The 869,844-nt window shown below is 43.8% G+C and overlaps 7 protein-coding genes across 12 annotated transcripts; 3 read left to right on the top strand and 4 right to left on the bottom strand.

Moving 5' to 3' along the window:
- Positions 1-22,231: 22,231 nt before the first annotated feature.
- On the bottom strand, positions 22,232-418,685 carry KCNH1 (potassium voltage-gated channel subfamily H member 1). Its single transcript, XM_060247256.1, has 11 exons — positions 418,419-418,685; positions 382,531-382,654; positions 381,146-381,252; positions 364,803-364,931; positions 353,477-353,595; positions 341,439-341,831; positions 318,377-318,806; positions 251,025-251,224; positions 244,064-244,316; positions 208,980-209,176; positions 22,232-23,255 (listed from the first exon to the last, which is right to left on the bottom strand). The coding sequence occupies exons 1-11, from the start codon at positions 418,489-418,491 to the stop codon at positions 22,416-22,418; spliced, it is 2,865 nt and encodes a 954-aa protein (XP_060103239.1). The 5' UTR covers positions 418,492-418,685; the 3' UTR covers positions 22,232-22,415.
- Positions 418,686-438,845: 20,160 nt separating this feature from the next.
- RCOR3 (REST corepressor 3) lies at positions 438,846-474,842 on the top strand. 2 transcript variants are annotated; one of them, XM_060247243.1, is made up of 12 exons: positions 438,846-439,143; positions 440,041-440,097; positions 448,526-448,603; positions 452,815-452,867; positions 454,251-454,412; positions 456,545-456,669; positions 457,953-458,031; positions 462,642-462,860; positions 467,709-467,786; positions 468,677-468,734; positions 471,486-471,724; positions 472,194-474,842. In XM_060247243.1, the coding sequence occupies exons 1-12, from the start codon at positions 438,975-438,977 to the stop codon at positions 472,536-472,538; spliced, it is 1,662 nt and encodes a 553-aa protein (XP_060103226.1). In that variant the 5' UTR covers positions 438,846-438,974; the 3' UTR covers positions 472,539-474,842. The 2 variants fall into 2 exon arrangements, with proteins under 2 accessions (XP_060103226.1, XP_060103232.1); XM_060247249.1 differs by lacking the exon at positions 471,486-471,724.
- A 3,177-nt stretch (positions 474,843-478,019) lies between these two features.
- Positions 478,020-523,680, top strand: TRAF5 (TNF receptor associated factor 5). Of its 2 annotated transcripts, none has more exons than XM_060247229.1 (11): positions 478,020-478,725; positions 504,896-505,123; positions 506,943-507,000; positions 508,286-508,387; positions 510,284-510,448; positions 511,221-511,298; positions 511,599-511,673; positions 511,886-511,978; positions 518,192-518,332; positions 521,159-521,327; positions 522,518-523,680. In XM_060247229.1, the coding sequence occupies exons 2-11, from the start codon at positions 504,906-504,908 to the stop codon at positions 523,093-523,095; spliced, it is 1,677 nt and encodes a 558-aa protein (XP_060103212.1). In that variant the 5' UTR covers positions 478,020-478,725; positions 504,896-504,905; the 3' UTR covers positions 523,096-523,680. The 2 variants fall into 2 exon arrangements, with proteins under 2 accessions (XP_060103212.1, XP_060103204.1); XM_060247221.1 differs by having other exon boundaries at positions 478,145-478,263.
- Positions 523,681-550,193: 26,513 nt separating this feature from the next.
- LOC132577414 (corepressor interacting with RBPJ 1-like) lies at positions 550,194-564,323 on the top strand. 3 transcript variants are annotated; one of them, XM_060247205.1, is made up of 7 exons: positions 550,194-550,560; positions 551,763-551,834; positions 552,364-552,507; positions 554,215-554,267; positions 558,246-558,326; positions 560,903-560,995; positions 563,755-564,323. In XM_060247205.1, the coding sequence occupies exons 2-7, from the start codon at positions 551,765-551,767 to the stop codon at positions 563,803-563,805; spliced, it is 492 nt and encodes a 163-aa protein (XP_060103188.1). In that variant the 5' UTR covers positions 550,194-550,560; positions 551,763-551,764; the 3' UTR covers positions 563,806-564,323. The 3 variants fall into 3 exon arrangements, with proteins under 3 accessions (XP_060103188.1, XP_060103180.1, XP_060103196.1); XM_060247197.1 differs by having other exon boundaries at positions 550,407-550,456; XM_060247213.1 differs by lacking the exon at positions 550,194-550,560 and adding an exon at positions 550,807-551,030.
- A 5,526-nt stretch (positions 564,324-569,849) lies between these two features.
- Positions 569,850-608,027, bottom strand: RD3 (RD3 regulator of GUCY2D). Of its 2 annotated transcripts, XM_060259551.1 has the most exons (4): positions 607,939-608,027; positions 605,897-606,000; positions 577,103-577,403; positions 569,850-572,741 (listed from the first exon to the last, which is right to left on the bottom strand). In XM_060259551.1, the coding sequence occupies exons 2-4, from the start codon at positions 605,925-605,927 to the stop codon at positions 572,444-572,446; spliced, it is 630 nt and encodes a 209-aa protein (XP_060115534.1). In that variant the 5' UTR covers positions 605,928-606,000; positions 607,939-608,027; the 3' UTR covers positions 569,850-572,443. The 2 variants fall into 2 exon arrangements, with proteins under 2 accessions (XP_060115534.1, XP_060115543.1); XM_060259560.1 differs by lacking the exons at positions 605,897-606,000; positions 607,939-608,027 and adding an exon at positions 599,319-599,573.
- A 113,770-nt stretch (positions 608,028-721,797) lies between these two features.
- SLC30A1 (solute carrier family 30 member 1) lies at positions 721,798-732,108 on the bottom strand. Its single transcript, XM_060247159.1, has 2 exons — positions 731,471-732,108; positions 721,798-726,698 (listed from the first exon to the last, which is right to left on the bottom strand). The coding sequence occupies exons 1-2, from the start codon at positions 732,075-732,077 to the stop codon at positions 725,782-725,784; spliced, it is 1,524 nt and encodes a 507-aa protein (XP_060103142.1). The 5' UTR covers positions 732,078-732,108; the 3' UTR covers positions 721,798-725,781.
- A 71,458-nt stretch (positions 732,109-803,566) lies between these two features.
- NEK2 (NIMA related kinase 2) lies at positions 803,567-816,639 on the bottom strand. Its single transcript, XM_060247138.1, has 9 exons — positions 816,452-816,639; positions 813,780-813,997; positions 811,782-812,022; positions 810,969-811,051; positions 810,674-810,800; positions 810,075-810,303; positions 808,295-808,349; positions 808,161-808,222; positions 803,567-804,254 (listed from the first exon to the last, which is right to left on the bottom strand). The coding sequence occupies exons 1-9, from the start codon at positions 816,545-816,547 to the stop codon at positions 804,025-804,027; spliced, it is 1,341 nt and encodes a 446-aa protein (XP_060103121.1). The 5' UTR covers positions 816,548-816,639; the 3' UTR covers positions 803,567-804,024.
- Between the last annotated feature and the right edge of the window lie 53,205 nt (positions 816,640-869,844).

Below are 869,844 nucleotides of genomic sequence, written 5' to 3'. Positions count from 1 at the left end.
TGAATGCTACAGCCATAGAAACAGACAAACAACTTCCTCGCCTGGAGATGATTAACTGTGTAGTGCCAAGAACAGATTAGCAGCAAAGTTGTTCAAGAATGTGAAATAAGTTAAAATAACGATTCCTGGGAAGATGAGGAACTTTTGGCTCATTTGTCTATCTTGCTGGAACAAGAGGGGATGTGAACAAAGGCAGGGCTCTTAAGAGTTTTCCTTTATGGACATATACAATCTTGTTATTCATTGACCCATATGAACACAGCATGTAGAAGAGGGTCTAATGCCATTAGTGGCATGGGGCCCAAGATCAAAGCCCAACTTTCTATCTGTTGGAACACACTGGCTCTCCTAAAGAGAAAGTGGATTATTACAACTTGTCAGCATGAAGTGCCATTTTTATAGCAATCACATTACTACAAGTACACTAATTGAGGTGTTCTTTAATTCTGCCTTGATTACATACAGTACCCAAGGTTTGCTCCCGTATTTGTTTCACATCAGAGAATTAAAAGCTGCATAATTTAACTAATCTGTTTAAAACAGGTCAAAGGGAATAAAAGCTTAACTTTTAAAAAAATCTGCAACCGAGTCAGTATAACAATAGTCTAATATCATTCCCATTTTTTACCCAGCATACCATCCTTTTCAATGTGTACTTTTCCTATTTGTTTTGCCCTGTAGGCTTCTTGATTTTTTTCATGTATTTAAATTCATTCCGCAAAAGTTTGTACAAGAAAGGAAAATGGCTGTGCATAGTCCCACATTCCTTTTTTCTTTACTTAAATGCCCATTTGTCAGATAGGAAATGTAGGAACATCAGGGAGGCTTCGTCTAAACATCTGGTTCATGTTTACCAGGTTCATCCTTCATATTTCACTTCAGAGAAGGTCAATTAAATTGACGAAGACAACAGTCCATTGTTGAAAAATCTTATCTGCCAACTTGTTATTCAGCACTTCGTTTTAAATTTCCGTAAGAATATAAGTAGTGCCAAATATAAGTAGAACCAAGAATATACATAGAACCAAAGGCCCATCTAGTCCAACATTCTGTTCACTCTGTGGCCAGCCAGCTATCTCTAGGAAGCCCACAAACAGGAAGACTGCAACAGCATCATGCTCCCTGTGCTCCCTATCAATTGATCGAAAGAGGTATACTACCTTTGGTACTAAAGGCAGTAGATACCCATCATGATTAGTAGCCACTGATAGCCCAGTCATCTATCAATCTGTCCACTCCTTCTTTAAAACCTTCCAAGTTGGTGGCCATGACCACATCCTATGGCAATGAGTTCCACAAATTAACAATATTCTGTGTGAAGAAATACTTCCTTTTGTCTGTCCTGAATCTCCCACCCTTTGGCTTCATTGGCTTCAATATTAGAACCTGTGTTCTAATATTATGGGAAAGAGGAAAATGTCTCCATGTCCACCCTCTCCATCATAATTTTATAAACCCTTATCTGGTCTCCCCTTGCTCATCTTTTTTCTAGGCTTAACAGCCCTAAGTGTTTTAACTAGTCCTCATGGGGCAGCTGCTATAGACCCCTGGTTATTTTGGTTTGCTGTTTCTTGCACTTGACCAGAACTGTACACAATATTCCAAGTGTGGTCTCATAGATTTGTACAAGGGCAATATGATAGCAAGAGCCCTGTGGTGCAGAGTGGTAAGCAGCAGTATTGGAGTCCAAACTCTGCTCATTACCTGTGCTCGATCCCAGCAGAAGCTGACTTCAGGTAGCCAGATCAAGGTTGACTCAGCCTTCCATCCTTCTGAGGCAGTAAAATGAGTACCCAGCTTGCTGGGGTAAAGTGTAGATGACTGGGGAAGGCAATGGCAAACCACCCCATAAAAAGTCTGCCATGAAAACATTGTGATGCAATGATCCCCCCAGAGTCAGAAATGACTGGTGCTTGCACAGGGGACTACCTTTACCTTTTTAATATGATTGCAGCGGTTTTATCCTCTATTCCTGTTCTAATTATGGCCAGCATGGAACTTGCCTTTTTCACAGCAGCTGCAGACTAGTTGACTTTTTATCGAGTTAACCACTATCACCCCAAGGTCCCTTTCTTGGTTTGTTGCTGGCAGCTCAGATCCCATCAGTATACGAAGGTGGGACTACTTGTCGCAATATGCATCGCTTTATACTTGCTCACATTAAATCTCATTTGTCATTTTAATGCCCATTCCTCCAGTTTGGAGATCCTTTGGAAGCTTTTTGCGATCCATTTTTGCCTTAACCACTCTAAATAATGTGGTGTTATTTGCAAACTTGGTCACCTCCTACTCACCCTTAGCTCTAACTCATTTATGAATAAGTTGAAAAGCACTGCCCCCAGTACAGATTCCTGAGTGACCCTGCTGCTCACATCCCTCCTTATTCCTGCATTCTGCTTCCTATTTTGTAGCCAGTTTCCAATCCATAGAGGGATGTCCTTCTGTCTCATGACTCTGAAGTTTTCTCAGCAGTCTTTGGTGAGGGACTTTGTCAAAAGCCTTCTGGAAGTCCAAATAAACATTGTTTACTGACAGATTCCTGTCAATGTATTTAGTAACCCTTTCAAAGAACTCTAAGAGACAGGGTTTGCCTTTGCAGAAGCCATCTTGCTTTTTATTCAAAAGCGATTGGCCTTTCAGATGCTTGACAATTTTATCTTGAATAATGTTTTCCATCAATGTACCTGGGACAGATGTTAAGCTAACCAGCCAGTAATCTCCCATATCCGCCCTGGATCCTTTTTTTTTTTTTAAGGGGAGCTACATTGGCTGTTCTTCAGTCCTCTGGTATAGTTAGGGACATGTTGCATATCTCAGTGAAGTTCTTTAGGAACTCTAGGATGGATGCCATCTGGACCTGGTGATTTGTTAGCTTGCAATTTGTCTATAAGCTCTAGATCTTCCTCCTTTGTCACCACTATTTGCCTAAAAAATTCTACATCCTCCCCTCCTGAAAAATCCATTCATGAAGAGGTATTTGCCTTATATCTTCAGCAGTGAAGTCAGATTAAAAGAATTAATTCGCTTCTCAGCAGTCACCATATCGTCTTTTAGTATTCCTTTGGTTCCATTGTCATCCAATGGTCCTACTAATGTAGTTAAAGAATTATTTATAGTTAGTTTTTATGCTTTTGGCAATGCATTCCTCAAAATCCTTTTTTGTGTTCCTGATTGCCTATTTGCATTTCCTTTGTGCAGGGCGAGCAAGGGAAATCCAAGGGACTGTGAGATATTTGCATTACACTCAAAGAAAAAGAGGCCCCAGAGCTCATTAGCACAACTCATTTGCATATGTTGTACACCCCTGACATCACTGGAAGGTGTACTAAATCAGTGGTCCCCAACCTTTTTGGTACCAGAGACTGGTTTTGTAGAAGACAGTTTTTCCAAGGACGGGGGCGGGGGGCGGTGATGGTTTCAGAATGATACAATTGTGCACTTTATTTCTATTATTACATTTTAATATATAATGAAATAATTGTACAATTCACCATAATGCAGAATCAGTGGGAGCTCTGAGGTTGTTTTCCTGCAACTAGAGGGTCCCATCTGGGGATGATTCTTGCAGGCTACATCTGATGCTGCTGTCAGGGGAGGGGGGAGATATGTGGGGGAGGATCAAAGGGAAACCCATGTCCCTCCAGCTGGCTCCGTTAACCCTTGCAGCAAAAGTATGAGAGGGGAGTATGATGAATCAAAAAACAGCTTTGGAAAGGAGCATGGGGTGGGGGGAGAGGAGGAAAGCAGCAGGGACCATGCCAGGGTAATTTTAGACGCCACCTGGAACAAAAACACAACTCCAAGAGAGGAAGGAGACAAATGCTTGCAATTCTCTCTCTCTCACACACACACACACACACAGAGAACGCTATTTGACTCACTCCCGGAACTTCCCCTCCCCCCAAGAACACAACACAATCTACCCTCAAGCTGGGCTCTTCATTCCCAGCTCCCTTCACTCACAGAGCAAAGTTTGCAAAAGGAGGCAGGCAAACAGGCACCTGGAGAAAGCTCTCACAGGAGGCAGCTTCTTGGGACAGGAAACAGCCAGCCTGCCTCCTCCTCAGCTAGGGTAGCCCCCACTGTGCAGCCAGCTGGCCAGACGACAGCTCTCCTCCCCCCTCACAGTTGCAGAGATCTTCCCAACCCTGCCTCCTCCTGCTTGTCAGTGCATGCAGGGCTTGTGGAGGGGTGCAAAGCCTTGCTAATCCGCTGCCACCATTTCCTGGCGCTTGGCCATCATCCCCCGCAACCAACTTACATGGTTGCCACTTCTCCCCCCTTTGACTTTGCAGCCAGCCTTCATGCCATTTGACCCATGCATGCATAGTTACTTTTCTAGTGCCTCCTCCCTTCCTTGCAGAGCTGCCCCTGCCACTGAAGTGAACTTGGGGCCTCACCCACTGAGCTTGCCAGGTTTTCACTAAAGCCTTTTCTCACCAGATCTGCAAAGCCTCTCCTCCCCCGGCTCCAAGGCAGCCTCCTTGCACAACTTCCTTCCCCCCCCTCCTGCCCAACCAACTCGCTCTGTAGCGGGGCGCCTTTCTCAGCCCATGGCAGCATGTTGCTGGTGCTGCTTAGTGCCTACCCATCCATGTAGCATCAAATAGGGCTGGGGGCAGCAGCAGGGGCACCCTCAGTTGACTCAATCCCACTGTTGGATGGAGGAGGAAAAAGCAGCCAACGAGTGGCAATAGCCGGTGCAACAGCACGTGCTGCTCTGCTCCTCCTTGCTGCAACCCGTGCTGAGCATGCACACACCTGGGGGTGGGGCAAGCAACCAGACAGCAGAGGGAGGTGCAGCGTGGAAGCCAAGCTGAGCGGGGGGAGGAGGGAGTCGAGCTGAGGAGGAGGGAGCCGAACAGAGCCAAACTGAGCCAAACGGGGTGGGGAGGAGGGAACCAAGCCAAGTGGGGAAGGGAGCCGAGCGGGGTGGAGGGAGCCGAGTGGAGCCAAACTGAGCTGAGTGGGCGGGGGGAGGGAGCCGAGCGGGGGGGGGGGGAGGGAAGGAGCCGAACTGAGTGGGGGGGGCAGGGAAGGAGCCAAGCCCAGAGAGGGAGGAGGGAACCGAGCCCAGCAGGGGGGAGGGAGGGAGCGGCAGGGAGACTCTGCGCGGCCCAGTAATTAAGAGGCCACAGCCCAGTTTTGGCCCGTGGCCAGGGGGTTGGGGACCCTTGTACTAAATTATATCAACTCAGCAACTATCTTAAAATGCTTCTTGAATTATCATTGTCATAATAAAACCTTATTCCCATCACATTTTTAAAATTACTTTCTCTATGTGGCCACAGTGGCATGATGAAGATTTCCATCTGTCTGCTTTATTTATATGTTTTGGTTATTTTCCCTTTTTTTCAGTGGGAAAAATATTAGAAAGTTTGTCAAACCTTAGAGTTCAGCAAAATTCTCACAGGGGGTTTGAACAATGGAGCCCAGAAGCAATTATTGGAAGCGGGGTAAGAAAGAAAGAGCACAATAAATTTAGAGGTTCCAGAGCTCCGCTCCTGTGAGCTCCTGCCCAAAACGAGGCCCGATTACACTAAATATTTATGCTGTAAGGAACAAGCAACAGAGTTCCAGTGGTTTGTGTCTGTGTGAAGCAATATAATACACATTACTGGCCTAATAATGCTGGCATTCTTTTATATTTTTAGTGTGGAAAAAATACCACTGATAGGTGGGCTGTGTTAGCTTCCCAGAAGCCTTTGCCCATGGATTGTGTTAGTAGGGACAGGATGCAGTCAGTCCATTTGACAAGCTAAGTTGCCAGCTGAACACAGGGGTGAGTCACCTACAAGTGAAGCTTATTACTGGAGCATTCTCATAACTGGTATGCTCCCTGCCTTGAGGCAGACCATGACAGCTTCAAGCATGTGAGCTTCTCAAGTGTGTCACTTTGAGCTCCAGAGACCCAGGAGAAGAGAAGAAAGAAAAGAAATGGCACTTCCCAGCAACTCTGATTTGTATAGGTAGCTGTACTTTCACATTGCCTGTAGCCTTATATTTCCCACTTTGTCAACATTAGATGTATTATGCTACTTATCATTTATACAGCACTTTTTTAAAATCTGCAAAAAGACTTGGCAGTCCTCAGTATGTCTGCTCTTGAAATGAGGTCAGGCATCATTGATTCCTGTTCTTTTTTAACAGATAAGAAAATGAGGTGGAGATATACTTGCTGAAGACCTTGCTGTCATCTGGAGCTGGCAGAGGGTACATTAGGGTTGCCAAGTCCAATTCAAGAAATATCTGGGGACTTTGGGGTGGAGCCAGGAGACTTTGGGGGTGGAGCCAGGAGCAAGGGTGTGACAAGCGTAATTGAATTCCAAGGGAGTTCTGGCCATCACATTTAAAGGGACAGCACACCTTTTTAAATGCCTTCCTTCCATAGGAAATAATGAAGGATAGGGGCACCTTCTTTTGGGGCTCATAGAATTGGACACCCCTGGTCCAATCATTTTGAAACTTGGGGGGTATTTTGGGGAGAGGCACTAGATGCTATAATGAAAATTTGGTTTGTCTACCTAAAAAAACAGCCCCCTCAGAGCCCCCAATACTTGCAGATCAATTCCCCGTTATACCCTATGAGAATCGATCTCCACATAGGAAATAATGAAGTGCCCAGCAGACATTCCCCTCCCCGCCCCCTGCTTCTGGCAACTCTGAAGCGAGGGATTGGCATCTCTACTCATGAGTTGCTGCCAACTTCTTCAAAGTAACACAGACACATTGTCCCAAGAGGAAGTCTTTCTGATCAGGGACTGAAACCTCCAGAGGTGGAAAGTCACATGGTGGCTGTGGCGGCAGGGCTTCCCCCCGCTGGCCAGCTGACTGGGGGCGGGAAGGAGCCTGGGAAAGTGGAAGAAACCTCTCTGGGACCTGGGGATTGGCAAGCCTAGGGTATATGAGCATTGATACAGGCTTCCATGCACATATCCAGGGCAGGATGCAAGTCCAAGCACAAATGGGTACTATGCTATATATACAAGTCAGCAGGCAGAAAGCAGAATACAGGTCTCTGAATCATCCACTTTTATTCCACTGAACTGAAAATGACCCTGGAAATCTTGAGGTTTCTTTCTTTCCTTCCTTCTTTGTTTCTGCCATCGTCACAGCTATGAGCCCCCCAAAAAGTTGCCCCTATCCTTCATTATTTCCTATGGAAGGAAGGCATTTAAAAAGGTGTGCTGTCCCTTTAAATGTGATGGCGAGAACTCCCTTGGTGGCATTGCAAATTCCTTGCTGGTCTCCTATCCAAATACTAGCCAGGGCCAACGCTGCTTAGCTTCCAAATCTGATGAGATCAGGCTAGCCTGGGCTACCCAGGTCATAGCTTGAGGTTTCTTAGAAGTCCTCCATGGAGGCCTAGCTTCTCTGAAGGGCAGCTTTCCTGTTATACAAAGCTTTTCTACACTGGACACCACTGGATGTATTAGTCATGCTCAGTCCTAATGACATCATGATGAGACCTAAAAAGCCTAGAGTGGTGCTCTCCAGAGGTGAGTATATGCCCTAAAACATACCCCAAAATTCTCTGCAATGCATAGAAGTTCTGTGCAATCAAGTCAGCACAGAAAGTGGAAAGCCTGAAAATCACTACTCTAGTGGATAAAAAACTACCTTAGGAAAAGACCCAGATCCTGATGATAAAGTCAATTAAGGAGCCTGATCTCAGCTGATTTAATTGTTTGTGAAATGAGCGCCTGAAGTTAGTGAAACGCCTTTCTTTCATTGCACAATGGTGCATGAAATATCTGCATTTCCCTTTATTTGGCAACTAGGGACTACAAGTGGGGAACCTGCAAAAGACTTGTGGGGGCACCTAATTTTCCCTCCTCCACTATTTCCTAGAGTTGCCAACTATTGGTTGGGAAATTCCTGAAAAATTGGGGGATGGAGTCTTAGAAGAGACCCCATTGAGTTATAATGGCATACAGTCCCAAAGCAGAGAAATCTCTGTTGACTGGAAATCGGTTGTAATTTTGAGAGATCCCAGGCCCCACCTGGAGGTTGGCAACCTTACTATTTCCCTTTCCTAAAAGCCTCATATTCTCTTCTTGCTTTTTTCTCTCCTTCCGTTCACCAGCCAACCCACTTTTATCTGTCCTGTCCCTCCCCCACCCCATCTTCAGGTCTCTCTCCTTCTTGGACAGCCAGTTTGGTGTAATGGTTAAGTGCGCAGACTCTAATCTGGGAGAACCGGGTTTGATTCCCCACTCCTTCACATGCACCTGCTGGTATGACTTTGGGTCAGCCATAACTCTTTCAAACTTGTTCTTCTCAAGAGCAGTTCTCAAAAGAGTTCTCTCAGCCCCACCTGCCACACGGGATGTCTGTTGTGGAAAGCGGAAGGGAAAGGAGATTATGAACCACTCTGAGTGAAGGCAGGGTATAAATCCAATCTCTTTTTCTTGTTTTCCCCAGCAACTGCTATCCTGGGAAAAACGATGGCCCAATTGCACAGTGCTGTCAAGTTGCACTGTGGGGAACATACAAGGACTTGTGAAGGGCACCTCATGCCTGTAGCTTCCTTCCCACACTGCTGCTTCTTTTCCTCTTCCTAGCAACTCCTCATCTTTCTCTGTGTTCTTCTGTCCTTCCCACCCATCATCCACCAAACTACCTTTTATGTGAACCCCATCTTCAGCTATATTTATATGCTTCATTTATACCCTGCCTTTCTCCACAATGTGAGGCAGTCTGAGAATCTGTGACTGGCCCAAACTCACTAAGTATGGCAAGTGCGGACTTGATCCTGAATCTTCCAGATTCCAGTCTGAAACTGTAGCCACTACAACACCCTGACTTGCCCATAAGATACACTCGGTATCTTACTTGAGTACTGCCCTTCAAGAAGAGCTTGTACTTTAGCAAGGGTGAATACTCTTTCTTCAGCAGTCTTGTAGGACAGATATAAAAAAGCACCACATACAGGCTGGGTCCAGACCAGCACTTTAAGCCAGCACAAGGACGGCTTGTAGATGGATCAAAAAATCAAATTGAAACACGCACATCTGCCGCCTGCCTCACTCCTGTACTTACCCCATCCTTAGGCATCTCTGTTGTGGTCAAAAAGCTACCACTTTTCTGAAGTGGTAGCAAATTTTTGAGCCTCATGTCATCCACATCAGTGGGTGTCTGAACGCCGGTGTGTGCATGGAAGGTGCATTGGCGGTGTAAATCTGCCATGTGATGAACCTGTGATGGAGCAGGCACCTGTCCACAGGCCTTGCACCTGTGCAGCTGTCTGTGGCTTGCAAGTCCCGCTGCCACCCTACCCCACCCCCTGGTGGGTGTAACCTTTCCTCGGTTCACTGCCACCACTCACTGAATTATCACTGCCATCTTAGAGGGGCAGTGAGACCCCTCTGGCTGGATCTCCCTGTTTGGAGGTGAAATCTCCAATCTTTGGGGTGGCCCTGGAGAGTTGACAACTCAAAACAGGCCTCTCCTTTCTCTTCCCAGGGTTCCCTTTTTTATTTTGGTAATGTGCAGAGCGAGGGAGACTAAATGGGCAGAGCACAACTCCAAAAAATAAGGATTTATTCAAACAATTTACACTATAAACAGGGAACACATATATTACTTGGATAAGGCACACTACAAGGGAAACTTATACTGGGGGGGCCAACAGGGCACAAATAAAGCAGAAGAAAAATGCAGTCCTCTCTCCCTACACACTTCCCTGACTTCTCTTCCTGGGAAGCTGCAGAGCAGGACAGGGTCTTTTCTCCAACAGACCTTCAGCTCTCCACCTCTCCCTCTCTCTCTATAGAGAGGGCAGAGAAACTTCCACTCTACCCTAGACTGATTGCAGCTGAATCCCTTGGGTTTCCAATTCTGATTTGCAGGGTTCTCCACCTCTGTCGCCTGGTCGCCCTGCACAGCCCTTCCGCAGGAACCCTTTTCACTCTATAGTAGAACAAAGACTGCCTGCTTCCTCCTTGGATAGGACTCTTTACAAATTAAAAACTAAACATGAAATATCATAAGCGTAGATGCATGCTCCCCTCAAAACAATTTTTCACAGATGCCAAAACACCATTCTTTTTTAGCCCTCAAAAACAAACAAGCAGGGTAAATACGTGTCAGCAGTTAACATATTCAGGAATTATATACATATGCCCCATTCTACCAAAGTTTGGACCTGGAAGGCCCAAGGTAGCCCAGTTTTATCAGATCTCAGGAGCTAAGCAGGGTCAGCCCTGGTTAGTATCTGGATGGGAGAGCTCCAAGGGTTGCTACACAGAGGCAAATCGGAATGTCTCTTGTCTTGAAAACTCTATCGGATCACCATAAATTGGTTGTGACTTGAGCGCACTTTCCACCACCAATCCACCAAAGGGCTACTGAAACACTGTTGCCTTGTGTAGCTTTCAAATTTATACAGAGAAGAAGAACTCAACTTCTCTGGCAAATTATTTCACAAATGGGGGCCACCACAAAGAAAGCTGTTAATCTAGTGTACATCTTGGAACTGCAACATGTGCTGGGAAAATCTCAGGGTGCAGGTTGTACTGGAAAAGGCAGTCCTTCAAGTATCTGTGAGTAACCCAGACTTTCAACCTGTTTTGACAAAAGTTTGGATTCACTGTTGCATTTCTGCAGACAGCCTACTGCGTGGAATTTTCTTCCCATTGCTTTTGGCAGCCCCAAATGCTGTCTCTAGAGACTCCTTGTTCTGTAAGAAGAGCATTTTGAGGGACATTCTGAATTGCAGTGAGAGGGAAGAATGGAGAATGTTGCTGTCTGCAGGCAGAAATCCAGCCACAGAAAATGCTCTAGTGGATCCAAGCCAGAAGCGCTCGAGGATATCTGTCTTTTCAATTACATTTCCATCTTCTCAAGCTTCGGTTTCAACTTGTTCAGCCTCATCCAGTTCATCATAATCTCCAGATGCTGAGCATAGTTCAGTGATATTTCTTGGAAACTATATTTCCCAGAGGTCCTAGCTGATAGGACATTGCTGCAACATAGTTCCTGGGCACAACAGATGTGCCAGTACCAACTGGCTCCATCAGTGCCACTGCCAGTCAAGTCTACGTTAGAAAAGAGTAACAGGTTCTTAGCCAATTAAAGTTACTTTCAAACTTTGAATGGCCTCATGTATGGCTCATTCAAGAATTTCAAAATATGAGTATGTGTGTTCATTTCTGAATCTGTACAATTCCAAAATTTGGCAATATGGCTGCTTATAAATCTCATAGTCTGCAGTAGCAATATTGCATCTAAAATAGCATGAAAGACTATTTCAAAGATGGTGGAACAATTAGGTATTTTGCTTCCCCCTCAGAAATAATCCAAGCCACTATTTGTTCCAGTTGGAAAACGTACACCACAGAGGCAAGACATGGTAATGTATAAAATAGTTTATTACTATAATAAATAAAATTAAATTTGTCTTTACAAATATTATTTGTGCTTGTTTAAAAATGTCAGCAAGGGAGTATCTATTCATGTCAGTGACTGCAACTTTATCAGACCATTCCAAAACAAGAGATATACACTCTCTACTGGCAGCTTATTAGCTGACCACAAAAATAGTATATACTCATTCTTTTTTTGTTGTTTTATTCATGCTTGACAAAGTGACAAATGCAAAGAAATAATTAAAAAAGAGATAATATTTGGTGATTTCTGAAAAGGGTGGAAACAAGTGGCATACATTTTTAAAAGTGCCCAAATGACTGCATTATTTTATATCAGTAAATTGTCCATGCAGTGGTGGTGGCTGAAGATTTCAACATGTTCCCAGCAGGTGGAAAAACACTGAGTGTATGAAGGTACAATAATATAACACATTCATTATGAAAAGTCATATTACTTCATATAATTCATCCTGATACAAGATTATTGAAACTTTCTACTAGTAATCAAATGATTCCTTTCATACATTAGAAGTCATCAATTGAGTCGAACCAAAGAGGGAGGGGAATCATTGCTCTGATAAAATTTTCATTTAAAAAATCACCAACAATGGATGCTCTAAATCCTGTTATAATAACATTTGGGGATATTTCACATTGGATAGGTTTATACGACACTTAAGAGGCATGTGGAAACAGACTACAGTGATTGGGAAACACACCATCTTGATCAAGGGGTAGGAAACAAAGAGGTGGAAGGGTGAGTCTTTGATCAGTTCACAAAACACTTTTAACAGCATGAGGCATAAACTCCCTGATATACAAAAGTGTGTTTGACAATAACAAAGCTTCTAAGCTCGGTGAAGTGGAAAGAACTATAGCAATACTAGAAGAATAATCGTCAGAAGGCAATATGTGGAGAAATAAATTTAATTACTTATGAGTATTTTCCATTAGACTTAAGAAATCTCATCAAAGTGCATTATATCTTGAGGCAACACTGTAGCAAGTACTATATAGAACATTCTAAGGAAAGTCCACAGTGGCATCACAGTTGAATTCTATCGTTTATGGAAAGGGTCTTAAGGCTAAATGTTAAATATCTTATTGCAGGATGCATTATTCTTGCTAAGCTTGAGTCAATCATTGCCACACTAATGTGGTTTGAAAAAAACAAAATCAAACATCCTGTGATGACAGCATTTGTTATGTAACTCTCATTGAATTCCTGGAACTTTCCCAGTGCGGATCTCTTTCTCGGCAATGCTTATTCTGATTTGAAGTACTGATGATTGGTTATTGCCTGCCTGGCTGCCCCTGCAGGTTGACTTCCACTCTGGATTCCACTAAGTCAACAACTACTGTGGCAAAATGGGGAAGACAAAATGCCATGGTGATGGCAGGAGGGTGGGGGAGGACTTCTCAACAACACCCAAAGAAATTGTTCCATTTTGTGAAAAGGGTAATATTAATAAGCATCTTGAGATGACCTTCAATAACAGATGGAAACCACTCTGTCCTAGTTGATAAAGATCCATTTTGTTTATGAGCCAATATTACTCTACAGAAATACAATGCATAATAACAGTCTGCCACTCCATGTTAGACTAACAGAACCTAAGGATGAACCATTAAATAAATGAAAAATACCATTATTCTGCAACACATACACTTCTGATAAATCAAAGCTGGCATTTTCACCCATGAGACTGCAAAGTGGTCCTTGCATCCATTGGTTTGTGATGCAGACAGAAAACTGCATTTCTTTCTGCCAACTGTCAGACACTGAAATACGTAAAAGACGAGACATAGATTCAAATCATAAGCATTATGATGGCTGCCAGCAAATTTAAGAACCAGGAAGGTATCTCAATGTCCATGGGGCTCTGGCATAGTCCAGCCTCCTGACATGTACTTTTTGTCTAGCCCAGCTTCTATGCCCCAAAATGGCTTGCAAAACACAGCCCCTAAAGCTCCTGTTTGCTCTTGGGCATGCTTCAGAGTGGGATGCTGGAGAGAAATAAAGTGTAGTTATATAACAAGCCCCAGATTATCCTTCTCACAAGGAATAAGAGGCAGGCACCAGGTCCTCTACATCCTTCAGTCATCTGTTTCTCTTTCACTTACCCTGTGAAACTTTAACATCATCAATGGCAGTTGATAATTTGAGCTGCCCAAGATAAGTATTTTAACTGCACGCTGAAAGAGCATTCAGTCTCCTATGGCATTCAGGCATTGCACACACCAGCACTGCCCCTTTGCTGCCACACCAATGAACATTAAGCAGCAAAGGTTACAGAAAGAAGCAGGAAATAACTAGGCTTCTACTCTTACAGGAGGCATCTGCAGCATTAGGAGAGTGTGCATGAACACACATCACCACAATCCTTTGAAGCTTTCAATTCTGCATGCCTGTTGTCTGACCAATCACTGAATTAGGGAGTCCAGTACTGGAGATATCAAAACCGCCAGTTCTGTTACTCTGTCTTTGCAAAAACAAGCAACCTAAGATGACTGTGGATGCAAGCAGCCACATGTCCCAGCTCACAGCACAGCAAGCCCTTGCCTCTGCTTGTATAAGTCCTTTACCCTGTTGTATGTGCATGTTCAAACACACACACACACACACACACACAGAGTGCTTTGCTCCTTCAGTCCTTGGTATAAGACTTGTAATGGCCAGCCAGAAGAATCTTTCACATACAGATGTCAAAAGGGAGAAGCCTAAGCATAGTAAAATCAACAGCCCCGATCCAGCTGTAGTCCCCTGCAAACAGTGGTCCCTGATGAGCATGCACTAAAAAGTGCATCCAGCTAATTCAATGGGAACCAGGTGAGTAGCAGAATGCAGATAAGGATGTGCCTCCATAAGCCTGTTCTCACATGTGGGTCTTTGCTAGGATTGGAATATTGGTGTGGCCAGAAGAAAAAAGATGCTGTCTGGCCCTGTGGGGGCACAATTGTGTCATACACTAGCATTTAAACTATACAGAGCCCACTGTCTTGACCTTATGTGGATCTATTTGTATTCTTCAATGGCTAAATATGAACTATTTATACTAAATGATTTATAATATGTCTCTATGATATTTGTGTATGATATTTCATTCCAATATTTGTTATCCTAGCTGTGCAGCTACAACCCAATCAAAGTTTACAATAGAAATAGTAAGCATGACCAAAAATAAAAATGGACCAACTTAATACAACTGGGGAAGTCTCCTACTATTATTATTTGTGATATTTTGATCACCAAGTGAAAGATATGCTATTAATCATTCAATACACCAATTATAGACTGAACTAAGACGTACATATGTTTATGTGTTGTGTGGCTGCACAATCACATATAGTCATTTGTCAATAAATAGACAAAAACCATATTTAAAATGATTCTACACAAACATCAATGCTGAGTTAAAACAGAAACAAAAATCACCAAAATGTTCACAGCAAATAGCTCTTTCGATTCATTACAGTGAAGAACTGTAGAAGTAGAACATCACCTTCTTGGCTGTTAAACTGGATGTTCTCTGGAAAATCAGGACAGCGCTGTAAATGAAATTTAAAGTGAGAAGGGTGTTTATTGCACATGTAATCTCAGACTGAAATATATGTATCTGAATGGGGAGTTAAATTGTGCAAGTTTAAGAAGAATTTACATCAGTTATGTAACTTGCAGTTTTAAACAGTTTGAATTTACTTTGTCTGAAAACCTCCATGATCAGTTAAAAAGCTAATTTACTGATTCACAGTAAATATCAACAGCTGAGTGTCTTTCCACTAAGATTATTCTTGAAGCTGTCAAATTGCCACAATGGGTCCAGTGCTATTAAGTATTTACAAATGGCTTGTTCATGAAAAGAGCAGAATTCTTTACAGAGCTTATATCAAACGGTGCATTTAGACATAAAATGCTTTCCTGAGACTTCCTCTAGCTTCTGTTCTTTCACTGTATTACTGATAGCTTCCTTTACAGTCAGTTTTTTTTAATACCCATAGTCATTCAATTCATCCGGGTCACTTTGGGCAGTCTATTTTTGCATTCTATGCAAATCTATTTCTAATGCAAATTATGCATTGTTGCATGGTCTATCAGTTGTTTTGATTCTGTTCCTGGGGACTTTCAGAAGAAGCTGACGGAGAATTAAAGAAAGCATCCCTTTCCCTAACCATTTGCTCATGTTTCCTTCTCAAACAACAGCAAAGGTAGAGATGAAGTAAGTATGTCAGTTACAGTTGTGACTCTCTCATTGGCTAGAATAATGAAAGGCAGGAACAGAGATGTTCCTAACTAGATGATTGGGCAAAATGCTGCTTGCACATTTTGCTTCATATCACTACAGGAGGAGGAGGAGGAAGAAGAAGAAGAAGGTTAATATGAATACTAGGTATCTGGGCCAATGGATTACATCCTTTACATACTTATGAGGTGCTTTCTGGTTCCCTGAGTAGATGGCTTGGTGTTATTTAGATGACACAATCAAGTGGAAGCACAAACAGCATTAGACTATAGACAAAAGAACAGGAAAAAATTGAACACCTCTCAAATGGTCCTCAGGTTTAATGAGATGTTATCTACCAGCACCTCTGTGCCACAGACACCTTCAACTGTCCCTTATCAAAGATGAAGCCTCTGTTAAAGGGACAGGACATTTTCCCCTCTCTAGTTTGTTGACTAACAGCAGCTCAAGGGGTGAAAAGGAGAGGTGACCTAGAGTTAAACCATTCCCTCAGCACTACAATCCCAGTCTAAATTAGGGTTTCCTATGGCTCTTTTCAAAAAGCTAAGCATCATGGATCTCCCACATAACATGTAGTCTGGCTAACAAAAATAGTCTTCAAAGCTGTCATCTGAAACAATGCACTAACCCTGGGGTTCTGTCTCATAAGGGACACTTTTAAGCCATGTGGGATGCAGCAGGACATTTTGTCCCAATTTAGCACTTGGTGCTCCCTGACAAAACTGTTGCTTCACATTTACCCTGAAAGTCTTTATACAAAACATCTTTCTCATAATCTGTATTGCCTGATCAGTACTGGAAAATAGATTTCACATTTTCTTCCAGTTTGTTCAGACCTGTACTGTAAGACCTGTACTGTACGGTGGCATACCAAGATCTTTACAAATATCCTGATGAAGTGAACACAGGCCACAATATATACTGGTGCCTGATGCAGCATGTTTGGCCAGCTGGGCTTCAAGTTGTGGAGTCAGCATGAATGCTACCGTGTTTGTTCCAATTACAAATTTGAATCCACCATCAAGCTCAGAACCTGGAAGTCAGTTCCCACCTTAATGGTAGATACACAAAACAGACACAACCACCTTTGAGAATCCTTGTCCACAAATAACACCAAAGTCTGTACACTAACCACCACATTATGCTTCTGCTAGTGAGAGGATCCTTCCTGAAGACAGGAAGTTTCATACAACACATTCCAAGCAAATAAGCGTGAGTCACTAGAACAAAGTTGGAGTCCAGAAAGACCTTTAAGGCCAACAAAGTTTTATTGAAAATGTAAGCTTTCATGTTGGTCTTAAAGGTGCTACAGGACTCCAACTTTGTCCTATTGCTTCAACTCAGCTGTCCACCTAGATCTAAACTCAAGTCAAGATAAACTTCCATTGACAAAGATTTAGTCAGTCCTCTACCTACCCCTAATAACCAGTTATCTAGCTGCTGTTTACTTTTTCTGTGCCAATATTTTAGAATTTATGAATATAGCTTTTCTCTTTTAAGGTCATCTGTTATGTATTTTAGAAAATTTGGATTGACTTGGATGGCAATACATATCTCCAAATAAGTTTTTAATTTACCAAAAGATGTTCTGCCTTTTAGGCAGAAAAAGAACACAGAATCAAAAATTCTGATGACTCAAATATGAATACAATCAATTACTTCAAGTGATGGTGACAAAGGGTAAATGATCTAGTCTGGGACAAAAGGCTCTCTTGGTATCTTTGGAATTTTAAACCAGACAGATAAACTGATAGTTTAATTATGTGAAAAACTTATTTAAAAATCTAAATATAACTCAATAGTCTGACACTCTGCATCTTGAGTTCCTTCTTTGCAACACCCCTCCTACCTTCTGACTGGGATATAAGAACTCACAGATCTCCATTCCAATTTGTATAATGGGAGTTTTGACACCCAGAATCTTGTTGCTCTCTAAGGTGCTTTTGCACTCCAATCTAGCTGGCACTGCAACAAATGCTATAATATTTTGCCCTTATAAAATAGGAGTGCTTATAGATCACTTCCTTATATGATTTTCTGTCCACTTTTGGGGCATTCAGATCACTAGCACTTGAATGCCTCTGATGCATTAGCAATCTCTCATTCTTTGCCTTTTGTTTTCTGTTCTGTAAGTGTGCAGTTTGCCACTGTGACATAAACAGATTACTGATGCACACTACTACATATGTACACTTTAAATCACTACATGAAGAGGAATGTTGTTATGACTTTTTTCTATTTAATCTTCACCAGAGTCGCAAATTTGTCCATATGTCAAATCTGAAATCAATTCCACAAATTCTCCAAGTCACATTGGAAATCAGGTACAATGCAGTGCCAGTCATACGGAACTCTTGAAACAATAATGCAGAGGGAAGGCAGATATCTGCTCATCACCGCTAGAGTTTCTTATTTTTGTTGCTGTTTTTAGATGGATGGAAGCCAAAAACCAGTCCATAGATTACACCACTATGATGAATACACTTGGACATTTTTAAAAAATAATTGTATCTATTTTAATTCTATTTCTAAATATATTCCTATAATACATAATATAGCATCAAAGTCTCACATCAATTCACATAGCCACAAATTGCATATAAAAATCTGCCAAGAAGTATTAACAGCTACCAAGAGAATTTATTTATAAAACTGAAACACTGACCAAAGCTTTAATTGCCTTTGGTATCATTTGCAGCTGAGTTTCTTCGATTAAGGTGTATTAGTGCATTTGTATTTGGGTGATTATTATTGATGTTTTTATTTAAAATACAGTGAGTACAGCAGTCATATCTGAAGAGGTGTTCTATCAAAATGGGGAAATTGTTGAATTCCCATATTTATATGCTAACTCAAATATAGTTGATATTTTCTCTTGGTAATTTCTAACAGCCATTGGCAGATTTTATATGTAACTTACGTCAATGTGAACTGATGTGAGCTCTCACTGTGAATAAAACTTTGATCCTGTATCTCAGGGGAAGGAAAGAATGGATGTTTAGCAGCTGCACTACCTCACTGAGGTTTGCTTCCTGCTCCCTTCCTATTCAGTTAGCTATAAAGCTTGTGCATGACCAGAGGTGCAAGTGCTTGGGAGTGGGTTGAAGGATAATAGTCAAAGCCTGTGGCTTGCAGCCACATATGAGCCCAGGAGCAGCCCAAGATAGGGTTCACTGTTGTGCTGCTGTTTTGTGGTTTATTTGTTTATGCACATCATAGAATCATAGAGTTGGAAGGGACCTCCAGGGTCATCTAGTCCAACCCACTGCACAAGGCAGGAAATTCACAAATACCTCCCCCCCCCCATACACTCCAGAGACACCTTTCCAGAAGACAGCAAAACAAACAAAAAACAAAAACCCTCCAGGATCCCTGGCAAAACTGGCCTGTTTTGTTATAAGCTGCTTTGGGTTCCTTCAAGGAGCAAAGTGGGATAGAAATACTAATATAAATAAAGAAGTAGTAAATGTTAAAGGATTTTATTTGGAAATGGTATTTTAAAAGAAAGAATATAATATCCAAGTGTACTTCATTTTATTGCTGCATTTTAAGCACCAGTGAATTTTGAGATTTGTAGCTGCTGTTCCTTATATTTTGTGATGCATGAAGTCCAGACATACAAATAAAATGGTGCTCTGGTTGTTCAGATAAACTTCCTACAGCATGACCAGTACCTGATGACCAGGTTAATTTATTAGGTGGAATGCCGAACTGGATATATCTTAGTCAATTATTCATATTTGTCTTAACCAATTAGTCAGCTGATTAAGCCTGCAAATATTTACAAATAAATAAGGAACACTTTTCTTGTGGGGAGGGAGCTTCAAAATGTGTTGTGTCAAGCTCTGCGGGTGAAAGAAGAATGTCTGTTCAAAGATCAGACCTTCAATCTCTTCTTTAAAGTAGGTATTAAAAATAATTGGTTTTTTTAAACAAAGAAACAAACTGCTGCTTAATTAACTGGAAGCACTTTTGTAATTGGTTGAAATTTTTAAAAATCAGTCAGATTAACCAACTAACAATATGATCAAATGCAAAGTTACTCCTGTTTCAGCCTACTGAAATCAATTAGACTGGTCTAATTCTGCATAGAGTTGCCCTAGAAATGTAGCAGCCCTGGAATGTATGCATTAGCACAAACTATAAATTCCAGGCAAAATAAATAAAGCTAAATGGCATTGCTATCCATGCAAGATTGCTTTTATGGAGCACATATTTTTCAAAGCTGCTTCCCAGGACTGCTGCAGAGTTACAAACTGCTGAGCTTTATGTGCTGTATATTATTGGAAGCACTTTCTATTTTTGTTCCTAATAATTATGAAGGTGAGAGCAAAATCAGAGGTGACTCTTTCTGCCTCCCTGCGGTTTAATGGCAATCAAAGCCTTATGCAAAGATCACTAGACAGGAGTCAAAGAGCTCCAGGAGGGCTCTGCACTGTCATCCCCCAGAAGCAACTCCTTACTTTACCCTGGCAGATGTTTGTGAAGCCTCCATGGGCTTGACAGCATGGTGAGTGGCACAGAGAGCACTACTTTCAGAAAGAGGGGGGTCCAGAACACTTGGCACTAAGTGCATAGTTCTTGAGATCAGGTCCACATCTTTTGGAAATATTAATCTATACTGTCAACGTGTAAATGGTGAACAGCTCTGCCCCGGCCTCAAAGCAGGAGCAGTCAAAAGTATTCAACATATTAATTTGTTCCAACTCTTTGTAGTATTTTATTCAAACAGGAGAACATGGAGTAATTTCCCATGTGTAAGATCTAGTGTTGAGCTGCTGGGTCAGCATATACTACAGTTTGCAAATTGGAACCCAGCTTTTTGAACACCACTCCCCCCACCTCATCCTCTCCAATGTGAATTCCTCACATTTCTGTTTGTATTTAACCATGGTTTAGAATTATATTTGTACCAATGCTAATCATGGTAAAGAGAAGCTGGGCAAAATGGAAACAGAATTCGAATTAGGTTTGCAGACTCTGGTCTAATGTAAAAATTAAGAGTATGTCCACAATATTGTACAATTGGTCCTGAAAGCCTCACTAGTAGTTTACAGTTTTATGGCAAAGTAGGTTGGCACAATATGCTGAGTACATATTTAAAGCAAACCGGAGAATCATTCGTTCCAGCAAGCTCTGTTACTACCAGATGTTGGCCATGGTATATTTCTTAAAGAGGATTTCTCTAGAAATGGGCCTGTACCACCAACTACTGTGGGATGGACTCCAAATGTGCACCATTTCAACTCTTTGGTGTCTTTCACCTGAACACTGACTCTGTTCCTAATGTAGTGATAACAGCTGTCTGTAATGCAAACTGCATGTTTTGATCCATGCATGTGATGCATAGTATTGCTGTGGCTCAATGCAAATGTTAAAGCTCAGTTATCCATCCCTTGTACAACTAACCCAACTGTTTTACTATTTTTATGTATTCAAAATCTAGCTGGACAAAATCAAGCTGAGTTTCAAGTTACATAAGGAACATCTTGGGAGAATCTGGGGTCACTAAGCAACAACAATAAGATGTAACAATATTATGGGGTGTTCTTAATAGAATGGTGACACATTTTACAATATAGAATATGGACTGAATGATGCCAGAATACATTGTCATGAGGTACTGGGGTCCATTAAAATCGGGGGCGGGGGGGATACCACTGGAATGGCTTGTGTGCCATAAGGCCTAATTAATTTCAGTGTATAACATCCTTTGGTGTTTATATTGTTCAAGGAAACTCAAAGGCAAAGTGAACATTTTTTAAAGGTACAAACACAAAATATTACTACCTAGTTGAGGTGAGTTGACAGTGATAGGGGAACGTGGAAGACCTCTGTTCCTAGAAATTCTAATATTTTGAGTAACTGAGCAGTTCTACTCAATTACTTAATTACTTTGCATTTAATTACAACCAGATATTATCAGCAAGACTGATGCCCCCATCCCCAGTACTAGTAGTTACACCCTCTATGAATGATATGTGAAAAACAGTGTATAATGATATGAAAATTCCATAAACTCTGGCTACCCTTCCCAAACTTCTCATTATAACTAGTGTGTTAAGAAATTGTTACATTCTACATGATAAATAAAGGCTAATAAGACAGGAAAGTGATGCAGTTTGCCAGACAATGTTGCATATGTAAAGACACAGGGTAAAATCCATAATCTGTGAAGAACTTACTAGAATCAATTGAAGCATTACCTGAGCCGTGTATCCTCTTTTTCTAGTGGACACACTGACCCCAACATATAAGGCAATATCAGGCATAAGGGTGGTTCATGCAAGGGCCCAATCCATACAGTTCTTCCACCCGTTAAAAAAGGGGACAGGAAGATTTCACAATGTGGTTCCTTATTTGATTAGCCCAGTTTGTGGAGCCCTCACATCAGATGCTGCCTTATATGCAAGGAGATACATTCATTAGCTGCAGTTTCTCAAAAAAGCATTTCTGTGGATAAGGATATGGACCTGGCCTTACATGTGAGTGTCATCTCTCTATAAGGGTTTAAAAAAACAACAAGCAATTGTTTTTAGTGGGAAAGGTTGCTCTAATGAAGAAGTAGGAAAAACATTATAAACTGTACCCTTGCTGTCAAAAAGACTTCAGAATCAGCTGCCATCTTGACATGAGGTTGCAATTCCTGTGACTGTACTGTTTAGAGACAGAGGGACATGCTTAACAGGCTGGCCCCTTAGTGGTTGTCATCAAGAAAAGACTAAATGTTTTGTTTTTAAAAATTGTTAAGTGGTGTTTGTATTTGTGGGGGATATTCAATTTGTTCTTGTTTTAAAGAAACTCCTCAGCTTGCTCCGAAAATGTCTTTTTCTGATTCTGGAGACTGGGGCCTTGATATTTCATACAACTCCTGTGGTGACTGAGAGCTTCTCCTAGAGGCTAATATCCTTAGTATCTCAGCAAGCTGTTTTTCTATATTGGTCATTTTTGTGTTTAAAGCTTTGATATCTTCTTTCAGCTCATGCTTCACTTCCAGCATAGTTGCCTGAAGAGTCTGTTCAGGAATGGGGTAGAACGTGTGTTTGACCTCTGCTAGAACAGGACTTCGGTCCTGAGGACTCCGTGTTTCCCCAACATTGTCCAAACGCAGGTCACTTTTTGTGATGCCACTGTCACAGGAGTCTGTCTTCTTCAGAGTGGCTTCTCCTGCTGCTCTTGTTCTCTCTGGCAAAGTTTCCATGGATTCTGCTTTGGAGACCTTGTTCCAGTCTTCTCCCTTTCCACAGGCATCTTTGAATTTGGTCCAGCCTTTGCGCTTCGGAAGATCCCCTGTCACTTTGGTACCTGCATAGTCTGAGGGAGGGGCTTGTAGTTTGGCTTGGTCAGACACGCCAGATGTAGAAGCAGACTGATAAGTGATGGGTGTTGCAGGACTCTCCCTGACAGTTACAATGCTAGCTTTTACAATGGTGCGTGAAGAATGATCTCCCAAAACGTTGCCTTTTTCCACATCTAGATCATCTCTGCCTCTTTCTGCTGCTAACCGGGCCTCCTTCTGCTGTCTAAATCTTTGAAAAAGCCGACGGACAGGGTGGTCAGGTGGTAGAACTAAAGGTGCCTCATTCTTCCTTTTCATCCGTTCTTCTTCTTCTCGTTTGACATCACTGATCTTCCGGAATACAATCTGTAAAGAAGAAACATCACACTAAAGATTAGCAAATTGCAAATCTGAGTCATCACTGGAGGTGAAATCCTTTGTGCTCCATAGTTTCTGATCATATGACTGCTATAGCTCAGTTGGCTGAATTTTGATTCAAAGCGGATTTTAAAACTGCTTGGAAGAGAAGAATGTTCAATATAGCTTCAAAACAATGTAATAATAACCACTATTGCAAAACTAGAGTCTTGACTTGGGAAACTAGCTGTTCATCAACTCTGCCTCCTATGTGGACTCATGGTCAATACCAAGGCTGTGGGAAGAAACTAACATTTGTAAACCTGCATTCAACTAAAAATCTGCTCACCACCAGCCAATCATGATGTTCCAGTGGGAGCATACAGCTATCAGAAGGTTCTCAGAAAGCAACTGAGCTCCTGCTAGCTTCCCTGAACACAATCCACAGCAAGAAGAAGCCCTTGTATACTTCCCAAATGAGTCAGAATAGGTTGGGGGACTTAACTGGTTCTGTGCCAACTTTCCAAGCACCAGTACACTACTAATAGGTTTGCACAGAGAAAGTAGGGTGTGTGTGGTGGGGGCAGGTGGTGGAATGTTCACATGGGGTTATGATGGAAATCTTTATAATACTGTTTTACTCATTTTTTAAAAGAGCAAGTAAGCCACCAGGTACATTCTGATTTGCATTTGAATGGACTTAATGGAAACATTAGTTTGAGGTTCTGATATAATCAATGCTACTGTATTCTAAAGAACTCTGAGGCACTGGGCATAAGGCCATGCCTGTTATTGTTAAACAAAATTGTTGTTTTTACATTTTCCCCCCATTTTACAATGCTTTGACTATTTAATAAATAGAAAAGTGATGCATGTGTTAAGCAGAAATAACTCTGTCCAAAGTCTTGTCAGACTGACTCTTTTCAACAATCCACCTCTCACAGAGTTATTGATTTACTCAATCCCATCATACCTCTGAGCCCAGACTCTTAGGTCAGATTAATCTACCATCAGAGTGCATAGCTGCTGTCAAATAATTATTTTACTTCTTTTACACCACACCTTTCTCCTCAAAAGGGGCCTGAAGTGGCTTACATTCTTCTCCTCACCTCCATTTTATACTCAAAACAACTCTGTGAGGCAGGTTATGTTGAGAGTATGAGATTGGCCTAAAGTTACCCAGCAAGTACCCATGGTAGAGTGAGGAGATGAAACCAGATCTCTCAGATTCTAGTCTTACTGCTACATCACCCTAGCTCTCATTTTCACTTCAGATGGCAACGATATTTGATAAAGTGGATCACCAGGGCTGTTTCCCACTCACATACCATCTCTCCAGGGTGACAACTAGCATTGGCATGGGAAGGATTTAGGTGGCATTTGTAATGAACTCTTGGATTGTCATTAGGCTTGCCAGTCCCCAAGTCGCAACAGGTGATCTCCCAGTTTCACAGGCTCCTCCTGCCACCAGCCAGCTGGCCGATGGGGAGAAAGCCTCGCCCCAACAGACACAATGTGCCTTTAAATCTTGGCAGGTTTAGGAGATGCTTGCAACTGTTTGTGTGTGCCTTTAAATCTCAGTAGCAGGAAAGCAGAGGATGGAGTGAGCAGGCAGAGCCATCAGTGTGTGAAGCTGTGAGAAAGGCAGAGAGCAGAGTCTCTGACTCATTTCTCACTAGGCTTGTTCTGATTTTGGAGCCCTCCCCCCCGCCCAGCACTTCTGTCTGATTTCCTGCAGCAAGCAAGATTCTCTGAAAACCAGTTTCTGCTTGCCACAAGAAAGAGGCAGAGCAAGTCGCAGCCCTGCAGCAGCTTGTGTGAAATTGGACAGAAGTGCCAGGTGGGAAAGGGCTCCAAGACTGGAACAAGCCTAGTGAGAAATCGGTCTCTCTTGTTTGAATTCCCTTCAGGAGTTGTTTTTATAGTAAAATGGATATGGAAGATTAGCTAGAACCTGATTATGGGATGGAGGAAAACTCCACCCCCTAGGCTGCTCTCTTTTCCTGTTCCTGTATGAAGAAGCTGGTTGAAATACAGCAGATTATTACATTCACCATCTCCCATGAGTAAATTGCCCCAGTGAGATCACAAAAGTGTGGACTTGCAAACTCTGTTTATTTTGGCTGCAATGTGGGTGTGTGTACATATCTCTTTAAAAAGCTTCCAAAACCTGACAAGGGAACTTGTGGGGATATGACAAATTTCACTCTCATTTAGTGGAACTGCAGCTGCCAGAGTAGGCAAAAAAAGTAGATGAGGAAATGAAGACTGTATTCAGGGAAACTGTACTGCTTCATATTTATTTATTTATTTAGGGAATGGGAAAGTCTCTTGGCTCCACCCCAAAGTCTCCAGATATTTCCTGAGTTGGACCTGGCAACCCTAAAGCTGTTTGTATGGTTCAAGTCTCTGCTAATGCACCAGACATTCTTCACTGATGCTGTTCTTATTTATTCCTCCTTCTGATGTTTCTCAGAACTCTATCCTGTCATCTGGCTGTAAAAAGTGTCTCTGTTCCCTCACCAGACCCTGCTATTTCATCAGAGCAGAGGGGGTAGGGAAAGAACCATAATGGACTGAGATGAAGAAGTTCCTCAGATTTGTTGTTCTTTTAGAGAACAGTCCTAAAACTACTCAGATATACTCAGAAATCAGTCCCATCTTACTCCTGAGAAACAAGACTGCAGCCCTAGACAGCCAGTCTTTCTTCTAGAGTGCTGTTCAAGATGGTCAACTAGAAACAGCAACAGCTGGTACTGTTTTAGTACCTATATGACTCTGCCCTGAAGAAGACCCAGCAGGGTTATGATAACCAGTTTACAATAATGTCATTTAACAAAATATTAGTGATGTAGTAATACCCTTCATTAGTGAGGTAGGAAATACCCTTCATTTTATAAAACAATTCATTTTAAAAAACAATTGGCTGAGAAAACAAATGAATACCCACCCAGATGTCAAAGAAATATCAATATTAAGATAGCTCTAACAGGAACACAAAATGATAAGACTTTATGCTTCCCTTGCTGATGCTAAATCTACTTAATATTCTGCTCATTGTTGGGCAGGCGCACAAACAAATAGCTTTGTTAATGTCTGCTCTTTAGAGAAGTAGGGGAAGTTGGCAGTAAGAGAATAATTCAAGAGCCGACAAATGGGAAATTAGTTTTTAAAAGGGGGGGGGGGGGAGAGAGATTTTATTCTCACATACCTTTGCACTTCAAGAGGAATACCAGACATAAACTAACAAGGACATTAAAAACAAGAGCATTAAAAAGCATGTTTCTTAACATGCTTACAGATTTATATATAGACATGCAAGACTAAGTAGAATTCCATGTTGCCCACATGCAAAAAGAATAAAATGCACACTACTCTTTGGTTAGGGCCTTTGCAGGCAATAGCCCCAGTCCCTAGTAAACCAGTCAGAAATGTTCCACCAAAGCCAATGGAACCCTTTTGTTATGACAAACTCTGGATGAATTGCAATCCCCATCACTGTCCCATTAAGATTTTGCCATTTAGTGGAATGCTTTTTATCAATACTCAAACCAATAACGAGAAAAGATAGTAAAGAATATGCCATCTGTTTCATAACCTCCAGTATGGGGTGATGTCCATAAAAAGGTTCCTGATATCACATCATAATATTTGGTTAACTTGCTTACTTTATTTATAGCCCTCTCCTTTCTTGCTGAGACTCAGGGTTATGGAATAAAAAACAATGCACTCATACAGCAGAAGACATCCAATGAGAAAATGCAGTTGGACTGAGGCTACAGAATTAGTAGCATGTGAACCACAACTGTCTAGGTGAGAATCATAGAATCATAGAGTTGGAAGGGACCTCCAGGGTCATCTAGTCCAACCTTCTGCACAATGCAGGAAACTCATAAATACCTCCCCCCTAAATTCACAGGATCTTCATTGCTGTCAGATGGCCATCTAGCCTCTGTTTAAAAACCTCCAAGGAAGGAGAGCCCACCACCTCCTGAGGAAGTCTGTTCCACTGAGGAACCGCTCTAATGATCAGGAAGTTCTTCCTAATGTTGAGCTGGAAACTCTTGAGGTATAGTGGAATTACAAAGGTAAAAGACAATGCAGTGAAAGTAAGATGATACGTAGAATAATCATTGCAATAGACTCATTGCAGTAGACTACAATCCTATTCCAGAATAACTATGCTGTGCTGGACTGTTCCATTCTACTACACTTCTAATTGTTTTACAGAAATTGAACACCACAAGATCTAAGGTACCTGGTATGAGAATATTTCACTATAGTTGCCTATATCAAACATCCATCATTTTAAATACTATCATGCTGCAATACTTGCTTACAAGAATGAGCTTTATTACATCACACCACTCAATGGAGCACACTAGAGCATGGCTGAACAGTGATATTCTTCTGGAAAACCAAGACAGTGAAATAAGTCACAAAGCAGAAAGAAAACAGGATCAATACCAACACCTTGAATTGAACCTAGAAGCAAGTTGGAAGCCAGTGTAGGTGGAACATGATTGAAATGATATAGCCCCTATGACTCACTCCAGGAACATTTTGGCCACAGCATCCTATACCAATTGCAGCTTTTGGACAGTCTTCAAAGGGCAGCCCCATGTAGAATGCTTTACATATAGATGAGGTCAAAGGAGTTAAATCAGTCTTTAAAATGTGTTTTTAAGGAAGAACCAGAGGGAGTACTGTGTAGGCATTCTAAAAGGGAGCTCAAGGTATAAGGGGCATCAAAGGGGAAGGGATAGAGGGAATAACTTCAGCTCACTGATTGTGATGGAGGTTTTTAAAAACTGGTTGCTAATTAGAGAGTTTATAGCTGTTCATTCTGGATTACAGGTTTTCTTCCCACCACCACCCCATGTTTGTATTTTTAAAAGAAGTAATTTGAGTGTTTGCTAAGAAAGAGAGATGCAAATTGCTGTTTTGGATGAGCTGTTTTTCTGATCCTGGAAAGCGAAAGTGGGTACAAACACATTTGGTAGGAATCAGTAGGATCTGAGCAAAGAAGTAATTTTCACTTCAACTCTTTGAATTAAAATTTATCATTAGATATTTGATACAAGACAAACTATCTTCGGTTTAGCACTACATGGCCCTGTTCAGGGGCAGCAGTAAATAAGAGATCAGAAATATTTTAGGCATACGAGCAGCCAGTTTTTTGTGATATATCTTTCTACACTAGACCTTTAATCCTGGTTCAGCCCTATCCCCAGACTGATTTTCTACGCTAGAATTATAGAATCATAGACTCATAAAGTTGGTTTCTATGATTCTATTATTCTAGCATAGAATGTCAGTTTGGGGATATGGCTGAACCGGGATTAAATATCTAGTGCGGAATTAGCCTTTGTCTCAGTCTCTGTTTCTGGATGGAATTTGGATTTCCCTACACAGCACTTTAAAGAGCCACCATGTGCATTAGAGTTGGCATCAAAATTTTGCCTAAAACAAAGCTCAAAACAATGTGAACATTGGTGTTCATACAAAATATCTGGAGATTTATAACGAAAGCCAAGAGAGAGTTATAAAATTAATGAAATATCTCAGTGGGATCTTACACATCTCTGATAAATATTATTTTGTTAATGAGAGCAAATAATTGTACTGTTTTATAAAGGCATGGATAGTTTGAAACTTCAGCCGACCAGCTTTTTACACAATCTGCAAGGGCCCTTTAATTGATTTTAAAGAGTAATGGACTGTAATTATAATCCACTGCCATGAAGTGTAGTGATTATCAAATATGTATGCGTGTTTAAAAGATTAGGCAAATTCAGAGGAAATATCTATTTGCCATGAGAGTTGATCAGAACATTCAAATGCAGATGCAAATTCTGAATATGGTTTGCAGGGAAAGAAGCAGGGAAGGACTCTGGACTAACTGACCCACTGCTGTGATCCATGTTCTTAGTCTCCTCATGTTCTTCATACTTCAGACACGAAGGGCCTTTTCACACTTACCGGTGGAAACCGGAAGGGAGTCAGTATTGTGCTGCCTTGCAGTAATCCGAGACAGGGATGGGAGTTTTCAGACACATGGTTTTTTTCCCAGTAGGGTTCCATGACTGAAGCAAGCCATTTCACACTGTTCCGCTTTTATCTCGCTTCCACCAGCGCCAGCCATTTTCGTCTGCCGGTGCGTGATCTCTGGCTTTTTTTTCGGAATGTCAGGCAAAGGTAGAGATGCCTGGGTTCCATTAAGATGCCAGAGATCGCTGCCGCTGAAACTTGGTAACTTATCTCAATGGAGCCTAGCCATCTCTATGGTGGTGCTGTTGTGATATGTCGCTATACCGATCTTAGCCCGACGTTCCAAAAAACAAAAAACAAAACCGGAGATCGCATGCCGGCGGGCGAAAAAGGGCGTGAAAACTGCTGCCGGATTAGATACTGGACATTTCACACAGCACCCCTTACTGATTTCAACCCGGAAGGAGGTGTTGAAAACTGGAAGAAGCTGCTCTTTGTTAGTAACGACTCAGGCATGCCTCACTACCGGGACAGCCGCGGGACTGTGTGAAAAGGTGACAGTATTCTGGTAGCAGCCAGTTACTGAGTTGGGTCTGTCTGAAATGCCATCAGAAACCCGTTAGTGTTCAGTAACTGACCAGCTTCCATACCGGAATACATAGGCTGTGTGAAAAAGTTCTAAATTAATCCCCAAAATCTCAGGATCCACATGGGAGTAAGGAGGTTGCAGTGGGAAGGGGGCAAAATTGTTCTCCTTGTCTTCGTCTCCTTGTCCTTGTCCTTCACACCAAAGGCAGGAGGAAGCAATTTCACTCCCTTTCCAATGTAGCCTCTCTTTCCCAGGAATAAACTTTCTTGGAATCAGAAATGGCCACTAGAAGGAAAGCTGGGAAGATCAGCAACCATTAACTCATTCCACTTATGGATCAGGAGAGTCCATCCATAGTCTCTTTTCTAAACTGAAACAAAATGACATTTTAGTCTTTCCTCTTAGGGAAGGCACTTTTTGATAATATTGGCTTTTTAAGTACAGTTCGTGACTCTAAGATATCTTTTTGTAGATCCACTCTGGTCTCTAGTCTCTTTTATATACCAAGAAATCTCTCTCTCTCTTTCGGCTTGACTTCGCGAACAAAGATTTAAGAAGGGTGCAGTAGTCCACGTCTGCTGCAGGCTCGCTGGTGGCTGACAAGACCAATGCGGGACAGGCAGATCCGGCCACAGTGGCTGCAGGGAAAAGTCTGATTTGGGGTTGGTGCTGCAGCAGTGCGATTCTTCCTCAATCTCCTTTTGTCCTCAAGACCAGCTATGCGTGTGTTCTCAAAGGAAGAGACAGCCTGGTGGATGGTGTGCCTCCATGCTTTGCGATCTGAGGCTAGGTCAGACCACTGGTGATGGTTGATGCGACAGGTGCCAAGGGATTTCTTCAAGGAGTCCTTGTACCTCTTCTTTGGTGCCCCTCTATTTCGATGGCCGGTGGAAAGTTCGCCATACAGAGCAATCTTGGGAAGGCGGTGGTTTTCCATCCTAGAAATATGCCCTGCCCAGCGCAGCTGCGTCTTCAACAGCAGTGCTTCGATGCTTGTAACCTCCGCCCTCTTGAGGACTTCAGTGTTGGTCACAAAGTCACTCCAGTGGATGTTGAGGATGGAGCGAAGGCAGCACTGATGAAAGCGCTCAAGGAGTCGCAGGTGATGACGGTATAAAACCAAGAAATATGTGCTTTTAAACAGCAGAACATGACGATGAATAGTATATTCATTGCATTCTAAAGTGCTTTCCTTCTTCTAGCCGCCTGAATGACAGCATTACCAGAACAATTATGACATATCCCAAACATCATTAACCCAGTTTTCATAAACCACCATGGCAGTTACTCATTTGCATTTTTTCCTGTCTAAATAAGAATGGGGAAAAATAATAAAAAATATTAAGCAAAAAGCAAATTATCAGGAGATTTATGTTGACTACATTTATCTCCTACATCTTGTTCTCATATAGAACCTCTTTCCAGGTGGTCTCCCTTCAAGGCACCAAGAACCAGACCTGCTTGGCTTCAGATGTGAACTTTGAGACCGATTTCGCACTCACCTTACTCCGCCCTCATGTCCATCTTCATGCAGCATCCTCCCGATTTCCCACTATTTGTGCTAGGGCTGCAGCAAACATTGCAGTTTTCACGCAGCAAATGGAATCACCTAAAAACCAGTTTCCATTTGCTGTGCAAAAACCGCAATGTTTGCAGCAGCCCTGATGCAAATAAGTGGGAAATCGGGAGGACGCCAAGCAGAGAAGATGGATGTGAGGGCGGAGTAAGGTGAGTGCAAAATTGGCCTGTGACTAAGAATTAAAACCATCATTGATGCAATACTATTCACACAAATGGGGAGAAACAGAATCACTGATCCACACGTGTCTCCTTCGGTTTCCTTTGTGCCAGGGCTGTATCACATTACAGCAAGACAGCAGGAACTCATTTACATATTAGGCCACACCCCCTGACACCAAGCCAGCCAGAACTGCATTCCTGTGTGTTCTTGCTCAAAAAAAGCCCTGGTCCTGGGAAGCGAGGATATGGATCCTGCTTCCCATTGTCTAAGTGTCCCCAAGCTCAGTCCTAAAGGCTCCAATGAGCCAGGCACGAATTAACACAAGTAATTGCGCATACGTAACAGTAAAAGGAATTAATGTTCACTCCGCCCCCCGTCTCTGCCTATTTTGATCTATTATCTTTATTAGATAGCATGTTCCATCTCCCTTGCCTCTTCCCTGTTCCAAATCTACAAAAAAATTCCCATTCACTAATTCTGTGGCTTTAATAATGTTTGTTGCCCCTGGTAGGAATGTTCAATACACTAGAGTTGATACATGTACTCAACACAAGTAATATTTTGGTATTCAACTGCTTTGCCTTCATAATGAGCAGTTAATTGGTACTTCTGACACAGAGACATCCTTGTAGCGTACCAAGTTTCCTCTAATTAAAACATTACACACTAATATTGCGGATGAGTGTCAACACATTAGCAATGTCACATATCTGAAGTGGAGTTTTTCCTTAGTGTTGCCATTTCCCCTCCACTACGAAGGTCAGAAGTGAACTTATAGTGAGATTCTAGGCAAGCTACCTGGTGTCTAAATGAAGTGTTAATTGTTGAGATTTCTAGTTCCCATTTTTATAAGGGAAAATAAATCACTTGCAGTTTCAAAAATATAAGTGACAACATGCATGTCATATTCTGTCCAGTTGCTCAGTTACAAATAAACCTTCCATTGTTCTGACCATTTGAGTGGGAAATCATTGTTACTGTGGTTAAAGGTACCATTAGTAATCTTGCTTAATTTCCCTCCATTGCCTGCGCTGACCAATGACGACTCCCCTCCTTGTCAATTATAGCAATGGTTTTCTCTTGTAATTAGCCAGAATCTTAAGTGGGAGGAAACAGCGGGATTCACTGGAGCAGTGCATTGCATTCTGTGACCCTGTTATGTTATGTTAGCAGAAGCATTTATAAGAAGAAACCAACCTTTTTACTGTTCCCTCCTACTGTTACTGTACCTGTTGTTGTAATCTGCTTTACAGACCTGGCAAGGGGACGATATTGACAGAGTCATAGAATCATAGTGTTTGAGGGGATCTCTAGGGTCATCTAGTCCAACCCCCTGCACAATGCAGGAAGCTCACAAACACCTCCCCCCTAAATTCACAGGATCTTTATTGCTGTCAGATGGCCATCTAGCCTCTGTTTAAAAACCTCCAAGGAAGGAAAGCCCACCACCTCCTGAGGAAACCTGTTCCACTGAAGAATCGCTCTAACTGTCAGGAAGACCTTTCTGATGTTGAGCTGGAAATTCTTTTGATTTAATTTCAATCCATTGGTTCCGGTCCTACCTTCCGGGGCCACAGAAAACAATTCCATGCCATCCTCTATATGACAGCCTTTCAAGTACTTGAAGATGGTGATCATATCACCTCTCAGCCGTCTCCTCTCCAGGCTAAACATCCCCAGCTGCTTCAACCTTTCCTCATAGGACTTGGTCTCCAGACCCCTCACCATCTTCGTCGCCCTCCTCTGGACTCGTTCTAGCTTGTCTATATCCTTCTTAAAATATGGTGCCCAAAACTGAACACAGTACTTCAGGTGAAGTCTTACCAGAGCAGAGTAAAGCGATACCATCACATCACGTGATTTGGACACTATATTTCTGTTGATACAGCCCAAAATTGCATTTGCCTTTTTAGCCACCACATCACACTGTTGACTCATGTTCAGCGTATGATCCACTAAGACCCCTAGATCCTTTTCACACATACTATTGCTAAAACAAGTCTCCCCCATCCTATAACCATACATGGGATTCTTCCTACCTAAATGCAGAACTTTACATTTATCCCCGTTAAAATTCATTTTATTGATTTTAGCGCAGTTTTCAAGCCTGTCAAGGTCATCCTGTATCCTGTTTCTGTCTTCTACTGTATTTGCAGCCCCTCCCAATTTAGTATCATCTGCAAATTTAATAAGCATTCCCTCTAATCCTTCATCCAAATCGTTTATAAAGATGTTGAACAAAACAGGTCCCAGGACAGATCCCTGAGGCAATCCACTTGTCACTCCTCTCCAGGAGGATGAGGAACCAGTTACAGATCCTCCTAACAGTAACAGGATCCAAACCACATTTTGCCAACTTGTCAACAAGGATAGTATGTGGAACCTTATCAAAAACCTTACTGAAATCAAGATAAAAAATGAGCGTTTTCGCACTGACCTTACTCGGGAGCGACGTCCCTTTTCACCGCGCAGCATCTGCATGGATTTCGCACTAATTGCTCCGCAGAACCCAGAAGAGCCGCAAAGTCCCGCGGCTTTTGCGTTGCAAATGTAAACTTGCCAAAAACCAGTTTACATTTGCGACGCAAAAGCCGCGGGACTTTGTGGCTCTTCCGGGTTCTGCGGAGCAATTAGTGCGAAATCCGCGCAGATGGTGCGCGGTGAAGAGGGATGTCGCTCCCGAGTAATGTCAGTGGGAAAACGCCCAATGTCTACAGCATTCCCCTGATCCAGCAAGGTAGTCACTTTCTCAAAAAAAGAGATCAGGTTAGTTTGACATGACTTGTTCTTGAGAAACCCATGCTGGCTCTTATTAATCACATCCATTCTTTCTAAATGTTCCAGGACTGACTGTTTGATTATTTGTTCTGAAACTTTTCCACGTATAGACGTCAAGCTGACGGGTCGGTAGTTACCCGGATCCTCCTTTTCCCCCTTCTTGAAGATGGGGACAACATTCGCCCACTTCCAGTCTCACAGGGTTCTTCTGAGGATAAAATGGAGGAGAGGAAAATGATGTAAGCTGGTTTGGGTCCTCATTGGGAAGAAAGGCTAGGTATAAATGACTTAAATAAAATACTGTTTGAAGCTTGAAGAACAGATATAGATGCAGAATGAAATCCACGGTGTTGATCAGTGGAATGAAATCCACGGTGTTGATCAGTGATTGCCTTGGTTTTCTTTTAGGAAAGATTATAAACTCCCTTTTTGTTTTAGTTTTCTATCCCCCCACCTGTGTTTTTTCTAACTGCTTGTTAGTTTTTAAATGAAGCTTTTGTTGCTTGTTTGAAGGATTGTTTTATTGTGTTTGTTATATGCCATGGCTTCTGTTTCTTTGTTGTCTTCTTTTTGGAAAAGTGGCATATAAATGTGTTAAATATAATGTATGGATGGGCTGATGTTATTGGGGGTTGGACTCCTTCCTCTTTTTGCCTCCTGTTCTGTAACAGATAAAGAGGCTAATAGAGACCATGCTTTGATCCCCTGGAACTTTGACATGATCAGAGCTTGGCACCTATTCCCCTTTTTTTTCTGTGGAAGGTAAGATTATTGCTTGCAAATTTAAAAGAAGCTGCTGCAGTATGACTATCAGCTTTAGTCAGGATAGCAGCGACTGAGGTGTTCCTCTCTCCTTATGTACCCTGTTTAGGAAGGGCAGCAGCAAATGTGGTGCTGGAGTTTTGCTTATCTGCAATTTTTTACAAAGTCTGCTGCTTCAATTAATTTGAGTTATGTTCAAAGTGCTCCAGTATTGCTGGATATTTCTGTTATCCTCCTCCCGTATTAAAACTGTTAAGTGGTGCACCTATTAATATTGGTGCCCTGAAACATTTTGATCTTGCCTTCTGCATATTGCCTGGGACTGGGCACATCATTTGGTTTCTTCATTTCATGTGCCAAAATATCCTAAGTTGTTTCATGACTGCTTAAAAATCACCTGGCATAGACTGACACACCATGTGTTAAGATGAAACACCAATGATATCAGAAAAGTCTAATGCCCTGCAATTGCAGCCAGACCTTCAATTAGGCATTTCCCTAGGGCACTGAATTGGGCACTCCCCCCTCCCCCAGTGCCCTAGGCAAATGCTCTGCCTGGTTGAGCAGGGCCCGGTTAGCTTCACTTCACCTCTCTTCTGATCAGAAAGGAGATGAAGAAAAGCCAACCGGCCACTGCACACCCACTGGGTTTGCTCTACTTCCCTTCTGAGAAGGGAGGTGGAGCCAAGCCAGCAGTTGCACACCGACTGGCTGGAAAGGAGACAAAGCAAAGCCAGCCAGCTGGTGTGCAACTGCTGGCTTTGCCCCACTTCCCTTCCAATCAGAAGGGAAGCAGAGTGAAGTCAGCAGTTGCGCTCCATCTCCCTTCTGATTGCTCTCCCTGCCCTACCTCACCGTGTGGAGAGGGGTAGCGGGCAGCGAGTCTGCCTGCAACATACTTATAAAATACTCGGACTTATGGTTTGTATGCTGTTAAATTACAAGGAAAGGAAAGAGCATCTCTGGTGCCAGAATAAAATGTACCTAGGGTTGATGCTGGGAAAGACAGAAGGCAAAAGAAGAAGGGGACGGCAAAAGATGAGATGGCTGGACAGCATTACTGAGATAACTAACATGAATTTGAGCAGACTTTGGAGGATGGTAGAAGACAGGAGGGCCTGGCGTGACTTTGCCCATGGGGTCGAGTCAGACTCGACTGTGCAACTGAACAACAACAAAAAGGGGTTGCCAGGTCCTACCTCGCTGCCAGCAGGAGGATCCTGGACCCGGTCTGGAAGTTGGGGCTGGATCTGAAATAAATGTCACTCTGTGTGCCATTAATTGTAATGAGGTACCAGATATATAAACTTTATGAAGATGATTTCAAATGCTGAATAGCAATAGCAGACTTGATTGAATTAGGTGTGATATGCAAAGCTGTAGAAGACATGGAGATATCAGTATTGGTAATGAGACAGGAAACCTAGGTCTCAGTTTGGTACAGGAGGGGTGATAACAGATGGGCCGTTTAAGCGCCCTGTGGATGGGAGGCAGGCAGAAAAAAGTGCATCCACATGTGCACATCTGCCTCCCGTCCCCATCCTGATTGCAGCCCTCCTGGGGCCGGATTGAAGCCATCTCAGAAAATTCCAAGGTGGCTTTGAGGCGCTTTCCCAGCCATCTGGACAGCTGGGAAGCACCTGGGGAGCGGCCGGGAGGCACACGAGTGCTCTGGAAGCTCCTCTGGGGCACAAACAGTCCATCCTTGTTCTGGGGGCGGGCCGCGGGCTGTCTGGAGGCTTCTGGCCACTCTGTTTCCAGCCGGCTCTCTTTGGGGTGGCTTCATGCTGCCCCAAGCCGGCTGTCTGTTGTCGGCCCATGATTCGGTCCAGGAAGATGCAAAGAATAAATGGAAATAAGTCTGAAGAAGTGAGGAGTGACTCAAGAAAGCTCATATCCTACCACAATTTTTGTTAGTCTTTAAGGTGCTACTGGACTCTTACTTTTTATACAGCTATTAGAAACCACAACATTCAAAAACCAGTGGGGGAACATTTTAACCTTTGAGGACATTCAGTTGCTGACCTAACAATAGCAGTTCTCTTGCAAAGAAATTTCAAAGGGAGATTAGAAAGAAAGACTGTTGAATTGCAACTGATTATGAAGCTCAAGACAATGAATCCTCCTGGACTGAATTAAGACCTAGGTTTCTTCTCTTCTTACCCATGCCTGTTATTGTTATTTGGCATCTGAAATCACTTCACTCTCCAAGATATAAAGACTGATGGGCTCACATTCTAGCTGTATCTGAAGCAGTGACTCATGAAAGTTCATGCCCTATCACAAATTTTGTTAGTTGTTAAGGTGTTACTGGACTCTTTCTCCCTTCCACTAATAAAGATTGCAAGCTGTTCAGTTTCTTTTCCATCTGTTAGAACTGGAAAAGGTCTCCTCTCTCTCTCCTTTTCTGGCTCTTTCACTCACTCTCCCTCCCTCCCTCCATCTGAAGAAGTATGCTTGCACATGAAATAAAACTTTGGAATAAAACTTTGTCAGTCTTAAATGTGCCACAAGACTCTCTCTCTCTCTGACCCATTTCCTCCCCCTCCCTTCCTTCCCAAAGAAGGAGGAAGAGGGGAACACTCAGTCAATCGCTTCCATCCTAGACCCTTGCCAGTCCGGCTTTCGCCCGGGCTATGGGACGGAGACAGTACTGGTAGTCGCCCTGGTAGATGATCTCCAACGGCATCTGGACCGGGGTGGTGTGGCAGTGCTGATGTTGTTAGACCTGTCAGCTGCGTTCGACACGGTCGACCATCGGCTACTGACCCGCCGCCTCGCCGATATAGGCGTGAGGGGGTCTGCCTTACAATGGCTCTCCTCCTTCCTCGAGGATCGGGGACAAAGGGTGGCAATTGGTGGCGAGCAGTCCCGGAGGCGCACACTGGATTGTGGAGTGCCTCAGGGGGCAGTTCTCTCACCAATGTTATTCAATATCTATATGCGCCCCCTTGCCCAGATTGCCAGGAGATACGGACTTGGGTGCCATCAATATGCAGATGACACCCAACTCTATCTGCTGATGGACAGCCGGCCTGACTGCGTCCCTGAGAATTTAGACCGGGCCTTGCAGGATATGGCAATGTGGTTGAGGAGGAGCGGGCTGAAGTTGAATCCAGCGAAGACAGAAGTCCTTTGTCTGGGTCGGGGCGCCCGGGAAGGGGAAATACCTCTTCCGGTCTTCGACGGGGCGCCGCTGAAAGCGGCGCACCGGGTTAGGAGTCTGGGAGTTCTACTGGAGCCTTCATTATCAATGGAGGCCCAGATTGCAGCCACTGCCAAGTCAGCCTTTTTCCACCTGAGGCGGGCAAGGCAGTTGGCTCCCTTCCTAGAGCGCCAAGATCTGGCAACGGTACTTCACGCAACGGTCACCTCGAGACTGGATTACTGTAATGCCCTCTACATGGGGCTGCCTCTGTACCGAACCCGGAAACTGCAGCTGGTGCAGAACGCAGCGGCCAGGCTACTGTTGGGGCTCCCTAAATGGGAGCACATACAGCCTGGACTGCGCGAGCTGCACTGGCTACCAGTTATATACCGGGTTCGTTACAAAGTGCTGGTCATTACCTTTAAAGCCCTATATGGTCGAGGACCTGTCTACCTTAGGGACCGTCTCTCCCCATATGAGCCCCAGAGAGCACTGTGGTCAGCTGGAAAAAACTTGTTGACCACCCCCGGACCAAGAGAGGTGAAGCTGCAATCCACCCGAAATCGGGCCTTCTCCTCTGTAGCCCCGAACTTATGGAACCAACTTCCAGAGGAAATGCGGGCCCTGCGGGACCTTGAACAATTCCGCAGGGCCTGCAAGACTTTCCTCTACCGACTGGCTTTCGCTGACGAGGAAAGTAATTGTTAATGAGACCGCCATCATAATAAAGTACAAATAGCAATAGCATTAACACTTTTATTAAATTAATTAATTTTAAACCTATTAGAATTTTTAATGTTGAATGTAACTCTGTCTTTGTATAATGGAATGTTACTGTTAGCCGCCCTGAGCCTGCCCCGGCGGGGAGGGCGGGATATAAATAAAATTATCTAATCTAATCTAATCTCAATCAAGGGAAGGGATTTGGGTTTCTTTCTCTCCTCTGTGAAGCAGGAAGCAAGAGAGGAAAGAGCTGAGCAAAGGTGAGCTGTGGTGCAGGAAGCAGATGAGAGCCAGTTGCTCGCAGGCTGGATAGGAGCCCTGCAGGGGCTAGTTCCATCCTGCAGGCCATATGTTTGACACCCCTGCTCTACAATTTAACATAACTGATAATCCATAAAGTTTTTCCCACTCAAATGGTTGTTGTGAGCTCTTTACTATGAAAGTGCTCACACAAGGTCTCACAATAAGGAATGCTGGATTCAGTCTTGAATTACTGGCACCTGTTCACTCTTATCAGTTCCTTTTCTGTAAAGTATCTCTAAAAAGCCATTTATAGTTAATTGTACACCATCAAGTTGCAATTGACTCATAGCAACCTCAGGGCCAAGGGGTTTTCAAGGCAACAGATGAACAGAGGCATTTTCGTCCTCTGCATAGCAATTCCAGTCTTCCTTGGTGATCTTCCATCCAAGTACTAACTGTGGCCTGCTCTGCTTAGATTCCAAGCTCTGACAAAATTGGGTTAGTCAGGCTGCTGAGAAGGTCTTTAGTCCCACAAAAATCATTTCCTGCTATTTCCTTGATTTACTGGTTATTGCAGCATCCCACCTACCCCTCCAATAAACCTTAACTTAAAGATTTCATTTTCCTTTTAAAGAGTCATTTTGGGTCAACTGGGGTGTATAGCCATAGTTTGCAGACCCCTGATCTGGACTAATCACTTCCATTTTCTTATCGAGTCTGATTTCAGCTGCGTATTTCAGCTGTAAACAAAGTCATGGTTTATAGCCATAAAATTAAAATGTATTTGGGAAGGAAGTGCAAAGACATTTAGGTTCAGACTGCATTAGCTCCTCCCTGTCACAAAACATTTATTTCTCCAAGGGGATATTGTTTCACTTGCATCCACTCACTGACACAATCTGCTGGCACGAGCAGCACATTGTAGACAAAGACTGAAGCCATTATAAGGTCAGAAATAGCTACACCATATGTATTATTTATACCTTTCACTTTAAAGTATGTATTATGCACTGCTCTGACCCAGCAACCCCTCCACCAGTAAGCACATAATGGATTGTGGGAGAGGTAGCCCAGAGCAGCAGCTATTTAACTCTTAGAGCTTGCTTAGACATCCTTGGCCCCAGAGAATGAAACAGATAAGGAAGTGCAAAAGAGAGGTTTCCTGCTGCATTCAAGACTAGTCTATCTCACAAATGCTGCACTTATATTATTCAGACTGGTTTTTTTTAAAGCTGATGGGCTATGTTTTGTTTATCTTTTTCCAGTTTAAGAAAATATTCCACCTTTTTTGACATAAGTAAATGGTTTCCCTATGTTCTAGGGAAGCCTGGATTTCTTGGAAGCTTGGAAGTTTTGTTTTCTCATGTACATGCTCGGTTCACAAACAGCAACTGTAAGGCCCATCCTAGCCAGTTCTCCAAATAAGCTAGGCATCCCCTCCATTTTTTGCAATGCACAGTGGGTTGAAGACAAGAATTTAGGGGGGGGGGGGGGGCTGGTAAACAAGTCAATGTGGAAAACCATTCCCTGAATGCAAAAAGCTTGAAAAGTACTAGGTAAAGCCAACAAACATCAAAATTAACATATAATAAATCAAGGGCCGATTCACACACACTATTTCATAGGATAAGATGTAGGGTTGCCATATGCCCTCTGAGGGCAAGAGAACTCACACCCCCAGAGGACTTGCAAGTTCTGCAAGATTTGCAAGACAGTATTATTCCAGCTAGCCTTCAACTGAATTCCTGCCATTGTAATACAAAGAGTACTGAACGCCATCAGAAATTAATAATTTTAGCACCAAACTGTTTTAACTGCTATATTATTGAATATTGTATTATTTTAAATGAATATTTATTGTTATTTTATTCTTGTGAGCCACCCTGAGCCTGCTTCGTCAGGGAGGGCGGGATATAAATCTAATAAATCAAATCAGGCACCAGCTGATGGGAGAAAATGGGGGGGGGGGATGGGGGATGGACAACAGCATGCTGACATCACTTCCAGCACGAGCAATGCTGTAGCAATTAGTTGAAATGGTTAAACCACAGAATCTCCTGCTGGTTGCCAGCCTAATGCTGACTACCCTAATGAGATGTGCCATTCCAGGCACTGAATCTGCAAAGCAGAGCTAAGATACATAAGGAGCTGCTTTGTACTGAATTGAGATGTTGGTTCATTTAGCCCTCTGGACTTATAAAACAAAGTGCTGGGATACAGCCTCTTTTCAAAAGCAGCTTCATTTTCCTGGTCCATTTCAGTTCAGCTCTTGTTCATACTCTTGATGCACCTCTAAGTTATCTGTTAGTGTGGTCTCCTCTCCACTATACATAATACTGCCTATTCTTTTCTAACTATGATTGGCAAAAGGACCTAGAGAGAAATATCCTGTCCCTCTAAATAGAGGCTTAATGTATAGAAATGGTAGAGTTGCTGGTTCAGAATGGGGTATCTGGCTTGTCCAGGAAATGGGGAGTTGAAATTCTTCATGACACAGTAAATCAGCTGTTAAGTTATATATTAAGGCATGATCATCTTGCTCTGGATAGATAGCATCAGTCACTGCTCAAATTCTGGTAAGAACAAGGCAGATCTTGTCTGACACAATGGATCGTGTCCTTTTACTACTCAGTATTGCTCCAGTGAGAAATCAGAGCCCACTCTCTCTTTATTCAAGGTGGACAGTGTTAGGAAACTTCAGTTGGTGCAGATTGCAGAATACTGCAGTCAGCAATTTGAGTGGAATGGGTTTGTTCAAGTCCCGGCCCATCTACACTGGCTCCCAATTTACTTCTTCTGTGCCCAAGCCAAGGTGCTGTTACCGCCCTTTACAACTCTAAGGGTACAAACCTACTCGGCCTTTACAGTCATTGAGTATTTGTGAATTTCCTGCATTGTGCAGGGTGTTGGACTAGATGACCTGGAGGTACCTTCCAACTCTATGAGTCTATGATCTTCCAAGACCCTGCTTTAGATGTCCCCACCTTCTGAGATTAGGCAGATAGTAACTCAGAACAGACCACCTCACATGTCACCTCACAAGATCATGGCATCCGGCCCTATCACTCCTTGGCAAATAGAAGGGGAAGACATGGAAGTAGTGACAGACTTCACATTCCTGGGATCCAAGATTACTGCAAATGGTGACTGTAGCCATGAAATTAAAAGACGTTTGCTCCTTGCGAGGACAGCTATGGCAAACCTAGTATAATAAACCTAGTATAATAAAAAGTAGAGACATCACTGCCAACAAAAGTCCATATAGTCAAAGCTGTAGTATGCCCAGTAGTAATGTATGGCTGTGAGAGTTGGACCATAAGGAAGGCCTAGCGCAGAAGAATAGATGCTTTTGAGCTATGGTGCTGGAGAAGAATCCTGAGAGTCCCTTGGACTCAAAGTTGAACTTGTGGATCTTCTAACAAAAATCTGTAATCTTTCATTGAAATCTGCCTCCGTTCCTGAGGACTGGAAGGTAGCAAATGTCACCCCCATCTTTAAAAAGGGTTCCAGAGGAGATCCGGGAAATTACAGGCCAGTCAGTCTGACTTCAATACCGGGTAAGTTGGTAGAAACCATTATCAAGGACAGAATGAGTAGGCACATTGATGAACACGGGTTATTGAGGAAGACTCAGCATGGGTTCTGTAAGGGAAGATCTTGCCTCACTAACCTGTTACATTTCTTTGAGGGGGTGAACAAACATGTGGACAAAGGAGACCCGATAGAAGTTGTTTACCTTGACTTCCAGAAAGCTTTTGATAAAGTTCCTCATCAAAGGCTCCTTAGAAAGCTTGAGAGTCATGGAGTAAAAGGACAGGTCCTCTTGTGGATCAAAAACTGGCTGAGTAATAGGAAGCAGAGAGTGAGTATAAATGGGCAGTCTTCGCTGTGGAGGACGGTAAGCAGTGGGGTGCCGCAGGGCTCAGTACTGGGTCCCATGCTCTTTAACTTGTTCATAAATGATTTAGAGTTGGGAGTGAGCAGTGAAGTGGCCAAGTTTGCGGATGACACTAAATTGTTCAGGGTGGTGAGAACCAGAGAGGATTGTGAGGCACTCCAAAGGGATCTGTTGAGGCTGGGTGAGTGGGTGTCAACATGACAAAGCGACTAGAACAACTTATAGGAAGTTTATGAGGTCCTATGAGATGGCAATCAAGGCTGCAAAGAAAACATACTTTGCGGCTAAGATTGCATCTGAAAATTCGCGCCCGGCACAATTGTTTAGGATAATTTGTAATTTTACTACATTGCCACAGGGCAATCCAAACGTTAAGGAATTGGAGATAGGCTGCGAGGCTTTTGTGAAATTTTTTGCAGACAAGATCCAGTCGCTCCACCACGACTGCCCTGCCAATTTAGATACAGTAAGTGAACTTGAGGCCCAATGCGTGTCTTCTGGTTTGATCTTGGACCGCTTTGACCCGCTCAGCTTGGAGGAAGTCGACAGAATCCTTGTGACTGCACGCCCAACAACTTGTGATCTGGACCCATGCCCCTCCTGGCTAATTAAGGCCTGCCAGGAGGAGCTAAGATGTCCGATACGGGACATCATAAATAGATCTCTTTCAGAGGGTTCCTTTCCAACACCCCTGAAGGAGGCAGTGGTCCGCCCTCTCCTGAAAAAGGCTACATCAGACCCGGCCGAATTGGCCCATTACCGGCCAGTCTCAAACTTGCCCTTTTTGGGCAAAATTATAGAGAGGGCTGTGGCGTTGCAGTTACAGGATTTTCTGGATGACGCTTCCACCTTAGATCCGTGCCAGTCCGGCTTCCACCCGGGCCATGGGACGGAGACAGTTCTGGTCGCCCTCATGGATGACCTCCGGCGACACCTGGATCGAGGCAGCTCGTCAGTGTTGCTGTTGTTAGACCTATCGGCTGCGTTCGATATGGTCGACCACCGGCTGCTGACCCGCCGCCTCGCCGATGCAGGAATTTTGGGGCTAGCCTTACAGTGGCTCTCCTCCTTCCGTGAAGGTCAGGGACAAAGGGTGGCGATTGGAGGGGAGCTGTCCCAGAGACACCCACTTAATTGTGGGGTGCCTCAGGGGGCGGTTTCCTCTCCGATGTTGTTTAACATCTACATGCGCCCCCTTGCCCAGATTGCCTGGGGGTATGGGCTGGGTTGCCACCAGTATGCTGATGACACCCAGCTCTATCTATTGAGGGACGGCCGAACTGATGATGTCCCTATAAATCTGGTCCGGGCGCTGCAAGCCATGGCAGGTTGGCTCAGGCTGAGTGGGCTGAAGCTGAATCCAGCGAAGACTGGGGTCCTTTGCGTAGGTCGCAGCGGGCCAGGAGGGGAGATCTCCCTACCAACCTTTGACGGTGCGTCACTGATACCATTGCGCAGGGTCAAGAGTTTGGGAGTGCTACTGGAGCCTTCCTTGACAATGGAAGCCCAGATAGCTGCCACTGCTAAATCCGCCTTTTTCCACCTTAGGAGGGCGAGGCAGTTGGCCCCCTTCCTGGAACGTAACGACCTGGCAACTGTGATCCATGCAATGGTCACCTCGAGGCTATACTACTGTAATGCCCTCTACATGGGGCTGCCCTTGTACCAAACCCGGAAGTTGCAGCTAGTGCAGAATGCGGCAGCCAGAAGAAGAAGAAGAAGATATTGGATTTCTATCCCGCCCTCCACTCCGAAGAGTCTCAGAGCGGCTCACAATCTCCTTTACCTTCCTCCCCCACAACAGACACCCTGTGAGGTGGATGGGGCTGGAGAGGGCTCTCACAGCAGCTGCCCTTTCAAGGACAACCTCTGCCAGAGCTATGGCTAACCCAAGGCCATTCCAGCAGGTGCAAGTGGAGGAGTGGAGAATCAAACCCGGTTCTCCCAGATAAGAGTCCGCACACTTAACCATTACACCAAACTGGCTGTTAGTGGGACTACCTCGGTGGGAACACGTACAGCCTCGGCTGCGGGAACTGCACTGGCTGCCAATTGTGTTCCGAGTTCGTTACAAGGTGCTGGTTATTACCTTTAAAGCCCTATATGGCCGAGGACCTGCCTACCTTAGGGACCGCCTCTCTCCATATGTTCCTCAGAGAGCACTGAGATCTAGCTCTCAAAACCTTTTAAAAATCCCTGGACCAAGGGAGGCTAGATTGAAAACAACAAGGGAGCAAGCCTTCTCAACAATGGCTCCCCAATGGTGGAATCAACTACCGGAGGAGGTGCGAGCCCTGCGAGACCTAAATCAGTTTCGCAGGGTTTGCAAAACCCTGGCAGAGAACTGGCAGAGACAGACCAAGAGAGAGATCTTGGGGTCATGGTAGATAATTCACTGAAAATGTCAAGACAGTGTGCGTTTGCAATAAAAAAGGCCAACGCCATGCTGGGAATTATTAGGAAGGGAATTGAAAACAAATCAGCCAGTATCATAATGCCTCTGTATAAATCGATGGTGCGGTCTCATTTGGAGTACTGTGTGCAGTTCTGGTCGCCGCACCTCAAAAAGGATATTATAGCATTGGAGAAAGTTCAGAAAAGGGCAACTAAAATGATTAAAGGGCTGGAACACCTTCCCTATGAAGAAAGGTTGAAACGCTTAGGGCTCTTTAGCTTGGAGAAACGTCGACTGAGGGGTGACATGATAGAAGTTTACAAGATAATGCATGGGATGGAGAAAGTAGAGAAAGAAGTACTTTTCTCCCTTTCTCACAATACAAGAACTCGTGGGTATTCGATGAAATTGCTGAGCAGACAGGTTAAAACGGATAAAAGGAAGTACTTCTTCACCCAAAGGGTGATTAACATGTGGAATTCACTGCCACAGGAGGTGGTGGCGTCCACAAGCATAGCCACCTTCAAGAAGGGGTTAGATAAAAATATGGAGCAGAGGTCCATCAGTGGCTATTAGCCACAGTGTGTGTGTGTGTGTGACACAGAATGTTGGACTGGATGGGACATTGGCCTGATCTAACATGGCTTCTCTTATGTTCTTATGTTCTTAACCGCCCTCTTCCAGCTCACTTTTAAGATGAAACCCGGGATATGACAGCCAGCCATCCTATACATAATCTGAATTGTAGCACCTTAATTGATAAATTATAATGGTTTACTGTTATATTTAATTTTTAGCTTAATCTATGAATGTAATTTAATCTATTTTAACTGTTTTATAGTAATGATTGTATTTTATTGTAACCATGGTACTTACCATGCCTTGTTAGTGGCCCTGAGCCTGCCTTTGGCGGGGGAGGGCGGGATACAAAAATACATTTATTATTATTATTATTATTATTATTATTATTATTATTATTATTATTATTATTATTATCATGGCAGATGTGGTTCAATGTGGCCAAGTGCAAAGTAATGCACATTGGGGCCAAGAATCCCAGCTACAAATACAAGTTGATGGGGTGTGAACTGGCAGAGACTGACCAAGAGAGAGATCTTGGGGTCATGGTAGATAACTCACTGAAAATGTCAAGACAGTATGCGTTTGCAATAAAAAAGGCCAACGCCATGCTGGGAATTATTAGGAAGGGAAATGAAAACAAATCAGCCAGTATCATAATGCCCATGTATAAATCGATAGTGCGGTCTCATTTGGAGTACTGTGTGCAGTTCTGGTTGCCGCACCTCAAAAAGGATATTATAGCATTGGAGAAAGTCCAGAAAAGGGCAACTAGAATGATTAAAGGGCAGGAACACTTTCCCTATGAAGAAAGGTTGAAACGCTTGGGACTCTTTAGCTTGGAGAAACGTCGACTGCGGGGTGACATGATAGAGGTTTACAAGATAATGCATGGGATGGAGAAAGTAGAGAAAGAAGTACTTTTCTCCCTTTCTCACAATACAAGAACTCGTGGGCATTCGATGAAATTGCTGAGCAGACAGGTTAAAACAGATAAAAGGAAGTACTTCTTCACCCAAAGGGTGATTAACATGTGGAATTCACTGCCACAGGAGGTGGTGGCGGCCACAAGCATAGCCACCTTCAAGAGGGGTTTAGATAAAAATATGGAGCAGAGGTCCATCAGTGGCTATTAGCCACAGTGTGTGTGTGTGTGTGTAAATTTTTTGCCACTGTGTGACACAGAGTGTTGGACTGGATGGGCCATTGGCCTGATCTAACATGGCTTTTCTTATGTTCTTATGGACTGCAAGACTGCAAGAAGATCAAATCAGTTAGTCCTAAGGGAAATCAACCCTGACTGTTCCCTGGAAGGTCAGATGCTGAAGCTGAAGCTCAAATATTTTGGCCACCAAATGGGAAGGGAGCACTCACTGAAGAGGATCCTGATCCTGGGAAGACAGAAGGCAAAAGAAGGGGACGGCAAAAGATGAGATGGCTGGACAGCATTACTGATGTAACTAACACAAATTTGAGCAGACTTCTGGCCACTCTGGTGGAAGACAGGAGGGCCTGGCATGATTTTGTCCGTGGGGTCGCAAAGAGTTAGACTTGGCTGCAACTGAACAACAACAACAACAATCTTGGAACAGGACCCTCTCAGTTGTGGCACTAGAACTCTGGAACTCTCACCCCAGGGAGACTGATATCTGATACCTTCTTTTGCTGTTTTTTACTGGCAGGTGAAGACTTTTTTGTTTCCTCTGGTGTTCCATCAGCAATACTTCCTTCCTGCCCTATGTTTTAATTGTTGTTTTTGTATGTGTATTTTAGTTTGTGTTTAATTATTGCAATTATGTACTTTTGTTTGGTTTGAACAGTTTTAAAGAAATGTTTTATTATATATTTTAAACTGTTAGCCACTTTGATTGCCCTGATAAGGGCACAAAGGTGTGGTATAAATTTTGTAAATAAATACAATAAATCAAGGGTACAGGATATTTTCCTCCAGACTGGTTTTCAATCTGGTCTCTAATTGCAGCAGTTAAGACCAGGGCCTCAGACACACGATCTGCTTCCTTCAATGTTCTAACTGGAACCTTCATGAGAAATATGTGTTCTGTGGGTGATTTTTGGCCACTCAAATATCATCTGAGGAAGAAAAGTTATTGCAAGATTATGTTTTCTTCCCTCAAGTTTTGACTATCTGTAGTTTCAAAGTGGAACAGAATGCCATTCCACTTCTCTTTGGGGAAATGATAACTGCCCCACTTTTTGCCTCACAATTCAAGCACTGACATTTTAAATGCTAAATAACTATATTGCCTCCTGAAATACCCTTGAAACATGAGGTGAGCAAAGGCAGATGATTTCACTGTTTGTATGAAACGTGTCAGAGGAAACAGAAATGCATTGTGGCCACCCCTTTAAAAACCTTGCTCTGTAGCCATTTCATCATCTCCGTGCTGCTTCTCTCAGTGCAGATCCGGTGAATCACCACACCTCTGCAACATTCTCAAAAGTGGGTTAAGAGTACTTTGGTGAGTCATGGCTTGCATGACAGCACAATCAAGCAACTGCTTTAAGACGGATTTCGATTAAACTCCATTTAGACATGACAGAAGTTCTGAACACACTGACCTTGAATGTCTAGCTGGGGTTTTATAAGACTATATATAATGAGTTCAACATTCACATTTTAATTTACATTTTTATAAATATGCTCGAAAATAAAACATTAACAAAGACTGCAATGTCTATGTGGCAACATGTTTCACATAATTTCCCATACATACCTCTTGCCATCAAAATAGACCTAAGGAAATATTCTTATATTTTATTTCTATAATCAGTGTATTTATTCATATTCCAAAATAAACTAGCATATGTTTCTTTTGAGACACAATCTTCAATTGAAAAGGATAAACAGAAGTGTGTGTGGGGGGGAGGATTTAGGATAACTATAAAACTAAGAGACCAGCTGGGAGTCCATACGAGATTGGTCAGAAGAATACAGTTTCTGCTGGTATGGTTTTTTGAACACTGATGTGCTTACTATGGATGAATACTTACAGTGATCAAAGCTGCTAATCATCTGGTAGTGATGACAGTGATTAAGAACTGTCTCCATATAGCCCCCTTCTGATGCACAGACTACATTTCTATCAATGAATATAAGTGTATTAGTATTACCTACTTCAGATCTCAGGATGAATTCCACACTTGAATGATGAATTCTGAACTTTGCCATGAGTATGTAGGTAAATTTGTCAAGCTTATTCAAATCAGGGTCAAACCACTTAATTATGCCCATACAGTAGGTTACAGCTGGGGCTGACAAGGTTTTAATTTAATTTTCAGAATTTTTAGCAGTAATCTTGGGTATCAGTATTTTAATGCTTTTCTGTCTATAGAGCTATTTATAAGAGGTTTTAAATCATGAGGGTAATAGCTGATTATTTCAATGGATTCCCAAGCACTTTTAAGTAGAACTTTTGTTACATAGGCAAAGTAGTATTATTACCAAATATTCTTGACTTCAGCTTCTCATTTAATAATGTGAAGAATTTGTTGAGGCATTTGTTCCTTCCACGGAAGGCAGTGGTAGTGGAAGTGGTGGCGGTGGTAGTAGTAGTAGTATTCATGGGACTGGATACTAAGCAGAGCAAGTCAAGTTTCACCAAAGGAAGGCAATTTCCCTTCCTGCTCCCTTCTCAGTAGCCTTTTGTGCTGCCTGAACTTGTACTTCTGCAGGTCACTGGTCCTCCAGAAACCGTCTGCTGGGCAGAGGCAATCTGTGATTCTGACGAGGAGGAAGAGTTCACCATCCCTCTCCTCCACAGATAGAAAAGCCATTCTGTCACAGGAATTGCTCCTGCTGCACAGATGGAAGGGCATCTTAAAATCTGATTCATTATAGGTACATCTTTCACTTCCTTTAACAAGTGTAGAAAGGCTTACATGAGACTCCCAGTGGTCTTCCACCCAGGCACTTGATAGATCATATCTCCTTAGCTTCAACTCTTCTATATCAGCCTTGGGCTGATATGAAAAGGTGAGATATATTTATTTTAAAATGGGGTTGATGATCTGTCCCTGATCTGTTATGGGACTAAGAATTCATCAAAAAAAGATTCTATCATTTGTGAGTGTGTGTATGAATACACTGCTTACATGACTTACCATCTCCAAATAAGTAAAAAGAATTGTATTCACACTGCTCCTATAAATGTAAAAAGTACAGTTTAAGAATACATGTTCTAAAGTTTCTATCTCTGGACATGCACAAGTGCACAGTCTGTTAGCAAAGGGAGTTTTATAGAATCTTCCAAGAAGTATCGCAGATGGTAGCACATTGAACCTAGCTTGCAAATAGGCTCTGCGTTGCCAAGGGGCTATTAGCAGGCGAATTATTCAGCCCTATACCCAGGAGGTAAAAACCCCAAACTCAAGGGTGAACATCTGCCTTTAGCAAGGCTTTTGAGAACCTGCAATTCAATATCTACCAATCTTTGTCTAATCAAAAAGAAAGCTGATTTTTCGGTATATAGAATTAGATCTCCAATATTAATCCTGATTGAATTGATTTTGTCCTCTATGTGGCACAACCATGCAGAGGACTAAGACTCTATTAACAAGTGAGCAATAAGACTACCATTGTCTAGTCTAAAAAGCATGCACAACCAAAATTTAATGGCCATAGTCCATGCTCTCATTTCAAGAGTCTTTGATTGGTTTCTAGGCAGATGGCACACATATGGGAAGGCCCAATATCTTCCATAGGAAACTTGATTGAATTCTTTCCACATCCTTATTGAAGGCCATAATCCAAATGGGAGCAATCCTGCAGTGATTTTATGGTTAAATACTTTGATTGCTGCAGGAACATCAGTGATAAGGTTATTGTTACATGCCCATATTCCTTTCATGCATCCCTTCTGCTTCCACATAAATCTGCTGTTGCTTTTCAGTTGATGGCATATTCTGATTACTTAAGGCAGTAGTTTTGTGTAAGGTTAGCAAGCAGGTGGATGGTGTGGTCTATAGGAATCACTAGACTTAAGGAGCAGATATGCTAAGAGTGAACAACTGGAGACTCAAGAGGGATGCCATCTGTCCTGTGTGTTGCCAATTCAGAGGTCAAAAAGCATGTGTATGGGTTTGAGGTATATAAAGGGAATATAAACTGTGATGCCATCTTGGCTGAGCTCCTCCTGTTGCCTGCTCACAGTAGTTCAATGGCAAAAACAGCCACTGTCCAAGAATATATGTGATATCATGACTTGGATTTAATATTCTTACTACAATATGGATTTTTACACATTCTGACTGCAGATGACCCTTTAGATGACAAAGTGCTTTCTCCACACAGAAAGCCAGCTGCTTTGGCAAAGCATTCCAGCATTATCTTCTCCTTGATATTGAGCTTTCTTTGTGCAGGGAATTTTGTTTTTTGGAGAACCATTAAGTCATGTGAGTTCTCTGCTGGAGTGGTATAACCCAAACACCAATTCAACATTCATGACAATAATACTAGAGAAAGTTTGTTAAAAGCGTTGAATGTTGAAGAGTGTGATCAAAGAAAACCAAGTTTTTATGCATTCTTTAAAACCATTTGTACTAATAATTGAGCATTTAACAAAGTCCAGAAGTTTTCCAGTGTTGTGTCTTTCTAATACGTGCTCCATTTTATTCATTTGATTATATCTTCAATGCTTCCATCATTGGAACTGGTGCTTCCTGTAGCTACGTATATGAAACTGCATTCATCTTCATTATGTTAGCAGCCATTTAGCCCAGATGTGCTTCCACAATTTGGATTTCTTTCCTTCATAGTTATTATAGTGGTATCCCTGTTCCACATTTGTGTGGAATTGCTTTTTGTTAATATTCTATAAATAAGTTTGCAACTTATCACATTTGGATGTCTACAGATATATGAAAAGTGTGTTTCACAAGCTTCCATTTTTTGTTTCAGTATATTAAGGTAATCTATCAGTAATGCCATAAATTACTGTTTCTTGGATGAGATTTAAAACTGGTGTAGATGGCATATTTGGAAGAATGAATACATGGGGGAAGGAGAGAGTATCTTGCCCTTGGGCCCCCCTGTTAGCATCTATGCATTTGTCTGATCTTTTATACGGGGTCTATACATGTAGGCTTTGTAAATGTAGTCAGAAAAATGAGTGTGGAGGTTGGGAGTAGGACAAGTACATATAATCCTGTCCCTCAGCTCTACATATTCTGACATGTTATCTGCACAGGGCTTACTCCTTTTTCAGTTTTTTAAATGCTTCACTGTAAAATCATGAAAGCCTTCATTTTCCAATCTCAGCATGAATGTCAATTATTGATGTGATTGGATTCAAACTAGTCTCAGTCTTGTACAGTGGGAAAGGCTGGTGTTCAAGAAATAGCCTTCTTTGGGTTGTGTTGAGTCTTATTATGTTGTTGGTATATTATTTGGGGGGAAAAACCTTATACAAACACTGTGTAACAATGTATGTATGTGTTTTATACAATTTGCTTAATAAAGTTTCATAATCAAAAGGGGATCATTCAAACGGCTGCATCCCACTTCTTGTTTTTAGGTCACTTCCCATTTTATTGGAAGTGATCCAAAATGTCTTTTGTGAGTGGAACATCCCTACCCACCCTCAAAACACCTCCCCCCCCCCAAAAAAAGGTCCCCCACCAACAAGGTAAGGGAACTGGCAACCCTATGTGTATTCATAGATTATAAAACTTTATAGCGCAAACTGGAGTATAAAACACATACATACACTGTTACATAGTGTTTGTATAAGGTTTTATCTGACATATCCACAAAGTGGTTCCCTTTGTAGTATATTTGATATTATTATGTGTATAGTAATTATTGACTAGGTTTATATAATCTCTGAGGTTATAGCATGCTACAATTATATTATGACTTTGCATTCCATTTTTATGTTTTCTCCAGTCTCTGCTAATGTTCTGTTTATGATTAATGAAAATGCTAGGCAGAATGTAGCAGTATGGTAACACAAAACCTTTTACCAATTTTCTTTTTAAAGTGTAAAAGAATCATGCCTTCTGTCATTTCCTTCCTCAGGGCCTTCCTACCCCATTTGTGTCTCCATAGTATAGTGTTAACAGAAAATTGTAACTACAAGAGAAAAGCAAAACAGTTTGTGAACTAAATAGGTCTTTGGAAACGGGAGGTGCAATTCAACCAGAAGTATTTATACACACACACCAACTCCCTCCTCCTTTTCATTTGTATTATGGATAATAACACAGAACAAATGATCAGTAGAGGCAAAAGTAAAATAAAAGCAATAAGGGAATCATTCACATCTAAATGTTGCATGCACGCATACACAAAAATAGAAATGAAGCTGCCTAAGGTGGTGGGAAATGTAAGATTTATGAAGCTTTGAGCAAATTCTTGCAGTTAAATATTGCAAAATTACAGAAAAAATGCCTCAACGAGCATGAAATCTTATATCCTTCATGAGTTCAACACTCATGTAAATTATTCCCAAAGTCATTATGAATCCATGAGTTGTTTCTTTGTTGCATTTTGCATTGCAAGCACAATGACAATGGCAGCTGTTTTACATAAGCTGCAGATAGGAAGTGATAAAAAGGAAAACACTATGCAGCTATTGGATAACAAAACAAATCCAACAGCCAACAGCAAGACATGCCCTAAAGAGGGTGCCTGACTGTCCCAAGTGATGTTCTCACAATGCCAAATCTGATTGTCTGATGGCATTGAGACTATGGGTGTGCATTTGGTTTGGCTGAGCCAAATAAAACCCCAAATACAGTTGATTCAGATGTATTCAGCCCTGAATACAGCCAAATCAAATTATCTAATGTTATTCGGGGGCTGAATACAATTGACCAAATACTGCCGAATCACTATTCAGCGGTATTTGGCTCCATTATTCGGTTCCAGAAAGATTGCACCAGGGGTTCCTGTCCCAGGGGTACCCAAAGAGGGTTGTTGTTCCCCATGGTGGGAAAAACTACCCCAGGCAGCAGTCAGATTTTCCTAGAGAATCTCTGCAGTGCAAAGTCAACTGTGGTAAGGGTGTTTGTTTACAGTGAGAGTAACAGTGCTATGTGCCCAGCAGAACAAGTGCCATTGTGGCAGTGGCAGTGCGATACATAGGATCTTAGTTCAAATTAGAGAATCTCTCTGATTCACAAATCGGGGTGGGGGCTTTCTGCAGGGACTGTAGCACAGAACCAGTGCACTGAATGCACTAGTGCCAAGCAGCAGAAATGGGGGATGGATTTTTTGCATGGAAAGCAGTTGCACAGCCCTACAGAACAAACATCTATGGGTAATCCTTTAACACTGATCTTGTTCTGCTTGGCACACAGCACTGTTATGGACCTTGCAAGCAAGCACCCCCTTTGGGGTCCCTTTGAGAGGAACTCCTGGTCCAAATTTTCTGGAACATGGGGGTTTTGGTGGGGAGAGGCACCTGAAGCTGCCTTGCAAATTTAGCACCTCTCCCTCAAACCCTCCTTCCCCCGGAGTCATTGTTCCCACAATGATTACAGTGGGAAAGGTGACAGATTGTTTTTTTCCACCACCACAGTGGAAAGGCTCATGTTGGGTGCCCCCCAGAACTGAGCCCCATGTTCCAATCATGTTTGGAGTTCTGTTGGGGAGAGGCCCCTACAGCTGCCCTGCAATTTTGGGGTCTCTCCCTCAAATCCCCTCCTCCCCAGAGTCACTTTTCCCACTGTTATTACAGTGGGGAAAGGTGACTGACCACTTTTTTCCCCATCATGGAAAAAAGGGCGCATTTTGGATGCCCCCAGAACTGAGCCCATGTTCCAATCATGTTGGAACTTTGGGTTCTGTCGGGGAGAGTCACCAGAAGCAGCCATGAAAATTTGGGTCCTCTCCCTCAACCCCTCTGCTCCCCAGAGTCACTTTTCCCACTGTAATTACAGTGTGGAAAGTGGCTGTTTTTTTTTCCACCATAGGGGAAAAGGGCCAATATTGGATGGCCCTAGAATTGGATCCCCTGGTCCAATCTTTTTTAATCTTGGGAGTCCTGTGGAAAGAGGCTTCTGCACCTCCCCTGCAAATTTGGGGCCTCTCCCTCAAACCCCCTGCCCGCCCATCTGCCATTCATTATACCCTATTTTGCCATTGACTTCAATGGCCCATAGGGAATAATGGTTGGATGGGGCACCCTGCTGGAGGAGAAGATTCGGGGACTGGAGGCATGATTGTCCACACTGCAGTGTATAAAGGAAGGTGAAGATTTTCTTGACAGAACGCATGAGGCACTCTTGAAAGGACAAGAGGAGGGAGAGGAAGTGATATCTCAGAAATTAGAAGAGAATCCAACACAGGGAGGGTTCCTGGAAAAATGTAACCTAAAGGAGAAAGAAAATCAGATGTTCTGAGCCTCTGCTGCTCAGCAATAGGTTCCAGAATCTCCCCACAGTAACTGATTCCGAACCATTGGAACTAGGGCTACTTCCCCAGACTACACAAAGCTTGAAGAAAATTTCTCAGGATCCTGTGGATAAGAAGCCTGGAGCTTCTGCTCCCCAATATAAGAAGAGGAAGGTGGTGGTGATTGGAGACTCCTTGCTCAGAGGGGTGCAGCCCAAAGTGTGCCGACCGGACTTGTCATCCTGAGAGGTCTGCTGTCTGCCGGGTGAATGCATCCAGCATGTGACAGAAAGGATTGGAAGATTTATCAAGCCCACGGATTACTATCCTTTCTTGCTGATCCATGTGGGAACAAACGATACTGCCAGTCATAGCCCTGAATATATTAGAAAAGACTATGTGGCTTTGGGTCAAAAGGTGAAGGAGCTGGGCACACAGGTTGTGCTCTCATCAGTTCTTCCTGTTGAAGGCCATGGCTTAGGATGAGAAAGAAGAATACTTCAAACAAACGATTGGCTATGTCGATGGTGTCATCGGGAAAGATTTGGATTTCTGGACCATGGCTTATGCTTTCGAGATGGTGGTCTTCTATCAGGAGATGGTTTGCACCTTATGGTGGTAGGGAAAAAGGTGTTTGGTAACAGCCTTGCTAACTTAATAAGGAGGGCTTTAAACTAAATTGTATGGGGGAGTGAGGCAATAATTCAAAGCCTTGTATGATGCCAGAAACTGGGCATAAGAACATTAAAGATTTGCAAAGAGTGGTGCACACGCTAGGTAATGTTAACTTGCAGGTATGTATGGAAACTAAACCGTCGGGATGCACAAAACGTGGATTCCGATGTCTCTACACCAATGCACAGAGTATGCAAAACAAACAGGAGGAACTGGAAGTCCTAATACGGAAAGGAGACTATGACATAATAGGCCTTACTGAAACTTGGTGGGATGACACTCACAACTGGAATATTAGGATTCAGGGGTACAACTTATTTAAAAGGGACAGGCAAATGAGAAAGGGTGGAGGCGTAGCAGTATATGTGAAGGAAGTATATACTTGTGAGGAAATATGTGAATCTGGACATGACAGCTCAGGTAAGCGTCTCTGGGTAAAAATAAAAGGAGAAAGAAAAAACAGTGATATTATTGTGGGGGTCTGCTATAGACCACCAAGTCAGGCAGAGGACTTGGATGAGATACTTCTACAGCAGATTGCAAAGTTCTCCAAGAGAAGGGATACAGTGATCATGGGAGATTTCAATTACCCGAACATCTGTTGGAAGTCCAACTCTGCTAAAAATAAAAAGTCAAATAGATTACTGACTTGTCTTGCTGACAACTTCCTTTTCCAGAAAGTGAGGAAGGAAACGAGGGGATCTGCTATCTTGGATTTGATTCTCACCAACAAGGAAGAATTGATTGAAGAAGTGGAAATAGTGGGCACCCTGGGCAGCAGTGACCATGTGATTTTGGAATTTACAGGGAAGGAAAAGGCTACATGTAGTCAGACTTATAAGTTGGACTTCAGAAAGGCAAACTTCAATCAACTTAGAAATATGCTGGGCAAAATCCCATGGTCAGAAATACTTAGGAGGAAGGGGATTCAGGAGGGGTGGGAGTTTCTTAAAAGTGAAATACTGAAAGTGCAATCACAGACGATTCCTATGAGAAGAAAAAATGGAAAAAGCCTAAAGAAGCCGAAGTGGCTCCATAAACAGCTCTCTAAAGACTTGAGAAATAAAAAAGACTCCTTTAGGAATTGGAAGGAGGGCCTTATAACCAAGGATGAATATAAACAAATCACCAGTGCTTGTAGAGAAAAAGTTAGGAAAACTAAAGCTCAAAAACAACAAAACAAAACAACAACAAAAGGGTTCTAAAAACAACAAAAAAGGGTTCTTTTCTTATGTTCAGAGTAAGAAAAAGAGCAAGGACATGGTAGGCCCATTGCAAGGGCAGGAAAGTGAAATTGTAACGGGTAATGAAGAGAGGGCGGAACTGCTCAATTCCTACTTTTCCTCAGTCTTCTCTTCTGAGGGAAACGGTGCTCAACATGGCAAAAACAGAACATATAAGAAGGGTATGAAGTTCCAACCTAGGAGCAGCATAGGGGTAGTGCATAAACACCTAGTTTCTTTAAATGAAACTAAGTCCTCAGGGCCAGATGAACTGCATCCAAGGGTTCTAAAAGAGCTTGCGGATGTAATTTCTGAGCCTCTGGTTATTATTTTTGAGAATTCTTGGAGAACAGGAGAGGTGCTGGAAGATTGGAGGCGATGGGTGCAATGAAGATCCTGTGGATTTGGGGTATGTATTTGTGGGTTTCCTGCATTCATGGGCTTGGACTAGATGACCCTGGAGGGATTCCAACTCAGTGGCCGTTTTCGCACTTAGCGTTTGCTCCCCTTTTTCCGCGGCGCAATTATGTCCGGATCATTTTTCTCGTTTTCCCACTAGTGACTCTTTGCGGAGTCGCCTTCCCTGAAGCCCCGGCTCAAATCGTTTTCCCACTGGCATCGGCTTGAGTTTGATGCCCTGTCAATCATTTTTTTTTTAAGCGCAAGTCTGGTTGCGTAATGACGTACTAACGTAACATCGAGCTGATCCCTCCCCTTCTTTTTGTGGACAAACCGCATCACGTGTGCTGCTGCTGCTTATGGATTGGCTGCAGCTGTAGAATCCTCCACAGCCCTTCATGTATTAACAGAAGCATTCACAGTGGAGAATCCTAGCACTAGATTCCCCCCCCCAAATTCTGAAGCACTAGATTCCCCCCAAAAATTTCCTCCGCTCTCTTTCCCCTCCCCGGCTGGCGCTTGCAACGGGGACCTGACTGATTCCTGCTGCCAGAGCTCCCCCCCCCCCGCCCCATTCTCTCCTTCCCCTTCTGTGGCGTGTGTGAAGAGCGAGCTCCCGTCTATTTTCTAACCGAGCGGAATGTAGCCAGGGAGAAGAATGCAGGACTCCAACTTCCCATTTTATACATGGCGATTTTGTGCAGGTCCAGAAATCCTAGTGGCACAGCTGAGGGAGGCATTCCCCTTTTAAAACACACAGACATGAACGCTTTGGCCCGCACCGGCACTAGATTCCCCCCCCCCAAACAATGTTCGCTTTCGCATTATCGAGATAACGCAACAGCGAAATAACGCAACTAAAGTCAATAAAAAAAATTCTAACGAAACCAATTGAAGTGGCAATTGAGGCTATTCCAGGAGGGTTTTTTTTTTTTCTATTTGTTAATTTCGAAATATCGCTATTACGCAAAACTGTGAAGTTTAAAAAAAAAATGGCTGTGCCGGCACTTTGGGGAAGCGCCGCGAAAGGCTGATGATTGGCCAAGCGGGTGGATGGGGTGGGAGGACGGAAAGGGAGAGGGTGACGCCCACAAAGCAGTCGATCCGGCGTGGATGGATTTCCCACAGCAAACTCCGCTGAGTGGATCCGGAGTGGATCCGGAGGTTTTCGGAAACTCCGGCAGCATGCTGAAAAACATACTCCGGCATAAAATCCCTGAAGCGCCAGAGCAAACTGCAGCGCCGGAGCAACATGTGCGAAATCCAAGAGAAGATCCGGAGGTAAATGGGGCGCTACGCTGGAGCAAACGCTAGTGCGAAAACGGCCTATGATTCTAAGCTGCTGATAGGAACACTTGGAAGCATTTTTGTGATCTTTCAATGATTCAATGAACATTTCCGGGCCATCAAAGCTCCATTTTCCAAATCAAGAAAGTTCTCTGAGATGCTTCAGCCCAGTCCTATTAAAGATTCAGCAATCTTATTCTGAAGCCATATGATTTACTAATTTATGAAAGGAGAGGAAAACTCTAGAATTTAAAATTTGATTACCTCTGAATTTTGTGCATACATTTTAATTCATGGGTCCAACATTTTATTCACCACTTCAGAAAGCTGTACCATGACCTCTTTTCATGCAATTGATTACAGGGTATGTTTTCACAGGTGAGACTTAAGTTTTTTTCCCCTGTCATCACATGGGAAAAGTTTTCTTCCCCTATCATCATATTCTCAACATGACCTCTGATCATCCAGAATCACATAGGCAGGAAATCCAATGGTATTGATGCAGCTGCCCAAAGGGGCAAAATGCAGGGAGATGGAAGATAGGCTCTTGTGACTCCAGTTAATCAATGTGTCTTTTCAGATTAACAGCACATGATGACAGAAACGACTTTAATCCTTGTGTGTCTGAAAATGTCCAGAGTTACACCCATCACATACCTGTCGCAGAATTTTGGGTTGTGTCTCTTATGTTATAGGCATTAAGCTCTTCAAACACCATAAGTTTCTATATTTATTTTTAATATAGAACATTTTATTTTTAATATAGAACAACTTATTTTTGAGTTGGCCCTCACAATTATTTTGGCTGCAGTTATGGAATTTGGCCACTAGAAGTCTCAGTATTTCAGCATCATAAAGCATCTATATTAGGGCGAAATTAGGTTAGTGGGTGAGGGGTCAAGCTGCTTGTCCATCTTTGGGATGACAGGAAGCAAGATGGAGGAAGCCTGCTAACTGGGTGAAAGGCCACAGTGAGCTGAGGACAAGCTGGGCTTACATTGGCTGTAAAATTGTTTACAGTAAGTGACCCAGTAGATCTGATATGAGATCGTTGGAGCCTTTATAAGCTGTGAATTTTTGGGCCCAGAGCACATCACCTTTGTGTCAGATCATGTCAAGCTAATTGGAACTTAGACTCTTGGGTTGCTCTGCAGAGACAGTTTCTCTGCTGGACAACCAAAGAGAGAAAACAGCCTTTGTTGATTTTAAATCATCTTCTGTTTGAGGTCTCAAACAATAGCTTACTGCTCAACCTTAGATTCCAGGGCATGGCTCTGGAATAAACTGGACTTAGGTTTTCATTGAATTAACTCTTTTTAACAGGTATTAGACAAGGGTAAGCATAGCTGTGAGAACATGAGTAGAGTTCATTTGATAATTAAAATGCATAATCTTCTATTCTATCCGGAACTAAACTACTGATATTTTATGTTTTGCCTTTTGAATGTCCTTAAGCCTTCTGTCTGGAGTCAAGTGGCATTGTTTGTCTGTCGCTGTTTGGGTTATTGGGAACCAGGGAAAGTATAATTCCCATTTCAGTACCCTTTGAGAACCTGTTGGAGGCTATGGAGAACAAAGTCATCCTTTTGTGGCCATAGAGCATTACAGTAAACATGTCAATAAAATCTAGCACAAATTTAATGGCACTGGAAGTACTGTTTTGTGAGAAACAATTCTGCAAACTATAAATACTGCAAAACATGTATCATTTATCTATAGCCTCTCCACAACCAAAATAATTCTATTCCCTTAACTTATCTTAAACGCCACACACACTGGCTATGTTGACTTTCCCTCAGCTCATGACATTTGATAAAAGTGTGGGTTTTTTTAAAAAAAAAATCAAAACACACCCAGAAAGGGAATAATTGTATAGTGTGACTACTTAAAAAAGACTCCAGTGCACCAGAGGCAGGGGGAGAGATTGCTCTATGCACCACACATTCACTAACAAGGTGTAAAAGCATCAAGGGGGTTTTCTTTCTACCCAGAATCAACCATATCCAACTAACGACTTCATTAGATGTGGATTCCTTTAAAAATTTAAAAATCATGATCATTACATGCCTCACACTCTCTCTGAAAACAGGATTTAGCAGAGATGTTGGTATTATTGTGCACTTCTTCTTTAAAAGACTGTAAAAATAAAAATAATGAACTGGACTGATAAAGATGTGTTGGTTACTGCAACTGTGTTTATACTTTATTACTGGAGGTGAAATTAATGCCACCCCACATCATTGATTAAGGACGCCAAGGAAAAGCTTCCAACTTGAAGGGGGGGGGATGCCCTTACTAATTTGAAATTACCTACCATGTCATCTTTTAGAGTAAATGTTCATTGGTTGCCAGATATAGAATGATGTTCAGCATATGAAGAAAATAATGTAACTTGACATGTGGCCTTGCTTCTCAAGGAGCATGGTCTATGAAGAGAGCTGTGGGTTTGGTAAGAAGCCATGGCTTAGTGGCAGAATGCCTGTTTTGCATGCGGAAAGTTCCAGTATCAATCAGTTGTACCTCTAGTGAAAGGGTTTCAGATAGCAGGTGCTACACTTGATCCTAGCCAAAAGGCCAAGATTGACTGAGATATTGGAGACCCACTGCCAGATAAGCAAACAGTAGTTCCAGTATCAATCAGTTGTACCTCTAACCTGACATGTGGCCTTGCTTCTCAAGGAGCATGGTCTATGAAGAGAGCTGTGGGTTTGGTAAGAAGCCATGGCTTAGTGGCAGAACGCCTGTTTTGCATGAGGAAAGTTCCAGTATCAATCAGTTGTACCTCTAGTGAAAGGGTTTCAGATAGTAGGTGCTACACTTGATCCTAGCCAAAAGGCTAAGATTGACTGAGATATTGGAGACCCACTGCCAGATAAGCAAACAGTAGTAAGGATCAGTGGTCTAATCAATTAAAAAGCCAATGTGTTGCAGTGGTTAAGAGTGCTAGACTAGGATCTGGAGGACCCAGGTTTGAATCCCCACTTGTGCCATGGAAGCTTGCTGGGTGACCTTGGGCCAGTCAAACATGCTTAGCTTATACTACCTCGCAGGCCTGTTGTGAAGAGAGGATGGAGGAGAGAAAAATGATGTAAACTGGGTCCCAACTGGGAAGAAAGGCAGAGTGTAAATGAAGCAAATAAATAAATAAAATGCATAATCTAAAAAAGATATGGTATACAAGACTTTGGCTCAGTTTATTTCCTGGCTCTAATGATACTAGTTGTTCTTTTTTTTAATTTGAAGTTTATTGGAATTTTTCTTTTTATAATTAACCACATAGGATATTACAGGAGAGAAAAATGAGTTCAATTAACTGATTTCCTAGGAGATGAAATTTTACCATTCCAAATTGGTAGGAGCAAAGGAGGAGCACAGAATGCTCTCAGATGATCATTTCTGGAGACAAGCCACAGAGAGTTGCTGTTTTCCTTCAATTTCTTTTTTCTGGGGGTGGAGCCTTCCCCCCTGAAATAAAATACCTGGGGTAACCTTATCCAGGGGCTTACAGAATTGTACCCCTTGGTCTAATTCACTTGAAACATGGACTGTCTTTAGTGGATAGGAAGGAATCCCTACCCTTCCATTTTGGTGTCATTTGGTTGAAAAACAATCACTCCAGCACCCCTGGAAAAGTCCCCCATAAGGAATAATAGTATAACTGCCATTGCAGTTTGCTCATTGTTATGACAGTGGGGCAGGGAAGTGGAGACTTTCCCCCTCTGAAAGTAGAAAGCCTGGGTCAACCTTGCTCAATGGCATGTAGGATTGGAACCCTTTTTCCAATTTGCTTGAAATGTGGGTGGTTTTTAGTGGACAGGCAGCAGTCACTCCCCTGCAATTTTGGTGCCATTTGATTGAAAGCAACCACTCCAACCCCCCCCCCTCCCCAAGAAGAAGAAATACAACATACTGGCAGAACAGTCACTGCAGTGATAAATACCATAGAGATTGGGTTAATTCCTACTATGTCACTAACATTGTGACATCACTTCCACCCATACAAGGGTTGCCAGGTCCTACCTCACAGCTGGCAGTGGAGATCTTGGACCTGCTCCTGGTGTCTTGATGGCACTTGGAAGTGACACCATTATGTTGCTGACATCACTATAGGTTCAGGCAAAAATTCTATGTTTTTTTTTTTGTTTTGATCCTCTGGCTCACACAACTGAAAGTGACATCACAGTGTCACACTGATGCCCCCTCCATTTTTCCCTCCCACTTCTCCACAAAATCTGGAGTTTAAGGGCAAGAGTTTGCCACCATGGAAGCCTAATCTCTTCCCTTTCTTGTTTTGTTTCTTTTTATCTTTGTATTGTTAGCCAACTTTGGTCCCCCTCACCAGGACAAAAGCAGAATATAAAAAATATTAAATAAATATGTGCCCATTAGCATATGTTGCAGTGTATCATTAGAAATGTGATAACCAGAATCTCTTCACTTCCTGTTTTATATGAGAAAATTGTTTAAAATGTGAAAATGCTGTGATCATGTTGTGGCTATGCGTGTGAGAACAGAAAAAAAACCTTTGCCTGGGCATTGGGATTTGGCCATTAGAAGAAATCAGTTCCCAGGTTATTTAAGGTTGGAAGTGATCTTTGGAACATTTGGTTTGTTGCTAATCTAGAGCTGCTGCTGGCTGGCTTTTTGGTTTATTACTACCTGGCTCTATCAGCAAAAACAAGTGGATTCTTGCTTATGAAACTGTGTTTGCTGCACAGTAGCATCTAATCTAATTCAGATTTTTGTTGTATTAAAGAATTGTATCCAAATCAAATGATGTAGCACATGTGTATCTGTCATCTTTGTATTTCTCACTAGCTTTGTGGCTTAGTATGTCTGTTAATTTATAGTACTTGCTAAACTAGTGACTTTTGGTACACCTTTCTTTGTTCCTCTTTCTCTCTTTCACTACAGTTCCCCCCCCACACACACACATCTACTTTATAAGAGCCCTTATATAAAAATATGAAATCTGCTTTAGAAGTTAATGACAGTATGATTGATCCAAATTTAATTTAGAAAAGTTGATTCCAGTTGTACTGTTCTCAACTTAGAAACAATCCAAACAGCCACATAATTTTCAAAATGATGCCAAATTAGACATGAACTGTGCACAGAATTGATCAGTTAAAATTATCTAAAAGGGTTAAAGCTGTGTGTAAATTAAATGACTTTCATTAAAATAGGCTTCGAATCAAATTACTGAGGAAAAGAGTCATTGATATAAGCTTGTTATATGTTGTAGTATGGCAATCTTACCCTCTTCCCTCCCTCACACATAGGATTTCCTCTTCTATTTTTTTTTTCTGCTGAGAGGCCCATTCTCTATTTTCTTCTTATTTGTTTGTCTGTGGCTGTCTCACCCTGTGGATGCTGGCCCAGCCTAGGGAACTGAGGGAAGAGACAATATCATTTTCTTATATTCTGCTTTTGAACTGGCACATGAGAGGCTTTAGAAAGTTCAGAATAAACAAAATGTTTGATTTAACTTGGAGGAGAAAAGCTCAGGTGGAATCAGGTGTAGGGTGTATGAGGTGAACAGATTATTTGTATCCACACAAACAACAGATAATTTGTTGTCAACAAGTGTTTCCACTATTCAACAAGGTCTTTAAAACTTTGTGGAGAGAGGCTGTTTTTTCAGTTTCTGCTTAAACACTCAAGAATAGGTTTCTGAGGTTCACCAACACTAAAGTTTAGAAGGCAGGAACTTGCAATCAAGTTCCCCAAATTCTTCTTTATTCACAGACCATGGATCACTCCTCTTTTCTAGAAGTTATTTCCCATCTTAACTGGGCAGGGATCACTACTCTTTATTGGAAGCTATTTCCCTTTTTTGGCTTGAATGAGGATCCTCCTTGATACGCTCGCTCTCTTAGCCTCCTTCCCAGTCCACAGTCATTGCTTAACTGTCTCTTCTTCAATTGTCAGTTCCGAACTACCTTTCCTTAACTAACTCTCTCAACAGAGTTCCATTCAAACAACCTGTCACTCAAAGGTACTCAGACTCTGTTAGATATTGACCCTTGACAGTCTGTCACATGTAAACAATACTTTTACTATCTTTGATATAAGTTCTTCTCTAAAGAACTAGAAGCACGCTACTCACAGTTCACTCAACAGTTACTGGACACAAAGTCCTCTCTGTTTCCTAGGTGTACTTCAATGTTTCCTCTAAGCTGAGTTAGTGTGAGCTAGCTCGCAGGGGGATTTATAGCCTCCAGCTCACACATTTTTGTCTTAGCTCAGGAAAAATGACCCCAGAGCAAGTTAATTTATGCAGTAGCTCACAACTTTAATGCCAGTAGCTTACAAAGTAGAATTTTTGCTCACATGACTCCAGTATTTAGAGGGAGTATTGGTACTGACCCTTCTTGACTTTGGTAAAAGCAACATTTAGTTTAGGGTGAGGATGGAGGAGCCATGACACCGTTATGAGTGATTTGGCTGCTCTGTACTACTGCATTCTGCCTTTAGGATATAAAAAGAAAGTTATATTTCTTTTCAGCTGTACTGAACAGAGTCACCTAGTGGCATTACCATATCCCTGTCTGCCCTGAAAACAGGTTCTTTCACTCTACATATACATGAACTAGGGCTGCTTTTCATTATTTATCAGAGATAAGAGTAAAATCAGAGAAAATGCAACACATAATAGGAAACGTTATTAATTCCAATTAAACCTAGATAGTCTTTATAAATTATACATTTATAATTGCATTTAACAGGTAGCAGATTACAACAATAGAGATGTTAAAAATGGTGACATTCCTCACCATTAAGAGCATTTATAAGAGCACCACCATAAACAGCACTTGATATAACAGCTTTTATATACACCAGTGTTTTTACAAATTAAAGTGGTGCTTTGTTTATAATGTTAATGATAAAGATTTGGCAGTGAATAGTACAACCTTTAATATTGATTTTTTATTTGCTTCATTTATAGACCACCTTTTCTTTCTAAGACTCAATGTATCATACAATATAAAAACAATTGAATCAGACAGAATAATAATAATAATAATAATAATAATAATAATAATAATAATAATAATAATAATAAGTTTTTATTTATACCCCGCCCTCCCCGCCAAGGCAGGCTCAGGGCAGCTTACAAAGCAGGATATAATATCATGGTATAACAATAAATAGATAATAAAATCAATCAACAACGGTATAAATCACTATAGAGCCAACGATAGAGTTCTAAAGAGCTGGCAACTTTGGTGAATGGAATTTTCTAATAGTTTCCTGCAAAATATGTCCCAGTAGCTACCGGTGTTGCAATTCAACTACTTGAAAAATTAACAGCTGCCTCAGATTAAACCTAATGCTGCAGTGATCTAATTAGATGAGCAAACTTGCAGCTCACTCTCCAAAACACACTTTCACAAACCATCTTTTAAAACCAAAGTAATTCCAAAAGCACTTTTGCATACTTTTGCTCCATGAAGTGGAACACCGTGGTGCTGAATAAATTATGCAAATATGTGACAGAACAGATGTTTAAAGGACTGAAAATGATGAATTAATCCTCACAGCATCCTCTGCCTATTATATTGACAAACAGCATTAATACACTGTTAAGAAAACTGCAAAGCATAGAGAGGGTTTTCAGGGGAACGTGTCATTCTCTAACAGATCTCAGTAGTGGAAAGAAGGCATTACACTTGCTCATTTCACAGTGTAATCCTAAACAGAGTTACACTTTTCTCTTCCCCCTTACTTCAATGTATTTAGAATTATATTTTCCAAGTTCCAACTTTGATGCTTTTTTCAGCTCCTCAGTCTTTTATTTTTCTTTTAAACTTCTATGTTTAGTATTTTATCACTATTTTTAGCAGGGCTTTTTTTGTAGCAGGAACTCCTTTGCATATGAGGCCACACACCCCTGATGTAGCCAGTCTGCCTGGGGCTTACAGTAGGCCAGGGCTTACTAAGAGCCCTGTAAGTTCTTGGAGAATTGGCTACCTCAGGGGTGTGCGACCTAATATGCAAAGGAGTTCCTGCTACAAAAAAGCCCTGATTTTTAGACTTATTATCTTCATAAGCCTTTTATTGGCAACGAACTGAGTTGAGTGAAGATGCATGTTTTATCTTTGGAGTTGGAAGGCAGCATTTCCTCCCACAGACACTGTCCAGAATGGTGAAATAACAGAGCTTTTATCAGCCTGGACTGTCTATCTCTGATGAGTCCAGGTGGGCAGCCGTGTTGGTCTGAAGCAAGAGAACAAAGTAGGGGTCCAGTGGTCTTAAAGGTGTCTGACTCTGAGTTTGTTATATTTTCTACTTGCAGCAGTTTTGCCTCCTTCGGACACATTGGTCTTCTCGGATTCTAAGAGTGTGGATAGCCCTTGATGTTCTCTTTTAATTATGAAAACATTTAAATGGAGGAGAGAGGAAGAGGCCCCCTTCCCACCTGATTCTAAACATTTTTTATCCATCACAAGTCCCTATTACTAATAGATTCATATTTAGAATCACATAGACTGATCCAATTTTGATTGGAAGGCAATATAACAACATAAGGAAAGCCCTGCCGGATCAGACCAGTGGTCCATCTAATTGGCATCCAATTTCGCACAATAGCCAACCAATTGCATTCACATGCACATGTACACTTATTTATTTATTTATTTATATTAAGATTTATACCCCGCCCTTCTCACCTAAGTGTCTCAGGGCGGCTTACAACATGATAAATTAGACAACTTCAGATTGAAACATTTAAAATACAATTAAACTATAGGTTAATAAAAAGCAGGATAAAATAGGATAATTAAAACCGGCGGCCTATAAATACATTTTGTTCCATCCAGGATGTTTTCATTGTCAGTTAATGTCATAGGCCTGCCGGAAGAGGACTGTCTTACAGGCCCTGCGGAATTGCCCTAGATCCCGCAGGGCCCGTACCTCTTCCGGCAGCTGGTTCCACCAGTAAGGTGCCGTTGTTGAGAAGGCCCGGTCCCTGGTGGATTTTAGACGGGCCTCCTTTGGCCCGGGGACTACCAACAGGTTTTGTGAGCCTGAGCGTAGTACTCTCTGGGGAACGTGTGGGGAGAGACGGTCCCTAAGGTAGGCAGGTCCTTACAAAGCCTAAGGCCTACTCTTATCAGTGTGGGCACTGCCTCATCCCTCTGTGACTCATATCTGAATTATGAGTTTCCTGAATTGAAGATTATTCCTGATTAAGGCCAGGTGAACTGTTATGGGATTCCACTATTTGATCTGAGAGGCCTGCCTCATAAATGCAATCTATCACTACCACAAGGAAGTTGGTTATGAGCACAGGATATAAATATTTAAATAAAAATGCTTAATAACATGATCTTTGAGTGATGAAAAGGCATGGGTGAACTCAGCCTATGAAGTCACTCTCGAGACCTCATGTTCAACTTTAATGGCACACAGCGCCTCTGCACTCCCTGTCAATTAACCTGCACTATTTAGATAACTGTTATATACCAGGTTGAACAGAAATAGGTTTTTCTTGTTTCTGAAACTTGATTTTGAAGAGACAAGAAAATGCTGGTGGTTATCAAAGGCTGAAACACATAAACATTTCAGCTCCAACAACAATGCCAGATGTCCCATACATTTAGATGGAAAACATTTGGCTCACAAGCTTTCCTGCTTGATAAATCAGCTGTAACTCTTTTTGTTTCCCATAGTGTTATCTACCTACCCAGTGCCAAAGCCTATTTTACTGAAAGCGATGGGAGCACTATGTAATCTCTCCAAATCCTGCTTTTGCTACTCAGTGATACTGACTTGTGGAAACATTAATTAAAAGAGTCTGCAACTGACAGAACTTGATGGGATCAAATGCTTATCCTCCAACCATTTCTGACATTGTGGTAGCTCACTTCACCTAAACGTATAAATTAGCAAAGCAAGCTTTGAGTTTGATGCCAAATTCATCGTCATGCCCATAAATCTCTTCCAGTTAGCCAACAAGCAAATGACACTATTGTTGTGGATCAGTCAGATGCAGCCAGCCCCAAAGAGGCAGAGGTCTCTGAGGAAGAACAGACAGGCAAAGAAGGTCCCAGTTCACAGTTAGTTGAAGATGATCTGCTGCAGAAGCTACTGCAACATTGCCAAGCAGTGACTCACAGTCTGACAGTGGCTTCTCAGCTATTCAAGCCATGGCCCAGAACCAGAGAGTGCCTCACCTCCCACCTTCATATCGTAGAATCACAGAGATGGAAGGGACCTCCAGGGTCATTTCGTCTAACCCTCTGCACAATGCAGGAAACTCATAATATCTCCTCCTAAATTCACGGGATCATTGCTGTCAGATAGCCATCTAGCCTCTGTTTAAACACCTCCAAGGAAGGAGAGCCCACCACCTTTCCTCTCTTGCCTCCAGAGCCATTAGAGTATAGATGAAAGAGGGTCTTTCATGATATGCAGGAAAGAAGACAGGGTGCGCAATTAGCAGCCCAGAGACACTGGGTCTACGTAGTAAGGAGGAGAGTGCACACACCTGCACACTGCAACCCAGCTGCAGGATGGGTGTCAGTCCTATAAAGGGCAGAGAGAGGGAGAGGTGGGCTGTAGATGCTGGGAAAGACCTTTTTTCTGCCTGAGATCCTGGAGAAAGTGTTTTTATTATTTATTAATTAAAGTATGTATATCCCTCTTTTCCACAATACCCAAGGAAGTTTAGAAAAGATAAGCATATACAGTTAAACACATACCTGAAACACATCACGCAAGCAAGTTAATACTGCAACTCCTGCAACAAGTATCACTAACAGCTGCCAATCAGAGGTGTTTATTTATTTATTTAGAAGAGAAGAGCAAGAAGTGTCTATCATTTCCTTTAGTATAAGGCAGCTTCCTATGTACTGCCCATCAATTTCATTGGGTAACCCTAGGGAGAGGACAAAAAATGTTTTCTGTCTACACTATGAATAACTTTACAAAGCTATTGTTTTTCTCCCAGTATGTTTTTCTAAATGAACTCACCTCCCCTAAAAGCTAAAACACTTCCCTGTGCATCTTCATTAAGTTGCCCTTTTCTCTTCTCTTCCCGACTTTATTATATCCTCTTTTGAAATTTTATATATATATATATATATATATATATATATATATATATATATATATATATATATATATATATATATAAATATTCTAAACAAGGCCCTAAACATTTATTGTTACTGAGAGGCGCTGCCTGATATAAAAGGAGTACCCCAGCGTAAAAAGAGAAAGAGGGTCTCCTATTTCTGGTAAACAAAATGGAGTCTGACCAAATACAGGTCAAGACAACACTCCATTTAAAAGGGGGAATGGAGCCAGTAGAGAGCCTGGTTTGGTTGGCGCCTGCAGTCTGTATCTCAGCACAATCTCATCCATTTTCCCTTCCAGCGTCCCTGCCCAAATGGGATGCATAATAGCAAGGGAACTGCAATTAAGTACTACTCTCAGTCTGATCTTCTGGAACGTGCTAGTTGTCTCTTCCTTCAGTCTATCACCTTTACCTTGCTAAATCCAATCAAATGCATAATTTGATTGATCCTACCTTTAAAGTCTTTTGATCCCTTTTCCGAGTGTCAGACAAAACCTGGTAACAAATTATGCAGTTCCTCCAAGCTTATCATCGTAGCGAAATGTGCGGTTTCCCAACATAGCAATTCAAGATAGCCATCAATGGAACATCAAAGCCCCTTTGGTAACTACCGACCCCATCCTTGTACCCATATAAAGTGTGCGTCAAAAACCCACCTCAGTGTGCATTTGCGGTCTGTACCACCTGTTACTCCTGTAATTGGGTCTATAGGGCATGTTACTCTGGTCGTTCGTGTTCCTTTCCATGCATTTTTCCTTTGAACGGACGTCTCTTCTTCTGGATCAGGTGAATATTACCAGCTTCAATGACCCCTGAATTCCTCTATCGATAACCTCTATTTTTCCTGGACTCTTGTTTGCTTGTACATATATATGTGTGTGTGTGTATAAATCCTCTTGGTACATAGCTTAAGTAAACACTATCAAATCACTATCGCTTGGTCTATTTTTGGCTGAAAACCTGAACTCCGCATTATTGAAAGCAAAGATCTTCGCTCCTGAATTCGCTCTACCAAGTCTCTTAGCTAATTTCCCCATTAAAATAAGAGACTTAAAGGAGACTTCCGGGGTTGGATCATGGTGAGTTAAGACACTTCTCTAAGAGGAGTGGACCGGAGCCTTTGTTTTTGGGCAGAAAAGGTTATTTCAACGCCAACTGCCTACTATTCTCAGACAGGGAAAAGGCCAAGACATGCCTTGGAAATTCTGAGGGGATTTTCTTTGGCTGACGAGTAGTTCCAGCGGGGCTTCTCCGAGGCTTTGAAGGATCCCCAGTGAAGGATTGCATTCCAGCTTCTGCAGAGGTTTCCGTGGTCATTAAATTGACTTAAACCCATCATGATTCAAGCCTTCTTTGGACTATTTTAGTATCTATTCATTTATCGTCAGCAAGGACGGTGTTAAAGAGGATATATTTGATCCCAAGGTAAGAAGATCATTATCTATCACTCTGAGACTAATACAAGCTATTTGGGAAATAAGGACTAAAATTTGGAACTAACTACAACTTTCTAAAGTTAAGAAGAAGGGAAGGGGGTAATTTTGGGACTATTAGGATCTGAGAAGTCAAGTTAAAAGTAAAAAACAACTTATGTTTGGAATACTTACGGTTTCTGTAAAAAACCCCATCGTCACAGAGTTGCTGCACTGGAAGACGTCACAGGAAGTGGCATAAACATCACAAGAATACCTGATCATTGAGAACGGGACTTCGTGGCAAGAAAAGCAGGAAGTAAAACAGGAAGAAAAGCAGGAGGGAGCCATTGAAAGAAGGTCAAGTTGTCAACTTCCTGGATCCTCTAGGACTAATCAGCCATAGAAAAACTTCAGCGGCCATTAAAGGAAGGTAAAAAACTGATTTTTTTTTTTTTTAAAGAATGGGACTTTAAAACTTGGTGGAGCTGGCAGATGTTGTTATAATAAGGTGAAACACATTGGGCTATATAATTAGAATTAATTTTGATGGGCCCAAAGAGAAAATGATTTTTTTTAAAAAAAGGAGCCAGAAAAAAATCACGGATGCCATTTTGAATAAATTAAAACTTTAAAAATTAATATCTGGAGTTAGGAAGCTCCTAGAATGGTGATTTTGGGCTCATTGGAAAAGGCATGTTTCAGCCTATCAGAATTTGACCAACTTTGGAGCCTATATTTATAATGGGAGGACAGTAATGTCTGAACATAAGGGGGGGACTGAAGCTTCGTCTGAGGGCCAGGTCTTTGGAGGAGATAAAGATGGCCAAAGTTAATGAACAACTTGAAGCCATGGAGGTCAGATTGGTCAAAGTGATGAAAGAATTAATAACTGAAAATATTAAAGAATTAAGAAAAGACATTAAATCAAGTGCAGAAGCGGTGAAGACAGAAATTAAAAAAGAAATTGAGGATCTCCGAAAAGACTCACAAGCAACATTAAATAAAGTGCATGTAGTTGAAAATAAAGTAAAAGATCAAGATTCCATGATTACTAAGTTGCAAGAGAAAGTAGTTCTACAAGACTGTAAGATAATGGAGAACCAGGTACGTCTGAAACTGAAACTGAGAGGAGTTCCTGAAAATGAAGAATTTGAGCTGAAGACATGTATAATAGGTATAATTGCTGAATTTTTGAAGATGGACCCTGATCAATCTAGCTATGCCTATGACTATATATATAGGGTCAATTCAATGTATGCCAAAAAAAAAAAAAAAAGCTATGAAGAGATGTGGTAGTAAGATTTGTATCAAGAGACATGGTTGGAAAACTTTTAAGTAAACAATTTGAAAAAGCAATGGAGGTAGAAGGAAGCAGAGTACGAATTATGAAAGAGCTGCCAAGAAAGGTCATAAATGACAGAAGACTGTACAAGAAATTAACTGATAAACTACGTGACAAACGTTTGGGATACAGATGGATATTACCAGAAGGTCTAAGCTTTGAATTGGAACGAAAGAGGATTACATTCAACAATGTCCAAGACCAGAGGAGATTTTTTGAGGAACATAGGGATTTTGGGGATACAGAATAAGTGAAGAGTCATTATGGATCACAAATTATTATCTTGTAATGTAAATGGACTAAATTCACCTTAAAAAAGAAAGGCTACATTTCATTGGATTAAAAAGCAAAAATGTAATATAATTTGTTTACAAGAAGTGCATATTAAACAAATGGATTACAAATTTTTATGGAACAAGCAATTGGGAACAGAATTTTTTTCATTGGCTAAAGAAAAAAAGGGGAGTGATTTTTTACATAAAACAGGAACTTAACCCAAAATTGATTTTTAAAGATGATAATGGAAGATATGTAGCAGTGAAAGTATCATTAAATGACAAAAAGACATTGTTAGTGGGATTGTGTGCCCCAAATGGGGCAAAGGACTCTTTCTTTAAAGAAATTGTACAGCAATTGGACCAAGTGGTATATGAACAAATAATGGTGATGGGAGATTTTAATGGAACAGTTAAAAATATTTTAGACAGATCTGGAAAAAGAAATAAAGGAAAATTACCAAAGTCTTTTTTTGACTTAATGAATCAAGAAAGTTTGGAAGATGTTTGGAGGAAATTTAATCCTATGGTGCGTGATTACACCTTTTTTTCAGCAAGACATAATTATTTCTCAAGGATTTATATATTATGGGCTACAAAAGATCTTGGACATGATGAAAAAAATAGAGATTCTTCCTAAAGTGGGGGCAGATAATAACCCAATAATGTGCTCAGCAAAGTATGCCAAAAAGACTTCGGTAATAAAGGTGGAGGATAAATGAAGATTTACTACAGAAAGTAGATATAGTGGTGTCTCTAGAAAAAGAAACTAAAGCTTTCTTTCAAATAAATGAAAAAGAGGACATACAATTTCAAACGGTATGGGATGTGTATAAAGCTGTAATAAGAGGCATTTTAATTACATTGAACAATAAAGACAAAAGAGCAAAAGAGGAACAAATGTTGGATATCCAAAAAAAGATTGCTAATAAGGAAAAGGAACTTAGAAAGCGACCAGGGAAAAAGAAAATTATAAGGGAGATCACAATATTACAGAACCAGCTAAGACATCTGCTAAATAAAGAAATAGAATGGAATCTCAAAAGATTGCAACAGAAATCTTTTGAAGGAGCAAATAAACCTGGAAAATACCTGGCTTGGCAAATGAAAAAAAGAGAGAGTGTAAATTTATTAACTAAATTGTATTAGATGGCAAAGATATTGTGGACCAAGCAGGAATTAAAAGGGAATTTTATAAATATTATGCTAAGTTGTTCTGATGTCAAAAGGTGGAGCAGAGTAAAATAAATGTTTATTTACAAAAAATACAAGTAAATCCCTAGACAGAAAACATACAAAAGGTCTTAAATGAACCAATTGGAAAAAGAGAAGTTGAAGCAGCAATAAATTCAATGAAATTGGGAAAAGCACCGGGTCCAGATGGCTTTACAGCAAAATTTTATAAAGTCCTCGCAGAGACATTAGTACCAAAACTGCAAAAACTGATGAATATAATAAGAACTGACAGGAAAGTGCTAAATACATGGAAGGAAGCAGTAATTTCATTGATACTGAAAGAAGATAGAGACACCACAAGTGTAAAAAATTATAGACCAATTTCATTACTCAATAATGATTATAAAATATATGCTACGATACTAGCAGAAAGACTCAAACAGCATTTGAATAATTTCATTAAAGACGAACAAGCAGGATTTCTTCCCAGGAGACAAATTATAGACAATATCAAAATGGTTATAGACGTTGTTGAATATTATGAGAAGCACCCTGAAAAGGAAATGGCATTATTCTTTGCTGATGCAGAGAAGGCCTTTGATAATGTGAATTGGGACTTTATGTTTGCAGTGATGGAGAAATTGGGACTAGGGGAAAATTTTATAAGAATGGTCAAGGCAATATATACTGAACAACAAGCAAGACATTGTATAAATATAGACTTGACGGAAAAAATGATAATCAGCAAAGGTACGAGACAAGGTTGCCCTCTATCTCCATTGATATTTATAATGACTTTAGATTTTGCTTATGCAAATAAGAGAAGATAACAAAATAGAGGGACTGAAATAGAAAGGTTTTTCTTATAAATATAGAGCATTTGCTGATGATGTAATGTTTATCAATGAAAATCCTATTTGTGTAATACCAGTGCTGCTTCATAAGATACAAGAATATGGAGAGCTGGCAGGTTTTTATATAAACAAAGAAAAATCAAAAATTTTGTGTAAAAATATGACAAAGAATCAACAGGAAGAATTACAACGTGTAGCTGAGTGTGAAGTTGTTTCAAAAGCAAAGTATCTGGGTGTGGAAATTACTATGAAAAATATAGATTTGTATAAAAACAACTACGATAAGCTTTGGTGCAAGATTGATGGAGATTGGTTAAAACGGAATAAATTGTCTTTACTGGGCAGAATTTCTGCAATCAAAATAAATGTTCTACCAAGAATTATGTTTTTATTTCAGACAATACCAATTGTGAAGGATTACAAACAATTTAGTAAATGGCAAGGGAAGATCTCAGAATTTGGTGTCATGGGAACACTTGTGGAAGAACTCTATGAAGATATCTACATGTTATAACATTAAAGAGAGCTGTTTTAAAATGTTATATAGATGGTATATGACACCTAAGAAATTGGCAAAAATGAGCAATCAGATGTCAGACAGATGTTGGAAATGTAAAAAACATGAAGGTTCTTTTTATCACATGTGGTGGACATGTGAAAAGGCAAGACAATATTGGCAAACTATTCAGAAAGAAATATCAAAAATTTTAGGTTATGATGTTAAGAGATCTCCAGACGTATTTTTGTTGGGATTACAAATGGAAAGTTTTCCGAAATCAGATAGAACTGCAGTATCTACTTTCAGCTGCAAGGATATTATATGCGCAGCTATGGAATCAAGATAAAATACCAGAAAAATGGGACTGGATTTTGAAAGTTATGTCTTGGAGTGAAATGGACAAACTTACAAGAATCTTAAAGGACTATGGTTTGGAGAATAAGACGGATTGGGAGAAATTTCAAATATATATTGAAAAACATTGGAAAGTAAAGGGACATTTAGGGATGTTTGAAAACAGAATGGTTATAAAGAAAAGAAGAAATGTAGGTTTTTTTACTGGATTAATAGTATCTTTTTCTTTTGATAAAAGTTAAGAGATTAGAGTATAAGGTTTTTAAAGAGTTATTACCTTGTATTTTTAGCAATTTAAGTAAACACCAGCGGGAGTCAGAAAAAGTGGGATGGAAGGGGTGAAAAGTGATGTATTGGTATTATTCTTGTATTAGTGCTTTCTTAGATGTTTTTTCTTTTTATATATATATATATATATATATATATATATATATATATATATATATATATATATAATTACAATACATTGCAATAATAAAAGTGATTTTGACAGAAAAAATAAGAGACTTAAAGCATTGCCTGTAACAATTGGTGTTGGAACGCGGGCATTTCCTTAACACCTGGAAGGTTTTCAACGGAATGCTCCAGAATTTAGCCGTAAAGACTGATATTATAACAGTGTGAATGCGTGTGAGTGGCTCTAGTCGAGTAGATCTTTTGTGGGTTGGCTTCCCCTCTCACCCCTTGCAAGGATCTTTAGCAAGACGCCCCGACTATTCCACAAGGATTGCAGTTCGCCCCAATCTGTGAGTATAGTTCGAACACAAGTGGCTAAAGATCCCCAAGTTCCTGGTCGCTCCCGAGGCCTTCTAAACACAGCTATTTTTGTGAGAGGAAACAGGCTAGGATCTCTGGTTAAGGAAAACTTACACCAACACATGTAGGCATATATAAAAGATTATAAAAGAAGCACTCTAGCCCTTCCCTTTCCCTACCCACTGTTCTAAAAGGAAAAAGAGAAAAAGAAAAATTTTGCAAGAAGTATAGCATTAAGTCCTCCTAGGGTCGCTCCCACAGAGGCAGGAGGCCAGAGTGAGCAGCTCACCCTCTTTTTGCTGTGTTAGGGTTAGACATTTTTCCCTGGACTGCGGAGATTGGTACTCCTCCCAGCTGAAAAACCTTCCAAGCTCTCTGAGAAGTGTTTAGAAAATTGCATAACATGCACCTGAGCTGGCGCGCAAGTCGGAACGGTGTGATTGCGGTTGAATACGAAGTTAGATTGTTGCTAGATTGCAAGAGTGCCCACCAGGAGAACGGAAAACTTCCTGTCGTTCCATATGACATCCATCCCAGCCATGGAGCGGAGGAGACTGCGCCGCCAGGAGCTATCCAGGCGAATGGTTTTGAAGCGCTGACCATGGAATCCACCATGGAGGGCTAAAACCACACGCAGCTATCTTCCTACAACGCTTGACTCCATTCCAGCGAAGCGGACGGCTCACGTACACACCAGATGTCACCCGTGCCTGCAAGCAACCTACCCACCCCAGGAGTGGTTAATTGACCAACCGCCACTTCTTTGTTTGATGGAACTCAAGACAAAGACTGGTGCCAAGGAGAAGACAGAAGAAGAGGAAGACCATCTTCAGTCAGAGCCAAGTTCCTTTGTACAAACTGGGTGTTACCTAGGCCATGATTTGACTCTCTATTGTCACCCTTTTAGATAAGTCTAATAGTCCTAAGTATCTCCCCACCCAAGTAATCTCTCTATTCTTTTTCACCAATTGTCATTTTGGAGCCTCCCCTTGGTCCATTTCAACCTGAAAGTTCACTCAGGTATCCAGGATCCAAGCCAGTCCATTGGTTAAGAGCAAGCACCCAATTAGGTGCCACCAATGAACTTTCTATTGGTTGTCGCAGTAGTCCAGCCCTTATGGTCACTGTGAAACCTCCCCTTTTCATGAAGTCATGCATCAGCTGACCACTTTCCTCCTCCCTCGTACCACCCATCCCCTAAGGGCTCAAGAGAGTCCTTATAATCTGTGAACTAGCTACCCACAGGTGTGCTTCTATCAGTATCCCAATTCCGCTGCATAGATCCATTCCTGATCAGTTTCGGGTCCCTTCTCCCACTTCCTCGCTCGTCGCCATTGGAGCCCTGTTTGTCTACCCATGTGTTCCCTAATCTCTCTATTTTTCTTAGGACTGTGTGTATGATTTTATGAGTATTTTATCTTGTATGGAAGACTATATTTTTCTTAATAAATTTTAATGGTTTTACTTAATTAGAGTCTCTAATACTTTTAAGCATAACTTTCTGGACGCGGAATCCTGTATACACAGGTAAAAGATCCTGAGTGAGCCAGGTGCCCACCTGACAATTCCCCAACCTCGTTTTGAGGGCATTTTGGCTTACAAAAGGCAGCCGCTTATGCAGACCTGGATACAGAGGTAATGGAAGAATTCTTCCTGGTTTGTGCAGTTACCACTAGGAGGCAAGCTTCCTGATTTTTCCCGTACTTGGACCTGGCCATTCTTCAGGATGGAGACCCCATGATAACATAGCTAGCGGAGGCAGGGAAGAATCCCACTGGCCGGTATGTGATAGAGAAAAAGGGGGGGCGTGGCATGCTCAGCTGAGAGGAAGACGTGTTTTGTTTGAGCTCCCGGTAGAATGCTAAAGGGAATTAAGTATTCCTTCTTCTGGTGATAAAAATAACAAAGCCTTGAAGACTTTAAAATAAGTCGGTGATAGTTGTGAAGTGGGAGTCTGGAAGTTGGCCAGAGGCTAAAGTCAAAACTAATTGGTGCTGAGAGAAACGGCAATGGCGACTTCGGACTCAGAAGTTGAAAGTGAAGATAAGGTAATGAAACCAAAAGACTTTCAATTAGAAGTTAAGAGAGCTGTGGAAGCTGCCAAACATAGCATTATTAAGGCAGTATCAAAGATTGTGGATGAAAAAATAACTAATTTAGCTGAGGCCGTTGAAGCCATGGCAGAGACTGTGAATAGTGCATGGGAAATGGCGCAGCTAAATGAGAAGAAAATTAACTTGTTGCAAAAACAGTCCAGACAGTTGGAAAAGCAAAATAAATACCTTAAAGATAAACTGATGGACTTGGAAAATCGGGCCAGAAGGTCAAATTTGCGGTTGAAAAATATTCCAGAAACGGAGGACATGGATAATGTGATTAAATGGATGGCTGAAATGCTCCCAGACTTAGGAATTTCAAGGGAAGATTTGGATCGTATTCATCGAGTTGGGAAGCAGATAGCTGAGTGGAGGTGGCCGAGAGATGTGATAATGTGTTTTGGAAAATATACATTAAAGGAGCAGGTGGTTAAAGGCATGAAGGCCTTGGATAGGCAAGATAAGTTACTGTATAATGATAAAAAAGTGTTGGCTTTTGAAGATTTATCACAGGAAACAATCAACAGGAAGAAAAAGTTAAGAGTGTTTACCAAGGTGCTGCAGGATAAAGGAATGAAATACAGCTGGAGAATGGCACCCTTTGCTCTGAAAATGGTGCATGAAGGAGTAGAGCTGTTTGCAGAAGATCAGAAGCAGATGGAGGAGCTATTTAAACGTGTGGGACTGCAGCTGCCTAAGGATTACAAGCATTCCCCTGACTGGGACTCAGAAGGGGAAAATAGTTTGGAAGAGCAAATGGGGAACACTCAGAAACAGAAGAAGAAGAAAAAGGAGGAAAAAAAGACTTGGGACTTCAGGGAAAGGACTAAGACTAAGAAATGATTGAGGGAAGATGGATTAAGGAAGAAGGAAAGAAGATAGAAGGACCGGAATAGCTCAACATGAACAGTTTTTTTGGGTTTTTTTTTAATTGTTGCTGTTGCTCTTTTTGAGTTTACAGTGTGGGAGAGATGTCTTTTTTCTCCCCCCCCCCAATATGGATGTTAGTGGTAGCTGGATGTCTGATGTGTTTAGTGGTAGGATTGGGAAGAAGATGTGTAGATGGTGGCTGATTGGGATGATGTTGGTATGTTTGGATGGTGTGATTGGGGTATGGATGGATAATTGGGACCTAAGGGGTGAATGGGTGGATTATGAATGGAGTAAGAAGGTGAGTGAATGCATATTGGGTAGAATTCTTTATACAAGAGATATGCCACGAGCATTGGCATATTGCATTTTTCTTGGATGGGTAGAATTGGTAATGGAGGGTAGGTGGAGGGTAGATAAGCAACATCAGGTGGGGTTGGTTAAGGGTGATTGGGGTTTAGAATTCCAGGCTGGTAGAGAACAGGAGAGATATGGGGAAGAGCTATGGTTAGGTATAATATGATAAAAAATGTTAATGTTATATGTACAACTCTTAATGTTAGAGGGCTAGGAAATCCAGTGAAACGGGCAAGAGTTGGGAGATATATTCAAGAGTTAAAAGCAGATGTGCTGTTCTTGCAGGAGGTATATAATGGGGGGGAAAGAGAGATGAATTTCCCTGGATTTGGGAAAGGTAAGAAATTTATTGCTCCAGGCTCCTCAAAGAGCAGAGGGGTGGGAATAGTATTTAATTCTAAAATAGATTTTGTTGCAGATAAAGTAATGAGAGATAAGGATGGAAGGTTTATTTTTGTACAGGGTCATTTGGAGGGAGAGCCGGTGGCTTTAGCTTCTTTGTATCTCCCTAATGTGCATCAGTTGAATGTATAGATTTTTGCAGAAGTTTGAAAAATTTTCACCCTATACTAAAATAATAGGGGGGGATTTTAATATTAACTTGCAGGGGAAAGGTAATGTTAAAAAAAGGAAGGCGGAGAAATTTAAAAGAGTGTGCGGGAAATTTGGTCTGCTAGAATCATGGATGGAAATGTTTCCTAATGATGATGTATATTCTTTTTACTCTGCCGTGCATGGAACTTACTCAAGATTAGATGGAATCTTAGTCTCTCAAGAAATGAGGAATTGGGTAAAAGATATGGAGATCGGGATGATTAAGATTACTGATCATGCCCCTGTTTCAGCCTTTTTGCAAATAGGTCATTGTAATAGATCGTATAATTGGAAGTTTAATCCATGGTTAGTGGCAGATGAAGAAACATGAAGTGTAACATTAAAAATGCAATGGAAAGATATTTTGAAGAGAATAGGAAATCAGATACTTCATTAACAATAGTATGGGAAGCAATGAAAGCCACTATTAGAGGTGTGTGTATACAGAATTTGGTGAGATTGAAGAAGGGTAAAGATAGGAAAATTAAAGAAGTAGAAGAAGAAGTTAGAGTATTGGAGGAGAAATTTAGGAAATCTAAGAAGAAGGAGGATAAAGAACAAGTAATTAGGAAAAGGGAAGAGTTGAATGTATTGGATGTTAATAGGACTACGTTAAAATTATGGTATAACAGACAGAAGTATTATGAGTTTGAAGGGAAAGGAGGAAGAATTTTAGCAAATAAAATTAAGAATTTTCAGGTTAGGAAAAATATTAAGGCAATCAGGAACGATATAGGGTTTTTGGAAACTGAACCTAAAATGATACTGGAGAATTTTATAGAATTCTATAACAAATTGTATGCAAACAAAGGGATTAAAAAGGAAGATATAGAAAAATTCTGTGAGGGGTTGGAATTTTTAGAATTAAGTGAAGATAGTAGGAAAGAATTAGATAAGGATATAACGGAAGAAGAAGTTAAGATGGCTATAGATTCTATGAACATGCAATCTGCACCCGGACTGGATGGTTTTAATGCGGTATTTTATAAGCATTTTAAGGATATATTGGTGCCTCATGTGACTGAATTGTTTCAAGGAATTTTGGATGGATCTCCTACACCGCCTACATGGTTGGAGTCGAGATTGGTGTTAATTCCGAAACCTGGGAAAGATCAGACTTTAAGGGATTCATATAGGCCAATTTCAATCACCAATATGGATTATCGAATATTTGCAAAGGTTATGGCAATGAGACTCAAAAAATGTATTGCACAATTGATAGGGAAAGAGCAATTTGGGTTTATGCCTCAAAAATATTTAGTAGAGGCAGTTAGGAAGGTGATGGGTATGGTTTATTTAGCTAAAAATAAGGATTTGCCGCTTACGCTTTTGGCGTTGGATATTTATAAGGCCTTTGATTCTGTGGATTGGACATACATGAAGACTATATTTCAAAAATATAGGTTTGGGGAGAAATTTCAAAATATGATTGAGGCAATATATTTTAAATCTAAGGCGTTGATAGGAGTTGGTGGTTCAGTAGAGGGATATGTTCAGGTATTGAGTGGTACGAAGCAGGGATGCCCTTTATCCCCTATGTTATTTATTTTAGCATTGGAACCGTTAGTGAATAAATTAAAAAAGGATAAAAGAATTATAGGCTTTGAAGTTCCAGGGAAAGGGAAAATAGATGGGAATCTCTTAACAATGTATGCAGATGACATGATGGTAACAATTAAGGATGTGGAGCCCGCAGTGGCACCTTTAAAAAAGATACTACAGGAATTTGAGGAAGTGTCAGGGTTAAAAGTGAATTTTTCAAAATCTTCAATGATGTGTGTTAATGTAAAACCAGGGTTACAATTAGCAGCTTCAAAAATTTTGGGTATTCCCATAGCAAATAAAATGGTGAAATATTTAGGGGTTAATATTCCTAGGAATATTAAAAAAATATTTGAGTATAATTATAAAAAAATCTGGAGTGGAATTCAAGTTAAAATGAGAGACTGGAGGAAGAGGAAGGAGTCAATTAGTACAAGGAATGCCAAGGTTAAAATGTTTCTAGTTCCTAGGTTGACTTATTTATTTTATGTATTGCCTTGGCATATACCAGAATACGTACTGAAGAGATGGCAAGGAGATATAGATAGATTTGTTTTTGCATCAAAGAAACCAAGGACAGCCAATAGGTATAGATATTATGGTATTAAAGATGGGGGATGGGGGATTCCCAATATAATTTACTATTATGATGCATATCAATTAAGGCACTTAATGATTTGGTTGGAGGGAGAGTTAGGAGAAGAGCTGAACGGGATAGAAAAGGAAAATTTAGAGGTAGTAGGAGGAAAGGAAAGTTTATTTGATAGAACGAAAAGGAGGAAGAAGATAAATGATAAATTATCAACCTTTATAGGGCCCAGTAGGGTATGGGAGAAGTGGAAGAAAGAACTCACTCCGGAGATATCATCTATTATTAAAATGTGGTACTATGATAAATTTGCTCCATTAAGGGGATCACTGTCAAAGGAAGTAGGAGATAAACTGAAGAGGATTACGATTCAAGAATTGAAAGAGGTTTGGGGTACTGATGGGGTGAAGAAAGAGGAGTATAATATTTTGAATAATATTAATTGGTTGTTAAAAAGTCAAATCTCCTCATTGCTGAAGGAGGAAGAACTTAAAAATATTGGTAAAAGAATTAATACTCCCTTTGAAAAATTGGTGAAAGAGTATAGAGAAGATAAGTCAAAAATAGTTTCAAAATTGTATAAGATTTTATTAGGTACAGGGAAATCCCCGAGAGAATTTTTGAAGGAACATTGGGAAACAGATATTGGAGATAAAATTTTAGATGAAGATTGGGAGAGGATGTTTAGATTACCTCCCTTTGTTACAACATCTAGGTTAGTGCAGGAGCAGGGATTGAAGATGATACAGAAATGGTATTATACACCCATTAAGATGTATTATATTTCTAAATCAGGGAGTAAAAATTGTTGGAGGAAATGTGGAGAAATTGGATCTTTCAGTCACATGTGGTGGGATTGTCCCTTAGTGAAAAAATTCTGGATGCAGGTTGGCATAGAGATGACAAAGATTATGGGATGGAAAATAAGTATATCCAAAGCAATGGCAATTATTAATTTGGATGGTGTGGGATTAAGATCAAAAGAGGATAGTAAATGGATTAATTTGATGTTAGTAGCAGCAAGACAAGTGATAGCAAGGAATTGGAAAGAAGCTGAGGAATTGACAATTAATCACTGGAGGGATAGAATGAATAATATAATTATTTTGGAGTATTTAACGATGAAGATACGAAGAATGAACGGATTAAAGGTTAGGGAACAGGAGGAGGGGTGGTTTAGGAAGATGGTGAGATATTTGGAAAAGTTTAAACAATTTAAGACGATTGGTTGGTTAATAAGAAAATGAATGGATAAGATGTTTAAATAGAGTGACGGAGTTGTATTTGGACGAAATGTTAATAGTTATAAATTTATGGAATATTATAATGTATCTATGGCCTGGGACTCTCACAGAGGTGGATTGGTGGTGGAATACATAACAATAAAATTTTTTATAAAAAAAAAAAAAGAGAGAAAAAGGAAGGAGTGTACTGGGCCATAGACAGCGAAGGGAATCCTCATTGGGTAGTCCCTACTGAAACGCAGGGAAATTTGATTCAATTTGTCCATGAACAAGGACACAAAGGCAAAGATGCCACCTTAGAAAGAGTAAGAGAAACTAGATGGTGGCGGCTGGGCATGCGCAAGGACGTAGAACAATGGGTTAATAATTGCCTCTCCTGTGCTATGGTATGTGCAGACGCAGCTGGAACAAAAGTCCCTATTCAGTTTCAAAGGATCAAAGGGCCATGGGCTCGGATCCAAATTGATTTCATTGACCCCCATCCTAGCACTCCATGAGGATACAAATACTGCCTGACTGTAATAGATCCATTTAGCAAATGGGTTGAGGCATTTCCCTGCCGCAACAATACGGCAGCACCCACGGCCAAAATTTTGTTCAACAACATTTTTAACAGATTCGGCATCACATGTGTAATTGACTCAGATTTGGGCTCACACTTCGTGGGAAAGTTACCAGAGAACTGTGTAAAGCTCCGGGAATAAAACAGAGATTTCACATTGCCGCACACCCGCAGTCATCCAGAGCCATGGAGAGAACAAATCGCGCCTTAAAAGAAGCTCTCAGGAAAATGGTGTGATCCACTGGGAAAGACTGGGACAAGAAGTTGCCCATCATCCTCATGGTCCTTAGAGGAACAAAGGCAGTACATGGTTTCTCCCCACACATGGTTATGACAGGGCAGAAAATGCTGCTGCCAGAAGCATTCCGGATAAACACCCAAATCCCTTCTGAACTAGAGCCTGCCTTGGTCACTGATCAATGGGTGAGAACATTGATCAGTGAGCTAAGCAAGGTCCATGTCAAGTAGCTTGCCGGCTAGGAGTTGACCAACAGAGATTGGATAATAGATTGGGTTGGGTTCGAAGTCCCCAGCAATGGGAAGTGGGGCAACTGGTGATGTATCGCAAACTGTTCCAACAAGAGCACTCTCTGGCTGCAAAATGGCAGGGGCTAGTAAAAATCACTCAGAGGGTAAGCCCTGCCATCTATCAAGTAGCCATCCCTAGAGGGGGAGCAGAGCCGAGACTCAAGTATTTCCATTGTTCTCAGTTGAAGGAGTGGAAAGGGAAGCCTCCAGAGGCAACCGCTCCTAGCGATCCTGCTGCGCCTATAGCCACAAGGAAATCCATGTCTGAGCTAAATGTAAAACAGGTCTCCTTAAGCACACAAGCGCAGCCCAATCAAGTTTGCTTAGCTGATACTTTTATGATCCTTTCAGAAGACGCCCCCACCCTCCCAAGCCAGCAAAGGGGGGGAGGATGCTGTCACATAGATAAGGCTGTGGGAAGAATGAGTCTGGAAAAACATAAAATTTCTATTGCAGGTTGTGCCCCAGTTGAATAGACCGCTGAAAATGATGGTGAGTATTGCGTGCTGTTTGCTGTAGGGATAGATGCACCCTTAGCACAAACAGAGCAATTTGGGACACAGCTGCAAATTTGGGACTGTTATTGCCGCTTAGAATCTCCAGGAAATCCCCCATGCTCTGTAACTAAGCACGGAAAGTTCACTAAGATGATGCACTCGAGGAGAACCCGGGAATAAAAGTTTCAGGACAATGCCAATATGACTCCACGAACAAGTTCTAGTCAGCTTTTGTGTATGAGTCCGCTTGCAGAGAGGGCGGGATATAAGTCAAACGTAATAAATAAATAAATAAATATGTGGGACAAGTGTGCATATGCCTGAGGATGAGTTGTGATTATGCTCTCATAAATTTTCTTTATGTGCAGTTCATGCTCCCTAAAATCAATCGATGTTTTTGCAATATTTCCACCATACACGGCTGCGACTTTAATTTCTCCACCCCAATATGGACAAAACAGGAAATGTCTTTGTCCCCTGCATTGTATCAGTCTATTTCTCCTGTCTCCCTTGGTTTTGGTTTAGAACTCATTCACGGCCTGCTCACTTATCCCCTCTTGAGTAAAGCATTACATGAGGTCAAAGAAGCGGGGGAAGAGGCTGCACCCACTGTTTTGCATAATGGAGCCCGAACAGCAAAAATCCCGCCGACATCATTTCTGATGCAAAACATTCCTGGTGGGAGGTATATCTTGGATGGAGCCCCACGGCCGGGGGCATTCTTAATGTTATACTACACTCCATTGTTGTAATCTTAATTTTCCAGATCATGGTATTAGTAGCATTCATAGCCGTAGTCTGCTGGGTTCATAAGCAGATCAAACACATTGAAAGCTTCTCATACTCCCCACCCCTGGAAGTGCTGCCAACAAGGAAATGATATTGTGGGGAAAGATAGCTCACCAGTTTCAACCCCCCCCCTTTCCTTTTGTTTTATGTTTGAGGTCTTTTCTTTACTATACTGGGCAGTTGGGATCTCAACCTGAAGACTGTGTCTTCGACAAAAATTGGGGTCATTGTGATAGACCCAGTGCAGTTTCCATATTGTAGTGGCTCCACATTTTTTTTGTTATTTATACTTTATTAAGTTTTTCATAAAGCATATCGCAGACATTCATTCCGTCGAACGAACAGAGGCACTCATCCTACACCTTGTGCACCGCCACCATATATTCTCCTAGTCTGAACTGCCTGAACTTAATCAAGTTAATTAGATGCCGGCATGCCATTGCAGTGGCTCCACATTATAGAGACTGTCATCTCTGACCTTCAAGCGGTCTATGCAAAAAACTTAGACTGCTCATATGCATGGCCACACACAGAAAAGGCCACCGGTTCAACAGGCACTCCTGCTTTCCTGTCGGGCAAGCCTGGGTCAGGATAGACTCACTGGAGGCCATGGCCCCAGATACTGAAACATCGCTTGACACTCAGAGCCTACCTTGCAGGGACCTACTTTCATAATGACATGTTAATGAAAGTGCAGGCTTGCATTGCCAAGATTCAGCCTTATAGCGTGAAGTCCCTTTTGGTTCATAATTAATATGGGTATGTTGCACCAGTACCAGAAGAAGGTTGGGGGAACCGAGAGAACCTTGTAATATTGGGTTTAGGAATTGTGTCTTTCACTGAATAAGCTAGAAATAAAATTCTTGTGCCCTTCCAACAATGAACCCATCATGCTCTAGTCCAGTTTAGCATATTAGGGGTCTGTCACCCTATCAGAGTTTTCTCCCACGTCTGTGTAGTGTTGCTGAGCAAGACTCCGTGCTGTTTGGGAAGGAATGCAGCCCAGCTTTGCTGACAAGCCCTGCAGCTGTAAGACTGGGTTTCCCCTAAACGCTATGTTTTATCAAAAAATGAACTAATGTTTGAGTTTGTTTATGTCTCCAAGTGCCTTTGTACAGGGTTGTGGTTGTTCTCCCAGAAGCCCTGGGATCTGCATGTGCTCACTCCCCATGAGGCCTTAATATTATTTAAAGAGAAAACAATCAGTCACCGGGGCAACTGCTCCAAATCCCGGGGACTGAGCCTCTCACCCCGGTGCAAAGACAATGTATTATGAGAACAAGAAGGATGTCACTGTGCCAACAGACATGATGGAGTGTGTAAATAATGAAAACCGCAGTTATAGATAGAAAACTATGTTAGATAGACGAGTGTTGTTTTTGCCGCACCTCAAAAAGGATATTATAGCATTGGAGAAAGTCCAGAAAAGGGCAACTAGAATGATTAAAGGGCTGGAACACTTTCCCTATGAAGAAAGGTTGAAAGGCTTGGGGCTATTTAGCTTGGAGAAACATCGACTGTGGGGTGACATGATAGAGGTTTACAAGATAATGCATGGGATGGAGAAAGTAGAGAAAGAAGTACTTTTCTCCCTTTCTCACAATTCAAGAACTCGTGGGCATTCGATGAAATTGCTGAGCAGTCGGGTTAAAATGGATAAAAGGAAGTACTTGGCTAGTCCAAGTATATCTAACTTTGCTTCAGCATGGGAATGTTTCCAGTGGCATTTATCCAGATATTCTGTTTTTTAAATGACCAACAAATTCAAAGCCCTTCACAAGATCTCTATCTTATTAGTTAGAACACACTACAGCACAAGGGACTGATGAACCAGATGGCTGGAGGGCTCCAATCCTGAATGAGAATGAATGTGACTTGACCCCTCATATCTTTAACAAACTACAATTGTACTCCTGAAACAGGTCTATTAGGCTAAGAAATCAAAGGCAGTCTGATGTGAAAATATTAGTCATGCACTTTGGCGATCCAGCATTATGCCTTTTTTAAAAAAATCACAGTATAGCACAAACTGTGTCAATGTTCTATTTACGCTTAACATTGGTTTCCCTTCAAGCCAAACACATTTAGAAAGTACATTTTTTTCATGTTAATTCTCTACACTCAAACTATTTTCATTATGTTGCCAGAGGAGAGATAGCAGCCTAAGACATCTGTATAAAGGCACACAAAAATATAAGCAATAACTACTCTTCTAATTTTAAAAAATGCTTAAAATTTTTTTGACAGCAGCAAATTCAACACTACTGCCTGCTGTCTGTTACCTCCCACATTCCACTCACAGCCCTGAAATCCTGCTGAGCTGACTAATGGTGTACTTCTGATGGATTGTAATGTTCTAGGATTGGATATTATTCCAGCATAAGTTTTTGTGGCCTAGAGCATGCTTTTACAGACAAAATGAGTGGCTCCTCTCTAGGGTTACTCCATTAACCACCACAACAGTCCTGTGAGATAGATCAGACTGTGATATGATTGTTAGTGATACACAGTGATCTTGGAATTTGATCCCAGATCTCTTGGTCCAGCTCCAACACCTAATCAACTCTATCACACACAGACTCACTTTTATCTAGCAGTTTGTAACACACAGCAGGAATTCAGACACAGGGGACTGCATCGTATGTGTTGTTTTCACTCACACTTTTCTTTTCTGGTTGCAGAGACAGTCCTCTGTGAAGCACTTTTCTCTGATGCTAGGCACTTTTCGGTTTCTGAGGAGAAGTGCCTACGATTGAATGAACACACTCCAACAGCAGAGGACTGCCTCTGCAATCAACAAAGAGACATGCAAGAGAAAACAAGATCTAGGAATGAAGCCAATATTTTAAGAGAAATTGGATGGTTCTTCATTTGGTGTGAGCCTGGCTTCTTCCCAGTTATAAAATTTGCTTGAGAGATATATGCTCTATCAAGCTGGATGCAGGGACATTAGTCTTGCTCATCCCACATTATTCCAATACCTGCTTAGATGTTCATCCCTCGCCTAATTTTCCCTTACAGAAACCTGTTGCAGAACTGCTCCAGAGATTCTGCAGAGATACTTTGGTACCAGTCATGGTTGGCTTTTGCTCCCCCCTCCCTTACAGAGGAACATGGAATGGAAAAAAAATTACATAATTTAATTGAATGCAGCACAGGCACTTACAAGACCTGCCTCGTCTTCACCTATGATGCCTGAAGTTCTTTCTAAGTATATGAATCTGGACTGGAATTATGATAAAGGAGCAGGAAATGTACTGCGTGCCTGTCATGATTTTTGCAAGTTCGCTCTTGGTGAGCCCTGAACTCTGGACAGATAAAATGAAGCTTTAGGCAGGGGATTACAAAAACCACAGGCTTCTCAGAGGGAAGGACAGGAAGAATCCACCACTTTGATTTAATATTCTGTTGCATCCTGTTACATCTAATTAACTCACCAAATTCATCTTGAAGCAGGTACATGCATCACAGCAGGTTTGATGTGACAGCATTCAAGATGACAAGACGCCTCCTTTGAAATGATGGAATGCTTTTAGACCAAAAAGCTGGGAACTGCAAATGGCTTTAATGACCTGTGAAAAAGGCAGGATCTGGAATGTGCTTTTATTTTATATATTTTAGGCCCAGGACTAGGAGACTGGGGAGGTCTTGGCACTGTCTGTTAACCAAATTCATCTACATTTGCTTTGCCTAATCAGTTCCTTTAGTGCCATCTGACATCTTTGGGTTGTGTCCATATGTTAGCCACTCAGACAACAATTTCTCAAAATCAGCTGGAGAGCCAAAGACAGCATTAAGCTTACCTCTGCATATACACATCCAATGTATTTACACATTCTTTTGCAAAATGCATTTTCTCCAGGAGCCCAGATTACATTCAAGAACTGTTCAAGGACAAGGCTACTGCAAGCAATTACTAAAAGTAAGCAACCTGTGAGGGAAGGACAAATGTTGCCACCTTTCCTCTGGTGCTCTACAAAACGGTTGTTTATAATGTCAATACAGTAGGCTGTCCTATTAGGACTGTTTTCAGAAACTCCTCTTGCAAGTGTTTTATAAATATGATGGGCAGCTGGGTGAGAAAATTGAATGTCAACTATCTCACCCACTTAATGCAGCAATTCGTGGGCTAGTTAGATTACCAGGGATGTGACAAGACTGCACTCTGGTTTTCCAGCATAATCCTTTTGGCCTCAGTGAAATAGGAGCCTCTACTGGCAGAGCCAGCCTGTTCCCCTTCAGGTTACTGTGGGAGACTGCTAATGTCTTCTGCTGTACAGATTATGATGATAACCTGTACAGATTATGATGATAACCTTTAAGGGGTGTCAGGGAACAACTCACCCTTTTTAAAACAGGCTGCATAAAATAGGTTTTGGCCTAGTGATTTTAATGAAGATTGAGGAATTGTTTTTCCTTGATCTCTTTTATATGTTTGCAATCTTGTTTTCTTTGCTTTTATCTTATCAGCTCAGCCAAGATACTTTTAGCTCAGAAAGTATTCAACACCTCAAAATTTGTTAAAGTACCAACACACAAAGTAGAAAAGAGCAACTGTCCAGTAGCACCTTAAAGACTAACACATTTTGATTGATAATTTGAGGCAGGGTATAAGCTTTTGTAAGTCCCTGCTCACTCCTTCAGATACATAACTCATACATAAAGTGGAGAAAATAACCCAAACTGGAAGGCAGAGAGCTCCTGATATGCAAAGTTGGTAGCTACTGAGAACTAGTGATACATTAAAGGAAAAGTGTAGTGTATTGTGCTTTAGTAAAGCACTGCGCGGCCATGCAGCAGAGGCGACCAGGGGGAATCCCCTGGTCACTCGGCACAGCACGCGAAAGGACTCCGCCAATCAAGATCTCTGGCGGGAAGTTTGACTGGCCAGGATTGGACTGGGCCAGCTGGGGGGCCGTTCTGGGCTGAGTGTATATAAAGCGGGTTCCGGCCCGCGTTGCCCCGTTCTGTGATGTACCATCCAATAAAGCATGTTGCCTTCAGCACGTCTCGTCTCTGAGTACATTACACTGGCGACGAGGATGGGATCTGGCTAGGAAGGCTTTCCCAAGGGAAAACAGCTGACCTGGCTGGAGACGAGGAAGGTGCAGGACCGCAAGAAACTGTGACGCCCGCCACCGCAATGGCGAACTCGAGTGTAACGACGGGCCATCTTGCTGAATTCAACCCAGACCACCCTGAGAGGTGGGAGACCTATACCGAACGGGTCGAATGCTACCTGCGGGCCAACATGAACACGGACAACAACCGAATGAGGGACGTGCTGTTGAGCGTCTGTGGAGAGGCAACCTTCGAGATCGCACGAGGTCTCTCTGCCCCAGCGAAGCTCACCAAGAGGACATACAGGGAGGTCGTCAGACTCCTCACAGGGCATTTCTCGCACCAACCGTCCATCGTCGCCCGCAGATTCCTCTTCCACAAGAGGGATCAGAAGCCCGGGGAAACAGCTGCAGTCTACCTAGCCACTCTCCACCAGATCGCAGGGAACTGCAGTTTTGACAAGCGGGAGGAGGCCCTGTGAGACCGATTTGTCTGGGGCCCCTGAGACAAAAGGCTGCAGCAGAAGCTCTTCACCAAGGAAGAGCTCACCCTCCAACAAGCCTTCAACGAGGCGACGGCCTTCGAGAGGGCCACCAAAGCATACAGCCACCCACGGGGAGAGGCAGTCCACCATGAAGAGATGGCACCAGGCGACCGGGAGGACAAAGAGGCTTTCCAGCTCCGGCGGCCACAAGGAGCGGACCTAAGAGCCCCCACAAGACAATGAGCGACGGAGAGACCCTCCACCATCAAATGCGCCAGCTGCAGCGACCCCGATGAGAGGAGGAACTGTCCATACTGCAACATGGACTGCCGAAGTTGTGGAAAGATGGGCCACATTGCTCGGGCTTGCCGGGCCAAGAACAGCCGACGACGACCGACAGCGCATCACGACTCCACCGAGGCTCACACGACAGCGTCAACCAGCCTGCAGGTATTGAACTTGCCCCTCTCCGCACCCGACAAGGTCAAAATGACGGTCCTCATCGAGGGCGCCCCATGCCTCAAGGAGGTGGACTCAGGTTCCTCCATCTCCATAATTTCGGAGGAAACCCTAAAGAATCTGTGCCCCCGCCTCCAACTGAGGCCGGCTGACTTTGTTCTGAGGGACTTCCAAAAAAACCCGGTACACATTGTGGACTGGGCCCGGGTATGGGTGGAGAGAGGGAAATTCAGGGGACCGCTGGACATTCTGGTGGTCAAGTGCCAGCTCACCACCTTACTGGGGCTGGCCTGGTTCCAACCACTAGGGATCCAGTTAGTGGGGGTAGAGCAAGTACAGGCGAGTAGCTTTGAGGACGTCTGCCGGGAGTTCCCAGCAGTTTTCGATGGGTCCCTGGGGAGTTACAAAGGGCCGCCCATCACCCTGCCCCACGACCCCCTTGTCAGATCGATCCGACTCAAGGCGAGGTGGGTTCCGTTCACCTTAAAGCCAAAGATAGAGGCGGAACTGGACTGCCTCACAGCCCAAGGAGTCTTAGAACCAGTGTCCTATGCGGCCTGGGAAACCCCCATAGTCACGCCAGTGAAGCCAAATGGGGACATGAGAATCTGCACTGACTACAAGTGCACGATCAACAAGGCGCTCCAGGACAACCCCTACCCCGTCCCGGTGGTCAGCCACGTACTGGCGGCTTTAGTGGGGTCTAAAATTTTTGGGAAGCTGGACTTGGCACAAGCGTACCAGCAACTACCGGTCGACGCCAAGACAGCCGAAGCACAGACCATCGTGACTCACCGGGGAGCCTTTAAGGTGCGGAGGCTGCATTTTGGGGTTAGGGTAGCTCCGGGGATCTTTCAGAGTATAATGGACTCTCTTCTTAAAGGGATCCCCGGAGTGCAGCCATTTTTTGATGACGATCTAATCGCCGCCCCTGACGCCGAGGAGTTCAGCAGCCACCTGAGAGAGGTACTCCGCCGCTTGCAAGCGGTGGGGCTAAAAGTCAAAAAAGAAAAATGCTTGCTTGGGGTACTGTGGGTGGAGTTCCTGGGGTTCGCAGTGGACGCAGCGGGGATCCACCCGACGGAGGACAAGACCAAGGCTATAGTCCAAGCCCCAGCCCCTATGTGCAAGGCGGAGCTGCAAAGTTTCCTGGGGTTGTTAAACTTTTATCATTTGTTCTTGCCCCACAAGGCGGCCATAGCGGAACCACTCCACTGGCTGCTCGATAAACAAGCCCCGTGGGTTTGGGGAAAGCGCCAAGCCACAGCTTTTCAGGCTGTCAAAGACCTCCTTGTCTCCAACGCCGTGCTCCACCACTTCGAAGAAGCCCTGCCGCTAGGGTGGCCAGACCGTCCCTGTCTCCCGGGAAAGTCCCGGTTCTGGCCCCCAATTCCCGGCTCCCGGGCTGGCTATACCGGGACCATTAGAGGTCCCGGTTTAGCCAGCCAGAGAGCCGGGGGCCGCGGGCGGGGAAGGCAGCGAGTGAGGGAGGGAGCGTCCCTGCGCGTGCGCAGGGCGATCATGGCGGGTTCTGTGCATGCGTGGGGACGCTCCCTCCCTCACTCGCCGCCTTCCCCGCCTGCGCGTGGGGCCCAGCGGCGGTGGCAGAGGCCGGGGAAGCGGCGGAGAGGCCAGCGCTGGTCGCTGGAGGGCCTCCAGCGACCAGCGCCGGCCTCTCCGCCGCTTCCCCGGCCTCCGCCACCACCGCAGTGCCCCGCGCACGGGCCTCCAGTGCAGGCGGAGGCCGGGAAGGGCGTCGGAGAGGCCGGCGCTGGTCTCTGGAGGCCCTCCAGCGACCAGCGCCAGCCTCTCCGACACTTCCCCAGCCTCCGCGACCGCCACAGGGCCCCGCGTGCGGGCCTCCAGTGCAGGCGGAGGCCGGGATGGGCGTCGGAGAGGCCGGCGCTGGTCGCTGGAGGGCCTCCAGCGACCAGCGCCGGCCTCTCCGATGCTTCCCCGGCCTCCACGACCGCCACAGGGCCCCGCGTGCGGGCCTCCAGTGCAGGCGGAGGCCGGGAAGGGCGTCGTAGAGGTCGCTGGTCGCTGGAGGGCCTCCAGCGACCAGCGCCGGCCTCTCCGACGCTTCCCTGGCCTCCGCGACCGCCGCAGGGCCCCACGCGCGAGCCTCCAGTGCAGGCGGAGGCCGGGGAGGGCGTCGGAGAGGCCGGCGCTGGTCGCTGGCCTCTCCGACGCCTCCACGGCCTCTCCGCCGCAGCCGCCAGCCTCTTCGTTGCCGCCACTGGCCTCTCCGCCGCCCTGGAAGCAGGTAAGCAGGGCAGGCAGGGAGGGAGGGGGCCAAAAGCGGGGGGGCGGCGGCTGGCGGGAGGGGGCGGCCTTCCTTCCTTCCTTTCTTCCTTCCCTCCCTCCTCCCTTCCTAACTTCCTCCCTCCTTCCTTCATTCCTTCCTCCCTCCCTCCTTCCTTTCTTCCTTCCCTCCTTCCCTCCCTCCCTCCTCCCTTCCTTCCCTCCCTCCCTCCTTCCTTCCTTTCTTCCTTTCTTCCTTCCTTCCCTCCTTCCCTCCCTCCCTCCTCCCTTCCTTCCCTGCCTCCCTCCTTCCTTCCTTTCTTCCTTCCCTCCTTTCCTCCCTCCCTCCTTCCTTTCTTCCTTCCTTCCCTCCTTCTCTCCCTCCCTCCTCCCTTCCTTCCTTTCTTCCTTCCCTCCCTTCCCTCCCTCCTTCCTCCCTCCCTCCCTCCTTCCTTCCTTTCTTCCTTCCCTCCCTTCCTTCCCTCCCTCCTTCCTTCCTTTCTTCCTTCCCTCCTTCCCTCCTCCCTTCCTTCCTTCCCTCCCTCCTTCCTCCCTCCCTCCTTCCTCCCTCCCTCCTTCCCTCCTTCCTTCCCTCCCTCCCTCCTTCCTTCCTTTCTTCCTTCCCTCCCTCCCTTCCTTCCCTCCCTCCCTCCCTCCCTCCTTCCTTCCTTCCTTCCCTCCTTCCCTCCCTCCTCCCTTCCTTCCCTCCCTCCTTCCCTCCCTCCTCCCTCCCTCCCTCCCTCCCTCCTTCCTTCCCTCCCTCCCTCTGGCCACCCTTGGAGTAGACAATACTGACTTTGGTGGACCCAAGCACTGATTCAGTGTAAGGGAGCTTTGTGTTTGTGACTGGACTAGACAATACTGACTTTGGTGGACCCAAGCACTGATTCAGTGTAAGGGAGCTTTGTGTTTGTGTCTTCTGGTGCAATTTTGTTCTCAGATCCTGTATTTACTTCATCAGTATATGGGATAAGGCACTTTCTCAACTGTGCTGCATAATGCAGCCTATTTATTTTGTCCTGTTTGCTCTGTTGGCTCTATCTGCGCCACCTTCATCACTTTCGGGGTGTGGATCCCCCAGTGGGGTGGTCTCCCGACTCCCTCCGCCGGCTGTTTCTGATAGCCCTGCACCCCCTCTTTCATTTGATATGTGTCCCGTGCGGGTGCCACCCTCCCGCCGGGAGATGCCGCAAAATGAGCCCCCTTGAGGCTTATGGCGGCAGGGCTCGGGGGAAGCGAGCTAGACTGCTGTTCTTTTGAGGGGTTATAGAGTGTTTCGAGCCCGTCCCTGTGGCATCGGTCCCATCGTTGTGGGGCCCAGGGGCTGGTGCAGCGGCACGCTGAAGCAGCCTGTCGGTCACTTCCGGGTTCCTGTCCTGCATCTCGACCTGTGTTATTAGTGACAGGCTGCTTCGGCGTGCCGCTGCGCCGGCCCCCTGGGTCTCACAATGATGGGACTGATGCCACAGGGACGGGCTCGAAACACTCTATAACCCCTCAAAAGAACAGCAGTCTAGCTCGCTTCCCCCGAGCCCTGCCGCCATAAGTCTCAAGGGGGCTCATTTTGCGAATAATGTAGTAAAATCCTGTAGTTGCAGTCTGGCAGATGGAAAGCTAGTATTTCAGAATGTAGGTGATGGATACAGTTTCTGAATTCTCTACCTTGTAAAAAAATAAAAGACTCCCTTCAAATTAAAACAAAAAACAAAATAAACCCTATTGTACAAAGGAAAGGAAAGGAACTAGCAATATGGCTACAGCTACCAACCTCAAAGTGGGATCTAGAATTCTCTGAGAATTATAGCTGATTGCCAGTCTACAGAGATCCGTTTCCCTGGGGCAAATGGCAGTTTAGGAGGACAAACCCAATAGCATCATATCCTGAGAAACTCCCTCCCTTCCCCTCCTTAAACTCCATCATCTCTAATCACCATTCCCAAATCTCCAGTAATTTCCTAAACTGGAGTTGCAAAATGCAAATTGTTTTGTTGTTGTAATTCTCAGAGAGCTAGTTTGGTGTCGTGGTTAAGTGCACAGACTTTATGGCTCTTTCGAAAGCCGTTGCCTCGTTGAAGGCTTGTTGGAGGTTGAGCTCTTCCTTGGCGAAGAGCTTCTGCTGCAACCTTTCGTCTCGTAGGCCCCAGATGAAATGGTCCCTCAGGGCTTCCTCCCACTTGCCGAAATTGCAGTTCCCTGCAATCTGCCGGAGAGCGGCCAGGTATATGGCTGCCGTCTCCCCGGGCTTCTGGTCCCTCTTATGGAAGAGGAATCTGCGGGCTACAATGGAGGGTTGGGGTGAGAAATGCCCCGTGAGGAGTCGGGCGACCTCCCCATACGTCCTCTCGGTGAGCTTTGAGGGGGGCTGAGAGTCCTTGTGCGATCTCCAAGGTCGCCTCCCCGCAGACGCTCAGCAGGACGTCCCTCATGCGGTTGTCATCGGTTATCATGTTGGCCCGTAGATAGCATTCGACCCGTTCAGTGTAGGTCTCCCATCTTTCGGGGTGGTCTGGGTTGAATTCGGCAAGATGACCCGTCGTTACGCTAGAGTTCGCCATGGTGGCGGCGGGCTTCTCCGATCTTGCAGTGCTACGCCTTCCTCGTCTCCAGCCAGGTCAGGTTCCCCTCGGGGATGCCTTCCTAGCTAGATCCCATCCTCGTCGCCAGTGTAATGTACTCAGAGACGAGACGTGTTGAAGGCAATGTACTTTATTGGCTTGTACATCACAGGAACAGGGGAACACGCGGCCGGGTCCGCTTTATATACATGCACCCCCGGAACAACCCTCCTGCTGGCCAGCCCAATCCTGGCCAGTCGAACTTCCCGCCACAGATCTTGATTGGCGGAGGCTTTCCCACGCTGCACAGGGCGACCCGGGAACGCCCTCTGGTCGCCGCCATTGCCTGACCGCGCGGTGCTTACCAACCCCCCCCCCCCCCCAAGACACTACACAGCCTAAGACTAATATGGATATTAACATGGATATTACAAGACACTACACAGCCTAAGACTAACATGAAATAATACATTATTATTTCAATAAATATGGAGAAATGTAGTAATCAATGGAATTCTAACTTTATAACAATTATAATCACCTCGTAAGTAATCTTTATGGTTGCCTAAGGCAGCTCACACTGGTAAAGTTGCTTCAGCGGCTGAAAAGTTTAATTTTAACAACGATCATCAACAGATCAATAGCAAGCCAGCAAATAGGCTGAGAGAATGTACAGCCATCATACCAACGTATCTTTACCAACCTGACATCATACCAACATATCTTTATCTGCTCCCCTGTCTTTAGCTTGCTCTCCTGAACCTGGCAGTTTCTAACCAGGACAGGCCCAGTTGTGCAATGAGGAACTCTCAAGGACTTGCTGGGGGTACCTCATTTTCCCCATATTCCATTCCCTATATTATTTCCTCTTTCATTGCTCCTGGTAACCCGCATATCCTCACCTTTCCCTGCTTCTTTCTCTCCTTCCAATCCAACAACCAACATACCTTTTATCAGGCCCCCCACCCCCCCAATCTTCAGCTGTCTTATCTGTCCATGGCTCCAGTTTCTAGATTTAAGTATCCATAGATGGAGCCATGTGGAAGATTAGATATATTGATGATGGCCTTATGTTAGGTACTTGTTGTGTATTGGTTGTTTTGACTGCTGGTTTGTTATGTCTATTAATTGACCCTGAAGCATACATTGCCCTCCAGGATCCTGATGCCTGCATTCCGATTGACTATTCTTTTAGAACCAGCCAATCGGGGCACAAGGCATTTATCTCAGGAAATACTCAGGGTGGCTCACAAGACATGGAATGTACCATGATTATAATAAATACATTATACAGTAAAATACAATTAAAATACATTTAAGATAAATTAATTAAAACCACTACAAATTAAGGTGCTACAGTACAACACAGTATATATGTATATGTCAAGATGGCTAGATGCCACTTCAGGAGTCCATCTTATAGGCCATTTGAAAAAGGACAGTTTTACAGGCCCTGCGGAACTGATTATAGTCCCGCAGGGCTCGCACCTTTTCTGGTAGTTGATTCCACCAATGGGGAGCCATTATTGAGAAGGCCTGCTCCCGTGTTGCTTTCAGTTTGGCCTCCCTTGGTCCAGGGATTTTTAGAAGATTTTGAGAACTAGATCTCAGTGCTCTCTGGGGGATGTATGGAGAGAGGCGGTCCCTAAGTTAGGCAGGTCCTCGGCCATATAGGGCTTTAAAGGTAATAACCAGCACCTTGTAACGAACTCGGAACACAATTGGCAGCCAGTGCAGCTCCCGCAACCTAGGCTGCATGTGTTCCCACCGAGGTAGTCCCACTAACAGCCTGGCCGCCACATTCTGCACTAGCTGCAGTTTCTGAGTTCGATACAGGGGCAGCCCCATGTAGAGGGCATTACAGTAGTCCAACCTCAAGATGACCATTGCATGGATCACTGTTGCTAGGTCGCCGCGTTCCAGGAAGGGAGCCAACTGCTTCGCTCTCCTAAGGTGGAAAAAGGCGGCCGTGGCTGCTATCTGTGCCTCCATTGTCAAGGAAGGCTTTAGATAGATAGATAGATAGATAGATAGATAGATAGATAGATAGATAGATAGATAGATAGATAGATAGATGAATTTATTGTCATTGTTCTCAACAAAAAGAGAGCAACGAAATGAGGTGCTCTTCCACAAACATACCAACACATCAAACACACATATTCATAAACCATTTAAATACATCTAAAACCATTAAACCATTTAAATACATCTAAAACGGATAAACATTCATAAAACCATTTAAACCATTAAATAAACATTCATAAAACCATTAAACATTCATAAAACCATTAAAACCATTTAAACCATTAAATACATCTAAAACAGATAATCCTTCATAACCCTGCACTCCCAAGCTCCTGACCCTGCGCACTGGTATCAGCGATGCACTGTCAAAGGCTGGTAGGGAGATCTCCTCTCCTAGCCCGCCACGACCCATGCAAAGGACCTCTGTCTTTGCTGGATTCAACTTCAGCCCACTCAACTTGATCCACCCTGCCACGGCTTGCAGCGCTTGGTCCAGATTTACAGGGACGTCGCCAGTCTGGCCGCCCATCAATAAATAGAGCTGGGTGTCATCAGCGTACTGGTCACAACCCAGTTCGTACCTTCGGGCAATCTGGGCAAGGGGGCACATGAGGATGTTAAACAACATCGGGGAGAGAACTGCCCCCTGAGGCACCCCACAATTAAGTAAGCGCCTCTGGGACAGCTCTCCTCCAATTGCCACCCTTTGTCCCTGACCCTCAAGGAAGGAGGAAAGCCACTGTAAGGCTAGCCCCCGAATTCCTTCGTTGGTGAGGTGGCGGGTCAGCAGCTGATGGTCGACCATATCGAACGCAGCCGATAGGTCTAACAACAGCAGTACTGCCGAGCTGCCTCGATCCAGATGTCGCCAGAGGTCATCCATGAGGGCAACCAACACTGTCTCCGTCCCATGGCCTGGGCAGAAGCTGGACTGGTATGGATCTAAGGTGGAAGCGTCATCCAAGAAGCGCCGTAACTGCAACGCCACAGCCCTCTCAATGATTTTGCCCAAAAAGGGCAAATTTGAGACCAGCCGATAGTGAGCCAATTCGGCCAGATCAGATGTAACCTTTTTCAAGAGAGGGCGGACCACTGCCTCCTTCAGGGGCGTTGGAAAAGAGCCCTCCAAAAGAGATCTATTTATGATGTCCCGTATAGGACATCTTAGCTCCTCCCGGCAGGCCTTAATTAGCCAGGAGGGGCATGGGTCCAGATCATAAGTACTTGGGAATGCAGTGACAAGGATTCTGTTGACTTCATCCAAGCTGAGCGGGTCGAAGTGGTCCAGGATCAAACCCGAAGACACGCATGGGGCCTCGAGTTCACTTACTGTATCTAATATGGCAGGACAGTCGTGGCAGAGCGACTGGACCTTGTCTGCAAAAAATTTCGCAAAAGCCTCACAGCCTATCTCCAATTCCTTAACATTTGGTTTGCCTTGTGGCAATGTGGTAAAGTTCCGAATTATCTTAAATAATTGTGCCGGGCGCGAATTTGCAGACGCAATCTTAGCCGCAAAATATATTTTCTTTGTGGCCTTGACTGCCATCTCATAGGACCTCATAAACTCCCTATAAGATGTTCTAGCCGCTTCGTCACGGGTACGCTGCCATTGCCTCTGTAGCCGTCTAAGACCTTGTTTCAGCTGGCGTAACTCCGGGGTGTACCACGGAGCCAGCCTAATCCGAGGTCGTAGAGGGTGTCGAGGTACGATCTCATCAATGGCCCTAGAGAGCCGGCTATTCCAGGTCTCAACCAGGCCATCAAGGGGATCGCCAGAGGGCCAGGGATCTCGCAGAGCCGTTTGGAACCGTTCTGGGTCCATCTGGCTCCGCGGGCGAACCATAATAGGCTCATCGCCTAAACAGGTTTGGGGTGGCGTATCTACACGAGCCTTAAGGGCAAGGTGTAGATACCATGGCACCACTTCGGTGGCTATATCGTCCACCGTAACCCCGGCCTCAAAGATCAAGTCTAACATGTGCCCGGCCTGGTAAGTGGGAGCTGTAACAAATTGAGAGAGTCCTAGTGTCTCCATGAATGACACTAGGTCCGCCGCCTGACTAGAGGCCGGGTCATCAGCATGGATGTTGAAGTCACCCAGGATTATCAGCCTTAGGTGCTCCAACGCCCAGCCTGTCGCCGCCTCGAGTAGGGATGGTGCGTTAGTGGAGGGATATTCTAAATACACAGTGGGACTTGATTCTTATTAAACAAAATGGCTACAGTGATTAATGCACCTAAATGGAACTTCTATTGAAGTCATCAAATCTTCCCATATGAATCTTATCAGACACTCTATTACTGTAGACCAGTGATTTCCTACCAGGGTTCTGTGGTACCCTGGGGTACTGCGAACACTTCCTAGGGGTACCACAATGCCAGACAATCCCCTCCCATCTGCCACCTCCCTCCAACCAGGCTGGCCAGGTGCACGGTGACTCCAAAAAAATGCACGCACATGAGGTTGGCAGTGCCGCTGTATGCATGCACAAGGAGGCGCTGCCTGCTTCCACCTCCTCAGTGTCCTCCTTTTTGCGTGCGCTGTGGTGATCAGTAGTAGGTAGTGAACAGAGCAGCAGGTGTCACTGCTGCTACTGCTGCTGATGTCTGAGGCCTCTGCCCCTTTTTTGCCACTCCGGCTGCTTTCCTCCTCCATCCCTCAGACTGACAGATGGGCACCACTGCCTGCCCTAGTATTGAGTTGACAGCAGACTGATAAGCAGAAAGTTCAGCAACATGCCATGCCACAAGGAAGGTGTGTAAGGGAAAGTTAGCTGGGCAGGCTTCGGGGGGCCAGAGTTCTTGAGACTGCTGAGCGCAATTCCACTTGCACAGAGGGAGCGAGAGGAAGCGAGGCAAGGCAAGTGCACAGAGCCAGGACTACTGGGAGATAAGTGAGTTGAGGGGACAAGGAGGTGAGGCAGAGAGTGGGTGCCGTGCAGGCAGTCTCATTGGTGATGGCAAGAGCTCGCCCCTCTTCTCTAAGGCACCTAAAATGGCGGGTGCTGAACTGGTGCAAAATGGACCCCCTCCCTCATGAGTGTGGGGAGAGATTCTCCCACGAGTCGCACTAAGTTGCAGCACAACTCTCCCAGGCAGGTCACCTTCTCAGCTCCCATTTACTTTTAATGATCTGAAGGAATAGCACAGAGTATTTAGACACGTTTTCTAATTAGGTTTATTTTGGAGCAGCCACTCTTGGATGAATGACTGCAAAGTTGTAGTGCACCCAAACAAAGGCCTAACCATACTGTGTTAAGCAGAGTCACACCTTAAACTTAACAGCAATAAATGATTATGTCTCTCATGTAACTAGAAAGTAAATCATTTTTTAAAAAATAGGTGTTTCCCTCAAGGGTACTGTGAGATATGAAGAGCATGGTCAAGGGTACCGCTACATCGAAAAGATTGGGAAATACTGCTGTAGACATGCAAGGAGCTCTCACGAGTCCTTCAGCACCACCTGTCATTGTTACAAGTAACAATAAAAAACGTGTTTTCTTATCCTTTTACATAAATGTGTTGGATGACTGCAAAATGAAGACAGATACTGCCAGGTTGGGGTTTCTTCATTGGCTCAATATGTATTCTTTTTATGTATGTGGAAGCAACTGATACCACCAACTGCAGAACTGGAGTTTGTTTTTAGACTGTTATATTGCTTTTAGATTGTATATTGTTTTATTATATTTATCTGATTTTAACCTTGTATTATTGACAGTTGTTACTCAATCAGAGTCCATTTGGGAAAGGGCGGGCTATAAATTGAAATAAATAAATAAATAAATAATAAAATATTTTAAAAGCATAATTTTTAAAAATCATCGTTAAGCATTGACTCTACCTGAAATGCTACAGAGGTACTATCACAGTTTTTCTTAACCTCACCCCCTGACATCTGTGTTTGGCCATGCCTTCTGTGGCAGCCGTTTTATGATTGCATCAATGGTCTACTATCAGATTTCCAAAGGTGCCCACAAGCTCAAACAGGATGAGGACCTCTTTGCTATGCCATATTAGCACTATACCATGTTGCTCACAAGACATATATCACACTGAGCCACAGCTCTGTGGAGCACTGCAAATCCCTGTTGTAAAGGGTTTGTTTTATTGGCAAAGAAAAAAAATTAAATGTTTTATTAGCGTTTTAATTAAGGCATTTCCCATTGGTAAAGATGATTTCTATTGATGGGAGGCCAGTCCAGCTGTGCCCTGGAAGATCTTTGATCCGGCATTGCAAGCCGTGCTGAAATGGCTCAGGTAGAGTCGACTGAAATTGAATCCAGCAAAGACAGAGGTCCTGTGCCTAAGTTGCAGCGGCCTAAGTAGGGAGATCCTTCTGCCGGCTTTTGGTGGGATGCCATTGGTGCCAACTTCAAAGGTCAAAAGCTTAGGGGTGCTCCTGGAGCCTTCGCTGACAATGGAGGCCCAGGTAGCAGCCACTGCCAAATATGCATTTTACCATCTCAGGCAGATAAGGCAGTTGGTTCCATACCCGGAGCACAACAACTTGGCAACAGAGATCCATGCAACGGTCACCTTGAGAATAGACTACTGTACCGCCTTCTACATAGGGCTACCCCTGACTCAAATTCAGAGGCTGAAGCTGGTGCAAAACGAGTCAGCCAGGTTATTAATGGAGCTACCTGTACAGGAGCACATTCAATCTGTGCTGGAAATGTTACACTGGCTCCCTGTGGTGTCTCGGATTCGTTTCAAGGTGCTGGTTATAACCTTTAAAGCCCTATATGGCCTGGGACCTGTCTATCTTCGGGACCGCCTTTCTCCATATGTACCCCAGAGAGCACTACATTCGGGATCCCAAAATCTTCTTAAGATCGCTGGACCAAAAGAAGCTTGATTATCCACCATGAGAGCCAGAGCATTCTCGGTAATAGCCTCTGCTCTGTGGAATGTCTTCCCCGAAAACATCGGGGCCCTGTGGGACCTGCCACAGTTCTGCAGGGCCTATAAGACCAAATTGTTTAAATTTGCTTTCAATGGTTAAGGGGAGGTGGCTATTATTCCACAGCACCAGCAATCTCACTTGCCAGAAAGAACTGAAACTAGAAACATTGGAATAATCACAATATCAATTTGCATCTTGGACTTAATGACTGTAAAATGAATGGAAATGATTTTATTGTATATCCTGTTTTCAAATTTTATGTTTGTTTTCAACCGTTGTGAGCCGCCCTGAGTCCGTTAGGGGAAGGTGAGATATAAATTTGATAAAATAATAATAAATAGTACTAAAAATAAATAATTTCACAACTTATAGAGAGGTCTGGACAGGTATAACTTATGCCAGAGTGCCAGAGGCATCAGATCATTCATGTTCTTTCAAAGCATATCTTATCTGCACAGCTAACATTTTGTTCTGGGAAAAACAGGTACTGTTTTTTATTAAACCACAGCACCAGCAAGTGAACAAGAATTTTTACCTGCTTCAGATGAAAGTGCCATACTTTAATTCTAAACCTGATTTTAACCCATCAATAGGCTTTTCCCATAGGCATAAAGTTGCTAGACTACCTGATAATGCTGAAGAGTATATTCTGATTCATACTGCCATCTTTTCCCTGACACACCAGCTTTCCATGTGCAAGTAGTTTTTAACTCCTGAATTGGCTGTTAGCTAAACTTTGATTAAATCTTCAGCTCTAGAGCATGTTCAGCAAATTGAACATTCTTGTCTTACATCAGACTGTTTCCTTCTACATATTTTCCAGGTAAAAACTTTTGAAATATACCACTTGCATGCCTAAAATACAATTAAGGAGATCACAGTTGTAAGGTACACCGCACAGTAAAACTGCAGGCACACAACTAGACACAATGGTGTCTCTGGATTGGACTTAGGGATGCTGCCACCATTTAGTGTCCAATAGGGGTGGTTTAAAATAAGAGAACACAAGAGAAGCCATGTTGGATCAGGCCAATGGCCCATCCAGTCCAACACTCTGTCACACAGTGGCCAAAAAACCCAGGTGCCATCAGGAGGTCCACCAGTGGGACCAGGACTGCTGCAAGAGAAGTGTAGGAGGACCAGGTACTCTTGCCCTCCCCAGGGCATTTTCAAGAGCCAAATGGCCACTGGAGTCACTGCTTCAACACTTAAAAAGACAGAGGGTGTTTTCGCACTCACCTTCAGCCGGCGCCGCGACCCTCTTGACGACGGAGGATCTGTGCTGATTTCCCACACGAAGCGCTGGAGCAACCAGAAGAGCCGCCAATTTCCGGCGCGAAGCCCGCTCAAGCGTTTTCCTGCTTCCTGGCGATTTACGTTTGAGCGGGCTTCGCGCCGGAAATTGGCGGCTCTTCTGGTTGCTCCAGCGCTTCGTGTGGGAAATCAGCACAGATCCTCCGTCGTCAAGAGGGTCGCGGCGCCGGCTGAAGGTGAGTGCGAAAACACCCAGAGGGAACACTGCCTGGTCCCACTACACTGCAGACATTAAAATAACTCATTAGGCACTAAATTAGAAGTAGCATCCCCAGGTCTGATTTAGGGATACCATAATGTTTCATTGTGCCTGCTACAGCTCATTATATAATATCAGAATTGTTCACTCCCATCTATCTTAGTGCTAGAATGGTATGCATTCTTCCCTGAGTACACCTATGCATTCTATTTATTAGACTATTTTAAAAAGGTATTCTAGCTTTAAAAAAACCTTTTAAACATTCCTTTAAATGTCTGTGTTCCACATTTTATAAATATGTGCATGCATAGTATAACATAAGGGTTAAAAGCATGGCCTATAATCAGAAGTCCACAATTCAAATCTCAGTTCAGCAGTAAACTCACTAGCAGCTGTGGGCAAGTGGCTAGGCACAGTAACTAAACGGCTCTTTCACATTCAGAGGGAGTCAGTCTATGAATACCCATTCTAGGAGGCAACATCAGGGGAAATCCTTGGAGTCTAAGCACTGTTTGCCAGGCCCTCCAGTGCAACTGATTAGCTGCTATATGAGACAAAGTGCTGTACTAGATGGACCACTGACCTGATCCCCCTCTTCATTTCTGCAACACTGACCTGTCTTATAAGGTTATCAGTTTAGCATATATGAACCATCTTGAGCACATCTTAAATATTATTATGGTGATTCTTTAGGAACATCTGAATGTGACATGTACTTCACAACTTATGAAAGCACCAAGTCCCCTTCTAATGGATAACCAGGTCTAAAAGAGTGGAAGTGATATCCAAGTGGTTTTACATTCAAATAGGCTTGCAGGTATTTGTTGGCACATGTTCTGAAGTTCAACAATGAGGATATTTGCAGTTCATAAACCTGTTTGACACAAAAAGGAACGTTATAGGTAGTAAAAGGGCAACACAGATAGCTGAACAGAAAATTATTTTCTTCTGTCAACATTCAGAGTAGCTCAAACTTCTGTCTATGCATATATTAATATGCCCAGGCCAATAAAGGAAATCAAATCTCCAGGAGAAATTAGACTAAAAGGTCAAATCACTATCACTTCTGGTTGGCAACTGCTATAGATTTTGGACTGAAAGATGACAGCAGTGAACACAAAATATATCTAACAACTCACAAGAACACCAGAAACATCATTACAGAGGTTAACTGCAGTTGGCATACAAGAGGTCTGGCAACATGAATGTTCTCTTCCTTGCATATTATGAGAGCAGTAGCATGCAAACACAGTCTGACAATACAGTGCAGCTTCTCTTGCTTATAGCTGCTGCTGTTCAGCCACCCTCATACTGCCTCACTTTTCATCCACTCCGCTCAACCCATGAGAAATGCTGATTCATTGAACTATGCCTAGGTGTCAGAACTTGGATGAACTTCAGTCGAGTCCGATACTTGTTACAAGTTAGGATCTTTATTGAAGAACTACAGTGCTAGAGTAACGAAATAACAGTAATGGCGACTCTTGGCAGTTGGTTACATTTTATGCCAGCAGCAAAGCACAATAAAACAATTATTCACACGGTCTCAAACAGTTGTCTCATCTTCCCAGCTTTCGTTATCAGAAGGGAGGATGCTCCCCTGTTGTGAAGGCCAAACGGCATGTCTTCAAAGGGCACCTGTGGATGCTAAGCAGAGACTATCTGCCGCCTGCCCCACTGCCCTAAATATTTGGCATAGCAGAGGGGCCAGGGTTAATGACCGTTGTCAGGCACTCTAAATTACAGCATGGAGTCAGTTTGGTCAAAGCAAGCAAAGTAAAAGTTACAAGTTCTGACATACTGCCCCCCCTAAGCTCTTCGCCTTGGGCTTGTGTGGGTACAGTAGGTGAAACTTTTTAAGCAGTTGCGGGGCAGATACATCGATAGCTTTCACCCATTCATCACAGCTAGGGGGAAAGTATTTCCACCTGATTAGGTAGTACAGCACCCCCCTCTGGACTTTAGAGTCCAGGATTTCCAGCACCTCATGGTGACTCTGACCCTTCACTAGTGTCGGAGGCGGTTCCGGGGGGGCGAGGATGGAATTGCGTAGCTCCAGGGTCCTTGCGAAGAAGGCTGCAATGAAAAACAGGGTGGATCTTACTCAAGGATTTGGGCAACTCTAGCTCCACAGTCACTTTGTTGATAACCTTTTTTGAACGGACCCAGATATTTTAACGCAAGCTTGCGGCACCCCTGCGGGAGAGGCAGGTTTTTGGTGGACAGGAACACTGTCTCTCCCTCTTTCAGTTCCCACTGGAGGGCATGCTTTTTGTCAAAGTGCCGTTTGTATTCTTTTTTCGCCTCCTCCAGATTTTCTTGAATCACCTTCCACCCCTCCCTTAGTCCCTCCCACCATTGTTGGCATGAAGTGGGCTCCTGGGATCCGGATGGTAAGGAGAGGTTGGGGAAGGGCTTCCCTTCGTACCCATTGACTATTTGGAACGGGGAGGTTTTGGTGGAGCTATGGAGGCTGTTATTGTATCCATATTCTGCGAAGGGGAGGAGCTCCACCCAATTCGTTTGTTGGTAGTTGATATAGCACCTCAAATACTGCTCGAGAAGCCCGTTCACCCTCTCCGTCTGTCCGTCCGTTTGCGGGTGGTACGCGGAGCTAAGCCCCTGCTCGATGCCTGCTAGTTTGCAAAACTCCCGCCAGAAGTTGGCAACGAACTGTGGCCCGCGGTCGCTAATGACCTTTTCTGGGAATGAGTGTAGTCGGACCACGTGATTAAAGAATAATTGGGCCAACTTCTTGGCTGTGGGGAGTTTTTTGCAGGGGATGAAATGGGCTTGTTTGGAAAAGGTGTCAACCACCACCAGTATCACTGTCTTCCCTTGGGAAGGAGGGAGTTCTACTATAAAGTCCATTGACACCACTGCCCATGGGCGACTGGCTGTGGGGAGGGGAACGAGATGGCCCGGGGGCTTCCCTCCCCGCCGTTTGGACATAATGCAAGTGGGGCATGCGAGCACGAACTCAGAGACATCCTTCTTTAGTTTGGGCCACCAGAATTGTCGGGTAATTAAATTGAGGGTTTTCACATACCCGAAGTGGCCCGCCAGGCGGTTAGAGTGGCTCTGTTCCAAGACCTCCTGTCTCAAAGACTTAGGCACGTAGACTTTCCCCTTGTGAAGCCAAATTCCCCCCTCGCCCTTCTCGAGCCCTTCCGGGCGTTCGCCTCCCTCTAATTCTGCTTCTGTGGCGAAGCACCCCTTTTGTGGTAACTCAGGAGCCCCGGTTTGTTTCCCCGAATGGGTGGTGACCCCTCCCGCGACTGCTGAGGGGGGAATAAGGGAATCGACTACCTCCTCTCTCTGGCTTTCGTGCTGAGGCAGACGTGATAGCACATCGGCCAAAAAGTTCTTGGTGCCGGGGATATATTTTAGCACAAAGTCAAATTTAGCAAAGAACCCCGCCCATCGGATTTGCTTGGCAGTCAGTTTGCGGCAGCCGGTGAGGGCCTCCAGATTCTTATGATTGGTCCAAATCTCGAAGGGGACTCAGGCTCCCTCCAACCAGGATCTCCATGTTTTTAGGGCAAACATTACTGCGAACGCCTCCTTGTCCCAGACCGACCAGTTTCTTTGCTCGTTTGAAAATTTGTGAGAGATATATGCGCAGGGACGTAGTTCCCCCTCTTCGTTCCTCTGCATCAATATGGCTCCTAAGGCGACGTCGGAAGCGTCGCATTGCACCACAAAGGGTTTTAATTCATTGGGGTGAGCTAATATTGGTTCAGAGGTGAAGAGTTGTTTGAGCTCTTTGAAGGCTCGGTGGCACTCCGGCGTCCGTGTTAGGCGCGCGCCGGGCTTTTTCGCCTCATCCCCTTTTCCCTTCGTCTTGAGAAGCTCTGTAAGGGGGAGCATCACCCGGGCGAACCCCTTAATGAATCCGCGGTAAAAATTTGTGAACCCGAGAAAAGATTGTAGCTGCCGTCGGGTTCGGGGAGGTTCCCAATCTAGAACCGCTTGAATTTTGGCGGGGTCCATGGCTAGTCCCTCCCCCGACACTCGGAATCCCAGGTAGTCTAGTTCCGTTTTGTGGAACTCACATTTAGACAATTTAGCATAAAGTTTGTTCTTGCACAAGGTAGTCAACACTTTCCTCACCAAGGGTACATGCGATTCGAGATCTTTCGAATAGATAATGATGTCATCAAGGTACACCACCACCCCCTTATACAGAAATTCTCTCAACACTTCATTAATAAAGTTCATGAAAACCCCTGGCACCCCTTGAAGCCCGAAGGGCATCACTAAGTATTCAAACTGTCCCATGGGTGTGTTGAATGCTGTTTTTCACTCGTCTCCCTCTTTAATCCGCACGCGGAAGTACGCGTCTCGGAGATCGAGTTTAGTGAAGATTTTTCCCTCGGCCACGGTGTTCAATAGGTCTCTTATCAGCGGGATCGGATAAGCATTGGACATGGAAATCCCGTTTATCCCGTGAAAATCTGTGTAAAGTCTAAGCCCCCCATCCTTTTTCTTGCGGAATAGGACCGGGGCTGCATGGGGGGCCGTGGCCGGCCGGATGAAACCCCGCTTCAAATTTTTGTCAATGAATTTTCTCAGTTTGGCTTTCTCTGCCCACCCCATTGAGTACAGTTTTGCCTTCGGTAGTGTCTGCCCTGGGATCAGTTCAATAGCACAGTCCGTAGGGCGGTGCGGGGGGAGCTCGTCTGCCTCCCGTTCGCTAAAGGCTTTCCTCAAGTCCCTGTACTCTTTGGGGATCGACCCTATTTCCTCAAGGGTGAGGCAGAGTCTCTCGTTCTGGGGAGGTGCTTTCGGGCCCCACTCGGTCTTCCAGTGGTGGTGCTCACACCTCCAGTCCGGGAATCGCACAATTTGTTCGGCCCATCGAATGTCCGGTTGGTGTCCGGCCAGCCACCCTGCCCCCACCACTACGTCGAATGAGGAGGATGGGGCTATAACAAAAGTTTCTATTCCCCAGTGCTCCTCCGTCCCCATAGGGGTAGCCTGGATCTCTAGGATGCAAGGTTCCCCCCTCATAGTCGACCCATCCATCTGTTTGAATTGGATGGGGTGGGGAAGGGGGGACGTGGCTAGCCCCAGCGCTTCCACCAGGCGCGGGGTGATAATGTCTCGGGTGCACCCTGAATCGATCAGCGCCCGGGTGTGCATGAATCTTTTAAGATTGGGGTTCAGGAGGGTGACTGCCATAAACAATAACCCCCCGGTAATTCTCACCGTTAGTAGTGCCGGCGTTTTGTTGACCTGCTTTGTGGCACTGATTAAAGCAGGTCGCTGTCGTTTCCCGCCGACTCCTGCTCCCAGGACTCCTCACTGGATTCTTCTTTGGTGGTAACATCCTCGTCAATCACCAAGGAGGTGGCGACGGCGCCCCGACTGGGCTCCTTTGAACGGCTGCCTTTCTTTTTCTGTGCGGTGGACGCCGGTTTGGGCGGCGTCGGTGTCGGCGTTGGTTTCACCGGGCAGTTGGCGGCCAAGTGGTTGGGGTCCCCACATCTGAAGCACTTCCGAGCCGCGGTCGAGGGGGTCGAAGTCGCGGGGCCTCGTTTCCCGTCCGCTTTACTTGGGGAGGGGCTCGGCTTCCCTCCCTTCTTGCCTTGTTGCTGGCGCCGCATCCCGACATGCTGGAGGTCGGTTTCCACCTCTCCCACCAGTTGAATCCAACCCACCAGGGTGTCCGGCCTTCCCTGGTGGTAACACCGATCTAGGATGTTCGCGTTCAGGCCGTTCTTGAACGCGGTGTATTTCATTACTTCGTTCCAACCCCTGGCTGCCGCGCAGTAGCCCATGAATTCAGTAGCGTACTCGCGGGTGGTGCGGTTGCCCTGTTCTATTCTTTGCAGGGCCGCGATGGCTTTCTCTTCTCATAGGGGATCTCCATACTGTCGGAGCATCGCCTGTAGGAAATTGGCCACCGTGGCTAACTCGGGCTTTCTTCCCGTGTAGAGCCCCACGTACCATTTCCGAGCCGGCCCTCGTAGCTTGGAGGTGATGTGGTCGACTCGGCTCGCTTCTGTGGGGTAGCCCGCTCCCCAGTGCGTGAAGAACGTGTTGCACTGGATCGTGAAGTACTCCACCTCATCTCCGTCTCCATCTAACGTGATTTTTAGTTCTCTGGTCCCCCCCCCGTCGCCCCCGGCCGGGGCGACAGGGGCCGGTATCACCGGAGCAACCGGTCCGCCGGGTGGCAGGGCCAGAGGGCCCACCGGGGGGCCGGCGGGTGGACCTACGGGCGGTCCGGCCGGGGGGCCTGCTGGGGGGCCGGCTGGAGGACCCGCTGGAGGGCCCGCTGGAGGCCCCGCTGGAGGGCCCGCCGGACCTCCTCTGCCCGGGATCTGGCCCACGGGTACTGCACCCTGTAGCGCGCTTATTTGGTCGCGTATCGCCCCCAGGTTCTGTTGCATCTCCTCTGCCATCAAGGTTCGAGATGCGTGGACCTCATTGTGGATCTCCTTCACCCAATCGAACAACTCGTTGCGCAGTGTTCGGATCGGGTCCCCTCCGCCGTAGGTGCCGAGCCCCTCGTCTCTGGGTTCATCCCCTTCTTCCTCCCCGCCGCCCGTGGTGAGGATCCGGTAGCGTTGCTCCGCGGCCTCCATAGCGGCCGTAGACTTCCTCGGGCTCCAGGTTCGGGGGGGGAAGGCGTCAACGGAAAACAGCGCGGGGACCTTAAGCTTCCTCCTCGCTCCGGTTACCTTCGGGTCGAGGGGTTCCTCGTCGGGTGGGATGTTGGGCTCTCCGTTGTCTGGAGCCTTTGCCGCCATCGGGCCAGGTTGCCAGTACAGATAAGTCCCAAATAGGGATTACTGTTATAATGTCAGAACTTGGATGAACTTCAGTCGAGTCCGATACTTGTTACAAGTTAGGATCTTTATTGAAGAACTACAGTGCTAGAGTAACGAAATAACAGTAATGGCGACTCTTGGCAGTTGGTTACATTTTATGCCAGCAGCAAAGCACAATAAAACAATTATTCACACGGTCTCAAACAGTTGTCTCATCTTCCCAGCTTTCGTTATCAGAAGGGAGGATGCTCCCCTGTTGTGAAGGCCAAACTGCATGTCTTCAAAGGGCACCTGTGGATGCTAAGCAGAGACTATCTGCCGCCTGCCCCACTGCCCTAAATATTTGGCATAGCAGAGGGGCCAGGGTTAATGACCGTTGTCAGGCACTCTAAATTACAGCATGGAGTCAGTTTGGTCAAAGCAAGCAAAGTAAAAGTTACAAGTTCTGACACCTAGGTAGTTTCTCTATGGCATGTGTCCAAAGGGTTTTCAAATATGTGAATATTTTCAATAGTTTATACTAGAAAATCATGATTGCATTTTGCTTGATACTATTTTTTCCTGAAGCAAATACCCCACCAATTAAGATTCTTTTCCCAGGCATTGCCTGCAGAGGTGAGGCAGGTGGCAACCAGAGACAGTGGTTTTTCAGTGGTGGCACCTCGTCTTTGGAGTGCTCTTTTCCTTGAGGCTTCCTTTATTGTCCTTTAGGCACCAGGCCAAAAACATTTCTTTGCAGATAAACTTTTAACTGAAGGGGTATTACAGTTTGCTTTTAAACTGTGCACTGTTTTTATTGGTATTATTTTTGGCTGTTGTCTTGTGTTCCAGTATAAACATTTAAAATTAAAGACAGAATCTGCAGAGCTAAAGCAACAGCTGAGACAAGAACAATCAACCATCCCCGCAAGGTGCAGCCACCCCTGTGTTGAGAGGGCACATAGCACCTCAGGCAGGCTTCCTGCCCCCACCCCCCACTGGCCCTTGCAGCACCACAATGTGCCAACAAACTCCATTCCCCCGCACCGCCATGGCCCTCCCTTTGCTGCCCACCTTTCCTCCCTCCCCGGTGCTGCAATGCAGTGCTGCGCTGCATCGTCCCCCCTTCAGAGTGAGCCACGCTGTACTGAGGTTGGGCTCTACCAGCTTCGATGTGGCCAGCGCACCATCTAATGCTTTGAAGCCCGAGCAGGAGAAGGCTTCTTCCCCCTCCTTCCTGGAACTGGAAGTGAGGAGGAGGGAAGCCTTCTCCTGCACGGACTTCAAAGCATTAGATGGTGCGCCAGCTGCATCAAAGCCGGTAGGGCCCAGCCTTGGTGGGGAGGGGAGGCCACAGAGCACAACGCTGCATTGCAGCACTGGGGAGAGAGGGAAGGCAGGTGGCGGGGGGGGCACAGTGGTGGTGGGGAGGCAGGCAAACTAGGCAGTTATCATGGGCACCAGGGGGAGCCCAATTTGGCATCCCCCTCCTCCCGTCACTCTTGGCAACCGCCTAGTTTGTCTAGTGGGCGAGCCAGCCCTGGTGGAGAGTGTCAGCATGGTTGCTTGTCCCTCCATCCAACCTCTTAACTCAGGTACATAGCAGTCCAGGACATTACCAGGAACAAGAGGCATAAATGTGCCTCCTGTATCCCACCCATCCCTCCCTCTGACTTAAATGTAGTTTAGTTTAGTTTAGTTTATTCGATTTGTATCCCGTCCTCCCCGCTGAAGCAAGCTCAGGGCAGCTCACAACACACAGTGACGTCACAATAAAACAGTTAAATCAAACATCAATTAAAACAGTTAAAACAATATAAACAATTTAAGCAATTCGGTGCTAATTGCCATTTCATTACGGGCGGCATTCAGTATTCTTAGGCATCCTTTAGAGCCTATATTTTGGCAATTTAGATTGAAAGCTAACTGAAATAATATTGTCTTGCAGGCCTTGCAGAACTGGGCAAGGTCCCACAAGGCTCTGACCTCCTCAGGCAGTTGGTTCCACCAATGGGGGGCAGTGATTGAGAAGGCTCTTTCCCTAATTGTTTTTAGTCTTGTCACCCTCAGATCAGGGATCAATAGTAAATTTTGCTTGAATTCCCTTTGTAATTGATGTACTTGAATTCTCTATGTGAGGAGGAGGAGAACAGAATTCTACAGAATCTTGTGTCAGTCTCTCTGTGCATCACTGGTTGCAGTTACAAAGAGATGTTCTACCTATGTATTTACTCATAATCCTTTATAACCCAAAACTCAAGATAGCTACCAATGGATAATAAAAATCAAAATAATTTTAAGAAAACCAATAACAATTAAAAGAATATAATAAAAACAAGCACTAACAGACTTTTAGCACCCAAAGCTATGCTAATAAATAGGGCTACCACACTTCAGAAGGCACCTGGAGATCTCCCACTATTATAATTTATCTCCAGACAACCAAGATCAGTTCCCCTGGAGAAAATGGCCACTTTGGAAGGGGGACTCCATTGCATTACATCCCTCTAAAGTTCATCCCCTTTGCAAACCCTGCCCTTCCACCAAAATCTCTAGGTATCTCCCAACACAGAGCTGGTAACCCAAGCTATACAGGATAAATGAAATCGCTATTCCACAGAAGGGAATCAAAGCAGAGGGTCTGCAATCCCACCCCCTAATAAAGAATACTGAACCACCTCCTCAAGCCAACATCCTCTGCATTTGGGGGAGGCTAGACTTACAAGAACAATTCCTAGGTAGTTGTTACCTCTTGTAACATATGCTGGTATTGGTATCTTGCTGTGGCAGACAGAAGTTTTTCCGTCTCTTACAGCATAAGGAAATACTTCATGCATCAATTACTTTATAGAATCCACTGCTATAAAATGTAGTGATAACTTTGGCTTATTATTATTATTATTATATTATTATTATTATTATTATTATTTATTAAACTTGATGAATCACCCCATCCTGGCTAGTGCCAGGTTCTGGGCGATGTACAATACTAAAATGAAATACATATATTCAGGGGTCATTTTGTAGAAAAATAGGTGGTGGAGCTCATCCAGGGATTGTTATGCAGCTGCACCTACTATTCAATGGACAAGGTATGTAGGTGGGGAGGAGCAGGGAGAACCCTCAGAAAGGTTCAGGAGCTGTGCTCTGTGAGCTCCTGCTGAATTCAAGGCCTGCATATATTAATATCTATAAAACCAGTTACATTAAAAATAGATTACAAACCCTGATGGAGTCTCATTTAAAGTGCTATTGTTCAATCATTATATCAGGGGTGGGGGATCCCCCCCAAGAGGGGGTGGAGAGAAGAAGGTGTCAGCATGGCAACCGTCACTGTCCTTATGCAAAGGCTTGGCCCTTAGATGGCTTAAAAAGTGAACTAAACAAATGCATGGAAGATGAGACTATTAATAGTAGGGATGGACACAAACTGAACCATGAAACAATTTTTTTCATGAATTTTGCCCTGCACAGGGTTCACAAACCGAAGTTTGTGACAAGTCTACCATCATGAACTTTCACTAACTTTTAAAGCAGTTCATGACAGTTCATTGATAGACAGTTCATTGATAGACAGTTCATTGATAAATCAGGGGCTTAAAGATATTCTAGTACCCTTTAAACCCTTGCTTTCTGTTCCTCACAAAAGCCTCAAAAACAACGGAGCAGTGGGGAGCAGGCTGCTCCCCACTGCTCAGCGGTTTTTCAGGCTTTCTGAAAACCCTGTTGAAAGGAACTGCAGTCCCTTTCAATGGGTTTGCAAGACCATGAAATGTGAACCAGTTTGGTTCATGAACATACTTCCCAGTTTGGTTTGTGGTCCAGTTTGTGGTTCAGCCACAAACTGGACCACAATCCAAACTGGGAGGTTCAGCCACAAACTGACACAAAATGCATTTTTCTGGCTTATGACCATCCCTAAAGTTATTAGATACGGTGGCTAAATGAAATCTCCATGTTCACATGATGAAGGTCTTGCTGGAGCCATCTGGCTGGTTAGTGTGGGAACAGGATTCTGGAAGTGATAAACTCAGTCTGATCTGTTAAGGCTCCTTTTGTGCCCTTGTGGACTTAAATAAAATAAGTGTTGTTGGGTTTTGTAGGGTTCCCAACCTGTAGAAAACCTTAAAAGCCGCTTTCAACATATCCAAGGACATGTGCTTCTCTCTTTTGAGCATCAGACCTCCATGTCATATCACACAATGCTTTTGCAGACCCTTTTGTTTCAACAGCTCAAAACAGCACTGGCATAGTGGGTACAAAACCCCAAAGGTCCTAGGGCATAGAAAATACATTCTATGGTTTGTTTTGTAGAAAAAGCCCAGCAGGGACTCATTTGTATATTAGGCCACACACCCCGATGACACTATTGTTTTGCACAGGGCTTTTCTGTAAGCCCCCCAGCAGAGACTCATTTGCATATTAGGCCACATCCCTGAGACCAGGCCAGCCAGAACTGTGTTCCTGTGAGTTCCTGCTAAAAAAAAAGCCCTGTCCTGAACCATAATAGGTTGTAGGACTCTAGGTTGTATTAGAGACAAAGGCTGCAATGGGTAATGAAAGCCTGCAGGCAAGTCCAGCTCATTGCTGTAGGATTTACATATGTGTAGATTTGCTGATAAAAACTTTAACATCTTCAGAAACCTTTCACCAGCTTGGCAGTTTCAGTGAACCAAGCTTGCTACAACCCTGCATAATCAATAGAAAGCTCTGCTTCAATTATGCCAAGTTAGAGGCTGGTGACTTTCCCTTTCAGGAATAGCTTCTTGAATCCTGACCAGCTACAAAAGTAATTAGGAATTCCACAGTGACTACCTGCCTAGCAAAGCAAACCTTTGATGCACAAATACAAGGGCACAGTCTAACATTAACACAATGAAAAATGGTGATAATTGGATAACAGCCTATAATTTCTTGGATCAAGAGGAAGGACTGGCAATTAGTAATACCAATATTTTGTTTTTTAAAAATGCAGATATTATTATTTAAGATGAGACATACAGTTCAGAAAGTTCCTTGGGGTACAGCAATGTGCCCTTTAAGAAGTTTGCCTAGAGACATATCGTACAAGGCATCAAGATTTGAAATAAGGCAAGTTTTCACATAGCTGCCTTTTCTTGGAAGTCCCATGCCTGCGGCTCATTTTCTGTTGCTGTTCACTGAAGTAGAACATAGTGATGTCTAACCCTTTTTACCATTTCTAACCTTCAGGAGGCAGATTGGAATGCAGTCAGCATCTGACACAAAGCACACAGGCTGCCTGACTGGTGACAATTCTCAACGGGGTAGGTACTAATCTCTGGCCAAACTGAAACATCCATGAAGAAAATGGACACTAGGTGTTATGCATGTACTGTGAGTCACTGTATTGATTAATGTTCTAGAAAATATGCTTTGGACATATTCCATCCATTCATGAGCAAATGCCACCATAACATATATACTTAATATCTGATTCTAAATATGAAGAATTCATATTGATAGATAGATAGATAGATAGATAGATAGATAGATAGATAGATAGATAGATAGATAGATAGATAGATAGATAGATAGATAGATAGATAGATAGATAGATAGATAGATAATTTTATTTGTATCCCGCCCTCCCCGCCGGAGCAGGCTCAGGGCGGCTAACAGCATTATATAAAAACAAAGTTACATCCAACATTTAAAAATTCTAATGAGTTTAAAATTAATCAATTAATTAAATTAAATTAATAAAAGTGCTATTGCTATTCGTTCTTTTGTGATGGCGGTTATCCTTAGCAGCTTCTCTCTTCAGCGAAGGCCAGTCTGAAGAGGAAGGTCTTGCAGGCCCTGCGGAATTGTTCAAGGTCCCGCAGGGCCTGCATTTCCTCTGGGAGTTGGTTCCATAGGCTCGGGGCTACAGAGGAGAAGGCCCGATTGCGGGTGCATTGCAGCTTCACCTCTCTTGGTCCGGGGGTGGTCAGCAAGTTTTTTCCAGCTGACCTCAGTGCTCTCTGGGGTTCATATGGGGAGAGACGGTCCCTAAGGTAGACAGGTCCTCGACCATATAGGGCTTTAAAGGTAATGACCAGCACTTTGTAACGAACCCGGTATATAACTGGCAGCCAGTGCAGCTCGCGCAGCCCAGGCTGTATGTGCTCCCATGATAAAATTATGTTGTAAATCCATCAATATCCTGTGGGCAAAGGAGCTTCAGTGTGTTCAAAGGGCCCTTCTGATATGCACAGTGACCTCCTAGGCTTCCCAATCCCCAGGTCCCAGCGGGGGATCCCCTGGTTTTATAGGCTTCCCCCCACCCCCAGCCAGCTGGCCAGTGGGGGAAGCCCCGCCACCACAGCCACCATGAAGTTCTAGATTTTCCGCAGGTTTAGAAACCTGCAAACAGGTCCGTTTCAAAATGTGCAAGTGTCTCTGTGCCTTTAAAGTTGAGGAGGAAGTACTTCATGGGAAGGGTCAGCAACACAGTCCCTCAGTTTGTTTTGCTTTCGATTCAGAGCAACTAAGTGTGTGTGTGTGAGAGAGAGAGAGAGAGAGAGAGAGAGCGAGAGAGAGCAGCTGTACTCCCTGTTCTTTTCAGATGTCTTTGTGGAGGAACCAGACCCAGTAAGTGTGTGTGTGTGTGTGTGTGTGTGTGTGTGTGTGAGAGAGAGGGTTGCCAATCCCCAGGTTTGGAGGCCCTCCCCCCGCCCCCCCACTTTAGGGCCATCAGAAAGTGTTGGGGCGGGGGGGGAATGTCTACTGGGCAATTATTCCCTATGGAGAATGGTTCCCATAGGGAATAATGGGAAATTGATCTGCGGGTATCGGAGGCTCTGGGGGGGCTGTTTTCTGTGGTAGAGGCACCAGGGTTTCAGTATAGCATCTAGTGCCTCTCCCCAAAATACCCCCCAAGTTTAAAAATGATTGGACCAGGGGGTCCAATTCTATGAGCCCCAAAAGAAGGTGCCCCTATCCTTCATTATTTCCTATGGAAGGAAGGCATTTAAAAAGGTGTGCTGTCCCTTTAAATGTGATGGCCAGAACTCCCTTGAAGTTCAATTATGCCTGTCACACCCTTGCTCCTGGCTCCGCTCCAATGTCTCCTGGCTCCACCCCCAAAGTTCCCAGATATTTCTTGAATTGGACATGGCAACTCTATGACCTCCCCACCTGAAAAAGTTGCCCTATTTGCAAAGGAGCTCGGGGCATATGAAGCTATTCCAGTAAAGTGGAATTGCATATACATAGGGGTCTATATTTGTGGGAATACACAAGTGGCTCCAGATCAGAGGCCTGGTACACACCTAATATTTCCAGTCTAGGAGCCCTTTCCCCTTCCTTCAAAGATATCAAGGCACCTTACATAATTCTCCATGCTTCCATATTATCTTCTGTAATATAAGACAGGTTAAGACAGAAAGGTCCAAAATCACCTTGTGAGCTTCATGACTCAGGGCTAACTTATATGTTATATCTTTCACAAGGTATCAAGGTTCTCAAACTCAGACCGATTTTGCACTCAGCTTACCCCGCGGTCACCTTCCTCTTCTCTGCGCAGATTTCCCACTATCTGCACCGGAGTTACAGGAAGCGTCGCAGCTCTTGCGTAGCAAACGGAAACTGCTAAAAACTAGTTTCTGTTCGCTGCGTGAAAGCCACGACACTTCCTGTAACTCCGGTGCAGATAGTGGGAAATCTGACGGATGCTGCGCAGTGAAGAGGAACGTGACCGCGGGGTAAGCTGAGTGTGAAATCAGTCTCACTTTCCCTACAGGATTCTCAAACTCACTTGACTGGCCTCAGGATGAAGGCATAGGGAGAAGATGGGCTGCTGCCTTCCCCTCCAGGCCATTGTCCTGCACTAAAATGGTTGGGGGGGAGTAATTTGCCCATCCTTAGAGTTGTAGTGGAGTACTGTGTGCTCATGCAACTCCAAAGATGGGCAAACTACTCCCCCCCCAACCACTTCAGCTCAGAAAAACAGCAAAGAGGGCAGGAACCCCTTCTCTCCCTGCACTGTCTTCCCGAGTCCAGTCAGTGACTTTAAAAATGCCTTTCCACATAGGTGCTGTGTGATTGTGTGGAAAGTGAGCGGGGTCCAGAGAACTCAACTTATTAAAACAATGTCATGTATTGTTTAGCCCTGACTGGGAATTTATACCTGGGTTTACATTAGACCTTACTAGCCTAACTCTTTTTAGGATTGCACTGTAAATTATGTATTTATTTTGCACATTTTTATGCCACCTCTCCAAGGAACCTTCCTGAGGTGGCTTACAAAATAAAGCATTATAAAACCATATTACATTACAAGTTGTTGTTTAAAATCCAGCATTAAATCCCACCCAAAACATAATTCCCCAAGCAGTTGAACATGAGTTTACCAATTTGGGGGGCTAAAAACATACTATACAAACTATGTTAAAAATTAATCCTTTAATTAAAAGCACAGGTAAACAGAAATATTTTTGTTTGGCACCTAAAAGGTATTATGTGCCAACAAGGAGACCTGGGTCTCCAGACACAATGTCCCACTGCCCCCTGGTGGGGCCAAAACCACATACTGTATATCATCATTTGCAATGACCACCATTTGTGGCAAATACTCATTAGACATCACATCACAAGGCAGGAAAGTGGTACGCTGCGTTACTTGTAGACAGGGGCCATTTTGTAGAAAAACAGGTGGTGGAGCTCATCCAGGGATTGTTATGCAGCAGCACCTACTATTCAATGAACAAGATAGGTAGGTGGGGAGGAAGAGGGAGAACCCTCAGAAAGGTTCAGGGGATGCGCTTCTGTGAGCTCCTGCTGAATTCAAGGCCTGCTTGTAGACCAGACCCGAGTTCCATGAAAACCAATGAATCCTCACTGAAATCAATTTGAGGTAAGGGTGCACAGACAGCAATATAAGTCTTACTTCAGCAGACTATGGACTTTCCTTTTTTCCTAAATAAGGCTAAATGCAATAAGCAAAGGCATGTGCTTTAGTACTTAACCATCATGGGTTCAAGATAAACAGGAACCTCCTCCTCTATGAGAATTTTTACTTGTACATTAATTAAGCAGATGAAAAAACATGTTCTGCTGGAGCACTAAAACCACAGGGCATAACATGTTGCCCTATCTTTCTTGCTTCCAAACAAGTGTTGCTGTCATCTCAGAATGGCACCTGAGCAAAATCCTCACAGGAGCAAAGAGTCAGATAAAGATATCCTTTCCCAACGTTTTTAGTGGTAGCTAACCAGTTAGCTTGCTTGATTTTTGCATAATTAGCAAACAAATTTGGGAAACTTAAATATGGCGTGCCTAAGCAAAATGTGGTTCCATGAAGACTAAGTAATTTATCATAGTATAAAGTTTCATGAACTAGAGGTAGATATAAAGCTACACCAAGATTAACAGTAAAAAATGAGGGGGTTAGATTAATGGTTAAGAGATCTGGAAGTGTTACTTCTGCACTGGACGATAATGAATGGTTTTTACTACACTGTTTCAAAACTAGAAGAGCCCCATGGCACAGTGTGTTAAAGCTGCTGTACTACAGTCCTAAGCTCTGCTCACGACCTGAGTTTGATCCCTGGTGGAAGCTGGGTTTTTAGGTAGCCAATCTGAGGTTGTTTCAGCCTTCCATCCTTCCGAGGTTGGTAAAATGAGTACCCAGCTTGCTGGGGGGAAAGTGTAGATGACTGGGGAAGGCAATGGCAAACAACCCCGTAAAAAGTCTGCCATGAAAACATTGTGAAAGCAACATCACCCCAGATTCGGAAATGACTGGTGCTTGCACAGGGGACCTTTCCTTTCCATCAAAACATACTGTGCAAATACTACAGATAAGTCATATACTTTTCCTGGAGATAGTATACTCCAACTATATCCTGAGCAAGCCCACATTTATACAGTTTGAGAAGATACTGCCTAAATATTTGTTTGCATCCTCTTAAAAAACCCTTGACACCGAATTCAACATGAAGCATTCATGGTTTCAATAAAAGTTCACTAAAATTAACAAGAGCAGCTCTAACAGTATTTGCATGATTAATAGAAATGTAAATATATTCTTTCCAATTCTCTTGGATGAAAAACTGAATATCTCAAACAATAGTGATCATGTCACTTTGCTGCTCTAAATCCATGCACTAAATACTGCAGATAATTTCTTCCTCTGCTAACCTTCAAAGCAATTCACAAGCCAGATCCTGATCTCATACTTCTTCTCACCACATTGACCTTTCTCCCAAATCAAAACTGCTGTGCTGAATCAAACACTCTGCCCCTCAACCAAGAGTCCCCCCATACCTCCCAACATCTTTTTTTACAATGGTATCTCCCCCTCCCCAATGTATCATGGGAAGAGTACAAAAAAAGTGAGAGACAGAGTGCAATCAGATGGGAGTTTTGCCCCACCAAAGCCATCCCCATCTCTGGACTTTACAGATGTGTTCACACACACACTTTTATCCCCAGAGACGCATGCCTCCCTACCTTGTTTTCTGATAGCTCAACACTGTGTTAAATAGCCCCCAGTACTTCCCAGTGGCAAACACTTTCATGGTGCATCTCCGGGTCATCTGAAATGCTGGGGTGTGCCATACACACGCCATGTACATGCAGGAGCAGTCTGAATGCTCATCTAAGTGCTTATGCAGTCCGTGCCTGTGTCAGGTACAGTCTGATTGCTATGGCACATCTCTTTCTGGGGTGGCTTTTTTTAAGCCAAGAGACAGTTGCAGCAAATTCCTAGTGTGATCCCACCCATGGCAACAGGAATAAACTATCCATGTAAAAGAATGGAGAGCAGGGCAGAGTGTACTCAGGAAACTGATTCCACTGCAAATCCTTTTATTCTTCATCAGATTTTTACTTATTTTGTTTAGGGTCCTTCTGGTCTAAGAGGCATTCAGTCATATTCCCACAGATGGTAGCTTCACTTCAGAGGTTCCTCAGCCAAGCTTATATATCCAAATATCCATGTAGGATTAATGTACCACCATTATGCCACATCTTCAGTAGGATAAAATGAACTGGTCTAATTACACCTGGGGTGGGAAAAGAGGTTGGCCTCAAACCGCATGTGGTGCTAGTAGACCTGTGTCTCCAATGGCAGGCCTGGTCCAATAGCATTTAAAAGACTGAGGATGCAACTTCAAATGCCAACAAGATGCATAAGTGGTAGTTATTAAGCCCTCTACCAGGTATGCTGCTTTTATACCTATCTGTAGCCTGTATGTACCTGAGGGTACTAAGCAGTAGTAAAATGCTAGTAAAATGGTCAAATTGCCAAGTGAGCCTCACTGGAAGACATAAAACCAGTCACTCCCTCTCAGATGAACTACCTCTCACAGGATTTTTATGAAGGTAACAGAGGAGAGGAGAGCCAAGTATGCCATCCTGGCTGTTCTGCCATGCACATACAGATTAGATTTTAGATTAGATTAGATTAGATAATTTTATTTGTATCCCGCCCTCCCCGCCGAAGCAGGCTCAGGGCGGCTAACAATATCATACAAATTTCAATTATACAAAGAAAGCAAAAAACACAAAATTACATTTAAGCATTAAAATTCTGATTAGGTTTAAAAATTAGTTAATTAAGTTAATAAAAGTGCTAATACTGTTCTTTTAGGATGGCGGTTATCATTAGCAATTTCTTTCTTCGTCAGCGAAAGCCAGTCGGAAGAGCCATGTCCATGCTGCAGCACCTCTTGCACTATGCAGGATTCTTATTGCGACAGAGTGCGTTCACACTACACTGAATAATGCATTCTGCAACTGGATTTTTGTTATTCTTACACAGTAAAAATCCAGTTGGAAAAACACATTTAGTGTAGTGTGAATGCACCCATAGAGTAAAACTGACCTCTGCTCAAAATGAAGCAGAGACATTGGATACTATCAAAATTTTCTGATTGTGTTTAAATAACTGTGCTGTGGTTCATAAATCTGCTTGGGCACTCCAATCTTCATGTCAGGGAGAAGTAAGCTATGCTCCTTCCCCCTGCCTCAAATTTAACATTCAGCGTGAACTGAGCACTCCATGCAAATATTTAACTACTTGGAAGCCCAGTACACATTATTTTTCCCTCTCACATATAAGTTTGTGTACATGTGTGGGATTCCACACACCTGTCCTCAGCATGATCACAGATTTGCATGGGGCAAAGCAGAGGGGTAGACTTGGTCCTCTACTAGTGAGCAAGATGTTGCCTTGGCAATCATATGAATTGGGGCTATAATTGTCATCTCAGTACTAGTAATACATTAATCATTTGGCTCAAAGCCTTTGTGGCATCAAGATATCTCAGCTGCCTCCACCTGTCAGCAGAAATGCTCTCCTGCACTTCTCACATAATATTTTTAGTGTCTGAGAAATTAATGCTAATGACTGATGTTTGGTAGAAAATGCATTTTGCATAGGGTATAATTTTCATGGCTACACTTCACTGCATAACCTCAAGTAAAGCATCAGTGCTTTTCTTCAGACTCCTGGACCCCTCTTTAAAATGGATTAAAATGTGAATAACTGCACTGCAAATTGCAGCCCATACTATAAATTCACTTCTCTTCGAATTCATTTTAAGATGCTATTTAGTGTAGGGGCTCTGCCACCGTTCCCTGAAAGATCTTTTTCTTTCTCTCCTTGCCATATCCAGCCTGATGCAGACTTCTGGGAAATCAGGACTAATAAGATGGAGGATTTGGAGATGGAGCCACCTGAGACTGCAGGATGTGGAATCTAATTCTCAGTACCCCTCCACAGCAAATACTCCTTGCAAACAGAAAATTAGCTCTGCAGGCAAAAAGGTTTTATTCCAGTTCTTTTGCCTGCTGTGCTGATTTGCAAGCAGTTTAATGTATGGGACCATTCCAAAATGATCACTTGCTGAGCAGTTTGCAGTGGCACAGTCTCTTCTATTATCATAGTCCTCTACCACTCATTACGATGCATGTTAGACAAGGTCTGAGAATATTTCAATAGTAAATCAACAATGGACATAGAGGGTTGTTTAGTTCTGCTTAAGATGACACTGGTCGTTTTCGCACTTAGCGTTTGCTCCCCTTATTCCGCGGCGCAATTATGTCCGGATCATTTTTCTCGTTTTCCCACTAGTGACTCTTTGCAGAGTCGCCTTCCCTGAAGCCCCGGCTCAAATCGTTTTCCCACTGGCATCGACTTGAGTTCGATGCCCTGTCAATCATTTTTTTTTTAAGCGCAAGTCTGGTTGCGTAATGACGTACTAACGTAACATCGAGCTGTTCCCTCCCCTTCTTTTCGTGGACAAACTGCATCACGTGTGCTGCTGCTGCTTATGGATTGGCTGCAGCTGTAGAATCCTCCACAGCCCTTTATGTATTAACAGAAGCATTCACAGTGGAGAATCCTAGCACTAGATTCCCCCCCCAAATTCTGAAGCACTAGATTCCCCCCCCAAATTTCCTCCGCTCTCTTTCCCCTCCCCGGCTGGCGCTTGCAAGGGGGACCTGACTGATTCCTGCTGCCAGAGCTCCCCCCCCCGCCCCATTCTCTCCTTCCCCTTCTGTGGCGCGTGTGAAGAGCGAGCTCGCGTCTATTTTCTAACCGAGCGGAATGTAGCCAGGGAGAAGAATGCAGGACTCCAACTTCCCATTTTATACATGGCGATTTTGTGCAGGTCCAGAAATCCTGGTGGCACAGCTGAGGGAGGCATTCCCTTTTTAAAACACACACACATGAACGCTTTGGCCCGCACCGGCACTAGATTCCCCCCCCCAACAATGGTCGTTTTCGCATTATCGAGATAACGCAACAGCGAAATAACGCAACTAAAGTCAATAATAATAAAAAAAATTCTAACGAAACCAATTGAAGTGGCAATTGAGGCTATTCCAGGAGGGTTTTTTTTTTCCTATTTGTAATTTCGAAATATCGCTATTACGCAATAAATATGAAGCTTAAAAAAAAATGGCTGCGCGGGCACTTTTGGGAAGCGCCGCGAACGGCTGATGATTGGCCAAGGGGGTGGATGGGGTGGGAGGACGGAAAGGGAGAGGGTGCCGCCCACAAAGCAGTCGATCCGGCGTGGATGGATTTACCACTGCAAAGTCCGCGGAGTGGATCCGGTGTGGATCCGGAGGTTTTCAAAAACTCCGGCAGCATGCTGAAAAACATACTCCGGTGTGAAACCCCTGAAGCGCCGGAGCAAAGCGCAGCGCCGGAGCAACAGGTGCGAAATCCAGGAAAAGATCCGGAGGTAAATGGGGCGCTACGCTGGAGCAAACGCTAGTGCGAAAACGGCCACTGTGAAAAACTGACTAAAGCTGCAATCTTAAGGATATCTGACTCACAGTAAGCCCCTACATCTGAGTAGTCCTCCTTAAGACTACTCCCTAAGAGTATTTGAAGTTGATAGCCAATGTGATGGCAAATAAAATTTATCTGCTTCCCTTTTGAAGTATGTGTTTGACACGTGCCTCTTTGGGCAGAATTATAGTCCAAATTTATTTTCTATTGTGGCGTAACACGTCTGTACTGTGTGACAGCTTATGATATAGACAGATAAATCAACAAAGTGATAATGCTGTTCTATTTCCATTGTCCAGGGCAGAGATCTCATCTGCAAAGGTAATGTCTCAGTCACACTATCATTTTGATGATTCACACAAACCCTGTTATTGCATAATAAGACAAAAAAGGATGTAGCGCCTTTCAGCTCAAATTGATTATTATTTGTGAAAGCAATTACAACTCTTAGCAGAATAAGGCAATTTGTAAATGGGCTGTGGGTAATAATTCAGGGGAGATGGAGGACAAACACAGGAAGGGCATCTTACTGCACAAGTTACAGTCTTGGCTCAAGAGCTAATGCTTGAATCTGATCATAGTACGGAGAGAAATGAAAAGCTGAACTTCCCCAGTGCCTTTATAGAAATAGCTCAAGAAGCTTTGTGTGTTTTGCTTCAGGACTGCAAAAGCCCTATCACTAACTGAAACTCTTAACAGAACCTTCCCCAAATAGACTGGGTAGAGACAATATGCTAGCATGGTTGTTGCAAATACCAGTGCTTTTATAATACCAAAATGAAAACCACGTTTTCATTGGTTTGGGTTAACATCCAAAATAGCAAGACGCTTGCAAAGACTGTATGGTAATACCCACTAGAAAAAAGCAACAGATTAAATTATCACATTTTTGTGTAATTAATCCAGTTATGTTCTGACTTGATACAAATGAATAGAGTGTCTGTACACTGTATGGAGCAGTGGAGAAGGCTGCAGCTAGGAGAATCATGCATGATACAATGGCTGGATAATGTTAACCAAAACTATCATAAGAAGTCATTGTCTTCAACCAGAGTAGGCCTATATGAACTAAAAAAGAACAGAGGCTCCAGTAAACACTGGCTATATCAGTAGCATTCCTGATTGCTACCGAATACCCCAACATATGACTGAAACCTCACCATATGCAACACAGAGGCAGGCTCAAAAAAGTGTTCTGATTTCTGCAGTTGAACAGAGGGGGAGAGATTCTTAGGGATTTTACTGGGAGGAAGGCAGAAGACAGTCTGCTTTGGAGAGCTTGTGACAGATTATATATCTTTAAAATCAGATGTAATCATGAAAAATATTGACAGAGGGTATGATGTCCTTGATCTTACCTCTTTCTGACAAGGAGCATAAAAATTGCTAGGTTTGCCATCTAGGAAAGGCACCCAACTGGCATTTAGATTTCTCCATATGACTTAATCTAGTGCAGAAAGATTCTGTATTTCCCTCAGAAACTGCTGGTGAGCTGCTGTGTGCTTTGGTGCAATTGCTCCTATTTTTGTTGTTATAGCTGCTTATTGACTTCTAACCTTCAAGAGGTTTTGTTTTGCTACTACAATACATTTACCATGCCTACTAACTGAGGACTGCCTGATATATTTGCCCAAGTTAATATAACCATATAAAAAACAACGTAATTCAAGAAGCCTTTGAAGGTAGATGCTGAGCTGATATAATTTAGTATATCTTCCAGTGATGTCAAGGGTGTGTGGCATATGCCACATAGGGAGGGATGGTGGCTCAGTGGTAGAGCATCTGCTTGGTAAGCAGAAGATCCCAGGTTCAATCCCCAGCATCTCCAACTAAAAAGGGTCCAGGCAAGTAGGCATGAAAAACCTCAGCTTGAGACCCTGGAGAGCCGCTGTCAGTCTGAGTGGACAGTACTAACTTTGATGGACCAAGGGTCTGATTCAGTATAAGGCAGCTTCATATGTTCATATGTTCAAATGAGTTATGCAAATAACTTGTCCTAATGAGTTCCAGCACTTCTTTTTCTACAAAATGGCCCCTGTGCCTATGTCACTTTTGGGTCATGTTGAAAGTCACATGGTCACATTGCTGAAACATCAGATGAGACTCCCTGCTTCCAGTAAGCTCACGTTCCCATCCCTTGCCATCTGCTCATAAGGACCTGGCAACTCTACTAACAAGACCTTGGCAACACAAGGAAGAATACAAGGAGTATCAGCCAAGACAAAAATATCTGTTTTCTTGGCAAATAACTTGTTAGTAGCTGGCAAAAGGCCAAGGCAAAGGGCTACTCTGACATAAAACACAGCATAACAAACACTTAAATGAAAGCCAAAGAGTGAATAGCTTTTCATTTCCTTTTACTGGTTTCTTAGATCACAGTTTCCCTTCTTCTCCTTATCTAGAACTGATTCTTGGTGAAGTGAAAGTTTCAGCTGGCAGACTATGAGAGACAGCAACCTCTGCCAAAAAACCCTTCCTTGCCCTTCTCACCATCACTATGGGCGTTTTCGCACTCACCTTCAGCCGGCGCGACCCCCCTCTTCACCGTGCAGGATCTGTGCGGATTTCGCACTAAATGCCGCGGAGCAGCTGGAAGAGCCGGAAACTCCCGTCGCAAAAGGAAACTGCTTTTTGGCGGTTTACGTTTGAGCGGCTTTTGCGCCAGGAGTTTCCCCTACCACCAGCTGGAACCAGTGTAGCTCATGCTGCTTCCCTCCTGATTCCCACAATTATCTTTAAACATGCCCAATAGAGCTTCCTAAGCTCTTGCAAGAAGAGGCAGGGAGGCAGGAATGGAGAGAAGAAGCAACTAGCTACTCCATGTGGAAGCAGCAGGCAGAGGAAGTGAGACGTGGAGGGAAGGAGTGGGGGGGCCTTAAAGCAGCACCCTTTGTGGGGCTACCACTGCCATTTCCTAACTCGTTCCCAGTCCTCCCATCTCGCATCCACTTTCTCCTCACACTGCCCACTCTCTGCCTGATTAGATTTTAAGAAAATTGTTCTAGATCTGCCATGACCCATACCATTCTAATGACTGTGGCAGACTCACTGATTTTGCAGTAAATACTTCTATATGATGTTGGCATCTTCTAGACAGCCTTAATGTTCCAGTTTTATTTCCCTTTGTTACCATTTTTTCTTCCTTGTTTCCACATAGCTTCATTAGCAATCCCTTGCTGTTCTTATTCTTCTACTTATTTTCCTTTACTCTTTTCTGGAACCTGTTATCCCCTGATATATTTTTTTTCTGAAAAGGCTTGATGTTAGTTTTTCGGCACTATGAAAAGCCTGTGCCATTTCACAATGCCTGGGTTTTGGCAATGATTCCCTTTTTAAATTTATTATATGCCAGCATTCCAGTGATCCTGTGTTAGACCACACATGCATATTGAGGAGGGGCTGTGGCTTAGCTGAAGAGCATCTGCTTGGCATGCAGCAAGGTGCCGGGTTCAATCCTCAGCATATCTATTTAAAAGAATAAACTGTCAGCGCCAATTAGAAGGCCCAAAACAAGCAGACAATCATCGCCTTGCTTCCTCATGGTACATTTCATATAACATATTTGAACACTGTGCCTGGGGGCCATTTTCAAATACTGTGTGTGGTGCAGGTAGGTGAGCCAGGCCAGCAGTAAGAGAGCCAGCAGCCTAACAAGCCCCTTACAGGCAGGTGAGCCAATGCTAGGGTTGCCAGGTGGGCTCCTGCCTGCCAACAGCAAGCTGGCCAATGGGGGAAGCCCCACCCCCAACAGCCACAACCTGATGCAGCATCCCCAGTGCAATAACATCATGTGGAACTGATATCATCACACCAAGGAAATTGAGCAGCAACGCTCTGGTATTTTGGGTAGAATTTGCTCAAAATTCCAGAGCATCATCACACACTGTCCCTAGCATGATGACCTTACTACTGTGTGACATCATCATGTTGAGGACATCATGCATTGTGATGTAGCCCACTCCCTCACTCCTGGAAAGCTCCTTCTCACACACACCTCCAATGACAAGAGATGATGACTTGGAAACCCTTAGCCAAGGCAGCAGTGAGGGAGTCAGCAGCATGACAAGCCCTTGTGGCTGGGTGCAACCTCAGTCTTTGCTGGCCAAAAGAAGTTCCTGTATGGAATATGTTTCCCCCACACACAAACACTTTCTGTGAATAAACATTTGTGCATGGAAATAATGAATGGGGCATAAATACAGCAAAATTCTTTATTGATGAATAGAACACGACCAGTCTAAGTGTGTTTTGAAGAACCTCAACAACAGCCTTCCAAAGCAATATTAGTTTAGCCCTGCAATCAGCCATAATTGTAGCTATCAGTGTTCCCTCTAAACTGAATTAGCATGACCTACCTCAAAGATTTTTAGCCTCCAGCTCACACATTTTTGTCTTAGCTCAGGAAGGATGACCCCAGAGCACACCAATTCATGCAGTAGCTCACAACCTTCATGCCAGCAGCTCACAAAGTAGAATTTTTGCTCACAAGACTCTGCAGCTTAGAGGGAACATTGGTAGCTATGCTGAATTTTTTAGCTACTGTCCAGAATTCAAAAAGGGAAGGAAGGGCAGCACAGCCAATAAAATCAGCCAATTTAACATGGGAAAGCAGTTAACCAATCAAAAGGACAGACACGTAGGCAAGGTATAATTTGCCCATGGGCTTAGAGGGCTGTAGCTGCATAAATCAACGGGAACCAGCGGCGTTATTACATTCCCCCATTGCTCCAGTTCAAGTTACAGGGGGGAAGCTGAAAGCTGAACACTCTGTTATGGCAACCTAGCCCTGCTCCTTCTCTCAGATGCAGGATTTTCCCTCCCTTTTCTCTTACTTACTGGCTGAGCAACCCCTTTTCTATTTTCTTCTTTCCTGAAGATCTATGGCTGTTTAAACCTGTTTAAACTTGTCACATTGCATTTTTATGCTGGCTTAGCCCAGGAACTTGGCCTAATATGTAAATGAGTTCCTGCTGGACTTTGTCTACAGAAAAAGCTCTGTGCTTTACTATTATGAAGTTCTTTCTTATGACAATCCCATGTGAACTGTTGATGCCCAGTGTTTTCTGTCAATATTAACTGCAATGGTGATTTCATTCTATCATTTCTAGTGCCACCTGAACTGTCTGTAAGCCAAGAATCCCTTGAAGAAAGCTAGTAATTATAAAGTAGCTCAGACAAAAAAGAGAGAGAGAAGGTTATGAGTGCCTGTTATGTCACAAATTAATCACATGTCTGAAATATTTGGCATCAACTAGAAAAATCTGGTCCTTGAAGCTAAGCAGGGTTGACCCTCGCTAGTATTTGGATGGGCAACCTCCAAGGAGGCAGGCATTAGCAAACCACCTCTGAACATCTCTTGCCTTGAAACCCTACACAGGGGTGTCAAACATGTGACCCGGGGCTGAATCAGGCCCCCGGAGGGCTCCTATCAGGTCCCTGAGCAACTGCTGTCATCTGCTTCCTTCTTCCTATCTCTTGCTTCCTTCTGCATAACAGCTTGCTTTGCAAGGCTTGCTCAATCGCACAGAAGCTACAGAGCAAAGTCTCTATTTTCTCCATTGGCTGAGGCTCTTCCCTTGGGGAGGAAGGGGGAGGGAGAGCTAACTTTGTCAGTCTCTCTTAATCATACAGCAGAGCTACTGAGCCAAGCCTCTCTTCCTTCTATTGGCTGAGGCTCCCCCCCCCAGTCCTCTGGGGAAGGAAGGAAAGAGCCAGAGCTTCCTTTGCCCTGTTCCCTGGATCCCTTGGAAGAAATACAAAGAAAGCACCTTTAAGACCGATTGCTAACGTTTTAAGCTTTGTTTTTAAATTGTGTTTGTGTCCTTTATAAAGTTTATATCTCTGCTACCTAATCTTAAATAGGTACACACATGGCCTGACCCAACACGGCCCAGCCCAACAAGGTATCATTTATGTCAGATCCAGCCCTCATAACAAATTAGTTCGATACCCCTGCCCTACAGAGTCACCATAAGCCAGCTGTGACTTGACAGCAAGCAACAACAACAAAGGAAAAAGACCCACATTATATTAAAGGTTCTTCTTCATTTTACCACTGCAGCTCTGCCCTTTCCTGTGCCATTTCATAATATTGGAAGTGTAGTGTATCAGTAACAACTTGCGCCCGCGCAGAGGCTACTGGGCCGTCCCAGAAGCCTCCAGCGCAGGGCACGGAATCACCCGCCAATCAACAGCTGCGGCGGGTAGTTCAACAGGTCAGGATTGGCCTGACCGACCTAGTAGGCTGTACTGGGAATTGTATATAAGCGGGGCCCGGCCCGCGTGCTCGCTCTCTTGCAACGTGCTCCTAATAAACTATGTTGCCCTACTCTCGTCTCCGCTTCGAGTACGTTACACTGGCGACGAAGATGGGATCATAGCCTCAGCGGCTAACACGGAGATCTAGGGCAACCACAAGTCCTGACCGCCGCCGCCATGGCCACACAGAACGGAACCACCGGCTACATCAAGACATTCGACCCCGCCAATCCCGAGGGCTGGGAGTCCTACGCGGAGCGGGTCGAGTTCTACCTCAGGGCCAACAAGGTCACCGACGCAGGCACAAAGAGGGACGTTCTCCTGAGCGTCTGCGGGCCAGCCACGTTCGAGATCGCCAAGGGTCTCTCGGCTCCCGCCCGCCTCACGGAGAAGTCCTACGAGGAGATCATCAGACTCCTCACCGGCCATTTCTCGCCACAGCCTTCACGGGTGGCCCGTCGGTTCCTGTTCCACAGAAGGGACCAGGCCGTGGGGGAATCGGCCGCCGACTACCTGGCGGCTCTCCGCAAGATCGCCGGGAACTGCAACTTCCCCCAGCTGGAAGACACCCTGGCCGACTGATTCACGTGGGGCCTCCGCGACGAGAGGCTCCAGCAGAAGCTCTTCGCCAAAGAAGAGCTCACCCTCCAGAGCGCCTTCAGCGAGGCGGTGGCGTTCGAGAGGACCTCCAGGACCTTCCCCAAGGCCCGGACAGAAGCCGCCCACCACGAGGAGCTGGACCACGACTGCCCAGAGGAGGAAGAAGCCCACCAGCTGCGCCGCCCAGCCGGGCCACCCAGCAGAGCCGCCCAACGCCCCCGAGCGGCCGAACGACCCCCAGCGACGGAGAGGGTCCCGGCCACCAAGTGCGCCAGCTGCGGCGACCCCCACGACAGGCGGGACTGCCGATACCGGACCTGGGACTGCCGGAGCTGCGGAAAAACGGGCCACATTGCGAGGGCTTGCCGAGCCAAGCCCAACCGCCGGAGGCCGACCACGCATCACGAGTCGGCGGAGTTCCACTCCACGGACTCCACGTCCCTGCAGGTACTGAACTTGCCCCTCTCCACCCCCGATAAAATCAAAATGGCGGTCCTCATCGAGGGGAACCCCTGCCAAATGGAAGTGGACTCTGGTTCCTCCATCTCCATTATAGCGGAGGAAACCCTGAGGAAGCTGTGCCCCCCCCAGCGGCTGCAACTAAGGCCGGCGAACTTCATACTCCGGGACTTTCAGAAGAATCCGGTGCAAATCGCGGGGTGGGCGCGGGTGCAGGTCGAGCGGGGGTCCTTCTACAGCCCGCTGGACATCCTGGTGGTAAAGCGCCAGCTTGCCACCCTGCTGGGACTGGCGTGGTTCAAACCCTTGGGGATCCGGGTGGAAGGGGTGGGGCAAACCCTAACACCCAGGGGGTTCGGGGAGATATGCCAAGAGTTCCCTGATGTGTTCGATGGTTCTCTAGGGAGCTACAAAGGGCCGGCCATCTCCCTACCGCTAAACCCCACGGTCCGGCCGATTCGGCTTAAGGCGAGGAGGGTCCCGTTCGCTTTAAAGCCAAAAATAGAGGCCGAACTAGACCGCCTCACAGCCCAGGGAGTCCTGGAGCCTGTGGACTACGCCACCTGGGAGACCCCCATCGTAACCCCCATCAAGCCAAACGGGGAGGTGCGGATCTGTGCAGACTATAAATGCCCGATAAACAAGGCACTGCAGGATAACCCCTACCCAGTGCCGGTGGTAAGCCACGTTCTGGCTGCCCTAGCGGGGTCCAAGATCTTCGGGAAGCTGGACCTGGCACAGGCCTACCAACAGCTCCCGGTAGATGCTAAGACGGCGGAAGCCCAAACGATAGTGACACACAGGGGGGCCTTCCGGGTGAGGAGGCTCCAATTCGGGGTTAGCGTCGCTCCCGGGATCTTCCAGAGTATAATGGACGCTCTCCTGAAAGGGATCCCGGGAGTCCAGCCGTTTTTTGATGACGTGCTAGTCGCCGCCCCGGACCCCGAAGAATTCGGCAACCGCCTAAGAGAGGTACTCCGCCGGTTCCAGGCAGCGGGGCTCAAAGTCAAGAGGGAGAAATGCCTGTTGGGGGTCCCACGGGTGGAGTTCCTGGGACTCGCCGTAGACGCAGCGGGAATCCACCCAACGGAAGAGAAGACCCGAGCCATTGTGAAAGCGCCAGCCCCCACCTGCAAGGCGGAGCTACAAAGCTTCTTGGGGGTGCTTAACTTTTACCATTCATTTCTCCCCCACAAGGCGGCCCTAGCAGAGCCCCTGCACCGCCTGCTGGACAAAAAAGCCCCTTGGGTTTGGGGCAAACGCCAAGCAGCCGCGTTTCAGGCAGTCAAGGATGTGTTGGTGTCTAATGCGGTGCTCCACCATTTTGACGAGGGCCTCCCCGTCATCCTGGCATGCGATGCGTCGCCATACGGGGTGGGAGCAGTCCTGGGGCACCAACTACACGACGGGAGGGAGGTACCGGTCGCATACTACTCCCGCACACTGACACCAGCCGAGCGCAACTACGCCCAAATAGACAAGGAGGCTCTGGCAATCGTGGCGGGGGTCCGCAAGTTCCATGAATACCTGTATGGGCGGAGGTTCACCATAGCTACGGACCACAAGCCCCTCTTAGGTCTGCTGGCCCCCGACCGTCAAACCCCCCAAATACTGTCGCAGCGCGTGTTGAGGTGGAACCAATTCCTCAACTCCTACACTTACACACTGGTACACAGGGCCGGCAAGGCTATGGGTCACGCGGATGCACTCAGCCGCTTGCCGCTTCCGGAAACGGGTCCAGACCCCGCCCCCGCACACCAGGTCATGCTAATGGAGAGCCTCCCGGAGCCGCCCCTACACGCAGCGGAGGTCGCCAAGGCCACCCAGAAACACAAGACACTAGCACGGGTGCTCGACTGGGTGGTGAGGGGCTGGCCGGAGGGGAACATGGGGGAAGAATTCAAGCCGTATAAGACCAGGAGGGAGGAACTAGCAGCCCACAAGGGGTGCCTGTTATGGGGAAGTAGAGTGGTGATTCCGCCCCCGCTGCAAAAGCGTGTCCTAGAATCTTTACATGAGACCCACCCCGGCATAATCCGAATGAAGGCCTTGGCCAGAAGCTACGTCTGGTGGCCGGGGATGGACGGGGAGATAGAGGGCTGGGTCCGACGGTGCCAAACGTGTCAAGAGTCGCGGCCCGAGCCTCCCAGCGCCCCCGCCACTAGGTGGGAGTCAACCCGGAAACCATGGTCGAGACTCCACCTCGATTTCGCGGGGCCATTCCAGGGGCAGATCTTCATGATAATAGTGGACGCCTACACCAAGTGGTTGGAGGTCATCCCCGTAGGGTCCACCTCATCCGCCGCCGCAATCCGAGCGCTGCGCAGGGTCTTATGCACACACGGGATCCCGGACACCATAGTCTCAGACAACGGGACCGCGTTCACGTCTGCAGACTTCCAGGCGTTCCTCCATAGATACCTGATTAGGCACATAAGATCTGCCCCCTTCCACCCAGCCACCAACGGCCAGGCGGAGCGGATGGTCCGCACCACGAAAGAAGCCCTGGGCCGAATTGTGCAGGGAGACTGGGACCACCGATTAGCGGCATTCCTTTTCGACAATAGGGTCACCCCCAACCCAGTCACAGGGGTGAGCCCGGCAGAGCTCCTAATGGGATGCAAGCTGACAACCCGACTGGACAGACTACACCCGAGGTTCGGGACGCAGTCAGGGGGTTCTTTGCGGGCGACCCAGTCTACGCCCGGAACTACGCAAGGGGGCCTGAGTGGGTGGCGGGCCGAGTGCTACGAGTGACGGGGTCCCGCCACTATGACATATCAACCGAGGGGGGCCAGGTATTACGGCGGCACATAGACCAGTTGCGCCGCCGCACGCTACCGGAGGAGCTGGCGGGCACAGAAGAGGCCTGGTCCGGGGAGGGGCCAACCGAGAGCCGACCTGAGGACGAGGCCCCAACGCCCATCACGCCGACGCAGGGAACACCAGAACGGTCCGAGCCCGAAAGACCCGCTGAGCCGGCCCCGCCGCCTCCGGCCACACCACGGGCCGCCGAAGCACCAACCGCGGAAGCAGCGCCTCCCCCACCAGACCTCCCTAGACGGTCCACCCGGGAGCGCCGACCTCCCGCGTATCTCAAGGACTATGTCCCTTAACTAGGGGGGAAGGGGTGTAGTGTATCAGTAACAACTTGCGCCCGCGCAGAGGCTACTGGGCCGTCCAAGAAGCCTCCAGCGCAGGGCGCGGAATCACCCGCCAATCAACAGCTGCGGCGGGTAGTTCAACAGGTCAGGATTGGCCTGACCGACCTAGTAGGCTGTACCGGGAATTGTATATAAGCGGGGCCCGGCCCGCGTGCTCGCTCTCTTGCAACGTGCTCCTAATAAACTATGTTGCCCTACTCTCGTCTCCGCTTCGAGTACGTTACAGGAAGTCACTGATTATAAAGCTGTAAAGGAATCACAGTGAACATCCACCAATTGCCAATGAGCAGCCCACCCACTAGGCAGTACTAGTCCTAGAATGTCAAAGAGACTAGCCACCTTTCCCAGCTCCCTGCCAGGCCACACCCCACTCAAGCTTCAAGGAGCTGCCATGGGTCCCAGAGGCTGGTTGGCTGCTGGAACCCTGCTCCCTCTCCCTGCAGGGCATGAATGCACTGGCTGCCAAGGAAGAGGAGGATGGGTAGCATGTTCCTGCCTCCACAGAGCAGATAAAGGCAAGGAGAACAGCCAGCATTTTCCCGCCTCCCCCACCTCCCCATGGGATGGAGGGAGGTGAGGAGAGTTGATAGTGTTTTCCCACCTTCCACCACCTTCCCATGGTAGGCAACCTTTTCCAACCTCCCCATTACATGAGAGTGGGGTATGAAGTATGGCAGGCAGCCTTTTCCTACTTCCCCTCCACCCCTGCTACAGGGGAGGTGAGGAAGGCAGGCAGTATTTTCCCACCTGCCACAGCATGGGGGGGGAGGAGGTGAGGAGAGTGAGCACCAACTTGCTGCCTTACAGAGGGAGCAGCTTGGGTACCCTGGTCATCCTTCCCTAGAACTCTCAAAATTGCTGGCTGAACCTTCCAATGAAATTTGTACAGATACATTCCACAGCAGTGACTTTGCTAGTGAGAGCCAGAATGTTGCACTTCAAGCAGGAATACCTTGGTTCATAGCCCCATTCAACCATGGTGGCCTGGTGCCAGTTGTGCAAGTATAACCTCAACTCACAGGATTGCTGCGCATAGGATGGAAAGAGCCGTGTCTGTTTTTCTGGAGGGAAAGGTGGGATAAAAAGATAAAATACGTATTTGCCTTTTTCTCAAAATATTAAGCTAGGCCAGAGAAAGTGAAGAGCAGTAGAAATGCATTGTTGATGGATGATGTATTAACTGCACAATAAATTACTAACAAAGGCTCATTTATAGTATAAGAAGATTAATGTGCATAAAATGAGTAACATCTCCCATTTCCTTAAAGGACTTAATATTTGGACCTGGATGTTTAGAAATATTTATTTATTTATTTTATTTGTATCCTGCCCTCCTCACCTAGGCGGGCTCAGGGCGGCTCACATAGACATGCATGTGCATGAGTAAACACATTAATACATTAAAACCATAAACCATAGAATATAAGAACATAAAAAACATAAAATATTTCGGCTCTATTCATTCATTCATTCATTCATTGTGTTTATGCCCCACCTTTCTCTCCAATGAGAACCCAAAGCAGCTTACAGTATTTTCTTCTCCTCCATTTTATTCTCACAACAACCCTGTGAGGGAGTTTAGGCTGAAAGAGTAACTGGCCCAAGGATACCCACCAAGCTTTCATGTCAAAGTGGGGATTCCAACTTGAATCTTCCAGATCCTAGTTTGACACTCTAACCCGGGGTGTCGAACTAATTTGTTATGAGGGCCAGATCTGACATTATTGTGACTTTGTAGGGCCGGGCTATGTGTTTCACGAAATGTAATGACAGGACAGGTAAAAGAGATATAAAGTTTGTAATGCACAAAAACAAAGATTTTTTTAAAACATAAAATTAAAAATGCTTGGAACATTAGCACTCGTTGGTCTTAAATGTACTTTCTTTGTATATCTCCTGTGCAATCCAGGGTACTGGACAAAGGAAGCTCTGGCTCTTTCCTTCCTTCCCCCAGGAGACCAGGAGGGGGAGGAGTCTCAGCCAATAGAAGGAAGAGATAGTTAAACTGGCAACTTGGCTTCCCATTCTAGAAAAGCTTGACACCGATCCATTTTATGCTAACTCTTATTCTAAAAATAAAATGTATAAGGATTTCCTTTTGCTATAAAATTTTTTAACAAGTTAATGTCAAGTTATTTAAAGTGTATTATATCTTCCTTTTTCCTTTCCCTGATCTTATTTTATTTTTAAATACTGTGTTATAATAACTATAATTATTATTGCCTTCAGTTTGTATTTTGTCTATTTTGTTTTTAAATGTTGTTTTTGCTCTGTATTCTGTCTATTAAGCTTACGATGTTATCTCTGTTAATCTTCACGGTAAACTTCTTGCATTATGGATGGTAAGCTACTTTTATGCCTCAATAAAATGTTTAAATGTTTAAAAAAAAAATAGAAGGAAGAGAAGCTTTGCACAATAGCTGTGCTGTGCAACTGAGAGAGCCTGGCAAAGCAAGCTATCCCTCCCCCATCCTTCCCAAGGGAGGAGCCTCAGGCAATGGAGAAAATAGAGGCTTGGCTCTATAACTCCTGTGCGATTGAGCAAGCCTGGCAAAGCAAGCTATTATGCAGAAGGAAAAAAGAGAGGGCGAAGGAAGCAGATGACAACCAGTTGCTCAGGGGCCTGATAGGAGCCCCCAGGATGCATGTTTGACACCCCTACTCTAACCATTACACTACACTAGCTCAATATCCAAACTATCCAAGCTGGTTCCAGCATTGTTTGACAGTTTGATTTAATTCCACTTATTACTTGCTTGCTTTCTGCCAAGGGTTAAGAAAAATGCACACACCATAACTTTTTTTTTTGCTGTCAAGTCACAGCTGATTTATGGCAATCCTGTGGAGTTTTCAAGGCAAGAGATATGTTTGCCATTGCCTGCCTCCCTGTCATGACCCTCGACTTCCCTGGTGGTCTCTCATTCAAATACTAGCCAGAGCCAACCCTGTTTAGCTTCCAAGATCTGATTAGCCTGAGCTACCCAGATCAGGGCCTCCAGATAATTGCACTTAGCTAATACATGGAGAACAAGATTTTGCAAAGAACATTTCTGCTGTGAAAAATGAAGGTTTTTCATTAAGTGCCTGAACTGCACTTTACTGCCTTTGCAATTTGTATCCCCTCCCCCCTTAATTAAAAGCAGTGCCTCTAGTGATGACAGTTAGGAAGCATAATAAACACCATGAGATAGAGGGTTCCACTGCACCAAAAGGAAGGCCAGATGATGAAAGATGAGATTTATTTATTTATTTTTCATATTTATATCCCGCCCTCCCCACCGAAGCAGGCTCAGGGCAGCTAACAACATTGTAATATCAGTAATAAAATAATAAAAACAATTCAATAATAAATCAATTAAGAAGTTAAAGCAGTTTACAATTTAGAATTAGTAATACAATTTTAAAAACAACAGTTACAACAGATTCATGTAGGATGAGCTGCTTGCTCAGATATACCAAGCTTGGTAAAAGTACAGTATTTTTATTCAATACTGTTGTTGATCAGGTTTAATTAAATGCCAGTACCAGTATTTATCATCAAAAACACAGTCATATACACCAGAAGCACTCGATCAATAACCATGAAAATACATCAATTGCCTTTGTTATGAGTGTGTTACTTAGTGGAAAGTGAATTGAACATGACTTCTATTATCTAACATTAGAGTGAAACATATACACTGGACACTCTTAAAAAGTCTGGCTGCTCATTTCCATCTCTGTGGCATAACCACTCCACAATCCTCTGTTTTTGTACTAATTTCTTTTTAAAGATTTCTGATGGGGAAAACTCTGCCAGCATAATGGGCAAGCTGTGCAAGAACAAACACAAATAGCCATTAGAGTTCAATCTAATAGTAATATATGCAAGGTCATCAAATTGTTTCATGACTGCAACTGTACATGAAGACCTACTGATAGAGGAAGTGCTTCAGACAAATTGGAGTTCAATGGCAGAACAGCTGCTCTCATTATTCCATGTAAAGCAGCTTCCTGGTCTGTCAGGATCAGAAACACAGCACTTTGAAATAGGATGATAAATAGCACAACCAAACCTCTCAAATGTAGCGGAATAAGGCTGCTAACCTCCAGGTGAAGCACAGAGATCTCTAGCAAAGACCACCAATCACCAGGTGAGAGAGATCAGTTCTCTAGAGAAAATGGCTGCTTTGGAAGGTAGAGGTACCCTTCTGAGGTCCATTCCCTCACCAAAAACCTGCCCTCCCCAGGCTCTACCTCCCAAATCTCCAGGAATTTCCCAACGTGGAGTTGGCAACCCTAGCAATAAAAGAGTAGAAAAGCCACTATGCTAATCCTTGCTTTATAAAGAGAAGGCTAAATCTTCTTCTGGCTTACCTTCCTTTAGCTCCAGCCCTGCCATATCCAGAATTTCTCTCTTTCCAATAATTACAATCACATCAATCTTCTTCAAGCACATAAAATAACTACTCTACCTTTTTAAACACTCCACCCCTCTTCTCTTGACCATGCACTGATTTACCCATACATGCACAATCCTTGAAGCCTGCCATCTATAAAGGCCTCTTCTAGACACACAGCCTACAACATAGAAAAATCAATTATTCCCCTGTAGATAACTCTGCCATCCTAAGAAGAGTTACACCCCAAACATATTGGTTGCAATGGATTGAAGACCAAACTACAAGTTCTGGTTATTAATACTTTGGGTCCTGGTTTCCTGGACCAAATTCAGGTTCCTCACAGCTACACATAGGGTTACCAATCCCCAGGTGGGGGCAGGGGATCCCCCAGTTTGGAAGCCCTCTCCCCGCTTCAGGGTCATCAGAAAGCGGGGGGAGGGGAGAGAAATGGCTTCTGAAAACTCAATTATTCCCTATGGAGACTTATTCCCATAGGAAATAATGGAGAATTGATCCACAGATATCTGGGGCTCTAGGGAGGCTTTTTTTGAGGTAGAGGCACCAAAGTTTCAGCAAAGCATACAGTACTTCTTCCCAAAATACCATCCAAGTTTCAAAAAGTTTGGACCAGGGGGTCCAATTCTATGAGCCCCAAAAGTAGGTGCCCCTATCCTTTATTATTTTCTATGGAAGAAAGGCATTTAAAAAGGTGTGCGGTTCCTTTAAATGTGTTGGCCAGAACTCCCTTGGAGTTCAATTATGCTTGTCACACTCTTGCTCCTGGCTCCACGTCCAAAGTCTCCTGGCTACACCCCCAAAGTCCCCAGATATTTCCTGAATTGGATTTGGCAACCCTAGCTACACAGCAGCTTCACTGAATAGCTTGGGTGTGGCCTATATTTAGGCATACGCGCCAGGTACATTTATTCTTTGCTCGAGGGATGTATGGGGTTCTCCAGTTTTAAAATCAGTAATATGTTGTTATCAGATTCCAATCCTCAATTCACATTTAAGTGTGTCAAATTCATGGAGGCAGCCAGGAGAATGTGAGGATTATGTAAAGAAGGGGTCTTGAAACCGCCTGTTTTTTAATTATTTCCGAATATTTTCAACCTTGTATTTTACCCTTTCCTAAATCCCTGAGTACTTTGTATATCACCAAAATGTCACTCCAACTGCTACAAACTCAGAGACCATGCATAAGGTTGCCTAATTTTGTTTACATGCAATTAAATTGCATTCTATGGTTCCCACAAGCCAATGTTGAGGCAATTAGTTAGAAGATGTTAGACCAATACTGTTTTAATTGTTATTTTTCATTATTTGTTTTAATGTTCAATATCTTATCTATATATTTATATTTTATATATCCTATGTCTTATTTATTTAGGTCCTTCTTGATTTATACAATTTTTCTGTGGTTGTTGTTGGTCTGCATTGTGCTGTCTATTTGGTCATGGACCGTAATAAAACTTGATTTGATTTGATTTGAATAGCTTTTAAAAAATAAAGGAGATCCAAAATGGGCTCAGAATACTACTTTGGGTGGGGGAGCTCCTGCCTTTCCTTCACCAAGTTCCTCAACTCTAGAAAGAATATTCACAAGCATAAAATGGTATTCCTAAAATTCCCTCAGTATAGTAGGCTTACTAGCTTCAGGTTGGGAAATACCTGGAGACATTTGGAATGTAGCCCAGGGAGGGTGAGGTTGGACGGGGTGGGAATGAACCTCAGAGGGGTATATAATACCATAAAACCCACCGCCCAAAGCAGCCATTTTCTCCAAGAGAACTTTGTTTTCTGGAGACCAGTTGTAATTCTGGGAGATTTCCAGCCACCACCTGGAATTTAAACAACACAGTGAGTAGCATGGTATAGCAGAAAAAGAAGAAGCCAATAGACTCTGTGTAGACACAATCTCAAACCACACAGAATTTTAAAAAATTCACATTTTACAAGTTATGTGAGAAGTCCATCAAGCACAGCTACTACAAAGTGTCCATAAATCTTTCCAATCACAACAGATACATGCAAACAAACAAAGAATACATGCAAAGGAAACAAAGAATCTACACACATCCAACATGTAAGTCTATATATGATATGTGAACCCACTCACAGTAACTCCATGCAATCAGGAAATCTTCTGTTCCACATATTATACATATCAAGAGATTATCAGAAATCATCATCCAAATAGTTTATAGGCAGAACAGGCATACAAGGTCTCATTTTGCTGTTTGCCTCATCCAAGCTTACTAACAATTAGACAATCCATTCCAAATGGGAACACTCGCAATACTGTTGCCATCCATACAAATTTGTAACTATGTGGATGGCAACACTAATAACTGAATTAGTGTGAGCTAGTTCATCATTTTTTAGCCCCCAGCTAACACATTTTTGTCTTAGCTCAGGGAAAATGGCTCCAGAGCAAACTAATTTATGCTGTAGCTCACAACTTTAATACCAGTAGCTCACAAAGTAGAATTTTTGCTCACAAGAATCCACAGCTTAGAGGGACCATAAATGTCAAAGACCTTTCTAGGGGGTCCATAACGGGACCCCAGAAATGTAATCTGCCCTCAACTTGAAGAGGTTGTAGAGGACACAGTCCTAACATCCAATATGGAAACAACCCTAGATGCACAAATATTACCTAGGAATACACTTCAAATAGTCCTTGTGCATTATTTCAGTGTATGAATGTATGTCAACACTTCAATCCATGACTTGGTTGGGCAAGACACTGTACAGTCTTTATTTATTATGGAAGAGAGTTTGCATCATTAATCACTTCAAATGGAAACCTCAGATTGCCACTGATCTGGTGGGGCTGGGGTACTTGCTAGGCTATCATGGGGTAACTTTGGGGAACCCAACAGAAGTCTTGCCATGTCTGTCCTTCCAAATCTGCCTTTGGAGAATTGTGGGTGGTGCAGTAATGTTTCCTGTGCAGAGAAGAATAGCATGGTGTTTCAGCCCTTGCGGGGGGCTGTGAAAATTGTGGGCACTGGGCATACTTCTCTTCCTTGTTTTGTGGAGCTGGGATGCCCGCCAAGCAGTCATGGGTTCACTTTGCAGAGCCCAGTCCCATAGTTAGGGGGCACAGGCAAAGGGGGTCATGAGGGGCACAGGGGGAGGGAGATGTGGGCTGACAGCAGAAAGCAGAAGAGGTTGAGGACTGCCCCTCTCCCTCCCCCCTCCAGCATGATTTAAATTGCAAGTGATCTTCGATTCCCCTTCTCCTGCTTTTCCTGGAGCTCAGCCTGTGGTGATCAATTTCCAACTCTGAGAGTTCAAAAGATGGCCAATTTGTCTCTCTCTTGGTGCTCCCCCTCCCATTTCTCCACTCTCCTGTGCCCTTCCCCTGCCAATGGGTCTGCAGCCCCTTTCACTGCATGGGTCACAGGAATCCTTTCTAATCAGCTTGTGAGGAAGAATGTGACAGAAAGTTTTTTTGGGGGGGAATTAAAGCCATCTGAAGTGTGCATGTGAGGGGAAAGGAATGGGACTGGGTGCCTCAGTGGTACACAAGGCTTGACAAAGTATGTGTGGGGGATCCAGCACTGATGAGAGAGGGAACTTAGAAAAGCACCAACTGCATCATAGTCCTGATGCTCCTCCCGCATGATTTAAATCATGCAGGAGGGGAGAGGCCCATCGATGGGAGGTAAAGGGTCCATAACTTAAAAGAACCCTGGTTAGCTATGGGCCTGGCAGAGCTCCTGTTGGAATTATCTTGTCCTGTCTGCCTTTCTGTCCTTCAGAACTTGCCTTTGGAGACTTGGAGGGGGCTGCAAGCATAGGAAGAATACTTGCCTTGCTTCCAGTGTTGGGAATGGTGGTCTGTCCAGATGAAATTTTCTTGGGTGTTTGGTGTCACTGACTTGTTTCTGAGTCATTCCATAGACTCCTATAACTGCAGCTGTCTTTTCCAGAGAAAGCACTAGGGAGACCTTTTTGGGGACCCATAGCTGGGACCCCAGAAATGCAATCTGCCTCCAACTTGGAGAGATTGTAGAGGAGTGGGTGGCAGGGTGAGGTTCCCTGTGCATTTGGTGTGTGTCTAGCTTGCAGGGAGTCCATTCTATTTACTTCAGAACAAGTGCCTGACATTTCCCTCAGAGGCACTTTCTTGGCTTGTCCTTTGTTCTGTTGGGTTTGCAGTGCTATGGTGGCACTGGTTCTGCTGGGCACATTGCACTGGTTCTGCTGGGCTTGCAAAAATGCCCCCCTTCAATTTGTACTGCAGAGATTATCAGGGAATTTGATTCTGTTCTGCTGGGCTTCTATTGCCCATGCTTTCTTTTCTTTTTTCTTTTTTCTGCTGTTTTTTTTCCCCACTATTGGAAACAATGGAAGATGCAGGCACCTTTTTTGGGGGCCCATAACTTGGAACCTGTAAATTCAAACTTCACCAAACTTAGAGGGCAGGTTGAGAAGAGTCAGCCAGAGACCCTCTGCAAATTTGATATCTGTAGTCTGCAGGGGGGCAGTCTACCATGCCACAAACCTCACAAGCCAAACTGGTTCATCTAATGTCAAAAAGTTCAAAAATGTCAAAAAGTTCATGATGGTCAGTAGATCACAAACTGTGCATGCCATAAACCATGGGCCAAACTGCATTTTCCTGGTCCGTGCCAATTCCTAGTAAAAAATACCTAGAAGAGCTTCAGCTGCTTACCAAATCAGATCAGAAATGAAGTAGTAAAGGACAATTAATATTACAAATATCTAGGTTACCAAGCTATGAACTCTATCACTGCAGCATTTGCCCTTCTGTAACAAACAATGACGATGACAACTAAAAAGCCAGTAGAAGTAATTGAGGCCACAATACAATAGATCCAGACATATTTGCATTAACTAGTGATAGTGTTATTGCAGAAATTCAGTTCTTGCAACAACTGGGAACTTTAATACATTGGTTCTCTTTGCAGTCCTAATCTGTGTAACAACATTCCATGAGACAATGGCACATCTCACAGTTGGTGCTATGAAAGCAATGCTTATTTGCTTACTGGACAGCAAATCAGAGTCACCAAAATGGGTTCTTCCTTTCTGTCAGTCCATCCTCCCACCCCACAGCAATGTGGATTTCATTGGCAGCAGATGATGAGTAGCAGAGAGAAGAGGAATGAGAAGCTTTCTAACAAGCCTAATGACAATATTTCACAATGGAAAAGGTCAGCTCCTAAACCCGTCCTGATGCTGAACCAGAAGCAAGTGGCAGCTTTGAAACCTCTAGCTGCTCTCTGTAAAAAGGAGACAGGTGGCAAGGACTGCAAGCAGAACACCTGCTGCTCCTTTGCTACAACACCAGTTTGTGCCAAGGCCTTGGCTCTCAGTGGTGATAGATGTCAGCCTTTGTTTATAATGAGGCCAAATTCTGTATGATTGACAGCAACACACAAAGAGAAGTTCCTGTACTCATAATTGTTGCTAATATAAAGGCCTCAGCAGGCAGAAGATTAAATAGTTTCATTTCCAAGGCCCCAGTTAACTTTATCCAGGATGCAAAATGTGGACATTGATTATTCCTGGAATTAGTTGAGTTTTCAACCTCCAAGTGGTCACTGGAGATCTCCTGGGATTACAACTGATCTCCAAGTGACAGAGCTCAGTTCCCCTGAAGAAAACGGCCTCTTTGGAAGGTGAACTCTTAAGGTATTATACCTCTCCCCAAACCCTGCCCTCCTCAGGCTCCACCACCAAAATCTCTAGGTATTTCCCAACCCTAGGTATTAGGGAATTTACAACAGAAGATCCCCTCCCCACCAAACAATCTCAATTGTATTTAACACTACATGATATCAGGGGATGAAAAGGAGCACAGATTGTTGAATTTTTGAATCTTATTTTGTATGACTGTTTCAATGACTCTGGGGAAATCTGTGGATTCAGCTGAAGGGCCTCCGGCAGTCTACATGCACAATCATGCTATTCATCACTGAACCCTAGCCTGAAACTCTTCATTGAAAATCCCAGAATTCACTATTGATTGCTGACCAAGCATAAAGACACACAAACACACATCTGACAAACAAGGCCAGTCTCACACAGTGTTCCCTCTAAGCTGAGCTAGTGTGAGCTAGTTCACAGTTTTTTAGCCTCTGGCTCACACATTTTGGTGTTAGCTCAGGAAAAATGGCTCCAGAGCAAATTAATTTATGCAGTAGCTCACAACTTTAACACCAGTAACTCATGGAGTAGAATTTTTGCTCACAAGATTCCACAGCTTAGAGGGAGTATTGGTCTCACAACTGTTTTGGGAAACCAGAAATGATTTATCACAACCCCGTAGGGCTTTTAAGTGAGAGATGTTCAGAGGTAGTTTGCCATTGTTTACCTCTGTGTAGCAACCTTGGTATTCTTTGGTTGTCTCCCATCCAATACCAACCAGGGCCAACCTGCTTAGCTTCCAAGATCTGATGAAATCAGGCTAGCCTGGACTATCCAGGTCAGGACATAATTAAGTTAGCACATATTGACTAGCATAGACTTCTGGGACATAGTGTACTAGTGCCTTTCAATAAACTGCCTAATTTGTATCAGTAACACTCTGCAGTCTGCATCTCCCTACTGAGAGCTGTATACCCACTGGGGTGATAAGAACCTGTAGGAAAAGAGGCCTCCTGATTAAGGGGACCAAATTAATGCGTGGTACAGAGACATTGTTGTATTTCAGAAAAATCTCCAGTGTCACCTGTACCTCACAGTCCTGCAGATTAGAGTGTGTTTTTTTAAATCTAAAACAGATTGGATTAATTGAAATTTGTGTAATGAGAACACTTTTCTCAGGAGGGATTGATTTATAGATATTAAATAATCCTCCAATCCATACTGATATTTGAACACAGTGTAGCAGAAGTAATCTTGGCTCAAGTCAGAAATGATAAATGTCACTGCATAAAAATATCTTTTAACCTGTTTTTAAATTCAGCCTTGGCAGCCATACAGTCCTGACTTCTAAACATCCTTTGCAGAAAAATACAGCCTGTTGAATCATCACTGCTCTCTCCTGCAATCAAGTGTCAAGAGTATGACCCATTAAATTGTATTGGTTCCAATACTCAGTTGTTTAACCTAGCATACTCATCAATTTAACCCAAAGATACAGCTGAACTCTCATAATTGCTAAAACGTGATAGTTTCTGTTTTAAGTAAAGCTGAGGGTGTTAACTTAAGCACGCTCTATATTGTTCTCAGAACTTCAGGTTGGACACAACTGGCATTTGATGTTCTGTAATTACTCTAGATTAACTTCGTTTTCTCTACTATAAAAAGATGTGTGAACACAGATCCACAAAAAAGGATGGATCTAGTGGAAGGAATGTTCATCAGCAGAATAAGATTTTCTCTCCTTCCCATCTCACTGCAGCCCAAAGTGCTCTCCAAAATGATGTTCCTGGGAGACAGGAACAGCATGACAGATGAATTTGCAATGAAAGGAGGGATTCAGAAAAAAAATACATCAGTGGAAATCTACTGCTGAATTCTACCAAGTACCTCCAAGTAGTGATAGGAAGTCACTTGATCAATGAGGTATGTGTGCAGTCTCTACTTCTTTATATCCAGTGTTTGTTTTGTTATAACTAATAGCCCAAGAATCTCAGCTCTTATTTGAAGTTGGGAGATGGTCACAGTGAGTGCAACTCTGTTGATTCACCTGGACCTTTAAACAGCCTTTGATACCATTGATCTTGATATCTTTATGGACTGCCTTTTTGGGGTGAGACTGGGTGGCATCATTTGCCATTCTGAGGAACTCCTGCTCATCCATTTGGCCTCTGATCTGTGGGGCTCCACAAGGCTACATCTTGTCCCCTGTGCTTTTCAACTTCTACATGAAACTGGCAGATAGATCATCTGGATATCTGGCCTAGGATGTCACCAATGCACAGAAGATACTCTGCCCTGTCTCACACTTCCAACCAGTCCCAGGGAGGTTGTAAAAATCCTGAGGTGGTGTTTGGATGCAGTTTGGGAATGGATGCAGGCACATAAACCGAAGCTTAACAATGACAAGATGGAAGTGCTACTGGTGAGCAGAAGGTCTGACCCAGGATTTAAAATGTCACCCATTATGCATGGGGTTGGAGTCCCCTTGAAGGAACAGGGGCCTTCCTTCCCTATGTTTTAAATGTTGTTTTAATGTTTTTGTACATGTATTTCAGCTTGGTTTTAATCATTTTAATAATGTGTTCTTCTTTCATTTGAATGGTTATTAAGATATATTTTTATTGTGTATATTTTTAATGTCTGCCACTTTGGTGGCCCTTTTGAGTGCAGAAAGTCAGGTTATAAGTTTTTAAATAAATAAATAAGCTACAGTAGGAAGCTGGCAATAGATGGCATAACCTCACTTAAGTATGGCAAAAGATGTTATATAAATATATATACAGTAGAACTGAAAGCTTCTTATCCTGTTAGGGAGACCCTTTCAGGCTACAGGGTTGGATAACCAAGCTGGTTCAAGTCTCAGTATCTCTCATCTTAAAAATTAAACACTGCTTACATATGCAGACTTTTTGGGCTTGATTTGTTCTAAAGCTGAGCCCTGAACTTTGTTTTCAAGGCTAAGCCCTGAAATATATATAATAATGAAACAGAAAAATGCACAGTATGTTTCCTTCCTCCTTCCGATTATGTATGTATATGCTGTCAAATTGCAACTGACCTACAGCAACCACAGCAAGCAGCTTTCAAGACAAGTGAGAGGCAGAGGTGGTTTGCCATTGCTTTCCTCTGCAGGGCCTCCTTGGTGGTCCCCCATCCAACTATTGACCCTGCTTAGATTCCAGGATCTGACTGAGACTAGGCTATACCATACCATTCCACATCCCTGCCTCCAATTAACCACAGGCTATTTCCAAATATTAGCATCAGGAAGCTGGGTTTTCCAGGTAAGATGGCATGCTTCTCAGGCAGGTTTTCTTTCTGGAAATTAAGCACTGTGAACAAAACACAGTTAATTCCCCTCTTTAAGAAAAGCCTACATACTCCATATAATGTTGGCAGGTTGCAAAGAGGTTCATAAATACACACAGTGTAACAACTCCCTTCCCACTTAATTTCCCACCCATTGGTGAGGACAATAAGGGGGCATTCTGCTCTCCCATTTATAGATGTACAAAATTGTCACTACTTTCAATTCATTGCATCGTGTTGTATCCTCTGCATACTAGGAGGGAAACAAAAATGTATGTGTAATTAGCATTATAGTGGAATTACAGCACGTTATGATATACTGGCTTCACAAGAAAGAAGAAACTGTACCACTTCACGCATCTACAGTAGGAATAGGCAATGTCTGGTGTACAGAGAAGACCCTATAAGAAGATGATATTGGATTTATATCCCGCCCTCCACTCCGAAGAGTCTCAGAGCGGCTCACAATCTCCTTTATCTCCCTCCCCCACAACAGACACCCTGTGAGGTGGGTGGGGCTGGAGAGGGCTCTCACAGCAGCTGCCCTTTAAAGGACAACCTCTGCCAGAGCTATGGCTGACCCAAGGCCATGCTAGCAGGTGCAAGTGGAGGAGTGGGGAATCAAACCCAGTTCTCCCAGAAAAGAGTCCACACACTTAACCACTACACCAAACTGGCTCTCCATTATACCCTGTTATACCTTATACCTGTTATACATTATACCTTATATATAAGGGGCGAAAGAAGACAAATAGATAGAATAGTGAAGTCAGCACCTATCTCCTGTTAAGTGTCATTCTACCTCTGTCTCCAGATAACGATTCTTAGGGCAATATCCTGCTTCTTCTTAGAAGCACCACACTTAGTCTGACCCTCTCTCTTAGCTAGAGGTATAGATATAATCCTCTCTCTGTCTCTCCTCTTTCCTATTGTCAAGTCCCTGTCTCTCCTGGTCTTTGCTGTTTTATTTATTTATTTATTTAGAATTTATATCCCGCCCTTCCCACGAGTGGCGCAGGGCGGCTTCCAATAATAGATCCGACATAAAAATTAAACAATATTTAAACATGTAAAGGATTAAACATTTAAAACAGATAAAACAGATAAAACCTTAAAGATTAATAAATATTCTAAATATATATAAAAGAGATCTGGCAAGTGCATTAAATTCTCAAGCTAGGTATAGGCTAGCCGGAAGAGGGTCGTCTTACAGGCCCTGCGGAACTGGACAAGGTCCCGCAGGGCCCTCACCTCTTCCGGCAGCTGATTCCACCATGTAGGGGCCATAACAGAGAAAGCCCTTTCTCTGGTGGATTTCAAGCGGGCTTCTTTCGGCCCAGGGACAGTAAGGAGATTTTGTGTTCCTGACCTCAGTACTCTCTGGGGAACATGAGGGGAAAGACAGGTCCCAAGCCATATAGGTAGACAGGTCCCAAGCCATATAGGGCTTTAAAGGTGATAACCAGCACCTTGTACCGGACTCGGTACATCACTGGAAGCCAGTGCAGGGTCCGAAGGCCCGGCTGAATGTGTCCCCACTTTGGGAGACCCAATAACAGCCGGTCCGCGGCATTCTGCACCAGCTGCAATTTCCAAGTTCGGGACAGAGGCAGCCCCATGTAGAGGGCATTACAGTAGTCCAACCTCGAGGTGACCGTAGCATGGGTCCTGGCTTCCTCTCCCATCCTGGATGTATCGTGGGCTGGCTCTGCTTGGCTGTGGCATTGGGCCCATCAATGAATGTGTCTCCAGCACTACCACTTCCTGGTCCCATGCCAGAGCCCACAACGCCATCAGTGGTAAATGGGGGTCCTGGAACTGCAGGGACAGGGGGCTGCCCATCTGAGGTGGCTGCAATAGGGTTGCCAAACCCCAGGTGGGAGCAGGGGATCCCCCGCTTTGGAGGCCCTCCCCCTGTTTCAAGGTCATCAGAAGCGGGGGGGGGGAGGAATACTTGCTGGGCACTCCATTATTCCCTATGGGGACCGATTCCCACAGGGTATAATGGAGAATTGATTCAAGGGTACCTGGAGCTCTGGGTGTGCGTGTGTGTATTTTTGAGGTAGAGGCACCATATTTGCAGCATAACATCTAGTGCCTCTTCTCAAAACACCCTTAAAAAAAAAGAGAGATTGGACCAGGGGATCCAATTTTATGAGCCCCAAAAGAAGGTGCCCCTAATCTTCATTATTTCCATTGGAGGTAAGGCATTTAAAAGGTGTGTGGTCCCTTTAAATGTGATGGCCAGAACTTTCTCTGGAGTTCAATTATGCTTGTAGCAAACTTGCTCCTGGCTTTACCCCCATTGTCACCTGGTTCCACCCCCAAAGTCTCCTGGCTCCACCCCCAAAGTCCCCAGATATTTCTTGAAGTGGACCTGGCAACCCTAGGCTGCAAGGTTGGGGGTTGTGCCCCCCCCCACTTGTGTCGAAAAGGCGAGTCCTGGCCCTTCTGAGCAGGCACAACTATCAAGTATATTAGTTCCTAAATAAACCTTTATCTACACTTTAATCAGGTTGGGCACTGTTGCTGTGTTAATTACTCTGCTAACATCAACTGGGCCCAGGAAATAATCTGAAATTAAATGGTACCTTTCTGCTAGCTATGGTACCTTTTTGCTTATCTTGTAAGCTGCTTGGATGAGAGGATTCCTGTGAACCATATCTAAACTGCTCTGAGTTCTTGGCAGGAAAAGCAGGCCTACTAGTGTGATCTCTAACTTGGAATACCTTATGAGTGACCATATACTTTCCCTTTGCTTGGAAGCTTGTGCAGATCTGCTCTTAGTAACCTGCCTTTTGCTGGTGAATTCATTCTGTATCCGAACACAATGGGAAGACAGGTAATTGCCATATCTTATGTGTGCTGCTGAACATGCATTTCCTCTCCCAGAGACCATCTGTTGGCTCTGACAGATGAAGTAGCCAGTGATAAAATCTTATGGAGTAGCAAAATAAAAGCTTCCTTTTGTTGCACCAAAATGCCTATCATTACAGAAAAGAGGGAAAATATTCATTTAATTTAAAAATGCCATCAATCATTGCTACAGTGTGCCCACTCACCAATTAGCCACAGCCATGATGCTGTTATAATTAAACTGGAGAAAAGGAAGACTGTGTAGATTAGCTCTGCAACATAATTAGCAAGCTAGAAAAATCATCTGCCTCTCCCACCACTGAAAGATCTCTAAGATAACATGGTGAATTGACATTATGTGTTCTGTCTAGCTAGGAATTTGCTTTATTTTTGTTTTGAAGCTCATAGTTAAAAATAAAAGTTGTAATTCCAGAGATCACCGTGGGTTGCAAAATCAATTAACTGCCTTCCAACTAATGCACAGATTTATATGATTCTCCTGTTGCTTAATTACGTCTGCCTAAGTAGTCATTTTGTATTGCAATCCCAAGCAGAGTCATACCTGTCTCAGTCCATTGATTTCAATGGACTTAAATGGGTGCAAGTTATTTTAGGATTGCTCTATCATTCACTTGCAGAGGTATGAGAGAGAACTTTCTTCAGCAATTATGCATTTTCTAAACATCAAAATACAGACTATTGAAGCTGGAAGCAGCTATGACAAGACAGCGGCACTTCGAAAGACCTTTATTCCAAAGGTAACTCTTCATCTCATCAGAATGATGCTCCTGATGTTCTATGGCTGCTATTCATCATGATGAAATCAAATTTTGTTGGGAGTGGTGGTGGCTTATTTTCAGTGGTGGGATTCAGCCAGTTTGCACCGGTTCTACAGAACCGATACCTAATTTGCTATCGGTTCGGCAGAACCGTTTGTTGGCCGGGTGCCTGCTGCTAATTTTTAAAACAAACTCTTTTAATCTGCTAATCAACATGGCGGCGCGGTGAGGAGCCTGAATGCTGAGGCTCCGAGGAAAAATAACAAAAACACCGCAAAACACCAAAACTACCTAAACGTAGAGTCTGTTGAATTTACTTATCAACTGAGAAGCGTGTCTGGAGGAGCACTGGCGGCGGGGCACAGGGAGGCGGCTAGAGAGAGGCGCTGGAAGCTGGCTGAGTGAGGCGTGCGGGAAGCGCCGGAGGCTGGGGCCGCCGCAACCGCAGTCCGGACTGAACGGTTGGCCGGGCGACTGGGATGGAGAGCCAGGAAGTGTGACCTGTGCGGAGTGGAGGTCGCTGGTGGGGTGGTGAGGCACACGGAGTCAGCTGGAGGGGGGTCTTGGAAGCCGGCTGGGTGGAGCGTGCGGCGAAAAACACTACTTTGTGATTGAATGGGAGGTTGCTGGAGGCTGTGGCCGTTGTAGCCGCAGACTAAGGTGAGCGGCTCGGTCGGGCAGCTGAGACGGAGAGTCGGGGAGGCGAGGGAGGAACCGTGCAGAGAGCTGCCGCGGCTGGAGCTTGAGCAGGACTGGCGTTGTGCTCGGGGCTCGAACCGTGGGAGAGAGAACGAGGAAGGTGCGTATTTTCATGGTGTGGCTGGAGGTTGTGACAGACGGAGGCCGAGGAACGGAGTATTGTGAGTGGGTGAGGTGGCGGACTGCCCCCAGGGCGTCAGCCTCGGTAGGCACCCCCAACTTTCGCCCCCCCCCCCCACTCTCCACCTTCCCACCCTGCGGACACTACCTGGGCATGGCTGGGTGGGCAACCGGGAACTCCCCGACTGGGAAGCCCTGTACAGGGCTCAGGTGATACGGGGAGTCCTGGGGTGTGTGCCGAGCTGTGAAAGATCAGAGAAGAGGTGGTGCCTACAGGGCTGTGCTCTTCCCTGTAGGGGCTCAGCTGAGCAGCTGGGAGGACACGGGGGAGGTCTCACCCCCACTCCAGGTCGCCAAGCTGTGAGTACTACCAGGCCCCAAGAAAGCCACTTCCATGCGAACTGTACTCTGATAACAACGCACTGGCACTTTAAGAACAGCACTCAACTTGACTTAATAATTGGACTTCCATCCCACTGACTATAAGATTTTACTGACCACTAGTTGAAATTTATTATTAATTAATTAATCAGGGTTTTTTTAGTCAATTGATTGGTAAATGTAATTATTATTATATATTTATATATTGGAATATATATCTATATTTATATTTTTAGCTTATTAATTGGGAAGATTGATGGGGGATTATTTATTAATAATGCTAGGAATGAATTTATTAATTTTCGACTAATCAATTAGAGGGAGTATTAGGGTGGGTTTTCAAATTAATTAATCTTGAGTAAATAAGTAGTGAGTCAGACAATTGAGGGACCGAAGTGGCTGGTGGGGTGCAAACCTAAGTGCAAGTGGAGATAACCTAGGTGGGACTAGGTTAATATCGGCAATACTCTGGGCATAGAACCTGTTGTTAATTTATTTGAATCCCACCACTGCTTATTTTGTATTACCAAGGGAGCTTGGTCATAAAACTGCTGATATATTCAGAAGGAGCACCTGCTGACATCTTGAGTGGCATATTGGTTCTAAGCAAAACATGGAACAATTTGAGAAATAACACAACAGAAAGTAAGCTGAAAATAACAGCACAGATAAAATGAAAAGTTGAACTGACCATTGATTGAAAATGTTTATCGGTTTTAAAGATATAATAATCTCCTTTTAAACTGCTACTAATAAATTTAAACTGAAACACAACGTTGTGTTTTACAAGGCAGAAGACCTTTTCATATATTACAGGGAATGTGTGTACATCTTGCATGCAAATGCACCTATTGGTAAGAAACAGATAAACACAGATACTTCAAAAATAAAACTGGGAACCATTATCAGGAAAAACACTGTGGTTTAAATGAGCTGTGCATGCATTGAATCTAACATAAGAATTAATGCATGTACAAAGAAAAATTAACTGTACACATATTATCAAAGATTTCAGGTTTTCACGGCTGGTAACATCATTAGGGTTTGTACACATATTGTACACAAATTCACAAATGAAACACATGAACAGGATTAGGTTAACACGTCATCCTTGTTGCCTTGCCAGATGACTAGTCAGTGCAGATTTACTAACCACAGGTACAACTTTCCTATCACCATGTGTCAACCCAAACAGGTTATCCCATGTTCAGCAATCAAGAATTGAGAGACCATGTGATGCTTGTCATAGACTTCTAGAGTCAGAAGGGGTTAGGAATCTGCTGCAAGAATTTCCCAAGATCCCTGCAATAAACCCAACCTGGAGGTCTTCTTTATGATTCTGTGCAGTCTGAATGCAGATGTCCTAGTTTAATCCTCATCTTAACCTGGCCTGATCCTCTCCCAGGCTATAGAGAGAAAGCAACAATACCAGCATTTGTCAAGGCAAATCTGGATTTGAATAGTCATCTGTGTGGCACAGGGGCAGCAGTGGAGGCCAGAGGAGGTCTCACCTATTCAGCCTCAAGACAGCAGCTGCTCCAGGACAGGGAAGGGCACCTTCAGAGATGGCAGCAGCAACCTGATGGTCTCAGCAGGAGAAGGAGTGCACTACCTGCAGGACAGTCTCCCTCCCACCAGGCAGCAGCTAAGCATAGCAGCAAGAGTAGTAGGTTTTCCAGCCCAGGCCACTGGGAACAGCAAAGGCCCCTGGCTAACCCTGTGTAAATCCAGCTGGGACAGGGCAATGCAAGGAAGGGGTTAAGAAAGGAACAAGGCTCAGAGAGGGGAGTGGCAGAGCCCCAGGAATAAAAGAGTTGTCAGGAGAGTCAGGGGAGGTGAAGATGGTAAACTGGCTAAGAGGGTGCAAAAGAAGGGAGGAAGAAGAACCTAAAGGAGGTGCTGGGGAGCAGCAGGCACAGCTTTGCCCCCTGAGGTTTTCAAGGGGCAGAAATGGGTGGTTGAAGGGAACTGTGCTCATGAGAAACCTGTTGATTTATTAATCCAATAAAGAGGCAATTAAGGAATGCCACTGCATTTGGTGAGTCTCTGCTGCCTATGAAAGTCAGTTGCAATGTCCATTCCCCATGAGGGGAGCACAGTCTACAAACCAAATCCTGTTTTCATAAGTTAACCATAGTTTGAATTAGGGTTGCCAAGTCCAACCCCAGAAATATCTATCTATCTATCTATCTATCTATCTATCTATCTATCTATCTATCTATCTATCTATCTATCTATCTATCTATCTATCTATCTATCTATCTATCTATTTATATTTAGACTTATATCCCGCCCTTCCCACCGAAGTGCATGCCTCGCTTCCCGCTGATTCTGGGCCTTTCCTGGCTGCAGCTGCACAACCCCATCGTGGACTGGGCCCAGCAGGAACTATATCTGGGGACTTTGGGGGTGGAGCCAGGAGAATTTGGGGGTGGAGCTAGGGGGGAGAGGGGGGAAACGGCGCCGGGGAGTGTGGCGAGCCGCCCCGTCTCGGAGTGGGCGACGCCGCTGCGCAGCTGCTGCCTCTTCTCCGCTTGCCATGGCTGCTCCTCCGAGATGGGCTCAGCCTGAGCCCATCTCGGAGGAGCAGCCATGGTGAGCGGAGAAGAGGTGCCAGCAGCGCGGCGGCCTCACCCGCTCCGCCTCTGGGGTGGAATCGGGGGGGGGAGGCGGGCCAGGGGCGTGGCGAGCCGTGAGTCCGGGTCCTAGAAGGGCCCAGATTCGCAGCTCGCCATGCTCCTGGCCTGCCTCCGCCCTCCCCTGCGCTGATACCACCTCTTGGCTGCTCCTCCGAGATGGGCTCAGCCTGGGCCCATCTCGGAGGAGCAGCTGCGGTGGGCGGGGAGGGGGCGGCAGCGGCGCGGCGGCCTCGCCCGCTCTGGGATGGGGTGGCTCGCCATGCTCCCCGGCGCCGCTTCCCCCCTCCCCCCGCTTCCGTTTTTTTGGGGAGCGCGGGAAGAGGGTGGAAATCCTGGGGTCCCCCGCCAGGGCGGGAGGGTTGGGAAGCCTAGTTTGAATCATTATTTTGCATGATAACCTTCACTAAGCCCAAGAGTACTGCTTATACTGAATTTTGGCATAGGGTTTAATATCAGCAGTTCCTCTAAAATTAGAAAACACAAGTGATGAAGACAGACATACCAAATAAGTAGAAGCTAGATAATTGCTCAGGCATATTTAACTCTAGAAAAGGACTCCCCAGCTGAGAAAATCATGTTCCATTTACCCAGGTTAGCAACTGCTTATATTAATTTCATAGGAGTGTGAGAGAATACTCATAAGCTATTTAATAGGAATCACTTGAGAGAAAGAAACATTGCTTCATCAAGGAAAGCAGCAGAGAGTTACTTCCATGGGAAAACATGACTAATTAAGATTAAAGTAATAATGGGAGGAGGGGTAAAACTGCTGTTAGAATTCAGAGGAATACAACAGAGGTTTTATTTACAGTGCAACCATAAGCTCAGTTATACCTTACCTATTGAAATTAGTAGGAAAAACTCTGAGTAAAAGGGCAGAACAATGTTTAGGAGTGCTCTGTAAATGGTTTAAAACAAATGTATTGTTTTTCGTTACAGTCTGTCAAATTATAAATGGTAGAATTCAATTGAGTTTTTGCAATAAACATCACAACCTGGTATTCCTTTGAGGTCTCCCTTCCAAATACTGATCAGGGCTGACCCTGCTTAGCTTATGAGATCTGATGAAATGGGCTATCCAGGTCTGGGTTCGTTGTCAGACAATTTTGTTGTCAGAGGTCTATTTCACCAGGTGCAGCCACTAGTGCAGAATGAGAGGCCCCCTCCACAATGGTGACTCCTTAACTCCTTTGGGAGTGGGCCCCAGTGAAAACCTTGGGCCTTCAGGTCCACTTGGAGGCCCCTTCCTTCTCCCAACTGAGTGTCTCCTGACTGATCCCCTCTGGAGCCAGTGTCAATCACCCTCATTGCCAAGCAGTGGCTTGGGGAACTGGGTAAAAACTCCCTTTCTCTTGCTACCAAGTCCTACTCCTACTGCAAAAGCAGCCCAAATGAGTCCAGGGCTGTTGCTTCTTTGACTTGGATATACAGAGAAGAACTCAGAGCTGTTTTTTCCCGCAAGAACTTTATTAACGCTTGAAAAAATATAGCAACAAATGAAGAAGATTTTGATATTGTTGACATTGACAATTATGAGGCATAGAAACTGACATGGTCTTAACTTGTAAGTATGATTAATCAGATGTGTCAATATACATGAGCATGCATGGTTGACTTGTGACTTTGCTTTCATGAAGACAGGAGAGAGGCACAAATGTCCTAGCATCCCAGATGGCATCTAGAGATTTTATGAAGAAGAAACAGCATGATCCAGAAAGGGGATCTTCATGTGGGTGGTAAAATGGTCTAAAATTAGCACTGAAACTGTTGAGTATGTACCCCTGAGGTTTTAATGAAACAATTATGTCTGTTTTGCCTAGACAAAGGCCCAACCAGGGGCCTGTCATTTGTGAATCATCTAAAGTTGAACATTTGCAAAATAAGAAAGAAAAAAAACCTATGGTCAGCTACATTAAAAGGGCAAAGGGCTGGCTTGTGAGAAAAAAACTACTTGAGAAGCTTCCAGGAAATACCATAACATCAAAGTTAAGTCACCGCTTTGATACCAACAGGCCAAGAACATTGGCAACAGTCAACCACCAGGATTTGAAGAATTGGGAAGCCCTGATTTTTTTCATGGCCTTCTCTCCTACCACCGCTGATGAGGAAAGCTGCCAGCTCACTGCCATACAGCCTCCCTCCTCCCCACAGCTGCCCCAAGGTGATCCCTTTTCACCCCTCTTCCAGCAGCTCTAGTAGGGAGTCACTCAGAGGTTTAGATACGTGCCGCACTGTCTCCTGCCCTTACTTGTACTATGATCCAGCTAGGCAAGCCTGGCGGGACAAGGGGTGGTGGTGGAAGGCACCACCAAGTTGCAACTGACTTCTGGGACTACAAGACCTCCAATTCTGATTTCTTCCTGTCGGAGGGCAAGCCAAGGCTGCCCAAGCGCAGCTTCCACCCTTGCTCGGGTGGCCAGCGAGACCAGGCCAGAAAATCCCTGCAGACGAAAATCACCTCTCCACTGATCCCCAGCCCCGGACTGCAGCCGGGACCTTCACTTGTGTGCGCCAGCCTACCCTACCCTGCCCTGCCTGCAATGGAGCCATCCGCCCCCTACCACTGCTGCCCCACCTGAGGGCCAAAACGGCCTCTTCTTGCAGGCGCCCTCTAGCCCAACGTCAGCCCAATGTGGAACTTAAGTTTCAGTCCTGGGCTCCGAAAGTGCCCCGTTGTTTCTGCTTGCTGAGGGGTCAGAGAATTCTTCAAGTCCCTAAGCAAGCAGAAGCAACGGTGTATGACAACGGCAGAATGGAGATGGATGCAGCCAAGGCACTGGAGGCTGGTTAGGGGCCCCAAGTCATGGGGCCCTGCCTAGCAGTCAAGGGGCTGTGCCCCCACAGGCCCCCTCGTAGCTATGGGCCTGCCACCAGGACTCTTAAGAACATAAGAACATAAGAGAAGCCATGTTAGATCAGGCCAATGGCCCATCCAGTCCAACATTCTGTGTCACACAGCGGCCAAATATATATATATATATACACACACACACACACTGTGGCTAATAGCCACTGATGGACCTCTGCTCCATATTTTTATCTAACCCCTTCTTGAAGGTGGCTATGCTTGTGGACGCCACCACCTCCTGTGGCAGTGAATTCCACATGTTAATCACCCTTTGGGTGAAGAAGTACTTCCTTTTATCCGTTTTAACCTGTCTGCTTTGACTGACAAAGACAAAGACCATCAGCTCATTGGTAGACTGCCCATCTAACCATGCATGTTTGTGCAAGTGCAACTGGGAACTTAGTTCTATTGTGCTTGAAAGGTTATATAACTATTGATTTAAATACATTTTTTAAAAAATCAGTAAAGTGCTGTGGTATCTAGGTTCATTCTCTAAGGATCAACTTGCTATCAAGCAGCAGACTCAACATCCACTGGGCTAAGCAGTTCTAAATCAATAACCTCTATTTGAGCAGATTTGTATCAAATTTCATATTTTTAAAAAATAAATAAATCTTTATTAAAAACAAAAATCTTTGACTTACAAATGCATATGAAGAGCATAAAATTTATCATTCAATAACATTGCAAAAAATAGTCCGAAGAAATACTGCATAAAATAGCATGAACAGAGAAATAATAACTAAATACGAGCCAACCAAATAAACCCAGAAATGTGCCTCTCAGATCAAATTTCATATTTGAAGTCCAGCCAATAAGGGTTTTGGCAGCCATTCTAAAATGAACTTAGAACCAACATACTTCCACAGCCATTGTCTATATTATCTTTAGAACATAATTTAAAAATTACAAAAGAAGAGGAGGAGGATACTGGATTTCACTCAGAGTGGTTTACAATCTCCTTTCCCTTCCCTCCACACAACAGACATCCTGAGGTAGGTGGGGCTGAGAAAGCTCTGACAAACTACTCTTCAGAGAACAGCTCTGAGAGAGCTTATGGCTGACTCAAGGTCACACCAGCAGGTGCATGTGAAGGAGTGGGGAATCAAACCTGAATCTCCCAGATTAGAGTCCATGCTCTTAACCACTACACCAGACTGGCTCTAGAGTTAATAGGGCACACTTGCAGCATCTATATGTTCAACACTGATTTGATTTTCTTTTAATTTTGTTAAAATAAGGTATAAAAATATTGCTACAACCATGTACATAAATGGACAGGAATTGTTGTTCTGATTGCACATGCTTATATTTATAGTTTCCTCATAAATGCTATGTTTCAGTGGGAGTTTTTGTCCCTAACATCAGTGGAATTTGTCTGCAACACTAGACCATTATCAAATTGTGCACAAAAAAATAAGGTATTTCATAAATTCCACTTTTCAATACAATAATATGGCAAGTTAACTGGAAATAAGTCTTAGTGAAAAAATAGAATGGGAGTTACAACTAACTTAAAACTCATTTATTTATTGTTAGTCTTTAAGGTGCCACATTATTATTTTTTCAGTGGGAGTTATTATTATTATTATTTGTTTTGATGCAAGGGACTAACATGGCTACCCTTCTGAAATTAAATTCCATTGATTGTGATGGAACTTATACTGCAGTTCTATAGATGCATACTTGGAAGTCCATCCCACTAATTTCTGAATTATCTGTAGCTATTACAAAACAATACAATTACAATAGCTGACCATTTTAACAGAACTCAAATGGAGTACCTATAATTTATAATCATACAACTTGTTATTAGTCTGTGGTATAGTCTATGAGCTTTCAGTAATGGATTTTAATGGAATGGAACACCAAGAACTGCAAGGGGCAGAACTTTACTGGAGTGGGATGGCCCTTACTTTAGCTTAGACTGCTTGCGTAACTCTGGTTGGCTGATAACAGACGGCCAGTTCAGGGCGACCTGCAGCCGCCCCGAAGAAAGCCGCCCAGAAGAAGAGCGCCCAGAGCTTCTAGATGGCGATGCAGGAAGGGGTGGGCCTTGGGCGGCCGGGGAGCATGTGGAAAGCTCCCGCATCCCGCTCGCGGCTCCCTGGGCACTTGTAAGGTGCTCTCTGGGCTTCTGGAGAGCCGGGCACCACCTAAGAGCCAATGCAGCAAAAAGGGACCACTTTCCAAGTGGTTCCTTTTTGAGGCAGTTGCAGCGTCTCTCAGAACAGGGTAAGTGTGGGACGGAAGCAGGCAGCAGATGTTGCCATCTGGTCAGTTTTTTGGGGTCAACTTCAGAGGCATCTCTGAGTCGACCCAAAATGTCGGTCTGTAATCAACCGTTGAGTCACCTTGGCAGGAAAAATGAACAAGCTCGGTGAAAGGTGGTTTAGTGAGAAAACTTCTATAGTCTTCATTAATTAACATCATTTTAAGGTCATGAAACACCAGAACAGATTTAAGGCTTGTATAATTGTTTCGTTGGGGATGAAGGCTGCTGTGGTTACTTTCCCAGGGATAAAACCATCAGGAACAATGGCTAACTGAAACTGTCATTTTTAGCTATTGCTTAAGATATTTTTGTAGGCATTAAAGGATGAAAACACAGCACAAGATGAAAGAGGAGATCAAAGGGACCTGAGGTAACTTTGACACTGGAATTGTGTAATGTGAGGCAACAATTATGTCTAAACCAGATATATTCAATCACCCCAATGTTAAGGTGGGGGGGAGTTTAAATTTCTTTGTCAACAAATTCTCAGTCTGACACGGCAGCCTATTATATATTGTGCAAAGGAAGTACACACACACAGGGCAATCATTGTCACAAATGGCCTCCAGAATTATAACTGACAAGAAAAGAGATGCATCCCATAGTTCACACATCCATGAATGCTTGTGAAGTGTTCAATAACTGAAACTTTGCAGGGTCAAGACCCAGCAACTAACAAGGTTATGGCCTGAAGTTATCTGAGGCACAGAGTACATAGCCAAGATGGAATGCCATATACAAGGACCTGGATCACCTGATGGAGAGCTAAGCAGGATATGGGTAAAGGAATTGCTCAAGAAAATGTGGGGAACAGGCAGCAAGGAGGAAGATACAGTACAGAAATGCAACGGGGAAGTCTGAGAACTTGAACATACAAAGCTGCCTAATAGTGAATCAGACTTTTGGTCCATCAAAGTCAGTATGGTTTATCTGACAGATAGAAGCTCTCCAAGGTCTTAGGCAGAGGTCTTTCACATCACATACTACATGATCTTTTTACCTAGAGATGCTGAGGATTGAACCTGAGACCTTCTGCATGCCAAGCAGATGCTCTACCCCTGAGTCACAGCCCCTCCCCTACTTTTCCCAGTAGTGATTTGCCCAAATTAAAGAAGCTATATAGTAAATAATGGAGTGGCTGTCCTTGATAATCTGACTCTCAAGGTCAGAAAGGTATGTATTACCTGGCCAGAAATGTCTGCAGTTCTTGGCACAGAGGGCAATCAAACTGGTACTATCTTTGAGAGCCAATCCAGCTAAAAACTAGGGTATGGCTATGAGAAAGAGAAGAAAAAGGAAATGAAAACCCAAAGAAAACATTCATCTCCATTTAAAAAGGTCCCTAGGGCCATTTTTGTATCTGACAAAAGAGAAAGGAAAAGAGGATAATGGTTTTCCATGATCAGGCCCAATGGTATATGGAGAAATACTAATGCATAAATAGACTTAACAAAATTCCATCAAGGTCTTCATGCATTCCTTTTTGTGAGCTAAGTATTTGGCTTTTGTGGTTCAGTTATGTGCTTTTAAGAGAAGGAATGTGTGCTAATGGAAAGGTGTGGTAATCTAATGGATCTGGACTTTCTGAGCTATTTGTCAGAGTTGCAGGTATTTATTCCACACTTAAGTTACAGAGAAGGACTTGAGTTGAGCATGACAAACCCATTTTCAGAAAACTGCACCATGCTCAATTACTTCAAAATTAGGTACATAACGATTACTGACAAAGAAGGTGTAGGAAAAATGTTACAGTCAATTTGCTCCAATATCTTTCTTTCATCCAATGGAGATCTAGGAAACTAAAGAGAGCTTCTCTAATTTGAGTTTTATGTGCTAGGCTGCTAAATAGGCTGTGCAACAATGCATAATGCCTCCATCACTTAGAAATACCTCCAAAATTGACTTGCAGTTAAGAATGTGTGGGTTGTGATATCCTCAACTTTTGACAAAGTTCCTTATCAATGACTCCTCAGTAAACTTAGCAATCATAGTGTACAATGACCCCTCAAATGGCACTAAACCACAAGAAGTCAAGTCTTCTCATAACTCAGGAACTGATAAATAATAAGAAACAAAAAGTAAGTACAAAGAGAAATGTTTTCACAATAAAAAAACACTTTTTTTAGATTTTTGGTTGGGATTGATGCTATTAATATAGAGCCAAACAAAAAGTTTCATGCACACACTATCCCAACAGCATTAGTTTTGAAGTCTAGAACAGCTTTGTGATGTTCTAGTATTGCCAGTAGGGAAGGAAGGTAAACAGATAAATGAATAAATAGTTATATCTGTCTATACCAGATGTTCAGGACAAACAACAGGCCATGGTCAAGGACAGTTACTGATGTGCCCTCTGTGCCATCTGGATGGCTGTTGTTGGAGATGGAATGCAAGTCAGCTCATATGAACACTCAGTATTTCTGGGAATCCATAACCTAGACAAAGAAAGTTTGTTCAGAAGAACAATAAGAGAAAATAAATGACACACTTTCTCTCTCCTCCCCCTTGTTATGATTTGCTTGTTGGATTACATTTGCTTATCGGGGGAGGGAGGGATAAGAGGCAAAGCTACTATGAAAGACTGACCTGAGTTTTCATTCAATGTTATGCACCACTTGCAAGGTGAATACCCAACTGGTGGAATGTATTGTTAAGTAGCAGCAAACCTATGGCTGTGTTTTGAAATCAAAAGACAAACAGAAGTGGTGTACTATTGCTTGGTTCTGCATAGCAACCCTGGACTCTTGGTGGTCTCCCATCCAAACACTAACCGGAGCTGACTTGGCTTAGCTTCCAAGAGCTGACAAGATCAGGCTAGCCCGAGCCACCCAGGTCAGTGCAACTGATATCCAGTGACATAATATGTACTAGTAGTGACTAGGAGAGTGAGTTTTAGAGTTACCAACTTCCAGGTGGGGGTTGGAGATCACCTTTTAGATGACCAAGATTGCCTCCCCTGGAAAAAAAATGGCTGCTTTGGAGGGTGAAGTCTATGACATCATACCCTGCTGAGGTTGCTTCCCTCCCCAACCCTCACCTCCCAAGGCTCCATCCCCAAATCTCCAGGAATTTCCCAACCTGGAGCTGGTAACCCTAGCTATAGAGAGAGCTCTCTGTGGTGCGGTAAGATCATTTGAGACTCTGAATTTCATGGTCTTATAGGAGCTCCTGCCGTTTAAAAACTTCAAATGCAAAGCTGCCATTAAAGCCAAAATCCAGCCCTGAGAGCATCACAGAGAATTCAGTTTCACAGTCCAGCTGGAATATGTGAAATCTACCTTTTTAGAGGACATTGTTCTGTTTCTATACTGACTGAATTGGTAACAAACTGTTCTAATTCAGGGCAAAACGGGAGGGGGGGGAGGTGTGTGCCAGTGCAGCCAAGTAGAACACCAACCTGAGCAACATAGCTGAAAGTCACAGTCCAGAGATCGTGTACATAAGAGGGTTCAACTAACATCTGCAGAATCTGTCTGAAAAGCCAAATCATGGGGTCCAAAGGCCATTCAAGTATCATGGTCCAAGAGACATGGTCATTAAGCAGGTCCAAGGGTTGTGGTCCAGAATGATGCAGTCCAGGAGTCTCAGTCTGGAGCAGTGGTCACATTGAATGGTAGTGTAACATGTTGTTTCACATCTGACTCATCTGCCACTTCACCTTTTATGCTAGGCTCACATCTCACTGGGCTTCTGAGTGAGCTGTCAGCCTGGCTAGTTAGTCCCAGGTGCCATTGAGCTGCTAGGCACACACTCCACCTCCTTTTGAGGAGTTCCAACCACACCTTCTGGCACCAGTGCTCAAATGGTTCTGAGGATCAGGGTGGTAATGCCACCCATGATGTCTCATTTGGATCCTGGGTTGTTGAGGCACTGCCTTCCAGGGGTGACCCCTTAGCAGATCCAGTGCTAATGGGATTTGAGGGCATTCTATCAACATCCAACTGTGTGCTGTGACTTGCTTTTGCTGTTTCTGTTATTAACAGCACTGTAAGTCTCATCAGGACTGGCCAGCTCAGGATGACCCACAACACAAACCTAGTAGAGCACAGTGGACATCAAGCCAGTGCTAATCTTTAGATAATTCGTATATTTGTGGAAAGCTGTATGGTTCACAGACAAAAAACCCTCACCAAAATACAATTATTCTAAGCGAATGAATCCACAGTGAGTCTGGTTGCTCTTGCGTAAGAATAAATGAGAAAACAGACCTAAATGATCAGGATGGCTGTTAAGGATTCATAACATGCCAGTCACACAGCAAAGTCCATTCCTGACCATTGCATTACAGACAGTTCAGGAAACCTGTTTAAGCAATTTGATCTCGTGGTGAGCCTTTGCTCAAATAGTCTATTTTAGCTTTGAAAGGCAGGCTGCCTAATAGAAAGCAATAAGAATGATAATGTGTCTCTGTGATTAAAGTTACAATCACAGATCAAGGAAAAAGAGGCATTTCAGTGAGAAATGGCAAAGTGAAGACTTCAAAGAATTTCCCTCCAGTTTCTAACATTATTAATAGGGTTGATACCAGAAAAAAAGTACACAGAGAAAAAAATACAAATGAAGGAGAGTGAGGATTAGAGAATGGTGTGAAGTTAAATTATGGGTTTAAAAAGTACCTTTTGAAGAGTATATTATGCAATTAATAAAACGTGCCAAGTACTAAGTTTGCTCAAAGTAGTAGAGGTATACCAGCATCCCTGAATGAAAGGATAAAATGAAACTATACGGAAAGATGATAGAAAAAGAAATCTATCTGTTCCGCTGTTCTTATTTTCTTTACCAGTAGGTGTCAGACTAGTCAATGCTATTGTTGTACGTTGAATTTTGTGAACAGCTGAACTTCACGTCCACAGTTTACACATTAAAAAGTTCACAGACAGCAACCAAATTGGAGAGATATATGTCATCCATATGGCTTTTATGTAATAGCTTTGAAGTGTCCTTGAAATGCACAGAACAAACAGTTTGCCAAACATAATTTCACAGGCATTCACTCAGGTCTGAACTCCATCTCAGTGCAGTTAACAATTCAGAAACAGAGGAAAAGGAGAACGGAGAGGGAAGTCACGTATTACCCACCCCCTGATTTAAACAGGCACTTAATCAGTATCCAGAGCTCTAGCATGTATTAATTAGTTTTTGCATTGTGATATAGTGTTAAGAAAAGTTGAAAGCTTTTTCCAGGCTTGGGAAATGTTTTCACAGTGTGGTACATGAAAATAATGTGTTCACAGTATGGTACTTGAGAAACAGGGAATAGTTATGTAGCAAAATGATTTTAATTTCTTGAAAAGCATGCTACTTGGTCATCCAGGGAGCTATTTGCCAATAGCTACTGAAATAAGATAAAAAATATGGCAGAATTCCTAAGCCTCAAGCAACAAAGACTGTTTCACACATTATATTTTTAGAGACATGCTTAGGAGGCTTTTGGTGTGCACCTAAGGAAATAAGGATGTGAGAGCAGGGAGGGAAGAAAGTGGAGCAAGGTGATGCAGGGCTTTGAATGTAAAACTGAGGAGTTTGTGTTGGAACTGGAAACACAAAGGAAGACTATGAAGGGATTTAAGGAGAGCCATCACATAGTCAGGTGACTTTGGCACCACAGTACCGGAAAGATGGGGGGGGGCGGTTCAAGACAGGACAGAAGAAGCCAAGAAAAGAGGAAGTTGCACTGTCAAAGCAAGAAAAGACTACAATATACACCAGAGGTTTTATCAATTGGAGCAGAGGTGAAGAGCAATGTTTTTGCCATGGTGTAAAGTGAAAGATCTGGCAACAGCCTGAGTATGAGAAACAAATGAGAGAGAAGAGGAAAAATTAAAGCCAAGATTTCATCCTGATTCTAAAGAGTGGATGATGATGTTGTCAATGGAGATTAACAAGCAGCAGAAGCCATACGTGTAAGGAAGAAATGGGAAATTCAGTTCTGGGGACAAGATACCCAAGAATATATATCAAACGGGTAACTGGAAAGCAGATGGAGGAAGATAATGTGAAACTTACTTACAAATAGGATTGCTCTGTTTAGGATTGCTCCCTATGGAATGGAATGGTCTTGCCCATTCCCACCACCATACAAAGTGTGAGTAGGAGTTTCATTGGCATGGCAGTATGGAGAAGATATAAGCAGTGTGACATCAGCCAATGGACATAAGAAGCACAAGTACACTGGGGCATCTCTCCCCCTCATGTGTGAAGCTTGCCTTAGTTAACTGTCCCCAGCATGAAGAGTGTGATTGTATCTAGAATAACAGTTTGAAATAATCTGCTAGGTAGGGTTTCCAATCCCCACTTGGAGGCAGGGGATTCCCCAGTCTGGAGGCCCTCCCCTCCACTTCAAGGTTATCAGAAGGTGGCAGGGGGAGGGACGGAATGTCTGTTGGGCATTCCATTATTCCCTATGGATCAATTCCCATAGGGTATAATAAGAACATAAGAGAAGCCATGTTGGATCAGGCCAATGGCCCATCCAGTCCAACACTCTGAGTCACACAGTGGCCAAAAAAAAATTTATATATATACACACACATACACACACACACAAACACTGTGGCTAATACCACTGATGGACCTCTGCTGCATATTTTTATCCAATCCCATCTTGAAGCTGGCTATGCTTGTAGCCGCCGCCACCTCCTGTGGCAGTGAATTCCACATGTTAATCACCCTTTGGGTGAAGAAGTACTTCCTTTTATCCGTTTTAACATGACTGCTCAGCAATTTCATCGAATGCCCACGAGTTCTTGTATTGTGAGAAAGCGAGAAAAGTACTTCTTTCTCTACTTTCTCCATCCCATGCATTATCTTGTAAAACTCTATCATGTTACCCCGCAGGCGACTCTATCATGTTACCCCGCAGGCGACTTTTCTCCAAGCTAAAGAGCCCCAAGCATTTCTACCTTTCTTCATAGGGAAAGTGTTCCAACCCTTTAATCATTCTAGTTGCCCTTTTCTGGACTTTCTACAATGCTATAATATCCTTTTTGAGGTGCGGCGACCAGAACTGCACACAGTATTCCAAATGAGACCGCACCATCGCTTTATACAGGGGCATTATGATATTGGCTGATTTGTTATCAATTCCCTTCCTAATAATTCCCAGCATGGCGTTGGCCTTTTTTATTGCAATCGCACACTGTCTTGACATTTTCAGTGAGTTATCTACCACGACCCCAAGATCTCTCTCTTGGTCAGTCTCTGCCAGTTCACACCCCATCAACTTGTATTTGTAGCTGGGATTCTTGGCCCCAATGTATATTCTAGTTGCCCTTTTTGCACTTGGCCACATAATGAATAATGAATTAATCCATGGGTATCTGGGGCTCTGGGAGATTGTTTTTTGATGTAGAGGCCCCAAATTTTCATCATAGCATCTGGTGCCTCTCCTCAAAACACCCCCCAAGTTTCAAAAATATTGGACCCCCCAAGAAGGTGCCCCCATCCTCCATTATTTCAAAATGGAGGGGAGGCATTTAAAAGGAGCATGATCCCTTTAAATGTGATGGTCAGAACTCCCTTTTGAGTTCAGCTGTGCTTGTCATACCCTTGCTCCTGGCTCCCCCTCAAAGTTCCCTGGCTCCACCCCCAAAGTCCCAAATATTTGTTGAGTTGAACCTGACAACCCTACACCTAGGTCCTGAACGCACCCCAAATTTACAAAATCACTTTGTTGAATATTCTAGTTAAGCCCTTCAAAGTTTAGCAAGCCTACACATGAAGCTAAAAGCATTTTCTACATTTTCTGGGTCTGCAAGGCAAAATAAAAGCAAATTGTCTGGAATGTACAACTTATTTTAAAATAGCCTTCTTGCCCTTCCTGCCTTGAATTAACAATGCTCACACATGCACATCAACAGCAAATAAATGGCACATATAGTGTCATTTGTGAAAATGCCCACATCGCATGGAAAATCAGATGATCTACATTTCAGTTTTACATACTCTGTGAGTGTTTTAATTCCTAGACTGCCTGGACATCCCCAGTGCTACAGGCTTATGTTACATTTATATTTTCTAGAAGATTTTTTTATGAATAAAATTTCTTGCCCAACCTATACTTATAAAAAAATGTTCTTCACTGTAAAGAGATTAAACAGGGCTAAGAATTTATACACCATTGATCTTAATCTAAGCAAAGAGTGGACTGATTGTAAAATATTCTGGTGTACTCCCACTTCTGTAATGCTAGAATAAACTTAAGAAATGGCTTGGCAGACAAAGGACTGTAAGCAGCACTTTCAGAGGTGCCCACACCAACAGTCTTGTAACATATTTCCCTTTTATCTTTCACTGTCCATGAGTTAATTTTTGAATGTTTCCAAGCATAATTCTTTCTTCTTTTGGAATTGCAGGCTCTTTTTTAATAAACGCTGAATTTGCTAAATCACAGCCATTCACCTACCATACATTACACAATAAATTTGGTGTTGCATTTAAATTGACCAGGGGGAGAGGGGGGACATGAAACTTGACATAAATCATGACATAGCCAGGTTCCTATAAATTACACAACTTTAGCTTCTCTTGGCTAATAGATTAAATTATCTACTGAATAGCTACAATAGCACACATTCATGTGGGCTTTTTAAAGAAAAAGACTTTGATAATGAGGGGAGAAATGATACAAAGATTGGGAAGAGGGACAGAGTAATACTTTCTTCCAGATGAATCATAGGATCACTTATATCTCTCTGAGATTTTGAATTTTTGCCCAAGAAAAGCAGGAACATGAAAAGGAACAAGGGATAACAGATGGTCTACTATATACCACCCAACCTGCTTGCGATGATTTCCTACAGTAGATCACAGGAAACTACCAGTGAATACACTCTAAGGGAGTGCCAAAAGATCACTTTCTTTACTCCTACTAGGCTAAAATGCCTAAAAAAGTGGAGAAAAGGTGCTTTGAAATATCTAGGTTAGTGCTATGCCCAGTCAAAGCAGCTGACAGTGGCTTTCAGGATGCAAAAAAAAAAATTATAGAAAACTCAGAGCTTTCCATGGTGTCATGCTCACTCATCAAAAGATTCACTTTACTGAGGTGGTCTTATATAAAATGAAATAGATTACTACAAATATATGTCCTTGGTTACTTTTTGCTCCTACTGTGAACCTGCAACCAAGTAAAGGCAGATGTACTTAGAAACAAACAGTCTAAAAGCATCAAGTTTCTGAATAAAGAAAGCCTGGAGTGAGACTTTAGAAGTCAGTTGTTTCAACATGACAGCATGCATCAGTTTCAAAACAAGTCTTCATTTTTTTTTAAAGTGTCCATTGCACTAAGTGATTTTTGTTGTATTCTGGAAACTGGGATAATTTCACAAAGAATATTTTCAAACACTGGACAATAATATCTTCTTTTTTTGCTGCAGTACTATATTATGTTAGGGCTGTTTAAAATAGCATATTGTTGTTCATAGAGAGCTCTTTAAATTCTTTCCAGGGCTGGATCTGGGGGGGGGGGAGGGCAGAGGGGGGTTCTTGCCCCAGGCACTGATGGAGAGGGGCGGCAAACTAGGTATGGAGTCCATTGTATTCTCTGGGACCATAAGATAGAATGGCCCATAAAGGGGCATCATTTTTTAATTTTGCACCTCTCAAAAAAATGTAGATCCAGTCCTGATTCTTTCTACTAGATTTATTCTCTAATAACATTAAAAGTGTAAGAACATAAGAGAAGCCATGTTGGATCAGGCCAATGGCCCATCCAGTCCAACACTCTGTGTCACACAGCGGCCCCACTGCCTCCCTGGCTGGTTTCCTGCTTCTAATATATTTGAAGAAATTTTTATTGTTGGTCTTTATGTTTTCTGCAATATGCTCTTCATAGTCCCTTTTTGCCTGCCTGATCACAGTCTTGCATTTTATTTGCCACAGCCTGTGTTCTCTTTTATTAATCTCACTTGGACCAGCTTTCCACTGCTTAAAGGAGTCCTTCTTACCTTTTGCAGCTTCCATTACTTTGTTTGTTAACCATGCAGGCCTTTTCTTATACCTGTTTGTGCCTTTCCTAACTTGTGGTATATATTTTATCTGAGCTTCTAGGATTGTAGTTTTAAATAGGTTCAAGCTTCCCCAAGGGTTTTGACCGTATTTACCTTTCCTTTCTGTTTCCTCTTCACATGCCTCCTCATCTCAGAGAATTTACCCCTTTTAAAGTTAAACGTGGTTGTGCTGGTCTTTTGGGGCAACTCCCTATTTATACAAATGGTGACATCAATAACGTTATGGTCACTGCTCCCAAGCAGTGCAATCACTTTTACATCTCTCACCAAGTCTTGGGCGTTACTTAGGACCAAATCCAGGATCGCCCCACCCCTGGTAGGTTCTGTGACCATCTGCTCCATAGCACAGTCATTGATAGCATCTAGAAACTCAATCTCTTTCTCTCGACCTGAACACATATTGACCCAATCAATCTGCAGGTAGTTAAAATCACCTATTACGACACAGTTTTTACGTTTAGCCGCTATCTTTAATCCTTCCATCATATTATAATCGTCCTCTATCTTTTGATTTGGTGGGTGATAACAAACTCCCATAGTTAAATTTTCTTTTGGGCCCTCTATTTCGACCCAAAGCATTTCTAGAAGGGAATCTAATTCTTTGACCTCAGTCTTACTGGACTGTATACCCTCTCTGACATACAGAGCCACCCCACCTCCAACCCTTCCCTCCCTATCCTTCCGATATAACATATCCAGGAATCGCCGTGTCCCACTGATTCTCCTCATTCCATCAAGTTTCTGAAATTCCCACAGTGTCTATGTTTTCTCCCAACACTAAACATTCCAATTCCCCAATTTTACTTCAAACACTCCTAGCATTTGTATACAAACATCTATAATTTCCTCTTGCTGCCTTGAGACTTTGGCAGACAGTCCATACTATTTGTCACTGTGACGGAACCGGCCCGATTCTGCCTTCAGACCCGGTCCTGTCAACTCCCTATTGAGTCGCCAACTCCTGGAGGGAGCTATTTCTCCTCCAGCCACTTGGGCTCTCTGCCACCACCTGCTCAGTCTAGGGGTTCAGATTGAGAGGAACAGGACTCCCAATCCCCCTCTCCAGCTCTGAGACCAGACCTCAAGGTCCTCTGCCACCCTGTACTTGGGTATCACAGAGACCACAGCACTTCTTTGGGGAACCCCTGGAGGATTGGCACCTTATCCAACTGCATGCCTTCCCCCTTCCCCAGGGCACCCTTCATAAAGCAGCGTGGTCTAACGTGGTTGGGGATCTATGTAGTACAGAGTTTGACTGCCAGCATTCAAAACAGTAAAAAAATGTTTAATAAGAAGAGAAAGAAAAATAAAAACAAAAACAGTTACATGTAAAAGTTTAGTACAGCACCTGATCAGCAACAAGAAGGGCAAATAAAAGGTGGATTTAAACGCATCCTCTCGTCCCTGGTGTAAACTTGGTCTACCTTGTGAATTATTTACTCGGTCTGACTGCCTGGGGTCCTCCTCCTCTTGAGTAGGCCTCTCCCACAGTCAGGAGCCCACAGACTCACAATCTCTCTCTTTGAGGGCCAGCTGCGAACTGGCCTTTTCCCGCCTAATTCAAATAAAAAAAACAAAAGAACTTCCTGCCCCTCTAGGAGGCTTTCCCCCTAGAGTTGCTGGTTTATTTCCAGAAGGGAGGAAGGAATGAGGGGAAGGCTAAAGAACTTCCTGCCCTTCTAGGAGGCTTTCCCCCCTAGAGTTGATGGTTTAACTCCGGAAGGGAGGGGGGGAGTGAAGGGAAGGCTAGGCCACACAGCCTGCCTAGTAGTTTCATGTTCCCCTCCCACCAAGCACCAACATTAACCAAGATGGCGTTTCTCCACAGTCACCATCTCAGTGGACAACTCTGATCCATTACCCACTCGCTCCTCCCCAGCACTATCAGCCTATCTACAACACGCATAATGTCCGCTGCCTTCGCACCAGGCAGGCAAGTCACCACACGGTCAGTACACGGTTTTGCCACCCAGCTGTCTACTTGCCTAAGGATCGAATCACCAACTTCCAAGACTCCCCTTCTCTCTCTGCCCAGGGATGGTTCCTTGGTGCGAAAGGATGCCCCCTCACCAGCTGAAGAAGAGGTCCCTTCTGAGGGCGCATTCCCCTTATCCTCAGCATGGTGCCCTGTTCCCTCTCGACTCTCATGCTCCCTGCTGGACAGACCACTGATCTCGTAGGGTTGCCAGCCTCCACGTGGGGCCTGGAGATCTCCCACTTTTACAACTGATCTCCAGTTGGCAGAGATCAGTTCTTCTGGAGAAAATAGCTGCTTGGAAGGGTGGACTCAATGGCATTGTATGATGCTGAGGCCCCTCCCCTCCCCAAACCCCATCCTCTCCTGGATCCACCCCCAAATTCTCCAGGTATTTTCCGACACAGACCTGGCAACTCTAGTCTAGTCTAGCATACGGTTTCCCAAGATACTCACATCAGGGACATAGGCCAAAGCCTTCTCAGCTGTCATCCCATCACAAGGATTACCAGCGCTGGTGCAAGGCTTTTTGGCAACCTATTTGTGCCCCCCAAAAAACAATTTTTTAAAAAGTCCTCCTCTTTCAAGAAGAAATCCCCTTCTTTTTCTTCTTTCAAGATAGAAGGATCTTATTATTTTTTAAAATGCTCCCCTTCAGTTCCCTTGTGCACATTGATGAGTGGACTGAGTGCTTGTCTCTGTGAATGGGTCGATCCAGGTCAGAGAGGTTGTGTGGGGCAACCTTAATCTTTCTGCTGCAAGAGCCAGTGGTCCCTTCTAGGAGAGCAACAGCCAGGCACCAGTGAGAACCTCAGGCTTGAAGAGACAGCTGGTTTGGCAGGAAGTCTCCTCTGACTCCAAAGGGCTTCAGTTCTGCATGGATGAATGATCCCTAGGCAGCAGGTGAGGGCTGAAGAAGGGAGACCAGATCAGTGGCCAAAGCAGTGCTCCCCACTCCAAGGAGCCTCCCAGGGCCCCTGGCACCTGCCAGAGAGAGGCCTCAGGCTCCAAAGAGGGGCTCTCAGTGTGGCCCAGGGTCACAGCTGTGAAGGGCCAGCTCCTGGAGAGTAGAGACTTCATGCCCGCTAGTTTGGCCCACAAAACTGCCCTTCCAACCATCCCCAAGAGTATGCCACCGGGCTCCTGTTGTGGGCACTGCTTTTCCTGGGCAGCTGGAAGCACACAGTGCAGCACATCCCAGAGGGGAAGCTCTTGGTGGCCGGGCAGTGTGTCAGCCACTCCATTGTTATCCTCCCCTGGAGGGGGAAGGATGCCAGCTCACCAGCCAGCCAGGGAGCAAGAGTGTGGAGGCAGCATGACAGGCGGGCTTGCCCAATGGAAGCTTGGAGGCTTGGCTGGTGGCAGCAGCAGTGGCAGCAGCACTGGGGCAAGGGGAACAATGCCATACCTAACAGAAGAGCCGAGCAGCAGCAGCGGAGCTGGCCATGTAGGTGGTAGTGAGGAGTGTGGGGGCAGCAGAGCAGCCCAGAGTGGCATGGTGCAGCAGAGGCAGCTGCCACTGCCGCCTCCTCTGCCCAGGCAGCCGGGCAGGGAGGTGGCAGCAAGGAGCGTGGCGGTGGCAGCACAGCCCAGAGTGGAGTGATGCAGTGAAGATGGCAGGGGTGCATGCGCCCACGCTGCAGGGCACCCTTGTGGCCAGATGCCGCTCTAGAATTATACCTAGTGATGCATTTTTCTTCCATGAACATGCATAAACTCCTTTTAAGTCAGTCTAAGCATGTGGCCACAACTACACAGCAACTTTCACAAATTGATTAAATACCATGCAAAGAAGTTTCCTGATCTATGTTTTCTGATCATGACAGATGTAAATCTTATTGTTTTCCCCAGCTCCAGAGGTTTGAAGTTGAAGGCAGACAACTTCAAGTATAATCATAACTGGTCCCAGCATATCCTTGAGGCTTCAATGCTTGTGATGACCAGCTGTGTGGAGAAGCTAGTTGCTGGTGACCTGTTTGGGATAGATGGACTCATGATCCCAGCATACAGAAGTAGCAAACTATCTCACCATGACTTCCTGCTTATAAACTAATCTAGTAGCTGCAGTTTTTAAAAAAGATAGCTCTGTATTTTGCTTTGTTAAGAAAAGTCATTCTGTAATGGTTTCATGTCAACAACATAAACCATCAGCAATTCGGCTACATTTCATTGGGACATATTTTTTGGCCCAGATTTTATGAGGATGCCAGCTGTATCTTGTCCAGTCTGTTGATGACAACAGAGAAACTAAAACTGAATGAGGACCCAAATAGAAAGGAGCAAGGAAGGCTCAGCCAAGCCTGAAATATGCTGTGATATTACTGTGTGAATTTAGTAACCAGGGTTTTTTTTTTTAAAGAAAAATCCCAGCAGGAACTCATTTGCATATTAGGCCACACACCCCTGATGTCACCATTGTTTCATACAGGACTTTTTTTGTAGAAAAATCCCAGCAGGAACTCATTTGACACTCCCTGACACCAAGCCAGTCAGAACTGTGTTCTTGTGCGTTCCTGCTCAAAAAAAGCCCTGTTAGTAACACAACCTCAGGGTCCACAGTGAGCATTCATCAGACTACAGCAAGTTACTAGCCCAACCTCCATCTGCAAAGAACAAAGTGGAGACATATAGAGGTTTATAAAATTATGCACTTGGTGCAGAGAGCTGACAAAGAGAATTTTTTCTCCATCTCCTAAAATGCTAGAACTTGACAGCATCCACTGAAGCTGATAGGCAATAGATTCAGGACAGACAAAAGGAAATACTTTTTACACAGCAAGTTATTAATATGTGGAATTCCCTGCCAGAGGTATAGACAGATTAGACAGCTTCATGGAGGATGGGTCTATCATTGACTACTAGCCATGGTGATTAAAGGGAACCTACATGTTCAGAAGCAGTAAACCTCTGAATTCCAGTGATAGGAGGCAACATCAGGGGAAAACCTTTGCTTCTATGTCCTGTTGTTGACCCTCCAAAAGAACTGGTTGGCCACTCTGTGAGATAGAATACTGGACTAGATGGGTCACTGGTCTGATCCAGCAGGGCTCTTCTTATGTTCTTTATTTTCTTTTCCCATACAATATTAAGAACAATATATATATATATATATATATATATATATATATATATATATATATATATATATATATATATATATATATATATATATATATATATATATATATATATATATATATACAGATGTAACTGTACATACTATATGGAGATTCACCATACATTTGTGACCATGTTCCAATGGACTGTGGGACAGCAGAATCTGAGCTGACTCAAAAGAACTTTCTCAATATTGTCCAAGAACAGGCCCACCCCATTGCCAGAGATGCCCCTGGTCTTACCAAGGAGTTGCAGGTTAGTCACTTAGGAACCTATGGCACTAGTGATGGGGAAGCCCACCAGGACAGCAACAAGACAATAAGGGCCGTTTAAAACCCCATTTAACAACTAACAGCTGCCAAGCTGGCCAGATGACAGCAGCAACTGGGGGAGGGGTTGCTGCAACAGCAATAACACATTATTATTATTAATTATTTTAGTATATTTCTATTCTGTCCATTCCCCATAGGGCTCTGGGCGGAATATGATAAAACAATAAAATGCAATATGATAAAACAATAAAATGCAATAAAAACATTCTATAAACAGACAACTCAACAGCACTCAGATTACCATGTCATCACATATTGCCCAGCCTAGCCATCTCTCATCATGATATCTCATAGAGATGGCAGTTTTTATTCCATTTTATACCACAGATGACAGTGCTGGCCGGGGAGGCCGACTAGATCAAGAATAGACACTCGCAGTCTTAGCTAAAAGCCTGGTGGAACCGCTCCATTTTACAGGCCCTACGGAAGGCTAATAAGCTGGGTAGGGCCCAGATCTCAATAGGGAGCTGATTCTACCAGGTTGGGGCCAGGACTGAAAAAGCCCTGGCCCTAGTTGAGGCAAGGTGGACATCTCTTGGGCTGGGGATTGCCAACAGATGTTGGGAGGCTGAACATAATGACTTCTTAGGCATATATGGAAGGAGACAGTCCCGCAGGTATGTTGGTTCCAGGCCGCGTAAGGCTTCAAATGTTAGGACTAAAACCTTGAAGCGGATCCAGTACTCAATAAGCAGCCAATGCAGACTGCGGAGTGCCGGCCGAATGTCCACCCATAAAGGTGGTGCAGTCAACAGGTGAGCTGCCGCATTCTGCACCCGCTGTAGTTTCCAGATCAGTCTCAAGGGTAAGCCAGCGTAGAGTGAGTTATAGTAGTCTAGGCTGGAAGTGACCATTGCATGGATCACTGTATCCAGGTCCTGGGGGGGATAGATATGGTGCTAGCTGCCTGATCTGCCAAAGATAACAAAAGGCAGACCTGGCAACCATCGTGATCTGGGCCTACATGGAAAGGGAGGCATCCAAGGTCACTCCTAAGCTCTTCACCTGATGGGCTGTCACCAATGTGGCACCATCCAAAGCTGAGAACTCGATGCCTATACCCACCTGTGTGGTTCAAGGTTTTGCCCTGAGCCCCTTCCAAGCCAACAAAGTCCAGTTTGCTTTAACTACAAGGGGTGGCTTCTTCAGAAAGTGCACCCCTTCTAATTTGGGGTTCGATTCCATGGGCAAAAGGCACTTGCAAATAATGCTGTTCCACACTTCAGTCTTCAGTAAAAGTCCAACAAAGATTTATTACAAAACAGGATTCAGATTAAAACAAAAACACAACTTTCATTGCAATGGACTGTAAGTCCTATAAGCAAATAGTCAAGTGATTAAAATTCCATAAAGGCTTGGTTATCAGGGAGGAGGAACGTTCATTAAGCATCAAAGTCTTTTCTCAAGTGAGGTTGCAGGACAACGCCCCCGGGACAAACAGAAGCAATAAAAGGAGCGTGCACACTCACTAAATTCAAACAGTCAAATGTCCAAGGAGTGAAGCTATTTCTTCTTGCTCCCCCGCTGCCCCCGCTGACAGCCTTCACGAAAAAGAAGAGAGAAACTTCCTTCAGCTTTCCGTTTCTTTGCTGCTTTGCTGTTAGTTAAGAGTTTATTACTCACAGCTGTGGCTATTTAAAGGGTACGTACCAAATTTCCAGCTTGCTCTAAAAATCTGGGTTAACAACATTTCCATACACCACACCACCCCAACTCAGGTACAGGACCTCCATCTTAGCTGGATTCAGCTTCAGCCAGCTCTGTTGCAACCACCCAGCCACAGCTTCCAATGCCTCAGACAACTGGTCAGGGGTGGCGACTGGCTGGCCACTAATCAATAGATAGAGCTGGGTGTCATCAGCATACTGGTGGCAACCCAGCCCAAAACTTCAGGCAATCCGGGCAAGGCGGCGCATATAGATGTTAAATAATATTGCCAAGAGAATGGCTCCCTGCAGCACTCCACAGATGAGTGGATGCCGCAAGGAAGTCAGCTCGCCAAGCACCACCCTTTGTCCTCGTCCCCGGAAAAAGGAGGAAAACCATTGTAAAGCCACCCCCCGAACTCCGGCAATGGCGAGGCAGTGGGTCATAAGGTTGTAATTGACAGTGTCAAATGCTGCTGACAGATCGAGAAGTATCAGCAGTGATTGATCCACCTGCCTTGATCCACGTGCCGTCTTAGGTCATCTGTGAGAGCGATTAGGACAGTCGTACTGGAATGGGTCCAGGGAGGACTAGAATGGGTCCAAGGCGGATGTCTCATCCAGGAAAACCTGTAACTGCTCCACCACCACTTTCTCAACTACCTTACCCAGAAATGGTAAATTCGAAACTGGGTGGTAGTTGGCCAAGACCCCAGGGTCTAATGATGTTTTTTTCAAAAGCGGATGAACCGCTGCCTCCTTCAATTTCTCTGGGAAGGTCCCTGTTGAAAGGGACAAGTTGACAATATCACCCAGAGAGTCCCTGATACCATCCTGGCTGGCTTTCACCAGCCAGGATAGACAGGGATCCAGAGGGCAAGTCATAGACTTCACTGCAGCCAGGATCCTGTCCACATCCTCCGATAAGAGCCCGCTGAAGCAGTCCAATATAAAACCAGAAGACAGCCAAAGGGCTTCCAGCTCATGCACTGTATCAATCGTTGTGGGTAGGTCCTGGCAGACAATCAGGATTTTATCTGCAAAATATGTCACAAAATGCCAGAGAGCCAATATCCAATTCTCTACCATTTTGATTGCCCGAGGGCAAAACTGTTAATGACTGAATTACTCTAAAAAGTTGGGCTGGGCGTGACTTTGCAGATGCTATGGAGGTCGCACAGAACTCTTTCTTAGTGGACTTCACAGCCCCTTCACAGACCTTCATCAACGTTCTATAAGAGGTTCTTGACTCTTCATCACGAGCATGTCGCCACACTTGCTCTAGCTGTCTAGGTTGCCGTTTCACCCTCAGCAGTTCCATGTTATATCAAGGGGCAGCTTTGGTGCAACAACCAAGAGGGCGCCAGGGAGCGATGTCATCAATGGCAGTGGAGAACCGGGAGTACCATTCCTCCACTAACTCATTCAATGACCCACCAGGGAGCATCGGATCCCACAGGGCCTCCTGAAACCGCTCCGGGTTCATTTGGCTCCGTGGCCAAGCATAAATCCGCTCACCGCCTAAACAGGAGGAAAGTTTCAGGTCTAACCGGGCTTTCAGGGCATAATGATGGAAAGGCCCCATTTCTATCACTGACAAAAGCTGCTGGCAGTTCAGCCTTCCCAGGGCACTGGGAGGGGGAAAGGCTTCAGGGGAAATGAGGGAGCATGTGCAGCCTGGTTTCATAAGAAACTTAGAAGCAGGCCAGTGGTGAAGTGGCTGGACTCTTTCTCCAGGCTGTAGAGGAAGAACCTAGTGAAGCTGAGGAAGAACCTGGTGCTGCAAACCCCCACTACAGTTCTGAGGTTCTGTAAGCCCAAACAGGATGGGAAGGGGCTAGATGGATAAGGGAGCCATTGAGAGCAGGGGCATGCCACTGAACCCCACAGAGACATTGCTTAAAGTGGGGAGGAGAAGATTGTGACAATTGTATTTGGGAGGGGAACAAGGGGAGAGGTGAAGGACCAGAAACAATCAAGACTGTATCAACATGTAGAGGTTTGTTAAGCCTTTCTCTGTTGCCATTGTACATGGTTTCAGTTTGTTGATCAATCAGATCTGTGGTTCAGTTATTTTGTTTTTCAGAGAATATGGAATTCTGAGAATTTTCTGTTATTCAAGCCTTCAGTGAAACCTGCTCTTATCTGGTCCAATTCAGAAGTTCAGGGGCCCTTTTTTGACCTTACTCTATCTTCCTTCATATTCTATTAATATAACTGTTGATATAAGCAATACAGATATAAGATCATCAGCTCCAGGAAAGAGCATTTAGAAAATTGAATTCTGTATTAATAATGATAGAAGCAATCACATACTTGCCTTCAGGCATCAACAAGACAATAGCTCTTCCAAGATTAAACCACATATTAAACTTAATACCTTTCTCCTCAGATAGTCACATTTTAAAATACCCTAATACAAATAATAGCCATCAGAATAACAATAGATCTTCTTTTCCTCTTACATTGGGCTAGATCCAAAGCTTCAGTGAATGGAGTAAGTTGGTTGGGGCAGGGGAGCCCCTGAACAGTAGGCCATGCAGCATGGAATGCTACAGCAGAAAGGAAAAATTAGTTGAACCTGCCTCCCCTTTTATTTGCATATATCCTCTATTGCAACTAGCACAGCCATCATAAGCAGCATTACACCCTTTTAAGTACACTGAAGTCAAGAGGCTTAGAATATGATTTCTAACCTCCATGTGGGGCCTGGAGATCTGCTGGAATCACAACTAATCTCCAGATGACAGAAATCAATTTCCCTGTGAAAATGGCTGCTTTGGAGGGTGGACACTATGTGGGTCCATAGCCATGGTGGAGCATTTTGTGGCCATGGCCCCTGAATTTACAGCCAGGCCCCACAACTTTCTATGGTTAGCATAATATTTACCTGAGTTTTATTTAATTTGTACTGTGCCGCAGCCCAGTCATTCCCCAAACCTAGTCATCGCTTGAGATTCACCTTAAGCCAAGCTGCTGGGTTGGGGACCTCACTCACTCCCCAAAGCCCTCATGATAGATCGCTGGGATTCATGAGGCAGAGCCTGGTCACCCTGAGAATAAATAGCCCTTAGAGCATGGACACCAGATTGACACAGCCGGAGAGAGAGAGAGGTCCCAGCTCCAGGGTGACAGCATGGAGCACTGAGTGCTGCCTCTGCTGAGCCTCCTCAGCCATCTTGACCCTACACAACTGGGGATAAAGTTGAAACCAGCTCTGAGTGCCCCCTTCTTCATTCATGAAGAGGAGTGCCGAGCCAAGGATGGGAATGGGCTAAGCTACAGAGAGACAGCCCATCCTCCTCTGGCCACTGCTAAGTCCAGGAAGGAGTCAGGGTACCTTTTTCACACTTGATGGGGGTTTGGGGTGAAGAATAGCTAACATAAGTCCCATTTGTGGCAATAGCTAGTCTGAGGAGGTGTTGGGGTGAAGAGCTAAAACTACTGTTGTTTTAATTGATGGTGCTGGGTCAAAACAGGGAGGGTGTAGCTGCAATTCATGATTTTTAAAATAATGTCTTTATTATTACTTATAGCCCCGTGGCGCAAAGTGATACGCTGCAGCATTGCAGTCCAAGCTCTGCTCACAACCTGAGTTTGATACCAGTGGAAGCAGGGTTCAGGTAGCCGGCTCAAGGTTGACTCAGCCTTCCATCCTTCTGAAGTTGGTAAAATGAGTACCCAGCTTGCTGAAGGTAAAGTGTAGATGACTGGGGAAGGCAATGGCAAACTGCCCCATAAAAAGTCTGCCAAGAAAATGTTGTGATGCGACATCACCCCAGAGTCAGAAACAACTGGTGCTCACACAGGGGACTACCTTTACCTTTGTAAGTATGCTTAATAAGACACATAATGGCTGCCCAACAAGTCAAAAAGTCCTGGTTATAGCCCTGACACTACGGAAATCTGCAGGTATTTCCCAACCCAGAGTTGGCAGCCCTAGTTAGAAGGATATAAGTCTGTTTAGGATTTTACTGTAAGACAATGTAACTGAACTTAGGCTTCCCAACCCCCCCGCCCTGGCGGGGGACCTCCGAATTTGCAGCCCCCTCCGCCGCTCTCTAAAAATACGGACGCGGGAGGGTGGGGGTGGGGGGAACTGCTGCCCGTGCCACCGCCGAGTCAGCTGACCAGAGGGGGAAGCCCCACCCCCAGAGGATCATGGGCAGCTGAGGAAGGCACAATGGGCAGCTGGTCCCCTGCTCCATTGCTGCTGGCCGCACTCGCCACCTTGGCGCCCGCAGCCACTCCGCAGGCGACGACGGCTCCAGCCGCATCACCACCCCCCGCACCCTCACTTCCTACCAGGGGCCGCAGCAGAGCCACTTCGGGAAACCCCCGGCGGAGCGAGCGCTTTTGGAGCTTCAGCTCCCCTTCAGGTAAGGGAGGAGCCTCCCACCCCGGGGGAGGGGGGAGGTACACGACACGACCCCCGGACCCCCTCGGCTCCCTCGTTCAGAGCTGGGCTCTGATATTAGTTTGGCTGGATGCCGGGTTCCTATCGGCCGGCCGCTTGGGACAGAAGATCGCACGCGGGTGGCGGGACTCGGCGGGACAGGCTCTTCTGACTGCCTTGACTTGAGGGAGGGCAGGTGAACTCGCGGTGGCGAACTGGTGTGGGTGGGCAGGCAGGCAGCCCGGTGGGCAGCTTCTGTTGCTGGGGAGGGGAATGCCCTTAATCAATGGGCGGGCGGGAGCGGCAGTGTCGGAAAAGAAGGTGCCGGGATTGCCTTGGTCGCTTGAAGCTGGGGGACAGACAGTCGCCTGGCCATAGTGGGGGAAGGCAGGGACTGCTGGGAAGGGCGAGCGAGAGCCAGAAGGGCAGCCGCCTTGGCCAGGACAGGGATCCCGAGCCATTTGAAAGACTATCCCGAGGCAGCATTCCAGCTGAAGCTTTCACGAAGCCTGTTTACCTTCTTCTCGGACATGCTGCGTTGGGCTTCTTCACCCGGTTCTGAGGAAGAGCTCCTCAGAATGCCCCTCAGGGCGCTGCCTGCCGCCTTCCCTCCCTACGGTCACTTCTCTTCTTCCAAGGTAGCAGCAGGGCACAAATCCATCCCTAAGGGCAGCAGCAGCAGGGCTTTATGGGGTGTTGCAACCCCCCCCGCACCTCCCCCCCCTCCCGCAGCCTTTGGGTAAAGAGCTGCCAATAGGAAAGGGTTGGTCATCAAAGACTTTGGGATTTCAGCCAGATGCAGGACCATGGCGGAGTGCAGATTTGCATTGGGGAGTGGATCCACATGTCACTTGAGGACTTATCACCAGCTTTAAGAGAGGATTGGATAAAAATATGGAGCAGAGGTCCATCAGTGGCATAATTGTCCATCTTGGAGTTCAATTATGCTTGTCATACCCTTGTTCCTGGCTCCGCCCCAATGTCTCCTGGCTCCACCCCCAAAGTCCCCAGATATTTCTTGAATTGGACTTGGCAACCCTAACTGAACTGCATATTCCATTTGTTCCCACATCTGTTTCCCTCTCCTCCTTTATGTTAAACTTCAGATTGGAAGTCCTTCATGGTAGGGACTTGTCTTTCTGAACTCTGTAATAACCCTTCTGAGAGGCCCAGTTCACTTCTAACTTTAATAAGCAAAAAATGGCAACACACATAAAACAAGTTACAGAACTTCTCAAACTTCTCGGCGGGGAGGGCGGGGTATAAATAAAAATTTATTATTATTATTATTATTATTAATGCCAAGGAAGTTAGTATGTGTTTAAATTTGAGGGAGCCCCTTGAGTTCAAGGCCCACGCCCAATGACCCTCCTGCTACCTGTTCTAATTGGCTCTGACTGTGCGCACTGGCAGCACCATATATATACAATCCTAAGGAACTTTCTTAGCCATTTTAGCATTATTTTAATTTGATGACACGTTCTGTATTCTCATCACTTCCTGAATTTTTTTTTTATTTCCTTGAGTTTCTAGCCCTCCCTCCCTTGGGCAGCAGGCTCAGGGTGGATTACAACAGTATTAAAAACATACAAATTATATATCTTAATTTTTTTAGACTCCCTACAAAGGTGTCTAAGAATCTTGTGCCCTTTCCACAGTAACTTGTTTGGGTATAGATACCATAAGTTGCTATGTAGTGTGGAAAACAGTATAACAAAGATTTACAAACTTCCTGCACTGAGAAGGAGGTTGGACTAGATGGCCTGTATGGCTCCTTCCAATTCTGTGATTCTATCACTTTCAAAATGTCATGTTAGTAATAGCATTTATATATACATCTAATTCACTGTATCATCTGCCAACCTGAGATGGGAAACAGCATATCCAAAAATACTGTGAGATAAATGGATTGTGTTAAAAGCCATAGATGTGGCTCCTTCTTTCTGAAATGCAAAATTGGTACATAATTCACTAGCATTTCGCTTTAGCTTTCCATGCAACAATGACATGGTAAAAGTAGGTCTTGAGATGATATAAGAAGGTCGTTTTGAAGTCATGTCATGATTGCCAAAATAAAATTACAGCACTGAATGCTACTGAGAGGAAAACATCACAAAGCTTTCTATATTGTCTAGATAGAATGATGTCCAAATGCTATCCGAAATACAAGCTTCCCATGACTACATCGCCGTACACCAATTTCATTCTATTACATGAAATTAAGCTCTTTATAACTCACATGAAGGCAGTCATGCTGGAAACTAATCAACTGCTTGATCCAATCTTTTCTCTTTGGCAGTATGGCTACCACAATTTATAAAGAAGTAGGTGGTGGAAATCACAACTGAAAAGGCAACTTTCACCTGTTTCATGGGCTCTAATACAACTAGCTGCAGCCATTCAACCTGGGAGTCCTGCAGCGTTTCCCCCTGTAACTGATCAATCAAGGGACATTAGCAGCACGGTCACCATTTCTCTTCCTGAGTTCAGGCCATTTGTACTAACATGGGGTAGAACACAAGAGTGATTTCACATTCTTTAATCAAGAAAGCAACTCAGCATAAACGATATCTAGTTTGCTCCTGCTGAGTGCCAGTAAAACCTTGAACAACACTTAATGGATTGTGTATACAGAAACAGTTCTGTGCTACACTTCCATTTGCAGGCTCTCTAGAACAGGCTGATGCTGTCAGGTATTAAATTTCTGCATAGCAATAAAAGACCTTGAGAAACAGAAGACTTCTTCCTTGGATGTAGAAGTCTCTTAACTGTCAAACTGTGCAAGCCTTTGAATTGCACTGGCTCTCCAGACAAAAATAGCCCTTAATTGTGTTTTCTCCAGTCTTGCAGTGTTTTACAAAAACTATGTGATCTATAATTTTAACCTATTTATGCTACTCTTTCTCTGTTGCAGACATTGGTAGAATGCAATAAAGTTATCTGTAATGCTGGCTGTTGCTTTCATCTTTATTTATTTTGGAAAAGACCTATCTTCACCATGTTTTACAGCCAGATGAGGTAAACTTCACCTTAAAAGGAAACAAATTGTGAATATTGATTGCAAAGGCTGGGTTTATGCCATTTATCCAAATTGACCAGTTATTTTTCTTCAATCGTATTTATATGGGCAAAAAAAATAATAATCAAAAAGCTATATTTTAGACTAACAGGAAGAAGACTGCTATTAGTCAGACAGAAAAGAGTTTGAAAGCCTGATATGATATAAATGACATGTTTTTATTTAGATCTTCCTTTCAAATCCATAGCAATTTCCAATTATTTATATGAATAGACCACAAGATGTGCAAAAGAACTGCAGTTCCTTTAGAAATTGCTCTTTCTGGCACAGAGAACAGACTGGACACTTTACAAAGCCCCAAATACAACCCATTTACTTTATTTCCCCCTGGGAAATATGACTCAATTAGACTCAGGTCTGCAATCTTTATTGATGCTTTATAATTTTGTTTCCCTTCACAGATGCTTACCTAAGTCCTACTCAGCACGAATGAGGTTGCAATTAAATGCCCTAAACTGAAATATGATGCCAAGTAAGCTTCACATCTATTCTGCCATCAGGCACCAGCAGATTGAGGCCTGATTCATGCATTCAGACAATTGACATGGTGACTGAAATACAGTTTATTTAGTTTATTAAACTATTTATACCCAACTTCATCAGCGCAATATTCCTGGAACAGCTCGCTATAATTTAAAATCAATTCTGTGGTGCCTTTTCCATGTGATTAGCTGTTTGTCTGAATCAGTTTTCATTAAGTTCTGGCATTTATTATTCCACTTCAGTTTATTATGGTGAAGTAACCTCCCCACCAAAATCTACGTGCAGAAGTGATCTAGGGTTGCAAGTGGAGCCTGGGGTTCTCCTGGAATTACAGTTCATTTCCAGACTACAGATATTTGTTCCCCTGAAAAATGGCAGCTTCAGTGGGCAGACTCTGTAGTTTACCATGGGAGAAACAGAAGTCCTACAGTAACATCACCTCACCATGGAACTCCCATTCCACTCCCCAAACCACCTACTCTAGCATAAATGCCAGACTCCAGTAATTTCCCAAGCCAGAGTTTGCAACGTAGTCTGGTCCCTACTTAAGTTCCCACTAGGCTATTGGTGACCATGATTAAGCAGAGCCAAGCAGTCCCTGAGGGGCTTGCAACCCAGCAGAGATCATTTGACTCAGACCCTTGTTGGAACACTGATTGCTATGGTTGTGGTGTCCTGGGTCCAAGCTGAGTAGCTGCTGTGGCATGTTAAAACACTTATCTGCCTCATGGCAAATCTTCCTCAACAAAAGACCCCAGGTAGAATAGCCTACATGCAGCTGCCTCTCAAGCAGCCAAGCCCTATTCTGTACACGTTAACTGGGTCACAAAACTTGTATAGCAGGCATGAATTTATTTCTGTCAGAATCTTTTTAAAGCATTTGTGAATTTCTAGTTTATACCTTCGTATAGCATGTTTACTAGGTTGTAAGTCCAACTGAATGCCTTAGGGCTTCTTGCCAAGTAAGTGCCAGTGCTACCCATTTGATGTAATCCTATATAAGTGTCTACTTAGAAATAGGTTTTTATTCACTTATATGCCCATGGCACTGCAGGCTTAATCATTCATTTCCCCAGAACTGAACATGTTATACAAGCAAACCTAGATTTGCTACTAAACATATACTCTGCAGAGAACTGTTTCTCCCAGGCTAATTCACTGAGAAGGACACATGTGATTCTGGCATTCACATTTTTGATTTCACATTTTTAGCTGAACATTTAGGAGATTACATATAAAAAATCATTTTGCAGAAGCTCTGATATCCTTTCAAAAACCAAACCATCCCTGTTCAATATTTACTGTAAGGGCTACTCATTCCATATATTGTCATCTACACTTTCTTTTTCAGTCCAATATTTCCAAAGAGAACTCTGCCGTCCTAGAGAAAAAATGCAGCTGCCTTCCTGTCTAAACTCCCTCATAATGACATGCTAAAGCATTCCACCTGTGAACCATGCCTTTCTGTAGAATTCAAAGCCAATTGTTTAATCTTCTCTCATACAAGGTAAAAGGCCTAATGTTTAAATGGCAGAATAAAATATTCAAAGCATGGAGAACACTAGAAACCTGCACGCAGGCATTTCAAGTAAGCAAGGTTTCTTTGGTAGGGCATGAGCAATAACCCTATCCAATCATGTCCACTGTGGCTGCATTTGGGCAAGGTAAAACAAATACATCTGTCCCCAGTTGAGTGGAAGTATATTAAGAGCAACTGAGAGCAAGACATGAATGCAAAAACCAAAGCAAATATTTGCTGAAACAGTGAAGAACAGGAAACACTCTGCCAACCATCCAATTAGGGGCATTCTACTGATGGGTATTAGAAAGGCCAGAAACACAAATGTTCAAAGCACAAGAAACAAACAAAAATGGTTAATAAACCAGTGGTAGTTGTCAGAAATCATGCCATTCTCCACCACCTCACCCCCTTTAAATCTATCCTTCAAAGAGGTCTCCTGGTGGAAATGTGGGCTATAGCCTATAGTAGGGTTGCCAAGTTCTCTCCATCCCCCGGCGGGGGACATTTGCGTGTGTGATGCGTGCGCACACAATGAAATGATGTCACCCAGAAGTGGCATCATCAAAATGGCAGCGCCCATGTGGGGCCGCTCTAGGCGTTTCCGGTTTTCCCGGATGCTCTAGCCATTTGGGAGGTAAAATGCTATGGGACAATAGGTACCATAAAGTTTTAACCTCCCAAATGGCTAGAGCATCTGGGAAAACCATAAAGTTTTCCCAGAAACACCTAGAGCGGCCCTGCACGGATGCCACCATTTTGATGATGTCACTTCTGGGTGACATCATTGCACCAGCGACGCAGGGGGAAGTTCCCCACGCCGGCCCAATGTGGAGATTCCCCACCCGGACCGGGGGCTTAGCAGCCCTAATCTATAGGCTAAAGTCCTCATTAGAATTTCAGAGTTCAGAGAGGTAAAAATGCCTCACAATCCTGAATTCATTCCATACATCCTCATATTCCGTTTTAAATTGGGAGCATAGCTGTTTTGGGGTCCATGATCTTTCTGACTGTTTCTAAAACACATATTTCATACCCTTCTCAATTATGTAAGCATTTTTCTGTTGGAATGAACCACACAACATGCGTGTTGAGGAGAAAATGCGTCTGCCTTGCCTCTCTGAGCAAGGGTTTATTTATCTCTGCATCAGTTGCGCCAGAAATAAACCAGTTTACAGCATCGAACAGACAAAAGCACTAACCGGAAGACATACCCCCTTTTACCATGAGGTCGTGTCTGTGTAGTCTACAGAAACTAATACCAGCTCAGCAGTTGTCAAGAATACATGTGTCAGCAAAAGGAAGCGTGAATATGACTGTAAGATGTCTGTGCCCTTTTAGCCTTTCAGACACAGCGTGGGCGGCTCAGGCTGATATGCCAAATGCGTGATTCACCCACATTTCTGTCTTCAGGCTTTGTGGGGTCTGGGGGCTCAAGCGCGTGAGCCCCACATTCCACTCTTTTCTTTTTTATATGGCTGCTTGCAAAGGGCAGCAAAATAAAAAATTGATCTTGACATTCCCAGGAAGGAATGAAATAACAATGAGTTAATAAAAAAGATGTACTAATAAGATGGGGTAATAGATAAGCCACAGGTGGGAAACAAACAATGATGGGTTTGGCATTCACACTGGCACATCTTAGTATTTAATTTTTGTCTGTCCAGAAAAGATGCACGTATAGGGGGAGAAGGGTTATTCAGAGGCATATTTTGGCTAGGCAGTCCAGCCTTCCATTACAGAGCTGTACAGGTCTCCATCATGGGGCTGGGTATGCAGGCTAGCGTGAGAGGGCCCACCATGTCTTTTGAGGCTAGGCTACCCCCTCTAACGTGAGAGGGCCCACCAGGTCTCTTTGGAACTAGGCTATCCTCTTTATACAATAGCACCCTGGTATCAGTTCTCCCCCTTCCTGCATTGTACAGTTCCTGGAGAGTGTAGGCCAAATTGCATGATGTGCTCTCATTTAGGTTTCAAACAAGTTAAAAACACAATTGAGACAAAAGGGGGATGGGAATGTCAATTACCAAAAAGTAAGCTCTATATGTATGAGGGAAAGCTATGTGTCTTGGTATTGACAACTCTTTATCAATAAACATTACTAGTTATGATGCAAGAATACACGATGAATATCTTAACTTTTAGGCACATAAGCAATACTGAGGGACATATGCAAGTGACATTCTATAAATTAAATCAATTCATGTGCCTTTATGGCAAGCAACATACTGTAGCCTAGGTGATCAAGATACACACATTCAGACATAGGTGAGAGCATGGCCAGAGATGGGCAGTCCATACTGGCCATATTAACATAGGTGAAAGCAGTGCCAGAAATGGGCAATCCATACTGGCTATATTAAAAATAGAAAAACCATTTTACTGTTCATTTCTTGTTCCCCTCCTCCCTTAGTCTAACAAAAGGTCTTCCTTCTTGAGTTCATGAAGAGTTTGCGTGCTTTATGCATGACAATCTTTTCACAGGGAAATGTGTTTCTATTACAGCCAAAAGGAATTCTTTTTATTTGGAAGTACAACTTGGAAGTGGCAGTGGGGTTGCTTATTGTGATCTCGCTGGGGCCTCTAGCCTTTTGCTAGGCAGAGGAATTTCCCTGGAAATAAGTGGTCTCCATAACTCAGTTTGGATGGGGTTTTGGGGGAGGCCTTCCTCCCAACATCAATGAGGCATGACCAGGCAAAGTTCAGGACATCTGGGTAGATATGGAAGAGCTTGGAAAACATACTTGGAGAAACAAACAAACAAAACAACAATAATAGATTTTTTTCTTTTCTTTTAAAGCTTTTCTTGGCTGTCCACAAATTGCCATAACTAAATTACCACACTTGTTTTGGACTGGAGACTTCCTTCTCATCACATGGAGTCTTAGTTTGACAATGTCTCTGCCCTTCCAATGTTAAAGGGCAAATTTTATACACCATACATTATGCAGAATACAAATTCACAATATAAACCTATGCATCACTTCTTATGATTCAGGCTAGTGTACATCAATGCACCTAGAGATTCATGAAAGGCTCTTTACTTTGTTGCAACAGATATGCATTTTAAAAAAGAAAATATGAAATTGTGCACAAGATTGGAGCTCCAGAAAGAGATTACCAGAGTTGAAATTACCCCTGGATTATAAAATTGGTCACAAAAAGGGAAGAAATTTTTTTTGCTATAGCTTTGGAACATATGAAATTGTCAAAAATAAGAAAAAACAAAAAAATAAAATAAAACTGAGGCCTCAATAGAACAATGCCAGCTTTAACATACATGTATATGAAGGATCAGACTCGAAATGATTAGAGAACGGGATCAGAGAATTTAAACCACTGGAAATCAGTGGGGTGATCAGGTTCCACTGAACCCCATTTTTCTCTGTGCCAACTCATCCCAATCTGTTCTGTGGGTCTCACATAGGTGTGCGAGTGGGTTTTAACAAACTTTAACAACAAAATCCTAAAAGAAAATAATAATCTTTAAACAAACAATTCTTAACAGACATACCAGCAATTCTTAAAACTATCATAATGAACATGCATTTAAACTTGACTTGCAGGTCCAGATTTCCTGCACAGGATATTGAAAGAAAAGATGAGCAAACTTAATAAAACAATGAAAAATCCTAGAAATCAAATTATGGTTAATACCTGGTCAAAAACACAAAACAATTCTTAAATCTATTTATAATAAGCATGCAATATATATGTAAACTTAGGAGAAAACCTAGTAAGGAGCTTGCACAGCCAAGGAGATGTGTGGGGCAGTGCAAAGATAGAATTTAGAACTGATGCATAAAGCAGGGTGCTAAAACATGCACCTTGGTGAAGAAGGTTGAAATAATGGAGAGGCTGAAACTTAAAACAAGCAAATGGAAATGTGTTATCCAGTAGCAAGCCTGGCCAGGACTGTAGACTGGATTGAAACACAAAATCAAGCAGAACTGGAGACCTACCATGGTAAGAACATGAAATATAAAAAGGATTTTCTAAACAAAAAACTCAGAAAAGGTCAAACTCTTAACAAGATACTCTAGAGGCATAAAATAAAATTGATAAGCATGTAGATGCCTCTTTCCACAGATAAGAGGTTCACCAAATAGCTAAATAGGAAGATTGATATATACAGTTCATAGATGGAAATAACTATAAATGACATTAAGAGAGCAAATGAAGATATACATTTGAGGAATGCAGAACATTATTAAAGTCTAGATTTCTAATGAAGACCAAGAGTTTTCAGGAATTCTGCCTAGTGAATCACCAACAGATCTAGAAAAGATATTTCTATGAGAAACATGACACTGAGAGTAATTGGGTCACTGATAAGACAAGGTATTAGTTTTTCAAGACTTAAAAGAGAAGTTGCACAGTGAGAGGGTAGTTTTATCCAAGGAAGGGTACAGATGTTCTTCTATAACACATGCTATAACTTCAAATGTAAAGAGGTCTTGTAGGAACCAAAATTTGTGAGGTAGAATTTTAAAACACTGCTCTTTTCAGTAAATAAAAATTCAGAGCCAACAACAAAAAGAATTTTCAAATTTAAATGAATAAAAATTGTGAAGCAATTCAAAATAAGATGAAAAATTGTGATAAATGTAAAACTAATAGCCTTAACAGGAGACAAAATACATAAATACAAACAATAGAGACTAGTCATGGATTTCATTGTGAGCTGCAAAAATAGCAGCCACCAAATTCTCTGGAGAAGGCTCTTGCCCAGCCTCTTCCAGCGTCTGAGGCTGAGATTGAAATTGGGAATCAGATTTGGGAGACCCTGATACCATGCCATCTTTAGCCGGGTGAATACAACGTGCCAGAACCCACAAAAGACCTGCAAGAGAAAACACAGCAGCATGCCTGCACCCCCAGGTAAGGGGGAAACTGGACCATGCCAAGTTATTAAGCCCAAATTCAATTTGAACCTACATTTGGATAAGAACCTTCATTTTCACTCCTTTTAATTGTTTTTAAAGAGTGGTTTTCAATGTCTGATTAGCATGTTCCACAATAGCTTGACCTGTGGAATTACATGAAATGCCATGCTGGAATTAAATGTTCCATTGTGTACAAAAATCAACAAATTCAGGAAAACAGGTAAAGCAAAATGGAATTCAGCAAAAGAAATACAAAAATATAGATAAAGGCCTTGTCTAGCATGTACAAAACTAACAGGCACATAGTAAAATCTGTTATCACCCCCCCCCCTTGTGTTCTTGCAACAGGGAGGATGTATGTCTGGAACCATCGTTTGTTACTGCTGTTTCCAGAGGGGACAGGTTTTCAGATGCACGCTTGTTTGGGCAATGTTAAGTCAACAGGACCATTTTTACTGCTGGTGTGTGTGCATGTGAGACCATATCTTAATTCTGGAAAATATTAGAACACACTTGAGATTAAATCAAGAGAAAAACAAAATTAAATCTATATCACATGGCTGATCAAGAATGTTTTTTTGTTTTTTTGTTCATAAAAAGAAAAGCTAGGGTTAAAAATGAGGTTGCCCTTTGCTTTTCAGAGCAATAAAGGGTTACATGCCTTAACTCCATGCAAAAAAAGCACTAAGCTATTTATTGTGCAGTGAAATTCTGCTCATTTCCACTTTCCTCTCTAAACGCAGAGAGAGAGAAAAAAATGGCTGGAAGCACATGTCGCTATGCCGTTCTGGCATTTTGTACTGGTAATTATTCAGTTTTTCTTTTTCAAATTGAGTCAGTCTTGCCCCCCACAAAAAGGTGGCTTGCAGGGCTGTTTTTTTTCTTTTTTTCCCCTTTGTTTGTTTTAATTTAAAAAATTCTTCTATGGGGGAAGGAGCAACTTTTGTAAAAAAAATCTGGCTGGGGTTTTTAAAGTAATGCTATCTGTCTGTCTGCCACTCCTCTATTGGCAGTAAGACTTTGTGGGCTGTTTTTCTGTCTTCATTGCACAAGCCTTTGTACTTGGCCCGCCTTGCAGGGCTGGTGTGCAAGTTCAGAGCAGAGTTGTTATCAATGAGGAAAAAAATGGGTAAGTGTGCCAATTGCTTTTGGTTTCTACTAAGCATTCAATGAAATTGAAAGAACTCCAGTTTTCTGGGTTACACCTCTGAGGATGCCAGTCACAGTTGCTGGTGAAATGTCAGGTCTCACAATGCCAAGACCACAGCCACACAGCCCGGAAAATCTACAACAACCAATGGACTCCAGCCGTAAAAGCCTTCGACAACATTCTAACACCATTGGTTTCAATAGACTAACAAATATAATTCTGCTTAGGATTGCACTGCTGATCTTGATCCAGCCCAGTGACTGTTACATCTAGCACTTTTTCAGTGGCAGCTGAAATATAAAATAGCCTTCCTAAATTTGTTAGGAAGCCTTCTATTAAGATTCTAGAAATAATGGAAGGAAGGCTCAGGGGGGCTCTTGGCACTGCCACCTAATTTTAAATTATATGTTTGTTATTTTTATGCATTTTAATTGTAGAGGTCCATCAGTGGCTATTAGCCACAGTGTGTGTGTGTATATGCGTGTGTGTGTGTGTGTGTGTGTATAAAAATTTTGGCCACTGTGTGACACAGAGTGTTGGACTGGATGGGCCATTGGCCTGATCCAACATGGCTTCTCTTATGTTCTTATGTATATTCTTTATATTTTCAGTGTATTCTGTCTTGAGTCCAGATGTGAAAAAGGTAGGATCATAAGTTTTTTTGACAAATAAACTAAAAGCGTCAATGAACAGAAAGGTTTCTACCAAAACTGGATTCCCACTTCTTACAGGGTAATGAGTTAGCGCTCTACTTTTAAAAAAAATCAGATTTCTGAAGTGTTCCCATCTGGTATATTTGATCCATATTATCAATAGAAAGTTTGTTATCTTCTGCAGCCTGAAAACATTGTACTGGGTGGCTCAGGATAACTGACTGCAATTTGCAATCAGCTTCTTACGAGTAAAAAATAAAAATACAGCTCACTTACTTAATACCAATCAAATCTGGCACCCTCATCATCACTCAGCATCAGTTTATCACTGACTGCAATCCAATTAAAATACCATTATCTCCATAATCTGATGGAAATTGCTACCAAGGAATAAGATTTCTGTAATAAATGTTTCACAGGAGAACATAAAATGGGGAGAGCTGAGTTCCTTTGGTTAGAAGTGCCTTCCCAGATCAGCAAGTATGCATCTTTTAAGCCTTACGTCAAATTCTAAGGGCACATGGTCTGTACCCATCTCTGCTACCAATTTGTAGTAATGGTGGGAAACAGACAAACACACACACACACAAACACATACATATGGCTCTGTAACAAACCTTGTGGCAAGTATACAGCATAATACCTTTTCATGCCTTGCATTAAAACACTCAGATTCAAGGGTCCCATAGATAGTTATAATTACAGACGACTTACTCTTTAAGAGGTATGTATGCTAAGTGACATTTTTATATTTTAAGACTGTTATAGTGTGTGTATAAAATGCCTTCAAGTTGTAGTAGGCTTGCCAATCCCCAGGTCCCAGCGGGGGTTCTTCAGCTTTCCCAGGCTCCTTCCCGCCTCCAGTCAGCTGGCCAGTGGGGGGAAGCCGTGCCCCCAGAGGACCATGTGACTTTCTACCTCCAGAGGCTTCAGTCTCCGATTGAAAGGCTTCCTCTTGGGATGGTGTGTCTGTGTTACTTTGGAGAAGTTGGCAGCAACTCATGAGTGGAGAGGCCAATCCCTTGCTTCAGAGTCTCCAGAAACAGGGTGGGGGGGAGGGAAACATCTACTGAGCACTTCATTATTCCCTATGTGGAGATCGATTCTCATAGGGTATAATGGGGAATTGATCTGGAGGTTTCAGGGGCTCTGAGGGAGCTGTTTTTTGAGATAGAGACACTAAATTTTCAGTATAGTATTTAGTGCCTCTTCCCAAAGTACCCCCCAAGTTTCAAAACGATTGGACCAGGGGGTCCAATTCTATGAGCCCCAAAAGAAGCTGCCCCTATCCTTCATTATTTCCTATGGAAGGAAGACATTTAAAAAGGTGTGCTGTCCCTTTAAATGTGATGGCAAGAACCCCCTTGGAGTTCAATTATGCTTGTCACACCCTTGTTCCTGGCTCTGCCCCCAATTTCTCCTGGCTCCACCCCCAAAGTCTCCTTGCTCCACCCCCAAAGTCCCCAGATATTTCTTGAATTGGACTTGGCAACCCTACTTGAATTAAACTTTGTTGGTCTTAAAGGTGCCACTGGGTTCAAAGTTTTAGCAAGGTTTTAAAAATTAAGACAAATTTCTTCAGATTGTTCCAGCCACCCGGGCCAGCATATACCAAAGTTAAGCTGAATATGGCATAGCCAAAGGTAATAAAAGCAGAGGAGGCAATAAATCAGATAAGACTGAATGAAAAATTAAACAGTCTCCACAAGAACACAAGGCTGGGACTGTGCTTAGCCCAGTCCGGCTGAGAAGCACATAAAACGAAAACTTAAGCACTCTAAACCGATACCTTAAATCATTTAAAATCAAACACTGTACAAAGAACCTTAGTCGCAGAGCAAAACAGGGTCAGGAGACTACTCCTTGCCTGCACACACGCCCACTGACACTTAAAGGCAAAGCAACCCCAAATGTTCTCAATAAGTATTCTACTGCAAAGTTCTGCAGAAGTTGCTGCTGACAGGTTGAGTGCAAGGCAGTTTATCAGTTCATGCATCATTCAAAATCTCATCAAGAACACCGCATGCCTTTCTGTTCTGCAGTGAAGGCACAGGGCAGGTTTGTGTGACGAGAAAATGTTTGCTAGATCTCCAGTATGATCTCCCTTCTCTCTGTGCCTGGAAGGAATGTTTATTTACACACCAACGACCATTTGAGCAAAGAGATCTACAAATCGTGCAGGCTCCACAAATCTCCCTTACTAACAGGACAGGACACCCCCTCCCTTCCCTTCTTTTTCAGCTCTTGCTTCCTCACACAGGCACTCACCAAGGCTAACCTAGGCTAACCACCACCACCCTGCTTCTTCCTAGCATGCCTGGGTGATGACTGGACTCCAGTGCCGGGCCTTTGGCGGGTGCAGGGGCTCAGGCAGGCTCTCTCTCTCATTCATAGGGACATAAACGGAGGCACTTTCTCCCTCTATCTTTCATATAGACATGCATGTTCTTTTCTCTCACTGGCCAGCAGGCTCTCTTTCACACAGCCACAAGAAGAGGCGCTCTCTCTCACAAACACACACATGTGCATGAATGCCCGCAGGCATACAAACTTTTCTCCCCCCTCCCCCTCAGGCAGGCTCTTTCTCTGCAGGCAAAGAGAAAATGAAAGGAGAAGATAGCAGTACAGCAGCAGTCCTCCACACAGTGATGCTCTAGCCTCCACTCTACCATAGAGTACCATAGAGAAAAATTGCTAGAGCATCAAATGACGGTATCTCCCGCTGCCGATACTTTTAAAAGCGGGGGAGGAGTTGTCAAAGTGGAAGAACCCCCGCTCCCAGTGGGAGGTTGGCAAGCCTAAATTCAAGGTATATTTTTCATGTGCAAGCATACTTCTTCAACTCATTTCCAGATTACAGAAGTCATTTTCACTTGAGAAAATGGGTGTTAAAACTTTCCTAGTTTTATTTGCTAGCATTGTTTAACTGAGTTAATTATCCTGCTCTCCTTCCCCCCCCCCCTTAAGATATAGCAGCTTTTTATCACAACAAACACACCAAACAAACCAATCCTATAACAACTAGGGGGAGGGATTTTCCAGGTAAAGATCAGATAGTTTGACAGGAATTGTATTTTTTGTGAAAAGGAGCAATATAGTTTATTGCATTATGAATATGTTGGTTCTAGATGACATTTAAACATATTTCTGAGCAATGTTTCCTCTAAGCTGAGTTAGTGTGAGCTAGTTCACAGTTTTTAGTCTCCAGCTCACACATTTTTGTCTTAGCTCAGGAAAAATGCCCCCACGTGAAACTAATTTATGCAGGAGATCATGACTTCAATGCCAGTAGCTCACAAAGTAGAATGTTTGCTCACATGAGCCCACAGTTTAGAGGGCACATCGCTTTTGAGTCTCAGGTGTTCTAAATGCAGTACTGCAGATATTGCTTTGATATTGTGTTCTTTTCTAATCCCACTAAATGGAAAGATGAATAACTGATACTTGAAAGTATTTCCTGGAATTATCTCCAGATTACAAAGTCAATTTCTACTGGAGAAAATGGATGCTTTGGAGGGTGGATTTTGGGAACATTGTAATCCACTGAGTTCCATGTCCTCCCCGGGCTCCACCTCCAAGTCTCCAGGAATACCCCAACCTGGAGCTGGCAAACCTACTCCTGCCTCTGATCAGTGACAGGCCCTGGCAACCCTAGAGCTATTCTATTACATTATGGTAACCAGAGCTGCTTATTGGGATTTTTGGTAGGGGTGATATATGCAAACCTCCACTCCCAATTGCTAGACATAGAGGAGGACATAATATGCTCTAGTGTGCATATAAGAATTTTCTCTGGTGTGAATTATCTTAAGCTTCCAAATTGCCAAGTTCCTGAAGCATAAAGAGCTGCAAATTCTTTTTTGTGGCGAAGCGAATGCAACTGAGAAATACCTGGCCACAGAATTACCAGAGGTATGATAGAGCTACTTAGGCTTGTAATTGTGTTTGACCTGAGAAGACAGCAGTAACTAAGTCTTACTAAAATGGGAATGGCTTCCAATGTTTAAGGGGGAAGCCCATATCTGTTTGGACATTATTTAGCAAACTTTCATCCAGATTTGTCAATTAGAATCTTATCATTTGAATTGAGTCTAGCACTAAAGTCTCTCTCTCCCCCACCCCCTTTAGAATCAGGTGTGCTGGAGTATCTAATAAAAGGTCTTCAATAACAAATTCAGATTCATTACAGCACCTTGCTATATCTGATCATTTTTGAGGGGAGGGATATATACATTTAGTATTAGAAGAGACCCCATTTTGAAGTGTAGGAGGACAGCCATTGCCCATGGGTTTGAATTTTTTAGATGGACACATTCAATTTAAGTGATGTAGAGATTAGGATTCCTAAACTCCCATGAAGGGGTTTAGAGGTGGGGTTTGATGCAGTGTGCTGGAAGTGATATAGAGGGGTGAAGCTCAGGAATTGACATCATTTGACCTTTGACTTGGAAGTGATGTCACTTCCTTGCTCCTGGCTCCACCCCCAAAGTCTCCTGACTCCACCCCCAAAGTCCCCAGGTATTTCCTGAGTCAGACTTGGCAACCCGACTCTAGGGTCATCTAGTCCAACTCCTGGCACAATTCAGGAGCTCCACAAATACCTTCCTCACAAACATACATCCCCAGTGGCCCCTGCTCCATGCCCAGAAGATGGCAAAAACCTCCAGGATCTTGCCAAACTAGCCTGAGAAAAAACTGCTGACGGACCCCAAAGTGGCAATCAGTATTTCTCTGGGTGCATAAGAAAGGGCCACAAGAGCTAAACACTGATGGAACCCTCCTGCCCTCCTTCTCATGATCTGCCTAATTCACACAATAAGCATTGCTGTCAGATGGCCATCTAGCCTCTGCTTAAAAACCTCCAAGGAAGGAGAGCCCACCATCTCCAGAGGAAGCCTGTTCCACTGAGGAACCACTCTGTCAGGAAGTTCTTCCTAATGTTGAACCAGAAACTCTTTTAATTTAATTTCAAAAATGATTGGTTCTGATCTGACTTTCTGGGGTGACAGAAAACAATTCTGCATCATCACTTCACGTGATCTGGACACTATACTTCTGTTGATAGAGCCCAAAACTGAATTTGTCTTTTTAGCCACCACATCACATTCCTGACTCATGTTCAATGTACGGTCCGCTAAGACACATTAGATCCTTTTCACACATGCTACTGCCAAGACAAGTCTCCCCCATCCTATAATTATGCGTTGGATTTTTCCTGCCTAAATGCAGAACTTTACATTTATCCCCATTAAAATTCATTTTATTTGTTTTAGCCCAGTTTCCCAGCCTGTCAGGATCATCCTGTATCCTGTCTCTGTCTTCTACTGCATTTGTGACCCCTCCCAATTTAGTATCATCTGCAAATTTCATAAGCATTCCCTCTATTCATCCAAATCATTTATAAAGATGTTGAACAAAATAGGCCTCAGCCTGAAGTATTTCCCTTTGAAACCAGTGAAAATTAAAATGAGCACAATACTGAAAACAAATGTGTAATAATTAATATAATGAAATAATGAGGTTTTTGAAATGAAAATGGATAAGAAAACAAAAAAATGCCCATTCCTACATTTTACCAAGGAGGCATGTGTTATGGTCAATGAATGTTGGTCATAAAATGCCATCTGGGCCTTACTCTCAAGGAATTATTTACCTTGTGTTAACTCCAATCAGCCTTCTTTAAAACTGTATTAAAATCTCAACTGCAGTTGCTTGTATCCAATTTAGTACTCTTCTCCTTTCAACAGGGCATAATGAAATGATTAACTATGTTTACAGCCAACCTAATAAAAACCCATTGTGATATTTTTCATTCGCTGGAATTAAAAATAGTAAATTATGCTATGATGATTTCCATTAGTCTCAGTCAAAGTTTACAAACAAACAGGTTAATTAATTAGCCAAATAATTCCACGCTATATTTGAAGCTATAATACGGAAATGTCTTGACAAAACAGGTCATGCTTATTGCATGCTGCTAATTACAGCTGCAAAGTTATACCCTTGTAAAGACTTTCCTGGCTTTTATCAAATTTTATGGGTTTTTCTATCTTTTCTGAATTTGAAAAAGATTAGTTCCAACATTGTTTTGAAGTTTTAACATAGAAAGCAACCTTTGTTGTTTTATTGGTGTTGCAGAAACAGTGCGCAACGAGAACAAAGATACACAACAAATTTAAAATTGTATTTGATTCCCCCCCTTCATGACACTATTTTAAAATTGTTAGTAAAATACAACCAAAATAATCAAATCCACAATCACTAGTCATAGAACTGCCTGAATTCAGATATGGATACACAACTACCCACTGTACACATCTCCCACCAGGTATAAAGGATGCATGCATATATTTTTCTTTAAAATATCTGTTCCTGTGGTCCTCATTAGGATGATAGCAATTGTCCACATTTTAACTTTGTAAGAAGTGCTTTTCTTTCAGGTAGCTGAACTATTTCCCAAAATAACCAAAAATAACTCCATATTATTTAAAAATCCTAGGATCTTTTGAAAAACATTGGGCAATTAAATCCTTGCAAATAATACAAGCAGTGTCTATCTTTAAGAAATAGGCATCCTCAGTAGCTATTAAAGTAAAGGTAGTCCCCTGTGCAAGCACCAGTCTAGGTAACTAAAACATTATTGCCGGTCTTGGGTGTTGTTCTTTGAGCATATGAAGCTGCCTTATACTGAATCAGACCCTTGGTCCATCACAGTCAGTATTGTCTACTCAGGCTGGCAGCGGCTCTCCAGGGTCTCAAGCTGAGGTTTTTCACACCTATTTGCCTGGATCCTTTTTTGAAGATGCCAGGGATTGAACCTGGGACCTTCTGCTTACCAAGCAGATGCTCTACCACTGAGCCACTGTCCCTCCCCAAAAATTGGTTTTTTACTTGATGGAAGTTTCCACCATGGCCAGTTCAGGATGATGACAGGCTCTTTCTTTGAACATATGAAGCTGCCTTATACTGAATCAGACCCTTGGTCCATCAAAGTCAGTATTGTCTTCTCAGACTGGCAGCGGCTCTCCAGGGTCTCAAGCTGAGGTTTTTCACACCTATTTGCCTGGACCCTTTTTTTGGAGATTCCAGGGATTGAACCTGGGACCTTCTGCTTCCCAAGCAGATGCTCTACCTCTGAGCCACCGTCCCTCCCCACCGTCCCTTTGTATTAGGTGGGGGGAGAGCGGAGAGCCAGGGTCATTTCCAGGTCTATTTTGTCAATTGATGAAGGACTCATAGGAGTCAGGCCTGGTAACAGCCACCAGGAGACTCGCATGATATGCACAGGCCTGGCTACTGGCTCCTGCTCAACATCAGCCACCCCACAAAAGTCAATATGGTACAGTGTTTAGAATTTCAGACTAGGTTTTGTGAGACCCAGGTTTGAATCACCACACTACTATGGAAGATCACTAAATGACCTTGGCCCAGTTATACACTTTCAGCCTAACCTACTTCACAAGGTTGTTGTGGAGCTATAACAGAAGAGAGGGGAATTATGTAGGCTGCTTTGAGTCACCATTGGGAAAGGTTAAGTATAAATACAGAAAATAAATAATAAATATAGGCAGGGTTTGGAAAGAGTGAATAGGGTTGCCAAGTCTAAATGAGAAAATACCTGGGGAAGTTGGAGTGGAGCCAGGAGACTTTCCCTAAAATAAATAAATAAAAATACAGCAGTGCAGTTCCCCTGAATACAGTCTTCATTCCCTCATCTCCCAGCAGCTGGCTTCCACTCTCTCTCTCTCTCTCTCTCTCTCACACACACACCCCAGCCAAAATAAACACAGTTTGAAAACACACACTTTACTATCCATGGGAGTTGCTGAATGCTGTACACTCAATTCAGATCATCAGAATAACACAGGGAAACCAGAGACTCTTATTTTATTGTGCAAATGAGTTCTGAATGGGCTGTAAAACAAATGGAGTGAACTTCCTCCCAACAGCCACATTGTTCTTCAGGGTCACCCCGCCCCTATTCAGCCTAGCTCCAAAATTTTAAAGGCACACACACCTTTTTAAAAAACACCCAAGCCCTTCCCAAGTCTTCTAAGTCTTCCCAGGGTTGAAGGCACATGGAGTCTGTGGGGGTGGGGCTTCTCCCACAGGCCAGCTGACTAGGGGTGGGAAGGAGCCTGGAAAAGCGGGGGAACTGGGGATTAGCAAGACTAAGAGTGAAAGAAGTAAGGAAATATGCAAACTGCTAGGATGAAAGAAAGAGGAAATTGTGTGGGGAAGGGGATACAAGGTGCCTTCTTCATATCCTTGTGGGTGCCCCATCATGCAACCAGGTTTGACCTGGTGGTCAACTTACCCAGAGTTTTCCCAAGGACAGGCTGCCAGCTAGAGGAAAGGAGGGACAGGTGGTGTCATAATTCTCACCAACCAAAATCAGTGATTCAAACTCAGAGTCCTCAGAGGAGGAGCCCAAGGAGCCAAAGCCATGGGTTGAGGAGGACCTGTGGGAACAGGGAGGGCCTAACATGCTAGAGATGCAAGCTGACAATATACCAGCAATACCAGAGGTCACCTTGTTGGAGCCTGCAAATGAATCTTCAATGCTAGCCCCTGAGACAAGCAACAGACTTCCACTGAACAAGTCTCAAATCCAGGCCCCTAGCCCCCTCCCCGTGACGTGTTCCCACTTTGAAGGAACAGCAGCAGCAGAAGGCCTGAGCTGAGGTTGCCCAAAGGAGGCGAAGTGCCAGACTGGCTAAGCACAACCATATCCCAGAGCCATGCAGTGAGAAAGATACTTCTTTCCAGCCTCCTGGCCAAAGCACAGCACAGGAGCTTTGACACCTGCCAACAGTAAAGCTGAGCCTGATTATCTGCCAGCCCATTTAGGCTGAGGCTTGGCAAGGCTGACTTGTTGGATCAGTAGGACCCTAGTTGGAAGCCCTGTGTGCAGCTCCAGTCTTTGTTCTCAAGCCTCACTATCAAGGCCTGCAGGTGCTACTACAAAGGAGACTTGACCAGGTCTGCCTGCATTACACAGGACAGATAAAAATAGGCTAGCTAGTGGATGGAAAGATGAAATAGTGGGGGAAGAGAAAATGTGATGCTCCCACAATTCCTTGCTGGTCCCCTGCTTGTTAATATATTTAATTTGCAACATGACTTCACCTGTGGGTATTCAAATCTGGTGACTGGAGCCATGAACAAACAAGACAGATCTTTCCACAAACTTCAAGAAAGACCCAGGTTAGCAGAAAAATCTGTCATCTAATAAAAAAGGAAAATCTGTAACTTTAAGAAACCAGTGCCCTCATAATGGCCAAAGGTTGCCAGGTCTGTGTTGGAAAATACCTGGACACTTTGAGGGTGGGAGGAGAGAATGGGAGGAGAGGGGCCTCAGCATGGTATAGTGCCATACAGTCCATCCTTCAAAGCAGCCATTTTCTCCAGTGGAGCTGATCTCTGCCATCTGAAGATAAATTGTAAAAGTGGGAGATCTCCAGGAGGCTGGCAACCCTGCAATGGCCATTTTTGGGGTTCCTGGGCAACCCCAACAATATTACATGCCTTAAAGCCTTGGTTTCTTTCAGTAAAGAGCATTGGACCTAGACCTAGGAGTAACTGCTAGGCCTGGATAAATAGGCTTGTATTGGTTGAACTCTTTGAAAGACTGCTTGCTGAAGGATCTGGAAGCAAATGGGAATTGCATGCATTCTTACCATATTTTTGAAAATGTCTTTGTAAAGTTCGAAGAAGTGGAAGTGAAATGGGGGAACAAGTATGACCTTGTTGCATCTGAATATTATGCTTGCTGCATTCTAAAGGATTGCTGTTAGAAGTTAAAGACTCCAGAGACTTTCATTCACTTCTCATACTACCACTTGCACCTTTTTTGAAGAAGCACTGCATTAATTTGTGTTAAAAATTTAAGGACTTTGGATGTGGTAAACTGGATGTTCTAGTATTTTGTATGATTTAGAGGTTTTGATAATTTAAGAATTAATATATTTAAATTCTATACAATACATTTAATTGTAATCAATGTTGAGGCTGGTAATTGCGGAAGCCTTGTGACTTGGATCTGTTTCTATTTTACGTGATTCTCTGTTTGGTTGCATAGGACTGGTTCAACAGCAGCCTCTCCCCCCGCCCCCGAAGCAAGTGTGTTGTAGTGGTTAAAGTTTTAGACTTGGTTCTGAAAGAGCCATGGAAGTTCTGTGGGTGATCTTGGTCCAGTCTATCTCTCTCAGCCTCCTAACCTAATTCACTGAGTTTTGAGGGTAACATGGAAGAAGAGAATGATGTAAGCTGGTTTGGTTCCCCATGGTGGAGAAAACTGATGTATAAACTTAATATATAATACAAATAGCTACAGATTGGGGGGGGCAGATAAATAGTAAGCTGATTGGCGGAGTTGCTAAGAGGAGGGGCTATTAAGAGGAGGGAAATAGTGTTGGGAGGTGCTACAAGGAAAAGTGAGGTGCTCCTCCCTGCAAATTCCTGTGTGTTCCCAATCTTTGCATCTGGGTCCCAACCCAGCCTGGTGGTGGCCAGTGTGCAACTGCATTCAGTTTGGCCCAGTCTGGAGGTGGTGACTACACAAGTAAGCCAGAGTTTTCCTGAGGATAGGTTGCCAGAGGAGGATAGGAGGGAAAGCTGAAGACAGGGGGGATAGCTCAAGGGAGGTTGTCTGGGTGGGAAGGAAAGAAGAAAGCAAGAAAGGAGGAGAAGAAGTTATGGGGACTTTCATGGAAAGGAAAGAGGAAACAATGTGGGGGAAGAAAATGAGATTCTGCCTCCTGGAGGTACTTGCAAGTCCGCCAAATTTATTACAATATCCATATTTAAGTGTTTAAAAAAAGTCCACCAAGAGTGTTAAAACAGGAACATTGCCCAGAATTTCAAACTCTTACAGCTATATTTGTTTTACCTCCAAGGAAATCAAGTATAGGTATATATGTGGATTGTCTATAGAATAAAACTACTGAATTTCAGGTCTGTTTACATATTCAAAAAGTAAATCAGAGGTTGAACTTGAAACAGAGTCAATAATCTATTGACAGATCAGGCGCTCTAAGCACACTACTCTTTCATACTGGGATAAATGACCATGTCAACAAATTTTCTATAGTAAATGAAGATCAAAGTTACATAGATAAACACAGTGAACTATGAATGGCCAGTGTTAGCAGGGATATGCAATTTTTTTAAAAAAAATGATGGGCCAGAGGGTCCCATCTTAAGATCTCAGAATCTTGGATCTGGGAATATGTTCAGGTTTGATCTCATGTCTCTGTGGCTCTACTGATTCAATGGCAGAAAAGCAGTAAAGACCACAGTGATTCTCCCACTCACACTGGGCAGGTTTCTGAAACTGAAATTGTTGTATAGTTGGACACATAGTGAGGAACATTCTATCCCTAATCTACCACTCCAACAAAAGTACTAAATTGGAGGGAGGCTCCTTCCTTGGAGGAAGGTTGAATTGACAGCATTAGGAATAAGATGCTGCATACCAATTTTGGGTCTTGAATTTGAATTCCTGGTAGTAAGGACTAGTTGGAACATCAGAGAAATTTCAAGCATTGTTCACCATCATCACCTTTTGTCTGAATTCTGGCTTCAGAAAGGTTGGCAGGGAACCCAATTGTATTTGTCTTCAGGTGTACAGATATATACCATTGAAATACTAGTTGTCCATATAGATTTAATGGCCTGTTTGCTTGTCTCCCTTTTCTTGACTATGGAAAAAGTTCAAAGGAACACAATATAAACAATCTTTTTATATTAAAAAAAAAGACTGCCCAAAGTCATATTCTTATTCATTGTTACACTTCAGTCCTATCATCTAAAAAATTCTACATGGGGTCACCCTTGAAAACATTCAGAATCTGTAACTGGTGTAAAATACAGCAGGGGTGAGTTGCAGAATCATGTTACACCTTATTTTGCAATCTATAACTAAGAATAGCCATGTCCAGGGCTTTTTTGGAGCAGGAACGCACAGGAGCACAGTTCCGGCTGGCTTGGTGTCAGAGGGTGTGGCCTAAAATGCAAATAAGTCCCTGCTGGGCTTTTTCTGCAAAAAGCCCTATGCGCAACAATGGTTATGTCAGGGGGTGTGACCTAATATGCAAATGAGTTCCTGCTGGCCTTTTTCTACCAAAAAAGCCCTGGCCTTGTCCAATTCAAACTGCAGACACTTACCTTTAAAATCCTTCATGAACTGCAGCCAACATAATGGGAAGGACTGTCTCACTCTCCATGAGCCCATGTGGCAGGCTGGAAATCCCTTTTCCAAACTATGAGGGTACATTTGGCTGCCAACCACTTGCGGGGGTTTTCTGTAGCTTCCCACATGCTATGAAATACTGTCCCTGATACCATTAGAACATCTTCATCTCTCAACAGATTCTTTCAGTTGTATCAGTAGCCACTAGTCCCCAAGAGATCAATTTTGGGGGACAGCAGCAGGCTGCAACAGGAAGGCATATGTAGTTTCAAAGGCAATACTTGCTGAATGCTACTATTTTGACTGCTGCTGACTGTTGGGTTTCCACTCAGTACAAGAAACAGAACAAGGTAATATTATATTTGAAGGAACAAGTGATATGGAAAAATGCAGGTTTTACCCTACTTTTCACAAATACAGAATTCCTTACCCTTTTCCGCAGGTTATAGGTCAATATGAGGTTCCTTGAGAAAGAGTGTGAAAAGGCTGTGTAGAACTCCAGGACTTTCTGTAAGGCATCCCTTTTGATCACATGAAGGTCACAGTAAGTCAAAGCCCTTACGTTAGCACAAGACTGGGCAAGAGTTGTTTCTTTCCAGAAGACATCACCAAATACATCTCCTTTGCCTAGAGCAAACATCAGATCAATAACCAAATGATTACTGCAGTATCAAGATTCAAACAGCAGCCACAAGAGGCAAATATTTCCCCCTTCCCAAAGCCCATTTTATTAAAAGTACATTTCCAACCAAACTTCCTCCTGTGCAGCACAGAGCTGTATAGATCCCTGATGGAAGGGCATTTTCCAACACCGTTTAAAGAGGCGGTGGTCCGTCCCCTCTTGAAAAAAACATCATTAGACCCGGCCCAATTGGCACATTATCGGCCGGTCTCAAATTTGCGCTTTTTGGGCAAACTTATCGAGAGGGCAGTGGCAGGGCAGCTACAGACTTTCCTGGATGATGCTTCCGTCCTCGATCCCCTTCAGTCCGGCTTTTGCCCGGGCCATGGGACGGAGACGGTGTTGGTTGCCCTGGCAGATGACCTGCAACGGCATCTGGATCGGGGCGGCTCGGTGGTGCTGATGTTGTTGGATCTATCGGCAGCGTTTGATACGGTCGACCATCGGCTACTGGCCCGCCGCCTCGCCAACGCGGGGATTCAGGGGTTGGCCTTGCAATGGCTTTCCTCTTTCCTCGAAGGTCGGGGACAGAGGGTCGCTATTGGGGATGAGCTGTCCCGGAGGCACACGCTTGACTGCGGGGTGCCTCAGGGAGCGGTTCTGTCTCCAATGTTATTTAACATCTATATGCGTCCCCTCGCCCAGATTGCCCAAAGGTATGGGCTGGGTTGTCATCAGTATGCTGATGACACCCAGCTCTATCTGCTTATGGACGACCGGCCGGTCTGCGCCCCAGAAAATTTAGACCGGGCATTACAGGCCGTGGCTGGGTGGCTCAGGCAGAGCGGGCTGAGGCTAAATCCTGCGAAGACAGAGGTCCTTTGCTTGGGCCGTCGGGGTCCGGGAGGGGAAATCCCCCTGCCAGCTTTTGACAGTGCGCCGCTGACTGTGACGCATAGGGTCAAGAGCTTGGGGGTACTACTGGAGCCTTCCTTAATGATGGAGGCCCAGATAGCAGCCACTGCCAAGTCCGCATTTTTTCATCTTAGGCGGGCAAGGCAGTTGGCTCCCTTCCTGGAGCGTGATGACCTAGCAACAGTGATCCATGCAACGGTCACCTCGAGGTTGGACTACTGCAATGCCCTCTACATGGGGCTGCCCCTGTGCCGAACCCGGAAGTTGCAGTTGGTGCAGAACGCCGCCGCCTGGTTGTTATTGGGGCTCCCAAGACGGGAGCACATTCAGCCGGGACTTCGGGCTCTGCACTGGCTGCCAATACTTTATCGAGTTCGGTACAAGGTGCTGGTCATTACCTTTAAAGCCCTATATGGCCTAGGACCTGCCTACCTGAGGGACCGTCTCTCCCCACATGTTCCCCAGAGAGTACTGAGATCGGGAACTCAAAACCTCCTTGTTGTCCCCAGGCCAAAGGAAGCCCGTTTGAAATCTACGAGGGATAGGGCCTTCTCCACAATGGCCCCTTTCTGGTGGAACCAGCTGCCAGAAGAGGTAAGGGCCCTGCGGGATCTTACTCAATTCCGCAGGGCCTGTAAGACAACCCTCTTCCGGCAGGCTTACAACTAACCGGCACTGAAATTTTGAAATCGAGCGTAGTTTTATAAGACTGTAGAATGTTTTAATATTTTTATTATATAAAGTGTTTGAATTATTTAATTTTAACTATGCAAATTGTATGAAATGTTTAAACTTTTATGTCTCATGTTAGATTTTATATGCTGTAAGTCGCCCTGAGCCACTTGGTGGGAAGGGCGGGATATAAATTACAAATAAATAAATAAATAAAATATACAAAGTGCTGCTCTTGAGTACCTTCCCTAGTTAGCAACATCAAGCCTGATTTAAACATGATACTGGGCATGTAAGGGCGGGTGGAATCTGTCTGACACTCTGTGCTGCCGGATTTACACAACAGCTGTGCTCTTTGTTGCTATACATTTTTTGTTAGTTTATCAGTGCAGTGCCTGCCTGGTCCATGGATCTCTGGAAAGCAGAAGTAAGATAACCTGCTTTGAATGTGATCCTGGCCAACTGCAGCACCATGAAAGTAGAAGCACTTTCTTACATCTGGTATCACATTTAAATCAGGCCTCAGTTATGTTTAGTTAAAGGCAATACTTGGAATCTGCCCTCATACCTCAAAATGATACATAGTCTTAATACATACATAGTCTTTAATAGTCTTAACTATTTTCTGCCAGTAATGTGGTGTCATCTGCGTATCTCAAATTATTAATGCTCCTTTTACCAATTTTCACTCTTCCATCTAAATCAGCAGGCAATTACAACCCAGGTCTAAATTCTCCCAAATTTGTATTTATTTTTCTTTTTCATCTCCTCCTGCTTTCTCAAAACTGTTGCACAGAGCTCTTCCAACCTCTTCCCTATCCCTTGCACATTTTTCAGGTAGAAGTAAGAAAACATAAAAGGGATCCAAAAGCTCTTCACAGAGGTAATGATGGAATGTGATGAAGCAGTGGAAAGAGCCCAACTGGAAAGATAAAGAAACTGTTTTTCTCCATCTCTGTGCCAAACTCTGACCCTGAGTTTATAAGGTAAAATAGCTATGAAAAATCAGAAGACTATCACAGCAGGCATTCCTTGCCTGCTTTCCTTCTTCCCTGCTTCATTCCAAATCATACTGCCAGTTCCTTAGATTTTACTTCCAGTGCTATATTGTTAAATAATATAATGGTCTTAGATGTTGATGGTGGATGGGTTGTCTACTTGTTCTGCTCCATAGGAAATCAAATAACATGTAAAAATTCAAAGCATTCTAGAAAGGAAATCCAGAAAGGTGATACTGTGTGAGTTTTTATATTTATTTTCTCCAAGTGAATCCCCAGTAAATCTGTACAGAGTTACAAGCTAAATGATAATAATTGTCTAAAAGGAAGTTTTGTACCAAACAACTGTGACAAGGACCGAACCAAAGGATGTTTTTAAACATGGTCCTGCCCTATCACATGAAAGTGCAAGAATGACAGTGCAAGAATGCATGAAAGTGCAAAAATGACATGTGCAAGTACAAGAATGATATGGTGTATTGTGGATCTGTGATTGGATCTTACCATTGTTACATCCAGGGCTTTTTTTGTAGCAAGAACTCCTTTGCATATGAGGCCACACACCCCTGATGTAGCAAATTCTCCTGGAGCTTACAGTAGGTCCTGTACTAAGAGCCCTGTAAGCTCTTGCAGAATTGGTTACATCAGGGGTGTGTGGCCTAATATGCAAAAGAGTTCCTGCTACAAAAAAAGCCCTGGTTACATCATTCTTCTCTCCTCCATTTTACTATCACAACAAGCCTATTAGTAGGGTTGCCAAGTCCAATTAAAGAAAAATCTGGGGACTTTGGGGGTGGAGCCAGGAACAAGGGTGTGACAAGCATAATTGAACTCCAAGGGAGTTCTGGCCATCACATTTAAAGGGACAGCACACCTTTTTAAATACCTTTCTTCCATAGAAAATAATTAAGGATAGGGGCACCATCTTTTGGGGCTCATAGAATTGGACCCTCTGGTCCAATCGTTTTGAAACTTGGGGGGTATTTTGGGGAGAGGCACTAGATGCTATACTAAAAATGTGGTGCCTCTACCTCAAAATAGCCCCCCCCCAGAGCCCCCAATACCCACGGATCAATTCCCTATTATTCTCTATGGGAATCGTTCTCCATAGGGAATAATAGAGTGCCCAGTAGACATTTCCCTCCTCCCCACGCTTTCTAAAGGGGGGGAGGGCCTCAAAACCAGGGAATCCCCTGCCCCCACCGTCTCTCTCACACACAAATGCTTACTAGATCTTCTTCCTGCAGAACTTTACTTGCTGTGAAAATGAAAGCAAAAGAAAGGGAAGGGCTGTTCTTCATGGAAACTATTACTGACCCTTTCCAATGAAGCCCTTCTTGTTTCCTGTTTCCTGCGCAGCCTTAAAGGCACACATTTTACAAACGGATCAGCTGGCTGGGGGCGGGGAGAAGCCTGTAAAAACGGGGGATCCCCGGCTGGGACCTGGGGATTGGGAAGCCTACATGCATGTTCTTTTCTCTCACTGGCCCAAAGCGAGTGGCACCAAAATTTGCACCATTTCTCTCCCCCCCCCACTCCCCGCTTCTGGATTTTTGGAGAGCGGGGGAGGAGGCTGCAAATTCAAGGGTCCCCTGCCAGGGCAGGGTGGGGGGGTGGGAAACCTACCTATTAGGCAGCTAGGCTGAGAATGTGTGACCAGCCCAAGGCCACTCAGCAAGTTTCCATGGCACAGCAAGAATTCAAACCTGGGGCTCCCAGATGCTAGCCCAGCACTGTAACCACTACATCACCCTGGCTCTCTTAAAATATAATAGATGCCATTGAAAAATCCAGTTAATGCTTATTCACATGTATTAACTCAGATTTTCCTTGCATTTATCTGATCCTTCAAATGTTCCCGATTTTCTGAGAGTTCATGCATTACTATAAAAATAAGTTTTCATCATAAGAATTTGCAGGTCCAAAGCAAAAGCCATAACAAAAGCTACACTGCTCCTTTTACTAGCACCAAACAAAATGACACAAACACAACCAAGCTTTCAAGTTCTACAGACTTCATGTTTAAACTGCAACAAGGAAAGGGGGCAGATTCTCACACTATGATCTTGTCAGCATCCCATGCAGATTTAAAATGGTACTGGTATCATGTTGCATCCCATTAATTTGTTTTAATAAAAAGTTAAAAAGAATAACAACAGTTGATCTAATCTCTTTCAAATCCCAGACAAGGCACACAGATCCCAGCAGGATGTGAGCACAGGAAGAACATGGTAGTTTTTATATTAACAATGCTGTAGATTAGTTTTAGTTAGTGTGCAAGTTAAAAAACCAAAGGAAGTCATATTGGATCATATTTTCTTGTGCTGGGAGTAAAACTTGTGAGTGCACTCTCTTTCCATGTTCATTTTCCTCCAGTTGCTAAATTTGATTTACCCACTGGTGGGTTTGATATCTTGCTAGGTTTCTAGTTTTTTTACTGTGGACAGAAACCTTGGATATTGTTCATGGTTTGAAAAGGCAATTTCTAGATGTTGTGGAGGCAACATCAATGTTTGTCCACTGAAGCGTGCAGTATTTTATAGAGAAAACTACTGTAGTTATTAAAGAGCCAGAACTCCTTGCTCAGGCAATCCTCTGGCTGTTGATAGTATACAATATCCAAAGAGCAATAAACTTAATAAGCTCTCTATATCCTTAAAACTTAATTTACTAGTAGATTAATGCAAATCTACCTTATCAGAAATGGATTCAGAATTATCCCACTTGGAAACTGTTTGCTTAACTAACTATAATTTGGATTAATCAATTTGTTTTAAAATGCAGGTTGCTGTCAATAATCTATGTAGATTCAATCAAAGGGTATGTAGAAGAATATATCACTTCCCTGTGTTGTTCAGAAGAAGAAAACTTACCTTTATTACACTTTTTTCAAAGCATTTATAGGGTTTAGGCACCAATTTAATTCCCTAATCAATTTATTGCTGTACTTGATTTCAAGTAATATAGCTATTTGGATAAACACATTAGCCTAATGTTGAATGGTAAAAAAACAGCATCAAACTTAATAGCATTCAGCCTCTTTTTGTACTTTTACTGTTTTTATTTGGCTTGTCAGGCTAGTTGGCAAAGTGGATGAAAGTCACCCTGAGATGCACTTTCCTCATTCATCTGAATTCAAGTGGTGCAGCCCGATCTACACCAGTATGAGGTCAGACTTGTGTGTGTGTTTGTGTTTTTGAAAGGGTATTGTCGTCTTCCTTCATACCTATTTATTTAAACACTTTCTCTTCCACTTTCACATGAAGGATATTGGATCTGTATAGATATTTTAATGCAAAAGGTCTGATCAACATAAATGCTTTTCCCACAGAATCCAAAATTGCACCTTTATTCTAACAAGATCACTTCCTACGATAGGGCAGCAGAACAAAGGCTGAGTCTAATGGCACTTATAAGAACAACAAAGTTTTGTTCTTTGTTTAAGATTTCATCTGCATACACACTTCTTCAGATACTATTATGATAATTATGCATGCACACTATTATGTATGCACACAAAAGCTTATACTCAGAACAGACCTTTGTTGTAGGGTTGCCAAGTCCAATTAAAGAAAAATCTGGGGACTTTGGGGGTGGAGCCAGGAGACTTTGGGGGTGGAGCCAGGAACAAGGATGTGACAAGCATAATTGAACTCCAAGGGAGTTCTGGCCATCACATTTAAAGGGACAGCACGCCTTTTTAAATGCCTTTCTTCCATAGGAAATAATGAAGGATAGGGGCACCATCTTTTGGGGCTCATAGAATTGGACCCTCTGGTCCAATATTTTTTAAACTTGGGGGGTATTTTGGGGAGAGGCACTAGCTGCTATTTAACCTGCAATACTATACTACTTAACCTGCCTTCGAGAACATATAACTTGCAATAATTGTTACTAGCTAGGAATATCCATAACCTTCCAACCCAAAAAGGACATTTTCATCAGGTTTTTTTTAAAGAGCCCAAAAAGAGGACAGACACACAGAAGAGGCAACCATTTCATATCACAACAAATATGCAGCAAAGATGGTCAAAGAACCTTTTTTAAAATGTTTACAAAAGTGCTTTTTTAACATTAGGAATTACTTGCTGAATCATTATGGGTGCGTTTCTGACCTAAAATCTCACTACTTCAAGAAACGCAACCCATCCACTCAGCGTCCCCCTGCATTTCAGAGACCTCCGACTGAAGCGGGGACCTCTTCCCACCCCAGTCTCACAGCCCTCAAAAAGGATCCTCCATTTCAGACCACGGTTTCGTCTCCCCCCAACCCCAGAGGAAGCTACTCTAGCCGGCTCTCCTCCGCACCATTTGATAAGGCGGTTCCGGGTCTCCCGGCTTTCCAAGGAGGGAAAGCTTTTTTGAGGGAGCCCCTCGCCCCTGCCTTTTCTCCCTCCCTCCCTCAAATTGCGGGCCTCGATGGGGTGGACGGGCATGGCGACGCAGGCAAGGAGGAGGAGGAGGCGTGCCTGGTTGGGTGGCATGCGGCACTGGGGAGGTGGGCTCCAGAACCCTCAACAGCTGGCAGTGTGCCTGGCCCAGTCCTGGCAAGCTGCATGGTGGTGGCAGTGCTGCAAGGGCCTCCTCCTCCCCTCCCTGCACGTTCCTGCCTCCCTGGCTCCACCTCTCCAAGCGAGGCAGCTTCCAGCAGTGCCACATGCCTCCATGGTGGTGTGAAAGGGCATTTAGGGTGGAGAGGGTCGTCAAGTTGCAGAGGACTCCCCCCCAGTTGGGTTTTCAAGGCAAGAGACAAGAAGGAGCAGCAGGGAAGCCACAGTGGCTTCTAATGTCCGAGTGTTTCTTGCAGTGCCCCCCCCCCCTTGGTGATCCCCTCACCCAAATTTTTATCGTTTGAGCCCCTCCATCCAAGATTTTCTGGCTACGGCCCTGGTGGACTCTGTGGCACTGTACTGTGATGAGGTCTCTCCTCTCACCAAACCCTGCCACAGGTCCACCCAAAACCTCCTGGAATTTCCTAACCCAGAGTTGGCAACCCTGATGCCAGGTGATGCAACAAAAGTTTCAAAAAACCTTCTTTCAAGCCATATAACAAACTTCTATAAGAGGAAGCAAAATCAATAACGAGACTATAAAGTTTATTATTCCTCCCCCCTTCAGGTTGAACATATGAAGCTGCCATATACTTAGCCAGATACCTGTAATAACAAGCTCAGTATTGTCTGCCAGCAGTGACTCTCCAAGTTCTGAGGCAGATGCTTTGCCTAGGCTTGATCCTGACGAATTTTTTTAGTGGCGATGTCAAGGGTTGAAAAGTGGAAAGGCAAATAATACACTGATATTTTCTACCTTTAGAGATATTCTACAGCACAACGAACAAGCCCACCCTGGAAGTCCCAACCCATCAGCCTTACACTCAGAGACACATTGCACTGGATCCAGCCTTAAGTTCTGTGGTACAAAATGTCTCCTCCTTCATTTTTGAGAACTTGTCAGAGCTGGAACCTGCAGTAGGTCTCAAATGGTCTAACTGAGAAATCCAAACTGGGTATTCAGCCTATGTACCTGCATCTAACTGTGGCCAAAGAAGGAGGACCAGTCAAAAGAGCCTCCTCATATCCCAAGGTGCCTGCATTTCAGTCGAAAGTTCCTATGATACAATGGAGAAACTTTCTGACCAAGGGGTCAGAACATTGCTTCTATGACATCTCTTGCATCCCAGGGCTTGCCAGTGGAAGCATTTCCCCAGTGTATCCCAAGGGCTTCAATCTGCTGAAGTGCTTGTCCTGTCTCATGGCCCGTGTCACTCTGTGATTTGTGCTCTCCCCACTATAAATGAACAAGGAAGTCCAGGGTCCCTACACATAGGCAGGCAATGGCAAACCACCTCTGAACATCTCAAAAATCCATGGGGTTGCCATAAGCTGGCTGTGACATGATGGCAGTTTTCACCACCATCACTATAAATCAGGGGTGGCCAATGGTAGCTCTCCAGATGTTTTTTGCCTACAACTCCCATCAGCCCCAGTCAGCATGGCCAATGGGAGTTGTAGGCAAAAAATATCTGGAGAGCTACCATTGGTCACCCCTGCTATAAATGAATGCACTTTAATTCTCTATGTAAACAACCTGGGTGGGAAATTTGTAATAATAAATTATGTACCTGTTTGTAATTTATTATCAACAATTTTTATTATTCCATCACAACGCCATATTTGCTTTGCCTAATTTTGAGGGGCAAAAACGCTTGATTGTGGAGTGCCTCAGGGGGCAGTGCTTTCCCCGATGTTGTTTAACATCTACATGCGCCCCATTGCCCAGATTGCCCGAAGGTATGGGTTGGGCTGTCATCAGTACGCTGAAGACACCCAGCTCTATCTACTTATGGACAGCCAGCCTGCCTGCGCCCCAGAAAATCTGGGCGTTACAGGCCGTTACAGGCCGTGGCTAGGTGGCTCAGGCTGAGTGGATTGAAGCTGAATCCAGTGAAGACAGAGGTCCTTTGCTTGGGTCGTCGTGGCCTGGGAGGGGAAATCCCCCTGCCAGTTTTTGACGGGGTGCCACTGACAGCGGCGCATAAGGTCAAGAGCTTGGGGGTACTATTGGAGCCTTCCCTAACAATGGAGGCTCAGATAGCAGCCACTGCCAAGTCCGCTTTTTTTCATCTTAGGCGGGCGAGGCAGCTGGCCCCTTTCCTTGAGCAACGGTGATTCATGCCACAGTCACCTCGAGGTTGGACTACTTTAATGCCCTCTACATGGGGTTGCCCCTGTGCCGAACCCAGAAGTTGCAGCTAGTGCAGAATGCTGCTGCCCGGCTGTTATTAGGGCTCCCAAGATGGGAGCACATTCGGCCGGGGCTCCAGGATCTGCACTGGCTGCCAATAATATACCGAGTCCGGTACAAGGTGCTGGTTATTACCTTTAAAGCCCTATATGGCCTAGGACCTGCCTACCTTAGGGTCCGTCTCTCCCCACATGTTCCCCAGAGAGTACTGAGATCGAGCTCTCAAAACCTGCTTGTAATCCCCGGGCCAAAGGAGGCCCGTCGGAAATCCACCAGGGACAGGGCCTTTTCGGTAATGGCTTCTTGCTGGTGGAACCAGCTGCCGGAAGAGGTGAGGGCCCTGCGGGACCTTGGGCAGTTCCGTAGGGCCTGTAAGACAGCCCTCTTCCAGCTGGCTTACAACTAACCGACAGTGGAAATTTTATGGAAGGTCGTAGTGTAGCATTTTGGCAGATCGTTTGTTCTATATGTTTTCTATTTTACTGTTTTAAATTGTTGCAAATGATGTATTTTTAAAACCAAACTCTATGTTAGATTTTATATGTTGTGAGCCACCCTGAGCCGCTTCGGTGGGAAGGGCGGGATATAAATTGAAATTGAAATAAACTGAAAATCTTTGGGAAAGTATTATTCACAACTTTCAAAAGAAATAAACTTTAATCTTACTTTCTTTTTAAAAAGGACCTTCTACTTTTTAAATCTGTAAATGTTCATACTACAAAGAAGAAAAGAATGCCCATGGCAGACTATGACCTCTCCTTCATATTCTGCAGTTTACAGGACCAAGAACATATACAAAAGAGTAAAAGAAACAACAGACATTTAACCAATTCCCCTTTAGCTCATATCTTGAAAGTAATAGCTACTGGGTACATGTTCAGATACATTTGCCTGACATTTGCTGCTTGTATGCATAGAAAAGATTCTGAAATTTTACACTATACAGAAATAAAAAAAACTTATTACATTAGGGACATTACAGCAACTGAACTGACCACTAAACTAAAAGTGCTTTTCTTCCATGTTAGGAAAGTACAAAGAAGAAATACCTTATTACAAATGACAGAGCAAGAATTGGTTTGGATTGAGAACTCTGTTCAGGGTCTGTCTCTGCTTTATGCGCACCTTCAGCAAGGTGAATTTCCAAACAACCACACATGGATTTCTGCCTATTATCCATGTTCCAGACACTACCAGTACTTGCAGGACTCTTCTTTATCCTGTGGCAAAGCAACAGAAAAGCAAGTTGCATGCTCCTTGCTGTCTCTATGTAGAAGCTTTTCACAATTTAAAAAAAAATTAATGATAGTGCTGTGGTCTGCTATGAAGAATGCAGCCTCCTCAATATGAATGATATCAAAAAAAGGGAACTGGGAGACCCTACAGCTTTTTGTCCTCTGATATGATTGCTTGAAGGATCAAAGGTGTAACATACAGAATTTTTAAAACCCTGTATAAAAAACCTGAATAAAAACCCTGTATACAGAATAAAAAACCCTGTGCTTACAGAGGACATAAGGAACAAATAAAATACTATTACATGCACCATACAATTAACATTATGTTTTTTCTTGTGAGCCCTGGGGAGGAGATTCTTATTGGGAAATGACATACGGGGGGGGGGGGGAATTGCCCCCCACTACATCTTTGTCCTAATCTGACTACAAGCTACTCCTATCTCAAACAACATAGGTGATTCATTCACAGATCTCTTGTTGCCATGTATATTTTATCCCCCAGTTTCTAGCACCTTGCCCATTTTAGGAATTTATGGTAATTAAAGGCCCCATATTTCATTTCTCCTTATTCATTCTGTGTCAAAAGCAAAAAGCAAATGAGCTACCTGATCCGGGCTAGAACTTTTTCCCTGTATTGTCACAAAGTTTGGAAGTTTGGGGGCAGGAATGACACCCTGTCTGGAGTATGCATCAAACAAAGCAAATCTATATCATTTTTCACCACTTGGGTAGTGGAAAGTAGTTTTTAATGGTATTATGGTGATGGCAGCTTGACATTTTAAAATTCAATGCCATGAAAGTCTGAAAAGAAATAATCATTGAAACCTCCAATGTACAAAAATGCCTTTAATGTCTCCATCTAATTAATACCTAATACCTCATCTTTGATGAGAAGAAGAAAGACAAAGAAAAGGAGGAGGAGGAAAAAGAGGAAGAGGAGGAGAAGATTGGATTTCTATCCTGATCTTCACTTGGAGTCTCAGAGAAGTTTACAATCTCCTTTCCCTTCCCCTCCCCACAACGAACATTGTGAGGTAGGTGGGGCTGAGAGAGCTCTCCAAGAACTGCTCTTGAGCAGAACAGCTCTGAGTGAATTGTGATTGACCCAAGGTCACTCAGCAGGTGCATGTGGAGGAGTGGGGAATCAAACCTGGTTCTCCCAGATAAGAGTCCATGCACTTAACCACTACACCAGACTGGCTGTCTGAAATTCCAGCTCTGTCTGCAAATCTGCAGTTATAGATCAAATTAATTCATCTTCAATCAGTGATCAACAGTCAGTCATTCAAGAATAGAATGCCCAGTTTCTGTACCAAAATATTAAACTCAGCTATTGATAAAGTGTAAAGAGAAATATAAAAAATAAGGTACAAAAAAGGAAGGTTGGAAAGAAATAATTAGTGTGTTTGTGTATGAGAGAGTATAGGAGAAGCCATACTGTTATGATTAAACCCACAGAGTACCCCTCCATGTTGTAAAGCAATCAGAACTGGGACAAGGATTTCCTGGAGGTTGAGCTTTGATAAATTAGTTAGGTTAGTCAATTCTATAAGATCATTTGGCTCTCTGGATTCCAGAATTCTCTAGGACAGGCATGTCCAACTTCGAACAGGTCATTTGCATATTAGGACACACAACATGATGTCACCATTGTTTCACATGGTTTTTTTAGAAAAAGACTAGCAGAAACTCATTTGCATATTAGGACACTCACCCTGATGTCACCATTGTTTCACACAGGGTTTTTAAAGAAAAATCCCAGCAGGAACTCATTTGCATATTAGGACACACCCCCTAGTGCCAAGCCAGCTGGAAATGTGTCCCTGCTCAAAAAAAGCCCTGTTCACATTGAAGAATGCTTGGTAAGCATCCAGTAAACGCCAGGGTTTCCAGAGAGCCAGTTTGGTGTAGTGGTTAAGCGTGTGGACTCTTACCTGGGAGAACCGGGTTTGATTTCCCACTCCTCCATTTGCAGCTGCTGGAATGGGCTTGGGTTAGCCATAGCTATCACAGGAGTTGTCCTTGAAAGGGCAGCTGCTGTGAGAGCCCTCTCAGCCCCACCCACCTCACAGAGTGTCTGTTGTGGGTGGAGAAGGAGATTGTAAGACACTCCGAGTCTCTGATTCAGAGAGAAGGGCAGGTTATAAATCTGCATTCTTCTTCTTCTTTCCATGAACACAGTCTGCAAGCACTGTCGTAGACTGAGTTCATCCTCCTGGCTTTATGAGTATCTATCACTTGTACAATAAAGCCACAAAGAGGTCATACTTCATGTCAAATCCTTCCACTGAGACTCATTAAAATCCAAGCATTTTTTGTAAGATCAGTTGTCTTTACCTGTTGAAGGTGTGTACCACATTTCCTAATTTGGGCATTTACCCCCTCATCATTTGGGGTAAAGTTTACACATGATTGTGCTATTTTGTGAATCTATCCTGCTGAGATGAGACTCTCATTCCTAGCACTTCTATGTTAATGATGTCCTTATGGGCAAAGAAATAAACCCAAAGCTATTTCAGAGAAACTTTATAACAATTATGTTTGCATACGTTAAGATTGCAATTAGATAAAATTAAACCAGCAAGAATTTCTCTCCCAAAGCAAATGGGCCATTTAATGTCCTTCTTATACAGAACAAAAAGATACACCAAGCTCTCTGTAGAACTTCCTTCTTTTTTAAAAAAAACCCTCTTCCCTCTGGGGTTATGACTTTGTAAATAATAAGTTCATCTGAAGCAATGAGGACAAACAAACTGTGCCTTCCTTCTCTGCAACATGTTATCTTAAACAGATAACAGAGTAAACAGATGAAACCACCCCTTCTCTTAAGATTTGTGATCCAGGTTTGCATCACATATGTATGCTTTCCACAGCCAATCACACCACAACCATATGTTAATTTATTTTTCGTTGTTTTTTTATGCCAGAATTCACTAGCAAAAAAATCACCGCTACAAAGAACAAATAATGCTTATCAGGGCTTTTTTTGTAGAAAAAGCCCAGCAGGAACACATTTCCATATTAGACCACACCCCCTGATGTCACCATTGTTTCACACAGGGCTTTTTTTGTAGAAAAAGCCCAGCAGGAACTCATTTCCATATTAAGCCATACCCCCTGGCCCAAGCCAGCCGGAATTGTGTTCCTGTGCATTCCTGCTCAAAAAAATCCCTGATGCTTATTAATAAAGATGGCACCTGCATGCCCACAGTTTCAGTGCACAAATTCTATCAGAGACTACTATTTTATTGTGCTGGATTCCTCATCTGATGAAGTGTACTTAAGAGCACATGAAAGCTTATGTTCTAAATAAAAATTGGTTGGTCTTAAAGGTGCAACTTGACTCCTGCTTTGTTCAACTGCTTCAGACCAACACGGCTGCCTGCTTGGACCTATTCTACTCATAGTGATCTACCACAATTTCCTTATTCAAGGTAACAATTCTATAGTTATTTTACAGTGTTAGCAACAGTCTCATTTACAGCGGATGTGCTTTTATAACTTCCTCATACATGTGAAGAAAAAATGGTTTCCCTGTCATCTATTGGATGCTCTGGATTTATCTGCAAGATGCTACCACTTTGCCCTACCTGCGCACATTTCCAATCCATCACAGGCTTCCTAGGGACTTCTGCCATCAGCTGTTTCAATATAAAAACATTCCCATCTCTAGAGGTTGCTTTCATGTCCAGCTTTCTTCTTTTCTCCAGCCTTCTTCTCTTCTTTATATATGATCAAGTATCTGCAAAAATACTTTTTTGTTCTGCTCCTCTCCCTTCCAGATTATCCAACTCTGGTGCTATTTGGATGTTACTTTCCACCTATCTCAGTTTATAGCAACACTGGGAGGGTGCTTCAATGTTTTATCAATCTAAACTAATTACAACTTTGTGTGATAACTAGATAACCCCCCACCAAAAAAACCCTGATTCTCCAGTTGTGCTTTTTGCATGCACTTTGGCGTTTGCCCTTTATGTCCCTTCCACCTGCCCCAAGTTTATATCACAACACCAAAGTTCATCTTTCCACAATTGAGATAATGCATTAGAACATGCCCTTTTCTTAGGTACTGGGGAAAGCTGATTTATTATAATGTTATGCAAGAGAACATGGTGCATTCCATCAGCCAACAGCACTAACTTCATTCAGAGATTAACAAAATTTGTGTCAGAGTTACAAGCTTTCACGAGTCACTACTCACATCTTCACGTGTAGTATCTGAAGAAGTGAGCAATGATTCATGAAAGCTCATACCCTGATATAAATTTTGTTAGTCTTTAAGGTGCTACTGAACTCTTACTCTTTTCTACTGCTACAGACCCTAAACAGACTGACATAGCTACTCGATTTTCATCCAGAGAAATATTGTTCTAGAAAGCACAATTTTTATCAATAAAGCTATCTGTAAAGGCATTTACAGATATTGCCTGTAAAGTCACCCAGATCTTTAAGTGGGTAGTTTGCTTCAAGTTACATGCATCATTCAGCCACAGAATAATAAAAATGCAGTTTATTTTGCAGCTGCACAAGAGATAAGAGGATAATTCCTGAGAGAAAAGCATATTAAATTAAGAAGAAACTGAAGGGGAGATAATAGTCTAGCTGAATCCTTTCCCCTCCTTTTATTTCATTTTCTGCAAGGATTGATATTAACATCATGGCATGCTACCAAATATGTCAAATTCAAATTTACACCACCATAGACATATTAATACTGGTCCATTGGCCCATTATGTCTAATGAATAGATTAGCATTAGATGTGAAAAATTTTAGAACATAATTTTGTCTGTTGCAGCACAAACAAAATGGAGACTTGTGGCACCTTCACAAATTTATTGTAGCAGAAATTTTATGGATCAGAGCCAAATCATCCCCAAGGGTGAGATCTACAAACCAGGGGTAAGATTGTAGGAAACTTCTTCTCCCTCACTTGCAATAGCTTTTGACTGCCAACAGAAGAGAGGTATTTTACATGCCTCACCAACTCTGAGGATAAAATCCTAGATTTCTCTGTCAGGCCCTTTAAAAAGTGGTCAATGACGAGTAAAAAATCCACAGTGGAACAGCATAGCCTCCAATCTTAAACAGTGCACTGCAGAAAACTTTCAAAACAGGATGCATGTTTTGAAAGTTTCTGCACCCTTTAAAAAGTGGGGCACAACAAACAGAAATCAAACCTAACATTAAGAAACTGATGACCATCAAGATTCTCCTGGGCCCCCCCCCATCCTCCCCCCCCCCAACCTCCCTGCCTCCCCGCCCCCCTTCCACAGAGACTGTGTGCTGGCAGTCTTCCCCGTCTGCTTTCTGATGTATGCATATATTATAAAACAATATAATATGTATTGTTTTATAATATATGTATGCATATATTATAAAACAAGAAAGCCAGTGTGGTGTCATGGTTAGAGAGCCAGCGCGGTGTAGTGGTTAAGAGAGGTGATTGCCAGATTTCTCTAATCTGGAGAACTGGGTTCAATTCCACACTCCTCCACCTCAAGCCATCTGGGTGACCTTGGGTCAGTCAGAGCTTTCAGAGTTTTCTCAGCCCCCCTCCCCCAAAATAAGTCTAGCTTACCACCTAGTGGTGCATAATGCTAAAAGGAGCTATTACTTAAGCCAGTCAGACAATCTTTGGATCTCCTGGCTATACCACATACAACGCCATACAATAATTATTAATTATGATTATTATAAAACATATTACAAAACTGCTTTGCCTGATGTGCCATTTTTATGTCACTTTTTAAAAACATTGTTGCTTTATGGAACTGAAAACTTGGTTGGCTGTAGGCAATTAAACGTTAAGAAACCTTATAGAAAAGCCAAGGGATTTTTTGAGCAGAAATGCACAGAAACGCAGTTCCGTCTAGCTTGGTGCCAGGGGGTGTGGCTTAATAGTCAAATGAGGTCATCCTGAGCTTTTTCTACAAAAAACCCTATGTGAAACAGTGGTGATGTCAGGGTGTGTGGCCTAATATGTAAATGAATTCCTGCTGGGCTTTTTCTACAAAGAAAGCCCTGGAAAAGCCTGTCAAAATTTTACAGGTGTGCAGGCTAGATTTTCTACTACTTACCTTTTCTGTCCCTTCCGTTATGTCTGTGAATTCATGTTTACTGCAATTAGCCTGTCATCCTGGATCCAACCCATATATGAATACTGTGTTTATTTTGGTATGAGCTTGTGTTCCCTGTTTGAATTTATAGATCAGTAGCAGCATCACCAGATTAAAGAAAAGTTAATTCATCATGTGAGATTTAATGGGTTTATAAAATTATACTCAGTTTGCAGACAACAGTGGATAAATTAACACATTTGAAGAAAAAACACTTCCAGGGTAGGAAAATGCCGAGCTGAGCTGCTTCTCATAAAGGGAGCAGGCTGAAACTGCTGTTTGGGGTAGTAGAAGGCAAATTAATGCCTACTGCCTACTTTTCTCAGTCAGAGATTAATCCAAGATATGCACAGAAAATTTTGAGGAGATTTCCCTTGGCTAAAAGGGAGTCCCGGGGGGGGGGGGGGGTCTCCTTTGAGGTTTTGAGGGGTCTCCGGAGAAGAGTTGCATTTTCATCATCTGCAGAAGTTTCCAGAGTCATTTATTTGACATAAGCTCGACAGAATCCTAACCTTCTTGGACATTACTAAACATCTAAAGCTACACAAAACGGGTGTGGATCTGGATAATTTGCAGAAAAGATACAGATTACTATCTTTCATTTTGGGACTATTTAAAGTTAAACAGAATAAATTCAAAAGGTGGGAAATGGAAATCTAGAAAGCTTGGAAGAAGAAGGGATGAAGAGGTGAAATTTGGACTTTTTAAATTTAAGGAATTTATTGGTTGGTCTACTTGCCGTTTTGAAAAAAGAGCACCATTGTCACAGATCTGCAGCATACACAGTCAACACAGGAAGTACGTCAAGTATCGTGAGATCTCTCTACCAGCAAAAACGGGATTTGGTGGCAAGTAAAGCAAGAAGCATTAGAAGAAAAGCCTACTCTAGGACTATAATACCATAGAAAAACATCGGTGGCCATTGCAAGGAGGTCAAAATTAAAATGTTTATAAATGAAAATCCGACTCAAGTAACACCCTTGCTGTTAGCTAAGATACAAGAATATGGAGAACTGGCGGGATTTTATATAAATAAAGAAAAGTCTAAAATTTTATTCAAGAATATGCAAGTAGGTAAACAAAAGGAGTTACAAAAGCTAACGGGTTGTGAAGTTACCTCGAAAGTAAAATATTTGGGTGTGGAGATAACAATGAAGAATATTGATTTGTTTAAAAATAATTATGAGAAGCTATGGCGTAAAATGGATGAAGACATGATAAAATGGAATAAACTTAATTTATCATTGCTGGGAAGAATAGCTGCAATTAAAATGGACATTTTACCAAGAATAATGTATTTATTTCAAACTATTCCGATTGTGAAGGACAGCAAACAGTTTAACAGATGGCAGAGGAAGATCTCAGAATTTGTGTGGGCTGGGAAGAAACCAAGGATCAAAATGAAAATTTTAACAGATGCAAAAGAGAGAGGAGGATTCCAATTACCAGATTTAAAACTATATCATGAGGCAGTCTGCTTAGTGTGGATAAAAGAATGGGTGATGCTACTAAACAGAAAACTTTTGGCGTTGGAAGGTCATGGAAAAAAATTCGGCTGGCACACTTATATGTACTATGGACAAAAAAGATGGATGGTTTTTTCTCTCCCCATACATAAGAAATAATTTGTTGAATATGTGGATGAAATATAAGAAATATGGTGATGAGAGGAAACCATTATGGATAGTGCCAGCAGAAGTGATAAAAATAACAGCTGAAGTGGGTGAAGAAAAGTGGTTGTCATATAATCAGCTATTAAAAATACAAGGCGGTAAAATAGAGCTGAAAACTGTGAAAGAGTTAAACAATAAATATGACTGGTTTCAAATGCAACAAATAAAGAGTTTGGTAGAAAAAGACATTAAAACTGAAGGAATAAGAAAAGAACAAACAGAAATGGAAATAGTTCTGCTTGGAGATAATGAAAAATTAATTTCAAAACTATATAAACTGCTTTTGGAATGGTCTACAGAAGATGAAGTAGTGAAATCTCAAATGATTAAGTGGGCAATTAATGTAAATAAAGAAATACAGATGGAAATTTGGGAATATCTTTGTCGTTTTAGCCGCCCTGTGTCGTGTTAGCCGCCCTGAGCCTGCCTTTGGTGGGGGAGGGCGGGATATAAAAATAAATTTATTATTATTATTATTATTAAGTTTTCAACATGTCGTAGTATTAAAGAGAACTATTTTAAAATGATGTATAGATGGTATATAACTCCTAAAAAGTTGGCAAAGATGAACAATAAGATGCCAGATAGATGTTGGAAGTCTAAAAAAAATGAAGGTTCTTTTTACCATATGTGGTGGACTTGTGAAAGAGCAAAAAAGTATTGGCAGATGATTCAACAAGGAATATCTAGGATCTTGGGATATGAAACCAAGAAACTTGCAGAGACTTTTCTGTTGGGATTATATATGGAAAAATTTCCAAAAGAAGATAGAACTATAATTTGGTACTTGCTCTCAGCTGCTAGGACATTGTATGCGCAGTTGTGGAAGCAAGAAAGAATACCAGAGGAATGGAATTGGATTATAAAAGTTATAACATGGAGTGAAATGGACAAATTGACAATAATTTTAAGAGACTATGATCTAGAAACTTTTAAGTTGGAGTGGAAGAAGTTTAGAAGTTATATAGAAAAAGAGTGGAAAATAAAAGGACATTGGACAATTTTTGATAATGATTAAGTCTTAAAAGAAAGAAAAACAGAATTTTTTGTTTTATTAGTTAAGGGTACCTTTAAATATTAGTATTTTAAGTATATAACACCGGCGGGGGTCAAGTAACGGGAGGAGGAGGGGTTAGGAAAGTAATATATGGAATAGATAAAAAGAAGTAATAAATAATGTAAGAATTGATTGTTATCATATGTTACTGGAATAAAATTGTTTTAAAACAAAGAAGAAACACAGATGCTTTATTTTTGGAACATCAAAAAGCATAGTAAAAAGGACTATTATTTGGATCTATTTTAGAACAGACAATGCAAAATGTCTTTCCACAGATCAACTCTATAGCCATCATGGCTAACATGTATCTGATCCAGGTAGTTTTATGCCCGACTCCTGAAAAATTATATATCCTGGATCTGATTTTCTGTACCAAGCAGGCAACTAGTAGTCTGGTTAGGGGGCTATCTATTCAGCCCATGCCATGGTCTAGTTACACTATTATTCCCAGTGTTCTTTTCCATTCAATCAACATCACCCAACTGTTACCCAAAGTCAACTATTCGCTTTTAAAGGTCGATTGCACCTTTAAGACCAACTTAGTTTTATTCAGAACGTAAGCTTTCATGTTCTGCTTTTGTTCTGAATAAAACTAAATTGGTCTTAAAGGTGCAATCAACTCCTATTTTGATCTACTACTTCAGACCAACACGGCTGCCTACTTGGATCTATTCCCTTTTAAATTGGTCTCAGTTATTTGAGAGTTTTCCTCCTGGAATGACCTTAGTATTTATAGATTAAAAAATCTCTCTGTACCCTCTTTGCCAGCCTTGTCTCTTATTAATTCCCCATCCAATCAAGACAGGTGATCAGGGTAACAGGAAGTGAGGCTGGGTGTGAATGAAGTTAATCCAAGGTCAGGCAATCTGTCCTGGGAGACCATTGTCCTAAATTATGCATCTCTTTAGGGTGGGGAGGAGGTTGTTAGCTGGCCAGCTGCTGTTTTCTACACTTTTAAACTATATGTCCAGACTTGTCACTAGCTGGCATCCATTTTTTGCTATTTTAGGCCAGGCAGTGCATTGCAGCTTGTGATATCTGAGCATATATATATATATATATATATATATATATATATATATATATATATATATATATATATATATATATATATATATATATATATATAATATATATATATATATATAATTTTTTTTCTAGCTATAAACTGTTCATAGTTTTTCTAGCTATAAACTGCACCCCGTGAGAGGAGGGTCCTAACTGCTAATATAACCCCACAGTTTATGTGGAACTGACTGAAGTAAAGATGGCTAGAGCACTGCTGGCAGAATTTTCAGGATGAATCTGGCAGAGTTCATTTGAAAAACTCAGTTTACCTGAAAACTGAGGTGGTAAAAAAATAACACTTTTCCACTACCATTGTTCAGCGCAATTATTTTGCCTGTTTGGGTATTTAATTACTCCATAAACAGAGCCTTAAAATCAGATGGAAACTGGTGATTCAGTATGATGTTTATGCACATTTCTTTGCTGATAAAATCTTTCAAATCTGCCCCAGCTTGGATGCTAGTATAATAGCAGATCAAGTAGCAGAGCTTTGGGTGGTCACCCTGAGCAACAGTGATAGGATTTGGAGGATTAAGAAGGCTACCACTTGTAAACTCAGTTCTTGTTCATTCTTGCTGATTAAAGCATGCTGGGAGATGGCACAAGAGCTTCAGATGGACATCATTAACCATTTTTTAAAGTCAGGGACTTTGACAGAGGTGATTTATTTTCTATTTGCTGAAGAAAAGCACCTTAAATGAGAATGATGTAGCAAATTGTGGGGTTTCTAATTTGTCTCTCTGAGGGTCAGTGACCAAGAGAGTGGTTGCAGAGCTGCTCTGTGGTTACCTGGATAACATCTGCTTTTCATTCCTTTCAGATGGGATTTCATTGACTGCTTATGAAATGGAAACAATTCTTGTCACATGGTTGATTATCTCTAGTTAAATATGGCAAAGGGATGTGCTTTATTGCTGTATTTAGATTTATCAGTGACTTTCAACATTATTCAACATTAGTGAAAGGCTTGGAGTTTGAAAATACCATTGTACTGGTTTTAATCTTTTCTTGTTGATCATGTATGGAAGGTCATAGCGAGGAAACAGCATCAGCAAGCTGGAATCTTTCTTGTATTCTACAAGAGTCAGTGCTACCCCTAGTCCTGACCTGAATAGTCCAGGCAAATCCAATCTCATTAGATCTGGGAAGCTAAGCAGGGTTGACTCTGGCAAGTACTTGGATGGGAGACTTCCTTGGAACACCAAAGCTGGGAGGTGGGGACATGCTTTATTCAGTCACCTCTCTGAAGATCCTCCAGGCCCCCAGTAGGGGTCAGTCACCAGAGGTCACTATGACTTCCAGATGCACACACACACAAACATAAATACAAAAAATACCCCCCCCCCAAAAAAAAGAGTCAGTGCCACTCCTAATACTAACATATATGTAAAGATTCTGGTCAAGATTATTCAGTTTTGAATCCTCCTATATGTATTAATTAGGATAAGTATTAATTAATCATCAGTGATTTCAGTGGATGTAACTCTGTTCAGGATTGCACTGTAGATAATGCCCACCTGCTTTTACCTAATTTTTCTATGAACTGGGCTGCTGCTGCTGGGCTGCTGTTGCATTCGGTTCGGCCGAACCGTATATACAGCCGAATCACCATTGATTCGGCTGTATACGGAATCGGCTGTAGCCGATTCCCATTGAGGCCAATTATGCGGCAGCCAAATACAGCTCGCCGTATACTGCCGAATAGCTATTCGGAAGTATACGGCTGTCAATGGAAAAGGCGGGAAAGTAGCTTCTGCAGCCTCAGGGGAGCTGCTTGCCTACTTTCCCGCCTTTAGTAGCCTCTTCCCGCCTCTCCCATAGCCTCCCTGGGATCAGGGAGGGGGGAGGGGGAAGAGGAGCCCCAGCAGCCAATCCAAAGCATGCATTTGCAAAATGCATTGCAAATGCATGCTTTGCAGGGCTGTTGTGTAGCTACATTGTTGTTATTTTAATCTTTTGCTTACTTGGGTATCCAAGTAAGCACTTGTCTGAACAATCAGAGAGCAGTGCTATTTTTTGAAATTGCTCTCTGTAGGGCCAGAGAACCTTTTTAAGGAGTCTTCCTGGCTGGACTCCTCCATTGCTGCTGTGTTGGTGTATGTGGGTTGGTGTGAGAGACTGTGCTGCTGCTGGCTGGCCCTTGGCTTCAGCTGCTGCCTGCTGCTCTCTCACTCAGCCTTACCAGACTTCCCTGGAGTAGAGAAGACAAGGTAAGACAGTTTTGGGGTTCTTGTTTTAGTTTTTGTTGGTAAAAGGACTAGAGTCCCTTTACTTGTCCAGATTTGGGTGGGTGAGTACTGGGTGGGTAGCCTATTTGGGGTTGGGGTTAGGTTCTGCTGGGGGTGGGGGCCTGGGGTGGGGGTTGCTAATTCGCCCATATCTTAATTTAGTGAGAGGACTTTTAAAAGTGCAGTGTCCTTTTACTTCTCCTGATTTGGGTGGCTTGGATTTCTTGGGGTTAGGGTGAAGGTTTTTTTTGGGGGGGGGGGGCAAAGTTCCTGTATTGTTAAAAGTTGAGTTTTTTACTGTTTTAAAAGTATTCAGTGTTTGATTTGTTGCTGCTGTGTTGTGCTGCTGCTGTTACTTTTTTCTTCAGGTTATTGGGGGTGGTGGTGGTGCTGTTTGGCCTAATTTTCATTGTTTAAAAGGCCACTTTTGTCCCCTTTTTCCTGGATCTGGTTTTAGGGGTGGGGGTGTTGTTGTTGACTGATTTGGCCTGAGTTTTCTTATTGATGAAAGGCCACTTTTTAAACACTTGAGTTGCTTGGCCTTTTTTCCTGTTGTCACTTTTCCTGGTTTGGGGGTGGGGTGTTGTTGACTGATTTGGCCTGAGTTTTCTTATTAGTGAAAGGCCACTTTTTAAACACTTGAGTTGCTTGGCCTTTTTTCCTGTTGTCACTTTTCCTGGTTTGGGGGTGGGGGACTGGGGTGGGGGTGTTGTTGACTGATTTGGCCTGAGTTTTCTTATTGGTGAAAGGCCACTTTTTGAACACTTGAGTTGCTTGGCCTTTTGTGATTCTGCTGGTTTTGTTTTGGTTTTTTTTAAATTACCTCTGGTTGGTGTGGGGGTTGGCGAGGGTGTGTGGGGGCTGGGTCACTTTCTTGTTGTTATAGAGTGATTTTTGGAATCTGAGTGTGCTCTCAGTTTGGCTAGGGCCACTAAATAGGCTGCCCCACTAATAAGGGTGTTTTTAGGGATTGTGTTTTTTTGAAATTTAAAACAAAATTAATCCAGTTTAGGGCTTTATCTCCTTTCACAATTCAAGTAGGCCAGATAGGGGTGCTTTAAAAAGATTTTAGGTTTCTCATAAAAGGCAGCGTGACTACTAGGCCACATCAGGCTCCCTTTTAAAGAGACTAGGGTTGCAGCAGCGGTGCATCTGGCTTTCAGCCACTGAAAGCCGGTGCATCCTTAGATTTCCATAGGGTAAACCACAGCTTCTCTCACGTTATAGGGGACACCTGATTTCTAGTTTGCAAGGAAATCAGGTTTGTCCCAGTATCTAGTTAGGAGAAGTTTAACTAGGAGGATATAACAAGGATTGCCTTCATCTCAAGGTAGCCTTTTAAAAACTGTAGCCAGGTAGAGGCAGGATCACCTAGTCTCCACCTAGTCTCCTAAACTTTAGGAGTTTAGGCCTATGGAACCAACTTCCAGAGGAAATGCGGGCCCTGCGGGACCTTGAACAGTTCCACAGGGCCTGCAAGACGACCCTCTTCCGATTGGCCTTCACTGATTGAGAGGGAAACTGGTAAAGAACTCGCCATCATAAACGTAAACGTAATTATAGCACTAGTATATTTTATTAATTTTATTAATTTTAGAATTTTAATCAGAATCAGAATTTTAATTAAACTGTCAATGTAGTTTTATGTAATATTGTATGACCAATGTATGAAATAATGCTGTTAGCCACCCTGAGCCTGCTCCGGTGGGGAGGGCGGGATACAAATAAAAATTGTTGTTGTTGTTTACCAGACTACTATCCCAACCCAAAGAACGACAGGTTAGGGACCAAAAAACAAATAAACAAGTTTGGTGGGAGGGTTTTTAAAAGAAGTCAGGGCACCTGTTGGTTCAGGGTACAGTACAGTGAGTTAGGTTTGTAAAAAAACCCACTCTCAGTTCAGGTTGTGTGAGACTGGTCAAGGGTGACATGAGTGACAGGCAGCAGAAGAGGGGGCCTGGGGGCAAGGCCAAGGAGAAGACTAGAGGGGTGGAGGGAAGGGGGAGGACCCAGGTCTCCCCCCCACCTGTGCGTAGGGCCACTCCACAGCCACCTACCAGCACTCCGACCTCTGGCCAGAGTGTGATGAAGAAGGCCCGCCTTGGGCCCTTCATCGAGGCTGCTGCTGGAGCGCCCCCAGCAGAGGTGCCATTAGGTGCTAGCACTGCGCAGGGGTCTGCTGCTCAGGCAGTCTCTCCTCCAGCTGATGTCGCTCGGCCTCAGTAGCCGGAGGAGGAGCAGCAAGAGCAGCCCTCCTTGGAGATGAGCTTTGGGGACAGTTTTCTGTCCAAAACGATCACCCAAGGAGGGTGCAGAGTGTTGTGCAGGAGCTGGAGGAAAAGCTGGTTGAGGAGGACCAGCCCCCTTCTTCGGTTCCTTCGAGCAACAGCAGTCCTTCAGGGGATGGCCAGGAGGGGAGGCCGCATGGGGTGAAGGGGGATGAGATGGAGACACACGAGGTGCCTCCATCTCCGCCCACTTCCCCCCGGCGGCCAGCCCCTCCTACCACCCCGAGACACGATGTGTCTGCCCCGAGCACCTCAAAGGAGGTGGCTCCAGACACCCAACCTGCCAGTCAGTTTGGGCATCCGTTCACCTCTGAAGTATGGAAGCATTTCCAACTTATGGAGGATCCATGTTATGCGCAGTGCAAGCTGTGCAGGGCCCGGATCAGTCGTGGGCAGGACCCTGCCCACCTGACTCTGGGGGGGGGGGTGCGGAATCACCTGCGGAAGCACCACCCAGGGGTGCTTCTTAAGGGGGAGAAGCAGGCTGGTGCTGGGTTGTCCAAGCGGCCAACACCACCACCCAGCCAGGAGGTCTGTCCCATCGCGACTACCTCCACTCTCCAGGAGCGTTCCGTGGGAGAACAGGGATGCCAGACATCTCTGCCTGAGATGTTTGGTAGGGGCACCTCTGTGCCAAGAGGGGGAATCAGGCACGGCAAAAGGGTGATCGCCTGGAACCTTGCCAGGTCGGTCGCCCATGGGCTTCCATTTTCAGTCGCCGAGAATCCTGGGGTGCGGGGGTTGCTGGAGTACCTGGCACCCTGGTACAAAATTCCTGCTAGAACCACCCTTAGCAGGACCATTGTGCCAGCTGTTTTCAGGGCAACCAGATCTGTGGTGAAGGAGCATTTGTCCCATGCTGCCCGGGGGGACTGTTCATTTCACCTCAGATATCTGGACCTCCCAACATGCGTTCGAGGGGTATCTCTCCCTGACTGCGCATTGGTGGCAACCCAGAGAGCTGGGTGGGGGTGGCAGTAGTGACAGGCAGGGTCAGGGCCGCCTGGCCGGCTATCGCTGGGCCTTGCTGCACGCCGAAGCAGTCGACGTGCCACACACTGTGGACACTCTCAGAGCCATCCTCTCATGACAGTTAGAGGGCTGGGTAGGCAGCAGGGATGTCGCCATGGGCTTCGTGGTGACTGATGGTGGCTCAAACATCAAGGCGGCTGTCCAGCGTCAGGGCCTAAAACGCCTTCCTTGTGTGGCCCACCTTCTCCACCTTGTGGTTAAGGATGCATTGGGACAGACGAAAAGCCAGGATCGTCTGTATCTAGCCGCAACCCATGAGTACCGACTTCTGCTCCGGAAATGTCGGCACATCACGGGTCACTTCTCACGCAGCAATACGGACTCGTATCGGCTGCGTGAGAAACAGACACTGACAGGCGTGCCAGGGCACCGCCTGATCGGTGACATCAGCACACACTGGAACTCCACCTGCGCCATGCTGGAGCGCATGGTGGAGCAGAGAGCAGCCCTGGATGCCTTTGTCTCTGAGACGAGGGTCTTTCGGGATGAGAACCGTCTCACCCAAGAGGATTGGGTGGTCATTTCTCAGACTGTGGAGGTTCTTGGGCCCTTCAAGACCTACACAGAAATGCTCTCGTCTGACACGGCGAGCATCGCACTGGTCGTCCCCATGGTCCAGATGGCCCGTGAGGACCTGGCCTCATTTCTAGTGCCAGCTCAAGGCCGTGCAGACGTTCGTCCAGTGGTGCGCGCCCTGGTTGTTAGGCTGCAGGAAGGGCTTGAGGCCCGCTTTCAGACTTTCACCCAGGATAAGGTCTACATGATGGCGACCATGTTAGACTCGCGCCTTAAGGGCACAGTCGCCGAGCGGGCCAACGAGCTCGATCGCTGGCGAGACAAGCTCTCCCAGAAGGTCGAGCGTTCCAGAGTCGGGGGGGCCCAGTGCCGGTAGTTGAAGAGGAGGGGGGTGGAAGCAGCTCATCTGAGACTTCTGCTGCTGTTGTTCATCCTCAGCCTCCCCAGCTAGGCAATGTTTTTCCCCCAGACTCACACCACGAAGAGTGCTGAGGTGACATTCATCGGGCGGGTCGTTGGCCCCTCTAGGAGCGGTAGGGCACCGAGAGTGAAAACGGGTGCTGCGATGATGAGGGACTATCTTTTTGAGCCCCTCGAGCTGCAGGAAGCATCTCCTTTGGACTACTGGGTCACGAAGGAGGGGGTCTGGCCAGCCCTCTCCTCCGTGGCCAAGGCGTTTCTCTCCTGCCCACCGATGAGCGTGCAGAGCGAGCGCGTCTTTTCACATACGGGCGACATTGTCTGCCCACATCGCAATCGCCTGCAACCCTGGACAGTTGAGCAGTTGGTCTTCCTGAAGGTCAACTTGCCAATGTTCAGCTCCCTGAACATGGACTTTGAGAGTGAATGAAGTGAGCACCAACTTGTGCCTGCATTCTCTCTTGGCCCACGCTTGGAAGGTGGTTGTAAAACGCTCCTCCAATAAAAATTGACTAGAGTCCAAAGACAGCCCAAAAACTCACTCACAAATTGATTGGCAGTGCACCCCCCCCCCTCATCCCTCCCCAAACCAAAAGTGAATGCTGGTTTAAAAACTGCAAAGCGATCCAAATTTCTCCAGTCCTCCATCCACACATGCCTAATAATACTGAAAGGGCCATTGCAGCCACTGTAACCGACAGCACCCACAGGCTCAGCCAGGATAACCCACCCAGTTTTTTTTCAGGGGCAGGAGGAAGAAAGAGGGAAGTGCCAGTGATGATGACAGGCAGCCAGCAGCCATACCAATGCTGAGGTCCCTGTAATGGGACAGTGATGCTGGTGTGTTACTGCTAAGCTGAGAGAGAAGGAATGGTTGCCTTCCTCTCACATAATCTGAGGCCCTCCCAGTGATCTTCCTTATTTGGGGTGCAATTCTGGCTCGCCTCCTCGTGGTGCACCCTGGGTAACGCAAAAGAGCCTGGACCAGCCAACCATCCATCACTCAAGGTAAGTCAAAATGCTTCTTGCTTTGTGTCAGATACAGAATGATATGGAGCTAGGTGTGGTGGTCCACCACTTCTCTTGTTTGAGAGTTGTGTTGTTTGGGGCAGGGCTGGAGAGCTGGCATCTGTAGACTGTGTGTTCTGTGGCAGGGAAGCTGGCACCTGGGTGAGAGACCCAGAGCCAGCAGGCTTGTTGTGGTTGGCCAGCTCTCCCCGTGTTGTTTGGGGCAGGGCTGGAGAGCTGGCATCTGTAGACTGTGTGTTCTGTGGCAGGGAAGCTGGCACCTGGGTGAGAGACCCAGAACCAGCAGGCTTGTTGTGGTTGGTCAGCTCTCCCCGTGTTGTTTGGGGCAGGGCTGCAGAGCTGGCATCTGTAGACTGTGTGTTCTGTGGCAGGGAAGCTGGCACCTGGGTGAGAGACGCAGAGCCAGCAGGCTTGTTGTGGATGGCCAGCTCTCCCCGTGTTGTTTGGGGCAGGGCTGCAGAGCTGGCATCTGTAGACTGTGTGTTCTGTGGCAGGGAAGCTGGCACCTGGGTGAGAGACCCGGAACCAGCAGGCTTGTTGTGGTTGGCCAGCTCTCCCCATGTTGTTTGGGGCAGGGCTGGAGAGCTGGCATCTGTAGACTGTGTGTTCTGTGGCAGGGAAGCTGGCACCTGGGTGAGAGACCCAGAACCAGCAGGCTTGTTTTGGTTGGCCAGCTCTCCCCGTGTTATTTGGGGCAGGGCTGGAGAGCTGGCATCTGGGTTTGCTGCAGCCAGGTCTCTACAGAGCAGACCTTGAGCAGATTGTGTTTTGTTTGGCAGTGACGCTGGCAACTGGGTTTACATTGGTTCCAGGCCTGCAGGGTTCATAGAGTAGATAGAGGGATGTAGTGTGCATTTGGGTCCTATAGAGATTCTCTGGTGTGAAGTTAGGTTTGGCTTTGGGTGCCCCAGGAATTGGACCCCCTGGTCCAATTTTTTTTTTGGCCTTGTGGGTTTTGTGTGGGACAGTGCCCTGAAGCTGCCCAGCAGTTTGGGGGCTCTCCTCAAAACCTCCTGCTCCTCAGAGCCACTTTTCCCACGACAATTACAGTGAGGAAGTGGCTCTAATTGTTTTTTTCTCACCATTAGGAGCAGTGTTCCTTTTGGGGTGCCCACAGATGGGTGCCGTCTTTTTGGGACAGGGGGGTTGCATGCTGGGGAGTCCCCTGAAGCTGCCCTGCAGTTTTGGGGCCTCTCCCTCAAACCCCCTGTCCCCCAGTAGCCTCTAATTATGCCCTATGTTGCCATTGATTTCAATGGCCCATAGGGTATAATGATGGAATAGGGGCACCCTCTTTGGGTGCCCCTGGAATGGGATCCCCTGGCCCAATCTTTTTGGGGCTTGGGGGGTTGGAGGGGAGAGTCCCCTGCAAATTTGGGGGCTCTCTCTCAAACCCCCCCTCCAGGTTGCTTCAAATATACCCTATTTGCCATTGATTTCAATGGCCCATAGGGTATAATAGGGCCGTATATTTGGAAATGGCCGCGCATCTACCGTATATGCGGCTGTTCCGAATGCGGTATTCAGGAGTATACGGGGATTCTGAATTCCCCCCCCCCCCCCCCGTATACTTCCGAATCCTTGTAATACCGAATTTTTTTTTGCACATCCCTAGTTTCTACCACAGCCAGCTACTTAACAGAAAACTGGGAGGATCTCTCCTCCCACCATTCCTGATCCCTCAGATGCTTTTTCTGATGAAAGTGAAACACTTCAGGTACCCTGGGGACATCAGAGAGGGCATCACCTAGAGAAGAGAGTTCTAGTCAAGGCTGAGGGAGACCAACTGCTGAGCCTCACCCTCCCCTGTGGCTGAGGAACTGAAATAACTTTTGCTCCACGGACAGGGCTGTAACCAGCTCCACTCAGACATATTACATTAGTGCTCTTTTACTGAATGGTTAGTGATCATTTTATCATAAGCTACTGGGTCCTGTTCAGGGGCATGCATTCAGTTCACAAAATACAAACCTGAATAACAGCTGATTCAGCTGTATTCAGTGCTGTATTCAGCCAAATTAAATGCTCTGATCTGATTCAGCTGCTGAATACAGCAGTCCCAAATACTGCCAAATCTATTTGGCAGCTATTTGGCTCCTTTATACCCTATTAGCCATTAAAATCAATGTATAATGTATGGGGCCTGGGGGTGGGGGTTTGACGGAGAGCCATCAAATTTTCAGGGCACTTGCAGGAGCCTTTCTCCCACAGGACCTCCAAGTTTCAAAAAGATTGGACCAGGGGGTCCAATTCTAGGGTCACCCAAAGAGGGTTTCTACATTCCACCATTGTTCCCTATGGGCCACTGAAGTAAATTGCTAAACATAGGATATAATTTATGGGGGCTGGTGGGAAGGGGTTGGAAGGAGAGGCTCTAAATTTGTTGTGTAGCTGCAAGAGCCTCTCCCCCAAAGAACCCCCATGTTTCAAAAAGATTGGACTGTGGGTTCTCATTCTATGGGACCCCAAAGTGGTTACCCCCTAATCCTCATTATTTCCTATGATGTGAAAACCTGTAAACACAGGCAGCAGTCAGATTCTCCTAGAGAATCTTTGCAGTGGAAAGTCAACTGTGGTGAGGATGCTTGTGTGCAAGGAGCATAACACTGCTATGTGCCCAGCTGAACAAGTGCCACAGTGGCAGTGCCAATGCCACACATAGGACCCTAGTTCAAATCTGAGAATCTGTCTGAATTACAATCCTGGTTGGGGGGTGTTTGCTTTCTGCAATGACCACAGCACAGAAACAGTGCACTGAATGCACTGGTGCTAAGCAGCAGAGCCCTGGGCCAACCTAATAGTGACCAGCCCAGTGGCACAACCCTACCAATTACTGCCCAGCAGCTGAACTCACTACCCTTGTGGCCTGGGTATACCAAAAGATGAATGGACACAAATCTGAAATCAAGATTCACAAAGCTGAGCAACCTGTTTTACTGCAGCATCATTTCAGAAACAGACTGGAACAAGTGATTGCTGAATTACAATCTTTATATTCATTTTAAAAACTCAGGGAACGAAACCCCTTCAATCTCCTTTTCCAGTCTGTTTCTGAAATGATATTTTTGAAACTTGGAGGTTCTGTGAGAGAGAGACTCCTTCAGATGTTCTGCAAATTTGGTGCCTCTCCAGCCTCCATACATTATATCCTATGTTTTGCCATTGACATCAATGGCCCATAGGGTATAATGGAGCCCTACATTCAAGAATAGCTGAATATCTCCCAAATCAGATTCTGATATTCAGAGATATTCAGCCCCTCAAAATATTGTTGCCCCAAATACCGTGAATCTGAATTTTACTGGATTTTTTGTCCACATCCATAGTTCTGTCTACAAGAAAAAGACACAGTAGAAATATTTGAGAATTAATTAATTGATGAATCTCCCCCCACCCCCGAAAACAACAAAGTGCAGCATTTAGAACTCACTGGAATTGGAAATACTATTTCAGAGGGAAAGACATAGAGATAGGTCCCCCACTGAGTTTTTTTTTTCATGGGCAGGAGTATTTCCACTCACAGACTGCAACTTTCTCCCCCTTTTATTGCAGCTTGAAATGCCCCCTGAATTCTTATTCCTGGGGGACAGATAATTCCTGGGAATAAGATTTCAGAAGGTGTTTCAGGCTGCCACAAGTCCAGGAAGCTGTACTCAGCAAGTGGGAATTCTTATGCCCATGGGGGAAATCTCTGTGGGATCTAAGCCATTATCTCCTGTGTTTGTTTTTAAAGTTAGAAGTATGTAAGAGGAGGCCTCAAGCAAATCCACACTGCAGCCTTAGAGAAAGGATCTTATGACCCTTTTTCTTGAACAGTGTTCAAGTCATCTCCAGAAATTACTCACTCCATAAGGGAAAAAATATATTTTGCCATGTAAGGGCAGAAAGGTGGGATATAACTTTTGTTAAGAAAATACAAATATCATCTATCATCTGTTTATCTGTCTATCGTCTCTCTGATATCTGAAGCACTGAGGGCTATTAGTCTTAGATACAAACTATTCAAAATGGAAAAGTCACGCACATTATTTTAAAAATGTAAAGAAATAAAATGTGTGTGGGAGGAGGTGGGTTATAGGCGTCTCTCATTCCCAACTGCACATTTTCTTTTATGTGATAGCTACATTTGTCCTCAAAGATCAAGACCGTTTTCGCACACAGCTTATCACGGGGTCACGTTCCTGTTCTCTCCGCAGCAGCCGTCGGATTTCCCACTATCTGCACTAAAGTTACAGGAAGTGCCGCGGCTTTTGCGTAGCAAACGTAAACCACTAAAACTTGGACCGTTTTCACACACAGCTTACCACGTGGTCACGTTCCTGTTCTCTCTGCAGCGTCTGTCAGATTTCCCATTACCTGCGCCAGAGTTACAGGAAGTGCGTAGCAAACATAAACTAGGGGCATTTTCGCACTTACCTTAAGCCAGAGCGATGTCCCTCTTCACCGCGCAGCGTCTGCACGGTTTTTGCACTAATTGCTGCGGAGCACCTGGAAGAGCCGCAAAGTCCCGTGGCTTTTGTGGCGCAAATGTAAACCGCCAAAAACCGGTTTACATTTGCACCGCAAAAGCCGCGGGACTTTGCGGCTCTTCCAGGTGCTCTGCAGCAATTAGTGCAAAAACCGTGCAGACGCTGCGCGGTGAAGAGGGACGTCGCTCCGGCTTAAGGTAAGTGTGAAAACGCCCTGGGTTTTAGCGGTTTACGTTTGCTACGCAAAAGCCACAGCACTTCCTGTAACTTTGGCGCAGATAGTGGGAAATCCGACGGACGCTGCAGAGAGAACAGGGACGTGACCGCATGGTAAGCTGTGTGCGAAAACGGTCCAAAATTGTTGGGTTACTGGCTTTTGTGCAAAGCTAATGTGAGTGACAGATAAACTACTAACTGCTGTATTGCCCTCCAAATTGGAAACCAGAAGGAACAGATAATGGGGAAGGAGAATTAGCTTTTTCCCTTAACCAGTCTACTTGTCAGGGTTGTTTGAGCTCAACATCTGAACATTCACAAAATGTAGATTCAGCATTCACAAAGCAAAGTGTAAAATTCTTACACAGATATTTGGGTGAAATGTGATTTCATCACAGAGAACACCCCTACAAACCATCCTGAAAGGAAATAGCCACTAGTGATGCAGAAGCAGAAAGCAGTCAACAGATGTTTATGGGATCCAGGATGCCAGAGATGATGCACCTTCAACTGCAAAACATCTTTACTAAAAACAAAATCAGGCAAGATTGTGCATAAGAATTTCTCCTAAGTACAGAGCATTTGACTGTCTATATAACAACCTGCTGCCTAGGAATTCAATTTGATTAATTGCCTACAGACCCTTCTGTCGCAGACCTGTTCAACAATTTTTTTGCTCTGTGAAAGAGCAGCCTTCCAGCTTCTCTCAGATCTCACCCTGTCAGCATTCTTTTTTTGAGAGGACAAGAGAAAGAGGGGAAATGGTATATTTTCCCTGCCAAATATTCACTCTGTATCATGATCATGTTCGCTTGTTTCTATTTCTGAAAAGAATTTCTTCTAAGAGTAGTATCCTTCCAATATTTTAAGACCTCAGTCCTAAAAACACACAGCCACTTGGTATGGCCATTCCATTCTGGAGGGTGGGGTGCGGTTAGCTACCTCCATGCCAAATTGCATGTTCCTTTTCCATGCTCCTGTTACATCATGGAAGACTTTACTGACCAGAGCTACATGATTCACTTTAGTCCTGGACTCCACCTTTCACTCACTCCACCTTTCACAAAGTTTTTCCTCTTGCTCAGATCCTCCAGCCCTTACCCCCACACACACACCTCAGTCATATTCTTTCACCCCCACCCCTTACGCCTAGAACCCAAAGGTCATGCTTACAGTGCCTGCCCAAACATAAATGCTCACTTTACCTATAGTGAACACACTTTCTGATATTTTTCAAAAATTGAACAAAACAGCAAGAGTTTTCCATGAATGTATGAAAACCTGAAGGAGAGCTAAAGTTGATTTTTTAAACATTTTGGGCCACTTGAAAGATGAGTATGATGGATTTGAGGACTATGTTAAAATAATAACTGCTACCCTGACTGTAGTGATAATTCCATACAAATAGGTAGGGGCCGTCCTGACAGTGCCTCTGTGAATTGGCAACCCACCACTTTCCTGCCAAATTTTCAGGAAGACTGAAATGCAGGGGACTCTCCCATCACATCACAGCTTCCCCCTCAGGAAAAGGAGAGTGCTGCAGATGGAGAAGGAGAGCTGCCACCTTCCCCTCAAGAAAATGATTCACCTCTTCTAGAGGACACTTCAAATGCAGAGCTCTCTATAGAAGGTGCCATGCTTCCTCTCAAGAAAAATGGGAATATGATGGAGGCTGTGGCCTTTCCACAGCTTCCAGAGTTATACGTGCCCTGAAAAAGACCGTTTCAAAGATACACCTCAGTGATGATTATGGAAGAATTTTATTTTGTTAGTTCAGATCATGTAAGTTCATTCCCTCAAGCTATTGCCTCTACCTTGAAAAGAACTCAAGAGGTTCTGGATGAATTTAATGTCTGCTTATAAGAGGTGGATATGTACTGTTGTACTTAATGGGTCTAGGCTTAGAAAATGCTCTGCATTCATTTAAGGAAAACAGTTAAACAGTGGAGAATTCTTGTAGCATGTTAGCACCTTGCCTCAGAGCAACAGAGAGAATCTTAGAAATGCCATATTAAGTTTAGAGTTAACTACTGTGAAGGCCCCTTGAGGCACATTCCTGCACTCAGTCACAATTATCATGAATAGGATACTGGAATAATCTATTAGGCTGAGTATTTTAAGTCTCCTCCTCCTCCTTGTCATCCAGTACATAAAACATGCATATAAATGTGTAATGGGAGGGGGAGGGAAAAGTAGTATGGAATCCTACCCAGAATTGCAACAACTTCATCATCCTGGATTACTTCCAAGGACCCCGAAACCACAAAGCAAAGGTTGTCCACACTTTCTCCAGCATGGTAAATTAGATCCCCAGGAGCACAGTGAACAGTCTGAAATTCCATTGCAAGAGCTCGCAGACATCCATCACTAGCCAATCTGAATGCAGGGTGCTCCTTAAAAACTTTACGATTCAGATGAACACAGATGTCCGCTCGCATATCCTTAGGGCAAATCTGCAAAACCTAGAAGAACATTTCAGGAATTATTCCTGTGTGCAAAAGATCTTAATGTGTAACATTCTCTATACACTTCCATTCATTCTTTTAAACCAGGGGTGTCAAACTCATTTGTTATAAGGGCAAGAGATGACATAAATGAGACCTTGTTGGGGCAAGCCATGGTGGGCCAGGTCGGGTGTGTACCTATTTAAGATTAGGTAGCAGAGATATAAACTTTATAAAGGATACAGACAAACACAATTAAAGATTTTTTTAAAACAAAATAAAACATGCTTAAAACATTAGCAGTCATTAGTCTTAAAGGTGCTTTCTTTGTATCTCTCCCATGGGATCCAGGGAACTGGGAAAAGAAAGCTCTGGCTCTTGCCTTCCTTCCCCAAGGGACCAGGAGGGGGAGGAGCCTCAGCCAATAGAAGGAAGAGAGGCTTGGCTCAGTAGCTCTGCTGTGCGATTGAGAGAGCCTGACAAAGCAAGCTCTCCCTTCCCCCTTCCTCCCCAAGGGAGGAGCCTCAGGCAATGGAGAAAACAGAGTCTTTGTTTTATAGCTCCTGTGCAAGCTGTTATGCAGAAGGAAGCAAGAGAGAGGGAGAAGGAAGCAGATGACAGCCAGTTGCTCAAGGGCCTGATAGGAGCCCTCCGAGGGCCTGATTTGGCTTCCGGGCTGCATGTTTGACAACCCTGTTTTAAACTTTGTAAGATATAAGAACGAATGTGCCCATCTTGTAATTAATATATTTCTTATATCTATGATTAATCTGTGATTTATATATTACTTAGATATTAATAGATATATTATATTGCTTATATTGGCCATGATAGTTATGATTTGGCCAGTATGACATTATTGTTTTCCATATTGAAAGGGGAAAACTCCATTTTGGAAGACAGCCAAAAACCAGACATTTTAAATAGTTACATGTATTTCCTTGTCTACTGCTCAGATTAACAAAATCTTTTACTTATAGTGGCCTGTGATGGATGGCCTCTAGGTCTCTGATGGACAGCCCCTGTGATGGGGGGCCTTGGGGGGTGGAGGAGAAGACAGTTAAATGAAGGGAAAGTCTGTCATTGCCTCAAATGGGATGTGAGGAAGAAAAAGAGAAATAGGGAAAACAGCAGGAGACTAGTTGGGTAGTTAGGCTTCTCCCCATGAAAAATTCAGAAATCTATAGTATAGGCAAGTAGGACTCAAGGGGCAATAAAAAGGCAGGAATAGAGTCAGTATCCTATGTGACCATAGGGAAATAGTAGGTTAGGGACTTGTGAGAGGACCAAAATATTCCAAGAGACAAGCTAACCCTGTTTGAATAGGCTGAGATTCTTGAGTTTAAGAAAGAGTTCCAAATAAAACCATTATTTCTTTCTTTCTTACAGATTTCTATTCTACCTCCCCAGGCTTCCTCTATAATAGCATAAAATCCAGCACAATGATTTGTTAACATTGCCTTACTTACCACTTGCAACCCATGCCATAACTAAAATCAGCTTGGTCACCGCTACTAGAAAGTGTGATGGAGTGGATGGGGAGTTGAGAAAGCACCTGGCCATCATGTTTTATGCACCCTTTAAAGTTCTTAAATCCTCTAGGACAACTTTGCAATTCCTGGCCAGAGTAGCCCAGAAAGGTGAGAGGCCTTCCCAGATTGACTTTTCTCAAGTTAGGGTTGCCAGGTCCAACTCAGGAAATATCTGAGAACTTTGGGGGTGGAGCCCAGAACAAGGTTCAGACAAGCATGATTGAACTCCAAAGGGAGTTCTAGCCATCACATTTAAAGGGCTGCATTCTTTTTAAATGCTTTCCTTTAATTGAAAATAATGGAAGATGGGGGCACCTCATTTCCTGGGATATCTGATTTCCTTTCAGTTTGAACAAACTTTTGCTATGGGGAAAATTTCTGTTTCAGTTTCTTAGCAATCTTGACAAAAACAATTGTAATAATGGATGCCAGTTATTTGTCTCTGAACTTCTAGATTAGGGGTGTCAAACTCATTTGTTATGAGGGCCAGATCTGACATAAATGAGACCTTGTCAGGCTGGGCAATGTGTGTCATAAAATGGAACACCAGGTAGCAGAGATAGAAACTTAGTAAGGACACAACCACAATTAAAGATTTTTTTAAGTAAAACATGCTTAAAAGATTAGCACTCTTGAAATATTTTGTTTATTTAACAGTCTCTGATAACTGACACCTCTTGCTCTGAATTATTGCATCAAAACTGCAATGATTTATGTTGGGACCCACCCTGAGCCCACTTCAGTGGGGAAGGCAGGATAGAAACTGAATAAACAAATAAATAATAAATAAATCTGAAGACAATGTCTGTGCTGTAGCAATCTTTTTCATGCATTGACATTCATTACAGAAATCTCATCGTCAATGCTTTGAGCCTAAGACCCAGAGGAAAACATGAAATGGCTGGATGTTGCAAGTTTTGCTCTGCTCAGTAGCTCCTGTGCGATGGGGCAAGCCTGGCAAAGCAAGCTGTGATGCAGAAGGGAGCAAGAGAGAGGGAGAATGAAGAAGGATGGCTCGCGGGCCTGATAGGAGCCCTCTGGGGATCTGACCCATCCCTCAGGCCACACATCTGACACTCCTGTTCTAGATGTACTTTGGAAACAAATTTTAAATGTTGTAATTCTGTACCTAAAGCAAATATGTACCCTAGCCCCTCTGGGGATAAATAGCTTTCAGCAATACCTTTATTTCTTGTTTTGAATACCAATTAATTTGAATTTCCTAATATTAGATACCACGATGAAGAGATATTTTAATTTTATAAAATAAATGAATGTGTCTTCAAATACATATCTAGAAGAAATAAAATTATTGATAATAGAAATATAAATTAAGAGGTATAAGTTTGAGGTTATGAACTATGACTACAAGTATTTTTATGTTTTTGTTCATTTTAAATAAGGATCTGCCAAAGCATGTAAGTTTATGAGACAAAAATCCCTGTTTGACTCTTGCATTCAGCACCATCCCATCTTAAACATGAAACTTAAAAGCTCTCCAGCATTAAGACAGACCTTAGATTTAAAAGAAGGGAAACAATTATTTAGGCCAATGATATTCTCTGCTGGATATTGAATTATAATGCTAATATTCCAAGGTTTTTAGCACAGTAAAATCAATAGAAAAGAAATCTATCTCGAAATATGCATACTCTTTGAAAAAGAGTGCACCAATTAAGTGCAAACATTAGATATGTTGATTATACTGTCCAAATTTCCTTTAAGCTTTTCAATCAGAAAATTAATTAACCTATAATAGGGAATAATCACACGCTATGGAACAGCAAATAAACTAACCTATTTGCATCTCAAGTCCATGCATACAAAGACTGGCCAGCAACCTATATCACTTAGTTTTAGCCCCCCAAACCTATGTATGAAACAGGATTCAACACAGTGTAGCATATGCTTAATACTGCTATCCTGAATAGTTATACCCTTCTCAACCCATGACTTATAAGGATGTACATACATATATATATATATACACACACACACACTTTGGCTAATAGCCACTGATGGACCTCTGCTCCATATTTTTATCTAACCCCCTCTTGAAGCTGGCTATGCAGCAGAGGGAGCCCTGCCCCTGAAGAGCTCCATCAGCACCTGATGTGCCCAGGAAGATTATGTCACTCAGAAGTGATGTAATCACACCAGGCATGCCACACAGGGATGCTCTAGCATTTTAGTAAAAAAACCCTCTATGGTGCCATAAGAGTTTTTTACCAAAATACGAGAGCATCCTCAAACAACATGCACGATGCGATTACATCACTTCTGAGTGACATCATCACACTGCATGTGCAAAGCACGTGTGAGGGAAGTTCCCCCACCAACAGCCAAGTACAACCTAGCAACCCTAATTGAAGTCAGTCAGAAAAGAATAGTGTAACTCTGCTTAGCATTGCACTTATGTATATTTTCAAGCTTTTTTGTGAATCATGGCAGCTATGAGAGAACTATACTAATCATCTTTATAAGAAACTCTCTTTTATTTAATATGCTTTAAAATGCCTTTGCCTAATGATGAGCCCCTAACCAGAAGGTCAAATAGAATAAAGGGCTTCCAGCCCTGTATTTTCCTTGATAATACAAATACAGGGGTAGGGTGGTATACAGAAAATCAGTTTGTGGGGGAAAGCCATTTCCCCCCATCCACCAGTTCTCCTCTGCAAACCTTTACCCTTTAACTTATATTTTTCCCAGCCAGACTCAAAAGGGAAAATAAGCCTGGCAGAGGAGGGAAATTGCAAGGGAAGCATTTGGAGGGCAGAGCAGAGGACATAAAAGCTGCTAAACACTGCATTACCTACCTGCCCCTATATTCTTATTATTTTAGCAAGTTAAGGTTTGCTAAGATGTCTAGCACAGTTCATCCCTAAGTAAATGGGTTTTCACATCTATTTTTATGTAAGTGGAATCTCAAGACATGGACTATAAACAATGTAAAAAAAATGAAATGAAATTTACCACCCTTTCATATATATCTTAATCTAGGTAGCAAGGATTACCATGGTTAGTTTTTTTTTTATTAATGATTATGCTTGTTTGAGTTATTAAGAATAACATTGTCAAGGTTTACATATCAAAAGAAAATGCTTAATAGCTTCCACTATTTTAGTTTCTCTATATACACTCTGCACCACATCAAACAGGTAACATAATTAAAATGGCGATAGATTCTGGAGATAACAGTCACATTCAATATACTTGCTTAGAGTGTATACTAAATCAAACAGCAGAGATGTAGAAGACATAATGATTTATTCATTTTGTGATATTCTTAAAGTTGTGCCTAATGTAAAGTCAGTGGCGCTTGAGGATTGGACTTGGAAGATTTATGGACCAGTCATCAATATTACTCATTGTCATATTGGTTGGTTCATGCTGTAGTCATTGAAACATTTTTGTTTTTATTAATGATGTCTTAAGATATGGATACACTAGTTACTGAACTTTAGCACAATTCATTTGTTTCAAAAGTACATTGAATATAATTTAATATTTCTCAAGCTATTAATTTTTTAATAAACCACACAGAAACCTGTGTAACACAAATTATTTAATGAAATATTAGGATTCTTTTATCTTGAAAACTATACTAGACATGCAGAACTATATAAGATGATGAATCTCTTTCTTTCCATCTCTTTTTGGCTGTTTCTTTTTTGCTCTTGTAATCACCAGGAGATGTGTGAAAGCCAGGTAGGGGCTGAAGTGCCAATCCAAGCAGCACTTTCAAAATTCTGCATTCATGTTTGATACAAATTCTGCGAGGTCTCTTAGAGCAGAGGTGTTGAACTCATTAGTTATGAGGGCCAGATCTGACAGAAATGTCACTTTGTTGGGCTGGGCCATGTGTGCCATGTGGGCCATGTGTGCCAGATATAAACTTTATAGAGGACACAGGCAAACTCTATTAATAATTCTAGTTTTTACTCAAATAAAAATATGCTTAAAACATTAACACTCCTTACAGTATCTTCCTGATGCCCACCCTCCCACTTCCACCACCTGTTATGCATTAGCGCTAGGACAATAGGGACAGTATACAGGGACATAATGCACAGCCTCTGTCATCTGGCAATAAAGGTAATGACCAATTGCTCATGGACCAGATGATCCACAGACTTTATGTTTGACACCCATGTCTTAGAAGTAATTCTTGGAGGTCTCTTAGAGATTTTGATGATGGAAAGCCAGTTTTGTCTACTACAGGTATCTATAGCATTCAAAGCAATGCATTGAATCTAGTGACCCATCACTGGAAGGCCTTTTATCTTTCACCTTTTATCTTTCGCTGGACTGGCAAGCTGAACTGCTCTCCTGCTGGGCCTAGCTGGGCTCTGGCTAGACAGCAAAAAAACCCTGCCTCACTGAAAGCTGCAGAAAGCTGCTGTGGAGAAAGATAAATCATGGTGGGGTGGGGAGAGGAACTCCCAACAGCTTTGTGAAAGTAAGAGAGAAGCCCAGATTTCTGTCCTCTGATAGCCCTTTCCAGCCCTGGAAAAGTTTATTTTGGGATCTCAGGACCCACTGGGACTTGTCTGAATAACCATATGGGTCAAGAAACTGCAAAAGGAAGAGGAAAAAAGGGGCAATTTCACCCACTCCCAGAGTCTTCTGGTCTATATGGCTCCTTGTCCACGGCCCAGGCAATAAACTTTCCCAGTGCTGAAATGCACTGCTGGGGGAAGGGAACATGGGGTAGAACCACAATCCTTTTGTCCACAGATTGCTGGAACTAACACTCATTAAAGTGTTAATTAAAGACTGCTTCAAAACAGGAAAATTAATTGAAATACATTTTTGCTTTAATCTTTACTTCAGCTGAGTTAGTTTTTTTTCCTACTATCTGACCAACGTTCCCATATCACAAGCCTAGTTGCAAAGTACCTTTTGGCTGCCATAACAATCAGGGAGCAAAAGACTATATCCCTTTCTTTATGTTTGACTGGTTTTTATAGCTGAAACTCCATGTAAATTTGCTATGCTGCACTTTTTATTTCTATGCCAATAAAGGTATTTGTAATTTGTAAAAAACTTCAGCTGAAAGATCATTGTTTTCCTTGCTTTATGTAATTACAGAAACTCAGGTTTGCAGTAACCAAACTCAAGTTTGCAGTAAGCCACTGGTAAACAAGAAGATACATTTATTTGAAAGCAAGATTCCAAAGCCATGACATCTCACCTTTTCAGTATCTATTCCCCTGGACATTGACCAAGTAGAAACGATATAGTCCATCACACGTTCACTCAAGCCTTTGGGCACTTGATAGAGTTTCAGGAAATCCCGGACACTGTTCAGCATCTCATGGTATCTATTTGTGTTAGCATACATTTGCTGGAAGATAGTTGTCACATTACCAAAAATGGTTGCATATAGCAAAGCTGCAAATAGAATAAAGGATAAGGTAAATATATTTCTGAAATCCAAAGAATCTGCAAGCTGGAGAGCTACTGTGACATGTCACTTCTGCAGTACAAACAGCCATCAGTTCATGAAACACTGCCTTTATTAGTCAAACTGACACGGTAATGTTACTTACTGGGCTGGAGCCAGCGATCTGTGCACACCAGGACTGCAGATCTTTGTCTTTTGTTCCCCACATCCACCCAACAGCCCATTCTTCTGACCCCCAGGAAATTTATGTCATTTATATCCTTCCTTTCTTCCCAGAAGAGACTCAAAGTGAGGTTTCATTTTCCTGTCCTCTATTTTATCCTCCCAACATCCCTGTGAGGTAGAATAGACTAAGAGTATGCTGCTAGCAAATTATAGGCAAATCCTTCCTGATTGACAATCAATTACAACCATGAACCTGTAATGATAGAAATAGCCTAGTAATTGCTTTATATTATACTAGGAATAAGGCCCATTGAAGAGAAAAATACAACGGGGTCTAGAAAGAGGCTCTGGGCAAGTGCTCCCCACCTTCGCTGTCTTCCCACCCACCCAAGTGAAGGCATTCATTGCCCACACACACACCTCAAGGGGAGCTAATCTCTGTTATCTGGAGAGCAGCTGTAATTTGGAGTGATCTCCAGCCCTCACCTAGAGATTGGTAACAGTGGCTCCCAAGGAGGAAATGGCTGGTTTGGGGAGTGCAGCGTATGGCATTGTACCCATCTGAGGTCCCACCCTTCTTCAAACCCCACTCTCTCCAGTCTCAACCCACAACATTTCCAAGAATTTCCTAACCTGGAGTTGGCAACCCTATCTCCTTCCCTTTATCTGCCCCTCTGGCTTCAGTTTTCCATTGCCTCGCCCCTCTCTGCAGCCTCCACCTAGGGAAAGGACAGTCTCTCTCCACAGTGGTAGGGACCAAAGCAGCTTACATCATTCTCCTTCCCCCTCCACTTTGATCTGAACAACAACCCTGTGAGGCAGGTTAGGCTGAAATCTGTGACTGGTCTGAAACCACCCAATCAGCTTCCACAGCAAGAACCTGGGTCTAGCAGACCCCACTTTGAAGGCCTTACTCCTATGCCTTCCTCAAACTCCACCACAGAATCTCCAGGAATTTCCCAGGAATAATACAAATATGAATTTGCACATGGCAGGACAGCTTTAGCATCAATTTGCAAGTCTACTTACTGCTCTGCTTTTTTAAAAATAGAATTAACAATGTTCTAAAACAATGTTCTAAAACAATGTTTCATCACACCCCCTCCAGCCTAGAAATAGCAGCTCTCCAGCAGCCCTGGCCCCACTCAATGCACAGCAGCCAAGAAGGTCTGAGCGCCTGCTCCGGCTGCAACGCCACTGAGGATGTTCTCCGCAGCTGAGAACGAAACGTCTGGAAGGAAAACTTTCTCCAGTAGAACACGGCACTTGATCCTGAAAGATTCTACAAACCCTAATGATGTTACCAGTCGTGAAAACCTGAAATCTTTGATAATGTTCTAAAACTCACTGCCTGTTTTGAACACACCTACAAGCATCAGGACTATAAAATCATATAGGATCCTTTTAAAAAAGCACTCATAATCCAATATGGAATTGTGTACTTAAACCCATTGGTTTTAATAAGCATAAGCACATTAAACTATGTGTTTGGTTGTGGCTAGTATCTCCAAGTGATAATTCAGTAACATAATGTTTAATGCCCCCCGCAGTCAGCTCTAATGCTTCATTTTGATTAGTACAATTCTAACACTAATTTTGATTAACTGCAAACTCTTCATTCTACATTATAATTACCTATGCAAAAAAATTTTATTTCTGCATATATGAATATCTTATTAACATTCTCAAAACTTTACACAGTAGGTTGTTAGCTAGCTTCTCTTGTGCTCCCCTGCCAGAGATCAGAGAAGACCTGGCAACCCTATGCTTCAGCAGCACATATACTAAAAATAGGGATATACAATAACAGTGAGGAAGGTTCATCAGCACATTGAAGCAATGATTTGACCAACAAGGTTTCTGAGTAAAGTTGTTAATTCTGTGCCTTCATTGCTATAGAATTTCAATGAGACCAGAAAATTCTTAAAATGATATCTGAATCAAGTACTTGCCTTCAAAAGTGCAGTGATGTGGAATGGGCTTGCTTTGAGGGGGCCCAGGCAGAGAGCTCCCAGGGTCCCCCTCTCCTCTTCTATCCACCAGCAGGTCTCCCATGCTCTCCTTCCTTTCCCACTGTGAGGACCCCACCCCATCCTCCAGGTGAAACCTCCTTGGTGAGTGGAGACCCAATCTTATTATGAACTTTGTTGTTTTAATAGGCTCCTCCTTTTTCAGCTTAAGTGCCAAGAGGATCTGAAACTTGGGGGGTCTCATAAAGGCACCTTTATGAGGTACAGCCATGACTTTGGGAAATCTCAGGGATGGAGAGGAAGGGTGTTCAAGTATTACAGACTGATTAAGTGCAATCTCCCCTTGCTCAGCATTCTCAGTTACAATAAGACTTCTCAATAAGACATCATTTCATTCTCACTAACAAAAGACTTTTCAGCACTGGAATATCTTAACATACCCCAGAGGCATCTGCCCACCCCAAGAAAGTTGTTATTACATTAGCCAATGCCCGGTTCCTCTTTCAGTCAAACAAGGGCATTCAAATTCATTAATTCATGCTCCATCCATTTCAAGAGCTATCTCTCAAGTCACCCAAACTTCTGTGCCAATGTAGATCTGGCTCCCCCACTCTTGGACACAGTCCTTAATATGGTGAGGGGGGTTGTGTGTGTCAGCAAAGCTGAGAGCAATACCATAAGAGGTCTAAACTCTTAGCAGTCACTCAAGGTGTGATGGTCACAGCTGAGACACCAGACTAAATTCCATCCAGTCCCTTCAGGGATCAATGGCCACATCAGCAGAACAGAACAGTTCCAATTGTGATGGGGGCAGAGAAATCTTTGGAGGGTAGCTACTGGGTGGAAGCAGTTGTGGAAGGTGACACTGGAGGCGGATCTTTTGTAGACAATGGTACAACTAAACCTGATTAGTACTGCATAGAAGATGGCAATGAAAAACCACTTCTGAACAACTCTTACATCAAAAGCCCTATGATGAGACAATCCAAAATAAAAAAACAAAGTTTTGAGTCCAGTGGTACCTTTAAGACTAACAAAGTTTAATTCTTGATATAAGTGTTCATGAGCATGCATACTTCATCAGTGTCTGATGACGCTTAACATTGATTACTTCCATTTCAGGCAAACAGCAGGCCTGAGTCATGGCGGTCTGGGCAGGGAAATCCCCTTAACAGCATTTGACGATGCACCACTAACAATGGCGCACAAGTTCAGAAACTTGGGGGTGCTTCTGGAGCCTGCCTTGACAATGAAGGCCCAGATAGCAGCCACTGCTAAATCCGCATTTTTCCATCTTAGGCGGGTGAGGCAGCTGATCCCCTTCCTTGAATGCGACGACCTGGCAACAGTGATTAATGCAATGATCACCTCAAGATTGGACCACTGTAATGCCCTCTACTTGGGGCTTCCCTGTCTCGAATCTGGAAACTACAGCTAGTGCAGAATGCGGCGGCCAGGCTGCTATTGGGGCTTCCCAGGTGGGAGCACATACAGCCGGAACTGCAGGAACTGCACTGGCTGCCAATAGTATACCGGATTTGCTACAAGGTGCTGGTTATCACCTTTAAAGCCCTGTATAGCCTAGGACAGTGTTTCCCATTTGCAGGGTCGTGACCCGGTACCAGGCCACGGAAGCATCACTACCGGGTCACAAGAAAAGCCAAAGCTAGCCCCGCCCCAGCAAAGCTAGCCCTGCCCCCAGCAAAGCATGACCTCTGCTCTGCTTCCTTCCTTCCCCCGTCTCTCTGTTGTGCAGATAAAAGCTAGCCTTGAAGACTGACACAGGCTGCAAAGTCTGAGCTCCATTTGGCTTCCTTCCCCCATCTCTCTGTTGTGCAGAGAAAAGCTAGGCTTGAAGACTGGCACAGGCTGCAAAGACTGAGCTCTGTTTGGCTTCCTTCTTTCCACATCTCTGTGTTGTGCAGAGAGGAGCTGGGCTGCCTCTCCTTCTTTCTCCCCCCCTCCCAGTGTTTAAGAGAAAAGCTGGCGTCCACTGGAACTTTAGACCCATGAAGTGTTCTTCAGGGTATGAGTTTTCCTGTGCCTTGCAGTATGTTCTTTTGGGGAGATTTCCCTGGGAGGCCTGGGCGGCAAAGAAGGGTGTATGTGTTTTTTTTCAGCCGGGTGGGGAGTGTGCATTCCTGTAGCTATTTTTTTTTACCAAACAACCCTTGGACAGAATTGTTGCTGGCTGAGGTTATCTGATGATGAGAAAGGCTTTTTTTTTCTTTGCCCCCCACCCACTTCTTTCTTTTTTTCCCTGCAAGTGATGCCCTGTCTGTATTCTTGGTGCTGAGAGGGAGTGGGAAGCAACAGTGGGAGGGCTTCTGGTGCCCTGCCCCCACTGGTGGACATTCTGGAAGTGACATCACAGGAAAAGGTGGAGTTTTGGTTCAGTGTGCCCCAGAAGTGACATCACTTGGCCCTTGACACCACAGGAAATGACATAATTCCTGTCTCCCGGCTCTACCCCCAAAATCTCCTGGCTCCACCCCCAAATTTTAGTGGGTCACGAAGGAAAAGTGTAAAAATAACCGGGCCAGAGGAAAGAAAAGTTTGGGAAACCCTGGCCTAGGACCTGCCTACCTTAGAGACCGTCTCTCCCCACACGTTCCCCAGAGGGTACTTAGATCTGGATTTCAAAATCTATTAGCAATCCCTGGGGCAAAGGAGGCCAAATTAAAGACCACTAGAGAGAGGGCCTTCTTGATTGCAGCCCCCTACTGGTGGAATCAACTACCAGAGGAAGTAGGGTCTTGCGGGACCTTGCCCAGTTCCGCAAGGCCTGTAAGACCACTCTCTTCCAGTTGACTTTCAACTGACGCTGAGTCTTGTATCATTGGGAAATTGCAGAAATACTGTCGCCATTGAAATTATATATCAAAGAGACTAGCACCAAATTATTCTGACTGTTTTAATTACTGAATCTGTAATTTTATAATATGTATGAATTTTGTTTGTTGTGGTTTTATACTGTGAGCCGCCCTGAGCCTGCTTCAGTGGGGAGGGCAGGATATAAATCAAATCAAATATAAATTGAATCAAATCAAATTAACATTGATTCATTCCTTTCCAGGGGGACAGTAGGAGTCTATTTGGATCTGTGGACATGCCATCGCAAATCAGTGGGCACAGCACTGTGCATCATTTGAGCATCTGAGTGGGATAAGGTGAGAATCAACTGGCTGGGTGAGTGGGGTATGAAATGGGACACACACCATTTTTACCCATGGTGTGATCACATTTGGAAAATCATGTGTATCCCAGCATGTTGGTGATACAACTTGGTAGGAATAATTTGGAGGTCTGTTCTGGCAATGATTTGGTGCACCAGGCCGCAGTGGACCTGTGCACACTGAGGGAGGAACTCCAGGCTACAATCATTATCTGGTCCAATCGCCAGCAGTGCCACTTGAGGCAGTAGTCTTGTTATTTTGATTGGGTTGAAGTAGCAAAGAGGAAGGTGACCAAGATGCTGGGCAGGACCATGGAGACCATGGCAGGGCTGCTGGATTCATGATCTGGACACTTCACTATGACCAGAAGTCTCATTTTGGCCTGACAGGGTTCACTTGGATATATGCGTGCAGAGGCCCTGTTCAGCTTGATGAAGCTCACTTGTCTCACTGCTTTCACTGCAGAATAGACATTTGGCTGCATGGTATTAGAGATAGCCTACATGCTTGGCTACAGCTGTAGGAGCATTTGCAGGAGCCGGGTGAGAGAAGACCCAGCTCTTGTGACAGTATCAGCATAAGGTCAGATCCATTCTCAAGAAAAGCTGGCCTGCATGCCCATTTTCCTATGGGAATCCCCTTATGGGATCTTGGTGTGAGGGTCAAGAGGAACACTCAGCCCAGAGGCATGACTAGAATCACCCTCATGCTCAGGTGGCAGGGAAGACCACTTTGGGGTGGGCACCCTTGTGGGATCCAGCAACCTGTCATCCCAAGGTTTTTCCACAACCCCAGCCAGCAGGCTGGAGCAGCCAAGTGATCTTTGACTGGCAGGCAGGTCAGTTGATGAACAGGATCTGGTACTCCCGTGCTGTGTCAAAGCTCATTACAGCTGTAACCAACAAAGTTGTGGCCAATTTTATTCCACTTTTCCCAAAAAGCACTGTGTGAGAGAGCGTTATTTTAATTTAACTGTTAAGGGTGCGAGAGAACCCTTACCTTCAGTGCCCTCCTTGCTCCTCCCCTTGGTGCTGGGGTTGCAAGCAGAAGATGGAGAAGCTCTATTCTCTCTGCTAAAACAAGACCTTTGCTCCGACCTCGGTGCTTTGTTTCCCCCGGGGCAGATGTTGGTTTCCACATCTCTTGACCCGGAGAGGCAGTTTGACCCGCCTCTAAAGCGGTGTCACCCCGCATCTAGGAGATCGTCATTTTGCGAGAAGTTTATTTTTGATGCGATTTCGGGGCTCGAAATTTATGTGCGGAACTCATGCCAATTCGCTGTCAAACTTCTTACATCAGTAGAACACACCTACGTAACTCCACGCCCATGAGTCCGCACAGTTATTTCGTCATACTTCCTTAATTTTACTCCCTTTGAAAATTATTTTCCTGAAATAAAGTAATTTTTTAAATAAATCACGTTTCGCGTTACAACGTGAAAAATATATAACGATGTAACATGATTTTCTTTTACTGAATACATCCTTTGCTTCCACCCACCCCCATTCTTTATGGTATTCCACGTGATTTTGATAATGTGTAATTGCATTGTGATTACTTTCTTCCCCCCTCCAATTAAAATCACTTCTATTATATATTTTTTTTCAAATAAGTTCGTTACAACGCAACTAAATAAATAGTGATGTTACACGAACTACTTTAAAGATGCGCTATTGCCACCTTTATCGATTCCCCTCCTTCCCCCCCCCCCCCGGTATGGCCTCAAATGGGAATGGGAATTTGATTATGTTTATAGGTTTATATTTTTGATAGGTTGAGGAAACTTTCTCCCTTAACCCCTCTGCATAAATCTTCCCCCCCCCCCCCCACACACACACACCTTCATGCATCTGTTTGTAATTTGTTATGGCTTTTAATGGAAAACTGTGTGCTTAACATTCAGTGTGTGTGGATAAAAATGGTGGATCGCCGACTCATATTTCCCGGGGCTTAGATAACCTGCCAATGGCAGGGTGAAAGGAAAACACGTGACTTTGCCAGTATTATGCCTCTGGCATTACATAGTAACGCAAACAAAGACGATTGCATTGTAACGCGAACACGCATGAGGGAGGGGAAAATTGCTACGATTGTGGGGGAAACTCTGGGAGCAGCAGTAATGCGGAATCAGAACACACGGAACAGATTGGGAATTGAATCCGGGAGAAATCCTCTAGTGCGGAATCGGGAAATCATACCCACATGGAACAACCCCGGAGCGAAAGGGAGGCAAACGCCTAATGCGGAATCAGCCCAGGTGGTGACTGTGGTACAGATAATGAATTGTTAATATCAGAAGTTAGAATAAAGCTGAAGAAAAACACCAAAGCAGTCATAATGCCAAAATACAATCTGAGCAACATTCTTGGCCCAAGGACACCCAACAAGCCTCCATGGCATGAATGAGGATTTGAACCTGGATTTCCCAGATCCTAGTCTTTTATCTTGCTGCAACACTCTAACTACTGCTTTGCAAGATCTGGCTGACCTGGGTGTAAGGTCAATTAATACAAGGCCTAAGAATATTAGTGAGGCCTCAGAGAGTATTGCCTTGTGTCATGGTCAGGTATATATGTCCTGAATAATTTTACTATTATAAGCCTCCTTACTTTGGTCCAGAAGATACAATCAAATCAGAGCCAATATACCAATGACTGCACAACATTGTGTCAATTAATTGTAACTATAAAATTCCTTTTTAGTCCTATGCTGATTTATTTATTGTTTTATTATTGTATCAATGAGCCTATATGTATGATTATTGCTTGACCATTGTTCAAATCAGTTCATTTATTGTAATTAGCCACTGGTTGTTACAAATCTACAAAAATCTCAAGAAAAAGGAAAGTAAACTAGAAGTTAAAACATACGAAGTATCATGTAAGGTATAACAAAGGTATAACAACAGATGCAATACTATAGCAATAATAATAAAGATGTAGACATAAATCTAAAAGTTATCCCTTCACATTGCCACCTTGACATGTATTTTCTTTGCTGCAAGGACAAAGATTGAAACTTTCTGGGAGATATAAGCATCATTATCAGATAAAAGAAATACTATTTTTTCCTCAACTGAATAAGCACTTAACCACTGAAGAAGGCCAGTTTGGCTGAAACACATCTGGTTGCAATAGTCCCCACTTGTGTATATTGTACACTTTTATTCTGTATTGAGGCAGGAGCACATTCCGGCCCCTTGCACAGCTGTAGAACTGAACTGTCCCATTTCTATACTGAGACAACAATATTTTTTAGCAGGGGTGTGTACTTAGATGGCAGGCTAGATTTCGTGGGCCATCAGTAGAGAGCACTGATGGTTGCCAATCTTTCTTGCTTCCCACCACCCTTGTCTCTCAATATAGGCATTTTGGGCTGTAGCAAGAGGTGAGGAGGTCTTATTCCATGGACATAAATTTTTCTGCCAGTCAAAATTAGGGTTGCTAAATCTTAGCTTGGCTTCAGTGGGAGGATAATTCTTGCACATGCAGTGTGATGACATCAACCAGAAGTGACATCATCATGCTGGGCACATTGCGCCAGGGATGCTCTAGGATTCGAGTAAAAAAAAAATCTATGGTACCATAGAGTTTTTACCCAAAGGCCAGAGCATCCCCAGCATGACGTGCCCAGCGTGATGACATCACTTCCAAGTGGCATTATCATGCCAGAGATGTCACACAATGACAGAGCTCTTTGGGGGTGGGGATCCCCCTGGCAGCCTGCTCTGTGCAGGCAGGGTGGGGTCCCCAAACCGGGGGATCACCTGCCCCCAGCAGGAGCTTGGTAGCTCTAGTTAAAATGCTCCTTTGGATCCAAGCCATAATTTTTCTCAAAGCTTGACACAAGTACAATTGAACTCTGTTCTGAGTTTCATAACTCCTAACACTGAGGGTGTGTTTTTTACAGTCAGTTATATAGAACAATATTCACAATGTGGTATGTTCTCTTCTTTCTTTAGTGGTTATTGATTCTTATAAATGCCCCTCCTTGGCAGCACTGTTGGGACCAGTCAAGTGAAATATACAATGTTGTATTGTAAAAGCCTGAACTTTAATTACACCTATGGCAAATATATTGATGAACAGCAAAAGAATGACAAGAAAGTCAGTAAACGGTGATGTTTCCCTTTCAGAGTTTACTGCACAACTCATCGTTATTCTCATGCTTTTGTCTACAGTGAAACTTTTCAGTTTGCCCTATTGCCAACCAAATGCAAGGAGAGAAAACCTTGTGACTAAATACCTACAAGTTCCATTCACTCTTTCATTGTATTCTTTAGCACCACTGGCCACAACACCAGCTTTGAAATAAATCAAATGTCATTTAATGTTTTTTTTTAAAAACCACAACTTTTCAGGCAGTACTGAATGGCCTCGTATTATTCTCTCTCACAATTATGCTCCCTTCCTTCAAAGTTAAAGTAGATCATATTGTCCTCAGCAATGTATTGTTCTCACTAACAATACAGTCTGTGCGGCCACCTCATTTAAACTAGTGTTTTAATAACACCAAAGAAAAAAGCGCCTTAATTGCCACTGCCACTTACTCCTTCAAGTGAATTGGGAAGACTGCAGTCATGTTGCAAAGGTTACCCAACAGTTTGCTACTTTTAACAGTATGAAAAAGAGGGGGGGGGGGGGGCGTTTAAATAAATATAGTGACTCAAGTACTATGAGGTTTTTTCCTAAGAATTTTTAAAGCATGCCTGGAGTATTTGCAATACTCTCAAGCGTTCTTATTGGTGCTCTAAGTGTCATACGATGTCTCATGTTCCCACTGTAAATAATCACATTTAATTGGACTTATTTAAAGTGTTTGTGTCTTAAAATGAGATGAGCATTTACACTATATTCAGCTCCCAGTGATGAAGTCTCTGGTAGAGATTGGGTGAGCTGGCATGGTGGCACTGAATCTTTAGTTGCTCCAACAACTACCAAGTGAGCAAGCCAACTTCTGGGAGGGAAGGGGAAATTACAGACAGTTTTCCTCCTGACCAAGCTGACAAGGGAGGCAAGTTAGGGTTGATAGTTCTGGGTTGGGAAATTCCTAGATATTTGGGGGGTTGAGCTTGGGGAGGGTAGAATTGGGGAGGGGGTAATGCCACTTTCCAAAGCATTTTCTCAAAGGGAATTGATCTCTGTAACTTGGACACCAAGTGTAATTCCAGGAGATCTCCAGCCATCACCTGGAGGTTATACACAATAGAGATTCACGGTAGAAATATGTTAGCCAAAACCAAATGCCATGAACATAAGTAACTAATGAACTATAATATTCAAAAAATCATTAAGTAACAATTTCAACCCTGATTTAATCAACAGCACAGAACTATATGATTAAAGTGCAATGCTGTATAAGTCCTTATAAGTGTAGTAAATTAATCCAATTTCCAGATTTTAAACAAAATAAGTCTTTGCAAATAAATTCTTCCAGTTTCCAATCTCCAGATGGAGAAGGTACAAAAATGCTTGTGTTGATCTTAAAAGTTCCAATAAAGTGCTTCAAAACATCTCTTTGTCAGTTTTTCTTATCATATTCCAAAGAATTGTTTCCTAGGTGGAATGGACATACGCAAGCCTCTAACGAATACCATTGACTTTTGGACTCGTTCCTTAATGCTTCTTCTTCAGAGGGGCATAATATCAATCCATATCTATAACAATACATAAATAAGTCCAAATCCAACTATATAATACATACATCCTTTCAAATTGCAAGAATACTCATCATTCACAAACAAGCAGCAAAATCCCAAGAACCAAATTTTCTGGAGAAAATCTCTCAATGAGATAAAGCACATTGCAGAATTACACGCAGACAATCAAGAACACCTGTGCCAGTTCTTAAAGTCATAAAGCACATTCTGGCCCTGTACACACAGCGTGTTGAGTCTGTGTTAAACTGACCCGGTTCTGTCCCAAATCTCTTTGTTCTGGATATTATCGCTCAGACTGCCATACTGCAATTCGAATCACTCTGCAGTGAAACTGTCTTCTGCCATCCACACAATGGCACCATGCAGTTCTTTTTTTGTTTTCCCCATTATTATGTGCATGCACATCATGCACATGCGCACATTATGTGCATGCACATAGGTCAGAAAACATTATGTGCTTATGCAGTTATGTGCATATCGCTAAGTAGTAAAAAAAATGGCAACCGTAAACCAGATGTCTGAGGCTCCTTTTGCTCTGGGACAGCCTTCAGACATCCAGATGTTGGTTAATATTGCAGCTGAACTATCCAGACGGAGAAAACAACAAGGTGAAACTGGACAACACAAAAAACACCACAGAGGAGCAGGTAACAAAATAATCTGGTTCTGAGAAGGATTGGGGGGGCGGGCTCCCACGACTGACTACTGGGAGGCAGATGTTGCTGTCTGATCAGCCACTTTTAATCCGGTAGGAAACAGCAGCGACATCTGATTATACTGTCCACCTGAACAAGACCTCTATGTGTATATGGTAAGACATGCTAGCAAGCAAATACATAGTAATTTCTATTGAGTATAGAATTTATAAATAACAAGCATAGTCAATGGTAGAATTTAGTCCTGCAGGTGCCATAGGGTTGAGTCCAGACTAATGGGTAGACTGAGAAAGGAGAACCTAAAAGAATAGCAGTTTAAAGAAAAGGGCAGAGGAAATAGAAAACTGAGGCAACAAGGTGCAAAGGTAAGGGAGGGACAGAAGTGTTCCTGGTCAGCTGACTTAGAGACAAGGTAGCTAAAGAAAGTAGTTCCTGAATTTGGAATCTAGACTCCCAACAGCCAATTGCAGTTTCTACTGTCACTGCACCTTTGTGATCTGAAAATTGGCCATGCTGGCTGGGGCTAATGGGAGTTGTAGGCAAAAAACATCTGGAGAGCTACTGTTGGCCACCCCTGATGTAAACATCAGAGAGCCAGTTTGGTGTAGTGATTAAGTGTGTGGACTCTTATCTGGGAGAACCAGGTTTGATTCCCCACTCCTCCATTGGCACCTTCTGGAATGGCCTTGGGTTAGCCATAGCTCTTGCAGAGGTTGTACTTGAAAGGGCAGCTGCTGTGAGAGCCCTCTAAGCCCTACCCACCTCACAGGGTGTCTGTTGCAGGGGGAGAAGATATTATTATTATTGTTGTTGTTGTTGTTGTTGTTATTGTTATTAGTTTATTTCTATTCTGCCCCTTCCCCCTTTTGGGGAACTCAGAGTGGAGTACAACAATTTAAATCAAGATCACATTAAAATCAACTTCAGCAATCAGTAAAGTGCAATAGGTTAGTTCAGCATGATTATATGAAGCAAGATAGTATAGCACTATAATACAGTGATGCAGCAGGCCAGAAGGGCGAAGGGGGAGGCCAACCGATCTAATAGGTGGATAGATGCCCACTGCCTCATCCAAAGGCCTGGTGGAACAGCTCCATTTTACAAAAGGCCAACAAGCCAGGTAGTGCCCGGATCTCCAAAGGGAGCTGATTCCACCAGGTCAGAGCCAGGACCGAAAAAGCCCTGACCCTGGTAGAGGCAAAACGGGCATCCCTTGGGCCATGAACTAGCAGAAGATCTTGGGAGGCCGAACGAAGCGACCTCCGGACCGTATATGGAAGGAGACGGTCCTGTAGATATGTTGGTCCCAGGCCATGTAAGGCTTTAAAAGTCAAAACTAACACCTTGAAAAGGATCCGGTACTCTATAGGCAGCCAGTGCAGGTCACGGAGCGCTGGCCATATGCTCAGCAGTCAGGTGATGCAGTCAGCAGGTGAGCTTCCGCATTCTGCACCTGCTGCTGTTTCCAAATCAGTTTCAGGGGTAAGCCAGTGTAGAGCAAGTTACAGTAGTCCAGCCTGGAAGTGACCATCGCATGGATCACTGTAGCCAGATCTTGGGAGGATAGGTATGGTGCTAGCTGCCTGATCTGCCGTAGATGAAAGAAGGCAGACCGTGCAGCTGTTGTGACTTAGACCTCCATGGAGAGGGAGGCATCCAGAATCACTCCCAGACTCTTCACCTGCTGGGCCGGTACCAAAGCGGCATCGCCCAGCGCTGGGAGCTGGATGCACGAACCCACCCCCCCTCGATTCAGGTACAGGACCTCCATCTTAGTTGGATTTAACTTCAGTTGACTCTGCTGTAGCCACCCAGTCACGGCTTCTAACACCTCCAACAGCTGTTCAGGGGCGGAAGACAGTCAGCTGTCCATCAACAGGTAAAGCTGGGTGTCATCAGCATACTGCTGATAACCCAGTCCAAAACCTCAGGCAATCTGGGCAAGGGGGCGCATATAGATGTTAAATAATGTAGGCGAGAGAATAGCTCCTTGCGGTGCTCCACATATAAGATATAAGAGATTGTAAGCCGCTCTGAGTCTCTGATTCAGGGAGAAGGGCGGGGTATAAATCTGCAATTCTTCTTCTTCTTCAAATAAAAATTTGGTGTGTGGTCCTTCATGGCACAGGAAAAAAGGTTCAATCACATTAAAATCAGTTAACAACATGCTAAATATACAATTTTAGAATTGTCATTTTTAATTCCATTACTACATATTAATAGAAAGCTTGATTGACAAGTCTCAAAAATCACTTTCAATCTGTAGTTCTATTTTGGTAGCAGTATCACTACCACAGAAATAACATACATATAACACCAAGTAGCTAGAATGATTTGATGCAACAGTGATCTGATATTCCTATGATTATAACTTTCAGGGTGTAATTACAGTTATACAGCTCCAAATTTTCTTCTCTACCTAATCCATCTTAAATATATTTATACATTGAAAAATTTAGTTCAGCTTAATAGATTTGTTAAAATTACTCAGCAAATACATTACAAAAATCACATTAGGAATGGAACTAAAGCTACTTTATCTTCTACATTTGCAGAAGCTGGCAATAATGGGCATGATCAAGTCAATGTTAAATGCTCATTTCTGAAGACAATTTAAAAGTCTAGCACTTAAACCAGTGAGACCTAGATAGTCTGTGCCGACTATTTTTATCTGACAAGCAAGGGACCCCCAAGGACTTACATCTCATTAGCCACTCCCCCACTATTTCCTCTTTCTGTTCCCTGACATCAGCCTCCATAGCCCCTCTCAGTACTTTTTTGCTTTAAAAAAACCCACAACAGCCCCAAAACCAAAAAAAGACAAAACCATGCAGGCACTCATAGATAGAGGACGTGGAATAGTAGTACAGGCCAAACTCATCAGTCAGCCACCAGGGGCTTTGCCATGCCCCCAGCAGCCCTCACTAACCCCTGGAGAAACCCGTGCTGCCGTTTCTCCACTTCTTATGTGATTTTGGGTGGCAGGTGACCTTTTGACTGAGGGGGGTGGCCCAGGAGAACCCCAGGCAAGCGAGGGCTGCTTGGGTTGGCTGGATTTCTAGCCAGCCCAAGCAGGCCTCACTCGCCCGCGTCAGGTTGCTTTTGGCTGGGGAGGGAGCATATGCTAATGAGTTATGCTCATGAGTTCCAACACCTATTTTCTACAAAACGACCCCTGGTTAAATGGATATATAGGGTTATCTAGAACCTGATTATGGGATGGAGAAAAACTCCACTCCTTACGCCTCTCTCTCCCATATTTTCATTTTCTGTGTTAGTCTGAAGAAATTGGTTGAAATACAGCAGATTGTTGCATTCAGCAACTGCTGTGAGTAAAGCAATTACACCAGTGAGATCACAAAAGTGTGAGCTTGCAAACTGTTTATTTAGGATGCTTTGTGAGTGTGTTTTCACTTTCATTTAGTGGAAGTGCAGCTGCTGGGGGATCAGGAAATGAAGACTGTATTCAGCGGAACTACACGGCTGTATTTTTATTTATTTATTTTAGGGAATGAGGAAGTCTCCTGGTTCCACCCCCAAAGTCTCCAGGCTTCACCTCCAAAGTCCCCAGATATTTTCTGAGTTGGATCTGGCAACCCTGCCCCCTACTCCTGAGTATTTATTTAAATTTCAGATTCTTCTGCAAACCTAATTTTTTCCCTCAGGTTCATAGAAAGATCTGTCTGGTCTGTTTATGGCTCCAATCTCCTGACTTAAGAATTTCACCACATTGCAAATTAGATACATTGAGAAATGGGGGAACTGCAAGACCTTACAGGGGCATTTCCTTTTCCCTTCCCCAATATTTCCTCTTCCCCTTCCCTCAAAGCCCTGAGGCTTCTCCCCTTTTTCCGATTCCTTCTTTTCTTCCCCTCTACCAGTCAAAGTACTTTTGTAACCCTCTCCTTCCCTTCCCCTAGCAGCCACTCCCCAGGAACAGTCTGGCCAAATTGTGTGGTACTAGCTGTCAGGCTGTTCCCAGCTGCACAGTTCTGGCTGGGCCTGGTCCAGTAACCCACAAGAGAATTCCCTCCTTTCTCTCCTCCTGGTAGCCCCCATAACTTTTCCTGCTTCCTTCTATCCTTTCCACCCAGCAACTATCCTGCCTTTTATATGCCCCCTATCTTCAACGGGCTGAAAATAGACCTAAAAAGAGCCCTTCCTTCTCCTCTTGCCTTCTATGGCAAAGTGGAAATTGGAGTCTGATTCCCCCAGATCCCAGTCTGAAACTCTAACCACTACACCATACAGGCTTTTGTAGGCTGGCTGCTGTTGAGCTGTAGCAAGTTGTCATGCATGGGTGCATCATGCAAGTTGAGTAGTAGCAAGTATCCTGGTGGTTGCTGGTAGGCCTGGCCCTGAGGAGTCAGGAGAGCCAGTTTGGTATAGTGGTTAGGTATGCGGACTCTTATCTGGGAGAACCGGGTTTGATTCCCCACTCCACTTACAGCTGCTGGAATGGCCTTGGGTTAGCCATAGCTCTCACAGAGGTTGTTCTTGAAAGAGAAACTGCTATGAGATCCCTCTCAGCCCCACCCACCTCACAGGGTGTCTGTTGTGGGGGGAGAAAATATAGGAGATTATAAACCGCTCTGAGTCTCTGATTCAGAGAGAAGGGCGGGGTATAAATCTGCAGTCATCTTCTTCTCAAAGGGAGTTCTGCCCCTTCCCCCTGTCTTTTATTGATGGAAACCAAGGCTGGCAATAAAGTTGTGGTTGCCTAGGTACTGCTTCCATTATTTTGTTAACCCAATTTATCTGTTTTTAGATTTCAGATTTTTCTGCAAACCTGGAGCTTTTCTGGGTTTGTAGAAAGATACGTTTTGCCTGTTCATGGCTCCAGATTTTGCCGCAATGATAGTTATATATATTGATTATGACAAGATACACATGGACACAATTTCTTCTTCAAGAGCTCTCACAATTGAAGAACGGAGAAGCTGAACAACTTTGAGATGCAGCTGCTACCTCAACAACTGGGGTTGCCAGGTGAGGATGGTAAACCAGCAGGGGACTTACCAGGAGACTCTGGGAGAGAGGGTACAGGTGAGGGGAGGAAAGAAGTGCAATTAAGTGAGTTCCATGTTCCTTTTAAATGCCTTCTCTCCATTGGAAATAATGAAAGATAGGGGCACCTTCTTTGGGGACTCATATAATTGGACTCCCTGATCCCATCTTTTTTGAAACATGGGGGGGTTGAGGGGAGGCACCAGTGGCTATTCTGATGATTTGGTTCCTATATCTCAAAAAACAGCCCCCTCTCAGAGCCTCAGAAACCCACAGATCAATTCTCCATTATACCCTATGGGGACTGGTCTCCTAGGGTTGCCAGGTCTGACTCAACAAATAGCTGGGGACTTTGGAGGTGGAGCCAGGAGAGTTTGGGGGTGGAGCCAGGAACAAGGGTGTGACAAGCATGATAGAACTCCAAAGGGAATTCTGACAATCACATTTAAAGGAACCACACACCTTTTAAATGCTTTCCCTCCATTGGAAATAATGAAGGTCAGGGGCACCTTCTTTGGGGGCTCATAGAATTGTACCCCCGGTCCAATCTTTTTGAAACTTGGGGAATGTGTTGAGGAGGGGCAACAGATGCTATGCTGAAAATTTGGTGCCTCTATCTAAAAAAACAGCCCCCCCAAGCCTCAGATACCCACAGATCAATTCTCCATTATATCATATGAGAATCGGTCTGCATAGAATATAATGGAGAGCCCAGCAGACATCTCCCTTCTCCCCAACCCCTGACTCTGAAGCAGGGGGAGGGCCTCCAAACTGGTCCATCTGAGAATTAGCAACCCTATGTCTCCATAGGGTATAACAAAGCACCCAGCAGCCATCCCCCCCTCTCACTTTCTGACAGCCCTAAAGCAGGGGAGGGGCTCCAAACCAGGGAATCCCCTACCCCCAAATGTGGAATTGCAATTCTATCAGTGGGGTCTCAGACAATTTACAATCCCAGTGTTGGCTCAGCTCTGTACTGGTTATCAGTTCATTTCCAGGGCCAATTCAAGATACCGGTGACTTATAGACTTGAAAGCCCAGCATATCTTAAGGAATGTTTCCACTCATTCATTCCTCTTCAAATTCCTCACTGTAAGGATTATATTTTGCTGTATTGTCATTCAGAGATACTGAATCTACTGACATCCTTAGCAGCCTTGCTCACATAGTATACCAGCCTCCCAAGTATGACTTGTCAATCTCCAACTCTGCTGTCTTTCCCCCCAGCAAGCTGGGTACTCATTTTACCAACCTTGGAAGGCTGAGTCAACCTTGAGCCAGCTACCTGAACCCAGCTTCCTCCAGGATCGAACTCAGGTCGTGAGCAGAGCTTTGGACTGCAGTACTGCAGCTTACCACTCTGCGTCATGGGGCTAGTTTTGATTTCTATAGATATACCCTAATCTGTTGTGATATTTTAATAAGGGCTATTTCATCGTTTTTATTGAATTTTTAAATTTGAGATTTTGTTACTGTATTCTTATATTTAATCTTTGTGGCCAGTCACCTTGAGAATGTTATGGAACAGTGATGAATAAATATAATATGCAAGCAAATATATAAATGCTACTCCATATGCATCCATGTTCCTTTTGAAATAATATTCTGAAGATCTTTGTCTCTTACTGTTCAGTTCATTCTGGCCTGAAGCCAAACTAGCAATTATGCTTGTCCTCAACACTGAGTTAATTAACATAGAGGGTCTTACACTATCATATTCTGGAACAAATAAGAACGCAGTGAAAATCAGAGCTAAATCCAACTCAGTATATTTGATAGATACAATTTTTTCATAGACAAAACAATCACATGATTTCTTGAAATTTTGTACAATTTGTAAAGAAATAATAGTGTTGAGCTGTTTTGCAGAATTTTATCTACAACAAATTAAACAGTCTTGAAAATTAAAATGAATTTCCATTTCATTTCACAGTGCTAATGAACAGGTCACTTAAATGAAAACAGTCATTTAAGGGTATCATTTTCCTTCTTCAATTTATAGAGAGTAATGCATGGACCATTTTCAATTACATAGCCGAAATTAAATCTCCAGTTACAGTTGCTGTTTTATTTGTGCCAAACAGTCTGGCTTTTGCATTGAGGTTTCCCCAAATTCCTGAATTAAAGGGGCAATGTGAGATAAAAATTCTTCCCCCAACACACACATTTTAGAATCTAATGCTGTCTTTGAGCCAATCTGTATTCTATCTGAGGGCAAAGGCAAAGGGTTATTTGCCCCATGTTCAATACTGTTTGGAAGCATAAGTTTTACAGTCAGGCACCTCAAGCAGCTTCCTTGGCTTTTCTCCCATCCTTCTTAATTTGCTTTGCTCCTTACTTTTGGGAAAGATAGCAGCAAAGCCTGAGTGGCTGCCGTTTGGATGGCTAGCACCGTATTTCCTCTCCCAAGTGTGGAGTGTTTTTCTTTTCTTTTTAAATTCTTTTTAAATACAGTTTTATACCAAAATAAGCATCAGATCCTCTTAATTCCCAGCTTGATTGCTTTCTTTTTAGCCTCTTCCTTGCAGAGATATATGGGGGAAAGTATATCTCCACAACAAAATAGTCTATATATGTTTTTTTCTAATGAAAGCTGGGAACTCAGAGACTGGGATGCCTATTCCAGCATACCAGTATATCAGTATAATGTTATTAAATCACTGACAAAAATCTCTCAGTCCCACCTACCTCACAGGGTGTCTGTTGTAGGAGAGGGAAAGGGAAAGGAGATCATAAACTGCTCTGAGACTCCTTTGAATAGTGAACTGCGGGGTATCAATCCAATCTCCTCTTCCTCCTCCTCTTCTATACATGCTGCCTTCCCTTCCATTCTTAACTTTGGTAAAGAACTATTATACATATAAACATATCTGCCCACAGAATCCTATTAAAATCAACAGTTGCAATTAACTTGGACTTAACCATAAATAACTTTAATTTGATTGAAGCCATAGATATGTATTAATACTAGAAATCAAATGAGCAATGAGGCAGTCATCCAGATGCATAACAAAACAATCAGCAAAACATAAAAACTCCAAACAACCATTACTAAAACTCTCTTGTTAAACATCACTCTCAAGAACTGCCTTTCAATGCCAAGCTGATTCAGAAACGTTTATTTTTCTGCTAAAGATCTAATATAACAGTTTAATTATTTTTTTAAAAAAATCAAAGTTATTCAGAAAAAAATCATGGCAGTCCATCTAGTCTTCAGTGGGTATAAATAACATTATACTGATATACTGTGTAATAGTCATCCACCTTTCCACTTCTCAAGATTTAAACATCACATGATCCATAAGGTCCAAGAATCAAGTGAGACATTTATGGGTATAAAGGGGAAGGAATGAGCCACTTATCCCACTGTGGCAACCTGAGGGGCTGGGAGCTGACAGGTCAGGCCTCAGTGGCAAGGTGGAGGGAACTCGAGGGCAGATCTGGTGCCACAGTATGTAGGCACCAAGCTGGGAGGGTATGGGATGCTCACAGTTAACAGTTGGCTGATAACACACCACAAGTGCAGAGAGGAGAAGTCCCTTAGGGGCTGAGGGCATTTGGGACCAGCAGCCTGAGGGGCAGAGAGTAAGGGACAAAGGGCAGTGCACCACAGTTGGGGGTTGGCCAAGGTAGTAGTAGTAGGGTTGGATTTTATCACACTCTTCACTTGGAGTGTCAGAGTGGCTTACCTTCTCTTCCTCTCCCTAGAACAGAGGCCTTTTAAGGTAGGTGGGGTTGTTGAGAGCTCTGAGAGATCTGTGACTGACAAAAGGTCATCCATCTGGCTGCATGTTTGGTGTAGTGGTTAAGTGCATGGACTCTTATCTGGGAGAACTAGGTTTGATCCCCACTCCTCCACATGCAACTACTGGTTCAGTCATAAGCTGTTCTGGAGAGAAGTTGTCTCTGTCAGAGCTCTCAGCCCTACCCACCTAATAGGGTGTCTGTTGTGGGGTGGGGAGGGGAAGGGAAGGGAAGGGAAAGGAAAGGAAAGGAGACTGTAAGCTGCATTGAGACTCCTTCAGTTAGTGAAGGATGGGGTATAAATCCAATCTCTTCTTCTTCTGCAAGTGGAAGAGTGGGGAATCACTCCTCCACTTGAACCTGCTGGAATGGCCTTGGGTTAGCCATAGCTCTGGCAGAGGTTGTCCTTGAAAGGGCAGCTGCTGTGAGAGTCCTTTCAGCCCCACCCACCTCACAGGGTGTCTGTTGTGGGGGGGAGAAGATATAGGAGATTGTAAGCCGCTCTGAGTCTCTGATTCAGAGAGAAGGGTGGGGTATAAATATGCAATTCTTCTTCTTCAAATCCAATAAAGGCAATAATAATCTTTGAAGACTACAACTAGTATTTGAAATGAAGGCTCCAACCCAGTCCAGCCAGCTGTGGGCCTCCTTGCTGCAGGCACTATGCCTGTCCACGCCCTCCTAAAAGCCCATGGCCCCCATTAAGAGACAGAAACAGAGATTAATCTTCTCTACAGAAAGCTTGCTTAACATAAGCAAACATACCCAGCACAAGAGTAGATATTTCTCAGGAAAGGAACATTGCAAGTATGATTTCGAAAGCAAAAAGTTCTGTTTTATCAAGTCCTAGAATAAGCATGGCTATTTTGTTGTGGAGATATACTTTTCCACCACAGAAGTAGAACTTTCTGTGACAGACCTGAAAGCTTGTCAGCAACTCATAGGGTTGCTGAAATAGGAGACCACAAACACACAAGGTTGTCAGTCTCTGGGTGGGGCCTGGAATTCCCCAAACCTACAGTCGAACCCCAGAGAACACATAGGGTTGCCACTTGCCAGCTCAGGTTTGGGAAATACTTGGAAATTTAGGGAGTGAGCCTGGGGAAAGTGGGGATTGTGGAGGGTTAGGATTTTTTGTTCTCCCCTCTAAAAAAACCCCTCATTTTCAATTGCAGAAGTGCTGTTCAGTCTATTGCTTTCTAAGAGTAACACTGGATCTTTATCATGCCTTGAATCCCTCATTCCCCTGTAATTAGGGAAATGTCTAAGATTACTGGTTGTGGCTATCAAGCCTCTCAGTTTTCCTTTAGTTCTAAAATCCTGTATTGGGGCTACTTACTGCCTTTGCTATCCCTGTGCCATCACATAATCTCTACCATACAATATTAGACTATTGCTCTTGATGTCTCACAGACACTAAGAGCAATGTCAACAACGGATGCAGAAAAAACAATCATCACAACACCGTGAGTCAGACATAAAAAAAATCTAGTAAATATATTTTCTGTCATTTCCCTGACTTTGAAGTTATCAAATTATAAAGTAATAAAGGGCAGAAGTACTCTAGCACATAGTTCTTGGGAATAAGCATATTTATTCACAGTTCAAGAGTGAAAGAGGTTATAAAGCTTTACAGATCATGCATTTTAAATTTGGCTATTAATTTTTTCACTTTCAAAAAGAAGTTGACAGAGAGAGAATTCCAGTCTACTGCTACAACATTTTTACGTCTAATTAATGTTTGTTGCCAGAAAATAATGAGCCTAGATAGCATATTTAGTGTTAATCTGCTAGTGTAATCAAATGGCAGGCAGGCACAGAGTTATTAAAAATATTTTCCTGCCATGCTCCCTTGTTATTCCTGTGGATATTTCCTACTTAACACATATCTTGTTCAGTTCTATCAAAAATCTGCAAGCCTTCAGTGAACCAGCAGGAGCTTTCTAGAGAAAAACCTGTATCCTTTCTAGAGAAAAAATGTATCCTAGAATAGTTCCCTTAAATACATTTTCTGTCAGCAATACATGTTGGTTTTAGCTGTTATTTGAGGAAGGCTATATAAAATAGGGTTGCCAGACCCCCTCAGGCCACCAGTGGGGGTGGGGGGCAGGGTGGCCAGGAGTTGGCAAACTGCTGGAGATTTGGAGTTGGAGCCTGGGGATAACAGGGACCTCAGTGAGGTACAAAGCCATAGAGCTGACTCCTCCAAAGGATCCATTTTCTCCAGAGTAACTGATCTCTGTAGTCTGGAGATGGATTATAGTTTCTGGGAATCCCCAGGTCCCACCTGGAGCCTGGCATCCCTACCTTTCAGCTATCCCATATGTGTACTCTGCTACTCATTCTGACCTTGTTAACTGCCTGTGCTGCCATTTGAGTGCAGAACCCTCATGTACCTCACTGAGGTCCCTGTTATCCCCAGGCTCCATCCCAAAATCTCTAGCAGGTTTGCTGCACTGCTATATCCCGTTTTTGTAGCTGACTTCAATGGCTGGTTATTTGTATTGCATTGTTTATAATGTCATTGGTAATTTTATTGTAGGCTTCCCAACCCCCCTGCCCTGGCGGGGGACCCCCAGATTTGCAGCCTCCTCCCCCGCTCTCCAAAAATCCAGAGGCGGGGGGGGGACATGCGTGTAGGCATCATGTAGTTGTAGAGCTCCTGATCCGTTTGTAAAATGTGTGCCTTTAAGGCTGCGCAGGAAACAGGAAGGGCTTCATTGGAAAGGGTCAGTAATAGTTTCCATGGAGAACAGCCCCTCCCTTTCTTTTGCTTTCGTTTTCACAGCAAGTAGAGTTCTGCAGGAAGAAGATCTAGTAAGTATTTGTGTGTGAGAGAGAGGGAGGGGGCAGGAGATTCCCTGGTTTGGAGGCCCTCCCCCCCCCCTTTAGAAAGTGTGGGGCAAGGGAAATGTCTACTTGGCACTCTATTATTCCCTATGGAGAACGATTCCCATAGGGAATAATAAGGAATTGATCCGTGGGTATTGGGGGCTCTGGGGGGCTATTTTTTGAAGTAGAGGCACCAAATTTTTAGTATAGCATCTAGTGCCTCTCCCCAAAATACCCCCCAAGTTTCAAAATGATTAGACCAGAGGGTCCAATTCTATGAGCCCCAAAAGATGGTGCCCCTATCCTTAATTATTTCCTATGGAAGAAAGGCATTTAAAAAGGTGTGCTGTCCCTTTAAATGTGATGGCCAGAACTCCCTTGGAGTTCAATTATGCTTGTCACACCCTTGTTCCTGGCTCCACCCCCAAAGTCTCCTGGTTCCACCCCCAAAGTCCCCAGATTTTTCTTTAATTGGACTTGGCAACCCTATTTTATTGTGAACCTTCCTGGCTGTCTTACCTGGATTTATCGTTAGCCACCTTGATTTTGTCTAAGGTATAACAAGGCATATACACTGTAAATTACAAAAACATGTTTTCTTAAAATTGTGACATTCACTTGGTAAATAGTACATTCAGAACAGAGATCCATGATTTCCTCCATCACATCTGTACTGACATTCTTCTGCATTTCATCGTATCCCACCCATTCTTTCTCTTTCAAAATTTCATTTTTTCATGCTAAAATTCCTGGTTCCACATTTGTTTTGGGTCTTGAAGGAACTGAACTGCAAGAGTCTCTATAAATTGTTAGATAATTACTGAATCAGCACAGCAGCAGGAAAGATACTGAATCAACTTAAGCATGATAGGAACTTGACTGTTTCAAGGAAAATCCATTTAGGTAGGTATTGGAGATGCCTAGATTATCCAGTGAATGACTGACTAAACAACATTTTTGAAAACCAATTAGTATAAGTGGCTACACTAGCACAAAATGGGTTTATCAGTCCAAGTGAAGCAAGTGCAGTTACTTCCTGCAGCCAGGACTAGTTGCTGAGAATACACTTCAGCATGGGTGGCAAATGTGGGATATTTGATAGTTCCTAGCTTCAAGTCCAAAAACACCTTAAAGACCAACAACATTTCCAGGGCATAAGGTTTTGAGAGCCAAAGCTCCCTTAGCCAGATAAATCTTGTGCTTTTCAAGGTGCTACTGGACTTGAATCTAGCTCTGCTACTGCAGACCAATATGGCTATGAAGAGGGACCCCTAAATAATTAATGAATACCCCTATAATAATGAATGAAAATGTGGTTTTTTTGCCTTCAGAAAAGAATATTTGATGCAACGTTTAAGGTAACTGTTAGCCACACAGCCCAAATGGGTGTGGATAGAAGGTTGCAAAAAGTAGATAAAAGAGGCCCCTCTGAGAAGCATCTTGCTAAACTGATAACACAGAGGGACAAGGAATGGAAAAATACTAGAAATTACAGGAAGGAGGGGCATGTGGAGTAGATAAGGCTGCAGGCTTGGCTGCTTGTTTTGGGGTTGAATAAAAATGGTCTGTGGGAGAAGAACTTTAACTTAGTCATTTTGAAGGCTTATGCCGGCTAAGTTCTGCTTTGATGTCAGAGTAAAATCATTTCATACCAAGCAATGTGTGGGGCTCCGTTATTTTCCTGCTACAGCTACCTACCTGAAATTAACTTGTTGGTTCCTAATTTGTGAAGAATTTGGCCTTAAACTAGGCAGTAATTCAGCTTACTGTTTCCCATCCTTGTCTCACTGAGTTTAGAGAAGGACTCTGAAACTCAAGCTGCAATTCACCCTATTTTCTTGGGTGTTTTTTATCCTATCCAAGAAAGCAAAATGTTGAAACAAATAACAGCTCCATTGACAGAAGAAAGTGGGAAATCATCCTTGTTTCTCTAGATGATTATCACTTTCACTTTCCCTGGGATAAATAAATCGTACTAAATAGTTATTCTGTGAAGGAATTGTCTCCATTGGAAAAATTTAATTATTCACTAAAATAATCCAGACACGAAACCAGAACTAAACTGTGTATTGCTAAAGATCTTTACTATAAGCTATCCCCAAGATACACATCACCATTCAAAACTATACTTAGTATGTACTTTGTCCCACTTCCAGTTATGTGGGTCAAAACACAGTAAATAATAACACTGCACTGGTTCCACTTAAAAGAACACTGTCCCCTACATTGACAGATAAACAAGCTGCCTCCAGTGATTATCTCCTAGGTCAAAGAAAGATTTACATGGTCATGTCTTTGATGAATCAATTCCGTGAAATTGATTGCATTCTGTACTCCATTATCTTGGTAAAATCAGCAGGGTAATTGGCCTAGTGCAGGGGAATGAAACTGTTTGGGAATGAATATAATATTTTGGCAAGCCTTGACCTTACATTTCATGCACCAATGGTCATATGTGCAGACTTAAAAATAAAATCAGCTGAGATAGGTTATTGTACTGTATGTAGTCTAGTCTGCAACCAGCACACATACCCACCAGTGTTTCACAAATGCAAATAAGGGCATTCTTTTATACTTGGTACCATTATCACATTAAGATTAACTGCTACAAAGGATTACTGCATCTCTCTACTGTTACCAAAACACCATTTTGAGAGAAAATTCCTTTACTCACTCTCCCTCCACACCTTTGTACTGGCTCATATTCATCAGAAAAATCTTAATTATTTCTTGGCTTTACACAACATATTACTGCCCCCCAAAACCTCATCATACAAAACAAAAAACTGAAAACACAATTAAGGAGGACCAGTTGTCTCTCTAGCATGTTTTGTGGTAGAGAATCAGAATAAGACAGGAGAATGTCTTATTGATTCACATTACTAAACGTAACCCTACTTCAGGGTTGTGAGAATAAAAGAGTGGCAGGAAGAATCCAGTGTATTATTCTCCCCTGGAGAAAATGGCTGCTTTGGAAGGTGGACTGTACGACATAATACCCTGTTAAGGTCCCTCCCCTTCCCTGTTTTTGTATCATTGCCTCTGTGTGACTACTGGATTAAGAACCCTTGTCAGGACCCAAGTGTTTCACTGTCATTTGCAATCTTTGCAGAGACAGCATTTTCAATAAGGTTGCCAGGTAAATAGTATTGACCTGGACAGTCTGGTATTTTCACTGACTGGAGATTTTAGGAGTAGAGCCTGAGGAGGGTCTTCCATGGGGAATAAGGCCATAAAGTCCACCTTTTCTCCAGGTGAACTGATCTCTTTTGCCTGGAGATCAGTTGTAATTCTGGGAGATCTCCAGCAACCACCTGGAGGTTGATAACCCTAGCTCAAACTGACTGGAGCCATTTCCCTAATTTCACCTGCTACTAGAATTAAAATAGTATCTAAAAGTGGAAATAACATGAGTTACAAACATACATTGGCATGCATGTTGCTTCTGCTGACTCAAAAGGGCATTTGAAGCTGAAACATAAAAACAATTTAAAAACAAATCGTATCTACCTAAAGATTAGGTTCCTCCCCACATGCACCAATGGGGGAGCGGCTGCCTTACATCCAGAGGGTTTCTTGAAGAGCCAAAGTTGAGAGAAAATAGGAACTGGAATATACCAGGAACAGGTACCAAAAAAACTGGCACTGACCTCAATGAAATGCATCTTGGGAAATCTTTTCCCCCTTTCTTCATTGTAATACTTTGTATTTTCATTTAATATACTAAGGCAGGCTTTAAACACTAGTTGTGCACTGTACATGCAGAAGGTCATTAAGGAAAGTGTCAAGCATGAGATTTCGAAATAACCAGTCCTTGGATTTTGAAACAAAGTTAGGTTTATTGACAATCCATGTGGCTCATTCGAGCTGGAGATTGGAACGGATACTTTGTAACACTAGAATACATGCTTTAAAATGGCACATCAAAGTTTCTATAAACAATTCTACATTCACGTGTGAAATTCAAAAGCTGGGCTCCTTATCTATATTGCGACTAGCACATCCTGGGTTCAGGCCTGGCTGAGCCTGAGAACAAGTCCCAGGAGGTCTTATCTTCAAAGAGGACATTCCTGCCTCTGTTAGTAAAAGCGAAAGAAGAAAGGCGGGGGTTGCTACTTTGATGTGCCCATATTTAATTCTGGGTTAGCAACAATTCTAAAATCTGGATTCTATAATATAAAATGAGTATACAATGCTTGACATACTGCCCCCCCCCCCAAACTGTGTTGTAATAGGTGATTTTAACTACCCGCAGATTGATTGGGTCAATATGTGTTCTGGTCGAGAGAAAGAGATTGAGTTTCTTGATGCTCTCAATGACTGTGCTATGGAGCAGATGGTCTCAGAACCTACCAGGGGTGGGGCGATCCTGGATTTGGTCCTAAGTAATGCCCAAGACTTGGTGAGAGATGTAAAAGTGATTGCGCCGCTTGGGAGCAGTGACCATAATGTTATTGATTTCACCGTTTGTATAAATAGGGAGTTGTCCAAAAAGACCACCACAACCACGTTTAACTTTAAAAGGGGTAAATACACTGAGATGAGGAGGCATGTGAGGAAGAAACTGAAAGGAAAGGTACATACGGTCAAAACCCTTGAGAAAGCTTGGACGCTATTTAAAACTATAATCCTAGAAGCTCAGATAAAATACATACCACAAGTTAGGAAAGGCACAAACAGGCATAAGAAAAGGCCTGCGTGGTTAACAAATAAAGTAATGGAAGCTGTAAAAGGTAAGAAGGACTCCTTTAAGCGGTGGAAAACCAGTCCAAGTGAGATTAGTAAAAGGGAACACAGGCTGTGGCAAATCAAATGCAAGACTGTGATCAGGCAGGCAAAAAGGGACTATGAGGAGCATATTGCAAAAAACATAAAGACCAACAATAAAACTTTCTTCAAATATATTAGAAGTAGGAAACCAGCCAGGGAGGCAGTGGGGCCCTTGGATGACCATGGGGTAAAAGGATTACTGAAGGAGGATAGGGAAATGGCTGAAAAGCTAAATGAATTTTTTGCCTCCGTCTTCACTGTAGAAGACGAGAACTTTTTGCCCGCCCCAGAACCACTAATTTTGGAAGGGGTGTTGAAAGACCTGAGTCAGATTGAGGTGACAAATGAGGAGGTCCTACAACTGATAGACAAATTAAAAACTAATAAGTCACCGGGTCCGGATGGCATACATCCGAGAGTTCTGAAGGAACTCAAAGTTGAACTTGTGGATCTTCTAACAAAAATCTGTAATCTTTCATTGAAATCTGCCTCCATTCCTGAGGACTGGAAGGTAGCAAATGTCACCCCCATCTTTAAAAAAGGTTCCAGAGGAGATCCGGGAAACTACAGGCCAGTCAGTCTGACTTCAATACCGGGAAAGTTGGTAGAAACCATTATCAAGGACAGAATGAGTAGGCACATTGATGAACACGGGTTATTGAGGAAGACTCAGCATGGGTTCTGCAAGGGAAGATCTTGCCTCACTAACCTGTTGCATTTCTTTGAGGGGGTGAACAAACATGTGGACAAAGGAGACCCGATAGATGTTGTTTACCTTGACTTCCAGAAAGCTTTTGATAAAGTTCCTCATCAAAGGCTCCTTAGAAAGCTTGAGAATCATGGAGTAAAAGGACAGGTCCTCTTGTGGATCAAAAACTGGCTGAGTAATAGGAAGCAGAGAGTGAGTATAAATGGGCAGCCTTCGCAGTGGAGGACGGTAAGCAGTGGGGTGCCGCAGGGCTCGGTACTGGGTCCCATGCTTTTTAACTTGTTCATAAATGATTTAGAGTTCGGAGTGAGCAGTGAAGTGGCCAAGTTTGCGGATGACACTAAATTGTTCAGGGTGGTGAGAACCAGAGAGGATTGTGAGGAACTCCAAAGGGATCTGTTGAGGCTGGGTGAGTGGGCGTCAACGTGGCAGATGCGGTTCAATGTGGCCAAGTGCAAAGTAATGCACATTGGGGCTAAGAATCCCAGCTACAAATACAAGTTGATGGGGTGTGAACTGGCAGAGACTGATCAAGAGAGAGATCTTGGGGTCATGATAGATAACTCACTGAAAGTGTCAAGACAGTGTGCGTTTGCAATAAAAAAGGCCAATGCCATGCTGGGAATTATTAGGAAGGGAATTGAAAACAAATCAGCCAGTATCATAATGCCCCTGTATAAATCGATGGTGCGGTCTCATTTGGAGTACTGTGTGCAGTTCTGGTCGCCGCACCTCAAAAAGGATATTATAGCTTTAGAGAAGGTGCAGAGAAGGGCAACTAGAATGATTAAAGGGCTGGAGCACTTTCCCTATGAAGAAAGGTTGAAACACTTGGGACTCTTTAGCTTGGAGAAACGTCGACTGCGGGGTGACATGATAGAGGTTTACAAGATAATGCATGGAATGGAGAAAGTAGAGAAAGAAGTACTTTTCTCCCTTTCTCACAATACAAGAACTCGTGGGCATTCGATGAAATTGCTGAGCAGACAGGTTAAGACGGATAAAAGGAAGTACTTCTTCACCCAAAGGGTGATTAACATGTGGAATTCACTGCCACAGGAGGTGGTGGCGGCCACAAGTATAGCCACCTTCAAGAGGGGTTTAGATAAAAATATGGAGCACAGGTCCATCAGTGGCTATTAGCCACAGTGTATGGAGCACAGGTCCATCAGTGGCTATTAGCCACAGTGTATGTGTGTATATAACATTTTTTGCCACTGTGTGACACAGAGTGTTGGACTTGATGGGCCGTTGGCCTGATCCAACATGGCTTCTCTTATGTTCTTATGTTCTTAAGCTCTTGCTCAGGGTTTGCCTGGGTGCAATAGGTAAAATCTTTTGAGGAGCGGGGCCCGGAGGTCATTCATCACAACTGGGGGGAAAAATACTTCCATCGCACTAGGAAGTGCAACACCCCTCTTTTCTCTCTTGAATCCAATATCTCCTGCACCTGATGATGACTCTGACCCTTCACTTGAATATGTTTGGGCTCCGGCGGGCGGGGGTGCCAACTCGTAGCCCCCGGATCTCGCCAAAGAAGGCTGCAATGGAAAACATAAAGTTCATAAACACTCCTGGAGCCCCCTGTAATCCAAAAGGCATCATGAGATACTCAAACTGCCCCATTGAAGTGTTGAAGGCTGTCTTCCATTCATCCCCCTCTTTGATCCACACTCTAAAGTACGCGTCCCTCAGGTCCAGTTTTGTGAAAATGGATCCCTCGGACACTGTACTCAGGAGATCTTTGATCAAGGGGATGGGATACACGTTGGACATCGAGATCCCATTTATCCCACAAAAATCAGTGCAAAGTCTAAGGCTCCCGTCCTTCTTTTTCTGGAAAAGCACCGGTGCGGCATGCGGGGCAGTGGCCGGCCGGATAAAGCCTCTTTTGAGGTTTTTGTCTATGAACTTTCTTAGTTCTGCCTTCTCAGCCCACCCCATGGAGTATAGTTTGGCTTTAGGCAGCTCCTGGCCAGGGATTAGTTTGATCACGCAATCGGTGCTTCGATGTGGGGGAAGCTCATTCGCCTCCTCCTCGCTGAACACTCTACGCAAGTCTCTGTACTCTCTGGGGATGGATTGAACCTCTTCCACCAACACGCACATTCCGTTCCTGGGGGGGATTAGGCCCCCAGCTCCCCAACCAATTATGGTATTTGCATCTTCTGTCGGTGAAATCTATCGTTTGGTCTCCCCATTGTATATCCGGTTGGTGCTTAGCTAGCCACCTGACTCCCAATACTACATCAAAGGAGGATGAGGGGGCGATCACGAACATTTCTATGAAACTGAAACTATGTCCCAATGGTCTTCTATCCCTACTGGTACCCCCCCCCCCCGAGCCTCTCCTACACAAGGCTCCCCCCTCATTATGGACCTGTCCTTTGCTCGAATTGGATCGGGTGGGGTAGAGGCTTCCACACCAGTCCTAAAACATCCACTAATTTTTGGGTGATAATCTCCCTCGTGCACCCTGAATCAATTAGGGCTCGGGCATGGATAAAGTATTTAAGCTTTTGATTCAGCAATGTCAATGGTACAAAAAATAAGGATCCAGTTACTCTCACCCACAATGGTGCCGTTAGATCCACGACCTGCCTCCCAGCACCCCTCAGTGCAGGTCGCTCTTGTTTTCTGCTGGCTCTGTTCCCCAAGACTCCTCACTGGAGGTGTCAACAATTATAGTATCCTCGTCTAGCACCGCCGACATTGCGGTGCTCCCCTGAACAGACTCTTTGGGTCTGGTCGAAGTCTTCTTTGGTCCCGCCGCCATTGGCTTCGGAGTAAGGGGGGGGCTTGAGGTTTCTCTGGGCAGTTGGCCGCCAAGTGATTTGGATCACCACATCGAAATCACTTGCGCCCTGGGGGAGTTTTGGGTGCCCCCCGTGGGCCATGTTTTTCTTCCTGTCTGACTTGGCCCCCGACCAAGCCTCACACACACCCCTTCCCCCCTTGCTGCAATTGGCATTGGAGGGCCACCCGTTTCATGTTAGTTTCCACCTCGCCTGCCAGCTGTACCCATCCCACTAGGGTAGTAGGGTGGGCTTGCTGCAGGGCTCACTCCAGCAGACTCGTGTTTAGCCCTCTCTGGAACTCCTCAATCTTCATCATCTCACTCCACCCTCATACTTTGGCCGAGTGGGCCCTGAAATCGGCCACGTACTCACACATTGATTTCGCCCCTTGCTGCATCTCGCGCAGGGCCGTGATGGCCCGGGTCTCATGGAGGGGGTCTTTGTACTGAGTCAACAGTGCCTGCAGAAACCCAGCCACGGTGTCAAGCTCGGGGCCTTTCTTCTCGTACAGGCTTACATACCACCTTCTTGCTGCTCCCTTCAGTTTTGACCCAAGGTAATCCACTCGGCTGAACTCGTCAGGGAACGTGTTCCCCCAATAGTGCATGTAACTATTGGCTTGAATGATGAAATACTCTATTTCTTTGGGGTCGCCGTCGAAGGTGGCATCCAGTTCTCGGCCCCTTCCGTAGTCTCAAGGGGCCAGGGGTCCCGGCAGTGGCATGGGGCTTCCTGGTTGCCCAGGTACCACTGGGGGCACCTGGGGTGCCAGCACGTTTGGGGGTACTGGTGGTGCTGGTGCTGGTGCTGGCGCAACTGGTGGAGCCAACGGGGCCCTCCCTGGGTCACGTCTCAGCAGCCGATCAATCTGTCTCTGCATCTCTTGTGCCATGAAGGTTGCGTTGGCTTGGATTTCGTTCCGTAGCTCCCTCGCCATGGCAGTCATTTCCCCTCTCACAGTCTCCAGGATGTATGGCTCTTTCGGGTTCCCCCATCTTCCTCCTCCGACTCGGACCCAGCTGGACGGCCGTCCTCTGGTCAGGGTCCACCCCGCTCATTCTCATCTCTTATGGGGCAATCCTCCTGTCTTTCCCCGGGGTTTCCGCCACCTTTGCCCCCTCGCACCGGCCTTGATAGGATGATTTCATGGCATTCTGGCGCTTCGTCCATTAGTGCTGTGGAGGTGTGCGGCTCCCACTTCTGAGGGGTGATGAACAATTGTTTACATGTAGAGGGGATCCGCACCCCCCGACTCTCCGAGTCCCAACGATGTGCCGGGGGGGGGGGGGTGTCCGCACCTCTACTCCTTCTAATGGATCAGTAGGTTCTCTGTTGTCTGGTGCTCTTTCAGCCATCCGTCTTAAAAGTTGCCAGGTCAGATGAACTCTTAATAAAGGATCAGTTCCAAAATGTCACGCATGAGATTTCAAAATAACCAGTCCTTGGATTTTGAAACAAAGTTAGGTTTATTGACAATCCATGTGGCTCATTCGAGCTGGAGATTGGAACTGATACTTTGTAACACTAGAATACATGCTTTAAAATGGCACATCAAAGGTTCTATAAACAATTCTACATTCACGTGTGATATTCACACGCTGGGCTCCTTATCTATATTGCGACTAGCACATCCTGGGTTCAGGCCTGGCTGAGCCTGAGAACAAGTCCCAGGAGGTCTTATCTTCAAAGAGGCCATTCCTGCATCTGTTAGTAAAAGCGAAAGAAGAAAGGTGGGGGTTGCTACTTTGATGTGCCCATATTTAATTCTGGGTTAGTAACAATTCTAAATCTGGATTCTATAATATAAAATGAGTATACAATGCTTGACAGAAAGTCCTGCTAAAAATGCTCAAGGCAAACAGTATTCAACTTTGTTCTGCTATAGTCATCATCCTCAGCCACAAGGGATTGGTTGCCTGTCTGAAAAAAAAAGGGCTTCTAGAGGCTCATACTCTTCAGCATTTTAGAAACCTGCTAATAATAGAGGCATCATCAATTTGAAATGCATTTCATATTTGAAAGAATTCAAATTTTACTTAGACGCTTGCTCCACAGACTATTCAACAAGCTGCAATAAAATCCCCCAACCCCCTCTAAAATCATAGTGGCACTTGGAGCATATTTTCAGATTGGCCTCTCAGATATGAACCAAACTGTGAACAATTTCAGTTGTATTGACACACAGGCCATGCTTATTAATTTTCAAATTCTGCTGCTGTTGTAAGTGATGAGACTTCTATTAGGAATATTAAACTAAAACGAATGCCTAAAAATTTAGTAAAATTCTCCAGATGAAATTATAACCCAACTACAATTGGCAGGACATTTTAATAAATTTCTTCTGTTAGTAAAAATGTGCAAGCACTACCTTTACAAGCATCAGATGAAGAGGCAAACATGTTTGTGGACTACATTATTACAGTTGAAGGGTTGTGATTCCCATGGTTAAATTTTCTTTCATTAAAAAACATCCTGCATCACCAAACTGACTCCTGTCTCCAGAAATTTCCCAACACAGAGTTGGCAAGCCTAATTCTCTATCATATGATGGCCACACAAGGCTTATATCTTATTGAAACAAAAGGAACATGTTAGTCATATTTATCTTAAGTCTCACTGCTTTCATTTTTTGCCTCAAAAACCTATTATGCAGGATTACAGCTGAACATCAAGAAGAAAAAGTAAATTGACTGCTGGGGAATTACACAACTTTAAGATAGATAATGAAGGAATTGAAATTGTTCAAGATTTTCTATTCCTTGGGTCCATCATCAGCCAAAAGGGAGACTGCAACCAACAAATCAGAAGGAGATTGAAAATGGAAAGGGCAAGCATGAAGGAGCTAGAAAAGATTCTTAAGTGTAAGGTTATGTCACTGGTTACCAAATTCAAGATAATCCATGCTATAGTATTCCCCATTACTGTGTATGGGTATGAAAGTTTATTTATTTATTAATTACTTTAAATTTCTAGAGTTGGACCATGAAGACATGCAAAAGGAAGAAAGTATAGTCATTTGAAATGTCATGCTGGAGGAGAGTTTTACAGATACCATGACCACCAAAAGGACAAATTAGATTCTAGATCAAATCAAGCCTGAATTCTCCCTAGAAGCTAAAATGACCAAACTGAGGCTGTTGTACTTTGGTCACTTTATGAGAAGAGTCACTGGAAAACACAATAATGCTGGGAAAAGTTGAAGGCAGCAGGAAAAGACAAAGACCCAACATGAGATGGATTGACTCAATCAAGGAAGCCACCAGTTACAAGACCTGAGCAAGGCTGTCAATGATAGGATGTTTTAGAGGTTATTTATTTATTTATTTTATTTGTTCGATTTATATCTCGCCCTACCCCACCAAAGCGGGCTCAGGGCGGCTTACAACACAGAATGCTAACAGTAAATCAGTTTAAAATACATTAATGATTATACAATAAAATACATAAAAATACATAAAACATAAAACATAATTCATAGGTTCACCATAAGTTGGAAACAACTTAACATATGCCCTGGTTTAGGGAGAACAAAGAGATACCAGGTCACAGGCACCTAAAGAATCACACCTAAAATACAGAGTTTAAATGACCAAAGGGTAGAGAGTATTCCTTGAGCAGGAAAAGAAAGATGACCCACAAGGGAGTGGGCAAGAAGAGATTATATGTTCCCTGACCATGAGCAAGAAGCAGTTAGTTGCTGTTAGCCACTTTGTCTTCAGCCATGAAGGACTACGTGATTTTTGCTTACCCTTGGACTCCAGCTTGAGCACATGGTACTGAGGATTGCAGTGAGGGAAGACCTCACACACAAAGGAAGTAAGGTAATGAATGACTTCTCACTACTTGCAACTCCAAGAATAAATAGCTTCCCTTAAGTTACCATTCTATAGAATATGTACAGAGTTTAGAGAAAGAGGATATGCAGTTTTATCACTTTTCTTTTGCTTTTTGTTCAATTTAATGTGAAAGAATACCTGCACTTTTCTTTTCTGTTAATAAATTCCTTTGAATATTGTAGTTTGAACTTTGTGATTGACAATTTGCCCCAATAGATCATGTTGATGGGGGGGGGGGGGGGGAGGGACACACCAGTTAACCCTCTCAGCCCTCCAGTATGAAAGACAAGGCACCCTGGGGTCACCAAGGTGAGGAGTCAAGAGATGTGCTCAACCAAAGTTGCTAAAGGCAACAGAATTAGAAGCCTGAGATGAGACCACTCAGGAGGGGATTTTCTTTGATTATGGTCTGTGGTGAAAGTGGCTATTCAGAGACATGGATTTAGGGGAATGGAGAAGGGGGATCTGGGCTGAGCAGAGATCCAGTTGGCTGAGCAGTTTTCTCTCCCCACATGAGGGAACAGATCTTGCAAAGGCCAGTTCTCATTTGTAATTTTTACCTTCCTATATTCATGCACAAGAAATTCTGTGAAGTGCCATCCCCAAGAAGATTTCCAAACAAGATACAGCTATTCAGTCATTCAGGGGCAATCTGGAAAAGAGCATGCACAAAACTACTAAGCAATTTTTTCCTCTTTCCTTGCCAACCCACACATTGAGAATGACTACACCCAAGTGCAAAGGGAGACAATTATGTGTTTATTGATGCTCTGGAAAAGTCCTTTGGATTTTCTTCTTTTATTTTTTGTAACATTCCTATGATTACTTTAGAAAAAATGAAAGTGAGATTCTCTAGTCTGTGACAAGTCCCACAGTATCTCCCCATCCCCATAGCTGGGCAGGTACTTCCAACGAACCATCTGTGAGTTTTCTATTTGCGTCTTTCAAAGGAAATCAGACTACTGAAAGTTTAAACTAATCAATAAAAATAAGCAGTCTACTGACTCAGAAAAACCTCCTTCTCTAAAATATTTTGTTTCAGATTTCGATACCAGTTCTGTTTCCATGGTAATTATTATTTATGAGATATTTCTTTGAAACTAAATCTCCAGAGAAATTACTTGCACAAATTGCAATATATATATAAATATATAAAAAGCATAGTTTATGGAGCTTGTGATGCAAAAAAAAAAAAAATCTGTGGAGCATTTAAGACTGCATTAACAAAATCTCCCTTCCACAACTTCTTCAACAGGACTAGGGTTTTAGTACATGAAATCTGTGATATTCACAGGAAATTACTTGGGAGATTATAATACATTCCAGTATTTTTACAGGTTTACTTTTTGAGCTTCATGTAGCAAAACAATAATTTCTGCTCACTGTGTATAAGCATCCCACAATCATCCACGCAACATCCAAAACAAGAGAGCTTTGCCACAGTTATCTTGTTTCTGTTGTGTGATCCTAGTCCTATTGTTGGATGTCTCATGCTATTTGACTGCATCCCCTTACCCTGTGTAATATATTTTGAGTCTCAACAAGAAAGGCAGGCTATAAATGAAGTAAATAGATAAAATAACCCCTAAGCATGTATACTTGGAAGCCATTTCCATGGAGCTCTATGGTGCTTACTGCCTAATAACTGAGTTTAGACCTGCAGTTTCTTATTTGTTGGGAGCAAAGTCCATGGGTTATTGCCATTTTTTTTAGCATTGAAAGCATTTCACATAAATTGTCTCAGTAAAATTATTTAATGACCTTGTGCTATTATCCATACAAAGGAGATCAGAAGCCAAACCTGTCAAAGTCTATTCATTGTCAAAGACTACGCATTGAGTCTGTGGCAAAAATGATATTTGAACAATGAAGTTCCCTATTCATAGTTTTCACTGCAACACCACACCAACTCATGCTAACAATATATGCAATGGTGGCCCACAAATTACAAAGTGCAGCATCTTCACAATCAAAAGCAGTTCCACTGAACTTTCAGTAGAAAGTTTGAAATACTAACTGATAAAAAGCCTGCACTGTTGGTGGTGCTTTTTCCAGCCTAACTGTATGACACATCAACGGCTCCTGTCCTCCCACTCTGCCTCAAAACCCAGCAGGTTTCTGAATGACCCCCACCAAAGGACAGCCCAACAGCAAAAAGGGATTACCCGGCAACTGTCCTAGACAAGGGTTTAATTAGATGTAATTCAAACCTTAATGAGGTTAATTGCAGCATGCCAGCATCACCAATTAACTCAGAACTGCCAGCCCCATGCATCTAGCAAGCACAGTGCCTGCAATTAACAGCACACTGCATTCTCCACTGTGACTCACATTGTAGCCGGGGCATAAAAGGACCAAGTACTCTTTCCCAGTAATTAAATATGGTTGGCAAGGCAGAGGAAGCATGGAATTTGAAAAGTCAATAATAATCATAAGCTGTTCAAAAACAGAATGTACTTTTCTAGCTAATGTAGATAGGACATTCAACTGCATATGGAAAAAGCGCAAAATTGATTTGAGTGTCAGGTCTGAAAGCAACCTAGGGTTTTGACTACAGAATGCATTCCATTTGTACTGAATATGCTTGTGATGCAAGTTCATTTTGCCCAGAGAAGAAACTTGTAGAGCTTTGGTATCTATGGTACTCATTTCTGCCTGAAGAATGTTCCTGATATGAATTGTCATATCGATGTATATGAATACAAGAAGAACCCCAGTGGATCAGACTGGTGGTCAATCTAGTCTAGCATCCTATTCCACACAGAGGCTAACCAGTTGCCTTGGAAGGCCAACAAACAGGGAACAGAACCCAAGCACTGGGTCTCAGAGGTTTACTACCTCTGAATAAGGCGGTTCCCTTCACTCACTATGGTTAGTAACTATTGACGGAGCTATCCTCCAATAATCCGTTTTTATGCTCTTTCAAAGCCATGAACAGTTCTGGCAAATCAGGCTCAAGCTTATCTGATCCAGCATTCTGTTTCTATGAATACCTAGCCAGATACCTGCAAGCAGGTTGTAAAGGTGTCTCCAGCCTTAGGTATTTAGAGGTATACTGCTTCAGAGATTGGAAGTTCCATTTAGTTATCACAGTTAATGACCTCTGATAGATACCTCCTCCATGAATGTGTATAATCTCTTAATTAAGATAATGATCTGACAGTTAGTACCTTCATTTTTATCCCATCCTTTCTCCAAGGAGCTCAGAGAAGCATACATGGTTCATCCCTCCTATTTTGCTCTCACAACATACCTTTGAAGTAGGTGAGGCAGTGTGAGAGTGACTGATCCAGGGTTATGCAGTGATTTTCATATATTAATGGGGGTTTGAACTTGGGTTCTATTCTGAGACACTGATTACTACCACACAGGAAGAGATATGTTAATTGGTCAATATTAGAGTGTAGCTAATTCCCTTCCAAGTAACACTTATGACTGAAGCCTACTGCATAACAGAGCAGTTTTCCTTTAGCAATGAACACACTACATGGAATCAGGCCAATTACATTTTCTCAGTCTCAGATTTTCCTTTGTCAAGTGGACATATAGAACCAAACTACAGATGTTCACAGTAAATTCATGTCTTTAGGCTCAGAATATGGTTTTAAGAGCCAGTGGCTCATGTGAAATGAGAACACAGAACTTTCCCTGCACTCCTTCTCTCCCTACTACTCCCAGCAGCTTCTCCTTCAGGGGCTTCTGGGACAGTTTGTGCAAATAAGAGCAGCTGGTGGGGAAGGGCTTAGCACCCCCTGTCTATGATGCCTGTATGTATGCACACCCTAATTAAATTTCAGTCCTGCATCAAAGAACCAGATATTCTGCCACCACATACAGTTTGGCCCATAGCTGCCTACCTGCTAGACTGTAATTACAAGGATGCATATTGGGGGACTGTAACATGGAAGAAGATCTGATCTCAGCAAAAAAAAAAAAAAACATGGCTTCTGGGATAGTCATAAAAATCTTGCAGCCATTGCAATACTTCTTGCCTTTGACCTTGATGACAGAATTGCTATGGACCAGAAGGAGGGCATAAGATGAATGCAAAAATAAGAATGAAACCCACACAATACATTAGAACCAGCCAAACTGACACAAACATTGTGCCAGCTTTTGAGTTCATCAGAACTCTTCATCAGGTTCATGTTACAAACTTTAAAAGACAGAAGGGCAGAGGGCAGAGTTGAAATCAGACCCTGTGTTGATGGGACCATCTCAGCCAGTTAGAGATTCGACAGAGTTAGAACGTCTCAAGAACTGGGATGAGGAACAGTCAGCTTCTTTCTTCTGTGACTCACAACAGGCAAGCAGCAAACTGTTCTCTTGCAAGGATGGAGTCCTCATCATCCTTTACACTTTGTTTGCAATATTAATTATACTGATAAAATTCTGACAAATTTTTGCATGTGAATTGTAGTGACACTGTTTTCAAGGCCTAACAATACATAATGGCTGATTTATGGTCTTCAGTTAAGAACTGGAAATTTAGAATTACAGCTTGCCACTAACTCACAGGGCCATCCTAAACAGAGTTACATTTCTCAAAGTCCATTTCAGTTAATGGATATCAAAGGCGCCACAGCCTCCAAACTCACAGCTAAATTCATGGGAGCGGCTTCCAGTTGGTCTTCCATCAACAGAAACAGCTGGTATTATCAGTGCACTGGTGATGTCTCAGTCCAAGGGCACATGTAGATGTTGAATAACATAGAGGAGAGAAGTGCTCCCTGAGGGACCCCACTTGAGAATGGTTACCTCAATGATACTGTCTCCCTTAGCGCCACTCTCTGTCCCTGACCATGGAGAAATGAGGAAAGCCATTGTAGGGCTACCTCATGGATTCCACTGTTAGCAAGGCAGTGGGTCCACAGGTTGTGGTCAACCATGTCAAATGCCACTGTCAGGACTAATAAGATCAGCAGTGCCAATCAGCTTTGATCCAGCTGCCTGTAGAGATAATCTTTGAGGATGACCATTGCTGTTTCTATTCCGTGGCTGGGGTGGAAGCCAGACTGGAACTGGTCCAAGGCTGATGGCACAGACATAAATCCTGAGGGCAGATTGTCATATTAATAACACCTTTAAACCTACATAATTTGCCCTCTGGAAACTAAGAGAACAACATAAACAGTGAAAATGATATAGCCATTAATGCCTTCGCTAATTAACATATGATAATGAAGATGATATTGGATTTATATCCCGCCCACCACTCTGAATCTCAGAGCGGGTTCTCTGCATAGAAGTTTCATACTTGTTAATCTGTCCTACTGTTTTCACAGCAGGTGACTATTTCTTCTTGGGTTACCACTTTCTTTCCTTTGCCTCTTTTTACATTTCAGTCTTTGTGAAATAAAATAGCTTCTGGTTGTAAACGCCATTATCTGCATTCTTAATTACTGTCAGTGATCTTAACATTTCCACAGGATGCAAGAGATAAACAGGTTTTTTAAAGTGGATACGGAATCCCAAACATAGGAAGACAGTTATTGTGAGGAAACAGCTGTAGAACAGAAAATGAAACATATCTAATATTTTGTTTGGTATCTATTAATATTAAGGAAGAAAGAACTCAACATAAGACTCAAAAAGAGAGCAAATCAAACCTAGGTCCTCATCTGAAGCACATAACTCTGCATTTGAGTCAGTTTTGAAATTGTTACAGCACCTTTCAATATTTGGGTCCATGTATTTTTGCTAAAACAAATATAATTGTCAGGCAAGGGTCTCAGGGCTCAAACCAGGCATCCTCTGGATCAAGGTCAGGCACTGATTCCTAACTGGAATATATATCCCCAGAGCTGCTCACTGCTGGCAGGCACTAGTAGCATTTCAAGACAGACCCAAATGCCATGTATCAGAATCATAGGTTGCCAACCAATGCTATGCATTTCAGGCAACATTATTATTTTCGTACCTTTGGGGAGGAAGCCGTGTGGAACACACATTCCTCTGCATTTGAGGACCTCATTAGACAGCCTCCCTGTGCTTCCACCAGAATATGCCTTTACTGCTCCAGCTGAATGCCTTTCTCCTGTCCTGTCCAATCCTGATTTAGTCAGATATTACAACTATGGGAAGTGGCTCCAGTCTGGACTCCTGTCTTGTGCTACAGCCACTTTGCTCTTCCCCTCTGCCTCTGGCACAGTGCAGGCTCAGCAGTTGATGGGACCTGACCTTCAGAGTACTGAGCAATATTTTAAAATTCTAATTTTGTCTTTGAGACTAAAATCCCTTCTGTTTACTCATTAGAATTAGCTTAACTGTGTTCCTCATACACAGGAGAAAAACAATTTGCCTGAAGACCAGGGCTTCATTATTATCAAAGGATAGTTTCAGACAATAATTAATTTTCCAATTTGCACAGTTTCTGTATTTGGTGGGAATAATTCAGTTTTCAGAAAGGGTTCAATGCAAAATGATGTCTGGAATCCACCTATCAAAAATTTGTCCAGTATCTCTAGGGGATATGAACATAGGAATTTGTCTGTAACAAGGCAGACCAGTGGTCATCTAATTCAGTATTACCTGCTCTGACTAGCAGTGGCACATCTACCTGAAAAGCTGGTGTTCTGCCAGTGCCATTGAGCCATAACCCCTCTCAGCAACCTAGTGTGATTCAACTGCCACCACATGGTGAATGCAAATCTTAGTCAAGTTGCAAGGAAATCTTGTTTGAAATGGGACCCGTGTTGTGATTTAGCATTTCCTGGTTGGAGAGGTTATCAGGGGTGTAAAGGAGTGACTCTTCCTTCTACCCTTCTGATGTCCAGAGACAAAAGAAAGCAAGCCCAGTGCAGGCTGGTGATCAGGTGATCAGGCCTCTGCTGAAATCCACTTTGACATTGCAGGACTTTCCCCAGACGTGAGGGGATAGGACAAAAAGAAAGCCCTGTGAACCAATTTGACCATAATGCAGAAACAAGGATAATAGACTCTGCTTTACAGCAAACCCCAGATTTCCTTGGGTGCCCAATCTGCAAAAAAACAGTATCCTGTTTCTCCTGTGCTCAGGAGGGTGTTGATTATGCTTTTTTCGCTCTATGGACTTTGCTGTTGTTATTATGGGCATATTTATTCTGCACAACCAATTCCAGAGAGCACCACATGGAGGATTAAGTGGGCAAGCACCACAGTGGGATTTAACCAGCCTCAAACACAGGGGCGGTGCTGGGGGTTTTGCCACCCCAGGTTGCCCCCATGCCTACACCCCAGGAGACTTTGGGGGTGGAGCCAGGAGCAAGGTTGTGACAAGCACAATTGAACTCCAAAGGGAATTCTGGCCATCACATCTAAAGGGACCATGTTCCTTTTAAATGCTTTCACTCCATAGGAAATAATGGATAGAGGCACCTTTTGGGGAGCTCATAGGGGTCCAGTCCTTTTGAAACTTAGAGGGTATTTTGGGGAGAGGCACTGGATGCTATGCTGCAAATTTAGTGCATATACCTCAAAAAACAGACACCCCCCCAGATACTCATGGATTGCTTCCCTTGCCTACATCCTGCTACATTGGTATCTTGGCTACTGTAATATCATGGCAAGTTGTGAATTAGGTGAAGTTCCCTTACTGAACTGTTTAGGGCCAAAAGGTCTGTACTGTAGTTTGGTTTCACTCCCGCTGGGTGGTTTGTTAGTTCAAGTAGTGGAGTGGAGGACGGTAAGCAGTGGGGTGCCGCAGGGCTCGGTACTGGGTCCCATGCTTTTTAACTTGTTCATAAATGATTTAGAGTTCGGAGTGAGCAGTGAAGTGGCCAAGTTTGCGGATGACACTAAATTGTTCAGGGTGGTGAGAACCAGAGAGGATTGTGAGGAACTCCAAAGGGATCTGTTGAGGCTGGGTGAGTGGGCGTCAACGTGGCAGATGCGGTTCAATGTGGCCAAGTGCAAAGTAATGCACATTGGGGCTAAGAATCCCAGCTACAAATACAAGTTGATGGGGTGTGAACTGGCAGAGACTGATCAAGAGAGAGATCTTGGGGTCATGATAGATAACTCACTGAAAGTGTCAAGACAGTGTGCGTTTGCAATAAAAAAGGCCAATGCCATGCTGGGAATTATTAGGAAGGGAATTGAAAACAAATCAGCCAGTATCATAATGCCCCTGTATAAATCGATGGTGCGGTCTCATTTGGAGTACTGTGTGCAGTTCTGGTCGCCGCACCTCAAAAAGGATATTATAGCTTTAGAGAAGGTGCAGAGAAGGGCAACTAGAATGATTAAAGGGCTGGAGCACTTTCCCTATGAAGAAAGGTTGAAACGCTTGGGACTCTTTAGCTTGGAGAAACGTCGACTGCGGGGTGACATGATAGAGGTTTACAAGATAATGCATGGAATGGAGAAAGTAGAGAAAGAAGTACTTTTCTCCCTTTCTCACAATACAAGAACTCGTGGGCATTCGATGAAATTGCTGAGCAGACAGGTTAAGACGGATAAAAGGAAGTACTTCTTCACCCAAAGGGTGATTAACATGTGGAATTCACTGCCACAGGAGGTGGTGGCGGCCACAAGTATAGCCACCTTCAAGAGGGGTTTAGATAAAAATATGGAGCACAGGTCCATCAGTGGCTATTAGCCACAGTGTATGGAGCACAGGTCCACCAGTGGCTATTAGCCACAGTGTATGTGTGTATATAACATTTTTTGCCACTGTGTGACACAGAGTGTTGGACTTGATGGGCCGTTGGCCTGATCCAACATGGCTTCTCTTATGTTCTTATGTTCTTAAGTAGAGGCCAAAAAAGGTCCTGCTTTTGTTCCAATAAAATTTTCAATCCTTCTGGCACAATCTGTTTGTGGAATTATTACAGCTACAGTACTGAGGACCTCTGGCTGAGATAGGATTGCCAAGGCTCAACTATTTCCCAGCGGGGGAATTTGGGGGGCGTTCCAGGAGGCACGGGGCCATCCTCAATGTGATGACATCATGAAGAATGTCCTCATGCTGGGAATGCAGTGCTGCACGCTCACGCCCCTTCCCCAAACATTTAAAGGAACCTTCCTTTTAAATGGTTGGGGAGGAAACAGGTGCTGGGTGCTGCAGCCCTTCCAAGCCCTGATCAAGGTTTAGAAAGGCAGGAAAAAGTGGCTCCCAGTGCCGACCCAAGGGAGCATAGCGCCCTAGACAGGCTTCCTCCCCACCTCTCCCTCCTCGTCTCCCCCACTGGCCCTTACAGCGTCGCAACACCCCCCCCCCTCCACCATGGTCCATCGCCACCCGCCTTCCTTCCCTCCCCAGTGCGGCAACAAAGTGCCATGTTCAGGCAGCGCCCCCCCCCCAAGTGCGCTGCACCGAGGCTGGGCCCTACTGCCTTTGATGTGGCCGGCGTGCCATCTGATACTTTGAAGCCTACGCGGGAGAAGGCTTCTCCCCCTCCTTCCTAGAACCAGAAGTGAGGGGGAGTGAAGCCTTCTCCCGCATGGGCTTCAAAGGTTCAGATGGCGTGCCAGCTGCATTGAAGTTGATAGGGCCCAGCCTTAGCGCAGCACAGCTCGGCGCACTCTGATGGGAGGGCACAAAGTGGATTTGGGCAAAGGCCTGATCACTCTTTTTGTTAATTTGCACTCCCTTGGGACCTTAATTTAATGAAGGCACAGCGGTGCCCACCCTGGAAAACATTCCTAGTTATGGGCCTGCCTGAAGAAAATGGCTATCAGAGAGCGTAGACTCTATGTCTATGTCACTGAAGTCCACCTTCCTCAGGCCCCTCCCCAAATCTCCTGGTATTTTTCATTGGAACTGGCAACCCTATTTGGAGATCAGGTATAATTCTAGAGAGGCTTCTTTTGTAGAAAAAGCCCAGCAGGAACTCATTTGTATATTAAGAACATAAGAGAAGCCATGTTGGATCAGGCCAATGGCCCATCCAGTCCAACACTCTGTGTCACACAGTGGCCAAAAAGAAAGGAGGTTCACAAGTGGCAGTGAATTCCACATGTTAATAACCCTTTGGGTGAAGAAGAACTTCCTTTTATCCGTTCTAACCCAACTGCTCAGCAATTTCATTGAATGCCCATGAATTCTTGTGTTGTGAGAAAGGGAGAAAAGTACTTCTTTCTCTACTTTCTTCATCCCATGCATAATCTTGTAATATTAGGCCACACCTCCTGACATCACCAGAAGTGACATTCAGTAGGTTATTTTTATTTATTTATTGATGAGATTTACATCCCACTCATCCCGCCAAGGCAGGCTCAGGGTAGGTTACTTTCTGCATATTGACACAGAACAGTGCAGTGCCATCAGCTGATTTCATGGATGTGTGTTCTCACACAGTCCAATGAGACACCTTGTTTCACCACCACCCCCAACACAGTCAGTGTGAGAGGCATGTGCATTGGAGCAGTCAGCGGCAGGCCCCGCTTCTCCCAGAAAGGGATGCTCATGGGCATCTCCATATATTTCGCACTCTTCACAAGCCCATTGGAGGCTGGAGTTGGCAAAGAAGGCAGGGCACATGGTCTGGGAACGTGTGGCTGCCTCGTGCCTTCCCTCTGCCAGAGACCCTTTTGTGAGCCAGAGCCCTGGCCAAGTTAGCTGGAACTGTGTTCCTGTGCATTCCTGCTCAAAAAAGCCCTGATTCTAGGAGATCTTGACATCAGCCAGTTGGTTTCCCTACATCTGATAGAGAAGGGAAGGGAAAGAACAGAGTTGCAGCATCTTACCCCTGGCTCATGCATCAACCTTATGAAGGAAGGGGCTGTTCACAGCAGCAGCTCCCATGTATCTCATGTGGGCAGGAGCCCCTAACTTGCAGTGGGAACTTGTGTGTGCCTCACACATAGCAGTGGCTCCGGGGTGTCAGGGCAGCTGCAGGTGGGGCCTTGAGGTGGGAACCACCAGCTCATGGTTGTGGTGCCTTCTGCCCATCTCACATGGGGATGCCGTATGGTTGGAGGACCCCAGCAAGGGGGCAGCCCCCCAGACCATCAGCCTACTGGTGGCCTTTAATGGCCAACCTGTCCCTGTGGTGTTAATGGTAGAAGCCTTATCCAGTGCCCACCCCCCCCCCCCAAAAAAAAACCATGGAGTTTTCTTTTTATTCTAAATAGCTTATTTCAATAGGAGTTAAGGACAACTTTAGACAATAACCACCAAAGTGCCCAAAAGAGAATGTGGGAATAATTTGTGTATTTTTTCTCCATACTTTCTCCATTCTCCGTTCCTGAGGACTGGAAGGTAGCAAATGTCACCCCCATCTTTAAAAAGGGTTCCGGAGGAGATCCGGGAAATTACAGGCCAATCAGTCTGACTTCAATACCGGGCTCGGTACTGGGTCTCATGCTCTTTAACTTGTTCATAAATGATTTAGAGTTGGGAGTGAGCAGTGAAGTGGCCAAGTTTGTGGATGACACTAAATTGTTCAGGGTGGTGAGAACCAGAGAGGATTGTGAGGAACTCCAAAGGGATCTGTTGAGGCTGGGTGAGTTGGCGTCAACGTGGCAGATGTGGTTCAATGTGGCCAAGTGCAAAGTAATGCACATTGGGGCCAAGAATCCCAGCTACAAATACAAGTTGATGGGGTGTGAACTGACAGAGACTGACCAAGAGAGAGATCTTGGGGTCGTGGTAGATAACTCACTGAAAATGTCAAGACAGTGTGCAATTGCAATAAAAAAAGGCCAATGCCATGCTGGGAATTATTAGGAAGGGAATTGAAAACAAATCAGCCAGTATCATAATGCCCCTGTATAAATCGATGGTGCGGTCTCATTTGGAGTACTGTGTGCAGTTCTGGTCGCCACACCTCAAAAAGGATATTATAGCATTGGAGAAAGTCCAGAGAAGGACAACTAGAATGATTAAAGGGCTGGAGCACTTTCCCTATGAAGAAAGGTTGAAACGCTTGGGGCTCTTTAGCTTGGAGAAACGTCAACTGCGGGGTGACATGATAGAGGTTTACAAGATAATGCATGGGATGGAGAAAGTAGAGAAAGAAGTACTTTTCTCCCTTTCTCACAATACAAGAACTCGTGGGCATTCAATGAAATTGCTGAGCAGACACGGATAAAAGGATAAAACGGATAAAAGGAAGTACTTCTTCACCCAAAGGGTGATTAACATGTGGAATTCACTGCCACAGGAGGTGGTGGCAGCCACAAGCATAGCCACCTTCAAGAGGGGGTTTGATAAAAATATGGTGCAGAGGTCCATCAGTGGCTATTAGCCACAGTGTGTGTGTGTGTGTGTATATATATATATATTTTGGCCACTGTGTGATGGACTGGATGGGCCATTGGCCTGATCTAACATGGCTTCTCTCCAATGTACATCTGAAGTTGCAATTCATACATCTCAACTATGGATAGATCATTCATGAGCTACAAAGATCTCAAATCCACACATTCACCACAGATATTTCAAGGAAGAGTTCCTAAAATTCCAGTCACTGGGAGGGGGGATTATCTCAAAGCACTCTGACTCTTTAGGACTTCAGGTCACCAAAATAAAATTATGATTTTGAATCAGCTGTTGTGTCACTATCAGAAAGCAAAGGGGGAAAAGGAAAGGAAAGGTCTCCTGTGCAAGCACCAGTCGTTTCCAACTCTGGGGTGACGTTGCTTTCACAACGTTTTTACGGCATACTTTTTATGGGGCGGTTTGCCATTGCCTTCCCCAGTCTTTTATACTTTCCCCCTAGCAAGCTGGGTACTCATTTTACCGACCTCGGAAGGATGAAAGGCTGAGTCAACCTTGGGTCAGCTACCTGAATCCAGCTTCTGCTGGAATCGAACTCAGGTTGTGAGCAGAGAGTTCAGACCACAGTACTGCAGTACTATGCTTTACCACTCTGCGCCACGGGGCCGCTAAAGGGGGAAAGGAAAGGAAAGGTCCCCTGTGCAAGGACCAGTTGTTTCCGACTCTGGGGTGACATTGCTTTCACAACGCTTTCACGGCAAACTTTTTACGGGGTGGTTTGCCATTGCCTTCCCCAGCCTTTAACACTTTCTCCCCAGCAAGCTGGGTACTCATTTTACTGACCTCAGAAGGATGGAAGGCTGAGTCAACCTTGGGCTAGCTACCTGAATCCAGCTTCCGTCGGAATCAAACTCAGGTTGTGAGTAGGGATGTGCAAAAAAAAAAAATTCGGAATTACACGGATTCGGAAGTGCACAGGGAAAAAAATTTCGGATTCCCCATGCACTACTGAATACCGTATTCGGAATAGCCGCATATACGGTAGATGCACGGCTATTACCGAATATACGGCCCTATTATACCCTATGGGCCATTGAAATCAATGGCAAATAGGGTATATTTGAAGCCGCCTGGAGGGGGGGGTTGAGGGAGAGCCCCCAAATTTGCAGGGGACCTGAAGGGGACTCTCCCCTCCAACCCCCCCAAGTCCCAAAAAGATTGGGCCAGGGGATCCCATTCCAGGGGCACCCAAAGAGGGTGCCCCTATTCCATCATTATACCCTATGGGCCATTAAAATCAATGGCAAATAGGATATAATTGAAGCCGCCTGGAGGGGAGGGGGTTTGAGGGAGAGCCCCCAAATTTGCAGGAGACCTGAAGGGGACTCTCCCCTCCAACCCCCCCAAGTCCCAAAAAAATGGGGTCCAATTCCTGGGGCACCCAAAGCCAAACCTAACTTCACACCAGAGAATCTCTATAGGCCCCAAATGCACTACATCCCTCTATCTAATCTATGAACCCTGGGCCTGCAGGCCTGGCACCAACATAAACCCAGTTGCCAACCTCACTGCCACACAAAACACAATCTGCTCAAGGTCTGCTCTGCAGACCTGCTTGCAGCAAACCCAGATGCCAGCTCTCCAGCCCTGCCCCAAACAACACGGGGAGAGCTTGTCAACCACAAAAAGCCTGCTGGTTCTGGGTCTCTCACCCAGGTGCCAGCTTCCCTGCCACAGAACACACAATCTACAGATGCCAGCTCTCCAGCCCTGCCCCAAATAACAAGGGGAGAGCTGGCAAACCACAAAAAGCCCGCTGGTTCTGGGTCTCTCACCCAGGTGCCAGCTTCCCTGCCACAGAACACACAACCTACTCTATAAAAACAAGAAAGTGACCCAGCCCACACACACCCTCACCAACCCCCACACCAACCAGAGGCAATTTAAAAAACCAAAACAAAACCAGCAGAATCACAAAAGGCCAAGTGTTAAAAAAAAGGGGCCTTTTCACCAACAAGAAAAGGGGGACAAAAGTGGCCTTTTAAACAATGGAAATTAGGCCAAACAGCACCCGCCCCAAGAACCCAAAGAAAAGAGTAACAGCAGCAGCACAACACAGCACAGCAGCAACAAATCAAACACTGAATACTTTTAAAACAGTAAAAAATTAACTTTTAACAATACAGGAACTTTGCCACCCCCTCCCCCCCAAAAAACCCTTCACCCTAACCCCAAGAAATTAAAGCCACCCAAATCAGGAGAAGTAAAAGGACACTGCACTTTTAAAAGTCCTCTCACTAAATTAAGATATGGGCAGATTGGCAAACCCCCCCACCCCAGGCCCCCTCCCCAAGCAGAAACCCCAAATAAGCTACCCCACCACCACCCAAATCTGGATAAGTAAAGGGACTCTAAGTCTTTAAAAAAAGTCCTTTTACCAACAATAAATAAAAAAAGAGAACCCAAAGAGTGTTTTACCTTGTCTTCCAGGGAAGTCTGAGTGAGAGAGCTGCAGCAGCTTAAGCAATCTCTTACACACAGCATGGAGGAGTCAGCCAGGAAGTGAAGACTCCTTAGAAAGCCCTTCAAAGCATGCATTTCCAATGTATTTTACAAATGCATGCTTTGGATTGGCTGTTGGGGCTCCTCTTCCCCCTCCCCCCTCCCTGATCCCAGGGATGTTAAGGCAGAGGCGGGAAGGTGCCAAAGGAGCTCCTTTGAAGCTCCAGAAGCTAATTGCCGCCTTTTGTTTTGAATTGACAGCTGTTTGCTTATGAATAGCTATTCGTAACTACACAACGAGCCTATTGCCGTGTAATGGGCGCTTATGGAAGTCGGCTGCAGGCTATTCCGTATGCGGCCGAATCAACACTGGTTCGGCTGTAAATATGGCTCGGCCGAGCCGAATGCACATCCCTAGTTGTGAGCCGAGAGTTCAGACCACAGTACTGCTGCTTTACCACTCTGAGCCACAGGGCCGCTTTAAAAGGGAGAAAACACCCCTCCAAATTAGCCCTTTTTGTATGTTCCATTTGCACGTACCAGAAGCCGAACAATTGCATGTACTGGAAGCACAGATTACTAGAATCATGGGTAATTCATTAGTAGGTTTGTATATACTAAAGCTGTACATGTGTATGCAAAATATGTGCATTGTCTCTATTCAGACAATACCATGGCCACGTTTATCTGGGAGTGGAGAGCTGCATGTGGTTATATGGATCCTGGAATGTGTGGGTGTAATTTCTGAAACAGGCTCTTTTTTCTCCCTCAGCCTTAGTAAAGAAAACATTTATAAATCACATGGCATTTCCACAGATTTTTCAAACAGGATGCAATGAGATCTTCATAAGTCTGAACAAAAGGCATTTCTGCATATCCACACTTCCTCATGACACACTAGCTTCCACCAGCTGGCTAAGGCAAAGGTAATAGTTTGGATGCTGGCTTAACCACAGCTATAGAATTTTTTTAGAAACCTTCTGAGAATAAAAATCTGTTGAAATAAACTGCACATAACCAGGAAAGGAAAAGGAGCAGCAGACAACCAGAAAAGCCTCTAAATCCTCTTTGGCATTATTGATCAGTGTAATAAAGTGTTAAATATTCCATCTGGCTAAGCTCAACCAATCCCATTCATTATTATATTAGACACAGTGTGCTCTGAGAGTTCATCTGAGTGGTTTGGGATTATAAAACTCTTAATTAAATATTACAGAGCTAAAATTATTTATGCTCGTTGGGATTTCATAGACCTACAAGTATATCTAAATGAGTAATAGGGAGAAATAGCTAGATTTGAATTACATAAAGGAAGGGGACTTAGAAATTGCTTTGTGTTTTGTATGACTTTCCATGCTTTAAGATCACAGATTGTGAAGTTAAACTGGAACTGCTGCTTCTGTAAATATTTCCAACTTGAGCTCATCATAATATTGCAAGAACAACAAAATCATTATTTAATTTACCAGCTCCAAATGCTAGGTGTTATACATTGAAACAGAAGTGGCAAATTTCCTGTTTAGTAGAATAGTCTAGATCTTCCATTGCCTTGATCATATAGTTAGCTTGATTCCTGGTCCCCACTGTGGCCACATGAAGAGTTCATGAGAAGCTGCAATTAGACTCCAGTGTCCTCAGATGGTCACAAACATAGCTTGTTGATCATACTTGGGGGGGGGGGTCATATTTGCCCTAACTGAAGTCCTTCTGTCTGCAGGAATTATAGGCGCAGGGTCGGCGCTAAGGGTTCCGCCGCTAGAGGCAGACCCCTGCGCTGTGCCCCCAACCCTCCGAGCTCCCTTATTTAATTTTTTTTGTGTGCGCGCACTATGTGACATAATCGTGAGGCCGCTTTCCACCTCCACTACACTCTTTGGAGGTTTCCTTGGAAGCCCCCAAAAAGTATAGTTTTTTTAAAAGTGCTGCTGGGATCCGTTTGCACGCTGGGCTCCTCTTGGGGAACTTGGCAAGCAAACGCTCGACCCTGCTCCACCTCCCCACAGCGCAAGAAGGCAAAAGGGGGCCAGATCTGGCCTCGTTTGCATGCCTGGCTCCTCTGGGGGAACACGGTGAGCAAACGCCCGACCCTGTTCCACCTCCCCGCAGTGCAAGGAGGCAACATGGGACCAGATCTGGCCCCGTTTGCACGCCGGGCTCCTCTCGGGGCCTAGGCGTGTGACGCCGGCAGCAGGCACTGGGAGGCGGCAACAGGCGAGGGGAGGTGGTAGCAGCAGGGGAGGAGCCAAGCGGCAGCAGGCAAGGGAAGTCGGGTGCAGGGAGGCAGCAGAGAGGCAGGCAGGTGCGGGGAGGCAGCGGCAGGCGAGGTAAGGTGGCGGGTGGCGGCGGGGGGAGGAGGCGAGCAGCAGCAGGCAAGGGGAGGCGGGTGCGGGGAAGCAGCGGCGACGAGCTTAGAGAGGCAGACAGGGGTGAGGAGGCGGCAGGCACTGGGAGAGGGGACACCTCATGGCACCCCTAGGCCAAGTGGCGCCCGAGACGGCTGCCTACTTGGCCTACTCCCACACTCTGGCCCTATATAGGCGAGATCCAAATCCTGGATCATAGTCGGCAATCTCCAATTCTTCTAGGAACCAGTGTCTGGATGTGGACAAATGAAGCATGTTTTCAACTGGAACTGATATACATGAAAAGAGAGAAGGAGAAGGAAAGACCAGGAGGAGCATGTGGGCATGATGAACAAACCACATCCATGCCCATCACTGCAACCTTTAATTTAATTGAATGTGGACACTGCCTCTGCACATAGTATCCAATTTACCACTGGTCCTCAGGCAAGAAACTCAGGAACCTAAAAGGTTGAGCATAGATTTTAATATAGATTTAAAACAAAGATAGAAACCACAAGGTAGTGGGTATCACATTACATCCACATAGCATACAGTAACAAATGTAAACTGTATGTACAATAACTAAGACAAAAACATTGGTTACACAAAACAACCACTAGACCAAATGCATTTCAGCCCAGAGGGCCTTCTTCAGTGTTCTAAATAACAACACACACTAGAAATGTAAATAATATACCTGTTCCAGACCAAGCAGGTTGTGTGTGAATCAACTAAATAGTGTGGCTCCAAATAAGAATAAAGTATTGATGTCAATCAGGCCTGCTCACATAGAGGAGCCCACAACCATTAAAGACGAAAGTGCTATACAACCATACTGCCGTTGGCCATTGCTCTATTCAAAGCGTGTGTCCATGTGTGAACCAAAAATGAAGTGTTCACTGCCCCCCCCCTCATTTTTGGTTCACACATGGACATACACTTTAAATAGAGCAACGGCAGAGGGCAGTATTGTATAGAGCCGTCATCTTTGACACCCACTACCTTGTGGTATTTATCTTTATTTTAAATCTAAATTTACTGTGCACTTTTTAATAAATAGATGTATTTTATTCTTTTGTTTAGCTGCTCAACCTTCTAGATTCCTGACTTGCTTCTCAGGTTGTGTTTCCCCCCCCCCCTTTTTTCCCTGAGGGTCCTCAGGCAAGAAACACTATCTCCTTTCCCCTCTGTCAGAATTTCTTCTCCAAGGAAAATTCTTTGATTTGCTAGGCTTTGATATGCTAGACTGTGCATAATATAAGTGGTATTAAAAGCTGAACAGGATGGGTGAGGATCTGGTACCTGCATAAAGATTTGCAAGGGAGTAAAGAAGCTTGATTATGTCTTTGATAAGATTCTGAATGAAGGGAAAACGTAACGTAAATTTTCCCCTCCACCCACTATAAGATTTATGAACCTGAGTACTGCTATAGTTCTGGGCACATTACAATGGAAAGATTTGGGGAGGGATTAAGCTGGTAGAGATTTGGAGGGATTTAGTCTCTGTTGTACTTTTGTATGCTTAACTGGGTTTCAGGAGGATATTTGTCTTATCCATTTTCAGCACAGGCAGGCTATGTATTCTAACATACAAATTTTTAAGTAGTCAGCATGCATGTGTATGTGTTTGGGTGGGTGAGTTGGACCCTTTTCACTGTGAAATGGAGAGTGGCAAAGAATTTAAAAATGGGGAAAGAGCATAAGACTATGTGTCAATGAAAACTGTCAAAGAGGGTATGATTATTATAAAATACTGGGTTCGGTGCATGAGGAGGCTCGTAGTAGAGTATTCACAGCTCTTTATTAGTGATTACAGCATTGCAAAGGCTAAACTAAGACTGGAGAACTGGGCCAATGGGGCCAACTATATATAACTCAGGTTCTTGAGCTAGAACATCATCGGACCATTTGAACCAACAAGGGGCTTGCTATTGACCCGGGAAGGTGAAAAGTAGAATCCTGCTTCCCATTGTTACAGTGTCTCCAAGCTCAGTCCTAGAGGCTCCAATGAGCCAGGCAGGAACTAGCAACCCAACATCAATGCAATGAATCACGTACACAACAGTTATATTACAGTTGATTGTTTGAGAATGTCAGATCTGGTCAGATACCAATGGAGAGGGGTGAGAGACAGCTCCTACTCACCACCCAACATTCCCAATCTTCCCTGCTTCTTGGCAGCAAAAGAAGGAGCAGTCCACACACATGCTCCAAGATAGCATTCCACCAGGCTATCCTCTGAGATTGTTTGTAGACAGAGCTAATGGATAGATAAAACCTCTGCCTCTGTTTCCATGTTGTACCTCAGACAAACACACTATGCATCCAGCCTGAAGTTAAAGCTGTGAATTCACCAGGAATCAAAAGCAGCCATGGCCCTGGATTTTGTCACATCATGGAATTGAATGTTGGACCTTAGGATATACAGGTTCAGACTAGGGATGTGCATTCGGTTCGGCCGAACCGTATTTACAGCCGAATCAGTGCTGATTCGGCTGTATGCGGAATAGGCTGCAGCCGATTTCCATACGCGCCCATTATACGGCAGCCAAATACGGCTTGCCGTATACTTACGAATAGCTATTCGTAAGTACACGGCTGTCAATTAAAAAGGCGGCAAAGTAGCTTCTGCAGCTTCAAAGGAGCTGCTTGCCTACTTTGGCGCCTTTAGTGGCCTCTTCCCGCCTCTCCCTTAACCTCCCTGGGATCAGGGAGGGGGGGAGGGGGAAGAGGAGCCCCAGCAGCCAATCCAAAGCATGCATTTGCAAAATGCATTGCAAATGCATGCTTTGAAGGGCTTTTTAAGGAGTCTTTCCTTCCTGGCTGGACTGACTCCTCCATTGCTGCTGTGTGTGAGAGATTGTGCAAAGGGCTGGCAGTGGCTGGCCCTTAGCTTAAGCTGCTGCCTGCAGCTCTCTCACTCAGACTTCCCTGGACTAGAGAAGACAAGGTAAGACACTCTTGGGGTTCTTGTTTTTATTTATTGTTGGTAAAAGGACTTTTTTTTAAGACTTAGAGTCCCTTTACTTAACCAGATTTGGGTGGTGGTGGGGTAGTTTATTTGGGGGTTTCTGCTTGGGGAGGGGGCCTGGGGTGGGGGGTTTGCCAATTTGCCCATATCTTAATTTAGTGAGAGGACTTTTAAAAGTGCAGTGTCCTTTTACTTCTCCTGATTTGGGTGGCTTGGATTTCTTGGGGTTAGGGTGAAGGTTTATTTTGGGGGGAAAGGGGGTGGCAAAGTTCCTGTATTGTTAAAAGTTAATTTTTTACTGTTTTAAAAGTATTCAGTGTTTGATTTGTTGCTGCTGTGTTGTGCTGCTGCTGTTACTCTTTTCTTTGGGTTCTTGGGGGGGGTGCTGTTTGGCCTAATTTCCATTGTTTAAAAGGCCACTTTTGTCCCCTTTTTCCTGGTTCTGGTTTTAGGGGGGGGGGGTGTTGTTGACTTATTTGGCCTGAGCTTTCTTGTTGGTGAAAAGGCCACTTTTTTAACACTTGGCCTTTTGTGATTCTGCTGGTTTTGTTTTGGTTTTTTTAAATTGCCTCTGGTTGGTGTGGGGGTTGGTGAGGGTGTGTGTGGGCTGGGTCACTTTCTTATTTTTATAGAGTAGATTGTGTGTTCTGTGGCGGGGAAGCTGGCACCTGGGTGAGAGACCCAGAACCAGCAGGTTTTTTGTGGTTGGCCAGCTCTCCCCATGTTGTTTGGGGCAGGGCTGGAGAGCTGGCATCTGTAGATTGTGTGTTCTGTGGCAGGAAAGCTGGCACCTGGGTGAGAGACCCAGAACCAGCAGGTTTGTTGTGGTTGGCCAGCTCTCCCCATGTTGTTTGGGGCAGGGCTGGAGAGCTGGCATCTGTAGATTGTGTGTTCTGTGGCAGGAAAGCTGGCACCTGGGTGAGAGACCCAGAACCAGCAGGCTTGTTGTGGTTGGCCAGCTCTCCCCGTGTTGTTTGGGGCAGGGCTGGAGAACTGGCATCTGTAGATTGTGTGTTCTGTGGCAGGGAAGCTGGCACCTGGGTGAGAGACCCAGAACCAGCAGGTTTTTTGTGGTTGGCCAGCTCTCCCCATGTTGTTTGGGGCAGGGCTGGAGAGCTGGCATCTGTAGATTGTGTGTTCTGTGGCAGGAAAGCTGGCACCTGGGTGAGAGACCCAGAACCAGCAGGTTTGTTGTGGTTGGCCAGCTCTCCCCGTGTTGTTTGGGGCAGGGCTGGAGAGCTGGCATCTGTAGATTGTGTGTTCTGTGGCAGGGAAGCTGGCACCTGGGTGAGAGAACCAGAACCAGAAGGTTTGTTGTGGCTGGCCAGCTCTCCCCGTGTTGTTTGGGGCAGGGCTGGAGAGCTGGCATCTGGGTTTGCTGCAGACCTTGAGCAGATTGTGTTTTGTGTGGCAGTGACGTTGGCAACTGGGTTTTATATTGCTTCCAGGCCTGCCCTGCAGGGTTAGAGTAGATAGAGGGATGTAGTGCATTTGGGTCCTATAGAGATTCTCTGATGTGGTTAGGTTTGGCTTTGGGTGCCCCAGGAATTGGACCCCCTGGTCCAATTTTTTTTGGCCTTGTGGGTTTTGTGTGGGACAGTGCCCTGAAGCTGCACAGCAGTTTGGGGGGCTCTCCTCAAAACCCCCTGCTCCCCAGAGCCACTTTTCCCACGACAATTACAGTGAGGAAGTGGCTAATTGGGCTTTCCCCAACATTGTTAGCAATGGGCCTTTTGGGGAGCCCAAAGACAGGGACCCCCTGGCCCAATCTTTTTGGGACTTGGGGGGGGGGGTTGGAGGGGAGAGTCCCCTGCAGGTCCCCTGCAAATTTGGGGGCTCTCCCTCAAACCCCCTGCCCCCCAGTAGCCTCTAATTATGCCCTATGTTGCCATTGATTTCAATGGCCCATAGGGTATAATTATGGAATAGGGGCACCCTCTTTGGGTGCCCCTGGAATGGGATCCCCTGGCCCAATCTTTTTGGGACTTGGGGGGCTTGGAGGGGAGAGTCCCCTGCAAATTTGGGGGCTCTATCTCAAACCCCCTCCCCTCCATGCGGCTTCAAATATACCCTATTTGCCATTGATTTCAATGGCCCATAGGGTATAATAGGGCCGTATATTCGGTAATAGCCGTGCATCTACCGTATATGCGGCTATTCCGAATGCGGTATTCAGGAGTATACGGGGATTCCGAATCCCCCCCCCCCCCGTATACTTCCGAATCCGTGTCAATCCAAATTTTTTTTTTTTGCACATCCCTAGTTCAGACATGAAACTCAATCCAGTAACTTTAGCATTTAGTACACACTCCTGCCATTTAACAAGGGCTGCAAAGGCAGGAAGACAATCCTACCCACCCACCCCCACCACAAGTGCCTCAGATTATATGAGATTATGTCACTGTCTTATTTACATGTTCTGCATAACGAATTGGTTATCAATGGCTTTATACACTATTACAAATTCTTTTCTTTTTAAAAAATGACCATCGTGTAGCATTTTGAAAAGAAAATCATGACAACAAATGCTGTAGAATTCCATTGCTTTTTCAAATTGTATTCTTCAGTAATATATTCAGGAGTGGCCTTTCAAACTTGGCTAAATCTTCTTTCCCTCTTTGCCCACTGAGATCTTTTGGCCCCTCCACTAAAAAATGAAATAGTACCCCTGGGCCTGGGCCTGGGATTGCTTCTCAGCTTTGCTGCCCCATCTCTTACACAACAGTAATTACTTGTGTAGCAAGTGTCGTTGTCAAGTCTTCGCAACATCTCCATTTACCTCCCTCTAGAACACAGTCACAATTACATCAATACTAACATTTAATGAGGTCAATGGGAAGGGAAGGGGCTCCTGCTTATTCTTTTTCATGTGTTTGTTTGCTTTGATTCATGGATTCCATGGCTGGACTCTATTATTCCAGCCAATATGCAGCTATTTCCTTGAATGTGACCTTTCAAACCTCCACAACTACACTTTCTAACCTTTATTTCTACCTGTCTGAACACATAATTTGACTGATCTGGAATTTGCAGGTATTACCTATTTATTGCATGCAAACTTTGCTCTGGTCCTTACTCAGAGCCTTTCTCGCAAACAAATAATTACCTCCATGAAGACAAGGGTGGTTTAGCAGACAGAGTTCTCTAACCACAATCATTATTTAAAAAGAAGAGTCTCCTTGAAACCAGCACTGAGCTCAGGTAAACCGCAGGTGCAAATACTATAGAAAATATCTGACAAAGTACATGAACAGAAAACTGAGTATTTTAATGTCTGTCAATTATTATCTTAAGGACAGGTGAAAGATGCCAAATTTTAAATGTTACAGGTTAAAATCAGGAGGGAAAAAGGCTGCTAAAGAAATACTGAAGTTCTATTTTTGTTTATGCAAATCTTGAAATTCCTGGCATCATCATTCTAGATGACAAAATGGTTATTAGGGGAAGGCAGAAAGTAAGAGTAGAAAAATGGGGTGTGGTTGATTAGAAAAGATCACATAGATGGCATTAATGTGGCACTTTATAGAGTACAAGAATGCAAGTCTGTGCTCTAAAGAGATTACAATTTACAATCTAAAATGTGAGATAAAGAGAAAATGGAAAAGGAGGCATACATGGTTAGGAAGGGAGAAGAGATAGAAAATTTTGATAATTAGGAGACTTTTGGATGGATAATGGTGGTATAGCAAAGGCCATTGGAAGGATCTATTGGGATATGAGACCAGGGAGGCCCATAGAAGCCTCTGAAGGTAAAGATGTTTTGTGTTTGATCTGGAAGATTACAAGAAGCCATTGTATGGACTGGTGTGCAGGGGATGTATCATGATCAGCATAAGAGAAGTGGATGATTTTGGTGGTGGACTATAAAGACGTAATGGGCTGAGCTGTGGCAATTAAAGATCAGTGGAGGTTGCGATACAACTCCCTCCCTGTTGCTAGAACTGTCCATTTAGTCTTACAATTTGTTTCTAGTACCCAGTCCTCAGAACCCTTTAATTTCATGACTTCTAAACCACGACACCTTTTGTAATAGACTTTGCTAAAAGTATTTTGGAAGTCTAAGAAAGGAAGACATATTTCTTCCTTTCAAGATAATGTCACTACTGATTTAGATGGATTGGGCATAGAGTGTGTTAATACTGGAATGTCATAGGCTGTGGCAAGGGGTATCTTAGAACTCATCCATATCTCTAAAGGTTCTCCACATAGGCTTGCCAATCCCCAGGTCTCAGCAGCGGATCTCCCACTTTTGCAAGCTCTTTCCCACCCCCAGTCAGGTGGCCAGCAGGGGGGGGGAATCTAGGGGTCAGCCTGAATGGTGGTGGGGTGAGCCAGCAGAACAACATGGCTGCTCCCAGTAGCTGTGAAAGCAGCCCAGACCCTCTGTTTGTTTTACAATCTTTTCATTAGCATTTGCATAGGAAAGGGTAAACTAAGACCTTGATTACCCTGTGTTAGTCTGAAGAACTTCGAACTTCAGCAACTCGTGGGTAAATTGTCCTAGTGAGACCACACAAGTGTGGGATTGCAAATTGTTTATTTGGTTTCTCTCTCACACACGCACGCGCGCGCGCACACACACACACAGAGAACACAGGACATGCATCAGGGGAACTGCACTGCTGTATTTTTACTTATTTTAGGGAATGTGAAAGTCTCCTGGCTCCATCCCCACGTCCACAAATATTTTCTGAGTTAGACTTGGCAACCCTAACTCCACATAATGGCAGTTGCATTTTATCACTGCTGTTCCAGCATATGGGCATACCTATAAACACGCACAACATTGATGGGGTGGTTCTCTTTAGTCATTCTGTTCCCCCTCACATCTGTGTTAGGCAAATTGCCCTAAAAATAGGGTTCTGGGGAATATAGCATGGTGGGCAATCAGCCTTTTAGCGAGATCTTGATAACCTGTAAATACAGAAGGCTTCTGCTTTGGAAATCACCCAATAATGTGGAGATTTGGTCTAATAATAATAGGGGTTCTATTATAAAATAAAGGCAAACATACAAGGGTATAAAATCATACAACATACATACAGGCCTAAGAAAACAGATATGAAATTGATAGAGGGGTAACACAAGGGTAAAAACATAGACAGGGTATACGACCTGATCCTGGTGACTTACGGTCCAGTCACAACTAGAAGATATAGACATGCACTGCAATGTGCCATGCCTGATGCTCCTTACTTAGAGTAGGGAGGGAGGAACAATCTGGTTACATATTGCTCAGGCAGAGAAAGAGTAAGCATGGCTTTCTCTCTGGTTATATTATTTTTAGAAAGGAAAAGGTCCTCCCAAAAAGGGGCTGGCTTGTTGGTGGGCAGTATCTAGTCTATTCTGGGTACCTGATTGGATGCCCACCTCCAGCCAATGAGCAGAACTGACTCTGGTCACCTGAATGGATCTCCAGGTAACAATGGGACGGGGGAGGCTCCAAAGTGGCAGTTTGGGCAATGCATGGGTGGAAGTATGGGTGGAGGGGATTAAACAAGCTATCCAAACTTAACTAAAGGTGACAATAGAGGGCCAAATTGGTACCTAAGGTAACACCCAATCTATACAAAGAACTTCTGGCTCTGGAGGAGACTGGTCTTCCTCTTCTTGCTCTTCTGGCTAGCACAGTCCTTTGTCTGAAGTTCCATTTGACAAAGACTTGGGCGGTCTGGTACGATCCACGATGTCACGTTCTCAGGGTGCAAGCAGGCAGGTGTCCAAAGACAGTCCAAGGTCAAAGTCCAGGAAGTCAAGCATGAGCCAAGTCACCAAAGCAGAATCACAAACCGGAATCAGAAGTCAATGTCCAAAAGCCAAAAGGCCAGGGTGCCAAGGAAATCAAGCAGGTCAGGATCAGGAATCAGGAAGGAGCGTAGATGCAAGACAGAGAACAGACTTGTTGCTTCCACAAGGTTACCAGGTCCTGGGTGGGAGCTATATGGGAGTCTCAATCAGCCTGCTCCCTTTGGTGGCAGTGACTCTGCTAAAACTCAGGGCTGAGAGCTCTGAAGCATCGGTGTGCCTCATGTCTTCACTCTGAAAGTTCTTTCTGGAGCATGCTTCGAACTCTTGAAATGGCAGGAGGAGAACTTGGAGGAGATTGATCCTCAACAGCTGACACTGGTGCCTGGAGAGTGATTGATGGGCCAGCTGCTGTTTGTTCAGCTGAGGAACTGGCTGGCAATTCTTTCAGGTTTGTTAGCCCTTCCAGCTCCTTCTCGTCAGGGTTCATGACACACTCCTAAGCTAAGCTTGATTGCCTTATGTAGATGTAACAGCTGTTGAGTACGTGAGCCTCTTGCTTCTCTGTCATGGAGTCTGGCACTGCAGGAAGATGGTCACTGATGATGTTAGCCTACCAACATGGCTTTCATGGTCAAGGCTGGAAACCGCTTGCCCGGACAGTTCCAGGTGATGCGACTTCTTCCACTGCAGCGGCCGAGATGGTACACACACGGAGTGGCTGGAAACCCATCTGTACTTCTGGCTAGCACTCTTCCAGAGATATAGAGTGCTGTTGTAACGCTGAGGCTGTTAGTATTCACATAAGTCTCTTATAAAATGGTAGATAAAACCCACGTTTCACAGCAGATGTGTGTGAGTTGAATCTCAAGGCACCCTGGCAACCAAACGGGTGATTCAGATGTCCGTATATAACTGAAATTAGGGGTCTCTTGCTCACATCTGCTTTTCCTCAGGCATGGAATTCCTCTAACCCATTCCTCTTCCTATGATAAAGAATTCATCATCTAGTGGGCCCAAGGCCATGTGGCACTCCCCCCCCCCTCAAAATTCCAGCTTTCATTGCCTCTCTTGCTTTTTCCTTCTCCTTTTGTTCCTCCTAACTTGCTGTACTTCCTTTGTCTCCTTTGCATCATCCCCTCTCCTCCTTCTTGTTGCTACACTTCTTCTAACATTCTATCTCCTTTCAAATTTCCCTTGTCTTTGTCCAGCTCCTCCTCTCATTCTCCATCCACACCAGTTTCCCATCTCCCCCTTCCTTCACTCTGTTCATCCCTTCTTCAGCATGTTCCATCTGAGGTCACTGAGGCATGGGGTAGCAGCCTGCATGCAAGCTTCCATCCTGCCTCTCCTCATGTAGTCATTCCAGGGCACTGGTAATGGCAGTTAGATCCCTGAGCCGCTGATCAGGGCATCTCCATTGCTGCTGATACTGCACCAGCTGTCAGATTCAATGGCAGGGCTTTGGCATTCATCTGTCCTGATCTCGCATAATTATTAGCCCAGTTAGACTTCCTCGGGGGTGTAGGATGCCACATGGGGTATCCTCTGGGAGGTGCCACATGGGACCATTGCTTTTTTGCATCGTATTGAGTGTGCTAAAGAGTGTACCTTTGAGCCTTAGTGTAAGTCTTTAACATATGAACATATGAAGCTGCCTTATACTGAATCAGACTCTTGGTCCATCAAAGTCAGTATTGTCTTCTCAGACTGGCAGCGGCTCTCCAGGGTCTCAAGCTGAGGTTTTCCACACCTATTTGCCTGGACCTTTTTTTGGAGATGCCAGGGATTGAACCTGGGACCTTCTGCTTCCCAAGCAGATGCTCTACCACTGAGCCACCATCCCTCCCCAAAGTCTTGCCTTCCCCACTGAACTCTTCCCCCACCTCACTTTTGAATCCTGAAATTTTGCTTCTGCATCCTTGCATAAGCTTTTTTGTTTGCTTGTTTCAGTTGTAGAACAGATTACAGGCAAAGTATGGGAGGAGATATCTGAATATTTTGAATGTATAAACTACACCCCGCTTGGATAAATATTAGCTAAGCTATTGCTCCTGTTCCAACAGGAAGACATTCAAACTAGATTACATTTGAGGAAACTCATATTTAAAAGCAAATACAACCCCGTTCTTCTCACCCCAATTTCAGTAAAACCCACTCAATCAATGTCAGTAAATGCAAATCACTGGATATCGCCAGCCGTTGTGGTGAAGTAATATAAGAAATTAACATGAAAAAGGCATTGTACAATTGCTGCATAATCTTTTATGTCAGTTTTAGTCGAGATCACCTGCCAAGTTCTCTGCTGAAGTCTGTTTAAAAATGGCAAATCAAAGGCCCTATTAGCACACCTTAACAATAAAACTTGATAGAAAAGATACATTTTGTGTCCATTCTACATTCAGCAATAACATTTTAAAGAACTGCAACTCATCACCACAAAATCATCTAAGGTTGGCCAGCTCTCTAGAAAGTTCATAAAAATTCATGAAATCACTGGAACAGAAATAGGCTGCAAGCCATCAGCCCCAAGGTTTTGTGTTGCTAGCTATGGAATGTCATGGATCTAAGCTTGCTCCATGAATATACGTATCACTGACATTTCATTACCACCATTGCATTCTATTATGGCTGAAGTTTTCGGGATCAAATCTTTTAAAATCACAGGATTTATAGCGGAAGGAGTTCTGCTTCTCTCATACTCCTCATGAGAGCCAGTTTGGTGTAGTGGTTAAGTGCATGGACTCTTATCTGGGAGAACCGGGTTTGGTTCCCCACTCCTCCACTTGCACCTGCTGGAATGGCCTTGGGTTAGCCATAGCTCTTGCAGAGGCTGTCCTTGAAAGGGCAGCTGCTGTGAGAGGTGTCTGTTGTAGGGTGTCCACTCAAAATGACCAGCACCTATGTGTGTTTGTTTGCTTTAAAGTTAAAATATTGCCTACATGCATACAATAGTATACACATAGGGCTTTCTCCACTATCAAGAACCCTGCTTTTTTGGGAGTCCCAAATGCATGTAGATAACATTAAGCACATAGAGTTGCATGTGAGTAGGCTCTGTTCTGACAATTCAACAGACATAAACAAGTTGGGTCACAGCCTGCTTCCAGAATCCTGGTCCTTCTATACATATACACCACATGTACAATCAACGTACTTCCAAAGTACCTCATGTGAAAAGTGCTGGGATATAATCAATACATACCCTTTCAGTAAACAGTTTTCTGTTCAACAGTTGAGAAACTTGTCACTTTCTTTTCTTTATTCTGTACTGCTAATGCAATCAAAGCATCTCAAGCATCAAGATAATTCTCAGTTTAATCCATTTCAAGATGTCTCCAGTATTATCTGCTAATTCCACCATCCCTCTTCTTTCTTTCTGATTCATGAGTTTCATTATTCAAATTGGCTTACACAGAAAAACCTATTTCAGTATTTGTAATAGGTGTAGAAAATATTTGAAATCATTTACAATGCCATTGTATGAATGCTCTACTTATACTGCTTTGCCTGCTGTATGTAGATGACTTGGTTCAGGCCAAAGATGTCATGTTTCATTTACATTCCTCTTAACCACTTCCTTTTTAAAGATTTCAGTCGCACACATGTTCATTTCAGTATTCTTCTTGCCCAAACCAGCCAATAAACATATTTCTTTCCAGTCTGCCTTGATTCCACCAGGGACATCTTAACATAATGCTACACTCTCTTCCTTTCTACAGCATTCATTCTTTCTTTCTAAAGTTTGAAACAAGTAAAACTAACCATACTACCAACTGCACAAAAGTCTCATCTTAATGCCTTCAGTAAAGTCCTTAAAAGGCTGCACAATTTCTCTTGACTACTCCAATTGAAATGCTGGATTTTATGCAGTATATTGTTGTCAGTCATAGAGCATTGCAGAGACTCAAAAGGTTGTGGGGACTATGTATTATAACAAGCACATTTACTTGAGACAGATGCATGTCTTATTGCATGTTTCCAAGGGAGTGATGTAGAAACCAAATTTTAGTGCACAAGCTCTATCGCTACCACCATTTGGTTTAACAAGACTGTCTGAATATTGGAATGTAAAGATTTTTTAAAGCACAAATAAAAGCCTCCCTCAGTGAAATGCAGCAAGCGACCATTCACTTGAGGGGATTATTTTCTTCGGCATCTTCATATAAGATAATTACTAAGTGTGCTAGATGTTTGTTCATGTCAGTTACTTTATGGATACCAGATAAATCACCATTTTTTACAGTAGTCAAAGGACTTTGTAAACAATGAACCCAGTATCAAACATCAGGAGCCTATAAAATACTTACATTTCTATGGTAGTCTCCAACAGGGGTGAAGCCAGGCTTTTTTTCTTTATGGACATTTAAATAAGTCAGGAGGTACCCCCTCTCACACACACACAGGCTGTCTCACACACAACCCAATCAGCCAGACCCCCACCCCACCCCACTTTCCTTGGGCTGTGTACACTCACCCCTGATGGCAAAAGCTTCCCGTTCCTTGACTTGGCCCCTACCCAGTTCTCTTGACCCCATGCTTCACCTGGGCCTGGGAGGAGGAGAAGGAGGAGCAGTGGGCATGGGTGCTGCTGTTGGGGCCTTGGCAGCCAGAACGCTTCACCTGCAGCTGGGAAAGTAAAAGGGAGGCCTCCCTGGTACAGACTTTCCAAGGCAGTGCTGCTCTGTTCTTGCAACCTCCCTCAGAGTGGTCCCCTTGCCCTGGCCAGCCACAGGAAGGAGAGCTCCTGCAAGCTTCATCTGCCTTTGCAGGGGCCATGCAAAACTTCTGTGGCCTCTGAGCTGTGGGAGTGCACACAGGGGCAGTGCCCAGGCATGGCTGCCTCTGTGGTGGCCCTTTTCTCGGCGGGCAGCATGCAAGTGCCACCAGGCTTCTGGAGCCAGGGGCTGGTAGAACTCTCTGCTCACACAGGCCTATTTGGCAGTGTGACTCCTGCCTTCCTCCTGGAAGAGCTCCCAGGGCAGAGGACACCTTAGGACTACGCAAATGTGGGGAGGGGTGGCAGCAGCTCCTTTTTGCTGCTGTTCGGGGATGTTGGTAGTAAGTTGGGGGGCAGGCCTCAAGGGCCCTCAGCGTAGCTATGGGCCTGGTCTCCAATATATCCTTTGAATGAAGATGTGGTGAAGCTCACCACCACATAGCACTTCCACTGATGTTCTGCCATTGGGCAGCTGCTTGGGCCCTAGAAGGGCTCGCCACTAATCCTTAACTGACAGAGGTTAAGAAAACATAAAGGAGTCATACTTAATTTCTCCCCCCTGAGCACCCATCCCACAATGAAGTGCCCAGGCAACAATAAAGGAACCTCTGAGAAAACTAATTTTCTGCTCAGTGATGCACACAGACAGAAGGAGCAGAGCATGATTCATTTCCACGGTAAAAACATGAAGCAGCTGGGTGTTGTGAGTTCCTACCTGATCCCCAAAACCACCATCAAAGACAACTGCAAAGACAAGCTAAACTAACCCTCCTGCCTCCAGAAGCAGGGGGGCAATGACTCAGGTCCAAGGCCATGTACGTGATGGTATCCAGGCCAAGCAAAGCCAAATATGCTGGAGACAACTGTGTGGCACTGGCCTCCCATGACCAAGGCCACTAAACAACCCATGCTGGGGAGATGCTAAGAGTTCAATCCATAGATCATCAGCAAGTTGTGCCACCCCTGTGTGGCAGCAGCAACTCCAGGCCAGCCGTATCATCTGATGTGGGAGCAGGCACTGTGTACATAGGGCCGTGTATTTGGCAGAGGCCCCAGACTACTCAACTATCAGTATAACCAAAGATTGCTGTCATCAACCTCACCTTAGAACCCCAAGGTGGCATGAATAGGGCTGTGGTGGCTCCCAACTTACAAGTGAGGCTGCCACTGAAGCAAAAGGGTTCTGTCCATTGCCCCCCACAGCAGCTTCTTGTTTCCTCTCTCACACCGGTTGCTCACAAGCAAGATAAGAGCCCTGGACAGGCTGGTTCCAGTCCCTGGGCCTTATATTTGACATCCCAGTGCTAAACATTTGACTAAGTAGTTGGTGAATGAAATATATTTATGGAAAACATGCTATTTGAAACAATGAGTGAATTCTCTGATACTTACAGCCAATCATCATCATAGCAACAGCGAAGATCTTCTCTCCATCCGTGGTTGGTGCAATGTTCCCAAATCCAACACTTGTGAGACTAGTCATTGTAAAGTATAATGAAGAGATATAAACAGAATCTTTGCTTGGTCCTCCTTCCCATTTTCCAGTTCCTGTTTTATTAAATTGATATGGTGATCCAATGGATTCCCCTAGCTGATAGAGCCAACTTTCATTTCTGATTTTGTTTGTATCCTCATTGATAACTTCATAGTCTCCAATACTGTACCAAATGCAGGCCAACCAGTGGGCTGCAAGACCAAATACACAGACCAGCAGAACCAAGACAGCTGCTCCATACTCAATATAATGGTCCAGTTTTCGAGCCACACGACCCAGCCGAAGTAGCCTGACTACTTTTAGGGAGCTAAACAGACTACTGATCCCCTAGAAAAACAAAGCAAAATATACATTAGTATTTCACATTAAATAGTGTAGTGTTTCTCATAGCAATAATAATAACCTGAATTCAAAAGAGATGTATTCAGATTAAACATAAAGCTTAGAAGGAAGAAACTGGTATTGTCCCAGGTACTTTCTACAAGCTGACAGAAAAATGAAGGCCAGGGTCCCAAGCCAGAGAAAGGCTGTGCTTAAGTCCCACTGAAATCACTGATACTTAAAAGTAGCACAACGAATTTGTCCAATTGGTTGCAATGTTACTTAAGCATAATACCCTTCTCACCAATAAGGGCAGAGGTATTGAGTAAATGGTAACAAATTGCTCCAGAATGTTGGAAGTCTATATGTATGCAATTACAATTGAGCTGCAAAGTAGTTCACATCATGTAATCTCCTTATATTATACTACCCAAGTGCCTGTTTAATTTATGTGAGCATCCCCAAAATAGATGCAAAATAGCAAATTTTCCCCACAAATATCATTATTATCATTATTTAAATGTTGATTGGTTTTATCCACTTGTCATTACTGATTTCCTCAACTTCTAGCCATTGTAGGTGCAAACTTTTTCTAATACATGCAGCAGAATTAATACTTTCATTATCTCAATTAACTTATATTATTTCAGCACAGAACTGGAAAATGCTTAACTGGCTAAAATTGATAATATGCATAGTAAATGTCCTACCACCACTTTTTTTAAAGGGAGATAAATTAAGAACTATGTAAATAGTATGTAGAAACCATTCATATTATTCTTCTGCATTAAAACCATGCATCCAAATATTTAGGAAATGAAAATTTTTAACAGATAAAAGTCAAATGTATGGTTGTTTTATTTCATTTCCAAATGTGACTGAACTAGGGTTGCCAAGTCCAATTCAAGAAATATCTGGGGATTTGGGGGGTGGAGCCAGGAGACTTTGAGGGTGGAGCCAGGAAACATTGGGGTGAAGCCAGGAGCAAGGGTGTGACAAGCATAACTGAACTCCAAGGGAGTTCTGGCCATCACATTTAAAGGGACAGCACACCTTTTAAAATGCCTTCCTTCCATAGGAAATAATGAAGGATAGGGGCACCTTCTTTTAGCGCTCATAGAATTGGACCCCCTGGTCAAATATTTTGAATCTTGGAGGTATTTTGGGGAGATGAACTGGATGCTCTACTGAAAATTTGGTGCCTCTACTTTAAAAAACAGCCCTTCCCCCCAGAGCCCCAGATACCCGCGGATCAATTCACCATTATTTCCTATGGGAATAATACTCCATACGGAATAACAGAGTTTTCCAGCAGACATTTCCCTCTCCTCCCCTCCCCTTCTGATTACCCTGAAGCATGGGGAGGGCTTCCAAACCAGGCGATCCCCTGCCCCCACCTGGGGATTGAGCAACCAACAGAGAATCACGGAAAAATGGAGCAGCAAAAAGGTAACAACCTCCGTGAAAAACCAGCCTTGAAAATAGTTGCAAATTATATCAGTGCTTTATAAATAGAAACTAAACAAAAGTATAAAGTGAAGTCAATCACTATAGACAAGCAACAACCACACCCACACCCACCCCAAGAGTCTCAAAAGGCGAATAAATGCCAAATTAATCCAATCATGTTGTCTAGGTTGTGGTAAAGGTAGGTTATTCTTTCAAGGAGTCCAACACTCCATGATGTCTTCACAAATATTTGGATGAAACAGTCCTGTGCAGCAAGGCACATAAAATGTGACAGGGCTGTACTAGATTCCCTGTTTCACAAACAAGCTTCATAATACCATCATACATTCTTGAGAAGAGCATAGCTTCAGAGTTCTTAGTAAAGAGGGGCTGTGCTTTGAAGAGCTTCTGCTATTGACCCTTCCCCATGAAGTACTTCCTGCTTCCTGTTCAACTTTAAAGTCACACACACACAGGCATTTTGAAAAGGGACCTGTTTGCAGGTTTCTAAATCTGCCAGAGATCTAGAGGTAAGTGGTGGCTGTGGGGGTGGGGTTTCCCCCTGCCAGCCAGCTGGTTGAGGGCGGGGGAAGCCTGTAAAACCAGGGGATCCTCTGCTGGGACCTGGGGATTGGAAAGCCTAGACTGAACCCTTGTCCACCTGTGGACAACTTGCCTAGCAGAGCAGGACACTTGCCTAGCAGAGCAGGACACAGTCTTGGGCCCAACAGCAAGAGGATTGCCACATCCCCTTGCCATCACAGCAGGGGAATTTGGGGGCCATTCTGGGGATGGGTGGGACATTGACACAATGACATCACCCAGAAACTACCAATGCTCTGGGTTTTGAGCAAAACTCTAGAGCACCTGTTTGGTGTAGTTGTTAAGTATACAGACTTTAATCTGGGAGAAGCTAGTTTGACTCCCTACTCCTCCACATGCAGCTGCTGGGTCTTCTTCAGTCAGCCACCATTCTTGCAGAGCTGATCTCTCAAGAGCAGTTCTCTCAGCCCCACTTACCTCACAGAGAGGTTGTATAGAGATGAAGGGAAGGAGATTGTAAGCCACTCTGAGTGAAGGTTGGGGTATAAATCTAATCTCTTCCTTCTATGGTTTTTTGCATTCAAACCATAGAAGTTGCCCAAAAACTAGAGCATCACAGTGTGACATCCCTGTTTGAGGGTGGGGTTTCCCCTCCCCAAAGCAGAGGAAATCCTGCTGGGACCTGGGGAGTGGCAATTCTAGTGAAGCAGGGTGAGACCAGAGCCAAGGGTACAGTCAGCAGGGCTGGCCCTGCCACTAGGCAAACTGGGTGATTGCCTAGGGTGCCGATCTTCTGGGGGTCACCAAATTGGGTACCCCCCATGTGACTCAGTGACACTATCAGTGCAGTGTGTGTGTGTGTGCGTGCCAGAAGTTAGCCTTGCCTAGTGTGCCAGACAGACTAGGGCCATCCCTGGCAGTCAGGGGTGCCTCAGCCACAGGGAAGCTTGGGCTGTCTGCCCTAGGGATGCTTGGAAGATATGGAAACAGTGAGCAAGCCTGGCGGGGAGATCAATGGCTCTCTGGGCCCAGGTGGATTAAGGCAGGATATAGCTGTGGATAGCAAGACTGGTTAAAGAGCAGAGAACAGAAAAGAAGAGGTGGAGCTTAGCTTGCGGACCAGGTGTGAAGCTGGGACTATAAAAGGGAGATAGGAATAGGAGGACACTGGCTGGAGGAGAAAGAGGCAGGTTGCAGCATCGTCTTCTTTTAATGCAGTGTAACCCTGAGGTGAGTGAAGTTAATAGGGTTGCCAGCTCTGGGTTGGGAAATACCTAGACATTGGGAGGTGCAGCCTGAGGATGGTGGGTTTTGGAAAGAAGAGAGACTTCAATGGGATATAATGCCTTAGAGTTCATCTTCCAATGCAGCCATTTTCTCCAGGAAAACTGACCTCTGTCCCCTGAAGATCAGCTGTAATCCCAGGAGATCTCCAGCCACTACTGGCAACCCTAGAAGTTAACCAAACCTTCTGTTGCATGGATTGGTGAATGAAGCAGCCATTGTAAGAAATTAGCAATGGGATGGTAGTTTCAGGTATGATAATGCCCTGGCCACAAAGGGTACTACAGTGTCATTTAAAATACAACACTAAAATGAGCAAATACAGCAGATCCTGTACTAAATTACAGTAAGATTTTTACCATTCTAAATAATTCAGAGAAGATGCTCTCCAGATGCTCACTGGAATGTTATGTTCTTCACCATACTCCTAAATTCTAAAATGCCTGACAAACTTTTGGGGGAAGGGAATTTTGGGATGATGATGCCATCACCCTACCACAGGCCAACAAACTTTGTATCAGATAATGCTGCCCCTCTGAGTAGGCCAGTGTTCTACAAATAACACATCAGTAATAACACATGGGAGAGGAAAGTGTAAAACAAGATTTGTAAAAATCTAAGTTTTTCCTCTTGAATGACTTACTCTAGAATTGTCTTACTCTTGAAGACAATTATAACTTTCTCATGTGGGAGGTTTTCTGAAGGACAATTATATTGATGCAATATACATGATATGTGGAATCCACATGGGAATGGTGGCCATCCCAGAACTGATCCCTGCTGTCTCCAATGGCAGACCAAGGACAGCTAGTGCACTTCTAAAGAAGAAGAAGCAAATGTTGTCTAAAAATTGTGTGGTGTGCTGATTAGAGCCTCAGATAACAACTTTGGTTCAAAGCCCCACTCTGGCATGAAACTCACAGGGTGACCTTGAGACAGTTATTCTCTCTCAGCCTAACCTGCTTTTCGAGTAGTTGTGAGGATAAAATGGAGGAGGAGAGACCCATATACAGGGCACTGAGATCCTTAAAGAAAGGGCATAAAAACATGATCAATAAAATATCATTTTCTTGTGTTTTGGTACAAGCTGAATGAATCCTGTTTTGATGTCTGCATCCTCCAGCTACACAGATTTTTCCATATATAGCAGAGTTATCTCTGTATAGGTAACTTCATCAAACGCAATTAATGGATTATAAGCAGTGTCCTTACAAAGCACCACTAATCCATCTTTTTCCTAGTTTCAAAGGCAACCACTCTCTCTCCCTCTCTGAAAAAGATGGCTACTCAAAGACTGAAATGCCCATCATGACTATGTTGATGATCTTGGTAACTGTAATGAGTGTTTCTAAGACACCCGAGATTCATATTGCTAAGACTACAATGAAACTGCCTATGACCTTAATTTTTAAACAGAGCACAGAATACTAACCTATATGGGATTCAGTAAGGAAGAATACTGTGGAAAATGCATTGGTGGGAAACTAGTTAATTAGCTAGAATTTGCCGTATTGATCCCAAGGGACTGGAACACTGCTGTCTTCTCTATCAAATTAACAGAACCAGATCGCACACTGCATCTACAGGAGTGATCATGCTGCAGTACTCTTCCTGCTGTAATGCTACAGAATATATGTTATGTAGTGAAGCAAGTTTCCCTTCCCACATTCACATAGTTTGCTGACCTCCTAACACCATGCAACAATGCCCTGCTGTGAACAGGAGGATCTGCCAGAGTATGCTGTTTCAGACAACATGCCCATGGCCTGTGTAATGTGCAGCCCACTTCTTAAGCTGATTGTAGGGAACATGATAGTGTCTAGAATCATAGAGTTGGAAGGGACCTCCAGGGCTATATAGTCCAACCCCCTGCACAATGCAGGAAATTCACAAGTACCTCCCTTCTACACACATACCCAGTGACCCCTGCTCCAAGCCCAAAAGATGGCAAAAAAACAAACAAACCCACAACTCTGCAGGATCCCTGGCAAAACTGGCATGGAGAAAAACTGTGGACTGACTGCAAAATGGCAAACAGCATTTCCCTGGACATGTAAGAACTAAGCATGGATGCAACCTTTCCTGCCCTCCTTCTCATGATCTGCCTAAGTTCATAGGATCAATGCTGCTGTCAAATGGCCATCTAGCCTGTTTAAAAACCTCCAAAGAAGGAGAGCCCACCACCAACTCTCAACGAAGCCTATTCTACTGAGGAACCACTCTGGCAAGAAGTTATTCCTAATGTTTAGTCGAAAACTTTTCTGATTTAATTTCAACCCATTGGTTCTGGTTCAGCCTTCGGGGGCAACAAAAAACATCTCCACACCATCCTCTAGATGACAGCCCTTCAAGTATTTGAAGAGGGTGATCATATCACCTCTCAGTCATCTTCTCTCCAAGCTAAACATACCCAGCTCCTTCAACCTCTCCTTCTAGGACTTGGTCTCCAGATCCCTCACCATCTTTGTTGCTCTCCTCTGCAGTGTTCCCTCTAAGCTGTGGAGTTTTGTGAACAAAAAGTCTACTTCATGAGCTACTGGCATTAAAGTTGTAAGCTGCTGCACAAATTAGTTTGCTCTGGGATCATTTTTCCTGAGTTAAGACAAAAATGTGTGAGCCAGAGGCTAAATATCTGTGAGCTAGCTCACACTAATTTATCTTAGATGGGCACACTGCTTTCTGGACATGTTCCAGCTTGTCTATATCCTTCTTAAAATATGGTGCCCAAGACTGAACACAGAATACAGTGATACCATCACTTTGCAGAATACAGTGATACCATCACTTTGCATGATCTGGACACTATACTCCAGTTGATATAGCCCAAAATTGCATTTGCCTTTTTTAGCTACTGCATCACATTCCTGGCTCATGTGCAGTGTATGATCCACTAAGATCCTTTTTGCACACAAACTACTGCCAAGAGAAGTCTCCCTCATCCTGTAATTATGCATTTGATTTTTCCTATCTAAATGCAGAACTTTACATTTATCCCTGTTAAAATTAATTTTATTTGCTTTGGCCCAGTTTTCCAGCCTGTCAATATCATCCTGTATCCTGACTCTGTCTTCTGCTGTCTAGGTTTTGTAGACCTCTGCATTGCAAAAAGAGAAACATCTGCGACACAGACATGGACATTTAAACACAGTGGGTGACAAATGAGTGAAAATATTAAAGCACAGAGATCTGTATTGCTGATGGAAAGCTTTTAGCAAAGCTGAGTTACATTTACATAGCTAGCAATGGTCATTTTACATGTTATTCTCACCTAGAGTGCTGAAAACAATCATAATGACTGGGAATGGAAACCCTGATCTGGATCTTGCTTAAAGCTATTTTCTATTATGTCTCAAAAGACGATGAATTTAAATTCTCAGACATGTCTTTTGCAAGTATTATGCAAGTTTCCTTTTAAGACAAGGATGAAGAAGCCTGAAAGAGAATAGTCATGCTGGGAAAAGCGGTCTCCAACATAGGCAGCAGGAACTCCTTGTCCATGAACTTCTTGAGATGAACATTCATTTGCAATTTTGAACACATCCTGTTCTCACCTACGTAACCAGTATCTTTTGAATTTTAAAGTTGCCTTTTATTCTAAGTGTTTTAGAATAAAAGACAACTTTAAAATTCAAAAGATGCTGAGAATATGTGACTGTCTCATGGTCACCCAGCAAGCTTCCATGGCACAGTAGGGATCTGAACCTGCATCTCCCACACCCTAGTCCAACACTAAACTCTACACCACATTTGTGACATGAGAGCTTCTGTTGTAAGATTAAAGGGCTGTTTTTAGAACAGAGAAATTTCTGATTTTAAAACATATCAGTGGAGGCTGGTTCCTCCTCTCCCACACAGCAAAATGATAGCACTCCAATCTCTCTTAACATCCCAACTCTTCCCTCCCACTAGCTCAGAGTTAATTTCTTGTGGTCATGATCACCCTTATCATGTTTAAATCATCCTGGGGGCGAAATTCCCTTCAGCTACTATGGTAGTGAGCATGGAAGAGAGCTTAACATGGGATAAAGAGTAATTTAAGAGATATAAATTGGCTCAGCTTGCTCCCAGGCTGTTTCAACATCCCAGTCTGCCCCAGGGTTACACAGATTCATTGACTGTTTGTTACACAGCTTGAAAAACTGGACTCCAGACCTTCCACAGCATGTACAATGCAATTCCAAAAACATTTTCCTGGGAATAAGCCCCAGTGAAAAGCCCTGAGTAGGCCTACTTAGGATGCCAATGTTTATCTCTCCCAAGACACAGCACCTCTAAGTTGGCATCTATGCACTGAGGGCAAGAACAACATAACATTCAGGCAATGGGTCTTATATTATCCCATCCTTAAATTATCCTGCATGCATTCTCTAGTGTCGTGTCCTTTATTTATTTGTTAAAATATTTATAGTCTGCCTTTCCAGAATATGTCCCTGGGGCAAACACAAATATTAATTCTGTATTAGAATAGTCTGAGATGCCACTCATGAACTCCTGGTTTCTACTGGCTAAGAGCAAAAGCCATCTTTACACATATCACCAAGACAAAATGCAGTTTGTATGAACAGACATTTTGAGGTAGAGGCACCAAATTTTCAGCATAGCATCTGATAACTCTCCTCAAAATGCTCTCCAAGTTTCAAAAAGATTGGACTAGGGGGTCCAATTCTATGAGCCCCAAAAGAAGGTGCCCCTATCCTTCATTATTTCTAAAGTAGGGAGGGCATTTAGGGTGAGATTTCTTTAAATATGATGGCCAGAACTCCCTTTGGAGTTCAATTGTGCTTGTCACAACTTTGCTTATGGCTCCACCCCCAAAGTCCCCAGATATTTCTTGAATTGGACTTGGCAACCCTAGTTACTAAATATGGTCAAAGTTCGAATGACAGGATTTTATGAAATGATGTTTTGTGAAAAGAAAAAAAAGTCAGCATGTTTCAGAGTATGAAATTAATTCATTGTAAGAGTCATGTCTTTTGCTAATGTAAATTAAATTCACAGTTATTTTAAAGGAATATTTTTAGAAATAAACAATTTCAAACAAGTTCAGCCATGCTAAAATATCATTTGCTTCATCATTTTAGTTTGGGCTCAGTTGATGAAGTAGAAATATACTTATTAATATGTTTTTTTCATGTCAACATATGTTTCTGGGAAAATAGAAATGCTGCATTTTCTTTTTTAATTTGTAAATTTGTCATAATTACATTTCTTCTGTGTGTTTTTTAAAAAAGATCCAGCTTTTGTTGGATGCTTAAACAAGCCATAAAAACCTCCAGGGTCTTGGTTAATTGAGCAAAAGGAAGGGGGAAAAATGAGTCAGTAATGCAGGGTAAACTGTAGATATTTAGAAAAATGGCTTGTGACTATGTAATCTTTTGTTCTTACTAATGTTAACTACAATGCAAATAAAAAACAAACATTAAACACTAACCAACTTCCCCAAATGTACTCATAATGCTCAGTTTTTATTTTAGCAGAGTGATTATTCCCATATTAAACTCTTGGCTCCAGTTCTGAAATTACCTATATCCCATTACATTAGTCGCACTGGCTGAATAAGTGGTTTTAGGATTTCAGCCAAAAGTTGGCCTGTGAAAGCAGTGGATCTCCTAACAATTGCATGAAAGCAACAAATAGTGCTCTGGATGCAATAAAAATTCAGTACTGTAGAAACAGAAAGTAGCTGGAAAGTGTCTTCTGCCCAGGTCTCATTTTAGGCAGAAGCTCAGATGAGCGGAGCTCCAGGACCTCTGAATTTTATTGTGCTCTTTCTTTCTTACCCCTCCCCCCTGCCCCAATACTTGCTTCTGGGCTCCATTGTTCAAACCCCCTGTGAGAATTTTACTGAACTTTAAGATTTGACAAACTTTTTAATATTTTTCCCAACAAAAAAATGGGAAAATAACCAAAAGATATAAAGCAGGCAGATGGAAAACTTCATTGCAGGGCCTGTAAGACCAAACTGTTTAAACAGGCTTTTGTGGTTTGATTGAAAAGGGGCTGCCACCGGACATCCTACAGAATGCTGGCGATCATAGTCGGAAAGTCAATACCGCCTATATTGGATTGAAACAGCGCTAGAATGGTTTTAAAATTGATAAGTAAATTATGGTTTTATATGTTTTATTGAATTGATTGTTTTTATGATGTTGTAAGCTGCCCTGAGTCCACTTCCGGAGAGGGCGGGATATAAATGTAAAGTAATAAATAAATAAATAAATAAATAATTGTATCACTGTGATCACATATGAGAAAGTCATTTTAAAAGTATGATGGGAGTAAGGTTTTATTATGACAATTATAATTCAAGAAGCATTTTAAGATAGATGCTGAGCTGATATAATTTAGTACACCTTCCGGTGATGTCAGGGGTGTGCAAATGAGTTGTACTAATGAGCTCTGGCACCTCTTTTTCTACAAAATGACCCCTGCTTCTGCTATCAAGCCTTTTATAGAGATTCCTGAGCCCAAGAGATCCACTATGCTACCATAAGAAACCACTTAATCCTCATCCACAGCAGGGCTTTTTTTGTAGCATGAACTGCTTTGCATATTAGGCCACACCCCCAATGTAGCTAATCCTTCAAGAGCTTATAGGGCTTTTAGTACAGAGCCTACTGTAAACTCCAGGAGGATTGGCTACATCAGGGGTGTGGCCTAATATGCAAAGCAGTTCCTGCTACAAAAAAAGCCCTGATCCACAGTATGGTCACTAAAACTTCGCACTAGACAGAACTCTGGCCCTTGCCTCTTTCCAAGCCACTTCCCTTCAGGTGGGTGATTCTGTGGCATCTCTGCTTTAGGTGTGACTGGGTTACAACCAATCACTACCAGTACAGAACTACCAGTGCAGAACCATGTACCTCTGAAGGAGGCTGTCCATGAATCTCAGTGACTCTGGATGCTGATGTGCATGATCACAGCTATGTTCATGGCCTCAAGAAAAGCCTTTCTAGTAGCCTAATGTGAGACTTCTCCCTGCTTTTCTGTGTTAAGGACAAAGAGGATACCATGGCTGAATGACCATCCTGGTAGGGATGTGCTGCATTCATTTGGAATTAGAATCAGGCTCAGGTTCTAGAGTCTCATGGTCTAATCCAGGGGTGTCAAATATGCAGCCTGGGGGCTGAATCAGGCCCCTGGAGGGCTCCTATCAGGCCCCCAAGCAACTGGCTGTCATCTGCTTCCTTCTCCCTCTCTCTTGCTTCCTCCTACATAACAGTTTGCTTTGTAAGACTTGCTATATTATACAGGAGCTACAGAGCAAAACCTCTGTTTTCTACATTGGCTGAAGCTCCTTCCTTGGGGAGGAAGGGGGGAGGGAGAGTTTGCTTTGTCAGGCTTTCTCAATCACACAGCAGAGCTACTGAACCAAGCCTTTCTTCCTTCTATTGACTGAAGCTCCTCACCCTTCTGGTCCCCTGGGGAAGGAAGGAAAAGCCAGAGCTTCCTTTGCCTAGTTCCCTCGATCCCATTGGAAAGATACAAAGAAAGCACCTTTAAGACTGAGTGCTAATGCTTTAAGCATATTTTATTTTAAGGGGTTTTTTTTTAAATCTTTAATTGTGTTTGTCTGTGTCCTTTGTAAACTTTATATCTCTGCTACCTAATCTTCAATAGGAACACACATGCCCAGCCTGACATGGTCCAGCCCAACAAGGTCTCATTTATTGTCAGATCTGGTCCTCATAACAAATGAGTTCAACACCTCTGGTCTAATCCTAACTTGATCTGAAGGCAGGTTTCAGGAATCTGATATACAAAGCATCTCATTCAGGATCACTAGATGCTACAAATATAAACCACTCTTTAGTCAATTCTAATGGAGTTGTAGCAGTAATTATTAATAGGTCCTTGTCAAGCTAAAATAGACTGGTTCAACTTTGTGCTATACAATATCTGTTTGGAATGAAGGAATAGATTTTCTTATCAACCTGACAGATGACATAAATTGAAGCAGGATCACAGATGCCTAAGATTCTAAATGATTTTGATAGATTGGACAAATGAGCTGAAATAAAAGAGTAAGTTGAAAAATACTACATGCAAGGGAAAAAGGAAGCAGACCCAGAATCAATATGGTGAAGTGTACAGATATTATGCTGGGGGTAATAATTGCTGGGGATGGGCATGAATCAGCTCACAAACTAAATTTTGGGTGGTCCATGAAGTTAAGTTTATGGCAGGTCAGCTGGCACAAACTTTCCCTGAACCTTCAAGCTGTTCATGGAGGTTAATGCTGCTTCATAAGAAGAGACATTTCTAGATTGACTCTGCTCAATCAAAAGTTTAACATAATTTCAAAGCAACAAATTGGAAAACATGTAGAGGAGCGTCTGGGAGAGGTTCCTGGAAATTGCATTGTCTCTAGCTTGCTCAAGATCTATTCTATACATTCCTGAACCTCCTGAGCCTACGCATGTCAAAATGACCGCCTGTCAACCATCATTTTGACAGGTGCAGGTTCAGGGGGTTCAGGAGTGTACATAATGGATTGTGTACAAACTAGAGACATCAAACTCACAACTAACCTCCCAGGATGCTTCTCAACATGCCCTCCAAGTTTGGTGTCTCTAGCTTGAACCTACAGAACCTGCACCTGTCAACATTACCACTGCAGTCATTTTGACAGGTGCAGATTCAGAAGTGTATAGAATGGAACTTGTGCAAGCTAGAGTCACCAGACTCTCAGAGGGTCTCCAGCTGACACTCCTCTACCTGCCCTCCAAGTGTGGTTAGGACTGACTTTACAAGGACTGAGTTACCCCCCCCCCCCCAAAGAAGGTGCTTTCTGGAGAAATGATAGGCAGTATCAGTATAATGAGCTGGGAAAGGATGAGCTTTTCCCAAATGCTCACTTAATAAGCTTTTCCATACCAGAGCTCCCTCCCGTTCTGCAGGGAGCTCTCCTGTCACAAGCTATAACAAGCTACCATAAAATTGTTCTCTACAGTACTGATCTACATTATAAGTAGCTACATGAACATGCTATTGTCTTCCCTGGCAAACCAGTCCCTTCTGTACAGTTTGAGTCAAGAGTCTGGGTTAATAAAAATTATATGGATTTTAACATTTGTTTACACCTACATATGCAAAACATTGAACACTATGCAGTAAATTGCAGGAATATGTAGTTGAGAATGCTCAGTTATGGCTAAGTGACTTTCAGGGAGATGTTTAACTATGAATGACTCATGAGAAGGCAGGAGTCCATGTTATCTCTGGCTAGCATCTAACAGTGCAATCCTAAACAGAGAGTAGAAGACCTAGACCTACCTTCATAGGGTAGATTCACCTTAGAGACCAATAAGATTTTCAGGGGATAAGCTTTCAAGAGTAAAAAAAAAAAAATTGGTATCTAAGCTGCTCCTGGACTCATATCTTGCTATGTTAAACAGTCACACCCTTCTATGGCTATTAACTAAAACAGACTTAAGATGGTGTAGCTCTGCTTAGACTGTACAGTATGAAGTACTAGTTTAATACTAATAGCAGTAAATAAAGTTATCAAAAATACAACCAAAGCATCCACTAAGGCCACTAGTCTACCAAAAGTTATATGGATTTCCTCTTTTTGGGGACGGGGACTTTAAGTCACAGCTGACTTGTGGTGACCCCATAAGGTTTTCAGGGCAAGAGATGATCAGAGGTGGTTTGCCATTGCCTGGCACCACATCACAACCCTGGTATTCCTTGGAAATCACCCATCCAAATACTTGCCAGGATCAACCCTGCTTAGTTTCTGAGATCTGAAGAGTCTGTGCTAGCCTGTGCTATTCAGGTCAGGGTGTGAACCGTTTACCTGTTATTAGACCAGCCACAGTTCAAAGCTATGAGGAATACCAGCAAATATTCAAAGCAATACCCACAGATTTTCACAGCCCTTTGGAAGATCTAGTTGGGCCAGAAAGATGGATATAAATCTGCAAAGTGACTAGCAAGTCAGACTCTTCAAAACTGACTTAAAAGGCTAGTTGGTATTATCATCCTGGTATTGCCTCAGGCTGAGGATGAGATATTAACAGCTTTTCAAATGCTAACTAGTGTGTCAGGAAGGGGAAAGAACACTTGGAGCAGTGGACTGATGGGAAATGAGGCATGGAAGAGGGAAAGGTTTGGTACCCGTCTTCTGCATGCTCTTTTTGCTGCTGGAAACAGACAACATCCCTAATCCTCCTGTCTATATGAATCTGGCAGGCATGTTAATGACATTCCTCTCATCTTTGTTTCATTCAGCTACCCAAAACAACCCAAAGATCTCATTCACTGCTAGTGTGAATGTGAAGTTGGGAATTTTGTTGTTGCTGCTGCTGCTGCTTAATTGTTTTAATTTTAATCTGATTTGATATTTTATTTGCCTATTCGTCCTGCTCAGAGTTCATCCTCATATTCTTGGAGCTGAATGCTATAATGGTTGGAGGACTCTCATGGCCAAAATCTCATGAAGCAGAGGGGCCTGTGGTAAGGAGACAGAACTGGGAGAAACTGATCCCTTCCTCTTCTGCCAGTGGAGGAAGCTTGCAGAGAAAGCTCTCTCTTGGCTGAGGGAAGAAGGAGAGGAGAGAGTTTTGCCCAGTTGCCCTTCTTGCAATAGCCTCCTATGCTCTATGGCTACTCTCAGCAGGGGGGGCGGGGTCACAGAGGACTCCTGGGGAAGGGGAAGGTGGGGAAGATCCACCTCCACAAGTCTAAGGCTATGAGAAGGAAGGAATATCTGTTTCTGAGAATTACATCCATTCATATCTAGATTTCTGATTTAAAAACCAGAATAACATTGCCCAGTAGTTCACATACTTCCTCTGAATTCTGAATATCACTTGAATAACACTTCAAAGTTGCTAGTAGATATAAAACATGCACAGTTTTTAAAGGAGACTCTTATGACAAAAGGAATCTAATTACAGTAATTCATACATATCTGTCTAATAACTTCCTCCTTTTGGCAAGATATTAGAACTTGTTGTTACCTTTGGGAAAGGGGGAACACAGAAAATTATTTTTACTACCACATTCCATTCTTGGGGAGCCATAACTAAATATTGCCACTGACACACGATAAGAATGCTACTAGTTGTAAAATGGTTGTTGGCCTTAAAATCTTAAACATAACCTAATTTAGAGAGGAATTGCAGGAATGCTAGGTGTGATGGTTCAGGAAAGGCTTATGCATTAGTGCAAGAGTAAGTATTTACTAAATGAAGGGGCAAGGCATTGACAGCTTTACATAAATGCACATTCTCAAGCAACTTATTCCATAAAAACAGGATACTTAATTGTGTTCTTTTTTATTCTGAAGCTACATCAGAGACTATATATGTTTTACATTTATTACTACTGGTTGCGAATTGAGTACATTTAAGGAGAGAAATGCTGTATACTTATTTATCTCTCTCAACAGCCATATTGTGAATCAGGGCCCAGCAATGCCCTTAAGAGAAATCCCTCACCCCCAAGTCTACCAACAGGTCAATGCCTGAGCTAGTTTGGTGTAGTGGTTAAGTGTGCGGACTCTTATCTGGGAGAACCGGGTTTGATTCCCCACTCCTCCACTTGCACCTGCTAGAATGGCCTTGGGTCAGCCATAGCTCTGGCAGAGATTGTCCTTGAAAGGGCAGCTGCTGTGAGAGTCCTCTCCAGCCCCACCCACCTCACAGGGTGTCTGTTGTGGGGGAGGAAGGTAAAGGAGATTGTGAGCCGCTCTGAGTGGAGGGCGGGATATAAATCCAATATCTTCTTTTTCTTCTTCTTCTTCAAGTCTTTACACCCAAGTCTTCTATGTCCAGAAACTACATCTTGTACAGTTAACCAGCTATCTTCCATATTCACTCATAACACTTTTGACACTGAATGCAGGAAAGCTGGGATACAAATTAAATCAATCAATCAAATTAAAAGAGAGATTGAGAGCATTACCATTGCCTTAATTTCTTTTAAAAGAATATCAAGAAATATACATATCTTTAATTAGCAATGATTAAACCCATCAGCGAAGCAAACCTATCATTTCCCACATCTCCTCTGTAATTGGAAGTTACTCTCCTCCTAAAGGCCATCCTCTATCTTAGAGAAAACGAATAGTTGGTTGTACTGACTTACTTCTGGTAAACATTTCTTAGATCTGTATTTTAAAAGGATGCTATAAACTCCTAAAATGAACAGTTTTTAACACTGTGCTCTCCCTCCTCCTGTGCAATCTGTAATAATGGAACCCCCCCCCCCCCCAGGAGATATAAACCCAGGGAATGGCCTCAGCAAAACCCACACTACCAACTCTGCCACATATCTCCTCAAATGACACAGTGTTAAGACTCAACAACATCAGCTGTTCATTCACCTGAAAGTCCACAAACATGATTCATGTGACAGAGAGAGTTGGATTGGATGGGCCACTGGCCTGATCCACTATGGCTTCTCTTAAGTTCTCATGTCACCAGGTGTCAGCAATACCCTTCTGCCACGTAAACTAAACAAGCTAGAATGTCTATATGCAAGAGACAAAATTAAGGAGGAGATTGGATTTATACCCCATCCTTCACTCGGAGTAGCTTACAATCTCCTTTCCCTCCCTCCCTCCCTCCCTCCCTCCCTCCCTCCCTCCACAACAGACACCCTGTGAGGTAGGTGGGGCTGAGAGAGCTCTTTTGAGAGCTGTTCTTGAAAGAAACAGCTCTGAAAGAACTGTGCCTGATCCAAGGTCACTCAGCAGGTGCATATGGAGGAGTGGGGAAACAAACCGAGTTCTCTCAGATTAGAGTCCACACTCCTAACCACTACACTATATTAAAAATTAAAACACTGAATGAATTGTCACTTCTGACTTATGGCATCCTTATGAGTTAATGACGTCCAAAACGTTCTATCACCTTGCAAACTGAAGGCCATGGCTTCCTTTATTGTCACCCATTTTAGGAATGCCAGTCCCCCCAGGTGGGAACAGTGGGTCCCCTGACACCAGCCAGCTGCCGCAACAGTCATCCACAGCCTACACTTGAAAAGAACATGCCTCATGTACTCCTGCCCTGCAAGCTGTGAATTCACAGTGCCCACTCTTTTCAAGTGGGGGCCATGCGCACCTGCCTTGCAAGTAGTGAGTTCGTGGTTCCCTTTAAATGGTTGGGGGAAATCGAGGGGCATGCACAGGTGGCACTGTGTTCCTGATGCAATGACATCACTGTACATGATGTCATCATATTGAAGATGGCCCCTTCCCTTCCCAGAACAACCCTCCAAAATCCCGCTGCTGGGGAGAAGATGGAACCTGGCAACCCTAATCCATCTCACACTAGGTCTTTCTCTTGTATTGCTGCCTTCAACTTTCTCTAGCATTATTGTCTTTTCCAGTGAGTTTTCTCATAATGTGACCAACGTATGATAGTGACAGGTTGGTCATTTTAGCTTCTAGGGAGAAATCAGGCTTGATTTGATCTAGAACCTACTTATTTGTCTTTTTGATGGTCCACAGTATCCATAAAATTCTTCTTCAATACCACATTTTAAATAGATTGACTGTATTGCCCTAAGCTTGGGCCATAATAAATGCATTGTTCTTTAAGATGCACAAAATGCTATTGTTTTCTCTAATGTGCTACAGGCTACAAAATCCTGAACAATAAGCGCTAAGCTCTATAATTGGCAAGCCTGGCAGAGCATTCTGGCTCTGACAGGTTCTCAGGCCTTTTTCTCCCCCAACCCCCCGACCTTTACAGTTATGGAGGCAAGCATGAAGCTCTTCAGGGCCATGAGTTCTAGACCAGGTACCATTGCCCCATTCTGCCTCCATCAAAGAGACAAGACTGCCTTTATGCTACACAGCAGGAGTTGAGGCACAAACTGCCTTGGTGTACTGAATGTAGCGGTTCATAAGACAAGACTAATAAGACACACGTCCCTTTCTGAGCACTTTAATGTGTAGCTCTGACAGCCATTTTCCAAAGCAATGCAAAATGCAATAAGCTCAATTTGCTCTTCTTTCACAAATCATATCACCATATATTATCCCCAGGGATGTAATTGAACCTTTTTAATTCTTTTGGCTTTATATAGATTGAGAAGCTTATGTGGGCTGCTTTACTTTGTCCACAGTGCAATAAGTCATGCTTAGTGTTTCTTTTTTTAAAAAGCAAGGTAACTTTGTCAGCTGATGTAGAAGCAGGACCTTTACTTAATTGCAGTGGAGAGATAAATCCTCTTTGCTTTGTGCTGCAAGGGCTGTGGGAAGTTGAAAGATGTGCTGTGTGTACTCTGCTGATAAATTTGAAATATTTTGTTATTTTGAGACAAAAGAAATGGGAAAAAACAGAGAGAGCCTACGTGGTACAGTGGTTAGAGTGCTGGACTGGTATCTGAAGGACCCAAGTATGAATCCCTATTCTGTCATGGAAACTTGCTGGGTGACCTTGGGCCAGCAGCTTTTTCTCAACCTAACCTTCCTCAGGGTTGTTTTGAGGATAAAATGGAGGAGGTAGGTAAGATGCTTTAGGTCCCCATTGTGGAGAATATCTAAATAATAATAAAATAAACTTTTATTTTATTATTATTTAGATGAAAATATCTCAATAATAATAATAATTAAAAAAAAACATAATGCCACCAGAAGTCGGATCTTTTCCACAGTAGTGGCAATCTCCAACTTCATGGAACCTCTTTACAAAATAGGCCTGGCACTAGGGAACATAGCAGGGCTTGTTGTTGTTACTGTTTTTAAACATGACTGGTTAAAACTTTTCTGTTCTGTCATCTTCTTGGATGAAGCTGATTCATATAGCCAAAAGCTGCTGGAATCTAAGGTGCTGCTATGGTTCAAGTCAAAGATGTATGCTCCAGCATTAAAAAGTAATGTGAGGAATGACTCCGTAAGAATATTTTCAGATATCTCTAAATGAAATTAAATAACAATACTTCATAATAATCAACCCTTAGGATCAGATTTCCTTGTGTCAAAAAATACACATCCCAACATTAAACTGGGACTTTTCTTAGCTGAGGCTGATTTATGAAACAAGTGTTTGGTGCAATAACGTAGCCCTTTTCAAGGAGGAGGAGAAGAATAAGAAGCCAGTGCTGCTAAAAAATTATTAAAAATTGCATAAAAGCCAGTGCTGCCAAAAATTTAGTTGCAGCCAACATAATACAAGGCTAGTACTGGTTAACAGGGAAGACACAGAAACAAGGGAAACCTTAGAAACTATCCCTGACTGTATCCACAGATCTCTCAAAGGAGCAGCCAACACACAATCAAAGAAAACATGGGATAAAGTTTCAATAGTCTTAGACCCGCATCTACATTATCTATTTGGAATCTACTAGGAAGATTGATTGTGTCCTGAGAATTTCATCCCATGTAAGAGGACAGAGGAAGTCATATAGAAATGTGTTTCCCACTGAAAGCAGTGGAAATGACTGAGTAACTAATGCAACTAGCTTTAATTCCATTAAGAAAATAAATCAGCTCAAATGTTTCAAAAGACAAAGGCAAAATAATATAGTGTTGATTCTTCTTTTCAAAATTAACCAGTTCAATTTTTCATATAATTTACAGTGGGCATGTTCACCAGCCGTTTCCAGCACTCTTCATCATGAATCGTATGACGGGTAATAATCCAACAGAGTCATCAGTTCCAACTGAACTGTAATGACACTTGCACTGATAACAAATCTACGGTTTGCTACAATTGTCTTTCACAACTTCGGAACTTCCACCTATGCCTTGAACGCAGCAAATATTAAATTTTCAATGATATAATGTTCTCAATCTATCATAATGTGCAGAGTAGCTCTCATGATGAAGAGTGGTAAGAGTGCTCGAAACGGCTGGTGAATATACCCACAGTAAATCAGATGAAAAATTGAACTGGTTAATTTTGAAAAGAAGAGTCAACACTATAAGATTCACTTTATGGACTATTTATTGTATTACAAATTATGATTACAATTTATTAATTTGTACATGGTTTGCATGGTGGTTGTAGTTTTCCTGATTGACTTGTGTATTTTACATCATTCCCCTCCCCCCTTTTTTCTCTTTTTGGTTTTTCAAAAGACAAAGGAACAGACTCCAGTCTCAACACATGTTATCTCTGTTTGCTGTGCACTGGCATAAAGTGCAGGGTTGCCAAGAGGAGCACTGGGAGGGACAGAAGACCCAGGACCCAAGGTTCTTGAAGCCAGCCTCATACAGCAGTCACAGAATGCTTTTACTTAAAATAAAATCTGATGCAATTCTACACTGTGACCACTAGGGGTGCACGGAAAGCAGAGCACAGTAAACAGGAGTTAGTCTGACTGCTGACTCTGCAACCTTTACTAGGAGACTTAGGGAAACCCTAGCATCTCAAATCCTGCTAAACCCATCGACCAGGCAGCACTGGAGCAAAGCTAGACTAGCCAGGACAAGCTACACTCATTGCAGGTTGCTATCTCTAGCAGTCAATGGTTTCACCCATCCTTTACTCAGCTCCATAGTTTTTTCTGCATAGCCAGATCTTGCAAAGGAGCAGCCATGTTCATGTTAGTTAGGGGTCTGTTAATAGGGGGAAAACACTTTTACATAATTTGTCTAACTCATTTCCACAACTTTTTACTTCTTTGTTTTGCTTTCTTTCTTCAGCGATCTGACATTCCTCTATCCCAGCATCTAATCCTGCCTTTATTTCTCAGTTTTGGTCCCAATTTTTCTCATCCATACTGGTTGGTAACTTAGAATGCATTTAATAGTAGTATATAAGCAAATCTTTGTTAATATTATAAACAGAAGGGGGAGAGTTAATATTTCCTTATAATCTATCAAATCAGTGAAAGGATGCTTTCCCCCTCTGAAGCATTACAAGCATGATAATCTGCCTCAGCGGTAATAAATGAGGAACAGAAGTTAGAATTTAGCTGTCATTGCAAATAGCATGGGGGGCAGTCTGGATATAAGCTGAGCCAGGCTATTCCTATTCGTTTCATTTTTAGATGATAGAACTCCCACAGTCATCCTGAAGCTGGTTGCCAATTTTGAGATTCCTGGTTTTATTTTCTGATGCCTGCCACAAATGGACAGACACATGTACATGCAGATTCTTTTATGATTACAGAGCCAGGTGATTTGTTTTGATAGTTGATTTGGATCAGGGTCATATGTGGGGCCCAGGTGGAATCTTTGTCTGGGGGGCCATGGTAGGAGCCCTGAAGCTTGGAGAAAAAATGCCCTGTCTCTTTAATAAAGGTTTAATGGGTGGAAATAGGCAGCTGAAACTTTGCAGGATGTAAGTAATGCCATAAAGGCTCTATAAAAGGGACAAGACAACTTTCTCCAGGTTTGTTGGCAAGCCTAGGCTAGCACCAGTTCAACCAGAGACATGTTCAGTATTAAGGAAGTTGATGAAGTGAAGAGATTTTGGAAATAACTGAGGAGAGCTAGCAGGTATGGGGGGGAATTATCTATAAGGTTCTTCACCTGTGCACTGTGCCTTACACTCCAGGTCCTTCACGTACATCACACATAAGCGATAGAGTGATTTTTAAAATGAGTCAGTTTGCCAAGGTGGTTCTTTAATGACATCCATCCCAAGTAAAGAATGATTAGATCCAAACCAAATTACTCATCTTGCACCTGCTGTGATGCTGCAGTGCAATAAAAATGGGTTGCGATTGAGGAGGCTGTTCCCTCATGCTGCAGGCCTGATAGGAAAAAAATGCCAAAAGGAACAGACTGTGATTTTATGGTCCTTACCTCATTTGATTAGTGTTATTGAAACCTGTGTCACTTCCCCCACTGGTAATATTACAATCTAATCTTTCTTATTATAAAATAAAAATACTATATGACTAAGAGAAACAGCTTCTAGACTGTACAAAGTTTTCTCCCCTCAGACCAAACTCACCAGAAAGTCCGCTCTTCACATTTCAGTATAGTTACCTGATCATAAAAAACAGAAGTCATTTGGCATGCCTGAAACCCTGTAATGAGTTTTGCTTCTGACCAGAACCATCAGGAGAGGCAGAGTCATACCAGAATGGAACTCAACATACTCTTTCCCCCAAATACAAAGGCAGACCTCTTTTTTCTTCATGTGGAACCATTCTCAGATTACAAAGAAGATCAGCACTGAGAATAAATTCACACCATAACTATCCTGAAGGGTTTTTGCCATCTTCTGGGCATGGAGCAGGGGCAACTGGGGATATGGGGGGAGATATTTGTGAATGTCCTGCATTATGCAGGGGGTTGGACTAGATGACCCTGGAGGTCTCTTCCAACTTTATGATTTTAAGACTTTAGTTTTCTTTCAAGATGTGGTACTCTGTAATATGCATATGGCAACCTTACGTACAGATGTTCCCTGTTAAAAACTCTGGAGTGGATTGTGGAATCTGGAGTAAAACCTACATTCAGTCTCTTTTGAAGTGCACCTACATGTTTATGGTAGACACCAGAAGTATGAAAAAACTGCAACTCTCCATATGTTTTCTAACAAACATATATGCAGATTCCCCCAAGGAATCTGTAAGTGGTTCAGAAAAGACATCAATCTGATGAGAGTAGCATATCTGGTGGCTTCTCTTGCTATGACTCTGTTGATGACAGCTGAAGCTTTGCTCGGAATTCAGTCCCTTTGGTACTGAATTCTTTCCATTCTTCCTCTAGCATTTCATCCCTGAAGAGAGCCAGCAGGCTTCAGCCTGCAAGGATTCAGGAGGGTTGATTAAATATTTCCTGTTCTACTAGTCTGTGGGTGCTGTGGATTTGACGGTGTGCTTAGTGATTTGATTGTCTATTATATTATACTGTCTGCTTTTTTCTGAAAGGTTTTTTTTTATAGTTACTGATTTATAGCAAACTACTTTGCCCTTCAGACCAGAGATTTTAAAATAAATTAAGTTCCTGTGGGCAGCAGAAGCACAAAAAGGCAAACGTAATATGGAAAGTAACTCTGTCTCTTAGCTATTTGCTTTCTAAGGAGACATTTAGAACACTGAAATGTACAGGTAGAGACAATGAATCATGCGTCCTCCATGCTGAATGCAGAGCTTTTTCTTAAGCTTTTCCTGCTGAACATCAACTTCTTGCTAGATATGCTGCCATTTGTGAGTTTAAAGCTTTTGAAATCTGATCTCCCATTTCCAAAGTACCCAGCCTAGAAGAGAATTTGTGTGGTCAAAAATCTGTATATAAATTTTGGATTACACTCTAGCTTGTTTAACTTGCCAGATTCCTATAAGAAAATATAATTCTATTTTTGTGAAGTAGTACTGTCAACTGACTTCAGGATAAAGACATGAATATAAACACATGCTTAATCAAACAGTGACAAGTCCTAGCCCAGTAAACCTCCCTTTGTTTCAGATAAGACCCATATAAAATAAAACTCATTTACTCACTTCATCAACATTTTCAAATGCATTGATGACATCATATGGCAAACATGACAAGAGGTCAATCACAAACCATGTCTTCAGGTAGTTCATGCGGATCAGCTTTGGATCAGAGATTACCTCTCCAGCTGGCCCAACAAAAGTGGTATGGAAATTCAGCACAATGTCTACCAGAAAAATGACATCAACGATGCTGTCCACTACCAGCCAGGCCACATTGTTCTGTTTGGTCTTAAAGGAAACATTGTAAGGGACCAAAATGGCTGTGTAGAAAGTTAAAATCAGGATGACCCAGTCCCAAGTGGTCTTGAAAACGCAGTAATGTAAAATGATATGAGGTGGAGTCTTTGGTGCCTCTTGCTTGTATTGAGGGAGGATTTCAGAACCTAGCTGAAGTACCTGTGAAAATAGAAAACAATAAGGCGGGAATTCAAAACCCTTTCATATTCCTATATTATTTATTTTCTTACTATGTTTATATATCACCTTTGCTTAAAAGCTCAAAGATATCTGCAAGATTAGTACAATATCTGAAATCAAGTATTTAAATGTTAAAAAAAAGTGTATAAGAACAACAAAACACACAAAAAAAAAGCATTGTTAAAACTAGAGTCAATTTTAAAAGCTGGATTATACTAAATTAGAAATGTTTTTAAAAACCACAAATTTTTCATGTACATACCGACCACACTTATTTGGTGAAGAGAAAGCAAATACCAAGCTGCATAAAATAATGAGCAACATTCATCTTTACTTTCTGGCAAACTGCACAATGGATGAAGCCTAAATTAATTAATTGAACCTTACATACTAAAGCAATTATTTTTTAAACTAAATAGTAACCATTTAAGAAGTAGTGTAGTAACAGTGGTTAAAATGTCTAGGATATGGGATCTTTCATGGCAGCTAACTGCATGACCTTAGACCAGACACCCTCTCTCAGCTTAACCTGCCTTCCAGAGTTTTGTTGTGAGGATAAATTGCAGAGGGAAAACCAATATTGCATGCCACACTAGGAATAAAAGCTGGGCATAAATATATAAATAAATGTTTTAAAAATACAAGATGTCACATTAAAAGTGGGTCCTATATTGCAAGTTGGTATTAAAGTTTGATGTGGGTGTCATGGGTGCTGGGGGCCCTTCAGAAGAAGCCGAGCCTGCAGAAGAAACTGTGCCCCTGCCACCTGCACCAGTGCCCCTGCCTCCTGCTGGAGAAGATCCAAGCCCCCCTGCCTCGCCCTCTCGGGTGGCTCGGGTGCACGACCGCCTTCGTCAGGACCTCAGGGATCGGAGGAGGGTGGCACGCTCACAAGCAAGACGCTCCCTGAGCCCTGAGTTTTGAAAGGATTCTGGCCCTTCTAGGAGTGAGGATGCTTGAGTCCCAGCAGGATCCTGGCTGCCCTCTGAGTCAGCAATTAGCCCAAATGGGCAACAGACAGCAGAGGGCTATATAGCTGTAGGCTTTGAGAGAAGGCTTTGTGGAAGCAACTAGTCATCTACCTGACGTCCTAGCATCCACGTTGGCTTTTGACTTTGGACCTCCTGACCTTGGCTTGACTTCTGGACCCCCTGACTACGGCTTCTGAACCTCTGACCTACGATACCTGGACGACGATTTGGCTTTGGCACCTTGGACACTCTTGCTCACCGGTTACAGACCTTGGACTGCCCCTGGACTTTGCCTGGCCTCAGCTCGTGACAGATTGCTTCCACCCACACAAACACCCATTCCACAGGATGGATGCTGAAGCAAGTGGAACCGCAGGACTACTGGCTGCCCTCCAAGCCCAGGTACAGCAGCTGACACAGGCAGTAGTGCACTTGCAGCAACAGCCTGCAGCCAGTGCTCCAGCCAAGTGCCCAGTTCCCCCACCTGACAGATTTGGGGGTGCCATGGAAGAATTTCCTGCTTTCCTGGCACAGTGTCAGCTGTACTTTGAACTAAGAGCACGGGACTTCCCCAATGACAAGACAAAGGTGTGTTTTATCATTAGTCTGTTAAAGGGGCAGGCGGCCAAGTGGGCCACACCCCTACTGGTTGGGTCTTCTCCCCTACTGACTGATTACCAGGGGTTTGAGGCCCACCTGTCTGCTGCCTTCTCCAACCCAGTCCAGGCAGCCACAGCCAACCGGAAAATCAGGGCCCTGAAACAAGGCCAGTCCTCGGTGGCTCAGTATGCCACCGAATTCAAGCTCCTGGCTCAAGACTTGGTGTGGAATGAGGCTGCTCAGATGGACCAGTTTACCGAGGGGTTGGCAGAGGGAGTCCTGGACGAACTGGCCAGGGTGGAGCGGCCCCCCACGCTCCAGGAACTTATCACCCTCTGCCTCCGCATCGATGGCCGCCTGGAAAGTCGCCACCAAGCCAAGACCCGAGGGCGCCAGCTCCCTGCGCCGTGCCACTTGGCTCCTCTCCCATCCCCAGCTAGTACCAGAGACGAGGGTGAGCCTATGCAGCTTGGAGCTGCTCGACCCCGCCTGACTCCAGAAGAAAAGGCCAGACGCCGCACGCAGAACCTGTGCCTCTACTGCGGCACAGCAGGCCACTATGCCTCTGGCTGCCCTGCTAAACATCGGATACCCGGACCTACATTGCCACAGCCGCCAAAAGGCCAGCCCCAGGTGTAAGTGGACCCTCCAGCCTCGGGTGACTAGCTGGGTCCTCCGAACAACAGGCTGATACCCCGGGCCCGTTCCTGCTACCAGTCAAACTCCGCCTGCCCGATGGACGCTGGCTGTTCGTGTATGCCATGCTGGACTCGGGAGCGGCCCACTGTTTCGTAGATGCCGCCTTTGTAAAGCAGCACCAGATCCCAGTGCAGCCAAAAGAGATTCCGACGCTGGTGGAGGCTATTGACGGGCGCCTCCTCCGTTCTGGCCCCGTCACCCAGGAGACCTGTCCCATCACCTTCCACGTCCAGCAGCACCAAGAACAGCTGCAGTTTGATGTCGCCTGCATGCCTCGCTCCCCGCTGATTCTAGGCCTTTCCTGGCTGAAGCTGCACAACCCCATCATGGACTGGGCCCAGCAGGAACTACGCTTCCGAGACCCATGCCCCCATCTGACTCCTCCCACCACTCTAGCAGCCGGCATCCCGAGTGGTGGTCTTCAGCTCCCTCAGAAGTATGCGGATTTCGCCGATGTCTTTGAAGACACAGGAGCAGATCAGCTTCCCCCTCACCGACCCTATGACTGTGTTATTGATTTGGTACCTGGGGCACCACTCCCGGTGGGGCGTCTGTACCCAATGTCGGAGCCTGAGTGGCAGCTTTGCGAGACTACCTGGACAAGAACCTGAAACGCGGATTCATCCGACCCTCAACTTCTCCCCTGTCTGCTCCAGTCCTCTTCGTGAAGAAGAAAAGTGGGGAGCTCCGGCTGTGCAATGACTACCGGGCCCTGAACAAGATCACCATCCGCGACTGGTACCCTCTACCACTGATCCCTGAACTCTTGGATCGTTTGAAGGGGGCCCAAATCTACACCAAGCTGGACCTCCGCGGAGCGTACAATTTGGTGCGCATACGGCCCGGAGACTAATGGAAGACCGCGTTTGGGACCCGATACGGGCAGTACGAGCACCTGGTGATGCCCTTCGGATTGACCAACACGCCCGCTGTCTTCCAGAGGTTCATGAATGATGTATTCCGGGACCTGCTCGACCGCTTCGCGATCATATACCTGGATGACATCCTAATTTACTCCCGCAATCCTGCCCAGCACGCTGAGCACGTCCGCCAGGTCCTGCAGCGCCTACGAGCCCATGGCCTCTACGCCAAGCTGGAGAAGTGCGACTTTGACCTGCGCTCCGTCGAGTTCCTTGGTCACATTGTGTCACCGCAGGGAATCCTCATGGACCTGAAAAAAGTGGAAGCGGTCCTGACCTGGCAGGCCCCTCAGAATCGCAAAGACCTGCAGCGATTCCTTGGTTTCGCCAACTACTATCGGCAATTCATCCCGGCCTATGCATCTCTGACCACGCCCCTGACTCAACTACTCCGCCCCAAAGAACCTTTCCACTGGTCCCCAGAGGCTGATAACGCCTTCTCCACCCTGAAGACCCGCTTCGCCACCGGGCCACTCCTGAGATACCCCGACCCCCAGCTTCCCTTTAGTGTGGAAGCTGATGCCTCCAACGTGGCCCTGGGAGCAGTGCTGTCCCAGCGCGAGGAGCCGTCCCAGCCACTCCAGCCCTGCGCCTATTACTCACGCCAGCTCACTGCTGCGGAGAGGAACTACACCATCTGGGAGAGGGAGTTGCTCACGATCAAGGTGGTTTTTGAGGTTTGGAGACATTACCTTGAAGGGGCTCGCCACCCTGTCCAAGTGCTCACCGACCACCGGAACTTGGAGCATCTCCAGACCACCCGCCGTCTCAACCAGCGCCAGATCCGGTAGTCCCTATTCTTCTCCCGCTTTGACTTCAAGATCACCTACATCCCCCATACCCAGAACCGGAAAGCTGATGCGCTCTCGCGGAAACCGGAATACGCTCCTGCTTCGACTGAGACCGCGCCTGCTGCTCCCATCCTGCCACCCTCAGTGTTTGCAGCCACCTCCACTTCACCAGCACTCGTGGAGGACATTCGTGCTAGCCAGGCCAATGATCCCTGGGTCCAGCAACACCTCCAGGCACTCCAAGATGGCTCAACAGGCGAGTTCACGACTCGAGGCGGCCTCTTGCTACACCGCGAATGCCTCTATGTGCCGCCCGGGCCCTTGCGGGCAGAAGTACTACACATGACCCATGACGCGTTACCCGCCGGGCACTTTGGACAACATAAGACCACCCACTTGCTGACACGGGAATTCTGGTGGCCACGAGTTCGCTCCGATGTTGCCCGTTATGTCAATTCCTGTGACGTCTGCCGACGGGCCAAAAATATCCCAGCCAAACCCCCAGGATTGTTACAGCCCTTGCCCACACCCTCAGGACCCTGGGATACCATCTCAATGGACTTCATCACAGAACTTCCGCGATCCAAGGGTCAGACTTGCATCTTAGTGGTCGTCGACCTGTTTACAAAGATGGCCCACTTCATTCCGTGCCCGAAACTTCCCACAGCTCAGGAGACGGCCCAGCTCTACCTGCAACACATCTTTCATCTGCACGGACTCCCAGCCCACCTGATCTCAGACCGGGGCCCCCAGTTCTCCTCTCGGTTCTGGCAAGCCCTCCATTCCAGCCTGGGTACTCAAGTGCACCTGTCCTCAGCCTACCACCCACAGACAGATGGTCAGACAGAGCGCACCAATGCCACGCTAGAGCAATATCTCCACTGTTACACCTGTTACCAGCAGGATGACTGGACCACCCTGTTGCCCCTAGCGGAATTTGCATACAACAACGCGGTCCATTCATCCACCCAAATGATCCCGTTTGCTGCAACCTACGGGTACCACCCTCGGTTCTTCCCGGCGATCCTGCCACCCACGAATGTCCCCGCCGTCGATGCCTACCTGCAAGAACTCCGCACCAGCCAAGACTTGCTCCAAGAGCAGCTACAGCGGGCCAAGGAGGCGTATAAACTGGCTGCGGACCGGAAGAGGCAAGAAGGCCCTCCAGTGCAGCCGGGGGATCAGGTGTGGCTCTTGACTCACTACCTGCGCCAGCCTGGTCGGTCGCACAAGCTGGATGCACGGTTCATTGGACCCTACCCCGTCATAGAACAAATAAACCCCGTCGCCTTCAGGCTCCAGTTGCCACCCCACCTCCGCATTCACCCTGTGTTTCATCGCTCCCTCCTTGTTCCGGCTGCACCCCCTGACCCAGCTCGGCCTCCTTCCCCACTGCCGCCACCACCGGTGCTGGTGGATGACGAAGAAGAATATGAGGTGCGCCAGATCCTGGACTCCCGGTACCATCGTGGAGGCCTCCAGTACCTTGTGGACTGGGAGGGATACGGCCCGGAAGACCGGTCTTGGGAGCCCGTGGACAATCTTCATGCCCCGGACTTGGTGCAACAGTTCCACAACGACCATCCCGACCTCCCAGGCCCCTCGACGGAGGGGGGCCCTGGGGGGGGGAATAGTGTCATGGGTGCTGGGGGCCCTGCAGAAGAAGCCGAGCCTGCAGAAGAAACTGTGCCCCTGCCACCTGCACCAGTGCCCCTGCCTCCTGCTGGAGAAGATCCAAACCCCCCTGCCTCGCCCTCTCGGGTGGCTCGGGTGCGTGACCGCCTTCGTCAGGACCTCGGGGATCGGAGGAGGGTGGCACGCTCACAAGCAAGACGCTCCCTGAGCCCTGAGTTTTGAAAGGATTCTGGCCCTTCTAGGAGTGAGGATGCTTGTCCCAGCAGAATCCTGGCTGCCCTCTGAGTCAGCAATTAGCCCAAATGGGCAACAGACAGCAGAGGGCTATATAGCTGTAGGCTTTGAGAGAAGGCTTTGTGGAAGCAACTAGTCATCTACCTGACGTCCTAGCATCCACTTCGGCTTTTGACTTTGGACCTCCTGACCTTGGCTTGACTTCTGGACCCCCTGACTACGGCTTCTGAACCTCTGACCTACGATACCTGGACGATGATTTGGCTTTGGCACCTTGGACACTCTTGCTCACCGGTTACAGACCTTGGACTGCCCCTGGACTTCGCCTGGCCTTGCCTCAGCTCGTGACAGTGGGATATATTTATACATATATTTATGGTTAGTGTTATCAGAAATGTAATGCAACAGTTTTATTATAGATTTTGCCAAATTTCTTAAATAACAAAAGAATGGTGTCACACAGCAGCCAAAAAACCCGAAGTGCCATCAGGAGGTCCACCAGTGAGGCCAGGACACTAGAAGCCCTCCCACTGTGCCCCCCAAACACCCAGAATACAGAGCATCACTGTCCCAGAGAGAGAGTTCCAACAATAAGCTGTGGCTAAAGCCACTGATGGACCTCTGATCCATATGCTTATCCAATCCCCTCTTGAAGCTGTCTATACTTGTAGCTGCTGCCACCTCCTGTGGCAGTGAATTCAATGTGTTAATCACCCTTTGGGTGAAGAAGTACTTCCTTTTATCAGTTCTAACTCTATTGTTCAGCAATTTCATTGACTGTCCACGAGTCTTCGTATTGTGAGAAAGGGAGAAAAGTACTTCTTTCTCTACCTTCTCTATCCCATGTATAATCTTGTAAACCTCTATCATGTCACCCTGCAGTCGACATTTCTCCAAGCTAAAGAGTCCCAAGTGTTTTAACCTTTCTTCATAGAGAAAGTGTTCCAACTCTTTAATCATTCTAGTTGCCCTTTTCTGCACTTTCTCCAAAGCTATAATATCTTTTTTGAGGTGCGGTGACCAAAATTGTACACAGTATTCTAAATGAGGCCGCACCATCAATGTATACAAGGGCATTATGATACTGGCTGATTTGTTTTCAGTCCCCTTCCTAATAATTCCGAGCATGGTGTTGGCCTTTTTTATTACAATTGCACACTGTCTTGACATTTTCAGTGAGTTATCTACCACGACCCCAAGATCTCTCTCTTGGTCAGTCTCCTCCAGTTCACACCCCATCAATTTGTATTTATAGTTAGGATTTTTGGCCCCAATATGCATTTCTTTGCACTTGGCCACATTGAACCTCATTTGCCATGTTGACGCCCACTTGCCCAGCCTCGACAGATCCCTTTGGAGTGCCTTACAATCCTTTCTGGTTCTCACCATCCTGAACAATTTAGTGTCATCCGCAAACTTAGCCACTTCACTGCTTACTCCCAACTCCAAATCATTAATGAACAAGTTAAAAAGCATCGGACCTAGTACCAAGCCCTGTGGTTCTTCCTGTTTGATTATGAATACTGTCTTCTGACAGACAAACAAGCAGTATTCATAATCAACAAATAACTATTGTATTTTATGTATGCTGTTAAGACCTTTTATGGTTGAAATAAAACAGAAATCAAGTCATCTGCAACCAAATTCCTCTATTTCCTTTGCAAACACAAGTGCATAAAGTGTCAGAGAATCTGAGTGCAGCTAGAAGTGGATTTTAATAAAATTTCTGTGTTTAGGGGAAAGACAGGTTTACAACTGAGTGCTTTCATTAAGTCATGTTGTCAAGACTAGCTAGGAAAAAAGCTCCTTTTATTGCTTATATAGAAAATGTGTCATGTTTTTATTTATGCAGAACCAAAGCAGAATCCAAATACAATGCACCCACAGTCTACAGACAACAGTTAATCAAGGAAATGACTGAAGGTCAAGTTATACAAGCATGTGGCTCCATGAAATAGGTTGGGAGCATATGAGGCTGCCACTGAATTCACAACTAAGGGTGCTAGGGTTATCAACCTTCAGGTGGGGCCTGGAGGTTAAGTGGAGCCTGAAAAAAATGCTTGTGAATGGTTCCTCATCCTCTTGGAGAGGAGTGACAAGCAGAGTGCCTCAAGGATCTGTCCTGGGATCTGTTTTGTTTAATATCTTTATAAATGATTTTGATGAAGGAATACAGGGAATGCTTATTAAGTTTGCAGATGATACTAAATTGGGAATGGTAGCAAATATAGTAGAAGACAGAGTCAGGATACAGGATGATCTTGACAGCTGGAAAACTGAACTAAAACAATTAATTTTAATGTGGATAAATGTAAAGTTCTGCATTTTGGTAGGAAAAATCAAATGCATAATTATAGGAGGAGTCTTGGCAGTAGTATGTACAAAAAGGATCTAGGGGTCTTAATGGACCATACACTGAACATGAGTCAGCAATGTAATGAAGCTGCTAAAAAGGCAAATGCGATCTTCAGCTGTATCTACAGAAGTATACTGTCCAGATCATGTGTTCACTTTATTCTGCTCTGGTTAGGCCTCACTTAGAGAACTGTGTTCAGTTTTGGGCACCACAGTTGAAGGATATAGACAAGCTGGAATGTGTCCAGAGGTGGGCAATGAAGATGGTGAGGGGTCTGGAGACCAAGTTCTACGATGAAAGGCAGAAGGAGCTGAGTGTGTTTAGTTTAGAGTGGAGATGACTGAGAGGTGATATGATCATCATCTTCAAGTACTTGAAGGGCTGTCATATAGAGGATGATACAAAGTTGTTTTCTATTGTCCCAGAAGGTCAGACCAGAACCAACAGGTTGAAATTAAATCAAGAGAGCTTTTGGCTAAACATTAGGAAGAATTTCCTGACAGAGCAGTTCCTCAGTGGAACTGGCTTCCTCAGGAGGTGGTGGACTCTCCTTCTTTGGAGGTTTTTAAACAGGGGCTAGATGGCCATCTGACAGCAATGCCGATTCTGTTCACTTATTTAGGGGGGAGGTATGAACTTAGGGGGAAGATATTTGTGAATTTCCTGCATTGTACAGTGGGTTGGACTAGATGACCCTGGAGGTATCTTCCAACTTTATGATTCCATGTTTCTATGATTCTGTATCCCAGAATTACAAGTGATCTCCAGATAGGGTTGCCAGCACTGGGTTGGAAAGTTCTTGGAGATTTTAAGGGAGGGAGCGTGGGGAGGGTGGGGTTTGGAGAGGGGAGGGACCTCTACAAAGTATAATGTCATAGAGCATAACCTCCAAAGCAGGATATCTCCAGCCACCACCTGGAGGTTAGCAACCTATCTTCAGATAACAGGAATCAATTCCCCTGGATTAAATGGCAGCTTTGAGGGTGGACTCTTCCCTTCTGAGCTCCCTCCTCTCCCCAAACTCCACCTTCCCCAGAAAGTTCTGCCTCCAGATCTCCAGGAATTTCCCAAGCTGGAGTTGGCAACTTAGTGCTCACAACGAATTGCTGCTTTATCCCTAGCCAAGTACTTTGCCTTTCACAGTGCCTCTCACTGACAATGCCTCCACAGCACCTATGCATGAAGGCATCAGTCAACCATGGTAACAGCAAGAATGCCACAATGACTTTATAGAAATCAGTCTATACCTTCTACCACATAAAATACACTAGCATGTTTTCAGAATGAACCCCAGCATCTCCCTTAGCTCATCTGATGCCATAGTCCCCAAAGATACATGCATGTATTAACATAGAATCATAGAACTGTAGAGTTAGAAGGGACTTCCAGGGTCATCAAGTCCAACCCCCTGCAAACAGGACATTCACAAATACCCCCCCACACACACACACACACACAGTGACTCCTGCTCCATGCCCAAAAGATGACAACATATCCTCCAGGATCTCTGGGCCAAACTAGCCTGGAGAAAACTGCTTCCTGATCCCAAAGTGGCAATCAACATTTTACTCAGCATGTAAGAGGGGCCACACACAATTCAACATTATACTGAGTTAAACCATTGGTACGTCAGTATTTTTTACTTTGATTGACAGACCCTCTCCAGATTCTTAAAGACCATTCCTATCAAAAAATCTTTCAACTGGAGAAAACATAAATTGAACCCGAGACCCGCCAGGTTCTACCACTGAGTCACAGCTCCTTCCCAAGACAAGTCTGGGGGTAATCTATGCCAAAAGATGCAACTTTGAGCACACTGGAAGCTCTAAGGCAGCAAATAGCAGAATAATCCTTTTGTTAGGGCAGTAGCCCAGGCACACAGAAACTGCCATTACAATCACAGCAAACAGCTAAATCTGTAGCATAGGGATTAGAAGGCCTGCATATGGCCTGCAAGGTCCCCCATCTTGGGGTAGTGGTGCTGTGGTGTCACACTACCATGCAGCAGACAATGATGACCACTGCACACAACACATTTCTATCAGTACCTTTTCACTGGAAGACAGGCTCCCATTCATAAGCTGGAGGGGCCATTTGTGCCTGGGTCACAAGATTGATCTGGGGCAACTGGGTCCAACTCTGGCTGTCAGCCAGTCAGCTCTCAAGCGGCCTCCTGCAGCCAAATGCTGGCCCATTATGGAATGGATGGGGCACAGAGACCTGCAGGCTGAAGAGGTGCTTGGCATTCAGCAACTCTCTCTTAGCAAAGAGTGGGTCTTTGCACCCACCGCTAGAACAGAGGACAAAGGTGCAGTCTGCCAACATCTCTTCTACCTGCTGCTCTTGTTAGACAGCACTGCTACCCCACCCCAAGAAGAGAGGAGGTCCAAAGCACAAGGCACCATGAGTTTAAGTATCTTGTGAGGGGGCAGAGATATATGTTTGGGGGTAGACTTTGGAACATCACATGGTGTTTCTTCTTTATTTTTGAACATACTTCATACACACCATGGGGCCCCTTATTTTTGTATCATAACATCATGGAACTCAAGGCAGTATATGCTGGGCTTCCTAGCAATCTGGTATCCAGATAGTGACCAGAACCAGAACTGATTAGCTTCAAAAAATGGCTGTATCACATGCTCTTACACCACTTCCTGATCTAACATAAAATATAAATATAATAAAACAGCAATAAAACAGCAAAACCAGCATTAGAACAATGATAGAAGCAGAAAATACACCATAATAGTAGAATTTATCATACAAAGGCTTGGGAGAACAGAACTATCTTCTCTTGGCATCTAAAAAGCTGCCAAAGGAGCTTTTGTCTCTAGGAAGAATTTTCCACAGCCAGAATGCCACTGATTGACCCCACACATGCACTTTGAAAGTAAGAACACCTGGAGCAGAGCCTCTCAAATAGATCTTAAAGTATCGACAGGTTCATATGAGAACAAGCAGTCCTTCAGATACTGTATTCCCCAAACAACATTAATCTCTTTACTTCATTGATACCCTGCCTTTCAAAATGGGAATACAAAGCAGCTTATATCTTTCTCCTCCATTTCATCCTCACAACAACCTTATGAGGTAGGTTAGGCTGAGTGTGTGACTGGCCCAAGTTCATGCGGCAATGCATGGGGAATTGAACCTGAGTCTCTAGTCTGACACACTAACCACTAATTCAATTAGAATGCACTCCTGTTCAATAAATGCATGGATTGCAAAATGGGAAATTTAAAATCCAATGATCTAAATCTGTGTTTTTCATTACTAATTTAAAATAACTAATTATAAAACAATAACCCAAATCCCATAAACAGTCATTTAGCAGCAACAGGTAATCTGTTCAAATGGTTATGTATAATTTATTCTGTTCTAATAATCTGGTGGTAAAAAAGAAAAGAGACATTACCTCAGCAAGACGGGAATGCTTATGAACATTCTCTCCTTTCTGTACACTGGGAGCAAGCTGCTGCAGGACTCCCCGGCTGCTTGTGAGCGCACGTGTCAAGCGAGCAAACTTTCCCCAGCCTAAAAGCAATTCAAGGAGTCAAAGAATAGTTACCATAAACAACAGGTTATATTTAATAGCCTCTCACAGTCTTAAACAATGCTGTGAACAAAATGCTGCCCACTACTATAAAGCTAATTACAATTAAACTTCTTCTGAGCAAATGACTAGTTACATAAAGTGGTTCAGAAATAGTAATTCTTGGTGCTGGCCATGGTGCTGAAATGACTAGAAGGGTTTTCATAAAGATGCGGGAAAACAGCTGTCTTTGTTTTTTGTTTCTGTTGCATTCAGACTCAGTTCATACACACAAGCAACTAGCATAGGGAATGTTATTGGCATGGGTCTCTTGATTTTTTATCACAAACATAAGAAAGAAAGTGGTTTAGGGTGACACAGCAGAAAGCAATGAACTTGTGCTCTGGACCTATAACATGTCAGCTTCTTTTCCATAAGTAACAGCCTCCAAATCTGTGCTTTTGAATACAACTTATGATTCAGCATGTGAGTCTGCTCTTGGGGTAAGTGGTGGAATTTAAAAATCTTAATGGCATGGCAAAATCTTTGGATATGCCTGAAGTGGTACTTTGGCCAATGCTTGGATCTTCAGCAATTCAAAAGTTTGTCCTAGCAACAGAATATTTTCTTTGATAACTGTTTTTATCATCTGCCTATGAAACTGGTATGAAAAGCATACATGAGCAAGAACTATTTTATTAAGTCTGAATAATATCTCAAATGCTGACAAATGGCTGTGTTGTGAACTGTATTCAGATATTTAAATTGGGTAAGTTTCAAATTGTTAATGTTGGGTAAAATGAAGGAAGTCCCAACCTGATGTCTACTCATTCCGATTCTAAGTATTAAAAGATACAGACTATAGTGATGATGCTACATTCATATTTATGTTGAAAGGAATGATTTTATCTGAAATGGTAAAATATAATGCCCTATTGATAAAAAGATTTCAATAGCAGATAAGTAAACTGCAGATGAAAAGAGAAAATTGGAAAATTAGTTGGATATTCTGGAAAATAAAGTTACTGTTATTAAGCAGCAGATAATCTAGCAGAATATAAGACTACATTCAACCATCAATGATAAATCCGACTCTTAATGAATTCAGTTAATTTGAAAATTTATGGAATATTGAAGAAACAAGTGGATGATGCAACTGTCCCTGAGAGAGCATAGGGCAGCATGCGTTACAATGTGAGTAGACTGTAAGAATTAAATAATGAAAGGTTTCTAGGAAAACAAACTATATGCATCTATAGCTTCTTAACTGGATTTGTGATTGAGAAAAGGTGTGTTCTTTTGGAAGGAATTCATGCTATGCAATTGATATGATTTGTGAATATTTTGTATGGCTACTTGGAATAGTCACTAAGTCTGTAGTATGATGGAATTTAAATTTTCATTTGGCGTGTGAAATCTCTGGGTCATTGCGACTGTCACTGCATTAACATTCAAATTTGAATATGATTATTCAAATATGATTATATGATCAAAAATGATCAAAATATGATTATATTGTAATAATTTTTATATGTTTTGTTTAAAAAATGAAGATTGTACATATGGATTGGGATTCATTGCCACTCAGGTACAAATCTGTTCATTTCAGCATTTAGATCTAGACTAAACTGGTGTCCCTGCCAAGCCATGCTTTTGAAAGCACATTTGATTCTCATACCTGCTCTCTTTTGCTGTTCAGGATTAATTACTAGGCTACTGCTGTTGCTTGCTTTTGTTGTCTGGTGTTTTGTTTTGTTTTTTGGTCTTTGCATTGTATTTTGTTGCCAGCTATTTATTATTCAGTTGGTAAGGGTCCCTGAGTGCTGTTTTAGTAGAAAGTCTGTCGGTGCGGTAGTTAGCAGAGTGAGCTTTGTGACGTGCCCGACACAGAGCTCCAGGAAAGAAATCAGCCAGACACCTGCAGCTAGTGCCAAAGTAGTGTATTTACAGAATATACAATACGTGCTCACTAGTGCAGTCCAATATATTGATCACACAGGCAAAATGCTCCGCCAGCCAGCTAACCCTCAAAGAGAGACCTGTGCATTGCACACACAGTCTACTTATAGTTCAGTCAGCCAATCCTGGCAGTGCAGTGTCATGCTGACTCAGCAGGTTCCTTCACTTGTCTTCAGCCGGCTCAAACCAGCCTGCTGATAAGGTCACTGTGACCTAGCATGCCTGCTAGATCACCAGCTGTCAAAGCAGAGCTGTCATCCTGGGTTAAGATAGATTCTTACTCCAACACACCTCCTAATCTATCGAACCCAGTGCACCCAACTACAGTGAATTCCGACATTGGATACAGTTTACATTCACATCTGGTAACTGTACATCACTCACAATGTTCTGCATTGTTATACACACATGCCTTCACATTTGGTACACAGACAGCAATGTTACATGCTTTTCATATATACAAATTTACAGCTTCCAATCCAGGAACTCATTATCACTGTCCTGGTCAGCCAGTTCCTTCTGGCGTTTGGCTTCTGCCTCCCTGTTTTGCGCCTCGCACTCTGCCACCCAGGCCTTCCATTCCTCAGCCTTTTTCCTGAGCGTTTCCTGGAACCCTGGTGGGTCTGGCTTAACTACCAGTGTAACGTAAGGCCCCTTATACCTGGCAGGAGGGATGCCCTTTGTGGCTCTAGTAGATACTCTCGGCCCCGTACTCGGACCGGCCTCGTCTCCTTCAGGCTGATCTGTTGCCACCTCCTGGGCTGGTTCTGCCCCTGTGCTCAGAGGTTGCACCTCCTGACTTTCAAGTTCCACCTCCTGACTCTGCATCTGAGGCTCTGTGCCAACTTGGAGCTCACGTTTCTCTGCCCCTCTGCTTGCCAGCCCCCGGTCGGGAGATTGTTGTTCCTGCTTAATTACCCCTGGCAGGACTCCAGCACCATTATCAGTGATTGGCAGCAGTCCAAGTTCCCTCTTCGTTGAATGTAACTGCGGCCACCTGGCAGCCTCGTTAAACTGAGCAGTCTTACTGAGCGTTATTTTCTTTCTCTTATCGCAGAAGCGATAACACCTAGCTTCTGGCTTGTAGCCCAGAAAAGTTAGGCTCACTGCCCGGCCATCCCCCTCCCTCCTGTTCTCGGAGGGGATGCCAACCCAAGCTTCTGCCCCAAAGACTCTTAGAAACCTTAGGTTTGGAATCCTATGGTACAGCATTCTGTAAGGCAAATCATTTACAGCTCTGGACCAAATTCGATTATGCACAAAAACAGCAGAATACATGGCCTTGGCCCAATAAGAAATTGGCAGCTTTGCATCTTCTAACATGCTGTACATTAAAGTCTGTAGTACAGCCCCTGTACGCTCTGCCAGCCCATTTTCTTGGGGCGTGGCTGGGTTCGTTAAACGGTGGGCAATGCCCTTGTTCTCCAGCCAACGTTTCAAATCATTAGATAAGAATTCCCCCCCTCTGTTGCTCTGAATAGCCTGGAGGTTTACACCTAGTTGCCTCTCAACCGCTTTGACCCATTTAGTGAACACCTTGTACACTTCGGATTTATGCACCATAGCAAAGACCCAAGAATACCTGGTATGGTCGTCAGTAGCCACTAGGCAGTATCTCCTCCCCGACAGACTTTTTGGCAATGGGCCTATCACATCCAAATGGACGAGTTCTAGGGCACGCTTACTCTCCCTTGTGCTTTGCTTAGAAACAGCACACGCCCTGCTCTTGGTCTTTTTGCAGACTTGACAATCTAGGTAACACTTGCAGGGTTTTACCTTTAGACTTGGCACCAATTGCAGGGTCTTTTTCAACGCTCTAAACCCACAGTGCCCGAGTCTCCTGTGGAGCAGATGTATACACTGATTGTGCACTGGCACATTTGACACCTGTGCCACCTGGGCACAATGACTCTGGACCACATATATGTTACCTTCTCTTTTCCCAGTTGCAAGCAGCTTCCCCCCACCTCCTAGGATTTTACAACAGGTCTTTTCAAACTTCACCTGGTATCCCTGGTCAATTAGCATGCTCACACTTAGCAGGTTCGACCTTAGTGAGGGTACACACAGAACATGCTGCAAAGTGCAATCTAATACAGGAAATTCAATACTGCCTGAGCAAGTAACAGCCGCGGAAGTCCCGTCAGCTAATCTGACATGCCTGTGCTCAGGAATGTCAACATTATTTAGCAGCTCCTTATCGCAGCAGAGATGGCTCGTAGCACCAGAGTCTAAAATCCAGGCAGACCCTGTGCTCTCTCCTGCAGACGTGACCAGCCGGGCTTCTTCCTCACACGGGCTGGTGGTCCTCTGCTCTCGCTGCCTCCGTCCACACCGCTTCCCCCTCTCTGGGCAAGCACGGAGCAGGTGCCGGAATGATCCACAACCATAGCAACGTCGGACAGCCAGTGCAGTCGGCTCCTCTTTTTCAGCCTTTGGCTGTCTGCCAGCAGCAAAAGCTGGCTCACTCCTGGACGCCTTCCCGGACGAGCTGATAGCCATACGCTCCTCAGCCGACACCCCCGGACAACTCACTGCTGTAATCCTCTCTTGGAAATCAAGCAGGTGGGCACACACGTACTCCATCGTTAGAGTCGCCACATCAACCATCTCCAGGGACGTTATCAAGGGAGTAAACTCAGGCGGCAACGACGACAGTAACATGTAAACTCTGTCATCGGGAGCTACAGTCTTGCCTCTGGCCTCAAGCTCAACGAAACAGTCCGTTAGCTTCTTTATGTGCTTTTTCACACACCCTCCAGCTGGCATTACAGTGCGAAACATCTTCCTGGTCAAGGCCATAAGGGAGCCAGCAGTGGTACTAACGTGAACCCCACTGAGCGCGTCCCAGGCAGCCTTGGGAGTGTCCTTCCCTCGCACATATACCAACTGATCATCTCCTACTGCTAGCACGATGTTTGCCAGCGCCTTATCGGCTAACACAGTCTGGGCAGGAGATAACACGGCAGGGGGATTACTTACAAACAGCCATTGCCCCTCACGCTTAAGGTAGTGTTCCATTCTCAGGCTCCACACCGCGTAGTTGGCTGAGTTAAGCTTCTCAACGGCCACTGCAAGCTGTTGCTGAGCCATGATGCCGACTCCTCCACACAGCTGGCTGCCGTCGTCCCTCTGGCTCTCAAAACGAGATAGCTGGTGCTTCTTTGTCCTTCAACCAGCGTTCCTCGCCTCCGGCTCTTTCCAACTCTCGGTCAGCTCAACTCTCTCGGTGCTCCTCCGCGCAGCGGAAGCGTGCTGGGCCCATAACCCTGTCGGTGCGGTAGTTAGCAGAGTGAGCTTCGTGACGTGCCCGACACAGAGCTCCAGGAAAGAAATCAGCCAGACACCTGCAGCTAGTGCCAAAGTAGTGTATTTACAGAATATACAATACGTGCTCACTAGTGCAGCCCAATATATTGATCACACAGGCAAAATGCTCCGCCAGCCAGCTAACCCTCAAAGAGAGACCTGTGCATTGCACACACAGTCTACTTATAGTTCAGTCAGCCAATCCTGGCAGTGCAGTGTCATGCTGACTCAGCAGGTTCCTTCACTTGTCTTCAGCCGGCTCAAACCAGCCTGCTGATAAGGTCACTGTGACCTAGCATGCCTGCTAGATCACCAGCTGTCAAAGCAGAGCTGTCATCCTGGGTTAAGATAGATTCTTACTCCAACAAAGTCAGGGTAGAAAAACTGATAAATAAAACAGCCACTTACTTTTAGAGCATGTAAGCGTAAGAACTATTTCCGTTGGGGTGGCCAATTCATTTTGTGACTCCCCTCTGAGGAGTGCTGTACTTCTGCATCACTAGTTACAGTTATTCAATTATACTATACATGGGGAAACATCAGAATGCCATCCCCATCAGTGGCTAACTGGAACAAGGCAAGGCCAAAACAGAAGTCATTCTGAGTCACACTGTGTAACCACTTCTATAGGGGCGTGCTTTTAATTCCTAGAAACCCTTCATCATTTAGTTCTGCCAGCAGACTACTCATGCTAATAACGCACAGTACACATTTTGGGCATAACTGCACTAAACTGAAAATCCAGATCACTTCTGGATGAAAGAACTGCACTGTATAGAATCTTGTCAGTTGTACAGAAATTTTCAGTACCACAAAATGTGTCAACTACACCATTTAAATAATAATCCTATCAAAAGTTTCAGAAAACTATAAGGTCAAATTGTTACTTCTAACAATACAGAGAAAGTTTTGTGCTTTGTATTCTGCATGGTTTCAAGTACAATGCAATACTAGAAGTAAGTTCCTATTTCAAAATTATTTAAATGCTATCTTTCTACAGTCTCGTAAAGTACTGCTAGTCCTTAGATAAGAGAAAGAACAAAAATTATAGAACAAATCAGAAAGAAGAATCAGTACTGTCACTGTGCATGCAGAACAGCAAGAAAGAACAAAAGTAAACCAGACAGCAGGCCATAATTAGTAACATCTATAATAGAACATGGATTGAAGATACCCCATTGCACCTTAGAATGCAGAAATCCATGTTTACATCCTCTTAATCTTATTACAACACATCACTCTAGAAGCCTGAGGAGAGACATAGCTGTCTCCCTTACACACAAAATTGACAAGGACTGATTATTCTCATTAGCTAGTAAAGACAGATGAAAATGCAATGGACTTTGAGACTATAATATAGAATGCAAATAGTACAGGAAATGCTCCATTTGGAAAATTCAAGATGAGGTTAAAAGAAGGCAGAAAATCCAAGATTGCTCATGAAACTCTCCTCAGCTTCTGGCAGTTTCTGAAAATGACCCAAATGCTCTTCTTTTAAGTTAGCACAAATCTTTGCATGAGCTTAAGCTTTTCTTGAGATCCAAAGATCATAAAGATCAAGAATTTATTAACCAAATATTACATGAAGAATGTATAACCTAACTAAGACACAGCTTTCAGCCCCTTGATCAGCATTAATCAATACTAATCTGCTCAGCAGCTTTTCCAAAATCTGTGTGTTTCCCCCAAATGGCTAGTTAGCCTTAAGTGGATCTATTGGCTGATACAAGTCCTAAGAGTCTTAGTTAACTGACAGGGAACAGCTGATCAAAACTGAAAGCATGAACAACCATTACTCAGCCCAGGCTACATGTAAATTAATACAAAGCAAAAACACAGAGATCATTAAATGTTTTTAGGCCATGAATTCGTAATTCAGTATATTTAATATTGCCTTATACTGAGTTAGATCTTTGGTCATCTAGCTCTGTATTCCTTGCTCTAAGGATCAACATCTGCTAGTCTCTGGTCTTGTAGCTTCTTTTAAGTCTGGCTCCCTAAGCCTTAGGGAAGGGCTGTGGGTCAGTGACAGTCATCTGGTTTGCATGCAGAAGGTCCCAGGTTCAATCTGCAGTTTTCTTCAGGTTTTTTTTTTTAAGATCAAATAAGAGGTGATGTGAAAGACTTTAAGAGACCTGCTGCCAGTCAGCATAGACATTACTGACCTTGATAGACCAGTAGTCTGACTCACTAGAAGGCAACTACATGTTTCCTTGTATTCACACCACACATCTTCAAGAGGCAATCAGGTTGTAGAAAAGGCATGTGAGGGACACCAAGAAAAGAGGCAAGAAGCATCAGAAGGGAGCAAAGTTTTCCCCCAAAGTCCTTGCCCTACTTCAGAATTCAGCTTTCTCACTTTGTGCATCACATAACTAGTCTGAACTATTTTCAAGGTCTTATGTTTGATGTTTTCTCATCTAAAGTAGATCCACTTAAAAGCACATTTGTTTAATTTACATAATTGTATAAATTAGGTGGCTTTTAAAGATGAACCAATTCCATGATCTGCATAACAAAAAGAAACTAAAATTAGAAACTTATGAGGTACAAAAGCTCAATAATTTCTTTAAACATTAGCATTCATAGCATCAGTAGATGATAGATTTCCCTAATGAACAGCACTTTGTACCATTTCATCTGAATCTCTCTGTGTCATCTCTAGATAATTGCTTTGTTCAGATATAACATGAAATCATGGTTTACTTTAACTATGGTTAGTTTGTGAAATCAGGATTCAGCTCACAGACAATCATTTGAAAGTTGGTTTTCTTTAACAAATATTGGTTTCATTTCCTTCTCTCTGTAGTCTGGGAAGATGTCACTAGAGAATAAACCAGATTAAATCAGGAAGTCTGTATTCAGGCATCATAATACCACTGAGAGAGTAACTGTAGTTAATAAACCAACTTCAGATCCTGGCTTTAGATCATATTTTGAGGACCTAACTAACTATATATAGTGGAGTGGTCGCATTCAGACAATCATAATAATAATAGTTAATTTAATTAAGCCATGGTTTTATAAAATTACTGAGCGAATAGATGCCTATTCACTTTTGTGAGTGTTGATCTTCCACTAATACCAGGCATAGATATTGTGCAATCATGTGGCGGGTCAAAAATCACGATCACGTGAAGCTGCATTATATGAGTCCTGTTCACAAGTTACATTGAACATACATACACTTGATTTTTCTTTATATACATGTTGAACAATTTTCATAGTAGATTAAATGCATCTACTGTTAAACATATGGTTTAAAGCCCACATTTATCCTGGGATTAATCCCTAGTTTCATTTGTAAAGTGAATGAAAGTTGTCTCATTCTTACAAACAGGTGCATACATGTACATGCAAGATATTTATTTATTATTATTTATTACTTTAAATTTCTATCCTGCCCTCTCCGCAAGCAGACTCAGGGCGGCTATACACATATACAGATACAGATATACATATGTTCACATGTAAACAAGGTTATCATTGGCTTCTCAAGGTTGTTATTGTCTATTCTGACTGGCAGTAGCTCTTCGGGTCTTAAACAGAAATTCACATTCCCCACTACCTGATCCTTTTAATGGAAATGTCAGAAATCCAATCTGAGACCTTTTGCATACAGAGCAGATCCTTTGTCACATGGGACCTCTCCTACTTAATAAATTTGCCATTTTGGGTTGCACTGATAGCAATCACAGCTATAACACAGGAAATCATAATACTACTCTACTCAGTCAAGTAAGCAGATTGCTGTGCCCAGTTCTGGATATTCATGGATATGGACCAAAAAAAATTGAACATTAAAAGGAGAACCAGTATTGTAATATGCAGCTTTGGCACCCTAAGCAGACCACAGTGACATAACACAGAAAAACACATAGACAGTAATAATAATTTTTGTATGCTTACTAAGCAAAAGGCCTTAAAGTATTGGAAGGTGCATATTCATGGCAGTTAGCACCTCAGTTGCATCATTTCTTGGTTACGTTTATTGCCCTTGCCTTCCACCTTCTGAGAAGCTCAGGGAAGCATTCAATAACAAGGAGCCATTGTTGGTCTGCTCTCTTTGTATTTTTAGAAAACTAGTGAAAACAGTTCTTTAAAAAAAAAATTACCATGCTGGAGCTAGTTTTTAGCAACTAGAAAACTCTGGCTTAGGGGTCTCCAACCTTTGTAAGCCTGTGGGCACTTTTGGAATCTTGAGAGGGGGTTGTGTGAGCGCTGCCTCAAATGGCCACCACAGGAGGCAGAGCTAAACCCAAAATGGCAGCTGCAGAAGACTGTATGTCTCTCCTTAATTTACAAAAGAATTGCAGAAGGGAAATAAAAAGAAATGAAAAAAAAGTTGGGATGAGAGGAAACAAGAAAGAGAAGAAGAAAAGCATGACTAAGGAAAGGCCAAGTGTTTACCAGTCCCCCTAATCCTACAGAGGATGTGGCTGCTGTTGCATGGACAAACCCTTTCATTCTGAGTGGAAGCAACTACCAGAGGAAGAACTTGCAGGTGCAATGAGGCCCACTGGCACCATGCTGGGGAGTCCTCCTCTAGCTATTTTCTTGATTATAGTTTTATTGATAGTTATTCTGACAGGGAAGGCAATGGCAAACCACCCTGTAAAAAGTCTGCCATGAAAATGTTGTGATGTGATGTTACCCCAGAGTCGGAAACGACTGGTGCTTGCACAGGGGACTACCTTTAGCTTTTTATTCTGACTGCATTTAAATTTCCTGTATTTTATTGTTCACAACACCAAAAGCTTTGAGTAGGAAATGATATATAAATCTAAATGTGAATAAAAACAACCATTACCACCTAAATCTGAAGTAGAAGTAAGAACAACCATGGAGATATGAATCTGAATTTCTTATTTCCATACTACTACCACATAGTTCCCAAAGCTCCCATACCACTGTATGAGATTCTACTATTCCACGGCAACAAGTATCATTTACATTCTTCCCTCAGTGGTGCTAAATTCTTTACTATCACTGTAAATTATGCTACTGGGGAGAGCAAACCACTTGATAAAAATATTGCACATTGAGGACCTATAAATAACTGTTGATAGAATCAATTTTGGTCCATCCACAATAAGCAAGCAAAAAAGATTTCAAAAATTGTTCTTACATAATATTGGAGGGAACTCTGTGTAAGGACTCCCATGTGTAAGATCTAGCATAGAGATAGTAAAACCTAGCCAAGAGAGATAACTGACCTTCCTATGGATACGGAAGGAATAGTTAACTTGAAAATGAATATGCTCTTTCTTTTATAACTCCCAACTTTTCATCCAGCTCCAATGCTTGCCATAGCAGTTAGGTTTGCAGAAATTAGCATATAAAGCTTTGTGTAATATTGTGACTAAACATTTATAATCTGTTAATTGCTGCAGCTCAAGCCACTGTTAGATGCAGATGCTGGTTAAACAACTGGCAATCTCCAAGTGGTGCTCAATGCACTGTAAGTACAAGCACAATACAAATACTTTGTTCTCATTCTTGATCATTCTGATGATAAACGAAAACTTCAGGAAAACTAGAGATGCCAGTCCCCAGGTCCAGGTGGGGTTTCCCCTGCTTTGGGGGGCTTTGTCCCACTGCTGGCCAGCTGGCTGGTGGGGGAACCTCCATCCCCAAACACTGATGTCACTGCACTGGGGACGTTGCACAGTGACATGCTGGTTTTTTGGGCAGATAGTTTTGAAGCCAAAACCCCCACAGAGTTTGGTCAAAAACCAGAGAGTTGCCTCTGATGTGATGATGTCACTTCCAGGTGATGTCATCACATTGGGGACACAACATGCAACATTCCGCCCACTCCCAGAACACCCCCCCCCCAATCCTCCCCACCATGATGATAAGGGGATCTGGCAACCCTAGGTCACACTGACATTTTTAAACAAAAAATAAAAATATGCATAGCATAAAATAAGTTACAAACCTTTGCAGGAATCATCTTCAATAGGCTGTTTGAAAGCTGTTATGTCACTGAAAGTGCAAAGAAATAAAACCACTTTATCCTGTTCATTTCGAATGGGAGCTATTTTCACAAAGAACCAAACAGGTGTCCCTGGAGGAAAGACAACATGGAAAAGCTGGTCAGCAACATAATTTGTATAACATGCTGACCTTACAGCTTTACAAGAAAGCCATAAGAAGAATCAGCTGTTTTGCAACCAGAGAGAAGGAGCAAGCAGGGATGGTGTTTGCTAATGGGCAACAGGGGCAGTGACCCAGGACCCCATTCTGGGCCTTGACTTCCCACAATGCTGCCCCCAAAGGAGGGGGAAAGCAGAGTAGCCTCCTACCATCACCCATGTCCACCCTGTCGGAAGCCCGGGCAGTAGGACCATGGCAGTAGCTGCAGAATGACTGCCCCTTGCTTGGCCCTGGCAGGGGCCCAGTATTGGAGCAGCACAAACTCTGGTGTCTCAACCTGCACTTTGGCCAAAGCCCCAGAATCACTAAGACCACCCCACCAGGGGTAAGGTTAAAGCAGTTGCAGAACAGAAGGGCAGCAGTATCCTAAGGAGAGTTACCCTCTTCTAAGCTCACTGAAGCTAATGAGACATGAGTCAAGAAATCTAGATTCCCTTTTCAGTTTTGTATCCTCCAACAGTTTGGGGTCAATTGGCATCTCTGTTTTCCTCTTCATGTATTGTATATAAAGTAGCTAGAGTTTCAAAGCCTAACAGCCAATTTAGTAATGCAATTAAATTATGTGTCTTTTTCTGTATGGCCCCTTTAAACAAGGCAGACTGCGGCCGTGGTCAGATGCACATAAATCGATGAGATGGGCATGGATTAAAGCCAGTTGCATGTCGGATTTTATGCGGTTGTCCAAACATCAGCATCTGACAATGGTTGTTGGCTCATTTGTGTCCCGCAGTGCCATGACTGGGACACGGACTTTTTTGATAGTACATTAAATCCGGACCAATAATGCTTCTGACGACTCCCATGCGTACTTTCTATGTTTGAATGCTCCATTGTAGCCAACTCTTCACAAGCGCACATCCGCTTCCCTGCGAGAGCCCACTCCAAATGATATCATTGCACCAGCAATTGTTGACTCAGCCTTCCAACCTTCTGAGGTCGGTAAAATGAGTACCCAGCTTGCTGGGGGGAAAGTGTAATGACCGGGGAAGGCATTGGCAAACCACCCCATAAAAGGTCTGCCATGAAAACTTTGTGAAAGCAGCGTCACCCCAGAGTCAAAAATTACTGGTGCTTGCACAGGGGACCTTTCCTAAATGGGGGGGAAGGCCCACCTTTGCTGTCTCCCTGCCAGGCAGGGAGATGGCAAAGGCAGTTCCCGGGCTTCCCACCCAGGTGGGGTGTTTAAATGTGAGGAAAAGGCAGATCGCCCACCTTTGCCTTCTCCCCGCCAAGCGGAGAGACGGCAAAGAGAGCTCCCGTGCTCCCTCCCCCCCATTTAAACACATGGAGGGGGAGGAAGATGACCCACTTTTGTGGTCTCCCCGCCAGGCAGAGAGATGGCAAAGAGAGTTCCTGTGCTCCCCCCCATTTAAACACCCTGGTGGGGTGTTCATTTTTTGTGACAGTCTATGTTATTTGATGCCCATTCCGGCCTGTTCTGGCCCATTCCAGCTTTTACCCTGTCCCGTTTAAATGGGGAGGGGAGGAAGATGACCCACTTTTGCCGTCTCCCTGCCAGGCGGAGAGACAGCAAAGAGCGTTGCTGAGCTCCCCCCCCCCCCGCCGCCATTTAAACACCATGGCGGGGTGTTTAAATGGGGGGGGGGAGATTACCCACCTTTGCTGTCTCCCCGCCAGGTGGAGAGACAGCAAAGAGAACTCCTGGGCTTCCCCTCCCTGGCCGGGTGTTTAAATGGGGGGCGGGGAGAGATCACCCACTTTTGCCGGCACCTTTTTTTTTTTTTAAGCCAAGCACGATATCCCACAGTACTGCGCAAGTGCAGAATACCATCTCAAAAAATGAGGTCCGGTTGAGCTGCTTAGAACCTAAGGATGGAGGGATGTCTGATCAGGAAATTAGTTGTAAAAAAGCTGCGGGGTATAATAACGATGGGTTAGGGATGGATTTAATAGTGAGTGTGACCGCAGCCTGCATGTTTGAAATCTCTGCAATTTAAAGATATCTTTGTGACCATAGAAAATCAGCATATCATAGAAAAAGCTACTTGACCAGTGTTCTCCTTTATGTGCCAATTTTCTTATGTGATGAGAAGTTTCTTTTTCTGTATGGCACACTAAAAGGGTAACCCCCTCACTTGCAGTGAATATTACAATCCTACATTTCTTTCACATGTGGTGGACTTGTGAAAAAGCGAAAGAGTTTTGGAAGATGAGACAACAAGAAATCTCCAAAATTTTGGGTTATGACTTTAAGAAAACTGCAGAGACTTTTTTGCTTGGATTACAATTAGAAAAATTTCCAAAGGAAGACAGGACTTTAATTTGGTACTTGCTCTCAGCTGCTAGGACATTGTATGCGCAGCTGTGAAAACAGGGAAAAATACCAGAGAAATGGGATTGGATTGTGAAAGTTTTATCATGGAGTGAGATGGACAAATTAACTAAAACTTTAAGAGACTATGATTTAGATATATTCAAAAAGGAGTGGAAGAAATTTAAAGGATATATGGAGAAAGAGTGGAATGTAAAAAGACATTGGACAATTTTTTAGTATTAATGAGAAAAGAAAAGCATTGAACTTTGATTGGTTAGCGGTACCTTTATAACTGAATTTAAATTTATAACTTCAGGGAAGTCAAATATTGGAGGGAGGGGGGGTTGAAATATCATATGGGTTAGTATAGAAAAGAGACAATTAAATATTGTAATCATATGTTATTAATAAATTGTTAAAACACAATCCTACCATAAATTGATACTAGGACATAGACCAATTTTACAAAGAATGCAGCAGATGTTAGTAAGGTTTCAAATACCTGCAAAACTTGCTTGACCAAAGAGTAAAATGAAAAAAAAATAGGAATCTGTACCAAGGGCACTGATAAGTCTCTTAACTTTTTCTAAAAAGTACTATGTGTCTATTGACACATGCACAAATTTGTGACCCTAAAATACAGCTGCTGAATACATCTGTGGGAAACACTTTGGCCCCAGTGCATACTGTAATCACATAATGAGAGCTGTATATGCTCTATGCTAAACAAATGCAAACTGTGCACTGAAATAGCTTAATTTCTGCTCCAAGAAAAGTCAAGTCTGCACAACATATGTAAATCATGCTGTTTGTCTCCTGCTTATTTTATATAATTTATTTGGTCATTGCTAGCGATGGGAAATGATAACGCTTTTTGATCACTGGAATTTCTAGTCAGCTTCACTTCGTCTCATAATAATGATCATCATCTTAGCACCTATACAATACTTTTCAGAGTTTATAAAATCTCTGTCAGTGTTATCCTCATATTGCAGAGGATAATAACATATTAATGCCAAGCCATGTACAAGGCAAGGCAGACAGCAGCGCCCAGATCAGCTGAGCCCTACAAGGGATATGATGGCAGTGCTCAGCATATCCAAGCCCTACATAATCTGAGGCAGACAGTGGTGTCTGGCCCAGCCAAGCTCCACACATGGGCCACAATTTTCCTAAGTAGAAGGTGTCAAGGATAGGGAAGGGGGGGACTGAAGATGAGAAGGAGATAAAGATAAGTAGCTTGGCAGATGGAAAGGAGACAGGAAAGGAGGAGAGGCTATGGAGACTTCCAAGGAAAGGAAAGAGAAACTAGTGGGACAGAGGGAAATAAAATTTACCCTGCAAGTTCTTGTGGGTTCCTGCTCATATATTCTAATAACCAAGTCTGCCAAATCTGAGGATACTTAAATCCAGATACAGAAGTAGTGAATGGACAGCATAGATCTTTCTACAATCCTGGAAGATGGCCCAGGTTTGCAAAGGAGGGAATCTGAAATCAAATCAAATAAATAAATAAATATTAAATACACTGGTGATGTAAAAACCCAGAAATGATAAAAGGAGCACCTGTATGTTCAAGAAATGGATGCCTTCATTAGCCATTGCTAGGCAACCACAATATTCCAGACTTCTGTCTATAAAAGGCAGTGAAGCAGGGCCCTTTCCAGGCCTGTTTTGGCCTTTGAGGGAAGACTCATTAGGACCAGGCAACCACTGGATGACTTACTACCACCTGACCTGCATGATTCATTTATGCCTGGCTGTTTACTACTGTTCACAGCAGCTGCCCTATGAAAGCCAGTGGGGTGTAACAGTTAAGAGTTTCAGACTAGGATCTGGGACACTCAAGTTCAAAGCAGCAGTCTGCCATGGAAGCTCATTAGGTAATGTTAGGCCAGTCATATACTTTCAGCCTACTACCTCATAGGGTTGCTTTGAAGATGAAAAGGGTTGCCAGGTCCCCTTAATCATCTGGTGGGAGGATTTGGGGGGCATTCTGGGGGTGGGCAATGACACTGTGTGATATCCATCATGTCAGGAACAATGCAGGATTTTGTAGACCTGTGTATACCAGGGTAGATCTCAATGGGAATATCTCAAAATAAAATTAAGAAGAAAGAGAGTGAAAGAGTGATTGTAAACACAAATAGCTTTTCTGTGTACAAAATAAAATAGGGCAGCAGAGGGGAAGAGATGTAAAGAACCTACACTAAACACCTGAGAACTAATTCTTTAAGTATCACACTATAATAAAGTGGGTTCAAAGCATTGCAGAGACAAGATCATAGTGAGGACAGCTCTTTATTAAGGGAGGCATGGCGGAGGCTGCTTCCAACAAAGACTGACTAAGGGCCTGTGGGCCAATCCTATATACAACTCTAATCTCCCGCACTAGTTTACCATTGGTTCATTTAAACAGGCAGGGGTCTGTGATTGGTGTAGGGCGGCAGGTATTTGGATCCCACTACCCATTGTTATACAGTCCCCAAGCTCTGCTTTCCGGGCTCCAATGAGCTGGCAGAAAGTACATACTTTAAGGCACAAACATAACACACACGTGTACAGATGATGAACATGGTTACTTATCTGCATATTTAGTTTATACTACTAACCCAGAGGCCCACCAAGAAACCATATTTTGTACTTATAGACACACTAGAATACGAGAGACACTCTATAACAGTTTATTTAATTCCAGTAGCTTCCTAACACAAGATGTTAAGGTAAGCCATCAATGCTCTTAGAGAAGGTAGCTAACATCTCAAAGGAGCCATTGCTCAAACTGCAAGCTGATGTGTCTGCAGTAAGTTTGGAACTTCCTGGAAGTAGTCTATTTTGGGAGGCAAGCAAAAAAGCAAAGAAAGCACCCTGGACTGGACAAAGGGACCTGTAAACCAAGGGAATTTTAGGCAAAACCACTAGAGACTGGTCAGTAGAAGCATTCCGAAGGGGGTACCACCAAGCATACAGACTCTTATTGAATTACCCAATCATATCTGGATAGCTAATCTGCATAACTAATCAAATCTGCTTTTTATAATTATGTGATGTTATTTTAAGTATAAAATGACCTGCACTTTATGTATTCCTCAGAGACATGGTAGGATTTCATTGAGGGTCTTTTCCCTTTGTACAGTCTCTCAAATAATTTATTAATAAATTATTTTCAGCTTCCATTTTTCTTTAAGACTCCAGGTGTACCTTCAATTGGGTGAGGGGGCATGCTTGCCCACAGGTTGTGTGGAACACCAACAAAAGAGTACACTTATTAAAAGGAGGAGGAAGAATCCCAGCTACAAATACAAGTTGATGGGGTGTGAACTGGCAGAGACTGACCAAGAGAGAGATCTTCGGGTCGTGGTAGATAACTCACTGAAAATGTCAAGACAGTGTGCGATTGCAATAAAAAAGGCCAACGCCATGCTGAGAATTATTAGGAAGGGAATTGAAAACAAATCAGCCAGTATCATAACGCCCCTGTATAAAATGATAGTGTGGTCTCATTTGGAATACTGTGTGCAATTCTGGTCACCGCACCTCAAAAAGTTAATTCTAGCATTGGAAAAAGTCCAGAAAAGGGCAACTAGAATGATTAAAGGGTTGGAATACTTTCCCTATGAAGAAAGGTTGAAACGCTTGGGGCTCTTTAGCTTGGAGAAACGTCGACTGCAGGGTAACATGATAGAGGTTTACAAGATAATGCATGGGATGGAGAAAGTAGAGAAAGAGGTACTTTTCTCCCTTTCTCACAATACAAGAACTCATGGGCATTCGATGAAATTGCTGAGTGGTCAGGTTAAAACGGATATGTATATATATATATGTGTGTGTGTGTGTGTGTGTGTGTATATATATATATATATATATATATATATATATATATATATATATATATTGCCACTGTGTGACACAGAGTGTTGGACTGGATGGGCCATTGGCCTGATCCAACATGGCTTCTCTTATGTTCTTACTGTGTCTAATTCTGATTTGTGCCTCTTTCTGTTCCTGTGTAAGTTGTTTTATTGCTATGTATCAGATCTTGTATGCATAAAATCTGCTGTAAGAAACCTTATGTATCAACAGATATTGAGCTTAATGAGATAGATAATTGGGAATACATAATTGTGTCATAAGTGTCTTAAATTCTTAGATTGATCCATAAGAGACCCAAAGGAAGGGAATATGTGGCAGAATTTCTTTTGGGGTTGGGTCTCTTATGAAATTGGCAATAAGGTATCCAAGCTAATCAGCACTATTAAGCATTCATAGTGCTTATAGCTAACAGTTTAGGCTGAAACTTTAGGACAGTGTGTGAAAGGTAAAAGCTGTCTCAGGACAGGAATAGCCTTATATGGTATGAGCAGGAAGCAAGATACTGGCCATCTGCAATATGCAGCTGGAGCTTGATGACATACTGTATATGATAAGATAAGATGATGAAGAAATAGAGATAAGTGATAAAGTTTTCCGGAGGAAACTCTTTATAAACCCTGGGCTTTTGAGAAGAAGATGCTGACTGCATGAGAGGCTGGGGACTTCTATGCTGGTCAAGCCCTGAAATTAACAAGCCTTTGTTGATTTCAGCCTTATCTGAATATAGAGACTGTCTCTATCTTGGTCATGCCAACCAAATGGGTCTTGGGACTTAGGCTTTGCACAAGAAGAAGAAGAATTGCAGATTTATACCCCGCCCTTCTCTCTGAACCAGAGACTCAGAGCGGCTTGCAGTCTCCTTTATCTTCTTCCCCCACAACAGACACTCTGTAAGGTGAGTGGGGCTGAGAGAGCTCTCCTAGAAGCTGCCCTTTCAAGGACAGCTCTGAGATAGCTATGGCTAACCCAAGGCCATTCCAGCAGCTGCAAGTGGAGGAGTGGGGAACCAAACCCTGTTCTCCCAGGTAAGAGTCCACATACTTAACCACTATACCAAGCTGGCCCTTTTGTATTTGATTGCTGCTTTAAAATCATATAAAAAGAGTCAGATAATCTATACATCTTATCAAAATAGCTGTCAGGCTGAAGACAACTTGTGTTCTTTAATTGCTTTCCAGTTTTCCAGTACAACAAAGCAAAGCCTTATGATTCTCCTTCAGGGACTGAAATGGAATTCCCCTCCACATCGTAACATGTGCAGTTTTGACCTATTGACCCATTACCAGCTAGCCAGTAAATGGGGCCAGTGGCAGAAAATGCAAAGGCAGCAGTTTGTAAGACACTGATAATAGCATGCTTGAGTGTATCAGCATCTGTAGAGCAGGGGTCCCCAACCCCCGGGCCATGGACCAGTAGTGGTCCATGGCCTGTTAGCAACCGGGCCATGAGTTGTATAATGATTTAATTATATATTACAATGTAGTAATAATAATAAGACGATGACACTGGATTTATATCCTGTCCTTCAAATCACAATCTCCTTTATTTTCCTCCCCCACAACAGACACCCTGTGAGTTAGGCGGGGCTAAGAGAGCTTTTACAGCAGCTGCCATTTGAAGGACAGCTCTGCAAGAGCTATGGCTAACCCAAGGCCATTCCAGCAGCTGCAAGTGGAGGAGTGGGGAACCAAACCCGGTTCTCCCAGATAAGAGTCCACATACTTAACCACTACACCAAACTGGCCCTTTTGTATTTGATTGCTGCTTTAAAAACATATAAAAAGAGTCAGATAATCTATACATCTTATCAAAATAGCTGTCAGGCTGAAGACAACTTGTGTTCTTTAATCGCTTTTCAGTTTTCCAGTACAACAGAGCAAAGCCTTATGATTCTCTTTCAGGGACTGAAATGGAATTCCCCTCCACATCGTAACATGTGCAGTTTTGACCTATTGACCCTTTACCAGCTAGCCAGTAAATGGGGCCAGTGGCAGAAAATGTAGAGGCAGCAACTTGTAAGACACTGATAATAGCATGCTTGAGTCTATCAAAATCACTGCACTCTGTAAAGCAGGGGTCCCCAACCCCCGGGCCATGGACCAGTACCCGTCCGTGGCCTATTAGCAACCGGGCCGTGAGTTGTATAATTATTTAATTATATATTACAATGTAGTAATAATAATAAGACGACACTGGATTTGTATCCTGTCCTCTACTCCAAATCACAATCTCCTTTATTTTCCTCCCCCACAACAGACACCCTGTGAGGTAGGTGGGGCTAAGAGAGCTCTTACAGCAGCTGCCATTTGAAGCACAGCTCTGTGAGAGCTATGGCTAACCCAAGGCCATTCCAGCAGCTGCAAGTGGAGGAGTGGGGAATCAAACCTGGTTCTCCAAGATAAGAGTCCACACACTTAACCACCACACCAAAATAAAGTGCACAATTGTATCATCCCGAATGGGGCCCCCCTCATGCTGGTCCATGGAAAAACTGGTCCCTGGTGCCAAAAAGGTCGGGGACCACTGCTGTAGAAAGATCAGCCCGTGAAGCCTTGCAACTAGTTGTGTTCTCTCTCCACGTACTCTGCCTGCCAAGATGGAGTAGTTAGTCATAGCTGGACTTTCCTATGTGTTTATTTTAAAGACAGTAGGATGCAGGAGACTTTGTCTGCTTACATTTGCAAACTTTATACCAGCAATGTGACTTACTTAACTCATAATAATCACGAGTTTGCTTATGAATGATGCTAGAACTATGCTCGAGGTTGACTGTAGAAATATGCTTTATGCTTGGCTATCTTCTGTAATTGTGTAACTATATTCTGAAATTGTACTAATGTTTTCTAATTGCTTTGCCCTCTGTCTATATTTTCAGCCCTCTGTCTAAAGGAGAAGCTTGGAGTCTAATACAGTTTATCTGTAAGGTCTTGAAACTTATTAGTGTGTATGTATTAGCCTTCTGAAAGTTCTTTGTGTTTGGGTTACTGAAGGTACATTGAGGTGTACATAAGTAATCCCACGACAAATGGCTGAATTTTGGTTACACTGTAATTTAAGCTAATCTTTGAAACTCTCTCAATCAGTATTACACTATTCATTTTTAATGCTGTCACTCTGCATGCTTGCAGGAGCTGCAGAATTTGCTATGGATTAATTCATAAGCAAACTCAATCTCTGTGATTATGATGAGTTAAGTAAGTCACTGGTATAAAGTCTGCAAATGCAAGCAGACAAAGTCTCCTGCATCCTACTGCCTTTAAGATAAACACACAAGAAAGTCCAGCTATGACTAACTGCTCCATCTTGGCAGGCAGAGTACGCGGAGAGAGAACACAACTAGTTGCAAGGCTTCACGGGCTGATCTCTCTACAGAGTGCAGTGATGCTAATAGACTCAAGTATGTTATTATCAATGTCTTACAAGCTGCTGCCTCTGCATTTTCTGCCACTGGCCCCATTTACTGGCTAGCTGGTAAAGGGTCAATAGGTCAAAACTGCACATGTTACGATGTGGAGGGGAATTCCATTTCAGTCCCTGAAAGAGAATCATAAGGCTTTGCTTTGTTGTACTGGAAAACTGGAAAGCGATTAAAGAACACAAGTTGTCTTCAGCCTGACAGCTATTTTGATAAGATTTATAGATTATCTGACTCTTTTTATATGTTTTTAAAGCAGCAATCAAATACTAAAGGAAAGATAGGGATATCTCATGGATTTCCTTATACTTTTTCCTTCTCAAAATAAGTTCTTGGGATAAATTGTAGGATTAGATTAAAGCTAAATGTACACTTGTTTATTTTATTTATCATTAGCCAACCTTTTCATCCATGTGGGTGCTCAAAAATTCTTATAATAACGACATATAAATACAAACAAAGGTCCAAAACATACAAAAATGAAACCAGTCCAGCCAGTGCACAGCACAATCCGATTATTCAAACTATCATAACATCATCTATTCAGCTTTCATGTTTACTAACTCCCAAAACATGCTACAACATGATGCCTTGTTGACGGGAAGGAGCTGCACCTTTGAGATCTAGAATATGATTCAGGGCCTCTAACTCCATTTAGAAAGATATTCCACAGTTCTTGGTGCCACTGGTGAAAAAGCCTTGTCACATATTTCTACCCCGTTTCCTTGCTGTTTATTTGATCCACTAGGGCAGGGGTCCCCAATCCTCGGGCCGTGCACCAGTACTGATCCTTGGCCTATTAGCAACCAGGCCTTAGAGAGAGGCAGAGGTGCTACACTTCCTCTTTTGCCCACCCAGGGAAGGCAGAGGAGGCAGAGCAGCTATGCTGCCCCTTCTGCCCACCCAGGATCCAGGCAGACAAAAGAGGCAGTGAAGCCTTGCTCCAAAGGACCACCTCTTTCATCCGCCTGCATCCTGGGTGGGTGGAAGGGGCAGTGCAGCAGTGACCTTCACCTACCCCTCATTTAAAGACCCCCCATAGGGGCAGGGATAGGGTGGGGGGCAATCTGGGGTGGCAAAAACCACAGCACCCCCCACTGGTCCATGGAAAAATTGTCTTCCACGAAACCAGTCCCTGGTGCCAAAAAGGTTGGGAGCCACTGAGCTAGGGTGAGTGGATAGTCTGTGTCTTATAGATATTTGAAGCACACTAAAAGTTAACTGGCAGCACATTGCTGCTCCGGTATGCCCTCACTGTTCCCCATTCTGTGCTTTGCAATAGTCTTTAATAATGTATCTAGCAAAAGAAAAGTATGCCCTTCTAAAAACTGGTAAAGTCTAGAAAACAATAACAGGACTCCTGTGCTGAATGCCCAGAGTTTTTGGATGCAGATAGTGCACACTTAAATTTAGGATTAAAAATAATGTATTCTCCCATTATGAATTGCCAAAACCAAAATGACTGAACAAAGCTTATTTTATTCAGCTGATGTTCCTGGCCAAAGACTGGCCTTGACTGCTTTGTGCTCCAGGACTGCTTCAAGCAGAATCCTGTCTAATAAGAAGTAGTACCTCAGGCTGTACTATAACATACAAACTGAAAATAAATAAAAAATGGCAATCAGATTAATGAGACATTACTTGATTTTTGTAAGGAGATATTAATCCTTTGGATACTAACAAAGGATCTAATAGGCCAAACCCAAAACTTCTAGTCAGTGACACGTGTGAGGTAAACCTGATTTTCTCTCATGGCCACTCAGTGGCAGTCCCTATAAATCTATTTATGATGGAGGACTGAGTCAGACCCTCCTCCCATCAGGTGCTGTTCAGGTAAGTGATCTCTCGTCTGTGTTTCAGGAACATTGGGGTCTCTTGGATTCTCCACTAGATCAATTATAGTAAATAAATTTCACTACAAGCCTGCCCAGATGTGAAATGGTATACTATAACCTGATCTCATCAGATCTTGGAAACTAAGCTGGGTCAATACTTGGATGAGAAACCACCAAGGTAGGCTTTGCTGAGGAAGGCAATGGAAAGCTGCCTCTGATTAATCACTTGCCTTGAAAACCCGATGACAGATCACCATAAGTCAGCTGCAACTTCATCTTTACACACACACACACACAAATAAGCTTGCCCACCACTATGGATCTTTCCCTAGAATGTCCAGGCACATATGGAGTATGCTACAGTGCACTGTTCATTCACCAAGATGACAGTGAAGCCCAAAGGGCTTGGTTAGTACTACTGAATTAACTTTATATCCTAGCATGTTTTGACAGAGAAGTCAGTGTAGAAAGGATTGTGTGAATTGTGTGATATTTGAGGAACACTGTTTTAGGCCAAAAGGAGTATTCTGCATCCTGGCAATATACAATGAGCTTTTATTTTACATACCATTTGCATTTTTAAGGATGCCTTTCTGGAAAATGAAGAGGAGAAAGAAGCATTCTGTTTTCAGTTACAGAAATTCTCAGACTGAATGCCTGTTTCTAGTCCTTCTAGTTTTCCAACTTCAGCACACCAATTCTACTTGTTTCTGAGAGGATAGTATTAAAATTGTCTGTTAAAAGCACCATTGAGGACAAAGATGGAGACTAAACTGTATGCCCAGATTGCTGTTTTGCTGGACCATGAGTAAAGGCGAACACCCTGGAAGTGTCTCATAACACTGATTGCCTTTTACTCATGGTCAATCAAAATAGCCATGACTGAGCTTCAGTGCAATCCAGCATTAGCCAAAACAGTTCCCCTCCACAACCCAGATATGCTCACATTTGAGTAAGTCAATCTACTTTACCTGTGTGTTTGTGTTTATTTTAACTGGAGATTAGTTTTCACTGAATTAGTTACTTTGTCATCTTAATTGAATCCAAATAGTTTTTATTGTTGTTAATGGGTCCAGAGCAGGCTTCAGCTGCAAAAGCAGGAAGAAAACCCAGCAAGCCCACACCAGGGAAGTCTTTTTCTCTCTCCCCCTCTCCCCTGCCCCCCCCCAATTTCCCAACACCCCACCACCCAAAATTTTCTACCTATGCCCCTGGCCTAGAGCAATTATCTATAGTAATAATTCTCTCATTGCCATGGCCAAATCAAGGATAGCCATTGGCTAATATTTCCAGAACAAACTATTAACCCATCACGTCTGTCACCCCCTCTGGCCTCACATTGGCTGATTCTGCTCTCCCCCCACCTACTTAGGCCCAGGAATGTTGAACAAACTGCCAGAAGCAGTCTTATCTCAGAGAGAGACACATCTCTGATGCTTCTCTGTGTCCTTTCTGTCAACCAGCCTCAGAAAGGGCTGCAGATCTACTGCGGCCTCATAAAAGGCCTCTCAGCACACCCAGTTTCTGAAAGCTGCAGAAATAGCCAAAGAGGCCTGGCCCTGCTGGGAGTGTTTCCTGCCACCTGGAAAGTGCTGCCAGAGGCTGTTGCTAGGCAACACAGGCTGTTGGTCAGCAAAGGGGGAGGCCTCAGGTGAATAGAATGGCATACAGTCCACCCTCCAAAGCATAGGCTTGCCAGTCCTCAGTTGGGGTCAGAGGATCCTCAGGTTTGGAGGCCCTCCCCCTGTTTCAGGGTCATCAGAAAGTGGCGGGAGGATGTCTGCTGGGCACTCCATTATTCCCTATGGAGATCGATTACCATAGGGTATAATGGAGAATTGATCCACAGGTATCTGGGGCTGGAGGGGCTGCTTTTTGAGATAGAGGCATTGCATTTTCAGCATAGCATCCAGTACCTCTCCCCAAAATACCCTCCAAGTTTCAAAAAGATTGGACCAAGGGGTCCAATTCTATGAGCCCCAAAAGAAGGTGTCCCTATCCTTCATTATTTCCAGTGGAGGGAAAACATTTAAAAGTGTGTAGTCCCTTTAAATGTGATGTTCAGAACTTCCTTTGGAGTTCAGTCATGCTTGTCACAACCTTGCCCCTGGTTCCACCCCTTCCCCCCCCCCCAAGTCTCCAGTCTTCATCCCCAAAGTCTCCTGTAGGCTTCCCAAATCCCCCGCCTGGGCGGGGGCCCCCCGATTTGGAGCCTCCTCCCCCCACTCCCCAAAAATCCGGAAAGCGGGGGGGGAGGGGGGAATGGCGGCCCTTCCCACCCTGCCCCGATCCCAGCAGCTTCTCCTTGCCCTTACCTTCCCACCCAGCCCCGATCGCAGCAGCCTTTCTTCCATTTTCCCAGGCTGCTTCCGGACCCCCAGTCAGCTGGCTGGCTGGCAGGGGGGGGAGAGGGGAAGCCCCGCCCAGCCTGCAAAGGGCCATGTGCCTTTGCACCTCCAGAGGCTTGACTTGAAAGGCTTCAATGGTGTGTCTGTTGCTGTGAAGAAGCTGGCAGCAACTGGTGAGTAGAGAGGCCAATCTCCTGCTTCAGACTCGCCAGAAATGGGGGGGGGGGGGGGAGAGGGAAACATCTTCATTATTCCCTATGTGGAGATCGATTCTCATAGGGTATAATGGGGAATTGATCTGGAGGTTTCGAGGGCTCTGGGGGAGCTGTTTTTTGAGGTAGAGGCACCAAATTTTCAATATAGTATCTAGTGCCTCTCCCCAAAGTACCCCCCCAAGTTTCAAAACGATTGGACCAGGGGGTCCAATTCTATGAGCCCCAAAAGAAGGTGCCCCTATCCTTCATTATTTCCTATGGAAGGAAGACATTTAAAAAGGTGCTGTCCCTTTAAATGTGATGGCCAGAACTCTCTTGGAGTTCTATTATGCTTGTCACACCCTTGCTCCTGGCTCTGCCCCCAATGTCTCCTGGCTTCACCCCCAAAGTCTCCTGCCTCCACCCCCAAAGTCCCCAGATATTTCTTGAATTGGACTTGGCAACCCTACAAAGCCGTGATTTTCTCCAGGATGGGGAGAGAAATGTGTTGTCTGTAGTTCAGTTGTGATCCCAGGAGAGCTTATGGCTCCACCTGGAGGTTGGCTACACTAGGCCTGGCAGCACCCTCTGGGTTCCTTGATGCTACCAGCCATTTCCTCCCAGGGAACCACTGTTGCCAATCTCTAGGTGAGGGGTGGAGATCAGTCATAACTGCTCTCCATATGACAGACATCAGCTCCCCTGGAGGTGGGGGGCAGAGTGAATGCCTTCACTTGGGTGGATGAGTGGGTGGGAAGACAGCAAGGCTGGGGGGGCACTAACTCAAAGCCCTTTAGTGATATCTTTTCAGTTTGGTGGAAAGTTCCTAAGATATCACTACAGGCCTCTGAGGGAGAGGCCTTTCCTTTGGGGGAACCACTGTTGCCAGTCTCCAGGTGAGGGCTGGAGATCACTCAGAATTACAATTGCTCTCTAGATGGCAGAGAACAGCTCCCCTTGAGATGAGAGGGAGTCAGTGCCTTCACTTGGGTGGGTGGGAAGACAGCAAGAGTGACAGGCACTTGCCCAAAGCTCTTTCTAGAGCCTGCTGTGTTTTTCTTCACAACAGGCCTTACTCCTTGTATTGAAATAATCTGTGAAGTGCATATGACTCAACCATTTTGCATTGCAAAGAGCAAAGCAGAAGCCTGAGTCCAAGCAAGTGGTTAATGAGGGCATGCTCATAATGCCTGGAAGTTCATGGAAATATTGTTGTCTCTCAGGGCTGCTTTTCCTCCAGCATGGAAATCACTTGAGCATAGGAAGCAGCATATGACTACAAGATAAAATACTACATGAATGATTGCCACAGCAGTCCACATGAAGCCTGCATGTTAATTCACACTCAATGGGGCTTGTAAGAATGTCATTTCTGAAACTTTGTATCAGAAAATCCCAGTGGCTTTTGTTTCCAGGGAACACTACCCTGACACCAGCTCTCCATGGTCTCAGGCACAGAAAAATCTTTTCCAGCCGCTGTTCCCTGAGATCCATTAATGAGAGATTGCGGGGTTGAAATTAGGACTTTCTGTGCGCATACTGTATGCTCTACTACTGAGACACACATTTGACCAGGGGTCCCTATTGCACAGTTCTGTATAAAGCCACATGCAGTTCTATTTTTAAAAAAACTTCTGCAATTCTGAAACAGTAGTCAATCAAAATGTCAATAGAAACAGAAAAGGGCACATGCTTAACATTTCTAGCACTGTTGTTATATCCCCAACACCTCCAAAATTCTGCAACTACTTCTGTCCTCTTCTCAGTTTTCCTTAGAAAACTGGGGTGAGGAGAGAGAATTGAGGTGTTTGGTAAACTGGCTTGGTGAGGTACAAGGTCATAAAGTGTGTTAGTCTGGTGCATGTAAGTCCATCAACAAAGGCATTCCAGTAAACACTATGATATTAAAACCTTCTATAAAAGAAATACATTTACTGCAACCACTGCTTTCAATTTCCACTCACTGTATATCACTAGTAGTAACCCTATTCCTGTATTCCAAGTAAAGGTATCATATCATTCTCATAATTCACTCCACTGGAAGCCTATCAATGACCAATGATTTTTTTTAATGAAAAAGCAGGCCATTCCTGTAACAGTGTTGTTTTGTCAGATGTTTCCTTGCCTATTTGCATTTCTATTCTGACTGTGCCTTATTGAAAAATGAATGGAAGAGTTAACTTACTGTTTTTTTTATACATCAAGATTTCAAAGGAGTTAATCTCGTAGTTCTCAAATGTTTGTCGAACTTTGTCAATGGTTTCTTTGTCTGTCAGCTCTCCATACATAAAACTGTAAAGTATATGAAAAGACATTCAAAATAAGACACAGGACAGCCACAGAATGGAGTTCAAACTGGTTTAAAGTACTCTTCGCACATGCCACTTAAAGCCAATTTTACCCCTCTCCCACAAATAAAAATACAGTTTTAAATGTGCTTGTTTCTGAACTGACAAATGGCTACGCAGGAACATTGATTTACAGTTGTGTTTCAGTCTTTCAGCATTTTACAATGTACATGTGATTTTGGCCTTACTAGAATTTACACACCTTGAGAATAGGTCTAGTTTATTAATAATAATCATTTTCCCTGAAGAGGAGCCTTCTTGAAATATATCTGGATGTAGGACTTTCTAATAAATCTTGCCTTGCACAATTTTCTCTCTTTTTCTTTTGCCTACCCACCTCTCTCTTGCACAATTTTCTCTCTCTTTTTCTTTTGCACATACCCCCAATCCACGATTGCAAAGCCTTAGGGCCGGTCGTATGCTCCCCCAACCTCAAAGAGGCCCCCAACCAAGCCACCCGGACTGCCAAGCCTCTAGGCAGCCCAATTGAGGACCCCCCTCTATAGCTGATATCTCGGGGTGCTTGCCAGTTTAAAATCCTTTTAACCCATGCTTTTCCCACCTTCCCAGTCAGGGCCTAACCAGTGACACCAGGCCTATTTATGCTGCACCCCTATGACCATGTGGAGCAGGTGAAAAAAGGTCCCCTCTATGGCCAGTCAGAGTGAGGCCCAAAAATTCCTGCTCAGCCCCATAACTGGTGACTAGCTAATCTCACATGGTCTTATCAAGAGGATGGGCGGGTGTGAAGCTAGCTCCAGGAAAGACTGATCCAGTGATGGCATCTGCTGCCTTACCTGGCCAGCCAGTCACCTCCCGGATTGGCTAGATCTCCTGCGCCATAGCTGAATAGGCTCATCCCACCCCTCGTGGTTTCATTTGAGGAAATGGGGGTGCTCAATCTCCGTGGCTGCTACATGGCACCCACCATTTTTTTAGTGCTTTAAACATCATTCCCACTTCCTAGGAAATCTTACTGTGGAATCAATATTCTTCCCATGTTGTTTCCTATTATCAAGCATAGTGAGTTTGCATACCCAACATTCTATACCACCTTTGGTCCAGAAGCCATCCTGGATTTTCATGCATAGACGGCAACTGATAGGTTCAGCCAATGAGACAGTAACCCCCATAGTGGGATGAAAAGATTGCTTTATTTTGCTTCAGCATGACCACTGAAATATTACACATTATTTAACAAAGTAAATCTACACTGAATTACCTGCAGGTGCTGCTTTTTTGCATAACTTCTGCTCTGTGGTATCCTGAGAGCTTGCAAAATCCATCATTGCTGTATACAATAGGCCAATCCACTATCTGGGCATTACCCAGGACAAAATTTGTATCTGTTTAAAACAATACATTAGTTAGACAAACAGCTTGGTGGCACATTACTCAGTCATACATCAGGAAAAAACCCACTGGTATCAAGAAGTCCCCCATGCTGACAGGCTTTCACACATCTCAAAAAGTTAGATTTCTGCTTACTGGCTTTTTGAGGTGGAGGTCTGGGAGCATTGATATGGGTATTAAGGCTAGGGTGGGAGAGAGATGACAATCTGGCCACCAGTTCAAATCATGGTAGAAACGACAACTGGGAAATAACCACATGTAGCTGCCATCACCCCCTCAGCTCAATGCTTGTCCTTATTCAACTGCTCTTCACGCATCCCAGAGAGGATACCAGCAGTAGCCATTTTACCACACATCCTACCTCACCTATGCAAGAGATTTGTGGTAAATCCAGTAAGCTGAAAGCAATGGGAGAAAAGGAAGACCAAACATGAGGTGGATTAGCTCAATAAAGTAAGACACAGCCCTCAGTTTGCAAGACCTGAGCAAAGCTGTTAACAACAGGACATTTTTGAGGGTGTTGATTCATAGGGTTGTCACACATCAGAAGTGACTTGATGGCACTTTACACACACACCATTCAGAATCTAGAGACTGAGATGATAATGCCAGAATTGCTCTAAGAGGTGGCAAGAGAATTGGACTCATGTGATAGAAAGTTAGATGTTGAGTGGGGCAAATGAACACAAATTGAACATAACACAACATTCAGAAAACAGTGGGGGACACTATAAGCTCTCTGGACATACTATTACAGACCTGAAAGTCATTGCTCTATGAAAAAACACTAAAGGAAAATGTGAAAAGTGCTGAATTAGAATTCATTGTAAAAAATTACACCCAACCTGGTTTAAACAGAGACATCAATTTCCTTGGTCACTATAGTTTCTAGTGGCTCTACAGCCCTCATTTTAAAAAGAAATGATAATTGACTATTCTTAATATGTTTTATCAGACTATTACCTCTCCCAGGAGTAGTTAATGTTCACTTGAACCATTTATTTATTTGAACCCGAGATCGCCTCTCAAACCTTCCCAATAAGACTTCCCAGTGTGCTTTTCCTTCACGTTCATTTAAAATGAGCTGCGACTCACAAAAGTTTGTAATGAAAAAAATATTGTTAGTTTTTAAGATGCCACCTGTCAGGTTGGCCTGCCATGCTTTTTCTTGTGAACTATGCTGAGTTTAATTTCTCTAGTACTTGTATGTAACCATATATTTTATGTTCTAAGTGGAGACACCAGTGGGGCAGCAAAAGGCCCATTTGGCCTAGGAATGTAGCTGTGACCTTGGAGGTGTGGAGCCTCAGAAGATGCCTTGCGCCTTGAAATACCAACCTCTTTGAGAATCAACAGACCATGGGGGTAGGGATTATGTTAGTCTGTGCTTTTTGATGCCTATAACTGTAACCATTTTACCTCTTGGGTAATTCCTGGCAATGGCTTTCTATCAGAAGGTTCTTGTATCTGACTTTAATAAATCCTAACCATATTCATATGAGCACAGATTTCTTGGATTGATAACTGGAAGTAGCTTATACCACTGGACTTTTTATGTCCTTGGAGGCACTCTCAATTTATGCAGGGCAACAATGATTCTTATTATTCCAGGCCACCCAAGTGCAGACTATGCTCCATAGAACATAGTCCCAAGACCCTCTGCAACCACTGGCCTGACAGGTGGGCAAGATCCCAACTATGCTCAATTTCAAGAATGGCTTAATATTTATAACAAAAATATGTAAGTATGTCATCTTTACACAAGTCTGCAGAGCTAGTCCTCCATAGTTGTATTTTCTCAAAATAAAAAAAGCCACCTACAGCGTGCCTGATGAAATATTTATGGTTGTCATTAGCAATTTTGGCAAATGAAAGACACAAATATGAGAAGCTTTTAAATACTCCTATAAACTTTTTGCCCCAGCCAAGAACACCCTTTTTTCCATATATAGCTTTTGTAATGCAATGAGAATATGGGATTCAATCAAACATATCTTTAGTGATGACATCCACTGGCCAGTTGCATCTACAGCAAAACTATCTTTATATTCCCTTTGGACTAAAATATGACAACAATATAACTGCAGGACATTTTAACTGTTTTGTTTCTCACAGTCTGTGTTAAATCCCTTAGCTTTTGCTTAGCTTATTGCTGCATATTCCAGAACCATTAAAGCACTTTAGCATTTACTATGATTAATTAAGTCAAGCCATTTCTCCTCATTGTTTGCCCACAAACCCAACTCCCCTGAGATTGTTTTCCTATTAACTCTGTATTCTATCTCCTGTAGTTAACTTTAAAAAAAATCACTAAAAATGAACCAGTGCTAACTTTGAATTGTGTTCATTTTTAAACAATCAGGATGCCATTCAATTGGCCTGTTGGTTTCAGGTTATTCACAGTATCTAGGACAGTAACCTTTCTAAGGACATTTATGAGGATAAAATAAAGTAAACCTAAAGATTTATGCATCTAAACACAGATCTAATACTGGTCTATCAAGGTCAGTATTGTCTACTCCGACAGGCACAAACTCTCCAGTGATTCAGCCTGAGGTTTTTCTCCTCCCCATCTACCTGATCCTTTTAATGAGACATGCCGCGGATTAAATCTTGGACCTTCAGTATATAAAGCAGAGGCCTACTGCTGAGTCAAGGCCGCTTGCCCTACTTATTTCTCTGGGGACAGGTGGCTTCTGGCCAAAATATTCACAATTTTTTAAAAACCCTGGATGAATAGTAGTACAAAATATAAAACCCTCAAAATAATCAAAGCTGCTGAAAGGACAGCAGCTTCTGCCTATGTATCAATATGTTAGAGTTAGGCTGTTTTTACTCCCCATGGTTAGTCTTTGAGAGCAGTGGACAGCAAGAAAAGTATTTGTCTCAGAGCCAGTATCCTTTTATAATATTTATTGGCAGTAAAGTACCTTGGAGGGGATTGATTTTTATTTTCATTTTAAAGCCTCCATTTCCAATGTTACATCTTGGCACATAATACTAAATAATGAAATAATACTAAATAATGAAAAATGCATCAGATTCTATGACTGTAAACCAACCCTGGCAGCTTCTATCAATTTTATTTTTAATGGATGAAATTCTATAGCATGAGATTTATATCTCAAAGATATGTCTGAGTATGCCTGAACTGGTCAAGAAATTCCTGAGCTGATATATATTTGAAAGAACTCTATTTTGGAATATTTAATTAAAATAATAATAAAAGCTGAATATATTTTCCCACTTCCCTTTCCTATAGAATTCATACTTTTTTCTCCTTATTCCAAAAAATGCTTCTCCTCTCCTTCATTTTATCCTCAGCAGAAGTCTTTGTAGAAAATTACAGTGAGAACGTGTGACTAGCTATGTTACTAGCGCCAGTGAGCTTCATGGGTTTTTTTAAATTATATTATATTTATATCCGCTCTTCTCTGACAGGCTCAGCATCTGAATGTATTCTGAATGTATTCTAAGTCCTAGTCTGCTACTCTAACTATACCAATTTACTAGGGTTGCCAAGTCCAATTCAAGAAATATCTGGGGATTTGGGGGGTAGAGCCAGAAGACTTTGGGGTGGAGCCAGGAGACATTGGGGGAGGAGCCAGGAACAAGGGTGTGACAAGCATAATTGAACTCCAAGGGAGTTCTGGCCATCACATTTAAAGGGACAGCACACTTTTTAAAATGTCTTCCTTCCATAGGAAATAATGAAGGATAGGGGAACCTTCTTTTGGGGCTCATAGAATTGGACCCCCTGGTCCAATCATTTTGAAACCTGGGGGGCACTTTGGGGAGGGGCACTAGATACTATACGGAAAATTTGGTGCCTCTACCTCAAAAAACAGCTCCCCCAGAGCCCCCAAAACCTCCAGATCAATTTCCCATTATACCCTATGAGAATCGATCTCCACATAGGAAATAATGAAGTGCTCAGCAAACGTTCCCACCCCCACCCCGTTTCTGGCAACTCTGAAGCAAGTGATTGGCATCTCTACTCATGAGTTGCTGCCAACTTCTTCAAAGTAACGCAGACGTACCATCCCAAGAGGAAGCCTTTCAATTAGGGTTGCCAAGTCCAATTCAAGAAATATCTGGGGACTTTGGGGGTGGAGCCAGGAGACTTTGGGGGTGGAGCCAAGATCAAGGCTGTGACAAGCATAACTGAACTCCAAAGGGAGTTCTGGCCATCACATTTAAAGGGATGGCACACCTTTTCAATTCCTTCCTTCCATAGGAATTAATGAAGGATAGGGACTTCTTTTGGGACTCATAGAATTGGACCCCCTGGTCCAATCATTTTGAAACCTGGGGGTTATTTTAGGGAGAGGAACTAGATGCTATACTGAAAATTTGGTGCCTCTACCCCAAATAATAGCCCCCCCAGAGCCCCAGATACCCGTGGATCAATTCTCTATTATTTTCTATGGGAATAAATCTCCATAGGGAATAATAGAGTTCCCAGCAGACATTTTCCTCCCCTCCCCCCGCTTTCTGACGACCCTGAAGTGGGTGGAGGGTCTCCAAACTGGGGGATCCCCTGCCCCCACCTGGGGATTGGCAACCCTACTTTCAATCAGAGACTGAAGCCTCCGGAGGTGGAAAGGCACATGGTCCTCTGGGGGCGGGGCTTCCCCCCGCTGGCCAGCTGACTGGGGGTGGGAAGGTGCCTGGGAAAGCGGAAGAACCCCCACTGGGACCTGGGGATTGGCAAGCCTACAATTTACCCACTGACCACCACACCTGACATCTCCCAAATGACTGAGGCTTTTAACAGTGTGATCCTAAGCTGAGTTCATTTATGTCAATGGGTTTTAAAGGATATGGTTCTGTTTATGACTGTACTGCAGTGAAATTACTCTGTGTGACTGAGTTATTATTATAAATTACTTATGATGGCATGAACCAATAAGATTCAATGGCTGTGGGAGAGCAGGACACATGGAAAAGTACAAAATAATAATAATAATAATAATAAGTTTTTATTTGTATCCCGCCCTCCCTGCCAAGGCAGGCTCAAGGTGGCTCACAAGACATGGTGTGTACCATGATTATAATAATACAGTTCATATAATAAAATGCAATTAATAAATACGGTTAAAAACAGTTACATAAATATTTAAAAACCACAATAAATTAGGGGTGCTACATTACAGTAATATAGGTTGTAAAGAAGGCAAGTGAGGGTGGAACACTTAGCATGCTCAGGTGAAAGATTTTCAACAAGTTTTAGTTGATTGACAGGGAACAGTTGTATGTTGATATTTTGTGTTAAACTAGGGCCTTGCTGGGCTTAGCTCATGACTTTTTTAATTCTCTTCTGTTCAGTAGTTAATGTATTAGGCCTGCCTATAGCAACTGCTGTTAAAACGGATCCACACTTCCCTTTTCCTTTTTTTTTGAATGCTTATTATATATGGTTATTAAATTATTTTATGAAACTTTATTTAACTTGGGCTTGACTCAAGCCATGTGGAAGCTTCAGCCTTCTGCAGAGACTAGTAGCAGTTGTCTAGGCAGGGCCCATAAAATCTATTCTCGGAAGGGAATCTAAATAGGCAGGTGACCCTGCAGTGGTCACAGAGTAGGGTAAGAATTTCCAGGAGGCTCAATCCCAGTACATCAAGCTCAGATAATCTGAGGAGTTACCTAAGATTTCGAGCCTTATAAAATTATGTCTATAGCTTTCTGTACTCAACTCTTCTATCTTAATTTCTTTACCAAGGATGTGTCCCGGAATCTTGTATCTTCTGCCTTCTCTTTCCCATCAAAAGGGCACTCCAGGTGCCACTGCCTCCTTCTCACACAAAGGCAAGGAGGAGGTGGCTAGTGTGCTGATGCCTGAACCACTTTCCTCACAAGGAAGATGGGGTACTGGCTGTTGCTTCCTCTTTGTTGTAAAGATGGCAGTCCAAATGCAATCACCACAGGCAATTCCTACCCTCTTCTTCCTGTGCTGCTGCCACTAAAGGACAAGCCCAGCTTCCTGGTAAGTAGAAAATCTGTTTGCACAAGCCATCTGGTTAGCAAAGCACTTCTTTTTCTGCTTCTGGTCTCAAAACACATGTTCATCTGTATGAAGGTGATCTTACTTCATGGCAGGGGAGTTAAACTACTTGGGTTTTTGTACCCTTATAATTCTTCAGGACCATGAAGCATGTATTTCATTAAATTAAAAACCTAATTTAAAAAATTGATGCCATACAGAAACTCTGAATCATTGAGAGGACAAGAATTCAAGGGTCTGAATTCACAGGTCTAGCTGAAATTCTGGAAGGTGCTCATAGGCAGACTGTGTGATGAAAATGTGTCATAAATCAGTGTGAAACAAGAAAAAAAAACAATACAGGTAATTGAATACCCTTAAATGCAGGACTTTTTTGAGCAGGTACAGGAACGCAGTTCCAGCTGGCTTGGTGTCAGGGGGTGTGACCTAATATGCAAATAAATTTCTGCTGGGCTTTTTCTACAAAAAACCCTATGCCAAACAGTGGTGACATAGGGTTGCCAATCCCCAGGTGGGTGGCAGGGGAGCCCCTAAGGGTTCTGTGATTAAACCAGCCTCCAATATAATCAACAAATTTTCATTGAAATTTATAAAGGAAACATAAACAACCACTTAAATATTGGTCCCAAGAAAGACTGTGCATATTATAATACTTCACCTTATTTTGTCCTTATAAAGGACTGAGCATACTGTATGATTTCACCTTATGTACAATTCACTGCTTTAAGTGGTTGTTTATGTTTCCTTTATAAATTTCAATGAAAAATTGTTGATTATATTGGAGGCTGGTTTAATCACAGAACCCTTAGGAGCTCCCCTGCTAGTCATTTATCTGTGAATCCCCAGGTGGGGGCAGGGGATCCCCCGGTTTGGAGGCCCTCCCCCCGCTTCAGGGTCATCAGAAAGCGGGGGGAGGGGAGGGAAATGTCTGCTGGGAACTCATTTATTCCCTATGGAGATTTATTCCCATAGAAAATCATGGAGAATTGATCCGCGGGTATCTGGGGCTCTGGGGGGGGCTATTTTTGGGGATAGAAGCACCAAATTTTCAGTATAGCATTTAGTGCCTCTCCCCAAAATATCCCCCAAGTTTCAAAAAGATTGGACCAGGGGGTCCAATTCTATGAGCCCCAAAAGAAGGTGCCCCTATCCTTCATTATTTCCTATGGAAGGAAGGCATTGAAAAGGTGTGCCGTCCCTTTAAATGTGATGGCCAGAACTCCCTTTGGAGTTCAATTATGCTTGTCACAGCCTTGATCTTGGCTCCAGCCCTAATGTCTCCTGGCTCCATCCCCAAAGTCTCCTGGCTCCACCCTCAAAGTCCCCAGATATTTCTTAAATTGGACTTGGCAACCCTATGGTGACATCAGGGGTGTGGCCTAATATGCAAATGAGTTCCTGCTGGGATTTTTCTACCAAAAAAGCCCTGCTTTAATGTATTGATTTTAATACAATGAAGAGTAAATGCTAACATAAGGATGTTGGGATATCTGTGAACAAATCTCTTGCATTTTAAAAAACATTCATATCAACTTTTGAGAAGGTATTCACTTCAGGGTTCAAGTGCTAAGTGTCACTGCCATTTGCTGCTGCCCTGGCATCTGTTGTTTGCACCATGAGAGAAAACTTGCAAGTGCCATCCTAGTCAGTTCTATCTACCCACTCTGGGTCTCATGAAACAAACAGCAACTCCAGGCATGAGGGGAAAGGCATAAAGAAAAACAACCCAAACTTTCCACATATCCAGTCCAACTCCCCTCCCAAGGGATATTATTTACACTTAAAAAATCTGTGAGGAGAACCATTCAGAGAAGTTAAAAACAATATGTCTAGTTGGGCCCTCAGTGTCAAGTGCTTGTCAGTCTTCCCCAAAACCTGCAAGAACAATGTAAATTGCATCAGGCTTCCCTCAGGTACAATCCTGTCAGCTCACCTATATCTTTGTAGATAAAAAAATGCAGGAGACTTGTATGCTGAAAATTCTGAGAAGAATTTTGGATATTACTGATGGCCAGGCCTCACAAGCTTTCCCTGTGGCTGTGGACTTTCCTGATAGTATCCTCATTCCTTCTCCCTTTGTGTTAAACAGACAGTTCAGAAATAGAGATATATTTATTCCCACCCCCTACCGCCACCAGATTGTTTCTGTGGAAGCAGCATGGCAGTGGGCAGCAATCATTATAATTTTCCTGTTCCTTCATAGAGTTCAATGTAGGGGGAGATGTGGGTGAAGCTGGCAGGTGGTTGTGGACTTGGGAGGTGGGTGGCAGGGAGGCAGCTAGAAGCGTGAGAGAACGAGGCCCATGACTACAGCTTGTCTTTCAAGCCCTTAATCTCTCTCAAGCAACAACATACATATCTTTCAAATGAAGAGCCAATCTACAACGATTTGGAGAATGAGGTGATAGACTGAAGGGCATGTCTGTCATTTTCCCCCCCAACACTCTATCAAGCAGAAAGCTCAGCTTGGGCAGTAAGGCAGAGTTCCTTACAGTCAGTGCTTTCCTCAGATTTACTTTCATTCCAACCAGGGCTTTTTTTTGAGCAGGAACACACAGGAACACAGTTCCGGCTGGCTAGGTGTCAGGGGTGTGGCCTAATAGGCAAATGAGTTCCTGCTGGGCCTTTTATTTTTAAAAAGCCCTGTGTGAAACAATGGTGACATCAGGGGATGTAGCCTAATTTGCAAATAAGTTCTTGCTGGGCTTTTGCTACCAAAAAAGTCCTGATTCCAACACTGGTTTTTCAACATAGCAAATATGTCACAATAGGCATGAGTTTTAATGCGGCAAAAATAATGAGTGTGCTGGTTTGGAACACATGCCTCAGTCATAGATTCTTATGCTGCAAGACTGCACAAATTGTGACCCACTATGTCCAATGCTGCCTACCAGTTCTTGCTGCCTATCTGGGATTGAAGGACACAAGACATGATTGGGTTATGTGTGGATCAGTTCATCATCATATTTTGCAGAGTTCTTGTTCACTTACCCTCTGTCCTGCATCTGAAATATGCAGACAGCAATACTGGCCCACCACATATGTTTTTAATTTAATCTTAATTTTTTTATCAAACTTTTAAATTTTAAAAAAACTTTGTAAAAAGTGGGTTTTATTGTATACATTTAATGAAACAGTCTGCTGAAATAGTAAATAATTTCTGTCTTTTATGTTTCTAATGCCCAAGGAAATATCTCCAACATTTCCTGCTTTGTGTTGTCTTTCTGCTTTATCCAGATGTAGTATATTGGGGGAAGTAGTCTCAAGTGTCAGAGGAGGAAGTTATTAATTCAGCAGCAAAATTAAACAGACAAAAAAATTTTTTGAAGCAAAATGTTATAATAGGACTTGGCTTTCAAACTCCTCCATTCACATCCAGTACATCATAAACAGTTTGCAGTGTGCAGCACTATTACATTCTAGCTTCTACTGTCTGCTGAAATACTGTAGAGAGAAAAGGGAAATGTGCTCAAAAAAAGCTGTGTGAACAGCTCCCTCTAGTGTTTGGTGTCACATTGCTGCACCCTCCCCCAAAGAAATACCTAAAGCCATGTATTTATTATTAAATTCACATAAACATTTATATTACTAAAATAATCCCCTTTGAAAAACAGAGCTTTCTGGGAGAAAAAGTAGGGCACATGTTTACTACTGTACATAAACCATGTGTGAAAAGTATCAAAGCAACAGAGGCACTTCTGAAAACCTCCTACAGTAATAATCACTGTTGTTTTCTTTTGCTCTTCCTTCCTTAGAAAGGAAGGGCCTTGGTGAGGTTCCCCTGAGTTATTCAGCTATTGTCTAGTCAAGATTAGGAAGGAACATAAAGCAGGTGCTTGAGAAAGCAGATTTTATGGGAGTACCATTCTCTGACTCCATGTTCTCCACATTTCTTTGAAAAACAAGGATGGCTAACTTCTCTGCTCTTAGGACTTCCATCTGGCCAATAGCCAACACTGTAGAACGAAAGTATTCCTTATATCCTGCAGGTACAAGTGGGTGCTATGAACTCATAGGTTTGTCAACAGGCTGGGGGGGGGATGTCCTGTCCCTTTAACAGAGGCTTAATGTGAGAAAAGAGGCAGCTGAAGCTTTTCACAGCATAGAGGTTAAAAAAAAAATCACCTGATAAAGTCCCATGAAGCCTGCATTACAGGACAGGACACTTTTCCTCCAAGCAATGGCAACCCTAGCTCATAGTGAGCATGACTTTAATTCAATTGTACCCTTGAGGGGTAAAAAGACAGAAATTTAAGTATATCATCTATTTACCTAAAATAAAATTATATTTACACAATATGCCAACCCATGACTCTTACTGGTAAATCAGGACTGAGAACTGATGCCTCACAAGCAGAGATCCAAAACTGGTTAAGGCAATATCTTTTATTTATATTGACAACTTCGAAATTATTTATAGTAAACGATCAAGATTCAAATATTGCTATCCCAAGATAACAACTGTCTCTGCAATACAAAAATTCAGGGAGCAGATTAGTGACATGGGATTAATTGAATCACTCACCCACCAAGGAAATAACCAGGCTATTGATTGATTAAAATATTTACCCCTACAAATAAAATTTTACCTCATGAAAAAGAGGTCAAACTCCAGAGCTTCTGATCTTGACAGAGATGCATAACTTTCTTCCAACACAACTCAACCATAAATGTATTGAATGTTCAGAGCTTGAAATGAGTTGAGAACTGTTGTCCCAGGATGTGTGGTGGCATTAACTGGCCCAGAATATTACATTAACAAATATTTCTTCATACAAACATATATTTTACAAATTCATTTCAATTGGAATGAGGCAAACATACAGAGTTGCATATATTCAGACAATCATTTCTTGGAACAATAAAAATATAACTGTTATTCTGGGATGGAAAGTGAGGTGAAGAGTGCTCCAACCCATACTTTGGATATGGAGATACAACATTTTCTCAGCACTCAAAGTGCAGTTTGGTTTCTGGATAAGTCTGAATATCTAACCCTTTCAACCTGGCTGTGGTACAGGAACCGCCTTGGTTGCCCTTATCAATGATCTATGCTAGTCTATGGACAGGGGGGCATATGTCCCTATTGATCATCCTGGATCTTTCAGCAATCTTGGATACCACTAATCATTGCATCCTTTTGGATTGCATGGCCAAGTGTGCCTAGGCAATTCTACTCTTTTTTTGGTTTAGATCTTTTTTTTTAAGAAAGATCTGAGAAGTTGATGCTGGAGGATTTCTATTCAGCTTCTTGGCCTATGAAGTTCCTCAAGGTTCCATCTTATCCCCTATACTATCTAACATCCATATGAGGACACTAGCAGTGATGATCCAGACATTTGGAGCATAATATTATCAGTATGCTGATGGCACACAGCTCTCCTCTCTCCTTTCCATCTGACTTCAAGGAGCCGGCAGAAATACTAAAACAGTGTCCGCAGGGAATGAAGGACTGGATGAGGGTGAATAAATTGAAATCCTGACAAGATGGAAATGCTGTGGCTTGTTAATAAAGCTGATATAGGAATAGGTGTACAGCCTGCTGCAGAGGGGATTACACTCCTCCAGAAGGAACAGATTCACAAGCACAATTGGATGCTTTATTGATGCTGGAAGGGCAGGTGGCAGAAGATGCTGGAGTGCCTTTTTCCACTGTAATGCTGGGTTGCCAGCTGTGGCCATTCCTACAAAAAGTCGATTAAGATGTTGAAGGCACAAATGTCATAGGTACTATCAGACAATCTGACTTCATAAAACTCAGCCACTGGAATACATTGACTCAGGGCCTCTAACACTGTTCTCATGCAAAGTTACTTCAGTCTAAGGCCCCTGATTTCACTGGGCTCAGACTGGACAAACTCTGTGTTGGATAGGGTTGTCAACTCAGGTTGGAAAATACCTGGAGATTTGGGGGCTGGAGCCTGGGGAAGGCAGGGTTCAGGGAGGAGAGGGACCTCAGCAGGATATAATACCATGGAGTCCAGCCTCCAAAACAGCTGTTCTCTCCAGGGAAACTGACCTCTGTAGCTTGGAGATCAGCTGTAATTCCAGGAGATCTCTAGGTGCCACCTGGAGGTTGGCAGCCCTAGCTAAGAGTTGCACTATAAACGACTTAATTAACAGTGTGGAGTCGACTAAGCATGTTTACTAGAAGCCAGCCCAATTTGGTTCAAGAGAATAACTCACAAGAAGTATGGAGAAAGAGAAGAGATTAGATTTATACCCCACCCTTCACTCGGAGTCTCAGAGTGGCTTACAACCCTTCCTCTACCCACAACAGACACCCTGTGAGGTAGGTGGGGTTGAGAGAGCTTTGAGAGAACTGCTTTTGAGAGAACAGCTCCAAGAGAACTATGACTGACCCAAGAGCACCCAGCTGCTGCATGCAGAGAAGTGGGGAATCAAACCTGGTTCTCCAGATTTTAATTTGCCACTCTGAACACTACATTAAACTGACTCACTGGAGCTAAAGCCTTTGATTGTGTGGATCACAACAAACTGTGGCAAGTCCTTAAAGAGATGGGAGTACCAGACCACTTCACATGTCTCCTGAGAAACCTGTATAAGGGTCAAGAAGCAACAGTCAGAATGGGATATGGAACAACTGATTGGTTTAGAATAGGAAAAGGAGTTCGACAAGGATGTATATTGTCACCCTGCTTATTTAATTTATATGCAGAGTACATCATGCGGAATGCTGGCCTGAATGAAGCAGAAGCAGGAATTTAGATTGCCGAGGAAAACATCAACAACCTCAGATATGCAGATGATACCACTCTAATGGCAGAAAGTGAGGAGGACCTAAAGAACCTCTTGTTGAGGGTGAAAGAGGAGAGGACAAAAGTGGGCTTGAAACTCAACATCAAAAAAACTAAGATCATGGCATCCAGCCCCATCACACCATGACAAATAGAAGGGGAAGACATGAAAGTAGTGAAAGACTTCAAATTTCTAGGATCCAAGATCACTGCAGATGGCAACTGTAGCATGAAATTAAAAGACGTTTGCTCCTTGGGAGGACAGCTATGGCAAACCTGGGCAGTATAATAAAAAATAGAGACATCACCCTGCCAACAAAAGTTCATATAGTCAAAGCGATGGTATTCTCAATAGTAATGTATGGCTGTGAGAGCTGGACCATATGGAAGGCCGAGCGCAGAAGAATAGATGCTTTTGAGCTGTGGTGCTGGAGAAGAATCTTGAGAGTCCCTTGGACTGCAAGAAGATCCAATCAGTCAGTCCTAAGGGAAATCAACCCAGACTGTTCCCTGGAAGGTCAGATGCTGAAGCTGAAGCTCAAATACTTTGGCCACCAAATGAGAAGGGAGCACTCCCTGGAGAAAATCCTGATGCTGGGAAAGACAGAAGGCAAAAGAAGAAGGGGACGGCAAAAGATGAGATGGCTGGACAGTGTTCCTGATGTAACAAACACGAATTTGAGCAGACTTCGAAGGATGGTGGAAGACAGGACGGCCTGGCGTGACTTTGTCCATGGAGTCACAAAGAGTCGGACTCGACTGTGCGACTGAACAACAACAAACTGGAGGAAGAGAAGATGCGCAAAGAATGAAAAAGTTGTTTGAATTGAGATTGTGATATCCATAGCCAAAGGTCACAAGGCCAGGCCTTGTTTTTTGCATAACACTATTAAATTAATTTCATAAACTCAGCACTCCTCTTGGGGCTCTACAATTAAATAGTTCCATATTTTGCATACAGTCTGTATCATAAATGATAATGATAGGGTTCTTTGTGGACAGCAATAGCTTATTAATATGCTGCATTGTTTTTGTTGTTTTTATATAGTTTAAATCAGGGAGGGGAGTGAGCAAATTGTTTATGCAACATTACTTTTTTTGACTCCACTACTTTTTGTACCACTACTTTTCAAGGACATTCACTAACTACTCCAACTAATAGGTGTGTCACCATTTATACCAACTGCACTCTCGACGACCACTTGAACAAACTTTATAGTAGCCAAGACGGCAAAAGCTAGGGTTGCCAATCCCCAGTTGGTGGCAGGGGATTCCCCTGTTTCGGAGGCCTTCCCCCCACTTCAGGGTCATCAGAAAATGGGGGGTGGAGAATGTCAGCTGGGTACTCTATTATTTCCTATGGAGACCGATTCCCACAGGGTATAATAGAGAATTGATCTATGGGTATCTGGGGGGCTTTTTTTTTAGATAGATGCACCAAATTTTCAGCATAGCATCTGGTGCCTCTCCTCAAAACACTCCCCCAAGTTTCAAAGGAGTTCAATTCTATGAGCCCCAAAAGAAGGTGCCCCTTTCCTTCATTATTTTCAAATGGAGTGAAGGCATTTAAAAGGCATGCAGTCCCTTTGTGATTGCCAGAACTCCCTTTGGAGTTCAATTGTGCTTGTCACACCTTTGCTCCTGGCTCCACCCCCAAAGTCCCCAGGTATCAACAGAAAATAGGCAGCACTATGACAGGGTGGTTAAAATGAGAAACTTACCTGGATTTCCTGAACACACAAATTCTACTGAAGTGTTTTTCTGGTAAAAAAGTGCAGAGCCAGGGATGTTATACAAAGCAAATGCTGACACAGAGGCAGTATTCAAATAGTTCAGTGCAGGTCCAATACTATCTATATTTGTGCATGGATATGATCAGGAATACAAGGGAAGTTGCTAGTCTTTATTTAAAAGATCATGGAACATGCTTTTGCAGGCCAGAATCAAGGCTGTCCTGGTTTCTCAGCTTAAAAAAATCAACTAGGGGAAAAAACAAAGTAATAACAGCATAATATAGCCTTTAGTAGATCTGAAATAACAAAATTTATTTCAGAAGATATAATATGCATTGGGGCCCAGGTACAAGAAGCATCTGAAAATGGAAAAAAATGTCCAACTAAATATAAAAGCAAAAATATAGTTCAAAGATGGGGTATATTGGCTGTGATCCAATGTATCTATCTGATACATAATTACACATAATTTTGTACAGTGTTTGAAGAAGAGTTGATTTTATATCCACTCTTCACTACCCAAAGGAGTCTCAGAGTGGCTTACAATTGCCTTCCCTTCCTCTCTCCGCAACAGACACCCGGTGAGGTAGGTGGGGCTGAGAGAGTTCTGAGAGAACTGTGACAAGGTCATCCAGCTAGCTTCATGTGAAAGAGTGGAGAATGAAACCCAGTTCTCTAGATTATAGTCCACCACTCTTAACCGCTATACCAAGCTGGTTTAGTTAGCCAAGATTGTGAGCCCTGTTAGGTAGGAAAGCTAGCTATTATTGGAATATGAAAACCTATAAATATGAGAATCTGTATTGACTATCAGCTCCTTCTTAGAAGGGGCTCTTTGTTTTTGTCCTGATTTATTGTGGCAAGAAATAATGAGTGGATTCAAGTAATTGCTCTGCTATATCTGGGTAGACGGATGGTATTATATATATTTTTGTTAGTAAATGAATTTATTTATGTCAAACTTTTATTAGCTGCCTTTCTACCTTATAGAAATTTAAGTTGGCTTACAATATAAACAGCAATGAAACATAATAAAATACACAAAACCACTAATTTAGAATCAAGAATTTAAAACTGCTGGTAAACAAAAGAACTGGAATCTAGCAAATGCTGTCATGAATAAAGCAGTCTTCAGCTGCCTCCTAAAGGTCAAGAGTAAGAGGGCCGACCACAATTTTAAAGGGACAAAGTTACGTTGTAATAAAAAAGACAAAATAGAAGCAAAGATTCTCTAATAGTATATTTGTGTACTGTACCCTCAAATGTACAAAAAATGTTGTTGAGGTATAATTCTTATTAGAAGGTTACTGTTCTAATTAGGAATGCTAACTAGGCCCTAAATCATCTTAAGATCATGCCTATTTCTGAAGCAGGAGTTGATCAGAGTCATCTGGAACAATTTTAATCTGGTAGTTGCATCTTTGTGCTGGAAACATGACCCTGGATTATTTTTTTTAATTGCCAAAGTACCCTGGCACACATGGACACAGTGTTTATTTGTATTCTGCAACAAACAGAAATGGCCCAAACCAATGTAGAGGCTGAAGCCAAGAATCCAGATCCCATCCATTACAGTGAAAATGCATTTCTAATTAACAGTGGACCATATTAAGAAGGATATAGACAACTGGAACGGGTCCAGAGGAGGGCGACGAAGATGGTGAGGGTTCTGGAGACCAAGTCCTATGAGGAAAGGTTGAAGGAGCTGGGGATGTTTAACCTGGAGAGGAGGCGGCTGAGAGGTGATATGATCACCATCTTCAAGTACTTGAAGGGCTGTCATATAGACGATGGTGTGGAATTGATTTCTGTGGCCCTGGAAGGTAGGACCAGAACCAATGGGTTGAAATTAAATCAAAAGAGTTTCCAGCTCAACATTAGGAAGAACCTCCTGACAGTTAGAGCGATTCCTCCGTGGAACAGGCTTCCTCGGGAGGTTGGACTAGTTGACCCTAGAGGTCCCTTCCAACTCTATGATTGTATGTATGTATGTATATTGTGCTTCTTAATGGCATTCCAGAATCTGCCTCCTGAGGCAGGCCTGTCCTGCTTAAAAGTAAGCCTAGCTGTAGAGGCAGCTCAGGCTGATGTACTACTGGGTAAGAAATCCTTCATAGTTTATTGCATACACAAAAATAGTGGTAAGAAGTGGTGGCAACATGCTTTGGAAAGTCGACAAAGCAGTACAGCAGACCATGTGACAGAGACTTTCCAAAGAGCATTAGGAATGTCGGTAGAGTGAATTTAATCTGTAGAATCACAGTAAATCTGGTTAAACTGTCATGGCATTTCCATGCCTGAAATGTATAGTTCTGACATGATACTGAGAGTGCCCAAGCCCAACGCTGAACACTTGCTACCCTTACAAATCTGCCATTCCTGGGAATATAGTTTCAGAAAATTCAGTTGGAGCTATAAAATAGTTAATGAATGAATTGATTATATTTTAATGAATTTCCATAATGCTTATTATAATTATAGGTGGTTTTTAAGTACTGAAGAAACACAATAATAAACAAAAACAACAATTCTTTGTTAGAAGTAAAGGCTTCCACAACACTTTTGTTTTTAGTTTATTAATCTAACAATTTATGAGTACAGCCATAATGCTAACCAAAACAAGTATGTTAGAAGGTTCAGCAGGTACAGAAAAATCATCTTTCCCTTTGGAGGAAGGTTATATGTTGGGATATTTGCATAGTGTCTTAATAGTTCACACAGAAGAATACTAGCTGCTACATGATACAGGCAGAACCTCCTAACCTCAATCCAAAATAATGTTCTGTATACAAGAAGGATGCTACTTTAAAACAATAATGATATATGAGAAATATTTGCTCACAATTTAGTGGTTATGAATATTGCTTTAAAAAAAAAATAAGACTAATTTTGTTACTAGGTGGCTTCATGGCCTTTTACAAAAATTTCCTTCATATTTAATCATATTTTATTCACTAGGAATGGGGGGGGAAAGATGTAGTTTTAATTCATTTCATAGATGGGTTGCAAACTTGCATACTGATTGCATGACTTGCCTGCCTGGTGCTAAAGTAGTAGGGTTGCCAAGTCCCCTGAATTCTCCAGTGGGGGACTTTTGTGTGCACGTTTTGTGTGCGCATGTCACAATGACGTCACCAGGAAATGACATCATCACATCAGTGATGGTGCGTGCAGCTGCTCTAGGCATTTCTGGGGAAACTCTATGGTTTTCCCAGATGCTCTAGCCATTTGGGAGGGGAAAACTCTATGGTACTATAGTTTCCCCTCCCAAATGTTTAGAGCATCTGGGAAAACCATAGAGTTTGTGGACTGAGTGGACTGACACTGAATCCTGCGTGGACTGAGTGGACTGACACTGAATCCTGCGAAGACAGAGGTCCTTTGTTTGGGCCGTCGGGGTCTGGGGGGGGAAATCCCCCTGCCAGCTTTTGGTGGTGTACCGCTGAGGCCAGCGGACAGGGTCAGAAGCCTGAGGGTGCTACTGGAGCCGTCCCTGAAGATGGAGGCTCAGATAGCGACCGCTGCCAAGTCCGCGTTTTTTCATCTTAGACGGGCAAGGCAGTTGGCCCCCTTCCTGGACCCCGACGACCTAGCAACAGTGATCCATGCTACGGTCACCTCGAGGTTGGATTACTGCAATGCCCTCTACATGGGGCTGCCCCTGTGCCGGACCCGGAAATTGCAGCTGGTGCAGAATGCTGCGGCCCGGCTGTTACTGGGCCTCCCAAGGTGGGGGCACATTCGGCCGGGTCTTCGGGCTCTGCACTGGCTCCCAATAACATACCGGGTCCGGTACAAGGTGCTGGTCATTACCTTTAAAGCCCTATATGGCCTGGGACCTGCCTACCTGAGGGACCGTCTCTCCCCACACGTTCCCCAGAGAGTACTGAGGTCTGGGACTCAAAATCTTCTCAACATCCCCGGGCCCAAGGAAGTGCGTCTCAAGACAACTAGAGACAGGGCCTTTTCTACAATGGCCCCTATGTGGTGGAACCAGCTACCGGAAGAGGTGAGGGCCCTGCGGGATCTTACTCAGTTCCGCAGGGCCTGTAAGACGACCCTCTTCCAGTTAGCCTACGCCTGACTGGATAAATGTAGCTTTCTAGATCTCTGTGATTACTGTATAGTTTTAATGCTAAAAAATTTTAAGGTTTTTAGGTTTTTAAATGCTTGATTTTAAATGTAATTACGTTGTTCTGATTTTATTGTTTTATTGTTTGTTGTAAGCCGCCCTGAGCCACTCGTGGGAAGGGCGGGATATAAATCCCGGAATAAATAAATAAATAAATAAATAAATAAATAAATAAATAAATGCCTAGAGTGGCTGCCATGCGACGTCGCTTGTGCAATGATGTCACTTCCGGGTGATGTCATTGCACCAGCAATATAGGGGGAGGTTCCAATGTGGGCTGGTGAGTTGGGAGACTCCCAGGCGGGGGAACCCTCACCAGACCGGGGGCTTGGCAGCACTATAAGGTAGCCAATATTATGTGTGGTCTAGATCAGTGGTGGCGAACCTATGGCATGCATGCCAGAGGAGGCAATCAGAGCCCTCTCTGTGGGCACGCGCACTGTCACTTGCCAGAGAGGAGGAGGAGGCGGCAGGCAAGTAAACAAGTGAAGGAAGTGGCACTCCTGCCCCAGCTGGCAGAGGAGTCGGCAGGGAGCATGGCAACAGGGAAGGGAGCACTGCAGCTGCCTCGCAACCACCTGCCTCTCCCCCCTCCCCATCAGGCCTGGTCCCTTCACCTCCTCCCTCACAGGGTACCAACATTCCTGTCAGGAGGCGGGGCTGCCAGAGCCTCTGAGGTGGTGCTGGCGCTCATCCCCCCACTCTTTCGGACTCACCTGAGCTGTGACAACCTGACGCTGGTGAGAGGGGGCATCCCCCAGCGGGCTGCTGCGTGCGCATACAAATAGCAGCAATGCAAGTGCTGCTGGTGCTGTAGTCAGAGAAGGGATCACTTGTTTTTTTCCAACAGAGAGCGAGCAAGCAACTAAACTTGGGAGTCGCATGTGCCTCTCCTTTCCCTCTCCTGTGGCTCTCCAAGTCTTGGCTTCCCACCCACCCCCACCCCCCCAGTCACTCCCCTGGTTTGAAAGCAGAGGTTTTTGGTTTCTCACTCTCTTTATTCAGAGAGATCAAGAGAGAGCGAGTTAGTTGAGTGGGCAGGGGGAGAACAGCTAAGCCCCGCCCCTGGCTCCTAGCAGCCCTCAGCTGGGGTAGGATGAGCAGGGGGCTGCAAGTACTGCCTCTATTTGCCGCTGCCACCAGAGCCAGAAAAATAAGTTTGGGGGGAAGAGGGGAGGAAGGGGCTCAGGTGGGAGTCCAGCAGGGTTCCCTCTAAGCTGCACTGCGCTAGGGTTAAAGCAGGAGAGAGGGAGGTGACTAGCTGGTTGTGTGTGCGCATGTGTGGGGTTAAGGCAGCAAGAATGACTCCCCCATGTTATCTACCCTCCTTCCCCCTCTGCGAATTCCGCAGCCTCTCCTGAAGCAGGAGAGAAATGCCTGCTGTGTGTTGAGGAGGATCCTTTCCCTTTCCTTCGGCTTTGGGTGGGCGAAAGATGTCCCTGGGGCTCTTTCTGCAGACTCGGCACTTCCGAGTATGTGTGTGTGTGTGAGAGAGAGAGAGAGAGACAGAGTGATAGTGAAGTCTGGTCCGATATCTGAACAAGCAGAGGAAGAACACTTCTGAGAAAATAGTTCTCAGTTTAACCTAGACTTTTAAGAACCAGATAGCAGTTAACAGAGCATTCCTTAGTCTGATGAAGTGTGCATGCACATGAAAGCTTCCATTCTGAATAAAACTTGGCTGGTCTTAAAGGTTCCACTGGACTCCAACTTTGTTTTATGGCTTCAAACCAACATGGCTGCCCACCTGGGTCTGTCAGCAGGGGGAGAGAAAGAAATGCCTGTGCTGTGTGTTGGAGGGAAGCTCCTTTCTCTTCCCTGCTGCTTAAGGCAGGCAAAAGATGTCCTCAAAACTGGGCAGAGGAATGCTGGGAGGGGGTCAAGTTGGTGCACAGGCAGGGAGAAGGCGGTAAGAATGGATCCCTCACGCATGTCGGTTCGCCCTCCTTCCCTTCCTGCTTGTGGACTCTGCAGAATCTCCTGAAGCAGGGAAGGGGGATAGATGTGTGCGTGTCTGTGTTCAGATGGGTGAGAGTGTACAGGGCTGGCACATCAGGGCTGACTCAGCAGAAGCCTGGCGGGGGGCAACCCATAGGTATTTTTTGTGTTTTTCTCCTCAACTTTTATATCCCCCCAACTATGCCTTTTGATTTTTTTCTCTCCCATTTCCAAGCCTTTTCTGTAATCTTTGCTTCTCCTCCCACCACATCATGCATTTCATATGCCCCCCCCTTTCCAATTGCTTTTAATGATCAGCCCTTCGTTCTCCCCCTCCCCATTACTTGGAGCTTAGGGAAAGCAACCATGCAACCACATATTCTTGGCTTTTAATTGGTTTGTGTTAGAGAGGGAATGTCTTTGTGTTTTCTTTTGGCCCATGGTGTTCTTTGGTGGTGTCTGGCATATATCTTTTTAGTTGATTTTACAATATTAAATTTGATTCTTTATGTTTTTAAGTATTGTCTGGAAGCTGCCTTGGGTATTACAGTGATTGGCACTGATCAGTATTTAAGTTAAATTGCCGTGTTGGCACTTTGCGATAAATAAGTGGGATTTGGGTTGCAGTTTGGGCACTCGGTCTCTAAAAGGTTCGCCATCACTGGTCTAGATAGTCTGGTAGACAGTGCTGGGGAGCAGTTATTGGTCATGGTATATATTTGCATCAGTGATGTGGGGAAATGTAGTCATGTGGTCCTGCAGGAAAAATTTAGGCTACCAGACAGGAGGCTCAAGGCCAGGACCTCAAAGGTATCCTCAGAACTGTTGCCTGTTCCACATGCAGGGCCAGCTAGACAGCCACAAATTAGAACTCTGAATTCATTGATGAGACAATGATGTAAAGAGGAAGGGTTTAAGTTTGTTAGACAATGGAATGCTTTTTGGAACAAGCAGGACACATACGCAGGGCCTGCACCATATTGTTTTGGTGCCCTAGGCAAGGCTCCCCCACCCCCAACTTCCTGCACCACTACCTGCGCCCTTTCTCTCCCTCCCACCTGCGCTTCCTTTACTTTTTGAAATTACCATGTAATGTCTCCATCTGGGTAACAATCAGAGCCATTACATGTCCACATGACCACATATTCCACCGGCTACATGCTTGCAAAAACTTTGTCTCTTTGCTGTGGGCTTTATTTTGCAAGAAGTTTCTGGAATATAGTAAGGGCAGGGACAAGGACGAGCATGGCAGTGGCAGGCCCAAGCTGAGGGCACCCCTGCCCACTTCTGCCTTCAGGTGGCACACTGGGAAGGGGAGTGCACACACTGCCCTGCTGCCCCCACTCAGCCCCTTCCCTGCCCACAGCACTCCTGATAGGCCACAAGGCTGAACAGCAATGAAGAGGAGGATGGCAAAGAGGCAGGTGGTGGTGAGGATGAGTGCAGCAGTGGGAGGCCCAAGGTGCTGCGCTGGGAGAGGGAGGGGTACCTGCTGTGGTCAGGTGGTGGCCTACCTGGCCTACTGGGTAGCACCAGCCCTGCCTGTACAAAAGAGAGGGGCTTAAATTGTCCTAAGAAGGAATCAGGTTGCTGGTGCTTAAAATCAAAAGGGCATGGCAGAGCACCTTTTAAATCAAATCCTAGCAGGAAACTGACAGGAAATTAAATGTCTCTGGTTCGGGATGGCTCATCTTTAAGAGATGAAGGGGTAGTTGTTACTCTTCCAGAAGGAAGTGGATTAGAACTGGATATTGAGAGGGTGACAAGCAATACTGACTGCCTGACAAGGTCTCAAAGCCACAGGAAAAAGGTTGCAGCCCTAACATGTCTGAGGAATTATAGATGTTTATATGCAAATGCTAGACGTGTCCAGGGTAAAATGGGGAGCTGGAGTGCTTAGTGTTAGAGAAGAACATAGACACTGTGGGCATTTCAGAAACTTGGTGAGTTGAGGAAAATCAATGGGGTGCAGTGATTCTAGGATTGCCAGCTGTGGGGTGAAAAGGGAAATACCTGGATATTTTGGGCGGAGAGCCTGGGGAAGGCAGGGTTTGGGAAGTGGAGTGACCTCAGTGGGATATAATACCTTAGAGTCCACCCTCCAAAGCAGCCATTTTCTCCAGGGGAACTGATCTCTGTTGCCTAGAGATCCATTCTAATTCCAGGAGCTCTCCAGGCCCCACCTGGAGGCTAGCATCCCTAAGTGATTTCTGGATATAAATTTATATCAGAAGGACAGGGAGGGAAGGGTCAGAGAGGGTATACAGTCCAGTAAAATTGAGAATCTAAGATAAATAGATTCACTTACAGAAACACTATGCATGGAAAGAGTAGGGCCATAAGGAAATTTAACTCTGCATGATTGTTCTCTCCCCCCCCCCCAAATCAAAGGTGAGAGGACAATTTAAAGCCAGCAAAAGAACTAAGAAAAGCAGCTAGATGAAACTGGAAAGAAAAGTAATGCTGGCCAAATACCCGCCTGTACAGGCAGTGCCATCAGCAGGTGCGCTGCTTTATTTTGCACCAGCTGGAGTTTCTGGATTAGCCCCAAGGACAAGCCCATATAGAGCAAGTTACAGTAATTCCAATCTGGAAGTGATCACTGCATGGTCACTGTAGCTAAGTCCTGAGGAGAGAGATAGTGTGCCAGCTGCCTGATCTGCTGGAGATAGTAAAAGGCTGGCCTGGCAACTGAAGTGACCTGGGCCTCCATAGAAAGTAAGGCATCCAGAACCACTCCCAGGCTTTTCACCTTCTGCACCCTCACCACAGTTGACTTTCCACTGTAGAGATTATATAGGAGAATCTGACTATAGGGAGCAACGATGCTGTTTGGGTGCCTCTAGAAATTGGACCCCCACTTCCAATCTTACTGGAATTTTGGGGTTCTGTGGGGGAGAGGCCCCTGCAGCTGCCGTGCAATTTTGGGACCTCTCCCTCAAACACCATCTTCCCCAGAGTCATTTTTCACACTGTTATTACAGTGGAAAAAATGACTGATTGCTTTTTTCCCACCATAGGGGAAAATGGCCCATTTTGGGTACCCCAAGAACTGAACCCATGTTCTAATCATGTTGGAACTTTGGCGTTCTATGGGGGAGAGGCACCAGAAGAAACCCTGCAAATTTGGGACCTCTCCGTCAATTCTCCTGCCCCCCCAGAGTCACCTTTCCCACTGTAATTACTACTTTCCCCCCACAATACGGAAAAGGAGCCAATTTTGGGTGCCCCTAGAATTGGACCACCTGGTCCAAACTTTTTGAAACTTGGGGGTTCTGTGGGGAAGAGACTTCTGCATCTGTGCTGCAAAATTGGGGCCTCTCCCTCAAACCCGCTGGCCCCCAGCTGCCATTCATTATACCTATTTTGCCATTGACTTAAATGGTCCATAGGGAATAATGCTGGGATGGGGCACCCCCTTTGGGTGACCTAGAGTTGGATCCCCCTGGCCAATCTTGTTGAAACTTGGGGGTTCTGTTGGGGAGAGGCTCCTGTAGCTACGCTGCAAATTTGGAGTCTCTACCTTAAACCCCTTCCCCCTCAGGTGCAATTCATTATACCCTACATTGCCATTGACTTCAATACCTCATAGGGTACAGTGGGGCCATATATTTGGGAATGGCCTAATATCGCCCATATATTTGGGAACAGGCAAATCTGGTATTCAGGGATATTCAGGCCTCCCAAATATTTTGCCCCTGAATAACTCCAAATCCAGATTTTACCAGATTTCTTTTCTTTTTTTTCTTTTTTTGCACATCCCTAGTTCCAAGAACATAAGAGAAGCCATGTTGGATCAGGCCAATGGCCCGTCCAGACCAACACTCTGTGTCCCACAGTGGCCAAAAAACCCAGGTGCCATCAGGAGGTCCATCAGTGGGGCCAGGACACTAGAAGCACAACTCATTTAAGAACAGGAGTCACCTGTCCCACAATATAATCAAAACTGCCTTTAAATTTTACTTTTACAGTTGCCTTTTTATACTACTCAAGTATTCTATCTTCATTTAAATTTATTTTGAGAAAAACATTATCATTTTAATCCATGCATGTTCCACAGCAGAAAGCAAGATTCAGACTCTTGAAATATTGTAAACATACATTTTAATTTGTGTTCTATGTCCGCAAGGCAGGCAGCATATTCTTAGATGCAGCTTTTCCATAGCACAGTGCTGTCATGGTGAAGAAAAACCACACCTTTTAAATTTATTCTTCCATGAAGGCATTTGAGGCACAAAGGGAGGGAAATGGCCTTTCTATTGTCCTTTTTTCCTTTTTGTCAAATATGTCAGTAGCACTAAACAGTGTGATACTATACACACTGTTTTAAGTAGGGTGCTGGAACACATGCCAGTTTGACTTACCTCCTGCCTGCCAGTGATGATCAGGCACCCAATTAATTGATGGGCAGTTCAGCTGTTCACAGTCTCTTTACATTTGTTTGCATTAACAGACTATTTGCAGCCATCAAAGGCCAACTGATGAAAAGAAGCAATCCTTTTCTCCTTTCCTTTTTGTGATAGGGTGGTCAAAAGCATCACTTCCAATTTCCAGCTTCACTGGAACCTGACATCCAACTGATCCCTGATCAGCTGAGAGTTGACTTCTGACAAGCAGTCAACTGCAGACTTGTTTGGCAGCTGTTTTAAGTTGCTCAGTGCAATCTGAACATATCCTTGAACTGCTCAAAGTATAATCATGAGGGCCAAATAGGGCATGTTTGATTGCCAAAGAGGTACATTGCAAAATTCATGGCAACCTTAGTTTTAAATGAGATGAACAGAATAATTCCTTTCTACAGTTGCTAGTTCCTTACCATCAGACCTTCCGTGACTTTAAAATCTCCATTCATTGGATAATTCACATTTTCTCAACTTATTTAATGTGTTTGTTTTGTGACTCAATAGTATGTTATACCCTATATTTGGTGATTGCAACCTGTTTGGTGACTGCAAGGGTCTGTCTATTCTCACTAAGGAAAAAACATCCTGATTCTCTTACATGCGTACAATTAAAAATGTCTTTTTTAAAGACATTGGTGGGAATTATTATCCTCTTGCTTTTAAAAGATGTGTAGTGGAAGGGCAGAAGGTAACAATTTGGGGGGGGGGGGAGCTGTGAATAATTATACTTTGGTTTATTAGAGAAAAAGGCTAAGTTGGATCCAGCCAGCTTTCCCTCAGTCACACCCAATTCCCGCCCCCCCCTCCAGCTAGTATATGCAGGTCTCATGATTGTCAGCATAGTCTTTTTTGCATGATGAAAGAGGAATCTTCATTTTTCTAGTATAAGAAAAGCTGGTTGGATCCAACCCAAGATTTAGAGTTGTGAACCAGAAGTCCCTGCTTTAAGTTGTACCTTAGCAATGAGATCACTATCTGGCCTTACAGAACCCACTATTCTTTCAAACAGGTCTCTAATTTAAGGCAATAATATTGACCTACCTGAAAGTGTTGTTATTTTCTGTAGCAGCTCTTAGTATGGGATTCACAAGGGTCCTGCCACTCATCCAAAAGCATCCATAATGGATGTTGTGGCAGCCATGCTGTGAAGGGAAATCTGAAGCTATATATATTTGAGTGGCAATAGCTATTAAGCATAGACAATGGATATTATAGTGGAGAAAAGATTGGTGGGAGAACTCTATGGTCTAACTAACCTGAGCCTGCCTCAGTGAGGAGGGCGGGGTATAAATTGAATAAAGAAATGAATAGTCAAACTGTTGATGCCACAGCAGAAAACAAACTCCTAAAGGAGCCCTGACATTAAACAAACAAGCAAACAAAAAACCTCCCCAAAATTATTGCATTCTGTTAAATTATGAAAGGACTCCAAGCAATCTCTTGCCTGCTTGTATTATCTTTCATATTGTAAAAACTGTGAATCAGTTTGAAGAACATAAGAGGTCATGTTGGATCAGGCCAATGGCCCATCCAGTTCCACACTCTGTGTCACAAAGTGGTCGAAACCCAGGTACTATCAGGAGCTCCACCAGTGGGGCCAGAACTCCAGATGCCCTCCCATTGTTGCTCCTCAAGCACCAAGAATACAGAGCATCACTGTCTAGACATAGAAATCTATACCTTGTGGTTAATAGCCACTGATGAACCTCTGCTCCATATGTCTATCCAATCCCCTCTTGAAGCTGTCTATGCTTGTAGTCACCACCGCTTCTAGTGGCAGTGAATTCCACATGTTAATTACTCCTACAGTGAAGAAGTACCTCTTTTTATCTATTCTTAGCCTATTACTCATTAATTTCATTAAGTGCCCATGAGCTCTTGTGTTATGAGAAAGGGCGAAAAGTATTTATTTCTCTACCACACACATAATTTTGTAAACTTTTATCATGTCACCCCCTTCATTGTTTCTCCAAGCTACCTCTTTTCTCCATTTAGAATGATTTTAATGTTTTTAATGTATATTTTAGAAGTTATTATTCTTTATACTATTATTTATATCCTACATGTTGGAATTTAATGGCGTTTTCATTTTATTTGGGATTTCTGTAACTATATGTAAAATGGTTGTTAATGGTCATCAGGGCTTTTACAGTAGCAGGAACTCCTTTGCATACTAGGCCACACAACCCTGATGTAGCCAGTTCTCCAAGAGCTTACAGTCGGTCCTGGAATAAGAGCGCCGTAAGCTTTTGGAGGGTTGGCTACATTGGGGTGTGTGGTCTAATATACAAAGGAGTTTTTACTACTACAAAAAAAAAGCCCTGATGGTCATTGACTGTAAATAAACCTATCACATCACATCTACCATGACTCCAAGATCTCTCTCTTGGTCAGTTACCACCAATTTGGACCCCATCAATGAATATGTATTGTTATAGAACAAAATAGGAGTCAATTGCACCTGTAAGACCAACTTAGTTTTATTCAGAACGTAAGCTTCTGTGTGCAGTTACTTTGAGGCCACCCATTGAATGCTTTGGAAGTATTTGAATGGGTGACCTCAAAGTAGCTGTTTTACTGCAAAGGAACTTCAAGAACAGAATGGAGAGAGAAAGTGCTGAATTACAAATTATTATGAAACTTGGATCAAACACCTCCCCAGGACTGAACAAAGATATTGGTTTTTTATCTCATTACAGATGCTAAACCCACTCTCAGAACTTCAAGAACAGAATGGAGAGGGGAATTGCTAAACCCACTTTCATCAAGTATGGTGATATATCCACAGTATTCCAATGTATTTCTCTTTTAGGATAGTGTATCAGAATAATGCTTTTTGTATCGACATACTCAAACAAGGGATATTGGCTGTTTATCTCATTACATATACTAAACCCATCTTCCACTGTATTTTTTCCTAATGGCAAACTAGAATGATGTATATATTTATGTTACATGTTAAAAGGTAAATTAGTTGGACAGGAAAAACTTCTGGGAAAGAAATGCCTTCTTTTTGACCCAGGTTTATTAGCAATAGAATAATTAACAGGCATTCTCACATTCTGACATGTTACTGTTTTATGCTTTTCCACGTTAATGTAACCCAGATCAAAGGTTTTCTGAATTTGTTAATTTTACTATTCTGCTATTGGTTTTTAACTTTGTACCACTTGGCATTCCAAACCCCACCAGCTATATGTGGCTCTGCTTACTGTACCTCATTCCTCATCTGAAGAAGTGTGCATGCACACAAAAGCTTACATTCTGAATAAAACTAAGTTGGTCTTAAAGATGCAATTGACTCCTATTTTGTTCTACTACTGCAGACCAACATGGCTGCCTATTTGGATCTATGTATTGTTATGATTTTTTTGGCTCCAATGTACATTATTTTGCACTTACCCACACTGAACCATTTGCCGCATTGACACCCACTCACCTAGCCTCAACAGATTCTCCCCAGTTCTTACCACCCTGAACAACTTAGTGTCATCTGCAAATTTAGCCACCTCACTGCTTACTCCTGTTTTTACCATTGGCATCATCCTGGCTGATTAAAGCTTCGATATCTTATATGGGATATTGTAAATAGATCCCTCTCTGAGGGGCTTTTTCCAAGGCAGTAGTCCACCACCTCTTGAAAAAAACATTAGACCCGGCCGAATTGGCACACTATCGGCCAGTCTCGAATTTACCCTTTCTGGGTAAAATCAATGAAAGGGCAGTAGCACTCCAGTTACAGAGCTTTCTGGAGGACGCTTCCATCCTAGATCCACACCAGTTCGGCTTTTGCCCAGGTCATGGGACGGAGACAAGGGCTGGTCGCCCTGGTAGATGATCTTCAGCAGCATCTGGATCGAGGTGGGTCGGCAGTGCTGATGTTGGACCTGTTGGCGGCGTTCGACACGGTCGACCATCAGTTGCTGGTCCACTGCCTTGCCAACGCAGGGATTCAGGGGTTGGCCCTGCAGTGGCTCTCCTCTTTTCTCCTCGGTTGGGGACAAAGGGTGGTGATCGGGGGGACAATTGTCCCAGAGACATCTGCTTAATTGTGGGGTGCCTCAGGGGGTGGTGCTCTCCCCAATGTTATTTAATATCTATATGCGCCCCCTTGCCCAGATTGTCCGGAGATTTGGGCTGGGTTGCCATCAGTACATTGATGACACCCAGCTCTATCTACTGATGGATGGCCAGTCGGCCTCTGCCCCAGAAAATTTAGTCCTGGTGCTGAAAGCTGTGGCAGGGTGGCTTAGGCTGAGTCATCTGAAGCTGAATCCGATGAAGACAGAGGTCCTTTGCCTGAGTCATGGTGGTCTGGGAAGGGAAATCCCTCTACCAGCTTTTGATGGGGCACCACTGATATCGGTGCCCATAGTTAGAAGCTTGGGGGTGCTGCTGGAGCCCACATTGGCAATTGAGGCCCAGATAGCAGCCACTGCGAAATCCGCCTTCTTCCACCTTAGGCGGGTACGGCAGTTGGTCCCCTTCCTTGAGCGCAGCGGCCTAGCAACTGTGATCCATGCAACGATCACCTCCATACTAAACTACTGTAATGCCCTCTACATGGGGCTGCCCTTTTCTCGTATCCGGAAACTGCAGTTGGTGCAGAATGCAGCAGCCAGGCTGTTATTGGGTCTCTCTATACAGGAGCACATACAGCCAAAGCTGCGGGAACTGCACTGGCTGCCAATAGTATTCCAGATTCTCTACAAGGTGCTGGTTATCACCTTTAAAGCCCTATATGACCCAGGACCTGTCTACCTTAGGGACCGTCTTTCCCCACATGTTCCCCAGAGGGTACTTAGATCTGGATCACAGAACTTATTGTCAATCTTCGGGCCGAGGGAGGCAAGACTGAAGGCTGCCAGAGAAAGAGCCTTCTCAATTGCGCCCCCTCCCCCACTGGTGGAACCAACTTCCAGAAGAAGTAAGGGCCTTGCGGGACCTTGCTCAGTTTCACAAGGCCTGTAAAACAGCTCTATTTGGAATTGCCTTTAGTTGAATTACAGTATGATGCCCAACACTGCTGAATTTAATGGAATCAACGCTAGCACCAAAACTGTTTTAAATCATTTTAAATTGTTTTAAAATTACTTAATCGGTACTAATTATTGCTAAAAATTTTAAATCGTTGCTTACTGATTTATTGTTTTAGTTGAATGTTGTTAGCTGCCCTGAGCCTGCTTTGGCGGGGAGAGCGGGATATAAATTTGAGAAATAAATTAATAAATTGCAGAAGAAATCCTCAAGAAAGTATAGGGAATGGTATTGTCAGGCAACCTTATCTGAGCTTAAGGTATCCAAGTAGCTGCATAATAAATTCCCTTCCTAATAAGGGGATGTCAAGTGCAGGTACTGGATCCAGACTCTGCCCCCAGCAACTGAAGGGACCTGAGAATGTTTACATTGCTGTTTGTTTTATGTTTTGCAATTAAAGTACCTCTGTACTACAGTGCCTTGCTGAGCATTCTTTTACCACCCAAATCCTCTAGAATGAACTCTTAGCCAAAGTCAAGAAAATGGCCTCTAGCATAATGCTTCAACACATGCATTCAAAGGAATTATTATTACATATTCAAATAATGAGACCTAATCCTGAAAAGAAATAAACTGCGCTTTGGTTACCCCTAATAATAATAATAATAATATAATATAATTACCTTTTTAAAGACTAAAATTACCATCCTTAATCATGACTGAAGTCTTAATATGGCTTTATGGGATCAAACGTCTGCCTGGATCTACTTGATCCCCTTGACTGTGCTCCATAAGAACATAACATAAGAGAAGCCATGTTGGATCAGGCCAATGGCCCATCCAGTCCAACACTCTGTGTCACACAGTGGCCAAAAAAAATTATATATATATATATATATATACACATATATATATACACACTGTAGCTAATAGCCACTGATGGACCTCTGCTCCATATTTTTATCTAACCCCCTCTTGAAGCTGGCTATGCTTGTAGCCGCTGCCACCTCCTGTGGCAGTGAATTCCACATGTTAATCACCCTTTGGGTGAAGAAGTACTTCCTTTTATCCGTTTTAACCCGACTGCTCAGCAATTTCATCGAATGCCCATGAGTTCTTGCATTGTGAGAAAGGGAGAGAAGTACTTCTTTCTCTACTTTCTCCATCCCATGCATAATCTTGTAAACCTCTATCATGTTACCCCGCAGTCGACATTTCTCCAAGCTAAAGAGCCCCAAGCATTTCAACCTTTCTTCATAGGAAAAGTGTTCCAACCCTTTAATCATTCTAGTTGCCCTTTTCTGGACTTTTTCCAATGCTAGAATATCCTTTTTGAGGTGCGGTGACCAGAATTGTACACAGTATTCCAAATGAGACCGCACCATCGATTTATACAGGGGCATTATGATACTGGCTGATTTGTTTTCAGTTCCCTTCCTAATAATTCCCAGCATGGCGTTGGCCCTTTTTATTGCAATTGCACACTGTCTTGACATTTTCAGTGAGTTATCTACCACAACCCCAAGATCTCTCTCTTGGTCAGTCTCTGCCAGTTCACACCCCATCAATTTGTATTTGTAGCTGGGATTCTTGGCCCCAATGTGCATTACTTTGCACTTGGCCACATTGAACCTCATCTGCTACGTTGATGCCCACTCACCCAGCCTCAACAGATCCCTTTGGAGTGCCTCACAATCCTCTCTGGTTCTCACCACCCTGAACAATTTAGTGTCATCTGCAAACTTGGCTACTTCACTGCTTACTCCCAACTCCAAATCATTTATGAACAAGTTAAAGAGCATTGGACCCAGTACTGAGCCCTGTGGCACCCTACTGCTTACTGTCCTCCACTGCAAAGACTGCCCATTTATACTCACTCTCAGCTTCCTATTAATTAGCCAGTTTTTGATCCACAAGAGGACCTGTCCTTTTACTCCATGACTCTCAAGCTTACTAAGGAGCCTTTGATGAGTAAAAGCCATGACTCCAGCCATGACTCTTCTCCCTTTGGGCCATATTTCATCCCCTCTTCTCAACCCCACTAAATGCTTTAGCTAGAAAAAATACCAACCACTCTAAGCACCTGGGGATTTGCTTCCTCAGATTTGCTCTAGATAGGCTGTATTCTGGGTGATGCGAGAGAAGGGCAGCAAGGGAGAGAAGTTACATAGATGTGTTTTGGGGGATGCCCAATGGGAGAGAATGATGCACAGCAGTGGGTGTTCAAATTGCATCTTCCCAAATGGGCAAATTAGTCCTATCCTACTTGCCCAGGATAATAGAGGGGTTACAGAGCATGTGATTTCATTGTAAAGCCACCCCCCCCCCAATTCAAGTCTTAGAATCTCTAGTTAAAGGATATCAAGAACAGAGTTCAGAAAGACCAGTGCTCAAGACTGTGGAAAGATGCTGCCAGTCAGAGTATGAAAGGCACCAGCCTATGTGAACTGATTGACTGTTTCAGTAGGAGGCTACCTCAGGTCATCTTGATAATAGTTAATTGAACAGCCAAGAATGTGATATTATGATGAATGGGATCCCAAACAGTGCCTTGGTCCAGTACTTGGAGCAAATCATGCCCTGCATTGGAACAGCTTCCAAAACTTCTTACTTCAGCACAGAAGGTATAGAAGCTAAAAGCTCTGTGGAAAAGTTAGGTTTTGAGGAAAGATATGAAAGAAGAGAGATGACAACAGCACCTATGTGTTCTAGGCATAAAGGGCCACAAGGATGAATGGAAGTCATTTAAGTAAGGTAAGGGCAAAAATGGGCCAAAAGCTCAAGTGTCAAAATGCACCCCCCCCCCCATTTGGCTGCTATACCAAAATGTTGCCACTGAATTTCTCTTCAAATAATTATAAGCCTACCTGTAAGCAACAGCTAGAGATAATCCATAGTGATAAGAAGCTACCAGGAAACAGCCAAAGTTGGGGGTTGATTGCAAATCCACCAGGACAATAATAGTTTGCTCTGGAGTACTTGCTGCAGCCTTCTATCAATATTCCTCCCTACTTCATAGCCACCTTTTCTTATTTTGGCTGTTCAATCCAGTAACCAAATGTGAAGTCATATGTTAAGATCTGTACAGGAACTTCTGTGACACCCACTGAAAAATTTCTGTAATGGGAATCAGTTTTGCATCAGGCCTTTTATTAGGGAGGGGGGAATCAAGGAACACCAATTGCTTTGCCAATTTCTTTTAAGAAAATGGCATTTTAAAGACAATATTATTCATCAATTGAAGACATGCAGAAGGAAGTTAGGGGGAAATGGTGCTGATGGAATGGTACATAATGGCAATGAAATAATTTTAAGAAGGAAAACCACTGGCCATTCCTAAGTGAATGACAAATGGTGCCTTTCCTCTTCTCCTAAGTAAATCCTTTCATTTGGGAAGATAAATTGGGCTGGAGTTAAAGGAGACCACCTTCAATTTCAAAGCAATATGCACAGATGACGGGTAACATCCATGATAACATTTTTCATGGAGAAAAATCAAAGACTATTACCTCCATAAAATAACTCCTTTTTTAATTTAGACCATTTCTGGATGTTATTAAAGCTGTATATATTTGTCTTTCACTCTTTATCATTATGTAGTTGAACTTTTTCCAGCAAATTCAGAGGCAGTGTGCCTTCTCAGTTTGGATCACAGCCCTATATATCTCTCATCAATACTTGCGCCAGTAGTCCTTATTCATTCAAGTAGTGGTAATTAATCAAAGTGAAATGAAGAAAGGAAGGAACTAGGTCATAATCCTGCAAACAACACTGAAAATAGCCTTTCTTCATGGCTCAAGGTAAAAGAGGAAGCCTGTTGGAACTTTGCTCATTGTCCCAGAGGAGTATCCATGTTAGTCAGCTGCTGCCAAAACAATAAAGAGCAGCAGCTCAAAGGAGCTGCTTGACAGCACCGTCCTAAGCAGTGTCATCCCCTTCTAGTTCCACGGTTTTAGAAGGATGTAACTCTCCTTAGGATGGCACTGCAACAAATGCCATGTAACATCGTCCTTACTGAGCCAATGCCCTCTTGTATAAAAGATCATTAGGCAGCTCATTGTCCTGCCTGGATGAAAGAAGTGGAACATGCTGGAATTTCATCACAAGGTATAGGATCCCTTTTCTCCTTTGGGTCAGGTCATCACAAGGTTTTTAGAACTGTACACTCACAATGAACAGCCCAATTTCATGCTGAAATAGTCATACTGAAATTGGGTTTAGTTACCTAGAATCAGGTTGCAATTTGGCTCTGCCCAATTGATGTCAGTGTAGTTAAGCTAGTATATGCAGGCAACACATAAAGCTACTTTAAACAGAATCAGAACATTGGTCAGCATTGTCTACTCAGACTGGCAGTGGCTCTCTGGGGTCTCAGACACAGGTTAACACCCACTACATGCAACTTTTAACCGGAGATGCTGGGGGACAGAACCTGGGATCTTCAGTATGCAAAGCAAAGTGCTCTACTACTGAGCCCTAGTCCTGTCCCAAATGGTTTGTGGATAATCATGTTTGCCTAAAAAATCAGGGAGGAGGGAAGAAACCACAGGTCCAAAATCCTTTTTGTCACTCCAGCCTTCCTCATCTTTCCATTTTATTTTTCAAGAGACAGTGCAGACTGTTTAAGAGTGCACCTTATCCACCAAAGGAGCATGCAATTTTAACATTTTTAACAAGAAGTGTTCTGACTCTCATGCCAGTAGCCTATCAACCAGGAACAAACATTTCTGATCATTCAATGCAGTGCCTGAATAAGCTTCACTTCTATAAAATATCATTTCCCTAGAGCAAAAACTTGATTTCTGATAACAACTGGATTCTGTAAACTGGACTGTGATATTTGCAAGATTCTTCTTGCATAATTGAGGCTTACTTGAAGGAATAAAGCAGGAAGAGAGCCGCAGATTGAGATTAGTCAATTGTGACTATACAATGTCAGTATTCGCTTTCAAGAGTATCCCAGGCTAAACATCCTCTTTTTCTGCCCTAGATTGCATTGCAGAAGTATCACTGCTATTTTTTTTAATTATAAACCCCAAAAACCACACGCAGGTCTCAATATATATCTGACATGCACATAAATAAAGGACAGCTTTTTAATCCCTCAGCACTTTAAAACAATAGCCTGTGTGGCTGTTATTCTGGGCAGGTTATCCCAGTTTGGTTGGCTTCAATCTACAGGGCTATGAAACCTGGAAGAAAGCCCATTTAGATCTGAGAGTCTTTCTAGCGGAGGATCTCACCACTGCCTCTGCAAAGAGAGACTCCCAAGTCTGCATAGCACCAAAAGCTCAGTGGGAAGGGAGGGGGCAGCCCCTGAGAAAGGGGTGGAGGAACTGGGAAAGCCCGAAAAGGGAGAGGGTCTCACCAAGGTACGGAACTATAAAGTCCCCCATCCTGTTCTGGGCACCGAGTCTGCAGGCGCACACCTTCCAGTCCCAACAGCTCCGGCTTAGCCGTGATCCTTATCCCCTCCACCCTCTCCCCCCATCCCGAAAAGCACATCCGACCCTGGATGCACCTGCAGCGCCCGCCCGCCCGCTTCGGGGGCCCCAAGAGCTCCGGGGAGTTTCCCGCCTCCCTCTCCCAGTCTTGGAGACATCTCGGCCACTTTGTTCTGCAGGACTTTGAGGCGACGCCTGACTCCGGGCATCACCTGAGCCCGACCGTGGTGCCGCTCATTCAGCCACAGCCGAGCAGCAAGCCCCGGCCAACCTCGCCTCCCGCCCAAGCGCGGAGTCCCGCATTGGGAGAGCATCGTCCCCTCAGCCAGGCTGCCTGCCCGCCTGCCCTCACGCTGCCTTCTTACCGTTGGATCTCCGTACAATGTTCTCCAGGAAGGTATTCTGGGGAGCCACCAGCCCTCTCCTCCCCCCTGCCATAGTCAAGCGCGGTGGCTTCACCGGGGCCGGGCGAAGCTAAGCGCTGCCTCGCCACTCTCTTCTTTCCGCTCTGAGCTCCTCATGGTCCCCGCTGGGAGTCGGGAGGCTTTGCAGCATCAGCTCCTCCACTCACCCTCCCTTGCACTGCATCCCTGCTGCTCCGCGCCACCCGGCCTGGACCTGTCACGCAGCGCTCCCTGCCGGTCGCTCCCTGCCTTAGCCCAAGGCCCGGTCGATGGTTGCTCGCCGCTATGGGTTGGGGAGCTCCTCTTTCGGCGCAAAGGAGGGAACCCAGCCTCGGCGGCAAATCCTGGAGTGCAGCGCCACCAATTGGAGGCCACACACGCGGGGGGGAGGGGGGGCGCGAGACGGGACGCGAACAGGGATGTGTTTCTGTACAGCAGCCTCTCGCTATTGCTGAGTTGTCAGATTCTTCTACTTAATGGAGTTTCAAGTTTTGCACTCAGCTCTTCTGTATGCTTACTCCAAAATTAGTGTTGCTGAGCTGAAAGCGATTTACCTCCTAAGCAAGGTTCTTAGACGTGGCCAGGGGGTTTTTTCTGAGGGAATGTGGCTAAACAGAGTCCTGGAACCTCTTCATGAAAACAAAATCCCACCCACCCACCCCTCAAAAAAAGTTTAAAAGTTAATGAGGGGCACCTGTGTGTTTCTCCTTCATTTCCCTCTTGAGAGTTGCTGCACCTCTTTTTCCAGAAATGCCTGTCATGAGTTTTGCTAGAGTAATTGCACTTGAAATCTCTTAATCCCAGTTCATTTATTTCACACTGGAATCTTCCTTCGAAAGTCTTCTGATGAAGGATTGTCAGGCAGGCATAGTCAGAAACTGTAACAAGGGCAAGACTAGGGAGGTGCCTGCCTCAGATGCACTAAGTTGAGGGGAGCAGAAAAAGTAAATCATGACTAAAATAAGGGTATTATTATTATTATTATTACTCTTGTTATTTATGCATTTGCCTTTTTGCCAAAATAACTACTATGAAAGTATAAGGGGGCACTGTTTTAGATTCTTGTCTCAGGCACAACATTAGTCCCTGAGCCATAGAGTGCCCAGAGAGACTGAAATATTTTCCCATGGATTTCTGAATATCAGGCTTGTGACCATTTATTATTTTATGCGCATTGGTGGATAAGCAAGTGGATAAATCCAAGATGGTACAGCTAATGTTTTTGAGTCCTATAATAGTGTAGATGACTGGGGAAGGCAATGGCAAACCACTCTGTAAAAAGTCTGCCGTAAAAATGTTGTGAAAGCGACGTCACCCCAGAGTCAAAAACAACTGGTGCTTGCACAGGGGACTACCTTTTTTTATAGTAGTGTCTGTGCCCATTGGGGGAAAGTTGGCATCTTAGTTGTTGAAAGCCCTGGTACACAGGTGTGTGATCCCGACAACAGTCCTAAGCAGTTCTACTCAGAAGTCAATCTGGTATTATTACATAAGGCTTACTCTCAGAAAAGTGTTCTTATGATTGCAGCACCAAGAAGCTGCTTTATATTATTGGGATGTCTGTAAGCAAAGTCTTCCAACCAGAGCCGATGAAAAAGAAATACCATTATCTAGGAAGGGGTCACAGATAATGCACTGGATTAGTTTGAGCTGGGAGCTTTAGGTGACAACCAGTGGTGTTCTCCTGTTCTCACTTCAGGCACTGTCTTGTAGTAGACTATTTCCAAAAAACCGTCTGGCTTTGTTGGTCTGTTCTGTGACTTCTTAATGTGGGAACTGTAGTTCCAAGCAGGGCCTGCACATCTACTAGGCAAACTAGGCAGTTGCCTAGGGCGCCGGCAGGGCAGGGGCACCAAATTCAGCCTCCTCCCTAGGTAAATGCCTAGTTTGCCTGCTCTTCAGCCGCTGCCACCTCCCTACCTCCCCCATGAGGTTTAGTTCAATGCCAAGGAACCCGCAGTCGAGCGCCATGCTCCTGGCTATTAAAGATGGCCCCCCCACACCGATCAGCTGAGGGGTGAATGCCTTTAAATAGCCAGGGAGCACGGCATTCAGCCATGGGTTCCCAGGTGTTGAACCACACCTCATGGGGAAGGGAGGGGGGAGGAGGTGTGGGGGGTGGGAGGAGGCATGGGGCAGTGCCAGTGTTGGGGGGAGGTGCGGGGGGTGTTGAGGGGGGGTGGACTGCAAGTTTGCCTAGGGTGCTATGCACCTTAGGGCCAGCCCTGATTTCAAGAATGCTTGCTGTAAATCTTTCAGGCATTAATCCCTGCCGAAGGAACTGGAGCAAATATACTATATTTAGTTTCAGTAGTAGCTGGAAGTTTGTAGATATGTAAGGCAATCAATGGGTTTCCTGTATAAGGTGGTGCATATATCTGGCCATGACAGAGCTGTCAAGAGAATAGACCTGTGTTGTGAAATGGTCCACGCTCAGATTGATAATGGAGAGAAATTTGATGATGTCCAGCAAGAATCTCTCAAGATGTTGTTGAAGACTTTCACAGCTGGAGCTCATTAGTTGTAGATTTTCTGGACTACAGCTTACAACAGCACTACAGAGAAGATTAGAATTCCAGCAGTCATTCCATATGCAAAGAACCTCCTCAGGAAATCTCCATATACAAAAGAACCTCCTCAGGAAAGCTCCTCCACTAACATGTCACAGCCTGGGAAATTCCTACAAGATAATGACTCAGCCCTACCCCACCTTTCTGAGTAGATATAAATTCCTACCATTTCTCTTTCCTTTTCTTTCCTCTCACTTTGACACAAAGAGAACTCTATCTTTCTGTGTTCTACCTCTGAGGATCACAGCTACTGGCAAAACATCAGGTACTACTATGCCAAGACCATGGCCATGCAGCCTGGAAAATCTACAACTAATCTCTCAAGAGGTTTTCCTCTTATCCATCCAAATGTCACCATAGTGTCAAGTCCCGCCTCCAAAACATATAATAACTTGTTTTTGCCATGTTATCATGATGCTTGCTTTCCAGCGCTGGCCCAGGGGCACGGGGTGCCCCAGGCAGGCCCCCCGCTGTTGCCCCCCGCAGTCCTGTAACCCCCCCCACTTTCCCCCTCCTTCCCTTCCCACCCCCTGCAGTGCTTCCCCCCTTCAGGGAAGCCAAGCCTTCTTTAGCAGTCCTTCAGAAGATAAGGTGTACGCCATGCCGCAGCCAGCAGGGCCCAGGTGCAGCGCACTGTGATCGCACCGGGGGGGAGGCGAAGGGACGGGAAAGGAAGGGAAAGGAGGGGCAGGCGGCGGCAGTGGCGGCAGTGGTGGGCAGGTGCATGGGCAGAGGAGGCAGGCAAACTAGGTGCTTGCCTGGGGCACCAGGAGGGGGGGAGTCCAATTTGGCACCCCCACCCTCCTGGCACCCTAGGCAACCGCCTAGTTTGCCTAGTCAGCGAGCTGGCCCTGGTGTTTCCATAACCCTGCCAACAGCATCCATTATATAGGAGGAGGGCACACACTACAATTTGTCACCAGGAATTTATACTACATATAATGGAAGAGAAGAAAGGAATCTGAAATGTGGGGGTGTCATTTTCAGCTGCACTGCTGTGTTTCTATAACATGTAGCTCATGAGAACTTAAAATATATGTTAACCACAGTCTAGAACACTAACATCTGACAAAATAATCATGTTTGGCTTCTGAGTCCCCCCCCCAAAAAAAACCCTGTCTTGTTGGGGGGGGGTGACCTAGTTTAATTAATGCTAAATTTGTTTCCCCTCTCTTATTATTGGATGGATGTTTTTGCTACCTCTGTTTGTTTCCACCTAGTATCTATGGCTGTAGAGAAGTAAATTCTTATTCATTTTCTAAGGGCCTGATCAAGTCCTTATAGAATTTTTCCAGCTCCTTATCTGCAGGGCTGTCCTCTGGTGAGTAATAAATGACCCTCATAGATCTCCTATTGATTTTTGAAAGCACTTCTTCGCTGTCTGTTGTAGCGCCAGTGTTTTTCTTAATTATACTAAATGATTTACTAAATATTTGGTGTAATCATTATTCTGTAAATTGACTAGCAAGGAGCATCACCATATTTTATAATTTTGGATCCATGTGTGTAAATGAACGGGGAAAATTGAAAGAAATCTTCATGTATGCATCTATGATAATGATTGGGGGGGGCATTGTTCCTCAGCTATATATCTGCCATTTTAATGTCATCATAGTGAACTGGCCAATTTTTGATTGATGGATCCTCTCTGCAGTAACGTATTCTGATACTTATTAGCCAGACAAGGCAATAATCTCAGTGATAGAAGTTCCATGCTTCTTTTTCTACAATGGCAAACTGAGATGATAAACTGTTCATTTTCAACTGGCAGTAGAAGTGGAGGATATATTCAGTTTCGTCATTTCAAAACAAAATGCAACATTATGACGTAAACACTAAGATGTCAGGGGAAAGACTGTGAGAGAATCTTCTTCCTCACTATCTAGACTTCTAACTCAGAGGGTAGTATTCCAAATTCCACCTACCTGATTCACTCAGCTCTGCCCATCCAGTATTTCTTTGGTACTTCTGCCTTTATTGAGCTTAAGGTATTCCTGGGGCAAGGGGAAAGTTACTGAAACTGGGCATAGCAGAGCGCTTCAGAGAGGTAAGAGATAATAGTCCTGACCAGGATAGCCCGGGCAAGCCCAGTCTTGTCAGCTGGGCTTTTTTGGTAGGAAAAGCCCAGCAGGAACTCATTTGCATGTTAAGCCACACCCCTGATGCCAAGCCAGCCGGAACAGCGTTCCTGTGTGTGCTCAATTTAAAAAAGCCCTTGGAAGCTAAGCAGGGTCGATCCTGGCAAGTATTTTGAAGGAAGACCTCTAAGGAATAACAGGGCTGGAATGCAGAGACAGGCAAAAGCAAGCTACCTCTCTGATTGTCCCCACTAGAAGTCAACCATGACTTCCAGGCACGCATGCACACACAGAGACAAAATACTCACACAAAAAAGAAGAGATAACTTAAGGGTATCTCAATTTATATAAGGAAGAGTTCATTGTAAAAATGAAATGTTTTAGAACATTGAAAATTGTTCTTAAAGTCATGGAAACTAAAAGCAGATAGACTTGTGGGCATGGCTAGAAGATTATGACATTTTTGCTGATGTGAGGAGTCCGTGAAATTTTGAAGCAAGAGTGTGTGAAATATAGACTGACTTTACTACTTTTATAACATAAAATAATCACATAGTAAATACATACAATTGTACTTCTGGGTATATTTATTACATTTTAAAATATTTGTTTTCTTCAGACTACAATTACAAGCTTCATTCGTTACATCATTACATTAATTTACACCCTAGCTTTCTCCCCAGTGGGAATCCAAAGCAGCTTACAGCAGTCTCCTCTCCTCACAACAACCCTGTAACTTAAGTTAGGATGGGAGTTTGTAATTGACCAAGGTCTCCCAGCAAGCTTCCATGGGAGGAGGGTTCAAACCTGTCCTAGTCCAGCACTCTAAATGCTACACTCTACTGGCTCTCTAGTTTACCACATCTATGTTTGTTCCTGTTGGGAGCATGGGGGAAATATTAAAACTATCCATACTTTTGTAAAGACATTTTTAAATTATTATTTGTGCGTAAAAGCAGTTTTCTCATCATACATCCAGCATAATCCAGCAATACTACTAAAATCTGCAACAACTGGTTAACAGAGGGCAACAGTGAGGTTATTATGAAAACTACAAGCAATTATCCTTCTTTCAGATTACTTCCAAATTGAGAGGGAACTTGTGTGTCTCTCTTGCCCTTGCATCCCAGAAATGCAGGAAGTAGCTGCCTTGGCACAGTTGCATTATTTTAGTGAGTTATTTGAGCCCTGACTCCCTCTACTACATCTGCTGGGCAATACAATTGGAAAGGGGAGGGAGGCCCATTTTTCTCACAAACAACAGACATTTTTTCTGCCTTCCTGGACAGTGGGCACTGTGAGTTGGATACAAATTTTCCTTGAATACCATGCCCACTAACTGTTGCTTCCTCCTCTTTCGAATGGATTCTTGATGACTAAAATCCAGTTTCTGCCCGAGCCATGGGATGTAGACTGTGTTAATTGCTCTCACAGATGACCTCTGGAGGAATCTGGACCAAGTCGGGTGAGTGCTGCTGTTGCTTTTAGATTTGACAGCAGTGCTTGACATGGTTGATTATGATCTCATGATCCAGCACCTCACTGATGTAGGAGTTCAGGGGGTTGCCTCGTGGTGGTTTTCTTCCTTTCTCTGTGGTTGGGGACAGAGGGTGGTGCTTGGTGAACAAGTTTCCTCAAAGCACTCACTTGAATGTGGTGTGCCCCAGGGAGCAATTCTCTCCCCGATAGCATTTAACATCTATATATACCCCCTCACTGAGTTGGGGTTGGGGGTTGAGCTGGGTTGTCACCAGTATGTGGATGACACCCAGCTCTATCTGTTAGTGAACAGTTGCCCAGACTCCGCCCCAGACGTTTGGCTGAGGTTTTGGGGGCTATGGGTGAATGGTTGCAGCAGAGTCAGCTGAAGCTTAATCCAATGAAGACAGAGGCCCTGTACCTGAGCTGGGGTGGATTAGAACAGGGTAGCAGACTTCCAGCCTTGGACAGCACACTACTTGTGCCAGCCCAGAAGGTGAAAAGCCTGGGAGTGGTCCTTGATGCTTCACTTTCTATGGATGCCCAAGTCACTGCAGTTGCCAAGTCAGCCTTTTACTATCTCCAGCAGATCAGGCAGCTGGCATCTCCCCTCAGTACTTAGCTACAGTGACCATGCAATGATCAATTCAAGACTGGATTACTGTAACTTGTTTTACATGGGCTTGCCCTTGGAGCTAATCTGGAAATTCCAGCTGGTGCAAAATGCAGCAGAGTGCCTGCTGATGGCACTGCCTGTATGGGTGGGTATTTGGACAGCGTTACACCATTTGCACTGGCTACCTATTGAGTCCTGGATTCATTTCAAGGTTCTGTCACCAACCTTCAAAGCCCTGAGTAGTCTGGGACCAAAATATCTGAGGGACCACCTCTCCCTGTATGTGCCCCGAAGGGCTTTATGCTCAGAAAATCCACACCTCCTGGTCGTCCCCAGCCCTAAGGATGTTTGCCTAACCTCAACCAGGACCAGGGCTTTTTCTGCCTGGGCCCCAACCTGGTGGAACATGCTCCTATCAGAGTTTAGGGCCTTGCCAGATTTGCTACCTTTTCGAAGGGCATGCAAGATGGAGCTGTTCTGCTAGGCCTTTGGGTGAGGCAGTGAGCATCCAAATTAAATTAAACTGGCCTCTCTTGCTGAAGCACTTTACCTTTGATGGCCCATCTGAAATATGTCATAATTGGTTATCAGTTAGCTGGAAATTGCACTAAAACAATATACCCTTGTCTCCTGCTCTGGACCAGGAGGTTCCATTTGTTTTAACTGTACTGATGTCAGGGCCAGCACATCTCAATTGGCCAAGTAGGTGGCCACATAGGGCATGCTGGTGCCACAGGGGAGGGCACCGGGCACCCCTTCCCCCCCACCGCAGCAGTTGCCCTTGCCACTGTCCACCAGAAGCACTGCAGCCTGTGGGTGGATAGCAGCGGCAGCAGAGAGGGGGCACCAGGGCAGCATGTGCCCTCCTTGGAAGACAGGCTCAGAGGAGTGCACACGCCGCCAACCCACCACTCTCAGGGAGCAGCAGGGTAATAGGGCAGCATGTGTGCACTCCTTAGAGGAGCCTGGCTTCCCTTGCTGCACATGCCACCACCCCACCACTTTCACTTTCCCAGATCTGTGCTACAAGCACAGACCCAGGAGGGGGAGAGTGGCGGTGTGTGTGCTCTTTGGAGCCTACCTTGCCGCAGCTCTGATGGAAAACCAATCCTTTCAGTGCACTTATGTTGATTCACATATTTACAGATATGAGCTGCAAGTTGTCCTCCATTCCCCCACCCATGATGCCCAATCAATATTGGGTCTGCAGAACATATGAAGGCTTCAGCATCCCCCACCATATGGTCCCCGAGGGAACTACCTATGTGTATCCCATGGAATGCAGAGGTAGTAAGCAAATATCCCCCAATCTGTTTCAGACTGGGCAAACGGCTCAGGAGGGAGGTTGAAATCCTTTCTCCATGTGTATAATGTTCCTGATCCAAATAGGGAATCACATAAATAGGAACTGAGGAGTACCCAGAACTCATGTCTGACTGATGCATGGGGTGGGTATTCCAAACCCAACCTTTATAATTTGTAATGTGTAAACTGAGGAGGCTGTGGCACTTTCTCTCTTCCCAGGAGTTCTGTGTGAAGTGAAAAGGATCCTTATCCTCCCCACTCAGTCTTCCACAACGTGTAGTGAACAAATGAGGGAAGTAGGCAGAGTTGCACATTTCCCTCCCTTCTTGTAAACCCTGTGCAAAGTCAGGAACTTTATAGCTTTATGATGACTTTCCATGTAGATAAGAGGCAAAGTATTGAAACAACTGCTGGCAAGGAAGAAAAAGTTTTGATTACCAACTATATATATAGCACATGGCTAGCAGCCTACACACAAAACTCCCAAAAGATTTGAACATCACACCATTTTCTTGTTCCTTTGGAGTAAAGCCCTGGGGAAATTTTTAACTGCACCTTCATTAAATTTTGCCAAGGGTTAGTAAAACTGTTTTTGCAGCCTACATCTGGCCCTCAAGCCACCAATTGGCCATCCATACTGTACTTTATGATACATTTATGTTATATACAGTAGTACTCAAAAGAATAATAATAATAATAATAATAATAATATTTTATTTTTATATCCCGCCCTCCCCGCCGAGGCGGGCTCAGGGCGGCTGACAGGCATGGATAGTATAAGAAAACACAATAGTATAAGAAAACACAATAGTATAAGAAAACACAACCCTATAGCAGGATCATAATATAAGTTATATACATTCTGAGTAGAGTGGAACTGCCAACTCTGGATTGGGAACTGTCTGGAGATTTTGGGGGTGGAGTCAGGGGATAGGAGAGGGCAGGACCTCAGAGGGGTATAATGCTATAGAGTCCACCCTCTAAAACAGCCATTTTCTCCAGGGGATCTGAGCTCCGTCACCTGGGGATAAATTCTAATACCAGGAGATCTCCGGACTCCACTTTAAGGTTGATAACCCTAATTCTAAGCACTCAGAAAATTCTCAGTCCAACACTCTGTCACACAGTGGCCAAAAAACCAGGTGCCATCAAGAGGTCCACCAGTAGGGCCAGGACACTAGAACCCCTCCCACTGTTGCCTCCCCACAGACACCAAGAATACACAGCATCGCTGCCCCAGACAGAAAGTTCCATCTATATCTTGTGGCTAATAGCCACTGATGGACCTCTGCTTCATATGTTTATCCAATCCCCTCTTGAAGCCATCTATGCTTGTAGCTGTCACCACCTCCTGTGCCAGTGGATTCCATGTGTTAATCACTCATGGGGTGAAGAAGGACTTTTATCCATTCTAGCCTGACTGCTCAGCAATTTTATTGAGTGCCCATGAGTTCTTGTATTGTGAAAAAGGAAGAAAAGCATTTATTTCTCTACCTTCTCTATCACTTGCATAATTTACTTTTTTAGCTGAAGTAGCTAGCTTCATAGCAAAGAAAGTGCCAGCACCAGCAGAGGCCTTGAACATAAATGCCACCAAGATGTACAGAAATGGTACATAGCTACACCAGCCATGGCATAAATTCCTACAAAGCATATTAAAAAGATTGGCAAAGTCAGGGCTTTTTTTTTTAGCAGGGACGCACAAGAATGCAGTTCCAGCTGGCTTGGTGTCAGGCGTGTGGCTTAATATGCAAATTAGTCCCTGCTGGGCTTTTTCTACAAAAAGCCCTATGTAAAAGAATGGTGATAGCAGGGGCATGTGGCCTAATATGTAAATTAATTCCTTCTGGGCTTGTTCTACAAACAAAGCCCTGAGCAAAGGTAATTATTTTGCTAACGTGAAAACCCAGAAAACAGAATTATTCAAGAGGGCTTTTCTGCACAGGTAATATTATTATTTATTAAATTTCCAAATTGCCTTATCCTGGCCAATGCTCTAGGTGATGTACAACAAAAGGTACACATAAAATCAATAAAACCAGTAACTTAAAACAGTTGCAACCCAATGAACATACTTGTGAGGAAAAAGCCCCCTACTTTTCATACATATGGACATTGTGATCACCAGTATGGTTGCCAGGGTGCCTGGAGATTTGACTCTCATACATCTGATCTAAGAAGTGGACTTTGCTTACAGTTTCTAAGGCTTATGTGGATACTATAAGCCTCAGCTTTGCAGCAGCATTCTACAAATGAGCTGCCAGCTACTCCTTGTGTGCCCAGTCTTGGCCATTGCAGTGGCAGAAGCCACACCACCATGAACTGTACAGGCAAGCAGTTTCTAGCCTGTTTTCCATGAACCAAGGGCTAACACCACCAGAGTCCATCTTCCTGCCAGGCTGGACTTCATTCCCTCATAGTGGAAGGCTCACGTACACACCCTGTGTCACCCTTGGCTCGCAAGCAACCCATCTGCCCCATGAATGGATTAACAGCTCAACTAATGTTCCTGTTTGTCTAACGAAACCCAGAACAAAGACGGCTGCTCAGAAGATGATGAGAAAAGAGGAAGAACATCTCCTGTCACAACTAAGTCTTTTGTCCACACCGGGGATACCTAGGTCAATATTTGATTCCCTATTGTCACCTTCCCAGATAACCCACTTAATCCCAAGTACCTAGCCATTTCCATACTGACACCCTTGGAGCCGCCCCAGGCCTTATTGCAACTTGGAAATTTCCAGGTTCACAGGACTAAGGTGAAGTTCATTGGTTAAAGCTGACACCCAATTGGATGTCACCAAAGGACTCACCATTGGCTCTGCTAATGTCCAGCCTTCATGGTCATCACAGAGCCTCCCATCTCTCCTCCCCGTCACCTCCCAGCCCCTAAGGGGTCTAAGGGAGTCTATTTAACCTCTGACCCAACTCCACTCATGTGTGCATCTAACAGTATCCCAGTTCCGCTGTCTAGATCCATCCCCAATTCTGGCCACAGTTTTGGGTCCATTTCCCCTGTCCTCTTATGTCGCCATTGGAACCTTCCTCGAAGACTATGATGGTAAATATTACCCTGTGTGTCTATCCTTATATGTTCCCCTATCAATCTATCTGTGTTTCTTAGACCTGTGTGAATGTGTGATTGTATTGTATTTTTATCTTGTGTGGAAGAACTATTATTCTAAATAAATCACAATTGATTTTATTAAATTAGAGTCCTTTTATTGAGCATTTACCCTCTGGATGGTTGAGCCTGGTATAAATTGGTAAAAAGATTCCTAGTGAGCCAGGTGCCCACCTAACTAATTCCCCAACCTCGTTTTGAGGGCATTTGGCTTAACATACTTTATAGTGTGATGTAATTCTTCTATTCCAGGCATTGGGAGCAGTTCCCCCCTTAAATAGAAGGGGGAAGGGGGTGCCAGCCCAGCAGCCATCTCTGTCCTCAAACAAAAGCCTGGTGGAACATCTCTGCTTTGCAGGCCCTGTGGAATTGTAAAAGATCCCACAAGGCCCTGGTGTCTTCCAGCAGAGAGTTACACCAGGTTGGGGCCAGGACTGAAAAAGTCCTGGCCCTTGTTGAGGATCACCAGTAGATTTTGACCAGTAGAATGTAGTGCTCTTCCAGGAACATAGTGGAGAAGGCAGTCCCATGGCATAGATACATCGGTCCCAGAACACTCAAGCCCTTAAAGGTCATAACCAAAACCTTGAATCTAACTTGATACTCAATCGGAAGCCAGTGTAGCTGACGCAGCACAGGTAGAATAGGTTTGCACTGTACAAAATGATTTTCAAACTTACTTGGATAAGTGATTAGGAAACGTGGTCTATGCTGCTGTGCAGCGCTTACTGTAAGTAGGATTCTGTTAAGAATATTTCACTCTGCTTACTGGGTCATGTTAATACTTATGCTCAGGGCTTTTTTGTAGAAAAAGCCTAGCAAGTACTCATTTGCATATTAAACCACACACCTCTGACACCAAGCCAGCTGGAACTGCATTTCTCTGTGTTCCTAATTTTAAAAAGCCCTGCTTATGCTATCCTTTAGTTCCTTCTTCTTGGTTCTAGACTTCTACAATCCTAACGCATTGCTTACTTAGGCATGCCAGCCCCCAGATTCAGGTGGGGAATCCCCTGGTTTTGCAGGCTCCTCCCCACTGCCAGCCAGCTGGCTGGGGGAAGCCCCACCCCAACAGTGCAATCTGTTTTTAAACCTCAGCAGGCTTAAATGATCCTTGTAAATTGCTTGTGTTTTGAACTGTGTGCGTGCCTTTAAATCTCAGCAGGAGGAAGCTGCATAGGCAGGGTGAGCAGAGAAACCTGGTTCTTCCCAGTGAATGTGTGAACCATGTGAGAAAGGAAGAAAAGCCAGTACAGTCCATCTGTTTGTTTTGCATTGTTCTCAGAAGTTGTGTGTATAGTAAAATGGAGTTAACTAGAACCTGATTATGGAATGGAGGAAAATCCACCCCCTAGGCTGCTCTCCTTTTATTTTCCTGCTAGTCAGAAGAAGTTGGTTGAAATACAGCAGATGGTTACATTAAGGAACTCCCATTAATAAATTGCCCCAGTGAGATCACAAAAGTGTGTGCTTGCAAACTGTTTATTTTGGCTGCTGTGTGTGTTCACTTACATTTAGTGGAAATGCAGCTGCTGAGGAAATGATGAGGAAATGAAGACTGTATTCAGGAGAACTGCACTGCTGTATTTTTATTTAGAAGATTGCAGATTTATTCCCCGCCCTTCTCTCTAAATCAGAGACTCAGAGCGGCTTACAATCTTCTATATCTTCTTCCTCCACAACAGACACCCTGTGAGATGAATGGGGCTGAGAGGGCTCTCACAGCAGCTGCCCCTTCAAGGACAACTCCTGCAATAGCTATGGCTGACCCAAGGCCATTCCAGCAGCTGTAAGTGGAGGAGTGGAGAATCAAACGCGGTTCTCCCAGATAAGAGTCCGCATACTTAACCACTACACCCAACTGGCTCTTATTTTAATGAATGGGAAAGTCTACTGACTCCACCCTCAAAGTATTTAGGCTCCACTCCCCAAATCCCTAGATATTTACTGAGTTAGACCTGACAACCCTATGCAGTTTATCGAATGTCCCATTTTGTTGATTGTACTGACTCAGTATGTGTAATTCACTTTGAGTACCTGTGAGAAAGTTGTCTATAAACAATGCAAACAAATAAATAAACTGTTGAACAACACCTTAGTGAAACAATAGTGGACTAAACGTGCAAGACTGTGAAGTGGGATAATTTGTTTCTTAAAGTACCTGCGTGCAATCTGGATGAAAGAATTCATTACAGACTGTTTTCTCATGATTTTGGTTTATGAATCAATAGCAGATTCTTAACCTTCAAAAAGTGCCTGCATGCACTTTGATTTATTTTTCTGCAGACTGTTTCAATTCATTTTAGTGCAGACTGGGAAAAGAGGTTATGTCTAAGTGCCTGCATGCACTCTTGTGTTTCATATTGCAGTCTGTTTAAATGTAGAAGCTTTGGAATATTAAAGTGCCTTTGTGCACATTTATATTGTTCATCTTAGATTATTTAGAAGTAGAGTCTACTCAGAAGTAGAGGCCAAAGGTTTTTCCTATTACATATAAATGTTTTGATAGTATTGTGTCACCCTGATGTTTCTTTTATTATAGTTTTGCTTAAACTCAGGGAGCCCCCCCTTTTTTTCTATAGGTTGAAACTTGAAGGCATAAAAATGGAGGAAGGACTCCCAACTAGTTTTACAAACTGACTGTTCCTAGGAAGAAAAATATCAGGTTAACTAGAAATAAGAAAATATAAGATTAAATGATCCTATACTAGAATATTTCCCTTTCGCTACATAGGAGTTCATTTTAATATTTCAGCCCTTCACCATTAGCAGTACAAACGTTTTACAAAGCCACCATCCCACCCCCAGGCATATTCCTAAACTCACGCTTTGCTGCAGCATTCCAGCCCTCTCTTAACCTTCTTGAACAGTCTTCACATTGCAAAAGCCCTAAGTGAATTTTTGAAATGGTCAAGAAATCCTCAATAAATTTTTGTTCCCCAACATAAGCAATCCAGAAGGATACATGCCAGTTAACTTGAGGCATTTAGCCTCATGTGCATTTGCTTGCATTCTGTATTCAATTCAACATTTACCAATGAAGAGAACTTTGACTCTTGAAAGTTTATATCCCAAAAATCTTGTTGGTCTCTAAGGTGCTACTACTGGACTCAAATCTAGCTGCACTTACATCAGAATTTATGCCGCAGGCTATAGGAAATACATTTTTCATTTGACTGCTGAGGCCTCCTGATTGTTAGACAACTAGGTCTTTCCCTTCCCCCTTCCATGTTCTTTTTCTCTCTTTTTCACAGACAGTATTATTCACTGAAGGTCTTCTCGCCCTCTTATCTTTACAAAAACAAACCTACCCTGTGCTTCCTAGGAACTTAGGTTGCTACAAAGACAAACAGGACTGACTGAACTTGAGAACCAGGGTAGCACATCATTGATGGGAATTCCTGGAGGGCCTGATAGCCCAGAAATTGAGGGGGGAAGGGGCTTGTAAATAAAGGAAATACCACAAAAGTACCATAAGTTTCCAGCAATCTCTTTTTCTTCCAATCAAAACAGGTCAACTAAAATGTTTTACACCCCTGAGAACTTCTGCTGTACTCCCCTCCCTTTTCTGAATGTAAAACAATGCCGAGAGACCCTCACAACAGAAGACCAGGGGGTGTAAACTACAAGAGGACAGTGGGACTCAAGCAGCCTGGCAGCCTGGGGAAAGGGGTAGCACTGTATTGTTCTGTATGATACTGATGAGGGATTGTTGTTTCTGACACAAAATTCTTTCAGTTGTTTTGAGCGGTGCCCTCTTAAGGGCAACGTTTCATTAAAAAGCAAAATTGTAATATAATTTGTTTACAAGAAGTGCACATTAAACAAAAGGATTACAAATTTTTATGGAATAAACAATTGGGGTTAGAATTTTTTTCATTGGCTGAACAGAAGAAAAGGGGAGTGATTTTTTTATATTAAACAAGAATTGGAGCCAAAATTAGTGTTTAAAGATAAAGATGGAAGATTTGTTGCAGTAGAAGTAATATTAAATGCAAAAAAAAAAAAACGTTATTGGGACTGTATGCGCCTAATGGTGCAAAGGATGCTTTTTAAAAAGACATTATACAACAATTTGATGAACTGACTTATGACCAAGTTTTGAAAATGGAAGACTTTAATGGAACAATTAAGAACTCACTGGATAGGTCTGGGGGGGGGGAGGAAATAATAACAAAGAAGGAAAATTGCCAAATTTTTTTGAATTGGTCAAACAAGAAAATTTGGAGGACATATGGAGGAAATTTAACCCTGAAGTGCGGGACTATACCTTTTTTTCAGCAAGACATAAAACTTTTTCCAGAATTGACATGTTGTGAGGCACTAAAGACTTAGGCCTTATAACAAGAAAAATAGAGATTTTACCTAAAATTGGGGCTGACCATAACCCAATAATGTGGATTACAAAATTGTCTCAGAAGTTGAGAAGATGGAGATTGAATGAAGATTTACTATAGAATAAAGAAATAGTGACATACCTAGAAAATGAAACTAAAGCTTTCTTTCAAATGAATGACAAAGAGGATATAGAATTTCAGACGGTCTGGGATGCCTATAAAGCAGTAATGAGAGGAATATAGATTACTTTAAATAATAAAGATAGAGCAAAAGAAAAACAGTTGTTGGACATTCAAAATGAAATAAAGAAAAAAGGGGAGTTGAGAAAAAGGCCAGGGAAAAAGAAAATTATAAGGGAAATTACAATATTACAAACACAAATGAGACATTTGTTAAATAAAGAATTGTAATGGAATTTGAAAAGACTGCAGCAGAAATCTTTTGAGGGAGCAAATAAACCTGGAAAGTATTTGGCTTGGCAACTGATGAAAAAGAGAGAAAATAAAATTATTAATAAAATTGTGGTAGATGGAAGAGAGGTGGTTAACCAAGAGGGAATAAAAAGAGAATTTTGTAAGTATTATGCCAAGTTGTTTAAAGGTGTTAAAATAAAGAAAGGAAAGATGGATGAGTATCTATAAAAAATAAAAATAGAACCCTTAACAGAAAATATGCAAAAAGTTTTGAATGATCCAATTGAAAAAATAGAAATTGAATCAGCAATTAATGCAATGAAAAATGGAAAGGCACCTGGGCCAGATGGATATACAGCTAAATATTTTAAAACCTTTAAAGATGAGTTAATACCGAAATTGCAGAAGTTGATGAACATGATAAGAATAAAAGGGAAAATACCAAATACATGGAAGGAAACTGTTATTTTATTGATACCAAAGGAAGATAGAGGTGTCACGAATGTAAAAAATTACAGACCAATTTCGCTATTAAACAATGACTATAAAATATATACAAGAATCTTGGCAGAACGTCTTAAAAAACATTTGATAAATTTTATAAAGGAAGATCAAGCGGGGTTTCTTCCCAAAAGGCAAATAAGAGAGAATATCAGAACTGTTGTAAATATTGTAGAATATTATGAAAGACATCCAGAAAAGGAAGTAGCATTATCCTTTGTAGATGCAGAGAAAGCATTTGACAATTTAAACTGGGACTTTATGTTTGCAGTAATGGAGAAAATGGAGCTGGGAGAAAGCTTTATAAGAATGATAAAAGCAATATACACTGAATAACGTGCAAGGCTATGTATAAATGCAGATCTTACAGAAGATATGATAATTAGCAAAGGTACAACACAAGGTTGTCCACTTTTCCCATTATTGTTTATAATGACTCTTGAAATATTACTGATGCAGATCCAAGAAGATAAAGAAATAGAAGGATTCAAAATAAAAGGATTTACTTACAAATACAGAGCATTTGCAGACGATATAATGTTTTTAAATGAAAACCCCATACAAGTCACACCTTTGTTGTTAGCCGATATACAAGAATATGGGGAGTTGGCGGAACTATGTATTAATAAAGAAAAATCAAAACTTATATGTAAAAATATGCAAATAAATAACCAACAAGAATTGCAGAGACTAACGGGCTGTGAAGTTACCTCCAAGGTAAAGTATTTGGGTGTGGAGATAACAATGAAGCATATTGATCTGTTTAAAAATTATTATGAGAAGCTACGTACAGGATGAACATATGTTAAAATGGAATAAACTTAATTTGTCATTGCTGAGTAGAATAGCTGCAATTAAAATGAATATTCTACCAAGAATAATGTATTTGTTTCAAACTATTCCCATTGTGAAAGATAGTAAACAATTTGATAAATGGCGAAGAAAAATTTCAGAATTTGTGCGGGCTGGGAAGAAACCAAGGATCAAAATGAAAATTTTGACAGATGCAAAAGAGAGAGGTGGATTTCAACTACCAAATTTAAAATTATATCAGGAAGCAGTTTGTTTAATGTGGATAAAAGAATGGATAACGCTGTTAAACAAAAAACTCTTAGTGCTAGAAGGTCACGGAAATAAATTTGCCTGGCACGCGTATTTGTATTATGGGAAAAAAGATGGACGTTTTTTTCTCTCACTATTATATAAAAAATAATTTGCTAAATACATGGATGAAATATAAGAAATATGGAGATGAGAGAAGACCGTTATGGATAGTGCCAGCTGAATAAAAATAACGGCTGAGATAGGTGAAGAAAAGTGGTTATCATATAATCAATTATTAAAAATACAAAGTGGCAAAACAGAATTGAAAACAGCTGAAGAATTGAATAATATATATGATTGGTTCCAAATGCAACAAATAAAGAGTTTGGTGGATAATGATATCAAAACTGAAGGAATAAGAAAAGAACAAACAGAAATGGAAAAAGTTCTGCTTGGAGATAATGAACAATTTCAAAAATATATAAATTACTTTTAAAATGGTCTGCGGAGGATGAAGTAGTGAAATCTCAAATGATTAAATGGGCAACTAATGTAAATATAGAAATACAGATGGAAACTTGGGAATACTTGTGGAAGAATTCTACGAAGCTTTCGACGTGTCATAGTATTAAAGAGAACTGTTTTAAAATGATGTATAGATGGCATATGACTCCTAAAAAATTGGCAAAGATGAATAAGATGCCAGACAGATGTTGAAAATGTAAAAAACATGAAGGTTCTTTCTATCATATGTGGTGGATCACTGTGGGTGAATCAGTTCTGAAGACAGTCCAGCAGTTCAGCTACCTGGGGTGCATCATCTCCTCAGATGCCAAGATCGACAAGGAGATTGACAACAGGCTGGCAAAGGCAAACCGTGCATTTGGCCGATTGCACAAAAGAGTGTGGAGCAACAAGCATCTGAAAAAAGGCACAAAGATCAATGTTTACAAAGCGGTTGTGATGACAACCCTCATCTATGGCTCCGAATCGTGGGTTTTATACTGTCATCACCTGCGACTCCTTGAGCGCTTTCATCAGCGCTGCCTTCGCACCATCCTCAACATCCACTGGAGTGACTTTGTGACCAACACTGAAGTCCTCAAGCGGGCAGAGGTTACCAGCATCGAGGCACTGCTGTTGAAGACGCAGCTGCGCTGGGCAGGGCATATTTCTAGGATGGAAAACCACCGCCTTCCCAAGATTGCCCTGTATGGCGAACTCTCCACCGGCCATCGAAATAGAGGGGCACCAAAGAAGAGGTACAAGGACTCCTTGAAGAAATCCCTTAGCACCTGTCACATCAACCATCACCAGTGGTCTGACCTAGCCTCAGATCGCAAAGCATGGAGGCACACCATCCACCAGGCTGTCTCTTCCTTTGAGAACGCACGCATAGCTGGTCTTGAGGACAAAAGGAGATTGAGGAAGAATCGCACTGCTACAGCACCAACCCCAAATCAGACTTTTCCCTGCAGCCACTGTGGCCGGACCTGCCTGTCCCGCATTGGTCTTGTCAGCCACCAGCGAGCCTGCAGCAAACGTGGACTATTGCACCCTTCTTAAATCTTCGTTCGCGAAGCCAAGCCGAGAGAGAGAGAGAGAGAGGGTGGACTTGTGAAAGAGCAAAAAAGTATTGGCAGATGATTCAGCAGGAAATTTCTAAGATCTTGGGATATTAATTTAAGAAAGTTGCAGAGACTTTTCTGTTCGGATTACAAATGGAAAAATTTCCAAAAGAAGATAAACTGTAATTTGGTACTTGCTTTCAGCTGCTAGGACAGTTGTGCAAGCAAGAAAAAATACCAGAGAAATGGGATTGGATTATAAAAGCTATGACATGGAGTGAAATGGCCAAATTAACAAGAATATTAAGAGACTATGATTTAGAAGTTTTTAAGACAGAGTGGAAAAAGTTTAGAAGATATGTAGAAAGAGTGGAAAATAAGAGTGGACATTTTTTTATAATGATTAAGTTTTAGAAAGCAGAAGAATATAAATTTTTGTTTTAATAATTAAGGGAACCTTTAAATATTAGCATTTTAAGTAAATAACACCGGCGGGGGTCAAGTAACAGGGGGAGGGGTGGGTAGAAAGTAATATATGGGATAGATGAAAGAAGTTATTAAAGATGTAAGAAATAGATTTATTACCATATGTTACCAATAAAATTGTTTTAACAGTAAAGCTGGAAGTGGCCTGGGCCTCTCTGACCTCCTAAGGGGCCAGTGTGCTCCCATGCCCTTCTACATACCACTACTGATAAGTATTTTTGAGTGACAGTCCAATAATTTAGATACAAGAATTCTAGACTACAAGGTGTAGTTTCGAGAATCTTCACATATGGATGTATATACAGAAGCCTCAAGATGTATCTCACATTCTGTACACAATGGAGAGTGACTTGATTCCATCCTCTGCTAGGTGTAGAACTTGGACAGCACACAGCACCGTATGTACAGGCAGAGCGTCTCAAAGGAATGTATCGCTCTCTTCAGCTGAAAAGTATGCCTGAGATAACCCGCTGCCACCAAGAAGCTGAAGGTTGCACACTCATCATATGAATGCATCCACGGGTTGCTCATTGTTTATCTCTCCCCCCTCCCCCAGCGGCCCAACATAGGAGGAAAGAAGCCTCTGATGATCAAGACTCTGCGTAAAATTCTCAGACATCCTTCCGCCGCGACCAGCGGTGCAATAGTCCCCCTTCGACCCGCGACAACCACGCACGCTCTCGCCGACAGCAAAAGACCGGCCTAAGCCAGACAAGGCGCGGCACAAGCGAGTCATACACAACCGCCCGGGCCTGCACCGTTCAACGTGCGAGACTAGATCCGGCTGGGCCGTCGCGGAGGGATCCCCGACCCGTGGGCGGAGGAGGGGAACAGAAGAGAGGTGGGGAGAGAAGGGAGGAGGCGCCGGCGCCGCGGCGGCCAGAGCCGCGGGGGGGCGGGGGAAAGGGGCACCAACATGGCGGCTCCATATTAACTTTCTCCCCCGTTCGGCAGCCGCTGCCGCCGTCCGCCGCCCCCTCGCCCTGGTTGCCGTCATGCCGGGCATGATGGAGAAGGGAGCCGAGCTCCTGGGGGGCGGCAAGAGTAGGACGACCCCCAACGGCACCAAGAACGGCGGCAGCCCCGGTTCCAACGGGCATTTTTCCGAGGCGGAGAGCAGCGGCGGCGGCGGCGGTGGTGGCGGCGACAGCGGTGACGAGCACGGTGCGAGCTTTCTCTCGTCTTGCCGACAGGGTCGCGTTGGGCCTAACCTCGTCACTGCGCACGGGCTGGCTGCGACTGCATGGGGCGCGTGTTGTGCGCGCGTGCAAAAAGTGTGGCGAGAGGGAACGCGCGAGAGAGACCAGGAGGAGGGAGGGAAAAGGAAGTGTGAACGTGTACATGTGTGTCTGTATGTGCGTGTGAGAGGGCGCGTGCGCGAGAGCGGCGGAGTGCATTGCCGCCATCCGTCTGTCTGTACCGAGGGAAGAGGGTGTGCGTTTTCTCAATGGGCACATGTGACATACACCCGCAGCCCAGCGTTATAGGTTGCGTGTAGAGTACGTACAGGAAAGCCTTGCAAATTATTACATTGTGTGCATCTGCAGGGTCTGCCATAAACAGCTGTGTGTGCAGGTCTAGCTACGTGCAGCGCTGTGAATCTTGACTATGTCTGTCTCTGTTAGAGGCACGCTCCGGAGTTCACCCATGGAACAGAGTGCAACATCAGCACGATAAAGCAAAGGGAATGTTTTTGTAGAGCCGCATGGGTTCCTCCCCCTCCCCTTTTAAATTTTCTTTTAAATAATTGTCACTCTTCGGAAATTATTGCCTACCTAAATCTGTGAAGAGGAAGTAGGTTTTTCTTTTTCCGGTGTGGGAGGGGGGGGTCATCTTTTCTCTCTCTTCACACTTGTTCCAAGGGGTGATGGTTTGACAATAGCCAGTTTCGCATGCAGTTTTTGCATTGGTGGTCTTTTGATGGATTTACTGTGATTATCCGACCTGGATCACTGAATCTATACAGATAATTGTTTAAAGATCACACTTCCATCTCTGAAGAGAGGCGTCTTCTCCCCACCGCCCCTCTAAGAGATGCATTTCTTTTTTCTTCCATTGCAGATGTAGGAATGAGGGTCGGAGCAGACTATCAAGCTCGCATCCCTGACTTTGATCCTGGTAAATAGCTTGGTTATTATAATACTAACCTCATGTCTTGTTGCTCTTTTTAAAAATGGGAGTTATTGCATGTAATGATTATGCTGAGATGGTGAATGAGCTTGCATTTAGTTGAGACAGTATGTGACTTGCATTTGTGAAGGTTAAAGGTGTGGGATTTTCTCTCTGTTTTTGCCCTTAAGGTTTTGTGCTTCTTATCTGTGGTCACTGAAGCACCACACAATTAGTTTTTGCTTTCTGAAGGCTGATGGGGAAAGGCCTCAGTTATATGGAAAAGAAGGTTGCGGGGTGGGGGGGAGGAAATGGGATGCTATAAAGATTTTCTTTAAAAACTTTCTTGTGCTGGATCTGCAGTATAGTGGAGAGAATATTTTATTTTGGGAGAACCACTGACAGTTTATATAGGGGGCTTGATTTTTCCTTATGTGAGATTTTGAAATTCTGGTATGTAGATAATACTTATGTTAAGTATATGGCTATTATACAGAGTGACTTGCGCTCCTTGGTACTGATTTGTCAAGTCTTGTAGTTTCACCTCAGAACATTATTTTCTGAACATCTTCTCACTTATTACTGTGGCCACAAGGAAGCACTGTTGGCCATCTTGTATTGAGACCTGTACCCCATATGTCAGTTGATTTGTGATGCCATTCTGGCTCTCCACAAATTGGAACTTTCAGTAGGAATTTTGTCTATGTTATGATTTTCTTACCTTGAAGAGAAACTTATCTTTAAGGGGTTATTACATTTTTAATAACATGGGTTTTAGGATCAGCATGTACAATGAAATATCCTGTTAATTCTAGGTTTCTATTGCACATGTTGTGAAAGTTAATACAATATTGCAGTTTTCATCTTGGTTGACTGTATTTAAGGTCATGTGCATAGACTATCAAAAATTGTTAGATTGTCTATAAGCATACTGGGTTTTTCTTTCTCTTCCTTGATAAGGAAGTTTCTTTTTGGTACAAAAATGGGAAACAGAAAATGCACTGAAAGTTTATTTATTTACGTTATATTTATATCCTGCCCATTCCATACAGACTCAAGGCGGCTAACAGCATAAAATATACAATAAACAAAACAATATTAAAACAATCAGTTAAACAATGGTGCTAACTTCAGGCAGATCATATAATAATTTCTTTCTCACACGCACAGATCCTGGGCAGTTAGTAATAAAAGCGCTATGGATCCAGATGTGATGGCAGCCCTCTCCCATTAGATATTATATGCCATCCAAAACAGTTCAGTCTTGCAGGCCCTGCGGAAAGTAATTGGCTTTTGTTAAATGGTGAATATTAACTAAACTATCAATAAACATATATTTAACAATGAAAAGTCCACTCTTTTTAAAATGGTTGTTGTAGAATAAAATCGCCATGAGCTGACTATTGTGACTTGCCTTTCAAAGCCCACAAAATATTTTGAAACTCATTGTTTAGATTATGGCTCAATCCACATTTTCAGAGCTTTCCAGGACATGATGAACCATGACCAAAAGAAAAAAAATAATCATGTCATAGTGCCTTATTTTAAAAATAATAAGAAGAATTGACCCTGACATAGTAGGCAGTATACAAAATGCTTCTGTTTGAAAACAGATTTGACTAGTGTATGCAAAAAAGTGTTGGATAGCTTTTAATGAAGAAATAGGAACCATTTTGTTCTTTAGAAAAACATATTGTCATTCATGTACTTAAACAGAACACCTTAAGGAAAACAGATATACTTCAGACACAGAATTGTACTGACTTAGGATCCAGCTGTAGTGGCACAAAGGTTGGTGCTACTGCAACTAGGAGCAGCACCCTACATTTGACAGTGGAGCAGAAAAAACAAAAACACAAGTGGTACTTGTGCCGTGCATTCAGTTTGATTACTGTAATGTTCCCAGTCCAAGGCTGGCAAATGGTGGGAGACATACTTAGAATCATAGAGTTGTAAGGGACCTCCAGAGTCATCTAGTCCAACACCCTGCACAATGCAGGAAACTCACAAACACCTCCCCCTAAATTCACAGGATATTCATTGCTGTCAGATGGCCATCTAACCTCTGTTTAAAAACCTCCAAAGAAGGAGACCCCACCACCTCCTGAGAAAGCCTGTTCCACTGAGGAATCGCTCTAACTGTCAGGAAGTTCTTCCTAATGTTGAGCCAGAAACTCTGTTGATTTAATTTCAACCCATTGGTTCTGGTCCTACCTTCTGGGGCCACAGAAAACAATTCCACATCATTCTCTATATGACAGCCCTTCAAGTACTTGAAGATGGTGATCATATCACCTCTCATCTGCCTCCTCTCCAGGCTAAACATCCCCAGCTCCTTCAGCCTTTCCTCTCAGGACGTGGTCTCCAGACCCCTTACCATTTTTGTCACCCTCCTCTTGACCTGTCCCAGCTTGTCTATATCCTTCTTAAAATGTGGTGCCCAAAACTGAACAAAATACTCTAGGTGATACCATCACATCACGTGATCTGGACACTATACTTCTATTGATACAGCCCAAAATTGCATTTGCCTTTTTAGCCACCGCATCACACTGTTGACTCATTTTCAGGGTATGATCTATTAAGATCCCTAGATCCTTTTTGCACATACTACTGCTAAGACAAGTCTCCCCCATCTTATAACCATGCGTTGGATTTTTCCTACCTAAATGCAGAACTTTACATTTATCCCTGTTAAAATTCATTTTATTTATTTTAGCCCAGTTTTCCAGGCTGTCAGGGTCATTCTGTATCCTGTTTCTGTCTTCTGCTGTATTTGCAACCCCTCCCAATGTAGTATCATCTGCAAATTTAATAAGCATTCCCTCTATTCCTTCATCCAAATTGTTTATAAAGATGTTGAACAAAACAGGTCCCAGGACAGATCCTTGAGGCACTCCACTTGTCACTCCTCTCCAGGAGGATGAGGAACCATTCACAAGCACTCTTTGGGTGCGATCTGTCAACCAGTTACAGATCCACCTAACGGTAGCAGGATCCAAACCACATTTTACCAACTTGTCAACAAGGATAGTATGTGGAACCTTATCAGAAACCTTACTGAAATCAAGATAAACTATGTCTACAGCATTCCCCTGATCCAGCAAGGTAGTCACTTTCTCAAAAAAAGTGATCAGGATAATCTGACATGACTTGTTCTTGAGAAACCCATGCTGGCTCTTAGTAATCACATCCATTCTTTCTAAATGTTCCAGGACCGACTGTTTGATGATTTGTTCTAAAATTTCCAGCTATAGATGTCAAGCTGACAGGTTGGTAGTTACCCGGATCCTCTTTTTTCTCCTCTCTTGAAGTTGGGGACAACATTTGCCTGCGTCCAATCTTCCAGCACCTCTCCTGTTCTCCAAGAATTCTCAAAAATAATAGCCTTGTGGGAAGGGACCCTTTCTAGGAGACATTGTGACATTACAGAAGACACAGTGCTATCACTTCTGACACCACCCAGAAGTGACATCATCACATGGGGTGATGATGTGGATTTTGCAGAAAACCAGAGTTTGGGGTGGATGCTAGAGCATTGCTGCTGCAGGGTGCTGCCATTTCCCGATCGTGCCATAAGTGACTGCACTGTGCTGCTGGCAGTCCACCCTCCCCCAATTTTCCCTGAGTGGTGGTGGGAGAGAGGGCTGGCGGTGGAAGTATTCCACTCTTCTGGGAGACTTGGCAGCATTACATTGCTCTGATGGTCAGTAGAATGCCACATAGGGATCTTACCATGCCAAATTTATGTAAACCAGGGCTGAAAATAAGAATAAGACAGATAGTTATTTAATCCTTGATCTGGTTACATGTCACCTCTGGCCGTACTGGCCTACCTAGATCATTGTGTAATAACATGTGTAAAGTGTTGTCAAGTCAAAGCCAATTTATGGTGACCCCCATAGGGTTTTCAAGGCAAGAGACAAACAGGTGGCTTTCCACAGCCTTCCTGTGCATAGGGACCCAGGACTCCTTTGGTTGTCTCCAATCCAAATACTGAATAGGGCCAACCCAGTTTAGCTTCCGAGAACTGATGAGACTGGCCTGGCTTGGATCATCCAGGACAGGGCAAATAGAGGCAGCACATATTTCTTATACATTCTGAGCCCTGCAGAAGGAGCAGAAAATAAGGAGCAGTTCCCTGGTGTTACTACTCATATTGAATCTGCCACACTCTTGGATCTTTGGCAAGCAGTCCAGACAGGTCCACAAATACAGACCATTCTTCACTTTTTAATCCCAGCTTCATTTTTCACCCAGGATCAAAGATGCCAGGGCAGTTACTGCATTTTCACTGAGCCATCCGATTCTTCTTTATGTTCATAACCCTTTGCTTTGAGGGGGTACAAGCCTAGTTCAGTTCCTGGTGGTTGAACCTATATTCTTCTTAATCATGCCAGGGAGATACATACTCAGGATGTATTTAAGTTTCTCCTATACTTGTTGAATTATGGTTTCTTTTACTATCTTTTTTGTTGTTCATGAGTGAGGAATTTGAGTTTCTCAGGAAAGACGCAATTGCCACTTGGTTGTAGTTTTTCAGGAAGGCTATATTTGCCACCTTGAGCAAAAGCTCTGTCAAAGCCATGTGCCATGCTGTTGTTCCTTTGTGATGCAGGCATATAGTATGTCATGCATCTCCTTGAAAAGGCTGAAATCCTTCTGGGCTCAATAGGTGGTACAAATATAGGGGAATCAGCACACATATGCAAGTCAGTTGGAAGTTGTCAAAGATGAATAGCTGCATGGTTATCACCATCTTATAATTACCTAATTTTGATATTTCTCCCCTTGAGAGACAAATAATCTGAGAGAATGGGCTGCATGTAAAACAACAGCAGCAGATGTCAATAGCCAGTCTAATAGCAGTTGCTTTGCTTTCAGTAGTTGAATATTTTTGGCTTAGGCCAAACAGCTTTGGCTGTTCACCCAGGAATATGGTGGGATGTTTGCCATCCTGAAACTGCAGAAAGAGTACTATTCTGAATCTCCCCTATACAGCACTTATTTTCAGTCTCACTAGCTAAGTCAAATAGGGATAATACAAAACTATCACCAAAGTTTTTCTCCATCTTCAATAAACTGGCTACTAGAACACTTTGAATTGTCTATTCCAGAAAGATAGGTGAAGCATTTCTACTACATGGATGCCAGTGCTGTGCAAAATCATAAAAATTGACTTTCTAGATCAGGCCTAATTCAGCCATTTCTAGAAACCTTTAGTTTTGACACACCGTGTAAATAAGATGTAGTCCATGACTCGAAAGTTCTGTGATATCCCAAAACACCCTGACCAATCTGTGAACTTCCATACTCTTTCTTAGCTGTGGGGATGTCCAAAGGTTTAGAACAAAGTAGGAGTCAAGGGGCACCTTTAAAACCAACAAAGTTTTATTTAGAATGTAAGCTTTCGTGTGTGCATGCACACTTCTTCAAACAAGGAATCAGGTACAGTGAGCAGAGTTACATATAGCTGGTAGGCAGTGGTTTAGAATGCAAAATGGTACAACCTGGGTGAGACACCCTTCCAAGAGAGCAATCCTAAGCAACTCTGCTTGGAAGCATGTACCATATTATTCAGTGGCACTCACTTCCATGAAAGTGTTTGTAAGATTGCAGCCTGAATAACTCATCAAGTCTGTGTGGAGCTGTGTTGCCTCAGAAACGGGAACAGCTTTGAATGCTGCTCCCAGCTTCCTTCAGCAGGAGCATCAGCCGTTCCTAGCTGCCTCAGTATTCCCCAGCAGCCAGGCAACTTGAGCCAGGGCCGTCTCCTCCATTCCCCACCTCTCTCTGTGGGGCATGGCTACACCTCAGCAGTAATAGCTTCCATGGTGACATTTGTGGAGCCCTGATATACATACAACTTTTCAATTCAATTCTTTCAAATGGTGCTTGAATATCGAAATGAAAGCTGTGGAGCATCTTGGTATAAGTTGGTGGATATTTTTTGTGAGTCTTTCTATACATAGTGAAATATAAACAAAAGCAGTTGCATGCATTATTTCTTTTTATCTGCATTGATTTGCAGGAGTTAGGGGTTAATCACCATTTATCAGTATCTTTTTGCCATCAAGTCACAGCTGACTCATGGTGACCCAGTGGAATTTTCAAGGCAAGAGACATTCAGAGGTGGTTTACCATGCTGGGTCATTACATTGGTATTCCTTGGATCTCCCATTCAAATACTGACCAGGGCTGACCCTGCTTAGCTTCCAAGATATGGTAAGATGGGGCTGGCCCGGGCTTTCCAGGTTAAGAGTGTGGTCTTCACTATCAGTATATCTGATTCTCAACATGGCCAGATCTGTGGATACCTAAATCCAGAGACTTGATCCACAAACAGACAAGAAAAATTGAAAAAAACCTCAGGTTTGCAAACAAATCTGAAATGTAAGTGAAAAATTCACCCGGGGGCGGGGGCAAATCCTTTAAAAAGGTAAGCACAGCATCTATAGCTTTAAACAAACAAATGACCTAAGTGACTATTGCTAGGCAATCACAACAGTATTGCCAGACTTCAAGCCTTGGTTTCTGTCAGTAAAAGGTCGGGGAAGGAGGTTGTCTTCTGAGAAAGGACTCCTTGGGCCTCAGGCAGCATGACAACTAACCAGAAGTGTTTCAGACATATTGCTTCACTCACTGAAGTGAGTGCTGCATCTAATTTCATTCAGCTCACCTAGAAACTGAGCAGGTGATGTGAAGCAAATTACGTATCCTATTTAGCAGTTTTTCAGTGTGTTGCAGTGTTATAGAGCAGGGGTAGCCAACAGTAGCTCTCCAGGTGTTTTTTTGTGCCTACAACTCCCATCAGCCCCAGCCAGCATGGCCAGTGGCTGAGGCTGATGGGAGTTGTAGGCAAAAAAACATCTGGAGAGCTACCATTGGCCACCCCTGTTATAGAGACTTTTCAGGGCTCTCATATGGAGCCTGTTACCTCTTTATTTCTACCGGGTTTTCTTTCTCATGATGACAGAATTTTTCTTGGTGAATCTGGGACTAGTGGAAATTTGTTTTCATGACATGCAGCACTCATTTTGTTAATTACAAGGAAAACTAATAACATTCCCTCCCTCATCTCAGGAAGGTCTTATGATGTATAGGTCTGTTGATACATTTAGAGATGTAAAATTTCTAAACATTGTAAAAATATGGAATCTGGAAAAATGTTTCGTGCTTTTGGGGAAAATTGAAATGTATGCAGTACTTTTTAAATCAAGCTTGAACTTACTATACTGCTTTAACTTTACTATTTTAACAACATAAAATGCTCAACAACATAAAAAATTGTACTCTTCGGCATATTTGTGAAATGTAAACATATAAATCCTATTTAACATTGAAACCATTCAGTAGCATATTGTCATCAGTATCCTGTATTAATTGTGAACAAAATAAGTCTCATTTGCAAAACGAACATATTCCTGAAAATATTATGTGTGTGTATATACACACATATAATATTTAATATTTATTATTAGTATATACTTTACTTTTCTCACTTATGATTCCTTTCTTGTGCCAGAATAGTCTCCCATTCAGTACTTAGTTGTATGAAAAGAGCAACTAGATTCAAGTCCAGTAGCGCTTTAGAGACCAACAGGATTTTGGCGGTATAAGTTTTTGGAAGATTCCTGACAAAGTGAACTTTGATTCTTGAAAGGTGGTGCCCTGAAAACCTTATTGATCTTTAGGGTGCTATTGGATTCAGATCTCTGAAATAATCTGGTATGAAAGGAATGCCTTGCTTACGTAAGATGTCCAAGCAGTGATCAAGATTCCTCAAAGGAAAATCCGTGAAAGGTCCAGTAATGTCCCAAGATTCAAGACTTGTTTCCATTTCAGCATATTTCATTGTTGTTTACATTTGCATAGACTGATGTAAAATCCTGACCAAAGTTAAATTTTTCTATGTCATTGACTTCAATTAAAGCAGTAGGGTATACCTCTTCTTAGTGATTGAGAATAAGCCAGTTGTAACATTTACTATCTCCAATATGTGCACAATTAATACTTTTGAAAATATATAGTTATTTCGTTTTCAAAAAAATAATGACAGGATTTATCCCAAGTAATTTTTTTTCATGATGCAGATGGGAAATAACTGCACTTTCTAATTTAGAAGCATTTGAGATTGTACTGATTGCACCGAGTTCTTTTCTTTGAAAAGCAAAACTATTATTCTGACACTTATTGCTCAGACAGAATTTAAGATAAATCTAGACCTCTGCTTTGTGAACCAAAGTTTAACTACAGTCTCTTAATCTTCAGTTTTCTGTTCCTACAAGATCAGAGAGATCTTTGTTAGTTCCAAGCTGTCAGCCAACTGGAGATTTCTGGGCAAGGTGGTACTTCTTATATGTAACCGTACTGCTTTTACTGTCTTTGAATTAAATGTTCTTTGCAACATTAAACAACTCTTCCCCCCCCCCACCAGGAGCTACAAAATACACAGATAAAGACAATGGAGGGATGCTTGTGTGGTCTCCGTATCATAGTATTCCAGATGCCAAGTGTAAGTTCTGTGCATGAAGCAATATTCTGGTAATTGTCATGTATGATGGTAACTTTACATGTTACAAAATTGCCACACAGAAAGCACTTTCTGGTTAGAATTAATGTTAACCCATATAGATATGATGAGATGCTTCTGTATGCAGGCTTTGTGCGCTGAGAAGATATATTATAAATGTTCTGGAAAACCGGCCGTATGTGCAGAAATGTTAGGTGGAAAATTTTCTGAAATATTTTCGACTGCTTTGTAGACATTTTCCCATTTCTGAAGACTAGTTGTTAAAAAAAACTAATAATGAATGGATACATTGCCAATTCAGTATTAGGCATGCTCAGCAGTTTCAAAGTTGTAATTAATGCTTTTCAGGTTATACATAGGAAGTGTGTAAGAGACATCAGGTGTGTTTTATGGAAATTGAGGTTAAAATCACAAATATATATAATAATCCAAATTAAAAATCAAGTTAAGAGTATGCCTTATTAGCTGTGCAAGTCAAATCAGAATCAAAGCTAAAATTGTTATATATATGTCTCTTACATAGAGAGTGCCAGATTGGTGTAGTGGTTAAGTGTGCGGACTCTTATCTGGCAGAACCAGTTTGATTCCCCACTCCTCCACTTGCAGCTGCTGGAATGGCCTTGGGTTAGCCATAGCTTTCTCAGGAGTTGTCTTTGAAAGAGCAGCTGCTGTCAGAGCCCTCTCAGCCCCACCCATCTCACAGGGTGTCTGTTGTGGGGGGAGAAGATATAGGAGATTGTAAGCCTCTCTGATTCAGAGAGAAGGGCAGGGTATAAATCTGCAATTCTTCTTCTTCTACATAGTGGAAGGGATATTATAATCACCAATCTTACATGGAACTAACATTGGTGCAGGTGATGCTGCAGAGACTGGCAGAAACTGAGGTGCCTCACAGTGCAATCATCCAAGTCTGTTGAAGGCAGTGGGTTTAAAAAAGTGTCCCTGTGTTTAGGATTACACTGTCAGGAACCTCTGTGGAGGAGAGTTAAATGTTGTTAAATAGATGAGTGGACAAATACATCTAAGGCATATCACACTATTCTTTGGGTATGCTAAAACAAAAATATCAGCAGTTTCAGTGCCTTTGTTTTGAAGTGACAATATTATAATCCTAGAATATAATTATATAATATTATGAATTTGGCAGGGTGTGTGTGTTGTTTTTAGCAATTCAGTTGGGAGCCCATTTTAATGCATTTATAGCCCGCCCCTAACCCTTTGAGATTTCAGCTCCTGTATAATTTGCCATCACTCTCAAAATTCTTTGGGGCTGTTGGAATTGTTTCCAATCTGAAGACAACTCAAATTCTTGAATGAGTTCTTTATAATAATAATTTGTGTTTAATACAAGGGCGCTCACAATTGGAAAATAATAATCATTGGTGGTATATGGAAACAGATGTACTTAAAACTACTAGGTAATGTGGCTAACAAGTGTTATAAATTAATAGACATTCTAAATTACAAAGTGAAAACTAATGAGACTGAGGAAGCTATGCATGCACTACATCTGTTAATTGGATACAAATCCTGTAATGTAAAAAGAACCTGAATCAGATGAAATACTACAGTGCACTGTAGATGAGAGACTTGGGTGTTTTCTTGTTTCAAACAGTTGTATAGTACCTCTGTATAAACATATCCAAGACAAGTTTGGTTGATTCTTGTGTAATAATGAACCAGTAAGCTAGTCAGCAGCAGCTCTGGATTTGCTTTTAACTGAATATCACTTAAAGCATCACTTAAATCATATATAACCTGAAAAAGATTTCTTCAAATAGCCATAGTCTGATATCCATGCAGTTTTTTTTATTCACACTAGCTACAAAAACGACATTTTCCTATTATTTCTATGCAAATGTATTTTAGAAAAACTGGAGTGAAGAAATTTTGCTTACCATATTCCTGACACTACAGTGCTGTGTTCTATGGCATATACCAGAGACCAGAATACTTACGTTAGTATTATCTTTGCATACAGTTATGTTTGATTATATCTGTGGGTGGAAAGGATGCTAGTGGTTCTGTGTGTCATTTATTTTAAAAGCTTATTAGATGCCTTCTTTACAGAGCTCAAGGCAGCTTATGAAATAGATAAAACCCACAAACAACATAAGTAAGATCACAATTCAGCATTGCTAGTAAACTTAACTTAATTCAGTCCTAAATAAAACTGTCTTTGACTGCCTCCTAAAGATTAAAAGTGAGGGAGTCTAGGCACAACTCCCTGAGGAAGTTGTTCCCTAATTGTGGAGCTACTATTGAAAAGGTCCTCTCTCATGTATCCACCAAACAAGCTTTTAAAAAAACTGATGAAATAGTCAGGCTGGCCTCTCCATGTGATCATAATTCCCAGGCAGGAACATACGGGAGAAGACAGTCCTTCAGATACCCTGGTCCCAAGCCATATAGGGCTTTAAATGTCAAAACCGGTACTCTGAATTGGGCTCAAGGGTAGAATGGTAGTTAGTGCATTTGCTGTAATAATGGGGTAACATGCTCCCAATAGGTTGCCGCAACCAGCAGTCTGGCCACAGCATTCTTCACTAGTATAATATTATTATTATTGCTTGTATCTCTAGCCACTTATCCATCTCTGTTCCAGTCTGACAGAGATAGCAGAGTCATTCTGAATTAGTTATAAAATGGGTTGGGGAGCTGCAAGCATCAAATGCTGTTACTGCATTCTATAACTACTGGTGAGTGCAAATGCAATTGTGGCATGGATTTGTAAACCTGTACAGTTACACTCGGGTTAACCCCTCCTCCTGCAGTATTCTCCTATTCCTAGCTGGAGCTCAAGTACCAGTTTAGTTATTATGTGGTTTTTGTGCCACTATATATAGCTGCTTCTCCCTTTCCTTGCTACCCAGAGTTCAGTTGAAGGAGAGTATACTAAATTGTAATGTTGACTGAAAACCAAAGTAGTAGAGAGAAGCTGAAAAGTAGTAAATAGTTCGTTAAAATCCAAGAGCCGAATGCCAGGAATCAAGAACCCTGTCTTGTGGCACTCACTCATAAGAAACAAGCACAGGAAGTGTATGATTTGCTTGTGGGTAAGTTACAACTCCTTGCAATGAAAAACTGTCACATTTATTATTTGGCACGTACAGATGCCTGCTGCCTACCAATCTTTTATGTGTGCCTCTTTATAAATACAGATTTGTGGCAGTAAGGGAATTGCAAATGGCAGCAGGTGGTTTGTTTTGCTTCTGTATTTAGGTGGCACAAAAAGCCTCTGGTTGGCACTGCTGTGATGTTCTTCAGGATTCAAATAGTGTGGGGCTCACACAAATACAACTTCAAGTGAACATCACGTTGAAACTAATGTAGCATTTAGTGAGCACACATCTTAGAGGTGTTCCAATGTATTAGATGGGCCAAAAAGTATTTTTTTAGTAGTTTAAATATCTGTCTCTTTGATCAGTACCAGGCTCGGCTCTGATCTCATTGTCATGTTGCTTACCCAGAATGTAAATTTGATGCATCCTTCTCATAGATGGTGCCAGCTTGCTCTCTGTTTTCCTTCATATTCCTTTGAACCAGTTTCAGTCTGTTCAGTTTGATGCTTGCTTCATGGCATTATCAAACTCTGTATGTGGTCTTGCCAGTTATCCCCATCCCTGTATTAAATCTCTGCTCTTCTTCCAACATACCAGAGGTGCAGAAGGGAAAAGGTTGTACAAGGCTCCCCTGTATCAGATTTGAATTTGCCTGAACAATTAGGAGAGAAACGGGGTATGAAAATAAATAAATTATTAGAGTTGCAGCCCTGTTTATTTTATTTAAAGGATTTGAGTGCTAATCCTGTGTATGGTTAGGCTCCTTCAGAGGGGAAGTAACTTACAATACCATAATAAGCACAGTTATACAATTCTAAGCCTGTAGAAGTCAGTATCATCAGAACATTGTAACTTTAGGATGATGCTGTTAATTTTGTGCAGATTGCAGACGTATTCAACAACTGGGGAGGGGGGTTAGAGATTCTCTGAAACACCTCCAAGTTAGGAATAGTAGCTGTTATTCAGATGGGTACAGACTATATTAATGGATGCATCTATAAGTTAGAGCCAGTGAACAGGATGAATTTTAGAAGGCTCCTGGAAGTTTTGTCTGATGTTGAATATGTTATCCTAACCTGTTCCTGGAGTCTACTGACTGGGAAAAATAATTCTGACATTGCTTTGTTGTAGTGGATGAATATATTGCAATAGCAAAGGAAAAACATGGCTACAATGTGGAACAGGTAAGATTAATGAATATAATTGGTATAAATTCATTTATTTAAAAATGTATATTCTACTATTTCTGCTTGAAGTTGTACACAAAATGCCAAAAACTAAAAAAAACCCCAATAAAACAGTCACACAGAGTTGGCTTAGCCGCTTCTCTGAAAGTTCTCTGAATAACGGCAATTTCAACATGTCTGGAGGGAAAAGAGGGAGAAGAACAATTGAGCCTCTCTAGGGATAAGGTTCATAACCAGCTGCTACCAGTGAAAAGGGCTTCTTTTGGTGGCTGCTGACTAGGCCTTAATTCGGGATGGAGTAAGAAGTGTGGCCTTAGGTGCTCACTTGAGCATGCAGACTTTTCATTTTGAATCTGGGAAACTTTCAGGTAACCTGGCCCCAGCCTATTTAAGGACATTACAGCACTTCCTATTTTTTAATTGTATAATGCTTCCATATTTGTTTTGAGTCTTTCAACATTCAATGAAAAGTAAATCAAAGTAGTTTTAACAATAAATTATAATGAGCTCTGGAGTCCATTAAATAAATAGCCATATAACAAAAACCCAGGGATAGCTTGGTATGTTTGTATGTATGTATCATGTTTTGACCAAGGCAATAGGCTCAGTGCCAGTAAGTCACAGAAAGGCTCCCAGGATCTGAGTTGAGAGACAGAGTCAACTATAGTCAAGTCCCCAGGCAAGCGGTCAAGGCACCAATGTCAGGAATCAATGCAGGGTGAGTTCCAAGAGGCATGGTCAAGTCTGATTCAGAAGCCGAAGCACGAAGTGTCAGGATTCAAAGTGGGGTAACAAAGCATGGTCCAGAATGAAGTTTGTAGTACAAGAAGCCAGGCTATAGAACAAGTCCAAGAGGTAATCTGGTTTGGCATAAAGGTCAAAGCACAAGGAGTCAGGAAGCAAGGCTGATCCAGGGAGCCACCAGGAAGAGCAGGGAGCTGGAACAAAAGTTGGCTGTAGCCACTCAATATGTATGGAACTGCAGCAGCCCTTCCCTGCCCATGTGTTTCTTGTCCTTTAAGAGGAGCCAGCAGTTTCTCCAGTATGAGCACTTACTGCCACTTCCGGTATACTCACTTTCATACTCCAGTCTGCACAAGACCTATTGAAATTTGAATAGAGTTGTGAAAAAGCTTTACATCTCTTTCTTAAATATTTATTGCACTAATGATTATAATAGAAATGTGATGATCATATTTTGAGATACTGAATTTTGAAATGTAGTCAACAATCACAGTGGAAGGATAGTTTAAAACATTATTCATATCCCTCCAGAGACAGGTTAAAATTGCTATTATTGTGGAACATCTAGGCAACAAAACATCAAGAAATGAGCGAGGTATAGCCTGATAACAACTAAAGACCTCTTTTTTATTTAAGGCACTTGGCATGTTGTTCTGGCATAAACACAACATTGAGAAGTCCCTTGCAGATCTCCCGAATTTTACTCCTTTTCCTGATGAGTGGACAGTTGAAGATAAAGTCCTGTTTGAACAAGCTTTCAGTTTCCATGGGAAAAGCTTTCACAGAATCCAGCAAATGGTAAGATAATAATTGGCTAGCTGAGGCAAAGCAACAGTGATCTATCAATATCAGCTGCTTTGTAATAGAGCTTATATCAGTTTTAGAATGTTTATATGCCAGAACAGTTCAGCACAAAACTTTATGAAGTTCTGTAGTCTGGGACAGAAGCAATAACAACATCTATGAGTTCCTCACATTGGGTCTCTCACTTTGTCCTGGCTCTGAACAGCCATATTAGAACAGACCTTGAAGGAGGAGGAATCTTCTAGGGCCTCACTGGCAGCCTCAGGAGCTTGGAATCAGGCTGAGGTGAAAACAGTTCATTTTGTGCTGGGAACAAAAATGGTAAACACTAAGTAAGAGATCCTTCCGAGACTGGCAGAAAATTGAAAAACCCCACCCTGCCCCCCATCTTGGTTGGCAATCAAGGCTCCAGTTCACAATTCCCCTACTTTATTTAAGTGAAGAATAATGTCTCTGTTTGCCTCTTTTATAGCATTGCCATGCTTGCTTGCTTTACTTACGGAATGGAAGGAAAGACATGCAGAACCAATTCATCAGTCCACAAGCTCTCTTAACTTTCCCACTTCATACATGCGAATACCTATGGCTTGGCATAGCAGGGGCCAAAAGCTAGATTTTCCACCAGAAACACAAACTTCAGTTTCCATTCTTTCCATCTACTCCTGCTCCCTTCCACCAAACCTGATCCTCAAAATATTTATTTGGATGTAAATGCCATTGTATTCAGTGAAGCTTACTCCTAGTTAAGTGTGCATCTTTCTGGCAAGGGGAAAAAGTCAATACTAATTATGGACAAAGAAATACATGAACCAAGTTTTATATATCCCGCCCTTCCCACCAAGGTGGCTCAAACCACCTTTATATTTAGTAAGGATCAAGGTGGGGTTAGGAAATGCAGTGCATACCATCATCCCCCAAACAAAACATTAAAAAATGGTAGATTTATCAACAGGAGAGATTTGGATAAGTGTCGGCTCTAGAGATAGTTACAGACTGGGAAAATGGTGGTTTGTGTTGGTTCGTTTGATTGCCCAAGCCAGTTGTCCATGTTGGTTCATGGTTCATTTGATTTCCCAAACTAGTTTGTGGTTTGTTTAGTTCGGGAAGTGTAGAACAGTTCCCTCATGAATTAACCAAACTCATCCGGAGTCTTCTCCACCCACGCTCCAAGTTTGGTGAAGATTGGATTTGGAATGTCTGATATAGCCCCTCAAAGCAGGTGCCCCCAGGAAAGCTCATCTTCAGCTTTCGTGACAACTAACTCTTCCTGCTGCAAAATGAAAGCAGCTGTCATGGTGTCTGCTCCTGTACAGCAGAATGGGAGCTCTGTGATTGACTCCCAGAGCTGTCAATCAAGCTATGGATAGCTGCTATGGGTGTTCCTAGGGCTCCCAAAAATCCACTCTCAGCATTGCCCAGGAATTGATTGAATTGGTGCAAGACTGTCTGGAAAAACAAACCACAAAAATGAACCAAACAAATGACCAAGGAAAAAAGGCAGTTCATTTTCTGGTTCAGGCATGGCATGACCAAATCAACCAGTTTGAAACGAACTGCAGTTTGTTTTTCGATTTGTGCCCATCCCGAGTCAGCTGCATCATAATTCTTTTGCGGAGAATTTGTATGGCAGAGTTTGATTTTGAAGTTTTGTCAGCATATCTACTTTTAAAACAGTTTTTAATATTAACACTATATTTTGCAACATTTTTATTGTTGTTAATCAAATGCTTCATTAATATTAAGTGATACAGGAACAGGTTTTACTTTTGTCTGCTTTGGATCAGATATCCCCAAATGTTAGTCAAAATTTGTACACTTTGAACTTTTAAAAATTCAGCAAAGTTGTGTTTTATGTTCCATGAACTGGTCTTTTCCCTCTTCTAGGGTAGGGGATAGGATGTTTCTTAGTGGCACTTCATCTGTATTTCTGATCATGAGAAAATACTTTTACAACAAATTAAATGCTTGTTTTTGGTAGTAAACTTTGTCCATGTTTACAGTGCCTATTTATAGTCAGTCAATTTTGTTTATAAATTTAAAACACACTGGCAGACCATGTGATTTTGATAAGGAGAATGCTACAGAGAATTAATACAAGGTTTCTACCTGTTTTGGCCCATTTTTAGCTTCCAGATAAGACTATTGCAAGCCTTGTAAAATACTACTACTCCTGGAAGAAAACACGTTCTAGGACAAGCTTAATGGATCGCCAGGCCAGGAAGCTAGCAAACAGAAATAATCAAGGTGACAGGTAAGTAGAGTAACAGATTTTATTAAATATACTTTTTAATTAGGAAGGCCAGGCCTCCGATTCAGCAGGAGCTCACAGGAAGACAGCTCCTGAACCTTTCTGATGGTTCCCCCTCTTCCTCCCTCCCTCCCTTGTCCATTGAATAGTAGGTGCAGCTGCATAACAATCCGTGGATTAGGAGAGTGGGCAGCCAGCCAGCCCCCAGGGGTTTTGCCACACCCCCAGCAGCCCTCATTAACCTCTAGAGAAGCCTGCACCACCCTTTCTCCTCTTCTTATGTGATTTGGGGTGGCGGGTAGCTTGTTGGCCTGGCTGCCCAAGAGAGCCCCAGACGAGCGAGGCCTGCTCGCCTGGGGCTCTCCTTTCTTGCATCGAGTTGCTTTTGGCTGGGGGAGGCATATGCTACTGAAGACTGTTTCACACACAGAAAGTACTTCTATATAAAATGTATTTAGATAACCTTTTGTGTTAAATAAAATAACTTTAAGCATGTATACTCAGAGAAACACAACTTTGTGTTATTATGATATACAGTGACCTACACCTGTACTTCACACTATTGCTATACTTCTATTTTATTTGAACCAGGGTTCAACCAACTGATGGCTGCAAGTATATCTATAGCACAGTCTTAGTACTGGTTTGAACTGACTGGTAGGATGGCTGCAGTCAAGGAAAACCAGTGAGAAAAGTCTTGTTTTCCTTCCTCATACCTTCTGATTTCCAGGTAGTAAGCCAGTGTCCCCCTACACCAACCCAATTTTTGGTTGCATCTTCTTATCATGTAGCAACAGTACATTCATTTATATAGAACTAGGAAATGACACAGTCTGCTGGGACCTTCCCTCCACCACAAGCCACTCTTTCTCTTTTGTCTGTTCTTCCATACAGAATTGTAGAGTGAGGGCATTCCATGGAGTGGGACAACAGAAAAAGAAAACTTGAGTACAGATCTGACACTTTAATTACAACTTTCTGTAAAGCAGTAAAATATTCTGATACAATTAGTCAACATAGGAAAATGTGTCAGCATGCTAACTGTCATTTAAAATGGTGTGGCTACTCTAGTGGAATTCAAATGCCTGTTAGATGTATGTTTAATAAACAAATACCAGATTAGTTTGGATTGAGTACTTCTGTTTATTAAATCCAATTCTGTAACCTCATTATGTGACTAAATATGTTAAGTACAAATATCCGCAAAAAAGCACTTTTGCATACAGAACAAAATAGAACATAGAGACTTGGAGGAAGGAAGTTCACTACTGTATTTTTATTCTCAGTGATGATGATGTGGAAGAAACTCACCCAATGGATGGGAATGACAGTGATTATGATCCCAAAAAAGAAACTAAAAAAGAGGTAATAAACACTTGATTTTTAATTTTAAATATTAACTATATTATTTACATAAAGCAGTTCGCACAGCAATCCTTATAATCACAGTTGCATAACTTGCTACAGGTCAACACAACATTATCAGTGGTGAAGCATTGTACTTTTATCGTTTGCTAATGAGCAACTGGAACTGTGTGACCACTGATCTACAGTTATTTTGGATGGAGGTAGTTACATTAATTGGGTATTTTAGCATTCCCCACAAAATTAGGGAGAAATTTAGGCAATACTTACTTTCTTTCGTGAAACAGGAAGCGCAGATGCACACTTGGGCATGGGATAGTGCCAGGTGCACCCTATGCCTGGAGATGACTCACTAGAGTCCAAAGGCATTGCAGGGATGACCTTTCAGTTATAAAGAGCATCTGGGGATGGTAGACCATGAAGTGACAAATGTGGTCTACAGAGCAAGTTGTAGTAGTTTAAGAAGAAGAAGACATTGGATTTATATTCCGCCCTCCACTCATGAGTCTCAGAGCGGCTCACAATCTCCTTTATCTCCCTCCCCCACAACAGACACCCTGTGAGGTGGGTGGGGCTGAGAGGACTCTCACAGCAGCTGCCATTTCAAGGACAACTTCTGCCAGAGCTATGGCTGACCCAAGGCCATGCCAGCAGGTGCAAGTGGAGGAGTGGGGAATCAAACCTGGTTCTCCCAGATAAGAGTCCACACACTTAACCACTACACCAAACTGGCTCTCTCCATCATGGCCATAAACCCTCAGTGCTGAATGACTACTGCAGAAGGACCTGCTGCTGTGTAGTTCCCCCCAAAGTGAATGACATTCTTTCACCTTAATTGGCTCCAGGGTTTGTACAGATGTAGAATATTGGCTGTGTTTCAATGTGTAGTCTTAGGTTATATCCATCAGAGCATTTCTGCAGACCAGCATAGGGGGGAGGGGCTGCAGGGCTGCAGAAGGAAGGGAAAAACTAGAAAGACATGTTCCATGAATAAAAATCTTTCTGTCTATGGCAGCACTGTGTTGGATCCAAGCATGTTTGGTGTAGTGGTTAAGTGCGGACTCTTATTTGGGAGAACCAGGTTTGATTCCCCACTCCTCCACTTGCACCACTGGAATGGCCTTGGGTTAGCCACTTGTCCTTGAAAGAGCAGCTGCTGTGAGAGCCCTCTCAGCCCCACCCACTCACAGGGTGTCTGTTGTGGGGGGAGAAGACATAGGAGTTTGTAAGTCGCTCTGAGTCTCTGATTCAGGGAGAAGGGCGGGGTATAGATCTGCAATTCTTCTTCAGTTCTTCCCATATGTGGGAGAGGAGCGAGGCCTGGCTATTGGATGCCCAGCTGGGAGGAAAGGGGTGCTTGACCACCCTTCTCCTGGAAGTTTGATACAGATTACCAGAGGTATCCAGCCTGCTCACAGATAACTCAGGGCTGACCTAGGCTGTTTGGAACCCTAGGCAAGGCTAACTACTTCTCCCCTCCCGCACTGATAACCAACTATATCCTGTGGACCATAGGATAGAATGGAGAGATCAGGCTGCTGCTGCAGCTGAATCCCAGAGACTCCAAGAAGCACAGAGGAAAGATCTTTTTCCAGGATGCAAAAGCAGGAAGAAAGCTCTACTGCCTGCACCTCTCGGAGACTCTGAGCGGCATGGGGGGAGATCTTTTTCCTGCTTTTGCACGCCAGGGTGCAAAAGTAGGAAGAAAGCCCCGCCACCTGCACTTCTCGGAGACTTTGAGAGGTTGGGGGAAATCTTTTTCCTGCTTTTGTACCCCAGGGTGCAAAAGCAGGAAGAAAGCCCCGCCGGTCCAGGGGGTCCAGTTCTACAATTCTTGGACTAGTGGTGCCCTAGGCAATTGCGTAAGAGACCTAGTGGGAGGTCCAGCCCTGGTATTGGAGCCTTTACCACTTGCCTGCACTTGTACCATGGTGCAGGCAGTATCTTATCCATCCCCCCCTCCCCACTCCTGTAACTTCTACACAGATTAGGAAGTGTTTATTTATTTATGTAATTATTTGTATATCACTTTTCTCCCCAGTAGGGACTCAAAGCAGCTAAAAATACAAAAGAGAAAATATAGTAGAGGCAATAAAAAGGGGTACTGAGCAGATCCAACAGACCTTCCTGCCAGCTCAGGTCTGCAATCCTTAGGCTAAGAGCTGAAGGACAAGAGTTCTCTGTCTCAGCCTCTGGCAGCTTAAATACCTGTGCAGCAGAACCAGAACAAAGTCAGCTAGATGTTATGCAAGTGCTGCTAGCCAGCTAGCAGGTTCTTCCCCATTTCCTCTTCTGCCTAAGTAAAAAAATAGATATTAAGTTGGTTGGCATGCAAGTGAAAAAGAAGAAAAACAGTTGAGTGCACAAATTAGACAATATAGCAGCATCTTGGTTGCATTTCTGAATTAGTAATATCCTTTAAGACTACAGTCAGAACAGCCTTATAGGTAGGACAGCTTGAAAAGTAGTAACTTGATGAAGGAATTAGAACTCAAGCTTCTCATATCTGTACAAAGCAGTAACTACTATAATTTATTTATTATATTTTTGACCCCTTCCCAGTGGTCAGGCTCAGGGTGGTTTACATCAGGTACACACAAAACTGATGAAAACCAACATAAAACTGTAAAACTTAGATTCATTTAAAAAGTGGATGGCATCAGAATCCCAATAATGCTGCCATCTCGCAGAACCATCTAAATTCCGGTGGTGCCACTATCTCACAGAGAGTGGGGATGCCAGGTTGAACTGTTGCTATCCTCAACCAAATGCCTGGTGGAACTTCTCTGCCTTACAGACCCTACAGAAAGACAGTCAATCCCACAAGGCCCAGGTGGAATTTGGCAGAGAATTCCACCAGGTTGGAGCCAGGGCAGAAATGGCCCTGGTCGATAACAGTGTGATATTTCTCGGGCTGGGGACCATCAGCAGGTGTTAATCGCCAGAACGCAAGGCTCTCCTAGGGGTATACCAAGAGAGGCAGTTCTGAAGATACATTGGTCCCTGGCCATCAAGGGCCCTAAAGGTCAACACCTTGAACATAAGAGAAGCCATATTGGATCAGGCCGATGGCCCATCCAGTTCAACACTCTGTATCACACAGTGGCCAAAAAAACCAGGTGCCATCAGGAGGTCCATCAGTGGGGTCAGGACACTAGAAGCCTTCCCACTGTGCCCCCCCAAGCACCAATACAGAGTATCATTGCCCCAGACAGAGTTCCAACAATACACTGTAGCTAATATCCACTGATGGACCTCTGCTCCAAGTTTATCCAGTGATCCAGTACTCCACGGGAACCTGCTCTGGTATTCCACTGGAAGCCAGTACAGTTCTTGCAGCACCAGAGAGATGTGAGCCGTGTGTGGGGTCCCCGGAAGGCCATTGCATTCTGAACCAGATGGAGTTCCTGGGACAGCCTCAGTGATAGGCTCATATAGATTGAGTTACAGTAATCCAGTCTGGAGGTGACCATTGCATGGATTACAGTGGCTAGGTTGGAGTGAGACAGTAGAGGGCCAGTTGCCTGGCTTGGCACAGTTGGTAAAACATCAGCCTGGCAATATTGGTGACCTGGGCCTCCATAATCAGGGAGGCATCCAGAATAACCTCCAAGCTCCAAATGGGGGGGGGGGGGGTATCGGTTTTAATGGTATACCATCAAGGGCTGGGAGCTGGAATCCCACACCAGCATCTCTCTGGCCCAGCCACAAAATCTGTCTTCTAGGGATTCATTCTCAACTAGCTCTGGTATCCTGGTATCATGAAAGTATGGATGTAGCTACTTGGTAGTCACTAAAAGTGTAATCGTATGAAGTTACTTCAGGCTAAGCTCACTGAAATCAGTGTGCTTAATCTTCAATAACTGCATTGGATTGCATTGTAAATTTGATTTCAAGCCACACACATGTTCTTTGCTCCCAATAAAATACAAAGAATGTGTCTGGATTTACTTGTCTTGCATACTTTTTCTGTAAGACTTTAGAAATTTGAGGATTTGGCAAGTGTTACAGTAATGGAGAGTGAATCGGGGAGGAACAAGGAAGGCAGCTGTGTGGTGTGTGAAATGCAGTCCAACCCTTTTCTGGCTTTTGAAATTTTGCCCAATGTTTCTTCCCCTCTCTGACCATTACTTAGATTCTTAGTAGTCTTGTTCAAGCTCTTGCAGATTTTTGAGACAGCACATATTCACAGCTCTTTGAGTTGTGAATGTTTCCAGCACCACAAGGCCAGTCTGCTCTGATGTTGCCAGTGAACCATTCTGCACGCAGGAGCACATTGGCTGATGTTGACTTCACTGCATTCAGAGAGCAGCTAAGTACTAAGAGGGATGTTGGGAGTCTTTAAAATCCGAGGTAACTTAGACTGCAGTCCTTACTATGGCATAAATCCCACCCAGTTTAGAATAACTTCTGACTAAATATCCATAGGACTGTGCTAGGAAAAACATGAATTTAAACTGCACATATGGCCTAGTGTGGTGGGATTTCAAGTGACATTTTGTTGTTTCAAATCAATTGAGCCAGCCCAGAATCTTTTGCTGGACAAAGGAAAATATTTAATTTTAAGTCTATTTCATATTTGTTTATTTAAACTTTTTTTAATGTCAAAGGGAAATAATGAGCAGCCTGTTCAGTCCAGCAAAATAGGACTGGGTAGAAGAGAATATCAGAGTTTACAGCACCGTCACCACTCTCAGCGTTCCAAGTGTCGTCCTCCTAAAGGCATGTACCTAACTCAAGAAGACGTAGTAGCCGTTTCCTGTAGCCCCAATGCAGCCAATACACTTCTTAGGCAGCTGGATATGGAGCTGATCTCATTGAAGAGACAGGTAATTTGCAGTGCATTCTGCTTAAATTTTTAAAAATTTGTATTGTTTTGAGAGTTTGGGCAATTAATGCTGTTTAATAAAGAGATTTCTATAAAAGATGGAAATTAGGTTTCATTTATCACTTGTGGACTTAATGCTGGCTATGAGCAATGTCCTCTGGAAAATCTGGACTTTTGGCAGATTTATTAGTTTCTCAAGTAGTGTCTCAACTTTACTTGTTGGCATAATTATAGTTACCATTGTGATTTCATTTACAATTTAGCTATATCTTAATTTTGTTTTGGAGTTCCTTAAAAGGATTTTATGATTTTGTAAAATGTTTGATAGGAGGATAACTACCAACTATTTTGAACTATAGCAAAAGTGGTTTATATAACAATAGCACAGAGCCAAATTTTTGTGAAAAATGCTTTGCAGTACTGGGGAAGAGGCCTCCAAGAAGTGGTAATTAGTGAAATGACTCCCCCTGCTCCAGGCAAGTGAAGAAAGTTCAGCTCAAGGCTTGCTTCACTTTTGCAGAAAGGAGGATAGATAATTTCAGTGAACTCCCCTTTCTTCCAGCAAATCCCCCCCCCCCAATATTATTTTCATGGTATTTTGCTCTGGGGAGCCCTTGACCCCCAGAAGATTGCCTTTGGTGGGATGTACTGAACTGCTGGAAGCTGAGGAAAATCAGTTTCTAGACTTCAGTTTGCAGAAGTTTAGAGCCAATCCATAATCCTCTTACTGCGATTGAATGGCACTTTACTATAAACTATTTTTGTCACCTTCTGTGTGGAAAAATAAGAATGTTCATCTAATCTAGAATCCTGCTTCATACAGGGGCCAACCAGCTGCCATCTAGTTGCCATCCTCTTGTTGCTGCCCCACCCCATAGCACTGGAATTCAAATGGATGCTACTTTTAGAAAATTGAGCCATTGTGACTAATAGCTATTGATAGAGGTGTCTGCCATGATGCCTTATTGTCAGTGAACATTTGTTTAGCCAGAACCTGTGCTGCTGCTTGTTTGTGTTGTTTGGCGGGACTTCAGTTTTCTTTTAAGGAAGGGTTCTTGTCTTTTAGAACTTCTTTGAGTTTGCTTGTTAACCATATTGGCATCCTCGTTGATTTGGTGGTACCTTTCAGAATCTGCCATATATTCTAGTTGAACTTCCATTATGGTGAATTTAAATAATTTCCAAGCATCACAATTTGGCCCTCTTTACCCTCTCTTCTGGCCTTTTTTCTTTCTTTTCTTTTTTCTTTTTGAGAAATTGCATCTTCTGCAATCCAGTGTGGTTATGTTGGCCTCTGGAGACAGCCTTCCAATCACATAAATGTTGGATCATACAATGATAACTGTTCCTGGTCAGTACAGTTAATGCTTGCATCTTGCAACATCAGGTTGCCTCCCATCCATGACCAGCTGCTCCAAGGCACAATCATTTGTGCTGTCTAGAAATGTTGCCTGCTTTTCATGATCAGAACACACATTACCTAGCCTTTCTCAGAGTTTTGGTCAGGCAGGCAGTTATGTGTCGCTAGGGTGTTAATTCCACCCTAGCGACACTGTGGTGGAGTCTGTTCCTCTTAAGTTTTTTAGCGTATTGGAGTCCACGCTCTCTTTGCCATACAGAGCCCCTCCACAATTTGGGCCATGTTTCAGACCTTTAATAAACTGTTAACATTGCATGTTGGTCAAGATAGCGCAGACATTCTAAAATTATGACAAAGCAAGAAGTAAGGGAGATCCTGTTTCCCTGGCCCTCAATGAACTGTGAGATGGCTGATTTCTAGAACATATTTACTTGTCTGGGCAGGTAGCACAGGGTCTCAGCTCTGTATGAACTGAGTGAGATACTATCTTCAGCTGATCTAAAGATTCAAAGCTGATCTAAAGATTCAAAGTCTGCTAAGCATCTATCATGCCTATCATCATCAACATTCTGCCCTCCCCCAGCAAGCAGGCTCAGGGTGGATCACAACACATCAGAAAATATATAGAATTAAAACATTAAAAACCATCCAAATTAACAGCTAACAATAAATTTACTAATCAGATAAATGATGGCAGCTATTCTGGGACTTCAGGTGCCTCCTGAGGAATCTAGTTAGATGGTCATACACCGCAGCCTGTTACCTGGTGATGCTCTGTTGATTTTGTAAGCAGGGCTGGTCAGAATAGGCACTGTAACACTGCAACAGTACAGACCATGCAGGCAGTGAGAGCAGGGAAGGCTAAGATGATTTGGACATCCACTGCCTCAACCAAAGGCCTGGTGGAACAGCTCCATTTTATAGCCCCTTTAGAACTGTAGTCTTACAGGGCCCTGATCTCCAATGAGAGTGTATTTCACCAGGGCCAGGGCAGAAAAAGCCCTGACCCTTGTCAAGGCTAAATGGATGTCTTTTGGGCTGGGGACTACCAGAAGGAATTGTTTAGTTGAGTGTAAAGCTCTTTGGGGCACATATGGGGAGAATTGGTCCCATGCATATGTTGGGCCCTAGCTGTGTAGGGCTTTAAAGGTCATTACAATTACAGGGGTTTTTGGATGACACTTCCATGTTAGACCCATTTCAGTCTGGCTTTCGCCTGGGCCATGGGATGAAGACAGCACTGGTCTCCCTCATAGATGATCTCCTAAGACATCTGGATCAGGGCGGTTCGGCAGTGCTGTTGTTATTAGATCTGTCACCTGTCTTCAATACAGTTGATCACCAGCTGCTGTCACACCGCCTTGCCAACACAGTGATTCAGGGGTCTGCCCTTCAGTGGCTTACCTCTTTTCTCCAAGGTCGGGGAAGGAGGGTGGCTGTTAGGGAGAGATTATCCCAGAGACACCCACTTGTGTGTGGAGTGCCTTGGAGTGGTCCTCTCCCCGACATTATTTAACATCTATATTCACCCCCTTGCCCAGATAGTCTGGGCTGGGGTGTCACCAGTATGCGGATGACACTCAGCTCTATCTCTTGATGGGCGACCGGGCTGACTGCGTCCCGGATAATCTGGACTGGGCACTACAAGCCATAGTGAAATGGCTCAGACAGAGCCGACTGAAATTGAACCCAGCAAAGACAGAAGCTCTGTGTCTAAGTCGAGGCAGCCTGGGAAGAGAGATCCCTCTGCCGACCTTCAATGCCTTTAGTGCCAGCTTCGAAGGTCAAGAGCTTAGGGGTGCTCCTGGAGTCTTCATTATCTATGGAGACTCAGGTGGCAGCCACTGCCAAATCTGCATTTTACCATCTTAGGCAGATAAGGCAGTTGGCTCCATACCTAGAGCGCAACGACTTGGCCACAGTAATTCATGCAATGGTCACCTCAAGAATAGACTACTGCAATGCCCTCTATATGGGGCTGCCCTTGACTCGGACCCAGAAGCTGCGACTAGTGCAGAATGCTGCAGCCAGGTTGGTACTGGAGCTGCCTTTACGGGTGCACATCCAACCTGTACTGGAGACGCTGCACTGGCTGTCTGTGGCATTCCGAGCCCGGTTCAAGGTGCTGGTCATGACCTTCAAAGCCCTTTATGGCCTGGGACCTGTCTACCTTCGGGACTGCCTTTCCCCACACAAGCCCCGGGGAGCACTACGTTCAAGTTCCCAAAATCTTTTCAAGATCCCTGAGCCAAAGGATGCTCGCCTGTCCACCACAAAGGCAAGAGCTTTCTCAGTGGCTGCTCTTACCCTCTGGAATGCCCTCCCTGAAGAGGTCAGGGCCCTGCAGGACTTGCCACAATTCCTCAGGACCTGTAAGACATACCTGTTTAGACAGGCTTTTAATGTCTAGCCAGAGGCATTTTAACATCTAAGAGCGGCGTTTAATACCCATCATCCCACAGCAAAACCTTTTCTTCCGAATCAGACAAAAATAAAGCGCTTAAAATATCAAAGACTACCACTATTAACACCATCTTGGAAGCACAAATTGTATCTTAATTTATACTGTCATATTTTTAATAATGCTTTATTGTAATAATTTTATTGTAATAATTTAACATTGTTGTTTTACTTGTTATTAGCCGCCTTGAGCCCAATTGGGGAGGGTAGGGTATAAATGCAAATAATAAATAAATAAAAATCACCATAACCTTGAACTGGATACGATATTCAGTTGGCAACTGGTGCAAGATATTCAGTTGGCAACTGGTGCAATTGAAGCAACACCAGATGAATGTGCATCCACACAGGGGTCACAGTCAACAGGTATGCCACCACATTTTGCAGTAGCTGCAGTTTTTAGGTCAGGTCCAAGGGTGGCCCCCCCGTAGAGCAAGTTACACTAATCTAACCTGGAAGTGACCACTGTGTGGATCATTGTAGCCAAGTCCCAGGATGTAAGATAGGGAGTTAGTTGCCTGACCAGCTGCAGATGATAAAAGGCTGATCTGGCAACAGTGGTGACCTGGGGCTTCATGGAAAGCAGGCCATTCAAGATCATCCCTAAGCTCCTCACCGTCAGCACTGGTGTTAGCAGCACCCCACCAAGGGTTGGGAGATGGATTCCCAATTCTAGACCCCTGTAGGTCAGATACAGGATCTCTGTCTGTTGGATTTAATTTCAGCTGGCTGTGCCATAGCCAACCAGCCATAGCCTCCAGAGCCATGTCCAAAATATCCCAGGCAGAGTCCATCCATCATCAGCATACTGATGACAGCCCAGCCCAAAGTCCCAGACCACTATGACTGTGCCTGCATGTGGGAACACACAAATGTTGGGCTCTCAAAACAGGTCTTATCTCATGAGTGGAAAAGTTCCATATGTTCAGTGAGGTTGGCTGACCCTGGTTGTCCTAGTCACTTAGCAACAAGCACATGCCTCATTTTGTGTAAACTGATTTCCATTTCTGATGTTCTTTGTTGGAAAAGGTGCAGAATGCTAAGCAAGTAAACAGTGCACTTAAGCAGAAAATTGAAGGGGGGATAGAAGAATTCAAACCTCCTGAGGTAAGTCATTATGAAATGCAGATGAATGTTCTGTGCTGCATTTGATGTGCTGATGGTCAAATAGCTTGTGGCTTACACCATTTGAAAATGTTCTAGAAGTATTCACATGTGATACTTGGATCAATTTTTGTTTAAGTCCCCAGTTAGGTTAATGAGAGACCTTTGTGAGCCAGATAGCATTTTTGACTGGTGTGTTGCTCTTGCAGACATCCCTTCACACATGGCTCAGATAGTGTGAGAAACCCAGAAGCATTTTTTGGTGTCATACATGTTACCAGGATTTTACTCATCTCATGAGTTACTCATGAGATAAGACATGCTTCAGGATTTTGAAACATTTGCTCCAGAATATTCTGATTACAGGCTGTAGTTGCAGGCCAAATTTCCATGGTCTCCAGTGCACATGAGAAAGAGGCTGTCTTATTTGTCTCAACACTGGAATGCATAAAGCTTGAATTCCTGTACTTGAAAAGAAAAGGACAGCATGTAATAGACTTCCCAAACTTGCTTAATGTAAAAGCCACATAGAATAAAGTCAAATGTTTGAACGCTGCAACACATGAACGTCACATGTTTGAGAGCTGGGAGGGAGGAAAATAGATGGGAAGGGAGTGGTGGAAAGAATGCAACTTTAACTTTAAATGCATTCTCCAAGCCAGCTGGTGGGGTGCTGGGGGCTTCAAGAGCCACATAATATGTGTGAAAGAGCCACATGTGGCTCCTGAGCCGCAGCTTGACCACCCCTGCCATAGAGCCTTTGTCAGCTGGAGTGACTGTAAATGGTGATTTATTGTGTGAAGAGGGGCATTTTGTAACTATTATTTTTAGGGCAGTGGTTTTTTTTAATGTGCTATAGCTACTTTGACATATAATGTCTCTCTTTTCAATAGTCCAATCAAAAAATTAATGCCCGTTGGACCACAGAAGAACAACTTCTTGCAGTGCAAGGTAATGTTAGTATTATTACTTCTGTATTTCCTTTACCAAATTCTTTTGTGGCTGACCTGGAAAAGACCTCTCTAATTAATTTGTAATTTCCCTCAATTTAAAAGGGTATATGGGTGGTGAGTGGCATGAAAGCTTTAAAATGTTACGAAAGGGATGTTGTCCTTTTATTAGCATAAATGATTTTTTTAAAATTAAGCTGGCAATTATACAAGAAAAACAATCCCATTTAACGTAAAAGTCACTGTATTTAATTTGTTACAGAACAGCACCAGGTCATATTTTTTCATACACTTATAGTGCAGTCTTGTGTGTGTGTGTTCAGAAGTCTCACTTTATTCAATTGGGTTTACTCCTAAGTAAGTGCATAGTCTAGCAACCTGTATCTTGTAAACTATTGTAGTAAAACTAATTCCTTCAATCCTAAAAGGATTTTTTCCCTGCAACTATAAGGAAGCAGGCACAAGGAAAATAAGAGTATTTGTTAGGATGTTCCAGTTAAAAATAAACTGGCACTTTGTGGAATGAAAAGGCACAGTGTATATGTCCTGTTTGTGACCTAAAGCACCATTCTTCAGATCCTTTGTTTTCTTACATTTAGTAGTTAGGTGGTACTACAGAATGTAGTACATCTTCAGTGCAAAAAAGATCAAAAGCATTATCTTGATCTGGCTAGTGCAAGGCAGCTTCATATGTATGTGATGCCCTCTGAGAAGGTTATTGTAAGCCACAACTCAGGATTTGGAGTTTGGATTCCTGCAAATGAGTGAACATTTGGCCTACTAGGCAAAAAAGGCAGAATCTTACAGAACACTTCAAAGGTAAATTTAGATACTCCTGTTTTCTTGAAAATGAGCTAGCCATTCAGATCTATCACTTAGAAAGTATCTGATTGAAACTTCACTGTTGTATACACATGTAACAGGGAGTGAGCCCCACTGAACACTTCGTAAATAATTTCATGGGGAAAGTGGCATATTCTGTTTTCTTTGCCTTGTATCCAATTAACTGACAAAAGTAAGTAGGTATTTTCCTCACATTCTGTTCCTCATGCCTGCACTCCATTTTGATCTCTGGAAAGAGTACCCCTGGGATTTCTAGACCCTTGCTGATAAATAGTGGCACAGGTTTTGGATGTGCAGAGTAAAGGGAAGTATGTGAAATCCTCCCCACTCCATCTTCTTTAAAAGTGGAGATTTAGAGTTCCATGGAACATTGGTTGCTTTGGCTGCTATTTTTAGATCTGTCAGTTACTTTTTTATTTGAACCACAACCAAAATATTGGTGCTGCTATCCAGATTTTCAATTCTGGCTTACACAAATGTGGATATTATGTTTAATAATAAGAAACTAATATACCAACCAGAAATACTAGAATTCAGCACAGAATATATGAACATTTTCAAAGATCTGTGTCTCACTTGTGCTTGGAAATAGTTGACGTAGGATGTTCATAATAACAGTATTTAAATATCCAACAGATTATTTCTCTATTTAAAAATAAATCCTAACATTTATTAAAGTGTGTTTTTTAGAAGAAGAAAAGATTGGATTTATACTCCGCCCTTCACTCAGAGCAGTTTACAGTTTCCTTCCCTTCCTCTCCCCACAACAGATACCTTGTGAGTTGGGTGGGGCTGAGAGAGCTCTGAGAGAACTGTGACTGACCCAGCAGCCGCATGTGGAGAAGTGGGGAATCAAACCCACTTCTCCATATTAGAGTCCTCAATCTCTACACCAAACTGGCTCCCAAGAAGCAGGGCATAGAAGTAATTTAGACAGTTAATTAGCTGGCTTCTGCAACAGTAGAGTCCTGTCATGCTTCATTGTTTTGGTTTTCATTGAGCTTAAACTTTTGAAAATTACCCAGACTATCATACCTAGAAGTCACAATCACATTTTCTTGTATATTGAATGGTTTCCCACCCAGCTAAATATGCCAGATTCTTGGCTGTTATGTAAATTGTTAGTTGAAAAGTTGCTTACATATACTAAAATAGGTAGATGTTGCCAGAAACAAAAACGGATTTCTATTTAAATTAATGGACATAGTCCATGGATTCAGTTCACTATGTTTCAGGCCTGGTAAAAGGAAAGCCATTAGAGTAACCAAGAAAAATGCATTACTAGAAGTAAAAGATACAGGTATTTCTGGTAATTCTTCCATGAAATAATTAGTTCCCATACCACCTGATAGAAGTAATAATTTTACTTAGAATCATTTGCTCTGGACCTTTCAACTGGAAGAACAGTGGTATTTATCTTATCCTAGGCTGAATGAGTGGCAAGATACATGCCAGTGTTAATAAAAATACAGATCAGGATCCAAATTGCTACTTTAGAAATAAGTATTGTGTACGCCTAGTACAATGTTTGACTGTTATTCTTTTAACAACAGACACTCCATATCCTATCGCAAACATGCCCTATTTGATAATTCCCTCTGTTTCAAAGGTTATGCGCCTTTTTGCATGGAAGGCCACTGTTCAGTATAATAACTCTGTTGGGCACATCAAATTAGTTATGTGGTTCTCTCACTCTGGGCTGTAGTTAATAAACTACTAATAAACATGGTATTGAAACAAACCTGTAACAGTCGCTAATCATGTAGTGATCTTTTGCACTAGAGTACATAATTCCTGCTTGGAAAATTAGTCCATGGCATCTGAAGGGGACTTTTCTGCATATATACATCATCCAGGTTTTGCTTATTACCTTGAACTTTCATAGGTGTATTTACTTTGCCTTTTTTAGGTGTCCGCAAGTATGGTAAAGATTTTCAAGCTATTGCTGATGTAATTGGCAACAAGACTGTTGGTCAAGTGAAGAACTTCTTTGTAAACTACAGGCGTCGGTTTAACTTAGAGGAGGTTTTGCAGGAGTGGGAAGCAGAACAAGGAACCCTGGCTTCTAATGGTGATGCTTCTGCTTTAGGGGAGGACACAAAAAATACTAATGTGCCATCAGGGAAGAGCACTGATGAAGAAGATGAGGTGTGTTTTTGTGTACCAGATCTTAAATAAGCATGAGTATAGGAGTAGCATTAAACTTCATGTTGTAAAATGTAATATTTAGCTTGAAGTGGAATGCTGAACCACCATTCTGATACTTAGAGCAATATACAGGTCAGGCCCTGTTCTTTTTATCCTGAGGCTTTTGCTAGCAGAACAATTTGAGAACTAGGTTGCCTGTTTCTCTTCCCAACCTTTTTGTGATTGTGCTAATAATGGAAATATGTATAGCTGACTAATCCTATTTAAAAACTTTTTTTGCTTTTTCCCCTTAATATTTTGTCTCTGTCACTATTAAATTGCTTAGAAATGGTTGCTTTCAAAGCAAGGTTCCATAGCTACCAGAATGGATAAACTCATTGTGCTACCCATATTCAGGAGACAGTGGCAACCTAAACTGCATGTATAATAGAATGGCTGCTTTTACATCTCTATGTCACTTTATTTATAGGCCCAGATCCCACAGACCCCTCAATGTGTAGGGTCTTCTCCACCTGCCCAGGCATCTACTCCAACACCAGCAACCCCTGTAACAACTCTGAATCAGCCTCCTCCATTACTTCGTCCAACCCTTCCGGCTGCTCCAGCTCTCCATCGTCAGCCTCCACCACTTCAGCAGCAGGCTCGATTTATTCAGCCGAGGCCAACCTTGAACCAGCCCCCTCCACCACTCATCCGCCCAGCTAATTCAATGCCTCCTCGTCTAAACCCAAGACCAGCATTATCTTCCACTGGTGGCCCACAGCCACCATCGCTTATTGGAATCCAGACAGAATCACAGTCCCCTCTGCACTAAAGAAATAGGGCAGAACTATGGTAACTAACAAATAAAATTGTATCAGTGTCTATTTTTCTCAGATAGGAAAGGAAGTGAGCCTTCCGCAGTATTGAAGCAGTCTTACACAAAAGAGCGAGCAACAGAAATAATGTGAATGGCCATCTGTATAAGAGAAACTTCAGTGCAGTTGATTGTTACAGTGAGACAATATCTACGAAGTCGGTCTTCTTACACAGATAACTTCTTTAAAAGAGAAAAGGTTCAAAGCACTAGGACTTAACTGGTTTTTACTCTATTTATTTTATGAAAATCTTTAATACATGGAAACGAAGCATCTGACAAGTGTAGGAGTTTCAACTACTGTTGTGAAGCTGGCGGTAAACCTGATGTTATTTGGGGAATTCCTTTTTACATTTTCCTATGTTAGGAGCGCAAGCATTAATAAGAAGCCTACCATTCAGATTCTGACAGATATACAATCACCAACATTTTAGACTTATATTTTCTAGATTTCTTTAAAAATGCTTTTCTGCAGAAAAAGTTTACAGTATGCCTGTTGGAAAAGTTGTCTTGAAGATCTGCAAAGCTAAGGTACAGAAGTTAACTTAACTGTGTGGTCTTCTGATACTGGAAGTATGACTTGCTAGTACAAATTCTGTGGTAGGCAATGGACGAGCCAGCATCTTTGCCTTACATAAAAAACAAAATTAACACCATTAACAGCTGCTGTTACCATGTGGCTACTGAAGTTGTTGTCTTTTAAAAATTATCTTTGTAGTACTGCTTTTACCTGAAATTTTATCTTATTGTGTAAGTTTTGGCAATAGTTAACAAAGGATTGCCCGCCTGAAATTTATAGGTATTGGGGCAGTATAATAGAATTAAACATTAAAATGTCTTTACCTACCACTGCTTCCTTCTCAGACTACCCCAGTTCATTTTTTGTAGTTTTTGCCAATGCAATTTTTTTCCATTTTAACTTGATATTAAAGCAGATACCAAATCATGCTTTACTAATTAATTGGGAGACAGTATGCAGCTCTGTGTTGACCTCATATTTTTAGGCAAGAAATATTGAGTAACTGAGGTCTTCTAATTTGCATTTCTTCCCATGTAACTTTCCCCACTTCTTTTTAAAGCAATGGTATTTAATGTTCCAAGTTTAAGGTTTAGGGTGATATCTGTGCAGCATTTGTACCAGCCTCTTGACAATACTGCATATAACAATTCAAGTGTCAAAACTTAATCTGTTACAAGGATTTATTCCTTAGCTTTTCTCAGTTTTTTAAAGACTTATTTAATAGATTTTTTCCTCCTTTTGTTTGTAGTATATTAAGTCTACATCTCCATAGTTTTCTTTTCATACTTTATCTGTATTCCCGGCAACACTGCTGGGTTTTAAATACTGGATTTTCAATTTCCAGAGTTCATGGTACTTCATGGTATTGGAACTTTAACCCTCAATCTGAGGTTCTTCCAATTACCAAGCACCTGTATATGCATTTGGGCATAAATATCAAAACTACTAGTGATGCATTTTCAGTATTTAAATATTTAGATCAGGTCTCCCAGTGACTTTCTTGTACTTTTTGCTAACTTTTTGTCTTGTCTATTGTTGCTAGAACTTCAGTATACTGGAGGTCAGGTGGTGTCATACAGATGACGGTTTAGACTATCAGAGCTGTAACTGGGTACCTGTGCGTTTTGAGTGAGATTGGTATGCAGTGTAATACTGCTTTACATACACTATACCACACAGTAATGACATGTCTAGCATTTGTAGTACTGAACATGTACATAGCAAAATGTTGTCCTTTTTTAAATTGTGTGCTTTCCAGATTATGTGCATACAGCTTGCACGTCCTGTTTTGGGTAGGGGGTTGTGTTAAGCAGTGTTTTTGCCTGGAAGAGTGATATGCTTGCTGCTTAATCAAAGAATTAAAGTTTCCAAGGAATCTGTGTCTATTTTTATGTACCTTGTAATGGTTTAAAATGTTTAGGGCCCTTATACTGTGATTCTCTTCTAAATTCGTTTATATTTTTTTAAAAATTAGAAATAAAACTATATGATTTTTCATTTGAAAGGGGTTTTCTTTTTCACCATATTAAAAATATCCAGTTTGACTTTGTACTGTTGCTACAAAACAAAATCTATTCATTTAGGTTTACTTTTTGTCACTTTATGAAATGTAAAATGTTTGCACTCCCTTTAAGTTGGGCAGAGAAAAATATTTCTTACATTGGTTTTGACAAATGTAACTTTACAGCTCCTTTTTATGTACAGTTTTTCAGTTACAATAAAGAAATATAAAAACTTTTAAATGAATGGCCATTTTAAAGGCCTAGGTGTATCTTTGGCAAGGTGTTTAATAGGTGAGGAAAACTGCCTCAAGGCTGAAAAGAGGTCGTGGGCAGGGCTTGTTGATTACTTGTTTTATTATATTCTCCCTTCCATTTGTGAAATCTACCAAAGCAGTTTACATCAACATTTTGCTTCCATTAGTGAAATCTTTTACCAAGGCAGCTCACATGAAAATGTCCATGGATTTCCTCAACAGCACTGACTACAGCCACTTTAAACATCTCTCCCAGCAGAAGGCACTGCAGAGAGGGTAAAGACATGATTCTGCCACCAACACTGATGTGATTTTAACTGTGAAGCAGTCCACCTCTGATATGTTTACTTGATGAATTTGTGAATTGGCTCCTTACCTGGCAGAATCTTCTCTGGACATGGAAAGCTGTCTTATACCAAGTCAGACAATTTGTCTATCAAGGACCCTCTGATTCTTGCCAACAGGCTTGTACTTCTAGCCATACCCATGCTTAAGTACCCGTCATAAAACTGGGGGAGGGGTCCACTGGATCTTATTCAAGTGGTTGGTGTGTTCCTAAGGTTTTCCTGCCCTGCACCTCTCCCTGGAATTATGAAGGAACTCTTCCAGGCCTAGTTAAAACTACAGACAGTGCTCTGGCACCTTGCTCCTGGCAAAAAGAGGACGGCTTTGCCCTCTTGCCCCTAGCAAGAGGTACCATAATAATTAATCAGTGGACAACTATTTCTTTAATTGTAATCAAGTGACAATGATATTTCCTCGATCTGTCCTTAACAGCAGTCCAAGGAAAAGGGAGACCAGCAAGGACTTCAAGCTTTCCCTAATCTCTGCTACTTGTAGGGCAAGTCAGTTGAAAGGAGCTGGAGTTTCTCACCTTCAGAATACCAGGTGGTATGTGAGTGGCTTCAGTGTCTTTATCCATTATAAGCATAATATGCGAACCAACCCAAAGCCACAGTCTTAAGTCAAGGCCATCTACATCTCCGACAGCAAAAATGGTACAGTATTTTATCAAGAACTTAGTTAATGTGAGTAATTTTTAGTCATGTATTGTCTTTCCCCAAAAATTATGTCTGGGACTTGATAGTACTTTCACTCTTAATCAGACTGCTAATGAGGGACCAGAAAGGGATTTCCCCTAGGTCAGACTTGTTCTTTCTGGTTTCCTTTCTCTCTTCACTGTTTGACAGGGGCTTGGTATCTTAGTCTTCTTATTTATTTCCCTGAACTTATTCTCCACACTCCTGGAGCCCTCCAATATGAATTGTCTTTAGCTCACTTGGTTGAGACAAGCTGTAGAAGGAAGCTTTGGGCTAATGTCTGTCTTTGCAGTGCCATGATGCAAGAGCATTCATGTTCATGCAAACACTCATTCCTTTGAGTTGTGAATGATCTTACTTTGCTTGTCTCTTAATTTAGTCAGTGAAGTGTGGGACATTGCAGTAAACCCTATACATATGATCCTCTATTACCTCAAATGTTAATTGTCATGGAAATAATCATAATTCAATAGTGGCTGTGTGTTTTAAGTCTGTCCTTAAGATGGGCATTTGTTAGATTCAAGTGGGTAGCTGTGTTGGTCTGGACTGGAGCAACAGAACAAAATTCAAGTTCAGTAGCACCTTTAAGACCAACAAATTTTTATTCAAGGTATAATTTTGTGTGCAAATACACTTCTTCAGATACATTGAAATAGAAGTCAGCAGTCCATGGTTTGTATGGATGCATGACGATATATTCGTCGATTAGCAGGTTTCCAGTAATGCAGTACAATGAATAGTAGAATGTAATGTAATTTGAAATGGTAGCTTGGACTGTATTTCTCTGGTCTGGTGACAGCGGGGACATAACACTGCACAACCAATCACCCCACCCTAAATAAAAGGATGCTGTTAGTTACCTCCATGCTTGAGAAGAGATGAATGAAGTGTAACAGGGTCTCAATTACTCTCAGCATTCCACAATTAAAGGTACATTTACTCATCAATCTCCAATTTTGATTATTTATTTGCTTCACTATATTTCTCCAAAAAATTAAATCCAAATTGTGACCATATAAAGTAAGATTCAGAGGAGTTAGCCATGTTAGTCTGTTGCTGCAAAACTGAGTCCAGTAGCACCTTTAAGACTTAACGAATTTTATTGTAGCGTAAGCTTTCGAGAAACAGCTTTCTGAAGAGGTATGCTACAATAGAATTTGTTAGTCTTAAAGGTGCTACTGGACTCTGCTATTTTGCATATAAACTAAGCTTTTTATTCCTGTTTGGTCCTTGCATCTGTTGAATATCATTATGTTGTATGCTAATTTGCAGCTCACCCTTTACTATATGTATGGACTGGTAACTTCTGTTTCTTTTTTCTTTTGGGGTTTTCTTTCTTTTTGACATTATGTGCATGTATGTGTCTGCACCTGAAAATCATGGCAAACTTTGGTGACTGACCCCTATTGAATATTCAGGAGGTGGCTGGAGTTTATTCAGAGAGGTGGCTTAAGAAATCCTGCCCCTGTCGTCCTGACTGCTGGTATTCCAAGGAGGTCTCCCATCCAAGTACTTGCTAGAGTCAACCCTGCTTAGGTTCCAAGATCCGATGAGATCGAGCTTGCAAGCTATCCAGATTAGGGTGTAACTTCCATTTCAATATATCTGAAGAAGTATGCGTGCACACAAAAGCTTATACGTTGTTGAACAAAACTTCATTGGGTCTTAAAGGTGCCACTGAATTCTAATGGGTTACATTCACGTTGCTATAGGGAGCTGTTACATGCTTGGCAATTGTTTGCTGTACACAGGATAATTTCTGAAAATTCTGAAGGGAAAAGCTACAATTTATACATATAACGATTCTTCATCACTTATTTATGCACACACATTATAGTGCTTTGGATGAGGTGGCCGAATACATTTTTAAAGGGCATGGAGTCCCTTCCCGTTTTCTACATAAAGTGCCTTGGTGGAGAAATTTCTTACTATGTAGAGGCGGGCCATATTTTGCTTAGGTTAGCAGCGTAAGTCCTAGCAAAATACTTTGCTAACACGTCAGTGGGCTACAGGTCTGGGCTGTAAGAAGACGGGATGGTGACAAGCCCGGCCCCCGCGCTCCCTTCCGCTGCCCTCGGGATTGTGAGGGACGCTCCTTGTTTTCCCAGAAGGCAGCGTGACTCAGTTGCCATGAAACCGAAAGCGGCGGAGAGGAAGAGAAACGCGATGAGTTGGGAAAGTCAGATTCCTCCCGAATCCAACGTCACGTACAGAAGCGCCTCAGTTTTCCACCCAGGTTCAAAAGAGAGGCTGCAACGGGAGAAGTTTGCCTCCTCTCGGAACGGGAATGTGATGCTGGCTGTGACAGAAAGGCAAGCCCGGCATTTTCTTGCACAGTTCCCGCAGCTGCTTTTGCATTCTTGGCCGGTGAGTGGCGGGTCAGCGGGACAAAAATGGGCGCCAGGGGAGAACAGCGCAACGGAGGCTGGCTTGTTCTGCATGCTTACCTCAGAGAGTAAGTGTCATTGAACTTACTGCTACTTACTGTTGAGTAAAGACGCCCAAGAGTGGGCGGTAGGGTGGCTAAGGGTGCGCCCACGCTTGGAAGGAAGCAGCACCCAGAACAAAGAGCTTGACGCCATCCCGGCTTTCGAGCCACCTCGCACCTACCCCATCGGTGGTGGCAAGCGACGTCATTCGCCCCGCCCGGCAGTCCCCCACGTGCGCCTCCTCAGCTCTCCACGGTTACCATTGGCTTGTTTTCGGGCTCGGCGTGCGGGGGGAAGGAGAACTTCTGACTCTGCTGCTGCCTCAGAAGTCTCCGGACTGCTGTTGTTGAGTGCTGACGGACGGCAGCGCGGGATTTGAATGTCGGAAGGAGCACCGCAGGTAAGGCAAGTCCTTTTTCTGAAAGGAAGCCTTGTGGGCTGCCGACGCCTGGGCCCACCAGTGGATAGGCATTGATGAACTAGTCAAAGATCCTAAGACTGGTTTGCAGGATGCTTGGAAGAAATGGTCTGGGGGTACAGGTGTGTCTGTTGAGTTAGACGGAAATGGTCAGGTAAAGAGAGTGTCCTTTTTTGAAGAAGGCATCCTCCGCGTGCTTCTTCCTAGTGCAAGGCAGCATGGCTCAGCCATAATTCCTTCTTAGGGTTTACTGAAGTTACAGCTTGCACAACTGCAGAACATTGAAGAGGTCAGCTACTGAAGTGAGTGTATCTTGCTCTTGGTTCGGATGCATCAAAGGAATTATTGTAAAATTGATGGGAGAAATGCATCACTTCAGCTGTCATTTGTGGGGAGGAAAGTAATAAATGAGGGAAAAGACTAATCCTCAGCTCTGTGTGTGTTTGGGGGGAGTGATATGCCCCCACCAACAGATTCTGTAGTACTTAAGAGGAGAGGAGATGCTCTGGTTTTAAATGTGCATAGCCATAAGCCACCCACTACAAAACTTATTATGGATTTTATGTGTCCTTCATTATATGCAACAGTTGAATTTTTATTTTATGCTAGGCAGATACAACTATTTTCCATATGTGAGGTTAATATTTGAGTTATTGGGCTTGGATAGAAAGCTTTATTGTTAAGTTTCTTCCTGTGTCAGAAGTTGTGTCACAGTACTTAGGCAAGAGCAGGTAGGCACCTATAGATAATGACAGTTGCCTCCAGGTGACCTTGCATGGAACTTTGCAAAGGTGGTGATGTGACAATGACAAACATAGGTAAGTGTAAGCAGATGGGCTAGTGCATTGCTAGCTTTTGGGGAGGTATTGCATTAATTCCATTAAAAGTGCTTATAAAGAAAGCAACATTTAAAAAGGGAGTTCAGCAATATAATGAAAAAATGCATGCATTCTCATATGTATGTGGAACTGAACATTCAAATTAGGTCCATGCTTCCAGCACTTGTTAGGCTTTTAGATTGGTTTTAAAAAAAATGCATGTTGACTTTGTCCTGCTGTCCCAAACTGTGCTATCCTGTGTATGTTAGCTAGGTATTGCTGGCATATTATTCTGGCTATGTCTATAATTAAAGCTTCTAGAAAGAACTCTGATAGAGTCAAAGCCAACCTTGTGGGGCTGTGTTGGTGGAATAGAACTGATGGCATCATCTTAACATTTTTTTATTGCCCTGAGGTATTCAGGTTGGTATATGTGGTTCTTCCCACCTTACAAACCTATGAGGGCAGGTTTGGATGAAACTCAAGTGTCTTGTCCTAGTCAAGTGTCTCCTGAAGAACTTCCTGGCAGAATGGAGGCTGGAACTGGGACCTCCTTGGTCTTTCTAACAACTGCATTATACTGCTGCTTTCCAAATATTAATATGAGAAATGAGACAAATTAACAGGGAAATTATCTCTTTGTTTAATAAAAAATGAAACCCATGGTGTAGGCGGTACAGAAGTGTTATATTGTGAGATTTGCTTACCTTTAAAATTGACATCTGCCAGGGCTTTGATTATGGATGTATTCTGAAAGTATTAAAATATTTATTGCTCACTGTATGTCTTTGTGGTGTATTTCTGTAAGGAGACAAGAACTGGTTTTTTTTTAACTAGCAGCAGTTAGAGTATAGTGATAGAAGAGCACAAGAAGGAATGCAGCTGCTCTGGAAATGCATGAGCCATAAATAATACAAGTCGAAAATAGATGATGATGTAAGGGAAAGTATGTAATTTTATTTGAAAATCATGAAGCATGAATATTGAAGCATTGTGCACAAGGCACTTCATATACATGAGTTTCTGGAGGAAGGCTGCACAGAGATAGGATAATAAGATATTCAATAATAGCACCTGTTTTTAATCCTAGGAGGGCAGTGTTACTTCCTACAGGAAACAGATGTATGCAGCACCTTTTGGAGCATAGCATGTTAGTGGAGCTTGTCAATCGATTAGGATTTTTCTGATGGTGCTGTTTTAGTTAAGACTATTTTGAGATTTGTTAAAAGCTATTTCCTGCACTTGCTTGAATTGTTTTTTGCAGCATTTGTAAAAGACACTCTGTAATTTTTTCTGATAATTTGTTGTTCATTCGGATTAAAGCATTACTAATTAGGGGCTTTTGGAGTGAGACTACGCTCATACAAAAGACCTATTGCAATGTTTCAATCCACAACATTCATGATTTACAAATAAAATTACAGGTTTTCCTGCAACTTGTATAATCTGTTTTTTTTTTGGGGGGGGGGAATAGCTTTAATACGTGTGTTTGGTATTACATAGTAATTGTTTTAACATTAGTATGTAAACTACCTTGAAGACCAGTAGAACATGGAAAAAGCATCCCACTGATTATTAACACATTTATGTACTTATGCCATGTATTGCACAATAGTTTATAATTACTTGGGAAAGTCGAAGCATCATTTGTGTTAGTGTAATTTGTACTGTTGCAAAAACTGGCTCTGTCCTCCAGTTCTGCTGTGCATAAGATGACTTTTGTGTTAATGCATTTATTAGACTTTTGTTTACTTATTACCAACCTCTTATTTCAACCTATTAGTTTGTATTTTTTCATTATACACTCTTTATAATACATATAGTTGTTACTATCAGAATACCTATAAAGAATGAGCATTTAAAAATTACAATCTCTGGTACCAAATACTCAAGATGAAACTACAGCCCTGCAGGAAACTGGTCTAAAATTGGTTAGGGGGAGGGATCAAAATCTTCTTGGAAGATGGTTTGTGCTCTTCCTGTCTGATCTTGTTTCAAGCCAAACTAGCAATAAACATTGTAAACAGTTGCATACTGATTTTAAAATTAGACATGCTGTTGAGACACATCTTTTTAAAAGGAATAAATCGTAATTTGGGAGCTCTTTAACAACTGACAACACTTTATTCCCACATAATCTTTTGTGGACTGGAGCCCACTTTGCAGTGCTTTGATTCCTTACTAGGCAGCTCATTTTTTAAAACATAGGAGGTACAGAAGTCTGAGAGGCCAAGGGCTAAATTTCCCTTTTGAGGCACCTTCTCCTCCTCACCATACCTTGTAGCCTGGATACAAACTGAAGTTTCCATGGTGCAAAGATTTCCTCCTGCAGACTGCATCTTCCTCATCTCTTCTTATTTCACTATGATTACTCCCCCAGTGCACTCACAAGAACGCAAGACTGAATCCAAGACAATGCCATTTTTTAATATATGTGTGTGTGTATAAAACTTGTATTTGACATTTGGATATAATATAGTAGTATGTTTAAAAAAATTATATCTCAGAAATTGAAAGACAAAAAAAACCCTATCAGATTTCCTCGCAAAATACAGCATTTATGCAGATAAGATTTTGCCAGTGTTTAGTGGTTTTTAAACATAATGTTAGTAGATTTGTGGGGAGAGTGGGAAGAAATTGCCTATCAGGAACCCAAGTTGGAATATTTCATTCTGTTGTTGACTGTGACAATAATTCAAAGGTCCAGCCTCCAAGCCAGGCTGTCAGCTGAGCTATTGTGGCCTGGCTGGGGTTCTGTAGAGGAGGAAAGGCTATTATTTGATTAAATTTAATTGCAGGTCACTCAGGACAGTCAGAGCAGATCTCTTCAGTTTGGAGAGCCAGTTTGGTGTAGTGGTTAAGTGTGCAGACGCTTATCTGGGAGAACCGGGTTTGATTCCCCACTCCTCCACTTGCACCTTCTGGAATGGCCTTGGGTCAGCCATAGCTCTGGCAGAGGTTGTCCTTGAAAGGGCAGCTGCTGTGAGAGCCCTCTCCAGACCCACCCACCTCACAGGGTGTTTGTTGTGGGGGAGGAAGGTAAAGGAGACTGTGAGCCGCTCTGGGACTCTTTGGAGTGGAGGGCGGGATATAAATCCAATATCTTCTTCTTCTTCCACTGAAGTCAACGGAGCAAAGCAAAAATAATTAAATACTCATAGGGTTACATTTTTACTAACCAGTGTTGATATTGTGGAACAAAAAATGGGATAATGTCAAACAATGAAAGATAGTATTGTTGGTTAGTGTTGATGGAGCCACCTCTAAAAGTTTCTCAAGAAACACCTCTAAAAGTTTCTCAGAAAAGGTCCATGTGCCACTGCTGTTTCTTGAATTGGAGACTTGTGGGTGGCAATCCTAAACAGGCTTTTAAAAAGCATTTAAAAAATATTTCCAAGTAAGTGTACTCCCATTTGCAGCCTGAACAAAAAAATATAACTTTGCGAGCCAGTAGAGCATTTAACCATGTGAAATCATAGTAAACATTTTGAAAAAACAAATAACTAGAGCTACTAGTGCCTTTCTTATTCTTCCCCTTCACATGTGTATGCACATTCTTTTTATAAGCAGTGACTGAAATAGTTGACAGTAGGAGAAGCTGTTCTTTACTGTAGGAAACTTAAGTTATTCTTGTACCTAATTTAGCACATTAGCAATATTAGCTGATCATGAGTTTTTTGCTACTTGTTTTCTTAAAATAATACATTTTATCCTTGGTATAATACAAGGAATTAAAATACAGTGAAGTAGAATAAAAGTATGCAAAGTGTTCTTTCTTGAGACGTTTAATAACATTCAGAATATAAAACAATGAGTGAAAGGAAATATATCCTGGGTTTTTTCCCTAATATAAAAGCCCCAAATAGCAACACTTCTAAACACTCATGAACAGAATCTCAAGGGTTCCTTTAACTGTGCTTCTAGCAAAGGTTAGTAATAAACCAGTAATTTCTAAATGTGAAGTGTATTTTTTACATCTTGGCTGGCAATAAATATAAGCCCTCTACAGTTTCCATAGTGGGCAGAAGAAAAAAGGTAAGTGTCCCTGAAATTTTCTTAAAAGCTAAGTTATTTAATTATGATGTTGTGGCTGAATCTGTTATATGAACTAATTTTGAGTGTAAAGACTTTTAGGTTCATACAGCTCCTGCAGCAAAGCCTATTGAAGTGCTGAAATTATTAAACCAATATCTTCACAGTCTTCTTCAGAACAAAATAAATGAAACACGCAGAGTGTTTCATATGTTTTGTGTTATTTTATCTTTAAGGATTTTCATTTTTTTATTCTATAGCCCAATCCTGAAGTAAATTGTGCATTTAGTCAGAGATAATGTACCTAGGATTGCACGTCGCACTTCTCTTGTTTCTGAATCATTGTATGCTTATATTTGCTCCTGAATGAAGGTTTTTAATACACTGAGCTAATTTACCCTATAAAGGACAGAGTGGATTGACTTTAAATCCATGTGATTTAAAATCAGCAACTTTAAATCACCAAGAAAAAAAAAGGTTGCTTTTCAATCGAGTTTCCTATCTGTATTTCAGAGATTACCTAAACAATGAAGCATACTGCTTGGTTAATCTACAGTGCAATCCTGTACAGAGTCACTCCAATCTAAACAACCCTGAGCCTGCTTTGGCAGGGAGGGTGGGATACAAATCTAATAAAATAAAAATAAACAAACCCATGGTTTGCATTGCATTGCACAGCTAGGCACTGAACAATTAATTTGTATTTAGTGTATTCATCCTATCTAAGAGGCAATCTTGCAAGTTCCATTTCATCCCACATGGGAGTGAGGAAGTTTACTTAGCTTTCCTGGATCCCCTTCCCAGCCCCTCTCCCTCCACTCCCAGTCTTTGGTCCATTCTGCATACACAGCTTACTTCTGATTTTCACTGAAGTCAAGCCAGTTGGGGTTTACTTTGAATGCTGTGCCTGCATTCTACATCTTTTTCTCTCTGATTTGTATTGAGAATTGGGGTGTATATACTCTATGTACCAATGAGAAAATCTGGGTAGTGTTCTGGAATTGGTTTCTCCTGATTGGTTAGTTTCACACTGGGCATGCCTTTTGAAATAGGATATTCTTCCAGCTGAATTTACTGTGTGGTCGCTATTTAAGGCTGCTGCTGTCACAAACTAGGTTCCACAGCATTATTCTCGCGTTTGAAATGTTTGTAGTCAGAGTCTATTTAAAAGGAAACCTTTTTTTCCAAATACAAAATAGCCCAGCATTTTAACCAACCAAGCTAATTTACTTTCCTAATCTATTTCAAAAGATATGCATAGTGTGAAACTAACCAATAAGAACAGATCAGTTAACCTGCCAAGGAAGGGGAGGAAGAAACTCCAGAGGAAATGTTTCTGCTTTTAAAGGCTTGGAAGCAAATTAAGAGGGGGAGGGGGAAATACTGCTCTGAAATACCACTCTTGGAAACTACGGAGATACAGAGGAGTGACAGCAGAATGCTGGGAAAAGGATGTGGAAGGAATTTCAAAATCTGATAGGAGAATGAGGTGAGTGCACAAGTGAATATGGAAGCAGGTGTTTTTTTTTATAGAAAAAAGTTTTTATTAAAGAATGAATAGACACAACAAAGAAAACAAGAGTAAAATACATACACAAACACATATACACAAACACATATACAATCAATCCTAATTCAAAAATCCGAACAAAATTCATTATTCAAAACACAACAATAGAACAAAAACCTATCACATCTACCCACTCATACACACTGGGAGATGGAGAGGGTTTAAGAGAAAAAATTATTATTACTCCAAGCCGAAACCTCTGCTTTTAGCCCATTTGTAAATGGGTTCCCATTCCTCCTGACATTTTTGCACGTTACCATCTCTTAATTTTGTGGACATTAAGTCAGATTCTGCGGTATCTAACAGCTTATTAATAAATTCATCTCTGTTAGGGATTTTGTCAGTCTTCCAGTATTTGGCATAAAGTATTCTAGCAATAGTAATTATATACAATAACAATTTCAGTTTTGCCATAGGAAGGTTTTGTCTACAAATGCTTAAAAGATACAATTCTGGGACATGATTAATTTGTATTTTCAGGATTTTTTGAATCCAAATATTAACCTGGGTCCAGTATTTTCTCACATCTTTGCATTGCCACCATATATGAAACAGCGATCCTTTAGCTTCTCGACATTTCCAACATTTATTTGAATATGTGGGATAGATTTTAGCCAGTCTATCTGGAGTAAGGTACCATCTATATACCATTTTGTATAAGTTTTCTTTAAGGTCTGCTGGCTTTGTTAATTTTAAGTTCTGTTTCCATAATTTTTCCCACTCTTCCATGTCTATATTATAACCAAAGTCTTTCAACCAGCGGATCCATGCTTCTTTTACAACTTCGTCCTGCATCTTGATTTGAAGTAACCAATCATACACCTTAGAAATTATCTTCTGTTTAGACTCTAAGATAAGATCTAATTCAATTGGTTTATTCGAAAAACCTTTTTCTTTATCCTTCTGAAATCTTGATTTAACTTGGCACTGTAACCACCAATTTAACTTGGAGATTTCTTCCTCAATCAAATCATTCTGGTTATTTAACAGGTAAGCGTAGTCTTGTGGGTTATCCCAATTATACAAGTTAGGATGAGTCAAAGCTTCTATCGGGGATAGCCACTTTGGACTATAGGTATATTGCACTTTAATTTCGTCCCAAGTCTTGTACAAAGATTTTCTTATTTCATGTCTGAGGAAACGACCCGTTTTTACAGGGGTACGGTACCACATGTAGTTATGCCAGCCTTCTCCCAGACCTGCGCCTTCTACAGTCATTAATCTCTTATTGTCTAGCTTACACCAAGCTCTTAACCATGCAATGCAACACGCCTTATAATACAAGTTCCAATCTGGGAGAGCTAGACCACCTCTTAGTTTGCTGTCTTGTAACACTTTCAATTTTATTCTGGACATGTGGAAAATGGGAGACTGAAAAAAGAGAGTAAAGAAAAAGAAAAAGCGAGATGGGGGGGGTTAAAATCTTTAAAGACGTTCTCACAAAAAACCTTCTGTTTCAACTCGCCTCCAACGCCTCCTTCCCTTCCGCATTCCACCTCCTAGGAACGAGGTTCAGATCGCGTCCGCCATTGCTAACAGTCTTTCCTTCTCCTGAGACGAACCAGAGTTTCCTCCCACAATACCAACTATCAGCTGCAAAAACTAATGTCACAAAGGCAGAAAACACAACATTCTCATCCCCTCTCGCTCATGCGTTCACCTTCTGCTAACGAGCTCTCATTCAGCCACGTCCCTGTTGTTCCCCGACGATCGTTCACGCAGTCACCGCCGCTAAGCCGCTCTGCCTCATCAGCCGCTTACGTCCCCAGCCAGCCGTCGCGAGCCGCCTCTCCGCCTCACCACTCACCGGCGATCTCCTTCCTCTCACTTCACGCCGTGGGCTGCCCGCTTATTCGTTTCGAGGTATGATGACCCATTTAGAAAAAAAAAGAGCGCTACGGGCTATACTTAAGGGAGATACGCTTCCTTTCCAATCGCCCTTCTCCGGCGGCACAGTTGGGCACCGAGGTGTTGGATGGGGAATCGGCAAGAAGGAAGACTGGCACTGGGTGAGGAACCTCCGTTCCTCCCCCACGTCCAGAAAGCCCCCCAAGCTTCGGAGCGTCCCCAGACAGCTCCTTAAGGGGTGCTTCCCAGCTAGGAAGCCCCCTCGATTACCCCACAAACAGAGTTCCCTCCCGAGACGGGGAAAGGAGCTCAGCGTCACTCCGCCATCTTGCCGGAAGTTGGAAGCAGGTTTTTAAAGCGATGGAAGTGGGAAGTGAGAGCCATAGTAAACACAAAAGCAGAAAGGCCTTTCTCCCTCTCTCACTTGGTAACTTCCACTACCATAACCACAATTCAGAGTGCTACTGCTGACATTTAAAGCCCTATAGGGTTTGGATCCCAACAGCAGGAACTCATTTGCATATTAGGCCACACCCTCTGACATAATTGTTTCACGCAGGGCTTTTTTGTAGAAAAAGCGCAGCATGAACACATTTGCATATTAGGCCACACCCCCTGACACCAAGCCGGCGGGAACTGTGTTCCTGCTAAAAAAAAAAAAAAGCCCTGATAATTATATTTAAGGGGAATTCTCCTTTCATGGAGTTGAATATAGTCTCTCTCTGCCATTTTGCTCTTGCCAGTTTAGCTCTTGAATGCTTCTGGGGAGCTGCTATCAATTATGAGAAACTGACACAAATTCCTTCATGGAAGGCATTTCACCTCACTAGGACTGTTGCTTTTTCTTTTGCTTCTTTCCTCTACATCACATAACTCTCTAGCTTTTCCCTATTCCCAGAGCACAAGGACACTAACAATCCAAGTTTTCCTCATTACTCTCATTTGTTGTGCTGTTACCTCTTTAGACAACTACAAACTTTCCAGGAGCAAGAACTGGTAGTACAATTTATTTTGTTTTTGTAAGTTGCAAATAACATTTCCTTCTGTTTATCAGGTGTAAATTCCTAACAAATCGCAGCGGTTGTGTAGCTGAAGAAAACAAAAATAAAGATGCATAAGATCATGGGCACAGTGAATAATCCTCCTAATTATATGCAGGGTGGCATCATCTGGAGGTAGGATTTCAGTGCTGGCTACTGAAGATTTGGCCTCCCGGTATCAAACAAATGATGTATGATACAATACATGATAAGTAGCCCTATACAAAGAGAGCAGCACGGGCACTATTATGTGGTATCCCAGATCCAGTCAGCAGATGCAATAAGAGTTAAAAAAAAAATTCATGCCAAGGTGCAACAAGCATAGATTATATTCAGATTTGATTTTAATGAACTATTTGGGGGGGGGGGTGGATTTTTTCCCCTTAAAGATCATGCGTTTGTATGTAAACCGCCAGTACTCAGGAGGGGCAGCAGACGAGCTTTCCATCACTGGAGGACGATAGTGCAAAGTTGTAATAGACTTCTTTTGCGCATACTTGCAGAAGGGTTGTAAGGTTGCAGAAGGGTTGTAACTTAGAACACTCCATGAAAATTTTAACTAATACATGTATTGAAAACAAAATTTTAAACCACAGTATTTTTCACATATACATTTGGAATTATTTTACAGTCCATTTTACAATATACAATGGTTTTCTTCATTTGTAGGATTTCTTGAAGTTCAGTGCACCAATGCAGGTGTGATTGCACTTCCCAAACGGGTGTGGCTGCAACTGGACTGCTGCTTCCGTCCACTTTCAGAGAATCCTTCTTCAGGCAACTCACCAAGGGATACAATTTCAATTTGGCACTGCTCTGCTTACCTCCAAGGATCAAGCACGACTCCACACTTCTATTTGTCCTTAGCTTCTCTTGAAAGGGCAGCAACCTTTGTTTTCTGCTTCAATTAGTGTCTATAGGACACACCAGCATTTTCCTTGGTGTAACTTTACGCCTTTTGTGGGGGTGTTCCCAGGCTGAAAGGTCTTAGGGAGCCTACTAACACTGGCCATGTCCCTGGGGCCACCCCGTCGTACGCAGCATAGCTGCCTATGCCACAGTCACACTGTAGGCTGAAAGGGCCTGACAGAACTAACCTTTTGAACTGTAAACAAAACCTTATATGTGGTATATATGTCTACAATATATTATACAGGAATTACTGTTTTCTAATGTTGTAGATTGTTTTGTATGAAAATCTTCACATAGCACATTTCAAGTGGACAAAATTTGGTCTCAAAATGCATTTTACTCATTCCAAAAGAGAAAACATTTAACAGGAGGGTTTTTTCCCCCAATGCTCCCTAAAACTTCCCCTCTGAAAAGAATTTTTTGGGGGGAGGGGGAATTGCCCCCTTTCCGAATTTTCTGGGTCTTCACATCTTTAGGTGATACAATGATATTTCATCTTTTGTGGTTTATGTGAGCAAGTGCTGTTCCTGTAGAAGATAAAGTGCCCTTTAAAAGGGGGTCTGTGCTTGTCCTCAAATAGATGAAAAATCAGTGCAATGAGGTACAATTTAGAATTCTACAGAAAAATCTGATTTGTTAAATAAAATTGTGGGAAGGATTGATACGCCCCATAAAATATTGGGTAACACCTGTACATGTTCAGACAATACTTTTTTCAGATGGTCTTGAGTTGCCATGGCAACTCAGATGCTGTGCAAAAAGGTGGTGACTGCCACCTGGAAAAAAGGAATCTGGAGCTGGTGTGACTTACCTCCTCCTCCAGCCGATCTCCGGTGGAAGCTGGGTTTTCAGGTAGCCGGCTCAAGGTTGACCCAGCCTTCCATCCTTCTGAGGTCGGTAAAATGTGAGAGAAGTATAGATGACTGGGGAAGGCAATGGCAAACCACCCCGTAAAAAGTCTGCTGTGAAAACATTGTGAAAGCAATGTCACCCCAGAGTTGGAAACGACTGGTGCTTGCACAGGGGACCTTTCCTTTTTCCAGTCTGACTCCTGCTTCTGCAGAGGCAAGACTCTTTGGATACACAAAGGCTGGAGCTGGGCATGTGTGAGATGGGTACTGGAAATGGTCTTCAGCTGAGACTCTGTAGAGCTGCTGCTAGTCAGCTGGCACTGTGCCCATTGGTATGTCTCATGAGGAGGCACTTTTGTATGTTCATTCTCATCTGGCTGTTAACAGTAGTGCAATCTACTGTGGTCAATACATAAATCCCCCCTTCCTGTTGGAATATATGAATGTATCTGATAATTGCATGGAAAATAGCTAATAGAATCATAGGAGAAAAGACAATTCTTGTATAGTTATACATTTAGCAAAATGACATCCAGATTACAGTGTGGTTTAAGGGAAGAGCACGAGTCTAAGGTGGACCATAACAGAAGTTCCTCTGAAGAATGAGAAAAGTTAGAGAAACATTCTGACTCAGACATGGAGAACACGTGGTCCAGTAAATCAGCCCAATTTGCAGAAATCTACCACCACCCCCAATTTACAGATGTTTGCCATAAAAGTTCAAGTATGTCATGTAAGGCATTTCTTTGAAGCAAAACATTATTTTGTACATATCCACTATTTCTGATATTCCATCCCATCATCTTTTTATTCTTTTGGTGCAATTACAGTTGTGTTGTACATGGGTATAACACAAACATTAAATGCCCAAGAAATTAAGTTTTTTGCAGAATTAGGCTTGAGGGGGTATTTCATTATTTACAATTTCAGCTCAGTGAAGGAAGTTCTGAAATGAGACCTTCTTATGCTGCATAGGGGAATTGCAAAAAAGGAAGCCCCATTCATCTTTCAAGCACATACATAAGAGTAAGCCAGCAGATTTCTAACAATATTCCTCACCAAAGGCTCCTGAATAAACTTAACAGTTATGGAATAAAAATTATTGCTCCTCTCATGGGTTATTTCCTGTTTATATGACAGAAAGCAGAAGGCAAGGGTAAGGAGACAGTTTTCACAACAAAGGGAAGTAAGCAGTAGATTCTCCAGAGAGTTGTGTTGGGATCAGTGTTGTTTAATTCATTCGTAAATCATAAATAATTTGGAATTGCTGGTGAGCTGTGAAATGGCCACATTTGTGGATGATGGTTATTATGCATGGTGGTGAAAATGGGTAGAGCAATCCTGAGTTGTGTCTGTTCTACAGTGGTACAGCTGCAGTGGTACTAGTTTATTTATTTATTTATTTATTCTATGACTTATATCCCGCCCTTCCCATAAAATGGCTCAGTTGCCCCCTAAGAGGATAGGTACGCAATGGCTGAATGGAAAAAGGTGCCTCAGCAGTGTTGATGGGTACTGCCATGGTGACATCCATTGCAATACCACTGCAGCATTCCATTTCATCATTGTTGTGAGGTAGGGTGGCATGATGGAGCAGGCTCAGACACACTTCTGAATGAGACCGAAGGAATCGTTCCAGCACTTCAGAGTGGACATCTCAATCTGGACAGCATGTCCCAGGACAGAAGGCATGGCAGCGGTAGGTGATAGACAGCTCCTGGCAGTGGCAAGGGCATTTCTTACATGCTTCACTACCAACCCATACAGCAGAGCCTTCTCAGCCTCAATCCAGTTTGGATGGCGATGGCCATCCCTGCCACTAGATGTTCCAGCAGCCATGCCACTCACACATAGGAGATGGGTTGTCCCACCATGGGAAGACACCAGTCTCCCTGCCCTGCCCCTCCCCTATGCTCATGCCATGGTCATCACCTGCCAGGAGGTGACTGTGGGTGGATGGTATGACAGAATTATGTGTGTCCCTTTCGCCCAGTCTGAGTGTCAAAAGTCATTTGTTTGTCTCTTCTCTCTGGAAGGAAAGGAGTCTAGGCCAGTTACCAACCATAGTTATGCAAATAGCCCTCCTAGCAAAGGCAGCTGATGGATTTGGTGTTAGGAATCTCCTGGAGATTTTAGGTGACTCCTAGAGCTTTCCCAGGATGCACCTGCATGCTCCCTGGACCAGGTCAAAAGGGGTGGAGAGTGATGTAAAATGGGTGGAGTCCAAGGTTTAATAAAAGTGCTTGCTCCCAGGAGGGAGGGTCTCTTGATGCTGGGCCTTGGAAGAGAACAAACTGCTGAGCTCTGATGAAAAGGCCAGCAGCCATCTTGAGCATGCAGCTAGGCCTGGCTGGCTAGATGCAGGAAGCTTGAGGTAATTAGATATATTTAGAACATTTTTTAAATTACTAAACTTGGAACTGGCTGTTCTATGTCAACATCTAGTAAAGGTATGTTTTAGAACCAGGAAAAGAAGGCTGCAATTAAAACCAACTTTTCTTTGATCTTCTTCACCCAAAGGGTGATTAACATGTGGAATTCACTGCCACAGGAGGTGGTGGCGGCCACAAGTATAGCCACCTTCAAGAAGGGTTTAGATAAAAATATGGAGCACAGGTCCATCAGTGGCTATTAGCCACAGTGTATGTGTGTATATAAAATTTTTTGCCACTGTGTGACACAGAGTGTTGGACTTGATGGGCCGTTGGCCTGATCCAACATGGCTTCTCTTATGTTCTTATGTCTGGTGCTAAAAGTATGCTTGTAACCTTTTTCTCTTTTTAATAAACATTTTAATATTTTGAATGCTGGCAGTAATACATAGTTCCCCAACCACATTGGGGACTACATAGTTCCCCAACCACCTTAGACCACAGTACTTTAAGCAAGGAGTCCCAGGAAGGGGGAAGGTAAGCAGTCAAGTCACCTGTTACCAATTCTTCAGAGGCCCCCCAAAGAAGGAATTTGGCCCTTGTGATAACCAGGTGCTGGGGACCAGGCAGGGCCTTAGTTTGAGAAAAGGTGTCAGGAATCTGACCCTCCTGGTAGGGAGACTCCAACAAAACAGTGATAGTGTAGAAGAAGAAGAAGATATTGGATTTATATCCCGCCCTCCACTACGAAGAGTCTCAGAGCGACTCACAATCTCCTTTACCTTCCTCCCCCACAACAGATACCCTGTGAGGTAGGTGGGGCTGGAGAGGGCTCTCAGCAGCTGCCCTTTCAGGGACAACCTCTGCCAGAGCTATGGCTGACCCAAGGCCATGCCAGCAGGTGCAAGTGGAGGAGTGGGGAATCAAACCCGATTCTCCCAGATAAGAGTCCGCACACTTAACTGCTACACCAAACTGGCTCTCTACCCTAGTAGAAGAAAGTGGCACAAGGGAAGGGGGGGCAGAATAGAGTCTTTGAATCAAAGCAAGCCTGTTTCACCCAGTTGATTGCTGCCATGCCCCCAGCACAGTCACATTTCTGCTGGCACAGGCATTCATATCATCACTCCACTGGTGTGCAGTTGTGGTGCAACTGTGCTGGTGGAAGTGTGCAGCCCCACTCATTCCCTCTTCCTGTATAAACATCCCTTCCACCAGCATATATCTGAGTTACGCTAGCATATGGGTCAATCAGCTCCCTATGCCATTTAAGCTCCCCCTCCCGCAGGATCATTCTGTAAAGCATGTGAAAAATTTCAAGATCATAGGACAAATGGTGGTGATCCGGCAATGTTGAGGTTGTGGTGGATAGCTCAATAGAAATGTTAATTCATTGTGCAGCACTGGTAAAAAGGCAAGTGTATGCTAGGGAAAAGGACTGAAAATAAAAACCCCAGTAATGTAATAGATCTCATGTGGCTATATTTGGAATACTGTGTATCTTATGGTTGCTGTACTATACCTCAAAAAGAATATAGTGCTGGATAAGATGTAATGTAATGTAATGTAAAATTTTATTTATATCCCGCCCTCCCCCGCCAGAGCAGGCTCAGGGCGGCTTACAACATTTAAAATGAACAATACAATAATAAAACATTAAGAACACATTAAAATCAATCAGTGATTAAAACATTCCTAGACTAACAGTGGCGGTAAGCATTATTAATTTAGCAGTAAACATTGATACCATCATTAGTGAACGCCTGTTTGAAGAGGGCGGTCTTGCAGGCCCTGCGGAACTGATCTAAGTTCCGCAGGGCCCGCACCTCCTCTGGGAGCTGGTTCCAGAGTTGTGGGGCTGCGGCGGAAAAGGCCCGAGTGCGGGTGCTTTGCAGTTTTACTTCTTTTGGCCCAGGGATATTCAGTTTGTTTTTACCTACTGACCTCAGTGCTCTCTGGGGCTCATATGGGGAGAGACGGTCCCTCAGGTAGGTCGGTCCTTGGCCATATAGGGCTTTAAAGGTTATGACCAGCACTTTGTACCGGATCCGGTATACAATCGGCAGCCAGTGCAGTCCGCGCAGCCCAGGCCGTATATGCCTCCATCTTGGAAGACCAAGTAGCAGCCTGGCTGCCGCATTCTGCACTAGCTGTAGCTCCCGGGTCCGGTATAGAGGCAGCCCCATGTAGAGAGCGTTACAGTAGTCCAGTCTTAAGGTGACCGTCGCATGGATCACCATCGCTAGGTCCTGCCGCTCTAGGAAAGGGGCCAACTGCCTCGCCCGCCTCAGATGAAAGAATGCTGACTTGGCAGTGGCTGTTATCTGGGCCTCCATTGATAATGAAGGCTCCAGTAAAACACCCAGGCTCTTTACCCGTTGCGCCGTCTTCAGTGGCGCCCCGTCAAAGGCCGGGAGAGATATTTCCTTCCCCAGAGTGCCACGACCCACCTGGAGAACCTCTGTCTTCGCTGGATTCAACTTCAGCTCGCTCAGTCTGAGCCACGTTGCAACAGCCTGCAAAGCCCGGTCCAGGTTCCCCGGGGCGGAGGCGGGCCGGCCATCCATTAGTAGATAGAGCTGGGTGTCATCTGCATATTGATGGCAACCCAGCCCAAATCTCTGGGCGAGGGGGCGCATATAGATGTTGAATAACATCGGGGAGAGAACTGCTCCCTGGGGCACCCCACAATCTAGTGTGCGCCTCTGGGATCGCTCACCCCCAATCGCCACCCTCTGTCCCCGACCCATGAGGAAGGAGGAAAGCCATTGTAAGGCCAGCCCCTCTACCCCTATGTCGGCGAGGCGGTGAATCAGCAGCTGATGGTCGACTGTATCAAATGCAGCCGACAGGTCTAGTAACATCAGTATTGCCGCACCGCCTCGATCCAGTTGCCGCTGGAGGTCATCCACCAAGGCGACCAGGACCGTCTCCATCCCGTGGCCCGGCCGGAAGCCAGACTGGCACGGGTCTAAGACAGAAGCGTCATCTAGAAATCTCTGTAGCTGCAACGCCACTGCCCTCTCGATAATTTTACCTAAAAATGGTAAATTAGACACCGGTCGGTATTTTGCCAATTCGGCCGGGTCTGCTGTAGATTTTTTCAAGAGGGGGCGGACCAAGGCCTCTTTCAGAGGCGTTGGAAAATGCCCCTCTAGGAGGGATCTATTTATGATGTCCCTTAAAGGACATCTAAGCTCCCTCTGGCAAGATTTAATCAGCCAAGAGGGGCAAGGGTCCAGATCACATGTTGTTGGGCGAGCAGCAGAGAGAATTCCATCAACTTCTTCCAGGCTGAGCGGGTCGAAGTGGTCCAGTGTCAAATCTGAAGACAGGCGCGGAGCCTCAGATTCACTTACTGTATCTAATGTGATAGGCAGGTCCTGGCGGAGCGACGAGATTTTATCTGCAAAATATTTCGCAAATGCCTCACAGCCTATCTCTAATTCTCTAATATTTGGTTTGCCTTGTGGCAATGCTATAAGATCTCCAATTACCCTAAATAATTGTGCTGGGCGCGATTTTGCAGATGCAAGATCTGGCAGAGGGCAACTAAAATAATAAAGGGACTGGTACACCTTCAGTTCAGTTTGCTTTATTACGGTCCATGACCAAATACACAGCACAATGCAGGCCAACAACAACCACATAAAAATTGTAAAAATCAAAATGGACCTAAATAGGTAAAACGTAAGATATTTAAAAAATAAATGTGAAAATAAAATATAGGATATTAGTATAAATAATGAGATATGACAAATAATACAGTAGTGGTCCAACATCTTCTAGCTTAATAAATATAGTACATATAATAAAAAATTTAAAAATTATACAGCTCCAGAAAATATTAACTAGAATGCACTGGTTAAAATTACAATCTGTTACCTCGACATTAACTTGTAAGAACCATAAAATGAAATTTGATTGCATGGGAACAAAATTTGGCAACTTTATGCATGGTCTCTGTATTTATATCAGTTTCAGTAGCATTTGTGATGGTATACAGAGTACTCAGGCATTTAAGAAAAGATAAAATACAAGCTTGGAAAAATTCAAAAAACAGTCAGTTCAGGACCCCTTCTTTACATAATCCTTACGAATTCTCCTAGCTGCCGCCATAAATTTGGCACAATTAATCGTGAATTGGGGGTTAAAATCTGATAACAGCGTCTTTCTGATTTTGAAATCAGAAAACCCGAGACATCCCTCCAACAAAGAATAAATGTACCTGGCTCGTATGCCAGGGTATAGGCCACACCCAAACAAAACATGGTCAATCGTTTCAACTTTATCTGCACCACAAGGACAAACCCGCTCAGCCATAGGCACCTTTCTAAAGCGGCCCTCAACGACTGCTGAAGGAAAGATATTACAACAGGCCATAGAAAAGGCCCTTCTGTGGGATGATATTGTTAGATAGGGGGCTGGAGCTAACACATATCTCCTTTGAGGGGGAGCTAGATAATCCAGGACCTTGGCAATATCATTCTGTCTCTCAATGTCTTGTAGTCTCTGTTTGACTATGGCCCTGGCTTGATCCAGGGCCATTATCTGGAAAGATTCAGGTGAAAAGCCAAGCATAGACCATTTCTGATGGATGGCTCTAACCCAAGAGGAACAATAACTATCCTTTAAAATCAACGATGTGATATTCGTGGGGCAATGGCTGAGATTAAGCCAAGTGGTGATTGAAAGTAGGCTCACCCTAGCCTCTATCCTTAGCAAGCCAGTTTCCAAGCGTAGTACTGCATTGGAAACGCAGGTTAGAAAGTGGAAAATGGCTCTCAAGAATTTGGACTGAATTTTCTCAAGGGGATCAAAACTTGATAAGGATGGACCCAACATAGTTCCATAGGTGAGTTGGGGTATTGTTTTGGCCAAGTAGAGTTTTAATGCAACTGGTATAAAATGCCCCCCTTTCGTGAGAAAGAACCTAATGGTGGCCTGGGTCAATTTGCGACTAGAATTGGCAGCATATTCGTGGTGAGCCTTCTTTGACCCTGAGGACTGAATCATGACCCCCAAATATTTGTAAATTGTTACCTGTTGTAGACTATGGCCATTTATATTCCATCTCCTTAGCCTGGGTTTTGGGCCAAAAGCCATTACTTTTGTTTTCTGATAATTAATCTCTAAGAGGTTATGAACACAATAAAGACCAAATTGAGCTAATGCCCTTCTAAGGCCTACTGGTGTTCTAGACAGCAAGATTGTGTCATCTGCAAAGAGTAAGGCTACCAGTTGCCTATCTGCCAGGGAGGGGGGATGAGTATCGACTAGATGGAGGTTGCTGATCATATCATTAATAAAGATGGCAAAAAGGGAAGGGGCCAGCACTCAGCCTTGCTTGACTCCTTTTAAAATTGGAATAGAATCAGTAAGGAGACCTTGATTATTGCACCAGACCCCAATAGACGTGTTGGTATATAATGACTGGATCAGGGATAAAAGTCTCCTGTCAATTGAGGTGGCACTTAACTTCTCCCATAAGTTCCCTCTGGGAATGGAGTCAAAAGCAGATTTTAAGTCAATAAAGGCTGCATATGGTTGCGTATTTTTCTATCAAATGTGATAGAATCAAATTATGTCCCAACGTGGATCGTCCTTCCCTAAACCCAGCCTGCTCATCTACCAAATACCTTTCTTGAATCAGCCAGCACTGTAATTTCTCTAGAAGATGGCTAGCGTATAGTTTGCCCAGAATACTCAAGAGGCTGATTGGCCTATAATTGGCTGGATTATCCTTCTGCCCGGACTTAAAAAAAGGAATGATGATAGCCTCTCTCCAAGCCTCAGGTTAATCCCCTGTCAAATCTATATATGTAAACAATGGGGCCAAGAGAGAGGACCACCAGTCTATATTATCTTTCAATAGATCTGGAGGAATAAAATCAGGGCCTGGAGCTTTGCCTCTCTTGAGTTTACTGATCAAAGATCTAACTTCTCCAGCCGTCACTGGAGGCCAAGGTGGCAGGTCTGAAAGGGCCTCATGAATCTGGGGAACTGCAGAATGGTGGGGATCAGAGTACAGCACTTGAAAAAAATGATTCCCAATTCTTGGGGGTGACAAATGAGTCAATGGGGGAGATGTGTCTGCAGGAGTGGCTTGAGATCAATTTCCAAAACCCTGTCAAGACCTTCTCCTTGGATGACTGTATAATGCTATTCCACAGCACTTTCATGGCCTCACGCTTCTTTGTGGCAATCAGTTGTTGTATAACTTCTTGGAGCATGAAAGATGGTATTGTGCACACAGAGAATCAAGGCTCTCAGTTCTTATATGCATGATATGCTGACTTTAGATCTCTTCTTGCTTGCTTGCATTCTTTATCGAACCAGGGCTTGGAGACGTTTTTGAATCTACTATGTTGAACAGAAGCATCTTGAACCAGTAATGGTTTTATGAGTTGGGGGAGATGGTTGAAGGGGATCAGAGGGTTCAAGTCATGGGGAGTATCCATAAATAATTTTCTATTGGAGCAAGCATCCTCCTTCTCCAGGGCTCCCCTCACTATTTGTGCCAACTGATCGGACCACTTGGCGCGGCATCTCATTTGTTGGACTGGAACCAAATGTGGGCCCATTGTAATACTATGAAAAGTCTCTGGAACTAAAGGAGCTAGAGTGAGTAATAGTGGAAGATGATTGCTTTCTAGTTCGGGTAGAACTTGTAGGTGAAGAACCTTCGAAATTAATCTTGGGCTGGCTAGAAAATAGTCGATAGTACTGCAACTATTGCCGGCTAGAAAGGTGATTTCCCCAGGATAATCACCTACTATGGAGCCATTCAATACGGAGAGGTCAAACCTTCTAGCCATCCTTGCTAAGCAAGCCCCTGCAAAATTTACCCTGGGGTCTTTTGAAAGGCGTCGAAGGAGAGTGGGATGGCGACTCGCCTCATTGATGAAAGTAGGAAATCCAAACTTTCCAAACTGGTACACCTTCACTGAGGAAAAGATATGGATTTGGGAGCTTTTTTTTGTAGTTTATAGAAAAGATTACTAAGGAGGGATGTAAGAATTTCATAAAAATGCTCATGGTCTGGAAAAAGTGGATAGAGAAAACTTAAAGACAGCATGCAGACATTACAAGTATTTGTTTGTTTGTGACATGTTCATGTATTCCCTTCTTCACTTGCACATGAAATGCAAGTCTTCAATTTGTTTCATCCTGGCTTGTGGAGAAGAAATAAACACCATTTGTTCCAGGCATAAATGAGTATCACAACAAAACAGAATTTGAAGACTTTCAACCAGGAAGTTTTCAATCAAACTCTTTGTGTGGGAGTGGGGGAGGCAAGCAAGGCCACAAAGCAGTTTTTTGCCCTTTGGAACAAACCTTGACATCTGAATGGTGCCCTGGTAATCGTGGTATATTGGATACCCTGCTATATTTTGTCTGGGTTTTTTAATGAAAGCACTGCAAGATTTTCAGTGCTCGGACAAGTATGTTATTCTTAAGTGTTTGTATAGTTCTGCTGTTTATGTGAAGCCTTTGAAGTTTTAATGCTGCATGTTTTCATCTCCCAATATAACAAGTACAAGCCATTGGTTATCTTGCTATTTCTTTAAAAGGTTTTATGCTGAATTTAAAAATATATCCAAATACTAGCTCACTTATTGAAAAGTCTGCATAAACACAAAGATTACTAATAACTTGAAGAAGTTTTATATTAGTTTGTTCTCTGTATTTAAATAAATGCTGAATACAACATAAACTACTATGGCAAAGCTTTAATGAAGAGCCATTACTAAATTTAAAAATGTAGCTTTCAGCATTAACTGCTTTTACCCTCAGCGGTACTATCTGGGAGGTTTGCCAACATCCCTTACCTTACCAGGAAAGATTCTGCCCATGTAATGGAAGACACCTCGAAACGATCACCCATGTCTTACTTCACTGTGATTTCTCTGGGGAAGTGCGGAACTGAATAATCAAACCTATCCTGTCTAATCTTTATGGACTACCTGAGGCAAAGTTGGTTTTCTTTCTGTTATCTGACCGATGTTCCCATACCACTAGCCTCGTTGCAAAGTACCTTTTGGCTGCCATAACAATCAGGGAGCAAAAGTCTAGCTCCCCTTCTTGATGCACAGTTTTTTAACTGAAACTGTGCAGTTTTGCCATGCTGTACTTTTTACTTCTATGCCAATAAAGGGATTTGGATTTGCTTCTGTGGGAGTTGTGATATTCTTTATTGCTGTCTTTAATGTCTGTAAATACACATGAGTAAATGTTATCTTCTTAAGATTTTCGGATTACATGAGTATTGATTTCATTATGATATGGAATCATTAAAGGCTTGAACATCAAATGCAATAGGAAAATGCACTAATTAGTATTATTAGGAAAGCAATACAAATTAATAAGTACAATGAAGCAAATAAAGGCAAAGGTGTACAGTACAAAACATACTTTCTTCCATTTTGATATGTTTGAATTGTATTTTTTAATTAAGCTGTTACACTGTGTGTTAAATATGCAAAATTAGTTAGCATGCATCTTTGCTATAGTACTTGATTTAAATTTATATTGGGAAAATACAAATAGTCTGACATTTTAATGAGATCTAGCTTTCAAAAAAGGCAACTATCAATACTGTTTATTTTTCTGTAAAGTAGTAAAATGTTTGAATTCACCCTAGGAGATTCATTATTTGCACTCTTAAAAGCTTGTGAATTCTTATTGCTTCTCATCTGGATCCCTAGGCAGATTGCTGATCAAAAACAACTGTATTACTATGGCTGTTGTTTTTAGCCACATTTTGTAGTCAGGTTAATCATTACAGTGTTGGTTCTGGGTTACTTATGTCTACTTCCATTTTTTTTTTCTAATTCATGCAGACAAAAGAAAGTTTGGTAGTAGGTGTAGCACATCTGTGTTTTTTCCACACAGATGTTTTGCTCTGCCTTGACTTCTTTACTTACTGCACTTTTTTTAGAGAATATCCACATGACATTGTCCTTGATTCGTCCTGTTTCCTTGTTTTACCCTGCTTTGCTGCAAACTTTCCCGAAGTGGGTTTAATATTATCTTTTTGAAAGATCACACTCAAAGTGCCTTCGGATGTGATATTGATGGGAGACTAACACTTTTTCCTCTAGGTTCCTCTCATATGGCACCATTTCCCTTATCTTAAAAAAAAAAGTTATCTGGAGGTAGAAAGGAAATGGCAGCTACATTGGGCTGAGGCCAGAAGGAAATTGTTGGGGGGAAGGGGCTGTTGCTACTGTGAATGCTTTTGCATTTGTAGCAAGTGTAAAAGCTACACAGAGAACCATCTCCATCTGAAAACCAACCTGTATTACATTCATTGTTTCTATATTACTACATTTACACCCCATTTTTCTCTTGAATGAGAGCCCAAAGTGGCTTACAACATTTTCTTTCCTCTGTTGTATCCTCACAACAACCCTGGGAAGTAGGTTAGGCTGAGTACATGGCCCAAGGTTCCATGGCAGAGCAGATGCAAGTACAGAGCATGGCTACAGATTATTGGGATACTTTGTTAATTTAGCAGAGTTTTGCTCATTCATAGAAGCATGATATTGAGTACAGTAAATAAATATCCCAAGAAGTATGTTGCAAAAAAAGGTAAACTTCCATTTACTCAAGTAGATCCAGTTTACATTCGGGTTGCAGTCAAAAGGAGAGAAAGAATCCTAATCTTAAAAGTACTTTCCCTATCACAAATGGCCTGCTTGTCTGGCATCAGGTATATGGGAGTATGAGGGCATTGCATCTACAGAGAGAGAGAGATCAGAGGGCAGCTCCCAGGTTAAGACAAAGAGGCATCCCATTCAAGGAGGTAATATCTATACACAGAGTGATGCAGCAGGCTTCCCCCCCCCGCCCCCCCCAAAGGAGACTCAGTGTAACTTACAACATTCTCCCATCCTCCCTTTTATTCTCACATCACCAGCTCTGTGTGGTAGGAGAGAGTGACTAGTGGGAGGAAGGTCTTACCTGGGATCTAAGGTGCCACCTGTTCAGGATGGGGTTGCATTCCCTTTGAAGGAACAGGTCCATAATCTGGGGGTGCTGTTGGATGCAGGCCTACTGCTGAATAGCAGGTGGCAGCTGTGATCAAGGGTGCCTTTTGCTAGCTTTGACTTGTTAGCCAGCTGCAGCCTTTCTGGGGTAGAAAACATCTCATCACTGTGATACATGCCCTAGTTACATCTAAATTAGATTACTGCAATGCACTTTGCATGGGGTGGCCATTGATAAGTGTTTAGGAATTTCAACTAGGGCAGAATTAGGATGGTGACTGAAGTGGGTCATGGAGACCATATCAGATTACTGCAGTGCACATAATACTGCAGCCAGGATGTTGACTGGAGTGGGTTGTAGGGACCATATCGCTTGAATCTTGGTTCATTTACACTGACTTCCAGTTTGTTTCTGGGCATAGTTCATGGTGTTGGTGCTGATATTTAAAACCCTATATGGTTTGGAACCAACATACCTGAAGGACCACCAACTCCCTTACAAACCTAAGGGCAGGGGATAAATGAATTAAATAAATAAAATTAATAAACCTACCTGATCACTGCAGTCATTTTATAGATTTCTCTCTCTGACTTTCTGCTTATAAACATCTGTAAAATGATTTTTCACTCCATATACAAGCCCTAACTCATGAAAACTTATGCTGGAATAAACTTGGTTAGTCTTTAAGGTGCTACTTGACTCCTGGTTTATTTTGCAATGGAAACTATAACAATTGTCAGAGAATAACATAAATCTTTTTTGGTATGAAGTATGCCATTCCTGCCCAACTAAATAGTGTCTTTCTTAATGTCAGCCTTGACATTTTACCAAGAATAAAACCAACAGTAAGGGGCCACAGTGGATAGAAATCCAAATTAAGGAAAAGACTGCTGCAAATGCAAATTCACAAAAATCACAGCGTAATCAAATGAATATAATATCCATGCATCAATCATGTAGTAACAGCTTCTATGCTAAATACAGTTAATCAATAACAATATATATATCACATAATCATTATATCACATAATCATTACGTCACACAATAGTGGTGTTCCAAAAGTAGGATAACTGCCATACAATGGGTGACTGCCCTTAATGGTAACTTTAAAAATATACAAGGCAAATCCTGTTTTTTTCAGTCTAATGCTACTAAATTTACATTTGCAGAGGCCTTGACATTTTACTAAGACAGAGAAAAGTCCTGTTTGTTTTTTTAAAAAATGTATTGGTACTGTACAAAAGTAAAATGTCATATGGTGTGGCTTGGGTTTGAAACAGGAAACTTACAGTGATAAAAAAACCCCTGTACTTACAGTGATAAAAAAAAACCCTGTAGACTTCCTGTATCACCTATTTCAGCTTTATGTCCTTCAAATGATAACAGAAGGAACCTGACAAGGAAATATATATGTAGAAGATAATTTCCTGCTTATAAGTAATATTCCCCAAGGGGAAAAATTTTCAATTTGCTAAAACAGAGTTATTATAACACTGAATAATAATTGTGAAGGGGGGCAAGAAGTACTGAGTAAAGCAAGAAATACTTGAAACTTGAGGGACCAGCCACCCCTGAACTATATAAAAATATTAAGTTACAACTGGTGTTCAGCAGAAATTTTGGTCTTGGAACTTGGATGCCCAGTGTACCACTGCAAACTAAAAGGAAAGAGTTGAAATGGAAAAAATAATGTGGGAAGGTGGTAAACCATCCATCATCCTCTGCAGTTCTTACAGTAGCAAGCCCTTTTCTGTGACACAAGTATGAGTAAGTCATGAACACCACTGGGATAGGGGGACAGTAAAGTTAGTAATCAGGGGGTATAAATGAATTGACAGCATATCTGTACAGGATCTTACTATTCTTCTGATTGAGTATCTTGGTAAATAACCGGAAATACAGAATACTTGGTATTTTGCTAATCTATTTTGACTGTAGAGACAGTGCCATCCATGCTGATCCCATGATTTCTCTAGTCTGTCATGCAGACAATTGGAGAGTGTGGAAGAATACCATGCAAACTGAGTTAGGTATATTAAATTGGCACATGTAGCATTCAACATGTCCTAATTTGATGGTGAGATATTGAGCAATGATTCCAAGGGACTTGACATTTTTCCCATCTGAATAGAGCATGCTTAAGAACATAAAATTTCCTTGGTGGATCAGCCCCATGAACTCTCTCATCTGTATCCTGAGAGTGTACAATGGTAGGCTTTGGGAAGCTCACAAGCAGAGAATAAGGAAATAGCCATACCCAATTATTAGTATCCAACAATCAGAAGATCACTAATCATAGATAATTTATACCAAAAATGTGTCTTCATATTTTAAAAAGTAATCTGGGGTAGTCAATTCAAGTTTTGGTGCCAGCATGCACAAGATTAATCACAGATCTTTTAAGAAAAGATACTGCTTTAAAAACCATGAAGAAACCTTTCTACTGAGGAAATTGTTTTTGGTTGTAGAATTAACAGAGTTAAAAATATTGTGTGCTAAATTTTTTAAGTGTTCTGCTAATTGATTATTTATCATAGTCCCTTAACAATAACTTTAATATTCTTCAGTAACTGCAATTGTATTTGTGTAAGAGATCTGTGCTGAAGCTTTCAATGGAAAACATTCAAGTGTATGTCAGCATTTTAAATTATACTGAATATAGTACTAGGATGCATTTGTAGCCAACTAGTATCTCCCTGCACTTATGTTTTATAGCTGAGTGTCCATGGCCTCTGAAGACCTTGCTGGCCAGTTGCTGCACCCTTACACTCGTCAGAATTCTACCAGTACTGTTTCTCTGGACTTCGAACCTGATGTTGACTATCAATTTGTGGAAAGCTTAGAGGAACGATATAAATGTACCCACTGCCATCTAGTCCTTCATAATCCTCACCAGACAGGATGTGGGCACAGGTTTTGTCAGCGCTGCATTACCTCTTTGAAGTAAGAATTGTTTTTCTAAACACTTAAATTTGCTCAGCTCAATTCTTTTTCTTTTCTCACCCCTCCCAGCTATGTAGCCTAGTGGTATTTATTTATGAAGGGGCCCTAAAGTGAATGAAGCACTAGTTCACTTCTGCTTTGTGTTCTTCAGAAGCTGTCATGTATTTCTGAAGTCTTGAGGATACTTTTACAAGTAATGGAAAGATTGCATTTCTGTGGGTTGAGCCCTACTAGGCTTTTTCTTGCTTTCACCTAATTCCACCCCACCACCCTCACTGCAGTCCCCATCCTGCATGGCATTGTTCAAGCAATCCCCACAATCCTTATCACAAGCCTTTTAGATGCTTGCTAGGGGTTCACTCCTTCTTCTTTCACCAGCATAAAAGCTGGTAGGTTCCATCCCCCACTTTCTGTTTTGCAAATATTTTGAATTCTGAATGGCTTTCATTTTTGTTGGATTTTTCTGATTATGTTTTGTTGGGTGCTTTTAAAATTGATATTTTGATATATCTTGCTGGGAACCATTTGATAGACCTGATCTTAAATAATATGGTTTACTTGCTGTGTATTAATAAAGAATCTGCAGTTTAAATTCAAAGTATAATCTTAATAATTTAATTTCAGTAATCTGGTAGAAGTACAAAGCACAATTCATGCCAAATTAAGCATGTTAAAGTCCCATTTTATTTCAGTGGAAGAGAAACGGCATGTGCTTAAATTCTCCATTAAAATAAATGGGAGTTGGATATGCTCAACTGTGACAGAACTGTGTTCATCTTATGATGTTGGTTTGCCTGCTTATGTGAACAGACATTGGCATGTTATCAGTTGCCAATAGTTATTTTGCTGTAGAGAAATGTTGATTAGGGTATGATTATTCTAGTACTTGAAAATGACAAGGGTGAAATTATGAGCATTTAGAATGCAATTGAATGTGTATAATTGTGTCTTCATTGTAGAGGTGCAGTACATATAAAAATGAAACTTAAATCTCTCTTGAAAGCACCCTATGACTTATGACTCATGTGAGTTTCACTGTATATTTGATTAGATGCATCTTTGTTTCCTTCCTAAAATGCTTGTCCAGGGGTTTTTACTTGAGTCCCCAGAGTGAAACTGAAATGTATGCAATGTTCCAAAGTGACATTAAATGGATGTAAAGAGTCATATTAATTAGAAAGGAACATAAGAAGCAACCTTTGATGAATTATTTTACTTGCCTCCTTTATTTTATTCTTATTATTTTATTCTGAGATTGGCATGATTTAGAAGGTGTTCCTGTGTTTGTTGATAATATTCTATGTGATTTCAAATATATCTTTTCCCCCTATAATACATTGATCATTACATTTGTAGAAGATCTTCTGAATGGTGAAAGTTATTATTTTTTAACAATTAACCTGCTTGCTACATTGCTGGCCTTTTCTCCAAGGTTGGCTAATTTAATTCCCTTTGGCATTTTTCTTTTAGCTACCTCTGTTGGTTTGGCAACATGACAGCAGAGTTTCTATTTAAAGAGATGCATGCAGCAAGTATAATTAGCAGTATCTGGAGGTTGTGTTTGAATCTAAAGTTACATAATTATGGGTATGTTATTTGTTGGGAAAAGGAAATGTTGAAAAACTTGTGTCTCATAACCAACAAATCTGTTAAGATCCAAGGAATCTTTAAAAGCTTCTGTTGAAATAAATCTGGGGGAGATGGAAAAAATATTACGTTTGGTCTAAATAGGCAAGTAATTTCAATTTTTTCCCTAAGAATGCTGACATTGTCACTAAATATAATGTGAGATATCCTTTTTGCCTGTATATCTCTTTAGGGAATTGAACATGGTGCCCACATGTCCTGTAGACAAAGAAATAATAAAGCTTGAGGAGGTAAGGAAAGAATTTCAATTTATATGACTACTTGCCTGAGTGGTGATACAAAACTATTAATATGTAGGCAAAAATCTATGAAAGTTTGACACCATCTGAGCACTTCTCCTACAGTTCCATCTGTCTGGTATGGCCTCCAGGAAAAGGTAAGACAGGCATTGTGATGCAGTCTTCACAAGGTACTGTGAGACAGTTTTGTTCCAGAGGGCATTTTGTTGATTGTAGTGGGCATTTCTTGTAGAGGATTTGGGGATTATGGGTGCGTGTCCAGTTATAAGTAGGTAGGTATCTAGTTTTATCTTTGTGTGTGTGTGTGTTTGTGTGTGGTCACACTAGTAAGCTGGGGACAAGACAGATTATGTATGTTTTAAATACAATGTTTTAAAACTTCCTTGAACTTATATCTAAATTAAGAATCAAATGATCCATCATACTGAACCTCATGTACAATTTTTGGGTTATCTGCTTCTTCTAGTCTGTGCGTAGCATACCGTGTGCTTTTAGAAGAATAACCAGTTGTATGTGGGACATGGTAGGATTGTGCTGTATCAGCAACAATTATGCATGTTGCACTGCACCTATCACAGTGACGGCAAATCCAGCGCACATAGGAGGGAAAAGATGGTGCTGACTAATATTTCAAAATAATGGAGTACTTATTGCCTAACTGTGGGGTCTAACTGGAAATTTCAGAACTCTTGACAGTCCTTCTAAGGGAAGAGAGTATCATAGCTGTATACAGAGTGCATGCCTCTCTACCAGTCTTTGCTAGTACATCAAGAACCTCTTGCTTGATCTCAAATAGCCTAATATAAGAAAGATGCTCCCTAAAGTATATTTTGCCAGTTTCCCCCTAATTCATCACCAATGGTGTTTGTGAGGGCCCTCTGGTTCAGTGGGCTTCAGCTTGGGTGGGGAGGAGGCAGTAATCTCCCATTCCATGAGCTTCACTCTGCTCATGGAACCAGGGAGCCTAAATCCTTCATGGTTTGGTTGGTCAAAACCACCACCTTGAGTTTGCATTGGCGATTAATAGGAACCTTTCTGGAGCAGTGGTAGTGTGTTCTCTCTGCCCAGTTTCTTCTTTAAGCCTTTGACTCCTGGAGTATGAAATTAATATGGGCCTCACTTTCCAAATCCTCAATGCCAGAAGCTTGCTTAGCCTGTAATAACCCCAGCAGAGAACTTGGTTTTACTTTTGTTTCAATAGGAGCCTCATTTTAAAAGACTGATCAAACTGTTCTCCTTCACCTGTGTGTCTGAAGCAAGCTTTTTTAAAATTTAGGTCTTCAAAGACAATTGCTGTAAACGGGAAGTTCTCAATTTGCAAGTATTTTGCAGAAATTTTCCCACCTGCAATGCAAAAACATCTCTGGGTCGATACCAGGTATGCATTCCTGTATTCTAATGTCAGTCAAATATTACCTGGTGTTTGCTGTGGTCAGAGCAACAAATTTTCCATTATAAATAGGAAGGTGCCCATTTGTGTAGTGAGAATGCACTGTAAATAAAGGAACTGATATTCCAGGAATGAACCTGTTTGTTCTAATACTTGAAACCTCCACTTTATTTTAGCCCCTTTAGTTGTGGGGAGGCATTTGGGTACCCAGCTGGTTGGCCTTCTCTCTACCAAATCTGTGGGTGTGTTCACACACACTAAATAACACACTATGTAACTGGATTTTTACTGCATAAGAATAGCAAAATCCATTTGCAAGCAGTTGCTGTATGAAAGCACTCTGTGATCCCTGTGTGTGTGTTGGGAGGAACTGGGTGAGAGGATTCATGTTCTTCCTGCATGCCAGAGTTAGTTCCAATGGTCAGAACAGTTTTATGCCATGTACCTGGATTCCTGGGTTAGATTCTAGACTAGAAAGATTGGATGGGAGTAATTTTGCCCTGTGCCCAGCAGCATGTTTCATTTTAGAAATAATGAGACTTATGTATAGAAACCTGTTTATGGATCATGTCTTTGGGGAGGGACGGTGGCTCAGTGGTAGAGCATCTGCTTGGGAAGCAGAAGGTCCCAGGTTCAATCCCTGGCATCTCCAAAAAAGGGTCCAGGCAAATAGGTGTGAAAAACCTCAGCTTGAGACCCTGGAGAGCCGCTGCCAGTCTGAGAAGACAATACTGACTTTGATGGACCAAAGGTCTGATTCAGTATAAGGTAGCTTCATATGTTCCTGAATCAGAGCCAACATCTTTCAAAACTATGGTTGCCAACCTTCAGGTAAGAATCCAGGGAGAATTTTCTCCAAAACCTGCTATAGATGAAGCTGTCCTTGTGTTCACATGAACTACATATAATGCCTCTTTGAGAAAAAATAATAAAGAAATGGCTGCACAGATTGACAGTACCCATCAGAGGCTATATTCTGTGTCCATGCCAGTAATTGTGAATATAGGAGTGAAAATTAATGCAACTGGAAACAAGATTTTTATAAGCACTTTATTCAACTTTTTATTTTTATTGAATATTTTTATAAGCACTTTATTCAAAAGGACTGGCACAAGCACTTTCTTCTTGTTCCATGGACCAACTGAGAGGACCCTTGCTCTTTAACAGGCATTTTGAATGTATTGTTTGGATTGCATGTTGCTCTGATGAATTGAATCATGAATATTTATTACATGAAATGAACTCTTGTGAATGAAATTGTAACCATTTTGTCTTAGTTATTTATTCACAATACCAACCATTTTGGCTTCGATTTCCAGATGATGGCTGGAGATTTCTCGCTATTACAACTGATCCCCAAGCAGCAGAGATGAGTTCACCTGGAAAAAATGGCCACTTTTGAGGGTGGCCTCTATGGGATTATACCCCATTGAAAGTCCCTCCCCTCCCCAAATCCTACCCTTCTCAGGCTCTATCCCCCCAAATCTCCAGGTATTTCCCAACCCAGAGTTGGCAACCCTATTCAAAACACAAACACAGAAAGGGTCTTGGTGAGGTTTCTGGTGTTCCTGAGGGACAAAGCATATATTGTGTCCAGAGTTGCTATTCTCAATATGGGAAAACTGGGGTGGTGAGGCTACATAGAAAACCAGTACAGTTGTGGAAAAGCCCTATAAAAGTCTTCAATATTTAGTAAGAAAAGTGTGTTATTTTCTCATTTTTGTTGGTTATGTGTATTTTACTGTTTGTACTACATTGTTTTTATTTGTAATCTGCCTTGAGTCTCAGAGAGAGGTGGCAGACTATAAGGGCTGCCTGTATTCTTTTAATATTTCCGTGAGCTTTACAATGTGAATAATGATACCATATTATCATGTTTTATAGGATCACCTACAGCAGTGTTTGTTTGAAAGTGTGCAATGTATCAATGAAGGATGTTGTGAAAAAGTTCTTCAGAAGGATTTGAAAGAACACATAGATTTGCAATGCCGCTATCGAAAGGAACTGTGCCAATATTGTAATCAATGCATAATTTTAATTAGTTTACAGGTAGGACTGTAGTAAAATGTCTTCAGTCAGTTTGCATTGTTTTGCCTGCACATTGCTTTCGAAAATACGAAGTGCCTTGGGCTGTACATACTCCAACAATCACTTCCTTCCTTGTATTTTATTGCAGTCAAGAGTACCCTCTTGAGAATGCTGTGCACCCTCTAAAGTTCAAGCCAGTAATTTTGAGAAAACATTTATATATTGAAATTTTCCAGTGGTAGATTTTAAATAAAGGAAGCATTAGCAATCAGCAGAATTTGATATTTTCTGAGGTCCTGAGGCTATAAATGGCCGCCAGACCAAGGGTGTTGCAGTTGTGTCATCATGGAGAGCTAGAGGCAGTATAACTGAAAATTCAGTCTCTAACTTTCATGGAAGTTCCATAAAATGTTAGCTATCCAGTTTCTTCTCTGTTCACCCACCTCAGTGTACTGTAATAGACAGAAAATTTGGCTGGAGGGAACCTTTCTAATTGAACACCAGAAAGGTTAGATGCAACAGGAGAGAATTCTTTGCAAGTTCTCTGCAATAGTTATAGCAAATGAAAATTTGTGCCTGTTGCTTTTTCCACTGTTTGATAAGATAGGGCACTGTTGTTGTTTTCTGTCCAGATTTCCAAATGTAGATCACTTTCTTCTGCATAAGATGAAGGGATAAGAAGCAAGAGATATCAGGGATTCCCTGACAAGATGTTTTAATTGTGTAGAATGAAAGAGATTTAGTTTTGTTTTTTTATCCCATTGAATAACAAATCTTTCACTATTATTTTCAGGCCCATGAGAAAACTGATTGTCCTTGTTATCCCTTAATTTGTCCCTATGGCTGCAAGCAGATAATTCTAACAAAAGAGGTACAGGAATGTTTTTAGTTCATTAAGAGCTGGCACAATCTTGTGAAGAGAGCAATACACTATCCTGTATTTAGTAGCAGAAGTTTGTTTTGCTTTTCTTTGTTCATAATAGCAGTTGACCTTGTCATCCCCACCTGTATGAATCCATTGTGGTTGTTGACCCCAACTGGACGTTCTATTATTGATCTTGATATCATCTTGTTTCTTTTCATATCGTTTTTGCAGGATTATCAAGACATCTCACCCCTCCCCCGGCAATGCTGAATTAATGTTTATCTTCCCATATGTTAATATTTGCAGGTAGAAAGTCACACCATAGTATGTCCTGAGGTTGAAATTGATTGTCCGTATAAAACATATGGCTGTCTAACAAAGGTATAGTATTACAATACAAACTTATCCTTTGGTAGGAGATACACTCCAAAGTACAGCTAACCCATGACTTCTCTTCCTCTTCTGGTCTGTTTTAGTATTAGCTTCAGCTATATTATAAAACTTTGTAGAAAGGAACACTTTTAGTAAGAAAATTGGCTTAAAATGCATCAAACTTGCTTTGTTCTTACTTGTTGTTTACATTCCCTTTCTAGATTAAAAGAGGAAAGCTTTCAGAACATGAGAATATTTCTTTGAGAGAACACATGCTACGGATCTTGGACAAGAACTCAAAGCTGGAAGATCAGGTTTAGCACAATATTAATGATATTTTCCTGCAAAGCCTTTTAATTTGGACTTTGGACATATGATATTTTTAAGAAAAGTGAAAGTGGTTTGAAAGAAGTCCACAGTCCTCCCACTGTGGATTTGCAGTGATGCAAAACCTAATGACTAAAGGTGAAAGTGAGAAGAGGGTACACCATAATCAGTCCTTCAAATCTCCTTCAGTTTTCTAGAAAAAAATTGATCTCTTTGCATAAAGTAACATAGATATTGAGGTATGTTCTACAATCTCTTGTGTGACATCAGCCATTCTAAAGAAATCAACAAACTAGCCTGGCATCCACTAGCGCATTTTTGGGTGGTGGCTCCCCAGCCTTTGGAATTCTGGGAGATTCACATGGCTGCTGCCCTACTTGCCTTACAGAGGTGCTGTTAGGCATACTTTAGACCTGAGTAATATCTGATGACTTTTGATGCTTTTATATGTTTTATTGGTCTTAGGTGTGCTTTGATTTTATTGTTTTGTTGTTGTTGGATTGTTTTATTTTTTCATTGATTGGTAGCTGCTTTAAGAGTGCCATATTGTGAATGGCAAAATGGTGTAAATATATATAAGAAACTTAGGAGATAATTGTTCTGCAATGTCCATGTCAAGCTTTCATTTCAGTATTCCGTGTTGTGCAGTGTTCAGGGGTGGCCAATGGTAGCTCTCCAGATGTTTTTTTTGCCTAAAACTCCCATCAGCCCCAACCAGCATGGCCAATGGCTGGGGCTAATGGGAGTTGTAGGCAAAAAACATCTGGAGAGCTACCATTGGCCACCCCTGGTATATATCAATGATTTTTGCCTCAGTCTTTGAGAGCATCATGGTGTTACCACTGGAGATCTTTCGATAACATGGTGTTCCTCAAGATCACTGAGGCTTCCTCAGTATATAGATATAGGAAGGAAAGCTGAGGAAATCTGCTTTTGTGGCTGGGTTGGGAGAGACCTCTTTGAAGATGGTGAGATGTCAAGCCACTTATACACTTTCCTACTTTTCTTCAAGTAACATTTGAAGAGGTTATATTGGCATGCCTTGAGCCCTGCACAGTGGTTGACCCTTTAAGAACATAAGAGAAGCCATGTTGGATCAGGCCAATTGCCCATCCAGTCCAACACTCTGTGTCACACAGTGGCCAATATATGTGTGTGTGTATACACACACACACACACACATACATACTGTGGCTAATAGCTACTGATGGACCTCTGCTCCATATTTTTATCCAATCCCCTCTTGAAGCTGGCTATGCTTGTAGCCACCACCACCTCCTGTGGCAGTGAATTTCATATGTTAATCACTCTTTGGGTGAAGAAGTACTTCCTTTTATCCGTTTTAACCTGACTGCTCAGCAATTTCATTGAATGCCCATGAGTTCTTGTATTGTGAGAAAGGGAGAAAAGTACTTCTTTCTCTTTCTCCATCCCATGCATAATCTTGTAAACGTCTATCATGTCACCCCGCAGTTGTCATTTCTCCAAGCTAAAGAGCCCCAAGCGTTTTAACCTTTCTTCATAGGGAAAGTGCTCCAGCCCTTTAATAATTCTAGTTGCCCTTTTCTGCACTTTTTCCAATGCTATAATATCCTTTTTGAGGTGCGGTGACCAGAATTGTACACAGTATTCCAAATGAGACCGTACCATCGATTTATACAGGGGCATTATGATACTGGCTGATTTGTTTTCAATTCCCTTCCTAATAATTTCCAGCATGGCATTGGCCTTTTTTATTGCAATTGCACACTGTCTTGACATTTTCAGTGAGTTATCTACCACGACCCCAAGATCTCTCTCTTGGTCAGTCTCTGCCAGTTCACAATCCATCAATTTGTATTTGTAGCTGGGATTCTTGGCCCCAATGTGCATTACTTTGCACTTGGCCGCATTGAACCTTATCTGCCATGTTGATGCCCACTCACCCAGGCTCAACACATCCCTTTGGAGTGCCCTCACAATCCTCTCTGGTTCTCACCACCCTGAACAATTTAGTGTCAGCTGCAAACTTGGCCACTTCATATTTTATAATTTTTATTGATTTTAACTATAAAAAGAAAAAGCATAAGCATAGATACAGAAGCATTAAAGAGGGGGAGGGGTGGATACTGAGTGGGACACCAGAAACAAAGAAAAATGCAAATATGTCAGTTACATTTCTACCTCCAAATGAAATACTCAATTCTTTCTACCTGCAAGTATTAAATTTTCCCCTTATATTTTACCATCATTATCTTTCATTATACACTTTTTACTAAACTATTACTTAAAATACAAGTCTAAACTATTCTTCTTCAGCACATATAAGTATAAAAAAAGTCAAAGAAGTCTCAACACAGAACTGGCTAAACTTAACCATATTAAAAATAGAGACTAACTTGTTATTTTAACAATGTCGTCATTAAAATGAGCATAAGAAACAAATATCTTTATCCTTCTAACTTACTTATTTCAAATGGAAAGAAAAAAAATCAGATTTAAAATATCATAAAACGTAGAGAGAGAAAAAGGTAATAAGCAGGGGAAAAAACATAGTAATTTATCTATCTCAGTATAAACAATTTCTCCAAACAAACATATTAAGAGCAGGTCTACCAGATTACAGAATAATTGTGTTGTCTACCTTCTTAAAAATTGATCCAAGTTAACTATTTATTTATATAAAATTCTTTTCAAAACTTTTCAGTCCTTTAACTCTTATATCCATATTGCTCTAGGAAGAACAACTTAATATGACCCAAAAATCTCACTTGACCTTTTAAAATTGCATGTCAGTTCTTGTTGAGAATTCCATATCCAATTATCCACAGAGAGAGAAACAGTTCAAAGACCCTTCTTCCTGAAAGTTTTCCACGTCTTGATTTTTTTGCTGAGATGTACCTTCTCTCTCCTTAGTGCAGTCATCCCTCTCGGTAAAAATAGTAAGGATCCCATGCCGCTTAGTCCTCTTGAAAAAAACTTCAATCAGTCTCGATTTCCGGTACTTCTTTTTAACTGCGCAATAAAGTTCCATTTTGGTTTTCTTCTGTTCATTTCCCAGCAGATCACTCTCCATTTCCAATTCCAGCCTGTGAGGAACCAACAGTGCCTTCTGAACAATTTCTGCCCCATTAGTTCTCTTCACCTCCAAAGTTAACCTCATCATGGAAAACTCCAGTGAATAAAACAGGATTTATAAGCCACTGGTTGTCAAAGGGCCAGTTGTCAGTGGCTACCTGATTCATAAAGGGCCAGCTGCTATTGATCAGCTGATTGAGGACCTTTACAGCTGCATCTGTAACCCCACTGGGCCTGGAAAATACCAGGCTTGGCCATATGGGGGTCTGAGAAGGAGGAGACCTGGTGTTGTCTCCCTTATCTCTCCCTCTGGTAATTTGAGGCAGGAAAATGTTTCCTAAAAAACCTGGATACCTTGTACTGATTTTACCTACTTGTACAATCCAAAGACTAGGGGAACATTTTTTGACAAGTCACTGTAAAATCGTCACTTTTCCATGACTGAGCTTTTAGACAACAGTTGCATTTTACTGTTGGTTGCCAGAGGTTTTTTTAGCTTTACTGTTTTAGCCACTGTCAGTAACACACACCTATACAATTTTATAACTCCTGTTTCATTCATTGGAGTTTTCCATGATGAGGTTAAAAATTAGTCTTGTCAGGTGCGGATATTTTCAGAAGACTGTTGTATAGCTGGAAAATTAATTGTGAAAGAAAATGATTGAAAGTTGACCTGCACAGTGCGTGGCCTCCCAAGCAGAATACAGTCCATTTACCATGAATTCTAAAGATGAATCTTGTCAGGACAGAAGTGATACTGGTCAGTAATGTGTCTGTTCTTGAGAGGGCCCTATTAAATTCTAGGGGTCCTATGAGACCTCACTCCATTATTAGAAAAGTAGGCTGCTATGTTGGCTAAGCATGCTTTTTACCAGCTGCATTTAGCCCCAAAGCTTTCCCCCTATGTAGAGACTAGTGATTTGGTCATACTGTTCCATGCTAGAATAATGTGGCTGAGGCTAAGCAGAGATCTTTTGGGCTGGGGATCACCAGAAAATTTTGATCCACTGAATGTAATGCTTTTGGGGGGACATGCCAGGAGAAATGGTCCCATAGCTATGTCAACCAGACCACGAAGGACTTTAAAGGTTAAAACAAGCACCCTGAACATGATCTGGTATTCTACCCAGAGCCAGTGCAACTGGTGGAGCATTGGTTGGATGTGCTCCTGAAGAACACACACCACCACATTCTGAAAGGCTGAAAGACTTGAGAATGTTGAGTCTGGAGAGGAGGAGGTTGAGGGGGGACATGATTGCTCTCTGTAAGTATTTGAAGGGCTGTCAGAGGAGGGCAGGGAGCTGTTTCTGTAGGCAGCAAAGGAGAGGACTTGTAATAATGGGTTTAAATTAAAGGTCGGAAGGTGTCGACTGGATATTAGGGAAGTCTTTTTTACAGTAAGAGTTTTTCAACAGTGGAATCAGCTACCAAGGGAGATGGTGAGCTCCCCTTCACTGGCAGTCTTTAAGCAGCAACTGGACAAACACTGGTCAGGGATGCTCTAGGCTGATCCTGCATTGACTAGGGGGTTGAACTAGGTCAGTGGTCCCCAACCTTCTTGGTACCGGGGACCAGCATCAGGGCTGGCCCACCACTGTGGCCCCAGGGCCGGCAGGGTAGTGGCACCGAATTTGGCCCTGCCCCTCATGGCCCCGCGCAGCCTTGCTGTCCCCCCATGCCATGCAGCCTTGCCACCCTGCCTCTCTCCCCTCATGGCACCGTGTAGCCTCACACCCCCCCCCAGTGCCTCCTCCTTACAATTTTAAGGCCGGGAAAGGGCGGTGAAGCCTCCTTCCCCGGCTCTTTTAAGGCTCTCCCCCCCCCCACGACTGATCACTTAGGGAAACTGCCACCGCAGCTTCAGCCAACCCGCTGAAGAAGCGGCCCACCAGAGTTTAGCTCTGCCATCCCCTGCATGGTGAGGCTCAGGTCCCCCCCTCCGCCACCGCCTTCCCTCCCTGGCACTGCAATGCAACGCAGTGCTCCATCGTCGCCCTCCCTCCCTCAGATCAAGCGGAGCAGCACTGAAGCTGGGCCTTACCAGCTTCAATGTGGCTGGCGCACCATCTAACATGTTGAAGTACACAAGAGAGAAGGCTTCTTCCCCCTCCTTCCTGGAACCGGAAGTGAGGGGGGGGAGAAGCCTTCTCTCATGTGTACTTCAAAGTGTTAGATAGCGCGCCGGCCTCATCGAAGAGAGAGGGAGGGAGGGTGACAACGAAGCGCCGTGCTGCATTGCAGAGCCAGGGAGGGAAGGCGGCAGGGGGGCAATGGAGCTAAACTCCGTTGTGGCAGGGGGATGGCCAGGCTTTGTGGCCCGGTTGTGGACCGTGGCCCGGGGGTTGGGGACCCCTGAACTAGATGGCATATATGGCCCCTTCCAGCTCTATGATTCTGGACCAAATGGAGTTTCCTGATCAGCCTCAAGAGTAGCCCTGCATAGAGCAAATTACAGTAGTCCAACCTAGAGGTGGATCACTGTAGCTAAATCAGGGGGAGAGAAGAAAGGAACCAGTTGCTTGACCCAGCGTAGATAGAAAAAAGACAGTCTGGCCAACATTTGTGATCTCGGCCTCCAGTGAAAGAGAAGTATCCAAGATCACTCCCAGGCTCTTGACCACTGGCATTGAGGTCAGTGGCACATTATCAAGAGCTGGGAGTTTGATCCCTGTAATATGGTCTATGTGCAGCTGCCCTTGAAGACTACTCAGAAACTACAGGTGGCACAAAATGTAGCAGCATGATTGTTATCAGGCTAACTCCTGGGAGCATGATTGTAATTTTGTCTCTGGGTCCAGTTCAAGATGCTGCTGCTTAGCTTTAAAGCTCTGCATAATTTCTGGTCTACATACCTGGAGGCACATCTTTCATGCAGTATTTGCCATAGCAACATCTTTTGGCTATGCTCCCCATGCATTCAGCTGCCACTTGTTCACAGGCTTTGTTCAGTGGCCAGCTCTGTTTTGTGGAACAGCATTCCAGATTGGCTCCACTGCTTCAGTCTTCAGAGTAGCTTTGGAGCATTTTTAACTTTAGTTGTTTAGTTACTGTTAATCTTATTTATTATCAATTTTCAGTATGTTAACTAGTTGGGAGAAAGACTGGTTTGTAAATTAAAAATAAATAGATCTCTTGTCTTGTAGATCTCTGACCTTTATAAGAACCTAGAACATAAGGAGCAAAAAATCCAGCAACTAGCTGACACAGTTAAAAAGTGTGAAAAAGAATTCAGGCAATTCACACAGCTGTATGGGAAAAATAGCAACTTGCTGGCAAGCACTCAGGTAAGATCAGTTCATTCTTCCTTAACACTTTCAGGAAAATGGAAGTATGCCTATATGAAGGTAATACCCATCTAAAGACAATTGTAGATTCGGCTTGACTGAGATTTTCTAGCTTTGTTTCAGCTGGATTTTATTTATCTTTTATCATAGCTAGGGTTGCCAAGTCCAATTCAAGAAATATCTGGGGACTTTGGGGGTGGAGCCAGGAGACATTGGGGGCGGAGCCAGGAACAAGGGTGTGACAAGCATAATTGAACTCCAAGAGAGTTCTGGCCATCACATTTAAAGGGACAGCACACCTTTTTAAATGTCTTCCTTCCATAGAAAATAATGAAGGATAGGGGTACCTTCTTTTGGGGCTCATAGAATTGGACCCCCTGCTCCAATCGTTTTGAAACTTGGGGGGTACTTTGAGTAGAGGCACTAGATACTATATTAAAAATTTGGTGCCTCTACCTCAAAAAACAGCTCCCCCAGAACCCCCAAAACCTCCAGGTCAATTCCCCATTATTCCAAAACACATTAATTATATACTTGGCTAAAATTAAACATTATGTTTTATATATAACCTGTTGTACTTTGGTGACCATATCCTTGTACATCACAGCCATATTGCCATTCATGGTGTTAATTAACGCAGATACAATAATCTCAGATTGCAGAGCAGTGAAACCATTTTCCTCCATAAGGCACACAAGGGCATGGGTGTCAAAATAAAGCTTCTTGCTTCCTGACAGGGGGGGGGGGGGCTCGCCTTACTGGTTTCTACGTGTAGGGGTGATGCACAGATGCTGATATCTCGCTGTTTGGAGGCGAGGAAACGGCTCCTCCTCGCCCCGAACACGCCGACGCTCTCGCAGCATGAAAAGCCACGCACTGCTGAACTTGCGCGGCCGTTGGTCTTGAGGCCGGCAGAAGCCAGGAGCTTGCTGCCAGCTCCCGGCACGCCGTTACTACTCCTCCGCCTCCAGTCTCCTAGGCAACAGCGCGAGACCACCGAGCATATGACAACATTACGTGAGGCACCGGAAAGGAAAGCTCGTCACTCCCGCTGGATAAGGAAGACCCTCTTCCTGCCACCCACAACCACTATTACGGCTGCAGCCTGACCTCTCACCATCCCAGCTCTTCAGATCCCCATCGGGGATCGGTGGGAAGGGAAGTGGGGAGGAGAAGCTGCTGGGATCAGGGCTGGGTGGGAAGGGCCGCCATTCCCCCCCCCGCTTTCCAGATTTTTGGCGCGCGGGGGGATGGAGGCTCCAAATCGGGGGTCTCCAGCCCAGGCGGGGGATTTGGGAAGGCTAATCATAGCCCATTTATTTGTTGTAAACAGAAATGGATTTTAGAGTAAAAGTAATTCTGTTACCTGATTCTTTCTTAACGTCTGTGTCTTGTTTGTTTATATATTTTTACATTACCCACATATACTAGGTCATAACCAGGTATCTGGAATACTTCCTTGGATACAAAATTGGGTTTAGCATTTCCAAGATAAAAACCCATCTACATAGAAAGAATGTCAGAATTATAATTGGTTAAAGTGGCTACCATACACACACATGCTACTAGTATCAAGTGTGGAAGCAGTATTGTCAAGGCTTGTGCAAGGTGTACAGAGGAAGCCAATGTGGATTCCCAGGCCAGGGCAGCTGGATTTCTGCCTGCTTGTCTGTCAGTACATGGTCACCCCTTCAGGTGGACCCTCTGGAGGTGGGATACTTGTTAGGGTTCTGAAATGAGACATGTTAACCACATGGCATAGACTTAGTAGTAACCCAAGTGAGAGAGCAGTGCCCTCTCTGTTCCTCTCCTCTCTATCCCATTGTGTAGGCACCTTGACTATGCTGTGGTTTTTGATAGCATGACTTTCCACCACTGGGGAGGGGGATTTCTGGGCTTAGGGAGTCAACCAACCCATTACATGCCTCTTAATCCATCCCTTTCACTGCCAGCACAGCAGCTTGTGCCAATGTTGCTCCATATCATTACCACATAGGAGCCCTGCCAGGGTGCAGTGATGCCAGGGTGTTGTACTCATGCAGCACAGAAGATTCACTAGTGGAGCCTTTTGTCAGCTTCCTGTATGCTTAACCCCCTTCCCCAGTTGCTATGTTAGACTGAAATCTTAAGGACACTTTCCTGAAAGTAAGCCTCTTTGAAATAACATGAAGCTACTTTTGAGTAGACCTGCATAGGATTACTCCCTTACAGTGCCATTCTAATCTGAGTTAACTCTTCCAAGCCTATTGACTTCAGTAGATTTAGTGCAATCCTGAGCAGATTATATCCTTCTGTCAGTCTTGTTTTCCTTGATACTACAGGTAGAAACTGCTGCAGCTGCTCTGCAGTGTACATCCAACAAAGTGGCATTCCCATTTTCCTAAATGTAATTTTCTCAAGCACTTTTCAGGCTCTTGTTTAGCAGAAACAAGATCCTTACATCTATGATAAGCTCCTCCTTCTTGAAGGCAGTCTAGGAGCAGTGGACGTGTAGAACAGCCAGGAGACTAATACACAGTATTTGTGGCTAAACTGTTATTACTGTGCTAATTTTTATAATACTGAGTTACTCTTGAGTTAAAATGAATGTTTCCATGCTGAGATAAATTATGAATAGCTGTAAGAATCATATTGAGATCATTGGGACTGATGAGTAAATGTGAAACTTCAAATGAATGATTGGCATGCTAATTGGAGTAAAATGTGAACAGCCTAAAAAAGGAAACATTTTCAATATAGCTGATTTGAAAGTTTAAAAATGTTCTTTAATATTAAGCAATTAAGGGTTGTTTTTTTCTTTTATGTCTTTTCTCCTTCCACTTGAAGTCTCTGGCTATTCATGTTGATAAATCTGCCTGCCTGGAAACACAAGTGAGACAGCTGGTACAAATGGCAAACCAACAGCAGAGTAAATTTGACCTGCGACAACTACTGGAGACCATTGAAACCATAAAGCAAAAAGTTGCTTTCCTGGAGTCATTTGAACAACGTTTAGGTATTCTGGGAATTCTTTTCTGTCTAAAGTTTTCTGATATTTCAGGGTTTGTAAGCAACCATATTAAAGTCTTGAAACAAGACACAGATTCAGGGCCTACGTTCACATGTGTGTTTCCTAGAGTCCACTCTACCCATGTGGTTTTTTGTGAGTTCCCCCACTGAGCAGTTACTTAAAATATACAAATCAGTTCACCCCAAAGGCTAGTTTCTTGGGTTTACAAAAGAAAGAATTTCCAAGATCTTGGGTCTATGTCTTTACATTTAGATACAGGATAACTTACTTTTTTTCGTCCAAAGGAAAGACCACTGTATTTGTGATGGCTTAAGAAAAGGGGAGAGTGAGGTTCTCATACAATGTGTGGCTCTGTTGCAAGTCAGACTCTTCCATGAACTATATGGTTTCTTGGCAAAAGCACTCTCTTGGCAAAACTATTCCAGTTCTTCCCCAGTAATTGAATTTTTAATATTAATTTTGAGGTTGAAGAGGTGGTTGTTTGTTGGCTTGTGCCAAATGAAATTTCCTTAGCCAGTAGTTTCTTCCAATGTATTAGTTTTACAGAGAATCTTCTCAGAGATGTAGATTTAAAAAAAAACACCTTTATTATAAATATAGTAGTCCCACCACTCTTTTAAGCAGCTGCACAGTCCAGATTTTTCTGTAGGGTCATTTTGTATGGCCGTATGGCATATTTCAAAGAGAAAACTTAGCTGCACATTAGAGGAAGAAGTTAAAATTTTTCAGACAAATCAGGCAACTGATACTAGTGCTACACATATTAGGAAATATAAACAGCAATGCTTCTGCTGCTCTATAAAATCATAAGCAGCCAAAGGGATACTGTTACTGAGAAAATGAATCGAGTTGAAAAGGGAAGGAAAGTTGAATGGTCATTTTAAAGTCACATTCCCAAGTACATTTTGATGAAGTTACAGTATCATAGGACAAACAAAGTTTCATTATTTTAAATTGAAGCAATCAGTATATGTACAACTCATTGTGTTGTGCAATCTGTTATAAATCAGGAAAGAATCGAATAGTCCTTTACAAAAAGGGCATCAGTGTCAGAACAAGCAGTGTGAATAAAGAGTTAATGTCTGTCAGCATGATGCCTATGCAATATATTTCCACAAGTCTGTATACAACTCTCCACACCTTCTCATTTATTTTGTTGTGTCTTTTTTCTCCAGTTTTCCTGGAAGATTTATCTAACCAACATGAGATGCACCTTGGTATGCATAGGACACAACTTAACAAAAATGATGAACGGTTTAAACTTTTGGAAGGAACAAGTTACAATGGGAAACTGATTTGGAAAATTATGGACTACAAGATAAAGAAAAAAGAGGCTGTGGAAGGTCACACTGTCTCTATATTCAGCCAGCCTTTTTATACCAGCCACTGCGGGTACAGATTATGTGCCAGAGCATATCTGAATGGTGATGGTTCAGGAAAGGGAACACATGTTTCCCTGTACTTTGTAGTGATGAGAGGGGAGTTTGACTCACTGTTACCCTGGCCTTTCAAGCAAAAGGTTACACTTATGCTTTTGGACCAAAGTGGAAAGAAAAATCACATTGTTGAAACCTTTAAGGCTGTTCCCAACAGCAACAGTTTCAAAAGGCCAGAAGGAGAGACGAACATTGCCTCAGGATGCCCTCGTTTTGTGGCACACAATGTGCTGGAAAATGCAAAGAATGCTTACATCAAAGATGATACCTTCTTCCTAAAAGTAGTGGTGGATTTAACTGACCTTGAGGAATTATGAGATGTACCTCAAAAGAACCACTTGAAAATTCAAGAGTGTAACTTGGTGTTCACTGGAAAGTTTCAGTCAACAGAGAAACGCTACTCTCAGCTTGCTGACCAATTTTTACATTTTGATAGCTCAGTGGCTACTTTTAGTACTTTTTCAAAACTGCATTAACTAAAAGAGATGGATTTTAAGCATGTAGCAAAAGTGTTATGAGAACATTTAACATGTGTGAAAATTAACTGGTTTACACTCTCAGGAGCCACATTTTTAGAAGGTATTGCAGTGCAGTCTTCTGGAGCTCACAGAAGTTCCCTGGGTTGAACTGGGCATTGCAAGAGGTGTTGATTTACTACGGAAAGCTTGTGCATTTCACATGGTTAATTAAAACTGAAGGTATTTTCATGGTTAACACACACTGATACCCCCACAACCTAATCCAATGTGTGTTTATGCAGACTAGGTTCCAGATTTAGTGCTTACAAGTATAGTTGCATAAGACTGCAGATGGAGTGAAATGGAAGGTACTGTGGGAAAATCCCTATCTAACAAACATGCAGTTTTTCAAAATCTTTCAAATAAAAAACAACTGTAGGTAAATCAGTGGCTGTAGTTAGCTTCTTGAGAGCAGTAATATTGACTCTATACATCATATAGTCTGATCATCCAAACTTTTAGATTGCTGTTTTGATGCCCAGTGTGGGATGGTCATGAAGTCGAATATTATAGAATTTAGTTTCCACAGCTAATTTTTTAATCTGTGGAAGGAATGTGTGCATGTATCCTCTTCCAAAGAGAGGCAATTATTGACCAGCTTATTGATTTGCAAATGTAGTAGCCTATCTGGTCTTACTATTGCATAGTATAAGCAGGAGACCAGAAGCTGTTTCAGGCTTAGTCTTATGTAGAGTACATTGCAGTCCCTTCAGAATTAAAGTTTTCTAAGCCATAGTTATTCCTTTGTTCGGTCCTCAACAGTATTAATGATAAGCTTGTATAGATCTATTTTTTTTTTCATGTATCACATGCTTCTGAAGCTTTGTAACCTACTGTGGGCCTGGATTACATACACAATCCTTACAAGTCTTTCTGCTCTGTGGATCAGGATGAGTTCTTCCAGCTGCCTTTGTCTAATTTGAGTTCCGGGACATAAGCTCAGATGGATTCAAGTACTCACAGATGAATTCTAGCACTCAACCCAGAGAAGCACTTTACAAAATCTAGTCATTATTTTTATGAAACTAGGTTGTCTGCAATGTTTTCCTACAAAGGAGAGTTTTAGTTCTAAGAACATAAGAGAAGCCATGTTGGATCAGGCCAACGGCCCATCAAGTCCAACACTCTGTGTCACACAGTGGCAAAAAAAATTTTATATACACACATACACTGTGGCTAATAGCCACTGATGGACCTGTGCTCCATATTTTTATCTAAACCCCTCTTGAAGGTGGCTATAGTTGTGGCCGCCACCACCTCCTGTGGCAGTGAATTCCACATGTTAATCACCCTTTGGGTGAAGAAGTACTTCCTTTTATCCGTTTTAACCTTTCTGCTCAGCAAGTTCATCGATTGCCCACGAGTTCTTGTATTGTGAGAGTTCTATGCACACAGGGAGTCACTTACCCATATGGATTTTTCAGAATAAACCAACAGGCATCACCTCTAATACAAAAGGTAAAGAAAGTGGGTTTTGTTGTTGTTTTTTGCAGTTGGGGAAGGATTGGGAACTAAAAAAACCTGAGATCCCAGAAAAGACTTAGAGAATGCATATTGCATAATGTGCTGTAATATTTCCTTCATCAGAATGTTTGTAAAGCTTTATTATGTAGATACAGTGGACCATTTTTAAGCATGGAAGATTACTTTAATAATGTTTCTTCTATGTTGGAGGTGTCAAACTCATTTGTTACAAGGGCCAGATCTGTCATAAAAGTCACTTTGTTGAGCTGGACTGTGTCTGCCATAACATTTAATGGCAGGTACCAGAGATTCAAACTTTATAAATGACACAGGCAAACCCAGTTAACGATATGATTTTTTTTACTCAAAATGCAAACAAAAGATTCCTAGGAGTGAAAATAGTTATTTAACTGGGGATACCACAAAAGCCCTCATAAATGTATGTAATGATATGCAAGACTAGTTGTTTTTTTTAACCCAAGGAATATCATGCCTACCCCCTAGCTATTGCCTTTTATTTCTTGAAGGTTTCAACCATGCACACCTTGCTATGTGTGCCTGTGCATGCACACACACCCCAAGCAGCCTCCTGCCTTCCCTCTCTCACACCAGTAGCTTGTGGGCAGGATAAGAGCTCTTGACAGGCCAGTTCCACACACATACACACACACGCCCCAGACCATATGTTTGACACCCCTGTTCTATGTGATGTATTTTTGTATCAGCTTGGAAAGCATGATCCTTTTTTTTCCCCTAGACAAAACTGTCATCTACACTGATTTCTTTTTTTTTTAAAGAGTAACTAAATAGTTGCGTGTTGGGACATGTTAAAGAAAATATAAGTATTATTTTCAGGGAATCCATAGACTGTAACTTTGAGAGCTTGGAACATGGAAGAGAGTATGCTGTGCGTCATCTTCTACCTCAGTACTTCAGCAATTCTTATTTCCATCCTCTTTTGCTGATTGCAGTAGCAAATTCCACAAGAGCCAGAGGAGAGTAGTGGCCAAAGAGGCCACTTGAGCACTGAGATAAGTGCAATTGCCATTCACAGTGATCTCAAACAACTAAGAGTGATATGCAGAGGCTTTAGGCTGGGATGTGCCAACCTTATAACTTTTATACCCAGGGCTTTTTTTTTACAGAAAAAGTCCAGCAGGAACTCATTTGCATTTTGGGCCACACCCCCTGATGCAAAGCCAGCTAGAACTGCGTTCCTGTGCATTCCTGCTCAAGAAAAGCCCCATTTATACCACTGCCTGGATTCTAAAGAATTGACCTAGTTTTTCTAAAGATGACTGCATTTTATTTATTTTAAAAACTACTTAGTACCTACGTGGAGCTTGAAACCTGCTTCCAGTTCTAGGATGAAAACTGCCTGTATTTGCAATACAGAGAGTGGAGTGTTTTTGATAGCTCCACCAAACTCTTGGCACCTGTGTCTTCTAGCATGCACCAGTTTTTAAAATGAACTTTAAACAGATTTTTATGTATTTATTGCTATAGTTTGTAACCCTTTTGTTATCAGTTTACATTTTCAATTAAGAATGTTAAAATAAATGCAGTTTGCAATGACTCAAAGCACTACTAATCTTAAACAAATAACTGACTCTTAAACAAATAACTGACTCACATTTTAAGTTGGTAATCAGATAGGCAAAAAGGTACTGCAATTTGCAGAAAACATGAAGACCAACAATAAAAATTTCTTCAAATACATTAAAAGCAGGAAACCAGACAGGGAGGGAGTGGGGCCCTTGGATGACCAGGAAGGTAAAAGGATTACTGAAGTATGATAGGGAAATAGCAGAGAAGCTAAATATATTTTTTGCCTCTGTCTTCACTGTCAAAGATAGGAGGTTTTTGTCAGCGAAGGTTCATTGAAGCTCCCAAAATAAACAAGTTTGATTACTTGAAACAAAGTTGCATTTATTGTATACTCCAAAGTTACTTCAGCATGAAAGGTATTGGAACTGATGGCAAGCAGTTCGAATCATTGGTATTTAGCATTCTACATCAAAGCAATTACAACTACCCCCCATTTCCCAAAACAAAGGCTGCTTTTGCATGTGAGACTTTTCACACGGCTCCCCCTTATCTTCTACAGTTGGTGGTTACAGTTCCCGGCGGCAATGTCCTTGCTGCCTCTAGGGAGGAGGTGAGAATCTGCTGGGCATTCTCTACTTCAAAGAATGCTTAACAACCTTTGATGTCCCTGGGAAGCTATTCTCTGGCTATTCCCTACTTGCCCCCCCTCCTATTCTACTAGCATATGTTAGTGAGCATATATGTAAGTTAATCAATCTGGTTAGTAATCAGCATTCAGCAATAGTATCAATGAACAGAGTCTGACAGTTTTCCCACACCGGTTTCAAGAGGGGTATCAAAAGACCTGAGTTGGTTTGAGGTGATGAGAGAGGAGGTCCTACGACTAGCAGGAGATTGGGATAGGAGGAGATTGGATTTATACACCACCCTTTGCTAACCAAAGGCATCTCAGAGCAGTTACAATCTCCTTCCCTTGCTCCCTCCACAACAGATACCCTGTGAGGTAGGTGGGGCTGAGAGAGCTCTCAGAGGACTACTCTTGAGAGAACAGCTCTGCTGAGAATTTGTGGCTGAACCAAGGTCACACCAGCATCTGAATGTGAAGGAGTGTGTAATCAAACCTGGTTCTCCCAGATTAGAATCTGCATACTTAACCACTACACCAAACTGGCATTCTTCTTGTTTAATAAAAACTGTTTAATTAACAGGAAATAGTGAATATAAATGAGCAGTTTTCACAGTGGATTCTCAAGGTGACTGTCGCATGGATCACTGTTGCCAAGTTGCTGCACCCTAGGTATGGAACCGACTGCCTTATCAACCTAAGATGGTAAAATGTGGATTTGGCAGTGGCTGCTACCTAGGCCTCTATTGTCAGTGAAGGCTCCAGAAGCACCCCCAAGCTCTTTTTTTAAAAAAATATGTATATTTTATTGTTATTATTGATTGTCCATTTCTCTTACACTCTTCCTCTCATTCCATTTAACATGTTTCCCCCCATCCCACCCCCCTTAGTCTATACGTCGTCTTCCAGCCAGGGACAAAGGACTTGGAGCTTCCACTGAATGTCTGCTTTCTTTTCTTCTTTTGCCCACTTCAGGTAGATCAGCCACTTTTCCTTAATCCTTGTTCTTCTTTCCTCCCATGACCCTTCCTGAGTCATTGTGGCGGCTATGTCTGACTGAACAAAATCAAAAAGATAATCATGCCAAATTCTTTCCTTCCATTTACTTTTATCCTTCCATCCTACCACCATTACCGCTTTGCCCGCTGAAATCATTACTTTTAATAAGTCTTGATTATTCTTCCCTATTATTCCATTCCCTAGTATACTCAACTTCATCAATTCAAAGTCTATTCTCGGTTCAACTTGAAAAAACTTCGTTATCATTCCCACTACCATTTCCCATAATCTATTAGCTTCGGGGCACTGTGGGTGTACCATCCCTTCTCTTTCTTACAGTGCCAACATTTAGGGCTCAACCCAGGAAACATGTTCGCTAAGGTAGCCAGAGTTCTATACCATTTAGTAAAGAATTTCAATTCCATTTCTCCGGTGGTCTGGACAGTGGGTCGGTCCGACTACTGGGTATAGGCTCCTCCTCCTCGTCACAGGGTCGGGTGCTCCAATCGATCCGGAGGGGGAGTGGCCTATACCACCCAGGATGCGCCAGTTCTTCTCCCGGCCCTGCACGAGGCAGGACGGTTTTTCTCCAGGCGCTTACTGAGAAGCGCAGAAGATCCGGATTACTGAAACAAAACAGACCGGAAGCGTTGGGATCGGTCCCAACAACACCGGTGGCGGCAGTCTGCAGGGTCTACTCACGAGTAGACCTTGAGCGAACGGCAGACGCCCGCAGCGCTTCGTTCCCTCGCAGTCGCGATTGGAACCAAGCCGGAAGGAAAGAGAGGCGGCAAGCGCAGAGGCAGCGCGGTAAGCCACCCTACAGCAACAGGGCTGCGCACGAGTCCACGGGGCTTCAGATGGTTCCCCAGGCTGCCCGCGTTGTCTCTCCTTCGGACTGCCTAGTCGTATAGGCTTGGCAAAGGAGTGAGAGAGAGAGGCCTCTGAGGGGGTTTGTTCCTGACTGGAAGGCAAGATACCAAAAGGCCCAATAGAGGGCGCAATGGAGACATTCTGTCTTCCATTCTGAGCCTTTTCCCGCTTCTTTTTTAGTTGCTTTTGCCTTTCCTTCCCTTATAGGGACATGAGAAGCTACAAAATGGCGACTAGCTCTCACAGCAACTCACACAGCGAATGTGATCTACCTCTTCTGTCTGGGGCTCTGACTCCTCAACAGGAGGCTCAGAATCTTGACCTCACAGGAGAGGATGCCAAGTCAAATTTAGTCGTTTGGCTTAAGAAAGAGCTGCTAAAAGAGTTGGGACAGGACCTTCGTCAGCAGCTGGACTCCCCTGCTTCCCTACAACCAAAAAAGAAGGATGGAGGGAAAAGGGGCAGAGATACTAGTCCCAGTGACACTATGGAAGGACGCTCTAAGATCAAGCCTCCTTTGGGTTTGGATTCCCCCCTCTTAAGCTCAGCTGAGGAATCAGAAAACTCTGAGCAGTCAGATAAGGAGGAGGGTGAACTGTCAGACAAGGAGGAGCAGACTGACACTGTTCAATCTAGGCTCTTTCCTTCTGAATACTATTCAAAATTGCTTCCCAAAGTACTGAGGACCCTCAACTTTGTACCCACTCCTAAAGAAAATGAGGAGTTGGATCCTGTTCTCCCCACAGGTTCAGGGGAGATGATGCCAAAATTGAGCAGTGCTCAGACAGGGGTTCCTTTGCCTGCGGCCTTTTTTGCCTTAGTCAAAGCGGAATGGCAACGTCCGACTAAGCCTAAAGCAAACCAACAGGTTCTCTCCAAACTTTATTCGCTTATTCCACAGGCTACTAAGAGATTAAAGTTACCAACAGTGGATGACCCTGTAACTAGCCTGATTTCCAATTCGGTCCTTCCTATGGACGCAGATGGTTTACCCAGGGATCCATGCAATAGGAGGGTTGAGCAGGCCTTACGCAAAGAGTTTGAAGCGACATCTTGGGCCATCAAGGCAGCCACTACGTCTTCATTGTTTGCCAGAGCAATGTGCACGTGGTCTAATAACTTGGCAGCAGCAGACAGTGGAGCTCCTAAGGAGTTCAAGGATGAGTTAAAAAAGATTGCTTTATCCGCTGCCTTCGTGGCAGATAGTTCATTAGACACTATGCAACTGGCGGCCAGGGCCATGGCATGTGGGGTAGCTGCCAGACGCAACATTTGGTTGCGTAATTGGGAGGTAGACACTGCAGCCCAAGCCAGGGTGGCAGCGGTGCCTTTTAAAGGAGCCTTGTTGTTCGGGGAGGGTCTAGATAGATACCTCATTGAGAACAAGGATAAAAAGAAGGTTTTACCTTCCAAGAGTAAAGAGTCGAAACAGAGGAAGTCCTTTCCTTCCTTTCGAGATTCGAAGAAACCATCCAGACCAGGTTCCTTTCGTCCCTTCAGAGGCAAGTGGCAGCAGAAGGGGCATGATCCCAAACCATACTACTCTGGGAAGGCAGATCAGGGTTCCAAAAATCCCTCCAAGAAAGGAGGATCCCAGTGACTATGCCTCTCACCAGTCGACAAACAAAATAGGGGGTCGTCCTTCCCTTTTCACAGACATTTGGAATCAGTCAATTCAGGACAAGTGGGTTCTAGAAGTAGTGGAACAAGGTTACGCCTTGGAATTCCACTCTCTTCCCCCCAACCATTTTCGAGGGGTTCCCCGGAAAAAAAAAGATTTATCTGCTCACAGACCAATGTTGTCGGCCATTCAGCACTTGGTGAATATAGGGGCAGTGGAGGCCGTCCCGGTACTTCAACAGGGTTTGGGGGTCTATTTGGTGATATTTTTAGTTCCCCAAAAGAACGGGGAGTTCAGAACCATTCTGGGTCTGAAATGGCTCAACAAGTTCATCCTGACAAAACATTTCAAGATGGAGACACTACGGTCAGTATTGCTAGCCATTCAGCCTCAGGTTTTTCTGGCTTCCTTGGATCTGTCAGAGGCCTACTTGCATGTTCCCATTCGGGAATCACACAGAAGTTTTCTGCGTTTCTCCTACGGGGGGAAGCATTTTCAATATCGAGCCCTGCCGTTTGGTCTGAAGTCTGCGCCCTGGGTATTCACAAAAATTCTGGTGACCCTGGTGGCGGAGCTGAGATTGCGGGGTGTGGCCCTATTTCCTTCCCTGGACAACATTCTGGTGAAGGCAGGGTCCCACCAGCAATGCCTGGAGGGCATGCAGCAGACAGTGACCATGTTGCGCTTTCACGGCTTCGTGGTGAACCTAGAGAAGAGCAATCTGCTTCCCTCTCAGATACTAGTGCATCTGGGAGAGGAAATAAATACAAAGGTGGACAGAGTCTTCTTAACCCCAGAGAGACGGCAGAAGTTTTGCCTCCTTCTGCAAGGGGTGTTACAGCAACTGAAGGTGCCAGTCATGAAGTTAGCACAAGTCTTAGGGATGATGGTATCCTTTCAGGATCTACTGTCTTGGGCCAGATTCCACACTCATCCCCTACAATTTTTTCTGCGGTCTTTTCAGGAGATTATAAGGAACAAAATTCCCAAACTGGTGACACTACCGTTAGAGGTGACGTCCCAGTTACAGTGGTGGTTGAACCCGGGTTTTTTCAGTCCAGGTTACCCGCTTCGCGAACCTCAGAGGGTCTGCATGACTACAGATGCCAGTTTATGGGGTTGGGGGGCTCACTCACAGGATCAAATGATCCAGGGTCAGTGGGAGCCTCACAAGATGAAGCGCAGTATCAACTTCCTGGAACTCAGGGCAATCCGGTTAGGGTTGCAGGCAGTTCTGAGGGGTCACCATGTCCTGGTGAAAACGGACAACTCAACCGCCAAAGCATATGTTAATCGATAGGGAGGAACCAGGGTGAAATCACTTCATGCCGAGGCGAAGGTTCTCTTTGAGTGGGCCGAAGTCAATCTCCTGTCAATCAAAGCGGTGCATGTTCCAGGGAAGGACAATCTGCTAGCGGATTGGCTCAGCAGACGCTGGCTGGACCAAACAGAGTGGATGTTACACAGGGACACCTTCCGTCTAATAGTGGACAGGTACGGACCTGTGTCGGTGGACTTTTTTGCCACGGCAGAAAGTTGCCAAGTGGACAGGTTCTTGGCCAAGGTCAGAGACACAAGGGCAGAAGGAACTGATGCCCTCAGCGCTGCATGGCCGACGGGACTAGTGTAGGCCTTCCCGCCCCTTCCTCTATTACCCAGGGTGTTACAGAGGGTGGTGGAACTAAAGGCGGAGATGGTGTTGGTGGCTCCCTTCTGGCCGAGACGGTCATGGTTCCAGGAGCTCCTGAGGTTGTCTATTCAGCCTCCTTGGCGGCTGCCAGGGAGGGACGACCTTCTGACACAGGGCAGCATGTCTCATCCTCAACCAGACATGTTGCAATTGACAGTTTGGAAGTTGAGCGGTTACAGCTCAAGGAACTAGGTTGTAGCACCAGAGTGGTGGACACTATGTTAGCATCGCGTAAGTGTTCCACTAATAGGATATACAATACCACCTGGAAGGTTTTTGCTTCGTGGTCTACCTTACGGGGGTGGGATCCGATGAAGGTGAAGGTAAATGGTATTCTAGGTTTTCTTCAGGAAGGGGCAGACAAGGGGCTTTCTACCAGCACGCTACGGCGTCAGGTGGTGGCCATATCGTCTATACAGGGGGTGCGGGGACGTAAGTCCTTGTCAGCGCATCCGCACATTAAACGGTTCCTGAAGGGTGTTGCTCTCCTTAAGCCCCCACAGGTACATAGATTCCCCCCGTGGAAGTTGAATATAGTACTAACTGCGTTGTGTGGGCGTCCCTTCGAACCTATGGCTTCCTGTGGACTGAAGGAACTGACTCTAAAAAACAATTTTTCTAGTGGGTATCACTACAGCACGGAGAGTGTCTGAGTTAAGGGCCCTGTCGGTCGACTAGGAGCTTTGTGTTTTCCATAATGAAAGGGTGGTGCTGAGGCCAGACCCATCTTTCATTCCTAAAGTTAATTCTGTCTTTCATAGGTCCCAGGAGTTGGTTCTTCCAAATTTTTGTCCCAACCCCCAGTCTCCCAAGGAAAGGGAGCTGCACTGTTTAGATGTTAGGAGGGCACTTAGTTTTTACATTGATCGCACAAAAGACTGGAGGAAGTCTGATGCATTGTTTGTTTCATTTAGCAAGTAGTCGCAGGGACGACAGGTCTCCACTTCCTCCCTTAGCAGGTGGCTACGGGAGTGTATTGTTTTGGCTTACAAGGCCCAAGGTCAAACCCCTCCAGATGGGATCACGGCCCATTCTCTAAGGGGTGCTGCAACATCAGCTGTGCACCGGTCCTTTCCGTCCTTAGAAGCTGTGTGTAAGGCAGCGACTTGGAAATCGGTACATACCTTTACCAGGCACTATAAAGTGGATAAATGGGCTTCAGCGAAGGCGGCCTTTGGGAGGCGTGTGCTGCAGCATGCACTCTAAACAGGGAAGCCGGTCCCGCCCGGGGATGTTCAGCTTTGTTACGTCCCAGTAGTCGGACCGACCCACTGTCCAGACCACCGGAGAACGGAAGATTGGTATCACTTACTGTGAAGCTTCCTTCTCGGTGGACTGGCAGTGGGTCGGTCCGGCCCGCCCGTTAAAGGTTGAGCGGCTTCCTGAGTTTTGGAGATGGATCCTGGAGCAATGGTGCTTTCCCTGTGGGGAGGATGTTACCTTTGCTTTGCTTAACAGTGACTTTCTTTCAATCTGCCATTTGTATGGTGTGTTGAACTGTAATAAACTAATCTTCTCATTTATTCGTCTCTGTACGTGAATGGGGAGGTGGTGAAAATTTTTATTATTAGGGGGATGCGGCTTGGATACAACTGGCGCGTCCTGGGTGGTATAGGCCACTCCCCCTCCGGATCGATTGGAGCACCCGACCCTGTGACGAGGAGGAGGAGCCTATACCCAGTAGTCGGACCGACCCACTGCCAGTCCACCGAGAAAGAAGCTTCACGGTAAGTGATACCAATCTTCCGTTCCCTAACTTTGTAAATTTTAACTTTTTTTAAACCTTCCATTAACTTATCTACTGTTTGTTTCATTATTTGGCCTTCTGAACTCCATATCTGTTGAAGGAGACCTATTACTCCTTCGATGTCTGAAGTCATACTCCTGTATATAATGCTTACTATTCCTTTTTTTGTTTTACCCATTAATTTATAAATCTTTTCCATAGGTTCCTCTTCATTTATATTACTTTTCTCCACTTTCTTTTTAACTTTAGTATACAATCCTATGGCTTTAAGCCAATGTTGTACCCCTACTGCTTCTTGCAAGTCTTGTAATTGTTTTAACTTATCCATTATTAACAAATCTTCTACCCTTCTGTATCCTTTAAGGTTAAGTAATTCCCTCCACCTATAGTCCCTGTCTTCCTCCATTAACATTTCTAATGGCGTCCATCTAGATACCCGATTTAACCATTTTGGCTGCCACTTCTTCCACACCATTAACCCACTTTTCCTTGGTCCCTCTTTTAAATTAAAGTCCCTCTTCTCCATATTCGTAAAGATACCATGTTTTCCTACTCCGTTATTAGCCTCATTCTCAAACCTTACCCATTTCTGATCATCTTCCCTCTCTATCTCTAACAATGCTTTAAGCTGAAAAGCTTCATAATAATTAGTTATATCCAGAACTCCCCATCCAAATCCGATTGATGATTGTATACTAGCTTTTTTGCAATTCTAGATTTCTTATTTCCAAATATCCATTCCCTTATTTTAGTATTCCAGTTACTCATTTTTTGTTTATCAATCTCCAATGGTATCGTTTGAAATCAATATAATAACCTTGGCATCCAAAACATCGATACACTTCTTATTTTAGTAGCCAGACTCATATGTCTTACCCCACACTGCTGCATATCCCTCGCTATCTTCTCCCATACTTTTTTATAATTACCCTCCACTATCCTATTAATATTTTTATATATTTCTATTCCTAAGTATTTAAATTTCTTAACTCCCATCCCCATATTAGTTAACTTATTAATTTCTTTCCTTTCCTCCAAATTAACGTTGAAATACATTATTTCTGATTTTTCCATATTAATTCTTAAACCTGACGATGCTTCAAAATTATCCAATATAATTTTTGTTTCCCTAATAGCCTCTTTCGGGTTCGACATTATCGTAATTATGTCATCTGCAAAGAAGTTAATTTTTATTTTCTCCTTACCTATCCTACAACCTTCTATTCTACCTGCATTCCTAATCCTTTCTGCCAATTGTTCTATTGCCATTATAAATAAGGTTGGGGAGAACGGGCACCCCTGCCTTACCCCTCTCCCAATTGGGAATTGTTCCGTGTGTTCATTATTTACCCTTACTTCTGTACCCTCCCTATATACCTCCTGTATAGCTTTTAAAAATAATGAACCTATCCCATACTTCGTCATTGTGGACCACAGGAACTCATGGCACAACGTATCAAATGCCTTATATACATCCAATTTAAGCAATCCCAGTTGCCCAGAATGTCTATGATGAAGTACATTTAGTATAGGATGTGCTATACTCCTATTCTTCACGAATCCATATTGGTCCTCTTTTATTATTCAAGGTAATATATTTCATAGTCTATTTGCCAATATTTTAGCAAATATTTTGTAATCCTGATTAAGTAAACTTATCGGTCTATATGAGCCAACTTACCGAGGGTCTTTCTGAGATTTTAATATTATAGTTACCTCGGCCTTCCTCCAAGAGTCGGGAGCCTTCCCTCCTTTCAATATCATATTGAACACCTGTTGTAGTTCCGGGATCAATATTGCCTTCATTTCTTTGTAAAAACCCACAGTAAATCCATCTGGCCCCGGGGATTTGCCTAATTTTAAACTGCTCACTACCTCCTCTATTTCCTGAAGTGTGATTTCCTTCTCCAAACTCTCTTTATCTAAGTCTTTCAAACATTCCCCACTTCTTTCCATAAGATCTGTTATATCTCTCCTTATAAAACTCTTGAAACGCTTGCCTGATTTCTCTCGGATTCTGCGTAATATCTCCTTGCGTTCTAATACTTTTCACCCTTTGCTTTTCTTTCCTAGTCTTAAAATAATTAGCCAGTCTCCTAACAGAATTTATTGATTCCCTTTGAAACTCGTTCTTTACCATAGTTTGCTTCTTCCATAGTGTCCTACAGTGAAGAGAGTCCAATTGCTTCCTAATCTCTTCAATCTTTTTTTTCCTTTCAGGGCAAAATCTTATGCCTTGACTACTCTGTAGTGCACCTAATTCCTGGAGTTTCTGTGTCTTGTTAGCATACCATTCTTTTTTAATTTATTTTTCCTTCATCATACAGTGTCCTCTTAGTACTGCCTTTGCCGCCTCCCACAGAATATCCGTGGCCACTGTTCCCCTATTTTCTCTGAAATATTGCTTCACCTGATTTTCCATGTAATGTCTATCTTCTTTTTTTGCTACAACCATACTATTAAATCTCCATATCCTTCTAATTTGCTCATCTCTTGTCTCCAATTCTATAACCAGTGGGGCATGATCTGAGATCCATATTGGATGGGTTGTTATTTTCCTCAGTTCCCAATTATTTGATTTTTTAAGAAATATATAATCAATACAAGAAGCTGTTTTATGTCTACTTGAAAAGTGTGTCGGCTTGGGGACTAAACTCAAAGCTTTGTACGCTTCTATCAAGTTCCTCTTTTTCCACTGCCTTACCCTCTCTAGTCATATCTATATTGAAGTCTCCTGCTATTATGACTTCTCCCTCTGAGAATCTCTGGACTTTTTGCATTACCTTATTCAAAAATTTCCTCTGTCCTGTATTTGGGGCATATATATTTATCAAGGTTATCACCCTATTTTGAAACTTGCCTTTAATGAATAAAAATCTTCCCTCTCTATCACTTAGATCTAGTAACCTGATGTCAATCCTTGTATGTGCTAAAATTGCTACTCCTCTCGCTTTGGCCCTACTCCTTGCTTCAGCTAACACCTTCCACCCTGGGTGCTTGATCAATGGTTTAGTGTCATCCTTTGCCTTATGTGTTTCCTGTACACACATTATATCTATATTTTGTTGCCTTGCAAATCTTGCTAATCTGTATCTTTTCAAATCTGAACCTAGCCCATTGACATTCAGTGAGAGCATTTTCAAAGCTTTAACCATATTCGTAACCCTTCTCTCCCTTCCCTGGCTGAATAGTAATTTCAAATATACTTCTCTCCCTTCTCCCTTTCCCCCTCCTTCCCCCTTTCTCCTTACCCCTCTCTCCCCTCCCTGTACCTTGGGGGGGCACATCTCCTCCCCCTCCTATATTCTCTAACCTTTCCTTCATTTAAGACCGTAACACCCCCTCCCTCTTATTTATGGGGTACTTCCCTTTCTTAGAAGCTTCTTCCTCCTCCCATGAACATCTTATGATTGCGTCCTTTGTCGTTTCTCCTGACGTGTAGAAGGCTCTTCCTCTGAACATAAGAGAAGCCATGTTAGATCAGGCCAATGATCCATCCAGTCCAACACTCTGTGTCACACAGTGGCAAAAAAATTATATATATGGTTCCTCTGTGCTTGACCCTTCGGTTGGTTGAGTTCCTATTTCCCCTGGGTCCAGACCCAACTTCTCCAGGAGTTTCGCTGCTTCGGCTGGATTCCTTGCTCTAAGTCTTTTGCCTTCTTTATAAATCACAATACTGGCTGGGTAAGCCCATGTAAACAGCATCTTGTTCTGAAAAAGCTTGTCTGCAAATGGCTTCATCCGTCTTTTTTCTTCCAGTGTTTTGTTACAAAAGTCTTGTCTTACAAATACTTTTTTCCCTATATATTCCAATCCTTTCTTTTTCTTCAAGGCCAGGAACACTTGGTGCTGAACTTTTTCTCTTGCAAATTTAATTATTACCGGTCTGGGCTCCCCTCCAGTCCTCCTACTCCTTATCCTGTGAACTCTTTCTACGTGGTCGGCGTTAATCGTTATCCCTGTCTCTTGTTCTGAAATCCATTTTATCAAACCGTCTTCCAAATGTCATGAATCAATATCTTCTGAAACGCCATGGAAAATTAAATTCACCCTCCTCACCCTGTCTGAAAGCCCCTTGATCTGTTCCTTTAAATAAGTTATGTCCTGCTTATTTGCTGAAGCCGTCTTGTCTGCCTGGCTAGCCAGCTCTTTAACATCTTTTTACCTTATTTAACTGACTAACCTCATTTTTTATTTCGGCAATGGTTTTGGATCTTGTTATGAGATTCTAACATTAGAACATAAGAACATAAGAGAAGCCATGTTAGATCAGGCCAACGGCCCTTCCAGTCTAACATTCCGTGTCACACAGCGGCCAAATATATATATATATATATATTTGTGTGTATATATACACACACACACACACACACACTGTGGCTAATAGCCACTGATGGACCTCTGCTCCATATTTTTATCTAACCCCCTCTTGAAGGTGGCCATGCTTGTGGCCGCCACCACCTCCTGTGGCAGTGAATTCCACATGTTAATCACCCTTTGGGTGAAGAAGTACTTCCTTTTATCCGTTTTAACCTGTCTGCTCCGCAATTTCATCGAATGCCCACGAGTTCTTGTATTGTGAGAAAGGGAGAAAAGTACTTCTTTCTCTACTTTCTCCATCCCATGCATTATCTTGTAAACCTCTATCTTGTCACCCCTCAGCCTGAAATTGTGCCATCTGTTCTGAAAGCTGCTTAACTGTTGTGGCAGCCATTTCTGAGCTGTTAATCATCACCCCTACTCCTTTATCTCACTAACAAAATACTCCCTACTTCTAACTGCTATTTCTCGCCTCAACGCGCCTTTTGCCTCTTTAACTACTCTGCAGGTTATTTATGCCCCCATAACCACACTATTTACATTCCTTTCGGTCTTAATCTCTTTCTTGTCTCGGAGAGGGACGAGCCAAGGCTTCTTCCTCTAGAGCATGCGCATTCCACCCGCACCCTCAAGCTCTTGACCCTCAACGCTGGCACTAATAGCATCCCATCAAAGGCCGGCAAGGGAATTTCCCTACCTAGGCTGCTGCGACTTAGGCACAGGACCTCTGACTTCGCTCGATTCAATTTCAGTCGACTCTGCCTGAGCCATTTCACCGGGGCTTGCAGTGCCAGGTCCAGATCTTCTAGGGCACAGCTGGACTGGTCTCCCAGCAATAGAAAGAGCTGGGTGTCATCCGCATACTGGTGACAACCCAGCCCGTATCTCCGGACCATCTGGGCAAGGGGGCACATGTAGATGATAAACAACATCAGGGAGAGAACCGCCCCCTGAGGGACACCACATACAAGAGGGTGCCTTGGGGACAACTGCTCCCCAATAGCCACCCTTTGTCCCTGGCCTTGGAGAAAAGAGGTAAGCCATTAAAGGGCAGACCCCTGAATCCCCATGTTGGTGAGGCGGCGAGATAGCAGCTGGTGGTCGACTGTGTCAAATGCAGCTGACAGATCTAACGTCAAATCATGGAACAGTTCTATAAAAAATTATATGAAGATAAGCAAATTCACAAAACAGATTTAGAAGATTACATTAACCAAAAGAATCTTAACAAATTTGCAGAGGAACAGCAAAAAATTTTAAATGAACCAATAACAATAAGAGATGTAATGGCATCCCAAAAGAATGGCAAAGCCCCAGGTCCAGATGGACTACCTGCAGAATTCTACAAAACCTATGAGGAGACTTTATTGTTACCATTTAAGCATCTAATTGAAAAGATTCAAGATGAAGGCCAAATACCAGTTTCATGGCAAGAAGCTACAATATCCTTAATTCCAAAAGAAGATGCAGATTTGAAAGATATTAAAAATTATCGTCCAATCTCCCTCTTAAATGTGAATTATAAAATCTTTGCTGCAATATTGGCACAACGTTTGAAGAAAGTTCTACAGTGTACAATACATCAAGACCAGGCTGGGATCCTTCCTGGAAGATACTTGAAAGATAATGTTAGAACAGTCTGTAATATTTTGGAATATTATGAAACTCATCCAGAGAAACAACTGGCTCTAATTTGCTTGAATGCTGAGAAGACCTTCAATAATGTCCGTTGGCAATTTATGTTACAACAACTGAAAAGTATGGAATGTGGTGAAAATTTTTTGAGAGCAGTAGAAGCAATATACTCTTTTCAAAGAGCAAGGATGACGGTGAACGGTGAATTAACAGCTGCAATTAATATTCAAAAAGGTACAAGACAAAGCTGTCCACTGTCACCACAACTTTTTATTTTATCTTTAGAGATACTGAACAATCAGATAAGAGAAGACACAAGTATCAAGGGAGCAGTGATAAAAGGTGAACAATACAAATTGAGAGCTTTTGCAAATGACCTTGGTGTGCTTATCTCAAATAAGTGCAGCAATTTAAAAATAGAAAATTATGATAAACTACTTAAAGAAATTTAAAAAGATTTGGGAAAATGGCATGATTTGAGCTTATCCTTACTGGGAAGAAGAGCCTCAATAAAGATGAATATCCTATCAAGGTTATTTTTGTTCCAAACTATTCCAGTATTTCTAAATAATGGTTTTTTTTCAAGAATTGAACAAGATGGTCTCCAAATATGTTTGGCAAGGCAAAAAACCTAGAATCAAACTAAAGACATTGCAAGACTCCAAATTAAGAGCGGGTATGGGCCTCCCAGACTGGCAATTGTATTATAAAGCTTCTGTGCTTTTGTGGGTAAGAGGCTGGATATTATTGAATGACAAGAGACAACTGTTGTTAGAGGGACATGATCTCACTATGGGATGGCATGCGTATCTATGGTATCAAAGACTTGAAAGACATTCCTATTTTAAGAACTATTGGTTTCAGAAATGTTTGTATCATACATAGTCATGGTTAAAAATGAGAATTTATCAAAAAATTCCAAGATGGGTCTTTCCAGTGGAAGCATTTACTCATCCAAATCTTTTAAAACCAAATCAGAGTTATAGATGTGATGACTTGTTGGGAAAAGATAATCAGCTGAAAACTAAAGAGGAGTTGGAAAATATGGACATTAAAATGAACTGGTGGTTAAGAATGCAAGTTGAATCTAGGTATGCCAAAGACAAGATGACAGGTTTCAACACAGAACAATATTCATTTGACAAAATATCTCTAGGCCCTCAAGAGAAGCTAATCTCTAAACTTATATGCATATCTATTACAGATGAAGACGCAAGACGAAGTTGTAAAAGATTGTATGATTCAATGGGTGAAAACAACAATGGATGTCCAAAGTATGGGAAATAGCAGCATTAGATAAACTAGCTATACAGATAAGGGTGAATGATTTACCACAGAAAGACAACAATTTTATTGAAAAATGGTTCCCGTTTTTAAATTATATTAGCTTGGATGATGAATTTGAAAAATGCATTCCAAAAAAATACATAACCTTCTCATACTACTAAATTTCTTCTTAATTTGGAAAAAAGATAGGATACATTGTGAAATAATATACTTGAAACATGGATGGTAAATGCTTAGATATGTATTAACAGAAGACTGTAAGAGTACTCTTTATGTTGTTTTAGTATTTATCTGTGTTATTGTTTATTATGTTTAATGTCTATGAATATTTTGTTTAGAAAAATTAATAAAAATTTAAGTGTGAAAAAAAAAATTTTGGTCACAATATTACATTAGAAGAATGGGAGAGATTGTGGAAGTTCAATGTTAAATTAACTAGGTCAGTAACTTTTAAAGAAAACTTGCACAAGATGTTTTATAGATGGTACCTGACTCCACAGAAATTGTGTAAGATCTATACTAATATGTCTAACAAATGTTGGAAATGTACCAAACAGGTTGGTTCCTTTTATCATATGTGGTGGACATGTGAGATGGTGAAGGACAACTGGAAAATGGTTCATGAACTATTACAGAAGATTATGAAGACACAGATTCAATTCAAACCAGAATTGTTTTAATTGAATATATTTCTTGAGGATTATTCCAAAGAAATGAGACATTTGTTGGGACATTTCAATACAGCAGCTAGGATTCTCTTGGTGCAGAGATGGAAATCTCAGGAAACTCCCATGAGAATGGACTTGGTGGGAAAAATTCTGGAAACAGCAGAGCTGGACTTTTTATCCCAGCTGTTGGCTGGGAAATCTAAGGAAGAAGCAAGAAAATATTGGATAAAATTTTATGGCTGGCTAGACACTCAAGACTCTTAAGATTCTCTGGTGTGAACTTATATCTCCTTTTTTTCCTGTACTCTGTATCACAAGATTGCCTTTATTGGAATTGTCAAATTCAATAGATAGTTTAACAAAAAGATTTATAACATAAAATATCAAAAGGTTGATGATGATTAGTTTAGAGACAATAATATCTGACAATTTATGTATTTTAAGAAAGTATTGCAGATGTAGACTTATATTTTTGAAAGTATTTTTATGCAGAATAAGATTAATATGTACTCTTATTCCCTATCTTTTCCCATTCCCTACCCTTAATTCCTTGAAATCAATAAAACTTTTAAAAATGTAGAAAAAGTTGTGAAAGCAGCGTCACCCCAGAGTCGGAAACGACTGGTGCTTGCACAGGGGACCTTCCCTTTCGTTTCCTATAACCTTTAAAGCCCTATCTACCTTTGGGACTGCCTTTCCCCATATGTACCCCAGAAAGCACTACATTCAGGGTCTCAAAATCTCCTTAAGATCCCTGGAGCAAAAGAAGCTCGATTATCTAACTCCAGAGCCAGAGCATTCTCAGTAATAGCCCCCACTTTGTGGAATGCCTTCCCTGAAAACATCAGGGACCTGTCACAGTTTTGCGGGGCCTGTAAGACCGAATTATTCAAACTCACCTTCAATGGTTAGGGGGAGGTGGCTATTACCTTAAAGCACCAACAATCTCACTGAATTAATATAACAGAAATCATAAACCTGCCATCTTGGACTTTTAATGAATGGATTGGCGATTGTTGATATCATGGAACTGTTTTATTATATATTTTATATATAACTTACATATTTTATTTTTAATATTCTGTTTGCTAATTATTGCTTTTAACTGTTGTTAGCCACCCTGAGCCCATCAGGGGGGGCAGGATATAAACCTGATAAATAAATAAGTAAATTTCCATACCACAGAGCCAGATGTATTAGGTGAAAAGTTGAGTTGTATACGGAAATACTCTTCAGAGGTCCTTGGTTTTGGTATTTCTTGCAAGCTAAGTTGCTATGTCAGTGTTAACACTTTCCATTAAAGTAATGCCTATTATCTGGGATCTTATAGCCAAGAGTAGCTCTCTTGAAGAATACAAAGAAAATATAGCTGTTTACTACTGTTCCTGAAATCCAAAAAGGAACCCTCGTTAAACAAAAATTCCTTATCCAAAATACACTTTCATGTAATACATAAAGTACAAGTGCTGCAAAAAATAATTGCGTATGCTAGTTAGCTGAAAAAACCTGATTTGTGAACTGTTCACCTTAATTTGCTCGTCCCCCTGAGCTTCCTGCTTGGTTTTTCTCTCTCATATGCACTATAATTCATTTATCAAACTACTATCATGTCTCTTAGCAGCTGGTGCCCCCTAATAGAAGACAGAAATAAAGAAGTAAAATCCAAATATACACAAAAGTACAATACATAAAGAAGTAAAATCCAAATATATACATAAGTACAATACATAGAAGAAAATCCAAAAGCAATAAAATGAAGCATCAAAAGTAGTTATAAAAATCTAACCAGTCTCTAAGCAAGGATTTGAATTATTTTATTTTTTATGTTATTTATGAGTCTGATTTTCTCAATGGGACTTAATGCAGGTTACTCAGAGTGAATCAATACAGTCAACAAGCTAGGGCATTCAGTAAACAATGAAATAGTAACTTTGTGAAGCCTTTTATTTATTTATTTAATTTATATCCCGCCCTCCCCCAAAGCAGGCTCAGGGTGGCTAACAGTATGAGGGTCAGCAATAGCATGCCCAACCATTTAACAGTAAATATAAACAATATTAAATATAAAAACGTTGAAACATTTAAAACATCTGGTGCTAATTTGATGTATCCGAACAACAAGATATTAGTAGTGGTAATCAGACTGGTCAATTTTTAAACTTCTGGAGGTCCCAGACAAACCACTGGTGGTGTTTCTGGGCCCAATCCATCGCTGTAGATGTCATTACGAAAAAGCATGGTGGAAGAGTGCCGTTTTGCAGGCCCTGAGGAACTGTGTGAGCTCTCACAGGGCCTTCACCTCCTCCGGCAACTCATTCCACCAGCTAGGAGCAGCGATGGAAAAGGCCCTAGCTCTTGTTGATGCAAGCCTAGCTTCTTTGATGCTGGGGACCATCAACCAGTTTTGGGTTCTGGACTGAAGTGCTTGCTGGGGCATATATGGGGAAAGGCGGTCCCTAAGGTATGCAGGACACTGACCCTGTACTTTTGTACACTGCTACCCTATTGCCTGCATAGAAAAGCCCCCAGCTTTGCATGGGTTGCAAAAAGCCAAGAGGGTGGGAGCCTTCCTGGTGTTTAAAGAATTTTATTAATAGCATATGGTAACATTATCCATTAATAACTTTTTTTAATCTTCCCCATATGCTATTTTCTAAATCCCCCTCCCCCCGTTACTTGACTCCCACCGATGTTATAAACTTAAAATGTTAACACTTAAAGGTACCCTTAAACCATATGAACCATATAAGCCTAGATTCATGTTCTTCTTTTTTCTAATACTTTATCATTATTAAAAAATTGTCCGATGTCCTTTTATTTTCCATCATTTTTCTACATAACCTCTAAACTTTTTTAGTTATGAGGCTCAAATCTTTAGTACCCCATAACATATCAATTCTGGAATAAGTGTTATGTCTCGCTGAAAAAAAAGTATAGTCTCTTACTTCCGGGTTGAATTTTCTCCAGATATCTTCCAAATTTTCTTGTTTAACCAGTTTAAAAAAAGATTTTTGGCAGTTTGCCTTTTTTTCCAAGGAAAGAGCTCTTGCAAGTGTTACTTTTGATTCTGACATTAAAATAACCCACGAAAATTTACACGTCTTAAAATTAAGATCCAAATATCAGATTCAATAGCTTAATACTTGCCCTTTTAAATGAGCCTCATTTCGCTGTTCTTTGATCTTCCTAGGCTCAAATATTAATTTTAAAAGTTTTTTTTTTCAAAATGGCGAACGCAATTTCTCTATAGTAAAAAATCCTAGTGTAGGCCTTCTTCTTGTTTATCTCTCTTCTCTTATTACTTCCTTCTTTGCTAGGAATGAAATCACGTTTTCAATGGTATCCAAATCTCGCGATCTTTGTTAGTCTCTCTTCCCTTATTACTTCCTATTTTGCTAGGCACCAAGTCCCGTTCTCAATGACAGATTGCACAGGAAATTAGGTTTTAAAATGCTAGCCAATCAGAGAGCATGAAGAGCAGCCAATCACACAAGTTCTCCACTCCAGGGCAGATCAACTCGTGATTTCCAAGTTGCTCTGAAATGACAGCATTTTAAAACCTGCTTTTCTGTGCAATCCATCACAGCAGGCCATTCCATAAGGTGGAGGCTGAAAGAGAAGGCACATTTATGGGCAGTTGTTGATTTCGCCCATTTGCAGGTTGGCACCTGCAGAAAGCCTTGCTCAGAAAAGTGAAGCTGTTGTGGTGGAGCATGAGGGAACAGACTGTTTTGCAGATATGAGGGTCCATGGCCATGAAGGGATTTTTATGTGTTAGCCAATACTTTAAATTGAGCCCAGTAACTGATGGGTAGTCGGTGGAGTCGAAGTAGAATTATCTAATATGACTTAACAGAAGAAGTCCATCTTACCAAGGGTACGAGACAAGGTTGTCCCCTTTCTCCCTTACTGTTTATTTTTTCTCTTGAAGTTTTAATTGACTCAATTAGGTTGGATGACAAAGTTGAGGGGATAAAGGTTAAAGGAGAAAACTATAAAATATTAGCTTACGCAGATGATATGGTTCTTGTGTTGCAAAATCCTTTGGACTCAATAGAGACGGTTTTGAATCATTTGGAAGAATATGGGAAGGTTGCCGGCTTAAAAATAAATAAAAATAAGTCGAAGTGGCTAACCAAAAATATGACGGCACAGGCAATTGCGGATTTGGAAAGAAAATCAGGATTTAAAAGAGAGAAAAAAATCAGATATTTAGGTATAGTTGTTTCGGATAAATGCAGTGCCACTTATGAAAATAATTATGTTCCTTTATTAAAAGAAATAGAGTCTTTATTCAAATGTTGGGTTAATTTGAAACTTTCATTTATGGGCAGAGTGTCATTACTGAAAATGAATATTCTTCCCAAAGTTTTATTTTTGTTTCAATCGGTGAATTTTGCTATGAGGGCTCCTTTTCTTAAGAAATTAAATCAATTGGCTAGAAATTATGTTTGGCAAGGAAAGAAACCTCGAATAGGCTGGAAAATACTAGCTGACAAAAAAGAGAACGGAGGTTTAGGGCTACCTGATTTTGAGATTTATCATACTGCTTGTTCAATTTGTTGGTTGAAAGACTGGGTAATGTTAGAAAACACCCGTGTGTTAGCAATAGAAGGGGCCGATTTACAAGCCGGTTGGCACGCTAATATGTGGTATATTAAGAAACCACAAAATTACTTTAAAAATCATTTAATTCGTCAGTCTTTATTGCTAACTTGGACAAAAATAAAAAGGAAAATCTATGACAAAACGCCTAGGTGGATATCCCCAATGGAGGCATCTATTCGTCCACAACTGTGGTCTCCCGAAAAATCTCTAAGATATTCGGATTTATTAGATGAGAAGAATAAAATGAGGAGGAAGGATGACTTAGAACAAAGTGGAATTACTCTGGATTGGTGGGTAATGACCCAAATTATGGCTAAATATAATTGTGATAAAATTGTTGGGTTCACGAGAACAAATTTTGACTTTGACAAGTTAATAACAGATAAGACTGGGAAAACGATAAAGAAGGTTTATAATTATTTACTACAAATTAAATTGGAGGACGAATCGGTTAAAAACGTAATGGTGAAATGGTCATCGAATTTAAAATACAATATAACGTTGGAACAATGGGCAATGTTATGGCGGAATAATTTTAAGATCATAAAACCGGTTAATTACCGGGAGAATTTTTTCAAACTCTTTCACAGGTGGCATATTACACCGGTTTTAATAAACAAAATTAATCACGACTTCCCACCTAATTGTTGGAAATGCGGAGTGAAGATTGGAACCTACTATCATCTATGGTGGACATGTAAGGTGTCCAAAAAATACTGGAAAGGTATTCATAGAATTTTGACTGAAATTTTGAAGATTAATTTTCCGCTTAAACCGGAGTTTATGTTATTGTCCTTAGTACGTGGGATGGTTCCCAGAGAGGATGAATTCATTGTAGTTTACATTGTAACGGCGGCTAGAATGTTATTGGCTCAAAATTGGAAATCTAAAACATCCCCAAAAAGGGAAGAATTAATTTACAAAATTATGCAGTTAATGGAAACAGACATATTGGTTAACACAATACATGGAAAATTGAAGGAGGACGCAATAAAAAAATGGGAAAAGGTATATATATGGTTAGAGAAAAATTAAAAATAGGTTAGGATAAAAGATTATAATATTTTATATTCTGTATATTGGATAACGGTAGTACTGTTTAAATTAAAGTTATAATATAACATAATAATATATTGTTTAAATTAAAGTTATAACAAGTTGAATATTGGGAATTTTATGCCACAGTCATACCTTAACTTGGATAAAGGAAGGGTGTTATAGGATAATGTTTATCCTATAAATTCTGTTACAGGGGTTGAATAAGTAATTTATGATTTGAGGATATCTAAGGAGGTATGTACTTTATTATTTTGTCGTATGTGTAATGTAAATTTGTTTGTGGTATCATTGTTTTGGTTTTTTATGTATTGCAATGGATGAATAAAATTATTGAAACTCAAAAAAAAAAAAAAAGAATTATCTAATATGGTCAATGTAAACCAACACAATGTTTTAGTGCCTTCCAAAAGGATCCCACACATGCCTCATAGAGGGCTTGCCATAATCTGTGCTGCCACTGAAGATCTCATTTTGCCGAATGTTGAAGCTCTGACTGCAGTGGCACACAGCAAATTGTCAACAGGTGACTGCAAATGGCCAGATAGGTTCCTACCACAGAAAGCGGCCTATACTTTCTGCACTTCCCTCCGATATTAATAACAATAAAGGTTCTTTTTTTCCTCCTGTACGTGCACAGCAAGAAGCAAGGTGATAACTGGCCAGTTGAAGTAACCCGCTGAGGAAGGAGGACTTAAAGAACCACATCCTGACAACTGAGAAAAATGATTACCAAATAGCTGACATGAAGATAGTGGCAGAGCCAGATTAACAATTAGGCCAAGTAGGCACTGGCCTATGGGCCCCCACTCCTTTAGGGACCCCAGGTTGGCTTTTTACCATGATTTCCTTCCTGCTTGCAGCCCTCCCAGCCTACATGTGCAGCCAGCAACTGAGCCGCTCTTTGCCCGACATGCCTGGTGCGGCTACTGCTAGTGTCGTTGGCAAGTTTGCATCTCTCTGCCTCTCCCCTGCAGCTTTGTCAAAGGGGTTTTTGAGAAGGTGCCTGCAGGCTGCAGCAGGGGCTGCAGGTGGTGGGGCAAGTGCTCTGACTCTGAGATAATTTGCGAAAGGGCTCCCAAGATTTTGACTGCCCAGGGGCCTCCACAGGGTTTAATCTGGCACTGGATAGGGATTGTGTTAGTGGGATCAGATGGGTAACAGACTTCTGATCTCTGCACTAGAGTTACTGCATCAGGTCTCAAGCTTTCTGGAATAGGACCCATTTCTAAACTTACTGGGGAACTTGCTTGTAAACTTTCCCCCTCCCCAACATAAAACACAAAAAAATCAATTAACATTGAGCAAATTTATGTATTTTTTTCATGCTACTACAGAATTACTAAGCATCGGGCTGTAGTTCATGGCCATTTTGCACATTATGCTAAGGAAAAGATCATTCACTACCACTGAGCCTTCTCTACCAAGCTTACTCTGTTCCTTCTTCTTGGCCTGAGACCCACCTGCAAGAGTTCTCATCCAAAATTTGGGAACCACTACCATGGACATATTCTCTATGTGAGTATACATTTCTCTGCTTTGTGTCAATGCCATTTGTGCTACTGTAGTATGAAAAACAAACTGTTGAAAATAAATAAGCTGTACATGTGGACTTCATACATGGAATTTGTATGTACTGAATTTTTTTTAAAGAAGGAATTGGTGAGCGGCTGCAGAAAAATAATTCTCAACAAAGTTCCAAAATAATTCTCAATGAAGTCCTAATATTTAATCTGTAGCAGCCAAAGCAAGAAAAACAAAATAGTTTGAAGACTAACAAATTGTTCAATAACTAAAATATATTGGGCTCTATGGGTTGATGAGTCGAGGTGGCAGTGAAACATCAGCTCTTTATTGATTACATAGTAAGGCTAAGCATAAGACTGAAGACTGGGCCCACAGGGCCAATTTATATACATGTCAGGGTTCCTGCGCAAACACTCTTTGTCCATTCAAACCAGCAGGGGGCCTGTGATTGGAGCGGAGCAGCAAAATTAGGATCCTGCTGCCCATTGTTCCCAAGTCCCCAAGCTCTGGTCATCTGGCTCCCATAAACCGGGCAGGAACACCCAATTCAGTTCTCACAAGAGTCCACATACATAACAATAACCTTTCCAAAGCCAAAGTCCATGCCTTTATTTCCATGAAGATTGGCAGAAATATGTGGCCAGTGCCATCAGATCTCAGCTGATTTATGGCAACCCTAGAGTTTTCAAGGCAAGAGGCATTCAGAGGCAGCTTATAATTGTCCGCCTTTGCGTAGCAGCCCTGGACTTCCTTGGTGGTTTCCCATTTAAGCACTAACCAGGGCCAACCGTGCTTAGCTTCTGAAATCTGACCACATTGAGCTAGCCTGGCCTATGTAGGACAGGGCTGAAATATATACATGAGTGGGGGAAAGTTTACAAAATGACGCTAGACGTTCAAGCAAAAAGTCCACTGGGGTACGTTGCTGTACCACAGTAAATACAAAGTCTTAGGGGTCCGGAAACTAGTTAAAATAAAAACTGTATTCATTATTAATACCAATAACGTGAGGCCAAAAGTTCAAGTAACGCATTGCTAATACTAATGATCTCAGCAAGGAAAGCCAAAAAGCTTTCAAGCTGCGTTTCAAAGGTTTCCGTTTTCTTTTTTCCCTCGTGCAAGAGACTTCAGTGCTATACCAAGCAGGTCTACTCAACGGGGCTTTCTCCCGCGAAAGAGTTCTCAGCACTACGCTGCTAAAATGAGCCCCTGCCTCCTTCGGGGCTGCACCAGGCTCAAGTGGGCGCCAGAGGGAGCGCGGAGGTGGGAGGTGCCAATCCTGTCGGCAGTCGCCTCCCGCCACTTCCCGGATGTCGGCTGCGGCCCTGTCCCGGCAGGCGGCGGCGCTCAGCGTTGTGGTTCCGGGTTCCCGCAACTGTCTCTGTTGGTTTTCGCCGCGGCCGTTAAGTACTCTGCCTGGGAAAACCGGGATTGCCTCTGCTGCCCCCCCCCCCAGCCTTGCCGTGCAAGTCCATGTCCCTCCGCGCTTGTCTGTACAACCCCTGCTTCTTCAGGCGCTGTAGAAATAATAATACGTTGCCTTCGGGGCAGAAACAGGCGAGGAGAATCGCGCCGTAAGAAAGTCTGTGAGAGGTGCTTTGGGCTCGCGTACCGGGGAAAGGGAGGGGGTTTGCATTACATTTTGGGTACTAACGAGGAGTTTTCGTAGCTTAACTTGAGCCGCAACCGAGGTGGCTGCCCGTTACATAGAGTTGTGCTCTGCAGTCAAGAGACCAGAACTACTTGTAATAGCAGTCGCCCCACTTTGCTCCCATTGCGAAGATTACAGTTCATAGCTTTAAGCGTGCAAGGTACAGGTGGTGGGACTTCCTTTTATGGCACACATCTACTCAAGATGGTTTAGTTACAAGCTTGGAGGAGGTGGCTTATTGCACTGTAGTTTGGTCATTTATATGAATTCTAAAATAGTGATTCAGATTAAGGGGTAGCTGACTACCATAATTTAAGTGTCGACCCATAGCATACAATACAGATATTTAATGTGTGTATTAGTATGGTGTTTCTAAGAGGAGACTTTCAACTGCACCATGAGGTGAAATGAGGTCTTTATCAGTATCTAATACGTTACTCAATCTTTGCAGTGACTACTTTTTGTGTTGTAAGCCGCCCTGAGCCCACCTCGGTGGGGTAGGGCAGGATATAAATCGAATAAAATAAAATAAAAATAAATACTTTGTATGGCTCTGCTCAGCTATGTATGGCTTTACTCACTGTGCTGGATTCCTTGTCTGATGAAATGTGCTTAAGAGCACACGAAAGCTTATGTTCTAAATAGAAATTGGTTGGTCTTAAAGGTGCAACCTGACTCCTGCTTTGTAAAACTTCTTCAGACCAACACGGCTGCCCGCTTGGATCCATCTACTTTGGCTTTTAGTTTGTGTTTATGTAGTGGGGAATTTCAAGATTCAGAAGACAAACTTGAATTTCTTAAAGTATTATGATAACATGTACCTCCTATATTTGCTTAGTTGAATTGCACACAGATAAAAACTAAGTTAAGGAACTAGGGTTGAGCTTGGTGCTGTGTGGATTGACTTGTTAGAATGAAAAGCTCTATTTACTGATGTAGAAATTGCATCTGCAATCATTTTATAGCTACGAAATGTTATATAACCTTATATTTATGAACTAGTTACATTTATTTGTCAGTGTTGCTATCTGAGTGCAATTCTGTATCACATAATGTTCCAGCCACTGGTGCTTGGCTGGGTAGTTTTCTCGTCATTCATGAAAAATGATTTTGACAATGGTGATGGTCTCTCTGTGTTTAATAGATATGGATGACAGGCATGAAGAGAAATGTGGAACACTATGTGCTACCTCACAAGAAAAAACAAAAGTCAGAGGTAGGATTAATCACTGAGTTTGTGATAAGTAGGTTCTAAAGAGCATGCTGCAGTTTTATGGTCCTGCATTGTGGTTTGGTTCTAGCTTAGGCTCAGGTTCATTTGTATGGACATTCTGTAAGTTGATTTGTGTGGGTGAACAAGTCTTCCAGATACTTCTAAATTTTTAGCATGCACATTTCAGTGGAGGCTTCTTGAAATTTTTGAGAGCATTTTGAACCACAATTTGCGTTAGATGTGCTCATGAGCAATCTCATTCTCTGATCAACTAAATGTCAATTTGCATTGTTTATGGCAGGTAACAAATTGTAACATGAGTTGTTTTCATTGTTTAGAATTGCTTCAGCAGCAGAGAATCAAAGAAGAAAGTGCCGAAATTATTTAATATGTATTAATTTATCATTTATCTTATAAATTCTTTCTCTAATTAACCTGCATAAAAATTGCAATAAAATTTTTAAAAACAAACATCTGTAAAAAATATAACTAAGATCCTAATCCTTCATTCCTTACTTATTCATTCTTCAAGAGAGAGAGAAAAGGAAACGGAAACGCAGCAGAAGCAGGTCGTCATCCGTTTCCTCCACCACGTCATCCAATTCTTCTACATCTTCCTCTTCAAGTTCTTCAAGGTCCTCTGCTTCACATAACAGAAGCAGTTCTAGTAGTAGAGGTAAGATTGTGCTGTACTGAGCTATTCTTTTTTTGTAAGTGTTTTACCATCATTCAGCAAATACAGACAACTGCCAAACCAAGTATAAACAGTTACCTGGATTGCTAGGAAGTTGTGCAGTTGTCCTGTTTGGTGTTTCAGGTGTTGCATGTCTACAGTACAGCTGCTTGGATGGAGCTGGCCTGATGTTGAAATGAGCCCTGGGTTCATAGAGTTCTTGCATTCTTAAGGAACAGCTGCATTGGGCTAAACATGTATGTTCCAGTTCTGAAATTAATTGACATTATTATTATTTGTTTGTATCTAAATACATATGCTGTGCACTGGGATTTTTTGTTTATGAGTAACTCATCACAGCTGCCTTTTATATTGAAGCAGGAGTCTCCATCTTTCTGATATGATACACCAAATATCTTTAATCATGGAATAATCATTCCTGTAAATCACAGAAAGGCTGTGATTGTTTTTTATGGTTCTAAAGAGAAATTTGTGCCTGGGCCCGACTCTTAACCCAGGTGACAAAGGACCTGTTGTGCAGCCCAACCTCCCTCTTTCCCAATCATGCACACAGTGTAACATGAACAGTTGCATAGAGGTCTATGTATGTCATAATCTGGTTTACAGAATTATTCTTCCTTTAAAATGAAGCAGAAAGTTTGTGGGAACTAGGCGTTGCATGCCTACCAAACACATTACATTATGGCCCTGTGTTTGGGAATGGACATACACCAGTACTACTGCACAAAGATTGTGATTGCATGAGGACTGTCAAGTGTCTGAAGTTTATCCTAGTTGGCAGATATAGATTATTGTGAGGTTTTGCCAAGTAACACTCAGATAGACTTCGACTGTAGATGCATAGGAAAGATTTATTGATTTGTTACAAGAGTGCACTTCACTCTTTTGGAAGCTTTGCCTGAAGTGAGAGTCACCAGCATCAGTACAATTTAAAAAAAAAGGTAAAGGTAGTCCCCTGTGCAAGGACCAGCCGTTTCTGACTCTGGAGTGACGTCGCATCACGACGTTTTCATGGAAAACTTTTTACAGGGTGGTTTGCCATCGCCTTCCCCAGTCATCTACACTTCCCCCCCCCCCCCAGCAAGCTGGGTACTCATTTTACCGTCCTCAGAAGGATGGAAGGCTGAGTCAACCTTGAGCTAGCTACCTGAACCCAGCTTAAGCCGGGATCGAACTCAGGTCATGAGCAGAGAGTTTGGACTGAAATACTGCAGCTTTACTACTCTGCGCCACAGGGCTGCTGTCAGTATCATTAAGTAATGAGTTCTCAGCCTGAGAAATGAAAGCTATTCTCGGCCAAACCCAGATGCATTCCAAACACAGAGATGTAAGTGCTCCATACATAGTGAATACAGACAGACATGGCAGGATGCAGAACATGGATCCTGACATTATACATGTGTATAGGTGTCGGTCTGTGGACATAGCGTAAAAGGAGAAAAAATAATAAAACTGGAGCATCTTTGTGAAGCTCAAATATATACAAGGTGTGCATAATGACTGTTCACGCAGCAGTAAGTGATTTCTGGTCCATTGTAAATCTGATAGTCTTTGAGACATATATACAGGTGTGCATGTTTGTTGTAAAAGACTAACATGGCTCTCCTTTGAATATTACTGTTCATCTTGGCCTTTGTAAACTCTTATTGTGAACCCCCTAACATATGTTTTTCCCCAAAAAAACTTTAGATTCTCCAAAATCAAAATCAAAGAAGAGAAAAAAGGAAAAACATAACAAAAAGGTAAAACTAAATTTAATATAGGAATCAAGGGATAATCCATGCATATATAGGCTGCATTTTTTGTAAATGAAAGGATGTCATGTATGCATTTTACTACATACCATGAATCTGATGGGGTTATTTTAGTATTTATTCAAGGATTCAGGCATAATATGAGATCCACTCAAGCAAGACAGTTACTGTGGTGTCCTGACCAACTTCCTCTTAGCAATTTCACTGGTTGTACATATGATAGCCTTACATGGGATAGTTTCTCTTCTTTTTCTCTCTTCAAACTTCCCCTCATGACTGGAATGAGTTCCAGTGTCATGTGAGAACTGCTGATTTGTTGATGACCTGTGCTGGAAATGAATGGCTCATTATTCATTCAAATAAGAACCTGAAGATCTAAATGTATAGGCCTATTAATTTTGTTAATTAAATTAAAAACATTAAATATTGACAAATATACAAAAATATACATATATTTATTGCAAAGTAGATTAAAAACTGATATTGGCCCTAATGATAACCTGAATTAACAATCAAATTGTACAGTGATAACTAAAAATAACGTTATTGACCTTGACCATATGCATTCTGGCCCATTGGCTTACCTCAGTGGTCAAACAAATGATATTACAGAATAGCTTCTGACATGCAGCAGTCATTTCTTATAAATTGACCAAGATGAAATTTTTCTGAGGGAGAAAAAAAACCAGAACAAATTATTAATTACTTATTAGAAATAATAAAATGAAGAACATATGCCAAAATATATGTTTTAAGTTACTTATTAATGATTGTGGTATATGACCAAAGGCGAAGATACTAATGAAAGCCCTCATTCTTTAGGTCAAGTACACTCACCTATAATAATGGTTCAATTGTGTACCTAAAATTTTTAAATATATTCTTATAACAATTTTAAAGACCTAATAAGATACGGAAAAATAAAACAGATTAATATATCATATAAATTAAAATTACCTTTCTTGCTTGGTCAGCCAGCAGCCAATAGTGATGTAATAGAAGGATCCTGGCCCTTTTATGCTAGGCCACCAGGATGATGCAATCTGAATGAAAAAAAAAACAGACCCTTGTGTGTGTGTGTGTGTGTGTGTGACCAACCACGGAATACAGGAGGAGAGAAGTGGGGGGTAGAAATTACCCAAATTCAAATGTGTTGGAGAATACAAGTATTACAACACGTTATTGATTACTATAAGGACACTAATTTGTCAAAAATATAGCCAGTCAATCTCTCATTTAGGCCATGTGGGGACAGAATGTTCGAAGTAAAAATCCAGTAAGTTTCTCTCGCTCTCAGATGCTGAAGTAGTTGTAGACTGGAAGCTTGGATCTTTTCCAGTACGAAGAAGTGCAGCTGTTTTTCTGTCTATCCTAAGGCCAAGAAATGTTCAACAAGCAGAGTGTGCCATTTTTAAAGTCTAATGCAACTTCTGAGTTTGCAGATCCGTTTTTTATAACTCTAGTCATGAAGCCTACATATATCATATCAGATTGCAAGGACATTGGATTCTGTAGATCACAGATTTGGAATTACAACTAGCAAAAGTTTTTATCAAGTACCTCTTCTCTTTAGATGAGTCTGCTACAAGGGTATCTGCTCAACGTCCACTAGCAGTGATGTTCCAGGTTGTTGCCTCAGTTGCTTGCATCCTATCCAACTTATTTATTGTATTACCTACAGAAGTTCACAATGTTCTTGAGGCTTCCATAGATCAGATTACTGCGAATCCTTTTCAGCTGCCTTTGAAGATGGCTTGGAAACCTCAAGAGGCAGTGGTAGAGCATCTGCTTGGCTTGCAGGAGGATCAGTCTCTGGTGTTTCCAGCTAAAGGATCAGGTCATAGGTGGTGTGAAAGACCTCGAGAGCCTGGAGAGCTGCTTTTCGTCTGTGTAGACAGTACTGACCTTGATTGACCAAAGGCAACTACATCCATTCATATATTTAATGTTAATTTAAAAAACAACAACACTATTACCCTTTTGAGAGCCGGTGTTGTGTAGTGATTTAGAGTATTGGACTAGTGTCTGGGAGACCCAAGTTCAGATCCCCACTCATGCCATGGAAGCTTGCTGGATGACCTTGAGCTGGTCACACTGTCTCAGTCTGACCTACCTCATAGGGTTGTTGTGGGGATAAAATAGAGGAGAGGAGAATTATGTAAACTGCTTTGGGCCCCATTGAGAGGCAGGGTATAAATGAATTAAATGAATAAAAAAGTGATTGAGAATTCTATAGTCCCAGTACTGTAGCTGAGGGTTTTATGGGGCCTGGCCTCAGTGAGTTCCTAACTCCCATCTTGTGCCAATTACATTGGCTGCAAGCATGCTTCCAGGCCTGTAACAAAGTGCAGGTGTTTCAGGTGGGTGGGCATGTTGGTCTGCAATACAAGAGCAAGATTCAAGTCCAGAAGCATCGTTAAGACCAACAAGATATAAGCTTTTGAGAGTCAAAGCTCTCCATATTGGATACCATCACTGCCCTGTTCATAGCAGCTTGAGCTCTGAAATTAGCCAGGTAACTTTTACCATGCAAAACCTGGTTGGGGAAATCCAATAGGTGGGAATCCACATGAGCATTTTCTCAGCAGCCACTTCTTCCTGCGGAACACTCTCTTCCCTTTGCTGCAAACTGATCCTTCCTTAAAGGTTTTCTGTCCAGTTGAAAACTGATTCCAGAAAGCCTTTTCTTGGCTAAATTTTCTTGTGTACCTTTAAGCGTTTTAGTGGATGCTGCTTGTTGTTTGTTTATATTGATCTTGCGTGGTTATTAAAATGATTCCTAAACTGCCTTGAGTATCTATCAATATAGAAAGGAAGGGTAAGGTTATAGAGCGGGCTGTGGCGACTCAGTTACAAGGGTTCCTGGATGACACTTCTGCACTGGATCCATTCCAGTCTGGCTTTCGTCCAGGTCATGGGATGGAGACAGTTCTGGTTGCCCTCATGGATGACCTCCTGCGACATCCAGATCGAGGTGGCTCAGCGGTGCTGTTGTTGTTAGATCTTTCAGCTGCATTTGACACGGTTGACCACCAGCTACTGTCTAGCCACCTCGCCGACGTGGGGATTCAGGGGTCTGCCTTTCAATGGCTGGCCTCTTTCCCCCAAGTCGGGGACAAAGCGTGGTGATAGGGGAAGAATCGTCCCGGAGACACCCACTCATATGTGGTGTGCCGCAAGGGGCAGTTCTGTCCCCAATGTTATTTAACATCTACATTAACACCCTTGCCTAGATTGTCAAGAAGTGTAGGCTGGGGTGTCACAGCTAGTGCAGAATGCTGCATCACGGTTATTAATGGGACTCCCAAGATGGGAGCACATTCAACCAATGCCAAAAGAGCTGCACTGGCTGCCTATTGTGTTCTGAGTCCGTTTCAAAGTGCTGGTATTGACCTTTAAAGCCCTGTATGACCGAGGACCTGTCTATCTAAGGGACCGCCTTTCCCCATATGTTCCCCAGAGAGCACTGCGTTTAGGAACTAAATATCTATTGTCCATCCCCAGACCAAGGGAGGCCAGACTGGGCGGTACAGGGACCAGGGCCTTCTCAGTGGCAGCACCAATGCTGTGGAATGCACTCCCTGAGGCCATAAGAGCTCTGCGGGATCTTTCCCAATTCCGCAGAGCTTGTAAAACTGAACTTTTTAAACAGGCCTATAACAGCTAGGGGAGAAGGCTGCCGCTTTTATGCTACTGGGCAACTCCACCAGAAGGACCACCAACAGATAAATTGTGTACTCTGTATAGCACCAATACTTTGTTTTAAATTGTTTTAAATTATAATTGACTGTCTTATTGTTTTATATTTGAAATGGAGATGTTGGTTTTTATATGATTGTTAGCCGCCCTTAGTCTGTTTGGAATGGGCGGGATATAAATGGAAAGTAAATAAATAAATAAGGATATAAATAATCTTTATAAGAAAATGTTATTGATATTTTTATTTTACTTTTAATATATTTTTAGAAGAGGAAAAAAGATAAGTTGAAGAAAAAGAAGGAAAAGAAAAAAAAGAAAGAAAAGTCAGGACCAGTACAACTTTCTAAGGTGGGTCCATGTTGGAATGGGTAACAATGTTTTCAGTCTTTTTCCTTCACAGAACTAGACTGGTCCTTCTAAGGTCCTTGAAATGAAATATACACAGGGCTAAAGAAGTGAGGGATGCTTTTGTTTTCTCAAACAGGTGTCTTGTGGCCTGTTTAATGCGAATGTATTCTAGCATAAGCTTTTGAGGACTAGATTCCACGTTTTCAGAGGCTATGAGCAGATTCTCACTTGATTGTCATTTTATATAGAGAGGTATCTCACTATACATTGTATACAATATGTAATTACACAGAGTGAACTTCAGGAGGAAGAAATTTTCTTGCAGAATCAATTTGTGTTTTCAAAATGACATTGACCAGTTTGATGATATATACTAGTATAGTCGCTGGCACTGAAAACTCTTGAGTGCATTATGGGACTGAAGGCTGCAAGAATCTACAAGTCCTTCCAGTGTAAAACTCTAGAGCAGGGGTGTCAAACTCATTTGTTAGGAGGGCCGGATCTGACACAAATGGGACTTTGTGGGGCCGGGCCATGAGTGTCATAAAATATGTAAGGTAGTAGAGATATAAACTTTATAACAGACACAGACAAACCCAATTAAAGATATTTTTTAAAACTTAAAATACAAACATGCTTAATACTCTTCCAGTGGTTTAAATTGGAAAGGTGGGGGACTAGTGGAATTTGACAAAGCAGTTTTTAAAATAAAACATCAAGAAAAAGCACAAGGCTCTGACTCTGTGGAAACAATGAAATGGCATTGTAAACTTCTGCCCACCAGTCTGCTCAAATTGGCAAAGCCTTTCTAGTATAATATCACCTTTGGCTGTGGGTTTCCACATTAGAGTACTCACTAGGTTAGGTCCATTCAAGAGAGATAAGCTGGCTGAAAGCATCAACCCTTGTTTGCAAGGACACAACTCCAGGAAGCATGAGTTTCAGCTAGCTATAGGAAAGCCGAAAATGTAACTATCTCCACTCATTTGAAACCATTGCAGAATACAGACAAAGCTGCAAGGAAAATGTGGAATGGATCTTAAAATCCACCCCACGTTTTCCTTGCAGCAGCCAGCAAAGAAAGGCAGGAAGAACCTGGGACTCAGCCTGCAAGCTTCAAAGGGTGCTTTAAAGACCCTTTGAAGCTCCCAGGCTGACACTGAAAGAGTCTCAGCCTGGAAGCTTCAAAGAGCCTGGGAGCTGTAAGAGCCTGGGAGCTTCAAAGGGTAAGGACAGGAGGAGTGGAGGTGGGGAGAGTCATGCGAGCCTGATCAAAGCCTTGGGCCAAATTCGGCCCATGGGCTAGGTGTTCGACACCCCTGCTTTGCATGTCTGCAGCTGGTACCAAAGTACCACAGGGGTTCTTGGTTTTTTAGCCTGCTGAGATTAATTATAATCCTATACTATAGAAATTGTTTTTAATTGTACCATTTATGGTATAAATCCATTTTATTGGATCTAGCTATTAAAACTCATTAGCATTACTAAATTGTTGATTATTCTGCTTTAACTACTCACTGTTTTCTTTTTAATATATATGAACGTATTGTTATTAGTCTACTTTTACACAGAGGCTCCCATAAGAATGGAAGAGCAACTGTGCTGAATTATACCAATGTTACATCTAGTCCAGCATCCTGTTTCACCCAACAGCCAATCAAATGTCCCTAGAAGGCCTGCAAACAGGGCACAGAGGTCAAACCCCTTCCCTGTTGCCACCCAGCATTGGTATTCAGAGGATTATTCTCTCTGGAAATAAAGATTCCATTTAGTCATTGTGACTAATAACTGTTGATAGATTTATCCCTCCACTAATTTGTCTAACAGTGCAATGTTGTGCAGAGTTACTCCAGTCTAAATCCAAGAGTGTTATGAAACTGACCATTATGTTTTCCAAGCAGAATTTAAGATTGAGTTGTTAATGTCTAGAAAATGCCAGCATGGACGAATGTACAGTGAATGAAACTGAGTCAAAAAGAACAGAAAACCAGAAACTAAGCTGATTTAAGTTAGCAATAGAAATACTGTTCCTATGGAAACAGCCTGTCAAAAATAGAGGGAAGATTTTTAGACACTACTGTATTAAAACATTATGATAGCTTCCTCTCTCAAAGCAAATTTCAGAGAAGAAAAAAATTAAATGGTTAATACAATTGGGCATGAATATTATGAATATTTCTTTTCTACTTTGTTTTTGAAATGATCCAAAACTACTACTGTCACATTTTAGAAAATATTAAATTTGCTAGAGTTTTTGATAGGAGCCTGCTGAACAGCTCTTGGTGCTACAGAACTGCTGAAGCTAAACATGCATGCACCTGATTGTTAACCAGGAATGACAATTACTAGGGCAGCAGCTGAGCCCCCACTGCTGCCTGCTTTTTTGCCAGTACACCCACATAATCAGCATGGTTCTATTCCACATATCTCTGCATTATGCTGCCATGGGGATTATTTGCTATTCTAAGCAGTTTATAGACACAACTGCACTATAAATAGGCCAGATGAGTTTTTGGAAAACAAATGGTTAATATTAGTGATTTAAATGATGCACACTCATTTTATTATTATTCTAGTACTTAAAAGATAAAAAGAAGAATCAAAACTACAGTATGATCACAGGAAAGAAAATTAAGATGAAAATAAAGAAGAGTAAAAAGGATAAAGAGGTAATATTTCTAAAAGGATTATGTTACTAACCAAAAGAGGTATCTATATTTATTTATTTTAAAATTAATTTAGGAAAACAGTGGGTACAGAAAAGGGAGAGGGGGGAAAAGAAATTGCATTTCTCAAAGACATGCATATAGTACAAAATGTATAGGACAGAGAATATTTTCCATTTCATCCCTTTCATTATAATTTTAAGGTATTATCTATAAAATACAATAGTTCTTATTTCTTTTGGCATACAATGGTATTTATTATTTAAGTTTTAAGTTTCAAACTTCCTAATTAATCTGTTTTTAATACAACATTAGTTTTATCATTACTGTATATTCAATATAACATTTTTGCCAATTCTACATATTCATTAGAACCTTTAATACATAAATAGTATATCAAGGTGTTTAAAAAGATCTAATATATATCTCATATTTGAGGTATTACATTTGGAGCGGATTTTAATTCTACTTCTATTTAATTTGTATATGATATCTTCTCACTTTGTCTCCTGCTAACGTACAACATCTCTCCTCAAATTTTGTAGTAGGCCTGTTTCTCAGATAGGCTGTTAATTTTGCCATTGCTACATATTCATCAACTTTATTTTCCAGTTCTTCTAAATGTGGACAGATGTCTAGTTTCCATTTTGCTGTGTAAATAGTTCTAGGTGCTGTCACCATGTATTTGAATATTTTTTGTAAAGTTTTTGGTAATTTGTTAGGCAGCACACCTAATAGCATACTCTTGGTTTCCATTGGGAATTTCAACTTTAATATGTTCTGCATTTTTCAGTGTATTTCTGCCCAATGTCTTTGTGCTTTTTTGTAAGTCCACATATGAAAGAAGATTCCATCTATGACATTCCCAGCATTTTCCTTTATAGTTTTTGTGTGCTTTCTCAATGTCCTTTGGAGTTACAAACACCTGAAAAACATTTTGTACGAGTTTTCTCTTTAAATGCCTTCCAGGGAAGGCAAAGAGCAAAATGCCTTCTCTCTCTTCCTTCCCTCCCCATGTTTCCCTGCCACAACAGGGCAGCTCCGGGAGGGAAGGGAAGGCATGTTGACATAATTTCCCTTCCCTAGTCAACCAGTCATGGTAAGGCAGCAGGAAGGGAAGGCATGCCTTCACTCTCTTCCTTCCCTCCATGAGTTCCCCTGCCGCAGTGGGGCAGCTCAGGGAGGAAGGAAAGTCAGCAGGGCAGTCCTGATCGGCAGGGCAGTCCTCCAATCAGCTTATTGGTTTACATGAGAGGAAGCTATTTCAGCCCTCGATTTCACCCCCCGGAGAGGGAGGAGCAAAATTAATAATATGCTATTAGCCACAGCATATTGTTGGAACTGTCTGGGGCAGTGATGCTCTATATTCTTGGTGCTTGGGGGGGGCAAAGTGGGAGGGCTTCTAGCCCCACTTGTGAGCCTCCTGATGGCACTTGGGGTTTTTTTTGGCCACTGTGTGACACAGAGTGTTGGACTGGATGAGCCACTGGCCTGATCCAACATGGCTTCTCTTGTGTTCTTATGTTCTGAAGGAAGGAAGGATGGATTAATATGCTATTAATAATAATAATATGCTATTAGCCACAGCATATTGTTGGAACTGTCTGAGGCAGTGATGCTCTGTATTCTTGGTGCTTGGGGAGGGGCAAAGTGGGAAGGCTTCTAGCCCCACTTGTGAACCTCCTGATGGCACTTGGGTGGGGTTTTTTTGGCCACTGTGTGACACAGAGTGTTGGACTGGATGGGCCATTGGCCTAATCCAACAGGCCAATGTTCTTATGTTCTTAAAATGGCTGCAAGGCAGACATTTAAATCTAACAGCTGACTGGCAGCTCCACCTGTCAGCTGTTAGTTTTAACTGGCTGGCAGCTGGGTTTTGGTATAGCTGAATGAGCCCAGATAAAAGTCAAATAAAATTGACTTTTTTTTCAGGCTCAGCTAATCTTTATTTGGATACATAATACCCAAAAATACCAATAAGATATTTTTCAGGTATTTATTTATTTGGCTTGGTTTATGCCAAATGCACACCCCTACCTGGAGAGCCACTGCCAGTCTGTGTAGACAGTACTGTCCCTGATGGACCAGTGGTCTGATTCAGTATAAGGCAACCTCATTAGTGTGTGCATATGTGAGTGAACTGACTGGATATGTCTTTTCATGGCATGGTGAACTGGGCCACCAGTTGTTAGGTAGTTGTCCTTAACTACAGCTAGATTAGGGCAATAGTTTTCTCATGATGTCTTGTAGCTTTGTAAAAAAACCAACAACAACCCTCTTGTATCTCAAAGCCCACTGTCTAAGACTTCAACATACAGGTTTTGTTCTAAATTTTCAGTCCTAGTACTAAAATGTTGCAAGACGTCGGTTACTATACTCTACAGGGTCTGTTTAAATTCAATAGAACTTTAAACAGCCCATGTACAAAACTGATGTGGTGCAGTCTAATTCTAATTGTGTCTACTCAGAAAGAAGTCTTTATGAATTCAGTAGGATCTAAGGTTAAGTGTGCACAGGACTGCAGCTTTAATCTCTTGGGTATTTTGTAAGTCCATACACATCACATAAACATTTAACACCCCAGTTTTATAAGCATGAATTCATATAATCTGCAGAAAGTAAGCCTTAAAATTGCTAGGACACTCTGAACATAGAACCAAGCTGCAAATTAGATTATGAATGCTTTAAACTGGTTTGGGTGGAAGTAAAGTGTATGACATTTTTAAGGTGTGTTTTGTAATAACTGGGTTTCTGATTTGTAGCGTGACCGAAACCGTGCTGAACTCCTTGATTTCCTGAACTCTGCTTTGTAGTGAATATGCTACTAAGCAAGGACCAGTAAGTCTTTCAACTCATTTGGTGATCCTGCTTCCCAAAGCACCAAATATAAGCTCAGAGTGAGAGCTAGAAGAACCCAATGTGCGACAAGCTGAAGCTGTCTTGCTGGGAAGATAACTGGTACCTCCTTCACAACAGGCAAAGTAAAGAATCTGACAATTTGTCAAGAGCCATATTGCTACTTCTGAGGGCCTCCAAAAATTCTCTCTGGTGACTGCTTAAAAATTGTATGGTATTGAAAATTCTCTAAAGTGAGATGACATTGTTGTATTTTGGCATGCTGTGCATATCCCAGACAGCATATACAATTTTACCATCAGTTGTCCTTTGTCATTTTTCATGTTAAAGCTGAGTGCTTAAAAAAAAGCTGTTTAAAAAGAAGCCTATCTGTGTATAGATATTTTAGTATTAAGTATATTTGTTGTAATGAGCAAAGCATATTTCTATCTCATGTTTACTCCAGAGAAACTAATACAACAATACTTAAATCATTGTTTTTCAGTGTAATGTGTATTCCTTTCACAGTTTGTATCAAGCCTGTGGCTGATTATTAACTAGGTGCCAGGATTTTGGATACAAGATTTTGGGATGACATAATCATTCCGTGAAAATGTAGAGGGATGGGGTTGTATTGACAACTGTGATTGGTTTTTGGTCTGATTGTCATAGTCTGTGTTCTAGTCTTTAAGTAGCACTTTTATATAGCTACATATTACAAAAATCCCAGTGCGCCTTAAAATTCAGCAAAGTTGCACTGTATGTCAAACAGATTTGAGCAGAGGACTGGCGATATATGACCTCACAGTGTACAATCTTCTATTTTAGAAGACAATACAAATAAAATAAATTGCTTCTGAAGTTAATCTAAATTGTAAATTCACTATTATTTTTAAAAGTCTTGCTACACTAAGTACAATTAACCTGAAGGCAAAGTTCAAGTGTAACTGAGATTATACGGAAGCTAGGGTGGAATTAAATATGTTGATGACTGGTTTTCGTTTCTCTGACATTCAGTCAATAAAATATGCAATGTCACATCCTCCTCCCCCCCCCCTTAGTTTCTGGTTGTCTTGCCTTGTTTGTGATCTCAGAGACCTGAAGCATATAAATATCAGAGTACTACTTAGTGTAAAGCTGAGGGGGTATCTATAGGACCTGTCTCCAAATTATCTCTGCTTCCTGATTCCAAATAGGCCTCATGAGGCATGCATATGTATGTGATGGTGGATAGTGCTGTAAAGTCACAATGGACTTATGGCAACTGCATAGGGCAGTGATGTCAAACTTAAAGTCTGGTGGCCAGAACCAGCCTGTCCAGGGCTCTTACCCAGCCTGTGAACAACTGGTGTGAGGGACGGAAGGCAGGAGGCTGCTGGGGGAGGGGGTGAGCAGGCGAATATGGTGTGTGTGTATGTTAAGAAATAGAAAATGGCTAGGGGGTGGGGCTAAGAGACTAAGTTAAAAAGGGCAGACTATAAATTGCCTTAAATAAATAAAACAAATTAATAAAAAGCCAGAGGGGGTGGATCAAAGGCAGAGAAAGAGGAGGTGTATTTTTTCCACCTCTTCTGACCACAGCTTAGCAAGGATCAGAGAAGCCCCTTCATGGGGGGCAGAGCTAAGTGGCTGGCACTGCCACCTCTGCACCAACCTGACTTTGTTTTTCCAGATGGTGACTGTAAGGGGGGTTGGCAAGAGTGGGCACACAGAGCGGCAGTTAGCTGATGGAGAGAGGAGAAGGAAGGCCAGCACAACGATTAGGAAGCATCTGCGCTGTCTTTTGCATACTCTTCTGAGGTCAAAAGACCAAGTTCTGGAAACGAGTGGAGGAGCAAAGGGAAAAAGCAGTGCTGATGTTGCACTGTGGCAGAATGAGTGTTGGAGCACAGAAGAGGGGAACAGTGACTTCCCTTCTCCACCTAGAGGTTTTGGAAACAGCCTCTGTCAAGCCTTCCCTCAACCACACTGCTTCTGTGGGAAACACCAGAAGAATGAAAATTGGAGGTAGCGGGATCTGGAAGAGCCTGGTTCAGACCCCCTCCCTTCTCCTGAGCCAGAACCCTGTCATCTGGGTCACCCAAGGCTGGTCCCTTGGCCTGGCCCACCTCACAGATTTGTTGTTGGCTGTGGGGATGGGGTGGTGGAGGAGGGAGTCCGATGTGCCTCCTCAAGATCTTTAGACAGGATGGGGGAAGAGAGGAAACAAAGAGCGAGAGACGGATTGTATCTGTGCTCAACTGCTGAGGCTGGGCATATTGGGGAGGGGATGCTGAAAAACTATCTCCTAAAAGAGCTATAGATACAAAAACGTTCATACAATTTGTATGAAAGTGTATTTTACCCATTTTATGGTATCCCTTAGGGAAAAACCTATCTTGCATATGAATAAATACATTTACGTGACTTTTGTGGGTTCCCCAGTAAATCATTTGTTTGCATTCTTTGTAAAAATATTAAGTGTCCTTTGTGTCCTTTGTAAAGTTTATATCTCCAGTACCTGGCATTGTGTTCCCTCTAAGCTGAGTATTGTGAGCTAGCTCACAATTTTCTAGCCTTCAGCTCACACGTTTTTGTCTCAGCTGAGGAAAAATGGCCCTAGAGTAAACTAATTTATGCAGTAGCTCACAACTCTAATGCCAGTAGCTCACAAAGTAGATTTTTGCTCACAAGACTCCAAAGCTTAGAGGGAACATTGCTGGCATATTTTATAGTGCACATGAACATCCAGAGGTGGTTTGCTTGCCTCTGTGTATTGACCATGGGTTTCTCTGTGTAGTGCCCATAGGTCACTTTCTGAGGTCTGCTTCTGAAGTCTGATGAGATCAGGCTAGCCCTACCATCCAGGTTAGGGCGAGATATAGTCAGCATTTTAAAATGTACATTTTCACAACATGCATTTGGTGTAACAGCTGAAGTTTAACAGAAGAGGGCACTGTCTACCTGTAAAAGCATTGGGAATGGCATTTTAAATTGTTGTAAAGTATACTGTTTATTTTCTTGACAGATGAAACTGCCTTTGTATCAAGCCAAGCCACTGGCCCAGCTAGCTATTACTCTGAGTGGCAGTAGTTTTACAGGAAAAGATCTTCCATCACCTGCTACTAGAGATGCCAGAGACTGAAGTTGGGTACCTCTAAGCGTCCACTCTAAGAGAAATTATGAAAATCTTGCATAAATACTTCCTTTAGAAGGGAGTTTACATACCTGCTCTATCTCCCATATTTTCTAACTTGGATGATTATTATTCCTACCCAAGTATAGTTTTGATGAACCCCCAATTTTTCTTCCTTGCTTATTTGGTCAGGTTCTTCATAGGCCAGGCTTTCTCAAAACCGATGTCACAAAATAGAGACTGGACCTACTTTCTGTCATGAGGATATCTTTGTCTTCTGGGGAATAAGATGGTCAGGCCACTCATCATAGTTTTCCCTTTTCTTCAGCCTTCTCTTGGGACTAAATGATTTGCCAGCTGTCAATTTCTCAGCAAGCTCTGCCTCTGATATGATGCTGTCAGGAAAGGAGTGGGGTTTGCTCCAGTTACCCAACATAAAAGGTCCCCCGTGCAAGCACCAGTCATTTCCGACTCTGGGGTGACGTTGCATCATGATGTTTTCATGGCAGATTTTTTACGGGGTGGTTTGTCATTGCCCAACATAGCATGTGCTATAATGCCAAATACTCTCCACTGCACACAATTATTTGTCGTATAGATTCCAAATGAATAAAGACTGTATCTGGCATATGTATTCGTCACTGCTATGCAGTCTAGACACAGATGCACTACCTAATTACATTTATGCATAGGAAATATTTAATACCAAGCTTATTAAAATTATCTGTAGGCCTCATTAACTGTACAATCCTAAAGAGACTTACTCCAGTCTAAGCCCATTAAAATGAATAGGCTTAGACTGTTACTTTGTCACTTTTATAGCACAATTTCTTGCATGTGTATTTATCTTATCTAAGAACATGGCCTTGCACAAATGTATTGATCAAAAATGGCAGCAATTCAAGTTATTACAACAGAGTGGTAGAAGACTACAATTGACTTGAAACTACTTTGTTCAGAATTGCTGGTGATAAATACCTTGCATTACCTCACCTAGAGAACTGTATTGGGCACCACAATTTAAGACTATAGACAAGCTGGAACATATCCAGAGGAGGGCAACGAAGATGGTGGGGGGTCTGGAGACCAAGTCCTACAAGGAAAGGTTGAAGGAGCTGGGTATATTTAACCTAGAGAGGAGATGACTGAGAGGTGATATGATCATCATCTTCAAGTACTTGAAGGGTTGTCATATAGAGGATGGTGCTGAGTTGTCTTCCATGGCCCCAGGTCATATCAGAACCAAGATGTTGAAATTAAATCAGAAGAGTTTTCAACTAAACATTAAGAACTTCCTGACAAAGTGGCTTCTCAGTGGAACAGGCTTCCTTGGGAGGTGGTGGGTTCTCCTTTGGAGGTTTTTAAACAGAGGCTAGATGGCTATCTGACAGCAATGCTGATCCATTGAACTCAGGAGGAGATATTTCCTGCATTGTGCAGGGGGTTAGACTGTGAGATCCCTTCCAACTCTGATTCTGGGACAGAATTTGTTGACTGATACATTTGATTTTTTAAAATGTTAGTGGATTCTGCCTATTTAAAAGGGATGCATATGTCAGAGTCAGTCACACGCTTTATTCCTCAGTGACTTGCATAGTTTGATGTGCCAGTTTATATGGTCTACTTTTGTTTTGTACTACCTGCTGAATTTGGTTTGCGCTGTACAGTTAGCAGTCTAGAGAAATGCATCTAGTGTTGAGAATCAGCAGTACTTAAAGCTACCACCTATATGGATCTGCATGGAAATATTATAAGGGCAATAATCCCTGTTATACAAAAAGGGAATTATGTCAAATAGCTTGTTTTGGCTCTTCAAATTCCTAATCTCAATCAGTCCATCAGTTCAAATATATTAGGAGAGAGGGTTACCAGGCCTGCAAAACTGTATTGGCTTTTAGCCCTTCAAACCTCGATATGTCTTCAGAGACAATATGTCTTCAGAGCATTTAAACTATTAGTGTTTCTGATCTTGTTATTCTATGTGGTATGTAGTATATTCTATGTAGCCCTTCCCCTATGATTATTTATTATGTCATATTTATATCCCACCCTTTTTGTGAGCACGCAGTGGATTTATACCAACACAAGGGTGGATCTGTCCACCCCCCTGAGCAGTTTGAAGTCCTCCAACCTAAAGAGCTTTCCTCCAAATTAAGTGGCTCTTAACACCAATGCAACAGCCACTTACATTGCTGGATCCAGCCAGTTTTTCCACTGGTGCAGAAGGAAGTAGGGAGGCAGTCCCCTTTGATCACAAAAAAACCCCAATGCTGGAGATTTATGAGACCTACAGAGAGAGAGGCCCTGTGTGACAGAGGCAGTAATAAGGAGGGAAGCTGGGCTAAATGGAGCAAGATTCTATGGCAGAGTGAAGATTTGAACCTGGGTCCACCAGATCCTGGCCATACATACTAGCCACACTAGACTATTTAAATACAAAATTGTTGATCTAAGATAGTGTTACTTACTACATCTGCTAAGCAGTGTTCCCTCTAAGCTGAGTTAGCATGAGCTAGCTCACCGATTTTTAGCCTCCAGCTCACACATTTTTGTCTTAGCTCAGGAAAAATGGCCCTAGAGCACAATAATTTATGCAGTAGCTTACAACTTTGTTATGCCAATAAAGGTTCTGTGACTGACTGTAGTTCACAACTTTAATGCCAGTAGCTCCCAACAGTAGCTCACAAAGCAGAATTTTTGCTCACAAGACTCTGCAGTTTAGAGGGAACATTGCTGCTAAGTGCTTAGCATATCTATATTATCTGCTTCAATAAGAGGGATTACGTGTTAGGACACATCCCTTGTTGTAATTAGTGCTCAGAGTTTTAATAAAATATGGTATCAGAGGCAATACTGAAGGCGCTAACAAACAGAGCAGTGTGCATTAATCAATGAAAAGGCCACAACCAAAATTAAATAATGTATTTCAGAATTTAATACAATACACTTCACATAGAGGTACAAAAGTTGGTTATGTGACTTGCTAGAAAATGGCTTTTCATGCTTGTGGGTTTCTTTTATGATAACTTCTAAACACCACAGGGGACACACAAACAGGGGACACACAAACGCAAGACAACAGAGAAGCCAGTTCTACACTTCACATAGAGGTACAAAAGTTGGTCATGTGACTTGCTAGAAAATGGCTTTTCATGCTTGTGGGTTTCTTTTATGATAACTTCTAAACACCACAGGGGACACACAAACGCAAGACAACAGAGAAGCCAGTTCTACCCCAAGAACATCACCTTTTAAAAAGTGCCCTATCAAGGACAGGCCATTAACAGCCTGAGAGATTCAGCTGAGGCAGCCCCTCTCAGGCCTTCTCAATGTCCACTTCTGTGCCCTGAGGGGGAAAGGTAAGAGAGGAGATCCCTAAACCAAGAAGCCACCTTCAGCTCCTAATTTCAGCTGCACAAGTCTGTCTTTATGTAAAACACTGGGCTTAGAAAAAGCTGTATACAAATGCCCTCAATAAATATTCAGAGGCATAGAAAATGGCATAGCAACTGTATGATTGTCAATGTTTTGATCTTTTTCTCTGAACCTGAGTTTAAATAGTCTGTGTCAAGTGGGATGTAACACATGGAAGCCCTGAGGTTTGTTTTTATTAATGCAGTTTGCTGGTATTTTTATAGAAAACCATTCATCTGTCAAGATTGGGTTTTAAAAAAAAATCAGTGCATCCACACTGCCTTGCTTTACTTGTAGAGTTAAAAGCTAAACCTAGTAAAATCATTCCAGGAGAAATTTTAGCAGCAGTCTAATAGCCCAGACTGTCCCCTCTCTCATCAGAGCTTGGCAGCTAAACAGGGTCAACCATGGTTAGTTCTTGGATGGGAGACCACCAAGGAAGCCTGGGGTAGATATGGCATGTAACCTCTGCTCATCTCTTCCCTTGAAAACTCTGATCCTGAGATTGCAATGAGTTGGTTGAGACTTGACAGTACACATTATTATTTATTACTTAAAGCACTTCAACTCAGGGTGCCCTAGTCACCTTCAGGGGTTACCTGCAGATCTTAGAGATCAGAACTCTCAAATGTCAACAAGGGCTGATGCCCAAGCTTGGCTGCATAAACCATTTCTGATCACAAATATGCTCCTAATGTTCTGTGCAAGTGGCAGAATGGGACAGATTCAGCTACAGTTATGTCCTTTAAAGTACCACTGATTTCAGCAGAGACTTAAACACAACTTACAACATCTCGTCTATTGCTATCAATGGCACTTTACTTTGGCCTAGATCATACCCTATGTGTGCAAATGTAGGCAATGAAAAGCCTCTGCTGATACCTTATTTAGTCCTGGCTTTACTTAAGTTTTTCTTTTCAGCAAGCCAAACTGGATTAAAATGAGGTCATGTTCAGAAATCCATTCTACAGTTGCATTTTGTTTAATACGGAATACACAAAACTGGACAACTTCCATGCATATCATTGTTGTTCAGAACAAATTTCTTCTAGAAAAGAAGAAAAGCACAATGCACCAGGAAGTTCCCATTGATATCAAAGCAGTGGATGTAAATACAGCTGCCTTAGAATTATACCACAGAAGAGGTACATTGCTCCTCCCTCTCACGAAACAAGGCAGAGAGGGCCCTTTGGCTTCAAAAAGGGAAGAATCACCTAAAACAAATAAATTAGAAATAGAATTTAACTGACAAATGGTATGCTGAGAGGTACACACATTTTGACTAGCCATTGTAGTCAATCACTGTTCCTAATAACCAATGAGATTCATTTTTACACTTCCTACTCCACAGGGACTGAGTAAGCATGTCTCTCTTGTTTGTGCTGTCCAGAAAGGGAATTTTATAGAGGACAACCAGTGGCTGGAATGTGTGGGATAGTCCCTCCATAATAGTGGGATAGTCCCTCCACAATAGTGATATTGATGATATTTCAGCAGAAGATATAGACTGGCACTGTTTGGAAAGTGGTACACATTGCCTGTTTACTCACTGTAAGGGGATTTACTAGAAGATTTCTCTACTGGGTCCCCACTTCACAACTCTTTTTGTGGGCCTCTAAATATGCTAATTAGTTTCTGGCAGGGACAGCTGTGATGAGTGGTCTATAAATGTGCATTAGCTCCAGTTACTATGGAACAACAAGAGAGGGAAGCATTCATAGAAAGGATAAACAGACACATGGGGCTGATTCTCACAATCACTTGTCTGGACTTTTTTTTCCAGTTTTTGGGAAACAGAACCACTATGCCAAGTTGTATGGAATTTTTTACCCACACCATAGCACACAAAGCTGTCAATCTGAAGTTGTGAGGCCAATCCATATGAATGATTCACCATGCATATATTCACTGATAGCACAACAAAACTCCAGATGCATGGATTAAAAGAAGCCCCCAAAAGTGTTCCACAGAAAAGGGCAAAAAGGGTCAAATGGACAAAAATGAAGACAAAAATGACACACACAGTTGGGTAATAAATAAATAAAAAGGTCTGTCTCTAAAATCTTATTGTTATAAAGTAAATGAAGTCAGTAATCCCTGGTGCTCCTGAACTCTGGCATGCTCCATACTCTCCTGGTTGGATCAGTGCCTCTCTCAACATCTTCTGAAATGGTCTTGATGTCACTGCTGAATGGAGAAATCCTGGAACGGGATTTGAAAGTTGTGAGAGAAAGGCTGGTTCTGTGTTTTGTGTTCCACTGCCGAGCGAGCTTCTTCGCCTCTTCTTCCTCTTTCATCTTCTCAAGAACATCATGCAAAGCAGAACGGAACAGCCGAGATACTTCCGGTGCTTCTGGTTCATATTCAGTAATGAGTTGCCGGAATCTGAGGGAAGATAAAAGTCAGCTAGTTTACAATGTTAGGATGAGGGGAAGGCACCACTATTTAGACTCCCCTTAAGAAGGAAATGGAGGGTGATTCTTTTTTATAATGTAACATTAGCTTCAGTTGAATGATAGTGGAGAACTACTAAGGCAGTCTACATTTTATCACTCAGAATTTTTTAATAACAAAATTTTCAAAGGTTTGATTAAATGGCAGAAAGTAGGAACACATGGGCAGTTCTCTTAATGGGGGGTGGGGAGTAAGCATTGTTATTGGGGTCAATGCTATCTAACTTGTTCATAAAATATCTGGAAATGGGGGTGAGCAGAATAGCAGCCAAGTTCGCAGATGACACAAAATTATTCAGGGTGATGAAAACGAAGGCTGACTGTGAAGAGCTCCAGGAGGAACTCCATAAACTGGGTGAGTGGGCAACAAGGTGACAAATGCTGTTCAGTGTTGGGGAATGTAAGGTGATGCACCCTGGAAATTTTAAAAATCCCAACTTCAACTATATGCTAATTGAACTTGCTGTGACTGAAAGAGAGATGCCTCACAGTAGATAGCTCAATGAAAGAGTGTCAACACAGTGTTTCTCCTCAGTGAAAAAGGCAAAGTCTTGTTGGGGATTATTAGAAAAGGGATAGAAGATAAAACAGGCAATATGATAATAACCCTGTAAAGATCTTTGGTGTAGTCTCATTTGGAATACTGTTTGCGGTTTTGACAACCATACCTTAAAAGACACTGCAGAGCTGGAGTGGGGGGAAGTACAGAAGAAGGCAACCAAGTTGATTAAGGGGCCAGAGTATTTTTCATATTAAAAAAGGCTAAAAGGTCTGGGGCTTTTCAGTTTAGAAAATGAATGGGGAGAGAGAGTGACATACCAGAAGTTTATAAAATTATGCAAGGAGTAGAGAGAGTAGACAAAACGTTTTTTCCTCTGCTCCTTAAATATTAGAACTTGAGGGCATCCAACAAACTTGGTGGGTAGCAGATTCAGGATGAACCAAAATACTTCTCTACACAATGAGCGATTAAAATATGGAATTGCTGCCAGAAGATGCATTGATGGCTACAGGCAGATGGCTTTAAAGGGGGATTAGTCAAATTCATGAAGAATAGGGCTACTAGCCATTGTGACTACAGGGAAACTTCACATTTAGAGGCAGTAATACTGGTGTCAAGAGCAAACATCGGGGGAAGGCCTCAGCCTTTCTGCACTGTTATTGGCCCTTCAGAGTAAGTGGCTGGCCACTGAATAAGACAGCTTGCCCTCAGATGCCATCTCGGTATACAGCCTGAGCTCTATTGTCTCCTCTGTCAACTGTGCCTCCAAGTCGGAGGGGGTGCTGGGGGATTCTCCATTGGGACCTGGGGACTTTCAAGCCTAGATGGAATAATTTCAGATGGTGGTGCCTATTTCTATGCTTACCCTTGGTATTAAAGGAGAGTACATAATGCCCTATTCCTTCACTCCAAGAAAGATTCTTATTTTGCATTAGTTATTCCAGTTCTTCTAGTCAAAGGCACAAGTAACTACCTAAACAAGATACTGAGGCCACCACTGGAAACCCTACCAAGCTCCCCTCATCTGGCTTCTGAGATTTCATCAGGAATCATTCATGTTTTCAAGCCTAAGAGCCAAGAACTAGTTTTAAAAATAATACACTTGCGGCAAGGGAGAAGAATAGAATCAGTTGTTTGAAGAGCCCAGCCACTATCTAGCTATGCTTTTATATCTGTATCTGTGCTGGGCCTTCAAAACTTTCAATATATCTGCAAGATACTTTCTTTGCAAAACATCTATAGTAGCAATATACATCCTCTTTTCCCATATTTTCTCAAGAAACACTATGTTTGTTTATTGTAACTGAGGTCTTTTAAACCAAAGATACAAAAGGAAAATACAATGCTGCAAGCTGTTTCTTCAGGTTGACCATCTTCCCACCTCCAGGTATGTCTTGCTTGCTAGTCTCCCATGGGTGAGAAGCACAGAGACCACGAAGAAGATAGACAGGTTGCTTACCTGTAACTAGATCTTCGAGTGGTCATCTGTGCATTCACACTACCCACCCTCCTTCCCCACTGCTGACGATCTCCCTCCAGTAGGGGCTTCCAGCGGTCAGGAAGGAACTGGCGGGATCCCTGCACTGGCGCCGGTGAGCATGCGTACTGGGACGCCTGCGCATGCCCATTGGTGCCGAGCGCAGAAAAATCCCGGGCTTTTCAGATACCGATTCGGGGATCGGCGCAGGCGCTCTATCCCATGGGTGTGAATGCACAGATGACCACTCGAAGATCTACAGTTACAGGTAAGCAACCTGTCTTTATACACAATATTCAGGGTGAAGTTTCTGAAGAAGTCCAGTAAATTAAACTGATTCTAGCATTCTAAAAACAGAATGAATCAATGCCATTGCAAAGACCAGCTTCTTCAGAAACGCAGAGTGATTTTGTTGAACATACTAAAGATAGGATGGAACTCTCTCAGGCTAATTTTAAACTGATTTTCTTATCTCCTCTTAGTAATCAAAGTATCCAATTCTCAACATGGCAAAATCTGTGGATACTTAAATCCAGAGTGGAGCCATGAGTGGAGGCGTTTCTACAAACCTGAGGAAAGCCCCTTGTTTGCACTAAAACATTATTTTAAAAAAAACTCGAGGGGTTAACCTATCCAATAATAGAAGAAGCACCTAAAGCTTTAAGCAGCAGTTGCCCTCAGTGGCCATTTCTTCCAGTCTTGGTTTCTGTCAGCAAAAGGAAGGGGGAGGGAGCAGGATCCTTTCCAGAGACTTTTGGTCTTTAAAGGAGGGCTCATCATGACCTGCCCCAGATGCAGCCACCAGGTGACTTGATACAACATGACTTGCATAACTCACCCAGGCCCGGCAGCTGGCTATTCTTCAACAGCAGTCATCCCATGAAAGCCTGTGTGGCATAGTTATTAAGAGTTTTGGACTGCATCTGGGAGACCCAGGTTTGAATCTTCATTCTGCCATGGAAACTCCCTGGGTTACCTTAGGCCTAATATATTCTTAGCCTAATCTACATTAGAGGATTGTTGAGAGGATAAAATGGAGGAGAGGAGAATAGTGTAAGCTGCTTTCTCATTGTGAAGAATGGTGGGTTATAAATGCAGTAAATAAATAATATATAGATGGAAATGGGGAAGCAGAAAAAAGGCTGATTGGTGATTGGGAAGAAAAAGAAACAGAGCAAGGGGATGATATGTTTCTGGGAGAAGGTAAAGAGGAAATCTTGTGGGGAAGGGGTTGCAGAGGAAAATGAGGTGCCCCCTGTAAATCCATGTGAATCCCCCACTGTGAAACTGGGCCTGGCCCAGCACATACAAAGTTTTCCAAGGGAAAGCTGAAGGGGGAACAGATAAAGGTAGATTGGCCAGTAGATGGTAAGGAAAAAGGGACAGGCTCTGGGGGCCTTCAGGTAAGGGGGAAATGATATATTGCAGGAGGGGAAAATGAGATACTTCCCTGCATGTCCTTGCAGGTACCCCATATGGAACTGTATAACAGCCAACTTCTAGATCTTGTTTCTTAGAGCCATTTTCACATACTAACCAACAATGCTCCCTCTAAGCTGGGGAGTCCTGTGAGCAAAAAAATGTACTTTGTGAGCTCCTGAGTGAGCAATTTGGCTACTGCATAAATAAAATAAATAAAAGTTGTGAGTGAGCAATTTGGCTACTGCATAAATTAATCTGCTCTGGGGCCATCCTTCCTGAGCTAAGACAAAAATGTTGAGCTGGAGGCAAAAAAAACCCCTGTGAGCTAGCTCATATTAACTCATTTTAGAGGGAGAAGGAGAGATTCGATTTATATCCTGCCCTTCGCTAACCAAAGGAGTGTCAGAACAGCTTACAAATCTCCTTTCCCTTCCCCTCCCCACAACAGACACCCTGTGAGGTAGGTGGGGCTGAGAGAGCTCTCCCAGAACTGCTCTTGAGCAGAACAGCCTTGAGAGAACTTGTGGTTGACCCAAGGTCACATCAGCAGGTGTATATTGAGGAGTGGGGAATCAAACCTGGTTCTCCCAGAAAAGAATCCACGCACTTAACCACTACATCAAACTGGGAACACTGCTAACCAGGTATGTAAACCAAATATGTGATAGGGTAAAAAAGTTTCTTCAGTATCATATGTACTCAGACATGCACCACTATGAAACATGTAGCATTTCCCTCATTTTGCAAAAAATATAAAATAAAATAAAAATGAAGAACAAGAATTATCCACTGTCATCAAATCCTAGGCCACCCACAAAAGAATTCTCTTGTCACAGTCCTGAATTTTCATGGCAAACACAGAAGTTCTTGATGATCAAAGACTTCACCATACCTGATAACAACAGGACCACAGTAGGAGGGGTGGATTTTGGAACACAAGTCCTCCAGTTGCAGACGCTCCCCTGGACTGATATCATAGTTGTGTTTCTGGTAACTAATCAGCCAGCTATAGTCCACACCTGTCTTTATCTTGCGGTACTCATTCTCTCTGTCCCGCTGCTGTTTCTCAGCTTCCTTAATTTGCCACCCCAGCTCCATCATAAGGGTTTCTATCACCATTTCTGTGGGGCTCCTCTCGGAAATTCGTCTTGGGGGCTCATTCCACCTGAACCAAGAAGCCAGCGACATGCTCTCTGTAAAGGGCAAATTGAAGGTTATAACATATTCATGTTTTCAGCTGAAAAAGTGAATGTTTCAGATTTGGAGCTTGCACAGTGGCCAACCAGCTGCCTTGGAAGGCCAACAAGTTGTTGATGCAGGTGTCTAGTATTGGGGAGAGGGCTTCAAAAATGGAAATGGCAGTATTTGTTCATTGTTATTTTTAACTTTCAGTGCTTCTGATGCTTTAATTATTTATGTATATGGAATGCTTATGACTGGAAGCCACTCTGGGCTTTGTAGGAAAGGAAGGAAAGGTCCCCTGTGCAACCACCAGTCGTTTCCGACTCTGGGGTGACTCTGCTCTCACAACGTTTTCACAGCAGACTTTTTACGGGGTGGTTTGCCATTGCCTTCCCCAGTCATCTACTTTTATACCCATCTCCAGCTGGGTACTCATTTTACCAACCTCAGAAGGATGGAAGGCTGAGTCAGTCTCCAGCCAGCTACCTGAAAACCCAGCTTCCACCAGGGATCGAACTCAGGTCGTGAGCAGAGTTTAGGACTGCAGTACTGCAGCTTTAACACTCTGCGCCACGGGGCTCTTCTTGTAGGAAAAGCAGTATAGAATTATATTAAATGAACACCCTAATAATATTTGATCACTATCTTTGTTTAAGAGACAGAGAAAGCCTCACCATACAGCAGCTGCATATGAGGCCTCCTGTTTAATCTCCATACTTAATCATCCTAACAGATCCAAATCTGCTATTCTCTACTGCACTTAGAATAATTCCATACACAGCAGGGCCAAAACAGGGGCTGAAAGCCAGGCCGGATCTAGAGGGGGCAGAGGGGGGGGGTGCTTGCCCTGGGTGCCACTGGAGGAGAGGTGCCAAATAGGGTATGGAGTCAATTCTATTCTATGGGCCCATAAGGTAGAATGGGTCCATAAGGGGACACCATTTTTTAATTTTGCCCCCCCCCCCTCAAAAAACATGTCCATCTAGTCCTGGCTGAAAGAGCAGGAACACAAATGATTTTGCTGCCTTTTTTTACAGAATTCTTCAGATGTTACATTTCCCTTGAGAAATTCACATAAGGATTTTAATGCACATGTATGGAACTATCAGATGAACATTTAAGGCTCAAGTCTATAACAGCTCGCGTATGTTTCTTTGTAGACTGATCCACATTCTCATTCTTGAGTTATTCTGGGTTATTTGGGTGTTACTATACATATTTTCAAAATGCACTTAAGAGAAATAAAACACTGATTTCAGGGCACCACTGAAATCATAAGCAAGTACATGTCTGCAGTTTCCATGGGATTTAGTTGTGACTGGGGGGGGAGGGGGAGTGGGCTCCCTCTTGGGTATCCTGCCCCCCCCAGGGAAAGTGTATGCGCAATACATAGCCTCTCCTTTCCCGGTGTAGTGAACGCCGCGTGGTCACTGTCCGGCTATGCCAGGCAGATGGTCACTGCAATGGCCTCTCCTGCATTACTGCATCCATGGCAACACCTTCCCACTGGTCCCCCCCCCCCCGTTTCTCACAGAGTTTGCCACGTCATGGTGCGACCGAATGTCCGGCGGTATAACCGGATGGGCAGGCTGGGCTCACCAACCTCGTCAGCCAAGAGAAGGAAAACTCTAACATCAAACCCGGGCAGATAGAGCTCGTTAATGTAACACCTATCACCTGGAGGACTCGCTGCCGGCATCCCAGCTTACTGGGCCATGGCAGATGACCCCAAGGTGAAAGGGTGGAGCCAGTACTGCGCACACTGCGCTTCACCTAAAAATTCCTCTGCGCAGGCCTGAAGGGCATATCCACATCCACAACCCACAACACACCAAGTCCTGCAGCGATGGGCAAGGGGCGAAACGGCAGGTGGAAGATGCCACTGGAAGCCGCAGTCCCGATCCTGCATGTAGGCGGTTCAGGGTATTGGTCGCCTGATGCTGACCCGGAGACGAAAGCATTTTTTGGCAGCACCCTGAACAACCAAGCAGCCTTATCTAGGGACAGCACTGCTTGCTCCGCACGGAGAGGGGCCTAGAAAAGGTGGCCTAAACAAAGCTCGTCTCCCCCCCCCCCAGTTGGCTAGCCGCGGTCAACGGGCATCCTTACTTGCAGTCAAAAAATAACAACAAAGAAAAGGCATGCACCTGCCTCACAAAGTGCGCAAAGACTAAAGCTTGCGTGTTGGAACATCAGAACCATGCTTGACACAGTAGACAGGGGTCACCCTGAATGACACTCTGCTCTAGTTGCTCACGAACTTCTCAGGTTGAATACTGACATAGCATTTCCCTGAGGAAGGTAGTCTTCGAGAACACGGTGCTGGCTATACCCTCTACTGGTCGGGTAAGTCAAAGGCTGAGAGCCGCCTTTCTGGCGTTGGCTTCATGGTCAGGAACTCCATTGCCTCCAAACTCGAATAACTGCCAACAGGTCACTCAGATCGCATCATGTCCATGCGCCTCCCACTTCAAAACAAGCAGCATGCAACACTCTTCAGTGTGTATGCTCCAACCCTTCAAGCAGATCCTGCAGAAAAGAACAAGTTCTATGCTGATCTACGCAACCTCGTATGGAAGACCCCTACAGAGGACAAGGTGATCATCCTTGGCGACTTCAATGCCAGAGTAGGTAAAGACTCGGAAGCCTGGAAAGGAGTACTTGGCAAACACGGCATTGGCAACTGCAATGATAACGGGCGCCTCCTGCTAGAATTCTGCATGGAGCACCAGCTCACCAGCTCACCATCACCAACACTATCTTTCAGCAGAACAGCCTGAAGACAACCTGGATGCACCCACGGTCCAAGCACTGGCACCTTATCGACTACATTCTGGTGTGCCAGAGAGACCTTCGAGATGTCTTACACACCTGAGTAATGCCCAGTGCAAAATGTCATACGGATCATTGTCTTGTACGCTGCAATCTCCGTCTTCACTTTAAACCCAAACCCAGGAGAGGAGGTATCCCTCGGAGGAAGCTTCAAGTTGGCAGCCTTCAGTCAGCCGAAGTTAAAGCTGCCTTCCAGGCAAAACTCCAGACAAGAATTGAGGACCCCAGTTGCCCCACAGACCCTTCTCCAGAAGCACTCTGGGAACACCTAAAAACTACCATCCTGTTGATCTCTGAAGAAGTCCTCGGGTTCTCCACAAGGAAGAACAAGGACTGGTTTGACGAGAATAATCAAGAGATCCAAGAATTACTAGCGAAAAAGAGATCTGCCTACCAAGCACATCTTGCTCAGCCCTCCTGTCCTGGGAAAAAAGCAATCTTTCGCGCTGCATGTAGCAACCTCCAGCGCAAGCTTCGAGACATTCAGAACGAGTGGTGGACCAAGCTTGCTGAGAGAACCCAGCTGTGTGCAGACACTGGTGATTTAAGAGGGTTCTACGAAGCCCTGAAGGCAGTATATGGCCCATCAAATCAGGCTCAGAGTCCCTTGCGTAGTGCAGACGGCCAAGTGCTCCTCACAAACAAGGTATCCATACTGAACCGGTGGTCAGAGTATTTTCAGGTTCTCTTCAGTGCCAACCGCGTAGTTCAAGATTCAGCAATCCACCTCACCCCACTTCAACCAGTGAAAACAGAGTTGGATGAGATCCCCACCCTAGAAGAGACTGTTAAAGCCATCAAGCAACTGAAAAGTGGCAAGGCAGCGGGAGTTGATGGAATCCCACCAGAGATCTGGAAGCACACTTCACAAAGTACTTGTCACCTGCTGGGAACAAGGCAAACTACCACAGGACTTTCGCAATGCAATCATCATCACTCTACACAAGAACAAAGGGGAAAAGTCAGACTGCTCCAACTACCGGGGGATAACCCTGCTCTCCATCGCAGGCAAAATCCTTGCCAGAATACTCCTGAACAGACTGGTGCCCACCATTGCAGAAGAACTCCTCCCAGAGAGCCAGTGCGGCTTCAGAGCTAACAGGAGCACCACCGACATGGTATTTGTTCTCAGGCAGCTCCAAGAGAAATGCAGGGAACAGAACAAGGGTCTATATGTGACTTTTGTCGACCTTACCAAAGCTTTCGATACCGTTAGCAGGAAAGGCCTGTGGCAAATCTTGGAACGTTTAGGATGTCCCGCAAGGTTCCTCAGCATGATCATCCAGCTACATGAAGACCAGTGAGGCCAGGTCAGACACTGCAACGACCTCTCGGAGCCCTTCCCAATAGGCACAGGTGTAAAGCAAGGCTGCGTTCTCGCGCCAACTCTCTTTACGATCTTCTTTAGCATGATGCTTCAAAGAGCCGCAGTAGATCTAGATGATGACAATGGTGTCTATATCCGCTATCGCACCGATGGCAGCCTGTTCAACCTGAGGCGACTAAACGCTCACTCCAAGACAATGGAAAAACTTATCCGAGAGCTACTGTTTGCTGATGATGCTGCACTCGTCTCCCACTCGGTATCAGCTCTGCAGCATATGACGTCCTGCTTTGCAGAGGCTGCCAAGCTATTCGGCCTAGAAGTTAGTCTGAAGAAGACAGAAGTTCTCCACCAGCCTGCACCCCAGGAAGATTATCACCCTCCCTGCATCACTGTGGGTGAATCACTTCTGAAGACAGTCCAGCAGTTCAGCTACCTGGGGTGCATCATCTCCTCAGATGCCAAGATCGACAAGGAGATTGACAACAGGCTGGCAAAGGCAAACCGTGCATTTGGCCGACTGCACAAAAGAGTGTGGAGCAACAAGCATCTGAAAAAAGGCACAAAGATCAATGTTTACAAAGCGGTTGTGATGACAACCCTCATCTACGGCTCCGAATCGTGGGTTTTATACCATCATCACCTGCGACTCCTTGAGCGCTTTCATCAGCGCTGCCTTCGCACCATCCTCAACATCCACTGGAGTGACTTTGTGACCAACACTGAAGTTCTCAAGAGGGCGGAGGTTACAAGCATCGAGGCACTGCTGTTGAAGACGCAGCTGCGCTGGGCAGGGCATATTTCTAGGATGGAAAACCACCGCCTTCCCAAGATTGCTCTGTATGGCGAACTTTCCACCGGCCATCGAAATAGAGGGGCACCAAAGAAGAGGTACAAAGACTCCTTGAAGAAATCCCTTGGCACCTGTCGCATCAACCATCACCAGTGGTCTGACCTAGCCTCAGATCGCAAAGCATGGAGGCACACAATCCACCAGGCTGTCTCTTCCTTTGAGAACGCACGCATAGCTGGTCTTGAGGACAAAAGGAGATTGAGGAAGAATCGCACTGCTACAGTACCAACCCCAAATCAGACTTTTCCCTGCAGTCACTGTGGCCGGATCTGCCTGTCCCGCATTGGTCTTGTCAGCCACCAGCGAGCCTGCAGCAGACGTGGACTACTGCACCCTTCTTAAATCTTCGTTCGCGAAGTCAAGCTGAGAGAGTTGTGACTGATTTCTACCCACTAAACATACTGTAATCCATGCAAATTCTAATTAAGTGAATATGGCTTCACATGCTAGACAAAAGCTCTAACTGAAAAATACATCTAAAGTCATCAGATATGTATGATTTCCAAAAACCATGTTAACTATTAGACAGCTCACTTGTGGTACATGTGTATTTCTCTTTAAAAGTTATCAGGTACTCATTGGATGCACTAGACATCAGTATTGAGTAGGTGGATTAGTAGTCTCACCTGGATAGGATAGTCAAATAGAGCCAGAGAAGTGGGGGGCACTCAACTTTTCAGTCTTCCATATTTTCATTTTCTGCTTATTCCAAGAAGCTCAAGACAGTAATAAGTCTGAAGTTACCCAGCAAGCTTCAGGGCAGAGAAGAGAACCTGGGTCTCCTAAGTTCTTTTCCAATGCCAGGTGTTTTTTAACATTCATAAGGCCAATTGCCTCTGGTGTCCCTTCCCTGCCCCCTTTCCTTGAAACAAGTTTCTCTGTGGGGTCTGATGATGTCTGAGTCATTTTTACCACAGCTGCACATAAGGGGAACAGCCAGGAGCAGACAGTGAAACTGACACAACATTCTTACTTTTTATACCTTTACTATCAATGGGGAAAACAATTATTTGGATCATGTTGAGTACCACCTCTAAACCTTTAATTACTGTCTTTGGGGTCTGTTCAACCTCCTAGTAAAGTGCACATTTTATTTACTATGTTGTAACCCACCCTGAGCCCATCTGCAGGGGAGAATATAAATTTACTAAAATAAATAAATAAGTAAATTTGGTTGCGGAACCGTCTACAACACTTTCTCCTGGACAGCCTCAATGACTAGGCTTTACTTTGTATAGAATGTTTAACTAACTGTCATATGTAGTTTCAGTAAGACTTTTGTCCCTCAAATGAGAATAAATGGTGATTCATAGAGATTTCCTTCTCTATTTTGTCTAGGCATGGCTTACTTGCATTAGCTATCTGGATAGTTTTACTAAAAAACTATCAAAATATAGATTCAGGTGGGTAGCCATGCTGGTTTGAAGTAGAAAACAAAGTATGAATCCAGTGGCACCTTTAAGACCAACAAAATTTTATTCAAATTATAACCTTTCATGTAGCAGAAGAAGCATGCTTACACATGAAAGCTTATACCTTGAATAAAACTCCGTTGGTCTTAGGTGCCACTGGACTCAAACTGTTCTATATCGTGCAGGCATCTTTTACAGAGGGCACCATGCACATTCCTACCTATAGCTTGGTTGACATTGACTGATCTGAATGGGTTATCATGCCGTGTAAAATAACAGGTGATGAATGAATGGATCCTACCAAAAGGAAAGAACTGAACTCCTCAGCCCTTTGATTTTTCCCATCCTACAGCTATAGGTCAAGCACCATAAAGGCCTAAAACTGTGTTCTCACAGCAGCTTCAGATGTCGTTGTGAGAGTTGTGCAGCATTTTTTATATCTTCAAAGATGAGTCAGACTGTCTAACAAAAGCCTTTTATTGCAATTCTAAACATATTCAAATGTCATTTCAAACTTCTTAGTTACTATGCTGGCTCTTAGAGATCTGTCACAGAACAAAAGACTTCCAACATCCACGACCAATGGAAGGACAATAGATTTGAATAAGGAGTGGTGGGACGCATGTCAGTGAGCAAATGGATGTTTTGAAGCTTCAGGGACAACACAATATGATCCTTGGAGCTCTTTGTGACTACTGTATCAGCACATGCTTCTTAAGCAGACCAATAATTATGCCAGCAATGTAAGGCTGGAGCTTCTATGGCTCAGGAGTCCAGTGAAACCTTATCCAGGATAAGCTTTTGTGAGTCAGACTTCATTTCATTAGATGTGGTTCAGAAGTTTCCAAACAACAGGTGCCACTTTACTACAAAGCAGTGCCTGCAAGGTATACTTTCCAGGAGAAGTGGCAGGCAGGAGGGGAGGCGGAGAAGTGGCAGGCAGGTGACAGAGAGCTAGTTTGGTGTAGTGGTTAAGAGCGGCTGACTTTAATCTGGGAGATCCAGGTTTGATTCCCCACTCTTCCACATGCACCTGCTAATGTGACCTTGGGTCAGTCACAAGTTCTCTCAGAGCTGTTCTCTCGACAACAGTTCTCTCAGAGCTCTCTCAGCCTCACCTACCACACAGGATGTCTGTTGCGGGGAGAGGAAGGGAAAGGAGATTGTAAGCTACTCTGAGACTACAAGTGAAGGGTGGGGTATAAATCCAATCTCTCCTCCTCCCCTTCCTCCTCTTTAGCCCACTTTCCCTCTGCAACTCTCCCAACTTGTGCCACTTTCTTTCCAGCTAGAATCCCAGCCCCATGTTTCATAACAAGTGTGATGGAACCGGCCCGATTCTGCCTTCACACCCGGTCCCGTCAACTGTCTATTGAGTCGCCAACTCCTGGAGGGAGCTATTTCTCCTCCGGCCACTTGGGCTCGCTGCCACCACCTGCTCAGTCTAGGGGTTAAGACTGAGAGGAACAGGACTCCCAATCCCCCTCTCCAGCTATGAGGCCAGGCCTCAAGGTCCTCTGCCACCCTGTACTTGGGTATCACAGAGACCACAGCACTTCTTCGGGGAACCCCTGGAGGATTGGCACCTTATCCAACTGCATGCCTTCCCCCTTCCCCAGGGCCCCCTTCATAAAGCAGAGTGGTCTAAGCGGTTGGGGATCTATGTGGTACAGAGTTTGACTGCCAGCATTCAAAACAGTAAAAATGTTTAATAAGAAGAGAAAGAAAAATAAAAACAAAAACAGTTACATGTAAAAGTTTAGCACAGCACCTGAACAGCAACAAGCAGGACAAATAAAAGGTGGATTTAAACACATCCCCTCGTCCCTGGTGTAAACTTGCCCTACCTTGTGAATGACTGCCTGGGGTCCCACAGGCAGGAGCCCACAGGCTGGCAACCTCTCTTCCTGAGCACCAGCCGAGAACTGGCCTTTTCCCGCCTAATTCAAATTAAAAAAACCAAAAGAACTTCCTGCCCCTCTAGGAGGCTTTCCTCCTAGAGTTGCTGGTTTATCTCCAGAAGGGAGGAGGGAATGAGGGGAAGGCTAAAGAACTTCCTGCCTCTCTAGGAGGCTTTCCCCCCTAGAGTTGATGGTTTAACTCCGGAAGGGAGGGGGGGAGTGAAGGGAAGGCTAGGCCACACAGCCTGCCTAGTAGTTTCATGTTCCCCTCCAACCAAGCACCAACATTAACCAAGATGGCGTTTCTCCACAACAAGCTTTTTTATTGCGGAGATAACACTTAGCAATTCTCCAAAGTGAATGCTTTCTTGACACCTACATACCTCATTTAAAAGAATGTTTGCATGCATTTATAACACTCCTACAGTAAAAGCCACATATAAAAAATATTTAATTTCTGTAACAACATCTATCTATGTGGGCTTCTTCACCATTCTGCACACTACACAAACACACACAGGGGAGCCAGGGTCACCAGAATAGAACCTATTGGCTCAGACCAGTGGTCCATCTAGTCCAGCATACTGTTCCACGGGATGGCCAAATTAACAAGGCATAGAGACTAAGGTCAATCACTGTCCCCACTGCATAGTGAATACAGTTTTCTTATGTGTTACATTACAAGACACGAATAAATACATACTCATTTCCATTTTAGAAGTGGCTAAGCTGCTACCTTAAGGCATCTCTACACTTAAAAATATGTGCCAAAAATATGCACCCAAAAGATTTTACTGAACACTTAAAATATAAAGTGTGATTGCAACAGACATGTATTTGCATACACATGTATTATTCAGGTGGACTTATCTCAGTTTCTGTCCTTGGCATCTCCAGTTTAAAATAGGGTTGCCAATCCCCAGCTGGAGGCAGGGGATCCCCCCGTTTGAGGCCCTCCCCCTGCTTCAGGGTTATCAGAAAGCAGGGGGGGAGGAATGTCTGCTGAGCACTCCATTATACCCTATGGAAACCGATTCCCATAGGGTATAAAGGAGAATCAACCATTGGGTATCTGGGGCTCTTGGGGGTAGAGGCACCAAATTTTTAGCATACCATCTGGAGCCTTTCCTCAAAACACCCTCTGAGTTTAAAAAAGATTGGACCAGGGGGTCCCATTCTATGAGCCCCCAAACAAGATGCCCCTATCCTTCATTATTCCAAATGGAGGGAAGGCATTAAAAAGGCATGTGGTCCCTTCAAATGTGATGGCCAAAACTCCCTTCAGAGTTCAGTCATGCTTGTCACACTCTTGCTCCTGGCTCCATCCCCAAAGTCTCCTGGCTCCACCCCCAAAGCCCCCAGATATTTCTGGAGTCAAACCTGGCAAACCTAGTTTAAAAGGACCAAGTAGTAGTCACCAGGCCTCGGATTCAGTGGGAGCTCACAGGAGTGCAGCTCCCAAACCTTTCTGAGAGTTCCACCTCCTTGTCTATTGAATAGTTAGGTGCAGCTGCATAACAATCCCTGGATGAGCTCCACCACCAATTTTTCTACAAAAACGACCCCTGTTAGTCACTGATGTGAAAGACCTCTGCCTAAGCTCTTGGAGAGCTGTTGCCAGACAGAGTACACAATACTGATCTTGACAGACCAGTGGTCTAACTCAGTATAAGACAGCTTCATTTGTTATTTATTTATTTAGAAAATTTGTACCCCACCTTTCTGCTCTGATCAGGATAGCTAGTGTACATAATAAAAACACATCTGAGAAACCATTAAAATCAAACAACAACCTATCCAAGAAAACTATTAAAACCAAACACAAACACATCTTTAAAACAATTAGATGGAATACACACACAAAACAATAAACTACATGTACATAAAAACAACAGTTAAAATGTAGAGCAGGAAGGAAGGATCACTGGGGGGATACAAGATAAAACTAAAAAGTCTTCACCTGTTGGCAGAAGACAGTAACAGAAGGTGACAGGCAAACCTCTCTGGGGTGAAAGTTTCACTTTTTGGTTCCACAACAGAAGACCCTCTCCCACATTGCTACCCAGCTGATCTCAGAAAGCAGGGGCATGGTCAGCCAAAGCAGAGCCTCAGAAGATGTGCACAATGGTCAAATGGGTTTGTATAGGAGTAGGCAGTCCTTCAGCTATGCTGATCCCAAACCATATATGGCTTTAAAGGTCAATACCAGCACTTTGAATTGGCCCCAGAAACAGACTGGAAGCCAGTATTAGGGGGCCAAGACTGGAATAATATTGCCTCCACAACCCTCTCCAGCTAACATCCTGATTGCAATATTCTGCACAAGCGGAAGTTCCCAAACACTTTTCAAGGATGGGCTCACATAGAGTACAATGCAGCAATCTAATCTAGATGTAACCACAGTGGCCAGATTAGTTCTGCTCAGAAAAGGCCACAGCAGGCTAACCAGCCAAAGCTGGTAATTTCACTGGCTGATTTCTTTCTTTATTAAGACATTTATATCCTGCCTTTCATCATGATTGATGAAATAGTAATTCAATCATAGTAAAAGTGGTAAAAGACACTCCTGCCCACAGCTGCCATCTGCTAACCCAGTCATAGGCCTGGATCCAAGAGCATCCCCCAAGGTTTGTGTGTATGTTTGCTTCACATGCTCTTATACAGCAGCAGTGATTCCCTAAATACAATACAGATTGAGACAACCTACAGATTTCCCTACATTAATTTGCATACTTGAAAGTAAATTCCCCCTGCTATTCAAGCAGAGTTATACAATCAGTTATTTGACCTTCTCTGGGAGCCTAACACTATGCTATACTCAAATTGCTACTTTTGTTAGGGAAAAGCAGCTTTGGGTGGGGGATTTGATGTAGGGAAATGATGAGTAGGAAAAGTGAATGCACATTGGCTCTTTCTTATAAACAGATATCCATACAAATATGCCACATGCAGGTTGTACGTGATTTCACTATAATATGTGACCAGGGCTAATTTTGTGCGGACATATGGGCTTTTTTGTGGTGGAAATCAGGAAAACCTTAATATATGAGCACTGAAATGTTTTTCACACAAAAAAGCATTGCATATGTATGTAAGAGATAATTATGCTTTCAACAGCTGTGTACTATGTATTTCAACCCAAATATTTACTCTTTCAGTTGGAGTCTGGTGTCCTAAAACAGTGGTTCCCAATATGGATGTAATGAAGCATTACAAGAGGTCCACAAATTCATATGCTCGCTAAGGATTGTCATTTTGATCTTTTTGTCAGTATGTATTTTCTCAATCAACATACACTAATAGTACAATTACTATTGTGTGGGGGTTCTGAAAAGTGTTTTGATGAAAGAATTGGTTCCTGATACTTGAAAAGGTTGGGAACCACTGCTCTAAAACTCAGAGACGGTATGTATGAACATATCTGGAACTCTCACTTCAGAATCTTATTTCAGTCACAAACTCACTAGGTCAGCCTTTATTCTCTCATCCCATCTTCAATATGGTAGTTCTAGTATACCTTACAGGGTAGTTGTGTACTTTAAACATTTGAACACAAAATGTTAGAGACATAAGATGCTTGGAAAACATGGTTGGGTTTTTAAGAAATCCTTGACATTTTAACAAGCCTTCAGAAGTGACAGAAACTAGAAGGAATTCAAAACTAACATTTCACTTCTCTTAATGTTAGGACTGATTACATCACAAAATGCTGTACTGAAAGGAGGATTTCGGGTAAGCCTTTCAGCGTCAGGGATGCTGGAGGACAACCTAAATATACATTATTGACTCAATGAGTTGTAATCCTCCGTTAGTGTAATTAGAATTTGTAGTTACAAGGTACTGAGTCAAAGATTCAAGTTTAACTCCAGATTTTTTTTGTATTACATGTTTTTAAAAAAACATATATGTGATGTTATTTGAAAACACCATATTGCATTTTGTTGCACTTTACAAGTCAGGCATCTTCATAGTGAGATTGTTGAGAGTTTATATAAATGATTGATGACAGTACTTAAGTCATGAAAGATACACAGCCAGGCATAAAATATGCAGGTCAAAGGCCTCTGTTTGTAAGAAGTATACTTTTTAAATTGCTCCATTAATCTGGAGTGGCAGCCAAGTCCATAACACTTTTCCAGACATACCCTTGAAGATCTGTCAACACTGCAGCTATTTCTTTTGTCAGTTATTAAAGCTGGAGGATGAAGAAGGAGGAGGAGTTGGCTTTTATACCCCGTTTTTCACTACCTGAAGAAGTCTCAGAGCGACTTACAATTCCCTTCTCTTCCTCTCTCCACAACAGTCACCCTGTGAGGTAGGTAGGACTGAGAGAGCTCTGAGAGAACTGTGACTGACCCAAAGTCACCCAGCTGCCTTCAAATGGGGGAGTGGGGAATCAAACCTAGCTTTCCAGGTTAGAGTCCACCACTCTTAACCACTACACCACACTACACCACTCTTAACCACTACATCACACAAGAAGACCAATTCATAGGAACAAAAATGTCTCCATCACACCAAATATAAACAATTGCTACTGGACCAACATGTTTGAGAAGAAGCATGCAAAGGGTTGTGCTCATTTTGAGCTCAGTAACACCTTAGAGACCAACACAATTTTTGGAGTCTAGACTTTTGAGACTTACCCACACCTGCATGTGTCAATAAACTTAAAACACACTCTTCCATTGCCCCTCTCCTCATTCACACTCATCTCCATCTTTCACTGCTACCTTGCAAGTAAACTTTTAGATTTGTAAGCATCTCACAGTAGGGGCTTAGCTTCTCAATATTACTTTGTAAAGTGCCTTGCATACTCAAGGTGTTATATAAATAATAATAAAATTGCATAGAAATAATCTATTTGACAGAACAGACAGGGAGTCAGTACTCAGGAATTCAGCACACATTATGAACATCTTACTCAAACAGTTGAAGATAGGTTTCTCTTGATGACTTCCCATCACCAGACTCATAATTTTTTCATCTTTTCACGTAGCGGGGTGTTTTCACATCAGTATCGCCATTTCCAGAAAGCAGCTGATAAAACACTTCATGACAGGCAACAGTCTGATGCCACAGCTGGTGATACGTATTATGGCCATAAGTCACCAAACAGGGAATATGGCTAGCAGTCTGGAAACACTGACCTTCCCAAGAATGTCCTCCATTTGCAATCCCAGACAAATGTTTCAAAAGAAAACCATAATATCCCTTGGAAGGTGTAGCAGAAGTAACTGGGGGAGGGGGCATGGTGCGTGTCCCCTTCTTGGGGAAGGTTTTCAGAATGACTAAGTTCTGTTCTGAAACAGAAGAAGAAGAAGAAGAAGAAGAAGAAGAAGAAGAAGAAGAAGAAGAAGAAGAAGAAGAAGAAGAAGAAGAAGAAGAAGAAGAAGAAGAAGAAGAAGAAGAAGAAGAAGAAGAAGAAGAAGAAGAAGAAGAAGAAGAAGAAGAAGAAGAAGATATTGGATTTATATCCCGCCCTCCACGCCGAAGAGTCTCAGAGCGGCTCACAATCTCCTTTACCTTCCTCCCCCACAACAGACACCCTGTGAGGTGGGTGGGGCTGGAGAGGGCTCTCCCAGCAGCTGCCCTTTCAAGGACAACCTCTGCCAGAGCTATGGCTTACCCAAGGCCATAACAGCAGGTGTGAGTGGAGGAGTGGGGAAACTGGACTTAAACCTTACTGAAGTCTAGATATTTAGCTTAATCTCCAACTGCTTCAAGTTGGACAACCATTACCTACTTGAGTACACTGCTCAGGAAGAAGCTATTAAGAAATCTGGCAGTAATTTTTGGAACCTCAGCATATAATGATTTTTTTTTTCTTATAGCAGATGAACTATATAGCCTCTTTATGCATCATGGATGCATTAATTACTGTAGTTTCTTGGTATAAACCAAGAAGAGCAAGAATTGAGTGAAGTGGTAATAGGCTATACCTCCAATCAAACTTATCAGCATTATATTATCCAACAAAACCTGATCAGACTTTGCTGCATAGCTCTTGTAGAGTCCAGGTTAACATGGATATGACCAACATTATCTGCTAAATGTTTTGCATAGGAAGCTCCTGAAAAAACCTGATCAAGGTCCATGAAGCAAATTGCCAAGCCATTTCCATATTACCTTGATTGACAGGGGCTTCCAAACAGAATTGCCAGCCATTCCTGTCCAGGAACTCCCTGAGGAGTTCATTTATCACTTAATCTCCAAAGGGGGACCAATCTAATGAGTCCCCCACCCCGAAAAACCAGATTCTAGCCATATGGCAATGTGAAGCTGACTTTTCCCCTAACCATTAGCAAAGTGATGTCCAAAAAGGCAGGATATAATCCATGATAAAACTCCACTTTGATGCACTTTAATATAGCTGACACAGGACCAACAGACTAAAAATGTTGATCAGCATCACAAAATTAAATCCTGATTTTTGGACAGTTTAGTTGCACACTGATTAGATTTTAAATTTAAATTAAAGCATTCTCATATCCACATGATTGTCAATCCCTTCCATCATGACCCAGTTAGGCTAAAGTACTTTGATTTAGACTGATTTAATTTATTTGCAGTCAATAAAACTAAATCAGCTTAACACTCAAGTTCATGGGGTATAATGGGCTGGGAAATCTAAAAGCTAACTAATTCTCAGTCTGTACAATCTAGCTTCACTGAGTTGTGGATCATAACTTTAGGGACAAGATTCCACTGAATCATAATCTTAATCATGTTCCACTGGAACATAACAGATTACAAAAAACTGGATTCTCTGACACAAGTATTTAGGCTGCAATGGGAGTTGTATTGTTTTAGCTTCCTAGAACTGAAGGTCAAACTACACATTACATGTAATGACCCCCCAAATGTTGCTGTTGTTACCACTGTCATTTATTACTTATCAAATAAATATTAGGCACTTATACAGAAATGAAATGACATCTCTGCCTGCAGGATAACAATTAAAAAGATGCAAGAGAAACATAGAGCAGACAGATGCAGAAGGAAAACGATAAAACTATGCACTAATTGCATAGGGCTAAAGAAGAGAAAAATAAAGAGTAAAGACTATCTAGAGGGGGGGTGAAGAGAACCCAAAGAAATAAAAAGAATATCAAAGAGAACATGCAAGACCCATTCTTAATAATTTCTTCTGAAAAGACAAAAAAAAGCCTGATAGCTATCTAAAGAATAGATAGTTGCACCTTTAAGACCAACCAAGTTTTGAATTTGTCAATACAAAACATTATTCTGATACGCTTTCAGTGAGTATAGCTATACATCCACAGTATTTCTGTATTTCTCTTTAATAATAGCTATACATCCACAGTATTCCAATGTATTTTTCTTTAATAATAGAATAATGTTTTGTACTGACATACTCAAATAAGGGATATAGGCTGTTTATCTCATTACATATAAACCCATTTTCATTTTATGTATTCTTTTTTTTCTAATGGCAAACTAGAATGATGTTTATAATGTATAGAATGATGCTGAGAAGTAAATTAGGTGAATAAGAACAAGGAAATACATGTCCTTTTGTTTTACCTAGACTTGCAGCAACATCAATTGGCAGGCAACTTTTATTACCTTTCATGGCTATCCAGACCAAATGACCTTCTAGTTTGTTACACTGTTTTGCCATGTGATCCTAGCTTTGTATCATTTTGCACTCTTAACCCACCAACTATATGTATTTCAGCCCACTGTACCTCATCCCCTCATCTGAAGAAGTATGCCTGCATACAAAAGCTTAAGTTCTGAATAAAACTTTGTTGGTCTTAAAGGTGACACTTGATTTCTACTTTGTTCTACTGCTTCAGACCAACAAGGTTGCCCACTTGGATCTAAAGAATAGATAGCTATTGATAGAACTGCATTAAAAGGCACCACAGGAGAGTTAAATAATAGCAAAAGGGAATGCAGGTTTAGTAAGAAGATTAGCATTTGATTAATTCAGGGACCAAGAAGAGAAAGCTATGAAGAGAAGTAAGAAGGGGCACAAGCAGTTTGGATTTGCAGTGAAAAAAGCCATGTTTTGGGGACTTATTCCTTTCCCCATATCCTCCCTTACTACAAAGTGTATGTCTCAGTTGTTGTTGTTTTACCACTGTAGGATTTCAGACCTCAATGCACTTTTCAAACACACATCTGAAATTCTGAAGGAAGAAAGCACAGGGGTGCTAGAACAGGGGTGACCAAGAGCCACATAGAATAAACATCAGATGTTTGAGAGCTGAGAGATATGAACACCAGAAGTTTGAGAGAAGGAAGGAAGGAAGGAAGGAAGGAAGGAAGGAAGGAAGGAAGGAAGGAAGGAAGGAAGGAAGGAAGGAAGGAAGGAAGGAAGGAAGGAAGGAAGGAAGGAAGGAAGGAAGGAAGGAAGGAAGGAAAATAGATGGGAGGGGGTGGTAAGAGCCACTCCTCCATATGCAGCCAACAGGGTGGCCTTGGGTCAGTCACAGTTTTCTCAAAGCAGTTCTCTAAAGAGCAGTTCTCTCAGCCCCACCTACCTCACATGGTGTCAGCTATGGGGAGAGAAAGGGAAAGAGAATGTAAACTGCTCTAAGACTCCAAGTGAAGGATGGGGTATAACTCTTCTTCTCCTCTTTTTCATTCTAAAACCACAGTTCACAAAGCCCCTTGCTTAAGAAAAGCATTTCAATGCACCATGTACTTTGGTCTCAGTTCAAGATCCTATTTATACAGAACATAGAACCATAGAGTTGGAAGGGACCTCCAGAGTCATCTAGTCCAACCCTCCGCACAATGCAGGAAACTCGCAAACACTTCTCCCTAAATTCACAGGATCTTCATTGCTGTCAGATGGCCATCTAGCCTCTGTTTAAAAACCTCCAAGGAAGGAGAGCCCACCACCTCCTGAGGAAACCTGTTCCACTGAGGAATCGCTCTAACTGTAAGGAAGTTCTTCCTAATGTTGAGCTGGAAACAATTTTGATTTAATTTCAACCCATTGGTTCTGGTCCTAACTTCTGGGGCCACATAAAACAATTCCACACCATCCTCTATATGACAGCCCTTCAAGTATTTGAAGATGGTGATCATATTACCTCTCAGCCACCTCTTCTCCAGGCTAAACATCCCCAGCTCCTTCAGCCTTTCCTCACAGGACTTGGTCCCCAGACCCCTCACCATCTTTGTCGCCCTCCTCTGAACCCGTTCTAGCTTGTCTATATCCTTCTTAAAATGTGGTGCCCAAAACTGAACACAATACTCCAGGTGAGGTCTTACCAGAGCAGAGTAAAGCGATACCATCACATCACATGATCTGGATACTGTACTTCTGTTGATACAGCCCAAAATAGCTTTTGCCTTTTTAGCCACTGCATCACAGTTGACTCATGTTCAGCATATGATCCACTAAGACCCCAAGATCCTTTTCACACATACTACTGCTAAGATGAAGCAGAGAAATAACGAGATCCGCACAGACTTACTGGTTTGAAGCGAGGTTTACTTTATGGTACCATAAGCAGAACCTAGTCGGGCATGGGCCCCCAAAATGACTGAGTTAAAATCATTCTACATACAGACAGTTTTATTCACACAGAAAACAAGCAGGCAGGCACACAGGCTTATCTGATTTCAAAGACCCCACCTTCACAGAACTCCTTCTAGTAAATTTCCATGACATGGCTCCCTTTACTCTATCTATATACAGCAAGTCGCCTGTAGGAGGCTGTTCCCTTATCTAATCTTGCAGATGGAGCTCACACCCACTGGGTGGTAAAGTCAGGTTCTAACGGCAGTTTTACAACAGACCATTTAGTTTGAAGACAAAGCATATTTTTACTCAATATGACAAATATTATTATTGGGGTATTAATTAATTACTCGGGGGCTCTCCTTCAAAGACAAGTCTCCCCCATCCTATAACCATGTATTGGATTTTTCCTACCTAAATGCAGAACTTTACATTTATCCCTGTTAAAAGAACAATTTCTTTTTCCCTGCCACCAAGGAAACCTCAGCCTTACTCATTACTACAAGCAGATATAGGGGTATATTCAAAGATAAAATGGCTGCCCTGATTATTGGTCAAGTTCCCTTGCTGTCTAAAATGCAGATACACATGCATGCTCTCACCTAAGTCTAATTTTTCCTGCTTTCTATCATCTGCATTATTCAAAGCAAACACACACTCATGGGTGTTATCCCCTGGCCTTTGCCACTGCACAACTTTAGTTCTCCAGGGTCTCCCCAGGCCTCAAAATAGGAAAGGGGGGCACAAAGTTGCACTACCCCAAACGCCTGTCTCTTTCCTGGAATACTGTTCCTCTGAAGTATAGTACACTCCTCCCTTCTACTCCTCCCTGGCCTGGTTGGGGAGCCACCATTTATGCTTCCTCCTAACTCTGCCAATCAGCCTCAGATTCTAGCCCCTGAGTTTTCTGTTCATTCCTTGCTGGCCCTTCCCCTTTCTCTCCTTGGTTGGTTCCCAGGAGGCCTTCAGGCAGGCCCACTCTGCCTGGCTCCACCAAGGTTTCTGTATAGCTGGGCCCACCCATAACGTCACAGTTGGGCTTCTGATGGTTGCCTACATACTTGCCAACTGGCCTTTTCCCTGGAGTCATCTTTGTTGTCCTGGCATCAGGAGATGACAGCATCAGCTGACACCCAAAAGTTCTGAGAGGCAGGTGGCAAGGCCCATGTCCAGTTCCTATGGCTTCCTGACACCCAGGGAGTTATGGACTGGGTGTCCTGGTAATGCTGGCCAAGCTAATGATAGCTGCCTGTGTTACAAGGGAGATGTTTGGGTCCTATTCAGCTTTTGCAGGGTTGGGGAAGTCTTCAACTTTGCCACAAGCACCTCAGTAGAGGATGGGCCAGGCACTGGCCCCAGACATGCATGCCTACACTTATCTACACTTAGCATTATTCTACTGAATGCACTCCATGACCTTTTATTGCTTTTTGGATACTATATCTGTCTGTTACAGAGCAGTCAGAACTGTTCTGCTATCAATTTACAATCCACTGCTTCTATTAAAAAATTAAAAGCAGGGATTTCAACCCATCACAACCGATTTTGATAAAAGCTTTGGTTTTCCATTGGCAGAGTTATATTTCAATAAGTATGAGATGTTTTCAAAGCAGGCAGTATCTTGAGATAATGTAAGAAAGAGAGCTTTTTTGTGTGACAACAGAATAAATCATTTTTGGTTGGCAACACTGTCAAAGAGGCATTGGTTGGGCTGAGAGATTTCTATAAATAGCTTTACAGCAATGCTATCAGAACTAAGTACATTTTTCACAGAGGAACAGCCATCATTAAAATCCAGTTTTAAAAGACAACATTTTAATTATGTGGTTACTGAATTCAAGAAGCAATAGTACTGTCAGTACATATTGATGAAGGAAACTCACTATATAGTCAAGAAATAATCCTACTTAACATATTCCAAGGAGATTATACTGTACATTACATGATTTAAATTCAACACAGAAGCAAAAAAAAATTAATACTTTGGCTCAAACTGAACTTTGGTCTGGAATAAAGTCCTAGAAGAAGATTTGGATTTCTATCCCACCCTATAATCTGAATCTCAGAGTCTCAGAGCCGTCACAATCTCCTCTACCTTCCCCCCCCCCCCCACAACAAACACCCTGTGAGGTAGGTGGGGCTGAGAGTGCTTTTACAGCTGCTGCCCTTTCAAGGACAGCTTCTATGAAAGCTAAGGCCATCTCAGCAGGTGCAAGTGGAGGAGTGGGGAATCAAACCCAGTTCTCCCAGATAAGAGTCCGCGCACTTAACCACTACACCCAACTGGCTAGTTGTTCCATAATTTCCACCAGGTAACCTTAGATGAAAGGAGCCCTGTGGCGCAGAGTGTTAAAGCTGCAGTACTGCAGTCCAAGCTCTGCTCACAACCTGAGTTCGATCCCAGTGGAAGCTGGGTTCAGGTAGTTGGCTCAAGGCTGACTCAGCCTTCCATCCTTCTGAGGTCAGTAGAATGAGTACCCAGCTTGCTAGGGGTAAAGTGTAGATGACTGAAGAAGGCAATGGCAAACCACCCCATAAAAAGTCTGCCGTGAAAATGTCATGATGTGATGTCACCCCAGAGTCGGAAACGATTGGTGCTTGCACAGAGGACTACCTTTACCTTTTAACCATAGGTGAATTCTGCCCTTCAGAGGTAAATAATAGGTACTTGCACAAAAATGCTGAGAAGTATGATATTTGATCATTTGTGTTCACTGCTGCAGAGATTATCTATGACTACTCCATTGAACAGAGGATGGATTTTAGCAGCACTGACCTCTTGTTGAGGGAGGTCAGGGAAAAGGATGCACTTTGAATCAGTCTTCCCTCCCAAACAGGTGGCAGAATGTCAAAGCAGACAGTACCAAGCAAGTATTAAGAACCCTTCCTCTGCATCATAGGCTCATTAGTTTACACCAGATTCAGCCTGGCACACAGAGTCAACTGTTCCCATGTTCCAAGTGTCCACTGATGACCCTTGCATACAAAAGCAGCATTCTCAGCCACTATAGTAAAGATACTTGGACCTCACTGACTCTGCTGCTCACTCACTGATGTATCAAAATTATTAGGGTACTCCACAATCCTGTGGCGCAGACTGATAAAGCTGCAGTACTGCAGTCTGAACTCTCTGCTCACGACCTGAGTTCGATTCCAGCAGAAGTTGGTTTCAGGTAGCCGGCTCAGGCTGACTCAGCCTTCCGTTCTCCCGAGGTTGGTAAAATGAGTACCCAGCTTGCTGGGGGGGGGGGAGTGTAGATGACTGGGGAAGGCAATGGCAAACCACCCCCGTGAAAACGTGAAAGCAACGTCACCATAGAGTCAAAAACGACTGGTGCTTGCACAGGGGACTACCTTTACCTTTTACCACAACCGACAGAAAACTCATCATTTGTTGCACAGTTACTTTAAAAGTTTAGTGGAAGAGAAAACCAGTGTAGAGCAGTTAAGATGAACTCTCCCTCATAGCAGCACCCAGTATTCCAGTAGAGGGTACCAGAGAGCAAAGAAATACAGAAATGCAGGCACCTCCCCCGCCCCCACCACACACACAACCAGACTCTAATTAGGGAAAGGGATACTTGCAGTAGTAGCAAGAAATACTTATGCTTATAGAATTCCATTTACTACTTCAGCTGTACACATATTACTGGTACAGATATTTATCTACACACATTATATATCTATAGGTAGCCAGGAGTCTGCATTTTGCATACGGACTTCTGCAGGCACAGATAATGTTCTTGGCTGCCACAGCGAATGCTTCGGTGTCTCCAATTCTATCCGTTTTAACGCGTGCAGCTATGTTTGATCGCCATTCCAAACGCACACCCATGAATCCGAAACGTTCATTCAGAATTAAGCCTTATCAACTTCGGATCGCATTCTTAAACTATTTTTTTAGAAAACCCCCAAACTGCAAATGTGCTATACTGTGGGAGCCCTGCAATGATTGCTATGGATTCAGATGCAAGAAGAGCATACAGTGGCGATGTCGAAGAAAAGCAACCACTCCACACCCTGCCCAAAGAACGCATCTCGTCCCTCTTTTCCCAACTTTGTGCTACCCTCGAGACGCTACTGGAGCCCCTGTTCTCACCTGGTGGCTGCCAGGCGTAGAGAAGGGTCCCCAAGTCCAACTTGGGCAAGTGAAGAAGCGAAACGCGAAGGCGCCTTTTTGGCCCGGCAAGGAGACCCCCCCTCTGCCCCGGCCTCAAAGTCGGTGGCGAAGCAGGCTTCCCCCTCGGTACCGCCGGACCGCTACTTGTTGCCTGCCTAGTCGCTTTGCCGGTACAGCCTGGGCGTGCCAACTGCACTCTCTGATGAGCCCCCCTTTCCCAGCTGCTGATTGGCAGTTGCTATAGTGATTCCCCTAAGCCTCTTTATCTGTGGCGGGAGGGGATTTGGTGAGCCGACCGAAGGCACAAGAACATCTCGTGGGGACGGCAGTGAATGCCGGGGGCTGGCTGCACTACGCCCTGGGGAAGAGCAAGAGCGATGACATGGGGCCAAACACACACAAAAAACCCTCCACAGAAATGCAAAGGAAGCTTCTAGACAGCATTTTAAAATTACGAAGAAGTGTCGAATGGTTTGGGATGTTCCCAAAAGAATTCTGTGGCCATAAGGATTCAGAGTGGGAGAGCCAAAAAGTCTTTGGAGGATGGTGGAAGACAGGAGGGCCTGGCGTTACTTTGTCCATGGGGTCGCAAAGAGTCGGACTCCACTGTGCGACTGAACGACAGCAACAAAATCATGTCAGGGGGGAGGGGTGGACTGCAATCGGTGAGATCTGGGTTTAAATTCCCTACTCAACCATAATGGATCCTGGCCTTCCACCAAGGAGCTTTGGACAGGATTTTGTCCTGGTAACAACACTGTGAGATTGGTTAAGCTCTAATAAGACTAACCCAAAGTTAGCTTCACAGCTGAGTGGAGGTGTTCATTCAACACTGTAAATCCTACACCACATTACCTCGTAGTCAGATGAGTGCAACAAAAATACAAGAACATCATACAATGAATATACAGCAGAAATAGACTTGAATTCAGATCCCCAAGAATAAATTTCATTCTTGTCCATTGGATCCCACTAGTTCTTTTAATATTATGTATCAATATGCATTCCTAGCCCACTCTTTGTCAAGTCTCTTTGTAAAATGACCTGGAGTCACTAACTTTTGCTATTACCCTATAGAATAGGTCACTGTTCTTTCCATTTAAAATATTTTTATACATTTAAATACATTTTAATTTAAATATGTTTTCATGTGCATACACAGCAAGGAATGGCAGCCAGCTCTAGCACCCCTGAGTTTTCAGGTAGCCGGTTCAAAGTTGACTCAGCCTTCCATCCTTCTGTTGGTAAAATGAGTACCCAGCTTGCTGGGGGGAAATGTAGATGACTGGGGAAGGCAATGGCAAACCACCCTGTAAAAAGTCTGCTGTGAAAACATTGTGAAGGCAACGTCACCACAGAGTCAGAAACAACTGGTGCTTGCACAAGGGACCTTTCCTTTCCTTTGCAAGTCCACATAAACATTTTTTTTTTGCATCTGCCTGTAGAAAATGTCCTGTGTATAACATGGGCAGAGAAATTAAGTTCAGAGCGTGACTTTAAAAATACAGTTATATCCTGCACTTACTTTCAAAAGCAGATTAAACCAACCATATAACCTTCAAACCATTCTCTAAACCTGGCTTGACTTTCTGGTAGCCTCAGGGAAACTATCACAGAAATTAAATTTGAATAAGATCCCCAAATCAAAGTGTTCCACATATGTACATGCCACAAATACAAAGCAGTAACAAAGGAAAATGATAAGAGCAAATCGATGAAGACAGTGCACATTTGGTAGAACAATTATCTGTTCTTGATGAGGGAGGCCACCTCTACTAATCCCATGTACAAGATAACTGCCAGCGGTAGACCTTGGGCTTCTATAGATGGGCAACTTTTACACTGCACTAAAAATGCAACAGTTTGACTGCTTCGGAAACCTTTATCTGCATAAGTTTCTTTAATGGGTGGGGGAGATTTAAGAGACTATCAGTGCCATCCTAAATAGAGTCACAGTCTTCTAAATTCAAACTGGAGAGCCAGTTTGGTGTAGTGGTTAAGTGTGCGGACTCTTATCTGGGAGAACCGGGTTCGATTCCCCACTCCTCCACTTGTACCTGCTAGCATAGCCTTGGGTCAGCCATAGCTCTGGCAGAGGTTGTCCTTGAAAGGGCAGCTGCTGTGAGAGCCCTCTCCAGCCCTACCCACCTCACAGGATATCTGTTGTGGGGGAGGAAGGTAAAGGAGATTGTGAGCCGCTCTCAGACTCTTCGGAGTGGAGGGCGGGATATAAATCCAATATCTTCTTCTTCTTCATTGAAATTGCTTGGCTTAAAATCCATTTAGGATTGAACAATGAATTGAGAAATCCATTATTCTTCAGTTTGTCCTCATGATTGAAACTGTCTTGCACATTTAAGATTAAACATGGATCAGTATATTTTGCTTAAGTGCTATTTAATATTTGTGTTGAAAGTTCAAACCAGACTAAGCTAGAAATTAACTAGCTTCTAATTAATTGCAGAGGATTATGTGCCTGTTTTAAATCTCAGCTCTGGCTCCAGCCTGCTGATTTCCCAAGCTGCCATGGACATGGCAGTTTGTAGTATTAGCCACCTCACAGTCTGGCATAGGTTTTCCAAATCTGAATTAAAATCTAATTTGGCAATAGATTACTCAAGCCCTATAAATTGCCATCAGATCTGAAGTTATTATCTCAGCACTGACAAACTCAGAATGAGAAGCTAAAAGACTGTAAGCACCTGGTAAGCACTTTTTAAAAAACCACAGGAATATCCTGCAGTGAATGACAAAGGTTAATGATTAGAGAACAATTTGGGACTGTTATTCAGTGGAAACTTTTTAGGATTCAGGTGTATTTGCCTCAGCACTTCATGGAAAGAATATGTTCTCTGAAGATACCTCACCCAAGGTGACCTCAGCTATAAAGAACTGCTGACAGGTTAAGGACTCTTTACCTCAGTCTTTAAATAGCTGACACCATATAGAGTTCCTCACTCTATGTCAATTAGCAAAATCCATGGAATACTGATTCCAGAATCTGTGTTATGTGAAACACTTAAAGAGCAAACACACAAAATCTGCTTGCTTTTTATAGGGATTTCTTATTTTAGAAAATATATATGAATAAATGCATGACAGAAATGCCTGTGTGTGAATGAACAGACTCACAAGACCATCCTGTTCCTTCTGGTCAGCCTCAGGAGATCAGAAAAACCCTTCAGCTGTTCCAAGTCTCTGCTTGGTGACTCCCCTTTCCCTTGCTGTTCAGGGGTGCTAAAAAAACCTGGTATCTGCCTGCTGCCACCGATGGCCCTGAGCATATCTCCTGCAAAATGGAGTTATGTGTCTGTTGGTCTATCATTGGCTACTTTCAGTGGTAACTAAAGGGAACCTCTACATTCAAAGGCACTAAACCTCTGGATATCAGTACCAACATCAAGGGAAGGCCTCAGCCTGTACATCCTGCAGTTCAACCTCCAGAGGAATTGGTTGGTGGCCCACTGTGTGAGATGGGATATTATTTATTTATTTATTCATTCGATTTATATCCCGCCCTCCCCACCAAGGCGGACTCAGGGCAGCTTACGACATAGAATTCAAAACAATAAAGTTAATAAATATTAAAATACATTGAATAATTTACAACAGTTAAAACAAGAAAACAATCTAACAGTTCAGTGCTATTCTCACAACCATTCCTTCACAGTTTTTAGGTACCAGTCAGTTATATGCCAACCGGAAGAGAACCGTCTTACAGGCCTTGCCCAAGGTTCCGAACCAGATGCCCAAGGATACCGAACCGGATGGACCACTGGTCTGATCAGTAGAGCTTTTCTCATGTCTGTAACTGTGTTGCTGTTCAAAGACTTTGCCTGGTTGCTGCATCTGCCCACTCCACTCCATGAGCTAGGATGGGAGAAATCTACCACAGCTCTGCAATTCTGAGCTATCATGCCCCAAGGATGGCATGTTTTCTTTGCAGCCCATCTCCATTTCCACATTTCCAACAGCAAGACTGAGTAAGCATGGCATTTTTCCACTGAGGAACCACTCTAACTTTCAGGAAGTTCTTCCTAATGTTGAGCCGGAAACCGTTTTGAGTTAATTCCAACCCACTGGTTCTGGTCCTACCTTCCAGGGCAACAGAAAGCAATTACGCATCATCCTCTATATGACAGCCCTTCAAGTACTTGAAAATGGTAATCATATCACCTCTCAGCCATCTCCTCTCCAGGCTAAACATACCCAGCTCCTTCAACTTTTCTCCATAGGAATTGGTCTCCAGACCCTTCACCATCTTCTTTGCTCTCCTCTGGACCCATTCCAGCTTGTCTATATTCTTCTTACCAGAGCAGAATAAAGTAATACCATCACTTCAGGTGATCTGGACACTATACTTCTGTTAATACAGCTCAAAATCTCATTTGCCTTTTTAGCCACTGCATCACACTGTTGACTCATGTTCAGCGTATGGTCCAGTAAGACTCCTAGATCCTTTTCACACATACTACTGCCAAGACAAGTCTGTCCCATCCTATAACCATGCATTGGATTTTCCTTACCTAAATGCAGAACTTTACATTTAGTCCTGCTAAAATTCATTGTATTGGTTTCAGCCCAGTTTTCCAGTCAAGATCAAGCTGTATCCTGTTTCTGTCTTCTACTGTATTTGCAACCCCTCCCAATTCAGTATCATCTGCAAATTTGTAAGCATTCCCTCTATTCCTTCAACCAAATCATTTATAAAGATGTTGAACAAAACAGGTCCCAGGACAGATCCTTGAGGCACTCCACTTGTCACTCCTCTCCAAGGGAATGAGGAATCATTCACAAGCACTCTTTGGGTGTGATCTGTCAACCAGTTACAGATCCACCTAACAGTAACAGAATCGAAACCACATTTTACCAACTTGTCAACAACGATGGTAGGTATAAGCTCAGTCCTGCATGGCATGTGGCTCCTTTATCAGAAGCCAAGGAAGAAAACTTCTTTCTTCTATCCTAAGTTTAAATCGCCTCTGTCTTTCTCCCCACCCCCTTGGAGTGACCTTCCTGTTCCAAAGGAAATTTTTTCTTTCTGTCCATCTGGCTCATAGCAGTCTCTGTCTCTTTTGGGGATAAATCTGGCAGCAGGTGTGAGCAGGGCTTTTTTTTTAGCAGGAACACACAGGAATGCAGTTCCAGCTGGCTTGGTGTCAGGGGGTGTGGCCTAATTTGCAAATGAGCTCCTGCTGGGCTTTTTCTACAAAAAAACTCTGTACGAAACAATGGTGATGTCAGGGGGTGCAGCCTAATATGCAAATGAGTTCCTGTTGGGCTTTTTTTCTACAAAAAAAGCCCTGGGTGTGAGGTAGTAAACCATTGTCCAGCTTTGGATAGAATCATTAGCATAACCAGAGCTTGAGTATTCTGTGTTGGCTACATTCATTTCTGCCAGCTACTAACCTATAGATGTGCTCCTGTACACAGATAGAGAACAGTCACAATATGGGGGTGAATTCTTGGGTGGGGGGCATTTCTCCATGGCCTGTGTTATGTTTTCTGCTATACTAGATAAGGATGTTCAAAACTTCCTGTGGTGTTGCTACCCCATCTTCTTCATCAGCCGGTTACAGTTCTTTTGCTGTGCATAGCATTTTACAGAAATGATGGTAAAAACCAAGGATGACTATGAAGAGCTCCAAGAGGGCCTACACAAACTGGGTGACAATGTGGCAAGTTAAGTTCAGTGTTGGCTAGTGTAAGATGATGCACATTAGGGCAAAAAAAAATCCCAATTTCAACTATAGGCTAATGGGGTCTGAAGTTGCTAAGACTGAGAGGGAAAAGCTCTTTGGGTCATGGTCAGCAGGCCAGCAGGCCCTTTAAATGGCATGGGAAGGCCAGCAGCTGTTCCTGCCGCTGCTCCCACATTACTTGAATCATGGGGGAAGGAGCAGACATTGGCGGAGGCCATCGCTGTGTTTGGGAGGGTCGACTGCAGGTTGGGAGCTCTGAGTTGGGAGGCTCCACCCAGAAATTAGGGCAGGGCCCCCACAGCCCCCCATCCCTGTGGCTACAGGCCTGGTGACTGAGGGGAATCTCCACACTTAGAAGCACTGACCCCCTAAATCCCAGAGCCAGGAGGCAACATCAGGGGAAGCCCTCAGCCTCTATGCTCTGTTGTTAGACCTCCAGAGGAACTCCAGAGGTGTTAGGCAGGATGCTGAACTAGATTGACCACCATCTAGTTTATTCAAGTGCTTGTCCCTAATAAATATATTCTACATTTTGGCAGAACCAGAAATTCTGGCAAGAGACCAGAATAGAAAGAAATGTATGTGAGTTTTTAGCAGATGCTTGTTTTCCCAATCTACCACCATAAAGCAATATAACAAATTTACCTTTTCACTGGAGTGTGAAGTTTACAAGTTTTGAGAAAAGAAAAAACATTATTTCACAGGTGGATCTCAGCATCTGTTGAACTTCAGACAAAGTTGACACCAAAAACACTGAAGAGGAAAACTTAGCATCCCATAAGGCTGTGCAAAGATGCACACAAAATGTGCATGAAATAAAATTGATAACATGAACTCACATGTTTTCAAGCTTACCTTCAGAGTAACATGGGCAAGAATCATGCATTTCCTTTAAAATAAAACCTGAAAATGTCTGGATGCTTCACATATGTTCCACAATTGCTTCCAGTAAACATCCCCTGTAAAATAGGCTGGAATTATTATCCCCATAATACAGATACAACAGGCATGAAGGGGAGAGAAAAATGGCTTAGTGAGCCTATTTTCCAAACCTAATGAATTTGTAGCAGAGTGCATATCCATCCTTAGCTGTCACAATTAACAGTCACTTATGTATGTATTGTATGTTGTGAAAATGCCTTTGCATTTTTAAAAGCCACAAGCTAGAAGAAGATATTGGATTTATATCCTGCCCTCTACTCTGAATCTCAGAGTGGCTCACAATCTCCTTTATCTTCCTCTCCCACAACAGACACCCTGTGAGGTGGGTGGGGCTGAGAGGACTCTCACAGCAGCTGCCCTTTCAAGGACAACATCTGTCAGAGCTATGGCTGACCCAAGGCCATTCTAGCAGGTGCAAGTGGAGGAGTGGGGAATCAAACCCGGTTCTCCCAGATAAGAGTCTGCACACTTAACCACTACACCAAATTGGCTTTCTTCCCATATCTTGAGAAAACAAATGCCACATATTAATTTTGCTTCCTTTTGTTTATCTTTGAACAGATCTTTAATTACATAACTAGAGCTCTAATGTTTTGAGTATAGTTGCCCATTGCCTGGAGAAAAACTGTCCTGCCCCTTTATTAGAGACTCTATGGGATGTTATTTAGCAGGTGACATGCCAAGCTATTCGGCCTAGAAGTTAGTCTGAAGAAGACAGAAGTTCTCCACCAGCCTGCACCCCAGGAAGATTATCACCCTCCCTGCATCACTGTGGGTGAATCAGTTCTGAAGACAGTCCAGCAGTTCAGCTACCTGGGGTGCATCATCTCCTCAGATGCCAAGATCGACAAGGAGATTGACAACAGGCTGGCAAAGGCAAACCGTGCATTTGGCCGACTGCACAAAAGAGTGTGGAGCAACAAGCATCTGAAAAAAGGCACAAAGATCAATGTTTACAAAGCGGTTGTGATGACAACCCTCATCTATGGCTCCGAATCGTGGGTTTTATACCGTCATCACCTGCGACTCCTTGAGCGCTTTCATCAGCGCTGCCTTCGCACCATCCTCAACATCCACTGGAGTGACTTTGTGACCAACACTGAAGTCCTCAAGCGGGCAGAGGTTACCAGCATCGAGGCACTGCTGTTGAAGACGCAGCTGCGCTGGGCAGGGCATATTTCTAGGATGGAAAACCACCGCCTTCCCAAGATTGCCCTGTATGGCGAACTCTCCACCGGCCATCGAAATAGAGGGGCACCAAAGAAGAGGTACAAGGACTCCTTGAAGAAATCCCTTAGCACCTGTCACATCAACCATCACCAGTGGTCTGACCTAGCCTCAGATCGCAAAGCATGGAGGCACACCATCCACCAGGCTGTCTCTTCCTTTGAGAACGCACGCATAGCTGGTCTTGAGGACAAAAGGAGATTGAGGAAGAATCGCACTGCTACAGCACCAACCCCAAATCAGACTTTTCCCTGCAGCTACTGTGGCCGGACCTGCCTGTCCCGCATTGGTCTTGTCAGCCACCAGCGAGCCTGCAGCAAACGTGGACTATTGCACCCTTCTTAAATCTTCGTTCGCGAAGCCAAGCCGAGAGAGAGAGACATTATTTATCTACATGTCATGAAAAGCTTCATCTGCCCATTTCTACACATTAAACCTCTTTTAAAGAAACAGAATATTTTTCTCAAGGTCTGCTGGCAACCCTAGTCTTTAGAGAGAAAAAACAGTCCTGCATTAGACCTTTAATCCTGGTTCAGCCCTGTCTCCAAACTGAATTTCTACACTAGTTGTAGAATCATAGAGTTGGTTCTATTATTCTAGTGCAGAATTGGTCAAGGACTCCACTATGGTGGAGTGGGCTTTACCGTAGAGGTATAAACAAGTGCTAGGCTGGTTTTTCCTTTAAGAGGATTTATCATAGCCCTACCTTTTCTGTTTCTCAGCCTCACTTGAAATCCATTGATCTATCGACTAAGGTTGCATGCCCCCCAGCTTGCAGGCTACTCAGAAGGGATTTTTCTTCCTCATTCCTTACAGCAGGGGTGGCCAACGGTAGCTCTCCAGATGTTTTTTGCCTACAACTCCCATCAGCCCCAGTCATTGGCCATGCTGGCTGGGGCTGATGGGAGTTGTAGGCAAAAAACATCTGGAGAGCTACCGTTGGCCACCCCTGCTACAGCACTGAAGTGGTCCCATGCACCACTTGGGTTTTTCCTGTCTTTCCTGAGATTTTTTCCAAACAACCTTTTCTGCAGTGTTTGAGGAAAGATCATAACAAAGCTAAGTGACACCAATATGGACAGATCTTCCCACTCCTGCACATATCAGAGCCATTTTATCTGCCTCTGTCCCCAGCAGCAGCCATTTCCCCCTCTGCCTGTGGAGGGATTTTTTAAAACCACCAATTGAATAGCATTATAGTGTTCTAAAGTTATAACACAGGGGTGTCAAACTCACTTTTTATTAGGGCTGCCAAGTCCCCAGTCCGGGCAGGGAACCTCCCCATCACCAGCATGATGACATCACCTGGAAGTGACATCATCAAAATGGTGGCACGCACACAGGCCGCTCAAGGCATTTCCGGGAAAGCTGTATGGTTTTCTCAGACGCTCTAGCCATTTGGGAGGTAAAACTCTATGGTACAATAGGTACCATAGAGTTTTAACTTCCCAAATGGCTAGAGCGTTCGGGAAAACCATAGGGCCTAGAGCGGCCCACATGCGCACCGTCATTTTGATGATGTCACTTCCGGGTGATGTCATTTCATCACGCGCATGCATTGCACACACACAAATGTCCCCCACTGGGGCTTGAAGAGGACTTGCCAACCCTACTTGTTATAAGGGCCAGACCTGACGTAAATGAGACCTTGTTGGGCCGGGCCATGTGTGTCATAAAATGTAACGTCAGGTAGTGGAGATATAAACTTTATAAAGGTCACAGACAAACACAATTGAAGCATAACTAATTAAAAGATTAGCACTCTTGCAATATTTTGTTTAACAGTCTCTGATAAATGACACCTCTTGCTCAGTATTATTGCATCAAAATCTGGAGACAATGTCTGTGGTGTAGCAATCTCAAGTATGTTGTTCAGGTGTTATTCAGATATGTATCTATAAGTTGCAAACCTACTTTTGATGTATTGACAATCATTATAGAAATCTTGTGGTCAATGCTTTGAGCCTAAGATACAGAAGAAAACAAGAAATGGCTGGGCATTGTGAGCTTTTGTACATGTTTGCTTATTGTGTTGGTCAGCCAATGGAGAAAATAGAGGCTTTGCTCTGTAACTCCTGTGTGACTGAGCAAGCCTGGCAAGGCAAGCTGTGATGCAAAAGGAAGCAACAGAGGGAGAAGGAAGCAGATGACAGCGAGTTACTTGTGGGCCTGATAAGAGTCCTCTGGGCGTCTGATCCAGCCCATGGGCTGCACATTTGACACCCCTGTTATAACAAATCTCTAGCCCCTTCCACTGTGACAACACAATGGACAAATTGGCACAGTGGGTGAAAAAATCCCAGATTTGAGTATAGGCTAATGGGATCTGAACTTAGTGAGACTGAGAGAGAAAAAGATGTTGGGGTCATAGTGGATAGCTCAATGAAAGTGTCAACACAGTGTGCTGCAGTGGTGGAAAAGGCAAATGCTATGTTAGGGATTATTTGGAAAGGGACTGAGAATAAAACGGCCAATATTATAATGTGCCTGTATAGATCTGTGGTGCGACTGCATTTGGAAAGACTGTGTACACATTTGGTTAGGGATGGGCATGAACTGTGAAAATGCAGTTTATGTTGGTTTGTAGTTCATGGCTGTATTACAAACAACCACAAACCAGGCCACGAGGTTTGTCCAGTTTATATTGGTTCATGGCTGTACCACGAACAGAACCATGAACCAAACCAAACCAGGAGGTCCAGTCACAACTGAAACAGTTCGTGGTTTGTGGCCCCGCAACTCCTGTTGAAAGGGACTGTAAACAAGGTTCGCAGAAAGTCTGAAAAACAGCTGAGCTAGAGAGAGCAACTCCTGCCACACTCTCTGCTGCTCAGCTGTTTTGGACTGTCTCCTGCAGTCCCGCAAAGTTTAAAAAAACTGCACAAGACAACCTGCAACAGTTGAGCAGCAGGGAGTGCCTTTCTGCCATACAACTGTTTTTCAGCTGCAGTCTCTTTAAATTTAAGCACACACACAAAGTGAAAGATGAGAGAGAGACAGACATGATGGCAGCATGTGACTGAAACGGCATTTGACTCCCAACCCACATAACTCTGTGAAGTGTCTGAATGAGGGGTGATTGTTAAAGGGGACTAGATGACTCTGTCTGGTGGTGTGTTGTTAAGCCAAATGCCCTCAAAACGAGGTTGGGGAATTAGTTAGGTGGACACCTGGCTTAATAGGAATCTTTTTACCAATATATACCAGGCTCAACCATCCAGAGAGTAAATGCTCAATAAAAAGGACTCTAATTTAATAAAACCAATTGTAATTTATTGTGAAAAATAGTTCTTTCATACAAGATAAAAACAAAACAATCACACATTCACACAGGTCTAAGGAAATACAGATAGATTGATAGGGGAACATATATGGGTGGACACACAGGGTAATATTTACCATCGTAGTCTTCCAAGAAGGTTCCAATGGCGACATAAGAGGACAGGGGAAATGGACCCAAAACTGTGGCCAGAATTGGGGATGGATCTAGACAGCGGAACTGGGATACTGTTAGATGCACACATGAGTGGAGTTGGGTCAGAGGTTAAATAGGCTCCCTCAGACCCTTCAGGGGCTAGGAGGTCTTGGGGAGGAGCAGGGGGAGGCTCTGTGATGACCAAGGAGGCTGGACATTAGCAGAGCCAATGGTGAGTCCTTTGGTGACATCCAATTTGGTGTCAGCTTTGACCAATGAACTTCACCTTAGTCCGGTGAACCTGGAAATTTCCAAGCTGCAATATTGCCTGAGGCGGCTCCAAGGTATTAGACTGGGGTGAGAATGGGAATGGCTGGATACTTGAGGTTAAATGGGATTATCTGGGAAGGTGACAATAGGGAATCAGATATTGGCCTAGGTATCCCCGGTGTAGACAAAAGAGTTGGTAATGACAGGAGATGTCCTTCCTCTTATTCCATCATCTTCTGGGCAGGAAACATTGTTTAAGGTTTTGCTAGACAATCAGGAACATTAGTTGAGCTGTTAATCCATTCATGAGGCAAATGGGTTGCTTGCAGGCCAAGGGTGACACAGGGTGTGTACGTGATCTTCCCACTAAGAAGGAATGGAGTCCAGCCTGGCAGGGTATGCTTAGATCAGGAAAGCAAGATGGATTCTGGTGTTAGCCTTTGGTTCATGGAGACGGCTGGAAACTGTTTGCTTGTACAGTTCATGGCGGCATGGCTTCCTTTACTGCAGTGGCCAAGACTGGACACACAAGGAGCAGAATGCTGCTGCAAAGCTGAGGCTTATAGTATCCACATAAGCCTTAGAAAACGTGGGCAAAGTCCACTTCTTAGAGCAGATGTTTGAGAGTCAAAACTCCAGGCACCCTGGCAACCATACTGGTGATCACGATGTCCATATGTATGAAAAGTAGGGGGCTTTTCCTCACAGTGTCTGTGAATGAGACAGAGGACCAGGTATGTGAAAAGGTCAGGGCTCTCTATATATTTTAAAGGAGGCAAGACTGGTAGCAACCTATGACTTCCATCCTGAGCTACCTTTAACCCTGAACCTGTGGGACAGAGGTGTAGAGGGTGATAGGGTCTGTGAGTGCGTAAGGGGTTACACTGAGCTAAAGTGGTATGAAATTAATACAAGTTTGCAGTGTACTAGTGTATATCAACTCAAGATTCTTTAGGAAGGTTTTAAAGCACTGGTGACAGTATGTATCTGGAGAAGGAAGTAATTAGAGCCAGTCTTGTGATCTCCTCGACACTCCAGTTTTTTTTGTAAGAGCAGTTTCACATCTCTTTTAGACAGATGGGAAGAGCAGCCAGGCCTAGTTAAAGAAATAAGCAGAAGAGCAAGAAAGGGCCAGTACTGCACATACAAAACGTGAGGCATTTCTACTGAAAGCAGTATCTTTTCCTGGGCAGGTTTGGAAAAGCACAGTATCATATACCACACTGTGTCTTTAAACATCCTGGGCCCTCACTTGTTTTGCCTGTCTGTCAGGTGTTCACACAATAAGGTTGCCAGCTCTGGGTTGGTAAATTTCTGGCTATTTGGATGTAGAGCCTGAACTGATTTCTCCAGGGCAACTATAGTTTGGAGATCAGTTGTAATTCTGGGAGATCTCCAGGCCTCACCTGTAGGTTGGCAATCATATTTCACACAAAATTGTCTTTGTAGTCACAGTGTGTTATACTCCTTTAAGATGAAGCATGCTCTAATAACTGTTTTTTATCTTGACTCTCAGCCCTTGGGAAACACCTATGCTTTGACGTGCTCATACTTGTTCCTGTCTATTGTTAGCTGAAGCAGCTGGCCCTGAACTGACATTAATGGCAAAGATGCCTCTGGTATTAATGGAAAATTGGCATTGTCTAAACTTTTAAAAAAAACATCTCTAGAAGGAGTCTGTGTTCTTTATAACAGATGTGCACTGCTTTTCAACAACAAAAAGAAGGGGTTTCACAAGAACTGAAATCCCCAAAGGAATTAAATAGCACAAGTTGGAACCCCACTTGCAGGGGGCATCTCATTTTCCTCTCCCCACTATTTCTTCATTTTCTTATCTGAAAGTGTTTTCCTGCCTCTCTCCTTCATACCCACCTGTATTTATTTGCCTCCCTTCCCTCCTTTCCCCCCTTCCCTGCCATGGCAGCGTCTATCCAAGAAAACTACAGAACAGTGCTGGGCACCAGGCAGGGCCCAGTTGCACAGCGAGAAAGCTGCAAGGGCTTATGAGGGAAACCTAATTTTCCCCTTAACTACACTATTTCCTATTACCTTTCTCCTGGCAACTGTCAAGTAGTGAGTTCGGACACTAAAGTGATTTCAGTATAGCTCTTCGTTGGAATCCAAAACACACAGCAAGCTGCAACTATATACACAGAAACTCAACCTCAAAACACAGCCCAGCAATAACAAACCAATCAGAACACAGGTGCTAGGATCCTTTCATTATATAAAAATTATACTACAGAGGTTACTGGATTGGCTGGCTCAGCAAGAGCGACCAATCTGAAAGCAACTGTAAGGAGCCTCTCACATAATGGGTGCTGGCTCGAAGCTCTCAATACATAACAGCAATCTTCATATCCTCCTCTTTTTCTGCTTCCCCTTCTCTGTCCAAATTATCCACTACCTACTTTTTATCCCACCCACCCCCATTCAGCTTTATTACTTAATGGTTCCATTTATATCTCATTTTGCTCCTCAATACTGACCCAAAGCAACTTACATCATTCTCTTCTCTATTTTATCCTCACAACAACCCTATCAACACAGGTGGACTGGGAGTAAAAAAACAAAACACAAAACCTGGAAAAGGCCCCTCACCTAGCCCACACAGGCCCTGTCCCCCCAAAAAAGGGAGAGAGGGAGAGAAGAGAGAGGAACAAAATAAGAGTCAATCTGCCAGGCCCTGCCCTCTGAAGTAGGGAAGAAGGAAGGAAGGAATTGCTGCCTAAGCAATTGACCAGGGTCTGCCTCCCTGGGCTTGTCTTCCATTGGATGAGAGAGCACCGAAAACATTTTGTAATACTTGTTTTATTATTTCCTTGCAACCAGATATTTCAAGCCTCATGGTGACATTGCTGTTTGGGGGTGGAGCCCCACCCCACTCCTAGAAGTCTCCTTCCCACTAGAGACGCAAAATTTCTGGAAATTTTGAAGCTCGGAAAAAAACCCAGTTTTTTTCCGGTTTATTTCAGGGGAAAATGGAAATTTTCAGAAAAATTGAAAAAAAATTCTGCATTGGCACTTCTTTTTTCATTTCCAGACTGAAAGTAATTCTGTTACTTTAGGAACATAAAATATGACTATGGACAATTTTACTTGGCATGAAATTATCACAACTAGCCTATTAAAAATATAGTGTATCCAAACACTTATTACAAACAGAATTTATTTTTAAAATAATATTTATTTGTAATTGTAACAAATGGACCAACAATCTCCTGAACTGTTTACTAGTTTATGTGGAACAGACAAAAAACCTCCACAAAACAATTTTTAAAAATCCAGAAGTAACAATTATTCGTATTTTCTCCCCACAGTATTAAATAAAAATAAAAAACTCATTCTCATAAAAAGAATTGAAGAGGGGGGAAGTGTATAGAAGGGAGTGTAGGATTAAGTTTCAATGAATGGTCATGGCCTATGACTTGCTTGTCCTCAATGCACAGAAATTAGAATAATCTGATACTATATATATCTTTTAGAAATGATTTGGAAAATATTTGAACACCTTGTCTTAAAATATTTTATTCATCGTGTTAAAATAAAACGTTCCATAATCAATATCTTTTCTATTCTTTTTTTCAATTTTTCCAGTTTTTCAGAAAAACAAAAAAAGGCTTCAGGAAAAAAATAGATAAAAACCCTTTTTTCTGAATTTTTCAGTTTTTTTTCCAGGGCTTCACATCTCTACTTCCCACCCCCCACCAGCGTGTGGTAAGTACCTGGCAACCCTCTGGTCACTCACTCTCTCTTGGTCTTATCTACCTCACAGGGTTGTTGTGAAGGAGGGGAAAGTGATGTATGCCACCCTAGCTCCTTGAACAAAGAACAACAACAACATGCAGTAGAATCACAGGGTGTTCCAGGCAAGAGAAAAGCAGAGGTGGTTTGCCATTGTCTTCCTCCATCTTCCTTGGTAGTCTCCTATCCAAGTACTGACTATGGCTGACCAACTTTAGCTCCCATCCTCTGATGAACCTAAGCTATCCTCTGATGAACCTAAGGCTATCCATTTTGTTTCTTGAAGGAAGGGGGATGATAGAAAGTGCTTCACATTCATTCAGCTCTCAGGTTGCTCTCTGTCTCTTCCACAATGCAAAACTGGTGTTTTGTTTTGTTCTTGCATTGTCCCCTGACTCAACTCTCTTCCAAGCCATGGGCCAATCTTTCAAATACAGAGATTCCTCATCTGCCAGGAAACATCCTTCTGTTTATTAGCTGTCATTGATAGAATATTGCCTGAACATGGACCAGCCCGCAGCTGGTGGTTCTAATTTTGTATTTCAACTGCTATAGTATATTAATGGACGGAAGGCAGCATGGTATAGCCCAATCTCATGAGATCTCAGAAGCTAAGCAGGGTTGGTACTTGGAAGACAGACAACCAAGGAAGCCTCTGCAAAGGAAGGCAGTGGCAAACCACTTCTTGCCTTAAAATACCTAGCAACGGTGATCCATGCAATGGTCACCTTGAGGTTGGACTACTGCAATGCCCTCTACATGGGGCTGCCCCTGTGCCGAACCCGGAAATTGCAGCTAGTGCAGAACGCCGCTGCCCGGCTGTTATTGGGGCTCCCAAGATGGGAGCACATTCAGCCGGGGCTCCGGGCTCTGCACTGGCTGCCAATATCTCACCGAGTTCGGTACAAGGTGCTGGTCATCACCTTTAAAGCCCTATATGGCCTAGGACCTGCCTACCTGAAGGACCGTCTCTCCCCACACGTGCCCCAGAGAGTACTGAGATCGGGAACTCAAAATCTCCTGGTTGTCCCCGGGCCAAAGGAAGCCCGGCTGAAAACCACAAGGGACAGGGCCTTCTCTGTAATGGCCCCGTCCTGGTGGAACCAGCTGCCGGAAGAGGTTAGGGCCCTGCGGGACCTTGTGCAATTCCGCAGGGCCTGTAAGACAGTCCTCTTCTGGCTGGCCTACAACTAGCCAGCACTGAAACTGAGTGGAGATGTAAGACCGCCGTATGTCTTGAATGTTTTAAATATAACTATGTGATTGGTTAGATTTTTAGATTTTTAGTGGGTAAACTGAATGACTAATTTTTATCCATAATTTATATTTTTATGTTAGATTTTACATGTTGTAAGCCGCCCTGAGCCACCTAGTGGAAAGGGCGGGATATAAATCACAAATAAATAAATAAAAAGCCTTTTCTGGGACTGCCATACATTAGCTTATATTAAGCTAGACTGTGAGAAAAATACCCCTAATTCCAGAACATCATAGTCGCCCATTTGGTTGCCAGGGTGCCTGGAGACTCTACTCACACACATCTGCCAGGAGAACGTGGGTTTTGACTACCAGACTGGAAGGGACTTATGAGTACTAACAGCCACAACATTGCAGCAGCACTCCGTGTCTCTCGAGGAGGGCTAACCAGGAGAACAGATGGTTTCCAGTCGCTCCATGCGATCCCCATCTCGGCCATTGTAGCGGAAGAAGTTGTGCCGCCAGGAACTGTCCAGGCAAGCGGTTTCCAGCCTTGACCAGAGACTCCATCTTGGAAGGCTAGCACCACCAGCAGCTATCTTCCTGCAGTGCCAGACTCCATCACAGCGAAGCGGAAGGCTCACGTACTCAACAGATGTCACCTATGCATAAAGCCATCAAGCTTATCTTAGGCGTGGATCCTGCCAGACTGCCCAAGCCTTTGTCCAACGGAACCCAAGACAAAGACTGGTGCCAATAGAAGACTGAAGAGGAGGAAGAACATCTTCACCTAGAGCCAAGTGTCTTTGTCTAGACTGGGTGTTACCTTAGGTAGCAATTTGGCCATCTATTGTCACCTTTTTAGATAAGTTTGATAGTTTTAATCACCCCACCCCAATCATTTCTCCCATTCTTTCCCTTAATGGTCATCCTGGAGCCTCCCACTTTGGCCCATTGTTACCTAGAAGTCCAATCAGGTAACCAGGGCCAAGGCAGCCCATTGGTCAGGTAGGGGCATCCAATCAGGTGCCCCCAATAAACTGGCTATTGGCTACCGCATAAGTCCAGCCCTTATGGGCATTGCGAAGCCTCCCCTTTTCCTGAGGTCATGTACCAGCTGACCACGGTCATCCACCCCTGTACCTCCAATCCCCTAAGGGCTCAAGGTAGTCCTTATAACCTGTGGTCCAGCTCCCCACAGGTGTGTATCTAGCAGTACCCCAGTTCCACTGTCTAGATACATCCCCAATTCTTGGCCAGTTGAGGGTCCCCTCCCCCTAGTCCTCGTTCGTCGCCATTGGAGCCTTCCTTGAAGATTACGATCGGTAATTGTCACCCTGTTTGTCCATCCTTGTGTTGTCTCTGTATTTCTCTCTATTTTTCTTAGGACTGTATGTGTGTTGTATGTATTCATTGCCTTGTATGTGTGTTCTATATTTTTCTACAATAAATTTTTAATTGTTTTACTTAATTAGTGTCCTTGACAAATTTAAGCAATAATTTCTGGACGTGTACCCTGTATACATAGATTCAAGATCCTTTTTAAGCCAGGTGCCCACCTGTCAATTCCCCAACCTCATTTTGAGGGCATTTTGGCTTACAAGACCATCTCAATGAGTATTGTCTACTCTACTCTCCAGACTCTCTAGGGCTGCGATCACACAAGCAGTTTGATCCAGTACAATTGTAGTACCCTTGCAGATTTAAAGAGCACAATCAGACAGTGACATCTGCCTTCCATGTCTCAGTCATTGCCGCCCCATTCTGCCCCAACTTCAAAGTGGAGTTAACAGACACCAGGGAAAGTCTCATCTTTACGGATGCCAGCACTTTTACCCCACATTTCCAGCTCTCTGAACTCCCCCCTTGTAAAGTCAAGCCGTTTGGGAAGTCTGAACCATTCCTTCCATTTCTGCCTCCTTTCCCCCTCCCCCTTTTGGATCAGACAGTGATGTTTTATTATCACCCCTGGCCCTGGCATTGTCAGTCACTGTAGCCAAGTAGTCGTTCTGGATTGGGAATCCCCAAGGGAATTATTTTTGAGTGACAACCCCTCCCCTCAACCACTTTGTCCTGTTTCTGTGTCAGAGTTGCTGTTGGAGAGCATATCATGATTGACACAAGGGTAAATGTACTGAAGGCAATGTGACTACTCTAATGTAAATCTGCTCTTGTAACCTACCCATGTATTCCAAGGAAGTGAAGCAAAGGGAAGGAGCCAGAGCTTTGGATACACACTTATATGAATGGGTGAAAGACATTTTTAAAAGGATGTTGCAGCAATCTGAATGATCAACCATGGGGCGAGCAGACAGTGAAGCCTGTTCAGGGTGGAATGTCTGATCAAAATTTCCAATTACAAAATAAAACAGTGTAATTAGAGGTGTGACCACATTGCGCCAAGCCTGTAGTGTGACTATAGCCTAAAATGGAAAAAACGGTTTCCTAATCTTGATACCTGAGCCAGACTGAACAATGGGAAATGGACAGTTGGTCAAGGAACCCATTTCTATAGCATCAGAAATCAAGCTCAGGGAGGATATGTTTTGTAGTAAGGATAAAATACCAAAGGGAAGTTAAGCACCCTATCTCCTGAGCAGCTTTTCCTACCAAATTCTAGATCTGAATTTATGGGTCTACTCTGGAATGGAACATCAAGGGTTTCTGTCTGTATAATACATAATAAAGACCATAAGCAGGAACCTGCTGTTGTTTGAAACCTCTTAACAAATTCTGGAATGCTATTCAGTTGTCAGGAAGGCATTTTAATGGATATGAAGAATTTTATGAAAATGATGTTTAATATCTCAAGTGAGCGACAGAAAAATGGCAGCCTAATTTTATGTTTCATTTTTAGCACCATTTTTCTTAGTTGTAGAATAATAGCTAGTTAGCTAATTTAGCTGAATCCTAGAGTTAGATAATAGGGCACGTTTAGCAGAGGTGGAACACAAAAATTTTATATTTGTGTATGTGTGTGTGCACGTGCATGTCTTCTACTATTTAAAAGTTGCTTTCTCTTTCTAGCCATACTTTTGTAACATGCTATTTAAAAACTTCTGACAACTGTGAAAATATCTTGGACATGAAAACAATGTACAATGTTTCATATTAGCATTCCTCTTAAAGTATGTTGTCAAAAATGTTTTTAAATTAATATACGGCTGGATCACACCCACATGTTTGGAGTGTATGCAGGCTATGAGAAAGCTTATTTATGGCTAGACCATGTTTGCAGGGAAATACTGTTGATGTGAATGATGACAGAAATTTGTAATGACAGAAATGGCAGAGGACAGAGCTGCCTAATGGCATCTCATATACTGCCAAGGGGCTTGCACATGGCCTTCCTGCAAGTTTAAACCAACCTATAATCCAATTAATGCCAAAAATCAACATAGCCATATTTCAATATAGCTACAATAGGGTTAGTTATCTGTGGTTGCCCAGGTCAGTGGAACCCAGTGTCACACTTGTGAGCAGTGTTCCCTCTAAGCTGAGTTAGTGTGAGCTAGCTCACAGTTTTTTAGCCTCCAGCTAACACATTTTTGTCTTAGCTCAGGAAAAATGGCCCCAGAGCACAATAATTTATGCAGTAGCTCACCACTTTAATGCCAGTAGCTCACAAAGTAGAATTTTTGCTTCCAAGACTCCACAGCTTAGAGGGAGTATTGCTTGTGAGTGCCATAGAGCCCAATGATGGGTTTCTTGGTACCCATTTGCTTCTTGGACAAAGCCAAGAGACATCAACTTTGCATCTGCAGAAAGCATCCCTGTAGAAAAAGCTACATGCATCTTAGGAAGATGCTTCTTTTGCAACCTCCCTAACATTTTGTGATTAGCTCTATGACAGCCATTTTGTGATTGCTCCCTCTTGGCAGTCATTTTAGAGTTGTGACAACTCAAAATTCCAAAAATGCTCAACAAGTCTGGGGACCTCAGTCTGGGTAATCCAAAATTGCTGCTGTAGTTTTATACTAAAACTTTGGGTGAGCTGGGGAATGAAGGAATAGGTACACATGGAAAATAAGAAGGAACATTGGAGGGAGACAAGGTAAAGCCAGAGTGGGGCATGGGAGAAAAGAAAAGAAAGCGAAAAGGAAGAGAAGGAAATTGGAAAAGGCGAGTGCACTCTATGAAACCTGTCTCTTTAAGATCAAGTAGGTAGCTGTGTTGCTCTGAAACAACAGAACAATATTTAAGTCCACTGCCATCTATAAGACCAACAAAATTTAATTCTGGGTATAAGCTTTCATATGCATGCACACTTCATCAGGAGGTAGGCTTGCCAATCCCCAGATCCCAGTGGGGGTTCTCCCACTTTCCCAGGCTCCTTCCCACCCCCAGTCAGCTGGTTGGTGGGGGAAGCCCTGCCCCCAAAGCCATCATGTGTCTTTCCCCCTCCGGAGGCTTCAGTCTCTACTTGAGAAAGCCTTCCTCTTTGGATGGTGTGTCTGCGTCTTTAAGGCTGAAGGGGAGCGGGGGGGGGGGGGAGGCAGAACAACATGGCTGTGAAAGGAGCCCAGACCCTCCGTTTATTGCATAATCCTTGCAGAGGTCGATTGCGTAGTGTGAAGGTAAACTTGAACCTTTGGTTGCCCTGTGTTACTGTGAAAAACTTGAAAGTTCAGCAACTTGTGAATAGAGGTGCCAATCCCCAGGTGGGGGCAGAGGAGCCCCGGTTTGGAGGCCCTCCAGAGCTTCAGAGTCATCAGAAATGGGGGGGGGGGGAGGAAAAATGTCTGCTGGATCATAGAGTATAATGAAGAATTAATCCCGGGGTATCTGGGGCTCTGGAGGGGCGGTTTTTTGAGGTAGAGGTACCAAGGTTTCAGCTTAGTATCTGATGAGTCTCCTCAAAATGCTCTCCAAGTTTCAAAAAGATTGGACCAGGGGGTCCAATTCTATGAGCCTCAAAATAAGGTGCCCCTATCCTTCATTATTTCTAATGTAGGGAAGGCATTAAAAAGGTATGTGGTTCCCTTAAATGTGATGGCCAGAACTTCCTTTGGAGTTCAATTGTGCTTGTCACAACTTTGCTTATGGCTCCATCCCCAATGTCTCCTGGCTCCACCCCCAAAGTCCCCAGATATTTCTTGAATAGGACTTGGCAACCCTATCAGGAGGCTTATATCCAGAATTAAACTTTGTTGGTCTTAAAGGTGCCACTGAAACTTTGTTCTGTCTCTTTGAGAGATAGATTTTAGGCTGGAAGTGGAACTTCATGTGAATGGGTGCGTCTTCTGAAGTATGCTAGTTAGAACTGGGTTGTAGGTGGTTAGGGCTCTATTCCTTGTTTAGTCTATGTTGTTCCCTGCTTTGGTGCTCTACATATTAAAGAAGATTTCTGAAGACATCCTACTTGCTGCATCTCTCTGGCTTTAGGCCAGACTATTTACCTACTTCCACAGTGAGTATGCTATACAGAGGAGCCAACACCTCAAGGACAAGCTTCAAGGAAGGAAGGACTGCAAATAAAGTGGCACATGAGGGCGGGGGGGGGGGGGGAGGTTTGGAACAGAGAGGGAAGGAAGGAAGCAACTGGCATGGGCTGAATGGGGAATCTCCCCATGATATTTCTAAACATCCTGATCGTTTCTATATTGATCACACAGAAAACCGATGTGCAGAAATGCTTTAACGTGAACAGCTGAATGCTTAAAAAATGAAAGCACATGCTAATGATAACAAATGGCACAACACAAATAGGAATTAAGGTTGCCAGTCTCTCCCCACACTCCACAGGCACTGGTCCCAAATCTCCAGGAATTTCCCAAGCAGGCATTGACAACTCTATTAGGAATGTAGATCTCCAAAATAGCTTTTTGATTGTCTGCGGGGAAACAGCATGTCTGTGACATCATTCAAAGCCGGATTTATTTCCAGCTCTTGTTTTTGCGCAAGTTGTCCCTAGAAGCCCTCTTGCAACAGCAGCACAGGCCTTCATTACCAAATGGCTGGAATACAGTAATTCCCTCTTAGTAGGGTTTACAGCCCTGCATCATCACTACATTGCTCAGAGAGGCGTGGCCCACTTGCTTCCATCTACACCGTTTTAAGGCTGCCCTGAATTCCTCCGTAGATGTACTGCAGAGAGGGGTGCTGCTGCGGCAGCTGGGGAGATTGCACATTAATGTGTGGACACTTTGCAGCATTGCGATTAGAGCAGATTTTCTCTGCTTCACTCAGACTGCTATCCACAGCTGTCCCCCAATATGGTGGTTTAGTGAAGGGTGTCATGTATAATAAAGCAGTAGGTCTTAAAGGATGTGATCCCATCTGTGTAGTGGTTACTCTAATCTGGAGAGTCAGGTTTGATTCTTCACTCTTCCACATGAAGCCAGCTCGGTGACCTTGGACCAGTCACAGTTCTCTCAGAACTCTCTCAGCCCCACCTACCTCACAAGGTATCTGTTGTAGTGAGAGGAAGAGAAAGGGATTATAAACCACTCTGAGAATCCTTTGGGTAGGGAAGGGTGGGGTTATAAAACCAACTCTTCTTCTCTGTAGTTTATCTATCTGTCATTGGTTTGTTCTTAGTGCGTATATAGATATTCTTTTTTTCCTTTGAGAAAACGCAAACCAATAACTTTTTTTTAAAAAACCATATGCAGACCAAATAATGTATAACAGTAACATAAGAGTGGCTCTTTACTTGGGATTTCTAGCTTTATTTTATACCTACAGTTCAGAGCGGATAGCATATTAAATGAAATAATAAATAAAATACACATGACACACTCTGCATTCGCAGAACTGCAACTCTTCCCTTCCTGTTCATTCGGCTGTTAAAACCCAGTTCTAATAAGGCTGTCCTGCAGCATCTCTGGAAAAAAGACAGGCCCTGACTTTGGAAAGTGTCCCAGAAGAATAATTTCACAGTGGCGGGAGAGCTACCAAGAATGCTTTAAAAAAACAAAAGCCTTTGTGGTCTTAACTTGATGTATAGATAGCATAGCTGCCACATGGAATATTTTCTCTTCTTCTGGAGGAATTGCATTTAGGGCTTCTGAGAATCAAAATTTGACCCATGCCTAAACATATCCATGTTGCTTCATTGTTGTTATTGGCTCTATAATGCTGCATTTTAATTATGTGTTTGGGACATGCCTTTGAGCAGTGACAAATCATCCCTGCAAAATAAAGTGTGTGGTATTGTGCAACCGTCCTATTTTAGGACGATGCCTCATACCCTGATCTTCCTGTTCTCCAATTCAGCCAGAGTAAAGACCTTTGAAGACTCCTGATTTTAGTAGCAAACTTAAGCATATGTGTTTACCACTTGCATTTAAACCAAGGACATTTAAAAGTGCTTAACTCGGACTGAATTGAGTGCATGATTTCTTATTTGAACTAGATTAGTGCAGAAGACCTGTGAGGACAGGCGCTAGCTCCAAGAACCTTGCAGATTTCAGCTACATTGACTGCATGATTACAAGACCTCTGTGTACCATCAATAACTTTAACATAAGGAATCATGTTTGTTAATTCTGATATAATTTTGAGATTTTTTTAAAGGCATCTTCCAGACATGCACAACAGCAATCTAGTGGAAAAACAAGAGGCTTATTCAAATATACTGACAAAAGATGGTAATTAACCTTCTGCTTTCAAAACACCTTCCTTATCTGGAGAGGGTCAATGGTAAGGCATGACATGACCTTTTAGACAGTATCATTATAGTGATTACTTAGTAATCCATGGGTGATGATGCTACCCTAGCTGGAAAACAAGCTCACTGTGTTGCCTGGGGTATCCTTTGATCTCTTCTAATCTTGTTAGGTGCTCTCTTTCATCAGCTCCCCTCCACCTAATAGAGCAGTGCACAACCTGCTTGCCAAGCCTTGTACCTGTTTAACTATACAGTCCTTTGATTTGTTGTCCACATGCTAGAAATGCTTGCTTGCTTATAGAATTGTTTTAAGAAAGCAGATTGGGTATCTGTTCTCAATGACATATTATTTTCTGAGGTGGTTTGTGTATGAGGTTCACATTAAAAGGAGCATTTTCAGAAATCACATCCAAGCCACAATTGCTAGCTTCATACAGGTACATATAAACATGAACAATTCCCCCCCCCCCCACATACACACACACATCAGTTTCAGTTGGAGTGATCTTTGGACCACAAAAGCTTATGCAGGAATAAATTTTGTTAATCTTTAAGGTCTCACTGGGGTACTGTTTTACTTTATTATTCTAGTCTATCACGGCTACCCATCTAGTGTTATTACTTTTAAAAGTCCATTATTTGTTGGGAAATACTTATTTCTTGAGAATTGTAGCAGTACCACAGGACAGCCTTCGCACTATTTTTTGAGAACAACTAGGACTTTTTTTCTTAAGCAGGAACACCTTGCATATTAGGCTATACTCCCCTATGTAGCCAGTCCTCCAAGAGCTTACAGGGCTCTTCTTACAGGGCCTACTATAAGCTCTTGGAGGATTGGCTACATCAGGGGGATGTAGCCTAAGATGCAAAGGAGTTCTTGCTACAAAAAAGCCCTGAGAACAACTATGAAAAGCTAATAGAACAACTGCCCTATGCCTTCTAAGTAGAAGTCCATAGACGGAATACTGGATCTAGAACAAGGGTGTCAAACATGCGGCTCGGGGGCCAAATCAGGCCCCTGGAGGGCTCCTATCAGGCCCACGAGCAACTCACTGTTGTCTCCTTCCTTCTCCCTCTCTTTCTTCCTTCTACATCACAACTTGCTTTCCCAGGGTTGCTCAATTGCGAAGGAGCTACAGAACAAAGCTCCTCCCTTAGGAAGGAGGTGGGGGAAGGTGAGCTAGTTTTGCCAGGCTCTCAAATGCACAGCAGAGCTATTGAGCCAAGCCTCTCTTCCTTCTGTTAGCTGAGGCTCAACAAACTATTGAGGTGGATTAGGCTGAGTGTGTGTTTTTGTCTGTGTTCTTTATGAAGTTTATATCTCATCTACCTGGAATTACATTTTATGACACATGTGACCCAGCCCAACAAGGTGAAGATCTGGCCCTCATAACAAATAAGTTTGACACCCCTGATCTAGAAGCAAGTTCAACCTATACTTCCTATATATATTGTCTGGGTTGCTCTGTGAAGGTCTGGCCCTAAACCAAAAAAGGTTTAGACAAGGAATTTCCTGTCATACTTCAGTCACTTTAGCTACTGTGACACACCAGGTCTCCCAGGAGCCCTTGTAATGCCACAGCATAGAGAGCCACTCAAGCCACAAGGAGGCCCCCTACATACTCTGGGGGAGCCACCCACACTCAGGCCACCCTCACTTGGGCTGGAAGGATTGCTATCCCACAAGTGGGGCCTGAAGTTCTCTCAAATTACAACCAGACTTCAGAGCTCAGTTGCCCTTGAGGAAATGGCAGCTTCGGATGATGAACCATGGAATCAAATCTCTGCTGAGCTTCCTTCTCTTCCCAAACTCTGCCTTCCCCAGGCTCCACTCCCCAAATCCCCAGGAACTTCCCAAACTGGAGTTGGCAACCCAAGGGGCAAGAGGTATGCCTTACCAATGGGTGGAATGGGAGGCAAAACCAACTCTGGGAAAGAGCCTTGCCTTCATGGCCCACCCATGCTCCTTCCCCCTTGACAGATAAGGAAGGAAGAGGATCAGCCCCGACCCCCTAATAGAGGGAGAGAGGGAAGGTGCAGGCTTACTAAGTGCCACTGCACATGCTGACACTTGCCAAAGCAGACACTGGTGCTGCAGGTGGGGAGGGTGGAAATGGGACTGGTTTGGATGCCCCCCACACATGCCTCTGGTGTCCCAAGTGGTCATCCAGGTGTGCTTAATGGGTAGATTGGCCATGGAAAATTGATATCCAAACTGACAAAGATATCTGATGAAGGGGGCTTTGACTCTCAATACCTTACAACCCAAAAATCTTGTTGGTCTCTAAAGTGCTACTGGACTCAAATCTCGTTCTGATATCCCAAAGCTTTGGCTTCCCATTTGTGACTGCTGTCACAGGGTTATTCTGAGGACAAATAAGGCACGCTGACCTTTAGGACATTATTATTCAAATTGTTTGGCAGATAAGCCCTCCTCTTGATTTGTCAGCATGAGATCTGCCCTGTGTTCCTGTTACTACAAACAAGCTTTATGGATCCAGGCCTGGTGATTCTGTTGCATATTGTACAAGTGTATAAACATGTACATGTCTAGTGTAAGAAGTGAGAGTTGATTGTGAGGGCTAGAGTAGCAGGACTGATGACAGCAGGAGAAGAGGAGATACTTATTTAGCTAGCTAGCTAACCAGCCAGAGCCTGGTTGTCACTTGGTAGCCAGATTAACCTTTGAATATATGCAGAATTACCAGTGTCACTGGAGATCACAAGATCAACTCACAATTCTTAACAAAAAGGAGGGTCATCCATGCCTTTGATGTGAAGTCTGAGGTGGCACACAGTCAAAAAACAGAGCAGTGCTTCAAGAGACTGAGCCTGACCACCCTATCTAATCAAAATTCCCAGTTATAGAGAGGACCATACAACCAGCTCAAGCAGTATCTTGGGGCAGCAACAAAATATAGGTGCAATCTGGTAGGTAACTATAATAATCATACTTAGTATTTATGTTGCTCTGTAAAGTATTTAGATTGCTTCAGAAACATCTATAACATCTTTGTAAGGTAGTCTGGTTACTACCACACCCCATGGACTAACCTTCCTTGAGGTCTGGGAATATACATACCCATCTGCATATCTTACCCTCCCTCCAAATGGCTTACATGATCCTCTTCTCAACCTAGTGAAGTACAGTAAATGACTGGCCACGGTTACCCAGTGTGCTTCATGGAAGAGTGAACCCAGGTCTCCCCAGACCTAGTCTAATAAAACCCAGGGGTGTCAAATGTGCAGCCCACAGGATGGATCAGGCCCCCAGAGGGCTCCTATAAGGCCTGCAAGCAACTCGCTGTTGTCTGCTTCCTTCTGCATCACAGCTTGCTTTGCTAGGTTTGCACAGGAGCTACAGAGCAAAGCCTCTATTTTTTCTATTGGCTGGGGCTCTTCCCTTGAGGAGGAAGGAGGGGGAGGGAGAGCTTGCTTTGCCAGATTCTCTCAATTGTACAGCAGAGCTACTGAGCCAAGACTCTCTTCCTTCTATTGGGCGAGGCTCCTCCCCCTCCTCATCCCCTGGGGAGGGAGGGAAAGAGCAAGAGCTTCCTTTGGCCACTCCCCTTGATCGCACAGGAGAGACACTAAGCAACAAAGTTGTATTCAAGGTATGAACTTTTTGCCTTACTACTGATAGAGATAGTGTGTGTTTTGTTGGTTTGTTATGCCAGGGATTTCCTGTGTGCAACTGGGTTTGCCTCCCCCTTTTAATTGTATTCATGCCTTCATGATCCAGTCCTTCTCAGTAGGAAAACAATGTGAACTATTTAGATGAGAAATAACAACAAGCCAGTGAGGTGGATTAGGCTGAGAGTGTGCCCAGACCAAGATTACCCAGAACATCTCCTTTGTTGACTGGGAATTTTTAGGCTGGGCTTCCCAGATAAGTAGGCTGATATTGACCACTATACATTGTTGTCTTTCTATTCTTGCACTGCCTCATAGGAGTTGTAGTTATTTTTCTGGGGAAGACTATAGTTTTGTAGACAAACACATTGCGCTCAGTCTGTGTCACGGTGCCTTCACATGTTCTTGACCAGAACATGAAGCAGTTTATGTACAAAAGCTCCCAATTCTCAGCCAGTTCTTGTTAAGAACATAACATAAGAACATAAGAGAAGCCATGTTGGATCAGGCCAATGGCCCATCCAGTGCAACACTCTGTGTCACACAGTGGCCAATATATGTGTGTGTGTATACATACACACACACACACATATACTGTGGCTAATAGCCACTGATGGAACTCTGCTCCATATTTTTATCCATTCCCCTTTTAAAGCTGCCTATGCTTGTAGCTGCCACCACCTCCTGTGGCAGTGAATTCCAAATGTTAATCACCCTTTGGGTGAAGAAGAAATTCCTTTTATCCGTTTTAACCTGACTACTCAGCAATTTCATTGAATGCCCATGAGTTAATGTATTGTGAGAAAAGGAGAAAAGTCCTTCTTTCTCTACTTTCCCATTCCCATGCATAATCTTGTAAACCTATATCATGTCACCCCGCAGTCGACATTTCTCCAAGCTAAAGAGCCCAAAGCGTTTTAACCTTTCTTCATAGGGAAAGTGTTCCAAACCTTTAATCATTCTAGTTGCCCTTTTCTGGACTTTTTCCAATGCTATAATATCCTTTTTGAGGTGCGGTGACCAGAATTGTACACAGTATTCCAGATGAGACCACACCATCGATTTATGTTTTCCTCTGCATCTTAGGCTCAAAGCATTGACCATGTCAATCAATCAAAAGTAGGTTGTACCTTACAGATACACGTCTGAGCAGCATACTCAAGATTGCTACAGCACATTGTCTCCAGATTTTGATGCAATAATTCAAGCAAGATGTGTCAGTTATCAGAGACTGTTAAATAAACAAAATTACAAGAGTGCTAATCTTTTAAGCATGTTTAAGTTTTTTTAAAAAAATCTTTAATTGCATTTGTCTGTGCCCTTTATAAAGTTTATATCTCTACTACCTGGCATTATGACTCACATGGCCCAGCCCAACAAGGTCTCATTTATGTCTGATCTGACCCTCATAACAAATGAGTTTGACACCCCCGTGCTCTAACCACTATGCCACGCTGGTTCACAGTGACTTCTTATGCTATGTGTAACAGCTGTTTTCTCTTGAAATTGCAACTGTAAACTTGTTCTTAGCAAAGATTTGCACTGTGGATATATAAATGTTTCCATAGTTTACCTATAATCCCTGAGACTTCTTAGAAAATAAAATAAAAATGAAAAACATAAGAAAAGCCTGCTGGGTCCAACATCCTGTGTCTTGTAGTGACCAACCAGGTGCCTCTGTGTATCCCCCAAGCAGGGCATGATGACAACTAGCCTCCCCTCCTGTTGCCCCCACTTCAACATCAGAAATGGCTCTGGAAACAGAGGTTCTATTTATTACAGTTGCTGATGGATATCATTCATGAATAATCTCTTTTGAAGCCATCCAAACAATTATTACCCTCACCACATCTTGTGGCAATTGATTCCATAAATTAATTATCTGTGACATCAAAAAGTGCTTTCTTTTGTCTGCCTTCAATCAACTTCATTTGATCCCACATCCTACTAGAATAGGGAGGAATGTTCTATATAATTTGCTCCTTTTTCTTTTTTCTGTCAAATCACAGCTGTCTTAGAGTTTTCAAGGCAAGAGAGGTTCAGAGGTGGTGTGCCATTGCCTGATTCCACATCACAATCCCTGGTATTCCTTGGAGGTCTCCCATCCAAATACTATCCAGGGCCATCCCTACTTAGCTACCAAGATCGGGCTGGCATGTGCTATCCAACAGGGAACTTGCTCCATACTATGAATAATTTTATAAACCTCTGTCATCCCCTCCGCCTTTAGTAATCTTTTCCCATTCCTGATAAATACTTAACATGGAATTTGCCTCTTTTTTGTTGTTGCAGTGCAGTAAGCAAGCAGTTTCACTGAAAATCTATCAAGAACCTGAGATCCCTTTTCTGGCTAGTTAACAACAGATCAGCATCAGCAATGCATATATCAAGTTAGGCTGTTTTGCCCAATGTACATCATTGTACAATTGCTTACATTCAACCTCATTTGCCACATTGTTGCCCAGCACCCAGTGGGGAGAAAGCTGCCAACCATTCTGAGGGCCAAATGACACGTTCCAGTTTTTAATTAGTTGGGTTCTCTGGAACCAACTCAGGTTTCCAGCAGCCAGAAAGCAGCTGGGGAATGGCTTTTAAAAATAGCTCCAAAATGGGTTCAGAACACTGCCATGGGATAGAGAAAATTGTCTTTGGTGTGTGTGGGGAGAAGTAAGAGATATAAATGGGTGGAGAACCCCCTTTTGCACACTACATTAAAGGTCTGGATTAAATGGAAAAATAAATTGATTCCAGAGATACCCCCGCTGCTTCCCTTAATACTACATCCCAATTTTTCTTGTCTAGATAAACCAGAAAATTATGTCAAATTGAAAGATAATAGAATGAAAGACTTTTACATAAATGGGACTCCTCTCACTGTAATACAACTAAAAGAAAAATTGCAAGGAAGATTAACAAATTGGTTTGTGCTATACCAATTACATTATTGTAAACCCTATGTTAAAGGTAGCTATGACCAGAAAGCTGTCAAAATTTGAACAAATTCTAATACAACATGTGACTAGTGCAAAAGGAATAATCTCGAAAATATATGCTTACTTAATTGACTTAGACTCAAGTACGTTAAAAGGTTTGATATTGGAACAAAGATAGAACAAAATATTTGGAATAAGACATGGTTTACTCAAACAAGTAAGACTATCAATATCTCTCAGAACTCCTTGAAATTACTACATAGATGATATCTTACTCCATAAAATGCTGGAGAAATTATAATCAGCAAAGTAATTACATCCATATATGGTGGTCATGTCCAGTAGCATCACAATTTTGGGAGAAAATTTTTGTAGAAATGGTGAAAATTACACATCAAACCATTTGTGCTACACCAGCTTTGGCTCTATTAACAATACAGGAAAAACAAAATGAAAAAGTGCCATCAAACGGAGTAATTGCATTTATGTTAATAGCAGCTCATAAGACAATAGTCAAAAGTTGGAAATCTATAGAAGTATTAACATTACAGCCTTGGTATACTGAGTTATGGCAGATATCTTTAGCTGAAAAATCAATGAACCAAATCAGAACAAAGCAGGAGTCAAGTGGCACCTTTAAGACCAAACAAGTTTTATTCGTCTGATGAAGTGTGCTTAGAAAGCACATGAAAACTTATGTTCTGAATAAAACTTGGTTGGTCTTAAAGGTGAAACTTGACTCCTGCTTTGTTCAACTGCTACAGACCAACACAGCTGCCCACTTGGACAAATCAGAACAATTAAAGTCAAAGCCCAAACATCAGACTTTTTTGAAACATGGCACAATTTTATTTTTTACATAACTCAGAACAATATTCAAAGCATGTTTTAGCCCTTCCTCAGATTATGGGAAAAAATTAAGCAAGACTCTCACTTTAAATATCTTTGTTTAAAGGCTAAAAAATACTGAGCTCTCTACCAATGCTTCAGCTTGCTTTACTAGGTTTTTTTTGGGGGGGGAATGTTATATGTTCATTGTAGGGTTTTTTAAAAAAAATCTTGGGGGAGGAGGGGTATGCTTGTGCTTGTGTCAGTATATTGCCTTTATGTCTTCTTTAAAACCAATAAAATTTAATTTCTAAAAAAAAAAAACCCACTGCCATGGGAAGAAGTAGGGCTTCTGCCTCCCACCAAGCTGTCTTCCTCACCAAAACAGGATTGAAGGGGAATTACGTTTCCATTTTTGCTGCTCTGTGTGAATATGTAGCACAGAATACTCTTATGTGGAGCAGCAAAAACAGGGAAGTAACCCCCCCCCCAGCTGTTTTTGTGTGGGGAAAATGGCTTGGGCGGGGGTGGGGGGAGGCAGGATCCCTTCCTCCCCCTGTGGAGGCGCTCTGTGCTGCTTTGAGTTCTCCTTTATTTTTGAAAAGCTAAACTGGGTTGAAATAAAAAACCTGAATGTGTAGTTTGGTAGTGAATAATCTGAAAACCTGGCCACTTCACTGCTTATCCTGATAGATCATTTATGAAAAATATCAATAGCACCATTTATAATGTGACAATTTTTTGCTTTGTATCTTCCTACAACCTTACACTTGTCCTCCCACTGAAAACCATCAAGCACAAGTGCAAATATATAGTACTGTGCGAATGCAAAAGAATATGTCTCAGCAAGAGACAGACTGGAGCACTTTGAGGAGACTCAGAGGTCCCAAGGGCGTTTTCTGAGATGTCTGCCACGAACAGAGATTCTAGCTTCCATTGCTTCCATTGAGCTTCTGTTGCTCACCTGGACCAAGATTTTCCCATGCTTTTTACTTTTGGCCCTGGAACTCCTACAACCATCCTGCAGTTGGTGGCCAATTTTGAGTGTCCTAGCTTTATTCTCTGATGAGCTATACCTATCAGAATGGTGTAGTGGTTAAAATGTTGGATTAAGATCTGGAAAACCCAGGCTCAGTCCCTGTCATGGAAACTTGCTGGGTGACCTTGAGTCAGTCACACACTCTCAACCAAACCATTGTGAACTAGGATCATATGGGGGGGGGGGGCAGGTGGAAACTTTGACCAGGGGTCTCAAGGCAGCTCTGAGGAGCTCTGCCAGAGTGTCATGCAACTAACAAAATGCCAACAGCAATGATATGCCTCTGATGCAGATATTAAAACCACAGAGCCTCTTTCCATTAAAAAGGTTGGCACACTTGGCAGAAAATCTGGAATTGGGGGCATAAGATGCTGAGAACTTGAATTTATGACAAGTCATTCCCTGGTCATTGCTGGCTACTCTGACTGGCTACACCTCTTCAGCAGGAAATTGCTGCCTGCAGTTGGACCTCAATCATTGTTATACAAACCCTCCCCACTTGTGGCTGATACTCTGGCATTGCACAACATGAGCTATGAGGAAGAAGAAGAAGAAGAAGAAGAAGAAGAAGAAGAAGAAGAAGAAGAAGAAGAAGAAGAAGAAGAAGAAGAAGAAGAAGAAGATGATGATATTGGATTTATAACTTGCCCTTCACTCTGAATCTCAGAGCAGCTCACAATCTCCTTTCCCTTCCTCCCCCACAACAGACACCCTGTGAGGTGGATGGGGCTGAGAGAGTTCTCCCAGAAGCTGCCCTTTCAAGGACTGCTCTGTGAGAGCTATGGCTGTCCAAAGGCCATTCCAGCAGCTGCAAGTGGAGGAGTGGGGAATCGAACACACTTCTCCAAGATAAGAGTGCGCACTTAACCACTACACCAAACTGGCTCACACAAACAGTGAGGTGGAGAGGAGGAGATTTTAAGTATGACCAAGCATACCCTGTGCAGAATCCTCAGGAGCCAGCTATCTTCTGAGCACATGAAGCTGCCTTCTACTCAGCCAGAAAGTTCATCTGTCAAAGTCAGTAGTGTCTACTCTGACCAGCAGCAGCTCTCCATGGTTTCAGGCAAAAGTCTTTCATGTATACCTCTGACCTGATCCAGGGATCAAATCTGGAATCTTCTGCCTGCCAAGCAGATGTGCTGCCACTGAGCTGTGGCCCATTTGTTTTATGTCTGTGGCATTCCAACCATTGTGACGCTTGCAGGGGTGGGGGATTAGCTTCCTAATGGTATAAAAAAAATCAAACATAATGTCAGCACAAAGAGGTGGGAGAGAGGGAGATGACAACAGGAGCTCAGACAAGCACATGTGCATTACCACATACATGTAGGCAGACAGATTATGTTGAAGTCAAAGAGCTGCATTGACTTGACTCACTCTCTCGGCCCTCCATTTCTGTCAAAGACAGGAAGATACCCTTTGCGTGATATCAGGATTAAAGCCTATCACTGCAATGATGTAGAATTTGCAGTTGATTCAAGAGTTGTTTTTTTAAAAGATAAGTTTCCCTCAGAGGAAATTCCAATATCTCAGAGGATGCTTTTCCTTTGAGCAGGCAGGAGTTTCTGATGGGTGAGGCTCTTCTCCTTTGGAAAGTGTGTGCACTAGCTTATAACAGGGTAAAAGATATAAATAGGGCACTTCCCGTTAGCTTTGGTCACATAGGGTTGTTGCCTGAATTGCCCTTCTCTTGCTAGCTGGCTTTGGTTTCCTAGGCAGGTCAGGGTTTTCCCTCATCACAAGCCTGCTGTATCTGAGAGAAGCAGGTGCATATATTAATGCTACAAAAACAGAGGGAGGGGTAAGTTATTCATGAAATGATAGTAGGAGGAAGGACATGTGAGCTGAGTCTGAAAATTTGGAGCTGAGAGTCAGTTTATACAGTATGCAGAATAAGCTTGCCAACTTCTAGCTGGGGCCCGAAAAACTCCCAGAATTACAACTAGTCTCCAAACCACAGAGATCAGTTTCCCTGGAGAAAATGGCTGCCTTGAGAGGGTGAACTCTATGGCATTATGCCCACCTGAGGTCCCTCACCTCCCCAAACCCCACCCTCCTCAGGTGAAATGTAGACAAAGGGCCAGAGGTCATCAAGTTCAACCCTGGCCCAAAGGCAGGATTTCAGTTTTCCCAATCTTGTCCACAGCACACTACAACCTCGAAAGATCAGCTGCATTGGGAAAGGGAAATTGCAGCCTTTGTAAATCTAGGGGACAGAAGCGTGGCTGCAGGGTTGCCAGCTCTGGGTTGAAAAATACCTGGATATTTTGGAGCTGGAGTCTAGGGAGGGTGAGCTTTGGGAAGGGGAGAAGCCTCAGCAGGGTACTATGCCAGAGAGTCCATTCTCCAGGGGAATGGATCTTTATTGGCTGGAGATCTATTGTAATAGTGGGAGATCTCCAGGTGCGACCTCAAGGCTGGCAGCTCTAATGCATGTGTGAACCCCAGCTGGCTAGGACTATCTCAGGAAGACACCCCTGCTTTTGGGGATGGGGGATTACAGAAATAGAAGATCTGAAAAAGAAGCAACTGCAACCAAACAGCAGCAAATTAAAAAGGCAAGCGGGGGAAGGGAGAAATGAAACTTCTCATCCACATATCCAAGGCTTTTCCATTCCCCCTGAACATTAAAAGGATAAAGGTAGTCCCCTGTGCAAGTACCAGTCATTTCCTACTCTGGGGTGATGTCATATCACGATATTTTCATGGCAGATTTTTTTTTACTGAGTGGTTTGCCATTGCCTTCCCCAGTCATCTACACTTTCCCCCTCCAGTGCAGCCCTATTTTTTAAAATATAAGTAATAATCTGTTCTCTCCCATCCATTATAGTCTGCGGCAGTTACTTGGATTCCCTAGCCATGCCTGAAACTTTGGTGCCATGGAAGAAAGTTAGATTTTAACTCTGATTTGTGCTTTTCTGGTTGCTGCTTCTGTAATCCCAAATCATAAATCAGTAAGCACCAGCAGTTAACTATCACAGTTTCAAAGAATATCTGAATCTTAATGCTCAAACATATCATCAGGTGTTAGTATCCCTTTGAATGTTTGTAGCATAATCTGTGCCACTAGCACCATATTGCATAATAACCTCAATCCAAAACAGCAAACTGTGTTGACACAATGAGCCTAAACATTAACAAGATTTGAGCAGTCATCATGAATAGTCACAGAAATCCTTAATCCTTGACTCACATCCTCCACCAGTGCTAAGATGTTGGCAATTCCTGAATGACAGATCATGTAGTGCACCTATGGACTAGAGAGACATGCTGTTTTCAGGATGGGGAGGGGGCATGGCTCATTCCGTCTTGGACACTGAAGCACCAGTCTTCACCCTGTTTGGTCAGCAATTTTACTGGAGTCAGGTGGTGCACAAGAAGGGAAGCTCATATTGTAACTGCGAAGGAGTGGCAGAACATTCTCTCCAGTTGCTTTCAGATTATCTCAGAAACCAGTATAGTGCAATGGTTAGAATGTGAGGCCACAACCTGGGAGACCCAGGTTCAAGCTCCCATGAAACTTTCTACTTGGCTTTGGGACAGTCACGTTCTCTCTCACCCTAACCTATTCCATAGAGTTCTTGTTCTTAGGATAAATGGAGGGCAGATTGTAAACCAGCCTGAGTTTCTTGGACGGTGGGGGAGTCAAAGGGTGCTCCATAAATAACCTGGCCCTGCAATGTATTTCTTCTCCTACTTATAACATGCAACTGGCCAGTTTACATCTGCACATTCATAAGTAAAACCCCGTGCTACAATGCATATGTGCAGGGGCTGTCTTAATGCTTCTGGGGCTCTGGGCAAAAGTCCAGGATGGTCCCACAAAATAATTGCCATCCCATGGCTGCCTCCCCCACCCCCAAGGCCAGGCAAGGGATGGCCCTCGCAAAGAGCAGAGTGCTGCCGGAAGTCAGCTGTCTGAGCCACAGATGGGCAAGTGCAGGCGGTGACAGGAGCCTGCTCATCTTCTTTGTTCCCCCTCCTTTGTGAGGCAGGGCCATGAGCAGTTGCCTCCCCCAGTTGTGGGGCCCAGCCCCTGTTGCCCTTTGGCTGTCCCTATGTGCATGGTTCAAATGAACTGCTGCATGTCAGTGCCTTGCATAAAGAGAGTGTACAATATATGAAATGGTGTTTGTGTATTTGGAACTGAGGATCTGGGAGACTATCAACCTGTCCATTCCAACCACAGCCACTGCTGGTTGCTCATGACTTATTTTGCCTTGAAGAATCAGAGCCCCACAGAACAGGCCAAACAGAAACAGCAGAGTTTCAGCACAACTTTGCAGGTGGAATGGGGAAGTATTTCATTCCCCTCACACTCCATTTTCAGTACCAACAGGCCTCACACCTTAGCCTGCTTTACAGGTGAACTAGCAAACATAGGGATGACACACACCCAATCTTGTCTCTCCTGCCCCTCGACTGGTTTGTTTGTCATGACTTGCATTACATGGCCTTCTTCTCTGCATTTTCTTAATTGTTGCCAGCAGTAACTCCTTCACATAACTAGAGCAAGAGAAGCTTAATAATTTCAGAAGCCTTGCATGTGGAGAAGCCCTAGGTCTGCCTGCTGCTAAGTTCCTGGGTCAAATTTTGCCTCAATCACAGTCTCATTGGGTGTTCTTAAGAATTGCAATCACACATTTGCAATATAGGAATGACACTGACTTACTGGTAAGCATAACAATCAATTCTCAAAAAACACCAAATACATGCTAAATATTTGTTTTTATTATTAATAAAGAACAAGATGATCTGTCTGGGAAACAGCCACCTGCAACCTATAGCATTTTTAATATAAACAGTAGTGACATCTAGTGGTGAAGGATGGAATGTGCAAGTGCACGGCCAGGTTCTGGAGCGTTTCTAAATGAGAAACCCAAATTGCTTCTCACCAACATTAATCTCGTCCACCACCACCACTTGTGCTTTACAAAAAAATGTAACAAATATCCCACCTTTCTGTCTTTATAAGGACTACCAAGGTGGCTAATAAATTTAAAACATACTTAATAAAAAACACATCTTAAAAACCATAAAAAAATAATTGAAGCAGTTTAAACCAGAGCTAAAATACACATTTAAAAACATCAAAACAATACTTAAAACACTGGGCAAAAAGGAGGGATCACCAAGAGAATGATAAACAAAGCAAAAAAAAAGCAGAAAATGGCAACAGAAAGGGACAGGTAAGTGTCTGTGAGGGGAGAGTTCCAGAGCTCTTGGGCCATGACGGCCCCCATCGTCAAACACGCAATGGAGAAGGGATCAATGGCGACCTGATGTGTAGCCATAGAATGCTTCACCTGCTTAACGTCTAGCAACTCTACATAATCCTCCTCTGTCTTAAAAAGAAACAGGGTGTTGCCTCCTAGATGGTTTACTTTGCCCTTTTGCACAGATAGAAACTGTGCCATATTACACACCGTCCTAATCAGAATGCTAATTGTTAACTTGGTAAAGCCCCATTAGCCACCAAGAAATGAAGCAATCACTTCCCCAGTGGAATGAGACTGTTACACTGTCCCAGTGACCAAAACATTTGTCAGGTGCTGTATCATCTATGCCATACTGCCAGAATGGTGGCTTGCATCATTCTGGAGATTAAGAGCAACATGAGCAGTGCTCTTTCCAAGCACACATCCCTGTAGATTATGATTTTGGAATCTTTATGGTCGCATTACCTGAAAAGTATCAGCAAGCTGCCAGTAACTTCTTCCACCCACCCTTCCAGATCACTAGCTGTAGTTGTGCTTGGAACAGCATGGCAACGCTCAGAAAGTAGTAGGGTTGCCAATCCTCAGCTGGGGGCAGGGGATTCCATGGTTTGGAGGCCTTCCCCCTGCTTCAGGGTTAGTAGAAAGTGGGTGGATGTCCACTGGGCATTCCATTATACCCTATGGAGTCTGGTCTCCATAGGATATAATCGAGAATCACGTGGTGGCTATCTGGGGCTCTGGAGGGGCTGCTTTTTGAAGTAAAGGCACCAGATTTTCAGCATAGCATCTGGTGCCTCTCCTCACCCCCCCCCCTCCAAGTTTCTAAAAGATTGGGCCAGGGGGTCCAATTCTATGAGCCCAAAAAGAAGGCACCCCTATCCTCCATTGTTTCCAGTGGAAGGAAACATTTAAAAGGAGCGCAGTCACTTTAAATGTGATGCCCAGAAACTTCATTTGGAGTTCAGTTGTGCTCTTGCTGCTGGCTCCACCCTCAAAGTCTCCAGATATTTCCTGAGTCAGACCTGGCAACCTGGACAGTAGCAAGTGATAATGTTCACAGCTACATGCCATGAAAAGTTTCACCTGCTGATCTCTGAACATCATGCTGCTGTTAAACACAGCAGAGAAAACAGGCTGAGATGCTGCTCTGGCAAACTGGCAGCCAGCCTCAAAAGAGTGTTTGCAAGGTGATGAATCACCTCACCACTATCCAACAGAGAGTCAAATGAACTTAAGCCCATTGATTTCAGTGCATTTGTGGCTGCATCTATACAGAGGCCTTGGCATGACTTCCAGGTGCAGACACACACACACACACACAGTACAATACAAAAAATACAAAAAGAAAAAAAGAAAGGACTTTGAAGTTTATAAGTTGTATGTTGGTGTGCTCCAAATTTGTGCCCATTGTATATCAGACAATTTCTTTCTGAGGTCTGAATGCTGGGTATTTTGATAAAATAACAAATTAGTATTGTTTGGTTCCATCAGTATTGTGTAAATTTTAGATGTGAGTCCCTTACTAGGAAGTGAATTGCTTGCTAAATATTTTTTGAATTCTGTATAGGATGTAATGGGCATGTATCGTATAGGGAAGAGATTAAGCTATTTAATCAGGGATATTCATACCAAGAAAGAACAATTGAGTGCTCCTCTTCTAATCTTGTTTTTTTCTTTTAAAGATTCTCAAGTGGTAACATCTAGAAATCTGGTTAAATGAGCTCTCCATCAAATCCAAAAAAAGTTTAAGAACATAAGAGAAGCCATTACCGGACAAGTACTTGAATTTTGCTTTATATTAGAATTATACTCTGCTTGACATGTTCTGTAATATGATGGCTCATGGATAGATTCTATGTTTGTTAGTGTTATAGTTGATGTTTATTAAACGATGTATATGTTATTGTTTTAATAAAAATTTGAAATTGGAAAAAAAAAAAGAGAAGCCATGTTGAATCAGGCCAATGGCCCATCCAGTCCAACACTCTGTGTCACACAGTGGCCAAAATACACACACACACACACACACACACACACACTGTGGCTAATAGCCACTGATGGACCTCTGCTCCATATTTTTATCTAACCCCCTCTTGAAGCTGCCTATGCTTGTAGCTGCCACCACCTCCTGCGGCAATGAATTCCACATGTTAATCACCCTTTGGGTGAAGAAGAACTTCCTTTTATCCGTTTTAACCTGACTGCTCAGCAATTTCATCAAATGCCCACGAGTTCTTGTATTGTGAGAAAGGCATAAAAGTACTTCTTTCTCTACTTTCTCCATCCCATGCATAAACTTGTAAACCTCTATCATGTCACCCCGCAGTCGACGTTTTTCCAAGCTAAAGAGCCCCAAGCGTTTTAACCTTTCTTCATAGGGAAAGTGTTCCAACCCTTTAATCATTCTAGTTGCCCTTTTCTGGACTTTTTCTAATGCTATAATATCCTTTTTGAGGTGCGGTGACCAGAATTGCACACAGTATTCCAAATGAGACCGCACCATCGATTTATATAGAGGCATTATGATACTGGCTGATTTGTTTTCAGTTCCCTTCCTAATAATTCCCAGGATGGCATTGGTCTTTTTCATTGCAATCGCACACTGTCTTGACATTTTCAGTGAGCCATCTACCATGACCCCAAGATCTCTCTCTTGGTCAGTCTCTGCCAGTTCACACCCCATCAACTTGTAGTTGTAGCTTGGATTTTTGGCCCCAATGTGCATTACTTTGCATTTGGCCACATTGAACCTTATCTGCCACGTTGACGCCCACTCACCCAGCCTCAACAGATCCCTTTGGAGTGCCTCACAATCCTTTCTGGTTCTTATCACCCTGAACAATTACTGTCATCTGCAAACTTGGCCACTTCACTGCTCACTCTCAACTCCAAATCATTTATGAACAAGTTAAAGAGCATGGGACCCAGTACTGAGCTCTGTGGCACCCCACTGCTTACCATCCTCTACTGCGAAGACTGTCCATTTATACTCACTCTCTGCTTCCTATTAATTAGCCAGTTTTTGATCCACAAGAGGACCTGTCCTTTTACTCCATGACTCTCAAGCTTTCTAAGGAGCCTTTGATGAGGAACTTTATCAAAAGCTTTCTGGAAGTCAAGGTAAACAATTTCTATCGAGTCTCCTTTGTCCACATGTTTGTTCACCCCCTCAAAGAAATGTAACAGGTTATTGAGGCAAGATCTTCCCTTACAGAACCCATGCTGAGTCTTCCTCAATAACCCATGTTCATCAATGTGCCTACTCATTCTGTCCTTGATAATGGTTTCTACCAACTTTCCCAGTATTGAAGTCAGACTGATTGGCCTGTAATTTCCCGTATCTCCTCTAGAACTCTTTTAAAAGATGGGGGTGACATTTGCTACCTTCCAGTCCTCAGGAACGGAGGCAGATTTCAATGAAAGATTACATATTTTTGTCAAAAGATCCACAAGTTCAACTTTGAGTTCTTTCAGAACTCTCGGATGTATGCCATCCGGACCTGGTGACTTATTAGTTTTTAATTCGTCTATCAGTTGTAGGACCTCCTCTCTTGTCACCTGAATCTGACTCAGGTTTGATCTTTTTCCAGGTAGGAACCAGGACTGACCTAAAAAGTTGGTGAGCAGCAATGTGGATGGCAATAGGAGGCTTCAGGGTTTTTTTTGCCAGCCATGTAACATGATATCAAGAAATATATTTTTGGTTAGAGAACACCCCACTTTTCTCCCGAATGGGAACCTGAAGTGGCTTACATCATTCTCCTCTCCTCCATTTTATTCTCACAACAGTCCTGTGAGGTAGTTTAGGCTCAGAATGTGTGACTGGTTCAAGAACACCCAGCAATCTTTTATGGTAGAGTGGAGATTAAAATCCGGATCTCCCAGATCCTACTAGGTTGATACTGATTACTACACCACACTGGCACTAAGATGACCTCAGAAGGGAGTTCATTATTGGATCATTTACTGTAACTCACACACACCCCACTTCCTTCCCTGACTCTTCCCAGAAATCAGGAAGGAAGTATAGTCCTCCACTTAGTTATTTCAGTTCAGTCCAAGTAGCATAATATTTCATTAATTTGACTCAGCATTTTTGTAGATCTCTGCCATTCCACACTAAATATGAAAAGTTTTCTCAATAGCTACATGTAGAGATCCTGTAATTCTTAGGATCCCCTAGAATTACAGCTCGTCTCCAGATACAGAGGTCAGTTCCCCTGGAAAAAAATGGATGCTTTAGAGGGTGGACTCTGTGGCATTGTACCCCACGGAGGTCCCTGTCCTCCCCAGGCTCCATCCCCAAGTCTCCAGGAATTTCCTAACCTGGATCTGGCAACCCTACCTTCCCATCTCCTGCTGGTGGCAGGGAGTAACCTGACAACCCAGCTATCTACGTGCATTTCTAATACAGGAAAACTGCCTGGCTGAGATGTTTATATGTGTTTCAGGGACACACTGTCTTAAAGTAGTGATATCCATAAAGTCTATGTCAACAGGAAAAAAACAACTGGCTTGGTCTGAATGATGAATATTCAAAAGATGACTTCATATTTGGAGTGTGCCAAGACCTGTCACACTTGGGGTTTTGGCCTACTGTGCAAACAGAGGTTGCATAAAGCGAAATTGCTCAAGGCAGTAGCGAGGGTGACATTCCTGGTTGCATTTCAAAGTTCAAAGTGTTAACTGAGAATGAAAGACTTCTGCCTCTTTGCTTGAGATGCTTCCATCCCCTTGCACTTCTGCATTCTCTTTCAGGAAATTTGCCATCAATCAACACCTTGAGGGCTATTCTCTCTAAGCACACACATACTGGGCATATTTCCAGAAACTCAGCAGAGAAATGCTGACTAAATATTGGATTTGAATCAGAAAGGTACTTGGCACCACTTAAGAATTTGAATGAAAACAAAAGCAGTGAATTCCAAGAACAGATTCTCATGGAACACAGCAGGCCAAGATAGTGAGTCTGTCTCCTCTGATGACCCCTCCCCCCCAAAAAAATGTCAGCTATAATTGCATGCATGTTGGCCTCAGATTAGATTAGATTAAAGAATAACTACTCGCAGGCACCAGTGGTTTCCTAAACTACCTTTTTATTAACATAGTAAAGTGGACCAAATTTTAATGAGCGAGGTGCTCCTAACAGCAGCAGCCTAGCAAAATATAATTAAGGTTACATCCACAAGGGCATCTACCAGGATGGTGCAGCAGTAAGAGTGGTGGACTAGAATTTGGGAGTCTCAGAGTCAAATCCCTACTGTGTCATGGAAGTTTGTTGGGTGACCTTGGACAAGTAATTCTCTCTCAGCCTAACTTACCTCACAAGACTGCAATCACAAGGATAAAATGAAGAAGGAAAGAACAATGTTGTAAGCTTCTTTGAATCCCTACAGGGGAGAAAAGTGTGGTATAAATAAAATGTTATATAAAGTATTTATATAATAAATGTCTTGCCTTCTTTAAAGAGATTGTTCTGGAATCCGCTGAATGGGTCTCCCTTGAGTCACCATATGCCCTGCACTTCTGGGAAGTGCAGGGCATATGGTATCAAGAAGTATCATAAGTAATACTAGTGTTTTGTGTATTATTTATGTGTTGGAGATATTTAGTACATTGTTTTCATTATACAAGCGAGATATTTGGTGTTTTCTGGTTGTTTAGTCTTTCTCCCAGTCCCTGTTTTTTCCATTGCTTCACTTGTGGGAGGCATTTGTGGATGCCAGACATTCAGATTTCTGATGTTGGTTTTCAGTTTTTAACCTGTATGTTATATTTTAATTGCAGTAACCCGCCCTGAGCTGCCTTGTGGGGGATGGCAGAATAAAAATCAAATAATAAAAATGAGATATAAATAAATATATAAATAAATAAGTGGCTCATAGTGCTATTATATATGGAGCACCCTCTCAGACAGAGGTTGCTCACAATGCAGGCATAAAGGGTTTGGATCAGACCTTCAGGGCTTTTCCACACCCTCAACTTACTCTTGATTTTCTGAGCAGTCACTCCACAAGCATTGGATTTGATTTGGGCACAGTTCTTCCACATATCTGCATTTTCACAGTTGTCGAGTCCTTTTATTTTCTTCTGCACATGCCTTAAATAATCAGTATTTTCAAAGTTGAAATCACCAGTCCTCTTCCCCGTTTAATCTTTTGTGCATGCTTCAGTCAATATATCATGGCTGCATACAGGGCTTTTTTTTTAGCAGGAACGCAATTTCGTTTGACTTGGTGCCAGGGGTGTGTGACCTAATATGCAAATGAGATTCTGCTGGGCTTTTTTTCTGCAAAAAGCCCTGTGCAAAACAAGGATGACATTGGCGTGTGTGGCCTAATATGCAAATGAGTTCCTGCTGGACTTTTTCTACCAAAAAAGTCCTGGCTGCATATATATAGTAAGTCTCTAGTATCTTCCCTTGAGCAGGTATAAGGAAAAAGGCATATCTCTAGAAGGCAAGACACTAGAGATTTACTTTTCTCTTTTAAAAAAATGAAAATTAGTATTCGGAGAACCTGCTAAATTTATTATTACAATAGTATATAGATGTAACACTATAAGGGATCTATTTTTAAAAATTGAAAGCGAAACTACTCATCGTCAGGATGAGGGAAGGACAAGGAGTAGTTTGACAATGACAACAGTCCAATCACTGAAAAGTGGGCTGGAGGTGGGTGAGAACACATAAGATAAAGAAGACCAACAGAAATAGTATGCATGAGAAAACTGACAACTCAAAATTGGCTTCCAGAAAAAGATTGGGTAAAAATGGTCTCAAAAGAACTGGAAAAAACAGGGGACGGAGGACCCAAACTAAAGCAAAAACTAAAGGCACAAAAAATTATTTATTTATTTATTTATATTTCGACTTATATCCCGCCCTTCCCACCGAAGTGGCTCAGGGTGGCTCACAACATGTAAACTTACATAAATTTAGCTTAAAAACAATTTCATAGTAACACTTAAAAGTTTAGCTTAAAAACAATTTCATAGTAACAGTTAGAACAATAAATTAATAAAACATAGAACATAAAAACCAGCGGTCTGTCAAATGCATTCTAGCTCCATCCAGAAATTCTCAGTGTCAGTTAGTTGTTGTAGGCCAGCCGGAAGAGGACTGTCTTACAGGCCCTGCGGAACTGCCCTAGGTCCCGCAGGGCCCTCACCTCCTCCGGCAGCTGGTTCCACCAGTAAGGCGCCGTTACCGAGAAGGCCCGATCCCTGGTGGATTTCAGACGGGCCTCCTTTGGCCCGGGGATTACTAGCAGGTTTTGTGAGCCCGATCTTAGTACTCTCTGGGGAACGTGTGGGGAGAGACGGTCCCTAAGGTAGGCAGGTCCTAGGCCATATAGGGCTTTAAAGGTAATGACTAACACCTTGTACCGGACTCGGAATGTTATTGGCAGCCAGTGCAGATCCCGAAGCCCCGGCCGAATGTGCTCCCATCTTGGGAGCCCTAATAACAGCCGGGCAGCGGCATTCTGCACTAACTGCAGTTTCCGGGTTCGGCACAGGGGTAGCCCCATGTAGAGGGCATTACAGTAGTCCAACCTTGAGGTGACCGTGGCATGAATCACCGTTGCTAGGTCGTCATGCTCCAGGAAAGGGGCCAACTGCCTCGCCCGCCTAAGATGAAAAAATGCAGACTTGGCAGTGGCTGCTATCTGAGCCTCCATTGTCAATGAAGGCTCCAATAGTAACCCCAGACTTTTGACCCTGTGCGCCGCTGTCAATGGCGCCCCGTCAAAGACTGGCAGGGGGATTTCCCTTCCCGGGCCACAACAACCCAAGCAAAGGACCTCTGTCTTCGCCGGATTCAGCTTCAGCCCGCTCAGCCTAAGCCACCTAGCCACCGCCTGTAACGCCCGGTCCAGATTTTCTGGGGCGCAGGCAGGCCGGTCGTCCATAAGTAGATAGAGCTGGGTGTCATCAGCATACTGATGACAGCCCAACCCATACCTTCGGGCAATCTGGGCAAGGGGGCGCATATAGATGTTAAATAACATCGGGGAAAGTACCGCCCCTTGAGGCACTCCGCAATCAAGCGTGTGTCTCCGGGACAGTTCGTCCCCAATCGCCACCCTTTGTCCCCGACCGTCAAGGAAAGAGGAAAGCCATTGTAAGGCCAGCCCCTGAATCCCCACGTCGGCAAGGCGGCAAGCCAGCATCCGATGGGCGACCGTATCGAACGCTGCCGATAGGTCTAACAGCATCAGCACCGCCGAGCCGCCTTGATCCAGATGCCGTTGAAGGTCATCCACCAGGGCAACCAGCACTGTCTCCATCCCATGGCCTGGGCGAAAGCCAGACTGGCAGGAGTCAAGGACAGAAGCGTCCTCCAGGAAACTCTGTAGCTGCAACGCCACTGCCCTCTCAATAAGTTTGCCCAAAAAGGGCAGATTCGAGACCGGCCGATAATGTGCCAATTCGGCCGGGTCTAACGTTGTTTTTTTCAAGAGGGGACGGACCACCACCTCTTTAAGCGCTGATGGAAAATGCCCCTCCAATAGGGATCTATTTATGATATCCCGTATAGGATATCTCAGCTCCCTCTGGCAGGTCTTAATAAGCCAGGAGGGGCACGGGTCTAATTTGCAAGTTGTTGGGCGTGCAGATAGGAGGATCCTGTCAACTTCTTCCAGGCTGAGAGCACTGAAGCCGTCCAGAACACGATCCGAAGACAGGCACGGAGCCTCAGGTTCGCTAACTGTATCTAATATGGCAGGGAAGCCGAAACGGAGCGACGCGATTTTATCCGCAAAGAAATTCGCAAAAGCCTCACAGCCAATTTCCAATTCATTAGAATTTGGTCTGCCCTGTGGCAGTGTTGTAAGAGTCCGAATTATATTGAACAGTTGTGCCGGGCGCGAAGTTGCAGACGCAATCTCGGCCGCAAAGTATGTTTTCTTTGCGGCCTTGACTGCCATCTCATAGGACTTCATAAACTCTCTATAAGATGTTCGAGTCGCTTTGTCTCGAGTACGCCGCCATTGCCTCTCTAGTCGTCTGAGTCCCCGTTTCAAACGCCGCAACTCCTGGTTATACCAAGGTGTCGGCTTTGAATGAGGGCGCGGAGGACGCCTAGGTGCGATCTCATCGATGGCCCCGGAAAGCCTATCGTTCCAAGACTCCACCAGGTCATCAAGGGAATCGCCAGGGGGCCAGGGATCCCGCAGAGCCATCAGGAACCGTTCTTGGTGCATCAGGCTCCGCGGGCGAGCTAAAATGTGCTCGCCGCCTAAACGGGCTTGGGGTGGGACGTCCACACGAGCCTTGAGGGCATAATGATCCGACCATGGCACTGCTATAGAAGCAAGATCATTCACTAAAACTCCCGCCGTGAAGACCAAGTCTAACATGTGCCCCGCCTGGTGAGTGGGCGTCGTAACTAATTGGGAGAGTCCTAGTGTCGCCATGGAAGACACTAGGTCCATCGCCTGATTGGAGGTCACGTCATCGGCATGAACATTGAAGTCACCCAGGATCAGAAGCCTCAGGTGCTCCAATGCCCATCCTGCTGTGGCCTCCATCAGGGATAGTAAGGCGCTGGCCGGTGCGTTAGGCGGTCGTTACACCAGCCAGATCGCCATCCCCTCCCCAACGTCCCACGCCAGACTGGCACATTCAATGCCCTTGATCTCCGGGGCCGGGAGGGCCCGGAAGGAGTAAGCCTCCCATATGAACAGTGCCACCCCTCCCCCCCGCCCGCTAGTCCGCGACTGGTGAAAGACCGAGTGCAGAAACTGAAGTGCAGAAACTGAAGAAGTATGGAATCAGAACAGGTGGGGGTGATACAGAAAAGTCTGGCTTTTGCATTTGGCTTCTAAACAGAAAGTAAAATATTAATAAGTTAAATGAACCAGAGAGAGGAAGGATAACTTCATATCATTGAATGGCTATCAGATAATTAGGACAATTGATCACCAGTATTCTGGACTCAAGCCAGAAAGCACAGATTTAAAAAGCCCACAGCTTCTTAGCACAGCGTGTTATTTCACCCATGGACTAATGTAACATTCTTAGTGTTGACTTGGCAACTACATATTCAGGGGATTGAAAATTAATGTATTCCTCCCTTTTGAGCTGTGGTTTGTTTGTGGATATTCACATAAGAGCTTCCTTCCTTAATCTTTGTGCTCTTTGTTTTATTGCTGAGCAAGACAAGAGACGCTGGGATATTTATGAATGGATCTCCCAGTTTTTGTCTTGACAAAGAGCAGTTATGGAATGGCAAAGATTAGGACTGTAGTGAGAATTGTACTCCCTGTATGTTTCCCCCAGTGGGCTATTTAAGGTCAAGGAGGAAAGGTGTAGGTGAATGAATGATCACTGCCATTCATACTGTGGCCCCTAGCTGAACTGAGGCTCTGCATAGCTGGTATTTACCAATGACAAACACTTGGGACTGATTTCTGTCAGCACTGCTAAAAGCCATTATAGGCCCTGTACAAAAAAAAAGGGAGCCCTGTGGTTCAGAGTGGTAAAACTGCAGTACTGTAGTCCAAGCTCTGCTCACAACCTGAGTTCGATCCTGGTGAAAGCTGGGTTCCGGTAGCCAGCTCAAGGTTGACTCAGTCTTCCATCCTTTCAAGGTCAGTAAAATGAGTACCCAGCTTACTGGGGGTAAAGTGTAGATGACTGGGGGAGGCAATGACAACCCACCCTGTAAAAAGTCTGTGGTGAAAATGTCATGATGTGACATCATCCCAGTCGGAATGACTGGTGCTTGGACTACCTTTTTCCCAAGATTTCTTTTTCTTTTCTTTTCTTTTTTTTTTTGGGGGGGGGGGTTATGCTCAGAAGAATACATTATGCAAGATGCTTGATTAGAACAGGTATGCTATGGCAATGTTTTTTCAATTGGTGCTGACCCAGACCCCCAGAATTATCACTAGCCATTCCGCAGCAGCCCTGATTGTTCCCAGGCATGGATAGCTGATATCAGAAAGTATACTCTTTCAGCATTGCTAAGTAAATCTTTACAACAGATTCTCAAAAAATCAGTTTTACTAAGCATCCACCTGGAAACATCCACTCTCAGTCTAGCCTATGCACAGAGACATTCGTTGGAAGAGCATGGTCTACCAAACTTGCTGTGTTTGCAGGAATTAACAGAAATTCTGAACAGCAACAAATCACACAAATAGCAACAGGTCACACCTATCTGGAGGCTAGGAGGCTATGGAACAGCTGCTCAGACTTTGGGCCTCTGGCCTGTGGGGTTCCACAGGGTTCCATCTTGTCTGTGTGCTTTTTAACATCTACATGAAACTGCTGGGTGAGGGCATCCAGAGTTTGGGCTGGTTGTCACCTGTATGCTTCTGGGCTGATTCCAAGGAGGCTGTAGAAATCCTGCCTGCAGGCAGTCTGGGAGTGGATGCTTAAATTGAAGTTTAAACCCAACAAGACTGAAGTTCTATAGGTGACCAGGTGGTCTGACCCAGGATTTAAGGTGCTACCCAGTCTGGATGGGGTTGCGCTTCCCTTTAAGAAACAGACTCGGGATGCTCTTGGACCAGGGTCTCCTGCTGGATAAGCAGGTGGCAACGGTAGCCAGGAGTGCCCTTCACCAATTTTGACTAGTTAGCCAGCTGTGGCCTTTTCTGAACAGGAAAGATCTGGCCACTGTGGTACATGCCCTGATTACATCTAGATTAGATTGATGCAATGTGCTCTACATGGGGCTGCTCTTGAAAAGTGTTCAGAAACTTCAGTTGGTGAAGAATGCTACAGCCAGAACATTTACTAGAGTGGCTTGTAGGGATCGTATTACTTCAGTCTTGGCTCATCTACACTGGTTTCCAGTTTGTTTCTGGGCACAATTCAAGGTATTGGTGTTGACCTATACAGTATAGAGGCCTATAGAGTTTGGGACAAATATACCCGAAGGATCTTCTATTCCCTTTTTAACCTAGGGTTGCCAACTCTGGGTTGGGAAATACCTTGAGATTCGGAGAGTTCCATAGAGTCTAAAGCAGCCATTTTCTCCTGAGGAACTGATCTCTATTGTCTGGAGATCCCAGGCTCCACCTGGAGGTTGGCAACCCTACTTGGGTGTAGCCATCTTCAGATGCCCTGCTTCAGGTCTTTCTGACATCTGAGATTATGCAGATCACTACCTAGGGAAGGGGTTTCTCAGTAGAGGCACCAAAACTGGAACTCTTTCCTGTGGGATATTCACCTGTCCCTTTCTGTTGCTATTTCCTGTCAGCTGGTAAAGACCTTTTCATTGTGCTTGACATTTCCTCAGTGATCCCTCTTTTCTCCTCAATGTTTTAAGTGTTGCTTTTATCTTTTCTACTTAGTTTAAACTCTGGTTTTAACTTGTTCCAATGATGTATTTGTATATTTGTTCTAATGGCTTTCAAAATGAGATTTTTATCTGTATGTTTTAATTTGTTAGTTGCCTTGGTGATGTCAAGAGTCACTCCATCTTTGTTCCTCTTGCCATATGTATCTGAACAGTTATACAATGCTAATGCTGTGCTTTGCTATGCTGGTTTTGAAGCTTCTTGTTGCTTATCTGAAGGGAGGGTGGCATGTCTGGGAACTAGTTAGTTATTATGCAACCAAGGTCAGAAGAGCTGGAGAGATGTAACCAAAGGGGCTGATAACGGACACCTGCGGTGATGAGAGAATAATAGTGAACCCGCGCAAAATTCCCCGCTTTAGTTTGGCGCGCTTGGCTTGAATTATAACGGTCAGGGCAAGGGTTTAAAAGAGCAAGGAACTGGCGGGATAGTAAGGTCCGACAACGACTGTATCTGCCCATGATGCTGGAATAAAGATCTTGAACTATACTTGTCTTATCCTTGCCTCTGGGTCTGACAGGTGGCTCTACGAAGACAGAAAGCTGGGGTAAAAATCTTGTTTATAAATAAAGAATATATATATATATATATAAAAGTATGTAGTGTTCTTGAACCTTGGAATAGGTTAACAGAAATGATGAATTCTTGTTTTAAAAGCACAAAGGGTCGATAATAATTTCTGCCCAGCCAGATGTGGTTCCAGTTAGATGCTGTCTTCTTCCTTCTGTAACTACTGGTTAGAGAGCTCAGTTCTGAATTAGGCTTTCAGAGTTTTCCTCTGAGGTTTGGTACAGTTTCTGCCCCACCCCCTTCTGACCTTTTTTCCCTCCAACTATGTAGGGCAATAAACTATTTGTTACCCAGTCTATGGGTATCTGTGTCATAGTGGTTTGAGGGAGAAGCAAAAAGGTCAACCACAAGTGGAGTCAGATCAAAAGGGCTGCAGAAGTAATTGTTAGCCACAGGAGGGCATTCCTTATGAAGTTCAGACAGAATAACCCACACAGGACAGGTCAGTGGAGAAAGGAAATTAAGGCTTTATTGCAATAAGTGAGGGAGGCATAGAAAAAGCCAATAGCCTTTTGAAGTGGGGAGGGCTCAAAACTGTACATTTACATTTCAATACTTCCTCTTTATTCCATACATAGAAATCACAATTTTAGCAAGTACTGATTGGTTATTTAGCATCATACCACCACCACTATTGTGTATGAATACATATACCTATAATTAATTGGACACCTGTATTCTCATGTATTCCCATCCTCTTTAGCATCTAATTATCTCTATCCATTATGTGATGTCCTAACATAGTGTAAAACCCTCTGTTACTTTCCCTAGCCTTGGGGCCACCAAAAATTACAAAAAGCCTCTTGCAAAAACCCCCTGCATCTTCTATTTCCTAAACAAAGATAACCACAAGATATACTAATCGGGGTAAATCAGGCCTGTGTGTGTTTTTGTTGACAGTACTAAAAGAGGAACTACAGCTTCAGCTCTTGGCCTGCTTTCTTAGACTTCAAACTTATTATTTATTTTAGGGCCTATGGGTATTATTAGCTCTAATAATTATTAGGGCATGGCTCACATAATGAAAGCCCTGCATGTTGCCCTCATGAAGACCACATATCCTTCTAGGTGTAGAAATGCATTCTGTATTTAAAAGCTGTATGTTCGCAGCATGTCTACCTTGTCTTTAAAAGTATTTCACTCATTCCAAAAGAGAAAATACTTCATTGGAGATTTTTTTCCCCCTTCCCTGTACTCCTGCAACTTCCAATTTTTTTTTTTCCAGGAAATCTGAAAGAAAAAAAAAAGACTTCAGAAAAAAAAACCTGGAGCCTTCAAATCTCTACTTACTGTTCAAATTATTTTATTTCAAGCCTAATCCAAGTAGGCATACAATATGTCACAGAAGTGAGTACATCCCCTCACATTTTGTAAATATTTAAGTATATCTTTAAGTATATTTATGTAGTAATTTTGAGATACACTTGGAATGCATTGGTTCAAATTTGTATTGTAGGGTTAGGATGAGGGTTTGTATTGGTAGTTGGACAGAGAAGCCTTTTTATTTAAAGCTATATTAGGGAGAAAGGCTGTTTTATAATATAGAATGGTAAATCTGAATGGAACCTTGTAGACTATCTAGCATAACAACAATTCAACTCCATTTCCACCTGGGAAACTCTACCCCAAACATATGTCTGGCCAGTGTCTTCCACAGTCACTCTAGGCAGCCAAATCCACTGCTGAATTACTGTTCAGAAGGAGAACCTACCATCTCATCTAAAATATCAGACCACTATACCACAAGAGTCAGCAACGTATAATGGTTAGAGCTTTGGGCTAGGATCTGCAAGTTCAAATCCCTACTCTGCCTTGGAACCTTGCTGGATGACTTTGGGCCAGTCATACACTTTCAGCCTAACCTCACAAGATTGTTGTGATCACACAATGGAGGAAAGGAGAATGATGTAATCTATTTGGGGTCCTCTCATTGGGCAGAAAAGTGGGATATGCAAGAAGCAAGTAAATAAACATCTCTTTCAGTATTATTTCTTCTTGTCTCAGTTTCAACCAAGGCACAAACAATTGCTCACTGTCTCCTCTCTTGCATCCTTTGAAATATTGGGGGGGGGGGGTATACCAAGAGCTGCTACAAAGATTTTTTTTAAGCCCACAGACCACACACACACACATACACACACACACACATGGTAGAAGAAAATCATAATGCAATTAATGCCAATTATTTTATTTGCTGGATGGAGGCAGCAGTATAGAAATTCCTTTGGAGTGGCACAAGAGAACAGAGTGATGGGTAGAGTTGCTAGGTAATCATTATAATTGTTTGACCTTGAATTGAATGTATTTTCTTAACCTACTTCAGGCCTCTCATTCAGTTCTCACCAGCTCAGCGACTAAGCAGACATATATTTATTTATGACTTGGGTAATCATTGCCACAGTAAGGTGTGATGTCCATGGCCTGAAAAGTTGATGCCAACACAGCCAAGGTATGATTGTGCTGATAAAGTCCAGCAGGGTGCAACAAAACAAAAACATTTTCAGTGCAAAGGAAGTTGACACAAGCATTCTGGAATGCTGCCTGCTTCCTTAAGGGAGGTTTGGTGAGGGTAACAAGACACATCACTGGCAACAAGCATATAGCTCCATAACTAAAGCAGGGTAGGGGCTGGTTCCTGTGGTCCAGTTCAGAAAGGCCAGCAGTGCCCTCCATCACCTCCAGCCAGCTAATCTAGCAATGAGTGCCAGTCAGATAAGAAGCAACTCTCACAAGAAGGGAAGCAATACAGAAAACTGCAATGGCAAGAGTTTTAAGAGCCACTCCTCCATGTATTTACTCTGGTCTGAAACTGACAAGTCATCCCAGCGCCTAAATGTGGCCTTTGAACTTCAAGGAAATGGGAAGCTGAGGGCTCCAAGGCTTGTTGTTGCACTCTGATGGGATTCACCACCCTCAACACAGAAACCCAGATGCCCACACAAATAGCGCTGAATGGGGCTCAATAAGAAGCCTGATCTTGGCCACTGGCAGTGGGAGATGCTGAACAAGCAGGATGATTTGGTTGCCTGGAAGAGCTAAAACAGAGGCCCTGTCCCTCTGCCTCTACCGCCCACTGCTTCCCAGTATAGCAGCAAGAGAAAGGAGGGTAGGGATGCCATTTTCCAGGTGGGACCTGGGGATCCCCTGGAATTACATCTCATCTCCAGACTACAGAGATCAGTTTCCATGGAGAAAATGGATGCTTTGGAGGGTGGACTCTGTGGCATAGTACCCCACTGAGGTCCCTGTCCTCCTCAGGCTCCATCCTCAAATCCCCAGGAGTTTCCCAGCCTGAATCTGGCAATCCCACCCCCACCCCCTCATCCCCCACCAGTAACCCTAGGTGGGAATGTCATCTCAACAATGCAGCATCACTTCCAGATGCATAACTGGAAATGATGTCACATCAGCACTCCAGCAATCCCAGAAATCTTTATGGACTGCCTACTCCCTTAAGCACAACCAATATGGTCATCTTCAGAAGCCCTGCTTCAGGTGCCCCCACATTCCGAGATTAGTGGGTGGCAATCTGGAAGAGGGCCTTCTCAGTCATGACACCAAAGCTCTGGAACTCTCTCTTCAGGGAGATTTGTACATTCCCTTCTGTTGCTGACTTCTGCACATGACTTTTTGGTTTTGTTTGGCATCCCCTCAATGATCCCTCCTTCCCGAACAATTTTTAATTTTTAATTGCTGGCTTTATGTTTTGTATGTATTTTAACTCTGTTTTTAATTGTTTTAATAATGTGTGCTTGAAGGGGGATTGGTTTTAAATTTTAAAATGTGGTTTTATCATGTATGTTTTAAATTGTTAGCTGCCTTGGTGGTCTTTGTAAGGCCAGAAAGGCACAATACAGATTGTGCAACATGGTGACAGCTAGTCCCTCTCCACAAAGCTCCCAAGGGTTGTCAAGAACCCTAATTGCTGAGCCTATGGAAAATTCTGAGGAATTGTATTGATTTATTATTTATTTATTACGTTCAACTTATATCCCGCCCACTCCGCAAGCGGACTCAGGGTGGCTTACAACATCATGTCAATACAGTTAAACCACTAAAACATATAAAACCATAATATACATATTTCAATTTAAAAAACATATTACAATTTTTAAAACCATTCTATGGTGCTGCATTCATACAATATAGGCGGCATTGAATTTCCGAACAGTGATCACCAGCATTCTCTGTCCGGTGGCAGCCCTCTTTCCGTCAAGCATCGAAGGCCTGCTTGAACAATTCGGTCTTACAGGCCCTGCGGAATGCAGACAGATTCGGCAGGGCCCTTATGGCTTCCGGAAGGGTATTCCAAAGCTCTGGTGCTGCCACCGAAAAAGCCCTAGATCTTGTCACACATAACCTGGCTTCTTTTGGTCTGGGGGCGGACAGTAAGTTTTTTGCCCCTGAACACAGTGCTTTCTGGGGGATATATGGAGAAAGGTGGTCCCGTAGATAGGCAGGTCCCTGACCATAAAGGGATTTAAAGGACAATACCAACACCTTGAAGCGAACTCGGAACACAACAGCTAGCCAGTGCAGCTCTTTCAGCACTGGCTGAATGTGCTCCCATCGTGGCAGCCTCATTAACAGCCGTGCCGCAGCATTCTGCACTTGCTGTAGTCTCTGGGTTAGCGTCAAAGGTAGCCCCATGTAGAGAGCATTACAGTGATCTATTCTTGAGGTGACCGTAGCATGGATTACCATCGCTAAATCATTGTGCTCCAGGAAAGGAGCCAGCTGCCGCACCAGCCGAAGATGAAAAAAGGCAGATCTAACAGTGGCTGCTACCTGGGCCTCCATTGTAAGGGAGGACTCAAGGAGCACGCCTAAGCTCTTGACCTTAGGGACCGGTATTAGTGGCACCCCGTCAAGAGTCGGCAGGTGGATCTCTCCCCTTGGACCACCCCGACTCAGGTAGAGAACCTCCGTCTTCGTCGGATTCAGTTTCAGCCAACTCAGTCTGAGCCAAGATGCCACGGCTTGTAGAGCCAGGTCTAGATTTTCCAGGGTACAGTCAGACTGGCCGCCCATCAATAGATAGAGCTGGGTGTCATCCGCATATTGATGACAACCCAGTCTGTACCTCCTGACAATCTGGGCAAGGGGGCACATATAGATATTAAATAACATCGGGGATAGGACCGCTCCCTGTGGCACCCCACAACTAAGAGAGTGCCTCTGGGATGCTTTCTCCCCAATCACCACCCTTTGTCCCTGATCTTGGAGAAAAGAGTTCAGCCACTGTAAGGCAGATCCCTGAATCCCCACATCGGCAAGGCGGCTAGTCAGTAGCTGATGGTCAACCGTATCAAAAGCAGCTGACATGTCTAATAACAACAGCACCGCTGAGCCGCCCCAATCCAGATGTCGCATGAGGTCATCTATGAGAGCGACCAGAACCATCTCCGTCCCGTGACCTGGCCGAAAGCCGTACTGGAATGGATCCAGTGCGGAAGTGTCCCCCAGGAATCCCTGTAGCTGAATTGCCACCGCCCGCTCTATAACCTTACCCAAAAAGGGAAGGTTCGACACCGGCCGATAGTTCGCCAATACAGCCGGGTCCACTGATGGTTTTTTAAGAGAGGGCGGACCACTGCCTCTTTAAGAGGTGTGGGAAAGATCCCTTCTACTAGGGACCTATTGACAATACCTTGTAGTGGTTCATGCAGCCACGTCTGGCTCGCTTTTATAAGCCAAGACGGCACGGGTCCAACCTACAAGTCTTAGGGCGTACAGCTACAAGGATCCTGTCGACTTCCTCCAGGCTGAGTGGATTGAAAGAATCCAGAATTGGACCAGAAGACGCGCTTGGTGACCCAAGTTCTTCTACTGTATCAATTATAGCGGGTAAGTCGCATCGGAGCGACAAGACCTTATCTGCGAAAAAACTCACAAAAGCCTCACAGCCTATTTCCAATTCTCTAATATTTTGTTTGCCCCACAGCAAATTTGTTAATGACCGAGTTATACTAGACAGTTGTGCTGGGCGCGAGGTCGCAGATGCAATTCTGGACGCAAAGTGGGCCTTCTTTGTGGCCTGAACTGCCATCTCATAGGTCCGCATAAATGACCTATATGATGTTCTCGTAGCTTCGTCACAAGTGTGGTGCCATTGTCTCTCTAGTCGTCTTAATTGTTGTTTCATTGATCGCAACTCCAGGGTATACCACGAAGCGGATCGAGATCGAGGATGAAGAGGACGTCGGGGAGCGACGGAGAAGGGGCGGTGAAGCACCACCTTCCCCGGCTCTTTAAGAGCCAACATACACACACACATGTGCACCGATTGGTGGGGAAGACCTCCTCAGCAGCAGCAGGCGACCTGCTGAAGAAGCAGTGCTGCTCTTGTCTCCTCCCCACTTCCTTCTCACGCCTTAGAAGGAAGTGGAGAGGAGGCAAGGGCGGCGTCACTTCTTCGGCAAGTTGCTGGCTGCTGCTGCGGAGATTTTCCCTGCCGATCAGCTGATCAGCGGGGTGTGGGGTGGGCCCTTAAAGAGCTGGGAAAGGCAATGTTTCACCGTCCCTTCCCCGGCGTTAAAACTGTAAAAATGGAGGGTGGAGGAGGCACTGCAAGGGGCAGGTGGGGTGGTGAGACTGCACAGCATTGCGGGGGGGCAGGGCAGACAGGCTTCAAGGCCTGGTTGCTAACAGACTACAGACTGGTATCGGTCTATGGCCTGGGCGTTGGGGACCCCTGATCTAAAACACTTCTTCCTCCAATGTGGTGAAAGAAAGACATGTGGGTGCCAGGAAACCAATCACTCAGCTAGAAATAGACCAAGGTGGGCAAAGAAATACTCTTCTCCCTGAACAGCAGACTACATGAAGCCCCACTAACTCCTCTAGGGTTGCCAGCTCCAGGTTGGGAAATACTTGTAGATTTTGGGAGCAGAGCCTGAGGTGGGAGGGCAGGGACCTCTGCAAAGTATAATGCCATACAGTTCACATTCACCATTTTCTCCAGGTGAACTGATCTTTGGTCCTGGAGATCAGTTGTAATAGCAGGCAATCTCCAGCCACCACCTGGAGGATGGCTACCCTAAACCCCTTTTCCCTTGCAAGGTCCCCTCAAGAGAAGTCTGAATTGAGGGAAATAAAGAAGTTCTTAACCCTTCCCCTGCCAGTCACTTATGCTCTGAAATGACCCCTAACTGCTTTGAGCCTTGTAAAGTTCCAGACCATGTTTATGAGGCAAACATAGATCCAGGACACAGACGGGGTAAAGGGAATTTTCAGGAGGAAAGCAATTAACAGGAGGAGTTAAGCAATCCCTTCCCTCTTATCGCTTCTGTGATGTAAATCCTCTCTACTCAGGGGTGTTTTGCATTCTAAGGGTCTCTCAGGACTTCCTGGCACCCAGCTGCAGTGTTATGTGCTGTTTGTTTTGGCCATGGAGCTAAGCCAAAAAGAACAGGACCCAAGAGATATTGAACTCATTTGTTAAAAGAGCCAGATCTGACATAAATGTGACTTTGTCGAGCTGAGCCATATGCACCATAAAACATAATGCCTATGGGCTGGGGAATGTGCAGAGGAAAACCTGCATGGGCAGACTGGAGAGCCAGTGGTGTAGTGCTGGGCACATGCTTCTGCACTTCCTGGAGGGGGGCAAACCCCTTCCCCAGCCCAATCCCACAACCAATGCTGTGAGCCTGGGCCCCATGGTAAAAATGTAAAGTGGCTGGGTGCTATGAGCTCCTCCCTGCCCCTGAGCCACTATGGAAGGGAACTGGAAAGACATATTGAACTAACTCCTCTACCTATGGAAGCAGGAGGGGAATGGTGGCCAGGTCCAAGGTCATATTCACAGCGGGACCCAGGCTGAGCAAATCCCAATAATTCTGATATATCTGCACAGCAGAACCATCTCCAGCCAAGGCTACCAGGCGATCTAGTGCTGGGAGTTCAACCCAGAGATCATCAGCAAGATGTATTACCTCCATACTTCTGCAGTCTCCCCAGGATGAAGGCTGACAAATCATCTCATAGGGGAGTGAGCATTGTGTGCACAAAGCTGTGCATGTGGCAGAGACCCCAGCCCACCCAGCAACCAGCATAACTGGAGATTGCCAGCCCTGCCCCCTCATAAGTGGGAGCTGCCTATGGTTGAAGGATGCCAGCTGGTCCATGGGGGAGGGAGGCCCAGCCACCAAGTTGCAGCTTGCTGGCAGGACTAAGCCCCTGATGTGTGGAAGAAACTGCCAAGGAATGCCCCCCCAGGGGCCAGAGCACAGCTGCCTCATGGGGTGTGTGTGAATATGGCCGTGGTGTTGACTGCCAGAGGCCCCAAAAGTGGATCATCTGCACCCCTCTACATGCAAATGCTGATCCCCGCAGCCATCCAGGACAGTATCCTGAGAGCTGCGGACCAAGTGGAGAGGCGTGGGACCTCACCTTGGAACCCCATGCCAGCATGAATGCGGCTGCTGTGCCTCCCAACTTATCAGTGAGGTTGCCTCTGAAGCAAAGGAGTCCTGCTTGACAGTTGCAGATGAGATTGTTCCACTGTGCTGAAGCCACAATCAGAATGGCTCCGCCCACTCCCCCCAAGCAGCCTCCTGTTCCCTCCCTCACATCAGTGGCTCATGGGCCATATAACAGCCCTGGACAGGCCGGTTCCATTCCCCAGTCTTATGCTTGACACCCTTTAGTAATAGCATACTAAGCATGGGCCAGGGGAGGCAGGAAGTCCATGTCAGGAGATAGGCAGAACAGACAAATCTGATTGAAAGCCTATAAAGAAAAGTGTTGTGTATGTGGACCAAAGTGAAGACTTATTGGTTGCTCCTGCAAGGCTCATTGGAGCCAGATGGCCAGAGCTTGGGGACTCGGAAACAATGGGCAGCAGGATCCAATAACATGCTTGCGCAGGTTCAATGCAATGAAGAGGCGAGGTGGTAGCGATCATCAGCTTTTTATTGGGTACAGCTTAGTATGGGGCTGCACTCAAAGACTGGCTAACTGGGTCCACAGGGCCAACTATATACAACTCAGTGTTCCCGTGCAAGCACGTTATTGGATCATTCAGAACAGCAGGGGGCCCGTGATTGGAGCAGTGCAGCAGGGATTTGGATCCTGTTGCCCATTGTTCCCAAGTCCCCAAGCTCAGTCCTTATGGCTCCAATGAGCCTTGCAGGAACACCCAGTAAGTCTTCACTTTGGTCCGCATACACAACATCCCTCCCCCCCCCCCCCCAGTTTGCAAGCCTCAACAGACATAGTCTCTCAGGTAGGCAGACTTGCAGTGCTCCTGCATAGACCACCTGAGCACCAGAGGGGGCGGCGGAGCAGTTGCTGTTTCTGGCGCAGTGAGCAGAGGAGCCAGTGAAGCTGGAGCTCTGGCTTTGGTTTTGGAGTTCCCAGAGGCCTCTGACTCAGTCAGAAGGGCTGGCGCCTCAGCCTCAACTTCAGCTGCTTCGGTTAATGGGGAGGTCAGAACGGCTGGTGGTCATTGGGGCTGTACTTCTCAATCTCATCCCCAGGGGCTTTGCATGACCGTAGCTGGTCAATGTGCCACCTAATGGTGGACCTGCCTTCCGTGGTGACCTCATACATAACCAACCCTAACATTTGGGCAACCTGGGCCGGGTTCCATGCTGGGCCACCCACAAAGTTCTTTGCATAAACTAAGTCCCATGTATCAAACCCTCGTGGTGCCCGGATTGCCTCCGGCATCTCCTGCAGGTCTAGAGCATTCAGTCCAGGAGTTCTGACAGCCGCCAGCTTGGCTGGGCTGCGGCCGGTGGCTGTGCAGAGAATAGTATGCTGGGCCAGCAGACACTCGGCAAGGCAGGCCACCCAGTTCCCTTAGATGATGCGGTGGAGTGATTCCTTAGTTGACTGCACCATCCTTTCGGCTTGACCATTGGTGGCCGGGGGGAAGGGGGCTGACCTAATGTGCCTAATCAAGTTTCAGGTACAAAAGTCTTGAAACTCACCCAACATGAATGCCATCCCGTTGTCGGTGATGAGGGTGTTGGGCACGCCGTGTGTTGCAAATACCCTGCGGAGAGCACCAATGGCGGCCCAGGAGGAGGTGGAAGCCATGTGGATTACCTTGAGCCACTTCGAGTAGGAGTCCACAATGAGGAAGAAAGTCTGCCCCTGGAAGGGCCTTGCAAACTCCAGATGCACGTGGGACCAGGGCTTGCATGTAGACTCCCACTGTTGGGCTGGTGCCAGTCGAGTCTCTTGGCATGGTTGGCATCGGGTGACCCAAGACTCAATAGCGTCATCTATCCCAAGCCACCAAACATAGCTGCAGTCCAGAGCTTTCATGCACATGACCCTAGGGTGGGTTTCATACAGTGCAGTGAGGACTCGCTGCCGCAGGGCCGGGGGTACCACCACCCTACTACCCCACAACAAACACCCCTTGTGCACAGAGAGTTCGTCCTGGCGAGACACATATGCTGCAACATCCAGGCCCACCCAGCTGGTGGACCACCCCCTCCGCACCCAGTCCAAAACTTGGGAGAGGGTCTTGTCCCTGGCAGCGAACTGGGCAATGTCCTTGGCATGTAAGGGGTGGTCTAGGAGGGACTCAGTTAGCAGAATCTAGTGCACTGAGGCAGGATCCAGGTCCCTGGATGGCAGCAGCAGGTGGCTCAAGGCATCGACATGGCCCATTGCCTTCCCCAGGCATTACTGGAGGGCGTATTGGGACTCCGCAAGGAAGATGGTGGCCTTGTGACATCAGCCATTTTGTTGCTTCGGGGGTCCCCTCAATGCCAGGCGGGTAGGTTTGGAGCAAATGAAAAGCCTAGAGTTCCACAGAGAATGACTCAACCAACAACAAAAAACTGTGGAAAAATTAAAAAAATTAAAAAAAATAACGAAAATTAAAAAATAACGAAAAATTATTCAAAAGTGTAATAGATAATTAAACACTTCAGCTTCACACATTTTCACATTCCATTACATACAACAGCATATTATCACAAATGCAAGATATAAAGTACAAAGAATAAATATTCAAAAGTGCTTGCAGTTAGTCCATATCCAGTTTGAAGTCCTTGAAAACCATTAATTAAAGTGCCAGTGTCCAATGTGTTGCAACTGCAGATAATTCTAGTTCTTCAGCAAAGAATTTATGATGTTAAGACGTTGCTTTAAACTTCGTTTCTTTAAAGATGTTTATTATATAATGGATGGTTATAAGCCTCTAACAGTAAAGCTTGTAATACTGTTTCAAATAGAGGTCTTACCAGAACAGAGTAAAGTGATACCGTCACTTCACATGATCTTGACACTATACTTCTGTTGATACAGCCCAAAGTTGCATTTGCCTTTTTAGCCACCACATCACACTGCTGACTCATGTTCAGCATATGATCCACTAAGCTCCCTAGATCCTTTTCATACATTCAGTTCTTACTGAAGCATTTATGGATATTTAGATTGTTAATAATGTAAATTTATTTACTTACTGGGTCTTTACTTACTGGACATAAAAGTGGAATATAAATAAAAATGCCTAAAAATGTCCATAATACATACCTTATTGGCTGTTGGCTAGAATGTCTCCTGATGGAAAACATGAAAGTTGTTTCCTTACTGTGACATTTCTGCATAAGTAGTTATGTCTCCCTAAAGAAAAGGAGTAGAGACTTAAAAAAAAAAAAAGCGGAATTCATAGTAACTAGTAGACCATGGTAATAAATAATTATTACTTTATGCTACTATAGTCTTCTAGTAATTACTGATAGTTTTAAAAGCTCACAAAATTCTTCTGGCAACTACACAAGGCCCTAGCAAGGAAACTGGCACCTTCAAAGACATACCTGTTGCCATCCTATAGGACAGCCAAGCCCCCGGAGGAAGTGAGGAATTCCTGCCCCCAATTCCCATTGCCCAGCAGGAGAAACATAGATCAAAACCCATCAGTGTCAGATGCTGTGCTGCATGCATCACTTAAAATAAAACCCCATAAGTAACATATGGTAGCTCGAGGAATCACTAGAAACTCTATGGAAATGACCTGTTGTCACTTTCAAGTTTATATTGGAAGTGATATCATCACACCCATACTGCAGCCCCCCACTATGTCCCTAACCCTCCCACCAGTTACCAGGCTAAGCCTGGGAAGCCTGCTGTCTACATAGCATGCAAATATTCTTTGACAGGGATCTTTCAGAGCAAAGTAGGGGGAAATCTGGAAAGTGGACAGTTTAGGGGACAATATTATTTAGATGCTCCGACAAAACCTGTTCCAGTTTGGATACCAAATCGGAGAAAAACCTTTGTGAGAAAAGAGCCAAGGATACTACTGTTCAGTAATTTTAGCTTACTCAAGAAAGGAACCATGCAGCTTTGACAGAAGTAATTGTTTTCACAATGCCCCAAACTGTTTGTCAATTCCCTGCAATTTCAGAGTGGAACCCCACTATGAAACAATACAACAAATGAGGCCCTGTGGGGAAGGGAGTACACAGTACCACTGTTCTTCAGCTTTTAGGAATGATGTTTCATTTAATAGAATGTAATTAGCAATGATCTTCTGTGTCATGAGACCTCACTGTTCAACCTTGCACTAAAGCACTCTCTTTAACATATGAACCTGGTCACCTGAATAAATTGAAGACATATTTGGCTATTTAAAATTCCTTCAGTATTACAGAACAAATTCCCAAACTGACATAACAAAGCTGCTCTTTCACTGGGTCAGAGGTCAAATTTAGACAGCTACAAAATGTGTAATTTTTTTTTTTTTAAATGAGTGTAGTTCTTGCTCAGAGAATGCTGGTGGTTAAATCTAAATACAGTCACGTCAGAAACAATGTGGCCATGAAATTTTAAACAAGTGAGGTTTTCATGGCGGTCAGTACCACAGATTTCTATGAAAGTTGCTAGATACTGTCTTTCCCTTGCCTACTCAGCAGCTTCCACTTCTGCCTCTTCAAACAGAAATGCCTAAGGAATCTCAAGGCACACATATTAAACAACATATACAAAAGTATCAGCAAAAGTATCAGTAGCATGGCTTCTACTTCCAATTTGCCATCTGCTATTCAAGTGTTTCAAGTCCTGCACAGATATAATCAGGGCTTGGTGCAAATGAACCAGACCACAAGAACCCACCAACATGCCTATCATGTGTTCTCCTATGTTGGCAGTTAGAAAGGGTATGATGAGCCATTTTCTGCTATGAACTACATCTAATTGTAGAACTGGAAAAATCTGAAAAACAACTTACCCAGCCATAGGAAAAGTTTTCTCACTTCCCACTCCTGCTTATCCCCTAGAATTGCTGCTTGATTAGTAGACAACACAGGAGACAAAATGGGGGCCTGCAGCAGGACGGGACAATTACAGGAAATTACTGCCCCTTCTTCTGCAAAAGGAAATGCTGTTCCACCAAAGGCTGGATACAGGCCAAAAAGGATTCTTGTATTCAACATGTTATAATAGGCTATACTGAGAAAACTGAGGCTATACTGAGAATACTGAGGCTATAATAAGAAAATGACAGCAAAGATGGTGGAATTGACTATGTAGGAGAAGCTACATGAGCTGGTAGAATGGGCTGCTACTCTGATTAGGAGACTAATTTGGGAAGTATGGTTGGTTGTTGATCATTTTTCTGGTTAGGGTGTAATTGAATGTAATAAACAAGAAAATTTGCTTGAAGGTGTTTCAAAGACAAGTAGTTATGAGATTATTTCAGAATCTTACCTTTAAATTCCCCAGAATTCCATTAGAAAGAGAGAGAAAAACAGCAAACCCAAAACATAGTCCTTTGGGAACTGTCCTCTCCATCCTTTCTGTACAGTGATGCCTGTGCATAACTGCAAATGTAGGAAGGAGGCTGGACAAGGGAGGAGGATCAGTGGCAGGGGAAAGGAGCATTCCTGGAATGCAGCAAGGGACTGGATCATTGCTCCCCCCCCCTTTTTTTTTCTAGGGCTTACCCCCTGCCCAGCCTTCCTTGAAAAGGTACAAGATTGTGATCTCATGAAGGCAAAAACAGTGAGTGGAATTTTTAACATATTGTTAAATTTTCCCAACTTCTCCAAGCAATGAGAGTCAAAAGGGAAGTGCCAAAGGATTTGGTTTCCATTACACAAGCACTAGAGACTTATTTACAATAATTGTTTTAGTAGAGAGTACAACTGCTACTCCTGCATCAGTTTCTGAATGCAATAACTAGGGACCTTCCAGGTACTTTCAAATCCAGCTCATCTCCCTGCTTTAAACACTCTGCTCAGTGCCTCTCCATGTATCCCATATTTATATTAGCCCTTGTTTACAAGCTAAAGTGAACACCTGTACTATCCATGTACAGCATATACTTGATGGTTCTTTATGCATTTAGTAATTCCTATGTTATAGTCAATGCATGTACAGTTGAACATATGATACAACCCCCAAATTCATCCAGGTGCTTGTTCCATAGTTTAATTTTTAAAGTGAATCCATGTTGGCTCTTTCTTACAAACAGAAGTATGTGTGTGCAGGCAGGATGTACATGCATTCACTCTAACACGTGAACAGGGCTATGGTTTCTGTTTGCTGTTTCCCACACACAGAAAGCCTAAAATCAGAAGTTTCAGCCCCAGTACTACAAACAAATTGTGTATTTAGGAATATATCTCATTCAGCAACATTTCTTGGCTTCCATCTAGGAAATATTATCCTGGTTATTAGCAAACAATCAGTTTAATAAAAGATGATTAGACACTCCCTTCCCTTTCAGGAAGAAGGTCTGGTCTCTGGACAAATTATGGCCAGTCTACAGATCAGTCTGGCTATAGAAGATAATTGAATGGAAGGTTAAGGGTATACTAGACAGCTAACCATTTATCATTTCCAAGCATACTTCCTTGCCTCTGACAGAAGCAATCAGAATATGTAATCAGTATCACTATCACCATTAAATAGAAACTAGCTCACCCCCATCCTTTCAGAGCATCCCCATTAGCAAAACCTAAAGAGATTTCTGCCTGTACCTCAAGCCACTTCCCAGTCTCAGAACGCATTTGTTTACATTAAGGCATCCCTCTGTCTCTTTCACTCTACATCCCTCCCACCACCTGTACGTAGTCATTTTTTCAAGATGAATGGAGTCTTAAGATGAGTAGAGTGAGGCAGACAGATCCATTGTGCCATTACACTCCATAGATATTGGCTATCTGTGCGCCAACATCTGAAACGGGTTTGATTAAAAAAAAACAAAAAAAGCTGCCACAGCACACTCAGTAACGAAAGGGTTTCATGCTGTGGCCAAATATCCACAGATCTTAAAAGTTAGGACTTTTTCCTCCTAGATGTTCCAAATATCAGTCAGCCTCTGCTGCAGAGAAGCTATCAAAACAGTCTGCTTGTCCCTTCCTTCCAAAGAATAACAACAAACTCTTTGTGGCTGTACTTGTGCCAGTCCACTATAAATATTTTATTACTGTGAATTCACCCAAACTTATTTTCTGTCATAGTCAAGAAATTCTAACAGGTGTCAACTATTGAGCCTCTGGATAGTCTGTAACATTCCTAATTGATTTTTTAAGTTGCATTCACCCCCAGCAATAACCGTTCTATTGGTGGGATGCAGTGGCTGTGTACAAAGACTTCATTTCTCTAGCAATTCTCTCTTGTTAACAAAGAATCTCTGGGCATCAATCCATGAAAGTCACATGGATGTCCCAACCAAATTATCTTTCCGGAGAGTTGCCAGTTGCCTTTTCATGTTGGCATCATGGCATGCCAAACCCACAGGCTGCTTCCACTGCTACCAACACTACCATTTCTAGTTTTTGCTATCCACATACAGACTCCATCCTGGCCCATTCTGACCCAAGCCTTGGTTCAAGCTGCAAGAAGTCTGTTTGTTTATCCCATTTTTCAACCCACTGGGGACCCAATGTGGCTTATGTCATTCTCTCCTCCTTCAGTTTATCCTCACCACAAGCATGTTAGGTGGGTTAGGCTGAGACTGTGATTGGCCCAAGGTCATCCTGCAAGCTTCAATGGCAGTGTGGGGATCTGAACCTGTTTCACCGAGTTCCTAGTCTGGCACAATAACACTGCACCAAGCTGGCTCCCTAGGAGTAAGTGCATATTTTGTCACTTTAACAGGGATTCGATTTGGTGTCCCGCTTTGTTTCCATCATTACAGTCATGGGGACCTCAACCTGATCCTTTCTGATTAGGCCTTTACAAGGTATCTATCACCATGAAATCAGGTGAGTTTTTTTCCCCTCTGGTGCATGGCTTCAGGCTGCTACTGACCTCCTGACAGTGTAGGCTGCCTCTCTTAAGTTTCCACCTGCACTTCCTCTCCCCAGCATTTTCATAGTGACTGTATTTGTCCCTCCTGCTTACTGGCAGACTCTTGATCTTTAGCTACTGACCCCCAAAACTTGTCAGCTGCTCATTTACTTTGTGAACTTACTCTCTGCATGATCTGGAGCTGCATGATCTGGAGTTATCATTTCTTCAAAGATGTGCTAATGTAAATTCTCTGTCAGGCTTCAGTTTTTATCAGGAGAACTCCACCTTGGATTACTCACCAGTTTAGGGCTGTTGTCCAAGGAATCACTACCATCTTTGAAACCATTATTAAGCACTCCCTCACATCTGAATGGGGTGTGGAATAGTACAATATAGCTCACTCTCGTCACATCTCAGAACCTAAGCAGAGTTGGTACTTGTATAGGAGACCACTAAGGAAGACTTTGCAGTGGCAAGCCACCTCTGCTTGATGGCTTGCCTTGAAAACCCTATGAAGTTGCCCTAAGTCGGCTGTGACTTGATAGCACTTTATACACAAGCACACCAGATGTGAAAAGGTTAGGAATAGTGCTACTATGGCCAAACTAAACATTACAGCATCCACAAGTCTAACCCATGAATGACAATGCCAGTTTAGAGATGAACTTGGGTCATTTAAAAATGCCACAAGGGCCCAGCCCTGATTGCACCTGCAGTGCTTTGGGACCAGGCAGTATCGTGCCCCCCCCTCCAGCCTTTTCATGAGCTGAAACAACTGTGAGGAACTGTTTTGGCACTTGAAAAGTACCTTTTACTGTGGCTTTTCTGACTGGATCATGTAGGGTGTAGGAAAAGTACCAGACGCCACGCTGGCAAACCACGTGGAAGCCTGTGCTGCCTGCACCCGACGTAGCCCAATCAGCAAGTGCCTAGTGTCTCAAGGCGTAAAGAGCATGTGCAGTCCTGTGACCAAACTGTCCAATCACTGGCTTACACATGGATTTAAATAAAGCAGCGCTCCCGCCCTGGAAGAGGTCAGCTTTCACCCACGGTCATCTCGTCTCGTTTCCTGACTCCCACAGCTGGTGACCCCGACGTGATCAGCTCCCCGCCTCTACTCGCCCGACCTCTCGGTCTTCACGGTGCACCTTCTCAGGTGAGTATGGGGAAAACATTGTCCAAAGAACAGGTAGCGCATGCGGATGAATTACGGAAATTATGTCAGTCACAGCAGCCCGACAGATGTCCGTCAGGGAAAGAGATCCTTGAGCTCCTGCGGGAGATAGACTGCCAGTGTCCATGGTATCCACAATGTGGTTCCATGAAGCCCAGTGACTGGGGGAAAATCGGAGCAGAGTTGCGGCAGGAACCCCGCGCTCCTATGTCTCTGCTCATAACCTGGCAGCGGATTCATCATGCCATTTGCCAGTTCACTCCGACTGATAACATCCTCTGTAAGCCCCCTGAGACGTCGGGTGAACCCCCCCCTTATCTCTACCCGGCCCTGGCCCCTTGGCCAGAGGCCTCAGCTCCCGCGGGAGCTCCCCAGACGGTTGTGTCTCCCAGTGAGCCGCTGGGCTCAGCCCTCCCGGCGCCCCAGTCCTCTCCCGCCATCCTTCTCAGTCCCTTAGAACGCTCCTTGGCTCGAGCCCGAGAGGCAGGGGAACTGGACTTGTCAGAGGATTGGGGTGGGGAATCTCCGGGGTTGTTCCCCATAACACGGACCCCGGATCCACGGCACCCTAACCAGGTTCAAGTAACTTGGACAGGGTTGCCCTATTCCGTCCTGAGAGAATTGAATAAATCCATTAAAGATTATGGCTTGAAGTCTACCTTTGTGCAGGGGACCTTAGAAGGTATCGCACAAGGTTATTCTATGTTGCCCTATGATTGGAAGGCTCTTGCTCGTATGATTCTGTCCCCCTCCCAATATGTCGTGTGGGACAGCGAATATCGGGCTGCCGCCATTGCTGCGGGTACTGCTCAAATTACCGCCGACCAGCTTTATGGGGCGGGGCAGTTTGCTGACCTGGCTGCTCAAGCCCAGCTCACTGACGCTCATCTGGCAGGCGTTAAAGCTTGCATCCTCCGCTCCTTCCGCCGGGTCCCAGTTACAGAGAAGGCACAAAAATCATTCAGTGCCATCCGGCAGGGTAACGGGGAGCCTTATGGCGCCTTCATCGATCACCTCCAAGAGGCCATCCAGCGGCAGCTGGATAACATCGAGGCGCAAAGCGAGTTGCTGGTGAAGTTAGGCTATGAGAATGCCAACACTGACTGCAAGCGAGTTCTGAGCTCTGTCGTCAGCCGCCCTGGCTACACCTTAGCCGACATGTTAACAGCCTGTGCTGAGGTGGGCTCCAAGCAGCACGAGATGGCGCTTCTGGCCGCAGCCCTTCGGGGAAATGGGGACAGAGGCAAACGGCCCGCGGGGAACTGTTTTAAATGTGGGAAACCAGGCCACTTCCGGGCTCAATGCCGCGCCCGGACCCCCCAAGGGGGCTCCTCGGACAATAGGCCATCGAAAAAATGTCCGAGGTGCGGAAAGGGCTATCATTGGGCAAATCAGTGCCGCTCTGCCCCCCCTAGCGACTCAGAGCAAAAAAACTCGTAAGCGGGCAGTCTCCTTGCCCGAGCCCAAAGGGAGACCCTTTACTTTGGACCCTGGAGACGGTGTCTGCTGCCGCCCAACCTTTACCAGGAGAAGTAACCACCTTGGCTGTCTCTGTGCCCCCAGACTTCCCCGCAGCGGCAGCCTTGCTCTTACCCCTGCATGAGATGGGGGAACAGGGAGTGTTCATCATTCCTTCTTGTGAGGAAGCCCCTCCCCCGGGGGTGCCGCTCCTAGTACAAGCATGGAGCCAACTCCCTTTTTCACTTCCGCCCGGGACTCCCGTCGTTCACGCGCTTCCCATAAGGGGGCGCGAGGGCGGTTTCTCTTCTTCTTCTGTTTTTCAGGTCGCTCTGGTGAACCAAGAGATCCTTGCTTCTGTTGGATTTCTTACTTTGCCTGTCACAGTGTTGCGTCCCTCACCTGCACCCCCGCGCCAACGGCAACAACGGAGCCCGTTGGGACCAGGTTGCTCGGATACAGTGTTTGTGGACCCCCAATTGAGCGGGGGTCCCGAGAAATGGGGAGTGGGGCGAGCAGTCATTTCAGGTCTCACGGGTGTTCTAACCCTAGGAAGCTATTCTAACATAATTGCTCAAGAAAATCGAGCCTCCATCATTGGACTCACCTGTCGTCTCGAGCAATCCATCAATGCAACAACCGCTGTCATACGCGATTCACAGAGCGAAATCTTTAGTCTACACCAGATCCAGCTACAGCATCGACTCACTCTGGACTATTTACTGGCTCACCAAGGAGGCTTTTGTAAAATCGTTGGGCCCGCGGCCTGTGAGGTGCGCTTTCTAGATCTCAACCGAACAATAGAGAAAGAACTGGAGCATCTGCACACCTTGATTGCAAACAACGTGCTCCACCCAGACTGGGACCCGTTTGCATGGCTCACCTCTTTCCTTCCAAATCTTACTTGGCTTCGACAATTAATTTGTGCCGGTGTTGCTATTGTTATTTTATTGATTAGCATTTGCTGTTGTATTCAGTGTCTTCCTAACTTGATACAATTGTGTACACAATCCAAAGAATCATGGCAGCGACGAGCATTGTATTACACCTACTACAAGCTTAAAAACAAAAAGGGGGAGATGTAGGGTGTAGGAAAAGTACCAGACGCCACGCTGGCAAACCACGTGGAAGCCTGTGCTGCCTGCACCCGACGTAGCCCAATCAGCAAGTGCCTAGTGTCTCAAGGCGTAAAGAGCATGTGCAGTCCTGTGACCAAACTGTCCAATCACTGGCTTACACATGGATTTAAATAAAGCAGCGTTCCCGCCCTGGAGGAGGTCAGCTTTCACCCACGGTCATCTCGTCTCGTTTCCTGACTCCCACAGGATCATGCTGCTGGTTCTAACCCAGTTTGAGGCAGGAGGAGCCCAAGCTTAGATAAAGGTTTCCCTTGCAAGTTTTGCCCCTTAGAGTGCCTTAGCTCAAGTGCCAAGCCCAGTGGCAGCTAACAAGAGACATGGGGAAAGATTCCCCATGACAGGATGTGCATCAGTCATACACTTACATTGTTATTCTAATCACTCCCCCATGTTGCAATGGGTAGGGATCAGGGGTGGAATTCTGGCAGGAGCTCCTTTGCATATTAGGCCACACACCCCTTATGTAGCCAATCCTCCACAAGCTTACAAAAAAGAGCCTTGTAAGCTCTCAGAGGATTGGCTACATCAAGGTTGTGTGGCCTAATTTGCAAAGGAGCTCTTGCTAGAATTCCACCCCTGGTAAGGACTAATTTTACATAATGCTTTACAATCTTTCAGATGATTTAACAGACTCCTGTAGTATATAACAATCAACTCTATCCAGCTGTTTCATTATTTTGGAGACCATTTTCCAGCATCTAATGGATAGAAATCATGTGATAAAATACTCTATATATTTAAGTATTTGCAGTATTTCCCTACACACATTTTATAAAGCTTATAAAGTCTGCAGGGAGGCATGTGCTAACATAACATGACCTTATTTTAATTATCTTCAAGGCAGGAATACCATTTTTTTTAAAAAAGAACTATCATTTCACAAGTATTCAAAGAATATAGAATTTCTCACCATGTTTTTTTCCACTTCATCGTATATATAATTTTAAACTATTCCTTTTGAATAAAGATTAAATTTGTTTTTGGAAAAATATATTTTTAGTTTTTTATATGCTAGTGTCAAAGGCCTGGTTAGGGGCATGCAAAATGACATTGTGCAACATCACATGTAGGAAAACTACTTGCAGGAGCACCTCGGCAGATCAATGAAAGTGTAAATTACCAGCTACACAGGCTGGGTTTACTGAGGACCATCTTGAACAAGGTGGATATTCGGATGCCTCGTGGCTATGCCTTGGTGGATTCACAGCTTCACCTGTGGGTCAGCTTACCTGTATACAGTGGCATCCAGTCCTAGTCTTCATGAACAGAGGATAGATATTTGCATCTGTCTTCTTTGCTCCTGTACAGGCTTTTTACTTCTTGTTTGGTTTTGCATGAAATAGTTTTTCCACAAGGGCAAAGACCTACACTACTGGACTGGATTAACCACTGCTAATTTAAAAGGATAGGTGCCCAGATAGATTTCTCACATATTTTAATTCCCCAAGAATTATACCATGAGAGTCTTATATCATGAGAGTCTACCAACCCTTTTGGGGAGGGCAACTATGTGACAAATCAAGCCCATGGTGTGAGCATCTCTCCCATATGCACTATAAGTCATGACTTGGTGTGAACCAAAAGAAAGGAAGGGATGCTGTGCAAGAGAGGCAAAGAAGACTGCAGCAGACTTGTCTTGTCCAGCTGGCCTTCCTATCCTGTCTCTTTCTAGATATGCTATGAGCCACTGCTGTTTTGGCTGTTTATGGCAACTATATCACAAATTGTCCATTCATAAAAACAAGGAGTAGAAGGAAAAGGAGGTCCTCTGCCATTTTTTGCTTTCTTGAAAAGGTACAAGAAGAACACAGGGAGAGTAACAAATACCTCAAGGTTTAGGTCTGTGGCACAGAAAATTGATCTCTATTAATTTAGGCCGTAGTGCCCTAAAGCAATATCACTGAAAAGGCAAAAGGCTATTGATTCAAGAAGATGATGATAAATGGATCTTCAGCCACCAGAATGGAAGATGAAACTCTTAAGATCAGTTCCATTTTCAATTCTCATTCCATTTATGAATTTCCTGTCCAAAAGCAGAATTATTTCCCTTCAAGGTTAGGGCTGAATTTTAATCTTCTTCTAGCCACAGCAGGGTTGTTAATATTCTTGTTGCTCAACTGGTACAGACATTTGTATTGTTTTTCTCTATTTCTGCCAAACCTGCTTTTACACACACCTATCATTGTATAGTTTCAGGAGGAGATCTAGCTTTCAGTTGCAAAAACCAGACCTTTGCCTTTAAGTGTGCCTGTTCTCCCACACACACCCCACATATAAAACACAAACAATAACCATGCTTGCTTGTCTTTCCAAAGTATAATTTGACAGCTAGTGAAGTGTTTTGGTGAAGCTGAGCATCAGTAAATCACCAATGGTTCTTTGCAGATCCTGTTCCTCTAGTCAATTTGAATTTCCTAGGCAACATCACAGTCTTGTCTGTGACTTGTAAGGCATTCCAGAGCAAAATACACTCACTACAAAGCCAAACAGCCTAGTTGCATCAGAAGCAATGAGCAGGAGGAAAGACTTGTGATTCCAGAGGGAAAAGTCCACTGAGTCTCCAGCAGGAAGTTTCAGGAAAAAGGCTGTCCTATTCCTTTACTGCAACAAACTGAAGAGTGTAACAGCAGAGCAGAAACAGTTCACAAGGGTGGGCTGGTAGAAGAAGATATTGGATTTATATCCCGCCCTCCACTCTGAAGTCTCAGAGCGGCTCACAATCTCCTTTACCTTCCTCCCCCACAACAGACACCCTGTGAGGTGGTTGGGGCTGGAGAGGGCTCTCCCAGCAGCTGCCCTTTCAAGGACAACCTCTGCCAGAGCTATGGCTGACCCAAGGCCATGCTAGCAGGAGCAAGTGAAGGAGTGGGGAATCAAACCCGGTTCTCCCAGATAAGAGTCCGCACACTTAACCACTACACCAAACTGGTAAATGTTCAGAAAACGTCTGTACTTTCACATGACATGCTATAGGTATACCCATACCACCCTGTAGCCACACCCTCCAATAAAACTATTTCACTTCAGAAGTTTAACACTGGTGTGAAAGTCAAATGCCATTCCAGTGTGTTTACTTCACAGTGGTGAGTAACAAATTGTTTGGAAAGTCACTAATTTGAATCAGTCAATTTGCTAGATGGCCTTAAGCAACCCACTTTTTCAATATAGGCAGTAGATATTATCCCATCTTACAAAGTTGTTTTAAGGAGACTTAGGCTGCAGTCAGATGGGAGGTTTAATCCCAAGGTAGCTGCTGTTGCCCTGTGTATTTAAACTACAGGTTCAGACAGTAACATCTGCCTCCCATCCCCCAGTCACTGGCACCCAGTACTCACTCATCTTGGAGCCAGAGTTTCCAGGAATCAGGGAAAGTCACATCTTTACAGGTGTTTGTGGTTTCATCCTGTACTTCTGGATGTCTGGATCCTCCATCGTACACTCCAGCCATTTGGGAAGGGAGGCTTCTGGCTACCATTTTGTCCTTCCAAGAAGCAACCACATAGTCACCACATGCCCTAATCTGTGAGTAAAGGGTAAGGGTGGTATGTCCAGTCAAACTTCTCTGGAACAAATTGTTCTGGGATAATTAAATGTGAACTCAGACCATTGCCAAGCTTCCCTTCTGACTACAGCCATTAAAGTGGCAAGACAACACAGATGAATAGTTTTTTCTACCTGGGACAGAAGAAAGAGAGGGCAGTTTTAAGAGGGAGAGTGGTAAGGGGAAAGAAACAAATGCGCCTCTTTGGATTTGTGTCAACCAAGAAAGATTGAAAGGCTAAGAGTTTGAGGGGTGGAGTTAAGGCTGAAGATGATTATTTTGCCAGTTTTACCCTTTCTTATGTAAAGTGAGTGTGGAAGGGAAAGCAGATCCTAGGCAAGTCTGGCTTTCTGTGTGTGTGTGCACATGCATAGAATTCCTGGATGAAACTGTCCCCTAAAAACCCATAGACTGCAAGGCCCAAGATGGAAATACTCCTGGGACTAGGTGAAAGCACACATTGCTTTCCAGCAATAATTTGTCTCCACCAGGAGCTCCAGCAGATGATCTCATTGCTCTAGATAAGGGGGGGGGGGAATCTCTGAGTGGCGCTCCTGTGCATCCCTGCTCCACTTTGCACCCCCGAACACTCATTAAAAGATTGATCCTCCAACCTAATGTCTGCTAGGGCTTTATGTTAATATAAAAAGTGCTGTAGCAGTAGTATTGCTGTGTGAGTTTTACTGAATACAGTTTTCTGGCTTTATTCTCTTCACTTACAGAAACTGTGTGCTATGAGAGAGTTGCTAAGGTACAGTAAGAAATTAATAAATAATTAAAGTCTCCTTATTTAAATAGGCACAAAGTATTTCCCCCTAGATGAGGCTGCCCACTGTAACCCAGCATGAATTACCACTTTACTTCCTTCTAATCAACCTCTGCTGGAAGTCATTTTACCACATCACTGGATTGGGCAGCAAAGGACCTGTTAGCTAGTGTTGTCACCTCCTTTTGATATTGCCAGTTTCCACTATTGCTTTAAAATCTGGACAAAAGCACATGTTGGCTACCTGTTCTGCCTCTGCACAAGTCACTGCTCTGGGCTTGTCTTCTTTCAATTAGATCTGCAACCCAAACAGAACCACTGGGAGTGGACTCCTGTGAGAGCAGTTAAACCTTTTTCTGGAGTAAATGAACCTTGGCTTCTAATTTGAACTCTGAGGGGAGGAAATACGAACAATCATAAGAAGCTTGTAAAACACTGAAGTGCGGGACTGCATAATCAAACCTATTCTGTCTAATTTTTATGGATTACCTGAAGCGAAGTTAGTTTTTTTTCTACTATCTGATCAATGTTCCCATATCACAAGCCTGGTTGCAAAGTACCTTTTGGTTGCCATAACAATCTGGCTGCCATAACAATCAGGGAGCAAAAGACTAGCTCCCCTTCTTGATGTTTGACTGGTTTTTATAGCTAAAACTCTATGTAAATTTGCTATGCTGTACTTTTTATTTCTATGCCAATAAAGGTATTTGGTCTGATTGGTCTGATCTGTACCTTGCAAGTTTCAAGTCTCAGCCAAATACCTGCACAGTCCAGTCTGTAAAAACAAACACAGCTGCCAGCCTCTTGAACCAAACCAAGAAGTGCAGCCAAAAATTCATGTAATTGCAAATTATGGGAATTCTGAAATATTTCCACCACACACTTCCCTTTTTATTCATTAGAAATTTAATTATAGCATATAATGAATGGAAATCAAAATACTTTGATTTTGTCAACTCATTGACGTGTTAAATTGTGTAGTTGCCTTGTCCAGCGATCAGGACAGACATTCTCAGCTATAGTCTCTTCATTCATTGAGAAGTAGTTTTATTATTAAAGTCAGAGGGAAAGGAGTGTGTGTTTAAGTAGACTTAGCAGGGAGAAAAGGCAGAAAAAATAATAATACAACAAATGTTCTAAACAATGCTCCCCTTAATAGTGCAGGATACTGAGACTTTCCTTAATGTAAAAAAAAGAAAGGCAAGGCACTGCATAAAAAGAAATTCCACTTAAAGAACAGGAAATACCAAAGCAACACATGCAACAATTAAAGAGTTATACCGGAAGTAGCCTAGGATTAATACACCCAGTGAACTGTTCAAACTGCAAGCATAATCCAGACCACTCAGGCAGGTGAAGTAATGGGCTTGACCACTTGAGGTGAAGACTCCAGCATTTGCTGTCATTTGAACACCTGAAACTGCCAGCACTCTATCAGATCACTCTGTTGTCTACTGCAATCAGCAGCAGTTCCTTAGAGCCTCAAAGGCAGGGCTCTGATACCGGAGACATCCTTTTCTTGGGGATGATGTGGATAGATTCCTTACACATGCAAAGTCTGTGTTCTCCTGTTGAGCTTTGGCTGTCTCCATGAAAATCAAAGATTGGGATTGTTGACAGACTTGTGCAGCTTGGTTAGGATAGTTTCACAGATGTGCTTCTAGGCATTGTCCACAAATGAATCATTCTGTTGTTTGCGACATCTTTATCCATCAAGCCCATTTAGGCTTATTATCAGTGTTGGTATAACAGAGCAACCACCACAATTTATATTGTAGCATTCATTACCATAAGAATGTGAAACACCTGCAGCCACATCCGTCTCAGGGACTCAAGTGACACAGCTACCAAACAGTCCCCCTTAGGTGCATGTGGTTTTAAAATTAAACACATTTGGTTCAATACAAGCAGAATTACTGAAGCATAGCATGGTACTTACTATAGTGCAGTACATGGTCAAGGATGCCTTTGGCATGAAGCAATTGTATTTGTCATCAGAGAAAGTAAGATTCTCTGGCTTCCAACTTTCATTTTGGGTGTGTTATATATTAGTTAGAGAGTCTTGGAGAAATGCAGGTTGAAATCCTCTCTCTGCCACCAAGTTGACAGGGTAACATCAGGGTGTGTGGCCTAATATGCAAATTAGGTCCTGCTGAGCTTTTTCTACAAAAAAGCCCTGGTTCTTATAACTGTAATCCATATTGAATTTCAATAAGAAAAGTGGACTATAAATGTTATTATTAACAACCAGGGCCTTTTTGGGTAGAAAAAGCCCAGCAAGAATTCATTTGCATATTAGGCCACACCCCATGACATCACAATTGGTTCACACAGGGCTTTCTTATAGAAAAAACCCAGCAGGAATTAATTTGCATATTAGGCCACACACCCTGATACCAAGCCAGTCAGAACTGCTTTCCTGTGCGTCCTGCTCAAAAAAAGCCCTGATAATAATCTGCTGGTGTTGTTGGGAGGATAAGGGGAAAAAAGAGTACATGTAGAGCATACAAAACATGAATGGTGAAGTAAAATGTTATAGGCTGATGATAGAACATGATAAATGAAAGTGAATGGTGTGTTGTGAAATGTTGGCATTTCACCACAAGCGTGTAAATGTCTGAGTCGGAAACAGTACATAGTTTGGTGTACCAACTTAAAAGGCCATTTATTCAGAGGGAAAATTTTCATTTCTCATCCTCTTAAAAGCTGGCCTGCCTTCTCTTGTTGGTACATACATCTTGTGAAAAGTTCCTCTATAGGTCACATTGCAGATCAAAATATACATTAGCAGGCAAAAAATAACTGCTTGTAATAATAAACAACTATGAATAACAATAAACAATATTTATGAAAATACAAAAGACTGGTATTTAATTTTTACATATATATTCCTTGCAAATAAATGTCAGAATAGATGGCGCAAGGAAATCACTTAATAACAAACATGTGTGCAGAACTTAATAAGAACATAAGAGAAGCCATGTTGGATCAGGCCAATGGCCCATCCAGTCCAACACTCTGTGTCACACAGTGGCCAAAAAATTACACACACACACACACACACACACACACATATATACACACACACACACACACACTGTGGCTAATAGCCACTGATGGACCTCTGCTCCATATTTTTATCTAACCCCCTCTTGAAGCTGTCTATGTTTGTAGCCACCACCACCTCCTGTGGCAGTGAATTCCACATGTTAATCACCCTTTGGGTGAAGAAGTACTTCCTTTTATCCATTTTAACCCAACTGGTCAGCAATTTCATTGAATGCCCACGAGTTCTTGTATTGTGAGAAAGGGAGAAAAGTACTTCTTTCTCTACTTTCTCCATCCCATGCATTATCTTGTAAACCTCTATCATGTCACCCTGCAGTCGATGTTTCTCCAAGCGTTTTAACCTTTCTTCATAGGAAAAGTGTTCCAAACCTTTAAGAACATAATAAGAACATAAGAGAAGCCATGTTAGATCAGGCCAATGGCCCATCCAGTCCAACATTCTGTGTCACACAGCGGCCAAATATATATATATATATATATATATATACACACACACACACTGTGGCTAATAGCCACTGATGGACCTCTGATCCATATTTTTATCTAACCCCTTCTTGAAGGTGGCTATGCTTGTGGACGCCACCACCTCCTGTGGCAGTGAATTCCACATGTTAATCACCCTTTGGGTGAAGAAGTACTTCCTTTTATCCGTTTTAACCTGTCTGCTCAGCAATTTCATCGAATGCCCACGAGTTCTTGTATTGTGAGAAAGGGAGAAAAGTACTTCTTTCTCTACTTTCTCCATCCCATGCATTATCTTGTAAACTTCTATCATGTCACCCCTCAGTCGACGTTTCTCCAAGCTAAAGAGCCCTAAGCGTTTCAACCTTTCTTCGTAGGGAAGGTGTTCCAGCCCTTTAATCATTCTAGCTGCCCTTTTCTGCACTTTTTCCAATGCTATAATATCCTTTTTGAGCTGCTGTGACCAGAATTGCACACAGTATTCCAAATAAGACCGCACCATCGATTTATACAGGGGCATTATGATACTGGCTGATTTGTTTTCATTTCCCTTCCTAATAATTCCCAGCATGGCGTTGGCCTTTTTTATTGCAAACGCACACTGTCTTGACATTTTCAGTGAGTTATCTACCACGACCCCAAGATCTCTCTCTTATCCAACAAGTCTATCAAAAGTCTTTGTAAATTCTAATCCTTCACAACAGTAAAGTGCTTCTTAGCAATCACATAGAAAACTGGCAGAAATCCAATATTGATCCCTCACTAGCAGTTACTCTATCCCTGGACTTCTGCTTTCCTTGGAGCAAGTGACCAGTTCCCCACTAGTTGCTGCGCAGCTGCATTTTGACTCGCGGCTCCCTTTAGTTTCCCTCACAGCTTCTGGATCTCAAAAAAACAAGATCAAGTCGCCGCAGGAGAAATTGGAGGGAGCTGTGAGTCAAAATGCAGCCGTGCAGTGTAGGGTGGCCAGACCGTCCCGGGAGCCCGGGAATGTCCCGGTTCTGGCCACCCAATCCCGCCTCCCGGGCTGCCTATACCGGGACCATTAAAGGTCCCGGTTTAGCCAGCCCCGGAGGCGGTGGGCCGCGGGCGCCAGCGGGGAAGGCGGGGAGTGAGGGAGGGAGCGTCCCTGCGCACGCGCAGGGACGCTCCCTCCCTCACTCCCCGCCTTTCCCGCCCGCGCGCGGGGCCCGGCGGCGGTGGTGGAGGCCTCTCTGTGGCCTCCGCTGGTCGCTGGAAGCCCTCCAGAGACTCTGGAGGGCCTCCAGCGACCAGCGGAGGCCGCGGAGAGGCCACGGAGCACCCGGCGCTGGTCCCGGAAGGCCTTCCAGAGCCTCTGGAAGGCCTTCCGGGACCAGCGCCGACCAGCGAAGGCGTCCCCGCGGCCTCCGCTGGTCCCTGGAGGCCCTCCAGAGTCTCTGGAGGGCCTCCAGGGACCAGCGGAGGCCGCAGGGACGCCGCGGAGCACCCGGTGCTGGTCCCGGAAGGCCTTCCAGAGCCTCTGGAAGGCCTTCCGGGACCAGCGCCGACCAGCGAAGGCGTCCCCGCGGCCTCCGCTGGTCCCTGGAGGCCCTCCAGAGGCTCTGGAGGGCCTCCAGGGACCAGCGGAGGCCGCGGGGACACCGCGGAGCACCCGGCGCTGGTCCTGGAGGCCTCTGGAAGGCCTTCCGGGACCAGCGCCGACCAGCGAAGGCCTCCCCGCGGCCTCCGCTGGTCCCTGGAGGCCCTCCAGAGTCTCTGGAGGGCCTCCAGGGACCAGCGGAGGCCGCGGGGATGCCGCGGAGCACCCGGCGCTGGTCCCGGAAGGCCTTCCAGAGCCTCTGGAAGGCCTTCCGGGACCAGCGCTGACCAGCGAAGGCCTCCCCGCGGCCTCCGCTGGTCCCTGGAGGCCCTCCAGAGTCTCTGGAGGGCCTCCAGGGACCAGCGGAGGCCGCGGAGAGGCCGCAGAGCAGCCGGCGCTGGTCCCTGGAGGCCTCCAGAGGCCAGCGCCGGTAGCGGAGAGGCCCGGCGCTGGTCCCTGGAGGCCTCCAGAGGCCAGCGCCGGCAGCTCCCTCCCTCCCCCGCCGCGAAGCCGCCGCCGCCGGACTCGCCGCCGCCGCCGCCCTGGAAACAGGTAAGGGGGCCGAAAGCGGGGGGGCGGGGGGCGGCCTTCCTTTATTCCCTCCCTCCTCCCTTCCTTCCTTCCTTCCTTCCTTCCCTCACTCCCTTCCCTTCCTTCCTTCCTTCCTTCCCTCCCTCCTCCCTTCCTTCCCTTCCTTCCCTCACTCCCTTCCCTTCCTTCCTTCCCTCCCTCCTCCCTTCCTTCCTTTCTTTCTTCCTTCCTTCCCTCCCTCCCTCCCCCCTTCCTTCCTTCCCTCCCTCCCCCCTTCCTTCCCTCCCTCCCCCTTCCTTCCTTCCTTCCTTCCTTCCTTCCTTCCTTCCTTCCTTCCTTCCTTCCTTCCTTCCTTCCTTCCTTCCTTCCTTCCTTCCCTCCCCTTCCCTTCCCCTTCCCTTCCCTTCCCTTCCCTCCCTCCTCCCTTCCTTCCCTCCTTATGTTCTTATGTGACACAGAGTGTTGGACTGGAGGGGCCACTGGCCTGATCTAACAGGGCTTCTCTTATGTTCTTATGTGACACAGAGTGTTGGACTGGAGGGGCCACTGGCCTGATCTAACAGGGCTTCTCTTATGTTCTTATGTGACACAGAGTGTTGGACTGGAGGGGCCACTGGCCTGATCTAACAGGGCTTCTCTTATGTTCTTATGTGACACAGAGTGTTGGACTGGAGGGGCCACTGGCCTGATCTAACAGGGCTTCTCTTATGTTCTTATGTGACCAGAGTGGTGGAGTGGATGAGCCATTGGTCTGATGCAACAGGGCTTCTCTTATATTTTTATGTGGCACAGAGTGTTGGACTGGAGGGGCCATTGGTCTGATGCAACAGGGCTTCTCTTATATTTTTATGTGGCACAGAGTGTTGGACTGGAGGGGCCACTGGCCTGATGCAACAGGGCTTCTCTTATATTCTTATGTTACACAGAGTGTTGGACTGGAGGGGCCACTGGCCTGATGCAACAGGGCTTCTCTTATGTTCTTATGTGACGCAGAGTGTTGGACTGGATGGGCCACTGGCCTGATCCAACAGGGCTTCTCTTATGTTCTTATGTGACAATACTGACTTTGGTGGACCCAAGCACTGATTCAGTGTAAGGGAGCTTTGTGTTTGTGACTGGAGTAGATAATACTGACTTTGGTGGACCCAAGCACTGATTCAGTGTAAGGGAGCTTTGTGTTTGTGTCTTCTGGTGCAATTTTGTTCTCAGATCCTGTATTTACTTCATCAGTATATGGGATAAGGCACTTTCTCAACTGTGCTGCATAATGCAGCCTATTTATTTTGTCCTGTTGGCTCTGTTGGCTCTGTCTGCGCCACCTTCATCACTTTCGGGGTGTGGATCCCCCAGTGGGGTGGTCTCGTGACTCCCTCCGCCGGCTGTTTCTGATAGCCCTGCGCCCCCTCTTTCATTTGATATGTGTCCCGTGCGGGTGCCACCCTCCCGCCGGGAGATGCCGCAAAATGAGCCCCCTTGAGGCTTATGGCGGCAGGGCTCGGGGGAAGCGAGCTAGACTGCTGTTCTTTTGAGGGGTTATAGAGTGTTTCGAGCCCGTCCCTGTGGCATCGGTCCCATCATTGTGGGGCCCAGGGGGCCGGCGCAGCGGCACGCTGAAGCAGCCTGTCGGTCACTTCCGGGTTCCTGTCCTGCATCTCGACCTGTGTTATTAGTGACACTTCCCATTTCCGGCAGGTGACGCGGGGAAATGATGTCACAGGAAGTGATGTCACTTCCTGTTTCCTGTGGTGGCATGACGTCACCGGAAGTGACGTCACCTCCTGTTTCCCCCCCCCCAACGTGTCCCTGGCTGGCCTTCAGACATTATGGTCACCCTAGTGCAGTGACTAGTGAGCAAGGGTTCTTTTGTAGAAAAAGCCCCACAGGGACTCATTTGCATATTAGGCCACATCCCCTGGCATCACCATTGTTTTGTACAGGGCTTTCTTGTAGAAAAAGCCCAGAATGAACTTATTTGCATATTAGGCCACACCTCCTGACACTGAGCCAGCTGGAACTGCGTTCCTTTGCATTCCTATTCAAAAAAAAGCCCTGCTAGTGAGGAATCCATCACTTGCTCTGAGGAAAGCAGAAGCTTAGATTTAGATTCCACCCCCACCCCCCACCCCCAATATCTGTATTATTTTTATTAGAATGCAGGAAGCTGCACAGATATACGACGACAGCAGCAGATTTGGCAAAGCCCTTATAATTTCTTTTCATTTTTCCCAAACAAAGCCTTCTTTCAGAGAGTCCTGGGAACTCCATTTTGCTGCTGCCAAACATTTAAAACAAGTCATTACTATATACAGGTGCCACCAAGAGGTTTCCTTCCCTTAATTCTCTACGGGGTGGCTTCACAATGACACTACAACTTAAATAAATTGTTAATATTTGAAAATTTTATCCATTAGAAATAGAAAAAATATAATAGGAATTTGTTCATATTTACTTAAGCTGCCTTTAAATCAGTCCTGCTGCAGGCTTCAAAAATATGGGTGAGTGGCTTTTACAGGCCATTTTGAACAACACCAGCTATGGTTTTTAAAACATTAAAAAGCAAACAGACTTATGCAGAAAGATGATTCATAGGAGGGGATTGGATAATGAATAAACAAACAAGTTAGGATTTAATCTAGATAAAAGTTGGAACCCAGTCTGATCTAGGGTGGCCAGACCGTCCCGGTCTCCCGGGACTTTCCCGGTTCTGGCCCCCAATTCCCGGCTCCCGGGCTGGGTATACCGGGACCATTAAGAGGTCCCGGTTTAGCCAGCCAGAGAGCCGGGGGCCGCGCGCCCGGGCAGGGAAGGCGGCGAGTGAGGGAGGGAGCGACCCTGCGCGTGCGCAGATCGCTCTGCGCACGCGCAGGGAGGCTCCCTCCCTCCCTCGCCGCTTTCCCCGCCCGCCCACGGGGCCCGGCGGTGGCGGCGGAGGCCCGGGAGGGCGTCGGAAAGGCCCGCGGGGGTTGCTGGAGGCCCTCCAGCGACCCCCGCGGGCCTTCCCGAGGCTTCCCGGGCCTCGCAACCCCCACCCCCCGTCCTTCCCCGCCCGGGAGGGCGTCGGAAAGGCCCGCGGGGGTCGCTGGAGGCCCTCCAGCGACCCCCGCGGGCCTTACCGAGGCTTCCCCGGCCTCGCAACCCCCCACCCCCCCCGTCCTTACCTGCCCGGGAAGGCGTCGGAAAGGCCCGCGGGGGTCGCTGGAGGCCCTCCAGCGACCCCCGCAGGCCTTCCCGAGGCTTCCCTGGCCTCGCAACCCCCACCCCCCGTCCTTACCTGCCCGGGAAGGCGTCGGAAAGGCCCGTGGGGGTCGCTGGAGGCCCTCCAGCGACCCCCGCGGGCCTTCCCGAGGCTTCCCGGGCCTCGCAACCCCCACCCCCCGTCCTTCCCCGCCCGGGAGGGCGTCGGAAAGGCCCGCGGGGGTCGCTGGAGGCCCTCCAGCGACCCCCGCGGGCCTTCCCGAGGCTTCCCGGGCCTCGCAACCCCCACCCCCCGTCCTTCCCCGCCCGGGAGGGCGTCGGAAAGGCCCGCGGGGGTCGCTGGAGGCCCTCCAGCGACCCCCGCGGGCCTTCCCGAGGCTTCCCGGGCCTCGCAACCCCCACCCCCCCGTCCTTACCTGCCCGGGAAGGCGTCGGAAAGGCCCGCGGGGGTCGCTGGAGGCCCTCCAGCGACCCCCGCGGGCCTTCCCGAGGCTTCCCCGGCCTCGCAACCCCCACCCCCCGTCCTTACCTGCCCGGGAAGGCGTCGGAAAGGCCCGCGGGGGTCGCTGGAGGCCCTCCAGCGACCCCCGCGGGCCTTCCCGAGGCTTCCCGGGCCTCGCAACCCCCACCCCCCGTCCTTCCCCGCCCGGGAGGGCGTCGGAAAGGCCCGCGGGGGTCGCTGGAGGCCCTCCAGCGACCCCCGCGGGCCTTCCCGAGGCTTCCCGGGCCTCGCAACCCCCACCCCCCGTCCTTACCCGCCCGGGAAGGCGTCGGAAAGGCCCGCGGGGGTCGCTGGAGGCCCTCCAGCGACCCCCGCGGGCCTTCCCGAGGCTTCCCCGGCCTCGCAACCCCCACCCCCCGTCCTTACCTGCCCGGGAAGGCGTCGGAAAGGCCCGCGGGGGTCGCTGGAGGCCCTCCAGCGACCCCCGCGGGCCTTCCCGAGGCTTCCCCGGCCTCGCAACCCCCACCCCCCGTCCTTACCTGCCCGGGAAGGCGTTGGAAAGGCCCGCGGGGGTCGCTGGAGGCCCTCCAGCGACCCCCGCGGGCCTTCCCGAGGCTTCCCCGGCCTCGCAACCCCCACCCCCCGTCCTTACCTGCCCGGGAAGGCGTCGGAAAGGCCCGCGGGGGTCGCTGGAGGCCCTCCAGCGACCCCCGCGGGCCTTCCCGAGGCTTCCCCGGCCTCGCAACCCCCACCCCCCGTCCTTACCTGCCCGGGCAGGCGTCGGAAAGGCCCGCGGGGGTCGCTGGAGGCCCTCCAGCGACCCCCGCGGGCCTTCCCGAGGCTTCCCGGGCCTCGCAACCCCCACCCCCCCGTCCTTCCCCGCCCGGGAGGGCGTCGGAAAGGCCCGCGGGGGTCGCTGGAGGCCCTCCAGCAACCCCCGCGGGCCTTCCCGAGGCTTCCCGGGCCTCGCAACCCCCACCCCCCGTCCTTACCCGCCCGGGAAGGCGTCGGAAAGGCCCGCGGGGGTCGCTGGAGGCCCTCCAGCGACCCCCGCGGGCCTTCCCGAGGCTTCCCCGGCCTCGCAACCCCCACCCCCCGTCCTTACCTGCCCGGGAAGGCGTCGGAAAGGCCCGCGGGGGTCGCTGGAGGCCGTCCAGCGACCCCCGCGGGCCTTCCCGAGGCTTCCCCGGCCTCGCAACCCCCACCCCCCGTCCTTACCTGCCCGGGAAGGCGTTGGAAAGGCCCGCGGGGGTCGCTGGAGGCCCTCCAGCGACCCCCGCGGGCCTTCCCGAGGCTTCCCCGGCCTCGCAACCCCCACCCCCCGTCCTTACCTGCCCGGGAAGGCGTCGGAAAGGCCCGCGGGGGTCGCTGGAGGCCCTCCAGCGACCCCCGCGGGCCTTCCCGAGGCTTCCCCGGCCTCGCAACCCCCACCCCCCGTCCTTACCTGCCCGGGCAGGCGTCGGAAAGGCCCGCGGGGGTCGCTGGAGGCCCTCCAGCGACCCCCGCGGGCCTTCCCGAGGCTTCCCCGGCCTCGCAACCCCCACCCCCCGTCCTTACCTGCCCGGGAAGGCGTCGGAAAGGCCCGCGGGGGTCGCTGGAGGCCCTCCAGCGACCCCCGCGGGCCTTCCCGAGGCTTCCCAGGCCTCGCAACCCCCACCCCCGTCCTTACCTGCCCGGGAGGGCGTCGGAAAGGCCCGCGGGGGTCGCTGGAGGCCCTCCAGCGACCCCCGCGGGCCTTCCCGAGGCTTCCCCGGCCTCGCAACCCCCACCCCCCGTCCTTACCTGCCCGGGAGGGCGTCGGAAAGGCCCGCGGGGGTCGCTGGAGGCCCTCCAGCGACCCCCGCGGGCCTTTCCGACGCCCTCCCGGGCCTCTAGCATCCCCCCCCCGTTCTTCCTTCCTTCCTTCCCTCCCCTTCCCTTCCCCTTCCCTTCCCTTCCCTTCCCTCCCTCCTCCCTTCCTTCCCTCCTTATGTTCTTATGTGACACAGAGTGTTGGACTGGAGGGGCCACTGGCCTGATCTAACAGGGCTTCTCTTATGTTCTTATGTGACACAGAGTGTTGGACTGGAGGGGCCACTGGCCTGATCTAACAGGACGCAGAGTGTTGGACTGGATGGGCCACTGGCCTGATCCAACAGGGCTTCTCTTATGTTCTTATGTGACGCAGAGTGTTGGACTGGATGGGCCACTGGCCTGATCCAACAGGGCTTCTCTTATGTTCTTATGTGACGCAGAGTGTTGGACTGGATGGGCCACTGGCCTGATCCAACAGGGCTTCTCTTATGTTCTTATGTGACGCAGAGTGTTGGACTGGATGGGCCACTGGCCTGATCCAACATGGCTTCTCTTATGTTCTTATGTGACGCAGAGTGTTGGACTGGATGGGCCACTGGCCTGATCCAACAGGGCTTCTCTTATGTTCTTATGTGACGCAGAGTGTTGGACTGGATGGGCCACTGGCCTGATCCAACAGGGCTTCTCTTATGTTCTTATGTGACGCAGAGTGTTGGACTGGATGGGCCACTGGCCTGATCCAACAGGGCTTCTCTTATGTGACAATACTGACTTTGGTGGACCCAAGCACTGATTCAGTGTAAGGGAGCTTTGTGTTTGTGACTGGAGTAGACAATACTGACTTTGGTGGACCCAAGCACTGATTCAGTGTAAGGGAGCTTTGTGTTTGTGTCTTCTAGTGCAATTTTGTTCTCAGATCCTGTATTTACTTCATCAGTATATGGGATAAGGCACTTTCTCAACTGTGCTGCATAATGCAGCCTATTTATTTTGTCCTGTTGGCTCTATCTGCGCCACCTTCATCACTTTCGGGGTGTGGATCCCCCAGTGGAGTGGTCTCCCGACTCCCTCCGCCGGCTGTTTCTGATAGCCCTGCGCCCCCTCTTTCATTTGATATGTGTCCCGTGCGGGTGCCACCCTCCCGCCGGGAGATGCCGCAAAATGAGCCCCCTTGAGGCTTATGGCGGCAGGGCTCGGGGGAAGCGAGCTAGACTGCTGTTCTTTTGAGGGGTTATAGAGTGTTTCGAGCCCATCCCTGTGGCATCGGTCCCATCATTGTGGGGCCCAGGGGGCCGGCGCAGCGGCACGCTGAAGCAGCCTGTCGGTCACTTCCAGGTTCCTGTCCTGCATCTCGACCGGTGTTATTAGTGACAAGCTGCTTCGGCGTGCCGCTGCGCCGGCCCCCTGGGTCCCTCAACGATGGGACCGATGCCACAGGGACGGGCTCCAAACACTCTATAACCCCTCAAAAGAACAGCAGTCTAGCTCGCTTCCCCCGAGCCCTGCCGCCATAAGCCTCAAGGGGGCTCATTTTGTGGCATCTCCCGGCGGGAGGGTGGCACCCGCACGGGACACATATCAAATGAAAGAGGGGGCGCAGGGCTATCAGAAACAGTCGGCGGAGGGAGTCGGGAGACCACCCCACTGGGGGATCCACACCCCGAAAGTGATGATGGTGGCGCAGATAGAGCCAACAGAGCCAACAGGACAAAATAAATAGGCTGCATTATGCAGCACAGTTGAGAAAGTGCCTTATCCCATATACTGATGAAGTATATACAGGATTTGAGAACAAAATTGTTTCCGGCGGTGATATTTGGGGGATTTTTGGGGACGTCACAGGAAGTGCTGTGAAGTCACTTCCTGTTTCCGGCAGTGGCATTTGGGGGAAATGATGTCATTTGGGGGAAATGATGTCACAGGAAGTGATGCCACTTCCTGTTTCCGGTGGTGGCATGACGTCACCGGAAGTGACGTCACCGGAAGTGACGTCACTTCCTGTTTCCGGCGGCGCGCGCACACCCCTACCCACCCACCCACCCCCCAGTGTCCCTGGCTGGCCTTCAGACATTATGGTCACCCTAGTCTGATCCGAAGGCGAGTTTGTATTTTTGTCAACTGGGCAATCAGGTACTCCCACTGGAAATCTAAGTGCTACTGGATCCATCATTGGGCCAAATGTATCATTTACTGGTTTCAACTAGTTTGCAAATCACAGTCCATCTAATCCAGCTCCTGGCACAGACTTCTCTGGTGGTGGAAAGTGCTGTCAAGGTGCAGCTGACTTATGGTGACCCCTTCCCCCCAAGGAGTTTTCAAGGCAACAGAAGAATAGAGGTAGTTTGCCATTGCCTGTCTCTGTGTAGCAACACTGGACTTCCTCAGTGGTTTAGTAACCAGGACCAACCCTGTTTTGCAGCCAAGATCTGACAAGATCAGGCTTGCCTGGATCATCTAGTTCAGGCCAAACCACACTAAATATCTTGTTAAGTGATCCTAAATATCCACTGTGAAAACTGCAGCAGTTTTGTAAGATAAGAAGAAAGTAAATGGATATTGTGTAAGTGGACTATTTTTTCATTACAAATAAGGTGACAAGCCTCTCAATTACACCCTGGTCATAATAAATCTTTTGCTAGCCTCTCTGATCATACAAATAGCTAAATTGCCCATAATTTGCCAAATTAAAAAGCAGCAAACGCTATCTCCAGAAAATTAAAACCAGACTGCAACAGTAGAACTATTGCCCCCTTTTGCCCCCCCAAGTCGGAAAGAAGAGTTGGACACAAGGCATTGGTATAACTAAGGGCCACTTTATTAAGCATAATTATAAATACGGCAAGGGCACCCCGAATTGCGGCCTGGTCAGGACTAGGGGTCTCAACAGACCGCTCCCCTGCCATTCACGGGCCAGAGACCCAGCCCCCAGCTGGAGCTGTGTGACACAGCTCCCGCCAGGCCAGGCCAGCAAGGAGGCACACCCCAGAGGGTCCAACCACCAGACGCACATCTCAATGCAAGGCACCCTCTAGTCAAGCCTCCAGGACAGTCTGCATCTTCCCCACCCCGGGTCATCAAACTCAAAGGTTGATTATGCCAGACCCCTAACTCCCCAAAAGGGGGATGCTTCATGGTCCTCCCCATACCACATAGTACCTTAAACTCAGTAAAACCTGCCACCACTAAGGCCAAGTCTCTACTTAAGGCTTAGCACCCATCAGGAAGCCCAAAGCTACCCGCAGCCCTTGCCAGAGATCCCTCAAGAAAAGCATATTACCCTTTTCAGAGAGATGTACCCCATCCCCTCTGTAGAGGTCAGGAAATTCCGTAGAAATATCTGGATGGGGCAGATAGTAGCCCAACCCCCCTTCCAATGCCTTCCTAATTTCCTTGTTAGCTTTGTAGCGGGCCCTTTCAATAGCTGCAGGGTCCCAAGCACTGCACCAAACAAGGCGGGGAATCATGGTTAACCAAATTATAGTGGTCCCAGGCCATCGCTCCCTAATGTTCTGAAAATCTTTATAGGCCTGCAAGACTAATGCCTTGCCTTTTACTAGCCTGAGATCATTCCCTCCCAGGTGAATAATTAAAACCTGAGGAGGAAGGCCCATACTCCCTTGGAATAACAAAGGGAGCAGGCCTGGCCACTGAAGACCCCAGCTCCCCTGCCACTCGATACAAACATATTGGCTGAGTCCCAGCTGAGAGCCGACCAAAGTTCTCCGAGCCTCATGTGCGGCCCAAAACACATGGCGGTAGCCACAGACGAGAACTCGGCTCCTCTGGCCAGGAACAACAGCATCTAAAAAGAAAAAACGTCAAACAAGAAACAGAAACCAGTAACATTTCAACCAAACAAGCGAAGCTAGGAACTGAGCAAAGGTCGAACATAAGATTTGTAGGTCGATGAGCACCAATGGCCCAGGGGCTGAATGGAGGAGGAAGGATATCCCAAGGCAGCAGTTGTCGAGGCTGCTCCAATTCTAAAGGAGTGGGTCCCAAAGCGCACCCCGGACAACCCCAGCTAAAGCCCGTGACGTCACAGCCCAAAACTGATGCTTTGTCAGCGGGCTACCATTATTATGACAGAACAAAAACCCTTCCTTGGGCCCCCGAACTGCCATATAAGCAGCCAAAGCAGAAACTGGGCACAGCTCAAGCTCAAAGCAGGTGCCAAGCTCAAGCACGGTACCTCTTTGACATTGGTCCATCTTAGAGCAACAGACAGTAATGACCAGCTTGCCCTCAGATAACCTCAGGTCCCATAGCAACAAAGCATTACCAGAAACATCGTTTCTGGACTGTGCCACTAGCTCACTGACTATAAGAGCCCTGAAAAAAGCTACCAAGGACGCAGCACGAAACAAAGATGCCTCAAAATATAAAGCACACACCATACCCCAAAACCCCCTTCAGGCACCTAAGAATCAGAGGGGAAATAAGTTTCCGTGTGTCCAGCCTAGGTCCAGCCTCTCTGGCCCACCCCTCCAGCATTTTCCGGAGACAAAAATTAGCTGTTTCTTCCTTATAACCCAGCACCTTACTAGCAAAAGCCAATGCAGACAGGCACCCCCTAATGGATCGCATGGCCAGTCCCTTACCTCTTAGAGAAACACAGTAGTGGAGCAACTGCTCCACCAGGAGGGGCCAAACAATGCGATACACTACCTCAGCCCTAAAGTCCTCAAACTGCCGCACAGCACGTTCATAAGACTTCCTGGTGTTAGGTTCAATGGCTAGGCCTATTGCTCTGCAGGCCTCGGCTCTCCAATCAGCCATAGCACCTGGGGCATTGGCGCCGCTTCTCAATCGGTATCTGGAGCCAGCTGACGAAACCTCTCATCAGTTTACGAGAGAGAGTGTCAGCCACCCTGTTATTCACCCCAGGGACATGCTTAGCTAAAATCAATATGTTAAGCCGCAGACAATGCAGAGTGAAGGCCCTCACCAACCTCATAACCCACTGGGATTTGGATGAAAGGGAATTAATGACATGGACTACTGCCATATTATCACACCAAAAATGAACTGTGCGATTGGCCATATCCATCCCCCACAGCCAAACTGCGACTAGAATGGGAAAGAACTCGAGAAACATAAGACCTCGGTTCACTCCTACCTGCATCCAGGAGTCTGGCCAACTGTCAGCGCACCAATGTCCGCGGAAATAGACTCCAAAACCCAAAGATCCAGCAGCCTGGACATTACCTGGAGCTCAGCTTCAAGCCTCATGTCATCTCTCCAAAAGGAGATCCCATTAAAGGACTCCAAAAATTCTTGCCAAACCCTCAAATCTTCTCTCATGCTGCTGGTAACCCGTGTTTTATGCTGAGGCAAGTGTAGGCCTGCCATAGCATCACAAAGCCTACGAAGAAAGGTTCGTTCCGGGGCAACAACTTTGCAAGCAAAGTTAAGATACCCGATCAAGGTGACCTTCCGTTTAAGAAGAAAGGAATGAATCCTATTCCTTAAATCTACTAATTTTTGGAAAGGTATCCTGGACAGTTGCGCCAGGGTATCCAGCTCAATCCCCCAAAAGATCAGTTTTTGGGCCGGACCCTCCGTTTTTTCTTGAGCCAATGGAACCCCAAGTTCTGCAGCCAGCTCCATGCAGACAACAGCTGTGCGCAATGCCCAGTCCCCGCAGGACCCACAAAAAGGTAGTCATCCAAATAATGAATGACATCCTGCAAACCCACTTTTTCACAAACAGCCCATTCCAAGAATGTACTGAAACATTCAAAAGCTGCACACGATACAGAGCAGCCCATTGGCAATGCTCTGTCCATGTAAAATTGACCCTCAAAAGAAAACCCCAAGAGCTCAAAATCAGCAGGATTAACAGGTAAAAGGTGAAATGCAGATTTAATATCGCATTTTGCCAACTCTGCCCCATCCCTGCAGCATCGAACCACGGCTACGGCCTGATCAAAGCTGTTATACTTAACAGAACATAAATTCTCGGGAATCCCATCATTAATGGACTTCCCTTTGGGGAAGGAGAGATGGTGAATCAAACGAAATTCCCCAGGCGCCTTTTTAGGCACCAAGCCCAAGTGGGAAACCCTAAAGTTAGGCACAGGGAGATGGGGAAATGGGCCCAAAACCATGCCCTCAGCCAACTTCTTAGCAATCTTATCTTTGACCACCTGCTCTAAACCCTTAACAGAACTAAAATTCCCAGACATAAATGGAAGCCGGGGCCCCTGAAAAGGAATCCTAAAACCGAACTTAAAACCTTTTAGCAGGTAAACGCTGTCAGCCTTCCGCGGATACCTGGACAGCCAGTGTTCAAGAGGTCCCACCTTTATTGGAATGGGCCCCTTTCCCAGCCTGATAATTACCTCCCCCTCCTCCAGGTTTCTTTTGATTCTTATGCACCCAGGCTTTTGGGCAGTTATTAAAGAAGTGCGACACGCCACACATGGGGCATTCATGCTTGAACTGACAAGCTTTTCTGCTACACACACCCTGAGAACCGAACTCCCAACAAAGCAGGCGGGGTTGAACCGCGGGAAGAGGCTGCCAAACCTGAGGAGGTTGCCGCTGACCTGGCCACCAAATGACCGCTGTCGGAGCGGTCACTCAAATTTGGTCACGCAGGAGACATGACTTGTAGCCACAGCTGCTGGTGAATGCGATCCCACTGAAGGGAAGGGTACAATGCAGCCCTCATCCTGAATTCCTCATCATATTGAATCCAGGCAGGCCCACTAAACATAGTGTACCCTTTAAAAATTATATCCATGTATTGGATGAGCACAGCCGCCCTCCAAGGCTGGGCACGTGCAATCACTCCAGCATAGATAAAAAACCTTGGCAGTCAATTGGCCCAAGTCCAATCCACCTTGCGCTTTTTCAATTTTTCTTTCTCCTTATCGTCCAGGTCTTCCTTATCCTTCTTCTCCAACTCCCAAAACGGGAAGGAGAAGATATCAACATACGCCCCCTTTAGGATCTTATCTTTTGTTGCAGGCAACAAATGATCCCCTAAAGGCAAAGCTACTTCCCCAAAAGGTAAGGTGGTAAAAGGGACCGCCCCATAAGGAGAAGGGTAGCCCCAACCTCCCATAAAAGAGCCTGCAAGACCCTGCTGCCCCACACCCGGCCAAACTCCACAAGGGCTGCACTGTCCAGTCGGCCAAGACCAATTTAACTGCGAGCCCATACCTGTGGGGGGAGAAAACCCAGCACTCACAGCAAAATGCCTTGCCCTGAAGGCAAGGCAGGGCCCCATGCCCCCAAGGCCAAGCCAGCCCAGCATATGCCTGTGGAATGTCCCCAGCCTTACCAACAGATCCAACAGGCACCAGCGTCGACCCAGGTCCAGCAGCTCCTGACGATGACATTGATCCCCCAACTGGACTGCCGAGACCCATGGCACTGCCAGTGATGTATGCACCAGATCTGCCCTCAAGAATAGACAACCTGGTTAACATATTCTCCTGGAGCGCCCTTTTAGAAGCCTTTTCCACTCCTACCCTCTCTGAAGGAGGAATACCAGATGCCTCCTCCAGCGCCAACAACCTTTGCATTATGCTAGCATTAACTCCCCCCTCGCCTCTTCAGTGGAGCCTTAGGGGCCTTTGGTACGGGCTGCTTGCCCTTGGATTTACCAGACCCCTTTCTTCCTGACATCTTAGCAATGCCCAGGCCAATAGAGCCTACAGCAGGCACCCAAGTGTTCCAGTACAAAGGTGCCCCCAAAGCTGACCCCCACTACTAAATGGCCACCCCTGTAAGCTGTAAAAAATGCCTGCCTATGCGAAGCTGCCGCCAGCTAGGGCAGCCCCACAAAATGGCCTCCCCTCAAAAATCCTCCTAAAATGGTCGCCTTCCCTTGGAGAAAAAAAGGGGAACCAAATATGGCCGCCGCCTCCTACAACAAGAAGGGGAAGAAAATATGGCTGACTCAGTTAAAATAACACACCCCCAACCCCACCAGGGGATCCAACGACCACAAAAAAGCCCTTTTTCCCTGCAAAAGGAAGGGAAGGAACCAAAACACCCACACCCTTCAGCAGAAGGAAAACAATTCTAGGCACATGAAACCCCTTGCCACCCAATTATGATGAACAAACAAAAAGAGGGGGGGCGATAATAAAACAATACACTGGCCATCAATGAAGCTCCCTGTCCTTCCAGCAAAGCCCCAAAGCCCCAGCAGACAGCCACAGCCCACCACACGATCCCAACACTCCTTTCCTGCTTATCAGCGACCCGATCGCTGATAAGCAATGCGACGATACGCAATGCGACGGCCGACAGGAGGGAAACCAAGAGGAGGGAGGGAGTGGGGGGCCCTCAAAAGTGGTCAAGGCACTCCCGAGCTGTTCTGGAGCACTAGCAAACGCTCCCGCCCAGACCGATTGTCGTCTGGGCACTGAATCAGGGAGCGGAGGTCTGGCTGTTACAATGGCCAAGCCCCGCCCCCTCAATCACGCGCCCAAATGGACTACAGATCCTCCCTTCTAGGGAGGCAAAGCTTGCCCCAGCAGCCTTGCAGCGCTGCTGCAGGCTGCTAGCAATTAATTCTCCAAAAGCTAAGAAAACTTTCACAAATAATGAAGATCCTCATAGAGGACAGCAGCATGTCCTGCTACTGTAGCATTTGGGAAGCAAGTGCCTGATTATGCTTAGCAGTCAGTTTGTTCCTTGCAAGGTCAATGGTCACTCTTTTTAATTAAGAAGCAAACACCATGAGCATGGGAATACATGCAGTACTCCTGTTAATATAAAAAATGACTATTATAGCTAAAAAGTATTGAGAGTACATCCAATTACCCATCCGGCATTCAAAGAGCTCAGTTGTAGAAAAAGATGCCCTTTTCTATTAGTTTTTCATTGTGGGGTGGTCTCTTCCCTTCTCAGTTAGAGTTTCCCTCTTTTCCCTTCAATTCCATTTAGCTATATCGTGTTTTGCATGACCTCTTGCTAAAATCTGATGTCTTCACTTTTAAGTCATGTCCAGGGCTTTTTTTCCTGGGGAAACACAGCAGAACAGAATTCTGGAACCTCTTTGTGGAAACAAAATTCTCAAAAAATGTTTAAAGGTCCATGAGGCACCTATGTGTTTCTCCTTCATTTCTCTCTTGAGAGTCCAAGCACCTCTTTTTCCAGAAGGAAAAAAAAGCCCTGGTCATGCCTACAATCAGCACAGTTGTTGAAAAGGTATATTTGTAGCTGCGACAGCTAAAAGATGCTACAGCTCAAACACAGGATCTGCGTAGAAATGACCAGGATCTAAGCCAATTTTTCCCCAAAGGCTGCTTTAAATTTTATTTAAGAATTTCAACAGAAGACTATTGCACAGTGAACAAAGCACGCTCATTCAATGGGGTTTGGCATTCACCAAGTTAATTAAAATGAAGTGCAAGCTGTAAATCAAATGCATATATATGCAGATTACCTGCAGTCCTTTCATTTGAATACATGATCTGAGACATTTCAGTGTCCAAAAAGCTGCTCACTCTTAGGCAATGTGTTAGAACACTCACTGATCATTTGGAATAATTTAATTGTATTTGTTAATTTATTTAAACCTTCACCTTGTATATTTATTTAATCAAACATTTGCTTGGCATTCTGTTTATCTACTTAAACATAATTTGTTCATAATTAAACATAAATTGAAGCTTCAAAAACTGCTTTGAAGAAAGGAGAGGGATCTTGGGGTCATGGTGGATAGTTGAATGAAAGTGTCAACTCAGTGTGCTGCAGCAGTGAAAAAGATGAATTATGTGTTAGGGATTGCCCCCCAAGGTCGGAATAAAGAGTCGGACACAATACATTGGAATAAAATTGGGCCACTTTATTAACTTAACAGTGTAAACAGCAAGGGCACCCTACCAGCAGCCTAGCCAGGGCTAGGGGTCACCACGACCGCTCCCCTGCCATTAACGGGCGAGAGACCCAGCCCCCCGGCCGGAGCTGAGCAACTCAGCTCCCTCCAGGCAGGCCCAGCAGGGAGACCTGCACCAGAGGGCCCAAACCCAGACGCACGTCTCACCGGAAAGGCACCCTCTAGCCGAGCCTCCTGGACAGTCTGCATTCTCCAAACCCGGGTCTCCAAACCCAAGGGTGATCATGCCAGACCCCAAATTCCCCAAAAGGAGGATGCTTCGCAGTCCTCCCGTAGCCGCATAGTGTCCTAAACCCCAAATACCTGCCAACTAAAGTGACCACCTATTTAAAGGCACCATCCCTCAGCCAATTCCACAATCCACTGTAGTGCTATGCAGGGTAGGCAAAAAACACACCCCAGCAACAGCCAAACAGCCAGAGCGTAAAAAATTCCTACCCGGCTCCTCAAATGAGGCAACCAGCAAAGCCTACATAACATACAGGGCGGGCGGGAGGGCCGATCGACGTCGAAGTGCCTGGAAGGGAGCGCAGAGCCAGCCGTTAACACGGCTATGCTCCGCCCCCCCAAATTGCGCGCCCAAACGGGCGAACTCCTCCTCCTCCTCCCAGGGAGGCAAACGGAGCGACAGCAGCCTAGCAGCTATGCTGCAGGCTGCAAGCTCTAGATTATTAGCAAAAGGACTGAGAATAAAATGGGCAATATAGTAATGCCCCTTTATAGATCTATGGTGTGGCCTCATTTGGAATACTGTTTATAGTTCTGGTCATCATATCTCAAAAAGGGCATTGTAGAGCTGGAAAAAGTACAAAGGAAGGCAACCAAGGTTATTTGAGAGTTGGAGCACCTTCCCTATGAGGAAACACTGAAGAGTCTAGGGCTTTTCAGTTTAGAAAAGAGAGGTTTATAAAATTATGTGTGGGGTAGCGAGAGCTGACAAAGAGAAATTTTTATCCATCTCCCAAAAGTCTAGAACTTGAGGACATCTAATTAAACTGATGGGCAGAAGGTTCAGGACAGACAAAAGGAAATGCTACTTTTAAAAGAGAGTGATTAAAATATGGAATTTGCTGCCAGAGGATGTAGCAATGGTCACAGGAATAAACAACTTTAAAGGAGGATTTGGTAGATTTATGGAGGAGAAGTCTATCAGTGGCTACTAGGCATCATAACTGAGGGGAACTTCCACATTCAGAGGTACTAAGCCTCTGAATTCGAGAGCTAGGAGGCAACACCAGGGGAAGGCCTCGGTCTCTATGCCCTGTTGTTGGCCATCCAGAGGAACTCAGCTGGCCATTGTGTAAGACAGGATGCTGGATGAGATGGACCACTGGTTTGATCCAGCAGGGCTCTTCTCATGTTCTTATGAGAGAGAAAACTTCTTGATAGTCAGAAGGGCCAGCCAATCAGTATGGAGTCAGTATGGGCATGAACCTGCTCATAAACTAATGTTTGTGATTAATTTTGACCAGTTCACGCCTCACAACGTCAAGTTAATGGCAGGATGCTTCTGTACATAACCCCAAGTTTGGTACCTTTAGCTTACACAGGATCCATTCTTTGTAATCCTGAATCTGTGCCTATCAAAATGTCCGCAGGGAGCTGAGCAGGGTGCACAGTGTGGTGAGCTACCCCTGCCCAGTCCTCCTGGGTCTGCAGCCCCCATGGTCTAAGCAGGGGCTGTGAGGCAATGCGTGCCCTTTGCCTGGGATGCCGGAATCCCTAGTGCCAGTGCTGAATGAATCTTTTGTTAGAAATACCAATTCATAGCAGATCTCCAGCTGACTCTCCTTTATCTGCCCTCCAAATTTGGTGAGGATTGGATTTACAGGCTTTGTTATTCCCACCCACCCCCCGCCCCCAGAAGGCTGCTCCCAGGAAAGTGATTTCTGGGGAAATGACTGCCTGTCAAACCATTTCATGAGGTGGCTAAACATTTCTAATGGTCCATGGTTTGCAAGCAGGGCATGTCACAAACTATGAACCAAACTGTATTTTCCCAGTTCATGCCCATCCCTAATTGTGCTTCCACAATGATGTTAAAATTACATATGTAAAATAAGCTGATCTATATGAGAGCTGGGTCAAACATCAGGGAGAAAATGCTCCCAATGGTAACTCTATTGTTTTATAAAACATATTTTCATTGAAATCTCACAGTTGAAGGATTTGTGGAAGGGGTGCAAACCCCACTATCATTGTAGATGTTTCATCAGCAAATCCTTTGGCTGTTGTACTTTGATTTTAATATCTGAATCTTATTCCCTTCCTAATAATTCTCTGCAATAAAAAAGGCCAACACCATGCTGGGAATTATTAGGAAGGGAATTGAAAACAAATCAGCCAGTATCATAATGTTCCTGTATAAATCGACGGTGCGGTCTCATTTGGAGTACTGTGTGCAGTTCTGGTCGCCGCACCTCAAAAAGGATATTATAGCATTGGAGAAAGTCCAGAGAAGGCCAACTAGAATGATTAAAGGGCTGGAGCACTTTCCCTATGAAGAAAGGTTGAAACGCTTGGGACTCTTTAGCTTGGAGAAACGTCGACTGCGGGGTGACATGATAGAGGTTTACAAGATAATGCATGGGATGGAGAAAGTAGAGAAAGAAGTACTTTTCTCCCTTTCTCACAATACAAGAACTCGTGGGCATTCAATGAAATTGCTGAGCAGACAGGTTAAAACGGATAAAAGGAAGTACTTCTTCACCCAAAGGGTGATTAACATGTGGAATTCACTGCCACAGGAGGTGGTGGCGGCCACAAGTATAGCCACCTTCAAGAAGGGTTTAGATAAATATATGGAGCAGAGGTCCATCAGTGGCTATTAGCCACAGTGTATGTGTGTATATAAAATTTTTTGCCACTGTGTGACACAGAGTGTTGGACTTGATGGGCCGTTGGCCTGATCCAACATGGCTTCTCTTATGTTCTTATGTTCTTATTTGTTGTCATTATTTTAATTACTTTTGTATATTTCTGAATGGAGCTTTGTCATTGTTTTGAAGGCTGCTGCTATGGTTTGACATTGTGTACCTATTGTACCTATTGTTCTGAATTTGTATACTGTCCTGGTACCTCAGGAAAATGGCAAGATACAGGGCCAGATCTAGGGGAGGGAAGAGGGGGGTGCTTGCCCTGGGCGCCGATGCGGGGGGTTGCCAAATTGGGTATAGAGTCCACTGTATTACATGGGACCATAAGATAGAATGGCCCAAAAGGGGGTGTCATTTTTAAATTTTGCCCCTCCTCAAAAAACATGTCGATCCAGTCCTGACAGGATATGGAATAAAATGAATAAACAAACAATTCCATGACACCCCCCCCCACACACACATACACATGAAGCAGCTGCTGATTTGCTCAGAAAAGCAACATGGTAGTTAGGGTCATTTAACCCTTTCTCTCATGGCTTCCCCCATTTGTTTATTATCATTTCAAATATTTAAAATGTAGGTATTATATACAGAACTTGTATTTTGTTCCCATGAAACAAACAGCAGCTTGATAAGAAAATTTTAGATCTGGAAAATAGTAGCAGGTGAAGAGCTTTATGCCCCAGCACCCTTGCCAATTAACCAGTCAAATTAGCAATACTTCCCTCTGACAATTTTTTTCAAAGTAATAAATTGAGAGATCAGTCATGGAATTCCCAGTTGTATAGTTTGGCTCTAGAGGTCAGCCAAGGTTTCATCATTTTCAGGTGTTTCCTCCAGCTGTAATTATAGGCAGCAGTCGCTACTAGAATGAAAGAGAAGGACGGCACATTCCCATAAGGAAAAACAGGCAGGCCATGAGGAAGCCTGTCTGGTTTGTTAATGAACAGTCAGGTTTGTTTAACTTGCTAAGTATGCAGTCTCTGCCTGGTTATTTTTGGGAAAGGGCTGAAATTTGAAGGGTTAAGATTCTAAAGGTGGGATTGGATTCTAGACTGGAGGGTAAACTAGATTTCCTATTCAGAGGGAATCTGTGTGTTACTCTTTCATTAATGTTTCGAAAGCATCTGAGGAACCAAACAAACTCAAATGATCACATAGTTTTGAAAGAGATATAGCTTACACATTTTGCAAGCAATTATGATGAAGTCACTGGTTTGAAAGGATGTAGCTGTGCATGCACACACACACGTTTTATCATTGATAAAAGAGTAACACAGAGATTCCCTCTGAAATAGGAAATCTAGTTTACCTGCCAGTCTAGAATCCAATCCCACCTTTAGAATCTTAACCCTTCAAATTTCAGCCCTTTTCCAAAAAATAACCAGGCAGAGACTGCGTGCTTAGTAAGTTAAACAAACCTGACTGTTCATTAATGAACCAGACAATTAATAGGAAGCAGAGAGTGAGTATAAATGGGCAGTCTTCGCAGTGGAGGACGGTAAGCAGTGGGGTGCCGCAGGGCTCAGTACTGGGTCCCATGCTCTTTAACTTGTTCATAAATGATTTGGAGTTGGGAGTGAGCAGTGAAGTGGCCAAGTTTGCAGATTACACTAAATTGTTCAGGGTGGTGAGAACCAGAGAGGATTGTGAGGCACTCCAAAGGGATCTGTTGAGGCTAGGGTTGCCAAGTCCAATTCAAGATATATCTGGGAACTTTAGGGGTGGAGCCAGGAGACTTTGGGGGTGGAGCCAGGAGACATTAGGGGTGGAGGCAAGATCAAGGCTGTGACAAGCATAATTGAACTCCAAAGGGAGTTCTGGCCATCACATTTAAAGGGACGGCACACCTTTTCAATTCCTTCTTTCCATAGGAAATAATGAAGGATAGGGGCACCTTCTTTTGAGACTCATAGAATTGGACTTCCTGGTCCAATCTTTTTGAAACTTGGAGGGTATTTTGGGGACAAGCACTAGATGCTATACTGAAAATTTGGTGCCTCTACCCCAAAAAACAGCCCCCCCCCAGAGCCCCAGATAACCACAGATCAATTCTCCATTATTTTCTATGGGAATAAATCTCCATAGGGAATAATAGAGTTCCCAGAAGACATTTCTCTCCCCTCCCCTCCCTGCTTTATGACGACCCTGAAACAGGGGTAGGGCCTCCAAACTGGGGGATCCCCTGCCCCCACCTGGGGATTGGCAACCCTAGTTGAGGCTGGGTGAGTGGGCGTCAACGTGGCAGATGAGGTTCAATGTGGCCAAGTGCAAAGTAATGCACATTGGAGCCAAAAATCCCAGCTACAAATACAAGTTGATGGGGTGTGAACTGGCAGAGACTGACCAAGAGAGAGATGTTACGGTAGATAACTCACTGAAAATGTCAAGACAGTGTGCGTTTGCAATAAAAAAGGCCAACGCCATGCTGGGAATTATTAGGAAGGGAATTGAAAACAAATCAGCCAGTATCATAATGCCCCTGTATAAATCGATGGTGCAGTCTCATTTGGAATACTGTGTACAATTCTGGTCACCGCACCTCAAAAACGATATTATAGCACTGAAAAAAGGGCAGAAAAGGGCAACTAGAATGATTAAAGGGTTGGAAAACCTTCCCTATGAAGAAAGGTTAAAACGCTTGGGGCTCTTTAGCTTGGAGAAACGTCGACTGCAGGGTGACATGATAGAGGTTTACAAGATTATGCATGGGATGGAGAAAGTAGAGAAAGAAGTACTTTTTTCCCTTTCTCACAATACAAGAACTCGTGGGCAATCAATGAAGTTGCTGAGCAGTCAGGTTAAAGCGGATAAAAGGAAGTACTTCTTCACCCAAAGGGTGATTAACATGTGGAATTCACTGCCACAGGAGGTTGTGGTGGCCACAAGCATAGCCAGCTTCAAGAGGGGGTTAGATAAAAATATGGAGCAGAGGTCCATCAGTGGCTATTAGCCACAGTGTGTGTGTGTGTGTATAATTTTTTTTGGCCATTGTGTGACACAGAGTGTTGGACTGGATGGGCCATTGGCCTGATCCAACATGGCTTCTCTTATGTTCTTAATATATACAAAGATGCATTCGACACCTCTTGCCTGCAATGCACAAAAGGGCATTCAGGGTCTTAATACTTCACATCCAGGAGTATGCAGGATTATTCATGTGCGCATATCCATAAAGGGCAGCTTATAATACAATTTTCAAGCCATAGGTAGCTACGGGATGTATCAGGTGGTTTACTGAAGTAGTGACAAAATAGCCAATCCATTCCAGAGGGATAGTTTTACCCATCCGCTTCAATCAGAACACAAACACTTGCTGTGCCAAAAGCATTCATGAGTTGGATCCCACATCAAATACATAAAGTATTTATTACATGCAGTTGGCAGATTCTATGCAGTAGAGAGAAATTTTCTTTGATTGTAGAAAGCCACACCAAAAATTTAGGACCTGGACATTTTTTCATCCTTCAGGGTTTTGTATTTTAATAGTTTCTTTTCTTATTATTTTCTTATTATTGCTACAGATGTAAAATTCCAGGAAGTTTGAAGGCATGTGAAGAACATTTTTCCCATTTTTTCCTGAATTTTTTTTCAAAATAGAAAAAAAAATTTTCCTGGAAAAAACTTAACAGAATTAAGTTTCCAATCACACCTGCATATATTTTACTGCTTTAGCAATATAAGGGCAACTAACAGGAGTCTTGTGGAGACACAATATGACAATGTTTACATCACTTCTAGTGCAAACCCGATGCCGCAGTGGTCTAGAATTCCTGGAAACTCTACAGTAAAGCCATAGTGTTTCTGGCAATTCCTTGAGCAGTGTGATGCCACTTCTGGGGTTTCCATGGCAATTTAAAAATGCATGCTTGCCCCATCATAAATGCTGCTGATGCCAACCCCAGCACTGCTGCCTTTCCTCTTCAGTCAGGTAGGTAGACAGGGAAAAAGGAACGGGAGGTGTTTCCCCACCACCTCTTTGTGATCAGGCTGGCTGGTGATTAGATGGCCTGTGTGTGTGTTATGGGATTCCCCCCAGGAGTCTTGCATTTTAATCTGCTGTCATTATCTAATGCTGCATGTTGTCTTACACAACGTTTTTCATGATATACATTTTCAATGAGTAAAACCTTGTCTTAAAAAGCATTTCACTCTTCTCAAAAGAAAAAAAACCCTCATTTTTTCAGGTTTTCTCAAAATTTCCCAATTTTTCCACTGAAAAAGTCCTCAGACATTTTCAGGCTTTGCATTTTGAGTGAGTAAAACCTCATTATTATTAGCGTTGCCAATTCCCAGTTGGGGACAGGGAATCCTCCAGTTTGGAGGCCCTCCCCCTGCTTCAGGGTCAACAGAAAGAGGGGTGGGGAAATGTCTGCTGGGCACTCCATTATACTCAATGGGGACCAATTTCCATAGGGTATAATGGAGAATCAATACACCGTTATCAGGGGCTCTGGGGGGGGGGCTATATTTTGAGGTAGAGGCACCAGATTTTCAGCATAGTGTCTTGTGCCTCTCCTCAAAACATCTCCCAAGTTTCAAAAAGATTGGTCCAATTCTATGAGCCCCAAAAGAAGGTGCCCCTATCCTTTATTATTTCCAAATGGAGGGAAGGCATCTGAAAGGTGTGTGGTCCCTTTAAATGTTATGGCCAGAACTTCCTTCAGAGTTCAATAATGCTTGTCATGCCCTTGTTCCAGGCTCGACCACCAAAATCTCCTGACTCCACCCCCAAAGTCCCCAGATATTTCTTCAGTCGGACCTGGCAACCCTACTTTTACTCATTACAAAGGTAAAAGTATTTCATAGGAGAGGTTTTTAGTGGTCCTCAAAATTTCTCATTTTTCCTCCTATCACAAATAGCTAAAAAAATCATTGGCCGTTTTCCCACTTACCTTACCCCGGAGCGACGTCTCTCTTCACCGCGCTGCGTCTGCGCGGATTTCGCACAAACTGCTGCGCAGCACCAGGAAGACCCGCATAGTCCCGGGGCTTTTGCATCGCAAATGTAAACCGCCAAAAAGCAGTTTACATTTGCGACGCAAAAGCCCCGGGACTACGCGGCTCTTCCTAGTGCTGAGCAGCAGTTTGTGCGAAATCCGCGCAGACGCAGCGTGGTGAAGAGAGACGTCACTCCAGGGTAAGATAAGTGGGAAAACGGCCATTGGGAAAAAATGGGAGGTGGAATTATTTTAAATTTTTTCTCAGCTTTGAGTGTCTAGCTATCACTACCACAAAACCTAATCTTAAACTCTTCACTGTTGCTCTTAACTTAAAACTACGATAAAATGTTTTTAGTATGTAAATACACATAGGGTAACCTGATTGCCATTATCACAATAAAAATAAATTCTAATTCTAATTGAACTTTTCATTATTTCTTTAAAATGCTCCATTTAATTGAATATGGGAGCCAACACTGGTAAAGAAATGAATTCTGCTACCATTACTAAATCTCTCTCGGCTTGACTTCGCGCATGAAGATTTAAGAAGGGTGCAGTAGTCCACGTCTGCTGCGGCTCGCTGGTGGCTGACAAGACCAATGCGGGACAGGCAGATGCGGCCACAGTGGCTGCAGGGAAAAGTCTGATTTGGGGTTGGTGCTGTAACAGTGCGATTCTTCCTCAATCTCCTTTTGTCCTCAAGACCAGCTATGCGTGCGTTCTCAAAGGAAGAGACATCCTGGTGGATGATGTGCCTCCATGCTTTGCGATCTGAGGCTAGGTCAGACCACTGGTGATGGTTGATGCGACAGGTGCCAAGGGATTTCTTCAAGGAGTCCTTGTACCTCTTCTTTGGTGCCCCTCTATTTCGATGGCCGGTGGAAAGTTCGCCATACAGAGCAATCTTGGGAAGGCGGTGGTTTTCCATCCTAGAAATATGCCCTGCCCAGCGCAGCTGCGTCTTCAACAGCAGTGCTTCGATGCTTGTAACCTCCGCCCTCTTGAGGACTTCAGTGTTGGTCACAAAGTCACTCCAGTGGATGTTGAGGATGGTGCGAAGGCAGCGCTGATGAAAGCGCTCAAGGAGTCGCAGGTGATGACGGTATAAAACCCACGATTCGGAGCCGTAGATGAGGGTTGTCAACACAACCGCTTTGTAAACATTGATCTTTGTGCCTTTTTTCAGATGCTTGTTGCTCCATACTCTTTTGTGCAGTCGGCCAAATGCACGGTTTGCCTTTGCCAGCCTGTTGTCGATCTCCTTGTCGATCTTGGCATCTGAGGAGATGATGCACCCCAGGTAGCTGAACTGCTGGACTGTCTTCAGTACTGATTCACCCACAGTGATGCAGGGAGGGTGACAATCTTCCTGGGGTGCAGGCTGGTGGAGAACTTCTGTCTTCTTCAGACTAACTTCTAGGCCGAATAGCTTGGCAACCTCTGCAAAGCAGGACGTCATATGCTGCAGAGCTGATACCGAGTGGGAGACGAGTGCAGCATCATCAGCAAACAGTAGCTCTCGGATGAGTTTTTCCATTGTCTTGGAGTGAGCCTTTAGTCGCCTCAGGTTGAACAGGCTGCCATCAGTGCAATAGCGGATGTAGACACCATCGTCATCATCTAGATCTACTGCGGCTCTTTGAAGCATCATGCTAAAGAAGATCGTAAAGAGAGTTGGCACGAGAACGCAGCCTTGCTTTACACCTGTGCCTATTGGGAAGGGCTCCAAGAGGTCGTTGCAGTGTCTGACTTGGCCTCACTGGTCTTCATGTAGCTGGATGATCATGCTGAGGAACCTTGCGGGACATCCTAAACGTTCCAAGATTTGCCACAGGCCTTTCCTGCTAACGGTATCGAAAGCTTTGGTAAGGTCGACAAAAGTCACATATAGACCCTTGTTCTGTTCCCTGCATTTCTCTTGGAGCTGCCTGAGAACAAATACCATGTCGGTGGTGCTCCTGTTAGCTCTGAAGCCACACTGACTCTCTGGGAGGAGTTCTTCTGCAATGGTGGGCACCAGTCTGTTCAGAAGTATTCTGGCAAGGATTTTGCCTGCGATGGAGAGCAGGGTTATCCCCCGGTAGTTGGAGCAGTCTGACTTTTCTCCTTTGTTCTTGTATAGAGTAATGATGATTGCATCGCGAAAGTCCTGTGGTAGTTTGCCTTGTTCCCAGCAGGTGACAAGTACTTTGTGAAGTGTGCTATGTAGTACTGTGCCCCCATGCTTCCAGATCTCTGGTGGGATTCCATCAACTCCCGCTGCCTTGACACTTTTCAGTTGCTTGATGGCTTTAACAGTCTCTTCTAGGGTGGGGATCTCATCCAACTCTGTTTTCACTGGTTGAAGTGGGGTGAGGTGGATTGCTGAATCTTGAACTACGCAGTTGGCCCTGAAGAGAGCCTGAAAATACTCCGACCACCGGTTCAGTATGGATGCCTTGTCTGTGAGGAGCACTTGGCCGTCTGCACTACGCAAGGGACTCTGAGCCTGATATGATGGGCCATATACTGCCTTCAGGGCTTCGTAGAACCCGCTTAAATCACCAGTGTCTGCACACAGCTGGGTTCTCTCTGCAAGCTTGGTCCACCACTTGTTCTGAATGTCTCGAAGCTTGCGCTGGAGGTTGCTACATGCAGCGCGAAAGATTGCTTTTTTCCCGGGACAGGAGGGCTGAGCAAGATGTGCTTGGTAGGCAGATCTCTTTTTCGCTAGTAATTCTTGGATCTCTTGATTGTTCTCGTCAAACCAGTCCTTGTTTTTCCTTGTGGAGAACCCGAGGACTTCTTCAGAGGTCAACAGGATGGTAGTTCCCAGAGTGCTTCTGGAGAAGGGTCTGTGGGGCAACTGGGGTCCTCAATTTTTGACTGGAGTTTTGCCTGGAAGGCAGCTTTAACTTCAGCTGACTGAAGGCTGCCAACCTGAAGCTTCCTCCGAGGGATACCTCCTCTCCTGGGTGTGGGTTTAAAGTGAAGACGGAGATTGCAGCGTACAAGACGATGATCCGTATGACATTCCGCACTGGGCATTACTCGGGTGTGTAAGACATCTCGAAGGTCTCTCTGGCGCACCAGAATGTAGTCGATAAGGTGCCAGTGCTTGGACCGTGGGTGCATCCAGGTTGTCTTCAGGCTGTTCTTCTGCTGAAAGATAGTGTTGGTGATGGTAAGCTGGTGCTCCGTGCAGAATTCTAGCAGGAGGCGCCCGTTATCATTGCAGTTGCCAATGCCGTGTTTGCCAAGTACTCCTTTCCAGGCTTCCGAGTCTTTACCTACTCTGGCATTGAAGTCGCCAAGGATGATCACCTTGTCCTCTGTAGGGGTCTTCCGGACGAGGTTGCATAGATCAGCATAGAACTTGTTCTTTTCTGCAGGATCTGCTTGAAGAGTTGGGGCATACACACTGAAGAGTGTTGCATGCTGCTTGTTTTGAAGTGGGAGGCGCATGGACATGATGCGATCTGAATGACCTGTTGGCAGGTTTTTGAGTTTGGAGGCAATGGAGTTCCTGACCATGAAGCCAACGCCAGAAAGGCGGCTCTCAGCCTTTGACTTACCCGACCAGTAGAGGGTATAGCCAGCACCATGCTCTTGAAGACTACCTTCCTCAGGGAAACGGACCTCACTGAGAGCTGCTATGTCAATATTCCACCTGAGAAGTTCGTGGGCAACTAGAGCAGAGCGTCGTTCAGGGCGACCACTGTCTACTGCGTCAAGCATGGTTCTGATGTTCCAACACGCAAGCTTAAGTCTTTGCACACATTGTGAGGCAGGTGCATGCCTTTTCTTTGTTGTTATTTTTTGACTGCAAGTAAGGATGCCCGTTGACCGCGGCTAGCCAACTGGGGTGGGGGAGACGAGCTTTGTTTAGGCCACCTTTTCTAGGCCCCTCTCCGTGTGGAGCAAGCAGTGCTGTCCCTAGATAAGGCTGCTTGGTCATTCAGGGTGCTGCCGAAAGATGCTTTCGTCTCCGGGTCAGCATCAGGCGACCAATACCCTGAACCGCCTACATGCAGGATCGGGACTGCGGCTTCCAGTGGCACCTTCCACCTGCCGTTTCGCCCCTTGCCCATCGCTGCAGGACTTGGTGTGTTGTGGGTTGTGGATGTGGATATGCCCTTCAGGCCTGCGCAGAGGAATTTTTAGGTGAGGCACAGTGTGCGCAGTACTGGCTCCACCCTTTCACCTTGGGGTTATCTGCCATGGCCCAGTAAGCCGGGACGCCGGCAGCGAGTCCTCCATGTGGTAGGTGTTACATTAACGAGCTCTATCTGCCCGGGTTTGATGTTAGAGTTTTCCTTCTCTTGGCTGACGAGGTTGGTGAGCCCTGCCTGCCCATCCAGTTATACCGCCGGACATTCGGTCGCACCATGACGTGGCAAACTCTGTGAGAAACGGGGGGGACCAGCGAGAAGGTGTTGCCACAGATGCAGTAATGCAGGAGAGGCCATTGCAGTGACCATCTGCCAGGCATAGCCGGACAGTGACCACGCGGCGTTCACTACACCGGGAAGGAGAGGCTATGTATTGCGCATACACTTTCCCTGGGGGGGCAGGATACCCAAGAGGGAGCCCACCCCTCCCCACCCCCATTACTAAATGATGTAAAGTTAACATACAAACAAGCATTGGCAAGAATTTAATGCACATGCATTTCTATGTCATACAACAAAATATTTTGAAGCGAGATGATAAATAAGCTCTGTACTTGTATGGCTGATCACCGGGAGGCAGTACAATAAATCACTGCTGAAAATACAAGCTGCTGCAGTGAACTTTTCAGGGACTGTGGTGGCCTGGGATTCATCAAGCCCTACGATAGGTATGTATGCACACATACAAGGACACAAACAAGGGAGTCAACAGGATATAGTTGTCTTATGCTGCAGAGCACAGATTAAAGCAAAATCCAGTTCAAAGACTAACAGTATCATGAAGGAGTAAGAGTTCAGTAGCAGCTCAAAGGCTAACATTTGTGGTAGTTTGAGCTTTCATGAGTCACTGCTCACTTCTTCAGATAACAAAGCTTCCCATTTTGATCTATCCTAAGCAAAGTTACACCCGGCTAAGCCCACTGAAGTCAAGAAACATGCATGGCTCCCTGTCAAAAATGTCAAAGGACTCAAGGTGACAGGTCAAATCAAACAAAGACAAAAGGCTAGGGAGTGACTCCTCACATGAGCCACCAACACCACCAGTCCCTTAACTAAGAATAGGGGCCAGAGTCTGTAGTCCTTCGGGATGTTAATCAGGAAAGCCCTGCAAGCTGGGCACTTGTAAGCTGAATTCCAAAAGCAAATACTCTAGTAGGTGTAGCAATGAATGCCAAAATACTGGATTTAAATCAAAGCCCCAAAACCCAAAGAACACCACAGACTGTAATAAGGTTTATTGAAACAAATATACAGGAATAAACAAATATAAGCACAGTAAACAGTAAGGAGAATATAAACCTAAATAGTCAACCTAAGATACTTATGCAAACTTTAGTTCTCTAATCCAAATGTTACCTGATCAGATTGAGACACAGAATCCAAGCAAAGTTTCAAAGTCCAAAGTCCCCCTCAGCCACCAGTGTGGGGGAGGGGAGGGGGGCATAGGGTTGCCAGCTCTACTTTAGGAAATTCAAGGAAATTTAAGGGTGGAGCATGGAGAGGACAGGAATCTCAGTGGGGTACAACCATCGAGCCTACCTTCTCCAGGAGAACTGCTATCTGTAGGCTAGAGGTGATCTGTAATTCCAGGGGATCCCCAGGCCCCACCTGGAGCATCCCTGCCATGAGCAGGCATCTCACTATGCAGTGTCCATCCTGGCTCAAAGGTGTCAAGAATCAAGAAGTTTCCTGACCAGAGAGGTGAAAAACAAGAATGAATGTTCTTTTATGCCAAACTGCCAGCAGTTAGCCTGAGTTGAGTTGATCAATGAAATGTGTTGCTAGCCATTTAACCTGATCAATCAGGTATGTTGCTGGACATGCTGCCACATACTCTGCAGCTACACGTAGGCACAATTAAGCAAGCCACCCTCCCTAATCAACGGTTGCTTGTGCTAATGAGATTGAATGTGGAGGCAAAACTCCCACGCAGTCCTCTGGCCTTGAAGCTTCTAGGCCCCAATGATCTCACTGGCACCTGTGCCTAACTCCCAGGACCCTTTTTGTAGAAAAAGCCCAGCATGAACTCATTTGCATATTAGGCCACACCCCCTGATGCCAAGCCAGCTGGAACTGCATCCCTGTGTGTTCCTGTTTTAAAAACAAAAAAGTCCTGCTAAATCCTATCTCTTGCCTCTCTCTATGAAACTGCAAAATACTTAAATTACTAGATAGAAGCTTTTTAAGCCCCAGGCCTGTTTCTGAAAAACCAAGAAACTGCCAGGCAAAGTTAATTTCTTCCTTCCCCTCCCATTTTAAACTCAGAACTCTGTGAAGAAGTTAGGCTGAGGCAAAAATAATTGGCTATAGGTCATCCAGGGTGTTTCATGGTTGAGTGGGGATTCGAATCTGGGTCGCCACAGGCCAGACTCAACTTGCTAACTACTACATCACACAGCCAGCTCTATTCCTGAACATCTGCTGCTTATGGACATCCTTTGCCCAGACCCTACAGACCACTTTGTGCCAGGAAAAAAGTGGAGTTGCATCAACTAGTAATTGTTGTATGTGACTTGGATGACATAATAATTGAAGATGAAATGACCAGAAATGATTCTCCCGCCCCCCATATGTCACTTACATTACCACCAATGGTAGCGTTCAGCGGGCTTATTTAAAGGTCTCAGCATCCTCTGCTTTTGACAAGGAATACAGCATGCTGCTCCACTTGCCCTGCTAGCACATCTGAATGCTCGAGAGCCAGTTTGGTGTAGTGGTTAAGTGTGCGGACTCTTATCTGGGGGAACCGGGTTTGATTCCCCACTCCTCCACTTACAGCTGCTGGAATGGCCTTTGGTTAGCCATAGCTATCACAGTTGTTGTCCTTGAAAGGGCAGCTGCTGTGACAGCCCTCTCAGCCCCACCCACCACACAGGGTGTCTGTTGTGGTGGGAGAAGATATGAGAGATTGTAAGCCACTCTGAGTCTCTGATTCAGAGAGAAGGATGGGGTATAAATCTGCAGTCTTCTTTTTCTAAGCGTCTGAGCTGTGTGGCTAACAAAAAAGCCCCACTTATGGGTCCTTCTTTGCTCTTCTGCTTGAGCCATCCTGTGCAATATTGACAAAGGTCAACACAGACTTAGGAGATGAAATGCTGAACTGGGCATGCAGCCTAACCTTTAGACCTTGTACCTGCACATTCAGTGTCTATCAGGACCCACGGGTAGAGAAGGAAACTGCAAAGTAGTTTGAAAAGATGCACCATTCCACTAGTTCCATTGAACTGTTTATGTGACTTTAAGCTTATTGCTTCTTCACTTGCTCACTCAACACCATGAGCATATTGAGAGATTCAGGGGCTTTCCAGATAATCTATTTTTAGGACAGCTATGCGAATGGAGTCGCCCACTTCTTGTGGGCAAGCCCAAAACATCTTGCCTTGAAGCTACAATAAAATGTGTAGACGTCACATGCTCTGAACACGCAGACAGCAATAGTTGACACTTGGGCAAACACAGCTTTCGCAGATAGAATTTAAAAATAAGTCACTTTAAAACTACAGGGTTGTGTCCTACACTCACACAGCTGAGAAACAATTGCCTCAAATGTGTCTGATGTGTGCTTCCAACATGAATTTTGTGAAGCTGAAACTTGCCTACAAATGTTCATGCTATAACATTATGTGTTGAAAGGTGCTTTGCACTGTGTTTATAAAAGGAAAAATAAAATAAACTTTATTAACATTTATGGTGCTGAAGAGCTATGGGCCAGGATATACTGGTAGCTATGACCTTGGCATTGATCTCATTAGACAAGCACCTTCCACTCAACCTCTTTGCCCTCCCCCAATCTGCAGTATGGAGTAAATCATAATAATGAGCTACCTTACCGGGCTGCTGTAGAGATTATTCAGATAAGGTGGATCCCAGCACCCTCCAAGGATCCTTCCCACAACACAATAGCCACAAGTGACAGGAAGTCTTCAGTGTGGCCAACTCTGTGTTGGAAAAGACCTGGAGACTTTGGGGGTGGATCCAGTAGAGGGCGGGCTTGGAGAGGGGTTTCAGCATGGTACAATGCCATAGACTCCATCCTTCAAAGCAGCTATTTTCTCCAGGGAAGCTGATCTCTGCCAGCTGGAGATCAGTTGTAAAAACAGGAGATCTCCAGGCCCCACCTGGAAGCTGGCAACTCGAGCTTCAAACTTCCAAACAGTAGGAGGATAAGAGATAGGACCCACCCCAGTGTACGTGAAGTAGTGCTGAAGCTGCAATCCTAAGAGCACTTTGCTGAGAGTAAACTCCAGTGAATAAAATTGAACTTACTTCTGCTTAGGATACTTCCCTAGGTTGTGCAGCATAGGGGTGGGCTATGGTAGCTCTCCAGTAGTTTTTTGCCTACAACTCCCATCAGCCCCAGCCAGCATGGCCAATGGCTGGGGCTGATGGGAGTTGTAGGCAAAAAACATCTGGAGAGCTACTGTTGGCCACCCCTGGAGGGTAAGAAAATGAGCTGTGATCTGGGAGTGCTCTGTTCAAATTTTACCTCTCTCAGGAATTCTTTGGGTTGTCTTAGGCAAGCCGCTGTCCTTGAGTCTCCCATCTACAGTATGGAAAAAAAATAACACCAACCTACCTTTCCGGGAAGTTATAAAGATCCCAGCATTTCAGTTTTGTACAGATGTCATGTGATAGTCCAAAGGCGGGCTACTCTACTAACAATGGTTATTTAAGGTCCATCAACTCAAGATCTCAATCCATTACGTGAAGTAGGTTTATTAATCACCGTTTGTCTCAGTTATGATTTCATGGGCTGTGGAAATGCAGACACCCTGGCTTAATCCCTTGTGTTGTCTTTGTCCTGACTGCCATGCAGATGTGGAAGGTGAAAACTATGGAAAATAGACTGCACTTCTCTTCCAAGAAATTGAGAAGTAGTACACATTTTCTTGCTTTTGAATCTGTCACTAATTACCAGCAAGTTACTGCTGCAATCACACATGCTGTTTTCTGGAATTCCCCTTGAAATAGCATGAGCTATCTAAACATGCAGTCACAATGGTGTTATGAGCACTGATTTGATGCTACCTGTGATAATGTTCCTCCTTTCCTGGACTCTTACTTGGTAACTTCATTCAAGTGGTTACTCACTCTATTCCTTCTGTACAAATGAATTTGTGTGATCCAGGCTTACAACTTGTTTTCCCTACAGCGAAGCCAGCCATTTTGCAACCTAGTAAAACATATAGTTTTTAGAAGCACAACACATTTTGCACATGAGAGGTCCCAGATTTAATCCCTGGTATCTCCAGTTAAAGAAATCTCCATTATCAGGATCTGCAAAAAACTCCTGCTTGAGAACCCAGGAAAGCTACTGCCATGGGCACACTGGGAGGGAAAAGGCCCTACCTCCCCCCACAAAAGGAGGGCAACAGAAGGACTCAGCCTACCTGGCACCACCTCTCCCATGCTGTGGAGGGTTCAGCTGGGAACCACCTTCCCCAAGCTGCATCCGGCTTGGTCAGGCTGAGTGCCAACTTTCTTGCCAATGGCCCACCAGCAGAGGTCCTTATGGCCACTATGGCGGAACAGGCACCTGCCCTCAGTCCTTGCAATTGTTCAGCTGTAGGGTGACCATAATGTCTGAAGGCCAGCCAGGGACAACGGGGGGGGGGGGAGGCAGGGGTGCGCGCGCGCTCCGCCGGAAACAGGAAGTGACGTCACTTCCGGTGACGTCATGCCACCACCGGAAACAGGAGGTGGCATCACTTCCTGTGACATCATTTTCCCCGCGGCACCTGCCGGAAACGGGAAGTGACATCACTTCCTGTGACATCATTTCCCCCAAATGACATCATTTTCCCCAAATGCCGGAAACAGGAAACAGGAAGTGACTTCACAGAAACAGGAAGTGACTTCACAGCACTTCCTGTGACATCCCCAAAAATCCCCCAAATATCACCGCCGGAAACAATTTTGTTCTCAAATCCTGTATATACTTCATCAGTATATGGGATAAGGCACTTTCTCAACTGTGCTGCATAATGCAGCCTATTTATTTTGTCCTGTTGGCTCTGTTGGCTCTATCTGCGCCACCTTCATCACTTTCGGGGTGTGGATCCCCCAGTGGGGTGGTCTCCCGACTCCCTCCGCCGGCTGTTTCTGATAGCCCTGCGCCCCCTCTTTCATTTGATATGTGTCCCGTGCGGGTGCCACCCTCCCGCCGGGAGATGCCGCAAAATGAGCCCCCTTGAGGCTTATGGCGGCAGGGCTCGGGGGAAGCGAGCTAGACTGCTGTTCTTTTGAGGGGTTATAGAGTGTTTCGAGCCCGTCCCTGTGGCATCGGTCCCATCGTTGTGGGACCCAGGGGGCCGGCGCAGCGGCACGCCGAAGCAGCCTGTCACTAATAACACAGGTCGAGATGCAGGACAGGAACCCGGAAGTGACCGACAGGCTGCTTCAGCGTGCCGCTGCGCCGGCCCCCTGGGCCCCACAATGATGGGACCGATGCCACAGGGACGGGCTCGAAACACTCTATAACCCCTCAAAAGAACAGCAGTCTAGCTCGCTTCCCCCGAGCCCTGCCGCCATAAGCCTCAAGGGGGCTCATTTTGCGGCATCTCCCGGCGGGAGGGTGGCACCCGCACGGGACACATATCAAATGAAAGAGGGGGCGCAGGGCTATCAGAAACAGCCGGCGGAGGGAGTCACGAGACCACCCCACTGGGGGATCCACACCCCGAAAGTGATGAAGGTGGCGCAGACAGAGCCAACAGAGCCAACAGGACAAAATAAATAGGCTGCATTATGCAGCACAGTTGAGAAAGTGCCTTATCCCATATACTGATGAAGTAAATACAGGATCTGAGAACAAAATTGCACCAGAAGACACAAACACAAAGCTCCCTTACACTGAATCAGTGCTTGGGTCCACCAAAGTCAGTATTGTCACATAAGAGAAGCCCTGTTGGATCAGGCCAGTGGCCCATCCAGTCCAACACTCTGCGTCACATAAGAACATAAGAGAAGCCCTGTTGGATCAGGCCAGTGGCCCATCCAGTCCAACACTCTGTGTCACACTTAAGAACATAAGAGAAGCCCTGTTGGATCAGGCCAGTGGCCCATCCAGTCCAACACTCTGTGTCACACTTAAGAACATAAGAGAAGCCCTGTTGGATCAGGCCAGTGGCCCATCCAGTCCAACACTCTGCGTCACACTTAAGAACATAAGAGAAGCCCTGTTGGATCAGGCCAGTGGCCCATCCAGTCCAACACTCTGCGTCACATAAGAACATAAGAGAAGCCCTGTTGGATCAGGCCAGTGGCCCATCCAGTCCAACTCTCTGCGTCACATAAGAACATAAGAGAAGCCCTGTTGGATCAGGCCAGTGGCCCATCCAGTCCAACACTCTGCGTCACATAAGAACATAGGAGAAGCCCTGTTGGATCAGGCCAGTGGCCCATCCAGTCCAACACTCTGTGTCACACTTAAGAACATAAGAGAAGCCCTGTTGGATCAGGCCAGTGGCCCATCCAGTCCAACACTCTGCGTCACATAAGAACATAAGAGAAGCCCTGTTGGATCAGGCCAGTGGCCCATCCAGTCCAACACTCTGTGTCACATAAGAACATAAGGAAGGAAGGAAGGAAGGAAGGAAGGAAGGAAGGAAGGAAGGAAGGAAGGAAGGAAGGAAGGAAGGAAGGAAGGAAGGAAGGAAGGAAGGAAGGGAGGGAGGGAGGGAGAAAGGGAGGGAGAAAGGGAGGGAGAAAGGGAGGGAGGGAAGAAGGGAAGAAAGAAAGGAAGGAGGGAAGGAAGGAAGGAAGGAAGGAAGGAAGGAAGGAAGGAAGGAAGGAGGGAGGAAGGAAGGAAGGAGGGAAGGAAGGAAGAAAGGAAGGAAGGAAGGAAGGAAGGAAGGAAGGAAGGAAGGAAGGAAGGAAGGAAGGAAGGAAGGAAGGAAGGAAGGAAGGAAGGAAGGAAGGAAGGAAGGAAGGAAGGAAGGAGGGAGGGAAGAAAGGAAGGCCACCCCCAACCGCCAGCCCCCCCCCGCTTTCGGCCCCCTTACCTATGGCGGCGGCGAGTCCAGCGGCGGCGGCAGCGGCGGCGAGTCCGGCGGCGGAGAGGCCTTTCCGATGCCCTCCCGGGCCTCCGCCAGCACGGGGGGGGTGGTAGAGGCCAGGGAAGCGTCGGAAAGGCCCGCGGTGGTCGCTGGAGGGCCTCCAGCGACCCCCGCGGGCCTTTCCGACGCCCTCCCGGGCGGAGGAGGACGAGGGGTGGGGGTTTCGAGCCCCGGGAAGCGTCGGAAAGGCCCGCGGGGGTCGCTGGAGGGCCTCCAGCGACCCCCGCGGGCCTTTCCGACGCCCTCCCGGGCGGAGGAGGACGGGGGGTGGGGGTTGCGAGCCCCGGGAAGCGTCGAAAAGGCCCGCGGGGGTCGCTGGAGGCCCTCCAGCGACCCCCGCGGGCCTTTCCGACGCCCTCCCGGGCGGAGGAGGACGGGGGGTGGGGGTTGCGAGCCCCGGGAAGCATCGGAAAGGCCCGCGGGGGTCCCTGGAGGCCCTCCAGCGACCCCCGCGGGCCTTTCCGACGCCCTTCCGGGCGGAGGAGGACGGGGGGTGGGGGTTGCGAGCCCCGGAAAGCGTCGGAAAGGCCCGCGGGGGTCGCTGGAGGCCCTCCAGCGACCCCCGCGGGCCTTTCCGACGCCCTCCCGGGCCTCCGCCGCCACCGCCGGGCCCCGTGCGCGGAAGGCGGCGAGTGAGGGAGGGAGCGTCCCTGCGCGTGCGCAGGGCGATCTGCGCACGCGCAGGGTCGCTCCCTCCCTCACTCGCCGCCTTCCCTGCCCGGGCGCGCGGCCCCCGGCTCTCTGGCTGGCTAAACCGGGACCTCAAAATGGTCCCGGTATACCCAGCCCGGGAGCCGGGAATTGGGGGCCAGATCCGGGAAAGTCCCGGGAGACCGGGACGGTCTGGCCACCCTATGTCTGAGGCTTGCAAGTCCCGCTGCCGCTCTACCCCACCCCCTGGTGGGTGTAACCTTTCCTTAGTTTGCTGCCATCACTCACTGAATTTGTCACTGCTGTCTTAGAGGGACAGTGAGACCCCTCTAGCTGAATCTCCTTGTTTGGAGGTGAAATCTCCAATCTTTGGGGTGGCCCTGGAGAATTGGCAACCCAAAAATCAGGCCTCTCTTTTCTCTTCCCAGGGTACCCTTTTTCTTCTTGGTAACGTGCAGAGCGGGGGAGACTAAGTGGTCAGAGCACAACGCCACTAGTTAACTCCAAAAGAAACTATAAGTCTTTATTCACACTATTTACATTATCAATAGGGAACACACATATGTACTGGGTAAGGCACACTACAAGGGAAAGCTTATACTGGGGACCAACAGGGCACAAATAAAACAGAAGAAAAATGCAGTCCTTTCTCCCTACACACTTCCCTAACTACCTCTCTCCCTGTGAGGTTGCAGGGCAGGGTCTCTTCTCCACCAGGCCTCCAGCTCTCCACCTCTCTCTCTCTCTCGAGGGCAGGGAAACCTCCAGTCTACCCCAGGTGGATTGCAGTTGAATGCCTTGGAGTTCCAACTCTGACTTGCAGGGTTCTCCGCCTCTGTGGCCTAGTCACCCTGCACAGCCCTGCCACAGAAGTCCCTCCCACTCTCCAGTAGAACAAAGACTGCCTGCTTCCTGGTTGGATAGGAGTCTATACAGAGGTCACCCCGCCCCTTGGGAAAGTTCTTCTCCCCCCCCCCCCACCTCCGCGACACACACTTTTTAGGCCCAAGGGCTACTGGGCCTTGTAGGTCAGAGGAGGAGGACATTTTACATCTAAGACTACAAACAGCAGCCATTTTAAAACCAGCCAGCTGCCAGCACTTTAACCATTTTGTTATAGCCACAATGGCCAATCTGCCCACAGCCATGACAATCTGCACGTGGCTGAGCTGGACAGAAGAGTTATCTGACTTCACCTGAAATGGCTTTATATGATGTGTCTCTCCCTACATTTGCGGTGTTTCCCCCAGAGTGTGAACAGGACTGTTTTCTTTCCCTGCTTTACAGCATGTGATCTGAAAATATTACTGCCATCTAGAATTCAGACAGGGTCATATGAACCGACAATCATATGAAGCTGCCTCACACCGAATCAGACCCTCAGTCCATCAAAGTAAGTATTGTCTACTCAGACTGGCAGCAGCTCTCCAGGGTCTCAAGCTAAGGTTTTTCATGCCCATTTGCCTGGACCCTTTTTAGTTGGAGATGCCAGGGATTGAACCTGGGACCTTCTGCTTACCAAGCAGATGGTCTAACACTGAGCTATCATCTCCAAGCCGGGTGCAGCATTTTATAACATTCTCAGATCACTGGGAACCTATTAACCCCCCTGAATGTGTAATTCCACAGAGAATCCGAAAGCCATATGTTGTCTCCATTAAGTTCTATGGCCTATTTCCAACAACACTACCTGTATCTTAAAGCCACATAGCTAGCAAGCATTTGCTCACAAACTTAACTTCTTGTAAAAGATGAACGTATGCAAAATCCGTGGAGAAAATTTCAGTGCAAAATTCTTTTGGATATAGTTTTGCAAACATTTTTCCCCTCTTCTGGAATTCTATGGGCCAACCTAAAGTACGATGTTTTTTTCTTTTTGTGTCATGTGCTTGATGTGACTGTGTGACTTGGGAACTAGAATTTATTCTCAGTTTGTGATATGTCAGAGGCATCACTGGTTCAAAGTCCAAAGTCAATCCCAGATGAGTTGAATATTGCTGTGCAGCCTGCATTTGCAACATGAGCTATGTGATACCACACATAGCAGCGTGCAAGCTTTTGCGTTCCTCAAAACTCTTCATCAGATGTTACATTCCTGTGAACTTAACAGAAGAGAGTCACAGTTCTAACAAATGTGCCTGCAAAGGTAGTTTGTTTTTTTAACTAAAAGCAGTTCCTCATCTGAAATCAGAATTGTTGCTATGCTGGCCCTGGAGCTGCAATAATTCCACTATAATGCAATCTTGATATCTTCATATAGTGAATCCAGTAAAGGTCTTACATTCCAAGATCTTGAACTAATCCCTCCTCCAATTAATTGTACTAATATATTACATGGACAAGAGAATAAAAGGGTGATGTATTAAAAAAAACCCCAAAGAGTGCAGTAGATAATTTAGTTGCCAGCCAGATGCCTCTACAGCCAAAACCACAGATAAGAACTTGAGCCAGGTTTGTGTGGTTGCATTATTAATGTTGTATATACATGCCTGCTAGTGGAACTTTCTTTCCTATTCAGTGGCATTGGGAAAATGTACATCAAATTACATGCAGAATTATCAGGTACTAGTTACTTATTGTGCAAAGGTGATGCTTCTTGGCTAAGGTCAATAAAGAAGAAACATTTATCTCATAACTAGCTTCCAAATTTCAAATGCTGACACAATGTTAAACAGTTGGGAGCTAAAGAATAATCCTAAAATAAAATCTATGTAATCCCTTTTTAAAGGACTAACTAAAACACAAGATATTGTACAAGCCTTATTAAACTGGATGCTACAAAGGTGTGTGTGTGTGGGGGGGTGTTGTTTCCAACCCTGATCTCAAAGCCTTTTTCACATTTTCCCCACTAATATCTAGCCTACTGGAGGATTCTAGAAATTTCAAAGCTTGCACAATATTCTATATTATTTTGGATTTTGAATATTAATGAATAAACTTGCCTTGTGCACATTTGTGATGTAAAAACACATTCAGATGTGCTATTGGAAAGCAGTGGCTTCCTTTTACTTTGTTAGAACATCATTCTTAAAAGAATATTATGCTTTGTTTTGACTTCCAGGAGGTTTCATTTGGTGGAAGACAGGAGGGCCTGGCGTGACTTTGTCCATAGGGTCACAAAGCGTCGGTCTCGACTGTGCAACTGAACAACAAAAGGGTTCATTAATTTGTAACCATCTATGTTCCCAGGTTTTCAGTTATGCATTATCTATTAAGATAGTTATAGTGGGTCTTTTCTGTGCATATGGAAACATTTGTGTCAAATTATGTAGCTCTGTGTATCTATCTTATAAGTGTCCTTTCACAACTGCCCACCCTTGCAAGTCTTATTTTCTGTGGAAATCAAACCAAAAACACACAGCACTGTTTCAAACAAACACACTGTTTCAATCCTAGCTCCAACGGAGAACTAAATTCTGAAATTGTTCAGTTATTCTGCATGACAAACAGATCACGGCATCCTCTTTCCCCAAGAGTTTTGCTTTCAGTATAACCTACAAAGCTTTAAATAGTAGGAAAGCATATTGCTGAGTGCACAGCAGTAGCCCTGTTAGCCTACTGCAGAAAAAAAAAAATCAGGTTTTTGGAACCTTAAAGACCAACAGGTTTATTATGGCATGAACTGCACCAGTGTGCCCACTAATTATTTTTACAAAGTAGGCAGGATCAGATGGAACTTTTGCCCAAGATGATTTCTGATTGGCTGTGCAGATTTTTTTTAAAAAATGTTTTTGGGGGGGCTGTTGCCACCACAGCATAAATCACTGTGACTGAAGGTAAGTTATGTGTATGCAAGAAAACATTTTAGAACAGTATGCTCATTTAAAAAGACATCCAGTTAAACAGCTTCTGCCTGAAGTATTATTAAATTTATTAATCGCCTCATCTTAGCTGATGCTGGGCTCTAGGCAATGTACAAGGAAATACACATAAAATCAATAAAAACAGTTGCAACCCAATGAACATTCTTTATAGCATGCTACAGTTCTGCTTTCTAGGCACTGTGAGCAGTCCCCCCCTTAAGGGGATGAGGGAGGGGGTGCCAGCCTGGCAGCCATTGCTGTCCTCAGGCAACAGCCTGGTGGAACATCTCTGCTTTACAGGCCCTGAGGAACTGTAAATGATCCTGCAGGGCCCTGATGTCTTCTGGCAGAGAGTTCCACCAGGTTGGGGCCAGGACTGAAAAAGTCCTTGTTTGCATTGAAGACAGCTGGACCTCTTTAGGATCACCAGTAGGTTTCGACCAGTGGAGCATACTCTTTCCCAGGGACATAGCAGAAGAGGTGGTCCCGTAGATACGTTGGTCCCAGACCACTCAAGGCCTTAAAGGTCATAACCAAAACAGAGTTGCAGAGTTACTATTAGAATTGCGTACTTCATTCCCTGACATTCTGTGCTTGGCTCCACCTCCTGTGACAGCATTTCATGGTTGTTCCCACCATCCTGTGTCAGAATTACAAAGATTCTTGTAGGCTTAAAAAGGCTGGGGACCTCTGAGATACATGGTGCATCTTCAGATAGGTCAAAACTCATTCACATACAGGAAGAGTAAGTCAAAGGCAATAAAATGGAAAGTCAGACTGTACCACTGGCACTTTGTTGCTTGTTGAACCCACTTTTTATAACCTTTTTCTATCTCCAGCTATATATATTTGCCAGCCACGGACATATTTCATGCATGTAATTAAATATACTACAAATACTCTACAAAAGCTTATGCCACAATAAACCCATTAAGACTTCAAGGTGTCCCAAGACTCCTTTTTGTTCTTGCTACAAAACCTCTGTCATTCTACTTTAGTGTATATTCAAAGCTGCCACAGTTAACATCAGTGTATGCAGCTACATTTAGTAAGAAGTGTACAAAAAAGGCTGCTTGAGCAGCTGCTTAGCTGCAAGTGCTTAATTCTATACAAATGCAGGCAGCATAAAGAATGAACTGAAACATGTCACAGCACATCAAGGCAGGATCAAGTCAAGTCCTTTGTTGACCATCTATATGCAGATGAATGTGCAGCACAAGGTCATGCTAAAGCACATTTGTCAGACCTTGTTTTCTACTGCTACTCTGTAACCTCAAAGAAGAGGAAGCATTTGAGTAAGAACCGACCATCCAACCATCTTGGGCAATAGTTACATTCTCAGCAATGTCACCATGATACACCACTGCCATAAACATAAGTCTCAGCAAAATGCCAGCCATCTTGAGTCACTCTTATAGTCTTAATACACAGGCAGTAAAGAACAAGGTGCCCTGGCTTAAGCTTGATTATTCTCTGTTCTGTCCACTGTCCATTTTTGGTTCTCTTGGATGGCTTATTTTATGAGCAACAGTATGGCAGAAAAGCTGTTTGCATTTTCCTCTCCACTCTACCAGAGCAATCACTTTTATTTTAGCTCAGCAAAATTGAGCTTAAACATCTTTTGCCCCTTGAACAAGCACTTTTTTTTAACCTAGTCAGGCCACTGGTCTATCTAATTGGAGATGTTTAGCAAGTGAACCTGAGATCTTGTGCATGCAAAGCAACTGTACTTGCACTGAGTCTCAGCTCCTCTCAGTGTGCACAGAGCAAGATGGGATAGCACAGGGCTGATCAGTCGTTCAAGGCAGGAGCAAACACTGAATCCAGCTTCTGCTACTCTGTCTTCTGACAGGACTTTATACATAACACTAGGTGAGCAAGTCAACGGTGTAGAGTATATGTGTACAGAAGCTGCTTCCAGATGCACACTCCATCACCTGGATTGGGGATGCAGCATAGAAATCTGGTGATAAACAATTATCTAAAAACTCCCAGTTCCTCAAACTCATCCTATGCTACTTTGTCAACCAACCGCACTTATCCTAATGTTTCAGTTATCTGAATGCTTGAGTGCTCCACAACTATTTGACCAAGTCATTAAGTGAGAAAAAAGTATGTCAACTTTCATATTTTATATAGCCATATTTATTTCATTCTCAATCTTGAGTTTATGCAAAGAAATACAGCAGCATCACTAGTTTTACAGAATCCCATTGTCACTGATAAGATGTAGGCAGACATGCCAGTTATGTCTTCCCAAAAGTTGTTTCAAACAGAACCCATATAATGCAAGAGAGCATGCCTCTCTAGCTACCACAAGGCATATGGGTTTGGAGACTACAGATCAAGAACACTTAAATACACAAACAGCAAGAGGTAAAAAAAACAGGCTCACAAATGTATAAGACATGGAAGTGTTCTTCACACAGGCAGTTTAATGACACAAACCAAAGATCACACAGAGGAATGACACAAACCAAAAATCACACAGAGGAAGCTCTTGTTATAAAGTAAGGCTATATTTGGCTTACAAAATAAATCCTCAAGAATGCTCTTATCTCAGGCACACAAAGCACTAGTACCTTCCAGTCCACCAAGAGGTGAAGCAATGGTGCGAGTAAGAACCAAAAATAGAACATTTATTGTAATATTCAATTATTGTTTTGTAAACATAAAAGCCAGAGTCCCAGAAGGCTACACTGATGCTGTTATGAAATTAAAGCAGTATATTTAAATATTGTTGTTAATACCTTAAATATTAATACTTTGTTCCCAAGAAACTTAAACGCCACAGGGGAATGGAGGAAGAGCTGCAGTGTGAAGGTAGTTCCCTCCCCCCAAATGAGAAGACAAAGTGCATTCTATTCAGAAACAGATCCCATTAACCCAGAGGAGTCCACACTTATGTTGTCACCGGATGGCTTGATCTTAAGAACAGCTGATTCAGAACTTCATTTGCATACAGCAAGAACTGGGGGAGGGGACAAACCCCCCCCCCAAGACCTTATAGCAAAACCAAGGAAAATTCTGGAGCACTACTTGCTTTTAGAGTTGTAAAACGATTAAAACATTCAGCAAAATATAGATGCCACTTTTAAACACTCCATTTTGCAAGCTCTCATCCATAGGCCAGTTTGCAAGCACTTAGTAATGCAAGAAGTAGCCAGTCCTTTGACACTACTTCATAAGTAACCAGTGAATACAAACGTGCTCTACAGTCTGTTTTCACAGTGAAATGTAGTTTGTAAGGAGATTACATACATTTGGCTATGCACTCACAGCAGCATATCTTAAGACAGCCACACTGCCATTTTTACTGTGAACATCCAGCAAAATAAATGTGCATAGCTACCTTGCACATTACAGCAGCTCACTACAAATATATATGTAGAACATACAGTGTTCACTATCCCAGAATTAAGGAAAAAGCATGAACTGATGTAGCTGCTCGCAAGATGGGGTTTCATTATGCCCACATATAATCAAGTACAATACATCCCTCTCATAGTTGGAAATGTTTAAACAGTTCAGTTTTATTTCAAAGAATGTACAAAATTACCTGTTTCAAAAATCTTACTTGCAAAAGCAAAAATGAAATTTAAACAAGCTGTTGCAGAATTTGCTGTTAAAAAAATCATAATTGCACCTGGCACACCTTTAATTGCTTTCCTCCCTTAATATACAAGAGTCAAAGTTTGTGCTTTGGAAAGAGATGCAGCAAGGTGTTTTGTTTTGTATTAAAGAGCTACATGTTAAAAAGCTATTACCAAAGAACACACCACAGCAAAGGCAGAGTTAAAACATAACTATCTTGATCTGGAATTCATATAATATTCTGCGGGAGCCACTACTCCCCTTTAAAAAAAAAAAGGACTCAACCAATTGTTGAGACCAAAAGGTTTAGCTGCAAGACAGTGGCTTTTTCTGCTAGTCAGTATTTGCAGTGAAACAGCTATGCCAGTGCTGTAGAGATATTGATACAAGAAAACTTCCAGAATTATTTTGCAGCATGCAACCAGTTGCATGACAGAAACAGACAAAATGATTATTGCATACTTGCAGTAATGAGCAAGACACAAACTGAGATTATTAACTGACAGGTGACATTTACAACCAAAGGAACACAGAAGGCATTGCTAAATGTACTTGATCATTTTTACAAGTACCATTTTATAACACTTCGTAGTGCATCAATTGTGGCATAATTTCCCCCACCCCCACTGCAACAATAAGGCTTGACATCAGCACTACTGAGCAGTGGGGGATGCAGACCACCACTTTAAAATGTTAGTTAAAAGAAGTGCAAATTAGTGAGGTTCTTTATAACTAAGTGAACAAAATTTCATTTTCACCATCAAGTCATTCATCACCTATATGTTGCAAAAATTTTGAAAATATTATAGCAGGTAAGAGTTAAGTCCCAAAATGTTTTCATTGACTTTGTAGTATCTGGTATTATAGTGATTATTCATTTATCAGAATGGTGGTTCTGTGTACAGAGAGAAATCCAGTCAATTCTACAATGCCTCTCAGTAAGGAATCTCAGAATGTTTAAAAAATGATATTATCATCATCTCTATGAGGGAGGAATTATCCCTATTTTTAATAGAACAGTCTAAAAATGAGGTGATGCAATAGGCTGGCTGTGTGATGCAGGAATGCTTCAGATATATCCTTGCACTCAATGCCTGATTAGTCTCTATAAATTCTATGGGACTTAAAACAGTTTTATTTTAAGAGGTGTGTGGATTGCACTCAAGCTGCTTGCTCAAATTCACAGCAGCAAATGACTGGCAAAAGTTATTTCTCTCATTTTCCAAACAGCTTGCATCACTAGGTCTTGGAACACCTAGAAGAAGGGTGTTACAACTGAACTGGGTTACAGTTCTTTTCCAGCACAGGCCTTCACTACACAAAAGCTGTTGTGGATAAAAATTAACAGCAAGTTGCAATCGCTGCTTCAGAGGCATCTACCCTGTGTTTTGTTGCAATGAACATTTCAATGGCATATTAACTTTAGTTTAACGGACAAAGTGGAACAATTTGTAAAGAAATATATTAATCTTTAAATTTGCACTACTTAGTTCTATCTACTACATTACATTTCAGTCTGAGGCTTTAAAAAAGTTATTTTTAAAACCCAGAAAACTAGATGTAATCCAGTTTACAGACCCCTTCCATTTCAACAAGCCACAGATAACACTAAAACAGAGACCAGCTCTGGATCTCTAATCCCAGAATGACTCCATTTGAATTTAGAACACTTTAAATTCTAAAACCTACACAAATTTAATGAAGCTTTGCTGTTTTTAAATAAAACACTATGAGAAAGATGAGCGAGACAATGGACAAACACCTAAAAGGATATATTCAAATTCAGTTATTATACTCCAGGGGTCATTGAAAATAAACCCAACAGAATTTTTTCCCCCACTAATTTTCAGTGGAGCCAGTTTTGTCACCTGGCTTAGTACAGAAAGGGGAATTTTGCCAACAAGCACTGAATATGCTTTAAGATACTACACCTGAAATGTGTAGTAGCCCTGCTTATGATAATGTTCACTTTTTCATTTACTGAAGAAAAGGTCTAAGATTCGCTAAGCATTATTTTTTTTTACAAAAAGTTATATTGTTTTGCCTTTGGTTTCTTTTCCTCAAGGTTTTTAAAATATACACACAAAAATTATGGGTTGGACCTGTTCCATTAATGGCAGAACTTTCTACCAGGGCACCTTCCATTGGAGAGAAGTGTACCTCCATTAGTAGAACAGACCTACAGGTCCAACCCAATAAGCAACCCAAATTCCACTTTTTAGGACTGATGTGTGTGCACATGTTAACAAAATGCATCTTGGCTGAAATGTTGAAAATGGTTCTCCAGAGTCACTGCAGATTGGTGAATGTTTGTGCTAGTCATCTAAAAGTGAACATGAACACAGTACGTGTGGACGGCACCATAACGTTCTTCCAAACAGGCAGCCTAGATGAAAGCATTGTGACAAGAACAGGGACTTCAGCAATTACATTACTTTGCAACTTGTCTTTTCAACAGTCTCACTTCTCACAATCAACCTGCAGTTGAATCCAGATTACAATCCGCACAACTTTTTAAATTACAAAGATGATTCAAATTGCTTGTTAGGGTCAGACTCTGCCTCTAACTTTACAGAAGGTATACACTCAGATTTAGTCCTCCGGGTTTTGTGATGTGGTGAGTCAATGACTATTTCAGAACAAGAAATACTAATAGCAGGAGATTTTTCTGTCTTCTTTTGAGCAGGTTTTTCTACAGCCCCACAACACTGCTTCAGAGCACACTGAGTTCTGCAGGGAAGTTCACATTTGCCTACACCCGCTTCAGAGCCGACAATGGCAAATTCAGGCTGAACAGTTGTCGCATGTATCCCTTCGTCGTGAAAGATCTCTTTGATTTGCTTCGCTACTTTCATGTACGATTCTGGATCCTGGCATTTGATATGAGCAGTGCCAATGATCCTGCTTCCAGCCAGTTGCCAAACATGCAATTCATGCACAGCTTCAACTCCATCAAGTTTACGGAGTTTCTCATTTAAAGAGCGAATATCAATTTGCTTGGGAACAGTTTGCAAAAGGATAAGGGCTGATTCTTTAAGCAATGGATATGTTGTATAAAGCAGAATGCAAACCATTATCAGACACAGTGCAGGATCCAAATATAGAACCCAGCAGGGTCCAGCTTCATGAATGCTCTCTAAATCAGTTACATTCATATTCATTCCGCTTGAAATCTGAGTAACATTTTCTGAGCAATGGTCATGAATACATGGGTTAATACAAGGTTCATCCTTGGGGCATGGGCTCCAGTAAGCATAAAATACTAAGGCGTTCACCACAACAATAACAGATCCCAAGGCATCTCCAAGAACATGCAGAAATACTCCACGCATATTGAGCTGGGCACTGTGGTCTATTTCAACGTCCATATCCAACGAGCGATGACTAATACTCCCATTTGGGTGAAGTTCCACTTGACTGTCTTTTGCCATATCACCTGCAATGAAAACAGCAAAAACAGTGTTACAGCCCTCCAAATTTCTTGTAACATTTGTATGTGTCAACCTTTCAACTAGGCCAGCACACTGACAGCAATATTTGGGCAAAATCAGCATTTGAGGGAAGTCAGTCAGGGATACCAGTGTCCTTCGCATAACTATGGAAACACTAGCATATGCACATGTACCACAGAGTAATTATTTCTTACAATACCTGTGTAACTCCAAAGGCTAAATCATAAAAAGCAACAATACTTAGCATCTACAATAACACTTTGCATTTTACACCAGCAATATGCAACCTTTTAACTCCCTATACCAGTGTTCCCTCTAAGCTGAGTTAGTGTGAGCTAGCTCACAATTTTTTAGCCTCCAGCTCACACATTTTTGTCTTAATTCAGAGCAAACTAATTCATGCAGTAGCTCACAACTTTAATGCCAGTAGCTTGGAAAGTAGAATTTTTGCTCACAAGACTCCACAGCGTAGAGGGAGTATTGCCTGATACCTATCTAATACAAACTTGCAACATGGGATGCACTTGTCCTCTCCTCCACTTATTACAGGGAAACTAAATGTAAAAAGACAGCACATGCCAATTGTGGAGCTGTGCTAGTGTATCTTAGGTTCAGCACACAAACCACTTCGTGATTCCTCATATACCTGTGCTGCACAATGTTTCAACATTCTTTGAATTCTTTACAACAAACCTGTACGCTAGATCATTATGATTGCTGTACTGCAGCTAGTGAGTCTAAAAAAATGACCTCTCAAAGGTCATCCAGTGAGTTTGTAGCTGAACTTCAGACTTCCTGGTTCACAGCTTGCCTTAATCATTGTGCTATACCAGTTCTCAATAGTATGCATTCTTTTCAGGATTTTAATGCTGACTAATGCAATTATAGTTATACCTATAGGTAAGAAGTATATCCAGCCTGTGTGATTTTGAAGCAGGAAAAGTCCTGGGACATTTTGCATGGGTTTAAAACTTACAATAGACAGCTTTACTGTGCACAAGTAATTATCAAAATATGCTCCTGTATGGATCTTAGCAAAATTGAATGAGCACATATTTCAGTGATATGCCAGAGTAGCACTGTGGATGTCTATGAAAAGCAAAGTATGGCATGTATCTCAGTTTTATATGAAGTTCAGTGCAATTACTACAGCCTTTATTATACCGGTATTAGGTACTCCTTCACTGCATTTTACTAAGCATGTGCATTACACACCTTTACAAATGAACTGTGCTACCAGCATTGATCTAAAAGTATGACTTCTCAAGGTATTGGGGATTTTCAGGCACAAGAAGCTAACTTTGAGATGAGCAACTGTTCTTATACTGAAATACTGTACAAAAAGGAACTTCCTCTTGTACATCAAGACAGACTTCTGAAAACTACAAAAAGATTTGTGGATACTTTAGTGCAAGTATCCAGAGTGAGGGATATGCTATTTGCCCAGTAGTTTTACCAATATAACCGGTAGAACTTGAAACCATCATGACTCCTACACTGTTTCACCATGGTAAACTCCACCTATGTAATAAATTTAACAAGTCTCAGTAGTAACATCTTCAAAGTGTATAACTTCAGTAGAGACGAAAAGCTAAGTTTGTGTTTTTAAAGAACTTTTGCTTTTTGTTTTAAAATGCAGAAGGTCAAGGATTTTGAAAGCTATATATTAGGGCACTTAATGAATACAAATTGAATACAAAGCTTTCAGGACTTGGGAGCCAATACAGGACCCCTTCCACCACTAAGAAATTAATGGGCAGGCTATGAGGAATTCATTATGTTCAGAATGTACTTTGCAGAATGGAAATTATATCAAGGTTAACTAAGAAAATCAAACATTTTTAACATGCTAGTCTTTGGAGATACTTTTTGATGAAAATCACAAATTGAAACATTAGGGATGGATTCCTAGTACCTGTGGCATGAGAGAATCCTTATCACATATAGCTTGTGTTTAGAATACTCTAAGATCTGGTTTTGGTTTGGTTATGTCTGCTCAGGCCTGTACATTCAAACTACTTGGGAGTTCTTTCAGAAAACAGAAGTATAACCTGTTGAAAACCTGCAGGCGAGGCCCAGATTCCTTTAGTGCTAAGGGGAAATATAGCCCCCTAGGCTGCTGGCAGCCACTGATTATTTTATTACTCAAATTAGCAATTGGAGAGCCCCAGGGCTAAACATGGTCCTTGACAAGCAACAGTTTGCTAGCCAGTTGCCAACACAGAGATCAAACAGTGTGAGGAGGAACAAGAGGCTCTCTGGCAACTAGAGCTTGGTATCAGTTTGGGGAAGAATTAATTCACCATCTGGCATCCTTTTTATATGGGACTCTGTCATACAGCTAACACAATCAGAGCTCTGTCTGCTGCCATAATAAGACTTCATCTCAACCTGCAATTTTATCCTAACTCTGACCACTATTAAAAGTCCTGGCACAAATTTAAAACCAGAACATTGCCACAGATGTCCACTGATTTCTACAGCAGACAGCAAGTTCTTTACCCAAGTTCTCAAAGAGTCAATTATGTTATGTAGCAGTGGCCAAAAATCTAGATGGTTGCACAAGTAACTCTGCCCTTTATAAAACATCACAAACACCTGCTGATAAGAGCTCTAATGACAATGCAGTCAAGCAAGCATGCAGAAGCAGAATGAAGCAATGCAGGTAATCTGAGCAGCAACAATCTCAACATCTAGCTACAATTCCAGTATGATTCCAGATATCGCTAAGTTACCCAAGCATGGTGATGTACAAATGACTTCCCAATATTTCAAAGTATGTACGAAAAGTGTCCCTCTGTTGAATTAATGGTAAGAAATGTCAACAGTGCACATATTCAAAAAGACAGAAGGAAGCCAAAGTTGTAGTGTATCCCAGATCTAACTCTGTGACAGCTTTGTTACCTATGGCTTCTACTATAACTTGGTTCCACTTGAAGTTATGATAACAAAGGAAGTGCTTCAACCAAACAGAACCAAAGTCACGCAAAGGCTTTGACTGTAAAGAGCAGGAACAGCACATGAATTCATTATGTTCAGAATGCAAAGGTGACTGAAAAGGATCTATTAGTTGTTTTATTGAGCTATATGGAACTGTTCCTATAATGTTCACAAGGACTGAAGCTTCTAAAAGAAAACTCTACTAAGGAAAGTGCATTGATGAAGACTACTGCCCCATCATAAGCCTTCCATAGAACCAGGCCCATAGCTACAAGGGGGCCCAAGACCCAACCTTTCAACTTCCCCCTCCCAACTGTATGGCCCCTCCATTGGAGAGCCCCCAATCTGCCCCCTTCACTCACCGCCACTCTGAACAAGTAGTATCATTGCTGCTGGGTTTTTTTGCGTTTTCCTCTCCCCTTCCCTTCCACAGCATGCAGAGCAACGAGGGGGGGGGGGTCAAGAGGTCTCTGTCTCTGAGAGAGGGGCACATAAGAAAGGGGTGGGGGAAGCACAGCTGTTGTGACTGCCCAGGTGAAGGGGGATTAGCTTACAGTGCTGAGAGCCCCCCCCAAACAAATCCTGCTGTGGGCCCCACCAAACATGAAATCCTGGCTATGGCCCTGCATAGAACTCGCTAACACCAATAATGCGCAGATAAGTCCTGCAACAGTGGTTTTCAAACTCAGGCCACCCTTTCCACAGCATCTACCACAAAACTCCCATACAGATTCTACTGTGTGATCTAGGGCACACAGCAAGCTCACAGTGGCCAAGCCTATTGGGTGTGTCAGTTGCCTCACTTGAACTGGAAATGTGACCTACAGCACATCCAACAATCCTTTAACTGTGTGTTACAAGAGGGAGGAGAAGAATGAGTAGCAGTGAGCAAGGTTCTTTTTGTTGCTGTTTTCTAAAAAAAAGGTGCCTACTAAAACTGATCTTGTCATCACCAAAGACCCCCAGTGTACTTCTAAAGAACACCAGAGCTTCCTGGAATGCAAACAACAACCCGAACACTATTGCGGCCTTCTTTTCTTCACAACCTAGGGGAAAAAACTTCTGTAAATCCTTTTAGACTGGTGGGGTTTATTGGGAAAAAAACAAATGCCACATGCTGAAAAAACACATCATACTAATGGATGGAATGGCAATTCCCCAGAGAACTGCCAGACAGATTCTGAAGAACATGCTAGAACACAAAAACAAGACAGTGACATTCACAGTCACCATAAAAATGTATTGTGAGAAAAGAAACAGAAAAATCCAGATCGAAGATTCAACAAAATGTAGTCAACAGAATTTGTACAGTGCCAAATAATTCTCAAGAACTAATGGCACAGTATAGGGCGAACCTGACCTATAATATTCTCTCATTACTTTCGGGGGCGGGGAGCGCTGGTATAGTAGTTCAAATCTCATTTCTGGCTGAAACTCTCTGGGTGACTCTAAACAGTCATTTTGAGCCTAATCTACTTCACAAGGTTGCCCTGAGGATAAAGGAGCAAGAGGAATCCAAATACACTACTCCTTGGAAAAAGGGTGGGATATTATTGTGCTACATAAACCGAAACACTTTCCAGCATCTGGGCTGAGTTCATGAAATGAGGGATACCAGAACCATTCCCTCAACAGCCAAGACCACATGGAATACTTCTGCCCCCCCCCCCGCCCTCTTCCACTGTCATCTAGCAGGAGAAAGGGACGCTCCCAAGTGGGCTTTCACCCAGGGCACCTCTTCTTCAGAAAGATCCAGTTCGGCTGAAAGGTCTCCTTCTTCACCATCACCCCCCCCCCCCCGCCCACCGGGCCTCACCGAGCTTCTCCAAGCTGAGCCCATTGGAGCTGCTGCAGTTCTCCACCAGCGTGTTGGTCTCCTCTTTGAGAAGGTCTCCGGCCGCCGCCTCCGCCTTGCCGCGGCGACTCCCCGCTCCTGCTCCTCCGCCGTGCGAGTGCCCGTGGCCGCTGGAGCCGTGCTGATGGAAGAGGCAGAGCCCCAGGAGGTTGACCAGGAGCCCGGCGGCTCCGACGCCGATGACCACCAAGGGCTGCTGGATCTCGTGGGGCTCGGTGAAGCGCTCGATGGCCTCCAGGAGGATGGTGAAGCAGAGGGCGGTGAGGAAGACGGCGTTGACCAGGGCGCCCATCACCTCGGCCCGCACCCAGCCGAAGGTGTTCTTCTTGGTGGCGCGGGTGCGCTGGGCGAAGCGCACGGCCACCAGCGCCACCACCAGCGCCATCACGTCCGACAGCATGTGGAAGGAGTCGGAGAGCATGGCCAGCGAGGCCGTCACCCGGCTCACCACCACCTCCACCACGAAGAACAGGAAGGTCAGCGCCAGCATGCACAGCAGGCGCACCCGCCGGCACCCGCGGCGGCGGCGGCCCCCAGCCGGCGGCTCCCCCGGCGCCTCCACGCCCATCCCGGCGAAGGGCGCGCTTCACCGGCAGCGAAGGAAGGAAGGAAGGAAGCAAGAGGCGGCGAGGACAGCGGGCGGTGTGGGCACTCCGCTCCTTCTCCCCCAGCTCCGGCTGCTCTCGCTGTCCCGCTCCCTCCGCGCGGCCGCTCGCGCTGGGCTCGAATTCCAAGCGGCGGCGGCAACAGCAACACCACCGCCACTCTTTGCAGACGGTTTGAAACTAAACTTTGCACCCGAACCCCCTCGCGCTCCTTTCCACACGGAACCCCTGAGCCAGCCACCCACTCGCACACGGCCCGCCCACCAAAGCTTTTCTCATTGGCTGTGGCCCCGGCAACCGGGCGGTTATCGCTCACACCTCCCCGCACGATTGGTCCCCGAGGACCCTCACGACAAGGCATCGGCCACGCCCACAGTTGGCCTTCCTTATTGGCCAAGCTTCCTCCGGCTTCTGGGAGGTGTGGTCTAAGAGGCATGGCGGAGATTGCGGTTGGAGGGGCGCGCGTCACGAGGAGCCAGTTCCCGCCTCCCTTATATAAAGTCCCGCCCTCGGCAGAGTCATTTTTTGCGAGACTGGTGCAAAAGGTGGTTGCATCGTACTGAAGGAACTGGAAAAGGCTTCCTTCTTTTCCGCCCCTCCCCCCTTTTCCCGGCTTTTTCACACGGCCCGGCAGTTGAAGCGGCGTCTTGCTCATAGCGATACTTTTACACCCGACCCAAGCTTCCTCTTTCGCCTCAGTGACACTGACAGGCTCCCCTGCCGTGCCCTGGGAGTGGGGAAGGGCAATAGGTTTCTGCAAACCTGTCACTCCGCTCGAAACTACTTCCCTCGTCTTATTCCCGTAGCGTGTAAACAATGTGTCAACAGTATGTGGAAGATAAATATGTTTCTCTTGTGTCCAGATATATTCTGTGCTACTCAGTTGCAGCAAAAACCAAACAAAAGGGAAGGGGGGGAATCTTCCCACAATAAACAGTTTGAGTCCAGTGGTAGGCACCTTTAGGACCAACAAAGTTTTATTCGAGGTATAAGCTTTCGTGTGCACACACACATTTCCAATAAAATGGAAATTACAGTCCATATAGGTAGAGCCTAAGCGGTAAATTAGCAAAATTAAGATCTTTAACAGATTCAAAGATTAAACAGGAATAACAAGCTTGGTTCATATGATTACCATAGGCTTGGGTTTAATTCTGAGAGGAAACATAGTGAGGGAAATAAATATGTCAAAACTGGAGACTGATATGTAAATGTACCCTCCTTAATTGTGGAATGCTGAGAGTAATAATTACGCTCCATCCATCTCCTCTAGAGCATTGTTGTGCACTATTCAGCTCCTCTGAAGCATGGAGGCAACCTTACAACATCTTCTCCTTTGAAGTAGGGTGATTGGCTATGTGGAGTTATATACCCCATCCCCAAAGAAATACATTTCAATCTACCATTGCAAATGACATTACATTCTACTATTCATTACACTTTTCCTACCTAAATCCAGAAGCTTACATTTATCCCCATTAAAATTCATTTTATTTGTTTTAGCCCAGTTTTCCAGCCTGTCAAGATCATCTTGTATCCTGACTCTGTTGTCTACTGTATTTGCTATCCCTCCCAATTTAGTATCATCTGCAAATTTAATAAACATTCCCTGTAGTCCAAATCATTTATAATGATGTTGAACAAAACAGGTCCCAGGACAGTTCTTTTAGTAGCCTTGGATGCAGTTCATCTTGCCTTGAGGACTTAGTTTCATTTAAATAAACTAGGACCGATTTTGCACTACGCTTGTTCTGGGGAGGAGAGCCCTTTTACTACTGGGGCTTTGCTCCATTTTCACACAAGTTGCCCTGGAGCTGCGAGTTGGCGTGCTGCTATTCCGCAGCAAGCAGAAACCGCTTGTCAGCACATACCACTTGCTGCAGAATAGTGGCGTGCCAATTCATAGCTCTAGGGCAACTTGTGCGAAAATGGAGCAAAGCCCAGGTAGCAAAAACGCTCTCCACCCTGGAACAAGCATAGTGTGAAATTGGTCTAGGTGTTTATGTAGTACCCCTATGCTGATCCTGGGCTGTAACTCCCTTCCTTCATCATGTGTTCTGTTTCTGACATGTTGAGCACCATTTCCTTCTCAAGGAAAGACTGAGGAAAAGTGGGAATTGAGCAGTTTTGCCCTCTCTCCATCACCTGTTACAATTTCACTTTCCTGTCCCCACAATGCGCCTATCATGTCCATGCTCTTTTTCTTACACTGAAATTAAAAAAAGAACCTTTTTTGTTGTTTTTAGCATCTCTCACTAGCCTAAGCTTATACTGAGATTTAGCTTTCCTAACTCTCTCTCAACAAGCACTGGTGATTTGTTTATATTCATCCTTGGTTATAAGGCCGTCCTTCCATTTCCTAAATGAGTCTTTTTTTAGTTCTCAAGTCCTTAGAAAGCTGTTTATGGAGCCACCTTGGCTTCTTTAGGCTCCTCTCATTTTTCCTCAAGCCCATAGCCAGGAATTTAAAAGTTGAGGGGCATGTAAAAGACTGTAAGACCGAACTATCTAAGTTTGCCTTCAGTAGTGAAGGGGAGGTAGCAAATGTCCCACAGCACTGACAATCCCACTGGACAAATATAGATATTCAGAAATGTCGACATGCATCTTGGATTTTAAGGTTAAAATCTGTGGACTGATTTTATTGTATATTATTTTTAATATACTATGTGGTTTTTAACTGTTGTTAGCCGCCCTGAGCCCATTAGGGGAGGGTGGGATATAAATAAATAATTTATAAATAAAATAATAAATAATATATAAATAAATAAATAAATAATATAAATAATATAAATAAATAATAAGTCAAGGGGCACTTAGCAGCTCACCTCCCCTGGCCACCACTATCGTCACTCAGGGTGCCTGACTTTCCTTCCCACCCCCCACCACTTGAGGACCCTTTAAATGGCATGGATGGAGCAGCTGTTGCTGGGGGGAAGGGTGGTCCCCAGCCTCTCAGCTTTCACTTTTGTAGTGGTGGGGGGGAAGGAAGGGATGAAAGGTTGGAGCACACAACTGGAAGTCAGGGAGCAGGGCCCCCATAGGGCCCCCTGTAGCTACAAGCCTGTTTTTCCTTCTCATAGGAATCATTTGTGATTGTGCCTTCAATATTTTGCTTTTAAGAAACTCCCAACCCCCTTGAACTCCCTTCTGCTTAAGTATTTCTGGCTATGGGATTCTACCCAGCATAACTTTAAGTTTGTCAAAAATTGCTTTCCTGAAGTCCAGCCTATATGTCTATGTATAGCTTTTCCCTTCCCCAAGACCAAAATTCTGAAATTACATGGTCACTGCCCAGGGTGCCCACTACTTCTACTTCATCAACCAATTCTTCCCTGTTGGTGTAGAGTAGGCTTCCCAATCCCCTGATCCCAGTGGGGGAACCCCTAGTTTTCCAGGCTTCACCTTGCCCCCAGCCAGTTGGCCAGCAGGGGGAAGCCCTGCCCCTGCAGTCACCATGTGTCTTTAGATCTCCCACAGGTTTAGAAGCCTGCAAACACATCTTGTTTTAAAATGTGTGTGTTAAGCAAGAAGTGAAAGCTGCATTGGAGGGGCCAGCAACAGAGCCACCTGTGTGAAAGAGAATAAGCAGAGAGTTCCTCTGCTTGCTTTTGTATCAGAAGTCTTTGTATAGGAACCAGAGCCAGTAAGTGTGTGTGAGTGAGTGCATGTGTGTGAGAGAGAAAGAGCACAGTCTTTGTTCCAGACATTTTTGTATAGAAACCTGTTTATGGGATTGAGGAAAACTCCACTTCTCTTTTCTTTTGCCTGTGAGTCTGAAGAAGTTGATTGGAAATACAGCAGCTCCAGTGAGATCACAAAAGTGTGTGCTTACAAACTCTTGTTTATTTTGGCTGCTTTGTTAGTGTGTGTTCACTTTCATTTACCAAAATTGCTGGGGTGACAAGGAAATGAAGTGAAGACTATTCAGGAGGATTGCACTGCTATATTTTTATTTATTTTAGGAAATGGCAAAGTCTCCTGGACCCCCAAAGTCCTCAGTTATTTTCTGAGTTGGACTTGGCAACTCTAGTGTAGAAACATCAGAATCCATGTTTTATGTACCCTGAGGTTTTTGTTTCTGTACTTACCTGTCAATATCACTTAGCTTATGTGCCACTCCCCACAAAAGTTGAGCATTCTCATTTCCAGTTATTGCCATCATTCTAGGCTTTGAATTTTTATCTTACTCCCCCATAGGATTTAATTTAAATCTCTCCTTATTAGTTTGCAAGGCTCTTACCAAACACGTTTTCCTACCTTCATGAGGTACAAACCATCTCCCAACAGAAGAGCTTCATCTTGAAAATGTAAGCCATGGTCCAAAAATCCAAAGCTTTCCTGATGATACTATCTATATAGCCAGTCATTTATTTGCCGTATTCTTCTTTCCCTTCCTAAGCCATGGCCTTCAGGAGGAAGAACTGATGAAAATACAACCTGTGCTCCAAGTCCTTCATTTTCTTACCCAGAGCCACATAGTCTCTTTTAATGTGTTCTAGGCTGTCCTCTCCTTTTCTATATTTCCCAGTTAGTCCTGCCCCAGCATTCCTGTTCTTAGCCCCTGCTTCCCATGTATCTCCCATCTCAAACTACCTGGTTTTTCATTCCCTTAGCCCCTCTGTTTGTGCTGCTTTATGTGCTCCCTTCCTCCAGACCTCCAACGCTGCCTCTTTTTCTGGACCCTAAACTGATCCTGCACCTATCTCCTTTAAAAAAAATACTTCATTTCCTAGGCCACCCATTTCCTCATTCCCTCTGCATGTTTGCTTCTCTCTTATTGCACAATTTGTTTTGTTACCAGGCTCCTGTTTCCTTCCCTTCTATCTTGCATTTCAGTTGTAACTAGGTGTAGTTACATTGATTTTCCAAAGGCATTCAAACAGACACACATACCTACCTACAACTTAGCCAGGGTCTTCCTTATTATAGTTGTGAATGGAAGCTCATTTAGGAAGCCTTCTGCTATGTTAAAGGCTGTAGGTTCTCCAAACATAACTCAATAAGCCTATTATCTTCCTATCCCTCTCAGTTTCTTGCCTAGGCCATTCAAGCAGTTCAGAACAAATGGTAAACAGATGGACTTAAAATGTGGAACTCTAGCTAGGGTCACCGAACTCCAGGTAAGGCCTAGGCTTACCAGTCCCCAGTCCAGGCAAGGGATCCCCTGGTTTTGCAGGCTCCTCCCCACTGCCACCCAGCTGGCCAGTGAGGGAAGGAAGTTCATCTCAACAGCCACGATGTGCCTTTAGATCTCAGGCAGGTTCAGAAGCTTGCAATTGTTTCTGTTTTGGAAGCTCTGTATGTGTGTGCCTTTGAATCTCAGCAAGACTGAAGCTGGGGGGGGGCGAGCAGGAAGAGCCATGTGTGTGGGTGTGCAGGGCCGGCTTGAGGGTGTGCGGCACCCCAGGCAGACTTGCCATGCTGTGCACCCCTCCACAACACTGCCCCTCCCCTCTGCCCACTCCCTTTTTCTTTTATTGCATACTGGCTTTATACTATCTGATGTCTGAGACTCAGGATATTATGATGTGCCCAACAGAGCTGCCAAATTATATTGGTCACTTTTATTGGTTTTAACTGTTTTACTGTTTTTAAAATGTTGTTATCTGCCCTGAGCCCATTTGGGAAAGGGCGGAACATAAATTATATAAATAAATAAATACTCAGCTAGTTTCTCTTTATCTTGATTGTTGGCATTCTTCAACTTTCCCTTTCATTGCAAATGGTATTCTGGCAGCTGTTAACATATATAGCATTTTCCATATTTTAAATAAGCTATTTTTTGTCTTGGGTTATATTTTTTGATATTCATTTTTTTATCCATAGTCAAGGTTTGAAGATTCTAGTTTTATCAGTCTTTCATTTGGATTTCTAATCCAATCCATTACCCAAACTAACTCAGCAGCTGTTATTTCTTTATGGCCACCAGACCTGACTTTGCTTCTGTGACAAAACTATTTTGGTAGACATGACTATAGTTATTTGTTCTACTGTGAAAGAGCTTTGGCTCAGTGGCAGGGCATCTATCTTGTATATAAAGTTCTAAATTCAATCCCTGGCATCTCCATGAAAAAAGTACTCAAGTTAATCAGAGAAAATTATACTTCGAAAGATCAGTAGTCTCTGTCAGTATAAGACATCTTCAGACATTTATGTCTAAACTTCAAAGACTGTTAGGTAGGATTCTCAGGTGCAAAATCTGTTTTGGTAAGATACTGTCAAGAAATTAATTGACAATATGGTCCTATTAGATCTGTAATAAATGAATACAGAGCATTTATAAGGAAGATACATAATATGATGGGGAAAATGTTGACATAACACTATTCAATAATTAATACAATACTTTCTAATAAGGAAGATAAATATTAGAACTGGAAACAGAAACATTTTCACTTAAAGAACTTAAGTATAATATAAGAAAATATTTCATAGTCAATGCAATGTGTTTAGAAGTTAATTGTGAGGTTTTGCCAGTTACTGACCCAAAGTATCCAAGCACATATGAATATGGTCACGGTTTAATGGAAACGAAATACATAGCAATGACCCTCTGTCAGAAGGCCATTGCCGAGAATGATTTGAATACAAACAATGGTGATTATTATAGGAAATGAAAAACACACACACAAGTTAAGCTCTCCCCAGTGTCTGTTATAGTTCCCAGACTTTGGAGTAAACTTGAGACATCTTCCCTGGGTCTTCAGGCTTACAATGCATTACCTCTGTTGTTATTCTAGGTCATTGCCATATCTACCAGATAGAAAAGCTCGTAGAGGAAGCCGTGAAGTAGGGACTCAACAATTAGAAAAGGCACACAGCTGAAATTACTAGAAAATTGGTGATAAAATTTGTTATCACAAAGTGTACAAAATATATACAAAAAAATTTTTTGAGACATTCACGAAATGTATCAATCCACGTATACAGTAATCTTATGTAGCAACCAGGGCTCGTGCAAAAGCTGCAATCAAGCGGATCAAGATTCTAGAATATATATCTCTTTCTATATCCCACTGCAGACTACGCAAAGTTTGTATCTGGAACCAGTCCACATTTTTTTAAAAAATAGCAAGTGGGTGGAATTGCAGCAAACAAACCCCAACACGTTCCAATGATGGGGCCGCATGCTGGAGCCGGCCGTTTCACTGGTCTACTTTGTCAGATATTTAAATTGGGGTGATTCTGTTTCAATAAATTCAGAAATGATTCTTGCCACGAGTCTCACATTGCTGAATCCTATCGGATGTCCAGCTCATCTAGGTCATGGCCATAACTACCAAACAGCCAGCTCCCATGATAGCCACCCTCCTGCACAGCTTGGGAAATTAGGGTCACAAGCAAGCATGCAAGACAGACACTAGAACACCAGTTGGATAGATTTGTGAATACATGAAAATTATAGCATTTTGTCAGGGAATTTGACATGAATGTTCAAAGACACCATGCTTGTCTTCTTCACTGGGCATTCCCTTTTTTAAAATGTTATTTTTAAAATTTTATTTTGTTCTAAAGCTTGTCCTGTCTTCCTAGTAGTTTTATACTTCTTTTTTTGACCATGCCTTTCACTGGATCAAGTTATGTGTGCCAGAACACACCTACAGACCATCTGCCATTTTTAAGAGCAGATCAGATTTATTTATTATTTTCTAATTGAATCTGTAGTTTCATCTGAACTTCTAGTCTGATTTGGTTACTGTTTTATCATTACTGAATTTTCTGGGTCCAGTTGAAAAATGTTGTTTTTAATTTTTAAAGTCCTAAAGAGATACATCAATAATACTTGATGGGAAGGGGCCATAGCTCAGTGGTAGGGTACCTGATTTGCATGCAGAAGGACCACGTCCAGTCCCCAGCATCTTCAGTTAAAAAGAAGTAGGTATGTGAAAGATCTCTACCTGAGAAACTGGAGAACTGCTACCTGTCAGTAGGTGGCCCATCCATTAGGCAGCCAGAGGCGGTTGCCTAGGACATGGCCCTGGGGGGTGCTGATTTGGGCCATCCCCCCTCACCTCCTCAGCAAGGGAAATATAGGCGAGCATGGTGGCACAACAAGGCTCCTGTGCCTCAGAGCATGTGTTCCACCCAGTCACCGTCATTCAGCCTCCTGGTTGTGTGCTTCTGGAACCTTCTGGGAGCACAGACCCAGGAGGCTGAGTGATGGCAACCAGGCGGTGCATACACTCTGAGGCTCAAGAGCCACACCACGCCACTGCTGTGGCACTCACCCTTGCGCTCACTGGGGATGAGGGTGGGGGGAGCAAGGGGGTAGAGTCTCACCTCAGGCACCAGGTGCCCTGAAGCCAGTCTGGTTTTCAGAGTAGGCAGTACTGACCTTGATGGACAAATAGCCTGACTCAGTATAAGGCAGCATCATGTATTCACTATCTTTCCAAATGACATAAGAGTTTAAGATCTTTCTCAAAGTTCTGTTGCATGTCTCTGAGGTATAGTGGGTACTGTAGCATTTCATTCAGCATTTTCAGTAGCAGCGTCAAAACTATGGAATACCCTATTCAAGATAGTTTGTCCTGCTGTATTACTTTAGACATCAGGCAAAGGCAGCCTTAGTTCAGAGGACATTCAGCACTTGAAATATATGATGGTTATTTGTGGCCAGCTCTGTAATTGGACACCATTTTTGTTGTTCTTTCCATTTATGGTTCGTTTATCGTAGCTTATTTCTTATTTTATTGAGCTGGATGATATGAACTGTGAATGGAAGATACTCATAGTTCTTTCCCACATCCTCCTTCCACTAGTAATTGCTTCCTATAGAAATCTCCCAAAACCTCAGAAAAGCTGATGGTACAGTCACATGAGGTAGTGCACAAACTGTAATGAGGCATGAGAGGCTGCAATGGGGAGAGAGGACTGGGTGCAACTATTTAAAAACCCCAAATTTATAATCAATTCTGATAGATAAAACACTGACAAAAGAATACGGTGCAACAAATTAAAAATGCATCCTACTATATTATTCACAGTTGAAGAAAAAATGGCTTTGGGTATCATCAAAAGTAGACTGATTTCCCACTAGCCTTATGCCGCGCTCACTCTCCTCTTCTTAGGTTTCCCAATCCCCAGGTCCCAGCGGGGGATCCCCCGGTTTTACAGGCTTCCCTCCTCCCCCAGCCAGCTGGCCGGCGGGGGAAGCCCCACCTCCACAGCCATTATGCACCTCCATGAACAATTCCCATAGGGAATGATGGGGAATTGATCTGCGGGTATCGAGGGCTCGAGGGGGGGCTGTTTTTTGAGGTAGAGGTGCCAAATTTTCAGTATAGCATGTAGTGCCTCTCCCCAAAATACCCCCCAAGTTTCAAAAGGATTGGACCAGGGGGTCCAATTCTACGAGCCCAAAAAGAAGGTGCCCCTATCTTTCATTATTTTCTATGGAAGAAAGGCATTTTAAAAGATGTGCTGTCCCTTTAAATGTGACGGCCAGAACTCCCTTGGAGTTCAATTCTGCTTGTCACACCCTTGTTCCTGGCTCCACCCCAATGTCTCCTGGCTCCACCCCCAAAGTCCCCAGATATTTCTTGAATTGGATTTGGCAACCCTTCCTCTTCTCTGCAGGGCTTCCGTTGGATTTCACACTATCTGCCCCGGGGCTGCAACTCACTCGGCCTCTTTCACGCAGCAAATAAGATCCTCTAAAAACCAAGTTTCTGTTTGTCACACGAAAAAGGCAAAGCTAGTTCCAGCCTGGGGCAGATAGTGTGAAATCCGATGGAAGCCCCACCGAGAGGAGGAGCATGAGAGCGGCCTAAGGGTAGTGGGAAATCAGTCGTCAATTTATTTTTGTCTTTCCACATAATCATCTGTCTTTGGAATCCAAGTTATAATGATTCAGCAGAAGGAAACATTTTTAAAAGCCCACAATTTCTTGCAAGAAAATTGTTTTTTTTAATCTGTCACTATTAATTTTATCTCCTGTCACCAGGGCTTTTTTTTTTTAATATAAAAAGCCCAGGAGGAACTCATTTGCATATTAGGTCACACTCACACCCCTGACACCAAGCCAGCCGGAACTGTGTTCTTGTGTGTTCCTGCCAAAAAAAAAAAAATCTATACTATTCAATTCTTTTTTTCTTGCATAGAAAATATTTTGGGAGGTAGGTTACAGAAAGCTTGAGACCACACGATACAGCGACAAGGTCACCAACAGCAAATAGATATTTAATTCTGGTGACCAGGAGGTAGAGGATTCAATTTTACCTGTCAGAGGAATAACAACTTTTCAGAAACCAGCAACCACAAACAGAAAGAGTAGAACTGAAATGCATCTTTTTCTGGAATTTAGCATCTTGAGGGGAATGATTAGTTTGAAGACAAACACCCTGACTGCTTCTTCTGCTTTGTAAAATCATCTTACAGCAGGGCCAGTACAAAGAGCAAGAAGAAAAGGAAGCTTTTCTGGTTACTAGAAGCAATGGTTGTAGGGTTGCCAAGTCCAATTCAAGAAATATCTGGGGACTTTGGGGGTGGAGCCAGGAGACTTTGGGCGCGGAGCCAGGAACAAGGGTGTGACAAGCATAATTGAACTCCAAGGGATCCTCAGTGATCCCTCCTCAGTGATCCCTCCTTCTTTTTCTTTTAGAATTGCCGGACCAGGTTGGGAAATTCCTGGAGATTTTCTGGTCATCACATTTAAAGGGACAGCACACCTTTTAAAATGTCTTTCTTCCATAGGAAATAATGAAGGATAGGGGCACCTTCTTTTTGGGGCTCATAGAACTGGACCCCCTGGTCCAATCGTTTTGAAACTTGGAGGGTATTTTGGGGAGAGGCACTAGATACTATACTGAAAATTTGGTGCATCTACCTCAAAAAATAGCTCCCCCAGAGCCCCCAAAACCTTCAGATCAATTCCCCATTATACCGTATGAGAAATATTCCACATAGGGAATAATGAAGACGTTTCCCTCTCCTCCACACACACACCCCTTCTCGCAAATCTGATGTAGGGGATTGGCCTCTCTACTCACCAGCCAGCTTCTTCACAGCAACAAAGACACAGAAAGTTGAAGCCTTTCACCACCTCCGGAGGTGCAAAGGCACATGGTCCTTTGGGGCGGGGCAGGAAGCAGCCTGGGAAAGCTCCGGCTGCTGCGATGGAGCTGGGTGGGAAGGGGAGGGGCAAGGAGAAGCTGCTGCAATCCGAGGTGAGAAGGGAAGGGAGGAGGAGAAGCATCAGGGATTGGTGGAAAGGGGAGAGGAGAAGCTGCTGGGATCTAGGCTGCGTGGGAAGGGCCACCATTCCCCCCCGCTTTCTGGATTTTTGCCGAGCGGGGGGAGGAGGCTCCAAATCGAGGGTTCCCCAGCCAGGCGGGGGATTTGGGAAGCCTAAATGGTTGGCCATCCAGTTAAAATTTATAGATCCTTCTTACATACCCAAGATTCTGTTTCTTCCAAATTAATGCCAAATTCAAAGGACTCTACGTGTTGGGATGTGCTACTCAGCAGCTTTTATATGAACAAAGCTGTTGCCCATCTCAACAGACAATGCCATGACAAGGCATTTTGGTGTCTTCTATTCAGAGAATGAACCATATCATTGACACAGTGTGGTCACTGTTTATTTTATTTTTTTAAACAGTTCCCTCATCTTTCCTCTTGGCTCAAGACATCTCTAGTCTGTTTTCTAGTCTTACTAGTATTTTCGTGAAAGTTCCCCTCCTGATTGTTTCTGTTCACCCACCCACCTTCTTCCACTTCAGCATGAGTTTTCATACCTTTCAATCCACCGCTGTTCTCTTCCTCTTTTTCCAAAATTCGAAACACGTGTTCAGGCCTTCAGAATTAGTACCATGCACTTGATCTGCACTTAGCTGCTGGGTAGACAAATTCTTAATATGACAAAAGTAGGCAAATGTGTGTTAATTTGTTTTAAAGGCTATATCACCTAACAATGTAGATTCTAGGAGTACATCTGCGGATGCACATTTCATTCTTCAATTGATTTTCCATTAGTGAGGTACCTTTGTGTAAAGAATTCAAGTGAAAAAATTGAAGTAATTTCCTCAGCTCTCCCACTCCAAAAATTTCCAGATTCCTCAAATGCCCTTTCCTTTTTGGCAACCCCTTATGCCTGGAACTGCCTTCCAAAACACCAGAATGAGGCCTCATCTTAAACATTAATCAAACAGCTCTTCAAACCCACTTTTCCCTTGAAGCTATTAGCACAACTATTTGGTTCCTGTTTCCTTTAGAACCTCTCAATTCTTTGCCAGCTTATCCCTTTGCTTTCCCCTTGTCTTCCTGGTCTTAAATATTTAATTAGCTCCTTAGAGCAGGAATTTATTTTCTTTAAAATTATACCATGCATGTCTGTAATTTAAGATAGCATACGGTTGCCAGGTGTCAAGTATTTTCTCTTTCTGGTCAGTAAATAAACTAAAAAGATACTGGATAATTGCATGTCCAGTATTTTCTAATTAAACAAGCCTGCAACAACCACCATGGCCAAGATCCATGCATGCAGTCTTCTTTCCCTCACAGCTTTATAATGTGGCAACACCCCCACCCACTTGTTCTTCATCAGCAGCCAACAAGGTTTGATAAGAACTGAATCCACCACTCAGCAGTCAGGCAGGATGCTCCCAGAGAAATGCTGCTGGCTCAGCTGAAGAATGCTCCTTATAACTTCATTCTTCCCTCCACTATTTTATCCTCAGAACAACCATGTGATGTTGATTAGGCTGAGAGAGAGTGAGTAGACCCATGGAAAGAATGGAGATTCAAATCTGGGTCTCCCAGATCCTAGTCTGACATTTTGACCACTACACCACACTGGCTTGTTGCTTTAAGAACCATCCATGACTCTGAGGCAAGTCCATCTTGGGGGAGAATGAAAAACAACTAACAACTCAGACTGGAGTTGTACCATATCCTCACAAAATAAAATTATGCAGAATGTTGGCAATGGGGCTTCTAAACATTCTGCTTTTAATTCTTGTTTAAACATGCAGCAATCTCATGCCAAGGCTACTTCTAGCTATTGTGTCAACACCACACCCAGCCCTCAGGATGCCATAGCTAGGAATAACTTTTAGCCAAAGGCTACACTCCATAGTTCTTCTTCTCTGCCTTCATACAGGATGCCTCATGGACTTTCTTTACTGCTATATCCTTGGTTATGTTTAAACATCTGAGGACACAGCAGAAAACAGGAAGACCCAGAGCCATGACATAGCTACTTCATAGGTGCCTTTTTTCCTGGAGTGGATCCCAGGTGTTTTACTAATATTGCTGCCAGGCTCCAGCTACAGTTATCTTTGCTCACCAGCCCCTGGCTGTACGCTGTCCCTTGCCTCTACCTGGAGAGCAACAGGGAAGAACATACATTTCTTTTAAAAAATTACACCCTGTGCAAGTTTTCTTTCAAATACCTGGTTCCATTTTATTTATTGGATGCCCAGCTTCTCCTCAGGCCAAAGAGCATGAGTTTACTACCTGCCAGCTACAGTCACTCTAAGCTGTTGGTAGATCACAAACTTTAACTGGACTTGGCAGCTGTCCTCTTACATAGTTTCATCATGCAGCATTGTTTTTTTACTTGCAACTGACTGGGGTTGTAAACTAAATATGTTCTAAATATGTAAACTAAACATGTGAGCAGAAACAGAGCACATCATATGTACCCAAGGAGCACTAAACTGATAACCTATCAGTCAAGGACTCTGTACTTCTCTCTGATTAGAAAACCTAACATTTCTCATTGGAATGATGCATATAAATTAGACAAGGGGTGATGGTAAAATGGGAGCTACATGATTAAAAAGTGGATTCTGTTCAACTCTCCTTAATTCAGAGCCTGTGTATTGCAGCACATATTAAGCCCTAGAAGAGCAGCTCAAATGCTTTTTCTGAGCCTCTCTCCTGCTCCTCTCTTAGTATAGGGCTTGACACTGAAGAAGCAGCTATGTATTCCTGACAGAGGGACAGCTTGTTAGAAGAAATGGGGGTCAGAAATGGGGTCTGACAGCAGTGATGACCTCTGCACCCTGTCCATTAGATGCTTCTTTCCAGATCCCAACCTCTGTAGTTTCTTAACCCAGGGCACATAACCACCAGGCCTAAGGGCTCTGTAAGGTCCTCTGGGGGCCCCAGTGCAGCCGCAGCACCCTGAACAGACTCCACAGAAATCAGTCAGTTATTCTCAGGTTAGAGAGGGGTACCTTTATGGTAAAGGGGCTGACCTACTAATGGCTGGCAGTATCAACCTCACCCTGTTCCATTTAAATTATGAGAGCAGGTGTCCTGGAAGGTGTAATACTTTGGCTTGGCTTGTGGCCAACAGAGAATGAGACACGCGTGGCAGGGATGTTGCAACCTTGTAGGCAAGGCGGTGAAGGCAAGGAATTCCAAGGGAATTCACCGTGTGAGAAGGAGGTTTAAGGGATGGAAAGGTGAGAGCTGCAGTGAGAGGGAATTGGTGATTACACAATGGAGTACTATGGAAAGGGTTTGGGCAGGAAAGGTGACACACTGGGGTTGAATTATGGTGAGTATTTTTGTTTTAGACATTAAGGACTTGTTCTACTACTGTATGCTTCGCTCATCAAAACAGTTGATTTTTCAGTTTATAAAGACAGATGAAGGTCCAGAGCATTTGAATATGGGCCTCTAAACCATGTACTTTCTACATCCCTGTCAGTCTTTGAGAAACAACTACTGAGGCATCATAATAATGTCTTATTTTCTTTCTGCTATTTTATTTATTCAATGCATTTTTATACTGCAATCTCTTCCATCCTGCATTTTACCCTCACAATGATCCTGTATGGTAATTTAGGCTGAGAGAGAATGACTGGTCCAAGGTGACCCAGGAAGCTTCCTGGCAGAGTAAGGATTTGAATGTGGGTCTCCCCAGTCTTTGTCTAACATTCTAACCACTACACTACAGTAGCAGTCTGCCCTTGGGCTTCTCCCTTCCCTGGCTCAACTGATCAATTCCCCACCAGTTGCTGCACAGGTGCATTATGACTCATGTCTCTCTCCAGTTACCCTCCCCCCACATCTTCTTGATCTTGTTTTTTAAAGATCAGAAAGACACAAGGGGAATTGGAGGGAGGTGCAAGTCAAAATGCACCCATGCAGCAACTGGTGAGGAATCAATTGGTTGAGCCAGGGAAAGCAGAAGCTTGAGGGCGGAGCAACTGCTACTGAGGAAAAGGTCCAAGACTCCTTCCCCTCTGTCTACTCCACTTCCCAGCATGGCATAGTAATTAAGAATGGTGGACTCTAATCTGGAGAACCAGGTTCAATTCCTCACTCCTCCACATGAAACTTGCTGGTATGACCTTGGGTCAGTCATAACTCTCTCAGAACTCTCTCATCCCCACCTACTTCACAAGGTGCTGGTAGTGAGGAGAGGAAGGTAAAGGGTGATTGTAAGCCACTCCTTAAGCCAGTACAGAAAAGCGGGCTATAAAAACCAACTCATTCTTCTTTTCAGCCTCTTTTTGAGGAGGACCCCTTCTTGACCCAAAGCTTACTCCTGCGCATCTGAGTTTCCACATGTGGGCACAACAGTCTTCCAGTGATACCCTCAATGCTGCAACAATTCTAAATACAAGAACAGAATTGCAACAGCCCAGATACCTGTGTAGGTACCAGGCATAGTAATTCTAGAGCAATCTTTTATTTGTTTGTTTGTTTAGATAATTTATATTCTGCCCTTTCCCAAATGGGCTCAGGGCAGATAACAACATTTTAGAAATAGTATAAAAAACCAGTTAAAACCAATAAAAATTAACAATACATTTTGGCGGCTCAGTTGGCACATCATAATATTCCGAGATTCTCAAAAAGCAAATAGTAGAGAACCAGTATTTCAGCAGAGGTGGTATTGCAGCATAGGGCCAGCTGATAGAATGGGATGCCTGCTGCCTCAACCAAAAGCCTGGTGAATAGCTCTATCTTGCAGGCCCTATGAAAAGGTAACAATTCAGTAAGGGCCCAGATCTCTAAAGGGAGCTGATTCCACCAGGCTGGGGCCAAGGCCAAAAAGGCCTGGCTCTGGTTGAGGCTAGTCAGACATCCTTCGGGTCAGGGACAGTTAGCAGATGTTGTGTGCCAGATCGTAATGTTCTCCGGGGCATATATGGGGAAAGGTGGTCCCATAGATATGTTGGTCCCAGGCCATGTACAGCTTTAGAAGTCAAGACAGACCTTGAAATGTATCTGGTACTTAATTGGTAGCCAGTGCAGTTTGCACAGCGCTGGCTGGATGTGTGCCCGGCTAGGCACTGTTATCAACAGCTAAGCTGCTGCGTTCTGCACCAGCTGGAGATTCTGGATCAGTCCCAAGGGTGCATAGAGTGAGTTAGTAATCCAACCTGGAAGTGACCATCACATGGATCACTGTAGCTAGGTCTTGGGGGGATATGTAGGGTGCTAGCTGCCTGGCCTGCCGAAGATGATAAAAGGCAGGCCAAGCAACCGCTGTGACCTGTGCCTCCATTGAAAGTGAGGTATTCAGTGTCACTTCCAAGCTCTTCACCTTATGAGCCAGCAGGGTGGGGCGCTGGATTCCCAGTCCTAATCCCTCCCCCCTCCGGCCCAGGTACAGGACCTCTGTTTTAGCTGGATTAAGCTTCAATCGACTTTATCTCAACCATCCCGCCACAGCTTCTAAACCTCGGGCAATCTGGGCAAGGGGACACATGTAGATGTTAAGCATCATTGGTGAGAGAATAGCTCCCTGAGGTACACCGCATTCTGCATTTAAAATAGGTTATGCCAAGTTAATTAAACTGCTAAAATCAATTGAATATCACAGCACAGTTGACAAAAAAAAAATTACGAAGGAGATGAAAAGGAGCTCTTTTATGTGGGAGTAAACAAGGTTGAGAATAGAAGAAGGGCCTTGATGGTAATGACCACTACTGACGGGAAGAAGTGTGATATCGTATTTTACCAAGGCTCACACATTGGGTTTTTTGTTGTTTTTTAAGTATACAAATGTCCTCTGGCTAAATTGGAGAGCAAACTATTCCAAAACTGTTAGTGAACATTAGGAATAATGACGGGTGGTGGTGGTGGTGGAAAGAGACAATGTAGTGGATGCAAATGAATCAGAGGACTGATGCATAATATCTGAATGGAAGAACAGATGCCAGCTGTGGAATGAGGCTGTAATCTGTTCTATTTATAAAAGAGGAGACACATTTTGCACACGGCATTTACAGAGACATCTTATCGCTAATAGCCATGTACGAGACCTTTTTGCTACAGATCAGTTTTTAAATTTTGCAATAAATATATTGTTATAGCTTTTAGAAATCTGAAAGCAATATCTTGGTATCTGATGAAAGAAAGAAAGAAAGAAAGAAAGAAAGAAAGAAAGAAAGAAAGAAAGAAAGAAAGAAAGAAAGAAAGAAAGAAAGAAAGAAAGAAAGAAAGAAAGAAAGAAAGAAAGAAAGAAAGAAAGAAAGAAAGAAAGAAAGAAAGAAAGAACATTAGTACATGCCCTGCTATTTCTCATTCTGACAAAGTCTATTTGGCTCCTTCCGCTCCTGTCCAGAGTTTGCATAAAAATTCTAGCTCTGTTGACATTTGATAATTTGTTCATCTGGAAGTGATATCTTTTCCATTCTATTGTTCATGTAAAAAAAAGGTAAAGGTAGTCCCCTGTGCAAGCACCAGTCGTTTCCAACTCTGGGATGACCGTTGCTTTCACAAAGTTTTCACGGCAGACTTTACGGGTGGGTCACTACTAATTGCAGATTACTAATGATGAACACAAAATAATCAGTAAAGATCACAGAGCTTTGTAAGATGCAGCTTGTTGTGAGAAATCTCTACTTGCTGAAGATCTGGGTCTCCCTCCTGCACAGCTATCAACTACTAGTCAGGGAGAAGGGCAGAGATTTCTGGAATAGGAATATGGAAGTCAGAAATACCACAAGCACCATGCTGAGATGGGCCAGCTTCAAAAACCAGGCTGTACTGGCGCAATCCATCCTTGAATCGCTGTTGCTGAGTCACAGTGACCACTAGCACAATCAATGTGTATCCCCTTGTTGGACTGGGACTATACTTCAGTTCAGACACATGTTATTGATAAGGGCATGCTGTCCTAGTGACACTGAATGATGTATTGTCCCTGATGAAAACTAGGAGAGTGGAAACTAATTTACACATTCAAAAATAGAAATCTAACAAAGGTAGGAGAGATTGTTAATTTTGTAGGTCCTGAAGCATTTTGTAGGTCCTGTAGAAGAAATGGTGTGACCTTTATAGTTAACAAGAGAGTGAGAAAGGCAGTAATGGGATACAATCTCAAAAATGACAGAATGATCTCAGTCTGTATTCAAGGCAAACCATTCAATATCACAGTAATCCAAGTCTATGCCCCAACCACTGATGCAGAAGAGGCTGAAGTGGACCAGTTCTATGAAGATCTACAACACCTTCTAGAATTAACACCAAAAAAAGATGTCCTCCTCATCATAGGGGACTGGAATGCCAAAGTAGGAAGTCAAAAGGTGACCAGAACAACTGACAAGTTTGGCCTTGGAGATCAAAATGAAGCCAGGCAAAGGCTAATAGAGTTGTCAAGAGAACAAGCTGGTCATAGCGAACACCCTCTTCCAACAACCTAAAAGGCGACTTTACACGTGGACATCACCTGATGGGCAACACAGAAATTAGATTGATTATATACTCTGCAATCAAAGATGCAGAAGCTCCTTACAGTCAGCAAAAACAAGACCTGGAGCTGACAGCGGCTCAGATCATGAGCTACTCATCACAAAATTCAGGCTTAAACTGAAGAAAACTGGGGAAGCCATTAGGCCATTCAGCTTTGACCTTGATCACATCCCTTATGAATATACAGTGGAGGTGAAGAATAGTTTTAAGGAACTAGAGTTGATAGACAGAGTGCCTGAAGAACTATGGACGGAGGTTTGTGACACTGTACAGAAGGCAGCAATCAGCACCATCCCAAAGAAAAAGAAATGCAAGAAAGCAAAGTTGCTGTCTGATGAGGCTTTACAAATAGCTGAGGAAAGAAGGAAAGCGAAAGGCAAAGGTGAAAAGGAAAGATTCACCCAACTGAATACAGATTTCCAGAGAACAGCAAGGAGAGATAAGGAGGCTTTCCTGAAGGAACAATGCAAAGGAATAGAGGAAAATAATAGAATGGGAAGGACAAGAGATCTATTCAAAAAAATTGGAGAAATCAAGGGAACATTTCGTGCAAAGACGGCCATGATAAAGGACAAAAATGGTAGGGACCTAACAGAAGCAGAAGAGATCAGGAAGAGGTGGCAAGAATACACAGAAGAATTATACAAGAAGGATCTCAATGTCCCGGACAACCATGACAGTGAAATCGATGACCTTGAGACAGACATCCTGGAGAGTGAAGTCAAATGGGCTTTAGAAAGCATTACTAACAACAAAGCAAATGGAGATTATGGTATCCCAGTTGAGCTATTCAGTCCTAAAAGATGATGCTGTTAAAGTGATGCACACATTATGTCAACAAATTTGGACAATGCAACAGTGGCCACAAGATTGGAAAAGATCAGTTTATATTCCAATCCCAAAGAAGGGTAATGCCAAGGAATGTTCAAACTATCACACCATTGCACTCATTTCACATGCCAGCAAGGTCATGTTAAAGATCCTACAAGCTAGGCTTCAGCAGTATGTAGATCGGGAACTAGCAGAAGTTCAAGCTGGGTTTCAGAGAGGTAGAGGAACTAGGGATCAAATTGCCAACATTCAATGGATTATGGAGAAAGCATAGGAGTATCAGAAAAACGTCTATTTCTGCTTCATTGACTATGCTAAAGCCTTTGATTGTGTAGATCACAACAAACTGTGGCAAGTCCTTAAAGAGATGGGAGTAGCAGACCACCTCACATGTCTCCTGAGAAACCTGTATAAGGGTCAAGAAGCAACTGTCAGAACGGGATATGGATCAACTGATTGGTTTAGAATAGGAAAAGGAGTTTGACAAGGATGTATATTGTCACCCTGCTTATTTAATTTATATGCAGAGTACATCATGCGGAATGCTGGCTTGGAAGAAGCACAAGCCGGAATTAAGATTGCTGGGAAAAACATCAGCAACCTCAGATATGCAGATGACACTACTCTAATGGCAGAAAATGAGAAGGACCTAAAGAACCTCTTGTTGAGGGTGAAAGAAGAGAGCACAAAAGTAGGCTTGAAACTCAACATAAAAAAAACGAAGATCATGGCATCTGGCCCCATCACACCTTGGCAAATAGAAGGGAAGACATGGAAGTAGTGACGGACTTCACATTTCTGGAATCCAAGATCACTGCAGATAGTGACTGTAGCCATGAACTTAAAAGACATTTGCTCCTTGGGAGGACAGCTATGGCGAACCTGGGCAGTATAATAAAAAGTAGAGACATCACCCTGCCAACAAAAGTCTGTATAGTTAAAGTGATGGTATTTCCAGTAGTAATGTATGGCTGTGAGAGCTGTACCATAAGGAAGGCCGAGCGCAGAAGAATAGATGTTTTTGAGATGTAGTGCTGGAGAAGACTCTTGAGAGTCCCTTGGACTGCAAGAAGATCAAATCAGTCAGTCCTAAGGGAAATCAACCCAGACTGTTCACTGGAAGGTCAGATGCTGAAGCTGAAGCTCAAATACTTTGACCACCAAATGAGAAGGGAGCACTCGCTGGAGAAGATCCTGATGCTGGGAAAGACAGAAGGCAAAAGAAGAAGGGGATGGCAAAAGATGAGATGGCTGGACAGTGTTACTGACGTAACAAAAACGAATTTGAGCTGACTTCAGAGGATGGTGGAAGACAGGAGGGCCTGACGTGACTTTGTCCATGGGGTCGCAAAGAGTCGGACTCGACTGTGCAACTGAACAACAACAACAAAATAAATAAATAAAAATACAGCAGTGCAGTTCCCTTGAATACAGTCTTCATTTCCTTATTCCCAGCAACTGCATGTCCCCCCCCTCTCTCATACACACACACAAAGCAGCCAAAATAAACAGTTTGCAATCTCACACTTTTGTGATCTTACTGGGGCAATTTACTCACAGAGTTGTTGAATGTAACCATCTGCTTTATATTCAACTAAGTCCTTCAGACTAACACAGGGAAACCAAAGGTTCTAGTTTACCCTTTACTCTCTATTTTACTGTGCAAATGACTTTTGAAAGGAATGTAAAACAAATCTTCTGTTTGCTGCGATGGTTTTCCTTCCCTTCTAGCAGCTCACTGAGAGCAGCCATGTAGTTCTGCTGGCTCACCCCACCCCCATTCAGCCTGACTCCTACAGATTTAAAAGCACACACACCTTCTAAAAAGCAAGCAGTTTCTAAGCTTCTTCTAGCCTTGTGAAGTAGAAAAGCACATGGTGACTGTTGGGTTGGGGCATCTCCCAACCGGTCTGCTGACTGGGGGCGGGAAGGAGCCTGCAAAGCAGGGGGATCCCTGGGACCTGGGGATTGAGAAGTCTAACCACACACCTGAAAAAAAATTAGCAGTTCCCTCAGTCTAGCTCTATACCTTCTCTCTCCTGCTGCAGGCCATACTGAAGGGTAGGTAGAGTTGCCAGCCTCCACGTGGGGCCTGGAGATCTCCCGCTTTTATAACTGATCTCCAGCTGGGAGAGATCCGCTCCCCTGGATAAAATGGCTGCTTTGAAGGGTAGACTCCATCATTGAACTATGTTGAGGCCTCTCCCCTTCTCAAACCCCATCGTCTCCCAGATCCACCCCCAAAGTCTCCAGGTATTTTCCAACAAATGTCTGGCAACCCTGGGGTGGATCTCTTGCAGAGGATAATATAGGAGTGACTTTACTCACTGCACATGCTCTGTGACTTTTTGTTCCCTATGCCAGTGTTTCATATTAGCAGGGTTGCGACCCGGTACTGGACCATGGAAGCCTCCATACCGGGTCACAAGAAAAGCCAAAGCTAGCCCCGTCCCCCAGCAAAGCCTGAGCTCTGCTCTACTTCCTTCCTTCCCCCATCTCTCTGTTGTGCAGAGAAAAGCTAGGCTTGAAGAGTGACACAAGCAAGCTTGGTTGTAGCTTGAGGCAGGGTTCCAGCAGTAGCAGCTGAAGGAAGGGCCTACTAAATGTGTCAGCATATTTTGAGGTAGAACAGCTGCCAGGACCCACTGTGGGTGGTACACAGTGCTGGCATTCCTGATGGCAATGGCAACAGCACTCCCAACCGCATACACTGGCCAGCGCTGTTGAGGAAGGGGTGTGTAGGTGGTGCAGGCAATTGAACATGGACATTAGGAGTGCTTGCAAGCTGGAGAAGAACACTCACATGCAGGTGTGGGGGTGGAAAGAGAGGACCCTGGGAATGTATTAAAAAGTTGCAGACCACCCACTTTCCACCCCCATTTTGGCTCAGCATGAGTTTTAGAGAGATTTTTCTGAAAACAAAGTTACTTCAGAAGAAGAGGCAGGTTTGGGGGAGTGCCCTGGAAGTGACCTCACAGGAAGAGGTGGAGTTTTGGTTCAGTGTGCCCCAGAAGTGACATTACTTGGCCCATGACCTGGAAGTGACACCACAGGAAATGACATAATTCCTGTCTCCCAGCTCCACCCCCAAAGTCTCCAGGTTCCACCCCCAAATTTTAGTGGGTCACGAAGAAGAAGTGTAAAAATAACCGGGTCACAAGAAAGAAAAGTTTGGGAAACCCTGCCCTAGGCCCTATATGCCAAACCTAGAGTCTCCAGGCTTTTTGACCCTATGGACACTTATGGAACTCTGACATGGTGTGGTGGACACAGCCACAAAATGGCTGCCACAACAGTCAGAACTAATTGCAAAATGTTTGGGAATGAGGTCATACTTACCTCTAATTAAGTAACTCTTTAACATTTCAAGCAGAAGCTCTGCTTATCACTTTGAAAATGAACATATTGTTTAAAAATATTTTCTTGCATACATTTTCAGTCATGCATTGAAGATTGTTGAGCTGTGATAGCAGCTGCTGTCAAAATAACATTAAAAAATCTGCACGACCAATGACAGCTCCAATAGCCAATTAAAAGTACTGCCATGCAAAAGCTTCACCTGATTCTGCCCACTTCCTAAAAACACTTGGTGGGCACCAGAAAAGGAGTTGGCAGGCACCATGGTGCCCACAGACACCATGTTGGGGACCCTTATGCTAAACCCTTTTAATAAAAGTAAAATAACATTAAAGAGAAACTGGCATGAATTGCACAGGTGACAATTTTTAAAAATGTATAGGAGCATCAGAAAACATAATAACCTGCTGGCTAATTGTACCATCCTGAATTCTCATTCTGTGCCTTCTTCACTGCTGTGCCCTCTTCACACTTTCATTGTGCTAGGCTGTGACCAGTGTTCCCTCTAAGCTGACTTAGCATGAGCTAGCTCACAGATTTTTAGCTTCTATCTCACGCATTTTTGTCTTAGCTCAGGAAGGATGACTCCTAATTTAGGCAGTAGCTCACAACTTTAATGCCAGTAGCTCACAAAGTAGAATTTTTGCTCAGAAGACTCTGCAGCTTAGAGGGAACATTGGCTATGACTTGGCAGTACTTTACACACACATTTATGTACTTACATATCTGAATTAATTGGTGTCTCTGTTATTATTATCTTTAATTTATATTACCTTTAATCTGTGAATTACTATCCAGGCAGACACAGTTTGGCTCATATTAAAAAGTGCTATTGACCTCATTGTAAATACCACTTGCAAATGACACAGTTTTAGAGAAAACATTGGATTTCTACATACAATAATTTCTTCCCTGCACCATAAACATCTACTACTGCCAAGCAAGAGAGGAAAAAACAGCAATCAGTCTACCACAGCAACAGCAGACTGAAATACTTTAGGTTTGCAAAGGAAGGGCTAATCCAAGGGAAAAATAAGAACTATTTTTACTCAGGGTTTTCATGTTTATCTGAGCAGCAATACCTATAATGTTGCATTTGCTTATTTGGTGTCACATAGATTGGACAAGCTGCATATGAACCTTGGAGATAGGGACACACCCCAAAGTCCTGCACATTAAAATATCCACTACAATGGGAAGCTGGTGGTTTCCTACTTCATTAACAAACTGTGGCTAGAAGAGATAAATGCTGGGGACGGGGGTGGGGGGGTGGGTGGGGGGGATGTAGATGTTTTCTTTTCCAACTTTGAGAACTACATCATTCCATTTCTCCTTCTCCATCTCTCATTTCCCAGAGAATAGGAAAGATTTGTATGGAATTAAAACCTGTCCTGCATCTTAATTTGCACTCAAATACTGCATATGAATGGCAGAGTTGTTGTTGTTGTTCAGTCACACAGTTGAATCCGACTCTTTGCACCCCTATGGGCAAAGTCACACCAGGCCCTCCTGTCTTCCACCATCCTCTGAAGTCTGCTCAAATTCGTGTTTGTTACATCAGTGACACTGTCAATCTCATCTTTTGCCGCCCCTTTCTTCTTTTGCCTTCTGTCTTTCCCAGCATCAGGATCTTCTCCAGTGAGTGCTCCCTTCTCATTTGGTGGTCAAAGTATTTGAGCTTCAGCTTCAGCATCTGACCTTCCAGGAAACAGTCTGGGTTGAGCAGAGAGTACTAGTAAAATAGTGTGCCATGCCAGAGCTGAGATGGTAGTATTATTATGATGGGTGTGTGAGCTTCATGACATCAAAGGGTCATCATGCACTGCCTTATTAGACAGAATCCCAGCCTAGGCCTATAACCCATAATAATAGGTAACTACAGCATCACCATGTTGCATAAGCACAGGGCAGTCAAGCAGCCTTACCTTGCAATCCTAAACAGAGTTAAGTCATTCTAAGTCCATTGAAGGCAATGTGCTAAGAAGGTGTTTGCACTGTTAAGGAGTTTAACTCCATCCTAATAAAGTTTACTCAACATGGGATCAATGCCTTGTTCTCTTTGCTTTTCAGTTTGCTAGACTGAACTCATAAAGACCAACATAAAGACCAACAATAAAAATTTCTTCAAATATATTAGAAGTAGGAAACCAGCCAGGGAGGCAGTGGGGCCCTTGGATGATCATGGGGTAAAAGGATTACTGAAGAAGGATAGGGAAATGACTGAGAAGCTGAATGCATTTTTTGTCTCCGTCTTCACTGTGGAAGATGAGAACTTTTTGCCCACCCCAGAACCACTAATTTTGGAAGGGTTGTTGAAAGACCTGAGTCAGATCGAGGTGACAAAAGAGGAGGTCCTACAACTGATAGACAACTTAAAAACTAATAAGTCACCGGGTCCGGATGGCATACATCCGAGAGTTCTGAAAGAACTCAAAGTTGAACTTGTGGATCTTCTAACAAAAATCTGTAATCTTTCATTGAAATCTGCCTCCGTTCCTGAGGACTCGAAGGTAGCAAATGTCACCCCCATCTTTAAAAAGGGTTCCAGAGGAGATCTGGGAAATTACAGGCCAGTCAGTCTGACTTCAATACCGGGAGTTGGTAGAAACCATTATCAAGGACAGAATGAGTAGGCACATTGATGAGCACGGGTTATTGAGGAAGACTCAGCATGGGTTCTGTAAGGGAAGATCTTGCCTCACTAACCTGTTACATTTCTTTGAAGGGGTGAACAAACATGTTGACAAAGGAGACCCGATAGATGTTGTTTACCTTGAATTCCAGAAAGCGTTTGATAAAGTTCCTCATCAAAGTCTCCTTAGAAAGCTTGAGAGTCATGGAGTAAAAGGACAGGTCCTCTTGTGGATCAAAAACTGGCTGAGTAATAGGAAGCAGAGAGTGAGTATAAATCGGCAGTTTTCACAGTGGAGGACGGTAAGCAGTGGGGTGCCGCAGGGCTTGGTACTGGGTCCCATGCTCTTTTTTTTTTTTTTTAAACTTTAAATTTTTATTAATTTTTCAACAATAACCAACAACTCAGATACACGCTTAGTAATCGAATAGATACAATAATATACCTGCGTTACATTTGTGTCTTAGTTATCTTTTAAGTTAAATTAACTAGAGCTCCTCTTAGTCCTATTATCATTACACTCAGTTGCAAAATTCTAATATACTACAAAACAATATATAACCTTTAAATATACTTTTCAATAGTATGAAAAATCAATATATTTTTTTGGGACATGCTTTTGAGGATCTTCTTTCGAATTTATATAGTTAAAAAAAGGAAACCATTTTTCAATAAAGTTATTATTCTTCTGTTGTATATCCATTGCTCTTATTTGTATAGCCAGTTTATCTAATGCTGCTACCTCCCATACTTTAGTCAACCATTGTTGTATCTTAGGGGACGCATCTCGTTTCCAATGTTGGGCTACCAATAACTTTCCTGCCATCAACAAAAGAGTTAATTCCTTTCTCAAATGAGAAAGTTTTAAGTTGGGCCAATAATTTAAGAGAAAAGATTCTGGGGTAAAAGGGATATCGTCATCGGCAATAATATCTATTATGTATTTAATTTCCCTCCAAAATTTGTTAATTTCTGGGCACAGCCACCAACAATGTAAAAATGACCCTTCCTGCTGACATTTCTTCCAACATTCAGAAGTAGGCTTTATATGGGCTAAAAATAGTTTTTTGGGTGTCAAATACCATCTTGAAAAAAGTTTGTAATTTTGAAGTTTCAAATTTAGTGAATATGTGGTGTAAAGTGGAGATTCCCAGATAGTCTGCCATTGTTCCAACGTAAAGGACATGCCACAATCTTTCTCCCAGGCCTTCTGTTGGCTTGTAACTTCGGACCAATCTTTAGCATTAAGTAGATTATAAATAGTCGATGTCAATGTTTTGGTTTGTTTTAGATTCTTTTTCAACATATTCTCAAAGGTTGTTAACGGCCTATCGATCACTTCTACAATTCTGGGATTGTGTAAAATAAAATATATTTGTTGATACTGAAACCATGGAATTGGTATTTTATATTGAGTTTCCAATTGTGTTTTAGTCAGCATTTGTCTATTCTTGATGATGTTTTGAAATTGGAAAATACCCGCCTCTCTCCAAACTCTAAAGTCTTCGGGTGCATGACCTGGTTTAAACCATGCTTGTCCTAAGAAGCTTGCCATCGGCGAGGTGGATGGTATTAAAGTTTTTTTGTGCTTATCCCAAAGTTTTAAAGTCAAGGATAGATAAGGGTTATTGTCAACAGTAAAGTGTCTATCTTTTGGAGTGTTCCAAATGGCTTCCCATAGATTGTCCCCTACTAAGTAAGATGCCTCAATTTTTACCCAAGGTTTATCACAATCTTTTATTGCATACAGTAATATATTTTTTAAATTTGCAGCTAAATAGTACGCTTCTAGATTGGGTAAACCCAACCCCCCCTGTTTTATTGGCCTCGTCATTAACTTAAACTGAAATCTTGGTTTTTTGTTTGACCACAAAAATTTAGAAATAAACTTTTGTCTGTCTCTGAATTCTTTGGGAGAAATATCGCAGGGTAAGTTATAAAATAGAAATAAGTATTTAGGAGGGACAAAAGTTTTAATCATATCGATTTTTTCTAACAAAGTTAAATTTAGTTTGTTCCATTGCTCTAATTGTGTTTTAATAGTGCTATCTATTAATTTGTAGTTGACAGTATAAAGATCCTGTAAATTCAATGGTATTTGGATACCTAAATATCGAATAGATTTTTGGACCCACTTAAAAGGAAAGGCGTTTAGTAAGTTTAATTTAGTACTCGGGGACATAACAATAGGGTATAATTCAGATTTTGTATAGTTAATCGTGAAACCTGATACCGCACTGAATTTTTGAATATGATATAGTAATGATGTAATAGATTGGACAGGATTAGTGAAATAAAATACGGCATCATCTGCAAACAAACTTAATTTATATTCCTCTTTCCCTACAGAGATACCAGTTATTAATGTCTCATTACGTACGGCAAAGGCCAGTGGTTCTATAGACAGGGCAAATAGGATAGGAGACAGGGGGCATCCCTGCCTCGTACCCCTATGTAGATCGAAATCCTCTGATCTATAATTATTCACGTAAATTTGTGCTATTGGCTTAGCGTATAATGCTTCGATGGAGGTTAGAAATTTTTGACCAAATCCCATATACTGTAACAAAGTAAGTAGATAGGGGACCTCCACCTTATCAAAGGCCTTCTCTGCGTCAATGGCCAAAAGGATTGATTCTTCCTTTCTTTGCTTTCCCAGAATAATTAAGTCCAATGTTTTACGGATATTGTCCGTTAAAGTTCTTGTAGGAATAAATCCTGACTGGTCACTATGTATATAGTTTGCAATAATTTTATTCAATCTGTTGGCCATTAAAGCAGAGAAGAGTTTAAAATCATTATTTAAAACAGAAATAGGTCTAAATGAAGCAGGATTTTGTTTGTCCTTTCCGGGTTTGGGAATTACTGTAATTCTGGCTTCTGACCATGTGGCAGGCATAACTCCGCTGAGCATAACTGAGTTACAGGTCTGCACCAAGGGGTCCACCAATACATGCTCAAATGTCTTATAAAATTCAATAGGGATACCATCCCTACCTGGGGCTTTATTATTTTTGATATGTTTTAAGGTTTCAGATAGTTCAAGTGGTGTTACATCTTGTTCCAAATACGCCTTATGTTCAGGAGATATTTTAGTATTATAATTTATAGAAGTGAGATACTCTTTAATTTTGGTAGGCTCTGGATTTTCTGATTTATAAAGTTGCTGGTAGAATTTATGAAATATTTGGATTATTTCGCTAGATTTAGCGACTAGAGATCCTTGATGATTTCGCATGTTATGAATAAGGTGAGATACCTTTCTTTGAGAGGTCCTTTGTTTAAGTAATTTTATCGATTTTGGTGTTTTAGTAAAATATTTTTGATTAAGTATCAACAGTTTTTTTTGTATTTGGGATGTTTCCAACAAATCTAACTTTTTACGTTCCTGCTCTAATGTCCTTAGCAGTTTTTTCCCACCCTTTTTAGCGTACTGCAGTTCCAACCGTTTAATATTAGTTGTAATTTCTAGTATTAGTGACTGTCTTTCTTTTTTATAGGTGGATGCCATTGCAATTAGTTGCCCTCTTATAACTGCCTTAAAAGCGTCCCACAACGTTCCCTGTGATACCTCTTTAGTGGTATTAAATTTAAAGTACTCCTTTATTGCTGCTGTAATTTTTTTACAAATCGATTCATCTTGTAGCAGTAATTTATTTAAATTCCAATGGTGGCCTTGTTTGTCTTCATTTTGAACAGAAAGTGTCCCCATGACCCAGGAGTGATCCGAAATTGTCCGTGGGCCTATGTCTGCTTCTTGAATTTGATTAACTATTCTTTTACTTACTAAAAGATAATCAATTCTTGTATGAATTTGGTGTACAGTAGAATAATAAGTGTATTGTTTTACTCCGGGATTTAATGAACGCCATATGTCCACCAAATTGAATGTATCTAATATATTCAATAAACCTGTTGATTTTACTGCTTTTTTCCCTGGTTTGTGTGTCCTGTCCAATTCAGGATCCATTATATAGTTCAAGTCAGCACCAATTATAGTTTCCCCTATCTGAAATTCTGATAGTAGTTGAAGAGTTGTCTTAAGAAAATCTTTCTGATTTACATTTGGGGCATACAGAGATGCTATTGTTAATGGCTGGCCGTCTAATTCTCCTCTAATGAAGATATAGTGACCTCTAGGGTCAGCTTTTATTTTTTGGCAGTGGAAAGGTACTGATTTTGACAGTAAAATTGCTACTCCTCTAGATTTTGATGTCCCTGCTGCCAAATAGCTTTGGTTAAACCAATTTGAGGACAATAGTTTTCCATTTATATTCTTTAAATGCGTCTCCTGTAGACATACAATGTTTGCTCTATCCCTTTGCAAAGTGTTAAGAAGTCTTTTACGTTTTACAATATTATTGAGGCCTCTGCAGTTCCAACTGAGGAGCTTATATGAGCGTGTCATCTTTCAATTAAAATAAGAAAAGAAAAGAAAAATTAAGAACTCAGTGGTGCCACAATACAACACCACTTCTCAAACTATAACCAAACTTAAAAACCTTAAACTTAATTTCCTAATTTGGGAAGCTTTTCAGAGATTCCTCCCCAAAGGATATTTCAGTTAACCCTAAACCACCCCCCAACTTATGCTGTTCTTAACCTTCAAACAAACAAAACAAAACAACACAAATAACTCAAACACCCCCAACTACCCTCAATTGGGGGAAATGCTTCACCAGTCCTCTTTACCTTCAGAGGAAAAGGGAGAAATACCCGTGGTACTCCCTAGTAGTGAAACTACTCACACCTTTAGGGAAACTAAAGAATATTTGAATGTAATTAAAAAAAATTTTTAAAACATCCCAAACATTCCCCAGGTTTGTAAGATGAAACCTTAACCAGGCACCTTGCACAAAAAAACATACTCCTGCTCACTTGGGAAATAAAATGTATTATCTTATTTAACAATTTAACAATTTAAGGTATATCAAACTTGTCCTAGTTCCCTCCTCTTAGATAACCAAAATCCAGAAAGATGGAAATGTATATAGGAAGATGTACATTATGCTATATGGGTTATAACCCTTAAGAGTTCTTATTTACATTTGATTTCCCAGAAAGTAGAAATCACCAAGAGTTACAATCCACCTAAGGTGATTAAGGTATTTTATAAGACCATTTGATGACTGTATTGAGATATTAATGAGGCTAAATACAATTATGCCTATCTATATTCATACCATCACTACTCCATTTATATTTATTCCAACCTCTCACTCATTCATATCTCCTCCTTTTATCATTATATAATGTTGCAAAAGCATTCACCAATACAGACATTTCCCCTATTCACTCTATCTCATCCACCAAAAAATCAATCACTTACTACACTACAATCATTCCTAACTATACACATTCATTCAAATACACTAGTCCAAATTTATAGCAACCATGATTTAGCATACTCACTTAAATTTTAGATTTCATTGTAAGTAAATAAACCCTAAATGATCATTTCAATAACACACACATTCTGCACTCATATCTACCTATCATTCATACTCTCTCATTTAATTAACACTCCAACCATTCACCTTCAGTCATTCACTAGTCTTTAGTCATGATACATAGCAAAGCATATTACAAACGTTCTCTTACCAAGAGATCATTACACGGGGGGGGGGGGGGAGGGGAGGGGAGGGGAAAAGAGTGCTTTGATCTGACTACCAGGAAGGGGAGTTAGGGAGGGAGGGGGGGGGCGTGTTTCAGTGCATTGCCTCGAGGGGCATGTGTAAAGCTGCGATGATCAGCAACAAGGTTTTTACGAAGAACACTCTAGGGTATCTTTGCTGATGAGGGGGGGGGGGAGGTGGGTGAAAAAAGAAAAAAGAACAGCTCCTTCCGAAGTTCTGGAACTTCGCTAGCAGTGGGATTCAGAAAGTTAGAGATTAGAAACGTCCCGAAAATCCAGTAGAAAAGACACCAAAAGACTGGCAGCAGGGGTGGAGAGATCCATAAACGAAGGGTAGGCAAGAACAACCCCAGCGTAAAAAGGTGGCTGCGGAGATTACCCTTCCGCCGAAAATAAGAGGGAGAGGCAATGGGATCAGGGAGGACAGTTCTGAGCAAGCCCCAAAGTTCAGGCAGAGAAATAACTATGCGGCTTCTCCCCCGCTTCGATCTCTTCTCGAACTGCTTTGTGCGGCTTTGCAGAGGCAGATCGGATTTCTTCATACTACAGATAACTCCCCTCCCCCAAAAAACCCAGCGACAGAAAAAAGAGAGAGATCAAGCATTCACCAGTCACCTTTCAACCATTCATTAGCATATCCACCAGTCATTTATATCCCAATCTATTAGCAAATGGTGCAGTAAAGATATACAATAGAGCTGGGCTCCGCAGAGTTCAGGAGGCTTGTGGCGTTTTTTAAAGGAACAGGAGCCCGCCAAAAGTTTTCCATCAGATGCAACGGCGATCGACGGGAAAAAAGGGAAAGAGATATAAAAAGGGGAAATCAAACAGATATTCAGAAAAACGTTAATGGATAAATCATTTCCTTCTCTCAGGAAAATATAAAAGGTGAATCTTCCAGGGAAGAGGGAATCCTGTGATCTATTGGAGTGAAGAAGTCCGCTACCAGTTTTTCCTAGTGACGCAACAGCTTAGAACAGTAGTTAACCTTTTGAGAGAAACTCATACAAAATTAACAATATAGCTCCTTCAAATTTGTATAAGTTAAGGAGAGACGTCTTCAGAGGGAGGGCTGGCTTTCAGTATTTCTTCTTCATCCGCCGCTGTTACTTCTATGGAAAGTGCCTTAAGCAACGCTCTGCCTGAGTCAATGTCCGCTGCTGTGTGTAAGTGGCCGTTTTTGTAAACCAATACGTCTGACGAAGGGCTCCATCTAAATCTAATGTTAGCCGCATGCAACTTAGAAACAAAAGGTCGTAGCTTTCTGCGTTTATCAAGTACTTCAGGAGGTAGGTCTAGCAAAGTTAGAATTTTTTTCCCTTTATACAGCAAAGCCCCATTTGATCTCACTTCCTTTAGAATAAAGTCCCGTGTTTTAGGAAGGACGAAATGCACCAGTACATCTCTAGGTCTCCCTCTCCTGGCCGACGCCATTGCTCCCAGCCTTTGTGCTTTGGCTATTGATAAAGTACTTCCCGCCTCCATTTTCAGTGCAGATTTTAGCCATTTTGAAATAAAAGAAACCAAGTCAGTGGAATTCTCCTCTCCCTCCTCCAGGCCTCGAAATTTTAGATTGGAAGCTCTAAAATGGTTTTCTAGTATAAGAATTTTGTTTTCCAGAATAGACTCCTTTCTTTTAAGAGCTTTCACCTCGTCTTGCAGTACAAGGGCTGCTTCAGCCGTTTGCTCCGCCATCTTGGTGGTAACGGAGAGCTCTTCTGTTATTTCTTGTACTTTAGACTGGATAGGTTTGAGGAAGGAGTCCAATGATTCATTAAAATAGCGGTGTATGTCAGCTTTTAGGAGATTTAGATCTCTTTTACTTATCGGGGCGTCTTCATTTTCTATGCTGGGGCTGGGAGGATTAACATTGCTAGCCGCCATATTTAGTACAGATCTGGTAACAGGCCTACTAACCTCTTCCACAGCGTCCACTTTGAAGAAGTCTAGTACCGATTTTTTTTCTCTCGGGATACTCTTCTTTTTAGTTTTGTTGTGTTGTCCCATCGAAAGCAGAGTTTATAATTGTGCCTGGTGACTCTAATATAGGCTATATAGGGGGAATGATCAGGAGCTCGATCAGACTGCGTCCACCATGTTCAAGCGACGCTCCGCCCCCCCCCCCATGCTCTTTAACTTGTTCATAAATGATTTAGAGTTGGGAGTGAGCAGTGAAGTGGCCAAGTTTGCAGATGACACTAAATTGTTCAGGGTGGTGAGAACCAGAGAGGATTGTGAGGAACTCCAAAGGGATCTGTTGAGGCTGGGTGAGTGGGCGTCAACGTGGCAGATGCGGTTCAATGTGGCCAAGTGCAAAGTAATGCACATTGGGGCCAAGAATCCCAGCTACAAATACAAGTTGATGGGGTGTGAACTGACAGACACTGAGCAAGAGAGAGATCTTGGGTTCGTGGTATATAACTCACTGAAAATGTCAAGACAGTGTGCGTTTGCAATAAAAAAGGCCAACGCCATGCTGGGAATTATTAGGAAGGGAATTGAAAACAAATCAGCCAGTATCATAATGCCCCTGTATAAATCGATGGTGCGGTCTCATTTGGAGTACTGTGTGCAGTTCTGGTCGCCGCACCTCAAAAAGGATATTATAGCATTGGAGAAAGTCCAGAAAAGGGCAACTAGAATGATTAAAGGGCTGGAACACTTTCCCTATGAAGAAAGGTTGAAACGCTTGGGACTCTTTAGCTTGGAGAAACGTCGACTGCGGGGGTGACATGATAGAGGTTTACAAGATTATGCATGGGATGGAGAAAGTAGAAAAAGAAGTACTTTTCTCCCTTTCTCACAATACAAGAACTCGTGGGCGTTCGATGAAATTGCTGAGCAGACAGGTTAAAATGGATAAAAGGAAGTACTTCTTCACCCAAAGGGTGATTAACATGTGGAATTCACTGCCACAGGAGGTGGTGGCGGCCACAAGCATAGCCACCTTCAAGAGGGGTTTAGATAAAAATATGGAGCAGAGGTCCATCAGTGGCTATTAGCCACAGTGTGTGTGTATATATAATTTTTTTTTTGCCACTGTGTGACACAGAGTGTTGGACTGGATGGGCCATTGGCCTGATCCAACATGGCTTCTCATGTTCTTATGATGTCTTGGGCATGTTTCTTCCTTCCTGATTGCATCCATCTATTACATTTCAAGCTATCCTTCCTTCTTGGTCCTGTCATCTCAGTTTTCCCTTGGTCAAACCCATCTATTGTATCATCTTATAAACATGATTGTCATCCTGTATTTCAGCTTGTCCAAGTAACCTTGCAAGTCATTTCCAATGGATGTTTCTTGCCTAGTATCTGGCTGTAGTTGTGTACTCAGAGCGCTTCCTTTCTTGCAGTTCCAAAGTGCGTAATTTTTTTTCTTTCAAGACAAAGTGGTCATCAGGAGCTGATCAAACCTTTGCTTTAAAATATTTTGGAGAACTTGATCCCTTCCAGTCCGGCTTCTGCCCTGGTCACAGGATGAAGATGTCTTGGTCACCCTCACAGATGACCCCAGAAGGCATTTGGATCAGTGCTGATGTTGCTTTTAAATCTATCAGCAGTGTTTGATATGATTGATTATGACCTAATGGCCCACCGCTTTGTCGACACTGGAGTTCAGGGGATTGCCTTAAAATGGTTCTCCTCCTTTTCCTGTGGTCGGGGATAAAGGGTGGCGCTTGGTGAGGTCATCTCCTTCCTAATTTTTTTTGTCAACTTTGCTGTAATATTCAATTGATTTTAGCAGTTTCATTAACTCAGCATAACCCATTTTAAATGCAGTATGGATTTGGATTTAGTACTATTACTTCCTTGTATGCTGTATCCTTTATATAAGGCCTTTTTGAGATGTTTGCACTCTGTATCAATGCTAGTTTTTCCTCTTTTTTTACATTGATATGCTTATAATTTCAAAAGTCATTTATGTCTGATTTCAGAATTTAATGCCTAAAAAAGTAAAAGACCAAAAAAAAATGCAATTGTATATGCTAGCAAAGTACACTACACATTTTGCAAATTGTTTAGCAGTTTTGAGATTCAAAGTGGTGGGATCGGGGGAGTTAGCTACATCATCTATCAGGAATCTGAGCTGAGTCCTTTTTGTTATCAGCTAGGTTAATGGTATCGTGGGTCATCCGCCAGCCAAACTGTCAGCCAAGCTATTGGTCAGCCTGGGGTGGTAGGGAAGAAGAAGAGGAGACAAGAGGATTTATTATACTACACATTGATTAAATTTGCACATCAGTCAGAGCAATAAGGACATATCCCTTCACTTAGGGGAGTCTGGTTGACAACCTCCAGAAGGGACCTGGAGATCTCCTGGAATTACAACTGATCTCTACACCAGAGAGGTCAGTTGCCCTGGAGAAAATGGCTGCTTTAGAGGGTGCACTATGGTAATATACCCTGTTGATTTCTCTCTGCCTTCCAAAGGCCTGCCCTCCTAGGCTGCACCCCCTAAATCTCTAGGAATTTTCCAACCAGAGATGGCAATCCTATTTAACAGTCAAAATTCTCCTGTTCTGGTATTATTGCCTTGAAGGGAAATGACAAGAGTTGATGTGGCTATGCCAATGTGTGAGGCTCAAGTAGGGTTGCCAGCCTCCTTGTGGTGACTGGAAATCTCCTGGGATTAGGGTTGCCAGGTCCAATTATCTGGTCGGCGAAGGGTCTCCCATAACTTCTGGGAGACCGGAAGTTATGTTGTACAACTTTCAATAAAACTGGAAGTGCCATCCTCAACATGATTATATCCGGAAGTGACATCATTATATCAGAGATTTTGGGAGTAACACTCTGGTTTTGGGGGTAAAACTCCATGGTAAATTTGTCCTCAAACCATAGAACTTTTGCTCAAAAAACGGAGTGTCACCCCCACATCCCAACATGATGACATCACTTCTGGGTGGCATAATCACGTTGGGGTCAGCACTTTAAGTTTTAATGGAAGTCACCTGAAAAATTGGTTGAGGACAGGATTTTCCCCTGCTGGCCAGCTGGCCACTAGCAGGCAAGAGCCTGCCTAACAGGGGATTCCCTGCCTCTAACGGGGGACTGGGAACCCGATCTGGGATTACAATTTATCTCCAGGCAAAAGAGTTCACCTGGAGAAAACAGCCACTTTGGAAGGTGGAATCTATGGCATTATTCCCCCTTGGAATCCCTCCCATCCCCAAACCTGCCCTCCTCAGGCTTCACCCTCAGAATCTTCTGATCTTTCCCAACCTAGAGCTGGCAACTCTTGGCCCAGGGCAATTACTCCAGTTGCCATGCCCCTTCCATTCCAAAAGCATTTTCACCTTCAAGCAATACAGAATTGATACTTGCTACCTTCTGATCATTAATGCCAAAGAAGCTGAAGATACCTTTGGCAAGATATGGTGTAAGGCTTCTAACATCCTGCTGGTGCCTGGAGTTCTCCTAGAATTACAAACAAGCTGGGGACTAAAAAGAACAGTTCCCATGGAAAAAATTGCAAATCTGGAAGATAGACTCTATGGCATCACACTCCATCCCATCCCCAAACTCCACCCTCCACAGACTTTGACCCCCAAATCTCCAGGAATTCAAATTTCCCTGCAGTGGTTGGCCACCTTAAATGTACAAGGTTTCAGCCTATATAGACATTCCAAGCCTGCTTAAAACTTCTACAAGCAAAGTTACAGTCCTCAGGTGCTGGTGAACATGAACATATGAAGCTGCCTTATACTGAATCAGACCCTCGGTCCATCAAAGTCAGTATTGTCTTCTCAGACTGGCAGAGGCTCTCCAGGGTCTCAAGCTGAGGATTTTCATGCCTACTTGCCTGGACCCTTTTTGGAGATGCCAGGGATTGAACCTGGGACCTTCTGCTTCCCAAGCAGATGCTCTACCACTGAGCCACCATCCCTCCCCTAAGGTGAGAGGTATAAAACAATACATTGTATATAATAAACATATATAATATAATAAACATATATAATATAATATATAATAAACATGGATTCCTACCTTAGTACCACAGTTTTGTCACGTTAATATATGCAGCTACTTTAAGGCTGTAAATAGGGTTGCCAGCCCCCAGGTGGAGCCTAGAGATCTCCCGCTTTTACAACTGATCTCCAGCTGGCAGAGATCAGTTCCCCTGGAGAAAATAGCCGCTTTCAGGGGTGGATTCTATGGCATTCTACCATGCTGAGGACCCTCCCCAAACCACACCCTCTCCTGGATGCACCCTCAAAGCCTCCAGGTATTTTCCAGCATACAACCCTAGCTGCGAGGCAGAAGTACTCAACAGTTAAAAGGCAGGGGTGGATTATCATTTTATCTGTATTCTGTATTCCAGTCAAGAGCTACAGCAGAGGCATGGCTTCATAGGTGACTTCCACAGTCACATAAGTTCCCAGGGTTTCATTATTGCTGCTTGAACTGCCAGTTTAGTACAGTAGCTTATGGGGTTCCACGTGTGTTGGGCTACCTTGCATTTCCCCTGTCCCAGATCCAACACAATGGCTGTTTTCCATCCCAGACCACAAAGTTGTTGTTGTTGTTTAAATGCTAATTGGTAAGTAATCATAATGGAGCCAAAACTGAGGGGAAGAGAACGATGTAAACTACTTTGGGTCCCCAAAGGCAGATACAGATGAAGTTAATTAAATTATTCATATTGATTTGCCAATTGTTGATAGAATCCCCAGGTCTGTTACTTGAGGTACAATTGTAATATTGCTTCTTTTTTTAATTTGAAACAAAATAATTCATCATAACTGCTATTCATTGATCCTGTACTACAGCTGCCAGCCTCTAGGTGGGGCCTGAAGATCTCCCACTTTCACAACTGATCTCCAGCTGGCAGAGATCAGCTCCCCTGGAGAAAGTGGCTGCTTTAAAGGGTGGACTCTATGGCATGCTACCATGCTGATGCTACTTTCCTCTACAAACCCTGCCCTCTTCCAGATCTACCCCCAAAATTTCCAGGTATTTTCCAACACAGACCTGGCAACTCTATCCTGCACTCACAAGATCACAAACTGGATTAGCTGTTCTAACTGTGCATTAAAAGACTGGTAGGAATCTTTTTTTTTTTTGCTACTCTTTAACTGCCTGCTCATAAGCAAGAAGGCTGATTAAAGCATATTAACAGTACACATAATGAGATCTTAAATATGTGGCACACAAATTCACAGCTTGTGATTCACCAAGCTGTATGCAGCCTACCTATCAGATATGGTGGCTCACTAGGGCCAAATAAACTATTGAGATGTTTGCTGAAGCTATAGGAATCAGGGGTTTGTCAAGGGGCAATACATTGCTGGTGTGGGCTGCCACAAGCTGGACATGCTTGATTTAGCACCAGTCTTTTCTCATTTAGCAGTGTACGATCATTCTCTCAAGTAATTAATTTGCAATCCCAGGAATCAACCCACAGGAGGTATAGAACTAATTATATAACATGAAATGAAAAATGTCAGGTTCAGAAATAAAAAAAAAATCAGAGCGCACAGGACCTTGCTTGAATGGAATGAGACAATTCTTCATAACTTTAGTTTTATTTGATTGATGTACAAACAATATCCTTCCTTTCCATAACACTTATAGCCAGAAATTTTATGGTGAAGGAGGACCATGAGAACACTGGGGAGTGGGGGGACACAGAGGACCATGAGAACACAGAGGGGGAGTCATTGAGCAGAGTTTAGTGATATCATGGGGTAGAACCTAGGGATGTCATATTAAATAGCTGTATTACTACTAGTACTCCTGCATGCCTCTAGGAATGAACCGCCTAGTATCTGTGTATGGTCATAATCATGGCTTGGAAGAAGAGACATGAAGGCCTGGAGGAAAAAACCAGGAACAATAATATTCGAGCACGTTTTTTGTGTCCCCCCCCCCCCAAGGTCCTCCATTTTTCCAAGCAAAAAAATTGGAAATTTGGGGGAGTACTGAAAAAAATCTGATGGCATATTCTGTCTTTTTTATAATTAGTTAAATCCTTTTAAAGACAAAGTGAGCATGCTGTAGATGTATAAAATACAAGATGCATTTCTACATCCAGAAGGACACCTGATCTTCATGAAAGCAAATATGCAGGACTTTCATAACTTCTGTGGCCCTATTGACCTGACTACTGTTTTGTGGTTGACCTTCTCCCTCAAACCACTATGACACATATACCCACAGATTGGGTATCCAGAAGCTTATTGGCTCTACCTTGGAGGAGGAAAAAAGATCAGAAGAAGGTGGGGCAAAAATTGCACCATCATTTCTGTAATATAATGGGTTCAACGCAAGGAAGAGATGAGGTGGTAGTCATCATAGCTCTTTTATTCTGTACAGCATGGTATCGGGCTGCACTCTAAGACTGAAGAACTGGGCCAAAGAGGCCAACTATATATGCATCAAGGTTCCCACACTAGGATGCCATTGGATCATTCAAACCAGCAGGGGGCCTGTGATTGGAACGGGACAGCAGGGATTTGGATCCTACTGTCCGTTGTTTCTGAGTCCCCAAGCACAGACCTAAAGGCTCCAATGAGCCAGGCAGAAACCCCATTACATTACAACAACATAAGTTCATATAAGCAACCAGGCCTGGCACTAAGGGTTCTTGCACCCCTAGGCCGAGGCCAGTTATGTCCTTGCGCATGGCCCAATGACGTCACCAGAAGTGACGTCATCAGACTGCGTGCACGCTCTGCAGAAGCTGCTCGGCCCTCCACTGTTTCAAAGGGAGTCGGCTGGCTCCCTTTGAAGCAGGGGCAGGCTGGCATGGTGAGACAGACAGACAGCAGCAGGAGTGAGGAGGTGGGCGGGGAGGAGACGGATGGGTGGGGTGAGACAGACCCGGACGGCAGTGGCTGCAGCGAGGCGAGCGCGGCAAGATGGACTGCAATGGGAGCAGGGAGGTGGGCGAGTGGGGGGGGGAGAGAAATGGTTACAGGTGCGGGGAGGCAGGCGGTGGGGAGACGGATAGGCAGGGTAAGATGGACGGCAGCGGGGAGGCTGCAGTGGGCACAGGGAGGTGGGTGGCAGCGGGAAGGCAGGCGGGCATGAGGGAGACAGACTGCAGCGGGCACGGGGGGCGGGGGGGAGAGGGGGCGCCCTTAGGCCAAGTGGTGCCTGAGACGGCTGCCTATTTGGCCTACTCCCACATGCCAGCCCTGTACACAACAATCTCAAAGAAAACTCTGGAAGTTTAATTAAGAATGAACCAAGAATTCTTTAACCAGTAGCTACAGAAGGAAGAAGACAGCACTTAGGTGGAAGTATGTCAAGCTATGCATTTATTATTACTGATGCTTTTTTTGTGAATTTCTGGAGATATGGGAGATGGAGCCTGAAGAGTATGGAATTTTAGGACAAGGGGGACTCAGCATGGTATAATGCCATAGAGTCCACCCTCCAGAGCAGCCATTTTCTCCAAACAAAGTGATTTCTGTAATCTGGAGATAATTTGAATTCTAGAAAATTTCCACACCATACCTGGAGGTTGGAAACTTTACCTATGGCTTAGGTCCAAGTTATTGCTGTGGATCCTCCAGGCTCTAGAGTGCCTTCTTAGGTGCCAGAGCTAGTCAGTTCTGCCTCAGATCCCTTCATCTCTGGAGAGAGAGGCCACCAATGAACTTTCTTTTTAAATTTACTTTTAGTATTTATTTTTATTGAATTATCATTAAATACATTCACACATAAATCATATTCCCTTACAAACAATAACCAGTAGTTAAAAGTCAGAGAACAGAAGTAGTTACTACACCTGTATTCCTTATACATTCAATTTCAATACTCAATTATACTTTAACATTTACTATTTCTTTCAAAATTAACCCATGTCTAATTTGGCTAATAAATTCTGCTTCCATCTTTCTTTATCCACTCATATAATTTAACCCATTTTTTTGTGGCTGATTGTTTTGATTTCCCGTTCAACATGGCCGTCAATATGTCAAGTTCTGCAACTTGCATAACTTTTTCTACTAATTCCTCCACATTCAGGATTTTTTTCCTGCCTCCAATCCCAATGAACTTTCTATGGTGGCTTCTGTGTCTACACTGAGGAAAAGGTGGATTTTAACACTATTCCTCTTCCTTGCTCAGCCCCTCTTCTTTGATTGCCTTCTCTGGATCCCTGTGCTGCCACCCGTGCCTTCCTGAGGTTTCCCTGGGTAAACATAGCTAAGTTTTCTGGCTGAACACAGCTCCTGGGAACCGACAGGTTATGTGCAGTAAATATGCTTAGTAAATCTCATCTGGGGTGGGGAGATATTAGCACAATCCCACACTGGTGGTGCCAGAATGTGCTATCTAGTTGTTGGCTTTTCCATTGTGTAGCTTGAAATATTATGAAAGCTTGTAAAACTAATCTGAGCAGAGACCATGGGGCACAAAAAACAGGAATGTAAGTGAAGACACATCTCACAAGCCATTTCCAAATATCAGAAAAGGTATAATCGGTAAGATCAGCATGAGAAAGCATATATCACTTTGTTTCACAGTGCCCGTTTTGTCAGGGAGGGAAAAAAGAATCAGTCTCCATGGCAATCAACGCAACACCATTTTTCCAGCATAAAATTAATTGAAAACCTGAGTGTGGAACATTCAATATGCTGAGAGAGACCTACAATTTCCACTCTTTTTATGCCTTGTCTTGCCATGGTCAGCTTAGCTATAACAGAAGTCAGTGACTCAAAGAATGAAATTCTAGAAATCTAGATCTTAATGGAATTTGTGGATTCTTCCAAATGGAATTTGTGATTCTTCCGAAAAGCAATGTGTGAGATTCTCTGGTTTGGTGAAGCCAAGAACCACTATATTAAATTAGCAGAGTGCACAAAAGACTTACAACGCAGTGAAGCTTCTGTCCAGTCTGTGTGTGCGCTGATGAGACACAAAATTACACAGAGCCTCTTTTATATTTGCAAATTCCTTTATTTATAGAACTCCATTCTAAATAGGAAAGAGTAGAGACAGGATAGTAACCTATTGTAGTTAAGTAGGATGTATGAGGATGCAGGATGCATGTCCTGCCTCCATTATGCCAAGGTGGAGAGAGATGACAATGCGTGGGTGAGAAGGTGTCAAAACGAAACTGAAGTTAGTCTTTCCCTAAGAATAGCAATCTACTTCAGAGGTATGTATCAGACAGCAGAAGAAAAGGATGCTCTATGTGTCCTGACTTCTCTATCTTTCTAACTCTCTTGTAGTCCTTCTTTGTAGACTGAGGCATGAGAACAGCTACAGTTCTTGGCTTCCAACAATATGGCCAGAGGACTGTCTTAGAAACAAGAATTTACTTTCTTTCTCTCTTTGTCACCCTCCTTTAAATGTTACTTTGAAATTGCATTTCAAGATACATTTCAAGTCCAAAAATTTGCATATACAATTTAGCATATACAAGACATATACAATTTAGCAGATGGCTGACCACAAACAATGGGTCGTGGGTCAAAATTGGTACCTTGGAATAAAAGAGGTATAACAGGCCATATGTTGAATATCTCAACAGGAAATGCGTACATAATCCCTAGTTAGTATATAAATAAATAATGCAGTGAGTTGTTAAAAACATTAGCAAACAGTGATATTGCTGTTACTAATGAACAAGATTTTGTACATGGCTTAGAAAAAATATAAAGATGCTAATAATTCGGGGTAGCAGTTCATAGCGTTACAATTTTTACCACGCTGTATTAGAGACATACCGTAGGTGCGTTTAAACCCACTGAAATCATTGGGCCCACTGAAATCATACCTGTCTCGCTGTATATTGTGAAGTTAAGTTTGCACGCATCTAATGTAAGTTGTATCTAAATGGTAGTGAAGCTAGCTGTGCTAACTTGTTCCAATGGGACCTAGTTACAACTAATATTAGCTGGCTTGGGACCTTTGGCTTCATAGTAGAGAAGCACTGAGACACTGCAGAGGCAGGCAGGCAGGCAGGCAGAGAAGATGGTTTACTTTACTAGGATAGTGATTTGTTGTCATAATTTTACGTATCAAAAATAAAATTAATAAGAATGCAAATGCTATCAACAAGGTCTATAGAACAGCTTGGGCAAATGCAAGGACATTCTAATAACCCAGTGGATTTTTTTCTCATTTCTATTGACTAACTGATTCTGTACCATATTGCAAAGTGCCCTTACATTTCCCATTTTCAAAACCAGTTCGCAATGCATCACAGAGGAACACTTTTAAGAAAACCAAATCTAATATTCTGTAGAGATTGCAGGACTAGTTTCATGGTTCTTTGGCATTTAAGCTATATAAACAGATGCAAATAATATTGTAGATCCTCGGGAATATCTTGTTCACTTGACCTCATTCAGTTTGCAGTCAAAAGAGGGGGCTGGAAAAGGTTTTGGCAGAAAGCATGGCACAGCTACCAAACTGGTGGTCTAGGTTCAAATCTATAATCTGAATTACCTGACTTGTAGTTTATTATTTAGAGTATTTATACCTCAGCGATCCACAGTATGTATAGTAGCTAGGATTGCCAGATCTGAGTTCAGAAATATCAGAGATTTTTTTTGGGGGGGGGCGGCAAAACATGAGGAGGGCAGGGTCTGGGGAGGGGAAGGAATTCAATAAGGTATAATGCCACAGAGCCCACTGTTGGAAGTGAAGGCGCTGTCCCCTGTCTCAGCCTCTAGCTCTAGACATCATGGCAGCAGGCTAGATAGTCACACTGACCCTTCCTTCCTACATGCATGCTCTTCTGCCTCTATCCCTTTGAAGTGTAGATTGTTTTCTCAGGGAACTTCTTTCCTTCTGCCCTCTCTCACACAAGGCTAATGCCCTTCTCCCTGCACACACCAGGAAGGACAACATGCTGTCCGCTCTTGGCACCATGAGGCAGATGGCCCTCTTGCCATCTGCTGCCATCCTTAGCTGGTAAGTTAGTAACCTATCCTGTCTCTACTCTTGCCTAGCCAAAGTGTAAAAAAAAGTAAAGGCAGTCCCCTGTGCAAGCACCAGTCATTTTCAACTCTGGGGTGATGTTACTTTCACAACGTTTCCATGGAATACTTTTTATGGGGTGGTTTGCCATTGCCTTCCCTAGTCATCTACACTTTCCCCCCAGCAAGCTGGGTACTCATTTTACTGACCTCAGAAGGATGGAAGGCTAAGTCAACCTGGAGCCGGCTACCTGAGCCCAGCTTCTGCCGGGATTAAATTTAGGTCATGAGCAGAGCTTAGGACTGCAGGACTGCAGCTTTACCCCTCTGTGCCATGGGCTCTTCATATCCAAAGTGTACTTCTCTAATAAAGAGAGAAGTATTTTCTTCTTTTAAACTTGCAACGTGACTCTGTAAACTGAGTAACCTGGTTAGGTGATGCTCCTGCATTTGTAGGTTTTTTTAAGCACTCAACTAACTAGTGGGAACTGGCCTAACAGTTAATCCCAACATCCACCTTCCAAAACAGCCATTTTCTCCAGGTGAACTGATCTCTGTTGCCTGGAGAACAGTCGTAGCTCCAGGGGATCTTGAACTACTACCTGGAGGCTGACAACCCTCATAGTACCAAAGGTGATTAAATCAGAATCCTACTCAGGTCTCTTCAAAGGGGTTATTCCAGAAACATATTTGTACAACTTGCTGTGTATGCAGACTAAAGTTATGTATTACTAGTGTTCCTGCCTGGCTCACTCATTGGAGCCTGTAGGACTGAACTTGGGGACTCAGAAACAATGGGCAGTAGGATCCAAATCCCTGCTGCCCTGCTCCAATCACAAGCCCCCTGCTGGTTTGAATGATCCAATGGTGTCCTTGCATGGGAACCTTGAAGTGTATATAGTCGGCCCCGTTGGCCCAGTTCTCCAGTCTTAGAGTTCAGCCATTACCATGCTGTACTTAATAAAGAGCTATGATCACTGCAACAGCATTGCACCTTGCATTGAACCCACTATATTATACAACTGCACAATGAATACACTTAATCAAAATAAAATTGGATAACAAGGCACTTAAAAATACAGCAAAGCAGAAGACAAACATTTTTGAAAGCCACAGCAGAAGCACTTGGTGAAACCTTTCTTAACCCAAACATTTTAGCCAAATGCCAATTCTAAGACCAATTTTCCACTCACCCTACGCCGCTCTGATGTTCCTCTTTTCAGCGCAGCATCCTTCCGATTTCCCACTATCTGCCCCGGGACTTCAGCAAAGATTGGGGGGGTTGTGTGGCAAAGAGAAACTGGTTTTTAGCGGTTTCTCTTTGTTGTGCTGATCTTTGCTGAAGCCCCAGGGGAGATAGTGGGAAATTGGAAGGATGCCGCGCTGAAAAGCGGAACATCAGAGCGGCGTAGGGTGAGTGAGAAATCGGTCTAAGTTTTAGAAGTCTTGTCACCTTTTTTCCAGAATCCCACTAACTTGAAATTTAAAACCCTCTGAAATAATGGAGGTGAAGGGATCATATCACCTATCCTGTTATGACTTACCCTGACTGGGTTCTTATTGGCCAGCAGCCATCTCTGTCTGCGAGGTTAGCCTTTGGGGGGAAAATCCAACACCACCCTTTTTCATCTAAATTCATAAATCGCAATCTAAATTTTAAAAACTAACCTAGGGTTGGAAAATTCTTGAAAATTCTTGAAAGTTTGAGGATGAAGTCTGGGAAGGATAAAGTTTGGGAAGGGACTTCAGTGGTGTATAATGCCATAGAGTTCACTCTCCAAGCAGTCATTTTCTCTAGGGACCTCTGTAGTATCTGGAGATCAGTTGCATTTCCAGAAAAACTCCAATTCCCCCACCTGGAGTTTGGCAAACCTACACTAACCACTGTTGGAAAAGCCAGCATGATTCTTATGGACAACTATGCTAGGCAGGAATTTATCCCAATGAACATGCTTCTAAAAAAACACAGAGCTTTCCACACCTCGCAGGTCAGACTGGCTGAAGTCAAGCAAAGTGGGCCAACCTGTCATTCTTCATTTATCCTGGGCATGGGACACAGAGCAGAAACTGAGATCTGAGCTGGAGCAGGTTTTAGTTTCCTGACCAACCCCAATACTGTGGCAGAGTTACTTTTGCACTGTTTTCCTTCCCTATTTTGGTGAGTTGAACAGTGTTTCCACAATGTTTTCATTACATTTTAAAAGTGGAATTACCAAAAATTCTAAGAAGAAGCAATAAAGAAATATGCAGAAATCATTGTATTGTGGAGTTTCAGAGAACTGATGTGTAGTGAATTCCCATTCCTTGGCCGAGGTCAGACGCACATAAACTGACGAGATGGGCATGGATGAAAGCCAGATGCATGTCGGATTTTATGCGGTTGTCCAAACATCAGCATCTGGCAATGGTCGTTGGCTCGTTCGTGTCCCGAACTGCCACAACTGAGACACGGACTCTTTTGATAGTACATTAAATCCAGAATAAGAATGCTTCCGACGACTCCTGCGCATACTTTCTATGTTTGAACGCTCCATTGTAGCCGACTCATTGCAAGTGCACATCCACTTCCCTGCGAGAGCCCACTCCAAATGATATCATTGCGTCAGCAATTGTTGACTCAGCCTTCCAATCTTCTGAGGTTGGTAAAATATGCACCCAGCTTGCTGAGGAGGGGGGGGAGTATAGAATACTGGGGAAGGCAATGGCAAACCACCCCGTAAAATGTCTGCCATGAAAACTTTGTGAAAGCAGCATCACCCCAGAGTCGAAAACGACTGGTGCTTGCACAGGGGACCTTTTCTAAATGGGGGGGGAGCAGATCGCCCACCTTTGCTGCCCACCTTTGCTGTCTCCCTGCCAGGGGAGGAAGATGACCCACCTTTGCCATCTCCCCGCCAGGCGGAGAGACAGCAAAGAGAATTGCCGTGCTCCCCACCCATTTAAACACCACGGCGGGGTGTTTAAATGGAGGGGGGAGGAAGATCACCCACCTTTGCTGTCTCCCCGCCAGGCGGAGAGACAGCAAAGAGAGTTGCCGTGCTCCCCCCCCCCATTTAAACACCACGTCAGGGTGTTTAAATGGGGGGGGAGGAAGATCACCCACCTTTGCTGTCTCCCCGCCAGGCAGAGAGACACCAAAGAGCGTTGCCGTGCTCCCCCCCCCCATTTAAACACCAAGGCGGGATGTTTAAATGGAGGGGGGAGGAAGATCACACACCTTTTCTGACACCTTTAAAAAAAAAAGACAAGCACAATATCCCACGTACTGCGCTTGCGCGAGTGTGGAATGCCATTTCAAAAAATGAGGTCCGGTTGAGACCTCTGATCAACCAGCGACGGGACCAACGCTGCTTAGAACTGAAGGATGGAGGGATGTCTGATCAGGAAATTCATTGTAAAAAAGCTGCGGGGTATAATAGTGACGGGTTAGGGATGGATTTAATGATGAGTGTGACTGTGGCCCTTTTCTTCCTCCTTGTGTGCCTGTGTTGCGATTGAAGGGATAGTAATGTTATCTACAGATGTTAATGTTGCAAAATATGTTAAGAATGTGGCATATATACCTTTGTTGATAAATCCATTTAATTAATTCTAACAATAGTCACTATAGTGCAATTTCAGTAACACCAGGGTGCAGTTGAGCCTGAAAAATAACTTTAGGAAACAAAACAGAAGTAGCTGCATGTTAGAGCCTCAGGCACTGGATGCTTCTAGTTGACAAGTGGAAGGCCTTTCCTTGGCACAAAGACAACCCAGGGTGCGGCCAGACGTACCATTAGTGGCGACACAACTCCATCTCACTGACGGATTAAATGTGTTCGTTCAGACAGCCACATCTGGCAATCGATCGTCACCTGGGCTCATCCAGGCTTGCTACGCATGAATGGCGCATTAATTTTACAGTACATAAAGTCCAGCCCTTTTTCAAAACAGCAGCACACGATAGGCTTTTTGTTGTTTGGACAGCTCACGCGCGATACTGCCTCCCACCTTGTTTTTGAAAAAAAGCCTCAGCAGACATGCGCATTGCCAGATCATCCGGGAATCTGAGATGACGCTTCTGCTTCTCCAATCAACACAGGATCGGAGGGGGGAAAAACATTATCCCACTTTTCAGAAAAGGAAGAAAATCTTTCTTTTCAATGTGAGGATTTCAAGATATCATTGTCACTGCCAATTTCTAGGAAAATAATTCCTGCCAGTGCCTTGGTTTGGATCGGCAATGTTAATTCTGGAAACTTTCCCCCTTCCCCCCTGCCGCTGAAGCAATGTTTGATTTCCCAGCTCCAAGCAGTTGGGCGCATGTTCAATGGACCCCCCCTCCCAGAAATCACCATCACCGTGTGATCGATCAACTGCTTTTCACTAACGGGACCAACTCTTTATACGGCCGTTCATGTTAACGCCACCACGTCGGATTTTTCTGCCCCGGTCCAGAAAAAGGCTCTTTCGTCTCGCTTTAAGTGGTCCGTCTGGCCGCACTCCCAGTCAAGCAAGAGACAGTTCTGCTGCTTTCTAGAGAGCAACCCCAGGTCCACCAGTGAGAGATGTAGGGTTGCCAGATCCAGGTTGAGAAATTCCTGGAGATTTGGGGATAGAGCCTGGGGAAGGCAGGGAATCTCAGTGGGGTACAATGCCACAGAATCCACCCTCCTTAGCAGCCATTTTCTCCAGAGGATCCTCGGATCCCACCTTGAGGCTGGCATCCCTAGTTAGTACAGAGCCAGTAAACTGGCCAAGAAGATGCTTCTGAAAAGTAATCATTTGGTGTGAAATTTGGTGGGAGGGTGGAGAGAGAGTGCTAAAGGAATGATAAATCCTAAACCTGATGGGCAAGCCAGGCATAGTGATGGTTGCCAGGACTGAGCTGAGAGGATGTTATGCAGCAAGGCTTTATATAAAGGGAAATGAGGAGATCCTCTGCTAAGCGGTTTATTTTTGCTGTAGAAAGGGGATTACCAATGATTTAGCAGATTCAATTTGACTCTGACTCTTTAAAAAAAATAAAATTGCATAATAAAGTAAAAACATAGCCCTGATAAATTTGGATAAAAGTTCATTAGAAATATATCCTACATTTCCCAAAGTGCTTTGCAGTCTGACTGAAGAAAGTTCAAGTGTGTCACACTGAAGGTCACCCTTGCTTTCTGCTGAGTCATGTTACTAATCAAGGCTAGCAGGAGACTAGACAAGAGCCAGAGTAAGGTGGATGCAAACACCACACCCTCCCACTTTTAACATACCAGCTAATATGAATTAAAGATGCCTGCATTTTCCTTGCTAATTCCTTTGTCCCCATTATCTTGATAGAGTTCCTGCAACTCAGGTGGGGACGTTTTGAGTTTGGTGTATGCTGCTGAGTGCCTTGCTTTTCTGTAACCCAGAGAAAATGAGAGGTATGGAGTTTCAGTAGGTGTTTTGTTTTTTATCTATGAACAGGGCTTTTTTTGTTTTTTTTTTAAAAAAAGCCCAGCAGGAACTCATTTGCATGTCAGGCCACACCCCCAGCACCAAGCCAGCCAGAACTGTGTTCCTGTGCATTCCTGTTCAAAAAAAGCCCTATGAAGTTGTGAGATCATTTAAAATCCCATTACTAGAATGGTCAAGGAGAATGCTTCCCATTCTGTGGAAAAACTTGTTGGCTGCAGGCACATTTTATATTTTACAAAGGTTATATAAAGACCTACCTTCGGTTAATTCAGTAACTCTCCATCCACGGTCTTAAAAAGGAATGTTTCCTAACTTATGGTCCTTTTAAATGGAGAAACCTTGGACCTGGGGCCTTCTAAATGCAAAACATGGGATCCACCAAATGTGTCTGATCCCTTTGGTGAAAGGTGGTTTGGATCCTATGAGGAGGAGGAGGAGGAAGAAGAAGAAGACGATGAAGACATTGAATGTATATCCCGCCCTATACTCTGAATCTCAGAGTCTCATAGTGGTCACAATCTCCTTTACCTTCCCCCCCACCACCACCACAACAGACACCCTGTGAAGTAGGTGGGGCTGAGAGAGCTCTTACAGCAGCTGCCCTTTCAAGGACAACTCTTACAAGAGCTATGGCTGACCCAAGGCCATTCCAGCAGCTGCAACTGAAGGGATAGTTATGTGGTGTAATAGATGAGAGTTTCATGGATACCATGGATAGTCTAAAAGACAAACAAGAGAGCTCTAGATCAATGCAAGACAGAACTTTCCCTAGAAGTTAAAATGACTAAATTGAGGCTATCATACTCTGTTCACATTATTAGAAGAAAAGGAGCACTGGAAAAGACAACAATGCTAGGAAAACAGGAAGCCCCAACATGAGATGGATTTACTCAATAAAGGAAGCCACGGCCCTCAGTTTACAAGATCTAAGCAAGGATTAATGACCTCCTTTGGGAGATTATTAATTCATATAGACGCAATAAGCCGGAAGCAACTTGATGGCATTTATGCACACACAAGCATCATGGAAGTGTGAAAGGTGCCAGAGACTGTATAATAGCTCATGAAGGGCTATTGCAGTACGATAGAGCACATTCCTGGACTGGAGTCAGTCTGATGTTTCATCCACCTAGGTTTGCCAGCCTTGAGGTGGGCCCTAGATTTCTTCCAGAATTTCCACTGATGTCTAGAATATAGTGATCAGTTCCCTGGGGGAAATGCCTACTTTGGAGGGTAAACTCTATGGCATCACATCCCTGCTGAGCAAACACTCCTCACCAAACTCTTCCATCCTAGTCTCCACCCCCAAATCTCCAGGAATTTTCCAGTCTTGCAAACTGGAAACTGAAAATGAAATTTTCCAGACTTGCAAACCCTAAATTCCCAGCATCTTTAAATCTAAAGATCTCAAGTACCATGGCTAAGAAAGGCCTCTGAGAGAACAGTACTGCCTAGGGTTGCCAATCCCCAGGTGGGGGCAGGGGATCCCCCGGTTTGGAGGCCCTCCCCCCACTTCAGGGTCATCAGAAAGTGGGAGGGGGGGAGGAAAATGTCTGCTGGAAACTCGATTCCCTATGGAGGCTTATTCCCATAGAAAATAATGGAGAATTGATCCGCGGGTATCTGGGGCTCTGGGGGCCCTGTTTTTTGAGGTAGAGGCATCAGATTTTCAGTATAGCATCCAGTGGCTCTCCCCAATATACTCCCTAAGTTTCAAAAAGATTGGACCAGGGGGTCCAATCTATGAGCCCCCAAAGAAGATGCCCCTATCCTTCATTATTTCCTATGGAAGGAAGGCATTTAAAAGGGTGTGTGGTCCCTTGAAATGTGATGGCCAGGACTCCCCTTGGAGTTCAGTTATGCTTGTCACACCCTTGCTCCTGGCTCCACCCCCAAAGTCCCCAGATATTTCATGAATTGGACTTGGCAACCCTAGTACTGCCATAATTCTGGGTTTCAAGAACCAAAGGTCTGATTCACCTTCATATTGCATAACATTTGTCTGCCATATCCAGTAAATGGCTGAATATCAATGCTAGGGGGCAACATCAGGGAAGGCACTGGCCTTTACACCCTGTTCGTTGGCCCTCTAGGACACCTGGTGAACCATTGTGTAAAAGGGGATGCTGTCCTAGATGGGACATGTTTCAGATCTAGCTAGGCACTTCATAATGTTTCTTATCTGAAACAAACTGTAAGGCCCAGATGTGGCGGAGTTCATCCAATTGGAGGATGGGGAAGACTGAGTACCCAGCATTCTACGGGAGTGAGCTTATGCCATAGTGCAACAAGAAGCTTTAACCATAAAGTGCATCATGGAGACACTACGATATAATCTATGGGGAACTCCCTTTATTCTGGTTACAAACCATATGCCTCTGAAGTGGCTACACTGGATGAAGGACTCCAACCTGCCACTCACCCAGTGATATCTTGCATTCCAGCCATACCAGTTATCCATTGATCACTGTGCTGGACAAATGCATGCTAATTTCTTTTCCTTACAGGGGCTGGACCTCTCTGGGATAGTGGGAAAAGGCTAAGCCCAACTCACAGCCCCTCCACTATTATAGCCTTTCACCTGGGCTCAGTGAGGGAGAAAGACACTGGTGAGGGGGCCTGGAGATTATATATGGCTGAGGTGTCTCCATTTTCTGGCCCATCCAGGACAATGGCAAGCAGGATGCTGCCGATAGTACAGCCAGCCCACCAGTTGTACGTTTGAAGCAAAATAAATCATCCTGGTGCAAAAAAGGCAAGCTTTAAAATGTGAAGAAACATGTCATTCAACCACAAATTGGTTGCTACTAATTTATCCATCATCACCAGCTACAATTTTGTACTGGTATTCTGTTAGATCCAGCATAAACTTCTCTGCTTTATTAACAGCGAAGCGCTAAACCAACATCTATTGCAACAACATATAGTAACTCTCAGAGCTTTTTTTGTAGAAAAGGCCCAGCAGGAACTCATTTGCATTTTAGGCTGCACCCCCTGATGTCACCATTGTTTCACACAGGGCCTTTTTAAAACAAAAGGTCCAGCAGGAACTCATTTGCCTATTAGGCCACACACCCCTGATGCCGAGCCAGCCCGAACTGCTTTCCTGTGCGTTCCTGCTCAAGAAAAGCCCGGGTCACTCTGAACTAAGCAAAGTTCATTTTTGTCTGGGTGTAACGTGGTTGTACCAACATGAAATCCTTCTCTAGCTCTGCAACATCCTGCTTTGAGAGGAATTTATCGACTGGCTGACCAATATGGAGCACAATTCCAATCTGGTTTATGATCCAATTCCTCCCAGTCAACAAACATTTGTTTGGCTCTTGGGTTTGGTCCATCGACCTCTGACTAACTTTGGCAGTCACATTAGCCATACACACAAGCATTAGAAAACAAGGATAACCACAGTAAGGGCGAGTCTCAAGTGAAGATGACTCAGATGGCAGGGAAACCAAGATATCTTTTAATGAAAAGGTGCATGATATTTTGAATGTCATAACCTTTAGGGAAATCTGATTTCCTTCTTTTAGATAGTCTAATCATTATTGGGGGGGGAAAGCAGCATGGCTTTGTATTAATTATTGCCATATTCTTGAACGAGGACTCACATATTGCACCACAGTTAAACTTTACTGAATTCTTCCTGAAATTCTAGTTATGCTATATCGAATGAGGGAAAGACAGAGTACACCAGAATTGCACTATTTTCTTTCAGTGGGACAGTGAGAGCCTGACCAGCACTTCTCAGCCAATAGTGTCAGACTCTGTTCATTGATACTTTTCTTGAATGCTGATCACTAACCATATTGATTAATAAAAACATATGCTTACTAACCCATACTAGTAGAGTAGTAGAGGGGGGGCCAAGTAGGGGATAACCCAAGAGTAGCTTCCCAGGAATATCAAAGGTTGTTAGCCAGTCTTTGAAGTAGAAAGTGCCGGGCAGATTCTCACCTCCCCCCTAGAGGCAGCAAGGACATTGCTGCCGGGAAATGTAACCACCAACTGTAGAAGATAAGGGGGAGCCATATGAAATGTCTCACATGCAAAGACAGCCTTTTGTTTTGGGAATTGGGGGATGGTTGTGAACGCTTTGATGTATAATGATAAATACCAATGATTCAAACTGCTAGCCATCAGTTCCAATGTCTATCATGCTGAAGTAACTTTGGAGAATACAATAAATGCAACTTTGTTTCAAATCACTAAGTCTGCTCATTTTGGGAGCTTCAATGAACCTTCGCTGACAAATAGAAGTTCTGGTAGCTTTCTCTGACACCAAGTTTCAGGTGTGGCTAGCAAGTCTTCTGCAGTGTTGTGGAACCTCTGAAAGCACCTTTACTTTAGGTGGGACCCCGTTTAGATTAGAACCAGCTGCTGAGAGCACAATTGAAAGTATCCTTTAAGAATCAAAAGGTACTACCAGTTTAATTTTTTGTAGCCCCCCCGCAATACCACTACATTTTCTTCCAGTTTTCTGATATTTTTAAACTTGCACCCATGAGAAAAAATGCAGATGCTTGTAGAACCCTCCCTACCTGTGAAAGATCAGTTTGTGTTGAGTAGACCAGGCTTCACACTGCAAGTGCAGGCAGAGCACTGGAAGACTAAATTGTGAGGATGGGGCTATGCCAGGTAGCAGGATAAGAAAGAGAAAGCAAGGAAAAACTCTGGTGCGGAGAGGATACTTCCTGGACTTTCTTGAGCTAAAATGAAATTCTCTCCTTTGTTGTGTGTGGCAATAATCACTTAGAAGCTAAGACAAGCTTTTCATAAAGGAGTTTCAGTATGTTCTTCCTGGCTACCATAATTAATGTCTATCATTACCTCCATATTTTCCCCCCATTACTATTTTTGGTTGCAACACAACATACTTTCCAAAATCATTATCCAGGAATCTACCTTTCATGTAGCTGTATTTCACCACCTGGGGAAGTCATTGTCAGTAATTATCCACCATTCTTTAGTAATGATTTATGGTCCTTCTTATGGATTTGTATACATTAATATCAGAATCTCTTTCAATAGCAATTAGCTCTCTTGCGTTCAAATTCCCCAAATGCTCAGGGACGCTATTAAAGTATTTAGGTCACCACTTATACAATGGGTCAGGAGAATGCTAGTTAATTCATACTTAACTCAGCTACCAGTCTGGTTCCAGTCTGGCTTCAGATGGGCCACCGGTTTTTATTGTTAAGAAATTCACGTGTGTGGATTAAGAAAACATATGCGGAAGATATAGCACAAGAATTGTCTGGAGAGTGCTAAGGAAAGTTTATTTGTGACATTAGCCAATCTACAGTTTTTCACTGTTTGAAGAAGAAAAATTATGTTCAGATTCAGAGCTTACAGAGTGACTCCAGTGTTCTAGAAGAATATTACATTTGTCTTCACACAAAGGCAGTTAGGCTTCATACATCATGAATGGGAGATTATACAATTGTGGCTCTGACTTCCTTGGCACTATTCAAAATCTTACCTTTGTTATAGATTTGGTATCCCACCACTAAGGGTTGCCAGCTCTGGATTGGAAAACTCCTACAGATTTGGGGGTGGAGACTAGGGAGGGTAGGTTATAATGCCGTAGAGGTTACCTTCCAAAGCAGCCGTTTTCTCCAGGGGGCTGATCTCTAGTCATTTTCTCCAGGGAGACTGATCTCTAGTCTGGAATTCAGCTATCATTCTGGAAGATTTCCAGGCCTCACCTGGTGGTAGGCAGCCCTACTCTTAGGGTTGCCAAGTCCAATTCAAGAAATATCTGGGGACTTTGGGGGTGGAGCCAGGAGACATTGGGGCCAGAGCCAGGAGCAAGGGTGTGACAAGCATAATTGAAAGCCAAGGGAGTTCTGGCCATCACATTTAAAGGGACAGCACACCTTTTTAAATGCCTTCCTTCCATAGGAAATAATAAAGGATAGTGGCGCCTTCTTTTGGGGCTCATAGAAAAAGACCCTGTAGTCCAATCATTTTGAAACTTGGGCTATTTTGGGGAGAGGCATTAGATGCTATACTGAAAACTTGGTGCCTCTACCTCAAAAACAGCTCCCCAGAGCCCCCGATACCTCTTGATCAATTCCCAATTATACACTATGAGAATCGATCTCCACATAGGGAATAATGAAGTGCCCAGCAGACATTTCCCTCCCCACCCCATTTCTGGTGACTCTGAAGCGAGGGATTGGTATCTTTACTCATGAGTTGCTGCCAACTTCTTCAAAGTAACACAGACACACCATCCTGAGAGGAAGCCTTTCCAATCGGAGACTGAAGCCTCCAGAGGTGGAAAGTCACATGGTGGCTGTGGAGGCAGTGCTTCCCCCCGCTAGCCAGCTGACTGGGGGCAGGAAGGAGCCTGGGAAAGCGGGAGAACCCCCGCTGGGACCTGGGGATTGGCAAGCTTACCTGCTCTTTTTGGCAGCCTACACACAATTTCTGTGTTGTCACATTTGTAAATTGAGATAGTGTGGAAGATCTCAACTTAAAAATGAATCTTGAGGTACAGAAAACAGGTTCCCTTTAGCTATGCCAAGAAGCTACATTTGCCGATCAAAGGTGGCAGTCCTGGAGATGCACATCAGAGACAAAGTTCCACCCATTACAGCAGGGGTGTCAAATGTGCGTTCCAAGGGGCGAATCAGGCCCCCGAAGGCTGTCATCTGCTTCCTTCCCCCTCTCTCTTGCTTTCTTCTGCATAACGGCTTGTTTTGCAAAGCTTGCTCAATTGCACAGGAGGTACAGAGCAAAACCTCTATTTTCTCCATTGACTGAGGCTCTTCCCTTGGGGTGGGAGGCAGAGCTTGCTTTGCCAGGCTTTCTCAATTGGATGGCAGAGTTACTGAGCCAAACCTCTGTTCCTTCTATTGGCTGAGGCTCCTTCCCCTCCTGGTCCCTTGGTGGGGAGGGAAAGGGCCAGAGCTTCCATTGCCCAGTTCATTGGATCCCATGGGAGAAATACAAAGACCAATGAGTGCTAATGTTTTAAACATGTTTTATTTCAAGTTTTTTTAAAAAAAGAAAATCTTTAATTGTGTTTGTGTCCTTTATAAAGTTTATACCTCTGCTACCTAATCTTAAATAGGCATACACATGGTCTGGCCCAACATGGCCCGCCCCGACAAGGTCTCATTTATGTCAGATCCAACCCTCATAACAAATGAGTTTGACACCCCTGCATTACAGCATTGTCTAGTTGAAAAAATGAAGTTGCCTTGTACTGAATCAGACCCTTGGTCCATCAAAGTCAGTATTGTCTACTCAGACTGGCAGCAGCTCTCCAGGGTCTCAAGCTGAGGTTTTTCACACCTATTTGCCTGCACCCTTTTTAGTTGGACCTGCCGGGGATTCAACCTGGGACCTTCTGCTTACCAAGCAGATGCTCTACCACTGAGCCACCATCACTCCCTGGACCAGAATTGAACCAGAAAGGAATTGTGGATATACTATTGAGGAAAGGGCTCTATACTTTGAGCTAGGGTTGAACAAAGTGACAAGTCTTGGTAAAAGAGAATGAAAGTAATCATTCCTCAGGGGTAGCTGTGATGGACTGTCGTGGCATTTGGAAGACTAACAACACTCTGGATCTTCATTTTTGCTTTAATCTCATGTATGTTTAAAGAACAAAAAAGCGACAGGGTCAAGAGGTAATAAAGCTCAGAAAGTACACAGGGAATTGTAATTTTGTAAAATTACAATCCAATCAGGAAAAAATGGAAAGGTTATTCACTACCTGCAGGGAGGGTGGGGTCAGAAGTAGGTATAATGAGATTTTTAAAATCATAGTTAATGTCCTGGGGAGATTATGTGAAACATTTGAATAAACCCAATTCAGCCCTAGCATGCCAGAGTCTCCCTCTGAAGTTCTTTTGTTGAAGAATTGTCATTTTAGGTAAGGTTGGCAACCTCCAGGTGTGCCCTGGAGATCTTTTATTGTTACAATTGATCTCCAGACTATAGAAATCAGTTCTCCGGGAGAAAATAGCTGCTATGGAGGGCGGACTCCATGGCATTCTACCGCACTGAGGTCCCTCCCCTTCTAAGCCCAGCCCACCCCAGATTCTACCCCAAAATCTTCAGATACTTTCCCACCCAGAACTGGCAATCCTCTTTTTAGGTCAGAAGAGGATGACCTAATAGATGGAAATGTTAGCTGGTTTCTGAATATTGTGACTTTTTGTGCACGTGTGTGTCAGATGTATCTGTTTATTCTTACGTATAGATAAGAATAATCTTATGTAATAATAAGAATAATCTTATGTTTATTCTTAAGTTTGTCTTCTTAACTTCATTTATAGCCTGCCTTTCTTGCTGAGACTCAATGCAGAGTACATGATTAAAAACTGTGCATTAAATACAGTATAATACATACAACAAACAATGCAATAAAACAGGGTTTCAAAATTTGTGAATAATACACTAAAAATAGCATAGTACATACAATAAAACAACATTAGAAAACTGGAGGACAGGGCAGTAAAACTATGATTATATACTAAATAATGCAATAAAGTTAGATTTCAAAATTAGCAATTGATGCAATAAAACAATACAATATATACCATGAATAATGCTGCGAAAAAACTGACTAAAATTTAATTTCATCAGTCCCCCTCCCAAATGCATGCAAAATAAATGAGAATCCACTTATAGCATTGTCAGATGCTATTTTGTGGCTCTAGTGCATAAAAACCTTTTGAATAAAGCTTTGTTAGTTTTTAAAGTGCCACAAGATTGCTATTTATTTTGTAATGGAGATGTAGGTGTGGTTGAGAAGGAAAGGCATGATGATCCATTTAAAACGGACATTGCATTACATTTTTAAACTGGAGGCCGCCATGCTACAGGGGTAATATCTATATAGTATTAGCCACATGTGGCCCCCATCTGCGGATATTTAAATCCACAAATCAGGGCCACACAAGGCTAAGCTGATCTGTCACCAGACTTGGGGCACTGCCCAGGTGCTGCGTATGAGGACTTATATTACTAGTGTTCCTGCCTGGCTCATTGGAGCCATGAGGACTGAGCTTGGGGACTCAGGAACAATGGGCAGTAGGATCCAAATTCCTGCTGCCCTGCTCCAATCACAGACCCCCTGCTGGTTTGAATGATCCAATGGCATCCTAGCACAGGAACCTTGACTCGTATATAGTTGATCCAGTTTGCCAGTTTTCTTAGTTACTGGTTACCATGCTGTAATCACAATAAAGAGCTATGATCACTGCAACCTCATCTCTTCTATGCATTGAACCCACTATATTATATAGTAGCAATGAGGATGGGATCCTGGTGAGCGAGCCTGGCAACCGGCACCACTCCATGCATTGCTGCCTCCACATCCAGCTCCGGGCATCACACTGCTATCACCATCAACATGACTGACACACCAGGAATGCTGGCCAAGTTCGACACAGCCTGCCCTGAGCTATGTGAGACCTGGTTGGAGAGACTGCAATATTACATCGAGTTCTGCTCAGCTCCTGTGGGATTGCCACCCTGGAGCTGGTCCAGGGCCTCACGGTGCCCACTACGCTAAAGAACGTGTCCTTCGACCAGATCATCACGGCGCTCACTGCCCACTTCGCATCACAGCCCACCATCCTGGCCCTCTGGTTTGACTTCTTCAAGCGAAGCCAGTGGCCCAACAAGCCAGACGGGGATTACGTCACCACCCTGCGCAAGCTCGCCCTAAGATGCAAATTCCCTCATCTGGAAGAGGCTTTGCGGGATTGTTTTGTCTTCAGCCTAATGGACGAAAAGTTGCGGTGGAAGCTGATGGGCCAGGATGACACTGATCTCCAGAAGGCAGTCAAGGAGGCGATGGCATATGAGAAGTCACAGAAGGAGCAACCCGTGACAGTACACCTGGCCACCCTGCCCTCCACCTCCAAGGACTCAGATGGTGATGACGCTCTCAAGCTGCACATGCAGCCCAGCGACGCCCGCCTCCACATGCTTCAGAGCCAGTGCCATCCAAGGTGTGTGCCAGCTGCGGGGACCCCCATGAACGGAAATCATGCAAATTCAGGGATGCTGTTTGCCACCAGTGTGGGAAGACAGGCCACCTGGCATGGGTCTGCCGATCCAAGTCGTCACTCAATGATCAAGCACCAAAATGGCCGACACGATGTGGCCACCATCATGGAGGAACTTCACTCCCTCACCGCATCCACTAGCCAGGATGGTGGACAAACTAAAGACTACCATGTTTATAGAGGGTGCTCCATGTAGAATGGAGATTGACTCGGGGGCTAACTTCATGGTAATCTCAGCCAAGACTCGGAAACAATTGTGCCCCTGAGGGGACCCCACTTGCATCCCTCACTGATAATTGTTCAGGACTTCCAGAAACAGGAGGTCGCCACACAAGGGGTCGGGTTTGTCAGGGTCCAATACGGACAGTGCGAGGGAACCCTACCAGTGCTAGTCATTGCAGGGAACCTCGCAGGCTTACTGGGCAGGTCATAGTTCAGTCCACAAGGGATCCATATGACAGGCATCCATCAGGCCCCCTCAGACATAGACTTTCAATGGGTCTGTGCAGAATTCCCATCCATGTTCAATGGGTCTCTAGGAAGTACACCGTACCCTCCGTGTCCCTCCAGATCAACCCCACCATGCTCAAGGCCAGACGCATCCCCTTCATCTTAAAACCAAAGATAGAGGAGGAGCTAGATCTCCTTTTAGCTCAAGGAGTATTACAGCCAATGTGGCCAATGTGCAATGAGAGACCCATATCATGACCCCCGTGAAGCCCAACGGCAGTGTCCACATCTTCGCGGACTACAAATATACCATCAATAAGGCACTGCAGGACCATACCTACCTGGTTCCAGTGGTCAGCCATGTTTTGGGTTCCCTAGTGGCAAATTGGATTTGGCAAATCAGATTTGGCACAAGCCTACCCATGGACGATGCCACTGTGAAAGTGCAGACTATTGTCACTCACAGGGGCGCCTTCAGGGCCAAGTGCCTACAGTTCGGGGTCAGTGTGGCCTCAGGGATCTTTCAGAATCTAATGGACTCTCTTTTAAAAGGCATCCCCCAGGGTCCAGCTGTTCTTTTACGATGTGCTGATCACCGCCACCACCAAAGAAGAATCCGCCTTCTGCCTCCGCGCTGTGCTCCAGTGGTTCGACTCAGCTGGGCTGAAGGTAAAATGGGAGAAGTGCCTTCTGGAGGTTCTGCAAATTGACTTCCTGGGCTACACAGTGGACGCCAGTGGGATCCACCCGGCACAGGACAAGGTCTGAGCCATCTGCAACACACCAGCCCTCAACAACAAGGCTGAGCTCCAAGCGTTCCATGGCCTCTTAAACTTTTATCATGCATTCCTCCCCCACAAAGTGGCGGTCCCCGAGCTCCTCCACTGGCTGCTGGACAAGTGGGCACCTTGGATCTGGGGACACTGGCAATGTGTGGCTTGCTGGGGTGGGGAGACTGTGCTGGCTCTCTTGGAGCTGCTCCAGGCAAGCCAAGGAGACTTCCCCTGCCACCACTGTTCTCTGTGGCTCACCTGGAGCTGCTTCTGACAAGCCAGCAGAGACTTTCCCACAGCTGCTGGTAGGTTTCTGTGGCTCCCTGGAGAGAGGGCAGAGACTGTGCTGGCTTGCTTGAAGCAGCTCCAGCTGAGCCAGAAAAGACTCCCCACTACCACCATTGCTCTCTGTGGCTCTCCTGGAGCTGCTCCAAATGAGACAGCAGAGCCTCACAAAGCTGCTCTCCCCCCCACCCCCCACCCCCAGCACTCCAGCGAGCCACAGGCATGAGACTCTTCTGGCTTGCCTGCAGCTGCTCCAAGTACACTGCAGATTGGGGGTGGGGGGGAAGGGTTTCTGCTGGCTTACTCTGAACTGCTCTGGGCAAGTCAGCCCAGTCCCCCTCCCAACTCACTGTGGCTTGCTGGGATCCACCCCCGCCCCCACTTGTCCATGTCCCACATCTGCAGATAGCTCAATCCATGGATCAGGACCACATGGAGCTAAACAAATTGTTCAGCAAACTTGGGGCACTCCCCCCCAGGTTTGCAGAAAATTCTGAAATCAACATTAAAGTATATGGGGTGGAATTAAAATCCTCCCAAATAGATTTACGTCATCTCTAATCCGTTCCAAACAGAGCCACTACAGTCCAGTCTGGCAGTGGATGCTAGCAGCCCCGCTGGCCCCAGCTGCAGTGGCAAAGGATGCCTGAGAGTTGCTATGGCCCAGCCACAGTGGTTTGAGGATGCCTAGCAGCTGTGCTGGACCAGACAATGCTTCTGATGCCTGCAGTGCATGATTGAGCCATTAATAAACTGAGATCCAAGCTGGAGAAGATCTGAGAGTTTTTATCAGCAAATACTCAAATACACACCCTGCCCCAGCACAGCTCAAAAGCTACTCCTCCACCCCCAAAGAACAGCTCAGGGGAAGATACTGGAATCTTAAGATTACCCTACACAATTCACTTTTTAAAAATCTGCTATTCTATAGGAAAAGAAAGAGAAGGAATAGCTGAGATTACATATAACGGTATTTGTCTCTCCATTGTGAAGAAGATGGCATGATCCTAAACTGGAAGTAAATAAAATTCCTCATCAAAACCCTGCATGGATTATATCTAACTCTTTCACAACACAAACACATACACTGTGTTAGTCTACTTTAGGATATCTCTTTTAAAGGAATCCTTGTGCATTTTGCCTACTCCCTGTTCCTCGTCCCCTCCCTGTGATGTGTCTTATCTTTCAGCAGAATCACTTCTAGTTAATCACATGCCTGAGGGATTACCAAGAAGAGGTGACTTTTTTCTTTTTGTTTGGTTTACTCTTTACAGGATTTCAAGTTAACAGAAAATCAGGAAAGAAGGAAAACCCAGTGCAAGGACTTCTGTCTCTTGAGAAGTAACACCTTCTGTGTACTCTTTTGGGAGCTATTGCATAGAATTTGGGTGGGGCAAAGAAGTTGGGCTGGATCCAGGAACTTTAAACTTTAAAGACAAGACAATTTAGGTAACCCAGGAGAAGTTATAACAGTGGCCTAAAGAATTAGGCTTCTGAAAGTTTATATTCATTTATTTTAAATCTTTTATCTCATTTATTAGTTACTCCCGGCTCCCCCAAAGCTAAAACCACACCACCAAATAATGCATAAAATTGCAAGAATAGCATACAATTGCTCAACACATAAAAATAATCAACTAGCCAGATGTAGTGTAATTCAATTGACAAACATCAATCCTTAGGTGCCTTCAACACCTCTCAAAGGCTGTGTAGGAACATAATCTGACAGTGATGGGATAGCCACTGAAAAAATAAGACCAGCCACAAAACAGCAAGGCATCCCAAAGGAGGGGATAGAGTTGCTGGGTCCCCCCGGTCACCAGTGGGGGATAGGGGGTAGGTTTGCCAGCTCCAGGTTGGGAAAATCCTGAAGATTTGGGGCTGGAGCCTGGGGAGGACAGGAACCTCAGTGGGGCATAATCCCCTATAGAGTCCACCCTCCAAAACATCCATTTTCTCTAGGGAAACTGATTTCTATAGTCTGGAGATGAGCAATAATTCTTGGGGATTCCTAGGTCCCACTTGGAGGCTGGCATCTCTAGAAGGGGACAACTCAAATGCCTTTTTGTGCTGAACAACAAAGCTGCACAGGTACATAAGAAATGGTCCTTTAAAGCTGGACGAAGGACACAGTTTCAAAGTAATTCCATGGTGCTATCCCCTTCCTGAACATAATATTGTACTGGTTAATACTCAAGAGGTATATATTTTATTCTTCAGGTTCAGTATATGCAAATACATAGCAGGCTCTTTTTCAAGACCACTTTAACACTGTGCAGATGCAAACCAAAACTTGCTTTTTGGAGAGTATTTTTTTTATTTGTGTTTGTGTGGCACGCACACACACCTGGATATCATGTCCATCTATGGCAACTGACCCCTGCTGGGGGCATGGAGGATATTCAGAGGTGGCTGCATAAAGCCTGCCTCTGCCTTCGGCTCTGATATTCTAAGGAGGTCTCCCATCCAAGTACTTGCCAGAATTGCCCCTGCTTAACTTCTGAGAACTGACAAGATTGGGCTTGGCTGGGCTGGGCTATCCTAGTCAGGGCTGCCCAAATTTGCTTTTGAACCTTACAGGGCCTGGATCCTCATCTTCTCCCTTCTCCCTCCTAGCCTTGCAACCCACCTGCAATGAACTGACAATTGAGAACCACTACACCAGGGGTGGCCAGTGGTAGCTCTTCAGATGTTTTTTGCCTACAACTCCCATCAGCTCCAGCCAGCATGGCCAATGGCTAGGGTTTATGGGAGTTGTAGGAAAAAACATCTGGAGAGCTACCGCTGGCCACCCCTGCTACTACACTAAAGGAGAATTGCTCTGATTCTTTGCAGGGTGTATGTGTATGTATCCATCTTCTGAGTGCTGTTGCAAGATAGGACAGCTTCAATGTGAAATAATTAACTACAAGTGGAGACACGCAATACTTGCAGGGGGGATTCTCCTTATGGCTCAGTAGGTGAGGGGGAGACTTGTGGGGGGCATAATGAGCCTGGTGTCCTCCTCTGCTGCTGCATCCTCCGGAGCCACAGCTGAGCCTGGTGCAGCTGCTGGCATCCTCCTCTGCTCCAGCGGGGCCCGGTGCAGCTGCTGGCATCTGTGACAGGCAGTTTCTATTAACTGAGGGAACCCACACAGTCTCCTATGATACTGAGGGAACCAGGTTTATTTTAAATTATAGCCCTTCCCCTCAATTACCGGCTGGGCGTTCTAAAGGCAGTGAGTGTCTAGGCTCTGGGTTCACTGCTGTGAGGTAAGTTTTGTGGTACACCAGTAGAATATGGAAATCACTGAGGCAGGAGCTGTATATTAACCACAGAGAAGATATACTTACAGATTAGTTTCCATGAACATAGCAGCAGCACTGATCTCCAGATAGACAAAAGAAAAACCTGGCTGAGGCACATTAATTTAGAGAGTAGTTTCTATTTTCTTTAATACTTTCAAGCATAAAGAAGCTTTTAGTGATTAGCCGCTAGGTTGGATCCTAACACACACACGCAGGATTTCACCCACATCAGCCTGCTCTCTTCCAAAAGTCAGATTAAATGGCACCAGGTCTGTTCATTGCCAGAGACAGGTGGGCCTCACAATTGGGTACTCTATTCTCTGTCAGAAGCGGAGTCAAACCATCCTGCCACACTACCAAGTAAAGCAACCCTTCACTCTGTCTGCTCTTTTTCTGAGCCAGATCTGAGCTCTCAGCGCTCTTCACCTGTGCTGTTTCCCTCCAATATTACATCCCCCTTCTGAAAGGTGACTGGATGCTGGAGCAGCACTCCCATATGCTCAAGTGAGTGGGCATTTTCCCTTTAAGTCTCTCTTGAAAATTTAAGAATTTCTGGCCTACCATTTCAATGCAATGCCACACAGGTACATAAGAAAAGGCTGGATGAAGGTAGATTGCTGAAAAGCTGCTCCAGCCTTTCCTGGAAGACACCTCTGCCCTTGACCATTTTCAGTCTGGTTTTACACCTGAGTTGGGAACAGCCTTGGTAGTTCTAGTGGATGATTATCTGCAGATAAACAAAGGGGGTGCCTCTCTGCCAGTATTGCAGAACTTCTCAGATATACTTGATCAGTCACAGTTGTTGAAACATCTGCTATAGGGCATGAACATGGAAATGGTTTGAGGCATTTATTTCACACCTTCCTCAGAATGTGGTCATTCAGGGTGTATGTGTGTGTGTGATGAGTCTGGTAAATTGATAAGTTTATATTCTGTATGCAGAAAGACCCAGGTTCAGTCTTTGTTCGCTCCAGTTAAAAAGGGTCTCCTATAAATGCAAGGCCCAGGGCTTTTCTTGAGAAGGAACGCACAGGAAAACAATTCCAGCTGGCTTTGTGCCAGGGGGTGTGGCATAAGATGCAAATGAATCCCTGCTCGGCATTTTCTACAAAAAAGCCATGAGCGAAATAACATGGCTTAATATGCAAATGAGTTCCTGCTAGGCTTTTTCTACCAAAAAAGCCCTGGCAAGGCCTCTTGGAAAGCTGCTCTGGCCCTTGGAGCTCTGAAAGTGGGTGGACTATGTATATCTTGTGTTTCACTATGGCTGGATTGTGCCCACAGTGCTTAGAATTAAATTGCAAGTTGCCCTGAATCCAGGAAAGCTGCACACATTGACCAGACCACTTTCTTCCTGCCTAAATCTGACAGTAAACAGTCAGGAGGCAGTGAAGGGGACAGAAGATCCAGAGTTTCTACAGTCAGAAGTGGGCCCCGGCAGTATTTCTGGGTCTACAGATAATGCTACAGAACAGGTAGTGGTTTAAAACCATTCTACTATAAAGGGCAACTTAAATACACAGCAGTCTTTAAGCTTTGTTCTAGAAGCAGCTAAGGTCATGTGAATTATCAGTTCCTTAAGATGGTTACATATAACGGGTTGTCTTAAGAATGTGAATGTCAGGTAGGGAAATTCCTGAATATTTTTGAGCAGAACTGTGAAAAGAAGTTTGAGAAGGGGGAGGGAGCTCAATGGGGATGCCATGCCCTTCAGTTCATCCGCTGAAACCATCAATTTCTCCAGGGAGACTGATCTCTGCATTCTGAGTATCAGTTGCAATTCTGGGAGAACTCCAGGCCCCACCTGGAGGTTGGCAATCCTAGGATGTCTGGAAGCTATAAATTCTATCACCACACTCCCAACCAGCATTTAAGGATTACTGAGAGAATAAATGAGGTAGATAAACAGAAAATCAGGTTAAGTTACCACTTAAGGGTGGTTGATGAGTGGACAAATAGATCAATTACGTGGGGTCATATAACCCAGCAGCAATCAAAATTAATTTCCTCCAAACAATGGTGGTGTGGGAAATCTCAGGTTTCTACTTGCAAAAGACTGGAGGGCTGCAAATTAATCTTGCATGCTCATCATCTCATGCTTATGAACAGCAAGCAGCTTGGAGAAACAATTTGGTGAAGCCCATGAATCACTTCTCATTTACTATAATTTGTAAAAGACAAAAGAAGCTTGATGTACAAAAAAAAAGTCAAACTAAGTTCTTCCATCAGCTTCATGATTATTTAAATTTGTTTTCATGATGTTAGCCTGATTGGCCAGGGATTATAATGAGGGTCACAGAAATTCTCAAAAGTGCCCTTTAACCTTTGGCACTCTGTTGTGCTAGATAAAGCAAAAAAATTGCTACTTATCTCAGTAACTTTTCAGCCTTGCTTGGCTGATTGAAAATATGATTACTTGACAAGGCAGCGGAAACAATAAATAGCATTAATATTAGCCTATTGGGTATTCTGTGGTTGTAAAAATTAATAATTAATATGTGGCAGGATTTTAACATGACCTGAACCAACCTTGGTGAGATTAAACAGAACAGAAGGGGCAAGCTTTTGCTTTGCATGCAGGAGGATGCAGATTCAGGTCTCTGGCATCTCCAGTGAAAAGGATCTGGCAGTAGGTGATGTGAAAGATCCATGCCTGAGACCCTGGAGAGCTGCTGTCTGTCTGAGTAGACAATACTGACCCTGACGGACCAACAGTCTGATTCAGTATAAGATAGTTTCATGTATGTTCATCTGTATTTCTTTATTTTGTTTTAAACAAATAATATGATAGGGTCAGATTTAACTGCTGCAAATTGTCTGGGTCAAAGCTTGGGTTCAGCACATCTGCATCTACAGAGTGCAATTTTCTCACACTCCCCTTCCTGCTACAGTCCAAAGTACATGGGGACTGTGTGTGCATTTTAGGGTTGCCAAGTCTAATTCAAGAAATATCTGGGGACTTTGGGGGTGGAGCCAGGAGACTTTGGGAGTGGAGCCAGGAGACATTAGGGGTGGAGCCAAGATCAAGTCTGTGACAAGCATAATTGAACTCCAAAGGGAGTTCTGGCCATCACATTTAAAGGGACAGCACACCTTTTCAATTCCTTCCTTCCACAGGAAATAATGGATAGGGACACCTTCTTTTGGGGCTCATAGAATTGGACCCCCTGGTCCAATCTTTTTGAAACTTGGGGGTATTTTGGGGAGAGGCACTAGATGCTATAATGAAAATTTGGTGCCTCTACCCCAAAAAACAGCCCCCCAGAGCCCCAGATACCTGCAGATCAATTCTCCATGATTTTCTATGGGAATAAATCTCCATAGGGAATAATAGAGTTTCCAGCAGACATTTCCCTCCCCTCCCCCCGCTTTCTGACGACCCTAAAGCGGGGGGAGGGCCTCCAAAACAGGGGATCCCCTGCCCCCACCTGGGGATTGGCAACCCTAGTGCATTTTTAGCTGCAGTGAGAGAAGGCAGGTAAGAAAGTCGTGTTCTGCAAGTGAAAATTTTCCCCACCCATGGAAATGTTGTACTTGCTCCCAGCCCATATTTCCTGTTGGACTGAAATTCTACCTGGGGCCAAGACAATCCTGCAGTTCTAATGTTGAGGCGTGCAGGAGTTCAGATGGCTACAAAAGGAAAAAGCACATCTGTCGTGATCCCCTCCTGCCAGCTCAGAGATTTAGATTCAGAGTCCTCAAGGGAAGAGTCCAAGGAGTTAAGGTTGGTGGCTGATGAGGGTGTGAGGGACCAGGGAGGGCTCAACACTTCTGAGGTCTCTGCTGACAATGCACAACCAGTACCAGAGGCCATCCTGTGAGAGCCTGTAAGAGAACCCTTGCCACCAGCCTCTGAGGCAGCAACCAATTCTCCACAGTGCTGGACTTGAACCCATGCTTGTAGCCCTCAGGATCCTCTTGCACTCTGCGGGGACAGATGGCTCGGGATGAAGTGGCACAAAGTAGGCAAAGTGCCATACCGGCTAAATGCAATCCAACTGTTGAGCTAGAACAGTGTCCTGGTTGGGATAGTTCCTTGCAGGATCCTGGCCAGAGTCTAGCACAGCCTCAGCAACTGCAGTGTTCCTGAGCTCAATTGCCTCTCAGTGTATTTAGGGAAGGAACCCTTGCTGGATCAGCTGGATCACAAGGCACAAGCCCTGTGTTTCAAGTTCAGTCCCCAAACTCTTGCTTCAAGTTTCTGTTCAAGTCTCTGCTGTCGAAGTTCCAGGGTAGGGTACTACTTCTGGGGAAACTTGGCTGGGCAAGGCTGCAGAGAGCAGGGTAATGTCACAGAGATAATGTCAAGCGTAGTCATGATAAATGCTGAATTACTTTTGCCAACTCCATGTTGGAAAATTCCTGAAGATTGGGGATGGGGAGGGACCTCAGCAGGACATAATACCATAGAGTCCACCCTCCAAAGCAGCCATTTTCTCCAAGGGAATTGATCTCTATAGTATGAAGGTCAGTTGTAATTCTAGGAGATCTCCAAGCTCCACTTGGCAACTTTGGCTAGAATCCAATGCACATTTGCTTAGAAACAAAGTAGGAGTTTTTCCTGAATAAATGTGCACAGTACCAGGTTGTAAGTCAAACTGAAAGGAACTGAATGCACATTTACTCAGAAGAAAGCATTAAAGGACAAAGGGTCATTTCCAAACAAGTGTGTTTAGGATTATAGCCATGATTAACTGTTGCTAGATCATGCTTCTGGTGTTAGTTTTTAAATGCTGCAGGGTTACAACATGAAGAATATGTTTGTGTCACAACTTGTGTTCATAGGCTTCACTTTGCTTTTCACCCTTCAGACTTGTAAATAGGCATGCCAAATGCTAAAGGTGCAAACTTGAAGGCATGCCATACCCTAGCAAAAAATCAAGTCTTCTAAGGCCTGGCTTGCTGGGCTGTAGCATCTCAGAATATAGCTGGGGACTGTTCTGATGTTCTGAACGCTTCGACATCTTATGCGGGGCAATTTTAATTAAAGGGTTCCATTTTTAAAAAGCAGTTCTTATGGTCTGACCTAGACATGGGTGGCCCAATCTCACCAGATCTCAGAAGCTCAGCAGGGTCAGCCCAGATCAGTATTTGGATGGGAGGCCATCAAGGAATCTTAGGTTTGCTATGCAGAGGCAGGCAGTGGCAAACCACCTCTGTTCAACATACACAAATTACTACCTATCCAGCCAGTAGATGTTGGTGAATATACTGGGAGTTCCAACATTTCTGTAACAAGTTACATTTGACCAATTCTATTAATCCTTACATTTAACAAAAGCTGCTGTATTCAGTTTACTTATATAGCTGTCTTCAGAAACCAGCACTGGACTGAACCTTGCAACATAAATGAATACATCAACTGATTCAGAACAACTTACAGATGTCATGCAATAGTGATACTTCAAAGGAATCCTTGGTGTGAGAATACAGGAGTTACAGAGTACACGATTGCCCCTCGTCAAATGCTGGAGTTGGAGATCATGTGGAAATGGCAGCTAGTATAACAGGGACTTTTTGGATGCATCATATACTCGTAATTTTAATCGTTTGTATGCACACTAATGTTCTCATGTATCTTTATAATGCATGTAAGGTTCAACTGCTGGTCATGCATAGTACCAAAAGTTCAGGACTGACCCTTGACAAGACAGTTAGTGCAGCTAAAGAAATAGCACATTTATTGTTCTTTTATTATGAACAGTTCTACTACTAGCCTTATAAACTTGCTTTGACAATTTTAATGAGTTATCAAGACATATGCTAGGTTACCCGGTGCTATTTGTTTACTTAATTCATTTAGGTTCTAATTGGCTTAGAGGACAGTCCCTACTGCCTCTGTAAAAAGGCCCACGTAAGGGTCTACTCAAGCTTTATTTCTGATAATGGCATCCAGTCAAAGGAAACCTTATTAGCGACCTTGTCTTGTATGTTGTTTTACATAGCATTCCAACAGATTTTTAACCAACTGAAAGGACCTTTTTAATAAGCTAGTAAGGGAAGGCAGAAATGTTACTTCTCTGGCTCACAGTCATGGCCTGCTGTGGAACTGATATCCAAGGAGAGTGCTGAGTAGGGTCACCACATATCCTCTTTTGGGCTCTTTTTAAAAACTTATGAAAATGCCCTTTTGAGGTTGGAAGGTTAAAAATATTCCTAATTAGTGGCAATTCCTACAGCTTAAATAGTAGAGGTATTTAAAATGAGATTTGTCAGTGATCACTTGTTTGAAGTAGTCAGTTGGGAAATATGTCCTTTTTTGCTTTTCAAAATATGGTAAACCTAGTATTGAAGACTGAAGTTTTTGTTTACCACTGGGCCATAAGCTTCTTTTGAGCCAGAGTCTATTAAAGCTTAAATTTGACTTTCCCAAAAAGCAGGTCCTACCTGACCCTTTTGAATTCAGTAACAATGTGTGATACAGCATGGGATTAAGATGTCAAATAGCAAAGCCCCTTGCATGACCCTTAAAAAGACCTCAGACATCAGGCTAAGGGCTGCAATCTGAATATTTCATTCCTGGGGCCAGGCAGCAAGAAACAGAACAGCAGCCTGGGTTTGTTTCAGGACAAACCCTGGAAATCCAAAGGCAAGGCAAGCTTTGATTCATTGGGGAGCAAGATATAAATCAGTTCTGAATACAGCCAGTGTGTCTCCTGCCTGTTGACAGAACAGGTGCACCATCTGCAGGCTATTAAAAAACAGCAGCCTTACAAACCAAAGCTGTTTGAACAGTTCTAGATTTACTAAAGAATGAAACTCAAAGGTGTGGCCCGTTATTGTACAGCCAAAAAAAGGCCATACAAGTACTCACATTTCTACTTTCCATGACTTGCTACCACCCCTCAGGGAACTTGGATCTGTCTCTGTAGCTTATCAGATGGGTTATTTTCAAAATGAGTGGGGCTTCTAGAGTTTCTGAAGTTGTTTTATGCAGAAAGTCTTCTCTGGGACAGCTGGGACATGGTCTGAATGTTTATGCTATCAGATTTTGACTCTGACTTCCATTCAGTCCCACCTTATCAATGGTGGGGTGAGAGATGACCAATACTTATATGGCTACAATTACATATATGAAGCTCTTTCTTTACAGGCAACTGTGGGTTTTTTCCTTATGCAATATGTTACAAATTCAGAGAACTCTATCATGGCAGTAATCCCAACTTAGTAACAGGGAAGAAACAGACATTGTGCTCATTTGCTACAGCTTTATGCTAATAAAACAGTTAGAGAAGATACCCAATGAGTTTTAAACAAGCAGAGCACATATTTGACAGAGATGCAGAACAAATGTTTAACATTCTGTGCTTCATTCCAACTGAAAAGAATCTCTTCAAGTGTTCTTGCTTCATGCTCACTGCTAAAAATCACATCCTAATAACTTTTGGTGTGCTGCTCTCAACTACCCTATGCATATTTAATGTTAGGACTACATAGATCTTTTCATGCAATATCAGTAAGCAGAGGGGTCAGAAGAATGCAAACTGATATGAAAATAAGGAGACACCTTCATGTACTATGACATTCTTTTACAGTTAAAAAAATATTTTAACAAACTTTTCTAAAACCAATTTACACAACTTTTCCACAGAGACAATCTTAAAATACCATTAAAGCATCACAATTCTGTACAATATCAACAAAACACTATTTCAACGCATCCCAAGGAGTTGCCGGCTTTTCAGCTGATAATGTTTCTCCAGTTCACTCAGAGCTTGGGCTCGCAGGTTGGCAGCATAGAGGCGCTTCTTCAAATTAGGGAACTTGTCTTTTGAGGAAGGGAAATACTCCAGGCTGTCACTCGACTGATCATTTTCTTTACTTTCCTCACCAAACTGAACCTTCTTTGTTCTTGTAGGGAAATTTGGCAACACATCATCATCTTAAAAAGACACAAAAAAATCCTTGTCAGTACTGAAAAACCAATTTTCTAACTCTGGTTTTCTCTATCCCCCGTTTAAGGTGGAAAACTTTCATAATCATCTACAAGGGAATATCCTGCTGCTGAGAATAGGAAGTTCTCACAGCTACATCAAGCAACTTGCATGGGTCATATGCCCAGACACCACTCCCCCTCAAAAAAGCCCCCTCTAATTTCCTTCTTTCATATGGCCTCTGTATCAGGCTGCATTAACATGAGCAAAGGCAAGCAGATGTTCCTGTAGAGGTTTATTGAAGTGGCTGTGCCTTACTTTTAGCATTAAAAGTATGAGAATTACAGAAGCCTCATTAAAAAGGAAGCCATATGAATATTCCATTGTTTTAACCAGTCTATGAAAACGTCCCACAATTAACGCTGTTCTTTGAGAGTTTGTAAAGATAGATTTGTGTGTCTGCTGCTGTCCATGAAAAGAATGTGGTGCTTCTGCTCTTATTGAACACTGTGGTAAACAAGTTGTCAGATATTTTAAGAAGTGGTAATTGTGAAGTCAGTAGTTTACTATGGCATTCTTGTCAGACTCAGAGCCAAGGAAAAGACAAGTAGAGTTCAAGATCCTTATTCCAGCATCATGGGTATACACACGTGTTGTCAGAACTGACCTTCCCGCCAGTTCCTCCAGCTTATAAACCTTTGCCCTGACCATTATAATTCAAGCTAAAGCGCACCAAGCTAAAGCGGGGGATTTGCACGGGGTTTCTATTAAGCTCTCAGCACCACAGGTGGTGTTATCAGTTCCTGAGTCGCATCTCCTCCAGTTATCAACTGTGGTTGCATAGTAACTAGCCAGTTCCCAGACATGCCACCTCCCTTCAGATAAGCAACAAGCAGCAATTCATATCAAAGGCAGCATAGCAAGCAAGCACAAGCAGAGCATTATATAATTGGATACATATGGAAAGAGGAACAAAATGGAGTGACTCTTGACCATTCTGCAACTTGGAAATCAAAGTTCTGCTGCCAAATGCTGCCATACTGCACCAGTATTCTAAGATGTGTATGCATGTACACATGCAAACATTATAGTGGCCTTCTCCACAATATTTAAGTTCTCTCTAGTTTACAGTGATGGTTTCAGAGTTTGTTTCCTGAACTACGAAAAACACAAGGAATTGGTTTATTTTAAAGTGAATGTAAGATTTTATTTGGCCTATGGCTGTAACATCACTTCATTCTTTTATCTTGATTATATTACAAGACCTAAGCAGTGGAATGTATTAGGATGAGACTGGAATATGAATGTATTGGTGATTTTTGGCAGCACCTCACCCCATTCCCTAGTCAAGAAACTCCAGGTTATTGGAGTCACACATTCTGCTTTACTTGGTTAGAGCAGATCATTATACAGTACAGTATGTATCAGCCTATAAGCCCTTTAAAAACCAATGAAGTGTTATTCTGGTATAAACTCTGTTAACTACAGCCTACTTCAGATGTTAGGACAGATCCTCATGTTATGAGGTTCATGCACACGCTTATCCCTCCAAGGCAGTATGTAAGGATCACCACCTATCTGAAGTTAACTGTGATTCACAAAGGGTCATTTTTAAAGAAACAGTGTTAGTTTTTAAGATGCCACTGAACTTGTTTTATTTAGCCTCTGTGAAAACACCCTTCTGCTCTGTACATAGAATAAAGGGACCCAATCTTATAAATATGGTAAACATTTAGAAGCCAGTGAGAGAACATGCCTTTCTCCTAGCACAGTCGCCATCCTAAAAATAGTTTCTCTACCAGAAGAACTTGAGACTTTAGCTTCTAGTCTGACTATATTGGAAATGTCAGTCATGTCTCTTCCAGTACCTGGGTCTTATCATTACCGTTTGAATGCAGCATAAACCTCTACAATGCTATTGGTCTAAGGTACAAGACTTTTTGGACTTAACTGACTAGTACAGCTGCCCCACAAGAACGTCTCACTGCAGGTCCTGGGGTAGTAAAGTAGAAGACGACTGCAGATTTATACCCCACCCTTCTCTCTGAATCAGATACTCAGTGGCTTACAATCCCCTATATCTTCTCCCACAACAGACACCCTGTGAGGTGGATGGGGCTGAGAGGGCTCTCATAGCAGCTGCCCTTTCAAGGAGAACTCCTGCGATAGCTACAGCTAATCCAAGGCCAATCCAGCAGCTGTAAATGGCAGAGTGGGGTATCAAACCTGGTTCTCCCAGATAAGAGTCCGCACACTTAACCACTAAGAAGCCTACATTAGTTACCTATTTCTCTCAATTACATAGTATCGCACCCTGTATATAGGATGTTATAGCAATAAAAAGACAGTATGATACAGTGGTGAGTGCTGGACTAGAATGTAGGAGACCCACAATCAAATCCCCACTCTGATCTTGGGACCAGTCACTCTCTCTAAACCTAACCTATTTTAAAGGGCTGTTGACAAAATGGAGGAAAGAAGAATGTTGTTCTAAGCTGCTTTCGATCCCCATTGAGCAGCATATAAAGATTTACATACAATGACACATAAATGAAACTTTTCTACAACGGGCAATGCATGATCTTTTAGAACAGAAGAGCTAATGTAGCTGCTCTGTGTTACCTTCACTATTGCTGTGGATTTACTTCATGAAGCAGAGGTCTCATTGGAATTTAGTAGTCAGATCACTTCCATTCACTACAAGGACTTATTTTAGCCAAGCTGATCAGTGTGCTCTGTGCTCTTTCCATCAGTGAACAGACTGCCTGCTCTATGTAACTATGACCTATAGAGTTCATATTCCAGAGAGCTACACTAGCCAGCAGAATCTTTCCATATGCAACAGTAGCATGGTAAAAATTGGCAAAGGCTTTGGCATGGCAAGTCAATATGGCAGGCACAAGAAGAACTATACTACTAATCTGACATAACTAAGGAGGCTTAAAGGTCCTTTTTCTTGAGTACCCAACTTCCTCATAGTACATGGGGAAACTGCTCTTTGGAACCTATGCTGCAAAGATCTCCCTTCAAATCAAGTCAAAAGTCACCTCACTATTTGGATCCCAGCTTATGCAACAGGCCAACAGTCAAGCTGCATTACCTCAAAAGCAAGCATGTGATAACATAGAAAACTACCTATAGTCAAGGTAGATTACTGATAGGTTTCTCATTAAATATTCCAGCATTTTTGTTTGACAGCATCTAGAATTCCTATTCTAATGGACCTTCAAAAGACTTTATATAGTCCATAGAAGCCTGGTTAACTAAATGGTAAGTAAAAATATATTTTATTAAGTACCGTCTTTAAAGGTTAAATTACAGTCTATTCCAAAATTAAAACACACTTATACACAGGTCTAAGGCTAGAAAAGGTTGGTTGATTAGCAGGCTATGTCCATGCATGACAGGAGGTTCCCTGCTATAGTTTGTGTAGAAAAGTTACCAAAATTAGATTTGGCTATATACTTGGCTGTCAAATATGACTGGGTAGGCTGTTCAGGCCTGTGTTTGCCAGAGTATCACCAAGATGTAGTTTCAGTCGAGGCCAAATGTATTTCACAACATTATATAAATAAAATGCAGTATGTCAGAGACCGCCTCTGTCACTTGACTCAGTCTGCTATTTACCACCCCAAAGTGACCCACATTTATTACTGATAAGACTGTTACCCAAGCATACCACCAGTCTTATCCAGACATTAGCAGGTGGTCACCCACTTCCTTTAGCTATATGAATCCCGTGGTGGATTGCTCCTAGTCTGGAATGATGGGAGTGACAAGATCAAATTCAGGAGGGCTATGCAGATATCCACTTCAGAGGTAACAATTACTAAGGTCAGTATTTATATGAAGGCTGGAAGATTCTGCATTCCTGGTTTAGTAGTCCTGCAGTGGCCTCCAATTTCTTCTCATACCTGTTGGCAGCCAAAGTCGATGGTCTTTCAACAAGTTGTAATTCTTCATCAAGCTCTCAGCCCTGTTTAGAAGAGAGCTGGTCAGTGACAGCAAAGCTTCCATGGCAATAAATACTTGATTTTAAAGAACATACCTAGAAAGTTTGTCTTCTGCTAGTCTCTCCCGAACACACAGCTCCCGCTCTCTCTCTGGAAGGTGGAAACAAGAAACTTTAGATCAATGCTAGCATCTAGCAACAGCTTTCCTTGATCAAAAGGGACTGATAGCTACTGGTCAGAGTGGGTAGCTAATTATGTCAGGCTGCAGTTCAACCCTTTCCCATGGAAAATACAAATCTCATTGTTTTGTAAAGTCCTTTGATGTTAATAGACAGCACTCACTGTGTTTGACCCATCCCTATTATACAATAGGCTAAATAAATAGCGAGTATGTCATGTTTGTGTTGCATCTGTGTTTAACAATGACTAAATGGGAGATAATTTAATCTAATATGTGATATTCCAAAGTAAAACTGATTTCATTCTTTGTCCTCTTGTTTACTAATCTGAAACACAAGCTACCGTATTCTTCGCACCATAAGACGCACTTTTTCCTCCCAAAAAAGTGGGGGGGAAGTGTGTGCGTCTTATGGAGCAAAGGTACCATACGTACCTTCCTCGCGGGGGGGGGGGGGTGATCCACTGCCTCCGTCCCGGCGCTTCCCACCCCTGCCTGCCTGGCTCCAGCTCTGACGCTTACAGCAAGCGCCAGGATTGCTCTCTCTGCCCTCCAATCCCAGCACTTGCTTTAAGCATCAGCACTGAAGCCAGGCAGGCAAGCAGGGAGAAAGCACGCCGCCCCCTCCACAGCCAGCGCTTGCGAAGCGCTGGGTTTGCGGAGGGGGCGGGTGCTTCCTCTGTCCCTGTCTGCGTGGCTTCAGCTTCTGCTGATAGAAAGGGCTAGGTTCGGAGGCAGCCAAGCCTCGGATCCCAGCCCTTGCTATCAGCACAAGCTGAAGCCAGGCAAAGAGGAAGCCCCCCCCCTCCGCAAACGCAGCGCTTGGCGAAGCGCTGGGTTTGCGGGGGGCGGGCCTCCTCTTTCCCTGTCTGCGTGGCTTCAGCTTGTGCTATCAGCACAAGCTGAAGCCAGGCAGAGAGGAATCCCCCCCTCCGCAAACGCAGCGCTTGGCGAAGCGCTGGGTTTGCGGGGGGGGGCTTCCTCTTTCCCTGTCAAGCTGAAGCCAGGCAGAGAGGAATCCCCCCCTCCGCAAACGCAAATCTCCGCAAATCCCCCCCCCCTTCGCGAAGTGCTGCGTTTGCGGAGGGGGGGGGATTCATCTCTGCCTGGCTTCAGCTTGTGCTGATAGCACAAGCTGAAGCCATGCAGACAGGGAAAGAGGAAGCCCCCCCCCGCAAACCCAGCGCTTTGCCAAGCGCTGTGTTTGCGGGGGAGGGGGTGCTTCCTCTGTCCCTGTCCGCATGGCTTCAGCTTCTGCTGATAGCAAGGGCTGGGTTCGGAGGCAGCCAAGCCTCGGATCCCAGCCCTTGCTATCAGCAGAAGCTGAAGCCAGGCAAAGAGGAAGCCCCCCCCCTCCGCAAACGCAGCGCTTTTAGCAACGCTTGCTTCTAGCAAGGGCTGGGATCAGAGGCAGGATTGAGAGGGGGAAGGTGCTCAGATCTGGGTGGACAGCTTCAAAAAATTTTTTCCTGTTTTCCTCCTCTAAAAACTAGATGCGTCTTATGGTCCGGTGAGTCTAATGGTCCGAAAAATACGGTATGTTACTAAAAGATGTGTTGCTTTTCCTGGGACAGCTGAACTTCATGGCACCATGACCGAACTTTGATTTCAAGAGCCATGACTATACTGACAAGTGACATCCTATCTCTGAACCCAGAATCCTTCCATGCATCCTGTTGCAAGGTTAGTTTTCTTACGTTCCAGTCTATGTTCTCTCTCTTTTACTGCTCTCTCCTTCTCCTGCAGCTGTTGCTCCTTCAGTTTCAGCTCACTCAATGGAGTTCCTGAATGACGCATTCTTTCTACTTTTTCTTGCTCTTCTGATCTTCGTCCTCGTCTCTCCAAGTTCTTCCCTTGCTCCTCTGACACCAAGTCTGCTATCACTGGGTTCTGCAGGATTTCTTCAACTGAAGGCCGACAATAGTCCTTGAAGCAGGAAAGGCTCATGATATGCAATGTTCAACTTTCATATTTTAAAGGGCAACATTATTCTGTTTGAGGATCCAAATTCTGGGATCCCAGAAATTCCACACACCACACAATCCAGCAGGTTCATACAGTATGCACCAGAACTACCTTAATTTTCTGTTCCAACTGCAGCCACTTGTATGGCATCAACATTACTCTGAAAGGTCCTCAAACTTCCTTAAATCATGCACAAGAGGTTATTGGGGGGACCCCTACAAGTAAAAAACTGCATACAAACTGAAAGTGAAGACAGCTTGGGAGCCTCACATATGAATAAATATTCTATGAGCATTTTCTTCAATCTATCCTTCCAGGAAGCCACCCTTACCTTTAAGTTCAGCATCTTTGAGATGAGATCATTCAGCTGATCTGAATAACGGTATGGAATTCGTCTGAACTTTCCTTCCCTTATCTTTTCTGCCAGCTCTTTTTGGTTGAAGGCTGTAAATGGAGGCCTAGACAAAGTGAAAGTACCCATCAATTTGATATCAAGGAACTACTTGAAAAAGGCACTACTCAGTTCTGGAATATTATGGTACTCAACTTTGATTTCAAGAGCCATGACAATACTGAAAAGCAGCATATAGCTACCTTCAAGTAGCTGCCTACAGAACTTTACTTACGACAATGCACACAACTCATATAGCAGGCATCCTAGAGACCAAATGTCAGATTTCTCATTGTAGGACATGCGATTTATTTGTTCCTAAAAACAAAATACAAACCTTAGATTTAGAATCCTAAGAATAAATTCATGGTAATATAAAAGTTAAACAAAACACCCACCACAGTAGTTAGTAGTGTAAGATAGTGGTTCTGATTTTATATATAAGCAACTCTTTGCAAGTGCTCAAGCATTCAAAAACCATACATTTCTCAATGCAGTTAGATTCCTTGGTAACTTTGTTTGCCTCTCACCATTATTACAGAAGTACTGCTGTTTCCTGAGCCCTTGTTTTGCAATCAGTAGTACTAAAGGAGAGGAAGTCTACTATTGTAGCTGTAAGCATAGCAGCTGCCTTTGTTTTGCAAGACATAGGTTATGATCTGCTAGATTTAGACTCCAGTTGCACCTCAAAACACCAGCAATTTTTTCAGGATATGATTCTTCAAGAGTCAAAGTTCCCTTTGCCAGATACCAGAACAGGTTAAGATTTGCTTACCTGAGAAGGGAAAAGAAAATCTGACTATTGATCAGATTTTAAGCAAAGAAAAACAGCAATGAGAACCAGTGTGGTATAATTATTACAGAGCAGGACAAGGTAGAACCAGGTTAAAATCCACTGCAGCCATGAAGCTCATTGAGTGACCTTGGACAAGTCTAAGCCTAAGCTACCTTCCAAGACGGTTGAAAGAATAACAGAGATCATCATCTACACCACCCCTACTGACTTGGAAGAAGGGTGGAATAAAACACAAATGAGACAGATACTTACTGGAGACATGTAGTAGGGTGTACCAACGAATGTTTTTGCAAAGCTGGTGTCATGGTGCAGTATTCTGGCTAGTCCAAAGTCTCCAAGTTTCACATTTTTCTTGTGATCAAGGAAGATATTAGCTGGCTTTAGATCTCGATGAAGAACAGTACGACCACCATCACTCCGCCTGTGACACTCCTTCAAGGCCAAGGCCAACTGTGTGAGAACTCGAAGAACAAACTTTTCATCTAAATAATGTCTTTGAAAAGAGAATGGGACAAGTTGTTTTCAGCACTTTAAGCCAAAGCCTATTTCGTAGAATTCCATAAACCACTTTCCACTTTATTCTGGTGACACAATGAAACAGAACTGAGCCTTATGCAAAAAAAGAAGCTGGCTATGCCTTCTATTATTGGGCATACCAGGCTTAGAGAGATGTTATTTATTTAGCAAAGTTTTTGTTGTGTCTTTAGAAACCTGCCCAAGGCAGCTTACAAAAGAAAAATAAGCAAAACAATATTAAAACCCTGCATTAAAAACCCATCCCAAAGCATAGGCTATAAAGATAGACTCCTGACAGCTTTAAATAATAGTTCCCAGATTAAAATTGGTGTTTTTTTAATCAACCACTTAAAAGCCTGGGTGAACAGAAATGTTTAGACCTTGCGCTTAAAACAAAACAATGAAGGCACCAAGCAAGCCTCAGAAGGAAGAGCATTCCATAAACAAGGTACATCTGGGGCAGTGATATGGTGCTTGCAGGGCTATAGTGGGAGGGCTCCTTGAGTTCTGGCCCCACTGATGGACCTCCTGATGGCACCCTGGTTTTGGCCACTTGTGATGCAGAGTGTTGGACTGGATGGACCATTGGCCTGATCCAGCGATGGCTTATGTTCTTATGACCTTTTGAGCTATCAGATGTGCAGCACTGGCGATTTGTTTTTTGTTACTGGGTTACATTCCATCATACTGTTATGCTGCAGTAGTCTAGCAATGAGTTAACAATGTATGGATCTCTTCAAGCCTGAAGATGACAGGAAGTAAATGTGGACAGCTATTTACAAATGATGGTTGCACACTAGGCAAATGTAGCACAGTCCCTGCTTGTACAAATTGTGGCAGTAAGAAGCTCCAGCCAAAGTTGTCATCAATACATTGTTTTCTCATCCTTTCCCTGTTTTGGTTCAGTTTCCAGGACCTGATTTATTTGTTTTTTGCTTTTGGGGCAAAACAGGTGTACAATCTCTATGTTGTGCTACTGTTTTGCTGTGTTCTCAAAACAATGTGCATTTGAGCATCACTGAAAGACAGTCTCAGTTGTCAGTCTCTGAACTGCTCACTGCAGTCACAATTTTCTCCAAAGTTTTGTTAATGCTATTATACCATTAAGAACTGCCAGCATTTCAATTATTACCATTAGGCAGTGTTCCTGGTGCCATGATGTTCACAAATTGATGCAAACTAGTAAAAAAAATAGACGTTACCTCTAATGACATCAGTAAACAGAGCAAGAAACGGTTTCATGACCTTATGCAAAAGAACCTCCATCTGAGTAAGAAAATCCAAGAGGTAAATTATTTTGGTATTTACTTGTGTGGATCTTCCGTTGTAATTCTGTATACTGCTAACACCAGAACTTCTTTGCAGTAGTGAATATCTCCAACATGCGTATTTTAAGCATCCTTCTTTTCTTCCCTCTTAATACTGCATTGCTTACTGGATGCATTATATTGTCTGCAGTTCTGCATACTGTAATTGTTTGAGCCGGTTTATGCCATGTATTATATTGTTTCTATTTCAGTGTTCTTTTCTTTGTACAACTCGGTGTTACTGCATTGTTCATGGTATGCATGACACCGCCTTTATAACTCTAAACTGTTTTAAGTCCCAATGAGAACGGCAGAAAAAAATCAAGTAAATAAAAGTTTTAGTAAATTAGTCTCTAAGAGCGCTAAGGAAGAGATTTAGTTTAGGCAGTTTTACAATGTCAAAATAATTCAAAGAAGTTTTACATACCTTTCTTTGGTACACTTAGCTATTAGAGTAGCTAAGTCTCCTCCTTCACAGTATTCCATCACTATATACAGAGTTGTGCTTGTTCTGTCAATTATGCGATCATAATAGCGGACAATGTTTGAATGTTTAAGCTCACGAAGTAAATTCACTTCAGAAACAAGCATTTGTTTCTCTGATTCTGTCATAGATCCATAGTCAAGTTCTTTCCAGACTAACACCTGAAAAAATAAACAACAAGCCATCTCAAGTTTGTACACATATTAAGAACTTTTGTGCAACTATACATGAACTTTTAAACGGACTGACTTAATTATGCTCCCAATCACATTTTGCAGTGAATCCTATAAACTAAGATCTGGTGATCTTAAATTGTCTTTTAAAAGAATAAGATAAAATTCAAGAAGGAAGGATCCATCAGTGTCTATTAGCCACAGCAATGAAATGGAACCTTCAAGTTCAGAGGCAGTACACCATTAAGTAGCTGTTGTTGAGAGACAAAATGTTATTTCAAACAAGACAATTTCTAATTAATGACTTCACATTGTGTAGCAATAAAATCTCCAGGAGTAATTTAATCTGGTTTATGCACCTCCTAGAATACGGATGTCAAACATGTGGCCCATGGACTGCATCCAACTGCACTCAGGGCTCAAATCGGACCCCCAAGCAACTTCCTTCTCTTCCTTGCTTTTCCTGGGCTGCTTCTGCAGCCACATGATAGCTTAGTTTTCCCCCCAGCTCCCTCAGTTTTTCTTCCTCCCTCTCACCTCCCCCCCACTCTCTCTCACACACACAAACACACACAGTTCCATGACTACTTCTTGCTTCCTGTGGGAGAGACACAAAGACAAGCCTCTCTCTCATATTCACAGGCTGCTCCTCCTCTTTTGGGGAGGAAGAGAGGGGAAGGAAAGAGAGAGAAAGCAAAGTTAGAGTCATGGCAGCCATAAGACCAATGTTTTATTCCCAATATAAGCTTTTGAGTGCAAGCACACTTCTTTGGAGGAAAGGAGGATGAGTGGGTGGATGGAGTCTTCTGATAAGCACAATGTACATTGAGAAAACTATTTCGGCTTATTCTGAAAAGTTGTTTTAAAAAAAGATTAGATTTCTCTGTTCCTATCGGGATTTATTTTCTTTCATGAAGACCCTGATTAGGAATCAGAACACTTGGATTAGTCCATATTTTTTGGAGAGTGGAGTGATTTCAGATGCCAAATGATAATGGCACACATTGGTAATGAGACAGGAAAACTACCTCTCAGGTCACTCCAGGAAGACATATTGTCTTGAGATTCATTATCAATCACAATTCAACAGTCTCTCTTTCTAATCTCCCTTTGAAATTTCTTTGTTAAGAGCACTGCTACTATAGGTCAACAACTGAATGCTGTGGTTTCTAATGTCAGACTTCTGTCCATTTATCTTTTGCATCCTCCTGGACTGAATGCTCCTGGATGGAATTGAGACCTAGCTTTTCTTTCTCATTTCCAGTCTTGGTGTGTCCTATATTTACTACCTGCCTGCATATCACACCTAATCCAATCAAGCTTTGTCATTCATTTGCTATTGTCATTCATTTGCTATTGCCATCTGAAATCACTTTGATGAAATTTATATCTTTGGTACCTTTTGTTGCATATTATGGCACATATGGCCCAGCCCAATAAAGTGACACTTACGTCAGATCCGTCCCTCGTAACAAATATGTCTGGCATCTCTGTCCTAGACTATAAAGTTTTGCAGGCCCAGTACAGCAAAGAGACTAGAACCATTTACCTCCTCCCACTACCTGAAGAACCGAATCCTATTTCATCAAGTGCAGAGGGTGGGGAGGAAAGCAAAAACAGGACCAAGAGTAGCAATTGGTAGGCTAGGGAGGAGAGGGGAGAGAACAGAAAGAGTGTTTTGAGGAGTATCTCAATTGAGTTGCTTTTCATTCCACATGGATATCATACTCTTTAGCCAGCAGTGTACTAAAGTGCACAAGAGACACTAAGACAGAATCAAGGTTCATACACTCTGCATTTATATGCTTTCCCATTCAAAGAAGCAGCAGATTGGCTTGCTAGAGGTGGTGGTGGGGAAATGAGTGAAAGAAAGGAAATCAGCAGGCCAGCCGCAAGAGATGCTTGGCTTTTTGCCAAGGCCAGTCTCTGACAATGAAGACAAGCTCTGGAGCTGAATTAAATTTAATGTAGGTGTCCACAGGTTAGGGCCAGATTCACACATATCACTTCAACCATCATACCCTCAGGCAAATCAGGCTCAATCCACCAGACGCTAAAACGTCCACCCAAAGCAGTGAGGGTGATACAATTTGCTTGATTTTTATGCATAACTATCACTGCTTTGGATGGACATTTTTTGTGCATAAGGAACCCAGCTTCGACTCGTGAAAGCTTACGCTATAATAAAAATATGCTTAACTTAAGCCTCTAAGGTGCCAGTGGACATCCCTTGAGTTTTGCTACAACAGACCAGCATGGTTCTCTACCTAGAACTCTTAAACCGCAGTCTGCAGGCACCTGCGGAAACGGGAGTGCGCATGTGACGGCCACTAGCCAACTGAACAGGATTCGATTTGGGGACCTCACACATGTGACCTAGGGCAGCCCCAGCAGCAGCACTGAAGTCTCGGGGACACCCGAACGGCTTCCACCCCCACTTACCCTGCCGTCCGCCCTCCGACGCACTTTCTGACATCTACCGTAAGAGCCAGCGCCAATGGTGACCAGCACCTCGTAGTCCTCGGGACGGCTCGGCATCCCCACTCCTCAACGAAAAACCCTAGCAAAGTAAATACAAAACGCCCTCCCAGCCCCCGCGCAGGCGTTTAAGTGAGCCGCGCCTACCGCTGATTGGCCGGACGTCGAGTCCATCGTCACGCACACCTGTAAGCTTTCTGATTGGGCTCCCTAGCTACAAAAGCAACGCGACGCGTAACGGCTCCTAGGGCAGCTGCTAGGTAACCATAGGCCGCGGCGCCTGAGGGCGGCGCGAGCAAGTGGAGTTGCGAACGCCACGCCTATGGGGTGTTGACAGCAAGCTGTCAGTCAAACTGTGTCATGGAATGCTGAGTGCCTGGAGCGCCCCTACTAGGCATTAATGCCCAAGCTAAACAGATATGTTGAGGCGCTTCGTTTCTGCTTTGCCTCTGGAAACTGTTCCTTTGTTAAGAGTACTCTCTGGGGCTGTTTTAAAACAAACAAAAAACTTATTGGGCGGGACAAGTTGGTACTGAAGGTCCGCGAAAAACAAGTGTTTAGCACACAGGATAACCTTACAGACGCCGGTCTTGGTTTCAGTTATAGAAATAACGATGTAACGAAATAGCTTATAAACCAGCTTGCCCTACTTGAATTTTATTCGCTATTCACATCCATAACTTTTGCCCCGCGCACGAAGGATTCCGTTGACTTCCAGACGGAACCCAGCGTCTTTCCAGAATCCCAGCGAGGCTTTTTCCCTATGGGGAGGGGAAATGATTTGTTCACTGACTCCCTCTGCTGGCGGGGAGGCCGAAGCTTTAACTAGGAATAACCTTGAGCACCAATCGCTAGAGCGCGCCTTTTCTCTTAAATTCTCTGTAGCTTCTGTTCTGTTTGGGGGTTAATCTCCCTAACCTCCAGTATATTCCCAACAACATTTTACAGGTTAAAAGAGAACTATTTGTTTGCAACAAGCCCTGCACCCAGTTTCATGATCCTAGCTCCTTTTCTGTATCCTTTCCCCCCTGAAATAGCCTTAGCCTGTCTGTACAGGTTTTTGATGCAGAATTTATAACCTTATTTAACAGATTGTTGAATTGCATAATGGGGGTATTAGAATTATTAATATGCTGCATATCACAGGCCGGATAGGCAGTTGTGGATGCAGGTGCCAGAAAGTGTAGGTGTGTTACGCATAGCTAACGTCTAAAGACTGAGGATCCATGGACTGAAGCCTGAAGAAATCTGCATTTTCCACTGTTTAGAAAGTGCACACAGTACCCACCCCCCAGCTTAAATACCAGAAAACAGCAACTGCTCCAGTAAACTAGGAAGCTTAAAATGCTGGCATAACTAACCTTGGCACATGTATTGTTTATGATTTTTTAAAAATCCTTTTTTTATTTCTAATTTTGGAATCCAGTTTGGCATGTGGAATAGCTGGGCTTTTTTTGAGCAGGAACGCTCAGGAATGCAGTTCCGGCTGGCTTGATGTCAGGGGGTGTGGCATAATATGCAAATAAGTTCCTGCTGGACTTTTTCTACTAAAAAAACCCTGTGGAATAGTATATAGGGTTGCCAAGTCCAATTCAAGAAATATCTGGGGACTTTGGGGGTGGAGCCAAGAGACTTTGGGGGTGGAGCCAGGAGACATCGGGACGGAGCCAGGAACAAGGGTGTGACAAGCATAATTGAACTCCAAGGGAGTTCTGGCCATCACATTTAAAGGAACCGCACACCTTTTTAAATGTCTTCCGTCCATAGGAAATAATGAAGGATAGGGGCACCTTCTTTTGGGGCTCATAGAATGGGACCCCCTGGTCCAATCGTTTTGAAACTTGGGAGATACTTTGGGGAGAGTCACTAGATACTATACTGAAAATGTGGTGCCTCTACCTCAAAAAACAGCTCCCCCAGTGTCATGCCTGCACCAGACCCAGCCCTTGCTAACCCAGAGCAGGAGCCACCTGAAACTGATCAGGCCACACCAGGCCCTAGCTCATCCCCTTCTGAAACTGATCAGGCCACACCGGGCTCTAGTGCATCACCTCCTGAATCCCCGCCACCTGTGAGCCGGCTCCATGAAAGGAGACGGCAGGAGTTCAAAGACAGACGGAAAGAAGCACGCATGCGTGGGAGGAGAGATCTAAGCCCGGAGTACTAACGAGTTAACAAGCCAGCACAGTATATCTGTAGTCCTGGCCTTAGGGCAAACTGTGCTGGCAACGAACGATCCTCCTCGGACGTGACCACGCCCTGCACCCTCTTGCCTGCTGAGAGAACCCGTTTGCGCCTGACCCGGCTTGAATCTTGGACTTGGAACTGGACTCTGCTTTTGCTCTGTGGACTGGCTTAGGTACTTTGAATATATTCGGCTTGCTTCCTCTGGCTTTTGACCCACTGCATTCCTGTGACGACGCGCCCTGCTTCTCCCTTCGGCTGGACTGATTTATGGTAGGGACTAATTAGGACTGCTAGATAACGCTTGTGCTGCTCCTTGAAAGCACCGTAGCCGGCTGCCAGCGTCCTGGCCGATTGCCAGGGCAACAACAGCCGCCCGTCTCTACCTGCAAGTCCGGGTCGTGACACCCAGAGCCCCCAAAAGCTCCAGATCAATTCCCCATTATACCCTATGAAAATCAATCTCCACATAGAGAATAATGCTCAGCAGACATGTCTCCACCCCCTCCATTTCTGCGACTCTGAAGGTGATGCTGCCAACTTCTTTAAAGTAACACAGACACACCATCCCAAGAGGAAGCCTTTCAATCAGCGACTGAAGCCTCCAGAGGTAGAAACGCACATGGTCCAGACTCCCTGAGGAGACGCCACCCGGCAGCCGGAGAGGATCCAAGGACTACAAGTCCCAGCATGCACCTCGCGAAGGGAGGCCGGACTGGAGCGAATAGCAGGCCGGCGGTGGGCAGGTCTTTGTGACTCGGAGGAAGGGAGAAGCCTGAAGCCAGGCAGGAAAGAGACACTGCGCCATTCCACCCCCCACCCCCGCTATCAGATTTTTAGAGAGCGGGGGATTAGGCTGCTAATCCAGGGGTCCCCCAGCAGGGCGGGGGGGGTTGGGAAGCCTAGTCAGTAAGTATAATCTCTACTGTGTGGGCATGATGGCTCCTTTGGGCTAGGGGGTCCTTCCTTGAGGCAGGGAGAAAAGCTTTCCTTATCAAAGGATGCTAACAGAACTCTGATAGCCTTCTCTTGCTAGAGAAATGTGGTCTGTGATATGCAATGTGCTTTCTTTTATATCTAATATGCTTAGCAAGGACTCTAATAGAGGCCTACTGTTCTTTGTTCCCCAGACTTTGGGCCTAGAATCCATAGGAAAAGATACTATATACTTTAAGGCAAGTTCTGCAAATATAATACTCTGAAGGTAATAGTTTAAAGGTAACAGTAGTGCAAGGCAGGTTAGTGCAAATGAGTTCTATGATCAGGATTAATGGAAATCTATCTGGCACTCTCTATGCATGTTCTAGCTCAAATCTGAATTTACATTCTACATTATCAAAGTTCAGTATTTGCAACCAAAGCTGTAAATTTGACTCACAATGTTCATTGTTATATTCTGAGGTCTCTAAATTTTCAAATCCAGCTGTAGAGCAAATCCAGCCAACACAGCCTCTGTAAAAGGTATAAAAAAAGGTGTAAAAAAAGTCCCAAAAGTTATATTTGTAATCCATGCATGAGTTAGTAAACCATCCCAAGACTGCAAATCACTTGTAATCCACCAGGAGCTTTGTAATCCATCAAAAAAAAAGAAAGACCAAACTTCAAAAACTCACAAATTATAATCCAATATGGGTAATCCAACATAGGTACTTGTAATCCAAAACAAAAATTTGTAAATTCAACCAATATTCAGAACTCCAAATAGTGCTCCCAAAATAGTAATTTATAATCCAGAACGTGTCTTTCTAAACCAAGCACCAGGTTGTAATCCAAAACAGAGATATATAGTCCAAAACCTTCAAATAAAATAATACGCAGCATCCAGTCTCCAAGTTAGCAAAGCTAGTAGCTTCCAAATGGCAACCACCAAACTCTCATCAAGTTTCTGTCCGTTTCAAACACTTCCAACACTCTTAAATCAAGACTCAGTTACACCGATTCCTCACTCCAGCGATCAAGCTGCCTGCTTGCTGGGACCCTCCCCGAACCCCAGACTTGGGTCACCCCATCTGGGTGACCCCCACCCCCCCGCAGCTGGATTGGAAGACCGGCACCCGGAGCTGATCCACAGTCGATCTCTCCCGTAAAGCGCCATGAAGACCCAATCTTTGTGTAAATGAAATAGAATGTGTAGGCCATTTAGGTGACCTTGAAACCTTTAGGACAAGTAATGTACCCAGCACCTGTGATTACCTCCCATCCTCCAGGCAGCTCATCCTTGATTCTCAGAGAAAAGAAATCTACTGTGTTCTTTAGGCTTCAGATTGAACCACTCAGTTTTGAACAAGAAATTATGTAAGAAGCCAAGAGACATTGTCCCCTGAGTGTCCACTTTCCATGTTTTCCCTCATTTTGCCTCAGCTGTTCTCAGTCATGGTTTGGTACAATCTTTTTTGAAAGATCACAGTAAAGCATGATTGTATACTATACAGACAAAAAGGTGTGTACTGTATTTCATGCTTTGTTAGTTTGAAACACTTCATGTGCATTATCTTCTTTTGATCCTTACAGTAGCCTTTTTCAGCAGGCCAGTATTATTTCCCCATATTGTAGATGAGGGTGTGAGAGAGTGTGATTTGCAGAAGTTCAGATAGTACATTCATGGCAGAGATGAAGTCTCAGCAAAGGCATCCCAGATGACAGGCTATTTTCTGAGCCACAACACTGCACTAATTTCTGCCTGTAGGTCTTCCCAGTTCTTCTCTTGAGGCATTGAGCCAGTTTGGTGTAGTGGTTAAGTTTGCGGACTCTTATCTGGGAGAACTGGGTTTGATTCCTCACTCCTTCACTTGCACCTGCTGGAATGGCCTTGGGTCAGCCATAGCTCTGGCAGAGGTTGTCATTGAAAGGGCAGCTGCTGTGAGAGCCCTCTCCAGCCCCACCCACCTCACAGGGTGTCTGTTGTAGGGGAGGAAGGTAAAGGAGATTGTGAGTCGCTCTGAGACTCTGCGGAGTGGAGGGCGGGATATAAATCCAATATCATCATCATCATCATCATCATTAATTGTGCAGGTTTGGCCACCACTGCCCCAGAAAGTGCACTGGAGGATTTCAAGAGGATTGCCTCCAGTGATGTAATGGTACATCATTTATCTTGTGTGAGTAACTTATACCCTCCTCTGGCATGAACTGAATGGAAGAGATGGAAACTTGTAATGGTTCCTGTGGTATTCAACAAAAGGAAGGTGTATTATAGACATGCGGATCCACAAAAAAACTTGAATTATTGCAGCATACAGCTTGTGCTGGACTGCAGATGAGAAACTTGCACCCTACCTCTTCCCTTTCCTCAGTGCTACAGAAGTTTTGAAGGCAGTTTGTCCTGTTAAGCTTAGTCCTAAACTTGAAGTCAATCAAAGTCTGTTTCAGACAGATTACAGAAAAGATGTGGGCACCCTGGTTTTTGTATGCAGTTGGCAACCCTGTGGACAAGTGATGTATATTCAAAAGTAAAAAGAACAGTGTGGAAACAACCATAAATTTCATCAGCCCCTGGACCTTACTTCTCACACAGAGCAAGAAATCTATTGAGCACATGAGTGGCCTGAGATGGAACCTTTCTAGCGAGAGAGGCTTTTCACTTACAGGGCCAAATTGTGTTGAAGTATACAGGCATCATTTCACATGCCATTCCTGTTCACCCTGAAGCCCATCAGTGTTAATCCTGCTCAGCCTTGACAGGAAGATGTCAGAAGTGAACACTTTGTTGCTTTGGATATAATTGTCTGGCCTCTTCCAGCCCTAATAGCTTCAGGACTTTCTGTTTGCTGCATATGATTATTGCTCTTTGAGTCCATTAGAGCTGCCGCAGCTCCATCTTCACCTTCACTATCCCACTATCTTTAAACCATTTTTCATCTGCTAGCCTTCTACATCAATCCTCAGAGCAGGAATTGCTTTATCTGTTTTCTTTAAGTAACTATGTTTAAATTACAACATAGTTTCAAATCCCAGTAGAAATCATTAATGTTGGAGGAAGAAACTATGGATTGGATTATATATATATATTTCCAGTGATCTTAGTTGTTGTAATTTGGCTCATATCCTTGACAGAGATTCCACTGGTTCCTTCCAAGAGATTATAGGAATTTAATTAGCTTTTCTAGGGCTGTTTCGGAACATTAAAACAAGAGTAAATCTTGTCAAGTAAGAAAATGTGAAGTGGATGCTAATTTTTTTGCAATGATCTTATAACAATTTTATTCAGAATTTCTAAAATGGAATGGTTTGGGAGATTACAAAATTAGTAAATCCAGCATACATTAAAATTCTTTTATGTGAATGACAAAATATGAATCTTGTTTGGGGACCAATTATACAACAACAGACTAAAAACTGGATTGCAGTGATTTTATTTATTTATTGTAATTTTTTGTTGTGCAACAGTGATTGTGATGGATGTTGTCTATATCTGTAATCACTCTGGAATTTTTAAGAATGTTTAGAATGGGGAGGGGGAGCATTATGGTCTGCCAAGAATTTTGTACTTTGGATACATTTTGCATCTGGAGACAGTCCCCAAAGGTAAATCACTCAATGAATTCCTATATCATTCTGAAAGAATCAATGAATTTCATTAGTCATTCTTCACCACTCACAAGACTCTTCCATGCTTAGATGAGTAGTAAAATAGTTTCACACGCTGACTTGAACCAAACCAAAGTGGTTTAAATCCCAGTTCCATGGGATTAAATGATTTGTAGATAGAATTATAAATCTGACATTTTACTTGTTGGGAAAACAATGTTGGTGACAGTGGTATAAAATGTCCATTGGGTGGCACTTTGTCTCCACTTTTGGATTCAGCAAAAAAAAAACACAGCAAAGTCTTGAGGCGCTTTCTTTCAGTGATGAAACATTTGCTATGGCATAAACTTTCATAAATTAGAGCCCATTTGATCAGATGCAAAAAGCTGGCAGATATATTTAAAAGGGTGTACAGACAATAACTGTAAACAAGAGATAATAAAGAGGGATAGTTATGTGGTGGTGTTGTGTGTTTAAAGTGTAGTCAAGTCACAGCTGATTTATGACAATCCCAAAACTCATTAATCATTCATCTGCCTTGAATCTGAGGACAAACTGGGACAGAAATGGTTTAAATAGTTAAATTCAATATAAGAACAGTGGAATCTATTAGCAACAACAATAATGGGTGATAATTTTACCTTTCTAGCCATTTAACATAAGAACATAAGAGAAGCCATGTTAGATCAGGCCAATGGCCCATCCAGTCCAACACTCTGTGTCACATATATACACACACACACACACACACACTGTGGCTAATAGCCACTGATGGACCTCTGATCCATATTTTTATCTAAACCCCTCTTGAAGGTGGCTATGCTTGAGGCCGCCACCACCTCCTGTGGCAGTGAATTCCATATGTTAATCACCCTTTGGGTGAAGAAGTACTTCCTTTTATCCGTTTTAACCTGACTGCTCAGCAATTTCATCAAATGCCCACAAGTTCTTGTATTGTGAGAAAGGGAGAAAAGTACTTCTTTCTCTACTTTCCCCATAGGGTTGCCAAGTCCAATTTAAGAAATATCTGGGGACTTTGGGGGTGGAGCCAGGAGACTTTGGGGGTGGAGCCAGGAGATATTAGGGGTGGAGCCAAGATCAAGGCTGTGACAAACATAATTGAACTCCAAAGGGAGTTTTGGCCCTCACATTTAAAGGGACGGCACACTTTTTCAATTCCTCCCTTCCATAGGAAATAATGAAGGATAGGGGCACCTTCTTTTGGGGCTCATAGAATTGGACCCCCTGGTCCAATCTTTTTGAAACTTGGGGGTTATTTTGGGGAGAGGCACTAGATGCTATACTGAAAATTTGGTGCCTCTACCTCAAAAAACAGTCCCCCCCCTGAGCCCCAGATACCCGTGGATCAATTCTCTATGATTTTCTATGGGAATAAATCTCCCTAGGGAATAACAGAGTTCCCAGCAGACATTTCCCTCCCCTCCCCCCTCCCTTTCTGAGGACCCTGAAGGGGGGGGCCTCCAAACCGAGGGATCCCCTGCCTCCACCTGGGGACTGGCAACCCTAGGGAGGGAAGGGAGCGGGCGAAGGGGAGTGGGGCCAATCACTTGCCTGGCTGGGCTTGGATTGGCAACATTCAAGGGCGGGCCGTCGGAGACCTTCGGGATGGAGTCTTGGGGAGGGGGCGTCAGGATCCAGCCAGCCAGCCGTTCTGCGAGCAAGGAAGAGGCTCTGCCTGGCGGTAGGGTCTCCTCGGGAGGAGAGGGGGGGGGGCTGCCCGGGGAAGGGGTTGGGAGCGCGCTAGGACGGGGGCTGCTGCGCTTCTCTCGAGCTCTGGCGCCTTCGCCTTCCCCCCACCCAGACGGCTCTTTCCCTCCCATCCCCTGCCCTCTTTGCCATTTGGGTTCGTCCTGATCGAGAGGCGAGCTACTACTACACCAAACTGGCAGGGACTCCTCGGGAGGAGAGAGAGGGACTGCCTCTTTGGCGGCGCGCTGGGCAGGGGCGCTCCTGCTGGGCCGTGTGTGTGTGCTGCCCTTCTCCGGAGCTCCTGCACGTTGGCTTCCCCCGCCCCCACCGCGAAGGCTCCCTCCCATCCCCTTCCCTCCTTGCCTTTTGGGGCCTTCTTGATCGAGAGGCCAGCGGGCTCCTGAGTGCCCCTCTGGCTGGTCTGGGGGGAAGGAAAGGGGGGGTTGCCCTTTGTGGCCGGCGGGGCCTTGGAGCGCAGCAGGGCGCGGAGGGAGGGAGGAGCCAGCCAGCAGGTGCCCAGGCCGTGCTGCGCTCGAGGCACAGCCTGTGCCTGGCGGTAGGGTCTCCTCGAGAGGAGCGAGAGGGGCTCCCTCCCACACCGTTTCCTGAGGAAGGGCTTGGGGTAGGGTTGCCATTTCCCCCCTACCCCCCCCCCCCGCTTCCATTTTTTGGGGGGAGCGGGAGAAGAGGCTGGAAATCCTGGGGTCCCCCGCAAGGGCGGGAGGGTTGGGAAGCCTATTTCCCCATCCCACGCATTATCTTGTAAACCTCTATCATGTCACCCCGCAGTCGACGTTTCTCCAAGCTAAAGAGTCCCAAGCGTTTCAACCTTTCTTCATAGGAAAAGTGTTCCAGCCCTTTAATCATTCTAGTTGCCCTTTTCTGGACTTTCTCCAATGCTATAATATCCTTGTTGAGGTGCGGCGACCAGAACTGCACACATTACTCCAAATGAGACTGCACCATCGATTTATACAGGGGCATTATGATACTGGCTGATTTGTTTTCAATTCCCTTCCTAATAATTCCCAGCATGGCGTTGGCCTTTTTTATTGCAAACGCACACTGTCTTGACATTTTCAGTGAGTTATCTACCACGACACCAAGATCTCTCTCTTGGTCAGTCTCTGCCAGTTCACACCCCATCAACTTGTATTTGTAGCTGGGTTTCTTGGCCCCAATGTGCATTACAGTAGGCCATAACTTAATAAATTCAACAGTAGTTATGTCAGGCAATGGCAAACCACCCCGTAAAAAGTCTGCTGTGAAAATGTGCAAAGTCCACCTCCAGAGTCAGAACGACTGGTGCTTGCAAGGGAAGCTTTCTCTGTATTCTGGAGATCAGTTGTAATCGTGGAAGAAATTCAGACCCCACCTTGGGTTAGATAATTATACTCAGTAGCAATCTTTGGCTACTCCCCCCTCCCCCGCTGCACAGCACATTAATCCAAACTGTTACCTTAAAAACTGAATTAACTGCAAACATGACAGAATGCTTGATATTTGAAAATGCACTTTAGAAGAAATTGCTAACCAATATCAGTACGATCAGTTTTGACCACTTTTATGTACATAAAAACATAAAAATGTAATAAAAATACATTTTTATGTATTTTTATTACATTTTTATGTTTTATGTACATAAAAGTGGTCAAAACTGATGTACTGATATTGGTTAGCAATTTTTTAAAGTGCATTTTCAAAATATAAGCATTCTGTCATGTTTGCAGTTAATTCAGTTTTTAAGGTAACAGTTTGGATTAATGTGTGTGCAGCGGGGGAGGGGGGAGTAGCCAAAGATTGCTACTGAGTATAATTATTAACCCAAGGTGGGGTCTGAATTTCTTCCACGATTACAACTGATCTCCAGAATACAGAGATCAGTTCCCCTAGAAGAAATGGTAGCTCTGGAAGGTGGACTTTGACATTACACTTACATCCCTGCCAGGAACTGCCTCTAGTAATCTCCCAAATTGGAGATGTCAACTCTGGCTGTGTATATCATTCTAGCTGAGGTCTGTGTGCTTCATGTCAACAGGTTTATCAGAACCTATGTGAAAATATTTGCAAAATGTAGCCTTGAACTCATAATTCAGAAATTTGTACACATCTTGGTCTGGAAGATCCTAGATTCATGTGCTCTTTTATCCTCTCTCATAGTCAGCTTCCATCTCTGTGTGCCTCTTAACACATAGAGGTGGTTTGCCTTTGCCTGCCATAGTGGCATACCAATGACAAGATGGGAAAGCTGGGGGTGAAATGGCCTAGAACCATCTAAACCCAGCCATGTAAGCCCCCGTTTTCTGCTCTTCATGAACCACCATAAACTGCACCAAAATTTGTGGAAGTTAATGGTGGCTCTTCAGTTTGTGAACATCACTTTGTGAATCACAAACTGGCTAAGATTTGTGATAAAATTTAGCTTGTCAGCTGGTTTATGCCCATCTCTAGTTGCCTAATAATTGCTTTCCCTGACCTGGATTTCCCAGGCTATCCTGATCTCATCAGATCTTGGAAGCTAAGCAGGGTCAGTCCTGGCTAGCATTTGGATGGAAGACCACCAAGGAATACCAGGATTGTGACGCAGAGACAAGCAATGACAAACTACCTCTGAATACCTCTTGCCAAACCCTATGGAGTTGCCATAAATCAGTTATGACTTGATTCTAGTAACAACACAACAACATAGTAATTGCTTGCAGATCAAAGTGCGATTAATAGAACAGCTAAAGAGACCAGTTAGGAATACTACACACAAGTGAGCAGAAGTCCTAAGCCTTGGGGAGGGGCAGAGCCCGCCACACCGCCGTGCGCACACGCAGGGACGCTGGCTCCCTCACTCGCCGCCTTCCCTGCCCGCGCGCGCGGCCCGCCGGCTCCCCGCTGGCTAAACCGGGACTTCTAATGGTCCCGGTATAGCCAGCCCGGGAGGCGGGAATTGGGGGCCAGAACCGGGACTTTCCCGGGTGACCGGGACGGTCTGGCCACCCTACCATTTTAACTGTTTTAATTGTTTTAAACTGATTTGATTGTTTTAACATGTTGGAAGCTGCCCTGAGCCCACTACAGGAAAGGGTGGCCTATAAATCTAAGAAAATAAAATAAAATAAATAAAAAACCAATCCATTCTAGCCACTCTAAAAACAGCCTCCTTTAATATTCACAGAGGGTAGTGCAACACTCATTGTCTTTGCAGCTGTTGAGAGTGACTGAATGATAAAGCAGGGAATGTCTTTTTGGTGAAGTTGGATGAGAGAGAACACTGAATGAATCATCAGCTATTCTGGTTATAATGACCTTATAGTAAGGATCGTTTTACATTATTAGCTGCCCAAATAGGTAAGGAGGAGGACAATAACAAATTCTACGAACAAAATTGGCTTAAATTATTATTTTTGTACTTCAAATATCTTGGTTTCAAACTTTCCCTGTGCAGCACAATCCTAAAAGTGATTAAACTTACCTAAGTTCAATGAACTGACTTAATGCCTAGTAAATGTGCTTAATTGAGATTGTCACTGGTTAAAAGGGGATAGGATGTCACTAAATCCGTCAAGTTGTTCATCTCCATTTTGACTTCAACCTGGACACTGCAATGTCATCTTCGAAAAACTAGTAATGATTAACCTTGGGGTAAGTTTTAAACTTGTTTTCTAAGGATAAAGTCATATGCTTAGCAGGATTGCCAGCTTTTCAAATGACCACTCTAGTTATGCCTTTGGATAGTAGTTGAATGTTAGCGAGTATCAGTGCTTAACATCATGCTTTGAAAACTATCGTTTGCTGATGTTCCTCATGCTGCAGTTAAAGGTGTAAGAGCAAGATGGGCTGTTCATCCCTCCTCCAGGCAGCCCTAGTGTTCAGTGGCATACTTTTTGAAGTAAAGCACATACAAAGGCACATGCAGTCAAACAATATTACCCACAATTCCTGCCCAGAAGTGTTGTTTGGTACACTAATTCCTTTATGCCTAAAGCCAACAGGAGTGCATTGTGTGTTGCAGGTGGGAGTCTAATAGGGGAGAATAGATATAAAAAAGGTTTATAATCCGTGAGGTCTCATTTTCAGTTCTTTGAAGTTTGTCAAAACCTATAATTCATAAAGAAGGAAATAAGAATAATGGATACACAGAAAAAGTTCAAAAATAACATGATAAAAAAAATACTAGGAATAGGCCTAGAAAAGCAAACAAAGCAAGCATTTCTCTAACAATAGGTATGTCAGTATTGCAGGCTAATTTGCTGGCCAGTTTTGCTCCTTTTTATTCCCTTTATTGTTTCCAGGTGCAGTAATCTCACCCTGCTCAAAAGTTTCCAAGCAACACAGAAGTAAAACAATCCCATGTAAACCAGTGGAGTAAATTGGGGGTGGGGGGAGGATTTTGCAACTTAAATCTTGTTTAGAACCAGCAACAGGATTATTTCAGTGATATCTATTTCCTTAGATTTGCAGGCCCTGCTCCCAGCCTCAGTTTCTTCATTCGAAGTTCAGAACAGAAGCTACACTCACGCAACTCTGATCGTGCAGGGCAGGTTCCTAGCTGCTCATAGGCCCTGTCTCCATACAGCTCTTATTCCAGAGGCATAGATTTCTCAATTTCAGGGGAGGGAGCCAGTCTGAACCTGATCCAAGCCCACCCATGATATGCTTATCTGTGAACAGGACTTTTTTTTTTTGTAGAAAACCCCAGCAGTAACTCATATGCATATTAGGCCACACTCCCTGACACCAAGCCAGCCAGAACTGTGTTCCTGTGCGTTCCTGCTCAAAAAAAGCCCTGAAATGATGAGCATATGAAGCTCATTTATACAGACTCCAACCACTGGACCATTTAGCAATTACCTCAATGCTGTCAACTCTGACTAGGACTTGCTTGACAGCATCTCCAGCGGACAAAAGTTTTTTTTTCTTCAGCTAGAGTTATCTATCTACTGATAGGGCCCAGAGAGCTCCTGGAATTATAGTTGTTCTCCAGACCACAGAGATCAGTTCCCCTGTGGGGAAAAATGTCTCCTTTGAAGGGTAGACTCTATGGTATTATACCCCACTGAGGTACCTCCTGTCCCTAAATTATGCTCCCCCCCAGGTAGCATCCTCAGATCTCCAGGAGTTTCCCAACCTGGAGTTGGCAAGCCTGTTCCCATCAGTAATGAAGATCCTTTCAGAGGAGATGCTGAAGACTAAACCTGGGAAGTTTCAGTCTTCCAAGACACATATCTTAAGATCCAGTTGTGCCTTCCTTTTTACAACTTCTCCTTTGTCCATACATTTCTGTGATGGAAAGGGAGCTTTTTAAAGCCATCTCCATCACAGGAGGAAGAGCAGTTCAGTATAAGCAGCCAGTATGGGAGACACAGACACACAATTGGAAGTTTAAGGTGATGCAGATTGGGACAAAGAGCACCTTCCCCATGAGGAAAGGCTGAAGAGTCTGGGACTTTTCAGTTTAGAAAAAAGATGACGAAGGGGGGACATGATAGAGGTTTACAAAATTGTGCATGGGGTAGAGAGAGTTGACAAAGAGAATTTTTCCTCCCTCTTTCAAAATACTAGAACTTGAAGATATCCAATGAAGCTGATGGGCAGTAGATTTAGGAGGACAAACAAAGGAAATATTACTTTAATCAGAAGGAGATTGAGGAAGAATCGCACTGCTACAGGACCAACCCTAAATCAGACTTTTCCCTGCAGCCGCTGTGGCCGGACCTGCCTGTCCCACATTGGTCTTGTCAGCCACCAGCGAGCCTGCAGCAAACGTGGACTATTGCACCCTTCTTAAATCTTCGTTCGCGAAGCCAAGCCGAGAGAGACTTTAATCAGAGAAGAAGACGATGACACTGGATTTATGCCTCTGTGTTGTTCAGAGAGGAGATGGGCTGCCTCTCCTTCCTTCTCCCCCCTCCCAGTGTTTGAGAGAAAAGCCAGAGCCCACTGGCACTTTAGACCCATGAAGTGTTCTTCAAGGCATGAGCTTTCATGTGCCTTGCAGGATGTTCTTTGGGGGAGATTTCACCCGGAGGCCTGGGTGGAAAAGAAGGGGGGATGTTTTTTTCCAGTCAGGAGGGGCGGGGAGTGGGCATTCCAGTAGCTGCTTGTTTTACCAAATGACCCCTGGCAGAATTGTTGCTGACTGGGGTCATCTGTTGGTAAGGATCTTTCTTTCTTTCTTTCTTTCTTTCTTTCTTTCTTTCTTTCTTTCTTTCTTTCTTTCTTTCTTTCTTTCTTTCTTTCTTTCTTTCTTTCTTTCTTTCTTTCTTTCTTTCTTTCTTTCTTTCTTTCCTTCCTTCCTTCCTTCCTTCCTTCCTTCCTTCCTAGTGATGCTCTGTCTGTATTCTTGGTGCTGAGGGGGGAAGCAACAGTGGGAGGGCTTCTAGTGCCCTCGCCCCACTGGTGAACATTCTGGTGCTTTTGGGGCATTGTGTGAGAGAATTTTGGACTGGATGGTCCATTGGCCTGATCCAACATGGCTTCTCTCATGCTATTGTTGCACAAAAGGTTGCTTTTAAAAGCATGGGAAACACAGCCAGTAAAAAGCTGCAAGCCCCTCATAAATATCCTTTTTTGAATAACTACAGAAAAGCTTGTATGAACATATAACTTGAAATTAATTCATTAATTGCAGTGCAATTCTCTGCTACCTTTCACAGCAATTTCCCAGTGTTTCAGCCACAGAAAAGTATGAAAAATATCTGTCAACAAATTTTCTTGAAACCAAGCAAGCTTGGTTGTAGCTTGAGGCAGGGTTCCAGTAGTAGCAGCTGAAGGAAGGGCCTACTAAATGTGTCAGCATATTTTGAAGTAGAGCAGCTGCCAGGGCCCAGTGTGGGTGGTACACAGTGCTGGCATTCCTGATGGCAATGGCAACAGCACTCCCAACTACATACACTGGCCAATGCTGTAAAGGAAGGGGTGTGTAGGTGCTACAGGCAATTGAACACGGGCATTAGGAGTGCTTGCAAGCTGGAGAAGAACACACAAATAGGTGCATGCTGGTGTGGGGGTGGAAAGAGAGGACCCTGAGAATGTATGAAAAAGTTGCAGACTACCCACTTTGCACCCCCATTTTGGCTCAGCATAGTTTCAGGGAGATTTTTCTGAAAACGAAGTTACTTCAGAAGAAGAGGCAAGTTTGGGGAAGTGCCCTGGAAGTGACATCACAGGAATTTGGTGGAATTTGGGTTCAGTGTGCCCCGGAAGCAACATCACTTGGCCCTTGACCTGGAAGTGACACCACAGGAAATGACATAATTCCTGTCTCCCAGCTCCACCCCCAAAGTCTCCTTGCTCCACCCCCAAATTTAGTGGGCCACGAAGGAGAAGTGTAAAAATAAGCAGGCCACGGGAAATAAAAGTTTGGGAAACCCTGGTGTAGAGACATCAGAATCCATGTTTTATGCATCCTGAGGGTTTAGTTTCCATACATACCTGTAAGTTAACATTACCTAGTGTATGTGCCACTCTCTGCAAAGCTTTAGTGTTCTTATCCCCAGTTTCTAGCATCATACGAGGCTTTAAATTATTGTCTAACTCCCCCATACAATTTAGTTTAAAGCCCTCCTTATTAGGTTAGCAAGGCTGTTACCAAACACCCTTTTCCCTACCTTTGTAAGGTGCAAACCATCTCCCAAATTTTAAACCTTATCTGGTATTCCACTTGAAGTCTGTGCAGCTGGTGGAGCACCAGTTATATGTGGGCTCTAAATGGTGACCCTGTAAGAACACATGCCGCGGTGTTCTGGACTAGCTGGTTTTTCTAGGTCAGTCTCAAAAGAAACCCTGCATAGAGTGAGTTACAGCAGTCTAGCCTACAGGTGACTGTTGCATGGATTACTATGGCTAGATCAGAATGAGACAAAAGGTGACCAGTTGCTTGACCTGGCATAGATGAAGAAATGCCAATCTGGCAACATTTGTGATCTGAGCCTCCATTGAAAGGAAGGCATTTAAGATCATGTCCAAACTCTTCACAGCTGGTATTGATGTTAAAGGTGCGTTGTCAAGGACTGGAAGTTGGCACCCTGATGTGAGATCCCTTTGGTTGAGCCACAGGATCTCCATCTTTGATGGGTTTAACTTTGAAGGGTTTCAACCAACCACAGCCCCAAAACCCTTGGGGTGGCATTCAGCTGGCCATCCATCAGCAGATATAGCTGGGTGTCATCAGTGTACTAATGATACCCTAGACCAAAACTTCATACCAACTGGGCAAGAAGGTGCATATAAGACGTTGAATAACACTGGGAAGAGGATTGCCCCTTGTGGGACCCCACATACCAAAGGGTATCATGCGCCACTTTCTGCCCCTACCATGGATAAATTAGATAAACCACTTCAAGACTTTCAGAAAATAAAAAATTGGCTTTTTTTGTTGGAGGGAGAATGCCTACTGAGAAAGACAAACACATTCTGTGGGCTGTAATTTAGGTATTCTCATAAAGTTCCTCAGATGTCTTCTAATGAGCTGGGTCAATTCTTGTCTGCTCATTGTTTCTGTCACATTATGGGTAAAGCCCAAACATGATAATATATGATTCAGTAATCTGTCTCAATTGCTTTTGTGATGGTCCAGCTTGACTAGCCCAAGGAGGCTTGATTCTGGGTTTGATTTTAGGATCCTAATCTTCAGATCGAATGCTCTGCCCCAGGCTTCAAAGGATGTCTTCCCAAATCTCAGAACTATTCCAGACACACACTGAGGAATTTCCAAAATAATATATATAATTTATCTGACTGTTTTATTGTTTTACTGTTTTAATATTGTTATCTTATGTTGTTAGCCACCTTGAGTCTTCGTAGAATGGGCGGGATATAAATCTAACGTAATAAACAAACAAACAAACAAATAGGAATCTTAATAGTGGTCTATCAATGTTTTCTGTTACTGCTCTGATCTAATACTGCTCAGATATAGCATCTGCCTGGCAACTCTAGCATTAAATACTTTAACTACCGCAGGAACATATTGATCACCAGATAATAAAATCTTGAGATGCCTTTCCCAGTACTCATAGCAACTCTTACAACATAGTTCAAGTGCACCTTCCAAGAAAGGCTTGCTTGAATAATAATTCCTAGATATTTGAAATGTTACACTTGCGCCATAGATTGACCTGCTACTGGCCATTTGTACTTTTTTATACTTTGTTTTTTACTGAAAAGAAGAACTTTTGACTTAGTAAAATTAATAGCTAAACCCTCATTGGAACAATACTCTAAAAAGGAACCTATAAGCTTGCATAGGATGACCATAGATCTCGAAAGAATAGCAGTATCATCTGTATATAAGAGACAGCATACCGTAATTTAACATGAGCCAGGCAAGGTGAGTGAAATTCAGAAATCTCCAGAAATATGATAAGTTATACTATACTATAGCATTGTATAGTTATATAGCATAGTTATATGATAAGTTATCATAGTTATATGATAAGTTATAAGTTATATATAACTTACATATAAGTTATAAGTTAAATAGCAACAGAGCAAGGAAACATCCTTGCTTGATTCTCTACTCAATGGAATATCCCTGGTTAGTTCATCAGATAGACTACATCTCACCTGGGCAGTAGGCTGATCATACAGTTCAGGGGTGACCAACGGTAGCTCTCCAGATGTTTTTTGCCTACAACTCCCATCAGCCCCAGCCATTGGCCATGCTGGCTGGAGCTGATGGGAGTTGTAGGCAAAAAACATCTGGAGAGCTACTGTTGGCCACCCCTGATATAGTTGTTGGATCAGGAAAAGGAGATGCTTGTTAATAGATGACTTATTCAATTTGTCCCATAGTCTTTGCCTAGGCACTGAGTCAAAAGCTGCTCTGAGATTCATAAAGATGACAGCTAACATACCATCTTTTGAGCTGGCATGGTTGTCTACAAGGAATTGGAGAGTATGGCACTGGTCAACTGCATTAACTCATCTATGGAATCTTGACACAATATGGCTGCATCCTCAGTCCAGAGAAGTAACTTCTTCTATAGCAAGGAAGCATGTAGTTGGTTTGCCCACCACTGATAAACTTATGAGCCAATAATTATTTGGGTCCGTTGGATCACCTTTTTTATGGATAGGGACTATTATTGCATAGTGCCAAGAGATGGGCATAATTCCTGTCTCACTGATTTGTGTAAAGCTTGTCACAACTTCTCAGCTGGACTGCCAAAAGTTTGGTGCAGCAGATTACTATTATATGTTCTGTTGCTGATCACATATCTGCAAGGGTCTGAAGCCATACCACTATCATGCAATGGGATTAATCCATATACACATTTATGTTGGAGGTACTTATTGTGGGTTTTTCTTCTCTCAATGGTCCTGATATTTTGAAAATTCACACCAAATCAATCTGCCTCATCTCCAACTCCCATAATCTTTCCCATAAGAAGAATTCCCAGTACAATCTCTGCATCTCATATCTGAAGAAATTAGCTGTGGCCTTTGAAAGCTCATATTGAAATAAATGTTGTTAGTCCTTAAGGTACCACTGGACTTTTGCTTTATCTGGAATAGGACAGGACTAACTCAAGGTTTTCTTATTTTGCTTGCCCAAATAAAGTTTGTTTCTATTCCCACTTGTGCTTTATTATATGCTAAGCAGCATAATAATAATATATTAAACAATAACCAAGTTCATTTTTGTTTCCAGTAGCTTTAACTTCTTTATTCTATTTTTTTTATTAACCTTCACTTAGAGTTGCCAACTTTGGGTAGGGAAATACCAGGAGATTTTGGGGGTAAAGCCTAGGGAGGGAGGGGTAGGACCTTTGTGGGATCATATAATGTCCACCCTGCAAAACAGTCACTTTCTCTAGGGAAACTGATCTCTGTTGCCTGGAGATAATTTCTAATTCTGGGAGATCTCCGGATCCCACCTGGAGGCTGGCAACCCAATCTTCACTTAATAGCTAGGTCTGCAGCCCCTAAATATCTATTATATGTGTACAGAGGAGAAGTAGTGTCATGTTGCTGGCCAAACCAATATGTGTTCAGTATAACATCAGTACACAATTCAGTGCCGGATCAGTTGCTCATGCATACTTCTAAATTTAACATAGACATTTATGTGTCAAAATTGTTTATAGAAAGAAATCAAAGCAACTGTGCTGGTCTATAAAGAAGCAATGAAAAATAGGCCAGTGTCCATGTTGGCTCCTTCAGATGCATTAACAATGGCAGCCTTGAGAAAGAGATATCATTAGATTAGCATAACCTCCAGTCTGTGGAGCAAAGCTTAATCATAACATTTCAGGGAAAATCATTATAGGGAATGGCAGGCAAAGGAAGTCAGGTTAATTGGAATCCAATATGATGCCAGGTCACTTTCTGCTGCACCACCCACCCACACTTGGAAGCATGACAGCAAAAAAACAAAAACAAAAAAACGTTGAGAGATAAAAATTCTTTTCTGTCCTAAGGAGACCTACGATAAGGCTTAGATCCCAGAGAGGATTTCTGTAGAAGGGAGGGTGGCCTGATTTTCACTGACTCCTCCATGCTGTTCCCCAGGGAGCCCTTTTCCTCCTCATGAGCAGCAGTTCGAAGAGTATTTTTTGCTGCCAGAGTGAAGAGACAGGAAGGTCACAAACTGGACAAAAATGCCTTGTCTGTGGAAACCCTTTGCCAGATTGAACCCTAAAAAGCTAAAACTAATAGACGTGTCATATTTTTTTTGTTAGAACCAACAAAATTATATAAGACAGTGTACCAGCTTTCAAATCCCTCATACTTCTTCAGTAGGTGCAATGTTTAAAAAGAACAGAAGAGGAAGAGGAGGAAGGGGGGGAAAGACATTTCAGGCCCTGATTTCTCAGCACTGCCGGTCACACATGCATAAGCCCGGTGGCCAAAAGCTGATGATCATGTGGAGATGAGGAATGGAGCAGCCATGCTTGTGCCCACTCTCCCTCTCCATACTTTCAGTCAACATGAGTAGGGTCAGGATACAGGTCTACCGAGTCAATCCATTGGTCCATTAAGATCAATATTGCCAGTTTGGTGTGAGAACCAGCTTGGTGTAGTGGTTAAGTGCATGGACTGTTATATGAGAGAAGCAGGTTAGATTCCCCACTCCTCCACCTGCACCTGCTGATGTGACCTTGAGTCTGTCACAAGTTCTCACAGAGCTGTTCTGTCAAAAAAGCAGTTTCTGTCAGAGCTCTCTCAGCCCCACCACCTCACAGGGTGTCTGTTGTGGGGAGGGGAAGGAAAAGGAGATTGTAAACTGCTCTGAGACTCCTTCGGGTAGTGAAGGGTGGGATATAAATCCAATCTCCTCCTCCTCCTCTTCTTCTTTTCTTGCTGGCAGAGGCGTTCCAGGATTTATCACACCTTCTACCAGATCCTTTTTACTGGAGATGCTGGGCCATGATTGTTATGTATTGAACGGGAGTATGTAGTTCCTACCTGGCTCCTTGGAGTCAGGAGAGCAGAGCTTGGGGACAGGAGAACACTGGGCAGTAGGATCCAAACACTGCCCTAAACCAATTACGGGCCCCAGCCTGTTTGAATGACCCAATGGCGCATTAGCACAGGAACCAGAGTTGTATAGGGCCTGCAGAGTTGGGTCTGCAGGCCCTAACGCCAGCCGTGTTGTAGTAGCCAGTTACCATGCTGCCTCTAATAAAGAGCTGTTATCACTGTTACTCTCTCTCTTTGATGTGTTGAACCCACTATATTATAATGATCCTGGAACTTTCTGCATGCAAAGCAGATGTTTCACCCATTGAGCCATAGCCCTTCTCTCTACTACTTTCTGTGTGTTCTGAATTTCACATGTAGGTCCCAGTTTGGAGCATGGGAATGGGAGAGGGGATTTAATCTTTTGGTTAAAACTGGGCTCCTTGCCCTGAAAGGGGGAAAAGGCATTTGAAAGGGAAAAAAGCAATGTCCTTTATAAACCGTTTTTATTTAAAATACCAACAATAGCCTGAGGAGCCCAGTTTCAGTTAGGAAAGCAAAACAATAGCCTGAGGAGCCCAGTTTCAGTTAGGAAAGGAAAGTTATATGGTTAACTCTCCTCTTCCTGTGTGGCTGCACAAAGGTACCATTTGTCTTTTACAAACAGGTATGGCTCCATGGTCTTCATGATGCCCATTTTGGTACTAAGCATAGTCTTAGGAGCTTTACACTTGCTTATCTAACAAAGCTTAAGTTACAAATGGCAATAAGAGAATCATAGAGTTGGATGAGACCAGGATGTAAGCATCTGAATTTATTTCTTGCATTCCTGGGACATGCTTGCCTGATCCAGTAGAGCTGCCAGATCCAGTTTGGGAAATATCTGGAGATTTTGGGGGTGGAGCCTGAGGAGAGAAGGGTATGGGAAGGGAAGGGACTTCAATGGGGTATAATGCCATGGAGTTCATCTTCCAAAGCAGCCATGTGAACTGAACTGTTGCCTGCCTGGAAATCAGCTGTAATTGTGAATCTCCAGCCACCACCTGAAGGTTGGCAACCTTATGTTCCAGGCACATCTTGGTTTCAGCCATTTGGCCTCTGTGGCTCTACAGAGCTGAGATGATACATCCTCAGCCTGACATGGCTTTACCCATCTCTTGTACCATATGAAAAGTCAAAAGCCAGTGTTACAACTTTGGGTTAATGCATTTTTCAGCCAGTTCCTCAGTCTACGGAGTAGAGTATGTAATTAATTTAAGCATCACCCTTAGCAAAAGAGCACATTAGTTGCATGACCTCGCAGGATATCAAGATTAGCAGATTGCATGCAAGAATTGGAAGGCACTGAGGAAATTGAATTAGCAAATGCTAGCGGAGCCTATCAGCTGGGGACTTTCCACACTCATGAGCATTATGAACTGAGTGCCTGGGGGAATCACAGAGAGCTAGGCAACTTCTTCGCCAGATTGTACAATATGGATATTTCCTTAGGGATGAAAAGGAAATTTGCAGTTGAGTTTTACATTTCTGAACAGCTTTTGAATCAAGTGACCTAAACTGAAAAAGAAGAATGCACAAAATTTCAAGCTGTCTCTGATTTAATGAGGATTCTGGGTTTAAGTTTGCTTTTTGTTTTTGTAAAAGCCCATACCTGATTTTTGTACGAAATTATGATCCAGTTCCCTAATTTATGCCCCCTGTTTGGAGATAGAAATACTTCTAAATTATTTGTGTTATGTATTGACCTTAAAGTGTACCTTAGAGTGTATTGCATGGCGGGCTCTACAGAAGGCGACCCCCCAGGGCCCCCGGATGTAGCTCGCCCTTCACCCCGCCCACCAAGACCAGTGGCGGGAAGTTTGGATGGGCCAGGATTGGCCTGGTCAATTCCAGGGGGCAGTTTCGAGCAATGTATATAAGCGGGGCCTGGCCCGCATGTTCCCTCTCTTGTAATGTGCTCGCAATAAAGAATGCTGCCTTCCAACCGTCTCAGTTCTCAGTACATTACAGTGGCGACAAAGGTGGGATCCTAGCCCGGGAAATCTAAACTGGGCTACGCGGATCCATCGGAGACTTCGAAGGCAACCCGTCGGCGACCGCCACCGCCGCAGCCACCATAACTAACCAGAGCGGAACAACGGGCCGAATCGAGGAGTTCAACCCCGCCAATCCTGAGGAATGGGAGACATACATGGAGCTGGTCGAGTGCTACCTGCGAGCCAACAGAATAACCGAAGATTGCCTAAAGAGGGACGTCCTCCTGAGTGTCTGCGGGGCGGCCACCTTCCAGATCGCCAAGGGTCTCTCAGCCCCCGCGAAGATCACGGAGAAGTCCTATGAGGAGATAGTCAGACTCCTCACCGGGCACTTCTTGCCACAGCCCTCACGGGTGGCCCGCCGGTTCCTCTTCCACCAAAGGGACCAGGCAGCGGGAGAGACGGCCGCCAACTACCTGGCGGCTCTCCACCAAATTGCGGGCAACTGCAGCTTTGCACAGCTGGAGGAGACCCTGGCAGACCGTTTCACATGGGGTCTGCGAGATGAGAGGCTACAACAGAAGCTGTTCACGAGGGAAGAGCTCACCCTCCAGAGCGCCTTCAACGAGGCCGTAGCGTTCGAGCGGTCCACAAGGATCTTCCCCAAAATGAGAACCGACACCGTACACCAAGGAGAGATGGACCCCGGCGGCCCAGAGGAAGAAGAGGCACTCCAGCTGCGCCGCCAAGCAGGGACGGGCCCACGGGTGACCCAGCGACCCTGCGCGACGGAGAGACCACCCTCAACCAAGTGCGCCAGCTGCGGTGACCCCCATGAGAGAAGGGACTGCCCCTACTGCAACGTGGTGTGCAGGAGCTGAGGCAAGATGATGATGAAGAAGAAGAAGATATTGGATTTATATCCCGCCCTCCACTCCGAAGAGTCTCAGAGCGGCTCACAATCTCCTTTACCTTCCTCCCCCACAACAGACACCCTGTGAGGTGGGTGGGGCTGGAGAGGGCTCTCACAGCAGCTGCCCTTTCAAGGGCAACCTCTGCCAGAGCTATGGCTGACCCAAGGCCATTCTAGCAGGTGCAAGTGGAGGAGTGGGGAATCAAACCCGGTTCTCCCAGATAAGAGTCCGCACACTTAACCACTACACCAAACTGGCTCAATGCCTCAAGAGAAGAACTGGGAAGACCTACAGGCAGAAATTAGTGCAGTGTTGTGGCTCAGAAAATAGCCTGCTTCGCGAGGGCCTGCCGGGCCAGACCCCCCCGCCGCCGCCAATCAACAAACCAGGTGTCTACCAGTGAATACGCGACAGCATCAACGAGCGTCCAGGTAATGAACTTGCCTGACAAGACCCCCCCACAAGGTCAAGGTCTCCGTCAGGATCGAGGGCAAGCCCTGCCTGATGAAACTGGACTCGGGTTCCTCCATTTCTATAATCTCAGAGGAATCTTTGAGGAAACTGTGCCCATGTGGTCTGCACAGCCTGCGGCCAGCAGACTTCGTGCTTTCAAAGACTTTCAAAAGAACCCAGTTCAAGTCCTGGGTTGGGCAACAGTGGGGGTGGAATACAACGGGTTTAGGGGGAAACTCGACTTACTGGTGGTCAAACGACAGCTCACCACTCTGTTGGGTCTAGCTTGGTTCCAGCCACTGGGAATAAAATCGTGGGGGTACAGCAGCTGGGGGTGGGGGGATTCGAGAAGGTGTGTAAGGAGTTCCTGGAGGTGTTTGATGGGGCCCTGGGTTGCTACAAGGGGCCCCCCATATCCCTGCCCCTCGATCCCCTCGTGCGGCCCATAAGGTTGAAGGCCAGGCGGGTCCCGTTTGCCCTGAAGCCCAAAATAGAGGCTGAGTTAGACCACCTCATGGCCCAGGGGGTGCTGGAACCCGTTGCCTATGCCGCGTGGGAAACACCGATAGTGACCCCAGTAAAGCCAAACGGGGAGGTGCGCATATGCGCGGATTATAAGTGCACTATTAACAAGGCACTTCAGGACAATCCCTATCCGGTTCCAGTCATCAGCCACATTCTGGCTGTGCTAGCGGGGTCCAAGGTCTTTGGGAAACTGGACTTGGCCCAGGCGTACCAGCAACTGCCTGTGGACGCCGCCACGGCCGAGGCACAGACCATTGTCACCCACCAGGGGGTGTTCAAGGTGCAAAGGTTGCAGTTTGGGGTGAGCGTGGCCCCGGGGGTTTTCCAGAGTCTAATGGATTCTCTCCTTAAAGGGACCCCCTGGGTACAGCCATTCTTTGACGACGTTCTGATCGCCGCCCCAGACGCAGAAGAATTCAGCAACCGGCTGCGAGAAGTACTTCGCCATTTCCAAGAGGCCGGTCTTAAAATGAAGTGGGAAAAGTGCTCCCGGGGGGTGCCCAGGGTAGAGTTCTTGGGGTTTGCGGTGGACGCTGCAGGGATCCACCCGACACCCGACAAAGCCACCGCCATTGTGGAAGCCCCCACCCCCACAAATAAGGCAGAACTACAGAGTTTCTTGGGGTTACTAAATTTCTATCATTCGTTCCTGCCCCACAAAGCCACCATTGCAGAACCCCTCCACAGACTCCGCGACAAAAATGCCCCATGGGTCTGGGGGAGGGCACAGGATGCTGCGTTTGAGGCGGTAAAAGGGCTGCTCATCTCGAACGACGTGCTCCACCATTTCGATGAGGGCCTACCAGTGATCCTGGCCTGCGACGCGTCGCCATACGGGGTGGGCGCTGTCCTGGGACACCAACTCCCGGATGGGAGGGAGGTTCTGGTGGCCTACTACTTGAGGACCCTGACCCCGCCGGAGCGGAATTATACCCAAATTGACAAAGAGACTCTGGCGATCGTGGCGGGGGTACACAAGTTTAATGACTACTTATACAGGCGGCGGTTCACCATAGCAACAGATCACAAACCGCTCCTGGGTCTCTTAGCCCCTGACCACCAAACGCCTCAGATCTTATCGCAGCGCGTGCTATGGTGGAACCAGTTCCTCAATTCCTACACATACACCCTGGTCCACCGGCCGGGCAAGGTGATGGGCCACGCAGACACGCTCAGCCGCCTGCCGTTGCCCACCATGGGCCCTGACCCAGCCCCAGCCCATCATGTGATGCTCTTAGAAATGTTCCCGGAGCGGCCCCTACACGCAGCGGATGTAGCGAAAGCCACGGGGTGAGACAAAATACTCGCGCGGGTTCTCGACTAGGTGGTAAGGGGCTGGCCAGTGGGTAAACCGGGTGAGGAGTTCAGGCCATACACAATGCAGAAGGAGGAACTTGCTGCCCACAAGGGGTGTATTCTATGGGGGAGCAGGGTGGTGGTGCCCCCCCCCCGCTACAGAGGCAAGTGCTAGAGTCACACCATGAAACGCATCCCGGGATTGTTAGGATGAAAGCATTAGCGCGTAGCTACGTTTGGTGGCCAGGGATGGATGAGGAGATTGAAGGTTGGGTCCGAAAGTGTAGAGCGTGCCAAGAATCCCGACCCGAACCTCCAAGCGCCCCCGCACAACGCTGGGAAAGAATAGGAAACCGTGGTCGAGGTTTCACGTCGACTTCGCGGGGCCCTTCCAGGGTCAAACATTCTTCACCTTGGTGGACGCGTACACCAAGTGGCTAGAAGTCATCCCGGTGGCGTCCACCTCCACGGCGGCGGCAATCCGGGCGCTGCGCAGGGTTAGGCGGCAATCCGGGTGCTGCGCAGGGTCCTGAGCACACATGGAATCCCGGACTCCATCGTCTCAGACAACGGGACCGCCTTCACCTCCAGGGAATTCCAGGAGTTCCTACAGAGGTACTTAATTCGGCACATACGGTCCGCCCCATTCCACCCGGCCACAAATGGCCAAGTGGAGCGAATGGTGTGCACCACAAAGGAAGCCTTGGGCCGCATAGTGCAGGGGGACTGGGACCACCGTTTAGCCGCCTTCCTGTTCGACAACAGGATAACCCCCAACCCTGTCACAGAGGTAAGCCCGGCGGAATTACTGATGGGGCGCAAGCTTATCACTAGACTGGACAGGCTGCACCCCAACCGGGCCTCGGACCTCCGCGGGTCCCCCGAGATCAGGGAAGCGGCCAGAGGGTTCTTCGTAGGTGACCCGGTGTACGCGAGGAACTACGCTATCGGCCCCGAGTGGGTAGCGGGACGGGTGCTGTGCATCATAGGGTCCCACCACTACGACGTAACCACGGAGGAGGGCCGGATCTTGCGGAGGCACATTGACCAAATGCGCCACCGCACCCTGCCAGATGAATCGGGGGCTGTGCAGGGCAGCGAAGAGCCCACCGCCGCGCCGCCCCGGCGAGCCACCCCACTGACAGTTCCGACCGAGCGGGTAGTGGAGCCACACAGAAACGAAGAGGACAACATCATGACCCAAGCCCCGGCCGAACAGGAAGACACGAGCAGCCAAGGGCCAGCGGTTCCCTCACGCGGGGAACCCAGCGCCCCGTCCGCCACAGCCGCCGGGCCCCCGACAGAGCCGGTGGCCGCGCCGACCCCACAGGGGGCCCCCGGAGGTCGATCAGGGTGCGCACGGCTCCGGCTTACTTGAGGGATTATCCTGAGCTAAGGGGGGAGGAGTGTTATGTATTGACCTTAAAGTGTACCTTAGAGTGTATTTCATGGCGGGCTCTACAGAAGGCGACCCCCCAGGGTCCCCGGATGTAGCTCGCCCTTCACCCCGCCCACCAAGACCAGTGGCGGGAAGTTTGGATGGGCCAGGATTGGCCTGGTCAATTCCAGGGGGCAGTTCCGGGCAATGTATATAAGCGGGGCCCGGCCCGCGTGTTCCCTCTCTTGTAATGTGCTCGCAATAAAGAATGTTGCCTTCCAACCGTCTCAGTTCTCAGTACATTACAATTTGATTTCATTTGATTCGATTTCACTTAGTTCATAAAATGAAATAATAAATTCCCCCACCCTTGGGGGAAAAGGTGTGTAGCTGCCAATATTCCCTCTAAGCTGTGGAGTCTTGTGAGCCAAAGTTAAAGTTGTGAGCTGCTGCATAAATTAGTTTGCTCTGGGGCTGTTTTTCCTGAGCTAAGACAAAAGTGTGCGACCTGGAGGCTAAAAAACTGTGAGCTAGCTTACGCTAACTCAGCTTAGAAGGAACACTGGTAGCTGCAGTGAATCTATGCTAATGCAGTGACACTACCCTGTTGGCGGAGGAACTGGGAACACACTGGGAACACACTGGGACAGGAGCATGTTTGGTCAGAACCTTCTGCTCACACTAACCCATCTGTACTAATGTGATGTTAGCCTATAAATAAAGTGGTGATGGAAAGTGCCATCAAGTTACATCTGACTTATGGCAACCCCATGGAGTTTTCAAGGCAAGGGATGTTCAGAGGTGCTTTGCCATTGCCTGACTCTGTGTCACACATCTGGTATTCCTTGGTGGTCTCCCATCCAAACACTAGCCACCATTGACCCTGCTTAACTTCTGAGGTCTGATGAGATCAGGCTAGCCTGGGTTATTCAGGTCAGGGCATAAATAAGGAAGTACCAGGGCTTTTTTTGAGCAGGAGTGCACAGGAATGCAGTTCTGGCTGGCTTGGCATCAGGGTGTGTGGCCTAATACGCAAATGAGTTCCTGTTGGGCTTTTTCTACAAAAACCCTATGTGGAAAAGTGGTGATATCAGGAGGTGTGGCCTAATATGCAAATGAGTTCCTGCTGGGCTTTTTTGACATAAAAAGCCCTGGATAGCACTAAGTTAAAACTCTCCCATTGAAGTCAATATAGGGTCCAAGCTCACTATCTCTCTTCCTTTTCTACTTGCCACTAGGGGTGTGCAAACCCCCCCCCCCCATTATTTTTCAGTTTGGATCTACTGAAACTGGGGGGAGGAGGGGAGATTCTGTCTTTCCAAAAAATCCCTGATCCCAATACTGGTATGGTATTCGGATATCGGATTTTTTCCAGTCCAATAGATTCGAGAAGAAAAATACTGATTTTTAAAAAGCGAGCTGACCCTGGGCTGGCTTGGGTTCTTCTGCAGAGCATCCACATCTATGCAGTACTGTCAAATGAAGGTGGATGGCATGGACCAGGTAACTGCTTTGCAGATGTCAAGTGACAACCGAGACAGGAAGTCTTGTGCTATGGTGGAGTGTGCTCTGATGTCAATGGGACACACTAACTGTGAAGAAAAACCCCCTTACAGAACATCGTGATTACCAGCTTGGTTGCCAGAGCACCTGGAGAAGTGACTCACACACGTCTGGCCAGAGAGTGTGGGTAAACCTATCCAGGGGCAAAAGGGACTTATGCAGTACAAGCGGCCACAATGCTACAAAGACACTCTAAAACGGTACAAGTGTGCCCACCAGGAGAACGAATGGTTTCCTGTTGTTCTGTATGACGTCCATCCCAGCCATGATGCGGAAGAAACTGCGCCGCCAGGAGCTATCCAGACAAACGGTTTTGAAGTTCTGACCATGGAATCCACCGTGGAGGGCTAACGCCATCTTCCTACCAGGCTTGACTCCATTCCAGCGAAGCGGATGGCTCATGTACACACCAGATGTCACCTATGCCTGCAAGCAACCTACCCACCCCAGGAGTGGTTAATCGTCCAACCGCCACTTTCTTTGTTTGACGGAACTCAAGACAAAGACTGGTGCCAAGGAGAAGACAGAAGAAGAGGAAGACCATCTTCAGCCAGAGCCAAGTTCCTTTGTACAAACTGGGTGTTACCTAGGCCATGATTTGACTCTCTATTGTCACTCTTTTAGATAAGTCTAATAGTCCTAAGCATCTCCCCACCCAAGTAATCTCTCCATTCTTCTCCCCAACTGTTATTTTGGAGCCTCCCCTTGGTCCATTTCAACCTGAAAATTCACTCAGGTATCCAGGATCCAGGCCAGTCCATTGGTCAAGAGCAAGCACCCAATTAGGTGCCACCAATGAACTTTGACCACATGAAATGTAGTGAAGGGCAGGTCGCACCTTAAAGCACTCAGTTCCCTTACCCAAAGCTGGCTCAAGGTTGACTCAGCCTTCCATCCTTCCAAGATTGGTAAAGTGAGTACCCAGCTTGCTGAGAGTGAAGTGTAGATGATTGGGGAAGGCAATGGCAAACCACCCCATTAAAAAAGTCTGCCGTGAAAACATTGTGATGCAACATCACCCCAGAGTCAGAAACGACTGGTGCTTACACAGGGGACTACCTTTACCCCTTTATTACCCCTGGTTGTCCCCGGGCCAAAGGAAGCCTGCTTGAAAGCTACAAGGGACAGGGCCTTCTCCATAATGGCCCCATCCTGGTGGAACCAGCTGCCGGAAGAGGTAAGGGCCCTGCGGGACCTTACCCAATTCTGCAGGGCCTGTAAGACAGCCCTCTTCCGGCTGGCCCACAACTAACCGGCACTGAGTACTGAACACTGAACACGGAACATCGAATTTGAATTGAGTGTAGCTTGAGACCGCTGAATTATTTTAATGTTTTATGTATATAACAAATGTTTAGATTTTTAATTATAAATTATGTAATGTTAATTTTAATGCTTAATTTTATACTTTATGTTAGTTTTACATGCTGTAAGCCGCCCTGAGCCACCTAGTGGGAAGGGCGGGATATAAATCCTAGATAAATAAATAAATAAATAAATAAATAAATAAAATAATTTTTTTTAAATGTGCAGAAGTGACAGCCACTAAGAAAGCGGTCTTGTACAAAAGAAATAACAATTCAGCCTTTGCCATAGGTTAAAAATGTTTATGGAAATAACTTGGATAACACAAAGGATAAACTCCATTGTGGAAGATGGGGAAACAGATGGTGGGTACAAATTGTATAAATCCAGGGCTTTTTTTTTAGCAGGAACACAGTTCCGGTTGGCTTGGTGATAGGGGTGTGTGGCCTAATATGCAAATGAGTTCCTGCTGGGCTTTTTCTACTAAAAAAGCCCCGTATAAACCCTTCAGTAATTTCTGGGATTCCAGAGCAGAAGACACTGAATACATGTCAACTGGTTCATGAAAAGCTGAGGTTGCAGTTAGAAGAACTTTAACAGAAAATGAGGCTAGACCTCTGTCTTTTAATAGTAATAAGCAGTCAAAAATCTTAGGCAATACACAAGTGGTGGGATCAATCCCCTGATGAATGGCCCACTCAGATAACGTCTTCCACTTAGCGTTATAAGATATTCTAGTAAAAGGTCTCCTACAGGCCACTATAACCTCTCTTGCTCTTTGTGAACCCCACCCCCCTATTGCTAAACCAGCCAAATGGTCAGGGGCAGGAGCTGGATCTCTGTGTGCAAGACAGGACCCATGTGAAGGAGATAATGGGCTGGAGGTGGGCATCTGTTTACGCACTTGGATAGTTTCCACAGGGTCAGGAACCACACTCTCCTGGATCAAAACAGGGCGAGAATGCAGGTTTTGTTGGCTGCTATTTTGGTTAGTACCTTGTGAAAAATTCCAAATGATGGGAACACATAAAATAGGCGGCCATGCCAATGGAGTTGGAATGCATACCTGAGAGATTTTTTGTCTGTAGGTACCCTGGAACAGAATAGGTGACCTTTTCTGTTGACTTTTGATGCAAAAAGGTTAACCACAAGGTGTTCCCATTCTGTGAAAACCAGGTGAAGGTATGGTTGATTATAGATCATTCCTGATTTATGCCTCTGTGCCTGCTAAGCAATGGTGTTGTTTTCACGTGCAATATGTATGGTTGTTAGTTGTCTTTTGTGTTCCATCACTCACAGCCAGATTAGGGCTGCCTCTTTGCAGAACTGAATGGAACCTGTGCCTCCTTGTTTATTTATGTGGAATGCATTGATTGTAATTTATAACTATAACATTTGAAGAGTAGAAGTAGAAATATAATGGAACATTTGTTCACATATATTGGTATTTAATCCAGTAGAATCAGCCTTATCTCTAATCCAGTTTGACTGGCTGAGAAAGCGAAAGTAACTGCTTTGCATTCTGACTAATTACTCTAAGATAGCTCTGCTGAAGTGCCATTATTAGGCCTCTAGGATCTGGGGGGATGCAGTATAATCTAATTTAGAATTAGGAAGAAGGTTGAGCACACAGGCCAGTAGAACACAGTACTTCTTTGAAAGACCCATTCTGATACAATTCTAAGGATAGATGTACAATGGGGTCTGGCATTCTGGGATGTTTTGATAAGCATGTATAGCAAGGCAAAGTGGCCTTGAGATGGGCACATCTCCAGTAAATAAGTGTTTTATTGCTGTTAGAAGTGCTATGTGAGAAGAATCTGTTCTTTTTTAACATAAACAATTGCTAATTTCTTGTGGGCCACCCCAAAATTGGAATTATCCAATGAAACCTCACCAGGTCAAATGTACTTGTTACCTGTTTATCCAATAATGTGTGTTTTGTATAATTTGTTTATGTCATCAAAATATAAGACCCTATGTCAAGTCTGTATTCTTCAGAGAACTCTTGGTTTCCTGAGGGTTTTGTCTCTTGGGGCCTGTTCTCCCAGGTCTATTCATAAAGCTTTTAGTTTCTCTTCCTCACAGGACTTATCGTGTGCTCCTTATTTGGGTCAGGAGACACATCAGTACACAGGTTGTGTGGTACATTCAAATAAAACATGTGCATATGCCAGTTTAGACTGGCAGACTAATACTGTAAAGAACTACTCAGGTGAATCCCAAACGGCAGGAGTTTTTTCCAAACGGTAGGAGTTTTTTAAAAACAACAACATCAACGACAGCACTGGCATTTGCATATTTGGGTGAATTTACTGTTTTAATGAATTTAATAGTTTAAATTTCCTGCCAGCTGGAACAGAGGCTTGGTGAGACCGGGGGGGGGGGGGGGGTGGAACTCATTCAGGGCTACAAGAATATGCATGCACAAAAAACAAATTGCACTGTGCTGTTAGGAAGGAATACAGTAAAACAATCTGTGAAACAGCCATGAATGGGTTGATAATCAGTTCATCAAAAGATTAGCTTTTTGTTCACAAAAGGCAAATAGGACATGACCAATGAGTAGCAGGTATTTGAGCATCCCTAATGTACCATGAAGTAGCCCCATTGCGAAGAGTGGTAAAGCTGCAGTACTGCAGTCCAAGCTCTCTGCTCACAACCTGAGTTCAATCCCAGCAGAAGCTGGGTTCAGGTATCTGGCTCAAGGTTGACTCAGCCTTCCATCCTTCCGAGGTTGGTAAAATGAGTACCCAGCTTGCTGGGGGAGAAAGTGTAAATGACTGGGGAAAGCAATGGCAAACCACCCTGTAAAAAGTCTGCCATGAAAATGTTGTGATGCGACGTCACCCCAGAATCAGAAATGCTGGTGCTTGCACAGGGGACTACCTTTACTTTAATGTACCATGGAAATTTACCTTCTTTTTGCTTACAGGACCTACATTTATGTATGATGTTTACTACAAAAATTGGTCATTCTGAAATAAAATTGATAGTCTACTGGCAGATTTGAGATATTAAGAAAGTTTCCCCCCAAAACCATTTTGTTAATGAGCTCAGCAAATCAGAAGTTATTCTGAAACATTTTAGCATGACATTTGGGTCTGTAAGTGACAAAAATGCAAGTCTAATTTAATTTCAGAAGATGTATGATAATAATATACATGTAGACTGAGATGAAGTTGTCTTGGTTCTGATAGCAGACCAAAACAACCAATCAATAAAGTCAACAACTAAAGGGCCTTTGATGGCAACCACTCTTAACCTAGTTGTTTGGAAAGCAGAATTACACAGCCCCATGCTTCTGTAGAGCTTTTTTATTTGCTAGATTAAATATTTTACCCTCCATGGCTCTACAAGGAATACCTTCGAATAGGCTTTATTCTGACAGAATCTGCCCCTGCAGCCTTAATAAGGATGACTTATCATTTCATGTTCTGCTTGAATGCCACTATTAGAGATTGCTATATTAAGCCACTTATTTTGAATAAGGCATGACCCTCTACTTTGGAATCTCAGTTTTATTTGCTTACAGAAAATGATCCTAAGATTACTTTGGCAGTAGCAAAATTTGTTTCAGTCCTTTTATCTTTTGCATCCAAAAAATGAAGACACTCCCTGCCCCCCCCCCCCCCCACTGCACAAGATTCATAAATCAATAAGCTTCTTAGGGAATAAAAGGAAAGAATTGCACAGCGACTCTGTAGTGACACATAACCTTTACGCAAATACTCTCTTGGGGATTCTGTCTAAAAATTATACATCCTATTTTTAAAAAGATAAAAATCAAGCTTCCACTCTGAGACACCACAAGACAATACCAGTTTTAAATGATGCTTGGATTTCTAGTTTTGCTGTGTTCTGTATTTTCTGCTCTGAGGGAGGAGCTCTCATTATTACTTTGGCAAAGGTGTGCTTCCAAGCCTGCATTTGCTAGAGTAACACAAATCAATGGATCAGAGAATGGGAAGAGGGGTACTTGTTACACCTCAAACAACTTTTTATTGGGGAATATTAATATTTATTAGCTCAAAATGGTAGGCCTACGAGAGGTGAGGTGTATGGGATCGATGTCTTTGTCTACGGAGATAGACCACTGAAAATCCTTTGGTTAATAATGGATTTTATTATAGCATAGGGTTTCAAATAGTTACATCTCAATCAAACAATTTCAAGCATACAAGAGGAATTACAAAGAGTTTAGCTGAATAAGCAGGATGGGGGAAGGTGATACAATACCTATATCTTTGCAGGGTAGGCTCAGTCAGAGGAAATGCAAGGCCTCTGGGTGGAGATTTCTCTTGAGAGGAAGGGGGGTGAGGGTAGGAAGGGGGTGGAGGAAGGAGAGGATGAAGGGATTCCCTTTTTCCTTCCTTTTTCTTCTTCTGCAACCAGCTTTCCTGAACCTGCTCCTCGCTAAACCTGACAGGTTGGGTTGTCTGTTTTCTAGGGTAAATTACGTCACATCACTCAATTCCACTACCCAATGAGGGGGAAGAGTGTCACACCAATGGAAAATCAGGGTGTCATATGTGTAATATCCAATCAGAGACCATTCGCATCATAGATCCATACCCCAACATAGGCATTTTAATTACACTGGCCAAATGACTTTATGGCCTTGTTTTTCCCAAAACTGGTTCCTTTGAAGCTCCCCAAAAGAGATAGATTTCTCTCTTAGGCCGATTTCGCACTAGAGCTTTAATCCTGATTTAACTTTGTCCCCAAACTGACTTTCTACACTAAAACCATAGAATCATAAGAGTCATAAAGTTGGTTTCTCTGACTCTATGATTCTAGTGTAGAAAGTCAGTTTGGGGATAGAGTTAAACCAGGATTAAAGCTCTAGTGCGAAATCGGCCTTAGTGTCAAACATGGATGGGCATCCATCAAGTGGTCAGGGAACTGAATGACTTTGATGGCCTTAGCAATTAATTAAAGAAAAATAGAAACTTTGTTAAAAGTCAGAATTGTGAGATCAGTTTACAGGTTATACCACACATTCACAACAAGAGGAGTACTTAGCCTCTAATAGGGTTGCCAAGTCCAATTAAAGAAAAATCTGGGGACTTTGGGGGCGGAGCCAGGAGACTTTGGGGGTGGAGCCAGGAGACACTGGGGGTGGAGCCAGGAACAAGGGTGTGACAAGCATAATTGAACTCCAAGGGAGTTCTGGCCATCACATTTAAAGGGACAGCTCACCTTTTTAAATGCCTTTCTTCCATAGGAAATAATTAAGGATAGGGGCACCATCTTTTGGGGCTCATAGAATTGGACCCTCTGGTCCAATCGTTTTGAAACTTGGGGGGTATTTTGGGGAGAGGCACTAGATGCTATACTAAAAATCTGGTGCCTCTACCTCAAAAAATAGCCCCCCCCAGAGCCCCCAATACCCACGGATCAATTCCCTATTATTTCCTATGGGAATCATTCTCCATAGGGAATAATAGAGTGCCCAGTAGACATTTCCCTCCCCCCCCCACGCTTTCTAAAGGGGGGGAGGGCCTCCATACGAGGGAATCCCCCTCCCTGCCCCCTCCCTCTCTCACACACACACACACACACAAATACTTACTTGGTCTTCTTCCGGAGAACTGTGCCTGCTGTGAAAACGAAAGCAAAGAAGGGAGGGGCCGTTCTCCGAAGCCCTTCCTGTTTCCTCCTTCCTGCCCAGCCTTAAAGGGACAGGGATTTTACAAACTGCTCAGGAGCTCTATAGGTATGTTCTCCCCCCCTCCACCCCCCCCGGTTCTCAATTTTTGAAGACCGGGAGATTAAGCTGGGAACCCAGAAGTCTCCCGCTAAAGCGGGGGGATTGGGACCCCTAGCCTCTAACCTTCGGGTTCCTGATGTCTTGCTGATAGGGTGGCCAGACCGGGAATGTCCCACTTCTGGGTCCTAATTCCCGCCTATACCGGGACCATTACAAGTCCCGGTTTAGCCAGCGAGAGGAGCCGGGCATGGGCGGGGCCAGGAAGCGGGGGGAGGCTGCGCTGCTGCTGCCTCTTCTCCGTAGCTGCTCCTCTGAGATGGGCTCAGCCTGAGCCCATCTCGGAGGAGCAGCTGCGGAGAAGCGTGGCAAGCACCGAATCTGGGTCCTTCTAGGACCCTGAGCAGCAATGCTGGGAGGAGCAGGAGCAGGCCGGACTTGCGCCCCGCCCCTCCACTCCCTGCAGGGGCAAAGGCGGCATGCGTGGGCCTGCTTCACTTCTCCGCCCGGCCCCTCTGCTGTGCGGGCGGCAAGGGACATGCTGGGCCGGCCTCGGAGGAGAAGGAGGCGGCCGGAGGAGGAGGAGGCGGCATGGCTGCGGCGGAGGCGCGCTGGCCTTCCGAGCCAAGGACTTGGTAAGTCCGGGGGTGATGCGGAAGGTGGGAGGGGAGCTGTGCTGCGCTGGTAGCCGAGGGAGAGGCCCTCCTCGCCTTCCCTGCTGGCCCTAGGCTTCCCAACCCCCCCCCTTCATCCCCCGGTGGGTCTCCAGAAATCAGGAAGCGGGGTGGGGGTGGGGGCTGGAGGGGGGGAGAACATACCTGTAGGTGTAGCAGTTTGTAAAATGCCTGCCCCTTTAAGGCTGGCCTGGGCAGGAAGGAGGAAACAGGAAGGGCTTCGGAGAACGGCCCCTCCCTTTCTTTGCTTTCGTTTTCACAGCAGGCAGAGGGAAGAAGACCAAGTGCGGTAGGTGTTTGTGTGTGTGTGTGTGAGAGGGAGGGGGCCCGGGGCAAGGAGGGGTGATTCCTTGGTATGGAGGCCCTTCCCCCCCTTTAGAAAGCGTGTGTGTGGGGGGGGGGGAGGGAAATGTCTACTAGGCACTCTATTATTCCCTATGGAGAACAATTCCCATAGGGAATAATGGGGGATTGATCCGTGGGTATTGGGGGCTCTGGGGGGGCTATTTTTTGAGGTAGAGGCACCAAATTTTTAGTATAGCATCTAGTGCCTCTCCCCAAAATACCCCCCAAGTTTCAAAACGATTGGACCAGAGGGTCCAATTCTATGAGCCCCAAAAATGGTGCCCCTATCCTTAATTATTTCCTATGGAAGAAAGGCATTTTAAAAGGTGAGCTGTCCCTTTAAATGTGATGGCCAGAACTCCCTTGGAGTTCAATTATGCTTGTCACATCCTTGTTCTTGGCTCCACCCCCAATGTCTCCTGGTTCCACCCCCAAAGTCTCCTGGCTCCGCCCCCAAAGTCCCCAGATTTTTCTTCAATTGGACTTGGCAACCCTAGCTGGCCCGGCCTCCACAGGGTTTAAACTGGCACTGATATGAACTTTGGAACTGTACTCAGATCAGCTCTGATGCCTAGAAACTACCTCTGTGTGTTTGCTGTGTAATAGCACTCAGGATAGTCCTCTTCAAGCTTCAACATACAAATTTCCAGGAATTTCCAACCCAGAGTTGGTAACCCTAGCTCTATCACAGATTTAGGAGGTCTTTGATTGCTGATTTAGGAGGTCTTTGATTGCTGGGGAGGGGGTCAGTAGTAGGAAGTACCCATACAGGGAGCACATACATTGAAGGTGGAGGTATTGTGACTCAATTCACACCCTACATTTTTTATAAACATGGCACTTAGGTATGCATTTTGCAGGGACAAATGTAGTCATATTCTAATATGTTAAATGTGCCTATTTGCAGTGTTTGGTTTAGCATTCCTTGTTAACTGAACTTTCCAGCACTTATGGTAGATGCATTTCTCTGATGCATAAAATACATATATGTTAGACAATAATTTACATGGAATTTCCATCTCATTATAAAACATTGGGTGTAATTTTGCATAACTAAAGGTAATGGATTGGGCATGCAATAAAAATCCCAGTTTTATTTGATCATTACTTAAGTCCTTTCTTTCATATTTGCATAGTGGCATGATAAGAGTTATAATTTGCTTTGTTTTAATTTAGTGTCAATAAAATTGATTCAGACATCTGTTTCCAAAACAGAAAAAAGTGTTGTTTTTCCAACATGAATTTTTAAAGTAAAAGATTGCCTGCTTCTTTTAAATTTTGCCCCAGAGGTTTTACTTTAAGAGCATATTCCTACAGCTGCAAACCTGGTAGAAATTTGCAAAGTCCCATCCACTCCAATTATCTAATTAACATTGACCAGAGTTTTAATATTGCTGCTTGGTAATTCCATTGGCCATTCCATCTAAGAATTGTACACAAATTTTAAGTCAGCAGCCAATATGGTATTCCTGCAGCACAGATTAGTAAAGCTGCAGTACTACAGTCCAAGCCCTCTGTTCACGACCTGAGTTTGATCCTGGCGGAAGCTGGGTTCAAGTAGCCAGCTCAAGGTTGGCTCAGCCTTCCATCCTTCCGAGGTCGGTAAAATGAGTACTTTCTGGGGGGAAAGTGTAGATGACTGGGGAAGGCAGTGGCAAACCACCCCGTAAAAAGTCTGCCATGAAAAACATTGTGATGTGATGTCACCACAGAGTCAGAAATTACTGTTTTGGAGAATTTGTACCAGTATACCATTAACGTACTACAGTAGCAATTTCTGAAGGTGTGTAAAGCGGAACTAAATTTATTGTGCTTGGAGCATGAGTAGATGGAAAAATTCAGTTGAAAAAAGGAGGCAAATAACAAGGAACATGTTCAGATACTTGATAGCTCACTATAGGAGCAAGGGAAGACATGTACTGAAAGTATATATAATACTGAAATCTGTTGGTTATCTTACAGAATGCAACTAATGGACATGTAGTTTTACTACTTGTGATTGTGGCTTTGGAATTACTGTCTAGAAAGCTCCATTAAGTTCTGTATGGTCAGTAACAATAATAAAGTTAAGCACTTTAAAATTAAGCATTGATGCATGCCATTTAAGACCATGCTTAACTATTTAATTGAAGTTAATAGGACTGAAGTGTTTAGCTCTGGCTAGATTGTGCAAATATATCAGTGTCTTTGCAAATGTTAAAATGCTTCCCAGCTATGGATCTCTTGATTAAGGGTATGCAAACCCCCTCCCCCCATATTTCTTGGTTCAGGTCTATAGGATTAAAAAAAATCCAGTATTTCTGAAAAATCCCAGATCCCAGTATCGGTATGGTATTTGGATCCTGGATTCTTCAGAAATCCCAATTTTTTCTGGGTCCAATAGACCCAAGAAGAAAAATATCTGTAGTTTTAAAAAACCCGCCCTGACTCTGGGGCTTCTCCTTGCAGCATGGTTTAAATTGTGCTTAAAGAAAAACTGGCCCCAGGATCTGCTTGTGGCAAGGAAGGAGATCACTCCTTGCTGCACACTGACTTGGCTGGGAGTGCTTCTCCTGGAGAAGCTATCCCCAGGATCCATCCTTCCTTCCTTCCTTCCTTCCTTCCTTCCTTCCTTCCTTCCTTCCTTCCTTCCTTCCTTCCTTCCTTCCTTCCTTCCTTCCTTCCTTCCTTCCTTCCTTCCTTCCGTGGCTCTCAAATATCCGATGTTCATGTCTTGCGGCTCTCAAACATCTGACCTTTATTCTGTGTTGCTCTTTTGTTAAGCAACTCTGGCCACCCCTGGAGTAGACAATACTGACTTTGGTGGACCCAAGCACTGATTCAGTGTAAGGGAGCTTTGTGTTTGTGTCTTCTGGTGCTTTCAGACATACCACCCAAATCCTTTCAGCAAAGGCCAGATAGGAGTTATGGGCAGTGTTTGCCTGCAGTGCAATTTTGTTCTCAAATCCTGTATTTACTTCATCAGTATATGGGATAAGGCACTTTCTCAACTGTGCTGCATAATGCAGCCTATTTATTTTGTCCTGTTTGCTCTGTTGGCTCTATCTGCGCCACCTTCATCACTTTCGGGGTGTGGATCCCCCAGTGGGGTGGTCTCCCGACTCCCTCCGCCGGCTGTTTCTGATAGCCCTGCGCCCCCTCTTTCATTTGATATGTGTCCCGTGCGGATGCCACCCTCCCGCCGGGAGATGCCGCAAAATGAGCCCCCTTGAGGCTTATGGCGGCAGGGCTTGGGGGAAGCGAGCTAGACTGCTGTTCTTTTGAGGGGTCATAGAGTGTTTCGAGCCCGTCCCTGTGGCATCGGTCCCATCGTTGTGGGGCCCAGGGGGCCGGCGCAGCGGCACGCTGAAGCAGCCTGTCGGTCACTTCCGGGTTCCTGTCCTGCATCTCGACCTGTGTTATTAGTGACAGGCTGCTTCGGCTTGCTGCTGCGCCGGCCCCCTGGGTCCCACAACGATGGGACCGATGCCACAGGGACGGGCTCGAAACACTCTATGACCCCTCAAAAGAACAGCAGTCTAGCTCGCTTCCCCCGAGCCCTGCCGCCATAAGCCTCAAGGGGGCTCATTTTGCGGCATCTCCCGGCGGGAGGGTGGCACCGCACGGGACACATATCAAATGAAAGAGGGGCGCAGGGCTATCAGAAACAGCCGGCGGAGGGAGTCGGGAGCCCACCCCACTGGGGGATCCACACCCCGAAAGTGATGAAGGTGGCGCAGATAGAGCCAACAGAGCAAACAGGACAAAATAAATAGGCTGCATTATGCAGCACAGTTGAGAAAGTGCCTTATCCCATATACTGATGAAGTATATACAGGATTTGAGAGCAAAATTGTTTCCGGCGGTGATATTTGGGGGATTTTTGGGGACGTCACAGGAAGTGCTGTGAAGTCACTTCCTGTTTCCGGCAGTGGCATTTGGGGGAAATGATGTCATTTGGGGGAAGTGATGTCACAGGAAGTGATGTCACAGGAAGTGATGTCACTTCCTGCTTCCGGCAGGTGGCGCAGGGGGGGAAATGATGTCACAGGAAGTGATGTCACTTCCTGTTTCCGGCAGGTGGCGCGGGGGGGGGGGAATGATGTCACAGGAAGTGATGCCACTTCCTTTTCCCGGCGGTGGCATGACGTCACCGGAAGTGACGTCACTTCCTGTTTCCGGCGGCGCGCGCGCTTCGCGCGCGCACCCCTACCTTCCCCCTCCCCAAGGTGTCCCTGGCTGGCCTTCAGACATTATGGCCACCCTACTTGCTGAGGAATGACAGACACAAGCCATTTATTTGTGTTGGAGGTTTCCTGGGTCATTCTTATTTCCTTATGCTTTGATAACAAGACTTTTAAAGGTTGCCAAAAGAGTGGAGGAATTTTTATGGCAGTGCCCACATTTGTCACTCTCTGAGCCCGAAACTTTTTCATTCCCAGGAGCAGAAAGATGGACACTTCTCAACCTTTCAGCTGGCATCATGTTGTTCTGGCTTGTGGACCAGAATCACATTACAGACCTGCTTTGGGGTCAAGAAGGAACTGGATTTGTCTCCCTTATGTGCAAGAAAGACCATTCCAATTCAAATGGGCATTGCTGTATCCAATTAATATTCTAGAGTTACATTGCAGTATCACATTCCAGGGGTGCATGGCTTGGGAATAAGTACAGGGGTGTCTTCCTGGGTATCATACTGAATCCTTCTTGGGCCTGCTGAGTCCCTGCTACAAATGCCTTGCCCAAGGCCATTTATCCCTCCAAACAGGTTAACTTCCAGTCTTAAAACTTGCCTGAGGGGAAAAACGAGGTGGGGGAAAGCAGGAAGAAGAAATCTCTTCCACATCCTGGTGACAGCTCTGGATTTAAGAAAGGAAAGCTTAGAATTCCTATTTACATGTTCCCTCTCTGTTCCAAATCAGGCCCACCCCACCCCTCATCCCCAAGCATGGTTCAAAACTGACTTCCTCTAGGTCCAACCCTCCCCCCCTGCCACGGCAGCCATATCTTTCGTTTGCCCATACAAATCTTATAGGGCAATGGCAGCAAGACAGAAGACTGACCATGAAGCATCCATTTGACATTCCACAATGCTATGACTAGGCATGCCAGCCCCCAGGTTCTGGTGGAGGATCTTCATCACCAGCCAGCTGGCCAGCAAGAGGAAGCCATGCCCCAACAGCCACCATGTGACTTTAAACCTCAGCAGGCTTAAAAGACCCTTGTAAACTGCTTGTGTTTTGGACTGTGTATGTGCCTTTAAATCTCAGCTGGAGGAAACCTGTATGGACAGGGTGTGCAAACAGAGCCACCTAACTTTTCCCAGTGAGTGCGTGAACCATGTGAGAAAGGAAGAGAAGCCAGTACAGTCCCTCTGTTTGTTTTGCATTGGTTTCAGAAGTTGTGTGTATAGTAAAATGGAGTTAACTAGAATCTGATTATGGAATGGAGGAAAACCCCTAGGCTGCTCTTTTCATTTTCCTGTTAGTCTGAAGAAGTTGGTTGAAATACAGCAGATGGTTACATTCAGCAACTCCCATGAGTAAATTGCCCCAATGAGAACACAAAAGTGTATGCTTGCAAACTGTTTATTTTGGCTGCTCTCTCTGTGTGTGTGTGTGTTCACTTTCATTTAGTGGAAGAGCAGCTGTTGGGGGATTGTATTCAGAGGAAGTGCACTGCTGTATTTTTATTTATTTTAGGGAATAGGAAAATCTCCTGGCTCCACCTCTAATGTCCCCAGATATTTTCTGAGTTGAACCTGGCAGCCCTAGCTGTATGGGTGGCCAGGAAATGAAGGTTATAAGAGGTCAAAACACTACTAACAAAGATTTCAGGAGCACTGGGAACTACATTTCTAGGGGCATTGCTGGGTAAGTTTTGTGGAAAGGTGGTTCAAAAGTTCATAGGACACACTGGGAGGTAATGACACGGTCCGTCCGATGTTATTAGAAATTTTATAGGGCTTTAACTTTTTAATTAGTTCTATTCCAGAGTTTCAGCAGTGTCACCTATCATTATACTTCCCTACTAGAAGAAAGCCCAATCTGAGTTTTCAGGTAAAAAAATATTCTCCTTCTCTGAATGTACCACTTTCAACTCAATATCAAAAATTTAAAATATTCAGCACAGCTCTAATTATTACTGAAGTCAAACTGGAATGAAAGCTCTATTCATGTCCTGATACGTATTAAACAAGATCAAGACAATTTCCAAGTTAAATGGCATCATAACAAGTGGGGGGGGGAAACAAAATTAAAAAGCATATAATAACATCCATTATTAAAAACAAACTAAATGAAAACTAGCAGAACTTTCACATCAAAATAATAAAACCAGCATAATACAACAGCAAGAAAATAATACTGAAGGGAACTAAAATGCTTTTCAGTTAAGACTACAATTGGCAGAAGTCCAGTGTCAGAAAATCCCCAAACCCATCTCAGAGGAGAAATCCCCCTTCTCCAAAGAAGTTAACAAGATATCCAGGGAATTTGGGGGGCGGGACCTTTTGCCTGGCACTGAAAGTTTCCATAAATGTGGCATTCAGCAGCATGGCATTCTATAAATGAAGCATGAAAGCAAAGAAGGCCATGATTTTAGTGGCTACCCACTTGTAGGTAGGGAGTGCAAGGAGATGGTCTGTTAAACAAATATTTAGCATAACCCTTTGCATATTTACTGAAAATGTGTTCAATGGCATTTACTTCCCAATAAGTGCACGTAAGATTATCTTACCTTTTCAGAAAAAAAAATAATGTCCTTCCAGGGCAAGAACCAGACAGTGATGACACCATGGCATGGGTTGGAGGGTACAAAGGTGATTGTCTTTTGGATGACGCCCAAAGTCAAGGAATTTATCTCCATAAATTACAGGTCATGGACTGACTCAATACATCTGACTTTGACCTTTGGAAAACTGTACTGAAGTACCATGTCATAGAAGTGTTATCAGCTCTGTGTTCCTGCATCACTGCAAAGTTCCCTAGGCACCTACTGAACTTTTATCAAATTCAAGGCTAGTGTTGATTGTCCCTGGTGCCTACAAGGATAACTGATTAAGGAATGAAACACCTTTCATTATGACATGGGGGTATGTATGAATAGAAGAGTTGCATTTTGCAAAGACTTCTGGGTGGTTGGGGGAGAGTGCAGTGAGGTTGCGTGTTCTCTTTGCAATGACACAGTTTGTACCTAAAGCAATATCTCTGCCAGTGAAGGACAGGCCATCTAGTGTCAGAGGAGGGGGGAAGGAAGGGACATCTTCTGGCTTTGGCTTCCTGGTTCTGTGTAAGATGATGGGGGAAAATATCTGGGAGACTCACTGGCATTCTGTCAATGCATGATAGCAGTTCCAGCACAAAACTAGAAGTAATGTCATTGCACTGGGGTCATGATCTAAGATTCACCCACTCCTGTTTTGTTTTTTTTTATTTCAAGTATTTATTAGCTGTCTTTCTCCCTTGCAGATCAACAATGATAAAACCCATAGAAAGTCACAATTTAAAAGCTCTAGTTAGGACTGCCAATAATAAAAAAACTAAATCGATCAAATGCAATCTTAAATAAAACTGTCTTCAACCGCCTCCTGAAGATGGACAATGAGGGAGCCAGGTACACCTCTCTGGGGAGGTTGTTCCATAATTGTGAGACTGCCATGGAAAAGGCTCTTCCTTGTGTACTCACTCTCCAAACAAGCCTCTTTAATTGGTGGGGCGGTCAGGAGGGCATCTCCCTGAGATCTTAATTCCCAGCTAGGAATGTATGGAAGAAGAAGAAGATGAAGATGATATTGGATTTATATCCCACCCTCTACTCTGAATCTCATTCTCAGAGTGGCTCATTATCTCCTTTATCTTCCTCCCCCACAACAAATAGATGGTAATTCAGATACCCCAGTATCCTAGTGTGTCACCCCAGCATGATGACATCACTTCCTTTTTTTGCCCTGGAAAAGTCATCGTATATTGGGGCAATGCTGGTGCAACTCTCCTTTCTCTTCTATTTCTCCCAGCTGGCAGCTCTACAGAGAACAGATTTGTCCTCACAGCAAACTTCCCAAAACAGCACCACGGTTTCCCCCATAACCATTGACTTATATTAAACAAATAAAAGAGTGCCACCAGGATTCCAATACAGTGAAGTCTGAGCCCCCTTCTGGCCTCACTGAACCCAGCAAATGAGATTCTACCCAAACAGTGCCATCCTGGGTTTTGCTTCTTGGTCATTCTGGAGTTTGATGAACCATTGGGAATGGCTTTTGTATATATTATATTGTGCTGCTTCCACACAAAACGTTTGCACAGGTTTGACTTCCAAAAGGAAACAGCATTTTTTTTGGAGCATCCATATGATATTGCATCCCCTCCCCCTGTTTTGTTGTGATCTTTCCGAAATCAGGTTTGGTTCAGTCTTTTTGGAAAGCTTCCTATCAAAGCATGTTTATATGCCACGTGGATGGCAAGTGCATGCTTTCGCAGGTTTGTCCACATCAACGCTGTTTTTCTTTCTTAGAAAGAAAAATAGCTCTGGGTTGGGAAATACTAGAGATTTTGGTGGTGGAGCCTGGAGAGGGCAGGGTTTAGGGAGAGGAGGGACTTCACCTCAGTGGAATATAATACCATAGAAGAGTCTACCATCCAAAGCTGCTATTTTCTCCAGGGGAACTGATCTCTGGAACCTGAAGACCTGTTATAACTCTGGGAGATCTCCCACCACCACCTGGAGACTGACAAATCTATTAATCTCAATGCCCCCCCCCCCCAATACCACTGGAAGGCTTTATTCAGACTTCAAAGACAGTAATTGACATACCTTTACTGCAAAACATTTTAGCAATCTGTCTACTAGTTCTTCTAAATTCATAGCTTTCATATTTTTAAAAAGCAAATCTTTCCACTTATATTTCTGTAACAGAGGATGCAAAAGACTTCCCTTTTTAAGGAAATAAAAGGTGTGGATTCAGAGGACCTGGTAGGTAGGCCATTTTAACCCCATAACGCTGTAGCAATACTGATTTTTAAAAAATACCACCCCCCCAAGCTGTCTGGTGATGGGGGGAGGCAGTTGCCACAGGGAGCTGAGGCAAGGAGAATGCAGGGGAAACTAAACTGCATATATTGAATTTTGCCATGTGGAAGCAGCCTTGCATATGTGGCCATCTTCTGCTGCAAAAATTAAGAAGTTGTGTTCTTTTAAAAATAGTATACCATTAAGTTATTCTGTTTTCAAAACATGTCTTTCTTAGAATTCAGTGAGTTATGAAAACATTGAAACTTTTATAGTTTGTTTGACCCACTGAAGAATCAAGACTTGCATATTTTGAATTTTAAAGCCTGTACACTTGTTATATGTAAGTCTATTATTTCAGTCAGCAGTAAGGTAACTTCACTTTGTGCATCTAAAACACACCCCATTTGCCCTATTAGGTAATGAAATTAGCTGTGAAGTATTGTTTTAAGGAAGGTTTCCTTTTTAATTAGCAGCTATGCTGCCTTGATTCCCCCCCCTTTTTAACACAGAGGTCAGACATTACAAGGTTGAAGTATTTTCTGTAGAACAATCTAACTCTAAAGATGCAAATCCGGAAGTCTTAAGTATCTGCAGCTTTAGGAGGTCTGTGTGCAATATATGGGCAGAATACAGCCACAGATAAACACATTTAAATCTTATTGAGGATTTAGGGTGTGAATTAAGTACAGGCTTAAAACTTTCACATGGAAATTTGGTGAGATTTAAATGTGTTAAACCTGGCCAGATCACATTTTTTTCCTTTGATACCTACTGTGGTATAGAATTCCCTCTGATACTATTGCATCTCCTTGTCAGTGCATGCATTACATAAGGCAGCTTTTTTTTAAACACAGAGACCTATTATGTCACAGGTTCTGTGGTTGCAAAATGTAACAACATAAACCCCATTATATAACAATGCTTCAACTATGACAGTTGTTTATGTTGACAGCGAGAACTTCTTCCATCTTTATATACAGCTACAGCAATGTGATACTTAAAAACATCGCCTTGAGAAACTGAATCTCAAAGGCCTATATTAAATGTTGTGCCTTACTCATATTGTTATTCAGCTTAACAGTGGAAATAAATCATAATTCTTAAACTTGTCAGTTGAACAAAGCCCAGCACAAGAAATCCTATTTTTTATAAAGAGCTTTAATGGTCTGATGTGGCATTGCAAAAGCTAAGCAGGCATGGACCTATCTATCCAATTTTTATCCTCCTTGTCCTTTCTCTAGGAACACAGAACAGTGTCTGAGGGTAATCTTCCATAATTTATCCTCACAACAACCCTGTGAGGAAAATGAGGCCCAAGGTCAACCTGGCTGAGTGGAGATTAGAAACCAGGGCTCTCCAGGTCTAGTCTGATATACTAACTACTACTCCAGTGTGGGGATCAAGTCCTTGGATGAGAGACTACTAGAGTCCAATGTAAGAGTGGAACACAAATCAGTTTTTAAAATATTAACAGTATATTAAGTAAATGTTCTTCCTTGCTTCTCCCAGAACTTCTGTGAGATGCCCCAATCTAAACTCACCTTTCCTGTGACTTAATGCTACAATGTCTGAGCAGCTGGGTTTGCTCCAATCCATCCTTGTTCTTTGCTTCCTTTTGTCATCTCCTCCAGTGTAGAAATGTCTTCTACTCATAGGAGTCTTCTGACACCTTCAATATTAAGTTATTTTGTGGCTATCTCTGGAATCTTTTACTTAGGTTATTCTGTAATGTGTCAAGTGCATAGAGAGCATTGTACGAATAATACACCAAATGTACCTGTTTCCTAATTCCACATATTTATTATCTCTCTGCTAATTAAAAGAAAAGTGTGAATTTTTTTGGGAGGGAAGGTTGTTAAGAAAATAAATTTTAAAAACCCCTTTAACTTCCTAAAATGTTTAAAAGGACACTGGATGTACAACTAATACTTTCTGCTTCCTATTTTCCTTTGTAAATGTTTGAGAAAATGTCTTAATCTTCAGAAAAGAAAAGGTCATCCTCAATATCCTGAGCCATCTGGAAGCCGTGTTTTAAAGATCTGCTTGTTCTTATCAAAGTACTGGGCGTGTCAGCATTTGACGTTAGTTGCTCTGGCATGACTGTTCTCACAATTCAGCCAGAGATCTGGACTACACTCATCCCTGGCCCAGGAGGGATGGAAAAGAACTAGAGACACTGTTGATCAGTGGCATCTCATGGGGCTTCCCTTTTTGCCCCACCCTCCATCATCAGCTGCACATGAGCTCTATTTATTATCTTTTTAGCTAAGTAGGACTGTCCCTTTAATTCACCTCCTCAGTTCATCCCTAGGTTTGGAGCCTGTCTGCTAACCCCTCCTCATCTTGGGAGTGGCTTTGCCTGGTGCTGCTTTTTCTTGGTCCACTTTGCCTCCAGCCCTACAGCGTCTTCCTTCACTGGGAGCTGTTTCCACTGCAGGCATCTTCCCTAGCAGCCCATCCACAGCAGCCTCCTTTCCTTGCAGTCCTTCCTCAGCTCTCCCAGCTGGGCCTTCCCGTTTATCAGCTTCCAGCCTGGGGCAGGGGAGGCCGCCTTGCCCACTGCAGACCCAGCCCTCTCCTGTCCAATTTTAAACTTAGCCAGGCTGGCAGAGGCACAAGGGCTGCACGTGGCTCTCATGGCCAGCCTCCCTCACAGACCTCTCTCTTGGTGGTGGCTGTGTTAATCCCATAAAACATTGCACCACTAGCCTAGAAACTGCTAGGTGTCTGAAATTCAGAAACCTGGATATCAATTCAAATTGATCCTTGTATTTTTGAAGCATTTTGAGGAAGTGGCATGATCATTCTGTAATTTTGTATGAGACAGAGAGAACAATGTGCAAATGCCCCTGTATGAGTCAATGGCGTGACCTCATCTGGAATACTGTATATAATTCTGGTCACTGCACCTCAAAAAAGATATTATATCATTGGGAAAAGTCCAGAAAAGGGCAACTAGAATGATTACAGGTTTGGAACACTTTCCCTATGAAGAAAGGTTAAAACGCTTGGGGTTCTTCAGCTTGGAGAAAGGTTGACTGAGGGAAGACATGATAGAGGTTTACAAGATTGTGCATGGGATGGAGAAGGTAGAGAAAGAAGTACTATTCTCCCTTTCTCACAATATGAGAACTCATGGACATTCAATGAAATTGCTGAGCAGTCGGGTTAGAATGGATAAAAGGAAGTACTTCTTCACCCAAAGGGTGATTTACACATGAAATTCAGTGCCACAGGAGGTGGTGGCTGCAAGCATAGCCAGCTTCAAGGGGGGATTGGATAAACGTATCGAGCAGAGATCCACCAGTGTCTATTAGCCACAGCGTATTGTTGGCACTCTCTATCTGGGACAGTGATGCTCTGTATTCTTGGTGCTTGGGAGGGCCACAGTGAGAGGACTTCTAGTGTCCTGGCCCACTGATGGACCTTCTGATGGCACTTAAGTTTTTTTGGCCACTGTGTGACAAGAGTTTTGGACTGGATGGGACACTGGCCTGATCTAACATGCCTTCTCTTATGTTCTTATGTTCAAATTGTCCCTCGGGTTAGAGCTTGTGGGATACATCTGACCGTATTGGTGGGACATTTGCACATAAGAACGTAAGAGAAGCTGTGCTGGATCAGGCTAGTGTCCCATCCAGTCCAACACTCTGTCACATAGTGGCGAAAATCCAGGTCTACCAGTGGGGCCATAACTCCAAAAGCCCTGCCACTGTGGCCCTCCCCAAACACATTGGAGGCTTATTTTTTGACCTTCCCTAGTGCTATTTACACTAATGCCTGATACTAAAAATAAATGATGCTGCTGATGCTTATTGAATAGTAAGAGCCATACAACTGTGTTCTTAAGGCTGGCACAAGAGTCCAGTGGTTCTTTGACATTGCCATCTATACTTTTAATGAAAGTGTTATGCACAAGTCCATTGACTCACACCTAAAATAGCCTAGAGCTTGACACATTTCTCCCACTCTGGTTCTGAAACAGGAAATGATCCAGGCTAGGAGAAAATACTGAAATAAATGGAGTGCAGCAAGACAAAAGCTAAGGGTGTTATGTGTGTGTGATGGTTTATCTGACCTTGCACAGGTACTCTATGTTTATCTACAAATAAAACTCTTATTGGTTTTCTTTACAGATGGTCAGATTCATGCTGATTTATTAGGATTCCCCCATAACGTATAACAGAGGCGGCCAAACATAACATAAGAACCACATAGAATAACTGTCAGGTGTTTGAGAGCTGCAAGATGAAAATATCAGATGTTTGAAAGCCACAAGGAAGGAAGGAAGATGGGAAAGGAGAGGTGGAAAGAAAGCAACTTTTAAATGCATTCTCCAAGCTACCAGCTGGCTTGTGATTTAAAGAGACAACTACCTTCTTCAAGCCAGCTGATGGGCTGGTGGGGCTTCAAGAACCACACAATATGTGTGAAAGAGCTACATGTGGCTCCCGAGCCACAGTTTGGCCACCCCTGATGTACGGTTTGGTTCATAGTTCCATTGACTTAAAAATGTGGCTAGTTTTATTCCATGACAATACTAGGTGTGCTAGCTACTTTGAGCTAAACGGAAGGATAGGATATACATATTTTAATAATACATTTTAGCAGCCAAAGGGTCAATTGTTATCAGATTAATGGTGCAAGAAGGAAAAATTTAGTTCATCCCCTTAAGTTCTATTCAAGGCAACTTTTAAGGAACATTAAAGGCATCAAAAGGATATCAGATCCTCAGCAGAGATCATATCTAGTTTGGCCCCAAGTCTTGGGTCACTAATTACAGTGCACAGTAAGACAATACAGGAGAGATTCCCTGGCATCTGTTGTGGAGACAAAATTTTTTCCATATTTCCCACCCTGGAGCACGGTCTCGTGTGCAAGTAAAATGATTGCTCCTATGTCTAGCAGGTGCAATGTCAGGGAGAATTTGCTTAAAAAAACAAAAAGGAACAACTGTGTATTATGTAGAATCAAACACAGCTGGTGAGCCAGCAACGTGATTGGTGAAAATGCTTTGGAAAGGCAGACCAACCAGTGCAACCTGCTCTCTATGGCAAAATCTTAAGAATAACACTAACAGGATTCCCGCTTACCTCACCTCTTGCATAAGCCTACCATTTTAAGCTAAGAAAAATAATATTTCCCAATAAAAGCTGGTTGAGGTAACAGATAGTAATTCCTATCAAATACTTATGGAATGAGCCACTATCTTTCCTTCTTTTGACCTCCAAGAACTCTAAACTAGTCTAGATATCAGTTTCTATTAGTATCATTACATTTTCCCATTCACATTATTATAACTGCTCTACCAGTAAATGGGGCATTTTCCATTCAGGCTTAAATTAATATCTGCATATATAGCCCTAAAAGCAAACTGAAAGTTACTACTAACATTTCAAGTACTTATATATACATAATCTATGATTTGTAGAAGGTGAGATACATAGTTGTCCATTTTGATTTTTAAAAGGTGGCCAAGGATGATCATTTGGATTGGCTCAGTTCTTTCCCTTATCCAAACTGCCCCCTTCCAAGCTGTTTACATTGTAGGGGAAAGAATCTATTACCCCTACTAGTATCTGAGGATTTGTATCTGTTTAAATTACCCTGCCTTAAAATAGTCTGCTCTACTTACTCTATTATATAATAATGGGTAATGATTCAACCAGCTACAAAAGCCCTTGTTTACTGACTCCTTGTTAGGTCTTAAACAGTGAAGGTGGGGAGTGATCTCAATACAAAAGCCCTTTCTCTTCTGCTGCAAGCATCTAGTTTGCAGGTAGCTTATTTGCTCTAATTTAAAGTGTAGAATTCCCCAAATGCCTCTTTATCACATTTCAATAGAACATGTGAATGCTGCTTGCAATTGTCATGAAAATGATCAGAAATCTATGCAGTGCAATGAAACCATTTCTAACTTTTGAAAATCTTTTCCAAATCAGCCACCCTGATTCTGAGATTTAGCTTTCAAGTATATCACTGTAGTCAATGCAGCTATAAAACTCTATGAAAGTTGTGTTGCTCTTGAAGCCCAATTTTGTGCCAGTACCAGATTCTGTGCTTTTATGGAATCACAACATACACACTGTGACTTTCACAAAGACTGAAGGACAGGATGAAACCATCTCCTGGCAGCACATGTACATACATTTACACACACGCACACACACACAGAGCTGTAAAGCATCAAGGATAGAGCTCAGACACCTCCTAGCAATAGTGTGGATCTCCATGGGCTTGACTATGATTTGAGAATTAAAAGCGAAGTTATCAAAAATCTACACAGATTTTTGTTTAACTTTTAGGAAGATAATTCCTCCATGGTCTTGTCTATTGGAAGGCAGAAGAGTATCAACAGGACACTTCCAGCAAATGCCATTTGCTCCATGTCACACACCTATCAATACATAAAGCAGCTTCATGTCAGTAGCAGTAACATCTCTGACAACCAAAACTATTTACTTCTCTGGGGATATCCAGGCTGACAAGCATTTCTAGGAAGCATTTCAGAAATTCAAGTTTAAGCATATGACATCAACTTGAGGTGGTAGAGAGATCTTTGGTTGCCAAAAGGCATCATATAGAATTAAAAGGCTCTTGACAGTCTTTAGATTAGCTGGTGGATCTACCTGAAGTGACACCATTAATCATGTTAGCCAGCTGGCAGAACAAGAGAATTAAGATTAAAAAGAGGCAGGCACACAGGATCCAAAAAGCTGTCAGTACAAAGGGCTAGAGCTTTTCCTAAAGGCAATGAATATGACGACTCAGATACTTAAGCAGGAATATGTTGAAAACTCTCAACCTTTCCAAGTAACTGAACCAAGTAGGTTACAACTGCATGTTCCATGGGCAGGTCCAAGCAGGTACAAAGCAGTCTTCAGGCTCTGGAGCTCAAGTAAAACCAGCCATTCAGCTTCAGGTCAAAGAACTCATGCCACATTTTGTGTTTTTGGTACTCAGAGGAAGCAATGTGCAAGCCAACATTAAGGGATCAGAAATCATACATAATAGAAATGCAGTTACTGTGGCTCTTGCATAACTCTTTGCTTTTTTATTTTAATTTCTTTTTTTACAGAGGCTCAGTAAAGGACAACAAACTTTTGACTGAGGTGGTGGATGAAACATCATATGGCCTCCCTGTTTTGACAGCCCTAACCGTTGACCCATAGGATTATTAACACCTGTGTTGTAGTCCAATTACGGGGCCACATATAGGATGTTTTTATATTGCCATCCTGCTATTTTAATTTTATCTGATGATTTAACTTACAATGATGTATGATATTTTTGATGTAATTTTATATGTTGTTACCCACCCTGAGCCCACTCTTGGGGAGGGTGGGTTGTAAATTGAAAATAATAATAAACAAACAATAGTTAAGTCTAGACCTAGGCCCTAGATTATGG

Source organism: Heteronotia binoei, chromosome 1, assembly GCF_032191835.1.
Source record: "Heteronotia binoei isolate CCM8104 ecotype False Entrance Well chromosome 1, APGP_CSIRO_Hbin_v1, whole genome shotgun sequence".
NCBI lineage: Eukaryota > Metazoa > Chordata > Lepidosauria > Squamata > Gekkonidae > Heteronotia > Heteronotia binoei.
This window is presented reverse-complemented; position numbering and strand designations above follow the sequence as displayed.

Excerpts from the sequence above, each read along its gene's own strand:
- SLC30A1 (XM_060247159.1), bottom strand. The coding sequence starts at position 732,077 with ATGGGCGTGGAGGCGCCGGGGGAGCCGCCGGCTGGGGGCCGCCGCCGC. Across the intron at positions 726,699-731,470 it reads GCTCAGCTTGGAGAAGCTCG|GTGATATGGCAAAAGACAGT; the intron begins GTGAGGCCCGGT and ends TTTTCATTGCAG.
- NEK2 (XM_060247138.1), bottom strand. The coding sequence starts at position 816,547 with ATGCCGAGCCGTCCCGAGGACTACGAGGTGCTGGTCACCATTGGCGCT. Across the intron at positions 810,304-810,673 it reads CAAAGATGCTGAACTTAAAG|GACTATTGTCGGCCTTCAGT; the intron begins GTAAGGGTGGCT and ends TCCTGCTTCAAG. Across the intron at positions 808,223-808,294 it reads GCAGAAGACAAACTTTCTAG|GGCTGAGAGCTTGATGAAGA; the intron begins GTATGTTCTTTA and ends TCTTCTAAACAG.
- LOC132577414 (XM_060247197.1), top strand. Across the intron at positions 551,835-552,363 it reads AGAAAAAACAAAAGTCAGAG|AGAGAGAGAAAAGGAAACGG; the intron begins GTAGGATTAATC and ends TCATTCTTCAAG. Across the intron at positions 552,508-554,214 it reads AAGCAGTTCTAGTAGTAGAG|ATTCTCCAAAATCAAAATCA; the intron begins GTAAGATTGTGC and ends AAAAAACTTTAG.
- RD3 (XM_060259551.1), bottom strand. The coding sequence starts at position 605,927 with ATGCATGATTCTTGCCCATGTTACTCTGAAG. Across the intron at positions 577,404-605,896 it reads TTGCCCATGTTACTCTGAAG|AGAGCATGTCGCTGGCTTCT; the intron begins GTAAGCTTGAAA and ends TGCCCTTTACAG. Across the intron at positions 572,742-577,102 it reads TGTGGTCCTGTTGTTATCAG|ATTCCGGCAACTCATTACTG; the intron begins GTATGGTGAAGT and ends ATCTTCCCTCAG.
- RCOR3 (XM_060247243.1), top strand. The coding sequence starts at position 438,975 with ATGCCGGGCATGATGGAGAAGGGAGCCGAGCTCCTGGGGGGCGGCAAG. Across the intron at positions 440,098-448,525 it reads CATCCCTGACTTTGATCCTG|GAGCTACAAAATACACAGAT; the intron begins GTAAATAGCTTG and ends CCCCCCCACCAG. Across the intron at positions 467,787-468,676 it reads AAGAATTCAAACCTCCTGAG|TCCAATCAAAAAATTAATGC; the intron begins GTAAGTCATTAT and ends TCTTTTCAATAG.
- KCNH1 (XM_060247256.1), bottom strand. The coding sequence starts at position 418,491 with ATGGCAGGGGGGAGGAGAGGGCTGGTGGCTCCCCAGAATACCTTCCTG. Across the intron at positions 382,655-418,418 it reads CATTGTACGGAGATCCAACG|ATACAAATTTTGTCCTGGGT; the intron begins GTAAGAAGGCAG and ends TGTTTTAAACAG. Across the intron at positions 251,225-318,376 it reads TGCTATGATGATGATTGGCT|CTTTGCTATATGCAACCATT; the intron begins GTAAGTATCAGA and ends TTCTATTTGCAG.
- TRAF5 (XM_060247229.1), top strand. The coding sequence starts at position 504,906 with ATGGCCTCTGAAGACCTTGCTGGCCAGTTGCTGCACCCTTACACTCGT. Across the intron at positions 511,299-511,598 it reads AGATAATTCTAACAAAAGAG|GTAGAAAGTCACACCATAGT; the intron begins GTACAGGAATGT and ends TAATATTTGCAG. Across the intron at positions 518,333-521,158 it reads ACTTGCTGGCAAGCACTCAG|TCTCTGGCTATTCATGTTGA; the intron begins GTAAGATCAGTT and ends TTCCACTTGAAG.